The 1,134,957-nt window shown below is 39.2% G+C and overlaps 9 protein-coding genes, 7 long non-coding RNA genes and 6 pseudogenes across 45 annotated transcripts, besides 52 other annotated features; 10 read left to right on the top strand and 12 right to left on the bottom strand.

The window, feature by feature from the left end:
• Positions 25,921–26,421: an enhancer, noted in NCBI's record as "H3K4me1 hESC enhancer chr9:103453367-103453867 (GRCh37/hg19 assembly coordinates)". NCBI's record gives its function as "activates a minimal SCP1, AML or CMV promoter by ChIP-STARR-seq in naive H9 embryonic stem cells {active_cell/tissue: H9 hESC(naive)}" and the evidence as "EXISTENCE:reporter gene assay evidence [ECO:0000049][PMID:30033119]".
• Positions 26,422–26,922: an enhancer, noted in NCBI's record as "H3K4me1 hESC enhancer chr9:103452866-103453366 (GRCh37/hg19 assembly coordinates)". NCBI's record gives its function as "activates a minimal SCP1, AML or CMV promoter by ChIP-STARR-seq in naive H9 embryonic stem cells {active_cell/tissue: H9 hESC(naive)}" and the evidence as "EXISTENCE:reporter gene assay evidence [ECO:0000049][PMID:30033119]".
• Positions 84,059–84,310: a silencer, noted in NCBI's record as "fragment chr9:103395478-103395729 (GRCh37/hg19 assembly coordinates)". NCBI's record gives its function as "represses an EF-1alpha promoter that drives an FKBP-Casp9 reporter gene in an ReSE screen in K562 erythroleukemia cells {active_cell/tissue: K562}" and the evidence as "EXISTENCE:reporter gene assay evidence [ECO:0000049][PMID:32094911]".
• Positions 97,449–97,949: an enhancer, noted in NCBI's record as "H3K4me1 hESC enhancer chr9:103381839-103382339 (GRCh37/hg19 assembly coordinates)". NCBI's record gives its function as "activates a minimal SCP1, AML or CMV promoter by ChIP-STARR-seq in naive H9 embryonic stem cells {active_cell/tissue: H9 hESC(naive)}" and the evidence as "EXISTENCE:reporter gene assay evidence [ECO:0000049][PMID:30033119]".
• Positions 97,950–98,450: an enhancer, noted in NCBI's record as "H3K4me1 hESC enhancer chr9:103381338-103381838 (GRCh37/hg19 assembly coordinates)". NCBI's record gives its function as "activates a minimal SCP1, AML or CMV promoter by ChIP-STARR-seq in primed H9 embryonic stem cells {active_cell/tissue: H9 hESC(primed)}" and the evidence as "EXISTENCE:reporter gene assay evidence [ECO:0000049][PMID:30033119]".
• Positions 118,465–118,759: an enhancer, noted in NCBI's record as "tiled region #4026; HepG2 Activating DNase unmatched - State 4:PromP, and K562 Activating DNase matched - State 1:Tss". NCBI's record gives its function as "activates a minimal TATA promoter and a strong SV40 promoter by Sharpr-MPRA in HepG2 and K562 cells {active_cell/tissue: HepG2 | K562}" and the evidence as "EXISTENCE:reporter gene assay evidence [ECO:0000049][PMID:27701403]".
• On the bottom strand, positions 129,117–140,639 carry CAVIN4 (caveolae associated protein 4). 3 transcript variants are annotated; one of them, XM_047423346.1, is made up of 3 exons: positions 140,551–140,639; positions 138,955–139,317; positions 129,117–131,741 (listed from the first exon to the last, which is right to left on the bottom strand). In XM_047423346.1, exons 1-3 carry the CDS (start codon positions 140,569–140,571, stop codon positions 131,055–131,057), a joined length of 1,071 nt encoding a protein of 356 aa, XP_047279302.1. In that variant the 5' UTR covers positions 140,572–140,639; the 3' UTR covers positions 129,117–131,054. The 3 variants fall into 3 exon arrangements, with proteins under 3 accessions (XP_047279302.1, XP_047279303.1, NP_001018126.1); XM_047423347.1 differs by lacking the exon at positions 138,955–139,317; NM_001018116.2 differs by lacking the exon at positions 140,551–140,639 and having other exon boundaries at positions 138,955–139,427.
• Positions 136,127–136,365, top strand: RN7SKP87 (RN7SK pseudogene 87; annotated as a pseudogene).
• Positions 139,870–244,357, bottom strand: TMEFF1 (transmembrane protein with EGF like and two follistatin like domains 1). The gene is made up of 10 exons (NM_003692.5): positions 243,766–244,357; positions 218,632–218,741; positions 208,372–208,501; positions 204,173–204,199; positions 200,735–200,831; positions 169,614–169,762; positions 167,346–167,411; positions 155,986–156,109; positions 144,830–144,988; positions 139,870–140,990 (listed from the first exon to the last, which is right to left on the bottom strand). Exons 1-10 carry the CDS (start codon positions 243,959–243,961, stop codon positions 140,906–140,908), a joined length of 1,143 nt encoding a protein of 380 aa, NP_003683.2. The 5' UTR covers positions 243,962–244,357; the 3' UTR covers positions 139,870–140,905.
• On the bottom strand, positions 139,870–275,600 carry MSANTD3-TMEFF1 (MSANTD3-TMEFF1 readthrough). Its single transcript, NM_001198812.1, has 10 exons — positions 275,150–275,600; positions 218,632–218,741; positions 208,372–208,501; positions 204,173–204,199; positions 200,735–200,831; positions 169,614–169,762; positions 167,346–167,411; positions 155,986–156,109; positions 144,830–144,988; positions 139,870–140,990 (listed from the first exon to the last, which is right to left on the bottom strand). The coding sequence occupies exons 1-10, from the start codon at positions 275,565–275,567 to the stop codon at positions 140,906–140,908; spliced, it is 1,365 nt and encodes a 454-aa protein (NP_001185741.1). The 5' UTR covers positions 275,568–275,600; the 3' UTR covers positions 139,870–140,905.
• Positions 189,462–190,015: an enhancer, noted in NCBI's record as "H3K27ac-H3K4me1 hESC enhancer chr9:103289773-103290326 (GRCh37/hg19 assembly coordinates)". NCBI's record gives its function as "activates a minimal SCP1, AML or CMV promoter by ChIP-STARR-seq in naive H9 embryonic stem cells {active_cell/tissue: H9 hESC(naive)}" and the evidence as "EXISTENCE:reporter gene assay evidence [ECO:0000049][PMID:30033119]".
• Positions 202,123–202,623: an enhancer, noted in NCBI's record as "H3K27ac hESC enhancer chr9:103277165-103277665 (GRCh37/hg19 assembly coordinates)". NCBI's record gives its function as "activates a minimal SCP1, AML or CMV promoter by ChIP-STARR-seq in primed H9 embryonic stem cells {active_cell/tissue: H9 hESC(primed)}" and the evidence as "EXISTENCE:reporter gene assay evidence [ECO:0000049][PMID:30033119]".
• Positions 202,624–203,124: an enhancer, noted in NCBI's record as "H3K27ac hESC enhancer chr9:103276664-103277164 (GRCh37/hg19 assembly coordinates)". NCBI's record gives its function as "activates a minimal SCP1, AML or CMV promoter by ChIP-STARR-seq in primed H9 embryonic stem cells {active_cell/tissue: H9 hESC(primed)}" and the evidence as "EXISTENCE:reporter gene assay evidence [ECO:0000049][PMID:30033119]".
• Positions 225,041–225,541: an enhancer, noted in NCBI's record as "H3K4me1 hESC enhancer chr9:103254247-103254747 (GRCh37/hg19 assembly coordinates)". NCBI's record gives its function as "activates a minimal SCP1, AML or CMV promoter by ChIP-STARR-seq in naive H9 embryonic stem cells {active_cell/tissue: H9 hESC(naive)}" and the evidence as "EXISTENCE:reporter gene assay evidence [ECO:0000049][PMID:30033119]".
• Positions 243,572–243,731: a silencer, noted in NCBI's record as "silent region_20140". NCBI's record gives its function as "represses an Ori minimal core promoter by ATAC-STARR-seq in GM12878 lymphoblastoid cells {active_cell/tissue: GM12878}" and the evidence as "EXISTENCE:reporter gene assay evidence [ECO:0000049][PMID:35858748]".
• Positions 244,042–244,101: a silencer, noted in NCBI's record as "silent region_20139". NCBI's record gives its function as "represses an Ori minimal core promoter by ATAC-STARR-seq in GM12878 lymphoblastoid cells {active_cell/tissue: GM12878}" and the evidence as "EXISTENCE:reporter gene assay evidence [ECO:0000049][PMID:35858748]".
• Positions 244,382–244,541: a silencer, noted in NCBI's record as "silent region_20138". NCBI's record gives its function as "represses an Ori minimal core promoter by ATAC-STARR-seq in GM12878 lymphoblastoid cells {active_cell/tissue: GM12878}" and the evidence as "EXISTENCE:reporter gene assay evidence [ECO:0000049][PMID:35858748]".
• LOC124902237 (uncharacterized) lies at positions 244,616–246,456 on the top strand. The gene is made up of 3 exons (XR_007061702.1): positions 244,616–244,703; positions 244,999–245,129; positions 246,332–246,456. It is a non-coding gene; the product is annotated as an uncharacterized LOC124902237 (long non-coding RNA).
• Positions 261,605–261,899: a silencer, noted in NCBI's record as "tiled region #7300; HepG2 Repressive non-DNase unmatched - State 23:Low, and K562 Repressive non-DNase unmatched - State 23:Low". NCBI's record gives its function as "represses a minimal TATA promoter and a strong SV40 promoter by Sharpr-MPRA in HepG2 and K562 cells {active_cell/tissue: HepG2 | K562}" and the evidence as "EXISTENCE:reporter gene assay evidence [ECO:0000049][PMID:27701403]".
• MSANTD3 (Myb/SANT DNA binding domain containing 3) lies at positions 265,772–290,363 on the bottom strand. 4 transcript variants are annotated; one of them, NM_001198807.2, is made up of 4 exons: positions 290,113–290,363; positions 275,150–275,600; positions 272,269–272,337; positions 265,772–266,949 (listed from the first exon to the last, which is right to left on the bottom strand). In NM_001198807.2, the coding sequence occupies exons 2-3, from the start codon at positions 275,565–275,567 to the stop codon at positions 272,276–272,278; spliced, it is 480 nt and encodes a 159-aa protein (NP_001185736.1). In that variant the 5' UTR covers positions 275,568–275,600; positions 290,113–290,363; the 3' UTR covers positions 265,772–266,949; positions 272,269–272,275. The 4 variants fall into 4 exon arrangements, with proteins under 4 accessions (NP_001185736.1, NP_542386.1, NP_001185734.1 ...); NM_080655.3 differs by lacking the exon at positions 272,269–272,337; NM_001198805.2 differs by lacking the exons at positions 272,269–272,337; positions 290,113–290,363 and adding an exon at positions 289,936–290,077.
• Positions 289,867–289,986: a silencer, noted in NCBI's record as "silent region_20137". NCBI's record gives its function as "represses an Ori minimal core promoter by ATAC-STARR-seq in GM12878 lymphoblastoid cells {active_cell/tissue: GM12878}" and the evidence as "EXISTENCE:reporter gene assay evidence [ECO:0000049][PMID:35858748]".
• Positions 290,027–290,256: a silencer, noted in NCBI's record as "silent region_20136". NCBI's record gives its function as "represses an Ori minimal core promoter by ATAC-STARR-seq in GM12878 lymphoblastoid cells {active_cell/tissue: GM12878}" and the evidence as "EXISTENCE:reporter gene assay evidence [ECO:0000049][PMID:35858748]".
• Positions 290,297–290,526: a silencer, noted in NCBI's record as "silent region_20135". NCBI's record gives its function as "represses an Ori minimal core promoter by ATAC-STARR-seq in GM12878 lymphoblastoid cells {active_cell/tissue: GM12878}" and the evidence as "EXISTENCE:reporter gene assay evidence [ECO:0000049][PMID:35858748]".
• Positions 305,785–305,874: a silencer, noted in NCBI's record as "silent region_20134". NCBI's record gives its function as "represses an Ori minimal core promoter by ATAC-STARR-seq in GM12878 lymphoblastoid cells {active_cell/tissue: GM12878}" and the evidence as "EXISTENCE:reporter gene assay evidence [ECO:0000049][PMID:35858748]".
• LOC105376177 (uncharacterized) lies at positions 323,308–364,456 on the bottom strand. Of its 8 annotated transcripts, NR_188638.1 has the most exons (5): positions 363,925–364,456; positions 363,411–363,509; positions 328,532–328,659; positions 326,960–327,057; positions 323,308–325,268 (listed from the first exon to the last, which is right to left on the bottom strand). It is a non-coding gene; the product is annotated as an uncharacterized LOC105376177 (long non-coding RNA). The 8 variants fall into 8 exon arrangements; NR_188642.1 differs by lacking the exon at positions 328,532–328,659 and having other exon boundaries at positions 326,940–327,057; NR_188637.1 differs by lacking the exon at positions 328,532–328,659.
• Positions 324,124–324,494: a silencer, noted in NCBI's record as "fragment chr9:103155294-103155664 (GRCh37/hg19 assembly coordinates)". NCBI's record gives its function as "represses an EF-1alpha promoter that drives an FKBP-Casp9 reporter gene in an ReSE screen in phorbol 12-myristate 13-acetate-treated (for megakaryocytic differentiation) K562 erythroleukemia cells {active_cell/tissue: K562(+PMA)}" and the evidence as "EXISTENCE:reporter gene assay evidence [ECO:0000049][PMID:32094911]".
• Positions 347,980–348,172: a silencer, noted in NCBI's record as "fragment chr9:103131616-103131808 (GRCh37/hg19 assembly coordinates)". NCBI's record gives its function as "represses an EF-1alpha promoter that drives an FKBP-Casp9 reporter gene in an ReSE screen in K562 erythroleukemia cells {active_cell/tissue: K562}" and the evidence as "EXISTENCE:reporter gene assay evidence [ECO:0000049][PMID:32094911]".
• Positions 364,237–364,871: an enhancer, noted in NCBI's record as "H3K27ac hESC enhancer chr9:103114917-103115551 (GRCh37/hg19 assembly coordinates)". NCBI's record gives its function as "activates a minimal SCP1, AML or CMV promoter by ChIP-STARR-seq in naive H9 embryonic stem cells {active_cell/tissue: H9 hESC(naive)}" and the evidence as "EXISTENCE:reporter gene assay evidence [ECO:0000049][PMID:30033119]".
• Positions 364,237–364,935: a biological region, named in NCBI's record as "H3K27ac hESC enhancer GRCh37_chr9:103114917-103115551".
• Positions 364,386–364,935: a silencer, noted in NCBI's record as "silent region_20133". NCBI's record gives its function as "represses an Ori minimal core promoter by ATAC-STARR-seq in GM12878 lymphoblastoid cells {active_cell/tissue: GM12878}" and the evidence as "EXISTENCE:reporter gene assay evidence [ECO:0000049][PMID:35858748]".
• On the top strand, positions 364,564–415,422 carry TEX10 (testis expressed 10). Of its 5 annotated transcripts, none has more exons than NM_017746.4 (15): positions 364,564–364,734; positions 368,134–368,322; positions 370,100–370,812; positions 371,191–371,434; positions 377,137–377,249; positions 387,337–387,575; positions 388,231–388,366; positions 389,544–389,719; positions 391,027–391,204; positions 395,735–395,823; positions 397,108–397,241; positions 407,127–407,207; positions 408,825–409,006; positions 413,664–413,874; positions 415,202–415,422. In NM_017746.4, exons 2-15 carry the CDS (start codon positions 368,143–368,145, stop codon positions 415,313–415,315), a joined length of 2,790 nt encoding a protein of 929 aa, NP_060216.2. In that variant the 5' UTR covers positions 364,564–364,734; positions 368,134–368,142; the 3' UTR covers positions 415,316–415,422. The 5 variants fall into 5 exon arrangements, with proteins under 5 accessions (NP_060216.2, XP_011517100.1, XP_047279479.1 ...); NM_001161584.2 differs by lacking the exon at positions 364,564–364,734 and adding an exon at positions 364,935–365,087 and having other exon boundaries at positions 368,137–368,322; positions 413,721–413,874; XM_011518798.3 differs by lacking the exons at positions 387,337–387,575; positions 388,231–388,366.
• Positions 365,276–365,325: an enhancer, noted in NCBI's record as "active region_28723". NCBI's record gives its function as "activates an Ori minimal core promoter by ATAC-STARR-seq in GM12878 lymphoblastoid cells {active_cell/tissue: GM12878}" and the evidence as "EXISTENCE:reporter gene assay evidence [ECO:0000049][PMID:35858748]".
• Positions 375,874–376,373: an enhancer, noted in NCBI's record as "H3K27ac hESC enhancer chr9:103103415-103103914 (GRCh37/hg19 assembly coordinates)". NCBI's record gives its function as "activates a minimal SCP1, AML or CMV promoter by ChIP-STARR-seq in primed H9 embryonic stem cells {active_cell/tissue: H9 hESC(primed)}" and the evidence as "EXISTENCE:reporter gene assay evidence [ECO:0000049][PMID:30033119]".
• Positions 415,331–618,263, bottom strand: INVS (inversin). Of its 4 annotated transcripts, NM_001318381.2 has the most exons (18): positions 618,090–618,263; positions 612,879–613,008; positions 590,957–591,123; positions 502,018–502,105; positions 491,271–491,444; positions 487,679–487,846; positions 477,266–477,446; positions 474,827–474,936; positions 470,719–470,890; positions 465,068–465,223; positions 464,370–464,599; positions 452,578–452,684; positions 444,430–444,642; positions 432,903–433,186; positions 424,463–425,180; positions 420,360–420,589; positions 419,496–419,570; positions 415,331–416,938 (listed from the first exon to the last, which is right to left on the bottom strand). In NM_001318381.2, the coding sequence occupies exons 5-18, from the start codon at positions 491,427–491,429 to the stop codon at positions 416,832–416,834; spliced, it is 2,910 nt and encodes a 969-aa protein (NP_001305310.1). In that variant the 5' UTR covers positions 491,430–491,444; positions 502,018–502,105; positions 590,957–591,123; positions 612,879–613,008; positions 618,090–618,263; the 3' UTR covers positions 415,331–416,831. The 4 variants fall into 4 exon arrangements, 3 of the variants coding, with proteins under 3 accessions (NP_001305310.1, NP_001305311.1, NP_055240.2); NR_134606.2 differs by lacking the exon at positions 502,018–502,105 and having other exon boundaries at positions 424,463–425,131; NM_001318382.2 differs by lacking the exon at positions 502,018–502,105 and having other exon boundaries at positions 470,719–470,901.
• Positions 432,569–433,069: an enhancer, noted in NCBI's record as "H3K4me1 hESC enhancer chr9:103046719-103047219 (GRCh37/hg19 assembly coordinates)". NCBI's record gives its function as "activates a minimal SCP1, AML or CMV promoter by ChIP-STARR-seq in naive H9 embryonic stem cells {active_cell/tissue: H9 hESC(naive)}" and the evidence as "EXISTENCE:reporter gene assay evidence [ECO:0000049][PMID:30033119]".
• Positions 433,070–433,570: an enhancer, noted in NCBI's record as "H3K4me1 hESC enhancer chr9:103046218-103046718 (GRCh37/hg19 assembly coordinates)". NCBI's record gives its function as "activates a minimal SCP1, AML or CMV promoter by ChIP-STARR-seq in naive H9 embryonic stem cells {active_cell/tissue: H9 hESC(naive)}" and the evidence as "EXISTENCE:reporter gene assay evidence [ECO:0000049][PMID:30033119]".
• On the top strand, positions 433,185–442,564 carry LOC124902235 (uncharacterized). Its single transcript, XR_007061700.1, has 2 exons — positions 433,185–437,420; positions 439,985–442,564. It is a non-coding gene; the product is annotated as an uncharacterized LOC124902235 (long non-coding RNA).
• Positions 507,417–507,466: an enhancer, noted in NCBI's record as "active region_28722". NCBI's record gives its function as "activates an Ori minimal core promoter by ATAC-STARR-seq in GM12878 lymphoblastoid cells {active_cell/tissue: GM12878}" and the evidence as "EXISTENCE:reporter gene assay evidence [ECO:0000049][PMID:35858748]".
• Positions 520,945–521,239: a silencer, noted in NCBI's record as "tiled region #13033; K562 Repressive DNase matched - State 8:EnhW". NCBI's record gives its function as "represses a minimal TATA promoter and a strong SV40 promoter by Sharpr-MPRA in K562 cells {active_cell/tissue: K562}" and the evidence as "EXISTENCE:reporter gene assay evidence [ECO:0000049][PMID:27701403]".
• On the bottom strand, positions 540,510–542,507 carry NANOGP5 (Nanog homeobox pseudogene 5; annotated as a pseudogene).
• Positions 570,829–571,487: an enhancer, noted in NCBI's record as "OCT4-NANOG-H3K27ac hESC enhancer chr9:102908301-102908959 (GRCh37/hg19 assembly coordinates)". NCBI's record gives its function as "activates a minimal SCP1, AML or CMV promoter by ChIP-STARR-seq in primed H9 embryonic stem cells {active_cell/tissue: H9 hESC(primed)}" and the evidence as "EXISTENCE:reporter gene assay evidence [ECO:0000049][PMID:30033119]".
• Positions 576,727–577,300: an enhancer, noted in NCBI's record as "OCT4-NANOG hESC enhancer chr9:102902488-102903061 (GRCh37/hg19 assembly coordinates)". NCBI's record gives its function as "activates a minimal SCP1, AML or CMV promoter by ChIP-STARR-seq in naive H9 embryonic stem cells {active_cell/tissue: H9 hESC(naive)}" and the evidence as "EXISTENCE:reporter gene assay evidence [ECO:0000049][PMID:30033119]".
• On the top strand, positions 596,606–597,071 carry DPPA3P10 (DPPA3 pseudogene 10; annotated as a pseudogene).
• On the top strand, positions 599,832–600,790 carry RPS2P35 (ribosomal protein S2 pseudogene 35; annotated as a pseudogene).
• On the bottom strand, positions 614,667–614,947 carry RN7SL75P (RNA, 7SL, cytoplasmic 75, pseudogene; annotated as a pseudogene).
• Positions 617,990–618,199: a silencer, noted in NCBI's record as "silent region_20132". NCBI's record gives its function as "represses an Ori minimal core promoter by ATAC-STARR-seq in GM12878 lymphoblastoid cells {active_cell/tissue: GM12878}" and the evidence as "EXISTENCE:reporter gene assay evidence [ECO:0000049][PMID:35858748]".
• Positions 618,440–618,579: an enhancer, noted in NCBI's record as "active region_28721". NCBI's record gives its function as "activates an Ori minimal core promoter by ATAC-STARR-seq in GM12878 lymphoblastoid cells {active_cell/tissue: GM12878}" and the evidence as "EXISTENCE:reporter gene assay evidence [ECO:0000049][PMID:35858748]".
• ERP44 (endoplasmic reticulum protein 44) lies at positions 618,506–738,321 on the top strand. The gene is made up of 12 exons (NM_015051.3): positions 618,506–618,722; positions 657,334–657,406; positions 659,647–659,686; positions 664,974–665,089; positions 695,280–695,464; positions 696,775–696,890; positions 699,193–699,250; positions 701,068–701,184; positions 709,817–709,928; positions 710,859–711,000; positions 732,437–732,539; positions 734,793–738,321. The coding sequence occupies exons 1-12, from the start codon at positions 618,666–618,668 to the stop codon at positions 734,892–734,894; spliced, it is 1,221 nt and encodes a 406-aa protein (NP_055866.1). The 5' UTR covers positions 618,506–618,665; the 3' UTR covers positions 734,895–738,321.
• Positions 618,590–618,659: an enhancer, noted in NCBI's record as "active region_28720". NCBI's record gives its function as "activates an Ori minimal core promoter by ATAC-STARR-seq in GM12878 lymphoblastoid cells {active_cell/tissue: GM12878}" and the evidence as "EXISTENCE:reporter gene assay evidence [ECO:0000049][PMID:35858748]".
• Positions 633,465–633,544: an enhancer, noted in NCBI's record as "active region_28719". NCBI's record gives its function as "activates an Ori minimal core promoter by ATAC-STARR-seq in GM12878 lymphoblastoid cells {active_cell/tissue: GM12878}" and the evidence as "EXISTENCE:reporter gene assay evidence [ECO:0000049][PMID:35858748]".
• Positions 658,342–658,441: an enhancer, noted in NCBI's record as "active region_28718". NCBI's record gives its function as "activates an Ori minimal core promoter by ATAC-STARR-seq in GM12878 lymphoblastoid cells {active_cell/tissue: GM12878}" and the evidence as "EXISTENCE:reporter gene assay evidence [ECO:0000049][PMID:35858748]".
• Positions 658,602–658,661: an enhancer, noted in NCBI's record as "active region_28717". NCBI's record gives its function as "activates an Ori minimal core promoter by ATAC-STARR-seq in GM12878 lymphoblastoid cells {active_cell/tissue: GM12878}" and the evidence as "EXISTENCE:reporter gene assay evidence [ECO:0000049][PMID:35858748]".
• On the bottom strand, positions 667,151–700,902 carry LOC105376176 (uncharacterized). The gene is made up of 3 exons (XR_001746547.2): positions 700,862–700,902; positions 698,472–698,546; positions 667,151–691,534 (listed from the first exon to the last, which is right to left on the bottom strand). It is a non-coding gene; the product is annotated as an uncharacterized LOC105376176 (long non-coding RNA).
• Positions 718,319–719,502, top strand: UPF3AP3 (UPF3A pseudogene 3; annotated as a pseudogene).
• Positions 738,322–742,971: 4,650 nt separating the features above from the next.
• STX17 (syntaxin 17) lies at positions 742,972–810,852 on the bottom strand. Of its 7 annotated transcripts, none has more exons than XM_047423551.1 (8): positions 810,303–810,852; positions 802,144–802,328; positions 788,663–788,728; positions 766,221–766,446; positions 757,474–757,589; positions 757,351–757,401; positions 749,767–749,853; positions 742,972–749,072 (listed from the first exon to the last, which is right to left on the bottom strand). In XM_047423551.1, exons 2-8 carry the CDS (start codon positions 802,264–802,266, stop codon positions 748,833–748,835), a joined length of 909 nt encoding a protein of 302 aa, XP_047279507.1. In that variant the 5' UTR covers positions 802,267–802,328; positions 810,303–810,852; the 3' UTR covers positions 742,972–748,832. The 7 variants fall into 7 exon arrangements, with proteins under 7 accessions (XP_047279507.1, XP_011517123.1, NP_060389.2 ...); XM_011518821.4 differs by having other exon boundaries at positions 810,408–810,852; NM_017919.3 differs by having other exon boundaries at positions 810,800–810,852.
• Positions 800,396–801,006: an enhancer, noted in NCBI's record as "NANOG hESC enhancer chr9:102678782-102679392 (GRCh37/hg19 assembly coordinates)". NCBI's record gives its function as "activates a minimal SCP1, AML or CMV promoter by ChIP-STARR-seq in naive H9 embryonic stem cells {active_cell/tissue: H9 hESC(naive)}" and the evidence as "EXISTENCE:reporter gene assay evidence [ECO:0000049][PMID:30033119]".
• Positions 810,314–810,553: an enhancer, noted in NCBI's record as "active region_28716". NCBI's record gives its function as "activates an Ori minimal core promoter by ATAC-STARR-seq in GM12878 lymphoblastoid cells {active_cell/tissue: GM12878}" and the evidence as "EXISTENCE:reporter gene assay evidence [ECO:0000049][PMID:35858748]".
• Positions 810,714–811,113: a silencer, noted in NCBI's record as "silent region_20131". NCBI's record gives its function as "represses an Ori minimal core promoter by ATAC-STARR-seq in GM12878 lymphoblastoid cells {active_cell/tissue: GM12878}" and the evidence as "EXISTENCE:reporter gene assay evidence [ECO:0000049][PMID:35858748]".
• Positions 810,905–831,189, top strand: STX17-DT (STX17 divergent transcript). The gene is made up of 3 exons (NR_038853.1): positions 810,905–810,952; positions 822,501–822,626; positions 830,811–831,189. It is a non-coding gene; the product is annotated as an STX17 divergent transcript (long non-coding RNA).
• On the bottom strand, positions 850,615–895,621 carry NR4A3 (nuclear receptor subfamily 4 group A member 3). Of its 4 annotated transcripts, none has more exons than NM_173200.3 (9): positions 895,099–895,621; positions 891,674–891,847; positions 890,705–890,776; positions 888,513–889,465; positions 884,688–884,817; positions 884,052–884,224; positions 872,658–872,857; positions 869,891–870,069; positions 850,615–853,886 (listed from the first exon to the last, which is right to left on the bottom strand). In NM_173200.3, the coding sequence occupies exons 3-9, from the start codon at positions 890,733–890,735 to the stop codon at positions 853,639–853,641; spliced, it is 1,914 nt and encodes a 637-aa protein (NP_775292.1). In that variant the 5' UTR covers positions 890,736–890,776; positions 891,674–891,847; positions 895,099–895,621; the 3' UTR covers positions 850,615–853,638. The 4 variants fall into 4 exon arrangements, with proteins under 4 accessions (NP_775292.1, XP_016870651.1, NP_008912.2 ...); XM_017015162.2 differs by lacking the exon at positions 895,099–895,621 and adding an exon at positions 890,040–890,158 and having other exon boundaries at positions 891,674–891,767; NM_006981.4 differs by lacking the exon at positions 890,705–890,776.
• Positions 883,331–884,530: an enhancer, noted in NCBI's record as "MED14-independent group 3 enhancer chr9:102595258-102596457 (GRCh37/hg19 assembly coordinates)". NCBI's record gives its function as "activates an origin of replication core promoter dependent on BRD2, BRD4, P300/CBP and CDK7 cofactors, and independent of MED14, by STARR-seq in HCT116 cells {active_cell/tissue: HCT116}" and the evidence as "EXISTENCE:reporter gene assay evidence [ECO:0000049][PMID:35650434]".
• Positions 892,806–892,855: a silencer, noted in NCBI's record as "silent region_20130". NCBI's record gives its function as "represses an Ori minimal core promoter by ATAC-STARR-seq in GM12878 lymphoblastoid cells {active_cell/tissue: GM12878}" and the evidence as "EXISTENCE:reporter gene assay evidence [ECO:0000049][PMID:35858748]".
• Positions 894,391–894,903: an enhancer, noted in NCBI's record as "H3K27ac-H3K4me1 hESC enhancer chr9:102584885-102585397 (GRCh37/hg19 assembly coordinates)". NCBI's record gives its function as "activates a minimal SCP1, AML or CMV promoter by ChIP-STARR-seq in primed H9 embryonic stem cells {active_cell/tissue: H9 hESC(primed)}" and the evidence as "EXISTENCE:reporter gene assay evidence [ECO:0000049][PMID:30033119]".
• Positions 895,478–895,527: a silencer, noted in NCBI's record as "silent region_20129". NCBI's record gives its function as "represses an Ori minimal core promoter by ATAC-STARR-seq in GM12878 lymphoblastoid cells {active_cell/tissue: GM12878}" and the evidence as "EXISTENCE:reporter gene assay evidence [ECO:0000049][PMID:35858748]".
• Positions 897,306–897,899: an enhancer, noted in NCBI's record as "H3K27ac hESC enhancer chr9:102581889-102582482 (GRCh37/hg19 assembly coordinates)". NCBI's record gives its function as "activates a minimal SCP1, AML or CMV promoter by ChIP-STARR-seq in primed H9 embryonic stem cells {active_cell/tissue: H9 hESC(primed)}" and the evidence as "EXISTENCE:reporter gene assay evidence [ECO:0000049][PMID:30033119]".
• Positions 897,306–897,958: a biological region, named in NCBI's record as "H3K27ac hESC enhancer GRCh37_chr9:102581889-102582482".
• Positions 897,409–897,958: a silencer, noted in NCBI's record as "silent region_20128". NCBI's record gives its function as "represses an Ori minimal core promoter by ATAC-STARR-seq in GM12878 lymphoblastoid cells {active_cell/tissue: GM12878}" and the evidence as "EXISTENCE:reporter gene assay evidence [ECO:0000049][PMID:35858748]".
• Positions 897,617–1,131,720, top strand: LOC101928438 (uncharacterized). The gene is made up of 7 exons (NR_109802.1): positions 897,617–897,685; positions 911,515–911,635; positions 999,219–999,347; positions 1,121,219–1,121,316; positions 1,128,920–1,129,081; positions 1,130,522–1,130,621; positions 1,130,856–1,131,720. It is a non-coding gene; the product is annotated as an uncharacterized LOC101928438 (long non-coding RNA).
• Positions 897,900–898,493: an enhancer, noted in NCBI's record as "H3K27ac hESC enhancer chr9:102581295-102581888 (GRCh37/hg19 assembly coordinates)". NCBI's record gives its function as "activates a minimal SCP1, AML or CMV promoter by ChIP-STARR-seq in primed H9 embryonic stem cells {active_cell/tissue: H9 hESC(primed)}" and the evidence as "EXISTENCE:reporter gene assay evidence [ECO:0000049][PMID:30033119]".
• Positions 954,878–954,927: an enhancer, noted in NCBI's record as "active region_28715". NCBI's record gives its function as "activates an Ori minimal core promoter by ATAC-STARR-seq in GM12878 lymphoblastoid cells {active_cell/tissue: GM12878}" and the evidence as "EXISTENCE:reporter gene assay evidence [ECO:0000049][PMID:35858748]".
• LOC124902234 (uncharacterized) lies at positions 966,626–1,051,910 on the bottom strand. 2 transcript variants are annotated; one of them, XR_007061699.1, is made up of 3 exons: positions 1,051,875–1,051,910; positions 1,050,539–1,050,655; positions 966,626–966,686 (listed from the first exon to the last, which is right to left on the bottom strand). It is a non-coding gene; the product is annotated as an uncharacterized LOC124902234 (long non-coding RNA). The 2 variants fall into 2 exon arrangements; XR_007061698.1 differs by lacking the exon at positions 966,626–966,686 and adding an exon at positions 1,047,333–1,047,362.
• Positions 994,448–994,517: an enhancer, noted in NCBI's record as "active region_28714". NCBI's record gives its function as "activates an Ori minimal core promoter by ATAC-STARR-seq in GM12878 lymphoblastoid cells {active_cell/tissue: GM12878}" and the evidence as "EXISTENCE:reporter gene assay evidence [ECO:0000049][PMID:35858748]".
• Positions 1,041,778–1,042,278: an enhancer, noted in NCBI's record as "OCT4-NANOG-H3K27ac hESC enhancer chr9:102437510-102438010 (GRCh37/hg19 assembly coordinates)". NCBI's record gives its function as "activates a minimal SCP1, AML or CMV promoter by ChIP-STARR-seq in naive and primed H9 embryonic stem cells {active_cell/tissue: H9 hESC(naive and primed)}" and the evidence as "EXISTENCE:reporter gene assay evidence [ECO:0000049][PMID:30033119]".
• Positions 1,047,416–1,047,995: an enhancer, noted in NCBI's record as "OCT4-NANOG-H3K27ac hESC enhancer chr9:102431793-102432372 (GRCh37/hg19 assembly coordinates)". NCBI's record gives its function as "activates a minimal SCP1, AML or CMV promoter by ChIP-STARR-seq in naive and primed H9 embryonic stem cells {active_cell/tissue: H9 hESC(naive and primed)}" and the evidence as "EXISTENCE:reporter gene assay evidence [ECO:0000049][PMID:30033119]".
• Positions 1,131,721–1,134,957: the final 3,237 nt, after the last annotated feature.

Here is a 1,134,957-nt window from a genome sequence, read left to right as displayed (position 1 = left end):
CCTCCTAGTTTGAGTACTGCATTCTCCTTGAGAATATAGAAAAGGAAAGTGAACTAGCAACTATTGGATACCATGTGAACTCCCTCTTGAAAAACAGAAGCTGCCATGGGAAGCTTTGGTGAAACCTGGGCCAGCTGCGTGGTGCCATTTACCATTGAGGTGCTACTAGATGAGGCATCTGTTATGGGTTGAATTGTACCCCCCAAAAAATGTTGAAGTCTTGTCCCCTAGTATCTGTGAATATATTATATTCACAGCTGGAATTATAGGCATGCGCCTATAATCCCAGCTACTCAGGAGGCTGAGGCAGGAGAATCGCTTGAACCCGGGAGGCAGAGGTTGCAGTGAGCCAAGATCACACCATTGCACTTGTTTAGAAATATGTTCTTTAAGATGATCAAATTAAGGTGAAGTCATTAGGGTGAGCCCTAATCTAATATGACTGGAGTTCTTATGAAAAGGAGACATTTGGACACAAAGACACTTACAAAGGGAAGACAATGTGAAGTCACGGGGTAAATATCTACATGCTGAGGAATGCCAGAAGCTAGCGGAGAGGCCTGGAGATGCCTCCCTCACAGCCCTCAGAAGGAACCAACCCTGTTGACACCCTAATTTCAGACTTCTAGCCACTAGAAAAGTGAGACAACAAGTGTCTGATGCGTAAACCACCCAGTTTGTTGTACTTTGTTATGGCAGCCCTAGGAAAGTAATACAGCATCCAAAAAAAAGTATTGGTTTAAAACCTAGTGAACAATTCAAAACCAAACCACAAATCCAGAGCCCTAGGTAAAAACAGGCATTCAGGGTATCATGCCAAAGAAGGCAGGTACCAGAAAGAGCTGACTAGAGAAAGTTAGAATGCTAGGGGCTGGGGTGGGATCAGGGGAGGGACCAGTGGTAAAGAAATCTCAAAGACAAAGAGGAAATAAGCTCACTTCATAAACACAGATTCAGCACCTACTGTGGGCTAGGCAGTTTCCTAGGTGCTGGGGATACAAAGGTGAGTAAGTCATACCCTGCCCACAAGGAGTCATGTGTCATCTGCCCCATTAGACTGTTGTTGATATCCTATGCCAAGATAGCAGCAAGCAGAGTAGTTTGAGGGCATAAAGGGATGGAAGATACTCACATAGCAATGTGGGTGCTTGGGGAAGACTTCCTGGATAATAGGATATCTAGACTCAATCTTGAAGAATGATATATTGGCAGGGTGGACAAAAAGAGGTCTATTTTCATAAAGAACCCAGGGGCCTCTCAGTACTGTGTTGAGGGTATCTAGGAGGATGTGATTCTTTTTAAAAAGAGAAGAGGTGGCCAGGTGCGGTGGCTCACACCTGTAATCCCAGCACTTTGGGAGGCCAAGATGGGTGGATCACCTGAGGTCAGGAGTTGGAGACCAGCCCGGCCAACACGGTGAAACCCTGTCTCTACTAAAAATACAAAAATTAGCTGGATGTGGAGGCATGCGCCTCTAATCTCAGCTACTCAGGAGGCTGAGGCAGGAGAATCACTTGAACCTGGGAGGCAGAGGTTGCAGTGAGCCAAGATCACACCACTGCACTCCAGCCTGGGCGACAGAGCAAAACTCCATCTCAAAAAAAAAAAAAAGGAAGAGGCATACCTTCACACACACACACATGCACACACACACACACACACATTCTCTCTCTCTCACACACACACACACACACACTTGCACATAAACCACCACAGGTTTGGCACCTCCAGAGCTGGAGAGCATCCACAGAAATAACCAGCAGAAGCAACAGCCACCTTACAGAGCAGAGGGGACCGTGGCCAGTGGGAGTAACTGACCCCTGTATATGGGCACCTGAGATCAGGAGAAAGGGAATAAAACCATGCACACCATGTGGAAACTGGTCGTACTTCTTCGTCATACACATGACATGCTCTGCACTGCTGCTGCCTTTGAGAACTATCAGAAAAACATAGAGAGGACTTTGCAGGGGTTCATGACAGCAAGTGGGAGCAGAGCCAGATAAATCAGAATAAAAACTTAAATAATGCGATCTCATAGTGTTGTTGTAAGAAATCAAGCACAAATAGAGCAACTGGGATATACCACCCCCAGCTCCATCTATCAATGTTTGGCCCAGCCTGCATTTGCATTTACTTTATCATCTTGTGTTAATTTGTCATCATTATCACTTACCCATATTCATTTCTTGAAAGCAACCTATTTCGGGAATGATGGTTTCTTACCACAAATGAGGCTGCTTTAATGACTTCAGTGAGTGGCAATCTAATGGGATCACTGCGGCTGCGAGCCTGAGCACAGACAAGCTCGGCAGCAGCCTCCTTTGTGCAGCAGCGCTCTGTAATTGGGTCTAATGGAGGAGTTGAAGGTTTTCTCTTTCTGCCTTCCTAATGATATTAACGTCTTCATGAGGTTAATGAAACTGCTAACCCCGGGCCAACGTGAATCGCTTCCTGTATAATATAAAAACTTTCTATTTGGAGTCTTAACGCAAGCACTAAGGATTACTATTGTTGTGATAGCTGTGTCTGTTATTGTGTATAACAGGTTTTTCCTTCTTTTCTATTCCAAGAGCCAGAATCAGAGACTACCAAGGACCTGATCGAATTCAGATTCCAGACAGTGGTGGAGGATCCCAGAGGCAGTTGGTTAAGGAGATCCTCCTGGTTGGGTCAGATCCTTTATGGTCTCTACTGCCCCCTGCTGGCCTAGGGAAGGAGGAGCGGCTCTCCAGCAACCCTTGGGAGATGGAAAGTACCAGAAGACAAAATATGAAGAAATATTCTTTATTATCACTGACTATATGCTTTTCTGTTTAATACTTACAAATTCCTATAGGGTAGGTCTTGCTACTGTCATTTCATGTATGAAGAAACCTATCCTCTAGTGGTAAGCCAACGTACCTAGAGTTGCTAGGGTGTGGGAGCGTCAGATCCAGGACAAAGTACAAGTCGGTCTGGTTTGCCACTGTTGTTTGAAGACATGGTACGGTGAAAAATGCATGTACTTTAACACCAGAGCAACTTGTGTTTTCACCTTAATTCCCTAATGTAAGAGCTATACAATGATAAAACAAGTTACTTAAAAGAGCTAAGCTCCGTTTCATCTACAAAACATGAATTATCATATCTATCTTGAAGGACTGTTGTGGGGGTTAATAACAAGGAAGGCAAAGCACAGGGCCTAGAATACAGTGGCTGCACAGTAGATGGAGGGTGGTATTGGGGCCAGAGACAGAGGGTGGAAAAGGGTAGGCCTTCCTGTGGATCTAGTGGCTCAATGGTTGCTTTATTCAGGTCCCCAGGAGGTTTTAACTCAAAGTCTGGGCTCAAAAAATATACTAGAATGCTCAGCTAATGATGCCAGCACATCTGAATAGCTCTTTATCACTTATAAACCAATTTTGTGTATATTTTATTTGATCTTCACAAATATGTACCTGTAGATGCATAAATATGCCACAGTTAGTTGAGGAAACACACAATATGCCCAGTATTATACTAAGCACATAAAATAATGGCTGGATTTCATCTTCATAACAACCCTATAAGTATTATTATTTTCTCCATTGTCTAGATGAGGAAACTGAGCCTCAGAAAGATTAAGGAAATTTCCCAGAGTCACACTGTATTAAGTTGCAGAGCTAAGACTTGAACACTGGCCCATATGACTACAGAAATCATTTCTCTCAACCATTGGGCTACACTGCCTTTTTCTGAAGAAGGGAGACAAGTATTACATTTTCACTATATAGACAAGGATATTCTGACTCGTGTAATAGTGATATGGTTTGGCTCTGTGTCCCCACCCAAATCTCATCTTGTAGCTCCCATAATTCCCACTTGTTGTGGGAAGGACCCAGTGGGAGATGATTGAATCATGGGGGTAGGTCTTTTCAATGCTGTTCTCGTGAGAGTGAGTGGGTCTCACGAGTTCTGATGGTTTTTAAAATGGGAGTTTCTCTGCTCTCTTTTTGCCTGCTGCCATCCATGTAAGATGTGACTTGCTCATCCTTCTGCCATGATTGTGAGGCCTCCCCAGCCATGTGGAACTGGAAGTCCAATAAACCTCTTTCTTTTGTAAATTGCCCAATCTCAGGTATGACTTTATCAGGAGCATGAAAACAGACTAACACAATAAATTGGTACCAGTAGAGTGGGACACTGCTGAAAAGATACCCAAAAATGTGGAAGCAACCTTGAAACTAAGTAACAGGCAGAGGTTGGAACAGTTTGGAGGGCTCAGAAGAAGAGGAAAATGTGAGAAAGTTTGGAACTCCCTAGAGACTTGTTGAATGGCTTTTACCAAAATGCTGATAATGATATGGACAATGAAATTTAGGCTGAGGTGGTGTCAGATGGAGATGAGGAACTTATTGGGAACTGGAGCAAAGGTGACTCTTGTTATTTTTTAGCAAAAAGACTGGCAGCATTTTGCCCCTGCCCTAGAGATTTGTGGAGCTTTGAACTTGAGAGAGATGATTTAGGGTATATGGTGGAAGAAATTTCTAAGCAACAAAGCATTCAAGAGGAAAGTTGGACGCTGTTAAAGGCATTCAGTTTCAAAAGGGAAACAGAGCATAAAAGTTTAGAAAATTTGCAGCCTGACAATGCAATAGAAAAGAAAATCCCATTTTCTGAGGAAAAATTCAAGTGAGCTGCAGAAATTTGCATAAGTAATGAGGAGCCAAACGTTAATCACCAAGACAATGGGGAAACTATCTCCAACTGTCAGAGACCTTTGCAGCAGCCCCTCCCACCACAGGCCCAGAGGCCTAGGAGGAAAAAGTGGTTTCGGGGGCCAGGCCCAAGGTCCCCATGCTGTGTGCAGCCTAGGCACTTCGTGCCCTGTGTCCCAGCTGCCCCAGCCATGGCTGAAATGGGCCAACATAGAGCTCAGGCCGTGGCTTCAGAGGGTGGAAGCCCCAAGCTTTGGCAGCTTCCACATGGTGTTGAGCCTGCAGGTGCACAGAAATCAAGCATTGAGGTTTAGGAACCTCCACCTAGATTTCAGAGGATGTATGGAAATGCCTGGATGCCCAGGCAGAAGTTTGCTGCAGGGGTGGGGCCCTCATGGAGAACCTCTGCTAGGGCAGTATGGAAGGGAAATGTGGGGTTGGAGCCCCCCCACAGAGTCACTACTGGGATACCACTTAGTGGAGCTGTGAGAAGACGGCCACCATCCTCCAGACCCCAGAATGATAGATCCACCAACAGTTTGCACTGTGCTCCCAGAATGGTAGATCCACCAAAAGTTTGCACTGTGCACCTGGAAAAGATTCAGACACTCAACATCAGTCCATGAAAGCAGCCAGGAGGGAGGCTGTACCCTGCAAAGCACAGGGGCAGAGCTCCCCAAGACCATGGGAATCCACCTCTTGCATCAGCGGACCTGGATGTGAGACATGGAATCAAAGGTGATCACTTTGAGCTTTAAGATTTGACTGCTCTACTGGATTTCAGACTTGCCTGGGGCCTTTAGCCCCTTTGTTTCAGCCAATTTCTCCCATTTGGAATGGCTGTATTTACCCAATGCCTGTATCCCCATTGTATCTAGGAAGGAACTAACTTGCTTTTGATTTTACAGGGTCATAGGAGGAAGGGACTTGCCTTGTCTCAGATGAGACTTTGGCTGTGGACTTTTGAGTTAATGCTGAAATGAGTTGAGAGTTTGGGGGACTGTTGGGAAGGCATAATTGGTTTTGAAATGTGCAGATATGAGATTTTACAGGGGCCGGGCAGAACAATATGGTTTAGCCCTGTGTCCCCACACAAATCTCACCTTGGAGCTTCCATAATTCCCACATATTGTGGGAAGGAACCCAGTGAGAGATGATTGAATCATGAGGGCAGGTCTCTCCTGTGCTGTCCTTGTGATAGTGAATGGGTCACATGAGATCTGATGGTTTTAAAAACGGGAGTTTTTCTGCACAAGCTCTCATTTTGCCGCTGCCATCTATGTAAGATGTGACTTGCTCCTCCTTGCCTTCCACCACGATTGTGAGGCCTCCCCAGCCATGTGAAACTGTAAGTCCAATGAAACTATTTCTTTTGTAAATTCCCCAGTCTCAGGTATGTCTTTATCAGCAGCATGAAAATGGACTGATGCAAGGAGGCAACTTGTTCAAGAACTCACACGGTGTATTTGGCAAGTAAATGTAGGAGGATTTAAAGTCTTAAAACTGGAATAAATTTTTATTAGCATAAATCTAAAATAACATTGGCACAAAAAGTTTCCAGGTGACAGCTGGAGAAGAATTTTGTGAAACTCATCATTGTTCAAAAGCATTAGTGTGCAAAGATAAATTAATAATAATGGGAAAGACCAATTATTCATTGAATCTAGAATGAAATGAGGAGAAAAATATTATCTCTTTACAAATCTGGCCCAGTACTTTCACTATAAATTAAAATCGGTGATAAATCGCAAATAAATTGGATAGACATCTGCAGCAGAAATTAAATTACCAAATAAAAACTACACATTTGGGGAGTTTTATGAACATGGAAAGCTTTAAGAGAGATGGCTTTCTTTGTGGATTGTTTAATGGAGTCATTTCTTATTTAAAATGTTTTAAAGAATAAATGTAATGCCTTTTGAATATTGAGAGTTTTCTAAGAACTAGACTATAAGGAAGGTGTCTCCAGCACTTTCTCCAGGCTTTGTTGATCTCACAGTATCAGATACATAAGGACACAGTGATACACAGATGTAATGCCTAAATATAAATTTAATACATTGCAGTTACAAGTCCAACTTGTGACTTTGGCTTATGACAAATCACAGTTTAGTTATATTTATGAAAATCATGAAATCAGAGTGGAAAGGAAGACCTTTATAAATATGAACTTTCTTATCTTTAAAGATAGCTTAGGTTTCTATATATCTAAGATCAGCTTTGTATTTAAAATGAATAGTGAAGGGGGTCGCTTCCAAGATGGCCAAATAGGAATAGCTCCAGTCTGCAGCTCCCAGTGAGATCGATGCAGATGACGGGTGATTTCTGCATTTCCAACTGAGGTACTGGTTCATCTCACTGGGACTGGTTGGACAGGGGATGCAGCCCATGGAGAGCAAGCTGAAGCAGGTCACAGCATTGCCTCAACCAGGAAGCACAAGGGGCCAAGGGATTTCCCTTTCCCACCCAAGGGAACTGAGACAGACTGTACCTGGAGAAATGGTACACTCCTGACCAAATACTGCACTTTTCCCATGGTCTCAGCAACCAGCCGACCAGGAGGTACCCTCCCATGCCTGGCCCGGTGGGTCCCATGCCCACAGAGGCTTGCTCACTGCTAGTGCAGCAGTCTGAGATTAACTTGCAATGGTGCAGCTTGATGAGGGAGGGGGGCATCCGCCATTGTGAGGCTTGAGTAGCTCACAGTGTAAACAAAGCAGCTGGGAAGCTTGAATTGGGTGGGGTCCACCATAGCTTAGCAAGGACTACTGCCTCTCTAGATTCCACCTCTAGGGGCAGGGCATATCTGAACAAAAGGCAGTAAACAGCTTCTGCAGACTTAAACGTCCAGTGGTTCCCTCAGCATGGCATTCAAGCTCTGAGAATGGACAAATTGCTTCCTCAAGTGGGTCCCTGACCCCTGTGTAGCCTGACTGGGAGACACCTCCCAGTAGGGGCTGACAGACACTTCAAACAAGCGAGTACCTCTCTGGGATGAAGCTTCCAGAGAAAGGATCAGGCAGCAATATTTGCTGTTCTGTAGCCTCTGCTGGAGATACCCAGCAAAACAGGGTCAGAGTGGACCTCCAGCAAACTCCAACAGACCTGCAGCTGAGGGGCCTGTCTGTTAGAAGGAAAACTAACAAACAGAAAGGAGTAGCATCAACATCAACAAAAAGGACATCCACCCCAAAACCCCATTGTAGTTCACCAACATCAAAGACCAAAGGTAGATAAAACCACAAAGATGGGGAGAAACCAGAGCAGAAAAGGTGAAAATTCCAAAAACCAGAGCATGTCTTCTCCTCCAGAGGATCTCAGCTCCTTGCCAGCAAGGGAACAAAACTGGATGGAGAGTAAGTTTGACGAGTTGACAGAAGTAGGCTTCAGAAAGTCGGTAATAACAAACTTCTCCCAGCTAAAGGAGCTTGTTCTAACCCATCGCAAGGAAGCTAAAAACCTTGAAAAAAGATTAGATGAATGCCTAACTAGAATAGTGTAGAGAAGACCTTAAATGACCTGATGGAGCTGAAAACCACAGCATGAGAACTTCGTGAAGCATCCACAAGCTTCAATAGCCAATTCAATCAAGTAGAAGAAAGGCTATCAGTGATTGAAGATCAAATTAAGGAAACAAAGCGAGAAGACAAGGTTAGAGAAAAAAGAGTGGAAAGAAATGAACAAAGCCTCCAAGAAATATAGGACTATGTGAAAAGACCAAATCAACATTTGATTGGTGTACCGGAAAGTGACAGGGAGAATGGAACCAAGTTAGAAAACACTCCTCAGGATATTATTCAGGAGAACTTCCCCAACCTAGCAAAGCAGGCCAACATTCAAATTCAGGAAATATAGAGAACACCACAAAGATACCCCTCGAGAAGAACAACCACAAGACACATAATTGTCAGATTCACCAAAGTTGAAATGAAGGAAAAAATGTTAAGGGCAGCCAGAGAGAAAGGTCAGGTTACCCACAAAGGGAAGCCCATCAAACTAATAGCAGATCTCTCGGGAAACCCCACAAGCCAGAAGAGAGTGGGGGCCAATAGTCAACAACCTTAAAGAAAAGAATTTTCAACCCAGAATTTCATATCCAGCCAAACTAAGCTTCATAAGCGAAGGAGAAATAATATCCTTTACAGACAAGCAAATGCTGAGAGATACCAGGCCTGCCTTACAAGAGCTCCTGAAGAAAGCACTAAACATGGAAAGGACAACAGGTACCAGCCACTGCAAAAACATGCCTAATTGTAAAGACCATCAACACTATGAAGAAACTGCATCAATTAATGGGCAAAATAACCAGCTAACATCATAATGACTGGATCAAATTCAAACATAACAATATTAACCTTAAATGTAAATGGGCTAAATGCCCCAATTAAAAGACACATACTGGCAAATTAGTTAAAGAGTCAAGACCCATTCATGTGCTGTATTCAGGAGACCCATCTCATGTGCAAAGACACACATAGGCTCAAAATAAAGGGATGGAGGAAGATCTACCAAGCAAATGGAAAGCAAAACAAAGCAGGGGTTCCAATCCTAGTATCTGATAAAACAGACTTTAAACCAACAAAGACCAAAAGAGACAAAGAAGGCCACTACATAATGGTAAAGAGATCAATTCAACAAGAAGAGCTAACTGTCCTAAATATATATGCACTCAATACAGGATCACCCAGATTCATAAAGCAAGTCCTTAGAGATCTACAAAGAGACTTAGGCTCCCACACAATACTAATGGGAGATTTTAACACCCCACTGTCAATATTAGACAGATCAACAAGACAGAAAATTAACAAGGATATCCAGGACTTGAACTCAGCTCTGCACCAAGCAGATCTAATAGACATCTCCAGAACTCTCCACCCCAAATCAACAGAATATACATTTTTCTCAGCACCATATCACACTTATTCTAAAATTGACCACATAATTGGAAGTAAAACACTCCTCAGCAAATGTGAAAAACAGAAGTCACAACAAACTGTCTCTCAGACCACAGGGCAGTCAAATTAGAACTCAGGTTGAAGAAACTCACTCAAAACTGCTCAACTACATGGAAACTGAACAACCTGCTCCTGAATGACTACTGGGTACATAATGAAATGAAGGCAGAAATAAAGATGTTCTTTGAAACCAATGAGAACAAAGACACAACATACCAGAATCTCTGGGACACATTTAAAGCAGTATGTAGAAGGAAATTTATAGCACTAAATGCCCTCAAGAGAAAGCAGGAAAGATTTCAAATCCACACCCTAACATCACAATTAAAAGATCTAGAGAAGCAAGAGCAAAAAATTCAAAAGCTAGCAGAAGGCAAGAAATAACTATGATCAGAGCAGAATTGAAGGAGATAGAGACAGAAAAAGCCCTTCAAAAAATCAATGAATCTAGGAGCTCGTTTTTTGAAAAGATCACCACTAGCAAGACTAATAAAGAAAAAAAGAGAGAAGAACCAAATAGACAAAATAAAAAATGATAAAGGGGATATCCCACCAATCCCACAGAAACACAAACTACCATCAGAAAATACTGTAAACATCTCTATGCAAATAAATTAGAAAATCTAGAAGATATGGATAAATTCCTGGACACATACACCCCCCAAGACTAAACCAGGAAGAAGTTGAATCTCTGAATAGAACAATAACAGGTTCTGAAATTGAGGCAATAATTAATAGCCTACCAACCAAAAAAACTCCAGGACCAGATGGATTCACAGCCAAATTCTACCAGAGGTACAAAGAGGAGCTGGTACCATTCCTTCTGAAACTATTCCAATCAATAGAAGAGGAGGGAATCCTCCCTAACTCATTTTATGAGGCCAGCATCAGCCTGATACCAAAGCCTGGCAGAGACACAACAAGAAAAGAGAATTTTAGACCTATATCCCTGATGAATATCAATGCAAAAATCCTCAATAAAATACTGGCAAATCAAATCCAGCAGCACATCACAAAGCTTATCCACCACAATCAAGTTGGCTTCATCCCTGGGATCCAAGGCTGGTTCAACATACACAAATCGATAAACATAATCCATCACATAAAGAGAACCAATGACAAAAAACACATGATTACCTTAATACATGCAGAAAAGGCCTTTGACAAAATTCAACAGCACTTCATGCTAAAAACTCTCAATAAACTAGGTATTGTGGAATGTATCTCAAAATAATAAGAGCTATTTATGACAAACCCACAGCCAATATCATACTGAATGGGCAAAAACTGGAAGCATTCCCTTTGAAAAACAGCACAAGACAAGGATGCCCTCTCTCACCACTCCTATTCAACATAGTGTTGGAAGTTCTGGCTAGGGGAATCAGGCAAGAGAAAGAAATAAAGGATATTCAATTAGGAAAAGAGGAAGTCAAACTGTCCCTGTTTGCAGAAAACATGATTGTATATTTAGAAAACCCCATTGTCTCAGCCCAAAATCTCCTTAACCTAATGAGCAACTTCAGCAAAATCTCAGGATACAAAATCAATGTGCAAAACTCACGAACATTCCTATACACAAATAGTAGACAAACAGAGAGCCAAATCATCGGTGAACTCCCATTCACAATTACTACAAAGAGAATAAAATACCTAGGAATACAACTTACAAGGGATGTGAAGGACCTCTTCAAGGAGTACTAAAAACCACTGCTCAACGAAATAAAAGAGGGCACAAACAAGTGGAAGAACATTCCATGCTCATGGGTAGGAAGAATCAATATTGTGAAAATGACCATACTGCCCAAGGTAATTTATAGATTCAATGCTATCCTCATCAAGCTACCATTGACTTTCTTCACAGAATTGGAAAAAACTACTTTAAAATTTATACGGAACCAAAAAAGAGCCTGCATAGCCAAGACAATCCTAAGCAAAAAGAACAAAGCTGGAGGCATCACATTACCTGACTTCAAACTATACTACAAGGCTACAGTAACCAAAACAGCATGGTACTGGTACCAAAACAGATGTATAGACCAATGGAACAGAACAGAGGCCTCAGAAATAACACCACACATCTACAATCATCTGATCTTTGACAAACCTGACAAAAACAAGAAATGGGGAAAGGATTCCCTATTTAATAAATGGTGCTGGGAAAACTGGCTAGCCATATGTAGAAAGCTGAAACTGGATCCCTTCATTACGCCATATACAAAAATTAACTCAAGTTGGATTAAATTCTTAAACATAAGATGTAACACCACAAAAATCCCAGAAGAAAACCTAGGCAATACCATTCAGAACATAGGCATGGGCAAAGACTTCATGACTAAAACACCAGAAGCAATGGCAACAAAAGCCAAAATTGACAAATGGGATCTAATTAAACTAAAGAGCTTCTGCACAGCAAAAAAAAAAAAAACCATCATCAGAGCGAACAGGCAACCTACAGAATGGGAGAAAATTTTTGCAATCTACCCATCTGACAAAGGGCTAATATCCAGAATCTACAAAGAACTTAAAGAAATTTACAAGAAAAAAAAAAACAACCCCATCAAAAAGTGAGCGAAGGATATGAACAGATACTTGTCAAAAGAAGACATTTATGCGGCCAACAAACTTATGAAAAAATGTTCATCATCACTGGTCATCAGAGCAATGCAAATCAAAACCACAGTGAGATGCCATCTCATGCCAGTTAGAATGGTGATCATTAAAAAGTCAGGAAACAACAGATGCTGGAGAGGATGTGGAGAAATAGCAACACTTTACACTGTTGGTGGGAGTGTAAATTAGTTCTACCATTGTGGAAGACAGTGTGGCAATTCCCCAAGGATCTAGAACTAGAAATACCATTTGACCCAGCCATCCCATTACTGGGTATACACCCAAAGGATTATAAATCATGCTGCTATAAAGACACATGCACACGTTTATTGTGGCACTATTCACAATACCAAAGACTTGGAACCAACCCAAATGTCCATCAATGATAAACTGGATTAAGAAAATGTGGCACTTATATGACATGAAATACTATGCAACCATAAAAAAGGATGGGTTCATGTCCTTTGCAGGGACATGGATGAAGCTGGAAACCATCATTTTAAGCAAACTATCACAAGGACAGAAAACCAAATACCACATGTTCTCACTCACAGGTGGGAGTTGAACAATGAGAACACGTGGACACAGCACAGGGAACATCACACACTGGGCCTGTCAGGGGGTGCGGTCTGGGGGAGGGATAGCATTAGAGAAATACCTAATATAAATGACGAGTTGATGGGTGCAGCAAACCAACATGGCACATGTATACCTATGTAACAAACCTGCACGTTGTGCACATGTACCCTAGAACTTAAAGTATAATTAAAAAATGAAATAAAATGAAAAGTGAAAATAATATAAATACTACACAAAAAAATACCATTGTGTTTCTTAAAAGTTGTACCTAAAGGGAAATATTTTCAAAATTATTGGACATCTTGCTATTTAAAACAACTCTATAATTTGTCCTTTCCCTCTATAGAGTAAAAAGATAATTTACTGTTCCTTCATTCTTATGGTTTTATTTTTCTTTTAAATTTATATTTTTTCCTTGTATTGCAAATATGCGTATTTCTTCAATCTAGACTTTCAAGGCAAGAAAGTGACATTAAAGTGTTTGCCTGAAACACAGACTCATCTGCTTTGCAAGGAGAGTTTTCCCTTTCTGTGACCACAGCATGAACACAGACACACCTGGCCATTCAGGAGTACTGGGCAGGGGAGTTGTCTGTATCTCATAAACTATTGGTAACCACAACATAACAAACTGTATCTCATACCACTATTGGTAACCACAACATAACAACAAGACAGAGGGATGATAAGTGTCCGGGAAGGAGGGAGGTCTCCCATCTATTATGAGATGCTTTAATGTGGAGGAAAGGGAGAGTCACCTTGATAAATAATAGATATCCCTAAATCTCAGCCCCTCCACTCCAAGCCTGTGCCATCTACTGACCAATCAAGATACATAATACCCTGCACACCACACTCCCTTTTCTCCTTATTTCTGCTATCTACTTCCCACCCCTGCTGATGGCATGATGTATGTAAGACTCTCCTCTGTCTACAACAGTGAATCCTTTAGCAAAGAAGCCAACATAGCTATTTGTATAGTTGTCTCTTGAGGTAAATAGAAACTGGGAATTGAGAGCAGCTTCTTTCAGAAAAGCCAAGAGCAGATCCACGTAGTCTCCACACCTTCGTTTGGACCGTGACCCCTGAAGCAGACCAATGAGCCCAGGGTGTCCACGTGTGAGAGCAAAGCCTTTCCTCTCTCCCAAAGGGGATGCTTTAGGTACCCAGCCAGTACAGGAGCGATCCACCAAGCCAGAGAAAATGTTCAGCCTCCGTCTCGGTCACATAGGAGGATAACACTGACATTTCAGTGTATACTTTTGTCTGGTTGAACAAACCTCTTTCTTCTAGAAAATAAGGCTAGGTAAGATGTTTGTATTTATTTATTTATTTATTTTTGAGACGGATGTAGCTCTGTCGCCCAGGCTGGAGTGCAGTGGCGTGATCTCAGCTCACTGCAAGCTCCGTCTCCCGGGTTCACACCATTCTCCTGCCTCCGCCTCCCGAGTAGCTGGGACTACAGGCGCCCACCACCACGCCCGGAGAATTGTTTTTGTATTTTTAGTAGAGACGGGGTTTCACCGTGTTAGCCAGGATGGTCTCAATCTCCTGACCTCGTGATCCGCCCGCCTCGGCCTCCCAAAGTGCTGGGATTATAGGCGTGAGCCACCGCGCCCGGCAAGATGTTTTTATTTTTAATAATCCTTAAGGGATAAAATCCATCCAGGCAGCCTAGAGAGGGTAATCCATAAATCAGACATCAGAGATAAGATTTCATTGCACAGTAACTGTGAGTGGGGAGAGAAGCTTGGCAAGGATTCACTTGCCCCCTACATGGTCTCAGACTAGAATATCACTGGAGCTGAGACCGGCTTCCAGGCAGACCTAATGAAGGTTGCCTTCTGCCTCTGTAGACAAGAAGTCCAACAGGAAGTAATATACATGTTTCTATAGCACCTTCCTGATCTGCAGTTTTTAAAATAAAGCGAGGGCTCTTTTTTACTAATTGTATACCATTGTATAAATGTTGGTCTTTATTATTATGTGGAATAAATGCAATAAAATTGAGAAGGAAAATGTGCCAAAGGTTTATTGCATGCTATGAAGAAGATTGAACCTGGATTCAGAAGGCCTGGGCTCTCCCGTTGCTGTATACAACCAAGTCCTCAGCTGACTCACATGGGCTCTCAGTTTCTCTGTAAACCAGGGTGATTGGAGGGGTGGCAAATTGGTAGCTCCTGGGCTGAACGTTCAGTGCTTCTCAAAAAGTTGAATTTAATCACCTTTAAATGGGACACCTGCTCTCCAGATGGCCAGGGTCCTGTCACCTTTTTGTCTCATATCCGGTTTTCCTTCACACATTTACGATACCAGCCTAGCCCTGAAAGCGTCTGAGCTTGAACTTAGAGAATCTCGAGGAACTTTCCCAGTCTTTAAAAAAAAAAAAATCCACGATGTTTTGACACAGGATATCAACCACTAATGCTCCCTCTTTCCCTCACTACTTGGATGTCTCAGCTTGAGCTGCATTTTGAAAATGAAGAAAGAGATAAAGACAGCCTAGCAGGAGGAAGGAAAGGCATTTGTTAAGATATGACACTGGGCAGCGCCACCCCACATTCCAGAACTGCAAGCAGTTGGGCCTGACTAGAGAGAAGGGTGTAGGAAGTGAGGTAAGGGGAATAGAAAAACTGAGGCAAATACTGAAAGGAATTGTGATTTAACTGGAAGTCCTGAACTTTGTCCTGAAAGCTGGAGAGAGATGGGAGAGCAGAGAGGGCATTGAGGGCTTTTAATCTGCTAAATTTCTGTTTTAAGACCATCATTTTGAAGGCTGCTTGGAGGATAGGCAAATATCTTCCCCACTAGCAAAAAGTACTTTCCCCAGCTGTAAAATGATGGGCATAGATCAAAGGTTCACAGTACCGTTGCATATAAGAATTGCATGAGAAGCTTGTAACAGTGCTGATAACCTAGCCTCACACCAAGAGATATTTATTTAATTGGGTGGGGAGTGTGGGGGGCGGAAGGGGTGGGTAAGGGTACTTATTAAAGTGTGAGACCCTTAAGGACACTTCCTGCTCTGAAATTCTATCAACTATGTCAAGGGAGGTCCCCATCATTCAAATTGAAGAATGACGAGGAGCCATTTCCTTTGCATCTTCAAACCCCAAAATCTGAAGCGAGGTTTAGAAAGATGTCCCAATAGTTTACATCACTTTTCTTTAAATTAGCTGTTTTTCTTGGTCATATCCAATTACTCCCTGAAAAAAAAAGAATTATTTCATAGTATGATTTCAGACTTCTATTTTAGAATTTTACACTGTCAAATCATTTTGGTGTGAAAAAGTACCAGCACCTCCCAAATAAATGGAAAACAATTATAAAATAAGCAAAACCTATTTGCAACCAATAAAGGATTGTTTAAAATCAGTAAATGAGCATATATATCAATCCTTAGTCTGTGTAACATTTTCCAGAATGAGTCATTCCAGGCTTGTGGGCGAATAGGCTCCCTGCTCATTTTCTGCTTCTATCTTCTCCTAGTCAGAACCTGAGAGTGTTTACTTGCTTGCTTTTTTTTTTTTAAGTTAATATTTATTGGGTAATTCGCATAGGCCAGGCATTGGGCCAAGGGCTTTACAAACAAGTATCTATCACCACTGTATTAATAAGGAAACTGAAGGGAGGACAAATAACTCAAGGACACAGAGCTAGTAAGAAGCAATGCTGGAATTTGAATCTGCAATCATGTGCCCTAAGTCCATGGGCTTCATTCACCATGACCCCACACTGTTTCACCCCTCCTCCACAGCTCTCTAATTTTACCTTGTCTCCTACCCTGACCTGCGGAGCCAGATTCCACTCTGAGTTCACTGAAGGTATATGCAGAGGTAGATTAAGGGTACACACACCCCTGAGACCATTTGGTCCCCGCTGTTGGGTGTAAGTTTGCTGTCAATAGGGCGCCCTCTGCTGTTTAAACAATGTAGAGGTGTGTTAAATATAGAGGGCCATGAAGATTTACTTCTTAGGAGGAAACCAATTTTTTTTAGATACCTTTTTTATTGTATCTTCATAACAACTCTGAAAAATAGGACTTATATTAATTTCACAAATAAGCATCTGCAGATCAGGGAGCTAGATTTAAATCCACATCTATTTGACCTTAAAGTCCAGGTCTTTTTTTTTTTAATTATTATACTTTAAGTTCTGGGGTACACGTGCAGAACGTCCAGGTTTGTTACATAGGTATACATGTGCCATGGTGGTTTGCTGCACCCATCAACCCATCATCTACATTAGGTATTTCTCTTAATGCTATCCCTCCCCTAGCCCCCCACCCCCGATAGGCCCTGGTGTGTGATGTTCCCCTCCCTGTGTCCATGTGTTTTCATTGCTCAGCTCCCACCTATGAGTGAGAACATGTGGTGTTTGGTTTTCTGTTCCTGTGTTAGTTTGCTGAGAATGACAGAGGAAACCAATTCTTGAGATAAATGCATCCCTTATAAACAAACAACTGTACCTCCCCATCATAAAGAAAACACTCCTGCTCCACAGATCAATCCAAAAAGGGCTTCAATCCAAAAAAGCCAGAGACATCAGTCTCATCTTTCAAGACTGATTATATCCATATTCAAGCCATGGAGTCATTATAGTGGTCCTGAAATTAGTCTCTGCCCCTCCTGTTAGATGCTACGTTCCTGTGTTTGCACTGTTCACCCTGAACTGACGCTTTAACCTTTGTAACCATTGAAAGTGTGATTATGAGAAGAGGGAATGCCTCCCACCTTAGGCATCATAATAATTCTGAGCTTGCTGCTAAGAGTGCACAGTGCTGGATGCTTTTTTTCTTTACCCAGAAATTATAAAACATTTAGGGACTCCTGGGGCACGTTAATCATAAAATATTCAGCAACATCTGTGGCATATTATTTACTGACATGCTAGACCCAGAAAATATGGTGCCTGTATCGCATCACGTGAACGGTTACGCTGAGACTGGAGGTGCTATTTTATGGTCCTTTGCTTCCAGGCTACCTCTCTCTCTCACGTGGTCTTTCTCCCCAGCACCTTACAGGCATGGGGCTACCAGTACAAGCTTAAGAATAGGTTTGTGCTCAGAGTCTCCTGGAGCAAAGTAATTTCTAACAAAGGCAGTCTAGTCATGCTGGGATGGGGTTATATCCATCTCCTTAGGAACTGCACAGGTGAGTCACAGGGGCAAGGGAAGAACAGGCAAGGTCACAGCTGAGGTGGGAATTGTCTGCAGGATTGTGAGACCAACTCCTCCCTCACTGGATCCTGTGCATGCAATCAACACACACACATGCACACACACACACTCACACACACAGAAGCTTCCAGCTGCTTTGCCCAGAAACTGACAGAATTCCTAGAAAGGATAGCAGACCAAAAATCAAGACACATGACTTATGTTAGGCAGTCAATAAACAATCAACACCTTCTCTGTGCCAGGCTGTGTGCCAAGCTCAGCCACCATATGATTCTAGTGCCCTGTGATCCTCTGTGTTCTTATATGGAGTGGACTTCAGGGTGGAGGAGACAAGAAAGTCACTTGGAGAGCTGCTGGGAACTACACACCCTCCTGGCACTGAATTCTGGCAAACAACTGCCCTCCGCAGCCCAGGCTCATCCCACTCCCAATTCCATGCTTATTTTGAAAAAGTCCCTCACTGGATATGGCTCCTCCCCTTCAAGAACCATGAGCTTAGATCCTTTATAAGTAAAGTGGCCACATATCTGGTTTGTCCACAACAGTCCCAATTTATGCCTGATATCCTGGCTATTTTATTAATAACACTCACTTTCACTCTCCAAAGTGCGTCAGGTTGGGATATAAATTATATAGTCATCCAATATAAGAATCCTTCCAGATATAGTGTGACTTTAACACACCCTCACAAAGATGCCAGGGCATCAGAATCTTCCCTCTTCCCCCAAAGAAATCATCCCAACTATTTTGAGAATCCCAATTGGGATGTCTTATAAATGTCTCAACCTTCACGTGGCAGCTTCCATTCTTCCTCTACTCCTGCTCTGTTTCCCCCAGAGTCTCCAGGAAAACCTGCAGGAATGAAGACCCCTTGCCACAGCCTCTGCCTCTCCCACCACTGAGGGTTTCGCCCATGGAGGCCTCCACTGAGGCTTGGCATAACAGCACCTTCACTGCCCCCAGTTCCGCATATTGAAGGGGGAGAGTCCCACGTACCTCCTGTGCCACACTCACGCAGGGGGCTGAGGAAGCAAAGCTCACTCAGGCCCCCAGTGACCCCAGGGGTCTTCCTTGCATAACGTCTAGTCTCACTGCTCATTTCTCATTTTACAGAGACCACAAAATCATGAACCTTTCAGCCAGACCTAAATTGCTGGTGTGCTTTTGTTTTTGCTTTTTACATTGAGCCAATGTTTTAGAATTAGATTTTACATGAAATCAATGATGTGCTGAAGAACCACTCGCAAGAGCTAAGGGTTACATTTTCAAGAATTTTGTGAGTGGCTGTTATACATAGCTGCCATTAAAACTTAAGTCATATAAACATACATCTAAATAAATTCTATTAAAACAAAGGCAACAATTAGGTTGTGGTGATGATTGTGCAAGTTGGTAAACATACTAAAATTTTTAGAATGCAAAGGGTGAATTTTGTGGTATACAAATTATATCTCAATAAAGCTGGGTTTGATTGTTCATTTGTTTGTTTGTTTGAGACAGGTTTTCACTCTGTCACCCAGGCTGGAGTGAAGTGGCACAATCATAGCTCACTGCAACCTCGACCTCTTAGGCTCAAGCGATCCTCCCACCTCAGCCTCCAGAGTAGCTAGGACTACAGGTGCTGGGATAACAGGCATGAGCCACCACGCCCAGCCTAAAGCTATTAAAAAATAAAATTTTGTAAAGGTAATAAATATTCAAAATTTATCACTTGCTAATTATTTTATTACAATTTACTGTGGCCTATGTTCTTGTAGTAATTTATACCTATTGTATCTGTAGAGTGAAAATGCTATCTAATGGAATGCCATTGCACGTCTCTTATAATTCCACATAACATCCTTTGGTGGCTTGAACTAAGCCATGTGATGAGGGTATTGACACCACAGAAATAGGCAAACATTACAAATAAGGTCTTGGTTCATTGTTTGTTGATTGTCTAGGCTTAAGAAAGTAAGGGAGAAAATGCTAACAATGCAGATTAAACTTAAAACTGTGTTATGTCTGTAGTCTTTACATTGTGAATAGCACAAAAAATAGACAAAATATTCTTCCAGTATCTGAAAACTATTATCCAGTTCAGAAAAGAAGTAACTCATCTCCCTGATAAACAAGTATAGTTATAATATGAATGTTGGTTGATACTTTCATGAACCATAACAAAACAACAAAAGTGAAACAACGAAGATATGTTAGAACTTCACTAATAATCAAGCTTTTATTCATAGTCTGGTTATGTGACCCTGTTGTTGGTGGTAGAATTATAAAACCTGATAATGGATTTAGTAAGAAATAGCAAGTCACACAGTATTTTAAATTTTATGAGTATTTTCAAATTGTATGCTACAATGCATTCTATATATCAGTAAAATTTATAATACATATTGCATATATGCATACGCACACATACACACACATTTTGTTATTGAACACTTCCCAACACACCATTGTCTAAAGTCTTCATTTAAAAGCTTCTCTTGAAAAACTGAATCTGATATTATTGCCTATCTGCCCACCTAGTAGCTGAAGCTGAGGATCACCTTGTCTTCCACCTCATTAAATAGATAAGATGCCTTATCCCCCTTTAGACAGGCATGCAGTCTCTAGTTCATGCACAGTGCCCACCACTGCCTACTGTTTTGCACTCTGCTTCTCATGTTTTTATTATCTTCCTGACTCTTGCAGGTTTCTGAGTTTAAACCCCTTCTCATAGGCTCTCTCCTTGACATTCAGACACAAGTCTTTTTTTTTTTAATTTACTTATTTATTTTTTATTATACTTTAAGTTTTAGGGTACATGTGCACATTGTGCAGGTTAGTTACATATGTATACATGTGCCATGCTGGTGCGCTGCACCCACTAACTCGTCATCTAGCATTAGGTATATCTCCCACTGCTATCCCTCCCCCCTCCCCCCACCCCACCACAGTCCCCAGAGTGTGATATTCCCCTTCCTGTGTCCATGTGATCTCATTGTTCAATTCCCACCTATGAGTGAGAATATGCGGTGTTTGGTTTTTTGTTCTTGCAATAGTTTACTGAGAATGATGACTTCCAATTTCATCCATGTCCCTACAAAGGACATGAACTCATCATTTTTTATGGCTGCATAGTATTCCATGGTGTATATGTGCCACATTTTCTTAATCCAGTCTATCATTGTTGGACATTTGGGTTGGTTCCAAGTCTTTGCTATTGTGAATAATGCCGCAATAAACATACGTGTGCATGTGTCTTTATAGCAGCATGATTTATAGTCCTTTGGGTATATACCCAGTAATGGGATGGCTGGGTCAAATGGTATTTCTAGTTCTAGATCCCTGAGGAATCGCCACACTGACATCCACAATGGTTGAACTAGTTTACAGTCCCACCAACAGTGTAAAAGTGTTCCTATTTCTCCACATCCTCTCCAGCACCTGTTGTTTCCTGACTTTTTAATGATTGCCATTCTAACTGGTGGGAGATGGTATCTCATTGTGGTTTTGATTTGCATTTCTCTGATGGCCAGTGATGATGAGCATTTTTTCATGTGTTTTTTGGCTGCATAAATGTCTTCTTTTGACAAATATCTGTTCATGTCCTTCGCCCACTTTTTGATGGGGTTGTTTGTTTTTTTCTTGTAAATTTGTTGGAGTTCATTGTAGATTCTGGATATTAGCCCTTTGTCAGATGAGTAGGTTGCAAAAATTTTCTCCCATTTTGTAGGTTGCCTGTTCACTCTGATGGTAGTTTCTTTTGCTGTGCAGAAGCTCTTTAGTTTAATTAGATCCCATTTGTCAATTTTGGCTTTTGTTGCCATTGCTTTTGGTGTTTTAGACATGAAGTCCTTGCCCATGCCTATGTCCTGAATGGTAATGCCTAGGTTTTCTTCTAGGGTTTTTATGGTTTTAGGTCTAACGTTTAAGTCTTTAATCCATCTTGAATTGATTTTTGTATAAGGTGTAAGGAAGGGATCCAGTTTCAGCTTTCTACATATGGCTAGCCAGTTTTCCCAGCACCATTTATTAAATAGGGAATCCTTCCCCATTGCTTGTTTTTCTCAGGTTTGTCAAAGATCAGATAGTTGTAGATATGTGGCGTTATTTCTGAGGGCTCCGTTCTGTTCCATTGATCTATATCTCTGTTTTGGTACCAGTACCATGCTGTTTTGGTTACTGTAGCCTTGTAGTATAGTTTGAAGTCAGGTAGTGTGATGCCTCCAGCTTTGTTCTTTTGGCTTAGGATTGACTTGGAGATGCGTGCTCTTTTTTGGTTCCATATGAACTTTAAAGTAGTTTTTTCCAATTCTGTGAAGAAAGGCATTGGTAGCTTGATGGGAATGGCATTGAATCTGTAAATTACCTTGGGCAGTATGACCATTTTCACGATATTGATTCTTCCTACCCATGAGCATGGAATGTTCTTCCATTTGTTTGTATCCTCTTTTATTTCCTTGAGCAGTGGTTTGTAGTTCTCCTTGAAGAGGTCCTTCACATCCCTTGTAAGTTGGATTCCTAGGTATTTTATTCTCTTTGAAGCAATTGTGAATGGGAGCTCACTCATGATTTGGCTCTCTGTTTGTCTGTTGTTGGTGTATAAGAATGCTTGTGATTTTTGTATATTGATTTTGTACCCTGAGACTTTGCTAAAGTTGCTTATCAGCTTAAGGAGATTTTGGGCTGAGACAATGGGGTTTTCTAGATATACAATCATGTCGTCTGCAAACAGGGACAATTTAACTTCCTCTTTTCCTAATTGAATACCCTTTATTTCCTTCTCCTGCCTAATTGCCCTGGCCAGAACTTCCAACACTATGTTGAATAAGAGTAGTGAGAGAGGGCATCCCTGTCTTGTGCCAGTTTTCAAAGGGAATGCTTCCAGTTTTGCCCATTCAGTATGATATTGGCTGTGGGTTTGTCATAGATAGCTCTTATTATTTTGAAATATGTCCCATCAATACCTAATTTATTGAGAGTTTTTAGCATGAAGGGTTGTTGAATTTTGTCAAAGGCTTTTTCTGCATCTACTGAGATAATCATGTGGTTTTTGTCTTTGGCTCTGTTTATATGCTGGATTACATTTATTGATTTGCGTATATTGAACCAGCCTTGCATCCCAGGGATGAAGCCCATTTGATCATGGTGGATAAGCTTTTTGATGTGCTGCTGGATTCGTTTTGCCAGTATTTTATTGAGGATTTTTGCATCAATGTTCATCAAGGATATTGGTCTAAAATTCTCTTTTTTGGTTGTGTCTCTGCCCAGCTTTGGTATCAGAACGATGCTGGCCTCATAAAATGAGTTAGGGAGGATTCCCTCTTTTTCTACTGATTGGAATACTTTCAGAAGGAATAGTAGCAGTTCCTCCTTGTACCTCAGGTAGAATTCGGCTGTGAATCCATCTGGTCCTGGACTCTTTTTGGTTGGTAAGCTATTGATTATTGCCACAATTTCAGATCCTGTTATTGGTCCATTCAGAGATTCAACTTCTTCCTGCTTTAGTCTTGGGAGAGTGTATGTGTCGAGGAATTTATCCATTTCTTCTAGATTTTCTGGTTTATTTGCATAGAGGTGTTTGTAGTATTCTATGATGGTAGTTTGTATTTCTGTGGGATCGGTGGTGATATCCCCTTTATCATTTTTTATTGCGTCTATTTGATTCTTCTCTCTTTTTTTCTTTATTAGTCTTGCTAGCGGTCTATCTATTTTGTTGATCTTTTCAAAAAACCAGCTCCTGGATTCATTAATTTTTTGAAGGGTTTTTTGTGTCTCTATTTCCTTCAGTTCTGCTCTGATTTTAGTTATTTCTTGCCTTCTGCTAGCTTTTGAATGTGTTTGCTCTTGCTTTTCTAGTTCTTTTAATTGTGATGTTAGGGTGTCAATTTTGGATCTTTCCTGCTTTCTCTTGTGGGCATTTAGTGCTATAAATTTCCCTCTACACACTGCTTTGAATGCGTCCCAGAGATTCTGGTATGTTGTGCCTTTGTTCTCGTTGGTTTCAAAGAACATCTTTATTTCTGCCTTCATTTCGTTATGTACCCAGTAGTCATTCAGGAGCAGGTTGTTCAGTTTCCATGTAGTTGAGCGGTTTTGAGTGAGATTCTTAATCCTGAGTTCTAGTTTGATTGCACTGTGGTCTGAGAGATAGTTTGTTATAATTTCTGTTCTTTTACATTTGCTGAGGAGAGCTTTACTTCCAAGTATGTGGTCAATTTTGGAATAGGTGTGGTGTGGTGCTGAAAAAAATGTATATTCTATTGATTTGGGGTGGAGAGTTCTGTAGATGTCTATTAGGTCCGCTTGGTGCAGAGCTGAGTTCAATTCCTGGGTATCCTTGTTGACTTTCTGTCTCGTTGATCTGTCTAATGTTGACAGTGGGGTGTTAAAGTCTCCCATTATTAATGTGTGGGAGTCTAAGTCTCTTTGTAGGTCACTCAGGACTTGCTTTATGAATCTGGGTGCTCCTGTATTGGGTGCATATATATTTAGGATAGTTAGCTCTTCTTGTTGAATTGATCCCTTTACCATTATGTAATGGCCTTCTTTGTCTCTTTTGATCTTTGTTGGTTTAAAGTCTGTTTTATCAGAGACTAGGATTGCAACCCCTGCCTTTTTTTGTTTTCCATTTGCTTGGTAGATCTTCCTCCATCCTTTTATTTTGAGCCTATGTGTGTCTCTGCACGTGAGATGGGTTTCCTGAACACAGCACACTGTTGGGTCTTGACTCTTTATCCAATTTGCCAGTCTGTGTCTTTTAATTGGAGCATTTAGTCCATTTACATTTAAAGTTAATATTGTTATGTGTGAATTTGATCCTGTCATTATGATGCTAGCTGGTGATTTTGCTCATTAGTTGATGCAGTTTCTTCCTAGTCTCGATGGTCTTTACATTTTGGCATGATTTTGCAGTGGCTGGTACCGGTTGTTCCTTTCCATGTTTAGCGTTTCCTTCAGGAGCTCTTTTAGGGCAGGCCTGGTGGTGACAAAATCTCTCAGCATTTGCTTGTCTGTAAAGTATTTTATTTCTCCTTCACTTATGAAGCTTAGTTTGGCTGGATATGAAATTCTGGGTTGAAAATTCTTTTCTTTAAGAATGTTGAATATTGGCCCCCACTCTCTTCTGGCTTGTAGGGTTTCTGCCAAGAGATCTGCTGTTAGTCTGATGGGCTTCCCTTTGTGGGTAACCCGACCTTTCTCTCTGGCTGCCCTTAACATTTTTTCCTTCATTTCAACTTTGGTGAATCTGACAATTATGTGTCTTGGAGTTGCTCTTCTCGAGGAGTATCTTTGTGGCGTTCTCTGTATTTCCTGAATCTGAACGTTGGCCTGCCTTGCTAGATTGGGGAATTTCTCCCGGATAATATCCTGCAGAGTGTTTTCCAACTTGGTTCCATTCTCCCCATCACTTTCAGGTACACCAATCAGACGTAGATTTGGTCTTTTCACATAGTCCCATATTTCTTGCAGGCTTTGCTCATTTCTTTTTATTCTTTTTTCTCTAAACTTCCCTTCTCGCTTCATTTCATTCATTTCATCTTCCATTGCTGATACCCTTTCTTCCAGTTGATTGCATCAGCTCCTCAGGCTTCTGCATTCTTCACGTAGTTCTCAAGCCTTGGTTTTCAGCTCCATCAGCTCCTTTAAGCACTTCTCTGTATTGGTTATTCTAGTTATATATTCTTCTAAATTTTTTTCAAAGTTTTCAACTTCTTTGCCTTTGGTTCGAATGTCCTCCCATAGCTCAGAGTAATTTGATCGTCTGAAGCCTTCTTCTCTCAGCTCGTCAAAGTCATTCTCCATCCAGCTTTGTTCCATTGCTGGTGAGGAACTGCGTTCCTTTGGAGGAGGAGAGGCGCTCTGCTGTTTAGAGTTTCCAGTTTTTCTGTTCTGTTTTTTCCCCATCTTTGTGGATTTATCTACTTTTGGTCTTTGATGATGATGATGTACAGATGGGTTTTTGGTGTGGATGTCCTTTCTGTTTGTTAGTTTTCCTTCTAACAGACAGGACCCTCAGCTGCAGGTCTGTTGGAATACCCTGCCATGTGAGGTGTCGGTGTGCCCCTGCTGGGGGGTGCCTCCCAGTTAGGCTGCTCGGGGGTCAGGTGTCAGGGAACCACTTGAGGAGACAGTCTGCCCGTTCTCAGATCTCCAGCTGCATGCTGGGAGAACCACTGCTCTCTTCAAAGCTGTCAGACGGGGACATTTAAGTCTGCAGGGTTACTGCTGTCTTTTTGTTTGTCTGTGCCCTGCCCCCAGAGGTGGAGCCTACAGAGGCAGGCAGGCCTCCTTGAGCTGTGGTGGGCTCCACCCAGTTCCAGCTTCCCGGCTGCTTTGCTTACCTAAGCAAGCCTGGGCAATGGCAGGTGCCCCTCCCCCAGCCTCGCTGCCGCCTTGCAGTTTGATCTCAGACTGCTGTGCTAGCAATCAGCGAGACTCCATGGGCGTAGGACCCTCCGAGCCAGGTGTGGGATATAATCTCGTGGTGCGCCGTTTTTTTAAGCCGGTCGGAAAAGCGCAGTATTCGGGTGGGAGTGACCCGATTTTCCAGGTGCGTCCATCACCCCTTTCTTTGACTGGGAAAGGGAACTCCCTGAACCCTTGCTATTCCCAAGTGAGGCAATGCCTCGCCCTGCTTCGGCTCGCGCACGGTGCATGCACCCACTGACCTGCACCCACTGTCTGGCACTCCCTAGTGAGATGAACCTGGTACCTCAGATGGAAATGCAGAAATCACCCATCTTCTGCGTCGCTCACGCTGGGAGCTGTAGACCCGAGCTGTTCCTATTCAGCCATCTTGGCTCCTCCCTCCAGACACAAGTCTTTAAAATGCTGATCAGAGCATTGAAAACTGAAACAGACACAATACCGACCTCCTGTGGTAGACTGACTCATGGTCCCACAGATGTCCATCCACATCCTAAACCCCAGAACCTATTACCTTACATGGTTCAAAGGATTTTGCAGCTGTGACTAAGCTATGGACCTTAAAATGGAGAGATTACCCTAGATTATCCAGGTGGGTTTGGTGTAATCACAAGGGTCCTCCTGGGAGGGAAGTGAGAGGATCAGAGTCAGAAGAGGGAGGTGGAGAGACAGAAGCAGTGGCTGGAGTGATGTGCTTTGAAGATGGAGAAGGCACCATGATCCAAGGAACGCAGTTGGCTCCCAGAAATAGAGGAGCGCAAAGAAACGCTCTCCTCTTGAGCCTCCAGAAGGAAGGTGGCCTTCCTGATCCTTTGATTTTTAGCCCTCTGACTAAAAATTTCAGACTTCTGACTTCCAGAATTGTAAGATCATAAATGTGTGTTGTTTTAAGCCATGAAGTCTGTGGTAATTTGTTACAGCAGCCATAGGAAATTACTGTACTTTCCATTCCCTAACACATATTCTTCCTAACACATATTCTTCCCTAACACATATTCTCCCTCTGCCCAAACTCTCTTCTCTCTTTCTAACCAGTCATGTCTCCACCTAATGTTTTGTAACCAGGCTCTTCAGACCAAGAGCAGCGTTTTTGCTTAAAATATTGACTTCAATTCTGTGATGGGGGATCAAGCAAGAACAGGCAAGGAATCCACATTTTGCAATGGGCTCCCATCCCTCCTTCTTATTGTTACCTCTAGTACTGCTCAGCATTCTCTTTGTTCCCCCTCAGAGTGAAAGGGGTAGTGGTGTAACCACAGCAGCCTGTGGTTAAATAAACCCAGACTTCCTTCCAACCTGTCAGTACCTCAACCTGCCTCTGACTATCCCACTTCTGACTCTTTTTGCCCCCCCGCCCCCGCCATTTTCATTCTCTGCCTCCCCTCCTACTTTGACTTTCTAGGCCAACTGATCTTTTGGCTCTGGATCTTCTGGCTTTGTTTTTTCTAAACTCCATCTAGCATGCTCCTTCCTGCTGTGATGTTTCCACAAACTGGTAACTCAGAAATAAAACTTTCCTTGGTCCAAGCCTGGAACACCTCCCCATTTCAAGGAAATTAACCTTAATCCCTGGCACCTTCTCAGCTCAGCTAGAAAGAATTCAAGATCATGAAAATTAAGTGTTCTTGGAATATATCCTCTTTATTCACGGAAGTATTTGAGAATTCAAATTCATATCATATTCTCCTGTAATAATATTTTAAATCACAGTGGACCAGCTCAGTCCATTAAACACATCACTTACATCCCTCGCCTGTAATATACATAAGCTATAGAATTCCCCTGCCTCCAGAGTCACAGAGTAAAGAGGAAGAGATTGTTGAGCTCCAGGTCAAATGTGAGCAAAATTCTGAAGTGAGTTTGTAGCAGGACAAGCCGCAGACAAAACCCCCCGACACCGAGTTAAAGAAGGAAGCAGTTTATTAGGCCAGGAGCGTCGGCAAGACTCCTGTCTCAAGAGCCGAGCTCCCTGAGTGAGCAATTCCTGTCCCTTAAAAGGGCTCACAACTCTAAGGGGGTCTGCTTGAGAGGGTTGTGATCGATTGAGCAAGCAGGGGGTATGTGAGTGGAGGCTGCAGGCACCGGTAATTAGATCGGAACAGAACAGGACATGGATTTTCACAGTGCTTTTCTATACAATGTCTGTAATCTATAGATAACATAACCGATTAGGTCAGAGGTCGATCTTTAACTACCAGGCCCAGGGTGTGGCGTCGGGCTGTCTGCTTGTGGATTTCATTTCTGCCTTTTAGTTTTTACTTCTTTCTTTGGAGGCAGAAATTGGGCATAAGACAATATGAGGGGTGGTCTCCTCCCTTAAGTTAAGTTGTATGGTTTCTCTTAGTCTCCTTTCTCTATTTGCCTTCATACTTAACTAAATCAAAAACTCCCTATCACCCCAAATACCAGTTGAACTGTAGACTGCACTGACCAATTTGGTAGCCACCATTCACACGTGGCACTTGAAATGTAGCTACAATTGAGATGTCAGTGTAAAATACCAGATTTCAAAGACTTAATACAAAAAAGAACATAAAATATCTCATTAGTACTTTGAACATTAATTAGATGTTTAAGTGATAATATTCTAGATACATTGAGTTAAAGTATATTACTCAAATTAACTTCACCTGTTTTTATTTTTTTATTGTGACTGCTTGAAAATTTAAACTGGTATCTGTGGCTCACATTGTATTTCCTTCCTTCCTTCTTTCCTTCCCTCCTTCCTTTCATTTTTTTTTTTTTTTTTTTTTTTTTTTTTGAGACAGAGTCTCACTCTGTTGCCCAGGATGGAGTGCAGTGGCATGATCTTGGCTCACTGCAACCTCCACCTCCCGGATTCAAGTGATTCTCCTGCCTCAGCCCCCCAAGTAGCTGGGACTACAGGCGCATGCCACCGTACCTGGCTAATTTTTGTATTTTTAGTAGAGACAGGGTTTCGCCATGTTAGCCAGGCTGGTCTGGAACTCCTGATCTCATATGATCCACTCACCTCGGCCTCCCAGAGTGCTGGGATTACAAGCCTAAGCCTGTAATCTACTGGAGAATATTGCTCTATACCCTTCTATTCAACCTGAGCATCACCTGGGAGCTGTTAAATGCAGAATTTCAGGTCCTATCCCAGGCCTACCAAACTAAATTCTGCAATTTGACAAGATCCCCAAGTGACGCATACGTACATTAAAATTTGAAAAGCACAGTTCTGGGATCAGGAAACCTTTTCTTTCAAGGGACAGAGAATACACATTTTAGGCCTTGAAGGTCATATGGTCTAGGTCACAACTACTGAACCCTGTCATTGTAATATATACAAATGAATGGGTGTGATCATGTTCCCGTTAAACTTCATTTACAAAAATAGGCCCCATACTTTTCCCATCCCTGGGCTAGACCAGTGGTTTCTTGAACTTTAGCATTCACTACCATCACCTGGGGAGCTTATTTAAAACACTGCTTGCTGGACCCCACCTTCAGAGCTTCTGTCCGACTCAGTAGGTTTGGGGAAGGATCTGGGAGTCTGCATTTGGGCAAGTCTCCAGATGACACTTATCCCTCTGGACCCGGGGCACACTTCGAGAACTATTACTCTAGCATAATAGTTTTTTGCTCTGGCTGTACCCTAGAATCATCTAGCAGTCCTTTTAAAAACAGTGATGCTTAGATCTCACCCCAAACCAATCAAGTCAATCTCTAACAGTGGTCCTCAGTGGCACTGGCATGTTGTAAAAACTCCCCCAGGTGACTTTAGTGTGCAGCCAGGCACCTGCCCATTACAAAATTACCAACTACTCCCTAAATGAGTGGTGAAGGTGTTAGGAAAACAGAAACATTAATCAATAAGTTACAGTTATCTACGAAAGACCTATTGCGACTTAACACACCAAAGACATAAGTATTTTACAAAGAGATTTCTTCTTACCGTTCCCAAATTGATGGAATGGACAGTATGACTAAGCACAGTTTTTAAACTTTCAGATTGCTTGGGGATATACTTTTAAGTGAGCAGAGAGAAACATGGGCTATCATGATTTTCTTACCTACACTATTTCTGTTTTCGATTTCACAAATAATCAACAACAGCAAATACTATGGTCTAGTTCTGACCTTGCTGATAAACTAGCTGTGTGACCTTGGATAAGTCACTTAGGCCTGTGCTTCCTTGACTATAAAATGAGGGGGCTGACTCTGTCCCTTCCAGCTCTAAGTGTCTTTGCTTTATGATACATACTTGTGAATCATGAATTTTCAAAAAACATTTTGAGTTTTTTTTCTCTTTTGCAGAAGCAGTGGGAATTGTGTCAATAGGATCAAGGCAAGAGCAAAGGTAATTGCTTATGTAGCGATATCCTGTATGTGAATTTTGTTTATGTGGCATCTCACCACTGTGCAGCTTGCCAGCTTTATGGACCACTCTGTGAAATCAGAATCATGGCCAAGGCCAACATCAGGTACGTAAGACATCAGCTACTGTGCCAAGGTCTCAGCTACCTTGGAGAGTGACATTGCAGGGTGGGGAGGAGGGAGTAAATAATCTTTTTTTTTGGGGGGAGATGGAGTCTTGCTCTGTTGCCCAGGCTAGAGTACAGTGGCACAATCTTGGCTCACTGCCACCCCCATGCCCCTAGTTCAAGCAATTCCCCTGCCCCAGCCTCCCAAGTAGCTGGGATTACAGGCACAGGCCACCAGACCTGGCTAATTCTTTTCATATCTTTAGTAGAGACAGGGTTTCACCATGTTGGCCAGACTGGTCTCAAACTCCTGACCTCAGGCAATCCACCCACCTCGGCCCCCCAAAGTTCTGGGATTACAAGCATGACCCACCGTGCCCGGCCGATAATCTTAACCATGTACATATATATAAAACAGACTCTTGGGAAAGAGGTTTTATCTATGGACTAAAGAAAAATAGACCCAAGAGAAGTCAACAGAGATGCCCTAGCATTGGTATGGAATTTGGCCAAGGAGGAAATGGCAACTGCTACGTATACTTGAGAAGGGAATAGGGCCACCAAGAGAACCAGAGGAAAATAGCTTAAAGGGAAAAAGGGTAAGTAGACATAATTGGCTTCCTGTATCTATATTTTAGGCCTGACTTGAAAATAGTCCAAACGTCCTTTGAAAAAACAGTAAATTTACAGTAATAAGATCAGTTCTGATTCTTTGAGAACCCCTAAAGCACAAAGGGGCCTCTATTACCTCTATTACTAGACAGACAGACTGGACTCTAGGAGTTATAATTTCTACATAAGGTTTTAAGGAAGGCAGTTTTTTTCTTTTTTTTTTTTTGAGATGGAGTCTCACTCTGTCGCCCAGGCTGGAGTGCAGTGACATGATCTCGGCTAACTGCAAGCTCTAGCCTCCCGGGTTCATGCCATTCTCCTGCCTCAGCCTCCCGGGTAGCTGGGAGTACAGGTGCCCGCTAATTTCCACGTTCCACACCCAGCTAATTTTTTGTATTTTTAGTAGAGACGGGGTTTCACCGTGTTAGCCAGGATGGTCTCGATCTCCTGACCTCGTGATCCGCCCATCTCAGCCTCCCAAAGTGCTGGGATTACACTGCACCCGGCCTAAGGAAGGCAGTTTTTTCAACTTCACTAATATTCTTTCTACTGAATAGTCTTTTTCTTATACTGCCATGGGACTAGTTATCCAGTTTTTTTATTTTTTTACTACTCTAAATAATCTCAATTTAACAATAAATTAATAAAATTGATTTTGTGAAAAGCAAGTAGAATGATTGGCAGCAGTCTACAAATTCTATCTTTTATCAGTAATGGATGTCAATCAGTGTAGGGTGAGCCAACCTCCTTCTCTCCTTGAGGTCCTGCCCAGATTCATAAAATAGAAGCTTGCACCAACACATCCACCCTCCTGAGAAACTTCCATTAGCAATTCTACCCTCTTGGTCTTCTGGAAGAGAAGAGGAACCACTTATCTGATTGTTGAGATTGGGGCCAAAAATGTACAGCTCATACATAATCTCTGGCTGAGTCTAGAGAACCAAAATGAAATTCTAAAAACTGAAGAGTTATAGAATTGGGCTGAATATTACAAAGCATTCCTATTACTCAGCAGGAAGGAAATTTGAAAAGGATATAAATGTGACAATTATTGAAGAAAACAGTAGCAGTCCATGTTTATACTCCAATAAAGTGTATATTTGTATTTGCATTTCTTTTTAATCTGAAATGCGATAATCTGTTACACATTAGTCTCCAACTTGCTTTTTTCCCTTAATAATGTGTCATTGGAATCCCCCCAGGTCAATATATGTAAATCTGATTCACTCTTTTTAATATTGGTGCAACAATTTGTATTGAGGAATAGATGAATTATTCTAATTCATCTATTCCCCTATCAATGTTCATTCGCATTGTTTTCAGTTTTTTTTCTTCTTGCCACTATAAAACAACAAATAGGCATTGTTTCTCATCCATCCTTACATACTTGTGTTTTTTCTCATAACATAGATTCCCAAATTACAAGGTCAAACGACGTGACATATTTTAAACCTTGTCAGATGTTGCCAGATGCTTTCCCAAAAGGTTGTAGCAATTCACATTTCAACCAGCAGTGTATTAACTACCCATTTTCCCTTTTCACTAATAGTGTTTCTAAAGATTCCCATTTTTACCATACTAATGGCTTAATTTTTATTTCCCTGAGTACTACTGAAATAAAGCATCTTTTTGTGAGTTTACTGGCTACTTGCATTCTTCTTTTTGTGACTTTTTGGTGTATACACTTTGCCCATTTTTTTCTATTAGGTTATCTGCCTTATTCATATCCATTTATTAGAAGTCATCATTTATTAGAGTTGTTAAATTTTGCCTTTCATAGGTGTTGAAATATTGTTTTCTTTTTGTCTTCGATCTCTTGCTTTCGTTTATGTTATATTTAACCTTACATATTTTTAAGCTTTTTGAAGTTTAATATACCTATCTCTTATTGCAGCACAGATTCTTATCTTGCTTAGGAAGTTTTCCCCACCCAAGGTTGTGAAAATATGCTCCTAAATTTTATTATTTTATCTTTCTACATTGAAATCTTTATCAGAAACATTTTTATTGAGGTAAAATTCACAGACACAGAAATGCATAGCTCTTAAGGGTAAAATTCAATGAGCTTGGACAAATGTGTACAACCACATAACCAAAACCTGTTGAGCTAGAAGACAATTCCATCACTCCAGAGAACTTTCATATGCCCTCTTGTAGTCAATCTGCAGCCATCATCGGCAACTACTGCTCTGATTTCTATCACATACATTAGTTTTCCCTGTTATTGAACTTCATATTAATGAAATCACACAGTGGGAACTCTTTTGTGTCTCACTTCTTTCAATCAATATATGTTTTTGAGGGTTTTTTCCCATATTATTGCCAACCTGTATTCCATTGTATCAATATACAAGGGTTTGCTTACTCAGTCTCCTGTTGATGGCCATTTGTGTTGTTTCCAGTTTGGGGCTCTTACGAAGAAAACTTCCATGAACATTCATATACAAATCTTTGTGTGAACAGACTGGATATATGTTTTCATGTCTCCCTGGGGAAATACCTAGGAGTGGATTTGCAAAGTCTTAGGGTAGGCAAACGTTTAGAAAGTGCCAAAACTTTTTCCAAAATGCCTGCACCATTTGTTATGTCTGCAAGCAAAATATGAGAGCTTCCTGCTGCCTCACATCCTCACCAACATTGGGTGCTGTCTTTTAAATTTCAGCCATTTTAGTAAATTTGAAGTGGCTTCTTACTGTGACTTAAATTTATATTTATTTAATACTGTAATTAATCATGTTTTTCCCCTTTTCATGTCCTTAGTGCCACTTAAATGGGGTTGTCTTTTATTGTTGAGTTGTAGGAGTTCTTTATATGTAAATACATGTTCTTTATATTTATTTCATATATATGTATTGTGATATATGATATATTCCTTCCATCTCTGGCTTGTCTTTTCATTTTGTTAACAATGTCTTTTTATGAGAAGATAGTTAAGTTTCGGTAAAGCCGAATTTGTATATTTTTTTCATTTATGGTTAGTGCTTTTCATAAGAAATCTTTGTGTATACCAAGTTTACTAACATACTGTTTCCTTCTAGACACTTTATAATTTTACCTTTTAAACATAGGTCAATCATTTATCTTCAATTAAGTTTTGTTTATACAGTTAGGTAAGTGTTAAAATTCATTTTTTTTCCCATGTTTATTCAGTTATTCCAGCACCAGTTGCTGGAAAAAAAAAATCCTTTCCCCATTGAATACACGTGGTGCTTTTTTCAAAACTCAATTAATTGTGGCCGAGTATAGTGGCTCACACCTGTAATCCCAACTCTTTGGGGGGCCGAGGCAGGGGGATTTCTTGAGTCCAGGAGTTCAAGACCAGCCTGGGCAATATAGTGAGACGCCATCTCTAAAAATTTTTTTAATCAAATGATGGTATATGTGGGTCTACATCTAGATGTCCTATGCTGCTCCATTCATTAATCTATTTATCTACTTGTTCTTATGCCAATACTACAGGCTTAATTATCATGGCTTTATAGTACATCTGTAAATCAGACTTTTTTTTCATTATTCTAGGTCCTTTGCCTTAAATGTGAATTTCAGAATCAACAGGCCAATTTCTAGCCCCCTCAAAAAAAGGGCTCTGAAATTTTTATTGGGATTACATTCGCTCTATAAATAAATTCTGGAAAAATTGACATTTAATAATATTGAGTCTTCCAATATATGAAATGGGTGTATTTCTTCATTTATTTAGGTCCTCTTTAATTTTTCTCAGCAATGCTTTATAATTTTCAGTACATAGGTTTTACACAACTTTTGTTAAATTTATTTTTATTTATATCATATTTTAGGCTATTACAAATAGAATTGCTTATAAAACTTACTTGCGTCTAGTATAAAATGCAATTTTGTATATTGATCTTTTACTCTGTTACCTTGCTAAGTTCAATTATCAGCTTTAATAGTTGCTTTGTGGATTTCTATATGCCTAGTCACGTTGTCTGCAAATGAAGATTATTTTACTTCTCTTTTTTTTCTTTTTTGCCTTTTATTTCTTTTACTTGACCTTCTGCACTGGCTAGGGGCTAGGATTTCAGGAAAATGTAGAATAAAACTAAAAAGGGTGAAAGTTATTAGGTATAAACATGTTTCAGAATGTTAGATATTGCTGATTAACCAACATTTTATCTTTTCTTTTTTTTTTTGAGATGGAGTATCACTCTGTCGCCCAGGCTGGAGTGCAATGGCACGGTCTCGGCTCACTGCAACCTCTGCCTCCTGGGTTCAAGCAATTCTCCTGCCTCAGCCTCCCAAGTAGCTGGGACTTCAGGCACGTGCCACCACACATGGCTAATTTTTGTATTTTTAGTAGGGACGAAGTTTCACTATGTTGGCCAGGCTGGTCTTGAACTCCTGACCTCATCATCCACCCACCTCAGCTTCCCAAAGTGCTGGGATTACAGGCATGAGCCACCACCCCTAGCCATTTTATCTTTTCTAATGTCCCTCTTTATCTCTGTACCTAGTAACGGAGCTACAAAGTATGTGAAACAGATAGAAACAAAGGGTGAAATAGTTAAATGCTCAATGTGATAAAGACCATCTATTTTAAAAATACAGTTAACTAAATGATGAAATAATATTTGAAAAAAGGTAAGGTCTTCCAGTTACATTCATCATGTCTGAATGTACAAATTGTGAAAAGTGTTTTTCAATGTGATTTTAGTTGACAGATTCTAGATTTATTTTCACAGACCTGTAATTCGCAAATGAAGAAATTAAAATTGTGAATAACCTACTTTAAAAAGTTAAACCTGTCAGTAATCAAAGAAATGTAGATTAAAATGGTAATGAGAAAATTCCAAATTCTAGTTAAGGTGCTTCTTCTGCAGGCTTCAGTAGATCCCTATACTTCCTCTAGTATAGAGATAACCACTGTAAATTGAAATTGTCTGTATATTGTCTTGTCTCCTTCTAGATGAAATCTTTGTGAGGGCAGGGTTAGTTCAATAAGAACACAAAGATAAAAAATAATTAGAATGCCTAGAATTGTCAAAGACAAAAGGAATTAGGCACTCTTATATACACTGCTGGTGGAGGCATAAATTGATAATGCCTTTCTCCAGAGCAATTTGGCACAGTATCAAGCTCCTTAAAATATGCATAAACTTTGACCTGGCAATGTAATTTCAAGGAATTTATTCTAAGGAAATAACTCATGTGCCCAAAGATTTCTACATAAAAATAAGTATAAGATATAGGTAATCTGAGTGTCCAAAACTGGGAAATAAGTAAAATAAATTATGATATTTATAATGGAATTATATAATAGAATTTTATGCAGCTATTAAAATTTGGTTCATAAATGCTTTACCATTCTTTACAGACATGTTTGTAATACAGTAAGTGAAAAAGAAGTATAAAATACCAAATATCATTTGAATACATTTTTTCAAAAAAAAAAAAAAAACATAGCTATAGCTGGGGGTAGTGGCACACACCTGTAGTCCCAGCTATTCAGGAGGCTGAGGTGAGAGGATCACTTGAGCCCAGAAGTTCAAGAACAACCTGAGCAACATAGCAACATAATGAGACCTTGTCTTTAACTTAAAAAAAAAAAAGTAGCTCAGATGAAGTACAAAAAATCACAGAGATCCATCAAAATGCTCTATTCTTAAGAGCAGTTTGCCTTATACCCATTCATTCTTTTATCCTCTATAAAACTGGGGATTGGGATTATAGGTAATGTTATTTTACTTATCTATATTTCCTTTTTTCTCTACTATTAGTGAATATTGCTTTTGGCACTAGGGGAAAAAAACACAATTTTATAAGAAAAAATGGGGGCCTTCCAACCCAGTATGTATTTCGGTCATATGTTTCCACCCAATCAGCTTCAAAACAGCTGTCTTTCAGTTAATTGCTACTTCTCTTCCTCGCCCTCTTTTCCCTGGTACAGATATCATGTGGATTCATGGGAGGTTTACAATTACTCATCCTCTCCTTAGCACATCTATTCTTTTGATCACAGCTCTGGAAGGTGTGTGTCATGTGGGTAACAATAGAGAAGTGATGAAGTAGCTCATCAATGTCACCACAGAGTCAAATAGAAAATAAAAGACTAAGCTGAGAACAAGGATCATTTGTGACAGGTATATCCAGGATTTCAGCTTTCATGTAGAGAAGAAATCAAGGGAAAATTGTAATTTCATTTATTGTCCATGTGTGAGAATAAAGAGAACTTGTCTCCTTCCCAATTCCCAACTCCCTCTCACCCCGTAAAATTTGTGCCATTATTTTATATGTTTGCTTTGCTTATGCAGATAATAAAAGGTACATGTTTCTTGCTCTGTTTTCCTCATTATATAAAATTATATAACGTCATTAATGTAATTTTAGCCCTAACAACTGACCACATTTGACCATTGCCTGGAACCACAAGCTTCTTTTAAACCTTGAGCTAAAAAGCACAATTTATTAGAATCTGATAGTCTCTTCTAAAGTTAGTTATTCTGTTGGGAAAGGGATTGTTTGTGCCAAGCTCCCATTCATTCTTTTGTCCTCTGCAGGACTGTAGGACATTGAAACTAGAAAAGGTCTTAGATAATAATAGCTATCACTTAAAGTGCTCGTTAAATAACAGGCACTATCCTAACAGCCATGCATACACATTAATACATTTAATTCTTACAACTCTAAGGTAGGTTTTACTACTCATTACAAAGATCAAGGAACTGAGGTACAGACAAGCTAGGTTAAATTGTTTAATGTGACACAAGAAGTATCCCAGGATTGGAACAGAGGTTATATGCCACTGAAGTCCCCTCAGTTTCCATGCTCTACTGCCTTGCTGTCATCATCTGTATATCTGGTCCTCTTAGAGAACACCAACTATAATTCCCATTGTAGAAAAATCAGAAAGCAGACTGCAAAAGTAATACATCATTCATGCATATGTCTTTTTATTTATGGTGTTTATTTATGATTTATATTCTTTATGTGCAAAATCGTCCTCCATTTTCTTATGGCTTCTGCCTGTTGTGCCATCCTTAGATTTTCACACTTTCAGATGATATAAATGTAGGTAAGTATAGATATAAATTTAGACATAGACACGTACATCTAGGCCAGTTCTTCTATATTTATTTACTTGTTCTATACCCAATTTACTTCAGGTCTTTTTAAACATTTATATCTGCATTCAGGTGGAATTTATTTTAGGTAAAACTTTTTCCTAAACAGTTTCCTCTGCTGTCTAGCATGACTTACGATATATTTCTTTCTTCCTTCCCACTTATTTTAAGTGTGATCTTTATCACATGGATCTATTGAGGACTCTGCCTTCAATTTCATTAATACGTCCATCATTAGTCCATTAACACACATTTTTCCATATTCTGATTTGTAACACATTGTAATATGTTACCGGACAAAACCCCTCTAAATTACTGTTCTTTTAGAAAGTGTTTCATCTGATATAATTTCTCTTTCAAAAATGTGGTGTGCCTTCCTATTCATCTTAGTACTGGGAGTCCTAGCCAGAGCAATCAGGTACGAGGAACAAATAAAAGGCACCCAAATAGAAAGAGAGGAAGTCAAACTACCTCTGTTTATAGACTATGTGACTTATACCTAGACAACCCGATAGTCTCTGCCCAAAACTACTTCATCTGATAAACACCTTCAGCAAAGTTTCAGAATACAATATCAATGTACAAAAATCAGTAGCATTTTTATACACCAACATGCAAGCTGAGTGCCAATCAAGAATGCAATCCCATTTGCAATAGCCACAAAAAGAGTAAAATATCTAGGAATACAACTAACCAGGAAGGTGAAAGATCTCTACAACAAGAATTAAAAACATTGCTCAAAGAAATCAGAGATGACACAAACAACTGGAAAAACTCATGGATAGGAAAAATCAATTTACTATACTCCAAGGCTGCAGTAACCAAAACAGCATGAGGCTGGTACAAAGACGGACATATAAACCAATGGAACAGAACAGAGAGCCAAGAAATGATGCTGCACACATACCACCATCTGATTTTCAACAAAGTCAGTGAAAACAAGCAACAGAGAAAGGATTCCCTATTCAATAAATGGTGCTGGGATAACTGGCTAGCCATATGCAGAAGACTGAAACTGCACTCCTTTACACCATATACAAAACTCAACTCAATGGATTAAAGACTAAAATGTAAAACCTAAAACTATAAAAACTCCAAAAGATAACCTAGGAAACACCATTCTGGACATAGGCCCTGGCAAAGATTTTATGACGAAGACACCAAAAGCAACTGCAACAAAAACAAAATTGACAAATGAGACTTAAACTAAAGAGTTTCTGCACGGCAAAAGAAATTATCAACAGAATAAACAGACAACCTACAGAAATATTTGTGAACTATGCATCTGACAAAGGTCTAACATCCAGAATTTCTAAGAAACTTAATCAAATTTACAAGCAAAAAATAACCCCATTAAAAAGTAAGCAAAGGACATGAACAGACAGTTTACAAAAGAAGATATACATGTGGCCAACGATCATATGAAAAAATGCTCAGCATCACTAATCATTACAAAAATGCAAATCAAAATCACAATGAGATACTATCTCACACCATCAGAATGGCTGTTCTTTTTTAAAAGTCAAAAATAATAGATGCTGGTGAGGTTGCAGAGAAAAGGGAACACTTAAGCACTGCTGATGAGAATGTAAATTAGTTCAGCCATTGTTGAAAGCAGTGTGGAGATTTCTCAAAGAACTTAAAACAGAATTATGATTTGACCCAGCAATCCCATTATTGGGTATATACCCAAAGGAACATAAATTGTTGTACCATTAAGACACATGCACCCGCACATTCATTGCAACACAACTCACAATAGCAAAGACATGGAATCAACCTAAATGCCCATCAATAGTAGACTGTGCCAGGCACAGTGGCTCATGCCTATAACCCCAGCACTTTGGGAGGCCAAGGCAGCAGGATCACTTGAGCCCAGGAGTTTGAGACCAGCATAGACAACTTGCCCAGTTTATGAATTCTGGCCAATTTCTGCCTGAATCACACTTACCAACCTACAGTTGAAGTGTAGGTTTCCATCCTGGCTTCTAGCAGTCAGCTCTACAATTCTGAGGAGAAGAGTTCTTTCCCCTATGTCTGGGTCTCTGACATACTGAACCCAACCAATGAATTAAAAATCACATCCCCCATCACATACTACAACAAACATCTATCATCCTGTCTCCTCCCCTAACCATAATGCTTTACCTATTGGATACTACAATAGTGGTGCTGGTGGAGAACAGCTACCATGTCTGGAAGACTGCTACATTCTGAATCTTGGCATCACCCCAAAATTCATGCTGGAATCTAATAACGTATAGTATTAAGAAGTGGGACTTTCGGGAAAGCGATTTAGTCATGAGGGCAGTGCCCTTATAAAAGAGGTTAAAGGGAGCTGCCTTGCCCCTTCCACCACGTGAGGACAGCAAAGGCACCATTTTTAAAGCAGAGCAAACCTTGACCAGACAGTGAGGCTACTGGTAACTCGATCTTGGACTTCCCAGCCTCCAAAACAATAAGAAATTTCTGTTGTTTAATAAATGACCCAGTCTGTGGTATTTTGTTACAGCAGCCCAAATAGACTGAGACAAACACCTACTATAGGCCAACTTTATATAGGACACTTTCTACTTCAAATCCATATAATAACTCTGTAAGAGAGACAATATTATACACATATTAGAGATGAAGAAACTGAAGCTCAGAAAGAATAAGTCACTTTCCCAAAGTTTCTCATTTATTAAGCAGAAGAAGTAAGATTCTAACCCAGATCCATCTGTTCATTTGTTCCTCTGTAATGGGCAACATGCCCCCTGCCAGCACCCACCTCCTTCTTCCAACTCTGTTGTTTTCCAGTAACCTTTAGTATAAACAATTATAAAAAGATAGGGGAGTAGATACTTTTGTCATCTTAAAAAATCATTGTGCAGAAGAAATATGAGACCCAGGGTCCCTAAGATGGCACATATGGCAAGGAAGAGGAATCAGAGTATGCTGTGTTTTTGTTTTTGTTTTTCAAATACCTATTTCATATGGTAAAGCATGGGTGTGCCAGAAAAGGAAATGAGGAGGTGTTTCTAAATCCCCCTTCTGTCAGTTAGCTTTTTTTCTTTTATCTTCTTAGGTGGTATAATAGTTTTAAGATTTTCTTTTGCGCCTCCGTACGCACATTCATGCAAACTTGGGGAAGGCTATGTCAGAGGTTGCTAACCTAATACAACTTTAAACATTGCAACATTCTATAATTAGGCCCAATGAAAGCCAGTGACATATATAATGCACACTGACTTTACCATCCTTCCTCTACACCACACATGAACCTATTCCACACAGATTATGGAAATTCTAACCTGGGAATTCACAGATGTCAAATGGGAAAAGTTGGCTACAATCACTCGGCCACAATTTTTAAAATACCCCTTGCATTCATTTGAGGTTAATTAAGAGGATGAGTTTTGTCATAAGGCCAAATACCTCCTCTAACTAGAAGAAATAATCATTCAGAGCATGTCATTAAAGGCGACAGCAAAGACTTAATGTCACTCCATTTTTATATTTGCTGGTTGTAATTGTCTTTATGTGGGCTTTTTATAATGCTTGGATCAAATAATTTATAGAAAAATAAAATAACTAGTATCCATGTTCAGCATCCCTGTTCAGGTGTAAATGTGTTCCTAAGATATTTTTCCTAGAAAAAAATACTAACTCTATAAAAGAATGCTAAAATAGCAGAATATAATCTGCGTTGTAAATTAGCAGTTTATACTAGTAAATGATGAAAATTATTCATTAAAGAGCTAGATACAATTGAAAAAAATACATTTTACTTCTTCCAAGTGTAACCTGGGAAAGAAGATGCTCTTAAAAATGTTTGACTTGGTTCTTCAATAACTGAAGCACACTGTTTAGTTCTAGGGGTCATAAAATCTGTCATTATTGCTGCTGTTATTAGGAATCTTGCATTTGCAACTACAAGTTACTAAAAATATTGAAGGAAATAGTACAGGGTTACAACAGATGCTCAGAGCTGAAATCCTATGCCCAGAAACTGCTGTTGCTTTTGAAATCACCCTTGTGGCTGAGTCAGTTGTTCACGTGCATGTCTGCCAAGGCACAATGATCATTTTGAGCCAAATTTGGCAGGTGTTGTCTTCATACTCCAAAGTGAGGAGAGAATCTCTCTAAAAATATCTTTCTTCCTTATTCACACAGGCACCATATTATTCTGAGAAGGAATGCATCACTACCAACAATAGGGTGTGTATGTATTTTTGTTTATTTCTTGTACCATTCCTTTTTCCAAAAAAAAAAAGATTTGTGTTTACACCATATTTTTGGATGGAGCACCTAAATGCATCTGATATGTGAATCACAGTATTCAACAGATGTTGAAGGAATTAATGATTCAGCAAAGCAACTCAGGCTCTCTTTCCCAGGAATTATATTGCAAAATTCTCAATGCCTGAAGCAATTGGCTTATTTTCAAGTACCAGTATGTTTTTTGTATAATTCCTATTTATTTTCATAATGCTCATTCTTATCTAGATATTTGATGGTAGTTTATGGAAGCACAACTTTGCCAACACAGCTCTGTCCTGCTCACAAAGGCCTTCTCCTGTACATATCTCCCTAGGATCCTTCTCACTAACTTTGCTCAAACCTTGCCCTCCGCCTCAGATGACCTCCTTATCATTTTGCAACAATCCACATCATCTAAGTCCCAGCTCGAAATGTGTCTCTTGTGAGAATCTTTCCCCAGAACCTGCCGCCCCTTTCCATCTGTTTTCACCCCTCAGCACATATACATTAGGTCTGTGCTAGACACCCTAGTATTTCTAATCTCCTTTCTTTATAGTTGTTTTCAAACTGCTTATGGTGCACATATATTTTATAGCTCCTTAATTATGAATGCCTTCAGGAAAGCACCTGTTCTATGTTTTGGACACACTTCCACTTCCCCATAGGGTCAATTTTCCTATGTTGTGTATAGTAAAAACTCAGTGAAGGCATCACCATTCAGAGAACACACTTCACAATTTTTCAGCCAAAGCTCAAAGCAGTTTTTTCTTCTTAGCCATCTTTGGGCAATTTATACAAGCCTCTGAGTCTCTATCTTTTATATCTGGCACTTCATTATTACACATTTTTCACTTTGGCAATATATGCCAAATGCTGATCTTCTATAAGGATGTCCTAACAGGACCTAGCAAGTAAGCAAGTAATTTTATGTCAAAGTGTGTGTGTGTGTGTGTGTGTGTGTGTGTGTGTGTGTGTGTTTTCTTTCTATGCCCAGAGCTTCTTTCCACTTGTCCAAAAATAGACTCTTCAAGGAAAATATGTAGCTTCATAAAATCATCTTTACTCTAGGAGCAAAATAGACCTCCTTTGATCTTTATTATTATACAGGGTAGAAAATCAACCTCTGCCCTGCTCCAAGTTCTCAAGTGATAATATTAAAAGAACTTGGTAAGAGCTTTGTAAGGTAAAGTGCTCAGATTTTTTTTCTAATGTCTGAGAAGCCACAAGAGTGTTTAAGTAGAGTGGGGCTTTCTGAAAGATCACCCGGGCTGCAGGGGGGAGAACAGATGGTGGGAGAAGATGAGGATTTCAAAAGGAGGCCATAGAGTAGTCCACATGAGGACGGCTTGGACAATCATGGCTTAAAATATAATAGCTTTATATGTTTTTTAAAAAATAGAATATATGCTCAATGTAAAAAGTTTAAATAATACAGGAAACATTCACTCCTGCTTCCTGGCAAAGTACTACTTGGGTGGGAATCTCCAAGCTTCGGTGGCATCATGGGCCTTCTTACACTTCTGTGTGTACTGATCCTTTTGGCTAGAATCGCCTTCCAGATTCATCAAAACTCCCTTCTCTCCCTGGTAAATTCATACACATCCTACAATTAGTCCAAGTTCCTTCAGAGCTGTCCCTGTATGTCTTCCCCTTGCCCTCTATCTTTCCCTAACCAGACAGAACCACTGCCTCCTCCACCTCCTATAGATCTTCACTCACGCCTCTGAAAGCACTCCTCCTATAATTTGCTGTCTATGAGTCTCTCTCTTCCACTGAATTGTAAGTTCTAGGACGGTAGGGGCCAAATTTTCTTTATCTTTACATCATGAGCATAAATGCCAGGGCACAGTTTGCAGCCTACCCTCACAGCAGGAGAAGATACAGCATCTCTGTTATTATATGGAGAGGTAGCATAATATGGTAGTTTAACTCTGGAGCCAGATTTCCTGGGCTCCAGCCTGGCTCTGCCTTTACCAGTTGTGACTTTGGACAAGTTAATTAACCTCTCCATGCTTCAGGTTTCTCATCTGTAAAATGGAGGTAATAATAGTACCCATCTCATTGTGTGATATTATGACAATTTAATAAGGTAGGATTTTTAAAGATCTTGGGAGAGTACCTGGCACTAAATAAATGTTTTAAAATATTTAAAAAGTAACTATGATTCAGACTACATCTACATCACACCATTCAAAGGAGAAGAACAGACAGCTCACATTGAAACTCTTGAGTCTGCTTTTTCCTTCCAATAGTTTTTACCAGGTATTTGTCCAGTTGGTGCATATGGACAGCTAATATAGTTCCCTGTGCTAAAAACAAATTTGGTAAGTGGAATTGATTTTAAAGACCACTGAGTTTAAGCTTCTCATTTAATGGGTAAGAAAACCAAGATGAAGTGGTTTTCTGAGGGTACAGGGATCATTCATGACAGTGTTTCTCTTGCCAACCCAGTGTTCTTTCTACACATTCTCAGGCAATACCAGAAAGCGTGAGCATTGTTAAAATTATTTGGAAGAAAAAGTCAGCAAAACTTGTGCGAGCACAGGGCCGAGACTGATTAAGCAGCTGTTCTTATGCAAAACAGACCTCATTATTTTTTAACCAAAGTGGATTCCACTCCTTCTTGTGAACTATTGTGCCCTTCTCCTTGGATAAAAATTACCATGAGTTTTAGAAAACGCCTCAAATTGCCTAATGAGTGGCGGGAAGAATTACAGAATGTAAAATTGCCTTTGTGTCATCTGGGGAGAATTTCTTCAATGCTGTGCTTCCAATGGGAAAGGACAGATGATTGTTCATATTACAACAAACATGGGGATACCATGGAACAGAATGCAAAATATGCATGCCTTTGTTTTGCATTAAAAGAGACACTGCAAAGAAATTTCTCACTTTTGAGGAGGATGCTTCAGGCAATACCTCTGCCCTCTGGAGATTAAGTTCACACCTCCTCCCCTAAGGGTAGTTCAATAGGACATTTTAAGATTCAGTGAAACAGTATAACAAGTTATTTACTGGGGATATGCACAAAATGCCTGAAAATATGTAAGTACTTAAGTCTGCCTGAAGACCTATGCGAGGCTTCCCAGGTGTTGGTGCCTCCCTAAATAACTGTAATTAGGCCATTATACTTTAAACATACAGAATTACTAACATTTTTTACTTATTCTACTTAAAGCCACATTTTACCCAGAATTTATTTCTTTAACTAACATTTTTATAGCACCTGCTATTCAACAGGCAGTGTTCTCAACAAGCACCTCTTTAAGCACTACTCACATGTATTCTTTACTTTAAACTGGCTGCTGGCATTATAAATAACTGCTTTCAAGCAAGGAAATTATTTCTGATGCAAATATTTTGTTCTGGTTATATCCAAAATCTGCTCCTCCATACCATTACCAAATTCTACGGCTATCAGATCAACATACTTAGGCAATAAAGATGTGTCAAAAGGAAGAATGCAAGCTCATGCACTCAACAAATATGTACTGAAAATCCACTGTGTCCTAGAGCTTTTGCTACACATTGGGGTTACAAAGGCAAATAAGACACTGTTCTTCACCTCCAGGAGGGGACAGTTGTAGTGGATGACAGTTGCTTCATCAACCCTGTTTTCCCTCCTCTTCTTCTGTTAACATAACCTCTATGGGGCTGTAAGTCATGTGGCCTCAACTTTACCCCCAAAGTGCTCTTCTGTCTATACACAGTGATTGGTTTCAGAGATGAGCATGTGACCCAAGTAAGGTGAATCAGAGATCTGATTTAGGGAACTGAAATACACACACGGCAAGAAGCTTTATGTCCTTTTTACAATCCCAGGCACTGAAGACCATCCATGCATGTAAACTTGGCGCAGCTGGTAACCACTTTGTGAGGAGAGAGCCTGCCTGCCAAGGAAGGAAAACAGGAAATGGGAAAGGCTGTACTAATTTACATTATCACCAACAGTGTGTAAGTGTTCCCTTTTCCCCACATTCTCACCAATGCTTGTTGTCTTTTGTCTTTTTTGTATAATATCCATTCTAACTAGAATGAGGTGATTTCTCTTGGATTTGATTTGCATTTCCCTAATGATTAGTAATGTTGAGCATTTTTTAATATGCCTGTTGGCCATTTGTATGTCTTCTCTTAAGAAATGTATATTAAGGTCTTTTGCTTATTTTTTTCATTTTTCATTTTTAATTTTGTGGGTACATTGTAGGTATGATACAGGAGCAAAAAAAGAAATTAGTTAGGCAGTTAGTGAGCAAAAAAGAAATTATTTAGGCAGTTAGTAAGGGTAAGAGAGTCCTCAGGAAGGCTTCCCTTGTAACAAAAAAGCAGCCCCAAATCATTTCTTTTCTGACAAAGAGCAGCCTGTAAAATCGAGCTGCAGACATAAATAAGCAAGCTGGAAGCTTGCATAGGTAAATGCTGGCAGCTGTGCCAATAGGAAAAGGCTACCTGGGGGGCATGCATGTTCAACATGGAGGTTTCCTCTTCCCTTTTCTTTGTGGCCACGTGTGCAGTAAAAAGGCTGCGCTGGCCACGTAGAAACCTTCTGCGTAATAAAAGATTAGGGTGGGGTGGCCAGGTTCTTCCTGAACTATGCAAACAGCACACCTGGTCTAACCAATCTCTTGGGACCTATGTAAATCAGACACCGCCCCGTCAAGCTCGTCTATAAAACCCCATGCATTTCACCACAGAAATGGAAGATTGACTTGGGAGCCACTCTCTCTCTGCAAGAGAGCTAGTCTCTTTTCTCTTTCTTTCTCCTATTAAATCTCTGATCTTTAACTCACTTCTTGTGTGTCCCCGTCCTCAATTTTCCTGGCATAAGATGATGAACCTCGGGTATTTACCCCAGACAATGATGCCACTTCAGGTATATATGTTTGTGGGGTACATGGGATATTTTGATACAGGCATGTGTAATAATGTGTAATAATCACATCAGGGTAAATTAGGTATAAATCACCTCAACCATTTATCCTTTGTATTATAAACCATCCAATTATACTCTTTTAGTTATCTTTAAATGTACAATTAAATTATTATTAACTATAGTCACCCTATTGGGCTATCAAATACTAGATCTTATTGATTATTTCCATTTTTTTGTACCCATTAACCATCCCACATCCCGCCTACCTCCCCACACACACACTCTACATTTCCTAACCTCTGGTAACCACAATTCTACTCCATGAGTTCCAGTGTTTTCATTTTTGGCTCCCACAGATAAGTGAGAACATGTGAAGTTTGTCTTTCTGTGCCTGGCTTATTTCACTTAACATAATGTCCTCCAGTTGCATCCATGTTGTTGCCAATCACAGGATCTCATTCTTTTTTATGAATAGTACTTCATTGTGTATGTGTACCACATTGTCTTTATCCAGTCATCTGTTGATGGGCACTTGGGTTGTTTCCAAATCTTGGCTATTGTGAATAGTGCTGCAATAAACATGAGAGTGCAGATATCTCTCCAAAATACTAATTTCCTTTCTTTTGAGGTATATAGCTAGCAGTGGGATTGCTGGATTACCTGATAGCTCAATTTTTAGTTTTTTGAGGAACCTCAAAACTGTTCTCCATAGTAATTGTACTAATTTACATTACCACCAACAGTGTAAGAGGGTTCCCTTTTTTCCACATCCTTGCCAGCGTTTATTGCCTGTCTTTAGGATAAATGTCATTTTAACTGGGGTGAGAAGATATCTCATGGTAATTTTGATTTGCATCTCTCTATTGATCAATGATGTTGATCACCTTTTCATATAACTGTTTGCCATTTGTATGTGCCCATTTTTTAATTGAATTATGGGTTGTTTTTTTCTTTTTTAGGGGTGATGGTGGGGTTTTTTTGCTATTGAGCTGTTTGAGCTCCTTATACTATTTATTAACCCCTTATCAGATGTATAGTTTGTAAGTATTTTCTCCAATTTTGTAGATTGTCTCTTTACTTGTTGTTTCCTTTGCTGTGCAGCAGCTTTTTAGTTTGATGTAATCCCATTTGTCTATTTTTGCTTTGGTTGCCTGTGCTGTTGAGGTCTTATCCAAAAACTCATTGCCTAGTCCAATATGAGGAGGCATTTTCCTAATGTTTTCTAACAGTAGTTTTATAGTTTGGGGTCTTACATTTAAGTCTTTGATTCATTTTGAGTTGATTTTTGTATATGGTGAAAGGGAGGGGTCCAGTGTTATTCTTCTGCAGGTGGATATCCAATTTTCCCAGTGCAATTTATTGAAGAGACTGGGTGTTCTTGACACTGTGACAGGATCCTTGGGGTGTTGCTTCACCAGCTGGAAACCTTTGTGGCTGGTGACACCTTTGCTCGAGTTTTGCTCAGGCCCACTAGGCTTGTTCCACCCACTCGGCCTGGCAGGTGCACCTGGCTCATGCTACCAGCCCGGATCCCACACCTGCCAAGGGTGACCCAGGCACAGAGTGGTAAGGGGTGCATGAGTGAGTGAGCACAGGGTCCAGCCACTGTGCACAGCCAGGCATGCCAGCTGTGGTGGGGCAGGCAGCTCCAGGCACCAGCATGGATGCCAGCTCCCTGTGAGGCTGCGGCTGGACCAGGCGTATGGCAAGCAGCTTCCACAGCTGGCACCAGGGAATGCAGTGGCACCTGGATGCTTAGAGATGCCACGAATTGTGGAGTCCCAAAGTGGGTGTCATGGCTCTGGCTTGGGAGCTCCTAGGTCTGAGATCCCCAAAGTGCCACAGCTCTTCTCTTCTTCTGTCCTCTCCTTCTCATCACCCACAATGTAGTGAGCAAGGGGCATGTTTCAGCCGTGTTTGTATTATAGTTCTTTCAACCCCACCATTCAGGGGTCCCCAAGTTCTTATCCTGTGTCAAGGAAGAATGAGGTATGTGGACAAGTGGAGAGCGAGCAAGGTGAAGAGGTGCTTTATTGAGCAACAGAACAGTTCAGAGGAGACCCTCGGTGTGTAGCTCGTCTCCGCAGGCAGGTCATCCCATCATGTGCTCAGCTCTCAGAGAGAGAAGACCCACAGTGGGTAGCTCCTCTCCTCACACAGGTCATCTCTACATCTGCTCAGCTCTCAGCAGAGAGAAGACCCACAGTGGGTAGCTCCTCTCCTCAGGGAGGTCGACCCCATGTCTGCTCAGCTCTCAGCAGAGCAGAGACCCACAGTGGGTAGCTCCACCCTGCAGACAGGTCATCCCAATATCTGCCCAAATCTGGCTGAATCTAGGGTTTTGGGGGGCTTCAGAGGGGAGGAAGTACATGCTGATTGGTCCAGAGGAAGCCATGGGTGGGCCCAGAAAAAGCACCACAAGTTCTCACTCTTGTCCATGGAACTGGCAGCCTGGCCCCCAGGCTTCAAGCCAACCCGGGCCTGAAGATAGGGCTGCACTGGGGACCCACCTCTTTCTACTCAGGAGCCTGTCTGCCTCCTGCCACCATCAACCTGCCATCCATGAAACCCAGGCTGTTCATGCTGAGGGGTGCCTGCAGGCCCATGCCAAGCTGCCCTCCTTGGCCTCCCCTTGGCCTCCCTCCTGTGCTCTTTGGCCCCACTTTGGCCTCCCTCCTGTGCTCTTTGGCACCCAAAGTCTGGAGGGAGCCAAGGCAACAGGGCATTGGTGTGTCAGCACTTCCCCGAGCACATGCACACTTGGCTGGGTGGCAACAGTACCCAGGCTCGGCCTCAACATTGCTCCGAAATCAGAGTGGGCACCAAGAGCAAGGGCTCCTGGCAGCAGGAGCAAGTATTTCCAACCTGCAGGAGCAAGGAAGATTCCTGAGCCCCCAAGAGTGCAGGAATGCCTACTTAGACAGGGGTGGGGCTTCTGCCTGTTCTCAGCTCCTATTGGATCCACACAGCACACAGCCCCAGTCACACCTCCCCTGCCACAGCTGGCATCTTTGCAGCAGCTGCTCCAGACTGGCCACTGCTGCCATCAATACCTTTGTCAAAAATTGGTTGTCTGTAAATGTGTGGATTTATTTCTGGGCTCTGTATACCATTCAATTGGTCTATGTGTCTGTTTTTATGCCAGTACCATGTTGTTTGTGTTACTATAGCTTTGTATTAGATTTTTAAGTCAGGTAGTGTGATGCCTCCAGCTTTGTTTTTGTTTTTGTTGTTGTTGTTGTTGTTTGCCAGAAATTGCTTTTATTTTACTATTTATGGCCTTCTGTGGTTCTTTATGAATTTTAGTTTTTTTTTCAATTTCTTTAGAGAATGTCATCGGTATTTTGATAGTGATTGCATTGAATCTATAGACTGCTTTGGGTAGTATGGACATTTTAACAATATTAATTCTCCCAATCCATGAATACGAAATATCTTTTCATTTATTTGTGTCCTCTTTCATTTCTTTCATCAATGATTTATAGTTCCAGTGTAGAGACTTTTTACTCCCTTGGCTAAATATTTATTCCTAAGTATCTTTTTCGTAGCTATTGCAAATGAAATTGTTTTCTGGATTTTCTTTTCAGATAGTTCACTATTAGTATATAGAAATGCTACTGATTTTTGTACATTGATTTTGTATTCTCCAACTTTACTGAATTCATTAGTTCTAACAGTTTTTTGGTGGAAACTTTAGGGTTTTCTAGATATAAGATTGTGTCTTCTGCAAACAGGGACAATTTGACTTTCTTCTTTCCAATTTGAATGTCTGTTATTTCTTTCTCTTGTTTAATTGCTCTTGCTGGGACTTTCGGTACTATGTGTTTTCACCAGGAAGGGATGTTGAACTTTGTTAAATGCTTTTTCTGCATCTATTAAAATGATCATATGGCCTTTGTCCTTGTTTCTGTTATTGTGATGTATCACATTTATTGATTTGAATGTAAATTGGTATGACCATTATAGAAAACAGTAGGGAAATTCCTCAAAAAATCAAAAATGGAACTATCATATGATTCAGGAATCCCACTACTGAGTGAATATCCGAAGGATATAAAATCAGTATGTTGAAGAGATATCTGCACTCTCTGTTTATTGCAGCACTATACACAATAGCCAAGACATAGAATCAACCTAACAGTCCAACAACAGATTAATGAATGAAGAAAGTATGATGTATATACATGATGGAATACTATTCACCCATAAAAAAGAATGCAATCCTGTCATTTGTGACAACATGGATGAACTTGGAGGTCATGACATTAAGTGAAATAAGCCAGGCACAGAAAGACATATATTACATGTTCTCACTCATATGCAGAATCTAAAAAAGTTGATCTCATAGAAGTAGTGAATAGAAGAGTGGTTGCCAGAGACTGGGGATGGGGGGGAAGGTGGGAATAGGGAGAAGATAGTTAATAGGTACAAAATTACAATTAGAAAGGAAGAATACATCCTGGTATCCTGTTGCACGGTAAGGTGACTAGAGTCAACCATAAAGTATTGTATATCTCAAAATAGCTAGAAGAATTATGTTACAACCACAAAGAAATGATAAATATTTGAAGTAATGAATATACTAATTGCTCTTAATCATTACACAATATATACACATATTGAAACATCATACCCATAAATCTATAAAATTAGTATGTCAATTAAAAATAAAAAGAAATGGAAAGGGGAGATAGTAATTTGATGGCATCGTCTGAATCCCTGGGTTTATTCTTGAAGATAGCTCCTCTCTGCCTTTTACTAAACCAATTCTCCTTCTGGCTTAGGCCAGTTTGAGTTGTTTCCTGTTGTTAATAGAGCCATTGGTTTCCACAGTGATATTTTCTAAAAATATGATAGTTCTACAATCAGAAAACATGAGTAGTAATTCAAAGGGCAGCCCATAATTCACTACGTAAAAATTGCCATTTCAACTCAATTCATTGAAAGCTTGATGCTCCTGATGATGGACTAACGGTGGCAGACAGAGTGGAAGCAATAGTTATCAGTTACATCCATCCCTATCTTGAGCTTTGAGTTCCTAATCTCCCTCCATTGACCATACCCTGCCTTGCTCTCATTAGAGTTTCACTGGAAGGTCTGGAGTCCTGTCTCTGGGCCTCCTTCCAGTGACTGGGGGCTTCAGACCCACAGACAGAATGGCAAGTCTGCTTGCTTGGGTGGACTTGGGGCTTATCCCCAAAACCTTTCTGGACTCATTTCAACTCCACCCCATGCTGAGCCCTCCAGCTCCCTCAGCCCAGCCTCCTAGTGCTAACCAAGTGTTACAGATTACTAAAGTCCCTGGATCCCACTGCTACTCCCCGCTCTGAGTTTGCCCCTCAAAGCCAGGGACAGATACCAGGCCCTGTCTCATTCTAGTGCCAAACTAATTCCTGAAAATAGTACATTTTATCCCCCCTCCGCTCCACAAACCCACCCCCCCCAAAAAAAACAAGTGAATCAAAATTAAAACAATGTTAACTATAAAATAAATATTATAAGAACACTTAAAATTTCAAAATAAGAGTCTTAATTCTCCCTCTTAAAAATAAGAAAAGATCAGTTAAATAGGAGGAATCAATTTAAGAAATTTATTGTGCAACATGGTAGCTATAGTTAATAATAATTTTATGCTTGAAAAATGCTAAGAGAATGAATTAAAGTGTTCTCACCAAAAAATAATAATAACTTTGTGAGGTAATAATACATATGTTAACTAGCAAGATTTAGTCATTACACAATGTATATATACTTTAATACAACAAGCTGTACATGGTGTGAATGCATACGATTTTACCTGTCAATTTTTTTATTTAAAATAAATAAAGAGGGCCAGGTGCAGTGGCTCATGCCTATAATCCCAGCATTCTGAGAGGCCAAGGCGGGTGGATCACAAGATCAGGAGTTCGAGACCAGCCTGGCCAACATGGTGAAAGCCCGTCTCTATTAAAAAATACAAAAAATTAGCCAGGCGTGGTCCCACGTGCCTGTAATCCCAGCCACTCGGGAGGCTAAGGCAGGAGAATAGCTTGAACCTGGAAGGTGGAGGTTGCAGGGAGCCAAGATCGCACCACTACACTCCAGCCTGGGCAACAAGAGCGAAACTCCGTCTCAAAAAAAAATAATAAATAAATAAATAAATAAATAAGGAAAGAGATTTCCCTCCTCTCCTTTTTCTTACAGCATTTTCTTTAGAAACCTTAAAATTGTAAGCATATTCTCCTCTCTTTGAAATGTATATAAACCTTTGCCAAAATTAGATAGGTCTTTTGTCGGCTTTATGACCCAGAAAGGCTTCCTCAAAGCCTTGGGAACCATTTCTCTGAAATGCAAACATCAAGGGAGATAGTGCCCCTATCTCCCAGTTTCTGTGGAAGGGTAGGAGCCTAACTTAGGCAGGCACAATCCTCCAAGTTGCAAAACTACCTCCTGTCATAAAGATATGAGAGGTTTGTTTTTCCTCTGGATAAAGCCAATTAGCTAACACAGATGGTCACCTCAATTACCAGGTAAAGTTAGAACAAAGGATGTGTGACAAATAGTGCTGTCAAGTCTTCTTACCTGAGGACTAGTTATTATTTATCTTGAGAACACATCTGGAATAGGTTGTATCTGCTTGGCTATAGAAAGGGGTGTGATTTCTTTCTATCTTTGCAATCTCTTGAGGGATTGCCTGTGATGCACATCACATTTGGGTTTAATGCTTTTTCAGTAATAAAACTGTTGTCTTTCTCTTCTTTTGTGGAAAAGATTTCTTGAGCGGGAAAATTTTGTTTTTAATTATATTTGCCGAACAGTGTTTGGGCATAAAGAAATCCCACAAAATTCTGGGTCTAAATAAGAATACGTGGACCCAGGGAGGGGAACATCATATACCAGGGCCTGTTGGGGGATGGGGGGGCAAGGGAAGGAAGAGCATTAGGACAAATACCTAATGCATGCAGGGCTTAAAACCTAGATGATGGGTTGATAGGTGCAGCAAACCACCATGGCACATGCATACCTATGTAACAAACCTGCATGTTTTGCACATATATCCCAGAACTTAAAGTATAATAATAAAAAAAAATCTGGGTCTACACATGATGACCATTGAGATGCTTTCCTCCAATTTTTAGATACTATCCTTCCCTTAAGAAAATTTTTTGCTCCAGTTTTGCAAGTGCCGTAAACACATGCTTAGTCTGCCTATTGAATAACCGAGCCCCGATTCTTCCCCATTACCTTGCAAGAAAGCTCACCTGGCCTCTGGTAAAATATGATAAGGCACTAACAACTAAGCTAGTTGCAGATATGAATCACCCACGGGTTCACCTTCAAAAACTCACACATGCAGTCTAGTCAAAAAAAAACAAAACCAGCATGGCCTCTTTTGGGGAGATGATTCCTGCTTTCCTGCCTTTTTCCTTTTGACAAATGTGATGTGTTGCTAGGAGCCATTTTCATAAATGTTTCATTCTCCCTCCTCCAGGCACAGTATTGCCAGAGCATGAATTATGACCAGCTTGGCCAACGAGTGTCTTTCCAGGAGCACATCCTTTCTAATTTGCTGTCACAGTAGTGCCTCCAGTGGCACAGACTGGGTGGAAAGAGCTCAGTGTCAGAAAATACCAGCAGCTTCTGCATCTGCTGATCAATCCATTGCTTGAGAGCTTACCAGGCAATTTATTTATAATCTTTTCTCAAAGTCAAGATGAACACAGTTTTCTTTCCTTCCTGCTTGGTAGAAAACATAAGGAAATCCTGCTGCGACTGACTTCTCCCACTTACAGTTCCCTTTTCAAGCTCTATTTCCCTTATGCCACATTCAAAGAAAAATTATTGTTCATCCTTTTTGAAAATGGCATACAACTTCCCTGGCTGCTGAATGATAATATTCATAATTGTTGCCTATCAGGAGAATTCATTTGTGGGTATTTCCTATTGCAGCTGTAACCACAGCACTGGAGGGGACAAGCGAGGGAAAAGAACATGATGTAGCCCCAAACACACGCCCTCTGACAGCCTCATTCATGTCACCCAGGATCCCTCTCCCTTACACCTTCCTACTTTGTACCATAAAACCGTCCACAGAAAACACTTAAATTATTGAAAAGTCTTCACAAAATATTGCCATAGTACTTAGAAAAGTAGAAATTACTGATGTGGAAAAATTGATCCATCTTTTAAAGGAAACCCTCATTATGAGGTGAAGCAAAATGCATTAACCCTGAGAGTACTGCACTTTGGAGGATTCTGCTCTCCTCTGATATGGTTGGGCTGTGTCTCCACCAAATTCTCATCTTGAATTGTAGCTCCCATAATTCCCACATGTTGTGGGAGGGACCTGGTGGGAGATAATTTAATCATAGGGGTGGGTCTTTCACATGCTATTCTCGTGATAGTGAATAAGTCTCATGAGATCTGATGGTTTTATAAAGGGGAGTTTCCCTACACAAGTTCTCTTCTCTTGTCTGCCACCATGTGAGATGTGCCTTTCACATTCCGCCATGATTGTGAGGCCTCCCCAGCCACATGGAACTGTAAGTCTATTAAACCTCTTTTGTAAATTACCCAGTCTTGGGTATGCCTGTATCAGCAGTGTGAAAATGGACTAATACATCCTCCTTGGGACCCTAGCTCAGCTCAGGCATGGTTCCTTTACCCACCCAGCCACTCAGCTCAAAACCTTTCCTTCCTAACTTCCCTCCATCCCATCACCAAAACTGTCACATTTTACCTCCTAAATATGTATTAAATGTGGCCTCTCATCCCTATCCCCACTGTCAATGCCTTGATTCAAATAATTGTTCTTTCTTTACAACAGTAGTTCTCTCATCATTCTCAAAGCAGGGTTCCCAGATCAGTAATGTGGGCATCCCCTGAGAACATTTTAGAAAAGCAAATTCTCAGGCCCCACCCCAAACCTACTAGATTGGAAATTCTGGAGTAGCCCCAGCAATCTGTATTTTAAAGCTCTCTGGGAGGTTCTGTGTGTAGTAGTTGGAGGACTTCTACTTTATTACAATAGCCTTCTAATGAATCTCCCTGCTTACTGTCTTGCCTCGTTCCCCTTGCATCTTTGCTGAATGAGTTTCCTAAATTCAAATATTGCTTATGTCAATTCTCCAGCCTAAAATCCTTTAGTGCTTCCCTCTAGATAAGATACTGACTTCCTCTAACAGTATGTAACGCCTTCCCTAATCAATAACTTTCCTCCCCTTCTGGTGTTGTCTCACCCCCTCCAAGTACCCTGTGATTCACCTATACCAGACAGCCCTCCTGAATGTGCTTCTCAAAGTACATGCTGTCACCTTAGCTGTGGAAGACATGGAGAGGACAGGGAAGGTTTCACAGAGGCAGAGTTCTTTGTCTGAGTCCAAAAATAAGGATATGGAAGCCAAGCCAGGTAGGTCCTGATGGGTACAGAGGTCACTGAGGCTCTACTGTGCCCATAGGCACATGTTGTAAGGCTCGGTGACATCTAAGTTCTAGAACTTAGCATCTAGTAGAGGCCTATGTCAGCAGATACTCCACTGTGTGGGGCAGGAGGCCTGGCATCAATGGCTCAATTCAGTCTATGGCTTTCATCCACAACATTTGTCAGTGATCCCCATGTGACGGTAAGAAATAAAGATAAAAAATATATTTTGGTAGACCTATTGAGTGACTAGGAACTACTATGAACCAAAATATGCAGTTATTTTTCAGGTGATTTATTAAGTAGTAATCAAGGCTGAGAAATGGGAAATAACATTAATAGTTTGTCAACAGGAGACAGTGCTGGTTACATGACCTTGGGTAAATGAATAACCTCTCTGTGCCTCAGTTTTCTCATTTGTAAAATGGGGTTTGTAATAGTATTACCTTGCGGAAGTGCAGTGACTAGGAAATGAGATTTTGAAAGAAGGGTACTTAGCAAAGCTTGACACATAGTAAGCACTCAACAAATGTAATCACTATAATTACCAACATTGTAATCCCTCATATTCTAAGAGCCTGTCAATGCCACACAGTATGCATTTGGGGAGAAGGCAACAAATGGGACAGAACACATCCTGGAAATCATAAAAGCATAACAAGATTCAGGCTGCTGATATTAAGTCTTTGCATTTGTCCCACTTTTATTCATTCCAAATAGGTCTGCTGGAGGTCCTCATTGATGACATTACCCAAGTCCAAAGAATTTGTTTCAGGAATTTGAGAAGATGACAGGAAAGAACTTTCTCTAAGCTTTGTACAACTTACCCAAGAATCTCAGCTATAGAGATGGAGACAGAGATGAGAATATTATCTGGTAAGATTCAGCTCAAAAAATAAAACTTCATGTATAAAATTATCTTGATTGCTTGGTTTCCTTTCGACCAACAAAAATATCACTGAATTTTGATAATTTCCACGCCTTGTAGGTTGAGTTGTAACTACCTGACAAAACTGGAGGAACTACAAGAGAAAAAGATACTATTCTCATTTCTACAGTCTGTCTTTAAGTTCTTCTAATGCTTGACGCAGGTGCCTAGGTGTTGATAAGCTGGTTACAGCACAATCAAAATCAAAGAAAATTATTCCTATGCTTTTCTGACAGTTTATCTTCAGAACAAATCCTAGTGGCAGTTAGTCACAGTGAGAATTTAAGTTTTCTCCCAAGCTTTCTAAGTTTACACCATTCACTTTAGAATGTATGTTTCATTTTGGAATCTATGATTTTTGCGACTGAGAGACCTAGGTAGTGGAAACTGAACAGACGCCACTAATACATATAAGTGGGGCTATTAACAAGAGAACTCATGATTGTTTTTAGTGAGAATTACAGAACCTATTACTATAATGAAAGGAGTGACCTGGACGTAACTCTACCCTTGTCATCTCAGTAACTGCTTAGGGGTCTTTTGTAATTTGCAAATGTTTATCATGAATTTCCATCTAGCCCCAATTGGGTCAAATAACACATTTGGCATCTCAGTAGAATTTACATTGCCATAAACAAAAAATTTACTTGGTTATAGCTGAAGGGGCCTGGTTTTGAATGAAGGGGTTTCTTTTTTTTTTTTCTTTTTCTGAGATGGAGTCTTGCTCTGTTGCCCATGCTGGAGTGCAGTGGTGCAATTTCAGCTCACTGCAAGCTCCACCTCCTGGGTTCACACCATTCTCCTGTCTCAGCCTCCCAAGTAGCTGGGACTACAGGCACCCGCCACCATGCCTAGCTAATTTTTTTGTATTTTTAGTAGAGACGGGGTTTCACCATGTTAGCCAGGGTGGTCTCGATCTCCTGACCTCATGATCCACCCGCCTCAGCCTCCCAAAGTGCTGGGATTACAGGTGTGAGCCACTGCAGCCAGCCTGAATGAAGGGGTTTCTAACACACTTGCACAACTTCTCTACCTCCATGGTAATAACATTTAAGAATGCCAAATCTGTTCTCGATGCCATGTTAAATACTTTTATTGAGTCTCTCTTTTAGTCTTTTTAAATAAATTTTATTGTGTATCTTTGAGGTTTACAACATGATGTTACAGGATATATATAGATAGTAAAATGGTTACTGCATTCATCTGTGTTCATGCTGCTGATAAAGACATACCCAAGACTGAGAAGAAAATGAGATTTAATTGGACTTACAGTTCCACATGGCTAGGGAGACCTCAGAATCATGGCAGGAGGCAAATGGGACTTCTTACATGGGGGCAGCAAGAGAAAAATGAGAAAGAAGCAAAAGCAGAAACCCCTGATAAACCCATCAGATCTCGTGAGACTTATTCACTATCACCACAATAGCATGGGAAAGACTGGCCCCCATGATTCAATTACCTCCCCCATGGGTCCTTTCCACAACACGTGGGAATTCTGGGAGATACAATTCAAGTTGAGATTTGGGTGGGGGCACAGCCAAACCATATTATTCCACCCCTGACCCCTCCAAATCTCACGTCCTCACATTTCAAAACCAATCATGCCTTCCCAACAGTCTTCCAAAGTCTTAACTCATTTCAGCACTAACTCAAAAGTCTACAGTCCAAAGTATCATCTGAGACAAGGCAAGTCCCTTCCACCTATGAGCCTACAAAATCAAAAGCAAGCTAGTTACTTCCTTGATACAATGAAAATTGGGTAAATACAGCCTTTCCAAATGGGAGGAAACTGGCCAAAATAAACAGGTTACAGGGCCCATGCAAGTCCAAAACCCAGCAGGGCAGTCAAATTTTAAAGCTCCAAAATGATCTCCTTTGACTCCAGGTCTCACATCTAGGTGACACTGATGCAAGAGGTGGATTCTCATAGTCTTGTTCAGGTCTGCCCCTGTGACTTTGCAGGGTACAGCCTCCCTCTCAGCTGCTTTCATGGGCTGGTATTGAGTGTCTGTGGCTTTTCCAGGCACCTGGTGCAAGCTGTTGGTAGATCTACCATTCTAGGGTCTGGAGTATGGTGGTCCTCCTCTCACGGCTCCACTAGGCAGTGCCCCAGTAGGGACTCTGTGTAAGGGCTCCAACCCCACATTTTGCTTCTGCACTGCCCTAGCAGAGGTTCTCCATGAGGGCCCTGCCCCTGCAGCAAACTTCTGCCTGGGCATCCAGGCATTTCCATACATCTTCTGAAATCTAGGTGGAGATTCCCAAACCTCAATTCTTGATTTCTGTGTACCCACAGGCTCAAAACCACATGGAAGCTGCCAATGTTTGGGGCTTCCACCCTCTGAAGCCACAGCCCAAGCTCTACGTTGGCCCCTTTCAGCCACAGCTGGAGTGGCTGGGATGCAGGGCACCAAGTCCCTAGGCTGTACACAGCATGGAGACCCTGGGCACAGCCCACAGAACCATTTTTTCCTCCTGGGCCTCTGGGCCTGTGATGGGATGGGCTGCTGTGGAGCTCTCTGACATGGCCTGGAGACATTTTCCCACACGGTCCTTGGGGAATAACATTAGGCTCCTTGCTACTTATGCAAATTTCTGCAGCTAGCTTGAATTTCTCCTCAAAAAATGGGTTTTTCTTTTCTACTGCATCATCAGGCTACAAATGTTCTGAACTTTTATGCTTTGTTTCTCTTTTAAAATTGAATGCTTTTAACAGCACCCAAGTCACCTTTTGAATGCTTTACTGCTTAGAAATTTCTTCTACCAGATACCCTAAATCATCAATCTCAAGTTCAAAGTTCCACAAATCTCTAGGGGAGGGGCAAAACACCACCAGTCTCTCTACTAAAACATAACAAGAGTCACCTTTGCTCCAGTTCCCAACAAGTTCCTCATTCACATCTGAGACCACCTCAGCCTGGATCTTATTTTTCATATTACTATCAGCATTTTTGTCAAAGCCACTCAACAAGTCTCTAGGAGGTTCCAAACTTTTCCACATTTTCTTGTCTTCTTCTGAGCCCTCCAAACTGTTCCAACCCCTGCATGTTACCCAGTTCCAAAGTTGCGTCCATATTTTCAGGTGTCTTTTCAGCAATGCCCCACTCCACTGATACCAATTTACTTTATTAGTCCATTTTCATGCTGCTGATAAAGACATACCTGAAACTGGGAACAAAAAAAGACTCAATTGGATTTACAGTTCCACATGGCTGGGGAGGCCTCCCAATCATGGTGGGAGGAAAAAGGCAGTTCTTGCATGGGGGCAGCAAGAGAAAAAAGGAAGAAGCAAGTGCAGAAACCCCTGAAAAACCCATCAGATCTCATAAGACTTATTCACTATCACCACAATAGCATGGGAAAGGCCAGCTCCCATGATTCAATTACCTCCCTCTAGGTCCTTCCCACAGCATGTGGGAATTCTGGAAGATACAATTCAAATTGAGATTTGGGTGGGGACACAGCCAAACCATATCAGTTACTATAGTGAAATCAATTAACGTATCTATCGGCAAGCCTAAAAGGAGGCTATATTAACATTATAGACAAGGAAAGTGATGTTTAGAGAGTTTTAACCCACCCAAGGTCCAACAGCTGGTCAGTGTGGGGCAACAATAGTCAGAACAGGCAGTCTGCCTCATGGAGCCCATGCTTAATCACAGGGCTTTGCAGCTGCCATATTATCTCTGAAAGCCTGGGTTTCTGAGAAGTTCCTTGAATATCACAGTTAGCTGATCATCTGTCTCCCATTTTTTTAGTTGCTAATAAAAAGTCAGAATCAAACTGAGGGAAAACTCCAGTTAGCACATGGAGGATGGCTCAGCTCAGGTTAGTCAGAGACAGACCTATACCTCTGCTCCTTTCCTTAACTGCCATGTGAGCATAGTCAGCAATCTTACCTCTGAGAGCCCCAGTTTCCTTATCTAGAAAACAGTACAATAATATCTGCTTAGGGTCATTGTCAGGAAAAAAATCAGATTAATTAATGTATGTTGTCTTGTCAGTAGACTGATGGTGCTGTGTTTGATGAAAAGACACCAGCCTTAAATAGTAAGGATAAGAATGTTCATAAAAAATGTTCTGGTGTTGTGCCTGCACACCCACACTGGAAAGCCATGTAAAATATGCAACTGTGAGTTGTGGCCAAAGTTTGAAAATCACTGCTCTAATCCTTTCTCCCTCCCAACCCTTATATCTGAGATCTTTGGGGTCCCTTTCCACAATTTGCTGTTCCTCTCACAATGAGAAATAGAATCACCTTTTCCTCAGTATTTGAACTTCCTAGCACAGCCATTAGTTTAGGGTATAGAGTGAATGTTTGTGTCCCTCCAAAAACTCATAGGTTGAACTCCTAACCCTCAGTGTGATGGTATTAGGAGGTGGGGCCTTCAGGAAGTAATGAGGTCATGAGGGCAGAATTAGGATTAGTGCCCATATAAAAGGAACCCCAGGAAGCTCTCTTGCCCATTCTGTTGTGTCAGGACACAGAAAGAACATGAGTGTCTAAAAACCAGAAAGTAAGCCCTCGCCCAACACCGAATCTAGGACTTCCCAGCCTCCAGGAACACAAGAAATAAATTTCTATTGTTTGTAAGCCACCCAGTCTAAGATAGTTTGTTATAGCAGTATGAACTAAGACAAGAATATATTCATCACAATAAAGGTCTTCGTTATGGGCCCTTTCTGGTTTGAGAAAAAGAAGCAGTAATTTTTCAACTTCAAAGTGTCCTAAATGAAGTGGCAGAAATTTAAAGTCAGATTCTCAAATGCTGCCCACAGGCATCTCTGAACATAGAAGAAATCCCAACACAGTTAGCAAACCATGTGGTTTGCTAACAACTCTGAGTATCCAAAAAAATTTCCTAAATGAGTGTGGCTGATGATTGGGACCAATTTCCTGGTCTTGTGTCTTTGTTTGCCTTCCTTGGTGTATATTCCATTCTCCTAAACCCTTTTCACTTATTCCTGTACTTCCTCAAATCCTTCTATTCTTCCTTCTAGCCAAATAACGAATTGGGATGCAAAATGCGAATTTATCATTATTCATTGTGTATTTTAATGACAATTACACAAAACCAACATCCTTCAGTCAATTTGAATTAGCCCAACTCTTCAGTAATTGAGTGGTCGTCAAAACAGTAGTTTTGGTAACAATTGTTTCCACTCTCTGTCTGCCATTAATCCATCATCAGTGGCATTAAGCTGGCATTGAATTTCCCAAGTTCAAGTATGCATCTACATGTAGTGACTTATGGGGCTGTCCTTTGATTTGCTAATCATGCAGACTGATAGTAGAACTGCCATACATTCAGAAAGCCTCCTTATGGAAGCAAATGGATCTATTAACAACCTGAAACACTGATGCAGTCATTCAGAGCCAATAGCGCCATTATGTACACAAAACAAGATGAATGGTACAGCATATGAAGCCAAGCAGAAACGCTTCCAATACATGGTGAAAAAGATACCTGATTTACTGCAAATGCAAGGGACAATTGTCATTCTATGATATATAGTTACTTTTCTTCACTCATGTTAGCTGAGGTTTTTTGTTTTTTTTTTTTTTTTACTTTTACCATAATAATTATTATGGACAGATTCATTTGGGGTAAGAAATGGTCTTTCAGAAAACCACTGGGGGATTGCAGCAGAGCCCAAGGTATGGGAGCAGATGTGCGTTATAAAGCAATATGCAGCATAATGAGAAAAGCATTCTTCCCTATCCTATTAATTGTTGGCACCACCTAATAATCAAGAACTGCTGACCCCTCCCACCCTCCGACTCACAGATATTTGTGTATTGTAATGCATGATGGCCCAAACACAAGCTCAACTCTCTGTAATGTTAAGAGCCAGCATTTCAGTAATGCTAATCTAAACTCTACCTTTTCTCTCTGCATTGCCTATAACACAGTTTGTCAATAATACATATGTACCTTCTAATTGGTGAATGGTTGGGTAAATGACATAATGCAATTGACTACTGTGCAGAAATTTTAACTGATAATTATGAAGCTGAATTTAAAATACGGAAAATGCTACAGATATGAGGTTAAATAATAAAAGCAGAATGCAAAAATGTCAGAATACTAAGATTACAGTTATATAAAAATGCACTTGGATATAGAGAAGAGAAGAAAAAGGCAAGCTGCTGTATTGATGAGGATGACAAGCAATTTCTTTTGTCTTTTGAAAATATCCTTTAATGTTCCTAGGTTATTCTTATAATAAAAGTTATTTTTAAGATTAAGCCCACCTCTTATGAAAAAGTTAGTTACCCCTTACCATAAAATCCACACAATAAAACCTGCATGTGATAAATGCTGAAACATTTTTTTTTTCAGATTCAAAAATAGTGCTGGAATCTGCCAAGGAATTGGCTCACATTATTCAATGTCAGGCACATTTACACTCATATGTATTAGTAATCCCTTTGGTTGACTTTTCCTTGTCGTTGTCATGGCAACCGTTTCCACTGCCATTAGTACCTCTAGGGCCCAGCCTTGTTCACATATTTTTAGGCTGTTTCTCTTCTAACATAGCAATTAATACTTATGGCATATCTGTATCTGAAGCCCTGGTGGCGGTGATCCATTGTTTCCCTTGGAACTGCTGAGTGTTTGGTTTGCTTCCTTTCTGCTTTGCAGGTACTTCTGTTTCTTTTTGGCGGTTCTTTTCATTAAATATTACAAGCCTCTTTACAGTTTCTAATTATCAGGTTGGTGCAAAAGTAATTGTGGTTTTTGCCATTGAAAGTAATGGCAAGCCGGGTGTGGTGGCTCCTGCCTGTAATCCAAGCACTTTGGGAGGCGGAGGCGGGCGGATCACCTGAGGTCAGGAGTTCGAGACCAGACTGGCCAACATGGTGAAACCCCATCTCTACTAAAAATATAAAAAATTAGCTGGGCGTGGTGGCGCATGCCTGTAGTCCTAGATACTCCAGAGGCTGAGCATGAGAATCGCTTGAACCTGGGAGGTGGAGGTTGCAATGAGCCAAGATCATGTCACTGCACTCCAGCCTGGGCGACAGAGCAAGACTCTGTCTCCAAAAAAAAAAAAAGAAAGGAAAGAAAGAAAGTAATGGTAATGGCAAAAACTGCAATTACTTTTGCACCAACCTAATACATACTATTTGCATTATTGAAAGTTTTTTTTACACATACTTTATGTTTCCCTATCAAATGACCTTCTCTCCATTATCAATAAAATAGCACATTTTCATAAAGCTAACTTTAGATCACTACCACAGAAGAGAAGCAAAATACTTTAGGAAAAAAGCAAAACTTTGGAGTGGTTCTAGACTAATAATCACATGATTATATAGTCTGAATTGGCATACCTCCATTCACAAGAAGTTCACAACAGCAGAAGATATCCCCTTGCATTTTCTGACAAATGGAGTCATCTAATAGTCCTTTCTAATGAAGATATTGCCACTAACGGCTGCCTTTTTTCACTTGTCAAATTAATTTTTTAATAATAGTAATTAGTGCCCAGTACGGTGAGGTTGCTGTGAGATGGGCTTATTCTTACACTGCTGAATAGAGAATCAGTGTCCATCAACCTTTAGTTAAGCAATGATTCCTACAAAAGCTTTATCAATGTTTACTCCCTTTGGCTCTGCAATTCTTGCAGGAATCTTTTCTAAGGAAAAAGTCTAAAATGTAGAAAAAATTATGTATATTATTGACTGAAAAGTAATTTATAATTTTTAAAAATGAGAGCCATCTAAACATCTAACAACAGAAAAAAATACACGATACACCTACGAGGTAAAATAATATGCAAATAACACATCTATAATGGCACAGCAAGTACAAATGATATAATGATAATAATTGTAAAATGTTAATTTAAAGAAACAGATGTGGTTATTATGTGATTATAACTGTGCAAAAAGAATAAATTAAACCATAAGCCCCAAAAGAACAGGAACTGTGTTTGTCTTATCTACCTTGTAAGAGAGAAAAAAATAATTTTCTCCTCTACCCTTTCTGGGTTATTAGTTAGAATGGACTTATGTAACAAAAACAGGTTAACAAGAGGGGGTAAAAACAGTTTATTAACATGTATATTTCATATATACATGGGAAATACCCAGGAGATGGGTAATTCTCCAAGAAGTGGCTTTGAATTCCAGCTCATAGGGTATATTTAACAGAAAACAGTAAATTTTTAGAAAAGTGCCAAGACAAAGTAAAAGAACTTAGAGTCTCTAGGGGTGGTAAATTTGGGGAAGGCAAATAAATGGCAGATAAAGGCTAGTTAGTAAAGTTTGTTCTATAGATTCCTCTGACCATCTCCAGGATATTAAACATCAAAAGTTGTTTTCAGTGACTAAACTTTGTCCTTCCTGGTAGAGAGGGGAAGACAACTTTGTCTTTATAAGTCTATGTACTGCTTCTAGGAAAATAGGGAGAAAGCAGAGAGTTTTTCTCATACCTGCTTATCCTCTATTGCCTTCAGCTCAAAATAATCCTCGTGCCAGTGTGGCACATTTTGGGATGGCATATACTGATCTCTTATAACCTTGTATCTATATAATCTACCAAAATATCTATACATTTTTGTTGTATCAAATGAAATGAATGGATGGACAGATAAATATGTGTAGCAAAAAGAATGTAAGGTAATACATCAAATTTTTTAAATAGTTATTTTCAGAGATGATAATTTTGATGTTTTCTAAATTGTTCTTTACTTATGTTTCCATCTTACTAACTTTTAAAGACTTTTTGGAGGAATTAAATTAATCCTAAGCTTCTTACTCTCCTGTGGAGACAATACATATCTACACCCTCTATAGAACTCTTCAAATAATCGGGGTCAGTTCCAGTGATCAAACAGGTTTCATATGGCATGCATTCTTAATCCCAATTCCATACAGGGCTTTATCTACTTCATTCTGTAGAACCAAATGCTTTTAAAGTACATGGAAAAGCCACATAAACTCTAGAATTCTGTATACATATAAGAATTCTGTACAATATAATTAAGTTTATTATTTTATAAATTGTCTTCCCAATATATGAATCAGATCACTTCCACCTTCAAAAATCTTCCTGCCTAATGAATAAAATTCAACTCCTCAGTCTCATCCAAGGCCTTCCAAAACCTTGTTCCAAAGATTATCTCCAATTTCCTGTCCCATCATCGTATTACCCAAAGCCTCATCAGATTACTTTCCATTTACTCTGTATACCATGCAATGCCTTGCCTTCCTACCCATGCTCACACTGTACCCTTTGCTTGAAAGGCTGTTTTTCCCTTCCCTCTTGACAAAATCCTTCAACACCAGCTCAAATACCACCTTCTCAAGGCCATGAATATATGGTCAGTGATGAAAATCAGTCTGTAGAATGCTTAAAATTAAAGCCCTTTTCCATTTCCAAATACTTAGGAATTTAATGTCTGCTATCAAATCAATCAAAAATGAAAGTGTCTCCTATTCATTAGCCTTCTAATTAGAATCTACCGTGAGCAAGTCTTATTAATGATAGACAGCCTTTTTACCTGGCAGAGATTCACTCAACTCCATTGTGACAGAGGTGTGTGCACGTGCACATGCTCGCATGCATGCATGTGTAACATGGGAGTTTAGGTTCAGAGTGAATGTAGCCATCACTCTGCTGCAGCATGTGTGCATGTGTAGGGGATGAGGAAGAGCATTTCATACTAACTAAAATTTTCTGGGATTATGGAACCATTCCCTAACTTTTTTTTAAGAGCTCCAAAATTGAAGGTTGTAGTAAGAGAGAAGAGAGTAGTAATTTTCTAGTCTGATAGATGGGCCAAGAATAGCATGCAAAGGAAAAAAAAATTAATTTCAAAGGACATTAGTTTCCTTCTTTTAAAGCATACTTGGAAAATCCACAAAAAGATGACATTTTTAAATGTTTCCCTTTTATAATGGCTGCCTGATACTAGTCTTTACCCTGCCAATGAGCACACGAGGGAGATAAAACCACCAACCCAGAAAAACACCAACTGTCAGAAGAGACTGACACATGGCAACCCCAGTTAATTCAGACACAGAAACGCCTTCACTGAAGCACCATGCTCTTGTCTCTCCTTCCTCCTGTGGGTGACACCTCAATGCTTCCAAACCATTTTCTCTTGCCATGCAATTGTCTTTCTGCAGTGTTTTAGAATATCTAGAATATTTTCATTATTATATGTGTTCAAATTTTCATACCCATCAATAAAAGCCATAACACCCCCTCTCCATTTGTACAAAAATTCACTCGAACCAATTATTTTCCAATAAAAGCAGTGTGCACATTTCCTCATTTTGTATTTCCCTAATTCCCTCAATAAGCTGTAAGAGAATTATACCTATAGTTCATCTCCCAATGCCTTTTCTCACTGATTCATTGGAGGACTGCTAGTTCATGCTATTTCAAGGCTCCAGGTAATTGATTGATGCTTATTGGTTTTACTCCATCTCTCTGGAAGACTGAACAAAAAGAAATGTGGTTAAATCACATCCGATTCTGGATATTAGCCCTTTGTCAAATGGGTAGATTGTAAAAATTTTCTCCCATTGTGTATGTTGCCTGTTCACTCTGATGGTAGTTTCTTTTGCTGTGCAGAAGCTCTTTAGTTTAATTAGATCCCATATGTCTATTTTGGCTTTTGTTGCCATTGCTTTTGGTGTTTTGGACATGAAGTCCTTGCCCATGCCTATGCCCTGAATGGTATTGCCTAGGTTTTCTTCTAGGGTTTTTATGGTTTTAGGTCTAACATTTAAGTCTTTAATCCATCTTGAATTGATTTTTGTATAAGGTGTAAGGAAGGGATACAGTTTCAGCTTTCTACTTATGGCTAGCCAGTTTTTCCAGCACCGTTTATTAAATACGGAATCCTTTCCCCATTGCTTGTTTTTGTCAGGTTTGTCAAAGATCAGATGGTTGTAGATGCGTGGTATTATTTCCAAGGGCTCTGTTCTGTTCCATTGGTCTATATATCTGTTTTGGTACCACTACCATGCTGTTTTGGTTACTGTAGCCTTGTAGTATAGTTTGAAGTCAGGTAGCGTGATGCCTCCAGCTTTGTTCTTTTGGCTTAGGATTGTCTTGGCGATGTAGGCTCTTTTTTGGTTCCATAAGAACTTTAAAGTAGTTTTTTCCAATTCTGTGAAGAAAGTCATTGGTAGCTTGATGGGGATGGCATTGAATCTATAAATTACCGTGGGCAGTATGGCCATTTTCACAATATTGATTCTTCCTATCCATGAGCATGGAATGTTCTTCCTTTTTTTTGTGTCCTCCTTTATTTCGCTGAGCAGTGGTTTGTAGTTCTCCTTGAGGAGATCCCTCACGTCCCTTGTAAGTTGGATTCCTAGGTATTTTATTCTCTTTGAAGCAATTGTGAATGCGAGTTCACTCATGATTTGACTCTCTGTTTGTCTGTTATTGGTGTATAGGAATGCTTGTGATTTTTGCACATTGATTTTGTCTCCTGAGACTTTGCTGAAGTTGCTTATCAGCTTCAGGAGATTTTGGGCTGAGACAATGGGGTTTTCTAAATATACAATCATGTCATCTGCAAACAGGGACAATTTGACTTCCTCTTTCCCTAATTGAATATCCTTTATTTCTTTCTCTTGGCTGATTGCCCCGGCCAGAACTTCCAACACTATGTCGAATAGGAGTGGTGAGAGAGGGCATCCCTGTCTTGTGCCAGTTTTCAAAGGGAATGATTCCAATTTTTGCCCATTCAGTATGATATTGGCTGTGGGTTTGTCATAAATAGCTCTTATTATTTTGAGATATGTCCCATCAATACCTAGTTTATTGAGAGTTTTTAGCATGAAGTGCTGTTGAATTTTGTCAAAGGCCTTTTCTGCATCTATTGAGATAATCATGTGGTTTTTGTCTTTGGTTCTGTTTATATGATGGATTATGTTTATTGATTTGTGTATGTTGAACCAGCCTTGCATCCCAGGGATGAATCCTACTTGATCATGATGCATAAGCTTTTTGACGTGCTGCTGGATTTGGTTTGCCAGTATTTTATTGAGGATTTTTGCATCGATGTTCTTCAGGGATATTGGTCTAAATTCTCTTTTTTTGTTGTTGTGTCTCTGCCAGACTTTGGTATCAGGATGATGTTGGCCTCATAAAATGAATTAGGGAGGATTCCCTCTTTTTCTATTGATTGGAATAGTTTCAGAAGGAATGGTATCAGCTCCTCTTTGTACCTCGGGTATAATTCGGCTGTGAATCCATCTGGTCCTGGACTTTTTTTGGTTGGTAGGCTAATAATTATTGCCTCAATTTCAGAACCTGTTATTGGTCTATTCAGGGATTCAACTTCTTCCTGGTTTAGTCTTGGGAGGGTGTATGTGTCCAGGAATTTATCCATTTCTTCTAGATTTTCTAGTTTATTTGCATAGAGGTGTTTACAGTATTCTCTGATGGTAATTTGTATTTCTGTGGGATCGGTGGTGATATCCCCTTTATCATTTTTTATTGCGTCTATTTGATTCTTCTCTCTTTTCTTCTTTATTAGTTTGCTAGTGGTCTATCAATTTTGTTGATCTTTTCAAAAAACCAGCTCCTGGATTCACTGCTTTTTTGAAGGGTTTTTTGTGTCTCTATCTCCTTCAGTTCTGCTCTGATCTTAGTTATTTCTTGCCTTCTGCTAGCTTTTGAATGTGTTTGCTCTTGCTTCTCTAGTTCTTTTAATTGTGATGTTAGGGTGTCAATTTTAGATCTCTCCTGCTTTCTCTTGTGGGCATTTAGTGCTATACATTTCCCTCTACACATGATTTGCAAGAAAAAAATCAAACAAACCCATTAAAAAGTGGGTGAAGGATATGAACAGACACTTCTCAAAAGACATTTATGCAGCCAAAAGACATATGAAAAAATGCTCATCATCACTGGGCATCAGAGAAATGTAAATTAAAGCCACAATGAGATACCATCTCACACCAGTTAGAATGGCGATCATTAAAAAGTCAGGAAACAACAGGTGCTGGAGAGGATGTGGAGAAATAGGAACACTTTTACACTGTTGGTGGGACTGTAAACTAGTTCAACCATTGGGGAAGACAGTGTGGCAATTCCTCAAGGATCTAGAACTAGAAACACCATTTGACCCAGCCATCCCATTACTGGGCATATACCCAAAGGATTATATATCATGCTGCTGTAAAGACACATGCACACGTATGTTCATTGCAGCACTATTCACAATAGCAAAGACTTGGAACCAACCCAAATGTCCACCAATGATAGACTGGATTAAGAAAACGTGGCACATATATACCATGGAATACTATGCAGCCTTAAAAAAGGATGAGTTCATGTCCTTTGTAGGGACATGGATGAAGCTGGAAACCATCATTCTCAGCAAACTATCGCAAGGGCAGAAAACCAAACACCACATGTTCTCACTCATAGGTGGGAATTCAACAATGAGAACACATGGACACAGAGTGGGGAACATCACACACTGGGGCCTGTGAGGGGTGGGGGGAGAGGGGAGGGATAGCATTAGGAGATATACCTAATGTAAATGACGAGTTAATGGGTGCAGCACACCAACATGGCACATGTATACATATGTAACAAACCTGCACGTTGTGCACATGTACCCTAGAACTTAAAGTAAAATTAAAAAAAATAAAATCACAACTTAGAGGAAATTCTGAGACAGAGAAAAAGCTTCTTGAGTGTATAAATCAAATATTACTATGGTTTCTATAAAGGTTATAGAACACCAGTCATCATAGTTCTTTACAAAAGAGTTAACTCTATTTTTAAAGCCCCAACTTCGTTGGGAGAAGTGATCTTGAATGAAAGACCTCTTGATCCTTTTCCTTCACAATAATATTATGGTTGACAACATTAAAGCAGCAGAACTGGCTAACTGCTTGCCCAATATCCATTCTTCCTTCATCCTACCTAACAAGTTCTTCCCATGCTACTAGAGATGGCCATGAAACCTGGCCAATAAGATGTAAGTGAGGCGACTGGGAGGAGCTTCTGAGAATGCTTTTCAAAAAAGCAGCAGACGCAGCTGGCATGCTCCTTTTACCCTCTGCCATTTGCTCTTTGTCTTTGCCCATTATTCTGACTGAAAGGAAAACTCAAAGCCTAGAAATACAGCCACTGTCTTGTGACTGTAAGGAAGCCACACACTAAACAGCAAAGGAGGAAGACAGAAGGCACCTTGAGTCAGTGCTCCAGCCATGAATGGCCTCTTCTAGACTTATTGTTACAGGAGAAAATTAAACCCTTTCCTTGTTTAAACTACTTTAATAGGGGTTTTCATTATTTACAGCCAAACTCAAAGCTAACTGACACAGTTACATTCTGCCCTCCCTCCCATTACAACAGATGTGGTGTCCCAACTCCTACCGAATGCCAGTTATTCCACTTGGAATCTGGATTTCCTCCTCCTTACCTTCCCAAGAAATTCCCTTCTCTCTCCTACATCTTCAGTTTCTCCCTCTCTACTTCACCATTACCATTAGCACAAGCATGCTTTAGTGACTACTGTCTTGAAAGAAAGAAACCAATACAGAGAGAGGGAGAGGAGAAGTGAGGGAAGGAGAAAGGAAAGGAGAAAGGGAGGGACAGAGGGAGCAAGGAAGGAAGGTAGAAAGGAAGGAAGAGAGGGAGGGAGGGAGGGATGTCTTGATCCTATATCTCCTTCTAGCTACCACTGCATTTCTTGAAGTTTTCCTGAAGTTGCTATTCCACCTCCTCAATTCCCATTCTCACCTTGAGCCACTTCTCAGCCTCCATTTAGACCACTCAAATGAGACCACTTGTGCCAAGTCACTCAAGATCTCCTTATGGCCAAATCCAAGCTCCTTTGTCAGCTTTTGCTTGACCGTCCAGCAGCACTGGCCATCAGCAGCAGATCACTCCCTGGTTCTTAAAACTGGCTATCTTTGGCTTCTGTGGCACCATGTACTCCTGGTTTTCCTCCTCTCTCACTGGCCCCTCCTTCTCCTTTGCTGGATGCTTCTCTGTTCAGCCTTCTAGGAACTCTCCAGGAATCAGTCTTGGGTCTTGTCATAGACAAAATAATGGCCCCTAGAGTTGTTCACCTCCTGATCCCCAAAACATGTAAATATTTTACTTTACATGGCAAAAGGGACTTTGTGGGTATAATTAAGGAGATGGGAAAATAACCCTGGATTATCCAGGTGGACCCAATGAAATCACAATCATCTTTATGATTGTGAGGGAAACAGGAGAGTCAGAGTCACAAAAAAGATGTGACAATGGAAACAGAGGTGAGAATTATGTACTTTAAATATGGAGGAAGGGGCCACAAGCCAATGAATGCAGGTAGCCTCAAAAAGTGAGAAGAAGGATACTGCCTTAGTGTGTCCAGATGAAGCCCAGCCCTGCCAACATCTTGATTTCGGCCCATTAAAACACATTTGGGACTTCTGACATCCAGAGCTATAAAATAATACATTTGTGTTGTCTTAAGCTACTAAATTTGTTACAGCAGCATTAGGACACTACTACAGGTCCCAATTTCTTCTTTTTTTTCTTTTTTTTCTTTTTTTGAGACAGAGTCTCACTCTGTTGCCCAAGATGGAGTGCAGTGGTGTGATCTCAGCTCACTGCAACCTCCACCTCCCAGGCTCAAGCGATTCTTCTGCCTCAGCCTCCCGAGTAGCTGGGAATAAAGGCATGCACCACCATGCCCGGCTAATTTTTGTGTTTTTAGTGGAGACAGGGTTTCACCATGTTGGCCAGGCTGGTCTCAAACTCCTGACCTCATGTGATCTGCCCACCTCAGCCTCCCAAAGTGCTGGGATTACAGGTGTGAGCCACCACTCCCGGCCTCCAATTCCTTCTTTATCTATACATTCTTCCTAAGGGACCTCACGATGTTCTATAGCTTTTTTAAAAAACTGTATTCTAAGACGACCAAACTGATCTCAGTAATTCTGACCTGTCCCCCAGGATTCCAGATTCATATATCCAAATTACTACTTATGAGCCAAAAAAAAAGTAGCAACCCCTTTACAAAATGCAGATTTACCTGAATCTATTTTTATTTGAATGTGTTGCCTTTTGAGTTCATCTACATCTTCCTATACTCCTTATGTGTGATAAGGCAGCATCTGATGAAAATGAGGGTCCAGAGCAGGCCACCATCCACTTCATTCATTCATTCTTTCATCCAAACATGGTTATTGACCTAACCTAGAATGTACCAGTTCCCATCCCAGTCCCAAAAATGGATAAGGCATGTTCCATCTTATGTGTTGAATAAATATCCTAAACTCCACACAGCCAAATGGGAACCCCTGATTTCACCACCTCATCCCACACACCAGCACCTCCTCACAAAAAAAAAAAAAAAAAAAAAAAAAAAAAAAAACACTTTGCTTCTTCCCCAGCCTTCTCCATCTCTGGAAACTGCACCATCAGCCAACCAGGTGCTCCTATCAAAAACCTAAGAACTTACTTGCATTCATTCCTTTTTTCCTCAGTCCACACATCCAGCCTATGTGCAAATCCTTTCAATTCTACCTTCAGAACACACCCCAAGTGCATTTGCATTTCTCCATCTCCATTGCTTCCTCTGCAGTCCAAGCTACCACCATTTCTCACATGGAATACTGCAACTAACTTTAAGAATCTATTTCCCACACAGCAGCTAGAAGTACATTTTTTTAAATGCAAATTAGGCCATGTCATGCCCATACTTAAAACCCATCAATGGCTTCCCATTGCACTTAGAATGAAAGTCAACCTCCTTATGCCAGCTTTCAGAGACTTTCCTGCATCCTCCCAACTCTCTATCCTTGTCTTGTACCTGGCTTGCCTTGCACCAGCTACACTGGCCTTTTGAACATGTCAGTCTCTATTTTGCATCAGGACATTTCCACTAACTTTCCTCTCCACCTAAATTGCTCTTCCCCTGATTTTCTTTCTCAACCTTTAGGTCTCATTTCAAATGTCACCATCTCAGGGAGGCTTTCTTGACCACTCTATATAAAATAGCTATCCAATTATTCCCCAAACTATCTCCCTTAATTCATTGTATAATATATATTCTTATTTGATATTTTTCCTAGTAGTTTATTCTGCTTCCCCCTAGAAGAATGTAAAAGTCATGACAGCAGGGGTCTTGTCTTCTTTACTGCTATATGCCCAGGTTTTTTTTTAATTTCCTGGCACATAGTAGGTAGTCAACAAGTATTTGCTGTACAAGCAAAATTTTTGCCCAGGACCTGTCATTACAGTTAGGAGCCACCTTCATCTAGTCATTGTTTCCAGATGTCTTCACTGTCACTACATGTAACAAGTACCACTATATTTTATTTCCCTGCTTGCTTTTTCTGTCACCTCTACTGGATGTGAAATTCTTAAAAACAGAGATTATAATACTAGTGCAGGGAGTGACTGGTACATTTCAGGTGGTCAGTCACCATAGTTGAATGAATAAATGAATGAATCAATCAGTTAATGACTCCATGAGTCAATGAATAAATGATGAATGAGTAAACGGGAACAGTCTCTTGCTTTGTCACTGTATCCTCACTGTATCCTCAGATGCTACCTCACTACACATGAGGGACACATAAAGATACAAACTAAGTTAACTGGTAACAAATTCAGACAAAAACAGGCTTTGTTAAGTCTGCATTCTGTAAGGGGGCTGCTTATATGACTCTACTTTTCCACTCTGGCCAGTCCAATAGTCAGGGCAGGGCCCCCTGTAGTAGATATCAATGTAGAATAACACCCTAAGGATTTTCTGCTTAGGAACACTATAAAGAGTATAAAAGGATTTGTGGGGAATTCTTAAACCTTCATTTTGTAATGAGAATGAGATACAGTTCACTAAATATACTAATATACTAAAAGTCATAAAATTTTAGAATGGATTCTGATAATAGTCTCCTTTCACTATGGAACTAATAATAAAATAATTGCATTAGCATATGTATAGCTAACATCATGGAGAATTTACTAGGTTCCAAAACTTTGCTAAGAGCTTTACATGAGGTGTGTTATATCATTATTCTCATTTTATAGATAACATAACTGAGTTTTAAAAAGACAAGTTCACATAGGTGTTACTTGGCGGATCCAGGATATAAACCTGTTGATCTGACTCTTGAGCCCACAAGCTTAACAAGTGCACTCGCCTGAATTAACCAGCAGGGCCAGGGACTGGCCAGACTTTTTCAAGTGGTTCTCTCTGGACCCTCTCCTGAATGGTTTAGTATATGTGGTGCCCATCCCAGCTGGCCTGTTCCCTGCTGGGATGTCTAGATGTCTTATGTTTATTCCAGGGCTCTTATTATGAGGACTTGAGTCTCTGCTTATTCAAAGAGCTGATTTTGTCATATCCTAAATCCCTACACATCTGGCTTTGCTTCCCTCTAATGGGTCCTGGGTAATGCTGCTTGACGTAGAGTTCCCTGGCTCTCCATGCTGGGCTCTCTTGGCCCCATTTTATCCGCTACTCTGTAGCTGAGCTCTGGCAGCAGGATAAGCTTATTTCAAAGACCCTGCAATAAGAAGAGTGCATATCCACTTTCAATGGAAAGTTAAAATGACTCCCTCATTGGAGAGAAATATACAGGGAAAAGCATTTCCTTTGAAACACCCTCTATTAATCCAACATAAAATATTTAATTACTTCACGCCCAATTTTGTGTAAGTTATTCTAGAATACTATAATAGGATATGGGTCTTTCTAATCACATTTGGTAGATTCTTAATTGAAACCCTACGGTAAACTAAATCATCAGGTACTTTCGTTTCTTAATCATTTCAACCCTGTAGCTCAGAACAAGAGCATAATCATACTTTTTCCCTCAGATAATACTCCCCTGGAACAGACAGTAATACATTTTTTTGCTTTGGCATTTGGCCATTTACCACAATGGAGGTGAGGATGACAGTGATAAAAGACTGAAATGTGCAGTTCTGCTAGCTTTTTTTCCTACGAAAAATTAAAAAGCACGTCCTCTATGTCATGTGCCTTTGCTTTGGGTTCACACAACTACTGGGATATTCAAAAGAACCACAGAGAATTATTGCTGAACTGGAAAGGGAAATTCACCTAGATAAGTCATAGCTATCAGTCATATTTTTAAACAGATATAAGCATATTTTTAAATGACAAATAAAATGGCATATGAATAAGGAATACGCTGAAAAGCTAGAAAAACATATCTACATTCAAACCACTACAACCTCCTGCCTCACTAAATGCAGAAGGTAAACTTCTAAAGAGAGGCCATGTCACTTTAAGAAAATTGAGGCCCTAGGCATACTAGAAACACAGCCAATCACAATTATCAAAAATAATTCATGTCTATGTTTCCTAGTGCACAAGACATTGCTTATACCCAAAAAGAAATATTAGGGCTCGGTGGTGTGGCAGCTTCTCACAGCTGTCAGAAACCCATTCCTTATCAGTCCAGGAGGAGTGTAATTAAAGACAATAGCCAGAGCAGCTGTATTGGAGAAACAAGTCATTTGTCTTCCCCCTCCCCCACCCCTTCTGTTCACATAGTTAATCTGAACATAGCATCAGCTCCATCAGCAAGGCTTCTTCAAAAGGCAGAATAATAGAAAACATCTATCTGTCTCCCATTGTGGATTATGAAGGTTAAAGAAATACTTGGTCTTATCTTGCTATTACATTATATAAAATGCATATAATTTAGGTCTAGAAGTTCAAACACTCCTGAGAATAAGGCAGGTTTTGAAGCACAAAAAAAAATAATCTTTAGGAACAGAGAGAATCTAGGGAAAAATGGCTTATGCTCAGTGGTGTTCTAGAAAATGTTCAACAACAGGCTCTCCAGAGGTAAAGCCCTGATTTGTAACATTTTTCCAATTTCTGTGGCATAAATACTCCTACCGTGGCTGATTGCAAGCTACACATGTGGCATCATTGAACACAGAGAATCTTAACAGCAGATTAGGTGAGAAGAGATGCACAGTAAGATGCCATTTCCACTACAGAGTATTTCCACTACACAGAAACAAGAGATGGAAATAATCTCAAGGACATAGTAGTGGAATGTGGTAAAAACAACCAGGAAGTAGTGAATTTTGAATATTTGTTACTTTTGTTTGTAATATAATTTATTGAAATGTTATGTAATTCAATTTTTAATAATGGCTATGTTCAATTACCACCTTGCAGAATTCCTGAAAACAATCATATCTCACAAGCCCATGCAAACTGGCTGCTGCCCACCACTCTCTATACTCTGGCTGCCCTGTTACTAGAATAAATAGCCCTCTTGTTATAACAGGTGAAAAAAATGCATAACAACAATATTCATTTTTATCAACAGTGGAACTCAATTACTTCTTTAACAATTTTCCCAAAACCTATATTTGCAGAATGATCTCCCTGAAGCTAGAAAGAGAGTAATTTAGGAATATCTTTATGCATTGTTACTAAAACAATGAAAACACAGGCTTTTTACATAATTGGTTGTGTTGCAAACGTACTGTATTTTGCAATCCTTTCTTCTTCATGTGCATGCAACTAGATGCCAATAGGAAATTTTGTCTGAAGCACTGAGATAATAAATTTCAAGTGAGGCACAAGGCTACACCACAAACTGGCAAAACGGGTGATTTTAAAAAACAGTTTTACATCTGGGAAGACGGAGTTGACATATTTTTTCCTATCTCTCCCACTAAGCACAACTAAAAACCCTGGAAATTATATCTAAAACAACCAAAAGATTCTGGAGAGAAGACAGGCCAGCTAGGGAATAACATGGGCGAGTCCGCTTCTTTCCTTTTTGCTGCATACATCCCAGACTAGCAGCTGGAGGAGTTGGCAACCCAGAAACACCAATGAGTGCAGACTAAAAAGGCCCCCAACAGCCTACATTTCTATCCAAAGGACCTTATCATGATGCAACTGTTCTGTATCTTGACTGGATTGATGTCCATTTCCTAGCTGTGAGATTGCACTATAGTTTTGTGAGAGGTTACCACTGGAGGGAAACTGGGTAAAGGGTAGAAGGGATGTATCTCTACTATTTCTTACAAATGCATGTGAATCTACAACAAACTCCAAATAAAAAGTTTAATTTAAAAACAACTGTGGGCGGGGGTCACTTCCAAGATGGCTGAATAGGAACAGCTCCAGTCTATAGTTCCCAGAGAGATCGAAACAGAACAGGTGATTTCTGTATTTCCAACTGAGGAAAATGGTTCATCTCATTAGGACCAGTTGGACAGTGGGTGCAGCCCATGGAGGGCAAGCCGAAGCAGGGTGGGGTGTCGCCTTACCTGGGAAGTGCAAGGGGTCAGGGAATTTCCCTTTCCTAGCCAAGGGAAGCCATGAGTGACTGTACCTGGAGAAACAGTACACTCCTGCCCAAACACCACACTTTTCCCACAGTCTTCGCAACCAGCAGACCACAGGATTCCCTCCCATGCCTGGTTCAGCAGGTCCCACACCCACGGAGCCTTGCTCGCTGCTAGCACAGCAGTCTGAGATTGACCTGGGATGCTGGAGTTTGGCAGGGGGAGGGGCATCCGCCATTGCTGAGGCTTGACTAGGCGGCTCTATGCTCACAGTGTAAACAAAGCAGCAGGGAAGCTCAAACTGGGTGGAGCCCGCCACAGCTCAGCAAGGCCTACTGCCTCTCTAGATTCCCCCTCTAGGGGCAGGGCATATCTGAACAAAAGGTAGCAGAGAGCTTCTGCAGACTTAAATGTCCCTGCCTGACAGCTCTGAAGAGAGCAGTGGTCTTCCCAGCATGGTGTTCGAGCTCCGATAACGGACAGACTGCCTCCTCAAGTGGTTCCCTGACCCCCGTGTAGCCTGACTGGGAGACACCTCCCAGTAGGGGCCAACAGACATCTCGTACAGGTGGGTACCCCTCTGGAACAAAGCTTCCAGAGGAAGGATCAGGCAGCAATATTTGCTGTTCTGCAGCCTCCTCTGGTGATACCCAGGAAAACAGGGTCTGGAGTGGACCTCCAGCAAACTCCAACAGACCTGCAGCTGAGGGGCCTGTCTGTTAAAAGGAAGACTAACAAACAGAAAGGAATAGTATCAACATCAACAAAAAGGACATCCACACCAAAACCCCATCCATAGGTCACCAACATCAAAGACCAAAGGTAGACAAAACCACAAAGATGGGGAGAAACTAGAGTAGAAAGGCTGAAAATTCCAAAAACCAGAACGCCTCTTCTCCTCCAAACAAACACAGCTCCTTGTCAGCAAGGGAACAAAACTGGATGAGGAATGAGTTTGACAAGTTGACAGAAGTAGGCTTCAGAAGGTCAGTAATAACAAACTTCTCCAAACTAAAGGAGTGTGTTCTAACCCATCGCATGGAAGCTAAAAACCTTGAAAAAAGGTTAGATGAATGGCTAACTAGAATAACCCATGTAGAGAAAAGCTTAAACGACCTTATGGAGCTAAAAACCATAGTACGAGAACTTTGTGAAGCATATACAAGCTTCAATAGCTGATTCGATCAAGCGGAAGAAAGGATGTCAGTGATTGAAGATCAAATTAATGAAATAAAGTGAAAAGGCAAGATTAGAGAAAAAAGAGTGAAAATAAATGAACAAAGCCTCCAAGAAATATGGGACTATGTGAAAAGACCAAATCTACATTTGATTGGTGTACCTGAAAGTGATGAGGAGAATGGAACCAAGTTAGAAAATACTTTTCAGGATATTATCCAGGAGAACTTCCCCAACCTAGCAAGGCAGGCCAACATTCAAATTCAGGAAATACAGAGAACACCACAAAGATACTCCTCAAGAAGAGCAACCCCAAGACACATAATTGTCAGATTCACCAAGGTTGAAATGAAGGAAAAAATGTTAAGGACAGCCAGAGAGAAAGGTTGGGCTACCCACAAAGGGAAGCCCATCAGACTAATAACAGATCTCTTGGCAGAAACCCTACAAGCCAGAAGACAGTGGGGGCCAACAGGCACATATACACCATGGAATACTATGCAGCCATAAAAAATGATGAGTTCATGTCCTTTGTAGGGACATGGATGAAACTGGAAATCATCATTCTCAGTAAACAATCTCAAGGACAAAAAACCAAACACCACATGTTCTCACTCGTAGGTGGCAATTGAACAATGAGAACACATGGACACAGGAAGGGGAATATCACACTCTGGGGACTGTTGTGGGGTGGGGGGAGAGGGGAGGGATAGCATTAGGAGATATACCTAATGCTAAATGACGAGTTAATGGGTGCAGCACACCAGCATGCCACATGTATACATATGTAACTAACCTGCACATTGTGCACATGTACCCTAAAACTTAAAGTATAATACTAATAAAATAAAAAAAAAACAGTCAATGTTCTTAAGGAAAAGAATTTTCAACGCAGAATTTCATATCCAGTCACACTAAGCTTCATAAGTGAAGGAGGAATAAAATCGTTTACAGACAAGCAAATGCTGAGAGATTTTGTCACCACCAGGCCTGCCTTACAAGAGCTCCTGAAGGAAGCACTAAACATGGAAAGGAACAACCAGTACCAGCCACTGCAAAAATATGCAAATTGTAAAGACCATTGACACTATGAAGAACCTGCATCAATTAATGGGTGAAATAACCAGCTAGCATCATAATGACAGGATCAAATTCACACATAACAATATTAACCTTAAATGTAAATGGGTTAAATGCCCCAATTAAAAGACACAGACTGGCAAATTAGACAGAGTCAAGACCCATGGGTGTGCTGTATTTAGGAGACCCATCTCACATGCGAAGACACACATAGGCTCAAAATAAAGGGATGGAGGAAGACCTACCAAAAATGAAAAGCAAAAAAAAGCAGGGGTTGCAAACCTGGTCACTGATAAAACAGACTTTAAACCAACAAAGATCAAAAGAGACAAAGAAGGGCATTACAAATGGTAAAGGGATCAGTGCAACAAGAAGAGCTAACTATTCTAAATATACATGCACCCAATACAGGAGCACCCAGATTCATAAAGCAAGTTCTTAGAGACCTACAAAGAGACTTAGACTCCCACACAATAATAATGGGAGACTTTAACACCCCACTGTCAGTATTAGATCAACAAGACAGAAAATTAACAAGGATATCCAAGACTTGAACTCAGCTCTGGACCAAGCCAACCTAATAGACATCTGTAGAACTCTCCACCCCAAATTAACAGAATATACATTCTTCTCAGCACCACATCGCACTTATTCCAAAACTGACCACATAATTGGAAGTAAAACACTCCTCAGCAAATGTAAAAGAACAGAAATCACAACAAACTGTCTCTCAGACCACAGGGCAATAAAATTAGAACTCAGGATTAAGAAACTCACTCAAAACCGCACAACTATCTGGAAACTGAACAACCTGCTCCTGAATGACTACTGGGTAAATCACAAAATGAAGGCAGAAATAAAGATGTCTTTGAAACCAATGAGAACAAAGACAGCCTACCAGAATCTCTGGGACACATTTAAAGCAGTATGTAGAGGGAAATTTATAGCACTTAATGCCCACAAGAGAAAGCAGGAAAGATCTAAAATCGACACCCTAACATCACAGTTAAAAGAACTAGCAAAGCAAGAGCAAACAAATTCAAAAGCTAGCAGAAGACAAGAAATGACTAAGATCAGAGGAGAACTGAAGGAGACAGAAACACAAAAACCCTTCAAAAAAATCAATGAATCCAGGAGCTGGTTTTTTGAAAAGATGAACAAAATTGATAGACCGCTAGCAAGACTAATAAAGAAGAAAAGAGAAGAATCAAATAGATGCAATAAAAAATGATAAAGGGGATATCACCACCGATCCCACAGAAATACAAACTACCATCAGAGAATGCTATAAACACTGCTATGCAAATAAACTAGAAAATCTAGAAGAAATGGATAAATTCCTCGACACATACACCCTCCCAAGACTAAACCAGGAAGAAGTTGAATCTCTGAATAGACCAATAACAGATTCTGAAATTGAGACAATAATTAATAGCCTACCAACCAAAAAAAAAGGTCCAGGACCAGACAGATTCACAGCCGAATTCTACCAGAGGTACAAAGAGGAGCTGGTACCATTCCTTCTGAAACTATTCCAATCAATAGAAAAAGAGGGAATCCTCCCTAACTCATTTTATGAGGCCAGCATCAGCCTGATACCAAAGCCTGGCAGAGACACAACAAAAAAAGAGAATTTGAAGCCAATAGTTCAAGACCAGCCTGGCAAACATGGTGAAACCCCATCTGTACTAAAAATACAAAATTAGCCAGGCATGGTGGCATGCACCTGTAACCACTGGTATTAGGGAGGCCGAGACAGAATTGCTTGGACCCAGGAGGCGGAGGTTGCAGTGCCACCTGAGACAAGATCGCATCACTGCACTCCAGCCTGGGCAACAGAGTGAGACAAAGAAAGAAGGGAAGGGAAGGGAAGGGGAGGAGGAAGGGAAAGGGGAAGGGAAGGCAAGGGAAGGGAAGGCAAGGGAAGGGAAGGGAAGGGAGGAAGGAGAGTAAGAGAGAAAGAGAAAAAGAGAGAGAGAGAGAGACAACTGTGCATGTTTCCTACTCCCTCAGCTACATCAGGATATGAAAGGGTTAGAAGTCACAGATTAGGAGATTTGGGAGAAAGCTGTTGGAATATAACAAGAGGCCTAACTCCTCTCCCAAGACGGTAAACTAGAGGATGTCTTCCCCATCCCCACAAATCAAAATAGACAGGCTTTAAGAAGACCACTTGGAAAGCTTGCTATTTGGCCTTTAGAGATGGGGACACATAGACTAACTTACACCTGAAAAATCTAGAATAAAAACAAGGTATTACCATACTATAGTAATTTTCTACTACCCCTTGTATTTGAGTACAAAATTTAAAAGTATGTTAAGATGCTTTAAAAAAAAAAAGTGGTGTAGAAAATTGTACTTTATTGTATCAGTGACAAGATCTTATATGCAGAAAGCATTCAAAAATATTTCCAGAAGCTAAACACAGCGGCTCACACTTGTAGTCCCAGTACTTTGGGAAGCCAAAGTAGAAGGATCACTTGAGGCCAGGAGTTTGAGACCAGCCTGGGCAACAAAGCAAGACTCCATCTCTACAAAATAAAAAATAAAAAAATTAGCCAGGCATAGTGGCATGTGACTATAGTCCCAGCTACTCAGAAGGATGAGGCAGGAGGATTGCTCGAGACCAGGAGTTGTAGGTTGCAGCGAGCTATGATCATGCCACTGCACTCCAGCCTGGGTGATGCAGTGAGACTCCATCTCTTTAAAAAAGAATTATATATATTTTTTGAAAGAACAAACCACTCTGGACCTTTTTAAAACTTCTTATTTGAAAGTTAACTGTATAAAAAGGGCATCTCCATCATTTACTCATTTAACAAATATTAATTAATATGCCAATGGACCTATCATAGTCTTCACCTATAAGGAACCTTAGAGTTCTATCTACCTGTATTGGTTACATCAAACAGTCAACATCTAAGTCATAATAATAATAGCTAACACTTATTAAGCAACCATTGGGTGCCAAGAATTTGACATACATTACTTCACTTAATCCTTCAACAATCCTATAAGGGAGATGCTGTTATTATCCACATTTTATAGACGAGAAAAGCTGAGGCTTATAGAGAGGTTGATAACCTTTCTGAGGCCACTCTGCTGGTAAACTATAGAGCCAGAATTAAAAATTATCTCATCTGATTCCAGAACTCACTCTTATCCTTATCATAGTCACACACAAATTTCAAAGCACACAGGCTCAGGCATGAAGCAGAGGTAACAACATAAAGCCAATAAGGAGAGGAACCAGACTGAGATCCAGAGTTCCTTATTCACTTGGACATAAAATAAGGGCTGGGGGTAAGGAACCTGCTGCAGAAACTGGCCTCAAGGAAGACACATCCAAGGTCTGGACTGAAGCAAGTTTTTATTCCAAGGTTCACAAAATAGGGAGTCTCAGGCTGCTTCTTCCCGTGGCCCCATCTGAACAGGCTCAGGAGCTGGAACAGTCCTGAGCTTTAGGAGTTCAGATGTAGGGAGTTGAGGGAGACAGAGTGAAACTCTGTCTCTGAACAACAACAACAACAAAAAATGAAAACAAAAGACAAGTTCAGAGGAAGACATGCTGTGTTGAAAGCATGAGAAGCTAAGGTGAAAGGGTTGAGGGTATGAGCTTCTGAATGGTACTTTTAAGTTGTTAAGTAAATAGATGATCAGTGCCAAAAAAAAAAAAAAATCAAGGATATTTCTGAACACTTGCTAGCAAATGCAACTTCTTGTAAATAAAAGGTCTTTGCAAAAATGCAGACTAAATGGGATGTTGTAAAATTCTTATATCTAAATAGAATATGTTATACAACCTTGAAAATCCCATTTTAACTGTTCTTGCAACAGTTTACCATCTATAAAAGTTCTACCCAGAACAATTAAGAGAAAAAACTGTACACATTCTTTAATAATGCTCTTGAGTATTATGGAAAAAATGTGATGTAATTATCAAACTATCAGATTATTGCCTGAGGCTGATTACTCTCAGAACACCAGACAAGACGTTAAGGTAGCCATGGCCAAGTGTCAATTGTTGTGAAAGCTATTCAGGGTCATTGTGTTTCATGGCTTCCACCTGACCCCTCCCCTCAGCAAGACAAGGAGATGAAGCAAGACAGAGGGAGGAAATAGCCCTACTGATAGCAGAGGAATGACATTGCCTTTATATATAAAGAAAACATATTATTAGGTCATGACTGACATTAAATAGGTAATTTACTCAAATGACAGTACCATTTCATTCTCTGTAATTTGATGTAGTTGTTTTTTAAATAGCACCCTGAACAGATATATGTTTCCTATTTACACTGAAAAACACAGCAAGTTCTCTTTCCACCAGTATGGCTCTTCTGAAGGATGAGGAATGAGAAGGTGAAGTCATTGGGAAACCACCCAGACCCCCAGCCTTAACAGCACTCTGCTTCCATCTGCCCTCTTTGCCTCTGTGAGCCCATTTTGCCCGACATCAGAGCTTTTACTGTTTTCCTTTCTATTTTAGAGTTACTATCACCTGGACTGTTTCTCCTGGAACCTTTCCCTGTCTCCCTGGTCCTCACCCTTCCCTTCAATGTGATATCTCAAAGTATGTACAAGGTGCATTTTTTTAGGGTGTTGCTGTTCATCACTATGAGAAAACAGGAGTTCACCAAAGTAACAAATACATATAAACTACAAACTGGTAAGACTCCCTTGGCTGGGCGCGGTCATTCACGCCTATAATCCTAGCACTCTGGGAGGCCAAGGCGGGTGGATCACAAGGTCAGGTGTTTGAGACCAGCCTAACCAACACAGTGAAACCCCCGTCACTACTAAAAATACAAAAATTGGGCATGGTAGTGCACGCCTGTAGTATCAGCTACTAAGGAGGCTGAGGCAGGAGAATCGCTTGAACCCAGGAGGCGGAGGTTGCAGTGAGCCAAGATCGTGCCACTGCACTCCAGCCTGGACGACAGAGCAAGACTCTCTCTCAAAAAAAAAAAAAAAAAAAAAAAACTCCATGAGGTCCCCTAGTAATTGTACTTTTGGTAGAGCACAGTTCTTGGTACAGAGAAGACTCAATATATGTTTGCAGAAAGAAAAAAAATGCACTACCATTTAGTAGATTATTATACGCATGTATCTCTAAAAAGTAAGACTCAAACTATCTTAAAAAAAGAGAGGGAAAAGGTGGGGAGGAGGCTCTTCGCATATTTATATGAAATGATCTGCAAGATACGTTATGAGAAAACTAAATGTAGAACAGATAGAGTTTGTGTACAGAAGGGAGAAATATATACTTAAATGTATTTACTTGTAAATATTTAAAATACTCCTAGAAAGATATGCTAGAAGCAGTCAATACAGATTGTCTCCATGGAAGAGAATTGGGCGGCTGGGGGATCCATGGCAAAAAGATTTCTCCCTATAGTTCCTTTTATATCTTTTGAAGTTTTATTCTTTTCTCTCCCAGCCCCTTTGCCTGTGAATGTATTCACTACTCAATAGATTAAAATGACAGATTTTAACGTAAGGAATCTAAAGAGAAAACGAGTGGCTAGGGTTCTAGGACCTCTAGTGAAGTTTCCAGAGCTGGAGCTCCATATAAGTTCTTTACCAGAGCCTTTCATAAAAATAAAATTCACCGCATAACTTAGAGTCGCCACATTTTCAAAGGAGTGGATATGTGACCTAGATTAATCCCTGTGTTTTTTCATAATACTGATATTTTAAATGTAACAAGAATTATTAGCAATGTTTTCAGAGAAGACTCTCTTCTAGTTTACTAAGGCCTGAAACTCTTTATTTCCAAGAACAGACACATTTTTTTTCCTATTTTCACCTACTTAATATTACCTAGCTACCAAAAATCTTGGGATTCTTCCATTTTTAAGGGCAATATTCAATTAAAATTTGGCTTCCCCTTTTATTGTCAAGAATTTGATTAAGATACCTGTAAGTATAGTGATGTTAACGTGAATCTAATAATTTGTCTTTTCTAAAAGTTTATCAGAGATATCATCAAAGGATTCCAAGTCATCAGTCTAGTATCATTCAGGATCAATACCAACACCATTAATGACACAAAGGCATTGTTCTGGGAAGAAAACTACATCTGAAGATTGATAAATGGATTTCAAACAAAGAAGAGCAGAAAATAATCCATACAAGCTGAAATAAAGCTTTTAAAGGCAGGCAAAACCAAATGTAATATTCTGAAGCAAAATGCACCTTATGTCTTTTGTAATTTGAAAGAGAAACATCTGTAGAAAGATGCCATATACATTTAGTGATGTTAATATCTTAACCATTTATCTGACATTTTAACTATATACCTTTAGGATAGAACCAAAATCTATAAACCCCAATCTTTTTAATTCTAGGTAAAGAATGATAAGATACTTGACCAGAATTATAAACATGGTAATAGAAAAAAAATACAGGAAGCCTATTTTTTCTCAAAGTACATCATTAAAATTCAATGCTATGAACACACACTTCACATGCACACTGTTATAGCTGTATATAAAATAAAGGCACAGACCAGAAAATAAAAAAGGTAAGTTTACATAAGGAGATTATAGGTGATGCTTTGGTTTATATATTAATATCTTTTTTATTATTATAATAATATTTTAAAACAATTACAAATCAATGCTGCTACTAGCATCCTAATTTACATACAGATGTTAATGTCCTATATATTTTCATTTTAATAAACATTTCAGCATAATTCATGCACTTTTCAGAAAACATATCTCATAAGGGAGTAAAAATGAAAACAAAAGCTTCCATGGTACTACAAAAATTCTAAATTCCTTGAGCCGTTTGTTTATGCGTATTTCTACGACTAGCAAAAAAAATGGAGTTCTGCTTCTAGCAATGGATGATGCATACTTTTAGAATAACCCTCCTGTGGAGAACAACTATAAGCTGTTTTAAAATATATACTTGAAATATATGTTGGCCTCAAACAACTACGAAGACAGTGAGAAGTTGTGGGGCCAAGGTCTAGGAGATAAGGGAAACCAAGAGAGGTAATTCCAGAATTTACAGCACATTTCCCCTCAAGGCAAATTGCCAATTCTGAAAATGAAAATAACAAATGGGAGACAAGAAAGTGAGCACAATTTTCTTCATTTTCACGGGACTCAGAGAACATTTGAGTTCAAGGCTTCCCAAAGAGAAGGGTCTCCGGCAAATACCCTACACTTTCAGTAAGGTTCTTAAAGGTTGCCCCCAAAGAATAAGGGTGAACTAGAAACAAACTAACCTACCCAAGGACGGAAGCCCAGATTTGAGTCCTCTCAATTCTGAAAGAATTAAGCTGACCTGTCTAGACAAGCTCTAGAAAGAGCTAAAGGAAATCTTCCCTGGAGAAAGAAAACAATACCCAGAACCTCAATTTTTCTCTAAAATTCTTTATAAAAATATCTGGCACTCAATCAGAAAAAGGTTGGGGGGAAGAGCAGGTAAAAAGATAAGATTTATGTAAAAATCAAGAAAAAACACAATAGAAACAAACTCACAAGAGATTTAAATATTGAAATATCGAAGACAGACAAACTATTATTATGTTCAATCAATTAAATGAGAGGATAGAGAATTTCAGCAGAGAACTGGAAAGCAGAAAATAAATGAAAATTCTAGAAAGTCTAGAAGTGAAAAATAAACATTGTAAATTGACAGTACAATAGATAGATTTAACAGATTGCATACAACTAAAGGAATAATTAGTGAAGTAGAACATCAGAAGAAAATATACAGGCTGAAGCATGGAAAATCAAAATAATGAAAAAATACAGCAAAGAACATAAAAAACACAGGAGATATGATGAAATGGTCTAAGAAGAAGAGGGGAGAGTAAAGCAGAAGCAAAATTTGAAGACATAATGGCAAAAATTTTCCCAAAAAAATGATAAAACCACCAAGTGCTACAAACTCCAAGATGAATAAATATAAAGAAAATGGTACTGAGCACATCATGGTCAAACTGCTGAAAAACAAAGACAAAAGGAAAACCTTAAAATCAGCCAGAAGAAAAGCAATACATTACAAGTAAAACCATAAAACCATCGGCCGGGCGCGGGGGCTCACGCCTGTAATCCCAGCACTTTCGGAGGCTGAGGCGGGCGGATCACGAGGTCAGGAGATCGAGACCATCCTGGCTAACACGGTGAAACCCTGTCTCGACTAAAAATACAAAAAATTAGCTGAGTGTAGTGGCAGATGCCTGTAGTCCCAGCTACTCGGGGGCTCAGGCAGGAGAATGGCATGAACCCGGGAGGCGGAGCTTGCAGTGAGACGAGATTGGGCCACTGTACTCCAGCCTGGGGGACAGAGCGAGACTCTGTCTCCAGAAATAAATAAATAAATAAATAAATAAATAAACAAATAAATAAATAAAACCGTCAACTGATTTCCCAACAGTGGTGGAGGAAGGCAGGAGAGGCAGGGAGGAGAAGACGATAAAATAGTGTCTTCAATTTGCTAAAAGAAAATAATTCTGAATACAGAATTCTATAACCACCAAAAATCCATTTGAAATTTAAGGTAAAATACACTTAATGCAAAAACTACAAAAATTTGTAATCAGCACAAATACACTAGTGGACATATAAAAAGGGAAAGGAAAATAATCCCAGAAAGCAGCTTTGAGATACAGGACAGAATACAGAATGATGGGAAGGGTAAAGTATGTCAGTATATCAGGTGAATGTTAACTACAAAATAATAGTAATAATGTCACATGGAGTTTAAAACATGTCATTATATGGAATCAACCTAAATGCCCATCAACTGTTGCCTGGATATAAAAAATGTGGTACATATACACACATGGAATACTATGCAGCCATAAAAAAGAATGAGGTCATGTCCTTTCCAGTAACATAGATGGAGCTGGAGGCCATTATCCTAAGTGAACTAACACAGGAACTGAAAACCAATTACTACATGTACTCACATATCAAATATATATGGACACAAAAAAGGGAAGAATAGACACCGAGGCCTGCTTCTGGGTACAGGGTAGGAAGAGGGAGAGGATTGAAAAACTACCTATCAGGTACTATGATTATTACCTGGATGATGAAATAATCTGTACACCAACCCCCTATGATATACAACTTACCTACATAACAAACCTGTAGATGTACCCCTGAACTTAAAATAAAAATTAAAAAATAAAATATATCATTAAAATCCTTGACATTAATAATATATGAGGCAGGCAGGGGCTGCTCTACCATCTCTGCTTTATCCAAAACTAAAAAAAGTAACAATACATAAAATACTTGTATAAATCAAAAAAGAATGTTAATATATCAAGTTTAATCCCTAAAAGAGTGGTAAAAGAAGAGAGGAAATGGAATAAAAACTGATTAACCAAAAAGAAGGCAAGAAAGGGAGAAAAAAGAGGATAGACTAGTATGACAAGTATGTATTAAAATGGTAGGTTTAAACTCAAATATATAAATAATACATTGAATGTGAATAAATCAAATGTATAATTAAAAGAAAACATTGTCAGACTGGATTAAAAATAAATAACTCAATTATGTAAAAGATACACCATAAGTAAATGATGTTGAGAGTGAAAGGATAGAAAAACTGCATATGCCAGGCAAACACTAACCAAAAGAAAGCTGGTGAATCCTCAGTAATATAAGGCAAAGCAGACTTTAAGGCAAGAAGCATTACTGAAAAAAAGAGGGACATTTAATGGGATAAAAAATTTAAAGGGAAAATATAGTAATATCTAAATTTGTTTGAATCTAAGAATGTTACCTAAAAATATATGAAGCAAAGACTCTGGCAGAAATAAAAGAAATACAGAAATCCATACCATGATTGGTGATTTTAACACATCCTTTTCAGTAATTGACAGAAAATGCAAATAAAACATCAGTAAGGCTACAGATTTGAACAAGAATAACAAACTACCTAATGGACAGATATAGAACAGCGTGCCCAACTAGTGTCAAATATACTTCTTTTCAAATACCACCGAACATTTACTAAATTGTGCAAAATCTGAGCCAAAAATCAAGTTTCAACAAGTTTCCAAAGATTTAAATAATACAGATTATGTCTTAATTAACCACATAAAATTAAGCTAATAACACCAAAAAGGCACAGTAGCTCATGCCTATAATCCCAACATTTTTGGAGGCCAAGGCAGGAGGATCACTTGAGCCCAGGAGTCTGAAAGCAGCCTGGGAAGCATGAAGAAACCTTGTCACTACAAAAAATTTAAAAAATTAGCCAGGCATAGTGACACGTGTCTGTGGTCCCAGCTACTTGGGAGGCTGAGGCAGGAGGATCGCTTGAGCCCGGGAGGTGGAGGCTGCAGTGAGCTGTGTTTGTGCCACTGCACTCCAGCCTGGGCAACAGAGTGAGCCCCTGTCTCAAAAATAAAAATAAAATAAAATAAAATAAAAAGATAACTTTAAAATCCTCGTATGTGTAGAAATTAATCAATACCCTTCTAGATAGCCCATGGGTCAAAGAAGATGATGAAACTAAGAGATATCTGAAGTGGCAATAATTTTTTTTAAAAAAACTACATATCCATATTTGCAGAAGAAGAACTGAAGCCACATTTAGAAGGACATTTATGGCCTTAAATGTATATATTAGAAAAATTAGGAAGGCTAAAAATTAGTGATCTCTGCACCCTAATCTTAAGAAGTTGGAAAGAGAAAAGGATGTCAAATTAATCCCAAAGTAGAAGCATGGAAATATTAAAGATAACATTAGAAATTAAATAAAAAATCATATAAGAAGATGAACAAAGCAAAAAGTTGGTTCTCTGAAAGCCCTAGTAATAAAATTAACAGGCCGGGCGTGGTGGCTCAAGCCTGTAATCCCAGCACTTTGGGAGGATGAGGTGGGTGGATCACCAGGTCAGGAGTTGAAGACCAACCTGGCCAAGATGATGAAACCCGGTCTCTACTAAAAATACAAAAAAATTAGCTGGCCGTGGTGGCAGGCACTTGTAATCCCAGCCACTTGGGAGGCTGAGGCAGAGAATTGCTTGAACCCAGGAGGCAGAGGTTGCAGTGACCCAAGATCGCACCACTGCACTCCAGCCGGGGCAACAGAGCAAGACTCCATCTCAACAAATAAATAAATAATAAATAAATAAATAAATAAATAAAATTAAATTAACAAATACCTATAAAGACCAAGAAAAAAGAAAAAACAGGGAAAAAAAAGAACATCAACTATGGCTCCTAGAAACATTCAAATATAATGAGGATATTATTAACAACTTTATGCCAATAAATTTGAAATGATAAATGAAATGGACTAATTCCTGGAAAAACATAACTTAGGAAAAGTATGGGCAAGACAGAAAATCTGAATAGTCTTATATCTAATAGATATTAAAGGTAGCCTAATTTTTAATAGCAATATGTTATAAACATTTCCTTATATCATTAAATGTAGTTCTTCAGTGATAAAGGACATTTATTATAGTAGTAAGATTGAGGTTTCATTTAAGTTTTGCTCATTCTTAACTATGTGACATCTGATAAATTACATAACCTCTTTATGCCACAATTTTTAAAATACTAACCTCATAAATGAGATAGCACATCATATACTTAGTATATTGCCTTGTATGTAGTAAATGTTTGATAAGGATAGCTATGAGTACGTTTAATGACTTCATGGTAGCCTATTTTCTCCTCTTATAAATGCTACAAGAAAATCCTTATTTATACACCTTTACACATATCCTTATTTCTTCAGGATAAAATCCCAGTAATAAAACTGATGCCTCAAAAGAGATTCATAATACATAGGGCCCAATTTTGCTTCAGAAAAGCTGAATCAGCTTATACTTCCACAAACAGAATGAAAATGCTCATTTTCCTACACCCATACCCAACTAGATATTATCTTTTTTTGACAATTTATTGGGACAATGTGGCAGATTCATATTTTATTTATTTTTTCACTCATTTATTATTTAGTAAGTATGGCATTTATTAGATCTACTGGTATCTGTAGCAGTCCTTTCATAAATTGCCTTTTTATATCTTTTACCAGAAGAGATGAAAGTAAATCTGGTGCAAATCACAAGGCCCAGTGGTCAAGGAGTCCCAAAGCAAATCCCATCTGAAGATTTTTTAGCCAGTCTTCCCTTTCTGGGGACCCAAAAATTGTTTGCACATGGGCCTTCTTCTCCCATCCATTTTTCTCCTAAGATACTTTTAACTTTGAATATTGATTTATAAGAGCTCTTTATAGGGCTTCAAGCAACCCTCCTGCCTGGCCTCCCAAAGTGCTGGGCTCTTCATAGGGCTGTTGGTTGTTTTAAAATCACTTATGCTGGTGTTCATTTACTTTCATTCTTATTTAATAATAAAAATACGAAGTCCAGATGAGATTGGGCATGCTTGCAAACTATACATCTGATGAAGGACTAATATCCAGAATCTACAACAAACTCAAATAAATCAGCAAGAAAAAGCAAACAATCCCATCAAAAAGTGGGCTAAGGACATGAATCAACAATTCTCAAAAGAAGATACATAAATGGCCAACAAACATATGAAAAAATGCTTAACATCACTAATGATCAGGGAAATGCAAATCAAGACCACAATGTGATAACACCTTACTCCTGCAAGAATGGCCATAATCAAAAAATCAAAATTAACAGATGTTGGTATGGATGTGGTGAAAAGGGAACACTTTTATATTGTCGGTGAGAATGTAAACTGGTACAGCCACTATGGGAAACAATGCAGAGATTCCTTAAATAACTAGAAGTAGATCTTCCATTTGATCCAGCAATCTCACTCCTAGGTATCTACCCAGAGGAAAGGAAGTCATTATACAAAAAAAGATACTTGCACATACATGTTTATAACAGCACAGTTTTGCAATTGCAAAAATATGGAACCAGCCCAAATGTCCATCAATCAATGAGTGAATTTTTTTTTAATGTGGGGTATGTGTATATACATATATATATATATATATACACACACACACACACACACACATGCATATATATACACATCTATATATACACACACACATATACATACACACATACACACACATAATGGAATACTACTCAGCCATAAAAAGCAATGAAATAATGGCATTTGCAGCAGTCTGGATGGAACTGGAGACCACTATTTTAAGTGAAGTAACTCAGGAATGGAAAACCAAACATGTTTTCACTCATAAGTGGAAGCTAAGCTATGAGGATGCAAGGGTGTAAGAATAATATAATGGGCTCTGGGGACTCAGGGTAAAGGGTTGGGGGGTGAGGAATAAAAGACTACACATTGGGTACAGTGTAGCTGCTCAGGTGATGGGTACACCAAAATCTCATAAATCACCACTAATAAAGAACTTATTCCTATAACCAAACACCACCTGTTCCCCAAAAACCTATTAAAATAAAAATAAAGTATGAAGGCCTTGGATTTATCTGTGGTTGCAGTTTTGATCACATGCTATAAGTTCTTTATTTATTTGTCTGTTTTTGTAGAGATGGGGGTCTTGCTATGTTATGCAGGCTGGTCTTGAACCCCTGGCCTCAAGCAACCCTCGTCCCTGGCTTCCCAAAGTGCTGGGGTTACAGGTATGAGCCACTGTGCCCAGCTGTTTAAGGGTTTTTGTAGGGCGTTTTCTCATTATCATTATTTTCTAAATTTTTGCATCTGCAATATTTTTTCATCATATCTGAATTTAGCACATAAATATGTGTATATAAGAAAAAAATCAGGACAACACAATCACTAACTCATCTATAGGGTTTTGATTATTATAGAATATTAAACAAAGCACATAAAGACCATACTAAAAGGATATTTTGGACTAGAGTAGGGTTTTTGTCTGTTTGTTTGTTTTTTCAATTCAAAAGTTAAAGAAAACATATGGGAACAGGGAGAGTATGTAAGTTCTAAAGGGCAAAAATTATACATATTTACTTTTAAAAGTTATATGCAGTTGAAATTATACTGTATGTATTATCAAATAATGTTCATTTTTATTTTATCAAATATTTCAACATACCAGATGTAATCTATAATGCTTAGGCTTAGAAAATGAGACAATTCCAATCCCAGGCCATGGACAGGCACCAGCTGCAGCTGGGTCTTTACTGATCTCAAGCGAAAAACACGGCATCACAACAAACTTCCCTGGGGTCTGTTTTATTGGGATTAGAAATTACTTCTCCTATTAACAATGTATGTAGCATTGTTTATATTGTAGCGTTGACATTTTAGAAATTGTTGACATTTCCAAAAGAGCCATCTGATATGAGATTTTGAAATTATTTGAACTGAGGATAACCCGTGGCTTCTTGTCAAATTAAGCTCTTGTTGAATGCCTAGAGAGCGAGAATGAAGTGGAAGCCCAGAACAGGCCTGTAGGAATGCAAAATTGAATGAATTGATGCTGAGGCACTGACAGAGCCAAGATCTTCACTAAAACTTTTACATTGCACCTTTTCAGAAGAAAGCTACATGTAAAATCTGTGCCATGTAAGAGAAAAATTGTAATTACAAAATTAATAGTTAATACCCTCTCACATGAGTAGGTATATAATGATGTCAGAGGGATCCAATTGTGCCTCATCCAATGAGATACAGTAAAAAGGGCTACAAGAGTTAGAAAAAGCAAAGTAACAAAACACAGGCAAAATATGCTAGTGCAAGAGGGATATTGATTTTAGCTTCCTTTTTGGCACGAGTGACCCTGTCCCCTTTAAAGCATAACTATAAGAACCTGAGGCGCTGGTTTTTTTTTAGATGCCACAGGCGTAGAGGATTCCTTGATCTCAGTATTTCCCAAACTGACTTAACAATGGCCTGAGAAACACTTTTTGGAATATATTTTGTAAAAGAGTATTGACCTGTATACAATATATTGCCAAGTAGCGGAACACTATGTATAAGATATTAACAATTAGGTCATTATGTATTTTATATAGACCTTATATATAAAATATAAATATACGTAAAATATATTTATATAGTATATATTTTATCATTATATATACATATACAGTCAATCCTCATTATTCATGGATTCCATATTGGTGAAATTGCCTATTTGCTACAGTTTACTTGTAACCCCAAAATAACACTCAAGGCACTTTCCCAATCATTCTTGGACATATGCAGAGCAGCAAAAAATCTGAGACCCCCATACTCATGTTCAGAGCTGAGGTCAAAGGTCAAACGAGGCAATATTCCGCCTTCTTGTTTCAGCTCTCATATTGTAAACCCATGTCCTGTCCTTTTCACACTTTATTTAGTGCCACATTTTTCTGCATTTTGTTGGTGATGTCACTGTTTAAAATGGCCCAAGCATAACACTGAGGTGCTATCTAGTGCTCTGAAGGAGAAGGCTATGATTTGCCTTACAAGAGAAAATGTGTGTTAGATAAGCTTCCATCAGGCCTGAGCTATGGTGCTATTGGCCATGAGTTCAATGTTAATAAATCAAAATACATTAAACAGCGTCTTTATACAGGACACACATAAAACAAGGTTTTATATTGACTAATTGACAAAAATGTTGTGACCAGAAGTTCACAGGAGCCTAACCTTGTATTTCTTCTAGTAGCAATGGCTCAGTATTCACTAATTCCATGTTTGTAGCAACTTTATAAACTATTACCACTGTGAATAATAAGAATGGATGATATACACAAATGAGTCAAAAAAACTTTAGGAACTTCAATTTCTTAAGCTGGAGAAATTAGCCTGAATAAAAGCCACCTCTGGAAGACATTCATTTTTTCAATCAATAAATACGTATTGAGTTCTTACTCTGTGCTGGGTATAACAGTCTAACCCAAGCTTGTCCTACCCACAGCCCATGGGCTGCATGTGGCCCAGGACGGCTTTGAATGTGGTCCAACACAAATTCATAAACTGCCTTAAAACATTATGAGATTTTTGCTGGATTGCTGGCAAGATGGACAAATAGAAACAACTCTGGTCTGCAGCTCCCTGTGAGATCAACACAGAAGGCAGGTGATTTCTGCATTTCCAACTGAGGTACTCAGTTCTTCTCATTGGGAACGGTTGGACAGTGGGTATAGCCCAAGGAAGGCAACCCAAACCAGGGTGGGGTATTGCCTCACACAGGAAGTGCTAGGGGTTGGGAAACTCCCTCTTCTAGCCAAGGGAAGCCATTAGGGGCTGTACCGTGCACTTTGGCCCAGATACTGTGCTTTTCCCATGGTCTTTGCAACCCACAGACCAGGAGATTCCCTCCGATGCCTAGACCACCAGGGGCCTGGGTTTCAAACACAAAACTGGGCAGCCGTTTGGGCAGACACCGAGCTAGCTGCAGGAGTTTTTTTTCATACCCCAGTGGCACCTGGAACACCAGTGAGACAGAGCCGTTCACTCCCCTGGAAAGGGGGCTGAAGCCAGGGAGCCAAGTGGTCTGACTCAGTGGGTCCCACTCCCACAGAGCCCGGCAAGCCAAGATCCACTGGCTTGAAATTCTCACTGCCAGCACAGTGGTCTGAGCTCGACCTGGAATGCTTGAGCTTGGTGGGGGGAGGGACATCCGCCACTGCCCAGGCTTGAGTAGGGTTTTACCCTCACGGTGTAAAGAAAGCCACTAGGAAGTTCAAACTGGGCGGAGCCCACTGCAGCTCAGCAAGGCAGCTGCAGCCAGACTGCCTCTCTAGACTCCCTCCTCTCTGGGAAAGGCATCTCTGAAAAAAAAGGCACCAGCTCAGTCAGGGACTTATAGATAAAACCCCCATCTCCCTGGGACAGAGCACCTGGGGGAAGGGGCAGCTTTGGGCCCAGCTTCAGCAGACTTAAACGTCCCAGCCTGATGGCTCTGAAGAGAGCAGCAGATCTCCCAGCACAGCTTTCGAACTCTAATAAGGGATAATCTGCCCTCTCAAGTGGGTCCCTGACCCCTGTGTATCCTGACTGGAAGATACCTCCCAGTAGGGGCCGACAGACACCTCATACAGGAGAGCTCTGGCTGACATCTGCAGGTGCCCCTCTGGGATGAAGCTTCCAGAGGAAGGAACAGGCAGCAATCTTTGCTGTTCTGCAGCCTCTGCCGGTGATACCCAGGCAAATAGGGTCTGGAGCGGACCTCCAGTAAACTCCAGCAGACCTACAGCAGAGGGGCCTGTTAGAAGGAAAACTAACAAACAGAAAGGAGTAGTAGCAACATCAACAAAAAGGATGTCCACTCAGAGATCACTTCTGAAGGTCACCGACTTCAAAGACCAAAGGTAGATAAATCCACAAAGATGGGGAAAAACCAGTGCAAAAAGACTGAAAAATCCGAAAATTAGAACGCCTCTTCTCCTCCAAAGGAACACAACTCCTCGCCAGCAAGAGAACAAAACTGGACAGAGAATGAATTTGAAAATTGACAGTAGGCTTCAGAAGGTAGGTAATAACAAACTCCTCCAAGCTAAAGGAGCACGTTCTAACCCAATGCAAGGAAGCTAAAAACCTTGAAAAAAGGTTAGACAAATTGCTAACTGCCGTTTTAAAGAAGAACATAAATGACCTGATGGAGCTGAAAAACACAGCACGAGAACTTCATGAAGCATACACAGGTATCAATAGCTGAATCGATCAAGCAGAAGAAAGGATATCAGAGACTGAAGATCAACTCAATGAAATAAAGTGAGAAGACAAGATTAGAGAAAAAAAGAGTGAAAATAAATTAACAAAGCCTCCAAGAAATGTGGGACTATGTGAAAAACCCAAATCTACATTTGATTGGTGTACCTACAAGTGACACAGGGAACAGAACCAAGCTGGAAAACACTCTTCAGGATATTATCCAGGAGAACTTCACCAACCTAGCAAGACAGACCAACATTCAAATTCAGGAAATACAGATAACACCACAAAGATACTTCTCAAGAAGAGCAACCCCAAGACACATAATAGTCATATTCACCAAGGTTGAAATGCAGGAAAAAATGTTAAAGGCAGCCAGAGAAAGGTCAGGCTACCCACAAAGGGAAGCCCATCAGACTAACAGCAGATCTCTTGGCAGAAACCCTACAAGCCAGAAAAGAGCGGGGGACAATAGTCAACATTCTTAAAAAAAGTAATTTTCAACCCAGAATTTTATATCCAGCCAAACTAAGCTTCATAAGCAAAGGAGAAATAAAATCCTTTACAGACAAGGAAATGCTGAGAGATTTTGTCACCACCAGCCACCAGACCTGCTTTACAAGAGCTCCTAAAGGAAGTACTAAACATGGAAAGGAACATCTGGTACCAGCCACTGCAAAAACATGCCAAAGTGTAAAGATCATTGAAAATATGAAGAAACTGTCTCAACTAATGAGCAAAATAACCAGCTAGCATCATAATGGCAGGATCAAATTCACACATAACAATATTAACCTTAAATGTAAACGGTCTAAATGCCCCAATTAAAATGCCCCCAGACTGGAAAATTGGATAAAGCATCAAGACCCATTGGTGTGCTGTATTCAGGAGACCCATCTCATGTGCAAAGACACACATAGGCTCAAAATAAAGGGATGGAGGAATATTTACCAAGCAAATGGAAAGCAAAAAAAAAGCAGGGGTTGCAATCCTAGTCTCTGATAAAATGGACTTTAAACCAACAAAGATCAAAAGAGACAAAGAAGGGCATTACATAATGGTAAAAGGATCAATGCAACAAGAAGAGCTAACTATCCTAAATATATATGCACCCAATACAAGAGCACCCAGATTCATAAAGCGAGTTCTTAGAGACACACAAAGAGACTTAGACAACCACACAATAATAGTGTGAGACTTTAACACCCCACTGTCAATATTAGATCAATGAGAAAGAAAATTAACAAGAATATCCAGGACTTGAATTCAGCTCTGGACCAAGCAGACCTAATAGACATCTACAGAACTCTCCACCCCAACATTCCATGCTCATGGAAAGGAAGAATTTATACTGTGAAAATGGCCATATTGCCCAAAGTAATTTATATATTCAATGCTATCCCCATCAAGCTACCATTGACTTTCTTCACAGAATTGGGAAGAAACTGCTTTAAATCCCACATGGAACCAAAAAAGAGCCCACATAGCCAAGACAATCCTAAGCAAAAAGAACAAAGCTGGAGGCATCACGCAACCTGACTTCAAACTATACTACAAAGCTACAGTAACCAAAACAGCATGGTACTGCTACCAAAACAAATCTATAGACCAATGGAACAGAACAGAGGCCTCAGAAATAATGCCACACATCTACAACCATCTGATCTTTGACAACGCTGACAAAAACAAGCAATAGGGAAAAGATTCCCTATTTAATAGAAAACTGGCTAGCCATATGCAGAAAGCTGAAACTGGATCCCTTCCTTACACCTTATAAAAAAAGTAACTCAAGATGGATTAAAGACTTAAATGTAAGATCTAAAACCATAAAAACCCTAGAAGAAAACCTAGGCAATACTATTCAGGACATAGGCATGGGCAAAGACTTCATGACTAAAACACCAAAAGCAATGGCGACAAAAGCCAAAATTGATAAATGGGATCTAATTAAACTAAAGAGCTTCTGCACAGCAAAAGAAACTATCATCAGAGTGAACAAGCAACCTACACAATGGGAGAAAATTTTTGCAATCCATCCATCTGACAAAGGACTAACATTCAGAATCTACAAAGAACTTAAAAAAATTTACAAGAAAAAAACAAACAACTCCATCAAAAAGTGGGTAAAGGATATGGACAGATACTTCTCAAAAGAAGACATTTATGCAGCCAACAAACATATGAAAAAAAGTTCATCATCACTGGTCATTAGAGAAATGCAAATCAAAACCACAATGAGATACCATCTCATGCCAGTTAGAAAGGTGATCATTAAAAAGTCAGGAAACAACAGATGCTGGAGAGGATGTGGAGAAATAGGAACACTTTTACACTGTTGGTGGGACTGTAAATTAGTTCAACCATTGTAGAAGACAGTGTGATGATTCCTCAAGGATCTAGAACTAGAAATACCATTTGACCCAGGGATCCCATTACTGGGTATATACTCAAAGGATTATAAATCATTCTACTATAAAGACACATGCACATGTATGTTTATTGCAGCACTGTTCCCAATAGCAAAGACTTGAAACCAACCCAAATGCCCATCAATGATAGACTGGATAAAGAAAATGTGGCACATATACACGATAGAATACTATGCAGCCATAAAAATCGATGAGTTCATGTCCTTTGCAGAGACATGGATGATGCTGGAAACCATCATTCTCAGCAAACAAACACAAGAACAGAAAAACAAACACCACATGTTCTCACTCATAAGTGGGAGTTGAACAGTGAGAACACATTGACACAGGGAGGAGAACATCACACACGGGGGCCTGTCACAGGGCTGGGGGTCTAGGGGAGGGATAGCATTAGGAGAAATACCTAATGTACATGATGGGTTGATGGGTGCAGCAAACCACCATGGCACGTGTATACCGATGTAGCAAACCTGCATGTTCTGCACATGTACCCCAGAACTTAAAGTGTAATAAAAAAAAGTTAAAAAAAAAACATTATGAGTTTTTTTGCAATTTTTTTTAGCTCATCAGCTATTGTTAGTGTTCACGTATTTTATTGTGGCCCAAGACAATTCTTCTTCCTCCAATGTGGCCTGGGGAAGCCAAAAGATTGGATACCTCTGCTTCACCATTTTAGCAAATATATACACTGTCCTGACTTTCTGAAAGATTGTGGTCTAGCCAGCAGGGCCACCATTTCCATATATTATATAATGCAACACCTGAGTGGAGAGCAGAGACTTAACCAAATAATCCCATTGGTGAATTAATTATTGCAAGCTTGATAAATGCTTGGAAAGAGAAGAACATGGTTCTCTAAGAAGTCACCCTGCTTAGATGGAAGGTGGGAGGTGGGCTGGATAATCCAATGAGAAGATTGAGTGAAAGGAGCATGACATTCCGTAGAAACTGAGAGAAGACCATCAGGCCCAAAGCAAAAGGAAAGAAAAATAATCCAAACTAAAGCTGGAGAGACAGCAGAGGGTAAAGCTTATAATCCAAGCTTTATAAGCCAAGCTAAGAAATTTTGGTTTTATTCCAAGCACAATGAGAAACCACTAATAAGTGTTGATTAGATTATTTACCTTATACAATCACTGTAGCTACGGCATTACTGGAAGGCAGAGGAGGTGGTCAGAATCAACGTGCGGAGAACAGCTAAACTATCACAACCTCCCTCCAGTGTCTCTTAAGTAAAAATATAGCCTAACAAATACATAAACATAAATGTACAGAGCAGAGCTGACCTTACACAGAGGGAAGAATGATGAGAAAAATCAGCATGGCCATAATCAAGAGTTTTATAGCCCTTGTTCTAAAAATTATAAACCGTGGGAATACCGTGATGACTTCTTTTTATAAATATATATCTGAATTTACTTTCAAATGCATACTTAACCTTCTTTACTGTGGTTTCCCTTGTTTTCAAAAGTTATATTTGAGTCTCCCTTCAAATGTCATTATTCCCCCATTTTCACAAAATCTGCTTTATGAAAGCAAACCACTTTTTGAATGTATAAGTATTCTTATGAATACAATGATTTCCCTCATCTGTGAATCCTAAAGCAATTTCTGGAAAGGATAGAGGTGGCAGGGAATTTTTAGTTATAACCATGAATTAAAGGTAATCTATATAACTCACGATTTAAGACATCTAGCTTTTGCTGTGGATGCTCCCCTTTTTTCCTGTATCAGACATATTAATAAATGGTAAAAGTTGTATTTCAGAGGAGGAAGTGAGAAAAGACAGGGAAAGGAGCATTGAACAGGAGAAGAAGGAAAAAGAGAAGAACACTCCTTTCCACGTGACCTTGTTTGGATCCTGATTTGGCCTTGTTTGGATCCTGAATTGTAAACAGACCTTCTTAAGACAAGCAGGGAAATTTGAATATGGACTGGTGGAATTGTACGATCTTGAGACATTTTGTTGGGTGTTATAATGCCATGGTAGTATGTAAAAATATATTTAAGGCCAAGTATGGTGGCTCACACCTGTAATCCCAGCACTTTGGGAGGTCAAGGAAAGAGGATCACTTGAAGCCAGGAGTTCAAGACCAGCTTGGGAAACACAGCAAAAAAAATAAAATAATTAGCTGGGTGTGGTTGTGTGCCTGTAGTTCTAGCTACTTGGGAGGCTGAGGCAGGAGGATCACTTGAGCCCAGGAGGTCAAGACTGCAGAGAACCATGATCATGCCACTGTACTCCAGCCTGCATGATAGAGTGAGACCCTGTCTCTATGAAAACAAGAGAAAAAAATTATTTAAAAGTTTTAAATAGAGATGCAGATTCAAGCATCATGTGTAAACTAACATGATATCTAGGATTTGCTTCCTAATACTCCAGAAAAGGGATAAGATAAATAAAAGGTGATTGGCAAAACGCTAGTAATTATTGAGGATGAGTAGTAGGACATAGTGATTCATTATACAGTCATATGTCACTTAACAACTGGGATGCATTCTAAGAAATTCATTGTTGGGTGATTTTGTGGTCATGTGAATATCATAAAGTGAACTTAACACAAATCTAGATGTATAGCCTACTGTACACCTACGCTATATGGTATAGTCTATTGCTCCTAGGCTACAAACCTGTACAGCATATTACTGTACAGAATACTGTGGCAATTATAACATGATGGTATTTGTATAGCTAAAAATATCTAAATAGAAAAGTATAGTAAGAATACAGAATTAGGCCAGGTGCAGTGGTTCATGCCTGTAATCCTAGCACTTTGGAAGGCCAAGGTGGTCAGATGACCTGAGCTCAGGTTCAAGACCAGCCTGGGCAACATGGTGAAACCCCATCTCTACTAAAATACAAAAAAAATTAACTGGGCATGGTGGCATGCGCCTGTAGTCCCAGCTACTCAGGAAGCTGAGGTAGGAGAATTGTTTGAACCCAGGAAGCAGATGTTGCAGTGAGTCAAGATTACGCCATCGCACTCCAGCCTGAGTGACAGAGCGAGACTCCGTCTCCATAAAAAAAAAAAAAAAAAGGAATACAGAATTATACTGTTATACGACCACCGTTAAATATACAGTTCATCATTGACCAAAACATCATTATGCAATTATGCAATACATGGCTGTACTTGTTCTTTAGTTTTATATGTGCTTAAAAACTGAGGCAAAAGGAGGCAGAAGCCAAATTGCAGTGGGCTGAAGAGTGACAGGAAAAATACTTTTATGTTTTGCTATCTCCACTTCTTCAATGCATCTTTATGAAATGCTAAGCTTTGTTGTGACTGGGATTTGGGAAATTAAGACAGTGAATTGTGTTCATGGTTGGGAGGGTGATCTGGTTTTGCTGTGTCCCCACCCAAATCTCATCTTGAATATAGCTCTCATAATTCCCAGGTGTTGTAGGAGGAACTTGGTGGGAGATAATTGAATCATGAGGGTGGTTTCCCCCATACCGTTCTTGCAGGAGTGAATAAGTCTCACAAGATCTGATGTTTTTATAAGGAGTTTCCCCTTACATTTGGCTCTTTCTCTCTCTTGCCTGCCGCCATGTAAGACATGCCTTTCACCTTCTGTCATGATTGTGAGGCCTCCCCAGCCATGTGGAACTGTGAGTCCACTAAACCTCTTTTTCTTTATAAATTACCTAATCTCAGGTATGTCTTTATCAGCAGTGTGAAAACAGACTAATACAGAGAAGATATTGGTGCAGCCTCATTTTTAGGGAGACAGTGGTCTAGGAACCCCAGGAGGTGGCCAATAGCACAGGACACAGCAGTTGCTGGTAGAACATTGAGCACCAGCCAGGAGTCCTGCCATGCTGAAGGTGGAGACAAAGGTGATAAGATGGATTTGTGGAAGTTGTTACAATTCCTTTAAAGTCCCAGATATGACTGGGGAGGTGAACGTGGTCAATGATGCACTTACAGTGTTCAGCAAACTGAGTGCACAGACTCAAAAAGCAGGCTTGAAAGGGGAAGGCATGCCCTGGGGCTGGACAAACCAGGAGCCAAGAAATTAGATATACACAAACAGATAAAAGCTAACACGTACAAAGCACTCATCTTGAGTCATGCGCTGTTCTAAACTCTTCACATATATTCATTTATTCCTCTGTGAGTAGATACTATTCTATTTGACAAGTACAGAAACTGAGGAACAAAGAGATTCTGTAGCTTGCCTACTTTGGCAAATTCTAACCCAAGTATTCTGACTTCAAATTCCTGCTTTTGACCTGTATTCCATACTATTCTTTACCCCAAACACACACACACCCTTAGGAATAACAACCAGATAGACACTCAGTAATATGTTTGTGGGTGAATATTTTTTTCTTTATGTTTGTCCATTTTTTAGGTTTTATGAGTTAAACATATTATTTACATCTTTATTTTTAAATCCATAAATATATGTTTTAAATGAGGCCTTTCCTTGTTATAAATTCTCAAAATATTAATGTGAGATTTTGCCTCAATTAAATGAAAGTAAAAGTCCTTTCTGGAAGCATTTTTGATTTATGCTCTTGAAAGGATGTTCCCTAAGAATAGGAAAGTACTATGAGACAGAAAATGTGACTATGAACATGGAAGAGCCCCAGGAATATGCTCCTGTGTGGTCAGAGACCTCTTGACACTACAACAGAGAGATGGGATTAACACAGTGGGGTGAATTGCAAAAATGGCCAAAAATGTTTCCACCCTAGTATATATGCTCCCTTGCAATGGGACTTTGCAGGAAGGGAAGGACCTCAGAAAGGGAAATAAAAGCCATCCAAAATACTTGCTACATCTCTGTTTTACTTTGAACCAGCACTGATCCAGGTAGATAACCACATGTTAGAAGGGCAGATTTGCTGTGGGAAATAAAAGATTAAGAAACGTCACGCAGAGAGCTGCAAAGCTCCTAGTGGGACCACTAAGGATCAATGTCCGCTCATTTCCTCTCTTTCCAATAAGACTTTCTTAGGTTTCAAATGTCAGGGAAGTCAATTTCATCTTCATACTATTTTCCCATTGTTCATATTGCCATGGAGAACTGAGCATGACCACTGGATAAAGATAACATTTTTATTTCTTTAGTGTCATTCCCTGTGAGGATGTTTCTGAACTATGCAAATTTTAAATGTTACATGTTTAACAATATGTAGGGAAGCATATAGGGGTTTTTTAAGTTATAAATAAACTATGGAAAGTGTATGCAGTACTGTTGAAACAGAATAGCCCTTATGAATTACTTTATTCAGAGCCCCTCTATCCTCCATCACTCCTATGGTCACACCATAGTCATCTCCTGAAGCAACAGTCACTGAGTTAGACCATAGCTTCCTAATCTTCTGACCTCATCAGAACTTCCAGTCCATTGGCCCATCCACTTTTTCCCAGCCATCAGCCCATCCTGGCTTCCTGCTCACCCTGTGCAATTCACATGCCAAGAGCTATCATTTCCATATTTCTTTCAATTTCTCACATTTCCCTGGCTAAACTCTAGTGCTGGATATGTCCAATCACCCACCTGCCCCATGCACATACCTGAGCTTCTGACCATATTTGAGAAAAATCCCCAAAGGCTTCTCTAGTCAGCTTGCTCTGCACTATCACTACTGTGATGGCTAATTTTACGCGTCAACTATACCTCAAAAGCTGGTAAAGCATTATTTCTGGGTGTGTCTGTGAAGGTGTTTCCAGAGGAGACTGGCATATGCATCTGTGAACTGAGTGGGGTTAGATCCACCCTCAATGTGAGTAGGCACCATCCAATCGACTGAGGGCCCAGATACAACAAAAAGACAGAGGAAAGGCAGATTCACTTTTTCTCCGGGACATTCTTTTTCTCCTGCCTTTGGACATCAGAACTCCAGGTCCTCTGGCCTTGGGCCTCCAGGACCTGCACCAGCATTCCTCCTACCACCAACACCACCGCCACCATATTCTCAGGCCTTCAGCTTCATACCAAGTCATACTACCATTGGCTTCCTTGGTTCTGAGGCTTTCAGACTTGGACTGAGCCATGCTACCTTTCCATTCCTGGGTTCCAGCTTGCAGGCAGCCTACTGTGGGACTTTCCAGCCTCCATAATCATGTGAGCCAATTCCCCTAATAAATCTCCTATCAGATATCTATATATCTATACAGCCAGCCTCAGTATGCACCAGTTATGAATCTGTGGATTCAACCAAATGCAGACCAAAAATATAGTATTCAGATTGAAAATATAGTATTTGCAGGATGCAGAACCCATGGATAGAGAGGGTTGACTTTTTGTATCTATAGGTTCAGCAAGGCCAAGTGCAGGACTTGAGCATCCATGGATTTCAGTAGCCATGGAGTGGGGGAGTCCTGAAACTAATTCCCTGCAGATATCAAAGGATAACTGTATATTTATATTGATATAGATATGAATATATAAATATATATCCTATGGGTTCTGACTCTCTGAAGAACCCTGACGATACAACTACTTAAACCTTAAACGTTTTTCTACTTTCTTCAAATATCTAATCTCCCCTTTAACCTCCTCACTCCCAGCAGATAATCTCACCTCTTACTTACCACAGAGAAAAAACACTATCAAATGAAAACTCCATCAACTTTCCTTTCCTCCTTCCCTCCTGTTATGATTAGGAGTACTCTTCTGTCTAAAAACTATCCCTCTCACCTACGTTCTGGATCCCATTCCCCCATCATCTCAGGGTCTTCTAGCTAGTAAATAACAGCTCACCCTCACTCCAACCTCACTTCCCAACTCTCTCTGTTCTACTGACTCCTTCAGGTCAGCATTTGAGCAGATCCAAGGCTTTCTTTAAAGTGATAGTTAATTGCATGTGTCAACTTGACTGAGCTAAGGGATGCCCAGATAGCTGGTTAAATATTACTTCTGGATGTTTCTGTGAGGGTGTTTTCAAAGAGACTGGCATTTGAACTGGTAAAGAAGATCACTCTCCCTAATTTTGGTGGCATTAGAGAGCATGAAGAGAATAAAAAGGCAGGTGAATTTGCTCCCTCACTGCTTGAGCTGAGACATCCATTTTCTCCAGTCCTCAGACATCGGCGCTCCTGATTCTAATGTCTTCAGACATCAGCACCTGATTCTCAGGCCTTAGAACTCAGACCAAGACTTGTACCATCAGCCCCCTGGTTATCAGACCTTCAAACTCATACTGGGCTTTATATCATTGGCTCACCTGGTTCTCAGGGCTTTGGGCTTGGACTGGAACTTACACCGGCAGCTTTCTTGGGCCTCCAGCTTGCCAGTGACAGATACTGGGATTTCTCAGCCTTCATAATCACAAGAGCCAAAACCTCATAATAAATCTTTTTCTCTGTATCTATATATCTAGGAGAACCCTAATATATCTTTCATCATATATATATATATATGTAACATCCAATCAAGTAGAACATACATGTAACATCCAATCAAACAAGCATCCAAATCAAGTAACCCACCCCCATCCTCTGATCCTTAATAAAAACCAATGGAATATATATATAATCTCCATTCATGCCCCATCTACCCTCTCCTCTTTTCCATCCTTCACAGTTAAACATCTCCAGAGAGTTACATACCTTAACAATCTATTCATCACCATCCACTCTTTCCAATCTGGATTCTACTCTTACCAGTTCCCTATAACAGCTGTAACTAAGATCAACAATGATCACCATGTCAAAATCCAGTTAGAATGGAAAACTAGAAAAATATCCTCAAGGAGATTAAATTGATCACCTTGTCATGATTGTCCATCTTCCCTTAGAAAAAACTGTAAATATAGAAATTATAGAAACTGTCACCTTATCACAAAAACTCTATCCAAAAATAGTTTGTAGTCACATTTATGGAGTAACAACAAAAATTTAGCAAAGCTAAGTACTAAAAGTAGATCTTAAGAAAATTTTGTAATACATACAGCTTGCTAAGGAAAACCACAGAGTTGTACTTGTTTTAATCTTTTTCTTTAATAACTTTCACATGGTAAAAATGCCTGCTTGTTCAATAACTAAAACAAAAGGTATACAAAGAAAACAATCATCCAAATCAAGTAGCCTGCCCCCATCCTCTGATCCTTAATAAAAACCAGTGGAATATTCTTCCACATCTTCCTCCCAGTCACAAAAACATACACAAGCATGTAAATACATACATAGGGGTTTGGCTTGTTTGCTGGTTAGCTATTTGGTCAGTGTGCTTGGGTGGTTGGTTGCTTGGTTTTCTTCAATATACTTTATTTTCTAGAATAGTTTTAGGTACACAGAGAAATTGAGTAGAAAGTACACAGAGTGCTCATATGCTCTCTTCCTCCCACCCCAACATCACTTCCCCCACTATCAGCATCCAGCACCAGAGCGGTCCATTTGTTATCATCAATGAACCTACATGGACACATCATTATCACCCAATGTCCATAGTTTATATTAGGGCTCACTCTTGGTATTATACATTCTATGGGTTTTGACATACATAATATCATATCCACAGTTATAGTATGGTACAGAATCATTTCTTGACCCTAAAAATCCTCTGTGCTCTGCTTCTTCATCCCCCCTGCCTCCTAAATGCTGGCAATCACTGATCTTTTTACTGTCTTTATAGTTTTCCTTTCCAAAATGTCCTACAGTTGGAATTATACAGTATGTAGCCTTTTCAGATTGGCTTCTTTAATAAGCCTTCAAGATTCTTCCATGTCTTTTCATAGTTTGGTAACTTACTTCCTTGTACGATTAGGAGGACTCTACTGTCTAAAAACAATGGAATAAACAATGGAATAATATTCCATTGTCTGGATGTATCACAGTTTGTCAGTTCACCTAGGAAGGACATCTTGATTACTTCCAAGTTTTGACAAATATGGATAAGGATGAGAGCTATATACAACCATCTGCTGGTTTTGTGTGAACCTAGGTTTTCAACTCATTTGGAAATACCAAGGAATGCAACTGCTGTCATGTATGATAACAGTATCCCAGCTGTCTTCCAAAGTGGCTGTACCATTTTGCATTTCCACCAGCTATGAATGAGAGTTCCTGTTGCCCCATGTAAGTTTGTTTTTATAGAAATAAAATAATTCTACACACATTACTCTACATCTTCCTTTTTTTTTAAACACAAATCATGGATATCCCATAAACCACTGATAAAGACTACATTCTTTTGTCTTAATAATTTTTTGCATATATATTTTACATATATGTATGCTTTTATACATCTGTATAATTTTATATATATGTATGATTTTATATATATATGATAGCATACGTATTTTCAAATTCTAGCTCCTTCATTTTACTGTGAGCAAATTAAAATCTCAATGTCTTCATTTTCTCATCTCTACAATAAAGATAATTTGGTGAAGGTTTATTAAGATATATAATATGTTTATAATTATACCAGATATACTAAACACTAATGTTATTATTGTAGGAAAAAGGTTATTAAAGACATTGAAATGAGCCAGAGAAATTACTAAGTGTCTGTCTAGCACACCCTTCCAGGTTATATTAACCTTTCATCATCTTTGAGCTATTTTACAACTCTGTAAGTTGTAGAAAATAGAAAACAATGTAAATTATTTCTGTCCATAAAAATGTAAATTAATTTTCTCTAGAACATCATTGATTTTTCCCTCATAGATAGATCTGTTTTACATCTATTTGTAAATTCATTCCAGTATTCTTTATTTTCCTATATAATGTGTGGTTCTTTTAATTTCCCTTTGAACCAACTGTAACATTTTAACTGCCTCCTTCATTAATTAATAAGTTAAATAAACTCTTTATACATGTTCATTTTATATCTGTATGAAAGTCATGATTTTATATATTTTTAATTGCCCTTCAACACTATTATTATAGTGGTTTCTTTTTCAAGGAATGGTTGTGAATCAAAATGTTACACCCACTTTTTTATATGTACAAAAGCAAAGATACTCTCATAAAGGCAAGTGTGCAGAAAATGTGTGAAATATATAACACAAATACCTTCATTGTTTAAAGTGCTTGAAGAAATCAGCATGCTGAAGCATAAATCAACATTAAGAACCCTGCAACAACCAAGAACTGGAGTTAAACACTAAAATCCCATAAATATGTATCATGTAAATAATTATAGCCATACATTACAAACAAAGGAAAAAAGGTTCTGAAATAACATATAATATTTTTAAAATACATTTAACTACAATATATGTCTCTAAAACCCTTCCATGCCCAATCCTTTGGTAGATAGGAAATCTGATTGCATAATTACTTTGGACTATAAAAAAGAGATTCCCCTATATGCCTGAAAAACTTTCTACAAAAAAGGCACCATTAAGGGGAGGATAGACAGCCTGCCTGCTTTGTTCTCACAAATATTCATGAGCACAGAATTCTCCTTCTGGCAGCTTCTTTCTGCAGACCTTGCCGGGGAACAGACCCTCTTGTTGAGCCATAGCAATCATCTGCCTAAACTAAGGGGACCTAACAGGGTCCAGCTAATCTCTTATCTGTGTATGCTCAAAGATAATTGGCTTGATTCTGATTTGCCTGTTTTTATAAGAACACTAAGAAATGGTAAGGAATATCCATTACCTCCTCAAAATGTTTGGCAGGAAGAGGTTCTGAATAAAGTGGATTTAAAGTGGATTATGTAAAATTTGCAAAATGAATTAACCTTATTCCGACTCAGCAATGTCTGAGTACTTACAAATTCATAAATAAGCACACCATCCATGCCAAGAATACTTTTTGAATGAAAGGTAAATAGCTATAGAAGTACAGGGCCTTTGATCAGTATCTTGACAAATGAAGTACTGTAGTCCCCCCCTTATCTGCAAGGGATGCATTCCAAGATCCCCTGTGGATGCCAGAAATCATGAATAGTACTGAACCCTATATATCCTATCTTTTTTCCTATACATACAATAGAGTTTAATTCACAAATTATGCACTGTAAGAGATTAAAAACAATAATATAGTAGAACAATTATAACAATATACTGTAATAGGCCAGGCACGGTGGCTCATGCCTGTAATCCAGCATTTTGGGAGGCCAAGATTACTTGAGGATGGATTACTTGAGGCAAGGAGTTCGAGACCAGCATGGCCAACATGGCAAAACCCCATCTGTACTAAAAATACAAAAATTAGCCAGGCGTGATGGTGCACACCTGTAATTCTAGCAACTCAGAGGCTGAGGCACAAGAAATCGCTTGAACCCAGGAGGTGGAGGTTGCGGTAAGCCAAGATTGTGCCACTACACTCCAGCTTGGGTAACAAAGCAAGATTCTGTCTCAAAATAAATATATATGTGTGTGTGTGTGTGTGTGTGTGTGTGTGTGTGTGTGTGTGTACATACTGTAATAAAAGTTATGTGGATATGCCCTCTCTCTAAATATCTTACTGTACTATACTCACCCTTCTTGTGTTGATGTGAAATGATAAAATGCCTACATGATGAAATGAAGTAAGGAAGCAGGACAGCGTGAGATTTCATCATGCTACTAGCACAGTGCTCAACTTAAAACTTATGAATTGTTTGTTTCTGGAATTTTCCATTTAATATTTTTGTACTGTGGTTGACCACAGGTAACTGAAACTGCAGAAGGCAAAACTACAGATAAGGTGGGAATACTGTAATTAGTATAACAGTGACTTACTAGTCCCGCTGTGGGAAAGTATGCTAAGAAACTATAAGGAATTCACATCATATAGGCCCATTTTTTCCCACTTAAAAGAGAAAAAGATATAGCACACTTGAATATTTAATTCCTGAAATGAATTTATAAATATAATTCTGATTTATATTTCCATTTCTAAGAAACCTTAAGAATCTATATCATTCTACCCAGAACGTTTGCTTCCCAGAAGGAAATCAAGTCTTTCCCCAAAAGGGTCAAATCACTATTTTTCATGAAAAGTCAGTTAAATGCTAACCAGATATTAAGGCTTCTAAAAAGTTTATATCCATCTAGACCAGAAGTTCACAAACTTTGTCTTTATAGGGTCAGATATTATTTTTGGCTTTGCAGAACATATGGTCTCTGTCGTAATGTTAGAGGCATTTGAACCAGAGCAACTCCATCTTGAATAGGGGCTGGGTAAAATGAGGCTGGGACTCGCTGGGCTGCATTCCCAGGAACTTAGGTATTCCTAGCCTCCAGATGCTTATGGTTAAGGGAACAAATTGGTAACATCTACTAAACAGACCTAGACTCAGGAATGTCCTGATATCCCAATATCTTGAGAACAGAAGCATTCGTAATTTTGCTTTAAAGATAATAATATCAATTGCTGCAAAATATAGTAATTAAGAAAATTAATCCTTTATCACAAACTGTATTAGTCCATCTTCACATTGCTGATAAAGACATGCCTCAGACTGAGCAATTTATAAAAGAAAGAGGTTTAATGGACTTACAGTTCCACATGGCTGGGGAGGCCTCAAAATCGTGGCGGAAGGCAAGGAGGAAAAGTCACATCTTATGTGGATGGTAGCAAACAAAAACAGAGCTTGTGCAGAGAAACTCCCATTTTCAAAACCATCAGATTTTGTGAGACCCATTCACTATCACAAGAACAGCATGGGAAAGATCTGCCCCATGATTCAATTACCTCACCAGATCCCTCCCACAACATTTGGGAATTCAAGATGAGATTTGGGTGGGGACACAGAAAAACCATATCACAAACCCTTGTAGTAGAACGCCTCTCCCCATAATATAAACAAGAAGTGTACCTAGTTGGGTGCATCCCTCCTCTTGCTTTCGGGAATGCCCTGCTCTGCCTATGGAGTAGCCATTCTTTATTCCTTTACTTTTTTAATGAACTTGCTTTCACTTTTCTCTATGGACTCGACTGGAATTCTTTCCTGCATGAGATCCAAGAATCCTCTCTTGGGGCCTGGATTGGGACCCCTTTCTGGTAACAATAATTATTCATAGTTGTGCAAAAGACTTAAGATATGCCAACAAATGGGCATGGCTGTGCGCCGATTAAACTTCATTCACAAAAGCAGGTAGAGAGAGAAATTTAGCCCTAGGGCCATTGTTTGCTGACCTCTTTCTCTAGGCCTTTCTTTTAGAACTCACAGTTCAAAAACTGTGTGTGACACAAAGTGTCACAAAGTGACAAAACAAAGTGTGAGACAAAGAGCAGTGAATATTATATTCCCTATGTGTCCCTATTTTCAGAGCACAGGGTTCTTGTGCTTTCCCTAAAACTGTTTCCTAAATCATGCAGTAGCCTCTCAAGCAAGCAGAAGAGAAGCTGTCTTGCTTGACAGTATTCCATACAGTTCCTCTGGGTCAGTGAAGAAGTGAAGATGCAGAGGATGTTTTCAGAGAAGTCTTCTGTATTAAGTGACTCAATCACACTCACTTCAAAGAGATCTCCCGACTCAAAGGCATTTTAACCTGAAGTGCCACTTCTTTCTCAAAGGATATCAAGTACCAGAGTAGCTTAGCCTGCCATCTTGTGGCAAATTGGAATATGGACAGGAAAATCACTGGACCAAGACTGGAACAAGCTGGAATACCTGCTTTGTAACAGGCTCTTTGTAACATATGCTAGACACAGGGGCTCTACAGGGAGGCAAGAAAGCAATAGTCCCTTGCCCTCAGGGAGCTTACAACTGTAGAAGAAAAGATAGATATTAATCCGAAAAATTACACGAACATATATAAAATTACAGCTGTGAAAAATGGTCTGAAGGAGCTGTCCATCATGCTTGGAAAGTGGATAAAGTGGATTCAGCCTAGGCAGGAAAGGTGGAGAAGACATCCCTGAGAATAAGACGATTCAACTGAGGTCTGAGATGAGTAGGGATTTGCCAGGTGAACAAGTGAGAGAAGATGACTCCAGAGAGAGAAGCAGTAACTGTAAAAACCATGTGGTGGAGAAAAGCTAGGGGGGACTCTGGTATGAGATAAGGCCAGGAGGTAAAGAGGGGCCAGATGGTGCAGGGCCTCAGAAGGCATAAAAGGAGGTGTTTTTTATTTATCCCATAATCAGAGTGAACCTATAAAACAGTTTATGCAAGGCAGAGTGACAGAATCAGGTTTACATTTCAAAAAAGATCACACCCTGTATCAGTCAGGGTCCAATCAGGAAACAGAAACTATGCAGCAATTTGAACAGGGAAAATTTAACATCAAAGATTATTAGCTTTTTAACAGGAAATTGGAGTCACAAGGGATGGTCTGTGGGAAATAAAGAAAACTGGAGACAAGAGAGAGAAAGAATTCCAAGCATAGCCGATACAAGGAACTGCCACTAACCGAGGAGGAGCCTCCTACTGAGATCTGGAGCTTGTTGGAGACGCCATGGCCGTGGCTTACTGGACAACACAGAAGTCTCAGTGGTGGAACTTACTGAAAAATGCACCCTCTAGGGTACCAGGGAAAGCCATTCAAAAGGAGGTAACTCTCCAGAGACACTCCATAATGAAACTGCCCAAGAGCATGCCACAGGAAGCTTCTGGCCACTGGGTGCTGCTGGCCATGATGCACTACAGGAGCTGGGCTTAGGAGCCTGGCACCTGTGAAGCTGCCCACAGGAGGTGGGCCCTGGGAAATCTATGCACACTGCAGGAGGCTGCAGAGAGCCAGAGAGCCATACAGCCCAACTAGGAGAGAAAACTCCTTCCTCCTCCAGTGTCTCTCCAGTGCCCTCTGCTGACAAAGCTTAGCAACATGCCAGGTGGCAAAGGAAACATATTTAAAGGGCCCAGCCAAAGAAGGCAATGCAGAGTGGATTTGAAACTGAGGGGCCATAAATTGATAACCAGTAAACATTGGCCTCTTATATGGAGAGCTTTCTAGAAGAAGAGTAAAAGTGGATGCAAATAAACCACTTAGGGGGTGCTTAAGTAGCCCAGGAGAGGGAAGAAAAGGAGATAATAACCTATAGGTTCTGGAGCAAATACATGAGCAAGTTCCCAATGGATTATGGGAAGGACACCAAATAGCATGGCTTATGTCCCTGTGCTCACTGACCTTGCAGAAGAGCTGCCTCGAAAAGTATGGCTAAGAGACCAAGGAGAGTCAGCTGTCATACACGGGTCGTAAGACAAGAGATTGGCAGCACCAGCTGTGTGGAGTCCATTCTTTGTATACAAAAGGCAAAGGAGTAGTGTTGCTCCCAAGAGACAGACTTGCCAGGCTTAACAAGAACATCAGTTCCAACAAAAGCCACTCCCTAATCCATGCAAACAAACACTGTCAAAGCCAGGCCCACAAGGGCAGGCCTTTGGATCTAAAAAATTACTAGACAACAGCGAGCATGGCTTGTGATAAGGCCTTTTGGCTGACAGCCAGCAATCCTGGCCTTTTGGGGCTTCATACAGGCCTTCGAGCTACCTGCTATCTCAAGAAAATGGGTGGAGGGGAGTCCAGGTGAGGAGATGAAATGTCACAGCATGTCTCTGAGTCATCTCTCACGTCTCCCAAACATTAAATCGCCAAGTGGCAGAACCTGAGCTCCTACTGAGAAGCCAGGGTTAACGTAAATTTATCAACAACTATAATTTACTAAACACAAAAATAAGCGTTTAGAATGGCTTCCTCTAGGCAGTGGAACCGTGGCTGGAGACAGAAGTAGGGCAAATGACTACTGACGATTGCTTTTTAAATAAACCCTTTGGCATGGTTTAATTTTTTTTAAGACTTCACTGAAGGTGGAGAGTTTACAATTGGATAGAGAAAGTTGTTATATGATTTTGATATTGGACTGGAATTTTCATAACTCAAATAAGATTACTTTGGGTCTAAAAGTAACTAGAAAAATTTTTATTATCTGAGAGTGACGAAAGAAGTTGTAAGAATATGCCTGAGATGGTCAGTGGGAAAAGAACAGTTTCCCTCTCCTGATACTCCTCTGAATTCAGCTCTCTCAATATAATGGCACACATAGGAAGTGTGCTGAGAAAGAATCGCTTAGAATTGAGTTCTGCTGGTTGGTGGAACCAGGATTTCGACAAATCTGAATGTAGGGGTAGTCGTGGTTTCTAAGAGTTGAGTAAGCTCTTTTGTTCCATGAAAGTGTTGCCTGCTTGTAGGTTGGTTTGCATAATGCTGCAGTACCAAACTAAAATTCTTCTCATTTGGAAGTGTGAATCCATATCTCAGAATCAGTAGTGAAACAGACCATCCTGGTGGATTTGCAAAGCAGGACTTGGCTAAAACCTTGAATTCATTATCTGTCCATAAAGAAGATATGAGGTCAAAGAATAGAGATGGGAAGAGAGGTCAAGTGAGGATCCTTTGGAGAGATCTGCTGAACCCGCAACCAAAGGAGGTGGTGTGAGGGGCCTGCTTCTAACCTCAAGCTTACCAAAGAGGGCCTCTGAGGGACCACTCAGGGAGCTTGCAGTCCAAGGGATGCAGTGCACTGCTGTTTGATTCCCATCCAAGAAATCTGGAGGCACAATGGTGCCTTTCAGGTGTGGCAAATTCTGAAGGCTGATTTTTTTTTTCTTGTGGAGCCCTTTCAAAGTTTCCTCAAGCAATGCCTCCCCTCCAGCGGACTCCTGACGACAACCCCCTCAACTTACGCATCTGACAGTGAGGCCCCAATCCCCTTCTGCTGAGCTCTCACCTTCGAGAGGAAGTGTCTTAAGGAGAATTTTTTTCCAAGTAGCCAACTCCCTACCACTGACCCGCTTGGCCCAGGAAAAACTCAGTCATCATTGCCCTCTTGTCATCATATGGACAATTTGTTCGTAAGTCTAATTCAACCAACGAGACAGAAACTGCAAAGCTTAAACAGCTCAGTCGCCAGCCATAAATAAAACAGTGCCAGGAGAGAATAATTTTTCAACTATAAGGAGACCAAGACAAGGGAATAATTTACATTTCTGGTTTGCGTGAGTGGAGCTGCGAAAATAGCCCATCATATGTACATCACTATATTTTAACAAATTTCCTATTGGTAGACGGCTAGACTGCGACAGGAATTAACAGGAATTCCTACAAAACAAACCGGACTCAAGCCGGGCGCTGAACCTGGATGCTGACGGAGACGGGAAGAGAACACCCGCCCCGCAGACCTCGGCGCCTGCGCCGGCTCTGCACCGGCTCTCCGCGGCGCGCATGCGTTACGCCATTAGCGCTTTTCATGTGGCTCCTCCCCGGCCCCGGCGCGCTTACTGCGGGAAATGCAAAATTCCCTCCTCCTGCCCGCGGAGCCGGTTTCAAGAGAGCGAGCGGTGGGTTCTGGAACCACCCTGTCCTGCCGGAAGCGTACGCTCCCCCGCCTACCTGGGGACTGGGCGGGGCTCCAGGGAGAGAGGCCAGGCCTCCGCAGCCCCACCAGCTCCGGCCAGGTGCGTGGTATTCGAGAGTAGATTTGTTGTGAGGGTTAAAGTACTTAAAGTTCCTTGCCTTAAATAAAGAGCATAATAAATTGTGGCTGTTGTTACCTGCTTCCGTCACTTCTGGCGCCTGAGATTTGGTTCTTCCTCTCCAGGATTAATTTTGTTTGCTCAGTCTTCTTCCACCTGCTCAAGAATTTTAACCAGTTGCCACACCTGCGGCCTTCGCTTTACCCCTTCTTGGCTGGGCCTTCTCCTTCAGCTCATCTCCCCCATCATTTACAAATACCCTCCTGTTTTCTGTGCTCTGTCCCTACCTACCTCTCCTGTCCCCATCTCATGAGCGTTATCAAAGGTTATCACATTTGTCTCTTCTCCTCCCACCCCATCTCCCCAACTCACTGGAATCTGGCTGCTTCTACCCACTCCACTCAAACTGCTCTCAGCAAGGTCCTCAGCGACCTTGTCATGCACCCCAATGAACACTTTTCCATGCTGCTCTCTCTGCAGCTCCTGACACATCTATCTGAAACTGCTGCAAATCCCTCTGTCATCCACAATGCTCACACTCCCGGTTTTCCAAACTCTCTGATCACTATATTTGCCAGAAGTGTGTCTTCCTTCCCCTGCCCATTTCTGTTGGCTCCCACACACATGCTTCCTGGTTAGTTGTTTTTTTTTCACACTCCACACTTTTATGGGGTGAAGATCTCCTTAATGCCATTGTTTTTGCCTTGCTGATGACTCCCAAATCTGTACCTCTAGTCTAGATCTTTCCTCTGAGCTTCAAACTCCTGGCTATCCCACAGGCACCTCAGACTTAGCACCCCCAAAACATATCTTTTCCAGCAAACCTGCTTCAACTTCTGTACACTTTCTTCTTTGTCCCTCTTCTCACTGGATAACATCATGTGCTGTCTCAAGCCAGAAATCCAGGAGCCACCTTAGACTCCTCCCTCTCCATCATGCCCAGCTGTGGGCTGGCTTCCCTAGGAAACAGACTCAGAGATATTGTAGGTGGCTTATTGAGTGATGCTCTCATGAACAGCACCTGTGAGGGCTGAAGGATGAAGGACAGAGACAAGGAGTTGAACACTTAGTGAGGTTTAAACCGGGGCCTCAGCCAATGCTATGGCAAGCTCTGGACCCAGGAAGGTCCTTCAGAGCTGTTCCACGCTGAAGCCAGAAGCCACACACATATCCCTCAGTCAACCCGTCACTCAATGTGGGCTGCTCTCAGGAGGGGGCATGACCTTGGGTGAGGTGGCTTTCTCTGCTGAGGGCAATTCCTGGAGACAGACTTGGGCGAGAGCCATCAGCCGTCAAAACTCCCAGCATCTGGAGGGATGAGTGCCAAGTCTTAGAGGGAATGTGATTGTCACCATAGAACCCACTACATCCCTCATACTCGGTCACCAAGTGTTTTATCTATTTCTACATTTTAACTTTCAAATAAAATCCCTCCCTTTTCAGACTACTCTATCTGAGGCACCATGGCAGGGACAGAGCAATGGGCTGAGCAGACACGGTGCCAGTGCTCAAGAGGTTTACAATCTAGCTGAGTGAATAACCACCTAAATATATATTTTTAAACTACAATAAGTGTTCTTATTGTGTAACAGGGGAGGCTTTCCCTGTCAGGGAGTGACGTAGAGGCAGGGAAAGCTTTCCTGAAGAAGTATCATTTTCAATGGAATCTGAAAGATGAATAGAAGTTAACTAGGTGTATTCTTAGTTGGTTGGGAGGGGAGTGGGAAGAGTGTGGACAGGCAAATGGAATTGCCTATGCAAAGGTCCTAAGACAGGTGGGATAAGGCATTGGAGGACCTGAGAGGCCAGTCTCTGGAATGCAGAAACTGAGGAGGAAGAATAAGAGATGAGGATGAAGTTAGGCACGCAGGAGCCAGATCTTGCAGAGCTCATATTTGAGCCTTTTTTTCCTAAAAGTTATGAAAGCCACTGGATGATTGTGATCTCTGTGTAGTAAAAATGCTATGTCTTAGTTAAGCAGAATATGCAACTGCCCACAATCAAAGTCGATAAAATGGATCATATACATCTACAAAATGGTTTCAAGTTAAATTCTGTTAATGTTAAATGCTAGGGGCAAAAAAAAAAATGCAATGCAGATACCACTATTACAATAGCCTCCTTCTCTATCTCTAGAGGCTACTTGTAGTCCCTCTAAACAATAACACCTATTTTTGACTGCTTACTAAATGCTAAGTTTGCTAAGTGCTTTCCATAAAATATCTGGCTTAATATAACACCTTTAGGTGGGTACTATTTAGAAACTGGGTTCAGATAATATAATTTGCCCAAGTTCTCACAGTCAGTAAATGGCAGACACAAGCCAATTTTCCAGTTATAAAGCTAAAGCTCTTGATTGTACATTGAAATACCCCACCTAAGCTTTTGGAAACACTCAACTTCACAACTTTCAGTATCTCCATGCTGCCTTCAACTTCATTCCACCATGCCCTTCGCAGTAGACTCCCTTTGTAAATCAATGCCAACCTGATGCAAGCACAGGTTTGGAATACACACACCCTTAACACCATACAACAAACCACAGCTACCTTTTGAGGGCCACCACTAGAACCAGGACACTTTCTCCTGGCTCATCCCACCTGATACTTTTTCTCCTCCTTACCAACCCATGATTTTGATGCTCTAATCTCTGGCAGCTGAACCCAGTTCTAATTAATACATGCTAATATATGCTAGATAAATGTAAATTTACCTGAATAAGAGCCAAAGAAAAACAGAGGCAAATCCACTATAGTATTCTACTAATCATCCAGTTTGTCATTTTCTATGTTAAACCTCCCCCTCTATTCTTAATCAACAGTGGATAGGTTCCAAACTGCCTGTGCATAAACAATTATGAAAATATCCACTAGATGTCAGCCTTGAGCTGCAGTGAGGCTTGGGGAGCGGACATGGAATGGAAAACTCTTGGGAGTTTGGGTGATTTCCTTTGCAGTGTAAACTAAGGCAGGAACTGTAGTTAGCTTTTTGTATGAACACAATGGCTGGATTTTTTCAATGAGTATAAATACAATAAATTGGATCATGTCGTTCTTATTAACACGTTCCCATGGGTCCCCTTCTTATTCAGAGTAAAACCCAAAGTCCTTAGAACAGCCTGTGACACCCCACTGCTCCCACATTTCCCACCTCACCCATTTCAACCACACTGTCTCCTGAACACAACTGAAACTCTTCCTAGAAACACCTGAATGATTGACTATCAGATTCAAACATTCTGGTCACCTTACCAGAGGCCTTCCCAGACACCCTTTCTAAAATAGTGGCAGCCTGCACCACCCCCACTCATAATGCCCTGCCCCCTTACCTGACTTCTTCTTCACAGCACTTATCACCACCTAACATAACTATATTTGCTAGTTACTAGTCTTTCTCTGGAATCTCTGAAAGCAAGGGCTCTGTTCACTACTTTACTCCCAGAAGAGTGCCAGGCTTACATGAGGTGCTCAAAAAAATACTCATCAAATAAATGATCCTAATTCAAAGATATTCAGAGAAGAGGCCATAGTTCAAAGAGGCATTCATTTGTTTTCATTCAGTAGATACTTATTAAATACCTATTATCTTATTAATGAGAAACACAGTAAGTCCTTTGCACTTACAGAATCTCAGAGAGAATGCACACACAATTTTAAAAGGCTTTACAAAGAGAGAGATATTTGGGCCAGGTGTGGTGGTTCATGACTGTAATCTCAGCACTTTGGGAGGCCAAGGAGGGAGGATTGCTTGAGCTCAGGAATGTGAGACCAGCCTGGGCAACATAGTGGACCTCATCTCTATTAAAAATAAAGAAAAAAAAAATAGCCAGGCATGGTGGGCATGTGCCTGTGGTCCCAGCGGTCCCAGCTACTTGGGAGGCTGAGGTGGGAGGATCACTTGAGCTTAGGAGATGGAAGCTATAGTGAGCTATGATTGCACCATTGCAATCCAGCCTGGGCAACAGAGCAAGCCCCGCCTTAAAAAAAAAAAAAAAAAAAAAAAAAAAGCCGGGCACGGTAGCTCATGCCTGTAATCCCAGCACTTTGGAAGGCCAAGGAGGGCGGATTACGAGGTCAGGAGATCGAGACCATCCTGGCTAACACGGTGAAACCCTGTCTCTACTAAAAATACAAAAAATTAGCTGGGCATGGTGGCGGGCACCTGTAGTCCCAGCTACTCGGGAGGCTGAGGCAGGAGAATGGCATGACCCCGGGAGGCGGAGCTTGCAGTAAGCCAAGATTGCGCCACTGCACTCCAGCCTGGGCGACAGAGTGAGACTCTCAGAAAAATAAAAAATAAACAAATAAATAAATAAATAATAAAAATAAGGGGAGAGAGGTGAATACAACAATATGGCTGCCCACTATGAAAAACTGTGAAACAACAGAAACACGATGCATGCAGCATTTCTCTCTAGGCACTTCATTTACTACTCTGCCTCCAAATACAAGATTGTTCATTCAATTCTTAGAACTTCCAGATGGAAATGTTTCTGGAGTAGAAGCCTTTCTTTGTGATTAACCCGATTCCCTTCTCCTGCATTTAAACCCATTTTCTTTTGCATTTTATATTGCTTTGTCCTCAATGACAACAAAGGCCACAGGTTACCCTTCTCCAGATTCCTCCTCGTGCACAATTTACAGTGTCCTTGCCTTTGACCTTTAATTCACAGTTGAGAATTTTTTTTTTTTTTTGCCAAAACTCATAATTCAGTTTCATGATTTCCATATACATTTTCCCCATTCCTATACCTCAAGCCCCTGGAAAAATCTAATAATCGTCATCCTTTCTACACAAAATTTTGAGACAAAGTCAGGAAAAATAATCCACCATATGCACATGACTTGGTCTCATCAAGCCACAGGAGTAAATCACAGGCTTCCTTGGACCCGGCCCAGTGCAGGCTTCTCCAGCTCCTCTACCTTGAGAGGGGCTGGCATTCTGGAGAACAAAGAGGGTGGAAGGATGCTTTAGCAGATTATCGCTGGAAAAGATGATTTAAAAAAAAATAGGCAACTAGCAAATCTTAAGTGATTTTACCCTCCAATAAAGGTGTGTCTGAAATGCTGATGATTTCCTTTTATGTAAGATGTATGAGTTTCAAGCAGAGAATATGTTGGTGCATTTTCCTAATAAATCTACAACTTATGATTTATTGAGATATTTTCTCTCCTGTTAAAGAAAACATAGTCCTATTTCTTGGCAGCTGACAGCATATGAATGTTTCCCTCTGAAATCTTCTCTATTGCTTTCAACTAGAAAGGAACACATCCCATGCATAATTCTGTTAATTTATTTCTTCTCCTTATGGAAACTGTCCAAACAAATGTGGCCACTTGAAAGGTGCTAATACAATTAAAGTGATACACTCATTTCAATGATTTTATTTTACCCTAAAACAACATATTTACATAACCAGAGTTTGTTAAGAATTTAAAGCCTGTTCAGATAAAAAGCCTAGTTAGACCCTGGTAAGTTATGAATATTGGCCCATGACATTATTAGGAGACCTTGGCTGCCTTATAATACTAAGCAAACTTCAGCCAGGAGTAACACCTCAATGGATTCACAGTAACAAACTGAGCCAAACTCTTCAGACTGGGGTGCTCATTGTAGTTCTAAATTTCAGCTTAGAACAATATGTAATGTTCCTCTTAAAGTGATTCTGTCAGGGGCTAGAAACCAGAATGAGGATAGAGACTGTTTGCCCTTTCAAAGGTAATGACAGTCACAGACTGATCGGCAGAATATAATTTTTGAAATAAGAGCCCAAGAACAATTGTTCAGAAGAATATTTTAGAAGTTTGACAAATAAAAGATCTTTATCCACTCCTTTCAAACTGCATGAAAACTCACAATTGCACTTACCTATACTTCAACAAATGTGTTATCCAGCCTTCATCTCTGGGCTGGGATCTGTAATATCCAACTTGCCTACCTTCCACTTGGTCCTCACTTAGTCCCCGCTGAAGATACACATACCTCAATTCAGTGTGTCCACAACAGGCCTCAGAAGCACTACAGGCTGAGTATCCTGTAACTGAATGCTTGGGAACAAGTATTTGGGAGAAGTGTTTCAGGTATTTTTTTGGATTTTAAAATCTGGCATTATACAGGTTGAGCATTTCCTTAAAGTGTCTTGTCTGCACTCAAGAAGTTTTGGATTTAGGAGCATTTCAGTTTTCGGATTTTTGGATTAGGGATGCTCAACATGGAGAAGCTAGGTTCGGTGGGCTCTGTTTAACTCTGCATAGTAGGCCTGAGAAGTGTAAACGAGGCTGTGGCTTCAAACTGGACCCCATGTTCTGACCCAGAGGCCCTGGCCTCTCAACCTCCCCTCTCCTTGCTACCTGCTCACTTGAGTTGGAGGTGACCACAGAGAGAAGGCACTCCATCCCCACTGCTCTCCCTGGCTGAGGATGTAAGCCAGCCTGCAGGCTTCACTGCTAGCTGAGAAAATGGACTCTGCTCCTGCTCTGTAAACCTTGCTTACCTGCCACCACATCAGAGCATGCAGGTCCCAGGGAGGGCCTAAGCCACATTCGCCAGCTGAATTTACTAAATGCCCTACTTTGGGGGGATTTATTGAACACATGCTCAGGTTGTAATAAAGGTGTTCTCCATTTTCCTGACAATCCTTGTATGAACTCTCCATAAGCCAGAAACTTGGAGGGGAAGAATGGGTTGCATCAAACCCACCTTGAACCCCTGATACATTTTTGATGCCATGACTCATATCTAATATGACAGACATGGAGGGATTAAATTTGAAAACAAGTACCCGCAATGAGATCAAGGCTCTTGCTGCCACCATGGCAGCTGACTGGAGAAGCTACATGAACCTGGGCAATTCGCCCTGACCTATGCAGCTGGTCACAGCAACTGTTATTGTGATGTCAGATGGAATAAAGCACAGCTTTGTCTGGAATCCTCAGGTGCGCAACAAAAAATGAGATTAGAAAATGATAATGTATTCTAAGAATCAGAAGTAGCCTTTCTTTGGACCACACAAACAGAAACAAACAGAAATCTGGCCTTGAGCAAAGACACAGATGGGAAAGCAGCTTTCACAATGGCCTTAGATCTGCAAGGCAGTTCTGCTTCCCAAGGACTTTCGCATCTTGGTGGAGATGGCAAGGCACCTGCTACAGCCAGAAAAGGGTCCCTTCAAAGGAGGCTTCTTCACGCATAGGTAGAAGCCACAATGGCTGGAATGGGCAGACCTCTAGTGGGGGAGCTTCTGGAGTATGGGCATAGTTCCCCTTTGTTCCTCAGCCACACTGAGGGATGAGTAACGAAGGCTGTCAGAGGAGAGACAGAAGCATCAGGAGAGCGCTGTCTTAGAACAGTCTTATATTTCCTGTCCCAGTGACTGGCACCACTTGCGACTTACCCAACTCAGAAACCTGGCAGTCATTTGTTCTCATCACAACCCGCAGTCAAGCTGACCCCTCCATAGCTCAGTTACTGCTTTACGTCAGGTACTCCTCTTACCTGGAAAAATTCAAGGCCCCTACCAACTGGTCCATCTGCCTCTGGTCTGTTAATAGGACATCCTTTAAAATCTCTCAATGGCTCTCTATGGCCTTTGACATAAATCTCAGAACACCCTCATACAATCTCTCTAGCTGCATCTTGCCTTGAATTCTATTCTTGACTCAAATGGCCTTCAAATGCCAAGTTAAGCAACACTTTCTCTAATTTTCCCCGACAGCATTTCCCCAGATTGTGAGATATTTTTCCTCTATGTTCCCCTATCATCCTTTCTGAAATCTGAACATGATGTGTCTATCTCCTCCACCAAGAGAAAAGTTCCTTAAGCATAGGGACCACATCTTTCATCTCTGGATTCATAATACAGACGGCTAGCATATGGGAAGCTCTCCAAGTGCTGGTGACCCAGAGATGAGTAAAATGCAGTCCCTGACCTTAAGAAGCACAGTCTAGTCTAGAAGACGGTTACACAAATAAACTGCAATACAGAGCAAGTGCTAGGGCAGATGCATAATCAAAATACTCTATAAACAGCTTCCATCTCTGCAGTTCCATCATCTGATACATAGCATTAGTCACACTGCTGAATTTTTGCTTGTCTCCCAGAACTGTGAGCCTGAGATATGAGATAGGAAAGGGTGGGGAAGAAGAAACTTCCATTCATCTTTGAATCCTCAGTGCCTCACACAGAATCTGTGTGTGTGTGTGTATATAATATACATACATATATATATATGGAGTAATTAGTCCTGCCCTTCCTAGGGATGAAGGGACCAGGGAAAGCTAAAATTAGGGAATTGACATTCTCAGTGAACTTGAAGGGCATCTCTCAGAATGAAAGGGAAAAGTGGTGCTCCAAGACATACAGCATGGGCAAAGGCATCAAGTGGCAGAGCATTTGGGGAGGGCATTTTGACAAAAGTGGTTGATTTTAGGAAGATGCCCAAAGTAAATTCGAACTGTGAGGATATTCTGCCACTCCAGTCTACCCTCTTAGGGATCCTTGGATGTCCTAAGAGATGCACAGTGAAGTGGTTATCCTAGATCTCCTAGCCACTGCTTATGAAATACAATGACGGATTCTGACCTGGGAAGGACAACTACAAATCCTGAGACAACATAATTCAGAGGTGGCCACAAGAACAACACACAAAATTTAGCATGAAGCTTTTTCATTTTTTATTCACTACAGACCAGGGACTACCATGCCCCAAATTCAAACAGAATTGAGGATGAGACCATAATGGTCATTCCGCCGATTTGGGAATCATGATCTATAATTTTCTTAGCAGGGTTCAATAAGCTATAGTAAACATGTCTCAGAAGAAAAATGAGCCCAATGATTTCATGTAATGGAACTGCACAGTTAACAATGGTTCTGTGGAATATTTTACATAACATGACTCATGCTTTTTGGCTGATAGAATCACAATGAACTGCAGGTCTTGGTCTAAACCAAACCCTTTAATGTGCATAGAAGGCAAAGAATGAAATCAAAATGTTTTGTATTTTTATCTCGATTTGTAGTTTTAATTTATGGAGGCTTCGGGGAATTCACACACACACACACACACACACACACACACACGCACACACCACAAGTACACTTTCAGCAAGCTGAATGTACTTTTCTTTTTTGAGAAGGAGTCTTGCTCTGTTGCCCAGGCTGGAGTGCAGTGGCGTGACCTCGGCTCGCTGCGACCTCCACCTCTCGGGTTCAAGTGATTCTCCTGCCTCAGCCTCCCAAGTAGCTGGGATTACAGATGCACACCACCACGCCCAGCTAATTTTTGTATTTTTAGTAGAGACAGGGTTTCACCATGTTGGCCAGGCTGGTTTTGAACTTAAGTGATCCGCCCGACTTGGCCTCCCATAGTGCTGGGATTACAGGCATGCACTACCACACCCGGCCTTGAATTTTCATGTACTTTGTTGTTTGCCCTGCTTCTCTAACCTGTAAGCTACAATCAGGCTATCACCCACTCAGAGGAAAGACCTGGATCATCGCGTGCCGGAGACAGACTTGCACCCCCCTACTCTATCCTGTCTACTCTGCAGAAGAGCCTGAGTGGCTCCATGCCCCCTGGTGTCTATAGATGCTACACTGTTCTATCTCAGAGCAAGGAATCTTGCCAATGGTTTTATTTGAATACACTGTTTAAAATCTGGTATGTATAATTTCTAAAATACACATGAATAGGTAAAATAATTTGTCCCTGTTATCTGAAACTTTAAAAATACAAACACTGACTAGAATATTCCTGATGTCAAACGGGACGTGTGACTTTGCAGCCCATTATTTTTATACCAAGAAAATTAAGTTAAAGGAATAATAAATTATGAATGTAGCATTTGGAATGTCCCAAATATGGGAAGAAATGTAGAGAAACAGAGCAACATGGAGGGAAAATCCTAGTACCAAGAAAGCAGTACAAGGTTACAATAAACCTCCAGGGACATGAAACTGTTTAGTGTTTTGGGGTTGCACAAAGTCTACCATGATGAAGAGCTGACCAGGTTATAACTCCTTCCTCATCAAAATTCAAATACAGCTATATGTGAAATGTTCCATAAAATGTCAAGTCTGGTTATATATGAATCAGTAAGCAAACTGACTTTACAAAAATTCCATGACAGTAATGTTTGCAGAAAAATATTTCAGGTCAACTGATATTTATTCTGCATAGGGCTAGAAAAAAGAAAAAGCTTGTAACTTCTTTACATTCACTGTTTGCATTATTAGTAAAAATATTTATAGGACACAAACATCAAATGTTGTAATAACATTTTCTTAAATTCAAATTTATTATGGTTCTTAAGAAAATATGTGATTAGGCACCCAAGATCTTTCCAAAATGTCATAAAAACATTTTAAAATTATTCATTTGAAAGTGTTATCCAATGTTGTATACACTTTAGTTTTCAATATAAAAAGGTAACAACATGAACGATATTATGATTTCATGTATTCATGCAAGGTGAAGAGGAAATGATGCTGAATCAGACTCCCAAACCCAAACATCTGAGTAACTGAGTCAAATATTTTAAAGCCGATTTATGTATGCCTGTGTGTATATGTGTACACTTATTATTTTAACTACCATATGATTATCCAAAAACTGATCTGAAAGTGAGAAAAAAAGTGGGATAGCTGATCGTTGTCCCAACTCTTCAAATTCAACAATTTCATCATTTCTTCTCTATTACAACACCATGCTACATTAAACATCCTTCAAGTACAGAATCAGTACTACCATTTCTTTCTTTTCTTTTTTTCTTTTTTTTTGAAACAGAGTCTGGCTCTTTTGCCCAGGCTTGAGTGCAGTGGCACAATCTCGGCTCACTGCAACCTCCGCCTCCTGGGTTCAGGCAATTCTCCTGTCTCAGCCTCCTGAGTAGCTGGGACAGGCGCATGCCACCATGCCCAGCTAATTTTTGTATTTTCAGTAGAGTCAGGGTTTCGCCATGTTGGTCAGGCTGGTCGTGAACTTCTGACCTCAGGTGATTCACCCACCTCGGCCTCGCAAAGTGCTGGGATTACTCCCCGTGAGCCACCACACCCGGCCCATTTCTTTCTTTCTTTAGCAACAATAGACATTGTTCTACTTCCTGGATTCCACGATCTAAAGCTAAAAGATAAGGAGAATCTGGCTTCCTCCCAAAGCAGCTATGATGAACTCCTATCAACACTGTTTTGGACAGCTGGACCCTGAAGGGTACACTCAGGAAAACAGGAATATTTGTGGTCATTTCCAAACCCAATGCATCAGGGCCGACTTTAGAAACATAGTCACAATTTTATGCCTCATACTGCTTAAACAAATTTAGTGCTATAGTCCACCAAAGATCTTAATCAAAAGGAAATTAGAAAGGGTCTGGCTGGGGAACATTTTGAGACCCAACTAAAACCCAAGATATAGTTAGTCTGATGAAAAAGTGGTCACCCAAACATTTACTTATTTTTCACTCTTGATTCTGTGAAAAGGCTTCTGAAGACCAGCTTTAGTTTCTCTCCAACCTAGGACCTTATTGATTGGTGCTGAGGGCTTTTTCAGAAGGTGTAACTCTTTCCATTCTGTTTTGGAGGAACTGATGAGGCTTGTTTTCTCTGGGTGTGCTTCTTGTTCCCCCAGAATGTGTACCATTTCCTTTGATCATCACAACAGTCCTCTGAGGCAGGCAGCAGAGGCCAACCCTCTCCATTTTTACTGATGAGAATAAGCAGATGACTTGCCCAGGGTTTTCTTATAAGTAAAGCTATGATACTAGAGCCAAATGCTCAAGTCCAAAACTTCAATTTTTTAATGTGAAAGCATCAAAAAAGGGGTGTGACTGCTAATTTACTAACAAATCTGTTGATCTGAACATCTGGACGATATAACCCACACATGAGTTATTCCCCTTTGAGGCTGGCCACAATATTAATCCTAACCAATATTTAGAGTTCTCCTGCAAATGACGGCCGCAAAGTTGCCCTTACCAAACACGTAACTGGCCCAACCTAGGAAACTATTTTTCTGGTGGACAAGAGAAAGGAACTAAAAAATCCACAGCTGCCATGAGAAAGAGTGATAATAATATTTATATTATCTTCAAGATTTTAAATATAAGAAAAAAAATACATTTATGTTTTCCTACATGGCACAGAAATGTAGACGACTACACTATTCAAACTAAAACTGCATGATTAGGAGATTCATATTTAGGATATACTTAATTCCTCTTTACGATGAGTGCTTTAAATCTAACAAAAGAGATTCATCATCCTCTACTTTCACCTGAGATTTAAAAGTAACTTTTAAAGGCTCGGGGGTGGGGATTTCCCTTCCTTCATGGGGAGGATACACCGGCCTGGCTGCCTCGTGTTCTGGTTCACTGAGCTCATCAGAGTAGAGCTCACTGATGGGGCCCAGAGACTCGCTCCTGGCAATGATGTCCACACCCATCTCCCTGGCACATTCCTCACCTTCAGCCACTGTTCGGTCCTTACCTTTCCTGAGGCTGCGCATCTTAAAAGCTTCCTTTGAGGGAGCTGCATTAGAAATAGATTTCTTAAACCTCTCCCCTGACTGTCTCAGCCTCTCCCCTGACTGTCTCAGCCTCTCTCCTGACTGCCTTAGCCTCTCTCTCCTCTCCGGGGTCACTATTCTAGTTCTAATTCTGTTCACTTTCTTGTCAAGATTCTGCCGTGTCTTCTGCATGTTTTCTTTGGAAAATGCCTTCTTGATATTATCAATGTGCTCCTTGCCTGACTTCCTAAGCCTGGCAGATCTGCTTTCTTCAACATAATATTCTTCATCCGAAGACAGATCTACTGGGGGATCAAAGATATCATCATCATCCTCTTCTTGGTTCTCAGTTAGGTTTCTGTCTTTAACAACAGACAGGGATGTCGGACACCGAAACTTCTCCTGAAGGAGAGAAAAAACAAAGCATATTAGTGCTTCCTTTGCACTATAGAGCAGCTCTTTTACCTTCTGGCCATGCCTTGTAAATCTCCATGGGCTGTTTATCCTCTGCCTGCTCCTTAAATGTTACCATTTCTTAGGGTTTCTCTTACCTTGGCCCTTTCCTCTTCTTCATCTCCCAGGCTTACCCTGGGCAACCTTAACCACTCCATTTTTCAGATCCAATTGTAAGTAAACTCACATGTATTTTATCTTCACTTTCCTTCTCTCCTAAGATGAAGACACATGTGTGAATGATGGGCAGACTGCTCCACAGTTTGAGGTTACACAGTCATCTTGAACTTAGCAAGTCTAAAAATCAAGGCCCATCCACCATCCTCTCCATTTCTACTTCTTTCCCTGTACCTCTCAGCACTAACACCTATCCAGGTGCCACATAAGATAGAAACACCTGAATCATAATCCCAAATATTTCCTCTCCTTCTCATTCCATATCCAACCAGCCACCAAGCTTTGTTGATAATACTGCCTAACAACTTATCTGTTCCCTCCTCCTTCTTCATTCCCTCTACCAATGTCTTGATTCCGGCCCTTGTCGTCTCAGTCCTGAACTTGCGCAATGCCTCCTCACTGATCCTTCTACCTCCAGAACATCAACTAAGTATTTTCTGAGAATATTACTAAAGCATAGCTTTGATCACATCTTTTCTCTGCTTTAAACTTTGGAGAGCTCACCAATACTCAACGAAGAGCTCAAATTCTTCAGTATGATTAGAAGGCTCCTCAGCTTTAGCTAAACCTACTTTCCCACTCTTCCAGCCCAGAAACATACAATCACTCTCAATTCCTCAAGCACAAGATGTTTTCATCCCTCTACGCCTATGTATATGTGATTTCTGGTATCTTCTTCTTTTCATAAAGACGGGGTCTCACTATATTACTCAGGCTGGACTCGAACTGCGAGACTCAAGGAATCCCCCTGCTTCAGTCTCCCAAGTAGCTGGGACTACAGGCACATGCTACCATACCCAGAAGTTTCTGACATCTTAGGTTCCCTTTCACCTCTTTTTGGCTTTGTAAATGAAATCTTTCTTCAATAATCAATTCAAGTGTCCCCAACTTCCTCAAGTGGCTAACTCTATCTCAAATTTACACATACATACCTCTGTTTATAACATTTAGCACAGTTTGAATTGAAGCTTTACTCAAAAATATGTATCTCCCAGAGGTCTTCTCCAGATTCCTTGAAAGCAGAGATCATGTGTCTTATTTATGTTTTATGCCCAGCATCTATCAGAGTGTCTTGCACATAGTAGGCATACTCAATAAATGATTATTGGATCAAACAGGTGTATACCTTCCTTCAACAAAGTTATTAAGCAACACCACAAACCAGTAAATTTTCTGGTTCTAGAAACTGTGAAGCTTCTTTGAAGACAAAAGAGTGAAAGAGCTTATATTCTCGGAGAGGGACAAACAAGTAAAATCTATATAGCATGTTAGATGGCAAGATATACACTAAGGTGAGAACTAAAGCAGGGAAGGGGAATATGCAGCGACAAGGAAGGTGCTGTTTGAACTACAGTGGTCAGAAAGGCCTCATTCATACGGTGACATCTAAGCCTAGACCTGAAGGCTGTGTATAGATCTGGGAAGAACAGAGAAACAGTGGGGAGGGCCGTGTGGTGACAGCAGAGTGATGAAAGGGCAAGAAGGGGAGGCAAGAGGGTAAGAGAGATAGCAGGTGGTCCAGGTCATGCAATGCTCTGTATCCAATGGTGAGGTCTGAGCATAAGAGGAAGTCTTCTAAAAGCCTTGCAGGAAGCCGGGTGCAGTGGCTCACACCTGTAATCCCAACACTCTGGAAGGCCGAGGCAGGGGGATCACCTGAGGTCAGGAGTTCGAGACCAGCCTGGCCAACATGGCAAAATAGTCTCTACTAAAAATACAAAAATTAGCCAGGTGTGGTGGGACATGCCTGTAATCCCATCTACTCGGGAGGCTGAGGCAAGAGAATCACTTGAACCCGGGAGGCGGAGGTTGCAGTGAGCTGAGATTGTGCCACTGCCCTCCAGCCTGGGTGACACAGCAAGACTCTGTCTAAAAAAAATGAATGAATGAATGAATGAATGAATGAATGAATGAATGAATAAATGGCTTGCAGGAGAGTAGTGCCAGGATTTGACCCACATTATAAAAGCATCACTCTGTTGAAAACAGGGTGTAGGGGCAAGAAAAGAAGCAGGGAGAACAGGTGGAGAACACTGAGGCAAGGGAGCACTGGGTAAGGGTGCTGACAGGTTGGGGGTGAGAAGCAGTCTGATTCGGAGCTGCTTTGAAGGTAGGAGCCAACAAGATTTGCCACTAGATTTGGATGTGGAGTGCCAGAGTGTCAAGAACAATCCTCAAGTACATGGCCTGAGCAGATGAAAGATAGATCTGCCATTAATTGAGATGGGGGAGACAGCAGGAGGAAGAGACTGGAGGGGAAGGATGGGATCTGAACACGCTGTCTTGGAGACACCCACTAGCCATGCAGGCAGAGGCACTGAGCAGGCAGCTGAGTAGATGAGTCTGGAATTCAGAAGAGAGGGCTGGGCTAGACACCCAAATTTAGGAGTCATTGATGTAAAGATGGAATTAAAGTCATGAGACCAGATGAAAGAGATCACCAAGAAACTGAGTGAATGGGTCTATGCTCTGTTTTACTCAGAATTCCTTGGCACCAAGGTGTGTTTCAGAATTCAGAATATTTCAGACTTTGGAAATAATATGATTTATTACATAACATTCCCAGCAAGATCTTGGAAGAAACATTTCTGTGGCAAAAAAAAATATGAATATTCACACTAAGTTGGGATAAAAGCTAGAAATAGCCTCCTGCTACTTTAGGTCAGGTTTTTCCACTGAATAATTTCAGGTCAAGTTAGGTCTTGCTGTCAAATATGTTATTAAAAAATATTTTAAAGAATTTTTGAATATGGGTGTTACAGAGCATGGATTTTGGACTGGTAGAAGGAAGAAATGAGAAAAGAAAAAAAAGGACAGATATCAGCCAGTGAGGCAGGGGGAACTCCCAAAGAGAGGAGTAACCCCAGAAGTCAAGAGGAAAGAAGTTTCAAGGAGAAAGGGAGGGGCTGGGTGCAGTGGCTCATGCCTATAATCCCAACATTTTGGGAGGCTGAGGTGGGAGGATCACTTGAGGCCAAGACCAGCCCAGGCAACAAAGTGAGACCTCCACGAAAATTTTAAAGTGTAGCCAGGCAAGGTGATGCGCACCTGTAGTCCCTACTACTTGGAAGGCTGAAGAAGGAAGATGGCTTGCCCCCAGCAGTTGGAGGCTGCAGTGAGCTATGATTGCACCGTAGAACTCTAGCCTGGGCAACAGACCAAGACCCTGTCTCTTTAAAAGAGAGAGAGAGAGAGAGAGAAAGAGGTCCAATCGTGTCAAATGTGTCAAAAGAATAAGGATGAGAATTGGATTTGGGACATGACACACACTGGAAACCTTGAGAGCCAGCCCAACCACAGCAGCTAGAGGAACCCAACTGAATAGGGAGCATTTCTCAAACTAAACAGACAAAAGTTGAAAAATCATGAGATTTTTAACTGAACCACGAGTTAAAATTTCTAAAAGAAACTGTGCCCCCACGTGAGATCCAGATTAAATCTATTCAATCAAAAAATATATAAATATATACAAAACACATTTATGCATATTCCAAAACCTATCAGCCTGATAGTCAAGAAGATATCCCTGGAACCTTATTTCTTTGGATACTTATTTAAAATTAAATTCTTTGGCTATAGGATTAGAGAGTCTAGGAGCTAAAAAAGGCAGGGGTGGGCGTCTCATAGCTCTCTGATGAATCAGTTTGAAGCAGCGAAATTATTCCTCTCCTTTCCTGACACCTGCTGCAGGGAGTAGCTTCAGCAACACAATGTGGGTTGGCACGGCCTGAGAGGGTATAATTAGAAAACGAAAGAGCCAAAAGTTAATTACTGTTAGATAGGGGAAAAAACACAATCTTGCTGTGAAGAAATCAGATATAGCTTAGCCCAGGAATCACATACCCTCCTTTAAGTACACAACAAATAATATAAAATCAGGCTTTAAAGTAAAACAAAACAGGAGTAGAGTCAGAAAAAAGTACTTGTTACGCAGATCTATTAGTTGCAACTCCAATGAGACAGCGACATCATGAGCTAATGGTGAATAGACTGTTATAATAACTGAAGATTGTAGATGTTGAATTATAGTTGACTTCCAAATATAATTGTATCTTTTAATATAAAACTCCAGGTAAAAAGACCATTTTTGTAACAGAATGAATACTGTGCTTCAGAGTACTGTGGGCTGGATTGAACATCAAACTAATATAGCTATGGGATGTGAGGGCGATTGGCTGCAACATCTGTTAACCCACTGATTGCCAGGGTTGATTCAGCTGATCTGGCTGGGCTAAGTGGGTGTCCCCTTCCTCCCTCACCGCTCCATGTGTGTCCCTCTCGAAGCCGCACGCTTGGTCGAAGAGGATGACCATCCACGATAGAGGAGGACCAGTCTTTGGTCAAGGGTATACAAGCAGCTGCACTCCCCTGCTAGAACTTCCAAACAAGCTCTCAAACTAATATAGCTAGGGAAATTCTGAATATACAAAAGTCTGAGGCTTATTAGTGAAGATATAGTATGTTCGAAAAGAAATAATAAATGTATAAGAAATAGCAGGTAATTTTTACTATGGCTGAATTGCTTGGTTTCAAGTTAATTTTAGCAGAAGGAGCAATCTCAATATAACCATTTATATACCTTAACTATGATGATTAATTATAACTAATTTTAACTGCTAAGAATAACCATGTGACCATGTATACAGCTTTCTAACATCTAATGAATCTTTGAATCAGAGTTCTATGTCCATTATTCTTTTCTCTACGAGCTGTTCCATTATAAATGATAGCAATTACTTTTTGACGAACTGCTGCTACTCTGAACAACTTAATTATGCAGAATCTTCATGGCATTATTTCTTACAAGAGAAGAGATGTGCCCTAAACTAGCACCCTTCAGTTGCTTTAAATAACTACAAGGGATCAAAGAAAGGAACAATTAGCAGTAAGTTACAGGGACTAAACAGGTGAATACAGAAACATCTTAAAGTTTAAAGAAGAGTTATGTCAATCAACAGAGTCAATGGAAACTTTTCAGAAACTTCTTTGCTCTTGCTTTTGTAAATCTTAATTGGCACTTAGTCCACTGCTTTGCACAAAAGTTCTCAGCAGTCGTGAATGCCAAATATGTTTCCTGGCCATGCGCCCATGCCAGTGGAGGGTAAGATATACCCACAATTCTGAACATCTTCAGAAGGCAAATCAAAGAATGGATACTACATTTCCCACTACATATACTAACACTGGAACTGGCCTCTGAAAATCAGGTGACTGATTTTTTTTCAATTTTTCAATTTTTTTTCTTAAGACAGGGTCTCACTATCACCCACGCTGGAGTGCAGTGGCACAATCATGGCTCACTGTAGCCTCAACCTCCCCACAGGTGACCCTCCCACCTCAGCCTCCTAAGTAGCAGGGAACACAGGCACGCGACGACACACCTGGTTAACTTTTCTATTTTTGTAGAGACAGGGTTTTGCCACATTGCCCAGGCTTTTTTTTTTTTTCCCAAATTTTTAAGCCTATAGAAGGACTTCCAGGGACATGAAAGGAAAGGGAAATGATAAAGAACTTCAAATAGCATAGTCTGCCCTATCTACCTTTGAAATAAGCAACTCTTCACTCTCCTATTACTTTTCCTAAATAACCTACAGGCTCTTAAAAACAGACCTAAAATACCACTCCACCATCCCAGTGTAACCTTATCAGTCAACAGAGGGCTATGGAGAATTGCCTAATGTGTAAAGAATGCCACGGGGAGTTATGGGCCACATCCCTCGTGTTTTACAAATTATCCTCTACATAATCCAACTGTGTTCCTATTTCATTTAGTTTATATTCTTCTAGTTTTTTTCCTATGTACATAAGTACTCATTTTTAAAATACAGGTGTCATTTTTAAAAATAACACTTTATATGCATCAGTGAACATTCCTACACACATTCCTGATTTTATGCATAGAACAAATTCTTTGACATAAATTTTGGGGCCAAAAAGTTTGTGAATTTTTAAATTTCTTAATACATACTACCAAATCTGCCTTTCAAAAATGTTTTATCAATTAATATTTCTACCAACAGAATATGAAAGTGTTTTTTCCCAATCCTTAAATTAACCTCTGGGTATAGGTTTTAATAACTGCCAACATTTAAATAGGTGAAATTAGAATTTTATTCTTATTTGTGTTTTGTAAACTGCCTGATAATGACAGTTTCCCACTTTTCTACTGTGAAGGAATGTTCAATTTTTTTCCTTTTAACTGTAAGAGTTTTGAAAATATACCATAGATATTATGCATTTGCCATAAATATGTTCCTATTTCCAAAAATATGAGTGCCAAGCGCAGAATAATATGGGAACTTAGCTCAATACACAATGCCACACACAAAATATTATATTAAATCACTTAAGTAAAAAGACTTTGTAATCAAACATAGGAAACTACTTATGTGACTCATATATTTGTATTACTATAATAATAAGAAAAATAATTGCCTCATTGTTCATTGGAAAATCGCTATCATTGTGATCTATATGTAAAAATTCCAATACACAAATCACATTCTGAAAAGTTTATATCTACTGTTTAGGCCTTTCCAGGCTCTCCATATAAGCAGAAAAAACCACTGCTACTGGTTGTCAGTTTCTTCTTTTAGAGAACAAAGAAGTGTTTTAAACTAGAGGCTTCTGAGTCTTCTTCTAGTTCTAACATTTTCAAAGTCTATGAGAGGGCTTCATGCTAATAAGGCTAATATGCTGAAAGGGCCTTACCAATATTAAGTTTCAAAGGCAAGAAATAGCCTAAGCTATGAGCCACAGTTCATATTACATGAAATGGTTGAGAAGCTCAAAATACCGAAATGACAGATAGTACTTTGGTTAACAGAGAAATGGTTTTATCCTGAGATTGCTGCTAATACAGAACTCCATTGTATTAATATATACAATAGTTAAGATGTGACACTGGAAACCTCTGATATGACTTTTGGCAATTAAAAGATGCAAGAGATTAGAACAAGCAAGCTGAACACAAGTGCAAGCTTACCTGGAATATTACCACGCGGAATTTGTTTTTCTTCATTATTTCCTCTTGCTTGACTTCAACTTTTTTAACATGAATTTGTTGCTTCTCCACCCGGGCTTTCACATCTTTAATGTGAGCACTAACTTTTCGGGTTTTCTCAAACAATTTGTTAATGATATGCCCTGTATTGCTATGCGACTGTGAAAGCTTCAACAGGTCAATCTGGACGGATTTTATGGCATTTTCCATTTCCCTGTGTCTCTCTTCTATTCTCTTCTGGCTTGCCTGCACACTGTCCACGATGGAGGCTACTTTGTCCAGCACAGTCACAATGGTAAGAGCAGCGTCTTGGTCTTCATCTTCTGTAACACTCGACAGGCGATTCTGGTGGATTTTATCAGCATTTGAAGCAGACCCATTATGTTCCATTTTATTTATTTCTCAGCGTAAGATGTCCTAACCACAATCAATTCTGGCACTTGGAGCAAAAAGTCAGCTTGATAACAGGCAACAGGGTTGTTTAAAGAGTTGGAAACCCCACCCCTAGAGAACGGTCAAGTATTTATAACTACAAATACCCATATGTGACTGTTCTGCAATCTGAACCCTTGCAAAGCACCGGGGACTGTTCCAAACATGCTTGCTGACTGACTAAGGGACTCAAATAAGACTGTGTGGGTAGAAGAGTAAAGCTTTTTAAAAAAGTTCACTAAAGCCACCATGTAACTAATATTAAACCTAGAAGCCAAATGATCAAAAAAGCAAACTCCAAATGTTGGGTAAAGCTTTTGCCTTTAGATAATTTCAATCAGTATTTGTAACAGTAAAGGGGAATTCTGAACCGAAATCTGCTTTTTCTACTAATTTCACATATTAAATATACTGAAACACCAATATCAAAAAATTTGGTAAATAAACACACCAAAACAGAGGCCATATAGTGAAAACATTATATTATAACATGCTTTTCCAAACAAAATATTAAAATTAATAATTTTTAACATATTCTTTAAATTCTACATGCATACTTTTGAATATCTAAACTACATGTTAAACAGCTGAATACATTCTACTCACACTTCAGATCTTTAAACACCAACAATCTATGAATATTAATCTATTACTACAGGACAAATTTGGATATACGTCTTGGATAAATTTTAAGCTCACTTTAAGAGCACCAATCATTAACAATCATTTTTGTATTTTATTCACAAACACTGATACGATTTGTTTATTTATGTTAAAACAAACATTTTCTTTAAAAATGAATGTGTATTAAAGTAGTTTAACTGGTAGAATAGGCTTTATTCCAATCTGTTTGTTAAACAGCCTATTTTCACAATATCTATATCTACTTTTCATTGATCTGTTCCATCATTACTAACATATTTGTTCAAATTATTAGGACTATTTTTTCAAAGGGAGGAATAATCAAATTCCCCAGTCCATATATCTTATAAATATTTTACACCTAATACACACAGCTTTACAGTTCATGCGATAGGCAGTGTCTAAAAAATCAGTTACTAAATCTCAAAAACATTTAAATATCTATTTAAACACAGTGTCTTCTAGATTTTTTTTGTAAGAAAAGTAATCTGTAAACATCTTTACCTTTAGTTCATGCTTGGTCATTTGCTGTGGTCATTGTGGAAGAAGTGGATATGACTTTATAACCATTTGTGAAGTAGTCCATCTTTGCAAAAATATTACATTCCATGGGTAAAGAACAAGTCTTAGAATTACCATGTGGTACAAATTTGTGAAAGCAATTTCTGTATTTAAAAACATAAAACAAAGACTACTAAACAGTCCAAAACTGTCGTAGCTGAATATTCTAAATACGAGCCAACAGTACTACACTAAAAATGTCCAAAAATAAGGCCTCTGAAATAAATATTTCCATTCTTTAAAAAAAGACATAATAAATGTACATCACATGGTCAGTGTACATATAAAAGTCATCAGTTTAAACCATTCTGGATGACGTATCTGAAGTAAAATGACCTAGGTTTTGCTTCTGTCGACGTCCTCTATTGTTTTTGGGGCATTTTCTGTTGCATTAAAAAAAGAAAGAGAGAAAAATATTGTTTTGATGATTTTGTTCAGGATATTTCAAATGTTTCCAAAGTAATACACATTTTGCACATAAAGCCACATTGCAAGCAATTACATGAAAGGGAAATGAGATGGTATCTGTTGCAAGACAAGATGAAGATGAACACAATTCAGACTGCTACCTCCTCTACAAACCTGGAAGTTGAGAGGATTAGATATGTAATATAGGTACTGGCACAAGCAAAACTCATTACCAGTGTCTATGCTACTATGTATGCATCCCTGACAGATATCCCACCCTTCCTCCAGCCTAGAAACTCCCTAGTCACAGTGACTGATAACATGAAACCCCTGACAGGAGAAAGGACTCTGGCCTATGTACTTTCCCTGTGCATTATGAGAAGACAGCTCTAAAATGACAAGAAGAGCTTAGATGAAGGGAGAAATCAGGAAGAAGTGTGCTTATTAACCTCAGCTATGAATACATAGGAATGTCTACTGATTTTAGACAATGACTCAAAAGAAGCTGTCCACACCCTCCTGGGGCAAACCACAGAAGCCCATAAGGAACTGCCACACTGAGGATAAGGGACATTCTTTAACTCTGCTCTCATTTTACCACGTTTCTCAACAGCAGTACAAATCTCACTGGGTTGGAACTGCTCTTGTGCCTGCACACTAGATTGCAAACACAAGATGCTGTGCTATGCAATGTGGAGTAAGGGGGCTAAGACGAATTCTGGGCTCTGCTAATAACTAACTGTGCAACCTCAATTCTCCTATATGTAAAAAATAAATTAGGAGTTGGACTAGCTTCCAAAATCTCTGCCAGCAAGAAATTTACAACCTAATGGAAAGAAAGTCTTATAACAATGAGTACTCCTCATTTCGTTCGATTTCAAAGAGTACAGCTTTGCCTTGACTAAAAGTGTTGACAATACTTCCATTTTGTATATGGTTTTACCTCACTAATCCTCATTTTAAAAGTGTGAGGTAGACAGAGTTGGAATCATCTCCATTTCATAAATGAGAAAACTAGCTGACAGATCAAGCAACCCTCTTGTACTGTCACTAACTCACCATGACCTTGGAAAAATTCCAATTTCCTAGTGCCATGGTTTTTAAATCCATAAAATCAGGGCGTTTAGTTAAGGTGATGTTCAAGGTTCCTGACAATCTGTCATTCTATGAGTCTGAAAATATGAAAGGCGATTCCAAGAAGAAGAAAAAAAGAAAAATTGACTCATGCAGTCTTGATAAACAGGTCAGTGGGAACATCCTTTTAAAGAAGATTCCTCCCATGTGACAGCCGCCACGGTATATGTCAACAGCTGTCTCATAATGGACTGTGTGGGAGAGATACTTAAAAACTCAATGGAAATAAATCCAAGTACATAAATGTTCTAAATCCAAGATAGCAAGACATTCTAGGGGAGGAAATACCATAATAAAAAGACAGGCCTCCAGGAGAAATCTGTGATAAATTCAATGAGATGACTCTTCAATCGTAGAGACAGTGGGCAGTAAAGACACTGTGACATAGTTAGAAATACACTGTGATGTCTAAGTGGCTGTGAGGGCAACAAGGAGGGATCTGGAGTATAAACTAGAGGGTACCTACTTCAAAACTGCCTGCCAGGTAATTTTAATTGAGTAGTTGAGCATTATAGCACTGAAAGAGTTGGGTAAAAGACTGTTGTAAGGGGGCTTTCCTAGCTCTAGGACCTTAGACCAAGGTACTTCTTATCTCAGGGCTTCAGTTTCCCAACTTCTCTAAATGAAGGGGTTGAACTCAGAATTGTTTCTCATTGACTCTGACATCCTTTGATCCTCTTAAAAATGGCACTATCTGGCTGGGCACAATCCCAGCACTTTGCGAGACCGAGGCAGGTGGATCACTTGAGCCTAGGAGTTGAAGACCAGCCTCGGCAACATGGCCAAACCCAGTCTCTACAAAAAAAAAAATACAAAAATTAGCAAGGCATGGTGGCGCATGCCTGTAGTCTCAGCTACTCGGGAGGTTGAGATAAGCCCAGGAGGTGGAGGTTGCAATGATCCAAGATCATGCCACTGCACTCCAGCCTGAATGACAGAGTGAGACCCTGTCTCAAATAAAGGCACTATCTCCAGGCCTCAAACATCTCCCCTTACTTTACCTTAATTTTCCTTCTGCCTTCCAAATCATTCATTACCTCACTCCTATTTAACTCTAATAATGACTTAAATGGTCTTCCCCCTACCTCATATGTTCACTACTCCAATGAATTTTTCAGATGACTCATTAATACTCTGAAAAATATGGTTTATACCAAGTCCTTCCCCTGCTCAAAAACCCTAAACTGCTACAAAATCAAGTTTGAACCCTGCTCCCATGCAATGGTCATACTGGGCAAACATGTTTCCCAAGATGACTCAACATGGAACCTTTCAGTGTAAAGAATGAATGGGAATCAAACTGAATCCAAATCCAGACAATTCCACTTACTAGTCGGATGACCACAGACAAATTACTTAACCTCTGAGTCTATATTAAATGGCTACAGCCAGTCATGCTGTTAAATGTGTTTTCCCTATCTTCTCTTTCTGTTATCATTATTTGTTACATGATTATGTCCCTACTTTGATCTACCGTCCAATTTTATATTCAGTAGTCTTGCCTAAGGGCAGATCATCTGTTCTGTGAAATAAAGCGCACTGACTTTCATGCCTAGGTGTTATGAAAAATATCTGTTACTTGGAGAACCTTTTCTTTTTTATCATTTCTAGATTTATCATCTCAGCTCCAGATGGCTGAGACTACTGAAGGTCTGGCTTCTATCCAGACCTTGGATAGAAGGGCCACAAATCCATTATGGCCTGCCAATATCTGTATTTGATATGCTTCAACCCTCTGCCCAGAATAATGCAGGGAAGTGGAGAAATGATGCTTATGAGACTTCTGAACTGAAGCTTAAAGAAAGAGGTAAGCAGGAAGAAAAGCATTAGACTGGGAAGCACAAAGACAACACGAACTTGCTGGATTTACTCTGACTTTTCTCAGGCCCAGTTCAGTCTGACTTATGTATTTCTACTCAGTTTAGAAAAGACCCATTTTATGCCACTGCACTCCAAATAAGTCATTTAATTTATGACGAATAATTTTATTTATAATACAGAATTTTAAAGCTTATTACTTATCGCTGCAATCCTGAAAATGAAGTAATGTTAACACCATGATATCACAATAAAACTATCTTCAGCCTCTGATTTCTTCCTTTCTTACTATACTAACTGTGAGTAAAGTACGTTCTTAGGGCACAGAACCCCTTGCAGTTGTGCAGGGCTTAAAAATCTTCTGCATGGATCTCCTATGCATGTGCAGATCATTCTAGAAATTCTGAGCCAGTCAGGGTGGTTCACGCCTATAGTCTCAGCTACTCTGGAGGACCACTTGAGCCCAGGAATTTGAGGCTGCAATGAGCTCTAATTGCTACTGCACTCCAGCCTGGGCAACAGAGTGAGGCCCTGTCTCTTAAAAAAAAAAAAAAAAGATTGCTACTAACATTATTTTCCCAGAATACAGTGTTCAAAGACTGTATACAGTTCTCAGATCCCTAAATTCCTTTATCTCATTGACTATTCTCATTCCCTCTCTGCTTGTCGCCCAGATATACCTGTAAGACTGGGAATTAGTCCCTGCCCGTATCCTAAAGAAGAAGGATAGGGAGAGACCACTGAAAACCTCAGGGAACTGATCATAAGATTTTTCCTAATAGACTGGTGGCCTCAAAGCATCTATAAATAAACAGTTGCCTGCCTCTAATTTAAAGTTGATATTTCTTACATCATTACCTACCTTGTTATGCACATTACAATTGCTACTATGATGGCAATCTGTACAGCTCCAATAATTGCTGCAATAAGAACATGAGTGAGCTTTTGCCTACTTGGCACTACATAGAGAATACTAAAGTCTGTCTTTTCACAGTGCTGTCCAGTGTAGCCAGATTCACATCTGAAAAGGAAAAATATATATATTCCTATGAAAATTACAAATTTTGATACTCCCAAGCTTTTACATTAAAAAATACAAAATAGTAATAAAATTTAAACAGGAATAGGATATCATGCACTTTCCTACCATCTGGGGGAAAAATGTCATTTGTATGTTTCCCTACTGTCTTTCTGATATGCCTACATGGTGCGTCTTTCACCTAAGTTATATCACATTAATTTTAAAGTTGCTGAATATTGTTAATGTATATCTTTTTTTGTTATTGTTGCTTTTGCTTTTGGTGTCATATCTAAGAAATTATTGCCTAATCTAAAGCCACAAAGATTTACTCCTTTTTTTCACTTTTTAAATTAAATTTGCTTAAAAATTGACAAATAAAATTACGTATATTTATCATGTACAACAGGGATCCCCCCCAACTCCCGGGCCATGGACAGATATTGGTCCATGGCCTGTTAGGAACCAGGCCACACAGCAGGAGGTGAGTGGTGGGCAAGTAAGCAAAGCTTCTTTGTATTTACAGCTACTCCCCATCACTCACATTACCACCCAAGCTCCGCCTCCTGTCAGATCAGCACTGGCATTAGATTCTCATAGGAGCGCAAACCCTATTGTGAGCTGCGCACACAAGGGATCTAGGTTGAGTGCTCCTTATGTGAATCTAATGCCTAAGGATCTGTCACCGTCCCCCATCACCCCCAGATGGGACTGTCTAATTGCAGGAAAAACAAGCTCAGAGCTCCCACCAATTCTACATTATGGTGAGTTGTATAATTATTTCATTAAGTATTACCATGTAATAATAATAGAAATAAAGTGCACAATAAATGTAATGCACTTGAATCATCCCCAAACCATCACCCCCACCCCCAATCCCCAGTCCATGGAAAAACTGTCTTGTACGGAACTAGTCCCTGGCAACAAAAAGGTTGGGGACCACTGATGTACAACATGATATTTGGAAATGTATAGACATTGTGGAATGGCTAAATCAAGCTAATTAACATATGCATTACCTCATATAGTTATCATGTCTGTGGTGAGAACACTTAAAATCTACTCTCTTAGCATTTTTTTCAAAATAGATACATATAATTTCAAAACAGAAATATAATACTCCATCCAGTGACTATAATATAGCTAGCATTATCTATTCCCAGTTCTAAGACATGTCAGTTATTTTCAATTTTTCACAATTATAAATTAGATGTGGTAAACATCTTGGTGAATATGCGCTTTTCTATATTTAGTGTTATTCCTTAGGGCTAAGTACCTGAAAATTAAGACTATTGAAAAAATAGGTATAAACATTTACAGTCCTCTGAACATAGCACCAAATTATATTCAAGACACTTTTCAGTGTATAAAATATAAACATGTAAGATGCAAGGGGAAGATGAAAATAAGTTATTAATAACAGAAACAATGTCAAGCAGTCAAGGAGGTAAGCTGTAGGTGCTAATCTTGGAAATTATCTGAATTCCAATTAAAAGTAGATAAAAAGACAACTGCATCAGCTGATGATAATTTGACAGGGAGAAATATTTAAGACACTTAACAGACAATTTACATTTTTAAGCTGACAGCAGTGAAATGTATAAATTAGCCAGCCTTCAGTGAGAACTGATTAATAAAACATTTGAAGTATAAAAACAGTATTTATGAATGTCCCACAACTCATTAAGAAAAGAATTTGAGGCAGCTTATCGCAAAGCACACATTAAAACAACAAAAAAGAAATGTGGGAGGAGGGAAACAGGGAAATCCAGGGGTGCTGCAAGTCTACCAATCCAGTCCCTGAGGTTCCTAGACACTTCCCAGTACATTTCACATTGGGCTCTACGCTTTCCAGCAAACAAAAAAAAACAAGCAGTGGGCAGGTATGTGGATCATGGAAGAGAATGGAGAGCCTAGAAATAAACCCATACATCTATGGTCAATTGGTTTTGACAAGGGTGCTAAGATAACTCAATGGGGAAAGAACTGTTTCTTCAACAAATGGTGCTAACTGGATATCCACACACAAAAGGATGAAGCTAGACCTCTTCCTCGTGTCATACACAAAAATTGCCTCAAAATGGATCGCAGATCTAAACGTAAGAGCTAAAACTATAAAACTCTGAAGAAAAAAAACATAAGATACAGTTATTATGGAAAACCGTATGGAAGTTCCTCAAAAAATTAAAAATAAAACTACCATATGATCCAGCAATCTCATTACTGGGTATATAACTATAGGAAATAAAATCAGTATATTGAAGAAATATCTGCACTACCACGTTTATTGCAGCATTATTCACAATAGCTAAGATATGGATTTAATCTAAGTGTCCATTAACAAATAAATGGATAAAATAATGAGGTATATATACAAAATGGAATACTATTCAGCCATAAAAAAGAAGGAAATCCTATCATTTGCATGGATGAACCTCCAGAACATTATATTAAGTGAAATAAGCCAAGCATAGAAAGACATATACTGAGTGATCCCACTCATATGTGGAACCTAAAAAAGTTGATCTCATAGAAGTAGAGAGTAGAATAGTGGTTACCAGGGACTGGTGTGGTAGGAGGTGCTTTGAGGACATGTTGGTCAGGGGATACTAAATTTCAGTTAGATGGGAGGAATAGGTTCAAGAAATGTAGTGTACAACATGGTGACTATAGTTAACAATGCAGTGTATTCTTGGAAAATGCTGAGGATTTTAAGTGTTCTCACCACAAAAGTGGTAACAATGTGAGGTAATGCATATGTTAATCAGCTTGATTGGACATTTCACAATGTATATATATTTCCAAATATGATGTACATAATATGTATACATAATTTTGTCAATTTTTAAATAAATTTAATTTTTAGAAGAGAATAAAACATAGGAGTAAATCTTTGTGACCTTAGATTAGGCAACAGTTTCTTAGATATGACACCAAAAATCAAAAGCAACAACAACAACAAAAAAGATAAATAGCACTAAATCAAAATTAAAATCTTTTGTACTTAAGGACATTATCAAGAAAGTGAAAAGACAAGCCACAAAATGGAAAAAAAAAGTAAGTTCCATATATCTGATAAGGGACTTATATCTAGAATATATAAATAACTAATACAACTCAATAATAGCCAAAAAATAAAAGAGCAAAGGATGTGTACTGACATTTCTCCAGAGAAGATATACAAATAGCCAATAAGCACATGAAAAGATGCTCAACATCATTAGCCATCATGGAAATAAAAATCAAAGCCACCGTATATGCCAGTTTTTACAGTTACTACGATAGCCTAAATCAAAAAGTCAGATAATTACAAGTGTTGTCAAAGGTACTGTAGGGTGTGTAAAATGGTGCAGCCACTTTGGAAAACGGTCTGGCAGCTCCTCAAAATGTTAAACACAGGGTTACCATTTGGCCCAGCAATTCTACCACTAAGCTTTACCCAAGTGAAATTAAAACACGTTCACACAAAAACTTGCAAATGATCATTCAGAGCAGCATTTTTCATAATAACCATAAAGTGGAAAGAACCTAAATTTTCATCAACTGATGATGAGTAGATTAAAAACATGTGGTGTCATCCATACAATGGAATAGTATTCAGCCACAAAAAGGAATGAAGTACTGATATGTGTTATGACATGGATGAACCTGGAAAATATTACGCTAAGTTAAAAAAAGCTAGACACAGGAGACCCCATACTATATAGTTCAATTTACATGAACTATCCAGAATAGGTAAGTCTATAGAGATAGAAAATAAATTAGCGGATGCCTAGAGCTAGAGAGCATGAGGGGATTTGGGAGTAAAAGCTAAAGGGTATGAGGTGTCCTCTTGAGGAGATGAAAATGTACTAAAATTGATTGTGGTGATGGTTGCACAACTCTGTGCATATATTAAACACCAATGGAGAAGGAAGGAAGGAAGAGAGGGAGGGAAGGAAGGAGGGAGGGAGGACAGTTGACACAAAATACAATCTCCATAAAATAAAATCAAACAAGTCATTCAAAAGAAGCACAGTTATTACTGTTATGAAACTTAAGGGAACTTAATCTCATTGGTCCTCATTTAAAGAGGGCACCTTCTAACATAAAGAACATTATCCTCAACAACACAGCTGCAGTAAATTCAATGATATAATGAAGTCTCATGGGATTTTTTAAATAATGTCCTTCATGGTAGGCTAATGGCCAATAGTCAAAGCTCAGTAATATAAAAACAGTTCCATAAGGAGCTGTAACAATGTCCTAGATATGCAGCTCTCTAATGGTTTGGCTTAAGCCAAAGATTAAAATCAGAGTATCAAAAAGAACCAATAGGCCATATATCATCCCTGCAGTTCTCCCTGGATATCATTTTCTCCAACTGACTTTTGGTTATACTATCTGATATGGTTTGGCTGTGCCCTACCCCAATCCCATCTTGAATAGTAACTCCCACAACTCCCATGTGTCGTGGGAGGAACCCAGTGGGAGGTGATTGAATTATGGGGGCAGGTCTTTCCTGCACTGTTCTTGTGACAGTAAATGAGTCTCACGAGATCTGATGGTTTTAAAAACTGGAGTTTTGCTGCACAGGCCCTCTCTTTACTGGCTGCCATCCAGGTAAGATGTGACTTGCTCCTCTTTGCCTTCCCCCATGATTGTGAGGCCTCCCCAGCCACGTGGAACTGTAAGTCCAATTAAACCCTTTATTTTGTAAATTGCCCAGTCTTGGGTATGTCTTTATTAGCAGTGAAAACAGACTAATACACTCTCCTAATACCTAGAGTACTAACTTCTAGGTTATTACTTCTTCTTCTGTTACTGATTAAAGGCAGATCCAGGGATTCAGTCCTCCACTTTCTATTTTCATCCCAAAACACCTTCCACAGGCAATCCCATTCACTCCCACTGTCTCACGTGTGAATTCATTCACACATCCATTTACCACAATTATTGAGCACCTACTGTGGTGAGCATTTGGGATGTATCAGTGAACAGAACAGATAAAGATCCCTGGCCTGCTTACCAGCTACCGGGAGAAGAGTGTCAATAAACAAAGTAAGTGAATTAAATGGTTATGTTAGAAGGTGATATGCACTACAGGGGATGTGGGGTGTGAGGTGTTAAGGGAAACTGCGAACACCAGGTATGAGCCAGGAAAGTTGCAGGAAGGGAGGGTTGCAATTTTAAATAAGGCAATCCGGGTAGGTTAAGAAGGTAACACGTGAGTAAAGACTTGAAGGAGGTGAGGAGCCTGCCATGCAAACAATTGGAGGACAGCATACCAGGCAAAGGAAGAGCCAGTGCAAGTCCCCTAAAGTGGGAGCATCCATGCATGCATGGCATGCCCAAGAACAGCAAGTGTGGCTGCAGAAGAGGGGGTGAGGGAGAGGAGAGCCAGACAGAGAGGTGAAGAGACAAAACTGTAGGGCCTTCTGCACTTAGTGAGATGAAGGAACCACTGGAAGGATTTTAGCAGAGGAATGATACGAACTGACTTTTATTTTAAAAGGTTCACTCTGCACTGTGGGAGGCCAAGGCAGGTGGATCACCTGAGGTCAGGAATTCGAGACCAGCCTGCGCAACATGATGAAACTGTCTACAAAAAAATGCAAAAATCAGCCTGGCCAACGTGCTGAAACCCTATCTCTACTAAAAATACAAAAAATAGCCAGGTGTGGTGGTGCACGCCTGTAATCCCAGCTATTCAGGAGGCTGAGGCATGAGAATCATTTGAACCCAGGAGGTGGAGGCTGCAGTGACCTGAAATCACACCACTGCACTCCAGCCTGGGCAACAGAGTGAGACCCTGTCTCAAAAAAAAGAAAAAAGAAAAAAGAAAAAAGGCGGGGGCACTCACTGTCTGCTGTTTTGATTATGGACTGTAGAATACAATCACGGAAGCTACTGCAAAAATCCCAGGAAAACATTGGCCTGCACTAGGAACAGCACTGGCAATGGTGAGAAGTAACCAAATTCTGGAGATATTCTGAAACAGAATTCCCAGCTGATTGGATACGAAAGAGAAGTCAGAGATACATCAGAGGGTGTTTTGTCTGAGCAACTGAAAAGATGGAGTTGGAATCAACTGAGATGAAGAAGGTGGCAGGTAAAGCAGGTTTAGGGAGGGAGAGCAGATCAGGAGATCAGCTTTGGTCCTGTTGAGATTGAGGTGTCAGACGTCCATGTGGAAATGTAAAGGAGGCATATGGATCTACGAGTTTCAAATTCAGTAGAGAAGTCTGGGATTTATGTAAATTAGGAGTTATTAGCATATGTCATGGGAAGTCCTGAGACTGGACAGAATCTGTAAGAGAAGAGGACTGGGACTGAACCCGGGTACACTACTACATTGAGAGGTCAAGGAGCAAAGTGGGAAGCAGCCAAGAAAACTGGAACATCCAGCGAAGTAGGAAAAAAACAAGAGACAGTATAATTCTTGACACCAAGTGAAGAATGCATATCACACAGGAGGGGGTGAACAAGTGTGTCAAATGCACTGATCATTCAAAAGTAATTTGAGACTAAGTACTGACCACTGAATTTAGAAATGAGAACAGTCTCAGTGGAGTGTTAGGGACAAAAGTTTGTTGGGGTGAGTTCAAGAGAAATGGGAAGTGAGGAACTGGAGATAGACTTTAGACAACTCTTTTGAGTTCTATGAAGGAAAGGAAACAAACAGGACAGTAACTGGTGGGAATGAGAATGAGGAGTTTTTTTCCAAGATGGAATAAATAAAAGTTTATCAATATATATGAGATATACTGATATCAAGTTCTATGATACAGAGAAACAGGGAGAGGCTTGCTGGTAGGTGATAGTGAAAGTGTGCAAGTTCTCATATTGCTTCCATTTTCTCAGTGAACTTGGAAAGAAGATCAACAGGCAAGAGTGAGGATGAGAGAGGAGGTACTGCTAATCTGAGGAGAGAGGAGAAGGTACAAAGAAATCATACAGGAGAGGAGGAGAATGTATAAACTGCAGGTGTAGAATGACTGCCAGGGCAGCATAAAGGGCCCACCTTGAGACCGATCGGTATGTCAGTGAGACGAGTTAACCGGTGGTGTGCTTTTCACCGACAGCCATGATCAACTGCATGTATAGGTATGCAGTGGGTGGAGAGCTGGGAGGAACCAGGACTACAGTTTTGGCAAGTGAGTATGATGAAGCAATAGAGGAATGTGGGATTCAAATGCAAAGGGAACTACAATGACTGGCCATGGAATTTACACTAACGAGGGGAAGAGAATATCCAGGGAGGGACACGGAAAAGGTGATAGGATCAATAAATGGGAGGGCTAGTGGGATAGAAGAATTGCTAGGTAGAAAGTAAAATGGATATGCTAGAGAGGGAATGATTCTCAAATGTATGTCTTCAATCACATCTCTCTCATCAGTTCCAAAACTAAAATATATCCAGCAGCCCACTAGACATCTGTAAGCGGATATCCCACAGGCATCTTAGACCAAGCACGTCAAACTGAATATATCATTCCCCCTCAAACCTTCTCCCTCTTCCCAATGCATTTCCCACTCAATCCTGTGTTAGCCAGAAAGCCAGGAGACTCTCCTGACTCTTAATCCCACTAACCTCCACCAATCCCCAGGTTCTCGTGCTCATATCCAACCTAACAGGTCGGTCACCAACATCTGTGAGTTCAACCACCTAATGATCTCTCTGCAATCCATTTATTTTCTCAGCCTCACAACTCCTTTATACTTAATTCAGGCCCTTACTTCTTACTAAGTCTCCTAAATTTTCTAATCTACTTTCCACAATGTCACCAGAGTGGCTTTCAGATTTGATCTCATCATTGCTACTTAAAATCCTCTAATCGTCTCTCACTGCCTTTAAAATAAAAGCCAAGCTCCTGGGATGGCCCAAATGTTCCTGTAAGACCTGACCCTTCCTCCAACAATGTCCCCCACCCATCTTCAGGCTGATGTGCCTTTTCTGAAGTCCCAAATCGCCTCATGTATAGCTGTGTATGATAGCATTTTCCATATTATAATTACTTATTTGTCGGTCTCTTTCACCAGGTTGTATGCTTTTTAAAGGCAAGATCCCTGGATCTCTGTCATAGTTGAATTTGACACCCCAATATCAGGGAGAATTTGGCATTAATAAGTCAATCAACCAATCAATCAATCAAAAAATAAATCAGGCCAGGTGCGGTGGCTCATGCCTGTAATCCCAGCACTTTGGGAGGCTGAGGCAGGTGGATCACCTGAGGTCAGGAGTTCGAGACTAGCCTGGCCAACATGGCAAAACCCTGTCTCTACTAAAAATAGAAAAATTAGCCAGGCATGGTGGCACACACCTGTAATCCCAGCTACTTGGGAGGCTGAGGCAAGAGAATCGCTTGAACCTGGGAGGTGGAGGTTGCAGTGAGCCGAGATTGCTCCACTGCACTCCAGTCTGGGTGACAGATCAAGACTTCATCTCAAAACAAAAACAAAACGAAAAATCAGTGGTACCATAATGCTAGAAGATTTTAACCTAACAATAGGACTGTGGCTAAAGGCTGTTTATCCTTGCCTGTTTACTGCTATGCAAACACACCTACCTACTAGCAGAAGTGCACATGATATCATGGCCTGATTCCTATAGACACTGCACAGACTCAGACAAAAGAAAAAGATCAACTGCTTTTAAGGAGTTATAATTGTGCAGAAAAGGGATTCTTTAGCATTTAAGATATTCCTCTTAAAAATTTATCATCATCACAGGTCATTCAAAAAATATTTACTGAGTACCTACTGGGCTAGGTCCTATACTAGGCACAGGGAAAATAGTGGTTAACAAAACAAAGAGCCCCTGACTAACGGGCTTAGAGTATAATGATATCAATTGCTATTCATTAAGTACATACTACATACCAGGTATCAGGCTAAGCACTTTACATATATTATCTCACTTAATTTTAACAACATGAGATAGGTACTATTACTATTCTACTTTCAGAAAGATGAAAATGAGGCTTAGATATTTTACGTAACTTCCAAAGAACACACAGCTAATAATTGGCCAGGTCAGTGTATCCAATTTCAAAGCCTTTAACCTGTACACGATTCAATCCTCTTACTTTCAGTTAGTAAAATACTAGAAAATGACCTTGTATCACATCATTACCAGAACATGATCCTCTCTCTCGTCCTTCATTTAAGTATCTTGAAAGACGCACCATCCTAAGAGGACAAGATCCAAACTTCTATCAAGCTATCCATGCCACTGTAGGACAAACATGAAGAGCCCACTATAAGATTTAGTTTAAAAATTGGCCTGGGCCAGGAGCAATGGCTCACACCTGTAATCCTAGCACTTTGGGAGTCTGAGGCACGCAGATTTAATGAGCTAAGGAGTTCAAGACCAGCCTGGGCAACACAGCAAAACCCTGTCTCTACCAAAAATGCAAAAAATTAGGCTGGGCATGGTGGCTCACACCTGCAATCCCAGCACTTTGGGAGGCCAAGGCGGGCGGATCATGAGGTCAAGAGATCAAGACCATCCTGGCCAACATAGTGAAACCCCATCTCTACTAAAAATACAAAAATTAGCTGGGCATGGTGGCGTATGCCTGTAGTGCTAGCTACTCAGGAGGCCAAGGCAGAAGAATCACTTGAACCCAGGAGGCGGAGGTTGCAGTGAGCCGAGATCGCACCACTGCACTCCAGCCTGGTGACAGAGCGAGACTCCATCTCAAAAAAACAAAAAATTAGCCAAGCATGGTGGCACATGCCTGCAGTCCCAGCTACTCAGGAGGCTGAGGCAGGAGAATCGCTTGAACCTGGGAAGCCGAGGTTGCAGTGAGCCAAGATCGCACCACTGCACTCCAGTCTGGGCGACAGAGCAAGACTCTATCTCAAAACAAAACAAAACAAAACAAAACAAAACAAAACAAAACAAACAAAAAAAAAAACCTGGCCTGTTACCATTCGTACAGCTAGATTTTTTAAATGTTCACAAAAAAAAGAAGAGAAGGCTAGCTCCTTCAAAGACAAGGAGAACTTTCAATCAGGAAAAAGCAAATGTCTTAAAGAACTATTCAACCATTAACAGTTTACAGTGTTTTGTTTTGTTTCTTGTTTTTTTAAGCAGGAGAAAGGCAGGTGAAAAAAATCAGGAGCAGGGAGCTAAAGAAGTAGAAGGACCCAAGAGACTGGATTTCCAATTGCTTCCTCTTATTTTTTTGGAAAGAAAGATTCACTGGCTTCTAGGTGGACCAAACAAAAGAAAAGTATAGTATTTCTCCATGTTTCGATGTTTTGACTAAGAAAGGAAAAAAAGGATCTGGTCAAACTCCAGGAGGCAAGGGTGAGCAAAATGACAGCAATGTCCCCTTGTCTATAGAAACATCACCTGGCTAACTAGACCAACATCAAGCAGATGATGAGCTTCTAGCAGCAGCAGCAAAAAGGTGTATCCGCAGACAGGCAAGAGCAGCAAAAAACACTAAGATCATCAGGTAGGGTATCGGAAAGTCTGAGACTTAGTTTTTTCCCAGCTCTATTTCTAACTTGCTGTTGACCTTGAACAAGTTACATAACCTCTCTGGAATCAGGGATTTGAGGATTTACGCCCTTTCCATTTTCATCTCTCAATTCACACCTGGTTCTTCGTCCCCATCCCCTTATTTTTAGAAATCTATTTTAGCACATATTTTATTTGAGTTACATGTTCTCTGTTCTTAATACAGTCTTTAGTCCCTCAGCCACCTTGTGACAGATTGCCTAAAAACCAAAATAGTGTTGGAATGTGGCACATTTATTTTTTGTATTAAAAATGTATAGTATTATATTTAAAATGTTAAGCCCTAAAAAAAAAAAAGATTTTTGTTTTCTGCATATTACTTGCCAGTTTTTTTTTCCAAATGATGCTGCTGATTTGTTTTTTACTTGTCTACTGCAAATAAACACTACTTTCTGGTAATATTTAGTCTACATTTCATTCCCTTCTATAGAGCAACAACCATTGATGAAAAAAAATGCTCACCACTGATCTGGAAGCGCTGACTTACCTACAAGAAGCCTTCTGAGTAGAATAGATGAATTCACATTTTCCATGGATGCAGTAACCATTGAGGTTTTCAGGGCAAGGCATGTGGTTTCCAATATAAACATCTTCTCTTTGATCACTAGCATCTTAAAAGAACATAAACCAGATCGTTCAACAATGAAACGCAAGCTGAAAAATAAGGACTTTTCAAATGTTCTGAAACAGCAAATGAATTCACCCACTGTCAACCACCTACTGGCAATTTGAAAAGAAAATTTATCAGATAGGGGGTTAGATAAGATCCAGGGTCTCTTCTAATTCCTATTATGCCATAAACACAGCAGGTAAACTGTTTAGATTCAAAGCATTTAAAAATATTTGCAGAATGTGACTGCTAGGAGTTACTGTTGTTTAAAAACAATCTGGCAAAGAAAACTAAACACCTTTGCTAAAGAAATAAATGCTCTAAAAGAAAGTTCACCTCTGTGACAGACAGATGGTGTACATAGAATTGGCTTTTGGGGAATGAACTTAATCATTTATTTGAGGGCTATGAAATTGAGGCCAAAGAACACTGAATGACAGAGAGCAAATTAAGGGACTCTGAAATTTTAGGGTTAAAGGTTTATTTTTGGAATGAAAATTATCAAGCACATTGATTTTTTTCCCAAGTGAAAATAGCTTTGCTGCTCTTTTCATATAGTTTTTCTTAGTATATGGTCATTATTTTAAAAATTCAAGTAATACAGAGGTTAAAAAAGAAATTCAAAATAACCTGAGATTTCGCTCTCCAAAAATAAAACACTGTCAACATGTTGATGAACATCTGCTCAGACTTAAGTATAATGATTTGAACTGAACTGAAGTGAAGAAAATGAAGAGAGTCAGGAAGGAGAGATGGAACAGGTCAGGAAAGATGAAAACATAGGAACTTGGTCTTCAAAATCAGATTCATTCACTCATTCATTCTCTGTATATACATCACACACTCACATATGCACACACACATACACAAATAAATTTGGGAATGGATTTTTGTACTTTTTTTGGTATATGCACCAATACATTAATCCTAAGCTCAAAGGACCCAGAATTCCGCAATATTTACAGGCCTGTCCATGTGCAGGAAAAATCCCCAGGCTTCCTGCCATTTCTATCTTACACAGTTCTAGCTAACAGACTCTGTGCACTACAGCCGTACCTGCAGTATACTACCCTCTTAAACCTGAGACTTCATAACTATAAATTCAGAATAATAGGACCTATACTTCATGCAGTTTTGAGAGGACTAAAGGAGATAACAAATGCATGTACAATACCACCAAAACAACCAGCTATTTATATAGCACATCATGTAACATCACAGGGCCTATCTCCCCAAAATACAAATAAAAGGTATTAATAAAATTTTTTAATGTTAATGGAAACAAATTAAAAAGGAATGAAATAGTGAGTTATATGTATGTGTATGGAGAAGATCAAGAGGAAGATCAAGGGAGAAGTGAGAATAGAGGTGCCAAGTGTAAAAAAACCCTGAGAACCAAAAACGCGGATTTTCTGAGGATCAAAATTTACATATAGACAGAAAAAAACCTTAATGATTATTAAGGTCAGTGACAGTGGAACTAAAGCAGAGAGAAATCAGACCAAAATGATATTATTTTTCCTCAAAGTGTATATATTTACATTGTGCTAATTTAATTTATGCCTAGAAAGAGAATAGACCTAAAAGTCAGGGAACCTAACATATAAATTCTCAATTTAAAAAATGTCTTTACTGCTTTGTGACCTCGTTCAAATCACTTCTTCTCTCTGAGGGAACTGAATGAGACCAGCACTACCCAACATAGGTATAGTACAAGACACATATGTAATTTTATATTTTCTAGTAGCCCAGATTTTAAAAAGTAAATAGAAACAAGTAAATTAATTTTAATCATATATTTTAATCCAATATAGCCAATAAATATCATTTTCACATACTACCAATATTAAAAATTGAGATATTTTTACTTTTTAAAATAAGTCTCCAAATTCTGATATTTTACACCCACAAAAGATCTAAATTCTGACTAGCCACATTTCAAGTGCTCAATAGCCACACGAGCCTAGTAGCTATCATAATGGAAAGTGCAAAACAGATCACTAATTTATCATCTACTGATCACCTTGTATATGCTGGGTACTCTGTTAGGTGCTGGGAATACAAAAATGAAAACATATTCTGTCATCAAAGGGCTTATAAGGTCTCTTCCAGCTCCCATACTATAATTCTGCCATTGCAAAAGAAATCAAGCTCTCTTTTGGGCTGCTATGATCCTGAGCACTTACTCCTCTATTATAACACTCACAATACTGCCTGTTTTATTGCTATTTGGGTTTTTTAAGTCAGCCTCTACCATAAGACTGTGAGCTCCTTAATAATCTAGCTGCTTGTGTTATTCGTTTCTGTATAACTCCTAACATTTAGAATGTAGTACATATAATGGCTAAGCACACAGCTCTAGGGCCAGACTGCCTAGGTTTGAATCCTGGTTACAACACTCTCTAGCTGTGTGACCCAAAGGCAGTTACTTAACTATTTCTGGCCCTCAGGTTTTTAATCTGAGAAATGAAGATGACAGTGATGTCTACTTCTTGTAGGGTTGTTTTGAGGCCTAAATGAGATAATATATTTAGTGTATTAAGTATGTAAGTGTGTACAGAACTTAGAAAAATGCCTGGCAAACAATAAGTACTTAATAAATAAGTATTACCAAGTATTGTTCCGTGCTCAACAAATGTTTGTTAAATGAATAAATTCTAATTTTCTCCTGGTAAAGGGAGAAAAAACAGTTATAAATTGTATCTTTGTTGTTTTCCATTGACAAAATTATTATCCAATAAAGGTTTCCATCTTGAATTCCTTAGTGAACTGGGCTGTCTGCAGTAGTCCTATCCTGTGTTTCCTAACAGAGGTCAAAACTTAATTATCACATCTTTTATTTATTAATACTTGTGATCCAAGCAGAAGACTTTCCTGAAGTAATTTAGCTTTGATGAGAAATAGTTTATCAGAAGCCAAATAACTGAGATCAAATATACTTTTCTTGCTACAGTTTCAAACTAAAAATGCCACTCTACATTCCCAATCAGGCCATAAGTGAATTGAGGAAAGTGGTCATCTCCCATAGCATTTCTCAGAACATGGTCATGAAAGGGTATAACAATGGGACTATAGAGAATAACGTTATGCACCAACCTATGATAATAAAGTCCTATAAGGATAGAGTCCTAGTAATAGGACGGTGCAGGTCTGTAGAGGCTGTGGTAATGTACTAATCTACCATAAGAAGTTCTTTAAACAGCAAGGAATTTCAAGAATAATGCAGAGCTGAAAGCTATAAGAGAACTCAGCTAGGTGAAAGCAGTCAGAGGAAGTTAACCAAATTAAAAACAAGGTTTTGAGAAATTAATAAGAAAAGTATGGCACCAATAAACATATACTGAATGAATTAATGAAAGAATGTGGTATCAAGCTGTAGGCAAAGTGAGGCTATATAAAACATGAACATGTCTAATAAGGCTTTGAATCCTGTGACAACGTCCGAATTCACAGAGTCTAATATTCCGCTCAATGCCAACTTTATTCATCCCATTAAACGTACATACTATTTCTGGACATAGCTACATGCTCAGCTAAGCTACAGAGGATATTAAAAAAAAAAAAAAAGCATGCATGGTCCTTGCCCTCAAGAAGCTTATAGTCAATTTAGAAAATCAGCATATACACATGAAAAGCTGAATAACACAAGGGGAAGGGGTCCCATGTGGCAGTTTACAATTAAACGGCAAAAGATGGTTTTATAACACTAGGTGCTATGGAAGTTCAAATTGAAAGGAGAATTCACTGTAGGCTAAAGGATTTATTGATAGGGTAGGACTTAAGTTAAGACTCAGAGCATAAATAGATTTAGACAGAGGAATGGTGGAAGGCAAAGGGAAGGTATAATGCACATGGCATTCTCAAGAATAAACAGTAGCAACCCAGGTAGAGTGATACATTCAGACTGGCGAAGGGTATATGTCAAAGTTGGAAAAGTAGGCTAAAACTAGATTATGGAAAAATTTGAATTCTAGGTGAGACATGTTTTCTTCATCGTATGGACAAGGAAGACACTAAAGGCCTTTTGAAGAGCAGCACAGGGAAAGCCGGGTTTTACATGAAAATTAGTTGAGAGTAGTTGCCTAGAGCTGGTGGTTAAGCGAATGGGGAGTGACTGACTAATAATGGGTGTGGAGGTTCTTTTAGGGGTGTAGAAAATGTTCTAAAATTAGATTATGATTAACACTTTTACAACTCTGTAAACATACTAAAAACCACTGAATTGCACACTTTAAACAGATGAACTTAATGGCATGTAAATGGAATCTCAATAAAGATATTAAAATAATTAATTGGATACCAGCATACAAGATAATGGGGCAGGGGAACTAGGAAGACCATATATATATATCAGGTGACCAATTAAAAGGTTAGTACATAATCCATTAACTGGGAATGGGGTGCACACCTGTAAGCCGAGCTACTCAGGAGGCTGAGGCACAAGAATCACTTGAACCCAGGAGGTGGAAGGTTGCAGTGAGCTGAGATCGCACCACTGCACTCCAGCCTAGGTGACAGAGCGAGACTGTGTCTCAAAAAAATAAGAAGGTTAGTACATAATCCAAACTTGTGGCAACAAGAAGCTAAGCTAAATCTCAGCAATAGGAGTAGATACTAGACACACAGAAAAAATAAAAATGGTTTGAAGATGTTTTGGAAAGTGAATGAGCTCAGAAACTCAGATCTGGAAGGGTCCTTGGAGGCCATCTGGTTTGATAAAGGAATCTCTTTAGTTTTATAACTCTCAGAGCCTATGTCTACTTGAACACTTCCAGAACTCATAATACAGTTTATTCTAATACCATCAGATTTTCTTTATGTTGAATGAAACCTCGCTTCAACTTGGTGTAGACTTCCCCACATCTGTTTACCCTCTCCCCTCTATTAACCAATCCTTTATTTTTAAGCTCAGATTTCCCCAGTCCCACCCCTACTCAAACAATTTACAACTATCTTGAAGAGTGGTACCCAGCACTAACCCCGCACATTTAAGAGTTTAGTAGAACCAAACTGTCCTCTTTATTGAAGATGCTTGTAATACAGAATTATGTAAAAATGACTCCAAATGTGAGCCTAATGATGGGGGTTCCGAAGAGAAAATGTAGTAAGCTGAGATCAAGTTTAGATCTCCAGTCATTCAAAAAGTATTTTTTAAGCATCTATTACGTTCCAGGCACTATGGTAGTTCCAGAAGTTTGAAGCAATGGCAAAACAAACAAGTAAGTACAAGGACCCACCAGGCAACTGAATATGTGAAACCAGTGCTTGAAAAAAGATCCAGGCTCGAGAACAAGTGTTAAGGTTCACCAAAGTAATAGCTCAGAGGGGATTAAATATCTGAAGGTAATTAAGAAAGCAAGGAAGCAGAAAAGAATTCTAGAATCATGGTACAAAGGGAAGGAGCAGCACTTAGGGTCAGAAAGGCTGAATTCCAGTCGCTGTTCTGCCATTCTATATGGGCAAAACTCCTGCAGCTTCAGTTTCTTCATCTGCAAAATGAGGGTAAACTTGGTTGTTATGAGGACTAAATAACATAAATATGTGAAAGCACCTGGCACATAGTAGGGCACTCAATTAATAACTATTAAATGAAAGAATATCCTACTGATGTCACTTATGAACCATAATATTAAATAACAAGACAGATAACTATCTCACCAATGGTGAGACTGTTGAGCACAGCCAGGTTACTCAACATGAAACTAGGAAACAAAAGTATTAAAAATAACCATAATAACACTGATAATGAACTCAGTAACATAGTGTTTAATATTCATAGTGATCTTAGGTAGTAGATATTACTGTCCCTAATTACAGATGTGATCAGTGAGGCTCACAGAAATCAACACGCACAGCTATTAGATATAGACCAAGTCTGACTCCAGAGAGCAAGCTCTTAGCCATTACAGTATTATTTCTCCAAGCTATCCTAGGAGATGTGTAGGAAACAGATAAAAAGCAGAATGGCCAAGCACCTGCTCTCCAGGCCAAGTAAATTAGCCAACTTCAAAAAGGAAAGATAAAAAGCCTCAAAAGATGTAACATAACATGGTTTCGGAAACAACAGCAGAGATGTCACCTGCACACAGTAAGAACTGAGCACAGAATGATCCTGCCTAAACAAGCCCTTAGCTAAGTGGTGACAGGCTCCAAGAACAACAACTGCAACTGCTAGTCTGTTGCAACTGCAACAATGTGTGTGCGTGTGTGTGTGTGTGTGTGTGTGTGTGTGTGTCTGTGTGTACAATATAAAAAGTATACTTGGTCACCAAATGGCTCCTTTCACCCACAGAGGCATTCAGAAACAAATCCACCACCAGCTGCAGTGTTTTCAAATACAAAGGATAGTTGTGGTTCTAAGGGATGATGTTATGAAAAAACCCAGTACCAGATGGCTTATCTGCAAAGGCTTGTTCCACTGGCTATCTGTCCTGGTCCAACAGTGTACAACCAAAATAAAGCATGAGGAGTTGCTATTAGCAATGGAGACATGTATCTGGAAGGTAAACCACTGAGGCCACAACTATATCAACACTGCATCAGTAACCCTAGGGCTCATTATTTCTATAAATCTCTACAGTTAAAAAATTCAAAATATTCTGTCTTGCTTCCCCTATACTACCCTGCACCTCCCCAGCCTTCGCCACTAACATATCCCTCCACACATCCTTCCCTAACCACCATCTGCTTGGACTCCATTAAGGAATTATCTTCCACTATATAAACTCCTACCCGCACTCCAATGCCTCCCACTCTCCCAATTCTAAACCCCACTGTCCTCCACACCAGCCCTGATTCCTCCTTTCCTAGCCTGCCCACTGTGCCCAGAGAAACACCTTTTCTAACATGAATAGGTTCATCTACCTCAACTACTCCCTTAGAAAATACTCCTTTCATCTTCCTGATGTACCAAGGCCACATTACTTCCTAGATTCCCTTCCTTCCCTTTTCCCCTGATGTGCTCGCCACTGTCACTTCCAGCCCAGCATTCCACTCTCAGCTCCCCAGCACCTTCCTCTCTTAGGAGCCTGCTAATCATCCTCTATATGACTCTCCACCAAGCTCCATGACATTCTCTGATTTCCTTCATTGATCTTAGCGCTTGGCTCACAGTCTTTCCTTTTGATGAGGCATATTTGTCAAAATCGTTTTTAAAAGGACATATCAAAAGAGCTGGACTGAAATATCTAAACAGTCACCAGTAATGGAAATGATATCACTATCTCGCTATCTCAGGTATCCCTGGCCAGCTGCAGGAGGAGAGACTAATGAGGCTCAAGGATGAGACCAAAGATGGGGTGGGGGTTGGGACAAGGTGGAGCTCAGGAACAAAGTGAGAATGTCTTCATAATAATAAAAAGGGTGGTATAGTTAGATTATAGGCTGTATGAGCATATCTTTGAATCAAAATGGTCACATTAAAATGTCATATACCACAGAGAAACTTCCTGTGCAGGTGGAAATGGTATCAATTATAAGATGTGGTATATGTGAAGTATATTCATTGGTCAAGATTTGTGCATTTCAGTGCTATAAATTACACCTTTAAAAACCATAAAATGAGAATAATGATAATCACACGGGTGGAAGTATACAGACAAAGAATGACAATGCTGACAGCTGCTGAAGGTGGGTACTGGATATATGAGGTTTATTATACTATTCTGTTTACATATCATAGATACATGTTTTCTAAATGCCACATACCCATCTCCCATACAACTCATGCTCAATCATATCCTTTATGACTTCAACATCTACAACAGAGCTTCTAACACCCCAATTTCAATATTTACCACAGGTTTTCCAACAGCCCAAGAAAAGCTCTAATTCAGCAGCTATTCTAGACATACAAATGCTCCATTTCACAAGCACTCTTCTCTAAGAGCTAAGTTTTAAAAGACATTTCTTACTGAGCACTATCTTCCAATCTTTCCAGCTTCTTGCTGGTGCTGTGTTCCTGCTTTTCATTTTGTAGCCTCCATCCCCAGATCACTGCCTTACCTACCCAATCTTGGCTGTGTGTTGCAGACGTGGATATTTACTAAGGGCCTCCTATAAATGCTGTGAGAACAAAATAAATAAATAAATAAAAGTAAATGAGGTAAAAATAAACACAATAAAAATAGAGTTACCTTTTAACCTCTATTTCCTATGAGAACATTTTTACAATTTGGGTTTCGTCTTTCATCCTTCATGGAAGAAACTTGGTCCAAGATTGTCAATGATCCCCTTGCCTTCAAATTCAAGCATAGTTTAGTCCTTGTCTTCTCATACCTTTCTGTAGTTTTTTAAGCTATTGGCCATCCTTTCCCTTGTAGCTTCTGTGTACTCTTCTTGATTTTCTTCCTCTCAGTCCTCTTTCTGCTTCATCCCAAGTTGGGCCTTCTCTCCTTTCTAAATAATAGTGCATCCAACAGAACTTTCTTCAACTCTGAAAATGTTCTATATCTGTGCTGTCCCATATGGTAGTCACTGGTCATATCTGGCTATTGAACATCTGAAATAGGGCTAGAATGCTTTTTTTTTTTTTTCCAAAACAGTGTCTTGCTTTGTCGCCCAGGCTTAAGTGTAGTGGTGCGATCTCAGTTGACTGCAGCCTCAACCTCCTAGGCTCTAGCCATTCTCCCACGTCAGCCTCCCAAGCAGCTGCGACCACATCGCGTACCACCACCACGGGTTAATTTTGTTTAGAGACAAGGTCTCACCATGTTGTCCAAGCTGATTTCATTTTAATTTAAATTTAAATAGCTACATGTGGCCAGTAGCTATTATAACAGACAATACTCTCTCTCATTCATTCTTGTGGCTTCAGTTATCACCTCTATATCCAAAGACTGACTCACAAATTTATACTGAACAAAGTGACCTGGATGAGTTCCACAAGCACCTCAAACTCTAAAATACAATCAATCATCTCCACCATCAACTCCTCCCTTACTTTATTCCAAACACCTTTACCTACCTAATATCCTTAGTTCTGTGAACAGAATTCATCATCTAAGTCATCTGAGCTTGAAGACTTAAGTCATTTTTAACTCTCTATCTCTCATATCTAAGATGTCTATTCCTTTTGACTTTACCTAACTGATATCCCTGCCTCCATTCCAATGTATACAATATGCACAATATTCCTGCCAGGTATCATTCTTTCAAATGGTTAACTTTGTAGCCTTGCTTTTTTCAAATATATTAATGATTCCCCACTGCCCACAAATAAAGTCTAAATTCCCTAGAGTAGCATAGCATTCAACACTCTACACAATCTGGCCCCAAGCTGTCTTTCTAGTCTTGCCTTCTACTTCTACCTCTTAAGCCTCCTATTCTCCAGCCCAAAGGATTCCTTACCTTTCTCCAACACATCCTGTCATAACATTGTGTGCATATCTATGCTCATGCTCTCCTATCCTCCTTAGATATCCTTCTGACTCCTGTTCGTCCTTCATGGTTCACTCAAGTTCCACTTCTTCCAAGACATTTCACAGATTCCCACTGTTCCCCACCAAAAATTAATCTCAACTTTTCTGAATTCCCATTGCACTTTTAAACTGTATACACTTATAGCAATAATCAATTTCTACTTTGTTAGAAGTTGGTTATCTGCATTTACTACATCACAAGAACTTTAAAGATGCATATATTTTAGATATCTTCCTAACTACAAACAGTAAAATGACCAGTATAAATTAGGTACATAATAAATTATTTCTACTATGATAATTTCATTTAAATTAGAGATCAATTCTTATGTGTAAAACATTTTCAGTATCTCAAAAGTGGCCTAGGCTCTAAATTATCCATTATCAATGGCACACAAGTGCTTTAGAACACACAATTCCCCAAACTGCCCTAAGTATGAGCTTCCAAATACTGAAAAATGGCCTTCCTATTCTAGTCAAGTACTATCAATATAGTGAATAAAACTGAAGCTGACCTATTTTGTCTCCTACGAGAATACAGGAAATTTTCTATTTTAAATACAGCATTTTGTTTCAACATAGGAGACATATTTCAGCAGCTCATGGGTTATAACTAACTCAGGTTTCATATGATTCAAGTAAGAGAAGTAACAAATTACTCAATGATAACAGCTACCATTTGTTGAACACTTACAAGTATATCCGATACTGTTCAAAGCACTTAACATATATTATCTCATTTAGTTTTTATGAAACTCTAGGAAACAGGTACTATTATCACTCCCATTTTACATATTGTTTAGAAATTAGGTATAAAAGATAGATCACATATCTTTTAATGGTGCAACCAAACAAATGGATAGATGATGCACTTGTAATTCAGCAATTATATAGAGGTCCTGGCCTAGAAGGCCAAAGATATAGACCTGTTTCAGTTAACCAGATACAACCTCATTGATCCTCAATCTTCCCATTGGTCCTTACCTATCAAAGAGCAGTTATAAGAATCAAACAAAATAATGGATGTGAAAACAAGCAAAAAGAGCAGTGGCCTTGAAGTCAAGGGACCTGGAATCCAGCCTCTGCTCCAACCTTTACTACATGAGACCTTGTGTAAATAAAACCTACTGCTTCTTTGAGCCACATCCACTCTTTAGACAAGCACAGAGTACCTACTTATGTACCAGATATTCGGCTAGGGTTAGGGATACAGAGTGAACATGACAGACAGGTTCTCCTCTCCTCACAGAACTCATAGCCTAGAGGAGGTTACAGATGAATAAAAAGGCAGTTATAATAGAGTGGGCTAAGTGTTCAGAGAGGGGAGTATACAGGAAAGGCATCTAATATAGACTTCAGATTCAAGGGATATTTCCCAAAATAAAATGACTTCCAAGCTAAGATTAAAAGGATAAGAAGGAATTAATCAGGAAAGGAAATAAAGAGTTTCAGGCAAAGGAACAAGGTTCAAAGACCTGGGCATCGGGCAAGTGTTAACAGGAGATTCTAGAGGAGTAAAGAGGATTTTTATAAAACATATTGAGAGATCTTTCTGTATAACTTCTTACAAGTGCATGTACATCTAAAATTATCTCAATACAGACTTTAATCAAAGAAAGCACATATGAGAGTACCTTATAAAATGAGATGAACTTCAGCTGTTTCTGTTACTATTAATACTAATAATTAACTGTGTTAGGTATATTACTATAGAGAGCAAAGTTAGAGGTGTTGTTATAATGGAAACAGAACTAATAAGGACAGCTAGTGACCGTATTTCCATAGCTGGCCAAAATTTGGAGATGCATGATTCAGTACCTTTCACATCTGGTCGATATTGTAGTCCATCATCTTTCTTTCCCAACAAACTAGTGTCATCTGTATCTGTAAGAGAAGACGGTTTTCAAATTAAAATATATACAATGGTTAAGTCATATCATGATACTCCCAATAATTCCAAATTATTCCAAGTTCTTCTTAACCTCTGCCCCCTTATCCTGCTCATGTTGTCTACCATTCTCTAAATCAATTATGTCATTTCTGTCTTAGGCCTCTAGGCATCCTAGGTATAAGTGCTCTTTGCATGATGAATAGCCAATTTCATCTATACTTCAGCTCCAATGTCGCCTCCTTTAAAAACTCTTTCCTATGCAAACTAAAACAACACCTACTCTGAGAAGAAAGGGTTAAACCTTTCTTTCTCTAAAAGACAACTGCCTCAAGATTTACCTTCTCCTACCACTGTTACCCTGGAAATATCAGATTAAGATAAATGGGGAATCTCTGCTGTGTTATGAAACACTTACTATAAAAAATGACCCCTGATTTGAGAACTGCACCTGGACTGGGAAGACTATAAATGAGCCATAACCACGTGTTTAGAAGCACAAGCTTCCCAGTACTAGTGGAGGAGGCAAACGAAAGACATAGTTAGGTTTGTGAATGAAAAATTACAGAGGGGACTAAGACAAAACTTAAGGCCCAATCACTCTAAAGGATGCATTTCAATTAAACTCTCAAACTTGACTGATATGGTTTGGTTCTGTGTCCCTGCCCAAATGCCGTGTCTAATTGTAATCCCCAACGTTGGAAAAGGGGCCTTGTGGAAGGTGACTGGATCATGGGGGGCAGATTTCCCTCTCGCTGTTCTCATAATAGTGAGTGAGTTCTCACAAGACCTAGTTGTTTACAAAAGTGCATGACACCTCCCTTTGTTCTCTCTTCCTCCTTTTCCGGCCATGTAAGATGTGCCTGCTTCCTCTTTGCCATCTACCATGATTGTGTTTCCTGAGGCCCTCAGCCATGCTTCCTGTATAGCCTGTGGAACTGTAAGCCAATTATACCTCTTTTCTTTATAAATTACCCAGTCTCAGGTAATTCTTTCTAGCAACGTGAGGATGAACTAATACACTGACCAGGTGCTCTGAACTTGAAATTCCAAAGAGTAGAGTATCATTCAAATATGCATCTTTTCCTCAGAGAACATAGTCCTTCTCTAAGCTAGTCTTCCCACTCAAGCTCTAAATGCCACCCCACTGGGGTGGGGGGACCATACTTCTTCAAGATCAAGGCTAAGTGGGACATCTACCCAGAAGGGGTCCCTGTCAGTAAATGGTGTCCTCTATCATGCCCACACTCAACTCCTACCTAAAAATTGTCTGATGAGCTTCCTGGGTATTCTTTGGTAGTTTAGACCAGAGGTACTGCAATCAATTGTGTAGTGTGTCACAAATAATTTGTTACCAATATAATGTACCAAATTTTGGCTTACAACCTTTTCCCTTTAGCTCAGATAAAAACATAATATCCCTTTAATAAGTCTAAAAAGGGAGGAAGAAGGGAACCAGTAAGCAAGAAAGATATACAATCCTAGTCCATGAGAGTGTGCCTGGTCCACATATGTGACTGAGGAAATAATCCATCTTCCCAACTCATCTGAATATTACTGGGGAAAGAAAATTGGGAACTCTGGCTTTAGAGACTGAATATTTCTAGTAGGGGTGGAAAACAAAAACTCTTTCTTATATGGTATCATGGTTTCTAAGCTATAACAAAAAGCAAGAAGGGTGAAAAGAATTTTAAGCTAAAGGCAATAATTTTTCCTTACATTCTCTAACTTCACACCAAAATCTGTATCATACATAATATGTACAGGGAAAATGATACAGATAATGGAAAAACAAAGTAAACTATTATGCTCTATAAAAAGAGGTTTAACAAATATATGGCAATAACATAGTTTTACTGAAATTAAAATAAGTTATCTAACTCTTAAATAGCTATAATCATTCCAAATTTGAGATGATATTAGAACTATAAATAATAATTATAATTCCATGTTAGGATCAGCTAGCAACCAAGAACTAACTAAATAAAAAACCAAGAAGCATGGTTTATGTCTTGAGAAGATGAAAATAATGAAAAAAAACTAAATTAGTAATAAAAAATCTGAAATATAAAGTAATAAAAAAATAAAGCTTCGAGGATTTCTCATTTTACAAATTTGAAACACTACCAAATGTACAAATAAGATTACATTTATACAATAATAAAGATGGGTCTCTGAATAAATAAAATGGATTTTACCTGTGCAATGACCAAGATGCCTTATATCAATTTGTTCTTGCTTTATACAAGATGCTTCTCGAACAAAACAGGGATTGTTATAGGAACTCCCATCAGAAGCACACACAGGATTAAAACTGTATCCACTGCAATCTATATTACATACACACCTGTTGGAAAAGACAAAAATTACCTATATTTTACAACAAAAATATTTCACAATGCTGCAACAGCAAAAAAGACCAATTCTTTCTTCTGCTTTCTGTAACAGAAGTCAATATATTGTTTTAAGTCACTGATGAAAGCTTAAGCAAAGTAAATACCTAAAAAAATTTTAGGTGAGGATTTAGAGATAATTTCATCAAGATATTATGAATCCAGTGGTTTCTCTGGAATTTTCATATCTAGATAAAGTAATCAGGAGATGTCAAATATCAATGACATTAATTAAATAGCAAAATGGCACATTGTAAAGGACACAGAATTATGAGTCAATAGTCACAAATCTAAATTCTACCCCTAGTTATTACCAGATTTGTATCCAAATTCTTCCTCTAAGTCTTAGTTTACTGATCAGTAAAATGGAGGTAATAATAATGGCCAGGCATGATGGCTCATGACTGTAATCCCAACACTTCGGGAGGCCAAGGTAGGAGAATCACTTGAGCCCAGGAGTTTGAGACCAGCCTAGGAAACAAAGCAAGACCCCATCTCTACAAAAAATAAAAAACTTAGCCAGGCACAGTGGTGTGTACCTGTGGTCTCCACTACTTGGAAGGCTGAGGCAGGAGGATCACTTAAGCCCAGGAGGTTGAGGCCGCAGTGAGCCATAATTGCACCACTGTACTCCAGCCTGGGGGACAGAGTGAGACCCTGTCTTAAATAAATAAATAACCTACCTTGCCAAATAACTGGGAAGGTTAAAAAATATAATAGACATGAAATATGTAAAATGGAAACCCTCAAAAGTGTTTTCTAGCTACATGTCTATCTGTGTAACTGAGTATCCACTGAACACTGAGTGTTGTACTACAGAGAAGGCAAAAGAAGTCCAAAGCAAGATTACTCCCCTCAAGAATAGTAAAATCTAGTTAGGAATAGAGAAACAAAAATAAAAATACAGAGACTCTCCTGTTTATAGCAACACAGAGGACTAGGAACCTTTACTAACCTTCCTGATAAAAACAACAAAAAACACTGGACAAACATTTTAAAACATTCTCTTAAATACATTCACAAGTTGGTAAGAAAGTCAGGAATATTTAGGACAGAAGTTATAAGTACACAGGCACAGAGAAAGGTCAATTGAGCTCTCTAAAGCTGATTTTCACTTTGAAGGCATTTGCCAAACTGGGTAAATTCAATTACCAATTTTTTGGCTTTGCAGGCCTGATGTGGTTTGGCTGTGTCCTTACCCAAATCTCATCTTGAATAGTAACTCCCACAATTCCCGTGTGTTGTGGGAGGAACCTGGTGGGGGGGGGATTGAATTATGGGGGAAGGTCTTTCCTGTGCTGCTCTCATGATAGTGAATGAGTGTCATGAGATCTGATGGTTTTTAAAATGGGAGTTTCTCTGCACAAGCACTCTTTTTGCCTGCTGCCATCCACGTAAGATGTGACTTGCTCCTCCTTGCCTTCCACCATGATTGTGAGGCCTCCCCAGCCACGTGGGTCTGGGGAACTGTGAGTCCAGTTAAACCTCTTTCTTTTGCCCAGTCTCGGGTATATCTTTATCAGCAGTGTGAAAACAGATTAATACAATAAACTGGTACCAGTAGAGTGGGGTGCTGCCGAAAAGATACTTGAAAATGTGGAAGTGACTTTGGAACTGGGTAATAGGCACGAGTTGGAACAGTTTGGAGGGCTCAGAAGTCAGGAAAATGTGGGAAAGTTTGGAACTTCCTAGAGACTGGTTGAATGGCTTTGACCAAAATGCTGATAGTGGCACAAACAATAAAGTCCAGGCTGAGGTGATCACAGATGGAAATGAGGAACCTGTTGGGAACTGGAGCAAAGTGACTCTTGTTATGTTTTAGCAAAGAGATTGGTGGCATTTTGCCCCTGCCCTAGAGATCTGTAGAACTTTGAACTTGAGAGAGATGATTTAGGGTACCCAGTGAAAGAAATATCTAAGCAGCAAAACATTCAAGAGGTGACTTGGGTGCTATTAAAGGCATTCAGTTTTATAAGGGAAGCAAAGCACAAAAGTTCGGAAAATTTGTAGCCTGACAATGTGATAGAAAAGAAAATCCCATTTTTTGAGAAGAAATTCAAGCTAGCTGCAGAAATTTGCATAAGTTACAAGCAGTCGAATGTTAATCCCCAAAACAATGGGGAAAATGTCTCCAGGGCATGTCAGAGGTCTTCATGGCAGCCCCTCCCATTGTAGGAGGAAAACATGGTTTCCTGGGTAGGGCCCAGGATCCCCGTGCTCTGTGCAGCCTAGGGACTTGGTGCCCTGCATCTCAGCTGCTCCAGCCATGGCTGAAAGGGACCAATGTAGAGCTTGGGCTGTGGCTTCAGAGGGTACAAGCCCCAAGCCTTGGCAGCTTCCACATGGTGTTAAGCCTGCAGGTACAGAGAAGTCAAGAAATGGGGTTTGGGAACCTCCACCTAGATTTCAGAGGATGTATGGAAATGCCTGGATGCCCAGGCAGAAGTTTGCTGCAGGGGTGGGGCCCTCATGGAGAACCTCTGCTAGGGCAGCGTGGAAGGGAAATGTGGGGTCAGAGCCGCCACACAGAGTCTCTACTGAGGCGTCGCCTAGTGGAGCTGTGAGGAGAGGGCCACCTCCAGACCCCAGAATGACAGATCTACTGACAGCTCGCACTGTGCATCTGGAAAAGCCACAGACACTCAATGCCAGCCCATGAAAGCAGCCAAGATGGAGGCTGTACCCTGCAGAGCCACCTGTACCCTGCAGAGCCACAAAGGTGCAGCTGCCCAAGACCATGGGAACCCACCTTTTGCATCGGCATGACCCAGATACAAGATGTGGAGTCAAAGGAGATCATTTTAGAACTTTAAGATTTGACTGCCCTGCATGGGGCCTATAGCCCCTTTGTTTTGGCCAATTTCTGCCACTTGGAATGGCTGTACTTACCCAATGCCTGTACTCCCTTTGTATCTAGGAAGTAACTAACTTGCTTTTGATTTTACAGGCTTATAGGCAGAAAGGACTTGCCTTGTCTCAGATGAGATGTTGGACTGTGGACTTTTGAGTTAATGCTGAAATGAGTTAAGACTTTGGGTGACTGGTGAGAAGGCATGATTGGTTTTGAAATGTGAGGACATGAGATTTGGGAGGGGCAAGCAGGGGAATGATATGGTTTGGCTGTGTCCCCACCCAAATCTCATCTTAAACTGTAACTCCCACAATTCCCACGTGTCGTGGGAGGAACCCGGTAGGAGGTGACTGAATTATGGGGGTGGGTCTTTCCTGTGCTGCTCTCATGATAGTGAATGAGTCTCACAAGATCTGATGGTTTTAAAAATAGGAGTTCCTCTGCACAAGCTCTCTCTTTGCCTGCCGCCATCCATGTAAGATGTGACTTGGTCCTCTTTGCCTTCTGCCATGATTGTGAGGCCTCCCCAGCCACATGGAACTGTGAATCCAATTAAACCCTTTCTTTTGCAAATTGCCCAGTGTCTAGTATGTCTTTATCAGCAGTGTGAAAACAGACTAACACAAGGCCTCTGGGAACAGGAGACAAATAACACTGATCCACCTAAGGTGGCCTCTGGGAACATGAGACAAAGAACACTGACCCACCTAAGGTAGGGAGTCTGGAGACCCTAAAAAAGTTATATATATATATATATATCAGCATGAAGGTAAACTGGAAATGAGCTGTCATATTCCAAAGGGACTATTTAAAAAATTAAAAAGGTTGCACTGACCCATAACTTTGAAAAACAAAAAGAAAACCAGCTCCCCTGAGAATTCAAAGCCACAAGCCAGCCCTCACACAGGGCTGTAATTAAGTTTTAATTACAACTTAAAATACTACTTGGTTGTTTTGAAAAATCTCAAACCCAGAATTAATTTTAAGGGGTCAAGGACTAGAAGAGGCTCTAGGCCAAGCTTGTCCAACCCACAGCCCAGGATGGCTTTGAATGCAGCCCAACACAAATTAATAAACTTTCTTAAAACATTATGAGATTTGTGTGTGTGTGTGTGTGTGTGTGTGTGTGTGTGTGTGTGTGTTTTACTTCATCAGCTATGTTAGTGTTAGTTTATTTTATGTGCAGCCCAAGACAATTATTCTTCTTCCAATGTGGCCCAGGGAAGTCAAATGATTGGACACACCCCTGCTGTAGGCAAATGACAGAAGCAGATGCAATCTTCTCTGGAGAAACTCAATTTCATCCTAGACCTAAATGATTTTCCACAGATACAATTCTGAGAAAAATATGCAGCTCAGCCCACAGAGACACATTCAGTCACATACCCACAACTAAGTAATAGAACACCATGAGGAGAACAAATCGATTTTTAAAAGAACCAAACAGAACTTCCAGAAATAAACAATATATTACTAGATATAAGAAATGCAATGGGCAGATTTAACAGCTGATTAGAGAAGCTAAAGGAGAATTAGTGAATTAGAAGACAGGTCAGAGGAAATTAACCAGACCACAGCAGAGAGTCTAAGACATGGTGCATATTTAAAAAAGAGACATGGGCTGGGCGCAGTGGCTCACCCTTATAATCCCAGCACTTTGGGAGGCCAAGGTGGGCGAATCACCTGAGGTCAGGAGTTCGTGACCAGCCTGACCAACATGGAGACACCCTGTCTCTACTAAAAATACAAAATTAGCCAGGCATGGTGGCACATGCCTGTAATCCCAGCTACTCAGGAGGCTGAGGCAGGAGAATCGCTTGAAGCCAGGAGGCGGAGGTTGCGCTGAGCCAAGATCACACCACTGCACTCCAGCCTAGGCAACAAGAGTGAAATGCTGTCTCAAAAAAAAAAAAAAAAAAAAAAGAGAGAGAGAGAGATGGAAGAGTCAGAAGATCTAACAAAAATCTCATTAGCATTCCAGGAGTTAAGAAAATGAGGCAGGAAAATATTCTCAGCAACTTCTCTTCAAACTTTCTAAAACTAAAAAAGATACTCATCTAAATATCCAAGAAGCCCAATGAATCCCAAACAGGATTACTAAAAATGGATCCACATACTGAAATATCATAGTGGAATTTTATAATGAGAAAAAGAATATTTTAAAAGCAGCCAGAAAGAAGAGAAAGATTACCTTCAGCGAAGTAAGAATAACAGGGAAACTGACTTTTCAAAAGCAATACTGAAGCCAAATTGTTTATAGCTAAAAGTGAAATAGTACCTGCTATGCGCTAAGGTAGAACATAATTCTATTTAAGACAAATCTTTTGAGAATAAGGGTAAAATAAAAGTAACTTGGAAGGAGTAAAAAGTTACAAAATTTGTCACCTGCTGACTGTCAGTAAAGGAAATTCTAAAGGCAATAGAAAAATGATCCTTTAAGGAAAGTCTGAGATGCAAATACGAATGAAGAACAAAGGTCTAAATACATGGGTAATATAAGAACAACAGTGCTCTGTGTGGTTAAATTTTTTTAAGCTGGAAATTAAAATACATGATGATAACAATAGCACACAAGTTTGGAGGAATTGAAATTCAAGTGTTTAAGGAGAACAGTGACATTAAGGAAATTTAGATTGTGATAAGCTGAATATGCATGTTAAAATTGCTGAGGTTACCATTACAAGAAGGAAAATCCATAACTTCAAAACTACTAGAGAAAAAAAAAATCCAAAAAAGGCAAGAAAGGAAAAAGAAAAAGGAAAAGCAAGACAAAAGTATAAAATAAGAAAAAAAATATCAGTATTCACAATATATTTAAGTTGACCACATTTTCCAATTAAATAACAAAGGTAGTTGGCTGGATAAAAATACAAAAGCCAGCTATATGTTGCTTGTAAGATACATGTTAAAATGATGACACCAAAAGTTCAAAATAATAGGAGAGTGAAAGAGATACATCACCCTGGGTATAGAAGAAACCTCGTATGGTTATATTTAATATCAGATATAAAAGATTTTAGGTCAAAAAGGATTATAGGAATTAAAGAAAATCCCTTCATAATAATAAAAATATTTTATTCAGCAGGATAATATAATTCTAAACATTTTAAGATAGTCTCAAAACCTATAAAGTGAAAACTGATATAACCACAATAAGAAATTGCCAAATCTGGCCAGGCGTGGTGGCTCATACCTGTAATCAATCTCAGCACTCTGGGAGGCTGACGCAGGCAGATCACGAGGTGAGGAGTTTGAGACCCACCTGGCCAACGTAGTGAAACCCATCTCTACTAAAAACACAAAAAATTAGTTGGGTGTAGTGGCAGGCACCTGTAATCCCAGCTACTTGGGAAGCTGAGGCAGGAGAATCACTCGAACTTGGGAGGCAGAAGTTGTGGTGAGCCAAGATAGCGCCACTGCACTCCAGCCTGGGCAACAGTGTAAGACTCCATCTCAAAAAAAAAAAAAAAAGAAAGAAAGAAAGAAAAAAAAAAAAAATGAAATTGCCAAATCCACCATGATAGGGTTTAACACACCTCTCTCAGCAACTCATATACCAAGCAGAAAAAATATCAGCAAAACTGAAATCTTAACAGGTAAGGTGACTTGATGCTGGGATTTGCTTTAAATACTTCCCAAAAAAAGGTAACAGAATTAGACTTTTGAAGATGAATAAATGGGTAGAGGTCCATCATTTTTCTCCTTTTCTGTTTGATGATTTCCTTAATTCATAATGAATTGAAGACCTAAATGTGAAAGTCAAAAACTATAAAGATTTAGGAGATCAAACGTAAGACTGAGGAATTTGAAATAAACAATGCCCCATAAAGAGAATAAGAAGACAAGTTACAAACAAAAAGATAAACATAGCCCACATAATCAACAAATAAGTAGTATCCAGAATACACAAATACAAATCAATTTTTTAAATAATATATGTGATCAATGGGAAAGGGGAGCAAAAAAATAGAAATAAAAGAGGAAACATATAAGAACAACATATGTGAAAAGATATTCAACCTCATTAAGAATCAGAAAACTTAAAATTAAAATCACAATGAGATACCATCCACACTCACGAAATTGGCAAAAGTCAAAAACAAGGACAAAACCCAAGTACTGGCAAGGATGAGAAGCTAAGGGAATTCTCATCCTCTGCTGGTAGTGAGAGGTGACAACGTGCTAGCAGCCCTCACCCGCTCTCAGCACCTCCTTGGCCTCGACATCCGCTCTGGCCCTGCTTGAGGAGCCCTTCAGTCTGCCACTGCACTGTGGGGGCCCCTCTCTGGGGCTGGCCAAGGCCGGAGCCAGCTCCCTCTGCTAGCGGGGAGGTGGGGAGGGGGAGGCACGGGTGGGCACTTGGCAAGGCCGGCTGGTGCCTGCTGGGCTTCATCAGGGAACAAGCTCCCTCTGGGCTGCCAGAGTGCCCAGGCTAGGTGCCGCAAGGTCCCGAGGCAAGTGCCATTGAGAGGTGAAGCCGGCTGGGCTTCTAGGTCGGGTGGGGACTTGGAGAACTTTTCTGTCTAGCTAAAGGATTGTAAACGCACCAATCAACACTCTGTGTCTAGCTAGAGGTTTGTAAACACACCAATCAGTGCTCTGTGTCTAGCTAATCCGGTGGGGACTTGGAGAACTTTTGTGTCTACCTAAAGATCGGGTGGGGACTTGGAGAACTTTTATGTCCAGCTAAAGGATTGTAAATGTGCCAATCAGCGCTCTGTGTCTAGCTAATGGGGTAGGTGACTTGGAGAACTTTTCTGTCTAGCTAAAGGTTTGTAAACGCACCAATCAGCACTCTGTGTCTAGCTAGAGGTTTGTAAATGCACCAATCAGCACTCTGTCTAGCTAAAGGTTTATAAACACACCCATCAGCGCTCTGTGTGTAGCTAATTGGGTAGGGGACTTGGAGACCTTTTGTGTCTAGCTAAAGGTTTGTAAATGCAGCAATCAGCACTCTGTCAAAACGGACCAATCAGTGCTATGTAAAATGGACCAATCAGCCCCCTGTAAAACGGACCAATCAGCTCTCTGTAAAATGGACCAATCTGCAGGATGTGGGTGGGGTCAGATAAGGGAATAAAAGCAGGCTGCCTAAGCCAGCAGTGGCAACCCGCTCAGGTACCCTTCCACGCTGTGGAAGCTTTGTTCTTTCACTCTTCACAATAAATCTTGCTGCTGCTCACTCTTTGGGTCCGCGCCACCTTTATGAGCTGTAACACTCACCGCGAAGGTCTGCAGCTTCACTCCTGAAGCCAGCAAGACCACAAACCCACCAGAAGGAACGAACAACTCCAGACGCGCTGCCTTTAAGAGCTGTAACACTCATCGCAAAGGTCTGCAGCTTCACTCCTGAAGACAGCAAGACTACGAACCCACCAGAAGGAAGAAACTCCAGACACAGCTGAACATCTGAAGGAACAAACTCCGGACATACCATCTTTAAGAACCGTAACACTCATCGCGAGGGTCCACAGCTTCATTCTTGAAGTTGGTGAGACCAAAAACCCACCAATTCCGGACACAGTAGGAAAGCTTACTGGGACAGCAACTTTGGAAAACAGGCATTCTGACGAAAAACTAGACTTGCACACGCCCAACAACTTCACAACAAGGCAAGGCCGTTGAAAATCTCCTACACACAGGCCAGGCTCAAAGGTTCATGCCTGTAATCCCAGCACTTTGGGAGGATGAGGCAGGCGGATCACTTGAGATCAGAAGTTCAAGACCAGCCTGGCCAACATGGCGAAACCCTGTCTCTACTAAAATACAAAAATTAGCCGGGCATGGTGGTAGGCACCTGTAATCCCAGTTACTCAGGAGGCTGTGAAGCATGAAAATCACCTAAACCTGGGAGGTGGAGGTTGCGATGAGCTGAGATTGAGCCAGTGCACTCCAGCCTGGGCGACAGAGCAAAACTCTGTCTAAAAAAAAAAAGAATATCTCCTACTCGTGTATACCAGAAAATGTGAAAGAATATTCACAGCAGTATTATTCATGAAAACAAAAGACTGGAATAATCCAAACGTCGAAAGTAAAATGGACTGTAAAAGAATGTGGTACAGGCAAACAATCAAATTCAACAAGCAGTAAAACTGAATTAACTACAGCTATGTGCATCAACATAAATGAATCTCAAAAACATAATGCTGTGCACGAGAAAATCAAGAAGAATGCATATAGCATGATTCCATTTATACAAAATACAAAAGCAATCAAAAGCCAGATTATAGATCATTAAGGGACCTATCATATGTGATAAAATATAAAGAAAGGAAGGGAATAATTTCTGCAAAATGCAGTATAGCATGTGGGTGAGAGACAGATGCAATTAGAGAGAGACATGGGAGGCCCTGAAGTACAGTCTGCCTTCCATATCCTCAGGGCCGACTGCAGGGCTTTGAGCATCCTGAGATTTTGGTATTTGAGGGGAGTATCAGAACGAATTCCCCCCAAATACTGACAGACGACTGTACTGCTAAAATTCTGTTTCTGGCCGGGCACAGAGGCTCACGCCTGTAATCCCAACACTTTGGGAGGCCGAGGCGGGTGGATCACAAGGTCAAGAGATGGAGACCATCCTGGCCAACATGGTGAAACCCCATCTCTACTAAAACTACAAAAACAAAATTAGCCGGGCGTGGTGGCAGGCACCTGTAGTCCCAGCTACTCGGGAGGCTGAGACAGGAGAATCATTTGAACCCAGGAGGCGGAGGTTGCAGTGAACTGATACTGCGCCAATGCACTCTAGCCTGGCAACATGAGAGTCTGTCTCAAAAAAAAAAAATTCTGTTTCTTGCCTTGGGAGGTAGATTCACAAAAGCTCATTTCATTTTTGCGCATTCAATCAAATGTGTATATTTTAGTTTTCATACACTTTTGAATATATTTTATAATTTAAAAATTAAGGAAACAGAAAAAAATTTTAGTTCATAAGAATATTCACTAAAGTCAAAAAATATATATTGTACCAAAAATTTAATTTCTGGAAAACAAGAGGTGAAAGAACCAAAGAAAATAAAGTTAGCCAATCACAGAAGGTGAGTTCAGGTAAAAGTTGTGGATAAGGGAGGGGCGCAGACAAATGCAGAGAACAACAATCTACTATGCGTGGGTGAAAACATGTGCACAAACATTTAGTCATAATATCTCTGTATCTAAACAAATATTGAAAGAATGCCATGCTGAAAAGGACTTTAGAAAGCCATCTATTCTGATCTTCCACTCAGTGCAGGGCTCCTCTCAGCAGTATTTGTGACCTTATTGTTACATTGCCCCTGCCAGAGCATCTGTAGCAATAGACAGCTTACTATCTCACCAAGGCAGTACATCTCATGGGTGAGTGGTTATTACCTGGGCTGAGCCCCAAACATGCATCCTAATTAATTTCCACCCATTGACTCTAACTCTGGCCTCTGAATCTACATGTAATAAGCCCAAAATATCATTTAAAGATTCAAAGATAATCATTATATTGAATATAAGTTTTCACCTGAAGTTAATTCAATGATTCATTTGTTATATCATCCTCATCACCCTCCAAATTCAGTATCTCATAATATGAGGCCAAGAACAAAACAAGGACTACAGTACAGAGAAGCTATTACCTTAACTGTTCTGGACACTATGCTTACATAAACACAGGCAGGATTGCATTAACTTTTCTGATAACCACATCAAACTTTAGACACATACTTAACTTCTTAAATATACTCAACTCTGTAGGTATGGCCTGCAAAACATGTCACCACTATTGTCTGAAACCCAGGGTTAGGACTTCACATTTATCTCTATCAAATTTTAGATTATCTATCTCAGCATGCTGAAATCTTTTAGACTCTAATTCTATCATGTAACATCTCTTCAGACTGACATATTCATAATGTTGACAAGTCATCAATAAATGCACTGACTAGAACAAAATAAACATAGCCATATGTCATATTCTAAGAAACCTACCTTAATGTTTCTAGAAAAATGAATCCATTACTGAACACCTTTTAAGAAAAGTTGTTAACCAGCTAGAATTGCAACTATCATCTGACCTGACTTCCTATGTCATGTATACCAAGCCAGATTGATGATTATCTTGCTTAGATTCATATACATTACAGTTAAGGCTCAGCCCTGGTACCACAATCTTATCACACTACCAAAAAAGAAAAAGAGGTTAGATTTAGCATGCTCTTACTAACAATCTCAGCATGTGCTCAGAAATAAAGTTAATAATCAAGAGAAGACTTAAAAGAAATGTAATCCTAAAAGGTCAGAGGCTCAAAGATCATGGCTTGCCCATTACCAAAATTAGTGACAATGCTTTTTATATTAAACAAATGTACAAAAACTTTTCCCATTACTTAAACAAAACTTGAGGTATTAAATTAATTGTGAACCTCCCTGCTCAATTTTCCAAGGAAAGGCCATATTTCTCTTCGTTTTTTTTGTTCCCAGTTCCTCTTCCTCAAGGCTCAGCATAAAGGAGAAAAAATCATGCAATAACCACTTTCATTTAAAAAATTTTTTGAGCCCTACAATATGAGGCAAGGTCTGCATAAAAACTTCCAAGACATTACCCCTAGAAATGGGCTTTCAAAGATTTAACCTATTTTTTTCTACTAAAGAACAGTATTTCAGATTCTCTCAATAGGGTCTTGATATACACATACCATTAGTTTTACTTTTGAAATAAATGACACGCTTCTAGCACTAATAAACATAGCCTGATCTATATACACACTGCTACATTTGAGAGAGCCCATGCTCGTTTCCACAGAAGATATTGTTTTTTAATATATCAAAATAAAAGAAGGTTGTTAAAATACCCTCCAAATTCCAAATTACTATATTAAATATCAAATCTAAATATATATTTGTCTTTAAAGGAGTAATATAATAAAAACAATATTTGAGAATGATTATTCTCATGGCTACAGGTAAGCTGCAGTGAAATAATGTGAAAAAGAGTAGCAGAATAGAGGGGGTCAAATCAGGCAAAGGAGAAGAGAAAATTAATTTCAAAGAGCAATCTGGTAAAGTTAACAGATTTTCTTCTTTGTGGTTGTTAGTTTAGTTTTGTTTTGTTTTTTGAGATACGGTCTCACTCTGTCGTTCAGGCTGGAGTGCAGTGGCACAATCTCAGCTCACTGCAACCTCCGCCTCCCAGGTCCAAGCCTGCCTCAGCCTCCCAAGTAGCTAAGATTACAGGCACATGCCATCATGCCTGGCTAATTTTTATATTTTTGGTAGAGGCAGGGTTTGGCCATGTTGGCCAGGCTGGTCTCCAACTCCTGACCCCAAGTGATTCCCCCACCTCGGCCTCCCAAAGTGCTGGGATTACAGGTGTGAGCCACCACATTCAGCCCCGTTAGATTTTCTGGTACATTCCTATTAGTAAAGGAAAATGAGAGAAAGGTAATAAAAGGGATGATTCAAAAAAGGGAAGTGCTTCTTTCCTTTCAATATGCCCCCAAGGAATGGGAAACATTTTTAAATGATATGAATTAAGTAATTAAGGAAAGGGATAAAACAAAGCGTTCACTAAGCATAACAGATTTCTTGATTCATGGAGAACACAGGTAGAAAACACAAAGGTGAAGAAAATGAAGAAGTAATGAAAAATAAAAGGAATTAAGAAACAACAAGGGGGAAAAAAGTACAGCTCAACCTGGAATAAAGGCACTATTTGCTGTCATTTTACCATATATTAAAAATATATATATAGATGGATGGTTTAAAGTAGGGATCAATCCTGGCAATTACAGAAGTGGGTCAATCCAGACCAATGTCTGTTTTTGCACACCCAGAAGCTAAAAATGGTTTTCACATTTCTAAAAGGTTAGGTATGGTGAAGACCACATGTGGCCTGCTAAGCCTGATATATTTACCATCTAGCCCTTTACAAAAAAATTTTGCCCACCCTGACCTAAAGGATAAAAGTGGGCAAAACTGGGATGGCAGTTAAATAGAAATGGTGGTTAACGGAAGAAAATGACAGCAACATAGCAAAATACCATACCAGTCCAATAAGAAACAAGTAATCACTTGTTTAACAAGTGGCTTTGTTTATAGTGGGTATTGCAGCCCAACCAGGAAATGCCTTGATCAAATGTATGAAAAAGACAGTGCTCCTTAGTGGGATGGTACCACTGCATCTAAGACTAACAACAGTGAAAACAATCACTACTGTTTTCAATGGCATACAAAGAAAGAAGATTAAATTACCATTTCAAGTAAAGTCCAGCTCAGTGAAACAATGAGCGAAGGAGGAAAATATGAGACTCCAGAGGCCACGGATACTACTGATTATAGTGATTACAGCTGTTTGCAGACTGCCAAGCGTAGCAGAGGTCAGGATGCCCAAAGCACAGAAGCGTGCACTCAAATGAATAGAAATCACTCTTTAATAAATATGCTGAATTTGAAACATTTAACTACATTTACTCTGCACCTACTGTGTGGGTATAGTCACATTTGCCTCATCTAACCCTGACAATTCTAAATTATCAATACAGAAACTGAATATGAAGGAAATCTAAAAGCCCCCAATCAAAAAAACCAGTGAGGGGCTGAGACCAGTGTTTTCTCTATTCATTACAGCTGTTATACCAAATAAATATCTGAGCATGGAAAGTACCACATGAAAAGGCATTTTTCATGTTTATCATAAAATTTTTCATGAAACTCTACCACATCCACTTCTAACACTCCCACTTTTCTTTCTAACACACTAGGGACACTCCTGCCTCAGGCTTTCCCTCTTCCTGAAACACTTCCCCACACAGCCTCCTGGTTCCATCCCTCACCTCAAAGTTTTTGCTCAAAAGAATAGATAAAGGCCGGGAGTGGTGGCTCACGCCTGTAATCCCAGCACTTTAGAAGGTCGAGGTGGGTGGATCATGAGGTCAGGAGATCAAGACCATCCTGGCCAACATGGTGAAACTTCATCTCTACTAAAAATACAAACATTAGCTGGGCATGGTGGTGCACGCCTGTAATCCCAGCTACTCGGGAGGCTGAGGCAGGAGAATCGCTTCAACCCAGGAGGCGGAGGTTGCAGTGAAACAAGATCGCACCATTGCACTCCAGCCTGGCGACTGAGCGAGACTCTGTCTCAAAAAATAAATAAATAAAATAAAAAGACAAAAAATAAAATTAAGCATCCATTTAAAAAGTTAGAAAATGAACAACAGAAAAAAAAGCCAATAAAAACAAAAAGAAGGAAAATATATAACAACAGAAATTTAAAAGTTACAACAGAGGTTAGTAAAACCAAAAGTTGGTTCTTTGAAAAGACTTTCAAATTGATAACGCAAGCTTTTCTGCAGGCTTTTTCCTGAGAGAGAAAAAGATAAAAAGCAGTATCAGTAATGAAACAGACTAAAACTTCAACAGGGATTATGATTTAAAAGATAATAAAAGGTTATTGTAAACAACATTATGCCAGCAAGTTTGAAACTCTAGGTGAAATGAGCAACTTTTTAAAAATTCTATCAAGTTCTAAAAAAAAAGGCAATAGAACCTTAAGGGTACACTAATCATTAAAGAAACTAAATCAGTTGTTCTTAAAAAGTCCCTTAAAGATAGCATCGGATCCAGGCATTTTTTTTTTATTATTATACTTTAAGTTCTACGGTACATGTGCACATTGTGCAGGTTAGTTGCATATGTATACATGTGCCATGCTGGTGCGCTGCACCCACTAAATCGTCATCTAGCATTAGGTATATCTCCCAATGCTATCCCTCCCCCCTCCCCCCACCCCACAATAGTCCCCAGAGTGTGATATTCCCCTTCCTGTGTCCATGTGATCTCATTGTTCAATTCCCACCTATGAGTGAGAATATGCAGTGTTTTGTTTTTTGTTCTTGCGATAGTTTACTGACAATGATGATTTCCAATTTCATCCATGTCCCTACAAAGGACATGAACTCATCATTTTTTATGGCTGCATAGTATTCCATGGTGTATATATGCCATATTTTCTTAATCCAGTCTATCATTGTTGGACATTTGGGTTGGTTCCAAGTCTTTGCGATTGTGAATAATGACGCAATAAACATACGTGTGCATGTGTCTTTATAGCAGCATGATTTATAGTCCTTTGGGTATATACCCAGTAATGGGATGGCTGGGTCAAATGGTATTTCCAGTTCTAGATCCCTGAGGAATCGCCACACTGACTTCCACAATGGTTGAACTAGTTTACAGTCCCACCAACAGTGTAAAAGTGTTCCTATTTCTCCACATCCTCTCCAGCACCTGTTGTTTCCTGACTTTTTAATGATCGCCATTCTAACTAGTGTGAGATGGTATCTCATTGTGGTTTTGATTTGCATTTCTCTGATGGCCAGTGATGATGAGCATTTTTTCATGTGTTTTTTGGCTGCATAAATGTCTTCTTTTGAGAAATGTCTGTTCATGTCCTTTGCCCACTTTTTGATGGGGTTGTTTTTTTCTTGTAAATTTGTTGGAGTTCATTGTAGATTCTGGATATTAGCCCTTTGTCAGATGAGTAGGTTGCAAAAATTTTCTCCCATTTTGTAGGTTGCCTGTTCACTCTGATAGTAGTTTCTTTTGCTGTGCAGAGGCTCTTTAGTTTAATTAGATCCCATTTGTCAATTTTGGCTTTTGTTGCCATTGCTTTTGGTGTTTTAGACATGAAGTCCTTGCCCATGCCTATGTCCTGAATGGTAATGCCTAGGTTTTCTTCTAGGGTTTTTACGGTTTTAGGTCTAACGTTTAAGTCTTTAATCCACCTTGAATTGATTTTTGTATAAGGTGTAAGGAAGGGATCCAGTTTCAGCTTTCTACATATGGCTAGCCAGTTTTCCCAGCACCATTTATTAAATAGGGAATCCTTTCCCCATTGCTTGTTTTTCTCAGGTTTGTCAAAGATCAGATAGTTGTAGATATGCGGCGTTATTTCTGAGGGCTCTGTTCTGTTCCATTGATCTATATCTCTGTTTTGGTACCAGTACCATGCTGTTTTGGTTACTGTAGCCTTGTAGTATAGTTTGAAGTCAGGTAGTGTGATGCCTCCACCAGCTTTGTTCTTTTGGCTTAGGATTGACTTGGCAATGCGGGCTCTTTTTCGGTTCCATATGAATTTTAAAGTAGTTTTTTCCAATTCTGTGAAGAAAGGCATTGGTAGCTTGATGGGGATGGCATTGAATCTGTAAATTACCTTGGGCAGTATGGCCATTTTCACGATATTGATTCTTCCTACCCATGAGCATGGAATGTTCTTCCATTTGTTTGTATCCTCTTTTATTTTATTGAGCAGTGGTTTGTAGTTCTCCTTGAAGAGGTCCTTCACATCCCTTGTAAGTTGGATTCCTAGGTATTTTATTCTCTTTGAAGCAATTGTGAATGGGAGCTCACTCATGATTTGGCTCTCTGTTTGTCTGTTGTTGGTGTATAAGAATGCTTGTGATTTTTGTACACTGATTTTGTATCCTGAGACTTTGCTGAAGTTGTTTATCAGCTTAAGGAGATTTTGGGCTGAGACAGTCGGGTTTTCTAGATATACAATCATGTCGTCTGCAAACAGGGACAATTTGACTTCCTCTTTTCCTAATTGAATACCCTTTATTTTCTTCTCCTGCCTAATTGCCCTGGCCAGAACTTCCAACACTATGTTGAATAGGAGTGGTGAGAGAGGGCATCCCTGTCTTGTGCCCGTTTTCAAAGGGAATGCTTCCAGTTTTTGCTCATTCAGTATGATATTGGCTGTGGGTTTGTCATAGATAGCTCTTATTATTTTGAAATATGTCCCATCAATACCTAATTTATTGAGAGTTTTTAGCATGAAGGGTTGTTGAATTTTGTCAAAGGCTTTTTCTGCATCTATTGAGATAATCATGTGGTTTTTGTCTTTGGCTCTGTTTATATGCTGGATTACATTTATTGATTTGCGTATATTGAACCAGCCTTGCATGCCAGGGATGAAGCCCACTTGACCATGGTGGATAAGCTTTTTGATGTGCTGCTGGATTCGTTTTGCCAGTATTTTATTGAGGATTTTTGCATCAATGTTCATCAAGGATATTGGTCTAAAATTCTCTTTTTTGGTTGTGTCTCTGCCCGGCTTTGGTATCAGAATGATGCTGGCCTCATAAAAAGAGTTAGGAAGGGTTCCCTCTTTTTCTATTGATTGGAATAGTTTCAGAAGGAATGGTACCAGTTCCTCCTTGTACCTCTGGTAGAATTCGGCTGTGAATCCATCTGGTCCTGGACTCTTTTTGGTTGGTAAACTATTGATTATTGCCACAATTTCAGATCCTGTTATTGGTCTATTCAGAGATTCAACTTCTTCCTGATTTAGTCTTGGGAGGGTGTATGTGTCGAGGAATTTATCCATTTCTTCTAGATTTTCTAGTTTATTTGCGTAGAGGTGTTTGTAGTATTCTCTGATGGTAGTTTATATTTCTGTGGGATCGGTGGTGATATCCCCTTTATCATTTTTTATTGCGTCTATTTGATTCTTCTCTCTTTTTTTCTTTGTTAGTCTTGCTAGCAGTCTATCAATTTTGTTGATCCTTTCAAAAAACCAGCTCCTGGATTCATTAATTTTTTGAAGGGTTTTTTGTGTCCTTCAGTTCTGCTCTGATTTTAGTTATTTCTTGCCTTCTGCTAGCTTTTGAATGTGTTTGCTCTTGCTTTTCTAGTTCTTTTAATTGTGATGTTAGGGTGTCAATTTTGGATCTTTCCTGCTTTCTCTTGTGGGCATTTAGTGCTATAAATTTCCCTCTACACACTGCTTTGAATGCGTCCCAGAGATTCTGGTATGTTGTGCCTTTGTTCTCGTTGGTTTCAAAGAACATCTTTATTTCTGCCTTCATTTCGTTATGTACCCAGTAGTCATTCAGGAGCAGGTTGTTCAGTTTCCATGTAGTTGATCGGTTTTGAGTGAGATTCTTAATCCTGAGTTCTAGTTTGATTGCACTGCGGTCTGAGAGATAATTTGTTATAATTTCTGTTCTTTTACATTTGCTGAGGAGAGCTTTACTTCCAACTATGTGGTCAATTTTGGAATAGGTGTGGTGTGGGGCTGAAAAAAATGTATATTCTGTTGATTTGGGATGGAGAGTTCTGTAGATGTCTATTAGGTCCGCTTGGTGCAGAGCTGAGTTCAATTCCTGGGTATCCTTGTTGACTTTCTGTCTCGTTGATCTGTCTACTGTTGACAGTGGGGTGTTAAAAGTCTCCCATTATTAATGTGTGGGAGTCTAAGTCTCTCTGTAGGTCACTCAGGACTTGCTTTATGAATCTGGGTGCTCCTGTATTGGGTGCATATATATTTAGGATAGTTAGCTCTTCTTGTTGAATTGATCCCTTTACCATTATGTAATGGCCTTCTTTGTCTCTTTTGATCTTTGTTGGTTTAAAGTCTGTTTTATCAGAGACTAGGATTGCAACCCCTGCCTTTTTTTGTTTTCCATTTGCTTGGTAGATCTTCCTCCATCCTTTTATTTTGAGCCTATGTGTGTCTCTGCACATGAGATGGGTTTCCTGAATACAGCACACTGATGAGTCTTGACTCTTTATCCAATTTGCCAGTCTGTGTCTTTTAATTGGAGCATTTAGTCCATTTACATTTAAAGTTAATATTGTTATGTGTGAATTTGATCCTGTCATGATGATGTTAGCTGGTTATTTTGCTCGTTAGTTGATGCAGTTTCTTCCTAGTCTTGATGGTCTTTACATTTTGGCATGATTTTGCAGCGGCTGGTACCGGTTGTTCCTTTCCATGTTTAGCGCTTCCTTCAGGAGCTCTTTTAGGGCAGGCCTGGTGGTGACAAAATCTCTCAGCATTTGCTTGTCTGCAAAGTATTTTATTTCTCCTTCACTTATGAAGCTTAGTTTGGCTGGATATGAAATTCTGGGTTGAAAATTCTTTTCTTTAAGAATGTTGAATATTGGCCCCCACTCTCTTCTGGCTTGTAGGGTTTCTGCCGAGAGATCTGCTGTTAGTCTGATGGGCTTCCCTTTGTGGGTAACCCGACCTTTCTCTCTGGCTGCCCTTAACATTTTTTCCTTCATTTCAACTTTGGTGAATCTGACAATTATGTGTCTTGGAGTTGCTCTTCTCGAGGAGTATCTTTGTGGCGTTCTCTGTATTTCCTGAATCTGAACGTTGGCCTGCCTTGCTAGATTGGGGAAGTTCTCCTGGATAATATCCTGCAGAGTGTTTTCCAACTTGGTTCCATTCTCCCCATCACTTTCAGGTACACCAATCAGACGTAGATTTGGTCTTTTCACATAGTCCCATATTTCTTGCAGGCTTTGCTCATTTCTTTTTATTCTTTTTTCTCTAAACTTCCCTTCTCGCTTCATTTCATTCATTTCATCTTCCATCGCTGATACCCTTTCTTCCAGTTGATCGCATCGGCTCCTGAGGCTTCTGCATTCTTCACGTAGTTCTCGAGCCTTGATTTTCAGCCCCATCAGCTCCTTTAAGCACTTCTCTGTATTGGTTATTCTAGTTATACATTCTTCTAAATTTTTTTCAAAGTTTTCAACTTGTTTGCCTTTGGTTTGAATGTCCTCCCGTAGCTCAGAGTAATTTGATCGTCTGAAGCCTTCTTCTCTCAGCTCGTCAAAGTCATTCTCCATCCAGCTTTGTTCCGTTGCTGGTGAGGAACTGTGTTCCTTTGGAGGAGGAGAGGCGCTCTGCTTTTTAGAGTTTCCAGTTTTTCTGTTCTGTTTTTTCCCCATCTTTGTGGTTTTATCTACTTTTGGTCTTTGATGATGGTGATGTACAGATGGGTTTTTGGTGTGGATGTCCTTTCTGTTTGTTAGTTTTCCTTCTAACAGACAGGACGCTCAGCTGCAGGTCTGTTGGAATACCCTGCCGTGTGAGGTGTCAGTGTGCCCCTGCTTGGGGGTACCTCCCAGTTAGGCTGCTCGGGGGTCAGGTGTCAGGGAGCCACTTGAGGAGGCAGTCTGCCTGTTCTCAGATCTCCAGCTGCGTGCTGGGAGAACCACTGCTCTCGTCAAAGCTGTCAGACGGGGACATTTAAGTCTGCAGAGGTTACTGCTGTCTTTTTGTTTGTCTGTGCCCTGCCCCCAGAGGTGGAGCCTACAGAGGCAGGCAGGCCTCCTTGAGCTGTGGTGGGCTCCACCCAGTTCGAGCTTCCCGGCTGCTTTGTTTACGTAAGCAAGCCTGGGCAATGGCGGGTGCCCCTCCCCCAGCCTCGCTGCCGCCTTGCAGTTTGATCTCAGACTGCTGTGCTAGCCATCAGCGAGACTATATGGGTGTAGGACCCCCCGAGCCAGGTGCGGGATATAATCTCGTGGTGTGCCGTTTTTTAAGCCCGTCGGAAAAGCGCAGTATTCGGGTGGGAGTGACCCGATTTTCCAGGTGCCGTCTGTCACCCCTTTCTTTGACTCGGAAAGGGAAATCCCTCACCCCTTGCACTTCCCGAGTGAGGCAATGCCTCGCCCTGCTTCGGCTCACGCACTGTGCGCGCACCCACTGACCTGTGCCCACTGTCTGGCACTCCCTAGTGAGATGAACCTGGTACCTCAGATGGAAATGCAGAAATCACCGTGTTCTGCGTGGCTCACGCTGGGAGCTGTAGACCGGAGCTGTTCCTATTCGGCCATCTTGGCTCCTCCCCTCCGGATCCAGGCATTTTTTAAAAAGACAATTCATGAACACATCCATTCCAATCTTTCAAAGTAGGTAGTTTTGTTTTTTTTTTTTAAGACAGAGTTTCACTCTGTCGCCCAGGCTGGAGTGCAGTGGCGCGATTTTGGCTCACTGCAACCTCCGCCTCTCGGGTTTGAGAGATTCTTGTGTCTCAGCCTCCAGAGTAGCTGGAATTACAGTTATGTGCCACCACGCCCGGCTAATTTTTTTTTCCCTTTTTTTTTTTTTTTTTTTTTTTTTTGTATTTTTAGCAGAGACAGGGTTTCACCATGTTGCCCAGGCTGGTCTTGAACTCCTGATCTCAGGTGATCTGCCCACCTCGGTCTCCCAAAGCATTGACAGGCATGTGCACCATGCCCGGCCAAAAGTAGATAATTTCACTCTTACACAAAGTCATCCAGAGACTAGAAAAAAACACTCCCTAACTCATTTTAAAAGGCCACATAACATTAAAAACTAAACAAAAGAACAATTATAACTCATTGACTACAAATGAATAAAAGAAAAATCCATGAGTCCTGAATGATTGATAGAAAAGAAAATCTCACTCTTTCAATAGATAGAATACCAACTAATAACGTATATGTACCAAAACAGACTGCAATCTTTATAAAAGTAAAGTGCTCTAAAAATGAGTACTCTGAAAACAAAAATGAGCTCCTGGAAATTAAAAATTGCAGCAGAAATGAAAAACTCATAAAGTTGAAGAAATTTCTCAAAAAGTACAGCAAAAAAAACTTAAAACAGAAAACAGGGGAAAAAAAGATAAAATGAGACTAGACCAGGATGTCAACATTCACGTAACAGGAGTACCAAAAATAGAAAAAAGAGGAAGGGAAATCATCAAATAACTAAAGAAAATTTTTCAAAATGGAAGTCAGTAAGTATCTAGGAAAGGGCATAACATTGTGAGATATCACTACACTGGAGACCAAAAGAAGACTCTACATGCTTCAAGAGAGAAAAAAAATCATATACAAAAGATCAAGAATTAGAATGGCTTTAGACTTCAACAGCAACACTGGAAGCTAGAAGACAACAAAGCAACACTTTCTTAATTCTCAGGGAAATTTGTCTCACAGCTCGAATTATGCACTTGCAAAGTTCTGAATAAAATATTAGGTGTGGAATAAAAATACCTAAACACTTCAAACAAGGTCTCAAACGTTTTTAAAATCTCACACCTTTTCATAAGAAGCTGCTAAAAGAAGTAATAAAATAGGAGAGTAAAACCAAGAAGTTAGAAGCAAAAATAGAAGAAATACAGTACCCTATATAGGAGAGAGAGACAAAGGAATTTCTAGGAAGATCCTAGTGGTATAATAATAAGTATTCATGGTCTTTGTTCCCAGTTCCTGGTATAGAGTTCCCTTGACATATCTTGAGTGATAGGAGAGTTCTTATATTCTAGTGAGATGACTCATGGGGTGAGGGGGCAGGGAGTTAATGTCACCAGAAAAACCAACCACAGTGATTAGAGGGTTAGAACTTCTGCCTCCCAGCCCCACCCCAATTCTTCTACCTCTGGGAAGGGGACAGGGGTTGGATGTTAAGTTCAATCACCAATGACCAATGAGTTAACCAGTCACGATTACATAATAAAACTTCAGTTTAAAAACTCAGAATACGGGGGGTTCGGGAGCTTCCGGTGAGGGAGCACATCTCGGTGGTGCACTTGACTCCATGGGGACAGACGCTCCTGCACTCAGGACCCTTCTGGACCTTGCTTTATGTACTTCTTCATCTGGCTGATCATTTGTATCCTTTACAAATAATAAGTATAGTGCTTTCCCAAGTTCTGTGTTTTAGCAAATTAGCTAGGGCATGGGAACTCCAAAATTTATGGTCATCTGGGCAGAAGTGGGGGTAGCCTGGGGACCTCATTTGCAGCTGGTTATAAAGCGGGGGCAGTCTTATGGGACTGAGTCCTTAACCGTGGGTCTGCGCTAACTCCAAGTAGTTACTGTCAGAATTTAATTGAATTGTTGGACATCTAGGTAGTGTCAGAGAGTTGGAAAATCGATTGTTGTTGGAAAAGACACCACACTGAAGGGAGATCCTGGGATGACAGCTATATACAAGGTGTAGAGGGCAATCAGTCCACAATGAAATAGTTTAACTCTATAGACAGCTGTGTGGATGGCCATCATTACTAAGATGCCTAGTGCTACCGTACCCAACTTTCAGTCAGAAGATAGACTGCCCAGGTAAGCCTGGCCCAGATTCTTATCTGCAGTTGGCTTGGCTTGACCATAAGATAATGAAGTTCCTCATCACACACCGGGGCCTGCCAGGGGTGGGGGTCTGGGGGAGGGATAGCATTAGGAGAAATACCTAATGTAAATGACAAGTTGATGGGTGCAGCAAACCATCATGGCACATGCACTATGTAACAAATCTGCACGTTGTGCACATGTGCCCCAGAACTTAAAGTATAATAAAAAAAAATAAATGAAGATAATGAAGTTCCTGCTCTCCCCTCCATGTCCTGCTGCAAGAACAACTCAACCCACTCAGTTAATTGACATACTCCTGACAGCTGAAGATGAGCTATGGGGAGATTATAAGTAAACAACACAGAGCAGAGCAGTCCATTCTGATCACATTTCTACCAGTGATCCAGACATTAGAATCCTATCAGATGCCTCAACTATAGTGAGCCTACGTTCTCCATGACCCTGTGACTCCAATACTCATGGCTTTGTCCACTGACTTCCCCAAAAGGGAACCTTGTAAACTCTCTGAGGAGCTGAAAACCAGACCCTGCCACAGAGGCTGTTCAAAGTGTCTTCCGTAAGCCTTCCTCTCTAAGTGGGCACTATTGCCCTTTCCTTCCATGGCTAGGTTAACACAAGGTACTGGAAATAATAGCAGTATTCTATTTTGTACCCTAGGTGTTAGGTACATAGGTAGTTTTTAACAGGTATTCCTTAAATTGCACATGTATGTTTAAACACTTTTGTATACAGTATACATTTTACAATAAAGATTTTAAATAAGGTACAGAACTACGGGTATAGTGTGATGCCATTAGTTTTTTTTTTTTAAATAAAAGAATATATGTACATATCTGCTTGCACATACATAAAATACCCCAGGAGATTAAACAAGAAACAGATCACAGTGACTGTCTCTAGTGAAGGCAACTGAGTGACTGGGAACAGGGGTGGAAGTGAGACCTTTCACTCTAGAGCCTTTTTAAGCTTTTGAATTGGCAGCACTAAATTTCGAAGGCATGAATGCATATATACATACATAAATGAATGCATAAATTCAATACCTTCTATGATTTAGCACTATAATTTTGGCAAATCACAACTCCAAGTCTTTAAAACAGGGATAATACCTCAAAACACTGCTGACAGGATCAAATAAGATTTTGTAAAAAGTCCTTTGAAATCTATCAAATACTGTGCACATCTGAATGGTATTATTACTGAAAAACATCCACACTTTTGCTTCCTTTTTTCTTAACCCTATATAGAAAGTACCATTTCTTCTCAATATAGTAAGTTTATTTAGCAGTTAGGAAAACATTGGCTTAAACTAATTCATGTCAAGTTACTGAGATTTAACAAACACCTAATAAAGCCTGCAACAAATTCAACGCTAGTCTTTTTCACACATATTAAATCCTTACAACCACCCTGTAAGCAGCTCTAAGTGAATAATAAAGGCCTAGTGTCGATTGCCACTAATTCAACAAAGGCCTATAAAAGGGTCCATCCTAAGATACCCAACCTTATAGGCAGTTTACCCAAGACAAAAATCAGCAAGACAAAGTCCCTGCCCTCAGGAAGCTCACAGTCTACTTAGTGCTATGCAGAGGTTGCTTTTTCAAGACCAAGGAGGGACACAGAATATGGTCACATAGGAACTGTGGGAGAACGCAAGGTAGGCTTATAAGAAGAGGTGGTGAATCTGACCTAAGTCACACGGCATCTAAGGCTAGAAGGAGGAATAGGAGTTAAAATAAGCTGATAAACAGGAATGGGACTCCAGGCACAGGGAATAACAGGGGCAAAGTGGGTAAGAAAGTGTTCAATAATAACAGTGCATTCAGAAAATTGCAAGAGATTATGGGGAGACGGAGTTTTGCATTTTAAAGGCAAAACTCTCTTACTGGCAACTGTCAAAGGACTTTAAGAAGGTATTTCTGGGCTGGGCGTGGTAGCCCACGCCTGCAATCCCAGCACTTTGGGAAGCTGAGGCGGGCGAATCACTAAGTCAGGAGATCAAGACCATCCTGGTTAACACGGTGAAACCCCATCCCTACTAAAAAAAAATACAAAAAATTAGCTGGGTGTGGTGGCGGGCACCTGTGGTCCCAGCTATTCGAGAGGCTGAGGCAGGAGAATGGCGTGAACCCCAGAGGCGGAGCTTGCAGTGAGCCGAGATCATGCCACTGCACTCCAGCCTGGGCGACAGAGCAAGACTTGGTCTCAAAAAGATATTTCTGGAAGGCCAGGTGCAGTGGCTCAGGCCTGTAATCCCAGCACTTTGGGAGGCCGAGGCAGGTGGATCACGAGATCAGGAGTTCAAGACCAGCCTGGCCAAGATGGTGAAACCCCATCTCTACTAAAAATACAAAAATTAGCCAGGCGTGGTGGCAGGTACCTGTAATCCCAGCTCCTTGGGAGGCTGAGGCAGAGAACTGCTTGAACCCGGGAGGCGGAAGTTGCAGTGAGCCAAGATTGTGCCACTCCACTCCGGCCTGGGCGACAGAGCAAAACTCCGTCTCAAAAAAAAAAAAAAAAAAAAAAAAAGAAGATATTTCTGGATAAAGGAACCTGTCATTACTAACATCCAGATTATACTTTGGATAAAATAATGCTTAATAATGTTTGTGTTTTAAAAAACAACACAAAATTATTTTTCCATTATAATCTAAGGGGCTACAGTAGGGACTTACTAAACCTAAAAATAGTTTTAAAATATCCAGAATAAGGCAGTGCTAAATGACAAAAATTACTGCCATCTCTGATTAGGAGGAAATAAAAACAGAAGGATAGAAAAGGTACTTCTTCAGTTCTTGTTTTAAAAAGTACATGAAGCTTCCAGAAAGGAGGATATATTGCAGGACACAAATGTGTAGCATTACTCTGTTTACACAAGAGAAAAGATATCACTGCACCTTCTGAGGGAGAGACTCGTCATATTGTAGTACTGACCAGAAATCTGCATCAAAACAGAAAATGGTACCACAAATGACTAAGATGTCCAGCAGGTGGATTAAACTGGTTATCCATGTTGTCTGCCATACCCTGCACCTGTATGATTCTCTGAGCAACTCTGAGATATTTATATCACTCAGGGGGATAAATGGAAACAGCATCTCTAAAAAGGAGACTGACATAAAAAAGGCAGAAGAGCAGGGGCTATTTCCATAAAGTGCATTGCAGACAAAGTTCAAAAGGAATAACTGGAGGATTTTTATAACTCACCTGTATTGGCATTAGGCCTGATGATTCTACAGACTCCTCACACCATTCCTGGGCAGGGATTTAGGTCGGGTATATAAAAGGTACTGAAGTGAAGGAGTCCTATGATTATGTGTCCCCACTATCCAGAGAAGCAGCTGATGGCTATCTTACAACAATAACTTCGGCCTTGGACAGATTAGAAATACTGTTTAGAAAGTGAGGGGGTGTGGTACTAAGAATATGTGGTTTAAGAAATACAAGTTGCTGTAAAGGAAGGCTGTTTTCAAGTTTTAAGACCCAGTAGGAAGTCTATGCACTGTTTCACAGTGGTCACAGTGAAATACTGAAACCCACTTATGTGGGGAGTCATATTTCTTGGAGCCTCAACCACCTACACCTCTAGGTATAAATTTGAAAGGTAAGCATTAACGAACATAACTGTCACAAACCCAAGCAAAGCCCACGATGCCATCAAAGAAATGCAGTGAGTTTCAGGAAGGAAGGGTGAGGGGGAAGCCTCTTAGAAGCAAAAATAATTTAAATTATAAATGAATTACAATAGCCATTGAGCAGACAAGACAGATAAAACACATACAATGAATAAAGTTCACGCACTTCACTCAGAAGAACCTATACACTCTTATTTTACATTTAGAACTTATTCTTACTTTAGATACAGTTTCTGCGAGTGTTTGTTTCCTATTCCAGGGAAGCAGAGAAGCAAATTAAAAATTGAGGGCATCTACAGTCAAACTCATTGCCAAGGCACACTGACAGCATCTAGAAGCAGCAGCTAACAGCCTTACAAGAGAGAAGAAAACATTTTTAAAAAACAGATATAGAACCCAAAACACAAAGCTAAATGAAGCCTTAAGTGCAGCAGTGAAACAACCACACATCATGGGCCTCTACATGTGCATGCACAACACAATAGACTGATTCCTTGTCATGAGACCTATGTTCTGGTTCTCCATTCAGCCTTTCTGAACTCACCTTCACCTATAAAAATCAGGATAATACTTCCTTGCTCTACTACCAAACAGAACTGCTCAGAATAGCTTAAAAATATATTATGTGTAAAAAATGCTCTGAAAACTGTAATATACTACATATGTAATTGTAAGAGTATGTTAAACATGTTCTGTATATTCTGTTTAAGAAGGCAAAGAAGTATGTAATGTATTTAAATCAATTTCTATTTAAATGGCTAAATTTAAAAAAAGCACTTCTCTTAATAGCAGAAAATTAACTTACACGGTATCACTTATCCCCTCACCAAAATGCCAGATTTTTTTAACAACCATTAGCAAGAGAAAGAATTTTTAAAAGCAAGAGAAAGATTTTAGCTGCTCTTTGCAAATCAGATAGGTTGGATAACATTTTTTCTGACAGGAAAGACATTTCAAATTGAGAAAAGACAAAGTACATTTGATTTTCTGGGTTGTTTGTTCATTTGTTTTTGGAGACAGGGTCTTGCTGTGTCACCCAGGCTGGAGCACAGTGGCGCAATCATGGCTCACTGCAGCCTAGATCTCCCAGGCTCAAGCAATCCTCCTGCCTTGGCCTTCTAAAGGTTCTGAGATTACAGATGTAAGCCACCACAGCTGGCATACAATAAAATTTTAAATGAATACTTACACCTAAAAAAATACATGCAGTACACATCTATTATAGTTTACTATAGAGCAATACTTTTCAAACTGTAGGTCATAATCACTAGTGGATTATGAAGTCAATTTAGTGGTTCACTGCCAGTATTTTATAAGAAAGTAGGATAGAAAATATTAGAGTACATTGCATTTAATAAAGGTAAGTACTATTCCACAGAATTTTGTTTGACTTAATATTTATTAGTACCATGTGTATATAAACAGGAGTGCTGGATAACAATGCAAATGTATTTTTTACATGAAGTGTAGTCAAAAAAGACTGAAAGTCACTGGTAAGAAATTCAATAAATAGGCATTTGATTTCTAGATGCCAGCTAAGAACTAACAGAATTTAAAAGCAGCTAGTACTCAGAGTGACCAAGACTTAATACAGAAGTAAAGAAATCACAGCTGGGACCAGGCTGATGAAGAGGGCAGTGTTTTTGTTAAAAAAAAAAAAAAAAAAAAAAAAAAAAAGTCACTGGGCAGCAGTCCTCAAAGTAGGAAAAAGAAGATAACATTCCTTCCGGGAATTTTTTTCTTTAAAGGAAAATTAGAAAGAGGCAGATGGTAAGAAAAGCACTGTACTATTAATTAGAAGAATATACCCACATCAAACCCTCTGACTTTAGTCGTCAATGATTTCATCTTTGAAGTGAGAGGATCAGACTAGAAGATAAATTTTTTATTATTTATTTATTTATTTATTTAGTCTTTTGAGATGGAGTCTCACTCCATCGCCAGGCTGGAGTACAGTGGCGCAATCTTGGCTCACTGAAACCTCTGCCTACCAGGTTCAAGCAATTCTCCTGCCTCAGCCTCCCGAGTAGCTGGGACTACAGGTGCATGCCACCACACCCAGCTAATTTTTGTATTTTTATTAGAGACGGGTTTTCATCATGTTGGTCAGGATGGTCTTGATCTCTTGACCTCATGCTCTGCCCGCCAAAGTGCTGAGATTGAGATTACAGGCATGAGCCACTGCGCCCTGCCTGAAGATAAATATTAAGATCCTACCTTAATACTCTGATTCCAATGCAGTTCATAATAATTAAGTCATAACAGAACTACTTGAATTAAACTGAGCTTTTGTTCTTAATAACTAAAAGTTTATCTTTTAATAAGGAAATTATGTAACATCTTAATAAATAATAGGTTTTTATATAAAAATCAAGACTTAATGGCTAATGTCATATTTCTGCAGCTTTCCATTTTCCAGACCTAAACGGCCCAGCTGGATAGGTAAAAATTACCTTTAGATACATCACTATTCACCTGGTTAGCAACCATGAAAAACACATGGAAGGTGCTTTGAGGGAGTTACATAACCACTATATAACTTTCTTGGTACCATGGCCCATTTAAAAGTTAAAAAAAAATAACCACTGAGATACATTTACACTGTTAAAACAACTGCAATCAGTAACAAGTGCTTTACAGACTAAAAGATTAGATATTACCAACATTTCCTTTTGTCTCTTTCCATAGAAGGATCAAACACTTTAGCTTAATCACTTTTTTCTAGATAAAGATACCAACTGCTTCCTTCGTATTTTCCTCTTGTTGCATCAATTTCCTTGCCTGACGTTGGCTGCTTGTCACTGTCTATGTGCTCCTTAGCCTGCTGGTAAGAGCCTGCATGCTCCTTACTATTGGTAAGCCCTTCCATGGTCTATGTCCACTTCCTTATGCTTAGAGCTGGTATCTGCAACAATAGTGGTGGCAAGCTCTCAGATAAATAGACACACAAAAAATTAATTTAGTAAACACAACAGAGTTGCTCTGATTGGGAATAGGCTACATATTACACTATGAGGAGGTGTTTACATAAAGATATGTATTTTATCATGTAGATGTCTAGAACTCCCAGCCTCAAGCATTCCTCCCACCTAAGCCTCCCAAAGCACTGGGATTACAGACATGAGCCATTGCACCCAGCCTATTATGCAGATGTCACATCTGGAGCCACTTCTGAGACTAGATGGAATATGTTTCAATTCTAAGCAAAAGACCTCCATCTTTTTAAATTTAGGCATGAAAAATGATAATAGAAAAATGTATAAAATAGGGATGAATAGAAGCACCGCGAAAGGAATAAAAACAGACCAATTGATCAAGCCAATCAATCACTGACAGCTATTTTGACTCTGAACACTAATACAGAAGAGTACTAAGGAAAAATACTGACACATATACCTATATTAAGGTGTTTCATCATGCCATATCATTAGTACAAAATAAAAGGAAGAAACAGCATAATATCTATTATCAGTTCTCTCTGTAAGTCCATATTGCTCATCATTTCTCTATTGTTCTATAGGCCAGTATCTGCTTTGGAAAACATGTTCTTCCAAATCAAACCACTCTGAATGAAATGAATGGACATGGGTCAATCTATGTGACCAATATGCAGAAACAGTAAATTCAGGTTTTGTTGAGTTCATTTATTATTGAACTTACTTGTCTTTTGCCAGTTCTCACCCACTTTGAAATATGCACCAAATAAATTAATACAATTTTACCAAGTGCCATCCAAATAGCTGATTTTGTACATAATACTGAAAATTGAGTGTTCTTAATTTGCAAAACTAACTTTGGACATTAATGCTAATTAGATCATATTATTACTGTTCAGTGAAAGGCTCGAATATGCAGTTACGGGCTGAATAAATACGGAACTGGAAAATACACACCAAAAATATGTACAAGTAAGGAAGAAAGCACAAATATCTTATGGAAATAAATGTTTTAAAATAGATACTAAGTGAAAACTGAGGAAGTGAAGAAGATCCATTTATGCTCCCAGGTCCTAAAGTCAACATTAAAGCTTTTAGAATCAAATATGCAAAAAGCCAGCACCACAGGAAAATGAAAGAAGAATGATATTGGAAATAAATAAGAATACTGATGAAAGGAAAAATCAAACATGACTGTTGATAAATGTCTGCAGCCTTACTGTTCTAAAAAAGAACACCATTTCTTACAGGGAATGAATGGGAAATTGGACAGACAGTGCTGTCAGCTACAAAACCTACCTTAATGAAGGCTGAACATGAGTGAGAAAAGCACTTGGTATAAAATACATAAAACTATAAAACTACAGGGAGGAAGAAAAGCATAGATAAAACCAGAAAACTATAAATGGATTATCATTCTAAAATTATAACACTTAAACTGATTTAAATAGCCATAGTATTATATCAATTTAAAAGTCAATAGACTAGCATTAAACAAAAAAAAAATTTGAAAACACACAAAAGATACAGAACCAGGTAAATGATACCTTTCCACAATATAATCATACTGATGATTAATCTCTAAATAACTTTGTCCCTTCCCCTCAACCAACTCACCCAACATTTTCTGCATCTTCATCACACTCAGCTTTATATTTGCAGGGTCCACACTTGGAGTGTTTTCTGTGAACTTCTGCCCCTGACCCTTCCTCTTCTGTTTAAAAAGAAAAATCAAATTTACAACCAAAAGTTGGGATCCTTTCCAGATATGCTTCATGTTTTCAGCAGTCATTATCCTGTTTCTGAGGAAAATGTACCTGAGCTCTTGAAAACAGTCACTTCCAAAATCTACCAATGCTTGAAGTTCAAAAATGTTGCCAGTACTGAGTACAACATATTTTGTGAGGAAAACAAGTTTTGGTGCTGAAAAATGATCCCTTAAACTATGTAGGCAGAACTACACAGTAGGTTTGATAATGAATTGCTTTTTTAAGAAAAATTACCATATAACACTGAATAAGGGAGAAAGAAAAGAGACAGGAGCAATACATTTAAGTCCTGTGATTACCCTCCTGTTGCAATCAGCCTGTGCAAAGCTGGTCAGCAGATAAGCGCCTGACCACAAAAGAATGTAACTCTCACCTTTTCCTCACATCAGTTTCATACTTGTCTTTCTAACTACATAAAAACTAATTTCAGAGTTTAAAAAAAAATACTTATCTCCAAATTTTAAAATGGAAAAGGGTCTCTTTGTAAAGGACTTTTCTTCTTTTTCTACTTGGTCACTTAGCACAGCCAAAAATATGCAGATACAAAAGTATGCAGGTCTCTTATGCTCCAACGCAAAAGAAAAAAATAAAAACACTAAATACCTCCAGCCCCAAACTCAGCTCACATTCCACACTGAAAGGGCCTTACACTTTGTGGGTCTCAACTAGAGTGGATCATATCCTGATAATCTCAAACTGGCCAGGGAGATCAGTTCTGAAATCAACTTAAGGATTTCAGTTCATTCAAGGGATTTCCCTCGAATTTGGTTTGAAAAAGAGTACTATTCAGGGAGTGTCTTTTTTTTTTGTTTGTTTGTTTTTCAGACGGAGTCTCAGGCTGGAATGCAGTGGCGCAATCTCAGCCTGGATGAATCTCAGCCTGGAGAATCACTTGAACCTCTGCCTCCTGGGTTCAAGTGATTCTCCTGCCTCAGCCTCCTGAGTAGCCAGGATTACAGGTTCACACCACCATGCCCAGCTAATTTTTGTACTTTTAGTAGAGACGGGGTTTCACTATGTTGGCCAGGCTGGTCTTGAACTCCTGACCTTGTGATCCGCCCACCTCAGTCTCCCAAAACGCTGGGATTACAGGCATGAGCCACCACACCCGGCCTCAGGGGGTGTCTTATAATAAAGATAGTGTTAAAAAAGGTACACAAATCTGCCATGCCTGTTTGGTAATGCTTCCGAACTTCTAATTTTTGGTGTCTGCCTGTCCTTAAATAGAAATATTCCCCTAAACTCTCATGAATACTCCCAAACAGATACCAGGGATTATCATCCTAAGTAATTCTGAGGCCCCAAAACATCATAATATTCAGAAATACTACAGTTACCATGAGCTCACTAAGGTCTGTATATTAACTGGGGCAAACCACTTAGCCCTTCTAACTCATGCTCTCAAAAAAAAATTTTTTAAAAATGGTCAACCTACATCCTCAGGGCAAGATATCCAGCATTTTTTGTTTTGTTTTGTTTGAGACAGGGTGCAATGGCGTGATCACCACTCACTGCAGCCTCAACCTCCTGGGCTCAAGCAATCCTCCCGCTTTAGCCTCCAAAGTAGCTGAGACTACATACCACCACACCTGGCTTTTTTAAATTTTTTTATTTTTTTATTTTTTGAGAAGGAGTCTCGCTCTGTCCCCCAGGCTGGAGTGCAGTGGCGCAATCTCAGCTCACTGCAACCTCTGTCTCCTGGGTTCAAGCAATTCTCCTACCTCAGCCTCCTGAGTAGCTGGGATTACAGGCGCCCACCACCACGCCTGGCTAATTTTTGCATTTTTAGTAGAGACGGGGTTTCACCACATTGGCCAGGCTGGTCTCAAACTCCTGACCTCAGGTGATCCGCCCGCCTCGGCCTCCCAAAGTGCTGGGATTACAGGCATGAGCCACTGTGCCCGGCCTTTTGTTTTTTTTTTTTTTTTTGGGGTAGAGACAGGGTCTCACTATGTTGCCCAGGCTGGTTTCAAACTCCTGGGCTCAAGTGATCCTCCCATCTCAGCTTCCCAAAGTTCTGGGATTTTAGGCATGAGCCACTGCGCCCAGCCCAATATTGTATTATATAAGCAAATCTTGAGATCAACTCTCACTTCTTTAATATAGGAACAATGACAATGACAGTTTCCTAACTGAATACCTGACCACAGGGGCTAGACTACATGATCGCCTAAAATCTGTTCCAGCTCTAAGATCTGGAATTTATTATCTGATCCTTCACACCTGATTATAAAGCTTCTGCTTGAACATGTCCATCTACTTCAAATTCTATTGTTTGAAAGCTTTAATCATTTTTTTTTTTTTTAGCTGAAACTGTCATCCTTGAATTTCTCCTCAGGACAGTTCTCCTATTCTCCAGGAGACCTTCAAAGTCCCTTCCAACTCTGAAATTTTAAGATTCTATGAAATGTAGACGTATGGAGTGAGGTTTCAGGCAGTTTTGAAAGGATCATAACTGTAGTTTCCATTTGCATTAAGTGTGAATTGTACTGAAGTGGGTGTTCTTTGGTGTACCCCATAATATCTCAAACATTATTTGGTATACAGTACATACTCATTAAGAATTATAGCCTCATTAGACTATGATATAGATTAGTCAATCTCAATTCTGATCATTTAAACTCCATTATATGCTATTACCAAATATTAATCTTTTAAACAACAGAAATAATTCATATATTTGTAAAATAAAATCAAAAACATAGATAGGAAATTGTTAAAGGTTTAAATTAAACTCTAAATTCCACGAGAGTTGTTGGGCAAGTCTTCCTTTTTCTATGCACAACTCCCTCTGGAGTTTTTAACCCTGTACCATGAAAATTCCTGATGAGCAAAAACTTGAAAGCAAGGTATGGGAAAGAGTTACAAATACTCTGGTCCAAGCTAAAATCACTTGTGGGGATGATGCAACCTCAATTTAACAGAAACTACAACATCTTCCCCTTAGTATGACAATAAACTTCCAGAGAAAAATGCAAGAAACAAGAATGCCTAGAGCTGAGAGGGAGAGTTGGGTTAGGAGTGATGGCTAAGGAGTGCATGGTTTCTTTTTGAGGTTATTAAAATGTTCTAAGAGTGACTGTGGTGATGAATATATAACTCTGAATATCCTAATGAATATATAACTGTGAATTTACTAAAAGTCACTGAATTTGTACACTTCAAGTGGCAAATTATATGGTATGTGAATTATATCTCAAAGCTGATTTAAAAAAAAAAAAAAAAAGAAAAAGAAAGAAAGAAAGAAAGAAAAGCAAATATCCTTTAAGAGGTACTTGAAACTTACCTCCTTCTCCAGATCCAGATCCATTATCTGAGAAGAAAAACAAAGAATGAATATGAACATTTTTCCCGGAAATTTCATCTTATCAAATAATAAAATTTCCTATCAAAAATAAAACTGTGATATCCATTCTCAAAGAGTCCTTTTCTCATATTTTTGATATCTTATTTATTCTTACATACTTATTTTATGCTGCTCTTAAAATATAAATTGCTTAGATACATAATCATCTATATTTCATACATCTTTGTATCCCATTAAGGACATACCCAGATGCTTTGCACAGAGTAAAGACAATAAATACTGTAAAGTAAAAGGCTAAATATAAATAATTAATTTTAATCCACTCATTTAAAAGATAAGAGAAAATTTTAGTTTTTGTTAAAGCTTGAGAGAAATAATGAATAAGCTGCTTTTATTAGAAAGGCAGGAAAAGAGCTTTGGGTCTTACTACAAAAAAAAAAATCTTCTTAAGGAAATCTGCGGATAAAGACCAAAAGCCAAAAGGTAAGAAAAGCCCCAAGGTTTAGGAAGCAAGGAACCAAAGGCTTGAGGTTTTCATGTTACTAATAAAATTAACTTCCTCTAGGAAATCCAATCCGAAGGACTTACCTGACTTGTCGCTAGTGAAATTAAAAAGAGCCTTCATCAAAGTTACCAGAAAGAAGCCAGTCTCAAGTACAATTAATGTAAAATATTTATTCTATAATCCTAAAGGAACCAACATATTAGCACAGAACATGTTGAAAAGAGGGTAATGATGTAAAATCATCAGCACAGAGTCATTTTAAAAAGCAGAGAGAGCAAGTGAGGAATTTGATGCTTTATCTAGCACTTGCCAGGGGAGAGGATACCCTGGATCCTAAAGAACCCATGCTAGCTCTCCAAATTGTCCTCTAGAGCAGAAAACAACACTCAGAACAATATTGTTCCCTTCCCTTCAAGCTCCTTCGGACAATAATCAAATTCCCAGATACCACAGAAACAGGAGGAATTAGAAAAATATATATTGTATGCAGTACCCATTGTAAAATCTTCATGGGATTTTATGGAAAGTCTTAAATTATGTTCAATTTTGATTAATCAACCACAAAATGACATTTTCTCTGAGTAAATAAGGAGGAAATGAAAGAGTGATGGAACAGAAAAAAAGACAGCGAGGGAGGAAACTCAAAATTGTTTTTATGACCAAACTCTTCTTAGGAAAACACCCCTTTATTACTTCGATTCCACATACAATGATTGGTTACATATTATGTGCCAGGCACCATGGTAAATGCGAGGAATAAAATGATAAATAAGACATATTCCCAGTACACAAGATACTACTCCCAATCTTTTTTTCAAACCATGTCTACTTTTAATAAATATAAAAATCTCATACCTTCGTCATTTAGAATCCTTAAATAAATTAAATACTGTGGCTACTCTGATAACAAGGTAGAATTCTCCCTGTATGTTATATTTTGTAAATGGTACGCATTGCCCCAACCTACACGATTCCGTCCCACCCTGAGATTACGATACACATCCCTAGGTAAGACAGTACCTCCCCACTGAGAAAGCACTGATTTGGCTGGAGGTACTTATGTCAGATGAATGAAATACAATATGGTATATGTATAGAAATACACCCAAGGTATAAACAAACTCTGCCAGGAGATGTCACAGAAGGAAGATTTCACAGAGGAGAAAAGGCTTAAGACCAACCTTAAGCATAAGAAAAAGAGTTTTCAAATAAGGAAAAGAGAATAGTATTTCTAGTTCAAGGAATAGGATCCACAAAAGACCAAATAACATAAAACACTGCCCACTCAGAAAATAAAATCAATATAGCAGCTTATAACTTTGCTCATTCAATCCTTATTTAACAACCCCAGGAGATAATATCCACTTAACAAGTTAAGGAATTGGGGCTCAGAGAGGCTTAGTGATTTGTCCAAGGTCACACAGTAAATAAGGGTTGGAGTTAGGTTAAGGCGAGGTCTTGTAACCCTAGCACAGTGCTCCCAATCTACCACTTTGCTGCCTAATGTTTAACATTAGGTGTTAACACTTGCTGTCTTAGACATATGCTCCTCATAAGTGAAACATAATTTGAGACTGGAAAGAACCTCCATATTCCTCTTTAATTTCTAGATCATTTTGTGAAACACAATGTACTTAAAGAAGTATATAAGAACCACACCAAATCATAGTCTACTAGACTAAAAACATAATAATTTCTCCAAGCACGTGATTATTTTAGTGTGTATAGAAAGAATTTGGCCTTCCTACAAGAGAGGTCTCGTCTTTTCCCTCTGCTTCCGGAAGGTAACCTACGTCATACCTGATAGAAGGATATTTGTTAAGGGAGGGTGCTGACCACACTGGAACTTAGTGTTGGGGGTTGGGCCACGTCTAAGTCTTAGGGTTGGGGCTGGTTACACTAGAAAGACCAATCATGAAGAGTAGAGTAGGGGTTACAGGTCACAGTATTAGTGGACCCAGAGTCTTCAATTAACCACACAACCAACTCATCAAATTATACTTACATAATGAGCCCCAATAAAAACTATGAATATCAGGGTACAATGGCTCACACCTGTAATCCCAGCACTTTGAGAGGCCAAGGCAGGCAAATTGCTTGAGCTCACAAGTTCAAGACTAGCCTGGGCAACATGGCAAAACCCTGTCCCTACAAAAAATACAAAAAAAAAATGAACCTGGCATGTTGGCATGTGTCTGTAGTCCCAGCTACTCAGGAGACGGAGGTGGGAGGATCCCTTGAGCCTGGGAGGTCAAGGCTGCAGTGAGTCATGATCGTGCCACTGCACTCCAGCCTGAGGAACAGAGTGAGATGCAGTCTCATAAAGAAAAAACTATGAACACTGATGCTCAGGCAAGCTTTCCTGGCTGGCAATACTCCATGTGCACTGCCACATACTGTAACTAGGAGGAGTTAACTCTGTCCATGCCTCCACTGGGAAAGAAAAATCAGCAACTCCATGTTTGGAACCTTCCCAGAATCTTCTGGGCATCTCTTTCTTTGGTTGATTTTAACATGTATCCTCTCCCTTCATAACCACGCATATAACAGCTGTCAGTGAGTCTGTTAGCCCTTCTAGCAAATTACTGAGCCTAGGGTTAGCTGGGGAACCTCTTGATCTCAGCTGGTGTCAGAAGTGAGAACAGCCTTGGAGACTGTCCCCTTTGACTTTGTAGTTGACCCTAAAATTGTCACATTTAGTAAAATGGAGAATTTCTGAACACTGTAATATATAGGGAAAGAAAGGAAGTGGAAATCCCCTAAGAATGGCCTTCACCTTTACCACTAACCTTGATATAATAATTCAAGTTACCTCACCGGCATCTCTATCCCCAAACATTAATACAAACACAAGAAAATAACATTAATAGTTCCCCAAATCAACCACTACCAATTCTGGAAGGAAAAAAAAGATGAAGTAAATACAAACAGCATGGGATGAACAGGTGGCAGAGAAAAAACTTGGAAAGCAACAATCTGTGATACTGCTAATGACTTTCTACAGAAATTCCTCACCTTTTTTTTTTTTTTTTCTGAGATGGAGTCTTGCTCTGTCGCCCAGGCTGGAGCACAGTGGTGCGATCTTGGCTCACTGCAAGCTCCACCTCCTGGGTTCACGCCATTCTCCTGCCTCAGCCTCCCGAGTAGCTGGGACTACAGGTGCCCGCCACCACACCCAGCTAATTTTTTGTATTTTTTAGTAGAGACGGGGTTTCACTGTGTTAGCCAGGATGGTCTCAATCTCCTGACCTCGTAATCTGCCCGCCTCAGCCTCCCAAAGTGCTGGGATTACAGGCGTGAGCCACCGCACCCGACCTTCCTCACCTCTTTTTAAAAAATCATCAAGACAGATCCCCTATCATTCCCCACCTCAAAGCTCATTCTGTCTACTGTTCAAATCATAAGGCAAAGGACATGCAAAGAAAGTAAGTCCCTATAAAAAGAGTGTTAAGCCTTAACAATGTAGTAAGGAGTAACATAAGTCTATACAAGACCACCTGGGGTTGAAAAGCAACAACCTGAAATGAGGGCAAAAAAGATTTCCCCTACTCCCCGCAACAACCACCACCAATCCACACAGCAGTTGTGGAAATATACCTCTGACTCAAAACCCCCTTTTAGAAATGATTCCACCATATTTTCCAAAATTTATTCAGAAGAATATCATACATACCAGAGTAGCATGGTCCTCTTGCTATTACTGTTATCTCTTTCTGGTGCTTACAAGCAGCCCTTCTGAGAAAGCATTCATTTTGATAAGTGTCCCCATTTGATCCACAGACAGGAATATAATTTGTATGGCACTGCAAAAGCAACAAAAATAAATTCTCAGAACTAGGCATGAATATTAATAGTTTATTTCACATTCATGAATGCAATACCATAGCATTATGACATACTTCGCTACTGAATAGTCTGGGGTTTTTTTTTTTTTTTGGCTTAAAAAGAATTATGCTACTTCTTCATACCTTTTTTCACATTCATAAGGAAAATAACTACCAACTATCCAAAAAAATGAGAATGAAAATCTCTATCTACTTCATTTGCTTGCTATGAAAAACCACCAAGGTAATAAGAGGAAATTATTGACAATGTAAAGAGTGCTACTTATGTAATAGCATTTTATTATTATCAAAATTCATTTATTCATTCAAACCTAATCATAAAAATAGAAAAAAATCATTATTCAAAACATCTAGTAGGCAAAGTCCCAAGGTAAATGGTACAGAAGACACAAAGAAATATAGGATGATCTCTGTTCTTGGAAACCTTACAATCTTGTCAGAGAGTCATACGAGTAGGAAAAAAAACCAATACTGCAAAGCTAGATCATGTACCAAATCAGTAAGCATGTGATGCCTAATACCTATTATTGTAAGCTGAAGTATTCAAGAAAAGCATCCTCAGAGAAAGTGGAATATGAACTGAGCCCTGAAAGATGAGTAGAAATAAGACAGGTGAAGAAGAAAAAAGGTAATACAGGTTTGAGAAATGACACTGGACCTGCATGTAGGAAAACCTGAAAACATCTACATGTTAGAAATATCATAAATGACTAAAGTTTTAAAATCTGGGGAAAATGTTATAACAATATGATACAAGTTATTATTACTTAAAAAATAGATCATACAAATTAATAAAAACGGGACCAAAGACAGACATGAAGTGTTTACAGAAAAATTACAAATGGCCAGTTAATGCATAAAATATTATTGATCTTCACTAGCAATCAGGGTTGTCCACTAAGATGAGATGCTATTTCCAACTTATAAAATTGGCTATTAAAAAATTCAATTAGGTGGACATCCCACTACACCAGTTTTGGTTCTACTTTGGGGTAACATAATTAAAGAATATGTTTCAAGAATCCTAAAAAAAGGAATACAGTTTTTGATCCAGAATTACACATTTAGAAATCAATGTGACAGAAACTTGTAGACAAACATTTATTACAGCCATTTCCAACAGAAATTTATAATATCAATAACCTAAAAATCTTAATATCTAACAAGACAATGTTTAATTGAAGTATAACTGTTCAAGAAATTAATATTGCAGTCATTAAGAATTACCTTTTGAACTTAAACAATCCAACAAGCAAAAGGCAAATAATTCCATTAAAAATAGGGCAAAGGACATGAACAGACACTTCTCAAAAGAAGACATACAAGTGACCAATAAACATGAAAAAATGCTCAACATCACTAACCACCAGAGAAATGCAAATCAAAACCACAAGAAAACACCATCTCACAAGAGTCAAAATGGCTATTATTAAAAAGTCAAAATAACAGATGCTTGTGGGACTGCAAAGAAAAGGGAATGCTACACAGGTGGGAATGTAAATTAGCTCAGCCACTGTGGAGAGCAGTTTGGAGATTTCTCAAAGAACTTAAAACAGAACTACCATTCAACCCAGCAATCTCATTACTGGGTAGGTACCCAAAGGAAAATCAATCATTCTACCAAAAAGACACATGCACCCATATGTTCATCGCAGCACTATTCACAATAACAAAGACATGGAATCAATCTAGGTGCCCAACAATGGTGAATTTGATAAAGAACATGTGGTATATATACACCAAGGAATACTACACAACCATAAAAAAGAATGAAATAATGTCCTCTGCAGCAACATGGATGCAGCTGGAGGCCAATATCCTAACTGAGGAACAGAAAACCAAATACCTCATGCTCTCATTAGTGTTAGGTAAACATTGGATACACATGGACATAAAGATGGGAACAACAGACACTGGACACTACTACAGTGGGGAGAGAGGGAGAAAGGCAAGCACTGAAAAACTACCTATTAGGTACTATACTCACTACCTGGGTGGCAGGATCAGCAATAAACCCATCTACCTACACATGTAGCCCTTGAAACTAAAATAAAAGCTGAAGTTTAAAAATAGTAATTGTAAAAAAGAATTACCTTTAAAAAATATATTGTGTGACAAGAAAAGCTAACAAAGTTAGGCAAAAAGCACATATATAATTTCTGGGAATTCTGTACTTTTTTTTTTTTTTTTTTTTTTGAGATGGAGTCTCGCTCTGTCGCCTAGGCTGGAGAGCAGTGGCATGGTCTCGGCTCACTGGAAGCTCCACCTCCTGGGTTCATGCCATTCTCCTGCCTCAGCCTCCCGAGTAGCTGGGACTACAGGCGCCCGCCACCACGTCCGGCTAATTTTTTTTGTATTTTTAGTAGAGACGGGGTTTCACTGTGTTAGCCAGGATGGTCTCGATCTCCTGACCCTGTGATCCGCCCGCCTCGGCCTCCCAAAGTGCTGGGATTACAGGCGTAAGCCACTGCGCCTGGCCTGAATTCTGTACTATTTTTAAACGTATTATGTATTCCACAAAGCTAACTGTAAATGTTTTAAATAATATGATAATATAAAATAAAATATAGCAAGAAAATAAAGTATATTTATAGCCCATTTAGAAAAAAATGAATACATGTAAAATAAGTCCTGGAATAAAATGTCAACAAATTTTTCACATTACCTGTCTTCATGGTTTCCCAGTTCCCTATTTAAGATTTTCCATATTTCTCTATTTTTCTTCAATGAGCAAGACTTACTTTTATCATTTATCTACTTTTAAAAAGTGATCAGATTTACTTTATGAAGCATACATATGGCATGCTACCACAGGTCAAGCACTGGTAAAAACAACTTCTAGTAAAATATTTTATAACCTAGTCGACTTTGTTATACATTCAGTATCAGCAGAATCTTACACCAACTTTTCTTAAAATTATATTTTTATTTTAGGAAGCCTCCCTATTATATATATTCCTCCAGTTTTTCATGGATCACATTGCTTTCTTCTCTTTCCCTAAAATTTACACAATACCTAGTATGATGTCTACATAAGTCAATGTTACTTTGTAATTATACAATACTCAATTAGCCAAGGAAACTACTATGAGCTCCAAGATATCAAGTGCTAAATCTATGAACTTTCCAATCCCACTTCATTCCTCAACAAATGCTTACTTTCTAACGTAGTGTTGTGTTCACAAAGGTGCCAATATCGCCCCCTAGGGGTGGCTGTCCCTGTGGAGGCATTTTTGGTTGTCACATTGACAGACGGACATTACTGTAATTTACCAGATAGATTCCAAGGATGCCTGAAGTACTGCAAAGGAAAGGACAGTTCCATACAACAAAAGCAAGTACCACACAACTTCTGAATGTCTCTCTGGCTATTCATGTAGGAATTTTGACAAGACTTTCCTTAATACTACAAATCAGTCTGATCTGTTATAACTTATCCTAATATTGGTTTTTATTCTAGCATCTACTAGACATCTACATTTTTGTTTCATGTACTCCTGGTATGAAATTGCTTTTAGTTGTTTTTTTTTTTTTTTTTTTTTTTTTTTTTTTGAGACAGGGTCTAGGTCTGTCGCCAGGTTGGAGTGCAGTGGTGCAATCTAGGCTCACTGCTATCTCCGCCTCCCAGGTTCATGCAATTCTCCTGCCTCAGCCTCCCAAGTAGCTGGGATTACAGGCACACACCACCATGCCCAGCCAATTTTTGTATTTTTAGTAGAGACGGGGTTTCACCATGTTGGCCAGGATGGTCTTGAACTCCTGACCTCGTGATCCGCCCACCTCGGCCTCCCAAAGTGCTGGGATTACAGGCATGAGCCACCGCGCCCGACCTGCTTTTAATTTTTTTAATCCAAACATTTATCATAAGCAGACACAAACATCTGATGACTGTATTTTCTTCTATGGTAATCATACCTAAGCATTTACATTCTGAAATATTTATTTTATTATAAATTACTTTTATTTCTCCTTTACATTGCAATCATGCATTAAATTCATTTCTTTAATCATGTGTTTATGTAGGTTAATTTATCCGTGAATTTCTTCTAAGGATAGTAAAGAAACTGAATATTAAAATGAAGCATTAATTCTGATAGGGCTGAGAATCTTCACATTTTTTATCCAGGAAGCATTAGTCTACAACTTTAAGTGTCCTAACTTAAATATCATAAACCATGTGAAGCACATGGTTGAATGCTTAGAGCTAAGGCTATAAAGCCAAAAATGTTTGAATTCAAATCCTGGGCCCACCAACCATGTGACTATGGGCTAGCACCATCACCATGTTCAATGGTGTACAACGGTGATTATAATACTACCTACCTAACAAAGTTGTTATGAAGATTAAATAAGATAATCTACCTTTGGCATTTCTATCTGACCATGGTACATTCTCAATAAACATTAGCTATTTTGCTATTGCTAGTATCATTTCTCAGTCGTAAGTATTTGCCAATAGTCACTAATAAGTGGAAGAGCCACAATTCCTCCCATATGATGTATTTTAACCACTACACACTCAAGTTAAGTCAGTGGTGTATTGCCATCTGTCACTTGGTGACACTGAGCAGAGGACTTAATGTCTCTGAAATTCACCCTCACAAGCATATACCTAGGAGTGAGTGTGAGATGGGAGAAGTAGACCTGCTGTTGGTCATTCTCAGTTTCCATGGGTCTCTCCTGGAAGCCTCTAATTATGCTAATGGACAAATTATGGGATTTGGACAATTTTAACAACATGCGATTTCTGACTTATGCACTGATGGTGGATTCTAAGTCTAACCTAAAGTCTGCTCCTCTATATTGCCACCCTTGTTGGGAGGAAGAACTCTCCCCTGTACCTTTTCTTTAGCTAGAAGAATGTGATGATGTTGCCAGCTATTTCAAGTAGTTTAGAAAGATGGAGCAGTGTACGACTCTGGAACTGCATCCATTCAAGCATTTATTGTGTACCTACTGTGTGTCAGGAACTATGCTGAATACAGCAAGTAGAAAATAATAACAAGGTTGTGATGATTAATTTTCTATGTCAACTTGACTGGGCCCCATGGTGCCCAGACTAAACATCATTTCTGGGTTTATCTGTGAAGGAATTTCTAGATGAGATTAATATTTGCATCAGTGGATCAAGTAAAGCAGACTGCCCTCCCCAGTGTGAGTGGGCACTATTCAATCCACTGAAGAACTGAATAGAATTCTTCTCTCCTTTTGCTTGACCGCTTAAGCTAGGACATCGATCTTCTCCTGGTGCCCAGGCCTTCAGTCTCAGATAGGGACTTGTACCACTGGCTTTCCTGGGCTAGTATACAGATGACGGACTGTAGGACTTCTCAGCCTCCATAATCAAATGAGCTAATTCCTTATTGCTCGCTCGCTCTCACATTCGTGTGTGTGTGTGTGTGTGTGTGTGTGTGTGTGTGTGTGTGTTTCTGTTTCTCTGGAGAACTGTGACTAATAAAGGGTCTAATAAGAGGGCATGGCACCTAGCAAGAGCAGACATTGATAAATACAGGAAGAAAGACACATAGTTCAGAGAATGCCAGAACAAAGATGAAGAAAGAAAACAGGAAAAAAAGTCATAGACTGTACTCTATACAAAGTTTTCAGGGAAAGATGCAGTATTAATCATGTTTCTATATACCAAATTAGCAAAAGTGGCTTTGTTTATATGTGTGGCAAGATAATAGCTCTTATTAGCAGACTAAAAAAAAAAACAATTTGAATTTTTATTTAAAATCCTGTTATCTGTTAAAATGTATTTAAATAATGTCCCAGAAAGCTTCTATTTAGCACTAAAAGCATGCTGAATCATAAGCAAGTTTTTAAAATGAATTGAAAGATACTGCTAAAGCATCCAGCAGAGAAGGGTTTAATGGGCATGTCAGGTCATTATTTTTAAGCTGGCAATAACCTAAGTCTACCCTGAACAGATTTATAATCTTATAAAGGAAGGCAGAATGGTCAAAGGAAGGTTCACTCGGCAGCAAGATCAAACTATACTGTAAGCCCTGAGGCAGTTTGCTCCTACAAGGCAAGGAACCAGTCTTTAAACATCTTTACATCCTCAGCATCTAGTCTCATACCCAGCACAAGTAAGCACTGGATAAATGTCTAATGGTGTCAACTCCCAACATATTTTCCTTCCCTGCTTTGCCACAAGGTAAAAATGCAAGGAATTCAGACAGATCATGGAAGGATTTTCTAGCTGTTCAAGTATATTTTTTAAAACGTCAAAAAGGCTATTTCTTTATAATCTTAGAGTTTCAGGGAAATACTTTTCTCAAAAAATGAAGAAAAGCAGGGCTGGGCATAGCAGCTCATACCCGTAATCCCAGCACTTTGGGACGCCAAGGTGGGAAGACTGCTTGAGCCCAGGAGTTCAAGACCAGTCTGGGCAACCTAGAGGTCTTGGCGCTACAAAAAAAAATTTTTTTAATCAGCCAGGTGTGGTGATGCACACCTGCTGTCCCAGCTACTCAGGAGGCTGGGGTGGGAAGATCATTTGAGCCCAGGAGGTCAAGGCTACAGTAAGCTATGATTGTGTCACTGCACTCCCGCCTAGGCAACAGAGTGAGACCCCGTCTCAAACAAAAAAAAAGACAGATAAATATAAGGTGAAAATCTGAAATTTCTTTGTGTCTAAAATATAAACAAAATGAAAATGAAACTAAGATATACAATTATTTTTGTCAATTAAAAATACATAGTGTTAAAAAGAAAAACAAAAAAATGAAATTAGGATAACTTCTTTAAAATATAGAGTTCTTTGGAATCTATTGTTCCTGGAAAGGAACAATCTCCAAGATAAATACTATTAAATGATTTAATATTTAAAAGGGGAATTAAACAAATTTATATACACACAAAATACTTCTAGAAGGAAATGCAAGAAGTAACAGATGTTGCCTTTGAGAAGAGTTGACAGTCTGGAGTGGAAGCTTTTTTTGCTACATATCTTCTTATATTGTTCAAGTTGTTTACTATGGGCATACATTACTCTTTTTAAAAATAAATCAAAGTAGCCAGGCGCGGTGGCTCATGCCTGTAATCCCAGCACTTTGGGAGGCCAAGGCAGGCGGTTCACGAGGTCAAGAGTTCGAGACCATCCTGGCCAACATGGTGAAATCCCGTCTCTACTAAAAACACAAAAATTAGCTGGGTGTGGTGGCATGCACCTGCAGTCCCAGTTACTAGGGAGGCTGAGGCAGGAGAATCATTTGAACCCGGGAGGCGGAGGTTGCAGTGAGCCACGATCGCACCACTGCACTCCAGCCTGGCAACAGAGCGAGGCTCCATCTCAAAAAATAATAATAAATAAATAAAAATAAATAAATAAATCAAAGCAGCAGGTTCTCTTGAGAGTTTATGAGTTAATGAATATCAAATGCTCAGCATAGTAAGCAATATATATATATTCCAATATTGTATTGCACAGAGTATGTATATATGCATACACATGTCTTTACAAATCAACATGAGGGAAAAAGAAAATACCCCAGAAACTAGACACAGAATATGAAATATTAATTCACAAAAAAAAATGGTAACAAATATACAGCACATTTTCAATTTCTCTAGTAATCAAATGCAAATAAAAATTGTTTTTGCCTTTCAGATTTGTAAATTTAAAAGGACCAACAAAATCCACTATCAAAAGGTTGAGGGGAAACAGGACATCTGATATGAGGCTATTGGTGATAATGTTAATCTGCACATGAGTATCCACTGGCCCAACAATTCCACCTCAAGGAATTTAACCTAAGGAAACACAGCAGCTGAAGAGGAGAACAGCCCCGGTCTTCCCCACACAGGATGACTAAATCTTCAACAACAAAACCCACCACCTTTCTTTTAATGAACCAGATAACAGACTTGAGGACAATCACAGCCACTAAAAAGTGAGAGGGAAATCTCGGAAAGGAGAGAGTTCGAGGGGAGTCCCAGTTTCCGCGTATAAACTCAGAGCACGTTTCTGGCAGACCCCTAAACCACACATGGGGCAGACTCCAAGTAGCCCCAGTGAGGCTAAAAGAAATGAATTGATACTTGTGTTGCTGCCCACCACAAGTAAGGCAGAATCTGCAGTTTGAATTCAGCCAACGGTTTCAAAAATAACAATAATCTTCAAAGGAACATAACAAAACTCACACACTCTAAAACATATGATTCACAATGTATAGGATAAATTCAAAGTTACTCTAATGTGAAGAAACAGGAAAATATGGTCCATTCTCACATGAGAAAACAATCAACAGAGGCAATACCTGAGGATGTCCTAGATATGGACATTAGCAGACATATTTTAAAGCGGCAATAACATCTATGCTCAAGGAAAATATGCTTACAGTGAATGAAAAGAGGAAATCCCAGCAGGTAAACAGAAACTGTAAATTCTAAACATAAAAAATCTACAATTAAAAACTCACTGGATGGGAAGAATGGAGATGACAGAAGAAAGGATTAGTGAACCTGAAGACAGATCAATAAAAATTATCTAATGTAAAGAACAGGAAAAAATTTGGGAAAAAAATGAACAGAGTATCAGGGACCTTGAGACAGTATCAAAAGGTCTAACACATCATGGAAGTCCCAGATTATAAGAAATAATAAGCAGAAAAAAAATTTTAAGAAATAATGACAAAATATTTCTTAAACTGAGTAACAAATAGATTTCAGAAGTTCTGCCAACCCCAAGCATGATAAGTTCAAGAAAAACCATACCACAGTACTTAATAGTCAAAAACAGTAAGGAAAAAATCTTGAAAGCAGTCAGAGAAAAATGACACATTAGGTTCAGGGGGAAAACAGTTCAAATTATCACCGACTTCTCATTTCATTCTGGCTAAAGTCACCTTCCATGCTATGCAGAGCTCTATGGAAAGGTGCTCTTGGCAAAGAAATGATGTCTCCAGCCAACAGGCAGCAGGGATCTGAAGCCAGCCAAAAGCTACCTAAGAAAGCTTGGCAGAAGGTGGCTGATATAAAAATGCCCAAGAGAAACCCTCCTATCATTCTACGTAATTGAATGTAAAGCCCCTTTCAACCATGAAGAAACTGGCTGGACAACAGTATACCTACATACCCTTCCTCCTTTACCTAAACTCTCCACTTCTTTTAATTAAAATAAACCACCTGATGGTTTACAGTTTTCAAAGATGTTTCATATGCAAGCTTTCTTTCCAATTTTGATTCTCATTTACAGTATCATAAGTAAGGGTAGGAAACGTGCCTTCACTTTTCAGATAGAATACTGATGCCAAGAAAATTACCTGAGCTCATACAGAAATTTGCCTGAGGTCACAGGGTTACCAGAAATACTAACTCTCCTATGCTTTCGTTTCTGATTTCTGTGCCCTTTCTTCCCCTCAAAACCCAAATGGTGGGTACGTTTAGAATAAAATTGTGAGTGGAAAAAAAATTCTAGTTCCTTTTTCGCCTCATATCAAATCAACCATCAGAGACCATCTTGTAAGAAACATTCTGAAGTCTGATTACCATTTAACCACAGAAAATAAAAAGAAAGAATTAAATATAACTATTTCCCTTGTTTTACTTTTTTAGACAACAGAATCACAACTAAAAGAGCATCTGAAAAGCAAAAATATTTACACTCTTAGTTTGAGGTTCCACTTGCTATTCGAGCTCTAACCTTGACTTACCCCGAGTCTCCAAGTCAGTCAAGTTCTGTGGCCTGAAGAGATGAGACAGCAACAAATAAGAATGGAAGGGAAAGAGACAGACTAGAAGGAGAAGAAAAGGAAAAAGATGCCAACATTTAAAATAAGAGACTCTAGTTCAACCTGTACCTCTTTCCTTTCAGTGACAATTATACCTTACATTTAAATAGAAATTTGACATTTTTTTCAAAGAATTGTCACATCTATTATTGTCAATCTGTCCTCTCAATTCCATGCAAGCAGTATGGAAGATACAAATAACAGGGCATCATCTGACAAAAAAGAACTGAGGGGCTGTGACCCCAATTTCTTTATGGGGTTCAAGGTGTTTTAGGTTTTTTAATTTGAAGAATTTAGAATTATAAAATACGAAGAATATAAAACTTTTCAAAATAGGCTGGGTTTCCTCACCTGAAATTGGCATGCACATTTCAAACCATCTCCATCTTCTTTACAGACTCCTCCATATTTACATGATGACTCATCACAAACTCTTACGTCAGACTCCCTCACATTTAATTCTGCAAAAGAAAAAAATTGTTTGACATATATATTTGGCTTTTTATTACGTGTGTGTGTCTGTGCGCGTGTGTGTGTGTGTATGAAAAAGTCCTTAAAATGTATTGAGCCCCCCCATTCAGAAGTGTAATAAGACATAACTATACAAAAAGAAATTCTGTAAGACACAAAATGCTCAGTATTCCCCAAACAGAATCCTGCATAGTAATGAGCCTAAAAGTAACTCAAAATAGAACTCAAAATTTCAGGACTTAACATAATTTCCAAAGGTAAATCTGTGGAATTTTTCCATTTTGCCTTCTAAGGCCTTAAGGTAGCAATCTTACTATTTCTTATTTAACATTTTAGGTTATTTTTCTAGTAAGTTACTTTTAAGGCTAATGAGAATTAACAGTAATATTAATTAAATGAGATAAAAATTATCTTAATTATTTTGGTATGCAGAATAAATTTTGGGTGATCATTATTCATTCTAGGCAAACTATTTTAACTACAAAAGAACAGTGAATCTGAATTTCATACAATAAATAATATGGAGCATTTGTGTACACAGAATTAAAGAGATTCAAAATCTTACTAGACTTAAAACTTTTAATGGACTGAATTAAGTTGACTCTACCAAAGCAAGCAGAGCCAATCAACAATACCAGAATTCTGTGGTCATATTGCTCCTGCTCCAACATTAAGCATCAAATTAAGCTTCAAGGTTAGTGCTTGAAGCTGCCAATCAGTGAAAGTGGGTGAAAATCACTACAATGCAATTTTCATATACTTTGTATGGGGAATGAGAGCTTACAAAAACAAATGCACTTAGGCAAACAATAAACAAATGACTGTTTAAAAAAAAAAAAACCATCCCAGTGTAGTGGTGAATACATGAGTCTGGGAGCAGAGAGAGTCCTAGATTAACTCCTGATTCTGCTGCTCAAAAGCTAAGACTCTCTGGGAAAAGAGCAAGGACTCCTGTATCTCTAGATCATGATGAGGTCCCGGCAAAGAGATCTAAGGGAGCATTTCTCCAGTTATCCCCATTCCTGGTTGTTTTCTATTTCTAGATTTCAAAGCAGGACTCAGTAAACTAAGTCAAGGGAATTCTATGTCCGGTGACAACTGTCCTAGTGATATTTCATTACCTCTCTCTACCCCATTTATTCCCACTGCTCTGCAGTGGTGTCTTGGGTCTCCTACTCCTAGCTCACCCTCCGAGGAGCTGGCAATCAAGTACCTGAATCCCTAAGGAGTTGACAGTCAACAGTACCTACTTGAGTAGTCACTGTCAACTAAGTACTGCACAAGGGCAAGATCACATCTAGGTGGGTTACAAAAAAATTATCTTTCTTAAATGATTTCTGGGTTACAAAAAATTATTTTCCTTAAATGATCTCAGGTGCACAGAACTGGATTAAAGCTCAAGCACTCACCAAAAAAAAAAAAAAAAAAAAAAAAGACATGAGTGGAAACTTAAAGCAAGAGAAAGCTAACACAAGCATTTTGTTATTCTTACTGTTTCACAAACTATTCCAGGTAGAGAAGGCCATCTTTTCATTCCTCATCACCCTGGCTGTGGAAGCTTTATGTCCTTGGTTCTCCTTACCTCCCCATTTTTGCTGTCTCTTCCCTTTCCCCCTTGACCTTGCTTTAGCTCTTGAGGCTCAATCCTAGGTATAGGGATTTTCCCCCTATCTACCCACACTTCTGCTAGGAACTTGGACAAGGTCTGGTTCCAATTACTATCAAAGACACATCTTCAGACAAAAGGAAGATAACAAAATATTAATAAAGAACTGCCCTGTAAAAGAGGGTAAGAATGTACAATATCTGCTCAACTAAGAGCTTAATCAAGTTTAGGGGCTACAGAAATAAGAACTGCACAATTTGACTAATGAAATACAGTGCATTTGTCTTTTCTCCTTTCTCTGTAGGCTTAAAGTTCACACTGGGTTCTATTACAACCAGACATAAAAAACAAGAATAAGTAAAGTTTTTATTTTGTCTGCGAGGCAAGATAATACTCTGAGTTATGATTTGCTACTTTGAGACTCTTGAATTGTAATGTTTTACCTGTTGTACTTTACAGGTACAGTGGATTGCAAGCTAGAACCTAAACCATCCCTGCCACCAGGAGTCACATTTGGTAACCCCAAGGAATGTTTGTATGAGGGACTACAGAATACTTTAGGGGAATAATCATCCCTGCTAATGTGAGGCAGAAAAGCTTGGTCCCACTGGCTGGGCCTGGTGGCTCACGCCTGTAATCCCAGCACTTTGGGAGGCTGAGCCAGGTGGATCACCTGAGGTCAGGAGTTCAAGACCAGCTTGGCCAACATAATGAAACCTTGTTTCTACTAAAAATACAAAAATTAGCTGGGCATGGTGGTACATGCCTGTAGTCCCAGCTACTTGGGAGGCTGAGGTGGGAGGATCACTTGAACCCAGGAGGAGGAGGCTGCAGTGAGGAGATCGTGCCACTGCACTCCAGCCTGAGTGAAAGAGCAAGACTCTGTCTCAAAAAAAAGAACTTGGCATAAACACAGCCTTGAACAAGAGAAGTGATCCTGAGCACAGTCCCTTCTAAAGACTTGGTTTGCTCCTCCAGCCCAGCTCCAAGAACTCATAACAGAGACAGAGGAGCTACAACAAAGAAACTAAAGAATGATTTTCACTAAAAACGAAGTGATAAGCTCTGCTTTGATGCTCACACAAGACATAATACATGGGGAGAAAGGAGCTGGGACACATCAACAGTCCCTGAATATCAGCAATGTATCTAGCAGGATAGCATAAGACCAAGGAGATGGTAGTGTCGGGCAAAGAGGCAGACCTCTGATATCTGACAGGAGGTACCAACGTGCAACTGCAGAGGCAGCAAACAGCACAGGAAGAAAAAGACAGGTGTCATGTAGCAGTGGAATGCATTAGTGGGCACACATCAAACACAATTTGGTGACTCCCGGAATAAATCTTGGAGGGAGGCATTTATGAGGGTGCTAGAGGTCCTATATCATTAATAGGTAAGGGTAAAAGTCATGAAATTCTGATTACTCTGGTTATTAGTCATATTTTATTTTATGCATATCTTGCTATCAAATCCATGCTAGTTTCATGTGTGTTCATGCATAAATGTGATTAGTTTATCATCAGAAAGCCATTACTAAGCATCTACTAGGTACTTAAAACTATGCTAAGAATTTTGGACACACAGGAAAAAAATGTAACGGGATGATCTTGCTAATATATGCAACAATTAGTGATGAATTCAATACAGTCTATAATTAAGGGGCTAAATGCGTCATACAGTCTATGACTGCTGTAGGAGTTCAAGAGACAGGGGACAAAACTGGATTTGAGGCATAGGGTGCAGTGTCAGAAAAAACAAGACTTGTATTGACCTTGAAAAATTAATAAGGCTTTTTTATCATAATAAAGCTAATACAGGATCATTATAAAGAATTTGGAAAAGATATTTTAAATATAGAATGTTCTAATTGCCCACAACATATGAGTAATAGTAAAAGACAGGAAAGAAAAGAGAACGTTTTTATCTAGGAAAACAATGTAAGTGAAAGCAGAGAGAAAGTAATTTCATAGTACACACAAACAATATTAATATCAGTGGTTCCAAAACCATGTTCCTCAGGAACACTGGTGTCCTGGACTAGGGTGTGCCTTCATTAAAATCAAATATGAAATTTTCTCATTTGCAAACGAAAAAAAAATCAACAAAAAAAACTTCTCATTTTTAAGGGGTTTTTTCATTTATGTTTCTTAAACCTTCAATATCTGAGATTATTTCAGATTTGTTGCTGGCTATCAACTAACATCAGATGATTTCAGATATTTTGCTGGCTAGCAGCAAAAGTATGTTCAACAAATAGGTAAGGAATACTAATACAAATATTCCAACAATGTTTCATGAGAACACAGGTCAGGTCATGAATGTCACAAGCTCATGAATGGACATTTTAAATTGTTTTGTAGTTGCAGCAGTCACTGCTAATTGCCTACCTTGGATCTATTCTCCCCTTCTTACTTAGAGAACTCCAATTTTGTTCAGGGAAACAAAGTACCCAACTAAATAACCTACATTTCTTGGCCTCCCTCGCTCTGTGTTCATATGTAGGCACTGTCCCTTCCTCCTTCATTCTTCCTCTGTTTTTTTCCTTGACTGGAGAGCAAACCTGTTGCCTAAAGTTGCAGCAGCCAAAAGATGACAGACCAGAAAGACCAGGAGCAAGACAGTAAGATGGAGGAATCATAAAATCACCACACCGCCTGTGGATTTCCTCTTTCCAGACTTACCATTATAGAAAATAATGTATATAAATGAATACATTTTTTAAAAAGCCCTTATCATATAAGCCACCACTGGTCACACCATTGATACATGCAAACATAATTCCAATAGAATGATTGTGTGTAAATTTAATAAGATAAATATTTCTAAGCAATGGTCTTAAAAAATTTTGTGCTACATCAGAGACCACATGATAAAATTTATCAAGAGAATCATGACTTGCTGGTGCTCTGACACCTTACTTTTTTTTTTTTTTTTTTTTTTTTGAGACAAGGTCTCACTCTGTTTCCCAGGCTGGAGTGCAGTGGTGTGAACACGGCTCACTGCAACCTCTGCCTCCTGGGCTCAAGCGATTATCCCACCTTAGCTTCCCAAATAGCTGGGCCTCAGCCTTCTGAGTAGCTGGGGGAACACAGGTGTGGACCACCATGCCCAGCTAATTTTTGTATTTTTTGTAGAGATGGGGTTCACCATGTTGCCCAGGCTGATCTTGAATTCTTGGGCTCAAGCCATCTGCCCACCTCAGCCTCCCAAAGTGCTAGGATTAGAGGCATGAGCCACCACACCCAGCTGATTTCTAACAAATTTGAGAACAGAATCACTGCCTTAGCTTAAACCCAATACAGAAGGAATCTATTTTGGGATCATCTTCTGAATGTTCTTTGTTTTCAAGTATTCTGTACAGTACCAGGCATCAAGAGGACATTCTACTACCTGTCAATGATTATGATGATTACCCACCTGCCTTCCTGAAACCAAAATGGAAATTCAGTAAAACGGATGAGCCATTACTAAGGCCCTCAAAAATGAATTCTCCAAATAGAAATGTTTTACACAAAGAAGTACTCACAAGAGTTGCTCAGAACAAAATATTTTGCTCTTGTTGCAAATCTGCCCCACAATTCTCAAAATGTAAAACTTGTCTCGAGAATTTCATTAACATTTCAAAGCTCAGAAACAATACACACTAGTGGGAGAAACTCTGCTTTCTATGAACCTGAGCTGCCCAAATTCCCAACTTCTGGCAGCAACAACTAGGTTCAGGCTCTGATTCAAAATGAGATCCAGCAGCCTTCCAGAATGATACGACTTTTCTACCACCCTTCCGTTAAAAAGAAAGGTAGTTTTGGGGATCTTATGAGTTAGCTAACACTCACGGAGAGCCAAAAGGAAATAAACTTCATTAGATGTTACAACAGAACTCAGGGTTTCTCAGTCTGGGCACTATTGACATTTGGAACCAGATAATTCTTTGTTGTAGGGAATATCCTGTACACTGGAGGTTGTTTAGCAACAGTCCTGGCCTCTGCCCACTAGATGCCAGTAGGACCACACCAGCTCTGACAACCAAAATTGTCTGGACATAAGCAACCACATCCTGTGGGGGGGAGAGGGGGGAAGGGGGCAAAACTGTCCCCAGTTGAAAACTACAGTAAAGGGAAAGCAAACACTTTACATCTAATTCTCTGACACAATCACTACAAGGAAAATTAGTCAAATAATCGGCAATCTCAAAAGATCTCAACATACTGCCACAGCTATTCTCCATTTCAGTAGAGGAACCTAAATATATTGATTCCAAGTTTATGTTAAATCCCCCACCTTTAATAGTACCTTAACCTCCAGCAGGCCTCACTTCCTCCTTCTTCCTATAGCAACTCTTCTTCTTCAAGGTCAAAGCAACCTCAGATCCAGTGGCTTTTTTCTTAAATCCTCCAATCCTTTTCTTGACCCTTCTAGAGCAGTTGACACTTCTGGCCTCCCCTTGTAACCAAACAGTCTTCATTATCCCCCCAATTTTCTGACCTCTTTTCATTTACCCACTCCTTTTTCCTTCTCCTACTGCCCAGTCCGTGTCAATAACACTCTTAGAACTTATCTCCAACTTAATCAACTCTCCAGATTAACCAAAGTGTGTCATTCTCTATAAAACCTACAGAGCAATGCCTATGGCACAATGAATTCTCAAGGCTACTAGGCCCTCTCTAGAACATCCATGAGCACTTTAGCTCCAACCAAGGTAGCTGTTCTTGTGCTTCAAGAGTCAGCTACCCAGCCTATGTAGTTGTTACTACAATTATGTGATTTCAACATTTCATATGAGTGAAAATAAATTACTTCTATGAAAACTAAACTCAAAGACTTGAATAAGGTGAGCTACTTTTTAAAAAAAACCTACAGTTGCATTTAGAATTCTGCATCCACAAGTCTTTAGCTTCCTTTTTAAAGGGATTAAAACTGGAGTTTGTTATCAATGCATTATACAAGTGGTTTGTTCAAGAAAGAGGAGGCCAGGTGCGGTGGCTCACGCCTGCAATCCCAGCACTTTGGGAGGCCAAGGCGGGCAGATCATGAGGTCAAGAGTTCAAGACCAGCCTGGCCAACGTGATGAAACCCCGTCTCTACTAAAAATACAAAAATTAGCTGGGCGTGGTGGCACGAGCCTGTAATCCCAGCTACTCGGGAGGCTGAGGCAGGAGAATTGCTTGAACTGCGACCCAGGAGGCAGAGGTAGCAGTGAGTAAGATCGTGCCACTGCACTCCAGCCTGGGCTACAGAGCGAGACTCTGTCTCAAAAAAAAAAAAAAAAGGAAAGAAACTATTCTCAAAGAAAAATTATAGGCCCTCTTTCAAAATATTTAATAAATATGTGTATGTTAAAATAAAATGTTACATGCACTTATGAATCATTTTTGTGACTCCCTACTTTAAATAACTTTCTCAATTAACCAAATAACTACCAGATTCTTATGGGACCAAGACAAAAGGATCCCTACTGTATAGTAAATGTTCTGCCTTCAACCATCCCATGTGTCATCTCATTTTGTTCATTCTCTGGCAGTATTCACATTCACACCCACCACTTCGAGTCTTCAAACCTGGTTTTCCCAACCATATTAAAGCCATGTCATCTGTTTTTGCTAGTGCTATTTCCAGTCTTCAGAGCACTGCTGGGGAAAGTCCTATAAATTAATGTTCCCTAAGGCCTTATTAACATGTGGAAAACTTTAATTCATCTCTACTGGATTCTGTATTGACTCCCCACAGAATATGTTCAAACTTTTCACCTTGTCCTTTAAAAAAATTTGTCATGAGTTTATACTGACTGTCTAGATGTTAGTAGTATTTGGAGAAATCTGCCCTTTTTCAGAAAAGCAAACCAATCCAATCTGACAGGACCCTGCTGGATGGTTTCACTCCCAGAACAAGGCCAGTTTGTTCTTGAACATGTACCCAACTGCCTACAAAACAATTCCATGATCTCTATACTGAAAATAGCAGAAACATTTAAAATATTTAAATATTTGAAATATTGCACACCAGGAAATGGTGTGGTACAACTATGGAATATTATAAAGCTATTTAAAGATGTATATTATAGAATATGGAAATAAGCTTATTAATGTTAAAGTGAAAATGCAGACCACAAAACTATATACACAGACTATGATTTTATATGAAAAACCTGCCAGGCACTGTGATGCAGGCCTGTAGTCCCAGCTACTTTGGAGGCTGAAGCAGAAGGACCAGGAGTTGAAGATCAGCCGGGACAATATAGTGAAACTCATTTCAAACACACACATACACACATACACACATACACACACACACACACACACACACACACACACACACCATACATATAAGATAATCCAGCCAGGAATAAACAAAACCGGTAACAGTAACCTGTTACAGCAGTTAAACAATGAGTGATTTCTCCCCTTTTCAAGTTTCTATATTGGTTATTATTTAATGGGGAAAAAAAAAAAAACCTCAATGTGATTTCAAAGACAACCCCAGAGACAGTTTGCTATACCACAGACGAAGCATAAGTTTAGATATCAGGAAGGGCCAAGTTCACGTGGTAGTTCTCCTTTTAGAATAATACTTTCCTTTGATATTGTAATGATTAGATAATGTATTCAAAAGCAATCGTGCCTAAAACAAGTAGTTATACAACAAATATTCACTTTTTTTCTTTTCCCAGATATGACTTCAACTCCCAACCAATCTGAGGGGCACCTCTAATGACACAAATCACTGAAAATACATTTCAGGGTATAAAATCAAGCAATAGATTTAGCAAATGTTGACTTCAAGTCCCAGGAAATCAGAAAAATTAGAAATTAAATCCTCTTCAACTTGTTTACTAATCATATTAGTTATCTTCTAGTATAAAGATATGAGGAGGAAAAAGAAACTTTACCTAATATTTTATGATACAAAACCAAAAGCAGTTTACATTAATATTAAAAAGCATCAACTGCAGAGATGGCTAAAACTTCTCTAAGCTATACTTAACGAAAGAAATTTCACATATGCCACACAATCGTCTGACTCCAATATTTTTCATTCCATTTTGCATACTACTGCCAACTACCCTTTGTTAAACCACATTGCTCCTGTCAATCCTCCACCCCCACTCCTGCAATCTTCCCCCGCTGCCTACTTTAATTCTAAATGCCTGTATCAGGACTCTCCAGGCAAGGTGACAGGGAGAAAAACTACTGTAAGATCAGATGGAAGAAAAGGCCTGGGTACAGAGTTGAGTGGTTAAGTCTCCCAGGGTCTTTCCAGGCCTCGCCAATCCTAGCCAAAGATCTCAGAGCTGTGACACTCTCTTCCTCATGGATGTTTCTGATCTCTGGGGTTCTGACACTAGCCTGGCAAACCATAAACTGAATCTGTTATGGTGCGGTTATTAAAATTAATGATGAAAAATCTCTACATTTCCTGACATGACACATTTAAAGTCAGGCTTTTTAAAATGTATGTAACACAAACTTTTTTTAATGCCTATTTTAAAAACCTGGAAGGTATACCCACCAAAATAGGAACCACAGTTATCTCTCGGTAGAATTTAAGCTTTCTTCATTATTCTGTATTTTTCTGAATTGAGTTTTACAACAAACTTGTATTACTTTTAAAATCAAATAAAACAATTACATGCTACAGTATATAAGAACCTTGAAAATTATGTAGGCAGGGTGCAGTGCCTCACGCCTGTAATCCCAACACTTTGGGAGGCCAAGGCAGGAGGATTGCTTGAGCCCAGGAGTTTGAGATCAGTCTGGGCAACATGGTGAAACCCCCATGCAAAAATCTGCCAGGCGTGGTGGCACATGCCTGTAGTCTCAGCTACTGGGGGACTGACATAGGAGAATCACGAGCCGGAGGTCAAGGCTGCAGTGAGCCATGATTGCACCACCACACTCCAGCCTGGGAACAGAGATCTTATCTCCAAAAAAAAGAAAAAGGAAAAGAAAATATTATGTTAAAAGAAATAACTCAGGCACAAAAGGCTACACATTGTATTATTCCATTTATATGAAATATCCAAAATAAATAAATCCACAGAGAAAGTCTCTATGTGGTTACCAGGGGATGGGGGTGTGGAGTAGTGGGACTGACTGTTAACAGGTAGAAACTTTCTGGGGTGATAGAAATGTTCTATAATTAGATGGTAGATAGTGATGATCACTGCACAATATAGTAAATGTACGAAAACCACTGAATTGTATACTTTAACATGCTGAATTTTACATTATGAAAATTATCTCAATAAAAAATAGAAATAATTTTTAAATCATATAAATCATGCTGCTTAAATTTTGGAAAAATTGAAATAAAAAAATTAAAAACAGGCATTATAATATGTTTTTTAAGAGGGACACCCTGGCATCAGACCACCTTGTCCAGCATCCCGGCTCTACCACTTATCACAGCTGTGTGAGCTTAGTAATTTACCACCTATGCCTCCATTTCTTCATCTACAAAATGGGGACAATAACAGCACCTATCTCAAAATTCTGACGGAGGATTAAAGATATGGAAAGCACTTAGAGCAAAATAATAATACACATAATAAGTACTCTATTAAGTGTAAGCTACTATTGTTTTTTATTAGCACCAGTTCTGGAGAAAGTATAGAAAAATGAGCACTCAAACCAACTGTGGAAGTACATAGTGGCACAACCTCTCATGTGTCCATATGCATTGCCATTTTAATTGTCTTTATCCTTTTACCCAACATTTCCAGGAAACTATAACAGATATAAAAGAAAAACATACAAAAACCTATGTCCAAGATTGTTAACGTCAGCACTTTCTGTAAAACCAAAGTAGAAAACAATCTAAATGTCTATCTTTTGGGAATTAAATTATTGACATAATACTACACAGACTTTGGTAGAAACACATGTAGTGATATGAAAAGACAACTAAGACCTATTGTGAAAAAAAACACATTGTAAAACTATACATACAGTTATAATCCCATTATTTTGAAACATATGCCGGTTTACATATATAAGATTTTGCAGGTATACTCAATACATTTCCTTCATTAAACTGTTTTTTAAATCAATAATTAATCTAAACACAAGAACAATGTCCTCTGGTTCTATTTCTAACCACTATCCCTTAGTGTCTGCAACACTAAGTAGAATAGGAGGTAGCCAGAACCCAGGGAAATCACCCACAAAGATGAAAATCTACACAGCAACTTGCATACTGGCACTGAAAAACCTGGTATTAATGATTTTAAAAGATAATTTTTTAAAGACTTCACAAAATTCTGGTGCATTAGAAAGAGTTCCAGACTTGGGGTTCCAATTATTTGATTAAGTAAAAGTAACTATATGATCTTGACCAAGTGCTAAATCTGAGAATCCCAGTTTCCTAGAATTTAAAAAAAAAAAAAGGAGTATAATAATCCCTTATAGGATTCCAATGGTTATAAGAGATCCTTATAAAAGAACACTGCAAACTATGAAGAAAACTGACTGTTACTCTGGCTGAAACCACCAAAAACAAACTTAAAAAGACACTACCATAACCAGAAACCCCGACAAATTTTGTTGTAAAACATTGAATAATTTTTTTAAAACTAGGTCTAAATAAATGGGAATTAGGATGTGCTTATGGTATAACCTTGAAGTAAACAATGGTAAACACAAGTGTACCACCTAGAAAACACCTCAAACCACTTTAGAGAGAGAAGGAGGCTGGGCGCAGTGGCTTAAGCCTGTAATCCCAGCACTTTGGGAAACCAAGGCAGGCAGATCACCTGAGGCCAGGGATTCGAGACCAGCCTAGCAAACATGGTGAAACCCCATCTGTACTAAAAATACAGAAGAAAATTAGCCAGGTATGGTGGTGGGCAGCTGTAATTCCAGCTACTCAGGTGGCTGAGGCACAAGAATTGCTTGAACCCAGGAGGTAGAGGTTGCAGTGAGCCAAGATAGTGATACTGTACTCCAACCTGGCTGACAGAGTGAGACCCTGCCTCAAAAAATACTAATAAATAAAAATTAAAAATTTTTTAAAAAATAAAATAAAGAGAAAGAAGAAAAAAAGCTATAGAAAATGAATACAGGACACTAAAAGATTGAGCTGACTTGTGAACAATAAAGAATCTAAATATATCAACTGGGCTATAAACAACAGAATTGATACAGCAACATCAGCAGTTTAGTTTCACGTGCAAAACAATATTAAATGAAAGCTGACAAGGCAAAAATAAACTGAACTTAAAAATTCCTAGCCAGGCACAGTGGTTCATGCTTGTACTTTGAGAGGCTGAGGCGGGAGTATCACTTGAGCCCAGGAGTTCGAGACCAGCCTGGGCAACATAGAGAGACTCCGTAACTACAAAAGATAATTTTTAAAAATTAGCTGGATATGGTGGCACACGTCTGTGGTCTCAGCTACTCAGGAGGCTGAGGTAGGAGGATCAATTGAGCCTGGAAGGTCAAGGCTGCAGTAAGCCATCATGCCACTGCACTCCAGCTTTGACAACAGAGGGAGACATTGTCTCAAAAAATAAAAATAAAACATCCCAGAAGGAGATCTGACCTCTGAACAACAGTGGCTCCAGCATAAACAGAAAATGCAAAGCAAAACAACATGAATATTTTTTTAAAAGTTCAGGCCGGGTGCTGTGGCTCACGCCTGTAATCCCAACACGTTGGGAGCCCGAGGCGGACCAATTATCTGAGGTCAGGGGTTCAAGACCAGCCTGGCCAATATGGTGAAACCCCATCTTTACTAAAAATACAAAATTAGCTGGGCATGGTGGCACGCGCCGGTAATCCCAGCTACTCAGGAGGCTGAAGCAGGAGAATTACTTGAACCTGGGATGCAGAGGTTGCAGTAAGCCGAGATCACGTCATTGCACTCCAGCCTGGGCAAAAAGAGCAAAACTCAAGTTCAAAAATTTTCTGATGAAAAATGAAATAATTTAGCATAAACACTGAGATTAAAGAAGAGAATGGCAATTATCCCAGATTTCCTCTTCATATTTTTCCATATTCCTCAAATTTTCTACACAGATTATATACTGCTCTTATAACAAAGAAAAAAGGTGTGGGTTTTTTCCCTTTTTTAATCCATGGAAAAGACAGACTCAGAATATTTGCAAAAAAAAAAAAAGAGAGAGAGAAATTGAGCTGTGGTTGAAAATATAATAACCTGCCAAAGTTTTTAAAGGTACAAGAATACGTTAAGAACTTTAGAACCTTAAATGACTTCTGAAAAAATGACAAGGCTGCTGAGCCATGGAAAATACATGATACTTTTTAAAAAATAGATGAATTTGAATAGTAGCAAAGGAATTACAATAAATTAAGTTACCTAATAAACTAAAAGCATATACGGAGAGAATTTTCAGATTTAAGTATAGAATTTCCAAGTACATGAGAAGTATGCCAAGCCCCTAAATGCTCAAGAAGCTAATAATAGAATTATATGAATAAAGAAAATAGTTAAGTTAAGACAATGTTTCTAACAATGTAAAAAATGAAGGGGGATAAATAGGTTGAAGTTATCTCCCAATCCAGCTTAAAAGAAATTGAGAATTTAAATTCCATTAAAGAAACCACATATATAGGGAAAATGAAGGATAACAAATAGGAACTTAAATGAAGATGGTTGGTTATAACAAAGAAGACAATAACAAAGGTTGGTGAGGATGTGGAAAATGGAATGTTCACACATAGCTGATGAAAATGTGAAATGCTGCAACCATTTACAATAGTTTGGCAAATCCTCAAATGTTAAACATAGAGTTTTACATGGACAGCAGTTTGGCAAATCTTCAAAATGTTAAACATGGAGTCACCACGTGACCCAGGAATTCCACTCCTAGGTGGAATACATACACCCAAGAGATATGAAACAATGTATTTACACAAAAACTTGTACATGAATATCCATGGTGGCATTATTCATAATAGTCAAAAAGTAAAAACAAAAAAATGTCTATCAACAGATGAATGGATACTGAATGGATAAACAAAATGTGGTATTATCGAGACAATGAAATATTATTCAGTCAAAAAAAAGGAATGAAATTCTGATACATCCTACAACATGGATTAACCTTAAAAACATCATGCTAAGAGAAAGAAGCCAATTATAAAAGGTCATATTGTATGATTCCATTTATATGAAATGTCCAGAATAGACAAATCTACAGCAAAAGATAGTAAATCATGGCCAGGGTTGGTAGCTCATGCCTGTAATCCCAACATTTTAGGAGGCCGAGGCAGGCAGATCACTTGAGGTCAGGAGTTTGAGACCAGCCTGGCCAACGCAGTGAAACTCCGTCTCTACTAAAAATACAAAATTAGCCAGGCGCAGTGACAGGCACCTGAATCTCATGCCGAGGTATGAGAATCTCTTGAACCGGGGAGGCGGAGGTTGCAGGGCGCCAAGATCACACCACTGTCCTCTAGCCTGGAGGATAGAGACTGTTTCAAAAAAAAAAAAAAAAAGTACGTCAGTGGTTGCCTAGGGCTGGATGAGGAGAGGTGGGGATTGGGGAGTGACTGCTAAAGAATGTAAAGTTCCTTGGCCAGGCGCGGCGGCTCACACCTGTAATCCCAACACTTTGGGAGGCCAAGGCAGGCGGATCACCTGAGGTCAGGAGTTCAAGACCAGCCTGGACAACACAGTAAAACCCCGCCTCTACTAAAAACAAAAAAATTAGCCAGGCATGGTGGCGGGCGCTTATAATCCCAGCTATTCGAGAGTCTGAGGCAGGGAGAATCGCTTGAACCCAGGAGGCAGAGGTTGCGGTGAGCCAAGATCGCACCATTGCACTCCAGCCTGGGCAACAGAGAGAGACTCCATCTCAAAAAAAAAAAAAAATGTAAAGTTCCTTTTGGAGGAGATGAAAATGTTCCACAACCTTGTGACTATAGTCGAAAACACTGGATTGTGCAATTTAGAAAAAAGATGATGATGGAGGGTAGCACAGATATCAATTACTTAATTTAATGTAAATGAGTTGAATGCCACTGAAAGCAGAATGATCTATAACTCTATTGGGAGACAAATCCCAACACCTAAAAACTAAAATATAAACACAAATTCAGAAAAGGTTGGGTCCTATGATAACTTCAAGAGATACTTGAAATCTACTCTATACAAAGGTAAAAAGTACAACAAATTATGATACAAAATAATGTTCAATGTATATGTCCTACATAGAATAACAAAAATATAAGAAAAACTGAAAAACTGTGAAAAATAAACCTATCATTATAAGTGGAAGTTTAACTATTTAATTAAGAGGAGATGACAAAACAAAAAATTTAAAGTATGGAACTAAAACATAAATTAACCCTCTCCCTTTGGTAGGGGCCAACTTGACAGAGCCAAGTTCAGGGGAAAAAAAAAACAGACAGACAGACGATAGAGAGAGAAAGAGTAGATACACAAAGAGAGACTTAAAGCAAATGTGGTAAAATCTTAATTGGGGAATCTGGGTGTACTATTACAACATTTTTCTAAGTTTGAAATTACATGAAAATAAAGTAAACTTAAGTAAAAATAATAGTTAATATAACATGGAGACTGAGAAGTCAAGGAAATAACTCTTCTGGATAGAAGAATCTTTCACAAAATTTGTTTTCATACTAGAATACAATGACACACCTTGTTTGTTTGTTTGTTTGTTTGTTTGTTTTTTGAGATGTTGTTTCTCTCTTGTTGCCCAGGCTGGAGTGCAACGGTGCGATCTCGGCTCACTGCAACCTCCACCTCCCAGGTTCAAGCGATTCTCCTGCCTCAAACTCCTGAGTAGCTGGGATTACAGGCATGCGCCACCATGCCCGGCTAATTTTTGTATTTTTAATAGAGACGAGTTTTCATCATGTTGGCCAGGCTGGTCTCCAACTCCTGACCTCAGGTGATCCACCCGCCTCGGGCTCCCAAAGTGCTGGGATCACAGGCATGAGCCACTGTGCCTGGACGCACCTAGTTTTAATATGAAAACCCAGAGATTCCATATGACACATTCTTAGACCATAACGCAAAATCATGAAAAAACCCATCTGTAACATATATAAATTCATGTGTTTCACAACAATGAGAGAAATTTTATCATAAATGACAATGGAGTTAAAGAAACATAATGATCTATATCCACCTAAAGAATTTAGAAAGAGACAAAAGGGAAAGTTTAAGGGATAAAATTAAGAAAAAAAAATAGACATAAAAACATCAGAGAGTGATTCAAGGACAATGGTATAATCAGAGATAGCAGGGTAGGTTTCAAATACAAAGGAGGAAGTGGATTCAAGGAAAGAGTTAAAAAGAAGAACAATACAGTGGAAGTTACAAGGAGTACAGGCAGGAGAGGAGTTCAGACCAAAACACCTAGGCACTGGAGAAATAAGGTCTCCCATCCAAACATATAATTGTGAATAACAGGAATGAGGGAATGTACACCAATTTGACTCTCCTCCAAACAGGCTCTCCATCTCAAATTAAGAGCATCACAACTCACCCCACCATCTCTAGCAGAAGATCCAGAAGTTTAGGCAGAAAAAGATCAATAAAAGAGGCTGGCTGGTTGAGGACTGGGCAAAGTAAAGAGCTCATGCCTCACTAGACAGCACTGACTGATTTTTGCAATGTGGAAATAAAAGCCCAATGCTGACAGTACCTCCAAGTTTAGAAGAGAATGCAGGCCAGAGTGGTGGCTCACGCCTGTAATCCCAGCACTTTGGGAGGCCGAGGCGGGCAGATTACTTGAGGTCAGGAGTTCAAGACCAGCCTGGCCAATATGGTGAAAACCCGTCTCTACTAAAAATTCAAAAATTAGCCAGGCGTGGTGGCGTGCACCTGTAATCCCAGCTACTCTGGAGGTTGAGGCAGGAGAATCGCTTGAACCTGGGAGGTGGAGGTTGCAGTGAGCAAAGATCAAGCCGCTGCACTCCAGCCTGGGCAACAGAGCAAGATACTGTCTCCAAAAAAAAAAGAAAAGAAAGAAAGAAAGAAAAGAAAAGAAGAAGAAGAAGAGTCGGCAGAAAAATAGATTGCCAAGTGAAACCTCCAGATTTTTAATGGCTAACAACCAATGTAACTTTTTTAAAAAACTGTGCAGGCTAGGCTGGGCGCAGTGGCTCACGCCTGTAATTCCAGCACTTTGGGAGGCCAAGGCAGGCACATCACAAGGAGACCGAGACCATCCTAGCCAACACGGTGAAACCCCGTCTTTACTAAAAATACAAAAATTAGCTGGGCGTAGTGGTATGCGCCTGCAGTACCAGCAACTCAGGAGGCTAAGGCAGGAGAATCGCTTGAACCTGGGAGGCGGAGGTTGCACTGAGCTGAGATCATGCCACTGCACTCCAGCCCGGTGACAGAGCTAGACTCCGTCTCAAAAAACAACAACAATTAAAAATAAAAATAAATAAATAAATAAACAAAAAACCTGTGCAGGCTAAACAAGTCCTCTCAATTCTTCCCATTTCTACCATTATCTTTCATCGTACCGCCAGGCTCTTCCCTTCTCCATTCCATCTTCACCAATTTCAGACTTTGTTTTCTAAAACCATAATGTCACTCAAACCCTTTAAAAGCTTCTTGATGTCTTTGAACCAAATGCCAAAACTTCAGATGGGCCTTGAAGACCTTAATGTGGTGGCATAATCTCCTGCCTTAATCCCCGCAATTTAGTATTTCGAAAAGACTCCCTTCTCTTTTCCACCTTTGTGCCTTTCCTAAAGCTATTCCTTCAGCCTAGAATACCCTTCCTAAGAGGTATTCTATGTTCATTCATCTATGTTCAGCTTCTATGTTCATTCAGCCATTAATCTATTCCACAAATAAATATGTAATGGGAACCTAACTTCGTACCAGACACCAATCTGGGCACTGTCAATACAGTGGTAAACGAAACAGATAAAAATCTCTGCCTTCATAGAGCTACATACAGAGACAGAAAACAAGTAAAACGTATAGTATGTCACACAGGAAAAGGTGTCCTAGAGCAAGAAAAAGCACGAAGGAAGATTAGGATATGAGAGAGACATTGTGGATGGAAGGTGGAGAAGGCTGTAATTTAAGGCACCACTGAAGGTGACATTAGAGCAAACAACTGTAGGAACTGGGACAAGAAGATTCCAAGCCAAAGGAACATCAACAGCAAAGGCCTCAGGCAAAAGTGCGTCTGTTGTTTCTAGGTGATATTCTACTCTCCCCATACAGCCCAGCTTGAGTGCCACTTACTCCATGAAACCAGTTTTGATTCCTACAAATCAGAATTACACATTCCCATGACACCACATCTGTATCTTCCTCAGGGCACCTTGTACAGTGGAAATCCTCTTTTCAAACATATACAAGAGTGATCATTGATCTATTAACCAAAAAAGTCAGTTAAGGCAGAAACCATTTAAAATGATATCTATTTTAGCCATTTTAGTCTTAAATACATAATTATACATTCATTTCCCAATGTAGCACCAAGACCTTTTTTTTGAGTGTAAGTCTGCCAAACACAGTTCCCCACTTCCTTAGATAAATCACACCCATAATCCATTAGATCTACAATGTCCATTTTCCTTTCCTTTAAGTAGAACAGGGGCTTAAAAATACTTGCAGTGTTTTCTGGGAAATCCTTCCAAAAGTTTACAGGGTTTCTCCACTCTGTTTCAGTTGTCTTAACCATAATTTAATTCGTTCAGAGGCAATTCTTTCAGCTTCTTGTCTTTATCAAGTCTTTTCAAAGCATTTCATAAAAACAACTTTTTGTATTCATATTTCATCGATTTGAGTAATATTTATTAAATTATACTCATAATTACCACTGGTATAAATAAGTTTGAAAACAAATACAACTGACTCTTGCTTAGTAAGCAGAAAAATCAAATGACAAACGAGAGCCAACTTAGCATTTGAGCATCTCTGTGCTTGCTGTGGGAACTGATTAGTATGATTTACTAAGGGAATGATTACTCCAAGATGTCAAAATCAAGCCCAGCAAAGGATCTGAATAGACATTTCTCCAAAGAAGATATACAGATAGCCAATACATTCATTAAAAGATGCTTAATATCAATAGCCATTAGGAAAATACAAATAAAAACGACATTGATACATAACTTCACACCCACTAGGATGGCCAAAATCAAACAGACAGACAATAACAAGTGTTGGAGAAGATGCTGGAGAAATTAGGATCTTCAAACATTGCTGGTAGAAATGTAAAATGGTGCAGCCACTTTGGAAAACCGTTTGGTAATTCCTCAAAATGTGAAACACAGAGTTACCATATGACCAAGCAATTCCACTCCTAGATACATACACAACAGAACTGAAAACATGTGTCCACAAAAAACTTGTCCATGAATGTTACAGCAGCATTATTCATAACAGCCAAAAAGTAAAAACAACTCAAATATCCATCAGTAGAGAAATGGATATGCAAAATGTGGTTTATCCATACAATGGAATATTATTTGGCCATAAAAAGGAATGAAGTTCTGATACACACTACAACATGGATGCACATTGAAAACATTATGCTAAGGGAAAGAAGCCAGACACAAAAGAACACACCTCATATGATCCCATTTGCATGCATATCTAGAATAGGCAAATCCATAGAGAGTAGATTAGTAGTAACCAGGGACTGGGGAGGCGAGGAATGTGGAATGACTGTTAATAGCTATGAGGTTTCTTTTGGGGGTGATGAAAATTTTCTGGAATTAGAGAGTGGTGACAGTCGTACAATTTTGTGAATATATATAAATCCACTTAACTGTACCCCTTTTAAAAAATCCTATCTTGTTCGTGCTCAATAAATGCTTATTGATGGGGACTGCTGTAGGGAAGCAAGCCCAGATGTGGTAAACAGAAACTTCCACTATATATATCTGTAAGAGGCTAACCACCTCTATAAGATTATAAGGCCCTTGAAAGCAGGGAAGCCTTCTCATATATTTCCCTTAACATCCAGTATATTAGATTACACTACGCAGTATTCAATCAAGGTTTGCTAAATTAATTATTATCCATCCACATTTTACACAACAGGGATCTAGAAGATAAAAGCCCTGCCCGAGATTCCCCATTAATTAGAAAAACTCACTTTTATTCCCAAGAATCCTGAATTGCCACAAATAAGGCACTTCTCATAATCTGACATTTATATCGTCCATTAATACCATTCCTACCACCATATAATAATCCAGAGGACCCACTTCTAGTTAAAACCCATTTCAAATTCTCTACCTTATATCTATCACGAAATGCCACTTACTGGTCTCTCAGTATGTTCTTCTACCTCTTTAACCATATTCCCTAAGCTAGAAATGCCCCACATGGTTAGTCTCATTTGTTCTTCTCAAATATCCCAGAGCCAAAAAGGACCATCATCATCTTCATTTCACAAATGAAAAACAAAGTCAGTCAGTCTAAGGTTACCTGGTCTCCTAAATTCAAGTTTATCTTTCTTCACATATGTCATGTATTTCCAAGCTTTTTTTCTCTTTGGATAACTGGGAACTTTCTGTTAAGTTAGCTTTAAAAAAAAATAAGCATAAATAAAAAAGATATAAAATCGAAGTTTTTCTTTTAATCTCAATAAGTCTAAAGTCCAGAATAAGTGGAGAACTGGGGCAAGAGGACAACAAAAGAAGTCTTGTTCCAGCCTGGGCATCATGGCGAAGCCCTGTCTCTACTAAAAACACAAAAAATTAGCCGAGTGTGGTGGCACGCACCTGTAGTCTGAACTACTGAGGAGGCTGAGAATCACCTGAGCCCAAGAAGCTGAGGCTGCAGTAAGCTGAGATTGCGTCACTACACGCCAGCCTGGGCGACAGGAATGAGATCCTGTCTCAAACAAACAAACAAACAAACAAAAAAGTCTTGTTGAGAACAAGAAGAGATAAACCAAAGGCCCATTGCTTAGGGAAGATGCAATATCAAGAGACAACAGGGCCAATTCCCTATGCTTCATCTTCATCAAGAAGCATGATCTTCAAGCTAGGGAGGTCAGAAATCTGATAAAAGGAAACCAGCTTCTAAGGTAAGTGGCATGGGTAGGGGACAGTAACAGAATACAGAGCTAGTTCAAAAGAATATGCTTTCTGATCCAAATAACTCACACTCCATGATGCTGAAAAAACTTTTACATCTGCCTTAAAAACTACCACAAATTATCTAAGCTACCTTGACAAGGTGCCAGAAGACCAGAAATCAAATAAATAGAAATAAACACATGCTCAAATTTCAAAAAAGGAGAAATGCAGGCCGGGCGCAGTGGCTCATGCCTGTAATCCTAGCACTTTGGAAGGCCGAGGTAGGCGGATTGCCTGAGCTCAGGAGTTCGAGACCAGAATGGGCAACACAGTGAAACCCCATATCTACTAAAATACAAACAATTAGCCGGGCGTGGTGGTGTGCGCCTGTAGTCCCAGCTACTCGGGAGGCTTGAGGCAGGAGAACTGGTTGAACCTGGAAGGCAGAGGTTACAGTGAGCCGAGATCATGCCACTGCACTCCAGCCTGGGCGACAGAGCAAGACTCCATCTCAAAAAAAAAAAAAAAAAAAAAAAGGCGGAATGCAGATCCAGAAAAACATCTGTGGGTAAACCTGCTATGTAACTGCTGAAAAATTCTAAAATGGATAAATAAGTTTTCGAATACAGTAAAATGAGAAAGCCACCATCAGCTCTTTATTAAGGCAGGCTATACAACATGTGCTTTTTATTTAACAGGATTACTAAAATGGAAAAAGGGAGGATGACAGGATGATATATACACATAACAATCTAACAAGACAATCTGAAAGAATCTTTTAAATAATAGGCTGGTGAACAAAATGGGAAAATGTTGAACAGCAGAAGCTCGAAAATCTGTTAAATTCAACTAACAGGATGCATAGCTAGTTGAACATCTGGTTGACTAACGTAACAACATCAACCAAGTTGGTAGAAAGTCTCCAGTAATATGTCGCAGGGTTCCATCCTTTTTCACAATCTAGACAACTTCTATTAATTTAATGAAGCCATAGAACTGCTCTTCATATTTGCAAGTGAAAAAAACCTGTGAGTGACCCAACACGCACAGCCTGACCGAATCAGCTCCAGAAAGCTCACAGTAGGCTGAAATGATGGTCCAAAACCAAAAATGAATATCTACAGGGAATCGAGGGCTGTATTTAGTTTTAAAACTGAAATAGGCCGGGCGCGGTGGCTCACGCCTGTAATCCCAGCACTTTGGGAGGCCGAGGCTGGCAGATCACGAGGTCAGGAGATCGAGACCATCCTGGCTAACACGATGAAACCCCATCTCTACTAAAAATACAAAAAATTAGCCGGGCATGGTGGCGGGTGCCTGTAGTCCCAGCTACTGGGGAGGCTGAGGCAGGAGAATGGCGCGAACCCGGGAGGCGGAGCTTGCTGTGAGCAGAGATCACCCCACTGCACTCCAGCCTGGGTGACAGAGTGAGACTCCGTCTCAAAAAAAAAAAAAAACGAAATAGGCCAGGCACATTGGCTCACACCTGTAATCTCAACACTTTGGGAGGCCGAGGCAGGCGGATCACCTGAGGTCAGGAGTTCAAGATCAGCCTGGCCAACATTGTGAAACCCCATCCCTACTAAAAATACAAATTAGCCCGGCATGGTGGTGGGCGCCTGTAGTCCCAGCTACTCCGGAGGCTGAGGCAGGAGAATCACCTGAACCCAGGAGCCAGAGGTTGCAGTCAGCCAGGATTGCGCCACTGCACTCTAGCCTGGGTGACAAAGTGAGACTCCATCTCAAAAAAAAAAACATGACAGAGTAAACTTCAGTTTGTGGGGGGATACCTAGATAATAAAAGCTACTAAACAAACTGTGCACAATTTCGAGCTGCATTAACAGATGTGTGTGTCCAGACTGTATTAACATGGTTCTCAAACTTACCAACTAAAAAAATTTTTTTTCCATATGAATCGTTCCCAAATCTTCATCCTAAAAAGTTACAATAAGAATCTACAAGTATCACTTAGTTAAAACTCTAGCTTTAGACCCAGTTATTCAAGTATATCTTACTGCTAGAAAACATTTTATTTGATCAGCTTAATTTATTGACATTTATATCAGTGATGAATACGCTTGAAAGAAGACTCAGATATTACTAAATCCAAGTCTCTTTTTTAAAAGGAATGGAAACTAAGAGAAATTAAGTAACTTGCCCCAAATTACACAGCTGCTTAACAAGGACCATGACCCCTAGATCAGTCCCCTTTTTCCCACACTGCATGTCACCCACCCCTCCTCTTCAATGCATAGTACCCCAGGGTGACTAACTGAGCCCCAGGCTTCACACGCACACACACCACACAAAAACACAGGTTCACTTCTCCGGCCCTGGGACTTTCCTGCCCATACCCGAGGTCACTCCAAGCCCCTACATTCCATCTTAGAACCCAAAGAACACACACACACACACACACACACACACACACACACACACAGTCGCTCTGCATCACCAACCCACATCCTCAAGGGTATCCATCCCTCTATTTCTTTTATTTCCTTTCTTAAAACTTGAACTATGCAAGTTAGAAAGTACACACAAAAACATCCCATCAAGACACACTATATTTTGCTAAGAACGAATTAGCTTAGCAAGAACAAATACCCGCGACACATTAGCTGGAAAAATATTGACATGGTGCGATCACTTACAAGTTTGATAATTAATATTTGTTACATAAAAAGGCACTCTAATATACAACTGGTTTTTATTCTTAAAGTATGATTATGTAATAAAGCATTACCCCATATCCCGTTCAACATCAGAAAAATAACAGAAAAGTTTTTTCACGGATGGAAATGCTTTTAATGGACATGCCATTGTTTACTGTGCTCAAAACTGCCATTCCCCTCATAAAACATTACCATATGAAAATTATTAAAAGATTTAAGGCCTTCAAACCTAAATAGCGGGCCAAAGGCTTGCTTCATTTAGGGTAGCATAAGCATCTGCGCTGAGACTCTCTTGCTCCTTCCTCACTCTTCCAGAAATAATGCCCCTTCAAGAGCCCAAAAGTATAAAGGTTGTCCGGCAGATTCCCAGTGGCCTTATGTTCCTCCCTCCTCCCCCTACTCCGCCTTGGTTTAAAGAAGACAAGAGAAGGCTCCAGAATTGATAAAAGGGCAAGTTAGCAAGGATGTGGCTTATGATCACTAGCATCTGCTAGGCCAGCTCCAAGAAGACCCTCCACTCAAAAAATGAGACCTGAATGCCTGTCTTTGCCCCAGGGCCATAATCCTTGTGCGCCTCTGGGACCCCTTTAGAAATGAAGAGGAACTTTACTGCTGGGACCCTCCTCCCCAGTGTTATCCACTAAAGCCTCAGCAAGCTCTTTGTTTCCAACAGCTGTGGGGGGGCAAGCGGCCTTGGAGAGAGGGGAGAGGTCACTCCCTTGCTCCCCGCTGCTGCCAGAATCCAGGCCCTCCCGCAAAACACACACACACAGGCACGACATCTTCCCTGGGACCCAATTCTCTCTTTCCACACTTTAATAACCCAGGGTTACACCTTGCTACACAAGGGCATTCCCTGAGACCTAATTTCCTCTTTCTACATCCAAACCCTACACAGGATGATGACTCCCAAGCCTCCTCCCCTTTGAAAAGACATAAATGGGGTTCGCTATAGGGCACCCATCCCTCCTCTTCAATGCATACCCCAGGGTGACTAACTGAGCCCCAGGCTTCACACACAACACACAAAAACACAGGGTCACTTCCTGGGCCCTGGGACTTTCCCCGCTCATATCCACAGACCCGAGGTCACTCTAAGCCCCCAGATCCCATCTCAGAACCCAAAGAACACACACGCGCGCGCGCGCGCACACACACAGTCACTCTGCATCGCCAAACCGCGTCCTCAAGACAACCCGTTCCCTTTATCCACACGACCCCCACCCCCGAGACCCCCAGTGCCTTAAGGAAGAATCTCCCCAGCACATCAGCACATGGTCACTCCCCTGCCCTCACCCCGCCCAGCCCCCTCGCCGTCTCCCACCCACCGCACTCTGCACACACACACACAGATCCCTGCCTGGGGCCGCCCTCCCTCCCCTCAGCCTTCACAACACAAACACACGCTCCCGCGAGCACACCCACGACCACACCGGGAGCCCCGGCCGGCCGCTCAGCCTCGCCGGCCCCGGCCCCGGCCCCACCGCCTCCCCACACGCCGGGCCGCCCTCGCCCAGCCACTCGACACACTCGGACGCACCCACGGCCACTCCCATCCCCAGCGCCGGTCCCAAAGCCACACCGCACGCTCGCGCCCTGCCCTCCGCCCTCGCTCACCCTCGGGCCCACCCCTGGGACCCCCACGACGGGGTCTTTCCCAGCCCGGCCGACCGCAGGGACCACGAGGGAGGCGGCAACGGAGGGGTGGGAAGACCTAGGGCCGGCTCCGACCGGTCCTACCTGAGCAGTTGATGCTCTTGCCTTTGCCGCCGGGACAGTCCCCGCCGCTGCCGCCGCCACCACCCGGGGGCTGGTTGGACGCGCGGCTCCCGGGCAGAGAGAAGGCGAAGAGCAGAAGCACCGACGTGTAGCAGCAGAAGGCGAGCGGAGGCGCGGCAGGCAGCCGGAGCGGCGCCTCAGCGGCTGCGGCGCCCATGACTGGTGCCCCTGGACGGCGGGAAGCGCAGGGAGCCGCAGGCCGGGGGCATCCAGCCGCGCGCCCAGAGCCCCGCCGCTGCCTCGGTGCCTCCTAGCAGCCGCGCCGCTGAGCCGGGGAGCAGCCCGTCAGCATCCCCGCCCCACCCGCAGCGTCCGCCAGGCCCGGGCCCGCGGCGCTCGGGACGGAGTCGGCGGGTCCGGGCGCGTGCGAGGGTCGCGGGCGCGCAAGGGTGCGCGCGAGGGTGCGAGCCGGCGTGGGGGACACCGCGGCGAGGGGAGCGGGCGGGCGCGCGCGCGGCGGGCGGGGGTCGCGGGCCGGAGGCAGGCCCAGCCTCTTGCTCGCCTCCTCGCCTTCCCTTTGTGTCCGTGGCCGTTGCCACCGCGTCACAAAGACCCCGGCCCGCCCGGTGAGGGGCGCGTGACGGAGCCGCCGGCGGGAGGGGTGGCTGCGACCCCGCCCCGCGCACACCCCCAGCTCCCGCGCCGACAGCTCCGCCCCCGGCCGCGGCCGGCGCCGCCTCCAGGGGAGCTATTGTTCCTGCGACAGGGCAGGGGCGCGGGGGCCGGGGTTGGGGCCACCCCTCGGCGGTAGGCTGCACCGTAGCAGACTTGTTTGCCGCCCTTTGTGAGCTGTTTTTGAAGCGTTTCCTTCGCCCAGCAGCAGGGCTGGGAATGAGGGCAGGTGGTCTGTCATATATCTATAATAGTTTTTAGGTGGAAGAAACTGAGTCACGGAAGAGGTAAAGGTGACTTGTCCAAGGTTGCATACCAAGAAATGGGCAGGACCAGGATGGGAGCCCAAGTTCTGACTCTAGCCATGCAGTTCTCAGAGATGTTGGGTGAATGGTTAGATTTCTAGGTTCCTCATCCCCACCTCATTCCCGTAGACTCACATACAAGTGAGTGAAAATAGTTTTACAAAAGTCTGTGTTGCCCTCTCCCCCTAACAAAAGCTGAGATTCAGAGAGGATTTTCTAATATACAAGGCCTGGTGAAAGCTCTTTATGTGCATTCTCTTCAATTATTTTTTTACAGGCCTCGGAGGGAGTTTTCGTTCTTATCTCCATTCTACAGATGAGGAAGTAGGGACCCAGAGAGGCAAGGTGATCTGACTCCCAGTCCAGTGCTCTTCCTACCACATCCTGCTAGGTGATAACTAGACATAGGTACTAAGATCATGGACTGAATTGTGTGAAAGTCCTCTGCCTTTTTCATTCTATTATATTGCATCCCACCCCAGAAGGAATTTTAAGTCTCATTGAAAAACTGATCAATTTGATTCATAAAATTAAGAAATGTGTGAAAAGCCACCGCAAGCAAAGCCACATTAGGAAAAATGTCTTCAGTGCAAATATGAGACAATATACTTAATATAAAGTTATATGTCAAGAAGAAAAAGTTAACATAATAGAAAAATAGGAAGCTTGACTCTTATTCACAAAAAGTACAGACAATAAATACATGAAAACAGATTTGAACCCACTAGTAATAAAAGATTAAAACCACAAAACTCTGGCCAGGGGCAGTGGCTCACACCTGTAATCCCAGCACTTTTAGAGGCCGAGGTGGGCGGATCACCTGAGGGCAGGAGTTCGAAACCAACCTGGCTAACATGGTGAAACCCCGTTTCTACTAAAAATAGAAAAAATTAGCCAGGCATGGTGGCGCGCACCTGTAACGCCTATAATCCCAGCTACTTAGGAGGCTGAGGCAGGAGAATCGCTTGAACCCGGGAGGTAGAGGTTGCAGTGAGCAGAGATTGCACTATTTCACTCCAGCTTGGGCAACAAGAGCGAAACTCCATCACACACACACACGCACACACAATTATTTTCCCTTTGGATGATTAACAAGAGTTAAAAGAATTGGCAGACTGAGCACTACTAATTTATACATTTTAGGAGGGCAATTTGACTATGTATCAAAAAACCTTTAAAATATGTTTACTCTTTAGCAATTCCATTTATTGGAATTTATCTAAAGGATAACTGGATAAGCACACAAAAATGTATACATTAGGATGTTCATCACAGCCTTTATAACTTAAATGTCCATCAGTGGGGACTAAAGTACGGTACCTCTTAGTACAATGGAGTATTATGCAGCTTTAACAATGATGATAATTAGGTTAGCGTTTACTGACATGGAAAAAGCAGGATACTGATGAGTAATAGGAAAACCCTATTTTTCTAGAATATATATAATGTGTACACATCCCTAGGAGAAAAAAGTGAAGAACACTATACAGCAATATATTAACAGTGGTTATGTCTGAAAGACCAGCTTATGAGTAATAATTACCTATAATTACCTGTTCTTTATATTTTTCTCTGTGATCTGAATTTTTATCTTTTTTTTTTTCTAACAGGGTCTCACTTCGTCACCCAGGCATGATCACAAGACTCTGTCTCAAAGAAAAAAAAAACTATTTTAAATAGTACTTTCATTATACTTTTTATACAAATAAATTCACATTTTTTAACATTTTATTAAGACTCGCCTCACACGTCTAAACTGTTAGTGGCATGCCAAATGTTAGAACTAAAATTGAACTTCTGGCTTTTCTGAATATTGTGGGATCTCAGGTTCCTAACTGCTAAGCCACAGCTAAGGCTTTTTCTCAGACCTTCAGCAGCTTCTCTGCTAAGGTTGACCTCTTCCATGCTTCATTCCTGACCTGTGTCTTGGCTCTCCAAGCCCCAGTATTCTGCCTTGAATTTTCATTTCACTGCTCACCATAGCCCAGGCAGAAATACTAAGAGAAGTCAACCATTAAATAAAAAGCAAAAAATCGGAGGGAGTGGGTGGCTCACATTTGTAATCTCAGCACTTTCTGAGGCCGAGGCAGGAGGATTGCTTGAAGCCAGGACTTCGAGACCAGACTGAACAACATAGTGAGACCTTGTCTCTACAAAAAAAAAAAAAAAAAAATTTAATTAGCCAGTGTGGTGGTGTGCACCTGTAGTCTTAGATATTCAGGAGGCTGAGGTGAGAGGATCACTTGCACCCAGGAGTTCAAGGTTACAAGTGAGCTATGATCATGCCACTGTACCACCTGGGCACTGGGCAACAGAGCAAGTAAAAAAAAAAATCCTGGGGCCATAAGTCACAAATTAATTTACATCTGCATCTTTCCCCAAATCAGCTAAAACAAATTCAATACAGATTTCTTGAAAAGAACTCTGCTTCAGAAACAGAATTTGTCTGACTTTGATCATATAATCTCAGAGAGGGAAAAGGTTGTTAGAAGTGAATTAATGTAACACCCATGACATGCCTTAATACTGGTGACCCCAAAATATCAGATAGCAAAAGGCTGTGGGACTCACTACCTAAATACCACCCAGTGAATTTTTACAGGATGTAGATTTCTGAACAGTACTCCAAACATTCTAGGTGATGCCCAAGTATCTCTTATTTATTTTAAAGTTGTCTAGATAATTCAGATGCACTGTCAAGTATGGAAAACCCTGAACCTGATCAGTCAGCTATTGCTCCCTAACAAACCACCATAAAATCTCAGCAGCATGCCACAAGGAGCATTCATTTCTCATAGGTTTAGAGGTTGACTGGGGGTTGGCTGGTTGATCTAGGCTAGGCTTGGGTGGATGGCTTTGCTTCAAGATACAGGTTCAGCTGGGTTTGGCTCCTATGTGCTGGTTGAGCTCTGGTTCATTATTCTAGTATTCATTCTGGGGATGGGACCCAGGAAGAACTCTTGTCACGGAGATGGCAGTGGTACAAGGGGGCACACCCAACTGTGCTAGCACTTTTTACACACTGCTTGTATATGTCTGCTAAAATCTCACTGGCTAAGATCAGTCCTATAGCCGAGCTCAAAGACAAGGGATAGGGAAGTTTATTCTCCTTATGGAGGTAAGTGAGAGGGAGTAAATAGGAAGTGAATATTTTAAAACAAAAATCTATCAGAGATCTTATATTGAACATCATTAGTTATGCTCTACCAGAATGTTTTCAGTTCCAAGTAACAGAAAACCCCAATCCAAGTTAAGGTAAACAAAAAGGGATTTATTGGCTCAGGTTTAAAAAAAAAAAAATGCCAGAGGTAGTGCCCTCTCTTATGAGTTGATTTCTGTTCTCAATTAAGCTTCACTCATGGAAAACATTGCATTCCTTCAAGAAACCCTTATGAGCATTTGCTGCACACCAGAGTAGCCTCTGTGGGCAAGAGATCCTGCCCTCACTGTGTGGGAGAGAAGGAGACACTTGAAAATTAACAACTACAACTCAGTGTGATAAATACTAAATATAAATGGAGTGAGGGTGGGGTAGATGTAAATGGCAAATCCCATCCCATACTCCCAGCCCTGCCAATATCCTGGCTTTCCTAGACCTCCTGCTGGAGGGTCCAGCTGCATAATGACGTCCTGATAAACAGTAATGAGACACTTTGGGACTGACAAATTGGCCCCAGTAGGAGAGAGTCACAGTGCTTGACCCAGAAACAGGGGAAAGCAATGATTTATGGTGCAGCACTGGCAAAGCCTGGGGTTAATCTCTGATCCAATTTGTGAAACTGGACCCCAATTTCTAGATAGGGGGGTCTTTGTAAAATTGATGTTATTTATTCATTCAACAAATTTGTGCTGAAGGTCTACTCCTAGTGCCTGGGAATATACAATGGTAAGTACAGCAGACCTGGTCCCTGTCCTTAGGAAGTTTACAGTCAAATATTAATCAAACAGTTATACAAATAAAATTAAAATTGCAATATTGTTAACAAATGCTATGAAAGAGAAGGTCAGAGAGGTTTCCCTAAAGGAGTGATGCTTGTGCTAAGATCAGAAGGAGGAGTAGAAGTTAACCAGGTGAAGAGGGAGTGCTCCAGGCAGAGGGAACACTCCCCTGAGAGTAAGAGCATCTGAATGCCAGCCAGTTTAGTAAGAACCTAAAAAAACAAGGTCGGCCAGGCACGGTGGCTCACGCCTGTAATCCCAGCACTTTGGGAGGCCGAGGTGGGCGGATCACTTCAGGTCAGGAGTTCGAGACCAGCCTGGCCAACGTGGTGAAACCCCATCTCTACTAAAATTACAAAAAATTAGCCAGGCATGGTGGCAGGCGCCTGTAATCCCAGCTACTCGGGAGGCTGAGGCAGGAGAATCGCTTGTACCCGAGAGGCAGAGGTTGCAGTGAGCCAAGACTGCGCCACTGCACTCCAGCCTGGGCAACAAGAGCGAAACTCCATCTCCAAAAAAAAAAAAAAAAAAAAGGTCAACTTATTTAGGACTTCATTTATTGATTCAACAAATATTTACTGAGCACCCACTATGATCTAGGCACTGTCCTAGATAAAGAGAAACAGCAGTGAACAAAACAAAGTCTCTGATTCTCACAGAGCTTACGGTCTAATAGGGGAGACCTGATAATAATAATAATAATGTCAGTGGGAGAGAATAATTTTTGGGTTGAGCCATGATAATAATACACCAAGGACCTGCTATGGCCCAGGTATGCCTATGTCCCAGGCACTTCGCATTTGTTGTCATTAATCTTCCCGCCCACCTTTTTGGTAAGTATTATTTCCATTTTATAGATGAAAAAACAAAGCATCAGGTCAAGTACCCAAGGCCACAAGGTGAAGAAGTTGGAGTCACCAGGTTCATTCTGACTGTAAAGCCTCACCACATCACTAGCAGGAGAAGATGGAGAAGCATCATCATCTGACACATGATGAAGCAAAAAATTGGCATTATCAAGACTGCAGGCACCAGAATCTTCACAAGCCATCCTGACCATCTTGCAAGAGTGTCAGGAGATTTCACTGGGTTTCTTGTGATTATATTCAGAGATTCTTGTGATGACATTGGTGGGGACTTCAGTTGGAATCACTGTTATTCTTATCCACTTCCCCTGAATGGTCCTCAGTTACATAGACAAGGTAGAAGCCAAGAAGGCAAGGGTTACAGAATAAAAGTGCTATGGGAATGCAGAAAGATATCCTAACTCTGCCTGAAGGAGAACAGGCTTCATCACTATAATTGTCACTTCTCACCCAAACAGTCCCTGTGAGTGGGTAGAGAAACTGAGGAGGCATCTCTGGGTTTTTACTGCAGGTCTTCTTGTCATTCAGTTGTTCAGCATTGCTCTGAATACAGAAGTAAGATTTTTCTTGATCTTTCGGCAAATGGAAATTTTCAGCCGCAATCCAAAAATTTCTCCAAGGGTTTTAGTTCATAAAGGAGTGTACCAAAGAAATAGCTTCTCTGAGAAAGACAATCACATGTAAATGGAAGTAGGAGGTATAGCATAGTAATTAAGAGTGTAGGCTCTGGAACCAAACCATCTGGGTTTGCATCTTAGCTCTACTGTTTGTTAGCAATATGACCTTGGCCAAATTATTTAACTTCTTGGGGCCTCAGTTTGATAATCTGTAACACAGAGATAAAATTTTTATCTGCTTCATAAGGTTGTTGTAAGAATAAAATGGGTTCATAGATGTGAAGTGCTTAGAACCATGCTTATTACATCATAAGTACTCAGTAAATCATTAACTAGAAGTAGGAGTCACATAGTAACCACGTGATAAATGTTAGTTACTGTTAGTGGCAGTTGTCATTAACTGTACTTATATACCAGACTAAGAGCTCCACATGTATTATCTAATACAACCAAAAACCTAGTCTTTTTGTGTTTTTTTGTTTTTTGTTTTTTATTTTTTTAGAGACAGGGTCACACTCTGTCACTTGGGCTAGAGTGCAGTGATGCGATCATAGCTCACTGTAACCTTGAACCCTGGGCTCAAGCAATCCTCCACCCTCAGCCTCTTGAATAGCTATGACTATAGGTGTGCACCATCATGCCTGGCTGATTTTTTTATTTTTTTTTTAAGAGATGAGGGTCTCACTATGTTGCCCAGGCTGGTTTTGAACACTTCGCCTCAAGTGATCCTCCCATCTCAGCCTTCCAGAGTGCTAGGATTACAGGTGTAAGCCACTATGCCTGGCCTGAGAAGGTACTACTATTATCTTAATTGTATAGATGAGAAAGCTGAGGTTTGGTGAGGTTAGGTAATTTGCCCAAGGTTACTCAGTTAATGGGCAACAAGGCTGGGGCCAGGTCTGTCTAGCTCCAAAGCCTATACTTTGAATCCAAAGCCTATACTTTGAGTCAAAACCCAGAAGGTTAAAGTCAACAGTGAAAAGAGCTCATCTGGGCTGGCTGGGTACTAGAGAGGCCTGCAGGACAGCAGCCTGGTAATTGGCAGAGGTAGCTAAGCTGCTGGGAGGAAAAGTTCTGACAAAAAGCCAGGTGGGTCAAAAGGAAGGACAAGATGTTTCAGCCAAGAGGCTGGGAACTTGAGAATGGCATCCACTGAGCCAAGAATCATGAAAGAGAGATAAAGCAAGGAGCTAGGTACCTGGAGGAATTACAGTGAGTCAAATGGAACTAAATAATTACATTTTACCACTGTGTGTGTTTAAGTATGTCAGCTTTCCTCTGTATGTATACATATGTATTGACCATATGTCATTTGCCTGTGTGTACATATGTAATGAGTGTATCAGCTTGCCTCTGTACATATGCATAAGTGCCAAGCATATGTCATTTTACTCTGTGTACATATGTAAGGAGTGAGTATATATCAGGTTGCCTCTGTGAGTGTGTGTATGCATGCATATTGGAGTATGACAGCTGGGCCCTGTGTTTGTACATGCACATTTACATGTGTGTATCCATGCATCCATTACTGTATTTATCAACTCATCTGTATATGTACATGTGAACTTGAATCAACAGACTTTTAATTATTCTCCCTTCGTCCCAGTTAAAAATTATTCCCTAAAGTCTAATGGCCTGGGGGTTCAGCATAAGGGTCAATATTATTGGATTCAGTCCTTAGTCTAGTTTCCTAATTGAGGGAGATGTAAAAGTAAAACAGCAAGACTGCATTCTGAAGCTATTTCTCTCAGCACAGAACAATAGTAATAATACATAAGGCAGCTTTGGTAGTGGTGACTTCAACAACGATGAGAACAGGGGTCAGGGCAGGACATGAATCTTGGTAACAATACCCCCATTCACCCAGCATTCATCCAACAATATTTAGAGATTGCCCATTATCTCCTAAGCAACCATGTTAGGCAGTGAGGATGCAAAGGTGAACAAGATAAACACCATCCCTGTCCTGTAGTCTAACAGAGAAGTCAAACTTTAAATGTAAAGCCTTTTGCGAATGATTGTGAATGTATCAGACTCCTACCACAGCAGGCAGTGGGGGTATCAAGGAAAGCTTCCTGGAAGTAGTGATATTTAAGCTGAGGCGGGAAGACTGATGAGTTAGAAAGGGGTAGAGAGGGAACAGTAGTCTATGAAAAAAAATCAACGTGTAAAAATGGAATAAAGGGTATGGCAAGTTCAAGAAATAGAGAAAAGGCAACCGTGGATGAAGTCTGGAGAGTGAATGACAGAGAATGAAGTTGGGGACTTTAGGAAGCAAGGGGCAGATGATGTGGACTTTTTAAGCTAGAATAAAGGGTAGGGTGCGGTGGCTCATGCCTGTAATCCCAGTACTTCGGGAGGCCGAGGCGGGCAGATCACAAGAGATTGAGACCATTCTGGCTAACACAGTGAAACCCTGTCTCTACTAAAAATACAAAAAAATTAGCCGGGCGTGGTGGCATGCACCTGTAATCCCAGCTACTCGGGAGGCTGAGGCAGGAGAATCACTTGAACCCGGGAGGTGGAGGTTGCAGTGAGCCAAGATCACATCACTGCACTCCAGCCTGGGCAACAGAGCAAAACTCTGTCTCAAAAAAATAAATAAATTAATTTAATAAAATAAGCTAGAATAAGGATTCAGACTTGATTTCAAAATTATAAGCAGGGAATAACCTGCTCAGATTTGTGTTTGTAAAAGGTCACTTGGTTAAATGGGTGAACTGTAAGTTATGTTAATTACATCTTATCAAAGCTGTTACAAATCATTTGGGTTGCAGTGTGCATAATGGATTGGAAAGGCAAAATATATGCAGGGAAACCATGAGGGGGCTATCAACATGGTCCACGTGAGTGAGGATGGTGGCTCGGACTAGGGAAGATGGAGACAAGTAAATTAATTGAATTTAGGAAGTAAAATCAGCAGAACTTGGTAACTGACTAGATGTGGGAGATGAGGAAGAAAAAATGTCAAGCAAGGGTTAATTCCAAATTCAGTGGCGTTTACTAAAATGGAAACTCTGGACAAAAAGCAGGTTTGGAGAGAAAATGATGAGTTTAGTTAGTTTTAGGCACACTGAATTTGAAGGGCCAGTGAGGCATCTGGATGGAGGTGTCCAGTAGCAGTTGAATTTATAAGCCTGGTGCTCAGAAGAGAGATTTATACTTGGCATATAAAGGTGGAAGGCATCAGAAGGTAAATTAATTGAAGTCATGAAAGTGAGTGTGATGATTTAATGAGATTTTATAAAATGAAAGAAGAGGACTAGGCTGAAGCTGAGGAACACTGATAGAAGTAACTAACTGTGACAGAACTGTCAGGAAATTCAGAAGGAACCCAGGAAAGAGCACTGTCATAGTGACCAAGAAGCAAAAGTGTCTCAAAAAGCAGGACATGGTCAACTGGTCAAATGCTGCTGATAGGTAAAGCAAAATGAGTCCAATGGATACAGTCACTTATAAGTCATCAGTGATCTTAGTAAAGCCATTTGGTAAAGTGGTAGGAGCAGAATCCAGAAAAGAGTTTATTGAAACTTAGTAATAAGTAGGAAGTAGAGGCCGGGCGCAGTGGCTCACACCTGTAATCCCAGCACTTTGGGAAGCCAAGGCAGATGAATCACTTGAGGTCAGGAGTTTGAGACTAGCCTGGCCAACATGGTGAAACCTCATCTCTACTAAAAATACAAAAATTAGCTGGGCATGGTGGCGGGCACCTGTAATCCCAGCTATTTGGGAGGCTGAGGCAGGAGAATCGCTTGAACCCAGGAGGTAGAAGTTGCAGTGAGCCGGGATCATACCACTGCACTCCAGGCTGGGCAACAAGAGGGAAACTCCGTCTCAAAAAAAAAAAAGAAGTAGGAAGTAGAGACAGAATGTTTAGACAGCTCAGCTGTTAAGGGAAGAAGAGAAAGCTAAAGGTGACTGTGGGTAAAGAAAGTACTTTTTAAGATAAGACTATAAAATATTTAAATGATTATGATAAAAATCCATTAAGGGGGCAAGAGGAGACTTGAACATAACAACACAGGAGAAAGGATAATCAGTCGCATAAGACTTTTTCTTTGAGACAGAGTCTCGCCCTGTCACCCAGGCTGGAGTGCAATGGCACGATCTTGGCTCACTGCAATCTCTGCCTCCCAGGTTCAAATGATTATTTTGCCTCAGCCTCCAGAATAACTGGGATTACAGGCGCCCGCCACCACGCCCAGCTAACTTTTGTATCTTTAGTAGAAAGGGGTTTCACCATGTTGGCCAGGCTGGTTTCGAATTCCTGACCTCATGATCCACCCGCCTCAGCCTCCCAAAGTGCTAGGATTACAGGCGTGAGCCCTGCCTGAGATTCTTGAGAAAATAGGAAGGAGTGGCATTCAGAGCACAGATAGAAGAAATGGCTATTAAAAGAAGACACTTTCTTCTTTGTAACAAGAAGGAAGGTAGAAAGAATGGGGGCTGTTGCAGGTGGTTTGTAGTTAGGATTTTGAGTTATTGAGGAAATTCCCGGATCACAGCTTCTATGTTCTCCCAGCAGAGCTTAGGAGAGATGGATAGCACCAGAGGCAGACACCAGAGAGGCAACAACCTAAAGCTGTGATGCTTAGGAGGAGGAAGGAAGTTTTCTCTCTGGTGGGTGTTTCTTGGCACAGGGAAAAACTATCCCCTCTCCTCCCCACCCCAGCAAAGGAGTTCTAAGGGAGACAATCTCTTAAAAAACATGTGGCGAAGTGGAGCCTTTGCTTTCTGAGTAGCCAGCATGACTTGAGGTAACCTAAATTCAGATTTTCTCAAACCCAACATACCTTCTTTCCATATGAATGCTGACAAATGGTCAAGACTGAGTTAATCACCACTTTGCAATCTTCAACAAGATAATGGAATCAGATAAGGATCATCAATGTATGCCAAAACCGTTGGGTGAAAGGTTACAAGGAGACAATATTCATGGTCTTAAAGCATCACCCTACAGACAACTTATTAGCTATGAGTGAAAGTAACTTTGGCCAGGAGCAGTGGCTCACGCCTGTAATCCCAGCACTTTGGGAGGCCGAGGCAGGCAGATTACTTGAGGTCAGGAGTTTGAGATCAGCCTGGCTGACATGGTGAAACCCTGTCTCTACTAAAAATACAAAAATTAGCCGGGCATGGTGGCGCAGGCCTGTAATCCCAGCTACTCGGGAGGCTGAGGCAGGAGAATCGCTTGAACCCAGGAGGCAGAGGTTGCAGTGAGCCGAGATCGCGCCACTGCACTCCAGCCTGGGCGACAAAGTGGGACTCCGTCTCAAAACAACAACAACAACAACAAAGAACAGGGGGTGTTTCAAATCCATAACCTTGTGTTTGAAATGAATGAAATATAATTAAAACAGGTTATTTAAAAAAAAAAAAGAAAAAGAAAGAAAGTAACTTTATAATGGAGAGATCTGACTGCTACCGACTCCACCAGGTGATCAAATTTAGGGACAATTTGCCATTATGTGCCTCCTAAAATGATGCAATCAGAGGTTCGTGACATATATCTGCATGATACCCTTGCTGACAAGGTTGAACCTGAATCTAATCACGAGGAAGTACCCAAATAAATTCAGAATGTGAGGGTACTTTACAAGTCCTGGACTTGAAAATAAATTTAATGTCATGAAAAACAAAAGATAAGGAGAGAGGTTCGTTCTAGATTATTTAGACTAAACAGACAAAACAACCAAATGCAGTAAACCTTAATCGGATCCGAAAAAATAAACAGCAATAAAAGATATTAAGATAACTGCAGAAATTTGAGCATAGACTATTAGACGATACTGAATTAATGTTAATTGTCTTAGGTGTGATGATGGGATTATAGTAATCTAAGAGAATTTTCTTATTTTTGGTAGATACATGCTGAAATATTTAGGGATGAAGTGTCATGATGTCTGTAACTTCCTTTCAAATGGTTAAAAGAGAGGAAAACGAACTATTAACAATTGATAAATGTAGGTAAAGGGTTTTAAAAATATTTAAAAAAAAAAACCTCAGTGCAAACTATTTCTTAATTACTTCACCAAACTTTTCTTTGCCATGACCTTGGATAACTTTATGCTTATAAGCATAAACTGTGCTGCTTGATGTGCTAAATTAGATTGAAATCTTTAAAAGCATCATAGCAAGAAAATTGCTCTGCAAAACTTTTTAGACATAAAAGAACTTCTAATTTGTGTAGGAGTATAAGTAAAGATATGGTAAAGTGGTAAAGCAAGCCACAAAATAATAAGAATGCTTTCCTGGGAGTCAGAAACCCTTTGAGTCTAGCACTTAAGACTAGAGATGTCATTCTCCTCATTTGCAGAGCAGGGCTAATGGTATCAGCTTCATCAGCCTGCTGTACAGGTACAGGAAAAACAGGATGTGAAAAGGATTTATAAACTGGAAATGGGTACGCAAGTGAAGGGGTTTATAATTATGATGACATGTTGATGTCCTATTAGCAGTGGTTCTCAAACATCATATACGTAACAAGCAAATGGGCAGCTTGTTACAAGTGTACATTCCAATCCCACCTCAGAGATCCCGATTCAGTAGGTCCAGGATGGGGCCCGGAATTTGCTCTGTGAAAGCACCCCAGATTCTCTGGTGCAAGTGATCTGAAAGCCACATTTAGACAACTGCCTTGGAGGAGGTTAGAGTGATCTAAATTCTTGCTATACATCAGTTAGTCCATGGCCAACAATATCACCATCACCTGGGAGCTTGTTAGGAATGCAAAATTCACCCCATCACAGATTTACTAAATCAAAATCTGCATTTTAATGAGATATCCAGGTGATTTATATGCATACTAACATTGCAGAAACACTAATCTAAATGGCAAACCTGATTGATGATCTCTTTTTTGCCTTGGTCACTGGTTCTCAGCTTGCTATCAGACAGAATTGGGGTTGCCATCTTAAGCTGGTTGCTGACACTTAAAACCTCACTTAGCTCTTCTCTCTGCTTTTTTTGCTTCAGGCTCCTCAGTCTCCTGGCAGATCTTTGATGAACATAACCACCCAATCAGCGTGCTGAATTTCTCCCATGTCATAAACAGACCAATCAAAGCCTACTGACTTGGAATCTAAATCTAGTTAAGCTATTTACTAGCTATGTGATTTCCTTTTCTTTCTTGTGGTGAAACATAACACAAAATTTACCATTTTAACCACTTTTAAGTGTACAATTCAGTGGCATTAAGTACATTCACATTATTGTGCAACCATCACCACTATCCATTTCCAGAACTTTTGGTATATAATTTTGAACGAGTCACTTTAACCTCTCCAGGCTTCACTTCCTCCTCTATAAAATATGAATATTATTACTTACATCTGCAGACTATTTATGGAATTAAATGAAATAATACATAAATATGCCTAAAGCCCCCCAGAAGGTGTTCAATAAATGCTGACTTCCTTCCACTTGAAGTAGTTTTTCACATAGCCCTTGTTTTACAATAGAAATCATCTACCATAATCAATTGATTAGAATTTTTAAAGGACATACAAAAATCTACATATTCTGGGCACATGATTGCCTTAGAATGGGGAAATTTATAAAATAGAAGTGGTCTATAATCTATAGAACTGGGCAGTTTGAAATAAACAGCAATTACATTTTGTTGGGAAAATTACATTTGGAGCAGCAACAACCTTTTTGTTCCCATTGTAGAGAAATTCTTCTATTACCTATATTTAGATTGCATTTATAAACAGCTTAAGTATAATACAATAATCAATAACATTCATGAATGGTGCTTTCAACCTTGGGGGCTGATCCACCTGCATGTAGTATTTGAATTCCATTTATGTACACATTATCTGTTAAGGAGAAGGTAAAATTGATAACTTGGGTTACATGCAGTAAATTGAAAAAGTTAGTTTAATTTCAGAATTAGACTAATTAGAACATGAATTTAGAGATCCTCTTCTCCAACACCCTTATCTCACAAACAAAGAAATTAGTATCCAGAGAGACCTAGTAACTTGCCCACAACACTGGAACCAGAGCCCAGATTCTAGGATTATGTCCTGTTGTTCACTTGACCTTGAAGAACGGCTAACATTTCAGCAGCATAGGTGATGGGAAGGGATTGCAGAGAAGCTAAGAGAACTCCAGGTAGAGGGATCAACAGAAGAAATTTCACAGAGTCTGGCTCTGAAACTGAGAGACTAATGATTGTGTTCAAGGAGTGTCAGAGTAAGGAGGCTGGAAGGCAACTGAAGATGAGGCTTTGTGATGGGAGAAGAGATAGTCTTAGACTCTTGTAACACAAAAGATCAGAATAGAGGGTTAGAGGTTTTGGGGGTTTGTTTTTGTGGAATTTTGTGGGGTTTGAGTTTACGATTTTCAAGGCTCTTCCAAATTTGTATTCTCATGAGATCATAGCAATCATGAGAAAGTAGGTATTTTGCTGATGATGGTCTTTACTCAGGAGGTCACATCTTTGCAAAGCTAAGATTTGAAGTCAGATGCTGAATACAAAGGCTGTGTATTATAATTCTTTTTTATTAATATTTTTAAATTTTTTTTTTGAAGACAGAATCTCACAATGTTACCCAGACTGGCCTCGAACTATTGGGCTCAAGTGATCCTCCCACCTTCGCCTTCCCAAGTGCTGGGATTACAGGGATGAGCCACCGCACCCAGGTGTATTGTCATTCTTTTCTTTTTTTTTTTTTTTTTTTTTGAGATGGAGTCTTGCTCTGTCGCACAGGCTGGAGTGCAGTGGCACGATCTAGGATCACTGAAACCTCTGCCTCCCAGGCTGGAGTGCAGTGGCACGATCTAGGATCACTGAAACCTCTGCCTCCCAGGTTCAAGACATTCTCCTACCTCAGCCTCCTGAGGTAGGAGTACACCACCACACCCAGCTAATTTTTGTATTTTTAGTAGAGACAGGGTTTCGCCATGATGGCCAGGCTCGTCTCAAGCTCCTGACCTCAAGTGATCAACCTGCCTTGGCTTCCCAAAGTGCTAGGATTACAGGCGTGAGCCACCACCCCTGGTCTGTATTGTCATTCTTAAAAGCATGAACTCTGGAGCCAGACCACTTAGGTTCAAATCTCTCCATCCCCATGTAGAAGCCATATGACCTTGAAAAAAATAATAATGGCTAAAATATATAATGTTTATTATATGCCAGGCAGTATTCTGAATACATATGTCACTCATTTAATCCAACAACCCTATGAAGGGTTTTCTATTATTATCACCATTTTAAAGCCTCCCCCACTAAATGAAAAACAAATTTAGAGGAAGGAAAGCAGTAATGAAGAAGTGTCTTAGTAGAAAATGAGGAATGAGGACGCATTTGTTCCCTGGGTTCCCCATTCCTTGATTTATAATATAATCTCAACTCCTTGGTATCCCCCTAGTTTTCTTCCCACTTGTGATTCTGTGGTAGATTAGATTATTGTTCCTCCTCTCCTCACCTTCTTAGGAGGAGTCTACTTCCCTCCTCCTGACTTAGAGCTTCATGCTTTGGCCAAGGAGATGTTAGCAGATATAACACTGAATCATAAAATATTCTTCTACAGTTGCGCTTGCCCTTTTGTACTTCTGTCCTGAGAAGAGGTTCCCTGGATAGCTCCTGCCCCTTCAGCCTGGAAATAAAGGTGACCACATGAGACATTTGCCCCAGCCATACCCCAGATTTCTCAATGCCTGAGTGACTGGGGCAACTGCCTCCAGTCCCACAGAATGTTGAAGACCAACCAGCCCCTTCCAAGAAACTCTTTGGAGACTCATAGTTAAGAATCTAAATCTATATGCACAGCACCAGCCTCTGAATTTCCTTTTTGGTTATGCTGGAAGCTGAACCAGATGATGGGACAGAAAAAGAACTAGAGCCTTACCTTCCACTGCTACTTAGAGTATTTCCCCCATAGCAAGTAGTCTTTAGATTTAAAAAAAACAAATTTTTTTTTTTGAGACAGTGTCTCACTCTTGTTACCCAGGCTGGAGTGCAATGGTGTGATCTATGCTCACTGCAACCTCCGCTCACTGCAACCTCCGCCTCCCGGGTTCAAGCGATTCTCCTTCCTCAGGCTCCTGAGTAGCTGGGATTACAGGCATGCGCCACCATACTTGGCTAATTTTTGTATTTTTAGTAGAGACAGGGTTTCACTATGTTGGCCAGGCTGGTCTCCAACTCCTGACCTCGTGATCCACGCGCCTCAGCCTCCCAAAGTGCTGGGATTACATCCACCCGCCTCAGCCTCCCAAAGTGCTGGGATTACAGGTGTGAGCCACTGCACCCAGCCAGAAAAAAAAAAATCTCTTAACAGCATTTTGAATTTTCCCCCCAAAAAACCCATAGAAAAGAAAACAGACCAGAGCCAACTTAAATCTCTTAGCAGTCACCAGGAGCTAAGAAAGAGAACCCATATTCCATTTCCCTATCTCATGGACTGACTGTCAGCCCTTTAGTGAGCATGCATGGTTAGTCTTTTCCCCCAAAACTGGCTGTGCTGTAAGGGCATTTTAGAAGTGGAACTGCAGATCCTCTCATTCGGAAGTAACAAGATCACATTCTGTCCATTCCAATCAGTACTTACAGTGAGAGAACTTTCATATACAATCTGGACATCTGGATAATGCAGAAACCAAGTTTTCCACCTAATGATGATAAACTTCACTGTTAGATTAATAATCAGCTTGCAAACCCAACAGTTATATTGGGTAATAGAGGTTCAATAGATGTGTTCTTTTAAATCTTCCATAAATCACTTCTATAAATTGAATCTCATATTAAATGCACCAAAAGCCTATTTAAAGAAATGCCATGTTGAAATTTTTCATAAAGAAAATAATCTGAAAGTAGAGCCTGAGATGAAGTTAAAAAAGAAAGAAAGGAAACAATCACACTCTTGTATTTGTAATGGAAGTTTTGTACACTGGGTGTTCCTAAACCATGGTACACCTGGGATACTTCCCCTACAGGGCAGCCTCTCTACAGGAGGGCACCCACATCCCAAACACAACAATTCAATGCTTTATATCATTCTTTATTTTAAAAGTGCTTTACCAACATATACTAATCTTCACAACATTCAAGGGAGGTAGATAAGTATTACACCACTTTCACAGATGGAGAAACTGAGGCAGAGATTAGTAAGTTGTATTGAGGGGCATAATATACGGCACAATTAGGAAAAGAATTTGTTGCAGTCATGGATCACTGAAGACCTTTCTCATGATTTCTGAGTCCCATCAACACAAAAAGCAGCAGATGCAGCATGGAAGCAGGTCATCACTAGTTTGGCTAGTCTAAGGTTAAACATTACCTTGTTGATACCAGATGTTGAATATGCTGTCCTTTGGCAAGCATCCCCCTCAAACGCATTCTTACATGCTTCCACCTCTAAACAGGAGAGGGGAAGCTGTTGTGAGTGCAGCAGGAGGGGGTGGAGAAACAGCGCTGGGAAGGAAGATGACAGAAGAGAAAACATGAACTGATATAAAAGCGAGGGCAAGGACAAACAAGAGGACCCTCTGGGAACCAGTCCAACAGAAAGGAAAGCCACAGCAGAAAAGAAGTATCATTTGAAAAGCTCAGACATCCAGAAATGCTACTCAAAGTGTAATTCTTAGCAATGACATTCAAAGCCACTCCTCCTGGCTTTGCCAAATATAATCATCAGGTCCTTCTGACATTCCCAGGAAGCAGAATCATTCCTTTCCCTGGTCCAGTCCAAGTGCTGATGTAATTGACCTGACACTGCAGAGACTGTTGACAACTCAAATGTACCCTCCCACCATGCCACCTCTCTTCCTCTGCACATCTAGTCTCTTCAAAACAAAGCAAAACAATGCATTTAATATTCTCCCTGCAAAAATCCTAAGACATTTCTGGAGATTTTGATGCATAATAATGTAGGATTCCATGCATGAATTTTTATAAAAGGGGCACGATGTGTATTAACAGCCCCTCTCAGCGAATGCTTGTTTATACAACATGGAACATTTTTTAAAATTGTGGATACCAACTGTCTAGAGAAAAATTGGAGCGCAAGGGAAAGAAATAACTTCTCTTGATCTTTCTAGTGGGAAGCAAATATAAGAGATGGTGACTGACATCCCACCAGCTGCAATGGAGGTACTGATGGCAGACGAAGCACCAAATGAGTAGGTGAACAAGGACCCAGCAGGGAGGGTCTAAGTCAGATGAACAGGTGGAAGCAGCAGCCCAGAGAGCTGGAGAGGCAGAAGTCAGGGAAAAGACATAGTAGCCAAAGAGGAAATGCATGGAGGTGATGGTGTTTGAGGTCTAGGCCTTCCTAGGACAGGTTGGAGCCCGAAATGCATCCTTTCTTCCTTTATTTCAATCAGCAGCATCATTCTTTCAGACATGTAGCTTTAAAATCTTATCCCTTCTCTCCAACAAACAAGGTCAACTGCCAAGCCTTACTGATTCCACTTTGGCAATGCCCTTCACACTGATCTCCCTCGTGGGTTTGTTTGTTTGTTTGTTTGTTTGGAGACGGAGTTTCACTCTTGTTACCCAGGCTGGAGTGCAATGGTGTGATCTTGGCTCACTACAACGTCCACCTCCTGGGTTCAAGCAATTCTCTTGCCTCAGCCTCCCAAGTAGCTAGGATTACAGGCGCCTGCCACCACGTCTGGCTATCTTTTTGTATTTTTAGTATAGACGGGGTTTCACCATGTTGGCCAGGCTGCTCGCGAACTCCTGACCTCAGGTGATCCACCCGCCTTGGCCTCCCAATGTGCTGGGATTACAGGCGTGAGCCACCGCACCCGGCTGTCTCTCTTGGTTTTACTGCAACCTCTTCTGGGTCCTGCTATCATCTCATCCTAACCAGGGACAAACCCTCCTACGTATCCCCTACTCCAGTCTTCTCTCCACTCAGTTCTTTCTTCTACTCTTCTTCCTGGAGTACAGTTCTGATCACATTACTGCCCAAACTCAGAAATTCCCCATGCTGTCACTCCCTCTCAATTATGTGTCTCATTACCTTGAATCTTCAACAGGACCTTGCATCTAGTGAAGTTCCTCTGGTTTCCCAATCTCCACCTGCCAAAATGCCGACTCTGAAGACTTAGCTCCAGTGCCATCTCCTCCATGAAGACTTCCTTCATGCTTCTTAGCTCTCTGCTGAGGTACAAGTGCACTTTGAAGACATGCACTGATCAAGCGCATGATAGCTGTGTACAACCCTTATACTCCCTACTGGGCTGTGTCCGTAATTTGCCAAGGTGGGGGATGATGAACTGTGTCTTAATATTTACCTGTCTATCCCCTACACCACCTACCAAGAAATGGTTATTGCATTTCTACCTCGGGTAAGAAACTGCTCAAAAGTGAAATGAATTGTGATATACTTGCTCACAAATGGAGACACTGAAACAAGTACCCTGTAATGTGATCTGACTCTCAGGATAAAACCAATTCATGATAGAGCTCAAGGAATGGGACAAGGGCAGGCAGTTTGGACTACATATTTTGGAGTCAAGAAATCTGGGATTGAGGTTCTGCTTTGCCATTCGCTAGCTATCTGCTTGACACCAGGTGGTTCTTCTTTGAGCATCATTTCCTTCCTTCTGCATGGCCTCATGGGATTAAGAATAAAATGAGACACAGTTGTGAATGCTACATCAGTGATTCTCAATCCCAATTATGCATCATAATCCCCTGTAAAGCTTCTGAAAAATATAGAGGACAAGGCCCCAGCCCAGGTAAATTGAATCAGAATCCTGTGGAAATGGGACGCAGTGGGACTAATCATTTATAAAATGCTGTTTCTAATGCATAGCCAAGGTTGGAAGCTACTGTTATAAACTCATAAGTACCATTAACAGTAGAGCAAGGTGCTTTAGGCTGCTGGTTTAATTATCCTTTATATGTAAAGTTAGGAATCAGTTCAATGCTTTTATAGTTCCATTAAAATACACTACTGTGTGCAAGCATTTTTTGTATTCTTCTGCATTGTTGCATGGTTAAGTTCTGAAAGAATAATATCTAGCACCACTGTATGTAAAGATGTACCTAAGCCAAATTTTTGAGAAATAAAAACTTCATAGAGTCCTCTGAAACCTTGCTATTCAGAAGTGTGGTGACCAGACAAACAGAACTGGCATAAACCAGGAACTTGTAAGAAATGTAGAATCTCAGACCCCACTCCGTACTCTCTATAAAACGAGGTTCTTAAATGTGTCAATAGGTGAAGCAAAGGCAATCTTTGCTCAGTTCACATGTATGTTTAGGGTCTGCCATTCCCTGTCCTAATTCTAACAGGGTAGGAGGGCATGAATCATCAGATTCTCTCTTCCACAAACCACTGAAGATTGGGACTTTATCCTGATGCTTCTTTCTCTAAAAGGGTCCATTTGGTAAAAACTAAATTAAGAACATAAATCCTTACAAAAGGATCTTTTCTTTCAAAGAAGACTAGTCTTCACAGGCTTTCTTCAAATAACCAGTTCCTCTAAGACATTGAAAATATAATTCGGTGTTTAAAATAAATTCATACCCGTTTTGTGTGCTGTGCATAAATAGCAAGTATATGTGTACCTTACCAAACTTATGGTCCCCAGTCCCCAAATTCCAAAATTATGCAGGAGGGAAGGTTAGCCATTGCAGTAAACAATTTCTCCCTATTGACCCATGCTCTCCAGCTGATTATGATGTGGGCAGTACTCATCCAAGGCTATACAGACCAGCCGGGCGCGGTGGCTCATGCCTGTAATCCAGCACTTTGGGAGGCCGAGGCAGGTGGATCACGAGGTCAGGAGATCGTGACCATCCTGGCTAACACGGTGAAACCCTGTCTCTCCTAAAAAATAGAAAAAATTAGCCAGGCGTGGTGGTGGGCGCCTGTAGTCCCAGCTACTCGGGAGGCTGAGGCAGGAGAATGGCGTGAACCTGGGAGGTGGAGCTTGCAGTGAGCCAAGATGGTGCCACTGTACTCCAGCCTAGGCGACAGAGTGATACTCCGTCTCAAAAAAAAAAAAAAAAGACTATACAGACCACACCATAGCCAAGAAGTTGTAACAGACTTGGAACGTCATCTAGCCCAACTCCCTTGTTCTGTGGACAGGAAACACTACACCAAGGGTTAAAAGGAGTTACCCACATTCATACGGCAACTTGACGGAGAGTTGAGCTTAGAATTCAGGCCCTGACTCCAAGGCCTATACCACTTATGTGGACTCTGCCACATATACTCCTCCTTCCCCACCACATGGCCTTGAACTCTCACTGTCAGAAACTGCTGATCTGCCTTGGCACTTAAGTGTCACTTTGCTGCTTCCAGCTACTGCTGTCCCCAACACCCGGGGCTGTTTTTAACAAGAGGCTACAGGAGAAGCTATACTGCAGCTCAGTCAAAATATCCATTTATCAATCCATATTTCCGAATATGTTGGTAATGGATCCTCAAAAGGCCCAATGCTAATTATGTAATGCCAGCTACAAAGCATTACTACTGGCTAGCACCATGAGCATGGTGAGGGAAGGGCCTTTCCTTTGGTAGCTAAAGACTAAAAGCAAGGGCAACTATCAACTCAGTAGTACAAAGCTGGGAGGAAACTAGAGAGAGAAGAGAAAAACTGGAGCACAGCTGGGAAGGCAGCACCTTTAAAAAACATACACAGTGTGACTATAAAATTGCAAGTCTTTTTTTTTTTTTTAATAAAACCAACATAACAGAATGTAGAAATCTAAACGAACATTTCTTCCTCAAAGTAGTTACATCCTTAGCTCCAACAAAACTACTATTGTTGGAGACTTATTTAGAACTCCTGTTTGAGGAAAGGCCTTAAAAGGTGGTTTATGAGCCACATTAGAAAATACCCTTCTAAACTTTGGGCTGTTTAAAAACAGAAAATCCATACTCAGAGGATGACACCGAGAAAATTAAAAAGGTGCTGCAGCTCTCACGGAGGTTCCCTAAAGACCTCTAGCAAGTTCTGAGCAACAGCATCACCATTGGAGAAACGTGTAGCCTCCCAGGACAGCCACTTTCCATGGGACGGCATTCATTTGGATAGAAAAGTTCTGCTGTCTGTTTAAAAAGAAAAAAGAAAAAAAAAAAAATCAGCCACACTCCTTTATAGTCACACTTGCATTTGATTAAAAAAAAAAACAACAACAACAACACTCACACGTGGTTCTTGTATGAATTCTAATTAAGAGACATTATATTCAGAATTATAGCACTCATAGTGATAATTTTCAGAAGACTATAACAGCTTCTTTGCCACTTAAGGGGTACAGAGGGTGCAGCTGTTTACCTGAATGAATTCTTAAATAAGTGACTACTACCACTCTAATTTTCCTAGTTGTAGCTCTGTTACAGGTTACTGACCGCCAAGTCCATGTTCCAGACATTCTTTGCCAACACAGATTAATTACAAGAGAGCCACCCCCAAAGTCTTAGGGCGAATTGGGAAAGGGCCGGTTAAATGAGGAAACAGGCCATTCCTTGGTAAAAGTTTGTAGTTTTCTTTCCCAATACATCTTCTTTTTATTGAGAACTTCCATTTTTATCCTGTGTTCCTCCTCTGCCATCTCACACTCTCGCTCTATCTGCTGGATTTTGGCCACATGCACCTCATTCATTTGTATCAGTTGCAGTTGTAAGATGGACATTTGTTGATGGTGTTCTTCCTCATGCATCTTTTTTAAAGCACCTTCCTGAGAGGTTTTGCTCCTGTAGTTTTTATTGGCTGTTATTCTGACAGCTGAACACGAGGGTTCAGGTTGAGAGGTCCCCTCACATACTGGAAAATGTATGAACTCTTTCTCATCATCGCACAGTTCTCTATTTGAAACAGCAAATGATTCTGAAAAACAGTAGCAGAAAACATATGTTCAAAGATTTTACAGGCAGAGAAAAAAAAAAACCAATCCTATTTCAAATGACAGGGTCCTTCATTACAGGATGTATCTAAAATCATGTCTGCTTTGGTCTTCATGTCTACAGGGACCCTAGCCACACCTGACTTTTTAAAAACCCACAAATCAAAAGCAATTTTTTCTTAAGAAATAATGATAAGGGGTTTTGTTAGGTTATTTCTAGAACTTCAAAGTATGGGATCCGTGGTCAGAAACCATTTTTATCAAGAATCAGAGACCTTTTTATGTTGATATTCTAAACTGAAATATGCCCAACTCTGATGAGCGTAGGACCACAATGCAAGGCCAGTGTGGATCTTCAAATTAAGTTCTCTATCAGTCTGATCATGCTTTGCCAACTTCTCATTCAGCTATGAACACGTATATGTAATCTTTGCAAGAGTGCTATTGCTGTTTCCTGGTCACAGGTGTTAGCCCTTACCCTGGAGAGCCATCTTGTAAATGCTGTTCCTTGAAAGATGAGTCTACATTCCCTGGCTTAACTCCCTCACATACGTTTTCTCTTTACTCTCCAGCACTGCCATTTGGGGAGTTTTCAATGTCCCTCTTATTTAACCTGTCCCTGGTACTTGACTATCCTTGAAATTTCTTTCCTCCATTAGCTTCTGAACCATGACTCTCCTAATTTCTAAGCTGCCTTCCCCTCTGATTGCTCCTTCTCAAGTCTTCTTGATTTACAGAGACTCTTGCTCTACTCACCTGTTACCTTTTCATATTCTCCTGGGGATTCCCATCTGTGGCTCTGTTCTTATCTGCCCTAAGTAAACTCATAACCTGATTCTGACCTTCCTTTCTTTCTTGTCTGACTCTTCCAAATGCCCTGTTCACCCTTCAGTCCTACCACAAGCTACTCACATCCTTTATAAGGTCATGCTTTTTTTCATAATTCTGTTTCACTGTTCCCTCTGCTTAAAGTTAGGCTATCTGTCCCTCCACTTACTGTAGTCTCGCTTTTTTAACCTCACCCCAACTCCTACTCATTCAAAACCAATGCCGCTTGCTCTGTGAAACCTCAGGTCTCTCCTTTATATGTACTCTTCTGTTACAGCACTTAACACACACTAGTATTGTTTTGGCACCATGACATTCTCTTTTTTTAATCCTTGGGCACTAATTACTTTGTTTGGTACACAATGGATGCCTAGTAAATGTTTATTGGCTGAACCCTTGAATATAAAGGGAAGAGTATATGGATGCAAAAGGATACCACGTTTGGTAGGTGCTATGTTTGCCCTGCTTTTTTTATTAGAGCAGTAACATCAGTGTCAATTAGGGAGTTGCAATAAGGAAACCACTAACTCCACTAACCCATGGAGTCTTGTAGCTGTGACTCTAAGGCTTTCTTGAGAAGCTTTACATTTCCAATAACGAGCATCTTCTCCTTGGAGAAAAACAATGCCAATTTATTAACATAGTTGATTACATTATTACGTCCACTCCGTTATTCTGGAAGATGAGATGCTGGGAATGTTCATGGGTACTGGGGGAAACCTAACTCATAATACCCTGTTAATAAAAGGAAAATGGCTACTGTTTAATTATTCCACTCCAAGAGGTAAAGTAACAATCATAACTAGTCCCTAATTACGATTAAAGAAAAGGTAAAAATCTTACTTCTGGAAGAGAAGTTTAAAAAAAAAGAAAAAGTACTTCGGTGCCATCCAGAAATAATGAAAATGTCTCTTGGAAATCTTTCCTGGAGACAGCTCTGGCCTCAAAGACAGCTCTTCCTTCATGCTCCCACTGCCTCCTGGGCCTACCTCTGGCAGAACACTTGTTAAAACTGGCAGTTTACCTCCCTTTCAAGTCTCTAAGTACTCTGAAGACAGAGATTGCTTCTGCTCATCCTCATGGAGAACCCAGCACAGGGCCTGGTATAGTGCTGGGCATGTAAGAAATGTGTATGGGGTGAATTACGTGCAGTGGGTCACATCCCTCCCAACACGCCCAACCATGGAGAAGGAACAGTGCTCTGTGTGGGTAACCAAGGCACAGGACAAAGGAATGGGAGAGGGTTAACACTGAGAACAGGGCCCTCAGGTGTGAGTTTCAACTGCAAAGAGCATTACCTCACCTGTTTCCTTTCTAGTTTTGGATCTGAAAATGTCTTCTTTGAAGACTGGACACATTAGACATTTTGTGGTACTTCTAGTCTCTTTTCTCTTTGATTTCATTCCAGGGGATAGTTCTGGATACTCCTCTGAGTCCTTAAAGTTCATCCCCTCACAATGCTGCTGTCTCGCCCAATTTCTTTAATTTCTTCTTCTTCTTTTTTTTTTTTTTTTTTTTTTTTGAGATGGGGTCTCATTCTGTCACCCAGGCTGGAGGGCAGTGGCGTGATCTCAGCTCACTGCCATCTCTGGCTCCCAGATTCAAGTGACCCTCCCACTTCAGCCTCCAACTAGCTGGGACTACAGGCATACACCACCAAGCCTGATTAATTTTTTGTATTTTTGGTAGAGACGGGGTTTCACCATGTTGCCCAGGCTGGTCTCAAACTCCTGAGTTCAAGCAATCGGCCCGCCTTGGCCTCCCAGAATACTGGGATTACAGGCATGAGCCACTGCACCGGCCTCTTCCAATTTCTAAAGGCTCACTTTCATCTCAACAATTCCAGGCTTTAGAGACCTGATGATGATATGGTGATGACAATGATGATGATAGCACCTACTGTTTTTTGAGCAGCTAACTAGGTCCTAGGCTAGTGCTTTATAGCATTACCTCATCTAATCCTTACCCTATGAGGGAGGTATTATTATAGAAAACCAAATACAATATCCAAGGTCACATGACTAGTTGAAAGAACCAGGATTCTAAGTCTGTATGACTCCAAAATCCAAACTCAACCACTACAATAATCAGCCTCCCACTCTTCCACTTGCTCAGCTGATCACTTGCATATCTTAAAATGTAGCCTCCAAATTGTATCCACTAAAAAACCATCTCTTATTAAGAATATGGGCGTGTATCCTGCATTTTGATCTCTAAATTTCTAGAGCTGTGAACATAAAAAGACAGTATGTTTGTGTCCGGGAGCAGAAAAATGACTCTTCTTTAAAACTACTCTTTTTAGTTTAAATGTGTGCTAACATCCAAATTTTAAAGGAAAAAAAAAGCCAGGCCTCTTAAGAAGACTCTGGCAGAAAACAGGGCTTTAAACTAGAGAGGCTCAATGGTATAGTTAATTAACTTTCACACACATATTAGCTCCAATGAATAGAAACTACTGTTCAGATGGGAAGAATCTTGTCTTAATTGGAAAAAGACTAGCCTAGGAATGGCACTGTGCTGCAAATACACACCATGTAATCTCTCTCAGAGGTAAAAACAAAGCCACCTGAAGGAGAAAACAACTCAATCTTATGCAAAAAGGGTAGGAAATCCCAACAGCTTTCCTGGGACCAGGAAAGCCAAGGGGCTTTTCTTTCACTTGGACAACTGGAGTAAGTTTAATATCAGCAGGAAAAGCCTACTATGACAGCAAAAGGATGGGAAGGAAACTGTAAACAGGCCAAACCCCAGATACAGGAAATAGGGCTGACTGGGAAAGGGGATAAATAAGATGTGTGGATGCATGCTATGGAGTATATATAACACATTAAAAGAAAGAAACTAGACTTACACACTGCAGTGGGAATTGATCTTTTTTTTTTTTTTTAGACGAAGTCTGGCTCTGTCACCCAGTCTGGAGTGCAGTGGTGCAATATTGGCTCACTGCAATCTCCGCCTCCAGGGTTCAAGCAATTCTCCCGTCTCAGCCTCCCAAGTAGCTGGGATTACAGGTGTGCGCCACCAGGCCCAGCTAATTTTTGTAGTTTTAGTAAAGATAGGAGTTTTGCCATGTTGGCCAGGATGGTCTTGAACTCCTGACCTCAGGTGATCGGTCTGCCTTGGCCTCCCAAAGTGCTAGGATTACAGGTGTGAACCACTGTGCCCGGCCTAGGAATTGATCTTAAAAACAGTATTCTAAGTGAAAAAAGAGAGAAAATGGTATCCCTAGCACAAATTTAAATCTACATAAATTTAAAATAGATGCACACAAAACACATGTAAAAGGATATGCAAGCGCGTTAGAATGATTCAGATGCAGGAGAAGAGAATGAAAGAATGGAATAAAAATAGAACAAACACGTAACTAACAAAAGAAAGGCTTTTCACAGACCAGTGAGGCTGGGGTGCCATGACTGGAAGTGTAACTCAGCCCTCTGGTACCAGAGATCTCACCCCCAAAGATTAGGATTGAACAGTAATAATAATGGCATTTATTAAGAAATGTTCACAGTTATCAAGTATCACTTTAGAGCATAGAATGTGAAATTAAATATAAATTATCCTAAGACATCTAGGTGCTACACTAAAGCTTAGTTTTCTTAAATGTATTTGACCTTTGGTCATCCTAGCCTCCCAGCCACTCCTAGCGAATTTTATTGGCTCCCTTAGTTGGTTCTGTACACAGTTGCCCTCAAAATAATGGAAGATAAGTGTCAAAGCCAAATTATCACACATCATAAAATCTGCAGGGTGTAAATTGTTTTAATATATTTAAGGAGGAAATACTGGGGTTTTTTGGCAAATATCAATATATTCCTAAGTGTTATACTTAAATTTTAAGACTAGTGTGTTCGAATGCAGATGGACATTTTCAGAAAGTTGTTGACAAAGCTAAGTATATCCAAGGGACAGTGATCAAGATGACACAGTTGAAACTATCTCATACCAAAAAGTAGTTGCAGGGAGGCCTCTAGTGGAATACTATTAGAGTCCATCCTGTTTAACAGTTTTATCATAAATTCCAATAAATTTCTGAGTACCTAATTCTGTAACAGGTACCCTGTAAGGTGTTGGAACAGTATTGTCCAACAGAAATACAATATAAGCTATTTATATAATTTTAAATATCCTCAGAGCAACATTAGAAAAATAAAAAAAGGTGAAATTTTATTTTGGTAATATATTTTTTAATCCAACATATCTAAAATATTATTGTTTCAACATGTAACAATATAAAAATTATTTAATGAGTTTTTTTACATTTTTAGGTACTAAGTCTTCAAAATGTGGTGTGCACAATTATAGCACATCCTAATGTGGTCTACCCACATTTCAAGTGCCTATGAGCCTCATGTGGCTTGTGACAACTGTATTAGACAGCACAGTGTTAGAAATAGAAAGATCACACACACACATTCCTTATGTCAAATACACAAGATGTAATGAGGGCCATAACTCTATAGCAGATTTTCCACCTTTTTCCTACCAAGTCCCAGAAAGGATGATTGACAATTCCAGGCTTCTTTTTCTTTCTTGAAAGAAAACTGAAATGCAAAATGAGTGAAATGAACTCAAAGTTGTTTTACTGTATAGAAAGAGTACCAGTACCCTACCTACTAGTATTAACAGATTACCTTTGGACACACTTCCCAAATGACAAAGCACCAAGGTTCTCCACCACCCTCCAGATGGGACCTGGACACAGGAGCAAGGAGCATTTGGCTATGCTTTAATAATCACCAGCAAAAAGGGAAGTCCCCAGTGTCATCTATGTACAAACATCCAATTTAAAATAAATCCGTTTATACTTGAGTCACTATTAAATGTTACTATAAGAAAAACACTGAGAATGTACCTTTATTCCCTTCTTGCTGAAAATTTATAAATTACGTTTATGAGTAAATGAATTACATCATTTCTTCCAAAGAGAAAGAGAAAAAACTCTGTGGGATGAACTTCCCTAGATCCCACCCCAGAATTTGAAAATGGGGAAACAAGACTGTCCAGGCCCCCTAAGAATAACCCTATGTATTCAATACACAATAATCTAGATCACAGGTTTGCAAAATGAACAGAAGGCAGCTCACACCAGCATGGTCCTCAGCAATATCTCCCAGGGAACATAAGCAATGTAAAGAGCAGCCCTGCTGATCCATTCCTTCCCTCCCCCAGCACACTCCTCCACAACCTCACAGAAGCTGAATGGCTCTGAAGCCAGCAAGATGGAGAGGAACAGAGTAACTGGCTAAAGCTATAAACATCTCCAAAACAAGGACACCATTAATTAGCTGTGGGGGCCCATGCACTACAGAAGCAGCAATGAGGAGTGATAAGAGAGAGAGCTGACAGAGCCCCCATAAACTGTCTGCTAGGAGGTACCCTGGCTTGGGAACTCAGGGATCAAAACTCAGACACAACATTCCCACACTGGAAATCGATGTATGAGGTTCCCACACTGGAAATCGATGCATGAGGTTCATAACATAAACCACTATGGTTACGCAACTGGCTTCCTGGACTTAACCTTGGTCAAATGATCAGTAAGCAAACTTTTGATCATAATTTGCTTCTCCAGGATCGTCTGCCTACAGGACAGAAAAAAAGGTGCTAATCAAAAACATGTATTTGATTCACTTGGCAATTATCTTTTCCACTCTACACAGACAACATTCCTGGCTTTAGACTGCTTCTTGTTACTTTTAATTAACAGGAGCCAGTCCCTCAGAGCTCAGTCTACTCTGGAGGCACTGACAATTGAATTTCCCATTCTGCAAGCTGAGAACCAGATTTTCCTGGGGAAGTGCTTGCTGGGTCCTTGAAGCACCTTATGAACAACCCTCTGTCCCCCACCAGGAAACATCCTCTGCTTCAATGTCTGTCTTCTGCAAACTGCAATTAATTTTTATATAAACTGGCCACTTCCTGTCTGAAAAGAAGCAGGAATTTCTGGAAATTTATCTATGTGCATTTCCACCCTCCCCTTGCCTAGAGACATTTCAATAGCCCCTAAATTCCAACCTTTTGAAGCTATGACACACTATCATTGCATCCTTCATTATATGACAGTGTTTTTTTCCCCAAGAATTATGTATGACATATTTTTCTCTTTTTAATGGAAGTATATTAAACTTAAAGTTAATTTCTTTTGGAGCTTTTCAAGATCCCTGGGGTGCCACAAACCAAAACTGTGGATCACAATAGTATAATGGCAAAAAATGCTGGTTTTTAATCTGGGTGAATGCTAAAACAGGCGTTTATCATATTATTCTTTGCACTTTTTTTAAAGTTTGAAATAGTTCTTTTTTTTTTTTTTGAGATGGAGTTTTGCTCTTGTTGCCTACGCTGGCGTGCAGTGGTGCTATCTTGGCTCACCACAACCTCTGCCTCCCGAATTCAAGCGATTCTCCTGCCTCAGCCTCCCAAGTAGCTGGGATTACAGGCATGCACCACCACGCCCGGCTAATTTTGTATTTTTAGTAGAGACGGGGTTTCTCCATGTTGGTCAGGCTGGTCTCAAACTCCCAACCTCGGGTGATCCGCCCACCTCAGCCTCCCAAAGTGCTGGGATTACAGGCATGAGCCACAGAACCCAGCCGGTTGACTCTTTTAATATGGCCTTTTGAGTGGCCTACTGCAATGCTTTGCAAATAATAAGGACCTCCAAAAATATTTTTTGAAAAAAGTGAAATTGAGTGGATGAATACAAATCTTCATACAATTCTCTTTAACATATTTGAGACAGGCTGATAGGCAACTGCAGCACCTCACTAATAAGAACTCCATTAATCCAGTCCCTTATTTTTCTTTATGTTTAAGTAATAATAAAGTCTCCAAGAGAGCTAGCACAATGATGTAAACAAGTACTTTTGTTTTTATATATTACTTTTTTTTTTTTTTTTTTTTTGAGACAGGGTCTCACTCCGTCACCCAGGCTGGAGTGCAGTGGCGCAATAACAGCTCACTGCAGCTTCCACCTCCTGGGCTCAAGTTATCCTCCAGCCTCAGCCTCCCGAGTAGCTGGAACTACAGGTGCATGCTACCATGCCCAGCTAATTTTTTCTATTTTTTGTAGAAACAGGGGTCTCACTTTGTTGCCCAGGGTGGTCTCAAATTCCTGAGCTCAAGCCATCCTCCCGCCTCAGCATCCCAAAGTGCTGGGATTACAGGCACGAGCCACCACGCCCACTTCTATAAGACTTTGAATGTCCTATATAATCCTGAGATCTTGAATTAGGAAAATTGGATTTGATACAAAAGTTTCATTTTTAGAAGTTCCCTCAAAGTGGAGGGTTTTAAAATTAAAATGTCAAACAGATACCCAGTGAGAGCGTGCACACTGGCATCAGGAACGGATACCTTGGGCTGAGGCGTCGGGGTGGTATTCGGGCTCCTCCTCCGGGGGGCTCTGCAGGAAGTAGAGCTGCTCCGGCAGCATGCTGGCGATCTTCTCCTTCCCTAGGACGTGGGTACTCAGGAGAGGGCTGACGCTCCGTTTCACTTTCTCTCTCCTTTCATGGGCCATAATTTTTTTGGTCCGAGCCTTGATGTTCTCCCAGCACTTCTTCAGCTGTTTGAAATCCCGCAGGGACACGCTGGGCTGAGAGTTGTATTCGTGGGCCAGCGCCTGCCAGGTACGCTGCTTAAGGGCAATAGTTCGCGCATCACTTTTCTTACATTCCAGCACATATTTATACTTTTCTACTAAAGCCAGCAGGATGCTCTTTTCCAATTCTGAGAAGTATTTGGCAGGCTTTATAATTTCGTTGTTTTGCATTTTCCACTGTATTTCTCCTGGCCGCTAGCTATCCTGTAAAAGGAAGTTTGAAGCAATGATTACCAACTCCAGCAAAAACAATGCCTATAAATCACTGAAGCTTAATTCCTGACTTGATTCCCTTGTCTGAAATACAGTACTTTCTTTTCCATTAAGGTTGAATTATGATATTCAGGACTCTGGAGAATATTTAGAAATGTACTAGGAATGGGGTTTTATTTCAAAGTGGATTGTTGTGGCTATACTGTGACTATCTGGTATATAACAGCAAAAAAAGAAAAGTTGAACATTTTTTTTTTGAAACGGAGTCTCGCTCTTGTCACCCAGGCTGGAGTGCAGTGGCACGACCTGAGCTCACTGCAACCTCCACCTCCCGGGTTCAGGCAATTCTCCTGCCTCAGCCTCCTGAGTAGCTGGGATTACAGGTGCCTGTCACCACGCCCGGCTAATTTTTTTTTTGTAGTTTTGGTAGAGACAGGGTTTCACCATGTTGGGCAGGCTGGTCTCGAACTACTGACCTCAAGTGATCTGCCTGCCTCGGCCTCCCAAAGTGCTGGGATTACAGGCGTGAGCCACCACGCCCGGCCTAGACTCTGATTTGTTAATTGATTTTTCTTTAATATTAGGGAACTGATTATTCCCCCAAATCATGTTAGCCAGTTTTAGAACTAAACAGCTTTCCAAAACTTTTGTCACAGCTGAGGACAAAAGAAGCCACCGTGTACTCAAATATAAAATATGATGTGGGAGGCTGAGGCAGGCGGACCACGAGGTCAGGAGTTCCAGACCAGCCTGACCAGCATGGTGAAACCCCATCTCTACTAAAAATACAAAAATTAGCTGGGCGTGGTGGCGTGCGCCTGTAATCCCAGCTAGTCAGGAGGCTGAGGCAGGAGAACTACTTGAACCCGGGAGGTGGAGGTTGCAGTGAGCCAAGATCGTGCCACTGCAATCCAGCCTGGGTGACAGAGTGAGACTCCATCTCAAAAAAAAAAAAAAAAAAAAAAGATGTACAGCCGGGCACAGTGGCTCACACCTGTAATCCCAGCACTTTGGGAGGCTGAGGTAGGTAAATTGCTTGAGCCCAGGAGTTCGAGACTAGCATGGGCAACAAGGCAAAACCCTGTCTCTAAAAAAAAAAAAAAAAAAAAAAAAAAAGGGAAGAAAAAGAAGAAAAAAAAATAGCCAGGTGTGGTGGCATGCACCTGTAATCCCAGCTACTTGGGAGGCTGAGGTAGGAGGACTGCTTGAGCCCAGGAGGTCGAGGCTACAGTGAGCCATGTTTGCACCACCGCACTCCAGCCTGGATGACAAAGGAGACACTGTCTCAAAAAAAAAAAAAAAAAAATTTGACGTTTTCATCACTCTGTGGCATGTACCTGGAGCAATGGCAACCTCAGTTTTTTCATCTTTAAAATGAGGGGTTGGAGTCTGTGATCCTTCAGGTATGCGGGCTGTTTTTTAAAATCCTAAGTAAACAATGTATGTAATTTCAGATGTGAAAGGGCCTAGGCACTTAAGAGACTGAGTCCAGTGTCCCTCTTTACATTCCTCAAGTCTCTTTCCAGCTGAGAGAAGAAAGGGTCAGAAAGGTGAAGTGGATTGCACAAGATCACAAAGATGGTGACATAGAAAGTCCAGAGCTTGGACTGCCCTAGGAGTCTGGTATTCTTAGAATCATTCCACAGCTGTTTCTCGGCCTCTTGCCTTGGGTCACTCCAAATGATTCAACCATGATTCCCATAAGTCACTTTGTCATCCTCTACAGTGCCGGGTCAGCATGTTTCACACAACAGGTGCTTAGTGAATGTCTTCTTCCAGTGAAGTGTATGAAACCTATGTGTGTTTTAGGACTGCACGCTATTCCCATATCTTTCAATCACAGAAAGCTTCCTATAAAATTAACCTCTCAAATATGTTACGGCAAAAATGTAGCTAAGCAACACTGACTGCGGCAATAAAGTAAGCATTATCGTTCCCCTAGTTGGGAAGGGCCTACGTATTCCCAGTCCTTCTTACATTCTCCAAGCCTCTGATTTCTCAGAGTAACAGGCATGCATCAAGATACTGATGAGGCAGTCCATTTAAAACTGACCAATCATGTCAAAAAATTAGGAACTGGGCAGGCGTAATGGCTCACACCTGTAATCCCAGGACTTTGGGAGGCTGAGGCGGGCGGATCACGAGGTCAGGAGATGGAGACCATCCTGGCTAACACAGTGAAACCCCGTCTCTACTAAAATTACAAAAAAAAAAAAAAAATTAGCTGGGAGTGGTGGCAGACGCCTGTAGTCCCAGCTATTCGGGAGGCTGAGGCAGGAGAATTGCTTGACCCCGGGGGGCGGAGCTTGCAGTGAGCTGAGATCGCGCCACTGCACTCCAGCCTGGATGACAGAGCAAGACTCTGTCTCGAAAAAAAAATTAAAAAAAAAAAAATTAGGAACCAACTTGAAAAGAGCCCCACAAGCCAAAAATGGAATAATTTGAAATCAAAGGTCATATGTACACAAGGATTCATTATTTTCTCAACCTTTGTTATGTTTTAAAATTCCATAATAAAAAATTAAGCAGGGGAGGCTGTGACTTTTAAGTTTACAGTACACTAATTTTGAATCACACTATTTCAAGCCGGCTACTCACGCACTATGCCTGGGAAGGGGTTTCTGTAGTTGTGAATGGCTGAAATCTGTTTGACTGAGGCTGGAGAGGACTGGGCCAGATCAGAGACCCTTCAAATTGACGCCAAGGAGTGTGGTCTTTACATGAGGGTGACAGAACCTGATCACGGTCTCTCACTACGCACTGCCTCATCCTAAAAGTTGTTATTAATAGAATGAAGTACGAGGGTAATCCGTATCTCCAAATACCAGGTACCCTGCTCTACATTCATACTGGACACATCAGGTATCAGACACTGGGAGGTTCGGACACATGTCAAAGGTGGTTTGGCCCTCAGATCCTGAGCAAAGCTAAATGAGCGGACATTTATCTTTGGGGATGTGTCCCTATAATGCTAAATTCCCATGCTTCTGTTTTGATCATGTTGCTCTAATATCCATACAATGATACCCAATCCAGGCTCCTTCTTCCTCAAAGGTCCCAAATTAATTTTTTACCTTCACCCATACTTTTATTCCCTATGAATCAATGTTCCCCAAACTGAAATTTATTAACATACACCCTGTACAATATCTCTCTTCTGTATTATCTCTATCTGCCAAGATGTCTATGTCCAGCTTAACTTTCTGTAGTTTTTGTTAGGAAATCAATAGGTACACTGCCTGTTCTTAAATTACACAGCTTACACAGCAGATTCTGATCCAATTCCCTAACCTCAATGTCTCTGCTCCAGATGTCAATATGCCAACTTTCCCCACTTCTAAGAATTGCTGCTGTAAGGATTAAGAACTCTGATTCACAAATGAAAAAAGGATTACTCCCCATTTTGTTGTTATATGTAATGCTCTTTTACATATACATTATATGTGTGTGTACACACACACACACACACTTTCTAAATAAATCTCTTTTTTCTATTTTAGTTCTTCAAGATAAATTCCTAGGACTTCTCCACCAAAAGATAAAAACACTTAAGACTTATGTTATATCCCCAACTTGTCCTTGTAAAATGTTGCACCAATTACATTTCTATTAACAGCACATGAGCATGTCCATCTCCCTATTTTGTTTTTTTATTCTGTGCCAACTGTGGAAGTAAAAAATGTCACTTCATTGATTAATGATATATGAATTTCAGCTCTGAGGTAAGTAAGCCACACTCTGAACAAAGGTCCTGTGATCCTTGGTGGGACTGAAATTACATGGAATTAATTCCAAGCAATGTAATTCTTCCTCAAGATGTGTGCAGTACCTCTAGCTGCCACTAGGTGGTGGTGGACTTGTGGGGAGTCTAAATTTCACAAAGGTTCTTGCCCTACATGTGGCCAGTTGAGTCTCAGAGTAATAATAATGATAGCAATAATATAATAGCAGATAACTTGTATTGAGCCCTTACTGTAGGCGTAACAAATGTTTAATATGCACAATATCATTTAACCCTCCCAAAAATAGCCTCTGAGAGCACAGTTTGTTATACTTCAATGTTTTCTGTTAAAAATACATATACATATGCATGTATATATAAATTTACATATATAAAGTACCAGAAGAAATTATACGACTGCTCTTAAAAGCAAATGCTCAGAATTACCAACACCTGGGGACCATTAATAGCCTATTAACTAAACTGTTATTTAATCACTAGCTAAGTAAATCCAAAGTTACCAATTTACTTTGCTTAATTTTGTAGAACAGCAGGCCTCACTGGGCCTTGCGGTTGCATTCTGCCTGGCTATAAAGGGATTCTGATACAAGGCAATGTACCCCAAAGGTTCCTTATGGATTTTCAACAGCCTTGTGAAATAGGCTGTTTATCTCCCTTAACCAATTACCATTCCCATTTCCCAGATAAGAAAACTGTGGCTCAGTAACTTACTCTGGTCACAAAATAGTAAGTGGTCTGACTTACTCCAATGCTCATGCTCCTCTCTGCTCTGCTTAGCTCTCTTGTTTCAGACCTAGTGATAGCCTCTATTCCCCTCCTCAAAGTATGGGCATTAACACTCTAATCATCAGCCGGGAAAGGGCCCAGGGTAGGGCAATTTAGGTGGAGTGTGTCTCCATCTGTTGGCTCTTCCCCCACTCATTTCCCTCCCTCCATCACCTCCTCTCGATTTCAAACTTAGGGCCCATAATCCTCCCACGTGTACCTTCCTCACTCTAACCAGAGCTCTGAAATAATTTCCGCCCTTGATCCAGTAAGACTGTATGTTTGGGCCAGGCATGGTGGTTCACACCTGTAATCCCAGCACTTTGGGAGGCCGAGGCAGGTGGATCACCTGAGGTCAGGAGTTCAAGACCAGCCTGGCCAATAAGGCGAAACCCCATCTCTACTAAAAATAAAAAAATTAGCCAGGCGTGGTAGCAGGTGCCTGTAATCCCAGCTACTCAGGAGGCTGAGGCAGGAGAATCATTTGAACCTGGGAGGCGGAGGTTGCAGTGAGCCAAAGTCGAGCCATTGCACTCCAGCCTGGGCAACAGAGTGAGACTCTGTCTCAAAAAGACTGTATGTTTGAAAGGTAACTGTGGAGATCTTTTGGAGCTTTAACATGGTCCATGCCTCCGGGGAATGCTGGCATTCCGCTTGAGCACAAAAACAAATACTTCCCAAAGAGGTCTCTCCAGCAAAGCTTATTAATGCTTATTAATAGAAACTTTGAGGCTAGAAAGGATACTCTTGTTTAAAACTATTCATCAATTGTCCATAATTGTTTATAAATGACAACATAAAAAGCGTTCCCTGCCGCATCAACTTTTATTAGGGATAGACTGGACTTCCCTGTCCCCAATTCTGCTCAGGAGCCATTATCTCTTGTGTCTGCTGTTCTGCTAGACAGTATATGATCCATTCTTATGCATGGTTGTAGGGCAACAAGCAGCCCAGTGACCCTCACAAAGTAGGCGCTCAGTAAACATTTCATAAATGCAGATATTTTGATATAGGCATAAAACAGCCCACCATGCACACAGCATCATACATGACAAAACAGTACACTAAAGGCTGCATTAGCTGGGTATGGTGGTGTGCCTGTAGTCCCAGCTCCTTGGGAGGCTGAGGCAGGGTGATCACTTGGGCCAAGGAGTTAGAGGCTACAGTGAGCTATGATTGTGCCTGTGAACAGTCACCCCACTTCAGCCTGGACAACACAGTGAGACCCCATCTCTTAATGAAAAAAAGCTGCATTAAAGTAGAAATGGTCAAATAAAATAGCAAAATCCAGATGCAACAGAAGTTCCCCTTGGGCTAGGCAAAGACCCATAGATAGGCCTAAATTAAAAGGCACAATTCCAACACCCATAGAAGAACAAGAAGGAAACAATTAGCACAATTTCCAAAACACTAACATTGACTAAACCACCAGAATACTGTAATGCATACATTTACTATCCAACTTAAAACAAAAATTCATCTGTTTATGGACTAAATGTCTGTGTCCTCCCAAGATCCATATGTTGAAGCCCTAATTCCCTAGTGGTTGTATTTGGGGACTGGGCATCTGAGGAAGCAATTAAGGTTAAATAAGGACATAAGTATGGGGCCCTGGTCCAGTGGGGTTAGTGCCTTGATAAGTAGAGACACCAGGAAGCTGGCGTGCCCTGCTACCCTCAATGGCTTACAAAGAGGAGGTCATGTAAGAACACAGCAAGATGGCACACAGCAAGATGGCCACCACCTACAAGCCAACAGAAGAGATCTCAGGATGAAATCTAACTTGCCAACACCTTGATCTTGGCCTTCTCAGCCTCTAGAACTGCAAGAATCCAATTTCTGTTGTTTCAACCACACAATCTGTGGTATTTTATTATGGTAGCCTGAGAAGACTAATATACCATCTAGTGATTTTTAAGTCCACCAAGGGTGAAACTAAGTCCTAAAGTTTGAGCAAAGACAGAGAAACTTGTCAAGATTTCACATCTCTTGCTCTTTGTGGAAAGGGGAGTTCTTTGAAGTTAATACTCAGAATGGGTACCATGACTGAAGAGCTATGGCACTGGAAAATCAGACTTCAGGACATTAATAGACTGCTGATCTTAAAGTGAGGTGAAATGAACCAAGACACTGGATGCAGAAAACCCGGGCTCAAATCCTGACTTTACCCCTCACCCAACCGTGTGACTTTGGGCAAGTCAATCAACCTCTAATGCTTCATCTGTGAAATGGAGTTACTCCCCCGCTATCCCGGCCCTGCCTCATTCCCTCTGCGCAAAAGTCCTGCAACGTGAATAAAGAAACACAGACTACAGCTTCAATCAATTTTAGTTCTTTCTACTCTTCCCACCCATATTAAACTGCTTCCAAAAGTAGAATAATACTGTGTGTGTGCGCACGTGTGTGTGTGTGTGTGTGTATGGTGTGTGTGTATATATAACAAGTTATTGGCTCTTTATTTCATACACACACAATTCAACAAATATGTAATGAACTCCTGCCAAAGGCTCAGCACTGTTCTAGAGTATGTGGGAGATACAAGGACAGGCTGAACCCTCCAGCCTAGAAAGAGCGCTGACATGCACAAACTGACAACTAAAATGAGAGGCACGCTGAAACAGACACCAGAAGAGAGGACAAAGCACCTTGAGCATGAAGAAGAGGGAAGAGGTTCACTTGCATTCTTCATGAACAAGAGGACATTTGAGCTAGATCTTTAAGAATGTATAGGATATGAATGGAGAGAGTTGAAGAAGATCATCAGATAAATAATTGATAAGAGAAGGCCTGGACTCTGAGTGGGGACAATGTTATTGGAAAGGAGGAAGTATACACCAAAGACTGTTTCTTTCTTTTTTGAGAGACAGAGTCTAGCTCTGTCGCCCAGGCTGGAGTAGAGTGGCGTGATCTCGGCTCACTGCAACCTCCGCCTCCTGGGTTCAAACAATACTCCTGCTTCAGCTTCCCAAGTAGCTAGGATTACAGGCACCCATCACCACACTCAGCTGATTTTTGTACTTTTAGAAAAGATGGGGTTTCACTCTATGTTGGCCAGGCTGATCTCAAACTCCTGACCTCAGGTGATCAGCCTGCCTCAGCCTCCCAGTGTTGGGATTAGGATTACAGGTGTGAGCCACCACACCCAGCCAAAGACTGTTTCAAAGGAAGAAATGAGCAGGATGTATATGTGTCCACAGTAGGGTAGGGGATCAACAGAAAGCAGAGGCAGGTAGGATATATGAGGATTAACCAAACACCTACTTTGTGCAGGCATCAGAGAGAATGGTATTCCTTAAGATCAAGGAGATCACAGACCTATGAGGACATCAGAGTCCCATGAAGACATAATGCACATGTATTGTGGGATAGGCTGGTGACGAGACAGTGTGATAAGCACAGTGACAGAGATGAGCCTAGGGACATACTCCAAAACTGGGGGGATCTAGAACAGGAACCTTAACTCCTACTTGAATAGACTGAAATTAGATTAGCTTGAGGACAAAGCAGGGCCACAACTCGGGAGGTAAAGACTTAACATATTCAGAAGTGGTGGGTGAACTGAAGGACACGTGGCAGCCCTCCCTACAAGCAAGGCCTGGAAAGTAATGGGCAATCCGTTTGCTCTAAAGAAAGGCTGTCTCCTACCCTAGTATCTTGCCTGTCTCCTGACTCAACATCTCAAAAATAACCTTTGTTTTAAACTACAAAGGACCTTGGCCAGGTGTGGTGATCACCATCTGTAATCACAGAACTTTGGGCCTAAGGCAGGAGGATTGCTTGAGCCCAGGGGTTCAAGACCAGCCTAGGCAACAATGGGAGAACTCCATTGCTATAAAAATTAAAATTAAAAGTACTAGCCAGGCAAGGTGGCATGTGCCTATAGCCCCAGCTACTAGGGTGGCTAAGACAGGAGAATCCCTTGAGCCCAGGAGGTTGAGGTTGCAGTGAGATATGATCATGCCACTGCATGCCAGCCAGGGTGACAGAGCAAGACCCTGTCTCCAAGAAAAAAAAGGTAGTATAATATAGAGGTTAAGGACATGGGCTTGGACCCATGGCCTCAAAGCCCAACCCTACCACTGCTTCTGAGAGTGGAGCTTTAGAAAAAGAAAAAATATAAATAAATTTAAAGAAGGACCTCAATCTAATCCTCTTACTTTACAGTTGAGGAAACTGAGGCTCAGAGCAAAACAGGGCTTCCCAAGGCCCTAGTAACAGAGAAGAGTCTGAAATCAAGGCTTCATCATTTGCTTTCCAACCCCTCTCCCACTTCAGAACCCCCTCACCATCAAGATGCCCTTTTTGCTAGGTACTCTCAAGCCTCCCCGACTGTACCATTTGAAAACTCCAGGGCACTGCTCTCAACTCTGTCATTCATTTTGTGACATTTGTCTTGGCACGTCTTCTTTACTTGCTGTCAATTCCTCGTCTCTAAATTATAAAGCTCAAGGGGGTATTCTCTAAAGTCCTATCCAGTACTGGTCATCCATGTTAGCACTGCCATTAAAATGGTTTTTCTGCAATCTAATTTCCACAGTTCACTGCCAAAGACACATAGTTGGTATTTTCTGATTATTTATGAGACTGGTGGAGCTACTGGCCAATGAAAGAGAGCATTACAGCAGAATGAAGTGATCTCAGCACTTTAGATGACCTTGTTATTTTGCTTAAGGCCTTTAAACAGGTTTAACTGTGCAAGTTAAGCAGTTCCAGGTGAAATGGCAAAAGCAGGTGATCTGATCTGTTCACTATGGCTCCTTGAAGAGTGCCTGGTGTACATCAAGCACTCAATAAATATTTGTGGAATTACCTGCCATAACCAACCTGCTTGCCATTTGCATTTTTTAACTGATTATTGCTAGATGTTTTATTATTTTAAATTTCTCCTCTTACAAAGGATTTATCATAATATAATCGTTTCCTTCTTGCAAACATCATTACAGTTCAAAGAAGGTAGAAATGGCAATGTTTTAAGAGCCTCACAACCACTATGATGCCTTCAGGATTTCATTTTATCCAGAGGTGAGAGTAATTGGACAGTACTCTTACCTGCCTGCACATGTACATACCTGTGTGCCCAGGATGGCCACTCACCCAAGCTCTCTCTGCCTCTCTACCTTCTTTCTTTCCTTTTCGAGAGCTTTCCAGTCAAGCCTAGCACCGAACTTGCTTTCTCTAATGCATTCCCTCTCTACCACTTTTCCACCCACTCCAGGCAGCCATGTAACTTGGAAGTGTTTATTTTCATCATCTGCGCCTGAGTGTGACTGTGTGCATGCAGAACCAGCCTTGTGTTGAAAGCCAGGTCTCCCCCACTTTCCCATCCTCACAGTCCCCTCTATAAACCAGATGAGAGTTCTTAAAGTCCTAACCCCGTCCTTCCCCTTCCCCACACTCCATCTTAAACCATCCCCACCCACGGCTTCCCTGAAATGCCTTTGGAATCATTATTAAGGTATCTTCCACAGAAAGCAGTGTTGAAAAACAGAAGGTCCCCTTCTGTAGGTGTTCCCACTCCAGCCTCCTTCTCGTCTACTGAATACACTCTCCTCCACTCCCACCACCTCAGCTACAACCATCGGCTCTCAAATCTTCTCTAGGACAAGGGTACCAAGTATTTACCTCTTGCAGCACTCAGAATTACTCTGCACTGAGATCTATCCATATCCTGAAGGCTCTCCCTATCTGACGGTGAGCTCCGAGGCATGGAACTACATTTTATATCTATCTTCAGCACATAGTAGATTCACAGTAAGTGTTTGTTTTAAAAAAAAAGTTGGGAGTGGGGACGCAGGCACAGTGGCTCACACCTGTAATCCCAGCACTTTGGAAGGCAGTGGGGGAGTACTGCTTGATGCCAGAAGTTTGAGACCAGCCTGGGCAACACAGTGATACTCCATCTCTAAAAATAAAAATTAAAAAATTAGCCAGGCATGAGCATCTGTAATCCCAGCTACTTGGGAGGCTGAAGTGGGAGGACCACCTGAGCCCAGGAATCTGAGGTTGCAGTGAACAATGATTGCACCACTGCACTCCAACCTAGGTGAAAGAGTAAAACGCTGTCTCTTTAAAAAAAAAAAAAAAAAAAGGCTAGGCATGGTGGCTCACGCCTGTAATCCCAGCACTTTGGGAGGCCGAGGTGGGAGGAGCACCTGAGGTCGGGAGTTCGAGACCAGCCTGACCAACATGGAAAAACCCCGTCTCTACTAAAAATACAAAATTAGCCAGGTATCATGGTGCATGCCTGTAATCCCAGCTATTCAGGAGGCTGAGGCAGGAGAATTGCTTGAACCCGGGAGGTGGAAGTTGCGGTGAGCCGAGATTGCGCCGTTGCACTCCAGCCTGGGCAACAAGAGCAAAACTCCATCTCAAAAACAAAAAAAAAAAGAAAAAAAGAAAAAGAATAAAGTGGCAGTGATGGAAGAACCTCTCTTCCAAGCCTCAACCTCTCTCCTTAGCATCAAACACATTTCCAATTATCTATCAGCCACCTCTGTGCCCCACTATGGGTACCTCAGAAAACTCCAACTCTCCATAGCCAAAACCAAACTAATTATTCCCCATACACCAAAATCTCCTGATTTCTGATGATGTCAGCCACATCAACTTGGCTTCCCAAAGCAGAAATGTAATCTTCAATCACATGCAACTAATTAACAAGACCTATGGTACATTTTACCCAAACATCTGTTCCCTCCTCTCCCATTCTCACTGCCCATGTCTGTGGACAGAGCTAATCTCTAAAATGGTCTCCCAAACTTCCATACCCTCTTCCACACAACTACAGGGATCTTCCTAAAACACAGTGATCAAGCCACAGGCCTCCTTGTAAACCTCAGACGTCTCTCCCACTGCCTAAACGATAAAAGTCCCAACTCTTCACATGGCATTCATGGCCTTTCCGGATCTGGTCCTGATTATAGCACCCCCACCAGCCCCTCATTCTCTCCATGTATTTTCAACCTAACCAGACCAAACTCAACACGCGGCTTCCTTTGGCTGGAATCCTTTACCCCAAGGCCACCAAGGGCCCATTTTCAATCTCTCTTTTTTTTTTTTTTTTTTGACACAGAGTCTCACTCCCAAAGTGCTGGCATTACAAGCGTGAGCCACCGCGCCCGGCCCATTTTCAATCTTCAAAGCCCAACTCTCATGCAATTTTTGTTAAGCCTTCCTCAATTAATACCCAGTCTGTTATGTTTATTTTCTTTATAACGGCTTCCTTCTAAAATGGGTTTGAAGCAGCTTACAAATTACACACACACTGCAACTAGATTTTTTTTTTTTTTTTTTTGAGAGAGAGAGGAGAGACTAGCAGGGCAAAGATAAGACAAAGGTAAAAGAGATCAAAGTTAGGTGGTAAAGGAGCATTCAAAACCTGTGTCATAGCTGGGCACGGTGGCTCACGCCTATAATCCCAATACCTTGGGAGGCCAAGGTGGGCAGATCACCTGAGGTCAGGAGTTTGAGACCAGCCTGGCCAACATGGTGAAACCCCACCTCTACTAAAACTACAAAAATTAGCTGGGCGTGGTGGTAGGTGCCTGTAATCTCAGCTACTTGGGAGGCTGAGACAAGAGAATCGCTTGAACCCAAGAGGTGGAGACTGCAGTGAGCCGAGATCATGCCACTGCACTCCAGCCTGGGCAACAGAGCGAGACTGTCCCCCCCCAAAAAAAAAACAAAAACAAAAAACAAAAACCTGTGTCATAAGGTCTCATACTCACCTTGTTAGATATAGATTGGCCCTGAGTTCCCACTGGCTCAGAATGAGTTACTCTTCTATGAGCTCACTGACAGTTGTACATGACTGTACTGTAGCACTTCCCATATTTTTTGCAATTTGCTCTTTGCGTCCATCTCCCACACTGGACTGGGAAATTCCTAGGGGAATACATAATTTCTGACTCATCGCTGTATCCCCAGGATGTAACATATGACTCAGCACATGACTGGTGCTCAGCAGACATTTGTTGAATGAATGTTATCACGGACAGGGAATACGGTACTAGTGCTTGTTGAACTGCACGCCAGATATGTGAAAAAACATTATTTTATCCTCACAAAAAATGTACAAAGCTAAGAAATGGCAGAGCTAGGATTCAAACCCCAAACTGTCTATCTCTCCAAAGCAATTGCTCTTCCAAGTATGCATGATGTTCCCTACCTTCACCATCGCTACGTACCCACCTACTCTCTGCTTCAATGCCTGGTTAAAAACAAAATAAACCACCCTTCTCCCAGACGTCTTTCCTACTCACTCAGGACAGGAGTGCCTGAGTCCAGCCCTTGATCTTCCACAATACGTTAACAAATCATCACCAACTGGGAGAGGAAAGGGTGCCCCCTTGGTAGCTGAGAACTGAACAGCCTGTTGGGTATTCTGCAGATGGTGGGGTGAAGTCCTCAGCTCCTTCTTCTCCTGCCTTTCCCCACAGGTGCAGTGCCTGGGCCCTTCCTGCCTCTCTTCCTTCTTCAGGATCCAAAGCCTTTTTAGTTCTCCCCATTCTAAACCCAAAATAATCTCCTCAGGCCCATTACTTCTCTAACCCAGTGAATGGTGTTGAAAATGCACTCTTCCATTATATCAGTGAGACCTTTGTATTTTAAGCATCTCATCAACCATTAGGGCTGGCAAGCATCCCCATGCCCTGAAACACAAGAATTTTGTGAGAAGGGATAATGGCATTTTAGGAGGCCCAATCACCTGACCCTCCATCAATCTGAATATTTTTGGCGGCCTGGGAGTAAAAAGAGACAACCTATAACATCCCTCCCCACCCCCTGCCCCAGCAGCCTTTGTCCCCTAGCCCGGGTCTCTACGGGAGGGATGAAATCTGGCCCAGCAATGCTGCAGGGGAGGGATGGTGAACCCTGGTGCCTTCCTCTACATCTTCCTCCAGGACTTCAGAATCCTTCTTCTCCCCCTTGTCCATCCCATGTCTCTCTCTGGCCCTGGACTCCCACAGCCATCCTCAATCCTAACTCAGAAACTATGTTTTTTAATTAATATTCAGCAATTTCCTTGGAATACAATCATCTGCTCTGACATGCTGAAAGGCACACTCTCTGGCCCTGATATTATCCTACCTCCAGTTTTAAATGTATGACAAATATATCCCTGCATCCTATAACTACTCTCCTCGATACTGCAGGAACGTCTGTAATGTTAAATGTTATCACGCCTAAGAAATACCCAACCTCCTGAATCGGAATAGGGAGACTAAATTCTTCACTGTTTCGTACTCCTAAATAAAGATTATTCATGCAATTTACAGTAACTACCTCACAGCGCCAGGGTGATGATTCAATGATAATTCATGCCAACTGTTTAGTACCTAGGGCCTGGTACATACAGAGTGCTCAAAATTTAGCTGTTATCATTTACATACATTATCTTTCACAATAGTACCTGAGGGTAGATATTATACCACGCCCCCCCGACCCCCGCCTCTAATTTACAGAAACAGTAGCCCCGGCTCGGAGTAAAGGAGCTTTCCCAAGGTCAGTCAAGCAAGGATGTGATGCTCGGCCTTCATCCTGCAAGTGAGGGATCCCTCCCGTTACACTCTGGACGGGCGGGGCACTGGAGGTCTTAAAGGAGACAAGTATGGAAAAGCGCCGAGCACAGTGATCAGCACACAGTGGGGACGCCGGGATGGGAAGACCGCGGTACTGCAGGTCACCTGGATTCCCCCCGAGCAGCTCCCCGAGCCCGGGAGTCCAAAGCCCACCCCGCTCCCAGCCGTGGGCGCGCCACTGAGTACCCCAGAGGCCCGCGCCCCGGGGCTTTGTAGGCAGCAGGCCGGCCCTACTCACCGAGTCCCATCGCGGCGCGCAGAGGCGGCCGCCCGGCGCCCAGCCTGCAAGGCCGGGGTCGCAGCGGCTCGGCCCGAAAACCCTCCATGCCGGCCCCCGGCCCCCTCTACGCCCGGCCCGCGCCCCCCACCCCCGCCCCCGCCCGGCTGCGGCCCGCCCGGAAGGGGAGCCTCCTACCTGCAGCGGCGGCGCGGCAGCCGCGGCGACCGGGGGAGGGGCCGGCGAGGCGCGAGGGCGGGCGGCCTGGGCTCCTCTCGCAAGCAGGGCGGCCGGGAGGGCCGCGGGCTCCCGAACGCCGGGCGGCGGCGGCGGCGGCGGCGCGCCCCCGGCCGGCCAGGCCCCGCCGCGCGCGCCGCGGCCACAAAGCCCGGACGCCGCCGCCCCCTCGCGGACCGCCCGCCGCCTGCCGGTCCGTCGGCGCCGCCGAGGAGGGCGGGAGCGCGGCCCCGCGCCAGTCCCCACTTCCCCGAGCTGCGGCCGCCGGCCTCCAGGGGACTGGGGCGGGGCGCGGGGTGCCCCCCCGCCCACCTGCCCGTCCGCACCGACCCCGCTCCTGACATCCTCGGGCTGACGTCCTCGTGCTGATTTAGTTGCCTTTTTTCCCCACCTTTGCAGAGGAGCTCCTGAAGCGGCCCGAAAAACTGTTTTATTTCTATGAACAACAAAAGAATACATTTGTCACACGGGATTTGGCGGCCATGAACACGAGTTAGTTCAGTCCAGGTCCCCCGACTGAAATAGGCCCTTTTCTTTTAGGACTCCTTGATACTTGGGACAGCGAATCCCCCTATGCTGAGTTTATCAGAACTTCTGTTAATTTGTGGAACGTGCCTCCCCCAGGAGAGCGACTGTGCTCACTGGAGCCCAGGACCTGTCTCGGACACTGTGCTGACTCATTTGGAATTAATGCGTGTGTAAATGCATGCACAACAGCTCAAACTGTCGGGACAAGCCACCCTTTGCTCCTCCCGCAAACAGAGTGGCTGGATGTTTCTTTTGCCCTGGATCCATTGGGAAGACTCCAACCCCAGAGAAAGGCAGAGAAGGCTTTTTAACTTTTTTTTTTTTTGAGGTGAAATTCGCATAACATAAACCACTTAAAAGCGAACGATTTGGTGGCATTTATTACATTCATAATGTTGAGCAACCACTTCTATCTAGTTCTGAAACATCCATACTCCATTAAGCAGTAATTCCCCAGTCCCTCCTTCCTCCAGACCCTGGCAACGACTCAGCTATTTTCTATCTCTGTGAGTTTACTTTTTTCTGGGTATTTCATATAAATGCAACCATACAATATGCGGCCTTTTGTGTCGTTTCTTTGACTTAGCCTGTATTTAAGATTCATCCATGTTGAGGCGTGGATCAGTACTTCATTCCTTTTTATGGCTGATTAATATCCCATTGTATGTGTATATTATAATTTGTTTATTCATTCATCCCTTGATAGATATTTGGGTTACTTCCACCTTTTGGCTATTGTGAATAGTGCTGCTCTGAACATGCCTGTACACATATTTGAGTACCTGTTCCCAGTTCTTTTGGATACATACCTAGGAGTGGACTTTCTGGGTCATAGGGTAATTCTATGTTTAACTTTTCCAGGAACTGCCAAAAAGTTTTCCACAGCAGCTGAATGAATCATTTTACATTCCCATCACCAATGTTTGAGGGTTCCAAGTTTCCACAACCTTGTCAACACTTGCAATTTTCCGTTTTTGTGTTTTAATTCCTTGAACATTTTTGAGACTATTGCTTGCCCTCCCAACTCCCACTATCCATAGCCCTAAAGTAAAAACTGATCTAGGTTTTCACTATGTACAAAGAATCACGCAACCCTTTCTTTCTTCCCTCAAAAAACAATCCAGGGCAGAAGCACCAATAAAAATAAAGACCCTAAACTAAGAGCTATACTGGTCCTCATTCTTTTTCTTTTCTTTTTTTTTTTTTTTTTTTGAGACAGAGTCTGCTGGAGTGCAATGGTGCAATCTTGGCTCACTGCAACCTCCGCTTCCCGGGTTCAAGCAATTCTCCTGCCTCAGCCTCCCAAGTAGCTGGGACTATAGGCATGTGCCACCACTCCTGGATAATTTTTGTAATTTTAGTAGAGACAGGATTTCGCCATGTTGGCCAGGCTGGTCTCGAACTCCTGACCTCAAGTGATCTGCCCACCTCAGTCTCCCAAAGTGCTGGGATTACAGGCATCTCATTCATTATTTTAACAATAATTTGTCTGATGTCCAGGAGGCCTTGAAATTGTCCAGAGAGCCTGGAAACTAAAATTATACCAGGGGAGTTGCTACAATGTGCTAGCAAACAAGCTATGATACCACACCGAAAGCCAAGGCTGTACATCATTTACACTTGTTTTCCACTTAGTGCCATATTATAAGTCCATGAAGATTCCCTTCTTACATGCAGATACGGTCAAGGGAAAACTATTGGGGTGTGACATTGGAAGGTCAATTCAGATTGGAAATTTGATTGATAAAGTGATACAGTGTGGAAAAAGCACTAGATAAACGTGAACTAAGTTAAGCTCCTGAATCTCAGTTTTCTCATTTCATTTTTTTTTTTTTTTTTGAGACGGAGTCTCGCTTTGTCACCCAGGCTGGAGTGCAGTGGTGGCGCAATCTCGGCTCACTGCAAGCTCCACCTCCCGGGTTCACGCCATTCTCCTGCCTCAGCCTCCCGAGTAGCTGGGACTACAGGCGCCTGCCACCACGCCTGGCTAATTTTTTTTGTATTTTTAGTAGAGACGGGGTTTCACCATGTTAGCCAGTATGGTCTCGATCTCCTGACCTCGTGATCCGCCCGCCTCTGCCTCCCAAAGTGCTGGGATTACAGGCATGAGCCACCATGCCCGGCCAGTTTTCTCATTTCTAAGATGGGAATATGATGCCTACCTGGCTGGGTAGATAAAAGCTTCTAGTCTTAACTTCAGCAAATGATCAGTGTTATTTTATTGATTTAAATAATGAAGATTGTGGCTCATGCCTGTAATCCCAGCACTTTGGGAGGCTGGAGCATGTGGATCGCTTGAGCCCAGGAGTTCAAGACCAGCCTGGGCAACGTGGCAAAACCCCATCTCTACCAAAAATACAAAAATTAGCCAGTCTCATAACCTGGTCTCAAAATAAATAAACAGATAAAATTTTAAAAATAAAAAAATTAATGCTGTAATAAATAAATAAATAATGGTGATTGACATGAGCCACATGTAGGTGTACTGCTAAGGAGACATGGGAAACTCAAATTTAGTCATGTGTCTCTCCTCAAACAAAGAGAGCAGACTATCTTAAAAACTAATGGGGCAGGGTAACTACTCAGGCCTGCAATATGGTGGCTGCCTTCCCAGCTCTCTCCTTGATCCCTGACTTAGTTCTGCATGCTACCTTGGACAACTGACTTCTTTTTCTTTTTTTTTTTTTTTTTTTTACTTTGGATCACTTACATCAAATTAAATAGGTTTCTTGAAAACACAGAGAAAACACTCAATAAATGTGAGCTATTTTATCAATAATAAAGCTATTACAGTTTCTTTGTAGAAAGTGTTAACAGAAGGGCAGCGTCTACACAGAGTCTAGGAAAAGAAAACCATAAAGAACTCATCCATGTGACTTGTCCCTTTTTCAAATGCTGGAGGGTCCCTTCAGGAGATCCATTCCTGTGATGGAGATGAGTGATGCATTGCGCTCCACAGGTTGCTGAGAATAGCTATACATATTGTATCTTTTTTGCTAGGATCCAGGCTCACCAAGCAGTCTTGATATAGTAGTTGATTTCAACGACATCTTTTTTTTTTTTCCTTTTTTATTCCTTTTAGAGACAGGGTCTTGCTCTGTCACCCAGGCCAGAGTGCAGGTTATGATCATAGCTCACTGCAGCCTCAAATTCCTGGGCTCAAGCGATCCTCCCACCTCAGCCTCCCTAGTAGCTGACACTACAGGAGCATACCACCATGCCCAACTCATTTTTTAAATTTTTATTTTTGTAGAAAGGGGGTTTTTCTTTGTTGTCCAGGCTGGTCTTGAACTTCTAAGCTTCAAGCAATCCTCCTACCTCAGGCTTTCAAAGTGCTGAAATTACAGGCATGAGCCACTGCACCCAGCCTGGTTTCAACAAAATTTTCTTTTCTTTTCTTTCTTTTTTTTTTTTTCTCGAGACGGATCTTGCTCTGTCGCCCAGGCTGGAGTGCAGTGGCATGATCTCAGCTCACTGCAACCTCCGCCTCCTGGTTTCAAGCGATTCTCCTGCCTCAGCCTCCAGAGTAGCTGGGATTATAGGCGCACGCCACCACACCCAGCTAATTTTTTGTATTTTTAGTACAGACGGGGTTTCACCATGTTGGCCAGGCTGGTCTCAAACTCCTGACCTCATGATCCACCCGCCTCGGCTTCCCAAAGTGCTGGGATTACAGCCGTGAGCCAATGCATCTGGCAGGACAAAATTTTCTTAAATGAGGGAAAATGCCCTGAACATCCAACTCTCAACACTCTAGAATTCTGCGATGAAAGTACAGCTGTCTTTGAAAATTAATCAATTGGTGTTTAGCTTATCCATCTGTCTGTTATGATTTTAACTGGCAAATCCAGTCTCCCCAAAGTCTAATTATATATGGATATTAGAGGCTCTTTTCATCTCAGGCTCTTTTGGTGGCAAGGAACAGAGACTCATCCAAACTTGCTACAGGAGAAGGCTGTTTATTGAATCTTAGGTGTTGAAAGATAGGAACCCAAATTGAGAAGGACTTCAAGGAACTTAAAAGCCACTGGGGGCCTCGTGCAGTGGCTCATGCCTGTAATCCTCACATTTTGGGAGGCGGAGGCAGGTGGATCTCTTGAGCCCAGGAGTTTGAGACCAGACTGGGCAACGTAACAAAATCCCGTCTTTACAAAAAATACAAAAATTAGCCAGGTGTGGTGGGAGGCTGAGGTGGGAGAATCATCTGAGCTCAGGGAGGTGGTGACTGCATTGAGCTGTGATTGTGCCACAGTACTTTAGCCTGGGCCACAGAAAGAGGCCCTTTTTCAAAAAGAAAAAGAAAAAAAAAGCCACTGGGAACCGATTTTCCTCTGTCTCTCATTTGAAATTAGTGTGTCTTTCTATGTCTCTGCCTCTCCAACTTTCTTTTTCTCTCAGTATTTTTTTTTTTTTAGACGGAGTCTGGCTCTTTTGCCCAGGCTGGAGTGCAGTGGCGCGGTCTTGGCTCACTGCAACCGCCGCCTCCTGGGTTCCAGCCATTCTCCTGCCTTAGCCTCCCAAGTAGCTGGGACTATAGGCAAGTGCCACCATACCCAGATAATTTTTGTATTTTTAGTAGAGACGGGATTTCTCCACGTTGATCAGGCTGGTCTCAAACTCCTGACCTCAGGTGATCCACCTGCCTTGGCCTCCCAAAGTGCTGGGATTACAGGCGTGAGCCACCACGCCCAGCTGTCTCTCAGTCTTTCTGTATGGTTACACCACTCTCCCTCTGTTTACTGATGCTGTGCTTGGTCATCATAGACACCACAGCCCAAGGTCAACAAGGAAACCTCCTCCTTGTCTCTTGGTTCATATTTACCCAGACAAAACCTATGGGCTCAATCCATTGTTTCAAGCCAGGACACAAGACGGCAATCTATGAATTGACTAGTTTCGGATTAGAAGTCCACTTCCGATCCAATCAGCTGTTATGAGATGGAGGGGCAGTATCACCCGGGACAAAAATAGCCACCTGGCACAAGCAAGGGCTGTAAGTGAGGGTATTCACCAGAAGTTGGCATGGGTAGGTAGCTACACTGAAATCATTCTATTAATATGACCATATTTTCTGAGCCAAAAATTAGGATAAATAGTATAAAATGTATTTGGGATCCACTCTCTGATGGTAGAGGCAGTCTGGATGATGCAGTTCAGGTGCTAAAATATTGCAACTTCTCAAGTATTTTGATAGCTAATGAGAATAATGAAACAAGATCTTTGAAATTGAGACTTTCCTGGAAAATTTGTCACTATAAAATAGTAGGTGACCTGCCAGGTGCAGTGGCTTATGCCTGTAATCCCAGCACTTTGGGAGGCCAAGGTGGGTGGATCATTTGAGGTCAGGAGTTCAAGACCAGAGTGGCAAACATGGTGAAGCCTTGTCTCTACTAAAAATACAAAAATTAGCCGGGCATGGTACTGCGTGTCTGTAGTCCCACATACTCAGGAGGCTGAGGCAGGAGAATTGCTTGAACCCAGGAGGCAGAGGTTGCAGTGAGTCAAGATCACGTCACTGCACTCCAGCTGGGCTACAGAGCAAGACTGTGTCTCAAAAAAAAAAAAAAAAAAGTAAGTGATCTTATAAAGCAGAGTACCTACATCACAGAATTGTTGAGAGGATTAAATGAATTTTATATGTAAATCAATTTGATGGTTTCTATATAAATATTAACTATTATCATCACATATTGAAGAACTGGATAATCTTTTTTGTTTTTTTGTTTTTCTTTTTTTTTGAGACGGAGTCTTGCTCTGTCGCCCAGGCTGGAGTGCAGTGGTGCCATCTCGGCTCACTGCAAGCTCCTCCTCCCGGGTTCACGCCATTCTCCTGCCTCAGCCTCCCAAGTAGCTGGGACTACAGGCACCCGCCACCACGCCCGGCTAATTTTTTGTATTTTTAGTAGAGCTGGGGTTTCACCGTGTTAGCCAGGATGGTCTCGATCTTCTGACCTTGTGATCCACCTGCCTCGGCCTCCCAAAGTGCTGGGATTACAGGTGTGAGCCACTGCGCCCGGTGAACTGGATAATCTTTGATCTGTGCTGACTCCACCAAGGTACAGTTATCCTGTTAGGTAATCTCTGACTGCCAGTCTGCCTCTTTGCAGATTTCTCGTAAATGCAACATCAAACAACAGCCAAGCAGAAGGATAGCTTTTAGGAAGCTTCAAGAAATAGCAGTGATGCCCTTTATGATCTTACCAATGCACACATAAAGTTGATTTTCTATCTCAACATCCCCTTCCATAAAATGGAAACTGTTCTTCAGATTGCCAGATATATTCAAATATCTTTTATAATAAATGGGTATTGAGAGAAATAGAAATACCTCAACCTGCAGAATCCAGCTGTCCAGGGAGCAAATGAGGGGAGGAGCTTGGAGCGCTGAATAAGAGGCTACAGGTAGAACTGTTGAGAAGCCCAAAAGCCAGAGTTGAAAAGCAACCTAGAAAAGTGGCGGGTCAGGAAGTCGTGGGGGACAGAGTCAGAAAGAAATCCAGGCTGCATGAAAATTCCAGGACTCGTGCATTTCAAATGTCTACACCCCATCTTTTCCTGAGGCCCACTTTGTTGATTTTAAAATGGCTAGACTTGCAAGGTACTGGCCACTGGACTTGCTGGTGCCACAACAATTTGATGTTGAGGTAGTTTTGGTGAACATATTACAAGCCCATAATACATGGATTTTGAAATTTTTGTTTGTTTTTCTTTTTTCTTTCTTTCTTTCTTTTTTTTTTTTTTTTTTTTTTTTTTGAGATAGAGTCTTGCTCTGTCACCAGGCTAGAGTGCAGTGGTGTGATCTTGGCTCACTGCAACCTCCACCTCCCGCGTTCAAGAGATTCTCCTGCCTCAGCCTCCCAAGTAGCTGGGATTACAGGCACGTGCCACCATGCCCAGCAAATTTTTGTATTTGTAGTAGAGATGGGGTTTCACCATCTTAGCCAGGCTGGTCTCAAACTCCTAACCTTGTGATCCACCTGCCTCAGCCTCCCAAAGTGCTGGGATTACAGACGTGAGCCACTGCGCTCGGCCTCTGAAGCTTTTACTACTTGTTTTTGGAGTACTTGATTACTCTAAATAATTGATACCTAGGTGTATAGTTACTTATTGCTATACGGCAAATTACTCTAATATTTAGAGGCTTAAATCAACCATCATTTATTATCTCACAGTCTCTGAAGATCAGGAAGTAGCTTAACCAAACAGTTCTGCCTTGAGGTCTCTCCTAAGGTAGTCAGCAATATGTCACCTGGGGGAAGAGTCATTTGAAGTCTTGCCTGGGGTTGGAGAATAGACTTCCAAGGTGGCTCATACACACACACAGTTGTCAAGTTAGTGCTGGTTTTTGGTAAGAGGGCTCAGTTGCTCTCCATCTATGTCTGTTGCTGAATTAGAAACTTGAGTGAAAAGATGAGGGTAGTAGCGACTAATGTTGAAACAGCTGTTAGGGATTGAAAGCAAACTCTTTGTTTTTCAGATGTCAATCCTCTTTATGAGCTTCCCCATACACTGGTTGAATAACCTCACAAAAGGGTGACTGTCTTTCCCCATAGCAAAGTATTCATAGACATATTTTAAAACCTCCACACCAGACGCAGCAGCTTTGTACTACGTCAGGTTAGCTAAGCTAACTTGGTACTGTTTCCCAGAATTCTGTTCCTTGTATAGTTCTGGCTTAGCCATGGACCTAAGAGACATTCTGGGTTAGATTTGGAAGGTGGAGATTTGGAAGCTGGAGACATGTCTTTTACACTCTGAAGGTCTTCCTGGGCAATAGGCGGTGGGACATCATGTCATGATCACTGGCTAACCTTATGCCATGGGGCAGCACTGGGTCCTGCAGCTCCTTTAGCTTCCCTGAGTTCTGACCCACAATGAAAGCATGAGCATCAAGGTTAGAGTTGGTGAGAGACAGAGGCAGGGTCTAGTGTTCGTTGTGGGCCACAGTTTGTCCTCACAGGTTTTAGTTTGTCCTTGACCTTGTCCATATTCAGTTTCCTTCCCGTCTGTCAAACTGGCTGACCTACAGCGACTTCAGGCTCAGCATTAGACTCAGAGGCAACAGCAGCCTGCACAGACTGCCACCACTGCTGCTGCAAACCTATGTTACTTTCTATAAAGCTGCTTGAAATTGTTCTTTATTACTAGAGCCGGTCTGCCACTAAGAGGCTGTGAAACCTTGAGGAAGAGGATTGATGTCTGAAAAACAAAGAGTTTGGTTTTGATCCCTAACAGCTGTTTCAACATCAGTTGCTACCACCCTCATCTTTTCACTCAAATTTCTAATTCAGCCATTGTACTTCTCAGTGTCTTTTCTAGAAAAAGACTTGCCTGTGATTACCAACAGCCATGTTCATGGCAGCTTTGATTATGGACAATAAAGGAAGGCAGGAGGTAGGGAGAGAGAAAAGAGGGAGGGAGGGAGAGAGAGAAAGAAAGCAAGAAAGAGAGAGAGAGAAACATTGAAAAGAACTTAAAAGTTCATCAATAGGGAAATGCATCAATAAACTATGGTATTTCATAGGACTGATAAAGCATTGTATTGATGTGCATTTTTGTTTGATGATTTTTGGTTTGGTTTGGTTTTGGCAAGCCATTTTGACTCCACAGTTTTAAAACTGGTAAACATTTTAGACCTGGGCACATTCCCACACAAGGAAATTTTGGACTTTTATTTATTTATTTATTAGAGACAGGGTATCACTCTGTCACCCAGGCTGGAGTACAATGGCACATAGCATGATCATAGCTCACTGAAGCCTCAAACTCTTAGGCTTAAGCCTCTCGAGTAGCTGGGACTGCAGAAGAGTACTGCTGAGCTCAGCTAATTAAAAAAATTTTTTTTTTAGAGATGGGGTCTTGCTATGTTGCCCAGGCTCATATCAAACTCTTGGCCTCAAGCAATCCTCCTACCTTGGCCTCCCAATCTTCCTGCCTCGGCCTCTCAAAGTGCTGGTATTACTGGCATAAGCCGCCATGCCCAACAAACGAAGGACATTATAATTTAACCTATTGTTCTTAACTCTACCACAAAATGAGTAGTTAGTATGTATAGGCAAAGCTAAAAAAGCAAGACACCAATGGAAGATGACAAGATGATGTTACTCTTCTGTAGCATCTGAAAGGATTTGCTTACAGTGTTTTCATAAGTTAAGAATTAAATATAAACTGTCAGTATTGTGTCCAATTTATAATAAATATTTCTGTAGAAAGAATTAATATAAAATAAAATTGACAATGGCTAAAACTGCACATGGTAAACGTGCAATTTGATAAGTTGATTCTAAAATTTATCTCCAAGAGAAAATGTTCAAGAATAGTGAAGACATTTTGCAAAAGATTCAAGATGGCACTCATTCTATCAGATAGTATCCTACAAACTTATAGAAATTAAATTTGCCTGTCTCTAAACAGGATTAGACAATTAAACTCAAAGAATAAAATAGAACCCTGAAAAGACTCTTGGACATGTAGAAATATCATACATTTAGACCATAGAGGAAAAGATTGATTAGTCCACAAATGGAGTTGAGATAATTAATTACCTGTTTACAGAGAAATAACATTCCTACTCCGCATCACATAAAAAGAAAGATTCCAGATGCATTTTAAAGCTACATGTAAAAAACATTAGCTAGGTATTAAAATAAAATAGAGCACTTCTTTGTGTTATCAGAAAAGGAAATACAAAAAGCAGATCCTTGAATAATGTGTCTTTCAACATCGTTTTCTTCTAATTTTGATGAGAAAAAAATTGGTTTTCTATGTTGTTTTGCTTAAAGTTGCAGTTTACAAGAGCCTATTGACAATGTTAAGTGAGGACTTACTGTACTTTCTTATGTAAAATACTACAAGCAAAGTCATACAGAACAAGATTCATAAATATAACTATGTAAAAAATCATTTCTATACACATAGTGCCCAGATATTGATTTCTAATAGCATTCTCCAATAAAAGGGACCAGGATTCTTTGAAAAAATGGCTGATTCGAGAACTAGGGTAGGAAATATACAAGATAAGCATTGTGCATTTTTTAAAGTTAGAAAGTAAGGAAGAGCTGGCCGGACACGGTGGCTCACCCCTGTAATCCCAGCACTTTGGGAGGCCAAGGCGGGCGGATCACCTAAGGTCAGGAGTTTGAGACCAGCCTGGCCAACATGGTGAAACCCCATCTCTACTAAAAATACAAAAATTAGCCGGGCGTGGTGGCAGGCGCCTGTAATCCCAGCTACTTGGGAGGCTGAGGCAGGAGAATTGCTTGAACCCGGGAGGCAGAGGTTGCAGTGAGCTGAGATCACACCACTGCACTCCAGCCTGGGGGACAAGAGCGAGACTTCGTCTCAAAAAAACAAACAAGAAAAGAAAGTAAGGAAGAGCTAAAATATGTACACAATTTTGGAGATGTGTTGAAGGGACACAGGAATTAATTGAAGGTGATCCCAATGGCCAAAACTAGAACAATTTGAGCAACAAAAGAAAGTAGCATTGAATTTTTTTTTTTTTTTTTGAGACAGAGTTTCACTCTGGTTGCCCAGGCTGGAGTGCAGTGACGCAATTTCGGCTCACTGCCACCTCCGCCTTCCGGGTTCAAGCAATTGTCCTGCCTCAGCCTCCCAAGTAGCTGGTATTAAAGGCGCCTGCCACTACGCCCAGCTAATTTTTTTATTTTTAGCGGAGACGGAGTTTCACTGTGTTGGCCAAGCTAGTCTGCAACTCCTGACCTCATGATCCACCTGCCTCAGCCTCCCAAAGTGCTGGGATTACAAGCATGAGACACCATGCCTGGCTGAAGTAGCACTGAATTCTTAATGTAACTCAAAGTATACAATAAATAACCATGAGCCCATACTGTACAAATAAATGATGGAATAAACACATTAATTAAATTAATAGGGAAGAGTAGGCAACTCTTCTATGCAGAAGAATTCCAAATAATATGTGAAGATACTCCATCCTTAAGGTGGTGGAGCATAAATTCCCACCCCTTAAGTATGGATTGTGCAGTGACTGCCTTTCAAAGGGTACAGTATAGAAAAGGGGGAAAAAAGAAGAGTAACTTTACCATGGAGAAACCTGACAAACGCTATTTCAGCCAGATGAACAAGGTTAATATCACTAGTGACAAGTCATGTTAACAATCTGTACCCTTGAAATGGTATGATCAGAGTTACCTCTTCAGGTTTCCGCCCCCAAACCCAAACTCCAGTCCAATGATTAGAAAAACACCAAACAAATCCCAACTGAGGAACGTTCTACAAAATACCTAATTAGTACTCCTGAAAACATCAAGGCTATCAAAAACAATAAAAGTCTGAGAAATTTTCACAACCAAGAGGGGTATAGAAGACATGATGATTACATTTAATGTGCTATTTCGAATGGGACTGTCCAACAGAAAAAGGACATTAGGCAAAAATGAAGAAAATCTGAATAAAATATGGGCTTTAGTTAATAATAATGTATCAATATTTGTTCATTGATTGTGACAAAGATACCATTCTAATGTAAGATATTAACAATAGAGAAACTAGGTGTGGGATATATAGGAGTACTCTGTTCTATCTTCACAGTTTTTCTGTAAATCTAAAACTACACAAAAATAAAAAGTTGATTTTTAAAAATTGGCTTCTATGTTATAGACACCCTTAACAACACTAAAAGACAAAATCAAAACAATGATGTACTATTTTCAGATACCAGATTGACCAAAATGTAAAACTGTTTGGAAAAAATGGGTTCTTTCATGGAAGTGTAAATCGATAGGAGCTTTTTAAAGGGCAGTTGCTCTCAGAATGTTAAAATGTGTATTCCTAGGTATCTAGAGAACGACTACTTTCACATATGCAAAAAAGGGCATGCACAAGGGTTTCCTAAAGCATCATTAAACCTAACTTCTATCAAAAAGGAAATGATTAAATAAGCTATGGAATAGTCATATTTAGAACACCGTATTTCGGCCGGGCGCAGTGGCTCACGCCTGTAATCCCAGCATTTTGGGAGGCAGAGGCGGGCGGATCACGAGGTCAGGAGATCGAGACCATCCTGGCTAACACGGTGAAACCCTGTCTCTACTAAAAATACAAAAAATTAGCCGGGCGTAGTGGCGGGCGCCTGTAGTCCCAGCCACTCAGGAGGCTGAGAGAGGAGAATGGCGTGAACTCGGGAGGCGGAGCTTGCAGTGAGCCGAGATCGCGCCACTGCACTCCAGCCTGGGCCACAGAGCGAGACTCGGTCTCAAAAAAAAAAAAAAGAACACTGTATTTCATTAACTCGAGGATGTGACCCGCTATAGCCTTCGTTATTTCATACATCATTAAGAAAGAAAAATGATCCTAATTAAGCTATGACACAAAGCTTTCTTGCCATTTATAATTTTTATTTTATACTTATTGAAAAAGCTAATTAAGGCTTAAGACATCTTTAGTTCCATATTATCCTTATGCATAAATTAAAAGGATTCATGAAATAAATTGATTACCATATAGCTAAATCCTCTTCTCAGAGTCTGAACCTTCTGTATAATGTTTAGACTCAGAATCATCAATATGCCAGGCTGCTAACCTCCATTCTGCAAGTTTTGATGCATACCCAGCAGGCAATGACAACCACATCACTATTGCTGCCTTGCTAGCTGACAGCAACTGTAAGATGCATACCAATCTGAGAGATCATAAAATGTGAATAAAAAAGTGTGCCTTAGAAACAAGAGTATTTTGCAGCAGCTAAAGGAACTGAGGAATTCTAATTCATATTGCTAAGAAAAAATAGCAAGTTGCAAAAAATAATATGCAGTATAAGCACATTTATGGAAAAAAGCAAAATAAACCTCTATGTTTGTGGGACATTCCCTGAAAATTTGGCTACTCAAATTTTCTTCCTTTTTTTTTTTTTTTTTTTTTTTTTTTTTGATACAAAGCCTCTCTCTGTCTCCCAGGCTGGAGTGCAGTGGCGCGATGTCGGCTCACTGCAACCTCCGCCTCCCGGGTTCAAGCGATTCTCCTGCCTCAGCCGCCGGAGCAGCTGGGACCACAGGCTCGCACCACCATGCCCGGCTAATTTTTTTGTATTTTTAATGGAGATGGGGTTTCACTATATTGGCTAAGCTGGTCTCAAACTCCTGACCTCAGGTGATCCGCCCACTTTGGCCTCCCAAAGTGCTGGGATTACAGGCATGAGCCACCACATCCGGCCTCAAATTTTCTGTACTTGAAAATTCTATACTTTAGATACTTGAAATTACCTTTCAAGTATCTATAGAATGGCATGATAAGGGGGACCTCACAGCTCCCCTTTATTGTGCCATTCTATACTTTAGACACTTGAAAAGTAACTTTCCCAGACTCCTGTTGAGAGGTCAACTTGATAAAATTCCTGTCAATGAGTAGCAGGCGGGTATTCCCTTAGGCTCCTTTTCTTGAATGAAAATATAAAACTTCACAAGAAGATGACTTTTGGCTTTTCTTATCTAGTACATGCACACAATTCCTCGAGAAGCAGCAATCATCTTATGACCACAAGGACAAAAGTCACATGCTGGGAGTGGTAAACTGAAAGATAGAAGGACCCTAAGCGCCTGAGAGCATTGTTGAGCTGAGCTGCCATGCACTCCCGCTGTGCGCTGCCTGCTCCTGGGCTTCTTTCCTCTCCTTTTCTTTGTGTGGTAAAATATACATAAAATTTACCATTTTAACCATTTTTTGGTTTTGTTTTGGTTTTGAGGTCTTGCTCTGTCGCCCAGGCTGGAGTGCAGTGGCGCGATCTCGGCTGACTGCAACCTCTGCCTTCCGCGTTCAAGCGATTCTCTTGCCTCAGCCTCCTGAGTAGCTGGGATTACAGGTGCGCGCCACCACGCCCAGCCAATTTTTGTATTTTTAGTAGAGACGGGGTTCCACCACGTTGGTCAGGCTGGTTTCGAACTCCTGACCTCGTGATCCACCCGCCTCGGCCTCCCAAAGTGCTGGGATTACAGGCGTGAGCCACTGCGCCCGGCCCATTTTAACCATTTTTAAGTGTACAGTTCAGTGGCATTAAGTGCATTCACATGGCTGTGCAACCATTTTCACCATCCATCCAGACGTTTTCATCATCCTCAACTCTGCACCTGTTAAACACTAACTCCTCATTTCTGCCCTACCTGCAGCCTCAGGTAACCATTATTCTATTCATCTGTCTTTGTGTATAATATTTGACTATTCCAGATACTTCATGTAACTGGAATCATACAACATGTGTTCTTTTGTGTATGTTTTTTTTCACTTAGCATAGTGTCTTCAAGGTTTGTCCATGTTGTAACTTGCATCAGAATTTCACTCTTTTTAAAGGCTGAATAAGGTTCCGTATATACCACATTTTGTTTATCATTTATACGGGGACATTTGATTTGTTTCCCCCGGGCTTTTGTTTGTTTGTTTTGTTTTTTCAGGGTTTTACTCTGTTGCCCAGGCTGGAGGGCAGTGGGGCGATCACTGCTCGCTGCAGCCTCAACCTCCCAGGCTCAAGCGATCCTCCAACCTCATGATAATGGTTATAATAGCACTTGCCATTTACTGGGCTTTTTCTGCGTACCAGGCAGTGCGCTAAGCCCTTGATACATACGACGTCATTTAATCTTCACAAAATCCCTGTGATGCACACAACTACAATCAACTACATTTGATACAGGTAGCGATTGAAACTTGGACAGATAACTTGCCCAAGGCCACACACAGTCACACCAGACACTGGAATCTGGATCTGTCTCACTGCAAAGCAGCAATTCTTGACCACTAAAGTAATTGAAAAAAAAAAAAAGCAAAATCAATAGACTCGATGTGAGCAGTAAAAGACGCATCGTGTGTAAACTAAGGTCAGTCTCTGACGGGTTCTCTTTGAGTACCCCCGGGACACCCACTAAACGGCCCCAAGAGCGCTAACCCCACAGAGCCCTAGAGGTTTTCCTGCTCCTATCCCATCCACGTTTTCCTCGTCACTGCAGTCTAAGCTTCGCGAGCTCCTCCCCTTCTTCGCCACTGGCTCCTCCTACGCAAGCGCACTGTGACCCGGAACTTGACTACCGTTCAGCGTGTCTCCCAGAGCTGCTGCGCTGGAGCTGAGGGAGCGCGCAGAGCGGGGCGGTTGGGCGGGGCCTCTGTGTAAGCTGCGGGGCTTCGCGGGCTTTGGGTTGGGGAATGAATGGCGTGGACCGTACTTGTCAAATGGAAGGAGTCGCAAAAATTTCGATTGCACAAGTGTTTCATCCATCCCTCCATTTACTCCAGAAGTCTGTACAATGTCAATGACTGCTGTGTGCTGGCACCCACCTGGCACAACGACTGTGCTCCCTGCGTACCCGCACTTGATGGATACAGCAGTTCATGAAGGAAATGGGGACTAGGGGATGTGAAAGATGTTCCTGGAACCTCCCTCCTTGCTCACAGCCCCCATTTCCCTATCCCCTCACCCCACCACCAAAATTCATATAGGAGATGTCGGTATCTAGCAGGAATGGCACCAGGTTGTCTCTAGGGTTACCATTCCATGCTCCTCTGTTATCCAGAGGACCCGTACTTACCCCATGCGCATTCATCTGAGGGTCATGTAATGGCCTTTTTTAGTGTCAATGTCCTCCTAAGACTGTATGATCTAGGATGGTAGAGACAAGGTCTTGCTCACACTTGAGTCCCCTGACAGTTGAATACCCAGATCCTAACGCAGAGTTTGGCCCAGGTAAGATTCAGATTTACCTCAATATAAGAAACACAAATGAGCAGCTACTCTGTACAGTAGGCTATGTGATATATAGCATACAAAAATAGGCTAAGTCCGCTTTCTAGGAGCTCACAGTCTAGGAGGGTTGGAACGCTTTTCATAAGATAAGGTGAGGAAAGGGGGCACTCAACAAAGGAGCAAATAGCTAGGGATGGGGACTGTCGAAGGCAGACCATTGATCCTTAACGCTGGTCCCCAGGGACAGAGAAAGAGAAAAGGGAGTGGGGGAGGGAGGGGAAGAAAAGTAGTAATTTTGTTTTGCTTGCTTATTTGTATTTTTGTGCCAAACTATTTTTTTTCTATTATGTTTTCTCAAAAGTTGAATATTTTCTCACATCTGCAGCAACCTGGGCCATTATTGCATAAATTCCTCTTTCCTCAATGTCTGCTTCATGTCAGTCCTCTAACCTCTCTCTCCCAGTTCTTCCTCCTGACACCTACCACTCCTCTGATTGCTTAACAAGTGTTAAATTGTAGAAATGGTTTCTGTTCTCATTGTTCAGCTTCACAACCACTTTATTTCTAGAACATATGGTCTCTAACTCATTAAGAAATAGCCGAACTGACCGGGTGCGGTGGCTCACGCCTGTAATTCTGGCACTTTGGGAGGCCGAGTCGGGCGGATCACGAGGTCAGGAGATCGAGACCATCCTAGCTAACACGGTGAAACCCTGTTTCACAGGCTAAAATACAAAAAATTAGCCGGGCGTGGTGGCGGGCGCCTGTAGTCCCAGCTACTCGGGAGGCTGAGACAGGAGCATGGCGTGAACCTGGGAGGCAGTACTTGCAGTGAGCCGAGATCACGCCACTGCAATCCAGCCTGGGCGACGGAGCAAGACTCTGTCTGAAAAAAAAAAAAAAAGAAAAGAAATAGCCAACTATCTATCTATATACACCATTTTATAATTTCCCAATTCCAAAAAGCTTTTCATTTATCCAGTTTTTTGTTTTTGCTTTTTTTTTTTTTTTTTTTTGAGACAGAGTCTTGCTCTGTTGCCCAGTGCAGTGGCATGATCTCACCTCACTGCAACCTCCACCTCCCGGGTTCAAGCGATTCTCCTGCCTCAGCCTCCTGAGTAGCTGGGATTACAGGCACGTGCCACCACACCCAGCTGATTTTTGTATTTTTAGTAGAAATGGGGTTTCACCATGTTGGCCAAGCTGGTCTCAAACTCCTGACCTTAGATGATCCACCTGCCTTGGCCTCCCAAAGTGCTGGGATTACAGGCATGAGCCACCGTGTCCGGCTCCATCCATCCAGTTTTATAAGCAAGCATAGTAATCTGGTAGATTTATTTGACACTATCCCCACCCTTACATTCTCATATCCAATATATTATCAAGTTTTGTCAATGTTATGTCCCGCACATTTCTCAAACCTGTCTGTGTCACACCATCTCTACCAGCACCTTAATCCAAACTTTTACCTGGATTAATACTATACTCACCTCAATTTCATTTTTGTTTGTCTGCCAATCCATTCTCCCCAGAGCAGAATAATAATATTCTTAATATGCAAATCTAATCTGCCATTTGATCCTAACACCTGTCAATGATTTACTTTCATTTCAAGGTTAAAGACCAAAATCCTTAGTGGGACCTACAATATTGCCCTGCCAAAATCTTCACTCTATTTTACTTTGTTCTATCCACTTTGTCTTTCTGTCTTACCCACTGGCCTTCTTTCAGTTCCTTAAAAACACCCTTCTACCACAGGGACTTTGCACATACTATTCCCCCTACTTCATGTATTATTTTCCTTGTTCTTCATATTCTTAGCAACTACACATCCTCTAGGTCTCAGATTTAACATCACTTCTTAAGAGAAACTATCTCTGACTCCCAGATCAAGTCATTACAAAGATGAATTCTGCCAAGTAAGCGTGATCAAAGTAAAAGTGTGTGTTCAGAACTCCATTTGCTCCTCCTGGTGCACTCTTCACGTTTCTCTGCCATGCCTTGTGGCTAAGCAGGCTGATTTGTGTGGACTACACCAACATCTCCCTGGCCTCCCTGGCCCTCAGAGCAAATGAGGGTGTCAAGGTGTTTATCCCCTGCACCTCCAAGCTGGGTCGCTGCACGCTGGCTACTCCCTCAACCAAGTGCCAGCTACAGCTTTTGTCAGGCAGCTGTCTCCATGGAGGTTTCTTTGTCTCCAAGTTCTAGGAACTGCTGCCTCCTCTCGCTCCTCCAAGCTAAGGGGTACCATCAACAGTGCTATCACATACTACATTATTACTTCTGGTTCCCCTAATCCCTGCCCACTCCTTTGTAAATAGTTCTTGTATTTAACACTTTTCAAATTACCCTCTTGCTGTTTGCCATCTGTTTCCTCTGGGGACCCTGACTGCGACATTGCCCTGGGGAATTTTTGGTGTAACTAAAGTTTACATCATTGGTGTCAAAACTTTTATTTATGGCCAACCAAAAGGATTATCTAGTCCTTTATATTTATAAAATGGAATACTATATGGTTACTGAAAAAGCATGTTTTTGAAAATAGAAACAGGATAGAAATATGTTGAATTTGGTCTCAATTTTATTTTAAAAAATCTTAACTAATATTTGTCTCTATTCAACAGATATGCTTCAAAATGTTAATAGTTGCTTTCAGAGTGACAGAATTACTTTTTTGTATATGATTTTCTCTATTTTCCTGGTTTTCTGCAATAATATTACATTTTTATGATAATAAAGATATATAATATATATACATACACGTTATTTTAAGACATTTTTAATTGATCCAATTATTCAAGTTATAAAATCCATTAATTAATTAAAGTATAAATTAAACAAGACAATGAAAGTATATTGCCTAGGACACTACTTGCACGAGGTGGACACTCAATGTATCAATAACAATTTATCATGACAAATAAATGTTTTCCAAACTTCTCAGCTTTATTAAACAAAATACAGAGAACACAAATTAGACTTTTCTGGATGACTTGGGAATATTAATTATCATATTGTACTTTAATAGGATGCTCTGAGCTCATTTAATTCAATTCTTTCATTTAACATACCAAAAAAAATCTGTAAAATAGAATCATCCCCAGAGAGGTTAAGTGACTTCCCTGAGGTCATATACAGCTAATTAGTGCTCTCAGCTCATTTTTTTCTCTCTAAAGACTTCCTCCAAGATCTGCTTCCTTTCCTCCAGAGAAATACTTCTTTTCCTATATTTGTCAGTACGTGCAACTTATTTAATTCTATTGCAAACTTTTTTTTGACTAATTAACCCTATTCCTAACTCTGTAATACTACATTATGTATTTTTTCTTTCTCTCTCCTTGTCTCAGTTCTATTTTGATTCTGGAAATAGATGTTATCAAGTGAAATGAATACTAATAATAGATAACAGTGAAAGAAAATAAAATAGATTCAGAATAAACTTAGATTTAAGAATGAGTTGCTGCAACTATCTGAGGCTGGTGACGCAGTTGGTAAAAAGAATTTACCAAGGCAGGCTGGGCATCATGGCTCACTCCCGTAATCCCAGCACTTTGGGAGGCCGAGGTGGGCAGATCAGTTGAGCTCAGGAGTTTGAAACCAGCCTGGCCAACATGGTGAAACCCCATCTCTACTAAAAATACAAAAATTAGCTGGGTGTGGTGGCACATGCTGGAATTATACCAGCTACTTGGGAAGCTGAGGAGGGAGGATCGCTTGAACCAGGGAGGCAGTGGTTGTAGTGAGCCAAGATCATGCCAGTGTACTCTAGCCTGGGTGACACAGTGAGACCCAATCTCAAAAAAAAAAAAAAAAAAAAAAAAAAAGAATTTACCAAGGCAGTATATGAGAGAAAGTAGTAAAAATGCATTGCAAGAAGGCAATGGGCAGATCAGCAAGAGAGGAGCTGACTGCAAAGAGACAGAGGCTTGCTTGGGTTTTATAGGATGATGCTTGTGCTGGAGAGGGATATGTGCAGTACAGATAATGGCTAGGTTGCAGTGAACTAACTTGCATTTTTCTATCAGCTGAGGGACTGGTGATAGCTGGGTGCAGGAAGATTGTGAGCTATTTGCGCAGGAGGGCTATGTGTCCTGGACCATGAAGAAAGGCAGACTCACAGCTTATCTGCTTTTTCTTTTTGCTTTCCCCTGCTCCCACCAGCCTGACTCCCTTTCTCTAATTAGGACTCCACATGAATGCCATCAACTTTTAGAGCCAATTAACATGCCTTGTACTCCCCTTCAGAAATCACACAAATGCCTACCATCACCTTTCTCCACCTCTTTATACTAACAGTACTTTGGTGAGGTGTAATTTATGTATTAAAAATGAATACATTTAAGTGTAAAGCTTGATGAATTTTGACAAATATATACACTTGTGCAACCATCATCCAGATCAAGGTGAAGAAATTTCCTTAACTTCGGGAAATTCCTGTATGTCTCCTTCCTGTCATCTTCCCCCCAGACCCCACGAGACACACCACTATTCTGATTTCTATCACCATAGCTTGGTTTTGTCTGTTCTTGACCTTCTTATAAGGAATCATGCAGTGCGTACTCTTTCATTCCGTGTATGAGCTGTTCATTTCTTTATATTGCCATATAGTATTCTACTGTGTGAATACACCTCAATTTATTTATCTGTTCTTCTGTCAATAGACACTTGGGTTATTTCCAGTGTGGGCTATTATGAATAAAGCTATTATAAACATTCCTGCACAAGTCTTTTTTGGAAATACAGTAAACTTTCTTAAAACAGGAGGGTTTTTTTGCTTTTTTGTTTTTTTAGCTCATCAGCTATTGTTATTGTATTTTATATATGGCCCAAGACAATTCTTCTTCTTCCAATGTGGCCCAGGGAAACCAAAAGATGGGACACCCCTGGATATGCCTAGGAGTAGAATTCCTCCATCATGAGGTAAGTACATGTTTCACTTTTTAAGAAACTACCAAACAGTGGCCGGGCGCGGTAGCTCACGCCTGTAATCCCAGCACTTTGGGAGGCCGAGGCAGGCGGATCATGAGGTCTGGAGATAGAGACCATCCTGGCTAACACAGTGAAACCCGTCTCTACTAAAAATACAAAAAATTAGCTGGGCGTGGTGGCGGGTGCCTGCAGTCCCAGCTACTCTGGAGGCTGTGGCAGGAGAATGGCATGAACCCGGGAGGCAGAGCTTGCAGTGAGCAGAGACCGTGCCACTGCACTCCAGCCTGGGCGACAGAGCGAGACTCAGTCTCAAAAAAAAAAAAAAAAAAGAAACCACCAAACAGTTTTCCAAAATGGTTGTTTTATTTTACACTCTTTCCCATTACCCCACATCCTCACCAATACTTAGAATTACCAGTCTTCTAAATTTTAGCAATTTTGATGAATATGTGTTAGTCTCTCATTATGATTTTAATTTGTTGAGCAACTTTTCATACATTTAGCAGATATCTATTTTGTGTGTGAAATATCTGTTCATTTTGCCCATTTAAACACTTGGGTTGTTTGTCTTTTTATTATTGATTTGTAAGAGTTCTTTAGATATTCTGTTTACCTGTTCTTCATCTTTTCCAGTCTGTAGGTTGCTGTTTCACTTCTTTAAAGTGTCATTTAATAAACGAAATTTTAAAATTTTTATGAAGTCCAATTTATTGACTGTTTTTTTTTTTTGTCCAGTTAGTGAATTGTGTTATAGGAAACAGTTATCTGCCCCAGCACGGTGGCTCACGCCTGTAATTCCAGCACTTTGGGAGGCTGAGGTGAGCAGATCACTTGAAGCCAGGTGTTCAAGACCAGCCTGGGCAACATGGTGAAACCCTGTCTCTATCAAAAATACAAAAATTAGCTGGGCATGGTGGTGGATGCCTGTAGTCCCAGCTACTTGGGAGGCTGAGGTGGGAGGATTGCTTGAGCCCAGGAAGTGGAGGTCTCGGTGAGCTGTGTTCACACCACTGCACTCCAGCCTGGGTAACAGAGCATGACCCCAACAATCCCCAAAAAAAGAGTAGTCCAGAGACTTTTGCAAAGAATGAATGGATGGGGTTTGCTTTATCAGATATTAAAATATTGTATAAAGAGGCTGGGTGCAGTGGCTCATGCCTGTAATCCCAGTACTTTGGGACGCTGAGGCAGCTGGATCACTTAAGGTCAGGAGCTCGAGACCAACCTGCCCAACATGGTGAAACCCCATCTCTACTAAAAAAATAAGAAAATTAGCCAGGTATGGTGGCAGGTGCTTGTAATCCCAGCTACTCCAGAGGCTGAGGCAGGAGAATTGCTTGAACCTGGGAGGCAGAGGTTGCAGTGAGCCGAGATCATGCCACTGCACTCCAGCCTGGGCGACAGAGTGAGACTCCATCTCAAAAAAACAAACAAAAAAAAAACGTATATATAAAGATAAGTAATTTTAAATGTATGTTACTCCAGAGAAATGGAAATTTTTAGCAAAGAAACAGAATAGAGTTCAAATATAAACAGATACTTCTAAGCACATGGGCAAGGATGTACAAGCCCATAAATGATATTGAAACAACTATTTATTCATTGGGAAAAGAAATCAAATACTTACCTTACATTAAGGCAAAAATAAATTCCAGATGGAGCTTAACATTAAGAAATCATACCAGTATTAAAAGCAGAAATGAAAAGTGTTTATAATCTTAATGAATATCTTATGCAAATGCAAAATAATGGGAAATTAACTGTAAGAATTGTCTTCTGCCTGAGATAATAGACAAAAATACATGAGAAGCAATTTAAAACAAATGAGATAACATTTTTCAGGATCAGATTAGGAAAAATTTATTAATAAAAAACATGCTTTGTGTCACTTAATGGATACCCTGATACATTACTAGTGCACATTTATATTGATATAATCTTTTTGAAGGACAGTAGTTAGATTTTAAATGTGCAATCCTTTCAATTTAGAAATTCCACACCTATATACATATATATATTCTAGAGACACAGATGTACACAAAGAGGCATGTATGAGGGAGTTCACTAGAACATTAATTTTGATAAATGGTGTTTAAAAGTCATAAAGTAGGCCAGGCACGGTGGCTCACTCCTGTAATCTCAGCACTTTGAGAGACCAAGGTGGGAGGACTGCTTGAACCCAGGAGTTCCAGACCAGCCTGGGCAATATGGTAAGGCTCCATCTCTATTTTTTTTTAAAAAGTAATAAACACACTGTATAATACTGTATTTCATTGACTCTAATGTGACATCAATTGTAAGACCCAACATTATTTTGTATACCAATAAGAAAAAAAAATGCTGCCAATTGAACTGTGGCACAATACTTTATTATGTAGAATATATATTTATATTTAATGAAAGAGATCTTTTAGACTTATTTAACCTAGATTTATAAGTCACATATCACTTTCTTTTGCACTCACAAAATGGAAAATATAAAGGAAATAAATGAGTTAAGGTATTTTTAAAACAACTTCACAGGCAAGGTGCAGTGGCTTACACCTGTAATCCCAGCACTTTGGGAGGCTGAGGCCAGTGGATTGCCTGAACTCAGGAGTTTGAGACCAACCTGCGCAACATGGTGAAACCCTGTCTCTACAAAAAATACAAAAAATTAGCCGGGCATGGGCACACACCTGTGGTCCCAGCTACTCAGGAGGCTGAGGTGGGAGGATCACCTGAGCCCAGGAGGCAGAGGTTGCAGTGAGCCAAGATCTCGCCACTGCACCCCAGACCAGGCAACAGAGCAAGACCCTATCTCAAAAACAAAAAACAAAAAACTTCACATTAGGTCAGCAAGTCTGACTCTTCTGAATCCCTTTTGAGTCAGAGTCATCAATGATGTGCTTTTTCCCCATGAAGTTGTCCCGTGTGCCATCCAAAGTATTGGTGATACAGCATTTGTTTAAAAAATGTTCCTCTTTTTCAGTTTCTGTTGGATTTTCTAGCAAACTGACACCCATTCTCAGGTTTTGATGCACATATAAAGTCTGTGATAAGAGATTGTATTAATTCATTCTCACATTACTGTAAAGAAATACCAAAATACCTGAAAATGGGTACTTTATGAAGAAAAGAGGTTTAATTGACTCATGATTCCACAGGCTGTACTGGAAGCATGGCGGCATCTGCCTCAGGAAACTTACAATCATGGTACAAGGCAAAGAGGGAGCCAGCATTTTACATGGCTGGAGCAGGAGGAAGAAGAAGAGGGTGGAGGTGCTACACACTGTTGAACAACCAAATCTCACGATAACTCACACACTCACTATCACCAGAATAGCATCGAGGGGTGGTGCTAAACCATTCATGAGAAACTGCATCCATGATCCAATCACCTCCTACCAGGCCCCACATCCAACACTGGGGATTACAACTGAACATGAGATTTGAGATTTGGGTGGGGACACAGATCCAAACCATATCAGAGGTTTTCACGTTAAGATGTGAAAAATTGTATGTTAAAAATTGATGAAATATATGTGTTATACAGAAATATCTCTTCTAGTACATATTAAATGAAAATAGCAATTTGCATAGAATACGTACAATATGATTCCAGTTGTGAAAGAAAAAACTAAAGAGTTTCAGTGGCAGACACTCTAGGTTGACCCCCCAGAGCAATTTATAATCCTCTCTTCTTTTTAACTTCTAATAGCTTTATTGAGATGTAATTTGGGTACCATGCAGTTCATCCATTTTAACTGTATAATTCAATGATTTTTAGTACATGTATTCTATTGTGCAACCATCACCATAATCCAGTTTAAAAGCACTTCCATCCCCATAGGTGGTTAGAGAAAGTGCCAGGAAGTGATCAGGGTTCTGGCTAAGACTGCAGAATAGCCTTGGGCTTGTGGAATGGCTAGGAACAGTTTCTGTGTTGAAGGAATGGCATAAAGCTTCAATTCCATACAGATTTACTTGCATTTTATCATTCAGGAAATCTGCATTATTGTTTAAAATGTGCAGGCTCCCACCAAGCAATTCCCTTTGGCCCTACATTTAAAAGTATAGTAGGGACAGCATTACAATGCACTGCAGTGAGTACAACAACAGAGGAAAATGCTGGTAGGGATCAGGGTGGGGATGGGAGGTGGGGAAGGGGATTATAGAATGAGGTGGTGTAGGTGACGGTCCAAAAATGCACTTACCAGGGAAATGGCACTCAGGGCAGACTCTAAGTCATGCATGTCCTTTTGAGCCTGCAAATTTTTATGTGATCTCCTCCACTGTGTTCCACCCCATTCTGTACTAAACCCATCAGCTCTTAAAATGTATTGTTAACTGCCAGTTTGGTTGTTGGTAATCTCCATTAGACTGCAAGCTCACTGAGGGCACAGACTGAATCTTGCCCGTAATTAAATCCCTAGCTCCAACACAATTCCTGGCACAGAGTAGGGCCCATCTCCATAAAAATAGGATGAATCACTCTACCCTTTGTGCTAAGGATTGCATAATGTCTAGTGTATAAAGATGAATGAGACCTCAGTCCTAGCTTCTTGGATCTTACTCCCTAGTGGGAGTAGAAGGCAGATTCCCACAATAAAGTAAGTTGAGAAAAGGAGCACTAAACAGAGGGGCAGATAACCAGGGATGGGCCTGCAAAAGATAAAACTGTTAATCCCCCTACTAGGCCCTAGGAGTATCACTGCTGTCCCAAAGTAATTATGCTCAGGATATACAGGAAATGTAAGAAAGTGGTAGCCTCTGCATTAGGATGCCCATAATCTAAGAAAAACAAAACTGTGGTATGGAAGGTATGGTTGCTAAAGCCTAATCAGCTAAAGGCTATGGTCAGATTATTCATTCACTTCAGTGAGGGAGAGGACCCCAGAGGAACCTGGAACTTCACTCAACAAGAGGGAGAAGGCAGCATCTTTTGTAAGGTTGTAGTTACATGGAAAATCCTGAGGAGGTCTAAGGGAAGGGGGGGTCAGTTTGGGATTGGCTGCTGTTTCTGAGACAATATTAGGAGAAAGGGGATAAACTAGGGATTGGGGCCAGGTGTGATCGCTCATTCCTGTAATCCCAACACTCTGGTAGGCTGAGGCAGGAGGATAGCTTGAGTCAGGATTTCAAGGCTGCAGGGAGCCAGGATTATGCCACTGCACACCAGTCTGGGTAACAAAGCAAAACACTGTTTTAAAAAAAAAAATCCTAGGAATTGACTGCTTCTGTTGGTGAGATATCCTGGCCAGTCACAGAGAGAACACTGCAAAATCACCAAACATGGAGAGGTAGGACCAAACAATGGAAAACAGCAACAGCAACAAGAAACTTCCCACAAAATGAGCCTGCAAACCAAAAACCAAAGTACAAATCCACTCCTGAGAAAATGGATGATAGAGCAAATTAAAATATTTAATATTCTCAAAGGAATGAAGAAAAAAATCAATAAAAGAAAACAAAATATCCCATGTGTGGTGGCTCACACCTGTAATCCCAGCATTTTGGGAGGCTGAAGCAGGAGGATCACTTGAGTCCAGGAGTTTGAGACCAGCCTGGACAACATGGTGAGACCTTGTCTCTATGAAAAATACAAAAATTAGCTGGGCATTGGGTGCTTGCCTGTAGTCCCAGCTACTTGGGAGGCTGAGGTGAGAGAATTGCTTGTACCTAGGAGGTCAAGGTTGTAGAAAGCCATGTTAATGCCACTGCACTCCAGCCTGGAACAGAGAGAGACACCATCTCAAAAAAAAAAAAAAAAAAAGAGAGAGAGAAAATGAAATAAACAAAACTACTGGAATTGAAAACTACAGTGAAATAAAATCTCAAAAAAATGATAAATACTGATGAATTCGTTGACAGCATCCACAAAAAAAAAGATTCTTTTAAAAATATAAAAAAGCAGTTAAGAAACACAGAGAGTAATTTGAGACATTTCAAAATATATTTAATAGTGAATAACGTGTACATTATGTGAATTATACCTCAATAAAGCTGTTTTTAAAATATCTATTATCTATCTATCTATCTATCTACCTATCTATCTCTCATCTGTCTGTGAGTTCCAGAAGAGAATAAAGGGAATGATGGAAAAGTGATACTGAAGAAACAGCAGCTGATCATTTTGAAAACTGAATAAAGTCCAGGTTCTCTGAAAGAAAGCTCTAGATACAGTCTAGTGAATCTGCAAAATAAATGAGAAACTATTAAAAACTATAACACAGAAGGAGAGAATTCATGGATTGGAAGTCCTTCTTTATCTATCCCCTTAATCTCATGTCCTGCTCCACAAATCACTAGTAAAAGTTTGGTATGTGGGTGCACATATATAACTATATATTTATGCAAATATATTATGCAATTGCTATGCATGTGTTTTTGCTTTGTTTGATTGATAAAAGGATCATACAATATAACTTCTGTGCAATGTTCTCTTTTCATATAGCAATAAACCATGGGGACCTTTAGGACTCTGTAAGAATCTGTTTTTTTATTGTAACATTTTCCTTTTTTTAAAATGCTATTTAAAAATAATATTTAATTTTTTTCAATGTCAGAGAAAAATAAAGAGAAACTCATAATCTCATTGTCCAGATACCACTTGTTGATATTTTTTAAATAATAAAAGAAATAAACATTCATAGCTAGGAAACTTTTTTACAGTTTAGAAAAACATAAAAATTTTAAAGATAACGTGATTTTTTTCAGACCTCTGCTTATTTACTTATTATTCCAGGCCTGTTTATACATTTATTAACATATGTTATTTATATGGATTTTTCTTTTGTTTTAAAAAGTTTCTTAAAGTTTTAAAACAAAAGGAATCATTATAACATTGTTCCTCATGTTGACTTTTACCTTAGTAATATAGCTTCGAGATCTTTCCATATTAGCCCATTTAAAACCATAGTGTTCTTTGCTTTTTAATGGATCCATAATATTTCATAACATGCAATACCCCATATGTAACTACAACCATTTACTATATAGGAGATACATTGTGTATAACCACAACCATTGATATCCTCTGTGGTTCCTTTAATATTTCTCTAAAAGCAAATTTTAACTTGTTTCCAGTGTTTTGCTCTATAAGCAGTACTCACACTAAACATCCTTGTTCATATACCTCTGTACCTCTGTGAAGTTTTCTGTTGGACAGATTTCTAGATTTGGAATTTCTGAGTAAAGGCACATGGGCACTTCAAATTTTGATTACCACTTCCCCCTGCAATTTCCAATCCAGTTTCCCTCTCAAAAACCTGCACCAGTTTACCCTTCTAACAGTGTATCTGAGTGCTTTTTTTCTCTATCTTTCATCAATACTGGGTGTTAGCAATTTTTAAAATGTTTGCAGCAAGGTGCGGTGGCTCATGCCTGTAATTCCAGCACTATGGGAGGCCAAGGTGGGTGGCTCTCTTGAGCTCAGGACTTCGAGACCAGCCTGGGCAACATGGCAAAAACCTATCTCTACAAAAAATACAAAAATTATCTGCACATGCCTGTGGTCCCAACTACTTGGGAGACTGAGGTGGGAGGATAACTTGAGCCTGGGAGGTGGAGGCTGCAGTGAGCTGAGATTACACCACTGCACTCCAGCCTAGGGGACAGAGTCAGACTCTGTCTCAAAAAAAAAAAAAAAAAAAAAAAGTTTTCCTGCATCATGGATAACTAAAAGTGATATTTTATTATTTTAAATTACATTTTTCTACTTAGTGGCAAGAAGGATATTTCATAAATTTGAATCTGAATTTTTCTTCAAGCCCAATTTTTTGGAGGTTAGTTTTTGAATGCATGATGTGTGTGTGTGTGTGTGTGTGTTTAATAGTCTAATACTTGTCTTTTATCTATCATTATATATATTTTTTATCATACCAAAGCTTGAAATTTTTATAAAATCTAATGGTTAATGGATTTGGGGTTTAGTAATTTGCTTGTAAAGCCCCCAAAATATCATTTTATATTTTCTTTCTACAGTTTTTTTTAACATTTGGATGTTAGGTTGTAATATAGATAAAATTTTTATATCCAAACCCATAGCTAATCATCTCAACACCATCGATTGCATCATATTTTCCTTCACTGACTTGAAATGTCACATTCATCATGCACTACATATACATATATTTGTATATCTATGCATGCCATATGTGGAGATCTCAGGTTTCCTCCTGCAAGGAGAGTAATTACCAACAGCTCCACTTCTTGCACTCTGAAATCCATCATTGTTTTCACTCTAAGGCCTTACTTCTCATGGGCTGCCCCCACTCAGTGATTGAGCACTGAAGAGACAGAAAGCAAGACTTTCCTGGAAGACAAAGAATTCCTCTGACAGGTGACTTTTGCTCAAAACTTGGATGCTATGCTATGTAGACTGGACCTTATTCTCCAGTCAGTGGAGACCCATTAAAGAGCAGACTGACAGCAAATTGAGACCCACTTCCACTGTCAGCGTGCATAACAGATGTCTATAGTACAATTTTCATGATCATAACCATCAGCAAACACTTGTTAGGAACCTGCTATGCATATAAGACTCAGATCCAAGTTTCAGAATATTTACATTCTTTTCCAGGATGATAGGAAATGTTGGAGATAAATGTGATGTAAATGGAAGATTAGAAGCATAGAAAGTAAATGACACTGGTAGGGTGTGGTGGCTCACGCCTGTAATCCCAGCACTTTGGGAGGCTGAGGTGGGTGGATCACCTGAGGTCAGGAGTTCGAGACCAGCCTGGCCAACATGGTGAAACCCCATCTCTACTAAAAATACAAACATTAGCTGGGTGTGGTAGTGCACGGCTGTAATCCCAGCTACTAGGGAAGCTGAGACAGAAGAATTGCTTGAACCCAGGGGGCAGAGGTTTCAGTGAGCTGAGATCGCGCCACTGCACTCCAGCCTGGGTGACACAGCGAGACTCAGTCGGCAAAAAAAAAAAAAAGGAAAGAAAGAAAAAGAAAATAAATGTCACCAAGTTCAAAGAGAAAGAAAACACTATTTGCTGGAGTAGCAGAGGAAGGCTTTCTTGAAGAACTAAAGTTTGAACATGAACCTGAAGGATAGGTAGCTCTTAGATGTGGCACAGAAGGTGAGAGGTATTCTAGGCAAAGGGGTTAGCAAAGAGGAACACCATATTATGACACTAAAGAAAGGATTAGTAAGAAATGAGTTCATTGAATAGGTGAATTAAAACCAAATAATATTATTTTTTACACAGCTGGGACTCAAAGTTTTTTTTGTAGAAAACGCTGACGTCTACAAAACAGTGTTTATTTTTTATTTATTTATTTATTTATTTTTATTTATTTATTTTGTTGAGACAGAGTCTCGCTTTGTCGCCCAGGCTGGAGTGCAGTGGCGCCATCTCGGCTCGCTGCAAGCTCCGCCTCCCAGGTTGACGCCATTCTCCAGCCTCAGCCTCCCAAGTAGCTGGGACTACAGGCGCCCGCCACCATGTCTGGCTAATTTTTTTGTATTTTTAGTAGAGACGGGGTTTCACCGTGTTAGCCAGGACGGTCTCGATCTCCTGACCTCGTGATATATATATATATACATATATATATATATATATATATATATACATATATATATATATTCAGCCTTTGATATCTGCGGGTTCTGCATCCTCAGAGTCAATCAACCTCAGATTAAAAATATTTAAAAATAAATAAATAAAAACAATACAACAATAAAAAAGTAAATTTTAAAACAATACAGTATACAACTATTTACATAGCATTTATCTTCTATGAGGTATTATAAATAACTCAGAGATGATTTAAAGTACACAGGATGATGCTAGTAGATTATATGCAAATACTACACCATTTTGTATGAGGGATTTAAGCATCTAAGGATTTTGGTATCTGCAAGGCCTGAAACCAATTCCCAAGGATATCAAGGAACAATAATATAATATAATTTGTATTTACCCTTATGTGAGCAGAAGTGATGTGCACCTCCTCCGGCAGATCTTGCCCATAAAAATGTCCCTTTAGTGATTCTTCATATTATTTGTCCTTCCAACATCTTGATACAGAGGAGCTCAAAGGCCATATTTTACGTGGCTTTTCTGGTTGATTGTTGCTAGTGTATAGAATAATTACTACTTCAAATAGGTTATATGTGTACATGGACAAAATTTCAAACAATATTAAAGGACACTGTAGTCAGCACTATTCATGCCCATCCAGATCCTCTTTACCAGGCCAGTACACACATTCCTAGGTGCTAAATGTTGTCCCCTAATGATATAGGAGTTAAGAAGAAATTATTTAGGCACATAGTGAGGGTAAGGAAGTCCTCTGTAAGGTTTTCTTTTTAATGAAAAGCAGCCCCAAAGTCATTTTCTTTTCTAACAAACAGCAGTCTGTAAAATTGAGCAGCAGACATAGACAAGCAAGCTGGAAGCTTGCATGGGTGAATGCTGGCAGTTGTGCCAATAGAAAAAGGCTACCTGGGACTAGGCATGTTCAAAATGGTGGCTCCATGTTCCCTTCTCTTTGCCAGCCACGTGTACAGTAAGGAGCAGACAACATGGTGTCCGGCCAAATGGAAGGCCCATTTGCATAATAAGATGAGGGTGGAGTGGCCAGCCTTCCCCAAGCACTGTGTAAATGTCACACCTGGTCTAACCAATCTGTGGGCCCTACGTAAATCAGACACCACCTCCTCAAGCCTGTCTATAAAATCTGGTGCGCCCTGCCATGGGCCAGAATTCCCATTGGGGTATCCCTCTCTCTCGCAAAAGAGAGAGCTGTTCTCCTTTCTCTTTCCTTTGCCAATTAAACCTCCACTCCTAAAGTCACTCCTTGTGTGTGTCCATGTCCTTAATCTTCTTGGTGTGAGATGACAAATCTCAGGTATTTACTCCAGACAATGACACCGCTTCACTAAGACATAAAGCTACACCCTCTTTTAGAGATTTGCTCTGGCCAAACTTACCCCTCACCCCAAGAGGGCACTCACTGCCAGTGATTCATCCAAAGTAGGGGTAGAAGGGCCAGCTAGTTTGTCTCAAGTAGAAACCAACTCTTTGTGGCAATTTGTGCTCCTGCTTTTACAGTATGACCAGGTTGAAGTAACACTCTGAGACAATATCCTTGCTTAGCAACTTCTACTTTATTCAGTTTTCCTTACTCCCTGTCTCCTGAAAGCATTTCCTCAATAAACCACATGCATGCTATTTCCTGTCTCAGGCGGTACTTCTACAGAATTTGACCTAAACCATTACATTGTGAAATGGGATTGTCAGTAAGGGAAGTAAAAGTAACTCTTCCCAACTTGCAATGTCTCCCTAAGAGACATTACAAAAAGAAAGGGAAAAGACTGACACCTTCATATATGCTATACGAAACTGCACATTTTAGTGTACTGCTAGACATAGTGTGCAGATTTCCTCTTGCATGCCAACTGTTGACTATTATATGTTGTGCTGAGAAGGATTCTGAGACCCAGCCTGGGCTCAGTGAGCAAGAGTGCTGATGGAGACGGGATACTTGCTTCAGGCAGGAGATAGAGGTGTGCAGGAGGAGGTGTAGTGAAGGATAATTTCAGCATAATTTTGCTGTTGAAACAAACCTTTCTATTTTCTTAACATTTCAGGCATATTTTTGGTGCCAAACACAAGGTGGTAAATTCCTCAGTAACTCAATTTCAAAACAAGTGTGGATGTGACATTTCCAAGGCACTACACTGTAGTGGTTAAGAACAGAATTCCATCCCAGGCCACAGGCTCAAAGTTAAATGGCCTGGGTTGGAATTCTGGCTCCTCCATTTACAAACTATATGACCTTGAACAAGTTACTTAATCTCAATTTCTAGGTCCATAAAACTACAATAGTAGTATAAAGGTTCACTATAGAATTTTTATAAGAATGAAATAAGTTGATTCATGTAAAGGTAGAACAGTGCTTGGTACATGTTAATTATTTGATGACTGTAAGCTTTTATCATTTTCATTTAATGATTTCACAATAGTAGAGTCTTGGCCAATGAGTGATTATTCCTTACTTAAAAAGTTTATTTATCATCACATAACTGGTTATTCATGTTAATTTAAGAAAAAGTCCTTTGTACTGTAGAATTATAACTTTTAGGTGATGAAATACAACTACTTAAACTTTTAAGTGAATATTTAATAAGGCTGGTGATTGACCTGACTATCTGTGATTCATCAGGTTACGGTTTGGGGGACTTAATTCCTTCTGGCAATTACAAATGCTAATCACCTTAGGAAAGACAGTAAAAGAGGAAATCAAACTGAGAGATTTAAAATTAGAGGTTGAAACTCTTGGAAATATTGATTAGAAGAAATAACTTTTTTTTTTTTTTAGTATTTATTGATCATTCTTGGGTGTTTCTCGGCGAGGGGGATGTGGCAGGGTCATAGGATAATAGTGGAGAGAAGGTCAGCAGATAAACACGTGAACAAAGGTCTCTGGTTTTCCTAGGCAGAGGACCCTGCGGCCTTCCGCAGTGTTTGTGTCCCTGGGTACTTGAGATTAGGGAGTGGTGATGACTCTTAAGGAGCATGCTGCCTTCAAGCATCTGTTTAACAAAGCACATCTTGCACCACCCTTAATCCATTTAACCCTGAGTTGACACAGCACATGTTTCAGAGAGCACGGGGTTGGGGGTAAGGTTATAGATTAACAGCATCCCAAGGCAGAAGAATTTTTCTTAGTACAGAACAAAATGGAGTCTCCTATGTCTACTTCTTTCTACACAGACACAGTAACAATCTGATCTCTCTTTCTTTTCCCCACATTTCCCCCTTTATTTTTCAACAAAACCACCATCGTCATCATGGCCCGTTCTCAATGGTCGCTGTCTCTTCGGAGCTGTTGGGTACACCTCCCAGATGGGGCGGCCAGGCAGAGGCACTCCTCACTTCCCAGAGGGGGCGGCCGGGCAGAGGCGCTCCTCACATCCCAGACAATGGGCGGCCAGGCAGAGACGCTCCTCACCTCCCAGACGAAGGGTGGCTGGGCAGAGGCGCTCCTCACTTCCCAGATGGGGCGGCCGGGCAGAGGTGCTCCTCACATCCCAGATGATGAGCAGCCAGGTAGAGATGCTCCTCACCTCCCAGACGGGGCGGCTGGGCAGAGGCGCTCCCCACCTCCCAGACGGGGAGGCCAGGCAGAGGCGCTCCTCACATCCCAGATGGGGCGGCCGGGCAGAGGCGCTCCCCACTTCCCAGATGGGGTGGCGGCTGGGCAGAGGCGCTCCTCACATCCCAGACGGGGCGGCCGGGCAGAGGCGCTCCTCACATCCCAGACGGGGCGGCCGGGCAGAGGCGCTCCTCACTTCCCAGACGGGGCGACTGGGCAGAGGTGCTCCTCACTTCCCAGACAATGGGCGGGTGGGCAGGGGCGCTCCTCACTTCCCAGACTGGGCAGCCGGGCAGAGGCGCTCCTCACCTCCCAGACGGGGTGGCCGGGCAGAGATGCTCCTCACCTCCCAGACGGGGTGGCCGGGCAGAGGCGCTCCTCACTTCCCAGACGGGGCGGCCGGGCAAAGGTGCTCCTCACATCCCAGACGATGGGCGGCCAGGCAGAGACGCTGCTCACTTCCTAGACGGGGTGGCGGGTGGGCAGAGGCTGTAATCTTAGCACTTTGGGAGGCCAAGGCAGGCGGCTGGGAGGTGGAGGTTGTAGCAAGCTGAGATCACGCCACTGCACTCCAGCCTGGGCAACATTGAGCATTGAGTGAGCGAGACTCCGTCTGCAATCCCAGCACCTCGGGAGGCCGAGGTGGGCAGATCACCCGAGGCCAGGAGCTGGAGACCAGCCCGGTCAACACGGTGAAACCCCGTCTCCACCAAAAATACAAAAACCAGTCAGGAGTGGCGGCGCCTGCCTGGAATGTCAGGCCGAGGCAGGAGAATCACCAGAACTCGAGGCAGGGAGGTTGCAGCGAGCTGAGATCATGGCAGTACAGTCCAGGCTTGGCAAGAGAGGGAGACTGGAGGGAGAGGGAGAGGGAGGGGGAAGGGGGATGGGGAGGGGGAGGGAGAGATAACTTTTTAATGGAAGTTCTTTTTCACCTTTGAAAGTCACTTCCAATGTTGATTTACTTATTTCACTATTTTTGATGCCAGTTGAACAACATCTACTCATCAAAAAGTATTTTTTAAATGCTTTCATATCTGGTATTGGTATGATTGTTTTGTGAATAGCAAAAGCATGTAATTTAAGGATAGATATACACTATTTTGTGGACATGTTTGCACAGTGTGCAAGCTACTTGAAATAATGGTAACAAAGTTAGGTTAACGGGGTTTCTACATGAAAAATTAAATTTTATGGTTCCCAAGAGAAACCAGAAAGAATTTGGACTGCTGCTGTCTTAGACATGTGCTAATGTGGCTGTTATTAGTCTGAGGTGGAAGATACTGAGGTACTGGATGAATGGTTTGCATTTAGCAGTGATTGTTTTCAAGCTATGTTTAAAATTTCATTATGGGCCAGGCGCGGTGGCTCACGTCTGTAATCCCAGCACTTTGGGAGGCCAAGGCGGGCGGATCACGAGGTCAGGAGATCGAGACCATCCTGGCTATCACAGTGAAACCCCGTCTCTACTAAAAATACAAAAAAATTAGCCGGGTGTGGTGGTGGGCGCCTGTAGTCCCAGCTACTCGGGAGGCTGAGGCAGGAGAATGGCGTGAACCCAGGAGGTGGAGCTTGCAGTGAGCCGAGATGGTGCCACTGCACTCCAGTCTTGGCGACAGAGCAAGACTCCGTCTCAAAAAAAAAAATCCATTATGGTGAATATTTAATTGTAACAAAAAATAGGCTACATTTGCATTAGCCTACCCTAGATGATACCTAATTGGCACACAAATTCCATAGGAAGGCAATACTCCTACTCATTAACTTTCTTTATTTCTTTTTTTCTTTGAGACAGAGTCTCACTTTGTCACCCAGGCTGGAGTGCAGTGGCGCGATCTAAGCTCACTGTAACCTCTGTCTCCCAGGCTCAAGCAATCCTCCCACCTTAGCTTCCCCAGTAGCTGGGACTACAGGTGCGCACCAAGACGCCTGGCTAATTTTTGTAGTTTTTTTTCTTTTTTTTGGTTAGAGATGGGGTTTTGCCATGTTGGCCAGACTGGTCTCAAACTCCTGACCTCAGGTGATCTGTCCATCTTGGCCTCCCAATGTGCTGGGATTACAGACATGAGCCACCACGCCTGGCCTCCTACTCATTAACTTTCTACAAGAATCCTGTGATGAAATAATTAAACAAATTTCAAGTAAGAGTTTATAGAACCATACACATAAAAGGTAACCATGTGAGATGATGAATATGTTAATTTGCGTGATTGTAGTATTCATTTCACTATGTATATATGTCTCAAAATTACATGATACACCTTAAATATATACAACTAAAAAAAGTTAATAGATAAATATATTGTGCTAGGGGTCAGTGTGGGTTCAGAAAAACAGTCACAGAAAAATATAGTTGTATAACGTATTTTAAAAATATTTTGGGGGCAGGGCGTGGTGACTCATGCCTGTAATACCAGCACTTTGGGAGGCCAAGGTGGGGGATCACTTGAGCCCAGGAGTTTTGACACCAGCCTTGGCAACATGGCAAAACCCTATCTGTACACATAAAAAATAAAAAACTTACCCAGGCATGGTGGCACGTACCTATAGTCCCAGCTACTCAGGAGGCTGAGGTAAGAGGATTGCTTGAGCCCAGGAGGTAGAAGTTGCAGTGAGATATGATCATGCCACTGTACTCCAGCCTGGGCAATAGAGTGAGATTCTGTTTCAATATGCATTTCTGCTATAATCATTATTATTTTCACATGTACCATAATTGACTTTAAAAGGAATATAAGTACTTTCTACCTTAACGAAAGATAGTCTAAATGGTCTCATATATTGGTTGTGTTAGTTATAACAATATCTGTAAAGTTGTAAGTAGCTAAATATCATAAAATTGATGAGTAAATTTAATTTCACTTAATAAACATATAATAAATAGATACATTTTCCTATACCAAACAAGGAAACAAGCATTATAATAGAAAGGTTAAGCATTATGTAACAAACAACCCTTGATATTAAAGTAGACTCTCACACAGTTTGGCACAAAGTAAGCTCTTGGCAAATGTCAATTTCCTTCCTCTTCTCTCCTCTATATTAATATATTGACTTTCTCTTATTAAATGTGGTATATTTTTGGTTTCTCTAAAGAAACAAAATTTCAGAAGCATTGATCACACATATGATTACCACCCAGTCTCCCAACTCTCCTGGATGACGTAGGCTGAAGGGAACACAATTTAACGCCTAGGAAGGATGGGAAAGTGAACTATGGTGTAATAGGTACAGGCAATTGTCTCAACCAAGCCTCAGACAAATTGCAGGCAGATCATGGATTTAAACCTTTCTTCATAATGTAATCTTACTATTTCAAACTACAGATGCTCCTTGACTTATGATGGGGTTACATCCCAATAAACTAATTGTAAATTGAAAACATCACAAGTTGAAAATATGTTTAATATACCTAACATACCAAACATTATAGCTTAACCTAGCCTACATTAAACGTGCTCAGAAAACTTTCAGCACAGTATTCAATAAATTGCATAAGATTGCCAAAGTCAAATAAAATAGAGAGACTAATTTTAAAATGTTTTATTTGGGACACAAGAATTGCAATTCAAGGCATAAATACCGGCATGGTGGTTTTGGGTATGTATGAAGAACAAAGGGAAGGTTGGAGGTTTTAAAAAAGGAGAAATGTTATGTATTACTTTGAAAGAAAATTCATAGGCACTAATAAAGTTTTGAGGAGCTGACAGGTTCTGATTGGTGAGTGACAGCAGTGGGTAAAAGAAGTCTAGAGTCAAGTAGGTTGTTTCCTACTGGAGGTTTACTGGAGGTAAACCATTCAGGCTTTAGCATTTGAAAGTGTGAGGCTAGACACCACCTGTTCATGCGGATTCAGGAAAACATTAGCAGTTCAACCACCAGGTCTCTTGGGAAGCTGAGTTCAGGCATAGCCCCTTCCACCTGGCGGACAGGGAACCAACTGTTCATAGGCAGGCAACACAAAAAGTGTTCTCAGGTCATTTATTGGACAATCCTGCTTGTTCTCCAAAGTCCACTCCTTCACTTACAGAAAGTTCTGCATGTTTTTTTCCATCAGAGGAAATAACCTATTCATATCTGAAATAGGAAGAGAGAGATGCTCATTTGCCTTCCTACCTCCCACCCACTTCCTGGGTTGGATATGGTCATGTCAAATTAATTGGCATCTGTTCTCCTCCACAAGGATGAGCCACACTGTTGGTCAGTCACATTCCGCCTAGTTGAAGCCATGAGAGTGAATGTGTCTAGATAAAAAAAGGAGAATGCATTTAAGGACAGGACCTTGAGGAGCCCCTATGTTTAGAAGGGCATGGAATAAGAATAAGCTGATGGAAAAAAACAACAACAACACAGAAAGAATGGAAGGTATTAGAGCCAGCATGTAAAAAGCTACAGGGTGGGTGGGGTGATCAACAGTGTCGTATGCTATAGAGAGGAGACAACTATAAAGACCAAGAAAAGGCCAGATTGGATTTGCTGGTTTTAGGCCTCTAATAAATTTGGAAAGAGAAGTTTTAGTTAACCGGTGGGAATAAAGTCTCCTTGCAGAAAATCTTGTAGTAAGCTACAGAAGTGTCAAGATTTTAAGAAATTTGAAGGTAAAGCAGTCATGTTGAGTGTATTTTATAAATTTGTTCATATCTTTTCTTCACCTACCCCCACCAATCCCATCACAGGTTTTCATCATCTTTCTTTTTTTTTGAGACGGAGTCTCACTCTGTCACCCAGGCTGGAATGCAATGGAGTGATCTTGGCTCACTGCAACCTCCGCCTCCTAGGTTCAAGTGATTCTCCTGCCTCAGCCTCCCAAGTAGTGGGATTACAGGCACACACAACCATGCCCAACTAATCTTTTATATTTTTAGTAGAGACAGGTTTCATCATATTGATCAGGCTGGTCTCGAACTCCTGACCTCAGGTGATCCACCCACCTCAGCCTTCCAAAGTGCTGGGATTACAGGCGTGAGCCACTGTGCCTGGCCAGTATTCATCATCTCTTACCTGGTTTATTAAAATAGTCCTGTTTCTAGTGTCACTCTCTGACTCCCACCCCATGTTAATAACGGTGGCTATGTGGATAGAAAAAATAAACCTCCAAAATTCAGCATCTTAAAGAACAATAAATTCATTTCTCATCTCATCCAGAGTAAGTTTCTAGGTCAGCAGATGGCTTTTCTCCATGTAGTGATTCACAGATCCAAACTCCTTCCATCTTAGTCCTTTGTCATTTGCAAGGACATTCATCTCTTTTGCATGATTGAGGCAGGGTCACCATTGCCAAAATTCAGCTGGTGGAAAGGGAAAGCAGGAAAAGGGTCAGCCTGGTCTTAAGGTGCTGGTGTGGAAGTGGTGTGCATCACTTCCATCACTTCCATCTTACATTCCATTGGCTAGAACATGCTCACATGGCCACACCCAACTTAAGAGGACGCTGGGAAATGTCAGCTAGCTATATGCTCAGGAAGGAAAGGAGGCTGCATTTGGATAGACAGCTCTCAGTCTCTGCCATCCTCTCTGGGCCTTGTTCATCCTCCACACTGCTGAAAAACTAGCTACCTGATCATGTCATTTCCCTGTTAAAAAAAGAACAAAATTCAGTGGTTTCTATAACTGAACAACAAACAATTATTGAGCATCTACTGTGTGCTGAACACTGTAGATACAATGGAAACAAAAAGAAAGATTCTGCATTTGTCCACTTGAAGCTTATAGAGGAGCTGGAATTCTGGGAATCATATGTAATTCCTTATTGTCTCTCACCCCTATACCCAAGCCATCATAAAGACCTGTGAATTTTCCTTTCATTCACAGTACTACTCTGGACTGGGCACGGTGGCTCACGCCTGTAATCCCAGCAATTTGGGAAGCAGAGGCGGGTGGATCACCTGAGGTTAGGAGTTCCAGACCAGCCTGGCCAACATGGCAAAACCCCATCTCTACTAAAAATTAAAAATCAGCTGCATGTGGTGGCACGCACCTGTAATCCCAACTACTCAGGAGGCTGAGGTAGCAGAATCACTTGAACCCGGGAGGCAGAGGTTGCTGTGAGCTAAGATCACACCACTGCACTCCAGCCGGGAGAGAGAGCGAGACTTCATCTCAAAAAAAAAAAAAAAAGTACTACTCTGTATCCCTCCTCCCTGTTTCCCCCAAGTGTGGCCACCCTAGATGTTTCTTTAAAATCCTAAATTGCATAGCTTTTACATAACCAGAATTTTAGAAGATGTTATCAAATAACCCATGAATGTGCAGTGTATGGGGGGAAATGGAGCATTTAAACTAGTTTGTTGGTATTATCTATTTTTATATTTATTCTCATTCGGCTCCTGCTTGAAGCTGTGTGGGAAACCTTTTCTGTAAATGCTATCTGATCCATTTTCTTTCATGTAGTGGCTAAGTTCATTATCTGTGCTTGGTGGTCCATGAGATTTCCCTCTTTATCCTCAAAACAAACTCCCTGTAGCTTCAGTTGCTTGAATGGCTTTCTACTCCTAGTCACCAATATATCCCTCAGTAAAACAGTAATTTTATTTTTGAAAAGCATATTTAACATCTAATGTGGGCATCATATAGTATTACATATTTTGGGGTGCCCATAGCATCCTTCGTGGAAAATGCTTTGGCAGTGGCTGGTGCCTGGTTTGGAAAAGAGCAAGATATCTGTATTATTTCCCTATTGCTGGTGTAACAAGATATCACAAACATAGTGGCTTAAAGCAATACCCATTTATTCTCTCACAGTTGTGTAGGTCACAAGTCTGAAACTATGTTAAAAAGTTTGCTTAAGTACATAATAATAATAAACTCCAATTAACATGATTTGTTCTAGTTATGAGATTGATTTGCAAACTCAGTCTGCAGTAAGGAAGACAAGATAGCATTGTAAGTGAAAAGACCCCAAACCCAGCAATATCACTTACTAGTTGTGTGGCCTTGATTAAGTTACTTAACCTCTCTTAGCCATGTATCATATATTGCTGTATAATAATAATGCCTAAATCATAGAATCATTATAAGAATATATGAAAGTACATGTAGCAAAGTATATGTAAAAACTGTTGGCATAAACTAAATGACCAATAAACACTAAATAAGTAAATTTAAACATAAATGAGATGGGCCGGGCGCGGTGGCTCATGCCTGTAATCCCAGCACTTTGGGAGGCCGAGGCGGGTGGATCACCTGAGGTTAGGAGTTTGAGACCAGCCTGGCCAACACAGTGAAACCCCATCTCTATTATAAATACAAAAAAGTAGCCGGGCGTGGTGATGCATGCCTGTAGTCCCAGCTACTCGGGAGGCTGAGGCAGGAGAATCACTTGAACCCGGGAGGCAGAGGTAGCCATGAGCCAAGATCACGCCACTGCACTCCAGCCCAGGCAACAGTGTGAGATTCTGTCTCAAAAAAAAAAAAAAAAATTAATTTTGCCTATTTGTTAAATTCACATAAATGGAAAAATAAAGTATGTATTCTTTAGTATGTGGCTTCTTTTGATCAAAATCATGTCTGTGATATTTTTCCACATTGTTGTGTGTTTCAGTTGTTCATTCTTTTATATTGCTGAGTAGTATTCCATTGTGTGAACATACCACGATTGGTTGATTAGTTTTCCTGTTGATGAACATTTGGGTTGTTTCTGGTTATGAACAAAGATGCTATGAACACTTCTGAACAGAACTTGTAAATTTAATTTTTTATTTATCTTGGGTAAATGCCTAGTAGTGGATTGCTGGATCATATGGTAAGCGTAAGCTGAACTTGATTAGAAACTGAAGAACAGCTTTCAAAGTGTACATACCATTTTATAGTCATAACTACAAAACGTAAGCAAAATGTAAGACCATCAGAGTTCCTGTTACTCTTCCTCCTCGCTACAATTTGGTATCATATTACATGACAGAGGCTGTGCCTAATAATTCTCTCTCTTTTTCTCTCCCATGTCATCCTCACCAGGACTCAATAAAATAGGCATTAGTGTCACCCAAATTTTATAGATGAGAAAATGAAAGTACAGAAATATGAAATAATTTGCCCAAGATCACACAACTTTCAAATTGTGATGCAGGGAATTTTATCTGGTAGCCTTTGCTCTAGTACTGCTTTTGTTACAGGAAAGGGGTACCAATCCAGACCCCACCAGAGGGTTCTTGGATTTCATGCAAGAAAGAATTCATGGCAAGTCCATACAGTAAAGTGAAAGCAAGTTTATTACGAAAGTAAAGGAATAAAAGAATGGTTACTGCAGAGACAGAGCAGCCCCGAGAGCTGCTGATTGCCGATTTTAATAGTTTTTCTTGATGATATGTGAAACAAGGGGTCAGTTATTCATGCCTCCCATGTTTAGACCATATAGGGTAACTTCCTGACATTGCCATGGCATTTGTAAACTGTCATGGCGCTGGTGGGAGTATAGCAGTGAGGACGACCAGAGGTCACTCTCATCACCATCTTGGTTTTGGTGGGTTTGGGCTAGCTTCTTTACTGCAACTGTTTTATCAGCAAGGTCTTTATGACCTGTATTTTGTGCTGACCTCCCATCTCATCCTGTGACTTAGAATGCCTTAACTGTCTGGGAATGGAGCCCAGTAGGTTTTAGCCTCATTTTACCCTGCTGCTAATTAAGATGGAGTTGCTCTGGTTCAAACACCTCTGAGACACTTTCATTCATTACACATTACCTCTTCAGGTAGAGCTTTTACTTACAGAGATAGTTATAATATATATTGTAACTATAGTATATATATATTACATAATCTAGTTACTTGACCCTACTGTACAAATGAAAATAATTGCCCTAAATAGATAATTTTATTAATTTGGCACTTGTGCCCTTTGCTCTTCCTAAATTTCCTGGTTATTTTTCAGAGCTTTGGATGCTTAGGTGTATATTTCCAACCTGGGTCATGGATGATTCCAAAGGAGAAAGGATAATTGAAGAACAGCTCTTGCACAGGGTACGGTAACAGTACTCTTAGGTCTTCTCTCAACTTCAAACATCTGGTTTACTGCTTGCCTTAGTCCATTTTCTATTACTTATAACAAAATACCTGAAAGTGGGTAATCTATAAGAAATGAAATGTATTTCTTACTGGTCTGGAGCCTTGGAAGTCGAAGCAGGAAGGGAAACATCTGGTGAAAGCCTTCTTGCTGGGAGACTCTCTGAAGAGTCCTGAGGCAAAGCAAGGTATTATATGGGGAGGGGGCTGAGTGTGTTAACATGCTAGCCCGGGTCTCTCTTCTTCTTCTTATAAAGCCTATTAATCTATTAACTCATTAATCTGTAACCACCCAATGGGTTCATTTTGCCCACTGCCCAGAAAGAGCTGACTTATCAAGACAGGGGAATTGCAATAGAGAAAAAGTTTAATTGACATAAAACTGGCTGAATGGGGACCAGAGTTTATTATCACTCCAATCAGCCTCCCCCAAAATTCAGAGGCTAGGGTTTTTCAAGAATAGTTTGGTGGGCCAGGGAATGGGTACTGCTGACTGGTTGAGGATGCAATCACTGGGTTGTGGAAAATGGTCCTTGTGTATGTGGAATCTTCTTCTGGGTGAGGCCACAGGACCATTGCTGGGTCTGGGTGGAGCCATTGACCAGAAATGCAAAAACCTGAAAAGATATCTCCAAAGGGCAGTCTTAGGTTCTACAATAGTGATGTTATCTGCAGGAGTAATTGGGGAAGTTGCAAATCTTGTGACCTCCTGAATAATGGCTGTTAATTGTTTACATCTACAACTTAGCAGAATTCAGGCTCCTCTCATCCTCCTAACCTGGTGGTCTTTCATTAGTTTCACAAAGGCAGTTTGGTTTTGGGGAATAGTTATTATCACTGAAACTATAAACTGTCTCCCAAAGTTAGCTTGGCCCAAGCCCAGGAATAATTGAGGGCAGTTTGGAAGCTAAAGAGAAGATGGGGGTTGGTTAGATCAGATCTCTTTTACTATCATAATTTTCTCACTGTTATAATTTTTGCAAAGGCAGTTTCAAATTCATTTATCTATGAATGAATTCATCCATTCATGAGGGTAGAGCCTTCATGATCCAGTCACCTCTTAAAGGGACCACCTCTCAATAATGCCACATTGGGGATTAAGTTTCGACATGAGTTTTGGAGGGGACATTCAAACCATAGCACTGCTAAAAAGAAAATAGCTACTATATAAAGGAAGTATCTGTGAACTATTTACTACAGAAAAGTTAGCTTACTTATTCTGTAACTATTAGCCCTTGTAATCATATTTCATAGAAAAGAGTAAGGGGTATAGAAAGAGAAAAAAAAAGTTTGAATTTTTTTTTCTGGCTTCAGATCACAACTGATATAAATGTGCATGTACTTGTGAGTGTGTGAATGTGTGTATAAGTATGTTTATGTGTATATATATATGGTAGATATATGCTAAATTATATACTATATAATTTACTATATACTATATAGTAATATATATACTAAATTATATACTATATAATTTACTATATACTATATTTTTACTAAACTGTTTTATTTTTTTTGAGATGGAGTTTTTTGCTCTCGTTGCCCAGGCTAGAGTGCAGTGGCGCAATCTTGGCTCACCACAACCTCCGCCTCCCGGGTTCAAGCAATTCTCCTGCCTCAGCCTCCCAAGTGGCTGGGATTACAGGCATGTGCCACCACACCTGGCTAATTTTGTTATTTTTAGTAGAGACGGGGTTTCTCCTGTTGGTCAGGCTGGTCTCAAACTCCCCACCTCAGGTGATCTGCCCACCCCAGCTTCCCAAAGTCCTGGGATTATAGGCATGAGCCACTGCGCCCGGCCTATATTTACTAAACTTAAAAATATATAATATATGCTATATATTATATACTATATATAGCACAGATATATTTATATACTAAATATATAAATATATCTGTGCTATATATAGTATATAATACATAGTACATATATATTTCATATATAAATATATTTATACTATATACATAATATATATATTTTACTATATATATTTATTAGGTCATTAAATTATTAAATGTTATTGAAAAGTGGGGGTTTAATAAATGTACATTGAGGAAAGAATAAATAAGTTTATCCAGGTGACTCTAAGCAAATCCAGAATATCTCTGCATTTCTCTTCTTGGACTTAAGTTACTTAGAAGAAAAATTCTAGAGGACTGAACTAAATAAAAACGGAAAGAAACTAGAATATGTGACCCCAAAACATGCCTCTTTGACACCAATATTTTTGAGCTAAAGGCAATTAAGCAAACAGAGGAAGAGCTCTTTCTATCCTCCCAGCTTTTCTACCTAAAAACAGGATATACATTCTCCTTCACTGGAAATAACTCATATCAGCTTAGAGATAGCACCAAAGGAATCTTCAAACAAACTTAATAATGACCCATTACCTACCATTAATTTCCCCATATATTTACCTCCCCATAGTTTCCTGCCTTTGGAAGCCTAAACCTGATTTCCTTTGTCGTGTCACTTCTCTTGAATTTTTTTTTTTATTAAAACATATATATGCCAGAATTCTAAACCACTGCTTTGAGTCACCTTCTGATTATGTTTCCCCTGCGTGATGTACACTGCAGGTGTTAATAAACTTGCTTGTTTTCTCTTGATAATCTGTCCAATTGCAAACTTATGATGTTGAGGATAAATTATATTTCCTCCTTGACATGATCATCTCTAATCTCTGGATGAAGAACTTGCTTAAGGCTCTAGATGTGACACCTCTGGGGTCAGTGCCAATGACTTAGGGAAGATTTGCCCTATATCCTGAGTCTTACAGGCCTTGGCAGCGAAGACTTAGATGCATAGATGAGTATTTTCTCTAGACCAAGGGCATGATTGCTATATTTTCCAAATCCAAATTTAGGACTTATAACCTGAAAAGGAACTTCAGGTTACAAGTCATATTGTAAATAATTCTAAATAATTGCAATTCTTTTTTTTTTTTTTTTTTTTTGAGACGGAGTCTCATTCTGTCGCCCAGGCTGGAGTGCAGTGGCGCAATCTCGGCTCACTGCAAGCTCTGCCTTCTGGGTTCATGCTATTCTCCTGCCTCAGCCTCCCGAGTAGCTGGGACTACAGGCACCCGCCACCATGCCTGGCTAATTTTTTGTATTTTTAGTAGAGACAGGGTTTCACTGTGTTAGCCAGGATGGTCTCGCTCTCCTGACCTTGTGATCCGCCCACCTTGGCCTCCCAAAGTGTTGGGATTACAGGCTATTTGTTTATTCATTACAAGGCATAAAAAATATGGCCCAGGCGGATCACCTGAGGTCACAAGTTTAAGACCAGCTTGGCCAACATGGTGAAACCTCGTCTCTACTAAAAATACAAAAAAATAAGCCGGGCATGATAGCGAGTGCCTGTAATCCTAGCTACTCGGGAGGCTGAGGTGGGAGAATCGCTTGAACTCGGGAGGCGGAGGTTGCAGTGAGCCAAGATCGCGTCACTGCACTCCAGCCTGGGTGACAGAGCGAGACTCTGTCTCAAAAAAAAAAATGTATATCTATATCTATATGCCCCAGGAAATGTCCTTAGTCTCTTGTGAGTCTACTTGTATTAAAAAAATTATATTATGGAAAATTCCACACACAAAAATAGAGAATGAACCCCCACATTCCTATCCTCCAGCTTTGACAATTATTAGCTTGTGGACAAACGTGTTTTATCTTTACTCCACTGTTAAGGACTAAATGTTTGTGTCTCCCCCAGATTCACATGTGGAAGCTCTAACCCCCAATGTGACAGTATTAGGAGGTGGGGCCTTTGGGAGGTGACTGGGTTTAGCTGAGGTCTTGATGGTGAGGCCTTCATGATGAGATCGATGTCCTTTTAAGAAGAGGAGGAGACTAGAGTTCTCTTTCTCTCTCTCTCTCTCTCTCTCTCTCTGTGTGTGTGTGTGTGTGTGTGTGTGTGTGCGCCATGTGAGGATACAGCAAGGAGCCTGTCCGTAAACTGGAAGAGGGCCCTCACAACACACGAAATCTTCTGGCACCTTGATCTTTCACTTCCCATCCTCCAGAGCTGTGAGAAACTAAATGTTTGTTGTTTGAGTCACCCAGTCTATGGAACTTTGTTATAGCAGCCTGAAATGACTAAAAACCCCTCCCAGTCCCCTTCCGCTCAGGGATATTTGAAGCACATTTCAAACCATCACTTCATATTATTATTTCATCCACAAATATTTCAGTATGTAAGTCTAAAAGATAGGAACTCTTTTTTAAAAAATGATTACCTTTATCATTATCCATGATTTCTTAATATTACCAAATCTCCAGTGTTCATATTTCCCAGGTTTACATATAGACAAAGACTCTCTTTTTGACTAAAACTTCAGTCAGTCTCCTGAGTCTTTTCTGACTAGGCCTAAACTTGGGCTTCCCTCTCTGTCTGTGTAGAAGCCAGTTGGAGCAAGAATCCTACAGTCAGTTCAGTGAAAATTCCTCAACCTTGGTATGTGACCACTCTTGATATATTACCACCCTGGTCTGCCTTCAGCAATAATCCTGTAAAGTCTGTTTAGCCAGAAACTTCTTATCCTTGCTGTTTCTTCTTAGTAATTTTCCATCCACTGACCCCACCCTGATCTTTGGTTATAAATCCCCACTTGTCCTTGCTGCAGTCAGAGTCAAGTGTAATCTCTCTCCTCCAATGCAAGACCTTGCTGCAGTGGACCCTATACCTATCACCATGGTCACCCCTGAATAAAGTCTGCCTTATCATCTTTAATAAGTGTCATGGGCTGGGCACGGTGGCTCACGCCTGTAATCCCAGCACTTTGGGAGGCCAAGGCGGGCAGATCATGACATCAGGAGATCAAGACCATCCTGGCTAACAGGGTGAAACCCTGTCTCTACTAAAAATACAAAAATTTGGTTGGGGGTGATGGCATATGCTTGTATTCCCAGCTACTTGGGAGGCTGAGGCAGGAGAATCGCTTGAACCCTGGAGATGGAGCTTGCAGTGAGCTGAGTTTGCGCCACTGCACTCCAGCCTGGGTGACAAAGCGAGACTCTGTCTTAAAAAAAAAAAGTGTCATGAGTAATTTTTTCTGTATAAATATATATATTTACAGTTTCTTTATTTGAATCAGGATTCTTAGAAAGTCCATACATTATATTAATAATTCACTGATATATCACTTAAGATTCTCTTCATCTGTTGCTTCCTACTCAATCTCTTTTTATTCCTTCAAAATGACTTTTTAACAGAAATCAGGTTGTCTTGTTGAGTTTCCTACATCCAGATTTTACTGACTGCTTTGCCACAGTGTAGTTTAATATGCTCCCCTGCCCTTAATTTCCATAAATTGGTAGTTAGATCTCGGCTTGATTAGATTCAGTTTTGATTTTTATTTTTTGGTGGGGGGGGCAAGACTTTTTAAAAAGTATTTTGTGTACTTTAATAAGAAGGTTCATAATGTCTGCTTGACTCTTTGTGATTTAAAAAGCTATTGATGGTCATTGCCCAGATCCATTTGGTTTACTAAGGGTTGCAAAGTGGTGATGTTTTAATTCTATCATTCCCTCTTCATGTATTAGCTGGAATATTTCTACAAAAAGCAAATTGCCCTTATTAACTTTTTCCACTGAAGATTTCCCCATATCTTTAACTATACTTTTAAAATACTGTTTTTAAAAGTTGTAGGCCAGGCGCAGTGGCTCACACTTGTAATTGCATGCCTTTGGAAGGCCCAGGTGGGAGGATTGCTTGAGTCCAGAAGTTCAAGACCAGGCTGGGCAATAGAGTGAGACCTGTCTCTACAAAAAATAAAAAATAAAATTAGTGGAGTGTGGTGGCATGTACCTGTAAAGTACCAACTACTTGGGAGGCTGAAGTAGGAGGATCACTTGAGCCTGAGAGGTCAAGGCTGCAGTGAGCCATGATCATACCACTGTACTCCAGCCTGGAAAACAGAGTGAGATGGTCTCAAAAAAAAAAGTTGTAGTGTTTTCTTTCTTAAGTATGTACCATATTTTATATACCCATACCCTAACTGCTAGAGATATATAATGTTTCTGATTTTTCACTCTGTAAACATTGATGGGATCAACATTCTTATATATTTCTTATATATAAATCTTTATTTAGATGTCTGGTTATTCAATTAGAATAGAATCCTAGCAGTGGAAGTCCAAAGGATAAACAGCTTGGTAACTTCTTACTAAATATTAAAATGTTTCTTCCTGAAAAGTGCCAGTTGACTCCCTCTACCAATGAGAGTTCCTGTTTCCCTAAATCCTTACCATTCTCACATGTTTAATGTGTTTGTGTTCCATGTTTTATGTGAACTGTAAATGGTAACAAGTGAATTAGGAATGTATCTACTATACAGTGAGAAAATTTAAGGTTTGATATTTTATTTTATAGAGTACAGAGAAATAACACAAAGCAATTGCTCACATATGAGAAAATAAAAATTAATCTGTAGAATTTCAAAACCATAAAGAACTATTGAGCTACTTGGTAGGTCTCATGTTTATTCATCTATTGTTCTCAGGAACTAATGGTTATTATAGTGTGTGTGTATGTGTGTGTGACTTATTTTTCTAAAAATTTTGAAGTAATGTTTTTAAAATGTAAATTTCAGACTATAACTGTAATATGCTAATAGAAAAATACTGCTCTGAGGAAAAGCATTTTAGAAATAATGCTCCAGGCTCGCAATTGTCATTTTGTAATTTAAAAGTTTTCTTTAGTTGAGTATAATAAGGAAGGTTATTGTATTAGTTCATTTTCACACTGCTATAAAGATACTACTTGACACTCGGTAATTTATAAACAAAGGAGGTTCCACTGACTCACAGTTCCACGTGGCTGGGGAGGACTCAGGAAACTTACAATCATCGTGGAAGGGGAAGCAGGCACCTTCTTCACAAGGTGGCAGGAGGGAATGTGAGTGTGCGAAGGAGGAACTGTCAAACACTTATTAAATCATCAGATCTCATGAGAACTTAGTCACTATCATGAAAACAGCAAGGGGGAAAACACCCCCCCATGATCCAATCACTTCCCTCCCTCGACACATGGGGATTATAATTCAAGATGAGATTTGGGTGGGGACACAGAGCTAAACCATATCAGTTATCCTATTTCTTTGCTGGAAAATTTAGGAGTTTTGAGATCTGGATCAGAATCTTACTCTACAGATTAATAAATATGTATGTCTCTGTGCCTTACTTTCCTCAGGACTGAAATTCAGCTGGGAGGCCCTAGGACAGCTATTTCGGTAGCTTAAAGCTGGCCTCAGTGCTGATTGTTGCTGGGCCACACTAGCTGTTAAACCTTTTGAGTATCATCCTTCTGATATGAATATCAACCTGTAGTTTGCAGCTTCTTACTTTTGTTGTGGGTTCAAGGATGCCTATCTAAATCCTAATAAAGTCTGTGTAGGATCTGGAAGGTAGCAATTTAACCTCTGATGATTACATGACTTTTACAAAAAGAGTTGTAAAAGGATGTGCTTCCTTACTTAAGTGGTCTATTTGCTTTTTAGCTTTTCAGAAGAGATAACTGGGAAGTTTATTACTTTAGATGAGTCTTCTACAGAGTTTTGTAATGGGACTTATGGGCTTACTATTGTCTCAAGTTCTGGGAAATGACAAAATATGCATTTAAATATCAATTCTTGAGCTGGGTGCAGTGGCTCATGCCTGTAATCCCAGCACTTTGGAAAGCCGAGGCGGGTGGATCACCTAAGGTCAGGAGTTCAAGACCAGCCTGGCCAACATGATGAAACCCCATCTCTACTAAAAATACAAAATTACTTCGGTGTGGTGGCACATGCCTGTAGTCTCAGCTATTCAGGAGGCTGAGACATGAGAATTGCTTGAACCTAGGAGTCAGAGGCTGCACTTAGCCGAGATTGCACCACTGCACTCCAGCCTGTGCGAGACAGAGTGAGACTCCATCTCAAAAATAAATAAATAAATAAAATAAAAATAAAAATAAATTCTCGTTGTAAAAAACTGGTGAAATCCAAATAAGATCTGTCCCTGAGTTAATAGTATTGTACCAACTGCAATTTTCTGGTTTTGACAATATACTATTGATAGAGGCAAGAGGCAGACAAATGCCTAGGCAGATAAAAAAGGGTCTCTGGAAGATCTCCGACCTGCTGCACAAATGTTTACACCAGATATTTTTGTGCAGATAAGGGAACCTGCACAGGGTCTTGTCAGGGCATGCCCGCAATGGACTGGAGGATTGGGGTGGAGCCACCAGGAGTTCACACCTTACGCAGGGGAGCAGCCTGTCCTCTTCAGCTCATGTGTGGCAGCCTGGTATTCAATCTATGAGGTTGGAGCCTGCTGGCGTGACCTTCTCTTTTTGCTGACAGCTTTCTTTTCACTTAAAAAATTCCGCCCTCCTCACCCTTCAATGTGTCTGCATGCCTAATTTTTCCTGGTCATGAGACAAGAAACCTGATTTAGCTGAACTAAGGAGCAAAAAATCCTGCATCACTATGGTTTTGTAACATATTAGGAAAAGCTGGATGAAGAGTACAAGGGAACTTGCTGTACTATTTTTGCAAATTCTTGTGACTCAAACTGTTTAATAATATAATATTTAAAAAACAACAACCAATGCTTGACATGAAGGTGTTAAATATTATTTTCTTTTACATTTCGTTAACCAGACATTTATTTATTTATTTATTTATTTTTTGAGACAGAGTCTCACTCTGTTGCCCAGGCTGGAGTGCAGTGGTGTAATCTCAGCTCACTGCAACCTCTATCTCCTGGGTTCAAGCAATCCTCATGCCTCAGCCTCCCGAGTAGCTGGGATTACAGGCAGGCACCACCACACCTGGCTAATTTTTGTATTTTTAGTAGAGACAGTGTTTCACCATGTTGGCCAGGCTGGTCTCAAAATCCTGACCTCAAGTGATCCACCCACCTTGGCCTCCCAAAGTTCTGGGATTACAGGCATGAGCCACCGTGCCCAGCCTGTTAACCAGACTTTTAATCATCTCTTTATGGTATTTACATGTTCCTCTTTCTTTCCTTCTGATCCTTCCAGGTCACTAATAACTTTCTGACCTGTTATTTTTCACACTTTTCTCTATGTTTATATAATAGCCTACAAATAAATAAATACATATATGGATATTTACATTTTCATTTATTTCATAATAATGTGACTAAATTGTATATACTTTCCTGCAGATTGTTTTTCTTACTTGAAAATACATTGTGAAAAATCTCTTCAATTTACTTGGTATAAATGGAATTCTGTCCTTTTAATGGCTTCATTGTAGTCAATGAATCACACAGCTTATTCAACCATTCCCCTACTAATTGGTGTTTATTTCCTTCACAATGTTTTGCTACTCAAATATTTTTATACTAAATATTTTAGAAATGTATATTTTGGACTGATGCTTTTATATCTGTTGGATAAATTCTCAGGGATTTATCTGTGGGATTACTAGATTGAAATAATATGATTTAAACATTTTTAAAGGTATTTTCAGACTTCTTTCCTAAATGGCTTCACTATTTCACATTTTCAGCAGTGAAATAGAGCATACTTTTTCCTGCATCCCTACCACTAGTAGGTGTTATATCTAATCCATGCTTTGTGTGTTCACAGAAGTTATATTTCACTAACATATTAATTTATATTTCCCTAACAAACAGTGAGATCCAGCAGCCTTGCAATGTTTATTATCCTTCGGATTTTTTGTAAATTGTTATTCATAACTTTTGCCCTTTTTCTACTAGATTGTTTTTGCCATTTTCTTGATAATTTGCAAGAGCTCCTAATATATTACACATATTATGTATCTTTCATATGTATTGCTAGTATTTCCTCTATTTTTTGCCTTTTGTCTATGTTTATGATATCTTTTGCTATACCACCTTTAATTTTTTTAATGTTGTGAAATATGTCTATATTTTTCTTTACCGTCTTCTTAGTTTCCTTTTTTTAGAGTCTTTCCAACTCCCAAATTACACATGCATTATGTAATTTTTCTGATGCTTTTGTTATTTTATTTAGTTGTTTTATATTCATATAGAGCTAATGTACTGATTATTAAGCTATCATCATTCAGCTTCAAATCCACCCTTCTGTATTCTGCTTTGTGATGTGGGTCTGGGACTCTGCAAACCACATTTCTGCTTTGCCAGCTGGTTCCCTGCTAAGCCCTGCCAGTGGGAGGCAGGAGAGGGAGACTGGGTGGATAAAGGAAGAATACAGGGCTTGATCTTTTTTATCTTTTCTTTGTTCCTGTCAGCATCACTTAAGCAAAGAATCTTCACACAGTAGTAACTTGGTTCTAGGGTGGCAGTGGGTTTCAGTTTGTGGTTTTTCCAATTCTTGCAGAAACATCCTCATTGCACTCCCTTAGAAATGCCAGCCAATGGGCACCCCACCTGTCCATGCTTTCAGCGATCTGACTTCCAGTTCAATGAGCCCCATCTCCAACCTCCTAAGTTTTTTTTTTTTTTTTTTTTTTCTGAGACGGAATTTTGCTCTTTCGCCCAGGCTGGAGTGCAGTGGCGCAATCTTGGCTCACTGCAAGCTCCACCTCCTGGGTTCACACCTTTCTTCTGCCTCAGCCTCCCGAGTAGCTGGGACTACAGGTACCTGCCACCACACCCGGCTAATTTTTTGTATTTTTAGTAGAGATAGGGTACCAACCTTCTAAATTTTAATAATCCCCACTCCTTCCCTTTGTTCTCCCAGTCCTATGGGTAGTAGCTGCTTTCTGCATTTTCCCTGTGATATCTCAGTGTCCTCTTTCTGCCTTTTTATTCCCTGAGTTCCTAGTTAACAATTCTTTATATTAAATCCTCTCTGTTAAAATAGCTGGTATGGTTTCTGCTTCCTGCCTGGGCCTTGAGTGTTACTGTTGAATTTGTCAGTCTTTTCCTTTAGGATTTTTGCATGTTGAGACATGCTTTTGATGTTGGGAATTTCACAGATGCCAGTTTTTTTTCTCTTTAAATGGCTAATTAATTGTCCCAACAGCATTTATTGTCTACTTCATCTTTCCCTACTGATTTTAAAATATGTTTTGATATATAGAACTTCAAAATTTTTGTATAGTCAAACTTATCAATTCATCCTTTATGATTTTTTTTTTGTTTTGGTGTTACTGATAAAAAGGATAAGTTCAGTCCCATTTCTCTGGGTCATGTCCTTTCTTACCTTCCACCATGAAATGACCTTTGCTACATGTTGGCACCATGCTCTTGGACTTCCCAGCCTCAAGAACTGTGAGCCAAGTAAACTTCTGTTCATTACAAATTACCCAGTGTATGACAGTCTGTTATAGCAGCAGACAGTGAACTAAGACACACTGGAGTTCAGACAATAATCATGCCTGTTTTCTTTCTGTGTTCTTGTACTACATTATACTGCCTCACTTAGCATAGTAGTTTTCAACATTTTAAAAATTGAGATTCACTGTAAGAATATATTTTGCGGCCAGGCGCGGTGGCTCATGCCTGTAATCCCAGCACTTTGGGAGGCCAAGGCGGGCAGATCACCTGAGGTCAGGAGTTCGAGACCAGCCTGGTCAACATAGTGAAACCCTGTCTCTACTAAAAATACAAAAATTAACTGGGTGTGGTGGCACGTGCCTGTAATCCCAGATACTTGGGAGGCTGAGGCAGGAGAATTGCTTGAACCCGGGAGGCCAAGGTTGCAGTGAGCCGAGATCGCGCCATTGCACTCCAGCCTGGGCAATAGAGCAAGACTCTGTCACACACAAAAAAGGAATATGTTCTGCTCTGTCAATGAGTATACGTACACGTTTCTATAAAATTGAAACAAAAATTTCACAAAATAATATTTGTGGCAGAGATTTTTACTACTTACAACTTCCAAGAAACCTCCTTAAATGGAGGTTTCAATTTTCCTTTTCCTTTCCTTTCTTTTACTTGCTGACTGAAATGTGGGCATGATGGCTTGAGCTAGAATTGCCATTTTGAAGCATGAGATGACCTTGAGAATGGAACAAGAAAGAAGCAGTCTGAGTGAGGACTTCCTGGAATGGAGCCACTTGATGCTTAGTCTGCCTACATTTGAAGTTTAACATGAAAAATAAATTCGTTGTTTTGTGTTTTACTGTTACTCCCAGCCAAGTTAATGCTTACAAATACATTTTCTGTAGCGTTTATGCCAATTTACACTTCTGCCAATAATGTATGAGCACTATTTCTCCACAGCTTCATACGGGTATGTTGTCAAACTTTTGGATTTTGATAATCTTGAAAGTAAGAAAAAATATCTTTTAATTTGCACTTCTCTTATTATGAGTCAGGTTAAACAGCTTTTAGTATGTGGAAGGGTCATTCATTATATTTCTTTTTCTGTTGTTTGAAGTAACTTTAGATGGATTAAATTTAACAGAGTTTAATCGGGCAAATAATAATTTGTGAATTGGGGAGCCCCTTGAACCAGAATAGGTTAAGAGAGACTCCAATGCTGCCACATGGCCTGAAAGGATTTATGGACAGAAAAAGGAAAGCAACGTACAGAAATAGAAATGAGGTACAAAAACAGCCGGATTGGTTACAGCTTGGCATTTGACTTATTTGAATACTAAACAGTTGGCTATTCATGAGTGGATAAAATATGGCTTCTGTGATTGGCTGAGACTTGGCTGCTTGTTACAAAAGTCGGTTTCAGTCTGTTTACATGTCCAGTTAGGTTACGGTTCAATATGTACAGAAAAACCTTTAGGCTGAACTTAAAAGGAAGCAGCTTCCGACTAAATTTAATTTAACAATTGCCACCTCTTGGTCAACCTCTTCACCTCTTAGTCAACTTCTCAATTTTGAGAGGTTGACCAAATTTTTAGGCATTGATGTCACTCTGTCCCCATTGTGATGTTCTTATTTGGTCTCAAATCCCTCTGAGAGACAGTAGAACAGTGGGCTTTGTAAGATGAGAACATGGACTTCAGCTTCAGGTTACTTTTTTTTTTTTTGAGACAGAGTCTCACTCTGTCACCCAGGCTGGAGTGCAGTAGCACGATCTTGGCTCAATGCAACCTCCACCTCCTGGATTCAAGCAATTCTCCTGCCTCAGCCTCCTGAGTAGCTGGGATTACAGGCACCCACCACTATGCCCAGCTAATTTTCAGAGTCTTAGTAGAGACAGGGTTTTGCCATATTGGCCAGACTGGTCTTGAACTCCTGACCTCAGGTGATCCACCTGCCTTAGTCTCCCAAAGTGCTGGGATTATAGGAGTGAGACACTGCACATGGCCACTTTTTTTTTTAATAAGGGTTATAGCAGAGGGGACCTCCTTGTGCTGGAATCTCTTGTTTTCAGGAGAAAACAAAACCTACTCTATGTTAGGATCTATTTGTTTCCTTAAAGTTTTAGTTTAATTCTGTTGTATTTAGTATGAGTGACTTCATTTTGGCTTGGCCTGATCTGTTGGCGCCTAGTGTATGAGCTCAGTCCTCAACAATGGCCTCCCATAATTTTGTTAAAATATTTCCCCCTTGTGGTCAGGTTCTCACTTAGGTAAGACCAAAATTTAGGGCCACTCTCAGTTACCATCATTTTGGGTTTCTGGCTTCAGCATGTCATTCACACGTTATGGCAACTTCACGATCATACTTTTTTTTGAGTTTTTGTCATCCTAGTCAGAGAGGGGCTGATATGGTTTGGCTGTGTCCCCGCTCAACTCTCACCTTGAATTGTATTAATCCCCATGTGTCAAGGGTGGGGCCAGGTGGAGATAACTGAATCATGGGGGCAGTTTCTCCCATATTGTTCTTGTGGTAGTGAATAAGTCTCATGAGAGCTGATGGTTTTATAAATGGGAGATCCCCTGTACAAGCTCTCTTGCCTGCTTGTAAGATGAGAATTTGCTCCTCATTAGCCTTCTGCCATGCTTTTGAGGTCTCCCCAGCCATATGAAACTGCGAGTCAATTAAAACTCTTTCCTTTATAAATTACCCAATCTCATGTATTTTTTCATAGCAGTGTGAGAACGAACTAATACAGGGTCCATTTGACATTCTACGCATGGCTGTAAGAGAATTTAAAGAAGTCTGTTGTGCAACCATGGACTTTGTAGTAGAATTTGCTATAAGGTCTATTATGAGGAATAAATGTTTAATTACTGAATCATTTACTCCAAATCATGTAAAAAGAGACCTAGCAAATGATGTCCATCCAAAAGAGTGAAGGCCTCCTGCCAATGTTCTCTTTAACCTATGATACAAGCTAAGAGGAGTGGACCAATATTTTGTTTTTTGATTCATTATGAAGCAACAAATGTATATTAAAATTTTTCACACATGTTGGTCCTTTATCTTTTATCAATGCATAATGTTGTCCATGTATAAGTTTATAAGGTTGCTTAAAAAATCCTCTACAAATAAAAGTACACTCCAGAAATGCACATAAGAGACTCATTTTCTGGTTTTATTGTGGGTTTTTCTTTTGAGACAGGGTTTTGCTCTGTTGCCCAGGCTGGAGTGCAGTGGTGTGATTATAGCACACTGTAGCCTCAAACTCCTGAGCTCAAGTGATCATCTTGCTTCAGCCTGCTAAGTAGCTGGGACTATTGGTGCATGCCACCAAGTCTAGCAAATCATTTTCATATATTTGGAGTAGGGGGTCAACCCATAATTTGACCACAAACAGTGTCTCACTGTGTTGCCCAGTCTGGTCTTGAACTCCTGGCCTCAAGCAATCTTCCTGCCTTGGCCTCCTAAGGCACTGGGATTACTGACATGAGCCACTGACCCCAGCCTAGTTTTATTGTTCATAGAGGTGTGAGCAAGGAAAAAACTGACAGGTAAGAGCTTCATGATAGTAGAGAAGCCCTGATCATTAATCTGTCATCTTGCAAAAGTTGTCCACATCTAGGATGTTGTCTGTTTCTGAGGAGAAACTTTGCTGGTTAGTGTAGGAGTTCAGTCAGGGTGGTGGGAGAAATTGTAAAATAGACACAAACCTTCTTGGAAGGCTGGAAGGTTTTGCAAAAGCCTCAGGATAGCGTTATGGCTGAAAGCAGCCTAATCCTCTTACCTTGAGTTAATAGCTGAGAGGAGGTACAAAGGAATGTAAAGGAGTTTATCTAAAGAGCTTGTTTACTCATGTGGTGCTGACCTTTGATCATTTGTAGGACTGCTCTCTCCTGGGAGAGTGACCATCTTAATTATCCACAAGTGTGTTAACTCAAAGCCTTTGTCATTAAATCTGTACTAAATAAATGTGAACTTCGCCGGCTTATCAAGGTTGACACTGTGGACTCAGGCAGCAGATCCCCTTAGCCGTGCTGACGGGCAAAATATCTGTGTCAGTGTACATCTTTCATCTGTCACGGGGTAAGGGTCTGTGGGTCAGACCCGGCAGGTGGTGCCCCATGTGAGGAACGCTGCCACGAATTGTGAGAGAACCCTCAAAAACGAAGGTGAAGAAGACTGCACAGTTAGTAAATCAGTAAGTCATTGGTACCTGCTTGGGATTTCCAAGTTTGAGGGAATTGTTCAGGCTAGGTTTCATCATGGGACAACAGTTATCAGCTCAACAGCAACAGTAGATAAAAGTATTGAAACAGCTGCTTAAAATTAGTGGAGCCTCGGTTTCACAGGCTCAATTAAGGGACCTAATGCAAACTGTTGTATCCCATAACTCATGGTTCCCAGAAGAAGGTACACTAGACGTAGAGTTCTGGGAACAAGTGGAGAGAAATCTTAAACAACATCATGCGCAAGGGCAACAGGTCCCAGTAACATCTCTAATGTTATGGGCCTTAATTAAGGCAGCTCTGGCCTCGTTATACACAGAAAAGCCTAAAAAGGGAAGGAAGGAGAAACAGTCACCTACTTTACCACCTCCTTATCCCTTAGCCCTGCTATCACTGAGCCAAAATAACAAAGAGGATACGGAGGTTTTGCCTGAGCCCCCTCTTCCAATAAATTGGAAAAAAGACAGGGGATACGCTATAGCTATGGGACCCTGTCTTAGGCAAGCGGCATTAGAAGGGGAGCTCTTAGCCTGCCAGGTAATACAAGATTAACAAGGCAATCAGGTACATAAAGAGATAAGGAAAAGCATTAGAGATAACGGAGCCGCTAGCCCATTTAATGAAAGGATTAATTGAGGCCAGAGCAGACAACTTCTATATGACTCCATGGGACTGGTCAGTGCTAGCTAAAACAACTTTAAACGCCAGTCAGTACCTCCTCTGGAGGGCAGAATTTGATGAATTATGTGAACTGCAAACCTCTTTCTAATAATGGCCACTGTTATTCCTCCACTACCCTTGACGTGGCTCCCTTGAAATCCTATTTGGGTAGAACAGTGACCTTAGAAGGGAGAGAAATTACATAGAGCCCATGAATTAGCTGAGGAGCAATTAAAAGCCGGTTATATAGAACCATCTAACAGCCCTTGGAATTCACCCATTTTCGTCATTCCCCAAAACTCTGGTAAATGGAGACTTTTGCATGACTTACGTGCTATTAATGCTAATTTGCAGTCTACGGGGCCTCTTCAACAGGACCTCCCCTCCCCCGCAGCGATTCCTCAAGATGGGCCTATAATCGTTATTGACTTAAAGACTGTTTTTATAGGATTCCCCTTGCAGAACAGGACAGAGAAAAATTTGCATTTACAATACCAGCTATCAATAATGAAAGGCCAGTTTGTTGATTTCACTGGAGAGTGCTTCCTCAAGGAATGCTGAACAGTCCTACCGTGTGTCAGTATCATGTAAATCAGGCTTTGCTCCCCAGTAGAAAATTATTTCCTAATTGCAAGATTATCCATGTTATGGATGATATTTACTAGCAGCCCCAACAGAGCGAGTACTTTTTTTTTTTTTTTTGAGACAGAGTCTTGCTCTGTCGCCCAGGCTAGAGTGCAGTGGCACAATCTCGGCTCACTGCAAGCTCCACCTCCTGGGTTCACACCATTATCCTGCCTCAGCCTCCTGAGTAGCTGGGACTACAGGCGCCCGCTACCACGCCCACCTAATTTTTTGTATTTTTAGTAGAGACAGGGTTTCACCGTTTTAGCCAGGATGGTCTCGATCTCCTAACCTCGTGATCCGCCCGCCTCGGCCTCCCAAAGTGCTGGGATTACAGGCGTGAGCCACCATGACCAGCCTGGAGTGAGTACTTTTAAAATTACATGCCTCTGTGGTAAAGAATACACAGTTAAGAGGTTTAATCATAGCACCTGAGAAGATACCAATGTCCTCTCCTTGGAAATATCTTGGATACATACTAACTTCCTCAATCAGTAAGTCCTCAAAAGGTTAAATTAAATACTAGCAACTTACACACCTTAAATGATTATCAAAAATTACTGGGCGATATTAACTGGCTTCGCCCCACCTTGGGCGTATCTATTGATAAGTTGCAAAACCTGTTTTGTATCTTAAAGGGCAATACAGCCCTGGACTCTCCCAGATATTTAACTCCTGCAGCACAAAGGGAAATTGAAGAAATAGAACAAGCTATTTCCCAAAGGCAACTAGTTCGCATAGACACCCAATATTCCATCCAATTGTTTATTTTCCCTAATAAACACTCCCCTACAGGGTTAATAGGACAGATGGCCCCAGGGCTACGCTTTCTAGAATGGGTTTTTTGCTCACATACCAGGATTAAAACACACTCGACCTATATCCAGTTAGTCAGTAAAGTCATCTATTCAGGCCGCAGACTATGCAATCAGTTGCTAAGTTATGACCCTGATGTCATAAGAATTCCTTTGAGTAAAAAGCCATTTGAAGCAGTATTGCCCCTCTCTTTAGATCTTCAGACAGCACTCTCTGATTACACAGGCCATTTAGAACATATGCTTACTGCTGACAAGCTCCTTCAGTTCTTATCTCGTACTTCTATGGTTTTGCCTACAAAAATTTCAATCCCCCATACCTAACACTTTAACACTGTTTACCGACGGCTCTGGTAAACATGGAAAGGTGGCTGTTTGGTGGAGAACACATAATTTCCTCACTTGTTCTGGATTTACTAGCACTCAGAGAGCTGAGGTTGGAGCCTTAATATTGGCCTTGGAAACTTTTTCTGCGCAGCTCATCAATATTGTTAGTGACTCTACTTACTCTATTTATTGCAGAACCTGAGACAGCCCTAACTAGGTCTACTCTAGAGCCCATCCTGTGTGCACTTTTTCTCCAGCTTCAGCAATTGCGAGATCAACGTACAAATCCTATTTTTATTACACACATTCAGGCCCACAGTTCACTGCCTGGCCCATTGGCTTATGGCAATGATCAAGCAGACCTAAAAGTTATGACATCACTGCTTGACCAAGCCACCCAATCACATCAACTTTTCCACCAAAATTGGAGAAACTGAACTAAACAATTTCAACTTACCCAAAGACTAGCTAAACAAATTATCCTGCAATGCCCAGATTGCCAGCTCACAGGCACGTCCCCTTCTTCTACAGGTGTTAACCCTAGAGGACTAGAACCTAATCAGTTATGGCAAACATGTTACACACGTCCCTGAATTTGGAAAACTAAGATATGTACATGTATCCGTTGATACCAACATTCATCTAATTAGTGCACACGCTCTTCCTGGAGAGTCCACTGGATATGTCATTAAACATCGTCTTTTAACTTTTGCATTTATGGGGCGGCCCACAAAAATTAAAACTGATAATGGTCCAGCTTATGCCAGCTCATAATTTCAACAATTTTATCACACACAGAACATCCAGCATTCCACAGGCATCCCGTATAACCCCCAAGGACAGGTCATAGAACAGGCCCACTCTACCCTTAAAAATATGCTCAGAAAACCAAAAGGGGGAGTATGGGTAAGGACCCTGGAACACAACTAGCACAAGCCTTATTTACCCTTAATTTTTTAAATTTAGATGACAAATTTCAATCAGCTATAGAAAAGCACTTTGCTAAAACCTCTCAAGACAAAACCCACAGTTTTATGGAAGGATGTAAATAGTAATGAATAGTGTGGTCCAAATGATTTGCTAACATGGGGAAGAGGATATGCTTGTGTTACACCCCCTCAGGTCCTCTTTGGATTTTAGCACGATGCATCAAACCATACCATGGCGTGGCTAGGACCCAACCCAGTACCAGAAATAAAGAAAATGACCCTACAGGACCCACAGCCCTGGACAATGCGGCTTCCTTGGACAACACAGGCCCCAGACAGGATGCCGAAGAAAACAACTCAGAAGGTGAAGCGCATCCTGCTCCAAACACAAACACCATTCACAACCAAATAATTTATTCCTTTTTTAATTTTCTCACTCTGCCTGCAACCAGTACCTGCTACACTCTATTGGGCTCATCTCTTAAATCTGCCTTTCTTCTGCCCTGTTACTTTGACAAACACCCTCTTCCCAGCTTCCAACAACGTGACTGCTTAACTAAGAGGGATTAACATACCCCCAGTGGGGTTCCTTAGTAACGGCACACATCGAACTGAAGTGCCAGGTAACACTACAGGTCACTCCTTGATTAGAAAAGAATATTGCTAATTATACTCATGTTTGTTTTATGTTATTTACTAATTCTAAGATGCAAAGCCAGAATATGAGCAGTGACCACCGCACCTGACAGACCTGTTGCTGCACACATCTGTACTCTCTAATCAACGAAACCTGATGCTAAAAACAGAAAAGGTGGAGATGTAGTTCAGTCAGGGTGGTGGGAGAAATTGTAAAATAGACACAAACCTTCTTGGAAGGCCGGAAGGTTTTGCAAAAGCCTCAAGATAGGTTATGGCTGAGAGTGGCCTAATCCTCTTACCTTGAGTTAATAGCTTAGAGTAGGTATAAAGGAATGTAAAGGAGTTTACCTAAAGAGCTTGTTTACTCATGTGGTCCTAAGACCGACCTTTGATCATTCATAGGTCTGGTCTTTCCTGGGAGGACAACCACGTTAATTATCCACAAGTGTGTTAACTCAAAGCCTTTGTCATTAAATCTGTACTAAATAAACGTGAACTTCGAGAATTATCAAGGCCGACGCTGTGGACTCAGGCAGCAGAGCCCCTTAGCTGTGCTGACGGGCAAAATATCTGTGTCAGTGTATGTCTTTTATCTTTCACTGGGTCAGGGTCTGTGGGTTGGACCTGGAAGGTTAGCTTTGCCTTAAGGTGTCTAATGGGTGTATAGTTCCCAGAGTGGGAAGGGGCCTTTCTGAGTTGTGAGATTACAAACCCAAGTTTCAAGGTTCCAAAGTTTTGCTGCAGTGTGAGTGGCAAGGGCAGTCTTTCTCTGATCATTTCCAAAAGACCCAATCTCTGGGTTTTAGATCCATGAAGGGTTAGATTGCCCTCAGTCCGTGGACCACAAAAAGCTTTCTTTATCTAGTGAAAATACACTTGGGCATTGTGTTAGGTTGTTCTTGTGTTGCTATAAAGAAAAGGAATACCTGAAACTGGGTAATTTATAAAGAAAAGAGATTTAATTGACTCATGGTTCCTGCAGGGTGAGCAGGAAGTGTGGTGCCAGCATCAGCTTCTGGTGAGGGCCTCAGGAATCTTCCAGTCATGGTGACAGGCAAAGGCAGAGCAGACACATCACATGGCAAGAGTGGGGGCAAGCAGGGGTGTTGTCACACACTTTTAAACAATCAGATATTGCATGAACTCACTTATCACCAAAGGGCTGGTGCAGAACCATTCATGAGAGATCCACCCCTATGATTCAAACACCTTCTACCAGGCCCATCTCTAACTGGGAATTACATTTTAGCATGAGATTTGGAGGAGAAACATATCCAAACCATATTAGGCATAATGCATTTGCATTAATCCATTTGCATTACTATAACAGAATACCTGAGACTAGGTAATTTTTAAAGAAAGGTAGTTTAATTGGCTCTTGGTTCTACAGGCTGTACAAACATGATGCCAACATCTACTTGGCTTCTGGTGAGGACCTCGGGAAACTTACAGTTGTGGAAGGCAAAGTGGGAAGCCAGGATATTACGCGGCAACAGAGGGAGTAAGGGAGAACAAGGTGAGAGGGAGGTCCCAGACTTTCAAACAATCAGATTGCATGTGAACTAACTGAGCAAGAACTCACTTATCACCAAGGAGATTGTGCTAAACCATTCATGAGGGATCCGCCCCCATGATCCAATCACCTTTCACCAGGCCCCACCTCTAACATTGGGAATCATATTTCGATATGAGATTTGGAGGGTACAAATATCCAAACACATGCGCATTAAAACCTTGTAGCATTTAGTTATATCAGAATTTAGAAACAGAAGATATTTGAAGTTTTATTATTAGAAGCATAGGCCTTTTAGTGACTATTGTGTAAGAGGTCAACTTATGTTTTCACTGGAAGTAGATCTGATTGTCATTAAACTCTAATATCTTTGACCAAGGCAATCTAGTCAACTCAGTTAGCTTTGTCTAATGTTACTGTATCTGTAACACCTTATTTAACTATCTTACAACTTGTCCAGTGAAACAAGTATGTTTTTTGCTGGAGATTTCTTCAGGAACAACCCAGGAGGGAAACAAATTTTTAAAATAACCTTTTATCTATTGTTATAACATCAGCGCCCTTGCACGGGAAATCTTTTATAAAAACAACTAGAAAAGATGCCTTGAAAATGAAAAGTGAGTAAAATTCTTCTATAACTGTTTACATGGCCCATCAGGTAGAAAACATGTACCTGAAATTCTGATTGTCTTTCCAGGATTATGAATTTAAGAAACCAAACATTGGTCATAAACAATTTTAGCAATTTAGAATAGTCACCATGCCAATGTGTATTCTTTTCTTTCTTTCTTTTTTTTTTTTTTTTTGAGACAGAGTCCCACTATGTTGCCCAGGCTGGAGTGCAGTGGCACGATCTTCGCTTACTGCAACCTCACCTCCCAGGTTCAAGCAATTCTCCTGCCTCAGCCTCCTGAGTAGCTGGGATTGCAGGTGTGTGCCACCACACCCAGCTAATTTTTGTATTTTAGGTAGAGACGAGGTTTCACCATGTTGGTCAGGCTGGTCTTGAACTCCTGACCTCGTGATCCGCCTGCATCAGCCTCCCAAAGTGTTGGGATTACAGGCTTGAGCCACCGGGCCCGGCTGTCAATATATATTCTATTTGCATATTTGCATCATCTTATTTCTTCCTTAAGAGTCATGGAATGCACAGCTTTTAATAATGAAAGCTTTAAATACTCAGGAATAACTAGGCAGCCATCTAGGTTCTGAGTCTATGCTTAACATTGGATTTACATCTTCTTAAACTCTATTTTTGCTTTTCTAGTTCAGGTGCCTACCATTGTTTATTAGATGGGTTATCATATGTAATGTGATGTGGATCATGGAGTTCATTCAAATTGCATATCTAAACAATTTCAGTACCAGCTTCTTTAGCATGAAAATCTGGCAAAGTATTTTTTTGGTATTCAACTAATTTTTGTCCTGGTTGGGTTATCAGTTTTATAAACCAGTCTGTCTCTTTCTTAAGAGTTTTAGGAAATTCTTACCCAGTCCAAATGATATGGTTCTAAAGTCATCAGAAACCTGTATTTAAGCAAGTTTTGTCAGGGTCCTTTTTATCTTTTCCATGAACTTCTTTGAAGACACAATACACTAGAATTTTACTTGCTTTTGAAAAATTTTTAGAAACTGTTTCAGAATTAAGTAATCAACTGTGGAAATGACTTCAAATGGTTGTAAAGACACAACTGACAAGGAAATTTGGTTATTTCTGTGGCCTACAATAATTTAACATAATAACTATAATTATGACTGATAATATATCAAGACATATCAGAATGTTAGGAATCTCATATAATTTTGGAACATATATTAATAACATATCTATTAAAATATAACTTGAAGAACGTTAAACTTTATTCTTTATTTCACAATACTTTTCATATAATTTAACATATCAAACCATTTATCTCTCTTTTGGATGTTGTAAGAGCCCTCTGTAGTATCTCAAAGTTAGTTGCAGGTCAAAAAGACTGAATTTTGAATTCAAAATTTGATTTTGAGAAACATCAAATAGGTCAAAGGTTTAAAACAATCCAAATAGGATCACAGGTTACTGTAAAATAACAGTCATTCATTTAGCCAAAATGATAAAAGTTTTTTTTTATTTTTTTATTTTTATTTTTTTTGGGACGGAGTCTCGCTGTCGCCCAGGCTGGAGTGCAGTGGAGCAATCTCGGCTCACTGCAAGCTCCGCCTCCTGGGTTCACGCCATTCTCCCGCCTCAGCCTCCCGAGTAGCTGGGACTACAGGTGCCCGCCACCATGCCTGGCCAATTTTTTTGTATTTTTAGTACAGACAGGGTTTCACCATATTAGCCAGGATGGTCTCGATCTCCTGACCTCGAGATCCACCCACCTTGGCCTCCCAAAGTGCTGGGATCACAGGCATGAGCCACTGCACCTGGCCAATAAAAGGTTTTAAAAAGCAAAAACTTTATTCTTTGAGAGGGTACTGAGTTTTCCAAACAATTAACAGATCTAAGAAATAGCATAAGACAGAATCTTTCTCTCTTTTTCTCTTCTTGTCTTTTTTTGTCATTTACTCATAAGGTGAACAAAAATTTTTACTATCTATTAATACTACATGAAAATTTTTGTTTAAAAGAGAAAGCCATATTTTACTTTTGTATTTGTGTATTATAAATACTAAAGTTAATTTTACTAAAACCTTATAAACCAAATTATCTAATCTCAGTCATCTTTTGACTACACAAGATTTTTACAAACCTTTTATAACATATTGTAATGAATTGTTTTCACTTTTTATATTTAGCTTTATCATATCTTTTAAATTTTTTTAATTTGAAATAATCTTTAAGTAACTATTAAGTGAGATGAAATTATCTTTTTCTCAATAAACATACATTTTTATGTCTCTTATTTCAATAGCTTTAGGGGTACAAGTGGTTTTGGGGTACATGGATGAATTGTACAGTGGTGAAGTCTGGGCTTTTGTAGTACCCATCATCCAAGGCCATTTTCATGTTTTTACAAAGTTTTTCACTAAAAGCCCATCTATCTTTTCCTTTATTATTATTATTTTTTTTGAGACAAAGTCTTGCTGTGTCACCCAGGCTGGAGGGTAGTGGCATGATCATGGTTCACTGTAACCTCAGCCTTCTAGGCTCAAGCAATCCTCCCACCTCAGCCTCTGGAATAGCTGGGACTACAGGCACATGCCACCACACCTGGCTAATTTTTGAATTTTTTGTAGAGACAGGTTTTTGCCATGTTGCTCAGGCTGGTCTTGAATTTCTGGGCTCAAGCAATCCTCCCACTTCAGCCTCCCAAAGTGCTGGGATTACAGGCATGAGCCACCACACCCAGCCCTTGCTTTTCCTTATACACTCTGTATATAGAATTAGTATACTCTTAGTAACCTTAATTTCTTTTATTTTTTCCTTCCAACTTTTCTCATTTCAGAGGGTACATGTTCAGGTTTGTTACATGGGTAAATTGCATGTCACTGGGGTTTGGTGTAGAAATCATTTTGTCACCCAGGTAGTAAGCATGGTGCCCAGTAGGTAGTTTTCCAATCTCCCACCCTCCACCCTCTAGTAAACCCCAGTGTCTATTGTTCCCCTTTTTGTATCCACGTGTACTCAATGTTTATCTCCCACTTATAAGTGAGTACGTGCAGGATTCAGTTTTCTGTTCCTGCATTAATTTGCTTATGATAATGGTCTCCAGCTGCATCCATGTTGCTGTAAAGGATATGATTTCATTCTTTTTACTGGCTGCATAGTATTTCTTCATGTATATATACCACATTTTCTTTATTCAATCCACTGTCGATGGGCATCTAGATTGATTCCATGCCTTTGCTATTGTGAATAGTACTGTGATGAACATATGTGTGTATGTATCATTTTGGTAGAATGATTCATTTCCCTTCGGGTATATACCCAGTGATGGGATTGCTAGGTTGAATGGTAGTTCTATTTTAAGTTCTTTGAGATATCTGCAAACTGCTTTCCATAGTGGCTGAACTAATTTACATTCCCACCCGTAATTTATAAGCACTCTCTTTTTTCCACAACCTCACCAGCATCTGTTATTTTTTTACTTTGTAGTAGCCATTCTGACTGATGTGAGATGTGATCTCATTGCAGTTTTGATTTGCATTTCTCTAATGATTATTGATGTTGGCCATGTGTATGTCTTCTGTTGAGAAGTGCTTATCTTAGTAACCCTAACTTCTAGTGAAAACTTAGGAAGTTTGAGCAGTTTTATATCAGTGTTTATAGATGAAAACATTTTATAATTTTTAGAAAGATTTGTTTTCTCACATTTTTGTTTACCAGTTCTAAATATATTTAGCTTTTAAATACCATAAGATGTCAAAGTACATAAATTTAAATTTGTTTAATAATTACTGTTCAATATTTTAAGTGACTTAGAAGTGACTCAGCCATTTTATGATTATCTATTACTTTACTTAACAAGGATTTTAAGATTTTTAATTACTCAAACTATGACACAGGTATCTTCGCTAACGTCTTTCCTCGGTCTTAAGTAGGCATGTGGTACTTAGAAGGGCTATGAAAGGCAGGGCCCATCTGGTTCCTGAACTTACATACCAGGGGTAGGCTCAGGATAGAAGATAACTGTGAAGACAATGCCTGGAGGATCCAACCCCTTCTAACATAGCCAGGGGGCAAAACTGGAACAGGTAGGAAGTGGTTATAGTGGGCTTGACTGCCTTATAACTGGTGGTCAAGTTGCTAAGAACATGTCCCCAACCCTTACCACAGCTACCTGTCCCAACAAAAGAATCCAGAGATTCAAAAGCAAAACCAAAAGCTTACAGACAAACCAATAAGTATCAAAAATCAAAGAAGCCACGTTATGACCTTAAAACATGTAGTAGACACATTATAAACCTGTCTGATGAATATATCCAGGAGAAAATGTCTGAATTATATTGAACTGACAATTCTGAAGTCATTATTATTTTATTTTACCAACTATTTTAAAACTAGCTTCATTTCCCAAATATTATCACATACATGTAACACATATTGAGTTATAGAAATATAGACACATAGACACAGCAGGTCTTAGAGCTTTCATCAGGAATTCTCATTTGCCAGCTTTCAAAAATAAAGCAAAATTTAGACAGATTAAATTTAACAAAGTTAAACAAAAAACAATTCACAGCTCCCCAAATCAAAACAGGTTGAGAGAGACTGGCACTGCTGCATGGTCCAAACAATTTTATAGAAAAAAAGGTGACATACAAAAAACAAAAATAAAATACAAAAACAGCTGGGATTACAGTGTGAGCCACCGTGCCTGGCCCCTTTCTGAATTCTTTTATTGTTTATAGTAAGTTTTCAGTTGATTTTTTTTTTTGGATATACAATTATATCTGCAAATGGAGATAATTTAACTTCCTCATTTCTAATCCTTTTGTCTTAGACTGATTTTGTGGTGTAATGGTCTTTGCACTCCTGGCCTTGCTGGTCTTTTCCTTCCTGTCTTTTTTCTAAGCCTGAACTGGTAGCCTCCCTGGCCATTCTCTGTGTTATTCAATATACTTTCAATAAATTCCTTTTCACTTAATGTCAGAACTGGTTTTCTGTTACTTTATCTAAGAAGCCCAACTAAATGTTGATTTTGCACATATAGTGCAAATAATGCCCAATGATGCATTATCAGTAGTGATATCTGTTGCCATTTATTGAGGGGCTATTGAGGCTGTGTGCCAAGTCATTTGTATATATAATACCAATCAATTCCTAGACAATGTGCCCCTGGTTATAGTATCATGTTTGAACTCATCATTTCAGCTTCTTCAAAGAGACTGCTTTTTGTGTTAGTAGTAGCTCTAAAATGTAAGGTAAGAGCCAGTTTAATATGTATATGCTTTTGTTTGCTTTGAAATTATAAAGTCAATTTTTATTAGGTTAACAACGTTTCAGGTTTTTTTTTAAAGCAGTGATACCTTATTCCCAAAGCAAATGCTGGAAGCCCAGTATGAAACACATTTTAAAGGAAAGCTGCAAAGGTTGGGTAGATTACGTAGAAGGAAGTTACTTAACCTAGAATATCGTGATGTGTCTGAGCATAGACAAAAAGGACAAAGCGTTTGGATGATGAAATACAGACATTTCTGGACACAGATCTTGGTGGCTCATATGGGTTGAATTGTGTCCTCCAAAAAGATATATTGAAGTTCTACCCCCTAGTACCTCAGGTGACTTTATTTGGAAATAAGGTCTTTAGAGAAGTGATCAAGTTAAAATGAGGTAATTAGGGCAGCCCCTATGACTGGGGTTCTTATAAAAGGAGTAAATTTGAACACAGACAGATATACACAAGGGAAGACAATGTGAAGACACAGAAGGAATGTCTACAAGGAATGTCTAAAGCTACCAGAAGCTAGGAGAGACGTGTGGAACAGAATCTTCCTCAGAATCCTCAGAAGGAACCAATCCTGCTGATACCTTGATTTCAGATTCCATGGTCTCCAGAACTGAGATCCAGAAATTTCTGTTATTTAAGCTACCCAGTTTGTGGTACTTTGTTATGGCTGCGGAAACTAAACACAGCACCTATGTGGCCAACTGGACAGAGTTTTGGAATTGGAGTGTCCTACACATTCCAGAATGTATGTTCGTTGTAAATAATGTTTTTCTGGCATGGGTGAAGGACCTTGATTAATTACATGCTTGTTATTTATCAAAGATCTCTTCAAGCTCGGGAAGTGATCAATCCTTACAATTGTTGCGTTCATCACTTAAGAGTTGGAAAAAGCCTGTCTTCAAGTACAAACTTTTTATGTCCTAAACCAGAGACAGTAAACTGGCAACTGGCAATAAGTATTTTGTTTGGCCTACACAGTGTTTCGAAAATAGGGGGAAAAATGTACTTGCCAATATTTAAAGAGCAGATTTCTTATAAACATTTCTGGATGTTATGGTTTGAATGTCCCCTCCAAAACTCATTTTGAAATTTAATTGCCACTCTAACAGTATTGAGAAGCCGGACCTTTAAGAGGTGATTAGGTTATGAGGGCTCTGCCCTCATGAATAGATAATTGTTATTGTGGGAGTGGGTTAGTTATCCTGGGTGTGAGCTCTTGACAAATAGGATGAATTCAACCTGATTTGTTCTCTCTGTCTCTAGAGCTCACTTCTGCCTTCTACCCTTCTGTCATGGTATGGATGACCCTCACCAGATGCTGATGCCACACTCTTGGACTTCTCAGCTGCAGAAGCATTAGCCAAATAGTCTTCTGTTCATTGTAAACTACCCAGTCTGTGGTATTCTGTTATAGCAGCAGAGAATGGACTTAAACACTGGATTTCCGGTTTGCTTGAAAAATGAGAAGATTTGCATTTCCTCATGACAACAGTTGACTGTTGCTGAAGATCTGCTGCTTCCTTTAGTCAGGCCAGGAGTACTTCTGTCAGCTACATAGCCACCAGACCCACTTAATGGGCTGAGTCTATAAACCCTGTGCTGCAGTGAAGTAGGGAAACAATAAGAGCTAGTGTTTGCTCAGCACCGCTATGTAGCAGGTGCTTCCTAGACATTTATTCAACAAATATTTATTGAGGGCCTACTAGGTGCCAGACACTGCTCTAGCTACTTGGAATATACCAGGGAATAAAACAAACGACCCATGTAAAACTTACATATTAGTGGTGGATGAAGGACAGAATCAAATAATCATTATGATAAATAAGTAAATTACATGGTATATTAGAAGGCGATATGTTCTTTTTTATTTTATTATTATTATACTTTAAGTTTTAGGGTACATGTGCACAATGTGCAGGTTAGTTACATATGTATACATGTGCCATGCTGGTGTGCTGCACCCATTAACTCGTCATTTAGCATTAGGTATATCTCCTAAAGCTATCCCTCCCCCCTCCCCCCACCCCACAACAGTCCCCAGAGTGTGATGTTCCCAGAAGGTGATATGTTCTAAAGGGAAATTGCAAGTCCTGGGAGAAGGTAATTTGTTATTTTAAATGAGGTGGTCAGGGTAGGGCTCCCTGAGAAGATATTTGAGTGGACTCGGGAGGAGAGGGAGTTAGCCACATGGACTTATTGGGGAAGAGTGTTTCAGGCAGACAGAAAAGCTAAAGAAAAGGTCCAAAAGCAGGAGTGTGTCACTGGTGTTTGAGGAAGGCAAAGAAGCAAGTGTGACTGGAGCAGAGTAAAAAAGGGGAGAGTGGAAGGAGGAGTGCTCAGATGGTAAGAGACTGTGTCAGAATATGGAAGAGCTTGAGAACTGATATGGTTTGGATATTTGTCCCTGCTCAAATCTCATGTTGTGTTGTAATCCTCAATGCTGGAGGTGGGGCCTGGTGGGACATGCTTGGGTCATGGGGGTGGATCCCTCATGGCTTGGTGCTTGTTTAGTGATAGTGAGTTCTCATCAGATTTGGCTGTTTAAAAATGTGTGGCACCTCTCTCTCTCTCTGTCTCTTTTCTTTTGCTCTCTCTCTTGCTCCTGCTTTCAACATGTGACATGCCTGTTCCCCCTTCACCTTCTATGATTGAAAGCTCCCTGAGACTTCACCAAAAGCAAGCAGATGCCAACATAATGCTTCCTGTAAAGCCAGCAGAATCATGAGCCAATTAAACCTCTTTTCTTTGTAAATTACCCAGTCTCAGGTATTTCTTTATAGCCATGCAAGAACAGCCTAAGGGAAGGCCCTAGAAAGGACTCTGGGTTTTACTCGAAGTGAAATAGGGAGCCATTAAAGGGTTTTGAGCCAAAGAGTGATCTGATCTAACCTAGATCTTAAAATAATCACACAGCTGCTCTGCTGATACCAGACTGTAGGGGGAAGAAGGACAATAAGGGAAGCAGGAAGATGTGTTTGCAGGCTTTTTGCAGTGATCAAGAAGCGGCTTGGACCAGAATGGTAGCAGGGGAGGTGTGTTAACTGGTGAAAGTTAGGATGTCTTTAAAGGTAGAGTCAATCTCCAGATGGATTAGATGTGAGGTGTGGAACAAAGAGGCCAAACCAAAAACCCAAAGGTTTCTGCTTGAGTAACTGCAAGGACAGACTTACTATTTGAGATGAATAAGCTGTAGGAAGAGTAGATTTCAAGGGGAAAATCATCAGTAGCTCTGTTTTGGACAAGTTGACCTTGAGATGTATACTGGATATCTGAAGGAAACATTGAAAAAACTGTTGGATACAAGTTTGGAGTTCCAGGGACTTGTCTGGTTGGCAATAAATCTTTCCTCTTCTGATCTAGTCTCATAGCTTTAAACAGAATATAATGCCACATAATGCCAATGACTCCCAAATATTTATGGTTATGGTCGATTCCAGGCAGATTGTGGTGATGTGGCCATATTGCCAGCAAAGGGAGGTCAGGGTTTCTAGCGCTGCCTCTTTATCTCCGATTATGGAACAGGCATGGTTTTAGTTCCAGTGCTTGGGTCTCCCTGGATTTAGACATCATTCCTTTGAATTCCCACCCAATATAATGAGGGTCAATATCTTCGCTAGCTTTACTAAGTCTTAATTATCTGGTGAGGTGTAGACACAAATTTGAATCAAGGTCTGAAGTCCTTACCTGGGGCTCTTTCTTCCATGCCATCATGCCAGTCTTTGTGAAGACATTTTTCAAAGGCTCATTCTTCTTACCTCTTTTCTAGGAATTTTAGTTTATTTCTTTACTTAACTTCAGAAATTAATTTCTCACTTCATTTTAGTAGCAGGAATGTTAGTGCTGAGAAACTGAGATGTTAGGGAGAATCCTTGACCAAGACTTCCAGGCTCTAGATACTAGGTGTGTCTTGCTCTAATTAAGGAAATCTTATCTGCTCCATCTTAGCCCAGTTTAACGTCCCCAGGAATTCCATCTTCTGCAGTCCTAAACTTTTCCCTTTTTCAATTCAGTGCAACTTATACTCTTCTCTGAAAGTGGCTCCAGGTCTGAAGAACTGTGGTCTGGGAGGAATAGAAAAGCATGCTCAGCTATAACCAGGCCCACATCCCCTAAGTTGCCTGCCCACCAAGTTACGGGCCGGACTTATGCGCCACGCTTTGTCCGGGGACCTCGCGCTGTCCTCCCTCCGGTTCCCACAGAGCAGGGGGCTTCCGGCGGGGTACCCTCCTCTGTGGGCGGGGCCTACCGCTCCCGCTCCCGCCTCCCCGGTTGCGCGCGGCTGCGGGCTGCGATCACGTGAGCACAGCAGGGAGGGGGAGGGGCCCTGATTTCCGGGCGGCGGAAGGAGACGCGGCCGCGTGAGGACGAGGCTATTTGAAAACACGCTCCGGGAGCTAGAGCCTGAGGTCGGCGGCGCACGCTGTTGCCCCGTGGGCTTCTGCTCCCTCGCTTGTCTTCTCGGGCTTCTCGCCCCGGCCGCGGCCGGGTCCTCAGGTAAGCGGCCGTCGCCCGTCGGGCCGGGTCCTCCCGGGGCGCGGGACTGAGCGTGGTGGGGCCGTCGCCCCCCGATCCGCGGCCCAAGCGGGCAGGGTCGGCCGTGCACGATTTGCGTCCCCCGGGTCTGGGCCGCGGCGTCCCTCCGAGCTGGGCCTGGGTGTGCGGCCGGCACTGCGGGGGCGGGACCCCCTAGGGCGTTTGCGGAGCTTCAGGTGACTGGGCGGGTTCGCCTGGTTTCGGGTCCGAGAGAGTTTTAGCCCGGAGTGTGTGAATCGGGCCCCACTTCCCCGACTCTGGTCCTGGCCGGCGTCCCTTGGAGTAGGAGGAACGATGGTTTCCTAAAACCCATGGTGTGTTCGCCTCTGGGATGGATGCAGGACCGAATACGGAGTGGGGATGAGCTGGCGTCCCCTGTTCCGTCCTCTGGTCGCCCAGGCGGGAGAGTTAAGCGAGCGGAAGGGGACTACCAGTTTTCTGGGGTCGCCCCTGCCTGGGCCATTTGCTTTTTGGGAAGTCTGTCGCCTCTGGTTGGCCCCTCAGTGGAGTTTGGAGGAACTCATGAGTTTAAGGGTTTGGGGAGGAAATTATCAAAGGCCGAGTGCAGTACGATCGTTCTCTCTGATTTTTTTTGGAAAAGAAGGTGGAAATGAGGAAGGGTAAGAAGGTGGCAGGCAAACTATTTATAGTTGGAATTTAGTTCGATTGAAATCCTAAAAACGCTAGGATCTGCCTTTTGTTGGAATTAGAAAAGACCTACAGTAGGAATGTGTGACATTCAGCTTTGAAACTATTGGGGATCGCAAACCTAAGGACTAGTGATGTGAGCTCCTCCTCTGAGACTGGCGTTCCTACCTTTTGCTAAAAACCGGCTACTGTAAAAGTGGCTTAGTGGGACTTTTTGATTTGCTGTGTTATGAAAATCTTTGTTATAAGTTAAAGTCAATTACTAGTAGAACTTTGAGAGTTCTTCGCATGAAAATGCTTTGTATCCCGTAATAATATTACTAGGTTTGAAAAGTCAAGGAAGGTCAATCAGCCTTCTTAATTTTCCTAACAGAGAAAGCATTAATGTGACTAATACAAAGCGATAGATAATATGGCATGAAGTTGACAGTAGACTGTTGAAGATCTATCAGGTGGTTAATGGCTAAATAGAACCCACAGGAGTGGAGGAGGAAGGGAGTTAATTTTTCTGAATGTCCTGTACCATTTACTTTCGTGTCTAGTACCAGCTAGTAATAAAATTGTAGGAAAAGCTCACAAAGTGTGCTTGCTTAATTAATGAAAACCATTTTTGTATTAAAAGAGGCCAGGTGAGTATCATGGCCTTCTTTTTAGGCCTTATTCCCTCCCACCCACCCACCCACCGACCCCCAGCTTTTTTTTTTGTTTTGTTTTGTTTTTTAAGACTAAGGTAACTAGAGGTGTGGGTGAGATGAAAATTTGGTAATAGGGACAAATGAAATAAGCCAAACTGTTTTGCCACGAAGACTTCCAGTCTTCAGGTTAATTCTGGTATGTTAAAGGTGGTTTTGCAGAGCTCAGTTCTGTGAATGAATCCCTTTTCAACTTCTTGATAAAGGCGTGACTTCCAAACTTTTCTGAGGTACATTGTTAAAATGGGTTTAGTTCCACCTACCTTGCATGGTTCTGTGCAGATTGTATACTGAGGTACACAATGCATCTAGTACCGGGCTTGGTATGTCCTGATCCTGAGACTTGAGGGACACGCACATGTTTATGCTTTGAGCATACGTATTTAACCATGTACCAGGCACAGTTCTGAGTGTTTTACAATTGTGTATGATTATCCCTATTTTGTAGATAGAAATTGGGACAGTGTACAGCTGGAAGGCGTCAGAGTTTGGATAAAAGCCTAATCAATCTGGTTGTAGAATTGGTTCTTAACCTGTGGGAAATCCTACCTCATGGCGATCTAATATAACCCTGTAATTAAGTAAATTTGGATATATTGTCATAGCTGATTGGCTTCTGAATTCCTTGAACTTGAGCTGTTCAGTATTGCACTGGCCATTTTATTAATATTGTAATAAAGGAAACTTTCGTTTTACCCATTTTTTTATACCCTCATGTGTAGCATTGTCACTTTTTATGGCCAGGCACAGGATAATTATGATAAACCAGGAGATTAGCAGAAGTTTTATATATTCCAGAGGTACTTACCCTATTCAAGTGGTGTACAGTATTGTTCTCAGGTGTGGAAAAGGCTTCAAGAAGAATTTAGCTGGTTCCAGGTAGAAGAGGCTATTGTTTTAGATAGAGATTAGCTTGTGGGAAGATAAAGCTGGAGAGGATGGATGGGGCCACATTAGGAAGGACCTCATATGTCCTGCTAAGGAGGTTTTACTATGTATGAGGAATAGAACAGCTGAGAACTCTTGAGTCTTGGTCATGAGATCTGTGTTCAGAGAGAGCTGTTTCGTAAAGGGCCAGTGGACTAGAGAGGAGACACTAGATAGTAGGCAGGAGTACCAGTGGGGAAGGTATTGAATGGTAGAAATAAAGGACTTCTTGAAAGTAGTGGCCTGGAAATGGGTAAGAGACACAGATCAAAGATTTCATGTGTAAGTGCAAGGTTTGGAATGTGGTATAGAGGGGGAGGAAGTACAAGATGGCATGGTGTTATGCCTGAGTTATTTATTATAATAGTGGCTTAGCTGGTCTTTGTTCCTTATCCCCCTATTACATTATATTTCTTTTTATGCTGCTTTTTATCCTTTTTGGGGACCAAGGGGGAATACTGTTTTCTGTTTAGTCTGAGGTTTATTCACTTTTGCTGTGCTAGGTTTATCCCCTACACCTGATCTTTACCTTGTTTTCCTTGCTCTTGAAAGGCCTATTATTCTCCTTGCTGTGTATTTGAATATTACCCATTTTTCACATGCTCAGCTTAGGTTCATAAATCTTTTTCTAATGGTTATAGGCTGCATTAAAGAATAACATTGGTTTTCCAACTTTGTTTGGTATTGCTAGAGAAGTTCCTCCGAGGCTCTTACGAAGCCCAGGAGCACACCAGCAGATACAAGTTACATCTCTAGGAAGTCTGTGCTGCTCTCCTACACTCGAACAAAGGAAAACAAAAAAAAAACACATTTCAGAAGGTTTCCCTTTAGCATATAGCTTGACAAAAGGTTCTGTGACCCAAAAAACTTTGCAAAACCGTGGCAAGACTGTTGCCTTGTTACAGTATTTTATCACTAAACTGAGTTTTTAATAGTTCTTAACAGCATTTTTTAATATTTTGATCTTTCAGCATAATCAGATTCTTGATTACGATTGAAATAAATGTTACAGTAGTATGTGTTGGAAAGTGCCTTTTTTCATAATTTATTCTTGTCTCTATCCATTGCTTTTAATTAATTCTTTTCATTATAGTAGTCGAGAATGACTAAAAAAAGAAAACGCCAACATGATTTTCAAAAAGTAAAATTGAAAGTTGGTAAAAAGAAGCCCAAGTTACAAAATGCTACTCCTACAAACTTTAAAACAAAGACTATACATCTGCCTGAGCAACTCAAAGAGGATGGAACACTTCCAACAAACAATAGAAAACTTAACATAAAGGTAAATCATAAATCATGTTTTGACAAAATAAGATTTTCTTTGGAATCGTGTAGAATGTTATATTTTTGTGAAAATTTGTCTAAACTCTTAGAGTAAATAGTTTGCCTAGGGTCTTAGGGTTTATTGATGTTTGGAGTTTATCTTTTACCCAAAGATCTCTCATGCAGCTGTGTCTTTCCACTTCCTCCAGAAACGTTCGCTAAACTAAATGCACAGTTGTTTCTCCCTGGTATATTTATTTGATGATTTATTTATTTATTTATTTATTTATTTTGAGACAGGTCTCACTCTTACACCATGTTGAGCACAATGGGGTGCTATCATGGCTCACTGCAGCCAGGACCTTCTGGGCTCAAGTGATCCTCCTACTTCAGCCTCCCAAGTAGCTGGGGCTGCAGGCGAGCGTCACCATGCCTGGCTAATTTATTTTTTTGTGGAGGCAAGGTTGCAATATGTTGCCCAGGCTGGTCTCAAACTCTTGGATGCAAGCAATCCTCCAGCCAAGGCCTCCTGAGGTGCTGGGATTGTAGGCGTGAACCACGGCACCTGGCTGTATCTGGAAATAATTCTTACATGTTTTTGATGTGTCAAATTTTTGATGAACAGTTTTCTAGCTGTTTTTTAGCGAATTAAGATACAATCCTGTCATTCATTTTTGAACCCATACAGCACATAGTTTATTATAGGTTTGTAGTAAATACTTGAAGTCAATTGAAGTTTGAGAAGTGTTGCTTAAGAATCTAACAGCTTTATGGAGATATAATTTACACATAATTAAAATCTCTCATTTAAAGAATACAATTCATTGGTTTTGGTATATTTACAGAGTTATGCTACTATCACCTTAATCTAATTTTAGAACGTTTTTATCACTCCAAGAAGAAAACTTATACCCATTAGGAATCACTTCTCATTTCTTCCAGCCCTAGGCAATCACTAATCTACCTCTGATATCTATAGATTTGCTTATTCTAGAAAGTGCATATAAATGAAATCATATAATACATGGCCTTTTGTTACTGGCCTTTTACTTAGCACAGTGTTTTGGAGGTTCCTCCAGGTTGTATGTAGCTTGTAGCATATATCAGAACAGTGGTACATTCCTTTGTATTGTCGAATTGTATTTCATTGCATGATTAGGTCACATATTGTTGATCACTCAGCAGTTGATGAACATTTAGTTTGTTTCTGGTTTTTGGCTCTTATGAATAATGCTGTTATGAATATTTGTGTGTAGGTCTTTGTGAGGATATACATTTTTCGAGTTTTGCTTTTTAAGCTCTGAAGTTTAAATAATACTAAAGAGTTATTTAAAGTTTTTTTTTTCCCAAAGGTTACATAAATTATTCCACAGATAAAATTGTCAGGTAGTATACTCTGAATAAAACACAAACACCCTGTGAAAGCCCATTTGAAACAGGCAGAAACGGCCTGTCAAGAGTATATATATACACCTTCCATGATGTTTGGTACCTAGTAGGTTTTCAATAAATGATGGTGTGATTGCTGTCACTTTATATCATAGAGCGCCTAAGCCTGCATGTAGGTTAATGTAAAGAGAGAAAATTCCAACTGAAAATTATGCAATGTTTTTATTAAGCTGAAAGTATTTTTCTGTTTCTGATCCTAACAAAAGCTAAATAACATTTAAAAAGTACTTATTGAAGCAGTTTCCCCAAGGAGTGTCAGTTTACTAGTGTAGTGTTAGTTAGCATGTTTACGTGAAATTGATACATGTATATAAGTATACATCTAAAATTTGTATTTTTATTTATAGGATTTGCTGTCACAGATGCATCACTACAATGCTGGGGTTAAACAAAGTGCTCTTCTTGGACTTAAAGACCTTTTGTCTCAATACCCATTTATAATTGATGCACACCTTTCAAACATATTAAGTGAAGTGACTGCTGTGTTTACAGATAAAGATGCTAATGTACGATTAGCAGCAGTTCAACTTCTTCAATTCCTGGCCCCCAAAATACGAGCTGAACAAATTTCTCCATTTTTTCCTTTGGTAAGTGCCCATCTCTCTAGTGCCATGACTCACATTACTGAAGGAATTCAGGAGGACTCTTTAAAAGTTTTGGACATTCTGCTGGAACAGTACCCAGCTCTAATTACTGGCCGTAGCAGCATATTGCTTAAGAATTTTGTAGAACTTATTTCTCATCAGCAGCTGTCCAAAGGACTGATAAATAGAGACAGATCCCAGTCCTGGATACTTTCTGTAAATCCTAATCGGAGACTCACTTCTCAGCAATGGAGGCTGAAAGTCTTAGTGAGACTCAGTAAATTCCTTCAGGCCTTGGCAGATGGATCCAGTAGGTTGAGAGAAAGTGAAGGACTTCAGGAACAGAAAGAAAATCCCCATGCCACTAGCAACTCCATTTTTATCAACTGGAAGGAACATGCCAACGACCAGCAACACATCCAGGTTTATGAAAATGGGGGTTCACAGCCAAATGTCAGTTCACAGTTCAGGCTACGGTAAGAAGGATTTCAGTTATGTCCACACAGTTTTGCTGTATTGAATTATAACTGCTAACCATTGATGACTGTTGGTGGGAAGACATGCAGTTGTCTTTCATAGTTTTCATATAGTTACTCATGATTTGATTTTATTTACTGATGGGAAGAGTTATTTGTATGTTAATTTATTTATAGCAAAGCCTTTGAGAAATAAAACTTGATAATATCTTTTGGCTTTGTCATCTTAGAATTTCATTTTTCTTACTAGTTTTGATTGATGTAATTATCAGTTCATGGTGCTTCATTTTACTAGTACTTTATATTTAAGATTTAAATTAGCAAGGGATAATAAACATTTTTTAATCACTTAATTTTTTTCTTTCTTACCCTTATTAGGTATCTGGTTGGAGGACTGAGTGGTGTGGATGAAGGCCTGTCATCTACTGAAAACCTGAAAGGATTTATTGAGATAATAATTCCATTGCTAATTGAATGCTGGGTTGAAGCTGTACCTCCACAACTAGCTACTCCTGTTGGGAATGGTATAGAACGAGAACCTCTACAGGTTATGCAGCAAGTTCTTAATATTATTTCCCTTCTGTGGAAACTCTCTAAACAACAGGATGAAACCCATAAATTGGTGAGAACTAATGGTTCTTTATTTTCTTAGTATTAATAGCCTTTTATCATAAATGGCAAGATTCGAAATCAGCTCATTACTACTAATTGGTTATATATTTTTCTGAAAAGTACCCTGGGTTTAACTGTAAACTTGTTTGTTTTGCACAAAACTACAAATTAGTTTTCTGAAGTTATTATCTGTGAATATATATATATATATATTTAAGTGAAATGCGTAACTCATGCTTGGTTCCATTAGTTTTTTACTGGCTATAATTCATAGTAGTGTTACAGTGTATTGTTTATGGCAGATTGATTGTGTAGGAACATTCTAGTTTCTGAAAGGTCTCTTACAAGGTTTAAAAAGTTGCTTATTAAGTAGTCTCTTTCAATTTATTCCACATTGCCAGGTTTAGTAGAAAGGGACAAAACTGAAGAGCTCATGATCAGACTTGAATTGTTTTAAGTGTTGTGCTATAGTGAATGTAGTGCATAGTGTATGCTACACTTTTCCTTTGCAACCAAGGAGGAACAAGCTGCAAGATTAAGTTGGTGCTAAATCAATACAGTAACACACTTGAAAAGGGTAGCTACAGAAGCAAGACTTCAAAGCTAGAAGCATCTGGTTTTCAGAAGAATTGCTGTAAGGACTTTTGATAAGGCAGGTGTGAATCCTTCAAGTTTATATAAAACTGAGAAGGTAGTTTTCTTGTTTTTGTTTTATTTTTATTTCAAGTTGAAGTTTAGAATGAGTCAGTATGGTGCATAAGACGGGATAAATTAAGTAGTATTTGATAGTCTTGAAAAGCATTATAGAGTTGTAGTAAGGTGTATATTTTAAGAGCGTGTTCTATTGCTGTTAACTCATCATCTGTAGGAATGTTTTGTCAATTGCTTTTTCAAATAAGATGGCATTTTATTGATTACGGTTTTGAGACTTTGTTTTATGATTCATTGCATACATTGGCAAAAAATTAATAATAGGGCTATAATGTAAGATTTTGAGAAAGCAAAGCTTGTTTCTCATATGGCAGTTAATTTGTGATGTAGGCTAGAGACAGTAAGAATGTATATAGCTCCTTTAAAAAAAGTATATAGTACTTACAGTCTTGATCTATGATCATCTGAAAGGTTCAGATAGAAAATAAAAGTAATGCTAAAGTCCTTAAGATGTCCTATAAAAAAGAAAAAGTAATATTCAACATGGACTTTGAGTGCTAGTTTTTTCTTTTCTTTTTATTTTTGAGACATAGTTTCGCTCTTGTTGCCTAGGCTGGAGTACAGTGGCACGATCTTGGCTCACTGAGACCTCCACCTCCTGGGTTCAAGCAATTCTCCTGCCTCAGCCTCTTGAGTAGCTAGGCTTACAGGTGCCCGCCACCATGCGTGGCTAATTTTTTGTATTTTTAGTAGAGACGGGGTTTTACCATGTTGGGCAGGCTGGTTTTGAACTCCTGACCTCAGGTGATCCACCCGCCTCAGCCTCCCAAAGTGTTGGGTTACAGGCGTGAGCCACCACGCCTGGCCTAGTTTTTTCATTTTTAGAGAGCCAAGAAGTAAAAATTCCAAGCTTCTTCGGTGTTTGATTACATATAAGCACTAGTAAACTTTTGTTACTGCTTTGTTAGTAGCATTTGTATTTAGATAGACTAGTAGGACCAAAATTCAAAATCTGAAAATTTATTAATTATGCTAGTTTTGGGTCATCTTATCTGGATAACACTAACAAAGGATCTAAATACTGCTTTAGTTTTATGGATATTTAAAATAGTATGCTTTAGAACTATTTTGTGCTATTATAACATGACTAGGCTTATTAGCAGCTCATTAACATATAATGGTAAGTTTAAAAGACTGCGTAGACTGTTGAAGATCAGAATACAAATTGAGATACTGTATAAAGCTGAAATAAATAAATTCAGATAGGAATAATATTTAAAAACATCCACTGGTAGAATGCTCTAATTCACCTTGGCAGATTTGTAATAACTTGATAAGAACCATTATTTATTTATTTATTTTTTAAAAAGGAACCATTATCTTAGAGACAGAGTATAAAAATGTACATCATTGGTACAATCTATACAAAATGATAGATTGTTAGTAGCATTCTATACAAAATGACATTAAAATGCACATTCTGGTCTTGAACTTCTGGCCTTAAATATCCTTGCACCTTGGCCTCCCAAAGTGTTGAGATTACAGGCATGAGCCTCTTTGCCTGGCCACAGCCTAATCTTTAGGAGGAACCAAATAGCATTGCTTGGCATTGATGTCAGATCACACACCACAAGCTGAATTGTAACTCTTTTTCTCTCAGAAACTGTATAGATTTTTCTATTGGTAAATTGATGTCTCGGTTAGATATAGTCTTAGGACTACTGACTGTTTGCTTTTACATGTTGGTGCTGCAGCTTAATGCATTTAGTTTGCTAGTATTTACAAAAAGTCAAGAAATTTCACTTGTATTCAGGTAGTTTTTTTTTTTTTTTAAACTTTTTAGTAATTTGAAGCTTTGATCCTTACTTTGAAAAGAAGTCTCAGGGTACATTAAGTCTTACATGCAGTGGCTGAATAGTCAGATTCTGTAATAATCAACTGAAGTTGTTTATTTCTGAAATACTGTGTGTATCTTTTTTTTTTCCTGTTCATATAAACAGCCATTTATTCCAGCACTATTTGTTGAAAAGATTGTTGTTTTACATTTGATTACCTTGGCACTATTTTTCTTTTCTTTCTTTCTTTTTTTTTTTTGCATTCCCTTACCTATCTTTTTTATTTTAAAGTCAAACCTTCAGAAGGAATACAATAAGCACTTGCCTACCCCCATCTAGTTGCAGCAATTTCTAACATTTTGTGCACATGTTGAACTACTACTGTATGTATTCTTAATAGTTAGCTAGCTATATCCTTGATATAACTAGTTTTTATTTATTTTTATTTATTTTTTTTTGGAGACGGAGTCTCACTCAGTCGCCCAGGCTGGAGTGCAGTGGCGCGATCCTGGCTCACCTCCCGAGTTCACGCCATTCTCCTGCCTCAGCCTCCCAAGTATCTGGGACTACAGGCGCCTGCCACTATGCCCAGCTAATTTTTTTTGTATTTTTAGTAGAGACGGAGTTTCACCGTGTCAGCCAGGATGGTCTCGATCTCCTGACCTCGTGATCTACCTGTCTCAGCCTCCCAAAGTGCTGGGATTACAGGCATGAGCCAACGCGCCCGGCCGATATAGCTAGTTTTTAAAATGAAATTACAGTTTAACATTAGCTTTTTGATTTACTGTGGTTTTTAGGGTACTGTATTAGTAGTGTCAGGGTCAGTATTATGTTATAAAAATTGTGTCTTAGCTTTGCATTTAATGCTTGACTTGCTTGCTACTTTTTCTCTACGTGTGTGTCTCATTGCTTTTATCCTTTTGCTGTGAGGGTTAGAGTTTGTAACCAAACACTAATGCAGTCATACTTTATAAGGCATTTATTCAAAGCTTTATTGGGCATCAATAAATAATGGCTACTTAAATTAATTAAAATTTAAAATTCAATTCCTCAGTAACCCTAGCCACATTTCAAGTGCTCAACAGCTACATGTGGGTAGTGGTTACTATATTGGACAGTGCAGATAGATATAGAACAGTTTGATCATTACAGAAAGGTCTTTTGAATAGTACTATTCTAGACTCTGGGGCTACAGAGATAAACATGGTTGATAAGGTGCTTGCCCTCATGGTATGTACCTTCTGGTGGGATCTATAGACAGTAAACAAATATATAATGTCAGTACTAGGAAGAAAGATGAAAGTAAAATGGGGTATAAAGAGCATGGGCAGGAACAGTGAGGGGGAGCTATTTTAGATAGGTTGTCAAATGCTCTCTGAGAATAAGATATCTGAATGTCATTGAAGTGAAGGAGCAAGTCTTGTCAACATCTGTGGGAAGAACATTCAGGCATAGGAAACAGCAAGTACAATGGCTTTGAGGTGAGAACAGGCTTCGCATATTTGAAGAATGGCAGGAAGGCCTGTGCAAATGAGGTACTGGGAGAATGGTAGAAGATGGGGGCGAAGAAGAGTGATAGTGGCCAGATCATGTGGGACTCTGTGGTCCCTGGTAAGGAGTTTGGATTTTAACCTGAGTGTGGCGAAAAGACCACTGGAGGGTTTTGAGCAGAGGAGTGGCATGATCTGCATTATATTTATTTAACTTTAATGTGCTGAATTTATAAAAATAGAACACTAGTGAACTCCCAGGTGCTCACAGTCTAACTCTAGCAACCATCATCTCTTGGATGACCAGTCCTGTCCTACATGTATATACATTTCGTTTCCTTTCCCCCTTCCTGTATCATTTTGAAACACGATTTATGTTTTAAAAGATCACCCTGGCTGCTGTGTGGGGAATTGACTTTTGGAGGATAAGAGGAGAAACAGGCAGACTGGTTAGGAGGCTATTGCAGTAATCCAAGTAAAAGATGATGGTGGCCGGGTATCTAGTGGTTGAAATGATGAGAACTAGCTGGATCTAGGTAAAGCCAGCCAGACTGTTGGTATGTATAATGAAGGAAAGAGGAGTCAAGGATGATGCCAGTGTTACATCGCCCAAATGAGAAAGAAAGTCATTTGGCAGGGAGAATTTGGTTTTATTCATGTTAAGTTTTAAGATGCTTGTCAGAAGTTGAAGAGGAAGTGTCAAGTATGTATTTGCATATAAAATCTGGAGCTCAGGCAGAAATGATTCAAGTATTATTACTGGGCAGATCCAAACGTTTAGAAGTCAGGAAGAAGAGAACCCAGTAAAGATACTAAGGAGGAACAATAATTGAGCTGTAAGGCCGGGTGCAGTGGCTCACGCCTGTAATCCCAGCACTTTGGGAGGCCAAGGTAGGTGGATCACTTGAGGTCAGCAGTTGAAGACCAGCCGGGTCAACATGGTGAAACCCAGCTCTACTAAAAATACAAAAATTAGCCGAGCGTGGTAATGGGCACCTGTAATCCCAGCTACTCAGGAGATTGAGGCATGAGAATCGCTTCAATCTGGGAGGCAGAGGTTGCAGTGAGCTGAGATAGTGCCACTGTACTCCGACCTGGGCGACAGAGCGAGACTTCATCTCAAAAAAAAAAACCAAATTGAGCTGTAGGGTGACCAGCTGTTTTAGCACCTCAAGTCCCACATCTAGGAAACTTCTCAGTCTCTGACAAAATGGGATGGTTGGTTACCTTGGATAAGAGGAAATAAAGAATATTCTAATTTGGAATTAGAAAGACAGTGTTTCCATAGGAGGGAAATGATAAATTCACCAATACTACTGAAGCATTTTAAGTAAATGCATTGCTTTGTGAAATTGTTAAATAATGGAATTGCTGGAGAATAGAGTTATGGTGTAGACAGAACATCAGGGAGAAAGACTTTCTTGTATATTTCATAAACATTGCATTAGTAGTCCAAATTCAGAATTTTCTTAAGTCTCAGATACTTTCACTTTTTCTCTCTTAAGCAGCAGACAGAATGCAAGTAAATAGTTATTAAGCACCAAAAGGATCTATAGATGAAAAGTGGGTGCTTTAACAGTTAATTCTGATTTTTAAATTTATTTACATATTATATTACTGGTAGAAAGTGAATTATGATGGGACATTTATTTGACAAGTTGTCATTTCTCTTCAAGTTTTATTGCTTATTTTACATTTTTTCTTGTAGATTTTTCTAATCTTTGCTATTTCAATAGGAGTCATGGCTTCGAAAGAACTACCTTATTGATTTTAAACACCATTTTATGAGTCGTTTTCCATATGTCTTAAAAGAAATAACCAAGCACAAAAGGAAAGAGCCAAATAAAAGGTATTATGATTCTTTTTCACTGTATAACCTTGAAAAGCTGTTTAACCTGAAATTATCAGGAAGTAATTAACCTTAATATGGAACTTTCTACACTGCTGTGTATTTATGTCTAGATTTTGTGAAAATAAAAGTAGTAATATGGCTGATTTTTGGACAAGTGAGTTTGAACCTTGGGATTAACATTTTATTTTTATTTTTTAGTCTGTAAAATGGTTTTTTTGTGCTAGATGAATGTATCAGCTTATGTAAATACGAATTTAATAAAATTGCCAAGGTGTATGGTTTATTTGGGTGAGGCACTGTGTGATTATTGAACCTCTTAAGCAAGAGAATATCTTGATGATCATCTAGTTCCACTCTCATTTATACATGAGGAACCTGGTATTGAAACTAATATCAGTATCCCGAAGGAAGGAGGGTAATTGGAGAAAAATCAGAAATAAAAGGTAATTGATTAGAAGGTGAAAGTTAAAAAAAAAAAAGTAAGCCTAGAAATTATTTAAAATGTCTACCTCAAGTAAGAGCAGATAAATGTGAGAACAAGTTATGTAATAAAATTTGACAAGCAGGTACAAGCTAAAATACTAATACTGTAGTTCCCGTAAATGAGCATACACTTGCAAGGGATCTTAAAATCTGTCAAAGGCTCTTTTATCAAAGGGAATACATTAGCTAGAGAATCATTGAGGTTTTTTGAGCAGGGTTCAGAGAATATGCTTGGAAGCAATACAGCTATTTCAGGCATAAGAGTTTTTCATTCATGCACTAAATATTTGTTTTGGTTGCTTACTGTGAACAGGGTAGAACAAAGTATTGTGATAGAGAGGATCAGATTTTTTAAGCCTTGTACCTTGCCCTCCTAAGCAGTTTTATAAATATATATAAATATATATAAATATATAAAAATGTATATTATATATAATATATAAATATATATAAAAAACAAATATGTGTATATATATATGTATATATATATATATACTTTTTTTTTTTTTTTTTTTTTTTTTTTTTGAGATGGAGTCTCACTCTGTTTCCCAGGCTGTGGCACCATCTCAGCTTACTGCAACCTCTGCCTCCTGGGTTCAAGTGATCCTGCTGCCTCAGCCTCCCAAGTAGCTGGGATTACAAGTGTTCACCACCATGCCTGATTAATTTTTGTATTTTTAGTAGAGACAGGGTTTCACCATATTGGCCAGGCTGGTCTTGAACTCCCGACCTCAAGTGATCTGCCCACCTCAGCCTCCCAAAGTGCTGTAATTATAGGCATGAGCCACTGTACCCAGCCTTAAGCAATTATATTCTGAATCATAAAAGAATGTGTCAGGGTCCAGTCATGAAACAGAAACTGCGACAGTGATTTTTTTTTGAGACAGAGTCTCACTCTGTTGCCCAGGCTGGAGTGCAAGGCGTAATCTTGGCTCACTGCAACCTCCATCTCCCAGGTTCAAGCGATTCTCCTGCTTCAGCCTCCTGAGTAGCTGGGATTATAGGCATGCACCACCACGCCTGGCTAATTTTTGTATTTTTAGTAGAGATGGGGTTTCTTTCACCATATTAGCCAGGATGGTCTCAAACTCCTTACCTCGTGACCCACTACCTTGGCCTCCCAAAGTGCTGGGATTACAGGTGTGAGCTACCGTGCCTGGCCGACAGTGATTTTTTTAACAAGAGAATTTAATGTAAATAATTGTTAACTAGGTATGCAAAGGAAGTTAGGTATTATGGAGGTACCAACTGCAAGAAGCAGATACTACTTGTAGAACTGGGAGAACAAAGAAGGGAAGAAGCTTGGAGGAAGGGAGCCAAAACTCTAACCTCTCAGAAGGGTATGCTCCTCAGGCAGGTACTGATATCTTTAGCTGAGAGCAAGAACCCCATAGGGCTGGGGCCCAGTACTCTGAAAAGCGGGTGCTGGCTGGCTGGTGCTGACGTTTCTTAGAGGCATGATGATTCTGGTTCTGTGTCAGAAAAACTACAAACTGGAGTCTGCTATGGCTACTATAATGAACTGCAAATGACCTGAAGAAGAGCTGCCGATCAACACTGGCAGCAATAGGAAACAAAAACAAAACTAGCAAGCAAACAGAAGAGTGTCCCGTCTTCCTCTTACAGCTTTCTAGGCCCTTTGTACCACCCCTTTATTGGCAGAGCCTAATAAGCCATCTACAAAGGAAAAAATGTGGGTCGCAGAGTCCCAACCCCAGGGTCACAAAGCAGAGTATAGAGGGCGACTTTGAAGCTGAGAAACAGTAGCTCTGTAACTAACATTTACATGTGTATATTTACATATGTAACACAAAGCAGTATAAAAGTATCATTAGAACTATACAACTAAGTGCTATAAGAATTCATAGGAAGAGACAGATAACTGCTTATTAGGATAAACAGACAAAGCTAAATTGAAGAGTAGTATTTGAACTGGGTATGAACGTGGATATGGTTTCAGGAGGCAGAAATGCAAGGGATGAGACTTTTGTAACTAGAGGAGATAGCATACAAGAAAGCTACAGGATTAGGAAATGGATGGAGAGCGTGGATCTGGGTCCAGTCTGATTTCTGCTCTTCACTGGCCTTGATGTGGAAGCCGTTTCTTGACTCAGGAGTTCATCTTTCAGATCCTTTTGGCATTGAAGACTTTTGGTTCAGTCAGAACTGTTTTAGGGAGCTTCTGGAGTTGAGGGGACAGAATCAAAGAGACACTTTATTGAGCAAGATGTTAGACTTTTTCCCCCCATACAATTTTCTTATTAGAGTTTTTCTTCTGGGATTCATAGGTAAGCTTCAGAAAATCCATGAACTCTCAAAGTATTGATGGAGAATTATATGTATGTGTATTTTTTCAAATAAGGCATTCCATGTATAATTTTCATCAAAATGTGATTAAATTGTGGTTTAGATGTTTAGGATTTAGTAGACTTCAGTGTAAATAAATTATTGAAAAATGTATCAGCATATCATCATTCAAGAAATTTATTGGACTCTTATGTGCAAGGCACTTATTGTACTAGTTGCTGAGCATTTCATGGTAAAGGAAATAGGTAGAGTACCAGCTCTCATGGAGTACGGTCTAATGAAAAAGACATTTATTTCACTTGATTCTTTAATCAGTGACTGATTGTGATAGATATAGTGAAGGAAGAGCTTAGGTTAATACAGGAGTATGTAACAAAGAGTTGGTCCTGATCTTTCATGAGGGGAGGACCATCTTAGAGAAGGCTGCCCTGATGGAAGTGACAGCGTGCTGAGATATAAATGGGAAAAAAGAAAAGGAATTAACTTTATGAGGAGGTTGAGATGATGAAATTGAGGGATTTTTAGCAAAGATGGATTGCCAGTGTGACCTACTTTTCAAAAGATTCCCCCCTCATGATTGATTTTTGGGGAGCCTACAGGCTACTCTTAAGTAAATGCATTAAATACTTAGCAAATAGCCTGTGAACAGCAGCACAAATCACAGTTAGGGAAGTCAACAGTGGTCTAGGCCAACGGTCCCCAACCATTTTGCTATGAGGGACTAGTTTCATGGAAAACAATGTTTCCATGGACCTGAGGTGGGAGGCTTGGTTTTTGGGATGATTCAAGTGCATTACATTTATTGTGCGCTTTATTTCTATTATTACATTGTAATACGTAATGAAACAGTTTTACAGTTTACCATAATGTAGAATCAGTGGGAGCCCTGAGCTTGTTTTCCTGCAACTAGACAGTCTTATCTGGGGGTGATGGGAGACAGTGACAGATCTTCAGGTGTTAGATTCTCATAAGGAGCATGCAACGTAGATCCCTCGCATGCACAGTTCACAATAGGGTTCATGCTCCTATGAGAATCGAATGCCACTACTGATATGACAGGAGGCAGAGCTCAGGCAGTAATGTGAGCAATGGGGAGCAGCTGTAAATACAGAACAATCTTCATTTGCCTGCCGCTCACCTCCTGCTGTGTGGCCTGGTTCCTAACAGGCCGCGGACTGGTGCCAGTCTATGGCCAGGGGTTGGGGACCCCTAATCTAGGACAATGTTGTTTGCACTTCTTATTCAGGTACCCCCAGTGTATTTTTATTTTTTGTTTATTTATTTATTCATTTTTTTGAGATGGAGTTTCATTCTTGTTGCCCAGGCTGGAGTGCAGTGGCACTATCTCAGCTCACTGCAACCTCCACCTCCTGAGTTCAAGCAATTCTTCTGCCTCAGCCTCCCAAGTAGCTGGGATTATAGGCATGTGCCACTATGCCCGGCTAATTTTTTGTATCTAGTAGAGACGGGGTTTCACCATGTTGGTCAGGCTGGTCTCGAACTCCTGACCTCAGGCGAGCCACTGTGCCCAGCCTGTATTTTTAACCTGATACCTACATTTTAAAATCTCAGGTTGAAATACAGAGTTAAAAATGATATAATTTATTTTTATTGGGGTAAAATATATATAACATTAACCATTTAAACCACTTTTTAAGTGTACAGTTCAGTGGCATTAAGTACTTTCACAATATTGTGTGATCATCACCATCTATCTCAAAAAAAAAAAGGACATGCTTTGCATTTTTCATTGTTTTGACATTTGCACTAATGATACGAAAGCAATGGTGGGTAAAACTGTTAGTATCTTAGGCTGAATTAAGGCAGTGGCACCAAACTATACTAGTAGACATGTATTCTTTACCACCATACACTCACAGTTGAAAAAAAAACAAGCCAGTTTCACTTAAGAAGGTCCTGAATAAGCAGTAAACATAAATAATTGTATTAAGTCATGACCCTTGTCCGGGTGTGGTGGCTCACACCTGTAATCCCAGCACTTTTGGGAGGCTGAGGCAGCGGACCATGAGGTCAGGAGACCTAGACCATCCTGGCTAACACGGTGAAACCCATCTCTACCAAAAATACAAAAAATTAGCTGGGCATGGTGGCGGGCGCCTGTAGTCCCAGATACTCAGGAAGCTGGGGCAGGAAAATTGCTTGATCCCTGAAGATGAAGGTTGCAGTGAGCCGAGATCACACCACTGCACTCCAGCCTGGGCGACAGAGCGAGACTTCTCCAAAAAGAAAAAAAAAGTCTTGACCCTTGAGAACGCATATTTTTAATATTCTGTGTGATGAATGGGAAGTGTACATAAAGCATTTCTGCTGCATATCAAAGAACTATGATTGTCTCAAGGAAATAGCCCTGTGGGAATTTCTTACTTGTATTTTCCTGGAATGGACTAGATTTTAACTTGAAAAAAAATGACTGACAAACTGTGGTTATTCAGATTTGGGTGTTTGGCACATGTTTTCACAAAAATGAACAAAGTGACTGGCCAGGCGCGGTGGCTCACGCCTGTAATCCCAGCACTTTGGGAGGCAAAGGTGGGCAGATCACCTGAGATCAAGGGTTCGAGACTGGCCTGGCCAACGTGGCGAAACCCTGTCTTTACTAAAAATACAAAAATCAGCCAAGTGTGGTGGCGCACAACTGTAACCCCTGATACTTGGGAGCCTGAGGTGGGAGAATCACTTGAAGCCCAGAGGTGGAGGTTGCAGTGAGCCAAGATAGTGCCACTGTACTCTGGCCTGGGTGACAGAGTGAGACTCTGTCTCAGGAAAAAAAAAAAAAAGAACAAAATGAGCCTATCAGTTCCAGGAAAACAAATGGCATTTGTTGCCAATGATAAAATTTGAGCTTTCAAGCAAAAATTGATACTTTAGTAAACTTCTGTCTACCACTGTGAATTCTGTCCTTAGATTTACTACCTTTTTGCTCTTCATGTTTTTCATGTATCTCAGTCCTCCCTGGGATCATTTAGAGTCTTCTTTAGTTCGTTTTTTTCTCCCCCCATAAAAATGTATTTCTCTCGCATTTCTGAAGAATGTTTTAGCAGGGTTAATATTATAGATTTGGCAGTTATTTTCTTTGAGCACACTGACAATAATATTTTACTGTGTCCTGGTTTCTATTGTTAAGAAGTCAGCTATGAGTCTTAACTGTTGATACTTTAAGAGTTATCTGTGTTTTTTTTTTCCCCCTAAAGTTTTTCTTCTTGTCTTTCATTTTCTGCAATTTCACAGTGATGTATCCAGGTGTGATTTTCTTTTCTGTTTATTCTGCTTGGGATTTAGTGGATATCTGAGATCTTGAATCTTGAATGAAATGTCTTTTCATCGCTTCTGAAAAACGTATTATCTTTTAAACATTTGCCAATTTCTCTTCTTCCCTTTCAAGACCAATTTAATGCATGTTACATCTACTTACTGAATCCTCCACCTATTTTTTAATCTTTTATCTCTTCCAGTTTTTAATTCTTTAGTTGTATTCAGTTGTAGTCAAACATAAGTCCATTGAATTTTCATTTTTTATTTTTCAATTCTAGAATTCTTTCCAGTTGTTCTATCACCGTTCATTGGAAAGACTGTACTTTATCCATTAAATTTCCTTTGCTCATTTGTCAAAGTTCAGTTGACTATTTTCATGGGTCCGTTTTGGGACTGTGTTCCATTAATTTATGTATGTTTATTGTTTCACCAATACCATCTTATCTTGCTTATTGTAGCTTTATTGGGAGTCTTGAAAATGGGGAGTGTGAGTCTTCCAGCTTTGTTTTGCTTTAGTGCATTTTTTTGTTGTGGTTTTTTTTTTTTTTTTTTTTATGATGGGGTCTTCTTATGTTGTCCAGGCTGATTTTGAACTGGGCTCAAGGGATCCTCCCGCCTTAGCCTCCCAAAGCGTTGGGATTACAGGCATGAGCCACCATGCCCAGCTTGTTTTGCTTTAGTCTTATGTTTGGTATTCTGGGTCTTTGACCTTTCCATATAGACTTCAGAATCATTTTGTCAACAATTACAAAATAGCTTGCTAGAAATTTGATTTGGATTGTGTTGAATCTATCTATAGATTAGTTTAGGAAGAATTATTCCTTAAACTGCTAGAATGATGCAGAACTAGGATTCAGGTTTATCTTGACTTATTTTTACTTTCCTGGGAGAGAAACCTTTAAGGGCCAAGCTTAAGGTAGGGATGTTGTCCGGGCACAGTGGCTCACACCTGTAATCCCAGCCCTTTTGGAGGCCGAGGCGGGTGGATCACTTGAGGTCAGGAGTTACAGACCAGCCTGGACAACATGGTGAAGCCCCATCTCTACTAAAAATACAAAATTAGCTGGGTGTGGTGGCATGTTCCTGTAATCCCAGCTACCCGGGAGGCCGAGGTGGGAGGATCGTGCCACTGCACTCCAGCCTGGGTGACAGAGCAACACTCTGTCTCAAAAACAAAAAAACAAAAAACAGGTAGGAATGTCTTGGTAGGCCCTAGGCTTTGACTTTTGACTTTCTTTTCTTGTGGGGCCACTAAAAGGTTGCCTTAGTTTTGCAGCTTTTTTCTTTGGAACTGGCAGTTGCCCTCAGGACTAAACCTTGAGTGCTGGAATCTTGCACTTCTAGTTATTTTCAGCAATTTTTTTTTTTTTGAGATGGAGTTTCGCTCTGTCACCCAGGCCGGAGTGCAGTGGCATGATCTCGGCTCACTGCAAGCTCCACCTCCCGGGTTCACGCTATTCTCCTGGCTCAGCCTCCTGAGTAGCTGGGACTACAGGTGCCTGCCACCGCGCCCGGCTAATTTTTTATATTTTTAGTAGAGGTGGGGTTTCACCGTGTTAGCCATGATGGTCTCGATCTCCTGACCTCGTGATCCGCCCACCTCGGCCTCCCAGAGTGTTGGGATTACAGGCGTGAGCCACTGCGCCCGGCCTGTTTTGAGCAATATTATAATTACCTATACTACCTTTACTGGAAGTTAAAGTTTCATCAGAGATCTGCCTTCCTCCTAGAATTGTTGGTTGGTATATTTAGTCTTTGAAATTTCTGTATATGTTATTGGAGGAGCAGAAGGAACTCTCCCAAGTTTGCAGATGTCCATTGAGACTTTCCGGATTGTAATAGATTATGCTGCCTGAGATAAACTTACGGTAAATTTTCCAAAGCTCTACCTGTGGGGAAGAAATGTTGCAATTCTATCCCAGTGTTTACTGTCTCTTTTCTTAATGATAGGATTCTTAATTTTCATCTGAATGTATCACTACACAAAATAAAAAACAGATTTCCCAGTTTTCTTTGCAGCTAGGAGCAGTCATATGGGTAATTTCTATTAAATAGCTCAGACTTCTTCCAGTGTCAGACTTGTACATTGAATTATCTGTTGGCCATCTCCGTCTGGATTTGATTATGATACTTTAGGCTCAACATATCCAACGTAGAATTAATTTCTAGATCTCTCTGCCCCTTTTTCTTCATCATCTCTGAATTTAGTCACTACTGTTAGAACCCTTAATGATTACTCCTCCTGTCTCCACCATCTTCAGACTCACATATTTGTATATATTTAAGCATATTTCAAATCTGGCTAATTTTTCTTCTTTGTAAATGCTCTCCTTCTCCCAGTTCATACCAGTATTGACCCTGGTTCTTGGACTTGCCATCTCTTGTCTGGAGTGCTGCTTCTTTGTTTATAGGCTGTAACTCATTGTCCTTTTCGTATCCACACAATCATGTCTCTGAAAGAAGCTTGCAACCATGTTATTCCCTTGCTTACACAATTAATTTTGATGTCTTTAGCCTCTGGCTCTTTGTAACCTGGTTTCATTTTACCTTTCCAGGCTCATTTGTCGTTCCGGGTCTTAACATTTGATGCTTGATAATGCCAGATTTCTTTTATTTCCCTTCTCATGTATTTGTGGTTCCTCACTACTGTGCCCTTGCTCAAGACTAACTAGGATTAATCTTTTCCTTTAAAATTGATTGGCTTGAGATATTTATGGCTTTAGTCAAATTTACATGTTTCTTTTCTGTTTTTTAGTGATAGGGTCTCTCTTTGTTGCCCAGGTTGGAGTGCAGTTGTGTGATCATAGCTCACTGTAACCTCAAACTCCTGGGCTTAAGTGATGCCCCTGCCTTGGCCTCCTGAGTAGCTAGGACTACAGGCACTTGCCAGCATGCCTGGCTTATTTTATTTTTATTTATTTATTTTTTTGAGATGGAGTTTCACTCCTGTTGCCCAGGTTGGAGTGCAATGGCGCAATCTTGGCTCACTGCAAACTCCGCCTCCTGGGTTCAAGTGATTCTCCTGCCTCAGCCTCCCAAGTAGCTGGGATTACAGGCATGTGCCACCACACCCGGCTAATTTTTTTTTTTTGTATTTAGTAGAGACAGAGTTTAACCATGTTGGTCAGGGTGGTCTTGAACTCCTGACCTCAGGTGATCCACCTGCCTCGGCTTCTCAAAGTGCTGGGATTACGGGCGTGAGCTCCCATGCCTGGCTTTAATTTTACTTTCATTTTTTGTAGAGATGGGGTCTCGCTGTGTTTTCCAGGCTAGTCTCCAACTCTTGGCCTCAAGCAGTCTTCCCAGTTCATCCTCCCAAAACACTGGGATTACAGGCATGGGCCACCACACCCAGCCAGCTTTATGTTTTTCTAAACATGAAAGAAATAAGCTCTGCTGTTGAATATACCACAGTCTGAAATGAGTATGTTCTAAGTTGCAAATTTTGTTTTTATTAAAATATTTTATTTTAGATTTTTTGAAATTGTGTTTTGTTTGGCTAGAGTGAATAAACTGATATTAATATGTGAATTATAAAATTGTTTCAAATCAGTGCTTACCGGGGTATGTCTCCTTATTTCACATGTGAGAAAGTTATGGCCAGGAAAGACTAGTGATTCTTTTAAGTCAGATGATTAGTTAAAAGCAGAGCCAAGATCTACTGTGATTTCCATCCAAATATAAGCATCTGCCTTAAATCAGGTGTGTCAGGGTTTTTAAGTCTTATTTTTCAAGTTCCCAGGCAATATTATAAGGGCATTTACATTTTGTGTGAATAGCACCTTGAGTAATGAATTGAGCTGTATACACTCTGTACCTTCTTAACAACTCTGATTCCATAATGAAATGGTTTATTTATAGAACTGTGGCCTAAGTCTTGCCTATGCACCTATCTTCTTGGCCATCTATTAATTCTAGAAGGGAATTTTTTAAAACTCCATTGATAGATTATTTTAAGTATTCTAATGAAGCAGGCATGGTAGACGTAATGCTTTATAGATGTGTGTGTCTTTGTTTCTAGCATCAAGCATTGCACAGTTCTCTCCAATAACATAGATCATCTCTTACTGAATTTAACACTGTCTGATATCATGGTCTCCCTGGCAAATGCGTCAACTTTGCAGAAGGATTGCAGTTGGATAGAAATGATAAGGAAATTTGTAACAGAGACCCTTGAAGATGGCTCTAGGCTAAATAGTAAGCAACTGAACAGATTGCTGGGAGTATCCTGGAGGTTAATGCAAATACAGCCAAACAGAGGTAGGTGATGCTACTTTGCCCTTATTTAAGAGTGGAGCTCTTACATGTGCTATCTTAAGGTCTAGCTTTGAAATGATGGCTTGTAAACATTCCATGTAGTCAGGCTAATTGTATTCAAGCCATAAAAGGTAGCTACTGTCTACTTGAACACTGAAATTGTTTATGGCTCAGAGTATCTCTAAGTGGGTAGGTCCACTCTGAAGCAGATTGATAAAGATTTCTACCCTCTTCTGATCTAGTTTGGCTAGAACTTGAGAACTTTTTCCCTTGATTGATATGGCATGAATCTTCCCTGTCTCTTTACCTTTTTTCTAGCTTAAGGTTAAGTTATATTAAGTCAGTTTTAGAGTGACTTACTAATTCTTTGATTTTAAAACAAAGTTTTCCTATTTGGTTCCCATCTAAATTGCCTTTCTAATATTCTGGTTTTTGTCATTCCTAGGTTTGTTGTTAAGAAAATTTATACTGTAACTACTGATTGGTTTGACTTTTTTATTAGGCTATTGCTATAGGACTTCAATGGTAGTTGTCTATTTGTGGCTAAAATTGGCTTTGCCATAGGAAGAAAGTAAAGTACTTCGGTGCATTCAGAGGAATTTGGGGGCTGTTAAACATTTTTTGATTCATATGCAAGTTGTTTTCTTTCTGTTTGTAGAGGACACAGAGACTCTTATTAAGGCAGTTTATACATTATATCAGCAGAGGGGCCTTATCCTTCCAGTTCGGACTTTGTTATTGAAGTTTTTCAGTAAAATCTATCAGACAGAAGAACTGAGATCTTGTAGATTCAGGTAAAATCTTGTTATTTTTCCTTTCTTTTTTCTCTTGCTGAGTTTTTCTGTAGTCTAAGTATTTAAATAATTTTAGAGAGATTAAATCTTTGGAGAAGTTCATTCTTTTTAATCCTACTTGTTTGCATTTAAGAAATGGTATAAAATTTTAAAAGATGCATACGTAATAGTGCCAGTAAACTTTATACCCATATCTGAACAGATAAAAGACTGCTTAGGCATGCATTTCTACCTGTCCACTTATAGCTAAGGGACAGTTGGAACAACCTCAGCCCTTTCTCTTCCCCTCCCATAAAAATTACGGAGGTTGAATCTCTAGCCATTAGTGACATATTGAGGCATATGGGATAAGAGTGAGGGCAATAGAAGATGAGAAAGTTTCTGGCTTAGTTTAGTGCTATCAGAGAGAGACAACAAAAGAGTGGACTAAGGAATTTTTCAATAAGGTGAGTTTGAGGTTTATTTGGCATAGTCAGAAATGTTTGAGAGGAAGATACAGATTTGGGATACCTCAACATATATAGGTAGTTGTTGTAACGTATTCTGGTATTTACTTTAAGCCAAGTTACTTTACATAATCTCAATAATCTTCATACTGCTACTGTGAGGTGGATACTGTTAGCTTCCATTTTACAGAAGGAAGCAGAAAATAAATAAATTGGTGAGTATTATGTAGCTAATGTATAGCAGAGCTGAGACTTAAGTTCAGGTCTATCTTGACAGCAAAGTCCATGATAGAATCACCAGCCTTTCAGGGGACCTAGTGAAAATGTTCACTGTTATTCAAGACATTTACACTCCAGCAAGTATTCTAAAGAAATAAAAATAGCACAAGTTTGAAGCTATTTTGTATGGGAGCAACTTATGGTGAATGTGTACATTTGTTAATATAGTATAATAACACCGATTAGGATAAATAGTTAAGTGTCTCTATCCTTCAAAATAAAAATACAATTTAGATACTGCCCCAGTTAACATTAATTTAGTGGGTAAAGCCTTGGAAAATGATGCTGGCATCTTGTAGGTTCTCAAATGTTTAAATGAATAAATGTGGTATTATTGATACATAATTAGTCACTTTGTGATATATTTAAGTTAAAAAAAAATTTTTTTTTTGTTTAAATTTATTTCCCTTGTCTTTGAGTATTACATTTTATTCTTCTTTGGCCTTTCTAAGATATCGTAGTAAAGTGTTATCCCGTTGGCTGGCTGGCTTACCATTGCAACTTGCTCATCTTGGCTCCCGAAATCCTGAGCTCTCTACACAGCTTATCGATATCATTCATACCGCTGCAGCACGAGCAAATAAAGAATTACTAAAAAGTTTACAAGCTACTGCCCTCCGAATTTATGGTAAGAGTTCATTTGTTTAATGGTATGGGTAGTCATTGATCCACCCTGATATACAAAAGAAGTTTTTAAGGGGAGCTCTGTAATTTTGCCTTTCCCTTAGTCTGAATTAGTAATACCATGGTTAAATTGCCAGAACAAAACATCATACAGTAAATTCATTTTCAATATTTATTAGAATATAGAAGGTTAATGATTGTTGATGCTTATTGCATTCTTAAATTGTCTTTCAAACCACTTGCTATTCATAAATTCAAAACTAATCTGATACTTAAAAATTCCTTTGAAGCTCTGATGGCAAGACATATCTTTATTACTTATTTAATCATAGTGAATATCTCGTATGACTTTCATATATTCTTTGTTCATCTAGGACTGACTTAACTAATATTTTAAGCAAAATTATTAAAACATAACTGGGATGTATGTATGCATATAATTATTGAAATATAATTCACATACTATAAAATTCACCATTTTACAATGTACAGTTCAATGAATTTTAAAAAATATATTCCTAAGGTTGTGCAACTATCACCACTGTCTAATTCTAAAACATTTTTATCACCCCAGAAAGAAACTTGTACTGATTGGAAGTTCATCCTTATTCCTTTCTTCCCCCAGCCCCTGGAAATCACTCATCTACTTTCTGTCTATATGGATTTGCCTATCATGGATATTTTGGAATTACATAACATGGGGCCTTTTGTGTCTGGCTTGTTTCACTTAGCATAATATTTTCAAGATTTGTCCGTGTTGTAACAAGTATCAATACTTTATTCCTTTTTATTGTTGAGTAGTATTTTGTTGTATGGATATGTCACTGGTATTTATCCATTTGTCTGGTGATGAACATTTGAGTGGTTTCCACCTTTTGTGGGTTGTAGTTTTAAATATGTATTTTTCAATATTGGTCATATATCTGTAGGTATATATATATACACACAGCAAACAAAGTCTTTTGCTTTAAGTCAGGTTGATGTAATTGTCACTGTTTAGCAAAATTGCTTGTTTACTTTGCATTCAATCTCTTTTCCTTATTACCCCCCTGAAAGTTTTTATTTCTAACAAGACACTTGTATATTAAATCTTTAAATTATGTTTGGTGTTTTATTTTATGCAGTAGCTTAACAAGCCATACATATGTGTTTTATGATATTAATATAATTATGCTTTTATGTAATTGATATTCATAAAATTCAGCATAAAATGTTAGCCCATAATTCAATGGAAGTCATTGATCTGCTTTATTAATCTCTGGTTTGCATGTCTTTTATAGTTGTTTTTAATATGTCTATCCACCTCACTAGATCCACAAGAAGGTGCTGTGGTGGTTCTCCCTGCAGACTCTCAGCAGCGTTTGGTTCAGCTTGTATATTTCCTACCCAGTCTGCCGGCTGATTTGCTTTCTCGGTTAAGTCGTTGCTGTATTATGGGAAGACTCAGTTCAAGTTTGGCTGCCATGCTTATCGGGATACTGCACATGAGGTAGCATGCTCAAGTGAGCTGTATTTTAAGTGTATAATCTTTTTCCCCTTTTACTGGTAATTTGTGAATTACGGAAGCCTTTTGAAGTCGCATACACTACTTTCATTTACTCTTAATGCAACAATTAAAACTATATCACTAGGTAGAGTAAGTTCACAAGAGTAAGACTGTTTCAAGTTACTTGTTTAATGACTTTTATAGATAGCTTGGAATAAGGGTTGAAATAGAATTATCAAAAGTGTGTGTAGTAAGGGATTTATTGGTAGGTGATGGTGTCGTACTTCAAACCTTTGTTGTTATGGAATTGCAGTATAGACCTTTTCTTCAGAGAGCTCAGAATTTAATGTAGCTGGTGAATTAAACAAGCTTGTGGACTGAGACCAGGAATCACTTGTAATCTCTCACTTTTTTTTTCCTGGTGGTATAATAAACATAACATAAAATTTACCATTTTAACCTTTCTTGAAAAGTTTTGCCAGGCGTAGTGGCTCATGCCTGTAATCCCAGCATTTTGGGAGGCCGAGGTGGGCAGATCACGAGGTCAGAAGTTCAAGACCAGCCTGGCCAGCATGGTGAAACCCCATCTCTGCTATAAATACAAAAATTAGCTGGGCATGATGGTGCATGCCTATAGTCCCAGCTACTCAGGAGGCTGAGGCAGGAGAATTGCTTGAACCCGGGAGGTGGAGGTTGCAGTGAGTCAAGATGGCACCACTGCACTCCAATCTGGGCGACAGAGTGAGACTCTGTCTCAAAAAAAAGAAAGTTTTAATATTTCAAGAGACAAGTTCTCACTCTGTTGCCCAGATTAGAGTGCAAGTGGCATGATCATAGCTCACTGCAGCTTTGAACTCTTGGGCTCAGGAGATCCTCCCTCCTTGGACTCCAAAGTAGCTAGCACTACATGCCATTTTCCATAGCGGCTGTGCCATTTTACTCTGAAACTCTGAAAGGTTTTATGTTGCTCATGTTGGAAGTATCCTCATGTATATATCTTCAGTCATAGTATTTTAGTATTCAGCAGTATTACTGGTTGTGGGTAGGGTCTGATGTGGTTTTAGGCAGAAATAGAAATCTAGGCTGTAGTTGAAAACTTTTCTTGTATAGATCCCCTATCTCAGGTAGGTAAGAGTAGCTTACTTTTAATAGACTTTCTTCATACCAGTATAGGACAGATATTTGACTCTGGTCACTGGAAGTGTGCTTCATAACTGACAATAAACTTGCCTTTTACCAAAACAGAGAAAAACATATAAATAAAATATTGTTTGTATTTAAAAATTTTAGGTTTATTTCTTCCTTGTATATGCACATTAGAGGGGCCTGGACATATTTTTTAAGAATTTTAAATATTGATTAGTTTCCCATGTTTTTTCTTTTTAGATATTAAAAAACTGCACTTTGTTTTGTGTAAGCAAAATGCTAGGCCTTTTAAAAGTTAAATTTTTAAAAAAAATTTTCCGTAACTTAAGAGCTTGTTTTTTATTTGACTTCCAGTAGAGGGCACTCTGTTCCTTAGATATAACTTACATTCAGTTCCGTTAAATCACCCCTTGAATGTTTCTTGAAATTGATTCTCCTTGGAAGATGCATTTAATGTCTTCATCAACATCTGTTCACTTATGTTTAATAACTTTTGTCAAGGATTATTTTAAAATCTTGGGGTTTTTTTGCTTTTATCTTTTTGTGGCGATGAGTGGCGAGAATTGGGAAAATATATTAATTTTACAAATACTGATAATACAGACTCATATTTAAATGATTGTCATTGTAGTTAAAAGTCTACCAAATTAAATTTTGCTTTTTAGTATTTGTACAGAGTCCATTAGTAGACTTCTCTCTATGTAGGTATATTATTCCCATCTAAAGTAGTCCCTTTTTAAAAAGAATACAAAATTAGGACTTTTCAGCCTTCTTGAGCCCATAGCACCATCATTTTATCACTTTTCATAGGGTCATAATAAGACTAGCCAGGCGCAGTGGCTCATACCTGTAAATCCCAGCACTATGAGAGGCTGAGGCAGGCAGATCACTTGAGGTCAGGAGTTTGAGACCAGCCTGGCCAACGTGGTGAAACCCCATCTCTATTAAAAATACAAAAATTAGCTGGGCATGGCGGCTCATGCATGTAACCCCAGCTACTCAGGAGGCTGAGGCAGGAGAATTGCTTGAACCCAGGAGGCGGAGGTTGTAGTGAGCTGAGATCATGCCGCTGCACTCTACCCTGGGTGACAGAAGGAGACTCCATCTTTAAAAAAAAAGACTGACGGTTAGTTCATTCAGACATATGTTGGGTTACTTCATATCTTTAGTTTTTTATTCAAAATAGCTCCTCTTCTTGACCATGACTATAAAATAGTCAACTTTTAAATTATTTCCCACTTATACTCTTACAATGTTGCTTCTCAGTCCTATGCATCCTGTATACTGTTGCCAGATTGATTTTTCTGCAATACTCCTTTACTCATTTCTGATTTTTATCTTGTCACACTAATTGGTCTGTGAGATCAAGTTTAGCTCAATTTTTGTAGTTCTGATACCTTGCTGTCTCTATTAAAGCATTTGTCTAATGGCAGGACATGTACCACCTAAGCAAGGATTCCATGTGTTAAAAACCCATCAGCTAGAAATCATTCATGTTTATTTTCTCTCAGCTTTTAAAAAATGTGTTTAGAATTGCTCTCTCTACCTTTTTACCAACCAGTTATAGTTTTTTTACAATCTGATGTTTTCCTCATACCATTCTACTTGTGGTGTTTCATAATAATATCCAGTGGCCTTTTCTCAGTTCTTACCCCTCTACCCCAGTTTATTTATAGCCAGATTGGGGAAACAGAAAGCATAAATACGGAAAGATGCTCCGTGGTGTTAGGTAAAATCTCTGAGGAAGGAGAAATTGGCTTGCACCAAGAAGTTTGGCTTGGGTTTTAAATAGGGTGAACATATGACCTGGTCTGCCAGGAACAGTTCCATTTTACTCCTTTTGGCCCAGCATAATCAGCGCCAGCCACCCCCTTTTACTCACAGAAGTGTTCAGGCTTGGAAAGTATATATGGTTTTCATAGTTTTAAAGACAGTATGATATATTGCTTGTCATTTATCACTTTTCACAGGGTCAGAATTTTAAATAGGCTGTTAAATAAATTTGCTGCCCCTTTTGGCCACTGGATGGCACAATTGCTTCCTGTTTTCATTGAGGTCAAGAAGATAATAGTTTGTTTTTCAACCACTATTTTGTACTTCTTTGTGTTGAGCATCTGTGCTTTTTATAACCCCCTTAGCATGTGCTATTGTCCCCATAGACCTTTGCTTATCACCTGGGAATGACACTCAAGAAGAGTGTTTTCATTATTTTATGCCTGTCCCCTCCTTAAGAATATTAATAAGGCTGGGTGCAGTGGCTCACAACTGTAATCCCAGAACTCTGGGAGACCGAGGCAGGTGGATCACCTGAGGTCAAGGGTTTGAGACCAGCCTGGTCAACATGGTGAAACCCCATCTCTACTAAAAATACAAAAATTAGCTGGGTGTGTTGGTGCACGTCTATAATCCCAGCTACTCAGGAGGCTGAAGCAGGAGAGTCGTTTGAACCCAGGAGGTGGAGGTTGCAGTGAGCTGAGATCATGCCATTGCACTCCAGCCTGGGCAACAAGAGAAACTCCATCCCCCCAAAAAATATATATATAAATAAATATAAATGCAATTATTATAACAGTAAAAAAATTACTAAGTACTTATAGGTGAATTAGAAGTTCCTAATTTTGTTTGATATTTATTCAGTTGTCTGTGATAAAAATTTTTAGTATAAGTTTGTCTGATTATTCTCAGCCTTTTTGCAATACCCATGACTGACATCTGTTTTCTTCCTAGCCTTACCTTGAAGGGAATTTTTAAAGGAGACACTAGAAACTGATCTCATAGGAGGAACCAAATAATCCTCATTTAATGGGAAGCTGCTTTACATTTAGCTATTCCTTTTGAGTCCTCTGCCAATACCTTAGCTGCACTATTGTGAAATAGACCTAGTTACAACTTTACTAAGAATAAGAACACATAGTTGCCTTATAGTGGCTTTAAAGATAAGTTTTCTTTGCCTAATTAAGATACTTTTGCTTAGTTATGTAGGAAGCTGAAGCTTGTTTAAACATAACTCATTTGCTGAGGGTAAGACTATAAAAATCAAATAGTAAATACATAGCAGCTGAACCTACTACTGAAAAGCAAAACTTCATCTTGGCTCCTTAGAGTCTGATTTTCAGATGGGATGGAAATTTTCTGTTGTACTATATATGTTGATCAAGTATGCTTTTTAATGAAAGTTTGTATTAATATGTTTGAATTTCAAACTTTCATACTAGGGTACTTGAGCCCTTGGATATGAAATTAATACAAGGCATACTATGGGTTTTATTTTAAGCTACTAAATCAAACTTGTTTTCAGTAAAGAACAATGGTTATATACTGTGCTACCTTTGACAAGTCTGTCAAGTTGGTCACTTCTGGTAATAGTTCTCCCTTTGTTTTTTATAGATCATCATTTTCTGGGTGGAAGTATTCAGCTAAAGACTGGTTGATGAGTGATGTAGACTATTTCAGCTTCTTATTTTCCACACTTACAGGTAACCACATTCACTTGCCAGATTAAAAAAGAAAAAACCTAATATGAATCACAATTCTCCTTCTAAGATTTGCCATTTTATCAGTTTGGTTCAGTTTTGAAGATGATAAATATTCTATCTTGGAGTGATTTTTGTGATTAGTAACTGGAAATCGAAAGAATATTTCTAACCTACATACACTGTTAGGCTTCTGAGGCAGGAGGATGGATGATTTGTCTTTAAATCTCTTATAGTATGAGTATCAAAACCCTGAGCATTATTTGAATGTCATGTTATTGTATTTTTAAGTTTGATGTACTACTACTATTATTTTAAATGTATTATTTGAATATTTTCATTGTATACTTGGATAATGATAGGATTCTTTGAAATTTTCTGAAGACTTGAAATTAGGAGAGTTAATATAGTGTCAGGATCCAAAAAGAACTTGACAGATCCAATACTATGCTGAATCTAGCAAGATAAATACTTCAGAAGATAAATGTAAGCTCCTATATGTTTACTGTATATTTATGAATGTATACATTTGAGGTGGGAGAGGCTGTGTGTTTTAATAGTAGTTGTCAGAAAGTTTTTAGTGATTTTAGAAAGCTCATTGGGAGTCAGTACTATGACATGGCTATCAAACTAGATGATGCCTCTTTAGGTAGTGCTTACAGAAGTATAGTGATTTGAACATCAAGGTAGATAGGGTTGGGCCACATCAGTGGTATTCTGATCATTTTGAGAACTACCTTTCAGGAGTGACTTTGGCAGCTTGTTTGTGTAGGTTAGGCCAAGTGTAAATAGAGGTGGTAAGGGGAACTAGAAATTGTTGAATGAACTATACATGTATTGTCAAAGTAAAAACACCTAGGGGGATGGAGTAGTTTTGAAACATTTGAAGGTCTATTATCTAAGAACCTAAAGCATTTGATATATATGTAGGAGTATATTACTGCTTTTACTTGCTCATTTGCTTTTTTAAACCTACCATTAATTGGAAAGATTATGCCTTTCACTCTAAGTAAAATTGTCAAAACCCTAGTAGAAGTGGTAAAACCTGTTTCTTGCTATATTATAGATTGGGTCTGATCACATCTTTTATATAATTATATGAATTTAACTGTCTTCATTGCTAGCATTTTATTTTTTAAAATATAGCATGAAATGCAGAAGCTCAGAGAAAACAAGGTAGCTTAAAGAATGTTCACTTGAAGGCATATGTCATCTCTGTTTTTTAAGAAAGTCATTGTTTTTTGTTTTTTGTTTTTTTAAATTGGCTTTCTTTGTTACCTGAATTAGGGTTTTCGAAAGAGGAGTTGACTTGGCTTCAGAGCCTTCGAGGAGTTCCTCATGTCATCCAGACACAGCTTTCCCCTGTGCTTCTCTACCTTACAGATTTGGATCAATTTTTACACCACTGGGATGTAACAGAGGTAATAGTTCATTTAAAAAGAAACTAATAATTATTAAAATTCAGTTCATCAACCAGTAATAGTTACTATATATGAGTTGCCTTGTGTGAGATCTTTTCAAAGATACTTGTTTAAAGTGCTTATAATCTTGGATGGGAGAAGTACGTTTGAAAAGGGAAACATTCTTTATAAATTGTGCCACTAGAACAGAACAAATCAGCAATTTGAATGATAGATCCATCTTTTTAAAAGAGGAAAGCATTATGAAAGAGTAAGAATTTGAGGTTTTGAAGGATAAGACTTAAGTAAGAGTTGGTATCCTTGAAGGTGACTTTTTAAACGGTAGATTATTCACCAGTTCCTTTGGTTTTAAGAATTACTATGTAACTTATTGAAATTAAATTTAAAACCCAAATTCTTTAAGTTTTGAAGTTTGTTTTACAAGTCTTATTTTTTATTTTATTTTATTTTATTTTTTTGAGACAGAGTTTTGCTCTTGTTGCCCAGGTTAGAGTGCAATGGTGCAATCTCTGCTTGCTGCAACCTCCACCTCCCAGGTTTAAGTGATTCTCCTGCCTCAGCCTCCCAAGTAGCTGGGATTACAGGCAGGCGCCACTGCACCTGGCTAATTTTTTGTATTTTTAGTAGAGACGGGGTTTTACTATGTTGGCCAGGCTGGTCTCGAACTCCTGACCTTAGGTGATCCACCAGCCTCAGCCTCCCAAAGTGCTGGGATTACAGGCGTGAGCCACCACACCCAGCCTACAAGTCTTATTTTTTCAGTAAATGTAAACATTTAAAAGAGGACTTTGATTTAATTTTATTCCTTTTACAAACCTAATTTTTTTATTTTCTTAAATAACCATAATAGTATTTGTCCAATACTTCAGTTTTCTGACAAACCTTCACAAATAATTGAAGTAAATCTTAGAGATATTTAATAAATTAAAGATATAAATATGGGAAATCTTATGTTTTAGTACTACTTAATGAAACTTGAAATTAAAACCACAAGTCTGAATTAATTAACTACTGACTTTAAAAAGTTTTTTGTTACTGTTTTGGGGTTTGGTTTGGTGTTTTTTGTTTTTTTGAGATGGAGTCTCGCTTTTGTCGCCCAGGCTGGAGTGCATTGGTGCTGTCTCGGCTCACTGCAACCTCCGTCTCCCGGGTTTAAGCGATTCTCCTGCCTTAGCCTCCTGAGTAGCTGGGATTACAGGCGCCCGCCACTACTCCTGGCTAATTTTTTTGTATTTTTAGTAGAGATGGTTTTGCCATGTTGGTCAGGCTGGTCTTGAATTCCTAACCTCAGGTGATCCTCCCATCTTGGCTTCCCAAAGTGCTGAGATTACAGGTGTGAGCCACTGCTCCCAGCCTGGTGTCTTCTTTTTAAGAGATCTTGCTATTTTGCCCAGGCTGGCCTTGAATTCCTGGGCTCAAGTGATCCTCCTGCCTCAGCCTTCTGAGTAGCTGGGGCTGTAGGCATATGGCATCATGCCCAGCTGCTGACATGTTTTAAATTGGAATTATAAGGCTGATCTTTTGCCCTAATAGGCAAAATTGTCTTAAATGTTACAAATACTTATACTAAATACACAAACAGTATCACAAACATTAATACTAAAGATTTGTTTCATTTCTAAGTTTTTAAGTTTATTTTTATTCTTTTGTGTGTGCATGTAAATTTAGGGGTACAAATGCAGTTTTGTTACATGCGTAAGACTATACAATGGTGAATCAGGTATCTGAGAGTATCACCCAACAATGTACACTGTACCCATTAAGTAATCTCCTATCATTCACCCCACTCCCACCCATTCACCTTTTTGAGTCTCTATTGTATGTCATTTCACACTCTATGTCCATGAGTAGACATTATTTTTAGCTCCCACTTACAAGCAAGAATATGCGCCATTTGTCTGTGTCTGACTTGTTTCACTTAAGATAATGGCCTTCCGTTATATCCATATTGCTGCAGAAGGCATGATTTTATTCTTTTCTATGGCTAAATAGTATTTCATTGTGTGTAAATATCACATTTTCTTTATCCACGCATACGTTGGTGAACATTTAGGTCAATTCCATATATTTGCTATTGTGAATTGTGAATAGTCCTGCAATAAACATAGGTATCTTTTTGATGTAATTATTTCTTTTCCTTTGGGTACATACTTGGTAGTGGGAGTGCTGGATTGAGTGGTAGTTCTATTTTCAGTTATTTGAGAAATCTTTATACTGATTTCCACAGAGGTTGTACTAATTGACATTCTCACCAACAGTGTGTAAGTTCTGCATCCTCACCAATATCTGTTTTTTTTGTCTTCTTAATAGCCATTCTGACTGGTATGAGATGATATCTTTTTGTGGTTTTAATTTGTAGTTCTCTGATGATTAATGTGTTGAACATTTTTTCATGTGTGCCTTTTTGGCCAATTTGTCATCTTGAAAAATACCCATTCATATCCTTTTGTCTACTTTTTAACGGGGTTATTTGATTTTTTGTTGTTGCTTGAGTTCCTTGTATTGTAAATTTTTGGTATTAGTCTCCTGTTGGATGCATGGTTTGCCTATATTTTCTCCCATTCTGCAGGTTTTCTGTTTGCTTAGGTAGTTATTTTTCTGTGTAGAAATTTTTTAGTGTAATGAAGTCCTATTTGTCTATTGTTGTTTTTGTTGCTTGTGCTTTTGGGCTCTTAGTCATGAATTATTTGTCTAGATCAATGTCCAGAAGAGTTTTCTGTAGATTCTTATTATTTTTATAGTTTCATGTCCTACATTTAAGTGTTTAATCATCTCGAGTTGATTTTTGTATATTGTAAGAGAGATTCAGTTTCATTTTTCTGCATGACATTCCAATTTTCTCAGCACCATTTATTGTAAAAGTTGTCCTATCTCCAGTGTAGTTCTTGTTGACTTTGTCAAAGCTGAGTTGGTTATAAATATGTGCTGTTATTTTTGGTTCTCTATTCTGTTCCCTTGATCCATGCATCTGTTTTTATAGCAGTACCATGTTGTTGTGTTTACTACAGCCTTGTAGGTAATGTAAAGTATCACAGGGAATGTGATACTTCCAGCTTTGCTCTTTTTGCTTAGTATTGCTTTGGCTATTCAGGCTCTTGTTTTGGTTCCATATTATTTTTAGGATGGTTTTTTTCTAATTTTGTGAAAAATGATACTGGTATTTTGACAGCCGTTTCATTTAATCTAAAGATTAATTTGGTTAGTGTTGTCATTTTAACGATGTCAGTCTTTCTATCTGAACATTGAATGTTTTTCCATTTGTTTGTGTCATCTACATTTTCTTTCATCAGTGTTTTCTAGTTCTCTTTGTAGAGCTCTTTTACCTCCTTGGTTAAATATATTCCTAGGTTTTTTTTTTTTTTTTTTTTTTAGCTATTATAAGTGGGATTGCCTTCTTGATTTTGTTTTCAACTAGTTATTGGTATATAGAAATGTACTGATTTTTGTATGTTGATCTTACATCTTGAATTCATTTCTAGATATAAGATCATACCATCTAGTTGGATATGGTGGCATGCACCTGTAGTACTAGCTACTTGGAAGGTTGGGGCAGTAGGATAGCTGGAACCCAGGAGTTTGAGGATGCAGTGAACTATGACTGTGCCACTGCACTCCAGTTGGGGCAACAGAGCGAGACTCCATCTCTTAAAAAATAATCATATCAGCAAACAGGGATAATTCAGCTTCCTCTTTTCCAATTTGGATGTCTTTTATTTTTTTTCTCTTGCCTGATTGCTCTGGCTAGGACGTCCCGTACTATGTTGAATAGGATGATGAAAGTGGGCATCCTTGTCTTGTTCCATTTCTTACAAGAAATCTTTCCAACTTTTCTTCATTCAGTGTGATGTTGGCTGTGGGTTTGTCATATATGGATGGCCTTTATTATTTTGAGGCATGTTTCTTCTATGCCTAGTTTGTTGAGGGTTTTTATCATGAAGGGATGCTGAATTTTATCAAATGCATTTTTTGTGTCTTTTGAAATGATCATATGGTTTTTGTCCTTAATTCTGTTTATGTGATGTATTACATTTATTGATTTGTGTATACTGAACCATTCTTGCACCCCTGAGATAGAAACCTGCGTCATGGTATATTATCTTTGATGTGCTTTTAGAGTTGATTTGCAAGTATCTTGTGGAGGAATTTTGTGTCTGTGTTCATAAGGGAATAAAAGAATGAACAAAGCCTTCAGGACATTTGGGACTTATGTAAAGTGACTAAGCTTATGAATTATTGGTATTCCCAAGGGGAAGAAAGATTTAAAGTTTAGAAAACCTAGCCAACAAAGTAATTGATGAAAACTTTCCAAGCCTACCAGGAGATTTAGACGTCCAGATACAGAAGGCCTAGCAGTCTTCGGGAGAATACATTGCAGAAAGGACTTCATCGTGACATATTATAATCAGACTGTCTAAAGTCAAAATGAAAGAGAGAATTCTAAAATCAGCAAGAGAATAGTGTCTAGTCATTTATAAAGAAAATCCCGTCAGACTAACAGCAGACTTTTTAGCAGAAACCTTACAGGCCAAAAGAGAATGGGATGGCATAATCAAAGTGCTGAAAGGAAAAAACAAAAAAACCCTGAAAGCCAAAAAGTACTTTATTGGCTGAAAGCTGGGATTAGAGAGGTGGTAAAAGATACTCATACAAACAAACCACAAGTGAGCAGGAGTAGCTATACTTTTACAGGTAAAACAGACTTCAAATCAAAAACAGGTTTAAAAAATACAGAGAAAATCATTATGTAATGATGAACGGATCAATTCAGCAAGAGGATATAACAATTCTAAATATATATGCACCCAACACCACTAAGTATATATGCACCCAACACCAGAGCATCCAGATTCCAAAGTATTACTAGACCTAAAGGAAGAAATACATAGCAATACAATAATAGTGGGGTGCTTTAACACCCCAGTCTCAGCATTAGATCATCGAGAAAGAAAATACAAAGAAACATCAGACTTAAGTTGAACTTTAGACTAAGTGGACCTTACAGACATTTATAGAATATTCTACTCAACAAACTGCAGAATATACATTCTTCTCATCATCACATAGAACTACCTATCTCCCAGATAGACCATATGGTAGGTCACAACAAGTCCCAACAAATTTTAAAAAATCAAAATCATACCAAGTATATCTCCTCAGACCACAGTGGAATAAAATAAGAAATCAGTACTAAGAGGAACTTTACAAATGATGCAAATACATCGTTTTGCATTAATGTATTGCAAAATCAAACAACATACACCTGAACGATGACGTGCTCTTGAGCAATCATTGAGTCACTGAAGAAATTAAAATAGAAATTCAAAACATTTTAGAAACAATTGAAAATGGAAACAAATCATACTAAAACCCATGAGATACAGGAAAAGCAGTGCTGAGAGGGAACTTCATAGCATTAAATGTCTACATCAAAAAAGGAGAAAGATAACTAATCAGCAACCTAACGTTGCACTTCAGGGAACTAGAAAAGTAAGAACAAACCAAGCCCAAAATTAGCAGAAGACAAGAAATAACAAAGATTAGAGCAGAACTAAATGAAATAGAGATCAAAAAACAATACAAAGGGTCAACAAAATGCAAAGTTGGTTCTTCAAAATGATAAGATTGATAGCCGGTAGCTAGACTAAGGAAGAATAGTGAAGATCCAAATAGACAAAAAAAGAAATGAAAAGGAGACATAACAACTGATACCACAAAGACTGTTACAAACAACTATATACCTACAAACTGGAAAACCTAGAGGGAAAATGGATAAATTCCTGGAAACATACAACTCCCCAAGGTTGAACCAGGATGAAACAGAAAATCTGAACAGACCAATAATGAGTAGTATGGTTAAATTGGTAATAAAAAAATCTCCAGGCCGGGCGCAGTGGCTCATGCCTGCAATCCCAGCATTTTGGGAGGCTGAGGTGGGAGGATCACGAAGTCAGGAGTTCAAGACCAGCCTGAGCAATATGGTGAAACCCTGTCTCTACTAAATATACAAAAGTTACCCAGGTGTGGTGGCATGCATCTGTAGTCCCTGCTACCCGGGAGGCTGAGGCAGGAGAATTGCTTAAAGCCAGGAGGTGGAGGTTGCAGTGAGCCTAGACAGTGCCACTGCACTCCAGCGTGGGTGACAGAGCGAGACTCTGTCTCAAAAAAAAAAAAAAAAGAAAAATCTCCAAAGAACAAAAAGCCCAGAACCAGATGGATTCACAGCTGAATTCTGCCAAATGTACAAAAAAGAGCTAATACTCATTCTCCTGAAATTGTTTCCAAAAATCAAGGAGGGAAGAGGGAATTCTCCTTAATTCATTCTGTGACACCAGTATCACGTGATACCAAAACCATACAGGGACACGCTGAGAAAAGAAGGCTACGTTCCTATGTGTGTGTCTCTTTTTTTTTTTTTTTTTGGAAACACAGTTTCACTCTGTCGCCCAAGCCGGAGTGCAGTGGCACAGTCTCAGGTCACTGCCAACCTCTGCCTCCTGGGTTCAAGCAATTCTCTTGCCTCAGCCTCTTGAGTAGCTGGGATTACAGGTATGCACCACCACACCTGCTTTTGTATTTTTAGTAGAGACGGGGTTTCACCATGTAGGCCAGGCTGGTCTTGAACTCCTGACCTCAAGTGATCTGCCTGCCTTGGCCTCCCAAAGTGCTGGAATTACAGGTGTGACCCACTGTGCCCGACCCTATTCTTTATTTCTTAAATTTTTTTCTTTTTCTTTTTCTTTTTTTTTTTTTTGACCAAGTTTCACTCTTGTTGCCCAGGCTGGCGTACAATGGCACGATCTCTGCTCACTGCAACCTCTGCCTCCCGGGTTCAAGCGATTCTCCTGCCTTAGCCTCCCGAGTAGCTGGGATTACAGGCGCTTGCCACCATGCCTGGCTAATTTTTGTATATTTAGTAGAGACAGGGTTTCACCATGTTGACCAGGCTGGTCTTGAACTTCTGACCTCAGGTGATCCACCTGCCTTGGTCTCCCAAAGTGCTGGGGTTACAGGCATGAGCCACCATGCCCGGCCACTATTTCTTAATGTTGAAAGGTGCTTGTCCAGTGAGAATGCAAAATTATGTCATCCTAAGTAATTTTGATTTCATTTTTTCATGAAGTAATATTCTCTCCTGGCTAATTTTATTTTTTGTTAGCCAGTTTTGACAGTGTTGTCAACAGGGTAGTCTCTAGGTTCAAGTTACAACCTAATCTTTTGTTGTTGTTGTTGGTATACCAATGAATTTATTTACTTGATAAATTCATTTTATTTTGAATTACCTTCATGTTCTTCCTATCTCTAGGGACTATATCTTTTATAGATATTTAACTTATTTCTCTCATGGCTTTGTTTGACTCTGGTCACAATGCTAGGGTCATGCCAATGACATCCTCTTTTTATTACCCATAGTGCCTGGTACTGTGTTTACTTATAGGTCTTGAAATCTTACGTTTATTTTAGGTTTTCAGCTTGCTTTTATCTCTCAGGGTCTGTATGGTGACTTGTAAATTCTCAGGGAAAGCTCAGCTTCTATACGGTTATGGTAGCACATGTAACTTTCTTGGTATGATACTTGGGGAGAGTTCAGGTAGTCTCCTATTTGTGAAAGAGGAGATTATATTAGAGTAGTTATGGCAGACCAGTTTTCTGCAAAAAACAGTGGAGAATGGTATTTAGAAACCAACATGTGGAATTTAGGTGTGCTTATTGCTGTTGGATGTTGCTTCTCCCGTATCCTCTTATTGGACATAAAGTAGTCATTCAACACCACAGAGTTTATTCTAGTTATATCCTGTTTCTTTTTTGTACCTGCTTTCTCTGATAGAAACCTGGCTCCAGTTATACTTAATATATTTACTTGATCAGCTTCTCTGTCTATAATTAGTCTTCCTTTGCTGCCACCCCTCTCATCTCACTCCATTTGGGCTCTGGTTCTTTCGGGCTGTCTACTCTGGGCCATCTCAGCACTCCCACCAAATCCAGTGCCAGAGTTTACCTAGTTTGGCTCCAGCCATTGGCTTTAGAACTGAATTGTTTAGGGCAGCAAGGGGAGGCAGAAGGGAAGTGATGAAGTGGTCATTATTGAATGTGCACTTTTCAAATGTGGTTTGGATTAATAAAAATATTCACCATGTTTGTTTTGGAGTAGGAAGATGGCCTTGGAAATGAGTTTTTTCTCATTGTTACTTAATGGTATAAAAGAAGTTACCAAGTAAAATATCTGGGTAATATCTACAAGATATTTTACAGAGAAATAATGTATAGATCTGTTGATTCCCCCCCCCACACACTCTCAAATCTGTAAATAACAAGTATAAAAAGTCTTGATTTTTCAGGGCTAGATGACAGCTCTCTTGAACTTAACTGACTGATCTCTTCCTAGAGTGATATTCATCCTTCTACCATTCTTGTTTTTTCATGTGATGTTTTTACATATTTCATTTTTGGTAGTATACTGTATCAGATTCTGGAGTTTGTGCTGTGACTGATATCTGTGAAGGACTTAGTACTGTTCTTGACTCTTCTTGTTTTTCTGAGAACTTAGGAAATTAAAAATACTAGGGGTTTTACTTCTAACTCTCTACTTTTTGTGCAGATTTCTTTTTTACCTTTAGAGAAGGCAGTGTTATGATTAAATTGAACAGGATATTTGTATTTTCTGGGTCATAAATATTTTTCTGTGATACATTTCTCTATCAGGTGGGCAAAAAAAAGCTTTTGTTAGCCCTTTGTTCATATCACTCAGATCTTTCTGTCATAGCACTCAATAGAAATACAGTATGCCCTCACTTAATATCCTCAGTAGGTTCTTTAGGAAACAGAAATGACATACACGGCAGGTCCTTGAATAACACTTATTTTTTGGAGACAGTGTCTCACTCTGTCATCCAGGCTACAGTGCAGTGTCACCATTATGGCTTACTGCAGTGCAGCCTCAACCTCCTGGGCTCAGGCGATCCTCCTGTCCCAACCTCCTGAGTAGCTGGTACCACAAGCATGTGCTACCACATCTGGCCAACTTTTTTTTTTTTTCTAGATGAGGTACCACTATGTTGCCCAGGCTGGTTTCAAACTCCTGGGCTTGAGCAGTCCTCCCACCTTGGCCTCCCAAAGTACTAGAATTACAGTCATGAGCCACCAGGCCTGGCTGAAAAACGTTTCTTAATAATGTTGATTGGGGGGAAAAAATGATTGCATTATACATTGTTTTGCTTAAAGTCATAGTTTCCGAGAACCTGCTGAAGTTGTTAAGTAGAGGACTTACTGTGTGGTCTCCATGTTGGTAGATTGTAAGCCACTTGAGGGGTATGAGAAAGAAGAGAAGGTTTCTCATTCTTTTATTCCTGTGCATGGCATCTAATAGGGGCTAGCTCAATATTCAACATATGATTAGTAGATGAATTATTTGGAAAATTAGGCCATATATAAGGTCTATTTGTTTGATCTTTGACATTTGCATCTTCAAAATAATTTGTTATGTGTTTCCTATTAATATGTAGAGCAAGTAGGTATTAAAAGAATCTATTGCTGGGCACAGTGGCTCACACCTGTGATCTTAGCACTTTGGGAGTCTTGAGGTAGGTGGGTTGCTTGAATCCAGGAGTTTAAGACAAGCCTGGGCAAAATGGTGGAACCCCATCTCTACTAAGAATACAAAAATTAGCCAGGCGTGGTGGTGTGCACCTGTAGTCCCAGCTACTGGGGAGGCTGAGGCCAGAGGATTGCTTGAGCCAGGTCACGGGGGTTGCGGTGAGCTGAGACTGCATCACTGCACTCCAGCCTGGGCGACAGAGTGAAACTCTGTCTCAAAAAAAAGAATCTGTTGAACTTGTTTCTGATCTAAAATGTTCTGATTTGGTTAGTGGTTTTCTCCTTTTCTGACAGGCAGTTTTTCACAGTTTATTGGTTATTCCTGCCCGAAGTCAGAACTTTGACATCTTGCAAAGTGCCATCAGTAAGCATTTGGTAAGTATCCTTAAACTTTTTCTCTTAAGAATGAACACAGGATGCATTGGTTAGAATAGAGTTTTCCACAGCCCCAGAAAGAGCATGTCTGGAATTCTAAGATTAATGATATCATAGTCTCTTGCAGCATGATGCATTGGCAAGAACTGAGGAATCTTGGTATTTTTCCTGGCTGTTATTAATTTACTTCTGAGTGACCTTGGGAAAAGTCTCTTCTTAGGACCTCACTTTTCTAAATCAGTGAAATAAGGGACCTGAAAATTAAACTTCACATCCTTTCCAACTTCTGTAATTCACGTGTGCTTGGCCTCATTGTATTGAGAATTCAACATCTAGACTGAAGTCTGGGTTCCACCTAGAAGGTTTGGGGTCCAAAGTAGGCACATCATCTAACCCGGCACAAGGTGTGGTCACTGGCAGCTGTAGACTCAACCCTGAGACTGACCTGTTATTTGATATTGGATGTCTCATTTCCATTGGTATTAAATTCACATTAGATATACCTCTGTAGTTGCTTTTAACTTTCTCCAGTGTTTATACTCTTATCTTTGGCTTTTTATTGTAATGTGTTATAGTACAAAGCAGGGCTCCCAAATTATATCTTTGAGAAACACACTTGTTTGGATAAAATATAGGCACATCCAGACTCCTTTTTCTCTTAAAATGTTACTTCCCTTGAGTTGGAAGAGAGTACTGCTTTGAATTCCTAGTACTTTCTCCCTGCTGTCAAACTTCCAGTCCTTATCCCTGTGCCATCAACAATGCCCACTTTTTTTTCCCTACCTCCACTCCAGAGAATTAGACTCTCCGTTGACTACATTCATTATTCTAGTAAAAGATCAATATGCCAGTCAGTCTTGGCCACTATTTTCACACAGCCTGTGGAGGAGGTTAAGACATCAGAGTTTGCAGACTTTGTAAAATCATTACCCAACAGTAGTCTCCAGGAGATTGAAACCATGTATATATACAGTTACAAGTTAGACTCTACCTTAATGACAATGCATACAGTACATTCTAGATGAATTAGCAAACTCTAATGACCCTTCCTGGGTTTCCTGGCAGTGAAACAGTCAAATGTTAACTATAGTAATATCTTTTACTGACTCCAGTAGAGGTATGTTTATTCATGTCTGAATGACTAAATCAAAGTGCAGAGGAAGGCTAATTTTGAAATGAACTATTTATACATTTAATTACCTGGCATATGAGTGGTGCCACATGCAAGTTTTCCAGCCTGAATAATTTAAAAATTTTTAAGTATGATTGTTGGTATTCAGATTTTCTTTGAGTGCATGAAATAATCCCTTTAAATAGTTATTTCTAACCAGCAGTAGACATTTTATAGAACATTTAGAAGATTCTGTCATGAAGGGGAGGCAGTGGATTGGGTTAATAGCACTTCTTGTGTTTGCATGTTTTCAAAGTCATATAATTTAGGGATTAAATTCTCAAAGGAAAACAGGACCTTAAGGTGTGGCAGGTGGCATATGTTAGGTATATATTGGTTTTCAGTAGAAATAATGTAAAGTTAATCGTGAATTAACAGGTTTTGGTTTTATGTGGAGGAGCGGGTCTGTTATGAAGAGGTGATTAATCTCGTTTTTCTCTGCTTAGGTTGGGTTGACTGTAATTCCTGACAGCACGGCTGGCTGTGTTTTTGGTGTTATCTGTAAGCTCCTGGATCATACTTGTGTAGTTAGTGAGACTCTACTGCCATTTCTGGCTTCTTGTTGCTACAGTCTTCTTTATTTTCTGCTCACTATAGAGAAAGGGGAAGCAGAACATCTAAGAAAGAGGTAATTATTTTTTATTCTTCAACCTTAATTTTCCTACTGTTCCTCCTCCCCCAACCAAATAATAAAATAGACAGTTAAAGATAATTAGGTTATACAGATACCTTAAATTCTGTTTCAGAGAGTTTGTGTCAGCCTAGCTAGCTTTTTCTTTGTTCCTTCATGAATCCCCTTTGTGTTGTAGTGAAAATTTTTAGTTTTTTGTTCTTTCCCCTTTAAGTTACAAATTTGAAAACTTAGATGGCATTATAAAATTTCTTGAGAGGTTTCTTTTATTAACATTGCTATAAGTCTAGCAAGAAAAATAAATCTACCGTTAGGAGGATGGGCTATTAGTACCAACCTTTGTATTTTGTTTTGAGCTTCATTAGAGCTAGCCAGAGTGGGAATTTTAAAATCTTGGATTTAAGGAAATTCTTCTAAGATGCTAGTGCTTTTAATTAGTACTTTTGCTCGTATATAAAATATTCAGGCTAGAGCTTTTAGCGTAGTTGGGAAGATTTTACTTTAATTTTAAAAAGTATTTTATGCTTGTGTTCTTATTTGTGTGCCCATTAAAAGTTCATTGTAGAAGGTTTTAAAACCTGCTAACAGGTTGGCAAATATTCTGTCACCTGCTGTTAATGTTTTGATATGTGCCTTTTTGGTCTTTTTTGAACTTTTAAATGACATGAAAATACATATACTGAATGTATAAAAAAACATTTATGTAGTTTAAAAGGTAATTATAAACTGAACCTCCATTTAACCAACCCCAGGTTCGGATATAGAATATCATCAGCACATATACTGTTAATGTACCCTGCACAGTTAAATGTCTTCTACGTACCCCTCTGCCCCAGATCACTTGGTGTTGATCAACTTCATTACCTTAAAAAAAAAAATGGTTTTATGTGCATTTGTGAACAGTATCAGGTTTGTTTTGCATATTTGTGGATTTTTTGTAATGGGAATTATACTGCATGTATTTTTTGTGATTTGATTCTCTCAGCATTGCTTTTGAGATTGATTGAAGTTGACTCATTCAGCTGTATTTCATTCGTTTTTATTTCTCCATACCAGGGTTCAGCAAAGTTCTTTCTATAAAGGGTTAGTTAGTAAATATTTTAGGTTTTGCAGACCATTAGGTCTCTGTCATGGCTACTCAGCACTACCACGGTAGTGTGAAAGCATCAATAGATAATATGTAAATAAATGAGTATAATTGTGTTCCAGTAAAACTATTTACAAATACTTACCATGGGCTGGATTTGGCCTGTGGCCATAGTTTGCTCAGTCTGCTCTATAGTATTCTGTTACATGCATGTACCATAACTTAGCCATTTTATTGTCAGCATTCAAATTTTTTCCAGTAAGAGTATGTGCATAGAAAAAAATTGTGTATTTCACTTTAAATATACTATAAAATTTATGCATAACATAAATTCGACGATAGTTTTCTTATACATCATCAAACATTAGGTCTGACAGGTCAAGAAAAGGCTTTATAAGTAGCAAGGAACTTCTCAGGGTTCTAGAGATTTTATAAGATCCCCACTTAATGAAATGTGTGTGTATTGCTATTTGTTATTTCCTGTCACTTGAAGTATGGCCCCTAAAACAACTTCATGCAAAGTTTCAAAGATCTATTGTAGTTTCTTATAGAGAAACATCCTTTGACTTCATGTGGCTGGAATGAACAAAATTAAGTGTGTGTAATACTTGTTTGCCTGTTTAAAATGCCCAGTTGTAGGGGTATTCTATACTGGGTACTGGAAAGGTTAACATTACTAGGATATTAGGCACAGTTGGCAGCCGAAGTCTTAGGTACCTAAAATTCCCATTTGGGCTATTTCTTCCCCACTGGAGAAGGTGTTTATAAGATTACAAAATGATGAAAATGCTAATCAAATTACTGGGGAGCCTTTGATTTCACAAGTGCTGGCCAGAAAGTTAGGTTTGACCGAGTTGAGTTGTTTAGTACTGTCTGCTGTGCCTTGAAGATACTGTTCTATTGTCTCCTTGCCTCAGTGTTAACTAATGAAAAAATCTGCTGTTAGTCTGAGCCCTCTTAGTTTGTAGGTAGTAATCTTACAGGTAGTAATCTATATTTTTACTGTTCTCTCTTTATCTTCAGTGTGTTGCAGATCAGGATGTGTCCTAGTGTAGATTTGTTATTTATCCTGCCCTAGACATAGTGTGCTTCTGTAATGTGAAGATTCAGTTTTTTTTCTTCAAGTCTGGAAAGTTATTATTAATTTTTAACCATCTTCCCCCATTGTTTCTATTTTCTTCTAAAAACTCCTTTTAAACATAGGGAGCTTTTTATTCTGTCTTCGTCTCTTAAAAATCTTTCAATTTGCTAATTCTTTTACTTAATCCTCCTACTGAGATTTTATTTCATCAACTTTTGTTTTCTTTTGGATTTGTTTCTATTTTGGATTTTTATTTGGTATTTTGTCATTTTCGCGTGTTCTTGGTTTATTGGTGTTTCTTTAAAGTTCTTGTTAGTTCCATTAGCTCCTTTTTCCTGCGGTGTCGGCATTCTCCCTTATTTTAGGGAGCAAGTTGAACAGACTTGTATATTTTGGGCTGCATACCTTTTCCCTAAGTGTGTCTTTTGTGGGAGTTCTGTGGAGGTTTATAGAGACTTCCCTGTAGGATAGTTTGACATTTGCATTTTCCTGGCTTCCCATTCTGTGCAAGGAGCATAGTTCAAACTCCCTGCCTTCCATACCTGGGTTCTGAAGCCTCAGCTTCCAGTACTGTTGACTGTTGAAAATCCTTGCCCTAAAATCCCACATACAGTTTTTATGACTGTTGGATATCTTTATATGAATTTCATTATAGTTTCTTTCACCTAGAGGTTTTACCCATCTGGCCTTGAGCTTGGCTGTCTTTTTTTTTTAAGGTCTGTGGTTATTTGAAATCCACTCAAATTAAGAAAAGTAGAAAATGAAAATATTTGATTATTACAGGAGTAACTTGTAAAACCCAAGGGCTAGGAATTAGAAATTTAGCAAGAGACAAAGCAGCTTACTCTACGTTTCTTCTAGTTTGTGTAGTCTGTATCTCCGTGCCTTTGCATTAGCTATGTCTGCAGTCTGGCTTTCTCTTTTCTCCTTGCACGTGACTGTCCCAGCTGGGCTCTGCATAAGAGTATCTATTTGGCCTAGAATGGATTCATTATTCACCATAGATGGAATTACCATATGTGCAGTCAGGGAAATTGGTTATATAGTGAAGGGGCTGCTCCCTCTAGACCTGGAGGTAGTCAGGTTCTCTTAGAAAGATTTAGGAACTAGGAAGATTATACACTCCTGGTAAAGAAGCTGCAAAAAGGTCAGAGCCTTTCATAGTCAGTGGACTCTAGGTCTATGTGAATATTGCACCATCTAATTAACACTTGGAGAATGTGGTTAGGCTAGCTGCAAGGTCACCTGTCTCTACCATAAACATTTTGCTCCATAAAGATACCGAGAGAATGATGTTCTTGATTTGGCTCTTAGCCTAAATGTTAGTGAAAAACACCATGTTTATTGAAATGTGGATAGTTTCTCTTGTTCTTAAGTTTAATTAGGGCCCACTTGTCATTTTTTGTTTTTGCAATTGCTTTTGAGGACTTAGTAATGAATTCTTAATCTATCTTGAGTTAATTTTTTTTTTTGAGACGGAGTCTCATTCTTTTGCCAGGCTGGAATGCAGTGGTGTGATCTCGGCTCACTACAACCTCCACCTCCCGGATTCAAGCAATTCTCCTGCCTCAGCCTCCCGAGTAGCTGGGACTGCAGGCGCGTGCCACCATGCCTGGCTAATTTTGTATCTGTAGTAGAGACGGGGTTTCTCCATGTTGGCCAGGATGGTCTTGATTTCTTGACTTCGTGATCCACCTGCCTCAGCCTCCCAAAGTGCTGGGATTACAGGCGTGAGCCACCGCGCCTGGCCGAGTTAATTTTTTGTATATGATGAAAGATAGGGATCCATTTTTATTCTTCTACAAAAGGATAGCCAATTGTCCCAGCACCATTTATTGAATAGGGAATCCTTGCCCTGTTGCTTGTTTTTGTCACCTTAGTTGAAGATGAGATAGTTGTAGGTATGTGGCTTTATTTCTGGGTTCTCTTTTCTGTTCCATTGGTTTATCTGTCTGTTGTTCTCTATCATTACCATGCTGTTTTGGCTACTGTAGCCTTGTAGTGTACTGTGAAGTCAGGTTGTTTTTGCTTAGGATTGCTTTGGCCATTCTGGCTTTTTTGGTTCCATGTGAATTTTAGAATATTTTTTTTTAATTGTGTGAAGAATGATGTTGGTAGTTTGATAGGAATACAGTTGAATCTGTAGGTTGCTTTGAGCAGTGTGGCCATTTTAACAATACTGATTATTCCAATTCATGAGCATGGAATGTTTTTCCATTTATCTGTGTCATCTGTGATTTCTCTCAGCAGTGTTCTGTAGTTTTTCTTGTAGAGATCTTTCACCTCCTTGGTTAGATGTATTCCTAGGTATTTAGTGTGTGTGTGTGGCTATTGTAAGTGAGATTGCGTTCTTGATTTGGCTCTCAGTTTAAATGTTATTGGAAAACATGTTCCTTAAAAGGACATTTCACTTTGGGGGAATATAGAAGGGGGGCTTTTCCTGTGGGCATTTGCTCACTGACTCATTTCTGTCTCTGTTATTGTAGGGACAAGCTGTGGGGGGTCTGTGTCTCCATCCTGGCTCTCTTGCCTCGAGTCCTCAGGTTGATGCTGCAGAGCCTGCGGGTGAACAGAGTTGGGCCTGAGGAGCTGCCTGTTGTGGGCCAGCTGCTTCGACTGCTGCTTCAGCATGCACCCCTCAGGACTCATATGTTGACCAATGCGATCTTGGTGCAGCAGATCATCAAGAATATCACGGTAAGAAGCATGGTACCGGAGGCTTTGCAGTATTAGCATAAGAATGAATTTATGACGGGGGCATGGGGGAAAGTGTGTTTTGAGGGAGGAAAGGGATCCCATACATTGAGTCCAGGAATTAATCCCAATATGGTAGTTTCTCAGGGTCTCCCGTGCTGTCCAGCACCTGACTGTGACTTAATGGGGGGGGGGGTGTGTCTGTGATTCCAGAATTAGTAATAAAAGTCTTAAAATAATCAAACTCAATGAAGGTGACAAAGCTTAGTTTAGTTTGAAAAGGTAAGGGCATCAGAGTCATTCCTACCTAGACTGTGATACAGACTCTATTAATGAACTGTGACAGCTTGGCAAGTTTTTTTCTTTCTTTCTTACCTATCCAAGCTTGTTTTCCTATCTGTAAAAATGGGAATAATGCCAACTTTATTGTGTTTTGGTGATCATTAAAGGAGATAACCCAAGTAAAGTTTTTAGTATACCTGACATTTGTTAAGTGCTCCATAAATGTTGTCATTAAGGAAATTATTTAGCAGGAATAAACTTCAGGCCAATTTCTAGTCACTTAGTTCACTCTAAAGTAAGAAAATCAGAAGTTGCAGACTTCAGCTTTGTCTAATGGTTGGCTCTCTGCCTTCAGCTGTGTCTGTTTGGCCGGGACAGCTCTGTTGTTTAGGATTCCTTTGGTGATTTTAGTTTGGGGGGGGGGCGGTTAAAAAAGTGTCTTGTATAGTTTGATTGGCAGATTATCCCTTGAGATTCGTAGTGATACTTTGAAGTAATAGTGCTTTTACATGCATATAACACAGGTGCTCATTAGTATTTTTTCAGTAGCCTTTGTAGGGGTAATGGAAGTGGCAGTGGAATAATTCAGAAATAGTGAAGGGAAGAAAATCAAGAGCTTGGATTATTCCCAGACTGGGGAATCAGCCCATCTTTGTAAAGAAGAGATTGACAGAAATTGTTGGTTGGCCCTGTAGAGTTATTCTCAGTTGGCACTGGGGTAAAGATCATGAGACACTAGAATGGCAAGAGGGAGAGGCAAGGGTGAAGGGATGGTTGGTGGTGAAATTTCATTAGTCTCTAGCATGTGCAGGAGGGAACAGACTTAACAAGAAACCATTAGCATTTGAGGATATAACTAGGAATTTTCACTGCCTGTGGTAATGCCCAATTAATAGTTCCCTGTTTCCTGGAAGACTTCCTATGGTAATTTACAGATGGGGATACAGTTGCCAAAGCTCTGGGAAATTGTGTTTGGGTGTGAAAAATACTGTCAGGTAGCATAGTGATTTGGGTGCAGTTCTCAGATTACTCTTGTTTTTCTCTCCAGACATTGAAGAGTGGAAGTGTTCAGGAACAGTGGCTCACAGACTTACATTACTGCTTCAACGTGTATATCACTGGGCATCCCCAAGGGCCCAGTGCACTGGCTACAGTGTATTGAAGAGGCCATAGTACCTCCTGTTTGAAGTTGTTTATTCACATCTATCTTATTTGAAGAAAAAGACTGATGTAATAGATCTTTGTCATTAAAGCTGAACTTTTAAAGAAGTTTACGAACCTTCTTTCTTTGCACTGATATATGAAAATAATGTTTGGGCGTTCCTATTGATGTGTAGGCTGGCTTCCCGGACTAGCACACGATACATGGTCATAGGCGGTTGTGCATTGTGCATTTCATAGGAGCTAAATATTTACAAAATAGAGAGTGATACTGTGGTACCTTCTGTTATATACCAAGAAACTGGCTAAATCTTTGTAATTCCATCCAGGCAGACCTCCTTCTTTGTGTTTTTGTGATCACAAAAACGATGAATGTAATAATTAGTAAACTAAAAACCAAGGTAATTAAGTGAACACTTCATTGCCTATCTGTCTATCTCTTACCGTTAGCACAGAAGTGGCACTGATCTGAAGAAAATGAAAGCAACCCCCAAAATACCTGTGAGTAAAATATATCACTGTTTATGCCTACTGTCAATATTCTCACAGCAGCTTTCCCCTTAAACAATGTGAAAGAGCCCATCATCACTGGATTTTATTTAAACCAGGTGTTCTTAGAATGCTAGGATGTGTGCCGTTTCATTCTTCCCTGCCAACAGAAATGGCATTTTAAGAAGATTGCTCACTTCTGCAAGTTGGTCAGAAAATACAAGTAGAACGTTGACGCCTGAGTTAGCACCTTGCTGCATGAACAGTCTGGTCTGTAAACCCTACCTGACAGAATCCTTGATACTGTAATACGGCTGTTGGTATTCAGCACTGAGAAAGCCATTCAGTGAAGACGTGGCGGCAACTTGTGGCCTTGAGAGGCTAACGTAGGAACTGTAAAATGTAAGGAATCACCAGAATGTATCTATGGTCTTTTGGACAATTTCTAAATGAAAACAGTGGGCAATGATTCTGATCTAAAATTTAAACCTGATTAATTTTGAAGTAATAGTGGGACGTGATATGTGTGTGTGTGTGTGTGTGTGTGTGTGTGTGTGTGTGTGATAAGTTTGTTGCATTAGATGCCAGGAAAGTAGTGAGAGGAAGGCTGCTATGGGACAGGCTTCCTATCTCATTTAGGTTCATCTCTTGAAACAAGAAGCCAGTACCAGCTAGCTGGCAGAAATCCCAACCCAGCAGCCGTAGTTTTCCTTAGATTTTGCTGTTAATTATGAATTCTCATTTCCAACTGTACAGACTGAGGTGAAAGCAGACACTCAGGCACTTTGCACAGACATAGTCTATGCAGGTCCTTTCAGTGCAGGCTGTGTTGATTGACAAAACAATGCTGTGTAAGAGCAGAAAGGAAACATTCTGACATTTTCTTTCAGTTAACACATTTTTAGGTGAATCAGCCTTCAGGTACGGATATTAAAGTTTTCCCAAGGTGTAAAAGATTATCAGCAGAAAATCTGAACTCTGCACTAGCTATGCCAGCTCCCCCGAACACAGTCTTCCTCCATAGGCAGTCAAGGTTTTGTTTTGTTTTTTGGCTGAGTAGCTGATTGCAGGTTATAAGAAAAGTTCTTTGATCTTCCACTGTTCTCAAGGAGATGTATACACTGTAGGTTGCTCACTGTTAAAAACAAATACCAGATAGATATTAAGGTTATTAATTTTAAGGCTGAAGGGAATAGTTCATTGGTGTTGAGGAAGAAGGATTTCGGTTTAGGCTATCCCTGGGATGATGGGCCAGTTTACTGTAGAGGCAGGATGACTTAATATAATAGCTTTATATTTCCTGCAGTCTCAAGATATGGGACATCTCTTCAAGGGAGACTTGATTAAGAGAGAGCAGGCACTTGGGGAGCTGGTACCAGAACCTCGGTCTTCAGTCTGCCTGAAATAACAAATAGATTCTCTCTCTGGGTCTCTCACATAACACATTACATAAACAGGTAACACATCTTTTAACTCTCCTATTACACTTTGAATAGTTGTTCTAGAAAATAGGTTTGTTAGAAAATATTCAGATCCTCATGAATGATAAGCTGATGGGAATATCAAAATGGATTTTTGAGGCCTTTTTATGACTTTGAATTAACAAATGTATAGGATGCCACAGTCAGAAAACATTAGTGATATACTTTGACAAATGATACTGAGGCCCCATATGAGAAACCTTGCTGAAGACATTGCTATATTTTGCTTCTAACTTTTTATGGAGCATATAAGCAAATACATTAAAGGTTTAGTAGTTTTTAAAAGTAACAAACATATGTCTCAATTTTTCTCTCTTGGTTTTATAACTTCCACAAAATTATTTTAATGTGAACTATTGTTTTTGGCTGTCTTCACTGTATCTTGAATGGAGTTGTCATCTGTGTACCCCTCTGCAGGTGAGCAAGAATAAACTGGATTTGTACAGGGGGTACCAATACTAATAATCACAGTTATTCCATTCACTGGAATGGAACTTTAAAGGGAGTTCTTTTCTTTTATTGTTAAAGAGATAGGCCCAGGTGTGTGTGTGTGTGTGTGTGTGTGTGTGTGTGTGTGTGTGTGTGTCAATAAAAGGCTCTGCTGAGATTCTTGGTGGGTGGTTTGCAAGGCTGTGTGTGTGTGTGTGTGTGTGTGTGTGTGTGTGTTGTGTGTCAATAAAAGGCTCTGCTGAGATTCTTGGTGGGTGGTTTGCAAGGCTGGGTGTAGAAGACTGACATGAGCAGGGATTGATTTGCTGCCTCCCAAATACATGTGGAGAAACAGCCCAAGGAGGCTGGCATTTTGCTATATCCACCTTTCTGCTTCTTCCTTTTTAAGTGGTAAAGGCACTACTAAAACCTCGGGGGTGGGGGGTTCTCCAAGTTGGAGGGTGAGAGCAATAATATTCATTAACTGGTTAATGCTTAATGTGGGTGGGCTTGAGCCTAACAAAACTGTGTGTTCTCCTAAATTTGGGGTTAGGAAAAGATCATTTTATCCTTGTCTGATTTTAAACCAGTCAAAAATATGTGTAGGACAAGTAAGTTGCTTGTTCATATGAAGTCCTAAGAAATCATTAAGTATTGATTTGAATTTATTTACTCTGTCCCTTCTGAGTCTCTTAACTAAAAAACTTATATGCTGCTAAACACCATTTTAAAAGATTTCTGGTAGTCTTGGATTTGTTTTTCTCTTAAGACTGAAAAATGATCCAGTTATCTAATTTATGCTAGTATTTGATTGTCTAAATGCCACTTCTCTGGTAGTGATATCTGACAATTCTGTTTTTGAAATGATTCTTTAATTTGCTCAGGTATAATGAAAGGGGTTTTTTTGTTTGTTTGTTTTTAAACAGACTGTAGGCCTTGATTGCTTTGAAAGTTTCTAACTACCCCACCCACCACTCCCTGATCAGCCTGTCTGTATTACATGAGTTGTCCAACACTTATTAAAGATTTGGCAGTAATTACTCTGTCCCCCACCTCCAGGTTTTTGCCCCCCATCAAAAAACTAAATGAATATTAAAGTTCATGCTGACAGTCATTGTTCACCTTCCCAGCTGCACTCTGTTCCTCCAGGATGACTGTGTGGATCGAGGAGGCAGGGGGGAGCGTGTTGCCATAGCCACCTATGAGAAACACTGGACCTGGCATTAGCTGCTGACAGCAATGAACTTATCACCCATATTTAATGCTGGTGTGAATGAGGGGGCCCTAAGTAAAACACTCTTGTCTTGGTGGCTGAAAAGAAAGTTCCCTGAGCTTCTCCTGTATGAGGGAAAGCACGCACAGCTGAGCCTGGGCTGTACATGCTCTCAGTGTTCTCTTCATGGTGTTCTTCCCATCTTGGAGAAGGAAATAGGGGATCATAGTGTGACACCAAAATGGAACAAGGATTCCCAAGGTATTCCTTTGAAGAGTGACAGTATTTTCATTTATTTCCTTTGTGTGAAAAAATGTGTAAAAGTGATCAATAATAGCTACCATTTATTTCTGTTGGAGTTAATGTTAACAATAATAGCTTTTAGTTGTGAAAATAATTTGCCTCTTAGGGAGACAGATGTTGGCTACAGTAATAATCCCATGAAATCAAATGACCATTGGAAAACCCTGGCCATATCTGTTCTAATGTCTTCTGTCTTTGGGGATGAAACAAAGGAAAATGCTTCCCCATGTTCTTCCCCACCATCTGCTTTGCAGTGGCTGCCTTACCTGAGTTGAGACGCAGCACAGAAGAGGCTTTTACAGATCTTGTAGGATGATGTATTTTCCCTTCGTGAGAACAACCTGAAATGAACCAACAACTGTTACTTTTCTTTGGCCAGGGATACGTTTGGCCTGACCAACTTCTGAATTCCTTATTGTGGTAAAGGCTTGAGCTTGCAGGTGTGTGTCAAGATAAGTTAGGTATGGTGTGGAAACATGTAGGCCCAGGGTAAAGTCCTGAGATTTTGCTAAATGAATGTTAAAGTTCATGCTGTAGGAGATCTTTCTAAAGGTGCTCTTGCTTATCTTTTTTTCTCTTGAGCCAGCAAGGCTTCTTGAACTCTACTGGGTCTATTTGGATGGGCTCTTTGCAGAGCTGAAAATGTTTCAATTTACAGCAGTTAATCTGCTGAACAAATATTTACTATAGTGCATGGGTGTTGAGCATTCTCATAGTGGGCAACCCTATAACATCTCAGCATAGGAAAAGTCAAAGTGATACAGGCAGAGTCTAGCTAAGTCGTGAATGCTCCAAATGGGTAATGCAAGGAGGAGACTCAAGCAGGGGTCTGGAGAGGTTTAAACAGTAAAGCTTGAGGGCACTCTGGGCTGAGATGCTAGAATGCCTCACGAAACCAAACAATTATGACCCAGTATCGCTGGGAGGCAGGAATGAAATGGTGCTTGAGAAATATTAGGTTGGTGCAAAATTAATTGCAGTTTTGACCATTTTTAATAATACAATTAATTTTGCACCAACCTAATTTATCTGAATGGAAGTTTACCCAATGTAATTAAATTCTACTTCAGATTCTGATGTGGTACTCTGGGGGTACTTGTGAACTACAAAGTAGGCAGAAGGACAGTTACCATAGATTTGCTTAAGCACTGAGTGCTTGGTGGACTTTGTGCCTGAGGTGCCCTTGGATGGACTCTTGGGGGCCTTGCTTACTGCAGTGGTTTGGGGGAATTTTAGTTCCAGTTCCTTCCTCCAAACCTGGAGGAGCAATGCTGTAGACTCTTGCCTCCATCTGTCCACATCTCCAGCTCCAAGCTGCTTCATATGCCGAAGGTGGGACAGGTGCTTCCTGAGCTGGTAGCTGGTTGGGTCAGAGGAGAGGAGAGGCTTTAAGATCACAGTACTGAGAAAACTAAATTTCCTTAAGGTTTCTAGAAGCTATAGGAGTAGTATTTGCTGAATTCCTGGTAGGTTCATTCAAGCTCCCATTCCTAATTTTGGCGGCAGCATGTTGAATGTGGAATTCTTTTTCCATTATCAAACACCTCCTGAACTAGGATTCAATCATGATTCCTTGCCTTCAAGGAGCTCACAGACTAGTGGAACAGGCTGCTGTGTAAAGAGGTACGTGTGGCATGAGAGTACTGTGCAAGAGCAAGGAGCTGGTTGTGCAAACAGATGCAGGACTGACTGATGGTTTGGTAAGGTTTCACAAGGTTAATATTTGTGCTGGATTTTAAAAGATGAATAGGAGCTTACCAGGCAGAGAAGGGCATTCTACGTAGCAGAACTGGCATCAGCAGAGATAGATAGAGGCATTTGTGCCAGAAAGTCAGTAACACAATGTGGAAGCACTGTGTCTTTGGTGACGAAAGGGGGCTTTAGAGTGGTAAAGGTATGAGCTGCATCTTACTAAGATAAGTCTGTTGGAGGTGGGTTTAGAGTGGGTGAGGAATGGGGATGATGGCTATATTTACATCTAGGATTTATTTGATGTTTTCAGTCCCACATGCACTCCCAAACTTACTGAGCACAACAACTATTTTGAGGCCTCCAAAGGAAAGCTGCAGCAATGTTTATTATCTGTATCTGTCTTTATTCCTAGTGAGCCTATAGGTAGCTGCAGAGAGCAACAGGCTTCATGTCTGATTTTACAGTGATCCCATTTGGGCTGCACCAAATGGGAAGTAATCTTTTTCCTAAGTCTGCTAAAAGCTCCTTGCAGCGCTTGGTGCAGCCCCTCCCTCCTTCCCCAAAGGCTGATTTCAGTCAGCCTACACTACTCTTCCTTCTGTCCTGGAGGGTAACACCATGGCATCCCTCTACTAGAATACGTACCACATTTCCAAAAAGCCAAGTCTAGAGAAAAGTATGGCACTACCGCGCTATAATTCAGTTTCTCCTGTTTGAAATGCTGTCTTCCATACCTTCTGCTCTTGTGGGCACAGAACTTGGGGGGAAGCCCAGGTAGTGGCTGAAGCTGTTAATGGTGTCAGCCCTCAGTGGGCCCAGCAGCACCTTTCCTGCTCAGCTTGTCCAGGATCCTGTTTCAATCTTTAAAATAGTCATCTTACTTGGTTATTAAACTGACAATTTTAAGATCAAGTTTCATTTTCTCAGGACCCAAGGTTCATTTTGCCCACTTCTTCCCTGCCTGTTTTCCAGCTCCTTTTCTCCATCCTCCACCTGTCCCCTATAACCACAGCCTGCACTGAACACTTAGTGTCCAGCCCTGACCCCTGCCCCAGCCCTCACTGCTTAGGTTTGCTATCAGATACACTTGCAGGACAGCGCTTCAGGCTCCTGTATTTACAATAGAAAATGTAGTTAAAATATAATAGAATCAATAAAAGTGTGTTTACTGTCACCAGACTTGGCTTTCTGCAATGTGCAACAATCCCAGAAGTCCTTTGGGCCTCAGAATTGCACAATGGCACATCCAGAGGGGGCCTGTGTAGTTACCTACGCAGGTGGGCATGTTAGACCATAAGCCCACTGTTCTTGGGGGAATGACTGAAGGCTCATTTGCTACTCTGGTCACTTACTGACAGGACCTGTCAGCTTCTGACTCTTCAAAGGAGTCAGACAGTCGGAGAAGGAGACATTTCAGGTAGGGAGCAGCTGTGGGGTCTGGCGTGGTAAACCTTGCTGGCTTGTTTAGATCCTAGATTTTAGCCAGAATACTTAAAAAGTTCATCTGGATGGTAGCCAGTGCATGTCCCACAGAGTGCAATGGCCATTTCCACCTGTGGCTTTCGAGGCCGACTGTCTTGGCTCAAAGCCAGCCCTGGCACTTGCTCTGTAATGTTGGTGAGTTGATGAACCTCTCTGTGCTTCAGTTTCCTCATCTGTGTAACGGGGATAAGAACAATACCTACCTTGCAGGGTTATCAGTGACGATTACATGCACAGGTAAAACTAGTTTGAACAGTGGCACAAGTGTCCAATAAATAATACTAGTATGTTAACAATTGGTAGTAGTAACATCACCCTTCTCCTGGTTACCCTGATGTGTGTGACACCAACCAGGCAGCCTTCTCCAGCCTATTTTCAGGCAAAGTGCATGGGGCCCACCTCCACCTCCCTTAGCTTGACCACAGCAAAAACTAACTTCACTAATAATGTAAGGGAAAGGCCCTTGGATTTGAGTCAGCCAGAGGTTCAAGTGCTGGATCTGCACCAAAAGGACAAGTCAGTTTTTCCTCTCGTCTGAAAAATGGGGATACTGCTCCCTGTCATGATGGCTTCCTGGTGTGGTTGGGAGTTCACATGGGGTCAGGCATGAGAGGACTTTGTTAATGGCCAAGAGCTGAAACAGACATAGGGAGAACACATTGCAAAGCCTGTGCAAGCACAAACCAGATCACCCGGCTCTGGGTTAGGCAGTCTCTGGTATGATATGAACGGAGGCCTCTCCCTGGACCTCCTGGGAATCTATCTAGTTTTCTCCCTGCCAATGTTAAGGAGAGAACGTCTTCCTTTTTCTCCTGACGGGAACCTCGATATCTCATACACCTGTGCCGCATTATTTCCTTGCCTTGTCTCCCTCCCCATCCGTCTTCCTCTCCCCAGTGATGGCGGCGACATAACTTCCACCTATTTCTTTTCTTGAGACAGGGTCTCACTCTGTCGCCCAGGCTGGAGTTCTGTGGCATGGTGATGGCTCACTGTGGCCTTGACCTCCTGGGCTCAAGCGATCCTCCTGCCTCAGCCTCACAAATAGCTAGGACTACAGGCATGTGCCACCATGCGTAGGTAATTGTTGTACTTTTTGTAGAGACGGAGTTTGGCCGTGTTTCCTGGGGTGGTCTCGTCTCATAACCCTGGGTTCAAGTGATCCTCCCTCCTCGGCCTCCCAAAGTGCTGGGGTTACAGGTGTAAGCCACTCTGCCCGGCCAACTCCCACCTATTGGTGATGGGTCCAGCTTCTCTCTGGACATTCATCACTGTAAGGCCTAATTTAGATTTAGGCTCTAGTGAGGCTTTCAGGATGAAAGAGATTATGAGACGTGAACATTTGTAGCAATAAGACCCCTCAAGTCCTCCCATAATCATCCCCTAGCGGCATTTGTCTCTACTATATTGGGAGTCTGTTTCAGGCTTTTAGGACAGCCTTCACCCCCACTCCCAGTGCCTACTATGTATTTTGAGCTTGGTAGATGCTCAGACAGGTTTACATAATACAGTTTAGTCACTCAATCTGTTATATCCAGACCCTGGTTTAGGTGTTTGGAGTATGACTAGTTCCTGGGTAGTAAAGACATAAGAATAAAAATAAAGTATCTCCTATGTGTAGTAATTTAGAATTAATGAAGCGTGCATTATCTCATTCCAGCAACCTGTCATATTAACAGGACATGTGCAACAATTATTAAATCCTGTTTTACAGATGAAGAAGCAGAGGGTCAGGGGGGCCATGTGATTTGCCCAAAGTCACATAACCTGTTAGAGCTTACCTGAACCTCACATTTCATGGTTACAAACCCAGGGCTTTTTCCTTTACCCCATGCTGTCCTGAGCACTTTCCCATCTTTCTAGGCAAAAACATCTTCCAAATGGTTTATACAATGTAAATTACTAGGATCTGGTGTGAATTTCATGGGTAGGCTCTATAAAATTGGCCTTACCATGCCACCACATGGAACTCACTGGGAAAACATCAAAGAGCACAGATGTCATGTTGAGAATATCAGTAACAAAGAACCACAGATGCGGCAGCACCCCATTTTCCTACCTTCGCCAGGCGCGCTGGATGACTGCTGCTGCCTTGTTCTTTTTGCGAAACAGCTCCTTCCTCCTTCGTTCTCTCTGAATTATCTGCAGTCGGAGCTCTACGGGGAGAAGGTCAATATTCACACTCTGCCCAGAGAGGGGACCAGGTGCTGGATCAGTCTCCTTAGATACCTGAAAGTCCTCGGACAGGGTAGATGTCTCCAGCCTCCTAGCTCCTGACCTCAACTCCTCTGTGCTCTGTGGCAAATGTGAATAGAGCCCTCCTGTGAGCTTGGCTTGTGTCACTTTGTTTCTTGGTGTACGATGGTGGGGAGGATTCTGCCCAGCATGGACCGCCTCCCCCCGGGCACTGCCAGGGCGGCTAGAACCAGCCGGAGAGCACCTTCCTCCTCTGAGCTCTTGAGTGCGCCTTTTCTGGGGGGCACATTTGGCCTTGGGTTCTGTGTCATGCCGCCTGCTGGGCTTCCAGTGGCTATCGTGCGGTGGAAGGCTTGCAGCTGCCCGCCTGGAGTCCTCTCCTTTCTCATCAGGCCCAGCCACCCTGATACAGGAGGGCTGCTTCACGAAGCCTTTCCCCTTTGCACACCGCTCATCGCCAGCTGTCTCACCTCTGGACTTCTCAACAGAGGGAACTCCTGGATGCCTGCTTCCATCACTGCCTTCATTGGGTCTGAAGTGGACACAAGCAGATTGGCCTTTAGAATGTTCTCTGGCTGTTTCTTGAGGAAACAAAGAAAAAATATTGTCCAAAACTTGCAGAGTAGGATAATTTTCCTAATATGTTCACATAAAATATTCAGACTTAGCCTATATCATCACCATAATAGTGGCAGTTACAGACTAGGAAAAAAACGGTTTAACTTCTATTTCCAGCAATATGGTAGGTTAGATAACCTGAAGCCCTTCTCGCCTTAACGAAAATATAGTGGATATCCTTTGGAAAGCACTGTCATGCCTTTAAGAAAATAAAGGAACTCTGGAGGCCAAAAACAAAGAGAAAATTGAAAATCAAAGCAATTAAGTATGTGAGCTGATCCAGTGACTGTCTAGGCAGGTAATGGTGGTGGAGTGGGCAACAGATGGTCTTATTAAATATCTGGCTGTGCTTTAACATCTACATAAGAACAGAAAATGAGTCCTTGCAGGAAGAAAGTTAACTGGAACCAAGACTCTACATGAAGCCAGCACTCTTGAAGGGATATACCTTTTGGAAATAATCCAGATTTTAAAATCTGCTCTCCAGCACTTAGAGATGACAAGGAAGTTTGTTTCAGCCCAGGTTCTGGATGGGGTAAGGAGTCTCCCATAAGAATTTAAAACCAAAGTCGTCTTCCTTACATGGGCTTGGTATTCATTTATTCTCAATCCATAGGAGATATTACTATAAAAACTGGTCTTAGGATGGAGATATCCCAGGATGCCTCACAGAAGCAAACACAATATTGCTTTAGTGTGACATGCCCTCAACTCAGGCTGCACAACGGAGTCCTCTGAAAATGACTTCACAATCCAAAATCACAAAATGCATGAGGAAACAATGTACCATAAGCAACAGTTAACACAATAGCAAGATCAGATCTCTCAAAACGTTAGCACACACACGTTGATTAAACACACAAAAGAAGTTTAAAATACGAGAAAAGGATAGATTTGAAAAACAAATACAACATCTAAACTGAAAAATATGCCAGGCACGGTGGCTCATGCCTGTAATCCCAGCACTTTGGGAGGCCGAGGCAGGAATCATGAGGTCAGGAGTTTGAGACCAGCCTGACCACCATGGTGAAATCTCGTCTCTACTAAAAATACGAAAATTAGCTGGGCATGGTGGCGCACGCGTGTAGTCCCAGCTACTTGGGAGGCTGAGGCAGGAGAATCGCTTGAACTCGGGAGGCAGAGGTTGCAGTGAGCTGAGACTGCACCACTGCACTCCAGCCTGGGTGACAGCGAGACTCCGTCTGAAAAAAAAAAAATTCTTAATAAAACAGGCACATAGATTATCCAGATAATGTGTTTTCAGAAACAGACTTTAAAATAACTGTTCTGGCTGGGTGCAGTGGGCCCAGCACCTTGGGAGGCTGAGGCAAGAGGATTGCTTGAGCCAAGTCTGAGACAAGCCGGGACAACATAGTGAGACCCCATTTCTAAAAATAAAACAAAAAAACAATTATCCAGACATGGTAGTGCATGCCTGTAGTCCCAGCTACTCAGAAGGCTGAGGTGAAAGGTCGCTTGAGGCTGGGAGGTTGAGGGTGCAGTGAGCTGTTTGTGCCACTGCACTCCAGCCTGAGCAACAGAGTGAGACTATGTCTCAATAATGTAAAATAAAATACTCTTAAGTGCAAAAGAGCTATCTAAACTATACTACTCTTCATGTAAGAAAGAAAGGGATGGGCTGGGTGTGATGGCTCACGCCTGTAATCCCAGCACTTTGGGAGGCCGAGGTGGGCAGATCACCTGAGGTCGGGAGTTCGAGACCAGCCTGACCGATGTGGAGAAACCCTGTCTCTACTAAAAATACAAAAAAATTAGCTGGACATGGTGGTGCATGCCTGTAATCCCAGCTACTCCGGAGGCTGAGGCAGGAGAATCACTTGAACCTGGGAGGCAGAGGTTGCGGTGAGCCAAGATTGCGCCACTGCACTCCAGCCTAGGCGACAAGAGCGAAACTCTGTCTCAAAGAAAGAAAGAAAGGGATATAAGAAAATATACCTATATCTGCTCATTTGTGAAAAAGAAATATAGAAAACATAAAGCAAAAACTAAAGAAATTGATTACCTGCAGGAGTTGAGTGGGAAAGAGGTGGAAAGAAAAGAGAAATGGGAGCTGGATAGTAGAGATGAAGAGGGAGTGAGAGACACTTCTCTGGCTCCACCTTTTTGTATAGCTCTGACTCTTAGAGCTGTTACAATGTTTCACATATATGCAACCCCCACCCCACCGGGCCAAAAAAAAAACTAAAACTACAAGATACCACTACACACCTATTAGAATGGCAAAAATCCAAAACAGTGACCAAATGCTGGTGGGGATGTGGAGCAATAAGAACTTTCATTCATTGCTGGTAGGAATGCAAAATGGTACATCCACTTTGGAAGACAGTTTGGCAGTTTCTTACAAAACTAAACATATTCTTACATAAGATCCAGCAATCACACTCCTTTATATTTACTCAAATAAGTTGAAAACTTATGTCCATACAAGCTGCACAGGGATGTTATAGTAGCTTTATTCATAACGGCCAAAACATGGAAGCAACCAAGATGTTTCTTCAGTAGGTGAATGGATAAACTGGGTGACATGCAGTTTCTGCCTTCTCTCAAGAGTACTGCTCTGAGAACAATATATGTAAGGAAGATAGTCTAACCTACTGGAGAACAAAAGGCCATATAAAGGAGAATAGAGACAGCCAACAGCCACCACCAATTGCCAGATATATGAAGGCGGCCATCTTGGCCACATCTTGTGCAAATTCTATCAACCTCATGAATGAGCCCAGGTGATCGAGAAGAGGAACTGCCCAGGTAGCCCATGGGACTGTGAGAAATAATAAACTTCTGTTGTTTTAAGCCACTTAGTTTTGGGAGTGTTTTATTATGCCACAAGAGATAACCAACACAGATATTTATATCTATAAAAGAGAGGTACTGTCTTAAAATACAAAACCCAGGGTATTGACTTTGGACTGGTTGGTGAGCAGAAGCTGGGAAGGCAATGAAGAGACTGCTGGTGAAGGCTCGAAGAGCAGAAAAGAAATTGCTGTTGGAATCTAGAGAGAAGTGAACCTTGTTATTCAGTGGCAGAATTAACTGGCAAAATTGTCACTTGCAGTAACATAGAAGATAGAAAATATACCTAATGGAGCTGTAGATACAGTTCAGGAAGTTTCCAGGTGGAATGTAGAACAAAATGTCAACTGCTTTTTAAGCTACATATGACAAAGTATGGGGAGAAAACAAATAAAATGAAGGAAAAACTGCTCCGTTTGTAAGCAAAATTTAGAGATAATGTAAAGATCCCGGGATGTGCTGGGTTAGAAAATAAAACTATTTTAACATTTTTATTCTTTCCAACCAGCAAAAGAGTCTCATAGGCCTCAGCATAAAGATCAAATCAGGGCGGACACAATAACTAACACTTATAAAATCCCAGCCCTTTGGGAGGCCAAGGCAGGTGGTTTGCTTGAGTCCAGGAGTTTGAGACCAGCCTGGGCAACATGATGAAATCTCATCTCTACAAAAAAGAAATGCAAAAAATTAGCCAGGCATGGTAGCGCACACCTATGGTCCTAGCCACCCGGGAGGCTGAGATGGGGGGATCACTTGAACCTGGGAGGCAGAGGTTGCAGTGAGCTGTGCTTGAACCACTGCACTCCAGCCTGGGTGACAGGGTGAGACCCTGTCTTAAAAAAAAAAAAAAGTATGGTTGTACAACCCTTTATTAAGACTCAAAAATATTTGAGGTGGTACATAATAGGCCCTCTCAGCTCGACAAAAAAATTTCTAAGAATCTCAAGGGCATTTTCCCACAGAAATCTAAGCCACTCAAATTAGAGCAAAGCTTGTTTGAAAAATAATGGATGTGGCTTTTGAAATATGAAATGAATCCAATCAGATTCGCAGGAAACCCATGAAGTTTTTGAGATAATCGCATTATTGAGAGTACCACAAGCTTGAACTGGTGACATAGTTCAAATCAAAAAGAAGCCTCTGGGGCCCCAGTATCCTATAGTCAGGAGATAGGCTGAGAAAGCTACTCAGCTGCAAACATGGGCATTTCTTAGGAAAAGGAAGGACTTCTCAGAGAGCAGAGCCAAGAATTCAGGTAGCAGAGCCAAGAGACATGGAGAACAATGGAATAGGAAGCCACCAGGAGTAATATGAGACCCTAATCAAGGAATATTTACCTCAGAGTAGGGGCCCTGGTAAAATGTGACCAGCTGGTTTTCAGAATTGCTACGGACTAATGGCTGCTATACGCCTCCTATTCCACCCTCTTTTGTCTACTGTGGTTATTCTGTTCCTGTCTTACCACTGTTTGTTGGGTGTGGGGGGTGTTGATAATGTATCTTTTTGGCTCATTGGTCTCTGAATCAGAAAGAGTCCCAGCTGGTGAACCTGAACCACATCTAGTTCATGTCTTAAAATCCTAGACTTCAAGTGTGATGAGATAATCAGGATGAGATTTTGGGGTACTGAGATAGGGATGTATTAGTCCGTTCCTACACTGCTATAAAGAACTACCTGAGACTGGGTAATTTATAAAGAAAAGAGGTTTAATCGACTCACAGTTCCACAGGCCTAACAGGAAGCACAACTGGGAGGCCTCAGGAAACCTACAATCATGGTGGAAGGCAAAGGGGAAGCAAGCACCTTCTTCACATGGTAGCAGGAGAGAGCATGAGCGAGCGGGGAAGTGCCACACACATTTAAACCATGAGATCTTGTAAGAACTCACTATCATGATCCAATTACCTCCCACCAAGTCCCTCCCCGAACACTGGGAATTTGGGTGGGGACACAGAGCCAATCCATATCAAGGGGTAAGAATATCTTGCATGTGGGAGGAATGTGAATAATCTGTGACCAAATAGGAACTATGACAGATTGTTTAATAGCCAAAAATTCCTCCCATCTTAGTATGCACAAAGGTGGAATCTATTTCTCGACATCATTTGGTCTGGGATGGTCTCGTAACTTGCTTTGATCAATATAATGTGTGCAAATTCTAGAGTCTATTTCTCAAGAGGTCTTGTGGCTTTTATCTTCGCTTTCTGAAAATGCTGTCCTGAGACCACAATGTAAGGAAGCCAGTCTAGTCTACTGGAGGATGAAAACCACGTAAACCAGAGTCAAGGAATCCCATCTGATAGCCAGCATCAATTGCTAGACATTTAAGTGACTATATCTTAGACATGGAATTCCACTGACTCTCCACCTGAATGCAGACACATGAGTGAGACCAGATGAAGCCCGTAAACAAACTTCCCAACCAAAATAGAATCATAAAAATTAAATTGTCATTGTTCAAAGTCACTTTGTTTTTGTGTGGTTTGTTATACAGCAGTAGATAATGGAAGCAACCCTACTCTTACAGATCTTGCAGTTTGGTGGAAAAAATGACAAGTAAACCAGTAATAACAGTAAAAAGTGATGATCTTTATAAGAGGGAAGTATAGGAGAAGTATGGAAGCAATAGCAGGAAACTATAGCCTCCTTTAGCGGGGAGATATTGGTTGAACAGAAGAAGAAACATTATCCCTGATATCTAAAAAATAAGGTAGAGGGAGTGGCATCTGCAAAGGCCCCAAGCTAAGAAAGAACTCAAGGAAGTTCAACATGGCTGTCACATTATGGGAGCTTAATTAAAGCTGGTTGGATGAATAAATGAATGAATATGTACCAAAGCATCATGAGTATATAATCCTTAAGGATTACACTGTAAAGTGGATTATGGAATTATATTCCAGAAATGTTTATATTCATTTTAGATATATATATTTTTTGAGACAGAGTCTCACTGTCACCCAGGCTGGAGTGCAGTGACGCAATCTCGGTTCACTGCAACTTCCGCCTCTCAAGTTCAAGCAATTCTTGTGATTCAGCCTCCTGAGTTGCATGCACCACGATGCCTGGCTAATTTGTATATTTTTAGTAGAGATGGAGTTTCGCCAAGTTGGCCAGGCTGGTCTTGAACTCCTGGCCTCAAGTAATCCACCTGCCCCAGCCTCCCAAAGTGTTGGGATTATAGGTGTGAGTCACTGCACCCGGCCTGTAGTCATTTTATGTATACTTTTCTGTAGTTGTTCTTGGCTAGATTAATGAGTGGCTCAATAATAATAGTTACTGAAAACCTATGATGAGTTATGGGCTATAACAAGTACACTACATGAATTATTTCTATCCATAGCTACCTTGTGGTGTAGAAAGTATACCCTCACTTTATAGCTAAGGAAGTTAAGGTTCAAAGAAACAGATTGAACTGTCCAAGCCCTGAATTCAGTAATCATGAAGTTCCAGAGCCCCTTTCTGAGAAAGTCCATAAGGTCAGGGCTATTTTCATAATAATACGAAGACATTATTTGCCTTTTTCACTGTGTTGGCATTTGCACTTAGATTTTGGGAAAGCTCCTACCGTTCTCTAACTTATAAGAGTAGCTCAGTGTGTTTAAATTGCTTCGTGCAAACAATAGGGTTCGTGCTGCACACCTTTCCTTCTGGGAGTCTGGAATTTTGGCATATGCTAGGCAGAGGGTATCTATGTGACTGACTCCAGATAAAAATCCTGGAGTCCTAGGTTCATGTGAGCTTTCTTTGTCAACAAAAGATTGTCTGACTGGTTGTTACAATTTATTGCAGAAGGAATTAAACGTGTTGTGTGTGACTCCACTGGGAGAGAGCCGTTGGAAGCTCGTGCCTAATTTCCTCTGGACATTGCTCCATACACCTTTTCTCTTTGCTCATTTTGCTTTGTGTCCCTTTGTTATAATAAATCCTAACTGGGAGTACAACTATATGCTCAGTCAAACTAGTAAATCCTCCAACCTCACCAAACCTGGTGGTAGTCTTGGGGATGGGGATCATGGGGATCCCTGACACACAAGTAAACTCTAAATAGGATAAACTGCAAAAAGCCATGCCAAGACACATCATATTAAACTTCTGAAAGCTAATGATAAATTTTAAGATCTTGAAAGCAGCCAGAGAGAAATGACATATTACCTAGGACTGTTACTGAGAAACACCAATTTGAATGACAGTGGATTTCTCATCTGAAACCATGGAAGCCAAAAGGAAATGGCACAATATTTTTCAAGTGCTAAAAGAAAAGAACTGCCAACCCTGAATTCTATATCTGGCTTAATGATTCTTCAGGAATCAAATAAAAACATTCTCAGACAAAGGAAAACTGAAAGAATTTGTTGCTAGCAGACATACCCTTAAAGATTGGCCATAGAAAGCTCTTCATACAGAAAGGAAATGATACAAGAATCTTAGAGCATCAGGAAGGAAGAAGAAACAACAGAAGAGCAGAAATACAGGCGGGCGCATAAAATGTTATTTCCTTTGTGAGTTTTATAAATTGTATTTCATGATTGAAACAAAATTTATAACACCATCCGATACCTAAGCAATGAAACGTAAAAGTGGACAAAGTGAATGGAAGTGAGGTTTTCACACTTCACTCTAAAAAAGAAAAGAAAACAAAAAACCATAAATCAATCAAGATAGAATTTTTAAAAATGCTGAAGTAACCTACAGGAAGGGAAAAAAAAGAAAAAGAACTGAGAACCAGAGGAAACAAGTAGAACACAAATCATAAAGTGGCGGTCCTAGGTGCTAATATAACAATTATCTTAAGTGTAATTGGTCTAAATACACCAATCAAAAAAGCCCACAGTCCATGGGCCGGCAGAAGATGACAAAGGCAATACACCTACCATTTGGCCTTCTGGAGTTTGTTCCCTGCAAATCTGAGGAAACATGCTGCTCCTTCTGGAGGGCTCCGCCTAGAGACCCTCCTGGAGATCCTCTGCTGTCTCTTGGCTCAGGGCCTTGGGCCACGTTGCCAGCAGGAGGCTGCTTGCTGGGGGCCCGGCTCTGCCTGCTGGGCACATCCTGGGTGCTAGGCAGACAGGGAAGGGCCTGGGGTCTGCAGGAATCTGGGCTCCGCCTTCCTTTTTGCTGTTCTGCCTCTTTTCGTTTGTTTTCTTCCTCTCGCTTTCTGGAAGCAAAGCCAAAGAAGAAGATGAAAAAATTTAAAGAGTATCACCTCCTCAAGTCTCTGTGTGAGTTTAAATTTTAAGAGGAGCTACTACATCACAGGAGATATTTGGAAATTTGCATTTTCCAAGAGCAGTCTTTTCTCCAGATAAAATAAAAACCATCTCTTTTACACCAGGCCTTATAGCCCAAAAGATGATGGAGCAGAAAAGTTTATAGATCAGTCTTTGTGCTGTTGAGACACATGACAGATAACCAGGCAACTTTTCTGTGTGAAACATAACACACTCCCAACGGTGTATGTGCCCCAAGCTTATGTGTGATCCCTGGAGCTACCTGTAACTCCACCCATTTTTCTCCTGTTTCAGAAAGCACACCAGAATGCTACCGAGAATGACAGTCAAAGGGATAACCTTGAATCTGCTCTATTCATTTAAAAAAGCCCATCAAACCTTAATGATCATATAAAAAGTCACTTGCAAAGTACCTTGCCAGTGATTAAAACACACCTGTGAGTTGCAGATGCTGCCGTTGACAGCTCTAGCTAATGAGTCAGATCCACTCATTTTACAGATGAGACCCAGAAGGTAGGGTGATTTTCAAAAAGTCACACATAAGTAGCTGGTGGCAAAGCTGGAACCCTTGGGTAGCAGGAGAACAGAGAAGGGCTGGGGAGCAGGGGCCCGTCTAAAGATGAGTAGCTGGGCGAGGCAGGTGGGTCTGAGGTGGCTCAGAAAGGTAGCCCAGGCCCCTAACTCAAGACAAAGGGGCCGAGTTAGGGGCAGGATTTGTTTGACCATTGCTGTTAACTTGTAGGGATTCCCAAGGGAAAGACAGGAGGAAAAACACTTAATTTCTGAGTCTCTCTCTGCTGGGCACTGAAGATACAGAAATGACAACCACAGATTTCAGGTCCTCTCCTGAGGAATCTTCTACCCAGAAGGGGACAGCCAGGAAAACAAAGACCTAATATATGATAGAAGAAATGTTATATTTTGTATTTATTTATCTTTTTAAAGACACGGTCTTTTACCTAGGCTAGAGTGCACTGTGCAGTGGTACCTTCTTAGCTCACCGCAGCCTTGAACTCCCAGGCTCAAGCGATCCTCCCACCTCAGCCTCCCGAGTAGCATGCCCCACCACACCTGGATAATTTTTAAATTTTTTGTAGAGATGGGGAGGGGGGGTCTCACTTTGTTGCCCAGGCTGGTTTTGAACTACTGGCCTCAAGCTATCCCCCAGCTTTAGCCTCCCAAAGGGTTGGGATTATAGGCGTGAGCCACCGCGCCCGGCTGAAAAGGACTTTAGTTCTGTGCTCCTCACACTTTATTGGGCTGAATCACCTGGTGTCTTGGTAATTATGGATTCCGACTTAGGCTAGAGAGAACTCAAGATTCTGCATTTCTAGCAAGCACCCAGGTGATCCAGGTGTTGCTGGCCCTCTGGCCACACCTTGAGTAGCCAGGCTTAAGAGCACAGGAAAGTCTAATATGGACTGTTCACTATACCACTAGATGGAATGAAACATACAATATGAAATGTGATTCTCCACAATGACACCAATTTTTTGTAAGGCCCACCTTGCTCACACATGAGCATGCCTTCTTTATAGGCAACCTGACAAATTGCAGAGCTAAGGATCAGACACAGAAGCATGAGACAAGGCGGAGACCCTAAGCCTCCAAGCAGTCATAGAATCCAGACTGCTATGGACTACGGCATTTGAAGCAAAGCTTATTTAGATCTCAAGCGACAGGAAAGCCCCAGCTGACATACATCTGGGTTACATTTTGATTTACAACCTTGTCAACTTGTTAAATTCCCCTTCTGAAACTCTTTCTTCCTGTATGGAGTAGCCCCTGATCTGGGGTCCAAGCTTGCTTATATAATAGTTTTCTACTGAGTCCCATTACCGAGAACATGGCCAGATGGGTCGTGCTAACTCCTGTACAGCTCTAGTGTTTTTATTTGACTCTGGTTTTGTGACATCTTTGCCACCTGCTAATGACTGTGGTCTACAGGCCAGCCGGACAGCCTGTCATCTCGGAGCCTGAGATTCATACGGATGCAAGCAGGTGCCATTTCAGTGTGATCTCTCTGGGACAAGGCTGCTTTTCAGAAGAAGGTGGAAGCATCTGGGTGGCTGAAGTGCTGCTAATAGATTTAATAGCCTTGCTCCAGGAAGGCAGAGGAAGTGCTGAGCTTTTTATCAGCACCGATGAGCAGGGCTGTTTTAAGAGAATGATATTGGCTCTTTAGACAGACACATGTGGGTGGCTGTCTGGGTTGGCACCTATATGGATCTCACTGCCATTAAGGGGGACTCTGAGGTGATAAATTAGACTTTGTTATTTGAGCAGTCTCCTCTTTCTTTTTAGGAAACCCAACAGCTCTCTTGTTCAATTCCAAGAAGCCTCTCTGTAGCCAGCCCCGGGGCAAACCTTATCACTGCAAACCTTTCTGGGCCTTCAACAAAGGCAGCCACATGAGGAACAGGGGATCCAGCCTTTTAAAGTGATCAAGACATCCAGAAAGCAAGAGGGCTTTGGCTTCTGGAGATTGCTTTGGAGGGGGGATACCAGGGGGGTGATTTTTCATTTTGGTAGAACTACGTAAGCAGAATTAGGAGACAGAATGCAATCATCTGAATGAATAATTAGCCCCTGGTCTTACAAATATAATTAATGTTTTTTAAATTGATGCATTTTGCATTAAAAAAATCTTCTAGGTGGCACATGGCCCACAATTGTGAAGTTCTTCAGACCAGTGGTTCTTTGATGTAATAGCAGTGATCACTGAGAAAAAACGGAGTGGGATTAAAACTGGAAATTATGCATAACTTGTATCCTATTTTATCTATATTGCTGCCTTAAAACTAAAGCAGCAGCAGCAATAACAACAACACACACAATTCAGCTTCTGAGAGTTGAACGTGACCCCACATATATGTCTCTCCCTGGGGAAAAGGTCCAGAACCATTGCTCATAGTGTAAGAGTTTGAAGAAACCAGTTTATTGAGGGTGACACCCTCATTTGGTAGATAAGAAAACAGGCAGAGAGGTAAGTGACTTACCCAAGGCTGCATGGTAAACTACAGACAGAGCCAAGATAGAACGCAGCTGCTTTATCTCCTGGTAAAATTCATCCCCATGACAGAATTGTTTTTAAAAATTTCACCTAATCTTCTTCCATTATTTAAAAAATTAATTGGGTCATACAAAGAAGCTGGGGATGCCACTTCAAACTAACCATTAGCAGCATTTAAAAATGAGCTTTCTTTTTTATTTTTATTTTTAGAAACAGGGTCTCACTCTGTCACCTAGGCTGGAATGCAGTGGTGCAATCATAGCTCATTGTAACCTTGAACTTTTAGGCTAATTTTTAAAAAAAATTTTTGTAGAGACAAGGTCTCCCTATGTTGCCCAGGCTTGTCTTCAACTCCTGGCCTCAAGTGATCCTCCCACCTCAGCCTCTCAAAGGGCTGGGATTACAGGTGTGAGCCACCACACTCAGCCATAACTAGCTTTCGACGTAGTGTTTAGTCCTTAGCTCTTAGATTCAATAATTGTCCTGAAATTTAAATGTTTTTTTCTTAAGTTATGATGAAATGTCAAAGATCTTTAATCATTAAGGTGTGCTATGTTATAAAGATCTATTTTACTTGTAAAGTTTAGAAAAAAAATCAGAAAAAGATTATTCTAGTTGATATGAAAAATTAAAAAAAGTTCTATGACACAGCAAGCAACATTTCTGCAGGAAAATTATTAACATGGCAGAATATTAGTGGATAAACTAGTCCCACCTTTCACTCTCTTTTTTTTTTCCTACCTACTATGTGAAGAGAAATTGGCTAGATGACAGCTTCTAATGGGCTTCCAATTTAGTCTGGTTTGTACTGTCTCTTTTAGAGCAATTTTGCAGCTCTTCAGAGGCTTACAGGATAAGAAAGTGAGAAAGTCAACTGGGGATCAAATCTTTGACAACATCTATTTCAGGTCCTGTGCTCCACAGGGTGAAGAGGAGTTTCCAGACTATCAGCTGATGGGACTGGGGCTGTCTACCCAGGGAAGAAAAGATTTACAAGACACAACGCTGCTTCACATTGCTGGAGGGCTATTGTGGGGCAGAGATATTCCCCCAAAGCCCCCTAAAACCAAATCTAAGACCCACAGATAGAAATTTTTACAAATCACTAGCCTGGATGAAAATTTAGCAAGAAAAGGGCTAAAAAGAAGGTGAGTGATCAGAAATTTTAACAAATTTTAACAAAAGCTGATCAAGGGCAGTAACTTAAATGACTTGAACGTACGATGGTTTCAGCATCTCAGGAGTGGATGTATTTGTTTGCACAATATGGCAAACTCTCGACTCTGGCCCTGCACAGTTGGAGTTATGGAAGTTGATATTTTTTCTACCCCACTATGTGCCTTCTAAATACTGCGACCCACAAGAGAGTTCTATTTGCCCACTTTTGACACGAAGAAATTAATTCTATCAGACACTGCAGAACCAGGCAGGCTCTTTCCCATCCCATGAATATTCAGGTTTCCATTGCCATGAATACAACACCTAGTGAGGTCTGAGAGATGTGATTAAAATGCTTCCACAGAAAAGAGAAGTCTAGTTAGTGTGTCCTGTCATACTGATTTAACCCAGCTTTGCCTAAATGCTGCCATTCTAGTTAATTGTCCTGGTGTAGGCTAGGGACCAATCAATATTTGTAACTTTCTCAAGGATTTAGGAGAATATTGGTGTGCTCTGTTCTGTTAGTTTTGAGGGTAATAGGAAGAGCGTTATTGAATTATATTATAGAATTGATAATGGTGGCTTGGCACCACTCTCTTAACAACGAATGGGATCAACAGTGGCATAATTGAATGATACAGATGGTTATTCAATCAGATGGTTGCTAGCATCTGGGGACAGCCTCTAGTATGGGCTTGGCTGGTAGAAGGATTCCCTTGAACCAAGTAATGGTAGGTAGCTTGGCCTTGAGACTTAGATTCATGTGCCATCTCTCTTCCTTACTAGCTGTGTGACTTCAGGCAGGCTAACCTTTGTGTGCCCATCTCCACATTTATGAAATGAGATTAAGGACAGCTGTCATGTCTACTTTTTAATATTTATCTATATTTGTAATATCTAAAATCCACATTATTCAATCCGGCTTCCATTTCTTACGGGTATGTTTTTGGTTCCTAGAGACAAATTAACGTCAACTATTTGGCTAAACTTCCTTATATCTTCTAAGCAAGAAACGGTATTTACCTGCATTTGTTCTTCCCAATATTCTCTAAATCTGGCAGGGATAAGACTTGTAAACAGTTTGAGTCTAAGAAGTTTACAGAATCATGGTTTCATGTTCAAGTATGGACAGCGGTGAGCCCCTTTGCTCTTTCTTTTTAAAATCAGAACACAGACTGTTATAATCTGTCAAATGATAATTTTCTCATGACCAATATTCAGGGAGTTGGAAAACAAAATGAATATGTAAGTGTCAAAGAGCATTGTGAGGATGAGTGGTATATAATGTGTTTGCTGCCTTGAGCAAGGCAAACAAGTTAAAGTTCTACACTTACGGAGAGTCACGTATAAGAACTGAAAGAAACCTAAGAGAGTATTTGGTCTAACCCTTCCGTTTGACAGATGGGGAAACTAAGGCCTACAGTGATCAATGGCTTATGTAAGGTTTTAGACCCTTTGTAGGGGAATTTACTGAACATTTATTTATTGAATGCTTACTATATACCAAACATTCTAAGGTACTAGAGATGTGGAGGTACATAACACACAGTCCCTGTTCTCAAGAAACTGACAATCGAGTCAGGGAATCAGACCCATACACTCCTGCCAACAGTGAGTTCTAGATGTGATGAGTGCTAAAGGAGAAGTAACTATATAGGGCTATGGGAGGATGTGGGAGACACTCACTAATTAAACGGGGAGAAAAAGGCTGCATATGAAGAATGAGAGAGGAATAAACTGAGAGGTTATTTCAGGCAGAGGGAGAAGTATGCATGAGCAGAGACTCAGAAGAGATCTCAGAGACCAGCTCCTCACATAAATTTTTTTTTTTTTTTTTTTTTTTTGAGACAGGGTCTCTCTCTCTGTCTTCCAGGCTGGAGTGCAATAGTGTGATGTAGCTCACTGCAGCCTTAACCTCCCTGGCTCAAGTGATCTTCCCACCTCCCTAGTAGCTGGGACTACAGGTATAAGCCACTACACACTGGCTAGTTTTAAAATTTTTTTGTAGAGACGTGGTCTCACTATGTCTTGAACTGCTGGGCTGGTCTCAAACTCCTGGGCTCAAGCGATCCTCTTGCCTTGGCCTCCTAAAGTGCTGTGATTATAGGCATCTTCACATAATTTAAAAAATTCCTTATATACGATTGTGGAGAGATGATAATTCCACTTCTGTTGGATCATTTCCAGTGAGAGGAAAATATTACCTCATGAGACAAAAAAGATTTAGCTCTAACCTTTTCAGTTGGTGTTGCATGGTGTCTAGGGGTTTGTCAGATTTTTATCTCTTCATTGTCACTGAATAACAGGCATAGAAATAGTTGATCTTTAACTCCCTCTCAAGGGAATAAGAAAATGTCGTGTGTCTTAGGACCTTTGACTTACAGAATGTTAGAGCTGGGAGGGACGTTAGAGATCATTTAGTCCAGTGGTTTTTGTCTTTTTGTGTGTGACTCATGGACCCCCTTTGGAGAATGTGATAAAAAAAAATCTATAGATCCTCTCCCACGAAATGCATATGTGCTCCTGACACACAAAATGCTGTGTACAATTTCAGGTACCCATGGATCCCTGAAGCCCATCTTGAATTAAGAAAACCTCTTTCCATTTTACTGATGAAAATCTGAGGCTCAGAGAAGTGGAATGGCATGAAATAGAACTATGGAAGTAATTCCCCATGGGCCAGATGACTTTGTGAGCAGATGAGTCAGACACATGGGCCAACCATTAACAATCTGGTGATGTTCACGGGAGCATTGACTAATTACCAAGTGAAAAGGAGATGAGCAGTAGCAATGGAAGTGTTATGAGCAGTTTTTTAAAAATCTGAAAGTTGGTTTATGAAAAAGGATTTAGATTTTTCTCTTTGGCTTCCAGGGGTAGCTTCAAGACCAAAGGGTAGAAAAGAACTTTTGCTAGACAGAGCCCTCCACTAATGGAATATGCTATCTTGAGAGGTACAGGACTTCTTGCACTTGACTTTTTGGGGACACAGAACAATCTCTCGTAGAAGGGACTTAAGCATCACAAGAGTTTGAACTGGGTTACCAAAACTGGACGTGACGATGAAACTCTTAGAAACATAATCACATATACTAGCCAGGAAGGAGCTCAGGTCTCCCAGTAAGTGAAGTGAAGAAAGTTCAGGATGGCTGAGACATCAAGTGAGAGGGTGGTGGTAGTGGAGAGAAATGAGACTTAGAAATGTAAGTGGAAGTGAAAGAAATGTTGAAGGATCTTACAGAGCACCATGGCTGGTATTTAAGAATGAGGGGGCTGGGCGTGGTGGCTCATGCTTGTAATCCCAGCTCTTTGCGAGGCTGAGGTGGGTGGGTTGAGGTCAGGAGTTTGACACCAGCCTAGCCAACATGGTGAAACCCCATCTCTACTAAAAATACAAAAATTAGCTGGTCGTGGTGGCACACACCTGTAATCTCAGCTACTTGGGAGGCTAAGGCAGGAGAATGGCTTGAACCCAGGAGGTGGAGGTTGCAGTGAGCTGAGATCGAGCCACTGCACTCCAGCCTGGATGACAGAAAGACTCTGTCTCAAAAAAAAGAAGAACGAGGGTTTGTATAGAGTGGTGGTGGCACAGAAGAATGAAAGCAAAAGGCTATCAAAGGGGGAATGCATACAATCAATGGTAGCAGCACTAGCAAGCACATAAAAAGGCCAGAAGAGAGACAGACTGTGGTGATGGGCTGCTTGCATTTGCATGTCGGTGTGTTGCAGAGTCTGAAGTTATAGTGAAAACAGGACATGCAAATGGAAACGTCCAATGATCTAAAGTGTTGGCAAGTGACAAAAGCATAGCAGAAATGCCCAGTAGGCAACTGAAGATATGAGATTAGAGTTCCAGGAGGTCAGGATGTGAGACAGATTAGGGGGCTATCTACAGAGATGAATTAATTTAAAATTTAAGAGTAGATACATTTTCAATGGAAAAAAGTATAGCATGAGCAGAAGTCTAAAAAGTTTGCCTTCAAGGCTGACTGCAGTGTGGAGATGGAATAATTTAAAAGATGTGAGAAGGGAGAATCAGAGAGTTACAGGAGATCTGAGATTTGAGTGAAATAAGAACCTGGCAAAAAGGGAGCTTCAGGGAAGAAGGGTGATCAACATAAATATGGTTTTATTTTAGTGTACACTCAACCGTGTGCTTTGGCAGGTAAATTATAGTAATGTTCATTTTGGCAACAACATAGGCAGTGCAGTGTGAATTATAAAGTGCTTTCAAATTGATTATAGATATTCCTTAAATAGCATTTTCTAACATTACCTGTCTTAGTAAATATCGCTATAACTTTTTCTCTCCCGGTTTCTCTTTCAGTAAATTAGAAATCACTTTACTTAAGTTTAATAAGTGCCTTTCACATCCTCATTTTGAGGAAAATGATTTCTGCCATCCTAACATAATAAACTGGGAAAGGTACACCGAGGTGACATGCTGTGCCTGGGCCAGCTTAGTCAATGAGGCAGCAGCAGCAAGGACTGAGTTTAGCATCCTGATGTTTGTTTCTTCAAGCAAGAATTAAACGCAAAATTAAACACTGACTCAGATTTTAAGAAATAACTTTTGAGAAATAGAACAAATGAAATCAGTTTCTCCACCACTTAAGTATATCTCTTAGAGATCTACAGCCTCCCTTTAGGGGACATACAAAGTCAGTTGTGTTGCCTTTGTTGAGTCCCACCTTATATTCAAGTAGGTATGACTACAAATTTTGAAAATAGATTGTCACACAATAAACTGGAGTTTATGGAAACATCAGTAGAAGGAAATACAACATTCCATCCCTTTACAGAGATCATTTACTTGCAACTCAGGATAATTTGTCATGTGTATTATCTACTTATGCTTGCCACTCACATGCAGAGAACTTTTATAAGAAGGCTGGAAAAAGAGGGGTGTAGAGGCTTTATGTTGATACTGGATTCTTTGGCAAAAGTGAAAGGAAGAGGGCATCATTAAGAGAAGAGTACAACATAGTATTTCCTCGGATGCCATCTACTTCAGTAGCTTTAGAGTCACAGAAAATGGTATGTTTCTCTATTTACTGAAGGCTGACATGATGATTAGCATTCCAGTACATAGTGGTATTTAACTTCTCATTAAAATGACTTATCTTGCCTCTTATTATTACTTTTAATGATTATTTAGTACACTTATGCTTCCCCCTTGTGGGTAAGATGTAGGATTTAAGAGTTAGAAGGACTCAAGATTTAGAAACATTCGAGATACAGCCAGGAAGTTATCTTTCAAGAATCTGCCCAGGCTGGGCACAGTGGCTCATGCCTGTAGTCCCAGCATTTTGGGACGCCAAGGTGGGCAGATCACTTGAGGTCAGGAGTTCGAGACCAGCCTGGCCAACATGGCAAAACCTCATCTCTACTAAAAGTACAAAAATTAGCTGGGTGTGGTGGCACAAGCCTGTAATCTCAGCTACTTGGGAGGCTGAGTCATAAGAATCGCTTGAACCCGGGAGGTGGAGGCTGCAGTGAGTGGCGATCATGCCACTGTACTCCAGCCTGAGTGACAGCGAGAGACTGTCTCAAAAAAAAAGAATCTGCCTGTCCACATCTTTATCATCAGAGTTTTTGGTATCTGTATTTGCTAATGTGATGCACTGCTGCTATTTGAAATACTTCTACCCAACATATCTATCAAAGAAAAGGCAAACCTAAGTATAATCTAAAATCAATCTTTTTTTTTTCTTTTTTTAGACAGAGTCTGACTCTATTGCCCAGGCTGGAGTGCAGTGGTGCCATCTGGGCTCACTGCAACCTCTGCTTCCCAGGTTCAGACAATTCTCCTGCCTCAGCCTCCCGAGTAGCTGGCATAACAGGTGCTAACCACCACGCCCAGCTAATTTTTGTATTTTTAGTAGAGATGGTGTTTCACCATTTTGGCCAGTCTGGTCTTGAACTCCTGACCTCAAGTGATCCGCCTGCCTTGGCCTCCCAAAGTGCTGGGATTACAGGTGTGAGCCACCGCACCCAGCTTTAAAATCAATCATTTATGTGAAATAATCAGAATGTGCAAGAGGCACAGACAGCTATTTTGTATCATCGTCCAAAAAAAATGCGAAGTCCTTGAGGCAGGGGGGATTTTGCTTTTTTAGTTGCCATTTTCTCTCTGGGCTCTAGCCAAGCATTTTGTCTGTATAGTAAGAATTCAATCAATATTTCTTGAGTAAATTACTTTATTTAGTACAGATGTGTTAAGAAATGGGTGAAGGAAAGCTGGGTGCGGTGGCTTATGCCTGTAATCCCAGCACTTTGGGAGGATGAGGTGGGTGGATCATTTGAGGTCAGGAGTTCAAGACCAGCCTAGCCAACATGGTGAAACCCCATCTCTACTAAAAATACAAAAATTACCCGGGTGTGGTGGCGCGCGCCTGTAGTCCCAGCTACTCGGGAGGCCAAGGCAGGAGAATTGCTTGAACCTGGGAGGTGGAGGTTGCAGTGAGCCGAGGTTGTGCCACTGCATTCCAGCCTGGGCGGCAAGTGAGACTCCATCTCAGAAAAAAAAAAAAAAAAAAAAAAAAAAAGAACTGAGTGGAAAAAAAAACCAAGTTGTTTGCTTTAATCAAATTAAAACCAGACTTAGACTGGTCTAGTGAAAGTAGGCTAGATATTGGCATGTTTCTTTTGGAAAGAGAGGAAGGGTAAGAGGAGCAGTTATTTCTTTACAGCTTATTCTAGGAAGCAATCCCATCCCCAACTCCCTCCCATGGGTGGGAGTGGTTTGTCCCTGGGCTGAAACATTGGGACTAGTCTAGAGGAATCACTACCCAGCAGAGGTTAGGCCTCTGTCCTTCACTGCAGCCTCGGTTCCAGAAGACGGAGTGCTGAGAAGAGGGAAGATGACCGGTTGCAGGGACCAACAGTAATTCAGATTCTCATCTGTTTCCCTCTCCTGGCCACCCCAGCACCCCCCACACCCCCACTTCCACCCTGATTCTGGGTGGCGAAAACGCAATCTGCGTAGCTCATACTTACTTGGCAGCAGCATCTTTTCTCAACTGTTCATGCTTCATGAGGAGATTTTTCCTGTCTCGGAAGGCTTTTCTGACCTTGTACCCTTTGTAGACAGCTTGGATTTTGAAGGCGGCGATGTCTTGTATGGCTGCGATGGACAGGGCACCGTGCTCCAACATGAACTGGATCACTTCATGGCGCTCACCAAGCAAAGCATAATCAAGGGGTGTGTATCTGAAGTGGGAGGAAGATTTCTTTTTTTTTTAATTTTAGAATGTAATTTAAGGCACAGTTAAACTGAAAATATTATTATGCAGCAGAAGGAAACTTCATTCTAAGATGTGGAATATTCCCCAGGCAAAGCCACCTTCTCTATAACAGGGCTATTCTTTTTTTCTCCGAGGGGCACAAAACAAGGTTGACTATGACTGTGGGTCAGGTGCTTTGTGCTGCTAACCATGTCAGTTCCTGAGTTTTACTCCCTGGCAAACAAATAGGGGCCTATTGGAAAGACATGATCACTTCTCTTCTTTCCCATGTGCCAAATAATTCCCTGCCCCATCTAAAAAGGTAGTGAAAATATTGTGAGATTTGTAAATTTGAGCCCATGATTACTGACAGTTAATGCTTATGAAGTAAAAAACAGAACTCCAAAAGGAGAAATTCAGTATATGATAAGAATGGCCCTTTAAATTTCTGCAGAAAAGATGGATTACTAAATAAATAGTGATGGGACAACCAGGTAGCCATCTGGGGAAAAAAAAGAGATTCTTATAACCACATTTTATACCAAAATAAATTCTGGATAGAGCAAAGATCTAAATATTTTAAAAAGGAACCATGAAAGTACCAGAAGAAACCAGGAAGATTAAAAAATGATGTTGGAAGTCTTTTCTAAAAAAAGGATACAAAATTCAGAAACCATAAAAGGGCTGGGCGCAGAGGCTCACGCCTGTAATCGCAGCACTTTGGGAGGCCGAGGTGGGCAGATCACTTGAGGTTAGGAGTTCGAGACAGCCTAGCCAACAAGGTGAAACCCTGTTTCTACTAAAAATACAAAAATTAGCCAGGCATGGTGGCACATACCTGTAGTCCCAGCTACTCAGAAGGCTAAGGCAGGAGAATTGCTTGAACCCAGGAGGTGGAGGCAGCAGTGAGCTGAGATCATGCCACTGCACTCCAGACTGGGTGACAGAGTGAGACACCGTCTCCAAAAAAAAAAAAAATTTCGGAAACCATAAAAGAAGATTGACAAATCTGACTACATAAAAATAACAAAATTTTACAGAGTAAAAAAGACATCAAAGACAAAGATAACAGTTCCCAGAAGAGTACTAATAGCTCTTAACACATAAAAATGTTGAACCTCACTCATTTAAGAGAAATATGAATTAGACTAACATGAGAGAGTACCTTTCAATGATGATCAGATTTGCAAAAATCAGAAAAGTTAGTAACACACTGCACTAGCAAGGACAGAGAGAGTCAGGCTCTTTCATATACTACTTTAACTTCTAGGGAGGATGATTTGGCAATATTTATCAAAATTATTCATGTATATATGCCATTTGACATAGCCGTTTCACTCTTAGGAATTTATCTTATAGATCTGCTCTCATGTGAAATGCTTTATGTACAAGGCTACTCATAGAAGTACAGCTAGTCATAGCAAAAGAATAGAAACAACCTCAATGTCTATCAACAGAGGACTGCTTAAACAATGCACAGGCCATCCATATAATGAAGATATCTGTATATGCAGTCATTACTGCTATATATGAATAAATAAGAAACAATCTCCAGGATGTCAAATGAAGACAAAGAAAAAAGCAAGAAACAGGAGTTATTATGGCATGTTCCATTTGTATAAAAAATATATCCCTGTATGTTTATCTATGAAAAATGTATTTTCAGAAGTTTTCCAAGAAACTGCTAACAGTGATGCCTCTGGGGGAGGAAAACTAGCTGTCTCAGAGGCAGGGGTAGGAGGAACATTGAGTCTTCAGTGAACATCCTTTTAAATTTTGTACAGTGTATATACATCACTGTTTTGATAAATACATTATTTAGAAACGATGAATATTATTGTCATATTGTTGTATATTTGAATCTCAAATGGCAACTTTCTAGGTGTGCTGTTTTCGGCACATTCTTTTTTTTTTTTCTTTTTTTTTGAGATAGGGTCTCACTCTGTTGCCCAGGCTGGAGTGTAGTGGTGCAAACACAGCTTACTGCAGCCTCGACTCCTCCTGGGCTCAAGTAGTCCTCCTGCCTCAGCCCCCCAAATAGCTGGGACCACGGGCATGTACCACCAAGGCTGGCTAATTTTTTTTTTTTTTTTTTTTTTTTGAGATGGAGTTTTGCTCTTGTTGCCCAGGCTGGAGTGCAATGACGCGATCTCAGCTCACTGCAATCTCCGCCTCCCAGGTTCAAGCAATTCTCCCATCTCAGCCTCCCGAGTAGCTGGGATTACAGGCACATGCCATCACACCCGGCTAATTTTTTTTGTATTTTTAGTAGAGACGGGGTTTCATCATATTGGTCAGGCTGGTCTCGAACTCCTGACCTCAGGTGATCCGACCACCTCGGCCTCCCAAAGTGCTGGGATTACAGGCATGAGCCACTGCACCCGGCCAGTTTTTGTATTTTTGTAGAGATGGGATTTCGCCATGTTCTCCAGGCTGGTCTCGAACTCCTGAGCTCAAGCAATCCTTCTGCCTTGGCCTACCAAAGTGTTGGAATTATAGGTGTGAGCCACTGCACCCAGCCTATTCTTTTAAAAAAATTTCTTCATAAATTTTGGAAACATAAAAAATTGGGTAAATATACAGAGGAAAATAGCTATCATCCATATTCCCACCCTGAGAATTAACCACTGTTCATATCTGGGAGATACAATTTCCTTTTTTAAACAAAAATTACTACTTTGTCAAAATGATATAGATTTTATGAACTCAAAACACTGCAAAAAAAAAATTGAAGTAAAAAAAATCCCCCAAATTCTACCATCCAACAATGGTAACGATGACTATCACTTTTTAAACAACTTACTTTATATCTCTAAGCCTCAGTTTTCCTCATCTGTTAAACAATGTAATACGTTGCAGACTTGGCATGAGGAGAAAATGGAAAAATAAGTGTAAAGAGGATAGCAATGTTCCTGGTCCAAAGGAAACAGTTAATAAATGTCAGCTCTGATTGTTATTATTACAGGACATTCACTGCTGTATGGCTTGCAATACCACAGCTGCTTATCAAAAATATTATCTCCATAGGACCCAAACTAGTATCTATGACCATCCCATGACCACCACTGATGCTGATTCCTCTCAGGATGACTCTGACCAGCCAAACCCATAAAAGGTCTTAGGAAAAAACATCAGATGATTTATGAGGCAGAAAAAAGGATGATTATATGGATGCATGACTAGACATAGAAAATCATCTGATTATAGAAAAAAAATTATTTATCTTCAAAACTTACCTAACAGTCACAGTTAAGACATAAAAGGAAGAGGTTTTTCACTATAGGAGTATTTTGATCACTTTAGTAAGGAAACTGAGTTTGGGAAGAAACCCCAAACACTGAAATTAAGGAACCTCTATTTTAGGACAGCTTCATTTGCCACTTACTGTTCAGGGACCATCTGAGAGGCATCTACATAAACTTTAAAACATTATTTATAAGTGGATAACATTTTTTAAATTCAGGAGAATTAAAAAAAATTTTGCTACAAGTTCTAAAATGCCTTTCTTGACTGTACTTTCTCTAATGGAAAAAATTATCATAGAGTCATTAAACCATGCAATAGTAGAGCTAAATTGAATTTTAGAGGTCATTTAGTTCAATACCTTCATTTTATAAATGGATGAACAGCTCCAGAGAGGTTAAGCAACTTACCAAAGGTTATGTAAATTGTTTCTATAGAATGCAGACTAGAACTAAGATAACATGTCTCCCAGTTCAGTAACCTTCCACAACACATATATCAATTACTTAGTATGTTTCCTATAGAATAAAACTGTTTCTTAAATCAATGTGCAAACAACATACGTATTTGGTAAGTTTGATCATTTTTTCTATAATTATTAATAGGTAGTATCCTTCACATAATATATAAGCAGGATTAACAAAATTTAGTTTATAAAATATAGGGCCCAAATTATTCCTTTACCTACAAATATTACAAAAGGAAATAACATGTAGCTTAATATACCCTAAAGAATGCTGATCTGGGAGTCAGGGGACCTGTGTGACCCTGGGCATTCTCTTAACTTCTCTGGGCTTTTGTTTCCTCATTTGTAAAGAGAAGAACTAGACTTCTTAGGCTGCTTTTGGATTGAAAATTATATCTTAAATATTTTTATGTAAAAAAATATATTTTTATTATGAAAAATTTTAAGCATAAAAAAGGTAGAGAGAATAACATAATAAACACTTATACACTCAATACCTAAATTTAACAATTTTTTGCTACATTTGCTTCATCTAGACCCTTCCTTTTTATTTTTGCTAGAGTATTTTATAGCTAATCTCGGAACTCCTATCATTTTGTCAGAGGTATTGGAACCAGAGGACTCCATCTTGAGTGAGGGCTACGAAAATGAGGCTGGGGCTTGCTGGGCTGCATTCCCAGAAAGGTATTCCTAGCCTCTAGATGTTTACCGTTAAGGGAACATACTGATGTTTACTAAACAGACCCAGACTTGAGAGAGTCCTAATATCCCGATATCTGGAGAACAAAGGCATTCCTAATTTTGCTTTGAAGATAATAATATTGATTCTTGAAAAATGTAGTAATTAAGAAAATGAATCCTTTATCACAAACCCTTGTAGCACAGCACATCTCCCCATAATCTTTTTTTTAATCCTGTATATAAACAAGTATTGTACTTAGGGTGGATACGTTCCTCTCTTACTTTCGGGAACGCCCTACTCTGTCTATGGAGTAGCTGTACTTTCACCACTTTACTTTCTTAATAAACTTGCTTTTGCTTTGCACTGCAGACTCACCCTGAATTGTTTCTTGCGAGAGAGCCAAGAACCCTCTCTTGGGGTCGGGATCGGGACCACTTTCCTGTAACATCTTCATCTCTATGTGTTTAAGTATTCATCAGTAAATAATATGGGCATACCCACAATGTCATTATACTAACAAAATTAACAGGAATTCCTTAGTAAAATCTAAGGACCACTTCATAATCAAATTTACCCAATTTTCTCAAAAAATATATTTTTGTAATTGGTTTATTCAAATTAGGATTCTCAATTTTTTATTCAGAGACACAATCCAAATATCTAGCATCATTTTAAGATTGAAGTCTATACCCAGTATTTAAAACAAGTGTGATCATAAAACACATTGTGATTATTACTACTGAATCTTTTTTCATCCCAAATTCAATTTAGAAAAATTCAAATGCTGTGAATATTCCCATCAGGGTTGGGGTGAGTGTGTCAGATAGTTATTGACTGAAAGTCAGCAGAAGTTGGCAAAAATTATGTCTATACGTTGTTCATCAACTGACTAGTGTCAATGTATGAGAAGTAAAAATTAGCACTACACTGATGGTAACCAACCAAGAAACAATGTGGATATAGACAACAGACAAGATACAATTGGACCTGCCATGTGGGAATGGTCTGATGGGATGAGTAGAATGCCTAAACTGGAATGTCAATAAACGTAAAAGGCAGTGCCAAGTTCTGACATTTGTACATCAAGGTACATTGCTGATGAAACATTAACAAAGACTGAGTTATTGCCACTGTCTCTTTTTATCTATAGTTTGGCAAGTAAAGTTAGGAGGATTTTTCCTTTGGTCTTTTGGTCTGTAATTAACATATGTTTATTCCGGGAGGCAGTAAACACCTTAATTCATGCAGTTACTTAGGTCTCATATTCAAGGTTTAGCATATAAATGGAAATTGAGTTAAAAAATTTCATTGTTTCCTTAAAAATATAGCAGTCAGGCGGTAAATGCTGTTACACAGAATAAATTTTTATAGAAACAAAACAAGTCATCACTAAGTCTAAGGATTCTTAAACTTTCTTTTTTTTTTTTTTTTTTTTTTTTAGAGTTTCAAAGGGAGACATCTTCAGCTCTCCCTCTAATGAGGGAAGTTTCTGAAAGAAGTGGTAAAGGGGTTGGTTCTAGAAAACAGGAACATGTTTCCTCTGAGATGGACGTAGAGAAGTCCCTTCTCAATAAAGTTTTCCACCAACTAATAGAAAGAATGGGTGGTGGCTAAGAGGATGGGAATGGTATTATAGCAGGAGCCATTTTAGTTAGAGCATCCATGAAACATGAAAACTAACACAAAGACCTAGGTCAGAGGGATTGTCAGAGGCATGTGAACTCCATCTTAAAGAGGATCTCGTAAAATGAGGCTGAAAGCTGTTGGGCTGCATTCCCAGAAGGTTAAGGCATTCTAAGGCATAGGATGAAATAGGAGGTCAGCACAAAATACAGGTCATAAAGACCTTGCTGATAAAACAGGTTGCAGTAAAGAAGCTGGCCAAAACCCACCAAAACCAAGATGGAGACGAGAGTGACCTCTGGTTGTCCTCACTGCTACACTCCCACCAGCGCTGTGACATTTTACAAATGCCATAGCAAAGTTGGGAAGTTACCCTATAAGGTCTGAAAAGGGGAGGCATGGATAATCCACCCCTTGGTTAGCATATCATCAAAAAATAACCATAAGAAAACGGGTAACCAGCAGCCCTCAAGGCTGCTTTGTCTCTGGAGTAGCCATTCTTTTATTCCTTTCCTTTCTTAATAAACTTGCTTTCACTTTGCACTGCAAAAGTCGCCCTGAATTCTTTCTTGTGCAAGATCCAAGAACCCTCTGACGGGGTCTGGATCGGGACCCCTTTCCTGTAACAGGACCTCAGGTATGGAAGTGTGATCACAAACTCAGTTGTTACCTACAAATTATAAGAATCTTCCTAGATCTAACACCACCAAGAATCGCTATTCCTTAGACTTCACATTCTGTTTGTTCCTTTTTTTTTAGGCAGAGTCTTACTCTGTTGCAGAGGCTGGAGTGCAGTGGCATGATCTCGGGCTCACTGCAACCTCCGCCTCCTGGGTTCAAGCAATTCTCCTGCTTCAGCCTCCTGAGTAGTTGGGATTACAGGCATGTACCACCATGCCCAGCTAACTTTTTTATATTTTTAGTAGAGATGGGGTTTCACCATGTTGGCCAGGCTGGTTTCGAACTCCTGACCTCAGTTGATCTGCTCGCCTTGGCCTCCCAAAGTGTTGGGATTACAGGCGTGAGCCACCGCACCTGGCCTGTTTGGTCCTTTTTATTGGGCCTGGATTCTTGGTCAATAACCCTAATATAATTCTCCAGACCTTACATTATTCATGCAATCTGCATTTAGATTAAACCCTGAACTTTCATCTTAGCTTCTCCTTATGTTTTCATGCTACATGGTGGCATCTCTTTGTCTACTGACTGATAATATCCTCTTCATCAAGAGAAATCTCTGGAATATATAACACATTCCGCTGGCCTAAATGTACTCCTGGGCCCAGTCAATCAGGATTTCACTGACGTTATGTTAGCCAGAAGTCAGAAGCAGGACTAAAATTTTCTCATCTGCAAAATACATGCTTGCCCTAGGCAATAGATGAAATTCTGAAGAGCTATAAGATCCCATGATTCTAAATCAACATTGCATGAAAGTTTTGCTCTTCTATTCTGGCTCAGTATTTCTTAGTGTAATGTTTTATTATGAGTATAGTTATTATTTCTGAACAATATCTAACCTTGAGATTTAAAAAATCTGGTAGAAAGGATGTATGATAAAGAGCACTTTTTTTAAAAAAAAGTCAACAACTTGGCTGGGCATGGTAGCTCACGCCTATAATCCCAGCACTTTGGGAGGCCGAGGTGGGTGGATCACAAGGTGAGGAGTTCGAGACCTCCCTAGCTAACATGGTGAAACCCCATCTCTACTAAAAATACAAAAAAATTGGCCAGGTGTGATCGTGCATGCCTGTAATCCCAGGTACTCAGGAGGCTGAAGGAGAAGAATTGCTTGAACCCAGGAGGCGAAGGTTGCAGTGAGCCAAGATCGTGCCACTGCAACCCAACCTGAGTGACAGGGCGAGAAGCCATCTCAAAAAAAAAAAAAAAAGTCAACAACAACTTACCTCTCTTCATTGTTTTCCATCTGATTAGGGAAAGCAGCAAAGTCTAGCAGTAATTTAATGGCATCAAGGTATCCATTGTTGCAGGACCAATGCAAAGCTGTTCTTCCCTATAAGCATAAACAAAAATCAAGTACATCTGGAGTAAGTATTTTTGGATATGTGGTTATTTATGCTAATTCAAAATTAATATAAGCAATCATTTTTCCAAATTGCTTATTTACAAAAAGGGAAAATATTAAATATACAGTGGAGAAAGCAAATGATATTTGATCCAAGAGCTCATAATTAACACTATTTTTTTTTTTTTTTTGAGACGGAGTTTCGCTCTCGTCGCTCAGGCTGGAGTGCAATGGTGAGATCTCAGCTCACTGCAACCTCCACCTCCCAGGTGCAAGCAATTCTCCTGCCTCAGCCTCCCAAGTAGCTGGGATTACAGGTGCCCGCCGCCATGCCCAGCTAATTTTTGTATTTTTAGTAGAGACAGGGTTTTGTCATGTTAACCAGGCTGGTCTCAAACTCCTGACCTCAGGTGATCCACCCGCCTCAGCCTCCCAAAGTGCTGGGATTACAGGCGTGAGCCAACATGCCTGGCCAATTAAGGCTGTGATAAGGGGCATCATATATCTCCAGAGGTAATACCCTTAGAAGGATTCATATTACTTATGTAATATTCCAACCAAAAATGTGAAACCTGAATCTAATTATGAGGGAACATAAGACTAACACAAATTGAGTCAAATTCTATAAAATAAATGGCTTGTATTCTTTAAAAAGTTCAATGTCATGAAAGATAAAGAAGAGATGAAGCATTGCTAGACATAAAGAGGGACACTTCATAGTGTTAAAGGAGTCAAAAAGGAAGATATCACAATGCTAAACTTGTGTGCATCTAATAACAAAGCTTCCAAATATACAAGGGAAAAATCGACAAAATTAAAAAGGAAGATAGTCAAGTCCATAGTCATAGTGGGATTTTAACTTATCTTTTAAAAACAACTGATAGAGCAGACAAAAGAGCAGTAAAGATATATAAGACCTAAACAACAGACTTTGAAAAATGGGCCCTAAGTGATATATATATAAATAAAAAACACTGCATCCAACAAGGACAGAGTTAGTGCTCTTTTCACATGTACATAGAACATTTCCCAAAATCAATCATATGCTGGGCCATAAAGTTCCAAAAAAAATAATGCACTCCCTCACAAAGATGTCCATATCCTAGTGCCTGGTACCTGTGAATATGTTATGTTACATGAGAAGGAAGAATTAAGGTTGTAGATGGAATTAAGATTGCTAATCAGCTGAACTTGAGATGGGAAGATTATCCTGGATTATCTGGGTAGGCCTGATCTAATCACAAGGGTCCTTATAAGGGAAACAGGGAGTCAGGAGGGTGAGTGTAAGAATTATACAGATAAGTGATACAGAGAAAGGCTCAACCAGCCAATGTGGCTTTGAAGATGGAGGAATGGGGTCATCAGCCAAGGAATGTGGGCAGCCTTGAGAAACTAAAAAATTAAAAAAATGGATCCTCTCCTAGATCCACCAAAAGAAAAGCAGTCCTGGTGACACCTTGATTTTTAACCCAGTAAGGCCCAGTTTGAATTTCTGACATCTAGAATGGTAAGATAATAAATCTGTGTTGTTCTAAGCCACTAAACCTGTGGTAATTTGTTACAGCAGCAATACATAACTAATATAATCAATTTAAAAAATGAGAAAACACTCAACTGACTGAAAATTAAACAGTACACTTCTAAATAATCTATGTGTCAGAGAATAAACCAAAATAGAAATTAGGAAATAGAAATTAGAAGTTAGAAAATAAAAAAGACAGGAGCAAGACCAATGAAATAGTAAACAAACTCAAAATACAGGCCAGTTGCAGTGGCTCATGCCTGTAATCCTAGCACTTTCGTAGGCTGAGGCAGGTAGATTGCTTGAGCTCAGGAGTTCAAGAACAGCCGTGGGCAACATGGTGAAACCCCTTCTCTACTAAAAATACAAAAAATTTAGCCAGGTGTGGTGGTGTGCACCTGTAGTCCCAGTTACTCAAGAGGCTGAGGTGGGATGATCACCCGAGCCTGGGAAGGTTGAGGTTACAATGAGCCATGATCATGCCACTGCACTCCAGCCTGGGTGGCAGAGTGAGATACTGTCTTAAGAAACAAACAAACAAACAAGCAAACAAAAAAACCCAAAATCTCAAAATATAGAAAATCCACAAAGACAGAAATAAGTCCTTTGAGGAGATGAATATCAAGTTTTTTTTTTTTTTTTTTTTTTTAGTGCTCCAGGTAAGGAATAAAGAAAATTTTTAAAAAAGAAAGAGAAAACACACATTACCAATATATGAAATAAACAAGAGGAACTCACTACAGGTCCTACAGGCATAAAAAAGATAAGGGAATATGTGTGTGACAAAATTTATGCAAATACATTTGACATTTTGAATAAAATGAATAAATTCCTTAAAAAGTACAACTTACCAAGCTGAAAGAAAAATAATTAGAAAATCTGAATAATTAATGGAATTGAATTGGTTATTTAAAACTTTTACACAAAGAAAACCCCAACACCAGATAACTTCAAGAGGAAATTCTTCCAAACATTTAAGGAAGAAGTAATACCAATTTTATTCTCCAAGAGAATAAAAACAAGGGACTATTTTCTAACTTTTTTTTTTTGACAAGGTTAGCCTTACCTTGCTACCAAAACCTTGCAACTATAATACAAGAAAGGAAAATTATAGGCCAATCTCTCTCATAAACATAGACGCAAAAATCTTAAAATATTAGCAGGTAAAATACATCAGTATATAAAAGTACATAATATATATGGGGCTTACTCCAGAAATGCAAGGGTTGTTTAACATCTAAAAAAAAAATCAGTCAATGTAATTTGCCATATTAACAGAAAAGAGGAAAAAAAAATCTTGTTGATAAATGCATAAATAGTATTTGACAAAAACCCAACTATGATTTAAAAAAACTCTTGGCAAGTGGGAATATAAGGAAATCTATAGCAACATCTTACTCAATGGTAAAATGTTGAAAGCTTGCCATCTGAGAAACCAGAATTAATTAAGGATGCCAATTATCACCAATTCTATTCAAGATTGTATTGAAGGTTCCAATTCAATATGGCACAGCAAAGAAATGAAAAGTATAAAGATTGGAAATGAAGAAATAAAAATGTTATTATTCACAGATAGCATGCATGATTGCTTATGTAGACAATCCAAAGCAATACACATAGCAGCTAATAGAACTGGAAAGATGCTTAATATTCTACTTATGTAAAAAACTGGCAACTTGGTAAAACATTAAAAGTACTACAAATTATAAAAGATGCATTCCTCCCAGGTGCGGTGGCTCATGCCTGTAATCCCAGCACTTTGGGAGGCTAAGGCAGGCGGATCACAAGATCAGGAGATCGAGACCATCCTGGCTAACATGTTGAACCCCGTCTCTACTAAAAATACAAAAAAAAATTAGCTAGGCATGGTGGCAGGTACCTGTAGTCCCAGCTACTTGGAAGGCTAAGCAAGAAGAATGGCGCGAACCCGGGAGGTGGAGCTTGCAGTGAGCTGAGACTGGGCCAGTGCACTCCAGCTTGGGTGACAGAGCGAGACTCTGTCTCAAAAAAAAAAAAAAAAAAGATGCATTCCTAGTATCATAAAGACATGGACCATATTTTACATACTTTTCTTTGTTACTTTTACATACAGTAACAATCTTGATAAATACTTGTTCAATGAGTTCATAGGGACTTGAGTTAATAGGGACAGCTAATTTTCTGACTTGGAAAACATAATTAACATGCAAATATTTTTAAAGAGTTAAAATAATTTAATTAGCAAAAAAGTTAATACTGGCTAAACTGAGATAAATTAATACTACGCAACTGGGGAAAGTAAAGATTAACCTGAATCTTTTAGAAATCAGTTTGGCAGTATATATGAGAGCCTAATCATATTAATAAACGATTGGTTGCTTTGATTTGATAATCTCACTTAGGGGGAATTATTCTAATGCGATAATCCCAAAGGAAAAAAGTTAAATGCACAAAGATAATTACTGAAACATTACCTATAATAGTGAAAAAGTGACCAGCAATAGGAAGTTACTTATTTAACCTATATTTGGGTTAAGAGCATAGTTTGGATATTAAATCTCCCCCCAAGCTTCCCCCACTGTTGTTATCTTAGGCTAACTACTTAAACTACATGAGCTTCAATTTCCTCATCTGTAAAATGAGAATAATAATAGTAACTACTTTATAAGATTATTGTAAGGATTGAATAAGCTATTAAACATAAAGTTCTTGGAACCTTGGAATTTTAAGCATTCATGATAATTAAAAAGATTATATATCACATGAGAAAACGGTGACAATTTTAAGTAAACAAAATGTGGTTTGAAAATCATGTAATAGGCAGGCACGGTGGCTCACACCTGTAATCCCAGCACTTTGGGAGGCCAAGGTGGGTGGATCACGAGGTCAGGAGTTCGAGACCGGACTGACCAACATGGTGAAATCCTGTGTCTACTAAAAACATTATAAAAATTAGCCAGATGTGGTGGTGCATGCCTGTAATCCCAGCTACTCGGGAGGCTGAGGCAGAAGAATCGCTTGAACCTGGGAGGTGGAGGTTGCAGTAAGCCGAGGTTGTGCCACTGCACTCCAGCCTGGGTGAAAGAATGAGACTCTTGTCTCAAAAAAAAAAAAAAAAAAAAGAAAAGAAAATGTAATAGGTCGGACATGGTGGCTCACATCTGTAATCCTAGCACTTTGGGAGGCTGAGGTAGGCAGATCACAAGGTCAGGAATTTGAGACCAGCCTGGCCAACATGGTGAAACCCCATCTCTACTAAAAATACAACAATTAGCTGGGCATGGTGGTGTGCGCCTGTAATCCCAGCTACTCAGGAGGCTGAGGCAGAAGAATCACTTGAACCCAGGAGGCAGAAGTTGCAATGGGCAGAGATGGTGCCACTGCACTCCAGCCTGGGTGACGAAGCGAGACTCCATCTCAACAAACAAAAAAAGAAAAGAAAAGAAAATCATGTAATAGGGTCAGGTGTGGTGGCTCATGCCTGTAATCCCAGCACTTAGGGAGGCCGAGGCGGGCGGATCACCTGAGATCAGGAGTTCGAGACCAGCCTGGCCAATGTGACGAAACCCCGTCTCTACTAAAAATACAAAAATTAGCCAGGCATGGTGGTGGATGCCTGAGAGGCCAAGTACCCTCTCAGCTACTCAGGAGGCTGAGGCAAGAGAATCGCTTGAACCCGGGAGGTGGAGGTTGCAGTGAGCCAAGATTGCACCACTGCGCTCCAGCCTGGGAGGAAAAAAAAAAAAAAAAAGGCCCCAGTTCCAAGATGGCCAAACAGGAACAGCTCCAGTCTACAGCTCTCAGCATGAGTGATGAAGAAGACGGGTGATTTCTGCATTTCCAACTGAGGTACCGGGTTCATCTCACTGGGGCTTGCTGGACAGTGGGTGTGGCCCATGGAGTGTGAGCCAAAGAAGGGTGGGGCATCACCTCACCCAGAAAGTGCAAGGGGTCGGGGAATTCCCTTTTTCTAGCCAAGGAAAGCCGTGACAGATGGTACCTGGAAAATCGGGACACTCCCACCCTAATACTGCGCTTTTTCCAATGGTTTTAGCAGACGGCACACCAGGAGATTATATCCCACACCTGGCTCAGAGGGTCCCACGCCCACGGAGACTCACTCACTGCTAGCACAGCAGTCTGAGATCGAACTGCAAGGCAGCAGCGAGGCTGGGGGAGGGGCGTCCGCCATTGCTGAGGCTTGAGTAGGTAAACAAAGCGGCCGGCCAGGAAGCTCGAACTGGGTGGAGCCCACCGCAGCTCAAGGAGGCCTACCTGCCTTTGTAGACTCCACCTCTGGGGGCAGGACATAGCTGAACAAAAGGCAGCAGAAACTTCTGCAGACTTAAACGACCCTGTCTGACAGCTTTGAAGAGAGTAGTGGTTCTCCCAGCATGGAGTTTGAGATCTGAGAATGGACAGACTACCTCCTCAAGTGGGTCCCTGACCCCCAATAGCCTAACGGGGAGACATCTCCCAGTAGGGGCCGACTGACACCTCATACAGCCAGTTGCCCCTCTGAGACGAAGCTTCCAGAGGAAGGATCAGGCGGCAACATTTGCCGTTCTGCAATATTTGCTGTTCTGCAGCCTCCGCTGGTGATACCCAGGCAAACATGGTCTGGAGTGGATCTCCAGCAAACTCCAACAGACCTGCAGCTAAGGGTCCTGACTGTTAGAAGGAAAACTAACAAACAGAAAGGACATCCACACCAAAATCCCATCTGTACATCACCATCATCAAAGACCAAAGACCAAAGACCATAAAACCACAAAGATGGGGAGAAACCAGAGTAGAAAAGCTGAAAATTCTAAAAATCAGAGTGCCTCTTCTCCTTCAAAGGAACACAGCTCCTCGCTAGCAACACAACAAAGCTGGATGGAGAATGACTTTGACGAGTCGACAGAAGTAGGCTTCAGACGATCGGTAATTACAAACTTCTCCGAGCTAAAGGAGCATGTTCGAACCCATTGCAAAGAAGATAAAAACTTTGGAAAAAGATTAGACGAATGGCTAACTAGAATAAAAAGCATAGAAACGACCTTAAATGACCTGATGGAGCTGAAAACCATGGCACAAGAACTACATGAGGCATGCACAAGCTTCAGTAGCCAATTCGATCAAGTGGAAGAAAGGGTATCAGTGATTGAAGATCAAATGAAGGAAATGAAGTGAGAAGTTTAGAGAAAAAAGAGTAAAAAGAAATGAACAAAGCCTCCAAGAAATATGGGTCTATGTGAAAAGACCAAATCTACATCTGATTGGTGTACCTGAAAGTGACGGGAAGAATGGAACCAAGTTGGAAAACACTGTTCAGGATATTATCCAGGAGAACTTCCCCAACCTAGAAAGGCAGGCCAACATTCAAATTCAGGAAATACAGAGAATGCCACAAAGATACTCCTCGAGAAGAGCAACTCCAAGACACATAATTGTCAGATTCACCAAAGTTGAAATGAAGGAAAAAATGTTAAGGGCAGCCAGAGAGATAGGTCGGGTTACCCACAAAGGGAAGCCCATCAGACTAACAGCAGATCTCTTGGCAGAAACTCTACAAGCCAGAAGAGAGTGGGGGCCGATATTCAACATTCTTAAAGAAAAGAATTGTCAAACCAGAACTTCATATCCAGCCAAACTAAGCTTCATAAGTGAAGGAGAAATAAAATCCTTTACAGACAAGCAAATGCTGAGAGATTTTGTTAGCACCAGGCCTGCCTGACAAGAGTTCCTGAAGGAAGCAGTAAACATGGAAAGGAACAACTGGTACTAGCCACTACAAAAGCATGCCAAATTGTAAAGACCATCGATGCTAAGAAGAAACTGCATCAACTAAAGAGCAAAATAACCAGCTAACATCATAATGACAGGATCAAATTCACACATAACAATATTAACCTTAAATGTAAATGGGCTAAATGCTCCAATTAAAAGACACAGACTGGCAAATTGGATACAGTCAAGACCCATCAGTGTGCTGTATTCAGGAAACCCATCTCATGTGCAGAGACACACATAGGCTCAAAATAAAGGGATGGAGGAAGATCTGCCAAGCAAATGGAAAACAAAAAAAGGCAGGGGTTGCAATCCTAGTCTCTGATAAAACAGACTTTAAACCAACAAAGATCAAAAGAGACAAAGAAGGCCATTATATAATGGTAAAGGGATCAATTCAACAAGAAGAGCTAACTATCCTAAATATATATGCACCCAATACAGGAGCACCCAGATTCATAAAGCAAGTTCTTAGAGACCTATAAAGAGATTTAGACTCCCACACAATAATCATGGGAGGCTTTAACACCCCACTGTCAACATTAGACAGATCAACAAGACTGAAAGTTAACAAGGATATCCAGGACTTGAACTCAGCTCTGCACCAAGCGGACCTAATAGACATCTACAGAACTCTCCACCCCAAATCAACAGAATATACATTCTTCTCAGTACCACATTGCACTTATTCCAAAATTGACAACATAGTAAAGCACTCCTCAGCAAATGTAAAAGAACAGAAATTACAACAAACTGTCTCTCAGACCACAGTGCAATCAAATTAGAACTCAGGATTAAGAAACTCACTCAAAACCACTCAACTACATGGAAACTGAACAACCTGCTCCTGAATGACTACTGGGTACATAACAAAATGAAGGCAGAAATAAAGATGTTCTTTGAAACCAATGAGAACAAAGACACAACACACCAGAATCTCTGGGACACATTTAAAACACTGTGTAAAGGGAAATTTATAGCACTAAATGCCCACAAGAGAAAGCAGGAAAGATCTAAAATTGACACCCTAGCATCACAATTAAAAGAACTAGAGAAGCAAGAGCAACCACATTCAAAAGCTAGCAGAAGGCAAGAAATAACTAAGATCACAGCAGAACTGAAGGAGATAGAGACACAAAAAACCCTTCAAAAAATCAATGAATCCAGGAGCTGGTTTTTTTTAAAAGATCAACAAAACTGATAGACAACTAGCAAGACTAATAAAGAAGAAAAGAGAGAAGAATCAAATAGATGCAATAAAAAATGATAAAGGGAATATCACCACCAATCCCACAAAAACACAAACTACTATCAGAGAATACTATAAACACTTCTATGCAAATAAACTAGAAAATCTAGAAGAAATGGATAAATTCCTGGACACACATACCCTCCCAAGACTAAACCAGGAAGAAGTTGAATCCCTGAATAGACCAATAACAGGCTCCGAAATTGAGACAACAATTAATAGCCTACCAACCAAAAAATGTCCAGGACCAGATGGATTCACAGCCAAATTCTCCCAGAGGTACAAAGAGGAGCTGGTACCATTCCTTCTGAAACTATTCCAATCAATAGAAACAGAGGGAATCCTCCCTAAATCATTTTATGAGGCCAGCATCATCCTGATACCAAAGCCTGGCAGAGACACAACAAAAAAAGAGAATTTTAGACCAATATCCCTGATGAACATCGATGCAAAAATTTTCAATAAAATACTGGCAAACCAAATCCAGCAGCACATCAAAAAGCTTATCCACCATGATCAAGTGGGCTTCATCCCTGGGATGCAAGGCTGGTTCAACATACACAAATCAATAAATGTAATCCATCATATAGACAGAATCAAAGACAAAAACCACATGATTATCTCAACAGATGCAGAAAAGGCCTTTGACAAAATCCAACAGCCCTTCCTGCTAAAAACTCTCAATAAACTAGGTATTGATGGGACGTATCTCAAAATAATAAGAGCTATTTATGACAAACCCACAGCCAATGTCATACTGAATGGGCAAAAACTGGAAGCATTCCCTTTGAAAACTGGCACAAGACAGGGATGCCCTCTCTCACCACTCCTATTCAACACAGTGTTGGAAGTTCTGGCCAGGGCAATCAGGCAGGAGAAAGAAATAAAGGTATTCAATTAGGAAAAGAGGAAGTCAAATTGTCCCTGTTTGCGGATGACATGATTGTATATTTAGAAAACCCCATTGTCTCAGCCGAAAATCTCCTTAAGCTGATAGGCAACTTCAGCAAAGTCTCAGGATACAAAATCAATGTACAAAAATCACAAGCATTCCTATATGCCAACAGACAAACAGAGAGCCAAATCATGAGTGAACTCCCATTCGCAATGTCTTCAAAGAGAATAAAATACCTAGGAATCCAGCTTACAAGGGATGTGAAGGACCTCTTCAAGGAGAACTACAAACCACTGCTCAATGAAATAAAAGAGGACACAAACAAATGGAAGAACATTCCATGCTCATGGATAGGAAGAATCAATATCGTGAAAATGGCCATATTGCCCAACATAATTTATAGATTCAATGCCATCCCCATCAAGCTACCAATGACTTTCTTCACAGAATTGGAAAAAACTACTTTAAAGTTCACATGGAACCAAAAAAGAGCCCGCATTGCCAAGACAATCCTAAGCCAAAAGAACAAAGCTGGAAGCATCACGCTACCTGACTTCAAACTGTACTATAAGGCTACAGTAACCAAAACAGCATGGTACTGGCACCTAAACAGAGATATACACCAATGGAACAGAACAGAGCCCTCAGAAATAATACCACACATCTACAATCATCTGATTTTTGACAAACCTGACAAAAACAAGCAATGGGGAAAGGATTCCCTATTTAATAAACAGTGCTGGGAAAACTGGCTAGCCACATGTAGAAAGCTGAAACTGGATCCCTTCCTTATACCTTATATAAAAATTAATTCAAGATGGATTAAAGACTTAAATGTTAGACCTAAAACCATAAAAACCCTAGAAGAAAACCTAGGCAATACCATTCAGGACATAGGCATGGGCAAGGACTTCATGATTAAAACACCAAAAGCAATGGCAACAAAAGCCAAAATTGACAAATGGGATCTAATTAAACTAAAGAGCTTCTGCACAGCAAAAGAAACTACCATCAGAGTGAACAGGCAACCTTCAAACTGGAGAAAATTTTTACAATCTACCCATCTGACAAAGGGCTAATATCCAGAATCCACAAAGAACTTAAACAAATTTACAAGAAAAAAATCAAACAACCCCATCAAAAAGTGGGCGAAGGACATGAACAGACACTTCTCTAAAGAAGACATTTATACAGCCAACAGACACATGAAAAAATGCTCATCATCACTGGCCATCAGAGAAATGCAAATCAAAACCACAATGAGATACCATCTCATACCAGTTAGAATGGCGATCATTAAAAAGTCAGGAAACAACAGGTGCTGGAGAGGATGTGGAGAAATAGGAACACTTTTACACTGTTGGTGGGACTGTAAACTAGTTCAACCATTGTGGAAGACAGTGTGGCGACTCCTAAAGGATCTAGAACTAGAAATACCATTTGACCCAGCCATCCCATTACTGGGCATATACCCAAAGGATTATAAATCATGCTGCTATAAAGACACATGCACACGTATGTTTATTGCGGCACTATTCACAATAGCAAAGACTTGGAACCAACCCAAATGTACATCAATGATAGACTGGATTAAGAAAATACAGCACATATACACCATGGAATACTATGCAGCCACAAAAAAAAGATGAGTTCATGTCCTTTGTAGGGACATGGATGAAGCTGGAAACCATCATTCTCAGCAAACTATCGCAAGGACAGAAAACCAAATACCGCATGTTCTCACTCATAGGTGAGAATTGAACAATGAGAACACTTGGACATAGGGTGGGGAACATCACACACCGGGGGCTGGTGTGGGATGGGGGAAGCAGGGAGGGATAGCATTAGGAGATATTCCTAATATAAATGATGAGTTAATGGGTGCAGCACACCAACATGGCACATATATACATATGTAACAAACTTGCACGTTGTGCACATGTACCCTAGAACTTAAAGTATAATTAAAAAAAAAAAGAAAATCATATATTTATGTTTATAGATGCATACATGTGTATGCCATGTAATCTTTTATAAAAGTTATAAAATTATTCCCAGCCTATATTATAACTATGTTAAATTATATATATAGAAAAAGACTGGAAGAGAACATGGACAAATAATAGTCATGATTAACAGATGGATTTGTGGGTGATCTCTTCATCTTGTAAACTGTTGTTTTACTTATGTTTACAACAAAGAAGAAATACTCTAAATTCTTTGGAGCAAACAATATAGAAAAGACAGAATTTCTACCTCTTTGTCTTGAATGTTAGGGTCTGCATTGTTTTCCATGAGAACTGCCATGCAGTTGATATAGCCTCCATATGCTGCACACTGCAAAGGGGTTCTTCCTGCATAATCCTGGACATTTGGATTGATCTTATTTTCTATTAATATCTGGCAAACATCAGCATTTCCTCCCAGTGCTGCCCAATGTAGAAGAGAATGTCCATCTTGGTCAACTAGATCTACCCTTGCTCCACCTGGAAAAGCACAAATATAATGAGAATGTCTAATATAAATAGCTTTTATTAAAATGAGTAGGAGTAGAAAAAACAATTGTTCCTTAAATGCATTTATTAAAATGAATAGAAGAAAAACAATAACAATTGTTCCTTTAATGCTTTATTCTTATGGAAATGCTTCCACATACGTTGTCTACATCAGATTTTTACAATAAGCTTGTAAATTGGACTGGCTAGGAATCAGTCCCCCTTTATATAAAATAAAAGTGAAGATCAGGCAGGTGAAATTACTTTTCCTGTATCAAGCAACTCCCAACAAGTGGAGCTAGGAGTAGAACTTGAGGTTCCTCATGCCATGTTGTGTGATCATCCCTTCATCCTTGTACTTGTGCAGCTTTCTGCTAAGGAAAGCTTTATCTTAAACAGAGTATGCAAGAATTCCTACCTGTTAAGAGAGACTTATTAGGAGTACTCTTATTAGCCCACCTTTAATGAGTGTCTGAATCACATCTTTGTGTCCCATCTCACAGGCTCGGAAAAGTGGAGTATGTTTCATAACATCAGTAGCATCTACTTGAGCATTATTTTCCAGTAATAACTTCACGGTGCTGACATGGCCAGAAAGAGCAGCAGCATGCAAAGCTAAAAGGGAACCAACAGAAAGTGATGAACTAGTCAATAACAACTTCACCTTTTAAATTATTATATGTCTTTTCCTCTCTTGATTTCCCCATCATTTTGAATAAATGCAATCTCCATTTTAAGGATTCACTAATTTATTTTTTGCTTTTTTAGATTCTGCCTTCCTTCCTATTCATATGTATTACTCACACTTTCTCCTTTCCTTCTACCTTTCTCTTCTTGCTATTTTCTTCCTTTCCATCCTGTTGGTCTGAAATGGTATCCTCTTCTCAGCTACTAGTTTTCTCTTTTCAGCTATTAGTTTTCTCTTTTTCTCTTTAAGAGAGCAAGAAAACAATAACAAAGAGGAATGATTTAAATGATGTACACAATTCTGCCCAACAACCCACTCAATAAGCATATGCCCCTAAGGGGTCATGTGACTGGAGACATCAATCTACTGTTCCTTCCATTGGTTACATGCACTGTTCCTTCAGTTGGCTGAAGTACCCCAGTGGTACTGAAAGCACGCACATCTTGCTGCATTGAGTGCATTTTTAATACAATATCAGCTACAAGCCAGCTACTTCCCCAGGGCTCAATTTAAGAAACAGCGAGGTGGCACATGTCTATAGTCCCAGCTACTTGGGAGGCTGAGGCAGGAGGACTGCTTGAACCCAATAGGTCTAGACCAGTCTGGAGAAAATAGAAAGACCTCATCTCAAAAAAAGAAAAGAAAAGAAACAGGAATTTGCTTCACTGGAGAAAAACTGAGATGGAATATGGCCTCCTCTCTTGTGCTGTCCAGAGGTTTTAAAGAGTAATTTTGATTAAATGTGTTTCATGTACACTGACTCCTCTCTATGTTACTCCAGTGTAATGCTTGGCTTATGCCATCCCTCTATAGGTTTGAATTAGCCACAATAACACTTTAGAGGCCTTGGCCAGTTCTAAGTATTATGGCTCTATAAGGCCTAGAACAATGTCTCTTTCATAAAGGGTGATCCACAGAGCAAACCTGGATGCAGATTTTTGGGCTGGGTAGTATTATAATGCTGGGTGTTTAGCAAAGAATACAATAGATAAGGTTACATTCTAGGAAGGGAAGCAAAACAAAACAAAAACAAAACAAAACAAAACAAAAACAAAACAATTCCCCATCAATAAAGTTATTATATAGTGATAATTGGTATAATTAAAGTAATAAAAACTATTTTGATATGTAGAATCACTGAGGGACTACTTTTGATTGGTGGTTATGAGCTGACATTTAAGTTGAGACCTGAACCATGAAAAAGACAGCGTATTTTGAGCAAAGGGAAGAGTTAGTACAGGACAGGAACGACTGTGTATGTTTAAGGAAGGAAGGGTAGTTGCAGCACAGTAAGTGACAGTGGAGTAAGTCAGAAACATAGAAAAGGCCAGATCACAAATGGTCCTATCAGTCAGTGATGGAAGACATTTGAAGGGCTTTATATAGTGGAGTGATATTATCTGATTTATGCTTTAAACAGATCACTCTAGCTCTTCTGAGGAGAAAGTATTTGTAGTAGATTAGAATATAAGCAGGGAGACCAGTAAGGATTTTGGCAGTAGACTGAGTGAAAAATGATGGTGGTCTGATTAGGGTGGTTGCAATGGAGATGAAGAGAAACAGAATGATTTAGAACACATTTTGGAGGTGGAGTCAACAGGACTTGCTACGGGATTTGACATAGAATCTTTGTCCATATAGCCTGGGAATCTGAATTTAAACACCTCTAGTAATTCTTATGCCATTCTTGAATTTGGGAACCACTGACCTAAATGACTGAATGTTAGTTTGACCTAGACAAGATTCAGACAGGCGTGAGTAACTTCAAATATCTGAAGTGCTATAACATGAAAGACAGCACAGGGTAGAACATTCACATTTACAGATGAAAGGATATGACTCTAGAATTTTTTTCAAAACAATCAGAAGTAGAGGAAATGAATCGTGGTTAAATAAAACAAGATTAGCCACGTATTGATAATTGTTGAAGCTGGGTGAGAGCTATATTGAGTTCACTGGACAACTGTCTACTTTTGAATGTGTTTGAAGATTTCCATAATATAAAGTTATATTTTTAAAAAATTAAGTTTCTATATAAACTTACAGCACTTTTCAAAGAGGGAGTAACAATAGCTAAATTCAAGGTTATTTTTATTTTATTTTTTGAGATGGAGTCTCACTCTGTCATCCAGGCTGGAGTGCAGTGGTTCAATCTCAGGTCACTGCAACCTCCACCTCCCAGGTTCAAACGATTCTTCTGCCTCAGCCTCCCAAATAGCTGGGATTATAGGCGTGTACCACCACACCCAGCTCATTTTTATAATGTTAGCAGAGACGGGGTTTCACCACGTTGACCAGACTGGTCTCAAACTCCTGACCTCAGGTGATCCACCTGCCACGGCCTCCCAAAGTGCTGGGATTACAGGCGTGAGCTACCACGCTCGGCCTAAGGTTATTTTTAAATAAAGTAAATTCAGGCCAGGCGCGGTGGCTCATGCCTGTAATCCCAGCACTTTGGGAGGCCGAGGTGGGTGGATCATTTGAGGTCAGATGTTCAAGACCAGCCTGGCCAACATGGTGAAACCCCGCCTCTACTAAAAATACAAAACTTAGCCAGCATAGTGGTGGGCACCTGTAGTCCCAGCTACTAGGGAGGCTGAGACAGAAGAATCACTTGAACCCGGGAGGTGGAGGTTGCAGTGAGCTGAGATCATGTCACTGCACTCCAGCCCGGGCAAGAGAGTGAGACTCTGTCTCAAATAAATAAATAAATAAAAATAAATTCAAATAGTCATAAATGGGGAATTTCCTTTAATATGATCATTAATTTTATCTTTTACTTAATTGAAATTTTATTTTTTAAAAAAATTTGACATTGATATTATCTATAGAGTATATTTCATACTTGATGCCACACCACAGAATTGTAGCATTTCAGAATTAGAAGTCACCTTAAAACTAAATGTAGCCCAGGGTTTTCCAAACCATGTTCTTCAGAACAACAGCTTTCTATAGAGGTACCTGAAATACTTAGCTGAGGGAATAGACAGTCGAGTGGATAATGCTCCACTTCTGATTTAGTCAGAACCACTCAACCCTTACTTGCTTTATATGTTAGGTGTTTTATAAATTTTCATTTGGGGGAAAAGGGTTCCCCCCTTTTCATTTGGGGGAAAAGGGTTCTTATGCTCTTCAAATGTGAAATCACTGAAATATCACAGATATTATATGATGCTTTCATCTGCCTTATGATATTCTCAGCACTTTGGGAAGAAGCTGAGGTGGGAGGATCGCTTGAGCCCAGGAGTTTGAGACCAGCCTGGGCAACACAGTGAGATCCCATCTTATTATTACTATTATTATTATTTTTTAACTTTTTTTTTCTAAAAAAAGAAAATGAGACAAAAGCAAGAGCAGGACACAAACAGAAAGATGTAATCCCTTGTCCATCTTCCAGCCTTCCAGTCTCCCTCCAATGCTCTCTATTGGTGGACTCTAAAAGAGCACCTGTGGCAAAGGGGAAATGTGATTTACAGAGACCCAGGCCCAGCATTGCAAAGAAAGGACAAAAGGATCAACACGAAGCTGAGAGACAATAGCTTAATCACTGGTAAAACCATAATGCTGTTATCACGCCTAAAAAATACTAATAGAAATTCTATAATGTTCAATAATATTGACATTTTCCTGATGGCTTTAACATTTTTTATAGTTTATTTATTTAAGTCAGGATCTAAATAATGTCCATACATTGCTATTGGTAAGACCTCTTTTTAATGGGAAGGAAAAAAAAAAACCCTGTAGAGGGATGACGGAGAGGAACTCACTTTCACAGAAAAGAAATGTCAGGAAGGCATCTCTGACATAATAAAATCCCCATTGAAGAAAGAAACCAGCAAATTAATGAATCTGAGAAGAATTTATGTCTGAACTTCAACCATGGTGCATATGAGATACTTTTGGTCAAAGAGTGCAAGTATCCTTGCCCATGCCTTATTCAAATACCTGAAAAAGTTAAACTAAAATCAAAGCTAGTGATAAAGTGGAAGAATATATAATGGAAAACTGACAAAAAATTAAATGTTCAGATCATTTATAAAGTCAATATCCTATGTGTCTGCACTATGCCCCTTAAGAAATTTAAGATCTGCTGGCCGGGCACGGTGGCTCACACCTGTAACCCCAGCACTTTGGGAGGCCGAGGCAGGTGGATTGCTTGAGCTCAGAAGTTCGAGACCAGCCTGGGCAACATGGTGAAACCCCGCCTCTACTAAAATACAAAAAGAAAAAAAAATTAGCTGGGCGTGGTGGCGTCCACCTGCAGTCCCAGCTACTTGGGAGGCTGAGGCAGGAGACTTGCTTGAACCTGGGAGGCAGAGGTTGCAGTGAGCCAAGATCATGCCACTGCACTCCAGCCTGGGTGACAGAGTGAGACTCCGTCTCAAAAAGAAAAAAAAAGAAATTTAAGATCTGCTGTAAGGCTTTCATAGAGAAATACTTTTGAAAGTTAAAGTCTTTATTGTAAAATTGAATTGTCTTCTTAAAATATTTTTTTTTGAGGCTGTGGTTGTCTCGGTATAGGGAGGGAGATTTTTTTAAGTAAAGCAACTCCCCTCCCTTCTCTCTCCCTACTGTTGCATCAGTAGTTTTGGTGGCCAAGAAAAATCTTATTCAGGATAACAGTAGATGCAAATGGCTCTAGCATGTTTCTACAAATAAAAAAAATAACATGGAGAAGCCCATCACTGATTTTTTATTCTATTCAGTGTTATTGTGGTGGTATGTGATTTCTCCTTCTGTTTCTGAGTTGTAAGTACGATACAGTACACAAGGAAGAGACCTCCAAGTTGACACTGAGGCAGAAAAACTACCTTTCATTAACCAACACATAGGTAAAGGCCTCTTCTATTAGAGAAAGAAATTAAAAGAAGTATCTAGTAAGAGTTTTTCAAGCAAGGTTGATTTGAAGCTTTGAAGCATCTTAGAGCCATGGGAGGTTCTCTCTAAAAATGGGAGATTCAGGATGTGGTAATGCTATTCAAAACTGAGAAAAGAGCACAGTAAAGGAGACTGGTGAGAATACACTTAGATGTGTGCATTCCTTAAATAAAATTCTAAATTTTTGAAAATATAATTCATGACTACTAAATATGGATAGTTTTAAAGTGTAGGTTTTTTTTTTTTTACAAAAAGATAAATGATCAGAAGAGTCCCCATAATCATGTCTAAGGAGCAACCAGGGTTTTAAACCAAATGCAACCATTCATTTGGTAGAAACATGCTAATCTTTGCCATAATACTTGGAAGAAATAAAACCTTTGGAGTGACATCCTGGCAAACCCAAACTTAAAACTGAAGACCAAAGTCAAACAATATTAGATTAGGAACAATGATTTCAAGTTGCTATTTTACAAATTTTATAGCAACATCTACACTTTGGAACCTAAATGAAAGCAAATTGAATGTGTCCACCAGTTCTCACCTGTACCTCCATATTTGTCAGCCATGTTAATATCTATGTCCGATTTTAAGCTCAGCATAGTTCTAAGGACATCATCACTGCCTTTGCCAGCTGCCCACATAAAGGATGTTCTTCCTTCCAGGTCTGAATCATCTTTCACTGAAGGATGTTTTAAAAACACTTTAACCGTTTCCTGTAAGAAAACTTGATTTAAAAAATGGAGACAAAACAGTAGTATTTTCTGTGGTAATAAAGTCATATAATAATATGTGAATTCCATTAAGAAGCAAAGCATTTTCCCCTTGCTTTTGAATCAAATTAAATTATCTTTTTATTAATGACAGAACTACAATTTCCATCGAAGATAACAATCCTCTGTCCTTACAAATTAGTTGTAGTGTCCATAACACTTCATAAACATAACCTAACTCTCCCATTCAACATCCTCAAAATGGAAAATAATCATCTTCAATCAAGCTTGGAAACTTTATAGGTCATCGTTTGAGTGAGAGTTAGAAAACTCAGAAGTATTCAGTGTTTTATTTATTAATGACCAAAATTTAAATCTTTCTTTCTGCCTTGTTCTCTTCTCTTCTCCATCCTTTTTCTTTCTTTCTTTCTTTCCTTCTTTTCTTTTTTCTTTTTCTTTTTTTTTTGAGAGGGAGTCTTACTCTGTTGCCCAGGTTGGAGTGCAGTGGTGCAATCTCGGCTCACTGCAACCTCTGCCTCCCAGGTTCAAGTGATTCTCCTGCCTCAGCCTCCCAAGTAGCTGAGTGTCATCACACCCGGCTAATTTTTGTATTATTAGTAGAGATGGGGTTTTACCATGTTGGCAAAGCTGGTCTTGAACTCCAGACCTCAAGTGATCCATCCATCTTGGCCTCCCAAAGTGCTGGAATTACAGGCATGAGCCACTGTACCTGGCCCATAAAATACATGTTTTCTTGGACATTTTACATGAGATCCATCTATTCAGGCATGCCTCCAGAGAAGGTTCTGCATTCTCTCACTGTGTTTTTTGTTTGTTTGCTTTTGCCTTAAATCCAGAACAAACTGGAACTATGTGATTAGTTACTAAACATTTTTGAAATGGTTAATGCATTTATTGAATACTGATTGATGGTTACTGAGAAATGCAGTGCTGAATTCATTAAAACAAATATTTATTCAGCAATTCCTTTATTACTGAATTGTCCTTCTTCTATGGAATCATACAAAAATTAGGACTGGGCCGGGCGCAGTGGCTCACGCCTGTAATCCCAGCACTTTGGGAGGCTGAGGTGGGTGGATCACAAGGTCAGGAGATTGACAGCATCCTGGCCAACATGGTGAAACCCCGTCTCTACTAAAATATAAAAAAAATTAGCCAGGTATGGTGGCACATGCCTGTAGTCCCAGCTACTCGGGAGGTTGAGGCAGGGGAATTGATTGAACCCGGGAGACGGAGGTTGCAGTGAGCCGAGATTGCATCATTGCACTCCAGCCTGGGCAACAGAGTGAGACTCCATCTCAAACAAAAACAAAAACAAAACAAAAACAACAAAAAAAATTAGGACCCTTGACAATTCTATTAGTGCCTGACAATTTTATTGGGGGTTAATATTCCAGCATTTTAAATTGCCTCTTTATTCTGAACTCAGACTCACATAAACTTTAGAAAGATCATAGAAACTTTTGATTGAATGGAGGTAAAAGAGTTTCAGACAAAAAGTGCTGGAGGCTGTGATCTGATCAAAAATGTATAAAATGTTGATTCTCAGTATTTTATAGAAAGAAGAATTCAAGGGCTCATCTAATCCAGTTCCTTATTTTACTGATGAAGAAATGTAGGTTCCAAGGTCATATAAATATTGGTGGCAGATAAAGGAAGAATCCAGGGTTAAATCACAGCACTCCTTCCACAGCATCACACACTGCTTTCTACTTTTAAGACTATTTGTTGAGTTACTGAGGTAAAAGTTTGTGATTTTTTGCTTTGTTTTCTTTTACTAATTTGCAAACATTTCTTTGCTGAGTATGTTTTTACTTAATGATGAATGTTTACAGGGCTCTGTGTGTGTAGGGGAATGTGTCTGCATTTTTCAAGGAACGAGTTGTAATTTCTTGTCAGTTAATAGAGGACAAGGAGATCAAGGGACTTGAAACTGAGCTTATATAATTTGTATAATTATTAAAAATCAACTCTGGAATTGGCAGATTATCCAACAAAATATTTCTTTGAATACAATTATTATATTATTATATTATTGAGTCATTATAAAGAATAATGTTCTACCATTCTTTCTTGTTTCCATTAGCACACCTATTTAATTATTGGTGTCTGTATATATATATTAAATTTGGAGTCTAAATTTTGGGTTCAAGACCATGAGCAAGTCATTTAATCTCATGGAACCTTGTTTTGTTTTGTTTTGTTTTCTGTAAACAGGGGATAACATGACTTATCTAATAGCCTTGTGTTGATTTATGGGTTGAGCTGTGATTTCCATAGATTGACTAGACTCGGTCAGGTTAATTTCCTATCTATTTGTAATAAGAAAAAGCTTCTCCTAAAATACTGCTTTGTTAGGTGATAATAGATAATGATTTGTCAAAACTCTAGGTGGTAAATTGAATAAGTTATTAGGAATACAAGAAGCAAGGATTATAGGAATAGTTGTTCTGGATACCAGAGTAGGAAGTGTGTGAAGATAAGATATTTTAGAGATCTGAGTATTTAATAGAGCATTTGGAGAGGTCACAAAGATGAAATTATACTACGCTTGATGATAGTATTATTTATTTATTTATTTATTTTTGAGATGAAGTCTTGCTCTGTCGCCCAGGCTGGAGTATAGTGGCGCTATCCTGGCTCATTGCAACCTCCGCCTCCTAGGTTCAAGTGATTCTTCTGCCTCAGCTTCCCAAGTAGCTGAGACTACAGGCGCCAGCCACTTCGCCCGGCTAATTTTTGTATTTTTAGTAGAAACGGGGTTTCCACCATGTTGGCCAGGCTGTTCTCGAACTCCAGACCTTAGGTGATCCGCCCATCTCTGCCTCCCAAAGTGCTGGGATTACAGGTGTGAGCTACTGTGTCCGGCCTGATAGTATTATTATAATTTGATGAAACGAAGGGTTTCACTATGCATACCCATGTAGAAGGCAGCAAAATCTGTTTTAACATGTGCATCCTTGGATGAATCTGGTTCTTGATGGTCATTCATACTCAGGAAGCTGAAGTAGCCTAGACACTATCATGTTGCAGGGTGGACTGGGGACATAATGGATGAGAAAGTAGAGGGGAAGAACTATGAATACTATTCAGTATTTTTGGAAATAATTCGTTTTTGCATTCTCAGACGTATAATATACATAATTATCAACACTAGTAGTAATGAGAGCACATTCTATTTCTTGAGTACCTGCTCTATGCTAAGGTATACAGCAGGCACTTGTCATAAATTTTCTCTAATCTTTACAACAATCCTGGAAGAAAAGGTATAATTATCCTCATCTTACATATGAAGAAACTAAGATTAAGAAACTTGTGTAAGGTAATACAGTTTAGCAAACTGCACAGACAAGATTCTAGCCGAGATTGTTCTAGTTCCAAAGCCTTGCCACACTGCTTTAAGGACAATTACACGTGGCTGAACACTAAGATGTTCTTAGTGCTATAAAAGTAATATAAAGATGAAGTATTCTTACAGTAAAGTAAAATGTTATGCTTAACATTAAAATAAAATCTGTATAAAACTTCAGATGTGACTAACAACTTAAAAAAACCTCAGGCTATCACTTGCATCACAGAGTGAACAGCATGAACCATTGTTAAAAGATAATTGCTACATAAAAACAGACAAATGAGTCTAAGTAAATCTGGGCAAAGCTGAATAAGATCAGGGATTGTATCAATGTCAATTTCCTGTTTATGATATTGTATTGGATGTTATCATTAGAGTGAATTAGGTGTAGGAGTGCAAAAAGCTTATTGGAAAAATAAATAAATAAATAAATAAAAACAGAGTGAACTAGGTGAAGGGTACATGCAATCTTGTTGTATTATTTCCTACAACTACATATGAATCTACAATTATATAAAAATAACAATTTTCACTAAGAAAAAAGAGCATTGTCTTGTTTTACTTACAGCAAAGTTACTCTGAGCAGCATAGTGCAAAGGTGTGGCTCCTTGGCTGTCAGATGGGATAGTTCCAGACTTATTTCTTTCTAAAAGGAGATGGACAATCTGTGCATGGCCTGAGAAAAGACACAAAAAGGTAATTATCACTTATAAAGGATGTTAATTAATTTATAATCTATTTAAATGAAAAAGATAAGAAAAATCACTAACATAATACAGCATTCACAACGGTTTCTGAACAGCAGCCCCCAATGCAGCCTCTTCTAACTTCTCACTAACATATTAATATGAGGTAGAACAGAATGAAAACTTACTAAAAACTTAATGCTTCAATCAGGTAGGAATGAATTAAGTATAATTGCCAGGCTGAGAAAAAACTATATTAGGTATCACCTCATTGCATTTCCTGGCTTCACTTTATAAAGCTGCCTAAAGCAAAGGAGGGGAAGGTGCTTTAGAGCCAAGCCCTCTTAGCCTTCACTGCTCCTACTCTCAAGGTTCCGTTGCCCAACCAAACAGAACTGCATAACTGTTCTCTTCTATTCAGGTGGACAAACTATAACACAACCTCTTCTATCTCTGAGGCTTCCCATCCCTATATTCTCCTTTCCACAATCTTTTATTATATTTATATTTTATAACATCTAGGCAGTGATTTCAAATCTCAGAAAACAAGTGGGCAGGCATGATAAGGCAGCGATGAAGACAATGTAGTGCATTCTGGAGGATGTGATCTCCACAAGTGAAGAGCTGTAGAAAATATTAAAAAATGAATAAACCTGGTAGTAGCATACGTAGGAAACCTGAAATTTCATACACTCTATTGCTTTCAGATATTGGAGAATGAAGAAGATGCCCCATTAGCAGAGCAAGGATATACTGCATAAAAGCCAAGCAGAGAAAAGTAATTTGAGTGGAAATTGTGTTCATCTATCTGCTCTCCAGAGGTGGTCTAAGATGGAGTTCTCCATAACACAAATGTGGGATTAAAGACAATCTTTGCCACATAGTTACTCTAAACACATATCATTTTGTTTGAGAAATAAAGGGAAAAATTCAGTAAGGACTACAAAAAAACATACTATAGGAAAGTGAAAAAGAAACACTGTCAGGAAGATAAGCAGCATACCTCTGAAAATGATCTAGAGAAGGATCCAGAGGAAAATTTCAGGCAACTGGTATCCTCGACTTAGTGCAAAAAGAGATGGCTTCTATGAAACAGAAACAGGGTATTCTAAGAAGAAAACAGAGTGAAATGAAAAAGTAATGGAAGGAAGTTAAAAGGAAATGAAATGAGATAAAAAGAAATATAGGTAAGACAAGGAAATAAAAATAGAACCCAAAATACAATCTATATAGGAGGCAGAAAGAAAGCAAAACTTATAGAACAAAAAGTCAATTTAGTTACATGGAGACAAATTTGCCAAGTAAGCCCAGAATCCAGAAGAAAAATAAAAAGGGATGTAAGATGAAATCTGAATAATAATTCTAAATCTGGCGATAAAAGTGAGTGCACATATAAACATCATTTAAAAAAAAGATAATGTGTAATTTAAAAACTAAGATCAAGATTATAATAATTAGGGGGAAATCTCAGATTACATTAACAAGTACTAAAAGAGTGATGAGTATCTGTGCTAAATTTTTTGTCTTAAATAGGTGGGAATCAATAGATGCATTTTTGCTCTTGACTCTGATTCAGGCTTTAAAAAGTTTTTGATAAATTTAAAAGTAGCCACTCCTAAACCCTCCTAAAACATTAGGCAATTCAAAATCAAATAACAACATCAAATCTAATCCATATACCAAAGAGCAGAAAGCAAAGGAAACAGGAAACAAAACAAAACAAAACGTTAAGCTGAAAACACTAAGAATAGAAAGATAGCAGGAAAAAAAAAGACCTGATTATTTATCTTATAACAATGACTATTAATGGGTAAAACTCCTTCATTGAAAGAGAAAGACTCTCAGATTGACTCCACACACAAAAAACCCCAACATACACATAAAACATACACATATATACACTCTCTCATCTATAAAAGTGATCTTCAAAAAGGTTAAGTAAAAGGCATTTCAGGAAAATATAAAGAAAAAAACTCAAATATCATAGTATTAGCATAAACATAAAATTAAAGCCCTCCTCCCCAAAAATATAGGCGCTGAATGTGAAAAGAGGTTTATGTTACATTCACATGTTGTCACTAAATGTGAATTACTTTTATAACAAAAATTTAAAGTGAAGATATGATGTTGAAATTAAAACTAATATTTAACATAAAATAAATTTATATTACTATAATTTAGTTTATAAAACAATGCAACATATCAGTTAGAAATCAAAATAATTAACTAGGAGTTGGGAGTAAACAGTGGAAGGGAAGGCACAGAAATATTCCTATACTCATGAAGTTCCTTTTACTGTTGATCCTTTGAGTCACGTACCTAATAAAGCTGCCCAGTGCAGTGGGGTTCGAAATAAGTTATCATAAGACGTTATATTGCAGCTTTCATATGAGGTCAAGACATCAACCACGGTCACATTCCCATCAGCAACTGCAAAGTGAAGAGGAGTTCGACCCTCGTAGTCTTGCCAGTTCAGTAAAGACTCTGTTGGAGCAGCATCCTGATTTGAAGGAACCAGAGACTTCAGACATACATGGAATCCTCAATAAATTACATTTGGTGTAAGTATTTTTTTCTTTCTTTCTTTTTTAGAGACAGGGTCTTGTTCTGTCACCCAGGTTGGAGTACAGTGGCATGATCACAGCTCACTGCAGCCTCAAACTCCTGGGCTCAAGCAATCCTGCCTCAGCTTCCCAAGTAGCTGGGACTACAGGCACATCCCACCACACCTGGCTAATTTTTGTGTTTTTTGTAGAGATGGGGTATTGCCATGTTTCTCAGGCTGGTCTTGAATTCCTAGGCTCAAGCAATTCTCCTACCTCAGCCTCCCAAAATGCTGGGATTATGGTGTGAGTCACTGTGCCCAGCCTGGCACAGGAATTAACTGAGGAATTTTCGAAATAAGACCTCTACATTATCTCTCAGCACAAGTGATAAATCATGGAAAAGGTACAAAGTCTAAATCTTTAAAAAATTATTTTCATATTTAATTATAAAAAGTACAGAAAATAATATAACCATTACATACTGATTATCTAGATTAAAAAGGTGTCAACATTTTGCCTGATATGCTTTTGTTTCTGTTATCATTCAACTAAAGATGTATGTTTTTATACTTTTGTATATATGTATGTATCCATAAACAATATATAAATTTTGTATGTGTGTTTTCAAATGTTTACATTATGGCAACGGACATGTATCCTTTGGCAATTCTTTCTCTCAACACTATACCTTGGATATCTATGTTGGTAATAGTTCAATTATTGAGGTGCTTGAATAAACCACAATATAGTTATCTATTTTCCTACTGAGGAACATTTAGGCTATTCCCATTTTTTTTCACTATTACAGACAATGCTGCAATTAATGTTTCCTTTACATATCCCTTGTAGCACATGTGTGAGATTTTTCCATAGGCTAGACAGCTAGAAGGGGAACTGCTGGGGTGAAGGATATCTTCAAACAGGTATTGTCACATCACTCTCCAAATGGTCTTACCAATTAACACTCCCATGACAATATGTAAAAGTTTTTATTTCCCTACATGCTGGCAGAAATTAATCATTTGGTATTATCAAGCTTACTGCATTTTTCCCTTATGGTTATGAAAGACATTTCACTGCTATTTTAACTTGTAGTTCATTTATGAATGGGGTTGAGATTTTTTAATCATGTGTTTATTAGTGAGTTCACAATGTTAATTAATTTTTCTACTGGATCTTTATAGCAAGCATTATCAAAATTACCAGGCAGATTTGAAAAAGAACCAAATAGAACTTTTAGAAGTGAAAAATGTCATCACAAAGATTAACAGTTCAATGGATAGGGTAAACAACAGGTTGGACTTATTTGAAGAAAAACTTAGTAAACTCGAAGACAGATCTGATGTCATTACCTAGGACGCAACAGAAAGAGACAAGGAGATGAGAATATAAAAGAGAAGTTAAAAGACATGGAGGATTAGATAAAAAGCCTTAAAAGATATATAATTGGAGACCCTAAAGGCAAGAGTAAAGGGAATGAAGGAGAGGTGATATTTAAAGATAACAGCTATATATGTTTGGCAGAACTGAGATGCAATAATCAGAATGTATACCAAACAGGATTTTTTAAAAAGGCCACACCTAGACACACTGTAGTAAAACTGTAGAATGCCAAACAAAGAGCAAAATGTAAAAGCAGCCTGAGAGAAAAGATACATCATGTATAAAGGAATGACAGACCAATAACAGACTCCTTAAGAGCAATAATAAAAGGCAGAAAGTAGCAAAATAATATGCTGAAAGAGCTGAGAAAAATAGATTCCTAGGACTGTGTACACAGGATAATCATTTTTTTTTCAAGAGGCATACATTCTTAACAATTAAAAAGGAGAGTTGGCTGGGGGTGGTGGCTCATGCCTGTAATCCCAGCACTTTGGGAGGCTGACGTAGGTGGATCACTTGAGGCCAAGAGTTCAAAACCAGTCTGGCCAACATGGTGAAACCCCGTCTCTACTAAAAATATAAAAATTAGCTGTGCGTGGTGGCATGTGCCTGTAGTCCCAGCTACTCAGGAGGATGAAGCAGGAGAATCACTTGAACCCAGGATGCAGAGGTTGCAGTGAGCTGAGATCACATCACTGCACTCCAGCCTGGGAGACAGCCCAAGGCTCTGTCCCAAAAAAACTAAAACCAAACAAACAAAAAACCAGAGAGAGTTGACCACCGAAAGATCTATACTAAAGGGAGTCAAGAGGACAACTCAGCAAGATGGCCAAATAGGAACAGCTCTGGTCTGCAGCTCCCAGTGAGACCAATGCAGAAGGTGAGTGATTTCTGCATTTCCAACTGAGGTGCCCAGTTCATCTCATTGGGACTGGTTAGACAGTGGGTGCAGCCCACAGACGGTGAGCAGAAGCAGGGTAGGGCATCGCCTCACCTGGGAAACACAAAGGATCAGGGAACTCCCTCCCCTAGTCAAGGGAAGCCGTGATGCACAGTGCCGGCAGGGACGGTATCTGGCCCAGATACTACACTTTTTTCACGGTTTTTAGAACCTTCAGACTAGGAGATTCCCTAGGGTGCCTACAGCACCAGGGCCCTAGGTTTCAAGCGCAAAACTGGGTGGCCGTTTGGGCAGACACTGAGCTAGCTTCAGGAGTTCTTTTTTGTACCCCAGTGGCACCTGGAACCCCAGGGAAACAAAACCGTTCACTCCACTGGAAAGGGGGCTGAAGCCAGGGAGCCAAGTGGTTTTGCTCAGTGGGTCCCACCTCCCTGGAGCCCAGAAAGCTAAGATCCACTAGCTTGAAATTCTCGCTGCCAGCACAGCAGTCTGAAGTCAACCTGGGATGCCTGAGCGTGGTGGGGGGAGGGGTGTCACCATTACTGAGGCTTGAGTAGGCGGTTTTCCCCTCACAGTGTAAACAAAGCCTCCAAGAAGTTTGAACTGAGCGGAGCCCACCACAGCGCAGCAAAGCCGCTATAGCCAGACTGCCTTTCTAGATTCTTCCTCTCTGGGCAGGGCATCTCTGAAAGAAAGGCAGCAGTTCCTGTCAGGGGCTTATAGATAAAACTCCCATCTCCCTAGGACAGAGCACCTGGGGAAGGAGTGGCTGTGGGCACAGCTTCAGCAGACTTAAATGTTCCTGCCTGCCAGCTCTGAAGAAAGCAGCAGATCTCCCAACAGAGTGCTTGAGCTCTGCTAAGGGAAAGACTGCCTCCCCAAGTGGGTCCCTGACTCCTGTGCCTCCTCACTGGGAGACACCTCCCAGCAGGGGTCGGCAGACACCTCATACAGGAGAGCCCCAGCTGGAATCTAGCAGTTGCCCATCTGGGACAAAGCATCCAGAGGAAAGAACAGGCAGCAATCTTTACTGTTCCGTAGCCTCTGCTGGTGATACCCACGCAAACAGGGTCTGAAGTGGACTTCCAGCAAACTCCAGCAGGCCCCTAGAAGAGAGGCCTGACTATTAGAAGGAAAACTAACAAACAGAAAGCAATAATATCAACATCAACAAAAAGGACACCCACACAAAAATCCCATCCAAAGGTCATCAGCATCAAAGATCAAAGGTAGATAAATCCATGAAGATGAGGGAAAACCTGTGCAAAAATGCTGAAAATTCCAAAAACCAGAATGCCTCTTCTCCTCCAAAAGATCACAAGTCCTTGCCAGCAAGGGAACAAAAATGGACAGAGAATGAGTTTGATGAATTGACAGAAGAAGACTTCAGAAGGTGGGTAATAAAATCCTCCAAGCTAAAGGAGCATGTTATAACCCAATGCAAGGAAGCTAAGAACCTTGATAAAAGATTACAGGAACTGCTAACTAGAATAACCAGTTTATAGAAGAACATAAATGACCTGATGGAGCTAAAAAACACAGCACGAGAACTTCGTGAAGCATACACAAGTATCAACAGCCGGATCGATCAAGTGGAGGAAAGGATATCAGAGACTGAAGATCAACTTAATGAAATAAAGCATGAAGACAAGGTTAGAGAAAAAATAATGAAAAGGAATGAACAAAGCCTCCAAGAAATATGGGACTATTTCCCAAACCTATGCTGGTGTACCTGAAAGTGATGAGGAGAATGGAACCAAGTTGGAAAACACACTTCAGGATATTATCCAGGAGAACTTCCCTAATCTAGCAAGACAGGCCAATATTCAAATTCAGGAAATACAGAGAACACCATTAAGATGCTCCTCAAGAAGAGCAACCCCAAGACACATAATCATCAGATTCACCAAGGTTCAAATGAAGAAAAAAATGTTAAGGGGCGCCAGACAGAAAGATCAGGTTACCCTTAAAGGGAAACCCATCAGACTTAACAGCAGATCTCTCTGCAGAAACCCTACAAGCCAGAAGAGAGTGGGGGCCAATATTCAACATTCTTAAAGAAAAGAATTTTCAACTCAGAATTTCATATCCAGCCAAACTAAGCTTCATAAGTGAAGGAGAAATAAAATCCTTTACAGATAAGCAAATGCTGAGGGATTTTTGTCACCACCAGGCCTGCCTTACAAGAGTTCCTGTAGGAACCACTAAATATGGGAAGGAAAAACTGGTACCAGCCACTGCAAAGAGATACCAATATATAAAGACCAACCATACTATGAAGAAACTATCAACTAGCGTACAAAATAACCAGCTAGCATCATGATAACAGGATCAAATTCACACATAACAATATTAACCATAAATGTAAATGGGCTAAATGCCTCAATTAAAAGACAAAGGCTGGCAAATTGGATAAAGAGTCAAGACCCACCAGCGTGCTGAATTCAAGAGACCCATCTCATGTGCAAAGACACACACAGGCTCAAAATAAACGGATGGAGGAAGATTTACCAAGCAAATGGAAAGAAAAAAAAAAAGCAGGGGTTGCAATCCTAGTCTCTGATAAAACAGACTTTAAACCAACAAAGATCAAAAAAGACAAAGAAGGGAATTCCTTAAAGGTAAAAGGATCAATATAACAAGAAGAGCGAACTATCCTAAATATATATGCACCCAATACAGGAGCACCCAGATTCATAAAGCAAGTTCTTTGAGACCTACAAAGAGACTTACACTCCCACACAATAATAGTGGGATACTTTAACACCCCACTGTCAATATTAGATGGATCAACACAACAGAAAATTAAGAAGGATATTCAGGACTTGAACTCAGCTATGGATCAAGTGGACCTAATAAACATCTACAGAACTCTCCACCCCAAATCAACAGAATATATATTCTTCTCAGTACCACATAGAACTTACTCTAAAATTGACCACGTAATTGGAAGTAAAACCTCCTCAGCAAATGTAAAAGAATGGAAATCATAACAGACAGTCTCTTAGACCACAGTGCAATCAAATTAGAACTCAGGATTAAGAAACTCACTCAAAACCGCACAACTACATGGAAACTGAACAACCTGCTCCTGAATGACTACTGAGCAAATAATGAAATAAAAGCAGAAATAAATAAGTTCTTTGAAACCAATGAGAACAAAGACACAACGTACCAGAATCTGCGGGACACAGCTAAAGCAGTGGTTAGAGGGAAATTTACAGCACTAAATGCCCACAGGACAAAGTAGGAAAGATCTAAAATTGACACCCTAACATCACAATTAAAACAAGTAGAGAATCAAGAGCAAACAAATTAAAAACCTAACAGAAGACAAGAGATAACTAAGATCAGAGCAGTACTGAAGGAGACAGAAACATGAGAAATCCTTCAAAAAAATCAGTGAATCCAGGAGCTGGTTTTTTGAAAAGACTAACAAAATAGACCACTAGCCAGACTAATAAAGAAGAAAACAGAGAATTAAATAGACACAATAAAAAATGATATAGGGGATATCACCACTGACCCCACAGAAATACAAACTACCATCAGAGAATACTATAAACACTTCCATGCAAATAAACTGGAAAATCTACAAGAAATGGATAAATTCCTGGACACATACACCCTCCCAGGACTAAACCAGGAAGAAGTCAAATCCCTGAATAGACCAATAACAAGTTCTGAAATTGAGGCAGTAATTAATAGCCTACCAACCAATAAAAGTCCAGGACCAGATGGATTCACAGCCAAATTCTACCAGAGGTACAAAGAGGAGCTGGTACCATTCCTTCTGAAACTATTCCAAACAATAGAAAAAGAGGGAATCCTCCCTAACTCATTTTATGAGGCCAGCATCATCCTGACACCAAAACCTAGCAGAGACACAAGAAAAATAGAAAATTGCAGGCCAATATCCCTGATGAACATCAATGCGAAAATCCTCAATAAAATACTGGTAAACCGAAACCAGTAGCACATCAAAAAGCTTATCCACCATGATCAAGTCAGCTTCATCCCTGGGATGCAAGGCTGATTCAACATATGCAAATCAATAAATGTAATCCATCACATAAACAGAACCAATGACAAAAACCACATGATTATCTCAATAGATGCAGAAAAGGCCTTTGATAACATTCAACACCGCTTCATGCTAAAACCACTCAATAAATTAGGTATTGATGGAACATATCTAAAAATAATAAGAGCTATTTATGGCAAACCCACAGCCAATATCATAATGAATTGGCAAAACTGGAAGCATTCCCTTTTAAAACTGGCACAAGACAAGGATACCCTCTCTCACCACTCCTATTCAACATAGTATTGGAAGTCTGGCCAGGGCAATCAGGTAAGAGAAAGAAATAAAAGGTATTCAAACAGGAAGAGAGGAAGTCAAATTGTCTCTGTTTGCAGATGACATGATTGTGTATTTAGATAACCCCATCGTCTCAGCCCAGAAACTCCTTAAGCTGATAAGCAGCTTCAGCAAAGTCTCAGGATACAAAATCAATGTGCAAAACTCCCAAGCATTCCTATACACCAAAAACAGAAAAACAAAGAGCAAATCATGAGTGAACTCCCATTCACAATTGCTACAAAGAGAAATAAAATACCTAGGAATACAACTTACAAGGGATGTGAAGGACTTCTTCACATTGTAGTTCCCTGAAGGAGAACTATAAACCACTGTTCAAGGACATAAGAGAGGACACAAACAAATGGAAAAACATTCCACACTCATGGACAGGGAGAATCAATATCATGAAAATGGCCATACTGCCCAAAGTAATATATAAATTCAATGCTATTTCCATCAAGCTACCATTGACTTTCTTCACATAATTAGAAAAAAACTACTTTAAATTTCCTATGGAACAAAAAAAGAGCCTGTATAGCCAAGACAATCCTAAGCAAAAAGAAGAAAGCTGGAGGTATCAAGCTACCTGACTTCAAACTATAATACAAGGCTACAGTAAACAAAACAGCATGGTACTTGTACCAAAACAGATATATAGACCAATGGAACAGAACAGAGGCCTCAGAAATAATGTCACACATCTACAATCATCTGATCTATGACAAAGCTGACAAAAACAAGCAATGGGGAAAGGATTCCCTATTTCCTAAATGTTGTTTGGAAAACTGGCTGGCCATATGCAGAAAGCTGAAACTGGACCCCTTCCTTACACCTTATACAAAAAATTAACTCAAGATGGATTAAAGACTTAAACGTAAGACCTAAAATCATAAAAATGCTAGAAGAAAACCTAGGCGATACCATTCAGGACATAGGCATGGGCAAAGACTTCATGACTAAAACACCAAAAGCAATGGCAACAAAAGCCAAAATGGACAAATGGGATCTAATGAAACTAAAGAGCTTTGGCACAGCAAAAGAAACTATCATCAGCGTGAACAGGCAACCTACAGAATGGGAGAAAATATTTTGCAATCTATCCATCTGACAAAGGGCTAATATCCAGAATCTACAAGGAACTTAAACAAATTTAAAAGAAAAAAAAAACTCATTAAAAAGTGGGCAAAGGATACGAACAGACACTTCTCAAAAGAAGACATTTATGTGGCCAAAAAACATATGAAAAAAAGCTCATCATCACTGGTCATTAGAGAAATGAAAATCAAAACCACAATGAGATACCACCATCTCATGCCAGTTAGAATGGTGATCATTAAAAAGTCAGGAAACAACAGATGCTGGAGAAGATGTGGAGAAATAGGAATGCTTTTACACTGTTGGTGGAGTGTAAATTAGTACAACCATTGTGGAAGACAGTGCGGTGACTCCTCAAGGATCTAGAACCAGAAATACCATTTGACCCAGGAATCCTCTTACTGGGTATATATCCAGAGGATTATAAATCATTCTACTATAAAGACACATGCACACATATGTTTATTGCAGTATTATTTACAATAGCAAAGTCATGGAACCAACCCAAATGCCCATCAATGATAGACTGGATAAAGAAAATGTGGCACATATACACCATGGAATACTATGCAGCCATAAAAAAGAATGAGTTCATGTTCTTTGCAGGGAGATGGTTGAAGCTGGAAACCATCATTCTCCGAAAATTAACACAAGAACAGAAAACCAAACACCACATGTTCTCATAAGTGGGAGTTGAACAATGAGAACACATGGACACAGGGAGGGGAACATCACACAGTGGGGCCTGTTGGGGGGTGGGGGGCAAGGGGAGGGATAGCATTAGGAGAAATACCTAATGTAGATGACAGGTTGATGGGTGCAGCAAACCACCATGGCACATGTATACCTATGTAACAAACCTGAACGTTTTGCACCTGTATCCCAGAACTTACAGTATAATAATAAAAAAAATCTAAGAACTATATTTCAGGATGTAAAATAATAACTTTAGAAGGAAAATTTGAGATACAAAAAAAATGCAGAGCTAAGCATTGCATATACAAAATAATACTTTTAGTATCAGAGGTTGTAAAAAACGATTAAAAAATAATACTTTAAAGTCTAATTTGTGTGTTAAAAACAAATATGACTAACTATTGGACTATCATAGCATGTAAATTAGAAGCTGGGACAGAGGGATTAGAAAACCTCAAAGAATCTACTGATAAATATTCGAAACAAATAAGGAGTTTAGCGAATTAGTTAGATATGTAATCAATGATCAAAAATATCAACTGCATTCCTATACACCTATAACAACCAGTTAAATATATATCCTAGATATGTTCAAAAATGTCAATGCAGCACTGTTTGTAAATAACAAAAAACTGGAAACAAAGTATCTGTCAATAACAGAATGAATACTGTGTGGCTTATTCGTAAGATGGAATCCTATATAGCAGTAAGAATTAATATATCATGGCTACATGCAGCAACATAGATAAAATCACCAGTGGTCGGACACGTTGGCTCACGCCTGTAATCCCAGCACTTTGGGAGGCTGAGGCAGGTAGATCACGAGGTCAAGAGGTCGAGACCATCCTTGCCAACATGGTGAAACCCGGTCTCTACTAAAAATACGGAAATTAGCCAGGCACGGTGGCGCACGCCTGCAGTCCCAGCTACCCGGGACGCTGAGGCAGGAGAATTGCTTAAACCTGGGAGGTGGAGGCTGCAGTAAGCCGAGATCATGCCACTGTACTACAGCCTGGGTGACAGAGCAAGACTCTGTCTCAAAATAAAATAAAATAAAATAAACAGCATAAGGTTGAGCGAGAAAGAATAGGGCACTGCAAAAAAACAAAACAAAACAAAAACAAAAACATGCAATATAATTCCTTGTATATCAAATTCAAAACCTTTAAATACTGAGCAATATATTGTTTAAGGATACAAATAAATGTGGTAATGGAAATCAGGGGAATGATAACACAAGATTGAAGACAGTTGTTGCCTCTGTGAAAGGAGAGAATAGAATGAGACTGAGAGGTACTCCACTCAGAGGACTTCAAAGGTAATGGTAATATACTTTTTCTTAAACTTGATATTGAGTATATGAGTATTTGTTGTTTCATTATTATTTATACTTTACATGTATTTTACTGATACTTATATCTATTCACTGTTTAATAAAAACAAGTATGAAACAAAGTAAGGAAATAAATATAAATTCAGGATTCAGGGAAGTAGTTGCTGGGGTACAGGAATGAGCACGGCGTAGGGGGAATGAATGCGTTTAAAAACTGGGACATAGGAAACCTCTATGTGGTCTTAAATAGTGGTACTGAAATGTTCTACTTCTTGGGGGATGAGTCCATATGTCTGTTGTATTCTTTTGCTTAATAATTTGCTTGTACGTCAAATATACACTTTTGTATATATTAAATAATTCATAATAAAAAAATTTCAAGGCCATTCAGGTCTAGCAGTACCATTCAACTCACCAGAATGCATCTCACTGTGTGAACAGCACTTGGATCTTTATGGTTGGCTGCCCAGTGAAGTGGGATCTTGCCTTCAACATCAGGAATCCCAATGTTAGAATCATGCTTGATGAGCAGCTTCACATGCTCAGGGTTATTGTAGTAGGCACTCCAATGCAGAGCTGTTTGCTGCAAAATCGAGAGGTTCTCGAAATAACAACAGTAACAACTAACTTTCCCCAATCTTTTATTGTGGGACAGGCACTGTTATAAGAGTTTTATACAGTAGTTGCCCTGTATCTTTGTTTTCACTTTTCATGATTTCAGGTCTCTGTGTTCAACCGAAGTCTAAATATATTAAATAGAACATTCCAGAAATAAACAATTCATAAGTTTTAAATTGTGTGCCATTCTAAATAACATGTTGAAATAGTGCTTCATCCCACCCCATCCTACCTGGGACACAAATCCTTCCTTTGTTCAGCATATCCCCACCGTAGACATTCCCTGCCAGTTAGTCACCTAGCAGCCAACTCAGTTATCCCATTCATTGTCACAATATTAGATTCACAGTGCTTGTGTTCAAGTCATCCTTCTTTTACTTAATGGCCCCAAAGCTCAAAATTATTGATACTGGTGATTCAGATATGCCAAAGAGCAGCTATGAAGTGTTTCCTTTAAGTGAAAAGGTGAAAGCTCTCAACTTAATAAGAAAAAATTGTTTGTTGAGTTTGCTAAGCTCTACCGTAAGAACAAATCTATCTGTGAAACTGTAAAGAAGGAAGAAGAAACTCATGCTGGTTTTGCTGTTGCATACCAAACTGCAAAAATTATGGCCATAGTGCCTGATAAGTGCTTAGTTAAGACGGAAAAAGTACTAAATTTGTGGGTAGAAGATATGAACAGAAATGTGTTCCTATTGACGGGAATTGGGTTTGACACTATCCGCAGTTTCAAGTGTCCATTGGAGGTGTTGGAATATATTTCCTTTGAACAAGGGAGACTATTGTCTATTTAATTGCATGCAGTCATCTTACTATCTCTGGGAGACAAGTATGTTTTTAAATTTGCATGTGATTGATGAGGAAACAGCACACGGAACCTAAGTAATCTGCTCTGGGACACAAAGGAAGTAAGTGGCTGAACTGAGATTTTAACCCAGGCAGTCTGACTCCAGAATCTGACCTCTTAGGCATGACAGTTATTTAGTTCATCCGGTACTGATAACACTGAGAAAGAGAAAGCGGCCCAGTCATTTATAAATAATCATCAACAAAGTAAGTGATGATCTTGATAATGCACATCTGGTTATCACCAAGGACCTTAAGAACTTGACAGGATGTTTCGAATTTTAATATCTATAAAAAAATACATGCATAGGAAATTCATGCATCTGGAACCCATTCCATGTATCAGTAGACAAATTTTAATTTAAATATAATTTTAGAGGATAAATTATTAGACCCAGTTATTGATGAAAAGATACATTTTGAAAATACAGCAGCACTTGCTTTAGTCAACCTAAATAACAGAGTCTCTCTAAAAGAAAATAATGTTTGGCTGGGCGCAGTGGCTCATGCCTGTAATCCCGGCACTTTGGGAGATCGAGGCGGGTGGATCACTTGAGGTCAGGAGTTCGAGACCAGCCTGGTCAACATGGTGAAACCCCGTCTCTACTAAAAATACAAAAATTAGTTGGGCCTGGTGGCGCATGCCTGTAATCCCAGCTACTTGGGAGGCTGAAGCATGAGAATCGCTTGAACCTGGGAGGTGGAGGTTTCAGTGAGCCAAGATCACACCACTGCACGCCAGCCTGGGTGATAGAGTGAGACTCTGTCTCAAAAAAAAAAAAAAAAAGAAAGAAAGAAAATAATGTTTATTTGGTATCTGGTAGTAGGGCATTGCTAAACTATGTGTACTCAAGTAAAGGAAGACAAAAGTTTTTAAAAGAAAAATGAGCAGGATTACGTAATTGTTTTCAAATGATGATCCTTGGCTACAAAGATCGATAACAAAGATAATGCCAGTGCAAGGTTGGACAGGCAGTTGCTGGGCAAATGTCTTTGAAGAAGTAATTTTTGTGTAAGGTTATGATGGCCTTTGTGCAAGGCTGTGGTTTTTGCACAGTCTGTGATTTTTTTTTTTTTTAATCAGGCTTACAAGCACAAGAATCCTCTCTTCATGGCCTTCCCTGGCTCTGTCAGGTTTTGTTGTTGTTGTTTTAAACAGAAACAACTCCATTTTGATTTTGACAATGTTCACACTTTATTTCAGATAAAAGTTGAAAATGATCATCTTGAACTTGTTGAAGTTGCTTTAAAATCTCTTCTGCTGTTCTCGTCAACATAATTCTATAAGACTGGCTTCCCTATTAGGATAATTATTAAGAAAAAATGTAAGAACTGTTTAAATATATATTAGCCCTCGTGAGTAGCATTGTCAGCAATCCAATCTACAATTAGATAATTTAATGAGCAGGAACCAAGCTCATCTGTCACATTAAAAACTTTAGAAACTGACATACATGGTATTCCTTCAAGGTGTACCTATAGGCATTTAATATGAACACTCACTATTTAACTTACTACTTTTGCTTACTAACAACTGCAGATTTTTAAAAAGCCACAAGTATAATAGCACTTACTAATTACCTATAACCACATCTTCAATAAACAACACGTAATTCCTTTCTTTTCCTATGTTATACTTGTTCTGATTCTATTTACTGAAATGTAATACTATGCTGAACCTAACAGTAATCCTATTAACCTTTTTCCATACATACAAAAATTGAGGCACAGAGGAGTTAAGCAATTTGCTCAAGGACACAGAACAAGTTAAGTAGTGGATTCTGGGTTGAAACCCAGGAAGGCTGATACCAAAGCGTAGGCCACTAAACCACTAAGCATTTAGGACATTGCCATGGGCATTTGGCCATCATGAGTCTAACCACCTATAGTAACTATTATGACTCCCTGTCAAATATTGGGTTTTGGAGTTAAGACAGGACTGATTTTTTTTTTTTTTTTTTTTTTTTTGAGACAGTCTCACTCTGTCACCCAGGCTGGAGTTCAGTGGCACTATCTGGGCTCACTGAAACCTCTGCCTCCCAGTTTCAAGCGATTCTCATGCCTCAGCTTCCCGAGTAGCTGGGATTACAAGCGCATGCCAACATGCCCGGCTAATTTTTGTAGTTTTAGTAGAGATGAGGTTTCACTATGTTGGCCAGGCCAGTCTTGAACCCCTGAACTCAGCTGATCCACTTGCCTCGGCCTCCCAAAGTGCTGGGATTACAGGCATGAGCCAATGCGCCCGGCCGACAGGACTAGATTTGAATTCTAGTTCTGCCACTTGCATCTTGGGCAAACTTTTAATCTTCCTGAGCTTCAGTTTTTCCATCTGTAAAAAGATGATACTACCTAACACACATGGTTGCTGAGAGGATAAAATGACAGAATTTAAGTGAAATACTTCCCTGAGATGTATGGAGATTTGGAATTGTTCTACCATGTATATATGTGGTAATTCAGGCCTTCTTCCTTGAAATTTCACATCATAAAAGGAAGCATTTGCTTTCTGGTCTTATTAGTCTTTGATTTTGAGTATCCATTACCTTGTTTTTATCCTGTGTATCCACTTCTCCTGGTGCCATAAACTTCAGCAGAAGTGCCAAACACTTAGGGCTCCTGTGCCGGGTGGTCAAGTGCAAAGGAGTCATCTCTTCCAGATCCTTTTGCATCCAGTTTGCTCTGCGTGTAAGTAAGAGTTTCATGAAACGATAATTTCCCTAAATAAAAAACAAGAGATGATAAGAAAAAAATGTACTATGGGGTCAAAATTTTTTTTAATTTTAAAATGTTTTAAGTATGTTAATTATTCTCCTAGAGTAATAACATCCAGAGAAATTAATAAGGAAAAATGCTTGTAATTCCACTATACTATCAATTGTTTTATTTTTTCATGTTTCCTTCCAAGAACTTTCTACATGAATATAATTTACATAGTGGCTGGCCAATATTTTATTGCAAATAAAACAACATGTTTTATTTAACCAGTCTATTATTGTTAGATATCTAGAATGTTTCTAATATTTTTTTTGTAGTAAATGCTTCACTGTACATCTTTTTTCACATTTTTTTTCTTAATTTTTTCACAAGAATAAATTATCAGGAACCAAATTGTTGGGTCAAAGACGTTTGCACATTTTACAGTGTTTGGTGTATTTTCCAAATTGCTATCTAACAGCAGCAATGTGTAGGTGTATTAGTTTCAGCACATTTTGACCAACATAGTACCTATTATTTATACTCAAAGTGTAATAATGCGAAATAAGCAGAGATGTTAAATCCCAATTTACAGGTGAGGAAACTGAGATTCAAAGTAGTTAAACGTTTTGTTCAGGACCTCTGGTTAATAAGGTATGGATGATTAGTTTTCTTAAAGAAAGCTATTTATGGGTACAACTAAGGTAGAGGCAGCTTATTCAAAGTTTGGATCCCAGGGCCGGGCGTGGTGGCTCACATCTGCAACCCCAGCACTTTGGGAGGCCGAGGCGGGTGGATCACGAGGTCAGGAGATTGAGACCATCCTGGCCAGCACGGTGAAACCCCATCTCTACGAAAAATTAGCCGGGCGTGGTGGTGGGCGCCTGTAGTCCCATTTACTCGGGAGGCTGAGGCAGCAGAATGGCGTGAACCTGGGAGGCGGAGCTTGCAGTGAGCCGAGATCGTGCCACTGCACTCCAGGCTGGGCGACAGAGTGAGACTCCGTCTCAAAAAAAAAAAAACAAAAAAACCAAGTTTGGATCCCAGACTCAAACGGTCACCTAAATGCCAACTCAGAAGTCATGGTAGGCCCACCCACTTGCAGGCAGTACTCTCCAAGTCAGTTAAATCCTCCAGTCTGGTAGAATCAACCCACCTCAAGAAAGAAGCAGGCCGGGTGCGGTGGCTCATGCCTGTAATCCCAGCACTTTGGGAGGCTGAGGTGGGGGGATCACGAGGTCAGGAGTTCTAGACCAGCCTGGCCAACATGGTGAAACCCCGTCTCTACTAAAAATACAAAAATTAGCCAGGCGTGGTGGCAGGCGCCTGTAATCCCAGTTACTCGGGAGGCTGAGGCAGAGACTTGCTTGAACCCGGGAGGCAGAGGTTGCAGTGAGCAGAGATCGCACCACTGCACTCTAACCTGGGTGACAGAGCCGGACTCCATTTCAAAAAAAAAAAGAGAAAGAAGCTTAGTTACAAGGGCCACAGCAAGAGTGTTAATGAGCCAGGCCAACCATTACATAGTAAGTCTGTGTAACATGGCAGCTTTGAACAAAATAAGACTCTAAAAATTGTTCTTCTGGGCTCTTTTCTCAGATCTATTTCCTCATTTTTACTTCCAGTTGGAGGTTTCTATGTGCTTGGTACCTCAGATATTTCAAGGTCAGTGTGACCAAACAGTATTGCCTGATCAGGTTCTCAGCCTACTTCGTGCCTATTTATCTCTCCCTATTCAGAGGATAATGGCAGGCAGGATTATTTGTCCATTTGTCATCCTTAACCTTGTTAGAAGTGGGCCCTTTTAGCATGATAATGCATTGATGTTCTCCTATGAGGGACTATCAATATTAGTAAGGAATACATTTTTTAATCAAGCAGACCACCTACTGTGAAGAATGTGCAGCTCTACAGCAAGCTTGTCCACACCGCGGCACCTGGCTTGCACGTGGCCCAGGATGGCTTTGAATGTGGCCCAACAAAATTCTTAAACTTTCTTAAAACATTATGAGATTTTTTTGCGTGTTTTTTTTTGTTTTGTTTTTTTTGCTCATCAGTTATTGTTAGTGCTATTTTATGTATGGCCGAAGACAATTCTTCTTCTTCCAGTGTGGCCCAGGGAAGCCAAAAGATTGGACATCCCTGCTGTAAGGCAAGGTTACTAGAGTGACAGTGAGGTGCAGAAGGACGAATGAGAACTAACTGCTTGCCCACAGGGGCAGAGATAGGATTGACTCAGTCCACCACAGGGGCAGAGATAAGAGAAGATAAGAAAGACCATGGCTAGGAAAGAGGATCTGTAGACTGTCTATATTAGATGGGAAGACTTGGAATAGGTGGAAAAGCCAACGGACTCTGCTGGATATTTCCTCTCAGAGAGGTTTCCCTTGATGACCCTAAATAGAACTTACTTGTTATTCTTTATTCTAGTACCTATTCATTTCTCTCATAGTACTTTTCTCAGTTTGCAATTACATATATATTTGTTTGTTTCTCTTCAGTGTGAGCTCCCTCACAAACTGTAAGCTCCATGAAAGCAGAGACCATGTTTTATTGATCCCTGTGCTCAGCATAGTTCCTGGCACAGAATAGGTGCCTAATAAATATTACTTGAAGAAATGAGTAAATAAGAAGAAATGAAATATCTTCTAGAGGTTTTTGTTTTCATTTAAAAATTCTTATTTACAAGCCTGGGAGTGGTGGCTCATGCCTGTAATTCTAGCACTTTGGGTGGCCGAGATGGGCAGATCACTTGAGGTCAGGAGTTCGAGACCAGGCTGGCCAATATAGTGAAACTTTGTGTCTACTAAAAATACAAAAAAAATCAGCCGGGCATGGTGGTGCAAGCTGTGGTTCCAGCTACTCGGGAGGGTGAGGCATGAAAATCCTTGAACCCAGGAAGCGGAGGCTCCAGTAAGCTGAGATTGCACCACTGCACTCCAGCCTGGGTGACACAGTGAGACTCTGTCTCAAAAAAAAAAATTAAAAATAAATAAATAAATAAATGATAAAAATTCTTATTTACAGTTGCTATATTAGATCATAACAGTTAAGAATCTTAATTCTCAAATACCTGGTATTTGGTTATTCTTACTTTTTAATGTTTCATTTTTCTGAGCTTCATTAATAGTGTACATCATTTATCTGGACTTGTCATTTCATTTGATGTCAGTTCTTGAGAAGGAAGATGCTAAAATTTCCTCAAGAGGGCACCCTGCTCTAAATTTCTTGCCATCTTTTCTTTGGGGAAAAAAAAAAAAAAAAAGTTTGCCCAGGAAAAACAAATCTGTGTGACACTTCATACCGAAAAATAAAGTTTGACCTTTCTGAACATAACACTTCAAATATTACAGAGTAATTCATCATGACCTTTAAAGATATTCAATCAGACAGTCATTTCGATTGGAAATTAGAGGAAAAGGGAAGGAGAAGAAGGAAACTAGTATATGTTGGTGGGGGTAACTACTGAGCTATAGACACAGTGCTTGGCATATTTACACTTTACATTATTCTGAGGACTCTACCCTCACAAGACACAGTGCAACTCAGTAATGATATTTACTCATTCATTCATTCAACAAATATTCATTGAGCCTTGTTATGAAGCAGATAACAGTACAATGCTCGTACTTTGTTTTACGTATTACAAAGCTCTTTGACATAATTTCATCTTTGTTTCTCACAGAAGTATCATCAAACATTTTCACAGATTAAATAAATTATCCTCCTGTGCCTCTATTTTCTCATATATAAAACAGGGGTAATAATGGTACCTGAAGTTATTATGCATATGAAATGAGACAAATGATATTTGTAAAAGTTCTTAGAACAGTGAACAAAGCAAATGCTCAGTAGATGTTTTTATTATTATAAATAGTTTTCCAGTGTGTAGTATTCAACAAAACATAGATGGTCAGATAGAACCAAGAATGGCCCAAGATAAAGGGCATGCAGACAGAAAGATCTGATTGTAATATACACAGTTCAGCTAGTGATTAAGAACCAAGATTAGGAAAAGGTAAAAGTAAAAATAGTTAGAATGTTATAAATAGAGTAGTCCCCCTTTATCTCCTGGGGATACATTCCAAGATCCCCAGTGAATATCTGAAACTGCAGATAGCACCAAACCCTCTATATATACTATTTTTTTCATATACACACATATCTATGGTAAAGTTTAATTTATAAATTAGGCACAGTAAAAGATTAACAATAACTAATAATAAAATAGAACAATTATAATAATATAGTGTATGAAAAGTTATGTGAATGTGGTCTCTCTCTCTCAAAATACCTTAGTATTTTTAGATCATGGTTGACCACAGTAAATGAAATCACAGAAAGCAAAACCGTGGATAATGGGGAATTACAGTAGTGGTTTGTCTGATTTTTTTTTTTCACTGAGAAAGATGTCTATATTCTGCCTACAGATAATGATGATATAGGACCAACAAAGGCATAGACAATAGGAATTTAGCAGGTACCTTGGGGAGGAGGCCAGCATCTCCTATTTCAAATGACAGAGACCCATCAGATATTATCTATGAAGGCTGGACTAGAAACAATATAATTTACTTGGACCAAGGCCAACCTGTTTGTTCTCCTAAACAAGCAACTGGCTGGGCACAGTGGCTCACACCTGTAATCCTAGCACTCTGGGAGGCCGGAGTGGGAAGATCACTTCAGCCCAGGAGGTCAAAACTGCAGTAAGCCATGATTGTGCCCCTGCACCCCGGCCTGGGTATCAGAGAAGACCCTGTCTCAAAAAAAAAAAAAAAATTGTCCTGTATGCAAATTCAATCTTTGGGAATGAGCAGAAGGGACAGAGAACTTTAAGTGCTAAAATCAGGAGAATATTTCTAGTATCAATGGAACAGAGGAAGATACTAGTTTGAGGCAGTAAGCTAATTTGACAACCCTCTGAAGGTTGTGTGACCCTTTGGACCCATGTTATAGGCTACTTTGCTTCCTGTAAAACCTTCTCATTACAGAAAGTCTAAATACTTCCTCGGTATTTCTTGAACTGAGGAGTTCTTATGTTTTTGAGAATATTCTTATAATGCAAATACTTTTTGGAGGATTTGGAAGTTAATCTATTTTTTTTTTTTTTGGGACAGAGTCTTGCTCTGTTGCCCAGCTAGAGTGCAGTAGCACAATCTCAGCTCACTGCAACCTCTGCCTTCAGGGTTCAAGCAATTCTCCTGCCCTAGCTTCCTGAATAGCTGAGATTACAGGTGCCTGCCACCAAGCCTGGTAAATCAGGTTTCACCATGTTGGCCAGGCTGGTCTCAAACTCCTGACCTCAGGTGATCCGCCTGCCTCAGCCTCCCAAAGTGCTGGGATTACAGGCGTGAGCCACTGTGCCTGGCCTGGAAGTTAATCATTTAGTATAACCTGTTAGAGCTATACAGAAACTGATCCTGTTTGGAGGACGGTTTGTTTTAGGGTCTGCTTTTATAATTTTGGAGTGGGTAGGAAATAGTATAAGAGCGAAGGAGATAATAGATCAAAAGAGGATATATACTTAAGAAAACTCTGATGGTAGGTAAGCAGAAGTAAGGGAGCTGAAGTTACAGGAAGGTCTTGATTTAGTCATTTAAAAGGACATTACTCTGCTATGATCAGGTCCATCATGCTTCTGAAATGTGAAAACATTTCCCAATATCTCTGAAACAGTGAATAAATTTTTTTTCGTTTTTCATTAGGTGGTCATAATTTTCCTCTAAATCTTCCTGTAATTAACACCAAGAGCTTCTTTCATCTGTCACATAAAGATTATGACACTTAGATTTTCTCCAAATGTATGAAAAGGGTGAAAGAGAATTAAAAGTTCTCTGACCCAGAGAACAGCACTTGAAAGGAATCTGGGAAACAAATTAGGTCAAAATGTGATTTTTAACTTTATATTTGTGTCTGTCCAGTTCTCTTAAGATGAACTCCTTTTTTTAAAAAAAAAGCACATAGCTATTTAATGGTAATAACAATGATATGGAGATTTTGAGAAAAATACTTTGATATTTTGCTTTGGATTTTTCATTTTTTAAGTAATAAAACCTAACAGATAAAGTTAATACTTCCTTTGTGTCCCCAATTCCATTACCTTCTCTCCCTCTTTGGAGACTACTATCCTGAATTGGGTGTTTATCATTCCAATGAATGTTTTTATGCTTCTATTTCATACAAACATATATATATATATATATCCATAAACGACATAGTATTGTTTTACATGTTTTCAATCTTTGTACAAATGGTCTTGCATGAATCGTGTCATTTTTTACTCAAAGCAGTATTTTTCAGATTTATTCAAGTTGCCTGGGTTCATACATTTTCACTGGAATAAGTATGCTGTCATATGAAAATAATATATTTATTCTTCTCTAGAGGGATATTTAGCATGTTTCTCATTTTTCAAGATTACCCAATATTGTAATGAATATTCTCATACATATCTCCTGGTAAGTACATAAGAATTTCTGAAACTTCTGGTTTGAGATTGCTCTCTAAAATAGCTACTCCAAGTTAACATTCATAACAGTAATGTATGAGTTCCTGTTTCTCCACATCCTCACCACACTGGGTTTTGTCTGACTTGCTAATTTTTGCCAATCTGACGGTTACAGTTTTTTGTTTTGTTTTTTAATAGAAGGGGTCTTGCTATAGCTTGCCCAGGCTGGACTCAACTCCTGGGCTCAAGTGATCCTACCACCTCAGCCTCTCAAGTAGTTGGGGCTACAGGCGTGCACCACTGTGCCTGGCCTACAGCTGTGTTTTAATGTGCATTTCCCGAATTGAGGTGGAATGTTTTTATATGTTTGCTGGATATTTGTTTCTTTTGTAAATAGCCTTCTTGTGTTGTAACTCATTTCTGAACTTGGCTATTTGTTTTTTTTTCTTACTGATCTATAGGAGTTCTTTATGTATTCTGGATACTAATTCTTGGTTGGTTTTGCAAATATCTTCTCTGTGTGGCTTATTTTTTTGCTTTATTTATGCTCTCCCACTAGGAATGAATTCGTAATCTGAATAATATTGTTTGCTTTGTTAGCATTAGATTTCTTCAAATATTTTGAAATTTCTGTCTGCAGGTTCATTTTTGTTTTTCATTTGTTTGCTTTGTTTTCCTTTTTTCTCCTTGTTGACCCATAGAGCATCTTCCACCCAGCTCCTAGTCCATTATAACAATCTGCTCCTACACAGATCTCCTGGAGCCCTGTCTTCAGTGATATTAGGGATGTCACAATTATTAACAGTGAGCTAGTGAGTAGCTTCCTGACCTGAGGCTTGGATGGTGTCCTGCTTCTGCCATTTCTCTAGATAAACAGCTTCCTATAAAGCTGTAGCCTCATAGTGAGGCAAAGAATATTCCAAAATTCTAAGAATTTTCTTGCCTTTTGCACAAATATGACCACCTTTCAATCAGTGAAAAGGAAGGAGGCATCTTCCTGAACCCTATTCTGAAATCATATTCTACAGGACTGCTGTTTGTTCCCAGTAAGTGCCTTTATGATTAACTTATAGATAATTGGCAGCTGATCCTCAAAATATTCTGGATCCTACCTCTACATTTTTTCCCCAAAATGGCTACCATATTTTCTATATCTGTCTCCCTGGGGCCTTTGCTATTTGCTTCCTCTTCAGCTGAGACGATTACTTTAACAGACTTCAATGCCCAAGACTTGACTAAAACTGCCTACGGTGGCCCTTCTCCCCACTGGAGTACTGAAGAGGCCAGATGTTTTCCCAAAACCAATACTTTGGGACCTACATGTTTTCCAATTAATTTCTTTGCATTCTTGTTCTGTGTCCCCAGTGCTTATATTTTCTGTCACTGTACTTGGAGAGAAAAACAATTGCTCACTATATATATATAAATGTTCACTATATTTTTTTGTTCATTTACAAATTGGTATAAAATTTTGGCCTAGAAAGATAACTATATTTATAATAGCACACACAAATGTAAAGTAGGTACTCTGTCATAGTTCATTTTAAATCCTAAATATATTATATACCCAAAATACATTACTTAAAATTGAAATGGAAAAATAGAAACATGATTTATTAATTATAATTATAGCTATATAATTATGTATTTATAAACTCTCAAGGCATTTACTGTATTAATTTGTAAAAAGAATTACTATCCCTAGGAAGTATATAGGTCGCAAATATCAGTAATTTCATTATATCAAACTTTTCTGTAGTGGTTGCAGACACAAATGAGTTTTGGAAATACCACAATAGTGTTGGGAGAGGCAATCTGCCCTGGGCCTTGAATGTCCCTGAATGTACTTACTGGGTATGCCAAGAATGCAAAAGCTTGACTCCACTTTACTGGGACCATTTTCCAGAGTGGGGTTTGCAGTGAGCAATCTTGAGTGACGAGGTAATGTCACCCACCAGGGCAAAGAACAAGCAGGCTTGCTTACTACTCTATTTACTAAAAGCTGGAGATTCCCAAAATCTAGCACTCTTCAGATGTCATGCAAACCCACTGTGTGCTGGGCCCATCTGAGTCCTCCATATTGCCCCCATAATCCTTGGAGGGGAGGGAAACTCATGCAAACAGATAAGTACTCCTAGCTCCTAGCTATGCCATTAGTAATGACGCTTTTCGTCTCTGATGGGAGTCTTGTGTCTTCTGCCAGCATCTGCAGCTAACTTATTACCTTGTAAATAGGGTTAATTAAATGCCAGAACTGACAAGACAGTAAAAGATGATAGGATACTGACAGAGACATAGTTTTCCTTTCTTTCTTCCTTTTATTTTTTTGAGACAGAGTCTCACTCTGTCGCCCAGGCTGGAGTGCAGTGGCGCGATCTTGGCTCACTGCAACCTCTGCCTCCCGGGTTCAAGCAATTCTTGTGCCTCAGCCTCCCAAGTAGCTGGGATTATAGGTGTGTGCCCCCATGCCTGGCTAATTTTTATATTTTTGGTAGAGACGGGGTTTCACCATGTTGGCCAGGCTGGTCACAAACTCCTGACCTCAAGTGATCTACTCACCTCGGCCTCTCAACGTTCTGGGATTACAGGCATGAGCCACTGCACCCAGCTGGAGAGACATAGTTTTCTTGAAGAGTAAGGACAAGAACCCTAGAGGCCCATTCTCAGGTATCCTTAGGTTCAAGGGTGAGAAGACCCCCTGAGATCATGCCCAGGTGGTGGGCAAGGTTAAGGGGCGAGTGACCCCAGTATTCTCTCTGTTAATGAGTCTGAATGGTGAGAGGTGGGATTAAAGCAAGCCACCCAAATAGTGCCTTTGTTTTTGCTCACCTTCCTCTGGGCAGGCAAAAGAAGGAATGGTACATGACCACGGGGGCAGCAAGCTGAAAGACCATGTGGTTGCGGCTGCAGGGCCAAGAAATCTCCAAAACAGAAATAAATGGAGAGAACAATGAAGATTTTGCTATTTGACATGGATCTTTAGGTGGATTGAAAACATTAGAAGTTCATTTGGTTGAGACATGAGTGAGCAGGTGCTCAAAAGTGAATGTGAATGCAAAACCTTGCCTAATAGGACAGAGTCAACTGTTCTATGTATCTGATTCCTGCTTTAGCCTGACTTATTTGACATTGAGGACAAAGCACTGGGTATACAGGTGGCCACTGTCTGAAGCAAAGCTGCTGGCTTAATGGTCCCTTAAATGCCTTGGCCTGGTTTGCTGATGCTTTGGCTAAGTTAAAACCCGATGGTGTCCAGTAGGGGGCAGTAGCTGTCCAACCTCAATGACAGCTCCAGGAGACTGAGTGGTAATGACCAGTTAGCCCAATGGGCTGAAATGAAAAGCCATCACCCTTACCTTAGGCAATACTCCCAAAGACTAGCCGTATTTTTACTGATTCTTGGTCTGCTAACAGTACTGTAGTCACCTGGTCTGCCACTTGGAAGACTACAGTTGGTAAATTAAAGATATTCCTGTTTGGGGCCACAAACTACAAACAAATTGTGGCTGCCAATCAGACACTTTGGGTCACTCACATAGATACCCACAGTAACAGTAAGGGCCTGCTCTCTGATAAGACCGACTGAAATCAAGTCGCTGAACAAGTCTGTATTGCCTGGTCACTGGGATTTGCCACTAGGATCCATCACTGCACTAGATAAGGCAATGAACCCACCACAATAGAATGGATACAAAGTAAAAGGTATGTTTTTCATGCAGAAGATACCACTGCATACCAGACTTATGTATCTTGCCCAGTTGGCCTCCTTTTCTTGTGGTGAAGGAGTCCACATTACATGGAGGATTGCCCTTGCCCCTTCCCAGCAGGGACCTCTGTCACCTCCTCTTGGGCTCACCTCGTGCCTTTCCACCATAGACATTTTTCAGGTTATGGTGTTGCTGCTCCACCATATGGAGTTGCTGCTCCAATCTGATTAGCCTATTCAAGCTATAGCACTGAGGACCATGTTTTGGGGTTCCTAGACCTTCTATAGTCTGACCATGATATGCCTAACAATGAGCCAATAGTTAGGTACTTAATGGACATTCCATGCTTCCTACCATCCTCAGGTATCTGGAATTGTTGAGAGCTTGGAAAGGCCTTCTTGAAAATCAACTCAAAAATGTTTCTGGCTCCACCTCTCTTACCTCCTCCTGGTCCACACTCCTGTATGAAGCAGTTTGCTTACTAACTGTGGCCACCTTCAGAAAGGGTTCATTTCATCCTTGTAGCCTCCTGGGAAATAATCAGGACAAAAGGAGTGGGGGATTATATACATCTGTTTTGAAAATTTGGGATTCTGCCTGGCCCAACCCTGGTTATCTTGCTTCTTTCTTTTTCCCAAAAGCAATCTCAGGATGGTTTGTTTCATATATCCCTTGGGTGGCAGCCAGCCAAAAGGGGGCTTAGAGATTCAAGCTTAATTTGGGTTTACCCACCTGGATTCATTTTGTTCAACTGATAAGGTCCCAGATCATAAATATCCATAATGACCATCTGATTGAGTGCCCTGCTCACTGAGTCATTCTATAGTGGTCCATATAGGCCAAAATGGAAGACATAATAGGTTTCTAAATTTGTCCCATATGTACTTACCCTTCTATAAGCTACAGGCACAAGTAGGGGATGATTGGAGAAAAGGCGAAGTTATATCTACTGGAATGGGACACATTAACTATGTGGCCAAAGAAGGAAAGCAACAACTTCAGCCCCTAGGAAGGAAACACATGAGACCTCAGGAAGTACAGGGATGGGGAGGACAATTAATACTTTCTTTGTCCTCTGGATCCGCAAGTGCATCCTGGCAAAACAAATATATAGTGAGCTACCTGAATCAAACAGCAGCTGAGGCCAGCCATCTGACCTGCGTCTGTTTTATCTCTGACCATGTGCTTGCTATGAAACAGAAAAATTCACATGGGCATTGGTGGTTCTTAATTCTTTTGCTGTGCTTGATACCATCAATGACAGCTCCTGAATGTGGACCCCGTTGTATACATGGAAGCAAAGGGACTGGCACAACCTTATTTTAATCTGATGTACACAAATCCATATGCTTCTTCTGACATGTGAGCAGCTTTGGATTATGCCATGCATGGCAACTGAAGTAACAACTACTTAGTGATACTGCCCATGTGGCTTAGACAAATCAATGTAATGGTTGATCCAAGTTTAATGACAAATCCTGAAATAAAGTGACTCTTTATTTCAGCCTCTTTAGGCTACATGTTTGTATGTAGGAAAGAGTAGGCCATGGTGTATTCCACCTTTGAGCTTGGGGGTTGCTTTTTGGCCCCTGTAATCTAGCGCCTCCTGTAACTATCTGCAACGAGGCCAAAGATTAGCATGTCAGTCTAAACTCCCTTGCATGGGTCAAAATAGATAACAGACCAGACTTAGATTACATCCTAGCTGTATAAAGTAAGATCTACTTTCTCCTCTGGGGCTTATTCACAGTTGATTTAGTCCAAGATACTGAGGGACATAGTTGATACCAATATTACAGGATGTTTTTATCCTGCTACTTGGAGTCTTGTTAAGTAAGTGCTGTATGAGACAAATTAAAGCGATGGTCCTAGTCTCTCTTGGTAAGATAAATAAAAGTAGCTGATGTAGTGGCATACTCATGTCAAGACAATGCTGGGCTGAGGGATGGGTTGTTGGAAGAGTCAATCTACCATGGGCCTGAAGCATTCCTAAACGTTCTTACTGGGTATGCCAAGAATGCAAAGTCTTGGCCACTCTTTACTTAGGTAATTTTTCAGGGTTGTGTTTGCAACAAGCAACTGGAGAGATGAGGTAATGTCTTCCTCTGGGCTTACTAAGTGCTTACTATAAAAGTGGTAGATTCCTGAAGTTCGGTGTTCCTCAGTTGTGATGAAAACCCACTGTGTGCAGCCTCTGCAACTTCCACATGTTCTCTGGGGGCAAGGGAAGCATAGACGTGGTGCTCATTCTTTTTGCTGTGTTGTGAGTAGTAAACTACTTTGTCTCTGACTGCGGAGTCTCGTATCTATTGTTAGCATCCATGAAACAGTAACAGACTAACTTCTTAGCTTATATTTAGGGTAAAATCTCATCTCAAACTCCGCAAATAATTCAATATCATTGTAATATGAAATGCATTGTAAGGGCCAGGAATGGTGGCTCATGCCTGTATCCCAGCACTTTGGGAGGCCAAGGTGGGCAGATCACTCGAGCCCAGGAGTTAGAAACCAGCCTGAGCCACATAGTGAGACCCTTTCTCTAATTAAAAAAAAAGAAAAAAGAAAAGAAATGCACTGTAAGAGGAAGTGAAAAGTAAGATCAGAGAGGTGAGCAGGGGTTATAAAATGGATAGTCTAATATGTTATGATAAGGAGCCTAAAGTTGATCATATTGGTAAAAAGGAGTGCTACAGACTGAATATATGTCCCCCCAACCCCCAAACCCCCCCAATTCATGTGTTGAAATTCTAACGCCAATGTCTTGGTATTAGGATATGGGACATTTGGAAGATGATTACATCACGAGGGTGGAGCTCATAAATGGGATTAGTACCCCTAAAAAGAGACCTCAGAGAGCTCTTTCACTCCCTTCTGTCATGTGAGGATACAGCAAGAAGACAGCCATCTATGAACCAGGAAGCAGGCCCTCACCAGACACAGAATCTGCTGGTGCCTTGATCTTGGACTCTCCAGCCTCCAGAACTGTGAGAAATAAATGTCTGTTGTTCCAGCCATCCAGTCTAAAGTATTTTTGTTATAGAAGGCCAAGCAAACTAAGACAGGAAAAAGAGAAGATTTAAGAAGGAAATGACATGACTGGATTTGTGTTTTTAGAAAAGACACTGGAGGTTATGTGAAGCACTGATTTGAGGGGAAAAAATCTTTAGGCAAGCAGAGCAGTAAGGGGGTTATTACAGCAACCCACAATAGAAATGTTGAGAGCTAAATGGAAATAAGGGAAGAGATCAGTGAAATACATAAGAAGATTCCTGAATGGCTACCAGATAGAGGGTGTTACCAACAACTGAAGAGATGGGAGAAAAAAATAGGGTTAGGGATAAAAATTTTTGAGTTCTGTTTTTTTTTTCTAAAGTGGAGTTTGAGGCACCTGAAGGGAATCTATGCAGAGAGGTCTAGCAAAAAGAAAAGGTTGTTGGGGAGGGGCAGATACATATAGACCTGAACATTAGAAGAGATGGCTAGATTCAAGATATAGATTTATGAGGCATCTATATTAATAGTTGTCTCAACTGTTTTCTCAGAAGACATTAATTTTCTGACATAAATCAAAGAATATAAATTGGAAATATGAATCTCTACACCCTTCTTGAAATATAAACATAATATAAATATCCACATAAATGGCTCAGTACAATGCAATCATGAGTTAGCTACCAGTGCCATATAAAATGTAGAGCAGAAATGGATTAGAAAGGAGAATGCCTTCTTGTATGCTTAGATAATTTTCTTATTTCAGTTGATTTAGATGTCTGTTTGTACTCTGGTTGCTTAGTCTTTAAAGTGATTTTATAGGGAAGCAAACAGTTACAGCAATCAACTCATGAAAGACATAAATTCACTGAGCTACAGAAATAAAATGAAATCTGCATTGCTTTTTCCACTGACCGACATTCTTCCTCTTTACTTAAACTTCTGATTGTCAAGGCTTAATTCTGTGTTTTATTGCTAAAATTTCTAAGTACTTAACAAATATGATGAGAACCACATCACTAACCTGCCATCTTAAGCAAATCTTTAAAAATATATTTTTTAGTTATTTGACAATTCTGTAAGCAAAGGCTAAGAATGTGCTCCAAAGACAGAATAGGAGCTTTATTTGCTATTTTCCAAGTTTAAGATGTTCATCCATCTGGCAGAGCAGCTAGACAATACATCAGCCAAGAACATCTCTCTGGCTTGAAATAGTTCTGGCTCTCAAAGAGGATTTGACTGAGGGAAAGGCAACATCTTTAGTTGCTCTAAGGCTGAACTCTTCTAATATTTCCCCCCAATGCCTTCTCCAAGCCTTGGCTCCATCCACTAACTTGGTTTCCATAGGAATAGACAGAGCTATCAAGTGGCACGGAGTCAAACAGCACAAATGAGAGAAGGAGAAAATGTTACTGTCAAAAAAAGGCTTTTCTCTATGAGAGGAAATTATGGAAAGGTATTCTTGACTCTGAGGCTTCCTTATCCAATGCCAGATTTTTCAGGTGCTCTTCCTGACTAATATAGCCTATTTTATTTAGATTATTATGAAAATTAATGCCTTCATTGGAGAGCCTTTTATATATAGGAAACTAACCAAAAATAAATATTGAAAAAAGTTATAAAATGCTGGGATGCTTATTTCCACAAGGATAATTCTGTTGTGCTTGTGAGGTACTCTGATTTATTTAGAGTGGTGCTTTAAATTGGTACAACCTTTTAGGATGATTATAAAGTATATTTGGTTTCTCACAGTTGGTATTTTATTTAAGGACAACATTTTTTTTTTGTCTTAAACTCTAGCAAAAGAAGTTCTCAAACTCTAGCATGCATCAAGATCGTCTGGAGGGCTTGAAAACACATAGGCCCTCCCGCAGAGTTTGTCATTCACTGGTGTAGGGGCCAAGAATCTGCATTTTGTAGCAAGTTTCTGGGAAGTGCTGCTGCTGCTGGTCTAGAATCCTAAACTTTGAGAACCACTGTTGAAACAAAGAACCTAATCTAGGAGTTCTCAATCCTTAGGAGCTTAAAAAAAAAGTCTGTTCCCATCCTAGATCAACAAAATCAGAATTTCTGGGACTTTGGAATTAATATTTCTTAAATTTTCGGTAGGTGATTCAAAAATGCAACCGGGATTGAGAAGCACTGACCTAATTAAACCATTCATTCAACATTCAATGGTTATTTTTGATGTAATTACTCTGTATCAGACTCCATGCTAAGAGTTGGGGAAGCTTTATACAGATGTACGCTTGTATGCAATGCAAAATTATAAGCAAGGAAGGGTAAATGCACAAAAAGGATACAAAAACAGAACACAAAGACAGGATAGATGATGTACTTAAAAGTCATTCCTTGTGACTTCCCCAAGATGTCCTTGTGAAGAGGGGAAGGGGTTAGAACAGAATGACTTCATGAAAGAGATGGCAGTTGAACAGGATCTTAACTTAGGATTACTAACACTTTGACACTCCTCAATGTCTCCATCTTGTTCCTGCTCCCAATTTCTTTGATATGGAGGGCAATAAGTATTTTCTGAATTTTATGTAAAGTGCTATATAAAGACAGCTTCAAATCTTACTCCCACTCCTTCCAATCAATTTGTCCCCATAAGCTCCTCCTATATGCATATTCTGAAGCCAACATTAGTAAGTTGTGTATATCATGTCTCTTGGATCCACTTATTACATGCTCCAATAACCCCCACACTATCCCTCCCTTTGACCGTAATAGAAAGTGAAACCATATGCAATGCTATTCACTGCTGTCATACAATGAGATCAGTTCTATGATAGAGGTAAGGACACACGGTAGTAAGAACTCTGTAGAGGGGCACCTAACCCAGCCTTGAGGGGTCAGTAGAAGCTTATTGGAGAAAACAGTGCCTGAGCTGCATGTTGAAAGTATATGCAATTAAGCCAGCTTAAAGTAGGAAGGAAGCTGAATGTGCGACGGCATTGTGTGTGGAGGATGAAAAAGAGGTGACTAGAATGAAAGCTTTAAAAACACAGTATGTCTGAGGATAGAGTAGAACTGGAGACACAGGACACTGAAGCCCAAAAGATAAGCAAGAACTCGATGACGAAAAGTGCAGGGTCAAGGAGTTTGGGCTTTTCCTTTCAGTCTTCTGAAGCAGTACTGAAGGATTTTTTTTTTTTTTTTTTTTTTTTTTGAGACGGAGTCTCGTTCTGTTGCCCAGGCTGGAGTGCAGTGGCGCGATCTCGGCTCACTGCAAGCTCTGCCTTCCAGGTTCATGCCATTCTTCTGCCTCAGCCTCCTGAGTAGCTGGGACTACAGGCGCCCACCACCACGCCCGGCTAATTTTTTGTATTTTTAGTAGAGACAGGGTTTCACTGTGTTAGCCAGGATGGTCTCGATCTCCTGACCTTGTGATCCTCCCGCCTTGGCCTCCCAAAGTGCTGGGATTACAGGCATGAGCCACTGCACCCGGCCAGTACTGAAGGATTTAAGTAAGGGAGGGACATGAGAGAGGTCTCAGCCAGAACACTCCCACACCCAAAGGCAAATCACTGAATTTTTCCTAGCCTCTGTTTCCTCCCACATGAAAAATAAGGAGGGTGGATTCTGATCTAAAGCCCACCCAGCTTAATGTCCTTTGACTCTATGATTCTAATTCTAAAAGGCAGAAGACCTGCTCCCTATAGCTACTTCAAAACTAAATGTTTTTTATTCTAACTGACTCAACAATGACTTAATTTCTAATAATTTTTATTTTCCTTAACCACAGGGTAACAGTTTTTACATCCATTTCCTTTTTCCCAATACTGCACAAGTAATTCATTTTCCTAGCATATTGATGTTCGCTTTAGGGGATCCAAAAATGCTACTCCATGGGGAGGCAGTACGGTGTAATAAAATGAGAATGGATTTTGGAACCAGTCAGATCTGGGCACTTCATTGGCTATATTATTAATAACTGTGAGCAAGTTACTTCTCAAAGCCTCAGATTTCCCATTGGTAAAAAAGAAAAAAAAGTGACCAGTGCACAGCGAGTACTCAACAAATATTGGTTTCTTTCTCAGATACCATCATTGCTCTCCTCTCATCATAAAAGTAGTATCTGTAAACAAAACAGCTTTCATTTGCTCCTAATGTTCTCATTGTTTGATGTCCATGATAATCTGTGTAGCCTGTTCTTCTTACTGACCCTGACCAGCCTTCTCAGTGACACTGCAAGCAAAGTTATTAAAACATCATATTTTAATATTAAACTCAGAAGCTAAATGCAACAAATTTTGTTTAACTCCTGGTTCCTTTGAAGCACCCCAAGTCTTGTAGGCTCCATCTTTAGTTTTCCAACAATGTACCTTAGTTTTATTGATCCTAGCATGCAGTTTAGAAAAATCAATTCACCTACTCTGCGAAGATGTGTGCCTTTGGGGGACCTGTTTCAAACAACTGATTGAATCCATCTTTTGCCTTCTCTACTTCAGTTCCACACTATGGATGGGATTTCTTAGATGGTGGGAAAAGACAAATATACAGACAAATGTGTAAGTAAATTCGATTATACTAAAAAACCTTTAATGAACCTCATTCAGACCATGCATTAAAGGGTTTAATCAAATGCTGACCATAACTAGTAATCTGACTTAGTAACTATTATCCATTTTCAAAATGGTAGCCTAAATCCTCACAGTGAGTGCTTGAATTCAAAATTGTATCTTCTAGTTTCAAATTTAGCCATCTTTAAAAAATTATATCAAAACATACCTCCATCTGCAAGTCAATCCCTGAACTCTATACTGCTCTTCATCTGTCTGCCACCATTTTAGACCTTTTTATTTGAAACTAAGAGAAGCAACCGAGTTGAGAAAGCATAATGCTACAGCTTGGTGGCTGAAGTGAGGAATAAAGATTTGCAGATTAAAGACTATTTTAGTTGTGTCAATCTGTAGTTTATGCCAGGGTAGATGTCCTGTTTGTTATAGCTATGTTTTAACTGTAATCTAACTATTCTTTCAAGTGCAAGCACACTACAATTCTGAAATCAATATTTTAGTATCTCCCTCAAGCCCTTTGTGGACCAAATGGAAATAAACAAACATAAATTTTAGAAACACATTCAAAAATTAGAAATTTTATGCTTTACATATATTGAAAATTTTGAAAAACTATTAAAAATTGGGAAAACAAAGTAAGAAAAAAGGTTACCAACAATTTTATTACCCTAAGCCTAACACAAGCTCTGCTAGCATTTCTGTGAAAACTCTTCTAATCCTTTTTAGTTTTTTTGTTTAAAAAGAGAGAGGATTTGCATAGTTTTCATCTAAGTATACATCTAACTGTATATCTTAAATAAGCAGTGGTTTTAAAAATAACTTGTGCAGCTGTGCACAGTGGGTCACACCTATAATCCCAGCACTTTGGGAGAATGAGGCAGGTGAATCACCTGAGGTCAGGAGTTTGAGATTAGCCTGGCCAACACGACGAAACCCCATCTCTACTAAAAAAACAAAAATTAGCAGGCATGGTGGTGCACGCCTGTATTCCCAGCTACTTGGGAGGCTGAGTCATGAGAATCGCTTGAATCCAGGAGGCAGCAGTTGCAGTGAGCCAAGATAGTGCCACTGCATTCCAGCCTGGGTGACAGAGTGAGACTCTGCCTGAAAAATAAATAAATAAACAAAAAATAAAAAATGAATGAATAAATAAATAACTCTTTCATGTGGCAGCCATCATCATAACAACCAACTCAGGTGTGAGTGGTCAAACGATGCTAACAATAGAGTGGGTTGGACGGTTCCAGGATATTTATATAGTTTCAAATTAGCTCCCACAAGATACTTATTATTTATAGTTACAATGGAAAAAATAGTGACGTCACAGCAGAGGAACCTGGCAGGAGCTCCTTTATTCAAGTGAATAATCCAAAATTAACACCATTACTGGGACAAATTGATGACACATGCTTCCTGATATGAGGCACTGAGAGGAATACAACATCACTCCTGTGGTATTCTTACCAAAAGTGCATAATCTGAATCTAATTATAAGGAAATATCAGACAAATTAAAAAGGAAGGCTACTGTACAATTTAACTGGCCTGTATACTTACAACATGTGAATATCATGAAGTACACACATACATACACAAAAGACTGAAAAACTGTTGCAGATTAATGAAGACTAAAAAGACATAAATGATTGAATGGAGTGCCTGATCCTGGATTTTTTTTTTTTTAAATAGATGACATTGTTGGGACAATGGGCAAAATCTAAGTAAGATTTTTGGATGAGATAATATTATTTATGTTAACTGCCTGATTGTGATAATTGAGCTGTGGCTATGTAAGAGAATGTCCTTGTTTTTAGAAACTATGCACTGAAATTTAGGGGCAAAGGAGTATCACACCTGCAACTTACTCCAAATGATTCAGAAGGCAATATCTACACATTCCCATATATCAAGGCAAAGTAGAGAGAAGGATAAAGCACACGTGTCAAAATGTGCACATTTGAGGAATTTGAGAGTATATGAAAATTATTTGTACTGTTCTTGAAACTTTTCTGTAAATTTGAGATTATATCAAAACATAAAGTTAGAAAAAAAGAAAAAAAACTTAAAATTTTTGTTATAAAAGTAATAACATGTCCATTAAAGGAATGTCAAAAATAAAGTATAAAGAAGAAAACAGTGATCAGCCTGCACCTCTTAAACCTGAGGTAATCGCAGTTTACATTTTTACATACTCTTTTCCTCTTGTCTACAAGGAGTTGTTTCTTATCCTCAGATTATATTTAAATTTCAAAATGCTCCCTACTCATGCCTTACTTAATATTCACAGTATTCTTGTTGTGAAAACCAGAAGTATTCTCACTACTTAGATGAGGAAATATACATTCAAAAAGATTAAACTATGGGTTTACTTTTAAAAGATTATCTGTTTATATCCTATAATAGAAAAAAAGTCACTAAATAGCTGGTTGAGCATGATTCACAAACTGTCTAAGATCTAGTTTCCTGTAAAATGAGAAGTTAGTAGTAGATGATTTCTAGGATTCCTTCTAACATTAAAATGCTACAATTCTAACATGTTCTATCATCACAATTTTGTTTTGTATAGAGAATTTGTAGTGCCTAGCACAGTGCCTCATTTATAGTAGGCACTACATAAACATTTTTTGAATAAATAAATGCTTTACAAATTGTAAAATGGATAGTTATAGAGATTATCAAGATTGAATACTATATGTGAGTGGTTTGTAAAGTATAATTTATAATTATAATTAATTATAATTATTATTGATGATTTGGAATAGAAAATATAAAACAAATTGCTCATTATTCTAGAGATTAAAGTTAAGACAACAGCTAAAATATGTCACCTTTTTGTAGGAATCTAAGACATTTACTATGAAGTTTATTTCTATATTACTCTTGTTTCAAGTATAATTCACCTTCTTCTCATCAATAACCAATTTAACTGACTGTTTACAGACAGATGGAGAGAGAATGACAAATTAGTACTCCCCAGGTTTGTGGCATGGACATAAAAAGTGAATTTATTTTTCAAATACATTTTATAGCCATAGCCTTGCAAGTAGAAGACATCTTATCTAGTTTACTATTGATCCAAATGACAAGGCTGAGCATCAGATTAAGGATATGTCAGAAACCTGAGAAAGGCTACCAACAGATGCAGCAGGATGGCAGCTTCTTTCAAAATGATCTATTAAGGCTACTGTGTTTACAAAGGCAGTTGAGAAAACAGCACAATATACTAGGTCACCAGCAGAGTGGCCATAAAAACTTCTGATACTAATGTGAACCCCCATACACCAATCATGATACATGTTTATTTTCAGCAATAAAAACTATGCACAGACTTTTGCAGATAAACAAAAGATACGTGACTTTTTTTTCACCCCACATCCCTTTCCTATTGTCACAGTGTCTTCAATGAAAGGAAGCATTCCTAAGAGATGACATCTGTTGTGAGATAATGGGAGATACTATATAATTTAAGCTGACTGTCAACCGGAAAGGTCAAGCGCAATTCAAGAATTTCATTTTAAGATATTTTCTTTGGTGATATTAAAATATGACATAGCTAAGTAGGTAATGACCAAAAAATATCATGCCAAAATGGAGTCCTTAAAAACAGAAATTCTGAGGTATTTCTTATATATATAGTACAATATTTTATATAAAAAAGAAACATTATTTTTGGTATAACATGCTAAGCATACTTAAAAAAAAGTAGCAAAACAACAACAACAACAAAAGAAACCTGTTCAGAGGTGGGAAAATCTTTTTTTTTGTGATCACCTTGGGATTAGCACATCTTTATGGAAGATCCATTACTTTCTAGACTAGAATGAATTGAAGAATTTTGTGAGAATCATGGGAGTAGAAAAAGCTTCAGAAAATTCCCCTTTCAGATGCCTTTGCACATACTTGAACTGTTTTTTCAAAACCCAGAGTGCTCTGAACAATATCAAGAGACCAATATTTGACACTGTTAAAAACTAAAGAGATAGATACCTGTGGTCTAAGTCGATTTAAAACATCAGCCAACTATTCAACTTCTTTAGTTTGCCTTTTAAACCAGCATATGATGCTTTTTTAATAGCAATTATAAAATGTTTTTATCATCAGCTTAAATAGCAGTGAATAGAAGTGAACTGCATTATCCTTATTAAATGCTATAGGTCTAACTTGTCAGGACAGCTGGGTTTTAGTCCTGGCTCTAACTAGTTATCTAAACATAAATATATCATTCAATTTACCAAACAATTATTTAGTACCTTCTTTGTGTAAGGCATTGTTTTTAATTGTGATGAATAAAACAACTTTCTGGGCCTCAGTTTCCTCAATTGTGAAATGAGGAAATTCATTTAAGTTATAAACTAGTATTTTATTTACCAAAGTGTTTTACAGATCACTGTTTCCTTAAATGCTGTTAGTTTATGCTGGAAAAAAAAAGCATTGGGATCAAATGATTATGAGAAATTTTGGACTTAAAAAATTAATGGGTTTCTTCACTGTGCAACTTCTCAGAGCTTCTAGAATGCTTATACATGCTAAATTTTCAAGGAGAAACATGCAGTAGTTCCTACACTTATCTGACCATGGGACCCATTTTTTTACACAACATTACATGTGAATATTACTTTAAGAAAGAAGATTTGGGGCTGGGCGTGCCCAGCACTTTGGGAGGCTGAGGCGGGCGGATCACCTGAGGTCAGGAGTTCGAGACCAATCTGGCCAACATGGTAAAAACCTGTCTCTACTAAAAATACAAAAATTAGCCACGCATGGTGGCGCATGCCTGTAATCCCAGCTACTTGGAAGGCTGAGGCAGGAGAATCGCTTGAACTGGGGAGGCAGAGTTTACAGTGAGCCTAGATCATGCCACTGCACTCCAGCCTAGATGATAGAGTGAGACTCTGTTTCAAAAAAAAAAAAAAAAAAAGGAAGCTTTGGGAAATGCTGCAGTAAATGTTTTTCAAGGTTCATTTTAGCTTTTATAATTTGTATTTCTTTTTATAAGAAACACAGAGCTGTTAAATACCTAGCCTGGATAAAATAAACTTGAGAAAAAAATGTTCACAAAGACAAAGAAAAAGTTACCCGAGACTACAGTTATTAACAACAAGAAGTCGAGCTACTGAGTAATAGGCAATATAAAAGATTGAGAATGAGTAACAGTAAATGGGGCAGGAAAACAAAATTACAGGGTATGTTTGAAGCAAGCATTTAAAAAAAAATCAAGAGTTCTTTCAAGCTACTTTATCAAAAGTAACTGGTATGTGCTTCACAATGGCTCACCAAATACTATAGATGCTAAACATCAAATGTATGTTGGACTTTATGCTTTGTACCTTAGGAGATATAATTTGCTGAGAGCTATGGTGAAATATCTATGTTATTGCCTCCAACATGCCTTGCACTCATCCTCTACAAGCCCATCACATTACTTTCATGCCTACCACTAACTCAAATTCCCTATCACATCCTTAACTCTTTTCTGCCAATGGATAAGAGATATTGCTCTGGTTAGAATCAGGTGGCAGTAAACAGGGCTGTAAAGCTCAAAGCTTCCAAGTGCAGTCATGCACATCTGGGGAGGATTTCTGATAGCCCACAATAAATCTAGTTAGTCTAAGGAGACTAAATTTATGAATGAGACTGCTTAGTAATAGAGCCAAGTTCAAGAATGAGCCTGCTGACCTAATAGTGGAATATTCAGTGGAAAGAACAAAACTTTGGAGGTGCAGCAACTTCTTTAATTCTGAAGGCCCCCAAAATAAGTAAGCAATGTCTATGAATGCTACTGTGTGACATGGAAGGTTAAAGCGATAGACAAGTGATATGCGGAAAGAAAGGAGAGGGAAGAGAGAAAGAAGAAAAGGAAGTGGAAAAGAAAAAGAGATGAAAACATTTAGGATTTGATAGGAAATAAAGAAATTTGTATAACAGGAAACTCTATCATTCTCTTCTGTAATCAGTTTCCTCAATGTTTCTAAAAAATGCCATGGCCATTTCTGCCTTTTAATCTTTGCTCACTCTATTCCCTCTGCCTGAAGTTCTCTCTGGGTTCTCATTCTATGTCAAAAGTTGACCATATCTTTAAGATCCACCTGAAATTTCAATTCCTCCATGTATTAGGCAGGTTCAGTACAGGAAACAGAAGCCATTTAGGTATTTTAGGCAGGAAAGATTTTAATACAGGGAATTATGTACTTATAAAGTAAGTGGAAGGACTCTAGCTAGGCTTAAGGAATGACTCCCTGAATGATGTAAAGTCACCATTGTGACTACAGTATTAAGTTCAGTGCACATCTGCAGATGCATCAGGAAGTCAAAATAAAAAAAAAAAAACTATTGTAATAACTGCTTTTCAACACCCAGTCAGAAGAATAATGGAAACTGAAATGTTCTATAAAAGCACCCCCTAATGACTGTACCCGCCTCTGAATATGAGAAGCACTATGGCCAGACTTGCTTGTATGGGACACTCAGCATACTAACACTGGCTTGTAAGATTATGCCCTCTTTAAGTATATGCGCCCATTCTCCTTATCTTGGGTGTAAGGCCCTTGCAGCTAGAACCATAGTGCATGTCTCTAGTCTCTTACTCTTCTGATTAAACCTAACTCAATTCCTTTGGATAGCTGTTTAAAGTATACATAAATTGCTAATTATAAACAGGTAATGCCTGCTTTTGCAGACTATACCTTTCCAGTTTAGTGTAAAGGAGTGCTAGCCCAACACTTCCAAGGTAATTCTGGCTTCCAGTCTTATATCTTGTTGTGGGATGAAATATTTAAAACCTTTTGTGGAAATTTATGTCTATAATTAGCAAGTGGTTGAGATTCTTTTATCTTTGCAGATGGAAAGGAGAATGATAACTGGGGTTGGGGAGCAGATGGACACATTTCTGATATCTCTGAAATCATTCTCAAAACTTGACCTAAGTGGTTTGCTTTCTCCTTGTACTTGTTTGGAAGCAATTGTCCATCATGTTTCTGCATATCTGGTAATTTGGACTATCTTTTCAAAGACGTCTGCATAACTAGTTGCTTTGGAAGCTAAAAATGGTACCTCCCTTCAGGTTAGAGGACAGATTTGTTTGCTAACCAGGATAATAAAGATAATGTTTCATTTGGTGGCAAAGGATAGGCAGGTTTGCTCACAGCCTTGATGTAAGATTGGAGGTTTTTAAAGTTCAAGTTTCCTCAGGTGTGACACTGACCCTCTGCCTTTGCAGCATCTACGTGGACCTGCCTCCATACCACCCTTATGGGACTTGGGGGCAAGGAGAACCAATGCAGACATGAAGCTCATGCTACCTGCTGTGCCATAAGCAATAAACTGTCTAAATCAATTTGGACTTATGGTCTTTTTAACAGCTGAATCTATGTGGCAAGCCAGCCTAGCAGCTGCAGTAGCTTGACTGCTTGACAGTATTGTCTTTTAGGAAAGTGCTCATTGACTATTTGTTACATGAGTAAATGAGTGAATGAAATCTGGCCGCAGTGTGAAGAATGGTTTAAAGAGGGGAAAGACTTGAATCAGGAAGATTGGTAGGCTACTTCAGTTGGTTAGACATTAGATGTGGTAAATAAGATTAAAATGATGGAATAAAAGAGATGGGTAAAAGAGCCAAAAAGGGGAAGCCCCATATATGCATATAGACTCCCTTAAAATCCTTGGCTGATCCCTGAATTGACAATGTATGGGAGACTCCAAGATGTCTGCAGAAACCCACAAAAGGAAAGTTGAAAAGCTGATCAGAGATTTCAGCTACTACCCAAGGCATAGGGGTAGAATTTGGAGTTTGAGTTCCACTTAGTTAGAGGTCTTAGTACATATTTCAGACTTCCCACTGAAATCTCAGAAGGGCCATGCCTTAAAAGTATAGACTATGTACCAGGACTGTGGACCTGGTCTAATAGATTCAACTAGACTAAGGGAAAAACCGAGACACTCAACAAGTTCAGTGTAATTAGTCAGCTTTAACTTTTACAAAACAAAAAGTCAACATTCTTTAGAGGAAGATAACAGAATCAAGAGTCCCTACAAGGTATCATCCACAATTCTGAGTATGCTATAAAAAATTACTCCATATGCAAACAAACAGAAAAACAGGACTCAATTTCAAGAGAAAAAAACCAAAATAAAGATATCTTAAGATAACCCAGATGTTGGAATTAGCACACAAGGAATTTACAATAGCTTTATAAATATGGTCAAAGACTTAACAGAAAAAGATGGTCATAATTACCAAACAAATGAGGGAATCTCAGCAGAGAAAAATTACATAAAAAGAAACAATTGGAAGTTCCAGAATTGGAAAGTACTATATCTGAAATGTAAAAATCATAGCATGGACTTAATAGTAGACTAAAAAATAGAAGAACAAGCCAATAAATTTCAGTTTAGATCAACAGAAATAATTAAATTTGAAGACAAGGAAAAAATGTTTCAAAAATCAATAGAACCTCAATGACCTGTAGGACAATATAGAAAAGTCTAATGTTATGTGTAATTGGTGTCACAGAAGAAGAGAGAATGGAACAGATAACAGTATTTGAGAAATGATTTAAATTTGGTAAAAATATCAACTTTTATATCCAAGAAACTCAGTGAATCCAAAGCATGGTTAATATAAAGAAAACTACCTCTATGCACATGATAGGGAAACTATTGAAAACCAAAGCTAAAAAAGAAAACACTGAAAGAAGTCAGAAAAACAACCACCACCATTATACACATAGGAACAACAGGGATGATGGTGTACTTCTCATCGGAACCGATGGCTACCAGAAAACAATAAAATGATATAGTTAAGTTTTCTGAGGCATAGTATAATATTCCAATGCGGTAAGTGAAAGATGCATACTGTAAACCCTAAAGCAACCTCTTAAAAATAATACATAGGTATAGGTAAAGAGCCAATTGAAGAACTAAAATGAAAAATTAAAAATTTGATTAATGCAAAAGAGAAAAAGAAAACAGATTGAAAGGAGCAATAACAGATGGCTCAAAATAAAAATAATAAGATGAAAAACTTAAAATCAACCATATCAAGAATTCATTAAATGTAAATGGACTAATGTTTCAATTAAAATGCAGATATTGTCAGACTAGATAAAAAAGAAAGTCTATAAGAGATGCTTATGTTGTCTACAAGAGATACACTTTAAATATAAAGACACAGATAGGTTGAAAGTAATAATAGAAAAACATTTGCCTGAAATGAGTGATAAGAAAGTTGGAGTGGCTACATTAGTAGCAGATAAAGTAAACAATAAGACATTTACATAGTTTCAAAGTACTGTCCCTCAAAATATTTACTGATTATAAAGATAAAAAGCCTACAAGTACCTTAATTAAGTGAGCAAGTGAATGTAATTAGTGATGAAAAACATCAAAATTTTGTGACACATAATAGGATTCAATAGGAAGAACACAGCATTACTCCTATGACGTCTCTGCGAATGTGGACAACACAAATCTAATCATGAGAAGATACCTAACAAACCCAAATTGAGGGACATTATATAAAATATGTAGCCAGGGCCAGGCATGGTGGCTCACACCTGTAATCCCAGCACTTTGGGAGGCTGAGGCAGGCGGATCATGAGTTCAGGAGATTGAGACCATCCTGGCCAACATGGTGAAACCCTGTCTCTATTAAAAATACAAAAATTAGCTAGGCGTGGTGGTGCATGCCCGTAGTCCCAGCTACACGGGAGGCTGAGGCAGAAGAATTGCTTGAACCCCAGAGATGGAGGTTGCAGTGAGCCGAGATCATGCCACTGCACTCCAGCCTGGCGACAGAGCAAGAGTCTGTCTCCAAAAAAAAAAATGCCAGGCGACGGTGGCTCACATCTTCATGTCTGTAATCCCAGTACTTTGGGAGGCTGAGGAGGGCGGATCACCTGAAGTCAGGAGTTCGAGACCAGCCTGACCAACATGGAGAAACCCCGTCTCTATTACAAATACAAAATTAGCGGGACCTGGTGGTGCATGCCTGTAATCCCAGCTACTTTGGAGGCAGGAGAATCGCTTGAACTCGGGAGACAGAGGTTGCGGTGAGCCAAGATCGCACCGTTGCACTCCAGCCTGCACAAGAAGAGTGAAACTGTCTCCAAAAAAAAAAAAAAAAAAAAAAAAAAAAAAAAAAAAAAAAAAAAAAAAAAATTCTAGCCCTCAATCTTCAAATGTGTCAACACCATTAAAGTTGAGGAAAGATTAAGAAACTTTTCTAGATTGAAGGACACTAAATAGGTTTGACAAAGGCAATGTGTGATTCTGAACTTAATACCTAAGGATATTATTGGGATAATAATAGGGTCTGAGGATAATGTTGTATAAATTTTAATTATCTGATTTTGACAGTGATATAGATATAGACATAGATTTTTGTCCACGGTTTCTGGCTCTTAACTCCCACAGACCTAGTTACAGTCTTTTGTTAAAATGTTGGGTGCTTTAGGCCTCAGAAACAGGCCTCAGAAAACAATCTCTCTCTCTGACCTTCTGCTTTCCTTTCACCTGATCCTTTTTCTCCCCAAGGCAGGCCCTTAGAAACTAAAAATATACTCTACTCTTCCTCTGCCTCTGGCCATAAAGAAATTCTCTGACCTACCTTGTCTGACTGTAGGTTACAAGACCTCTGTTTCAAAAGAGCTTTGCCCCATACCCTGGAGGAAGGAATGCTGCAGAGAGGCCAAGATGAATCTGAACAGACAGGCCTTAATGGGTTTCCCCCTCAATCTATTACAATTAGATCACACCTTTTTGGCCCAATCACATTTCTACATGGTTGTTAATCATGCCTATCCAATGAAGTCTCCATAAAAGGCCCAAAAGGATGGGGTACAGGATAGCTGAATATGTGGAGGCTTATAGGAAGGTGAACAAGAAATTCATCCATATGCTGGGAGGGTGGTGCACCCCACTCCACAGAGACAGAAGCTCCTGTGCTTGGGACCCTTCTATACCTTGCATTATGCAGCTTATCTTTTCTTTTTTCTATTTTATTTATTTATTTTGATAGAGTCAGTGTTTTGCAATGTTGCCCAGGCTGGTCTTGAACTCCTGGGATCAAGGGATCCTCTCGCCTCAACCTCCCAAAGTGCTGGGATTGTAGGCATGAGCTATGGTACCCAGACCATGTATCTCTTCAACCAGCTGTTTATTTGTATCTTTTAATATATCCTTTGTAATAAACTAGTAAACATGTTTCCCTGAGTTATGTGAGCCACTCTAGCAAAGTAATTGAAACTAGACAGGGAGTTGTAGGAACCCCAACTTGAAGCTGGTTTGGTCAGAAGTTCAGGGGGCCTTGACTTGTAACTGGTGTCTGAAGCATGAGGCAGTCTGGACACTGAGACTTCAATCTGTGGTATCTGATACCATCTCTGGGTAGATAGTGTTAGAATTGAATTAGGGGATATCCAGCTGGGTGTCTGCTACAGAACTGACTGCTTGCTTGCTGGTGGAGAGGTCTCCATATATTTGGTCACTGAAGTCTTCTGTGTTGATTTTGTGTCGAGTGAGAGAGCAGAAAAAAACCCAAACAGGTGAAGTGTGTTTTCTCCCCTCAGAATTTCAAACTTGAAGAAAATGCAACATAGCAAAACTTGTGAGTTGCAGCTAAAGCAGTGGTTAGGAAAATTTCACAGGCTTAAATAATTATATGTATTTAAGAAAACTATGTATACAATTAGGTAATTATAAATAATATATTTATATATTATATATAATATTTTATAATAATTTTATCATAATAATGATTATATAAAATCATTGACCTAAGATTCCAGCATAAGAAGCTAGAAAAAGATTGAGATAGAACAGCGACCCCTTTCAGGGACCTGCTGGGCCCCCCTCAGCATGGAAATAAAGGAACCATTTTGAGTCCCTTCAAGGGAAAGTCCAGGCACCCAGCTAGCCTTGAAAAGTAAATGAGCAACCTGATAAGCAAGAAGGTAGTAAAAACAGTTTCCGAAGCAAGCCAGAGTCACAAGGTATTCTGATGTCCCATGGAAACTAAAAGATAACATCTTAACATATGTTCTTGAGTTGTTTATCAGAAACTCCCACCAGACGAAAAATGCCAACAGCTATCACACAGGCCTCAGACAAAGGAGAATTGAGGACTGAATTCTGACCATCACTTTTTGTTCTAAATTTCTTCCTGAGGGGCCTTGGAGAAATCATTGAAAAAGACAGCATACTAAAATGGAGGTAAGAAGAAATAAAATCTGAAAAGTCTAAATCTATAAAAGAAAGTAGGTTTGTTGCCAAAACACCTTCCTACCAAATCGAAAAGAAAAAACTCCAGCAAGACTAGATGGTTTCACTGGTAAATTCTACAAAAAAGTTAAGAAATAAATAATTCCAATCTTACCAGTCTTACTCAACTTTATAAATAATAGAAGAAGATAAGACAGTTTCCCAGCTTATTTTATGAAGTCTGCAAATCCTGATAGGAAAACCTGACAAAGACATTATAAGAAGAAAAAAAACAACTAAACTATAGACCAATATTCCTTTTAACACTGTTGCAAAAATCCTTAATGTATTAGCAAATTAAATTGAGCAATACATAAAAAGTAGGACTTAATCCCAGAAGTGCAAGGTTGGTTTCACATTTTAAAATCAATTGATGTGGCCAGGTGTGGTGGCTCACGCCTGTAATCCCAGCATTTTGGGAGGCCAAGGAGGGCAGATCACTTGAGGTTAGGAGTTCGAGACTAGCCTGGCCAACATGGTGGAATGCTGTATCTACTAAAAATACAAAAATTAGCCAGGTGTGGTGGTGCGGAGCTGTAGTCCCAACTACTCAGGAGGCTGAGCCAGGAGAATTGCTTGAACCTGGAAGGTGGAGGCTGCAGTGAGCCGAGATCACATCACTGCACTCCAGCTTGAGCAACAAAGCGAGACTCCCGTCTCAAAAAAAAAAATCAATTGATGTGTTGCGTGTGGTGGGGTGTGTGCCTGTAGTCCCAGCTACTCGAGAGGCTGAGGTGGGAGTATTGCTTGAGCCTAGGAGTTCAAGTGTAGCCTGGGCAACACAGTGAGACTCCATCTCTATATATTTTTTTAAACAATTGATATAATGAGCAAAATAAATAAAGAACAACAACTATATGATAATTCCAATAGATGTAGAAAAGGCATTTGACAATATTCAACACCAACTCTTGGTTTAAATTCTCAGCGAACTAGAATCAAAAGAAAGTTTCCTCAATCAGTGTATCATTTATCAGTTTTTTGCCTCTCAGCTCCAAATCAGCTTCTTTACCATGTTTTGTGAGACTAGACCCTGTGAAAATTTCTCCTTTGCAGTTGCCACAATATTTGACTTTATCTGTAGCAGGCGCAGCAGGGACACTACAAATAATAGCAGAGGAAGGGGCTCTTCACACTGGTTCCAATGTGCTCTTTTTGCTCCTATGATGCAGATGTCGGAGGTCTATAGGAGACTCAGTGGGTCTCACATTCCAGTAAGTTTCACCACTACCCCAGTGGGCAACTTTCTGCTCATCAGCCCCAGCTCTCTAGCTCTGGCCCTTGGCATTCCAGTGAACTTCACCAACCAGGGGCACAGCCACACTCATTCCTACCAGGCCTGAATCTCAGCTTCCAAGTTTGCTCCTCCCTTGGATACTCTCCCTAAGCCTCAGAGGTAGTAGCTTCCCCCTACATTTGTTATTCCTGTATTCTTTAGCTCAAGGACATCTTTTAAAAATTGAAGTTAATTTCATGTTTAGTGGTGAAATACTACATGCTTTCTTCCTAAGATCAGAAATAAGGCAAGGATGTCTACTCTAATCACTTCTATTTAAATTTGTAATGGAGGTGTTAGCCAGTTAAATAAGGCTGAAAAAAAGAAAAGAAGGAAGAAAGGAAAGAAGGGAGGAAAGAAGGGCATAAAGATTTGAAAAAAAAAACCCTCATTTTAATTTATATATAAGACGATTGTTTATGTAGGAGACTAAAAAATCTATGAAACGACTAATAGAATGAATGAAGAACTTTAGCAAGTTTGCAGAAACAAGATCAATGCAAAAAGATCAAAGACCTACAAATGACAAGCACACGAAAAGATCTCAGCATCATTTGTCATTAGAGAAATGCAAATTAATACCACTACAAACCTAAATGGAATAAATGGCTTTATTTAGAATGGCTCAAATGAAAAAGACTGACTATACAAAGTATCCTCATAAGAAAGTGAGGGTATGGAGGAAATAGAACTTTCATTCACTATCAGTGGGAAAGTAAAATAGTACAAGCACTTTGGAAAACTGTTCACCATTTTCTTAAAAGTTAAACGTACACCTGCTATATGACCCAGCCATTACATTTATAATGATTTACCCAAGAGAAATGAAAGCATATGCTTACAGATGAATGTTCTTACCATCTTCATTAGTAATAGCCCAAAACAGAAAACAACCCAAATGTTCACCAACAGGCAAATGGTTAAACAATCTGTAGTGTATCCAAGGCTAGGTGCTGTTGCTTACGCCTGTAAACTTGAAACTTTTACCTTGTTCATGCCTGCAATCCCAGCACTTTAGGAGGCTGAGTCAGGAGGATCACTTGAGACCAGGAGCTTGAGAACAATTTGTAATATATCCATACAATAGAATAATACTGAACAATGATAATATATAAATCATTGGTATATGCAATAATAACATGAATGAATTTCAAAATAATTATACTGAGTGAAAGAAGCTAGGCAAAAAGAATAGTTTTATATGATTTCACTTACATAAAATTCTTGAAAATGCAAATCAATCTGTTGTGACAGAAAACAGATCACTGGTTGCTTGGGGAGGGAGGGTGGAGGCAGAGAGTGGTTTGAAGAAAGGATAACAAATGGTCATGAGGAAACTTTTGAAGATGTGTAAATATGGTACAACTTATCAAATTACACATCTGAGATATATGTAATTTGTTACATATCAATTACATTCAAGAAAATACTAAATACGCAGAAGGAATAGTGGGGATGGTGGCACAATGCTGTGAATGTGCTTAATGCCACTGAATAGTATACTCAAAAATGGTTAAAATGGCAAATTTCATGTTATGTATATTTTTGCAAAATTTTTATAAAGAATCTGTGCAAAAGAGATTTAAAAAATCAATCAAAATATATTGCTGACTGGGCGCAATGACTGATGCATGTAATCCCAGCACTTTGGGCAGCCAAGGTGGGAGAATTGTTCATGGCCAGCAGTATAAGACCAGCCTGGGCAACATAGCGACACCCCATCTCTACAAAAAAATTTTAAAAATTAGCTGGGTATGGTGGCACATGCCTGTAGTACCAGCTACTCAGGAGGCTGAGGTGGGAGGAATGCTTAACTCAGGAGTTCAAGGCTGCAGTGAGCTATGCTTCTACCACTGCACTTCAGTGTGGGTGACAGAGTAAAATCCTGTATCAGAAAAAAAAAAAAAAAAGACATTGGTATCATAGGTAATCTAATCTGAAATCTTATTTAAAAACTTTGGTTAGTGTCTTATTGTAGTAGCATCTAAAAATAATACAGAAAAAAATGGGTAAAGGACTTGAGCACACAACTTCACAAAAGAAAATATATAAATTATTATTAAGCATATGAAAATTACTCAACTTCATCAGTCATTAGGTAAATGCAAATTAAAACAAAAATGAGAAACACACTAGAAATGCTCAAAGTAAAAGGACTGACAAAACGAAATATTGCCCAAGATATATGGCATCTGAAACTCTCACATACTGTGTTGTTGGTCAGAGTGTAAAGTGGTAGCAACATTTTGGAAAACCATTAGGCAGTATCTACTAAAGCAAAAAATATGCAGGCACTATTAAAGATCATTGCACTTTTAGGTATTTATTTGATGAGTACAAATGTCCACAAAAAGACTTGTACAAGAGTGTTAATTTTTTCAGTTTATTCATAAGATTCTCTCATAATAGCTAAAGACTGTAACCAACCCAAATGTCCATCATCCCATGAATGTATAAACAAATTATGATATATTTGTGCAACAGAATATAATTCAGCAACAGAGAAAGAATAAGCTATGATATGTGCAACAATATGGATAAATCTCAAAAATATTGAGTGAAAGATCCTAGACACAGAAGAATACATACTGCATTATTCCATTTACACACACACACACACACACACACACACACACACACTCTTTTTTCCCCAAGATGGTGGACTGAAAGCATTGTTAGCATGCCTCCCCTACTTGGAAAGACAAAAGAGTGTGTAGAGAGTCATACTGTGAACTTTTGTTCAAGAAGCAACACAGGAACTTAACAGGAAAACTGACAGAAATCACAGACCCTCTGAAAGAAATGGTGGGCTGCGGTCTACCCTGTGAGCCAGATGGAAAACTTAAGACAGTGAACCTGCTCACACACCAAGCACCTTGCTACTACAAACAGCATCTGAGAAAGCCATCAGACAAAGATTCTCTATAACCAAGGAACTCAGAGTCTTCACACCGGAAATCATCAAGAGCCAAATTGGGCTATAATAAACTGTAAACATTAAAGTTACATCCTTAAGGGGGAATAAAAAAATTAAAAAACACAGTTGAATGAAAAATAAATTCAAAAATACTAGAAGAAATAGTCTACCCAAGTGAGAAGGAACCAGAAAAATAATTCTGACAATATGACAAAACAGGGTTCTACAGTACCCACAAAAGATCACACTAACTCTCCAGCAATGGATCCAAACCAAGATGAAATCTTTGAAATACCAGATAAAGAACCCAAAAGGTTGATTGTTAAGCTACTCAAGGAGATGCAAGAGAAAGGTGAAAACCAACATAGTGAAGTTAAAAAAATAATTCAGGATATGAGTGATAAATTTTCTAGAGATGGATATTTTAAAGAAAAACCAATCAGAACTTTTGAAAATGAAAGACACATTTAGAGAATTAAAAAATGCACAGGAAAGTTTTAACAATAGACTAGAACTAGTAGAAGAAAAATTTCAGAGCTTGGAGACAAAGCTTTTGAATTAACCCAATCAGACAAGAGTAAAGAAAATATAATTAAAAGAAATGAATAAAGTCTCCAAAACATATGGGATTATGTAAAATTGCCAAACCAAAGAATCACTAGTGTTCCTGAGGGAGAAGACAAACAAAAAATTTGGAAAACTTATCTGAGGGAATAATTAAGGAGAACTTCCCTGACCTTGCTAGAGATTTAGATAACCAAACACGAGAAACTGAAAGAACTCCTGGGAGATTCATTACAAAAAGGATATCACCAGCTGGACCCAGTAGCTAATGCCTGTAATACCACTTCGGGAGGCCGAGGTGGGAGGACTACTTGAGACCAGGAGTTTGAGACCAGCTTGGGCAACATAGAGAGAACCCATCTCTATAAAAAATTAAAAAATTAGCCTGATGTGGTGGCATATGCCTATAGTCCCAGCTACTCAGGAGGCTAAGGTGGGAGGATTGCTTGAGCCCAGGAGGTCAAGGCTGCAGTGAGCCATGATCATGCCACTGCATTCCAGCCTGGGTAACAGAGTGAGACTCTGTCTCAGAAGAAAAAAAAAAGAAAACAAAAAGGACATCACCAAGGCATATAATTATCAGGGTATCTAAAATCAACATGAAGGAAAGAATTCTAAGAGCAGTAAGACAAAAGCATCAGGTAACCTATAAAGGAAAACTTATTAGACCAACAACAGCCTTCTCAGCAGAAACTTTACAAGCCAGAAAGGATTAGGGTCCTATCTTTAGCCTCCTTCAACAGAATAATTGTCAGCCAAGAATTTTGTATCCAGCAAAACTAAGTTTCATAAATGAAGGAGAAAAAAAGTTTTTTTTCGGATGAGCAAATACTGAGAGAATTTGTCACTACTAGACCAGCTCTACAAGAAATACTAAAAGGAGCTCTAAATCTTGAAACAAAAGGTCAATATGCACCAGAATAGAACATCTTGAAAGCATAAAACTCAGAGCCTATAAAACAATAACACATGAAGAAAACAAAGTAGGTTAACAGTCAACAATGATGACTGAAATAGTACTTCACATCTCAATATTAACGTTAAATGTAAATGGTCTATATCCTCCACTGACAGAATGGTTGAAAAATTACAAACCAAATATCTGCTGTATTCAAGAGACTCACTTAACATGTAAAGATTCTTACAGACTCAAGGTAAAGGGTGGAAACAGATATTCCAAGCAAATGGAAACCAAAAGCAGGCAAGAGTAGCTATTCTGATGTTAACAAAACAGACTTTAAAGCAACAATGGTTAAAAGAAAAAAAGACAAAGAAAGTCATTATATAGTGATAAAAGGATCAATCCAACAAGAAGATATTACAATCCTAAATATATATGCACCTAACTCTGGAGCTCCCAGAGTTGGACAGAAACACAATAATAGTGGGGGACTTCAACACTCCACTGACAGCACTAGACAGATCATCCAGGCAGAAAGTCAACAAAGAAACACAGGACTTAAACTGCACTCTACAACAAATGGACCTAACCAATACAGAAAATTCTACCCCATACTTTGCTGGGCACAGTGGCTCACGCCTGTAATCCTAGCACTTTGGGAGGGTGAGGCAGGCAGATTGCTTGAAACCAGGAGTTCAAGACCAACCTGGCCGACATGGCAAGACCCCCGTCTATTAAAAAAAAACAAACAAATAAATAAATAAAAGAAAAAAGAATACACATACTTCTTATCAGCAAATGGAACATTCTCCAAGATAGAACACATGATAGGCAACAAAATAAGTCTCACTAAATTTTTAAAATTCAAAATCATATCAAAGATAATCAAGTATCAATAAGGTAAACAAGTATCTTTTCAGACCATAGTGGAGAAAAACTAGAAATCAACTCCAAAAGGACCTCTCAGAATTATACAAGTAATGAAAATTAAACAATTTTCTCCTGAATTATTTCTGAGTTAACAATGAAATCAAGATGGAAATTAAAAAATTCTTTGAAATGAATAATAGTGACACAGTTATTAAAGCCTCCGAGATACAGCAAAAGCAGTAGTAAGAGGAAAGTTTTTAGCACTAAATGCCTAAATCAAAAAGTCTGAAAGATCACAAATTGACAACCTATTGTCACACTTCAAGGAAGTAAAGAAACAAGAACAAACAAAAACCCAAACTAGCAAAAGAAAAGAAATAACAAAGATCAGAGCAGAATCAAATGAAATTGAAACAAACAAACATAAACAATATAAAAGAACCAATGAAACAAAAACCTGTGTTTTTGACAAGGTAAACAAGATTGATAGACCATTAGCTATATTAACCAAAAAAAAAAAAAAAAAAAAAGAAGATGCAAATAAGTTCCATTAGAAATGAACGTGGAGACACTACAGCAATATCTGTAACACAGAAATACAAAAAGACATCACAGATATACAAAAGATCATTTGAGACTACTGTGAACACCTCTATGCACACAAAGTAGGAAATCTAGAGGAAATGGATAAATTCCTGGAAATACACAGCCCCCCATCTTCAATTAGGAAGAAACAGAAATCCTGAACAAACCAATAACAAGCAATGAGATTGACTCAGTAATTTTAAAAATTGCCAACAACAACAACAAAAAACGCCCAAGGTCAGATGGATTCACAGCCAAATTCTACCAGATATTCAAAGAAAAATTGGTATCAATATTACTGAAACTATTCCAAAAGATTGAGAAAGAGGTAATCCTCCCTATCTCATTCTACAAAGCCAGTATCACCCTGATACCAAGACCAGGAAAGGATCTAACGGACAAAAAAAAAAAAAAAAGAAAGAAACTACAGACCAATAGCCCTGATGAACATGGATGCAAAAACCCTCAGCAAAATACCAGCAAACTGAATCCAACAGCATATCAAAAAGATAATTCACCCTGGGTTTCATCCAGGGCTGCAGGGATGCTTTAACATTTGCAAGTCAATAAGTACGATTCATCACATAAATGGAATTAAAAATAAAAAACATACAATCATCTCAATAGACACAGAAAAAGCATTCAATAAAATCTAGCATTTCTTTATAAAAAAACCCTCAACACATTATTATTTTGAGGTATGTTCCGTCTAAGTATAGAAGGAAGCCACATATGACAAACCCACAACCAATATCTTAATGAATGGGGAAAATTAGAAAGCATTCCCTGGAAGAACCGGAACAAGACAAGGATGCCCACTTTCATCATTTCTATTCAGCATAGTACTGGAAGTCCTAACCAGAGCAATCAGCACGAGAAAGAAAGAAAGGACATCCAAATTGGAAATGAGAAGGTCAAACTATCTCTCTTTGCCAATGATATGATTGTACACCTACAAAACCCTAAAGACTCCTCCAAAAGAATCCTAGATTTGATAAATGAATCCAATTATATCTCAGGTTACAAAATCAATGTACACAAATTAGTAGCACTGCTATACACCAACAGTGACCATGCAGAGCATCAAATCATGAACTAAATCCCTTTTGAAATAGCTGCAAAACAACACCACCACCAAAACAAAACAAAAAACTGGGAATATACTTAACCAGAAAGATGAAAGATCTCTACAAGATGAACTATAAAACACTGCTGAAAGAAATCATAGATGAGGCTGGATGCAGTGGCTCACGCCTATAATCCCAGCACTTTGGGAGGCTGTGCATCACCTGAGCTTAGGAGTTTGAGACCAGCCTGGCCAACATGGTGAAACCTCATCCGTACTAAAAATACAAAAATTAGCTGGGTGTGGTGGCACACATCTGTAATCCCAGCTACTCAGGAGGCTGAGGCAGGAGAATCGCTTGAACCTGGGAGGCGGAGGTTGTGGTGAGCTGAGATCACGCCACTGCCCTCCAGCCTGGGTGACAGAGTGAGACTTTGTCTCAAAAAAAAAAAAAAAAAAAGAAATCATAGATGATACAAACAAATGGAAACACATCCCACGCTCATTGACTGGAAGCATCAGTATTGTAAAAATGACCATACTGCCCAAAGCAATCTACAGATTCAATGTAATTCTGATAAAAATACCAACATCATTTTTCACAGAATAAGTAACAATCCTAAAATTCATATAGAACCAAAAAAGAGTCTGGACAGCCAAAGCAATCCTCAGCAAAAAGAACAAATCTGGAGGCATCACAATTACCTGCCTTCAAATTATATTACAAGGCTATAGTAATTAAAACAACATGGTACTGGTATGAAAATAGATGTACAGACCAATGGAACAGAATAGAGAACCCAGAAATAAAGTCAAATACTTACAACTGATCTTTGACAAAGCATACAAAAACATAAATTGGGGAAAAAACACCCTATTCAATAAAAGATGCTGGGAAAACTGGATACGCACATGTAGAAAAAAGAAACTGGATCCCTATCTCTCACCATATACAAAAATCAACTCAAGATGGATGAATGACTGAAATCTAAGACCTGAAACCATAAAAATTCTTGAAGAAAACCTAGGGAAAACTCTTCCAGACAATAGTCTAGGCAAAAATTTATGACTAAGACCCCCCAAAGCAAATTTAACAAAAACAAAAATAAATGAGACCTAATAAAAATAAAAAGCTTCTGCTCAGTGAAAAAAATAATTTTCAGAGTAAACAGACAACCCACAAAATGGAAGAACATATTTCTAAGCTATGCATCTGACAAAGAACTAATAACCAGAATCCACAAGAAACTCAAATCAGCAAGGAAAAAACCCAAATAATCCCATTAAAAAGTAAGCAAATGACATGAATAGACATCTCAAAAAAGATATACAAATGGCCAACATCTGGAAAAAATGCTAAACATCACTAATCATCAGGAAATGCAAATTAAAACCACAATGAGATAATATCACCATAGCCCAGCCAGAACAGCCATTATTAAACAGTCAAAAAACAAGAGATGTTGGCATGAATGGGGTGAAAGGGGAACACTTTATATGCTGCTGGCAGGAATGTAAATTAGTACAACCTGGCTGGGCTCGGTTGGTCATTCATGCCTGTAATCCCAGCACTTTGGGAGGCTGAGGTGGGTGGATCATGATGTCAGGAGTTCAAAATCAGCCTGGCCAAGATGGTGAAACCCCGTCTCTACTAAAAATACAAAAAAAATTAGCCAGGCGTGGTGGTGGGTGCCTGTAATCCCAGCTACTGAGGGGGCTGAGGCAGAGAATTGTTTAAAACCCGGGAGGTGAAGGATGCAGTGAGCTGAGATTGCGCTACTGCACTCCAGCCTGGGTGACGGAGTGAAACTCCATCTCAAAGAAAAAAAAAATTAGTACAACCTGTATGGAAAACAACGTGAAGATTTCTCAAGGAACTAAAAGTAGATCTACCATTTGACCCATTTGATCCAGCAATTCTACTACTGGGTATTTACCCCGAGGAAAGTAAGTCATTAAAAAGACATCTGCATGCATATGTATATTGCAGCACAATTCACAGTTGCAAAGATATGGAATCAACCTAAGTGCCCATCAACTGATGAGCAGATGAAGAAAATGTGGAACATATATACAATGGCATACTACTCAGCCATAAAAAGGAAGAAATAATGTCCTTGTAGCAACTTGGATGGAGGAGGCCATTATTCTAAGTGAAGCAACTCAGGAATGGAACATCAAATACTGTATGTTCTCACTTATAAGTGGAAGCTAAGCTATGGTTATGCAAAGGCATACAGAGTGATATAATGTACTTTGGGGACTCAGAAAGGGGAAGGGTGAGAGTGGGCAGAGGAATAAAAAGCTACATATTGGGTACAACATACACTATTCAGGTGATGGGTGCACTAAAATCTTAGACTTCACCACTACACAATTCATCCATGTAACCAAAAACCACTTGCACTATAAAAGCTACTAAAATGAATATATATATATATATATATATATATATATATATATATATATTTCTATGCATATACAAAATGAAGTGTTTCTCTTGTAGACAGCAAAAAAAAAATTCTATTTATAAAAACTTCAAGAACAGGTAAAACTAATCTTTTGTGTTAAAAATCATAATGGTGTTAACCATGGAGGTGGTGACTGGTTGAAAGTGGGGAAAAAAGGAACTTTCTGGTGTTGCCTAAATGTTTTATGTCCTGACTGTGGTGGTGGTGATGTGAGTAGGTACATTTATTACACATATCTAATTGTATATTTTTCTGTACATTCTTGTATGCACATTTTAACTCAATAATAATAATCATTAAAAAATATTATTGGAACAAATATAAAGATGACAGTATAAAGTTTACATTTTTGCAATCTAAGTTCATTTTAAAAAGTAAATCTATTATCAACATTATTTCATAAAAAAGTGTAAGCCCTCAAAAAGGAAATAAAGGACTGTCCTTCCTGAAAGGACAGCTGGTAGCTTTTCACCAACATCTATTTACATCTTTCGTGCCTGAGGAAAATCATTAATAACTGACAATCAATAAATCTATGGCATGCATTACACAGAATTGCCCAGGTAAGAAATAGCTTTATAGCAAAGGATCACAAATTAATTGTAACTTGAGTATCTACTCCTGTCATTTTCCATTTGTGGCAAATATTCAAAATCACTGTTTTTTCCTGCATGCAATGTCTTTAAGAATTATGGCATCTCCCTTCCAATGACCTCTTAAATAGGCCTCTTATTGAATCTCTGCTTGAGATGCTCTGAAAGATCTCTTTGAGTGCTCCCCTTACTTTCCCCCACATGCATTTTTTTGTATACCATGTAGCCTATATACGAAGTCATATTATTCTAAATATGTCTTCCCAATGTAGCAAAAGGCCACCCAACTATTTTCAAGAACTGTAGTAACAGGAAGACAGACTTATTACATACAGACTATAGGTGCACAGACATGCACAAACCTATATGTTAAATACTACACAAACCTATATATGTTAAATACTACAATGATCTTTTCTTCATTTTTTTACAAAATGGTGAGGACTTTGTCATCAACACGAAGCAAGTGGTCTATGGATTCACAGGAACTAATGCTTTTCAGTGAGGTAAAACAGTGCTCTGGTGATCTGCATGGTTTTCCAGCAACATATACTCTCTGTTACATGCAACATATACTTCTCTCTTATACAACTACATCCAATAACTTTGATTTAGCACTGCTAGAAACATTCCCAACACTGGCATTTTAAACATATTAGAATCAGGTGAGGAGCTTTTAAAAAGCATTACTGTCTGGTTTCTACCTCAGACCAATTGAATTAGAATCTTGGGAAGTGAAACTCAAGCAATTTTTAAGAATTCCTTTAAAATTTTTTCTCTTGAATTAAAAAAAGCGATACTTCATTGCATTATTATTTTAGTATTTCCTCCAAGTATTATAGTTCATATCCATAACTTTACAAAGTCTATTTAGAGTTAATGTTGTATCACTTTATACAAAATGCAAGACCCTTGCAATTGTATAGTTGCATTATCCCCACCCCATACTTTATGCTGTAGATATCATATATATGTATTATACCTATATTTACTATAAATTCCATAATAGTTTTATAATTTTTGCTTTAAATAGCAATATTAATTTTAAAGAAATTAAGAAAAAATAATTGTTTATCTTTAGCTACCTATTTATCTTTTCTGGTGCTTTTTTTTTTTTTTTTTTTTTTCCCTGAAACAGAGTTTCACTCTGTTGCCCAGGCTGGAGTACAGTGGCGCGATCTCGGCTCACTGCAACCTCTGCCTCCTGGACTCAAGCAATTCTCATGCCTCAGCCTCCCGAGTAGCTGGGACTACAGGCGCATCACCACACCCAGCTAATGTTTTGTATTTTAGTAGAGACGAGGTTTCACCATGTTGCCCAGGGCAGTCTTGAAATGCTGAGCTCAGGTGATCTGCCCTCCTCAGTCTCCCAAAGTGCTGGGATTACAGGCGTAAGCCACTGTGCCCGACCATTATTTCTTTTAATATAGGTTTGTTTGGGATAAATTATCTTAGTTTTGTTTGTCCTTATTTCAGTTTTATTCTGGAAAGATAGTTTTACCAGATACAGAATTCTAGATTGACAGTTTTTCCTTTCAGCATTTTAAAGCGATTATTTTACTGTCTGCATGTGCCTATTGATACTGAAGAGTATGTTGTCACCTGTATTCATGCTTTACTATATTGGATCATGTCTTTTCTTTTTTTAATTATACTTTAAATTTTGAGATACATGTGCAGAACGTGCAGGTTGGTTACATAGGTATACACGTGCCATGGTGGTTTGTTGCACCCATCAACCTGTCATCTACATTAGGTATTTCTCCTAATGCTATGCCTCCTCTTACCCCTCATCCCCCGGCAGGCCCCAGTATGTGATGTTCCCCTCCCTGTATCCATGTGTTCTCATTGTTCAACTCCCATTTATGAGTGAGAACATGCGGTGTTTGGTTTTCTGTTCCTGTGTTAGTTTGCTGAGAATGATGGTTTCCAGTTTAATCCATGTCCCTGGAAAGGACATGAACTCATCCTTTTTATGGCTGCATAGTATTCCATGGTGTATATGTGCCACATTTTCTTTATCCAGTCTATCACTGATGGGCATTTGGGTTGGTTCCAAGTCTTATTGTGAATAGTGCTGCAATAAACATATGTGTGCATGTGTCTTTATCGTAGAATGATTTATAATCCTTTGGGCATATATCCAGTAATGGGATTACTGGGTTAAATAGTATTTCTGGTTCTAGATCCTTGAGGAATCGCCACACTGTCTTCACAAAGGTTGAACTAATTTACACTCCACCAATAGTGTAAAAGCATTCCTATTTCTCCACATCCTCTCCAGCACCTGTTGTTTCCTGACTTTTTAATGATCGCCATTCTAACTGGCATGAGATGGTGGTATCTCGTTGTGGTTTTAATTTGCATTTCTCTAATGACTAGTGATGATGAGCTTTTTTTCATGTGTTTGTTGGCCGCAATAATGTCGTCTTTTGAAGACAGTGTCTGTTTTTTGAGACGTGTCTGTTTATATACTTCGCCCACTTTTTGATGGGGTTGTTTTTTTCTTGTAAGTTTAAGTTCCTTGTACATTCTGGATATTAGCCCTTTGTCAGATGGATAGATTGCAAACATTTCCTCCCATTTTATAGGTTGCCTGTTCACTCTGCTGATAGTGTCTTTTGCTGTGCCAAAGCTCTTTAGTTTAATTAGATCCCACTTGTCAATTTTGGCTTTTGTTGCCATTGCTTTTGGTGTTTTAGTCATGAAATCTTTGCCCATGCCTCTGTCCTGAATGGTATTGTCTAGGTTTTCTTCTAGCGTTTTTATGGTTTTAGGTCTTACGTTTAAGTCTTTAATCCATCTTGAGTTAATTTTTGTATAAGGTGTAAGGAAGGGGTCCAGTTTCAGTTTTCTGCATATGGCTAGCCATTTTCCCAACACCATTTATTAAATAGGGAATCCTTTCCCCATTGCTTGTTTTTGTCAGGTTTGTCAAAGATTAGATGGTTGTAGATGTGTTGGGTTATTTCTGAGGCCTCTATTCTGTTCCATTGGTCTATATCTCTGTTTTGGTACCAGAATCATGCTGTTTTGGTTACTGTAGGCTTGTAGTGTAGTTCGAAGTCAGGTAGCATGATGTCTCCAGCTTTGTTCTTTTTGCTTAGGATTGTCTTGGCTATATGGGCTCTTTTTTGGTTCCATACGAAATTTAAAGTAGTTTTTTCTAATTCTGTGAAGAAAGTCAATGGTAGCTTGATGGGGATAGCACTGAATCTATAAATTGCTTTGGGCAGTATGGCCATTTTCATCATATTGATTCTTCCTATCTATGAGTATGGAATGTTTTTCTATTTGTTTGTGTCATCTCTTATTTCTTTGAGCAGTGGTTTATAGCTCTCCTTGAAGAGGTCTTTCACATCACTTGATAGTTGTATTCCTAGGTATTTTATTCTCTTTGTAGCAATTGTGAATAGGAGTTCACTCATGATTTAGCTGTTTGTCTATTATTGGTGTATAGGAATGCTTGGGAGTTTTGCACATTGATTTTGTATCCCGAGACTTTGCTGAAGTTGCTTATCAGCTTAAGGAGATTTTGGGTTGAGATGATGGGATTTTCTAAATATACAATCATGTCATCTGCAAACAGAAACAATTTGGCTTCCTCTCTTCCTATTTGAATACCCTTTATTTCTTTCTTTTGCCTGATTGCCCTGGCCAGAACTTCCAATACAGGAGTGGTGAGAGAGGGCATCCTTGTCATGTGCCAGTTTTCAAAGGGAATGCTTCCAGTTTTTGCCCATTCAGTATGACATTGGCTGTGGGTTTGTCATAAGTAGGTCTTATTATTTTGAGATACATTCCATCATTACCTAGTTTTTTGAGAGTTTTTAGCATGAAGGGGTGTTGAATTTTATTGAAGGCCTTTTCTGCATCTATTGAGATAATCATGTGGTTTTGTCATTGGTTCTGTTTATGTGATGGATTATGTTTATTGATTTGTGTATGTTGAACCAGCCTTGCATCCCAGGGGTGAAGCTGACTTGATCATGGTGGATAAGCTTTTTGATGTGCTGCTGGATTCAGTTAGCCAGTATTTTATTGAGGATTTTCACATCAATGTTCATCAGGGATATTGGCCTGAAATTTTCTTTTTTTGTTGTGTCTCTGCCAGGTTTTGGTGTCAGGATGATGCTGGCCTCATAAAATGAGGTAGGGAGGAGTCCCTCTTTTTCTATTGATTGGAATGGTTTCAGAAGGAATGGTACCAGCTCCTTTCTGTACCTCTGGTAGAATTCAACTGTGAATCTGTCTGGTCCTGGGTTTTTGGAGGTTGCTAGGCTATTAATTACTGCCTCAATTTCAGAACTTGTTATTGGTCTATTCAGGGATTCGACTTCTTCCTGGTTTAGTCTTAGGAGGGTGTATGTGTCCAGGAATTTACCAATTTCTTCTAGATTTTCTAGTTTATTTGCGTAGAGGTGTTTCTGGTATTCTCTGATGGTAGTCTGTATTTCTGTGGGATCAGTGGTTATATCCCCTTTATCATTTTTTATTGTGTCTATTTTATTCTTTTCTCTTTTCTTCTTTATTAGTCTGGGTGGTGGTCTACCTGTTGTTAATCTTTTAAAAAAAAACCAGCTCCTGGATTCTTGATTTTTTGAAGGGTTTTTCGTGTCTCTATCTCCTTTAGTTCTGCTCTGATCTTAGTTATTTCTTGTCTTCTGAATTTGTTTGCTCTTGCTTCTCTAGTTCTTTTAATTGTGATGTTAGGGTGTCGATTTTAGATCTTTCCCACTTTCTCCTGTGGGCATTTAGTGCTATAAATTTCCCTCTAAACACTGCTTTAGCTGTGTCCCAGAGATTCTAGCACGTTGTGTCTTTGCTCTTATTGGTTTCAAGGAACTTATTTATTTCTACCTTAATTTCATTATTTACCCAGTAGTCATTCAGGAGCAGGTTGTTCAGTTTCCATGTAGTTGTGTGGTTCTGAGTGAGTTTCTTAATCCTGAGTTCCAATTTGATTGCACTGTGGTCTGAGAGACTGTTACGATTTCCATTCTTTTGCATTTGCTGAGGAGTGTTTTACTTCCAATTATGTGGTCAATTTTAGAATAAGTGCAATGTGGTACTGAGAAGAATGTATATTCTGTTGATATGGGGTGGAGAGTTCTGTAGATGTTTATTAGGTCTCCTTGGTCCAGAGCTGAGTTCAAGTCCTGAATATTCTTGTTAATTTTCTGTTGCATTGATCTTTCTAATATTGACAGTGGGGTGTTCAAGTCTCCTATTATTATTGTGTGGGAGCCTAAGTCTCTTTGTAGGTCTCTGAGAACTTGCTTTATGAATCTGGGTGGTTCTGTATTGGGTGCATATATATTTAGGATATTTAGCTCTTCTTGTTGCATTGATTCCTTTACCATTATGTAATGCCCTTGTTTGTCTTTTTTGATCTTTGTTGGTTTAAAGTCTGTTTTATCAGAGACTAGGATTGCAACCCCTGCTTTTTTTTTTTGCTTTCCATTTGCTTGGTAAATATTCCTCTATCCCTTTATTTTCAGCCTGTGTGTGTCTTTGCACGTGAGATGGGTCTCCTGAATTACAGCACACCAATGGGTCTTGACTCTTTATCCAATTTGCCAGTCTGTGTCTTTTAATTGGGGCATTTAGACCATTTACATTTAAGGTTAATATCGTTATCTGTGAATTTGATCCTGTCATTGTGATGCTACCTGGTTATTTTGCCTATTCGTTGATGCAGTTTCTTCACAGTGTCGATGGTCTTTACAATTTGGTATGTTTTTGCAGTGGCTGCAACCAGTTTTTCCTTTCCATAGTTAGTGCCTCCTTCAGGAACTCTTGTAAGCCAGGCCTGGTGGTGACAAAATCTCTCTGCATTTGCTTCTCTGTAAAGGATTTTATTTCTCCTTCGCTTATGAAGCTTAGTTTGGCTGGATATGAAATTCTGTGTTGAAAATTCTTTTCTTCAAGAATGTTGAATATTGACCCTCACTCTCTTCTGGCTTGTAGGGTTTCTGTAGAGAGATCCACCGTTAGTCTGATGGGCTTCCCTTGTGGGTAACCTGACCTTTCTCTCTGGCTGCCCTTAACATTTTTCCCTTCATTTCACTCTTGGTGAATCTGACGATTATGTTTCTTGGAGTTCCTCTTCTTGAGGAGTATCCTAGTGGTGTTCTCAGTATTTCCTGAATTTGAATGTTGGTCTCTTGCTAGGTGGGGAAAGTTCTCCCGGATAATATCCTGAAGAGTGTTTTCCAATTTGGTTCCATTCTCCCCGTCACTTTCAGGTACACCAATCAAACATAGATTTGGTCTTTTCACATAGTCCTATATTTCTTGGAGTCTTTGTGCATTCCTTTTCATTCTTTTTTTCTCTAATCTTGTCTTCACACTTTATTTCATTAAGTTGATCTTCAGTCTCTGATATTCTTTCTTCGATTTGATTGATTCAGCTATTGATACTTGCGTGTGCTTCACAAAGTTCTCCTGCTGTGTTTTTTTAGCTCCATCAGGTTATTTATGTTCTTCTCTAAACTGGTTATTCTAGTTAGCAATTCCTCTAACCTTTTTTCAAGGTTCTTAGCTTTCTTGCATTGGGTTAGAACATGCTCCTTTACAGAAAAAGCTCAGAGGAGTTTATTATTGCCCACCTTCTGAAGCCTACTTCTGTCAATTCATCAAACTCATTCTCTGTCCAGTTTTGTTCCCTTGCTGGTGAGGAGTTGTGATCCTTTGCAGAAGAAGAGGTGTTCTGGTTTTTGGAATTTTCAGGCTTTTTGCATTGGTTTTTCCTCATCTTCATGGATTTATCTACCTTTGGTCTTCTATGTTGGTGACCTTTGGATGGGGTTTCAGTGTGCACATCCTTTTTGTTGATGTTGATGTTATTCTTTTATTTTTGTTAGTTTTCCTTCTAATAGTCAGGCCCCTATTCTACAGGTTTGCTGGAGTTTGATGAAAGTCCACTCCAGACCCTGTTTGCCTAGGTATCTGCAGCAAAGACTGCAGAACAGCAAAGATTGCTGCCTGTTCCTTCCTCTGGAAGCTTCGTTCCAGAGGGGCACCTGCCAGATGCAAGCCAGAGCTGTCCTGTATGAGGTGTCTGTCGGCCCCTGCTGGGAGGTGTCTCCCAGTCAGGAGGCACCGGAATCAGGGACCCACTTGAAGAGGCAGTCTTTCCCTTAGCAGAGCTCGAGCGCTGTGTTGGGAGATCTGCTGCTCTCTTCAGAGCCAGCAGGCAGGAACATTTAAGTCTGCTGAAGATGCATCCACAGCTGCCCCTTCCCTCAGGTGCTCTGTCCCAGGCAGATGGGAGTTTTATCTATAAGCCCCTGACTGGGGCTTCTGCCTTTCTTTCAGAGATGCCCTGCCAAGAGAGGAGGAATCTAGAGAGGCAGTCTGGCTGCAGTAGCTTTGCTGAATTGTGGTGAGCTCCACCCAGTTTGAGCTTCCTGGTGGCTTTGTTTACACTGTGAGGGGAAAACTGCCTACTGAAGCCTCAGTAATGGGGGACGCCCCTCCCCCCACCAAGCTAGAGTGTCCCAGGTCGACTTCAGACTGCTGTGATGGCAGCAAGAATTTCGAGTCAGTGGATCTTAGCTTGCTGGGCTCCGTGGGAGTGGGATCTGCTGAGCTAGACCACTTGGCTCCCTGACTTCAGCCCCCTTTCCAGGGGAGAGAATGGTGCTCTCTCGCTGACATTCCCAGGCACCACTGGGGTATGAAGAAAAACTCCCACAGGTAGCTTGGTGTCTGCCCAAATGGCCGCCCGGTTTTTTGCTTGAAACCCAGGGCCCTGGTGGTGTAGGCACCCAAGGGAATCTCCTGATCTGTGGGTTGCAAAGATTGTGGGAAAAGCGTAGTATCTGGACCGGAATGCACCGTTGCTCATGGCACAGTGCCTCACGGTTTCCCTTGGTTAGGGCATCATCATGTCTTTTTCTTTGGCTGCTTTTTTTTTTTTTTAAAGGTGATATGGTTGTTTTATTCATTTGTACTTAAACCAGGCAAACTAGTACTGATGTCATTGTGATGTAGCAAATACAAGACCGCTGTCTATAAATATTAGCATAACCAACCAATTAGGGGCTATAGTAAAACACAGAGCCAAAGGGGCTGATGAAATCAGTGAAGTATGTTACAGCTTAATCCTTCACCTTAATAATTGGGTTTTTAACAGTAAGTAAGGCCAGGCACGGTGGCTCATGGTGTAATCCTAGCACTTTGGGAGGCTGAGGCGGGCGGATCACAAGGTCAGGAGTTCAAGACCAGTCTGGCCAACATAGTGAAACCCAGTGTCTATTAAAAATACAACAAAATAGCTGGGTGTGGTGGTATGTGCCTGTAATCCTAGCTACTTGGGAGGCTGAGGCAGGAGAATCACATCAACCCGGAAGGTGGAGGCTGCAGTGAGCTGAGATCGCACCACTGCACTCTAGCCCAGGCAGCAGTGCGAGACTCCGTCTCTAAATAAATAAATAAAAATAAAAATAAGCAAAGACCCCCAATCCCAGAAAATGGGACTATACCTTCACCACATCAATTTGTACTTTTACTTCCTATTCTTGACGCTAGGTTCTAAATCCTAAAGATATTCAAACTAGTATTATATCTACTTATCTATAGCCAGAGACAGCTTCTATCATGTTGTCCTTAGCAGCCAAGGTTATTAAAACCTTTTTTCTCCAGAAAGATCCCATAGGAAAAAAAGAAAACTCTCTGATTTGGCTCCAATCATACCCCACCCTCCACAAAATCGACTTGATAGGCATAAAGGAAACAAAGATATGAAGGCAGAACATGTAGCTTCCAAACAAGTAAAATCCTATGAGGGAGGCAGGAGGGGAGAGGAAGGATTCAGCCAGTGCCCAGACTGAAATTGAGTAATATCAGTTTCACTCATCTTTACATATCTTCAGGCTGCATGTTCTTGGAATAGTTTAGGAATAAATCTATGGTTTGTGGAGTACTAAAATACCTAGTGGTCTGCTGTATTCCATTGTAGCTTTCTTCAGCAGTTTCCAAGGCAGCCTCCAAGTCACTGAGAGAAGAATTTGCTGGAACCGCATGCAGGACTTGCAGAGATTCCTCTCCACAGCTATAGAAGGGATTGTTCCAGGCCTGATTGTTCCAGGATTGGGTGCACCAGGTCTGAGTGTTCAGGAATGGCTGTTCTAGGACTGGATGTTCCAGGTCTGGTTGCCCCAGGCCGAACTGCTACAGGTCTGGTTGCTCTGCATTGAAAGGTTCCCAGACATGTTCGCCAAGCATCCTTGGAGGCAGGAAGAATAGAGGCTGGGGTAGGTAGGTGCTCAGGCCTTTGGAGTCACACCATTGCTATTCTTTGGGCAGCTGTTTTTCTGCCACCTCTTATATTTTATTCTCTGGTTCTGGAACCAAGTCTTAACCTGTTTGTAGCTAAGATTCAGGATGCTGTAAAGTTCTTGCATCTGCTGGAGGCTGAGGTATTTCTGTCTCTGAAATCTATCACTGAGTACACACAGCTGGGTGGAAGAGAACACAGTTCTGGTCATCTGTTTCTTGACCAGGACTTTGTCTTCCTTTTTTGCGGTGCTCTTCTCTGCAGAAGTGAGTTGTCTGCCTTTGGGACTCGTGAAAGAATTAGAGCTGTCCAGACTCTGTGTGAGGCATCTCAGCAGAAGATATATGCAAGGATGGATAGTTTGTTTTGGGCCCACAAATCACAGACATTGGCAAAGAGTCTTTACAGTTGGATGCTTCAGAGCAAGGCAGGTTTTGGGGACAAGCTGGATGCACACTCATGTTATTATTGAAAAAGGGGAGGAAAAAATTTAAGAGCTGGACTGTAAAAAAGGCTAAGGCTTTAAGACTGTTTTTCTGGAAGATGTCAGAGGAATATGAGCTCCAGAAGTGAAAGTATGAAGAAGTTGGGATGAAGTGAGTTCTCCCACAGTAACAGAAGGCAACCAGCTCAGTTCAGCCCTTTGGCTGCTTTTAAGAGTTTCTCTTCATCTTTGGTTTTCAGCAATTTGATTATGGTATTTTCAGGTGAGATTTTCTTTTTTTCGGAGACAGCATCTCACTCTGTCGCCCAGGCTGGAGTGCAGTGGCATGATTCTGGCTCACTGCAACCTCCTCCTCCTGGGTTCAAGTGATTCTCCTGCCTCAGCCTCCCGAGTAGCTGGGATTACAGGCACGCACCACCATGCCCAGCTAATTTTGTATTTTTAGTAGAGATGGGGTTTCACCATGTTAGCCAGGCTGATCTCCAACTCCTGACCTCAGGTGGTCTGCCTGCCTCAGCCTCCCAAAGTGCAGGATTACAGGCATGAGCTACCATGCCTGGCCAAGATTTTCTTTGTATTTATCTTATTGGAGTTCATTACGTTTCTTGAATATTTAAATGTATGTCTTTCACCAAGTTTGGGCAATTTTTGGCCATCATTTTCTTAATTATTTTTCTGCCCCATTCTCTCTCTCCTATCTTTGTAATTACAAACAGTTTGGTCTTTCAATATTGTCCTACAAATCACTGAGACTCACTTTTTTCTTAGTATATTCGCTTCTTTTTTTTTTTAAAGATTGGTTAATTTCTATTGATCTATCTTTAAGTTCACTGACTCTTCATCTCCAATCTGCTGATAAGCCCTTCTAGTGAATCTTTAGATATTGTAGTTTTCAGTTCTAGAATTTCCATTAGTTCTTTTTATAGAGTTTCTATTTTTCTGCAAGACATCCTATCTGTTTATTCATTACGAACATATTTTTCTTTGCATCCTTAAGCAGAGTTAAAAGACCTGCTTTAAATTCCTTGTCTGCTCATTAAAATCTGGAACAACAAAGATAGTTGTTCTCCATTGTTACTTTTTCTCATGAGTATGGAACACAGTTTACTGTTTGTCCTCATGTCTAGCAATATTTGAGAATATCTTAGACACTGAAAATGATGTGTTGTAAAGATTCTGGATTCTGTTATGTTATGCTGAAGACTATTCATTTTTTGTTTTAGCAGGCAGATACCTTGGCTGAACCCAAACTCTAAATTATGTTTTTCCTGCATAGGCAGGCAGCAGCTAAATCGCTGATGAGTTATTTTAGCCTTAGCTTGGCTGCCTGAATTTTTCCCCATCTATGTTTAGGTTAGGGGTTAGTCAGAGATTTTGGCAGTTTATATGTAGAGGTTAGGCCTTCCCTTATATGAATTTCTCTGTTCTGGAAAATCTCTTCTGTTTTTCATTTTTCTTCTTTTTTGAGATGAAGTCTCACTCTGTCTCCCAGGCTGGAGTGCAAGGACATGATCTTGGCTCACCGCAACCTCTGCCTCCCGGGTTCAAGCGATTCTCCTGTCTCAGCCTCCTGAGTAGCTGGGATTATAGGCATGCACCACCATGCCCAGCTAATTTTTTGTATTTTTAGTAGAGACGGGGTTTCACCATGTTGGCCAGGCTAGTCTCGAACTCCCTACCTCAAGTGATCCACCTGCCTTGGCCTCCCAAAGTGCTGGGATTACAGGTGTGAGCCACTGCACCCAGCCTGAAACATCTCTTCTGACTTACAGCCATTGCCCCAAATGCTGTCCTTTGATTCTTCAAAAAGTAAGAATGCAGATTTCTACTCAGTTTTCATCCTCTTTGAAGAACTGAGTAGGCCCTGTTATAAAAGTGGAAACTCACCCAGTGCTATCCTCTTCTTACGGTCTTCCAAGGGCTGATTACAATGCAATTTCTGCCTACTTGGTCACTCTTCAATTCCTCCAGATAGTTGTTTTTATATTTTGTTCAGAGTTTATAAATGTTATCTACTGGAGGGCTGATCCAATAGGAGCTACTACACCATTTTCAAAAGCCATTGCTACTTTAAAAGGCTTTCTAGATGGTTGAGTACTGCTGTATCAATCTTGATGATGTGAGAAGTACTTAGGCCATCTCAATCATCTTCATCCTTCTAACTAAGTTATTCTAAGACAATGGTAGCCCTGCACTGACCACTAAGAAAGCACACACCTTGAGCCATCCATCCAACTATTATAACCTGGGACTTGGTATCTAGTGATTTCAAATCTAGTGATTATCACTGGGCTTTCATATTTTCCCCCATGCAGCCAATTCACTCTATTGAACTAATAATCTGACTCACTGGGTCGAATAGCCACTCAATCTTAAGCTCTATTCTTGCTGGTGATTGGAACCCTCCTACTCTTGGACAGAATTTCAAGTTGACCACTGCCTACCTGTAGTGGACTCACAAGTATTATCTGACTCTCTATCTACTTGTTTTTAAATCTTGTGCTAACAATAGCTGCCCTTGATTACAGGTAAACTATAATCTTTGTGCAGCTCAATGTCCCCTCCTGCTGAACCTCTGTAACCAGCTTCTCTTAGAGCTTTCCTTGTCCAAGTAGATGAGACCAGTACCAAGCTTCTGTCCTTTCTTGCTGAGTTAAATGCTATATCTCATTAATAGATTCCAAAGTTGGAAAAATAAAAGATTTTAGAGAAGTAGTAGTATTTTTAAACATCTTCACAAAACTGAAAAATAGAAAACAAAATGATCCAAGTATGTTAGATATTAAACTGTATCCAGAACGAATTCTGACTCTACAAGAATTCATTGTTTCATTCCTTGAAGGTATTTATTTAGCACCTATTTTGTGCAAGGCATTGTAGGAAGATATAAAGATAAATTTGATAGGATTCTGTATTCTAGAAGCTCATAGAATAACAGGGGTAAATTTGTTCATGAATAATTATGGGATAATAAGGGCTAAGATTCATAAGTAAGGGTCCAATGTTATTCTTAGAACTGTTACCTAAGTGTTTTGGTTGACATTTCTTAATTTTAACTTCAATCTGCTTGAATACATTTTTTTTTTTACATGCTCAAGGGCCTTATCATTTTGTGATCTAAGTCAGGACTCTTTAGACTATGTGTCCCTTAACATAATCAAAGGTTTTACAGAGTCCTTTCAAATATATTAATTTATTTAACTCCTGTAAGAACCTAAGTATTGCCACAAATTTAAAAAATAGGAAACAGAAGTCCAGAGTATTTAAACTTAAAACTTGCCTAAAATCACCGTTAGAAAGAAGCAGAGCCTAAGTCATGAATCTAGGTCTTCTGATTTATATCAGTCCAATGCTTTTGCCAATGATATACTTGATATACATCAGAGAAAAGAAAGAGATGCATGGAGAAAATCATAAAGAAGGTAAAATGTACCAATTTTGTCAAGAGGTATGAGGAAGTAGGAAAGGTATATGAATTTGGTGATCAGAAGGGCAGTGGTGAGTTAGTTGCAAATCCCTTTCATTTAGTCCAATTTAAATAATATTCAAGTTTTAAATCTAACTCTTCAGTAAATATTCAAATTTATTTATTGTCCTCCATGTAGGACAGACACTTCATGGTCTGATCCCACTTTACTTATCCAATATCATCTCTCCACGTTTTCTACCTCATAGTCAATAATACATACATATTGAGCTATAGTCATATGTTGCTTAACAATGGGAATATGTTCTGCAAAATGTATCATTAGGTGATTTTGTCATAGTGTGAACATCATAGTATACACAAACCTAGATGTTATAACTTATTACACACCTAGGCTATATGGTATAACCTGATGCTCCTAGACTACAAACCTGTACAGTATATTACTATATTGAATACTCTAGGTAAATATAACACAATGGTAAGTATTCATGTGTCTAAACGTATCTAAACATAGAAAAAATACAGTAAAAATATTCTATGAAAGATAAAAAACAGGCTGGGTGTGACGGCTCATGGGACCACCATTGTATATGTGGTCTGAAGTTAAACAAAATGTCATTATGTGGCATGTGACTGTACATATTCTTTCCCTCCTTGAGAATACTCCAAGGGAATGGAGGGAATACTCCTTGGGAATGGGCTTCCTCTCTCTTTTCTCCTCTCCACTTAGCATAGTTGCTATCTATTGAAGGAAGCCATTCTTCACCACAACACCCCAGGATGGCTTAGATGCCTCTCTTACATTTTCCTATGATATACCTAGGCTTACTCCTTTCCTAGCATTTAACACAGGAATACTACATTTTCATTACCCATTTAGCTTGTCTGTTGTCCCCATTAAACTATGAACTTCTCTGAGGGCAGGATAGTCCCTGTCATGGTTGTATTTCCATAACTTAGCACAGTGGCTTTTGCACAAATATTTGTTGAGTGAATAATAAGGATTATAAGGAGTTACAAAGCAACAAAATATTCTCATCTAACCTCAAGAGCAACAATTTTGTTTATAGGTCATAGAAAGTATGTTCTGATCAAAACCCCAAACACAAACCTATTTAAACCTATTTAAACTTTGAACTTCTTTTGCAAGGATATCAAATCTGATCTTACCATTTCCTTTTTTATTTTATTTTTTTTTTGAGACAGAATCTTGCTCTGTCACCCAAGCTGGAGGGCAGTGGTGTGATTACAGCTTGCTGCAGCCTCAACCTCCTAGGCTCAAGCAATCCTCCCTCTCAGCCTCCCAAGTAGCTGGGACCACAGCTGTGAACCAACATGACTGCTAATTTAAATTTTTTTTTTTTTTTTTTGTACAGACAGGGTCTCACTATGTTGCTGAGGCTGGTCTCAAACTCCTGGGCTCAACTGATCCTCTGGCCTTGGTCTCCCAGAGTGCTGGGATTATAGATGTGAGCCATTGTGTTTGGCTGACCTTACCATTTCCTATGAGTAATTCTGCTTAAGTATAAATGTACTCACAACTATACTTCCACAGATAGAGCTCTAGAAGAACTGCATGAAATCTGAGAAATTTCTGTAATCACAAATAATTGTTTGAAATTTTAAATATTTCTAGTTTAGATCAAGCAAAGCAAGTTCTTTAGATAACCATAATTCTAAATTCTTAGTCAGTAGTATTGAGAATTTTGCTGACCTTCACTGTGGATTACACAAGTGAGTAAAATCATAGAATTTTCAAACCAGCACTGATCAGGAAGAACTTAATGAAACATTTGTAATGGTAATAAATAGTATGGACCTCAGGGTTTGAAGGGCCCAATGAGATAACCAGGTTCATCCATCTAGTGTCTTTTGTACACACATTTAGTTCTTTTGGAGTATTTTTTGAAGTTATTTCAAATTGGTTAGCTGGGCTTTGAATGACTATAGAAAAGGGACCATGGGTTTATAGAAATGGACTAAGTATATAATCCATAAGTTAGAAATGCCTATTCACATACTCTTGGCATTACTGTCAACTCACCTTTATTCAGGGCTTTCATAAAGATATACTGTATAGAGGATGCTTACAAATGCTCTTAGTACCTACCACATTGTAAAAACATTTTTTAAAATTATACCTGCTTTTGGACAACAGCAATGCACTGAATTTAATTTGTACATAGAGAATGGACTCATAAAGAAGTTTATACTTTTTTTATAAAATTGTGTTTAACATTTATCATTATTAAATTTGCTCAATTTCTATGAAATTTAGTGGAATTTAAAGTCATTTACTTGGCCTTGCAGAGGTAGTATTAAGAGCTCCATAGATTAGAGAACGAGCTAACTCATTTTTCTCAAATACCTTCTCCATTCATACTCCAAATGATGGCATTATACCATAAATGTAAAGGAGTACAGCGTAAGTATGTAGGGATATACAAAAACATTTTGGGACTGAGTTGGACATGATACCATTGATATCACTTAAATGCAATCCTGTCACTTGCTAAGGAAGAAAAAATTAGGCATTCCTTTGAAGAAGTAATTTAGCCAATGCATAATTCTTCATTTTTTGGATTAGTTCAGGTTGGAATAAATGAAAGATTTGTTTTATAGGAAACCACATTTCTAAATGACCAGGGGAGAAAAATAACTGTCACATATCCATACTTCATTATTAACTAATCTATCAGTTTAATGTCTCACTTATTTTTTCTATTAATAGTATTAAAAATGCTTATCACTTGTTAATTCTGACAATGAGATGACAACTTATGCAATTTCTCTCATAAAGTTTCATTTTTCACCTCCATTCAAGTGGTTTATCTTCTGGCATCAGCAAAGACAAAAGAACCAACCTGGATTTGTATAGCGTTATATGTGAATGTGTGTGTATATTACACATCCAACCTTAAAAATGTCATTTAAAGTTCCATAGATTTATTATCTAAAGGGATATTTAATTAAGTTTAAAAGGAAGCATATGTTAGCTGAATCAACTTCAGGAGCTATTCCTTTGTATAAAGGGCTTTCACATGCCTTTCTCCTCAGTTCTGAAAGCACAAGGTTCCTTATTCCCTTCACCATGAATAAGGCCGATATTTGACAGCTTCACAAGGCTGACAGGGTTACCCAACAGCCCACCCTCCCTATTCTCAATCCAATTAGACCTCTAATCCTCCAGATGAAAGGCCCAACTGCTCACGTTCCTCATGACAACGACAGCTATTGATTATTTGTCACTGCAGCTAACACCTTCCCTGTCGAGGCTGCTCTGACAGAAGCAAACCTACCAAATTAGACAGCACTTTATCTGCCCTGGAGGCCAAATGGCACAACAAGTAAAGGCTAATAAATGGTATAAAAATGAACAAATCATAACATTATGACAGGCTGATCGTTGCCAGCAGCCTCCCAGCTCAAGCTTGATGTTCTGTTAGTCTGGCTCCTTCTCTTTCCCCTCTGCTCTAGCTCCAACTTTGACTGAATTAAAGGCCAGAACAATTAAGGCATTTGACCAGCAAAGATAAGCCAATTGAAGTATCACCAAGGGATAAAAATGTCAATAACTGACTGCCATTTGTCAATACAAACATTCTGGAGATGCAAATGCTCCAGCCTCTGCTCTCCACTAGGCTGCACTGACTCACTTTCCAGCAAGAGTCAGCTCAAATGGACAGTCTGTGGCTATTTAACCAGAAGAAAAAAAAAGAAAGAAAAGAGAAAGAAATATCTAGTTCCAAGAGAGGAAATATTCTATGAAGTACAAGCAGGAGTCGCTGGGGTGGGGAGGAAGGATTGTATAAGAAAAAGAAAGATAGCAAAACAGGATTATTCTTCCTTTAAAAATATTCTAATATTAGACAACTGGAATCTCATAGTATGTTTTTTGCCCACAATATATGCATCATGTAAGAAATCGTGGATCACCTGGGAGAATTATTAAAGCTATAACTTTAGAAGTACACTCATTCATTCAACAAATATTTTTTGAGCACCAACTACTAGTTCTAGGCAATGGGGATAAATTAGTGAATAAACAGACCAAAAATAAAACCCCAACTTCAGGGAGTTTATATTATAGTGGGGCAAAAGACAATAAGCAAGATAAATAAGTAAAATATATAGTATTTTAGATAGTGTTAAGTGCTAAGAAAAGACATAAAGCAGAGTAGGGAGAATACAATGTGTGAGGTGAGGTGGGTATTAGATAGGATTGCCAGAAAAGGGTTCACTGAGACAGTGACTTGAATAAGAAACTAATGAAAGCAAGGGAGTTCAACACAGAGATTCCTACTGGAACAGCATTCCTAGGAGAGGGAAGAACAAATGCAAAAACCTGTGGTGAGAGCTTGACTCACCTACTAGAGGAACAGCACTGAGGTCAGAGTGGTGTATGTGGAGGAAATATGTGGAAGATTAGAAATAAGGTCATACAAACAACAGAATTCAGAACATGAAATAAAAGGCTTGATAGATCACAGGAAATACTTAGTCTTTTACTCTGAGATGGAAAATCTTTTTTTTTTTTTGAGATAGAGTCTCCCTCTGCCACCCAGGCTGGAGTGCAGTGATCTTGGCTCACTGCAAACTCCAACTCCCAGGTTCAAGTGATTCTTGTACCCCAGCCTCTGGTGTAGCTGGGACTACAGGCACACACCACCGTATCTGGGTAAATTTTGTATTTTTAGTAGAGATGGGGTTTCGCCATGTTGGCCAGGCTGGTCTTGAACTCCTAACCTCAAGTGATCTGCCTGCCTTGGTTTCCCAAAGTGCTGGTGTAAGCCACTGCGCTCAACTGGAAAATCCTTTAAAGGGTCTGGAGCAGAGGACTGACATGCTTTGACTTAAGTTTTAAAGGATCATTCTGGTTGATATGTTGGGCATAGACTGCAGGGGGCAAGAGCAGAAACCAGGAGACCAGTTAGGACACTATTATAATTATCCAAGCAAGGTTACTACAATAATCTAACCCAACATGATGGTGGCTAGGACCAAAGTGGTGGTAAAGGGAATGTTGAGAAAAGTGGTTGCATTCTGGATAAATCTAGGTTTGTAGATAAATCAACAAATCAAATTTGTTAATAGACACCAGTATCATACAGGTGAACAGGACTTTGTATAAAAATATTAATAGGTGCTCAGTGTGTGTTAGTTGAATTGAATTCTCTACCTGGCAGTTCTGCTAAAAATGCTACGCCTTGCAGCAAGGGATCTGTGGCTTCTTTTTTTTCTTAAACAAGGTCTCATTCTCTTGCCCAGGCTAGAGTACAGTGGTGGGAGCACGGCTCCCAGCAGCCCTGACCTCCCAGGCTCAAGTGGTCCTTCCACCTCAGCTTCTTGAGTAGCTGGGACAACAGGCATGTACCACCATGCCTGGCTAGTTTTTGTTTTGTTTTGTTGTTGTTGTTTGTAGAGATGGGGTCTTCCTATGTTGCCAGGGCTGGTCTTGAACTCCTGGGCTCAACCCCTCATCCTGCCTAGGCTTCCCAAAGGAGCTCTGGCTAAACACAAATTTTCTAAAGATGACTTTAAGCACAGACTTTAGAGTCAAACAGATACATATTTGAACCCTGGTTCTGCCATTTAATGATAAATTACTCAAGCTCTTGCATCTCAGGTTTTTCATCTAGACAATGTGATATTCTATCATTCTTGACTGGGTGAGCAAAAGGAGTAGAGATGTAAGAAGAGGTTAAGTTTAAAACCTTTTAGCCCAGAATTAGAATAGGAAGTGATGAAATATTTTTATTGCTTAAAAAAATCCGCAAGCTCTGTCCACTATAAAAGCCTAGAAACAATCACCAACCTGGTAGCAGTGAGCACCCTAGATCCTAGATTGTGTTCTCCAAATACTTTTTCCTACTAAAAGTAAAGCTATTGGAGAAATAGCTGATTCCAGGTCTAAAACAAAAAATATAGAAATGAATCTGGAATATTTGGACATAGCAGATAGCAAGTAAGCTATCAAATACTAGGCTCATGTCAAATGGATCAAGAAGTCTACTTGACAGGCCTCCCACAGGCCAAAAACAGAGTAATTTGAATACTAATTAAGGATAATAACTTCAATGGATTGATATAGTAAATATGTTAAAATGATACTAAAAAATTCTAGGCCTTGTTCATAATGATATTAAAAATGAAAAAAAATTAATTGATTATCCTAGGAGGATGCCAGGAAACCAATTCATTATTTTAAAAATTGGTAAATAAAGAGGGAGAATCAAGCATTCATCCTTCCTTTCCTATATGAACTGTACCATTGAGTAATCTAATAGTAGATATGGGGAAGTTTCTCTTTAATGAATTATTCCAGCTAATAACTGTAGGATAGATGGTAGAATTAAAGTATCAGCATTTTGCAACTCCTAATGAACAATGGGCTCTAGGCACTGAGCACCACTAATTGTTAACATCATAAAAACAGACACAGTGAAACATTATGTCCCTCCTAAGAATGAATGTACCATAATAATAAAACAGTTTGCCAAAAATTGAACAGTAATTCTAACAAAAAATGATAAATGCTTGAGGTGATAAATACCCCACTTACCCTGATATGACTATGACACATTGTATGCCTGTATCAAAACATTACATGTACCCCATAAATACATATACCTACTAAATACCCATAAAAATGAGAAATTTAAAAAAGAAAAAAAAAATTGAACAATAATCAGATCAAGTCTTTAGATCCAACAGCTAATTTACAGGAAATACATAGGACTGAGGAATAGGTTTATCACACCTGAAGGGAGAATCATCTTACTGAGGCAATCAGTCTAGACTAAGACATCAAGTTAGGGCAGGGGTTAAGCCACAATAGCCAAAAAGTTGTAAAAAAAAAAAAAAAAAGAAAAAGCCAAAAGAAACAAAGAGAGATGGAGGGTGAAACTATAGATTAAAAAAGACTTGACATATCAGCCAATCACAATATATAGCTCTTATTTGGAATCCAATTCAAACATGTGTAAATAAACAAAAACATTTATGACATTTATGAGACAATGGTAATTGGAACATCAATTGGCCATTTTATGATACTATGATATTAAGTGATTCTTGTTACATTTTTTGAAAAGTACTATCATGATTACATTTTAAAAGGTCATTTCCTCTTAGAAATACATATTGATATAATGATATCCCTGCAATATCTGAGATTTGCTTTAACATGGGAAGAGGAGAAGTTAATGAAGGAATACAGGAAATAAGATTAGCATGACCTGGTAATTACTGAAGCTGAGTGATGATACATGGAGGGTCATTTTACTATTCTATTTTTGAATATGTTTGAAGTTCTCCTTAAGAAAACATTTTAAAAAATGAGGCTTAAAAAAAAAACTTAGTGTCAAAGTCATTGACTCTTCCTTTCACATCTATAATTTGCAGAAAATTCAAGATATATTTAATATTGGCTACAACACGGTGACTAGAGTTAATAACAATGTATTATGTGCTTGAAAATTGCTAAGAGAGTAGATTTTAAGTGTTGACACCATGTATAAATATGAGGTAGTTATATATAATTAACATATGTACTACCTCATAATTAATTTAGTCAATCCAGAATGTATACACATTTCAAAACATCATGTTGTACACATAAATATATACAATTTTTGTCAATTAAAATAAACAAATTAGAAAAAAATAAAATTGGACTTCTAACCACCTCTGCCACTACCATTCTGGTCCAAGCCAACATCAACTCTCAGCTTCCTAATTAGTCTCTCTTCTGCTTTCATCCTTTGACAGTCCATCCTCAACACAGCAGTTAGAATGAACCTTTCAAAATATAAGCTAGATCATATTTTCTGTGCTCAAACACTTCAATAACCATACCCTCTTGTGCAGCGTAAAAGTAGAATCATTAAATAGCATACAGGCCTTCTGTGATCTCTGAACTCATCCTTACTTGACTAGAGCCACAGTGGCCTCCTTGCTAACTGTTTCTTGTAAATACAAAGCACGTGCCCATTTCTGGACCTTGCACTTGGCATATTCTCTCCCAGAAAGGTTTGTTCCTTCATAATCTTTAAGTATTTGCTTAAATATTACTTTCTTAAGTGAGGTCTACCCTGATCACCCTATTTATATTTGCAAATCCCTACACTCCCTATCACCCTCACCTGTCTTATTTTTTTTCCATAGCATGTATCCCCATCTGATATAATATATACTTTAAAAATGTATTCGCTTGTTTATTGGTTTGTTTCCCACCAACAAAATGTAAGATCTTTGAAGTCAGGGATTTTTGTTTTGTTTTGTTCACTGCTATATCCCACATATATAGAGCAGTACCTTATGATTAGTAGGTGCTCAATAAATATCTTGTTATTAAATGAATTCTTTCAATTTTCAGATCATTGCTTTTTAAATTCTGAATTCAGAGACTAGATGATTGCTTTTTATCACTACACTTCTCAGTTAAGTTTGTGGGGTAACAACATGTGAGGTGGTGCCCGCGTTTGTTACTGGAACAGCTAAGTGATTTGACTGTTTCCTCATTTGGGAGCATTTGGGAGGAAATATGCACATTTGCTAAAAAAAAAAAAAAAAAAATAGAAAGAACATCAAGTTAGGGTAAAAGTTAGGGTCACCCCAGTGGCAAGAAAGAGTCTGTAGAGCTGGTTTTCTTGTAGCCTAGAGCTAAAGGGCAATGCCACTAGATGGAATTCCATGAAGGTGACCTACAGCCTATGGCCATTGCTTTTGAAAGTAGTTAGGTTCACAAGGCTCTGTAAGTGTCCAACAGACATTGTGGCTGACACCATGGATTGCCTGGCTAATATATATGCCCATCCTCTTCTAGGCTTTTAGGCCAACAGAACCCTGATATTGGTTGGTCTCCTTTTAAGTAGATATGTCCTTCAGAGAAGGCTGGGTCCTTGCCAAACTCAGAAGGTGACTTTTTTTTTTTTTGAGATGGAGTCTTGCTCTGTCACCCAGGCTGGAGTGCAGTGGCATGATCTCGGCTCACTGCAACCTCCGCCTCCCAGGTTCAAGCAATTCTCTGCCTCAGCCTCCTGAGTAGCTGGGATTACTGGTGCCCGCCAAGGTGACTTTGAATGACATAGCAATCAGGAAGTTTTCATTTTCCTTGCCAAGGGATAGGATTAGGCCTGGGAATCAAAGGAATGGAAAGAGCATCTGCCACAGGGCTTCTGAGAAGATTTTCCATGTTGAAAAGATAAACAAGATACGGGTATTTGATTTTTCTGCTTCTAGATATTGTGGTCTATATGCAATGCCTGAAATTTAGGCAGCCACCTTGAAATTAACTCCAAGGAAAGCTAGCTTAAGAGTATAAGCCAACATCCTGATTACAGCGGAGAATAAAGATTTAAAAACCCAGGTCCTTGCTAATATCATTGAGCCACTGAGTTAATCAACCCTGGATATTACCTCTTGTTATGTAAGACTGCTTGATGTGTAAAATAATAGATGTGCTTGTCATCTAAGCCACTTTTATGTTATTCGTATTAACAGAAAATGTGTATTAATGATACAAATTTCCATGATGGACCCAAATGACTATAGAGCCACCCAAGCAAATATGAAATATTTCAGGAAAGGAAATCAGTTAGAGCATAGACTGCATTTCTGAACTCTAGTTGATTGTGCTACCAGCCCGTTACTTATTATTATACCATTTAGTCTATTATTTCCGGCTCCTTTTTGTGGCCTACATGGTGCTTCATGTCAGTTCCCAGCCTTTTCTTCCAGGCTCTATCTTCTGTGTGAGATGCTCCTTGCAGGAAGTCTAACTGTTTATTACTCTGGAGGTTTTAGTTTGAAGTTTTTTTAGTTGACAAACAATGAATGGGATTGATAATTATCTTCTGGGGTCCTTGTGACCTTCCAATTTTCCCAGTTGAAGTTCTCTATCTGTAGGGTATGCTCTCCTTCCTTCAGTTTTGGGGCTTACCTTGACTCTAATCAAGGCAAGATTTAAGTCTAACTCATTAGTGAGATTAGCAAGAGTTAAATCAACCTAAGCGAAGCCTGACCAGATAATGTAATTCAGTTTTCTGTCTTGCTCCTGCAATCCAATCCTAACCTTCTGCCCCAAGGTCTAGAAAATTGATGTTCATCCACCCACCCATCCATCCATCCATCCATCCATCCATCCATCTGGCCAGCCACTCAACAGCATTATGGTCTTAGTCACTGGGGCTCCAATTATGTTCTTTGTAAACTAACTTCAAAACCTTCCTAACACCCAAATTTCCTCAATTTCCTACCTTTCGTGAGTTCTCCTAAGGAACGAATTATAAGGCCCACTTCTGGCAGACTGACAAAATTAAAGTAGATCATATTCAAATTCTTTTGGAGCACAACACTCAATTTATGAGGTTTTTTTTTTTTTTTTTTTTTTTTTTTTGAGATGGAAGTCTTGCTCTGTCGTCCAGGCTGGGCTGGAGTGCAGTGGTGCGATCTCGTCTCCTGAGTTTAAGCGATTATCTTGCCTCAGTCTCCCGAATAGCTGGGATTACAGGTGCCCACCACCACACCCAGCTAATTTTTGTATTTTTGGTACAGATAGAGTTTCACCATGTTGGCCAGACTGGTCTGAAACTCCTTATTGCAGGTGATCCCCCCAACTCGGCCTCCCAAAGTGCTGGGATTACAGGCGTGCTGGGATTACACCATGCCCAGCCAATTTATGAAATTTTTGTCATAAGAAGACAACTGCCTAGACTAAATGGTAGTAAAGGGAATGGGAAGAAAACAATAAATGTGGGATGATTGACAAACAAGATCAACAGAGCTTTTTTTTTTTTTTTTTTTTTTGAGACAGAGTCTCACTCTGTCACCCAGGCTGGAGTGTAGTGGTGTGATCTCAGCTCACTGCAACCTCCGCCTCCCGGGTTCAAGTGAGTCTCCTGCCTCAGCCTCCTGAGTAGCTGGGGTTACAGGTGCCCACCACCATGCCCGGCTAACTTTGATCAGCCTTTGATGTGTCTTGGGACTGAGGAAGACAGAAGGAGTCAAAGATTAGGGTAATATTTTGAGCCCAAATTACTGAGGAATAATACTTTTCTTCGTAACAACGGGGAAATTAACAAAGGAAGCTATGTTTTAGGTTACAGTGGGATATTTAAATGTAAATTATGGAGGGAGATAACTGAACTAAATTTAGGAAAGAGAACACAACTATAAATTCAGACTTGCAAGTCAGCCTTATGGAAGTGAAGTAGAACAACTGAGTTATGAGGAGAATGTATAAATGCAGGAAGGGACTCTATTGACTAATAAATGTGTTTCATAATCTGCACATAAATGATGAGACTAAAAAGGTAATCTGCTATGCTGTTTGGGAAGACAGTCAATTAGACATCCAGGATTTCTTGTTATTATATATCACTCTGTATTCAAAATATAGATGCATTCCATTTGAACCCTGAGGGCTACCTCATAGGGTTGTACGAGGTGTACAAATGGTGCAATGCATAACCTCTGTAGTTATCTAGCAGTCCTGTCTCAGCGGCTGACTGTGCTAAATGGTGAGCTCTTTAAAACCAATGAAGAATGTCTTCCTCACCACAAGAATCCTCCATGCGTAGAGAGTGGAACAGAATATGCCCTCAGAATATGCTTGCTGAATGAGCTCCCAGAAGGGCATTGTTTCAAGGTTCTCTTCATAGTCTTCATTTGGAAGTAGAAAGGCTTCATAAGATACATCAGAGCAAAGCCTGATGCTGCTCTGTTCATAATTTTACAGCAATCATTTGTACTTCCAGAGGCTACCCTGGTTAGAAATCATGAAGTGGGTTCTTCCCACAATACTGAGGACACATAGTTTGGGGAGATGGTCCAGGGCAGCATTTTCATTACGGTCAAGTGTGATGACAACTTCCTAGAACATCCATTCTGACAACAGCAGAATCATCAGAGTCGATTCATTAGAAGGGGATTTTGATGAATAAACCTTTAGCTACACTTTCTGAGAAGTCTCCAGAGTTATGAGGCAAAAAAATTAATTCCAACTACTCAAGCAGAGACACCTGGTAATTTCATAGTTATTAGTATAACTCAGATATAACATTTTAATAGGAGGCATCCTCAGTGATGAAGATATTTTAAATTAGTAGAAGAGAGGTGCTACAAACACCAGAGAAAACTGCCTTCTATTATAGTTTAGTCTGTATTTTTTATGTATTTGTGTTAGTGTGTTCTAGCAAATAGGAGGTAATTGGTTATGGAATTCCTATCTATAATAAAGCAATGTTCCAGGAATAGCTTTGTGTCTACCTGGTGTTATTAGTCTAAAGATTAAAAATGCTGGATATAATTTTCTCTGAAAAAAGTAAAAAACCTATTAACATAAAAAGATGTAGCTAGTAGAGCCACTCAGAGCCATTGACTATCTGTATGTCATTTACTTGGTTATCTCTGCAGAATATACTATTTATCTCCAAGCCTTTGAAAATTAATTCTGATTTTTCAATATCTAGTTCAAATTCTCTCTCCTTCATGAAACCTTCCCTAAAACTTCTCATTGAATATTCCCTTCCTCTATCTTTCCATACCATTTTGTTTGTATTCTTCTCTAGCACATATGCATTCTACCTTATACTTGAATTCTTTGTAGATTGTCTTAGTCCATTTGTATTTTTATAAAGGAATACCGGAGGCTGGGCAATTTATTTAAAAAACAGGTTTATTTGGCTTATGGTTCTGCAGGCTCTACTAAATGCATGGTGCCAGTATCTGCTTCTAATAAGGACCTCAGGAAGCTTCTAATCATGGGGGATGGTGAAGGAGCAGCAGCTATGTCACATGGTAGACAGCAGGCAAGAGAGAGAGAGGGAGAGAGAGAACGGGGAAGGATGCCAGGCTCTTCTAAACAACCAGCTATCACATGAACTAATAGAGCGAGAATTCACTCATTACCTCTGGCACCAAGCCATTCATGAGAGATCTGCTCCCATGACCCAAACACCTCCCATTAGGCCCCTCTTCCAACCACTGGGGATCAAATTTCAACGCGGGATTTGGAGGGGACAAATATTCAAACTATAGCATAAATACAGCTCATCTACTCCATCAGAGTTAACTTTGCTCACCTTTGTATTCCCCAAAGTATTTAGTCCAGAGCATGGACTAGATGATAATTATAATAGTTAATATTCACTGGGCACTATTTTGGTGCCAGGAACTGAGCTAAGTAAGAAGTTTGTGGGCACCAGTTCATTTCATTCTCATAGGAATGTGGTAATATAGGTATCATTATTATTCTCATTTTCAGATGAGGAAACTCAGAATTAAAGAGATAAATGTCACAGAGCTAATAAATAAATGAGCAGGGACTAGAATCAATATAGGTCCAACTCCAAGAACAATTCTCTACTCTTTATTCAATATACTTAGAGAATTGAAGTGTAATAAGAACTCTGTCATTGAAAGTTATAAATGAAAATATATTTTTTTCTGGAGTGCTAAAGCTTTTTGCATTACCAATCAAATCAATATTTTAAGAATGGAATGTAATATTTATGCTACAGAAAAGAGATAATAGAATTCCCCTGATCAGCTAAAATATATCCTATGAGGTCTTCACTAAACATGAGAATATAAACAAGATAGATCTACTAAGAGGAAAGAAAAACTATCATTCTTTACAAATAGGAAACTTCCCAAATAAAAGCAATACAGATGGCAGAATAATAAAAACTGGAATGAAAAATTGGATATGCTATGCCCTTATTGAGTGACAAATGTTCTGTGATATACACCACATTAAGAAATACTAAGAGATATGAAAATAAATTTAACAAATGGGTGGTGAGAACAAGTAAGCTTCTTCTGCATTAGAAACATTTAAAAGGAGACCATAAAAGTGTCAGAAAAGGTAGCATTTTGTTGTAGGAGATAATGAAAAATGATTTGGGAAATGAAGGAAAACAGGATTTAGTCTCCTCTTTGAAGCCAAAGATCTGAAACTCAGTTAAATTTCAAAGAAAATAAAACATGTAAGGAACTGCAGGAATTGCAAGGAATTGTCACCATTGAAGGGTGGCAGGAAAGTCTGGCTCAAAATAAAATTTAGAATTTTTAAAAAGTCTGTTTTTGAACTTTTTTCAGACTAAAATAATGCATGCCTCTTGTGAAAATGTTTTCCTATAATTTAAACTATGAGTTTTCTCATAATACCACTATAAGACATTTCTGCTATTTCTTGGCCGGGCACGGTGGCTCACGCTGTAATCCCAGCACTTTGGGAGGCCGAGGCGGGCGGATCACGAGGCCAGGAGATCGAGACCATCCTGGCTAACACGGTGAAACCCCGTCTCTACTAAAAATACAAAAAAAATTAGCCAGGCGTGGTGGCAGGCGCCTGTAGTCCCAGCTACTTGGGAGGCTGAGGCAGGAGAATGGCGTGAACCCAGGAGGCGGAGCTTGCAGTGAGCCGAGATTGTGCCACTGCACTCCAGCCTGGGCAACAGTGTGAGACTCTGCCTCAAAAAAAAAAAAAAAGAAAAAAAAGAAATTTTTACTATTTCTTTAAATTTTTGCAATCTATATGATACATATGTATAACTGTGGTTATTTTAAAAATTATTTATTTATAAAAACAGGTTTCTACTATACATATTCTTCTGCAGCTAGCTTTTTTTTCAGTTAACAGTATACCCTGGAGATCTTTCCATGATAGTACATATAGATTAATTTTTTAAAGTGGCTAAAAAGTATTCCACTGTATGAAAAATAGATTATATTTAACAATGAATAATTTACCTGTATTTTGCCATTATAAACAATGATGAATGAATATCCCTATATATATATGTGTGTGTGTGTATATATATATATGTATATATACATATATATTAGTTTGAGTGGTTTATAAGGTCCATTTCTAGTCACAGAATCTAGAGTCAAGGAACATGTAAACTTTTACTGCTTTTTTCTTCCTTTTTTATCTGGTTTAAAAATCTTAATACTATCTGAAGCACAAGAGCATATATTAGAAGAAAAAGAGGCAACAAGGAAACATACATATATGAAACATATGAAGGGTAAACCAGAAATCAATATAGTTGATTGTCCTCAAAAGACAGGGAAAATGAGACAGACAGGACATGGAAGTGACTGAAACTTGTAAACCTATCTTTTCATGTAGTTTCAACTTTTGAAAAAGTTAAATCAATAAGGATGGGAAGGAGGGGAAGTTAAACTGAAACACATAAAAACAACTGTATTTTAAATACACTAGCACCTTGGGAGGCTGAGGCAGGCAGATCATTTGAGGTCAGGAATTAGAGACCACTTTGGGCAACATGGCAAAACCCCATCTCTACCAAAAATACAAAAAAAATAGCCAGGTGCAGTGACTCATGCTTTTAAACCCAGCTACTTGGGAGGCTTAGGCTGGAGAATTGCTTGAACCCAGGAGACAGAGGTAGCAGTGAGCCGAGACCGCACCACTGCACTCCAGACTGAGAGACAGAGTGAGACCCTGTCTCAAAAAAAAAAAAAAAAAAAAAGTATTCCTAACTCATGGAGTTTTAACATGTTTGTTTCCATTGAAGCAACTGTATTTTTGCTACTCAAATTGTCCATCTTTGGAAGCTCCTTTAACACGGCTTCTGTGGCCCTTTGACATGACTCCAGTAGGCTTTGTTAGATATCTTGCCATCCAGCATGACCAGATGAGCCAGGCTCATTTCATATATTACTTGTCCCAATTTCTAAGCAGCCACTTCTCTAAGGAGTTCTGATTCCTTTTAGTGGTATTGAGAGACACAATCTGGGTGATGGAGGTGATCCTTCATGGGGTTAGTCATTACTTCTAGGCTTTTTCAGTAGCTAGTGCTATGAAATTCAGAAATATAAATTTTTAGCAGACACATATATCAATAGTTTATATTTGTATACTTCTTATTGAAAATCTTGGTTACTAATGAAATTGACATATTCACTTGCTTCATCTTACCTTTATATAGTGATCCACTTATTTGTGTTGTGTCAAGATAACAGTAACAGTATTATTACTAACAGTATGTTTACTGAACACATTTTAGGATTTCTTTGTAGCTGTCTTTGTCCTTAGGATGTTTCCTACCAGGACTGCAGAGTCAAATTTACTATGTTTTAAAGTCACTTGGGCTGGGCCCAGTGGCTGACGCCTATAATCCCAGCACTTTGGGAGGCCAAGGTGGGTGGATCACTTGAGGTCAGGAGTTTGAGACCAGCCTGGCCAACATGGTAAAACCCCATCTCTACTAAAAATACAAAAAATTAGCTGGGCATGGTGGTGCGTGCCTGTAATCCCAGCTACTAGGGAGGTGCAGGCAGGAGAATCACTTGATCCTGGGAGGTGGAGGATGCAGTGAGCCAAGATTGTACCACTACACTCCACCCTGGGTGAAAGAGCGAGACTCCATCTCAAAATATAAAAAATAAAAATAAAAAATAATAAATTCACTTGAATAATTCTCTCTGCAGTTAAGCTACCAACTTAATACACAGGTGTCTTTGTTTTATTTGTCTATCAATCTTTAAGGACTGCTCATTTTCTTTTTTTTTTTTTTGAGATGGAGTCTCACTCTGTTGCCCAGGCTGGAGTGCAATGGCACTATCTCGGCTCTCTGCAACCTCTGCCTCCCGGGTTCAAGCAATTCTTGTGCCTCAGCCTCCCGAGTAGCTAGGATTACTGTGCCACCAGGCCTGGCTGCTAATTTTTGTATTTTTAGTAGAGATGGGGTTTCACCATGTTGGCCAGGCTGGTCTTGAACTCCTGACCTCAAGTGATCCGCCCACCTTGACCTCCCAAAGTGCTGGGATTACAGGCGTGAGCCACTGCATCCAGGCTGTAGACACTTAAACTTTATAATTATGGAAATAATTTACGAAGTTCCAAAATCAAAACTATAGAACAAGATATACTCAGATAAGACTAGCTTCGATCCCTGTGTCCTCTACATTATCTCCTTCTCCCTTTAGGTAAGAGTCTTCATTCATTTTTCATTTACTCTTCTATCTTTTAAAAATATAAGAAAATATTTTTCTCCTCTTTCCTGGAAAAAAGGTTACACATGCTCTTTAGCACCTTACTTTTTTCTCTTAACAATAAACCTGGAGGTCACTTCATAGTTATATATAAAATAGAGAATATCATACACAATATTCTGCGCTTGCTTTTTTCATTCCAGATCATTTTATAATGTTATATAAAAACATTTCTCATTACTTCTTACAGATGCATAGCATTCCATTGTGTGAATATACTCTTTTTATGTAGCCAGCTCTCTAAAAGTACATTTGCAGGCAGGGCACGGTGGACACACCTGTAATCCCAGCACTTTGGGAGGCTGAAGAGGGCAGATGGCTTGAGCCCAAGTTTGAGACTAGTGTGGGCAACTTGGTGAAAACCCATCTCTACAAAAAAAAAAAAAAAAAAAAAAAAAAAATTAGTCGGTTGTGGTGGCACACACCTATAATCCCAGCTACTCAGGAGCCTAAGGTGGGATGATTCACTAAGCCCAAAAATGTCGAGATTGCAGTGAGCCATGATTGTGCCACTGCACTCCAGTCTGGGTAACAGAGTGAGATCCTGTCTCAAAAACAAAAACAACAAAAAAAGTGCATTTGCTTTCAAGCTTTCTCTACTACAAATAATGCTGCAATTAAATAACCCTGTGTATACATTTCTTGTTTTTACCACATATGTATAGAATAGATTCCCAGAAGTGACAGATCAAAGGTAAATGCATATTCTGGTTAATTTTGCTGGATATTGTTATGTTTCCCTCCATAAGCGTTATACCAATGCTATGGTTTGAATGTCCCTCCAAAATTCATGTTGAAATTTAATCATCGTTATGACAGTATCGAGGTGGGATCCCTAACAGGTGATTAGGCCATTGGGGCTCTGCCCTTATGAATGGATTACTGCTGTTTTCATGGGAGTAGGTTCCTGATATAAGTGAGTTTGGTCCCCCTTTTCCCTCACTTGTTCTTGCCCTCTTTTGTCCTTCTGCTTTCCACTGTGGAATGACACAGCTTGAAGTCCCTCAGCAGATGCTGATAACTTGATATTGGACTTCCCAGTCTCCAGAATTGGGAGAAATAAATTTCCTTCCTTATAAATTACCCAGTCTGTGGTATTCTGTTATTGCAACACAAAACAGGCTAAGGAAACCATTTCCATTTCCTTCAGGGATATGTGAATGCTCATTTCCCTACAGTTTTGCCATCAGAACATGTTGTCAAACTTTTGGAGTTTTGCCAATCTGAGACATGAAGCATGTTATCTCTTTGTGATTTTAATTTGTATTTCTTTTATGACGAACAATATTGAGCATATTTTCATATATTGAAGGGCCATTTCCTTTTCTGTGAACTATCTAGATATACTCTTACTCATTTTTATAGGATCATTGGTCTTTTTCTTCTCCACCTTATATATGAGGAGTATTAAACCTTTGATAATGATATAATTTGCAAATATTGTTTCCAATTTGTCTTTTTTTTTTTTTAACTTTGCTTGCCACATTTTCTGGAAGGAAAAAGTCTTTCTTATCACTATGTAGCCATATTTATTAGTCTTTTTCCTATCACTTCTATATTTTGACTTGCAGATAGAAAGTTTTCCTTACACCGAGATTCTTCACTGCAAACCTTCTTGGTATGTTTAACATTTTACAATATGTGTAAGCATTATAATCCAATTAAATAACAATTTAAAGCATGCACCTGTGTGCACCTGTACACACACACACACACACACACACACAATTAGTTAACAATCTGTACAACACTGAAATAACCAAAGTTACATACATGAAGTTTACAGTCATTACTTCAAAGTACAGTCTAATATTTCAGCCCAAATTCCTTAAAAGAAAATGGCTTGAAAAGAGATGACTGACAAAGTGACAGGAAAGACTTGAATAAAAGGACCCAAACCATATCTTCTGAAATCTGTAATTGTTTAAGATAAACTATGAGTATATGTCTAATAAATTGCCTGAAAATGAGTAGTTATATTGGTGAAATGTTAATTTTACTATTATAAAATCTGAAAGACCACATATTTAGACAAAGGTTGAATTTAAAATACTTTGAGATATAGTGTAATGCCTGATACATATTAAATACTAAAAATTTATCTGTTGAACAAATGAATGAATGAATAAATGAATGACATACCCATCAGAATTGGAATGGTGAGCAAGTGGATTCTGATAGATTATACAAAATTTTTCAAGAGGCTGAGTTAATACTGACGACATAATTTAGACAAGTATAATAAATGAATAAAACAACTTTTTAAATTAGTGAAGTTTATTTTAGTACTAGTGTTTCAATGATTAAGGTTTTCTATAAGCAGTATCTATTTTAATATCAAAGATTAGGATGAGAATCTTGGTGACTCATAAGTGGGAGAGATGACAACTATACTGAATGGCCGACTCAAGAATCAAGAGGACCTGGGTAGGTTACATGATGAACCCAATTCAATTCAGCAAGCATTGATTGAGTGTCGTTAAGTACTACTAGATATTGGAAATAAGATGACTAAGACACTCTTACATATTAAGATGTTCATCATCTGTGGAGAAATAAAACATGTAAACAAATAAATATATTTCAGTGTAAAAGGTGGTATAACAGTGGTTGAGTACACAAGGTACTGGAGGAACAAAGGATACAATGGTCAATTTTACCTAAGTATGTCTGGGAAAGTTCAAAATATGGATACAATAAGATGCTGCCTTTGGGTCCAACAACCACGGCCATATTAATATAGGACGTAGTTTAGGCAGTTGTAAGTATAAAGCAGATTTAGAGTTTTTATTTGAAAAATCTTAAATATGAATCAGCTGTATTTTGTTGCTAAAATGTCAACAGTTATAGTCATGTAACACTCTGAGCTCATCAGACTGGCATTGTATTCTGTTGTAGGTATCACATTTTCAAGGGAATTTAGACAAATATGTGCATATCTGGTGAAAATGATCAGGATGAGAAGGAAACTTGAAAGCATATTATATGAGGAATGGGTGAAGGAATAGATAGTACTAAAACTGGAGGAAAATGTCTTCACTTGGCCAGAATGATTCTTTTATAAATACATAAGTCAGACCATGTCACGTCTTTCCTCAAACCCTCCTCATCTCATTCAGAGTGAAAACATATTCTTGACAATGGCCTATAAGGCCCTACAGGATCAGGCCACCATTCTTTCTCTTTCTTCATCTCTTAGCGCTTTCCTTTTGCTCATTCATTATAAGGTATATATATATTTATTATTATTTTTTTAGACAGGGTCTCACTCTGTTGTCCAGGCTGGAATGCAGTGGTGTGATTATGGCTTACTGCAGCCTCAACCTCCTGGACTCAAGTGATACTCCCATCTCAGCCTCCTGAGTGGCTAGGACCACAGGCATGCACCACCATGCCTGGCGAATTTTTAAAAATTTTTTTGTAGAGATGGAGTCTCCCTATGTTGACCAGGCTGGTCTCAAACTCTTGGGCTCAAGTGACCCTCCCGCCTTGGTCTCCCAAAGTGCTGGGATTAAAGGCATGAAGACTAATTTATACTAATTTTCTTGTTATTTTGCAAAAATTCTAGGCATGCTCCCATCTGAAGGCCTTTGTTCTGACTGTTTCTTCTGCCTGGAATGAATGCTCTTCCCTCAGGTGTTCACATGGCTAAAGTTCTCACCTCCTTTAAGTCTTGCTTCACATGTCACCATCTCACTGAATACTATTTTGATTGCTTAATTTAAAATTACAACCTGTCTCACTGAATACTATTTTGATTGCTTAATTTAAAATTACAACCTGTCCTCCCCAGCCATCCCCTCTCTGGTTCTCTTAATCCCCCTCACTTTGGCATTTTAGTTATCATCTGTTGTCACATTTGTAAATGATCATTTGCACCTTGTGAAAGCTTAACAGCTAAAGGAGGTACAAAGAGACCTCCTTTATTGGTCCTATGATTGGTCATAGGAAAAATGTCGTGCCCAAGTGTTGACAATATTCACACTATAGGAATAATAATCATCCTGATTCCCTCTCATCCTTTTATGAGTCATAAACTATGGGTAGGAGAAAAAACAAGAAGAGGAAATTACATAAACAAATAATGGCCCTATGACATAAGGTAATTAGAAAATTAATGCTCAAATTTTCTTTAGAATTGATGTTATATACAAAATTAATTTTTAAACGGTTAAATGAAAGTAAATGGATTTGAAGTCCCTTTTTACCAGCCATAAAAATATTTGCTGGCCCTGTGCCCAGAGTTTAAAAGAAACCAGCATGAGTCTAATGAAAAACAAGCTGTAGGTTTCATCGAAATTCAATATATACTCTTTCTTTTCCTTTTAGTTTTTGATTGGTTTCCATGGGAATCTAGGCTTGTGAGATCTCTGATCTATTCATGGAAAGCAGATGCTTGTATTTTCATGACTTGGTAAAAATGGGAGTCAGAGAAGAGATGAAGATGATTAGAAAATGAAGATGATTGTAGGAAACATAATCATATTTAAAACAAAATTCCACAGCCATGTAGATTTTAAAACAAAATCTTCAAGGCTGCTCTACTATGTTTGAGAGGTATGATAAAGAAAAAACAGTGTATTTAAAGAAAGAAGCTTTGGGTTCAAATCCTGAATCTGACCTATGAGAAAGAAACCCTTCAGTACTTCTTTGGAGGTTTGACAGGAAAACTGGATCTGGGAATTACTCAAGGCCAGAAGAACAAGAAGTCTGAGAAAGTAAGCTTTAGGAAAGTATGTAAATTTTCTCCCAGTGCAGCAGTATCAGGAACACTAAGATGAGAATCAGCAAATCAGGATAATTTGTCACTCTGCAAGTGACAAGGTGACCTTGAAGAACTTTTTCAAATTATAGTTCAGTTTATGTATACAGAAAACACATAATATACAACTATTCCAACTGCTATGAAGCTACTATGAAGCTAAATGAAGTTTTTTTTCATACTAGAAACATGATAGAAAAATTCAAAGTGGCGATTTCAATCAAGATGTGTTGACATGTTATTCCTAGTGACTATACATTTTACCCATGTAAATAGAAGTACATAAACTATAATCAAAGTGTTAAAGGACAGACAGGTTTTTATTTCAACTCGTTTTGATTGGAATACTAATTTGAAAGTAACTAATAAGATCCTAAATATCTGAAAGCACCTTCTAAACTGGAAAATGAGAGGATAGGTTTAGAGATAGTTTCTACATATGGAAGAACACAAACAATGCTGGTTTAAAAACTCCAGAAGTTGGAATAAAATGAAGCAAGACTCTTTAGGACTTTCTCACTGCTTGGAGAAAGTAGCCTAGCTAGCATTGAAGTCAACTGCAAGAGCTGCCTAACATCACCATCTCAATCCAGAGGTTTCTTAAGATTCTAGGACATAAGAGTTTCAAATACTAAGATTTCCCTACATTTCTAAGTAATGTGGGCATCACAAATGTCTTTTGGTGCCTTCTTTTGGAAGCATACCAACAGTCAAAAACTCATAAACTATCACTACTTGCTTACTCTTCAGATACCCATTCGCTACATAGCTTGTGGTAGAATGGGCACTTATTAAATTGTTTTAAAATGGACTAATGAGTGGATACAGCCACAGAGATGCCTAGTAGTATCCACTGAAAATGTTTAACTAACTAAAGCAAAAGGTATGAGTAATGGCACAAAACCCATTTTTTTTTTTTTTGCTACAGTGAACATGTCTTACCTATATAACAAAAAGAGTTGAAGAAAAACAATGACAATATTTGATACATGGCAGTCTGTTACCTTCAGACAAGATTATGGGAGTTCTACTGTCACTTTAACAATATTAGTTCATTTACATAACACAGTCAAATCCCAGATCTAAAGTTGTTTTCATACATATGTTGCACCATGTAAGTCACTAAGATAAAAAATGACTTTTCTTGACATGGATGGAATGTACATGTGTTGGTTTTATAGAAAGACTGAAGTAGAGGTCGAGAATATATAAAGAATGGATGTGATTTACAATATATATTCTTCATTTAAAATGTTTTTGTAGCTTTAAATAACAGCTTTAATTAAAATCTTTTCATTTTAATGTGTTAAACATAAAATCTAATTCTTCTACTGCCTCTTCTCCTGTGCTAATATTTTACTTATGCTTCAGCTGTTTAAATGTTGCTGCACAGTTTAATTACTTTTCTTTGCACTAGAGTAATTTGTCTGGTGCTTGTTGCCTATGGCATTATATCCTTTGTAAACTTGAAGTTACCTTATGTCTATCTCTTTCCCTTGGAATTTTCTGCCATTTCCCAGTCTTGCTCAAACATGTCTATTTCTATTAACCTTTTTGCTGCCATCATTTTTAAAATAATTTACTTTTACCTTAAAATTTTTGCATAAAATGCATTCAGATGGTTCAAAAAATAATATAAAGAGGTACATAATAAAAGCTTTCTCCTACTTCTGCTCTAGTCTGCATCATTCCTTCCTCTACCCTCACTCTGGATAAATTATTTTATTAGTTTCTTATATGTCTTTAGAAAGTTTTTATATTCTTAACCTTTTTGGTTTTTTATTTCTGTTTTTTTTAGAGACACGGTCTCACTCTGTTGTCCAGGCTAGAGGGTAGTGGCACAATCATAGCTCACTACAGCCTCAAACTCCTGGACTTAACCTCCTGAGAAGCTGGGATTACAGGTGCACGTTGCCATGGCCGGCTAAATTTTTTTTTTTTTTTTTTTTTGTAGAGACAGGGTCTTGCTTTGTTGCCCAGACTGGTCTCAAACTTCTGGCTTCAAGCAATCCCCCTGTTTTGGCCTCCCAAATTACTGGGATTACAGGTGTAAGCCATGACACCTGGCCTTGTTTATTTTTTAAATTTTCTTAGCAATTTATAGTCTTAATTTTACATACTCTTATTTTTAACCCATCTCTTATTCACTTAACAATACATCTTGAAGGTATTTTCATTTTAATAGACACCATCGTCATTCTTTTCACAGTTCCCTAGTTTTCCATTGTATAAATGTACCATATTTTTTAAACCAGATTCCTTTTGATGGGCATTTGGGTTGCTTCCAACCTTGTTTTTGTAAATATTGCTGCCATAAAAAACCTTCTATATATATCATTTTTCACTTGTGCAGGCTTATTTTTAGGATAAATTACCAGAAATGGAATTGCCTGGTCAAAGGGTATATGCATTTGCAATTTAGATAACTATCCCAGGAGCAGAGTATGAAAAAACTTATTTATCCACAGCCTCACCAACACAATGAGGCAATAGGTGAGAAAAAATATTTTAGCACAGTTTTAATCTGCATGACTTTTATACGTATATTTGAACATATTTTCATATGCTTGAGGGTCATTTGAATTTCTTTTAATGTAAACTGACTGCTGATTTTTCTCTAGGTTGCTTACCAATTCCAAGGAGCAATTCATATTTGCCCTCTGTTGTAAGTGAAGATGTATTTCCCAGGTTGTCTTTGACTTTATGTTTGTGGTTCAAGAAAGTCATTTTACAGAAGACTGAGTATGTAGAGGGCCTATAGAGGTCTACAGAAGACTAAGCATATAAAACTAAGCATATAGTTGTGTTTTGCCCAATGTTATACAGTTTGTGGCAGAGTTAAGTCTATAATTGAATTAACATGTGATTAGACAGAAGAGGTAAAGGGGAAAGAAGAGAATGATAACAATTCAACACATTAATTTAATAAATCCATTCAACCAACATATATTTAGCACCTACTACATGCCATGCAGTTTTTAAACTCCAGTGACTAAAAGAATACAGTACCATAAGTTGATGAAGGACAATCAAATGAAGGAATTGAAAACAGGTACTCAAACAAGTATATGTACACCTACGTTGACGGAAGCACTATTCACAATAGTGGAAACAGCACTTGGATGAAGGAATAAATAAATTGCGGTATATACACACAACAGAAAATATTATTCATCCATATGTTAGCTATATATTGTCAACTAGAAGCTTATTCTAATATACTACCTCTGTTATTTTCTCTTTCCTTTCTAAATCACTTAATTTCACCTAACAAACTGTCTTTTAAACTCTAGACTCATTTAAAAAATTTAATAATTAAATATAGTGTCACTGGTTTTATAAAAGAAAATATTATTCAACCATAAAAATGAATGAAGTACTGATACATGTGACAGCTTGGATGAACCTCAAAAACATTATCCTAAGTGAAAAAAAGCCAGACACAAAGTGTCAGGCCTCTGAGCCCAAGCTAAGCCATCATATCTCCTGTGACCTGCACGTACACATCCAGATGGCTGGTTCCTGCCTTAACTGATGACATTCCACCACAAAAGAAATGAAAATGGCCTGTTCTTGCCTTAACTGATGACATTATCTTGTGAAATTCCTTCTCCTGGCTCATCCTGGCTCAAAAGCTCCCCTACTGAGCACCTTGTGACCCCCACTCCTGCCAGAGAACAACCCCCCTTTGACTGTAATTTTCCTTTACCTACCCAAATCTTACAAAACGGCCCCACCCCATCTTCCTTCACTGACTCTCTTTTCAGACTCAGCCCGCCTGCACCCAGGTGAAATAAACAGCCTTGCTGCTCACACAAAGCCTGCTTGTTGGTCTCTTTACACAGATGCGCATGAAATTTGGTGCTGTGACTCGGATCGGGGGGACCTCCCTTGGGAGATCAATCCCCTGTCCTCCTGCTCTTTGCTCCGTGAAAAAGATCCACCTACGACCTCGGGTCCTCAGACCCACCAGCCCAAGGAACATCTCACCAATTTTAAATCAGGTAAGCCGCCTCTTCTTAATCTCTTCTCCAACCTCTCTCACTATCCCTCAACCACTTTCTCCTTTCAATCTTGGTACCACCCTTCAATCTCTCCCTTCTCTTAAGTTCAGTTCCTTTCCTTTTCTGGTAGAGACAGGAGACGCGTTTTATCCGTGGACCCAAAACTCCGGCGCTGGTCACAGACTAGGGAAGACAGTCTTCCCTTGGTGTTTAATCACGTGGGGACGACTGCCTGATTACTCACCCACGTTTCAGAGGTGTCTGACCACACGGGGACGCCTGCCTTGGTCCTTCACCCTTAGCAGCAAGTACTGCTTTTCTGGGGGGCAAGAACCTCCCAACTCCTTCTCTCTGTGTCTCTACCCCTTCTCTGCTTTTTCAGGGGGGCAAGAACCCCCCAACCCCTTCTCCTTCACCCTTAGTGGCAAGTACCACTTTTCTAGGGGGCAAGAACCCCCTGATCCCTTATTTCCATGCCCCAACCTCTTATCTCTGTGCCCCGATCCCTTAATTCCATGCCCTGACCTCTTATCTTTGCACCCCAATCCCTTATTTCCATGCCCTGACTTCTTATCTCTGCACCCCATCCCTTATTTCCACGCCCCAACCTCTTATCTCTGCGCCCTGATCCCTTATTTCTGTGCCCTGACCTCTTATCTCTGCACCCCAACCCCTTATATCTCCATGCCCCGACCCCTTTCCTGCTTTTCTGGAAGGTAAGAACCCCCAAACCCCTTCCCTCCGTGTCTCTACTCTGTTCTCTGGGCTTGCTTCCTTCACTATGGGCAACCTTCCACCCTCCATTCCTCCTTCTTCTCCCTTAGCCTGTGTTCTCAAGAACTTAAAACCTCTTCAACTCACACTTGACCTAAAACCTAAACAACTTATTTTCTTCTACAATGCCGCTTGACCCCAATACAAACTCAACAGTGGTTCCAAATAGACAGAAAACGGCACTTTCGATTTTTCCATCCTACAAGATCTAGATAATTCTTGTTGTAAAATAGGCAAATGGTCTGAGGTGCCTGACGTCCAGGCATTCTTCTACACGTTGTTCCCTCCCTAGTCTCTGTTCCCAATGTGATTCCTCCCCAATCCTCCTTCTTTCCCTCCTGGCTGTCCCCTCAGTCCCAACCCCAAGCGTCGCTGAGTCTTTCCAGTCTTCCTTTTCTACAGACCCATCTGACCTTTCCCCTCCTCCCCAGGCTGCTTGTCGCCAGGCCGAGCTAAGTCCCAATTCTTCCTCAGCCTCAGCTCCTCCACCCTATAATCCTTCTATCATCTCCCCTCCTCACACCCAGTCTGGCTTACAGTTTTGTTCCGCGACTAGCCCTCCCCTACCTGCCCAGCAATTTCCTCTTAGGAAAGTGGCTGGAGCTAAAGGCATAGTCAAGGTTAATGCTCCTTTTTCTTTATCCGACCTCTCCCAAATCAGTTAGCCTTTAGGCTCTTTTTCATCAAATATGAAAAACCCAGCCCAGTTCATGGCTCGTTTGGCAGCAACCCTGAGACGCTTTACAGCCCTAGACCCTAAAAGGTCAAAAGGCCATCTTATTCTCAATATACATTTGATTACCCAGTCAGCTCCTGACTTTAAATAAAGCTCCAAAAATTAAATTCCGGCCCTGAAACCCCACAACAGGACTTAATTAACCTCGCCTTCAAGGTGTACAATAATAGAAAAAAGTTGCAATTCCTTGCCTCCACTGTGAGACATATCCCAGCCACATCACCAGCACACAAGAACTTCCAAACACCTGAACCACAGCAGCCAGGAGTTCCTCCAGAACCTCCTCCCCAAGAAGCTTGCTACAAGTGCCGGACATCTGGCCACCGGGACAAGGAATGCCCGCAGCCCAGGATTCCTCCTAAGCCGTGTCCCATCTGTGTAGGACCCCACTGAAAATCAGACTGTTCAACTCACCTGGCAGCCACTCCCAGAGCCCCTAGAACTCTGGCCCAAGGCTCTCTGAGTGACTCCTTCCCAGATCTTCTCGGCTTAGCAGCTGAAGACTGACACTGCCCGATCGCCTCGGAAGCCCCCTAAACCATCACGGACGCCGAGCTTCAGGTAACTCTCACAGTGGAAGGTAAGTCCGTCCCCTTCTTAATCGATATGGAAGCTACCCACTCCACATTACCTTCTTTTCAAGGGCCTGTTTCCCTTGCCTCCATAACTGTTGCAGGTACTGACGGCCAGGCTTCTAAACCTCTTAAAACTCCCCAACTCTGGTGCCAACTTAGACAATACTCTTTTAAGCACTCCTTTTTAGTTATCCCCACCTGCCCAGTTCCCTTATTAGGCCGACACTTTAACTAAATTATCTGCTTCCCTGACTATTCCTGGGCTACAGCCACACCTCATCGCTGCCTTTTCCCCCAGTTCAAAGCCTCCTTCACATCCTCCCCTTGTATCTCCCCATCTTAACCCACAAGTATAAGACACCCCTACTCCCTCCTTAGTGACCGATCCTGCACCCCTTACCATCCCATTAAAACCTAATCACCCTTACCCTGCTCAATGTCAATATCCCATCCCACAGCACGCTTCAAAAGGATTAAAGCCTGCTATTACTCGCCTGCTACAGCATGGCCTTTTAAAGCCTATAAACTCCCCTTACAATTCCCCCATTTTACCTGTCCTAAAACCAGACAAGGCTTACAGGTTAGTTCAGGATCTGCGCCTTATCAACCAAATTGTTTTGCCTATCTACCCCGTGGTGCCAAACCCATATACTCTCCTATCCTCAATACCTCCCTCCACAACCCATTATTCTGTTCTAGATCTCAAACATGCTTTGTTTGCTATTCCTTTGCACCCTTCATCCCAGCCTCTCTTCGCTTTCACTTGTACTGACCCTGACACCCATCAGGCTCAGCAAATTACTTAGGCTGTACTGCTGCAAGGCTTCACAGACAGCCCCCATTACTTCAGTCAAGCCCAAATTTCTTCCTCATCTGTTACCTATCTCAGCATAATTCTCATAAAAACACACGTGCTCTCCCTGATTATCGTCTCCGGCTAATCTCCCAAACCCCAATCCCTTCTACAAAACAACAACTCCTTTCCTTCCTAGGCATGGTTAGTAAGGTCAGAATTCTTACACAAGAGCTGGGACCACGTCCTATAGCCTTTCTGTCCAAACAACTGGACCTTACTGTTTTAACCCAACCCTCATGTCTGCATGCAGCGGCTGCCGCTGCCTTAATACTTTTAAAGGCCCTAAAAATCACAAAGTATGCTCAACTGACTCTCTACAGTTCTCATAACTTCCAAAATCTATTTTCTTCCTCATACCTGATGCATATACTCTCTGCTCCCTGGCTCCTTCAGCTATATTCACTCTTTGTTGAGTCTCCCACAATTACCATTGTTCCTGGCACGGACTTCAACCCGGCCTCCCACATTATTCTGGATACCACACCTGACCCTCATGACTGTATCTCTCTGATCCACCTGACATTCACCCCATTTCCCCGTATTTCCTTCTTTCCTGTTCCTCACCCTAATCACATTTGGTTTATTGATGGCAGTTCCACCAGGCCTAAATGCCACTCACCAGCAAAGGCAGGCTATGCTATAGTATCTTCCACATCTATCATTGAGGCTACCGCTCTGCCCCCCTCCACTACCTCTCAGCAAGCCGAACTAGTTGCCTTAACCCAAGCCCTCACTCTTGCAAAAGGACTATGCGTCAATATTTATACTGACTCTAAATATGCCTTTCATATCGTGCACCACCATGCAAGAAGTTTCCTCACTAAACAAGGGTCCTCTATCATTAATCCCTCTTTAATAAAAACGCTTCTCAACGCCGCTTAACTTCCAAAGGAAGCTAGAGTCATTCACTGCAAGGGGCATCAAAAGGCATCAGATCCCATTGCTCTAGGCGACGCTTACGCTGATTAGGTGGCTAGACAAGCAGCTAGCATTCCAACTTCTGTCCCTCACAGCCAGTTTTTCTCCTTCACGTCAGTCACTCCCACCTACTCCCCCACTGAAACTTCCACCTATCAATCTCTTCCCACAGAAGGCAAATGGTTCTTAGACCAAGGAAAATATCTCCTTCCAGCCTCACAGGCCCATTCTATTCTGTCGTCATTTCATAACCTCTTCCATGTAGGTTACAAGCCGCTAGCCCGTCTCTTAGAACCTCTCATTTCCTTTCCATCCTGGAAATCTATCCTCAAAGAAATCACTTCTCAGTGTTCCATTTGCTATTCTACTACCCCTCAGGGATTGTTCAGGCCTCCTCCCTTTCCTACATATCAAGCTCGGAGATTTGCCCCTGCCCAGGACTGGCAAGTTGACTTTACTCACGTGCCCCGAGTCAGAAAACTAAAATACCTCTTAGTCTAGGTAGACGCTTTCACTGGATGGGTAGAGGCCTTTCCTACAGGGTCTGAGAAGGCCACCGCGGTCATTTTTTCCCTTCTGTTAGACATAATTCCTCGGTTTGGCCTTCCCACCTCTATACAGTCTGATAGCAGACCGGCCTTTATTAGTCAAATCAGCCAAGCATTTTTTCAGGCTCTTGGTATTCAGTGAAACCTTTATTTCCCTTACGGTCCTCAGTCTTCAGGAAAGGTAGAATGGACTAACGGTCTTTTAAAAACACACCTCACCAAGCTCAGCCACCAACTTAAAAAGGACTAGACAATACTTTTACCACTTTCCCTTCTCAGAATTCAGGCCTGTCCTCAGAATGTTACAAGGTACAGCTCATTTAAGCTCCTGTATAGATGCTCCTTTTTATTAGGCCCCAGTATCATTCCAAGACCAACTTGGACTGTGCCCCAAAAAACTTGTCATCCCTACTATCTTCTGTCTAATCATACTCCTATTCACTGTTCTCAACTACTCACACATGCCCTGCTCTTGTTTACACTGCTGGTTTACACTGTTTCTCCAAGCCATCACAGCTGATATCTCCTGGAGCTATCCCCAAACTGCCACTCTTAACTCTTGAAGTAAATAAATAATCTTTGCTGGCAGAACTATGCTGAACCTCCTTAGGCACTCTCTAATTAAATGTCCTAGGTCCTCCCAATTCTTAGTCCTTTAATACCTGTTTTTCTCCTTCTCTTATTCCATTTAGTTTTTCAATTCATACAAAACCGTATCTAGGCCATCACCAGTAATTCTAAATGACGAACGTTTCTCCTAACAGTCCCACAATATCACCCCTTACCACAAAATCTTCCTTCAGCTTAATCTCTCCCATTCTAGGTTCCCACACCGCCCCTAATTCCGCTCGAAGCAGCCCTAAGAAACATCGCCCATTATCTCTCCGTACCATCCCCCAAAATTTTCGCTGTCCCAACACTTCACCACTATTTTGTTTTATTTTTCTTATTAATATAAGAAGACAGGAATGTCAGGCCTCTGAGCCCAAGCTAAGCCATCATATCTCCTGTGACCTACACGTACACATCCAGATGGCCGGTTCCTGCCTTAACTGATGACATTCCACCACAAAAGAAATGAAAATGGCCTATTCTTGCCTTAACTGATGACATTATCTTGTGAAATTCCTTCTCCTGGCTCATCCTGGCTCAAAAGCTCCCCTACTGAGCACCTTGTGACCCCCACTCCTGCCCGCCAGAGAACAACCCCCCTTTGACTGTAATTTTCCTTTACCTACCCAAATCTTATAAAACAGCTCCACCCCATCTTCCTTCACTGACTCTTTTCAGACTCAGCCCGCCTGCACCCAGGTGAAATAAATAGCCTTGTTGCTCACACAAAGCCTGTTTGGTGGTCTCTTTACACAGACGTGCATGAAACAAAGGTCATATATGATTCCTTTTTACATGAAATATCTATAAATCCATAGAAACAGAATGCATACTGGTGGTTGCCAGGGGCTAGGGAGAGAGGGCAATGGAGACAAACTGTTTAATGGATAAGTGGTTTTACTTGAGAGTGATGGAAATGCTTTGGAACTAGATAGAGGTAGTGGTTGCACAACATAACGAATGTACAAAATTTCTCTGAATTGCTCACTTTAAAGTGGTTATTTTGTCTGGGTGCGGTGGCTCATGCCTGTAATCCTAACATTTTGGTGGGCCAAGGCGGGCTGATAGCTTGAGCTCAGGAGTTTGAGACCAGCCCAGGCAATAAGGCGAAACCCCTGTCTCTATAAAAAATACAAAAATTAGCTGGGCGTAGTGGTACGTGCCTATAGTCCCAGCTACTTGGGGGCTGAGGCAGGAGGATCACTTGAATCCAGGAGGTTGAAGCTGCAGTGAGCCCTGATCACACCACTGCACTCCAGCCTGGGTGACAAAGTGAGACTCTATCTCCCCCCACAAAAAAAGGGTTAATTTTATGCTATGTGTATTTCACCTCAATAAATTGTTTTTAAAAATCAGATGACGGGACTGATTACAGGTTAAAAGGTAAGGTCTTGTTTCAGATATGCTGAAATTGAGATTTTGGGAAGATATCCAGGTAGAGATTTCTAGAAGATAGCTGGAAATATAAGTCTGGAATAAGGGGAGAGGCTAGGGCTAGAGACAAATATTTGAGGGAAAATAGCCGAAACTTATAGAAGTAGATGAGACCTCTGAAAGGTAGAATATATAGAAAGACTTTTATCTTGGGGCAGAAATGGGAGTTAAAGGAAAGGAGTTAATAAAGAAAACAATGAACTATCAAAGGAGTAGCAGAAAAATAAGTTACTGCAGTATCAAAGTCCAGAGAAAATTCTGAAATGAACAAGTGGTCAATATATCAATGAATCAGAGAAACACAGAAGTACGAGAACTGAGAAAAGAGTAAGCCTAGGTAAATTAGGTCACATTGTGCATCATGAAAACAACAACAACAAATAAGTCATTTCTGTACCCTATAATATAAAACAAAGAAGCACAAAATATGTTTGTAAAAGAAATCTCTCCCTACATGCTTTCATCTGTTTTGATTAAATAATGTTTTGACAAGGAAAACCATCAATAAGGCCGGGCGCGGTGGCTCACGCCTGTAATCCCAGCACTTTGGGAGGCTGAGGCAGGTGGATTGCTTGAGGTCAGGAGTTCAAGACCAGCCTGACCAACATGGTGAAACCCATCTCTACTAAAAATACAAAAATTATCCAGGCGTGGTGGCAGGCCCCTGTAATCCCTGTTACTTCGGAGACTGAGGCAGGAGAATCGCTTGAACCCAGGAGGCAGACGTTGCAGTGAGCCGAGATCGTGCTGCTGCACTCCAGCCTGGGTGACAGAGCGAGACTCTCTCTTGAAAGGAAAAAAAAAAAAAAAAAAGGAAACCATCAATAAAAATAATTTAAAAACAAAAGTCGAAATCAATAAAATTTCAAGGTTAAAGACTCTTTATCAAAAGTGCCTATATGCAACTCTTTTGATTTAAATAAGACAGATTTGTTTGAGCAAATGACAGAGCCGGAAAGGGTAGAAGCTGGGTACAGAAACATTAATGGTTGAAGTATATGATAATGTTTCTTCAACTCAAATCTAATGTTTCCAATTAAAGAATAAAAAGATGTTGCTCTGAGGGTTAAATGTATAAGGATATATATATATATAAAATTTTTTTTTGAGACGGAATTTCGCTCTTGTCACCCTAGCTGGAGTGCAATGGCACGATCTCGGCTCACTGCAACTTCTACCCACTGGGTTCAAGCGATTCTCCTGCCTCAGCCTCCCGAGTAGCTGGGATTATAGGCACGTGCCACCACGCCCAGCTAATTTTTGTATTTTTAGTAGAGATGGGGTTTCACCACATTGGCCAGGCTGGTCTCGAACTCCTCACCTCAGGTGATCCACCTGCCTCAGCCTCCCAAAGTATTGGGATTACAGACATGAGCCACCATGCCTGGCTGAGGAGTTACATATATTTTAAAAAGAAAGTTAAAGTCACTAGATGGCTATACCTACTTGCTGTTATTCTCAATTAAAGTTACTTATAAATAAAGCACTTTATACACATATATTATTACGTTGACTCTCAGTCTTTTAAAGTTTAACTCTTTTTAAAGTTAAAAAACAGCAAAAAAATCCTACAAAAAATTCAGTAGAACCTTAATGTTTAAATTTAGTATTTGTTGGTTCATTGAAAAAATATGAGAATTGAATTCAGCTACAATTTTAAATGAAATGCCATTTTCTTAATCACATCAATTAATCACATCAACTTTTAAATACAATTGGAAAAAGTACCTATATTTGCAAAAGAGATTATTTATATGGTTTTCAGATGTTTCATACTCATATATATTTGTAAACACTATGTATAACTTTGCTGCCTTTCAGGGTCTTTGGCATACACATCAATCAGTATTTCAATGTATTTTCATACTTACAATCTTATGATGTAAGTATGTTAGAAATATTATCTCCATTTTACAGAGGCTTAGAGAGTTAAACTACCTGCTCAAGGTCACAGAGTACCAAATGTCTTTGAATTATGACTCGAATATAGATCTTATAAATTCTGATACCAGATACCATTTCTTTTTCATTATGCTATATTTACTCTGCAGAGCACCAGAAAATAACAAGGTCCTTGTTATGCAGTGAAAAAACAAGTTATCATTAAACACTAGCTTTCTCACTTCCTCTGTTCCTGAAGCCCAAGTTTAGGAGTTTAATGGAACCAAGGGTGTTAGGGTCTGGGGAGGTGTGAGAGGAGCAGCAGTGGTCCCCTATATTCCTAAGGTTTCCTTTCCTATCCAGTCTCCCCTGCTTTAGGGACAAAACATCTCCCTCTAATCAAAAGAAAACCTAGAACTCCTTGTTTTCCCATGTGTAAAATAAGAATAATTTCCAAGGCCCTTCCAGTTTTCATATTTTATAATTGATTGTCAAGAATATTCAGATACATTCTAAGTTCATAGCATACTCATTCATTGAACAAACTTTCCTACTGTGTATCTAAACTTTCCAACTGTCTGTCCTTTTTTTTTGAGAAGGAGTCTCCCTCTGCTGACCAGGCTGGAGTACAGTGGCGCGATCACGGCTCACTGCAACCACTGCTTCCTGAGTTCAAGTGATTCTCCTGCCTCAGCCTCCCGCACAGCTGGGATTACAGGCGTGTGTCACTACACCTGGCTAATTTTTGTATTTTTATTAGAGATGGGGTTTCACCATGTTGGCCAGGCTGGTCTTGAACTTCTGACTTCAGGTGATCTGCCCACCTCAGCCTCCCAAAGCACTGGGATTACACGCGTGAGCTACTGTGCCCAGACCCGACTGTCCTTTCTGTTCCCATCTCCCCAGCGACTTTGATCCATCAATAATCCATTCTTTCTCCTAAATTTTTGATGTCTCCTTTTCCTTAACATTTAAACGTGTTCAAATATCTCTCATCTATTAGATTACAAGAGACTTAAAAGACTTATCAACCAAATACAATGTATAGACCTTGTTTAGGTCCTGATTTGAATAAATCAACTGTAAAAAAATGTTTGAGATATAATCAGGAAAATTTGAACACTGATTAGGTATTTAATAATATTACAGAATTATCACTAATTTCTTTTTGGTACAATGATATCGTGGGGATATATGAATTATAAATATACTGAAATATTTATGGATGAAATAATAGAATATATAATAAAACAGTTTGAAGTCTACAGAAACAAGTTTATGAATTAATATTTATTGAAAGTGGGTGACGGTTATACTGGGAGAGATTATTATTTATTAAAAATTTTCCCACCACAATTTCTTCCGTCCATACTTTTCCTGATCAATAACCCCATTAATCAATCACTCGTACTGTCTCCATATCCTCATTTCCTGTTTACTCAACAGTGATATATATCTAGCTTGTGTGTCCACTAAATACCATTGCTCTTGCTAAGGTCACTTTCTAACTGAAAAATCCAGTGGAAGCCTTTTAATTCTTATCATATTTATATCCATCCATTTATTGAGTCATTTAGTGGAAAAGGAACTATTCAAATCTTAGCATCATAGTAAAAAAGATGAAACAAATGGATCCTCTTCTGCTTGAAACCTGTCCCTCTGGCTCCATAACACCACTCTGATCTAGTTCTTCTCCTATCTTGTACTGTCTCCTTTGTAAGTTTATTTTCTGTAAATAAACCTTAAATATTGGTGTTTTCTATTTCTAGTCCTCTTCCCATCTATAAACCATACCTGAGCCCTTCAACTACTTCTATGGTTTCTATATGTATACTAATAACTCCAGCCAAGACCTTACTTTGGAGATGCAAACTATCACAATTCATACTAGTCATTATCACCGAAGCCTAAAATTCCATTTTTCACAACTGAACTCGATAACTTCCTCTCAAAATTGTACCTGGACTAGTATATCCTACCTCTATGAGTCATGTCATCAAGAGCTAGGAATACCAGTCAAAAGAGTCCCCAGTAAAACAGGATAGGTATCTAGAGGTTATGGAGCCAATAGCATTGAAAATGCAGCAAAGACAAATGGTATAAGCAGAATAGAGTAGTGATTCTCAAAGTGTGTTGCCTACATCATCACCATCACCTGGGAGCTTGTTAGATAAGCACATTCTCTGGCCCCACACCAGCCCTGCTGAATTAAAAACACTGGTGGTGGGGCCCAGACGTCTATGTTTTAACAAGTTCTCCAAGTGATTCTGCTGCATGTTCATCTAAGAACCCCTGGATAAGAGCATAGACACAGGGCTTTCATATAGCTCCTGAGGCTAAGGATGGGGGAAATTTGACCTGAGTGCTTAACAGTCTAGGTCAGGAACCATTCTTGGTTCCGTCCTCCCTTACCTTCCCTACAAATAATGTCTACCAAGTTCTGAACATTTTATCATTTTTTAAATAATACTTTAAAAATTGAGAATATAACATATACAGTAAAGTGCATAAATCTTAAGCATACAGACTGGTACCTTTTAATGTAACCAACACACACACCGATCCAGAACATTTTCAGCACCCCTGAAAGCTTATTCATATTCTTCTCAGTATATTACCCATCTTTTAGGTAACCACAAATCTGATTTGACTCACCATAGATTAGTTTTTCTTGTTCCTGAGGTTGATATGAACAGCAAATAAATTTTTTATAAGTGTCTGACTTGTTCCACTCAACATAATGTCTATGAAATTAACTTATGTGGTTGAACGTGTCAGCAGTTCATTCATGCAGTGTTCCATTGTAGGAATACATCACAATTTAGCTACTCATTCACCTGTTGGTACGTATTTGGGTTGTCTGCACTATTAAGAATATTTGCTTTTATAAAGAAGTTACACAAATGACCAAAAAACATGAAAAAATGCTCAACATCACTAATGATCAGGGAAATGCAAATCAAAACCACAACACAATACCACCTTACTCCTGTAAGAATGGCCATAATCAAAGAATAAAAAAACAGTAGATGTTGGCATGGATGGGGCGTTCAGGGAACACTTCTACACTGCTGGTGGGAATGTAAACTAGTACAGCCGCTATGGAAAACAGTGTGGAGATTCCTTAAGGAACTAAAAGTAGAACTACAATTTGATCCAGCAATCCCATTACTCGGTATCTACCCAGAGGAAAAGAAGTCATCATACGAAAAAGATACTTGCTCACACATGTTTATAGCAGCACAATTCACAATAGCAAAATTGTGGAACCAACCCAAATGCCCATCAATCAACGAGTGGATAAAGAAACTCTGGTGTATAGATATACACAATGGAATACTACTCAGCCTTAAAAAGGAATGAATTAACAGCATTTGCAATGACCTGGATGAGATTAGAGACTATTATTCTAAGTAAAGTAACTCAGGAATGGAAAACCAAACATCATATGTTCTCACTGATATGTGGGAGCTAAGCTATGAGGATGCAAAGGCCTAAGAATGATACAGTGGACTTTGGGGACTTGGGGGGAAGAGTGGAATGGGGGCAAGGGATAAAAGACAACAAATATGGTGCGGCATATACTGCTCGGGCGATGGGTGTACCAGGTTCTCACAAATCTCCACTAGAGAACTTACTCATGTAACCAAATACCACTTTTACCCCCAATAACTTATGGAAAAATAGAAGTTAAAAAAAGGAATGTTTGCTTTTCTAAATAAAACTATCATGTAATTCTCATACATGTCTTCTAGTAGAAAGAGGCACTTATTTTTCTTAGGTATTACCGGGGCTGGGAGCATGAATTGAGATGAGGGATGTGTGTATGTGTGTGTGTGTGTGTGTGTGTGTGTGTGTGTGTGTGTGTAGCTTTGGCAGATATAGTCAGATAGTTTGCGAGAGTGAATGTACCAATATACATTCTCAACAAAAATGTTGGGGAGCTCCAGTTGCTCCATATCTTCACCATCAATCAATATTGATTGCCAGACTTTTTTACTTTATACATTCCACTGGTCATGTAGTAGTATCTCATTGGAGTTTTAATTTGCTTCTAATTAGTAATGATGTTGTGTACCATCTCATGTGTCTTTTAGGCATCTGGATATAATCTTTTATGAAATAGGGCTACATGTTTCAACATGAAGAAGTTTCAAATACATAATATTAAGTTGAAAAAGCAAGTTGGTAAATGTCACACAGTATAATACCATTAATTTAAAGATGCAAAATAATATGGTTTACCCATAATAGTGTATGTGCACATGTACACACACACACACACACACACACATAAAGTAAAGGTAGAAACATATGCATGGGAATTGAAACCAACAAAATCAAGACAGACTGAGGAGACAGGGAAAGAAGGGTTTTGGAAGATAAATGGAAGACTTCAAGTGAATCTATAGTTTTGTTTAAAAATTCTGAAGCAAAAATAAGAAATACTGAGTTTGATCTCTTCGAGGTATTAGGTACCTAATGTTTTCTCAGTTCTCCATTGTTTTTTGTTTGTTTTTGTTTTTTTGAGATGGAGTCTCACTCTGTTGCCCAGGCTGGAGTGCAGTGGTGCAATATCCGCTCACTGCAACTTCCGCCTCCCAGGTTCAAGCGATTCTCCTGCCTCAGCCTCCTGAGTAGCTGGGATTATAGGCACGCACCATCACGCCCAGCTAAGTTTTGTATTTTTAGTAGAGATGGGGTTTCACCATGTTGGCCAGGCTGGTCTCAAATTCCTGACCTCAGGTGATCCTCCTGCCTCATCCTCCCAAATTGCTGAGATTACAGGCGTGAGCCATGGCACCAGGCCCTGTTCTTTCTTATCTCTATGCTTAAGATAATTAAAAAAAAAAAATTCCAGGCATATGCAAAGGCAAAGAGAATGTGAGTACAGTAATTTTTAAAGAGAAGAGATGTAAAAGGAGTAGAGTTCAGTTTCCTCATCCAAGGACAAATTGGACAAGAAGATCCCAAAGAGCCTTTCTATCTCTGACATCTGCTGATCTCTAAACAGTAATTTGATGTTTGCACCTACATTGTAGTGTGACTAATAGCAATAATATTGATAATGTAGTCCTTGAGAATAAATTTCTCCAACAAACAGAATGCTTTATATCTAAGGACTCATCATCCCTACATAGAAGATAGGATGTATTATTCCATTTTATAGATGAAGAAATTGAGGCATACAAGAGCATTGTTTATTAAGAAATTAAGCTCACAGAAAATCTTAAAAAATCCTGATTGCAAAATTGTAAGGGCAGGGAGTGGATAGTGAAAAGGAATAAATATAATTATTCATTTAAATTTCAACAGTCTTGAAGGCCATGCCCTTCATATTAAATCTATTTGATATTCACATTTACTGATTCATTCATTCATTCATTCATTCATTCATTCATTCATGTATTCCTTAAATAAATTACTGTCTTTATTAAGTGGCAGAAGCTATGCTAGGACTGTAACTATGAAATCAAATAAGACATGGTCACTGCCTTCAAATAGCTTTACTGGGCGTGAGACCTAGATAAACAAAATCTCCAATAAACTGTGGTGATGAGTTATGGTAGAGCTATATATGTACTGAGGGGGAATACAGAGCTGAAGGGGACTGGGGCGTGGATTGTTTGTTGTGTTTGTGTGTGCATCTGCAAAATAAGAAAACCTAATAGTGTTACCTGGTATAAGTGTTCCTGAAAAGTTTCAGAGGTATTCTTTCTCCTTTTTGTAAATCAGTAACATGGAAACAGCGTACCTTGAAAACTGAAAATAAACATTCAATTTTCATAGATGAACTGAGAATTATTTATGAATTTAAAAAAAGGACAATGCAGCCACAACCAGAAGGTTCTTTAATTTTTGTGTTTACTGTGATATAATTTGTCAAAGTGGGTAGTCTTAAGCTTCTTGAAGCCAAATAAATAACCTCCTGGAAGATTAAACATGCATAACTATTAACATATACTAATATTTCTAAAGCTTTTTTATCCTTATTAACAAATGTATCAGTAGAAGTCAGAGAAATAGTAGCCTCCCTGGAGCAAAACATTTCTAACAATTAGATATCTTTTGTGAGAAGCCCAGAAAAGGTATGACCAATTGCTTTCTTGGATTAAACTGATGGTTCTAAATGAAAAACAAATTAGGTGCAGATGTTCAGTATATTGAGATTAATTTTATTCTCATGGGTACCATTTCTTCAGTTTCTTGGACTAACAGTAATTTGTTTCCAGAGAAGTGAACATGTGCCAAAATAACTAAGCCAAGCAGCACAGTTCAATAAGTTTTTCCACAAACATATATATTTTTAAAGTAGATAAATGTTTCCAATAAACAAAAGGTCTCGTATTTGTATTAGTAATGACTTTCTATAAAAGTAAAATAAAATTCATTCAACCAAGACATGTCAGAACTTACTAGATTCAGAGAGATTCAAAAACAAACAAAAAGAGCTACTTGCCTGGAGCTCCAGCCTAGTAGAAAAGAGACAAGTAAGCAATAATTACAATATAAGGTAATGGGGCTCTAATAGAGATGTGAGCAAAATGCTTTGGGAATATGAGCTTTTCCCACTAATGAACCCAAGAAAAGATAACATAATACAGTTCACTATCACACACACACAAAAACTAGAAACATAATAAATAATGTATGAGAATGTTTGGTCTTCTCATGTCAATAATAACAATGACTATTATGGCTATAGATATTTTATAAAACACTTATGTATTACAAGGTAGATCAATCAGCTTTAATTATCATTTAATATCTTCATCCATGATCTTTGTAAGCAACTTAAGAGCAGGAATCATGTTGTTCACCTTTGTGTTCCAAGGCCTAACATGATGCCTGTTACATAATAGTTTTAACACATGTTGAATGAATGAAGGTATACACATATACATGAGTGTTCATGATTACATAAATAGCACACTTCTGCATTCATGGATACCAGAATTAAGTGGGACAGACAATACTTGGAAAGGATATTTGATATCCAATATATCAGAAGGTTCACTAAACAAAGGGAAATGACGATTAATAGGGATGGGTACTGAGAGCATCCATCTATAAGCTAACATACGTAATTCATTTTTTTCATATTCTCTCTAGTTGTATAATCATGATTACATAGTAGATATTTAACAAACGCTTGTTGAATGAACACTTCTGCCTCCATAATGTATCTCTTAAACCCAATTCCTCTCTATTGGCCTGAACTATAATAGCAATCTATGTATCTCCACTCTTTCTCTTCCAAAGTAGCTTTAGTTGCCATATTAGTCCCCCTAAAATACACTGATCATGTAACTTTTATTTTCAAATTTCCCAAAGGCTCCCTAGTATTCAGGATCCCTCATTTAAAAAAACAGAAATGCATAGGGAGTTCGTAGTACAAAAGCCTGGAACTGACAGAGAGCAGATACTAAATGGCCAAAAATTAATGAACTAGGTTGTGTTGGGAAAATTAGTTATCCATATGCTTTAAAATGAGAATGGATCCCCATACAAAAATCAATGTGTTATATATTAAGAGATTTAAACATAAAAGAAAATATAGGATAATTTAAAATAATCTCTACTCAGCTGTCTAGTCTCCCAGCTGTTGTTTAATACTAGGTTTCTTAGAGCACCACCCTATACAAGCACAGTTTAGGAATCTGTTAAAAACTTGTGAGGAATTTGTATCCAGATTCTTGCATTCTTTCTCTGCAATTCCCTCCTCTCCAGGATTTTGACTTTCAAGTTCCAGCCACTATTATCTCCAAACTCTGCCTCAGTTTCTTCAGCCTGGTAAGGCTGCTGCTTCCTGTTAGGGTTGTATTCTTTTGCATTCCAGTTTGGAAAATGTCATAAAGGAAAAGGCCAGGATGAATGTGGTACTCACTTTACGTGTTTCTCTTCTTTGAATGATTGTAGTCTCTTAGATCCTGCCTGTGCTGATTGTTCTCAATGCCTTCAAACAATGTATATAGTATTTTATTCAGTTTTTACAGATTTTTTTGACAGGCAAATTAGTTTAAAATAAGCCATTATGGCCAGAATTGATGCCTAGTTATGAAAGTGTCTTGTTGGTTTCTTATTTTTCTGATTCCTTGTTTTTTTAAAAAATTTTTTTATGTATTTACATTTTTTTTTGAGGCAGGGTCTCACTCCAGTCCCCCAGGCTGAAATACAGTGGTATGATCTCTCCTCACTGCAGACTTCCCAGGCTCAAGCGACCCTTCCACCTCAGCCTCCCAAGTAGCTGGGAGTACACGTGCTCACGACCATGCCCAACTAATTTGTGTGTGTGTATGTGTGTGTGTTTTTAGTAGAGACAGGGTTTCGTCATGTTGCCCAGGCTGGTCTCAAACTCCTGGCCTCAAGTGATCCACCCACCTTGGCCTCCCAAAGTCCTAAGATTACAGGTGTGAGCCACTGCACCCTGCCAGATTCCTTCTTTTAATTATAATATTAAATAAAATATATATTTTTTGAGACAGGGTCTCACTTTGTTGTTCAGGCTGGTCTGAAACTCCAGGGCTCAAGCAATCCTTCCGCCTCAGCCTCCCAAGGAGCTAGGACTACAGGTGTGGGCCACTACACCCAGCTAATTTTTTTTTGTTTTAAATAAATAGAGTCTCTCTATGTTGCCCTGGCTGGTCTCAAACTCCTGGCCTCAAGAGAGCCTCTTGCCTGGCCTTTCTAAAGTGCTAAAATTACAGGTGTGAGCCACTGTGCTTGGCTGATTTCTTCTTTCATATCTTTAAGCATTCCATCAGTGGTTATTTTATATTGTTTCTCTAATGATGCCAATCCCTGATGTTTTTCATAGACTAAATCTGTTTGTTGTTTCTGCTGACTCTCATTCATAGTAGATTGTTCCCTTATGAGTTTGGTGATCTTTCATTGTCAGTTCACGTTTGGTTTATTTAATATGGGAAAATCTTGGAAGTTTAAGGTGAAGATGTTTTCTCTAAAGAGAATTTGTGCTTGTGTCTCTTTGGGGGCAAGGAGTATTACAGGCCTGGGACATATTATCTCCAACTATTATTTGAAAATTATTTGTAGATCATTTACTATCTTATTCCTGACTGGTGCATACTATATTTCATCTCTGAATGCTGGTGCTTTGTATAAAGCACAAATGAACTAACACAGTACCCAGATTTAATTGGACACAGGAGAATACTAAAGAATTATTACTATCCTTTTCTGGGAATTCGGATCCATTACTGCTTTTGGCAAGCATGTAAAAACAAACAGCAACACAGAGTAAGGAAGGAAATGCATAATTATCAGATACTTGAAAGAACATGAAATCTGTTATAAAACCAACTATGTAAATACCACCACATAAATCATAGTTCTATTTATTCTTCGATACTATGAAAAACTTATAATTAAAAAATCAAAGTAGAAACAAAAAAACTAAAGAAAACAATGCATGGTATCTGATGAAAAGATTACAGCTAACATGTCTGGTTGTACATTCCCCTTCTTTCAACCATCTTTGTCATATAATACTTCTACAGGATGTTATACTGTTGGATCATCAACTGAAATCCTCACTTGCTCCACATAATCTACTTGATGTTAAGCTAGGTTCCTTCACTCTACATTTTTGAAGCTGAGTTTTACACCTAAATCAATCATAATGAAAAATCTAAAGGGTATCAAAGTCTTAATTTTGCGGCTTTTCCCAATCTGAACTATTTGCTTTTTTATGATAACAAGTTAAATGGAGTTACCTTTCTCGAGTGAATAATTTCATTAGCTGACAAGCCTAAGTGAAAGGTTATAAATACCCGAGAAGTAGTTAAAACTGAGATTGAAAATGAGGGAGATTTTTAAAAAAATTACTATAATAAAAACCAAATTCAAGAGAAGTAACTTTGAAAATAACCTGACAGACCTAACTGAGAAGCGCATATAACTAGCATATTCAGTAGTATAACTTAATGTCAGCCTTTTTTTATGCATTCAACTAATGAAAGGTATTTTTCTAACCCCTTAATTAATTAGCTATATCTGGTTCACATTTTTAAATAGAAAATAACTCTAATAGTTCCCGCTGGATCTAACTCATTTTAATTGCTTTTTATTCAAAAAATACAGAAATCTAAAATAACAAAAAGAAAAATACCAGGCACTGGAAATCTATTTTATGGACCAAAATTTTATGGAAGAAAAATAGTTTTTAGGTGAATAAGTCTTTAACTAAATGTAGAAGCTTCCTATTTTATCTGTTTGATGGGTTTAATCTTAAAAATCTGAGCTCTTAATAATACATTTAAAAATGTGAAATCATTAATATTGGCAACATAGTTTTAGATTTTAAAAAGTTGAAAATACATTCAGAAAATAAATTTATTTTATGCTTCTTAATGCCACATATTTCAAGCGACATTTCAACCTTTTAAATTAAATTAAATTAATTAATTAATTAATTTAGAGACAGGGTCTTGCCCTGTCACTCAGGATGGAGTACAGTGATGTGAACTCAGTTCACTGCAGCCTCAACCTCCCAGGCTCAAGTGATCCTCCCACCTGAGCCCCACAAGTAGCTGGGACTGCAAGTGTGCGCCACCATGCCCAGCTAATTTTTTAATTTTTTGTAGAGATGGGGTCTCACTATGTTGCCCAGGCTGGGATTTCAACTTTTTATAGTAAAAGTAATACTCATTAAGGAAAAAATTTTAAACAGTGAAAAGTAAAAAAATTCCATATATATTCCCCAAATTTAAACCCAACCACTATTAATATCTTTGAGTATTTCTTTTTGGTCTTTATTTTTTCCCTATACATAGATTGGTAACATTGTTTCATCACATTGTATATATAAATTTGATCACTTTTTTCCCAATAAACTTTAGATCACAGAATAAATTCTACTGTTTGAGGAACCTGAAATGCAGCCGCTGATAGTTATCTGTGCTTTTACTCTCTGCAGCTTAAAGACAGCTTTTAGAGAAAATATATAAAACCTATGAGTCATGCATTTGAGACTTCTTTATTATCTGTCCATTGCATAGTTCCACTAATCAACTAGCAGACATCACACAAAACATTTACTCTTCAAGGAAATTTTACTTCTCACCTTCTGGGCTGCAAGATGGAGGGCTGTTCTCTGGCTATGGTCAGTTTTATTCACATCTGCTCCTGCCTTCAGAAGAGCATCTGCACAATCCAATCTGTCAGCCAACACGCAATACATAAGTGGTGTTCTCCCAAACTGATCTTCTTTGTCTTTAAGAGCAGAGTTTCCTATAAGGATAAGAAACAGATAGTGATATTTGATAATTGTTATTACTAATATAAGTAGGAACTATATTCGCTGTTTATTATCAAACATTGTGCTAAATGCTTAAGTATATCATCTTATTTTTACTTGTCCTAAGAAGTAGATATTACCATTGTCATATTATAGGAAACTGAGGCTCAAATAAGTTAAGTAACCAGTCTATGTTCACACTGAAAGTAGGTGGGGCTAGAATTTAAACTGATGACTCAATCATATTATGCTGAACTAACATTTTGAGATACAGAGCTACTTATGTTCCTCCCTCACTCACTCTTGTCTTTTGAAACAAATATTTAATTAATGCCAATTGTACACTAGGCATTGTGGTATGTTTTATGAGTGATACAAAAATGAATTACAGGCTGGGTGCGGTGGCTCACGCCTGTAATCCCAGCACTCTGGGAGGCCAAGGTGGGCAGATCACTTGAGGTCAGAAGTTCAAGACCGGCCTGACCAACATGGTGAAACCCAGTCTCTGCTAAAAATACAAAAATTAGCCAGGCGTGGTGGCGGGCGCCTGTAATCCCAGCTACTCGGGAGGTTGAGGCAGGAGAATTGCTTAAACCCAGGAGGCGGAGGTTGTAGTGAACTAAGATTGTGCCATTGCACTCCAGCCTGGACAACGAGAGTAAAACTCCATCTCAAAAAAAAAAAAAAAAAAAAATCACAGTTGATTTCCCTTTCTAGACAAGATGACAAGATAGAGCAAGTACATAGCATCCTCATCCTCCTGCTAATTACAACTAAAATCCCCAGGGCAAAAGGCAAAATAAATGACAGGCAGAGAAGGGAAGGCATCTTGGACTAGGAACTTTGGAACTTGAGAGACAACCTGGTGGTAAGTTCCCTGAAGCGTTTTCTGTTTGCTTGTTTGCTTTTGCCTCCCATTATGGGCTACAGTAGCCTATAATCCAGAAACACCAAGGTGCACAGATGCCAAAGTTCTCAAGAGAAGTCTACTCTCTCTAGTAAAAAGACTGGGAGGCAGGTAACTCTGCTGAGTGAACCATTTGACTATGCTCTACTCAAAACACATACAATAAAAGAAACTGCACCTCTTTTCCCCACTGGACACTATAGAGACCGTTGGGAGGAGCCCTGTCAAACTATCAATGCCCCGAATTAAGCAAAGGATAGCAATGAGGTAGTATTTTACCCCTTTCCAATTAGAGAGTAGGAGATAGGAATATGGAGAGGACAAAGTTGGAGGAAGTAATTCTTTAAATTGGTACAAAAAGTCAGGACACTTTTGAGCAGCCCATGTGTGAAACTGGTCAGAATCAAGATAGCAAAAGCTCTGAGAATTGAACTATAGTTAGATCATTGCCTTGGTTCTAAATGGGCCTGAGCAGCCCAGAGGTGGGGCAAACCAGAAGAGCCCTGCAAGATCTCTGAAAACTAACTTGAAATTTGAACCACAAAATTGAAAGAGAATGTTCATTCTAAACCTTGACAGATTGTCCGTTTACTAAAGTAAGATATTTAAATAGGATCCAGAGTCTCATAATACAGAAAATGTCAAAGATATAATCCAAAATTATGAAACAACTCAAAAGTTTGGAAAATATTAATTTAAACAAGAAAAGATAATCAACAGGCACTGACACTGTGATGACACAGATATATTAGAATTATATGACAAGAATTTTAAAACAACTCTCAAAAAAGTGCTCCAACAACCAACTATGAACACTCATGAAACAAATAGAACATCAGGAATGAAAAAAGAGAAGCAGAATGTAAATATGTGAGAAACATAATAGACTGTTTTTAACCTCTTTAGTTTTTTTTTTTTTTTTAATGAGGGTCTCACTGTGTTGCCCAGGCTGGTCTTGAACTCCTGGGCTAAAGCAATCCTCCCTGCCTCAGCCTCCTGAGTAGCTGGGGCTACAGTGCATGCCTGGCTTATCCTCTTTAATTTTTAGAGTTATGTTTCGATGATTGAAAGCAAAGATAACCTTGCTGTATGATGTGGTTCTCAGTTTATGTAGAGGTGATTTTTAAGATAACTATATCAAAAAGAAGGGTAAAGGGACCTAATTAGTGATAAGGCTTCTATGTTGTACTCAAAGTGGAAAATACAGACTGTGATAAAATAAGTATACATATTCTAATACCTAGAACAATCATACACACACACACACACACACACACACACACACACACACTCAGAAACAAATAAAAAACCTCCAATGAAAACAAACTATACAAAGAGATTTATTTAAAAACACAACATAGACCCAGCAGGGTGGCTCACGCCTATAATCCCAACATTTTGGGAGGCTGAGGTGGGCGGATCACTTGAGGCCTAGAGTTCAAGACCAGCCTGGCCAACATGGCAAAAACCCGTCTCTACTAAAAATACAAAAATTAGCCGGGTGTGGTGGTGGCACATGCCTGTAATACCAGCTACTTGGGAGGCTGAGGCATGAGAATCACTTAAACCCAGGAGGTGGAGGTTGCAGTGAGCTGAGATTGCACCACTGCACTCCAGCCTGGGTAACAGAACAAAAACCACAATATAAGATACCACTTCACATACACTAGGATGGTTATAATAAAAAATATACATAATAACAAGTATTAATGAGAATATGGAGAAATCAAAATCCTCATATACTACTGGTGGGAATCTAAAATGGTAGAGTCACTTTGGAAAATATTCTGGAAGTTCCTCAAAACATTAAGTAACCATTTGACCCAGCAATTCCAATCCCAAGTATGTACCCAAGAGAAACGAAGACATATGTCCACACAAAAACTGGTACACAAATATCCATTGCAGTATTATTCATGAGAGCCAAAAGGTGGAAATAATGCAAGTATCCATAAGCTATTCATCAACTGACGAATGGTTAAACAAAATGTTGTATAGCTCTACAGTGGAATATTACTCAGCAAAAGGAATGAAGGTCTAGTATATGCTCAACATGGATGAACCTTGAAAACATTATGCTAAGCAAAAGAAGCCAGTCAAAAAATACCACATATTATATAATTATATTTATGTGAAATATCTGGCACTGGCATATCTATAGAGACAGAAAGTAGATGAGTAGTTGCCTAGGACTGGGGGTTGGGCACAAATTTGAAGAGTAACAGCCAAAGGGTGAAGGGTTTCTCTGTGGGATAATGAAAGTGTTCTAATATCATTTGTGGTGACGTTTGTCCAACACTGAATACACAAAATCACTCAATTGTATACTTTAAATTTTGAATTGTATAGTATGTGAATTATATCTTAATAAAGCATTACAAAAAGCTCTACCATATATAAATTAAAATGGAATACTAAAAATATTCAAGAAACGGAAAGGAGGACAGGAATGAAAAATAGAAGGAACATGCAGTGTTCTACACAATAAATTGGAAATCTTAAATCTTAACATTCATAATTACATTAAATGTAAATGATGTAAATACATCAATAAAAAGGCTGAGATATAAAAGAAGACTTGATTAGGCTGGGCGCAGTGGCTCACGCCTGTAATCCCAGCACTTTTGGAGGCCAAGGCGGGCGAATCATGAGGTCAGGAGATCGAGACCATCCTGGCTAACATGGTGAAACCCCCTCTCTACTAAAAAACAGAAAAAATTAGCTGGGTGTGGTGGCAGGTGCCTGTAGTCCCAGCCACCTTGGAGGCTGAGGCAGGAGAATGGCGTGAACCCGGGAGACGGAGCTTGCAGTAAGCCGAAATCGTGCCACTGCACTCCAGCCTGGGCAACAGAGCGAGACTCTGTCTCAAAAAAAAAAAAAAAAAAAAAAAAAGAAACTCACTTAAAATACAATAACATAGGAGGTTAAAAGTCAAAGAATTAGCAAAACTATAATAAATACTAATGAAATGAAAGCTGGAGTTAAGTATATTAATATCTAATAAGGTAAACTTTAGAGAAAAGACAATTACCAGAAACAAATAGAGATATTATATAACAATAAAAGGGTCAATTCACCAAGAATACATAAAATTCCTAAATGTATACATACTAAATCACAGAGCTTCAAGATACAGGCAGCAAAAACTGATAGAATAGAAAGAAACACTTGAAAACACAATTATAATTGGTAACTTCAACACTCTTCTCTCAATAATTGCTGGAACCACTAAAATGAAAATCAGCAAGGACACAGAAGAACTGAACACAAAAATAAAGCAACAGGATCCAACTGGTATTTATTTAACACTTCATCTAATGACAGCCAGAAATTCAATCTTTCAAAACACCCATGGGACCTTGACCAAAATATACAATATACTGGGTCATGAATGAATACTAACAGATTTAAAGAAGTGAAGTCATACAAAGTGTATTATCAGATGACAGTGTAATTAAACTAGAAATCAATAACAGAATAATAACAAGAAATAACAAAATATTTAAGATAATCCATGGGTTAAAGAGAAAATCTCAAGGGAAATTAAAAAGCATAATTAAATGAATAAAAACATGTTGTTGTAAGGTTCTTGCACCACACATGAGGGAAGCTTAGAAGGAAATATATAGTAATGAATGCTTTTAATTAGAATAGAAGAATAGTTTCAAATCAATTATCTATGCTTCTACCTTAGAACACTAAAACAGAAGAGCAAATTTAACCCAAAACAAGCAGAAGGAAGTACATAAGAAAAATAAGAACAGAGAGCAATTACATTAAAATCAGAAAAAAATAGAGAAAATCAATGAAGCTAAAAGTTGTTTCTTGGAAAATTAAATTAATAAATCTCTAATCAGATTGATCATTAAAAACAGAGCAGACACAAATTCCCAGTATCAAGAATGACATCACTACAAAGCCTGCAGATATTAAAAGGCAAATAAGAGAATGTCATATGCTATAAACTCACAATTTAAGTGAAATGGATAAATTCCTTGGAAGATATACTCCTTCAAAGTCCACTTAAGATATAGATACTCTCAACAGTACTTGTGGTAGGATAATTCTAACATGGCATCCAAGACTTCCAGCCCCTGGTATACATGCCCCGTATGATCCCTTCCTCTTGAGTGTGGGCAGGACTATGATGTCACTCCCATGATTAGATTTTGTTATGTGGCAAATATGAAGGGATTTTGCAAATGTAATTAAGTCTCTTAATCATTTAACTTCAAGTTAATCAAGAGAGATTAGTTTGGGTTGCTTTCACCTAATCAGGTGAGTCTTTCAAAAGAGTGTCTAGAGGTCCGAGGTAGAAATTGTAGAGATTTGAAGCAGCAGAGACACTTTCCTGCTGGCCTTGGAGAAGCAAACTGCAATGAATTTTAAAATTGTTAAAAAAAAACTGTAGTCAACTTGTTCATCACTATTTGTTGGAGTTTAGGTTTTCAGGCTCTTTCTGGGCTACATAGTTCTTTCCAGGGTACCTTGTAGCAATTTGAGAGTTCAGCAACACATTCTGCTGGGACTAAAGATCCAGAAGGAGCTTAGAGCTATGACTAGACCATTGATCGACTCATCACAAATGTGCACCTTGATCCCAAAGTCTTCACAAATGCTCACCAAAGAAAGATTCCCAGGATGATTCAGAGGCCTCTCACAACTTCTGCTCCAAAACGTTAATAAAGAACCTTGATAACTTGATTCTCCACCCAGGTACCAAATTCCCTTCCCCTCCACCAGAAGGTTCACCCCAACAACAAGATAGAAAAGCAAAGACCTTCCAGGACATCAGAGATGGTTTGCCTTACAGGAGGAGAGGAAAAAGGACATCGTTATTTGTGGAAAGAAAGGATGGTAAAACTGAGATACCTGTTACTCAACAGATTTTTCTCAGCTTAAACGAAAGCTAACAAATATTGGGCCTAAGAGGGTTCAGAATGAATCAAGAATTGAACCATTCAAATGTGGCTGCAGTTTCTACATGTATCATAGATGGGATCCTTCTGAGAATGCTAGAATAGGAAATTATGACAATGAGGTGATTTAGTCATAAACTTTATTCTTGTACTTTTCTTTCTTGCTGGCAAATTTATGCAGCAGTCTATGCTAGGATAGACTGTATACCAATAATAACCTATCATGAGTGATGTCTTTTTCTTCTTGTATCTTTTCCTTCTTACCTTGATAGCAGTAATTTATAAGGAATCTGTGTAAGTTTGAATGTATTTGAATAACTCGAATATACTTTAGCTCTACTTTTTAATTTGAACCCAAAGCAGCACCAATAAGTCTGAATTATTATCATGTGCTGGGATTACAGGCATAAGCCACCACACAGGGCTCCCATATGTTTTAGAACCTAAGTCAGTGAGATGAATCCCAACATCTGGAATTTGAAGCACGGTAACTTGTGGGGAAAGAATGAAAAGAAAACATTGAGAAGTTTGATTAGAGCATAACTAATTAGATTTTCTGGTTTTTAAAAATTTGAATTATATTAAAAGAAAATTCCAACATGCTATTTTTTCAATTTTCAGTAACAAATAAATGTGCATATAGAGAAACAATAAGGTTGACATATTAAGTACCTTTAAAAAAGTGAATTCTGGACCAGGTGCAGCGGCTCACGCCTGTAATCCCAACACTTTGGGAGGCCGAGGTGGGCAGATCACCAGATCAGGAGATTGAGACATCCTGGCTAACATGGTGAAACCCCATCGCTACTAAAAAATACAAAAAAATCAGCCAGGTGTGGTGGCGGGCGCCTGTAGTCCCAGCTACTCGGGAGCCTGCGGCAGGAGAATGGCGTGAACCCGGGAGGCAGAGCTTGCAGTGAAGCTGAGATTGCACCACTGCACTCGAGCCTGGGTGACAGAGTGAGACTCTGTCTCAAAAAAAAGAATTCTGCCAATGTGCAGTGGGGAGAGAATCCTAAATCTCAGATGAGACCTTAGCCCTGGCTGACGCCTTGACTGCAGTCTTGTGACACCACGAGCAAAAGCCTCAGCTTGAGCAGTGTCTAGATTCCTGACATACAGAAACTGTGAAGTAATAAATGTTTGTTGTTTGTAAGCTAAGTTTGTGTTAATTTGTTACACAGCAATAAAAACCTAATATAGTACTTTATTAAAAAATTAAATTAAATTCATAATTAATCCCCACTATAAGGTACTACTAAGAATAATTTGTTAAAAACTTCCCAGAGCAATCTTTGTAGAAATGAATGTGCAGTTTTAAAATTGTTATGAAAAGGCAAAAGAAGTAGAAGAATAAAAAGGTTTTGAAAAAAAGAACAAAGTTGAAGAACTCACATTGTATGATATCAAGGCATATTGTAAACCCACAGTAATGAAGAGAATGTGGTAGTGGCAAAGAAATAGACTTATAGACCAATAGAACAGATTTGAGAGTATGTAAATAGACACACACAGACATGATTAACTGACTCTGACAAAGATGCAAAGGCAAACCAATAGATAATCTTTTAAATAAATGGTGCTGGAAAGACCAGGCATGGTGGCTCATGCCTGTAATCCGAGCACTTTGGGAAGCCAAGGTGGGTGGATCACCTGAGGTCAGGAGTTCGAGGCCAGCCTGGTCAACATGGTGAAACCCCATCTCTACTAAAAGTACAGAAATTAGCCAGGTGTGGTGGTGGGCACCTGTAATTCTAGCTACTCAGGAGACTGAGGCAGGAGAATCGCTTGAACCTGGGAGGCAGAGGTTGCAGTGAGCCGAGATCATGCCACTGCACTCCAGCCTGGGCAACAGGAGTGAATAATATAATAATAATAATAAATGGTGCTGGAAAAATTTGGCATTCATATACAAAAACAAAAACATATACAAAAACAAAAATAAACCCAAAGCTTTCAACCTATATTTTGTATGTTAGTCAGTTCAAGCTGCTGTAACAAAGTACCATAGACTGGGAGGCTTATAAAAAACAAAAATTGGGGCTGGGTGTGGTGGCTCATGCCTGTAATCCCAGCACTTTGAGAGGCTGAGGCGGGCGGATCACTTGAGGCCAGGAGTCCGAGACCAGTCTGGCCAACATGGTGAAACCCCGTTTCTACTAAAAATACAAAAATTAGCAAGGTGTGGTGGCGGGCGTCTGTAATCCCAGCTACTCAGGAGGTTGAGGCAAGAGAATCGCTTGAACCCGGGAGGTGGAGGTTGCAGTGAGCTGAGATATTGCCATTGCACTCCAGCCTGGGCAACAAAGTAAGACTCTGTCTCAACAACAACAACAACAACAAAAATTGGCTGGGAATGGTGACTCCTGCCTGTAATCCCAGCACTTTGGGAGGTTGAGGCAGGAGGATCACGTGAGGCCAGGGGTTCAAGACCAGCATGGCCAACATAGCAAGACCCCATATCTAAAAAAAAAAAAAAAGAAAAAAAAAGAAAAAATCTGTCTTGGTGGTATGCACCTGTGCCTAGCAGTTCTGGAGGCTAGAAGTCTGAGATCAGGATGCCAGCATGATCAGGTTCTGGTGAGGCCTCTCTTCTGAGTTGCAGACTGCTGACTTCTGATATCCTCACATGAAAAAGAGGGCTTGAGAGCTTTCTGGGGTTCCTTTTATAAGGGTGTTAATTCCATTCACGAGGGCTAAACCCTCATGACTTAAATTATCTCCCAAAGACCCCGCCTCCTAATATCATCACATTGAGGGTTAGGGTTTCAAACATATGAATTTTGGAGGAATACAAATATTCAGTCCATAATAGCACCATATATAAAAATTACCTCAAAACGTATCATAAACTTAAATCTAAAACCTATAACTGCTTCTTCTCCGAGAAAACACCAAATGGCTGATAACGCCGGTGCAGCGGGAGGTGGGCGGGGGGGGCGGGGGGCCGGAGGCCCTGGTGGCCCTGGGATGGGGAACCGCGGTGGCTTCCGCGGAGGTTTCCGCAGTGGCATCCGGGGCCGGGGTTGCGGCCGTGGACGGGGCCCGGGCTGAGGCCGTGGAGCTCGAGAAGGCAAGGCCGAGGATAAGGAGTGCATGCCCGTCACCAAGCTGGGCCGCTTGGTCAAGGACATGAAGATCAAGTCCCTGGAGGAAATCTGTCTCTTCTCCCTGCCCATTAATGAATCTGAGATCATTGACTTTTTCCTGGGGGCCTCTCTCAAGGACGAGATTTTGAAGGTTACGCCGGTGCAGAAGCAGACCCGTGCTGGCCAGAGCACCAGGTTCAAAGCGTTTGTTGCTATCGGGGACTACAACGGCCACGTCGGTCTGGGTGTTAAGTGCTCCAAGGAAGTGGCCACCACCATCCGTAAGGCCATCATCCTGGCCAAGCTCTCCATTGTCCCCGTGCACAGAGGCTACTGGGGGAACAAGATCGGCAAGCCCCACACCGTCCCTTGCAAGGTGACAGGCCGCTGCGGCTCTGTGCTGGTGTGCCTCATCCCTGCACCCAGGGGCACTGGCATTGTCTCGGCGCCTGTGCCCAAGAAGCTGCTCATGATGGCTGGTATCGATGACTGCTACACCTCAGCCCGGGGCTGCAATGCCACCCTGGGCAACTTCGCCAAGGCCACCTTTGATGCCATCTCTAAGACCTACAGCTACCTGACCCCCGACCTCTGGAAGATTGTATTTACCAAGTCTCCCTGTCAGGAATTCACTGACCAACTCGTCAAGACCCACACCAGAGTCTCCGTGCAGCGGACTCAGGCTCCAGCTGTGGCTACAACATAGGGTTTTATACAAGAAAAATAAAGTGAATAAAGCCTGTTAAAAAAATAAAAAATAAATAAAACCTATAACTATATAAAACTTTTAGAAGCAATTGAAGGTGAAAATCTTCCTGATTTTGTGTTAGGCAGAGATTTCTTAGATATGATACAAAAGAATAATCCATAAAAATTAATAAATTAGATTTCATCCAAATAAAGAAATTGTGTTTGAAAACACAATTAAGAAAAATTTTTAAAAAGCCACAAATTGGGAGGAAATATTTGCAAAACACATATTTGATAAGGCCTTTTATTCCAGAATAAATAAAAACTTTTACAATAGAATAATAAGATGGATAATGAAACTTAGGCTGGGTGCAGTGCTCACACCTGTAATCCCAGCACTTTGGGAGGCAGAGGCAGGTAGATTGCTTGAGTCTAGGAGTTTGAGACCAGCCTAGGCAACATGGCAAAACCCCATCTCTACTAAAAATATAAAAATTAGCCAGGTGCAGTGGCTGGACTCATGTCTGTAATCCCAGCTACTTAGGAGGCTGAGGCATGAGAATCACTTAAACCCGGGAGGCGGAGGTTGCAGGGAGCCGAGATTGCACCACTGCACTCCAGCTTAGGTGACAGAGTATGACCCTGTCTCAAAAAAAAAAAAAAGAAAAAAAAGAAAGAAAAGAAATTAAAAGCCAACAGACACATGAAAAAATGCTCATCACCACTGGCCATCAGAGAAATGCAAATCAAAACCACAATGAGATATCATCTCACACCAGTTAGAATGGCGATCATTAAAAAGTCAGGAAACAACAGGTGCTGGAGAGGATGTGGAGAAATAGGAACACTTTTACACTGTTGGTGGGACTGTAAACTAGTTCAACCATTGTGGAAGACAGTGTGGCGATTCCTGAGGGATCTAGAACTAGAAATACCATTTGACCCAGCCATCCCATTACTGGGTGTATACCCAAAGGATTATAAATCATGCTGCTATAAAGACACATGCACAATGTATGTTTACTGTGGCACTACTCACAATAGCAAAGACTTGGAACCAACCCAAATGTCCAATAATGACAGACTGGATTAAGAAAATGTGGCACATATACACCATGGAATACTATGCAGCCATAAAAAATGATGAGTTCATGTCCTTTGTAGGGACATGGATGAAGCTGGAAACCATCATTCTCAGCAAAGACAAAAAACCAAATACTGCATGTTCTCACTCATAGGTGGGAACTGAACAATGAGAACACTTGGACACAGGAAGGGGAACATCACACACTGGGGCCTGTTGTGGGGTCGGGGGACGGGGGAGGCATAGCATTAGGAGATATACCTAATGTAAATGACGAGTTAATGGGTGCAGCACACCAAGATGGCACATGTATACATATGTAACAAACCTGCACGTTGTGCACATGTACCCTAGAACTTAAAGTATAATAAAAATATATATATATAAAATAAAAATAAAATAAAAAAAGAGAAATTAAACGGTGGCCAAAAGGTTTTAATAGACATTTCACTAAATAAGCATATGAAAAGACTCTCAACATCATTAACACACAGGGAAATGTAAACTTAACCTATAATGCGATACCACTGCACATCTATTAGAATGGCTAAAATGAAAACAATCAAAAGCAAACTTCACAATACCAAATGCTGTTAAGGATGTAGAACCTAGTTGTAGAACTATTAATAGAATTCTCAGCCATTGTTGGTAGAAATGCAAAATGGTATAGCTACTATTAAAACTGTAGCCTAATAATTATGGCCTAATAATTTTTCACTTAAGTGTTTACTCAGGAGAAATAAAAGCATGAAAGTTTAAGTTAATATAAAAACTTGTATGTGAATATTTACGGCAGCATTATTCATAATTGCTAAACACTGGAAACATCCCAATTGTCCTTAAACTGCAAAATGAGAAAATAATCTGCAGTACATCCATAAAATGGAATATAGCTCACTAATAAAAAGGAATGAACTACTGATCCACTCAACAACATGGAAAATTCTCAAATGCCTTATGTCAAGTGAAAGAAATCCACTTCACCAGGCACAGTGGCTCACGCCCATAATCCCAGCACTTTGGGAGGCTGATGGGGGGAAGATCCCTTGAAGCCTGGAGTTTGAGACCAGCCTGGGCAACATGGCAAAACCCCATCTCTACAAAACACACACACACACTTAGCTGGGCATGGTGGAACATGCCTGTAGTCCCAGCTACTCAGGAGGCTGAGGTGGGAGGATCGCTTGAGCCTAGGAGGTTGAGGCTGCAGTGAGTCATGATTGTACCACTGCTCTTCAGCCTGGGAGACAAAGTGAGACTCTGTCTCAAAAAAAAAAAAAAAAAAAAAAAAAAAAGAAAGAAATCTGCCTCAAAGGGCATATATATCATGTGACACATTGGCATAGGATTGTGGAAAAGTTAAAACTATAGAGACAGAAAACAGACCAGTGGTTACCAGGGACTGGAATATGTGGAATGTGGGGAGAAACTGGCTATAAAAGGACACAGTTCTAACATTTTGGGGCATGATAGAATTGTTCTTTATCTTGATGGTCATGGTGATCACATGATTATATATTTCTCAAAATTAAATAACTGTATACGAACAAGGGTGAAATTTACTGTATTATATACCTCAATAAATTTTAGTTAAAAACAATAACTACAAAAGATGCCATGGCTCCAGCTATGTATTGTAAGTGAAAAAAATGTTGCCACTTTTGTTACAGATAATCATCAAGTATTCATCTCTTACTAGCTGAGGGTAATTACATCTGGGTTGAACAAGAGGGAAGCCAGTTACTTCCAAGGTATCTTGGCCTGAACTGTGCTAATGGAGGAAGTGAATAGACAAAATGAAAGTGTTTTCTTTGGAAAATAGAATGCTAGAAATGTCAATGGGTACAGTTAGATATAAGGAATAAGTTTTGGTGTTCTATTGCACAGTAGGGTGACTATAGTTAACAATACTGTATTGCATATTTCAAAATAGCTAGAATTTTGAATGCTCTCACCACAGAGAAATGATAAATGTTTGAGTTAATGCATATGCTAAATATCATCATTTGATCATTACACAATCTATACATGTATTATAACATCACACTCCACCCCCATAAACACATACAATTAGTATGTATCAATTAAAACTAAAACAAACAAACAAACAAACAAACAAACAAACAAAAAAGACACCAGATAAATGCCTGGGTTGTTTTGGGCATGAAACTAAGCTACTGTTTTAGTTTGCAATACTTCGACATATATTTTAATCTTGGATACGCTGGAACCCAGAAAGACTTCCTAGCTTTTCAGCAATTTACTTCGCTGGTAAAAAGCAAGAAAGGTCATTGCTCTGGAAATTTGAAAGAGCCTTACAGATGTATTCAGGTTGTGTGTAACTCCTAGAGGAGGCAGATATTCTTTTTCAGAACTTTTTTGAAGATGGAGGCAAATTTTGCATTGGATTCAACACATATAATAACAGAAGCCCTTATGCACAAGACTCTGTGTAGTACAACAGTATATTCTTTGTACTAGAGCCTTCAATATCTAATCTAGAAGATTCCAAAGATTCTATCACTGTATTTATAGATAAAGATTTATTTAAACTGAAACTCATTAACAGAACTAAAATGTAGTATAAGAGCATGTTCCTTTTATCAGTTTGAGTCCTTCTGGAGTCAGTGATACTTATAGAGAATATGCCATAATGAGACTAGTCTCTAGTTGTCTTTCATGATTAAAGGGCAGTCTCTACTGGCATCTTGTTAGGTTAAGCAAAGATAGTAGTAGCTAGTATTAGCAAGATAACAGTAATTCATTTACACTTTCTGCCTAGAGAGACATTCCTCCTTAGAAGCTTTAGTAAAGGAGAGGATTAGGAACTATGGTCACAAGAGTAAGTGCTGAGAAACAGAGGCCATCTCACATTCTGGGATAATCCTAACTCGAGCTTATCCAACCTGTGGCCTGTGGGCCACATGTAGCCCAGGAAGGCTTTTAATGCTGCCCAACACAAATTTATAATTTTTCTTAAAACATTATGAGATTTTTTTTTTTGCGATTTTTTTTTTTTTTAGCTCATCAGCTATTGTTAGTGTTAGTGTATTTTATGTGTAGCCCAAGACAATTCTTCTTCCAATACCCAGGAAAGCCAAAAGCTTGAACACCCCTGTCCTAATTGATTAGGCTCCTCAGGGTCAAAGCAGAGTCAGCATCATGGGGTTAATAGGCAACTCACCTTCAAGGACACAGAACTTTAGGTCAATCCTGTCATCTTCCTAAGTCTTATATAAGATACAGGGAAACTTCAAGCCTTCTCTTTGTTCCCTGACATACATTGTTTCTTTGTAACCGATATATGTATTTCCCAGAAGAGAAGATGTTATTGGGTTATGTCACCACAATCCAATATTTTGTGCCTATAAGGCAAAATTTGTCTATTTGAGGAAATTGAAAGTATATATCCCCCGGCTGGGCGTGGTGGCTCATGCCTGTAATCCCAGCACTTTGGGAGGCTGAGGCGGGTGGATCACCTGAGGTCAGGAGTTCGAGACCAGTCTGGCCAACATAGCAAAACCCTGTCTCTACTAAAAATACAAAAATTAGCTGAGCATGGTGGCATGTACCTGTGGTCCCAGGTACTCGGGAGGCTGAAGCAGGAGAATCACTTGAACCCGGAAGGCAGAGATTGCACCACTGCACTCCAGCCTGGGTGACAGAGTGAGACTCTGTCTCAAAAAAAGAAAGAAAGAAAGAAAGAAAGTATATATCCCCTAAATGATTAGAAAAAGCAGCATTCAACCTCACTTAGGTCCTGTCTTGAGTAGCTCTAGGGGGACAGTGGCTTCATGGCTAGTTTCTGAATAATGAGGGTACCATTAGGTTCTGGGCTTCCTGGCCAGTAACTGAGCGAGGTCTGTGCCTTTATCTATCCACCCTACTCTCTTCCTTAGTTTCCTCACTTATAACATTCAGCTAATACTTGTCCAATCTACACCGCAACTTGTTTGATGATCCAATAAAACAATGTATTGTTTGGAAATATTTGGTAATTGTAACATGTTGTACAAACGTAGAGCTTATGATGTAAACTAATATTCACTGGATGGCAGTGCATTTAAATTTGCATTCCTGTCAGGAACAGTTAATATAGAAAGCAGCTGGCTACTGTGCTGTGTTGTGCTAATTATTCTGGCAACTGTGGAGATGGCCTCTAATCCATGACCAATTGGTGCTTGCTCAACGTGGCTGGCATTCTGCCTGTGCTCTGTCTCAACACAGTCCAGAAAGCTGAGCTGGAAGCATGACTGGAAAGCCACTGCTCTACCGCATTCAGTTATTTTAAGGCTTGTGGAAGCATAAGAGTACATATGGTTAATGGGCTGGTATGTGCAGAAACCAGAGCGCCAACTCTAGCAGTTAGAGGAAATGACTGTCACTTGCAGTTATAGTTGTGCTAGTCCGCACAATAGCTACAGCAACACAATGCCCAATACAAGTAACAAGAGTAGTCTCTATTTGTATCTTATTTGCTTGTTCTAAAATGTTATATTTGCATGGCATCCAAGATGTATTTATTTCATCTGATTTCACCCACTTCTTACTTTACATATTTTATACTGTTACAATCTTGGGAAGGCATTTTGCTGTCATTAAAAAATCTCTGCTTATTGTTATAGAGTGACAACATGGGAACAATGGAAAGAACATAGGATTCATCATCAGATAATTTGGTTTGAGGCTCAACTTTGCCAGTTATTAACTGTGCAACTAAATTTCTCAACTTCTGAGTCTCAGTGTCCTAACATGCAAAATGAGAATAATAATAACATGAGACATACTGTATTTTGAGAGGACTTGAGATTTTATAAAATATTTCTATAACTTATAATTTGTGCAGGTATGTTAAAATATCATTTTCACTCACTGCTATTTCAAAATTATCATAGCTGTAAGACTTGCCCCAACACCTTGCTATTTAATACATTCATAAAAAATTATGGCAGAATATTGTTATGTCTCAACTTAAAAATATTTGATATTTCAATATAACTGGTTTCCTTTGTAATCCTCTATATTGCATTTCAGCTCTTAAAAATATACATATATTTTTGTTCTGAGGAGTCCAGAAGCTTACCAGATTGCCAGAAGGGCCCATAGCACAAAAATGTTAAGAAAAATCCCATCTAGATAATCATTCATTTCATCATGCAAGGTTCACACCTAATCGGTTCTTTCTTTCTTATCTTTCTCATTCCTATTTATTTATACATATGAAAGTGCACGTGTGTACAAAAATATCTACCCATACATTGAGGTCCCATACTTTAGCAGTTAAAAGAATGGACTCTGGAATCAGACTTCTTGGCTTTAATCTCAGTTCTGATACTTCTTAGACAAGTTACTTAACCTCTCTGCATCTCAATTTCCTTATTTAAAAATGAGGGTAATACTAATACCCCAAACTCTTCATATTATTTCACTGTTAAGTTAATGAGTTGCCAAACAATACAGTGGCTGGCACATAAAACATAACTTTATAAATGTTAGCTAATTTTATTACTATTGTTAGGATGGATGCATAAACATTTAAGTATATTTATAAACACATTTGCATGTAGGCAAGCATTTTAAAAACATTTAATGACTCTAGCTTTTAAGGTAGGGATTGAGGTAAGGGAAGAAGTAACCTGAAATAGTACCTCTACTCTGTCATTTATGAGGCTCACTTCCGTATCTAAATACTGTGTCAGAAGATGTTAAAAACAAGTAGAGGCCGGGCGCAGTGGCTCAGGCTTGTAATCCCAGCACTTCGGGAGGCCGAGGCGGGCGGATCACTTGAGGTCGGGAGTTCGAGACCAGCCTGACCAACATGGAGAAACCCCGTCTCTACTAAAAATACAACAAATTAGCCGGGCATGGTGGCACATGCCTGTAATCCCAGTTACTTGGGAGGCTGAGGCAGGAGAATCACTTGAACCAGGGAGGCAGAGGTTGTGGTGAGCCGAGATCACGCCATTGCACTCCAGCCTGGGCAACAAGAGTGAAACTCCATCTCAAAAATAAATAAATAAATAAACAAGTAGAGGAAATGATTTAGAGAGATTATGCTGCTCAGAACATGGACAGTGAAACAAAAGTTGTAGTAGAATCAGAATGGTGCTTCCTGGTCACGATACCACTGCAAGCGACCTCAAATATTATTGGCAGTAATGACAACATTGATCATTACACACCATGCATATTTACAAATTATTTTGTTTAGTTTTCACAAAAAACCCACAATATTAATCTTTGTTGCATTTAGTGCTCTTTCATATTGAGACATCTGAAGCTATGAAAAACTTGATTATTTTAGTCTAAGCTGACATAACAATAACAGTAATAGGATATTAACTTATTGTCTACTATGTGTCAAGTACCATGCTAGATATTTTACTGTCATTATTTCATTTAACTCTCACACAAGTGAAATATTATAATCTATAGTTTACGGATGAGGAAACTGAGGCTTAAAAATTAAATGGCTTAGCCAAGATATTACTACTAATAAATAACAGTTAGAACTTAAAACTCAGGTTTATCTGACTCTAAAATCTATACTTTTTTCTACCAATACTACACTGTATAGTATTAAAATGAATCTACTAAATTCTGTTCTCAATTACATTTCTAGTATTCATTCAAATTATTTGAGTTTGGTGTTAAGAGAAAAAGCTAAATATCTATAAATGAGAACCATAGCATATTCAGATTTTACTATGTATGTTTATATTTTAAGGCTCAGAAGTAAGCCCTAATACATCTGAATCTAGAAGCAGTAAGTTATGGTAAAACATTAATCCACTGTATTAGGTTAAACACTAAGAATTGCTACTGAAATGATGTTTCATTCAGAGAAGGCCTCTCCAGTCCTCCTCCAGGACAATGGGCAGCACAGAAAGTGTTCGATTTAATTCGTTGTGTATGTAGAAAGAGACACTCATCTGTTTCCATGGAGTCAAACACATCACTGACATACTTCTCCATGGAAACAGAGAGGGGAAAACAGAAAATGCTAAAGTGAATGAATTCACTGAGCAGTTGGTGAACAAGGATTCAAGAAAAAAAATTCATCTGTAGTACTATGTCACTAGTTTAGAAAAGAGAAATAGCATATATTTAGAGATCATCAAATATGTGATACATAAAAAGATGTTTAAAATACATTGAAATTACCACCTGGCATTCATATGCATAGAAAAAAAATTACATTGAAATTTAAGATGAAACAGTTATTATTTTTGCACAAATATACAAATGCTGGAAAATACTCTAGAGCAAAGGTACACAGAAAACATAATGGCACAATTCTTAAAAGATGAGGAGTGGCACCCTCAGTCAGTAATTAATAAGAAGTTCCTCAGACAAGATGATAGAAAACAGAAAAACAATTTATAAATAAGTTTATTAGCTACCTACTGGCTTCACATCATGATTGCTTTTTGGTTTTTAAGGATTTTCTCTTTGGGGATTTTCAAGGTTTCAGGTTTTAATAATAACACATTAATTAATCTGTATGACTGAGCCATAAAAATATAAGTGTTTTTAATTTATAACATACTGCACTTTTTTCTTTGAAGGTTATATTTTTAATTAAAGCATTAATGAATTCATTTTACTTGGTACTTTTTCTTCATACGTCCTGACTTAAAATTTTTTTTTCTCATGGAATTTAGTCCCAATCTGCTCCTCAATTCAATTTAATTCAACTCAATTCATTTTTAGTCCTGGCCCTCAAGATGATTATAGACTACTTGGGAGAAAAGATACTTAAAGAATGATTAAAATATTTATTCATTCCTTCAACAAATATATTTCTTATGTGCCAAGTACTGTGCTGGATTTTGTGGATTTAGTGATGAATTAAACAGACCCAGACTACTTTCATGAAGGCCACTAGCTTATGGAGGAGAGAGATGTTAAAATATTCATACACATAAATATACAGTGATAATCTGAAACAAGTTCTATGAAGAAAAACTACAGAGGGCCAAGAGGGAATACAATGAACAGATTTCATTGAGACTGGATGGTTAGCAGGCCTCTTTGAAGAAGTGACCTTAAAATTGAAATCTCAAGGATGACTAAGAGTTATTCAGACAGAGAATAGGGAGAACAGCGTTTCAGGCAAAAGCCCTGAGATGAAAAAGGGCTTGGCAGGTGTGAGACACTGAAAGAAGGCAAGTTTTACCACGTGAGGTAAAACGTGAGGATGGACAGGTAAAGAGATACAAGTAACCTGTCAAATTTTATTCCAAGTATAATGGGAATAATGAAAGAATTTTGAGCAGGAAAATGACAAAAATGTAATATACATACATTTTTTAGTTCAAGTGAACATGGAACATTTAGCAAAAAGTCAAAAATGGCAAAATTAACTAAAGTGTTTAAGGATGTATATGTAGGTGGTAAAACCACAATGTAATGATTATTATAAAAGTCAAGATAGCCTATTCCTCTAGTGGGGAGAGAAGGATGCATTAGGGGCTTCTGGGGTTACTGACAATGTGCTGCTCCTTAACCTAGGTGGTTTAAGTGGATGTTTGCTTTATGTTTATTTGTTAAATTGTACATATAAGTTGTATGCACTTCTCTATATGTATACTTCAAAATAAGAAAGTATATTTTGTTTTAATAAAAGAGTGAATTAAGGTAAATAAGTGTGGACAATGGGTACAGCTGGCCCAAGAATCTTGGTTTTGGTGACAGACAGCAATATTTGCCCCCCATTCATTCTTTCATTCTTCTTTTCAACAATTGAGCACCGTGAGTTTTAGCTGGGCATGATACCATCCAGGGCAAGACTTTTTTTTTCAGCTTCTTTTGTTCTAGGTGTGGCTTTGTGGTCTAAGTCTAGTCTACCTCCTTACTGACAAATTGCTTTCCCTGTGCTCTCTCTTCCTCCTTCCTGCTGACTGGGCTATGACTATAATGAACGTATCTGCCTTTGACCCAGAAATAGAAGCATCATGTTGAGAATGGAAGAACCAAGGCCTGGCAGTATACCTAAATGGTTTTGTGAAATGGAGATATCTATCTAACCTAGACTGCCCACATAACTGTGTACTATTACACAGCTGGGTTCAACTGCTTAGTAGTTGCCAGGAAGATAGGTTTGGTCCATCTAGAGTTGGGATTGCAATATTATGAGAATGAAATATACTTCTATCTTATTCAAGTCATGGTTGTAGCAGTTTAGCCTGTGCGCTAATGCAGTCGTGAGGGAAAGTTGAAAATGGCAATACCTAAAGGGAGATGAAGAAACAGAGATGGGATTTTTAAATAATGGAAACAATGAAGCATGTTTAAGTGTTGATGGAAAGAATTTAGCATAGAAGAAAGGTTGAAGATATAGTAATCAGAGGGGGAAAAAAAGAAGCAATGTCCCTGAGAAGACAGGAGGGGATGGAACACAGAGCATGTGTGGAAGAACTGGCCTTTAACAGAAAGATGGATCTTTGCTCTGTTTTAGCAGGAAGATGAAGAGAGAAGATGGGTACAGATCGAGGTAGATTTGTAGATACCATACTGAAAGATGAGGGAGTTCCTACTTAATGTCTTCATTTCCTCTAGTAAGCCTACTGCATTAAAGAGAATGAAAGGAGGGGGAACTGGCAGTCACAGGATTCAGTAGAGTGAGAGGTATGAAACATTCATTACAGAAAAAATGTGGTATGATGAGTAGTAAGTACTGAGTGCCTATTTGAAGTGGGTAATCATGAATTTGGGGTGCTATCAATCTTTCAGCTGGATTCAACTGCTTAGCAAGATAGGTTTGGTACATCCAGAGTTGAGAATGCAACAGTCAAGTGCAACAGAAGGCAAAAAAAAAAAAAAAAAAAAAAAAAGGGAATTTTTCCAAGAGAAGGATTTTAATAACAGACATAGAATCAAGGCTGAGTAGTGAGGAAGGAAAAGACAGAAGGAAAACTGATGGTCAAAACTAGAGAAGCTAGTGGATTGGAGGTCTCAGTGAGCATGGAAAACTATTGTTTGTCATCAGTAAGTGAGCTGAAAGTAAGAGTTTTAGTTGAATGGTAGAATGTTTGAGTGATTTGGAGGTGGTGGAAAATGTCAAGTTCCAGTGAATGTAGATAGCTGAGGTAAAGTAAGGATAAGCAGAGGAAGAGAAATCTTCACAGAGTGTGAGATACAATAGTTTTGTCTTTAAAGATAAGTAGGAGTTTGTTTAGCACAGAAGAAGGTTAACAGAGTAGCAGATAGAAAAAAGGTGGGGAAACAGAACATATGGAGAAAGTGAGACAAAATTCATGGCTTATTGGGAAATAGAAGTAACCTCTAGCTTAGCCAGAGGTTACGGTACACCAGTAGAAGTTCCTGGAGAAACTGCAAATGTAGGGTAAAAACAAAGTCGGAAGGAACAGGTATGAAAGTTCAAGTAATTTGGACTTTATTTTGTAGCCCAAGTTGTCAATCATGATGTCATCAGACACTGGTGTGAATAAAGACTACAAATAATATATTTTTATTTTTTTCTCTTTGGGATTTGCAACTTGTGAATATCTGGATTTGTGATAGAAAGATGGATCTTTGCTCTGCTTTAGCAGGAAGCTAAGGTTCTAGAAAATTCTTAGCTATTCTTTGTTCTCTTTATTCTCTCCTCTAGAACTCCTGCATTGGACCTCTCTATATATCACTTATATATGCAAATCACAGGGGGAACATTGAATCAATTTTAAATCATTAAAAATTAAATCATTTGTAAACTTTAATACTTTGGGTATATATTAAATGTTAAAAGATTATCCACTGTTTCATTCGAGATCTGTTAACATAAAGATGAATTCATTCCCTTAGTACCTTAGAATATCTATCTAGACTTAGTGCTAAATACATAGAAATTTCTCAAGTACTTTTCACCTAATCCTAACCCATATTTTTAAGTTTTAGGACTTAATTCCTTTCTTGTTCATGTGTTGGAAGAAAATATAAATAATAACATATTTCCATTAAAATGTATGAGTACATTGCAAATTAAAACTAACATTAACAAACTTCCTCAGGACAAACAGTTGCTTTTAAAGTTTCTGTACTTAAGGGGACTGCTTACCTACGATGAGCCTCTGTAGAGCACCCTTATCTCCATTAACGGCAGCAGCATGGACTTGTGATGCTAATGATGAACCAGCAAACAGCAGGTTCTCTGACTTGTTCATAGTCTTCTTAGCAACCGGAGCAACCTGAAACAATGATTCAGACAATGAGCGCATGCAGCAAACATTTCTGAAACCTGTCTCATCAGTTCCAAGTGGGTATTTTATAAATATGGCTTACTAGAAATACTTGACTAGGATTAGAAAAATCTATAGTCCTGGCTGGGTGCAGTGGTACATATCTGTAATACTAGCAGTTTGGAAGGCCAACGCAGGAGGATTGCTTGAGGCCAGAAGTTTGAGAGCAGCCTGGGCAAGATAGTGAGGCTGTCTATCTTAGTGAGACCTGTCTCAAAAGAAAAAAAGCTATAGTCCTAGTCCTGGAATTGGCATTAGGTGGCAAATTAGGTGACTTTTGTACAAGTTGCTCATCTGCTCATCTGTAAAATGAGAGGGTAGGTGCTTCTAGGACTCTTCTTAGGGACTATCTGAGGAAAAAACAAAGACAATATTTAACATTAGGCACAGGGCTCAGGGTTACAGTGACACAAGCAATATGATGCCACATAATCTAAGTTAATACAAGTAATATGATGCCACATAATATTAAACATTAGAATTGATATTGCAAATAAAAGTGAGCCCGATCCACAAAAAGAGTATAACATAAACTCAATTGTGAAGTCAGAATTAGCTGGATTTAAGCACTAAATAAACTTAAAAAAATTAATTAGGGCTGGGCATGGTGACTCATGCCTGTAATCCCAGCACTTTGTGAGGCCAAGACAGGAGAATTTCTTGAGCCCAGGAGTTTGAGACCAGCCTGGGCAATATAGCGAGAGCTCATTTCTACAAATCCCATCCCCTCCCCTCCCTTCCCCTCGCCTCCCCTCCCCTCCCCTCGCCTCTCCTTTCCTCCCCTCCTCTCCCCCTGCTTTCCTCCCTTCTTGTCTTTTCGAGACAGGGTCTTGCTCTGTCACCCAGGCTAGAGTGCAGTGGTGCGATGTCAGCTCATTGCAGCCTCTGCCTCCAGGGCTCAAGCAAGTCTCCTGCCTCAGCCTCCTCAGTAGCTGGGATTATAGGCACCTGCCATCACGACCGGCTAAGTTTTGTATTTTTTAGTAGCGACGGGGTTTCACCATGTTGGCCAGGCTGGTCTCGAACTCCTGATCTCAAGTGATCTGCCCACCTTGGCATCCCAAAGTGCTGGGATTACAGGCATAAGCCACCATGCCCTGCCTACCAAAAGTTTTTAAAAATTAGCTGAGCATGGTGGCATGCACTGTAATCCTAGCTACTCGGGAGGCTGAGGTGGAAGTTTCACTTGAACCTGAGAAACAGGGTTTGCAGTGAGCTGAGATCACACCATTGCATGCCAGACTGGGCAACAGGTTGAGACCCTGACTCAGAAAAAAATAAAAAAATTAGTTAAGGCCGGGTGTGATGGCTCACGCCTGTAATCCCAGCACTTTGGGAGGGCAAGGCGGGCAGATCACCTGAGGTCAGGAGTTCGAGACCAGCGTGGCCAACATGGCGAAACTGTGTCTCTACTAAAAATACAAAAATTAGCTGGGCGTGGTGGCGCGTGCCCATAATCCCAACTATGCAGGAGGCTGAGGCAGGAGAATTGCTTGAACCTGGGAGGTGGAGGTTGCAGTGAGCTGAGATCGCACCACTGCACTCCAGCCTGGGCAACAGAGTAAGACTCCATCTGAAAAAAAAATTAGTTAAAAAACTATTTTTAAAGAGATGGGATCTTGCTATGTTACCTAGGCTGGAGGGCAGTGGCTATTCATAGGTGCAATCCCACTACGATCAGCATAGGAGTTTTGACGTGGACCAGTTCATTCCTTCTTAGGCAGCCTGGTGGTCTTCTACTCCTGGGAGATCACCATATTGATGCCAAACTTAAAGTGGACACCTGAATGGCATAGCGCACTACAGCCTGAAACTCCTGAGTTAAGCGATCCTCCCTCCTCAGCCACCTGAATAGCTGGGACTTCAGGCATGTGCCATCACACCTGGCTAAATACTAAATTAAAAGGTATCTAGGTCTTGCCGTCATTCTCACAAAAAGTGAAATTTTTATTTGTTCTCTCCTTGGTCCACCAGGAAAATATACCTAGATAGAGGTCTTAACCATAAGATCTTACTTGGAACATCGTATCACTAAAATGAACCATATTTCAATAAGGACAATTTTGTTCTGACCGGTAGTCTCATGGAGCTTGTAAGAACCTTTTAAAAACATATGACAGGAGTTTGAGAGACCAGCCTGACCAATATGGTGAAACCCCGTCCCTACTAAAAACACAAAAATTAGCTGGGCTGTGGTGGCACACACCTGTAATCCTAGCTACTCAGGAGGCTGAGGTGGGAGAATTGCTTGAATTTGGGAGGTGGATGGAGGTTGCAGTGAGCCAAGATCATGCCACTGCACTCCAGCCTGGGCACAGAGGGAGACCCTGTCTCAAAAAAAATAAAATAAAATAAAAAATAAGTATCAGCCGCATAGGAAGATAGTGAGATCCCTATCACAAGAGTGTTTAAGAAAGCAGAGGCTGGAGAAATGCAGCAACAATTCAAACACCTGATGGGAAGGAAAGATGAATAGTTGCATCAGTGATCTTAAACATCCTTCCTAAACCCTTAAGCTGCTTTATCAAAGTTCCAAAGCTGAATGCCTACAAGGACCAGAGAGGTAACAACTGTTAGAAACGTAGGGAGTCACAGAATCACGGTAAACTCAAGCATATGTACTTATCTAAAGGGAGCAGCTGTTAATCAGCTCCAGTTAATTGCTGCCATGAGGGTAGGCAAGTCCTTTTCTGATTTCACCAAAAAGCAGGTCACGCCAATCGCTGTTACTCCTGGGGATCTGAGAGTTTTCTAAGATAAATTTATAACGGATGAGCTGGTATTTGTCTTGTCATCGACAAGGATTATTGGTTCAAATTCTGCCCTTGAGAGAACATATTAATACTTTCTTAATTATGGTAAAGCACAGCTCCTTACGTCTTTATTTTGCTGACAATTTGAGTTAAGGACTGGCAGAAAATATGGAGGAAGAGGGTGTTGTGAGACACTTCAGTCATGTCTGAGTCTAACAGTCATGTCAGAAGAACTACTGTCATATCCAGGATTATATTAAGGTTATTTGAGAGAAGCTACAAAATAGAGGTGGAGGTGAAAACATGGGAGGGGAGTAACTGCACTTGGGTTCTAGGCCCAGTTGTATTTATAATCAGCAGTGTGTCCTCAGGCTATGTCAGCTTTCTAGGTTTCTGTAAAATGCAAAAAATAATAAGGTTAGACCATGTTCACATTCGTTCATTCAACAAGCTGAGTGACAACTATGTGCTAGGCACTGTTCTAAACTCTAAGACCTGTCATTTTTCATTCTAAGTGATCAGAGTTTTAGGCACATCAGAACCACAAAAAAAGTTCTTTATACCCTTTGAAAAATACACTAAAAATGTGATCTCTGTTTTATATATATGTGTGTGTGTGTATATATTATACATATATAAATTATATATACACATATATAATATATATAATATATATACATATAATATATATATTATATATACATATATATTATATATATAATATATATTATATATATAATATATATGTATATATATTATATATATTATATATATACATATAATATATATACATATATAATATATATTATATATACATATATAATATATATATTATATATACATATATTATATATATATTATATATACATATATTATATATATTATATATACATATATTATATATATAATATATATTATATATACATATATTATATATATTATATGTACATATAATATATATATTATATGTACATATAATATATATATTATATGTACATATATAATATATATATTATATGTACATATATAATATATATATTATATATACATATATAATATATATATTATATATACATATATTATATATATTATATGTACATATATTATATATATTATATATATATACTTTTTACTTCATAATTCTTAGCACTTAGCACAGTAACAGGTATATAGCCAGTACTCAGTAGATGTTTGTTGGATGAAAGGTCACAGGCTGAGTGCTAAGTCCAAAAAGTGAGCAGGATCAAAGTTTAATTTCTTGAATAATGAGTTCATACTTACAAGTCTCTGCTCTTTTAAAATTTCCCATTTCAACTATCTTTGGGCTCTGTCAGGGGCGTGGACAAGAGATAGGAGCACTAGTCTAGGAGTTAGGCCGCCTTGGTAAGAGTATTGGCTCTATCACTGTCTAATTTTGTCACCCTGAGAAAGCCATTATGCAGGGCTCTTTTTTTTTCTTAAGAAAAAATGTATTTTTTGCCCCTTTAAGAAAATAAATCATTTTTTATAGAAAAAAGTCAAAACCACTTTGATAAAGTGCTATAAAATGCAAAGGTGTCATCATCCTTGCCTAATTATACAACAAGCCCGTGTAATAAATGCTCTAATAATTATAACCGTACAAAACTAGAGGTACTGCAGTCACACTCATAGGAAGAGTAATTCTGATTAGGACTAAAGGGTTGGTTGTTCGGGAAGTTCTCAGAGATGGTGACATTTAAGATAGCATTCCAGAGAGAGAACGGGTAAGGCCATTCCAGGCAGCAGGAAAGCTGAAGCAAAGGCGGGAGCAGGGAGAACCACAAAAGCACAGTGTGCCTCCTGGGTACTAAGCAGAGATCGCGTGGGCTCCTGGACCTCACTGAGTGTTTGCAGAAGAAGCCGCAGAGCTACCTGGGGCCAAGTTAGGATCCTCGACTGCTTTGCTAGGGAATTTCGTAATTATACTGGAGGAGCGATCCACGCCTTAGCAGCAATCACTCACACAGTTTTCCAGTTTACGACGTGCTATCCCATCCCGTACCACATCTACTCCTTACAGGAGCCCTCAGAGACAATCAGGGATAAGTCATTGACTCATTCAACTGAGGCCCCGAGTGGTGGCTCTGACTTTATAATGCAGGAATTAGAGCAGAAAGAAGAGGCAGCGGGCGAGGAGGCCAATGATGGAGGCTCAGGCCACAGCCTAGGCCAGGAAGGCCGTGAGTCTGCAGCAGGGGCCAAGGCGGTGCGGACCGAATGATCTGAGCCTCCCCAGCCAGGCCCCCTCCTACTCACCCTCGCCTCCTCCAGGACTGACGTCCCGGGGGCGGCTCCAGGAGGCGCAACCCGGACCGGGCCGCCCCTCCTGCCGGGCCGGTACACTATATCCAGCCAGGTCAGACCCCACGGCGCTGAAGCTAGCCGAGCCCCTCAAAAGGCCGCCCGAGGCTTTCGGCCGCACATCCTTCTGGGAATTGTAGTTCCCATCCTCTGAAGCACCGCGTACACCCGCCCTCCGCCCTTCTATCCCACAGGACCCCGCGCGCAGAGGACTCAGTGGACCGGGGCCGAGAGCCCAATGGGAAAGGAAGTTCTAGATGACGGACGACGTGCGGGGTGAGGCTAGTGCAGGACTACATTTCCCGAAGTGCACCGAGGTGGGCAGGACCCGGAAGTGAGGGTGTGAGAGGCCTCTCTGGAAGTTGTCCCGGGTGTTCGCCGCTGGAGCCCGGGTCGAGAGGACGAGGTGCCGCTGCCTGGAGAATCCTCCGCTGCCGTCGGCTCCCGGAGCCCAGCCCTTTCCTAACCCAACCCAACCTAGCCCAGTCCCAGCCGCCAGCGCCTGTCCCTGTCACGGACCCCAGCGTTACCATGCATCCTGCCGTCTTCCTATCCTTACCCGACCTCAGATGCTCCCTTCTGCTCCTGGTGAGTGAGGGAATGACAGACCCATCGACAAACGCACGAACGGCCTCCGGCCCTCGCCCAGGGGGAACACTGCTACTCCTGCCCCTGCTTTTCCGTCTTTTCCTGCAGTGTTTTGGAGTGCACCCTCCCCCGCTGCCCTCACTCTCGCCTGTCGGCTTCCAGGCGCGGAGTCCCCGAGGCCTGAGAAACCAGTGTCGGGGGAGAATGGGAGAATTAGCCCTGAGGGACTGATACGTAGTCACGGCGTAGGAGCTTCCCCTTCTCCCCGAAGTCCGGGGGTTTCGGTTTCGAGGGCTAGTGGACCTGGTGGTAGCTTGAATCGGAAAAGACCAAGCATAGACCTAGCGTTCCTTCCCACCCTCTCCATTTGGGAAGAGTGTGAGGTCGACAGGTGCTGGGGTTGTGTGACTCTCACTGGGTCTAGATCCCTGAAGCGGTGCCCGGGTTGGCAGATCCCTCTGTTGTGGCTTGATGCGATTGGTTGGGAACCCGGAACTGGAGACTGGTTTGGATTCCACTGGGAGAATAGAGTTTGAAGGGTGGAAGGTGTGGTTACCTGACAATCTCAGCTCAAGGCCTCCCTCAAATCTTATTGCAACGTATTTCCCCATGGAAGCAGATTTCTTCTTCATTGCGCCTTATTTGAATATGCATTCATTCCTAACTGCCTAACCTGCTCAGCATCATCCCATCTTAAAAGAATCTTTCCCTAGTCCCTCTTGCCCCAGAGTACGTCTTGAGTGTGCAGACTAATTGATCCAGGCTTCAGGTCAAATTGAGACAAAAGCGAAGGACTAAACACGTATGGCAAAATGGCTTATATTTAATTGGGCTGTTAATTATAATGTAATATTTGAAAGTACCTTAATTGTAGTAGATTTTTAGAAATTCAGATTTAAACATTAAGAACTACTTTCTTTACAATTTAAGAAACGATTTAGTGACGCATATGAAGTCACACAGCTAGTTACAGGCAGAGCTGGGATTAGAAACAAGTCTCTTGACTTCCAGTGCTTATTCCGCCATATCCCATTAAATGTTTAATATTTGTGTTTGAAATAGTTCTTTCTTTTCTTTTGTCACTTGGACCTTTTCGGAAAAAGCACTGTAAAAAACTAAATGGCATGTCAAAGTACTTTTGAGAACAAAAAGTTGTGTATAAACATTGTAATATTAAATGATAGAGTGTCTTATTGCCACTTCTTATAAGTATACAACAGTGAATGACTTCTGTATCGAGGAAAATATTCTGTATAGTGTTGTTTCTTGGTGATTTCATTATACACTGTGATACATTTTTCCTTCTAGAAGTGTTAGAATAATACCATTATTAGAGACCACTCTCTCCTTAAGAAGACTGGATACTAATCTTATCCACAAAATGGCTTGAGTTATGAATTGTGTGCACTTTTAGGAAATCAAAAAAAAAGGGCAAAAATCTTAAGATATTGTAAAGAAAAGTTGAGACACTGAACAGGCAAACTATATCAGATGCACTTTCCTCAAATGGTATGGTTTGGTTGTAAAGCTAAGTTATGAAGAAGAAATAATTTATTTTGGAATAACTCATGCTTTTTATAGAAAAACCTAATCTTGTTAAATATGAGTTTTTTCCCAAATAGAATCTAGATTTAACTAAAATCTAAGCATTTTGTATAATTATCTTTCTAAGCAAATGTAAAGGCATAAAAATCTGGAAAATATGTTAGAGAATACCTGTAGATATGAAAAGGCTGAAAAAGCCCCAGAAAAGGTTTAAACTAGAATTACAAGTCAAACTAGATTTAATTGGAATACAGTGTTTACCTAGTTTTAATACTCATATGCTAGTTAGCAAATATTTATAAAACATCTATCCTGTCTAATCGCAACTTTGAGTTGCTTACTTAACTGGTAATTCTCTCCTACTGATGGAACCTACTTACTCAGTATTCTCGCTGTCTAATAATTTGTCCTCTTTGTTCCCCCGTGTACTTTTTTCCTACTCTTCCAACTTTCTCTCTCAGACCTCAAGTTTATTCCTTCTTACATACAGATAAAGAAAAGCCAAGTTCCCATTTAGCTGAGGTCATCATTTTTTCCTTAAATGGCCTCCTCTAAAAAGCTGTATATTCTCTTACTATGATAATTTTCTTCAGGCACTTTGTACCTCAACCCTAAAGAACTAGACCTGTTCAAATTTAGTGGTGTTCATATAAGATAACAGTTGAAACATAATCCCAAACTTCTGGAGGCAAGTAGCTATCTTTTCCCTGATCTCAAAGCATTTTGGAATATATCACTCTGCCACAAAGCCTTTCTGGATGGGTAACTAAACACAAAAGCTCAATGTGATAACTTTTTTTCCTGAGCTTTTATATGTATATATATCTTTTATATATATATTTATTTGCGTCTATATAGATTTTTATTTACATATATTTAGATAGATAGATTTAATTAGCCCTTTTCTGCTTATCTTCCTATCTAAGGTGGGTTTATTCAGGGTTTTCCGCTGGGAAAATGATCAGTAAGGGGGATAGAAATCTTGCCTGTTTTTCCTGCACTGGTTGTGTACAAGTTTTGAAAAGGCGAGATAAGAGAAATAAGACTAAATTGGAAAGAAGTTGTCTCATGCACCCTAGGTAACCTCTTCTGTAGTTCAGATTTGTAGCACTGCAGTCCATTTGTTTTATTGAAGATGTGTTCTCATTAATCTCTTGATAAGTATGTTTATAGATCATAATTGTTACTAGTCGTAATTGTCCCGCATGTGAACACTTAAGGGTTTTGCCATTGTTGTTCTCGGTTTGTTCAATATGTATAGGTAGTCAAGAAAAGTTTGCTTAGTTTAGGTAGCTATGTAAATTTGAGAGCTAAGTAAACATTTATTTAATCGTTACAAGTACCTTAAAAATAAGCACAGTAGAATTCAGAGATGTCAGTTTTATCCTTTAATGTTAATAATATATGTAGATTCCAGTCTTCAGGAAGAGTACTTTTGGAGGCATGCAGTTTGATTAATACCTAGGTGAGGTTTTATTTATTTTGTTGATTTAACTTACCCTAGATCAATAGTTTACAAAGCCTGGCTGCTCATTAGAATCATCTGTGGCAGTTTTAATAAAATGATATCGGGGCCCAATACCAGGTCAGTTATATCTGTGAGCCCCAGAAATTAGTTTTAAAAAAAAATTTCCCAGGTGACATACTAAAGTATGTCCCTCTAAAAGGTAAGAATTAAACAAAACCACAATACCATTATCACATCTGGAAAAATTGACAGAAATTCCTTCATATCATCAAATATCTGGTCAGTGTTTGGGTTTTCCTGATTGTTTCCCTTTTTTTAAAAAAAAATAAACAGCATTGTTCAAAGCAAGGGCTATATAAAGTCCATCTATTCCAATTGGTTCATATGTCACTTATAAAACTTTTTAAATCCCTAGGTTCTCTCTCCATCTCATCATTTTCCTTATAATTTGTTTAGGAAACTGATCCTCTGTCCTGTAGCATTTGCCACATTCTGGATATTGCTGATTGCATCCTTGTGGGGTTTTATGTTTCTCTGTTCCTTGTGTTTCCTGTACATTTGTAATTCAATTTATGTGGTCCTAACCACCAGCTGCATATATATTGTTAGGTTCATTTGTTTCATTTATCTTTCAATTTTTAGTTTTTAAAAATTTACCTTTTATTTTATAATTATATAAAATCTCTTCCAAAACTAAATCTGTAAAGCTAACTATATTTGGATAAGTCTAATTTGTTTGTCTCTTTTACTGTCTTATCTCCCTCTTAATAAAATAGCACTTTTTTTTTTTTTTTTTCTTGAGGCAGAGTCTAGCTCTGTCACCCAGGCTAGAGTGCAGAGGAGTGATCACAGCTCACTGCAGCCTCAACCTCTGAGGCTGAAGCAATCCTTTCACCTCAGCCTCCTGAATAGCTGGGACTCTGGGACTACAGGTGTGTGCTACCACACCTGGCTAATTTTTTTTAATTTTTGTAGAGACAAGGGTCTCACTATATTACCCAGGCTGGTCTTGAACTCCTGGCTCAACTGATCTGCCTGCCTTCCAAAGTGTTAGGATTATAGGAATGAGCCACTGTGGCAGACCTAGGAAAATTTTTTTTTAATTTTTTTTTTGAGTTGGAGTCTCACTGTGTTGCCCAGGCTGCAGTGCAGTGGCACCATCTTGACTCATTGCAACCTCTGTCTCCTGGGTTCAAGTGATTCTCCTGCCTCAGCCTCCCCATTAGCTGGGATTACAGGCGCTTGCCACTGTGCCTGGCTAATTTTTATATTTTTAGTAGAGATGGGGTTTCACCATGTTGGCCAGGCTGGTCTCAAACTCCTGACCTGAGGTGATCTGCCCGCCTTGGCCTCCCAAAGTGCTGGGATTACAGGCATGAGCCACCACGCCCGGCCTGGAATACTTTTTTAAAAACTTTTTCAATTTTATGTCCCTTTCTTCCTTTTTTTTTTTTAAAGGTACAAGCTATTTGTATTTATTTTGGCATATATTTGTTTCTCCCTCCACTTGGATTAAATTGTAGCTTATTAGTCACACTTTTCCCCCACCTTTTTTTTAACTTAAAATTTTATTCTAGAGATGCGGATAGAAATTTTGCCTATTTCTTTTTAACTGCTTATGCTTCACTGGATAGATACCAGTTCACTGTTGTTACCATTCTTTTGCTGTTACAGATAGCTCTGCAAACAATAGCTTGTGCTTACGTAATTTTGATAGTGTATCTTTGAGATAGATTTCTGTACTTGCAGTTGCTAGGGCAAAAGGTAAATGTATATGTAGCTTTGTAGGTATTGCTGTATATTTGAAATTACTCTCCGTATAGGGGTTGTGCCATTTTATGACCTCACCAACAATGTAATAGTTTCCCTGTAGCCTTGATTAAAAAGGTATAATGTCAAATTATTGGGTATTTGTCAGTCTGATGGGTGAGAAATGGTATCTCAATGTATTTTAATTTGCCTGTCTTTAATATGAGTGTGATCAAGCTTCTTAGGTGTAAAAGTCATTTGCATTTCTTTTTGTGTGAACTGTCTTCCTGTCTAGCCTGGTTTTCTGTAGAATTGTTGGTCTTCTATTTCTAGACTATATAGACACAGACACACACAGTTCTTTTTTTTTCCCCCCCCACAGACAGGGTCTTGCTGTGTAGCCCAGGCTGGAGTGCAGTGGCCTGATCTTGGCTCACTGTAGCCTCAACCTCCCAGGTCACGTGATGCTCCCACCTTAGCCTCCCAAGTAGCTGGGACTACAGGCACAAGCCACCACACCCAGCTAATTTTTGTATTTTTAGTAGAGATAGGCTTTTGCCATGTTGCCCAGGCTGGTCTCGAACTCCTGGGCTCAAGCGATCCACCCGCTTTGGCCTCCCAAAGTTCTGGTATTATAGGCCTGAGCCACTGTGCCCAGCCCACACAGAGTTCTTAACCCTTTATATCCTTAGTTGATTCTGTGATGATGCTCACAGGGTTGAGAAGCACTGGAATATACAGCCATATGTGAATTCAGTCATATGTCTGATAGGTTAAAATTTGTAAAAACCCTTGGAGATGTTTAATTGCTTACAGTTATTGAAAACTTTTTCTAAACTGTATACTGTGATTTTTAATAGCATTATAGAAGCTCAACCTTTAAATGCACTGTAGCTTACTTCATTATTTGTTAAGACATTTTGGTTACTGGTTATTTCAAGTTTTTCACAGTTATAAAAAATGTACAAAAGGTATGCATACAATGATGTTCTCTGCAAATGTTCAGATACATTCTCAGGTTACTTTTCTAGAATTATATTTTTTGGGTTATATGGTGTGTCTTATATTTAGAATTTCTGATATGTTGTACTAAATTGCCCTACTGAAAATTTGTACCAATGTGTATTCCTAACAGTGTGTGACTATGCCCACTTCCTCACACTCTCATCAGTAGTGAGTGTTTTTGTAATCTGTGCCAATTTACTAGACCAAAAATGGTATCACAATTTAAATTTACATTTCTTTGATTACAACCAAAGTTGAATTTTTTTCATATTTATTGATAATTTGTTTTCTTGTGTGCATGTTTGTATTATGGGTTCTTGTTATGTGTCTTCTTTTCAAAAAATGGCTTACTCTTCTTCCAGTAATTCAGAATGAATGTACTCACAAGATAGAGTTTATGAACAGTGGAAGGTATTATTCTTTTGCCTCTTCATTAGTCTCCATTCAAAAGGCAGTGTAATGCAAAAGTAGATGTCATGGCATCTATGTAAGTTCCGACTCTTCCATTTACTTAACCATCATAACCTTGGTTAAATTACTTGTTTTTCTTGTCTATAACGTAAGCACATGGATTTGATGATTCAATGATTCTTTGTGTAGTCTATCTTATTTTCAAGATAGACTACAAAAGGGTATTCCTTTAGCTCCTACTGATTATAGACTTATTATTTGATTGGGTAGTTCCTTTAAAAATCTGCTAGCTTGTCAGCATGTTGCACATGTGTATGGGGCATGCTTAGCATGCTTTTGTCACAGCTTATCTGATATTGACTCTTGCTGTACTCTATTTCTTCTAACCAAGAAGATTAAAAACAGTTTGAGTTTTTGCAACATTTATTGATTTTTAGCCTAACTTTGATTCCATAGAGAGGAACTCATCTATGGCCCAGGCTGCAGAAACTTAATCTGTATCTTTGTTATTATTTTTCTTTTCTGCCTATCATTTGAAAGTCTATTTGCAATCTACTATGGAGGAGAAAAAGATCATTGAGATGCATATCATGCCTTCAAGAAATTAGTAATTCAGATGAGGAGAGAAGATATATATATAAATAATTAGACTACCAAAAGGAAAGTAATGGATGCCAAAGGTGTTTGTAGAAGTGGGTTATAGATCCTGCTACTCAGAAGTGTGATTGTGAGCCCAGGCATCAGCATCATATGAGACCTTTTAGATCACCTCACCTCAGACCTACTGAATCAGAACCTGCACTTTAAGAACTTATACCCAGATGATTCATATGCACATAAAAGTTCGAGAAATACTGCCATGGATGTTTGGAAGAAACAAATTATTTCTCAGTGGAGGAATCAGAGTAGTCTTGGAAAAAGATGAATTTGAATATTGCCTTGAATAGTTAAATGGATCAACTTATTTTCAGTCCTGAATGGAATGAAGAAAAAGGGCAGTGCCTCTCAATAACATAGTAAATCTTTTCTATCAATTGAATACTTGTTTTTTATTGTTTTATTTTTAAGAAATCTTGTTGTCTGGTTGGCTGACGTGGCCAAATGTCAGAATTGGCCCTAAAGAAGCTGGCAAACCCTTTGGCCAACTTCATTAAAACAGTTTGTTATCAACTTAGCAAAAATAAAAATCATGATCTTTAGTGGGTTCTAACTAGCCTTCAGATTAGTCCATTCAAGAGGGGAGAGGAATAAAATGCCACTTTGGAGAAGTCCCTTCTGTAATGCTGTGGGTCTTGGTTCTGTCCTTGCAAAGACTGAAATCGAATTCTAACTGCTTTGGGAATCCTTGGTGATATTGTGGTCACCACATTCATCTCTGCAATTCCTACAAACCTGAGATTTCATCATTATGTAGAACTTTGAGCATTATATTGGACTCTAATTTTAAGTCACCTGAATTTGTAGACACGAACATTGCTAATATAGTAGAGAAAAGCAACAAAAAAGCAGAAGAAACCCATCTCAGAAAAACATTGTAGTAGTATTTGAGCTAAAGAAAACCATAGGCTGAATAGTAGAATACCAGTACTTTTTCCATTTCTTCCTTATTATAGTCTAGTAGTGGGACCTTTGGTGAATGGATTTAAGAAATTTTAGAAAAAGGTTGTTAGGTCATGTTTGACATCCTTCTGGGAAAAATAAATTTTTAAAAATAAAAAAGAGGTCATTAGGAATATAGATTATGAATGCATCTACAAAATAAAATGTTAGAGTTAAAATTTCTTGTCCTATAGACAGTACGCACTCATATTTACAAGCCTGCTCTTTAGCTGTTTTGTTGTATATTTTTTTTTTTTTGAAACAGAGTCTCACTCCGTTGCCCAGGCTGGAATGCAATGGCGTGATCTCGGCTCACTGCAGCCTCCACCTCCTGGGTTCTAGTGATTCTCCTGCCTCAGCCTCCCAGGTAGCTGGGATTACAGGTGCCTGCCACCATGCCCGGCTAATTTTTGTGTTTTTAGTAGAGACGGGGTTTCACCATGTTGGCCAGACTGGTCTCAAACTCCTGACCTCAGGTGATCCACCTACCTCAGCCTCCCAAAGTGTTAGGATTACAGCCGTGAGCCACTGTGCCAGGCCTGTTTTGTTGTATTTGAAGTTTTAAATAATGTAGGGGGAAATGCCAGCTTTTAAAAATTACCAACACATCATTGAAGTCTATCTCTTTGCTTATAGAACAGCTGCAAGTGTAAGATAATGTATTGTCATTTGGCGTTACCTTGAGAGAAGAAACCTGCACATCCTCAGTTCCTTTGACTTATTACTGGAGTTCTGGCCCAAGTACAGTAAAATGTCAGCTAGCCAGTGATAAGCTTACACTTCTGTAATGATTTTACCTCTGAAAGGGCTGAGAATAAAGAATAGCTACTTTTTTTTTCTTTTTTTGCTAGTCAAAATAATTTCTTAGAAAACAGCTACTCAAATGGACTCATTCCTCAAACTTTCTAAATAGCAGGAATTTTTACTGTAGGAGTGGATATTATTTCCTCACAGGAAGTCTTGTAGTGTGCTAACAACAAAAGTATTACAATGTTGTAAAATACTTAGTTCTTTGTTAGTTTAACCTTTGAATGAAATGAACAGTTTCAGAGACCCTAATTTTGCTTTAGAGTTACAGTAGTCCCCTCTTATCCACAGGAGGTAATGTTCCAAGATGCTCAGTGTCTGCCTGAAATTGTGGATTATACCGAACCCTATATATACTATGTTTTTTCTTATACATACATACCTATGATAAAGTTTCCTTTATAAATTAGGCACAGTAAGAGATCAACAATAGTAACTAATAATAAAATATACTGTTCACAGTTTCTTTATAGAAGATTTATTCTTAATCTAGATCTTAGCCACCTCAGCGTATGATTTATTTTCTTTCCATTTAAAGTCAAGAGCTTTCATCTTTTCACTTAAGGAAGCGCTTTATGGCTTCTCTTTGGCATATCTTTTTTTTTTTTTTTTTTTTTTTGAGATGGAGTCTCACTCTGTCACCCAGGCTGGAGTGCGGTGGCGTGATATTGGTTCACTGCAACCTCTGCCTCCTGGGTTCAAGCGATTCTTCTGCCTCAGCCTCCTGAGTAGCTGGGATTACAGGCACTCGCCACTACACCCAGCTAATTTTTGTATTTTTAGTAGATTTGGGGTTTTGCCATGCTGGCTTGGCTGGTCTCGAACTCCTGACCTAAGGTGATCCGCCTGCCTTGGCCCTCCAAAGTGCTGGGATTAACAGGCATGAGCCACCACGCCTGGCCTCTCTTTGGCATATCTTAATTGCCAGCATCACTACTCTTGTGCTTTGGAGCCATTATTAAGTAAAGTATGGGTTTTTGAACACAAGTATTGTGATTCCAGTACCACTACAGTTGATAAGGGGCGGGTTATGTCTGCAGTGGGAATATGCTGGACAAAAGGATGATTCACATCCCACCTAATTTGAAGCAAGATGGTATGAGACTTCATCACACTACTTAGAACTGCATGCAATTTAAAACTTATAAAGTGTTTATTTCTGGAATTTTCCATTTAATGTTTTCAGATCATGGTTGGATAAAGGGGACTAATGTAAAGACTGTGCTACATTTTTAAAGCATGTATCTTATTTGTTTCAGAAATCATCCAGTTTGTTTATTTGTACCTGTACTCTGGTTTTAGGATATCTTCTGGAATATTCGAAGTATTTCTTTCCCTTAATGATCGCTTGAATATATATAGACTAAAGAGAAAACTTTTAGAAGAATATTTAGTTTAGGGATCAGGGATTTGGGCCCAAATCTTGGATCTGCTACTCACCACCCTTCTTTCTTCTTAACATCTCTATTTTCCTATTAACTTCTGAGGAATAATACTGGTATTATGTCTGACTCCTAAGTGGTGGTGTTATTCCATGCTACTATTATGATTTTATGAAACAAAAAGTGGTGAAAGGTATCCCCTTTTCTCATTCTTAGATCTCAGTTTGTTGTACAATGCCTTATTATAGAGTAAATGCTTAATAACAATTTAAGTACTGTGGAAAAAGAAAAGGTAGGGCTTACGTGAGAAGGATCAGGAGTGTATTAGGGGAGTTGTAGTTTGTAAGCATCACGGGACAGGTGAGCCTTGAAGCAAGTGAGGGAGTTAGTCATTTGGATTTCCTGGAAGAAGAGCCTTCCAGGCAGGGCCGTTAGTCAGTGCAAAGCCCCTAATGTGGGAGTGTCCCAGGCATATTCAAGAAATAGCAAGGAGAGCAGCGTGATTGTCATATAGTGAATAAGATACAGCATATTAGAAGATGAAGTCATTTAGTTAAAACATATTTTGCAAAAGTGTACTTGCCCTTACTATGTATGTTGTTTACTGATAATTGTTTTTCTTTTTCTATTCTGTGCTTTATTTTATTTTTTAAAAATTGCTGATCTGACTCAGTAGGGAAGAACTTCCTAACTGGGTGGCTGATATTATTGATCTCTTCAGCCTTGCCCCATTTGCCTCTGTTGGGAGTAGCCTTTGTTGTTTTGATTCTCTGTTACAGGAGGGGTCCCAACTTGCAGTGTGAAAAATACTGTTGTAGTAACTTAAAATGTTAAACCAAAAGATTTCCTGACGTGTTTTTTGATTCCCGAAAGTGATAACACTTTCATGGTACAGAAAAGCATAATGAAGAAAAAAATGCGTACACTAACCACTGATAACATTTTAGTGTATTTCCTTTCGGTTTTATTCTGTGCATATGCGTATGGATTTTTAATAGTAATGTGTATATTTTGAACAATATAAGATTGGGCTCTTTTTGTTTAATCCTGATGTAGAGTGGTAGACTTCTGGTTCATAGAAATATAGAAAGAAAAGATACCACATGCTTAGATGTATTCTACCACTTGGAAATAACTCCTAGCTTGACCATGTAACTTCAAAAAGTTATTTAACCTTTCTGAGTTTCCATTTTCTCACATATCAGATAGAGATAAAGACCTCTCCTGCTTAGTTCTGGGGCAGCTAATGAGACTGAATGTGTCTGTAGTGCATTATAAGAAACTAAACTCTCCTGGTTTTTGCCACATAATAGGTGTTCAATAAATGTTAAGATGAGGGACTGAGTGAATGAATGAATGACTAAATAGATACCCTTTTTTTGAAACTTTCAAGTTGTCTGTCCAATGGTATTAAAATTGTGTGCACTGATGTAATGAGTTCACTTGACCAGCTTCCGGCCTTTGTGGTCTGTGGTCTTCTTATCCTAATAATTACATTGTCATTATGCCAACAAAAACAGCTTAAAAATGTGACTGTTAAGTGAATAAGTTATCAGCTTAGCTCTGTTTTATAACTGTATTTTAATTAGTGTTATACATAAATTTGTTATATTATTTTGAAAAAAGCTTATGGAGGGAGTTGTGTTTTGTCGTATAGTCCATTGGTTTTAGAATTAAAGGAGATTAGGGTTTGAATTCTGTTCTGCCATTAATTTGGACACGTCACTTAGCTTATTTGAATCTTATTCATTTAATAAATATTCTCCCTTTTACTGTATGCCAGAGACTGCAAAGTTTTTTTTTTTATTTATAAAATAGGGATAATGTAATTCCTACTTCACGTTCAGAGTTGCTATGATGATTTAAAGAGATAATATACATGTTTGTAAACTGTTGATAGAAGATACTGTTAGATTAAAATATTTGTGGATGCTTCAAACATGTGTTTGTTGTGTGGATTCTTTCCCCAGAAGGCTAGGTGTGCAATGTATTTCCCTTTCAGGGAGAGTTGATCAATTATGGAAGTAGTTCTATGGTCTGGATTTCTGGGGTAACTGAGAGTACTAGAAGGTAGAGTGACTTTGAAGCTGGAAAGACCTGCTTCATTCCTAGCTCCCTCTCTTTTTAGCTGTTGTGATAGTAGGCAAATTTCTTTATCTTTTTGAATATCAGTTTTTCTAAAAGTGGGAATAATAATTCTGCAAGATTGTGAGATTGAGATATAATGTATGTAAAGGACATTGTATGATGTCTGGCATGTAGGAGATACTTGTTTGTAAAGTAATAGTAGAGAAGGAAATGTTGTTAAGTGAATGGAGTCGTTGTGAAATGGAGAAAGCACCTTAGAAAAGGATAGTGCTTGTGCTGACCATCCTTCTGTGATTGTTATCTTTTGACTCTCTGAAATGAGTAAATGGGTGAGGCTTTTAATTTTAAAAGTCAAGTCTAGATATTAGTGGTTTCTTAAAGTATTTGTTAACTTGTCTCTTTCCTTTGGTAAGTTATGACATAGCCTTATCAAAATAGTGACAACTATAATTATGATTGATAGAAATAAAAATCTAACTTGATATGCATTTCAGCTTTTAATACAAAAGCAAATAAATTCCTGTAAGTGGTATAAATGAAAGTGAGGAAACATGCGTTATGCCCTGCTGTTTGAAAGGTATCATTTGCACTACATAGAAAAACATCGTTTCTATTACCTTGAACATTCAAAATCATTCAAAAAAGATTATCTCTGACTGTTGTAATTGACTAGGTATATGGAAAATGATGACAAATCTTTAGAAAAATATAATCTTTCTCTAGTTGAATTTAGTAAGGAAAGAGTAGATTATACTGCAGATTTCTCATTACTGAAAATATGAAAAAATAAAAATTCCGTTTAAGTGTGGAAGATTTTTTGTTTTGTTTTTGAGACAGAGTTTCGCTCTTGTTGCCCAGGCTAGAGTGCAATGGCATGATCTTGGCTCACTGCAACTTCTGCCTCCCAGGTTCAAGCAGTTCTCCTACCTCAGCCTCCCAAGTAGCTGAGATTACAGGCATGCGCCACCATGTCCAGCTAATTTTGTATTTTTAGTAGAGACGAGGTTTCACCATGTTGGCCAGGCTGGTCTCGAACTCCTGATCTCAGGTGATCCACCTGCCTCGGCCTCCCAAAGTGCTGGGATTACAGGCGTGAGCCACTGCACCCAGCCAGTGTGGAAGATTTCAAATTGGTAGTTATGCAGTTTCATTTGCTCCTGTAACCTTAACTTACGTACACCATAGTTATCATAGTTCTGTGGTCTGGAATATTGCTTCCATGGGGGTATAGTTTTTTTACACAAAAGCATATGTAGTATTTACTACTTTTAGTAAGTTTTGGCCCTTAAGCTAAATCTGTTTATAGACTTGATGAAACTGGGGATTTAACAAATCTATTTAAGTTTAGATACTGTAATGAAGGTATTTGGTGAGAACCTGTTGGCAGATAAGATTGATTATGATGGATATTTTAATTTGAGATAAAGAAAAGTTCATTATATGGTCTTGCTTTTCTGATCTCATTAATAGTTACACATATACCTACCATTGGAAAGATGGAGAGTTGGTTAAAAGAGGAGGGTAAATTGTATTTTCCATTCTACAACGATAAGTAAAATTATAAAGACTTCCTTGATACACACTAGTTATTGTCTTGAATAAAAAAGTGTTTTAAAATATATAATAACCGAGCCCTCAGTAAATTTTAATAGCTTTTAATTCTGAGAAGTATCCAATATCCTGTAGCAAAATAATCAGAGGGTTCTGTTTTTCTTCTTCATTTGTACCATGAGGCAAGATAAACCACCTGGCTAGTATGACTGAATTAGTTAATTGTGGTAAGGCTGTTGTGTTTGTTGCCTTAGCTTTTTGTGGTTGATGCCTTTCTTAGCTTACTTTATTTGGGGAATACCCCTTTCTACAGTAGTATCTAGTGTCTCTGGATTATCTTTAGCTCTTACTTCTAATGCAAAACGGATTGTGGTATTTAAGGAAATAAGCAGGGAGCTTTATCCATAGTTCCGTATGATACGATTTTCGGAGAGTCTGTCACTTATTTTTGAATATTACTTTGAAGTATTAGTTAATAAATATTCTGGAATATTGTAAAAATAGGATAAAAGATGTTTTCTTGGTATCTTTAAATGCACTTTTATTCAGGTTGTTTAAATGGTTTTTAGTTTAAAGAAGCAACAAGGGTGTCTTCAGGGCACAATTTCTTTTAAGAGAAATATGAACTCTTGTATTATTATCAGTTTATTAACCCATTGTCAGGTAATGAAGTAATTCATATCAGTCAGATATTTTAGGTAATTAAAACCAATACCATTAAAGCAAAACAAGTTTGGTTGGAAATCATTTAAAAGTATACACAGTCATCCTCTTTATGTTTAGGTTCTGAAATGGTGTTTGTTAATGCCCTTGTGCATAAGTCCAGAGTGGCACATTGTACAAGGGATGGCTAATTTTATCTGTTGGTGACAGGCAGAGTCAATGTGGTTTTGCTTGATTTGCATCTGTGAAAACTTTTAAGTTTGTAGTTAGAAAGATTATAAATAGAAGAGCGTGTTGTCTGACATACTGGAGGCTATCATACATGATTTAACTTTTTAAGTGACTGTGATGTATTCCCTAGGTTGGAGTAGCTTCCTAATTACAAATTATAATATCCTTTGGTAAGTCTTCTGTAAGACTCTGAGAGCATTTCCTACTGTTAACTACCTCATTCTTCCCTGTTAGGCTATTTTCTCTGGTTCTTTTATGCTCCAGTAGTTCCATCTGTCTGTCCGTCTGTCTTTCCCTCTGTATCTGACTGTTTTCTCTTGCTTTTTCACGGGGTGGAAAAGGGAAAAATATCTACATTTAAGGGACAGAAGACCGTAAGGAGATAAATGTGGATACTCTCTAATGTACTATCTTAGAGCTTTTCTCCCGTCCTATTGCATCTTGATAGCCAGTCATTTTAATTCATAACCACTATTCAATTTCACTTTTGCATCTCTATAGATTGGAGTAGCTAGGAGCCTGTTAGTGCTTTTATTAGTGCCTTGGGCAGTGTTACTTTCTTGATGCATTAGTCCTGGGTGTAAAAGGTAGTCAAACACGATTTCCAAATTTCCCATGCTAATTGGTAGAAGGTGTCTCATCTTCTGACAGCTATTTTCCCATTGACTGGAGCAAGGCATGTACTAGTGAAATTGAAGTAGATCTGTGACTGCACAGAAATTCTTTTCTCTCAAATAGTCTTCCCTTTCAGTTCTCAGTCACCTAGGTTTGAAGTCTTACACTTTTTGACTCATTGTACTTTCAACCCTTCTCATGGCTTTTTATTTTTTGCTGTAGCTGATATCAACCCCCCTATCTGGCTTTCAGTGGTCTATTTTATATACACCTTGCTTTTTTCCTTTAATAATGTATTTTGGAGGTCTTTCCATTAGTACATAGAGAATGTCCTTATTTTTATTTTCATAGTGGCATAGAATTCCATTGTATTGATGCATTGTAATTTATCCACTATCTAGTTGATGAATATTCAGGTTGTTTCCAATCTTTTGCTATTACAAATAATATTACAGTGAATAGCATTATATGTTCATCATCTTTGTTCACCTTTTTTTTTATTGGGATGTTGTCTTTTCCTTACCCATTTCCAGAGCTTTTTATAATTTAGGGAAATTCTTTTTATGTTTTCTCAGTTTCTTTTCTCTTTCTTTTGTTTATTCATTCTTTCTATTATTTGTTATGTGGTTTTGTGTAGTAAGTGTGCTTGTGTTTGTGGTTTCATCAATCTTTTATGGCTTTGGGTTATGATTCATAATTAGAAATTCCTTCTCCATTCCAAGATTTGAAAGTAATTCTCATGTATTTTCTTTGGCTACTTTTGTGGTTTCATTGGAAATATGTAAATCTTTATATTTATTTGAAATATATTCTCATGAGGATTTAGAGCATGCTTTTTAATATACAGTTAACCCCTTGAACAATATAGGTTTGAACTGCATGGATCTACTTATACGTGGATTTTTTTTTTTTTTCCTACAGTAGGCCCTCCATATCTGGCAAGTTTCACGTCCACAGCCAAATGCAGATCTAAAATACTGTATTCATAGAATGCGAAGCCTGAGGATGTGGAGGACCAATTTTTTGTATCTATGGGTTCCACAGGGCTAATTGTGGGTCCTGAGCATGCATGGATTTTGGTGGAGTGTCCTGGTACCAATCTCCTGTAGGTACCCATGGACGACTGTATATGTTTTTTCAGGTGGCTGCCTGTTGTTCCAAACCAGTTTATTGAAGTGCCTGTCTTTTCTCTCTGACTTGAGGTGTATAGCATGTCTTTATTTGGGGTTATTAGTGGACTTTATCTTCAGTTCCTTTTTTCTGCATATATATATATATATATTATTTTTTATATTTCACTCTAAGTTCTGGGATACATGTGCTGAATGTGCAGGTTTGTTACATAGGTATACATGTGCCATGGTGGTTTTCTGCTTATATTTTAGAATGGGCTTTTTTGGTTTAAAAAAACATTTTGGTATTTTATTCATTACATTGCATGTATATTTTAACTGAGGGAGGCTTGACTGCTCTATGATGTTTCCTGTTCATGAAGGTGGTGTATATTTCTACAAGCTCAAGTGTCCTTTTATGTCCTTTGGGATAATTTAAAAGTTTTTTTGCTTTTTTACATTTTTTTGTTTATTCCTAGATATTTGGTTCCTTTTTTGTTGCATTACAAATAGGCTTTTTTCCTCTTCTATTATATACTCTAGTTGTTTTGTGTGTGTGTATGTTATTAATTTTGTATATTAATCTTATACTCTGATACACAGTCTCTAACTGTTTGTGGTGTTATTTTAGTTAATTTGTTTTTGGTTGTCATGTATGCAGTTATGTGATTTGCAGTGAGTGGCAATTTTATCTCCTCCTTTCTCATTTTTATACCTACAACGTTTTTCCTAATTGCTTTGTCTTGTACTTCCAAAAATGTTAAATGAATGTTAAATAATGGTGTTCTTAATGACATTCCTGTCTTGTTCTAAATTTAGTAATAATGCCTTTAGTATTTCCCCAATAGACGTGATTATGGCTTTGGGCTGAGACAGATGTATATTTTTTCTGTTAAGTGACTAGCATTTTAAATCAGGAATGCTGTTGGACTTTGTCAAATACCTTTTTAGCATCTATTGAGATGATTATATCAGATTTAACATTAATAAATCTCACTTAGGTCATTTTTATTAATATTTATGGTTTTTTTTTTACTTGATCTGTCATTGAAATGAGAGAAGTAAATTAAAATTTATGTTACAGATTCATTTCTCTTTCTACTTGTATCTCCCATAATTTCTGCTTTACAGATGTTGCTGCTGTGCTATTTCGCATATAGATGTTTACAACTATTACACTGTCATTGTAAATTGTGCTGTTAGCTTTTGAAAGAGCCCTTTTCTTTTTGTCTTATTAAATGCTTTTTGGCCCCATTCCACTTTGTTTAGTAACTAAAGATGGGTATCCCCCAGCTTTTCCATTATTTGCATTTGCTAGTATTATTTTATTTATTTTTTAATTTCCAACCTGTTGGAATTACTATCTTTTATAGGTATATCTCTTGTTTTCAGAATAGAGTTGGGTTTTACTCTGTGACCTACTATGAAAACTTTTAATAGATCAGTTAAACCTTTTATAATTACTGATATAAATTCTTTTATAATTACTGATATAGATGTATTTAGTCTTGATTTTCATATTTTTTTTTCAGTTTTTCTAAATATATTTTACTATGCAATCTAGGTTTTTTGTTTATTTTGAAAAGTAGTTCTTTTCATATATAGGAAGCTTTTTTTCTTATATTGGTAATCACTATAATTAAATCTTATATTCCTCAATGTGTGTCATTCTACATACTGGCAGGATACTCATCTTTATTAAGATGCTGTATTATGTTAGTTTCCTGTACCCACGTTTGCAAGGCAGCTCATTGGAGGATCAACTCCATAGCTCTTTACAGTCTTGCCCCAACCTAACCTTCCATCTTTATCTTCCAATGAGGCACTACATGAACTTCCATAGCCAGGATTCACTACTCTCTTCATCCATAGAAACTACTCGTTGATCCAACCCATGCAGTGCTCCCTGCCTTTTTTTGGCCCTGTCTGTAAATTTTCTCTGTAATGCTTTCTATTAGCCTTACAGTATATGCATCATACATATTATGTACTTTTTATACTAGATCATTAAAATCTCCCTAAGTGAATTGTAGGCCCTTGCAGGACAGAATGTATCTTGAATTTCCTTCAGGCCTTAGCTGGTGCAGTGCTTTCATCTTCATAGGTTCTCATCTGAGGACTGCCATGAGCTTGTGGAAGAGTAGGTAGATATGTTCTTGATGAGCTGTATATGATAGAATTTTCATCAATTTGTAGAAGAGAAAGGTGAGCAGATGTTCAGTCCTAAAGGTGAGCAGATGTTCAGTCCTGTAAGGAAAACCTTCTAGCGGCATTACTTTACAATGGATTGGGTTTTCCTGTAAGCTCTCTGTCATAGCAAGCGTTCAATTGTAGGGTAAATGGCCATTCTGCCGGGGATGCTGTTAAGGAGAAAGAGAATTGAAAGGGAAAGAGTATTCTAAAAGTAGGTAAACTAGGGCTCGCTTCATCTTTGTAATTCTGAATACCTATGATTTTGACCTAAATAAAGCAGAAACCATAGAGGATTTATTTATTTAATATGGGGATTGATGAATTGACAAGGATAATATGATAGGAAATTAAACAATAATACACTTACTTTATATATAACTGAATAATCTTTGAAGTTTATGATTCTGTTTTTTTTTTTTTTGTTTTTTTTAAAGACAGCACTCACTCTGTCACCCAGGCTAGAGTGCAGTGCTGCAGTCATAGTACAATGTAACCTAGAACTCCTGGGCTCCAATGATTTTCCTGCCTCAGCCTCCCAAGAAGCTAGGACTACAGGCATACACCACTATGCCCAGTTAATTTTTTATGTTTACAGTGAGAGAGGGGTCTTGCTGTGCTGACTAGGCTGGTCTCTAACTCCTGGCCTCAAGATCCTCCTGCCTCTGCAGTGCTGGGATTATAGGCATGAGCCACTGCTCCTGGCCTGATTCTATTTTCCAGTGCTCTTTTTACATCTCATGATATAAACAAAATTAAAAATTATAATATATATTTTTATGGCTTTCATGTTTGATCATTTCTTAGACTACTGAAAGAGTCCTGTTAAGAAGAGGGTCAGCCAGGCGTGGTGGCAGTGAACAATATGTTTGTATTAGGGTTCTCTAGAAAAGCAGAACTAATAGGGTGTCTGTGTGTGTGTGTGTGTGTGTGTGTGTGTGTGTGTGTGTGTGTAAAGGGGAGTTTATTAAGGAGCATTAACTCACACAATCACAGGGTTCCACAATAGGCTGTCTGCAAGCTGAGGAGCAAGGAGAGCCAGTCTGAGTGCGAAAGCTGAAGTACTTGGAGTCTGATGTTTGAGGACAGGAAGCATCCAGCACTGGAGAAGGATGTAGGCTGGGAAGCTAAACCAGTCTAGCTTTTTCACATTTTTCTGCCTGCTTTATGTCCTGGCCATGCTGGCAGCTGATTAAATAGTGCCCACCCAGATTAGGGGTGGGTCTGCCTTTCCCAGCCCACTGACTCAGATGTTAATCTCCTTTGGCAACACCATCACAGACATACCCAAGATTAATACTTTGCATCCTTCAAGCCAATCAAGTTGACACTCAGTGTTAACCATCACAAGTCCACCCCTTATCAACTTGAACCCATATATATCTCCTGAGATCATACATAATCTTTAAATAAAGGCAATGATAAAGTCATAATTATGCCTAACATAATACAACTATCCTTCGCACAACCTGAAAGGCACCAATCCCCAACCCAAATACTACTACATAAAGTTAACATACTTAAATGCTGATATGAAGTCAATAAATCTCATGTCACGTGATAAATAAAATGAAGATATTTTTCTTTACTTTTTTTTTTCTTTTTTTGTTTTTTGAGATGAAGTCTTGCTCGTCACCCAGGCTGGAGTGCAATGGCATGATCTTGGCTCACTGCAGCCTCCGCTTCCTGGGTTCAAAGGATTCTCCTGCCTCAGCCTCCCAAGTAGCTGGGATCACAGGTGCCTGCTACCACGCCCAGCTAATTTTTGTATTTTTAGTAGAGACAGGGTTTCCCTATGTTGGCCAGGCTGGTCTTGAACTCCCAGCCTCAGGCAATCCACCTGCCACTGCCTCCCAAAGTGCTGGGATTACAGGCATGAGCCGCTGCACCCGGACTTTTTTTTTTTTTTTTTGATAGAGTCTTGCTCTGTCACCCAGGCTGGAGTGCAGAGGCGCAATCTCAGTTCACTGCAACCTCCACCTCCCAGGTTTGAGTCATTCTCCTGCCTCACCCTCCTGAGTAGCTGGGATTACAGTTGCCCACCACCACGCCTGGCTAATTTTTGTATTTTTGGTAGAGAGAGAGTTTCACCACGTTGGCCAGGCTGGTCTTGAACTCCTGACTTCAGATGATCTGCCCTCCTCAGCCTCCCAAAGTACTGGAATTACAGGCATGAGCCACCGCACCTGGCCTGAAGATATTTTCTTAGTACAAGTGTATACATACATGCACAAACGTTTTTAACAAAAGGAGGAAATACTCATGACAGTTACAGTCCTCATTTCTGCAGCTGGCCACATGGTCGTAACTGGTATTGATGACTGCCTTGTTCTACCCATTCTGTATTTCCTTTGCTTTCAGCAAGCACCTCAGCAGGTTGTGGTTTTTTTTCCTGGTGGTTGTGTTTTTTTTCCTGGTGGAGTGACCCAAACCTTCATTCCTGAAGTGTCTGGGCCATTTGTAGTTCTGCCTGGATTGGGCTGTTGTGGTTAATCACAAGGCATAGTAATACTAAGAGACACCCTAACAGATCTCCTGTATTCCATGTATACTCTTCCTTACCTCTGTTATGGAGTAGTAGACTGATTGCATCTTCATAGTCTGGGTCAGTCACCCCAGCCAACACTGTACCTCCCTTCTTAGCCTGTTGGCTTAAAGATAGGAGGAGTTCAAAGTGTCCAGCTGGCAACCTGAACTTCCAGTTTAATGGAATTGTTGTTGTGTCATTCCTCCCTCTGGAACTAAGACATCTAGGCCAGCAGAACGTAATGTTGTGGGAACACAAAGCAAAAATTTTGCTAGTGGATCACTAGGGGTGATGGTGAGTGGTGCCACTTCCACCCCTTGATTACTGGATCCATGAATCCTGGCTATGGGAGAAATAGTACCATATATTGGATGTTGATTCAGAGCATACATGGCCTTCTGGAGAACTTTGCCCGAGCCCTGCAAAGTATTGTCACCTAGTTGGCGTTGTAATTGTGACTTCAAAAGGCGATTCCATCGTTCTGTCAATCCAGCTGCTTCAGGATGATGGAGAACATGGTAACACCAATGAATTTCATGAGCATGAGTCCACTGCCACACTTCTTTAGTTGTAAAGTGAGCGTCTTTGTCAGAGGCAATGCTGTGTGGAATACCCTGACAGTGGATAAGGCATGCCTCGAGTCCACGGATGGTAGTCTTGGCAGAAGCATTGTGTGCAGGTTAGGCAAACCCATATCTGGAGTAAGTGTCTATTCCAGTGAGGACAAACCTCTGCCCTTTCCATGATAGAAGAGGTCCAGTATAATCAACCTGCCACCAGGTAGCTGGCTGATCACCCTGAGGAAAGGTGCCTTATTGAGGGCTCAGTGTTGGTCTCTGCTGCTGGCAAACTGGGCACTCAGCAGTGGCCAAAGCCAGGTCAGCCTTGGTGAGTGGAAGTCCATGTTGCTGAGCCCATGGGTAACCTCCATCCCTGCCACCATGGCCACTTTGTTCATGGGGCCCATTGGGCGATGACAGGGGTGGCTGGGGAAGGAGGCTTAGTGGTGTCCACAGAATGGATCATCCTATCCACTTGGTTATTAAAATCCTCCTCTGCCGAAGTCACCCGTTGGTGAGCACTCACATGGGATACAAATATCTTCACAATTTTTGACCACTCAAAGAAGTTCATCCACATACCTCTTCCCCCAATTTCTTTGTCACCAATTTTCCAAGTCACTGACCATCCCCATTGGCTACAGCCCATGAATCAGTATATAATCACATATCTAGCCATTTCTCCTTCCATGCAAAGTGCACAGCCAGGTACACTGCTTGAAGTTTTGCCCACTGGGAAGATTTCCCTTCTCCGCTGTCCTTTACGGATATCCTAGAAAGGGGCTATGGTGCTGCAGCTGTCCACTTTTGGGTGGTGCCTGCATATCATGCAGAACCATCTGTGAACCAGGCCCTAGTCTTCTCTTCCTCTGTCAGCTGATCATAGGGAACTCCCCATGAGGCCATTGGTGCAGGTTGGGGAAGAGAAGGCAGGGTGGCAGGAGTGGAGACCATGGGCATTTGAGCCACTTCCTCATGTAACTTATTTGTGCCTTCAGGACCTGCTTGAGCCCGATCGTGTATGTATCACTTCCATTTGCTGATGGAATGCTGCTGTGCATGACCCACTTTATGGCTAGATGGGTCAGAAAGCACCCAGTTCATGATAGGCAGTTCTGGTCTCATGGTGACTTGAAGACCTATAGTCAAACATTCAGTTTACACCAAAGCTCACTAACAGGCCAAGAGCTGTCTCTCAAAAGGAGAGTAGTTATCTGCAGAAGATGGCAGGGCCTTGCTCCAAAATCCTAGAGGCCTCCACTGTGATTCACCTATAGGGGCCTGACAAAGGCTGCAGACAGCATCCCTATCTGCCACTGAGACCTCAAGCACCATTGGATCTGCTGGGTTATATGGCCCAAGTGGCAGAACAGCTTGCACAGCAGCCTGGACCTGTTGCAGAGCCGTCTTCTGTTCTTGACTCCACTCAAAACTCGCAACCTTTTGAGTCACTCGATAAATGGGCTGGAGTAATACACCCAAAAGAGGAATATGTTGCCTCCAAAATCCAAATAGGCCCACTAGGTGTTGTGCCTGTTTCTTGGTTGTAGGAGGGGCCAAATGCAGCAACTTATCCTTTACCTTAGAAGGAATATCTCGACAGGCCCCACACCACTGAAACCCTAGAAATTTTACTGAGTTAGAACGTCCCTAAATTTAAGTCAGATTTATTTCTCATCCTCTGGCATGCAGATGTCTCACCAAGAAGTCCCGTGTGTCTGCTACTTCTTGCTCTCTGGATCCAGTTAACATAATGTCATCAATGTGATGGACCAGTGTGATATCTTGTGGAAGTGAAAAGCAATCAGGGTCTCTCCGAATAAGATTATGACACAGAGCTGGAGAGTTGATATCCCCCCAAGGTAGGACAGTAAAGGTATATTGCTGGCCTTGCCAGCTGAAGGCAAATAGCTTCTGGTGGGCCTTATGGAAAGGAATGGAGAAAAAAGCATTTGTCAAATCAATGGCTGCATACCGGGTACCGGGAGATGTGTTAATTTGTTCAAGTAATGAAACCACATCTGGTACAGCTGCTGCAGTTGGAGTTACCACTTGGTTAAGCTTACGATAATCCTCTGTCATTCTCCAAGATCCATCTATCTTCTGCACAGGCCAGATAGGAGAGTAGAATGGGGATGTGCTGGGAATCACCACCCTTGCGTCTTTCAAGTCCTTGATGGTGACACTAATCTCTGCAGTCCCTCCAAGGATGCGATATTGTTTTTGACTTACCATTTTTCTAGGTAGAGGCAGCTCTAATGGCTTCCATTTGGCTTTTCCCACCATCATCGCCCTCACCCTACCAGTCAGGGAGCCAATGTGGGGGTTCTGCCAGCTGCTAAGTGTGTCTCTGCCAATTAGGCATTCTGGCACCTGGAAAATGACCACAGGATGAGTCCGGGGACCCACTGGACCCTCTGTAAGTCAGACCTGAGCTAAAAGTCCATTAACTACCTGACCTCCATAAGCCCCTACTTTAACTGGAGGACCACGATGACATTTTGGGTCCCCTGGAATCAACATCAGCTCAGATCCAGTGTCCAGTAGTCCCCAAAATGTCTGATTATTTCCCTTTCTCCAATGCACAGTTACCCTGGTAAAAGGCCAGAGGTCTCCTTGGGGAAGGATGGGACAAAGATTCACTGCATAAATTGTTGGTAGTGTAGTGGGGTCCTTCCTCAAGGGGACTCAGCCTCCCCTTCATTCAAGGGGTTCTGGGTCTATAAACTGGCTCAAGTCTGGAAATTGATCGAGGGGCCATGATTCTCGGTTTATAATTCAAATTAGTCTTTTGTCCATTCGACCTACAAGTTTTTTCCTTATATAAATTAAGTAGGAATGCAGTAGGCTTCCTATCAATTTCACTCCTAGGAACACCGTGATTAATTAGCCAATGCTAGAGCTCTACATGAGTCAGAATATTCTGAATAGTGTTATTCAGTGTGATAACCCAGCAGTCTTGAACGTTTTTGGCACCAGGCAGTGGTTTTGTGGAAGACTGACGGGGGTGGGGAGGATAGTTTCAGGATGAAACTGCGGACTAGTACTGGTCTGTAGCCTTGGGTTTGGGGACTCCTGTGATAACCCACTTTGGACATTTGGCTCTAGCGAAATTTACCTTTTCAGAAAGATTAATCCCCAAAAGTCTTAGCTTTGTAATGATGGAGTGTGTTGAAAAGCATGGATCATGGCTTTTTAAGGGATTTCCAAAGGAGATTTTCTCTCCAAAATATTTTGAGCAGTATTGTTTGAATAAGTGTATAATAGTCTTTAGAGCAGTATTTTTGGAACTGCAAACTGGGATACATTAATTTGTTGTATTGGGCTTACATTCAACATTAATTAAAAGGATAGGAATAGAAAATACTACTGTGCATTGAATGTAGTAAGGATAGGTAGTTTTGAGAAACTTTTATTTGTGTTTCTGTTTCCTGGACTGCAGTGTAAAGTGTATTTCTTGCTGTGGATCATGGTCATAAAAAGTTTGAAAAGCCTCTGCTGTTAGATGATAACACACATTTGGATATTAACTTCTTAGAGGTTAGTATATGTAGTCTCACCTATGTAGAATGTAATTGAAAATTTCTGTTGCTGTGTATTTGTCAAAAATGTGAGAATGATTTCTTGTGAAACAGTTTTTAGTCCAGTAATGATTTTAATGTTTATCTTCAATGGAAGACAAATTCCACTGAAAGAAGGCGTCTCCACATCTCTGCTGAATCTTAGAACATCAGAATCAAAAGCAGCCTTAGATTATTAGTTCAGCTTATTTATGGACAAATAGAACTCTGAGGTCAGGAGGTAGAGAAATGCATGCCTAAGGTTACATTGTGAGTGGTAGAGCTGGTACCAAAACCTAGGTCTCTTGACTCCCAACTCATAGACTGCAGAAGGTCAATTGTAGTTTAATCATAATCTCAACTAATTCTATGTAACAGTTATAAAAGCAAGCTTTTATGAGAGTTCATATTCAGAAGAAAACAATGACCAATTGTTTAGTTTTTTTAAAAAAAACTTGATCATGCATTACTTTTAAAATTCTCTTTGGCTATAGAATGTGAAATTCTTAATTTGAATTATGTAAGCTTATACTCTCTTTGAAACCGTACTTGGGAAGTTTTGAGTTTGTTACAGGGTACTTATTTTTAAATCATCTGCCTCTTGACTGAAATGAACTGTTACCAGATCCAAATCACCACTTAAAATTGCTTGAAATGTTTGTCAACTGCTTCATTAAAGCCCAAAGGCAGCATATATTCAGTGGGCAATTTTGAAGAGTCAGCATGAAGTTCAAACATTAGGAAATTAAGGACATCCTATACCTCATTATTTTAATTAATACATGTTATAAAAATCTAAAATTCAGAAGGATTCAACGTTTGAAGGTTGTGGATGACTCAGGGACTTGGAAGATTGCCCTTCTTACCTCTAAGGTTGATTGACTGCCTCAAAACTCCAGAAGATAGAGAGTTAGAGAACTTTTTGTAATCCCAGCACTTCGAGAGGCAGAGTGGGCAGATCACCTGAGGTCAGGAGTTTGAGACCAGCCTGGCCAACATGGTGAAACCTCGTCTCTACTAAAAACAAAAAATTAGCCAGACGTGGTGGCGCACACTTGTAATCCCAGCTACTCAGGAGGCTGAGGCAGGAGAATCGCTTGAACCAGGGAGGCGAAGGTTGCAGTGAGCCAAGATCGCTCCATTGCACTCCAGCTTGGACAACAAGAGCAAAACTCTATCTCAAAAGAAGAAAAGAGAGAGTTAGAGAACTTTTTTGTTTTTTAGTTCTGTTTTTTAGAAAAATGAGTTCTCTTCCTTTGTCCCTGCTTGTTGGTCTTTTCTCTCTACCTCCCAAATGGTTTTGAGGATTAAAGTAAACAGTATATTCCTAATTGTGCCAATGCTTACTTCTTCTTTCTGTACCTCCATCTCACAGCAAGTACAAAAGTGAGGACAGACATGAGCAAAGGAGATAGATTCCTAAATTCAGATTTCCTTTTAACACACCAAGGTCATTCTCTGATTAGCTTTTTGGTAAAAGTGCTTAGAAAGCTGAACTACTATGTGGTAGTAATGAAGATCAACCTTAGTGACCCTTAATATATAAGAAAGCTTTGAGACTGTCACTGGGAGTATTTTAGACTAAATGAAAGATAAATCTGTTTGCTTTACAAAGCTAATTCAAACAGTATGTGTGGCAGATGGGACAGCATTAAAGATTCTTCTAATGATCATTAATTAGGATAGGCACCTCAAGAAGTATATGGCCTCTCAAGGACTACTTCTGATTGATATTTAGAATTAATTTGGTTAGAAGTAACAATGTAATTTTTAAAACACAGAGGTTTATTTTTTTTCTGGAGACAGAGTTTCACTCTTGTTGCCCAGGCTAGAGTGCAATGGCGTGATCTCAGCTCACAGCAACTTCCACCTCCCGGGTTAAAGTGATTCTCCTGCTTCAGCATCCCAAGTAGCTGGGATTACAGGCATCCGCAACCACGCCCAGCTAATTTTTTGTATTTTTAGTAGAGACAGGGTTTCACCATGTTGGCCAGGTTGCTCTCAAACTCCTGACCTCATGTGATCCCCCTGCCTCAGCCTCCCAAAGTGCTGGGATTACAGGCGTGAGCTACTGTGCCTGGCCAAAAAATACAGATCTTTAAAGTCAGTAGTGGATTAATACTTTGGATATATATAGTAATGGAATCATTAGGGGATTTGGTAATAAAAACATTTTTACCCAAGAATACGTACAGTACTCTACTTAAGAATAAGAAACTAGGAAGTCTGAGAGTGATTCTGGAACTAAGTGACTGTGGAAAATAAGTAAGCCAAGGTTTCACTGAAGACAGTTTTTCCTTAAAGGCCATTTACTCACCCAAAAACAGTCAGGGCCACATGTTTAGTAATGAAATAAAGGCATTCTTTGACACATAGGAGATATTTTCCTCATACTTTGGAGTGTAGAAATGTGTGTGCCAATAGCAACAGCTAGTAAAAGGGCTAAAGAATGTTATATGTTTGCTGGATGTGGTGGCACATGCCTGTAGTCCCAGCTACTTGGGAGGCTGAGGTGGGAGGATTGCTAGAGCCCAGGAGGTGGAGGTCGCAGTGAGCCGAGATCATGCCACTGCACTCCAGCCTAGGTGACAGAACAAGACCTTGTCTCAAAAAAAAAAAAAAAAAAACCTTATATAATTTAGGAGATACTACAATCTGTTGAGTATAAACTTTGAAAAATTGTGTAAAAGTCAAGTGAAAACATTGGTATTTCCAAAGTTTAGTATACCAATACTATAGCTCACCTGCTATAGTATATTGCCTGAGTTTCTGAGTTTCTGTCCCTGTCTCACTTCTCTGTTCCTCCTTTATCTCCCAAATACTTGACTCCTTGTGCTTAACTCCTTGTCTCAGAGTCTACTTCTGGGGGGAGGCCAAATGAAGATAGGCTATCATTGTTTTCTGTAAAATTTCCTGTCATCCGATATGGCAGCTTGCATCCTCATGGTGTCATTTTACAAGATGTTCCTCTATAGCCAATGTTTCTTATACACTAGTTTCTTGGGCTTGATTAAATTGAGATCATGTTCAAATTGGTTGTTGTTAAGAATATTTACAAGTGGTGCTTTCTGTTTCGTATTGCATCCCATCAAGAAGCAGAATACTTGGTTGTTCCACTTTTAGTGATGTTAAAAGATTGTTCAGTAACAGTGTGGATACATTCATTCTGCACTAAAATTAATTCAAAGCTTCATGAAAACCCAGGCAAAAACAGAGTACTGACATACAAGTAATCTCATGGTTTAATGCCCAGCAGTTATCTTCTTTAGAGAATATATAATGACTTTGCAGGAATTATGGATGACTTTTAAATTAAAATATTTGAATGAGAGAACCTTCTTTCTCTCTTTTATTTTTAATGTGAAAATGAAGTTTGTAAGATTAATGTAACCATGTACAAATTATGTTTTTCACAGTGTCTAGCATGTTGACACTGTGATGACTCAGTGAAATATTTGTGGAAGGAGTGAGTGAACAAAAGATGTATGTACCAACATGTATGTAGATTCTCTTAAGGTAACTTTCTCTCATCAAGTTTCCTGGGTAAGAATTACAGTGCAGCACAAAGTAGAATGGTCACAATTCTCATCTTGACTTTTCTTCCAATTCCCATGCTTTGTTAGTACTGCCATTGCTAGAAGTTTGAGTTTTAGAAGAGCAAAATGTGGTGATTTTAAGAGAATAATTTTTTTCCGCACATTGAGAAGTTCACCCCCAGCTCTGAAAAACTTTTTATAACAAAAATATACTCTTTGAAGGTCAGAGAAAAATACATTGTCTGTTCCAGGTAAATTAGTTAATCTCATTTTTAAATACGCTGAAGAACGAAACACAGATAACATCAGTTTTTAATGGAAATTCATGCATGATCAAATAACTAAAATTCAAGAAAAAGTATGAATTGCAACAAATTTTGTTTCTTTTTATTTGTCCATGATTGTTTTTACTGGCAGAATTTGAGATTAAGGATTTGTATTATCTATATTTGAACTTTTTGGAGGTATGGAATTTGTTTTCTCAAGCATTTCTGCACCATATTTTGACTTATTTAACGAAGAAATCTTATAATTTTTTTTTTATTTGAACTGGGTAATTCATACTATTAGAAATAAATATATCTATTTTGAGATGGAGTCTCACTCTGTCACCCAGGCTGGAGTGCACTGGCTCAATCTCAGCTCACTGCAACCTCCATTTCCTGGGTTCAAGTGATTTTCCTGCCTCAGCTTTCCAAGTAGGGAGAGACAGCCTTAGTAAATATCTTTGTACCTATATAATTATTAATGTCTGAAAGTAGTTTTGTAGAGTATTCTAAGAAATGGATTTGCACAGTAAGTAGAGCAGGCACTTACAAATATATATACAGTACATATAAATGCTTCTTTTCTTTTTTCTTTTTTTTGGTTGGTTTGGTTTTTTTCTTTTTTTTTTTTATTGATCATTCTTGGGTGTTTCTCGCAGAGGGGGATTTGGCAGGGTCATAGGACAATAATGGAGGGAGGGTCAGCAGATAAACAAGTGAACAAAGGTCTCTGGTTTTCCTAGGCAGAGGACCCTGCGGCCTTCCGCAGTGTTTGTGTCCCTGGGTACATGAGATTAGGGAGTGGTGATGACTCTTAAGGAGCATGCTGCCTTCAAGCATCTGTTTAACAAAGCACATCTTGCACCGCCCTTAATCCATTTAACCCTGAGTGGACACAGCACATGTTTCAGAGAGCACAGGGTTGGGGGTAAGGTCACAGATCCACAGGATCCCACGGCAGAAGAATTTTTCTTAGTACAGAACAAAATGAAAAGACTCCCATGTCTACTTCTTTCTACACAGACACGGCAACCATCCGTTTTCTCAATCTTTTCCCCACCTTTCCCCCCTTTCCATTCCACAAAAACGCCATTGTCATCATGGCCCGTTCTCAGTGAGCTGTTGGGTACACCTCCCAGACGGGGCGGCTGGCCGGGCAGAGGGGCTCCTCACTTCCCAGTAGGGGCGGCCGGGCAGAGGCGCCCCTCACCTCCCGGACGGGGCGGCTGGCCGGGTGGGGGGTTGACTCCCCCACCTCCCTCCCGGACGGGGCGGCTGGCCGGGTGGGGGGCTGACCCCCCCACCTCCCTCCCGGACGGGGCAGCCGGCCGGGCTGGGGGCTGACCCCCCCACCTCCCTCCCCGACGGGGCGGCTGGCCGGGCGGGGGGCTGAACCCCCACCTCCCTCCCGGACGGGGCGGCTGGCCGGGCAGAGGGGCTCCTCACTTCCCAGTAGGGGCGGCCGGGCAGAGGCACCTCTCACCTCCCGGACGGGGCGGCTGGCCCGGCGGCTGGCCGGGCAGGGGGCTGACCCCCCCACCTCCCTCCCGGACGGGGCGGCTGGCCGGGCGGGGGGCTGACCCCCCCACCTCCCTCCCGGACGGGGCAGCTGGCCGGGTAGAGGGGCTCCTCACTTCCCAGTAGGGGCGGCTGGGCAGAGGCGCCCCTCACCTTCCGTACGGGGCGGCTGGCCGGGCGCAGGGCTGACCCCCCTACCTCCCTCCCGGACGGGGCTGCTGGCCGGGGAGAGGGGCTCCTCACTTCCCAGTTGGGGCGGCTGGGCAGAGGCGCCCCTCACCTCCTGGATGGGGCAGCTGGCCGGGCGGGGGGCTGACTCCCCCACCTCCCTCCCGGATGGGGCGGCTGGCCGGGCGGGGGACTGACCCCCCCACCTCCCTCCCGGACGGGGCGGCTGGCCTGGCGGGGGCTGACCCCCACCTCCCTCCCGGACGGGGTGGCTGCCGGGCGGAGACGCTCCTCACTTCCCAGACGGGGTGGTTGCCGGGCGGAGGGGCTCCTCACTTCTCAGGCGGGGCGGCTGCCGGGCGGAGGGGCTCCTCACTTCTCAGACGGGGCGGCCAGGCAGAGACGCTCCCCACATCTCAGACGATGGGCGGCTGGGCAGAGACGCTCCTCACTTCCCAGATGGGATGGCGGCCGGGAAGAGGCGCTCCTCACTTCCTAGATGGGATGGCGGCCGGGCAGAGACGCTCCTCACTTTCCAGACTGGGCAGCCAGGCAGAGGGGCTCCTCAACTCCCAGACGATGGGCGGCCAGGCAGAGACGCTCCTCACTTCCCAGACGGGGTGGCGGCCGGGCAGAGGCTGCAATCTCAGCACTTTGGGAGGCCAAGGCAGGCGGCTGGGAGGTGGAGGTTGTGGCGAGCCGAGATCACGCCACTGCACTCCAGCCTGGGCACCATTGAGCACTGAGTGAACCAGACTCCGTCTGCAATCCCGGCACCTCGGGAGGCCGAGGCTGGCGGATCACTCGCGGTTAGGAGCTGGAGACCAGCCCGGCCAACACAGCGAAACCCCGTCTCCACCAAAAAAATACGAAAACCAGTCAGGCGCGGCGGCGCGCGCCTGCAGTCGCAGGCACTGGGCAGGCTGAGGCAGGAGAATCAGGCAGGGAGGTTGCAGTGAGCCGAGATGGCAGCAGTACAGTCCAGCTTCCGCTCGGCATCAGAGGGAGACTGTGGAAAGAGAGGGAGAGGGAGACCGTGGGGAGAGGGAGAGGGAGAGGGAGAGCGAGAGGGAGAGCGAGAGCGAGAGCGGTTGTTTGGTTTTTTTAGAGACAGGCTCTCACTCTGTCCAGAAATCTTATAATTCTTCTAGTGTTTCTTTATAAATGCAGGTTGGTTCTCACATGACCAAGATGGGTTGCACTGATGCTATAGGAAGGTTGTACTACTGAACAATTTAAGGGTTAAAGTGGCTTCCCAGTGTTATTCTATACTTAGTCCTATTTTTCCCCTCTCTTTGAACTTCTAGTTCATTATAGTGCTTCTGGGAATGTGAATAGTGTGAGATGTGCCTTGATTGATACCCAACTTCAAGGCCCTTATAGTTCCTGTCAGCCTCAGCTTCTTTTCTCCAGGGACATTTCAACATCTCCTGCTCCTTGAAGCCAACTGGAAACCTTTATACTTCTCTTATCTGCGAGCTTAATGCGAAACTGAAAGCAAGAGTGGACTGATTGGAGTCAGGGAAGTGGTCCCCAGGGAGGAGAAGCAGCCTAGGTCTCAGGGCATTGGGACTTCAGATGGTAGGCTGACTTGTCAATCTAGATTAGAAATGGAAGATAACTGTTGCCTGGTACATTGCTTGTTTTTTGCTATAGGAGAGACATAGTTTGTAAAGAAAGGGCTCTGAGAATCTCCCAACAGAAAGGCAAGTCAATGAAAGATTTAGCAAAAATACACTAAGCTATTACAGCAGAATGCCTAGCAGATGTACTGCCAACTGAGAACAGTAATGCCACAGGGAAAGAAACATCCCTTATTGAAGCTTCTATTTTATGACAGTGATTTCATGCAGAAATATCTGTTTAAGCTGTTTTTTTGAGCAGAAGACAGTATACTTTAAAAAATTAACATCTATGTACATCTCTGATAGGTTACAGATTCATTCTACATTTTTCTAAAAGCACAGCAATTTGCATGTCAATGCATTGTCACAGATGAGTCTTACTTGTACTTGTGTTCATATTTGAGGATCAAAAACATTGTACAGAGTTTAAAATGAATTTACACGCTTGCTCCTAGAGTAAAAAAAATTGCTTTCCAAAACAGTATTCCTGAACTTTAGTGTGCATAGGAATCAACTGGGCATCTTACTGAAGTGGAGCTTCTCATTCAGTGGGTCTAGAGTGGGGCCTAGTATTCTCTATTTCTCACAAGCTCCTAGGTGATACCAGCGTGGCAGTTTCAGAGACCACACTTTAAATATCAAGGTTTTAAGATATTGAGCTTTAAATAAACAAACTCACTAGAAATACTTCTTGTTTTCTAAACTCATTTACTAAGATATTCTAAGAAAACACTTGACACCTAGCTAATGCGTCTATGAATTAGAAATCTTATTAACAGGAGTAATGTTTGATAACCTCTTTTACCTGATGTTTTATTAGCCTCTAGTCCTGAAAGTCTCAAATCATTTATTTTCATGACTGAATTAAAAACCTTAAATTATAGCACTGTACAAGAAGTGTTGAATTTTTATCCACTAATGTAATATAACTCTTCTTCTGTTTTGTGGTAATTTATGGATGATTTGCTTTATTCCACCATGCAGCTTTATTAGGGTATAATTGACAAAAATTGTGTATATTTATGATGTACAATGAGATATTTTGATATATGTATACATTGTTAAATGATTACATGAAGCTAATTACCATATCTGTCACCTCACATACTTATTTTTTTTTGTTGTGAGAATATTATAGACTCTCTTAGGAATTTTCAAGTATATAGTACAGTCACGCATGGCATGATGACGGGGATATGTTCTGAGAAATGTGTCATTAGGCAATTTTGTCATTGTGCAAACGTCATAGAATATACTTACACAAACCTAGATGGTATAGCCTACTACACATCTGGGCTATATGGAATAGCCTATTACTCTTAGGCTACTTGTATAGTATGTTAATGTACTGAATATTGTAGGTAATTGTAATACAATGGTATTTGTGTATCTAAACGTAGAAAAGACACAGTAAAAATATAGTATAAAAGATAAAAAGTTATACACATGTATAGGGCACTTAACATGAATGAAACTTGCAGGACTAGAAGTTGCTCTGGGTGAGTCAGTGAGTGATGAGTGAATGAGAAGGCCTAAGTTATTACTGTACCTTACTGTAGTCTTTATAAACAGTAAACTTACGCAATACTAAACGTATTTTAAAATATCTTTTTTCTTTAATACTAAATTAACTAGCTTACTGTAACTTTTTAACTGTATAAACGTTTGACTCTTTTGTTATAATATGGAGGTTAAAATACCAACACGTTACATAGCTGTACAAAAACATCTTTCTTTATAACCTCATTCTGTTTGCTTGTTTTATTAAAATATTTTTTTCTTTTTAGCTTTTTTGTTGAAAACCAAGACAAAAATACACACATTAGCCTAGACCTACACAGGGTCAGGATTATCAAGACATCAAGAGGCTCCAGGAATTTTTCAGCTTCATTATAATCTTATGGGACCACTGTCATATATGTAGCCTCTCATTAACCAAAACATTTTTATGCAGTGTGACTGTATGTGCTGAAGTGCCTGGAAATCGTACCAAAGAACAGCTGGGGGAACCAACTGTTAAGTAGTGATGTAGAGGGGTTTCTGCAATAGGTGGGAAGATCCTTTGTGAGATTCCTTCTAAGTCTGTGGATCATCACCAAGTGGTGTGCTTTTTGCTATTATATAATTAAAACCAAATTATAGTATAGACTTTATTTTTATTTGATAACCTCAGTTTCCTCAAACATGTTAAAATGTTTGTTCGCAATTTCAATTTCTGGACCTTTTCCTCCTACTTCTCATATCCAATATCGTCTCTCTAAATTCTTAGTGTGTTAACATCATCTACCTATTCATCCATCTAATCATTCATTTAGTACATATTTGAATGTTTCTTGTGTACAAACAGGGTACAGTGATCTGTGGGATACAAAATTGAATAAGGTGGTCTCTACTTTCAAGGTACTCCCCGTCTGTTGGAGGAAGTAAGACACCAGTGCAAATAACTAATTTAAGGATAGAATTAATTTGTTTCTTAAAGACAGAATAATATGTTAACACCCTATAGAAAGTGCTCTTGGTGTTCAGAGCAGGGAGAGATATAAATTTTTAATAACCATCTAATGGAAGAAAACATTCTTTCCTTGCTGAAGAAGCTCCTGCTATTGAAAGCTAGCCTTTCACTTTTATTAGTCTTTTAAATGAATTTGGGTATGGTATTTGCCATTTTACTGGTATGCCTTTTTATATGAGATCCCATCACTAGGCTGAAATGTTGTAATAGTTGGTACAGTAAATGCATGGAGGAGTTATCTAATGAATTATGAGAGATGATTAAAGATGCCACTCTGCTCTGCTTTCTTGGCAAGAAAATGAGCTAATAAGCTGGAGAGAATGACCAAGTTGTAAAATACTTCCTAAGTTCATATCTGTATATTTGTATATGTTGTCTAAATATTTCATCATTAGAGACTATATTCTTCATGACTATTAAGATCTATGAAAATTTCCATGTAAGTTTTTATTTTGTTTTTAACGTAAATTTAAAAGTTTTATTCAAGTCTAAATTGAAAACAAAAATTAATGATCCCTATCAAAAGCTTTATGGTCTGGAGTCATACTTTATTTTACTTAAGCACTATAGCATTTGACACATGAAGATGTTTTCCCGGGAGAATCTTGTTGCTGCCCAGGGCTGACAGGAAAAAAAACAATTTGTCCGACTAGTGGAGCTTACTAACAGTTCAAATAAACAACCCGTCTTTCCCTTCATACTGCATATTAATAGAAATGTTAATGATAAGCTAACAGGAAACTGCCTCCTTTACACCCTACAGGGAGCAGAGATTACTGGGTCAGAGAGTTTTCTTGCTTTGGGCCCTCTTAACAAACACAACTGTTAGCAAAATACCAATCTTATCACTTGCATATTTATTAGCACAGTATTTTTAAAGTAATAGTTATCTATTTAATACAGCCAAATTGATCATTGCCTCATTTTTGCCATTACTTAGCATGTAAATATTTTTGCCATGTAAGTATTTCAAGGTAAAATCAATTTCCCTCTCTCTCTCTCTTTTTTTTTTTTTTTTTTGTGAGACAGGGTCCTGTTCTGTCATCCAGGCTGGAGTGCAGTGGCACAATCATAGCTCACTGCAAACTCGAACTTCTGGGTTCAAGTGATCCAGTGGCCTCAGCCTCCCCAGTAGCTAGGACTACAGGCATGTGCCACCATGCCTGGCTAATTTTTTAAGTTTTTTGTAGAGACAGGGTCTTGCTATGTTGCCTAGGCAGGTCTTAAACTTCTGGCCTCAAGGGGTCCTCCTGCCTTGGCCTCCCAAAGTGCTGGGATTATAGGCATGAGTCACTGTGTCCAGCTAGTAAAAAGCTATTAACTTTAGATTTTAAACATATATTCTCTCTACATATTTTGATAGATGATAATTAACTCTTCAAAAATATTTCAGAATAACCAAAAGAGTGGATTTGGAGTGTTCCCAACACAAAGAAATGATAGATGTTTGAGTGATGGCTATACCACTTACCCAGATTTGAGGTAGCGCACACCATGCCGTATGCATTTGTGCCCTCAGTACCTAGTAGACACTGTAAATATTATTGAATTATTTAATGACTTGACTTCAATAATGCCAACTTCATTGTTCTATGATAATATTTTTCTGCCTTCTTAAGTTTTTCTTTAGCACACAGGTGTAAAATCTTGCTATTACCAATATTATTGGGTTCCACAGTTATCTAGAACTGGTCAGATACTTATGAAGCCAGGATCTGTTATTAAGACATTGATAATGTAGAGTAGAAAAGATTTCTTACCCATCTCTAGGTTCATATCTGAGACTCCTATAATAAAAGGTAGATTAACAAGAGAAAAGCATACAAATTTATTTAATATAAGTTTTACATGACATGGGAGCCTTCAGAAATTACAACCCAAAGAAGTGGGAAAAACTTTATTTTTATTCATAGGTTGATGTACAGACATACGACTGGACAAAGGGGGTATGATCTAATAGTAATAAACTGGGGAAACTGTTAGTTTAGATTCTTCTTGGTATCTCTGTGTCCGCAGAGATTGGGATATTCCTTTTCTCAGGGTCTAGAGGATACGTCTCTTAGCGGGGTCTTAAGACCTACTTTAGAGTAATGTCAGAGAATTATTTTATGACCTGTTTTAGGGAAGAAGGGCAGGAGAAGGTCAGGGAGACCTTTTTGCTTCTGCTATTTCCTCAAATGCCAATGTGCCATATTTTGGAGTAATGTGTTCTAAACCCCATCAATAGTAACTAATGACTAGTGAGGGAAGTCTGATCTTTCTAGTTAATGTTTGAGGCACTGAAAATAATGAAATTAGTTTTATAAGTCAAATATTTGGAGATTTGCAATTATTTAGCCTACTTTTAGGAGAGTATAATTTATTGGTTGCTAACAGACATGATAGTTATTGGCTACACCGTTAATGGTAATTTAAAAATAAGACAGTGTTATCCTTAGGCCTTTCCTAAGAACAGAATAAATATATATATTTATATATATTTCTATAAATATATATATTTCTATAAATATATACGTTTCTATAAATATATACGTTTCTATAAATATATACGTTTCTATAAATATATACGTTTCTATAAATATATACATTTCTATAAATATATATTTATACATATTTTATAAATATTTATATATATATTTATTTATATATTTTGAGACGGAGTCTTGCTCTGTTGCCCAGGCTGGAGTGCAGTGGTGCAATCTCAGCTCACTGCAACCTCCACCTCCTGGGTTCAAGTGATTCTCCTGCCTCAGCCTCCCGAGCAGCTGGGACTACGGGCACCTGCCACCATGCCCGGCTAATTTTTGTATTTTTAGTAGAGACAGGGTTTCACCATGTTGGCCAGGATGGTCTCGATCTTTTGACCTCGTTGTGATCTGCCCGCCTTGGCCTCTCAAAGTGCTGGGATTACAGGCATGAGCCACCATGCCCAGCCCAGAAATATTTTTAAAAATTAGTTGGGCTTATGTATATACTAGCATCATTGTATCTCTTTATAGCATTTAGATTGAATTGTTGGTGAATTATAAAAGTTTTGAGTCTGTCATAAGTGCTGAAGTATTCAGGAAATGGGTGGGCAAAGGAATAGTCTTCAGCACTTTGATCAGAGCCTGACATTAGTTGTCATTCAGTAAAAAGCAATGATTTAGTAAGTGAATTTCCATACACAAACTCTATTTCAAACAAAAATCTCTTCAGGCAGCAAACACCAAGTCATTGAAGTTGGAAACTAAAAATAAAATACACTAAATTTTACTTTTTAAAATAAGTAAACATTTGCTAGTTTAGTTTAAAATTTTATATTTTCTTTGTTTTGTAGATGGGAGGCTAAGATTTTCTTTGATAAACTTGAACTTTGGATTTCAGGTTCATTAAAGTGCAAAAACATTCTTATTTTCTTTTTAATAGCCTCTCATGTAACACATTGTTGTCACCAATAAGTGAAAATTATACCGGAAGGGCTTTTGGTTTACAACTTGCAAAAGTCTTTCTTGCATTCTTCATTATTTTCTTCTGTCTTAGAAACATGGCAGGATAGAATCAGCAGACTTAGCTTTGGTTTTTATGTTTATACTTTAAACACTGATAATCTCACAAATTTTTTCTTGTGGTGCTATAAAGTTCTTGAAAGTGTTAATTTGAAAAGATATGTATATTCCCAGTTTTCCTAATTCCTTAGAAGCTATTTTGTATATTTGCAAGTATAGAAAGTTTTATTTGACCAATTTCTAGGTTTGAGAAGCTAATATTTCTCCTATTTCATTTATCTAGTAAAAGATTAGACTAGATAATAAAGATTCAATTCAATTGATGTATAATTTTCTAAGGAACAAGTGGAATCACACATTTATTTTTAGACTTCGCTTTTACGTATTTGTCTTTTGTGGACACATTTATTAATTTCTCATTTTTTAAATTTTCAGGTAACTTGGGTTTTTACTCCTGTAACAACTGAAATAACAAGTCTTGATACAGAGAATATAGATGAAATTTTAAGTAAGTACCTCAATATTTTTAAAGTGTACTCTTTCTTCTCTATAGAGAGTTAGTTTATATATACAAAAAAAAAACCCAATAAAATCTCAGTTAGCTAGCACAGATGAAGAGCTGGCATTCTGATTAATTCCATGACTTTCTGAATTATCAAAGCACTTTTGGTTACTTTTAGTGTTTTTTATTTATTTAACTTGATATAGATACCATTCTTAACAATTCACGAAATGTTTTGATAAGCCTACTTAGAGACCAATAGTTCTCACTGTGCAGAACTAAATGTTAATGACCTTAGGACACAGCCTAGACTTTTTTTTCTTTTTTCCCTTTAATTAGATCACCTATTCTGATCTCTTTTATTGTTATTGGTCCAGTTAAGCTCAGTACTTTTTTTATTTTTTATTTTAGAGAAAGGGTCTTGCTTTGTCACCCAGACTGGAGTGCAGTGGCATGATAATATTATAGCTCACTTCAGCCTTGACCACCTCCTGGGCTCAAGCAATCCTCTTTCCTCAACCTTCCAAGTTAGCTAGGACTACAGGTGGGCTCCACTGCACGTAGCTAATTTTAAATTTTTCTTGTAGAGACATGGTCTTGCTATGTTGCCCAGGCTGGTCTTGAATTCCTGACCTCAAGCAGTCCTCTCATCTTGGCCTCCCAAAGTGCTGGGTTTACAGGCATGAACCACCACACTTGGCCTAATAAGTTTTTTACTGAATGGTTTGTTTGCTGACAATGTGGTTGTGGATATAATTAACTTGAGAGAAACCATTTCTTGTTTTTTAAAAATAGTAAAGGAAAGGTGAAGATGTGGTTGATAGAAAATCGTAACTTAGGAGCTTTAAGAAAATGTACAGTGTGCATAAATGATTTCTTTTTTTAATCCTCCATCTGACACATATAATAGAGGCAAAAGGAGTTACAACATTCATTGAGTGTAATATATTATGTTCCTGGACCTTTAAATGCTAAAAGTCTATTCCTGTCTTATGGAGTCTCTTTAGAGGAGTGGTTCCATGAACTTTAGCATGTATCAGAACCACCTGGAACACTTATTAATATCTATACTGCTAGGAAACTGCTAGACCCCTACCTAAAGATTTGCATTTCTTAAGGATTTACATTTCTGTGAGTTCCCAGGTGATGTTGGTGTTTCTGGTCCAGGAACCACAGTTTGTGAACCACTGCTTTAGAGCGAATAAGCAAGTATATAAAAAGTAACTTGAAGGTAAAAAGGGAAGAAAGGAATTGAAACTCACATGTCATTCTCACTTCTGTCATCTTTCCAATTCTAGAATATCTTTGTGTTTTATTTTCATGAGTGCTTGAGGACTTTACGTTTCTCTGAATTAGGGATAGGCAAAAAGCACTACATCTTTCTCATGTCTTTACATCTTGATGTGCAAATGATGCTGTTATTTTTGTAGGGGGGAATAACTTAAATGGATAGGAATTAAAAAACTGGCGTCTTGTGCAACACTATTAGTTGTAGATTACTTGTTGCAACTAGGTGGTATATGTGAGGTTTAAAAATAACTTAGTTATACAGGTCTTTTCTGTGATGTGGGATTTTATTTGCAGAACTAATTCTCAGTTATTCATGAATATGGAAGATCAAAAAATAAAATACAGATCATTCCACTTTACTTTTTATGATCGTAGCTTACTTGCCTTATCTGGACTTTATTTCACATTTGCTTTAAATTCATTTAAGATGCAACGAAGGAAGCCCGGTGTGATGGCTCATGCCTGTAATCCCAGCACTTTGGAAGGTTAAGGTGGGAGGTTGCTTGAGGCCAGGAGTTCGAGACCAGCCTGGGCAATATAACCAGATCCTGTCTCTACAAAAAAATACAAAAATTAGCCAGGTGTGGTGGTGTTTGCCTGTAGTCCTAGCTACTTGGGAGGGTGAAGTGGGAGGATCACGTCAACCCAGGAGTTTGAGGCTGCACTGGGTTTTGATCATGCCACTGCACTCTAGCCTGGGCAATAGAGTGAGACCCAGTCTCCATAAAATAAAAGATACAGTGAACTTATAAAGATAAAGCATACAGAGAAAAGAGACAAAGTTTCCCATAAATTATATAAGCTGTCCATGACTCTAGGTTTCTGAGTGAGAGATAATAGTTACTGTGTTTTTTTAAGTGGACCCTTATATTGGACAAAGATCATAATGAAACTGTATGTTTAATTATGTCAAAATTATTACAAATATCTTATTTGGTTTTGTCTTTCAATTTCAGACAATGCTGATGTTGCTTTAGTAAATTTTTATGCTGACTGGTAAGTAATCTTATTGTTTGGGTTTGGTTTTGTTTTTACTTGCTAAAGGTTAATTTTTCTTTGCTAGAAAGGGGAAGGGAAGGCTTTTTCTATTTCAAGACAGTATTCCATACATAAAGTCAATTAAGTTTCATCCACAAGGGAAGTAGTTTAATTTGGTAAGGATTTCTGTTTTAAGAAAGAAATAGAGCTGATTCTGTTATCTTATATCTTAAAACAAGTAACATATAACTCAAATATGACTCTCTCCACCCCCGACTCAAAGGGAACACATATTGCAATTCCGTATTTGTCCTGACTGTGGAAGAAGGGTAGTGTTTATAAGTCATGATTTGGGTATGTCAAGTTTAGAAGGAAAAATAATGTTGACATTTTTAAATTTATAGAATCTGCTGCCTCTGTCTTTTGTGTTTATACAGTACCCTATGTACCACTTTCTTTTTCTTACTAAATGTTTTGTCTTTTCTTGTTTGTGCCCTAGCAAACAAACTTTGAGGGCAGAGATAATGGCATACTCAGTATTCCCAGCATCTAGAACAACATGGTATATAGTAGATGTTACAGAATATGGCATGGAGATAGGAAGAAGGGAGATTCAGCTGGAAAGATTCTGAAACACAAGGGAGATTTAGCTGGAAAGATTCAGCATAGTCTTTATCCCTAGACACTCTGTATCTTATCTGACCCTTTAAGGCTTACTACCTACTGGCTGTCACTACCATACTCCAGGCCACAGTCCTGTCATTTACTTAAAATTCATGCTACAGTCTCCTCATTTCTTTTCTGTGCCTCTAGTCTTACGTATCTCCATTCTGTTCTCTACAATGTAAGCCAGAGTTATCTTTCTTACAGTGTAAATAAGATTAGTTTATACCCCTTCTTAAAGCCCTTAAAATGTTTCCATTACCTTTGGGTTAAAGTTTAAATCCTTTACTTTGACCCAGAAGGCCCCTTATGAACTGGTCTCTTATTCCCTCTGTAGCTGTTATGTCTGGCCTCTCTCCACTTCCACATTCTGCTCCAGTTATACTAAACTTCTTTCAATTCCTATAAAATTCTGTATTTCATCACTGGACTGTGAGGCATGATATTTCCCCTGCCTGGATGGATCATTCTTCTGTCGCCCACTTCTTTACTTAGTTAAGTTCTAATCTTTCAAGTCTTAGATTAGATGCCATTTTCTTCAGGTTATCTTCCTGGATCAATACACCTACCCCTACTCTTGACTCTGATTAGGAGCCCTTCTGTTATTTCCGGTAACACCCATACTTACCCAATCATAACACTTGTAGGCTATAATCCTAGTTGGTGACTCTCTACTACATTGTTTGCTCTGTGAGAATACATACCATAGTTTTATTTTCAACTTTAATCCCCAAGCACTTTGCTTAAAATGTGGCTGATAAGTACATAATGTCTACTGAATGAATGTATATATGGTATGATTATTTAAAGAACTTTAGTAAAAAGTTGAAGATACACAGAGAAAATGCTGTTTATAAAATATGTCTCAAAGGTAGCATTTTTCAAAGTAAATTAGGGTTGTCAAGATGTATTAATAGCCAAAAAATTTGGTAGAAGATTATGTAGTCCAATCCATTTTAAAATAAGAAAACTGAGATCCAGGGGATTGAAGTACTTTCCCAAGGTTACCCAACTAGATGATGTCTGAAGAAAAACTAGAACGACTTTCTCCTGACTGAGAGATTTTGTGTGTTGCAAGAAAGGGTAATAGAATGTGCTGCTGATCTTTTGAAAAAACTGAATTGGAAACATGGACTGAGTTATTTGGGAAAACATTACCTAAAGAATACCTTAAGTTGTTGATGAATTAATACTCTTTTATATGGCTGAAAAAGCTTGGGTAATTGGCTGTAAGACATAGACTTAATACTATGTGGCCTCAAAGTCTAGACTCTGAGTTCATTCTGGAAGTTATGGATGTGGCACAGTTTAATAATTCTGTAATAGAGGTGCTTAAAAATACTGCAGCTCCTTGAGTAATACTGTAGTAGGTGGTTAATAATGCTGTTTTGTGCCAGACTATTTTTTAAAAATTACCTAATATTTATGGGAACATAGTAGGTATATATATTTATGGGGCACATGAGATATTTTGATAGAGGTGTACAAAGTAGGATAATCACATGGCTGGGCACAGTGGCTCACGCCTGTAATCCCAGCACTTTGGAAGGCCGAGGCGGGCAGGTCACCTGAGGTCAGGAGTTCCAGACTAGCCTGACGAACATGGTGAAACCCCGTCTTTACTAAAAATACAAAAAATTAGCCGGACGTGGCAGGCACCTGTAATCCCAGCTACTTGGGAGGCTGAGGCAGGAGAATTGCTTGAAGCCAGCAGGCGGAGGTTGCGGTGAGCTGAGATCACACGGTTGCACTCCAGCCTGAGTGACAGAGCGAGACTCCGTCTCAAACAAAAACAAAAACAAACAAAAAAAACACACATCAGGGTAAATGGAGTATTCATTAATTCAAGGATTCATCATTTTTGTTACAAACATTCCAGTTTTACTCTTTTAGTTATTTAAAAATGTACAATACATTTCTGTTTAGTCATCCTGCTAGATCTTATTCATTCTAACTATATTTTTGTACTCATTAACCATCCCCATCCAGACTCTTTACATAGGTTTTTTTTAATGCTCAGAACTACTCTGTAGGTAGGTATTATAATTTCCTTTTAGGTTGAGGAATTGAGGCTCAGAAGGGTCATATGGCTAGTAAGTGGTGGAACTGGGATTTAAATTCAGGTATGCCTAACTGCAAAGCTTATTTTTTTCTCTAACTAGATCATATTAGTAAGTGCCCTCAAAATGTCTCTGCAAAGACTTATCTATTTGGTAGATTTGTTAAGGATTGATTTAAGCACTAGATGGAAGATTAGGTTTAGATGACCCTTAGGCCCTTTTAATAGATCCATTGCTTTTGTGATGTTCCTTTTATAAATGTAACATTTCCATGTGTATGGATACACATGTATGAAGGTACAGTAATTATGGAATTGAACTTTTATTTCATTTTCCCTTTTCGTCTTTTGGTACAGGTTGAGTATCCCTTATCTGAAATACTTGAGACCAGAAGTGTTTCAGTTTTTGGATTTTTTCAGATTTGGTAATGTTTGCCTTATACTTACTGGTTCAACATCCCTAACCCCAAAAATACGAAATCCAAAATGCTTCAATGTGCATTTCCTTTGAGCATCTTGTCAGTGCTCAAACAGTTTTAGATTTTGAAGCATTTTGAATTTTTAGATTAGGGGCATTCAACCTGTATTAAGACAGGTCCTATTTTAAACATGAACCATGCTTAAATACTTAATGAGTGGCAAACTGGACAATCTAGAGAAAAGAAGCCCTTGATGTGTTTTTTTACGTCGCCCTTAAGCCATAAAGAGGCTTGCCCGCTCTTTCTTCACTAGGTCAGATCTAAATTTTTCAAGAAACCATTAATCAGCCCCTACTCCTTGCCTCCCTTGCCCTCCAGCTACCTTATTTTCAGCGAACTGTAAGAACCCACAAACCTGCGGTCCTAGCCGCTCCAGTTCCTCCATTCTATCAATTTATTGATTTAATACATATATTGAATGTTTATTAGAATACATAGTCAAATAAGACACGGTCCATGATGTCCACAGACCCCATCCTCTTATCCCTGATGGGAGAGATTTAAGAATGCTAAAAGAGGAAAGAGCCACTTGAAAGCAAGAGATTGAAGATACAGATGTGTCTCCTTGATATATTCTAGGACATCTCCTTAGGAAGTCAGGTGAGTGGGCTAGAAGAGATATATATATACAAGAAGAAATAGGGAGGAAGTATAATGTTTGCATCCTTTCACAGGCTTTCCAATATTTTTATTGTATTAAAGCTAATATGTATGAACTAATTACATGTGGATTAAACTGTTCACTGACATCATTTAAGTAAATTTGGTGGAAAAGGGCTCTGGAAGCAACAGTAGCAATTGTAGTTTGTTTACATATTCTTAATACTTCTTCCGTAAGAGAATGGCCATTCTAACCCAGCTGGTTGCTAATTCTGATTCTTCCCCTTCTTATTGGGTCCCTTTAATTACCTAGAACATAGTCATCCATGACATGATGTTTAGGTCAATGACAGAAGTCCCATATATAATACCGTATTTTTACTGTAACTTTTCTGTGTTTAGATACCTGCTATTGTGTTACAGTTGCCTACAGTATTTAGTATATTAACATGTGGTACAGGTTTGTAGCCTAGGAGCAGTAGGAGGCTGTATACCCTATAGTGTAGGTGCATGCTAGGCTATACCATCTAGGTTTGTGTAAGTATACTTTATGATGTTCACGTAATGAAGAAATCGCCTAATGGTGTATTTCTGAGTGTATCCCTGTCGTTAAACACCACATGACTGTATTTGTGAAATGTTTGGCTTGATTAAGGGACAGTTAGAAGTAACAAGTTTGTAGAATATTGTGGGGGTTTGTGCCTTGTGTTTAAAGTAAAAGAAAAAAGAAAATATAGACAGGAAGTCTTGGTTAGGAATTTAAGATATTTGCTTCTGGACTTACTGTATTTAGTATGTTTACAGATATAAAAGCCCATTTTATCAAGGGGTAAATTTTGAGGGGAAATAGTTAATTATATACCATATATTCTTTTAATATAACTTATTTATTTAGTGTGTTAACTTGCCTGTGAGATTTGATAGAACTAGCCAGGTGGAGAGGTCTAATATTTGCAATACAGTTAAAATATTTTACACAATAGTCTAAAATTTTATTATTTTGAGGTGGGAGGATTGCTTGAGCCCTGGAGGTGGAGGGTGCAGTGAGCTCAGATTGTGCCCCTGCCCTCCAACTTGGGCAACAGAATGAGACCCTGTCTCAAAAAAAATTAAAAATAAATAAAATAGAGAAAGCTAATTTTTCATAAATGTTCAAGCCTCAGTAGTTACAAATCCTAACAGTACTTTGTAGAGGGCTTATTTCAGACTTGTTTTATGACCTCTGCAAGAGATCCTTAGCTGTGTGCTCCATAATACTGGCAATTGTCTTAAGATGAATAAAACCAAAATCTATTATACATTCTTAGAATTGGTATACAGTCTTTGAACTTAAAATTGTCTTCATCTCCATTGAACGATGTCAGGGTCCATGATTAAATTAAGTGTGTGATTATCTCGCAGAGTCGTTTATTATGCCTATATCAAATGTCAGTGGGCAATAACGGAAATAAGATTTTATTACTTCTGCTTTTCATTTCTAATTGGCATCCTTCTCTGTGTATAGGTGTCGTTTCAGTCAGATGTTGCATCCAATTTTTGAGGAAGCTTCCGATGTCATTAAGGAAGAATTTCCAAATGAAAATCAAGTAGTGTTTGCCAGAGTTGATTGTGATCAGCACTGTAAGTACCTCAATAGGAAGTCTAGAAGAGACTGTCCCATCCCAAACACAGGCACACATACACATTTTTTCTTTTCTTTTCTTTTCTTTTTTTTTCCTTTTCTTTTTTTTTTTAAATGCTCTGCTTTTAAGTGGAGAACAAACCGAAAAGGTTCTAGTGACCTTGGTTAAATTGTTACTATTTAATTTTTATGTACTTAGAACACTACTTTCCATTTTGCTTGTGTGAAGGTTTTTTTGTTGTTATTTAAAAAATTACAGTAGGTCAAGCGTAGGGAACAAAACTAGCAGTGTTTTCTACCAAAGCAAATACCAAAATCAGTAAATAAGATTGAAATGTAGTATTAGAAGAAAAAATGGATTTCTGTTAGTTTTAGAATCATGTGAAAATACCATTTATAGTCATTTCAAATAAGATAGTCTCAGATTTTTGTGTGTTTCTGTTTTTGAAAAGATTCTGTTTTGAAAAGATTCTGGTTTAGACTATTTTTGAGTCTAATTAGCTGTAGCAACTGATTATAATTATTAAGAGTGTTAAGAAACTTAGCTTAGGCTCTTAAAATCCAACCTCTTGCATTTTGCTTGTCCTGGTGGAGCATTCTCTATAAAATCCTCATGGTTTTTCGTATACATGAAGGATTTGTCTAACTTGAACTAGTGATCTTGCTAGTGGTGTTTCCTCCTGTGTGTTCCCATTATACTTGAACTTTCCTCTCTCATCGTGCTAAACTCATTGTATTTCGTAGTTCTGGTTCATTGTGTCTTAGTTGTCTTATCAGCTGCATTGTCTGTTCATTAAGGCAGGAATTTTTTTTTCTTTCTTTTTTTAATGCTCACTTTTAAGAGGAGACCAAACCACTTATTAATCTCTGTGTCTCAAGCATCTGACAGTTGCTGGGAGACAGAGACTGCTCACGAAAAGCTATTGCATTGAGTTATTTGTAAGTTGGTGTGAATACAGAACTGTCTCCCATTCTTCAAGTTTTCTATTTTTTTATACTTAACCTACTGATTAAAATTAGTATGTGTGTACACACACCTAACTTTTCATTTTACTGATGAGGAAATGGATATGAAGTGGCTTAATCAATGTTACATAGCTCAGTGTCTGGTAAAGCCCGAATTTGAATCCTGATTTTCTGACCAAATGCCTTCATTTGCTCTTTTCTGTTCAAACATTTTGGGGAGTTATTGGTATAGCTTTGCGCTAGGCAGCAAGGCATTTTCCAATAGTAAATCATTTCACAGTCTTCTGAGCCCCACCCCATATTTCTGTCTGCTGAAATTCATAACTAGATAGGGTGAAGGGAGCAATAAAAGGTTGTCAGTACAGGCATGGGCTACATTTTCACACTGCTTCCCAGATCTTTTCTCCGACCTTTCGCTGACAGAGAACATGATGTTTTTGGTGTGGGTTCTCATTTCAAATCTTTCTATTCTTTATGTATTTAATTAGATGTTACAGTGCAGATAAGACTTCCTACTTTTACTGAATTTGAACCATAAAATTGGAAATTATGCTCTAAAGCTTACATTCATTGGGAAGAAAATTTAATACTTATATCCTTGAACCATAAATATCATTTATTCCATCTTTTAAACAGATAACTTTTGAAGAAAATCTGACATCATTGCTAGTAAGCTTTCTTTTTATGGGGGCAAATAGCACAGTTCAGATGCTTTTCAATCCACCAGCAAGTTATCTGAGGTATTATGCATATTTTGAGGTATTATGCATCTCTCTGAATATTTTTTCTCTTCTATGTAATTCTTTTAAAGAAATGATTGTTATGAAACCCTTATTGATTAATGTATTTACATTTTCCACAGTCTCTTTAGAGATTGTAAGACAAACTGTAGTTTTGTTAACCTCTTATGTGCCAATTAGATTGTAGAGGTTTTGGACTGGAAGAACCTTAAGAATTCTGTGTTCTAAAGAGAAATGCCTTTTAGGCAGATTATTCTGTGGTCGAATTTTTTTTTTTCCTAACCATTTAAACAACTTTAATTTATATACTGATATACGTATCAGTGCTTTGAAAAATAGATTGTTCAATCCTAAAGCAGTTTTTAAAAGAGATTTATTGAGGTATAATTGACATATGTTACACAAATTTAAATTTTATAATTTTATAGGTTTTGATACATGTGTGTATCCATGAAACCATCACCACAATCAAGATATTGAGCATAGCTGTCATCCTCCAAAATTTTCCTTGTGCCCCTCTGTGATCCCTGTCTGTCCCTTCTATACCTCACCTTCATCATCCTTAAGGACCATCTACTTTCCATCACTGGAGATTGGTTTGCATTTTCTAGAATTTTATATAAGTGAATCATACAGTATGAGGTTTTTTTTGTCTGGGTTTTTTTTTTTTTCTGGACTTAGTATGTTTATTTTGAGATTGTTTCATGTTGCATATATTATTTCTTATTATTTAGTGGCATTCTATTGTGTGGCTATATACCACAATTTGTTTATCTGTTCACTTCCTGACAGACATTTGGGTTGTTTCGACTTGCTGGCTATTACAAGTAAAGCTGTTATGAACATTCAGATATAAATCTTTATACAAATAAGGATTACAAATAAAGCTGTTATAAACATTCAGATATAAATCTTTATACATATGTTTTCATTTTTCCTGAGCAAATACCTAGATGTGAAATGCTAGGTCATATGGTAGGTCCATGTTTAACTTTTTAAGAAACTGCCAAACTATTTTCCAAAGTATTTGTTCTATTTTATATACCCACTAATAGTACATGAGAGTTCCAGTTGTTCCATATTCTTGTCAAAACTTGGAGTGGATAGTCTATTTAATTTTACATATTCCAATATGTGTGAAGTGGTGTCTCCTTGTGGTTTAATTTGCATTTTTCTAATAATTAATGACGTTGAGAATATTCTTACATGTTTATATACATTCATGTATCTGTGATGATGTGTCTGTTCAAATATTACACATTTTTTATTGGATTGTTTATTTTCTTATTGAAATTTGTTTATTTATTTGTTTGCGACAGGGTCTCACTGTCTCGCCCAGGCTGTAGTGCAGTGGCACAATCTTGGCTCACTGCAGTCTCGGACCTTCCAGGCCCCAGTGGCCTTTCCACCACAGCCCCCCAAGTAGCATGTGCCACCACACCCAGCTAATTTAAAAAAATATTTTTAGAGACAGGTCTCCTTATGTTGCCCAGGCTGGTCTCAAACTCCTGGGCTAAAGTGATTGTTCCTCCTCGGCTTCTGAAAGTGCTGGGATTACAAGCATGAGCCACTGTGCCCTGCCCTCTGAGTTTTGAGAGTTCTTTATATATTGTGAATACAAGTCTTTTTTCACATATGTAATTTGCAAATATTTTCGCCCATTCTACCCTTGTATTTTTTTAAAAAAATTGTAACATATACATAAAATTACTATCTTACCATTTTAAATTGTACAATTTAATACTGTTAAATGTATTCACATTGTTGTGCAACCAGTCTCCAGTTCTTCATCTTGCAAAACTGAAGCTCTACACCCGTTAAACAACAGCTTCCCATTGCCCATTCTCCCCAGCCCCTGGCAACCACTTTTCTACCTTCTTTTTCTACAAATGCGATTACTCTGGGTACTCCACATAAGTGGAATCATACAGTATCTGTCTTTTTGTGACTGGCATATTTCACTTAGCATAATGTCCGCAAGGCTCATTCGTGTTGTAGCATGCGTCAGAATTTCCCTACTTTTTAAGGCTGAATAATATTTCGTGGTATGTATATACCACGATTTGTTTATCATCCATCAAGAACACTGGTTGATTCTGCCCCTTGGCTATTGTGAATAATGGTGCTATGAACATGAGTGTACTAATATCTCTTTGAGACCTTTAAAGAAAGTTCCCAGTTTTTTTTTAATATATATCCAGGAGTGGAATTGCTAGATCATATGGTAGTTTTTAATTTTTTGAAGAAACATCATACCATCTTTCACAGCAGCTGTATCATTTTACATTTTCATTAGGAGTACCTAAGGGTTGCAGTTTCTCCACACCCTCACCTGCACTCTTATTTTCTCTTTGTTGTTGTTTTTATTTTTTTTAAATTTTATTATTATTATACTTTAAGTTTTAGGGTACATGTGCACAACGTGCAGGTTTGTTAACATATGTATAAATGTGCCATGTTGGTGTGCTGCACCCATTAACTCGTCATTTAGCATTAGGTATATCTCCTAATGCTATCCCTCCCCCCTCCACCCACCCAACTCCTGGGCTCAAGGGATCCTCCCACTCAGCCTCCTGAGTAGCTGGGACTACGGTGTGTGTGACTCTGTGGGCTCTATTTTCTGTTTTTGTTCGTTTGTTTGTTTATAGCAGCCATACTAATGGGTGTGAGATGGTATCTCATTGTGTTGGTTTGCATTTCCCTAATAATTAGTGATGTTCAGTATTTTTTCACATGCTTATTGGTCATTTGTATATCTTCCTTGGAGAAATATTTATTCAACTCCTTTGCCCATTTTAAAATCAGGTTATTTGGGTTTTTGTTGTTGATGTTGAGTTGTAGGAGTTCTTTGTATATTCTAGATATTCACCCCTCATATATATGATTTGCAAATAAATTCTCCTGTTCTATAGGTTGCCTTTTCACTCTGTTAATTGTGTCCTTTGAGTCATAGAAATTTTTGATGGTAATGTGGTCTATCTTATGTATTTTTACATTGGTTGACTGTGCTTTAGATGTTATATCCAAGATATAATTGCAATCTAATGTCATGAAGCTTTACTCTCCTATGTTTTCTTCTAAGAGTTTTAGAGTGTTTAGAGAGTTTAAGAGTGTTAGGTCTTATATTCAGGTCTTTCATTTATTTTGAGTTAATTTTTGTGTATGGAACAAGGTAAGGGCCCAACTTTATTATTTTGCATGTGTACTTCTAGGTTTTCCAGCATCATTTATTGAAGAGCCTGTTCTTTCCCCATTGAATGGCCTTGGCATCCTCATCAAAAATCATTTTACTATATATTTGAGGGGTTATTTCTGGACTCTGTACCATGGTCTGTATGTCTGTTTTATGCCAGTTCCACACTTTTTGATTACTGTAGTCTTGCAGTATGTTTTGAAATCAGGAAGTATGAGACCTCCAACTTGAGTGTCTTTTGAAGAGAAGATGTTCTTAATGTTGGTGCAGTCTTACTGTCAGTTTTTAAAATGGATTATAGTTTTGATGTTGTATCTAAGAAGTCTTTGCCTCACACAGGATCACAAAGATTTTCTGCTATGTTTTCTTTTATAAATGTGGTAGTATGAAGGTTTATACTTATGTCTGTGATCCATTTGGAATTAATTTTTACATGTGGCATAGTGTATGAATTGGAGTTCAATTGTTTGCATATGGTTCTGGCATTATTTGTTGAAAAGACTATCCTTTCTTCACTGTCATTGCATCTTGCTGAAATAAACTGACACTGTATGTGTGGGTCTATTTTTGTTCTGTCTCTTCTATACTGTTGATCTGTTTGTGCTTATACCAGTACTTCGTAGATTACTATAGCTTATAAAGAGTTTTGAAGTCTGGTCAGGTAAAGCTTTCAACTTTGTACTTTTTTTTCAGAGTTGTTTGGCAGTTCTGGTTGATTTAGATTTCCATTTAACTTTTAGAATCAGCTTGTTAATTTTTAATGACAACATAAAAGGCGACTGGGATTTTAACTGGGGTTACTTTGAATCCTCAGGGCAATTTGTGGGAAATTGTTATTTTAATGATACTGATTCTTCGAATCCATGAAGATTGTATATCTCTCCATTTATTTAGGCATTTTCAGTTTCTTCCAGCAATGCTTTGTGGTTTTTCAGCCTACATGTCTTGGATAGCTTTATCAGATTTATTCCTAAGTATTTCTTATTTTTTTGATGCTATTGTAAATGATACTTTAAACTTTATTTCTGGAATAATTGTAGATCATATGTAGATTATAGTTGCAAAAATAATACAGAGAATTCCCTTATATTCCTTACCTATTTTGCCCTAACATCAACATCTTATATTACTATGGCACATTTGGATTTTATTTGGATTTTATCCCTCTTCCACTTAATATCTTTTTGTTGTTGTTGTTCTAGAGTATCACTTTTAGGCATAATGTCTTCCTGGTTACCTTTGATCTATTTGTTTCTCAGTCTTCATTTTTTACAACCTTGACAGTTTTGAGTAATATTCTTTAAGAATTTTGTAGAATGTCCTTCATTTTGGGCTTGCCTGGTATTTTTTTTCTCATGTTTTGGTCATCTTTTGTGAGATCTCTCAGTAAGTATTTCTTATTTTGGGGTGCTGTTATAAATGGCATTGATTGTTAAATTTTAATTTTTAGTTTTTTTGTTGCTAGTTTATAGAAATAAGATTGATTTTTTATATTGACCCTATATACTAAAACTTATTAGCTCCAATAAGTTTTATAAATACAGTCCATAGATTTTCTACTTAGACAATTAGGTTTTTTTTGCAAATTAAAAGCTTTAATTCTTGTGGTCTGTATTTCCTTACAGTATTCTTTCCAACCAAGTGTACCTACTTGTTGCTTTAGGATTAGTTTTTGTTAGGCAGAAGATCTGTAAGAAGCTTCCTAGCAAGGACAGAAGGTGGCCTCAGAATCAAGATATCATCATGCCCACGTATGTCTTGTTTGTATCAATCACCTGTCTGGTATTATGTTAGCCTACTCTGTCCTGCCCTTGAGTACTTTAGTCTGTCTGCCTTGCTTCCAACTCACTGCTTCACTGAGACCTTTTATCCAAAGTCACAGTATTATTTCTTGGAAAAGTTCCTGTAAAAAGTTTCTAGTCAAATTGCCTGGGAAAAAACCCTACTACTTATTGAGTGCTTACTTGATTTTAGACATGTTCTTTCGGATATTTTAGTTATCTTTACCACGACGCATTACACCTCTAGTTAAGTAGTATTATTCATTTAACAACAAAAAAATTTATGCCTACCTTATGTAATGCTATGTGGAAGGTTCTATAGCTACAGCAATGAACCAAACACACCCAGAAAGGCAAGAGAGTACAATACACAATCGCAAATTGTGATATCTATTCTGACGGGAAGGTATTGAATGCTACAAAATGATGAGTCTGACTTAGTCTGCAGGGATAGGGAAGACGTTTTCGAGGAAATGATTAAAAAAAGTGAAGGAAGAGTAGGAATTTTCAAGTGAAGTAGTGGAAGAAGAGTGTTTTAGATGGAAGTAGCAGTAGATGTGAAGTTTCTGAGGTAGGAGAGAGCACTGACCTTTCAGAGAGTTGGACTGTGTTACCATTTTACTGATGAAGAGGCTGAAAGATACAGAGAGGCTAAGTTATTTCCCAAGGTTGCATAGTAAATGGAGGGAGCCAGACTGGAACCCAGGACGATACAGCTTTTATCAGTTAACTATGCTATTTGAAAGTCAAAATAAAGTAATTTAAATTGAATTCCCCATAGAAATGGAGAATTCGCCCATTTCTGAATAAAAACAACTTAAAATGTCCTATTACAGGTTATAAAATAGTCTGTTTAAATAGTCTATAATGGGTCATTATATAAATAAAAATGCAATTGCAATTTTTTGGTAAGTTTGAAATTTTACAAATTTTTAGAAACTTGGTATTTTAAAAGTCCTGAACCTGTAGTTTGTCATTGATTAAGGAAAAAGCTAGGAGCGCCTTACTTCCTTGGAGTTTTTGAAAAAGTATGTGTAAGAAGCTAGAAATCTGCAGTATACAGAGTATTGTGATATTGTTAATTGTAATTTGCTTATTTTCACTGTAATAAATGACCTTCAACACAATTATTGAATTTTTAAAAACTTTCTTTGAATAGGCTTTTGCCAGCATTTTGAGGAATGCTTGGAGTTGAGCTACTTGATGGCTTCTAGAAACTGACCCACAGTTCTCTGTGTGGTTGTCCTGAGTTTTTCATTTTCATTCATTTAAGAATTTCGTTTAATATGTTCATACTGTTCTGTCCATTAAAAAAAAAAAGAATTTCATTTAATATTCTAGCCTATGGAAACAACTAGTAGTAGCAGCAGCAGCAGTGATGTTAATAATGACAATAATAATGATAAAATGGCTCTATGAGAGTAGAGACCTTATGTTTTTACCTTTCTATTCCTAGCACTGGAATGGTATCTAGCACATAGTAGGTGTTCAGTTGTAATTGTTGAACAGATGGATAGATAAATGAATAGTAAACAGTACCAGCACTTATGAACTGTTTTGTAGGCACTACAGTTATCATTATTTTCCAAAAATGAAATAAATACTGCCATAGTTTATACCCAGTCTAACTCATCATTGATCGTAAGGCAAAATTTTATGTACAAAAGAAAAAATGAACTACAACACAAAGCTTTCTTATCAGTTATATTTTTAATTCATATGTGATAAACATTTATGAGATACAGAGTAATATTTGAATACATGTATATAATGTTTAATGGTTACATCAGGATAATCCTCTCTTCTAGTACTCAAAAATATACAATAAATTATTATTAACTACAGTCACCCTACAGTGCTGTAGAACAACACTAGAACTTATTTCTCCTGTCTAGAGGTAATTTATTTTTATCTAACTTTTGTAGATACATAGTAGGGTGTATATTTTTATGGATTACAAGAATTTTTTTTTTTTCTGTTTGAGACAGAGTCTTGCTCTGTCTCCCAGGCTGGAGTACAGTGGCGCGTTCTCAGCTCACTGCAACTTCTGCCTCCAGTGGTCAAGCGATTCTTGTGCCTCAGCCACTTGAGTAGCTGGGATTACAGGTGTGCGCCACCACGGCCAGCTAATTTTTGTAGATTTAGTAGAGACAGGGTCTCACCATGTTGGCCAGGCTGGTCTCGAACTCCTGACCTCAAGTGATCCACCCGCCTCAGCCTCCCAAAGTTCTGGGACTACAGGCGTGAGCCACTGCGCCAGGCCAAAAGATATTTTGAAGTCCGTAATAGTCACATCAGGGTATCCATGACTTCAAGCATTTATCCTTTGTCTTTAAAACGATTGAGATCGAATCATACGGTTTAAGTTATTTTTAAAAGTACAATTAAATTAGTTTCTACTATAGTCACCCTGTTGTGCTAGCAAATACTATGTCTTATTTATCTTTTTTTTTTTTTTTTTTTTTTTTTTTTTTTTTGAGACAGAGTCTCGCTCTGTTGCCCAGGCTGGAGTGCAGTGGCGCTATCTCGGCTCACTGCAAGCTCCACCTCCTAGGTTCAGGCCATTCTCCTGCCTCAGCCTCCTGAGTAGCTGGGACTACAGGTGCCCGCCACCATGCCTGGCTAATTTTTTGTATTTTTAGTAGAGACTGGGTTTCACCATGTTAGCCAGGATGGTCTCGATTTCCTGACCTCATGATTCGCCCGCTTCGGCCTCCCAAAGTGCTGGGATTACAGGCATGAGCCACTGCGCCCGGCCTATTGATTCTTTCAAACTACTTTTTTGTACCCATTCACCATCCCTCCCTGACCCTCGACTACCCTTTCCACCCTTTGGTAACCATCCTTCTATGCTCTATCTCCATGAGTTCAGTTGTTTTAAGTTTTAGCTCCCACAGTTAAGTGAGAACATGCAATGTTTTCCTGTGCCTGGCTTATTTCACTTAACCTAGTAACCTCCAGTTCCATCCATGTTGTTGCAAGTGACAGGATCTCATTCTTTTTTTTATGGATTAGTAATACTCCATTATGTGTATGTACCACATTTTCTCTATCCATTTGTTTGTCAATGGACACTTAGGTTGCTTCCAAATCTAGCCTGTTCTGAATAGTGCTGCAATGAACATGGGAGTGCAAATGTCTCTTGCATATACTGATTTCCTTTCCTTTGGGTGTATACCTAGCATTGGGATCATGGGATCATATGGTCGTTCTATTTTTACTTTTTTTGAGTCACCTCCAAACTGTTCTCCATAGCGATTGTACTAATATACATTCCTACCAACAGTGCAAGAGGGTTCTCTTTTCACCTTATACTCGTCAGCATTTGATTGCCTGTCTTTTGAATGAAAGCTATATTAACTGGGGTGAGATAGTATCTCATTGTAGTTTTGATTTGCATTTCTTTGACGATCAGTGATGTTGTGCACGTTTTTATATACCTGTTTCCCATTTGTATGTTTTCATTTGAGAAATGTCTATTCAAATATTTTGCTTATTATTTAATCAGATTATTACATTTTTGAGTATAGAGTTGTTTGAGTTCCCTATATATTTTCATTATTAATCCCTTGTCAGATGGATAGTTGGCAAATATTTTCTCCAGTTATGTGGGTTGTCTTTTCACTTTGTTGATTGTTTCCTTTGCTGTGCGAAAGCTTTTTAACTTGATGTGATCCCATTTGTCCATTTATTTACTTTGGTTGCCTGTGCCTATCGGAGATTGCTCAAGAAGTCTTTGCCCACTCCAGTGTCCTGGAGAGTTTCCCCAATGTTTTCTTGTAGTAGTTTCATAGTTTGAAGTCTGAGATTTAAGTCGTTAATCCATTTTGATTTGATTTTTTGTGTATGGCAAGAGATAGGGGTCTAGTTTCATTCTTCTGCATATGGATATCCAGTTCTTCCAGTACCATTTATTGAAGAGACTGTCCTTTCCCCAGTGTGTGTTCTTGGAACCTTTGTCAAAAATGTGTTCACTGTAGATATATGGATTTATTTCTGGATTTTCTGTTGCACTGATATATCTGTCTGTTTTTTGTTTGTTTATTGTTGTTGTTGTTGTTGTTGTTTTGAGTCGGAATCTTGCTCTGTCGCGGGGCTGGAGTGCAGTGGCGCAATCTCGGCTCACTGCAACCTCCACCTCCCAGGTTCAAGTGATTCTTCTGCCTCAGCCTCCCAAGTAACTGGGACTACAGGCACGTGCCACCATACCCAACTAATTAGTGTATTTTTGGTAGAGATGGGGTTTCACCATGTTGGCCAGGATGGTCTCGATCTCTTGATCTCGTGATCCACCAGCCTCAGCCTCCCAAAGTGTTGAGATTACAGGCGTGAGCCACTGCGCCTGGCCTGTGTCTGTTCTTTATGCCAGTATCATGCTGTTTTGGTTATAGGTTGGTGCAAAAGTAATTGCGATTTTTGCCCTTTTTTTTTTATGGCAAAAAACCGCAATTACTTTTGTGCCAACCTAATACTATACCTCTGTAGTATAATTTGAAGTCAGGTGATGGGATTCCTCCAGTTTTGTTCTTTTTGCTTAAGATAACTTTGGCTATTCTGCGTCTTTTGTGGTTCCATATAAACTTTAGGATTGTTTTTCTATTTCTGTGAAGAATGTCATTGGTATTTTGATAGGGATTGCATTGAATAGGTAGATTGCTTTTGGTAGTAATAACATTTTCACAATATTGATTCTTCCAATCCATAAACATAGAATTTCTTTCCTTTTTTTGTCCCTTTCAGTTTCTTCCATCGATGTTTTATAATTATCATTGTAGAGATCTTTCATTTCTTTGGTTAATTCCTAGGTATTTTATTTTATTTGTAGCTATTGTAAATGGGATTACATTTTTATTTCTTTTTTAGATTGTTCACTGTTAGCGTATAAAAATGCTACTGATTTTTGTAAGTTGATTTTGTATCTTGCAACTTTATTGAATTTGTTTATCAGTTCTTATAGTTTTTTAGTGGTCTTTAGGTTTTTCAAAATATAAGATCATATTATTTACAAACAAGGATATTTTGACTTTTTCCTTTCTAATTTGGATTCCCTTTATATCTTTCTCTCATCTGACTGCTCTAGCTACGACTTCCAGTACTATGTTGAATAATAGTGACAGTGGGCATCCTTGTATTCCAAATCTTAGAGGAAAGGCTTTCAGTTTTTCCCCATTCAGTATGATACTAGCTGTGGGTCTATTGTACATTGTCTTCATTAAGTTGAGATATGTTCCTTCTCTGCAAGTTCCTTGGGGGTGTTTATCATGAAGGAATGTTGAATTTTATCAAATGCTTTTTCAGCATCAATTGAAATAATCATATGTTTTTTATCCTTCATTTTCTTGATATAATGTATCACATTGATTGATCTGCATATGTTGAACCATCATCCTTACATCCCAGAGATAAATCTCACTTGGTCATGATTAATGATCTTTCTAATGTACTGTTGAATTTGGTTTGCTGGTATTTTGTGGAGGATTTTTGCATCAATATTTATTGGCCTGTAGTTTTCCTTGTGTGGATGTGCCTTTGTCCGGTTTTAGTGTCAGGATAATACTGTTCTCATAGAATAAGTCTGGAAGTATTCCCTCCTCCTTTGTTTTTTGGAATAGTTTGAGTAGGATTGGTATCAGTTCTTCCTTAAATGTTTGGGAGGATTCAGCAGTGAAACCATCAGGTCCTGGGCTTTTTTTTTGCCAGAAGCTTTCTTATTATGGCTTCGATCTCATTATTTGTTATTGGTCGGTTCAGGTTTTGGATTTCTTCATGGCTCAATCTTGGTAGGTTGTATGTGTCTAGGAATGTGTCAGTTTCTTCTAGATTTTCCAATTTATTGGCAAATAGTTGCACACAGTAGCTGCTAATGATCCTTAGAATTTCTGTGGTATCAGTTGTGATGTCTCCTTTTTCATTTCTGATGTTATTTATTTAGGTCTTCGCTCTTTTTTTCATAGTCTGGCTAAAGGTTTGTCAATTTTGTAAAACTTACCAAAAAACCAACTTTTTGTTACCTGTGCTTTTGTATTGTCTTTTTCAATTCAATTTCATTTATTTCTGTCCTGATCTTTATTATTTCTTTTCTTCTACTAATTTTGGGTTTGGTTTGATCTTGCTTTTCTAATTCTTTAAGAGGTATCATTAGGTTATTTATTGGAAGTTTTTTCTTATTTTTTGATGTAGCCATAAACTTCTCTCTTAGTTCTACTTTTGCTGAATCCCATAGGTTTTGGTATGTTGTATTTCCATTATTATTTGTTTCAATAAAATTTTCAATTTCCTTCTTAATTTCTTCATTGACCACTGGTCATTCAGGAGCATATTAATTTCCATGTAATTGTATAATTTCTAAGATTTCTCTTGTTATCCATTTCTAGTTTTATTCCATTGTCATCAGAGGAGATGCTTGAGATAATTTCAATTTTTTTGAACGTTTTAAGACTTGTTTTGTAACCTAACATGTGGTCTGTCCTTGAGAATGAGCTTTGTGATGAGGAAAAGAATGTGTATTCGGCAGCCATTGGATGAAATGTTCTGTAAATATCTGTTAGGTCCATTTGGTTTATAGTGCAGGTTAACTGTGATGTTTCCTTGTTGATTTTCTGTCTGGAAGATCTGTCCAAGACTGAAAGTAGGGTATTTAAGTCTCCAGCTATTATTGTGTTGGGGTCTCTCTTTAGCTATAATAATACTTGCTTTATATATCTGGATGTTCCAGTGTTGGGTGCGTATATATTTACATTGTATTACATGCATTACATATGTATATGCATTGTATTTACATTTGTTATATCCTCTTGCTGAATTGACCCATTTGTCATTATATGTGACCTTCTTTGTCTCTTCTTATAGTTTTTGTCTTGAAATCTATTTTGTCTGATATAAGTATAGTGATCTTGCTCTTTTTTGGTTTCCATTGGCATGGAATATCTTTTTCCATTTCTTTATTTTCAGTCTATGTATGTCTTTAGAGGTAGAGTGTGTTTTTTGTAAGCAACAGATCTTTGGGTCTTGTTTTTTTTTAAATCCATTACACCAGTCTGTGTCTTTTGATTGAAGAGTTTAGTTCATTTATATTCAGTGTTATTATTGATAAGTAAAGGCATACGCCTTCCATTTTGTTATTTCTTTTCTCATTGTTTTGTGGTCTTCTCTTCCTTCTTTCCTTCCTTGCTGTCTTCCTTTTAGTGAAGGTGATTTTCTCTGGTGATATGATTTCATTTCTTTTTATTTTTTATTTATCAGTTGTATGTTTGATTTGAGGTTACCATGTGGCTTCCAGATACTATCGTATAACTCATTATTTTAAGCTGATAACACTGCATAAACAAATGAACAAGCAAAAAGAGAACTAATAAAAACTGTACACTTTAACGTCATCTCCCTGCTTTTTAACTTTTTGTTGTTTCTGTTTATATCTCTGTGTACTTTTTGTCTTGAAAAGTTGTTGGGGTTATTATTTTTTGATTGGTCCCTAATTTAGTCTTTTTACTTAAAAGTAGTTGACACACCGCAATTAGTGTTATAATATTTTCTGTTTGTCTGTGTACTTTCTATTTTCTGTGACTTTAGTACGTTCAGATGATTTCTTATTATTAACGTCTTTTTCTTTCTCATTAATATACTCACGTTAACGTTTCTTGTAGGACACATCTGATGTTGATGAAATCCCTCAGGTTTTGTTTGTGTGGGAAAGTCTTTATTTCTCTTTCATATTTGAAGGATGTTTTTGCCACTATAATAATAGTGGGATGTTATCCCACTATTCTGGGATAAAAGTCTTTTTCCTTCAGCAGTTTGAATATATCATGCTACCCTCTTCTGGCACGTAAGGTTTCCACTGAAAAGTCTGCTGCCAGACCTATTGGAGTTCCATTTTATGTTATTTCTTTCTTTTCTCTTGCTGCTGGTTATTCAGGCCAAAGGGCTCTTCAGTAAGCAGGTGATGAATCCTGTCGAGTGGGTCCTTCTTTTCAAAGCAGCAGGTTCCCTTCCAGCCCAGGATGTATCTAGAAATGTCATCCAGGAGCTAGGGCCTGGAAAGGGTGCTTCACGACTGTCTGGTGCCCTGTCTTGCTGTGACTGAGCTGGTATCCCAGATGCGAGACAAAGTCCTCAACATTCTTCCCTCTCCTCTCCTTGAGCAGAAGGAAGGGGTCTCTTTTGGAGTGGTGAGCTATGCAGTCTGGGGTTAACGGAGGGGTGATGCCAGCAGCCCCTTAAGCCATCCTGGTTGGTGTCTCAGTAGGTCATATATCTGCCCGCCATGTCCATTGGCTCTGAGTCCAGTTCAGCCCTAAGACTTGCCAAGAAGTTGCAGTTCTTGTGGCCTACACTGCCTTTCAAGTTTATTTAGGGGCCCAGAGCACTGTGGCACAAGGTGGTAATGTTTGCCAGAACTCAAGTTCTGACTGCTGAGATGGGTGATTTTCCTCTGGCTTGGGCTAGTTTAAATACTCCCTCCATGTGTGGGCGTCAGCTGAGTTCTGTTCAATTTTGCTTTCTGCTATAACAGGGAAGCCCTGAGTTCAAGGCAATGTCTCACAATTGCTGTGCTCTCCTTCTCCCAATCACTGTTTATTGTACTGTGCAGCTGCTGCCAGGGGATGAGTGAGGGGTGGTGTTGGTGATTCAAGACAGTTTTTTCTACCTTCTCACTGCCTGTTTCAGTGAAACGAAGTTAAAACTAGGTAGTGTGAGTGTTCACCTGATTTTTGGTTCTTATGAAGGTGCTTGTTTTGTGTAGATAGTTGTTAAATTGGTGTCTTTGCAGGAGGGACAATTGGTGGAGCTTTCTGTTTCACCATCTTGCTCCGCCTCTCTCTAGAGGTAATTTTTTTTAATCTGTTAAGCAATCTCTCCCTATCCTCCCCTCCCCACTACCCCTCCCACCCTCTAATAACCACAGTTCTACTCTCTACTTATATGAGCTCAACTCTCTTAGCTCCGACATATGAATGAGAACATGCAGTATTTATTTTTCTGTGCCTGGCTTATTTCACTTAACATAATGTCCTCTAGTTCCATTTATGTTGCCACAAATGACAGGATTTCATCCTTTTTTGTTCATTTTCAACTTTTATTTTAGAATCGGGGGTACATGGGGGTATATGTGCAGGATTATTACAGTAAGGCATATTGCGGTGTTTTGAGATTTGGGGTATAACTGCACCTGTCAACCTGCTGTGAGCAGAGTACCCAATAGGTAGCTTTTTAGTCCTTGCCCCACTTGCTTTTGCCTCTCTCTAGTAGTCCACAGTGTCTATTGTTCTCATCTTTATGTCCATGTATACCTAATGTTTTGCTCCCATTTAAAAGTGAGAACATGCAGTATTTTGTTTTCTGTTTCTGTGTTAGTTCACTTAGGATAATGGCCTCCAGCTGCATCCAGGTTGCTGCAAAGGACATGATTTCATTCTTATATATGTGGCTGCATAGTGTACCATGGCATATATGTACCACATTTTCTTTTTCAGTCTGCCATTGATGGACACCTGCAGAGGAAATGATTTTGTTGATTTTTATGGCTGCATAGTAATCAGTTGTGTATATGTACCACATTTTCTTTATCCAGTCCACTGTTGATGGATACCTAGGTTGGTTCTGTGGTTTTGCTATTGTGAATAGTGCTGCGAGGAACATATGCATGCATGTGTCCTTTTGGTAGGACAATTTATTTTCCTTTGGGTATATCCCCAGTAATGGGATTGCTGGGTTGAATGGCAGTTCAACTCTTAGTTCTTTGTGAAATCTCCACACTGCTCTCCACAGTTGGAGTAGTTTACTTTCCCATCAACAGTTGTTTAAGTGCCTCATTTTCTCTTCAGCCTTGCCATCATCTGTTCTTTTTTGACTTTTTAACAAAAGCTATTCTGACTGGCATGGGGTGGTATCTCATTGTGGTTTTGATTTGCATTTCTTTGATGATTAGCGATAATAAGCATTTTTTCATATGTTTGTTGGCTGCTTGTATGTCGTCTTTTGAAAAGTGTCTGTTCACATCCTTTGTCCACTTTTTGTTTTTTTATTTACTTTTTGTTTTTATTTTTATTCTTATTTTTTTAAGACAGAGTTTCGGTCTTGTTGCCCAGGCTGGAGTGCAATGGCACAATCCTGGCTCACTGCAGCCTCTGCCTACCGGGTTCAAGCAATTCTCCTGCCTCAGCCTCCTAAATAGCTGGGATTACAGGCACATGCCACCATGCCGGGCTAATTTTGTATTTTTAGTAGAGATGGCGTTTCACCATGTTGCCTAGGCTGGTCTTGAACACCTGACCTCAGGTGATCCATCCACCTTGGCCTCCCAAAGTGCTGGGATTACAGGCCTTTGCCTACTTTTTAATGGGGTTATTCGTGTTTTGTTTATTGATTTAATAAGTTCCTTATAGATTCTAGATATTAGACCTTTGTTGAGTGCATCATTTGCAAATATTTTCTTCCATACTGTAGGTTGTTTGTTTGCTTCCTTGGTAGTTTTTCTTGCAGTTCAGAGGCTCTTTAGTTTAATTAGGTCCCACTTACCAGTTTTTGTTTTTGTTGCAGTTGCTTTTGGTGTCTTAGCCATAAATTTTTTGCCAAGGCCAATGATGAGAAAGGTATTTCCTAGGTTTTCTTATAGGATTTTTATAGTCTGATGTCATATGTTTAAGTCTTTAATCTGTCTTGACTTAAGTTTTGTATATGATGATATGTAGAGGTCCAGTTTCATTCTTTTGCATATGGATAGCCAGTTATTCCAATACCATTTATTGAATAGAGAGTCTTCTTCCATTGCTTATTTTTGTTGATTTTGTAGAAGATCAGGTGGTTGTAAGTGTGTGGCTTTATTTCTGAGTTCTCTATTCTGTTCCTTTATTCTATGTGTCTGTTTTTGTACTGGTATCTTACTGTTCTGGTTATCATAGCCTTGTAGTATAGTTTGAAGTCCAGTAATACGATGCCTCTGGCTTTGTTCTTTTTGCCTAGGTTTGCTTTGGCTATTGAGGCTCTTTTTTGGTTCTGTATGAATTTACAATAGTTTTTTCTAATTCTGTGGAAATGAATTGATATCGTTAAAATGGCCATACTGCCCAAAACAATTTACAGATTAATACTATTCCTGTCTTTCTCTTTTTGACTGGCTGGGTTGTATTTCTTTTTCTTTTTCTTTGTTTTTTGTTTTTTTGTTTTTTTTAATTAAGTGAAAGCAAATTAATTAGGAAAGCAAGGGAATAAAAGAAATGGCTGCTGCATAGGCAGAGCAGCCGCAAGGGCTGCTGGCTGGCTATTTTTATGGTTACTTCTTTATTATATGCTAAACAAAGGGTGGATTATTTGAGTTTTCTAGGAAAGTGGTGGGCAATTCCTGGAACTTCCTGCCTTTTTTAGATCATGTAAGGTAACTTCCTGACATTGCCGTGTCATTTGTAAACTGTCATGGTGCTGCTGGGAGTGTTTTGTTTTTTAGCATGATAATGCATTATATTAATAATTATCATAATGAGCACTGAGGATGACCAGAGTTCACTTTCATTGTCATCTTGGTTTTGTTGGGTTTTGGCCAGCTTCTTTACTGCAACCTGCAAGGTTTTTGTGATCTGTATCTTGTGCCAACCTCCTATCTCATCCTATGACTTAGAATGCCTAACCTCCTGAGAATGCAGCTCAGTAAGCCTCAGCCTTATTTTACCCAACCCCTATGCAACATGGAGTCACTCTGGTTTGAACGCCTCTGACAGAGTTGACCTGGTTGAGTGGCCTCTGGCATATTTTCCCTCTCTCTTTTACAAGGGAACCCTTAATCCTAAGGATTGTAGAGGGACAAAGATCCATATTCTGTAACTTGAGCTTGAATAGGGGCAATGATATTCCTGCCTACCTATTAGAGTCTCTTGTATTCAGGGTAGAGAGGAGCTGAGTCAGAAAGCATTGATATGTCGAGGGCCATTCATAACTCTGAGTTCTAATAAAAGTTGATATCCATCCCTCTTGCTTCTGAGTACCAGCCAGAGATGACTGGTTGATTCACAGGAATAAGCAGAGTCAGTCTCAATAGCAGAAAAAACCTCAAAAACAACTGATGAGACAGGTGTACCATAGTTCTCTCTCCAGTCCTCATTTTTACTAAAGATAAATCATGGTAAGACTGCTTTGCTTTATTATACTTGGCCTAGTTATTTGTATAAAGTGCAGCAAGAATAATTATTTTTCACACAGGCTTTCTTAATTGGCTTTAATGGGATTTTCTTTCATAGAAGGAATCTCAGGTTAGACTTTTTTAAAAAGTTGAGCCCAGCCATGGGTTTGTATCCTCAAATACCTGTGAGTTTAGTAAATTCCTTTCCTCTTGAGGTCCCAAGATAACTTGGGGCTCCTTGGCCTATCAGAAAGTGACATTCTTTACTTACCACAGGTCAGAAACCATGTACAGGGACTGTGTAGACAAGGTGTAAGGCCAGTTTTCTCAAGGGGCTTTTATTGGCTCTACAAGTCAACGTTGATTCCTTAAAGGAAAGCACACCATTCTAGTCAAAGCCTTGGTAAAATAACAAATTTTTCCAATTGTGTCATGATGCAAAAGAAAACATTCTTATTGCACTTATGCAAATAATTGTATTGCCATAAGTTAAGAATACTTACAAATAGTTTCCAAATTCTGGAGAAATCAGGTAGAAACAAATATGCTCCAAATTTTGTTCACAGGAGTATACTTTACTTAATTATTAAAAGCTGTTAATAGCTCAAAAGAAGAGTTTCCTTGATTCTTAAAAACTAAACAAAGGATCAGCAACATTTTAAGCAAAAAGTCAAAAAAGATTATTTTTGTCCTCTATTAGTTAGGTCCATGTGGTTAATACCTGTCTTGCTTAATAGTCACGAACATTTCAGCTCTCCATGAGTCCTGAATGCTTTTTCCTCTAAAGTCAGAATCTCCAAAGATCAGAAACCTGCATTCAAGAATACCTGTTAGAGTTCTAGAGTTGATTATAAAACCACCTTCTGAAGAGGATCAATACAAGACAACATTGTCTGTGGATGCCAAAAAGTCTTAGGACAGCCACTATTAAAGCCACAATTGACAAGTTAATTTTGCTTACTTCTGTGCCATACAACAATTTTACATATCAATTATAATTATTAATAACATAGACTAAGTCATTTCAGAGTAATAGGAGTTTCTTATAATTTTAGAACACATACCAGTAACATATTTATACAAATACGGCCCAAAGAAAGCCAAATACCATCTCATATTTGGCAATGCTTCTTGTATGATTTTCATACCAAATAAGCCAAATATGTCATTTTTTGACTTTAGGGGACCTAATATCTAAAAGATTAATTAGGTCAGAAAAGACATAATTTATAACTTGATTTAAGCACTTATTAGTTTTAAGCCAATAGATGCTTTTTTTACACTACACACAACATATATAAATACACAGAAGATCTAGTAGTTGTAAGATTTTTTACTTCCCAGTTTTTTAATTGGATTACTGGCTTCAGGGTGGAGCCCTGGAGGAACAGGGCCAGGGAAGTGTGCAGTTTCTACAGCCTAATAAGCGGGCATAGCTGGAATGCAAAATAGATCCCCCAAATTAAGGGTCCCATTTTTATACCAGATCCTGGATCCCAAAAAAAAGAGGGAGCCAGCCCATCTCCCATGGGAGTCTTATCTCTCAGTGGGGTGTGAGGACATTTTCATACCTTCTAGGGGGCCAAGAGCATGCTTCTCTAATCCAAAAGTGCAGAGTCAAGTATTAAACTATAACTGCCATTAAGCATGCCCAAAAATACATTTCTTAAGTAGTTCTCTCATAATTCAAAGTAATTTCTGATACCTTCCAAAGTCAAAAACGTCAGATAACATAATGCAAAACAGAACAGAACCTTAGATTTTGAGAGGAATCTTAGCTATTTCTAATTTCTAGGGTTTCATGAGGAAAACAGAGGTTTTTCCCAAAACAGGGTCTGTCGTGCCTCCTCTGTTTTTCCCAGGGAATCCCAGGCTGTTAGAGCTTGAATATCTGCTTTTAATTAAGCTAACTTTTAACCATAGCACTCTTAAAAAAAAACAGTTCTTTTAAATTTCTTATTATCTGACTTTAGCCAGGCCAAATGACCAGTATTTCTGGGTTTTGAACTTTACCAAAGGTAACCTCCAAGGTGCTCAGAGAAAGGAAAATTCAAGATGGTTCGTGGAGAGGGAGGGAGTCAACAAATGATAAAGGTCTTACAGATATCAAACCAGAAAGGACTTATTCCCTAAGCCAGGAATTGAACCCTCAACCTGTGCCACCATTGTGAAAAGACAAAGCCTTAGCTACTAAGCTACAGCATTGGACAGTTTCTATTGCTCTTCCCTGAAGGAGGCTAGAGCAGTCAGTTTTGAGCTTGCAAAGGCTTTTAATGGCTTAAGATAATTTTTTGAGCAAACTATGACATGGACCCCAAAACTCCTGTTCCCTGGATGGCAGAGACCAACAGAAAGTACTGACCCATTCTTACAAGGTCAAGCTCCCAAAGACATAGAACAAAATGAGAAGGAAACTTCAGCATTTTTTTTTTTCAGGTACTTGCAGCAAAGTCTGTAATTAACCAGTTTTCCAGGCTGGCTTGAACCTGGGCTTATGGGATCCTAAGCCCGTGTTCTGTCCATAAAGGTATTCTTCTTTATGACAGAGCAATGTAGAAAGACAAAGTTGCAGCACAAAGTACACCAGATTCGCTACAGTAGCCACTCTGCTTAGTATGCAATATGGAATTGGCAAGGTTCAAACTTGCCCTCAGATGGGCCCTGTCATCTTTAATCCAACCTCTGCTGTCATGTGGTCTCAGGGCACAGAGGATAGGAAAGGGAGAAAAGCATTCATTGCCTGCAGCAAGGTGGGGAAGGCAAGGTGCTCAGGGAGGCCAGAGAAAGACCTACTTATTGCAGTGACACTCAATCAAAAGTTCAGGCGGTCACTTGTCAGTTGCAAAGGGGTTTTCCAACAGTCTCACCAGCTTTCAAGTTTCCCCTTTTGGGGAGAAAAAAGGCTCTCCATGTCCAGTGATCCTGTACATGCCTAATCCTGTCACCCACAGCTGTCAGCGAAGAGTACAAGGCAGATTAATCCAAAGAGAATAGTGGTTAACTCCCCATAATGCCAAATCCATTCATAGCTGAGAGGAACTTTACTGAGTGGGGCCTCTAACTCCCTAAATTTTAGGAAGTATTCTAACCATCCTAAGCTGGGCCTTGAACCCAAGTTCCACCAGATGTCCTTGCCTTTTATTAAGAGGGGCCTTTAACCCACTCTTTTTTAGGAGACACTCTAACTCCCCTCAGTTGGGCCTCTAACCCAATCCCATCCTTTACCCGGATACCCCACTACTTACCCAGAGTTGGCCATTTGGTGCTGCAGTCTGTTTCCTTTTGGGTTGGGGGTTTCCTCAATATCGTCCCTCCATGGTTCACCAGGAGGATATTACCAGAAAGGAGTCCTGATCCAGACCCCTAGAGAAGATTCTTGGATCTCAAGAAAGAATTTGATGTGAATCCATAGAGTAAAGTGAAAGCAAGTTTATTAGGAAAGTAAGGGAATAAAAGAATGGCTACTCCATAGGCAGAGCAGCCCTGAGTTGTATTTTATTGTGTATATGTACCACATTTTCTTTTTTCTTTGTTTTTGAGACTGAGTCTCGCTCTGTTGCCAGGCTGGAGTGCAGTGGCATGATCTCGGCTTACTGCAACCTCTGCCTTCTGGGTTCAAGTGATTCTCCCGCCTCAGCCTCCTGAGTAGCTGGAACTACAGGTGCGCACCACCACGCCCGGCTAATTTTTGTATTTTTAGTAGAGACGGGGTTTCGCCATGTTGGCCAGGATGGTCTCAATCTCTTGACCTCATGATCTGCCCGCCTCGGTCTCCCAAAGTGCTGGGATTACAGGCATGAGCCACCGCACCCGGCCCCACATTTTCTTTATCCATTCATCTGTTGATGGCCACTTAGGTTGATTTCATATTTTGACTATTGTAAATAGTGCTGCAGTAAACACGGTGGTGCAGATATGTCCTTGCTATACTGATTTCCTTTTCTTTGGATAAATACACAGTAATGGAATTGCTAGATCATGTGGTAGTTCTATTTTTAGGTTTTGAGGAACCTCCATTTTGTCTTCCATAGTGGCTGTGCTACGTTACTGTCTCATCAACAACATGTGAATGTTTCCCTTTCTCCAAATCCTCTGCAGTATTAATTATTTTCACATTTTTGTTAATAGCCATTCTAACTGGGGTGAAATGATATCTCATTGTGGTTTCGATTTGTATGTAACCACATGATTAGTGAAACTGACAATTTTTTTTCACATGCTTTTTGGCCATTTGTATGTCTTTTGAGAAATGTTTGTTGAGATGCCATGTCCTTTTTAAAATAGGATTTTGTTGTCGTTGTTGTTGCTTGTATATTCTGGATGTTAATCCCTTATCAGATGATTAGTTTACAGATATTTCCACTAATTCTCAGGTTGCCTCTTCACTCTGTTGAGTGTTTCCCTTGCCCTACAGAAGCTTTTTAGTTTGATAAAATCCCATTTGTCTATTTTTGCTTTTTTTTTTGCCTGTGCATTTAAAGCAGTATCCATAAAAATCTTTGCACAGACCAATGTGCTAAAGCATTTCCCCTATGTTTTCTTCTACTGGTTTTATAGTTTCGGGTCTTAGATTTATGTCTTTAATCCATCTTGAGTTGATTTTTGTTTATGGTGAGAGATAGGGACACTTAGAATTTTTTTATACCTATTGTGAAAACTATTTTAGACTCAGAAATAGATTTTAAAAATTCTGTCATTATTGTGTGTGCCTTAAAAGGAAAATAAATTTGTTCAAGTTATTCTGAAACTAGAGTCTGACTCTTGTGCATCATTTCTCAACTGAGTCGAGTTTTTTGTTTTTGTTTTTGTTTTTTTACACAGTATTGGCCTCCATGCCATTAAGAGTATTGGTAATGCTCTACTCTCTCTAGGAATTTCTTCCAAGCTGCTAAAACCCATTCTGCAAGTATTGATGCTATCACTTTACTATTTGACTAACCTCAGAGTTTATTTTTTCTGAATTGAAATATATCTCTGCTAGTTAAGCAACTTTTCTTCAAAGTTACCAAAATATAAGCCAAAATGTTAATAGTGGTTTTCTCCAGTGGTGGTTGGAAGTGGTTCTTGTTTTCTTCTTTGTAACTGTCTGCTTTCCAAAATTTCGAAACACACATAGACACACATGTACACATGCATGTACATATGCACACAATTAAAACATGGCCTTGCTTCAACTTGCTTCACATCTTATCTTCTGCAGTCTTATCATTTGGGGAATTCAGGAGCGTAATTCATTATTCTCCTTGGTGGTCATGCTTGCTGCCTTGAATCTAGAAAGTCCCATCAGTCAGCCCCTGGTGGGACCAGGTTCTCTGCTGACCTCCAGTGGCCTTAGGCTGTATGGCACTAAGCAAGAGGCATTCATATGCTTGCTGGTCAGTGCAGAACAGACCCACACTTGTGTTTTTAGGAAAGTACTTTGTAATTGTCCTTGATTAGGTAGCACATGCACCCATATACCTGAGTTACTCTTACCTGTCTTCCAGTGCAACTCGAACCTTACTTATTGGAAATTGAGAAGCTTTTTATAGGAACTATATATAAATATCATAGTAAGAACAAGAAAATATGAAGTGAAGACTTTATGTGCATAGAACAGAATTTGGATGAGCAGTTAAGCCTGAGTTCTGAGTGAACTTCTAGGCTTTGCTTATTAGTTTTCTGTTGAGGTATTTTGTTTTGTTTTTTGGGGATGTTTGTCTTTTTGGGGTTTTTTTGTTTGTTTTGAGGGGTGCAGTTTGGGAATGGGAAGAAGTACATAGGCAGCAGTGGTCCTTCTCCTGGAACCAGAAGAACAATAAGACTTTCCTGTTGAAATGATCTGCCTCTTTGTATTTTCTGCCATGGATAACCATTGCAGGGAGAGACGTTGCTGAAACGAGTATGAGGCAATTTCCCCATTTGGAACCCTGCTGGGTATTAGTGAGGCAGGCAGGCAGGACCCATCAAGGAAAAGTAAGTGACCATTGGAGCAAAAATATATGCTAATTTTCCAATCAGTGAGCTGTTAACCTTCTGGGATTTATAATTCCTCTGACATCCATTTTAACATTTGATCTATCCAGTTAATTTTAAAAACCCATTTATTATACCCCTTAAGTCATTTTTTGTTATATTGTCAAAGTGTCACATTCTAATTATCTTAAAATCACTTTTGGCCAAAGCTTGTAAAATAAAAAAAAAAGCATTATGTCTGAGATTACTGATCAATGTAATTTTAAGGTTTTTGCTTCTTAATAATTAAACGCCACTGCATTATGCAGCATACCTGCTGCCAGGATGTTGTTTGAGAATGAAGCAAATGAATATCTAATCCCATAATAGTTTTCAAATATTTTAAATCTTTTTCTCTCTGTAACCAGAATTTTAAAGCAACCTAAAGATTGTAATGTTTGTTAATAGACTCTTGTGATTTTTGCCACAACTATTACAGTACTAGTCTCCCTGGTTCTCTACTACTTCCAGGTGAATTTTTTGAAAGCCCAGCTCTACAGCTCAGTGGCTGCTTATCACAACACTGGATAAAATTCAAACTCCATCAGCTTAGTGCTTAAGACCCTCTAGAGTCCGTCTCTAACCTTATTTATTCTACTCCTGGTTTATGCATACTTGCTGTTAGCACACTACTTTCTCATTGCGCCCCCTAATTCATCAAGTTTAGAAAGTTGAAAGCATTATATTGTCTCCTATAGTGCATCTTGCTGTCCATTTTCATACTGATACTTAGGACACAGGTGGAAAATATATGTTTTGTATTAGACTAGTTTCTTTGCTTCTGAGTCCATCTCATATCCTCTCTGCCAGATCCTTTGGGTATTAAAAAGTCTTAGGGTATTAAAAAAGATTACTTGACTTCTTGTTGACAAAGTAGGCACCAGCTAGGCTAGTTTACCTTTATTAACATTGAATATTGGACCTAAATGAAACCTACTAGGAATATTTTACTTTCACAGGGTTTCATATTATTGAATTTTAGTTTAAAACATTTTTATTATTACTGATTTTTTGCCAGTATGAAAGACAAAATGTTATCTGGGAGTTTTAATTTGTAACTTTCTGATTACAACTGAACATATGTAATAGTTTATTGGCAATCTGTGTTTCTTTCATAAACTGATAGCTTTAACTCACTTATCTTTTTGGTAGTCTTTTTTTAGTTCATTCTTTTTATATTCTGAATATTAATCAGTTGTCTCTAGTACATGTCACAAGTACCTTTCTTCCTGTCTGTCTTAAAAATTCGTGTTTTTCTTTTAATGTCTAGATGCTTCCTAATCTTTGTGGCTTCAAAATCTGGCAAATGTCTTGGCTGCATGTGGTCTTGATACAGGGTTGCAGGTCCTTTCCAAAGTAGACGTTGTCTCCTAAGTACCAGGAGGCCATAGGAGATTTTTCGTCTTTGTGACCCAACTCCCCAGGTTTGTATATCACCCCAGCACTCAGCAGATGTCCTCTGGAGACATTTCTCTTGCCTATGCAGGTATAATTCTCAGCCCTAAATCTGCAACTGCAGGCTTAATTTCCAAAACAAATTACACAGGAAACCTATAAGAAAGAAAATGGCTAGTGATCTTTGCTTACCTTAGGAATGGTTCTTCCTTTCCTGGAATGTCAGTTCCTTTAGTCTTCATTGTTTTCATGATTTCTGGTATCTTAAAAATATGATACAAAGTTTTTTCTAGTTGTTGCAGTAGGACCAACACATTTTTGCTTCCCACTACACCCTGCTTGAAAATGGAAATCCATTTGTAGATTCCCTTTTGGATTTTCTGTGAACTCAATAAAAACACCTGCAAGTAATGACATTTCTTCCTTTACAGTCTTTTATTATTATTATTATTTTGACCAAGAACTCCAAATCAGTATTATATAGAAGTGATAGCAGGCATCTTTTTTCTTTTTTGATCTCAGCATGAAAGCTGTTAGTATATCACCATTTCAGTTGTTTGTTATATCAGCTTTTAGTATATCACAAGTCAGTTGTTTATTTAAATATCCTTTTTTTCAATTAAGGAAGTTCTCTTCCTAGTTTGCTAAGAGTGTTTAAGCATGAATGAATATAGATTTTTATCAAATGTTTTTCTGCTTTTGAGAGATAACAAAATTTGTCTCTTTCATTCTGTCAGTGTTGTGATGTACATTAATTGGTTTTCAAATATTTATCTAAACTGAAGTGCTAGACTAAATCCAGCTTTATTGTGATGTATTATCCTTTGTATGTAGTGCTAAGTTTGTTAATATTTCTATTCAAGTTTTGCATCTATATTCTTGAGTAAGATTAACAAATACTTTTTTTTTCTCATAATTTTCTTGTCAGGATTCCCGTGAAGATTACGTTGACCTCAAAAACTAGTTGGGAAGTGTTCCCTGTTTTTGTATTCTCTGGAATAGTTTGTGTAAAATTGCCATTATTGGCTCCTTAAATGTTTGGTAGAATTTACTGGTGAAGATGTGTGGGAATGGAGTTTTCTTTGTGGAAAGGCTTTGAATTAGATTTGGGTTCTTTAATAATTGTAGGATTATTTTTTGAGATGGGGTCTTTCTATGTTTCCCAGTCTAGTCTTGAACTCCTGGGCTCGAGCAAACCTCCTGCCTCAATCTTACCATAGCCGGGGCTATGGGCATGTGTCACTGTACCTGGCAATAATTTTAGGACCATTTATATCTTCTGTTTCTTCTAGTGTCAGTTTTGATTAGTTATATTTTCATGGGAATTATGTGAATCATCAAACTTATTGGAATTAACTTACTGATAATAGCTATCAGTGGAAGGAGCTTAGAAGTATATTTTTTGAAAGAGAACAACATGAGGTCATACCAGTACTTCCAATTCAAATTATAGGGTTTTTACTTAATTACTCAGTTTTATATATGTTTTCCTTATGCTGAAAATCTTGATTCTTAATGGCATTAGCATGATTACTCATGTGCTTTATCTGTAATATATGTGTATGTATTTAATTTCAAAATAACAATGACAGTATTAAATTGTTTTAAAATTTCATTTTGTTTTAATGTTAAACATTTCCATGGTTCCAAAGTCAAAACTATAAAACCAAAGTATAGTCAGGGAATTCATCCCTGACCTCTCCATTTTCTCCCATTGGTGTTTTTTTTTTGTGGGTAGAGGAGAGACAACTATATAAGCAAACATATATAGACATGTAAATATGTGTGCATGTATATACATATGTATTTATATTTCTTCCCCAAGTTTCTTCTCCCTATTTCTTACACAAAATATTTGACCTGTACACACTCTTCTGCACCTGGCTTTTTTTTTTTTTTAACTTGTCTTGAAGATTGCTCCTTAGCAGCAAACAGAGATCTTTTTTATTTCTTTATATTACAGCCTAGTACTTCATTATATGGGTACCATACTTTATTCAGCCAGTCTCCTATTGATGGACATTTAGAGAAATAGTAACTTTGTTGTTGTTGTTGTTGTTGTTGTTGTTGTTGTTGTTGTTGAGTCAGGGTTTCACTCTGTCACCCAGTCTGGAGTGCACTGGCACGATCTTGGTTCACTGCAGCCTCCTCCTCCCAGGTTCAAGAGATTCTCGTGCCTCAGCCACCAGATAGCTGGGATTACAGGCATGTGCCACCATGCCTGGTTAATTTTTGTATTTTTAGTAGAGACAAGGTCTTGCCATGTTGGCCAGGCTGGTCTCAAACTCCTGACCTCAAGTGATCCACCCGCCTCATTCTCCCAAACTTCTGGGATTACAGGCATGAGCCCCTGGGCCTGGCCAAAATAGTAACTTTTAAAAAGGCATTTTCCATTCTCAAGACTACAACACTGTAGTGTAGGCCATTAGAACTATTTGATCTAATTTTTTAAAACTTTTTGTTTATACATCATGCAAAAATTCATTTTATGGCTAGGCACAGTGGCTCACAACTGTAATCCCAGCTTTGGGAGGCTGAGGCGGGAGGATTGCTTGAGCTCAGGAGTTCAAGACTGACCTGGGCAACATAGTGAGACCTCATCTCTACAAAAAATAATTAAAAATTAAAAAAATTTAAGATTAGCCAGGCATGGTGGCACACACCTGTTGTCCCAGCTACTCTGGAGGCTGAAGTGGGAGAATTGCTTACGTCTAGGAAGTTAAGGCCGTGGTGAGCTGTGATCGTGCCACTGTACTCCAGCCTGGGTGACAGAGCAAGACCCTGTCTTCAAAAAAAAAAAAAAGAAATCAAAGTTTCTTATTTTTTTTTTTTTTATGATTTCTCAGGTTATTTATCATTGTAAGTAGGATAAGCTCAAGTCTTTGTGGCTTGTGCTTTATTACAGGTGTCTCTATTTTATTTAAAAGCCTTCTACTTGTTTATGGTACCACTCTCTCATTTCTCAATTTGTAGTACCAATTTAATCTCATTAAATCCTTGCTCAGGTAATAGGACCCATCATCTTTATAGCACCCCAAAGACATAGTCTCTCCTTGTAATTTATCAGGTTGAAAAGGGACATATAGTTGATATGTATCTATTATGCATCTGCTTCAAGGAAGTACCAGCTCCTAAAGCAGACAGATTATTGTCTATGTTAATTATGTATAAATTAAAATGTCTTCAGATTTCTGTGATTTGATGAATAAAGCATTCTTCTCAATCTCAGTATGACCAGTTGTTCCCGTTGTTTATTCATATTTGTCTTCTGTTTAAAGAATTTTAGTAATCATGATTTCTACTTTATAAATCCACATGGAATTTGCCAAAGTGCTATATAATCTTAGTTACTTCGTTTGCCAAAGTGTTATATAATCTTTTCCTCCAGCCCCCCTTCTGAGAGCTCATATTCCATTTTAACCTCTAATATATTTTTAGTATTTTTGATTGCCTATGCTAGAGAGAATAAAGTACAACCTTGACTAAACAAAATATTGTAAGTACTTTTGCCTCTTCCTGGACCATGCAAAGACTTTAGAATATTTAACATAACTTACCTCCCCTCCCCAGCTTATATGCTGCTGTCAGGTATTTTAATGTCTGTCGAACCCCATAAGGCATTATTGCTGTTTTTTGTAGTCATTATTCATGTGCCATGCTTACTGTGGCGTCTGTTGTATTATTTAATTTGATACTTAAGACAATCTTATGTGGTAGAAATGATTATCCTTATATAATAGATGAGAACTAAGGCATGGAGAGTTTATGCAGTTTACCAGTTCACATGGCCAGTAAGTCGCAAATTAGGATTTAAACCCAGTCCAGAACCTGGTCTCTTAAATAATGTAAACTCAAGTCCTGATTATTATTATTTTTTTCTCTCTCACTGAAAAACAATGACTTGAACCAAAAAGTTCTCACTAAGCAATTGTAAGATTTTTGACCATTAGGCAAACAGGCTTGCCCTGACTACATATGAGGGTAAATAATTTTTTTTCATTCTTTTAGCTGACATAGCCCAGAGATACAGGATAAGCAAATACCCAACCCTCAAATTGTTTCGTAATGGGATGATGATGAAGAGAGAATACAGGGGTCAGCGATCAGTGAAAGCATTGGCAGATTACATCAGGCAACAAAAAAGTGACCCCATTCAAGAAATTCGGGACTTAGCAGAAATCACCACTCTTGATGTAAGTTGTAACTTTTGCTAGATTAAACAAACATTCCCTGATTAATGTAAACAAATTCTAATGCAAACAAAAAATCTGGACATTCTCCTATAGTCTATTGCAGTGGATTTGACATACGTATACTTAATGAGTTGAATTTTTTTGAATTAATCTCAAGGCAAATGCTTATGTTATACTGAACTTCTGGATAAAAGATATAGCATGCAGTAAAGCTGTACTAATTTGAATTAATTGAGCACAAAGGAAAGCCTCAATTATAAAGAAATGGAAGTTAAAAGTCAAGTATATACAACCAGAGCTTCTGTATTTTTCTTGTGGAGAGCTTCAGGGTGTCTGCTCTAATTACTTTTGTATGAGCTCTTTTTATGAGTTTTAATGTCCTCTTAAATAGCCTCTTCTTAATAATAAGTTTAGCACACCCCTTTCTTTGTACACTAGGTAGTGTTTTAAAGATAACAAACAACAAAAGCAAAAACAATTGAGTTTGGGCTTTATCACAATCACCAATCATCACTGTCAGGTTTGAGATTTGACTTTACCCTACTTGCAAGCTAAGCTAACCAATTACCATTTCATGGATTCTTTTAGAAGACACAAGACTGCTGGGTCAGAGACAAAGGACTTTATTGCTCACATCACAGCAAGTAGTGTGAGCATGTTTGCATTTGTTTCCTTGCCCTCCAAATCCTATGGAGGCAATACAGAGGGCTCCCCAGATGGATACCTGCACATGCACTGGGTTATGTCACAGGAAAGGGACACTGGGCTTGGGGAACTCACTATTTCAGAGCAAGCAGTAACCCTGCTATTTGTCCTGGCTAGAGGCATTACCTCGTATTTCCGTGTTGCTCGCTACAAGCACAACTCTGAGAAATGGCCTGGATAAAGGATAGTCAGGGTCTTGCATTTTTTGGTGTACCCAGTAAGATGGGTAGGAGTGTGAGAGAGCCATGGAGGAGTCTCTCCAACAGTCACAAGTTATGATTGATACATTGTTTTAACACATTTTAGAATTAGTCCCCTTACTTAGGAAAAGATTGTCACTGATCAAATAGTTATCTATTTCTTAAGAATTTTGAACGCTGGAAGGAAATGTTTATGATTGTATTTATTATAGTTAAGATTGTTTTCAACCCAATGTAATCTTTAACAGTTTTGGACTAGGTGTTAAAAACTAAATATGCATTTATAGTCATACTTCATTTGAACAATGACTGGACTTGTTTAGGTACTAAGATAACGGGTAAATGAAATAACATGTTTATAAAACTATGTATGTTTGCAAAATAATTGCATACTTTATTTTACAGCGCAGCAAAAGAAATATCATTGGATATTTTGAGCAAAAGGACTCGGACAACTATAGAGTTTTTGAACGAGTAGCGAATATTTTGCATGATGACTGTGCCTTTCTTTCTGCATTTGGGTAAGTATCTTATTTAAAAGTGTGTTAGTGGGTTGGTTGGCTGCCATGTTAAATTGCTGTTGTATTTGGTCATTTCCTGAAGATGATCTTTCCAAAAATGATCTCAATCCTTTTAAAATCACTAAACAGTCTTTATACCTGTCTCTGAATTCTTTTTAAGGTTTTAAAAGTCTGTTTTTCTTTCTGTAGTATTATCTATTTCAGAATGTGGGCAAGAGGGAAAAAATGGACAAGTTAACAATTAACTAATTCATGCTTTTATTCAACTCATTTACTAACTCTTACCCTATGTCAGACAAAATGCTAATCTGTGGGGTAACCACAGTGAAACAACACACTGTCTTTCTTGTTAAGAAGCATGAGTTTTATCGTCTTCATTCATCTCCATCTCTCCACCACCTTTTTTTATAGATCTTCCCTGTCTCAGGGGAACAATTCTTTCTAAGGCTAACCTCTTCACTGATGTCCTTGTAACTGGTGTCCTTCAAACTCCTCTGGGGCTTTGATCCATCAGTTGTTCCTGCTTGTGTTTTCAACCTGACCCTTTTCAAGAACTGCTTTCCTTTTCTGAAAACACGCTTCTTTCTTTCCTGACCTGCCTCTTCTCTTAAGCTATAATTTCACCTTTCTTTTTCTTTTTATTTTTTTCAAAGATTAGTTTATGCCTGGCTACCTTGATTTTCTTAAATTCTAACCAGTAAAAAACTTAACCTTTTGGAAGCTAACTTTCACCTCCATTGCTCTAATGAAACTTGTCTCTACACAGTCACAAAATGACTTCTTAATTACCAAATCGAGTGGCCTTTTAAACATCTTACTCCTTTTCAATTCCTCTGAAGGGTGTGATGTTCAACTACCTTTTTCTTTTTTTGCTGTGTCAACACTTACATTGAATCCCCCTGGTTTGCTCCCTACCTGTCTGAATTCTGTGACTTTATCTCCCTTTTTTTTTTCTTTTTCTCAAGATGGAATCATTTTTGTGGTTCTGTTCTTGACCCTCTCTCCTCATTGGAGGTTATCTCAACCATCCTTTGACTTCCATGCAGTATTATTTCTCTTTTCATTGGCTCATGACTATTAGGCTTAACTGTAGTAGCTATCTTGAATGGAGCCTGGATGTCTGGCACAATATATCCTCTCCATTTTTTGACCTTTATTGTTTGTCCTTGCTTTAATGCTTTTGTGAGATTTTGTTTGTATGTTTTATTGTGCGCATTATCAGTTTTTTGTTTTTTAAGCGATTGAGGTCTCACCATGTTGCCCAGGATGGTCTTGAACTCCTGGCCTCAAGTGATCCTCCCACGTCTGCCTCCAAAAGTGCTGGGATTATAGGCATGAGCCACAGTGCCCAACCCATATTCATTAAATGCTGCAAGCACAGTCCTGCAGCAGAGCCTGAATCTGGAAGTGCTTCTCCCAGATGTCATCTCATCAGAAAGTCCTTGCCTGATAACTTTATTTAAAGTAGCACTACCATTATTTAATTTGTCATTCTTTACTTATTCCACTTATTTTCTTCATAGCATTTTTTTGTAACCACCAAAGATAAATATATCTACTTGTTAGTCTGTCTCTACTCACCAAAATGTAAACTCCATGAGAGAGAGAGTTTTGATAGTTTTGTTCACTCCCGTTTATCCAATGCCAAGACCATAGCTGGTACAAAGGAAGCACATAGTAAATAGTTATTGAATTAATTAATTAATGGAACACATTTTTTTCTGTTCCCACGGTTATCAATCTAGGTTAGCACCCCTTGCCTCTATCTCCTGGACTACTCTAGTTAGAAACTAGAGATAAATCAGTGTTCAATTAATCTAAAAATTGATTACAAAAATAATTTGTTGTAGTACTCTACAAATGTTTATTAAGCAACTTCTGTGTGCCAGATACTGTACTAGGTTCAGGAAACAACAATGGACAAATAAACAAAAAATTACTTATTTATGGAACTATATTTTAGTGATGTGGGTTATTTCGTTTTTGTTTTTTTTTAATTAGTCCATGTGACCAAACCAATGACCTTGATCCCTAGTTGCCGGAAAACAGTCTGGGGTCAAAAACAACCTTTTAGTGCTAAAACTCCCAATCTAAACTTACACAAAACACAAAAACAACTAACTAAAATTTTCCTTTAAAAAGTCTGCCTCATATTAAACGTTTTCTTTAAATGTATACTTTTCTTGGTATTGCATAGTCTTGTAATAGGGAAGATGATGGATAAGTATATATTTCAAGTCTGTAATTCCTACATTGCAAAATTCTGTCATTCAGGTTTATTACTATTTCTCCCTTCCTATAGGGATGTTTCAAAACCGGAAAGATATAGTGGCGACAACATAATCTACAAACCACCAGGGGTAAGTTGCTATTTCTTAATGTTGTATGATAAGATATAATTTAAATACATGCGTAAGATGTAGTTTTATATGTGTTAATGTTCATAGACTAATAGAACTTTAGAATTGAAAGGAAGTTTGAAGCATCATCTTGTGCTGATCTAAACCCTTCAAAATGAAGGTGGGACCACAGAAGCCTAAAGTCACACAGGCATTAGAGTAGCAGAGCTGGCATTAGAGTAGCAGAGCTGGCATTAGAGTAGCAGAGCTGGCATTAGGGATCTCCTGACTCTCAGGCCTTTTCTATCTCTCTGGCATTCAGTCTGGGAGCCAGATTTTTAAAATGCTCCAGTTGTCTGTGATTGTCACTTCTACCCGTATTGTACTAGCCAAACTCCCAAATCTTCTGGGGTATAAATTTACTTGGTACCTGCCAGATAATAAGGAGCAGCTAGGTTGTTTTTAACCTGTGGGGTAAGAAGTTTTAAGTAGCTGCTTAGGCCCTACCAGGTGATGGTAGCCATAACTAAGAGGCAAAAATCGTAGCACATGTTATCCCAAATTCACCAAGCGTCTGCCATTGCAATTTTTTTTACATACCAAAAAAAATTGAAATTTATGGATATTTTTTCAATTTATAGTTTTCATTTTAATGTTGTTTACAGTGTTTTGACACTGAGATTTTTAATTTTTATGCAGTCAGATAAATGAATTTCTTGCTTAGAAAGTTCATATTCTATTTTGAATTCACATAGGTGTTTGCTTATATTTTTTGCAAGTACATTTCTTTGAGTAGCTTACTTAGTATCATCATCTCTAGATTATCAGAATCCAGTACCTATCTCTCAGTGGTAGTGTGGTTGTTCAGAGCATGGGCTCTGGTGGTATCAGACTGGGTTTGAATGTCAAATGTGCCACCTTCTTAGTATGTTACTCTGGGAAAGTTTCTTCGCTTCCCCGCGCTTCAGTTTCTTAATTAGTAAAAACGGGATGATAAAAACAGTACTTGCTTTATTGGGATGTTGGGAAGATTAAATGAATCAACACATATAAAATGTTCACAACCATGCCTAGACCCAGTAAGTTTACTGATTAATATTAGCTATTATTTTTATCATCATTTTAGACACTTCATAGATAATTGATTTTGAGTTAATGTAGAAACAGATATGTAGGTAATAAAAGAAATAGTCGTGCCTTACATCCATATAGCATCTTGTATGTTTCAAGGCTTTTTCACTATCCACATTTTCTTCTAAAAGAAGAAATTTCTAAAATTTTCAGCTCTTAGGAATAGCTAAATTAATTCATTTGGAGAATTCTTTTCACAATGCCTTCCTGCCTTTGGTGAAGATACTGATAAAGAGTTAATTGACCTAAATCCAAGAAAAAGCAATAGGCTTGGGTGTCACAGGTTAGATTATTAGCTCCCTGGTAATCACAGAATTATCTGCTTTTTGCCACCCATGGCCCTCTTTCTTGGAAGTTCCATGATCTATGTTTCTTTTGTATTACCAGTAGATTTTCTGGGTTCATGGATGGATATAAGAATGTACTTTTTAGCCTGGGCAACATAACAAGACCCCATCTCTGCATAAAATAAAATAATTAGCTTGGCGTGGTGGCATGTACCTGTAGTCCCAGCTACTCTGGAGGCTGAGGTAAGAGAATTGCTTGAGCCCAGGAGGTCAAGGCTGCAGTGAGCCATGATCATGTCACTGTACTCCAGCCTGGGTGACAGAGTGAGACCTTGCTTTAAAAAATATAAAGAAAAAAAATAAGAATATACTTTTGCCAGCACAGGTTAGATTTAATTTTTTTTTTCTGTTTTGTAATAGCATTCTGCTCCGGATATGGTGTACTTGGGAGCTATGACAAATTTTGATGTGACTTACAATTGGATTCAAGATAAATGTGTTCCTCTTGTCCGAGAAATAACATTTGAAAATGGAGAGGTATGGGCTTTCTACTGTGCATTGTTACTTTAAATTCAAATGTCTGAAACCACAAGCTTCCTCCACCTGTCTTACTATGTTAACAGAGTTATGAATTGTAAGAATCATATAGTGAACATAACTATATCATAGCTGTTTCTGTAATATACACCAGTGATTCTTCACCTTTGCTATCCCAGAACCCCTCTGTTACATTTCCAGTAATAGTAGTAGTTCACTACAGCCTTCAAAATGAGTTTGAAAATGCCTTTCAGGTGATTCTGATACCCATCTGTTGGTTGAGGATCCCTGTTTAGGTGGATGTCCTTTAGAACAAGGGTCCCCATACCCTGGGCCGCAGACCTGTATCAGTCCACGGCCTGCTAGGAAGAGGGCTGCCCAGCGAGAGAGCATTACGGCCTGAGCTCTGCCTCCTGTCAGATCAGTGGCAGCATTAGATTGTCATACGAATGTGAACCCTGTTGTGAACTGTGCATGTGAGGGATCTAGGGTGCATTCTCCTTATGAGAATCTAACTAATGCCTGATGATCTGAGGTGGAACAGTTTCATCCCGAAATCATATCCCCCACCCTGATCAGTGGAAAAATTGTCTTCCATGAAACCAGTCCCTGGTGCCAAAAAGGTGGGGGACTGCTGCTTTAGGAGCAATGCTTTGCAGATTTTAGTTACAATTATTTCTATACAATGAATAATCCTTTGCCACTAGAAGATTTTTCTGTTTTTTGTAAAGCAGTTAATGTTGTCTTTTCCATTATAAATAATGAAAGCAGGTAGCAGTGATAGGTAACCGACCTCAGTCATCCCATGCATCTGAAATCAAGCCCATCGAAATTCTTACAACTCCCACCAAAATAAAACTTAAAAACCTAAGAGGCTGGAGGAACAAGTACAAAGAGTTATGTCTGTAAGGACCTCTCTCCTTTCTTTACTTTATGTAAGACATATCTTTCATTCCAGGTCTTTTGTTTTTAAAACCAATGGCCTAAGAATGCAAGTTTTTAAAAACTTTGTATTAGGTACAGTTTTTAAAAACTTTGTGTATGCATATACACTTCAAAGAATTGTAAGTGTATAAATCACAGTTTAAATATCTGGTCCCCCAAAATTATCACAGAGTAAACATACCCATATAATCACTACTTAGAGTGGTATGGACCAAATATTTGTGTGTCCTAATATTCATATGTTGAAATCCTAATCCCCAATGTGACAGTATTAGGGAATGAATCCTCCATTCATGAGATGGAGTCCTCATGAATGGGATTAGTGAACTCATAAAAGAGACCTCAGAGAGTTATGTAGCTCTCTTTCTGCCATGTGAGGATACAATGAGAAGTAGGCAGTCTGCAGCCTAGAAGACAGCTCTCACTAGAACTGACCATGCTGGCACCCTGATTTTGGATTTCCAGCCTCCAGAATGATGAGAAATGAATTTCTGTTAATTTGTAAGCCACCCAGTTTATGGTACTTTAATATAGCAGCCCAAACTAAGAGAGAGGGTGGACAATTTTTTTCAACAAAGGGTCAGATAGTAAGTATGTTAGCCTTTGCAGTTCATATAATCTCTGTGGCAGCTACTCAGCTTTGCAGTTGTAGCACAAAAGTAACCTTAGACAATATGTAAACAAATGAGCGTGGCTGTGTTTCAATAAAGCTCTTTCTGGACAAATAATTTTCACATGCTGTGAAATATTAAATTTTTTTCCCAATTATTTAAAAATGTAAAGACCAGGGCCTTGTGCCATGGCTCACGCCTGTAATCCCAGCACTTTGGGAGGCCAAGGTGGGTGGGTCACCTGAGGTCGGGAGTTCGAGACCAGCCTGGCTAACTAACATGGTGAAACCCCCGTCTCTACTAAAAATGCAAAATTAGCCAGGCGTGGTGGCAGGCGCCTGTAATCCCAGCTACTCGGGAGGCTGAGGCAGGAGAATCACTTGAATCCAGGAGGCAGAGGTTGCAGTGAGCCAGGATCCACCACTGCACTCCAGCCTGGGCGACAGAGTGAGACCCCGTCCCTCCAAAAAAGAAAAACAAAAAACAAAAAACAACTAAAGACCAATTTTAGCTTGTGGACCTAACAGAATCAGGCAGCAAGTCAGATTTGACCCATGGCTATAATTTGCCAATCCCTGAGCTAAGTCAAGAAATAAAGTATTTCCAAACCCCTTGTCTTCCTTCTCAGTTATTACCCCCACTTACCATCTTCATAATCACCATACTTATTTTCAATAGGACTATAGGAAGCTTTTCCTGTTTTTGAACCTAAAATGGAATCATGTCTTTTGTGTCTGGCTTCTTTCACTCAACTTTATATTTATGGAGTTCATTCATATTGCATGAAGCTGTAGTTCATTCATTTTCATGCTGAATATAATTCCCTATATAAATATAACACAATATATCCATTCTACTATTGGTGGACATTTAGACTGCTTCCAGATTTTGACTACCGTGAATAATGCTGCTATGAACATTCTTTATCTATGTCTTTGGTGAATATATGCACAGATTTCTACTGGATATATATACCTATGAATAGAATTGCTGAGTCATAGGGCATATATACATTCAATTTTAGTGGATACCAGTTTTTCCAAAGTGGTTTTAGCAGTTTACATTCCTACCAGTAGTATATCAAAGTTCACATTGCTCCACGTCCTTACCCACATTTGATACCAGCTATTTACATTTTTAATCTATTTTGGTGTATGTGTAGTAGAGTCTCATTGTGGTTTTAATTTATATTTCCCTGATGATCAGTGGGATTGAGCACTATCAGTTGCCTTTTCCGGAAAGACAGATGGTCGTAGAAGAAAAGCAGCTTAAAATGCCATGCTTAATGTTCTGGGTTTCCTTCTATTCCAGTCTTGGCCCATAATTCTTTTTTTTTTTTTTTCACTCTTAGATGCTTTCAAAAAGTGTTTTATTATTATTATTATTATTACTCTGGTTTTTCTAATTTTCCCAGTAGTAAGATTAGTCCAGATTACATCCATTATTACTCCAGAATGCAATTTTTAGCACTATAGCTTAACCTAATTGTAATACAACAAAACCTGGAGTTCTTAAGAAAGAGTATAATTTCAGATTTGATGTCTTCTGTTACTAAGGTGTATGTATATTGTTAAGTGCTTTCAGATTTGGAGATAATATATGTGAATTCTCCAAGATTCCCTGAATCTTTCCAGAGGCTTCCAGCTCTTAGATCTTACTATCTCTTTCTCCCTTTCTTGGGGAAGAGAGAGCAACACTTAACTTTTGGGACTGACCATTGTGAGCAAACCAGAATGCTCTTTGCCCCCTCTTTGTCTTGAGAATGCATTCTTGGGGTATTTTTGATCTGCGTCCATTGCCATTTCCAACACTTAGACTGGGATATATAAGGCAAAAAGAAAACCCAAGGAACTGAGTACTATTTCTTGGATCCTTAAGTCCTTAGCCAGTCTGCTTTCTTTTATTTGCTTCTCAGGGCCTTATGTTTGTTTATATAATGTCCAGGATTTTTAGCTGAACTTCCTGGGAGAAATAGAGAAAAGTGTCTACTTCATCTTTCTGGAAGCAGAAGTCTATGCCAACAGCATTTAAAAACTCTTTAAAAGACTTTTTTTTACCTGATTTAAACGTTGCCTTTGCATTTTAGTACATAAAAATAAGTTAGTATTTTTATGTCAGCATGGTACATTTTTGGTATACCTTTTCCACCATAAAATAATATTTAATTCTTATTAAGCTTGTAGCAATTTCAAATCAAATGTATGAATGTTTGTATGAGATTCTCTGGGTGTGTCTGCTTGGACAGATCATTGCAAACCTAAATCATCTTACATTGGCTCTTTGCTGAGTGTTTCATAGAAAGAGGATTAGTGCTGCCAGGATCCAGTTTAACATGTCAGAATACCCCACTGGGACATCCTACTTGTTTATAATAGCTATTTCTCAAATCAAGGTTCTAAAAATGGCTTCTCATGAAATGTGATTAATATATTTTTAAGCCTGCAAGCTTAAATATCATAAACTTATCAGGCTCTATTGCACTAGATATGCAATAGATATTGCAATAGATATGCAAATTCATTGCATATCTTAATGCAATGCCATATTTTAAAATATTTTGGAATTTTGAATTATAGAAGACTTTTGAGTGAAAATTCTAACACAAGCCTTTTCTTGGAAAGTCTCTTTTTTTTGGTTTGAAGAAGTTGCTTTACCAAATTTTCTAGTTTCTTTTGTTCCTGAGATTCTTTGGTTCTACTTCCTTTTCCCCAGTTTTTTAGAATTTCGGGGAGTATTTCTAATTTGAAAATCTGAAATGCTCCAAAATCCAAAATTTTTTGAGCACCTACATGACACTCTTGGAGCATTTCAGAGTTTTAGATTAGGGATGCTGCAGCGGTAAGAATAATGCAAATATTTCAAAATCCAAAACACTTCTGATCCCAAGCATTTTGAATAAGAGATACTCAACCTTTATTTCTATATGACAGCTTGGCATTTTAAGTCCATTCTTAGTGACCAGAGTATTTTTTTATTCAGTAATGTTCTGTTGCTTTTTTCAGTGTTATTTTTGAACCTGCTTCTCAAAGTAGTATTTCCCTGGATTCTGAGTAATTCATATTGTTAAGATGCATCTTGAGTCATTGTAGTTGTTTTATATGTAGTTTTTTGAGATGGTTTGAATAAATATGCTCAGATTGGGTGTCTTTCTATCTTTAATTATGTGTCATTACCCCCCATGACACACTGGATGCTCAGGTACAGGAGTTCAAATGTTTGGACCAAATAGTGGCTTTCAAACCATTTTTCATTGTAAGGCAAAGTAAGACATTTTCACTAGTATATACATAATTCTCATTTTTCATTGAATAATACCCTTCTATGTGCACTGCACTCAATTTTATATTCTCTTCTTTTCTTTTTAATACTGGATATATAGATTGGACATAGCATGCATAATCTTGTCTTGCCTCCATCTCTTTCCTATCATTAATAGCATTTTAAGGTAGATAAGACATTTCACAGAATTCAAAATACTGCTCCTACAATTTGAGTGTTTGGCCACAAGGTGTCAGTGGTGTGTCATAGTTTTATAGTACCAGAAGCCTAGAAGAGATTGGGATTTAAGCTCCCTCTGCTTTTTAATGCACATTCATACTTATGTTTTTTTTTAACTTAGAATTTATTAATAGAATAGTTAAGTACAAGCAATTGTAAAGCAGACCGTTTGAAGTCCTTTATATCAAACTTTAAGGAAGTAAACATTTAAAAAATATTTCTTTATATTTGAATTGTTAGTCTTTTCCATTTTGATCTTAAACTTGGTTTTGAAAGAGAGGGTGGATTAGACTTTTTCTGCTAACAGTTTATAAAAATGAATGTCCTGGCTTTCTTTTTTTTGCTTTTCTCTTTTTTTTTTTTTTTGAGATGGAGTTTCGCTCTTGTCGCTCAGGCTGGAGTGCAATGGTGCGATCTCGGCTCACTGTAACCTCTGCCCCCCAGGTTCAAGGGATTCTCCTGCCTCAGCCTCCTGAGTAGCTGGGATTACAGGCGCCCACCACCACGCCCAACTAATATTTGTAATTTTAGTAGAGACAAGGTTTCACCATGTTGGTCAATCTGGTCTCGAACTCTGACCTCAGGTGATCCACCCGCCTCAGACTCCCAAAGTGCTGGGATTACAGGTGTGAGCCACCGTGCCCAGCCTGTCCCTGGTTTTCTTACTTCTGTAGGCCTCAGGTATGTTTAGTTGGATTACTTACAATTTTTAAAAAAATTTGCATTCACTCATTTAGTCCTCAGAGGCCCAGGAAAATTTAAGAATTTGTCATGACTATTTGCCTGCTGTGGTAGTTCTTGCAGGGGTAGTTTTTAAAACCAGATTTAAAGGTATAGACCTGGAAAATCTTAAACAGTGAAACGGCATCTCCCTTCCCCGTGGTTGTTGGCACATCTAATAATTCTTGAGATTTATTATGTTGTAAGCAACCATTTAACCATTTAACCAACCATTAAATCATGTAATCTGTGGGGAAGGATCTGTTTCCTGTAAATCTGGTTGTCTTGATATTCTTCTCCTTAATCTTTTAACATTTGTTTGGTAAAGAATATGCTTGTATGGACATAGTAAACTTGGAAGCCTAAGCAGCATGAATTACCACCTATTTAGCAACATTTGTTTATTTATTGATATATGTTGATTGTGAGGAAAAGAGAAATGAAATAAGATTGTCTTCAAGGGGTTTTCAGTTTAATATTTCATATGTACAGATAACGTAACACAAAGTCATGCCCCGTGCCACATGAGGGGCACTGATAAAATGCTCTTGGAGTTTAGAAAAAAGAATTTTCCATTGATAAAATGCTCTTGGAGTTTAGAAAAAAGAATTTTCCTTTGACAGGGATGGAGTGGAATGAGAGATGACTTTAGAGAAGCGGCATTACGTCCTGAAAAGAAAAGTGCTAAGAGAGAAGCAGAAGTACTAAAGAAAATGGGAAAACAGGAGAAGGAGGTTAGAGAGGAGGGGACTAGGCATTAGTTTTGAGTATTTAAGGTACTTGTTTAGAATTTGAAATGGAGATATTAAGCAGGCAGATGGAAACCTAGGCTTGGATTTTGTACTGGAGCTGGGCTTGTAGACACAGATAAGCGATCAGTTAGAAGTAGTGATCAAAACTGTTGAACTACATGAACTTGTCAGGCTAGAGCAGAGAAGTCCAAAGACAGTCATTGAGACCAGCATCAGTTAATGGATGGGGGAAGAAAAAATGTGAGTCCAAGAGATAAAAGATGAGGAAGAAAAAAATCAGCTTACTAAAAGATGAATGTGATGCCAGGGGGTGGGGAGAGGGGAGATGGGAATCACTACTAATGGGTATGTGGTTTCTTTTTGAAGTGATAAAAAATATTCTGGGGCTGGGCGCAGTGGCTCATGCCTGTAATCCCAGCACTTTGGGAGGCCGAGGGGGATGGATCATGAGGTCAGGAGATTGAGACCATCCTGGCCAACATGGTGAAACCCCATCTCCACTAAATATACAAAAAAATTAGCTGGGCATGGTGATGTGCACTTGTTGTCCCAGCTACTCAGGAGGCTGAGACAGGAGAATCGTTTGAACACGGGAGGCAGAGGTTCCAGTGAGCCAAGATTGCACTAGTGCACTCCAGCTTGGGCTACAGAGTGAGACTCCGTCTCAAAAAAAAAGCTCTAGAATTAGTGGTGATGTTTGCACAACCTTGTGAATATAATTAAAACCACAAAATTGTACACTTAAAAATGATGGGCTGGGTGTGTTGCCTCATACCTGTAATTCCAGCACTTTGGGAGGCTGAGGCAGGCAGATTGCTTGAGCCCAGGAGTTTGGGACCAACCTGAGCAACATGGCGAAATCCCATCTCTACAAAAAATAACAAAAATGAGCTGGGCATGGTCATGCATGTTTGTAGTCCTCACTATTTGGGAGGCTGAGGTGAGAGGATCACCTGAGCCTGGGGAGGTCGAGGCTGTACTCCAGCCTGGGCGACACAGTGAGACCCTGTCTCCAAAAAAACAATGGTGAAATTTATGGTATGCTAATTGTATCTCAGTTTTTTAAAAAAATAAATGTAACAAGAGGCTTAATAATTGATCTTATATACAAGTGAAATAGGCTTAAATATGGAGATGAGAGCCAGAAGAAAACTTTTAATCCTGTAAAATAGGTCCCAGTTTGTTTTTTAAAAAATAAAGGACATTTGTACTTTCTGGTGAGGTAGTTCCTAGATTTATGGAGAGATCCTCAAAAGGATAGTTGATGAAAATAATTTTGTTATGAGACCCTTTCTGGACTTTTTCTGATGAGTCAGAACTTAGCATTTGTTGGGGAGAATAAATGATTAAATCTGTCTACATATCACATTTTATTTAATCATGTCTACCCATTGTAGTATTCTCCAATTACAACAATAAAAATTTTAATAGCACTTTATAATTTTCAAGGTGCTTTTCTGTGTGTATAAATAAAGAGGTATATAAAAATATATAGGGGTAGGTATTTATTAATAATGTTAATTGTATATTGGTTGAGAATTAGTTAAATAATGGAGGTTTTGTTTTTTACCCTGGATAAAACACTTCAAGCTTTGGGTAAGTTTTATATGTAAGTGTAATGGTTTTTGCAACCTTAGAATATAAAAAAATACAAAAAATTTTGCAAATCAGATTTATTTATTGCTGATATACTGTTTTTCACTGTTACTTGTGAAGACTGAAAATACTAGTCATGTTTACCCCACTCTAAAATTAACACCTTGGTAAAGAACCAGCATAGTTCACCTCTATATGTCATGAATTCAACAGCCTAACCCTGAAGTCTCATATCCCATACTGGCTAACAGACAGTGGGGGCAGATCAGTTTCTGCAGCAAAGCAGGGCATGTGGGTCCTCTGACTGTCTGGGTACTTGAGGTGGGGAGGGGAGTGAATTCAGTCTTCTGTTCAGGCTAATGTTTATTCACACCACTGGGCCTTTTTTTTCCCCCGGGATATTGCAACTATTGCATTACATGGGTTGGGTTCAAAATTGTTCCTACCTAGAAAATAGCTACAACTGAATGGAGAAGCCTGATAATTCTCATTGAATGCTTCTCTCTACAGGAATTGACAGAAGAAGGACTGCCTTTTCTCATACTCTTTCACATGAAAGAAGATACAGAAAGTTTAGAAATATTCCAGAATGAAGTAGCTCGGCAATTAATAAGTGAAAAAGGTAGACAGATTAAGGTGTTTATTTTCATCATTTCTTTCTCTCTTTTCTTTTTTTCCCTTTCATCATCTCCTCTCCCATTTCTGTCAAATCACATAAACATATTTGGGTTAAAAACTTATTTTAACACATTCAAATGTGATGGTAAGGAGGCATTAGTAGAGAGATAATATGAGGTAGTGTTTTTTTGTTTGTTTGTTTTCTAACCATTACTATTTTGGAGAGAAAAATCAAAGTGCATGAAAAGCAGGGTCATGAATGAGCATTAGTTCTGGGCACTTGCCTTCATTGCTTGTGTGACCCCTTTTCCAATGGACATTCCCAGAGATGTTGCTGAGAGAGCTTACACAGTCTGATTAACATTTATTTCTAAATGAAAGAAAGTTGAGTAGTTGTCTGTGGATTTCTCCAAAGCATTTAATGGAATTTGAGGTGTCACCAGCTTTTCCTCTGTAGTTAGGGAAGAAAGTCAAACAAAATAAACTAAAGGTACTCTATAGAGCTGCCCATTTTAGTCACATACTATCTTGCAGGTTGAATTCGACTAAAAATCAACCAGTATGACTGGAATAGGCTGGAATGAAAATGGTCCCATGAGAATGGCTCATATATCAACTTGAACTTCCTGCCTAGAACCTGATAATCTGCAAAGTAAATGATTGCCCATTTAAGGAAAGTAAAAAATTCATTATAGCCTTCAAATTTGCACTAAGTCAATATGATTTCTAAAGAAGTTATACTCTGTGCCCTAAGAACTAAAAGCCTACCTATTTTAAGTGTTAGATATTTAGGTTTTAGTTTTTCTGATCTATATTACTCTTAAGAATGTTGGGTGCTTTTTTTTTAGTATGTCACTTTTTGTGAGCTTGCAATCTTACAAAAATATTTTCAAGAAAATTTGAATTTACCTCTCAAAATTCTTTTTTCTTAAAGGTACAATAAACTTTTTACATGCCGATTGTGACAAATTTAGACATCCTCTTCTGCACATACAGAAAACTCCAGCAGATTGTCCTGTAATCGCTATTGACAGCTTTAGGCATATGTATGTGTTTGGAGACTTCAAAGATGTATTGTGAGTATTCATTTTGTTTTTTAAAAATTACTGATATGTTTTTCAAAAATGAACTGAAAATAGTTGTTTGAATATTTTAAATAATCCTATGTTGGAACAGTAAGACTTTGTTAACTGGATGGGAGAGGTTTGGGTGACTGCTGCTTTTTTTCACTATAGAGTGTGGTATAATTATGAACATTATGATATAGCCTTGTAGAAATACCAACATTAAGTGATTAGAATTGATAATGAATGCTTGGATGATTAGTGATTAATGCTTGGGAATCAATCTCTCAAAGAAAATTTTTGTCTTGTGAGAAATTAGCTCTTCATTGAGTTTGGTCTTTACCAAGCACATTGAGAAAAATAGCTTATAACCTTAGGCCAGGGTAAAGGAAATTGGTAATATTGCTGTTCATTCGTGACTTCACATAGCAAGAACATTAGTAGTATTTATGAATCTTGCTATTACTAGGCGTTTCTAATGGCATATAGCTATGAACTGTTCCAAGAATAGGTAAGCTTTCTGACTCAATTCTCAGATATTTATAGTATTAATATATGTACAAGCCTTGTAGCTACTACAGATACTGAATTTTTATCAGCTTTGTGAGGTGTTAAATACAGTGGTTAAAAATGTAGATGTTTCTTATACGAAAAGTTTAAGCAATACAGGTATTCAAGTTAGACATTTTATTTTGAAAATTCATTTAAATGCCATTTTTATCTCAAAAGATTAAATTACACAGAGGATGATTTGTAGTCCTATGGCAGAATGAATTACCCCACTGAGTTCTAAATATTTCAGTGGAGATGTGGTTGTTTGGTAGAAGATTCCCAATCCTAAAATTACCTAGGAAGCCTAGATTTGAGTCCAGCCTTGGGAAAGTCACTTACCTCCTCTGTTCTTGTTTCTTCGTATATAAAAAATGGTTAATGATACCACCTACCTAATGGGATTGTTATAAAAACTAATGAGAAATAATGATTATGTTATAAACCATAAAGTAGTGAGAAATCTTAGTTGTTCTTACTTTATCTATGCTCAGAAAGATACCATTCAAGCTATCAATTCATTAAATATTTAGCTATCTCTTCTGTATGACAGACATTGTGCTAAGAACCAAGGGTTTTTACTGAGACTGGGTCCCTGCCCTCAAAGAATTCATAACCAAGTAGAGGAAAGGGACAACCAGGTTAACAGGCAATTGTGTTTTACTAAGGGATAAGTGCTCTGACAGAGATCAACAGAGTAGTACCTGATCCAGGATTTCTGGCGATATTGATGCCGAAGGTAGGTATAAAGTTTTGTAGAAGTTTATCCCGAGGTGAGAAGGAGATGGGGCTTAGAGAAAGGTGACCTTGGCAAGAACAAGTTCAAGGGCTGTTGGTGAATATAAATGGAAAGGTGAATGCTGAGGGATGAGGTCAAGAGAACTAACACATGAAAGTCCTTACATGCTGTGTTAAGGAATTTTGACTTTATCCTGAAAACCATGAAGAGCCAATGAAAGGTTTTAATCAGGGAATGACATAATCAGATTGTTTTTTAAAGATTACTCTGGCTGCAATTTGGAAAATAGATTAGAGGGGGTCAAAATAAAATCTAGGAGACTGTTCAGTAATCTAGTCAAGAGTTGATTATGAAAGTTAATCTCAATGGACATCAGCAAGATGACAGAAAAGGACTTTCCATGTTCGTCTCCACACAGAAACATCAAGTTGAACATACATCCATGCAGAAAAATACCTTCACAAGAGCTAAGGAAACCAGGTCAGAGATAGTAGTACCTGAGAGTAGTAAAGAAATGATGCATTGAAGAGGCTAAAAAGGACAGTTTTATGCTACTTGCACCACCCCTCCCCCAACCCCAGGCAGCACAGTATGGAGAGAGATACCCTTCATGTGGGGAAAGGAGAAGGAAGTTAGCACTGAACTTTTCCTCAGACCCAAACACTTGGCTTGTCCTGGTAAAACCCAGTGCCAGAAAGGCTTCTGTGGCCCCAGACTCCAGGCTGGTACCCATGAACTGAGCATTTAGTCCCATCCTGGTGCCAGGCAATATCTCCAAGCCCCAGGCTGGATTCCAAAGCTGCAGGCCCGAGGCCTGCCCAGCAGACTCAGTCTCTGGACCTATTCCAGCACCAGGCCAAACCCAGTGGCTTCAGGCTCCAGACCAGCTGCCCACAGCCCTGATCATGAGGCTAGCACTCACAGACCCAGGGTTCAGGCTTATCCTAGTAGACTCCAGTGATGGACCAGCCTCCATGGACCCAAGTTCTAGGACTACACTTGTGGATCCAGGTTTCAGACTGGCCCCTAAAGCCCCAGGACCCAGGCTAGACTTTGCAGACCTGACCCCCAGGCCAGCACCTGCACACTCAGCCTCCAGGCCAACACAAGTGGACCCAGGCTCTAGCCAGACTCCTAAGCTCTAGGCTTTCAGCCAGCCTCAGTGGCTTCAGATACCAGGCCAGCAACCATGATCCTACACTCCAGACAAGCTGCCATAGATCGTGATTCCACACCTGCCCCAGCACTAGGTCAGCTGCAGGTTCCAAGGACCCAAGATCTAGGTTTGCTCCAGTAGACAGAGAGTCCAAGTTCACCCTAGTAGGCCCTGGTTCTAGGCCAGTCTCCATGGACGGAAGCTCCAGGACTATCTCTGCAGACCCAGGCTCCAGGCCAGCCCCTGTGGACTCTTGACCCAGGCCCACTCCCACAGACTCAGCCTATCCCAGTGGACCCAGGCACCAGGCTCATCCCAGTGCCTGGCTGGCCCCTGCAGACTCAGGCTCAAGGCCTACCCCAGTGCCAGGTCAGCTCTAGTGGACCCAGGCTTCAGACCCACCCTCTTAGATGCAGGCCCATTCCACAGAACCAGACAACAGGTCCACTCCTGTGGACCCAAGTTTCAGGCTTAACTCCATGGACCCAGGCACCAAGCTCACCCACCTGCTGACCCAGGCACCAGGCCAGCCAGTGTGAAGACTCTTAAGAGCAAGCCAACCTATGGACCATAGCAGGCAGCTGGACTAGAATCCCTGAATTGACTGACTAGTGAAGGGCTTTCCCAGACAAAGCCAGTCAAAGACTAGAATAAGTCTCTACATCTTCAAATGCCCAGACATCAATGTAAGGCAACAAGAAATGAAAAACCAAGGAGACATAAACGTAACATCACCAAAAGAGCACAATAATCTCCCAGAAGCTGACCCAAAGAAATGGAGATGTATGAACTGCCTGACAAAGAATTCAGAATAATTGTTTTAAAAAGTAACATCCATGAACTTCAAGAAAATACTGAGAAACAATTCAATGAAATCAGGAAAGCAAGTTACCAAAATGAGAAGTTTACCAGAGAGATTGAAATTATATATTTCTTAAAAATTAAACAAATTCTAGAGCTGAAGAACACAATGAATGAAAAGAAAATGTAATAGCATCACCAACAGAATTGAACAATTAGAAGAAAGAATTTAAACCTGAACATACAGGTTATTTGAAAACATACAGAAGAAAAAAAGAATGAAGAAAGTTTATGGAATTAATGGGACAGCACCAAAAGAGTAAATATTCAAGTTATAGGAGTAAATGAAGGAGAAAGGAGAAATAAAGGGGTAGAAAGCTTATTTAAAATAAAAAAAGCTTTGCAAATCTGAGGAAAGGTATAAGTATCTAGGTACAGGAAAGTCAAAGAACTCCAATCAGATTTAGTCCAAAGACTACGCCAACACATAAACTGTTGAAAATCAGGGACACAGGGAAGATTCTGAAAGCAGCAAGAGAAGATTATGAAAGCAGCAAGAGAAGATTATGAAAGCAGCAAGAGAAGATTCTGAAAGCAGCAAGAGAAGAGCAAATAACATATAAAGGGGAGTTCCAGTACAGCTAGCAGCAGTTTTCTCATCAGAATCCTTATAGACCAGGAGAGAGTGGGATGATATGTTCAAAGTCTTTAAGGAAGAAAACTGCCAACCAGCAATATTATATTAATACCTGGCAAAGCTGTCCTTCAGAAATGAGAGCTAAAGACTTTCCCAGATGAACAAAAGCTGAGGGAGTTCATTACCATCAGACCTGTCTTAAAAAGAATGCTAAAAGGGAGTTCTTCAGGCTGAAAGAAAAGGACAGTAAGTACTAACATGAAAACGTGAAAGTATAAAACTCACTGGTGAAAGTAAGTATACAGTCAAATTCAGAATACTCTAATTCTGTAATGGTGGTATATAAATCACTTATAGCTTTGGTATGAAGGATAAAAGACAGAACTATTAAAATAATAATAGCTACAATAATTTTAGGGATACACAATATAAAAAGATGTAAATTATGACACCAGAAATTTAAAATGTGAGGAGGGTAGAGTAAAAGTGTAGTTTTTTTTTTTATGTGAATAAAGTTTTTATCAGCTTAAAATAGCCTGTTATGAGCATAGGACATAGTGAAGAAATGTACAAAATAAAATAAAAATTTTAAAAACCCTATTATAATTATATTTTACGTAAATCTCATGGTAACCACAAAGCAAAAAACTTTAGTAAATACACGAAAGATAAAAATTAAGGAATAAAGCCTACCACTAGAGAAAATCACCTAATCACAAAGGAAGACAAGAAGAGAGGAAGAAAGCAACAAAGGATCTACAAAACAACCAGTGAACAATTAACAAAATGGCAGTAGTCTTTACCCATCAATAATTAATTTGAATGTAAATGTCTTAAATTCTCCAGTCAAAAGACAGAGACTGGCTGAATGGATAAAAAGCCAATACCCAACTATAAACTGCCTACAAGAGATTCGCTTCACCTATAAGGGACACAGGTAGACTAAAAGTGAAGGGAGGTAAACAGATATTCGGGACATATGGAAACCAAAAGAGGGCAGGGTAGCTATAATTATATAACATTTAAGTCAAAAACTGTAAAGCAAGGTCATTATGTAAATATAAAGAGATCAATTCAGCAAGAGGATATAATAATTACAAATATATCTGCATGCAACATTGGAACACCAAAATATATAAAGAAAATATTAATAGATCTGAAAGGAGACTATAATACAGTAATAGTAGGGGACTTCAATACCCTACTTTTTCAGCAAGGGCCACATCATCCAGACAGAAAAATAGGGAAATTTTGGACTTAAATAGTTTTAGCTCAAAGGGACCTAACATACTTATATAGAACATTCTATTCAACTGAAGCAAGATACACATTCTTCTCAAGTGCCCATGGAACATTCTTCAGGATAGATCATATGTTAGGCCACAAACAAGTCTTACCAAATTTAAGAAGATTAAAATTGTATCAAATATCTTTTCTGACCACAATGGTATGAAGCTAGAAATCAATAACTGGGAGTAAATTGGAAAATTCACAAATACCTAGAAATCAAACATGTTACTGAACAACCAGTGGAGCAAAGAAGAATTTAAAAGGGAAATTTTAAATTATCTTTTAAAAAATGGAAATGGAAATACAACATACCAAACAAAACTTATGGGAAGCAGCAAAAATAGTTTTAGGAAGGAAGTTTTATAGCAAGAAACACCTACATCAGAAAACAAGAAAGATCTCAACCTAACATTACATCTCAAGGAACTAGAAAAAGAACAAACCAAGCCCAAATTTAGTAGAAGGAAGAAAATAATAAAGATCAGAAGAAATAAATGAAATTGAGATTAGAAAAACAATAGAAAAGAGCAACAAAACTATAGCTGGTTTTTTAAAAAGATAAAATTTTAAAACTTTTAGCTAGAATTAAAGAGAGAAGTCTCAAAAAATAAGAAATGAAAGAGGAGACATTACAACTGATACTACAGAAATACAAAAGAATAAGAGGCTACTATGAATAATTATGTCAACAAATTAATAATGTAGAAGAAAATACTAGGCACATACAATCTACCAAGGTGGAATCATGAAACAGAAAATCTAAACAGACCAATAGCAACCAATAACAAATAAGAGATTGAATCAGTAATGAAAAGTCTACCATCAAAGAAAAGCCCAGGACCTGATGACCATTCTTTCTAAAACTACCAAAAAATTGAAGAAGGGAGAAAGTTTTTTTTTTTTTTTTTTTGATACAGGATCTTGCTTTATCACTCAGGCTGGCGTGCAGTGGAGCAATCATAACTCACTGCAGCCTCAAATTCCTGGGCTCAAGTAATCCCACCTCAAGCCTCCCGAGTAGGTGGGACTACAGGCATGTGCCACCATGCCCACCTAATTTTTTTTTTACTTTTTATAGAGATGGATTCTTGCTGTTTTCCAGGCTGGTTTCAAGCTCCTGGCCTGGCCTGAAGTGATCCTCCCACTTACGGCCTTCCAAAGCACTGGGATTAGAGACATGAGCCACTGCACCGGCCTGGGAGAACACTCTTAAACACATTCAAAGTCAGACTAGGACACTACAAGAAAAGAAAATTACAGGGTAATATCCTTGATAAACATAGATGCAAAAGTCCTCAACAAAATCCTAGCAAACTAGAGACCCTGGTTATGGTCAATTGATTTTTGACGATGGTGCAAAAAAGGTGCACTTTTCCCAGCACCAAAAAGAGAGAGAAAAGAGAGTCTCTTCAATAAATGGTGCTGGAAAAAGCGGGGGGAAACTGGATATCTACATGCAGAAGAATGAAATTAGACCCTCATCTCGCCCCGTATACAAATATCATCTCAAAATAGATTAAAGACATTAACATAAGATCTGAAATTTTAAGAGTACTGAAGAAAACAGGGAAAGCTTCATGACATTAGTGTGGGCCACAAATTTTTGGATATGACCCCAAAAGCACAGGCAATAAAAGCAAAAATAGAAAAATTGGATTACGTCAAACTAAAAAGTTTCTGCACAGTGAAGGAAATCTACAAAGTGAAAAAAACAACCTACAGAATGGGAAAAAGGATTTGCAAACCATACATCTGATGAGGGGTTAATACTTAAAATATATAAAGAATCCAAACAAATCAATAGTAAGAAAACAACCTGATTGAAAATGGGTAAGGCATCTGAATAAACATTTCTCAAAATAAGACACACAAGCGGCCAATAGGTATATGAAAAAGTGCTCAACATCACTAATCATCAAAGATATTAGAATGGTGTCTTTGACAACCCATGGAGTGGGAGAAAATCTTCACAATCTATACGTCTGACAAAGGACTAACATCCAGAATCGACAATGAACTTAAATCAGTAAGAAAAAAACAAATAATCTCATCAAAAAGTGGGCTAAGGACATGAATAGACAGTTCTCAAAAGATACACAAATGGCCAACAAACATATGAAAAAATGATCAACATCGAGAGGACGGCCTTGAGCGGAGGGGGAGGGGCGGGGGACAGGGTCGGGGGGCGGAGCCCTGGCCTCCCAGCGCGGTACACTGTGCCTCAGGTGCGCCGTGTCCACGCCCCGCCGCTGTGGGAACGGCCGTGCGCTCCCTGCAGGCGGTCATCCGCCTCCTGCCCCGGGCCTCACCAAGGAGCAGCTGCGCCCGCTGCCCACGCACGACTACTTCCAGTTCTTTGCCGCCGACCTGAGATCCAGAATATAAAAACTTTTTAGAAACCTACTGTGTGGAGGAAGAGAAGACCAGTGCCAACCCTGAGACTGCTGGGGGAGATGGAGGCGAAGACAAGAGAGCTCATTGCTAGAAGAACTACACCTATTTTGGAATATATTAAAAATAGAAAATTAGAAAAGCAGAGAATTCGAGAAGAGAAGCGAGAAGAACGGAGGAGGAGAGAGAAAAGAAACGTTTGCGGGAAGAGGAAAAAAGAAAAGAGATGCAAAAAATGAGATAAACCGAAGAAAATTGCAGAGAAGTAAGGATTAAGGTCACACAGCAGCAGTGACAAAGAGCACAGGGATGTGGAGAGATCTCAAGAAAAAGAATCTGAAGCACAAAGACAGCATGTGGATGACGGCAGGAGGCACAGAGCTCACCACGAGCCTGACTGGCTTTCCAGAAGGCGTGAAGATTAGCAGAGATGGGGGAGCCGGGACAGCGGGGCTCCGAGGGAGGCCGTGGAGAGACCAGGAAGAGTGCAGAGGTGTGATGACGGTCCGGCACCCAGAAAGGAGTGACTGGCAAACGAGGACCGGCCGGCCTTGCAGCTGTATGATCCGGGAGCTCGCGTGTGGCGGAAGCGGGAGGAACTGCAAGGCAAAAGGTTCGGGGACAGATCCTGAGAACAGGGAAGAGGCAGAATGAGTCACTGCGTGCACCAGCCCTCCGTGGACGAGCGAGGGTATCCCAGAAATGTGTAAATGACCCCGAGTGTGACTGGGAAGGAGAACTTACTCCTTACCAGGAAACTGGAAGCTAAAAATACAGAGGGTGACATAGAAACACACAGAAACCATTCTAAAGAAAGTAGTGATCATGTCTTAAATTAAGCAGAATTCTCACGGATTTTAACCATTCCTGTTATACACTAGTATTTGTTGTTTAGCCAAAACAGAAAATGACTTCCATTGGACAGTAGAAAAATGTGTGTAAAATAGGGAAGAAAGTTAGTATTGGATCAGTGCAAGTCCTGAAGCACTTTCAGTGCTGTGAGAACGACACCCACTTTGGGTTTCATTCTTTTGTAAGCAGAGGAGCTGTCAGTCGCTTGTGCTTCTCGGTGGCCTCTGAGCTGTGGTGTCGAGTAAAGAGCAGTTCTTGTTTGTTACAACCTTTGTGAGTCAGCCATGCCTGCAAAGTGTGCTGTGTTTTAGTCCTGGTAGGAATATATATCAACAGTTCACACTGTATAAAACCCAATAGCTTCAACTATTGCCCTTTCAACAGTTTTGCCACTGACCGGATGAAAATGGTTTCACAGTCTTTGGATGGATGCATTTGTGGTTTGTAACCATTACGGTTTAAACCATGGTTTAAGGATTTGCCCAAATAACAGAAATTTTGTTCGGGAAGGGATAAATTTGGTAAAGCATATAGAGCCTGCCTTTGCGTTTTAGACACTTTATTTGTAAATAACTTAAAATAGCTTTCTGAAACTGTGCATTCTACAGTTTTTTCCTTTCAGTGAAATTGTTAAATGTTAATGTATTTTTGGCACTGCGATTTTAACCATTTATTAAATAAAAATTTTGTTAAAAAAATGCTAAACATCACTAATGATCATCAGGGAAATGCAAATAAAAACTACAATGCAATACCACCTTATTTCTGCAAGAATGGCCATAATAAAAAAATTTTAAAAAGTAGATGTTGGCGTGGATGTGGTGATCAGGCAACACTGCTGGTGGGAATGTAGACTAGTACAGCCGCTGTGGAAAACAGTGTGGAGATTCCTTTAAGAACTGAAAGTAGAACTACCATTTGATACAGCAATCCCGCTACTGGGTATCTACCCAGAGGAAAGGAAGTCATTATATGAAAAAGATACTTCGCACGCATGTTTATAGCAGCACAATTCACAATTGCAAGATCATGGAACCAACCCAAATGCCCATCAGTCAACAAGTCGATAAACTGTGGTGTGTGTATATGTGCATATATATATATATATACACACACATATACATACGTGTGTATGTGTACATATACATGTGTGTGTGTATATGTATGTGTATATATATACATATATATATATATGTATATATATACACATACACGATGGAATACTGCTCAGCCATAAAAAGGAATGAACAGCATTTACAGTGATCTGGATGAGATTGGAGACTATTATTCTAAGTGAAGCAACTCAGGAATGGAAAACCAAACATTGTATGTTCTTACTGATATGTGGGAGCTAAGCTATGAGGACACAAAGGCTTAAGAATAAAACAATGGACTTTGGGGACTTGTGAGGAAGGGTGGGAGGTGGGTGAGGGATAAAAGACTACAAATAGGGTGTAGTGTATACTGCTCTGGTGATGGGTGCACCAAAATCTCACAAGTCACCACTAAAGAACTTACTAATGTAACCAAATACCACCTGTACCCCAATAACCAATGGGGGAAAAAAAAGAATAATGGTGTCTTTGTTTTGTCTTGCTATAAAGGAATACCTGAGGCTGGGTAATTTATAAAGAAAAGAGGTTTATTTAGCTTATGGTTCTACAGGCTGTACAAGAAGCATGACACCTGCATCTGTGTAGCTTCTGGTGAGGGCTTTTATGCTGCCTTAAAACGTGGCAGAGAAAGTAAAAGTGGAAGTGGGCACATGCAAAGAGGGACCAAAGCTGAGGGGCGTCCTGGCTTTGTAACAACTCACTCTCACAGGATCTAATTCAATCCCAGCAAAACTAATCCTATCTCACTAGAGCTAGAACTCAACTACCATGAGGGTGGCACCAAGCCATTCATGAGGGATCTGCCTCCGTGACCCAAATACCTCTCATTAGGCACCACCTACCAGCACCTCCATGTTGGGGATAAAATTTCAAAATGAGGTTTGGTGGAGACAAACCAACCATATGCAAACCATAGAAGATGACTATTATAAAAGAGACAAAAGCGGTGGTGAGGATGTGTGAAAAAAGGGAACCCTTGCACACTGTTGGTGGAAATGTAGATTAGTATAGTCATTATGGAAAACAGTATGGAGTTTACTCAAAATAAAAAAAAAAAAAAAAAAAAAGAACTACCCTATGATCCAGCAATCCCACTACTGGGTATCTATCCAAAAGATAGGAAATCAATCTGTTGAAGAAATATCTGCACTCCTATGTTCATTGCAGCATTATTCACAATAGGCAAGATACGGAATCAATCCAAGTGTCTGTCTACAGATGAATGGATAAAGAAAATGTGCTATATATACACAATGGGATACTATTTAGCCTTAAAAAAGAATGAGATCCTGTCATTTGTAACAACATGAATGAACTAGGAGTGAACAGTATGTTAAGTGGAATAAGAAGCCAAGCACAGAAAGACAAATACTGCATGATCTCACTCATATGCAGAATATTAAAAGTTGAACTCATAGAGGTGGAGAGTAGAATGGTTGTTACCAGAGGCTGGGGGTTATGGGGATTGGGGAGATTTTTAAAAAAGGAAACTTCAGTCTTTCAAAGGGCATCTATAAAGGACCTACAGCTAATGTCATATCTAATGATAAAGGATCAAATGCTTTTCCTGTATGATAGAGAACTAGGCAAAGATGTTCAATCTCACCACTTCTTTTAGTATTTTACTGGAAATCCTAGCAGAACAAGAAAATAAATGAAAGGCATTCAGACCTGAAAGGAATAAATAAAACTAACTTTCTTTGTATATAACATGATTATCTGTATAGAAATTACCAACAAATTATTAAAAAGCTCCTAGAACTACTAAGTGATTTGAGCAGTATACAGGTTAACTTTTTAAAACATCACTTTTATTTCTATACAAAGACAATGAACAATTGGAAACCAGGATTTTTTTTTTTAAGTTCCATTTATAGTAGCTCCAAAAGGAGGGGGAAAAAAAAACTACCTAGGTATAAATCAAACAAAACATGTGCAGAATCTGTATGTTGAAAGTTACAAAATGCTGCTGAAGGAAATCCAAGACAACCAAAATAAACGAGGAAGTATACTGTGTTGATGGATTACAACACTCGATACAGTCAAATTGACCTATAAATTTAATGTGATCCCAGTCAAAATCTCAGCTAGATTCATTGTAGATATAGACAACCAGATTCTAAAATTTATATGGAAAGGTTAAACCAGAATAGCTAAAACTGTTTTGAAAAAGAAACAAAGTTGGAGGACTCACATTACCTAGTTTTAAGACACAATATAAATCTAAGGTAATTAATACAGTGTAGTATAGGTGAAAGAGTAGGTACATAGAGCCATGGAAGAGAGAGAGTCTAGAAATAGACATACAAGTATGGTAATAGATTTTTTTTTTAATTGTACTTTTTTAAGTTCTAGGGTACATGTGCACAACGTGCAGGTTTGTTACTTATGTATATGTATGCCATGTTGGTTTGCTGCACCCATTAACTCGTCATTTACGTTAGGTATTTCTCCTAATGCTATCCCTCCCCGCTCCCCTCACCCCACACCAGGCCCCGGTGTGTGATGTTCCCTGCCCCATGTCCAAGTGTTGTCATTGTTCATTTCCCACCTGTGAGTGAGAACATGCAGTGTTTGGTTTTCTGTTGTTGGGATAGTTTGCTCAGAATGATGGTTTCCAGCTTCATCCATATCCCTACAAAGGACATGAACTCATCTTTTTTTGTGGCTGCATAGTATTCCACGGTGTATATGTGCCACATTTTCTTAATCCAGTCTATCACTGATGGACACTTTGTTTGGTTCCAAGTCTTTGCTATTGTGAATAGTGCCGCGATTAACATATGTGTGCATGTGTCTTTATAATAGCATGATTTATAATGCTTTGGGTATATACCCAGTAATGGGATGGCTGGGTCAAATGGTATTTCTAGTTCTAGATCCTGGAGGAATTGCCACACTGTCTTCCACAATGGTTGAACTAGTTTACACTCCCACCAACAGTGTAAAAGCGTTCCTATTTCTCCACATCCTCTCCAGCACCTGTTGTTTCCTGACTTAATGATTGCCATTCTAACTGGTGTGAGATGGCATCTCATTGTGGTTTTGATTTGCATTTCTCTGATGGCCAGTGATGATGAGCATTTTTTCATGTGCCTGTTGGCTGCATAAATACCTTCTTTTGAGACCTGTCTGTTCATATCCTTTGCCCACTTTTTGATGGGGTTTTTTCTTGTAAATTTGTTTAAGTTCTTTGTAGATTCTGGTTATTACCCCTTTGTCAGATGGGTAGATTGGAAAAATTTTCTCCCATTCTTAAGGTTGCCTGTTCACTCTGATGGTAGTTTCTTTTGCTGTGCAGAAGCTCTTTAGTTTAATTAGATCCCATTTGTCAATTTTGGCTTTTGTTGCCATTGCTTTTGGTGTTTGAGCCATAAAGTCCTTGCCCATGCCTATGTCCTGAATGGTATTGCCTAGGTTTTCTTCTAGGGTTTTTATGGTTTTAGGTCTAACATTTAAGTCTTTAATCCATCTTGAATTAATTTTTGTATATGGTGTAAGGAAGGGATCCAGTTTCAGCTTTCTATATATGGCTAGCCAGTTTTCCCAGCACCATTTATTAAATAGGGAATCCTTTCCCCATTTCTTGTGTTTGTCAGGTTTGTCAAAGATCAGATGGTTGTAGATGTATGGTGTTATTTCTGAGGCCTCTGTTCTGTTCCATTGGTCTATCTCTCTGTTTTGGTACCAGTACCATGCTGTTTTGGTTACTGTAGCCTTGTAGTATAGTTTGAAGTCAGGTAGCGTGATGCCTCCAGCTTTCTTCCTTTTGCTTAGGATTGAATTGGCAATGGGGCTCTTTTTTGGTTCCATATGAATTTTAAAGTAATGTTTCCAATTCTGTGAAGAAAGTCACTGGTAGCTTGATGGGGATGGCATTGAATCTATAAATTACCTTGGGCAGTATGGCCATTTTTATGATATTGATTCTTCCTATCCACGAGCATGGAATGTTCTTCCATTTGTTTGCGTCCTCTTTTAATTCGTTGAGCAGTGGTTTGTAGTTCTCCTTGAAGAGGTCCTTCACATCCCTTGTAAATTGGATTCCTAGGTATTTTATTCTCTTTGTAGCAGTTGTGAATGGGAGTTCACTCATGATTTGGCTGGCTGTCTGTTACTGGTGTATAAGAATGCTTGTGATTTTTGCACATTGATTTTGTATCCCAAGACTTTGCTGAAGTTGCTTATCAGCTTAAGGAGATTTTGGACTGAGACAATGGGGTTTTCTAAATATATAATCATGTCATCTGTAAACAGGGACAGTTTGACTTCCTCTTTTCCTAATTGAATACCCTTTATTTCTTTCTCCTGCCTGATTGCCGTGGCCAGAACTTCCAACACTATGTTGAATAGGAGTGGTGAGAGAGGGCATCCCTGTCTTGTGCCAGTTTTCAAAGGGAATGCTTCCAGTTTTTGCCCATTCAGTATGATATTGGCTGTGGGTTTGTCATAAATAGCTCTTATTATTTAGAGATACGTTCCATCAATACCTAGTTTATTGAGAGTTTGTAGCATGAAGGGCTGTTGAATTTTGTCAAAGGCCTTTTCTGCATCTATTGAGATAATCCTGTGGTTTTTGTCTTTGGTTCTGTTTATGTGATGGATTACGTTTATTGATTTGCATATGTTGAACCAGCCTTGCATCCCAGGGATGAAGCCCACTTGATCTTGGTGGATAAGCTTTTTAATGTGCTGCTGGATTTGGTTTACCAGTGTTTTATTGAGGATTTTTGCATCCATGTTCATCAGGGTTACTGGTCTAAATTCTCTTTTTTTGTTGTGTCTCTGCCAGGCTTTGGTATCAGGATGATGCTGGCCTCATAAAATGAGTTAGGGAGGATTCTCTCTTTTTCTATTGATTGGAATAGTTTCAGAAGGAATGGTACCAGCTGCTCTTTGTACCTCTGGTAGAAGTCGGCTGTGAATCCGTCTGGTCCTGGACTTTTTTTGGTTGGTAGCCTGTTAATTATTGCCTCAATTTCAGAGCCTGTTATTGGTCTATTCAGGGATTCAACGTCTTCCTGGTTTAGCCTTGGGAGGGTGTATGCATCCAGGAATTTATCCATTTCTTCTAGATTTTCTAGTTTATTTGCATAGAGGTGTTTATAGTATTCTCTGATGCTAGTTTGTATTTCTGTGGGATCGGTGGTGATATCCCCTTTATCATTTTTTTATTGCATCTATTTGATTCTTCTCTCTTTTCTTCTTTATTAGTCTTGCTAGCAGTCTATCAATTTTGTTGATCTTTTCAAAAAACCAGCTCCTGGATTCATTGATTTTTTTGAAGGGGTTTTTGTGTCTCTATCTCCTCCATTTCTGCTCTGATCTTAGTTATTTCTTGCCTTCTGCTAGCTTTTGAATTAGTTTGCTCTTGCTTCTCTAGTTATTTTAATTGTGATGGTAGGGTATAAATTTTAGATCTTTCCTGCTTTCTTTTATGGGCATTTAGTGCTATAAATTTCCCTCTACGGACTGCTTTAAATGTTTCCCAGAGACCCTGGTACACTGTCTTTGTTCTCATTGGCTTCAAAGAACATCTTTATTTCTGCCTTCATTTTGTGATTTACCCAGTAGTCATTCAGGAGCAGGTTGTTAAGTTTCCATTTAGTTGTGTGGTTTTGAGTGAATTTCTTAATCCTGAGTTCTAATTTAATTGCACTGTGGTCTGAGAGACAGTTTGCTGTGATTTCTGTTCTTTTATATTTGCTGAGGAGTGCTTTACTTCCAACTATGTGGTCAGTTTTGGAATAAGTGTGATGTGGTGCTGAGAAGAATGTATATTCTGTTGATTTGGGGTGGAGAGTTCTGTAGATGTCTATTAGGTCAGCTTGGTGTGGAGCTGAGTTCAAGTGCTGGATATCCATGTTAACCTTGTATCTCATTGATCTGTCTAATATTGACAGTGGGGTGTTAAAGCCTCCCATTATTATTGTGTGGGAGTCTAAGTCTCTTTGTAGGTCTCTAAGGACTTGCTTTATGAATCTGGATGCTCCCGTATTGGGTGCATATGTATTTAGGATAGTTAGCTCTTCTTGTTGATTTGATCCCTTTACCATTATGTAATGGCCTTCTTTGTCTCTTTTGATCTTTGTTGGTTTAAAGTCTGTTTTGTCAGAGATTAGGATTGCAACCCCTGCTTTTTTTTTGCTTTCCATTTTCTTGGTAGATCTTCCTCCATCCCTTTATTTTGAGCCTATGTGTGTCTCTGCACGTGAGATGGGTCTCCTGAATACAGCACACTGTTGGGTCTTGACTCTTTATCCAATTTGCCAGTCTGTGTCTTTTAATTGGGGCATTTAGCCCATTTACGTTTAAGGTTAATATTGTTAGGTGTGAATTTGATCCTGTCATTATGATGTTAGCTGGTTATTTTGCTCATTAGTTGATGCAGTTTCTTCCTAGCATCAATGGTCTTTACACTTTGGCATGTTTTTGCAGTGGCTGGTACTGGTTGTTCCTTTCCATGTTTAGTACTTCCTTCAGGAGCTCTTGTAAGGCAGGCCTGGTGGTGACAAAATCTCTCAGCATTTGCTTGTCTGTAAAGGATTTTATTTCTCCTTCACTTATGAAGCTTAGTTTGGCTGGATATGAAATTCTGTGTTGAAAATTGTTTTCTTTGAGAATGTTGAATATTGGCCCCTACTCTCTTCTGGCTTGCAGAGTTTCTGCCGAGATATCCGCTGTTAGTCTGATGGGCTTCCCTTTGTGGGTAACCTGACCTTTCTCTCTGGCTGCCCTTAACATTTTTTCCTTCAACTTTGGTGAATCTGACAATTATGTGTCTTGGGGTTGCTCTTGTCGAGGAGTATCTTTGTGGTGTTCTCTGTATTTCCTGAATTTGAATGTTGGCCTGCCTTGCTAGGTTTGGGAAGTTCTCCTGGATAATATCCTGAAGAGTGTTTTCCAGCCTGGTTCCATTCTCCCCATCACTTTCAGGTACACCAGTCAAATGTAGATTTGGTCTTTTCACGTAGTCTCATATTTCTTGGAGGCTTTGTTTGTCTCTTTTTACTCTTTTTTCTCTAACCTTCACACTTTATTTCATTCATTTGATCTTCAATCACTGATACCCTTTCTTCCACTGGATCGAATCGGCTACTGTAGCTTGTGCATGTGTCACATAGTTCTCGTGCCATGGTTTTCAGCTCCATCCGGTCATTTAAAGTCTTCTCTACACTGTTTATTCTAGTTAGCCTTTCATCTTTTTTCAAGGTTTTCGGCTTCCTTGTGATGGGTTCGAACATCCTCCTTTAACTTGGAGAAGTTTGTTATTACCGACCTTCTGAAGCCTACTTCTGTCAACTTTCCTGCTTTGTTCCATTGCTGGCGAGGAGCTGTGATCCTTTGGAGGAGAAGAGGTGCTTTGGTTTTCAGAATTTTCAGCTTTTCTGCTCTGGTTTCTCCCCATCTTTGTGGTTTTATCTACTTTTGGCCTTTGATGATGGTGACCTACAGATGGGGTTTTTGTGTGAATGTCCTTTTTGTTGATGTTGGTGCTATTCCTTTCTGTTTGTTAGTTTTCCTACTAACAGTCAGGTCCCTCACCTGCAAGTCTGTTGGAGTTTGCTGGAGGTCCACTCCAGACCCTGTTTGCCTGGGTATCACAACAGCAAATATTGCAGGAGGGCAATTATTGCTGCCTAATCCTTTCTCTGGAAGCTTCGTCTCAGAGGGGCACCCAGCTGTATGAGGTGTCAGTCGGCTCCTACTGGGAGGTGTCTCCCAGTTAGGCTACACGGGGGTCAGGGACCCACTTGAGGAGGCAGTCTGCCTGTTCACAGAGCTCAAACATGCTGGGAGAACCACTGCTCTCTTCAGAGCTGTCAGACAAGGACGTTTAAGTCTGCAGAAGTTTCTGCTGCCTTTTATTCAGCTATGCCCTGCCCCCAGAGGTGGTGTCTACAGAGGCCAGCAGGCCTTGTTGAGCTGCGGTGGGCTCCACCCAGTTCGAGATTCCTGGCCGCTTTGTTTACCTAGTCAAGCCTCAGCAATGGCAGGCACCCCTCCTCCAGCCAGGCTGCCACCTCGCAGTTCCATCTCGGACTGCTGCGCTAGCTAGCAGTGAGCAAGGCTCTGTGGGCGTGGGAGCCACTGAGCCAGGTGTGGGATATAATCTCCTGGTGTGCCGTTTGCTAAGATCATTGGAAAAGCGCAGTATTTGGGTGGGAATGTCCTGTTTTTTCCGGTACAGTCTGTCATGGCTTCCCTTGGCTAGGAAAGGTAAATCCCCCAATCCCTTGTGCTTCCTGGGTGAGGCAATGCCCCACCCTGCTTCGGCTCGCCCTCCATGGGCTGCATCCACTGTCCAACCAGTCCCAGTGAGATGAACCAGGTACCTCAGTTTGAAATGCAGAAATCACCCGTCTTCTGCGTTGATCACACTGGGAGCTGCAGATTGGAGCTCTTCCTATTCGGCCATCTTGGAAGGGTAATCCCAGTAATAGATTTTTTTAAAGGTGCTAAGGCAATTCAGTGGAGAAAGAATAGTCTTTTCAAGAGATGGTGCTAGACTAACTGAATGTCCTCATACCAAAAAAGAATTTCCTTCTATGAAAAATTAACTTAGAATTTATCATGTACCTATATGTAAGATAAAACTAGAAAACTCTTAGAAGCGAACATAGGAGAAACTCTTTATGACCTGGGGTTTCACAGAGAGTTCTTAGAGTATCAAAAGCACTATCCATAAAAGGAAATCATTTATAAATTGGTCTTCATCAAATTAAAAACTTTTGTTCTGTGAAAGATACTGATAGAATGTAAAGAAGATATAGGGATGGCAGATAAACACATGTGAAGGGTGCTCAACATCATTAGTATATATTTTTTAGAATGCCTAAATTAAAATACTGATAATACAAGGTATTCATGAGGATGTGGAACAACTGGAAGTTTCATACATTGCTGGTGGATTACAACATGATACAGTCACTCTAGAAAACAGTTTGGCAGTTTCTTCAAAAGTAAGACATATACCTACCATATAACCTGGCATTTATTCTAGACAAAGTTCACAAAAACTTGTGCACAAATGTTTGTAGCAGTATTGTTCATAATCACCAAAATCTGGAAAGAACTTGAATGTCCTTGAATGGATAAACTAATTGTGTATCTACTCAATGGGAAATACTGTTCAGCAATGGATACAGGAACAGATCTTTTTATACATACAAAAATGGCTGAATCCCAAATGCAATAATGCCAAGTGAAAAAAAAAAGCCATTCTTATAATTACATGTTGTATGATTTTCTAGAAATGACAACATAGAAGGTCAACAGTTGCCAGGGGTTATGGGAAATGGAAGAGTCTGACTTAAAAAGGGTGTTGGAATTGTTCTGTACCTGATTTGAGAAGCTGGTAGCAAAATGCTATGCACATGTTAAAACTCATAAAACTTAAGCCTAAAAAAGTGAATTCTGCTGTATGTAAATTTTAAGAAATAAAAATACGTATTACCTTGTATTCATTTGTCAAAGTTTGTTCATACACTTAACATTTGTGCATTTCACTATGTCAAAATTTTGTGTCACCTAAAAATAAAGAATTGTAAATAAACAAAAAAGTAACTGGAGGATGGGAAACACTTAGGTGTTCTAATTAGAACAATTTTGCCCTAAAGCGTGATATATATAATTTTATTTATTATGGCAAGGGCCCATTTATTTTCCTGTTTAGGAGATTACCACGTAGTCTATTTTCTTGACAATTTAGTGTTGATTCACTGAATGTTACTTCTTAATAATGATGGATAGTTTCTGGCCACAAGCTAGATAAGAGCTCTTTTATAATCTATTTTTCTACTGCATCAGTTCAGATTCATCCTATCTCTCGTCTTTTCCTTTTGCACACATTCTTTCATCTGTTGACAGTGGAAAAAAATCAGCTTGGAAAAATGTGTTTTGAGTGTTTTCATGAATTTCTCACATTTAAGATTTAATCATAAATTATTTCTTGACTAGCAGAAGCAGTTCATACTGTATTAGTTGTGATAATCTTTGGCCCTCATAAAACAAACTAGCAGAGGCTTTATCTTAAACATTATAGACCCCATTTGCAATGCTATGGATTGAATGGATATATTTTAGCACTTGCTGTGGGTGACAGTAGATGATGTCAGATTAAATTTAAATTGATCTCCTCTCAATGTTTATCTCTGGTGCATGTGCAATTACTTCAGCACCAGAGAACCTTTCAGAGGCATTCTGTCAATACAGCTACCTGACAGTCATTTGTATTTGTAAACTGTGCATTTGGCACCTGCTGGTCTCTGTTGCATTGGAGCTAGTGGGGAGCCAAAATGGGTATACAATGAAGTTATTGGTTGGTACATCTCAGTGGGAGTTATTGAAGGGAAGAAACAGCACTTCCGGGACCTCAAGAGAGGATAAAAAGTAAAAGAAACTGGTAATATTAACTACAAGCCAGCTATTGTTTGCTACCAAAAAAATAATGATTTTAAAAGTCAATCAATTCTACCCAAGGAATTAAAGTGTATATGGACCTGCATTTTAATTCTTGTAACAGAATGAAAAAGTGTTTCTATTTAAAATATATAATTAATTTTTTAAAGCACCAAGATCTCAGAAGGCAGACAATTCGTATGAGCAGAGATATAAATTCAGACAAGCAATGAAAAAAATGCTTAATTTGTGAAGAAATGTAAATTAAAATGCAGGTATCTTTTACTTATCAAATTAGCAAAACCAATTTTAATTTAAAAAAGACATGCTTGGCAAGACTTTAAAGAACAAACAGGTAGACAGATAGTAAAAACCAACTGATGTTTTATAGGTATAATTTGCTCACACTTGGTCAAAAGCTCTTATTTGTTAACCCAGTAATCCTACTTTATTGTATATAACTCAAGGAAATATTACAAAGAAGAAAGCCTGGTACATAAATTTGTTTAGCTCAGTATGGTGGTGTCTGCTACAGTGCATTGTTTCTGTGCTGCAGATTTGCTCATACATGATTGGTAATTAAGAGAATAGTGTCCATAGAAAGTGAAGTTGTGTCAGTTTATATATCATTATCCTCAGAATATCCTGAAGCCATCAGAATAAGCTTTTTCGTAAAGAGAATGCCGCAAGGGTGTATGAAGATCTCCAAAACAAAACAACTGAAAATCCTGGGGAAGTCCCCTTGTTAGTGTAAATAAAAGCTAGTTTAATGATCTTGAGAAGTGCTTTGCTTTTCACAATATTAAGCTATCCAATGAAGTTGCATGTGTGGTTTGAAGACATTATGAAGACATTTGCCTCTATGTTTAGGAAAAAAAACATGAAAATGCTATGCCCTGGTTCAGGTTAATTTGATGAAATTGGTTTCACTGTCTAGTGAAGGCCCTTAAGGACCCGAACCTCAAAAGTAGGCTCACAAGCTTTACGTTAAGGCTGCAGAGGATCACCTGGTTGACACTAGGTTTAAATGGTGGTGGACATTGGATGGTGCTAATATTTTTGTTATAGGTTCGCAGTAGTGCTTTGGTTACAAAGCTGCATAGTTTTCAGTGGTTAGCCCCTAACTATTTTTCCCTTGAGCCCTGTTATTTTTAGTGTGATGTTGCAGAACAAAGTTTTTTTTTAGTTACATATATGTAATTTAGGAAAATATATAAAGTGCCCATTAATAAAAAATGGTTAATTTGGGGTACAGCATCTTGATAGACTATAATGTGCCTTAATGATAAGCATGGAAATTTTTCTATGAAACAAGTACAGGAATTAGAATACAAAACTGAGTATCTGGATACTATGCTTACAACTGTGTAAAAATGTTTCACACATACCTGGCCTGCAATAGTTGTGGTAGGATGGTGGGACTATAGGTTAGCAAAAGTTTTTTTAATACTGTGAAGTTGGTAAAATAGAGATAAGTCCATTTTAACAGTTTACATTTTATTTGACTCTGGTTTTAGAATTCCTGGAAAACTCAAGCAATTCGTATTTGACTTACATTCTGGAAAACTGCACAGAGAATTCCATCATGGACCTGACCCAACTGATACAGCCCCAGGAGAGGTAGGACTCCTGTTTATTTTTCAATGAGAACTCTTTTTTTCCCTTTTTCAGTTAGCCTCAAAGAGGGTCTGAAGTTCTTGCATCAGCTTGAGCTTCAGCTTCTGAATATTTGTGTAGAGAAATTCTGAGTAGAAATTAACCTTTTAAATTAATTTTTAAAGCTTTAGGTCTTCAGAAAAGTTGAAAGAATATTATAACGTAGTTTCTTGATTGTATAAAAGTGTTCTGATGTGACCTCTGTGGAATATGGCTATAACAGTTAAATATAGTTGGCTTCAAATGGGAATAGGAAATAGGAATCTAAAGCAGATAAATCAGTGAAGAAATCAGTGGATTCCAATAACTATCCAAGCCTTCCTCTGTGGCTGGAAGATTGACCACACTATAAAGAAAGTAATGATTTGTTATTCTTGCTAAATCATTCTAAGAGCCTTCACAAATACACTATTCATAATGCTCAAAACCTTACAGTTTAATGCAGCTTTCCCATTTGTGATTTAGAATACTTGACAACTATTTTATCAAAATTTTATGTTCTTTTATGTTTTTTTTTACCTGAGAATTTTACTGTTTCCACCTTGTAACTTCTGTTACAAGTAATTTCTATGTTCCTACTGTACTAAACAGCCCTAAGTTTGCATTTTGATAGATTATGATTTCTATCATGCCTATTACCATGATACCGAGAGGGAAGATATGTACCAAAACCCTCTATTTCATATGCTCAGAACTTAAATCCATTATTTTGCCTATAAAACCTCTATTTATAAAAGGAAAATAAAAACTGAGTTTTTCTTTACCTTATTTAAGAGTGAGATTAGGTTCAGAGGCAAGAATTCCCTATAGGAATCCAACAACATGCTTTTTCCTTTAAAAATTAGGTCAGATTTTTGATAATTAACAACTATAGGAGGCAAACTTGTTGGCTATAACCCAAAGGTGATTATTTTCCTCAGAAAAGAAGGCCTGCATAGTATTTTATCAGATTAGGAAAAGATGTCATTTACCGTTATTGTATTATCCTGATTTGTTTCAATTTCCTCATTAGACAGTGAACTTACATTTGTTCATCTTTGTGTACTAACAGAGGGCACCAAATAAATGTTTGTTTTATAGTAATATAATTAATTTCAGCTTATTTCAGCTTAATCCAAACATATATCTCACTGAAAAAATTAAAAATGTATTGGGAAAGAGGAACATGATAAAGTCAAATGATAAGTTTGTAGACACATTGCTTCCTGTTAGAATTAATGTGCCATTACATATAGTATGTAATATATGCACTGTGTGCCTATGTCAACTACAGGGGATATTAAAATGAGGAGAACAATCAGGCCTGCTCTTGAGGTCACAATTTGGAAATAGAGGATAGACTGCACTGCCTTTTCTTTTTTTTTTTTTTTTTTTTTTTTGAGACGGAGTCTCGCTCTGTCGCCCAGGTCGGACTGCGGACTGCAGTGGCGCAATCTCGGCTCACTGCAAGCTCCGCTTCCCGGGTTCACGCCATTCTCCTGCCTCAGCCTCCCGAGTAGCTGGGACTACAGGCGCCCGCCACCGCGCCCGGCTAATTTTTTGTATTTTTAGTAGAGACGGGGTTTCACCTTGTTAGCCAGGATGGTCTCGATCTCCTGACCTCATGATCCACCCGCCTCGGCCTCCCAAAGTGCTGGGATTATGCCTTTTCTTTAAAATTCTTGGAAATAGCTCGTTTCACTGTGTATTTTTGTCTGCTCTTGGTACACAAGTAAAATACTACAGAAATTAATTTCTTTCAGCATTGAAGTGTTTGCTTTCCTCTTTATTTCAACTAAGTTGTAATAATTTCTGGTATCCTGGTAATTGATAACTAAGATAATATCTACAGAGTGGATGCCATTAATTCTCTTAGCAGTCACGTGCAGAAGGGAAGGGTTTGGGCCAACCTAGGGTTGTGCTGTCTCTGTCGACTAGTCTAGGAAAGCACCCAGGTGTCAGGTATTTTGGTCCCTTCCACCACACCTCAGCAAATGTAAAACAAGCCCACAGTTAATGGCCCTGTGGCAACCCTGCCCTGGAGAATCTCAATAAGAGCATTTGAAATGAGGAAAGCAAGATTTCACATTTAAATATCTTGCTTTGGCACACAGTTGCTTTTATTGATTAATAAGCAAATAATTATAGGGGAACTACTATTCATCGAATACACTTATTAAAATATTATAGCACCATAAACTATATTGGTATAAAAATGTTTTATTCTTTCTTTTGTAGCAAGCCCAAGATGTAGCAAGCAGTCCACCTGAGAGCTCCTTCCAGAAACTAGCACCCAGTGAATATAGGTATACTCTATTGAGGGATCGAGATGAGCTTTAAAAACTTGAAAAACAGTTTGTAAGCCTTTCAACAGCAGCATCAACCTACGTGGTGGAAATAGTAAACCTATATTTTCATAATTCTATGTGTATTTTTATTTTGAATAAACAGAAAGAAATTTTGGGTTTTTAATTTTTTTCTCCCCGACTCAAAATGCATTGTCATTTAATATAGTAGCCTCTTAAAAAAAAAAAACCTGCTAGGATTTAAAAATAAAAATCAGAGGCCTATCTCCACTTTAAATCTGTCCTGTAAAAGTTTTATAAATCAAATGAAAGGTGACATTGCCAGAAACTTACCATTAACTTGCACTACTAGGGTAGGGAGGACTTAGGGATGTTTCCTGTGTCGTATGTGCTTTTCTTTCTTTCATATGATCAATTCTGTTGGTATTTTCAGTATCTCATTTCTCAAAGCTAAAGAGATATACATTCTGGATACTTGGGAGGGGAATAAATTAAAGTTTTCACACTGTGTACTGTGTTTTACTGATTGGTTGGATATTGCTTATGAAAATTCCATAGTGGTATTTTTTTGGATTCTTAATGTGTAACTTAAACATACTTTGAAGTGGAGGAGAGTCATAAGACAGAACATTTGGCAGGAATTGTCCTTATGAAACAAGAAAAAGAAAATGAAAAGTATTATTAAGCTTCTGTGTTTGTCTAAAAATGTGGCATATGGATGGCATTTAAAACTTTGAATGAATTATACCTAAATCTGGGACAGGGAGGTGACAGTGGAACAGGCTACCAATCAGAACTAGATGACTTTTAAGGCTCCTCCTATTATGAGACTTCAATTTCCAAAGAGAAGAACTAGCAGAGAAATTGTATTTCAGTAATTTTAAGCTCCTTCTGTCTTGTAGAGTCTTGTTATAGTTGTATAAATCAAAAACACAGAATAAGGAACATATTTAACTTTTTTTCATTATAAAATGGTTAGAGGACCCTACCCCCTCTAGATTCCCTGATTTCCCCAGGCCTGCAGCATACAGTAAGATGGGTCCCTGTGCCAGGCCTCAATACTGCCAGGGAATAAAACCAGAGGGAGAGGACCCTCAGTGTCATATCAGGAAGCCCAGTGCCAGAGGACAGACAGGTTCAAAACTGGCTTTTCCTCTGGGCCTGGGTTGGTGCTATAGGCCAAGGGTCATTTTATACTTGGGTATAAATCAATCCCAGTTTGGGAAAAGATTATTTTTAAGCTTAAAAGGCTGACATGTGCCATTATATGTAGTATGTAATATATGTAACATCTTCCAATTCTTTTAAAATAAAATTAATATTTATAATGGATATTTAATGATTGTTATTTTTAAAAACCAGCTTATAATTCCTCGTTATGCATGATTTATCCAAAGTTTCCATAGTTTTATTCAAAATAATAAATGTTAATAAGGTGATAAGGGGTATATTTAATGTATTGTATCAAATTGTGAATAAGAAAGTAGGATGGAGCTTTCTAGAGGTTGGGCCTTAGTTCTGTTATCCTCATTGCTTTTAACCAATAAGTTAAATGAAGTTAGAGTTATGGTCTTCAGGTTAGATTATGGACCAGATCTGTGAGGGTCAGCATGGAAATTCACATTCAACAAGGTAGCACACAGGACCAAGAGCAGCACATGCAATCAACTGGAATAATATAGTAATCCTGTAACTGGGTTTGAAAAAATAATCAACAAAAGATACAATTCAAGGGTTAGGTTGCAGAGAGCTGGCTTGAGAGTAGTTATTATGAAAAAGGCCTCAAGGAGTACGTGTTCAGTATGCTCTAAGATGATAAAGTGGCTGTTAAAAAGGGAGTTGATTTGAGGAAGTATTACTTAGCATTCATGCATATTGGGCTTAGGCTCTAGCCCTGCCACTATCATTGTCTTCTCTGGACTGTGAAGTCACTGAGGACAAGGAAACTAAATTTAATGTCTGTATCACTAGTGCCTAGAATTTCTGGACACTTAGTAGTCACCATCAGGCGTTTATTTAATGAATGAGAAGCAAAGTGACCTTGGTTACTTTTTTACCCTGAGGGGCTCAGCACTCATTAGGACTTGGTGCCTAATTTTATAAAAAGTCACTAAGCTCAAGTGCTTGGATGAAAGGACAGCGTGGATAAAAAGGTTTTTAAAACATGGATGTTAAGGCTGTTTTGCTTGGAGAAGACTTGGGACTGGGACAGTCTTTAGATATTATTTGAAATGCTGGCACTGTCTATCTGGATCCCAGGGCTTGAACTAGGATTTGAGGAAGTCACAGGGAAGCAGATTTCAGTCTGACATTTATTCAGTGCAAGTTTTTTGGTGCTGTAGTATATGATGAAAGATGTAAAGCTGAATAAAGCATTATTTCTGCCCTAGAGTTGTTCACAGCCTAGTCAGGCATATGGATATGTAAACAATGACTGTAACGTGTTATAGATGTAAAGACAAAATAAAGGTTAAAGAGGGCATAAAGGAGCACTCAATTGCAGAGATTTGAGGACATTATTTTTATTTTGAGCTTTAAAAAGATGAATAGGTGTTCTCAGGAGGTAGGGATCTGGCTGAGAGGGAATAATCTGAGCAAAGGTATGAAACAGCCTAATGCATTAGAGAAAAAAGTTCTTTTAGTAAGGCATTTGGGGTTGGGGAAGCTAGAAAAAGAAATGGGAGCTGGTCACACAGGGCCTTGTGTGCCAGACTAAGGGGTTTGTAGTATATATTGTAGGCAGAAGAGATCCATCAACAGATTGCAAGCAAGGAAGTATGTTCACTTTAAAGTTTGAGAAAGAATAGTGTGGAAGCACGTCTCAAATTTAGACTTGTTCCCCCTCTGAACCGTGAATCAGACCATTTCAGGTAGAAGTCTTCCCCGGTTTATCTGATCTACTCGGGGCCTCAGGCTTCTCAGCTGGGAAGAGAGGATGCAAGACCAGACTGAAGAACACGGTTGAGTCCCCAGAACCAAAAGGGGGCCTTTCTGCTTCTTAGCCAGCTACCTCTTCGAGTTTTTCAAATTGTGAGGGGGACCATAAAAGGATGGAAACTTTTAGATGACATTCTACAAATTATTTTTTTCTTTAAATTAAAAGAACCTAGCCAATAAGATAGAGAATGGGCATCTAAGGCATCTCAGAGCTCTCTGATGAAGCCAGGTTGTCAAAGATCATTTGCAAAAGAAGGGAAAACTGGCATGACAAAAGCTACAGAGAGGAGAGTGAAATATAGAAGTGTTTGAAATGTTCAAGCTCACAATAAGCTTAAATTTATAGAAAATGCTAAGGTTGTCAAGAAGGCTTTTTTTTTTTTCTTTTTTAAACCTGAGGGCAAAAAGGAATGGATAAAGTAGTGTAATGGATTGACAATCAGGAAGAACAGAATAACTCAGTTTTTTTTCTCCTACAAGGAGATATGGCTGGACCAAAATAAAATGACATGAAACTGCAAAAATGAAAAGTAAAAAAAAAAAAATTGTTGTCACCTTAAATGATTTCAAGGTTGTTAGACCCACACTTCTGTATCCTAGAGAGCTGCTGGAGGTTGCAAATGCTTTCTATTAACAACTGTTGGGAATTTTTGAGAAACCATGGAGAATGTAAGGTGACAGAAGACTGGAAATGAGCAAACGTACTGCAGTTTTCAAATCATTAGCTAATAGCTTTAGCTATTTTTCTAAAATAAAACCTCATGAACCAAACAAATGTTAGTACTCTGTATTTGGGGGAAAGATTTAAATAGCTGTAAAGAACAAAACAGTTATCTGTTTTTAAACCCATTATTTGAAGACCCTGAAGACAGTAAGTTGTTTCAGGACTCAAGTTTTATGCTGATAATAACTTTATGTTCATTAAACCAGGTTGGATAGGACCTCTGCTTAGCAACTGTTTTTTAGCTGTGTTTGAATTTTTGTATGTATTTCCAAGTAATAAAATTATATTTATAAAATATTTCTATATTGGAGACTTTTTACTAATTCACTTTGTTATAAATAACATCATATTGTAAACCCTTTACTCAGAATCTAGATGACCACAGTTGCTAGATTTTTCAGATTTAAAGTTATTTCCCAGGTAATTTAATTGTACTGATCAGAATGGGAAGCTATATGAATCCATGTGATCACTCAAACCCAGCCTTTCATTGAAGCAAGCATCCAAGTTCCCTCTTGAAGAACACACTGGGGAAAGGCTGGCCTGCCCTTAAACAATAGGTTTTGGAGTCACCAGAAGAGGAACAGTGCAGCTTACAAATTGCTTCTCTAAAAGACCCCTTCCCCCAACCCTGCTTAGTAAATTCCTCCTATTCATCCTTAGTGCCTAATAACACTTGTCACTCCCTGTGATCCCACAGTCCTTTATGGATTTTAGAGTACCCAGTCTAATTCAGAGTTAGAAGTGTACGTATCTCTCTTCCTTATCACTGTGTGAATGCCCTGAAAGCACGAACTCCTCTATCTTTGTAATCCCAGCACTTGGTGACACTGAAAGTACTCAGGAAATCTCTGATGGAAAAAAAAAAAAAGGCCAAATTAAATAATAAGTATGTGAGCAAATGAATAAAGAACAAGAAAGCATCGCCGTAAGTGGAATGAGCTCTACTGGTTAATCTGCAAATCTCAATTATCTGATGATTCTGTCCATCACAAATCGTGTTTAGGTGAATCTAGTCACCTTTAATCCTGTATCTGAATCCGGCTTTGGGGTCCTAAGAGTTTTTGTCTAGAATAGATTAAAATCTTACAGTGCGCACCAACCCAGAGATACATAACTATCAGAATGACATCTGAATACCCTCTTGGGTAATGCAGAGTCCTGCAGAGGTGCTGGAAAATTTCTGAACTCCACATTTGCTGTGAGGTAAACCTGACCCCTAGCTTGGCCTCACGGAGCAACAGACTTGAGTTGACAAAATATCCCTGTTGTGGTTTTCAAAACACCATTCATCTGCCATTCAGCAAGCATTATCTACTGTTTCCAGGCTACAGATCTAACAGTAAGGAGACTGTACCTACCATCAAGGAGCTGAAAGTTGAGTGAAGGAGCAAAATAGATGTGTAAATAATGGAATGTTGTAGGTGCTAGGATGTGAGTTAGTCGCAGAGAACATGGAGGTAGGTGTGTACAGCCTTGGGAATTGGGAGTCTTCCTAGAGGAAGTGCTTTCTTGCTCAGAATAGAAAGAGCTATACTTTCCTAAGCACATCAGGCTCTTCTCCAGGAGAATTGTTATTAATAAAGACTGTCATTATTCTATTATCTTACTGTAATAAAAGTATTGTTAGGTATTGCTGACCTGTTTTTTTCTCACAGTTCTAGTCCTCTCAGGTAATAACAACATGTCCCATGTGTTTTACTTATTGCCATGGCTACCAGGGAAGAAACCACATGCCTACTGTCCTGGTGCCCTGTATAAACTTGCCTACATAGGATTAGATCAATATTAGAATCCTGATGCCTTGTTTTCTTGCCCTAGCTACTGCCTAGGAAGGGGAATAGAACATGGCATTCCTGGCTATGCACACAGCAAGGATTATAGAACAGGTCATCAATTCTGAGTGATCAATTCTGACTTCAGAATGAGCACGGCTTTCTGATTTAAAACACTAAGTGTCCATTTCAGAAATTTTCCAGGATTCAAAGGTAAATTTCCTGGTCTGTGGCTTCTGGAATCCAGCTTTTACGCCTTAAATTTAGCCTTTTGCCCAAGCTCAGTGTTCTGGAACATTTTCTATTGTCTTGTTTTTCACAATTACTGGTAGTAATTTAACTTGCATGTATACGTTCCCACTAACGTTGGGATTTTGTTTTTTATCTGAGCCTAGAAATGATCAATTCTTTTAAAATATAGATGCTCTTTTTTTTAATAATGCCACACTTATTTTCATTGCCCTTATTACTAAGGTGACCATGTAATTGTATTCATCCAAATCAGGACATTGAGATGAAAAGGGAGCATTAGTAATTTCACCAGGACAACAGATGTAAATCAGGACTGTCCCAGACAAACTGGGATGTATGATCACCCTGCTCCTAACCAGATCTTACATATTTTCATGTTTGGATATCATTCTTAATAAAGATGAAAAAGATGCACTTTCTACCAGGCATCTGTCATCTTTGAACCGTCTTAATAAAGCCTTTTGAAAAAATCATTTTAAGGATTCTTAGTGTATTTCTCAAGTCTCCACTCATTTTAGGTGTCTCCCTAACACTATTCTTGTAGGTACATGATACCTTTTTTAAATTAATGTGCATTTCCTTTAAACTTTGGGAAAAAATAGTAACAATTCTAACAGTAACAGCAACTAACATTTGCACAGTTAGCAGAAGCCAGGCACTATTCTAGGCACTGAATATGAATTTAGTCTTTTAATCCTCATAACCACCCTGTGAGATAGATAGCAAGGTGTCAAGGTAGGAAGAAGAGTTAAGGACATCCTGAATTGTTGACCCCCAGTGTACCCTGATAAGTGGCAGCAACCTGTTATGAACATTAAAGCCTATAGAGGAAAGAAAGGGAACTATGGAGAACTATTAATGCCACTTGATTCCTTTTCATTCCTATAAGCTAATTGAGTGTCTGTTTGTTGGAATAAGTATATGAACCTTAGCATTAGAGACCCGGGTTCAAATCCTGTCAAATGCTTACCTCTTCAGCCCCACCCTTGCCCAATGCCAATACCTGCTTGCTTGACATGGCCATTAAATTCCTGCTGCTGCATCCTGTTTCAATACTAGTCTGTCAGACTATCAATACTTCTTGGATTCCTGCTATTCTGACCTAGTAATCCTAAGGTAGGACAGAAGATAAGTCAGTCCAAATTTTCCCACAGCATTTCCTCAGTGATTCAGGTCCTATATCCTCTCTCTTCCAAGTCATGACTTTTAATTGGAAAAAGAGATAGAAATATCTTCACCTGCAAATTCTGAAAATTTAAATTCATGATTTCCAAGTCCTGGAGTTGTTGTCTGGATTTCTTCTGTTGCATCATTCATTCCTGTTAATATACAAAAGTGGGTACTAAGTAAGGATTTGATATGTCTTAGAAAGCTATTTCATATTTCAATGCATGTCCCCAAAAGAGAGCAGAACTCACATGCTATTACCTCATCACTCGTCATCTAACAATCACTAACAGGAATGTAGTTTCTTTTTTCCTTCTCATCACTGTATTTTATTGCAAGAAGTACTCAAAGAAGATGATGTGATCCCTGTCCTGAAAGCAGATTACAGTCTAGTTGAGGAGATCACACCACCACCAGTGAAAGAATTTTACCCCTCTGAAGTTCGAGAACATTGCAGAATTAACCATAAGTGAAAACTGGAGCCATGAATTGCAGTGGTTAAGAAATGTTCATGTAGAGATGGAAAACGATTGTGAAGCACTTGGACACTAATAAGTAAATTTCATGACTGTTTTCTCAGTGGGTTTTCAATAAATATGGAATGACTATTAGAACAGGAACAAAGAGGGCATTCAGTGTTAAGCAGATGATCTCTTAAGCAGAGAGGGAAGAAAGCACAACCTGTGGGAAAGGAAGGCAAATATGCCAAATATACCAAGAACTCCACCAAATGTGAGGTTTAATACTAACTTCCCTGGCAAGAAGGCAAAATGAGGAACTCAGAGGAGTAATAGTCTTATCTGACACAAAGCAATACATCAATTCCTATAAACAAAGAAGTATTAAATTTTAAATAGATCACATCCTAGTCTGTATTTCCATCCAACCATCTTCATCACTCAGGTGCGTTTTGTTTCTTAGTTTTCTGTGAGCCCACCATGTTGTGTTTTGAGCCCTTTGTCCATAACTCCATCTTCAATCAGGCATATTCTTCTTTAGGTACGGCTCAAACACCACATGTTCCACAAAGCCTGCCCCTTCTTTTCCAAGCAGAATTTGGTCCCTCCACTCTGTGTGCCCTCGTATTACTTTGTTCATTCCTCTCTTAGGGCAGTTACCAGGTTTTACTGTGATTTACTTGCTTTAGGTATCTGAATTCATTAGCCTGAATGGTTTACAGGGGTAGATTCTATAGGTCTAGTATTTTTCTATGTATGGCCCCAGCACTTAACACACCACAGGCCTTCAGTTAAATGTTGGTTAAATAAGTAAATTTATTGCATGTTTCCTTATTCAAGCACCACTCAGCAATGTAATAAATGACAAATGAATTCAGTAAGCTTTACAGAGTTTGCAGAAATTCTTGCCATTGGGCCTTTTCTCGTGCTGACCCTTGCTAACACCAAGTGTTTAACAATAAAATGGAAAACATCTTTAGGGGGTTTAGTTAACGAAACCCAAGTAAACACCTTTTTAGTGATTAACCTTAATACAAGAAAATCTCAACTACTCATGAAGTGTACAGAAAACATGTACCATTGAATGTCTTTCTCAAATATTAAGTTTTTCACAGGAGCTGGACAATGGTCCATTCAAGGCTGGAGGATTTATGCTCCTGAAGAATACTTGTGCTGTGGCTATCAAATGCACAGGTGACAACACTGACATTGTTTTGAAGGTTAAGAAATTGAAAGCAATTTCTTCTGGTGGAAAAAAATATTTTCTTCAGGATACAAGTTTTAGGCTCGTCCAAGAGCTTAAATAACCCCCAGCTGACTATTATAAAGTAATATAGAAATTATTTTAGACCAGAAAAATGTAAACATGGTTTATTACCAGTTTGAACCTTCACCATAGAAAAACCTTAAAATCACTCTTGTGGATTTTTAGTGGCATTGTCAGATGGTGAGTAGTGAGTTTCAAGAGATAAAGCTGGGGCCAGAACGTAGAAGGCTGTGAATGCCAATCTAAGGGATTCGAACTTTATTTGGTATTCAGTGGGAACCACTGAAAATCTTTCAGCAGAAAAATGAAAGATGGACATGGTTGTTAATTCTTGTGGCAGTGATATAAGGAACTGAGTCACTTAAAGTTGGGGGAAGATCAAGTGCGGGGTGTGAGGTAATAGTCTTTTTACTAGGGTGATGGCCATGGATATATTTAGAAATGGATGCAACTAACATTTAAGGGAGAATTGACAGGACAAGTCTTGATATAAGGAATGGAGTCAAGTTGGTGACCACTAAGGTTGAAAGATTCATGGCTGGGATGGGAGAAGAGAGCTGCCCCTGATTTAAAAAATCCTGCTACAAGAGACAAAGCCAAACTAGGACTCTGATCTCAGGATTCCCCGTCCAATTATCTTTCCGTTGTAGCTATTGCCTGATTTGGAATGTTGAAGCTAGTCTGAAAGACCATGAGCCTTAGCAGGTGGCTTGACAGGGCCTAACACTCAGTTAAATCACCTTCAGGATTTTTTCCTAGACCCTGGTTATAATCCTAGCCTTGTGCTAACTAGTTTTGTGATCTAGAGCAAATTATTTGCCTTTGACACTTTTTATGGGTTTTTTTTTTTCAATTTAATATTGCACAGATATATTTCTTATCTCCCATTTCTATTTGAGAGTAGCAATGTGGATACATACCATGTGGATCCTTTACATTGATGGTTTATAATACCTAAGAAGTTTCTTTGTAAAAGGGCATCAAATTAATGAATGTAAATTATGAGAACCACCTGTTAAAAACAATAAAGTATTAATTTAAAAACAAAAAATACCCCTGAACTTTTAATATTAATTTAGGCTAGAAGAGAAACTCCCCTGCCTTTTATTAGGCCTCTGATTACTTAAGAACATCATCTAACATTCGTTAAGTACCTGTGAACCACAGCCACGTTCTACTTAATAACAAAAAAAACCACCTCATTTCCGAGGAGAACCTCCCCCCAGGCTTTTCCTCATCCTTCCTTGTAAGATTTCATATGGCAGCAACGAAGGACAAAGGGGACCCTGAGAAACACCTTTCATATTTAAGGTTAACACAAAGCATGGTTTGGTTTCTGCACTCTGATGGAAGACAAACGTTGTATATTATCTAGCTATATTACAGGTTTCCTCAACTTCTTGTGATTGATGTTACCAGTATTTGATTCTTACTCCTGTACAAAAATCTTAGAGCACTTAAGGGAGGGCAGGAAGGCAGGCAGCCCACAGAAGGAAGTTTCTGGACTCATGCAATTCTCCCTGTACAGCACTCAGTTTCAGTATAACCTCAAAATCCTCCAGGAACTCTGGTCAGTTCTACACAGCACCATCATACCCCCTTTTCTGGGATGATCTGCAAAATGTCTTTGGAGGCAATTCTGAAAGAACAGTTTCAAAATTGGTCTAAGTAATATTAATACTAGCATCACTACAGTAAGTACATGATTTCCCAAGGGTATCATTTTAAAGGATAATCATTTGATCTATGAATTATGATAAATTTGTTTTAAAAAGCATTAAAGTTTATTTTTAAATTACACAAAAAGCACTGTTTAAACAATGGTTATAACTAGTGAACATTAAGAAATCTTGCAGGCAGGTGGATGGGATTGAAATACTCTTTCTTGATTTTATAGTTTAAGGGCCAAATTGAGCACTGTTTATGTCTGCATCAGCTACCATTAAAAACTTTGAGGCTGCTGGACACTCAGTAAGGAATCAGAAGTTTTTTAAAAAGATGCAAATGAATGGAATGTGTCATTTCAAAGCCTGTTTGGTAAAGGAGAATGGATGACCCACCTTTTTTTAAATATTTTTTTGAGAGAGGGTCTTGTTCTGTCACCAAGGCTGCTCCTGAGTTCAAGTGATCCTCCCACTTCAGCTTCCCATGTAGCTGGGACCACAGGTGTGTGCTATGCCACACCCAGCTAATTCTTAATTTTTTTCATACAGACAAGAGTCTCACTATGTTGCCCAGGCTGGTCTCAAACTCCTGGGCTCAAGTGATCCTCTGGCCTCTGCCTCCCTAAGTGCTGGGATTGCAGGCATGAGCCCCTGCCCCCAACCCCCATCTCAATTTTGTATAGAGGCTGTATAGTCTGAGAGACATAAAAGTTTTTGTAGCTCAACAGACCTAGTTAACATTCCTGGCTTCACCCCTTTGTAGTTGAGTAAACCTCTGCAAATTATTTTCTCTGAAGCCCAGTTTCCTTACTTGTAAAATGCCTGGTGAAGTGCCTGGCAAACAGAAGGTATTCAAGAAATACCAGTTCCTCTGTGAGGGTGTTTTTTTCAAGCTAAGGGTTGCAACCCATTGGTAGATATCAATTTAGTGGGTTGCAACTGGCATATTTTAAAAACTGAAACAATAAAAAGCATCAGAATGGTAAGTATTGTTCATTAAACATATTCTAAGGTTTGATATAAATGCGTTTTTTACTGTGGGTTACAGCCAAAAGGTTTGAAAGTCTCTGCTCTACAGAGAAATTCTCAGATTATGTTAAAAAAAAAAAAAAAGTCCTTAGGATTGCTGCCTTTATCCAAATGAGGGCCCACAAATTTTAAGACATTAATCAAAGTGTTCCCACTTTCTAACTTGTTGCAGTAAAAATAAGACATGGAGAAAATATTTAATCTGATATGATAAAACATTAAATTCAATTTTAAGATTGGTTTCTGTGTCACACTGACTATGCTTATAAACACTTTATCATTTATAGTTGATCAAACTCTTCTAGCAATTTCTATGAAAAAGTTGGCTATTAGGTTCCATTATAGGGAAATGAGATACTTTTTAAAAGGACTGTAACTTGCCTATGTGTGAAGACTGCTAGAGTAATATTCCAATCCTGATGAGCAGTAAAAGTCAAGGGCTTATATGAGTACATACAGTGGTATTCCACACTGGCTCAGTAAAAATGAGAGATACCAATACCAAGTGTGAGCTTCAAATACAGGCCTCCTTCAGGTCTTTATGTAAACCAGATTTACCTTATAATGAATCCCTAGTGCTGCCGCTAAGTTGGTGGGCTGAAAGGATAGCCAATTTGGGATGGAAGAGTGGGGTAATATGCAGTGATGAAGAAGGGTAGAATACTGGGAGTTTCAGAATTAAATGACACAGCAGAATCTTGATGTAACTGTTTCTTAGATTTATAATTTCAGCTGACTATGCTGGACGGGTGATGTCAGAATTACCCCTGGAACTGAGGTTTAGGAATCTTGCTTTAGTATGTGCCTGGGTGAGTTCTGATCCTCATTCAGGTTTGATCACCCTGTGTTAAAGTGACAGAGCAAGGTCCAGAAACTAGAGAAGAGGTGTAATTCAAAAGTAATTATCCCAGCCTCACAGGTGTCCAATATCACAGGTGTCCAATACTGGATCAGAATCTGACACTTATTCAAAGTATTTCCTTCTTGGTATTATTAATATGTTAATGATATAAAGCAGCAGAGAGCAATACTTGATACTTTCTAGTTATTTAATGATACTAAGAAATGGTGCTGTTTCACTGGATTTCATTGATGAGATTTAAGACGTATGAAAGAGAAAGTCTCTTTAGACAGGGACATGAAAGGTAGCCATCAATAAAAGTTACTAAAAGTAAACTCAGAAAGAAAGAAGTGATAAACCATCCAATCCCCTAATGAACCTTAGCTCCTGGCAGAGAGACAGCTCACACCTTCTGGGGTGCAGGTGCCCATCCCTGTGCTCAGAAAAAAGCGTTAAGTAAGGCAAAAAGTGATTCCTCCTATTTTAAATGAGTTGGGGTACAGAGGGGAGCTGCCTGTAGTCTTGAATTCTTTTTTTCCAGTATTAAAGCCTTTCTGCGGTTTGAGATAGACATGCAGTTGGGCTGGGCCATGCTTGCTGTGAATGTCAGGTGTTGAGATTAGCACCACACCATTCCCCGGGTCTGAGTCTTGCATGCGTCTTTGTCCATCATTGTCTAGAATGTGAGAAAGGTAAGCATGGGAACGCCATTTTGGGGAAGAAACACCAGCTATAGAAAGCAAAGGGATGCATAGGAGATAAAAAGTCTGGGGAAAAGGATGTGAGGTAGCAAGCGAGTTCTCAGCTCCCCCCAGAGACCAGCTGAAAAGAAGACTGGGTCAGATACCCCCTATCTGGCAGATATATCACCCCTCAAAACTGGAACATGCCCCAGGAAATGTTCTTGGTGGTTTTTTTCTCCTTGCTCATTTTAGCCCAAACTCTAACAATGTTGAAAATATCTCGAAATTTCTTTTTTTCTTTTCTTTTTACCTAGAGGTTATAGGAAGGGATGAACAGAGATGACAGACAAGACAAAAAAGGTTATGAGAGAATTCCTCATTATACATGGGTAGAATTCACCCCAGAAACCAAAGAACTTTTCATAATTACAAGGGAGGGACAGCACAGGGCACAAGATCTTTGAGGTGTTAGAAGACAGGCTGACAGACCAAGCTTGGTGACTGGCTTAATAAGTCTCCTACCACTTGAAATTCTGTGTTATTTATTTAAAGAGAGGCAGAGGAAGAGTTCAGAAGCCAGAAGATTTTTGGAAGAGAAGTTGAGCCTCTTGCATTTTCTTACATCATTAATTTCCTTCACCAGAAGATATAGTTGGACCAAATTGCAATAGGGTTCGCCAATGGACTCCATTATGTAGTCGACCTGTGCTCCTCACTAGGCCCTGATTTCGCTATCTGATAACAAAGGCTTCTGAACTCTTATTCTTTTCCTCACTAACAAACCTCAATAATCTACACTTAGCATTAAGGTCTCCAATTCAGGGTTATGGAAGAAACTAGTCTTCCATAACCCAACGTTTCTACACATCTCAAGTCCTTATCAGAGTTATAGGTTCAGTTTTCACATTTCCAGGGAGAAAATCTGCTCCTTGGCAGTCTTCAAACTTTACCTGACATACATTATATACCCTCAGCCCAGGGCCTCAATCTCTTAACATCTCCATGAACACCCCAGCAAACAACAAAATATATCCATTTATCACACTTCAATCCCACTTGAACATCAGTAGCCACTATCTTGATATACTTGTGTTCCAAAAGGTGACGGAGTGTCCAACAGCAGCAAAGGTCCTCAGGATAGACATGTTGGCACCAATAATACTGAAATTTGGTTTTTAACTGCATTTCTTGTCAGTTTGGCTGGGAAGATCTGGACAGCTGGAAGTGAGCTTCTCCATCATTTTCTGTTTCTTTCTTTGTATCAATTTTCCACCTGTGAAGCCCAACACCCCACCACCAAGTGCAGCTGCAATTCCTGCCACTTTGAAGCCTGCAAGGAGGCCAATAGGACCCCCTACCATTCCCCCGATGAGTGCACCTGCCACAGGCAGAGCTGCCAGCTTGTATTTTGCAGCCTGTAAAAAAAAAAAAAATTCAATTTAGAAACTGAGTTGAGAATATCTGCCTGTGGTGATGTGCGTTTTCCTCTCATTACTCCTGGCAATGCCTCTTTAACTCTTGGTACATAATTAACCTTAGAGACTGTACTTGTAGGGGGGAAAAGAAAGTATTCCACAGGTACTGCAATTGCTCCAGATCTCAGAACTTAGAGAGCTGAGCTACAAAGAGTGGACTGCTACAAATTGATTTTACTTGCAAAACAATCAATTCACTAACTATCTAGCTGGCTTATTTAAACTGTTTCGGCAGCCACAGATTTCCCCCAAAGCTTTTATGTTGCACAGAAATTATTCAGTGCTGTGTGCCTGGGGTTAAAAGCAACATCCTATGGAAAATAGATGGTCCCACTCCATGTGTGCTGTCACATACTTACACTTTTACCCTCTGCAAATATTCCCTGGTAACACCAAATGCCTTACAGCAGAGCTACAGTTTATTCTCTCTTTGAAGAAATTCCTCTCCTGATAGAATGAATCTTAGAGTAGAATATTACAACATTGATTTCTTACACTACCTATGTGTCATTTCTTCCTTATTTCCTTAATTGCTGGTTCCCTCAACATTGAAGAGAGCAGATCAATTGGGTTAATACTAGAGATTCCTGGGAGCCAGAGTACCATTGATTTGTCAGCAGGAGCAGAATCTTACCTTCCCTAAGTTTTTGGTTCCCTCTTCAACATTCACAGCAGCACTGTTGACATGGTCTGCAATGCTGTCAATCTTCTCCTGCTGAGACTAGATGCAAAGGAATTATGAGTGAGCGGTCCTGCTGGGGAGCAGCAGGGAGCCAACACACACTATTTTAATTCCTGTAATCAGGGCCCTGGGTACTGCAGCCTTGCCATCTTAATAGTGGTTCATTAATAGCATCTGATAAGCCATGTCGAAAGGACAAATTAACTTTCATAAAAAAAAGGGGGGGGTCTTAATTATTAGGTAATAAAAGGGTGGCAACTTTACAGCAAAAAGCATCTCACGCTAAAATTCACTCAAACATACAAACATATTATTCTCCAAATGAATCTACTTTCCAGAAAAAAAAAATCCAAATAAGCATTTACATGTCATGTTGGGTTTGATGGAAAAAAAAAACCCAACAAAATCAAACCCCAAAATACCTCCCTAACTTACCTTCTTTGAGGATTCAGTTTAAATCAGGCACATTTACCTTAGGAGTAAAATGCCCTTGGTCCAATAAATACAAATTGTTATGTTTCAGGAACAAGACTACAATACGGTTTGATCTATTATGAGATCTTTCCATTTGTAATATGCAGTAGGGAACAGTGAATGAAATCACTGTTCTGTGCTTTACACCTGTGTATCTTAATACATTTTAAAATCATGACAGTTTAAAATGTTTCAGATCAAATATATTAATAAAGCATTCTACATAAAATGGCAACACCTGTGCTGGCACAACAGCAACTGTGACTCATGGAATCTCTGGGTAGAAGGAATGTTGAGGTCATCAGGTCAATCTCCTCTCTGATGTGCGAAGCCCTACTGTAACATTCCTGACAAGTGGTTACTGAACCTCTGCTCAGATACCTCCAGTGACACGAACTCATTACTTGCTGTAGGAACACATTCCCATTTTTAATTCAACTTTATTTAGATAGAATTTACATATAACAAGTACTGCTTTTAATGGTATAGTATGATGAAATTTAGCAAATGTATAAACCAACTATCACAAATGTATAAACAACAAATGTATAAGCCAACATATAATCAACCATCACAGTTTACAGACTATTTTGGTTTTGTTTTTTTAATGTGCAGAAAAAAGAGAATCTCTCTTTGATCCTAGATAGATGCCACCTGCAATGAGGGTGAAATAATTCAACTTTAATCCTGAAGTGTTTGATTGCCCTTATATAATTGGCCTATTCATTTATATTGAGGCAGACACATACAACACTTTTCTAATTCCAACCATTATTTCATTTGAAAACATGAAGCCCAAACCACACAGCTACTTTTTCCCCATGTTTGTTTCCTCTTAGCATTACTGATATTACTTCCCTTCTCATACACAAAATATGTCTATCTTCGCCATTGTGGTATCCCTTCATTCCAATATTCTCCACCACTATCTTGACATCTCTAAAACAATGCCTAAGAAAGTCCCTTATCAGTTTTCCTTTGAATGTCTCTGTGAGAGACAACTTTAACAATGGTTCTCAGTCTTCCACCTGGAGGCTTCTTAAAACACAGATTGCTGGGCCTAATCCCCGGAGTTTCTGATCCAGTAGGCCTGGGATGAAGCCTGAGCTAGTAAGCTCCCAGGTGATGCTGATGCTGCCAGTCCACAATTCTCACACTTTAAGAACCACTATTATATGTGCTCAGATCAAGGGCACCACCTTTAGTCAGATAATCTGTGTTCAAATCTCAGCAAACGCCACTATGTGCTCTTAGACAAATTACTCAAGCTCTCTAGGTGTTGGTATTCTCATTTATCAAGTAAGAATAGTGATACTTATACCTTCATAGAGTTGAAGTGGGGATAAAATGTGTTTGCAAAGTGTGAGGGGGGAAAAATAGAAAAATTTATCCTAATTTCCCCAAGGAAGTGTTAACTCTCATCTCTCTATCAAAAAATATATTTAACTTTTTCTTTCGGTGCTTGAAAATTCTAGGACACTAAAACTTCAGGTATCTTTTAGCATTCATTCAATCATTCAATTTTTATTTTCCTCAATAGCAAAACTTATTTAAGTCAGCTTTCTTTTTCTGACCCATAGAAGAAAAAGTTCCAGCACTAATAATATACAACTTGTCTAGATTTCTGACACCCTATCATTGTTTCTATTTAGGACACCCCCAACACTTTCCACTCTTGCCTGAAACAGTCTATGCTAGCAGATAAATCACAGGCTTAAAACTCTACCATCAGCCGTCATATGTTGATGAGTTGAAAGGTAGAGGAAAAATAGTCAGTGTCTCCCTTCCTTCAGCCCCAAAATAATTCCAGCAAGAGGGAGGAGCCTGCCAGGATTATTGCCATTTCTATACCCCAAGTGTAATCGTAAAGCCTCAGGGAAATACTTTCTAATGTTCCTTCCTTTAAAAAGGGTTGGATATTGTACTTCTATGACTTTTTAAAAATTAAAGCAAAATTTTAAAATAATTTAAATATTTTTTCATAAAAATCATTTGGAATAACTGAAGAAGCAACCACAGGCAAAAAACCAATCCTGAGATCACTAATTATTTGAACTACAAAGTTCCCCATCATTGCAATCACCAGCATTTGATGAGGCCCATCCCACCCTGGGGAGTAGCCCACATCTATAAGTATTTATTCATGCCATCAGAAAGCATGCTAAGATATGGGGCTGGGGTGTGGGAATAAGGCAGAGGGCAGACAGCCCCTATCCTGGGATCAATAATCACCCCTCGATTGTGCACGTCTGCCTTTCTCTTGTCCGTATTTTGCTTGGTTTGCAACTTCAAACTTTGCCCATATCTTCAAATTCTGCTTCTTGAGTAAGGAGGACTCACTGACCCCCACAAAGGTTACAGTTAGGCAGCAAACTATTGTCACAGAGTTGTCAATTACCATCAGCAGAATGCCAAACCAGACTCCATACAGAGCTGAATTGGGTCACTACCTGTCCACTATGTCCTTGGCTCTTTTTGTGGGACCAAAAGATACATATACAACCCTGCCCCAGCCTGTGAAATCAAGCTCTAAACATTAATGGTGGTGCAGGAGCCTCCTAACCTCTATCTATCAATCTCCCCTGAGGTTTTGCTTCTGATTTGCTCATGTTTATTTTCATCTGCTTAGGCCTCCCACATTTGACAATCTTCAAATTCCATACCTGCCATTTTATAGTTTGGCACCCCATATATGTTCTCAGCATTCCTTTAACAATGAGCTAAACCATATTTAAGTGTTTAGCTCATTACACTGCAGTGTTTCTCAAGCTAGAGTAATATACTGACCTCCTTTTACAGAAAAAGAAAATTCTCAAATGACTCTAAGAATATGTCTACGGATTTCATTTTAAAGAACATTGAATTAAGTCCCCCTATTGGCCTGAACATAACAAATCTTGACGAACAGCTATAGGAGTACCTAAGTTTCTGTATAAACTGTGATTTATTATACTTGTCAAGCAGAATGCAATTTGGGAATATAAATTCAAAACCAATGAACTGTTTTGTTCTTGAATGCCTGTTGGGGACACTTGTAGGCCTAGCATCCTCTATGTCAAGCAATAATAATACATTCAAAAATTAACCCCCAAATCCATTTATATCATTAACAGTGGTCTTCCATAGAGAGTTCTGATAGTAGTTGTAAAGTTTAAGGTTCTTGGAAAGCTACGAGTTTATTTAAGAGGGTAATACCAAAACTCCAGGTACGTCCATTTATTCCTCTCTAAATTCCAGCCAGCCTTCAAGGCCAAGTTCTAATCTTAGATCTTGACCAATCCTGTTCACATTGAGCTATTCTGGTTCTAAACTCCTATGATATATTCTATATACTCCTTAATCATATGCAATCATATACACAAAAAGGCCCAGAAACAAACTTATAAATACTATGATATATAGGCAAAATAAGTGATTATATTGGCTTCGAGTAAGCAATAAGCAGAGTAGATAAGTAGGATGTTGCTAACAGAGGATTCAGCAGTTGGAAAGGGACTGAAGGAATTCCAGTACTAAAATGCCTAAGGATAATAGTGGTGGAAAAAGTAGAATTTTTGCAAGGAGCCAAACAAGGAATGAAAATAAAGGAAGGACAAAAGTGGGAATGCAGTTGGGGTCAGTGGAAGGGAACAGAATGGGAAGTACTTAATAATACACATTACCTCATTTAGTCCTCCCATCAGTGTTATAAAGCTCATTGTTGTCAAATAACATCCTGAAGGTCACATAGGTAATAAATGAAGGAATCTGATCTAATCCATTGCAACCAGTTTTTATGTTTCCAGAGTAAAACTGGATTACAAAAACGACAGGGAATAAGGCAAAAGGCAGAAGTCAAAACAGACTAGCAGCAAGGGTGAGTTGTTACTGAACTACTGGCCCAGGGTTCTTTAAATTCTCCTTGACTAGAAATAGGGCTAGTTACAAAGTTATAGGGAGAGAAGAGGGCACTTGAACAACAAAGGCTGAAGAAAAATAGAGCAGGGTACCTAGTAGATATTAATTTATTAACATTTATTGTACTATACCTTGATCTGTCAATGGCTTTGTAAGTTCTTTTTATAGTGGTAAAATAAATATAACATAAATTTACCATTTTAACCATTTTGAAGTGTACAATTTAGTGGCAATAAGTAACTTCACAATATTGTGCAACCACTATTACTATCTTGTAAGTTTTTTAAATGCTTTTTTCTATTCCTCATTAAGCTTAGCACAGTGCTACGCAGATAGAAAGTGTTCCTTAAATACATGGTTAATTTGTCTAGACACTATCATGTCCATGTGATGATAATGAGAGGATGTGGTCACTCTGGTTATGTTCCTAGGTCATTCTGTGCCTAAATAGAGCTTCTGTGAATCCTTGGCCATGTGGTCATGAGAACTTAGTCACCCTGGGAATAATAATCAGGGGTTCTCCTTTGAGCTTTTGCTTATTAGCATTCTGTCTCATGTACTTAAACAGATTATTACAAACAGGACATTTGTATAGAGCTGTGGCTACAGCCAGAGTTTTCCTACACAAATCTCCCTTAGATTAGAGGTTATGAGCTGCTTACATAATATAATCAAACATGTAACTATCTTATGGTCACAGACCTTTAATATTTCTTTTATGTGCCTATCCCAGTAGAAAAGAAATGTGTTTGTACTGAGTAAGAACTTTGTACATGTGTAGTTTGTTTTTTAAAATCAGCTTTATTGAGGTATAATTTACATATATTAAAACACATTTTATGTGTACAGACCAATGACTTTTGGCAAGTGTATATATTTGTGTAACCATACATGTATAGGTTTTACAAACTGCACTGGATTCAGAGATTATTAGTTTACAATAGTTGAATAAATGTTGATTCTGAAACAACAGATATTTTGGGATTCTTGTTCTATTATTTCCTTCTGTTTGCGAGTATATTAATATTGTACAGATACCTAATCCAGAAACTTCAAATATTTTGCTTCTTCTAACTTAGAGGCATCCAGAAGCAATTCAAACAATTTACTGCATTCAATTTTAGGTAACACATTTCAAGAAAATATTCAGAATATGGAACATAAGCATAGTAAGAAGCCAGTATTGAGAAGCCTAGAAATTATATTGTAGAAGGAATGCAAAAGAAGCAAGGGTTCTGAAGAGAAGAAAATATGGTGGGGTGGGATAGAGTGAGGAAAGATGATGGTTTCAAAACCTTGAAAGACTTTCATATGGAAAGAAGGCAAAATTTGTTCAGTACGTAGCTTTAGAGGCCAAAAATGCCAAAAAGAAGTTATTATAGGGCAGACACTTTTAACTCTAACCCTTCTAAGAGTTAGACCCTCCAAATGCAATAGTTTAAGTATCAATATCCTTGTGCTGTAATTGTTCCAAAAGAGGCTAAAAGACCATTTATTTTAGAAATTGGGGCAAGAGTAGAGGGATTAGATTAGTTGGCCTCTTGAGTCCTTTCTCATTCCAATTCTGATTGTGTGATCTAGGAACTTCTCATTTAAAATTAGATCTCAGGGAAACCGTAACTCAAAGATAACCCCAAAATCATGGTTAGATCAGAAACAAAGAACTAAACCTAGACAGAACTGCAAGCAGAAACAGGTATGCCTGTGTGGACACACATACATAAATATACATACACACGTATTCATACATCCTACCTTCCCATAACTCCTGAGAAAGACAAAAAGAACAATTTAGAAAAATGGTGGAAAATCTATCTTTCCCAACAAATTGACTTTGTGCTTCCTAATCTATGTTAACAGTATCACTGACACCCAATTATGCAGAATAAAGACAATGTTCCTTATCTTTGGCTCCATCTTCCTCCAATTTCTGTTAAGTCCCCCAGAAATATCTCTCAGCTGTCCTTTACCTTTACACTGGTATTGCCATTGCTCCAGGTGAACTCTTGCAATTGATTCCTAACCAGTCTTCCTTTCCATGACCTCCTCCTCTCTTAGGCCATTATTCACAAAGCCAACAGTGATCTTTCTGAAGCACAGACTGAATTGCATGACTCTAACCTGCTCAAGAATCAGTATTAGGCTTTCTAATGCCCACAAAGTAAAGTTCAAATTCTTTAGCATGGCATTCAAAGCCATCACAATCTGGCCCTCACCCTCCTTGCTTGCCCATGGTACCTTATGCTTTGGTTATACTGCAGTACTTGTCAATCTGGAACAGGCCATACACTTCTCTACTCCATGTCTTTGTTCAGCTTCTCAAATATACTCCATAACTTCCCCCAGTGGATATTTACTCATTTTTCAAGGCTCATACAAATACTGTCTACCTGTGTGAAGCTATCCTTAATGCTTCTTTCTACCTTATGACTCCTGCCTCCTTCCTTTGGAATTAAATGCTTTTCCTTGGAGCTGATAATACCTCTCTTCATTCTTGCTTTTGCATTTAGCCATCATGCTTGAAAGCTCAGTTTCTGGGGTCCAGGCCTATCTCCACTCACTGTAGAATGCTCAAAGGCAGCAGGGCGTGGTGGCTCATGCCTGTAATCCCAGAACTTTGGGAGGCTGAGGCGGGTGGATCATGAGGTCAGGAGTTTGAGACCAGCCTGACCAACATGGTGAAACCCCGTCTTCACTAAAAATACAAAAACTAGCTGGGCATGGTGGCACGTGCCTGTAATCCCAGCTACTCAGGAGGCTGAGGGAGGCAAATCGCTTGAATCTGGGAGGCGGAGGTTGCAGTGAGCCAAGACTGTGCCACTGCATTCCAGCCTGGGCGACAGAGTGAGACTCCGTCTCAAAAAAAAAAAACACAAAAAACAAGAATCTTCAAAGGCAGAGAATGGGCTTCATTTATTTCTATATCCAACCTGACCACACTCTCAATGTTAAGCATCTAACACACTGCTTGTATATAACAAGTGCTTAATAAAAGTTTCTTGAATTAATCTGGAATTTGAGAACAGTTAAACTTCTATCTATGGCTTAATACCAGTCTTAAAAATTATAAGTTCTATTAAAATTCTAATTAAAAGCCTAGTGATTATAAAAGCTTCTCATTCTAATAATCCAACAATTCTGCATCCAAAACAGTTATATACTTACATTCACTAGGAGAGAGAAGTCAGTGACCAGTTGGCTAAGTTCAATTAAGTCCTTTAAAAGAAAGGGAGAGGAAGTTACTTTTATGCCTCACAACTACCAAAAAGAAAACATTTTTTAACATACCGCTTCTAAGGTTTCCCACGATTCTGCAGCATTTTGATCTTGAGGAATTTCAGGTAAGGCATATATCTGAGTCAAACTCTGAGAACTAGCTTCAGCTTCAGTAGTATGAAATGCTCCTGGATGAACATAATAACCCCATGTTTAGAGTTTATTTGCTTTGTTAGAAAAGAGACAGCATAAATTGATTTCATAAAACAAATGCCACGTTAAATGGTGTCTAATTAAATTTAGGCTAAAAGGAAATTGATTATTCTACAAAAATAGAATTGTTTGGCTGGGTGCAGTGGCTCACACCTATAATCTCAGCACTTTGGCAGGCTGAGGCGGGAGGACTGCCTGGGCCCAGGAGTTCAAGACCCGTCTGGGCAACAGAGTGAGACCTCGTCTCTACAAAGAAATTAAAAAGTTAGCCAGGTGTAGTGGCACACACCTGTAGTCCCAGCTACTTGGGAGGCTGAGGTGGGGGGATCACTTCAGCCTGGGAGGTCGAGGTTGCAGTGAGCAGTGATCACGCCGCTGCACTCCAGCCTAGGTGAACAGAGCAAGATCCTGCCTCAAAAAAAAAAAAAAAAAAAAGATTTATCCATAGGGTAGCTTGTTCCCCAGATTAGTTAACACATTTTTTTTTTCTAAAATTTTTTTTTTTGTTTTTAATTGACACACAGTCTTGCTATGTTGCCCAGGCTGGTCTTGAACTCCCGGCCTCAACTGATCCTCCTGCCTCAGCTTCCCAAAATGCTAGAATTACAGGCGTAAGCCATGACACCAAGCTTACACACATATTTTTTTAATCTACACAGTCATTTAAAAAATGGCTACAAATACTATCTATCCAATCTGAATAACTAGGGCTAAATGTGGAAGAAGCACCAAAAGAAAACTATTCTACTTGGCCAATGTTCCAAGGAGACGTACCTATATAAATAGGTTTAATATTTTTCATCCTTAAACTTCTATTTGGCTATTTCAATGTAAATACCAGATACAGAAGGTGTTGAAAGCAGGGAAGTAATATATTTTTATTAATGATAATCAGTCACTATTGGTAATAATAAGATTGTCACCAAACATTACCATATGTGTCTTTTTTGTCACTACTCTTCTCCTCAATCTTCTGGCCCATGACTCCATTGCTTCTACTTCTTTTGAGTTTTAAAAAGTTGTCAACCCAGTAGGACTTTCCCCATTAAACACTGCTATGATGATGAATTAATTCACACTTTAAAATCTACCTTCAAGTCTTTATTTCCTCATATTGGTTTTACCAATCATTCATTCATTGAGTTGACATTTATTAAATGCCTACTACCTGCTGATCAGTGTGCTGAGGTGCTGCAGACACAATGGCAAACCATAAAAACAGTTCGGAGGAGGCAACATAGTGTAGTGGTTAGGAGCCTGGGCCTAGTCAGAAAGACTTGGGTTAGAATTCTGATTTGGCTATTTATAAACTGTTTGCCTTGGGTATTTCATCTCTTTGGCTGGTTTTTCTCATTTGTAAAATAAGGTGATATTTACTTTGCACAGTACCTGGGTTATATATAAAGTACAAGTGCTCAATAAATTAGTTACTGCTGCTGCTATTGTTAACAGATCTTACCATAAAATGCATGATACAGACATATTAATAGTCAAGTTCAGTCAGTATAGTCTAATAAGAACTGTAATACTGGTAAGTATAGAGTGCTACACGGGCACAGATGAGAGGTATTTAACCTAGACTTGTGGAAGGGAGAGTGGTCAGAGAAGGCTCTGAAGCTGAAGCCTGAGGGTGAACAGAAATTACTACACAGGTGAACTGGTGCAGGGGTGGAAGGAGAAGCAAAGAGTATTCAGGTCAGAGAGAACAGTATGTGCATACGCTTAGGGACTGAAAAATGTTCAGTATAGCTGACTGTGATGAGGAGAAAAGCAAAGTCTAAGGCTGGAAATCTACTTTGAGATTATTCATGGCATTTGTAAACTATGTTAAACAGTTTTGCTTTTCACAAAAGATCAATATGTTACTATTAAAAATAGTTGGAGACTACTGGGAAGGTGCCATAATCAGATTTTAGATTTACAGAGAAAACTATAGCCACCGTGTAAGAAACACATTAAGGATGCAGTTGGAAGGTGACAAAATTAGAGAGTAAAAAAACCACCTGAGCTCAGGAGTTCGAGATCAGCCTGGGCAACACGGCGAAACCCCATCTCTACTAAAACACAAAAAATTAGCCGGCATGGTGGCACACACCTGTAATCCCAGCTACTCAGGAGGCTGAGGCAGAAGAATTACTAGAACCTGGGAGGCAGAGGTTGCAGTGAGCCAAGATCACTCCACTGACTCCAGCCTGGGCAACAGAGCGAGACCCTGTCTCAAAAAAAAAAAAAAAACAAAAACAATAACATAAAAACAAAAACAAAAAAACAGTCTGAAGGCTTTCCAATATATCCAGTGTAACATGACGGTGATCTGCTGTAGGATAGTTACAGTAGAAATGGAAACAAAAGATCTGAAGTTCTACTATCTTCCCTTCACTTCAAGCTCAAAACACCTACCACTTACATTTTCTGAGCACCCACTGAGTATTGTGTTAGGGTGCCAGAGATAAAAAGTAATCAACACAGAGTACATTCTCTCAAGGAATTTGTATTTTAGAAGAGCCAGACATACAAAAAGAAATTATAAAACAATAGGAGACTGCATTGGTATCTATCTAGAATCAGAAATATATACATAAGTATTTTATGAGACTTCCGAGCTGTGGGTGGCATCTGATCCAGTTTGATATGGTATGCAACTCATGGGAAGCCTTTCTAGAAAACTTGAGGTTACTAGGCAAAGAAGAGAGGAATACATATTCTAGGCAGAAAAACCAGTATGAACAAAGGCCCTCAAGGAATAAACAATATAGCTATGTAAATCAGCAGTTTGATGGTACAAAGCAAGAAGTAAAAGACAAGTTACAAGTATAAGCCTACAGATGGTCAGGAGGGGCCTTGCAGACCAGTTAAAGACTTTGGACTTTATCTGGCACACCAAAGAGAGCTGTTGAAGGGTTATAAGCAGAGAAATGCCATGATGACATGTGGCATCTGATCTACTCCTAAAAGTAAGCAATTATAACTCTAAGTTCATGTTCTCTCAATGCCCCTTTCAGCCAAACCTATAACTGAAATAGTATTTTATAAAACTGCATTACTATTTTACCTTTAAAGCCTATGAATGCTTTACCTCTCTAGGAAAAATGTTTCAATTGTTTAGGAAGGCCATAGTCAATGGACTAAAAAGTAATTTGTAGATTTATCACAACTGAGAATGTTTTTAATCTTATCTGAATATATTTATTTAACTTAAAGGAAGAGCAAAGGCAGGCGATACAGAGTAAGTTTTACATTAAAACAGTATGGCAAATAGCCAATATTTTAAAAGCTCTAAATGATTTTTACAAATGCTTAAAATAGTTACTCTATGCTTTACATTATTGCCATAAAGACACTCTCATTTTCACATCAACCAAGAAAAATGAATTACTCTATGACCTTTCTTCTACTTAATATTTCCAGGTATTTACACTTCTTTCACATTATGATGAATAATGATAACTTCATTATTATTAACAGATCAAATATAAAGGAGAACTTTATAACCATGACCACTCAAAATATTTTTTAAAGCCATAATTTATGTACTATTAAAGAGGATTCAAATGAAGTTTGCGAGGGTATGCAATGAAATGAGGACAGATTATTATATATTAATACTTAATCTAAAAAAATAATGTGTGGGAAATGTTTGACATTTTAAACAAACATAAAAGATTTCCCTCAGTAAAGAATAAAAATGTTTAAGTCATTTACGTCTCACTTGAAACCAAACTACGTATGCATCTTAGTTCAAACAGAGTCTTAGAACAAAGAGGTCTGTGCTCTTCCATAAAAAACCCTGATGTAAACTTAAAACTCTAAACCTCGCTAATCAATTCAAGTCATGACTATCAATTAAAGCAAATCTTTTCATTTCTACAACTTCCATAATTCATTTATTCCAGCTTGCATTTAAAATCACTACCTCAGTGACGATCCTTTGAACTTTTACGAACTGCTATGGACATGATAAGGCAAAACGCTGAGATAGATTATAGTTTCAGGAAAGAAAGCTGAAGAACTTTAGATCTGCCTACAGAAGTAAAAAATTGTAACTGTTTCATGTAACATAATCATCTCAGGTACTCCCACCCACACACAAACCAGAAGCATAAAGGGCAAGTAGAACATAGGACCTATCACTCACCACTGTTTTTTAAACCCCAGGATTGGTTTTAAAACCTTATTGTTGGTTTAGTTGAAGTGAGAAATAAACGAAATAACCTAAGACTTTTCCCTTTTATATATATCCAAGTACTCTCTCCCTCTTTCTCCATACTTTATGAACAGCAATGATTTTACCAAGAATTATAGTATATAAAAAATTTCCACTAACCTTTACCACATAAGAAAAAGTTTTATTATAAATCTAAATTAATTCAAAAGCATTGCTGAAATGTTTTCCAGTTCTGATAGTTTAAAAATAGTGAAATTAATTTACTGATCATCTACATAAGCCTATCAAAATAAAATTACTTCTAAGCATGGCTTAACTTAGCTGCAAATGAAGACTTAAAAAAAATTAAAACCAATAGAAAATACATCTTCTGAATCATATAATACAAACCATCTACATGTTTCATAAAACTGTTCAGTACATGTATATACCTGTGATAAAAATCTAAATTTCATCAAATTCAATACGCTGGTCTGAAGTTCCCAGCAGTTTTAAGATTATATTCTTTTCTTTTGTGAATATTTGTTTAAAATGTAATAAGATTCTGTTCCTTTTGTGTTACTGAAGTGTGTGTCCTGAGAGTAAAGAAAGACAAAAATGGAGAGAAGCACTGATTCACTCTGTATGACTTGAATCACCTTTCTAAATACAAATCAGATTTGGAGGCTCCTCACTTCACTTGGTGGAAAGCAATATGCTAAAAATGAAACCAGACACACAAGTGAGACAGAAGGGAGTTTCTCAGATCAAGAAGATTGGCAGAGAAGATTTGCTTTAGGAACTCTCGGAATCTGGACAAAAGAAACAGCAAAATCATCACAGCTTCTCCCTAAACTTAATAAGCTTCTTTCATTCTCCAGAGAATATAAAACATCCTATTCTACTTGTTATTTCTATCTGTAAATGAAAAACTATTTTTGTATTTTTGATCTTACTCATGGAAATGTGGCAACATTGCTTCTGAATCTCTGCTGATGTTTCCAACCAATTTATTTAGAATCAGATTGAATTTGTAAAGTAAAAAGTATTTTAAGGCACTTAACTTCTATGCAATAAAACAGATTTTCCATATAGGCTGTTGCTACTATAATAAGTATCTAAAGCAAAAATAAGGAAAAACTGGAGAGCATAGAATAAAAACATGTAGAATGACAAAAACAGTCTACAGCTAGAAGACCAAATATGGAGCAAACTCAATTCCTACCCCACTATTAAAGTCTTATGTAAATTAGTTACTTGCTTTCCTTTCATTATTCATTTCCTTTTCCATTCTCTTATTTATTAATAATATTTCTGGACTTGAGGCAATATAGCAGAAACTCTCACACTTGGCGAAATACTCAGGCACTTGGTGAGACAGTAGTTTTTTAATTGCTTTATGTTGGCAGTGGATTAATAGTGAAAGCACACTATGACAAGCAGACTATTGAATTTGAAATTCTATACACTATTTTAGGTATAACCTAGGTATTGATTTTATTAATAGAATGACTGTCTCAACCAAATCAATACTAGTTATAGAGATTTAATTTTTTAGTTTTCTCCTAGTAATTAGGTCTTTAATAGCCCATTTGGTGAATTGAGAAGTTTGAGAATCAAGAGAATTGGGAAGTGAATTTCACCTGCTATTTCTTCTCCCTCATTCTCTGGCTCTGCTCCAATTTTTTCATTTCCTTTATGCACATACTTCTTCAAAATCTGCCGAAGTTTTTTTTTATATACCAATCAGCTTCCTATGGAGAAAGTTAATTGCCAGCAAACTGGGTAAACTGCCTTTTTCTATTAATAATAATCACCCAATTTCTCTGATGACATATAAGCCCAAAGTTGTTGATCCCGAACAGTTCTACTGGCAGTAAAACAAATAATGCAATAATAAAATGCAAATTAAAGCAAGTATTAGGATATTAAAATACTGTGAGAAAACTCTCAGATGAACTCCAAATTTTTGTTTGATAGGGGAATTGCTAGAGATAGGCAATTCAAAGCTAAGTAGCAAAAAGATTGATGTTAGTTACTCTTTCCAGAAAATCCAGGTTATCTTCACAGTTATTATTACCATCACAACTATCACAATGTCTGGGTACATAAGATGAGCCCTTAATCACATGCAACTATAAAACTCAGTTACTCCACATGTGCACATAAAGCATCAGTTTGCACTAAGTGATAAAAACGGCCTTCAACCTCACCAATATGGCAGCAATAACTATAGATGAACAGAATAATGAAACGGTAATTACAAACTATCAAAAAGCATTCTTCCCAAATACTTTTCAACCAAGGATTGAGTGCTAGCATCTCCTTCTCTCAAAAACATTTACAGTACTGGTTATCCACAGAGTGAGGTGGTTACAGTGCATGTGAAATTACAAAATTGTCTCTAAAAAGATATTTATGTATTTATGTTTATAAAACATTTAGGTCCATTATGTGCCAAGCATTGTGCTAGGTACTAAGGCTACAACAAAAGCAAGATTACCCAGAAACTCTGACTAGTGGCCTAAATGTTTCTTCCAAAAGCTTTTTTTAATCTCTCTGTAAATTACTGGATCATTAGCACTGAAAATATAAAATTAAAAATAATCTGGCTTTGGAGATAGTGATGCAGGAGTGCCCTGAGTAAATAAAAAAAGAAAAAATGGGCAGATGTAACATTTCTTTTTTTTTATTTTTATTCTTATTTTTATTTTATTGTTATTATACTTTAAGTTCTAGGGTACATGTGCACAATGTGCAGGTTAGTTACATATGTATACATGTGCCATGCTGGTGTGCTGCACCCATTAACTCATCATTTAGCTTAGGTATATCTCCTAATGCTATCCCTCCCCCCTCCCCCTACCCCACAACAGTCCCAAGTGTGATGTTCCCCTTCCTGTGTCCATGTGTTCTCATTGTTCAATTCCCACCTATGAGTGAGAACATGCAGTGTTTGGTTTTTTGTCCTTGCGATAGTTTACTGAGAATGATGATTTCCAATTTCATCCATGTCCCTACAAAGGACATGAACTCATCATTTTTTATGGCTGCATAGTATTCCATGGTGTATATGTGCCACATTTTCCTAATCCAGTCGATCATTGTTGGACATTTGGGTTGGTTCCAAGTCTTTGCTATTGTGAATACTGCCACAATAAACATACGTGTGCATGTGTCTTTATAGCAGCATGATTTATAGTCCTTTGGGTATATACCCAGTAATGGGATGGCTGGGTCAAATGATATTTCTAGTTCTAGATCCTTGAGGAATCGCCACACTGACTTCCACAATGGTTGAACTAGTTTACAGTCCCACCAACAGTGTAAAAGTGTTCTTATTTCTCCACATCCTCTCCAGCACCTGTTGTTTCCTGACTTTTTAATGATCGCCATTCTAACTGGTGTGAGATGGTATCTCACTGTGGTTTTGATTTGCATTTCTCTGATGGCCAGTGATGGTGAGCATTTTTTCATGTGTTTTTTGGCTGCATAAATGTCTTCTTTTGAGAAGTGTCTGTTCATGCTCTTCGCCCACTTTTTGTAACATCTCTAAGATTCTACTCTAATTTGTAACTTACTTATACTCCACCTTTTCCGTAAGGATTAAAGGTAGCTTAGAATAATTTATAAAATATAACAAGATGAGACAAGTTACTAACAAAAGAGAAACACTGAAACAAAAAAAGAAAACAAGGGCAGTAGTTATAAAACAAAGCTAGGATAGGTTTAAAAATCTGACTTTTGGTGGCTAAAAATTTTGGCTCTAAGCTTTCTAGTAAACAATTTAAGTAGGAAAACCTTATCAGTTATTCCATTGAATACCCAAAAGATTTTAAAAAAAAAGACCAACTACTTTGAAGTACTACTATGTATTAAGCCAAGAATATTTTCAGAATTAAAGACATTATTATAATGTGATCAGCAATTATCAATTACATCCTTAGAAGAGATGTAATGACAAATTTCACAGGGCTGTTTCTTAGAGTATCACTTCACAGAAGATGATGGCTTAACTCCCATTGTAGATTACTTAATGTTGTCAGTTATTCAGAGAACTTGGCTGAAAGATAGATCTAACATCCCCTCTGAAAATCAGAATGCTTAAGAAAAAAAAGCATGCCTGAAGAGGTCACCCCTGCACCTGGAAAGGAGTAAAGAGTACTTTGCAGACAAGAATGACATTATCCTTAGGAAATATATTTAAATTTCTCTTCAATAAATAGACAAACGGGTACTTTCCCTGAAGTCCCACTCCATAAGCATAGCCTTAAATTTTTTATTCTGCAAAATATCCAGGGTACACATTTCCAGGAACACTGATCAGGGTCCAAGGATTCAGCATATTGGGATAGTGAATGGTCTCTGAAGACCTATAGATAATTCAGTATCTACTCAAGGAGGTGATCTTTAATTAACTGCACTACTGTGACTGAGAATAAGACTTAGCACAATACATTACCACCAACAGTCATGGATCTGGTCAAAGGAGGCTGTAGCAAAGTTTCTTCATCATTAAATTGCTTCTTAAGTTCTTCTACAGATTCCAAATGGAGTTGGAGAAATTCTGCTGTTGCTGCTGATGCTTCTTCTTTAACAGGATCTATCATTCTCTTCAGAAGTACTAGGTCATCCTTTCGGACTTTCAAACAAAGTTTCTCAATTTCTCGGATATTGGATCGGAGTTGCTATAAAAGAAAAAAATCATTAATGCCACCATTTCTTAGTATAAGATATCTTTCTTTTCAGAAGTAATGTTATAATAGTTGTGGATGGAAATTATAACAAATATCTCCACAATAGAAGGTGTAGCATAATACTTTTACATTTTCCATGTCTCTGGCTGGCCAAATGCAGCATCTTTGGAACCCACATGCTCATACTTTGAATTTATTTAGCATTTTTCCTTCATTAAATGTGGTTATACAAAAATAAATGCTCTTCACAATAAATCAAACACTACAGAAGCATATGAAATAAAAATGATATTCTCACTTCACCTATCCCACCCCCTCTTAACTCAATACTCCCACACATTTCTCACGGCTCATGCACACATTTAACATATATAAGGCTTCTCCCTTTTTATTAAAAAATGGATTACATTATACACAGTAATCTATAATTTGCCATTCCATACTCAACAATATTATCCCTCCTGCTCAATGGTTACACTATATTCCACGGTGTAGTGTAGAATAATTTACTCAGTCACTCCTTCGGTGATCAACATTCATGTTGTTCCTAATTTTTAGTTATTACAAACTATGAAACAAATATCCCTGCATATAAGTCCTAATTTACTATATTAGTATATATTAACATTATAGTATACACTAATATTAATATATTATTTTGTGTAGGAAAGACTCCCAGAAACAGGAATATTCAAATGATAATGTGCATTTTTATTTCAGAAGCTATTGTTGTTTTTTTCCCAAAAAGCAGTAACACTTCACACTAGCATCAAGGTATGATTGCCTATTTCTTCACATGCTGCCAGTCCTGCATGTCATCTCACTGTTGCTTTACTCTGCACTTCCCTATGAATGAAGTTGTTAGATTTTTATCAAATGATTTTCCTTCTTTTTGAGAAATACCTACTGGCTTAGTTATAAATTTACCTCTAATATGTTGCTATAATGAATTATGTACAGATTTTGTAGTGTAGAGTCATCTTTATATTCCTGGGATAAAGCCTTTCTAGTCAATATATATAATTTTTAAATACAATGCTGAATTCATTTGCTAGTATTTTATTTGAAACTTTAGCACATAGGAGTGTGTGTGTGTGTGTGTGTGTGTATACATGTGTGCATGTACACAGTTTGTGTATTTATACTATCTTTACTAGGTTTAAATTTGCTTTAACAGGTTTAAGGTTGTGCTAACTTCATAAAATATACTGGGGAGCTTTCCCTCTTTCTCAATGGTCTATACTTTGAAAACAAAGAAACAATCCCTTTAAGATTAAATAGAACAAATTTGCAAAAATAATCAAAGTAAGAAAAGTTATATGTCTATTCATATATTTTAAATTATTTTCCCCTAAAGTGTTTTCACAATATTAATGCAAATCCTACACAGTAGACAGACCAGTTAAGTAAGAATTAATTTTTCAAGTGCATACTCTGAGTGAGGTGTTACATTATTACAGTCCAAATTATTACATATGGAAAAAGCAAACAAAAAAAAACCTGTTTAGGATTTACTTAAGTTATCTAGTGGCAAAACTGGGGTTAAAACCCAGATATTCCGATAGGGCCAGCAATCTTTCCACTAAACTATAATAATAATGTCTATCTATGTAGTATCTTAATATAATACAATCTAAAGTTTCCATTTTACTGTAGTAAAATTAAAGTCAATTCTAGAAAAAAAAATAGTTTAGTTACAACCTAAAGCATCTTGTAAGATTTTTCTGGGTGAAAAAATTGTGCCTCTATCTTACCATGACTCTATACTTCCTGTAACCTTATCTTCAGTCTCTTACCATTCTAATATGAGCTGAAAAACCTAAGGATAATTAAACTGTAGATTCAAAATATGTGAAATGTAGGTATTAATATGTTAAAATTATATAACCTTAAAGGGGGCATAAGTGAGCATCTAATACAACCTCACAATTTTACAATAAGGAAACTGGAGTCTAGACAAACACAGTGGCAGAATTTGGACTACAGCCCAGGCCTCAAGTCCCAGAACAATACTGTTTCCAACACACCACCATTTCCTGGCTATGTGACTCCTTTCTGGACCATAATTATAAAGCTTGGTTATATAGTTACCAGTCTACAGAAATATTTTAGGTAATATTATCTTGGAGAAGCATTAAAAATTTTCTACAGCCAAACTTAATGAGCATTTGTTTGTGACACCTTCCTCACTTATGTAATTTGTACATATGTCTGTCCCCAGTCAAATTACAGTATCCAGCTAAGAACTCTATTACTATGAGTAATGTGGAAAATTTTGAGGGAGAGAAAGAAAAAACCCACTGAAGTATAAAATCTGATACTATAATAACAGCAACAATGATAACAAAAACATAAATAGTGGCTAAATTTTAATCAACACTTAAAGTTATCGATTGTGCTAACAGCTTTACGTCTTTTATCTTCCCCTCACAATATATCTTTGAAATGGATATTACTATTATTCTCATTTTATAGAAGAGAAAATTAAAGCAAGAAGTTCAAAAAGTAGCCCAGGATTACACTGCTAGTAAATAGTATAGGCAAGAATCAAATCCAGACCACAGATCTTGTGTTCTAACTACTTTATTACATAGCAAACACCATCCAACACAAACATAATGCAAATCACACACACAAGCCACATATGTAATTTAAAAATTTTTTAAATTACATTAAAAAAGTAAAAACAAGGGAAATTAATTTTAATAATATTTTATTTAACCTAATATAGCTAAAATACTATTTTAATATGCAATTATAAAACTTAAAATCTTTTACATTGTTTTATTTGTAGTAAGTCTTAGAAATCTGGTATATATTTTACATTCACAGCACATCTCAGTTCAAACTGGCTACATTTTAAGTGCTCAACAGTCACATGTAGTTAGGAGCTACTACATTGGATAGGGCAACTAGGGAATCTCTCTAAAATCAAACAGAGGGAACAGGATGGTAAAACCATATATGAAGAACATAAAGTCAGGTGTTTCTGCTTCTGAAAACAGCAGGCTAGGTGATTCAGACTAACCTTCCCACTAATGGCTACTTCAAAAGTTGAACAAAAATCAAATCACAAAACAAACCAATAGGAAAAAAAAAAAAAACTTGAAAAGTACCATAAAGCAAACAAGATAGTAAGTAACTATAGGACAAGAATTGGGCAAAGATGGAAATCTAGAGAGGTGAGTCCTGAACTCAGGACCACATTTGCTTTGGGAGTATTTGCATACCAGAATATAAACTCACAAAGCTTGGATTAAAATTTCAATGCCAAGACCTGCTAAGTATAAGGACTCTGGTACTTTTGGCTGGGATCGTCAGAGCTCCACCCTAGGAACACAGGTAATCCTAAAATAAAGCAGCCCTTGCATGAACTACAGACTGGCCTCCAGTCTCGAGTAGCTCACAGAAAACCTTAAGCTCTAAAATTGGATAAAGATAATCTTGGAAAGTTAGTGCCCCCAGCGGCTTAGAAGAGCAAATGAAAATATCTGGAGGAAGATAACATCATCCCTAGCTTCAAATAATTTCTATAAATAATGTTTCAAATACAATGTCCACCAATCAAAGATTACCAAGCACATGAGGACATATGCAGCATGAGGAAGAAACAGCAAAAACAACAGGCAACAGAAACATCCAAAAGGACATGTAATGAGGGAATGAGCAAATGTAGTCTACAAAACTATAGTTATTTTGTTCAAAGGCATAAAAATAAAGCTTGAAAATTTAGCAGACAATTGGAAACTATAAAAAGCAACATATAGGTTTTTTAATGAATATTCTATAATTTTAAAATAATGTCCACAAGAATTTAATAATTGAGTTTAGCTTCATATTAGGCCCAGTTCAAGAAAGATATAAATTGGAAAACAGATCTGAAGAAACTATGTAAAAAAGAAACAAGGAAAGTAAAAAATATAGAAGAAAAGTTAAGAAATACAGAAGATATAGTTAGAAAAGGGTACAATATACATTTACTTAGAATTCCAGAAGAAGACGGAAAATGAATTTGAATAGATAATGACTGAGAATTTTCAAAACATTGAAGAAAAACATCCATCCACAATTCAAGGTCAACAAATCCTGAGAAGAATAAATAAAAGGAAAAATACACCTAGCCAGAAGAGAGAAAAAGAAGGAGAAAAGATGTCTAAAAGCAGCTAGAGACAAGAGTTTCTTGCAAAGAAACAGTAAGATTATAATACGACTTCTCAACAGCAATAACGAAAGCCTAAAGACAATGGAACAAAATATTCAAAGTATAGAAAGCAAATTACTATCAACCTAAAGTTCTATATGCTGCAAAAATATCTTTCAAGACCACAGGTAAAATAAAAATATTTTTAGACAAACAAAAGCTGAGAGAATTTGCCTTCAGTCAATAACACACAGTAAGAGAAATATTAAATGGTGATCTTCAAAAATAACAATTAATCCCAGATAAAAAGTTGGAAATGCAAAAAGAAATGAACAGAAATGAAAATATGCTAAAAAGTGGGTAAATCTAGATGACCAGTAACTCTACTAAAACAATAATACTAATGTCTGTGGTGTTTAGAAATATTTATATAAAAGTAGCATTTAAGTTGCAGGGCATACATGGAACTAAAATAGTCTAAGGAACTGATATTATCTGTACTTCTAAGTTAAAGATGTACGTTGTAATTTCTAGTAAAAGTATATACATTTATTCCTTGGTATCCATGGAGGATTGGTTCCAGGACTCCCTGCAAATACCCAAAATCCATAGATGTTCAAAGCCTTACATAAAATGGTGTAGTATTTGTGTAAAACCTATGAATATCCTCCTGTATACTTTATCGCTAGATTACTTATAATACCTAATATAATATAAATACTATATAAATTGTTATACTGTACTTTTATAGAGAACAGTGACAAGCAAAAGAGTCAGTACAGATGCAACTATCCATTCTTTTTGTTTTTGTTTTTGTTTTTGTTTTTGAGATGGAGTCTTGCTCTATCGCCCAGGCTGGAGTGCAGTGGCACGATTTTGGCTCACTGCAACCTCCGCCTCCCAGGTTTAAGCGATTCGCCTGCCTCAGCCTCCCGAGTAGCTGGGATTACAGGCGCCAGCCACCACGCCCATCTAATTTTTTTGTATTTTAGTAGAGATGGGGTTTCACTATGTTAGCCAGGTTGGTCTCGAACTCCTGACCTCAGGTGATCCACCCACCTCAGCCTCCCAAAGTGCTGGGATTACAGGCGTAAGCCACCGCGCCCGGCCGCAACTGTCCATTTAAAAAAAAAAAATTTTTGTTCCACAGTTGATGAAATCCTTGGAGAAGGCTCAAATGTAGTTCCTAAACTAGAAAGGAAAAAATTAGATAAATTAAAAAAAACAAGATCAATACAAAAGAAAGTAAATATGGAGATTTAAAAAATATGTTTAAGAAATAGCACACAATAAGGTGAAAGATTTAAACCTAAATATATCGATAATTACATTAAATAAAAATGAAATAAATATTCCAGTTACAGGATAAAGATTTATAGACTGAATTTTAAAAAACTTAAGCGATTGTATCTAAAACATAAAGAAAAGAATGGTTCAATGTAAGAAGATGAAAAAGATAAACCACTTTAACCCTAACACCTCCTCTCCAAAGAAAACCTGCTGCGGCAATATTAGAAAAAACAGACTTTAAAGCCAAAACATTGCTAAAAATAAAGAGAATCACTTTATAATATCTGTACCAGGAATATATAATAATACCTAAGTTAAGTACACCTAATAACATACCCACAATACATATAATGCAAAACCGGACAAGAACTATAAAGAAAAATTGAAACAAATCCACAATCATAAGGGAAAGCTTTAACACCTTTAAGTAATTAACAGAACAAATGGACAAAAGGATGTTAAGTTAATATAGAGGATTTGAACAATAAGTTTAACACAAACTAGATATAAATTATATAGAACATTATACCAAACAAGGTGAGAATACACATGTCAAAAACACACAAATACACATGGAGAACAATTATAAAAATTGATTATACACTAAGTCTTAAAGGAAGTTTTGACAAATTTCAAAAATATTGACACTGATATCATACAGACCATATACTCTGATCATAATAAAATTAAACTTGAAATCATTAATAAAATATATCTATAAACATTTCATGACCAATAATGAAGAAAGACATATTTCTAAATAACCCACAAGTCAAAGAAATCACAATAGAAATAAAAAATGCTGGCTGGGCGCAGTGGCTCATGCCTGTAATCCTAACACTTTGGGAGGCTGAGGAGGGTGGATCATCTGAGGTCAGGAGTTTGAGACCAGCCTGACAAACATGGCGAAACCCCATCTCTACTAAAAATACAAAAAATTAGCCGGGTGTGGTGGTGGGCACCTGTAATCCCAGCTACTCGGGAGGCTGAGGCAGGAGAATCTTTTGAACCCAAGAGGCGGAGGTTGCAGTGAGCCAAGATTGCACCATTGCACTCCAGCCTGGGCAACAAGAGTGAAACTCCAACTTAAAAAAAAAAAAAAATGCTTTGACCTGAATGAAAAGAAAAATAATGCATATTTAAACCTACAGGCAGCCAAAGCAATACAAATTTATAGCTGTAACTGCATATATATATATTAGAAAAGAAAAAAGGTTGAAAATTAGTAGACTGAAAATCCATTGCAAGAAACTAGAAAATAGTAAAAACAATTGCAAAAAAAGTAGAAAGGAGAAAATAATAAAAATGTAAAAATAAATTTGATGAAACAGAAAAACAAACATAATACAATAGATTAACCAAGCCAAAACTAGATTTTTGGGAAGACTAATAAAATTGATAAACCTCATTGACAAATAATTTTAAAAAATAGAGAAGGCATAAATAACCAAAATCAGAAATGAAAAACGGCATTACTACTGATCTTGCAGAATTAAAAAATAAAATATTCTGAAAAAATGTATGCCAATAAATTAGAAAACTTAGATGAAATAAATTATTAGAAGACTATAACTTATCAAACTGACAAACAGAAACCAAAATAGTCATATAATTATTAAAGAAATTAAATGTATATTTTGAAGTCTCTCTTCCTCGCCACACAAAACCAAAACCAACTAAACAAACAAACAAAGAAAAAGCCCAGCCTGATAGTTTTACTGGCCAATTCTACCAAATATTTAAAGGAAATTACACAAATTCTTCAAAGGCACAGAAAAAGACCATCCTCTAACTCTTTATGATAGCACAACCTTGAAACGAAACTTAAGAAGATTAAGAATAAAGAAAAATTCAGACTAGTCTCACGCACTATAAACAAGATTTTAAAATCCTAAAGAAACACCAGCAATTTAAATCTAGCTTCATATAAAAGATAAAACAATAAAATATGGTCATGGATTGGAGGATTCAATATTGCAAAGATGTCACTTTTATTCAAATATAGAGATTCAGCTGGGTGCAGTGGCTCACGCCTGTAATCTCAGCACTTTGGGAGGCCAAGGTGGGCAGATCATTTGAGGTCAGGAGTTCGAGACCAGCCTGGCCAACATGGTGAAACCCCGTCTCTACTAAGAAATACAAAAATTTGCTGGGCGTGGTGGCGCACACCTGTAGTCCCAGCTACTTGGGAGGCTGAGGCAGGAGAATCGCTTGAACCCAGGAGGCAGAGGTTGCAGTGAGCCAAGATTGCGCCACTGCACTCCAGCCTGGGTGACAGAGTGAGACACCAACTCAAAAAAACAAAAACAGAAACAAAAATCAGCCGGGCGAGGTGGTATGCGCCTGTAGTCCCAGCTACTCGGGAGGCTGAGGCAGGAGAATCACTTGAATCCAGGAGGCGGAGCTTGCAGTGAGCAGAGATCGCGCCACTGCACTCCAGCCTGGGCAACAGACCGAGACTGCATCTCAAAACAAACAAACAAACAAACGAACAAACAAAAACAAATACAGGAATTCAATAAATTAAATAAATTTGCAAAAGGTTAATTGATACTTTGTTTTGTTTTGGTGAAACTTAATAAGCTGATTCTAAAATGTATATGAAAATGCACAGGGCTGAGACTATCCAAATCACTTGTGAAGAAGGAAGTAGGAGAACTTCCTCTATTAGATATCAAAACTCATTATAAAGCCATAGTAATTAAGAGAGTATGGCATTAGTGCAAGAAAAGACAAATACACAGTGAAACAGCCCAGAAACAACCCAAACATAAATGCACTTGACTTACGACAAAAGTAGCACTACAGAGCAATGATGGGAAAAAAAATGAAGTTTTCAAATCATTATGCCTAGTAATTTGGGTATCCTTATGAAAAAAAAATAAAGCTGGATATACCACTTCACGCCATATACAATAATCAACCAGATGGACTGTAGACTTAAATGTGAAAGGCAAAACAATAACACTTTTAAATAGAAGAATATCTTTGTAACCCTGGGTAGGAAAGATTTCTTAAACATGGCACAACTCTCGAGCCCAGGAGTTTGAGACAGCAGTGAGCTATGATTGCGCCACTGCACTCCAGCCTGGGTAACAAAAGGAGACCCCGTCTCTAAAAAATAAAAATAAAAGTAAACACGGCACAAAATCACTAACTATAAGATTGATAACCTTTAAATTAAATGAGCTTCTAGTCATCAAGAAACACCACTAAGACAGTGAAAAAGTAAACCACTGAGTGGCAGAAGATATCTGCAACACATATAACTGATAAAGGGGTCATAGGCAAAACATATGAAGAAGTCTTACAAATCAATATAAAAAAATACAAACAACCCACAGAAACTTAGGCAAGAACTCTAAATGGGCATGTCTCATAAACACATGAAAAATTAATCTCATGAATAATCAGGTAAATGTAAATTAAAACCACAATTAACTTACCCACCAGAACAGCTAAAATTAAAGTCTGACAATACTAAATATTGGTATTGGTAAGGATGTGGTGCCCACAGGATTGTACTCACTGCTGGAAGGAATGTAAAATTAACATTACTGTTTTGGAAAATAGCTTGGCATTACTTACTAAAGTTGAAAGTAAGTATGCTGAAGGAACCAACAATTCCTGTCCTAGGAATATACTCAACAGAAATATGTGCACATGTGTAAAAATATACAAGAATGTTAATAGCATTTATAATATAAACTGAACAACTCAAATGTCCATCCACAGAATGGAAACACTATGGTATGTTCATTAAATAGAATATATACAGCAATGAAAATGGATGAACTATTGTTATAGGCAAAAACACAGGTAAATGACAAGCCAGACACAAAAGATATCTTGTTTAATTCAATTTATATAATGTTCAAAAATAGGCTAAATTAAACTACAGTCTTAAGGACACACTTTGGCAGTAAAATTATACAGAAAAGGTACAAAGTATTTACCATATAAATCAAGATAGTGATTCTTTTTGCAGGGGAAAAGGTGGTTGTAATTGGGAAGAGGCTATGGGCTTCTAGGATACCAGCAACTATTTCTTGATCTGAGTAGTGATACATGAGTGTTCACAGTATAATAATTTATTTAGGTGTATATTTATATTTTAGGCATTTTTTAGAATACGTAAATTATATTTCACAATAAAAAGCTTAAATACTTTCAGAAAATACTACTACATTGACTTGTATGGTCAATTAACCTTAGGACAGAAACGAGGTTGAAGCATTTGGGTAGGGGTAAAACTGAGCAGGAATTTTATTGTGGAAGTATACTGGATAAGGATATTACTTAACATTCAACTGAACTGTAAAGTTTCTAAGAACGGGGATTGTGTCTAATTTCTTTGTCATATATCCTCAAGGCCACATTTGGTCCCTGGTATATGGTATGATTCAATCAATATGGTAAAAGAATGAATGCTTTCTTAATACTTTGCAAAAAGTGGCAAAGTAGTGGTCCAACAACATGCATCTCCAACTATCAAGAAACCAACTAAAATTCTTCCCTAGAAAAGTGTAGTCACTAGCATATGAAACATTCCATCTTTCATTAAGTGGAAGAAATAATGAAAAGAACTACTCCTTTGGAATTAATTCTGACATACAAGCATAAAATAGTGAAGTGGAAGTGAGACACATGAGAGAGAAACCATGATGCCATCTTGCAGTTTAGTTCACAAGAGTTAGAAGGAACACTAGGATTAGAGATTCTTTAGGAAAGATAATTTGATCAAGTTTAAAGAAAAAAGCTGTATGATGCCATAGCAGAAATCACACTGTAATAAAGTTTTTTGCAAAAGAGATAAAGTTTCTAAAAAGTAAAATTCTAGGCCGGGTGCGGTGGCTCACGCCTGTAATCCCGGCACTTTGGGAGGCTGAGTCAGGCGGACTGCCTGAGGTCAGGAGTTTGAGACCAGTCTGGACAACATGAAGAAACCCCGTCTCTACTAAAAATACAAGAAAATTAGCTGGGCATGGTGGTGTGCGCCTGTAATCCTAGCTACTTGGGAGGCTGAGGCAGGGGAATTGCTTGAAGCCGGGGGGTGGAGGTTGCAGTGAGCTGAGATCTGAGATCACGCCACTGCACTCCAGCCTGGGTGACAGAGTGGGACTCCATCTCAAAAAAAAAAAAAAAAAAAGTAAAATTCTACACTATACAAACAAGTTAATCTGACACTATAAAAACAATTAACCTCACACCTGTACTCCCAGCACCTTGGGAGGCCGACGCGGGCGGATCACTTGAAGGTCAGGAGTTTGAGACCAGCCTGGCCAACGTGGTAAAACCCCATCTTTATTAAAAATACAAAAATTATCCAGGCATGGTGGTGGGCACCTGTAATCCCAGCTACTTGGGAGGCTGAGGCAGGAGACTCACTTGAACCCGGGAGGTGGTGGTTGCAGTGAGCTGAGATCGTGCCACTGAACTCCAGCCTGGGCGACAAGAGCGAGACTGCCTCTCAAAAAATAAAAAACTAAAATAAGTTAATCTGATAAGAAAGAAAAGAAAGTGGCATCTAAAGAATCCAATATGGTTGTTGTGTAAGGTGTGCTATGATAAGTTCAGAATTTTAAGAGACTTGTAAAACAAAGAGAATCTTGTAAGTAAAGTTAGAGCCCAGAATGAGCGGAGGCTGATGAAAAAATGTTAAGAACAATAAAAAGGACTTAAAAAATACATGTAGAGTAAGAACAAGAAAGAAAGTTCAGGCCCACTGCTTGGGGCAGATGGTGCAGTGTTGGCAGATGATGCAGAGAGAGCAGAACTATGTAACTCCTATTTTGCTTTTGATTCTCTATTAAGGGGAAATATTCAAAATGAAAGGGGTGGAAGAAACATGCTCAAAGGAAATCTGAAACATAGTAAGGATCTAGGTAGGCTTCATGAAGGAGGGGAGACTTGTGCTGTCTCTGAAAAATAATAATGGGAAAATAGAACACACTAAATAGGAAGAACAGATTGGGAAAAGACTGAGGTAGGGTAGAAGCCTTCTAAATACTGTATTTCATCAATTTTAAAACACAGTATCTTGTCCACATTTTAACATCTCTAAAATTGGAAAGTATCTTAAAATAAATGGTAAAAAGCATTGTGCATAGTTAACTGGCAGTACTTTTTTCTTTCTTAGAGGTATACAAAATAATAGTGTGTCTTACAACTGACGATGTTTTAGATTTAATTTCCTCCCTGAGATTCTGTAGAACCTATGCCAATCAGAGTAGAGGTCAAGGATCCTAAATCCTGATTAATCAGCTCATAAGAACTTTAAGGCAAAATTTAACTCACAATAAACTAAAACAAGTTATATCCTAATAGCATTCATTTTGGAATCCACTCTTGTATCTTCTTTTCCATTCTCTATCTGGTTTTGCTTCTCCTTAATCGTTTCTTTTCTCCTAACCAGTCTACTATATTTGCTTCTCCACTCTCCTCCTCATTCCCTCTCTTTTCTATTGTTTCTCCCTTTTAAATCATCCCCCTTTTTAAAAATTAAAAAGTAGATAGCTCAAGTGTTCTATGTTTTTCCTAGTAAAATCATGAAAGTCACATCTCACATCTACAAATTCCATGGCTGATTTTATTTTTGTGCATCTGTGTGCTTACGGAACTGGGATAGCTTCTCCAAAGCCGTATCTTTCCAAATGTGGTCTGAGATCTACTGAATCAGAATCTCTAATGTGGATCCCAGAAATCTGTGACCTCAACAAGTTCTACATCATCACTATTATGAAGAAAAATCTCAGGCCGATAGCTTCCTTCCTTCTTCCCTCCCTCCCTCTTATCAGGTCCTTCCCTCCCTCCCTCCCTCCCTTCCTTCCTTCCAGACAAGGTCTCACACTGTCACCCAGGCTGGAGTGCAGTGGCATGATCATGGCTCACTGCAATCTCAATATCCCAGGCTCAAGAAATCCTCCCACCTCAGCCTCCCAAGCAGCTGGACTACAGGGCACACACCACCATGCCTGGCTAATTTTTTGGTATTTTTTGTAGAGACAGAGTTTCACCATGTTGCCCAAGCTGGTATTGAACTCATGAGCTCAGGCAATCCATCCACCTCGGCCTCCCAAAATGTTAGCATTATAGGCGTGAGCCACTGCGCCTGGCCTTTATCAAATTTCTATAAAAGCCAAGTTAATGTTCTTCAGTGAATTATTATAGTAGTAACAATTTCCAACTCTCATTTAGTTTCAAATTTTGATCACAAAATGTTTCTTAATCCTAATGTTTTCTTATCGTAGAAAAGAAAATTGTTAAGTATACTATATTTGCAGTTTCAAAACAATAATAGATGACTTCTGGTTCTGTCCAAGGTGAGCACTGTTCATTTAACAGAGCCCTGGAGAGGAGAGTGCAGCACAGGGAGAGAGAGCCCTGGAAATATGCAGAGGGATCAGTGATACATCGGTATTTAGAGGTCACTAAATACCAGAATTCAGCAAAGAACTGATCAGAACATGTATGTGAGGAAATTACCCAAAGCTGGCGAGGAAACCACCTGAAAAAGTTAGAGAGAACAGTACCCAGCACTCACTCAACACTGGAGACACTGCCTGTTGCCACCAGCCAAAATGGGAAAACTCTTAATTCACAGGGCATTGAGTAGTGCACTCAAAAAGGTTTTGCCCCCATGATGAGAAATAATTAGCCACAGACTGAGCAGCGCTATAGTTAAGCCTAATGAATCATAAGAGTAAGACCCTAAAGGATCAGTTTCCAAGCAACTTAACTACATTCCAGAACAAAGCTCATTGTTTTATATAAACATAAGATGTATAAAACATAAAAATATCCAGCACCTACCAAAGTAAAAGAGACCCAATCAAATATCACTAGACACAAAGAAACAAGAAAACATCACCCATAATGAAGAAAATAATCACTGAACTGAAATTGACCTAGAATTGCCATAGATATAAGCATTAGTAGAAAAAGATATAAAAATAGCTATTACAATTGTATTTCATGTGTTCAAAAAGTTAATTAGAGACACAGAAGATATAAAAAAGACTCAAATCAAAATTCTGGAGGGGAAAACTACAATATGTGAGTGAGATAAAGAATACATTGAATAGATTAATGGCAGACTAGACACTGCTGTTAAGACTAATAAACATAAAGGCATGGCAATAGACACTATCCAAAATAAAACACACAGATAAAACAATCAAAAAGAATTAAAAGAGCATCAGTGAGCTATCACATAACTTTAAGCAACCTAACATATGTGTAATTGGAGCCCTTGAAGGAGAAGAGAAGGGAGGGGACAGAAAAATATATGAATAATGGCCAAAAAGTGCCCATATTTGATGCAAACGATAAGTCCAGAGGTCCAAGAAGCTCAATAAATTCAAAGCACAAGACAGGAAGAAAATGCCACCAAAGCCTATCATAATCAAAGTGCCCAAAACCAGAGATTAAAGGAAAATCATAAAAGAAGCGAGAGAAATGAGACACATTACATACAAAGGAACAATGATAAGAATTAAGCAGATTTCTCATCAGAAACAATGCAAGTGAGAAGACAGCTGAACATCTTTAAAGTACTGAAAGAAAAAAGTCAATGTATATACAGCAAAATTTCTTTTAAAAACAATGGCGAAATAAAAACTTTTCAGATATACAAAAACTCAAAGTATTCGTCACAGCAGAATCACACTCCCAGAAATGTTAAAGGAAATCTTTCCAGCAAAAGGAAAACCACACCAGATGGAAATATGGATCTACATAAGGGCATTAAGCACACTAAAAATGGAAATGACACCAGTACATATATAAGATTTTTTTCTTTAATATCTAAATCACTTAAAAAATAAATGCCTATTTAAATATTATGAAGTATATGATGTATAAAAGTTAAATATATGAGAACAACAGCATATAGGCTGGTAGAGGAGAAATATAGGTGTATTGTTAAGTTTCTTAAACATATGTGAAATAGAATAATACCACTTGCAAATAAACTGTGATAAGATGTACACTAAAGACCCTAAAGGAACCACTAAAAGAGGTATTAGCTAGCAAGGCAAGGAGATAAAATGGAATAAAAAATTCATGAAAGAAGGAAAAAAGCCATAAGCAGTTATAACATTTAGTTATAAAATCAAAGAGAACAAGAGAAGTTGTTTTTAATTTATTAAAATTCAAAATTCAAAAGAAAACAGAAACATCATTAATCATTAAGCAAATGAAGGTTAAACTCATGAGATACCATTACAGACTTAATTAGAAGGGTGAAAATTTAAAAGGCTGACTATATCAACTGTTTGCAAGGACAATGGAGGAACTGGTGGGAATATAAAACGATACAATCATTTTGGAAAACAACTTGGCAGTTTCCTAAAAAACAACTACTATATGTTCCAGCCATTCCACTCCTAACTATTTACCCACAATAAATGAAATCCTTTGTCCACACAAATACCTGTACCCAAATGTTCATAGCAGCTTTATTAGTAATAGCCAAACAGTGGTATAGTGGTATAGCCATACAATAGAATACTATTCAATAATAAAAAGGAATTAAACACTGACAGACATTACAACATAAATGAATTTCAAAGTATTTATGCAGAGTGGAAGAAGCTCAGAGCCTTCCAAAAGCTGCCTACTAACTCTAAGTTACCATATCCTGCAAGGCTCTCCATGATCTGACCCTCTGATCTCTTTGACTTCATCTCCTGTACTCTCCTTGCTCACACTAGCCACACTGACCTCCTTACTGTTCCTTACTATTTCTTGACTATGCCACATCCTCTCACCTCAGAGTCGTCCCTCTGCCTGGAAAATTCTATTCCCCATGGTTTATGCCTTCACTTCCTTTAGATCTCTGCTCAAATGTCATCAGAAGCCTTCCACAAACACCATTTATTTAAAAGAACACTCAACACCTTCTGTGATTCTTTGTTGCCTTTAACCTGCTTTACTTTTCTTCATGGCACTTATAATCATCTAACATATTACATGTTTGTTTACTTTAAAAAAATCTCTCTCTGCTCTCTCCACTTGCCACCGCCACAGATGTATGCCCAGTGTCTAGAAGAGTATCTAGAACACAGCAAATGTTCAAATGCTTCTGCTTTTCTAATAATCAGGTCAGAAAAGCAGGTATTGTACCAAATTCTGAAAATTTTCAGAAATATCCAGCAGTTAATCAAGGGGTCTATAATCACTGACATAAGTTTTTAAAAAAGAACATATATCAACTTAACAAGCTTTGCAGTGTACAGATAGTAAACTGTAAACTATAGCTACACTTTTTCTTTTTTTTTTTTTTTTTTTGAGATGGAGTGTCGCTCTGTCACCCAGGCTGGAGTACAGTGGTGTGATCTCGGCTCACTGCAAGCTCCTCCTCCTGGGTTCACGCCATTCTCCTGCCTCAGCCTCCCGAGTAGCTGGGACTACAGGTGCCCACCACCACATCCGGCTAATTTTTTGTATTTTTAGTAGAGACGGGGTTTCACTGTGTTAGCCAGGATGGTCTCGATCTCCTGACCTCGTGATCTGCCCGCTTCAGCTTTCCAAAGTGCTGGGATTACAGGTGTGAGCCACTGCGCCCAGCCTACACTTTTAATAAATTAAAAACAACTTCTCTCTTTTGTTCTCTTTGGTTTTATAACTAAATGTTATAAGTACTTATGGCTTTTTTCCTTCTTTCAGTAATGTCCCAAAACTTCTGTCTAAAGATTAAAAAAAATTCAAATATATACTTATCTATACTGATAATTGTAAAAAGTAATTATTTTAAGTTAATTGAAAATTCTGAAAAATGGCTAATTATGTATTTAATGATTAAGAGTGGCTATGCATATATTTGCATTTTTAAAATATTGATTTAAGGATTCTTAATGTGTTTTTACAACATGTAATTTTGAGAACAAATTGTGTACAGCAGAAAACATTTGGTATCATAATAATTAATCTGATTTCTTTACAAACACAGAGCAGAAGTCCACTGGTAAACATTTAAATAACTTAGAGTAAACACATTCTAGACAGCATATAATTTATTGCTAAGGGCTCCAGAGTCATAGCTATTTAATTAAAATAAATCTGGACTATTCTTTCATTACCTAACTACTATACTTAAGGCACTGATACTAATATAATGACTTCTCACTTATTTCAACATCAAAAGTCACCAGAAAGAATATATATAGCTTAACAAGTATTAACTAAGCCACCAAAAAGAGTAAAAATCAATAGAGAAAAAGGTCTCCATTTATTTAACAAATATCTAATGAGCATCTTATACAGGTATTAAGTGTAGCACTCGAATCCCTATCCACCTGAATTATTATTCAAAATGTTTCCAGATTAAACTAAAAACACTAGAATACAACACTGGAATGGGTTCTCATTAAAGATTCTTATGAAGTGCCAACTAAGAGCACTGACACTATGCCAGATAAACTGGTTTCCTACTACTTCTTAGACAAACACTAAATCTCTTCAGCTTTCTGGTATCTGAAAAATGAGGATAATACCCCCTTATCCAGCATCCAGATAGCAGGTACTATATCATTTATTGGTCTCTATAATGCAATTGTCAATTAATCATATTCTGACTTACATTAACTTTTACTAAGGTTTTAAACTATTGTTTAAATACTTAATTTAACTTTTTGTGAATTCCTGTCTATGTAAGTTCCTTCAAGGTAGAAACTGTGATGTACTTTTCAGAATCCTCTATTATCAATTAGTATTGTTACTAAATATTAAGTATTTGGGAAGAAGAGCTGAGGAAGATGAAGCTTTGTAAAATATTCCTTTTATACTTTTGTATGGTAAGTGACAAAAATGGGGAAAATAATGCAATTACAATGTGTTTTAAATTAAACTAGCAAGTCAACAAATAAGCAGCTTTACTTCTGCCCAGATTCAAGAGAAGGGAAATTAGACTCCACCTATTGGTGGGGGAGTAGCAAGGTCATAATGTAGAAGGCCATGTGGGATGGGGGATATTTTTGTGGGTATCTTTAGAAAGTACAATGTACCACAACCTGTACGCAAAAAACTATAAAGATCCCCAAATATTAAAGAAGATAAATACAAATGCAAGAATATCCCATATTCACAGGCAGGAAAACTAGATATTGTAAAGATGTCAATTTTCTCTACCAATGCAACTCCCAACTTCCCAACAAGACTGTGTATGGACTTTGAAAAGCTGATTCTGAATTTCATATGGAGGACTAAAGAGCCAAGTATAGCCAAAACACTCCTGAAAAGGAAGGATACTGTGGAAGTATTGTACAATCAGATATCAAGCTTTATCTTAAAACTGTCATAATTAAGACAGTGTGTGGAATTTGGTGCAGAAATAGACTGACAAATGGAATAGAATATAAAGATCAGAGACATATGGAGTTACATGCATCTTTGGAATTACAATGTGCTTCAGAAGTAGCACCACAGAAATCAGGTAATAGTGTAACACACAAGTGATTTTCAAGATGGAATAAAATAAAATTTTATTGATGTCTACCTCATACCACCAATTCCAGATGGATTAAAGACTTGAATGTTAAAAGCAAAATATTTAAAACACTCAGTTAAATATATAAAGAAATATCTTCTTGAATCCTCCAAGAGAGGATTTCTTGAACAAGCCGCCAAAGTAGGAACCATAAAAGATTGATAATTTAAACTACATTTAAATTAAGAACTTATTTTTATCAAGATACCATAATGAATGTGACAATATAGCTCTTACTACGTAAATCTAATGATGATAAATCTAGAAAATCTGTTATAATTGTTGATGAGGTTATTTGTCCCAAAATAACTTTTACACTAACTAGCAAAGTAGAAATCTATACACAAAATTCAGAGCAGATATGAGTAAAACTCACCAAATACCTACATCTAACAATAGCTTCAATCTTACTACTCTAATGGCACCCATAAATCTTTTATGCCAGATGGAGGTCAATACGGTAAATATATACGCAAATTTTAAAAATCAGTAAACAAATACTTTGATCATAGCCAATGTCTCAACCAAATCATGTGATTTTTAAATGATAGATTAAACAGTGAAGATTGTAAGAAATCTAAGTCATAATAATCTCATTAAATCATTAACATGCTGAGTACCATTCAATAGACACCAAATCTTGCTGGGCACCAGGTGCTGCAGAATATACAAATAGTGGAGACATAGTCTCTGCTTGTTAGACCTATCATCTAATTAGCAAGCAGTAAATACAGCTATAGAGAGATAAGTCAAATTTCCATCTAAATCTCAAATCAATCTGTTTTCCTTCATCTCCATTATCTCTAAGCTACTAACATCTTTTTCTTGGACCTCTGTAACCCTTCCTAATGATCTCTTGAATTCATTTCATTCTATCACAATTTAATCACTATACTGCAGCTATAATAACCTTTCTGAATTCAAGAGGACCACAGATGTATTCTTTGGAGCAACTGACTCTAGATTCAGAAACACCAGGTACAGGGCTAAAAAGCCTGTACTGAATAAAGCCCAAAAGTCTTTATCTAATCTGCCTCTATAACTTTGTAAGATAAGCACCTACCTGCCGTAGGGGGAAAATGAGAATTCTTCTTCAGAAAACTAAATAAGAACAACCTCCAGATACTGATATTTGGAGGTATCCCTAAGGAAAACGCCAGCTTGCCCAAGCATCCTTAAGTGAAGTCCACCAGAAGACAAGCAATCTACTTTTTAATATTTCAGAAAAACAAACAAAAAAACCTATTACACCCATAGACAAAATGCTATCAAGAAAGGAAAAGAGAACAAGAAAAAGCTCTTGTAAACTAAATATCATAATAGCAGAAAAAAAGAATTCAAAGGAAAAAGGTAAAGAGAAACCTGAGGAAATCTTTTAGAAAACAGAGCGAAAATCAGACAAGCAACCCAAGAGTTCCAACATCCAATAGAACAGGGACTGCCAAATTTTTTCTACAAAGAACCAGACAGTAAATAGCTCAAGCTTTGTAGGCCATACAGTCTCTGTTGCAACTACTTAACTCTGCTGTTACCGTGTGAAAGCAGCCAAAGAAATGTGTAAGCAAATGGGATAGACAGAGGCCAGACATAGCCTCTGAATCAGTTTGCGGACCTTTAGAATTAAAGAAAAAAAAAAAAAGAGCAAAATGAGAAAACACAGAAGAATAAATGACCAAAGAAAAATCTAAGAAAATTACCCAGAACTAAAGCACATGAATTTTTAGAAAGAAACAGTCCAACACAATGACATCATCATCAAATTTCAGAATACCAGGGATGAACTAATCACAAAAGCTCCCAAAGAGGGAAAAAACAAAAAAACAAAACCAGGTCCTGTACAAAGACTGGAAAATCAGCTGGGCGCAGTAGCTCACGCCTGTAATCCCAGCACTTTGGAAGGCTGAGGTGGGCAGATCACAAGGTCAAGAGATTGAGACCATTCTGGCCAACATGGTGAAACCCCGTTTCTACTAAAAATACAAAAATTAGCTGGGCATGGTGGCACGCATCTGTAGTCCCAGCTACTCAGGAGGCTGAGGCAGGAGAATCGCTTGAAACCGGGAGGTGGAGATTGCAGTGAGCCAAGATTGCATCACTCACTGCACTCCAGCCTGGGCGAAAGAGCGAGACTCCATCTCAAAAAACGAAAAACAAAACAAAACAAAACAAAAGACTGGGAAATTATATGATACTAGCTTTTTAAAGTATAACACAAAGAAGATAGAAAGCCTTCAATATTGAAAGAGAATTCCAACTAGAATTCTATATCTAGTGAAACTAGCAATCACATGTCAGGAGAGAATAAAGGCATTTTTTAGAAATACAATTACTTATATTTATCTCCAAGGTACCCTTAATTAGAGGGCTACTGCAAGATTACTCCAATAAAACAACAGAATAAAGCAAAAATGAGGAAGGCATAATACCTAGGAAAATAGAGATGTAAACACAGAAAAGCAGCTAAGGAAAGTCCCAGAACAGGAGCTGCACAACAAGCCTAGAAAGTTCACATAGGAAGTAGGGGAAGAAGAGTTCAGAAGAACATCTTTAAAATAAAGAATGGAAAAGCCGGGTGCAGTGGCTCACGCCTGTAATCCCAGCACTTTGGGAGGCTGAGGCGGGTGGACCACGAGCTCAGGAGATCGAGATCATCCTGGCTAACATTGTGAAACCCCATCTCTACTAAAAATACAAAAAATTAGCTGGGCGTGGTGGTGGGCGCCTGTAGTCCCAGCTACTCGGGAGGCTGAGGCAGGAGAATGGCGTGAACCCAGGAGGAGGAGCTTGCAGTGAGCCGAGATTGAGCCACTGCACTCCAGCCTGGGCGACAGAGGGCGACTCTGTCTCAAAAAAATGAAATGAAATAAAATAAAATAAATAAAGAATGGAACTGACATATTTGAGCATATAAGAAATATTACTGGCCAGGTGCGATGACTCATGCCTGTAATCCCAGCACTATGGGAGGCCAAGGCAGGCGGATCACAAGGTCAAAAGTTTGACACCAGTCTGGCCAATATGGTGAAACCCTATCTCAACTAAAAATACAAAAATTAGTCAGGCGTGGTGGTGGGTGCCTGTAGTCCCAGCTACTTGGGAGGCTGAGGCAGGAGAATTGCTTGAACCCGGGAGGTGGAGGTTGCAGTGAGCCGAGATTGCAACAGTGCACTCCAGCCTGGGCAACAGAGTGAGACTCTGTTGCAAAAAAAAAAAAAAAAAAAAGAAAAGAAAAAGAAATATTACTGACAGCATGTGACAGAGATATGGAGCATTTAGAGAAAATTAACCACAAGATACACAGAAAGCCAGACAACTAAAAAATGAGGTAATTATTAACTTTTTAAAAAGTAAAAGTTAGTACTGTATTTCACTATTTGACTCAGCAGAAAACAATATCTCCATAATCAATATAATGAGTTTATATTATATTAATTTAACCAAAAATTGTAATATATGTAATTATATGGGGGAAGGGAAGTAGGAGAGCAAGGTAGGAACCTAGAGCTCCACCTACCATAAGAAAAAAAAAATCTAAACCTGATTAATCAAGAAATATCAGTCTACACATTATTTAGTAATATAGGTAAATTTCAGGGAGAAAGGCCAAAAGGATTAAGAATGGTTTCTTCCAAGTAGGAGGACTTGTAGGTGGAGAATATAGGATATTATAAGCCCTCTATTTGTATTTGGCTTTTAAAACCATGTAAATATATTATTTTTAAAAATTATGTTAAAATAATTAAAATGTATTTTTAAAAAGCAAATAACTAGCAAAGAATATTTGCAATACTAATTGTAGACAGAAGATCAGTATCTTTCAAATTATAAGGAGCTCTCACAAAAGACATCAACATAATATAAGATATACAAATATATTAACAGGCAATTAACAAAAAAAAAAAAAATTACTGCCCAGGCAATGTGAAAAAAAGTTCACCCTTCAAAGTATTTACAAATCCAGATTAGAACAACGAAGTGGCACAATTTTAACCTATCAATTAGCAAAAATTTAAGAAATGGGTAATACCAATGTTAAAGGATTTTACAAAATGTATTGCTTGTGAGAGTATAAGTCTGTGTATCATTTCTGGAGGAAAATTTGGTAACAAAACAAAACTTTGAAAATATGTATGGCATGTGATTCAGCAATTTCTGCTAAAAATGTATCCTCAAGTAAATAGTAACAAATGTGTATAAAAGGGTTCAGCTGCAAAGGTAATATTTTAGCAAAATTGTCTTAAGACTGTCTTTTTCATACTGATTTAGCAGAAAAAATATAATAGCCTTACCTGAACTGTACGTCCTGCATTGATATGCTCTTCATGCAACTTGTCCCAGATTCTGCACCTTTGATACTATATAAAAGAAAGAAGGGAGGTATTAAATTTTTCATCACTAAAGGGTTATTTCCCATTACCACAAAAATCCCCACTCACCCACCCAAACTTAAACATACTATCTAGAGAAGAGAGTGATTTAGTAGTGGTAATTAACTTTCCAAACACATACAAGTAGGAAATTATTAAGAATGTTGCATACAAAATTACGGAAATTATAAAATAAACCAAAAAAACCCCACTAAGCAGGTTATTTTATTTTACTGAAAAAGAGTATGTATTTTGTCTATGTTGCAAACTCTCTGGAGATGGAAAATATAAAGAATTAGAATGTAAAATAATATAAAAAATGAAAAGAACAGTGTTCATAAGATATTCTTATTGTATATGAAGAATTGTACGTTTGTCATGATAGTGTTAAGTATTGAAAACTAAAATCTGAATTTAAAAAAAATAACACTGAAACCACAGACTAGAGAGTAAATAAAAAATGAGACTGCACTTTTAATATATATGTTTTAATTTTTACCAAGGCAACTGTTAGCTTTCAGAGTATCATCCAAAAAGAATTAGGAACAGAATCATGGGAATTTTTTCATTTGATAGGAACCATAGGAATATGTGATATTATAGCAGAATATTTATATAGAATATAAACATCAACACCAAATATCATATGTTATTTTTATTGGAAATTAAAAAATCAAATAATTAAAATGTTAGCAGATGTGAATAGTTACATTAAACACATTTTTGATACTTTACACATTCCCAAAACATCAACTTAGAAATAATTTGAAAGGATAGAAACATAAAAATTCCCTCATATATGCATAGAAAACATACATTATAAGAGTAGAGCATTAAAAAAAATTTCTAGGGCATTTTTATATTCCTCGTTCTGCACATTCTTAAAATTTGGTAAAGAATGATGTAGCAAAAACTTCTTTTGATACTCCTAAAATTTTTACATAATCTAAGAACTAAACAATAACTATTAAGCTTAAAACAATTAGACCGGCCAGGCGCGGTGGCTCATGCCCATAATCCCAGCACTTTGGGAGGCTGGGGCAGGTGGATCACCTGAGGTCAGATGTTTGAGACCAGCCTGGCCAACATGGTGAAACCCCGTCTCTACTAAAAGTACAAAAAAATTATCTGGGCATGATGGCAGGTGCCTGTAATCCCAGCTACTTGTGAGGCAGAGGCAGGAGATCGCTTGAACCTGGGAGGTGGAGGTTGCAGTGAGCCAAGATCGTGCCACACTGCACTCCAGCCTGGGCAACAGAGTGAGACTCCTTCTCAAAAAATAAATAAATAAATAAAAATATTTTAAAAAATTAGACCATATTGAAAATGTATTTACCAAACATAAATTTAAAACCATTACCAAACCACTTTCATTTATAAGAAAAATTTAATTGATGCCATCAGATCCAGTGTGAAAGCTCTTTTAGGCAGTGTTATAACAGTAATAAAAGTTTGAGAAAGGAAGCCAGAGATTCATGTTTGAAAATAAACCACTTTTAAATTAATTGCCCACTACTAACCTGTTGCGATATTTTAAGAAAAATTAACACTAAGGAAACAGAGTTGAGAATGTGTAGATGCCAAGGCTATCAGAATTCATGGATCAGAGAATACCAGAGAGGAGAAGGCTGCATGGTGAAGGGCTAGTTGCACTGAGAGGAGAGGAATACACTGAGAGAGAACTCCAGAGATCTGCAGGGTTTTCCTTTTGAGTCTTCAACAAAGGACTCCTCCACACATGCATGTGAGGGAACAACCCGTGGTCAGAAAAAGAACAGGTAGAATAATTCCTGAAGATCACCCAAGGCTAGAAATGGTACATGTGACCACAAGTCAGAGTGGAAAAACCTTGGAATACACTGAGTATCAGGTAGAATACTCCAAAGTATTGCTCTCTGTAGGAAAAAATTAGCCCTGAACTAAAGGCTGTTCTGGTCCTAAGCAAGAAAGGTTAAAAGAAAGACTCAAGGCTGGGCGCAGTGGCTCACGCCTGTAATCCCAGCACTTTGGGAGGCTGAAGCGGGCGGATCACAAGGTCAGGATATCAAGACCATCCTGGCTAATATGGTGAAACCCCGTCTCTACTAAAAATACAAAAAAATTAGCCGGGTGTGGTGACAGGCACCTGTAGTCCCAGCTACTCAGGAGGCTGAGGCAGGAGAATGGCAGGAACCTAGGAGGCAGAGCTTGCAGTGAGCCCAGATTATGTCACTGCACTCCAGCCTGGGCAACAGAGCAAGACTCTGTCAAAAAAAAAAAAGAAAGACTCAAAAGGATCAAACTGTTCCCAACGAAACTGTGTTTCAGAATAAAGCTAAAAAATATTTAAATAAATTAAAAAATATTCAGTACCCAATAAAGTAAATTTCACAATGTCTGGTATCCAAAAGATAATTGCCATGCATGCAAAAAAGCAGAATAACATGATCTGCAATGAGAAAAACCAATCAACAGAAATAGACCCAGATATGATAGGGATAATGGAATTAATAAATGAGGATATTAAAAACAGTTATTATGATATGTTCCATGTATTTAAGAAGGTAGAAGAAAATATAAGCACATTAGAAGAAAAGCCATATAAGATATTTTAAAATATTAAATTAATAGAATTTAAAAAAAGAGTACCTGAAATTAAAAAATGCACTAGATGGGATTAATAGCAGATAAGACAATGCAGAAGAAAAGATTAGTAAACCTAAGGACACAGCAATAGAAACTATCCAAAATGAAACACACAGAGAAAAATAAGTTGAAAATAAATTAACCAAGATCAATAGTCATGGGCCAAATGAAAACAACATAAAATACATGTAACTGGACTCCATGAGAGAAAAATAATTTGAAAAACTTAACGCCAAAGATTTTCTACATTTGAGAAAAATGAGAAAACCATAGATCCAAGAAGCTCAAAGGACAAGAAAAATGAAGAAAGCTATACTAATGCACATTACAGTAAAATTACTTAAAATAAATAAAGAAAAACATCTTAAAAACGGGAAGAAAAAAGACACATGAAATACGAAGAAACAAAGATAAGAATGACAGAAGACTTCTTGTGAGAAACAATCCAAGCCAGAAGACAGTGGGACAACATCTTGGAAGTATTCGAAAATGACAGAAAATGCAACCTAGAATTCTATCCCCAGAGAAAGTTGTTTTTTAAATAAGGCAAAATAAAGATATTTTTAAACATTAAAAAGCTGATAGAATCCATCACCAGCAGAAAGGTGTGCTAGAAGGAATGTTTAAAAAGTACTTCAAGTTGATAGAAAGGGGATACCTGACAGAAACCGGATTCTACACAAATGAACGAAGAGCACTGAAAATGGCACATACGGATACATATGTAAATATAAATATTTTTCCTTATTTTTACAATCTCTTTGAAAAATAACACAATTTAAAGCAAAAATAACAAAAACAAATGGGGCTGATAATGTATGCAGAAGTAAAATGTATAGCAACCACAGCAAAAAGACCCTAAGAGAGGACCTAGAAGTATACTGTTAGAAGGTTCTTATATGTGAAGTGAAATATATAACATTACTTGAAAATAGACTGTGATGTTAAAGATGTATACTCTGAACCATAAAGCAACCACTAAAAAAATAAAAAATAAAAAACCAAGAGCTATAGTAAGCCAGCAAAAGGAAAAAAATTGAATCATAAAAAATATTTGATTAATCCAAAAGAAAGAGGGAAAAGAGAACAGATGGACAAATAGACAAAAATAGCAAGACGGTAGATTTAAAGATAATCATTTGACAAAAACTGAACATTTATTCATTATAAAAACTCTCAGCAAACTAAAAAATAGAAGTTAACTTCCTCAACCTGACAGCAGGAATCTACAAAAACCCTACATTTAACACCATACTTAAGTGGTGAAAGACCATTCTCTAATATTGGGAAGAAGGTAAGGATGTCTGATCTCACCATTCTTACTCAACTTCATACTGGAGGCCCTAGCCAGGGCAATAAGGTTAAAAAAGGAAGGAAGGATGAAAGAAGGGAGAGAGGGTGGGTGGGGCAAAGGCTAGAAAAAAATAAAATTGTCTTCACAGATTACATGATTGTCTACATAGAAAATATCAAAGAATCTACAGAAAGCTACATAATATTAAAAGGTGGCCCAATGATTGCAGGCCATAAACTGAGAATTACTTGTATCATGAAGATAAATAATATCTACCCCATAGGGTAGGTAAGAGTAACTCAACTCACTATGCTTACCAAATATCAAAAATACAAAACCAACAACACAAAGAATATATCTCAGGAATGTTCTGAATCTAATGCATTAGAAACTATTAACTGATGGTGTCCGTGATATTATGATTATATAAATATTACATATATATAATATATATACATTGGTCTTTGTCCACAGTTCCTTGATCATAACTCCCATGGCCCACGTGGGACACATGACAGACACATGTCTTTTGTTACAATGCTGGGGCACTTTCAGTGTCCAAAGTAGACCTCAGGAAACAGAATCTCTCTCTGACCTCCTGCCCTCCGAACCTGCCAATGGCGGGACTCTAAACTGATTGTGGGTCATAAGACACTCATTCCAGAGGGGGTCCTGCCCCATACCCTGGAGGAAGAAATGTTACATGGAGAGGCCAATAAGAATCTGAACAGACAGGCCTTGTTGGGTTTCTCCACTCAGTCTGTTAGTATTAGATCATACCCTTTTTGTCCAATCACATTTTGACATGGTTGTCTATGCTTCCATCATGCCTATCCAATAAAGTCTCCATAAGAGGTACAAGAGGACAGAATTTAGAGAGCTTCCAGAGAGATGATCACATGGAGGTTCCTGAAGGGTGGTGTCTCCAGGGAGGACATGGAAGCTCTGCACCCATTCCCTCATACCTCACCTTATGCATCTCTTCAGCTGTATCCCTTGTAATATCCTTTATAAAGAACTGGTAAATTGTCTCCCTGAGTTCTGTGAGCCATCCCAGCAAATTAATCAAGCCCAAAAAGGGATCGTGGGAACTCCAACTTGAAGCTGGTTGTTTAGAAGTTCCAAGGGCCTGGACTTGTGACTGGTGGGAGGGAAGGGTGTGGTCTTGTGGGACTTGACTCTCAAACTGTGGTTTCTGAGGCTATCTCTAGGTAGACAGCACCAGAATTGAATTCAACTAGAAGATACCTAAGCTAGGGTCTGTTGAACTGATTGCTTGCTTGAAATATGGGGAGAAACTCACACACATTTGGTCACAGAAGTCTTCTGTGTTGGTGACTGTTGTTGTTGAGTGAGAGTATAAGAGAAAACATGTTGTGTGTTGATTTTTCCATTCACAGTGCCTATGCTGAATGCCTGGGTAACCTAACTTACTTGCTATATTCTCCACTTCCAAGTATCAACCTTGCATGCAGGTTTTTTTCATATAATATCTTAATCTTCACAATAATCTTATGAGGAAGATTATAATTTTACTATTACAACTGTCTAATATCATAGACATTTGCAGCTTTCCCATGAATTATTAAAATGTGAATGTTCAAGTACTACGCTCACTACCTGGTGAAATCATTTGTACATCAAACCCCAGCAACACACAATTTACCCATGTGATATTCCTGCCCATATACTCCCTGAACCTAAAATAAAAGTTGGAAGAAAAAAAAGAGAGGAAAGGAAAGAGAGAAAAGAAATAGAAGATGAAGGAGGAGGAAAAGGAGGACATAGAAAAGGGAATAAAAAAGTGTTGTAAAAAAAAAATTGGTTCTACAGGTTTTGAGAGGTTTATTTGTCAATGTCACTTGAAAAGTTCCACCAGGGGACAGGAACAATTTTCTTCATCTTTTTAAAATTCAGATGAGTTTATTCATCAGTGTTTATACTGCTTCCACTGCCCAGACCTTGGGAAGAACAACTTTTGGCTTGTGTGACACACACCACACCATGGCCCTCCAGGTTTGGAGATGGAGCACTCAGTCTAATTTTAGCAGTAAGATTAGACTAGTGAATGATAGTCCCACTTCTCCCTTCTTCAAAAGCATAGATGGGGAAGACCTTCCTTAAGCTGAGTGATTCCATCTTGCCCACCCCTTGCTGCCCCTGGAATGGGGCTCTGCAAGTTGCTGTCTCCACAGGGCTTAGGTCCTGATAAGAGGCCAACTGTGAGACAGTGGCATTTAGGACTACACATGTGGGACACATGACAGACACAGAGGATGACTTGACAGAGATATCTTCAGCTTCCTTCCTGTCTTCTTGATGTTCTCGTTCAGCAAGAATATACCCTTCTAGGTTGTTATAGTTTGACAGTAGATAAGGACAATTTTAGTTAGTTCAATCAATATCCATTGAGCACGTACTATGTGACAGGCATTGGAAATACAGATAGGCGTTGGGGAAAATGTCAAAGTCCTTGCCTCCTTCAGTCTACAGTCAGGAAGGCAGTAAACATCCCTCATTTGCAAAATATTTTCTACCCCTCCACTCTCACCAAATATGGTCACATCTTCCAATACACAGACTGACTCCTGTCCCCTTTGGGTAAATAAAAAAAGGAAATCTTTGATGACCAGGAGATAAATAATCTGAAAGGCAAAACAAAAACAACAAACATGTTAATGTTAAATCTATGAACCTTAAGGTCTGTGGCCCAGTACTGTGTAAGGGTGGTGTGTTTATATCTGACTGGGGATGGTATCATCAGGACGTGCTGAGTAGGAAGTAACTGAGCTATGCAATAAACAGTGTCTGAAAGGTGACAAATGATAGGGTGGATATTGTCAATGGATGTAAAAGAGAAAGCAAAACTATTCAACTCCATATTTTTTCCACCTTCCTTCTTTACTGAGGAAAATGATCTTCAAAATACAAAAATCTAAAATAAAATGATTAAGAGGAAAATAAAAACAAAGGAAGATTAAGAACAAACCTAGATACTTCAGATGAGTTCAAGTCAACAGGCCCAGGGAAATTACACTCGAGAGAACCAAAAGACCTTGCAAATGTGATCACAGAAATATCTCTGCTTATCTATGAAGAACTGCAAAGAATTGGTAAGGTTCCTAAAGACTTGCAAATATTGACCCAATTTTCACAAAAGAAAGTATATTTAAAACACTGCAGGCTGTAAATCTTAATGTGAATCCTGGGGAAAATTCCATACTAGATAATTAGTGAGATGGTTTGGGAGAGCGTGTGGAAATGGTGACAGTATACCAGTGTGCTCTGGCCCTTTCCTGTCCAACATTTTCATCAATGACTTCAAAACAAAGAATGCATAATTATCAAATTTGCACATAACATAAATTAGAAGGATTAACATAGATGAAAGGTCACAATTCCATATAATAACAAATATAACAATGATAACTGTAAAGTCCAGCATTTAAATTAAAAAGAGCAATTGCACCAGTATAAGAAATAGGTGTGATCTGATTCAATACATGTAATTCATATAAAAAAAAGTCTTATGGAATTCATTTAATTGATTACAAAGTCAATTTAAAAAGCTGTCAGTATAGAGTGGCTTCTAAAATGATGTAATCTTAGGCTCTATACATGTATATTCATTCATTCAACACACTTTTTTTCAGAAGCACACTACATTTCAAGCATGTTAGAAGTTTAACACATTTACTAACATAGGGATCTCAAGCAAGTAATTTACTCTAAATCTTTCTCCACCTAAAAAGCGAAGGCAGTAACAATAACTAACCTATAATGATGCTATAAGGATTAAATGCTATGATATATAAAAACACCTAACACAGCACTCAGCAAATGAAAACAACTACTACCTCCACTGTTATTATTTTCTCACCTGTCAAGAAAACTAGAAGAGATTCCTATTTCAAGTGGAGGATGAACTAGATGAACTTATTTCTTATTACAACAAATTACAAGAAAAATAAGGAATAATTCAGATTCCTACTGTTTACATGATTTTATAACTAAATTAGGATACACTATTAAAAGTTATCAATCCAAATATTTGAGGAGGAGAAAAAACTTAAAATGATTTAGTGATATGTGTGAAAAAAATTACAAGTAACTCCTTACAAATTTAGTTAAGTTGAGATCCCTGACAAGCATTGCTAAACAGCACTACTTTTACAAAGTATCATTTTGGTACTGTCTCTTTGCATGGTGGCACTAGAGAGGTAGTTTGAAGTAGTGCCATAATTTAGCCAATTACTATGCTTTGGGTTGCAAACAACAGAAAACCCAAAGTTAAAAATGGCTTTAATAATAAGTATTTATTATCTCACATACAAAGCAATCTAGAAGTAGAATAATTCTACATTAGTTTAATTCAGAAGCTTACAAGGTCATTAAGTGTCCAAGTTCTATGTTGCTGCTTTACTACTTTCAATAAGGAGCTTTTGTCCTCAGATTTTGTCCCCTAATAGCTGCAAGAGGATTGGTTACAGTTCTAGATACAACAGGAAGACACACAAGACCAAGAAGAAGAAGAGGACTGTTTCCTTCCACGCATATCTGTATATCTTCATAACAGTAGGAAAATCTTTCCAGTTTCCACACCCCAAACAGGTTTTCCCTCAGGTATAACTGGCCAGAACTACAGGATATGTCTATTGTTCACTGGTAACCAAACACTGACAAGATTGGAATTACCACATTTATCAGACCATTATCATTCACCACCTGTGCTGAGGCTTGCCTATCTTGAAACACAAAGGAAGGAAACTGAATGGGGTTCTGTCAGAAAAAAGGAACGAGGTTGGGAAAGGTGATTAAAAGATCAAAGCAGATATTCACACACTAAAAAGAGAAATGAAAAATACTTTCATTGTAATCACAGATTAACAATAAATAAGACTGATTATGTCTGATTTTATACTATATAGTTCAGATTTCATGTTGCTTGAATAGCCCATGCCATCCATTTTCATAGTAATTATATGCTGCCTCTTATCATTTTTTGACTATTTCCTATCTTATTTCCTTAACTGGACTGCAAACTTCTTGAGAATTAAAAATCTATCTTTTACATATTCCTCAATGCTAACAATCTAAGAAATAGCAAACATCAATAAATATTTACGAAAAGCTAACATTTATTTCCTATAATAAATAATCTCCCTTCTCATTAAACCTGGCAGATTCAACACAAATATTCATCTCTACTCTTTTCCAAAATCCCACTAAATGACAACAAAGAACTTTAGAAAGTATAAATTCACAAGAATGAGAATAGAAGACATCAACTGACAAAAAAATTTAACATTTTGCAACACTTTGGAAGCTAGAAAGAGTATGGATATGTTGTAACTGACTCAGCAAACCAAAGAAAGCTAAAATGTAAGCCTGCAAAAGGGGTACATGGTAGGGAAGAGTGGCAATGAGAAGCAAGCCACAGCCAAGCATGGTTGTTCATGTCTGTAATCCTAGCACTTTGAGAGGCCAATGCAGGAGGATCACTTGAGGCCAGCGCTTTGAGATGGGATGGGCCTGGGCAGCATGGTGAGACCTCGTCTCTAAAAAACGACTAAGCAACTGAAGGTACCAGCTACCAGGTAACCAGATGGAAGTGCATGGTGGGGCAAAAAGCAAAAGGATTGGTTGAAAGTTTATGTAATGAACGGGTAGTCCACCAGATCCCCTCTATACTTGCCCGAGTAACTGCCCTGTTCCATCACTGCACAAGACAATACTATAGAAGACAGCCTCTGGAGAGGCTAGAGAAGCTAAGGACACTGGATACCAAGCACAGCTAAGGGCAGGGATCAGTTACCACACCACAACCAGGAAGATTAAGCCTGGACAATAAATATCTGAATGGTGGTGAGCCTGTTCACCTCTTCACCTACTTTCCTTCCCCTGGCTTAAAAGGCTGGTCACAAAATTCATACTATATCCACCCCTCCAAGCTCCTCACCCAACCCCTGCCACAACTATCGCCTTTGAAAAAATAAACACACCCCAACAGGTAGGAGATGGAGGACTGCTCTTTCTTAAAACTGAACAGCTAACAAGACCTAGAGTTACTGACATCTAGTGGTTCTCCAATTAAAATAGATTCTCAGCTATTCACCCCTCCAGACAGCAAAGCCCCCACCCTAACCTGCTACCCACATGCATACACACAAACACATTTACACACATACTTTCCAATCAGCACTCTTAAATATCAAAAGCCAGCCAAGAAAAGCCTATAATACTATATGCTGAAACAGAAGAAAGAGAGAGAGAGAAGAAAGAAAAAAGGGACTTGGGAAAAACAGGACAAAGAAGCAGAAGAAAACTTACAAAAAAAAAAAAACTATAGAAAGATGTTATGATACAGCATCCACGAAATGAAAACAGAATTCTCTTTAAAAGAAAAGGAGAGGCCAGACATGGTTGTTCACATCCGTAATCCTAGCACTTTGAGAGGCCAACACAGGAGGATCACTTGAGGCCAGGGCTTTGAGATGAGATAGGCCTGGGCAGCATAGTGAGACCCCGTCTCTACAAAAATATTTAAAAATTAGCTGAACATGGTAGAGGACACCTGAAGTCTTAGCTATTCAGGAAGCTGAGACAGGAGGATTGCTTTAACTTAGGAGTTTAACATTACAGTGAGCTATGATTGCACCACTGCACTCCAGCCTGGGCAACAGAGTGAGACTCTGTCTCTATTTTAAAAAGAGAGAGAGACAACAAATGCACTGAGAGAAAAAAGAACATAGAAAAGGTATGATTCTGGTTATTCCATCCAAGCTGGAATGTGGATGTGATGGCTGGTGCTGGAGTAGCCATTTTACACACAAGGTAGAACCAAGTTGAGGATGGGAGAGCAAGATAAAAACAGCCTGGGTCTTTGATGATTGCTGAGCAGCCACTGTACCCCAGACTACCTCTGTTACTATGAGATTAAAAACAAAAGCAAAACAAAACAAAAACCTCTATCTTATTTAACATATGATTTTTGAGTTTTCTGCCTCTTGTACCTTATCCATATAACTAATACAGTATGTGCTACACAGTAAGTTTTTCCCCAAATCCCTACAATACGAAACAAAGAAAATTATGTTCCAAGCTTACTATCTTGTCATTCCTACTAACAATGCTTAAGTCTATCTTACATTAGCCAAGAAAGCTGAATGCTAACACTTCAAATTTCAGGATTACATTCTAATCAAGTTTATCATGTATAATAAAATGAAGGACCTATGGAATACAGCTCCAGGTGTCCACAGCACACTATGCTCATTGTTTTCAGATGTTGCAGAATCACTCCACTAAGGCTTACCTTCAATTTCCCTTCAGTCTGACTTTCTTCTTTTAAATTCATATTGGATGACTGATGTCCAGCATAATAAATATTTTATCTTTCTACACCTTTCCCCTAAGAATAATATGCCTTTTTGAAAGTGAGGCACTGTCAGACACCTGGAGTCCAAACTTAGTTCTTAACTCTTTTGTCCAGAGTGAGCCCTGCAGCTTTTAAATGTTTTTACATTTCCATAACATATCTATTAAAATAAGCTATTCAATCCTATATAGATAAAAAAAAGTCACTTTTATAATTAAGCTAGACATCCTAGAGACAGTGGAATGATCAAGGATATGGAATAAAACCTAGATCAGTATAAAATTAACTGTTTGGCTTAAGATGATATCACCTACATTATAATTATTCTGATACTGTCTAAAAATTCCACAGTAAGTAAAAATTTCATAAAATGCTAAAGAAAAAAATGTCTGGCAGAGATGGATGGATGTAACTCTGGAATAATCTTCTTGTGACTTCTGGCACAACTAATAAAATCAGTAATATAACCATTCTATCCCCACCCACCTGGCTTTTCCATTGATGACTGATTGGGTGGTACATGTAGCAAGGATCTGAGGGTACTGACAGCAGGCATTTTTGTATAGAATAAACATAAGAAAAAGGAAATCTAAGACAGACATGCCAAACCTCAAAGGAAAAGTAGGACAACAAAGGAAAGAAATGGCCTTAATTTGCTTCCATTCATGTTAAAAAGAACCCATTTACTAAACAACTCCTTATCCATCCTTAAAAGTCACAGTATTACTTATTGCTTGTAAGTAAAGAAGAAATTCAAGGATGACAAAATACTAATCCTAAATTCTAGAAAGACTTCAAATATTCGCATTAAACTTTTCATTTTAATATTCTCAGAACTGATTTTCTCCACTTTTAAAAGGACTTGAATTCTAGAAAGACAGATGGTATCTATGGAAGAAAAAGGTACACTTTTCTGACTTCTATATGCTACTGAGTTGAGTAATGAATAATGTTTATATTGAAAGGCTTAATGACCATATCCTCCACTCCCAACCTTCAAAAGAATGAATGAATGAATGAATGAATGAATGAATGAATAAATAAATAAATAAATAAATAAATAAATAAATAAATAAATGGAGGTTCTGCAGCTTAAGACTTATGCTGGGAAAAGTCTTTTTGAAACAAAAAATATCACTGGCCTGTCCCACAGCAAATAAGACAACATAATCTGCCAAATTAATGCTCAGTACTGAGTAAACTTGATGTTTCCAAAAATGCCACAGCCACTTCACCGGAGCATGGTAGGTTCTATGCAACCTCTATCATAGTCCCTGAGACTAATTCATCTTCTCCTTACCTATTTCCTCAACTGAATTAGGCAGTACTTCTCAATTGTGAGCTTTCCTCAAAGGGAAGCTGTGAAGTAAGGAAATTCCCTCATATCTCACAATGATTTACTTCTTTAATGTATGTATACCTAAAGAGAATACGAGTTACTGAAAGACACACACTCAAAGTTCAAAAACTTGCCATGGGGTGAATGAAATTAAGGCAGGTACATTAGCCAAAGTTCTCTGCCTTTACATTATAGTGCACCATCAATCAATTTGTATCTTAATTATTAACTGCCTAAAACCTCAATATGTACAATTAAAAAGGTATAGACTTGGCCAGGCGCCACGGCTCACACCTGTAATCCCAACACTTTGGAAGGCAAAACAGGAGGACAGCTTGAGGCCAGGAGTTCAAGACCAGCCTGGGCAACAAAGCAAGAACTTGTTTCTCCAAAAAAATAAAAATAAGTTAGCCACGGATAGTGGTGTGTAGATAGCTTGAGCCCAGAAGTTTGAGGTTGCAGTAGGCTATGATCATGCCACTGCACTCCAGCCTGGGCAACAGAGCAAGACCTTGTCTCTCAAACAAACAAACAAACAAAAAAGCATAGACTCTATTCCTATATCCCTTCCCAGAAAAAGGAATATATGAGAGGTATATATGCAGAACAGAAAAACCAGCTAAAAAATGCATAATGTTGCTAAATCAATAGGAGCTAGGTGTTTCAGCAATGCCTCTTATCTAATATTCTAAATTTAGCTGAAATGAACAACCAATATAAATCAAACTATGTAACTATTTCTTGTGGTAGTAAATGAAACAGCTCACCTTCTCAATATTTATCTGGTGCTTTCTTAACCTTTCCAGGTCTGTTGGGATTACTATCTTAATGAATTTCTGGATAGCTGGTTCAAGACGGCGTAATTTCACTTTTTCTTCATCTTCAGACATCCTAAAAAAATGTTGTATGACCTCCCTGGTAACAGCTGTCTTCTCCACTCATATAGAAAAACCTAAAAGAAAAATATTTCTTTAAGAATGTTTTCAAATCTGTTTCCACTATTTTTAAAAGCCAACGATTAGTTTTACAATTTATTCTAAATCAATAAATAGAATATTTCTAATGCTGACCTTGAGTGACTTGTTTTTTTCTTTATGAAACCACTGATTTTTAAATCTTTTTCTCTTTACAAAAATTATATTTTAGAATGTTCAGACAATATAAATAAATGAAGAATTAAATAAAGTCAGCAGTCATCTCCTCACCTTTTACAAAGAGTACAAAATGTACTCTTTACATTTTGGCATACGTCTCTCCAGGTCTTTTTCTATGTAAGTAGGTATGTATGTATATAAATACTTTTAAAAAAGCTAGGAGTATACTGTCCAAGTTTTCATTTTCTGATCTATCTTGGACATTGAATAACCTTTTTAAAAAAGGTATCAAATGGCTTAACACTGATGCTTGTATCAAACTTCATGTCTAATGTCATCATAATGTAACTTTGTAATTACACAACTTCAAATATATGATAACATAATATGCAACTTTTCTCATTGATGTGCTTTAAACTGCCTCTTCCATTTTCAATAAAGTGATTAGTATTGCCTACAACTGATTCAAAAAACCAGTGACAGAGCTGGAATAAGAACCCAGATTTTCTGAAATTACATTGAAATACTTTTTCCACTTCACCAGTAGTTTCCTACTAGTGTTCCAGAAAGTCCAAGGGTATGCATTTGGGGCCAGAGTACAAGCGTAGGGGCTAGAGGTGAGTAGGTTCCAGGACTCCACTCCCTACTTCAGTTGTAGAAACTTTACTTACAACTATTTTATGAATTGGAGCTTATCAGAGCTTATATAAATAATGGGCTTCACAGCTTAACCAAGCTTGAAAGCCACCATTGTACACCATGCTTTCATGCCATTTCATTAGCCACAACCTCACCCATGTTTAAAAAATTTTAAGTTGAGTATGTTAATACTGCTGAGTTATGCTGTCTTAGTCCAGGGTCTATAAAGATAGGAATTCACATACAGACTTTGTGGAGCCACTGAATCTTTATGAAAAATTGTGAATGAAGGGGCCGGGTACGGTGGCTCATGTCTGTAATACCAGCACTTTGGGAGGCCAAGGCGGGAGGACCACTTGAGCCCAGGAGTTCATGGCCAGCCTGGGCAACATGCCAAAATCCCATCTCTACAAAAAAAAAAAAAGAAAAAAAAAGTGAATATAGTTTATTTTGGAGAATAGAGTCCATTGTTTCAAGGGATTCTCAGAGATCTATCATCCCCAAAACATTAAATATTTATCCCCTTTCTTTCACAGTTGAAAATCTTGATGTGTTGGTTATATAGACTGCCTCCAATACCTACCCATTAGTAACTTGGTTTTTATGTTTGATACAAGGCTCAAAAGTCAAAAAGGAAAATCTCCAGGTACAAAAACAAAGAGGGTAAAACAGGTGCAACAGTGAATGGAAACTGGGGACATATGGAGAAATTCATTACCAAAAGAGACCATCCACAGACCCAACAAAACAGGAAAATTCATACCTAATGGACGAAAGATAATAAAATAATTTTAAAAAGAAACTAAAGTAAGTATATTTTTAAATATCCAAAAACATTCTATTCCAAAAAGGAACAGAATCTTTTAAAAAAATAGATATTATGAAACAGTAAGAGGCCAGCCTGAATATAAAACAAGTAAAACTTCTAGAAATGAAAATCTCAAAAGATGTGTTAAACAGTAAATTATATAGATAAGAAACAATTATTGATTGGAAGAAATCACTCAGAACACAGAGGAATAAAAAGATGAAAAGTATAAAAAAGAAGATAAAAGACATAAAGGATAAAATCAGAAGCTTAATAACAAGTAGAAGTCCCAGAAAGAAAGAACAAAGAAAACAGTAAGAAGGAATTATTCAAAGAGAATATACTGATAATTAAAATGTAAGACCTCAAACTGAAAAAGCACATCAGCCTCAAGTAGCATACATTAAAAAGAAACCAAATTTGCCTAAATACATGGAAGGGAAATTGCAAAACATTAAAGAACAAGAATCATTAAAAAAATGAGACATAAAAGACTGACAAAGCAATAATATATTGCTTTTAAAAGCAAGATATTAAAAGACAGAAATACCTTCAAAGTGCTGAGAGAGTTGGTATATTCCCAGGTAAATTATCATTTAAAATGAAAGCAAAATAATCATTTTCAGACATACAAGGACTAAGAGAGTTTATTACCAAGCCCCTCATTAAAAGTACTTAAAGGAATATTTCAACAATAAAGAAAATAAACCCAAAGGAGTGGAATAGCAAGGAGCAATGAATAGAATAAACTGTTAACGGATAGAATAAATGGGTGGATGAAAGAACAAAGAAAATAAAACATTTATTTTGAATAGTGTGATGAAGTATAATAAAAATGTTTCCATGTAAATAATTTTCTATAATTACGTAGATGCTTCACAATTTTACAAATTGGCTATTATTGGCTATTTAGGTTGTTTCTAATTTTCCACTATTATAAACTACAGTGTAATTACCCTGCTTACACATAAATCCATACTGCTGCCTATAATTATTTCTTTAAAACAATCAACAAAGACACAACCTGTATAAAGGGAGAAAATATTTGCCAACTAGTCATCCAACAAGGGACTAATATCTAGAATGTATGAGAAACTCAAACAACTCAACAGCAAAGAAACAAATAGTTCCATTAAAAAGTGGGCAAAGAATCTGAATAGACATTTCTCAAAAGAAGACATACAAATGACCAAAAGGTATTTTTTTTAATGCTCAACATCATTAATCATCAGGGAAATGCAAATAAAAACCACAATGAGATACCATCTCACCCCAGTTACAATAGCTATCACCAAACGGATAAAAAATAACAAATGCTGGTGAGGATGTAGCAAAAGAGGCCTCTTTTTTTTTTTTTCTTTTTAGATAGATTTTCGCTCTTGTCACCCAGGCTGGAGTGCAGTGGCACGAGCTCAGCTTACTGCAACCTCTGCCTCCCGGGTTCAAGCAGTTCTCCTGCCTCAGCCTCCTGAGTAGCTGGGATTACAGGCACATGCCACCACGCCCAGCTAATTTTTTGTTTTTAGTAGAGACGGGATTTTGCCATGTTGGCCAAGCTGGTCTCGAACTCCTGACCTCAGGTGATCCACCTGCCTCGGCCTCCCAAAGTGCCGGGATTACAGGCGTGAGCCACGACGCCTGGCGAGAAAGAGGACTCTTATACACTGTTGGTGGGAATGTAAATTAGTACAGCCATTATGAAAAACAGTATGGGCTGGGTACGCTGGCTCATAGCTGTAATTCCAGCACTTTGGAAGGCTGAAGCAGGAGGATCACTTGAGGCCAAGAGTTTGAGGGCAGCCTGGGCAACATAGCAAGATCCTTCTTCTCTGAAAAATTTAAAAATTAGCTGGGTGTGGTGGTGGGTGCCTGTAGTCCCAGTGACACCAAGGTGGGAAGATCCCTTGAGCCCTAAAGTGTGAGCCTGCAAGAAACAGTGTTCTTACTACTACACTACAGCCTAGGCAACACAGTGAGATCCTGTCTCAAAAAAAGAAAGAAAAACTGTACAGAGGCTTCTCAAAAAATTAAAAATAAAACTACCATATGATCCAGCAATCCCACTACTGGGTATTTATCCAAAGGAAAAAAAATCAGTATATCAAAGAGATACCTACAGCCCCATGTTTATTGCAGCAGCATTCACAATAGCCAAGATATGGAATCAACCTAAGTGTCTGTCAATGGATGACTGGATAAAGAAAATGTGGTGTATATACACAATGAAATACCGTTCAGCCATTAAAAAAAAGAATGGGTCAGGCGCGATGGCTCATGCCTATAATCCCAGCACTTTGGGAGGTGGAGGCGGGCCGATCAGGTCAGGAGATCGAGACCATCCTGGCTAACATGGTGAAACCCCGTCTCTACTAAAAAATACAAAAAATTAGCCAGGCGTGGTGGCATGCACCTGTATTCCCAGCTGCTCCGGAGGCTGAGGCAGGAGAATCGCTTGAACCCAGGAGGCGGAGGTTGCGGTGAACCCAGATCTCACCACTGCACTCCAGCTTGGGCAACAGAGCGAGACTCCGTCTAGGGAGAAAAAAAAAAAAAAGAATGAAATCCTGTCATTTACAACAACATGGATGGAACATCTAGCCTGTACTCCCAGCTACTCAGGAAGCCGAGGTAGGAGGATCACTTGAGCCCAGAAATTAGAAGCCAGCCTGGGCAATATAATGAGACCTCCATTTCTAAATAAAAAGGGGGAAAAAAGTTGATCTCCTGGAGGTAGAGAGTAGAGTGATGGGAAGGGGCAGGAGGGGTGAAGAGAAGTTGATTAATGGGTACAAACATACAGTTAGATAGAAGGAATACATTATTCATGTTTAATAACACAGTGAGGTAGCTATAGTTAACAATAATTTATTGCATATTTCAAAATAGCTAGAAGATCTGAAGTGCTCCTAACACAAAGAAATAATAAATGTTTGACATGATATATATCCCAAATACCCTGATTTGATCATTACACATTGTATGTATGTATCAAAACATCACATGTATCCTATAAATATGTAAAATTATTGTGTATTAATTGAAAAAAGTAACATAAAAATAAAAAATAAATATCTAGAAATAGAATTATTAGGTAGACAGATTTTTCAAGGTTTTTAAAACATATATATAGCCATATCCCACAAAAGGTTATGCCTATTATGTTCCTACCAGAAACATAACACAATGTCCATTTATCCATATTCCAAGCAATATACTTAGTATTATCATTCTTAGACATGTCATTGGTGAAAAAAATGATGTCTCATTATTGCTTTACTTTGCATTCCTTAAATTACTAACAGGGTGGATTTATCAGCCATTTGCATTTCTTTTTTTTTTTTCTTTTTTTTTGTTTTGAGACGGAGTCTCACTCTTTTGCCCAGGCTGGAGTGAAGTGGTGCGATCTCAGCTCACTGCAACCTCCGCCCCTTAGGTTCAAGTGACTCTCCTGCCTCAGCCTCCCAAGTAGCTGGGATTACAGGCACGTGCCACCACGCCCAGCTAATTTTTGTATTTTTAGTAGAGACGGGGTTTCACCATGTTGGCCAGGCTGGTCTCGAACTCCCGACCTCAGGTGATCCACCTGCCTCGGCCTCCCAAAGTGCTAGGATTACAAGTGTGAGGCACCATGCCCAGCTGCATTTCTTCTTTTTTTAATTTTTAATTTTTGTGGGTATATATTAGTAGTAGGTATATATTTATGGGATATTTGAGTTATTTTGATACAGGCATACAATGTGTAATAATCACATTAGGGTAAATGAGGTATCCATCACCTCAAGCATTTATTCTTTGTGTTGCAAACAATCCAGTTATACTCTTTTAGTTATTTTTAAATATACAATTGAATTATTATAGTCACCCTGTTCGGCTATCAAGTACTATATTTTATTCATCCTCTATCACTATTTTTTTGTACTCATTGCATTTCTTCTTTCATGAATTGCCTGTTCATGTCATATGCATCTGTTTTTACTACAGGGGATGTCTTTCTCTTATTAACTCATAAAAGGCTATTACATGTTAAATGTATCAATTATTTGTCTAACATTAACATTTCCCAATCTATCACACTGCCTCTTTTCTTTTCTTCTATACCACAAAGAGATTATCTTTATATCTACCATCATTCCTATCAAAATGTTTTTTGAACACACCTGTTGTTCAATAGATGCTGCCTGAACTAAAATATTTCTTCACACGTCCCTTCTATACAATTGCTAATCCTATCACTCTAGTCAAATAGCACAATATGCATAGCCATGATAATGGAGCTTCAATTAGTCTACCTTTAGACTCTTTCCCTCCAAAATGGAATATAAACTATAAAAACATAAACTGTATTATAAACGAATAGCATAACCACACTGAAAGAAGTGAGGAAGAAAAATTATCTAAGCCACTTTAGAAAACAATATTTTAACTGAATACTATAAGCCTAGAGACAAAAAGAACTACACTGTACTCTATTTAGTAAATGTGTTTCTCACAGGAACATAGGTCAGAAATCCTGAAATTACTTTATGTGTATACTAGGACTGAAGAAATAAGAAAATATTTTGTAGAATGCCAAGAGTCAGATTTCTCACTGTCAGATAAAAAGTTAAAAATAAGGGACAAAACTAGAATGAACCCTGTGGTGTTAGACTAGAAGCAAAGCTACTGGGATGAACTTTTGTTTTTAAAAAGTATATGGATAGACAAATACAGAAATAAACATAGATCTTTGTGTATGCATGGGTATGCATATGTATAGACTGGTGTCTTCTGTGGGGCCCTGGAAGCAATGTTACCCCAGTAGCAATGAGCATCCCTAGAGCACAGATCTTTGTGTTTAAATACTATTCTCCAAAAAAAGAAACTACGGGTCGTTGGAGAAGTGGCTGACTATCAGGGCTGAGGCACAGAAAACACAAGATGAGCCTGGGGCATCCTATGGTACCAGAAAATTAGGAAGTTCCAAAAAAGAAAAAAAAGGATGGAAGCATGCTGAAAAGCTACAGAAAGCAACCTGAAAGAAAACTCCCAATGATCAAAGCTGGAACAATTTCAAACATAAAATAACACAAGTGTAGGATAACAACCAATAGAAAAACATCTAAGTCCACATGGATACAAATAAATAACGGAATACAAATAAACAAATGGGAAATGGGCAGCTCATCCTTACAGAATAATTTCAATTAATAAAGAAATGAGGAAAGTAGAAAATCATCATTAGAACACCATAGTCATAATAATTGCTGAAGGCAAGATCCACCAATGGATGTGAAATTTAGCAAGGGAAAGTCTGAGGAGAAACAGGATATGCGTACGGTTTAAAAGCTCCCCCCCAAGATGTCAATTATAAGGAGAAAAATAAGACCTTTACATTGGAGAATCCCAGCAGACACTCTCTACCAAGTGATCAAGATTAACCTCACGAGCAATAAGTCATATATATCAGCTATGCTCATATGATGAACTGAGAAGGGCACACACACTTTTGTGTTCTTAACAAAAATGTATAACCTTAATCTAATCATGAGAGAACACTGGACAAACCCCATTTGAGGGGCACTCTACAAAATAACTGACCAGCATTCTTCAAAAGTGTAAAGATCAGAAAGAGTATAAAGACAGAAAAAGACTATCAGTGTAAAGACAGGAAAAGACAGAGGAACTGTCACAGACTGGAGGAGACCAAGGACCCAAGACAACTAACTGCAATGTCGGGTCTTAGAGTGGATCCTAGAATAGAAAAAGGACATTAATACAGGAAAAAAAATCACAAGTTAGTAATTCAGTTAATAGTATTATACTAATATTAACTTCTTGCTTTTGATAATTGCGCTATGGTATGTAAAAAATTATTAATGGAGGCAATAGGGAACTCTGTATTACTTTTGAAACTTTTCTGTAATTTTAAAATTATTTCAAAATAAAAAAGTTTTTTAGTATAAGAGGATGTTTCACGTAAGACAGGTAAAAACATTTAGAAGTCAAAGAACTGCCATCGTATTCACTGCATTAATACTTGGAGAGAGGGGTGCCAGGACTGTGCCAGGTGCTTTACAAACTTTATCATGTAGTGCTTACAACTAATATGAGATGGGTACCATAATACTCATGTTTCCCAGTAAGTTACTTAGGAGGTTATTAATAAGTGAAAGACCCCATTTCTCAGGAAACCCAGCCCCCAAAAGTGACGAACACCTTCCATCGGCCCAGAGCTCCCACTTTTCAGGATACTAGTGGCGCCCGATTTCTTCCGGCCCGCCGCTTAATGTTTCTGACTTATGGAAGAGATACCGAATTTGGAGAGAAAAGTCAAAGTAAAGTCTCCTCTCTGAACCTCGGTTAGCTAAAAGGAGGGAGCCAAGGTGTGGGACCTTCTGCCAACCACCTCTGGGTTTGGCGAGCAGGGGCTTCCGGCCTCTCGCTCCCAGTCCTCCGAGCCTCACTACCATCGAGCGTCGCGTCATTCCTCGCAGTGTCACCCACAGCACACCTGGGCCACACACACCAAACGCCCCCACCAGCGAACGGATGCGCGGGTCTGTCCCGGGACCCAGACGCCAGCGACCCTGGCGACCCGGGGCCTACAGCGCGCCAGAGACAGGACGCGCGCCGGAAACTTTTCCACCCCGCGACCCCGGGAGGCCGTCCTGCTCGCATCGTCTGCGGCCTCCCTATACCAGCTTCCAATAAAGCTTCCAAAAACGAAACCAAGCGAGGCTCCGCCACTTCTGAAAAACAGGAGGAGCCACCATGGCGCTCGCACTTCGGATCCAATGCCCTACTTGCCGCCCAGCGCCTCTTGCGCGCGCCACACGGGCGCCAGGCCCACCAAGCCTGTGAGGGCCCGACGCCCCCAAAGGCGGCCTCCAGAGAGCCCCTTACCTCCCGCCGGGGCGCTCGAGGCCGGTCGGTGGGCACGGCGCAGGCGCAGGAGCGACGGGGCGGGGCATCACGAGGGGTGGGCAGGGTTGGGCCCCGCCCCCGCCCCCGCCCCCGCCCCGCAGGGCCCCCAGGCCGGGCGCTGGGGGCGCACAGGTGAGTACAAATGCGGACGCTGCTGAGAACAGCGAAAGCCTTTTTCAAAAGTGATATTGATTTACGTTATGGGGTTGTGACTCGAGCCAAGAGGAGAGAGACGCACAAACGCTCTTTAGGTCTGCTTGTTGTGTTTAAGACAATTCATGCTTGTATGGCCGACTGCATTTCGCAGTTTTCCTGTCCGTTTTCCTCTGTTCTTCCTAGAATTTTATTTGCGGGTTGGGCATGTATTCTTAGCTCTGTTTTGAAACTGAAGCTCAGAAAGGTGGTGCCTCCCCATCCCGTCCCCAAAAGCCCTGTGAAGTGGACAGGGCAGGAGTGCCATCTTAATTGCAACAGGTGTAAAAATTAAAGCTCAGCAAATTGTGGTTTCCTCCAAAAACTGGTGGAGGGCTTAAGGCAAACGTCTTTATCCCGATTTTATAGATTATGACTCTGGGGTTTAACAAAGAGTTTTAAGTGACTCACTCCAGTTCAGCCAGCTTATGGCAGAGCTGGAACTCCAACTGGGTGTCCTAATTTCCTTCCCAAGTTATTCCAGTTAGACCAGCTGCAACCACATGAACAAGCAGGTGGCCGGCTTTGAAGCCTTGTCCAAGTCACAGGTCCTCCTCTCTTCATGGCCTAACTTCCAGATCCAGCCCTTTTAAAAAGATGTCTGTGAATATTCAGATGACGTGCTTAGAATGTATTCACTAATGGCATTGTCTCAGAAGTGATCAGGATGTTCAAACCACAGTTAAGGAAACTGAGTTCTTAGGGTCTTCCAGTAGAGTAGGAGGTAAACAGGGAAGATTAGGGGCCTGTAGATCCTTTAAAAAGCCTTGAAAGACAATTTCTAAAACAAAGCACCAAATCTACCAAGCAATTTGGATTTTCTTTGGGGACATAATGTATACTGATATTTGTTTTACAATGAGCTCCAGAATGTATTTATCAAATTTTGATTCTAAGGAGAAAAATTAAAGTATTAGGCAATACTGTGAGAAAATGTTTTTTATGCAAGGATCAGTGAAATAAGATCTTTTGAAATAAAAGATCATTTGTGTTAAGTTCTGAAAAAGCTTCCTCAGGTACAAAATCAGGAGGTGTGGTACTCAAAGATTCTAAATTTGGACCTGGACTTCTAAGTTGTTATATGTATGTTTGCTGTAAGTTAGGTGTGTCAAAGTAGTAGGATAAACATTTTTTTTTTTTTTTTTTTTTTAGACAGAGTCTTGCTCTTTCGCCCAGGCTGGAGTGCAGTGGCATGATCTCAGCTCACTGCAACCTCCACCTCCCAGATTCAAGCGATTATCCTGTGTCAGCCTCCTGAGTAGCTGGGACTACAGGCGTGTGCCAACATGCCCGGCTAATTTTTTGTATTTTTAATAGAGACAGAGTTTCACCATGTTAGCCAGGATGGTCTTGATCTCCTGACCTCGTGATCCGCCCGCCTCGGCCTCCCAAAGTACTGGGATTACAGGTGTGAGCCACCATGCCCGACCAAAACCTTTTAATCTAACTGTTGGTTAGCTTGATTTATAATCTTTAAATATTCAAACATATGGTGTGTGGACCTCTTTTGTGTACTCTAGGTCATCAAGTTGTTAGGGGCAGGCCTGCTACTACTGGCCGACATTTTCCTGAAGTCCTAACTGAACCCAGCAAGTCCAAACAAAACATTAAGTGTATATGTTGGAAAGAAAATTAAAAAAAATTCTTAGGGTGTTATGATTGATTGCTTTCTTGGAAAATCCATGGAATAAACTGAAACTAATTCAATAAGATGGCTATAAAATACCTCTCCTAAACAACAATCATCAATTTTAAAATGTAATGAGAAGAAGACTGGGCGTGATGGCTCATGCCTATAATCTCAGCACTTTGGGAGGCCAATGAGGGAGGATTGCTTGAGGCTAGAAATTCAAGACCAACCTGGGCAAAATAGTGAGACCCCATTTCTAAAAAAAACAAAAAAAACGTAGCTGGGTATGGTGGCATGTACCTATAATCCCAGCTACTCAGGAGGCTGAAACAGGAGGATCAGTTGAGCCCAGGAGTTTGAGGCTGGAATGAACTATGATCCCACCAGCCTGCACTCCAGCCTGCAGAAAAGACTGACACCCTGTCTCAAAAAAAAAAAAAAAAAAAAAAATTGAAATGTACTGGGAGGAAGATTACATTCAAAAATGACAAAAATCAAGTTTGTGTTTATAAGGAATTACAAGACCTATTTGAAGAATTGAGAATAATAGCTAGATGAGGGATAGGGGTGGAAGGAAGGATCACAAAGGGGCATAAGGAAACTTTGGGAGTGATAGAAATGTTCATTATCTTGATTGTGGTAATAGCTGCATGGACGTATATATATGTCAAAACTTACCAAATTGTACACTGTAAATATGTTTATGTATAAGTGCTTATTGTATGTGAATTATACCTAAATAAAGCCATGTAAAAAGGGAGGGGGGAAGAAGTAGCTTTTTATTTGATTGCATGTGATGTGTAAAGCACTTGGTTAGGCGCTTTACATGCAATATGTTATTTAATACTGATGACAACCCATGAAGTAGGTATTACAATCACCCCCTTCATACAAACTAGGAAATTGAGGCTTAGAGAGTAACTTGACCAAGGTCCAAGTCTCATATACTACATAACAGGAGTAAGACTCAAATCTTACGTAACAGTATTTATACTTTAACCTGACTTCCATATTTCCATATAAGATACAAGTAAAGACTTGACTATGTGGAAAAGTAATACAGTCAATATTGTAAAGTTGTCCATTTCCACCAAACTAACTTAAAAATTTATCAAAATCCCATTATGATTTTTCTCTTTCTTTTTCTTTCTTTCTTGTTTTTCTTTCTTTTCTTTCTTTTTTCCTTCCTTCCTTCCCTTCCTTCCCTTTCTTTTCCTTTCCTTTCTTATTTCCTTCCTTCCTTCCCTTTTTTCCTTTCCTTTCTTATTTCCTTCCTTCCTTTTCCTTTCCTTTCTTATTTCCTTCCCTCCCTTCCTTCCTTCCTTCGTGTTTTGTTTTGAGATAGAATCTTGCTTTGTCACCCAGACTAGAGTGCAATGGGGGTGATCATGGTTCACTGCAGCCTTGACCTCCTCCTGCCTCAGCTTCCCAAGAAGCTGGAACCACAGGTGTATGCCACTATGCTGGGCTAATTTTATTTTTCTAGAAATTGGGACTCCCTGTGTTGCCCAGTCTAGTCTCCAATTCCTGAGCTCAAGTGATCCTCCTACCTCAGCCTCCCAAAGTGCTAGGATTACAGGTGTGTGCCACCACACCAGGCCCCCTTTATGATTTCTATAATAAAACATTTTAAAAAATCCAAATTGATTTTGCAACTATTACTCTTTCTTCTTAGAATGCCATTTTTTGCCTGCTTTCCCCCATCTCTTTCCCCCCACCCCAGAGTAAAGAAATTACTCTTTATTCTGCTGGACTCAAAAGTCATCTCACCTAGGAAGCTTCTCCCACTGATATGGTTTGGCTCTGTGTCCCCACCCAAATCTCATCTTGAATTGTACTTCCATAATTCCTACATGTTGTGGGAAGGACCTGGTGGGATATAATTTGAATCATGGGAGATAATTTGAATCATGGGGGCGATTTCCCCCATACTGTTCTCATGGTAGTAAATAAGTCTCAAGAGATCTGATGGTTTTATCAGGGGTTTCCACACTTTTGCATCTTCCTCATTTTCTCTTGCTGCTGCCATGTAAGAAGTGCCTTTCACCTCCCGCCATGACTCTGAGGCCTCCCCAGCCATGTGGAACTGTAAGTCCAAATACAGTTCTTCTGTATTTCTTCCCAGTCTTGGGTATGTCTTTATCAGCAGCATGAAAATGGACTAATACAGTAAATTGGTACCAGTAGAGTGGGGCGTTGCTGAAAAGGTACCCAAAAATGTGGAAGCAACTTTGGAACTGGTTATCAGGCAGAGGTTGGAACAGTTTGGAGGGCTCGGAAGAAGACAGGAAAGTGTGGGAAAGTTTGGAGCCTCCTAGAGACTTGTTGAATGACTTTGACAAAAATGCTGATCGTGATATTAACAATAAGGTCCAGGCTGAGGTGGTCTCAGATAGAGATGAGGAACTTGTTGGGAACTGGAGCAAAAGTGACTCTCGTTATATTTTAGCAGAGACTGCCAGCATTTTGCCCCTGCCCTGGAGATTTGTGGAGCTTTGAACTTGAGAGAGATGATTTAGGGTATCTGGTGGAAGAAATTTCTAAACAGCAAAGTATTCAAGAGGTGTCTTGGGTGCTGTTAAAGGTATTCAGTTTTATCAGGGAAGCAGAGCATAATAGTTTGGAAAATTTGTAGCCTGACAATGTGACAGAAAAGAAAATCCCATTTTCAGAGGAGAAAGTCAAGCTGTCTGCAGAAATTTGCATAAGTAATGAGGAGCCAAATGTTAATCGCCAAGACAATGGGGAAAATGTTTCCAGGGCATGTGAGAGGTCTTCACAGCAGCTCTTCCCATCACAGGCCTGGAGGCCTTGGAGGAAAATATGGTTTCATGGGCTGGACCAAGGGTCCTCGTGCGTGTACAGCCTAGGAACTTGGTGCCCTGTGTCTCAGCTGCTCCAGCTGTGGCTGAAAGGGGCCAATGTGGAGCTTGGGCTGTGGTTTCAGAGGGTGCAAGCCCCAAGCCTTGGCAGCTTCCACGTGGTTTTGAGCCTGCAAGTGCACAGAAGTAAAGAATTGGGGTTTGGGAACCTCCACCTAGATTTCAGAGGATGTATGGAAATGCCTGGATGCCCAGGCAAAAGTTTGCTGCAGGGGTGGGGTCCTCATGGAGAACCTCTGCTAAGGCCGTACAGAAAGGAAATGTGGGGTCAGAGCCCCCACACAGAGATGCTACTGGGGCACTACCTAGTGGAGCTGTGAGAAGAGGGCCACCGTCCTCTAGTCCTCTAGACCCCAGAATGGTAGATTCACTGATACCTTGCACTGTGCACCTGGAAAAGCCACAGACACTCAACACCAGCCCGTGAAAGCAGCCAGGAGGGGTGGTATACCCTGCAAAGCCACAGGGATGGAGCTGCCCAAGACAATGGAACCTACCTCTTGCCTCAGCATGACCTGGATATGAGACGTGGAGTCAAAGGATATCATTTTGAAGCTGTAGAATTTGACTGCTTTCTGTTACAGGGCACGTGCCCTGTAACCCCTTTGTTTTGGCCAATTTCTCCCATTTGTAACAGCTGCATTTACCTAATACCTGTACCCCATTGTATCTAGAAAGTAACTAGCTTGCTTTTGATTTCACAGATTCATAGGCAGAAGAGACTTGCCTTGTCTCAGATGAGACTTTGGACTGTGGACTTTTGGGTTAATGCTAAAATGAGTTAAGACTTTGGGGGATTGTTGGGAAGGCATAATTGCTTTTGAAATGTGAGGACATGAGATTCGGAGGGTCCAAGGGCTGAATGATATGGTTTGGCTCTGTGTCCCCACCCAAATATCATCTTGAATTATACTCCCGTAATTCCCACGTGTTGTGGGAGGGACCTGCTGGGAGATAATTTGAATCATGGGGGCAGTTTCCTCCATACTGTTCTCGTAGTAGTGAATAAGTCTCGTGAGATCTGATGGTTTTATCAGGGGTTTCCGCTTTTGCATCTTCCGTATTTTCTCTTGTCACCACCATGTAAGAAGTGCCTTTCACCTCCTGCCATAATTCTGAGGCCTCCCTAGCCATGTGGAACTGTAAGTTCAATTAAATCTTTTTTTCTTCCCAGTCTCGGGCATGTCTTTATCAGCAGCGTGAAAACAGACTAATACTCTCACCCTCTCAAGTCCAGGTTTAATGTCCCCTTATAAGCTACTACAGCAATCTATGCTTATCCCTATAAAGGTCCTTATCATAATTAGTTGAATTCTTCATCTTCTTATCTGTGACTCTACTAGATTCTAAGTTTCTTGAGGAAAGATATACATTATTATTTACTTAGAACCTAGTACGGTTCCTGGAACATCCTAGGAAAACAATGTATTTTACATGAATTAAGAAATAAATTTTCTAGTATCATAAAGCAAGTATATGAAGAATCTGAAATAAAATCCAAATTTGGCACAATGGTATAGACCTAATAGGTTATCTTCCTGGCCCATTACTTTTCTGAGAACTGCAAAGAAAAGCCCAGGAACTGCTCCTCCCCTCCAGATCTGAATGCTAACAGTTATGAGTCTCTGTTGTACCAGCATGAACCCCTTCCTACCCTTGACCAGAGGGAATTGGTCCAGGAGCAGACACCTGAGTGGGCTTTTCTTTGCTGGAAGCCTTTTTATTATAGCTTCAATCTCATTACTTATGATTGGTGTGTTCAGGTTTTTGACTTCTTCATGGTTCAATCTTGGCAGGTTGTATGTGTCTAGAAATTTGTCCATTTATTCTAGATTTTCTAATTTATTGGCATATACTTGCTCATAGTAGTCTCTAATGATCTTTTGAATTTCTGCAGTTTAGATTATAGTGTCTCCTTTTTCATCTCTGATTTTATTTCTTTGGGTCTTCTGTCTTTTTTCTTAGTCTAGCTAAAAGTTGATTGACTTTATTTATCTTTTCAAAAACCACCTTATCATTTTATTGATTTTTGTATTGTTTTGTTCATTTTTATATCATTTATTTCTGCTCTGATTTTTATTATTTATTTTCTTCTACTAATTTGAGGTTTGGTTTGCTCTTGTTTTCTAGTTCTTTAAGATGCATTGTTGGGTTGTTTGAAGTTTTTCTCCTTTTTTATTAGGTGGTTATTGCTATAAACTTTCCTCTTAGTACTGCTTCTGCTGTATCTCATGGCTTTTGGTGTGTCATGTTTCCATTTTCATTTGTTTTAGGAAATTTTAAATTTCCTTCTTAATTTTTTTATTGACCTGCTGGTCATTCAAGAGCCTATTATTTAATTTCTATGTGTTTGTATAGTTTCCAAAGTTCCTCTTGTTTTTGATTTATAGTTTTATTCCATTATGGTGAGAGAAGGCACTTGATATTATTCTGATTTTTTTGAGTGTTCTAAGACTTGTTTTGTGACCTAATATATGACCTATCCTTGAGAATGATTCATATAATAAAGAGAAGAATGTGTATTCTACAGGCATTAGATGAAATGTTCTGTAAATATCTATTAAGTCCATTTGGTCTATAGTACAGATTAAATCCAGTGTTTCCTTGTTGATTTTCTGTCTGGGTGATGTGTCCAATGCTGAAAATAGGGTGTTGAAGTCTCCAGCTATCATTGTATTGGGGTCTATCTCTGACCTTAGTTTTAATAATATTTGCTTTGTATACCTGGGTGCTCTCCCGTGTTAGGTGCATATATGTTTAGAATTACTAAATTCTCTTGCTGAATTGACCCCTTTATCATTATATAATGACCTTCTTTGTCTCTTTTTATAGACTTTGTCTGAAATCTTTTGTCTAATAAAAATATAGCTGCTCCTGCTTGTAATCCCAGCACTTTGGGAGGCTGAAATGGGCAGATAACTTGAGGTCGGTAGTTCAAGACCAGCCTGGCCAACATGGTGAAACCCCATCTCTACTGAAAATACAAAAATTCACCAGACGTGGTGGCATGTGCCTGTAATCCCAGCTATTCAGGAGGCTGAGGTGGGAGAATTGCTTGAACCCAGTAGGGCAGAGGTTGCAGTGAGCTGAGATCATGCCACTGCACTCCAGCCTGGGCAACAGAGCGAGACTCCATCTCAAAAAAAAAACAAAAAACAAAAAGCGTATATGGCTGCTCCTGCTCCTTTTTTGTTTGTTTCAATTGGCAAGGAATATTTTTTTCCATCTCTTTATTTTCAATCCATGTGTCATTATAGGTAAACTGTGTTTCCTGTAGACAACAGATCTTTGTGTCTTTTTTAATTAGTTCAACTACTCTGTGTCTTTTTGATTGGTGAGTTTAGTCCATTTATATGAAATGTTACTATCAATAAGTAAGGACTTACTTCTGCCATTTTATAATTTGTTTTCTTGTTGTTTTGTGGTCTTCCCTCCCTGCCTGCCTGCTTTCTTTCCTCCCTCCCTCCCGCCCTTCCTTCCTTTTGTGAAGAGTATTTTCTCTGGTGGTATGTTCCAATTTCTTGCTTTTTACTTTTTGTGTATCTGCTGTAGGTTTTTAAATTTGAGGTTCTCATGAGGCATGGAAATAACAGCTTATAACCCATTATTTTAAGCTGATAACAACTAAACACTGGTTGTAAAAACAAACAAATAAGCAAAGAGAAGAGTAATAAAAACTCTACACTTCAACTTCACTTTACACTTTAACTGCTTGCTTTTTAACTTTTTGGTGTTCTTATTTATATCTTACACTGTCCGTGTCTTGAAAAGTTGTTGTAATTATTATTTTTGATAGGTTCATATTTTAGTATTTCTGCTCAAGACGTGAGTAATTTCCATACCACAATTACAGTGTTACGATATTCTGTGTTTGGCTGGGCACAGTAGCTCATGCCTATAACCCCAGCACTTTGGGAGGGCAAGACAGTTTTGGCCATGTTGCCCAGGCAGTCTGAACACCTTGAGCCCATGTGTTTGAGACTAGCCTGGGCAACATGGCAAGACCCTGTCTCTTCAAAAATTTTTAAAAAAATAAGCCAGGCACTGTGGCATGAGCCTGTGGTCCCAGCCACTTGGAAGGCTGAGGTGGGAGGATCACCTGAGCCCAGGAGTTGAGGATGCAGTGAGCTGTGTTATTAATAGCACCACTGCACTGCAGGCTGGGTGGGCAACAAAGCTAGACCCTGTCTTAAGAAAAAACTTCCGTTTTTGCCTGTTTACTTATTATTACCAGTGAGTTTTGTACCTTCAGATCACTTCTTATTGCTTAACATCCTTTTCTTTCAGATTGAAGGACTCCCGTTAGCATTTCTTGTAGGACAAGTTCGGTGTTGATGAAATCCCTCAGTTTTTCTTTCTCTGGGAAAGTCTCTATTTATTCTTCATGGTTGAAGGATATTTTTTACCGGATATACTATTCTAGGATAAACGTGTTTTCTTCATCACTTTAAATATGTCATGCCACTCTGTCACACCATATGTACTGCCATGTCAAACCTGTAAGGTTTCCACTGAGAAGTCTGCTGCCAGACATATTGGAGCTCCTTTGTATGTTATTTGGTTCTTTTCTTTGGCTGCTTTTAAGGTTCTTCCTTTCCTTCACCTTTGCGAGTTTGATTATTAAATGCTTTGAAGTAATGTTCTTTGGGTTAAATCTGCTTGGTGTTCTATAATCTTCTTGTGCTTAAATACCTATATCTTTCTCTAGGTTTGGAATGTTCTCTGTTATTATCCCTTTTAATACATTTTCTACCCCAATCTCTCTCTACCTTTTCTTTAAAGCCAGTAACTCTTAGATTTGCCCTTTTGAGGCTATTTTCTAGATCCTGTAGGCATGCCTTATTCTTTTTTATTCTTTTTCATTTTGTCTCCTGTGACTGTGTATTTTCAGGTAGCCTATCTTCAGGCTCACTCATTCTTTCTTCTGCTTGATCAGTTCTGTTGTTGAGATACTCTGATTCCTTCTTCAGTATGCCAGCTGAATTTTTTAGCTTCAGAATTTCTGCTTGGTTTTTAAAAATTATTTGAATCTCTGTTAAATTTATCTGATATGATTCTAAATTCCTTCTCTGTGTTATCTTGAATTTTGTTGTACTTCCTCAAAAGAGCTATTTTGAATTTTCTGTCTGAATGTTCATGTAATTCTGTCACTCCAGAATTGGTCACTGGTGCCTTATTTATGTTGTTTAGTGAGGTCATGTTTTCCTTGATGGTCTTGATGCTTGTGGATATTCAGCAATGTCTGGGCATTGAAGAGTTAGGTGTAGTCTTTGCAGTCTGGGCTTGTTTGTACCTATCCTTCTTGGGAAGGATTTCCAGGTATTCAGAGGGAATTGAGTGTTGTGATATAAGTCTCTGTTCACTGCAAGCATATCTGCATTAGGGGCCACCCTAAGCCCAGTAGTGCTGTGACTCTTGCAGACTCGTAGATGTACTGCCTTGGTGGTCTTGGGTAAGATCTGAGAGAATTCCCTGGATTACCAGACAGAGACTCTTGTTCACTTTTCTTACTTATCCCAAATAAATGGAGTCTCTCCATGATGAGCTTCCTGGATCTGGGGGAGGAGTGACACAAGCACTCCCGTAACCACCACCACTGGGACTGTGCTGGGTCATACCTGTGGCCAGCATAGCACTAGGTCTCGCCCAAGGCCTGCAGCAGCCACTCTGGCTACTGCCAGTGTTCACTCAAGGCTCAAGGGCTCTTCAGTCAGCAGGTGGCAAATCCAGCTAGCCTTCTGTCCTTCCCTTCAGGACTATAGGCTCCCCTCAGCCCAGGGCAGGTCCAAAAATGCTATCTGGGAGCCAGGGCCTGGAGCTGGGAACCTTAGGCAGCTCCTTAGTGCTCTATTTTACTGTGGCTGAGCTAGCACCTAGGCCACAAGATAAAGTCCTTTCCACTCTTACCTCTCCTTTCCTCAAGAAGAAGGAGTTTCTCCCCATGGCCACCACCACCCCAGGCCTATGGCAAGTACTGCTTGGTTTACCCAAGTCCCAAGGGCTCTTCAGTCAGCTTGCAGTGAATGCTGCCAGGCCTGGGTCTCTCTTTAGGGCAGTGTGCTCCCCTCTGGCCCAGGGTTAGTTGAGGAATACCATCTAGGAGCAAAGTCCTGGAATCAGAGACCCCAGGAGCGCACTTGGTGCTTTACCCTACTGCGGCCAAGCTAGCTGCAAGGCTTACTCTTCCCTCTCCTTTCGTTAAACCGAAGGAGTATCTCTCCGTAGCCACTACAGCTGGGAATGTGCTGGGTCACACCTGAAGCTAGCACAGCACTCAGTCTCATCCAAGTCCTGTGACAAGTACTGCCTTGCTGCCGCTGGTGTTTATTCAAGGCCCAAGTGCTCTTTAGTCAGCAAGAGATGAATCCTGCCATAACTGTGTCCTTCTCTTTAAGGCAGAGGGTCCCCTTCTGGCCCACAGTGTCTAGAAATGTTGTTCAGGAACTAGGACTGGTTTGGGGGCTTCAGTACTCTTCCTGGTACCCTGTTCTACTGTGGCCAAGATGGTATACAAGTTGCAAGACAGAGTCTTCTTTACTCTTCCCTCTCTCTCCTCAAGTGGAAGGAAGGAATCTCTTTTGGAGCTGCAAACTGTTCTGCCCAGGGTTAAGGGAGGTTTGACATAAGCACTCCCTTGACCACCCCAGCTGGGGTCTCACTAGGTCACGTTCCCCCCAGGTCCACTGGCTCTGAGTCCAGCACAGTACCAGGACTTCCCCAGGAAATGCAGTCCTTGTTGCTTAGACTGCCTTTCAAGTTTATTTAGGGTCCTAGAGCACTTTAGCCCATGGTCATGTGGCTTGCTGGAACTCAGGTTCTGACTATTGGGATGGATGATCCCCCTCTGGCTAGGGCTGGTCTAAATGCTCCCTCTTTGAGCACCAGCTAAATTCTTTCTTGTGTTGCTTTCCACTGTGACAGGCAGCACTGAGTTCCAATGCAAAGTCTCACAATCACTGTGCTCTTCCTCCCCCAGGCATACAGATTCTCTCTCCTCACCACGCGGCTGCTGCTGGAGGATGGAGGAGGGGTGGTGTCAGCAATTCAAGACTGTCTTTCCTACCCTCTTCAGTGCCCTTCCTTGATAAGCTGTTTAAACCAGGTACTGTGATCACTCACCTGATTTTTGGTTCTTACAAAGGGGCTTTCTTGTGTGGATAGTTTTTCAGTTTGCTCTTCCTGGAGGGGAGATGTTCATGGAAGGTGTCTGGCTCCACCTCCCTCCAATCTATCCCTCATTTTTCTTTGTTTTAACTAGCTCAAATGAACTTCTACTTTCAATCTAGATAATTGTAACTATTGTAGACACAAAATCCCATGTTTCTACTATCTTATGATATCAATTTAAACATATTTATATAATGAATCCACTGACTTTAGTACTTAAACCTCACCACTGTCTGCTTTATTGTCCTCTGCCACCACACACACCATCACCAAACAGTTCATATATATAGTAAGGTTAAAGAGGCTTTATAGCAAACCCAAATGAGTAAACACTTTCCCATTCACTACAGAGGAATTTGATAATCATTTTATATATGGAGTGGCTTAAATGCCCAGACATCTGCTTATAAATTTCGTTCCCTTTTTCCCTCTTCCCCTTTTTTGTTCTTTAGATTAGCTAGTTTAGTTATTCTCACAACTTAGTGTGCCCAAGAATTATTGCATAAAATAGTATTTATAAAGTCATGCTTAACAAACCTTTTGGACAATTTAAAGAATTTTCAAGGGTAATTTTGACTATGTAATTTTTGCTTTGTTCACTGACTTTAATTCCTCTTATTCACATCCCTTACCATCCTAACTCCTCATCAAACATGGAACTTTACACTATGCTTACAATGAGAACACAGTAAACAAACAGCATTAAAATTATATCAAATGTTATTTTTACCTTAGCAGTTTGCAAGGCACTTTGGATTTTGTAATACCTTAGTTATTATTATTATGAATGTCAATAATATCACATGGTAGATGAACAAACACGCAAGTTAATAGAAATTCCACATGAGCCCAACCTTATTTTCTAACTTTATTTCCAGTTACTTTCCATCATACATCTTTAGTTCTAACCAGATTGAAATTCTCAGTGTTTTTTAATCCCAATGCTTTCCCCAATCCTATCCTGTGCCTGCCACCTGGGATATTCTCTACCAATTGCTCTTCCCTCTAAGTATGTCCAAATCATACTCATCTTTCTATGTTCATACCAACTATGGCCTCTCCTAATATTTCTAGAATTTCTAGATTTAATGCCTCCTTCCTCCAAATGACTACCTTATAATGTGGACTTTCTGGTATTTTTGACCCATCAGTCTACATTTTAGTACAGTAATTTGGTATGTGTCCTGTTGTCCCTCCAGTGCTTTAAACCTTTCAGCTCTCTGTTTAAAGTAATAACAGTAACAATATATTGGGTGATGATAGCTTATGGATAAGTCAAATGAATGGCATAAATGCTTTAAGGGATGGGAGGGAGGAATTGGGAATAAGGTAACTGCACTACCTCTAGAGTGGCATTTTGTTACTTGAAAGTGGACTTAGATCAGTTGTGAATGTATATTGAAAACTCTAGGGCAACTACCTAAAAAATTCAAAAAGAAGTGTAATTGATATGCAAAAGAAGATAGAAAAGAAGGGGGAGCAAAAATAAACAAAGAACAAGTGCAATGAGTAGAAAACATTAGGAACATGTAGATGTTAAACCAAATACATCAATAGCCACTTTAAGTGTGAATTGTCCAAATATATCAATTTTTTGTGAGTGTGATTGTCAGACAATAAAAAACAAGACCCATATGTTGTCTACAAGAAACTCACTCTACAAAGACACGAGTAGGTTAAAAGTAATGGAATGGTGGAAGAGATACCATGCTGTATTCATTAGCTAGGGCTTCCATAACAAAGTTCTAGAAATTGGTGGCTTAAACAAGGGAAATTTATGTTCTCACAATCTGGAGGTTAGAAGTCTGAGATCAAGGAGTTGGCAGAATTATTTTTTTCCGAGGATCATGAGGGAAGGATCTGTTCTTAGCCTCTCTCCTTGGCTTGTAGATGGCCATCTTCTCCCTCTTGAGAAGAATATAGAGTTCCCTCTGTTCGTATCTGTGTCCAAATTTCCTCTTCATATAAGGACACTAACCATAGTGGATTAGGGCCCATTCTTATGACCTTATTTTAATTTTATACCTCTTTAAAGACCCTGTATCCAAATATACAAGTCACATTCTGAGGTATTGGGAGTTAGAACTTCAACAATAAAAATCTGGGGGAGGGGACACAATTCAACCCATAATATATGCTAACACTATTCAAAAGAAAGCTGGAGTAGCTCTATTAATTGCAGTCAATGCAGACTTCAGAACAAGGAAAATTATCAGGGATGAAGAAGAGCACTTACCTAATGATAAATGGTTCAATTCTCCAAGAGGACAAAACAATCCTTAATGTGTACACACCTAACAACAGAGCATCAAAATATATGAGGCAAAAACCAATACAAATGCACGGAGTAATAGACAAGGTGCCTTACAAATAGAATTTGGGAGCAACGGTGCAAAAATTAATTTCCTTAAACATGTTATTTCTTCCAGGGGCAACAGGATTGTTAAAGAACCAAGGAAGTATAACAATAGGGCAAAATTATTCCTGAGATAACAAATATTTCAAGATTCCTGTCGGAGAAGCTGTTGGAGCTCTCTTTTACAGGATTATAGAATCTATCCTCAGTCCTTTGACAACTGACACTCTCACCAGTAAACCTTTTAATCCCCCAAGTAGTGGAATACATTTAAGGAACTGGAAATCGTCAAAATTCACAAAGAGCACCACCCTCTCTCCTCTTATCCCAGGAAGCCCCAAATTCTATTGTCATATCCCTTAAGGGATTTTTTCCCCTTTTGTAGGCTTCAGTTGTTTTTAGGAGCTTTTTGAGTAATATTTATACTTCTAGCCAAAGATACATTAACTTTAATATTTCCTTGGCAGATTAGTACTAAAGAGAGAAATGTTGCTTGTTTCACAGAAATAAATTGATAGGTTCAGCAACTGTCATTTTGCTTATATAAGTGAACACTTCAGAAGAGAAGTGTTTTGAACCTGAGCAAATGGTTTTAAATATGGAAAAAAATTTCCCGAATCCCAGTACCTAAACATTAAAGGACATAATTGATATCTTTAAATCTTTCCAACATCTGGTAAGTGCTTTCTCATTCACTCATTCAGTCTGCACCACCAGCATGTCAGCCACTGTGCTGAGTCCTGGTGATTGAAAGTTTAAAAAGATCCTGTTTCTGTCTTCCAGGGGTTGACAGTCTGGGAGGGAACACAGACATGTTACTAAATACAGTATAATTAATAACTGTTAGATTAGCTGTCCCTATAAAAATGCTATAGAAAGACACACAGAGCTGGCAACTTAAGAGTTTAGTCAGTACATGGGCATTATCACAGAAGGAAGAAATAGCATTCTCAACGGAGAGAACATATGTAAAAAGCACAGGAAAAAAATGCAACAGTGGTGTGTCCAGCTCCCTCAGAGTAGTGGGAGTAACAAGAGGAGACTCTTAAACTCAACTTGATTTAGGATGAATAATTTAAGTGGCTTGTCTGTGCAGCTTTCTGCTTCATAGTTAACACCTACAAGTGCTAAAGCATAAAATCAGAGAAGGCTGCCCAAAAACAGGATGAGTAACTACCTCAGAGGTATTTATCAAAGTTCATATTGATCATGTTTCTATTTGTTTCAGATCTTATCATGGCACAATTTGATTTTTATCTTTATTGTGTTCTCTCCATCTAAGACACATACTGTATAGACTCACAAACTCATAACACCTACAGATTACTTGTGGGGGCTTCTGAGGCCTTCCACCAATTTTTTTTTTAATTTCAAAAACATTTTAAGAGACAGGGTCTTGCTATATTGCCCAGGCTCGAGTGCAGTGGCTATTCACAGGTGCAATCGTAGTACAAATGTGTCTGGCTTCACATTTAAGTTTAAATCTCCAGCCTCGCCAGGTGCAGTGGCTCACGTCTGTAACCCAAGCACTTTGGAAAGCTGAGGCAGGAGGATCGCTTGAGTCCAGGAGTTTGAGACCAGCCTGGGCAACATGAGACCCCATCTCTACAGAAAATTTTAAAAGTAATAATTAAAAAATAAAAACCTCCTGCCTCATAGGCTACTATTTTCTGAACCAGGTTCCTATAGTTCCTCAATATCCCATCCACTTTCTTGCCTCTATGCCTTTGCTCAAGCTATACCGCTTTGGAATGCCTTCTTCCTCTTTTCCATTGATCAGAACTTTATCCCTCCTTGAAGACCTACCTCAAATGTATTTTCTTCTCCAAAATCTTCCCTCATTTCCCCAGCCTGTGCTCCCATAATACCTTGATTTAATTTTGCTCTGTGTTATAGTAATTCACATACCCGTCTTTCCAGATAGAGCAGAAACTTTTTGAGGGCAGGGACTTTGTCATAATTATTTTGTGTTCCCAGCACCTGGTACATGACTGGGAATGTGGCACTTGATAAATATTTGTTTTAAATGACCTGTTCGTCTCATTGCCTTTGTGTTCTCATTAGTGTCCTCTCCAGTTTCATAACTGAGTTTCTCCAGCTGAGCAAACCTTCTGAAGCTCAATTGATGACTGAGGCTGAGATTAGAGGAAGAATAAAAAACTACCTGAGGCACAGGGTCACCACCCTGACAGCACAGCGAATCACTTAGAAACCTTTTAAAAGATGTAGTTGCTCCCAGCACTTTGGGAGGCCGAGGCGGGTGGATCACGAGGTCAGAAATTCGAGAACAGCCTGGCCAACATAGTGAAATCCCATCTCTACTAAAAATACAAAAAATTAGCTGGGCGTGCTGGGGGGCACCTGTAATCCCAGCTACTCCAGAGGCTTGGGCAGGAGAATCACTTGAACCTGGGAGGTGGAGGTTACAGTGAGCCAAGATCGCGCCATTGCACTCCAGCCCAGCGACAGTGTGAGACTCCGTCTCAAAAAGAAAAAAAAAAAAAGATGTAGTTGTCTGGGCCCCACCTTCAGAGATCTTGACTTACTTGTCCTGGAGTAGAAACCAGGTGTCAATATATTTTCTGTAAACAATTCTAAAGTATAGTCAGTTTTGGGAACTACAGATCTGAAGGGTGGATGGGAAATTATTGCTGGGCCCCATATATAAGTTAGAATAATTTCTAATTTGCTTTTCTCAAAAGGTAATGCTTTTCACAGAAAAACATAGCTAAAAGAATGGAGACCACACAGTCTGGATGAAGTCGACCTTTTTTCCAGAGAAATCTTTGCCATCAGGAGCCTGAGTTACGCTATGGGGGGAATCACACAATTGGCATGATACTCACCTTTGAGTTCCTGCTTAGCATGTCTAGAGAATCCCAGTGCTCCCCGTCATATATATCTTTAAAATCTTATTCAAGGAAAAGCCATAAAGTGAACTGAAATCAAAATGCCAAGCACCAAATCATGAAATGAGTAATGAAAGCTTGAAAGTTTCCAGTTCCCTTGAGGGTCTCGACATGGATGTCCCCTGTGACATGCAGTCAGTGCAATGGGAGAACAGGGCCAGATACCATGAGGAGGACCCCATGTTACATAACTCCAAGGCCATGTGCACAGTATGGGCCATGTGAAGAGTGCCCCCTGGAGTTGTGTAGTGCTGCATCTTAGCACAGGGACTTTCCAGTCCTCACACCAAAAAGATTTCTGGTGGTGGCCTCCAGTTTGGTTCTGTTCTCCAGCCTTCTTCTGGCTTGGAGCTGTCACTCAGAACCAAGGTGAAGGATGAAGAGTCTCCTCATCAAAATCTCTCTGCTGGGGTCTTTTCCTACCTGAGGATGTCTTCACCAGAAATTCCCCTAACTGGCAGCTCTTGTCAACACATTCTGGATCCCCCTGATGGACTCCAGCTAGACTTGATTCTTAAATCAGTCACTGTAGCAGAGTTTCAGAAAGGATTTAAGTTCCTTTTCGTCACCACTACTCCTGGTTCTCTTTCACCATTGATCAAAGTGTCCATAGAGCAGGAGAGTACATACTTTATTTTCAGATTAGGGCCGTTTCAGGGTGTGTGTGTGTGTGTGTGCGTGTGCATGTGTGTGTGCATGTGCGTGTGTGAAATTTAACAGTCTAAGGGCAAAGAAGTAAAATAAAGCAGTATTATTTATTTAAAAATTACCCCAGAACCTTCCAGAGAGTAGGAACCTTAAAAATGTTAGTTTCTATTGTTCTTGGCAGATGATAAAATGAATGCAGTGATGGTGGTGAAATCTACTGAGTAGCTTTCACTTTTTATATTTTTAGAGAGAGCGGAGAAAGCAGCAGGGTCCTCACAGTAAGGGGAGGATTAATTTTTTCCAAATGAAGTTGTAAAAATCAAAAAAATAGGAATTTTGGTTGAGAAACCATTTTTTATAAACTGTAAAGGACTATGTAAAATGAATGGAGTTATTTTGATAAGAGATGCCAAACTGAATGCCACAAGGGTTTGAAGAAGAGAAAGAGACCACAACCTGTTGTGGAAATCAGGAGGAAATGTTATCTCCCATTTAATAAGGATGTGATCTTGTACAAGATGTGATTTCTGCGTTGTGGAGCTGGGACCATGATCCCTGCCCTGACTACAAAGCAAGGCTGATTATGAGAATAGAATTGGATTTTTTGTGTCTGCACTTTGTGTCTGCACAATACAAATGCAAAGTGATGTTATTGTAGCTGTTATTGGTGATGAAGATATTATTATTGATTTTGAAGAAATTGGCCAGCATTTAACAGAGCTGGCAGGGGAAGGCCTTACAGGTAGAGAAAAGAGGACTGGAGAGGTTTCTGCCAATTTTCTTGGGTGATTGAGAGTCCCTGTATAAAAGAGTTGTTTCTGAGCATCTGTTGACACCTACATTGTCACTGGACCTGTGGCAATGCTAGTAATACGATATTGAATAAGAAATGCTATCTGCCTTCAGGGAGCTCACCTTGACTTGGTTTTAAGGATGGCTTCAAATATCAGATCAAGAAATGTATAGTTAATGTATAGGCAGTGGAGAGCCACTGAAGGTTTTAGAGCAGAGGAATGACATATTTTAGGCCCTCCTAACAAAATACAGTACTTAATTCAGCTTTCAAGCAGCTTACCACCAGGAAGTATTTTTGGCTAGCAGGTGATTGAGCTCTGCAAGCCCCAGGCTTCAAGAACCTGGAGTGTTGTACCCCTCTAAATAGCACTTTTTAAAAAACTTGTGAATAATGGAACTGATTGTTTCTTTCTTTGCAATGACTGTTAGAAAGCCTAAGCTAAATTTAACCAAGTACATAGGACTTCAAAGCATGAATATGAATCCCTGCTTCAGCTCTGGCTAATTTTTCCCACATTCACTTTATTTTTAATCCTTCCCTTGCTTTTATAAAATGTTGTTGAATTATATGTAGTTTTGTAAATCAGGAAAAAGATTAATTATAAATAGATAAATATCATTTCTTATTTTTTCTTATTTAATTAACTTTTGGTGAAGATTATTTGAAATGTCCACAGGAGACATTTGCATGGATGAGGTATATTGGAAAAGTAATGTTACAGATGTTACTTTCTAACATTACTGCTCATCTCCTAACTTAAAATTCTGTTAAAGTCATGTATAATATAACACTTGAATATGATGTGAACCTATCAGCAACAATATTTTTGCATTTAAAGTTTGAATTCTGCTTTCAAAAGAATTTAACAAAAGATACCAACTTAAAACTACCTAAATATTTGTTCCCCTGTGTTTTTAAAATTCTGTTTAAGTTTAAATAAAGGAGCTATGATTTATAGCCTATCAGACGTTAGAAGATAAAATCTGCTATCCTGATTTTAAAAATCATACATATAAAAATTCATTTGAAATGAAATGAAATCTGTTCTGTAACTAAAAGTTACTTATAATGCTTGGATTACATTGCTAGATCAGAAGAAAGGAAGGTATAGAAAAGTCTGTATGTATTTCTGTGTTCAATCTGCCTTATCATTTGAAACTTACATTTTTAAACATTTGAAAGCAAGACAATATTTAAGAATTTGAAAAGTATTAAGGACACTTTTCTCTATTAAAAATTTCTCTTTAGAGATTGCTTTTAGGGCCAATTTACAAGACCCACAACTAAATTGTTTTTTTTTTAATTTTTTTTGGTTTATACGTATACCCTAATCTTTGCATTCCTCTTTCCCTCTACCCCGTCCTTCAATTGACTAGGTGATCAAAGTTTATCTCTTTTTGTTTCTGATAGAACCGACTGTTTCTGGAAAAGGTAAACATCTATTCTCCAAAGGGCAGTGACTTTCTACCTGTGAAAATAAAAAGTAAACTTCAGAAGAAAATTCTGAAAGAGGAATTTAGAGATGTTCCAAATAAAGGCAATATAGTTTCACTGGAACTGAAATGTTGCCTTCCAATTCTACTACAGAAGGCAGAGTGGCACATGTGGCACCTGGTCAGGATGGACTCACTAAAGGATTTAACCCAGACTTCTGATCAACAAATATTGCTGCTACATTAACTGATTCGCAACAAAGAAAGAAAATATCATCCAGTTGATTTTATTATTTAAATATGGGCTCAAATCTTAAATCTGACAAACTAATAAATAAATATGTCTGAAAAGTAAATAGTAAATGGTGAACTGGTATGGCTGAGGCATTTGTACTGAACCCATGCTGCTTCCTGGAGATCACTGCATTCTTTTCTGTGCTCAGTAATCTACTTAAACTATGTCAGAGATTCGCCTGAGACTTACTTTCCTGTCCTTTCTGGCTCATATTATTTCTTTATTTAGAAAATCAGAACATTTGTTTGTTTTTAGGGTTCAAGCACCTCTTCTCATCTCTATAATGTCTCCAAATGTCTCAGAGGATCCCTAACACTATCTGTGTTTCTTGCACATTATGGTATAATTTATCTGTGTCTAGAGATCTGAAGTCAGGCAAAGTAGTTAAGGGCACTCTTTCTTCTTCCTCATGTATCTTGAGACACAGTTCTCTGCTCTTGTGGTTTGTCTGACCCTTTTGAGTTCCTGTTATGCTTCCATTTGCACCAGAAGACAATGGAAATCAAGTGAAATTAAATATAAAATGTCAGAACTAGAAACGCTATTAGATCAAGTTTAGATAAAGAAATGAGAGGGATTTAATCTGCTTTGTTCCTTACTAAGACATGTACATGGGGCTGTATCCAAGATAAAGCTATGAAACACTTGAAACACTAACTCCCCTTGTACTGAGTCTATGCTTATGTGCAACAGACTTTTGATAGTAATTTGGCTTTCTGTGTAGATCCACCTATAGATAAAAAAAAATACTTACCGGAAGATCCAAGACCCAGTTATAAGTTAATAGATGAACTTCTAATTTATACATCAGAGCTTGTTAGTGGATGTCTATCTGGGGGTCGGAGAGAGGGAGAGATTGATCCACTGTCATTATGCTGCTACATCAGGTTCCTGAGATATAGCCCTTGGAACATGGAGATCACACCAGGGTACTGCCCCTTCAAAGCCTCTTTGGGCACCTAGCAACCCTTCTCCATGGTGTACTTTGACTCCATCTTGTTGCTAGTTGTCCACAAATGCCTGTTCTGTGAGATGGTCCACCTCTTGGTTTGTAAGGCCAGACAGACATAAGCACAGCTACTTCTCAAGAGGCTGTTACTGACCACAATAGGTCTTTTCTGTTTTGTTTTGTTTTGTTTTGTTTTGAGACAGAGTCTCACTCTGTTGCCCAGGTTGGAGTGCAGTGGTACGATCTTGGCTCACTGCAACCTCTGCCTTCTGGGTTCAAGCAGTTCTCCTGCCTCAGCCTCTGAGTAGCTGGGATTACAGGCGCCCACCACCATGGCCAGCTAATTTTTTTTTTTTTTTATTTTTTTAGTACAGATGGGGTTTCACCATGTTGGTCAGGCTGGTCTTGAACTCCTGACCTCAAGTGATCCAACTGCCTCAGCCTCCCAAAGTGCTGAGATTACAGGTGTGAGCCACCGCGCTCGGTTGGTTTTTTCTTCCTAAAGGCAAAACCCAGAATCTTTCCACCTGTTAACACCTGTAAATCTTCTGAAATACTCCTTGAAACAAAGACTGCTGTTTCTTCTTTAAACGTATGACATGAAAATCCATTTTTACAACGATGCAGTGAAATATGCAGCTATGTGGAAAGCTTCAAGGATAAAGAATGATTACAATAGACTTCATTCAAAACTTTTTAGGGATTCTTCAAATAATGATATCTAATTGGAGAGTCTGATACATGTTCCAAGGCTGAATCCTGGGCCTTTATAGCAACCAGAAAAAAAAAAAAAAAAACGATTGAAAATGCCTAAAAGCTCTAACACCCACTTTAAAAAATGCTTTGAAATTATAATTATTGAAAAAATACTATTTGGAACTATATCATGATTAAGAAAGCATCAGAAAATAAAGTAGCTTGGCAATTTTGAGTTACTCTCCAACTAAAAAAATCTGTTTAATGGACTTTGAAATGATTTTGTATTTGTGTTTAAAAAATATGCATCTCTATCCAGGTTGACAGCTTAAGTACCAGGCTCTAGCCAAACACAATCTGAAGTGACTAAGGCATTGCTTCTTAAATAAGAGCAAATTGGAACTGCCATTTCAAATCACTACCATGTCTTCTGGCAAGACTAGATTAGCACTCACACTCACATCTGATGAGGGAGTCACCTCAAGATTGCAAACAGCCAATTTGGATTACCCAGCAAGGGCATGTTAAAACCAGCAAAGGGTTGCCAGGCCTCTGTTCTTTGGCCAGCCTATATAGAATGGAGAATTTTGTAGAAGTGATGTGTTCAACACTTGGACACGTTTAAGAAGACAGCTTGAGTCTAGTTTCTTTGGTCCCTAGGCCAGCTCAAAATAACCAGGCACATGCCCTTGCTGACCTCTAAAGGCAGGTCACTCTTAAAGTAAGAGTCTTACTGGCTCTTGCTTGACATCTCTTCTTTGTTTCATTCTGCTACCTGACTTTGGTTCTGCTTCTGGCCCTTTGGAATTGGTGTTTGAACTTGGTCTCTGTTCTTTAGGCCCTGGATTTTCCTAACAGATTCCAATTGGGTTTATCCTGCTGGCTGTCTATGAGCTAGGCTACCCTACTTCTTGCCCTTCTGAGGCTAACTTCCAGCATAGTCCACTTGGCTGACTGGTTCTTCTCTGTGTCTGCAAGAGTATATGTGAGTGTTTGGTGGAGAGGGGAATAGGATGTATGCTCAATTTGAATAATCACTCACTAAAATGAGAGAGAGAGAGAGAGAGAGAGAGATCTAAACATGGGGAGTAGAAAGTAATACAATTGCTTCTCCTTATTGACTATCCTTAGGTTTGAGGTAAATTCTTAATTAGGTATTTAGTTCCCTCCCAAGTATTTTATCACAGGCCTCAGATTCTGCTGCCACCTGGTGCTAAAATGTTCTAGGTAGTGATGACTAAATAGTTTGACAAACTCCAAGAAGTATCACCTAGATTCAGAGATAACATACTAATTAGGAGGCTGGATATTTAACATAGTAAGTAAAAGATATAACATAAAAAAAAAACAAGAATAGCTTAGTGTAATACATAATGAATATGTTATACTTATAAACAGATATATAAGATGTAATAATAGTAGATTACTATATAGTTCTGAGCTATCACTATCTCTTAGAAGTATGGTCCATGTCAGGGCCAGGTGCAGTGGCTCAGGCCTATAAGATCCCAGCCCTTTGGGAGGCTGAGGCAGGCGGATCACCTGAGGTCAGGAGTTCAAGACCAGCCTGGCCAACGTGGCAAAACCCCGTCTCTAAAAAAAAAAATATATATATATGTATATATATATATATATATGTGTGTGTGTGTGTGTGTGTGTATATATATGTATGTATGTATATATATACACACTGTACACACACACACAAAATAAATTAGCTGGGCATGGTGGCACACGCCTGTAGTCCCAGCTACTTGGGAGGCTGAGGTAACAGAAACGCTTGAACCCAGGAGGTGGAGGTTGCAGTGAGCTGAGATCGTGCCACTGTACTCCAGCCTGGGCAACAGAGTGAGACTCTGTTTCAAAAAAAGAAAAAGAAAAAGAAAGAAATAAAAGAAGTATGGTCTATGTCTAATCCCCATTTGAGCTGTCACTTCCAAATATGACAGAATGCTTAGTGTTAATACACATTAACAGCAAATAATTTCACTTAATGGCCTCCCTAACTGAAAAAAGTTTTCTGCCAGCTTCTAAATTAAGATTGGTTAATTTTGCCCAAGGTTTATTTATATTTCACAGAAATTATTTTTTTCTTTTGTGGAGTTTATTGATCTGCCATTTCTCCCCAGTCTTCATTTTGCCACCATTTTTCTCTATTGCTCCTCCAAGCAGGGTCTGTTTCCATTGCTTCTGGTTTTTCCAAAATTGTTTTGTTTCTATTCTTTAACTCTCTGTCCTGTGAGATTTTCATATTCCCGGTGATTACATATCATCCACCCAATCTTTCCCAGTGTAACTTTTACAGAAAGACTGTCCTATTGGACTCCTAAATACAGCAATACCTTACTCATTTGGCTTTTGAGTCCCAACTATTGAGGGACATAAGAAGAATTTTTCCAAGGTTCAGGCAAAAGAGAAATTCAGTAGGACCATTCATCTAAGACAGATAGTATTTTCCAGAGATGATCAAAAGAATAATTCCCACTCCACATGCTTTTTTTTTTTTTTTTTTTTTTACACAATATGACTTCTGTTCTGTTTTCATAGAGAAGTGGAATCTAAACTCTCTTCCCTAGAATCTGGGTGGGTTTGTGACTTTGGAAGAAGTGATGCTGTGTGACTTCACTTAGATGTGACTTAGGTTAGATGATAAAAAGTGATAAAGTTTCACCACCACCAAGCTGTGAGGAAAACCAAAGTAGCTCATACAGAGACACCACATGGAGAGGCCACTGTATTTTTTCCAGCTGACAGCTCAACTGAAGTCCCAGCCACAGCCAGCATCAACTGCAAAGACACCTCCAGATGACTGCAACCCCAGCCATCAAGTCATTCCCAGCCTTCAAGCCTTCCCAGCTGAGGCCCAGACATCAGAGAAGGTAAACAAGCCACCTCTGCTGTGCTCTGTTCACATTCCTGATCCACAGAAACCATGAGGACAATAAGATTGTTGTTTTATGCCACTAAGTTTTTAGAGTGGTTTGTTACATAGCAAGAACAATAGAAATGGTATCATATTTAGTATGTTCCTCACAAATTGTGAGCAAGTATCCCAAGATGGGTGCAGAGCCCAACTTCCTTCTAGTTCATATGTAAGTTTCTTGTCATCCTGAGGCATTTTTTGAATAAAAAAATTAATTCAAGATGGATTAAAGACTTAAATGTTAGACCTAAAACCATAAAAACCCTAGAAGAAAACCTAGGCAATACCATTCAGGACATAGGCACGGGCAAGGACTTCATGTCTGAAACACCAAAAGCAATGGCAACAAAAGCCAAAATAGACAAATGGGATCTAATTAAACTAAAGAGCTTCTGCACACCAAAAGAAACTATCATCAGAGTGAACAGGCCACCTACAGAATGGGAGAAAATTTTTGCAAACTACTTATCTGACAAAGGGCTAATATCCAGAATCTACAAAGAACTCAAACAAATTTACAAGAAAAAAACGAACAACCCCATCAAAAAGTGGGTGAAGGATATGAACAGACACTTCTCAAAAGAAGACATTTATGCAGGCAACAGGCACATGAAAAAATGCTCATCGTCACTGGCCATCAGAGAAATGCAAATCAAAACCACAGTGAGATACCATCTCACACCAGTTAGAATGGCGATCATTAAAAAGTCAGGAAACAACAGGTGCTGGAGAGGTTGTGGAGAAATAGGAACACTTTTACACTGTTGGTGGGCGTGTAAACTAGTTCAACCATTGTGGAAGACAGTGTGGCGATTCCTCAAGGATCTAGAACTGGAAATACCATTTGACCCAGCCATCCCATTACTGGGTATATACCCAAAGGATTATAAATCATGCTGCTATAAAGACACATGCACACGTATGTTTATTGTGGCACTATTCACAATAGCAAAGACTTGGAACCAACCCAAATGTCCATCAATGATAGACTGGATTAAGAAAATGTGGCACATATACACCATGGAATACTATGCAGCCATAAAAAATGATGAGTTCATGTCCTTTGTAGGGACATGGATGAAGCTGGAAACCATCATTCTCAGCAAACTTTCGCAAGGACAAAAAACCAAACACCGCATGTTCTCACTTATAGGTGGGAATTGAACAATGAGAACACTTGGGCACAGGAAGGGGAACATCACACACCGGGGCCTGTCGTGAGGTGGGGGAAGGGGGGAGGGGTAGCATTAGGAGATATACCTACTGTAAATGACGAGTTAATGGGTGCAGCACACCAACATGGCACATGTATACATATGTAACAAACCTGCATGTTGTGCACATGTACCCTAGAACTTAAAAGTATAAAAAAAAAAGGCAAAAGTGAAGCCGTTGTCATTACTGTCTTAAGGTTGCTGTAGTCAGATGTGGTGACGGACAGATTCAGAGGAGTCCAGTGGGTCCATCTTGGTCCTCTCCCATTTGCATTTAAACATGTCTTTTCCATCTTTAAAAATCTCTCCTTTAACCTCATGTCTCCTTCCATACTACCTTCTTTTCTTTCATGCTAACTGTGTCCGTTTTCATTTTTCTACTCTATCTTCTGCTATGGGTCTCTGCCACCTCCTTACCCCTAAAACTGTTCTCACCGTTCTTCCCACATACCCATTATTTCTGGATATCTATTACTATCATATGCCGATGGCTCTCAAGACTATATCTACTGGCAGGGCGCAGTGTCTCACACATGTTACCTCAGCACTTTGGGAGACCAAGCCGGTCGGATGGCTTGAACTCAGGAGTTTGAGACCAGCCTGGGCGACACAATGAAACCTCGTCTTTACTAAAAATTCAAAAATTAGCCAGGTAGTGGTGACATGCGCCTGTGGTCCCAGCTACTTAGAAGGCTGAGGCAGGAGGATTGCTTGAGCCCAGGAGTTTGAGACTGCAGTGAGCTGTGATTGTGCCACTCCACTCCAGCCTGTGCAACAGAGTGAGGCCCTGTCTTAAAAAAAAGAGAGAGAGAAAGAGAATATATCTACCCAGATGTCTCCTCTGAGTTTCATACTTTCATATCTAATGATCTCTACCTCTACCTGGGTGGCAGACAAGTGCTTAAACTCAGAATGTTCATAATTAAACTCATCATATTTCCAGTCAAAACTGTACCTTCTTCATATCTCAGCAAATAGCACCATCATCCACTCAGGTTTCCAAACCAGAAATCAGGTTCGAAAATTCCCATGTGTCTCCCTCCCACTGTCACTTTCCTAGTTGAGGTTTCCTTTATCTCTGGCCTGGAAGAATGCAGTAGTCATTCTTCCTGAAGTGAAGATCCCATTGTATAATACAATGAGAAGCTACCATACAAACATTATGGTTTATCTTTAGTACAGACCCATATTATTACATGGGTTATTGCCTACTCTGAGAATGTGGGCAACAAATCCATTTTATGGGAATAGTTGCAACCAATAATGGTCTAAGAGGAACAAAAGGAAAACACATTTGCACAACAGTGGATATTTTCAGTGTGTTAGACCTGGTGGCAATGCTGTCCACTTCACAAATATTTATAATTTCCTACCATGCACTAGGAACTGTGCCTGCAGGAGAAGCTTCCAAGGCATTGATTCACTGTGTACTTTTTTTCTGGGTCCAGCACTATGTGACATGCAGAGGATCCAAAAATGAAAAATTCATGGTCTCTATTCCTAAGGGACACTCAACTTTCTTCAGTCACTACCCATGTTGAATGATGTCCCAGATGGTCCCACCTAATGCTGAGGTCCTTCTATAGACAGTGTGGCAGTGAAGTTCCTTTTGTGGACTTTTATTTTTAGAGAGTAAATTATATGCAGAGGGAGAAAAAGTTTCCCATTTCAAAGTCAAACTAGAGACACGTGGAGACTGTTGTCTAGATGCAAGGATTCTTTTCCAGTGACACACAGGAACCACCTCCTTGAGACCTGAATTAAATTGCGAGCAATTTCAGTAATGAATTCAGCCTTGGGCTCAGCCCATTCCCAGAACCTCTGGCTTAATTATGAGAAGAAAACCTATTTATTCTGGGACATCACCACTTTGGGAAAAATTCCTGGAAGCCATCAGAAAAGCAAAGGGAAGATCTTTCTCAGAGTCTCTTCTCTGAATTTCTGAGAAAGAAGCGTTTCATGTTTGGCCTGTCAAGTTGCTTTTAGTTTCAGCCCATGGATTTGCCCCTTATTTAATTATCTCTGAACTTAGGTGTCTCTGTCCATCCAAAGGCCTAGGTCACCTGTGGGAGACTAAGTCAACCTTTCTTGGGCCTTCCTCAGATACCATCTTCCTCTGAGCACATTCTTCATATTATAAGTTACAAAATACAGTAAGAAAAATACTAATATGTATACAGTACTTTACATTTTACTAAACTCTTTTCAGGTGTTTTAGTTCACTTAATTCTAATAGCAACCAAGAAAGGTGCAGATATAAGGAATCTGAGCCTCAGAGAAAAGTAACCTGTCCATTTCATCATGCTACTGAGAATGAAAAAAAGAAAGTAACCTATTCATGATCACACAGCTATTGCATGAGAGACCTCACTAAGAACCAAGATATTGTAACTCCTATCTTCTTTCCACCTTTTCTCCCTATATCTGTCCAGGGGCCAAAGTAATTTCTATATCTGATCTACTTCAAAATTATTATGAAAACTGAGTAAACTATGTGATACTGGGAGTCAAGGAATACTGATGTCTGTCCTGGGACTAGCTTGGTTTTGGGGACCCATTGAGGCCCCTATAAGCCAGGGTCCCAAGGGGACCTATGAAGAACAAGGAAAGGCAAGGAAAGCTCCCCTGAGGTGGTGGTTCGCAAACTTGGCCACACATTGAAAAGATCCCAGGAGCTTTAAGCCTTGGTTTCAGCCCCAGAGATTCTGATTCAGTTCGAAAGTCTTGGGGGAAGCCTTTCCATTTAGACGTTTTAAAATCTCCGCAGGTGATACTATAATACTATGCAGCCAAGATTCACTAACATTGCCTGAGGGCACCCACAGTTTCTTTGTAGGGCTTGGGGACTCATTCTTTCTCTTTTCTATATGCTTATTACACTAGTTATATTTAGTCATTGAATAAAATCTAGAAAATACTGATTAATTTTTGGAGGGTAATCATAATTATTCCACAGAGAAATAAATTTTGTTAACAATTGACTGTATATCTTTCCAGGATTTGTCTACATACATACACATAAATAAATAATCCTATGCTTTTTATTTAATCAAAAATGATATACATACTGCTGTATAATATGCCTTTTATCTTTGACTTTTTTTTTCCATATCAACAAATTCAAATTAAGGCTATTTTCAAAGACTTCATAGTATTCCATTGTGTGACTGTACCTCACTGAACCTCTAATAACAAAGAGGAGTTTTCTTTTTATCCCCGTATCTGTTTCCCTTCCAAGGAGATGCTTGAAATCCTAGAATCTAGTAGGGAGGATCAGATTTTGTCAATCCTCTTGGCTTCTGCGCCATTTCAAATTTATCCGGAAGATTTACAGTTAATCAAACAATATACTAATTTGGGAAAATTGGTTTTTGGAGGAAAGTTTGGAAACTACTATTAATACCCAAGCCCTAATAATCTTAGAGAATGAAAGAAACTGAGGGTTCTACAGCTCTCAAAATTCCAACTTGTCTTCAGTTGTTTGAGGTCCTTTCTCAAAATTGTTTAAGTCTAGTCAGTTACCTGGGTAAGTTCATTAAGGGAGTCTATGACATAATGCTAAAGATAATAACAACAATTAGCACTTGCATAGCACTTTAAAGTGAATGATTCTAACATAAAACCAATATGAACTAACTACCGTTCATTAAGTATCCTTCTAGAGAATCAATGTGCCAGGCACTGAACTAGGCACTTAACATAGTCTTCTATTTGATATCTGTCATAAAGTCTATACACAGTGGTATTATTATTTCAGTTTTACAGATAAGACAGCTGAGGCTCAGTGAATTGCCTGAGCTCACTTATTAAAACTAGACTGTAAACATGTATTGTGTCATGGTTTTACACAGCATTATATCTCAGAATCTGGTTCAGTGCTTTGCACTGTGCCTAGGAGAAGGTAGGGACTCTATACATAATTGATGGATGAAGGAATAATTAAATCACTAGCTGTTTCTTTAATTCATATTGCCTCTGGGTGATGCAGAGATGCTCTACCCAGAGAAGACTTGCTTCCTATTTCCATCCTCCAGCAATAATTCATATAGTAATGATTTGGTGGCTGATATGGTTTGACTCTGTGTCCCCATGCAAATCTCATCTTGAATTGTAATCCCCACATGTTGGGGGAGGAGCCTGGTAAGAGGTGATTGAATCATGGGGTGAACTTCCCCCTTGCTGTTCTCATAATAGTGAGTGAGTTCTTATGAGAGCTAGTTGTTTGAAGGTGTGTGGCACTTCCCCCTTCTCGCTCTCTCTCCTGCTCCGCCATGGTAAAGATGTGCTTGCTTCCCCTTTGCCTTCTGCCATGATTGTAAGTTTCCTGAGGCTTAACCATGCTTCCTGTGAAGCCTGCAGAACTGTAAGTCAATTAAACCTCTTTTCTTCATAAATTACCCAGTCTCAGATGATTCTTTATAGCAGTGTGAAAACAGACTAATACAGTGGTTTATGGAAATGTGCCTTCAGTCTTTACATTCTCTAGGGTAATGGTTCTCCAAATGTGGTCCCCTTCCCAACAAATTCATGGACTCCACTTCAGGCAACCAAATCAGAATCTCTGGTCACGAATATCAAGAAACTGTTTTAATAAGCTTTTCACATGTGATCCGAGCACTTTGGGAGACCGAGGTGGGCTGATCACAAGGTCAAGAGATCAAGACCATCCTGGCCAACATGGTGAAACCCCATCTCTACTAAAAATACAAAAATTAGCTGGGAGTGGGTGGTGCACGCCTGTAGTCCCAGCTACTTGGGAGGCTGAGGCAGGAGAATTGCTTGAACCCAGGAGGCAGAGGTTGCAGTGAGCTGAGATCGCAGCACTGCACCCCAGCCTGGCAATGGAGTGAGACTCCGTCTCAAAATAATTATAATAATAACAAGCTTTTCAGATGATTCCAATGAACATTAAAGATGAACATTGAAGTTTGAGGACTTAATAAATAAATGGCCTTTCTGTCCTGAGACTCATAGTAGTAGTTTAGCCTGGATGATTGGATGGAAGAGCCATTTACAGAGATTGGGGAAACAAATGGAAGAGCAAGTTTGGAAGGAGGTCATGAATTTGGGTCTGGTGTGTTTAATTTGAAGTACTTTTGGGATATCCAGGTGAAGGTATCTGGAGGCATCTGGAGCCTTGAGGTCTGGAGCTCAGAAGACAGGACTGAGTCGGAGATACAGATTTGGGAGTGGTAATTGGAGCCATGAATAAGACTGCTCAGGAGAATGGGAAGCATTAGTTTACCCTAGATAATAGCATTATTTTAAGAGAGTTGGGGAGGGGTCCTGAGAGAATGAAGAATCTGAGGACAGTCATTCTTCCTTGTGAGTGACTTGCATTGGAATGTTTGTCTCATCTTCTCCTCTGGATTATAAGCTCCTTAAAGGCAGGGACTGTGTAAACTTTAATAAGTCCCTCAAACAAAAGTACATTGCTGCACAGGCTGTGAATAATCAGTGAATTCCTTCCAGGATTCTGCTTTGCAGAAATCCAATGTGATCAGAGCCACCAGCAAGATGTTTTCCCAAAAATCACTTCTATCATTTCCCAATGGACAGTATGGCAGATTAAAAATAAGTGAATAAATAAAGGGTATCATGTGTAATCCACTGATATCTATGCTAATCACATTAATCAGAGTGAATTAATTATACCTGAAAACAGATGCAAAGTTAAATTCCTCAGAAAATCAATTCATTAAACTCATATTGGAATGCACAGTCAACAACCCCCATGTTTAGAAACTATCAGCATGATTTGTGGCAACTTCTGATTTACTAACGAAACTGCTTAAAACATTTTTAAAGGCAATTACAATTACTGTCTGGCATTTGATGGAAAGAAATCTTGTCAGCATTGTCCCTTGTGTGTCAACTGTCACAATTTTCTAAAAATTTTGAGGGGAAAAATAGGCAGGCTCTACTATTTGCTAGCCTCGATTAGGGTTAATTCAATGTGTGTCTGCAAATAATAGTGTTTAATGTAATCTCTCTAATTACAGATAAAACGCATTTTCAGTCATGCTCATCACTGACAGTATTTTGGGATAAGTTAAACTGACAGCTGCTTTCCGAAGGAAAGGAAAAAAACAAACCTTCCTTGGGGTTGTGTTGATTTTCTCTCTCTCTCTCCGCCCCACCCCCCTTTCTTTTACATTAAAGTTGAGAAAAAGATGAAACTTGATTCTTTGGCTCTGGATACCAATTTTGGAAATTATGACATCATCTATTTCTTGGGAATTTGACATGTTTTCCAGCTCCTACTCCCATCAACGAATATCTAACTTGAATTCACTCAGCAAGCATTTTCTAAGGGTTTCCAGTGAACCAAATATTGTGCTAGGCAGTAAGGGAATCAAGAAGGAATGATTCTACCAAACCTGCCCCCTGCAATTGGCCCCATGAGTCAAGTCAAGCTTCCTCCTATACCAGACTTGATAGTCATAGAGCCCTTTTATTCTCAGTCCCTCCAGAGTGAAACTATTCAAGTCACAATATTTTCTGAAGGACCACAGCTGACTGGATCAGGGACTACCCAAGGACAGCTACTCCTCAGATTGTCCAGGCATCTGTAATGTGGCCTCGCATGACAAATTGAGCCAGATCAGTCAGATTTTCTTTCTCAGGAATAGAAATTGGAAAATACTAGATGAGGTGGTTAGGGGTGAAGGTGAAATTAGAAGGCAGTAAGAGAAAAACTACACAATAGAAAGAATTAAGACCTTGAGAGGGCAGGCATCATTGGGTCTATGAGACTATGAGGAAGCCGAAACACAGGGCCTAGTTTAAGGTTGAATGAATCAAAGGATGAATAAATAAACAAATAATTGTGACCTAAGATGTCTTTGGCTTTTTTTGGTAGCCTCAAAACATGAGTGATTCACGCTGAGTCACTATCCTTGATACTCCTGACTATTTTTTCACCTATGCTGTAGATGAACCATGTTTCTTGCATACTGTGTGTCTCAGCTGGGATACAATTCAGCTTTGAGTAATGGAAAAACTCAAAATAACAGTGGTTTAACAAGGAGTTTATTTTTTTTCTCATGAAAAGCCTACTTACGTGCAATCCAGCTCAGATAGGGTTGCTCTGCTCCGTAAAATCCTCAAGGCTGATTCCTTCCAACTTCCTTTGCTACAGTTCTTAGGAGGTACCCTTATCTCCATAGTCTAAAGTGGCATCCACGTTCCAGATAAAAGGATGGAGAGATGGATGAAGAAGAAGGGGTAGAAGTCACCAGCCATCACTTAAGATAGTTTTCTAGAACCTGGGAAAGTCTTATTCATGATGTTTGGGTGGAAATTTTGGAAAAGATCTGAATTCTACTTCCAGAGCAACACCAGAAGCAGAGATGACACCAGTGGTACAGAAAAAAAAAAAAATTGTTAATATCAAACAGAATTGGAAGCCTGAAGCCAGAGCTAATATAAAAGTTGGCAGAATTTACAGATATCTTGAGGAGGACTTTCAACCTCCCTCTCTGTGGAATAAAGTGTTTAAAACAATCCCTTCTGGATCCTAAGGAAAAGAGGCCCCAGCAACCTATGGGTTACAATATAAATGAGACATATTCCAAGACCAACCCTGCATCTAAGCCATCCTAAAATGTCACCTATCATGATACCACCGTTGACTCTCTCCAAGTTGAAATTTTCATATGTAGAGCCACTCTCTGGAGCCAGATAGTAGTGATGTTGTCACTAGAAGGCTATTGTCCAATGCCTTCTGGAAGACAGAGAGGCATATAAAACATAGTGCCCAGATTTCTAGCCCTCAAGATGGTAGAAATTACACCATTTCAGAAGTGGGGGAGCTGGAAAAGAAAGGAAAGGAAAGCTAGTTCTGAAAAGTAAGAGGTTGTTTTGAGTATATTGACTTTGTTCTGCAAAAAGTGAGATATAAAGCACAGTAAGATGCCATTTTATAACCACTGGATTCACAATAAAAAATTCTGGGCCAGGCATGGTGGCTTATGCCTGTAATCCCAGCACTTTGGGAGGCTGAGGCGGGTGGATCACCTGAGGTCGAGAGTTCAAGACCAGCCTGACCAACATGGTGAACCATCTCTACTAAAAATACAAAATTAGCTGGGCATAGTGTTGCATGCCTATAATCCCAGCTACTTGGGAGGCTGAGGCAGGAGAATCGCTTGAACCCGGGAGGTGGAAGTTGTGGTGAGCCGAGATCGTGGCATTGCGCTCCAGCCTAGGCAACAATTGTGAAACTCTGTCTCAAAAAAAAAAAAAAAAAAATTCTGATGAATCCAACTCTTGAGGAAGATGTAGAACAGTAGGAATTCTTATTGTTGGTGAGAGTGTAAATTGGTGCAATGCTTCTGAAGAAAATTAATATATCTAGTAAAGGAAACAACATGTATGCCACATATCCTACCAACTCTACTTCTTGGTTGGCCTACAGCTGTGGGTCTCAAACTTTGGTATGCATCATAATTACCTGGAGGGCTTCTAAAATGCAGATTGCTGGGCCCTCCCTCAGAGTTTCTGATTCAGTAACTCTGGAGTGGGGCCTGAGAATCTGCGTTTAGTAAGGTCCCAGGTGATGCTGATACTGCTGATCCTAGGACTACACTTTGAAAACCCCCAGCCTAGGGAAATTATTTCCTGTGTTTATTAGGAGATGTATACAAAAATTTCATAACATCATAGCTAGTAATAGCAAGAACCTGGAAACAACTTAAATATCCCTTGACAGGAAAGTGAATAGAGAAATTATACTGTATTAAGAGAGGTACTACAGAGGAGAGAAAATTAGTGAATTAGAGCATACAACATCATAGATAAAACAAGTTGCAAAAGAATATATGCTTTATGATACTAAATACAAAACTCAAAGACATGTAAATTTAAACAAGAAATTGTTTAGGAATATATACATATATAATGATAAACCAAAATTCAGAATGGTGGAGGGAAGAGGGAAATGGGATTGGGGAGGCACAGGGATTCTGATAGTTCTTGAGTTGGGTAGTAAGCTCAAATATGTTTGTTCTGTTATTCTTTCACATGTATAAAATATGTAACAATTATTTTGTGCTTTAAAATCAGTTTCATAGAGTGTGGTGGCTCACGCTTGTAATCTCAACACTTTTGGAGGCCAAGACAGGTGAATCACTTGAGCCCAGGAGTTTGAGACCAACCTGGGCAACATGGTGAAACCCCTTCTCTAAAAAAAAAAAAAAAAAAATACAAAAATGAGGTGGGCGTGGTTGCTTGTGCCTGTAGTCCTAGCTACCTGAGAGGCTGAGATGTGAGGATTACTTGAGCTCAGAAGGTCAAGGCTGCAATGGGCCATGATTGCACCATTGCTCTCCAGCCTGGGTGACAGAGTGAGACCCTGTCTCAAAAATATAAAATAAAATCAATTTCACTTTTGTATGTATGAAATATTTCACTTTTTTCTTTTTCATCAGTTATATATTTTCAACTTCATATTCTTTTAGTTTCCCATAGAATCTTCACAATGTGAAAAGCAAAAATAAAAATATAAAGATGTATCTTTTTTTTTAAAATAAGGAAAAATCCCCTGAATATGTATATATGGACAAGGAAGCATGTAAGCAGCTATGTTAGGGTAGTGTGTGTGTGCGTGTGTGTGTGTGTGTATGTGTATTTATACTTAAAATACCTTTATGTGGTTCTGAGCAATTGATTAAAAACTGGAGAAAATCAGCAAAGGATGAAAGGGCTGGGGGGAAGAAACTATGGTTTTAGGAACAAAAGGTAGAAAGTGTATTTGTGGACATGTAAATTCAAAGGGCAAGATGGAGGCCAGGCTGCCAGGAAGGGAATGGCTCTGAGATGAGCAAGAATTGCCTGCTTCTCTGCATTTGTTTCAGCATCTTTTCTCAGGGATAAAAAAGGCAGATCTGGGGGGTGATGGCTTTGTGGGGTTTATGAAAGTAACCAGAAGGAGACAGAGCTGTGGTTGTAGAGTCCAAAGGAGAACAACTTGGAAGATGTGGACTACAGAGCCTGAGTGGAAGTTTTAAATCACCTGGAAATTGGGAGGTTGGCTGGAAGCAGAAAAGAGTCATGAAGGGTTGAATGTTTGAAGCCCACTCTGAGGATAGGGAATGTTTGTGTTTAGAGATGAAAGGACTAGAAAGGGATTCCAAAAGTGGAGCAGGGCCTCGTTATTACAAGGCTCAGTGGGACTGAGGCTGGTGACGGACAAGCTTTGAGTAATGTGGGGACAATGATGGGGACTGTTGAGTCAAGAAGTCTGAAGAATTCACAAGACGGGTGATACGTCTGGCAGACAGGAATGATGAAGCTGAGTCAGAGTTTTGGATGGTAGCTGCATTGCTCGGGTAGAGTTCTCACCATTGCTGATGAGCAAGGAACTGAGATTAGAGGACCCCTGTGTTCTGGGAAGGAATGGGGGTCTAATCACAGCTCCATGAATGCAGCTGGGGGCAGTAGAGCCATATTGACCTGTGTTCAAATCCACTTACTAGCTGTGAGGTCCTGCTGCTAAATACTTAACCTCTTCTGGCCTCTTTCCCCATTTTCAGACAGATGATATCACCTCCTTCCTAGAAGTAGTAACCATTTAATGAGAGCATAGATGAAAGGGTTTACTAGAATATCTGGCACACACCATAGATTATTAATAAATGTTAGTGAGACAAAGCAGGGGTCCTTCTTAGGGGCCTAATAGGCCCCCCAAGCATGGAAATAAGGGAAAAATCTTGAATCTCTTCAAAGGAAATTCCAGGCACCCAGCTATCCCTGAGAAATAAATAAGCAATCCCATAAGCAAAAAAAAAAAAAAAAAAGGAATAGCATAAACAATAATCTCAAGCAAGTTATAGTCACAAGGTGTTTTAGTTCCTTCTAGAAACTAAAAGATAACACCGTAACATATGTTCTTGAGTTGTTTATTAGAAACCAAGACTCCCACTGATGAAAAAATGCTGGCCATTGTCAGGGAGACCTTAGATAAAGGGGACCTGAAGATTGAACACTGACCACCATTCTTTCTTCTAAATTTCTTCCTGTGGGACCTGGATAAGAGTCACACCCACAGGCCAAACATTAACCTTACTTTCTGCTGAACCCAAGTTTTTAGACAAAACCTTCTTTCCTTAACCAATTGCAAATCAAAGAATTTCTGAATCCACCCAATGACCTGTAAGCTCCCACTTCAAGATAGCTCATCTTTTCAGGCCAAACCAATGTATAACATCCATGTTGGACTCACGATTTTGCCTGTAACTTCTGCTTTCCTGAAATGTACCCCTGCCTTCAAAAACCTTTGCTTGGAAGCCATCAGGGAATCAGGGTCTTAAGTGTTAATTGCCCGATCCCCTTGCTTGGCACCCTGCAATAAATGCCTCACTTTCTATCACTGCAAATCCCAGTGTCAGTGTTTGGCTTTTTCTGTGCACTGAGTGAGCAGATCAGAGTTTTGTTTAGTAACATTAGGTCTGTCTTCTCTTCCCCTCAAATCAAGTACCCTTAGAGGCCCAGCATGGGGATGGCCAGCATCACAGGAGGTAATCAGAGAAGGGGCTGATGATCCCTGAGCTCACTGATGGAGCCATGAAATGAGTCAGACAGAGACAGAAAAACTAAAACAGGAAGGACAGTGCACTTGCAACAAAAGCCAAACAAAACAAGCATTGCCCATGTCAGTGTCACAGTGCAACTCAGAGACAACCTTGAGGAAGACTTTGCTGAAGCATTTCGTGAAGAATTTTGTACATCGTGAGGGATGGTAAATAATAGAAGGTGCAAAAACCTCTTTGAAACTGATGGGATTTTCAACTGGTTGGGCAAAGGATGGGCCTTCTTAGAGAAGATTGTTCAGAAAAGATGATGAACTACTTAAGCCTCTTAGATTTTAGTCCTTTCAGTTTTCAGCCTAGCCCTGGAACAATGGTTTATAAACAGCCTTGTTCATGGAGCAACCTCAGATGCCTCCTGAGGTAAAGAAATGGGAAGGCTCTGAAATCAGTCCCTAAGGCAAAAAAACCCCACATAAAATCAAGATTATTCTTGAAAAGCACTTGAATCACGCTTAAGCTCAAAAGTCAACAATTACTCAAAATAATGGAAAGCAGGATTTGAAAAGATATTTGCACATCCATGTTCACAGCAATATTATTCATAATAGTCAAGAGGTGGAAGCAACCCAAATGCCCATTGATGGATTAATGGGTAAACAAAATGTGGTATGTAAATACCATGGAATATTATTTAGCCTTAAAAAGGAAGGAAATTCTGGCACATAATACAACATGGATGGACCTGAGGACATTATGCTAAGTGAAATAAGCCAGTTACAAAAATACAAATACTGTATGGCTTTACTTACATGAGTAGTCAAATGTATAGAGACAGAAGGTAGGATGGTGGTTGCCAGGGGCTGCAGAAGGGGAAATGGGGAGTTGTTTAATGGGTATAGAGTTTCAGTTTTACAAGATGAAAAAGAGTTGTGGAAATTGCTTGCTCAACAATGTACTTAACACTCCTGAACTGTACACTTAAAAACAGTTAGGATGGTAGATTTTATGTGTATTTTACCACAATTTAAAGTCAGAAATTAGTTGCTTGTGTTTATCTTTGCATTTAACCTGTAGGAATTCAACCATAGGCAAGTGCCCCTTTATTTAGCTTTGTTCTTCCTGGTCCCCTCCCCATTCAAACCACACCTTTGTCCTTATTGTCCCTCGAGGAGGGGCTTAACCCTGTCCTCTTATTTATTTTTTATTGTAGCCAAGCACTTACTTTTGTTTTTTATTGATAAGAGCACCTATATTTGAATTTATGTCAGATGGCACTCCACTATAGCTGTCATTCTTTTCTTACTAATCATAGTTTGTGGTTGAGTAATGAAGGTCCTGTTGAGAAGCGGGAGGAAGTGTTTGGCTCCTAAACCAAACACTTGCATAAAGTATTGTCTGTGACATCTAAGTACTGTGTCTGCACAGTACACAGATAATATATTTATAATTTAATGCTGAACAATATTCCGCTGTATTTATATACCACATTTTGTTTATCCATTCATCTGTACTTAGATGTCACAGACAATACTTTATGCATGAACTGATGAAGTAAGTCATGAGAACTCCCACATTTTTGAGCCATCAACACCCAAAAAGCATATTTGCACTAACTCAGAACACATGATGTTTTGGGTAGAGTTGAATAAAAGTTGCATTTGTATTACCCACAAAGAAGGGGTTTCTAAGTAATGTAGTAGTGATGGCTTAAACAAAAAGGCAGAGAGCACTCATCCATCTTTGAGAACTGTAACCTTGATTCTTGGAAATGTTGGTTCACAAACCGTATCATATTGTCTTGATATAGAAATGAATCTTTCTTACCTCTAAAGAATACTTTTAGCCAACAAATTTTAGCTCTATTTACATTATATACAGTTGAAAGAAAAATAGGAGTTTCACACACTGTGCATGTTTGTATCTCCTCAAAGCACTCGGCAGTGGTTTGCCCCTAGGAAGCAGTCAATAAATGGTTATTGAATTTAGAATGTCCTTCTTTCCAATCAGTAAGGTTTAATATATATCCAATACAGAAATCCTATTAATTTTTCAGCATTACTAAGCCTTTAAAAAATCAATTTTGGGGATGTGCTTAAGAGTTCACAGCAAATACTATTACATAATAATTAAGAGAAAACTGTTAAATGAAGCAGGCTTATTCAATACACCAGTAGCCATTGATAAAATGTAATTTAATCATTTAAATTTACATTGTTAATGTACAAGAGCATTTCTTTCAAACCACAGGTTAACACACACTAAAGAGCAATGCTGTTAGAGGAGCAGAGAAACTTTGGAAAACTCTGCTGTCTGAAATAAAAGCAAGGCACTCTCCATTAACAGCTGGTGGCTTCCTGATTTCCGCCCACAGAAGGCATGTTCACACTGAGAGAGCTCTCCCGCCAAGGGGAGGAATCACCTGCTTTAATACATGTTGTTCTCTTCTGTGCTAGTGTGGTCATCCACTCTGTATAAACTTATGTGCAACATTAAGACAAAAAAAAGGGAGTTGAGTTGATAAGATGACTTGGGAGGCTCTCATAGTTGTAATAACTATGGAAGACAGAAGAACATGCTATCATCTTTATTTTTAGCACTCATATCTGGACCTATTACTAAAAAAGCTTCTTCATTCCTTCCAACCACTAGATTATAATGGCTAAAAAGTCTTTTCCTTAAATCTGATGGGTGTAAAAATAAAAAGTAACAGCATTTCTCTAGGGCTCTGTTTTTATTTTGTTTTGTTCTTCCTTTATAGACACGACAAAAACAAGGATTAACTTTCCAAATACTCATGGTGCACAAGAAGGTTATGTATGCACAGTATTTCTAATTTATTCAAATTCAATTTGAATTTGGTCTGAAGCTATCTTGTATGAAATGTTAGCTTTCCTGATATTTAATAATATTTATTATGTTTGCATATAAGCTCAAAAAATTAATGCAAAAGTATACTTTACTCATGGTTATCTTCAGGTAAATATTAGTGGTTATGTTTAAAAGCCTGATTTTATATAGATGAAGTTGAGAAAAAAAAAGAGTATGGAAAGGTAAATTAGGTCTTAGTCTTGATTCTGTTACCAGCTGTTTGACCTTGAGTAACTCTTCACCCTTCAATGGGCCCCAGTTTGCTCCTCTATGAATTTTAAGGGGTTGGACTAGTTGACAGACCAGGCCCCTTCCAAGTCTAACATTTCAAAATCCTAACATTCCAGGTTCTATCATCTTGATATATAAAAATAACAATCTTTCATAAAAGCACACATAACATAATCAAATATTAGAATGACTCTTGGAAAAAAACATATGATTTCCTATCTGGGTTATACTTTGCAGCAATTAGGCAATTCATTTGGCATTTGTTTGATTGTATAATTTAATGACAATATAAACAGCATAGTTTTGTTATTTTCCTTTAAAAAGACTAAAGCAAAAATGATTTAAAGCTAACAAAAACTACTGTGACATCAGTTTGACATTCAAAGTTTGTTTCTTAGCAAAATGGCCAAAGATATTTTGACTTGATACAGAGTATATAATATAAAGACTTTTAGACCTAAAAATCTTCAAACATTATTCGAATTTAGCAAAACATAAGCAAAATTTTAATATCAAAGTGCTAAACAGTACTGCCTTAAAAGTCACTGCAAATGAACCATAAAATAACGGCATGGGAAGTGACATTTATTGTACAAATGGTTAATAAAAAGACACATTATAAATATATATATGTAACCTGCTATATTTATATATATATATATATTTGCTTATTTAATTTCTAATTGGTGTATCCAAGTCACTGTGAACACCCCATTTAATTACTCTGTAACTCAGCTTCCAGGAGCTGGTGGTCTTGCAATAAATACAGGCAAAGCTATTACAATATAACGTGCATACAAATGTTTATACAAATAAGGACACTATGCAACAAATTATCTCATAGTAATATGGCATTAACAGTAGAAACATACAAAAGGGAGTACGAACACGGAATGTTGAAACGCAGCCCACTAATCCTTCCTAGTACTCACACTCATACTATTTTTTAAATCTTTTCTAGTATTCACATTCATACTATTTTTTAAAAAGATTTGCTTGCTCTCCAAAATTGTCTCCTTAACCAATAACAAAAATTAAATTATATCTATAAAAATCCTTATTGTCCCTGGTGCTTACCCTGTATGACCAGTTCCTGCTGATTTGCATGTTCTTATCTAGGGATCAAATACTCAACTGACTTATGGCGCTTCTGAATGAATATACCAGTCAGTTACTATAACTGAAGCAAGTTTAGGGAACTCTGGTGGGGTTGATAGAACACAACCAAAACAGTTACATGTAATCCAGTTTATAATCTGATCCACTTTCAGGATAGCTGGACAGTCAGGGCAGGGATCTGGTTCCATCAAGAATGGCCTAAAAGTCTTGGATGGGCCATACCTCAGAAGGGATCGACAGGGAAGGTGAACACAGCCTCTGCTAGGGATATTAACGTGTCATTTGCTAACATGACTGCCTCCTTTTTATTTCCATATAGAATAAAGGAGAGTTAATAAACAAGACTTAGTAAGACAGCACTTTAAAAAATTGCACTTGTTTATGGAAGCAAACAGCCATTATTGTTTTGCCATGTCTGATTTGTAGGTAATCCTCCATCTTTCACCATTTGTTAAAATAAAGGAAGAAGGAAATTAAAAGGAAGTTTCTGCCTTGTTTGCACCACATACGTACCTTTGATACAGGAAGCATATTTTCAAGGGACCAATCTTTAAGACACATCCTACCCTGGCGAACAACCCTTGGCTGTTCTTGTTTTTAAATACAAAGCAACTATAATTGGATTCCCCAGAAAGAGTTTTAAAACAGTTATATTATCCTTTTTTTTCCTGCTGGGATAGCATTGTCCAAAAGTGCTTTGTTAGCAATTTCTTAGAAAACCCTCATGAACTATAACCCCCTCCCACCCCATCCCCCAATGCCTAAATATAAAACACAACCCCAACACAATACTCTGCAAGTTTTCTGGCTTTAGGTTGTAAGGAAAAGAGCCAGAAAAAAAAGAAAGTCTTTGCTTTCTACAGGAGCTGCTTTTCCTCTTAAGGAAGGACAGGAAATGATAGGTTTCCAAACCTATCCCTTTGCTGCGTAGCAAGCAGGTGCTAGGAGAGGAGGCAGCTCACTGCTCCACTGCTCCTGATTAGAAAGGTAGGGTGTCCAGGAAGAGCTTGTCAATGATGGAAGGTGGAGACACCAAGTCTTCCAGCTTCAGGTAGAAGATGCGCTGGAGGCCCAGGGTGCAGATCTTCCTCAGTTCTACCAGGGCACCCAGGACCTTGGACTCGGTGGGCTCCAGAGCCTGTCCCTTACTCTGGTGGTCTTTTAAACTGCTTGTGATCTTGTTGCATAGCTCTTCGACTCTCTTTGGTTCTTTTAACCCATGTCTTTCTGCAGAGGGATAGAGAAGGGCAAGAAGTTTAGGAGGCAAATACATCTTAAGACACTTTGAATCCCTAATTGAGGTCTGTGTCTCATTCTGCCAGTTTGGATAGCTTCTTTGCAATCAAAGTGCCCTCCCTGTTAGAGATAGCTCATGGCCTTTGGTATGAAGCAACACCAAGGTTTGAATCCCAGTCCCAACACTTACTTGCTGTGTGCCCTAGAGTAAGTCTCTTTACTTCTGAGCACCCATTTCCTTATGAGATGAAGAAAATGATCATACCCAATTCAGGGTTTCTGGGATGGCCAGCTTAGGTAAGTAACACAAGGGAAGCACAGTTCCTGGCACACAGCCACATGGAATGAATGGCAGGGTGGTTATTATTTTGCATACATTATCCTACTAAGCTCTCACAAAGCCTTGTCAGTAGGCAACTATTTTTCAGAGTGACATAGAAACACATCCAGGCAAATGAATTAATGTTTCTATCTTGACAGACTCATTTAAGGGAGGTGGGGAGGCTGTAACTTCCATTTGCTAATGCAAGGGCTGCTCGAAAAGACCCAACACAGCAAAGTGCATTCCTGTGTTTTCATGCTAACCAGCACTGAGAAGAATTCAGCTTTTCTTTTCCTTGTTTTGTTCCCCCCCACTTGAAACCCCTGTTGACCTACACCTGGCACTCTGTACAAAATACACATGTCCTCCTGCTGTGGAGATGGAAAAGCCAAAGAGAAGGGGAGGAAGCCCAGAAGGATGTGGTGCAGGCATGTTATAATGTATTAAGACACAAATACCAGTATCTTATATTTTACAAAACAATATATAAAATGATCTCCATGTTAAATACTATGATCTATCTTATGTATAAGGTTAAATGAATTTCCCAAAGTCACTCAGCTGCTAAAAGCTAGGATTAGAACCCAGTTTTCTGAGGCAAATACTGGTCTCTTGTTCCAAAGCAATGAGAAGGGAGCCTGACATCCACAACAAATCACTATGCTTTTCCTCAACATTTAGACTTCAGAGCCTCATTTCTCTCTCTTTTTTTTTTTTTTTTTTTTTTTTTTTTTTTTTTGAGACAGAGTCTTACTCTGTTGCCTAGGCTGGGGTGCAGTGGTGCGATCTTGGCTCACTGCTCCCCCACTTCCTCCACCCCGATTCAAGCGATTCTCCTGCCTCACCCTCCCGAGTAGCTGAGACTACAGGTGTGTACCACCATGCCCAGCTAATTTTTTGTATTTTCAGTAGAGATGGGGTTTCACCATATTGGCCAGGATGGTCTCGAACTCCTGACCTCAAGTAATCCTCCCATCTTGGCCTCCCAAAGTGTTGGGATTACAGGCATGAGCCACTGTGCCTGGCCTCAGAGCCTCATTTCTAAAGGAAGAGCTTGGCCTCTGTTATCTCGAAATTTTCTTCTCTCAGTACATTTACATGTAAAATCATAATTCTTGAGAGATGGAAGACATCCTTCTAATGGGAAATCAAGCAATAGTTTCTAATTTTTACAAAATTAATTTTTTTTTTTTTTGAGTCATGGTCTTGCTCTCTTGCCTGGGCTGCAGTGCAGTGGTGCAGTCATGGTTCACTGTAGCCTGGAACTCCTGGGCTTAAGTGATCCTCCTGCCTCAGCCTCCCAAGTAGCTAGGTCTATAGGCATGCACCACCATACCTGGTTGATTTTTAAATTATTTTTTGTAGAGGCAGGGCCTCACTATGTTGCCCAGGCTGGTCTTGAACTCTTGGGCTCAAGTGATCCTCCTGCCTCAGTTTCCCAAAGCACTGAAATTACAGGCATGAGCTACCGTGCCTGGCTCTAAATTAATTTTTTAAGTTGGGGGCATTTTTGTTAGAAAAGTTATTTCCTTGAAGCAAAAGCCAATAAGAAAAATGAAGAACTATCCAGACACTTTTTTCTTGTCCCAAATAAGAGGCCTGGGAACCAGAAAATTTGCATTATCCTCAGTTTGGCTAGTTGTGTATGATTTGGGGAAGTTCCTCCCACTTTGGGGCCCTGTAAAAGGAGACGGTTGAACTTCATTATCTGTAAGGTCCCAAAGCTCTGATGTGTCCTCCTTCCTTCCTTCCCTCCCTCCCTTCCTTCCTTCCTTCCTTGACAGAGTCTCACTCTGTCACTCAGGCTATGCAGTGGTGAAATCTCAGCTCACTGCAACATTCCCGGTTTCAAAAGATCCTCCTGCCTCAGCATCCCAAGTAGCTGGGATTACAAGTGTGTGCCACCACACCTGGCTAATTTTTGTATTTTTAGTAGAGACAGGGTTTCACTATATCAGCCAGGCTGGCCTCAAACTCCTGGCCTCAAGTGAGCCACCCACCTTGGCCTCCCAAAGTGCTGGGCTTACAGGCATGCACCACTGCACCTGGCCTGATATGTTATAATGATATTAAAATACAACCATGAAGATTGCCAGCGGGATCTCCATGGACTGTAAGTTGCAGGCATCTTGTCTCAATGCAATATGCTATAAAGAGATGGGCACTGGCCCTGGAGTTAGACAGACCTAGGTTCTAGTTCTGGTTCTGTCATTTACTAGCTGGGTGACCTAATTTCTCTAAGGCTCAATGTCTTCACAGGAAAATCGGAATTATTGAGTGGCAGATACACAGCCTTTGCTGTTATTATTCCTGTGTGTCTTCAATGTTATGTAATAAATTAAAAGAAAAAGTACAATGATAATAAAACCCAACTCCATGGATTATTGTGGCTCAATTAAGATAATGTTATGGAAAAGTGGTCTGTCAGCTGTAGAGTGCTATACACATGGAATAATCAGAACCAAAGACAATGCTTGCCAGTGGGCAAGTGGCTGGTAACTACAAGGTCTAACAAAAAGCAATTCGTGGCCTAATTTCCAAGCTTTGCAGTGCATCATTTTGCTTTCCCTGAGAAACTATTAGCTAATCAGCCCAGGTGCGGACCTGTCTCCTACGGCTTATCATTACTAAATACACAGGCTCCATGTTTCAGTCTCAGAAGAGACTGTTGTGAATTTTAAGAGAATGAATTTTAAGAGAATCCTGCATGCAGTGGTGTTCTGCCTAAAGTTTTATTTTCTCCCCAAAACAAAAGAACAGGCTGTAAATTTGGCAGTAAATTTCAAGAGCTATAAATCGTTCATAGCCTCTGACCAAGTAATCCCACTCTTGGGAATTTATCCAAAGGAAACATTTAACAGAAGAATAAAACTGTATACATGGAGACATTTGGTTCAGCATTATCTATTACCAAGACAAAACAAAACAAAAGCAAACAAACAAAAAACTGGAAAAAGGCAAAGGGCTGAAGAATAGGGGAACTGTTAAGTAAATAATGGTATATGGAAGGGAAGATTCTGAAGACATCAAACAGAACAAATGTGAAGGCCATGAAGCAAAATTAAAAAAAAAAACGTTTACAACATTAAATAAAGAGTAGAATATTAAATACTAAAGCTGTGATTCCATCTATGCAAAAATTATTTCTTCATATAGAGAAGGGTGAAAGAAAATATAAACGTGAAAATACCTATGGGGTTTTGGGATAAATTTTCCTTCCTTTTAAAATGTCCAGGTTGTGCTCTTTGTATAATAATGTTAAAATAGAACGAGATGGATTTCGTCCTTTGTGAAGCCCTTGAATGCTATAACATGATCAAACATCACCTTGCTGATACTAAATTGAATTAATAATGAAAAATATTCAATTATATTCATAACCTAGGGAGAGACGCCTTTCTCAGAATAAATACCAGTCCATTGATTTAAGCTTTCCCTTCCTTTCAGTGTCTCATGTCTTACATAACATTCAAGATCTCATATTCATCATCAGGATACAGGAACTGAGTAATATGTTGGCTGGATTTGGGGAGGGAGCTGATTGTGGAACCTTGTAACCAGACTTTCTCATGGCCAAACTCACAGAAGGTACTGCAGAATTTTCCCTGCTCTCCAACCAGTTGCGACTGCTCAATAACTATGGCAACCATTATTTATTCAGTGAATTCAAGTGGAGATCGATACCTCCTGCCAGCTGGATCAACTCTAGGCCTGGAATTCCTTGAGGAATTCAGAGACAGTCCTGTTAGAAGCCAAAGGCACCTCAACCCTCTTTGTTGTTTTGAACAGCCACTGGATTTGTAGCTTCTTTACTTTTTCAAAAGGGCTGAGATAATATTCAGTCTCCATGCAAACTACTGCCAGCAGCCAGGAAGATTTTCAAATCACTAGGGAGTCACTAAGTGTCTGGGTCCTTCCCTAGTAATTTGAAATCCCTTAAAACCTAATCACTGACATTTTAGTTAAAGGGATCTCCTTTCTTCTTGTAGCTTGGTAAACATGGCTACGGAGCTAATATACAGAGTTCATAAATTCGGGGGGAAATCAGGCATTTGGACTATCCCCCTTCCTAGAGAATTATACACAGCAGATTTTAGTTTAAGGTCTTTGTCCACCATTAAACAAAACAAGCTTCTTAATATTTCTTGCATTTTGATCTATATAATTTTCATAGAATGCTTTAGTATTTTAACTCTGGCATTACATATTCAAAACTTTGATATGTAACATACAGAAATGGTTAAGTAATAGACTTATGTGTCATAATCATTGTATATATAGATTGGAAAGGGTTTGAGTTATTTAGTTCAAATTTCTATCTAAGACAAGAATCTCTACTACAAGCTACCATAAAGAGAGTGTCAGGTAGTGGCTGGACTGGGAGTTAACTATATTATGCCATAATAGCACATATATATTTAATAGCACTTTATACAACACTCTTTTACTTAGATTATCTTATCTCACTCTCACAACAATCCTGTGAATTAGGCAGGACAAAGATTATCTTTAAGTAATAGGTATGGAAGGTAAGCCTCAATTAAGTGACTTGCCCATAGTCAAAATTAGCACGGGGCTATTTTCTTTTACTCTAAGTCCAGAGATATTTCTCTTATAACAAGATGTCTTCCATCTCTGGACATCTCTAATTGTTAGAAAGTTTCTCCTCGTCCTGAGATGAACTAGCTTTTCTATAACTCTCTCCTATTTTCTGTGCACCAAATTAACTAACTACTTCTTTCAACAAATATTTATTGAACACCTATTCTGTGGCAAGCGATGTTATAACCACTGGGGTTAGAGATGCGACAGATAGATCACACTCCTAATCTTTGTGTGGTATGAACACCTAAAGACACCGTTGGATTTCTGTGCATTTTGGCTATCCAGGCATAGACATCTCTGCTTAGAGCAAGAGGGAGGGGTTGCGAGGTAGGTGGAACCAGGGAAGAAGGAGTCAGGGGGAGAGAGTGATGGAGTGAAATAATAGAGCTATATTTAGGTCTGTGCTCATGTTTTCCCATCCTCATCTGGTTAAGATATACTCATTCTTTGGATCTCAGATCAAATATTTCTTGAAGGAAGCTTCCCTTTTTACCCCTATTCTAGATCATGTTCTCCTCTGGCATTCTAATCTATCCCTTTGCAGGACACAACAGTTTGAAGTCAGATAGTTATGTGATTTTTTTCTCCTCCCATTAACTGTAAGCACCATGGGGGCATGAACTGTATTTGCTCAACATTGTATCTCCAGCACCAAGCCTAGTACATAGGAGACACCCAATAAATATCTGTTAAATTGATACATAGAGGATCAAGAATCTGTGAGAAATGATTATATAAGCACTAAAAGTGTAAGCTGCTAAAAATAAATATACAGGTTGGGAGTTATTAAGAAGCTAACAACAGTAAAGAACTTTACAAACTCTAAAACCTACCACATCAAAGCTTTGGAATTAGATTTCCTGGCTGTAGACCTGAACTCTACCACTTATTTATTTATTTATTTATTTATTTATTTATTTATTTATTTGTGAGACAGAGTCTTGCTCTGTCGCCAGGCTGGAGTTCAGTGATGCAATCTCGGCTCACTGCAACCTTCGCCTCCTGGGTTCAAGTGATTCTCCTGTTTGGCCTCCCAAGGCCCAGCTAATTTTTGTATTTTTAGTAGAGAAGGGGTTTCACCATGTTGGCCAGGATGGTGTCCATCTCTTGACCTTGTGATCCGCCTGCCTTGGCCTCCCAAAGTGCTAGGATTACAGGTGTGAGCCACCACCCCTGGCCTCGACCACTTATTAACTGGGTGACTTTGGGTCTGTTTCCACATTTGTAAAATGGTGCTAATAATGGTAGCTGCCTTATGGGTTGTTATGAGAAGTAAACGAGTTAATACATGTCAAGTATTTGGAACCATGCCTAGCATATAGTGAGCACTTAGTGAATATTTGCAAGTATCCTCTCTATCTAAAACTCAAGCCATTACCTTCCCCTTCAAATCAGCCACGTCTCTAAGCTTGTCTATTAATGATATTACAGCCTTTCACATCACTCTTATAATCATCTCTAACAATTTCTTCCCCCCGAGCCATCATATTTAATCCATTGCAAGAACTTCCGTTATTATCTCTGTGATGTTCCTTGCATTTATATCTCCCTCTCAATACCCATGGCCTCTGGATGAGGATCTTCAATATCTTTGCTATCTAGATTATTTTAATAGCTCTTGACTGATCTCCATGCTTCCTGTATCTGCTATAATCTATTTCAGGTACTTCCAAGTTTATTTATTAAGCAACATTAAACAAAATAACACATGTAAAGCCCTTGGCACAGTGCCTGGCACTGAGTATTTTTAAATGGTAGCTATTAATTTCATGGATTCCTAATTACCAATAGGTTCCCTTATTCCTAGATACTTAAGGTGTGGTCCCCAGACCAGCAGCATCAGCATCACTGGGGAACTTGCTGGAAATGCAGAATCCGTTTAGGCAGGCCCTGCCCCAGACCTACCTAACCAGAATCTGCAATGCAACAAGATGCCCAGTGATGTGAATGCTGGAGAAGCTCTGCTCTAGTCAATCCTAGTCCCCATAAGATGCTTGACTGAGTCCACACCTAGTGTTCATCTAGTCTCTGTAAGCCTCATTCCCCAAAGCAGGAACTCACTCCTCAAGGCAGCTTATTCCAATTTCAAATGGTTCTTTCTATGTGAAAGTTTTTCTTACATTGAGCTAAAATTTGCCATCCTATATATCAGGGGTCCCCAATTGGTATTGGTCCATGGCCTGTTAGGAACTGGGCCACACAACAGGAGGTGAGCGGCAGGCAAGCAAGTGAAGCTTCATCTGTATTTACAGCCACTCCCCGTTATTTGCATTACCACCTGAGCTCCGCCTCCTGTCAGATGAGTGGCGGCATTAGATTCTCATAGGAGTGTGAACCCTATTGTGAACTGTGCATGTGAGGGATCTAGGTTGCACGTTCCTTATGAGAATCTAATGCGTGGTGATCTGTCACTGTCTCCCATCACCCCCAGATGGGACTATCTAGTTGCAGGAAAATGAGCTCAGGGTTCCCACCGATTTTACATTATGGTGAGTTATACAATTATTTAATTTTATATTACAATGTAATAATAATAGAAATAAAGTGCGCAATAAATGTAATAAGCTTGAATCATCCCGAAACCATTCCTCCGACCCCAGTCCAAGCAAAAATTGTCTTCCATGAAACCAGTCTCTGGTGCCAAAAATGCTGGGGACCGCTGCTATATGTAGTTCCCAGTTCTGCCTCTTGGGCTTATATGAGAAATGTCAAATTCTCTTCCTCATGGCAGGGAGTAGGGGATAAAGAAAGGGATGATAGTAACCATCAGGAGCCCCACCAAGGGGAAAAGTAACTCCCCTTTCTGAGCAGGTGTTAGGGCAAAGGCTAACTTGGTGACAACAATGCTGTTCCAGCCAAAGGGGAAGGAAAGGTGGGCCCCTGGAGAGAGAGGTATGTGTAGCTCAAACACAAACAAACAGGACTCCCCACTCGGAGCTCTACCCCTTTCTCTGGGAATTCACCTTATTGCTATCACTCATGTCATACACAACATCCTTTACTGATGGGCAGTCCCAGAGACATTGAGCCCACGCTGGTCAGGAAGCGACAAGTCAAGTCAGCAGTCTGTGTTGAGGCTGATTTAAATGGTACTTTTCAGTCTGACCGTCTTTGATTTGGTAGAGTATGTGTCTGTCTCTCTCTCCAGTGAGACCACAGACTCTTTGAGGGTAAGGGAATGTGTGTCTGGTGCACAGTTGATGCTCAATAAATATTTACTGAATTAATCTGAATCAAAATAAGGCAATTTTCAAGAATTCATACTTTTATCATAACAGTGGTAGGCTAAAAATTATTAATTCAGATTTTTCTAATTTGGGAGACTTTCTGATACTCACAATTGGCCCATTCATTCAATGAATATTTGTCATATGCCAGATACTTGTAAATGCTAAAGTAATTTTAAAGATAAATAAGACTCTCCCTGTCCTTAAGAACCCCACAGTCTAGCTGGTAAAGAAAGACACAAAGAAATTCCCTAACACAGCAAAGTCTCAGGATACAAAATCAATGTACAAAAATCACAAGCATTCTTATACACCAACAACAGACAAACAGAGAGCCAAATCATGGGTGAACTCCCATTCACAATTGCTTCAAAGAGAATAAAATACCTAGGAATCCAACTTACAAGGGATGTGAAGGACCTCTTCAAGGAGAACTACAAACCACTGCTCAAGGAACTAAAAGAGGACACAAACAAATGGAAGAACATTCCATGCTCATGGGTAGGAAGAATCAATATCGTGAAAATGGCCATACTGCCCAAGGTAATTTACAGATTCAATGCCATCCCCATCAAGCTACCAATGACTTTCTTCACAGAATTGGAAAAAACTACTTTAAAGTTCATGTGGAACCAAAAAAGAGCCCGCATTGCCAAGTCAATCCTAAGACAAAAGAACAAAGCTGGAGGCATCACACTACCTGACTTCAAACTATACTACAAGGCTACAGTAACCAAAACAGCATGGTACTGGTACCAAAACAGAGATATAGATCAATGGAACAGAACAGAGCCCTCAGAAATAATGCCGCATATCTACAACTATCTGATCTTTGACAAACCTGAGAAAAACAAGCAATGGGGAAAGGATTCCCTATTTAATAAATGGTGCTGGGAAAACTGGCTAGCCATATGTAGAAAGCTGAAACTGGATCTCTTCCTTACACCTTATACAAAAATCAATTCAAGATGGATTAAAGATTTAAACGTTAAACCTAAAACCATAAAAACCCTAGAAGAAAACCTAGGCATTACCATTCAGGACATAGGCGTGGGCAAGGACTTCATGTCCAAAACACCAAAAGCAATGGCAACAAAAGACAAAATTGACAAATGGGATCTAATTAAACTAAAGAGCTTCTGCACAGCAAAAGAAACTACCATCAGAGTGAACAGGCAACCTACAACATGGGAGAAAATTTTCGCAACCTACTCATCTGACAAAGGGCTAATATCCAGAATCTACAATGAACTCAAACAAATTTACAAGAAAAAAACAAACAACCCCATCAAAAAGTGGGCGAAGGACATGAACAGACACTTCTCAAAAGAAGACATTTATGCAGCCAAAAAACACATGAAGAAATGCTCATCATCACTGGCCATCAGAGAAATGCAAATCAAAACCACTATGAGATATCATCTCACACCAGTTAGAATGGCAATCATTAAAAAGTCAGGAAACAACAGGTGCTGGAGAGGATGCGGAGAAATAGGAACACTTTTACACTGTTGGTGGGACTGTAAACTAGTTCAACCATTGTGGAAGTCAGTGTGGCGATTCCTCAGGGATCTAGAACTAGAAATACCATTTGACCCAGCCATCCCATTACTGGGTATATACCCAAATGAGTATAAATCATGCTGCTATAAAGACACATGCACACGTATGTTTATTGCGGCACTATTCACAATAGCAAAGACTTGGAACCAACCCAAATGTCCAACAATGATAGACTGGATTAAGAAAATGTGGCACATATACACCATGGAATACTATGCAGCCATAAAAAATGATGAGTTCATATCCTTTGTAGGGACATGGATGAAATTGGAAACCATCATTCTCAGTAAACTATCGCAAGAACAAAAAACCAAACACCGCATATTCTCACTCATAGGTGGGAATTGAACAATGAGATCACATGGACACAGGAAGGGGAATATCACACTCTGGGGACTGTGGTGGGGTCGGGGGAGGGGGGAGGGATAGCATTGGGAGATATACCTAATGCTAGATGACACATTAGTGGGTGCAGCGCACCAGCATGGCACATGTATACATATGTAACTAACCTGCACAATGTGCACATGTACCCTAAAACTTAGAGTATAATAAAAAAAAAAAAAAAAAAAGAAATTCCCTAACACAATGTGTATATTCAGTTGCAGGGATGCATGAACACTTTTATGGATTCTTAGCAAGACAGCTGGCTCTTCATGGAAGTGTGTAAAACAAATAATAACAGTGAAGGTTTGTCTAATTTTTTTTCTGCATAGTACATATTAGTTCATTCAATTTTTATAAGAAACCTGAAAGTAGACATCTTTAACCCTGTGAGAAGGAAGGAAATTGAGATTCAGAGAGGGTAAGGAACTTGTCCAAGATTGCAAAGACAGCACATTTCAGGGTGAAGACCTGAACTCAGATCTCCGGTCTCTAAATCCTGTGGCCTCTCCCCTCTCCCACCATTTTTGTTTTTAACTATTTTGCCCCGCTAAGTTTGATATTTAGTTTTCCTTGCAATGTAGCTGATGGCTTTATCTGATGCAAAAGCAGGGGTAACCAGGTAACCATTTACAGTGAGCAGTGGAGCTCTGGAAAGACAGATGGTGGAGGGTGTGCCGTGGTCAGCCACCTGTCTAGTCCTGCTGTGTCACTGTTTCACTACTTTCTGCCATGGTTCTGCCCTCCTTCCTCCTTCTCAGTCTTAGAGGTCGTGTTTCAATAAGACCAGGAAAAAGACTAGAGTCAGACGAGAAAGGAGTCATTTTCTCACCTGAGAGATGACCTGAGTAGGGAAAAGAAAGCCATGGGGAACAACAAAATGGCATTTGAGCACTTGAGATTCCCTCTGCCATCTGGTTCAAAACTATCTTTCCAATCTTATTTCCCCTATTTCTGTACAGGAAAAGCGTTTTGCTCTGAGGTTAGGTCATCACATCAAGCCAGAAGGTAAATATCACATAGAATTAGTTTTATCCCTGAAAATCATTTAACTTTCCCAAAAGCACAAGACATCATCTCACCACTCATCACCAGAGGCAGAGAAACCATGACCTACAGTGGATTCATGCTCACTCCAGGACATACAGTCATCAAATGCAATAGCCTGCACTCTTAATTTTTCTCCTCTTTCTACTTGTATCATATGTGTGATTTTAATATATGCACAATGCAACTCCACTGTAATTGTTTTAACCCTAAACTGTACTGAGGCATTCAACTGCCATGCCCTTGCTGTTCTCTTTCCTTCATCTGGAATGTTCTTTATGTCTTCTCATGTCTAGATGCTACCTCTTTGGGAAGTCATTCATGACCAACACTTCTACCTTCCTTCACCTCAAAAAAGTTAGCAGTAATCTGGACTTACTCTACACTGCATCTGTCCCTTTTCAGGGCCTGAGCACTAATCACTATACATCAAGTTTATATATCATAATCTATGACTTCCTAGTAGACTGCCCACTTCTTGGCAACAGAATGCGTGCCTGGCTCATCTTTGCATCCCAAGAGACTGGTACAATGCTTGGTACATAGTGGGCCCTCGATGCTTATTTAATGAGTGGATATTTATAAAATGGTAATGCCACACTAACTTTCTGTTTGGTGAGGGGGCTTCTTATTTATGAAACATTATTAACTGCAACCAGATATCAACTCATTGGTATCCCACCAGATTCAAAGCACTTGCATTACTTCAGAGATGCAGCACTGGCAAAGGGCAATGGTTAGGGTAGATAAACAGGGAACCTGAAAAACGTTTGAAAGCCAACCACTGTGGGGAACCCCCTGTTTACTGCAGGAAAGGAGAGTGATCTGAATGAAACCATTTCCTGCCCCACTTCACCGCCTAGTTTTTCATGAGGGGGTACAGAGAGGAGGAGGACAAAGAAAAAAAGAATGAGAGAAAAAAAAGCCATGTTTGTGCAAACCACCAATACTAATCCAGATTCTTAATACTTTTCCTGGAAGCAAGCCTAGTTAAACTTCTAAGATGCCATTTCCTTTTCATGAGCTCTCTGTGGTTTAAGAAAAGACAGTTTTGGGATGAATTTTGTAATGTAAATAGCCCAGCTGATACTCCACAATCACCATTTATGATCAACGAAGCTTATTCAGAAGTCAAGATCCATGGCAGCTCATATTCAAATGAAAATTAATATTCACAGCAATGCACACTGTTTCCCAGGCATTGCCTTTTCTGCCATTTCCTGATATTTTCACACTTATCAAACCCACTTTCAACCAGTAAGTCACAAAGAGAGTGTTTGTTGTAAGGTCCAGAAATGAGAGAAGAGGGCTTATTTTTGTTGTAGGCTAAAACCACAGCAGGAATGAGGGCAGGAACAGGAGCTACCTGGTCGGGGAGGCCCAAAGACACCACTGTAGAGCACTTGGTCTATTGTAAGTGCTTGTTAAGTGCAGCTTAATTACTTTAATATCACTATCCTCCTTTGAGCCTCTCTCTTAAGCATCCAAGGAGACTGTCACCAAACATACTGCCTTCTAAAGCCACCACCTGTTTCCTCATGCCACTGAGTTTGATGCTTCCAAGGGGTAGGGGAAGGCATATGCCTAACTTGAGGGAATCTGTCACTATCACTCCAAGGGGGACCATAGGTGAATTCAGAGTTGCCTATCCTGAATCCAGTTTGGTTACATCACCAACTAAATTTTCTGTAATCCTCACTGCTGCCCTATGACATAGACATTGTTATCCCCATTTTACAAATGGGGAAACTGAATTTCAGAGAACTGAAATGTGTTCCCCAATAGCGCCTACTTATTAAACATAGGACTGAAGATTAAAATCTGGGCGTGCTCGATTCCAAAGTCCATGCTATTTCTGCCATGCCAAACTGCCTCCTCCCCCAGCCAATCTCCACATAAATGGGCAGCGGGCTGAGCAGCTGTAACTGCAGGGAATAGAACAAATGGGATGCAGAAAGAGGACCAGCACCACCCTTCTACTAATTTCTACTTTGTATTCTCTGCACTGAACTGCCCAGTCTCTCCAGGTTGGGTCTTCCTGGCACCCACACGTCCTGGCCTCTTAGATATCTGTCAATTTCCATTTAAAGAGTGAAACAAAGATGTGGCCTTCAGGGATGGACCCTCCTCTTGAATCATGGCTCTCACACCTGGACTGGCCTTTTTCCTCTTAGATTCTTTCTCACTCTAATCTATGCCCAAAACTCACTGACAGGGTAAATCTTTCTAAAACGCAAACCTGACCATCAAGCTCCTTTGGACAAAACCTGTGGATCCTCGTTGTTCTCAAGATAAACTCTGCTCCCCTCACCTAGGCGTGGAAGGTTCTTTATGTCCCGCCCCACCCTGACCTATCAGACCAGTCACATCTCCTGTCACTCCAATTTTCAGCTGTTTCCTTTCTGAAACTTAGCCATATTTTCAATGGCTTTTGGCAAATGTTTATGCCTGGATTCTCACTTTTTCCATTTTAGCCTGGAGACATCCTCTGCACTTACAAAGGACCAGCTCCTGTGATCTCTTCTGAGAAGACCACCCCCACCTGCTGTCTCTGAGCACTTTGAACTCACTCCCTTGTCTCCATGGTGGCACTCAACACCTTGCATCACATGTGGTACTTTGCATGTCTATGTCCTCTAGGGATGTGTGTTATCATCTCTGAAAACCCAATGACATGCAGCATGGTGCCTAGGTCAGTGAATATTTGTTGATTAACTAGACTCAACACTCGTTGCCATGGAGATGAAGCAATGTACTGCTTTTACTTGTAGGAATCCAAAGCTGGATCTAGTTTTTTGTTTTTGTCTTTTTAAAATGAACTAAACTCCATACTTTCTAGTTTTGAATGTTTAACTGACGTAGGAATTGCTGAATGGTTTTGAAATTGAACTAAAGAGCTTTAGTTCAAAGGCAGCCTTGAACCAGTTTCCTTCCAGTCCTGATGAAGTAATATGCTTGTGCCTTAAATCTGTTTATTTTCTTCAGATGCTCCAGTATGCCATTTGAAAGCCTTCCAAATGGAATCCATACTCTTTGAGACTGCCTTGGTTTTTGTTTCGTTAATGGCTCTCTTGGAAGTCTAGCAGCCCCATTAAAAAAAAAAAGTGAGTTTCTCATCCTGGACCAAAGACCAGGAGGAAGTCAGTTTCCATTTGGAATACTGAAGGAACAGCTACTGTCTGAATCCTCATTGCAGCCATACCAGTTGCTTGTCTTTGCCTGCATGTCAACCATCAAATGATGAACCAGCCTAGCCTCTTAAGGCACAGACACATCTAACCTTAGCTAATAGGAGATATCCCAAGAAATGCAAGTAAACAATGCTTGGGCAAACCAATGCACATTTCCAGTGAAACAGAAAGAAGGGGCCATCTGTACCAGAGGTTGCATTTGATGCTCTGGAAACTCACCACCTGCTTGAGAAACATGTTTTCTATAGCCAAGAGCATATTATTCTGATCTTGAACTCTGTTCAACAGCCAAGCCTGTGCTTGTGTCTGACCAAAAGGTCAAGGATGAGCCCCTCATTTGGCCACTTCTGGAGCCCCCACCCTCTGTCACCACCTCCCCAGGCCCCAGTCTGACCAGAAAGAATGAGGTCTAACAGGAAACTCTCCCCCGGGGCAAAGGGAGCTGGGGCAAGGGCCTCCATGGCCACAGGGAGATGATATTCTTTCCTTTGCCCAACACGCGCCTTTCTCCATCCCACCCCACCTTGGGATCCTTTATCTCCCAAAAGATAGAAAGAGAGAGATCTATAGAGGGAGACAGGCATAAATCAAATATCTTTTATGTTTGTGGTTAAAAAACTGCTGAGTTGGCTGGGTGTGGTGGCTCACGCCAGGAATCCCAGCACTTGGGGTGCCAAGGCGGGTAGATCAATTGAGGTCAGGAGTTCGAGACCAGCCTGGCCAGCATGATGAAATCCCATCTCTACTAAAGATACAAAAATTAGCCGGGCATGGTGGCAGGTACCTGTAATCCCAGCTACTCAGGAGGGTGAGACAGGAGAATTGCTTGGACCCAGGAGGCAGAGGTTGCAGTAAACCAAGATCACATCATTGCACTCCAGCCTGGGCGACAGAGTGAGACTCCATCTCAAAAATAATGATAATAAAATTTTAAAAATAAAAATAAAAAACTGCTGAGTTGAACCATTTTTGCTTTTTCTCAGTCCTTTGCCAATCGAAGTTATTAAATCAAGTTGTATTTGATATGTCTATAGTGTTTTGGTTTTACTTTAGGTCGCTAGCCAAGAACTGGGGACAGGGGAAACCTCATCACCTCTGCTCCACAGGAATGGGCTGGGTTAGGTAATCTCCCTAGGAAAGGCTTTGTAACAAGAACACTGAACCAGTCTGGGCAACAGGGTGAAACAGGGCTACAAAACAGGACAAATGTGTGGTGGCATGTGCCTATAGTCCTAGCTACTCAGGAGGCTGAAGTGGGAGGATCACTTGAGTCCAGGTGGTCGAGGCTACACTAGGCCATGATCACACCACTGCTCTCTAGCCTGTGTGACAGAGCAAGACCCTGTCTCAAAACAAACAAACCCTGAAGCAGCTAGTCCCACTGTCCACAGATCTCTAGTAGGAAGTTAGATTTTCGTATATTGGGCTTACTGACAATGATAATTCAATAGACTATGGATCCTCTTTACTAGAAGTTTATGACAACAAATTATAGATGCATGTTTCTTTGCTTAAACTAGGTTAAACTTAACAGATTTCAGAAAAATGGTAGTCATTTTCCCACTTTTCTGGTGTGTGTAGTGGTCAAGGCCAGATTCCACCATAACAAAGGGAAGGAGAGAAATGAGGATGCGGTTTTGGCAAGGTGGTGCTTACCTGTGATCATGCTCAGTGCTGACAGGCAGGCTAAGGCTTGGATATCAAGGTTCAGGCTCTGCAAATTTAAGGAAAAGTCTTTAATAGAGTCGAGCCACTCCCCAAATCCACGAAGGCACTGAAGTCGATGCAGGACAAGTCCATTGCAGAACACAAACTTATCTTCAGCAGTGTTTGACCTGGGAGGTGAGAGGAAGACAAACATTAAACAGGTCTGTTCAATCTGTCCAACATGATAACATTATGACACACAGGCACACAGACAGCCATGGGGCAGCATTGGGACCCCAGTGTGGTGCTATGAAGCATGCCAGATACCCACAATGAATAAGACTATGTTCTCTGGGATAAACAACTAGCACCACTTGTCTATGCTAATGTCTTTGGTGAACATCAGCCCAGGGGAAGATATGGGCTGTGGCACCTGCTATCTTATTACTAGAATCAATTACTGGCTTTCCTTGGGACAGGAAATGGGGGAGCAGGCACTCATGGGTTCCAGAGATGAAGCCCAGTGCACCCCTCTCTCAGCAATGAACATGAGACTGTTCCCTCCAGGGATCCTGAGACAGGGCTTGTCCTTGATTTTCTTAAATGTTAAAAACTGCCAAGGCCTGAGGCTAGACACTACAATTCCATTGTGCACACTTTAAAAATACCAAGTCCCTGGCCAGGTGCGATGCCTCACGCCTGCAAGCCCAGCACTTTGGGAGGCCAAGGCGGGTGGATCATCTGAGGTCAGGAGTTTGAGACCAGCTTGGGCAACATAGTGAAACCCAATCTCTACTAAAAATACAAAAATTAGCCAGGCTTGGTGGTGTGCACCTGTAGTCCCAGCTACTCAGGAGCTTGAGGCAGGAGGATCACTTGAACCTGGGAGGCGGAGGTTGCAGTGAGCCAAGATCGTGCCACTGCACTCCAGCCTGGGTGACAGAGTGGGACTCTGTCTCAAAACAAAACAAAACAAAAATCAAGTCCCTGTAAGTGCCAGAAGTCTATCACAAATTAAAGGGTGGCCTAACATAAAACAAGTCCTTATTTTGTATTACCTTCTCTGCTTTTAACATTGGGGCTGCAGAGGGCTATTTCTAAATCTGTCCTGATAGTTTATATTATGTCCATCATCATCTCATTCTTCTTTCATGATAGGTGCCCTGGAACTTCCAGGTGGACATGATGACTTGGGGTGTGGCTTTGGGTGCTCCTTAAATCTCTCTGGACTTCTTTTTCCTTATTTATAAAACAAAAATTCTAATTGCTACCTCCTAAGATTGTTGAGGGAATTAAATAAAAGAAAGGATTTGAAAGCCCATGCATGGTGCCCAGTACACAGGATGGTTCGACAAATATTGGGTATAACAAGTAAGGGGCTGAATTATATGTGGTTCTTCCTTTAATCTTAGATTTCCTTTAACTTTCAAATCTCTTGCCACGTATGTATCTATCTTGGCCTGTTGTATTCACAAGTCAAATATCTCTTTGTGCTTCTTGGATGAACAGCTTCATTCATTCCTTCACTCAGCCAAGTGTCTACTGAGCATGAAGTATGTGTTATTCCTGGAGCCAGGCACTGGGAGAAAACATGGTGAATAGGACATATATGGCACCTGCCTGCATGGAGCTTACAGTCTACTTAATCCTTTGTTGCATGCCTAATAGATGACAGTCACATTGCTGGCTCAGCTCTGGTGTACACTAGATTGGCTACAAATTAAGCTATTACTGGCACTCTAGTTGTAACTCCACCCCATCTCTCCTACTGATCCCTCCACAGAAGGCATACACAGGACAGAATGATTTAGTCTCAGAGTATAAAACATGGACCCTGATGACATCAGAATCATTAAAGCATATGTTAAAAATGCAGATTTCTGGACTTCCACAGTCTACCAAACCAAAATAGATGGCAATGAGGCCTGGCAATCTGCACTTTAAAAATTAAACAGGAGTTTCTGGTAGTGATATGAAATTGGGGAGGTGATGGCAGGAAAGAGAAAGAGGGGAAAGATGGATTTTTCTGATAATATTTGGTAAAAAGTTGGTATCATCTCCTAAAAATATATAACTGAAAGGAAGCAAGGAAGATGGAGTTAAACAGGCTATTTGTGAATAAAAACAATAATAAAATAAACTTTAAAAAATCTACATGTGGAACTTACTAGAGGAGCTTAGATCCAAGGTTCTATGTTTTTGAAAAATCACTTTTCCTTTTTGTGTTTGGCGTCACTGAGTATGATAGGATGGACTAAATCTTTCTATCTAAGAGTGTTCTCTTGGAATAAAACTGGGGGTTGAGAAGGTGTGGGAACTCTTTAGGGCCCCATCAGGTGTGCTAGAATAGTAACTTGTTAAACAGAAACCCACGAGGTAAATACAATGTTCCAAAGCAAACACTTGCTCCCAGGAAATAGCTTATGCACTATGAGAATCTTTCGAGAATCATAGAATGTTGGAGCTGCAAGGGACCTCAAGAGATCATCAAATCCAACCTCTTCCTTTTAAGGAGGATGGAATTGAACTTCCCGTCAGGCAAGTGACCTGCTCAGGGTGTGACAGCAAGTCCACATTAGAACTGGGACTAGAACCCACGGGTCCTGGTGGCAAGCCTAGTGCTCCCTCCGTGACTCGCTGCTCAGTCTTTTTAGTGCCTGATCATATTTCACATTTGCTTCTTGAGAAAACGTTTCACCAATGATTCAGTTACAAACACAGAAGGTTTCAGGCTTCTTCAAAGGACGTAGACTGAAGATAAAATAGTAGTAATTACCTGATGGAAAGTCTGAGGACAAACAGCTCCAAAAAGGCTGATTCAATAAGTAATGTCTGATCTTCTTTGGGGAGATCAGTAAATCCCGGAATCTTTTCTGCCCAGCTTCTGGATACATCAATGGAGGCTGTCAGGAGGTTGTAGAATTGTTGCACATGCTCAGCATCTGTGCCTGCAGCAGCCTGGTCAGTGGGACAGTACTAGAATGCAAACCAGAGAGAGCAGCATTATCCTGCTTCAGTGGGGATGATGGCATCACTTGCAAACAGGCCCTTCCAAGACCATCAATGCCTAAATTCTTACTTTTAGGTGTTACAGTTTATAAAACCCCTTCACATTCACAGTCTCATGTGATTCTCACAATGGCCCTGTGATACAAATACAGCAAATTTTATCGTTATCACTTAATAGACAAGGAAATTTGCTTAAGCCGAATTGGCAAAGTGGTTTTCACCCTTGACTGTGCAGTGCAATCACCTGGGGAGCTTGAAGAAACAACTCTTGTCTGGGTCCTGCGCCTAGAGATTCTCATTTAATTGGTCTGGGGTGGAGCCCAGGGGTCAAGAATTTTAAAAGCTCCCCAGGTGACTCCAAAGTGGAGTAGCCCAATTGAGAACTACTGCCCCAGGAGTTTGTGTCCAAGTAGATCTCAAGGGTCTACTCATTTCACTATAGCACAGCTGTCTCCCCATGAGATGCTAAATTAACCCAGTGGTTCTCAAAGTGTGGTCTCCAGACTGGCAGCATCAGCAACACCCAGGAATGTGTTAGAAGTGATAATTTCGGCCTGGGCGGTGGCTCATGCCTGTAATTCCACCACTTTGGGAGGCTGGGGGGTGGGGGGGTGGTGGTGAATCACCTGAGGTCAGGAGTTCGAGACCAGCCTGGCCAACATGGTGAAACCCCATCTCCACTAAAAATATAAAAATTAGCTGGGTGTGGTGGCATGTGCCTGTAATCCCAGCTACTCGGGAGGCTGAGGCACGAGAATCGCTTGAACCTGCAAGGTGGAGGTTGCAGTGAGCCAAGATCGTGCCACTGCACTCCAGCATGGGTGCCAGAGTGGCACTCTGTCTCCAAAAAAAAAAAAATGACAATCTCAGGCCCTACCACAGACCTACTGAATTAGAAACTCTGGGGGTAGACACAGCAAACATCAAAAAAAAATTTTTTTTGTAGAAATGGGGGCGTGGGTTGGGGGTGGGTATCGCTATGTTGCTCAGGTTGGTCTTGATTTCCTAGACTCAAGCAATTCTTCTGTCTCAGCCTCCCGAAGTACTGGGATTACAGGCATAAGACACCGTGCCTGGCCCACCAAACTGTCTTATCAAGATCTCCAGGTGATTCTCATACACAATGAAGTTTGAGAATCGCAGAAATAATCAACAAGAGAAAGAATGATTTTTGCTGGCTGTTGATGAATTTCTGTGAGATAAAACAAACCAGGAAGTGGTGGAAAGAGAGGTCTCTTTGGCAGAACCCAGGCAGCTGTGTGCCATCAGACTCAGGACTTGTGGCTATTTAAGTTAATAAAAACTAAATGAAATTAAAAATTCAGTTCCTCAGTCATGTTAGCCATATTTCAAGTGTTCAATGGCCAAATGTGGGATAGAACATTTCCATCACTGAGGGGAGGTCTATTGGACAGCATGGATCTAGAGAGTCCGAAGAGCAGAACGATATAAGTAGGAATAAAGTTTTCACCCAGCTTTCAGAAATTCTGGTGGAACCAGAGTTTTTCTTGAATCACCGGAGTAAAGACTTTTCTGCTGCAAGCAGGAAGACTGACACAGCAAGATACTAATCAAGGGACAGCCAACAACACAGAGATTTAAGAGATACACAGAAACACGTAAATAGGCACATCATTTCCTTCACATTAACATGGCTGTGCATCATTTTGCATTCCTTTTCTGAACTGATCCTCATGGGTAGGGATTTTAATCTTTATTTTACAGGTGAAAAAACTGAGGCTCAGAGAAGCTAAGAGATTTTCTCAAGTTACACAACCAATAGTGGTACAGCCAGGACTTATGCTGACCCTGTGATTTCAAGTTTTACCCCTCCTAGCTATTAAGTATGTCTGATGTTACTAGCTGGTGGGATCTTTTTTTTTTTTGAGATGGTGTCTTGCTCTGTCGCCCAGGCTGGGGTGCAGTGGCACGATCTTGGCTCACTGAAACCTCCACCTCCTGGGTTCAAGCGATTCCGTGCCTCAGCCTCCCGAGTAGCTGGAACTACAGGTGTGTGCTACCATGCCTGGCTAACTTTTGTATTTTTAGTAGAGACAGGGTTTCACCATGTTGGCCAAGCTGGTCTCAAACTCCTGACCTCAAGTGATCCACCTGCCTTGGCCTCCTGAAGTGGTGGGATTACAGGCGTGAGCCACCGCGTCTGGCCTATGAAATCTTTAAAAAGCATTTTGCTTTACTCTCACTGGAGCTCTCCAGGTATGTATTCATTGGTCCTATGTTTCTGTCAACAGTACAGTGACTGGCACATAATTACACCTCAATAAATAACTGTTGAATATTTTTTCAATGAAAGAATAGTCAGAAGAGTGCTTAGGTTTGCTGTAATATCCTAACCTGGTTGGAGAAGAAACAGCTAATAAGCAACTAGGTGCTTACTGTGGAGCTACCTGGGTGAGAGGAAATGAGACGCTTATTTAATTGGGTCTTTTTTTCTTTGTGTTTTCCCAAGAAGCAGTATTAAATAACTAAAAAAAAAAAAAAAAAAATCAGAGAGTCCAGCTACTTTAATCTCAATTTTGTTCTGGCCCCTAATATGGGAAATAATGTAGGATCATTTTGCTTTTATGAACCTCAGCTTTCTACTCTGTAAAATGGGGATACCTTCCTCAAAAAAAATTTTTTTTTGAGACAGGGTCTCGCTCTGTTCCTCAGGCTGGAGTGCAATGGTGTGATCAGGGCTCACTACAGCCTCGACTTCCCCAGCTGAGGCGATCCTCCCACCTCAGCCTCTTGAGTAGCTGGAACCACAGGCAGGAACCACCACGCCCATCTAATTTTTTCTATTTTTTGTAGAGGCAGTGTCTCTATATTGCCTAGGCTGGTCTTGAACTCCTATATTGCCTAGGCAGGTCTTGAACTCCCATATTGCCTACACTGGTCTTGAACTCCTGGGCTTAAACGATCCACCTGGCTGGACCTCCCTACAATCTATGCTGGGATTACCATGTGTACCATCCCTGGCCTTCCTCAAAATTTTGCTGTGATGATTAAATGTGATAACATATGTAAAGGGCCTGATATATAGTACATGATTAACAAATGACAGTGATGATATTGATAGCAGTTATGATGTCTGAAATAATCACCATCCCTCAGCTTCCATATTTATGAAATGGAATGGGTTGAAGTAGAAAGTTTTTGATTTTCAGCCCTGATGTTCTAAGATCCTATAACATCTGGTCCAGTTCAGAGCCCTGGCTTCTCTGTTCCCAACAATCCTACACAATGCCTGGGATTCTATGAAGTCCTGAATATTCTGTGTTGTAATAGACCATGGGAGCAAAGTCCAGGAGAAGGAAGCATGGCGGCACGATCCTATGTCATAGACACTTGCCACTACCTCCTCCTTTTTTTTTTTTTTTTCGGAGACAGAGTCTTGCTCTGTTGCCAGGCTGGAGTACAGTGGCATGATTTTGGCTCACTGCAACCTCTGCCTCCCGGGTTCAAGCGAGTCTCCTGCCTCAGCCTCCCGAGTAGCTGGGACTACAGGCGCACACCAACATGCCCAGCTAATTTTTGTATTTTTAGTAGAGACAGGGTTTTACCATGTTGGACAGGATGGTCTCTAACTCCTGACCTTGTGATCCACCTGCCTTGGCCTCCCAAAGTGCTGGAATTACAGGCATCAGCCACCGCGCCCCACCAGCACACAGACTCTTAACTGGAAGAGAGTGGGGAAAAGGGAATTAACTTTCCCCTTTTTTATTTTCTCCTTATTTATGAATTTATTTAATAATTCCACAGGCTCTCCAAGAGCAGAATGAAATTCAGGGCAGATCCTCCCTTTCAAAAGCTGAGGGAGCTACTTGTGAAACTCCCAAATGAGTGGGAGTAAAGGAAAGTGTGTTGGACCAAGCAGCAGGTCATGGGGTCCTCATCCAGGCTCTGCACTGACTTGCTGTGCAGTTCTAGACAAGGCATTTAACCTCTCTGAGTCAGTTTCAGTCTCTGGAACAGGAATAAAGTGGACTACCTGATCCCTAAGATTACTTCTGGCTCTTGCATTAAATGATTCTAAATATTGCTAAATCACACCAGGTATGATGTTATTGCCTGGAACTTGACACTGATTCAGCATTATTTTGTTTTAAAATAGTGGGAGAGAGAAAAAGACTAAAGAATGAATAGTTTCCCCTGAGAATGGATCTGACAGCTACCTCCTGCACTGACTCCCCTGAATCCATGGCTCACAACTCAACAATCTCTCTGCTTCCAATATTTGTTCAGAATCCATCAAAGTGTGTAGCTTTCACCCAGGGTCCTCTGCAGGCTTCTGCCCCTGCTGGGCTCACATTTCATGCCTTCTGCACACAGGGAAGTGAAGTCCCTGCCCACCCTGTGTGTGTACTTTTCTCTGATGGAGCCCAGCAAGAAGGAAAGCCAGCCGGCCCAGCCTGCCAGGCTCCAGCCAGATCCTCTGGGCTTCACCTGCAGTGGTTTTGGTCCAAGTCTCAGAATTTTGGAGCCAAAGTGAATTCAGTCTGAGCCACCAGTAACTTGGGGGTGACTGGAGGGTCAGCATCCAATGCTGGAGGAAAAGAAAAATCTCCTCTATTGGACATAAGATGTAAAGGAACGGAACAAAACGTTTTAGATTTTTTCTCTGCCTGGCCTACCAGTTTAGGAAAACCTCACCCAATGAATACTGGTCCTAGAGTTGGAAGGACTGGACTCCCAGCTCTGTGTCTCTGCTGCCCTACATTGATTGCTCTGTCTCTGGGCTAAGTAGGTTTGGGGTTTGACAAAGAAAATCTAGAAATATTTGCTTACTGATCATGCCAATCGAACATAGGTCAAATGCAAAAAGATTTTTTTAAATGAACTTTTTTCCTGTTTATACTAATTTTTTTCCACCCTATAGGGGTTATTGATCTGTCAGAACTCTGGCTTTCTCACTAGTCAAAGACACAGTATTACATTTACTGACAGCCAATGCCTAAGGAAGGTTTCTCTAAAGCACCTAGAATGGGAATCTAGAGCTGCAAACAACAGCAATGGATATTATGTAAACTAAAATGGGTCTGTGTGTTTCATATGGCAGTAACGCAGCTATACAAGTCAGACTTCAGCAATAGCCCAGGCCCCAAATGAGATATTTGTGTGGAAATTAAGTGAGACCCATGGAAAACACCACCCCTCAAAAATTAGTGATGTGAGGCTTTAATAGCAGAGTGGAATCTAATATTTACTCTATCTCACTTTCAGCCCTGGCTAAATATGTAGACTACGCTAAGGACACGTTTTTCTCCCCTTAAAATGTTACTTTTCTCAACTATAGCTCTAAAAATTTTAGATGTGATCATTGTATAAGTCAAACTATGTATACATATTCTTAGGTTCTTACACTTTAAAAAGTGACATTTTAAAAATTGGCAATGAATATATTTTCCCCCCAATTTTTTCTTTTCTGATCTAACTCTATGCCCCCACTCCAAAAAGCAAAAAGCAAAAAATTCCTCTCCTCCCACCAATGACATCACTGCAATTGTATATTTGTTTACTCTTTTTCTCCTTTACAGGTATGTAAGGTTCATGTGGATAAGGGCTTTGTCTTGTTCAGCAACGTGTCCATTGCCCTGGAACAGTGCCTACTACCTAGCAGCCATTCAGTAAGTATTTGTTAAATGAATTGATTGCTTTCAGGAAAATTTATATCTCTATTGCTCATCCCTTCTCAACCCCAGGAAAAGCTGGAAAATTCAAGGTAAAATTGAGTTGTTATTATAAACTATATCGATGGTTCTCAAACCTTAGTGTGCCAAAGAATCATCCAATGGCACTTTTTAAAGTACAGATTTTTGCCTGCCTCTCCTTCTTCCCAGTTCTGATTCAGTATGTCTGAGTGGGTATGGCCTGGGAATCTGCATTTTAAAGCAAACACCCCACCTCTTTCTCGTAGGAGCAGTCTGGGCACCATGTTTTAGGAAATGCTGACCTGTACTCATAGTGGAACTATAGCAGTTATTAATATTATGGTCAGAATATCAGGGAATGAGAAGCCTGGAGAGATAATGGGAATGAATTTAGCTTAATCTCTTTACCATTTGGATCAGGAAACTGGCCCACAGAGGGGCAGGAACTGGCGTGAAATCATCTGGTGAATTGGTAACAATTTGAGAGGGTCTTCTGAGATGCTTCATGAAACCACTCTTTTTGCAGCTTCATTCTGTTTACCTTGTAGTTCTAACGTGTCTTAAGCCACATTGTTTCATAGGCTATCTTGTGAACACATTTAAATGCCATTTGCTGGTGCCTGGTTTTATCTGAGCAGCACCTCTCGTATTTGCAAGTCTGTTACTCCGTTAAGTGGCACTGATTACCAGAAAACATCCTAGTATGCTGAAAAATACTTGAAATGATCAACTAATGAGGACACTAAGTATGTTTTCTCATTAGTAATTATGCAGGCTCTGAAGCTAATCCCAGTATCTATACATACTTGTATTGCTAAATTAAAAGCAACTGTGGTGCAGAGAACAGAAACATTTTGAGGAGAGACAAATCAAACGTGACATGTTTTGACTGCACTGATGTACAATGATCTGAGCTCACTTTTGAGGGAGAGAAGTTTGGCCCAAAGGAGAACTGAAGGTCCCAGAGCCAGGAATGCTTCACAGAACTCAGGAGCTCTTTCTGGCCTCTAAAACATTCATTTCCTCTGTGACTTGGAACAAAACCCCTCCACCTCCCATTCCCACAAATGGAGAAAACTGCTCACTTACTACCTTAAAGGAACACATGCTAGTACATGAAGATTAAAACATACTGGGCTGGCAACACATTTCCTCCTTTCTCTATTGACCTGACTCACTGGGGGAAGCTAGCATCTTTAATAAATTGTAGGGCTCAAATCAACTCTCAAACTTGACAGGGCAAATTCTTATTTATAATGTAATAGATTATGGATACACACTAAAACACGGCTAAGGAGTGGGATCGGGCAGCTATAAATGAAGTAGAGACTTTCATTTTTCATTTTATCCACTTGTAAATGGTTGCCTTTAAAAAAAAACCCCAATGGATATATATTACTATTATTGTAATTTAAAAATATTTAATAAAGTTTATATGTTCAAAAATATAATAAATTGTCATTAAATAGAAGTGACAGTATGATGAAATAGAAACCTATTGAGTGATGAGATCTGGATTTTGTCCTCTACTCTGTCACCGACATTAGGCAAGCCAGTTAACCCCTTTAAACCTTAATTTACTCTTCTGAAAATATGGGACTTGGATTAGATGATCCCAAGGTCACTCCAGTTTTATGAATTTGTATATGTAAAACTTTAAGAAGGAAGGTATTATGAAAACTGAATTTCAGTGAATGACATTATTAAGGAAATTACTCAAACCATAAATAATACCACACAGAGCTGGAGTCTTAAGTGAAATTATGTAAGAATATATGTGATGGTCAGCAAAGGAAACAATTTAAAAAGTGAAATACTACAGAATGGGAGAAAATTTTGCAAACTATCCATCCGACAAGGGATTAATAACCAGAATATATAAGGAATTCAACTCAATAGCAGAAAAAAAATCTATTTAAAAATAGATAAAAAACCTAAATAGACATTTTTCAAAACAAGACATAGAAATAGCCAACAGGTATGTTTAAAAATGCTCAACATCACAAATCAACAGGAAGATGCAAATCCAAACCACAAGGACATATCATCTCACCCCAGTTAGAATGATTATTATTAAAAAGACAAAAAATAAATGCTGGTGAGAATGTAGAGAAAGGGGAGCACTCATATACTGCTGATGGGAATGTAAATTAGTATAGCCATTATGGAAAACAGTATGGGGGTTCCCCAAAAAGCTAAAACTAAAACTACCTTAATTACTCCCTGTGTTGATGAACTCACACTTCCACAGCAGCTAGTATGGCCAACACTTGTTATCAGACAAGTGAGCGGGAAGAGGCCCCCCTCCTCTCTCTAGATCTGTCTTTGGGAGAATAGTTCTTTTTGCCATAGGGCAAAAGAGTGACCCAATTTCACCAAATCTTTTCCCTTCTTGCCTACATATTTCTGTTTCCCCCAATCATCCATTACAAGTTCCCAGAAACAGTAAATCCCAGCTTAGAACTGGACTCAATTCACGAAGAACAGTCTGACAGGACAGAGTCCATGCAACCATCATCAACTTGGGTCTGCCCATACTCCTACTACTGCAGCTGAAGGTAATGTGGCATCCCTCCCTTCTACCACACACGTTCTTTGTTGGTTCATTTTGAGTGTATATGGAATAAACTCCCCAGATCTTCTTAACATGAACCACTTTGCCAAGGCTCTCCCATTTGTTTAAATTCTAAATGCTGAGCTTCAGATTTATTTTTGTTAACTTTCTTTGTGATGGTTTCAGCCCTTCCTGTTCCAACCTGTCGAGATCACTCTGAATGTTGATACTGACATCCATCATATTAGCGATCCCTCCCAGCTTTCTGTCATTTGCAAATGTGATCAGCATGCTTTTATGCTTTCATCCAAGTTTTTGATGAAAACTCACTGTATTTTTAAAAAGTCTTTTAATTTAGTTGATTTGGGTCCAATTTTTGATAATTGTGTAATGCCATCTAAAAGCAGGGGAATCCAAGTTATGAGGTTCAACCTGATTCCAAAATAATGCAATTAAAATAAATATGCTTTGCAAAATTGAGCCAGGCCCCAAAGGTAGTACCAATGTGACCCAGGCTCTGGCATGGTCAATCTGCTATTTTGGACAAAGCTAACAATTAAATTGGATAAATGTTTGTTGATGAGGATGATGACTCTAGACTAACAGACTGAATGGTGCAGAGGCAAGCAAACACACTAGATTGATTTTTCAGTGTGGGGACAGTTCCCAGCTGGGACAACTCAAAGTGCTGGGAAAGGTTTGCCATTGAATGACTAATTAGGCCATGTAGACTGATAATTGGATAATTTGGGGCCAAAAAATTACTTTTGAGGCCTAAATTATCTGTACTGACCATCTATTGTGCTTTCAAATGCCCTGGAGCAATGTCAGATTGTGTGCTATAGCCTTAGCCTAGGCAGTGCTAAGAAGCTTCACTAATTCAGATGAACTGCCTTTGGAGAGGCCAGGGTGCTTCTGGGAGGAGAACTCTTCATTCCTGAATACTTTTCTAGCACCCACTCTCACTGGAACCAGAGAGGCAGTGAAGCTTGGTATTTAGGAGCCCAGATTTTAGGTTCAATACACTTGGCTCTTAATATACTTGGCTCCTAATTCTGTCTCTGCTGCATATTAGTTCAGTGACCTTGGGCAAGTCAGCCCTTTAGCCTCTCCCAGTTTAAATTTCCTTATCTGTGAAATAGAGATCATAATACTTATCTTTAGAGTGTTCTGCATGATACCTAATGTAGTGTTCATGCTCATTAGGACATTGAACAAATGGCAGAGTAAGAAAGTTTGGCCAAGGAAATAACATACAGGGCACTGTGCTAAAGCTTTGACAAGTATAATTGTTAATTAATCTTCACGAACAACCCCAGGAAGTAGATATTACTATTACCCCACAACACAGAGGAGAAAACTGAGGCATCAAAGGGTGTAATCAGTTGCTCAAGGTCACTTAGCTAGTAAAGGACAGTGTTGGGATTTTCATCTAGGCCCGCATGATTCCAAAGAAGCCTAAACTGTTAACTTAGTCTTATTATTCTGCTTTATTCTCTTACACTATTATTTGAGACTTGATTGTAGTCAAGAGCCACTACTTATAATCAGAATAAGAGTCCTCAACCTTTGATGCTAAGGATCTACCATGCTTCTCATATGACGTTTTGTTATCAGGTGCAGAGAGGAGGCTTCGCAGCCTATAATGAGGGTGGGGAAGAGGGAAAGAGGATCACAGCAGGTACACTAATCATTTCTATCAACACTGCAACCTAAGGAGAAGGGCACATAGCAGGGACACACTCACACTGTTTGCCAGCCATTCAGCCAGAAGCTTGAAACACTGATTAGACCTGGGGAGGGCAGTTTGGTAGTAGCCACCAAGACAGATCAACCGACTGGGGGCCTCTGGACTGGTATTTCTTTATCTGAGTGCAAGCTGTGTTTCTAAGGTTTTTTGTTTTTGTTTTTGTTTTTGTTTTCCTTCAAGTAGGAGGGATAATGATTCCTACAATTCATGGTGGTTTAAAGGATTAAATGAGATAATGTACCACAATGTCTAGCATATAGAAACTGCTCAATAATTGTGATTTTTTTTCCTTCTCTTCCCTCTTCATTGAGACCCTGTTTTGCTAGAAGTTTAGTTTTCTAAGTCCTTTAAAGAAATTGCCTTACAGAGCTGTTTATTCATTTGCTCAGGAAATCCTTTCTCATGGTTCTTCTCTGTGTTATCCAAATTTTGAGGAATTTGCAGGGTTCAGACTGATGGGATTTTACTATATCCCATATGAAATAAAAATGTTGATATGTTTTGGTTGACTTAACTATAACAACACCAATCGTCATTTATGGTCTTAAAAACATTTTCACAACCATCATTCTTGTGTGACTGGTGTTCAGAACACCCCTCTGAGGTTAAATATTGTAGCCATTTCCACTGTAGGCAGGAGAGAGCCAAAAGCAGGAACCAGGTGACACAGGCAGGAAGTAGCAGAGGTGGCGTTCCATCCCAGTTCTCCTGACAACTGATGTCACAGCCAGAGCTCGCTTCTCTCCACCAATGGTCTAATCCCTCTGAATAAGCAGCAGGTCAATCAATGCTGATGCAATTGGATAAACTGCTTAGTAATAACTTGAGGCTCACCCAGATGGTTTGAACACAATATGAAAAAAAACAGTAGTCACTTTGTCTAGATCACGAGATAAATCTACAAATTGTAGTTTGTCTGTGCAGATTTTCATTGGCACAACCACCAGGAATCCTGCAACAATGTGTATGACAGGTGCAGCACTGTCAGGGTCACTTGTTAAGGCATTTAGAGATTCAATAAGGCAAAAATTATTTGCTGCAATGGATGCACTGAATTGCTAAATGAAGCGAGAAATATAGAAAAAGTATGAAAACTGTCTAACATGGTGCCAGACACAAAATCATTCAATCAACTCTTATTACTAGTAGCCATAAATAGAGACCCTGATCATTCATTTGAAAGCAGGAAATCATAAAACTTACTCTGGAATAATCAAGATCTCTGGGTGTTGAGTCTGTTAAAGCTCGGACAAGGGCATTCATCATGCAGATTGGAGGAGAAGGTGGAGAGGGCTGAGAAGGTTCCTGTTGTAATGGGCTCTTTGGTTTGGAAGGCAGACGACCTCTCCTCCCTTTCAGACTATCTGTACGGACAACTGATGCCAAAAGAGACAAAGAAAACAATCTTCAAAGATTATGGAATGAACGACCATAAATCGCAAAAAGGAATAAAAACACATTACAGTTGAGCAATCATTAATGAGACCAACCATTTAAAAGTGGTAATAAGTTTGGAATAATATTCACACAATGATTTCATGAGAGTTGAAACAAGCAGCATAAAAGCCACCGATATTTACATTTGGTAATGAATTAGCCCTAAAAGTCTCCTTCTTAAATAGAACAAAGATGTATGTATACAAGTCCTCTGTTAATTTTGAGAAATTAGAATAAATAGTCCTCAGTTATTTTAAAATGTAGATATATATGATAAAAATAAAATGTTGAAAGGAAAAAGGAACTAGAAAAATTCACCATCCCAATGTAAATATTAGCTTTTTTTCACTGATTTCTGATAATATGTATAAGCAAACTGGGTAAAAAGCATTATATCCATACCTTCTTTTACCATTCCAACACTGAGACACTTCTGAAATCGACAGTACTGACATCGGTTTCGACGTCTCTTGTCTACTGGGCAGTTTTTATTTGCCAGGCAAACATATTTTGCATTTTTCTGCACTGTTCTCTGAGAAAATATAATACAAGATAGTCAACTGATAGTTTCTGGAAAGAGGTAGGACCTGACAAGATGTATTTTAATTACAATGTGAAAAGCGACAGTGCAATTCGTATAATTCGATAAATTTAATTTCCTAAAACGCTAGCCTGCAGGAAAAACAATTTTATTAGTGTTAGCTGCTGACAATGAAAATCATCTCGGATTGTTCTAAAGCAAGTCTCAGGAGACACCCAACTCTGAATGATAAAATCATATCTGAAATTACCAGGTCAACATATCATACCTTGGAGAATTAGATTATCTCCACTTTTAATATCCCTTTGGGAACAATTTTCTACTTGTTCCACTCCCCTGATTATTGCTGACCTTATTAAAATAAAATCAAAATTATCTGGGATGTACTTTGTTTGCTATCACTATTGTAAGTCAAATATCACAGTAACTGGCTTTGTTACCCAACAGAGATGAAATCATAAAAACCAAAATCAGGATTTTTCTAATTAAAACATATAGGAAATAATGTTTTAATGCAAAAAAACTAACTTAATCAGCCTGTATAGCTTATTTTATCTTTAAAGACCATATATGATAAACAGTCCATTCCTGATTTTTCAAAGCAAAATCTTAAAAGTAGTTATTACAAATCATTATTATATCCAAGGAAGAAAACAAAAAACCCCAAGGTACAAACGAAAAATGAGACAAAGAAAGATATATGACAGCCATATATTTTCAGTGAAAATTCCTATTAATAGGTCATTTCATAAATGTCTATTGACATAGACACAGTAACCATATTGTAAAAAAAATCATAAAACTTAAGGTTGGATAGAAAAATGATGTTGTATTTTTCAGAATCCATATAATTTGGAAATGACACATGGAGAAATAAACATATTTCGTCCTCCAAATTTAAACAAATGCTTGCTTTTTAAATTGAAAACATTTGTGCAAATGAACGTATTTTTACCACTTAGGGTGAAACTGTTCAGAAATTACCTGGATCTATACAACTCCAAATAGAGCAGAAAGTTGAAATTTATTTGGGAAGCCTGGGCTGCATTAATAAAAAAAGAAAATAAATCCAGGTAACTTGGGCTTTATGATCTATTTTGTGTTCAAACATCTAGATTTGCTTTTTAACATTTACTTCCAGTCATTCTCAACCCCCATGTTTCAGTTTTACCCTGTTACCTTTTAATTTCATTTTAGGGGATAGTTTCTAGATTGCTTATATAAAACTTAATATAACAAAGCCAACCTATGTCAAGTCTAAGACATGTTTCTCCCACCATAGTAGGTGATTTTAGTTTAAAATGCAAAATTCTGAAACACAGGCATACTTCTGAGGTTCCAGCATTTAAATTCTTAGCAGTCTGTAAGGGTAGGAAACGTGTGTTTCCTGAATAAAGCTTTCATTGAACATGCAGTAATTTCTAACACTCTATTTCTTGCCATCATCCTCAAGGCTTTATGCCAATTTGAGTGCTGATGGCATTTTGCTTCAGGTATACATTTTCCCAATAACCTGAAGCCTTCCCTACATTTGTGTTTAAGGACAGGGAGAGATCATTATGGTTCAATCACCGAATTCCTATCATTAACTGCACTTCATGTCACATTTTTAAAGAACTCAATTTAATGGTAGAAAGCCACTGGGTAAAACCTGCTCCGGTTCCCTTAATTAACAGTTCTGTGGGGTGATTCTCCCCCATCTTGCCCCCACCCTTTCAAGTATAGATTTGTTTTCGAGGGATTGCTGCAGAAAAGAGAAGCTGTTGGGGAACACTTAATTGACATTTCTGGACTCAGAATGTATTACCACTCTGGTATTTTGGTCAACTCTCCATTATTTAGAGATAATTATATTTGTAGATTATTCATAATTCTTGTTTTTTTCTTTCCCCCTTTCTGCTGCCAGTTTCACTGTCCTTCAGCATTTTCCACTGAAATCCTGTAAAAATCAAATCTGCTAAAGGAATGCAGTTACTTGAAAGTAGCTCTGATAAAGCTTGAGTAGTTAAAACAAAAAATGGCCAAACTCAGTGGCTAAAAAATAAAATAAAATGACCAAGATTCTGCATTTAAAACATCATAATCCCAAATATCTGTAGGGCACTTAACGTATTGCAGTCTTTCCCCAAACATTTTCTCATTTCTCTGCAGAATTCAGGTAGTGATATTTACAATCTGAAGATCAAAAATAATTGTTGCTTGTTGCTATGTATATCCCTCCACAAATGTGCATTTTTACAAAACTTTATAGCTTTTGTTTAATAATGAACTATCTGTACAGCTCTTTAAAGATTATAAAGCACTTTCATATATATTTTTATCTCATTGAATACACAGCTCTTCTCTGAGTTTTATTCATTGATAGGGAAACAGGCTTAGAATGAAGTGTCATGCCCAACATGATACAATTGGAAGGTGGAAGATCAAGGTCTTCTATTTGAGTCTTCTCTCACTAATTCTGGTGTACTCCCAGATATATCCTATTGGCCTCCCAAATCCAAGTTACCCAGTCAGCATCCTGCTTTCTCTTTCTTTCTACCCTGTCCAGCACTAGAGGATAAGGAATAATTTGTGTGGGTTTGTAAATGACTGAAATAATGGCCAGTGGGGTGAGGAGTGAGAAGGATGGCACAGAAGTAAGTGTCTGATAAAGTCTGGGAGTCAACAGCAAAAGGTAGCACAGCAAAAGAGCAAGGTCTTTTCCCTAAGTGGCAGAAATAACACTGAACTCAGGAGTCAGGACAAATCAGCTGGAAACATCTCATGGGCAGTTAAATCACTGCTTACAGCCTGCATAAGGCTTCACCGCTCCAGGCCTCAGCTTCCTCGTGGGTAAAATATGGGGGAGGCTGATGGCCCTCCCACTGTAAAATTTCTCCGTTAGGCCTATGAGGGAATGAATTATGTCTACACCTGGCACCGCATGTGATACAGAGGTAGGGAAAGGTTCCTAGAGGACACAAGACCCCAAGTTCTATCTTCTATGGAAAGAGGCAGCTCTTTCCATAGAAGAAGACAGTTGTCCCTGTCTCCTAGAGCTGCAGAGCTGTGAAAAGGGAATGGACTTTGGGGTCACGCAAACGTGGGTTGGCATCCTGCCTCCATCTCCCTTCTCTGAAGGTGTGTCCTGAGGCAGCTGATTAACCTCTTCAAACCTCAACATCCTCATCTACAAAACAAAGAAAATTAAAACACTGTTTTAAAACACTGTTACTAAAAATAGCTAGTGAGTGGCCAGAATTCAATCTTAGATGTGTCTGACTCTAGAGCCCCAGCTCTTACTGTAAGGATTAAATGAGACACAAATGTCCAGGGCTTGGTACGCACACACTATCCCCTCAGACACCCTGGATGGACAGACAAAGCAATGAGGTTTTTGCATTTTCGAAGTCACAGGTCCTTTTAAGACTCTGCTGAAAGCTCTCCAGAAAAATGTTCATAGGGCAGTGTCAGGCCAGGAGGTTCACGGACCCCCGGAGTCCGTCTGGGGTGGCCTGCTGCACATGGACCTCAGTAGAAAGCCCCTGAGAAAATGGATGTGAAGGTGCTAGGAAGGGCTGTAGGAAAGCATGATGTGCCGATTACAGCTCTCAAACCGGGAAGAACAAGGATGCTCCTACACTCACTTAGAAGCTCCCTTCAGTGAGGGGGCTGGGTGCGGAGGGGAGGGGGCGGCGTGCGCTCACCTTGAAAAAGCCCTTGCAGCCCTCGCAGGTTCGCACGCCGTAGTGCTGGCAGGCGGCGTTGTCCCCGCACACGGCACACGTGCCCTCGCCAGACGACGAGCTCCTGCTGGGCGGCGACGGCAGGCTGGGACTCTCGCCCAGCAGGCTGGACGCGGTAGGGGAGGGCGTGAGGCCGAGAGGCGGGAAGGCCAGCGGGGCCGCCCTCTTGGCCAGCGGCAGCCCGTACGGGTGGCTCTCAAGCGCGGCGGCCTGGCTGCCCGCGGCGGCTGCGGCTCCCAGCGGCAGGCTGAGCGCGGCAGCGGCCGTCGGGTCGTAGCCGAGGTGGTGGCCGCCGGCCGGGCTGGGCGCGGGGGGATGCGGCGGCGAGGGCTTGAAGTGGAAGAGCGGGAAGCGCGCGCCGGCCACCGTGGGGACCGCCTTCATCGGCGGGTCCAGCAGCGGGCCGGGTGCGATGCAGCCGGGCGCCGAGGGCAGTGCCTCGTCCCATAACGCCCCCGCCTGCGGGGGGAAGGCCGGCGTGGTGGGGGTGGACGGTGGGGACTGCTTGAAGTACATGGAGGTGCTGGGCAGCACCTCGTCCTCCGGGCTGGAGGCTGGAGGAATGGATGGCTGCTGATGCTGCTGCTGGTGATGGTGGTGGTGGTGGTGGTGGTGGTGGTGATGGTGATGGTAGCTGGGCGCCCGCCCCTCCTCCACTTTGATCAAGGGCCGCTGCATTTGGTACACGCAGGAAGGCTTGAGTTCGTAGTTGCTCGAGTAGCCCTCCACGAAGGTACTGATGCTGGGCAGGGACGTGGTGGCTGTAGCCGTGATCTCAGTGCTGCCAAGGTCCATGGTCAGCTTGGTGTAGTCGGGGTTCATGATCTCCGTGGTGTATTCCGAGCTGTATGTCTGCGCCGCATAACTGGAACCTGGAGGGGAAGGGCTATATTGGGCTTGGACGCAGGGCATATCTGCAGGGACAGAGAAAAGGGTCTCTCAGAAGCAAGTTAACACTTGTTTTCTAGCCAACAGGCAGCATTGGGTTCACTGTTCTCTAATCTGGGAAACAGAGAGGAAGTGTCATCCTCTCCTCCTTCTGGTAGCATAGACACAAAGCCCCACACTTATTTTCTTCATCCCTAGTAAGGAAGCTGAATTCCTGACAAAGGGGTGCCAAAACCTGGCCTCCTGTGGACTCCTGTACCTATCTTTCCTCCCTTGCCCTGTCCTCCACTAGATTTGGGAAACTTGAAGTCTTTCCTCATAAGCTCAGAGATGTTTTTAAAAAGAGGCTTTGAATCCTATAAACTAATTGGAGTGGGCTCCTCAGCTATAACCTAGGGGGACAAAGAGAAAGCCAGTGGTTTATTTGGGAGGAAAGAGGCCATTGGTCCCCCAAGGCATACACATTGATTTGTAAACCTGAGTTAGGCAAGAAAAACTACCCTGTGAGAGATTTAGTGGCCAAGGGAGAGAGTTGACATTCTAACATTTTATGAGTGCCAATTGAGGTTGCCCACACACGTTGTGGTTGCTTTCTCCCACCTCATCCCCACTCTTCCAATAGGGCTAGCAGCCTGCACAAACTGGACCCCTGTTGATAACTTCAGTCAGCTAGGTGGGGACATAGGCCCAGGAAATTGACTCGGGAGAGTTTGTACCATCTGCAAAGAAAAAGATCAGCAGCTGCAACAAAACACCCACCCATATATATATATATACACACACACACACACACACACACACACACACATATATATATCCCAATTCTAACTAATAAAACATATCAGTGACTGTTTTGTGATAACAGTTTATAACTATCATAATAGGCAAGTTAGTATAGGTATTTCCTTATGACACTAGAATTAGTACCCATGAAAAAAAGCAGTTTCTCAATAGACTTGATTTCTCTGCCAGTTTGACTATGTTGCCCCCAAAGTGGCTGGTATCCAGGGTGCTTACTATTGTTCAGAGAGGCTGAACTGAGTGAGAAGGCGCTGAGAATTATTGGATGTAGTGGATGATTTATCTAATTATTTTTCTTTCTTTATGGCTAAATATAAATGGTAAAAAACGGCGGTTTTTGGTGGTTGGTTTTTCTGAGCCAAAGGAAAACCAGGTGCTTAACGCCTCTTTGGAGTCTATGGTGTAAAAGGTGTGACTAATAGAGAAGTGAATACTTCACATTTCCTTTGACATCTTTCTCTTACCCACATTTCCAAATCTGATTGAGTCATGCATGTATGGGATGAAATCTTGACTTGAAAAAAGGTGATGAGGGCCTGTTGGAAGAAGCAGTGATGAGGAGAGGCCAGTTCAAGCCTTTCTTTAACAAGCAGGGCCTTAAAAATACACTCACTAGTTTGAAGTCCAGTTACTTATCTTGCTGTCCAGTTGTTGGGATGAAATGAAAGGCTAATCATTTAAAAGAAAGAACACTGCCTGATCTTTGATCTATTCTCCTTCTCCCTTCAGCACCTCTAGGATTTCTCCATTACTCTTTTCTGTCATTCTTTCCGGCCAATCCCTTTTTACTGCTCTTATTTGTGTCTTTCTGAGGTTTCTAGCTAGAAGATGAGCTTGCTGGGATTGTATTCTATTTATCTGCATTATCTATGGTGCCCACACAGGCTTGGCACCTAGTATTCCTTTAACAAATTTGTAAAGAGGTGGTACAAACCAAAAGTGCAATCTGTTCTTTTGCCAAACTCAAATTTACTCTTTGGTTTTCATCTCAAATGCTTTTCTCCTTCCCTCTGAGCTTCAATCATCCAAACTTCTGCACCCAAATGATTTGGGTTTTATATAAATGAAAATGCTCAGTATTGCTCTAAGTGATTCCATAACTCTTACATGTGCACACTGGCTATAAAAGAAGAGCAAAAATGAAATTAAAAATGTATAAAATACCCTAATCTATTGGTGTATTTGTATTTCTCTTAGGAAAATTAATTTTGAGCAATGCAAGCTTAATTTAATTTGGCTGCTCCACTCAGTAGCAACAGGGTGTGGTATACAGAGGAGCTTCCTGTGAGGAAGCCACCTGTGTTGTGAAATTCGCGGCCAGCAGTCACTGTCCTGGCACTGGGCAGGTCGACCACGCTGCCCGCCGAGTGTGTGGTTCCCCCACCCACTTCCCTCAGCCAGGGAGGAGAAAAGGGTCTTGCCTTCGGACCTACCTGGAGGGTATCTTGCGCGCTGAATGGTGGGGCTGGGGGTCTCTCCAGCGGAGGCTGAGAGTGTAGGAGGAGCGGACGTCCGGCGAGGCGAAGCGCCGGCAGTGCTGCCCGGCACCGCTAAGGGTCCAGGCTCAGGGCCCGGGCTTGCCGGGCTGCCCTCTTCCGCAGTGGGCTCTACAGGCAAGGTGAAAGAGGACATAGGTCACAGTGAGACCAGGATGGGTCACTACGGCCCGGGCTGGGCGCATTGGGGACTGGGGGAATTGGTTGGCAACCTCTAGAAATGTTACATTAATTACAAAGAATTATCGTAAAATTAAGGGTGATTAATGGTACAGGAGTCCCCCTGGGCAAGAAGCATCACACGGCCTCGGGGAAGCCGAGGAAAGGTTGTTGGAACCCACTGCGCCTACCACCGTTTTGTGGCACCAAAACCGAGGCTAAAAAAAAAACGCGCAGCCTGTTATTGCCCAGAAATTGATCTCTCTGCCCCCACAATTGATTCCGAGCTTACGAAGTCAGGAAAACCAAAGAAAGCAGAACACTTGAGGAACGAGCTCCGCCCGAATACGGGGGGTCAGTGAGTGTTCACCAGCGGAAAAAAGCCATTTTCCAGCTCCGCCCGCCCCCACCCCTCAAATACAAATTTTACACGTTGCATAGGAAATGCACAAGGTCCGGAACGAATGCATGAATGCCCCGAGGAATTAAGAAAGTCTGCGCTTTTCATTCTAAATGCTAATGGAGCTTCGCTTCTATTAGCCGCGAGTTTCGAGGGCCAGGGGTCAAGCAAACAAAAGGGCACAGCGATGAGAAGGCTGGCGCTGGAAGCAAGGGGACGAAGCGGACGGCGTTAGCGGCTGATGGGACGAGCGGAGGCAGGTCCCCTGCACCCAGAGGGCGGTGTCTTCGAGGGTGGGCGGCTTGGAGGCTCCTGGCCACCCAGCGGCCTAGCGGGGGCACATTCCTGAGGGCGCCGAGCGCAGCTCCGGGACCAGCGTCTCAGCCCACAGCCTCAGCGAAACTTTGTAGCTGAAAGCGCAGCTCAGCAGGCCTCAGGGAAGGAACTGGGTGCCCAAACTCCGGCCTATAGCGCCCCCTTTGCCCGGGGTGGGCGCAGCTCGAAGAGTGGGAACAGGGACCGAAAAACCCCAAATCAAACCAAACCAAAAACCTCCGAGGTGCGCGGGGCCACGAGGGTCATCTCCTGGCGCCCCTGAGCCCGGGGCTTGCCTGCAGGAAGAGAGAAAGGGACTCGGGGCTCCCAGGTCCAGGAAACCCTCGACGACCAGGAAATGGGGGATTCCCTTGCCACCCCCAGCCCCAGCTGGAGCTGCTCGGACGGAAAGCTTGCGCTCGATGTAGCGCGGGTAGAAGCGGATCTTCCCACGGCTGTAGCACGTGCTTCCCGTCTCCCCGCATCTTCAATGGGGGTCTCCAGCAATCCCCCACCCGCCCCTTCAGTGGGTGCCCGCATTCCCGTCCCGCATTCCCTGAGGGCCTTTCAAGCGGAGTCGTTCTCTGAGAGGAGGCCTCAGAACTCGGGTGGGCGGGGACCGCCTCTCCCCAACGAAGGAGTTCCCCTCGAGCGCCCAGCGTTCGCGGGAGGGACCCACACAGCCTTTCCTCCAGCCCAGCCCAGCGCCCCGCCGCTCTCTCCACCCCACAAGCGGCCGGTTACCTAGGCAAAGCCTCAGTGCCTGGAAACACGTTCCGCCGCTCCTGCTTGCGGCCGCCGGGGCCGGGAGCACAGAGCCTTGGGGTTGTAAATTAGGAAGAAATAACTACCTCTGTCAAAGCCCCTTTCTTTCTCGTGGGCAGACGAAAGGAACACCCCCGTGTTCCCCTCCCGGTGGTGAAGTGTGTGGAGGAAACCGTGAAACGCACCATTGTGACCGGGGCTCCTCTGCGGAGTTTCCAACCCTGGGGAGCGGGGGCGGAGGTTGGGCGGGGGCAAGAGGAGCGAGGGAGAGACTGACAGAAAGGGAAAGACTGAGATTCTCAGAAAGACCGAGGGAGACTAGACAAACCGCGGGGAAGAATTTCTGTGAGCGCACGGTCCCAGGCAAAGGGGTGGATGGGTGCCGGGGGGTGGGGGGCGGAGCGGACGTGGAGGTTGCTGTGGCCTAAGGAGGCTTTGATACTAACTCTGCGAGCATCTTGTTCAGCGAAAATAACTCGAATAAAGTAACTTCATTCATTGTGCCCATCAGCCACGTTAGGCAGCTTTTTCTTTCCCTAACTTGATTCTATAAAATATTTCCCGGTCGTGGGAAAAGGAGATCCGGCACTGGACTCGCGATGGAATGACGGCTCCCTGTTCTTCTCTCCCAGCACCACAAGGCCCTGGGATCACAGCCCGACATTTCTGATTACTAACTCCTCGCAGCTCTTCCCTCTGGAGAATCCGGACGCATAAATAAATAAAAGGCAATCTCCAAGAACGTTTTTGGAAATCAAGGGACAAATGCGTTCTTCCTCACCACTGCCCCGAGGCTTCCAACAGGTTGGAGAGGTGCCTTTGGAAGTCAGTCTCCGCAGGCTGCGCTCGCATGACCGCTCTCGTCTCACCACCGAGAACTTTCATTTCTACTAAGAGTAAAACACTCGGAGCAACTTCTCCAAAAGCGCGAGTTCTGTCCGTGAAAAAGCATGCCTTTCCCACACCGAGCCAACGTCCAGAGGAGAGGGACACCGTCCCCACACGTGTCAGTGTGCGGGAGTCGCCAATTACACCCGATTTACCTCCTAAGGGAAAAGTGTAAACCGGCATGTCAGCGACGACAGGCAGACGTGCCTAGTGGAACCCCAGGCTCATTTCAATACAATAAGCCACATTCCTACAATTACGCCCTCTTTCCTGAGGTCCTCCGAGTGCGTCTGCAAACTCTGGCCGTCGCTGCCTAGGCCCTTCCCTCCTAAGCTTCCTTCCAGAGAACCAGCTCGGTGCCACCATTAGCAACATTTACTTGGACCCACCAGAGCTCCTATTTTCAATCCTACTTAAAAGGCAGGAAAATTACTGCCGTTCATCACCGGAGCTGCAACTCCCTGCCGCTGCCGCTGCCGCCGCCGCCGCCGCCGCCGAGAGCATCATTACCATGACAACTAGAGCCGAAATACCCTGAATTACATCGCTGGAGCCGCTATAGCACAAATCCCGGTCCTCCTCTTTGTTAGAGGCTTTTCGCCTCTTCGAGTGGGGGGAGGAATCCCACGAGCTCCAGAGATCCCCGCGGGCCCACTACAGGGGAAAAGTTTCAGATCAGAACCTACGGGCCGCTGGGCTAGCAAAGCCGGAGCCGGGCGGCAAGGTCAGGGGAGGGAACCCCACACTCAAAGTTGTCAATTTCAGGAGCGACGCTTCCCAGCAAGCCAACTTTTTTAGCAAGTCCCCTTATTAACTGGGCGAATCTCATACGTACTTGAGTGCTGTGGCGGTTCCGTCTTTAGAGCGAGTTTCTAGAGAGCTGTCCCGAAATCTGCACTGGGGGGGAGTCACAGCTGCTGTCCCGGAAGGGCTGCGGTGTACAAGCCCAGCGGCTCCCGGAGGCGGTGAGCGGCTGGTGGGGGATGCTGCGATCCCGACTCATGGGAGAGCACAGCCGAGAGGTTCCGCGGGCGTCCTGGCTTGGGCTGTGACCAGGGGGGAGGATGCCGCCGCTGTTCCCACCTCCACGGCCACTGCCGGCACCGTCAGCGTTGCAAAGTGAGCCCGGGAGGGGCGTCCAGCTGCGGCGCCGCGCTGCACCGGCAAGGGCTCAGGGCAAGAGGGGTGTGAGCGCGCGGGAGAGCGAAGTGTGTGTGCGGAGCCTGTGTGCGCGCTTGTGTCTGTGTGTGCGAGTGAGGGAGCGGGTGTGAGCGCGTCTGTGTATGGGGAGCGGAGGAGGAGCAGGAGCTGGAGGGGTGGGGGGCGGGAGGCAGGAGACTCCGCTCTCCCGGCTGCGCGTTCGCTCGCTCTCTCGGCACGTCATTTATGCCACAGGAGCCCTAGCGGCCTCTCCATAGAGTGCCTGGAATGCGAGACGTCAATGTGACGCCATGGGACGCTACGTCACCCTCCTCCTCCCTCCCCTGGCCCAGCCGGTTCCGCGTGTGCGAGGGAGGGTGTGTGTGTTCGTGTGCGCGCGCGCGCGCGCGCGTTCCTCGGCCAGTCGCACGGCCGCACAATGGAAACTCCGCCGCACGGCCGGCCCCGGCCTGGGGGCTTCTCTTTTTGCAGCGGAACCGCTCGCCAGGGCGTGCGTCTGCGGGAGGGTGCAGCGGCCTGCCCACGGGTCAGGCGGGACCGCCCAGCTGTCAGGCTCGGGTGGAGTAGAGTTGGAGGAGTGCTGCTGGCGCGCCTCCGAGGCTGCCCCGAGGCACGGAGCCAGGGCGAGGGGGGTAAGGGAGAGGACAGCTCTTCCGAAAGGGAAGGCTCCGCCAGCCAGCTTCTGACCAGCTCCAGTGACCTGGCAGCCGGTGCAGAAGGCGTCTGGCACCAGCCCGAAGACGCCCTGAGGTGCAGCTGCACTTTCCTCTTGCATAGGTTCTAAAGCTGTTTACGTTGCTCCGGTCCTCTGCGCCCAGGCTAATCCCCCCTCCCCGCATCATTTACTGGGTGCGTGTTTCACACAGGGATGCAGATGGTTCCGGGGATAAGGTTTGATTTCTTTACACGTACGGCGTGGGTTTCTTAACTGGACACGTTATAACCCAGCGAAGTGCACATCCATCATGCACACGCGCGCTGCAGCAGAAACTACTCTGTGTGTAAAACAAACACACACGTGTTGAACAGCTGAGCGGGTCTGACTATTGCAAATCATTCCTCCTCCCCGGCACCGGGTCAGAAATGGAACTCTCAACTAGCACTTTCACTTTTTGATGGTTGTAGATGCCCTCCGCCCACATCTCCCAAATTAAACATTTCGAAATCAATCAACAGGACTTATTAGTCAGTCCCTCGCTAGGGGATTTGCTTTGGTCTCCTCGGACACATTTGTCATGAAATGGTGTGCCGAAAGCCTGGGTGACTGTATGAAGGAGAGCAATTTCTTCCTGGAAATGATAAATTTAAGTGTAAATTTCTTGATGAAAACAAAATTTATCAGAGTTAAAGACCCCTAGTCCCAAAGGTTGCTGCTGAGTGAACGCAGTCTCTTTCAGAAATGAATTTTTGGACAGGAGAAAATATTTGAGTGAAACAATGCAGATAGAGTGGTCCCCATGTGGTCCGCTTGAATCACAAATACCGTTTTATATGTTTGACCTGTCCCAATTTGTGTGTGTGTGGCGGGGGCGGGGGGCGCTGCGCCGAGGGGAGATACAAGATTCCTTTGTAGACAGCACACATTTCAGAATCGAAGAAGGTTCGAGCTAGGACCAGAAACTTGAAAACAAACTACATATAGGTAAATATGGCATGTATATCTTTCTTCGCCTCCACTTCCAATTCAGACACGGTGGTGCGGAGAGGATCGTGGGAGAATGCCCCGAAAGTTGACCCAGCCGAGAGCAACCGAGTCTCTGCACTGCGGCGGGTTCCAATCCAGCCTCGGAAGGAAGGAGGGCGCTGCTACATTGTATCCATTCAAAGGCTTGAAGGGGGGGAGCAGGACCTGGAGCCGCGCGGCGCTGACGCACGCGAGGCGCGTGATTGACGCAGGCGATGTTACTAAATTCGGCGGTTGGCCGGGACCCGCCGCCGGCGCGCGCCGCAGATAGCGGAGTAGGTTCCCCTCGGTCACCCCCGCCCCTTCTCCATTCAACGCCGCGCGGGGCGGGGCAGGGCGCGCGGGGCGGGGCGGGGCGGGGCGGGGAGCGCGCGGCCGCGCCAGGATCCGGCCGAACCAAATATAGTCGGGCCTGGCTATTTTTAGCCGGGTCTCGGGCGCGAGCCCGCCGCGTGAGGGGGCGCCCTGACCCCGCCGGGAGTGCGGAGGGGGCGGGGGCGGAGTCGCCATCTTGGACTCGGTTCGACCAGGTCTGGTGACCGGCGACGAGGGGCCGGGCTCGGCGCCGGGGGTCGGGGTGAGTGGGTGCGAGCCGTGGGAGAGAGGGGGGGCGCTGGCGGCTCTCTTCGTCCGGCGCGGGCTGTGAGAAGTGAGCAGGGCGAGGCGCGGGCGACAGCGGGGCGCGAGGCCCGTGCATGTGTGTGCGCACGGAGGTGGGGAGACGGTGATCCCCGCCCGCCCTGCGGAAGGCCCGGCGGTTCTACCACCCGGCAGCTCGGCCAGCCCCGAGTCGCGTGGGGGCGGAGCTGCCCGCGGCCACCACTTCCTGAGTGCCGGGGATACCCTTCCCGGACGTCACGGAGGAGCCGAGGCGGCGGTGGCGGCCCGGGGCTCATCCTGCACTTGCATCACGGGTGCAGCAGCAGCTGCTCTGCTCCTTTGTGGCTTTTTGCCCCGTTGAGTAACTGCTTTGTTAACTGAAAATACCATGACGGGCCAGTGTGATCACCAGCTCCAGATCTCAAAGAAAGTGAAGCTGTCAGGCAAGAAGAGGGAGACTCCCCCAGCCGGCTGCGATGGTATCTGGTGGGTGGATGTGTAGAGAAGCACTTGACAGTTTCCACGTATTACTTCTTGCCTAACTCTTCACCCCCAAGAAGATTTAAAAATACTTTTATTTCCATGCTGTAAAAATTTCATTTGTGTTCTGCACCTCCCTCACCCCCCTAATCCTCCTTCAATTAAAACTCTCATGTAGAACTGGAATCACTGTAAGCAGGAACCCTAAAATTAGGTACAGTTTTTAGGAAACATGACATCTTTCAATGAATTTATTCAATAAACTACATTTTCTAAATGTTAATATGTATGAAAGGTCCTTGCCCACTCAGGGTTGTTATAAAGCTGCTAAATTGTTCATATGAGTTGGGCTCCAGTGACCGTTTCAAAGCAGTATCCTTGTTTACCTAAATTTAAAACAAAACAAAACAAAAAAACTCTTCTCCCTGGCTGAGAACCTCCAAGCAAAGTTTCCTCTCTTTGAGTGGGTGTGTCTTCTGGACCTCTATCTTGGTTACTTCTGTGCATCCTCCTCCCTTCTCCCCTCCACCTTCCTTTACATCCTTTTCTGTTTTTTACAGCCTCACTCCTTTACATCCGTTCCTTCCTTTACATCCTTACTCCTTTACATCCTTTTCTTCCTATCAAGTGGCCAATATCTGTTCCTGGACTGCTCTGTTAGACTGAGGGCTGTTGTCTGACCTCCCTGAGCCAATCAACTGTTCGTGGCTCAGTGCTTCTCGGGGTAGGAAGGGGGACTGACTGCTGGAGAGGTCACTGAGTGGCAGCCTTTTGAAACTCAAATGGAAATTCATGGAAGCAGAGACACAGCTGTCTCGTAGACGGAGACACCATCCTCTGCTTAATCCTATGTCCCTAAACGTATGCTGTTCTTTAGGTGACCCAAACAGAATTAGTTTTTCTCGAGTCTTTTTTTTTTTTTTGAATTAGTATCTACTGCTCTATTCCTTTTCAAAAGTCGGATTTATTAGAAACCAGGCATAATATTCTGTAAGGCACATGTAATGTGACTATTTCAGTAATCTCAATTTCCTTTTTAAAAAATTTTATTAACTTTTTTATCTCTTCTTTTAGGAAATCAAATAAGACTACCTTAATCTGTGAAACGTTGAAAACTTTCTTGGCTCAGTCCTTTTTCTATAACAGAAGAGAGACATTTATATGTCACTAGTTTACATACACGAAGTTAAGTTTCTGCTTTCATGATGCTTATAGCAGCCAGCCTGTTAAAGAAGTATCTAAATTAACCATTACGGATTCACTGGATAGTTACCTTTCATTTTGTTTTGGATTTGTAGGCCTAATCTGCCTGCAAGAAAGAACTATTTCTCTTAGAAAATAAAATATGAAATTTGGGGGAAACTTATGTGTGATATAAAGCAATTGTTTTAAATTGCTTTAAATGCTCTTCTGATGAAGTAAAGACGTATAATCTTATTGCTTTTACTAATATATAGAGATGATGATTTCTTATTAATGCAAATATTGGGTGAGGAATGGTGAAATAAAAATTCTAAGCCAGAAGTTGTTACCTAGGGTGAAAACAGGAAAGAAAAGTAAAAAATTGTAAGTTCAAGTTTTGTGGAATCAATGTAGAAGTTCTATACTATATTTAAGGTACATATATAAAATTTAGTAACTTCAGCTGACATTGATTTATACACGAGATGTACCTGGCTCAGTAACCTGCAATCATTATAGTAAGTTTCTATCTGACCTACATGCTTGCCATTCGTTATCAATTCCATCATTGCCAGATTAGTCTTCCTAAAATTTAGATTTTGTTATATAACTTCTGGCCTCAAAAGTCTTCAGCAGCTGGATATTTTCTCCAAAATCAAACCTAGAGCCTCTTTTATTTCCACAGAATTTTCCTGTCCTAGTCAAACTGGTGTTCTCACTGTTCTTCAAACTTCCTTTCAACCTCCCACATTTGTTGATAGTTTTCCTTTTTATGGCATCCCCTCCTTCCTCTTCTTCTCCACTAATTGAAATTTACTCTTCCTCTAAAACTAGCCCAAGAAGTGAACTCAGATTTACTTTACAAAGTCTTTCACAGAGTCTTTCACAAAGTTCTTATTTTTCTGCCTTCTTTTTGTGCTCTTGTGTCCATGGTCTATTCCCTTGTCAAAGTGTAAGCTTCAAAAGCATACCCCACACATCTTTGAAATCCCTGTGGCACCTAAGAATGTTCGATATGGACAGTAAATGTCCATAAAATATTGCCTCCTTTAATTTGGATATGAATAGAGAGAATAGCCATATTATAAGTAACAAATTATATGGATTAGTGTTTTTTTTTTTTTTTTTGAGATGGAGTCTTGCTCTGTCACCCAGGTGGGACGATCTTTGCTCCCTGCAACCTCCACCTCCCGGGTTCAAGTGATTCTCCTGCCTCAGCCTCTGGAGTAGCTGGGATTACAGGTGCCTGCCACCGCACCTGGCTAATTTTTGCATTTTTAGTAGAGATGGGGTTTTCACCATGTTGGCCAGGCTGGTCTCCAACTCCTGACCTCAAGTGATCTGCCCGCCTCTGCCTCCCAAAGTGCTGGGATTACAGGCATGTGCCACCATGCCTGGCTGGAATAGGGTATTTTTGGCACGAGTGGGCATGTATAAGTTTATTTATTGGTTGCTTTCTTTACTTCAACTTGATACTCCAGATAGAACATACTTTATCAAGGTGCCTGCCACAAGCCCAGACAGCTGCGTGGTGATAACAAGAAAATGGCAGTTTGTCTTTATCTATTGTATCTGTGTAGGAAGATTTGCTATGATTTTTTTTTTCCTGATAGACTTTTGGTTTGACTCTAATTCTAACCTCTTTCCCCTCTATTTGTACTTTCTCTTATGCTGCTTTCTCTCACTTATGAACTAGATGCTGTAGGCTAGGAAATGTTAATATCAACTTCTTTTAGAAAAAAGTTTTTAAGGTTTGGAAAATTGCGAACCGTGACATTTTTGTATAACCAATTAAATATGAAAATTCTTGAATCTCATCTTTTCCAAAATATATTGAAATAGGTTTGCATGCTACTATATGCAGAAGTAAAATGAGCAAAACAATTTTGGATTACGATTTTTTAGAATTTTTAGATAGAAGCTCAATATGATTGAATATTAATATCAATGACTGAATATTAAAGTTTACTTTAACAAGGAGAAAGTAACATAGTAGATCAGGAAAGACTTTCTAATTGTAGAAAATTTTGGAAAAAGTAGAAACCTGAGATGGAAAGATTACTTAATAGTATAAGTGCCAATATTACTTTAAAATCTCATTAAATAATGTCTTTTCATCCATTAGAAATAATAAGAGTCAGGACAGGCTTGCAGTCTGGTTAAAAAGATAGTTTATTTCTTAGTCATGTTTTCCTCAATCATTGGTAAACTCTGGAAGACCTCAATAATCTGGGGGAGAAAAGTTATTATTCATGTGTGATAAACCAATTCAGGATATTATTTATGCCTACGAAACAAGATCTGCCTTTTAACTAGAGTTGATGGATGAAGTAAATACCTCTTTCCAAATATAACTGCATAACCCTTTCCCATCATTTCCACTCTGAAAAAAACCAAAAAGATTGCCTCACATACAAGTTCAGTTCCTTCAGCATATTCTCCAACAGTGAGATGCTATATATCACAAAAAGTACTAGACTGCTTCTCAGAGGCCTGGGTCTGGCTTTGCTGCCATGAAGGTGCCCAGCCTTGGGTAAGTTCATCTTTTCGGGGGGCCTAAATATTATTTGTAAAATGATAGTGTTGGGCTCACTTTATGATCTTTAAGGAAATTTCAAGTTCTAAAGTTGAATGCTTTTTTAGACACATTAAATATTGTGAATCAGCTGTGCCCTGGTCTCCTAAAGTGATTGCTATGGCCAGGAGACTTACAAACTGTCTTGTATACAATACATGTGCTTTTAGTAGTAATGTTATATTAAACTGCTTTGGCCTGCATGGTAATGAACTATAGCCACTGAGTGGGATCTTGGTGGCCTGAGAGAGTTAATGCTGCCAGCATCACAGCCTTCTGTCCATGAAGTAGAAATGAGCAGAAACCTGGATAGTCCAAAAGTCATTTTATATTTAGCTTTGGAATTTGTTTTTGTGCCTTCATTTGAATATGGATGAGTCACAAATTGACTTCATACAAATTAGCAAACTTTCATTGGAATGGATTCTGTTGTTTGCTCCTCTTCAGTTCCTTTCTGATCCTCACTGCATGCAAAGCACAAACCATTTCTTAAGTGTAGCAGTGGAGGCAGAACTGTCCTTTTTCTGCTTCTTTCTAGAAAAGGCTTGATGATGGTGGGGTTGCAAGTCTACATCTCCCTTCGGAGTGTAAATAAATAGTGAAATAGTGAGAAGGCAGATCACAAGGAAAGTACCAAGTAGGTGTTAAGTTGAAAAAAAAAAATGGCAAAACAACCAGGATGAATACAGTAGGCTCTATTTGCAAACTTGTTAGGTTTGTGGATGGATAGACCTTTATAGATAAATAAGAGCTCACTTTGTAGGCATTGGGAAGTATCTGAATTTTAACAGATTACAGGTTGAGGTATCATTTTAGTTAGGTTTAGATAGTGAAAACATGGTTTATCTATTTTTTAAATGCCTATTCTACATATTTAGGTATCTGGTTTCCTCTTTAGATCATGCAATTAGTAACTGATTCTGATTTTTTTACCATAATACATTTTCCAGTATTTATTCTGCATGTTTATAGTTCACTACTGGAAAAATTCTTCCCTGACATCTGTTCTGAATTAGTTCCCTTTTCCAGTTATGTTTTCCTGTTTTATCAATTGTGATGAGGAGAATAGAAAGCCATATTTTAAAGATTTCTGCTACTTAAGTTTAGTAAAATTGAAATAAACTATGTAACTTTTTCTAAATTCTGGAAATTTGCATGTTAAATTACCGGTTTCATTTTTTAAAACAATAGCATAAACCGGACAAAATTTGAGATCCAGTTACTGTAGTCTTTCATAGTTGTCAAATTGACTTTTCCATAGTTAAAAAATTTTTTTGAGAACAGCTTCTGTTGTCTCAATGTCTTTAAAAATGTCTTTTTGTTTCAGTTATCTTGGATCTATGTATTTGGGATGAATCTTCTTTGGGATGAACTTATTGAGTACTTAGCAGTTCTTGGCATGCTAAGAGTAGGTATTAAGAGGAAGAGTGGTGCTCCGTAAACATTTGATGATTGAATGAAAGCAGTTTGCAGGAAGCTTTATCCAAAATATTCTATTTTCTTTATCTTAACCAGCCTCACGGCCTTAGAACTTTTCTGGGATAGTTTCACTCGTTAGGCATAAGAGAGGAGCGTACATCACTGTGCTGCTGCACCTGCACTACCCTCTTCCACCGTTGCACCGAGTCTACAGACACTTCTGGTTGCCCAGATTGAGGGAGGTACCCCTGAGTTATAGCACTCTGGGACATCTGCATTTGAACTGAGAACCGATTCAGGTGTCCTGAGGAATTGTTATGCCTTACTTTTTAACCCCAGGTACCCCCAGGAATTAATCTCTGGCTTATCTCTCTATTTTGATATGCCACTTTTGCTGCGATAGTTTCACAAGATTGTGTTCTTTTCTCTTTTCTTCACTGTCTCTGCCTGGGCGGCATATATAACCTATTCATCAGTGAGTTCCTCAACTCTAATTGATTTCCAACTGTAATCCTCACTTTGCTTTCCAGTTCTAGATGTTACTATTCAAGGCCTCCGAGTGCATAGTTACTTGTCTAATATCTATCACCCATAGACTGAGAGGCTTACATGTAGGGTGTTAACTAGGAACTCAACTTATATCTACTTAACATATTTAAACATGTTAAGATTTAATTTTTGAAAAGATAATACATTTACATGATTCAAATGACAAAGCATTTAGAAATGAGAAGTTTACTTTCCACTCCGGTCCCCTACTAAATGACCCTCCTTCCAGAGTTGTTGTTATTGTTCTTTTTTTTTTTTTTTTTTTGAGACAGAGTCTCTCTCTGTTGCTCAGGCTGGAGTGCAGTGGTGCGATCTTAGCTTACTGCAACCTCTGCCTCCTGGGTTCAAGAGATTCTCCCGCCTCAGCCTCCCGAGTAGCTGGGAGCTGGGACTACAGGTGCAAGCCACCAGATTCGGCTAATTTTTGTGTTTTTAGTAGAGACGGGGTTTTACCATGTTGGCCAGGGTGGTCTGAAACTCCTGACTTCTAGCAGTCTGCCTGCCTCAGTCTCCCAAAGTGCCGAGATCCTTCCAGAGTTTTTTAATGCATTTCCAAGACACTACAAATATAAATTCTGTTTCCCTTTCCTTTTTTATACACATGGAAGCTTACACGTATTGTTCTGCCTTTTTCACTTAATAGTGTATCTTGGAGTTCTGTCCATAACAGTGGAAAAATATCTGAGATATATCTGAGATATATTTCATTTATAATGTATCTTGGAGATCTCTTCATGTCATTGTGTGAATATATCATTATTTAGCCAGCCCCATATTGATGGACATTTGGGAAGTTTTCAATCTTTTTGCTGTTTCAAGTAATGCTACAATAAATACTTTTGTTATATAGATTATACTTGTGCAAATATATTTGTAGGATAAATTCCTAGCAATTGAGGGATACAAATTACAAGTAATGCTACAATAAATACTTTTGTTATATAGATTATTTTATACTTGTGCAAATACATTTGTAGGGTAAATTCCTAGAAATTGAATTACTGGGCCAAAGGGTATATATATCATAGTAGTTTGATAGGTACTACCAAATTACTCTCCATAGAGGTTGTACAGTTTACACTCCACTAAAAATATAGGCAAGTGCCTGAATACTCATATTCTTGCCAACAATGTGTTATTTAACCTTAGGTTTTTTTCCAGTCTGGTCGGTGAAAATGTTATCTTAGTGTAACTTTAATTTCTTTCTCTCATGAGTAAGTTAGAACATCTTTTTCATATGCTTAAGAGCCATTTATATTTCCTTTTGGTGAAGTGTGTCTTATATCCTTTGCCTATTTTGGGAGGTGGGGGTGGTTTAAAAATCACTTTGTAGTTGCTGTTTATAATATGGAGATTTGCCCTTTGTTATATGAGTTGCAGCGTATTTCCCCGTAGTTTGTCATTTGTCTTTCAACTTTGCTTATGATGTTTTTGCTATGTAGATTTTTTAAAAAATGTACTTGAATTTGTCAGTCTTTTATGACTTCTAGATTTAGTCATAGTTAGAAAAATCTATACTACTCCAAGGTTATGAAAGAATTCCCTCACGTTGGCTTTTACTACTTTCATGGTTTCTGTTTTGCATTTAAATTTTTGATCCATTTTTCCTGGTGTATGGTATGAGAGGTAGGTCCAACTTTATTTTTTTCCAAATGGCTACGCAGTTGTCTCAACACCATTTGTGAATAGTCTACCTCTACGCTGTTTTGCTTCTTACTCAAAACAAGACTGATTCATCTCCTTTTTTTTTTCACACCTACTCTGCTGTGACTGAATATGAATACAATTCTCTGCTTTCCTTCCTGTAGAACACCTTCTTCAGTGGCAGAGATGTCTTTCTCCCTGCTGCCTCCCTGCTTTCCTCAGCAATACCGCACGCAGCCTGGCAGTCAGTTAATGTTGGAATGAATACGGGGTACTCAGAAGCTCTCCAGGATTTTTCATTGAGCAATAACTGGTTAAAAAGAAATCCTAACTGTAATCAGGTTCCTTAGAAGACTGTTCAAACTGGAGATGTCTTCGGGCTCTCTCTAGTCATGGTGATCAGTTATTCCAGAAGCTAAAGGTGTACTACCTGGGTCCTTTACTCTAGAGGCAGTCCGATTTGGGTTGCTTCCCTCCATGCAAATTACTCTCATCTGCTACCTCTGCTTTGTCTGACAGCATGGGATATTACCTTCTGTAATTTGAGATGGGAACCATAAAATGCCAACAAGGTGGTGTTGATTCCCCATGATGCAATGGCCAGCTCAAGAACCTCATTTACTTGGAAAGTGAGGCTGTGGATAAATGATTTTGGAAACATTCCTTCTCAGTTTGAACCCCAAGCAGATGTTGTTTCATCTGTGGAACCTAGGGAAAACCCTAGCTTTGTTCTTCTAGGTGAGAGTGTCCAAGCAGGCAGATGAAACTGAATTTATTTGATACCTTTCCTTACTAGCATTCTCTAAGCTATGTGGGCTAGTTTTATAGCTACCTGATAAAAGACTTCCTTCCACTTTGAACCATTGCCCTAGGCTATATTTCCTTTCTAAACTTGTCCAGGCCATCTTGCCTATTCTTTATTATTGAGGCTTACCTTTTGATCCTGTTTCTTATCTCTGCCTTCAGACTTGCCGCCTGATGCTGGTAGTACCCTCTTTGTCCAGTACCAATTTGACTTAAAAGTTATTTTGGCCAAAAGCAATGTGGTCAAGTACAATTTAGCTGAAAGCAAGTTGGTTAACTGATTTGTTGTAATCAGCTATTAATTGAAACAATGATTTCGTCAAAACAATGAGTTGGTCAAAATGAATATCCTGTTAATAGTTTTTGAGTAGTGGTAATTTCAGTGTAAAATGATTAGATACTTTTGGTCCATTTTCTAGGGACTTTTCCAGTATTTTTCTTTTACAGTTCAAGTTAACTTTCAGCTATGGCAGCATTTGATTGCTTGTGATTTCAAAAAGTTAAAGCAACCTAGCTACCCAGTAATAGGAGAATAGTTGGACAAGAGTAATCTTAACTAAAAGGCAATAAGAGGTTAATTGGAACAAACAAAACACCCAGTGATAAGATAAAAACATGTTTCCTGTATTATTTTTCTTTTCCCCTCATAAAAAAGGCTGTGCATATGCAGTACAGGACATTCAGAAAAATGTAGATAAAGACTAGAAGGAAAAAAGAAAAAAGCTATAAATTAATTCACCCAGGAATAACCACTGTTGTCCTTCCCTATCCTTCTAAGTGCATTTTATACACATAAACTCTACCTATAGTTTGTAATTTGCCATAATTTATTTAAGCATTCTCCAGTTATTGGTTAGTCACTTTTGTTGAGAATCAGATTTTGGTTCCTTTGTGCAACTGTGGGCCAGGCTACCTTTAGCTGGGAATAGATTGCCTTTCTCTTTTCCCTTCTGTCCCTCAATCCTGCCTAGGCCTGCATCCAGCCTGGGCTCTCAAGGCCCCCCTGCCTGCTTTAAGTGAGACACTTTGTAAATGAAACCATTCTGCCAAGCCTTTCTATGGTTACTAAAGAGGCCTGGTTCCAGAATTCCTGTGGAACTCTCTGGTTATATATAAAAATTTTTTTGGAGTTCATGCTTGATATATGTTATATGTATATGTATGCAAATCAGATAGAGTGAAGAGATGGGAGGGATTATATTGGGTCTCCATTAAAATAAGAATAAAGAGGCATTGCAGCAGAGAACTCCATTATCAGTGGAGGGAAATTAGGAGATTTTCTCTAAAACAGGGTTGGCAAATATGTGCTATGTGTTGTGCCTGAACCTGAGTCATGATAGACTCACTAATCAGTCATGGCACTATTTCTCACTAGATCCAGACTCAGCTTTAAGTCTTTCTCAAGGTTGGGTTCTAGGTGGCTGTATCCACTGTAGTTGCTGTGGGAGACAAATGAGTTACTACTCTTGCTTCTAAGATGTTACATTAAAGTTATTGTTTTTTGTTTTTTTTTTTTTACAGTGGATTGACCAAGAAAGTTTTTGTTTGTTTGTTTTTCTTTGAGACAAAGTCTTGATCTGTTGTTCAGGCTGGAGAGCAGTGGCAAGACCATGGCTCATTGCATCCTTGACCTCCCGGCTCAAGCGATCCTACTGGCTTCAGGTAGCTGGGACTACAGGTATATGCCACCACACCGGGCTAATTTTTTTTAATTGTAGAGACAGGGGTTTCCCTATGTTGTCCAGGCTGGTCTCAAACTCCTGGGCTCAAGGGATCCTCCTACCTTGGCCTCCCAAAGTGCTGGGGTTATAGGTGTGAGCCACCATGCCTGGCCTGACTGGGAAAGTTTTAATAAAATGTTTTCTATCTGATAAATAAGTTCATGTTGAAAAATATGGGATGTGAGCAAAGAGTAATTATCTGGATTTCAGGCAAAGCACATGCCTTGTAGTTAAGATCATTGAAGCAGCATAATCACATTATAGATTTGTTATGGAGTGAAAACAATGTCATAATAATACTCATCAGTATAAATTGCCCATGGTATGGTCATGGTGATTGACTCCCCAGTATTCATCCCACCGCAGGTGATTTGTCTAAGCAGTCATGGTTAATCCCATTTCCCTTGCCGGTGAAGAGTTAGGAATGGCCTGTAACCTATTCTGGCCAATGAGAGATGAAGGAAAAGTCTACAGACGGCTTGAGTGCTTCTGGGAAAGGATTTATTGATTCTAAACAGAGAGAAAAGAAAGAGATGATGCCTCATCTCCCTGTGATTTTATGTTTGAGTATAGTGGCTAGAACTGCTCTATCCATCTTGGGACCATGAGGGAAACTAGCTTTGGGGGGTGCAGCTGATCTAGATGATGACAGAACAGATGGAAGAAACCTGAGCCCTTGATGACCTTCCTGAATTGCTGATTGTATTGTACTTGGTCTGCCTTACCTCTGAACTTCCAGTTCTGTGAGATAATACAGTTCCTCATTGTGTAAGTAGGCATGATCTGCGAATTTGTCATTTGCAGCCAGAAACATCCTGATGTGATACCTACTTTGTCCCAAGCAGATTCACGTCAGGTGGATTTGATATTATTTGGATAGGTTTCTTTTTGCTGGGGCTCTTCCCTCCCCATGTCTTCTGCCTTCATAAAGTGGATGCAGATTCTAACTGGCCAGGTCTTGTCTCTATCTTTTCTAAGGGGCTCTGCCTTAGACCAGGGATCTTCATAGGAAGCAGCAAGGAATCAAACAGCACTCATTGTCTCTTCCAGAGTCTTTTGGGTTGTTTGAATATCTGGTGGTGTGACTGCTACCATTTGTTGTTCATTCCTTCTTTTTCTGATTCTGATTCTGATTTCTTGCTTAGATCTTGGTCCTCACTTTTGTATATTTTGTGTCTCATGCCTGACCTCAAGATTGTTTGATAGATTTATTTTCTTCTCTTCTGCAACTCTTTCCCCTTATCTCCTTCATCCACTCCTTCCTCATCTTGTGACTTGATTTTGTGGCCAGTGGAGACTATTCTAAGCAGATGGGTATATGTTATTTGCCAGGAGCAATAGTGAGTTACATGAGTAATCATACATCTATTTGCTCTAGACTGGTAGAGTAAAAAGTAAGAGTAGTTCACCCCTTGGTCTTCTCATCTAGTACCTTTCACTCATGGCATAGAATAATAGAACTGGAAATGGTCTAGGAGTCAGAGCATTTGAGTCTTCATTATGGCCTAGCCATTTGCTACCTGAAATTTTGGGCAAGTCTCTTAAGTATATTTTTTCCTTAAAGTTTGTTGCTATTGTCTGTCTAATTTTTAAAATAGTATTATAGTGATTCAAATGAAATAATGAACCTGGCAAATGAGAAGGTTTTTTTAAAAAAACACTCAAACTTGGTTGGATTTTCTGTTTATTTTCAGTGAACTAATGTCAAAGTCTCTAAATTGTGTAGTTTGTTAGTCTCTTTGTAGAAAGGCAACGGAGTATGATGTGGGGCATAATAGTACAAGTAATTAGGGATTGAAATTTATATTTTAGTGTTAACTAGGCCTGAAAAAAAGAAAAAAGGCCACACGATATTAAAAATAAAGGTCAGGATGTTGATCTTGAGGCTTATTTCTAGTTCAACCAGAAATTCTGGTCAGCCGAATTAGGGGGAAAGAGAAACCAATAAAAGAAACACCCCCCTCTAGTGGCGAGGGGCCAGATTCTCCACTTGGTTGCTAAGATGGATGAGGGGAATGGATAACTTCTTAGGATATTTTTTGTTTCTTAAGAATTCTGAGGTTGTAGAGTTAGACTACTTAAGGGAGATCTTAGTTCAGGCTTTATTTGTCAGGAAACTTAACACATTTCTCAGGATAACTAGTATCTTGTCAGTCTCATGTGAAATTGGTTAAAAAATGTAGAGGCTACTGTTGTTGGAAGAGGTTCACAGTTTACTTTTATATAGGCCACATGGAGATCATGAAAATTAGGAGACATTTGTTGCTAAACTTCTTATTGGGTCTGAGATGATATAGTAGGTACCTTTATAATCCCATTCACAGGGGGATAAATATTTAAAGTTGTGGGTTATGCCATAGAGTAGTATTAATCTATGTTTGTACAAAATAGTGGCTGTGGATTTCCTAAGTTTTGATTTGAAATTTTTACTGGTGATCCTGAGAACCAAATGTTTAACTTGCATCTTGGGAATGATTTAATTGCTACCTATGGAAAGGCAGTGAAGTTAAGTATATTAAAATAACATCACCCATACTTTAGTGACTCAGGAGGAGCACCTAATGCTTTTTTTTTTTTTTTTTTTTTTTTTTTTTGAGGCAAGGCCTCACTCTATTGCCCAGGTTGGAGTGCCATGGTGCAGTTTCGGTTCACTGCAGCCTTGACCTCCTGGGCTCAAGCAGTCCTCCCACTTCAGCCTCCTGAGTAGCTGGGACTACAGGTGTGCACCACCACACCAGGCTAATTTTATTCATTTTTTGTAGAGATGAGGTCTCCCTGTGTTGCCCAGGCTGGTCGTGAACTGGGCTCAAGGGATTCTCCTACCTTGGCCTCTCAAAGTGTTGGGATTACAGGCATTAGCCACTGCACCTGGTGCACCTAATGCATTCTTGAAGGATGTTTCATCTTAAGGATATAAATCGTTAGTGATAATGATTGTAAGTGATTGTTACATTTGCAAATCTCAAAGTCCATTGAAGTTTTTACTGTTTCAACTTCTGTTTGGGAAAGATTATTTTACATTTGTTTAAAGATTTCTGAAGAGGCAAAATTTCAGAGAATAATATTTTTATAATACTCTGTTAGATCTAAGTTAAGACTGGAATGCCATTCAAATTCAATGGTTAAAAGGCATAAGAAAATAAATTCTTATATCAGACTGCATTATCAATATGCCATTTCCTTATTTTTAATGTCAAACTTCCTTGCCCTGAAGGAAAAAAATTGAAGCTTGCAGTTGACCAGCCATTCCATAACTTGGAGTATGTTTGGTGGCCTTTCTTATGAAATAGTAATGGAAAAATTCCATAGAAAATATAAACTCGTGTGTGGATGAAGTGAGATTATAGAGTTACGAAATTAATTTTTGTGCATAACTTGTGGAGCTGATAGCCTTAATTTATTATTGTACTTCATAAATATACTTTATTTCAGGAAAGAAGAACTAGGTCTGGCAGTAGATCAGAATCTACCTGTTGGGGAAAACCAGAAATAGGAAGAAGAGTTATTAATGGTTCATTCTTGGCTGAGAAGAATTCAGTATGGAATAATTAAGGTTAGTTTAGAGAAATAATATATGATTATGTTAAGGAGTTCACAAATATTATTGAAAGTAAACTGGTTAAAACTGATTTGTTAATGTAAATGGGGCCAATAAACCAATTAGATGATCTCGCTACTAAATTGATGTGATAATAGAGGATATCTGGAGGGAAGTAAAATAGATGATAAGGTTAGTGGTAATGAGACTTCATTAAATCCTAGTACTAAAGAGATACTGTGTACATTAGTGACAGCTTAATTCTATAAATAAAAGTTGATGTTAAGAATTGATATGGGGCCTGTGGTGACTCACACTTGTAATCCCAGAGACTTGGGAGTCTGAGGTGGGAGGATTGCTTGAGGCCAAGAGTTCCAGACCAGCCTGGGCAACATAGTGAGACCCCCCTCTCATTCACTCATAAATAAATACATAAATAGCAAGCCCAATGTGGTGGTGAGTGCCTGTATTCCCAGCTACTTAGAAGGCTGAGCCAGGAGGATCGCTGGAGCCCAGGAGTTTGAGGCTGCAGTGAGATATGATTGCCCCACTGTACTCTAGCCTGGGGGACAGAGCAAGACCCCATCTCTAAAATAATAATAACTGATACAATGTTGGCACTGCTGAAATTAGGCAGGTATTATTTGTGTAAAGAGTTGTAACAAAAGGACTTGATTAAAGAGCCCAGGCTCCAAACTCATTTGAAATTCCAGGTAAAGTATAAGAATAATAATTCATATTTGTATGGGACTTTATAATACTCTGAATGTTTTCATATACAAGATCTCCTTTGATTCTTATAAGAACTCAGGGTAATAGTAGTACAGGTTTGGAGGTTCTGAGAGGCTAACAGACTTACTGAAGCAAATAGGGACTAAATGACAGGAGTGGGACTTGAACCCAGGGCTCCCTACCAAAATGCTTTTGCTCACTGTGTTGCTTTTTTGTGGTTGCTGTAACAAATTACTACAAACTAGGTCGCTTAAAGCAATAGAAATTTATTCTTTAACTCTTTTGGAGGCCAGAAGTCCAAAATCAAGGTGTTGGCTGAGCCACATTCCCTCTGGAGGCTCTTTGGGGGAGAAATCTGTTCCTTGCCTCTTCCAGTTTCTGTTGTGTATGGGGCATTCCTTGACTTGTGGCTGCCTCACTCCAGTCTCTGCCTCTGTGGTCATTATAGCCTTCTTTTCTGTTCTGTGTCTTCTCTTCTGTGTGTCTCAAATCTCTCTCTCTGCCTTTTTCTTCTAAGGACTGACTTTAAGAGAATCTACTTGTCACTGGATTTAGGGTACACCTGGATAATCCAAGATGATCTCACCTGAAAATTTTTAATTACATCTGCAAAGACCTTTTCTTCAAATAAAGTAATATTCACAGGGTCTGGGGATTGGGATATGGATGTGTCTTTTCAGGAGCCACCATTTAACCCACTAAATTCATTATATGCTGTTTAATGCTGTATCTTCCTTTTGGATTGAAGAGATATGCTTCTGTTTGAAGATGGGCAAGTGGGCTAGGGAATTTTTGGCTAGTAGGTAGAAAGGAACTTTAAAAATATTTCTGGTTGGTGCTGTTTAGTAAGTGCTTGTTAAACTTTCAGAGGTCAAATATCTTGAACACAAATTGGAGAAGGAGTAAATCAGTATAAAGTGAAAAATATGATATTTTCTCCAAAAGGCAGTCACTGACTGCTTTGGCAGAAAGAATTGAGGTGATTACTCAAGAGTTCCACCAAATTGTTGTGCTAGCTTTTACATTTGCAAACTATAAAAAACGGGACTAAATTAAGTAGCAGCTCACTTTTTTTATTAACAGTATTACAAGTTGACTTTTTCATTTCTTGTGTAATTGAGATAAAAGGGGGGGTGTGTGTATGAGAGAGAGACAAAGATTTTGTTAATGGTTTTAGTATGATTCATTTCTTATGTCATATGGGCATTCTAATTTGAGTCATATTAATTAAGGTGATCTATGTATGTAAACTCTTTGAGGGAGGGACTTGGCATGCCTTGTATACAGCTAGATCCCCAGTGTAGTTCCGGACACGTGGTAGATGTGCTCAGACAACATTAGCTGTATGAATGAAAGAACTTCTTATGATACCCAAATCTGGCAGCCACAAGTCTCATTACAATTTACTTTATGGAGGGTCCCCATTGGTAATAAGGTCTATTAATTGTAGAATTGTCCCTGCTGACTTTAAGAGACTTCACTCTGTGTCCTTTTATGCTGACAGAGCCTACAACTTTTTTCATCTCCAATAATCTTCAGCTCCAGGCCAAAAAAAAGTTGTTCTTGCCCTGCTCACATTAATTGAAATAAGTCAGTGAGATTCCTTCTGCCCACCACCTCACTTCTCACTAGCATGGGGCTCAGCTACCATTAGAGATGTTAGAGTGGGGCTGTTGTGCAGTTCTTCAGACTATTAGTGCTGTATGCTATGTTCTGAGGAGGGTTCGGGCTTTTATCTTCTCAAAAATGTGTAAAATTTTGACTCACTCATACAGCTTTAGATGTTAACAGATAGAAGTATACTGACTGTGTGTGCTAGGCTCTTCCATGTATTATATCAGATGTTGCTTCCAGCCAACCTGAGAAGCTAAGTACTAACATTGTCCCTATTTTACAGAAGCATAAAGAAGTTAAGCAACCCAACCTAAGTTCACACCAAAATTTGAACCCAGGTAGCCTTACTTCATTCAGTGCCCGTGTTCTTAACCATGTCCAATGACAGCCTCAAGCTCATTTGTTTATAAGTAACTCGTTCTTACTTTCTAAAAGCTTTTCTGTTTTCTTTATTTTGAAGCTCAGAAATTAGAAATCTGACTAGGATATATATATAGGTATATGCCCTTTTTCATTTATCCTGTCTGGTACTCAATGAGCCCTTTTGATTTCATAATTCTAGTCTCCTCCTGAGGGAAGTTTTCTTGTATTATGTTTTGATTATTACTTTTTCCATTATGGTCCTTGTTCTCTCTCTGAATGCCTTTTATTTCCAATTAGACCTCCTGGACCTGCTGGTTAGTTCTCTCATCTTTTTATTCAAGAATTCCATTTCTTTTTTTTTTGCTCCAGATAATGTGATACACATTCACCTGCTTTTCCAGATAACAGATTTGTTCTTTGGAGGGTCTCCTGTACTTTTTACTTCCTCAATTGAAATTTAAAATTTATAAATCATGTTTAAAGAATTACCCAATCTATTATTTTGTTTCAGTTATTCCCTTGCATTCAACAGCATATACAAAATAAAATATACAAGTAAACATGGTTTATTTTAGAAATGTGAGACTATTTCAACATTAGGAAATACTAATGTAAGATATCACTCTAATAGATCAAAGGAAAAAAACTTAGAATCATTTTCACAAATACTGCAAAGGTATTTGATAAATCACTACTCATTCTTGATAAAAACCAAAGAAACAAAAAACAGCTCTTGTTAATCCAGGAAATGAAGGCTATTTTCTTAACAGTACAGCCAATATCATAGTTAACTTTGAAAGTTAATTTTGAAATACTTGAGCAACATTCCCTAAGAGTATCTTCAGAACTGTAGATCTGATGTTTATATAAAAAAGGGTATCTTGGTGTATTAGTTAGGGTAAAGCGAGATGTTACAACAAATACCAACTTTTCAGTGGCTTAATAAAATATAAATTTATTTTTCCCTCATGTAATAGTCCACTGCGGATGTTTCTGGTTGGCAGACAGTTGTTTTTTTCTGTATGGTAACTCAGGGACATAGGCTCCTTCCATTATAGGGATCCACCATTCCCTAGGGCCTTGAATTCTTCTGTTTCCAGTGGACAGAATTGCAGAGATAGGGTGGAGAATGCATACTTTCTTCTCAGTTACCTTGGCCTGGATACGACACACATCAGTTCTGTTCACATTCCCACATTCCATTGGCCGGAACTAGATGCGTTACCTCACCTGTCTGCAAGATGTGTGTTCCAGGGGAGGGAAATGGAAAACATTATCTGGCTGGGGAACCACAGGTGTGGTAACAGTCTCATTTGTAGTTGGAAGGAGTAGAAATTAGGAATGCCTTAGTGGAGGACACTGTGTGATATCTGTCAAATTTTAAAACATACATGTTCTTTGACCTCAAAATTCCACTTCCAGCAATTTTTCCTACAGATATACCCACAAATATATACATGTTTACACTTGGAGGATATACCTAGTAATATTGTAATAGTAAAAGATTGGAAGCATTCTGAATGTCCATCAAAGGGGACTGAGTTGGAAACATTCTGAATGTCCATCAAAGGGGACTGAGTAAATTATTGTTTATCCATACATTGAAACACTGCAGCCACTGAGAGGCAGTGATATATGTACTGACTGGGGAGAGAAATGCAAGGTACAGAACCGTGTGTTCACAGCTACCATTTACTTAAAAAGAGAAATATATACATGTATGCTCATATATTCATAGAATATTTATGGAGGGATCACAAGAAACTGGAAGGATCACAAAAAATGTAACAGTGGCTGCTTCTGGTTAAAATTATAAGGTCATGGGTCATGGGATGAGAGAGTCAGGCTTTTACTGTGTCCTCTTTTATACCTTTTGATGTGCACCTATTTAAATATAAAAGTCAGTTGTAGAAGTATAATAAATAACATGGAAAGATGGCTGTAATATATTATTGCCTAAAAACAAGCTTACTGAAAATTATGTACAATATGTTCTCACTTTTATAAATAAATAAAGAAATGGGATATACAGAAATGCAGTGGTTTGTGTTCTTTTTTTTTGCTTATTTGTATTTTTGGATTTTCTATAGTAAACACGTATTACCTTTATAGTTAAAACAATTATAAAATGAAGAAACACAATGAAAACTTTTCTTAGGAGTCCTTTCTGGCTTTGCCATGAAACTTCCTCCATTTCTCTTATTAAGATTAATGGATGACTTATTTTTCCTTCCATGCTGCGTTTTAAACATACTCACAACACTCTAAATTGCATTATCGTGTACACATTTGGCTCATCTACTTTGTGCATTCTTAGTGGACCTGGATCATACCAAATTTCTCCAGGTATCCCTCTCTGTGCCGAAAATAGTGTCTTTCCTATAACAGGTGTGCAGTAAATACTGAATTGGCACTTTAACCAGGGAGCACAATGAGTTCCAACTTACTATTTTTTTAATCTTTTTTTTTTCCCCCCTTTTTCTGGAGAACAGGGCCTCACTATGTTGCTCAGGCAGGTCTTGAACTCCTGGACTCAAGCTATCCTCGTGCCTCTGCCTCCGTAAGTGCTGGGATTACAGGTGTGAGCTACCGTGCCTGGCACAAGGACTGAAGTAGTTGTGTACTTTTCGCCCTTGTGTTATGTAGCCTCTATTCAGTACTATACCCCAAATATCACTGACTTGTTAGCAATGCCATTGGCTTATTAGGTGCAGTTCGAAGTCCCATTGGGCCAAAGGTTTCCTTTCTAAAATGATACTGGTTGCCTCCAGGGATCTGTCTCTGCATCCTTAGTTAGCATGGGTCTGTTATATATGTAGTCAGAAATGAAAAATTTAAAAAGAATAATCAACCTGCTGATGACATGGTCTCTGCTCTTATACAGGTGAATACACTCCTATCTGCTTGGTGTCATAATTTAGAATAGTTTCCTTCTATTTTTCTTTCTCTACTATTTTCCTTTCTCTATTTCTATCCTTTTGCTGTGACCCCTTCTTGTACACACATGGTTGTATTTTTGCTATAGTTTATCAGGGGTCAGTTATGAATAAATGAGAAGAAATACAAATAAAAGAATTGGGAGCTGAACAAATTATTTGCAGCAGTAAGATTTTTAATTGGAAATTGCCTGAGAATAGATTCTCTGCACTTCCATTTTATTGGTACTATGTCCTTATCATTCATGTTTCTTCCCTGTGCTCTAGTCACAGGGGTCTGGTTATGCCCCAGGAGTTTTTTCCATGTACTTTTTTATTTGGAGGTCCTTTTTTATTGGAGGTCCTCTGCATGTATCCAATGATCCAAATTCTGTGATGGTAATTTTTTTTTTTTTTGAGATAGAGTCTTGCTCTGTTGCCCAAGCTGGAGTGCAGTGGCATGATCTCAGCCCACTGCAACCTCTGCCTCCTGAGTTCAAGCAATTCTCCTGCCTGAGCCTCCCAAGTAGCTGGGATTACAGGCACCTGCCACCACCCCGGCTCATTTTTGTGATTTTAGTAGAGATGGGGTTTCACCATATTGGGCCAGGCTGGTCTCGAACTCTTGACCTCGTGATCTGCCCACGTCGGCCTCCCATAGTGCTGGGATTACAGGCATGAGCCACCACACCCAGACTGTCATCATAAATTTTACGTGTCAACTTGCCTGGGCCACAGGATGCCCAGATACCTGGTTAAACATTATTCCTATGTGTGTCTGTGAGGGTGTTTCCAGAAGAGGTTTGAATCGGTAGATGGAGTAAAGCACATTGCTGTCCCCAATGTGGATGGGCATTAGCCAATCGGTTGAGGGCCTGAATAGAACAAAAAGATGCAGAAAAGAAGAATTCTCCGTTTCTGCCTGACTGCTTGAGTGTTCTCCTGCCCATGGGTCTTCTCCTGCCTTTGGATTGGGACATATGCCTTCTGCCCTTCAGTTCTGAGGCTTTTGAAGTTGAACTAGAATTTACGCTATCAGTTCTGGTTCTTATGCCTTTGGACTCAGACAAATTACACCATCACCACCTTTCCTGGGTCTCCAGCTTGCAGGCGGCAGATCACGGGACTCCTTAACTTCCATAGTCATGTAAGCCAGTTCCTCACCATCAATCTATATCTCTGTCTATCTCGATCTCTCTCTTATTGTTTCTGTTTCTCTAGAAAACAACTATCTTACTATAAAGAACCAATTCAGATACCACCTTTGTCAAGTCATCATAGACATTCAATTTTTTTCTCTTCTCATTCTTCCATTAAATTATACTTGCCGGGCGTGTTGGCCCATGCCTGTAATCCCAGCACTTTGAGAGGCCGAGGCAAGAGGATAGCTTGAGGCTAGGAGTTTAAAACCAGCCTGGGCAACAAAGTGAGACCCTGTCTCTACAAAAAGAAAAGTTAGTAAATTAGCCAGTTATGTTGGTGGTGTGCCTGTAGTCCCAGCTATTCAGGAGGCTGAGGTGGGAGGATCGCTTGAGCCCAGGAGTTTGAGGCTGCAGTGAGCCATGATTGCACCACTGCACTCCAGTCTAGGCAACAGCAAGACACTGCCTCTACAAAAAAACAAAACAAAACCGTATACTCTATTAGAGCACTAATTACAGTTTGTTCATCTGTTCTACACATTCATTGAGTGTCTACTGTACCTATGTTGTTCTGGGAGCTAGGATGAGACCACTAGGACAGTCTGCCCTTGAGCAACTCACAGAGTAATGGAGGAGGCAGATAAGCAGTTTCAGTATAATGTAATAAGTGCAATATGTGTGCAGAGGATTCTTTGGGAACACGGAGAAGGAACAGCTAATCTAGAAGGAGGTGAGGAATTCCAGAAAGAGTTGAGTTGAATACTGAAGGTGGGGAAATGGAGGTAGGGAAGGGAGTTTTTCAGATTGATGGAACAGCACATAGGACATGGAGATATGAAATATATGGCATGTCTGAAGAATGGTTAAGTCTCAAGCTGGACCGTGAACAAGGAAGTGGCAGGAGATGCAGCCAGAGAGTAAGAAAACTTGCAATTGTGTTGGGCCATTTTTTTTTTCTTTTTTTTTTATTATTATTATACTTTAAGTTTTAGGGTACATGTGCACAATGTGCAGGTTAGTTACATATATATACATGTGCCATGCTGGTGTGCTGCACCCATTAACTTGTCATTTAGCATTAGGTATATCTCCTAATGTTATCCCTCCCCCCTCCCCCTTGTTGGGCCATTTGTGCCAACCTAGGGATGTAAGCTTTCTGAAAGCAATGTAGAACTGTTAGGATTTTGTGAAGTGGAGCAATGTAATCAAGCCTTGAATTCTATGAGCTTCTTGAGGGCAGGAATCAAGTCTTATCACTATATCACCTTAGCACCTAATAAAGTTGAATTGGATTTTCTGGGTACTCCTCCAATATTTAAAAGAATTCATTTATATGAAATAACAGTAATCATATTGCACACTTTTTTCACTCCATCAAATCTATAAGCATTATCTTAAACATAATTAAACAATTCTATGAGGTAGGTATTGTGGCTTAGAAGGTTTAAATGAGGGGACTGTGGTGTAGTAGTTAAGTCTGCTTAGATTTGAATTTCACTTTCCCCATTTCCTAGTTTTGGATCTGAAAGTTAGATATGTGCCTCAATTCCCTCATCCATAAAATGATAATGATAGTAATGATACCTACCTCAAAGGGAGTTGAGAGGACTGACGATAACATGTTAATGCATGAAAAGTGCTTGACCCCATCCTTGCTACATGATTACATGCTCAGTCAATGTAATTCTTTTTTTTTTTTTTTTTTTTTTGAGACGGAGTCTCGCTCTGTCGCCCAGGCGGGACTGCGGACTGCAGTGGCGCAATCTTGGCTCACTGCAAGCTCCGCTTCCCGGGTTCACGCCATTCTCCTGCCTCAGCCTCCCGAGTAGCTGGGACTACAGGCGCCCGCCACCGCGCCCGGCTAATTTTTTTTGTATTTTTAGTAGAGACGGGGTTTCACCTTGTTAGCCAGGATGGTCTCGATCTCCTGACCTCATGATCCACCCGCCTCGGCCTCCCAAAGTGCTGGGATTACAGGCGTGAGCCACCGCGCCCGGCCGTCAATGTAATTCTTAGTAATTATTAAGACACATGAACAATTTGTGGTGAAGTCCAGGGTGAACAAGGCAATCTGATTTCAGAATTCACGCTCTAATTACTATACTATGCTATAACTGCCTCTGCAGTTATGGTGAGATGATCACAGATCGATCAGTTCTGAAGCAGTGAAACAAAATGAAGAATTTCAGTCAACATGGGAAATACTATTTGGAGTAGGGAGTTCTTAAGGGCTCTTCAGATTATCCCCACTTAAAGAACTCTTTCCTTGCTACCCTGCTGCACACGGGGAATTATGTGAGAAATATATCTCTGTAATTTACACAAAGGTCATTAATTCCAGCCAGGTTTGTAAGGCACATGACCGATGCACCTGGAGAATATCTGAAAAAGCTCCCCCTTTGGAAGTCAGTCTGCTAGTGCTGACATCTGGCATACTGTGTCAAGTCTTGTTGCTCTGTTCCCCTTCTTTATACTCCCCAGATTTTTCCAACTTTAGGACCCAAGTGGGAGTCTTATGTTGGAGGATGTTGTGCAAACCACATGCGTAAAGAAAATAATTTACATTTTTCCTTTCTTAGCTTCTGGAACATCAGTGATTCCATCCTCCCACTTCTATTGGGCAGAAATTGAGGTATTCTCCTTATGCTCTCTCATCTTCTCCAAAACCTACCACACACACACACACACACACACACACACACCCACTCCCTGCCATTCATGTCAGCAGAGATCCAGCATAGCTACTTGTTTTTTTTTTTTTTTTTTTTTTTCCTGATTCAAGGGTCTAAGAACATGCAGTCTTTGGTAATAAAGGAACTCACTAACAATTCAGGTTTTCTCCTCCATTCCCACCTTTTCCATTCACAACTGCCTTTAAGCTTTCTTTTCTCTGTTTCTTTGCTTACCATTTAATCTTTTTATCCCTCACACAATGCCTGGTACATAGTGGACATTCAGTAAATAGTTTTGAAAGGATAAAAGACAAGATGCATTGTATATTTAATATCTTTTCAGTTACAGAAAAATGTCCAAAAATATTACCTTTCTTTAAATGTCTTATGACAGCAGATTGTTCTTAGCAAGCAGGCTTCACCTTCACCTTCATTGCTGCATTAGAGCTCCCACAACCTCTATGTTTGTTTGATTGTCCTGGTGAAGCTCTGAGTAGTAAAGAAACTGAAGGGAGGCCTCACAAATACTGAAAGAGATGTCTGGTTTGGAGGCAGGTCTGTCTCATGGTATGTTATTCCTCCAGATTCTTTTCCAATTTTCATGACTTCACAATGGAAAAGTTTCCACAGATTTAAGGCCATAATGGAAATTAATAAATTGTAGAAGACATACTGCTGAAAAGAGATGCGGAGAAAATCTGAGGGAAATAGAAGATGTCCAGAAAACCTAAGTTAATTGCTTGACTTACTTTCTAGGCTTAAAGTCTCCTTGGAAATCATTGGCTTCTACAGACTTCCAACTAGGAGGGCAACAGACCTAATTCTTTAATTCTCCAGTTTATTTTTAGTTTTTTTTTTTAAAGATGGGTCCTCACTATGTTTCCCAGGTTGTCCTTGAAGTACTGGGCTCAGGTAGTCCTTCTGCCTCAGCCTTTCGAGTAGCTCTTATTTTCCAATTTTTGAACCCTTTGCTTACATCATCAGTTGTGTTTGAAATCATCAGTTGTGTTTGAAACTGTAGTAGTCTTCTTCCCTTATTTTCCTCTTATCCCAACCTGCCCATACACCTTTTCTCCCACCAACTCAAATTTTAGAATTTTTAATTATCTCAGATTGGTTGACAGCACTTGTTGATCAGGGTGCTAAAACCTAAAAAATTATAGCTGTAGGTATCCATGGTCCATGGTCCAGAATAAGTAACCTTTATATCTAAAGAGCTCAAATTTATGTGGACAGTGATGCAGAGACAACACTCTCCCTGCTGGTTTCCTAGGAAAGTCTTTAGAAATGTGAAAGAGATTTAAACTTTAGGACCTTATCTTTGCCTGAAAGTTCAGACTCATGTTTAGTCTGAGCCATGATGACGCACTAGTGGACTTTCTAGACATGTTCAAAGCAGTGAACCTGGTCCTTCAGAACTTTGGCCCTGGGTCTTGTACAATGTGCTGCAATATGCAGCAGAAACAGTCAACGTGGGAAAGATGAACATTTGCTCCTGAGCTCAGGCAAATCTGTATGTGTGTGTGTGTGTGTGTATGTTTGTGTGTGTCTACAACCTGGAGGTAGTCTCCAAGACTTCCAGTGAAAGTGATAATGAAGCTTGAATTTGGGATGCTTCACACACAAATCTTGCTCTGTCTCTAAACTTCCTTAAGAAATTAGAAAAAGAAGACCAAACCGAACCCAAAATAAGTAAAGATAAGGACAGAAAGCAGCCAAATAGAGACAATAGAGAAAATTTAAAAAGTCTAAAGTTTGTTCTTTGGAAAGTACAATAAACTTGATGAACCCCCAACAAAACTGATAAGGAAAGAGAAAACAGAAATGACCAAAATTGGGAATGAAAGTTATATGACTATAGATCATACTAACATTAAAAGAATAATAAGAGAGGCTGGGCACAGTGGCTCATGCACTTTGGAGGCAGAGGTGGGTGGATCACTTGAGGTCAGGAGTTCAAAACCAGCCTGACCAACATGGTGAAACCCCATCTCTACTAAAAATACAAAATTAGCTGGGCCTGGTAGTGCACGCCTGTAATCCCAACTACTCAGGAGGCTGAGGCAGGAGAATCACTTGAACCTGGGAGGCAGAGGTTGCAGTGAGCTGAGATTGCACCACTGTACAGCCTGGGCAACGAGTGAAACTCCATCTCAATTAAAAAAAAATAATAAGGGAATATTATGAAAATTTTATACGAAAAAATTCAATAAATTAGACATGTTCTCAGATTAAGCTAATGCAAGATGGAATAGAAAAAATGAATAGCCTTATATCTAAAAATTTGAATTTGTGGCAAAAAAACTTTACCCCCATGAAGAAAACTCCAGGTCCATATGGTTTCTTTGGTGAATATCACAAACAAGTAATAATATTAAAGTTAGGTAAATTCAGAAAATTGAGGAGCCCATTTTATGAGGCAGACATTATCCAGATACCAAAATCTGAGAAAAATATTTCAAGCAAAGAAAATTCATCAATATTCCTTATGATCATAGACACAAAAATCCTTAATGAAATATTATGTTGAATACAGCAATATATAAAAATGTTAGTACATCATGACCAAGTGGGGTTTATCCCAGGAGTACAAGATTGTTTAATCCAAAAATCAATTAATGTATTTCACGTATTAACATAATAAAGGAGGAAAATGATATAGTCCTCTTAATAAATTCAGAAAAGTTCAGAAATAGTTCAAATATTCCTGATTCAGCAAATAAAGAATACAAAGAGGTCAGGTGCAATGGCTTATGCCTATCATCCTAGTGTATTAGTCTGCTTTCACACTGCTATAAAGGAATACCTGAGATTGGGTAATTTATAAAGGAAGGAGATTTAATTGACTCAGTTCCGCATGGCTGGGGAGGCCTCAGGAAACTTACAATCATGGTGGAAGGGGAAGCAGGCACGTCGTACATGGTGGCAGATGAGAAGAGTGAGCAAGAGAAGAACTACCGAACACTTATAAAACCATCAGATCTCATGAGAACTCACTCACTATCATGAGAACAGCATGGGGGGGAAACATCCTCAAGCTCCAACCACCTCCCACCAGGTCTCTCCCTCAACACCTGGGGATTGCAATTCAATATGAGATTTGGGTGGGGACACAAAGCCTAACCATATTATCTAGTACTTTGTGAGGCTAAAGGCAGGAAGATCACTTGACGCCAGGAGTTAGAGACCAGTTTAGGCAACATAGCAATATCCTGTCCCTACAAACAAACAAAAGTTTTCCAGGCATGGTGGTGTGCGTGCCTGTAGTCTTAGCTACTTGGGAAGCTGAGTCAGGTGGACTGCTTGTAAGCATGGGTGACAGAGTGAGATCCTGTCTTCAGGCAGAAAAAAAAAAGAATGAAATTTTTTAACCTGAAAAAAAAATCTACAAAACCTATAGTGGCATCATATTGAACACTGAAATATTAAAAGCCTTCCCCCGTGACTGAGAGCAAAGCATGGATATCCTTTCTTACTACTTCTATTCTATATTGTACTGGAGGTCGTACCTGTTCTAATGAGGCAAGAAAAAGAAATATTAGCAAAAACCACAATTACTTTGCGCTAACCTAATAAAAGCTACAAAGCTTGGAAAGAAAGTACAACCACCTCTTTCTCACAGACATCATTTTTTTACATAGAAAATCTTCAGGAATCTACAAAACAACTACTAGAACTAATAAATGAATTTAGAAAGGCTGCAGGATACAAGGTCAATATAAAAAGTGTATTTTTATAAATCAGCAGCAAGCAATTGGAAAATGGAATGAATAACACAATTCTATACGACAACACCAAAACCCACAAAATACTTAGAGATAAATTATAGACCCAAACGTGAAATTAAAACTATAAAGCTAGAAGAAAATGCAAGAGGATATCTTCACAAATTTGTGTTAGGCAAAGATTTCTTAGGGCATAAATAGCACTAAACAGAAAGGAAAAAAGTGATGAGTTGGAATTACAAACTTTTGCTCATCAAAAGTTACCATAACAAAAATGGAAAAGGAAAAGATAGTGGGAGAAAATATTTGCAATACATATATTGGAGACAAAGGATTTTTGTCCAGAATAAATAAAGACTCCTACAAATCAGTAATAGTAACAACTTAATAGAAAATGAGCAAAGTACTTGAACATGTAGCTCATCAAGGAAGATGTACAAATAGTCAATATGCTATTTGTGAAATTGCTCAATATCATTAGTCTTTGGGAAAATGCCAATTAAAATTATGAGATACCATTTTATACCCACTAGAAAGGCTAAAATTGGAGAAGCTTCTGATGAGGGTATAAAATTGTACCTCACTTTGGAAAATATTTTTTCAGTTTCTCTTAAATTTAATCATATACCTATGCTGTGGCCCAGAAATTCTACTTCTAGGTATTTGTCCAAAAGAAATGAAGATGTATACCCACAAAAAGACATGTATAAGAATGTTCACTGCAACTTTATTCATACTAGCCTCAAACTGAAAGGAAGTGTCTGTAAGCAGGAAGATAAATTGTGATATAATTCATATAAAAGACTACTACTCAGGAAGAAAAAAGTATGTAATACTGATATATGCAACAACAAGAGCAAATCATGAAAACATATTGAGTGAAAGAAGCCAGACATAAAAGAGTACATATTGAATAATTCTATTTATATAAACTTCTAGAACAGGCAAAATTTATGTTGATAGAAGAACGAACAGTGGTTGCCTATGGTAGTATGTGGTAACTTTGGAGTGGTGGATGTTTTTGATCTCTTGATCAGAATAGTGGTTGCATGGGTATATACATTTATCAGAACTTGAATTGTATACTCAAGATTGGGCATTTCATAGTATGTATATTTTACCTCTATAAAAACAAAACTAACAGCTTTATATATGCCATTATAGCAATGATCTAAGAAGGTTAAAAATAAAATTTGGGCAAAAATTGTAGTAAAGAACAAACAGATGGGTAGCAATATTATTATCAGACATAGTAGATTTCAAGGCAAAAGCATTACATGAAACATTAAATGAAATGATAATGCATTTTGTATTGATAAAGATATACTTTATAAGAAATGTTTATATCTGAAATATATAAACAAATTTATATCTGAAATATATAAACAAAACTATTATAAATACAGGAGGGATTTGCAGTGACCACAGTAACTGCAAGAAATTTCTGACACAACTCTCGCAGTAATTGACAGAATGAGGATATAATGAAAATAAGGATATAAAGAAATGAGGATCTATAAAAATCAGTGGTAAATATTAAACTCTATAACCTACAAAGAGACAATATACATTCTTTCCCAGTGTCCACTTTAAACATTTACAAAATATGATTATATGGTAGTCCAGATAGAAAACTGTAATTTCCAAAAGCAGAAAATATAGAGGCCACAGTTTCTGACTACGTTATAAAAATTTGAAATTGATGGTTAATGGTTAACAAACAAGAGCAAAAAAACCCCATAAATTCTTGAATATTTTAACAGACACTCTCTTAAATCACTTTTTGGGGCCAAGAGAAAATGTATACATTAATGACATGAAAATTACTACTAAAAATGTAGAGTATGTTCATTGAGGTAGAGAGTAGAATGGTGATTACCAGAGACTGAGGGGTAGGGGAGATAAAGAGAAATTGGTTAAGGGGTACAAAAATATAGTTAGATAGGAGGAATAAGTTCTGGTGTTTGCACAATAGGATTACTATAGTTAACAATAACTTGTATATTTCAAAATAGCTAGAAGAGAAGACTTGTAATGTTCCCAACACAAAAGATAAATGTTTGCAATGATAGATATTCCAATTACCCTGATTTGATCACCACACATGGTATATTGGTATAAAAATATCACAGGTACTCCCAAAATATGTACAACTATTATTTATCAATAGAAATACAATTCTAAAAAAGCCTATTAAAAAAAAAACCTTATAAGTATGGCCAAAGTAGTATTCAGAGCAGATTTGTAGCCTTAAACATATTTTGATATTAAAGATGAGAAATGAGAAGAATGAATAAAGAAATTAGGATCAATGTGGTATATATACACCATGGAATACTATGCAGCCATAAAAAGGAATGAGATCATGTCCTTTGCAGAGACATGGATAGCACTGGAAGCCGTTGTCCTCAGCAAACTAAAGCAGGAACAGAAAACCAAACACCGGATGTTCTCACTTATAAGCGGGAGCACATGTACACATGGTGGGAAACAACACACACTGGGGCCTATTAGGGGTGGGGTCAGGGGAGAGAAAGCATCAGGAAGAATAGCTAATGGATGCTGGGCTTAATACCTAGGTGATGGGTTGATCTGTGCAGCAAAATACCACAGTACACCTGTGTAACAAACCTGCATATCCTGCACATGTACCCTGGAACTTGAAGAAAAAAAAAGAAGAAATAGAACAGTGAATATAATTGAGAATGTAGGATGTGAAAACTAACAAAATTAAATGCATAAGTTACAGAATTGGTAAACGCAGAGAATGGAATGGTAAGTCCATTTTGTATGTTGAGATAAATAAGGCAAATCAAAGAAGAAAAACAGACACAAAAATAAGACTGGAAATAGGCATGAAACCACAGATACAAGGGAGATAAGAAATTGCATATGAACATAACACTCATCTTTAACTAATGGATCTGAAAGTCATGATAAATGGATGATTTTCCTTATCAGTTTTGTTAGGGGTTGATCAAGTTTATTATACTTTTCAAAGAACAAACTTGGCTTTGTTAATTTTCTCTATTGTCTCTATTTGGCTGCTTTCTGCCCTTATCTTTACTTATTTTTGGTTCAGTTTGGTCTTCTTTTTCTAATTTCTTAAGAAAGTTTAGAGACAGAGCAAGATTTGTGTGTGAAGCATCCCAAATTCAAGCTTCATTATCACTTTCACTGGAAGTCTTGGAGACTACCTCCAGGTTGTAGAGACACACACACACACACACACACATACACAATCAAATTTCTAAAAGTAATTAAGATCTGCATACACCAGCAATTATACAAGAAATTGTAAAGATTGTTGAAGATCTATTCTATCCAGAAAATGTTAGACTGATGATTTTTGTGGATAATTCCTAAAAATGTTCAAGGAGCAGATATCTCTTTTATTAAGTAGATATTTTGAATATTAGAAATATGCAGAAATTTTCTCAATTCAGTTTTTTTGAAGCAGGCATAATTCTGATATCCAAATCTGACCAAACTAGCATGCCCATACAAACACACATATGCAACTATATCAATCTCACTTATGAAAATAGATGTAAATATTCCATAGAAATATAAAAATTGATTTCTATACAATATTAAATATATTATATCATAACTGTACAATGTAGGGTTTAATTCAGGATTTTTGGATAAACACAAAATTTATTAATGTAATTACCTACATTTAATGAGCTAAAAGAGGAACAAACATGATGCCCGAAAGGCATTTAGTAAAATATATTTTATGTTAATTAATTCAAACTGCCAGTAAGGTAGGACCAAAAGTAGATTTTCTTAACATACTATTTATAAGAAACTCAGAATAAACATCTTACTTAATGATGAAACCTTAGGAGCATTCCATTAGAGGTGCCAAATATCACTGAAAATATTTAATGCCATTATGGCGGTTCCTAGCTATTATTTTAAACTAAGAATAAGTATAAATATTGGAAAGAAGGGATGCAATTATTATAACCTAGAAAATATTTAGAATATATAAGGTTATCAAATGAAGAGGTTTTAGGGCTAATATGAATTTTTGGTAGGCTATCTGGTTATGTATGTATGTACACACATATACATACATATGTACATATGCATATACACATGTATGTATATACGTGTGTGTGTGTGTGTGTGTATAGTAGCATTCTTAGAAAACAAAAACCAGCTAGAGAATGTAATGGAAAAAATATCCCTTTCACAATCACAATTAAAAATACAGAAACCTGGGAATTAACTTAGCAGAAAATGTGCTGAACTATATGAAAAAAGCAACAATACTTTCTAAGGGATAAGAGGAGACTTCAATAAGTGGAGAGACAGACCATATTTCTGGATGAAAAGACTCAAAATTATGAAAGTGTAAATTTTCTCTAAATTCCTCTACAAATTAAATTGTAACCAAATTAATTGTAACCAATGACAGATGTTGAAAATTTGGCAACATGATTCTAAAGTTTAGATGGAGTTGCAAACATTCAAAAAAGTAAAATATATCTAATGAAAATATTTTAAAAAGTGATGAAGGGAGACTTGTCCTATAAGTTATTAAAATGTTACAAAGCTGTAGTAATTTGTTCTACTTAGAACTGGTTTAGAAGTAGACAGGTAGATCACAGCAATAGAATTAAAAGTCTAGAAAGAGTCACAAGTGTATATAACATTAACATACAACAAGTTATGTTATAAATTCATTTTAAATCAGCAGGAAAAATGCTGCATTATAAAAACTTGAGTGAGCACTAGTTAACAGTTATCTTAGAAAAAGCATTGTATGGCCAACAGTTATACATGAAAAAATGCTCAGATCAGAGAAATGCAAATTAAAACTACAATGAGCTATTACATTACACTTGCTAAAATGGCTGTTATAAAAAAGATGAAAGATAAGTGTTGGCAAAGATGTGGAGAAAAGGGAACCCCTGGGTGCTGTTGCAAGAAATGTAAATTAGTATCACCATTATGGAAAATGTTATGGAGGTTCCTCAAAAAACTAAAAATAGAATTACTATGTGATCCAGCAGTCCTTTTCTGGGTATATATCCAAAGGAACTGAAATCAGTATGCTGAAGAGATGTCTGCACTCCCCAGTTATTGCAGCATTATTCACAATAGCCAAGATATGAAAGCAACCTATGTGTCCATCATCAGATGAGTGGATAAAGAAAATATGGTATTGTACATATGCAATGGAATACTGTTCAGCCTTAAAAAAGAAAATTCTGTCATTTGTGGTAACATGCATGAGCCTGGAGGACATTATGCTAAGTGAAATGAGCCAGGTACAGAAAGGCAAACACTGTATTATCTCACATGTGGAATCTAAAAAAGTTGAACTCATAGGAGTAGAATGCTGGTTACCAAGGGCGTGGGAGACAGAGGTGGATGGGGAAAGGGGAGATGTTGATAAAAGGGTACCAAGTTTTAGTTAGGAGGAATGAGCTTTAGTGATCTATAGCACAGAATAGTGACTATAATAATTAATAATGCCATGTGTATTTCAAAATTGCTAAAAGAGTAGATTTTAAATGTTTTCACCACAAAAATGGTAAATATATGAGGTGATGGATTTATTAATTACCTTTATTTAATCCTGCCACAATGTATACATATATAGAAACATCACATTGAACCCCATATATACAATTATCATTTGTCGATTAAGAATAAAATTAAAAAATTTTAAGTCATGGAAATGCAATCAGATTCAAGCAATGATACACAATGTACTTCATAAATTAATAAAGAAAAATTGATTTTGGATGGAAAAAAAAGAGGAGAAGCATTTTGGAGCTTTCCTTATCCAACTGTATTTGACAATGTCAAATACCTCTAACTCCCAGTATCTTTCCTGTTCTTTGCAGCTGCTTCCAATTCTATTACTTTTGTCCAAAATTTATATCAAATTCTTTCTTGCACCCAGCATTATCGTCTTCCTCGTCAACTTTCCGTTTCCTGTGTCTGTTTTCTAGCTGCTAATACTTTCCCTCTAGTGTAAGACCTCACAGAGTCTCTTTGGCTTCATGTCAAAAAGACTACCTAAAACATTTCTTTTTACATTCTTTAGTACTGAATTGGACAAAACAATCCCTTTTGAGGGATATTTGGGGTGAACTGGGTGAATGGAGTCAATTCTGATCAGACAACTGCAGGATTTCCTTCAAGGGTGGAAAATAAAGAAGAGGCTTTGAATACTCAAGATGTTGACATTTTTGTTATTCTCAGAGTTAAATTGTGGGTCACTCATGAACTGGAATCCAGTTATTAAAAATGAAATGGAGACAGTGATTTTCAGACTACCTGGTACCATTATGATGGCTCAGAGGCTGCCAGAGGAGGGCAAAGAACAGGAAGAGCAGGACTTCCTAAATATGTTCTCACTGGAACAATATCTGTATGTTGGGGGCTCACATAAAATTTTGTTTCAGGAAAGATTTCTGCTGCTAGAAAGTTTGAAGATCACTTCTTATAAAACAATTAAATGATGATGTTAAATAGAAAAGAGCTGATTTAAAAAGCAATATGATTTATAAAATTAAAAAAACGTAACTACAAAAATCACTTAGTAGTTATATCTGAACGGTGGGAAGTGAATGATTTTATTCACTCCTTTTGCTTATCTCTATTTAAAACATATTGATAACATATCGATGTTACTTGCTTTTGTTTTATACCTTTGGGGTATAATTTAGATACAGTAAAACACACAAATTGTAAGTGTACAACCTGATGACTTTTCACACATGTATAAGACCAAGTGACCACCACCCAGATACAAATAGAATATTTTTATCACCCCGGAAAGTTTCCTTATGTCCTATTCCAGTCATAAGCCCCAATCTCCACATCCTGCCAGAGTTAACCACTACTTTGATTAGTTTTGCCTGTTCTTAAATGGAATCACACAGTATGTACACTTTGAGTCTTATGTTTTTTGCTCAACATAGTATTTCTAAGAGCCATCAATATTATTGTGTATATTCGTAAGTTTTTTTTTAAATGCTGGGTAATATTCTATTTTATAACTACACCACAGTTTGTTTATACATTCTTCTATTGAATATTTGGGTTATTTAAAATTTTTCCTATTAAGAATAAAGTGGCTATGAACAATCTTGTATTTATTTATTGTGACCATATCATTTATTTCTCTGAGGACATATACCTGGGAGTAGGATTACAGGATACATGCATCTTTAACTTCTCAAGATTTTGCTAAATTTCTCTTCAGAGTGGATGCATGCATTTACATTTCAATTAGCAGTACTTGAGAGTTTCCCATTCTCTTTTTCCTTTATCATTTGAAGTAAACAAACCAGGCTGACTTTCCCCTATGGGAAGACCAAAACTAAGCCTAGGGGAATGTGGCAAAACTAACTCTCATCTGTTCCAGTATCCAATCCAAGAGAAGCACACAGAGAGCAAAAAAGGGTCTTGGGTCAGCAATGGTTCTAGGTGTCAATGCATGTCTGGGTTGCCAGCCTGGGAGGAGTGTGGGAGACAAAGTGAGAGGTGTGGAAAACCAGTCTCAGCACAAGGCTACAGACATTAGACAAGAGGTCAGCTTCCCCTGGCTGACAGGTTAGGTTTTCAGGGTTGGATTCTAGTTCCTTCAGGGAACTGGAGGATCTTGGGTAGCAGGGGTAGATCCATGAACCAGCCTAGATAATTCCATATTTACACGAGCAGCAGGGGTGCTGCTACTGCTTTGCCTTTCTGGAAACACAGGGTAATAAGCTTTTAATGTGCAACTAAACCTGGGATGACTTGAACTTATGAGTAGATCTAACAGAAAGATATGGCAGAGTGGATATAGACAGAGACGGGCAATACTCCAATGCCAAGTGCTCAATTGAGCCTAATCCTGGGGCACAATATGTATGTCAATTTTTTAGGTAGGAAGCTGTCTAAGTGCATGGGAGAAGTTATGTCTGTAAATGTGTGAAAGAAGTAGGTGTTTTTTGCCAAGATAAGTGGAACAGTCTGAACTAAGCAGTGTTGGTGGGTCCTAATAATGACAGTGACAATGAGGGCAGATTTCTTACTCACCCTTGGTCTGTTTCATGGTCATAGACTGAATGCTTAGACTTTCCTGGAAGATTCAGAAATTTGTAACTGATGATCCAGATGACAGAGTTGAGCTGATTCTGATTCTACTTCCACAATATGTCTTGAATTCTTTTGCTTCTTTTCAATTGTATTGCCATCACTTGAGTTGAAGCCAACATGATATATATTCTTTGGTATATTTCAATAGTCTCTTTACCAGTGTCCTAACAATTTCTGTGCCACTCAAATTCATTGCACATGGTATTGTGCATCTCATAGTGTTATTCCTTTTTTTAGCTATCTTCAAATGCACGCTCTTGAAATCTCAACAAAAATCATGTTAAAATTTCAGGAGTATATATTTGAAGATAGATAATATGGATACTGTAACTGCCCAAAAGGTTAATCTTGCCCACTGCCTTGACAGAGCTGATTTATCAAGATGGGAAAACTGCAATGGAGAAAGAGTAACTTAGGCAGAGCTGGCTCTGCAGGAGACTGGAGTTTTATTATTACTCAAATCAGTCTCTCTGAGAGCATTTGGGGATTAGAGTTTTTAAGGAGAGCTTGGCGGCTAGGTGCTTGGGAAGTGGGTAGTGCTGATTGGTCAGGTTGGAGATGGAATCATAGGGGGTCGAAGTGACTCCCTCTTGCTGTCATCCATTCCTGGATGGGATTGCAGAACTGGTTGAGCCAGATTACTATTCTGGATGGTGTCAGCTGGTGCACTGAGTGCAGGGTCTGCAAAATATCTCAAGCACTGATCTTAGGTTTTACAATAGTGATGTTATTTCCAGGAGCAATTTGGAGAGGTTCAGACTTGCAGCTGGAGGCTGCATGACTCCTAAACCATAACTTCTAATCTTGTAGCTAATTTGTTAGTTCTACAAAGGCAGGCTGGTCCCCAGGCAAGAAGGTTTTCTGGGGGAGGGGAAAGGGCTACTATCAATTTTCCCAAGGTTAGTTCGGCCTCTGCCCAGGAATGAACAAGGACAGCTTAAAGGTTAGAAGGAAGATGAAGTTGGTTAGATCTGATCTCTTCCATTGTCATAATTTCCTCAGTTATAATTTTTGCAAAGGCGGTTTCAATACTAAGAAATGTGCCAACTTGGGGATTAGAAGACTCAGGTTCTAATTCTAGAACAACCACTAGCTAGCTTATGACTAAGTGATTAGTGATCTCTCCACTCCCCAGATTTCAGTTTTCTCATCTGTAAATAAAAGGATTCAACCAAACTAGAAAGTCTTTACGGGCGATTGTAGGTCTAACATTTTCTGATATTTTGTGGGGCTGATTGAGAGGATTTTTCTTGAGTTCATGCCTGTGATGGAGAGAAATGTACTCCTGAGATGGTAATTCAATCTGCTCTCTCTAAAGAGAGAGTTTAAAGAGTTCCCGTACACTGAGGAAAACCATATCAAAATGTTTAAAAAGCATTTCCTCATTTGAGCAGGTGTGCCATGAGGACTGAGCTCCCAGCAGGGCAGGGGAAGTGTCTGTGGTGGTGGTTTCACAATTCTGGTGTAGGTTCTTGTCAAGTTCTCTGTGCTTTACTGTATACTTGACTACTTGACCTTAAGGTTGTGTCACTCCTTAAAAGCCACCCAATGTAGACCTCTTGGTAGGAGGTGAATCCACAAGTTGTATGGAGTGCTGCTACCATCTTTGTAGGATTCTGACTGAGTGGTGGATATCGGAATATACATTTGTCCAGTTATATTTTTAAAAATGTTAAGTCTTATGGCATAGAGTTATACACACATGTTGTGCAAATGTCAGTTTCCTAATTTTGATATTGTACTTTAGTTATGTAGGATACAACCACTGGTGAACTGGGCAAAGGGCATGGGGGACCTTTCTGATCTATCTCTGTAACTTCCCTTAAATCTTTGTTTAGAAGTTTAAACCATTTGACCCAGCAATCCCATTACTGGGTATATACCCAAAGGATTATAAATCATTCCACTATAAAGACACATGCACATGTATGTTTATTGCAGCACTATTCACAATAGGAAAGACTTGGAACCGACCCAAATGCTCATCAGTGATAGACTGGATAAAGAAAATGTGGCACATATATACCATGGAGTACTATGCAGCTATGAAAAAGGATGAGTTCATGTCCTTTGCAGCGATATGGGTGAAGCTGGAAACCATCATTCTCGGCAAACTAACACAGGAACAGAAAACCAAACACCACATGTTCTCACTCATAACTAGGAGTTGAACAATGAGAACACATGGACACAGGGAAGGAAACATCACACACCGAGACCTGTCGGGGAGTGGGGGAGGGCAGGGGAGGGATAGCATCAGGAGAAATACCTAATGTAGATGACAGGTTGATGGGTGCAGCAAACCACCATGGCACGTGTATACCTATGTAACAAACCTGTAGGTTCTGCACATGTATCCCAGAACTTAAAGTATAATAATAAAAAACAAGGAAGTCTTTCACGGTGGTTACTAGGACTCTCTAGGGCTGATTCCATAACATGTTTCACAGCTGTCTGAGTTGGGATTTTTATTTTTTATTTTTTTTTCCTAAAGCAAAATGTAGATGATCTGACAATGCAATTGATTTTTATAATTTTGCCTATGAAGGCTGTTCCTAAGGAATTTCCTGTTGAAGTCTCAACACACATGCTCAGTGGCCTGTGTGTTCATGTTGTGTTTGATCAGGACCAAGACCAGCCTCAGCAATAGCACTGTGTGTACTGGTCTTTCTGGGTCCTTGAATTTTACACTGTGTCCCAACTTTCTTTTACTTATTCTAGTGTCTTCTGCCCTACCTGTTTCTAGGAAGTTCAGGCAGATAGAAGACCATGGGGTGGCCTGGCCGGTGGCCCTCCCAGACCTTTGAGGAGAGTAGATGGGACAAGATGGGCCCCAGTGATCATTTGGGGATTCAGTCAGTCCAGAATCCATTCTTCCCTAGATCAGGGATGGGGGTGTGTAGGGATGAGGAGAGTGTCCAGAAGGGAAGAGGAAACATTGAGAAGTGACACTTGTCTAGACAGAATTATGGCTCCCCCAAAATATTCACTCCCTCATCTCCAGAGCCTGTAAATATATTGGTTTACATGGCAACAGGAATTAAGGTTGCTAATCAGCTGACCTTAAACTAAGGAGATTATCATGGGTTATTCTGGGGGGCCTAGTTTAATCACAAGAGGCCTTAAAAGCAGAAGAGGGAGGAGAAGAAGACAGTCAAAGAGATGTGATAATAAAGCAGGGTTGGAGAGATGTTATGTTGCTGATTTTGAAGATGGAGAAAAAGAATGTGGGTTGCCTCTAGAAGATGGACAAGGCAAGTCAGTGACTCTCTCCAAAGCTTCCAGAAGGGAATGCAGCCCTACCGACACGTTGATTTTAGTACAGTGAGACCCATGTTGGGTTTCTGAGCTACAGAACTCTAAAATAATAGATTTGTGTTGTCTTAAGCTACTGGATTTGTAGTAATTTGTTACAGTACAATAGAATAGAAATAAAACAAAAAGTGAATATAATACTGCAGTACATAAGGTTTCAGAGTAAGTGTTGATTGAGGGAGCTGGGGCTCAGGAATCAAGAGAATGGGATGCTGGGGCTGGGTGGAGTAAAATTCTAGGCAGGGGTAGCAGTTAGGAAGGAGAAGAAACCCAAGCTTTAAGGGGAAGGGTCTTAAACACTACCATCGCTACCATCAAAATAATGAACATTTCCATTCCTCTGAGTTTCCTGGTGCCCTTTGTAATCCATTTCTCCCTTCACTTCTTTCCCCAGACACTGATATGCTTTCTATTGCAATAGAGCAGTTTGCATTTTCTAGAATTTTATAGAAATTGAATCATACAACTAAAAGTAGAACTACCATTTGATCCAGCAATCCCACTACTGGGTATCTACCCAGAGGAAAAAAAGTCATTATTTGAAAAAGATACTTGCACGTGCATGTTTATAGCAGCACAATTCACAATTGCAAAATCGTGGAAGCAACCCAAATACCCATCAATCGATGAGTGGATAAAGAAACTGTGATATATATATATATGTGATGGAATACTATGCAGCCACAAAAGGAATGAATTAACAGCATTTGCAGTGATGCAGTGACCTGGATGATATTGGGGACTATTATTATCCTAAGAGATGTAACTCAGGAATGAAAAACCAAACATTGTATGTTCTCACTGATATGTGGGGACTAAACTATGAGATACAAAGGCATAAGAATGATACAATGGACTTTGGGGACTTGGGGGGAAGAGTGGGAGGGGGCGAGGGATAAAAGACTACAAATATGGTGCAGTGTATACTGCTCGGGTGATGGGTGCACCAAAATCTCACAAATCACCACTAAAGAACTTACTCATGTAATCAAATACCACCTGTACCCCAATAACTTACGGAAAAATAAAATAAAAGAACTGAATCATACAGCATGTACTATTTTTTAAAATCTGAGACTTTGATTTACCATAATGATTTTGAGATAAGTCCTTATAGTTGTATATATCAATAGGTCATTCCTTTTTTTAATGTTGATAGTACTTTATTGAAACTAATTAAACAAAACTATTGTTTTTGGTTGATTTTTGCATAAAAGACACCTATTCATTGATTTATTTTACAAATATTAATTGAGTGCCAACCATATGCCAGGTACTTTTTTTAAGTCTATTTTTTCAGAACAGTTTTAGGTTCACATCAAAATTAAGAGAAGGCAGTGCTGTGCCAGCAAGGATTGTGCTAGGAATCGGAAAAAGAGATGTTCATTCAGCTCAAGCAATCAGAGGCAGCTTTGATAATTTGAGGTATATGAGTAGTAGCACAGAGGTGAGACTTGGATGGGAAAAGTGTCTGTGGAAACAGTGGGTTTGTATTACACTAGGCAACAGAGAAAGGGGGTGAGGAGAGTGCAAGGCTAGGAATTTAAAAGTCTAGATTTTAGGTAATCTTGCTATCTGATTACTTGATGCAGGTAAATCTTTAAAATTCCTGGGCCTTAGTTTTCCCATATGTAAAATGAGGGGCTCAGAGTATCAGGATTGCTTTTCAGCATGAAATAAAAATTACAGGATTTGGTGAAGGCCCTTAGTGAGTTCTTTAGGATTAATATGACCATGGTCATGGCATTTCAGTTTGCTATGTCACTAAGCCACCTTAAGCACAGCTCGATCTATTATGCGTGATGACAGTGGAATACGGCTTCCCCCTAGGCAGAATGACATCACTCTACTTATGAGTATTCACTGCACTGCTTAAATGTAGAATAATGACCATGGCAGATGCCAGCCTCCCAGTGACCGAAATTATTTTATATTTACAGAGTTGTATGTATATGATGCTTTTCATGGGGCAAGTTCAAAGTCTTCACAAACTGCCATCTCTCATTCCTTTTGGGGTAACCAGGTAGTAACTATTTTGCAGTCGCCAAATACAGAAACACAGGGCTATGGATCCTCAAATCTTTCAATTCTTAAACATTAAGTATTCTAGAATCCCAAAATACTAAATTCAGTAAAAATGTCTCTGCATTCTGTTTGATTTTGTACACTTTTCAGTTTCTCACAAACCTTTTACTGACAGAGCATCGTAGCATCTGCCAGTGATAGGGCAACCAGAGGGTTTGGCAGCTTGTGGGTGGGAGTTTCAGGGTTTGGGGACTTGGCGGCAGTTAGATTGGGCTGTGGGTGTGGGAGGATGAAACTGTGTATTGATGATGGTCTTTGCTTTTCCTAAATCACAATTGCATCATATGAGATAGCTGAATTTATGTTGAGCTTTACAAAAGCCTCCTGGGAAAAGGGCAAAACTGGTTTTAGTGCGTAAGAAATTTATTTATGGCAATTATGGTATCAAACTAAGACTGGAGACTGTTGGGAATCTGGACTGTTTTCTGGTGGAGGAAAAAAAATCCATTTTACTTTTATAAGTAGGAAACATAATTGAATCACTGTAGTTACAGTAATTTTTGAAAGTTCTTATTGTCCTTTTCTTAGGGTAGTAGGTAGGATATTCTTGTTATACTAATTCGTAATTCAAATAAGAATGAATTTTGGAAAGAAATATGAGAAAAAAAAGAATAAGGATGAACAGAAAGAAAATGGCCAGCTCCATGGGAGGTGGTTTGAAGCTGTCAAGCATCCTTGGCCAGTTTTCTCATGACTCATCTGCACAGCAGAGAGATGGTTCTCCTGGAAACACCGGGTCACAGCTTTCTGTAGTTATTAAGATGACTCACAAGGAAGGGGGTTGTAGGTCCCATTTCAAGTTTATCTGCTGTGCATAAATATGACTTATTTCTTTGATTTGATTTCAGACAGAATATCATAGAAGGGAAATTGTATTAACTAATTTATTTTTCAAACAAGAAGACGAGAAAACTAGAGTGCACCCCAGCCATGCTTGCACACGGTCCTCTAAATTGGGTTACTTTTGGTAAGGTTCTGAAATGAGTCCTTTCAGTAGAGTGTATTAGAATGTAACCTATTTAATGACAACTTAGTTGGGATATATTAAGAACTTAATTTTTTCTCCATCACTTCTTTCTACTAAACTCTGTAGACTCTCCTTTTCCCGGCATCTTAAGTAGGTACTCAAACATTCTGATCATTAAATATTTTAACTTTTAATTGAGATATAAATGACTTACAATAAACTGCACATATTTAAAGGATACAATTTGATAGGTTTTGAATAGGTCTACACCTGTGAAAACATCACTACTACCAAAATAATGAACATTTCCATTTCTCCGAGTTTCCTGGTGCCCTTTTATAATCCATTTCTCCCTTCACCCCTTCCCCCAGACACTGATACGCTTTCTATTACAATAGAGCAGTTTGCATTTTCTAGAATTTTATAGGAATGGAATCATACAGCATGAACTATTTTTTAAAATCTGAGAGAGACTTTGATTTGCCATAATGATTTTGAGGTCAGTCCTTATAGTTGTATATATCAACAGTTAATTCCTTTTTTAAATGTCGATAATACTTTATTGACACTAAACAAAAGTATTGTTTTGGGTTAAATTTTCCGTAAAAGACATCAATTCATTGATTTATTATATAAATATTAATTGAGTGCTGACCACGTGCCAGGCACATTTTAAAATACTTTATTTTTTTATTTTTTATTTTTATTTTTGAGACTGAGTCTTGCTCTATCACCCAGGCTGGAGTACAGTGGCACAATCTCAGCTCACTGCAACACCAACACCCGCCTCCAGGTTCAAGCGATTCTCGTGCCTCAGCCTCCTGAGTAGCTGGGATTATAGGCGCCCACCACCATGCCCAGCTAATTTTTGTGTCTTTAGTAGAGATGGGGTTTCACCATGTTGGCTAGGCTGGTCTCAAACTCCTGACCTCAAGTAATCCATCTGCCCCGGCCTCCCAAAGTGCTGGGATTACAGGTGTAAGCCACTGCGCCCAGCCAAGACTTTATTTTTGTAGAGTAGTTTTAGGATCACATTAAAACTGAGAGGTAGATACAGTAATTTCCCATATGCCTCCTGCCCTGACACTTGTATAGCTTCCTCCTTATCAACATTTCCCACCAAAGTGGTACATTTGTTACAATCAATGAACCTACATTGACACATCATCAACCAAAGTCCATAGTTTACATTAATGTTTACTCTTGGTGTACATTCTATGGGTTTGGACGAATATAAAACGACATTTATTTACCAATATAGTATCATATAGAGTATTTTCACAGCCCCAAACATCCTGTGTACTCTACCTGTTCATCCCTCCCTCCTCTGTAACTCCTAGCAACCACTGACATTCCAGTCATTTTTGATGAGCAAAGTTCCATCCAATACAGTTTAAAACTCCAAACTCATATCCAATTTAAAATTCTTCCCTTAACCTATTGCTTGCGGGACCCAAAGAGTGGATTGGAGCGGGTATGGAGAAAGAGAGGGGGTGAGAGACAGAGAGACTGCATCTAAGATATCTCTCCTCCCCTTCTCTCTGTACACATAGGTTGTCCAGGATTGAGGCAGGTAGGGGGTGCTTAGAGGAGATAACAAACTCTTAGACACTTGGCCACCTGCCAGTTGTGGGAAAGTGCCCTGGGTCTTACTCCGGTTACTCTGGTTCTCTCTGCTTCTGGTGGACTTGCTGATATAATGGTCTTCTTGTGATGATTTCTTGTTCAGGTCAACCTGATCTCCTCTGTCAATGAGGGCTTTCTTAGCGGGGGAGATGGGGGGCAGCACTGCTGTGGTCCCTACCTTCAGTCCCCTCTTTGGTAGGATGCCACCTTGTTTGTCCTGTCTGTCTGGGTACTCCTTTTTGTCCCTCCTCTGCTCTGTAGTCCTTGTTGTAGTCTGATGGAAACCACTGAGATTTTCTTCCATACCTTCTGTTGTGAAGCCAGGGTGGAGATGCCACACACCCTTTTCTTCCCAGGAATACTATGCTATACCTTTTCCTTGATGTGCTGCTGCAGGACTACTCCAATAAGCCTCTTGCCTTCACAAATCTGCAGCGAAAGTGGGCACAAGTCTCTGTGTTCAAGTGTATGCCTCCATCTTCTGGCCAAGGTCTCCCTAGAACTCTCTCACTGGGCTTCACTCTGCTCTACTCACTGGGTAGTGAGATGCTGGTGGGCTCCCTGTCTCGTAGCCACCCGCAGATCTGCAGGGTATTCTCCTGGAGCAGGGCATTCCCATTCCCCTGAACACACGTGGCTTTATGGGAGAGGAGAAAGATTTCCTTACTGCCATCACTATACTCTACCCAAGGCTGGGGACTCTCACCACTCTCCTCTGCCTCCCCAGGCTTCTTACATGTACTGTGAGGGTAGGGTTAATGGCTGTCAGTGATAGAGTTGGTTTTACCTACTAGTAATTTCTGGGGGAATACGACTTTCCCTTTAGATATGGAGACCCAGTGCCTGTAGACCTCATCTATAACTCCTGTGCCAGTTCTGGAGGCATAGGAAAAGCTTCACTCAACATCTGGGCATACTACTATCTGGTTTCATAGTTGACTATGCTCTCCCGCCAGTCAGTAGCCTTTCAGTATTATGGGATAATATGGCATTTTTTGTTTGTTTTTGTTTTAATCTGTTAGTTACTATTTCTAGAAAAGCCATAGAAAATAACAGGGTTTATAAAAAATAATATAAGACTGTTTATTTCAGTACAGACTTGTTTTCCAGGAAATACTTGATTTCCCTACAGCTAGATGCTGTAAATACAGTAGGGCTTTATATGTACATTGTTTGCTATAATAGAGATTTATTCTGTGACTTAAATTGTGGCCTTCAGCTGTGTTCTATGTAGTAAAAGCCCCTGGTTCCCAGGGATGCTGTAGGGAGCACTTTGAAGTCAAATGGATTTGGGTTGCAATCAGCAGCTGTGTGAGACTGGGCGAGTCTCTTATTGTAGCCGTCATAGATAAAATAAAAATATTTGTACCTACTCATCTCAGAGGCTTATAAAAACTCAATTGAATAATGTATGTAAAGCATTTAACATGATGCCTGATCATAGAAAGTATACAATAGAGTTAGCTACTTTTATTATCACTATGGTATGGATAATGCCATACTACAATTTGAATAGGAACATGTCAGGTTGGGCAGAGGAGGCCAAGACTGGGCATTCTATTAGATAGAAGGAGCATATATCATGTAAGCAGGAAAAGGAGTCAAGTTCAGAACAGCCAACAGAGGTTAGGACTCCATCAAAATGACTGGGAGATACTACATCAGGTATTAAGGTCAAAGAGCATGGAAAACTGACAATTAGGTATAGCATGGATAAGGCTTGATGGTTATGGATTTGAAAGGCAAGGTCCAGAACATACATCTGAGGGAAGGAGACCTAGGATTGTAGATGGAAACAAAACAGGACCTCTGACATCAGCACTGCTTAGAGTGTGACAGAAGGTAGTTAATTCCCTATGGCATTTCTCCTTTTGCCGGAGGAGATCCTTAAATATTTTCCCCTTATGATCAGCATGTCTCATTTCCTCTGTTTGATTCTTTTCTACTAATTCTAATAGTGGTGAAGTAGAATTGAATATTCTTTTTAAAAATTATTGCTAATTGGGTAGGCAAAAAATAATCATTCAAATTTTTATTTTTTGATAAGTGGGATTTAACATTTTTCAATATGTTTGTTAGCTGTTTGCCTTTTTCGCTTTGTGAATTACCTACTGCTGTCACTTATGATTTATTTATTGAAATTTTAGGGTTTTTCTTACCAATCTGTGCATTCTATGGATATATCAACTCCTTTTCAGTCATATTTGCTGTATATTTTCCCATTTATATTTGCCTTTTATTTCTTGATTTTGCACTTTTAGGGAATATGGAACTTTAACAGTTTTATGGGGTTAAATGTATTAATCTTCAAAAACTTCAAAAACTCTTCCAAGACTTTTAAGATTAGTTTCATAACCTTTTCCCATGGCACATTTTTTATGTATAATTCTTTATATATTCCTATAGGCATTATCAAGTTTGATTTCTACATATAACTATTATCCATCTGAAATCTATGAGCTGCAGATGTGCACATTTATAACAGCATTGTTTATTGTGTATTACTTCTTTTCTGCACTAATTTGTGATCTTTATCATATATTAAACTCATGTATAATAAGCACTGTTTATGTGTAACTTCTGTTGTTGATTAGCAATGGGATTTTTTTTTTTTTTTTTTGCCTCATAGTGTGGAGATGTGAACAGACAGCTGCTGGGTTGTATATTTACCTAAGGCAGCTCTTTGAGTGTCATGGTTATCCCACGTTAGCATAAACTCAGTTTTCAGAATGTAATTATCATGTGGTGCTACAGCTCATTCAACATTATTTATAAATATTAGTCTTTCCACATATGGCCAAAGCTCAACACCACGGGTGTTGACAAGAAATAATGCCTATCATGTTCAGTTTCATTAGCAGGGAGAGGTGAATTAAAAAGGAAAATCTGTTTCTATAGCATTTGTAGAGCCAGTAGTTGTGATTATGTCATTATCTGTTCTTAATGAGTAATGTCCTTCTACACTACCCTCCCAACAGGCTGGTGGCTGCTAATTCAGATAATTTAATTTTCCAAGTGAGGAAAGTTGCTCTTGCATCAAGCTTATAATACAATGCTTCTTGGTGGATATAATTCTTCCATTATAAGCTCCATCCATCATGCCAAGGCAAGTGGCCAGAACTATGAGATTGGACATGGCAAAGACTGGTAATAATTTCACTAATAGATTTTATTTCTTCACTTTAACAATGATATGTCTATCTACATATAGGACTATATTTAGATGGTATGTATTTTCAATTGTAAGCAATTTCAGACCTGTTTGAGAAGAAACACTTTAGTTGGCATCATTCTCTAGATATTATTTATCACTGACCTTGTACATTTGAGCACGCTAGTCTGTGGGCAAAGGTCCTGCTTGCCTAGTGATACTCAAGCAGAGTTTTCCAACTATTAGATCATGCCAGGGATTCAGGCTTATAGAGGTGTGCTCTAAGACTATCATGGCTTTCTTGAGATTTGACCATCCTATCCCATTTCTGCCTCCATTTGGATTCTTGGTCTCTCACATGTAAGGGATCCAAAGAAACAGCATTATATTTATTGCTACTGAGTTGATTTTTTCTTAAATTTCTCTGAGCAAAGTGGTACTGAATTTTCTACAAGCTCCTTACCTTCTTGGTGTGACGTGCACTAATTTTTCCAGACTTGACCAATTCACCAAACCATTGTGGCTCCTCTTTCATTCCACAGAAGCAGGAACACCAAACGGGTTAGGAAATCTGGCTGAGACTTGATCCATGGGCTCTGTGGATAAATGATATTTATTGGAGTCAGTGCCTGCAGATTTGATGAGTTATGGTGACAGCAACAGAGAGCTTCTGTGCAAAACAGGCAAAATAAAATTTATGAATCAGACAGAATTGGTAGCTGAAGGGATAGAGCTATTTAAACCTGCGGGATTTAAGGAAAACTAGTATATATTTTTGGAGGTTTGGCATCTTCTAGAATTCATAGGGAAGAGAGGTTTTTATACCCTTATCTATATATCAGAGGTTTTTTCAGTGGGTTTAGAACAGAATGGAGGAAATAGATAGAACCTGTTTCAAAGCCTAGTAACATGGGGCTTGTAGGCTGAGCAGTAGCATCCAAGCAACCCAGGAAGAATGGTACTCACCCCTTGGAGATGTAATTGTGATTGGGCTCCTAGGCCATGGTAACAAAGTGATCAGAATAGAGGGTAAGTGAGTAAGAAGAGGGATGGACACAGCTGAAGCATCACTTGGTAAATTCAAATCTTGCAATTACAGTTGCTTCTGCTAAGGAAGAGTTCTGTTTTGTTTTATTTTGTTCCTTTGGTCTAAGATAATTGCTTACCTGCACTTTATTCCATTGGAGAAGTGATCACATGAAGCTGAGCACATCGGGTCTTAATCATGTCAAGTCTCAAGAGAAAAGCAGTAGGGATGGGAACCCAGGATTAGATACTGAGGAATAGAGGGTTGAAGTAGTAAGACATTTCAGTGTTTAGATTAGAGAGGAACAGCCAGATATTGGAATCAAGCAAGGTTATGCCTAATAGGTATAGGGTACTAGCAATAAGCAGCCAGGATTTTGGGAAATGGTAGTTCTGTTTGATTTTCATTTTTTTAGAATAAAAGAGTAGTATGTATCAAATAACATATAACCCCAAAGATTCTTCTACTAGATAATTTTAAATGAAATTTGGTCCCTAGAAAGTTTAAGTATTAATAATAAAGCTAAAAACTGGACGGGCACAGTGGCTCATGCCTGTAATCCCAAGGCCAAGGCGGGCAGATTGCTTGAGGTTGGGAGTTTGAGACCAGCCTGGCCAACATGGTGAAACCCGTCTCTACTAAAAATACAAAAATTAGCTGGGCATGATGGCACATGCCTGTAATCTCAGCTGCTTGGAGGCTGAGGCAGAAGAATTGCTTGAACCCAGGAGGCAGAGGTTGCAGTGAGCCAAGATCATGCCACTGCACTCCAGACTGGGAGCCTGGGTGACAGAGCGAGACTCCGTCTCAGAAAAAAAACAAACAAATAAACAAACAAACACACACACAACCCAAAAAACCTAAATACATTATCACTGCATATTTATGAATATTCCTGACAAACTTTACTCAAATTATACATATGTATGAATTATATACTTAATATATGTATAAGTATATATATAAAGATTCTCTCTATATATATAAGGAGAGGGAGAAGGAGAGAGTGACAAAGAATGGACTTCTACTCTGGAAATAAGGAGTTTGTGTGTGTGTGTGTGTGTGTGTATATATTTATATACATATATATATATAAAAAACAAAATTAGCTTGATTCCTTTCCTGATTGTGTGCTTTTATTTTTGGCCTGCTATTTTCAATAAGTGACTCAGAATCGGAAGTGAAAAATCATTTTACAGTTTGACTAGAGTTTTTTTTTTTCTGTTAGGATAGTTGTAATCCTTACATAATATGAGTACAATCTCTGAATGTTTATTAAATGTCTGGTGCTAGGTTTTTGGGTAAAACAGCAATACCAGCCCCCTAACTTCCATGTCTCTCTAATTATATGTAAACTTGTTTAAGATCATCAAGGATAATGATTCATCACTTCAAGGTGCTCTGCTAAAGGCTACATTGTTACAAGACTATTGTTCTCTACTGAATATATTTATTTTGAGCTTTGCTTTTTTTTATTTTTAAAATAAGCTCCAGATCTCTATCTGTACTTATTATGTAAGAAATAATAAACACTTGAATGTATTTATCTACTTTTACAAAGTTACTTATAAAAATAGAAAGCTCTTGCATTTTTAGAAATATCTGCTTAGATTTATTGCTGTCATTATCAGCAGCATCATCATCATCGTCATCATCACCATTCCTTAGGATTGGTTAGTACTAGTTGCTAACCACTGAGTTCAGGGATTATTGTAAATTCCTGTAGCATTTATAAATAGTATATATTAAATAACAGACCCTTTTCCCTTAGAAAAAAGAGAGAAAAATGAAGAATGGTCAAAATTATAGGCAATTCCTAAATTTCAAATGAATTGGTTGCTAAAATTTAGTTTGTAAGGTAGTTTGTTTGAACTTGGAGCCCCTTTTATTGATTGATTGGTAAACACTATTATATATGGTGTATATCTACCTAGTTTTTCTATCAAAAGCCTGCTCAAGAGCTGAAACTGTGTTTAACTCTGTAGTAACAGTATTTAAATCAGAGTCTATTGGTAAAAAGTGTATCAAGGTTCAACATGGAGACTTCCACTAGAGTTAGTGGAGAGCGATCTTTCTCTTTCTGCCATCCGCACCTGTACACCCAAGGAAGACAAGAAGACATTTATACCCACTGTTGTGGGTTGAATTGTGCACCCTCTCCCAAATATATGTTGAAATCCTAACCCTAGATACCTCTAAATGTGACCTTATTTGGAAATAGGGTCTTTGACATGCAATCAATTTAAAATGAGGTCATATTTGATTCATTAAGGTGGGCCCTAGTTTAGTGACTGGTGTCCTTATAAGAAGAGAGAAATAGAGACAAGAAGAATGCGATGTGACAGCAGAGGCAGAGATGGGGTGATGCGTCTACAAGCCAAAGAATGCCAAGGATGGCCGGCAACAACCAGACGCTAGGAAGAGGCAAGGAAGGACCCTCCCCTAGAGCCTTCACAAAGGGCATCGTCCTGCCGATACCTTGATTTTAAGCTTCTAGCCTCTAGAACTGTGAGATAATAAATTTCTATTTCTCATGTGTCTGTTTGCTCTATGATTACTCCAGGAATGGATTTACTACTAAAACAAAACTTGGCAGGCATAAGTTTGATGTGGTTTAGTTTGCCATCTTATAAAACAGTTGTGGTGGTAATATTTAAACTACTTTATTACTAGTGTTTTATTTGTTTGTTTGTTTGTTTTGAGACAGAGCCTTGCTCTGTCGCCCAGACTGGAGTGAGGTGGTGCAGTCTCGGCTCACTGCAACTGCTGCCTATTGGGTTCAAGCAATTCTCATGGTTCAGCCTTCCGAGTAGCTGGGATTACAGCCATGCATCACCATGCCCAGCTATGTTTTGCATTTTTAGTAGAGATGGAGTTTCGTCATGTTGGCCAGGCTGGTCTCAAACTCCCGGGCTCAAGCGATCTGCCTGCCTTGAAAATGCTGGGATTACAGGTGTGAGCCACCACACCTGGCCAGCTAGTGTTTTTACTATAAATCCTTTAGTTCAATATGAATTTTAAGATATATGATGACACACAGTGAGTCCTACAATTTATTGAGTTACCATGACAAGACATGAATATGTAAAAAATACTAAAGCTTGTATACAATAGAAACCTGTACATTAAAACAGGTTTTAATGGACCTGGACACCAGTCACTAAACTAGAGCCCACCTTAATCAAATATGACCTCATTTTAAATTGATTGCATGTCAAAGACCCTATTTCCAAATAAGGTCACATTTAGAGGTATCTAGGGTTAGGATTTCAACATATATTTGGGAGAGGGTGCACAATTCAACCCACAACCGTGGGTATAAATGTCTTCTTGTCTTCCTTGGGTGTACAGGTGAGGATGGCAAAAAGAGAAAGATCGCTCTCCACTAACTCTAGAAATCCTTACTTTAAGTAGCGAACATATATCAAATATAGAATAGCTATAGTTAAGTTTTAAAAAGAAGATCCCTCTGTTTACTATTCTTCTATTTTTTTTCCAATTGAAACCTGGCTAAACTCCAAATTTCCAGAGTAGTAGGAGTCCATTATGTTTCTAGGATTCTCCTTCTCTCCAAGATGGTCCAAGAATCCAGCTGCCTTAATGAAGCCAAAGAGGCCAGTTATCTTTCCAAACACCTCACAGAGAAAGAGAGAGAAAGAATTAGAAAATTTGATCAGGCTTTCATTGGTTTCAATGCCATTGATTCTATTGTCCACATGTTACTGGCAATAATGGGTCCTTAGGGTTTGATGCATCCTTTTTTACTCCACTGATGCACTTTCTGATCAATAACCTATTGCAGTGGTTGTGTGTCTCACACCAGGACCACAGTTCTTTAGTTCATCCTCATATAGGCTAAGAGGATGGGCTTTGAAGTCTGATAACCCTGAGTCCCAGATCTGCCACTTGATAGCTTAAGCTCACTAAGCCTCTGTTTTCAGGACCGTAAATGGGTATACTATTGTATTTTCCTCATAAACTAGTTGTAGGAATTAAATAAGAAAATGCACATAAAATACTTAGGAAAAGCCTAAAGTGATGATTTAGGAGTGGAGGCTTTTATATGTATGTTTATGAAGAGATGTAATGGCGTGGGGAAAAGCCTATGATATATATAATACAATTTTAAGGGCAAAGAGAGGAATAAAATTGTATATTAGTGTGATTTTTAGTGTGACAAAGAGTGGTGCTCACAAATGTCGCATTTTATCTCCTTGAGATTTTCTAACCTCCTCCCCATTACAGTTGCCTGTAATTATGTAACTAGTTCTAGACAATGGACTGTGGTGAAAGTGATGTGTGTCATTTCTGGGCTAAGCATAGAAGAGCCACTGTGAGACTCTTAAGCTGTTGCCTTACCTCTCAAAGTGACTTCTTTAGGTCAAATGTTCCAGATGGAGCTACGAGATGGTGGAGTTTCCATCAACCTATAGCCCAGGCTGGAGCGCAGTGGTGCGATCTAGGCTCACTGCAACCTCCGCCTCCTGGGTTCAAGAGATTCTCTTGCCTCAGCCTCTCAAGTAGCTGGGACTACAGGCGTGTGCCACCGTGCCTGGCTAATTTTCGTATTTTTAGTAGGGAAAGAGTTTCACCATGTTGGCCAGGCTGGTCTCGAACTCCTGACCTCAGGTGATCCGCCCGCCTTGGCCTCCCAAAGTGCTCGGATTACAGGTGTGAGCCACCGTGCCCTGGCAACAGCCTATTTTTATAACAAAGTTTTATTGAAATACATCACACTCTTTCATTTCAGTATTGTCTATGGTATTTTAGTACTACGATAGCATATTTAAAGAGCTGCAATGGAGACCACAAGGCCTACGAAGCCTAAAATATTTACTATCTGGCCTTTTTCAGAAGAACTTTTCCAACCCCTGTTGTAGATTGTAAACTCTGAGCAAGGTTTGATCAAAACCTGCCCTTTTCAGAAGAATTTTTTCCCACAATTATACTATCCAACAATAACCACTATTACAATTTTGGTAATAATAAATTCACCCCCAAATCCCAGTAGGATTAAACAAAAGTTTTTTTTCTCTCTCATGCCACCTGTCCGTCATGAGTTAGCAGGGGGACTTGGTACATCAAGGACCCAGGGCAATGGAAACTCCGCCATCTCTTAGCTGCATCTGGAACATGTGACCTAAAGAAATCAATTTGAGACAAGTAAGAGGAGAGTGGGCCACTTGTCTAGTATAGTGGTTAGGGTTCTCCAGAAAATAGAACTAACAGGATTTATTTATTTATTTATTTACTTACTATTTATAGGACTTGACTCATGCAATTATGGAGGTTGATGAGTCCCAAGATCTGCAGTCAGCAAGCTGGGGACCCAGGAGAGCCGATGGTAGACAGTTCCAGTCCAAGTCTGAAGGCTTGAGAAGCAGGAGTGCCCATGGTGTAGGTTTCAGTCCAAGCTTGAGTCTGAAGGCAGGAGACCAGTGCCCCGGCTTGAAGGCACTCAGACAGAGAGAGAGAGAGAGAGAATTCTCCTTTACCTGGCCGTTTGTTTTATTCAGGCCTTCAATGGATTGGATGAGGCCCATCCACATTAGGAAGGACAATTTGCTTTACTCAGTCTACCAATTTAAATGCTCATCTCTTCCAGAAACACCCTCTCCCATACACCCAGAAATAACATTTAACCAGGTATCTGGGCACCCCACGGCCCAGTTGAGTTGACACATAAACTTAACTGTCAAACCTAGAGTGTAAAATTTAAAGGGAAACGGAAAAACTCAGTAATCAAGGTTAAATAACATTTTAATGCAATATTTAAAAAATCAATGCAAAGATGTACGATAAACAAAATGTTGACATTTTAAATAAAGATAGAATCAGTAATAGTACCTTGCCAAGCCATATTGGAGCCTAAGGCAATACTAATTTTGTCTTTACTTAGAATTTTGATATTTTGTTCATAAGTTCCCTAACCCAATGATTAACATATAGTGGGCCTGTTAAAGTTTTAAAAAATCGATTATGAATTGGTTAGCCCATGATACTGCAAAAGAGGAATGGAAAATCTGTTAGTGGGAACAGTTTGACCTAGTTGTTCTGGTAGAAGGTAGAACTTTGTAATCCTAAATTTATGTACTAACTCTATTCAGCAGTTTGTCTCTTCACCGACAAATATTGGCTATGGGTTCTGCCTTAGTCCTAGACCCGTGGGCGCCATCCTAATTTATATGACTGTTTTAAGGTGATATTTTGGGATTTATTATACTTCAAGCATAATTTTGAATATAATTTTTCGAAATTTAGATTTTCTGTAAAGGCTTGCTTGTACAATCTAAATACTTGCCATATTACTTTTTAGCCAACTATTTCTGGCATCCTCTCCCATTTCTTAGTTGAGGTATTCGTCAAATAGAATAATCTTATCCTCCTCTTCCAGGTTCTTCTTGTAATATCTCCATTATGACTGGAAGATGGAATGTTCATTCCAAAAGTCAGATTTGTTGGGATTCTAAATCACATTTTTCAGAGTTCAAAGTTTCATGTTATACGAGAACTTGAACTTTTCTCCATATAATATTTGGATGTAGCTGCTCCCAAGGACTGAACATAATGTTGTTTACTTCTTGGCACGGAGACCCATGTTGGTCAGTACAGAGACCTGGATGAGAATAAGGAACATTCACCTTTCTCTTCCAAATACCCATTATTTGGTAGAGAGAGAGAGATTTTGGTAAAGGCTGGCGAAGGAAGCATTATGTGAGTGGATGCTAAAGTAGCATAATAGTCATTAGACAAAACATTTTAAAGGGGGTATAATAAATGTAGAAATAGAAAACACAATTATACATTTAGTTTACCATTGAAAATAAAAATAAATGTACCCAAATGGTAGTTACTCAAAGGCAAAAATAAAAGTGTTCATGAAGTTCCAATAAACTTACACATAGTTTAGTCTGAGATATACTTACAAGGTCAGCTGGTTTTTTGTTAGATGCCTTCATTGCAGACTTCTATTACCCAGAGGTAAAATTTACAGTTATTTTTCATGTAGGGAAATAGAGGAAGAGCAAGAAACGTTCTCCTTCCTCACCTCAGTTCTTTGATGTGGATGGAGTGGGGGTGAGGTCGTAGGAGAGAAAGAGGGAAAACCCAGAAATGAGGTTTGGGGAAAGAAAGAAGTGGAAAATATTAAGGGAAAAATGTGGAGTGGTGAGGAGGAAAAGGACAGAAAAAGACTATGAGGAAGGAACAAGAGACAGGAGTCTGGCTCTAAAAGCTCCATTTTGTGTACTACTTGGTGAAGGAGACAAAAACAACAATTTTGGGTAGTGGAGACTCACCTGATTTATTATTTACTATACAGGTGCCCTCCACGTTGTGGGGAATAATTTGGGTCTGGGGCCACTATGAGGATTTTTTTCTGCAGGTACTAATATTCTGAGGTGTGATAGAACTTCTCTTTTCCTGGGACAGGAATAAAGTGAACTAAGAAGAAATAAACATTTATCAAGTACAAATGGCAAGATCTATGACAAAGTTTCCTGGGAATTAAGGTCTCTAAATCTTCATTTATTCCCACTATGCTAGTTTTCCTGTTATTTTTCCAATTTTTTATTTTGGTGAGGACTGCCTATAGCATGTTCTCTAGTAGGCGAAAAAATGAAAGAGTTTTTCTAAAGAAAAATTCACTACTTTCTTAAACTTTACCTTGAATAGCTGGTATGTTAACTTGCCTCTATTTTTATAAATTTTTAAGAGGAAACTTGATGGTTTTCTGCATAGGTAATTTTTAAATATTACTTAGCTGAGCCATGTGGAGAGATTATTTCTACTGTTGATAATAATTGTTTTATCTCTGGAAAGCATAAAAAATAGAGTATTTATTTGTATCTGTCACAGCACATGCTTGGTTTACAGAGGATTCTTTGTAAAAATTCACAAAATTATCAATTTAAGGTCTTTGTAGCATATATATATGTATTTATATATATTCCTCTGTAATTATGAGAATTGTGGACACTTAAACTAACTTGTATATCTGCTATATTTCACATCTGAATGGTACTGCTGGTTTTTATTTTTAATTTGATTTGTATCTTTATCAAACCAACATAAATGCATAGTTTAAAAAGTCAAAACAAATAAGACTTATGATGAATACAGCAGTGTCCTGTGGCATATTTTCCCACACCTGATTCCTGTTCACTGTTCCACTTTATTAAGTTTTTCACCTCCTTATTTCTAAACAACAGACTTATATTAACTTTAAAACTCCTTCATTTTATGCACCAATGACTTTCCACTATGGATAGTGGGGCTTTAGTTTTCTTAGACTATCTATTCCTCCTTCCTGCCCTTCTTATTCTACTGTCAGGTCACAGTTTTGGTTAAATTGACATTTAGAAGTACTTTTTAAAAATTCTTTTAAATATTTGTACTCTGAGAATTTATTTTAAGAGAATAATCAGAGGTGTGCATAAAAGATTTACATACAGGGATGGTCATTACAGTATTTCAGTAATAATGAAAAAGAAGACAAAATCTGAAGTCTAGCATTAGGAGTTTTTTGTTAAAAATCTGTCTTCACCTATTCATGTAATAAATTACGACGCAACCATTAAAAACAACGTTTTTTTAAGACTGTTAATGACATAGGCAAAGGTTCATGATACTCAGAATTAACAGTATACCTAGTTTGATGCAAATTTTATTTAAAAAAAGAAAAAGAATAAAAAATATATATAATATGAGACTATGGAATGCTGTGTACCAAAATGTTAAAAGTGATTTTCTCTAGATGATCAAATTGGAAAGGAATTTTGTTTTCCTGTTTAATTTTTTCTGTACTTTCCAAAATGAATTATGTTGGTAAATTGCTTTCTAAAAGTGTTCTACTATTTTGCAATATCATCAGCCATACTGTATTCTCAATACTACTTGATATGGTGCTATTATTTTCAAGGTTCTTGATATTAGATGTGGTCATCTTCTTTTTATTTATATTCGGACATTTTTGTGGAATTTTGACATGAGTTAAATGCATTTACCCTTAGCTATATTTTATAGGAAGAAATAAAACTCTCGTAATGTACATTAATCATTCTAAATTTATTTTTGCTAATTTAATTGGCAATATCCCACATTATTTTTAGTTTTGTTTCTTTGTGCTCAATTAATTTTTTATAGCTTTCTTTTCTTGTTGTACATTGACTGTTCTCTGAATTACTTCTATATCCACTCACATCCTTTGGCTAGTACATTTTGAGATGATAAGACAGGGTTAGAGATTATTCAAAGCAGAGAGAACAGTGTGAGCAAAGGCATGGGATAATGAATTGTGGAATGGGTTTGGGAGATAGCAATTCCACTTTGAAAGGAGTGTGGTGTGCTTGTAGGAGAATAGGTAGGCAGGAAAATGTAATGCCCTGGAGGTGTTGAACATTGCTTGCTCTTCCCCACCTCCTTCTCAAAGAATCTCTTCTGCTCAGGGCCCTGCTTCCAATGAGTCTATTCTCTAAACCTGTTATCCTGCCCATTCCCCATGTGATTGGATCACAGCTGATTGGAATAGAGCGGGCTTCTGATCCAAGTACCCATCATCCATAGGCTGTTCTGTGACATTTCTATGGTCTAGCATGAAAAGACGGGCCATTTGGAATTGGTAAATTAAGAGACTGAACCAATTAGTGGGGGCAGAAACTACAAGGAAGTGTTGAGAGTTATCAAGGTTTAAAAGGTATTGGGAGTGACCACATTGTGCTGTGTTAGCCGAAACTATCAGAGAATGGAAACTGCATAAACAGAGGAAGCAGAGTAATAGAAGGGAAACTGAAAGGAGAAGCAGCAACACGGATAGAAAGAGAGAGTGGTTGAGTTTTAGAGCTTTCTTGTTTTCTGACAGTTATCAATTGAACAATGAGTGTGCTTTAAAACATTTTCTTACCTGGGTGTGGTGGTGCATGCCTGTAGTTCCAGCTACTGGGGAGGCTGAGGCAGGAGGATCACTTGAGTACAAGAGTCCAAGACTAGCCTGGGCAACATGGCAAGACTATGTCTCTTAAAAAAGAAAATTCCAGGCATGGTGTGGTTCATGCCTGTAATCCCAGCACTTTGGGAGTCTGAGGCAGGTAGATCACCTGAGGTCAGGAGTTCAAGACCAGCCTGGCCAACATGGCGAAACCCCATCTCCACTAAAAATACAAAACTTAGCCAGGCGTGGTGGTGCGCGCCTGTAGTCCCGGCTACTCAGGAGGCTGAGGCAAGAGAATCGCTTAATCCAGGAGGCAGAGGTTGCTGTGAGCCAAAATTGTGCTGCTGTACTCTAGCCTGGGCATCAGAGCAAGACTCCATCTCAAAAAAAAAAAAATTTTTTTTTGAGGTAACTTGAGTAGATCTCTAGTCCTTCCAAGCATGTAGGCATTTTGGGGGCCATATTATGAAGAACTTTGGATGCTAAGGAAAGACATTTGTAATTGCTAGGCAAGGGATAAATATTAAGAATTTTTGAGGTGTGGAGTAATATATGAGAAGTATATTACATGAAGATTAATCTGGTAGTAGTATGTAGGAGAGACGGAGGAACTGATTCTGGAAGCTATTACAAGAAAATATGTGGGAGGTAATTAAAGCTTTGAGGATATGATAGAAGGAAGGTAAATGAGTGGATAGATGTAAAACATATAACAAAGGCAGGATCAACAACATATGATAATTTATTAGATACAAGGGACTGGGAAAAGAACAAGTCAAAGTTGAAGCTCAGATTTTAAATTCTGGGGATTAGAAGTTGGTAAGAGAAATAGGAAAGTCCTATTAAGAGAAATAGGAAAGTCAGAAGGACCAGACCGCTGTTAATTTCATGTTGGTTGAGTTTCATGTGCTGGTAGGGAAGTACTGTTTTGTTCTGCTTAAATAATGTTTATTGAGTTCCTAAACCTTGTTTTAGGCTCTGGATGGCGGAGGTGAGAGGTTGAAGTACAAAAATGAGTAAAATAAGGTTTGTGCCTTTGAGGAAACTCTAGTGTTATGGGTGAAGTTATCTTTCAGGTAGAGATGTACGCGTGGAGCTTGGGAGAGAACTTTTGGACAGGAGATTCAGGTGTCAACAGAGTCCCAAAGAAGTGGATTATGAATGGATAGACAGAGGGGATGCAGAGAGGAGGACTAAGGCTAAAACCATAGTGAAGAGCTTGTGTCACAGGGCAGGAGAGTCAAGAATAATCAGAGGAGGCATGGCCAGGACATTCACAGGAGAAGCAGGATAGTACAGGGTCAAAAGAAAAACCATAGGAATGGAGGGTTTCAGGAGGCATAAGGCCATCAATAGTTTTAAATGTCATAGGAAGCTTGAGAGAATGAAGTTGGTCTGGTGTGTAGGAGGTCATTTGTGATCCTAGAGGGAATTTGTGAGTAAGAGCAAGTGAAGAAATGTAGAAAGCAAAGGTAGACCACTCTTCTAATAGTTTGGGTTTTGAAGGGATGATAAGAGGAGGAAACTTGTGGGAGGGGGCAGAGTCCAGAGAAGGTTTGGTTTGTTTGTTTATTTTTAAAGACTTCATCTACATGAGGAGGCAGAAGAAGAGATCACTGGTCTGGAGGAATCAAAGATTCAAGAAAAAGAATGGAAGGAGCAAGGAAGTAAGGATTTGGGAGGGTTCATGATCAAGAGTAAAGGTGAAGGACATGACCTTGCCAGAAGGAGAGACATTCATTTCATCCTGGAGCCAAAGATTGAAAGGCAAAATACAATATACAGTGTGAAGGAATTCAGAGGGGAAGAGAAAGGAAGTACAAAGAAAAACACTTCAAATGGCTCCAGTTTTCTCAGAAAAGTAGCTAACTAGAAGTGGAGTCTTGTGATTGGGGATTTTAGGAACCTAGAGGAAGAGAAAGTTTTGAAAGGCCACTGAAGAGAATGGAAAAGGGAATTAATAAGGTAAATGAGAGGATTTTTGAGTGGTAATCAAGAGACAAATAGGGATGAAAAGTTGAGAGAAGAATCAAGAAAATGAAAATGATTTCAAATGCTAGCAGTACTCATAGAATTTTACAGAATTCCTCCCTCCCCCACCTACACGATTTTACAAATGAAGAATTTAATTCCAGAGTGGGTAAGCAACTTACTGTGAGTTTGTTGGAGTTCTAACTTCTGCCCTCCTTCTTTCTGAATGAAAAGAGATGTGACAATTGATTATAAAGTTAATTTAAGGAATTGATTCAAATTTGAAATCTGACTAAACCTGGAAAATATGAAATTGACCCAATCAAAAGATCAGAGCCTATATATATTAAACAAATGTGATAGTTGGTCAGTAAGTCAGAAGAAATGATTCAGGAATATTCTCTTCAGTGTGTATTCTGGGTTAGAATATTTTGTCAAATGTTTACATAATTATGATTTTGCACATAAATATTTAAATGTCTGGTTGATACAAAGTAACTGTCAATTCACTTACTGTCTAAAGAAAACTCAGTTGTCACAGTGCCATTCTATAATAAGAGTCCAGTTTCCAGGGTAAAAGTTACAGTTGTGGAAGATAATCTGGAAAATTATTACATATTCAGAAGTAATCAATCATTTCTGGTAATGGAATGAGAATATTATTTAAACTGTTTTCAAAAGTATTCAGTTTATTCCCAGATCTCAAGACTCTGTTCCTTAAATTTCTATAAATCATCTTACAGATGAGGCTTTGACTTTCTGAGGACTCATTTTTTCAGCAGAGGTCCAAGAAAGGCTGAATTTCCTCATAGGTGGTAGGAGTGAAATAATATTCTTATTTCCTTGTGGACAAGATCAAATAATAACTTCATATTGAATCTCAAGAGTGACCATTAGGGAACAAATGATATAATCATAACTCTTCTGTGTCATTTCCATGTGCAATTTTAGTAGTTACAATGAATAGACACTTCTCAAAAGAAGACATATATGTGGCCAACAAGCATATGAGAAAATGCTCAACATCACTAATAATTAGAGAAATGCAAATCAAAACCACAATGAGATACCATTTCACACCAGTCAGAATGGCTATTATTAAAATGTCAAAAAATAACAGATGTTGGTGAGGTTGTAGAGAAAAGGGAACACTTACTGCTGGTGGGAATGTAAATTAGTTCAGCCATTGTGGAAAGCAGTTTGGAGTTTTTTCAAAGAACTTGAAACAGAACTACCATTTGATCCAGCAATCCTGTTACTGGATATACAACCAAAGGAATCATGCACTCATATGTTCATCACAACACTATTCACAATAGCAAAGACATGGAATCAACCTAGATGCCCATCAACAGTGGGCTGGATAAAGAAAATATGGTACATATACACCATGGAATACTATGCAGCCATAAAAATGAATGAAATCATGTCCTTTGCAGCAACAGGGATGCAGCTGGAGGCCATTATCCTAAACAAATTAATGCAGGAACAGAAAACCAAATACAGCATGTTCTCACTTATAAGTGGGAGCTAAACACGGAGTACACATGGACACAAAGAGGGGAACAAAAGACACTGGGGCTTACTTGAAAGTGGAGGGTGGGAGAAGGATGAGGATAAAAAAAACTACCTATCAGGTACTATGCTTACTACCTAGGTGATGAAATCATTTGTACACCAAACCCCAGTGACACACAATTTACCCATGTAACAAACTGCACATGTACCTGTTGAACCTAAACTAAAAGTTGGAAGAAAAAAAGTTTTAGTAGTCATAGAATAGACAATGGCCACAGTATTAGGGGGAATATTATTATTACCCTTGCATATTGCCAAGCACATTGTAATTGTTGGTATTCTTTATCCCACTGTGACAGCAGATGGGAATGCCATCAGTGATATCCATAGGCTTAGGCTTCAGCATGAGGTGGGGGTCAGTGATTGTCCTGGCCTCTTACCCTGGAGGTAAAATGGAAGAACTCAAGTTTTTTTGGGGCTGAATTCCAAGGAAGCCTCAGGAGAGTTCTTCACACTGAACTGGTACTGAAATCTTTAACACTTTTCTGAATTGGTAGACTTTGTCCTCAGGGTGGAGACAATACTAGTGGTATACCCATCTCTATTGGTGTGTGTATGTGGGCACACATATGTGTATGTAAGTATAAATGTATGTATATCCACTGCTGCTGGCAGTCCAGACTTAGAATTCCACAGGGGACAGTGGGTCTCCCACTCTTACTATCTTTTAAGTCCCAGTTTAAGAATGGGTGTTCTGCTTTTCAGAGGTATTCCTAGCCAAGGATTCTAGCTTCCATGATGAAGTATTGGGCAGCTCTGTGGATGAAGCCTTGTTTTAGCAGGCCAGGCTCTCTATCTGACTCAAAAGCTCAGACATTGTTCATGGGTGTCCTTATTTGTGAGGCCACATTCTGAAGAGAAGGTCCTCCTTAACCTGTATCTAAAGAGTTAGTCAAGAATGCTTGTGTCTACTTTTCACTGGATGTTCAAGCTACTTTAACTTCCCCCTAAGTATACCCCAGATATGTTTTAAGTCACTTCACATTTCTGCCACCAACATTTGCTTGTTCCCGGCTATGTGCCATTCCATTTGCCTCCTCTCCAACAGGAATTCTGAACAACTCTACCGCAAACAGGTGAGAATTCTCATGTGGGAATTTGAAAGACTTGGCCTCCACTTTCTGTGCCCATCACTGGGATGGGATGTGATAGAGCTTGAGCCTGGCTTTTCTTTTCTTTTCTTTTCTTTTTTCTCTTTTCTTTTCTTATGGAGTTTCGCTCTTGTTGCCTGGGCTGGAGTGCAATGGCGTGATCTCGACTCACCACAACCTCCATCTCCTGGGTTCAAGAGATTCTCCTGCCTCAGCCTCCCATGTAGCTGGGATTACAGGCATGTGTCGACATGCCCGGCTAATTTTGTATCTTTTAGTAGAGACGGGGTTTCTTCATGTTGGTCAGTCTGGTCTCGAACTCCCGACCTCAGGTGATTTGCCCTCCTTGGCCTCCCAAAGTGCTGGGATTACAGGCATGAGCCACCGCACCTGGCCAAGCCTGGCGTTTCTGCTGCCACAGAACCAAGGCTGTTCTCTCTTTTCAACTCAAGACTGAAGTCCTTCTCAAGTATGACAACACTTATGGTGGAAGATTTATCATCTCCTGCGGGGCTATCTTGGTTCTCTTTTGTAATAAAAAGAATGGTGGAGTGGTGTTCACCATTTCTGGCAAGACAACTGTTACTTCAGCATGCTCATCATATACAACACTTACTGGCTCTCAGTAGAACAGGCAATATATAATATAAAGTGAATAACACAGATATTGGAGCCAGGAGGATCAGGCTCTGATTTCTGACTCTACTACTTTCTAACTATGTGACCTTGTAGAAGTTGCTATAAGTCTTGTTTATCTACCACAGGGCTGTTGTGAGAATTAAATTAACTAATATGTGCACAGTTCTCAGCATAGGGTTTGGCACATTATAGGTACTCAATAAATGGTAGCACTTATCATCATTATCACTATTTTCTTGAACATGGGGAGTAAGTCTTTATGAAATTTGACAGCCAGGACAGTTTTATCATTGTTCCTAGAAAGGTGGCATGTAGATGCCATCCTTGCAGGTGTATTTTGATGAGTCCTGATACATGGTAAGACCATTTGGCATATAAACTCCATGGCCATCTTCCGATATCCAGTGAATTACATCTTGGATGAATGCTGAATCATTACGGTCTTCTTGGGTAACATGATCTACTTATCTGACTTACTGTCACATAGATCCCTGCTTTGGATGGGCTTTATAAGCCTCCTGCAGTGTATCTAGACCAACTCTGAAAAATGTTTGTTTGAGAACACAAGGGGGAGGACTCATTTTTCCCTTCAGAGATTTGCCATATCAGAGAAGTATATCATGCTAGTAAAAGGTGGTTAGCTTCATGTCCATGCCCATGTTTCAACAATATAATTCCTCCTATCATTCAAGTCATTGTTAGTGGGCTACAGAAAATTTTGAGATCCACTTTTCTTACTGGGTCGTAAGAAACTCATTCCCCAACTTGCTGCTTTCTCATGGCATTTCATCCCATGGCAACTGTCGTTTGCAGCCCTGTTACTTACCTTTAACTTAGTGCATCTCTCACATCATGGATGCCTTTCATGACCTGGGCAAATGGCCCATAGGCCATTCAGAATGGCCTTCAGGACACTCTGTAGCTATCTAGGCATCAGTACAAAAAGTTCTGTGGTTAGCACTTGGCCTTCAGGGAGAATGCGTGTGAAAGATGCCGTCTGTGTCTTCGCATATCCACTACCCACTTGACCTGAAAGTAGAGGGTTTTCACTCAAGATCCTTTGAGGGAGTTGTGTTGTTGAATGTAATTACCCCCTTCCAAGTGAATTAACCACATCTTCTATGTGGGTACTGCATTGTATTTTTCATGTAACAAATTATCCCTTTATGTCCTATGCTAATTTTTCAGTTGAAGTGCATTTTTTATATCTTTAATTTTTATAAATAGGTACCTTATTGAGAAACAGGCTAAAGAAAAAATAAATTGAACATAATCAGGCTTCTGTCCTAAGGCCTCTTCTTTTTTATTTCTTATGCTCCCCTAGATTGTCTCATGAAAATTCATAGCTTCAATTACCACCTTTCTGCTTGTAGTTCCAAATCTTTTTCTCTAACTCAGTTCTTTCTCTCAAATGATAGACACACAATTCCAACTGCCTCCTGGGCCCATGGCTCACCTGGATGTATCCCAGGGAACATACTATGTCCTAAATTGAGCTAATTGCTGTCCCCTTATAAACTTTCTCCTTCCCTGTTCTTGATCTTGGATAGTGGCACCAACATAGTCTAGTTCCCAGAATAGAAGCCGGGAACTTCTAGTCTCTTCATCTCCCTTATTTCCAAGATTCAAATGCTATCATTTATTCTGACAAAATACTTTATAATCTCTCAATTTAGGCCTTTCATCATTTAACTCATAAATTAATATAATACTCACCTATAATTACTCTCCTGAACTTCTGGCTTAGAACTCTTCCATTTGTTTTCTCATGACTCAAAATCAAAATTCAACATCTGACATGATTTTTATAAAATGTGAAAACTGGCAAATATTATTTTTTCCTCTCTCTCACCTGCTCTCAGCTTAAACATCTTTAGAGGCTCCTCATCATTTTTAGAATGAAGAATTAATTTGTTAACATGACTTATAAAACCTTTTATGATTTGACCTCTGCTGATTTTTCTTACTGCATCTCTCACCACTCTGTCCCATTTGTCCTCTCTATTCTTATTATAGTGAGCTAATTGGCATTTCCTGGCTTGTTCAGGCCAATGTTTTTGCACATGGTCTTTAGTTATCTACAATTTCTTTACCCACCTTGTTCCTTTAATGAACTCACGAAGCTTTTCTTGACCTCCTTCCTAAAGGAAGAGGTATGTTTTTCTTTCTTTCTGTTTCCATGGACCCTGCATCACTTATTTGACAAGCATCTACTGAGGATGTACCACACAGTAGAAATACCGCGTTAAAAAATCAAATATTAAATCATTATTGGATTCAGCACATAAATATATTTATTTTGGTTAAAAAATTAACCTAGTCACTTAGAGTGGGGTTATTGTTTTAGCCAACTGTCAGCCTAATTATAATTTCTGTTTGGTTCAACTATTTCTGCATTTTTTTCTCCAAATCATTTAGGATACATCGGTGTTGTTGAAAAACAAATTCAATCCACCTCAAAGGTGGTTATCTTTGTTTTAAGCAAATAATGTGTCTTAAAGTTGTGACTGGCTTCCTTTGTTTTTGTTTGTTTACTTATAATTATGTCAGAAAGTGGAAGGTTGGGCTTGTTGGGCTACATAAAATCTTATGTGGTATTTTGGCATATTAGTTGAGGAGAAACGGCAGAAAAATGGACTGGAGATGGCTGAATGAAGGGGGGTTAGGATTTTCCCTGTGTTACACTGAGTATTTCTGTTAGGTGTGGGGAGTGAGGAGATAGGACATTTTAGGACTATTATTACATGTTTATTAAAATATCTTATCTAAAGAAGGCGACAGAGAGAGTTCTGTCTCCACAGAAATAGGCTTTTGCTCTTATCCTCCCACATTAAGCTTTTCCCTCAATCCTTCTCTATCTTTGTAGCTTCATTCTCCTTCATCTGCCTGAATCATTTTGGGGCTCTGGTTATACTATCTGTAGCGAATCTCCATTATGTTGTCTGCTTCACGGGTTTCACTCTTCTTCCACTCCTTCTGGGAAATGCTCCTTCTAGCACTCCTGTCAGTTGGTTTGAATGTGAGCTGCCATGTTTCCACAGACATTACACCTGGTTCCAGTTGATGGCTAAAAGGTAGTCAGAACTCATCATTTGGATTTTTGAACTAGGAACCAGTGAAAGAATGATCTGTTCTTCTTTGGAGGTAATGGTAGCTCTAGGCAGCCATTTTCTTCATCATCTGCTTGCACCTAATTTAAAAGAATAAAATAAACTTGCAGAGAAAAGCAATGATGAGACAGGGAAGTTCTGGTGGAATTCAGGTTTCTGGTTGTGAAGTTGCTTATATTCAAGTCTCTGTCTTGAGGTCCAGTTGTAGCCTTGCCCTTCTTATAGCACTCAAACTAATACATTTCCCTTTTTGACTAATCTAATTCCATCTGGGTTTCTGTTACCTTGCAACTTAAAGAATCCCAACCATTCTACTTTACTCATCTCTTCTTCTGTATAACCTCTTCTGTGCATATTATTAATATTATTTTATTCATGTCCTTATAATATTAAGGGTTTGCATTGACAACACTTTTGCTGAGCTATATACCAAGTATCCAAAGTGAGCAATTTCATTAGGAAGTCAGGTGGAACAAGCGAGGTGGTTTACAAATACCTAGAAGATTAGTCAGGAGAACTAATTCACATATAAGGTCAGTCAAGACTTGTTCTTTAGAAGATGAGATCAGGATCTTGTCTGTAAAAAAATGGAAAGATATGGAATTTTAACTCTGAACTTCAGAGATCCTAGAAAACACAATAGATCATCAGAATATTATAATCACAGATGTAGGATGGGAGGAAGTGATATATCTATCTATACATGTAGAAATATATAGATATATATTCTTATAGAAATGTGTACATAGACCAGGGAGTTTAACATTTGCCTAGGAGTTCAATATCTATATATACCCACTGTATATACAGGTTCATCACAAGGAGGAGGCTTAAATATATTTGTCTTAAAAAAGAGTTCAGTGAAAAATTGGGTATGAATTTCTTTAATGAGAAATTAAAATTTTTATTAATATAGGTACTAATATAAAGACAAAATGTGACCTGGGGCAGCCCAGTTCATGTATTTTGCATTATGGACTTGAAAGCATTCTTTCACTTAGATCTTATAAAAGATATTATGATAATAAAAAGGAAAAACACCTAAAATATGAGTAAAAGATTTGAACAGACATTTCACAAAGGAAGATATATGAATGGCCAATAATAAGGACATGAAAATGTGCTCAACCTCATCAGTCATCACAGGAATGCAAGTTAAAACCACATGGGCTAACATTTAATATCCGATAGAATGGGTAAAATTTAAAAGTCTGGTATTACCTAATGTTGGATAGGATGTGGAGCAACCAGCACACTTAGTCATTGTTGGTGCATGTGTAAAATGATTTAGCCACTCTGGAAAATGGTCGGAAAGTTCTTACATAGTTAGGCATACGACTTATTTATGATCCAGAAATTCCACTCCTACGTATTTACCCAAGATAAATGAAAAATATGTCCACAGAAAAAACACTTGTGCAAAATGTTCATAACAGCTTTATTCATAATAAATAAATACTGGAAACAGCCCAGATGTCCATCTATCAGAGCATGAATAAAACAAGTATGGGATATTCAAATAACAAATACTACCTAGCAACAAAAATAACAAATCACTCAAACATGCAACAACATGAAAAAAAAAAACACAAAAACAAACCCCAAACTCAAAAGCTATAGTGGGTGAAAAAAGTGTACAAAAGAGTAAACATTTTATGATTCTACTTATATGAAGTTCTAGAACAAGCAAAGCTAATCTATGGTGAAAATAATCAGAACGGTGGTTGTCTGTGTGGTAGTGTGGGCTGGGATCAGCTGGGAAGGAACACAAAGGAACTTTCTGGGATGATAGTAATGTTCTATAACTTGATAGAGGTTGGGTCATACAGATATGCATTTGTCAGACTCATCAACTATTGCATTTCATATTTTTGCTTTTCACTGAATGTATATTTTGCCTTAAAAAGGAACTATAAACAAATGTTAAACTCTAGTTAATGATATGCATGTCAAGGCATTTGGAGAGAAATATTCTGGTATTGCAAGTTACTTTGAAATGCGTTAGAAAATAAGATGGATTGATGGATGGATAGAAGGACAAATAGATGGACAGATACATGATAAAAGCAAATATGGCAAAATGTTAATTGCAAAAATCCACGTGGTTGGTGTATGGATGTTCACTGTAGAGTTCTTTCAACTTTTCCTCTATGTTTGAAAATTTTCATAATAAAATATTTTAAAAATAGCAAAATTAAGTATAATGAGAACTGATTATATATTACTGAATGCATTTCATTAAACAACCAGCTTAAACATAACTATATGACCACCACATGATAAATTACAAATAATATGTAGGTACACCTCATTTAGGGCTGCCTCAAACAGTGCTGATTTGATATAGTGATGATTATCTCAGAAATGTTTTTATGTCAAAAATACATATGCATGAACATACATTACAGTGCTGAGGACAATGGTAATATAGAGACTTTGCAGGGTCCGTCAGTAAGTGCAACAGATTGAGATCTATCAAATGCTTAGGCAGCCAGAGGTGGCGAATGGGTCTTGCCACCCATTTCTCTGGTTTGATCCATATAAGGGCTGATAAAGGTGTGCACGTGGGAGTGCTGGAGGAGCCACAGATGTACTAGGCTGGATGTGTAAAATGCTAATTTTCTGTAGTGGGTGATCTGATCAAGGAAATAAATGAAAAAATAAAGCCATCAGCCCATTAAGGCTTGTTGGAAATCCTCTCAAAAGAGAGGCAGTGGAGAGTATGGTTCTGCAGGCAGACTGTCTGGTTCCAGTCTGGGCACTGTTGTGTGTCCTTCGGCAAGTTAAGTAACCTCTTTGCCTCACTTTCCTCATCCATAAAATGAGTATGATCATAGTATCTACTTCATAGGGTTATTGTGAGAATAAAATAATTTAGTACATATAAAGCCCGTAGCACAACTCCTGATACTTAGTAAGAACTCAGTACATGTACCGTCATCATCTTTTTTTTTTTTTTTTTTTTTTTTTTTGAGACAGGGTCTCACGCTATTGCTCAGCCTGGAGTGCAGTGGCACAATCACAGCCCACTTCAGTCTTGACTCGTTGGGCTCAAACAGTCGTCCTGCCTCAGCCTCCCAAGTAGCTGGGATTACAGGCATGCACCACCATGCACGGCTAATTAGCTAATTAAATTAATTAATTTTTTTTTTTTTGTAGAGACAAAGACTTACTAGCTTGAAATCCTGAGCTCAAGCGATCCTCCTACCTTGGCTTCCCAAGGTGCTGGGCTTACAGGCCATGGCGCCTGGCTCCATCCTCATCACTGTTATGAAGGGCATCTGATGCATCAATTATTGCAGCCTGGGAGGAAGTAATTGACAAACATCTTAGTTGTGTGATAAGAAATTATGTCCATAGGCATGTCATAACTTCAGGGCCTCTGAAGGGAATGAAACTATAATCGCCAATTTACAATGTAGGAAATCCCCTTCCTGGGACTCCCGTGGTAATCTCCCTCTACAGTGCTGATTCGGTGATCCTACCTTTTCCAGTAATGCATCCCTCCCGCTACACGGAGTAAGCCTGGAGGTGTAGCTTCCCATACTAGATTTTTGGAAACTTCCTTAGCTGGGAGGCCAATCCTAATCTAGTTCTAGATCCTTTTCTTAGATCATGATTTTGTAATAAATACATATCTTTCTCTTGTGATCCCCTAGCATCAGCATTCACTTTCTTTTTTTGAGACGGAGTCTTGCTCTGTTGCCCAGGCTGGAGTGCAGTGGTGCGATCTCGGCTCACTGCAAGCTCTGCCTCTCAGGTTAACGACATTCTCCTGCCTCAGCCTCCCATGTAGCTGGGACTACAGGCGCCCACCACCATGCCTGGCTAATTTTTGTATTTTTTTTTAGAGACGGGTTTTCACCGTGTTAGCCAGGATGGTCTTAATCTCCTGACCTCGTGATCCGCCCGCCTCGGCCTCCCAAAGTGCTGGGATTACAGGCGTGAGCCACCGCGCCCGGCCTTGCATTCACATTCTATGTCTGGGGAATCTTGGGTGCATCTTGGGGAGAAGCAGGACCCACCTCATTACAGAGCAAAAAAATCAGGCATTTGTTCTCCCTCACAGCTTAAGTTTGGGTTTGCTAACGTCAGCCATAGATTCTCCTGCCCAAGAATTTGAATCCTCTGGGAGTTAACCTAAAGAAGCAGGGACGGTTCAGACTTTCTTAAGGTGATGGTGGTAGCTGTGGCATCCAGCATCCACAGGTGGTTGTGTCAGCAGTTTTAGCAGGGTTCCCCAAGTCGCAGGTGGTGGCAGTGTCAGGGGTGTCACCCAAAGTTCAGTGGTGACAGCTCAGCACCTAACCATGCATTCCTGGCATGTGGCCTTTGCAGGGGTTCTGGTTACCGGTATTTTCCTGCTTATATTTTGAGCCTGGTTCTTCAGCCTGTGTGTTGATTCTGTGAATTATCCAGTAGCTTTCAATGAATTCATTTTTCTCAGTAATTAGCCAGAGTTCATCACCATTGTTTGTCACGTGCAACCCTCCTTAATGCACTGGTTTTCTGTGATCCACTGATCCTGTTCTATACCTACTAGTACTACACCGTCCATTCCTTTATGTCACAGGAAATGTGTTGATTGTAGAAAAGTCTAACCTTTGTCTGTTGTAGTCCTTGAAATTCAATTTTTAAAATACAGGCTCCATGTATCCGGCCATAAGCAACTGTGTTTCTTGTCAGAAGTTTACTGTGTTGTACAGTATGCATTGTATTTATTCAATTCATGTCTATTGAACGTTTGAACATTTACCTTGTGCTAGGGAATGGCTAGGCTTTGGGGACACAAAGTTGAATAAAACATGGTCCCTTTTGCACATATTTAGAATTATAGTTGTTTAATTTGTTATATCATGGTAAGATGCAGGCAAACCAGTTTAGCCTCACTCAAGGGATGGTGGGGAAGCAAAAAGTCCAATTAATGGGTAGGAGTGAGGGTGGGGAAGGCAGTGTAACATGTTGTGTAAAATCTTTACCTGGAAGTTTGGTTAGCATTAAGTCATATTCAGGCTTTTAGTTGCTTTGCGAAATAGGACAAATTACTTAACCTATCTACAACCTCAGTGTCTTTATCTGTAAAGGGGTGATAATAATACCTACATCCTCACATTATTTTGAAGTTTAAATGAGATAATGAATATAAAGTGATTAGCACAATGCTTGGTCCATGATTAAGTGCTTAGTAAAATGGCAGCCATCTTCACATACTGAGATATGCTGCCTAAAGGGATTGTGTAACTTCTAGCTTAAGTACAGCTCTCAAGCACATAAACTGTGTCTTGAGTTCCATAATCTCCTTGGCTATTTTAGGCCTTCCTTTTTTTTTTTTTTTCCGTTTCTAGTCAGGTTCTATTATATTATTCTTAACATCAGTAGTCAGAAATGTATGTTTTCTTCCAGCATGGATCAACTACAGTTTTAAATAGAAGTGGGCAATATTTCTGCCTGTTTTTCAATATTCTACTTGAATCTGCTTAGTAGCATTTTAATTGATTTTTTTTTTGGCTGTAGTATGTTGAGGCAGTGTCCTCCAAGAAATATCCATGTCCTTTCCCTGCATTGACACAGTGTCTTAATATGAACTTGAGGATATTTTTTTCCCTCAATTGCATAAATATGTGCTTTACACACATTAAAACCTCTTTGCCTCTTTCCTGCTTACTCATGGGCATTTACCATTGCTTAATATAGAAGGCCTGACTTGTATGTTTCAAAAGAAACTCATGATGCATGAATCTCCCCTGTAGTAATTTTTTTCCCCATGAAGACCAAGAGAAATGGTTAATTTACCCAATTTGCTATCAGATCTCCCTGAGCATACCTCTTGTAGATCCTTATCATTTAATTGTTATTCAGATTATTCGGCCCACTTTGTTTTTAAAAAATATGTTATAAAAAGTGATTTATTGCTTTTGGGGTCCTTTTCAAAGTATTTCTCAAATGACATTTGGTCTAGTTTTCAATTTATGACTAAACTGCTATGTTTTGTGGACCTCATTGTTTTCCTTATACGGGCTAATTTTCTATTATTAAAAACTGATTTTTTTTAATCCTGTAATTGTTGTTTTGGACATCAAACAGGTGAAGTTTTTGTTTATTCTTGGAAGAGTTTTTACTTAAAAAATTTTTTTCTGAAGTACTCCCTTCTCAATCTTATATATAACTTCATTTTTCGTTGCGTGATTTCTGATGGGTTGTTTGAAAACAGTCTCCAGGTTTCTATCTCATTTTCCCTTTTCATTCACTTCTCTTCCCACCCCAACACCTGCATTTGCTTATGTTGAAATCAGCAGAAATGACACCAAGTAAGAGATAGTAGACTGAAGTTCTAGTGCCAGGATGGCTACAAAGTCACTGCATGGCTTTGGTTAGCTCATTCTGTTACAGGAAAGGGGTCCCGATCCAGACCCCCAGAGAGGGTTCTTGGATCTCACTCAAGAAAGAATTCAGGGCGAGTCCATAGAGTAAAGTGAAAGCAAGTTTATTAGGAAAGTAAAAGAATAAAAGAATGGCTACTCCATAGAGAGAACAGCCCCAAGTGCTGCTGGTTGCCCATTTTTCTGGTTGTTTCTTGATGATATGCTAAACAAGGGGCGGATTATTCATGCCTCCCCTTTTTAGATCATATAGGGTAACTTTCTGACATTGCTGTGGCATTTGTAAACTGTCATGGCGCTGGTGAGAGTGTAACAGTGAGGACGACCAGTATTCATACGTGTACCTGTGTGTACATATGTGGCCATATTGGTTTTGGTGTCTTTTGGCCGGCTTCTTTACTGCAACCTGTTTCAACAGTAAGGTCTTTATGACCTGTGTCTTGTGCTGACCTCCTATCTCATCCTGTGACTTAGAATGCCTTAACCATCTGAGAATGCAGCCCAGTAGGTCTCAGCCTTATTTTACCCTGCTCCTATTCAAGATGGAGTTGTGCCGGTTTACACACCTCTGACAATTCAACTGCTTTGGCTTCCAGTTTTTGCATCTGTGAAATTAGGGGAGTTTATTTATTTATTCAGCAAGAATTTATTAGGCACAGATTATATGCTAGAGACTGTGCCAGGTGCTAGAAAATCTACAGTGAACAAAACAGTGAAGGTGCTTCCCCTCATGAGACGTATATTCTAGTATTGTTAAATTATATAAACTCCAAGTATACAAGGCTGCATGTATACTTCTACGTAATTCCAATTCTCTTTGGAACAGAATAGAAAACAAACAAACAAGAAAACCCTGTAATATATCTAAAGTTTGGTTTTGGCTTTTTGGGTATTCCTTTGACTTAAAATAAAGATCTTATAGTTTGTCCTAAAGGGAATTCCATGGAAACCAGTGTGAGATGCTCTACCTAGAAAGGATTCAGGTTGAAAGCTGCATCCTCTATCCCCCTCTTCAAGTGAATCTTAAAATGCTTTTGGAAATATACTCCAGAACTCTGCTTTTTTTGAAGCACATTTAAAAAAGAAAAGAATTACTGGAATAATCTGACCTTTATTTAGATGTGGGAGTCAGCATCAGTGAAAGAGGAAATGAAAGCTTTTTTGGTTGCTGCCAATAAGACAATATTTATTGAGTTATAAGATTGTTTTCAGTTATAGAATATAAAGCTCTTTACTGGGATCAGTAGTAATTCATAGATGATGAAGAGCAAAAAGTATACATTTTATTATTTGGTGGATAATATAATATGTAAACGTAGGCCTTGGAGAAATAATGCTGCTGTTACACATCTAAACACATTTGCCAGAAAGTTATTAATGTTACAGAAATTATCACAATAGGAGTCCTCAAAAAGATATTTAAGCCAAGTCTTCTTCTCTCCCTGTATTTTCCATTTAATATAAAGTGGGCTATTTGTGGGGATGGTATATGCCAGGTAGTAAGAAAAGGCTGGACTTACATCAAGGTAATTTTGGAACTATTATCAGAATGGAGCCATCTAAAAGGAATGTTTATAACAGATAATGGTTGTCAGGAAAAATAAAATAGAATGAAATATGTAAATAAAGTGACAGAAAATAACTGATGAGCTAGTAGAAAACTCAGAAAACATTTTGCATGGAAATCAACCCATAACAGGGTTTTGCTTGATTTTATGGGAAACATTTAGATAGTAAATGTTAATTTTTATTGTTTCTCAAATTCATTCTTATCAAGGATAATTCTTTCTTCAACTCTCAATTACACTTATAATTTTTTCCTGTTCATGAGTTCATACTACATTTTCTTAATATCATGGCTCTAATTTTACTTTTCTTTCTAGAATAATTTTCTAGAATTTTCTAAAAATTCAGGAACAATAACCACTGTTACTGAGAGGAAGTAGGATCTAGTATTCCAAAATTTTTCATACATCTACATATGTGTACATATGTAAAAGTAGCTATAAAAATATAAAGTAATGCCAAAAGAAAAATGGGGGTAAGAGCTATTAATATTTCAGAGGTGGGAAAGATTACTTCTAAATTGGAGGAAAAGGTAAAATTTTGTGCATAAGACTTGTACTGGTCTTAAAAGATAGTAAAATTAGGGCATTCAGAGATGAAGCAGACACTTCCTAAGTGGGGGGAACAGTAGTGCTATATAGGAGAAAGTATATTGTCTTGAAGTTAACTGAACTTTGGTTCAATTTTCTCTAATTCTTAGTTTCATCTGTGAAAATGGGAGCGGTAACATCAAAACCTTGCTGCAGGCTTGGTGTAAGATGAAAATGGTATACTCAAGTGGAATTGCTTGGCAAAATTCCTGGCAAAAAGTGGGGTAGGGGGCTTTGACTAAGACCTCCTCTTCCTTTTTCATGTAAATATGAAGATCAGCCTCACGCCCCCTCCTCTACCCTGCCCCCACAAGGAGTTTGCTGGAGACTTAATCCTGGTTCCAGCATTTACTGCCTAAAGGACCTTAGACAACTTATTTAACCTCCCCCAGTTTCAGTTTTCTCATCTTTAAAATGGAGGCTGGGCAGGTGGCTCATGCCTGTAATCCCAGTACTTTGGGAGACTGAACGAGGCAGGAAGATCGCTTGAGCCAGGAATTCAAGAACAGTTTGGCAACATGATGAAACCCCATCTCTACAAAAAATATAAAAATTAGCCAGGCGTGGTGGCACATGCCTGTAGTCCCAGCTACTTGAGAGGCTGAGGCGGGAGGATTGCTTGAGCTTAGGAAGTCAAGGCTGCAGTAAGCTGGGATCGTGACACTGCACTCCAGCCTGGGCAAGAAGGCAAGACCCTGTCTCCTAAAAAATAAAATAAAAATAAAATGAAGATAATAATGGTACTAATTTCACAAGGTTGATGTGAGGAGTAAATGAGTTCACATGAGGTGCTTATAAAATATGTGGCACAAAGTATGTACTTTTTAACTATTATGATTTTTTTTTTTCCATAGGCACTGAGGAGCCAGTGGAGGGTTTTGAGATGGGTGTGAGGGGTGGGGTGGGTGGTGGGATGGGGCTGGGGGTTGCAGAGAGTAGCTTAATCTTTTCTTTAGAGGAATTGATCTGTTGGTGGTTTATAAATGGGAATTGTACGAATAGGAATTGGGTGGTGAAGGATTGAGGAGAGAATAAAAGTGGGGCAGACTAGTTAGGGGATTAATAAACACTTCTGTTCAGAGACATAAGGAGCCTGATGAATAATTGTGGCAGCAGGGACAGAGAGGGCTTAGACTAGAGATGTGCTTTTCAACCTTCAATGTGCCCATAAATCACCTAAGGATCTTGTGAAAATGCAGATTCAGGTTCAGTAGGTCTGGGTAGGGCCTGAGATGCTGACTTTATAAGAAGATGCAGGTGGTACCAATGATACTGGACCACACACCACACTGACAAGGGTTTTGAGGGTAGGATTGATAGGATTTGACAATTGCTTGGTCATGAGGGGAGAAGACAGAGGGCTCGTAGGTTTCCAATAGAAGGAGCTAAATTGAGAAGGAAAATAGTGAACTCAGGTTGACCTGCTAAGCTTGATTTCCTGAAACTGGAGTTGCAGGAGATAGAACAGTATAATGACAAAAAGATAGATTTATTGTCAGAAGACCTGGATTAAATCCTGGCTCTAACAATTATTAGAAAGATGACTCTGGACTCTTGCTGTTCTTCTTCCTTTCTAAAGGAGAGACCACAACGACTATTTAAAAGGACTGTTTATATGTATAGATTAATGGAAATACATTGTGAAAACCTCTCACATGTTGGCCAGCACATAGGTGGCACTTCCTGAGTGAATAAAAATCACATCTATAGACTTTATAGAATTTATAGATGAATCCAGCTCTTGGCAAAGCTGATCTGGGCTTTAACATATACGTTTTTCCTACCACATGCATACTGATACTTCAAATTGTACGATAATTTGACAGCCTTCTGAACTTTATGTTTTCTAAGTATTCATTAGCTGACATAATTTCAGGGGACTTGAATGCCTGGATTGGCAGCGGTTCCACCAGAGCTACATCCATCAGAAACCTGCAATTGTCAGATTCTTCCTTTTAAGGCACTTTTCCAGGAATAACTGTCTGAAGCAAAGAGGAAAATATCTGGTCAAACTCATTTATAATCATAGTCCAATAATGGTAAATGGCAGGCTGTGGGATAAATCTGTGGCCTTTCACTTACATTTCTAACCAGAGGCAGCATTATTGATGATTGAAGAATTAGTTCTTTGGAGCTTATCTACATCTTTAAGTTGGATATTTTAGACTGGTTGAAAGTAAATATTTTCCCCTTAAACTTAATCTGAACTTTCAAAGTGGCCCTTATGTCTGTCCCTATACATTACTCAATCAGTGAGATTTTAGAGATAAGGTTAAAGTGAAATGAACAAATATATTTATGACATACAAAGAGCGTATTAAGCCTACTAATAAGATAAGGGTCAAAAAAGAGGAACGTATAGCACATAGTTTACTTTGGAAGGCTTGCTAATAACTATTTGTAGTATTAACAAATTGTGGTTACACTATTATGTCATGGGACTATTCAAGAACTACCTCTTTTATTTCTTGTTCATAAAAGAGATCAGAAATCAAAAAATAAAAATAAGTTAAAAAAATTATAGGCCATATTATTAAGCTATTACCTCAAATATAATTGTGCTCAAGTCATCTAAAGTCTCATTAAGTTGTAATTGTTTAAAAACATCATATCCTTTCCAAAAATTAAATTACATCAAAAGATCCTGGTATGTTTTGGGCTCCACTGCAGGGACACTAACAGTGCAGATTTGGGGACTTATCTTCCTTGTCCCCAAATCTGTATCAGTTCAGTACATGGAAATTCAGAAACACATGTATGGATTGATTACTAAACAAATTATCTCAATTTCTACTTTACCTCTCTGCATTTTGTTGTTTCCAGTAGTCTCCATAGCTGGAACCCAACATTTTCATCAACTTCCCCCCCAAAAAATCCAATCTTTCAATACTGACAAGAGCTCCAGAAGAAAATCTCTCTTGCCAGAATTATTTTAATCTTGCTTGAGTGGTTGGCTGAAGTCCTTGCCAACCTATTTACCTTAGTTAATGCCACAGGTATATTTCTCTCAAGATGAATTCTAAGTGTGGTTGACTCCAGATTCAAAAAGGGAAACCCTCCATCTCCTGAAATTATAGAACCATTAAGGCTCTTAGATACCCCGCTCAAAATAATACCAAATTTCTTCTTAAATTGAAAGATGAAGTCTCAATCTAATAGTTTGCTTGCAAATGGAACTCGCTAGCTTTAAGTGTAAACAATTCCCTGCTGACAATTGCTATTAAAATGTTTGTTGAATGAGTGGATTCTTTTACCTATCTTATCTCCCCCAAAGAATAGCTGAGACCTTTGTGCACTGTTATCTAGATACATTATGTTTTTTCCATGCATCTCTTCCTGTATTCAGTAACTCCAACCATCATCTATCCAATAATCTGAGAGAGAAACCTGGGAGTTATCTCACAATCCTCCCTGCCCTTCCCATAGCCAGGCAATTCCCAACATCTTCTGACTTTTACATCCTAAATATGTATTGACTTTGTTCTCTCCCTTGATCTCTTCTTGTGCTATTTTAGCTTAGGCCCTCACATTTCTCTCTGGGCTTTGTAACAGTATCCCAAGGGCTTTTTCTGCCTCCAATCATGGCCTCCTCTGATGTACCCTTCAGAGTACCTTCAGAGTGAAAATGTATCTTTAAAACCCAAATTTTATCATGTAATTTCCTTTCCATGGCTCTTCATCATCCACAGTAAAAAAAAGTCCAAGCTTCTTGGTATAAAATCCAAGGCCTCCCATGATCTGGCTTTTACAAGCCTCCCAGGTTCATCAGGTTAGCTCCTATCTGCTGCTCATTGTTTCATGTTGCAAAGGGGTGCCTCAACCTTGGCGCTATTGCCCTTTTGGGTCCGATAATTCTCTGTTGTGTGGACTGTCCTGTGCATTGTAGGATGTTTAGCAGCATCCTTGGCCTCTGCCCACTAGATACCAATGGTATTCTCTTCTTCCAGTTACGTCAACCAAAAGGACAAAACCTCCAAACAAAAAAACTTCTGATACTTCAAAATGGCAATTGTTTTTTGTTTGTCATAACTGGACGAAGGGAATACCATTAGTATCTAGTAAGCAGAGGCCAAGGATGCTGCTAAACATCTTACAGTGCACAGGACAGTCCATACAACAAAGAATTATCGGACCCAAAATGGCAATACCCTTATACACATAAGGGTATAACCCACTCTTCAATTTTTTTAAAAAAATTACCCAATTAATACATGAATCCATGCTTGTAAAAATCCAAATATAGAACATTATAATAACATCACTTTTAATAAGAATTAAAAGTGAAAGCTTTCAAGAGTCAAAGCATTATGATTAAAAAGGTTTTTTTTGATACATACTACTCCAACATTATCACCATCAGACATCCTCTTCCTTTGTGGCCATGGCCCCTTGGGTTTCCAGGGTTGTGTATAGAGGATTGAGGTTAGGTTGGTTGGCTCATCGAAACATCTGAGCCTATTGACTTCATGAGGCTTGCCAGGATTATTGGTACAGGTGATTTACGTTTCAGACCTACCTAGCTCAAAAAATTTTCAACAAAGTTTATATAGGCCATTTGCTTCTTCCATGTTACTGTCCCTTCTCCAATCCTTACAGTTCTTTTCCCTTCCCTCCCTGTAAAAATCCACAACCCATACAAATCAGACGTATTATCAAGAAAGAGAGATCTCTGACATTTTGTGATGTACAATGGTTACCAAACATTAGTCTCTAGATGAATCCCAGAGATTCTGCTTCACAAGGTCAAGGATGGGTCCTGGGATCTGTGTTTTTACCAGCTCCCCTCCAGATGAGTCCGCTGTGCAGTCTAGTGTGGAAGCCAGTGACTAAAGAAGTCCAAACTAAAATGGAAAATGATGCATCCAGGTACCCAACATTTTGACAGCTGAGCATGCCACTTCGCAATCATATGGATTCGGTGTCTAGTATCCACACTTTGTAAATTCCAAGTTATACAAATCTTTTATAGCAGATGGAGGAAAAGATGTCTCTATATGCTTATGTCCTAAATACTAAGCAGGTCTTCAAAACAAACCAGGTAAAGTGGAAATACCTGCAAAAACTCTTTTTTAAGATAACAGAAACATGCCTGATGGTGGGGAAATTGACTATTTTCATAAAGGTTTCAGTTAGGGGAACAAAGGGTAAGAGAAATCCTTTCCACACAAATTTAAATCTAGGGACCCTGTCCCTTAAAGAGGGAATTTAAAAATAACCCTTTTTTTCTAGTCATGTTGATTATTATTCTTTATAAACCTTCCTCACCAGTTTGGATTGCATGGAAGGTCACTAAGGATGATGGGGTAAAGCATTCCTAGTAGTAGAAACAAAGATGATGGAGTAGACTATAAAAATGCTTTAAAAACTCTAATTGAGACAAACCTGAATACAAAATTGTATCTGTGCTATGATTGCAACTATAAAAATTCTGTCTGCATATGGACAGGGACTGAAAGGGAGCATGAAAAAATGTAAACAGTTTGGTTTGTAGGATGGCAGAATTTTGGGTGGATTTTCATTTATTTTATTTTGAATTTTGCTAATGTTTTTATAATGTTTTGTAATAAACAATACTATAAAAGGAGCAGCTGAACCTGCTGACTAATTATTGTTAGAGTAGCTTAGCATCAACTGTATCAGAGCTAAAATTGCTGCTTTTGGCAAACGCTCTCCAACATTTAAGTTGATAATATCAGATAACCTTAACCAAGAAGTCAACTCATTCTGGTCCATAGGAGCATTTTTTTCACCCTAGCTAACTCATTCTGACAGGCATACCAGGTATTACTTCAACTGGGGTCATAATCAGGGTGGATTTTTTTTTTTTTTGAGACAGGTTCTCGTTTTGTTGCTCAGCTGGAGTACATTGATCATGGCTCACTGCAGCCCCGACCTCCTGGGCTTGAGTGCTCCTCCTGCCTCAGCCTCCCATGTAGCTGGGACTACAGGCATGTACCACCATGCCTGGCTAAATTTTTAATTTTTTTTGTAGAGATCCATCTCACCATGTTGCCCAGGCTGATTGAGGGTGTTTTGTTTTGTTGTTTTTATTTTAAAAAATAATTGAAAAAGTTGACTGTATACCTTCCCTAAGAAAGGTCTCAGACCAAATCATCTTCTGTAATATAGTAAAAAATTCAGGATCCTCAAAAGAGCGTTTGTCTAAGTATGTGAGTGGATTCAAATTCCATTTTGGAGGAAATACTGTATCACCTGCAGGAACCCCTGCAGCTTATCTGTGTGCAGAAATAGAATGGCAAGAATACAAGTCAGGTTCTTAAAAATTTGACAACAGAATGTCAGCTTCACTTCCTGCACATCTGGTGTTTAAAGCATATGGATAATCAACAGCATAGACTATTGGCACTTCAGGCACTTGTCAGCGAATTCAATCCTGAAGTGACTCATAACCATGTGCTTGACAAAGGCTCACCTAAGACATATAATATCGGAGAGAGACAATTTAATGGACAAGCCATCTTTCCATATCTCTTCTCTAATCTCTATTCAAGAAATTTGTTATTGTATCAGGAAGCAACATATCTGGACTGGATTACCTCTGTTCCTGATAAAAATGCTCTCACTGAGTTAGAAATTTAGTATTATGCTTTGAGCCTTTATCAGAATCAATACAGGAATTTTCCACTGGAACGATGATTTTGCATTTTTTTGCAAATAGCGTTGCTGAGGAAGTTGTGCCTTACATTACCTAAAATCTATTATGAAAAATTACATGATAAATTTCTTCTGGATTTAGTACATTAGCTTTTCTTTGCTTGTAACATAGACATACTGTGTGGTTTTCTTTGTGCCCTAGCTACCGGGAAACTTGTGCTTAACTCTCCCTGATACTCTTCTCTGGCAGTTTCTTACATATCAGAGAAATTGACATGCTCAGAAAGAGTTGGGCACGGGGAGAAAGATGCCATTTGGTGCCCATTCATTTGCTTTGCTTGTTATGGCTATGTAGGTACAATGCTTCCAACTTTAATGATCTCATCAAAAATTTTTTCTCCAAGAATTTGTTGTTCCTAAAGTGCTAGATTTTCTTAAAGGAAAAAAATGCATTTCATTTTCTATAAATATCGAAATTAATTACTCATCGTTATAACTATTCATTAAAATTCAAAATTAGATAAGAATGTTCTTCATAGACTTTTTTTAAGCCTTGAAGAGATCCGTTTTATTATAGCATCGACAGCTCCACTATTTAAGGAAATCATGACATAAGGTTCCTAATTGAATTAAGCCAATCCCTTTGCCCAAATCCTAAGAAGAAATTAGTGAAAGATGGTAGGTAAAACTATGGTGGTTTGTTAGGTGGAAAGAAAAGTGTGAGCAACTGATAGAATTGTTTTTGTAGATCTCACCTCTACAAACATATTGAGAACAGATTCGTTCACTAGTTGGGAACATATTTGTTCGTTCACTCATTTATTCTCTCAGTCATCCAATATGTGAGTCTAATCAATCTTCCAAGGACCACTTTGGGTGTGAAGCATACATCAGTAAACAGAACAGACAGAACTCTCTGCCCTTACAGAATTTATGTCTAGTAGGGGAGACAGTCAATAATAAATAAATAAATAATACATGGTGTGACAGTTGGTGTTCAGTGCTATGGAGAAAAGTCAGGTAGGTAAGGGGGAGAGAGGGTGCACTGGGTGTGGGGGTGGAATTTGCTATTTTAAACAGTGTGATCAGGTGGCATCTGAGCAGAGATCGGAAGGAGGGAGCTATGTGAGTCTCTCCGGGAAGAGTTTCCATGCGGAGGGAACAGTTTGTGCAGAAACCCCAAAGCAGGTGTGTGCTTGGTGTGTTTGAGGAAAGTGAGGAGACAGGTGTGGCAGGAACAGAGTATGAGAGCAGAGTAGTGGGAGGCCATGGAGGTAGCCAGATCACATAGGCCTTTTTAAAGGGCTTTCTAAACGAGATGGGAATAATTAGAGAGTTGGAGCAGAGGAGTAATATTATCTGACTTACATTTTAAAAGCATCATTCTGGCTGCTTCGTGGAGAGTAGAGTGTGGTAGGAGAATGGAGGAAGAGTGGAAGCAGGAAACCTAGGCAGGAGGCTACTTTAATAATCCAGACAAAAGGTGATGGCCATCTGGGCATGGGTGGTAGTGGCGAAGGTGGGAAGAAGTGGTAAGATTCTGGATATAATTTGAAGGTAGAGCCAGTAGGATACCTGATTGTTAGGACAGGAGATATGAAAGAAAGTTTTTGGTCTGAGCAAGAGCTTCAAAGAAAGCAAAAGGTGGAGTTACCATTTACTAGATGAGGAGGGCTATGAGAGGAAGATCAAGAGCTTGGTTTTGAACAGATTAAGTTGGAGATGTCTAAGTGGTGTTATCTAGCAGGTAGTTTGATAATATAGACATCAGTTGAAAATTAATGTTACATTTTTAATACTAATATTATAAATAAATTACTTTTAAATGTATAGATAATATATTAATAGTAATATAGTTAGATATGAATAATATTTGTAGTACTATATTGTAAAAGGGTCACTGACAAATTAAATGTATTTTAAAGAGGATGACTGAGATAGCAAGGGCAGGAAACTATATTGGACAAAGAATCATTGAAGGAACTGGAGATGTTTAGCATGAAGAAGAGAAATCCTATGGTAGATGTATCTGTTTTTATGCTGAAAAGGCTAGTGAATTTCACCTGTACTTCTCTGGGATTAAAAGAAGTTACAGGAAGCCAGGTTTCAGGTCAATGTAAGAGATCTAGAAATGCGCATGTATGTGTATAAAAAATATATATAGTGTGCACACACATATATGTTTACAAACAGAATTTTCATTTTCCCCTATAGCAGGGAAGATTCTCTTCTAAAATAGTGGATTTCTTATTGCTGAAAGTATTCGACTAGAGAGTTGCTGAGAATATTGTAGAGACAATTGGATGGAAGTTAGACTTGAAGGCCTCTAAGTTTCATTCTTTTTGTTTCTGTGTATTTTTCTTTGGGACTGAAGCATTCCATGTACCAGTACATCATCAGGAATATTCTTTCTTGTGTTGTATTTTAAGATTTCGCGGTCTATGACTTCCTCCTAAATTAGACTATAAACCCCTTGAGGACTGGAACATGTTTTATCCTCTTTGTAATCCCTGAAGCACTTGGCACAAACTTTTGTGTAACAAGTACTCAGAAAAATACTTTGCTGGTTGAATAATTTTGTTTCCAAGGCATCCCTCCTTCTCTAAAGCATAAACACTACTGGAATGAGAAACTCGTACCCAGCTTAACACTTTAGTGTGGCTGAAATAGCAGAACCAGTTTAATCCTTGGAATTCTGAGGGTCTGGATTTGGGGAGGTTGTTAAATGAGGAGGAGAAGAAAATTTACCGACATCACACCTTTGCCGATGGCTGATGCTGCTTCTGTATAATGTCTACCTGACAAGTATAAAGTCTACTTGTCAAATATTGTGGTACTGGAGTATTAATAATATATTTTAGAGTGCTAAATGTCTGAATGATACGTTAGTGGCTTCAAAGAATCAGACAACATCCAAGATAGTTACTTTTTCTGCTTTCAGAGGGTACTTCCAATAGTGAGAGAATCTCATTAATTCATGTCTATAGACTTCACAGAAAATTGTTCAATGAGTTCCTTGTCACAGAAAGTGTTAAGTTAAAACATTAATAATCAGACTCCATACATCCACCCTCCTGCCCATCCATCCATGCATCCATGGGTCCATGCATCCATCCATCCAACAAACATTTATTGAACACATACTATGGACTAAACACTGAGAATTTCAATGAAGGACTATGATCTTGAGAAGTTCAGTTGAATATCTAACATAGAACACTGTGCTAAATTCTTTACAGTGGCAAAACAAAGTTCCATGAGATCAGAGACGAAAGAGCAGCTAATTTCTTGGGAAAGCTGGGAAGGCTTTCTAAGGCAAGTGCCATTTGAACTGTTAAAGCTTTTTTTTTGTGATCCTCACCCTTGACCCAGCTGGGCAGTTTATTTTCCTTCAGTGTTTTCCCATACCACTTGCTACCTGATTCTAATTACAGTAGTACTCTATTTATTATAATTATCAATGCACTGTCTGCCCTCTCTGCTTTGACATAGACTCTTCCAGGGCAGAGGTTGTGTTTTATGCATCTCAGTCCCTGCATGGTATCCAACACCAGTTAAAAGGTGTTGGTTACAGACTCAAAATAAATGAATCTTGAAGAATAAGTTTAAATTTTCCAGGCCCTGAAGGAAGGAGAAAGGCATTTAAGACAGAGGCATAAGCATGAGAAATTATGGAGGCATCTAAGGGTGTAGTGTCTTAGGAAAATAGTGAGTAGGCTTGGAAGACTGGCAAGGGGGGAACATTCAGGGGAGGGATGGGCGGTGACTTGGGAGGAAGCAGAACATTTTAATGGGTCCACTGATGCAGCCATATGAATGACTTAGTCCAAATGTAAAAGCACTTGAAAAACTACCAAACAATATGTGCTGCAGCTGTTCCCTGACCCGGAGTCCATCCTCAGGACCTGGGCCTCACTCCACCCTTCACCCTGTCTCTGAGTCTTACTCCACCTTCAGCTTCACTCATCCCGTTTGAGGTCATGTTTGCTGTCTTTGGAAGGGTCACAAAGCAAATGTGAATTTTGGTTGTAGGTCTAACTACATTCTACTTATATCTTTCTTATTCCATGGGTATGGTGATACCTTTGTTCCTTATCGAAAGAACATCATTTTATTTCCTTTCTAAATTATTCTATGGAAAATTGAGCACTTTTTTTTTCACTCACTCACTCTTCCTAGTGATTGGTTTCATCACCATTCACTTAGTTTCTGGTCAGAAATCTGGACTTTATCCTAATATTTTCTTCTCCCACAGAGCGGGCTTCTAATTGCTACTAAGTCTTCCTGTGCTACTACCCAAATGAATCCTATATATATATTATAATATATTATATTTTATTATATATATATACATATATAAAATACAGTGATGCACAAGGAAGGCATTGAGATTTATATTCCCCAGCCCTCAAACACCTGTAGGAGTTTTGGTACTTCCAGCACAATTCTAATCTTTCTCTCTTTTGGTAAATAATGCTTACACCCTTCCTGCCTCTATTCTCCACCAATTCTCCCCACTCTCCTCCTGCTACTCTGAACTTGGAAATAAATTTGTACATGCAATAATATACATACATATAATTTTAAAGTGTACAGTTTGGTAGCATTAAGTACATTCCCATTGTTTTGCAACCATCACCACCATCCATCTTTAGAACTTTTTTCATCATCCCAAACAGAAACTCTGAACCCATTAAATAATAAACCCCTATTTTACCCTCTCCTAGCCCCTGGCAACCACCATTCAACTTTCTGCCTCTATGAATTTGACTGCCATAGGTACCTCATGTAAGTGGAATCATACAGTATTTGTCCTTTTATGTCTGGTTTATTTCGCTTAGCATAATATCATCAAGGTTCATCCATGCTGGAGCATGTGTCAGAATTTCCTTCTATTTTAAGACTGAATAACATTCCACTGTATGTATGTACCACATTTTGTTTATCCATTCATACATCGATGGAACTACAGTGATATTTCTGAAATATTGTCACTCTTAGAAATGTATAGTAACTTGTCCCCATGATTATAATAAACCTAAAAGTCTTTACTATGCTTTCCAAAGCTCCTACTTACCACTACAATTTTTATTTTATCTATTCTCCTCTTACACTCTCAGGCTACCTGATCTTGCCACAATCTTTCTCACATCTGGGTCTCAGCCCCAGCTTCTTCCTTGACTTACAAGGGTAAGCCCAGCTTGCACCTCAGACTTGACTTGAGACATCACCTCCTCCAGGAAGCTGTCCCCTGTCCCTTCCAGGATGGGTTAGGTATCCCCTTTTCTGTGATTCTAGAACCCCCTGAAATTCTTTCTACCATACTTGTCACTCTTAGAACAAAGATGATATCTTATTTGCCATTTCATTCCCAGAGTCTGGCATGTTTTGGGTGCTCAATAAATTTTTGTTGAATGAATGAATGAATAATGCAGGAGGTGGACATTGAGGTGGTGGCCTGTATGAATGACTGCCTCGGCTACAGCAAACATGAAGAGTGATCCTTTGCAGCTCACTGGACACTAGACTGCCTTCACTCCCATGAAAGAGCTGACTTAGGCACTTTGTGCACACGGCGGAATGGCACACAAGGAAGGCACTGAGATTTATATTCTCCAATCCTCAAATGCCTGTAGGAGTTTTGGTACTTTCAGCACAATTCTAATCTTTCTCTCTTTTGGTAAATAATGCTTATACCCTTCCTGCCTCTATTCTCCACCAGTTCTCCCCACTCTCCTCCCGCTACTCTGAACTTGGAAATAAATTCGTATGTTTAGGTCACTTAAACAAAAATGGGACTCTATTCTTTGAAGTAAGTGTTTAGTTTGTAAAAGGATCAATGGGCTATTTTAGATCAAATAACTGTGTTTTATTTAGCCATTTAAAGTGGTCTATTTTCATTTTTTAAGCCATTGCCTTGTGAAGGGACCTAAGAATATCCCCAACTTAGTGTTAGATCCCGTAATTACATTTTCCCATTTTGAAAGCAGTTATGCCGTCCTTACAATGGAGTCAACGCAGCTAAAAATAAACTCCAGGCAGTTCATATTAACTGGGTAATAATAACAGGCAACAAGGAGGCTCGGTGTCCAAATATGATGAAAACAGGAAGTTCATTACACAAGCTGTTCTTTCCTGATAGATGTGAATTCTTAAAGCCTTAACTCAAAAATAATCCCTTCAGGTTATAAATAAAAGCAGAGAAGTGTCTCTTCCATGCGGCTTAATGGAGATGATAACATTGTAGCTAAATAAATCCCCATCATTAGGGATAGAATGTAATACCAGAACGTCTATTTTGGAGGAGGAAGGAGTAAGTCTGGAGACCCCTTTCCTCACAGACAGCCAGGGTGTATTCTCTTCTTACTCTGGGCACAAGTTGCCAGGGAGATGCTGCTTTACTAGGGTACAGTGGCAGGGAAACAGAAAGCCTTCAGGTGTAAAAAGGATTTTTATTTTTCCCTGCAGAGAAAATGGATGGACAAAACAATCCCAATTCCAAGTGTCTGCCAAATATTGTAAATTTCAATCCCGCTTTTTCAGGGTCATGAGAATGAGGCCCAAAGAAAGAGGGTAAACCCCTTTCCTTATAGAACTTTTCTCTAGTGAGTGTCACTGAATGTAGAGATTCAGATTATTGATTAAAACACGATGAGCATGATGGAAAATTTTAATTTAGGTAGCTAGAATGAACCTGAGGGGCTCCCTTCCTGAAACCAAGTCCCAGCCTTCCCAAGTGCCAATGGGTACTGTGAGGAGGGTGACTCTGACCCATCCAGCTCTTCCAAGGAAATCTCACTAGTCATTACTCTGGCTGCCAGCAGGGTCAACCTGGCCCAAACAGGCGTCCCATCTTTCTTTAGTCTCTTGTCAAAACACAGTAGGAGACCAGGGCTTGACTGTAGGATTGGGGTCATGTATACAGGATGGGGGTAAAAAAGAGGTATCATCTGCAGAGAGTAATGAGTACAACCTAGTCTGGCTTGGTAGGTACAGTTTTCTCTCCCTAGTCTGGGTCAGCCTCATCTGCAGGCTTTGCCTTGAAGAAAAGAGTATGATTAAAGAGTACTGGCCTTTTGAATTGCCCTCCCCACGCCCCCCACCAGTTATTCCATTTGCATGTTGGGTGCATTCCCCCTTCACTACGCAAGTCTAATAATACGTTCGGGGAAGTTATTCTTGTTACTTTCAAAGTGATGGAAGATAGGGCCAGTCACAATGGTCATCAGAACAGTGGCACTGGCAAGGTCTCACATTTGAGAACGGCCTCAAGTTTAGACATTTGATGTTATTTCTGAGTGAGGCTAAACATGTAGCCACAGACATACCCTGCTCTGAAAAGAAAAGATGTTCATATGTGACTTAAAAATTTTTTTAAATTTTAATTTTGTGTGTACACAGTAGGTATACATATTTATGGGGCCTGGGGTATGGAGCCTGACACAAACCTCTCCCCCCAGTCACTGCACACGCACTAGAATGAATACTGCCTGCAGGCCTGTTTGCTAACAGATGCACAGTGCAGACTGACTTTTGATGATGCTTTGCATTAATTATTTTTTTTTTTTGGTAAAAAATAAGGGATTATTAAGAGTATTTGGGATAGGCTCAGGTGATGTCCTAAGCTGTGGGGTAAGGAGTGTTTTACTAGATTTTTGAGTTGTGATTTGAGCTGAGTGAAGTGTGACATTCCTTCCTGGATCAACCCCTGCCTCGCAGACCATCAGTACTTCTGTCACAAGGCTCAATTTTGTACATTAAAAAATTATAGGGTGGACATTAGTTTCATTTCCGTGGTCCACTTATAACTCATAGTGCCACAAATCCAAAATTCTTCTGTTACTTTTTGTCCATTTCAAGAACCTACCACAAAACCCTTCCTGTGAGTAAAAAGGACTTTTTATCTAATTAAATAAGTATTGGGCTTGCTTTGATTTTAAATATTGATGATCTTTGTTACACAAGTTTTTCTTAACTTTAAATTTAATTTCTTTCATTTTCCCTAATGGTAGCAACTGTGCTTTGTATTTTGGAGTTATCTGCCTGGCAACTTGACTATGAGCCATTTGAGCTAACAGTGCAATTCTCAAGCTTTCTGGATTGCAACGCTCTATTGTTTCTCGACTTCCACATATTATCCATGTTTCTCTTTCTTTCTTTTTTAAAGGTTTTCATTAATAGATTACAGCAAAACGTTGTTAACAACTCAACTTCTGTTTTGCTTCTGTTGTCTCTGTCACAGGTAATTGTTCCCAAGCTATAAAAAAATAGAATGAATATTGTTAACAGGACTTTGAAATCAAAGATAGTTTTTAGGTGTGTGTGTTTTTGGGGTTTGTGTGTGGGAAGTCAAAAGAAAGTCTACTTAAATAATTCAACAAATATATTTAGTGCCTAATATATGCCAGACACTGTTCTAGGTTCTGGGAAAACAAGAGTGTACAAGGCAGTGCTCCTGTTTTTAGGGAACGTATATTCTCATAGTAGGATCATGAGGATGGAAGGAACAGGGTCGTGAACAGAGAGACAGATCATGAAGAGGGAGTGATAGGATGTGAGACGTGTGTGCTGCTTTTTGCTGGAGTGGTTAGAGAAGGCCTCTGTAATAAGTGACATTTGAACAGAGACTTGAAAGAAGTGAGGAAGCCTAGTGGTTCTCTGGGGGAAGAGTTTCTTGGTGGAGAACACTTGGGTACAAAGGCTTTGAGGCAGGAGTTTGCATAGCATTTTGAGGAATGTCAAGGAGACCAATTAGAGTGGAGTGGCACAGAGGAAGGGGAGAGTGAAAGGAGATGAAGTTAAAAAGTTAGCTGGGGAAGAAATTGTAGGTTCTTTTAGGCCATGGCAAAGACTTTGGATTTTTTTTCCTTAGTGAGACAGAAGCCAATGGGGAATTTGGAACAAAGGAATGATGTGAACATTTTGACAGGATCACTCTGGGTGCTGTAAGGAAAATGTGTTAGGCTGAATTCCTTAGAGGTCGAACCTGATGGGGATGTGCATGATTTCTGGAGGGAACAGGGTAGAGGATGGGCAATAATGTGATTTCAGGTAATGAGTAGCTTCAGCCTGATTTGTTCTGGAACATAAGTTACTCTGTAGAGTTTTTCCCACATTGAGACAAGCAAGAGGGGCTTTTTACCCTTATCCTGCTTATTGGGTAAATACTCTGGGGAAGCAGATAGACAATGTAAATCCCAAGCACCTGCAGGTTGGGTGGGGGTGGGGGGGGGTGGGGTGGCTTCCATTGCCCAAGGGCAATTCTCTTTGAGGTATTCACAGCAGCTGGGAAAGGGGCTCATCAACCAAATTAATAAAAGGGAGTCCAGGAAACCTGAGGGTGCCAATAGCATCTCTACACAGAATAAGAGTGGAAGTAGAGATACCAATTAGGAGGCTACTGTAATAGTCCTCAAGAGAGATGAAGTTGGCTTGGACCAGAATGTAGCAGTGGAGGTGTTGAGAAGTGGTTGGATTCTGGATATATTTTGAAGGCAGAGCCCACAGGATTTTGCTAGTGGATTGCCTACAGAATGTAAGAGAAGAAGAATCAAGAACAACTCCATTGGCTTAGTTGTCTATTGAGATTAGGAAGACTGTGGGAGGAGCAGGTTTTGGAATGGGGTAAAATTAGAAGCTCTGGTTAAGACATTTTAAATTGAAAATGCCTCATAGATATCTAAATGAAGATATCAAGCAGACAATTGAATTTAAGTGTCTGAAGTTATGAAAATATGTTTTAGTTCCTAGGTTCAGATGACCAACCACCTATGGTACTAAAAGAATGTGCATATGGGTTTGAGTAAGAAAGACCTATTAGTTCCAATAAACTTAAAAAAGGACAAAAAGTGAATATTGGACACTAAAGGTCAGTAAGCTTGATGGCAACTTCAGGCACCATTTGGGTAATTTACTACAAGTTGTAATAATTTGGAGGTAACATAGATTTCCAAAGAACAAATCAGACCATACTAAACTTATTTCCATTTTTGAAAGGTATTCTAGGCACATAGGTTGGGTAAATCCTGCATCCTTAGTATGTCCTGATTTTCACGCAGTGTTTGTTAAGTTTCTTTGTCATATCCTTCTGATAAAATGAAGAGTTAAGGGCCAAACAAAACAGTTACATAGCTTTTTAGTTGGCCAAACAAGAAGAGCGAAAAGGGGTCAACCTTTACACTATTTTTTGCTACCAATCAAGTTATGTCACCAGGCCCTTTGTTAGTCATATATATATATGTGTGTGTGTATATATATATATTTTGTTGTTGTTGTTGTTGTTGTTGACAGCTTAAAGAGGAACAGCTAGAAAGCATATTATTACCTTGGAAGATGATGCAACCTGGAGAAAAATAGCCAATATATTGAAGTATAGAAGTTTAAAAGGAGAAGGAGGAGAAACCCAAACCAAATCTGAAATTTAATAGGGATGCATGCAAAAGAAAGCAAAACACCTCCATTTACAGACTGTGAAAGATCTCCCTTCAGCCAGGAACAGAGTCAATATATTTTTTTTTTTTTAAAAAAAAGAAGTTTATTTTTCATTAAGTCAGCTGTAGCATTAAATTCAGATTGTGGACTTTGGGACCATCTGCCTGGGTCGGAACCCTGGCTCTGCCATTTACAAGTTGTATGATCTTGGGTATGTTTCTTAAAATCTGTTTCACTTTTCTTACCTGGAAAATGAAGATGATAATATTAGTTCCAACTGATATTGTTGGAATTGTAAGAATTAAATGAGTTAAGACATGTGAAGTACTTAGAGCAATGCCTGGCACATAGTAAGTGTTAGGTAGGTCATTATTATAGCAGGTTTAGCAGTATGATGTGGTTGCTAAAAAGGTAAAGCAATCTTTGGGAATAATGGTAGAAGTGAGGGGTCAGGATCAAGGGAAGCTCATGGCTCACTGTATTTTTCATCGCCAAGATTTTGTGTTCAATTCTGGGTGTCTCTAATTTAAAAAGTGTCTATACCTTGTGGGAGATTGAGTGCTGAAAGTGGTAAAGGGTATAGACTCATGCCAAGTGAAGAAAATTCAAAGGACTGGGATGGAGAATATGACTTCTCTTGGAGACAGATTCAGAAGCTGAAATAAAGCTTTCTTGAAAAATCTGAAAGCTGTCACGTGGAAGAGGAATTAGACAAAGTTCCTGTTGCTCTGGAGACAGATCCAGGAGCAAAGGGAAGGAGTAAAAGATGGAATGGGGTTGTGAAAGTGTTGTAGCTTTCTGTTATGGGCAGAAGGTGACAGAAGCCTGTTCTAGCTCTGCCTCTATGTTACTGTATGATTCAAGTCTCTTAACTCTTCAGGCCTCAGTTTCATAATCTGAAATCAGGGTTTGGATTAGATGCACTCTAAAATGAAAATTACAGTTGGTCTATCAATGGACTGTCTTCATAGACAGTGAGTTTTCTGTCATTGGATATGTCTAGGTAAAGGGCACAAGACATATTAAGACATACTAAAACGTAAGTAAAGGGCCCAAGACATATTAAGAGTAGAAATTGAATTTGATTGTATTGAATTTGGCCTAAATGACACCAAAAATCTTTTTTAATTCTAAGATTTTAGGGAATTTTTTTGTATATTTTCGATGCTTTTTCCATCCCCCATCCTTACCCCCAGCCCTGCTCTGTTGATGATGATATACATTCTCAAATGATTACGTAAGAACTCCTGACATTCCCCATTGATTAGACTAAGGTGTGATTTCCACCCTATTCACCTTCTGTGGGGCATACAACTCACAGAGAATTGGATGACCTCCTGAGAGAACTCATGGTACTAATTCCCATGGTGCCTAACGTGGCACAAGAAACTCTAGTTCTAGCATGTTATCATTGCTCCTATTCTGTACTTCAAGTGGAAAAAGTGAAAAGTACCCAGAAGCTACTGACTCCATATTATATAGCTCCTAGGCTCATGGCTGCAAATTGAGTATGTGGTGCCTATGCAGGCCTGGAATCTGCAGACTGGGGGATGGGTGCAGCAGGAAAGAGAGGCATTAAATACAGCAACTGCAGACTGGATGGCAGCCATGAGCAGCAGAGCTGTGGTCATCTGTTGTCTGCAGCTGCCAGGATGTCATTCTTTACACAGAAAATATTTACTGACCACTTATCATGTGTAGGACACTGTGCTAGGCACTCTGAGAGACACCTAGGGGTGTGACACACCACCCCTTTCAGGCAAGGAGCTTCTAGTCTGATTGCAAGACAATTACGAACTAGCAGCAAACACTTTATATAGTTCTGGTATTAGTCAGGGTTCTCTGAAGAAACAGAACCAATAGGTCATAATTGGTTATGTTACATATATCATACACATATGAGGTTTATTATAAGGAATTTGTCTATGCAATTACGGAGGCCAAGACATCCCACAGTCTGTTGTGTGCAAACTGGAGACCCAGGTAAACCAGTGGTATAGTTCAAAGGCCTTACAGCGAGAGAGCTAAAGAGTTGTTGGTGTGGCTCCCAGTCTAAACCTGAAGGTCTGAGATCCAGGAATGCAAGGGCAGGAGAAGATACATGGTCCAGCTCCAGCAGTCAGGGAGAGAGCAAATTGAACTTTCCCCAGCTTTTTAATTCTATTCAGGCCGTTAATGGATTGGATGTTGCCCACTCGCATTGGGGAGGCCATCTGCTTTACTCAGTTCACCAATTAAAATGCTAATATCTTCTGGAAACAACCTCACAGACACACCCCAAAATAAAGTTTAACCAGGTATCTGGGCATTCCATGGCCCAGTCAAGTTGACACATAAGATTAGCCATCACAGTGCTTCATTATTTGCAAAATGCCTGCAAGCAAATTATTCTTCTCTCAATAGGCTGTGGATTAAACCCTTGGAGTATCCTCACAACAACCTGTGAGGTACTGTTACTCACACTTTTCAGACAGGAAATGATGGTTCTGACAAGCTAAGCAACTTACTGGAGATCAACCATTTGTGCTGTCTGAAGTGCCCTTGCTGCCACTGAAGTAGACCTAGGCATGACTTCTGACTCCAATTCCAGAGCTCTTTCTACTACTCTACACTAAAATGCACAAGGAAAGTTAAAAACCAGTATATAAAGACTATAGTATATATAAAGAGAATGGCACAGGTTTGATGTGTTATAGGAATTCAGTAATGCAGATCACTGTTGCTAGGAACAGAAGGAAGGACTATGGAGACAGGTTAAAGTTTGATGGATTGAGACCAAAGGAAGGCATTCCAGAAAAAGCAAAAGTTTTATCAAACATGGGAAACGAGAAAGAACAAATTTAAGATGTTTACAGGGCTGCTACGTTTGGCTGCATCATTTGTGCCTTGCATAACTCCAGGGGTGTAACTCACATAAGCACTGATACAAATGGCATCCCAGGGGCCGTTCACGGCATGGCATCATTTAGTGAACAGCCTGTACAGTGGTCTGGGGAAAGCCCTGAATGTGTACATCAATGAAACTGAGTTGGAGAGTTTTGTAGAGAAGAGATATAGAAACCTGGAAAGATGGGCTAGGAACTGATCAAGGAAAGATAGGAAGGTTAGGGTAAAGATTTTCAACTTCAGTCTGTAGGCAATGAATGATTCTTAATCAGAAAAGGGTCACAATAAAAACAATGTTTTGAGATGATTGATCTAGAGATGTGCAAATTAAATTAGAAAGGGGAGGGGTTGGGAACAGAAGACCAGATAGTACTTTGGTCTCCAAAGCATGAGCTTAGAAAGGGTCAGAGCAATGGTGGTGACAATGAGAAGACAAAAAAAGAGACAAATATAAAAATCTTCTTTCATTAATTCAAATGTTTAGTAAGTGCAAGGCATTGTGCTATATACTGATGATTTAATAGTGAGCCAAATAGGCATGATTCTTGCCATTTTAGAGTTCTTAGACCAGTAAGGGAGTCAGACATTCATCAGACAAATACATATGATGATGCTGTGAAGGAAAAGTACAAGAAGATATAAGAATGTATAACAGAATTGAATTTGATCTAGTTTGTGCAGATAGAGATCAGGGATGGCTTCTTTGGGGAAAAAAAACAACAACAGATGTTTGAATTGAGAATGGGAGGGTGAATAGGAGTAAACTATGCAAAGGGAGGTAAGGAAAGGGACAACAGCATTCCAGACAGTGGAAGCAGTGTGTGCAAAGGACCTGTGGCAGGGAGCATGGATTTAAAATGTGAAAGATGACCAGGAGATTTAGCATACAGCAAGAAAGGTAGAGAGTGGCTGACATGAGGCTGGAAAGAAAGGCAGGAGCCAGATAATACTGGGTTCTTTGTTTTCATTTCAGAAGCAACAAGCAGGTATTGGACATTTAAATCAGGAGCTAACATGTTCAATTTTGCATTTTGAAATGGATATTCTTGATGCTATTTGGAGAATAGAGGGGAGTTGACACTCAGGAAAGCTAGTACAAGCTTGTTACAGTAGTCCGAGAGAGATCTTGTCAGATTGGACAACAGAGATGGTGGTGAGGAGAGAACATTACGAAAGAAGACTTACCAGGACTTGATACTGATGGGATGCAGATAAAGAAAAGAGAAAAGTGAATCAGCAAGTAAAGTTATGGATTTGGGAGTCTTCCTACCCAGTGTTACTATTAACAGATATTATGGAAAATGGGAGGTGGTGCTGGTTTGATATGCAGGGTTGGGGGCATGTTGAGTTATCCAAGTGAAAATGCATCTAGTAAGCATTTGGATTGGGATTTATAAAAACAACAAAAGGATTGAAGTTGTAAAATTGAGAACTTCAATAAAGTTGTTGGTGGTTAAAATAATGTGACGGGAGGAATCTGTAAATAGAGGGGATAGTGAGGAAACATAATAGTGGACTCAGAGCTGAATCGTGTAGAACAACTAGGTAGTACAACTGGGTAGAACAACTGATGTAGTAGATGAACTTGCCAAGAAGTTGCCACAGAAGAAAAAGGGTATTAGTCCACCAAGAAAAATCAGAAAATTAGCCACTAAACATAGTTTAAAAAATTAAAACTTCATATATACTTCCCTTAATTAAATAACAGTATATCTATCAGGTTATATACTACCAGAAAGGAGATTACTATGTGGACTGCAGTGTACCATAAGTGTACCAAAGTCATCATATCATGGTTGCTCTAAGAATATAATATTTGTTTAAGGATGAATACAAATTAAGCTAATGGCCAGTACTAGCCAGAAGGCTAGAGGCTTCTTATCTCTGCATACACTAGTCACAACTGGAGAAATTATACTTAGCTTGTAGCTTTTACTAGTGAGCATCGTGGTCTAGAATCAGATTCTGTAAGACTAATCCATTTGTAAATAACAAGGACCTAGTGCATCATCAAGATGCTTTTTTTTCCTAAAAAATTAATAAGTAATTTGTTTCTAGGTCTGAGAAGTCACAGTGTGTTCCTGTGACCAAGTGCACCAAACTTCCATTCTTATTCCAAATGTCTCTAAAATCCAGTAATACTTGTCTCAGCATTGAATAAGCACATTAAAAAGGAAGTTATTGACTTCCTTGGCTGGAACTTTTTCTTCCCTTTGCAGGTATGCCCAAAGACTTCAGTTCTAAGATGGTAGTGGTATGCTCAGTTTGTGCCAGCTGCTGTCAGGGATTATGAGCCAAATTGGTTCTTTTTGGATGTAAAACCAACTTGAGGTGGGCACCAATGACTTAATGCACTTGCAAAACAAGGCATTTAAGTGAAAGTCTTTGTGTTCCTCTCTTTGCAAAGTCTTTTGTAAAAGCAAAACTCAGGTGGCTTCATCCAGCCAAGATTAAATTCAAAGTTGACTGCTGTAAAGACAAAACAAAAAAGTTCAAGCCAATGAATTGGGTAACTTGTTCAGTTTATGGTTAGTTGAAAACATAAGGCAAGACTTTTTCACTGCCCCTCCACATCTGTGCACAGAGGGGGTGCATGTGAAGAATCACTCTCTGATAGCTGCCTTTTGTGGTTTCACACTTGGAGAGCTAGCTCTGAACCACAGTCCCATAGTAGGGTGGGTCTATTCTTTTTGTAATATTCCCGATTTATCCCACTGTTTTCACAGTTTCTTCTGACATGCTACTTCCCCCTGCCTCAAGGATTTGAGGTGAACGTTTCAGATGGGTAGGATGACCACTCCTCCAACCTAAGCGTAGAAAGTTCGTTGAAATAAAAGGAGAATTAAGCTTCATGTATGTGAAAAGTCAGTGCAGATCCAGGACTTTAGGAAAAATTTACATTTTTAGAAATTATATCTAGGGAAGTACTAACTGAAGTCTAATCCTTTAGCAACAACATTTATTAACCTTTTAAAAAATTGAAGTATAATTTATATACAGTGAAATGCTCAAATCTTCAAGCTCAATCACTTTTGATAACTGCATATTAAGACACAAAATATTTTTATCAGCCCAGAATGATGTTCCCTCATGCTTCTTCCCACTCAATTTCCAAATTCACCCCCCAATCAACTGCTGATCTGCTTTCTATCACATAGGTTAGTTTAGTTTATTCTAGAATTTCTTATGACTGCAATCATACAGTATATGTTCTTATGTGTTTTGTTTCTTTCACCGGACATACTTTTGAGATTCATTCATGTTGTGTATATCAGTAGATCATTTCTTTCTATCGCTGAGTAATATTCTATTCTTTGAATATGCCACAGTTTTAAAAAAACACTTTTGCCTGTTGACGTACATCTGGGTTTTTTCTAGTTTTTGGCTATTATGAATAAAGCTGCTATGAACATTTTTATATAGGGCTTTATGTAAGCATAGGTTTTCGTTTCTCTTGGGAAAATATCTAGGAGTAGAATTGCCCGGCCACAGGGTAGACATATGTTTAACTCTTTAAGAAACTACTAAACAGTTTTCCAAAGTTATTGCATCATTTTATACTCCCAGCAGCAATATATGAAAATTTGGATTGCTCCACATTCTTTCCAACATTTGATGTTGTTAATCTTTTCTTAAAAAATTTCAGTCATGTATGTGTGTATGTGTGTATATGTGTGTGTTTTACTTTGCATGAAACTTATAAATAATAAAGTTGAGTATCTTTATATGTGCTTGTTGGCCATTTGTATATCTTCTTTTGTGGCTGTCCAAGTCTTCTTTAAAAAATGATTTGTCTTTTTATTATTGATTTATAGAATTTCTTTGTATGTTCTATATGCAATGTATTTGTCAGAGAGATATATATTATATATATACATAATATTCACTATATATAGATATATTTTATATTTTATATATAAATTTTATATTTATATAATACATAAATATATTATCTATAATATATAAAATATATAAGTATATTATATATAATTTATATATAAAGTATAAATTATAAATATATAATATATATAATTTATATATAAAGTATAAATATATAATATATATAATTTATATATAAAGTATAAATTATAAAAATATATAATGTATATATATTTTATATTTTTATATCTAAAATATTCACTATATATAGCTCTATCTACATATCTATCTATCTACTGAATTTTTTTTCTCAGTGCGTGGCTTGTGATTTATTTTCTTGACGGTGTCTTGATGAGCAAATGTTTTACAGTTTTAGGTAGTACAGTCTATTAGTGTTTTTATTTTATGGTTTATGCTTTGTATGTTCTTGAAAAATGTTTGCCCATTGCAAGGTTGCAAACATTTTCTTCCACTTTTTTTTCCTTTGTAACTGTATTATTTTATATTTACATTTAACTCTATAACCCTTCTCATATGGGTTTTTTTGGATGTGGTGTGAGGTAGGGGTCAAGGTTCTTTCTCTCTCCCTTTTTGTTTTGGATATCCAGTTATTCCAACCCAGTCGTTGAAGAGATTTTTCTTTTGTCATTGAATTGCTTTATATATGGTTGTATTTCTGTACTCTATTTTGTTTCTAGTCCTGTTTTGTTTTCTGTTAGTAATGATTTTGAAATAGGAATAGATTGGGATTCTTAGATATATAGAAGTTAATGAATTAGTATAGTCTCACAATAAGCATTTTTTTTTAACCACTTGAAGACTTTTTCTTGTGTTCAATGAACACAAGATCACTTATTTGATCCTTATGTGAGTACTTGAGGGGAAGTGGTTACAAGGAGCCAGAGTGCTAGCGTGTTTTGGCTTTTACTTTCTGTTTTAAGCAACATCTTCCAAGAATAAGCTGAAATCAGGCAAGAATTAGCTGGTTTGAGAGCAAAAACAGAGGGAATAGAGAGAGTCTAGAAATGCAGGGGCTGACAGGGTTGGAAAACCCAGCTATTCCTGAACTGAAATAAGCTGCTGCCTTTCTATACAAACCTATTATTTCAAATGGTTGCAGTGTAGCTGCCATGAGTTGAGAGAGGTAAAAGCTAGGTCACATTTGACCTTTTGCAATTAGTTAAATTTTTTTGCTGAATTCTTACCCACTTATATTCCACCCAGTGTCTCTTTCTCTGGTGCTTTGGCTCAGGTGAACCAGAGGTCATGTCCTGGCTCTCCTTGGAGGGCCCATCTTTCCTTAGAATTCAGGTTACTTGTCCTATGATTGCAACTCTCTAATAGTTCAAGAAAAGCTCTGATTTGTAGTCTATCCGGCTTTATTGTTGTGAACGTTGGACAGATATATTTTTAGCTTTTTACATCCCATGTGGAAATAGAACTCCCAAGAGAGTGATTTAGAAAGATATTATTCATCTTGTAAGATAACTTCCTGTAGTATTCCTTTGAATCGCAATATCCATTACCATTCCCTTCAATCTGTTTCTTTATGGGATCTTACTCACCTGCCTCCAAACTGCTAGACTACATCTCCTGGAATGTGCAATTTGGCATGTATTTCTATTCTAAGTAACATGCACAGATCCTGGAAAAACTAAAAGACCCTGTTTGTTGATTAATTGATGAATGGAATGTATTTACCAATCTTCTCACCTGACAAATCCTTATCTGTCTTTCAAGACCAAAAGCAAATGTCACTTCTTCTGAGAAAGCTCTATGAGTTCCTTTAGGAAGAGTTAGTTATTTTTTCTCTATGCCTTCATAATACTTTGTACATTCCTCCACTAGATGATTTTTATATCTTTTAGTTTAGATTGTGAATAAGATTGGAGCATGACCAATTCTTCTTATTTTGTATCTTTAGGTGCCTAGAACAACGTGTGGTACTTATAATTATGACTCAGTTTGTCAAATGGATGCATAAAAATTGATTTTCTAAATGAGCTGCTGAATATCTTTGTTGAATGATTATACACATTGGGTTTTGCATTTATGTAACTTTTATGTACATGAAGAAATGTACTTGTAAATGTATGTGTATATGTGTGTGAGTGTGTTTCATCTCCTAATGATGCAGGTAATTGCAGAATTTGCTTAGGACAAAGATATGGCACCTCTGCCATCATTTTCTCCTTGTATGCCATACCGTGAGATAAACCACCTCTGTTCTTTTTCCTGTTGATCCCAGGCATGAATTTAGAATCTGATCTTTCAATAATAATTCCACCAATAAACCAGATATTTCCCCTTCCTTAATCTAAGAGGCTCCTATCACAATAAGCGGGGGGGTCACCTTTGATTGATGCCCTTGCTGAATGGTACCTAGAGGGAAGATTCTAATAAGCTGCAGACACTTTGCAATTCCTGTCTTTCAGAACTTAATCGCATTTGCATTTTGGCTATGATCAGATGGTGGAAACACAAACTCCAAACTGTCAATCAACTTAGGCTTCTTTTCCAACTTTTCATAAATAAATTTCTTTAAAAATCTTTGAACATTCTTTTAAACACCGAAATTATGCAAGTAGTTTTTAAACAATTACTGTATTTTCTACCTATATATTACATTATAGTTGGTAACCTGTTCATTACTGAAAATCTAGCTTGGGAGGTATGCATCTAAATGTGTGTGTGTCTGTGTGTGTGTGTGTGTGTGCATATGTGTGTGAACTGAGGTATTCATGAGATTTGAGGGAGAAAAGAGGGAAAATATTTACTGAAAATATATTTTTTATATTGTCCAGTTTTTACCTTTAAATATCAGTAGAAAAAATGGAAGCATATAGATTTCTGGCATGTAATTTATCTTCAAAACAGAAATTAAACCTAACCAGTTATAAATTTGAGTTTCTTTCTGAATTAACCATGTTGGCACTACCCCAGCTACCTCCTTATGTTCACATGGTTGCTTCCAGACTCTATGTAGAATTTTATGCCTCTGTAGTATCAAATTTGTTAAATGGCATATTTTTATATCAGTAATTTTTATAGCATATTGTTATTCCAGACTTTTACATGCCTCTAATTTATTCTTAACTTCAATATAGCAGTATTGATTTTTTTCCTTCCAAGTTTGATGGTATGAACACTTCAGTTGTGATTTAAAGTCATTTCAACACCATCAATAATTTGCACTTCGTTTTCTATTCTTTTGCAAACTTAAATATTTGGGCAGGTACAACTGGAAGTAATAATACTCCTCACTACTTTTTGTATCACTTTTAAAAACATTTAGATTATTTCTTAATGTGGTTGAGATTATGTGTCTCTAATGACTTTGAATTATCCATGACACTTAAATGCAGAATAGTAAGAACAGTTTTGGTTGCAAATCAAATAGAACCTGATACAGCTTCCTTAAGTTATATTTTCTCTCTTTGTCCATTAGTAACAAAGAATAAATTGATCATAACTTTTCTCTTTTGTAGAACTACTATCAATGCCTTTTACAAAATGAGGTCATTGGATTGCAGAGTTGGCTTTCGAGAAGATTTTGTGGCCTTTCTCAGCTGTCTAGGTGCTGTAGGTGCTGTGTTTCTATGGCTGCAAGGATGAAGGTAACATGGATGAGGGAGGCTGATGAGGCATGTTTTGGTTGTTATATAAAGCAAGGCTCACAAATGCAGCAATAAGGACATTGATTTTTTTCCCTTGGCTACTTTGCAGTGGAGATAAATTGCCACCAGGTGAATGGTGGTACCTTGATTATTTGGCCCATAGTCTAAATAGCTTTAATGGGAGACCTGTTTAGAGCATCAATTTTCTGTTTTAAATATATCATTTCATTATTGGCACAGAATTATGACCACATTAATGGAGATAGAAATAAAGAAGAAAAACTAAAAATCATGTCTTTATTTTCCCTTGCTTCATGCCCATTTATAACTATAATTTTTGTGTTGTTGTAATCATATTTTTTGATACATAATTTTCTTTTCTAATTTTTAAATAATATATCAAAAGCATGTTTCCATGCCACTACCGTGTATTATTTATAATGATCATTTTAACAGAATATCATGTATTTTTATGTGTCAGCAGATGTTCTTTTTAAAAAACTGTGTATTAAATGTTGAATATATGTACAAAAATTTATAAAAGTTATACGAAATCATCATAAATTAACACCCATATGCCTATCATTCAATTTAAGATAAAGAACATTGCTATTATCTTTGGAGGCCTCTGTGTTCTTATTTCCCACCTCATCCTCTTCATTACCCCTACAGAGGCCATGTGATCACCCTCCTAAATCTTGTGTTTATTGTATCTTAGTTCTCTTTATAATTTTACCATATTTGGTTATATTCCTAAAGAGCATACAGTTTAGTGGATATTTTAATCAATATTTAAATGGACTAAAAAATGTGAACACATTTATCTGTAATTTGTTTTTTCACCCAGTATTAAATCCCTATGTTTTTTCTATGTCATTGTGTTATATTGTATTCATCTACATTGTTGTCAAGTATTTCATTATATGAATGCACCACAACTTATTGTCCATGATAAACATTTGGGCAAATTCCAGTTTTTCCTACTGTAAATGGTAATGTAAAGAATATTTTAATAACACAATTTCTATTACAAATGTCTAAGAGTTTCTTTATAATGCATGAGTAATTCTGTCGGGTCATTGGTGTGTATCTCTTCAAATATATGGGTAATGCCAAATTGTTTTCCAAAATGGTTGTACCAAATTATGCTTCTACTAGCAACGTGTAAGAATGCTGGTTGCATCATATCCTTGCCAATGCTCAGTTGATATTATCAGATACAATTTTTGCTAATCTGGTGAGTTTGAGAATCTTTCTTATTTGGTTTTAATATAAATTTTTCCAACTAGTAATGAGACAGAACATCTTTTCATATGGGGTCTCTTCTATGGCGTGCTTGTTCAAATCTTTTGCTCATAGTTCTCTTGGGTTTTCTTTTCTTATTGGTTTGTACGAGTTTTTTTTAATATATTCTGGATATCAATTTTCTGAGTTACATGGGTTCAAATATCTTCTCCCATTCTGTTTTCCACTACCTTTATAGTGCCTAATAGTAAATAGATAATTTTAATTTTGATACAGTCAAATTTATCAAACTTTTCTTTGAATAATTGTGCCCTTTGAGTCTTGTAAAGAAAAATTTCTCTCCTCAAGGTGTTAAGGATGTTCTTCTACACTGTCTTCTTTAATGTTATAGTACTCTCTTCCATAGTTATGCTTTTAATCCACATAGAATTGATTTTGTGTACAGTGTGATGTAAAAGTACATTTTCTTTCTGTATCTCTCTCTTTTTTTAAGACAGGGTCTCATTCTGTCACGATCTATAGCTTACTGCAGCCTTGAACTCCCGGGCTGAAGCCATCCTCTCACCTCAGCCTTCTAAGTGTGGGACTATAGGCATGTGGCACCATGCCCAGCTAATTTTTCTTTTTTTTTGAGAGATGGGATCTTGCTCTGTTGCCCAGGTTGGTCTCGAACTCCTGGGCTCAAGGAATCCTCCTGCCTCAGCCTCCCAAAGTGCTGGGATTATAGGCGTGAGACACCATGCCTAGCCTCTGTTTTTTTTTTCTTTTAAATAAGTATATTAGTTCATTTTGCACTGCTGTAACAAAATACCACAGATTGGGTATTTTATAATAAATAGAAAATTATTGGCTGACAGTTCTGGAGGATGGGAAGTCAAAGATCTGGCAAAGACTTTCCTGCTGTGTCATCCCATGGTCAAAAGGCAAAGAGAGGGTGAGGGCGAAAGAGAGAGAGAGAGAGAGAGAGAGACAGGCAAAAGGGGGCCAAACTTGCCCTTTTATAAGGAACCCACTCCCATAATAATGCCATTAATCCATTCATGAGGGCAGAGCACTCATGGCCCAATCACCTCTTAAAGGTTCCATCTCTTAATACTGTTACAATGGCAATTAAATTGTAACATGAGTCTGGGAGGGGACAAATATTCAAACTCTAACAATAAGGATAACCAATTATCCAAGAACCATTTGTTAAATATTTATTCTTTCCCCACTGATTTGCAATGCTAGCTGTGTCATAAACCAAGTTTCCATATATGTGTGGGTTGATTTCTGGGTTCTTAACTTTAAAAAAATCTGCTGAGTTGGCCAGGCACAGTGGCTCATGCCTGTAATTCCAGCACTTTGGGAGGCTGAGGTGGGCGGATTACCTGAGGTCAGGGGTTCAAGACCAGCCTGGCCAACATGGTGAAACCCCGTCTCTACTAAAAAATACAAAAAATTAGCCAGGTGCAGTGGCACAAGCCTGTAATCCCAGCTGCTTGGGAGGCTGAGGCAGGAGAATCGCTTGAACCCGGGAGGCAGAGGTTTGCAGGTGAGCTGAGATCGTTCGACTGCACTCCAGCCTGGGTGACAGAGTGAGACTTCATCTTGAAAAACAAACAACAACAACAACTGCTGAGTCCATCGGGCATGGTGGCTCATGCCTGTAATCCCAGCCCTTCAGGAGGCTGAGACAGGCAGATCACTTGAGGCCAGGAGTTCGAAACTGGCTGGCCAACATAGTGAAACCCCGTCTCTACTAAATATACAAAAATTAGCGGGGCATGGTAGCACACTCCTGTAGTCCCAGCTACTTGGGAGGCTGAAGCAGGAGAACCTGGGAGGTGGAGGTTGCAGTGAGCTGAGATCATGCCACTGCACTCCAGCCTGGGCTACAGAGTGGGACTCTGTCTCAAAAACAAACATAAACTTATCAAGTAATGTAAATTGTGGGTATAAACCCACATAAAGGCTGGCTGTCACTACCAGTTCTTTGAAGGTGGAGTCAGTTTCTTTCTGGTTAATTCTTATTGCAGGGGCATAGCCCTTTGAGATTTCAACTTTGTGGGAGGAGTTGCCCATTGATTTCTCACATTGAGGCAATCCCCAGAAAATTTTGAAAACTTAAACTCAAATTGAGCTGATTTGGCAAGTATTCTAATGGAGACAGCCAGCTGCAGTGGTGTCTTTTCTAAAGTTTGGCTTCGGTATCTTTTATATTCTTGCCATATCATTAATTTAAAATATATAACCATTTTTACCTTTCAGTTTTAGTATTTTAGTTTTAGTTGTTTTTTATCTTGACAGAGATGGTCAATTTTGGCACTTAGCCCGTCATACTAATGGAGTTAAAGGTTTTAGTGAACTATTTTTCAACCTGATTTTAAATGACTGCATAATATAATAAAATACCACATGAATAAACTGACATTTATTTTTACAATTAATATTTTAACATTTTAAGGGAGTCCACTCATCAAGTTGATGTAACACAAGTTACTTGACCATGTTTTCATTGTGCATTTATGTTGTTTTCAGTGTTTCTCTATTATGAAAATACTATCATGAAATTTTAAAAAGGCTTTATATATCTAAGGGACTTGTATACCATGATGAGACATTTCCGTTTTATCTTGTAAGCTATAGTGACACATCTGATTGTTTTGAGCTGGGAAGTGACGTGGTCAGATTTACATTTTAGAAAATGTAAGCCATGAATTGCAGGTGGTTAAGGTTAAAGACAAAGAGACTCATAACAAAACCTTTTTAATAGTCAAGGTAAGATTTGATGGGGGTATGAACAAGGCCAGAGGCAGAGGAGATTAAGAAGAGGGCCTATACAAAACCAAAACCAAACAAAAAGGCCCCCGAACACCACCCCTCCCAACTAGAATACATCTAACCAAGAAGGTTAAAAATGGGCAAAAGACATAAACAGACAGTTTTCAAAAGAAGACATGCAAGTAGCCAAGAAACATGAAAAAATGCTCAACATCACTAATCATCAGAGAAATGCAAATCAAAACCACAGTGCAATACCGTCTCACACCAGTTAGAGTGGCTATTATTAAAAAGTCAAAAAATAAGAACAGATGCTGGTGAGGTTGCAGAGAAAAGGGAACGCTTATATATTGTTGGAGAGAAAGTAAATTAGTTCAACTACTGTGGAAATCAGTTTGGAGATGTCTCAAAACTGATTTTGAGAAATCTGATTTCTCAAAACTGATAACACAAAACTACCATTTGACTAAGAAATCCCATTACTGGGTATATATCCAAAACAAAATAAATCGTTCTACCAAAAAGGCACACGCATTCATATGTTCGTCATAGCACTATTCACAATAGCAAAGACATGGAATCAACCTAAGTGCCCATCAATCATGGATTAGATAAAGAAAATATAGTACATATACACCATGGAATACTATGCAGGCATAAAAAGAATGAAATAATGTTCATTGTAGCAACATGGATGCAGGTAGAGGCCATTATCCTAAACAAATTAACACAGAAACAGAAAACCAAATACTGCAAAATCTCACTTATAAGTTAGAGCTAAACAATGGGTACCCATGGACATAAAGTTGGCAAAAGTAGACATGATAGACACTGGGGACTACTAGAGCGGGGAGTATGGGAGGTAGGGGCGAGTATTGAATAACTATTGGGCACTATGCTCAGTACCTGGGTGACAGGATCAAGCATATCCCAAACCTTAGCATCATGCAATCTACCCAGGGTAACGAACTGCACATATGCACCCTGAATCTAAAATAAAAGTTGAAATTATTTAAATAATAATAATTTCACATAAAAAAGAAGGCCTAGATTGGAAGACACTTGGGTTTTAGAATTTATAGGATTTACAGAGTAATTGGATGAAAGGAGGTGGGAAGAAATAATAGGAGGACTCCAGTGTTCCTGGTTTTAGCAATTTAGTGGATGGTAATGTCCTTCAACAAAATGAAAAATGTAGAGAAGGAGCAGATTATGAGTACAAGTTTACATATATTGAGTTCTCAGTATCTTTTGAGCTATTCACTGGATATATACCTTTGGATATTTGTATGTGAGGTGGTCTGGGCTGGAGATAACATTTGGGAGTCATGAGGGAACATGTTGTAGCTTGGATAAGTCTGCCTGGGGAAACTGTGAAACAAAAAAAAGGCTCAGGCAAAGCCATGGAAAATACCAGTGTTTAAGAGATCAGAGGCAGAGCTAATACAAATAAAAATATGAAACCCATTGTTCAAAATGCAGGGGAAGAAAGCACTGTTAAAGGTGTATTGCAAAGTATTTTCCTTTCTTCCATGAACTCTCTCTTGCCATCATGGTGGTTTTGCTTCCTACTTAATATCATTCCAAATAAGGAAAAACTAAAACTTTAAATTATTAGCTGAATTTTATCATTCATCTCTATATTGTGCAATGCCAATTTTTAACAACTTTATTGACATAAATTTACATACAATAAATTCATCCATTTAAAATGCTTCATTCAGTGGTTTTTAGTATGTTCACAGAGTTGTGCAACCATCACCACAATTTAATTTTAGAACATTTTCATCATCTCAGAACAAAACACCACTGCACCCATTGGCAATCTCAATTATCCTCTTCCCCAGTCCTAGGCAACCATTAATCTACTTTCTGTCTCTGTAGTTTTGTCTATTCTGGACATGTAATGTAAATTGAATCATACAATATGTGGTCTTTGTGACTGGCTTCCTTTAGCAATGCCAAGTTTTAATGCAAATATCAGAATATTTATATTTCATGGCTCATCTCTGGAGGGTGCCTTGAGCTATACAGAAGAGACAAATTCAAGCCAGACTCAGGAAGTTTGGAGGAAAACAGAAAGATCTCCTCCTATTCCCCCAACAATGGGGCTGACCAAAAGAATGCTTGTGGGACAAGCGCAGACCCTCACAAGTGCCTGGGAGCCCTGCATGTTTGCTTCGGCTGAAGGCTGCTACTTCTTCCCTTCTGCCATGCCCATGCCCTGGCCAACAGTGAAGTTTGAGGAAGTCAAGCTGGGCATCTCCTCTGTCCATGATCTGCTGCCCTAACTTATGGCATATGGATGATCCCTAAGGATCTTTAAACCTCTGTGTCACAACATGCTCAGTACCTGCATGGGGGTGGCTAAGAGGTTTATGTGCCAACATGCAACCCCACCACATTACCAGCCACATGCGCTAGAATGCTGCCAGTGTTACGCAGGAATGAAATGTGCACTCAACTCCTTGGACACTACGCAGGCCCTTCCCAGGGGCAGAGGGTGGCAGCACTCATGAGGTGGAGGGTGAGAGGGGAAGACCAGGCAGGACCAGGGAGGCAAAGGGGGAATACACGTAGGTACTGATAACTCACCTCTGGGAAATGGTAAGAGACAGGATGAACATGAGCTGAGGCTCCAAGCCCAGCACATGTTTTCATTGTCCCATTGGACTTCACTTATAAAACAGAAATTCAAAGATAAAATTAAGAATTTCAAGATAATGACTGCAAAACATTAAATCCCAAGCAAGTGCCCTTCTGAGCACTGGGTCTTGTGCCACTGCACTGGTTTCACTTCTATGAAGCTGGTCCTGGTCAGAGAAATGGAAAACTCAGCAGCAGCAGAAAGAAAAGTATGCTGGGAGCTATGAGAAAGTGATGTCAAAGAAGCCAGCAGAGGAAACTGAAAAAGATGAGTGGTCAACATCGCTATTGCAAGAGAAACGTGTAGATAAGAAAAGGACGGAAAATTCTCATATGATAGCACTGGTGACTGCTGAGAGCAATTTCAGTGGAATAGAAGGTGTGGAAGCCAGATTATGGGGGTTGCAGAAAGAATGAGAAGTATAGAAGAGGAGACAATGAGCGTTGACTTGTTCAAGGAACTTGGGTGTAAAGGGAAGGGATGAGAGTAGAACTCTGAGCAGCAAGGGTCTGGTGCAGAATTTGATAAATGACAGCACATATGCTGGTCCATGACCTATTTTTTTGTGACTAAAGTTTTATTGGAACACAGTGAATATCTACTCATTTATGTATTGTGTCTATCGGTTTTCACACGACAATGGTAGAGTTGAGTAGTTGCAACTGAGAACATATGGCCTGCAAAGTCTGAACTATTTCCTGTCTGGCCCTCGACAGAAGGTTTTTGACCTCTAATATAGAGTGATGGTTCTTAGAGTGTGGCTCCTGGACCAGCAGCATCAGCATCACCTGGGAACTTAGAAACACAAATTCTTGAGCCACATCCAAGACCTAGTGAATCAGCAACTTTGGAATGGTAACTCCTAATCTATGTTTTATTAAGCTCTCCAGGCAATTCTGATACACCTTAAAGTTTGAGAACCACTGGGATAGAGTGCAGATGGAAAGAGGAACTTTTGATGGAGGGGAGACACTCTTCCTCTGAGCCAGAGGGAAGGAAGAAAGGATGTGTGGGGAAACATTAAAAGGACACTCACAGGATTCCATTCACTCCTTATACTGTCACACTCAGATTAGCAACATTACCTGGTCCAATATTAGATGTAAGCAACCAGGACAGATTTCCAAGTGATGTGTGCCACACCACCTGGGTCTAAAGTTAAACAGGGAGGAAGATTTCAAGTTAGTATATGGTATGGAAGGAAGTTCTATTCAACAATTGTAAGGTGGTGTACTCCCAGGAGAACTGCATGTTCATCCATTCGTGCATTACGTAGGCACTTTCGGTGTTAGGTCTTCTCTAATCTAAAATTCTATGATTCCTGCCTAGAATGAACACTTCTTTCTAATCTGATTATTCTATCTAGAGTCGAAGTTTCTTCTTGGGATACATTCTGGTCTGTGGAGCTCTTTCCTTATTTCTAGGGGTCGGATCTCAGCTGCTTTGGGTTTAATTAAACCAGCTAGTCAGAGAATCCACTGACCTGCCAAGACACCCATCAAAGGGCAGGGACAAATCTGTCTCTTCTCTCTGTTCTATTCTAAGAATTCTTGTCAGTATTTAGTGAATGATTCTTGTGTTCTGAAAAGCTGTGAAAGTGTGAAAGCCAGGGTTCTAGGTCAGCAGTATATTTTCTACGCTCTTCAATGATTGTTGCTTACATTTTGTGAATTCGTAATTCAAGTTCAATTGTATCCTTAGCAAACCAGTTCACATCCTCCCAATCTCATACATTTGCTTTATGCTATACAGTTAGAATTGCTTTTCTTTATGAAAAAACAAACATATATTTTCAGGTATGAGGTACCTGATTTCCGGACTTGTTTTCCCTTTGCTGTGTTCCTTATGAAAAATTACCAGAGAAAGAGACAGGGGGCATTCAGAGATGAAATGAAGCTGATATACCTGGTCTATCACATTGGGACCTATGGGCTCTGAGGGGCTCATGTGAGCTCACACCTAGGGTTGGGGAAGGACTGGTGGTAAAAGAGGTAGTGGTCTAGGTCTAATTTAAAAATCATTAAAAACATTTTGTTAGGAAACCAAATAATAAGAGAAATGTGCATTCTTTGAAATAAAATTTTTGATGGTCTCTGTGTGTATTTTATAATAGTTATAATTTCTCTTTGATTGTCTTTTTATGACTGTGCTTTTTTTTTACCTATTAGTTTCTCAAACAACAAAGATATAAACTGTTTCTCTTTCATATTTGCTGTACATACTTTTTCTAGTTGGTTGTTTGCTTTTTAATTTTGGCTATGATTTTATTTGTGGCATCTAAAAATATGAAGTAGTCAAATGTGTTTGTGTTTTTTAAATGAGAATATGGAGAAATGTCATGTTTACCTGCAGGCCAAAGAAATTTCATGTATGGGAGAATTTTTAATGCTTCAGGAGTGCTGCAATGAGTGTACATCATTTTGGCATGGACGGATTTGCTATTTCTGGCTGGGGAGACTGGAGTAGAGAGATGAGAGAGGATCACTATTAGCTGCTATTACTTGGATGATAGTGCCTTAGGTGCCTAGCTATTGGAGGGCTTTGTCAAATTCTTCTTAAATAAGCTAGCATGGCTGTCTGTCCAAGCTTTGTTCCTGTGTGCATACTAGCAAGAAGGTGGAATGACTGCTACTCACATCTGTCCATCAGACCTGCTGGGGCCTTGGCACAGTCTGTGCCCATATATGAGGAAGAATCTAGGCAGGTGAGATGTCCTTTCCTACTTGAATGACCAATGATGGGCAACTAGACTGATGTTCTGTCTATGAAACAGCAGCCTTAAGCTTCTTGACCACTCACCCATAGTTGCTGGATGATTTCTTCTTTCAATTTATTCATTAACTTTTCTGTAGAGATGGGGCTCTCTCTTTGTCACCCAGCCTGGAGTGCAGGGGTGCGATCATGGCCCACTGCAGCCTCGAACTCCTGAGCTCAAGCAATCCTCCTGTCTCAGCCTCCTGAGAAGCTGGGACTACAGGCATGAGCCACCATGCCCAGCTGATGTTAGGTAATTTCTGAAATGTTTCCTAAAGTGCGAACAGACCTGGTCTAGTTTTGTGCCCCTACTTCTTTTATGGTCAACAATCTACTCTTGAGACTTTCATTGGCTTTGAAACTCTGAGACTGTGAAACTTGTCTGCTGAACATGGCTATGATAGGCTATAGGGTATTGGACAGATTTAAAGATTAGACTCTGTTCTTACAAATGTAGCTTTGAACATGGCTGAAATACCACTGGGCTAAGTGAACTCATCAAGGTACAGCTACTACCTGGGGAGTCGTATTGAATTCCAGCCTGAAGGAGTATACTTCTACTTAAAACCAGGGCCCAAGGCCTCTGAAAAAACACTGACAAAAATTTGTGGCTAAGGTTCATTTGTCCTGCAATATCTCCGGGAGTTCTGTGGTACTATTTGTAATAAGAAGTATGATGAGTACAATTCTGCTGTGGCTAACATCCCTTGAATGTGGTAAACATTCAAGACTAGAATTCACTTCGATTCATCCTTCATTTTCTGGACTTAGCTGGGAAGATCTGGGGTATAAATAAGCCCAGACCCTAGTCCCCTGCTGTGAGTTGGAGTAGGGTGGATACAATTCCATGTCTATCCAGATATCTACAGAGAGATGGATGAGAGACTGTCTTCAGATGATATCCAGACTATCTTGAAATCTGACTCAGGCTGTTTGGTTTGTAGAAATTCCAGTTTTCATGTTTTAACACCTAATAAATGGCAGTTCGTACTCTGTTTCCTACATGGGCTCCTACATCAAGAGCAGCTCTTTAAGTGTCTATGGTTTATAATCACGTCTGACCAGAGGCTTCTTTTTCTCAGACTACACAAGCCTTTCCTTCAACTCTTCTTTATATGAAAAATTCCAAGGGGACATAATAATTTCCACCTCACTAGCCATGAATATCCCAATAGAAAAAATGGGTAAAGAATAAAACAATCACACACACACAAAAAGTAAAAGTGTTTGGTAAGCATGTACGAAGGGTTTTAACTCATTGGTAAACAACTCACAATCCATGAGTCCTCTATGAGAACCATGGTGCATGTATGGCCCCCTTGAGTTTTTTGTTAGTTTGTTGTCTCCCTCAGATCAGGATCTTGGTACCTCGTATATGCTTCCTGGTAATGTCAAGTCTTCTATTGCATCAATTCAGAGATTAATTTGTGATGCATGATTACTAATGATTAATTTAGGAGGTGATTTTAAGATAGATGTGGATTTACACAAGTTTTTTGTGAGAGGAGTTTAAGAGGAACGTTGATTGTACATTTGAGTCTGTACAAGGGAAGGAAGAACTTGGGGTTTGGATCGGAGGCCTTGGATGTGACTCCAGCTGCGCCATTCCCTAGCTGTGAGTCCCTGGGGAGGTTACTGAAACCCTTTTGAAATTTGTATATAAATGGTCATGAATGTGTACTTTACAAAATTGTAAAGATAATGTGTGAAAAAAGCCAGCAAAGTGCTAAGCCGAATTTTACATATTTATTTATCCTTATTTGCTTGTTTACATCTCATTAAAAAAAGAGATTCGAGAAGGCCATACATCACATGTTTGTTGTTGTGGTCAACATGATTTCTACTATTATGCCAACTCTGGGGGAAGGTCGGTTGTCATGGTGGACTGCAGAAAGAAGGCATAAGTATTTACATATAACCTGTTTCAGAGAATTGGGGCAAGGAAGACCCTCCTTGAGGAGGAAAGTTAAGTTTCTGCCAGCCTCCCAAGATGAAGAGTGAGGCTGTCAGTTATGATGGTGCAGGACAATCATCTGGATCAGGCTTATGGTTCACTAAAGCCAAACACTTCTTAGTCTGGGGTAAAATGTGTCTTTTAGTGAAGTGAGTCTCTGGGGGATACATGAAGCAGGTTGACCCACCATTAGCCTCTAGCCTTCTCAAAGTCAGGGATTTTGTCTTTCCTGTGTGTGCTGGACCACCAGTGCCTGACCCCAGTCAATAAATATTGGTTGTATGAGTAACTCCATACATCAACTAACCACTTGCGCTATGATGGCTGAAGGTGCTGTGTGTGTTGGGCTGAGCAATTATGGGACATTTCAATCCAGTGTTTAATTTCCTTCAGTTCTAGAAAATTCCCCTGCTTTATTTCTTTGATAATATCCTCTTTTCTGTTTTCCCTGTTCTTTCATTTTGGAATTCCTATTATTAACTAAATGTTAGATCTTCTATACTGATGCTCTCACTTTTTCTTTTCATTCTATTTTCTGAATGACTTTCTCAACTTTATATTCTAGGTTTTATATTTGCTTTTTCTATTGTCATATTTTTAAATACTAATGTTTTTCATATTCTCTGAATATCTGAATATCACTTGCCCCCATAGCATCCTACTAATTGTTTAATTAATCTAATAGGTTTAACAACTTTTCTCAGAAAATATTAGTTACAGCTTTTTTGCAATGGGAAGATGTTTTAAAATTCCTTATATTGTTTCTAGTTATTTGGGCTGCTGCTTCTTTTTTTCATGTTTATATAGGTCTCTATGAAAAAAATTGGAGGTTTTGCTGAAATGCCTGGTGATCCCTGGCTATCTGATCATATTTAAAAATGAGGCACTAAAAAAGCTAATTGAAAGCTATGTATTTACAGGCAGGGCTTGACAACTGGTAGGGTAAACTTCACTGTCCACCCCAGAAAGAGCTCAGCTTTTTAGCTGGGGATTTGTAAATACCAGTATCTTTTTGTAAAGCCTATTTTCCTAGGGTGGAATCCTTTAATCTCTTGCCCTGGTTAGGGGGATGGCAAGGGGTTGGTGCAGGTAGTAGATTTAAGTCTGCCTCTCAGAATTTTGAAAGCTGATTTGAAGAAAGGGGGTTGGAGGTTTCCCATTGTTTAGAATGATAACTTTGATTTAATAAGATACTTCATCTTTACTCTCAGGAATCAGGATTTCTAGATGACCTCAAAATTAATATAAGCCAACAATGGGATGCAGCAAATAAAATAAAATGGGATCATATCCCTGCATGCACATTTAAACTAAAAGTAAATTGATGTAAATACTCTTCTTACTTTAAAAGATAACCATCATGAGCTATAGCAATTGGCTTATAGTATCCTACTCATGGTATTTATAACACTATTGTACTTTATACTGGTCCTGCTATCTTTAGGGCAGACCCTAAAGGTGTTTATCTTTCCACTTTAGAAAGTCATTGTCAAACTGAACTAGGGTGGTGGAGACAGTGAAGCATCTAAAGCAGAGGTTGGCACACTGTGGCCTGTGGGTCAAATGCAAGCAGTTGCCTGTTTTGATAAATAAAGTTTTATTAGAACACAGCCACAGCCATCATTTACATATTCTCTATAGCTGCTTTCATGCTAGAAATGCAGGATTGAGTAGTTGTGGCAGAAACCATATGGCTTGCAAAAGCTAAAGTATTTACCGTCTGGCCCTGTAAAGAAAAAGTTTGCCAACCCCTGATCTAGAGGCCACATTCTATGTTGCATGCTTAAGCAAAGTGGAGATTTAGTTTGGGCATGAAAAGATGAAATAGCTGTATAATAGTTAATAAGAATAATGTCTAGTATTTATTGAGTATTTACATGTGCCTGGCAATTATATGCATGTATTATCATATTTAATAGCAATTAAGGATCATCTTCCTGACTAGATTATGTGTTCTGCAATGTCAGGTTTATAGTTCCAAAATACAGAATGCAACCTAGCAAATACAGGCTTTGCGTGAATATTTGTTGAATTAAATGAGCAGTGCTATCATGTGGAAGAGAAGAAGGTGCCTTCTTGGAGGTCAAAATAAAAATTTCAGGGAAGCAGATTTCAGGTCATCAAGAAAAGCTGCTGCCGAGTCATATCAGCTCCCTCTGAGGCAGTGAGAGATCCATCCCTGAGAGGGGTTTACAAGAGCCTAGTTGCCCACACAGTTGCTCATTGCTACTATCATTTTGTGGATTCTTGCTTTGGGTAGCAGATGGAACAAAATGAAGTCCTGGCTTCTAGGATTCTATCACTGAAACTAGGACGGAGAAGACTAGAACTCAAAAACTGGAGTTGAAATAGTTCTGTTTTGGCTGTGTCATGCTGCCTCCCTTAGAATTTCCATAAAAGGAGCAAGAAGAACATCATAATGAGCATCAGGAGATTTTGAGTTATAATTCCACTTCTGCAACTAATTAACCATGTGAGCCCAGCAAGTCTTTTAATCTCTCAGGGCCCAAGTGTCCTTAAGCAAGGGGGCTAGACTAGATAATCTCTAAATTCTCTTTTAGTTCTAAAATAATTTTATCCAAGGATTAGCTGGGCCCCTCCTATTGAAAGGGCAGGGCTGACTAGTTCAGACAAGATGCTTCCCTGTTATGTGCTGCCAGAGTACTGAGGTTTTGCTATTAAAAACATTTTGCCCACCTCTTGATCCTATCCCAGTCTTAGTCCCTCAGTTCCCATCCCCTTTTAGTATCCCTATCCTGCTTTATGATACATCTTATTTGGGAAAATAGGTTAAATCAGGCTGTAGTTTTAGCCATGTTGAAGGCAAGCTCTTTCTTGTTAAGTTTTTCCTCATTTGGCTGGAGGAGAACTTGGAGTTGTTAAACTCTCTTGGAAGGCTGAGGATATTAGCATTGACCTCAGAAAGGGGATTGGACCTCCTTTATTTAGGGCTCTAAACATGGAGAGCTCATATTTCTCATGGGGGAACATTTTATTCTTGGTAGAAGCAGTTTCAGCTTCCAGAATGAGCTATCTACCCATTTCTGTACGTTCTCAAACTAAAGAACTTAGACCTAAATCCTTTTCAAAAATAACGGCCAAATTCAACCTTAAATGGACCCTCCTCTAGCAGTAGTTTTCCTGTTCTCCATCCAAATAGACATCAACTGTGATCTCCAGTTACCTCTAGGCTTTTATTTGAACTATTCCAAAATTTGAAGATTTCATTTGACTTAAGTGCTTAGTATTCAACAATTTTATAGTTGTCCATATTCCACACTATATTTGACCATGTCTCTCATATTAATTGTGAGTAGCCCTAAAAACTGCAGTGTCATGTTAAGAACTTCTTTTAGTCCAAGGCATGTCAATATGTGTTGCCAACTTCCAACTGATTCTCATCCAGAAGATTAGCAAGGCCGCCACATGGTGTTCTTTTTTACAAAACGTTATTGCCTGCATTATAGCTAGGACTCGATCTGGTGACATTAATCCCAAATCTGCAGAATGGTACTCTTAATTCTGCTTGGGTGGAGAGCAACTTGAGCTGTCTGCATAAGCCTTTTATTTTAGGAATACCATCCTTTGTCATCATTTCTATTAGGGATCTTAGTCAGTTGTTAGGCATTTTATTTCTCTCTTAAAAAATATTTTCTATCTTTTCACAGTTAGGTGGCCAGATTATACTTCTTTAGCAAATAATCTCTAGCATTGATTTAGTTGTTGAATATCCTCCCCAGGCATGTTTTAATTATTCATTAAGAAGCTATAGGAGTTCCAGCTAAAAATGGAGCCTGGCTAGCAGCCCCTGGTGTAGTGTTTCTCAGTTTTCTTAATAAAATGCCTATGAAGGTAAAGAAAAAAGATAGTAATTGAAATACAATAATAAAAGCAATGGCCAGCATAATTTCAACACTGGGGAAGAATCTATACTAATTATAAAAGGAAAAATTGAGACAAAACTACCCAGGTCTCTTTCTATGGCATAACAGACAACTTTACATGACATAGAAACCCTTTTAAATGAGGAGGGAGGGTATGTGGAGTCCTCTCTGTTATCTATCCATTATCAGACTCAGAGACTCAGGATTGGCTCCAATAAAAAATTGGGCAGGTGGGCTTTTACCCATGTGGATTGATTTGTTAATCTGAGAATGTTGTGATATCATTCTACATCCAGAGAAATTAAAATGCCTAGGAAACAACTTGGGTGCTAGGTCAGTTTTGGCCACCAGTGGGAAGGCTGGTGGAGGCATATTGCATTTCAGAGGAAAATTTCTTGCAGGTAAAGCTCTTATAGTTTGGGTTGACAACCAAAACACTACTACTACTACACCACTACCACCACTACCACCACTACCACCACCACACAAAACAATAAACCCTGGTAACAGCATGCTTGGAATTGTAGATTCTTATGTACACTGCAAATCAGACTGTTTGTGGAGCCTGATGGAACCTCAGTGGTAGAGAGGTGCATTAGATGAAGTCATGTAGACCGGGGTCCTCAACCCCTGGGCCATGGAGCGGTATCCATCTGTGACCTGTTATGAATTGGGCCACACAGCAGGAGGTGAGCAGCTGGCAAGTGAGCATTACCACCTGAGCTCTGCCTCCTGCCAGATAAGTGGTAGCATTAGATTCTTTTAGGAGCACAAACCCTATTGTGAACTGCGCATGCAAGGGATCTAGGTTGCGTGCTTCTTATGAGAATCTAATGCCTGATGATCTGAGGTGGAACAGTTTCATCTTGAAACCATCCTGCCACCCCACCCCGCCCCATCCATGGAAAAACTGTCTTCCATAAAACTGGTCCCTGATGCCAAAAAGTTTGGGGACCACTGATGCAGACTGCTGGGGCTTGGACCAGATGCTGTGCACATCAGATAAATAAAGTAGAGCAAAACGTACTTCAACTCTCCTGCCCTGATAAACACCGAATCAGAATAAATTTCACATTGTTCAAGTTAAATAAGAAGGGGGGAAAACCACATGAAGTCTTTGAAAAATACTTTACTACAGGGGAACAGAGTATTTAGAAGACACAGAGGGAGAGCACTTTTTCACCGAAAGGATTTAGTGGAGGATCCATAAACTGGAGGACTTTAGGGAACCATCTGGCTTTCTCCATAGAATACAAAAAATATGAATATCAAAGAGCCAAGAGTAAATATGTGGATAATTGGCATTCCCGAAAAAATACTTAAATGGAATAAAAGCAATAATTAGATATAACAGGAAAAAATTCATGAGCAGAAGTAAGATCCAGATTGAAAAAAATCATTGTGTTCCAGACAAATCAATGAACAAAGCCACATACAATGATGTATCCTGGCAACAATTTTAATTCATAATGATAAGAAAAACTTTCATAAGCATCTAAGCAGAAGAAACAGACTACCTAAAAATATAACAGAAGTCTGACTATTCTCTGGCTTTTACTGTGAAAGCTTAAATTTAGAAGAAAATGGAGTATTGTATAGAGTTTTGAGAACCAAAGTTATAACTTACTGCTTTTATACCCAGCCTAGTCATCTATAACTTGTGAAATAACAAAAAAAAATTTAAATACACAAAGACTCAAGAGATGTATGCCCTCCTTGAAAACAATTGCTTGAAGAAATGGAGAACTTATGCTAGAAAAGGATTGGCCTTAGTCTGAAACCAATTAAAATAGGGATAGGTCCAAATATGTGTTAGTCAAGTGTTTTTCAGTCACAAAATCCTTTATCTAGAGAAAATCTTCTTTGAAAATAAAAATATAAATAGCTACAATTAAAAAAAGAACTAGTCCATCTAAAAACAAGGTACAAAACAAAGGGAACCCTAAGAAAGTTTGAAAACAGAAAACAGGAAAGAATAAAGATCTGCTATGCCAGTCTTAGCTGTCAATAATTGAGATAAATTACATATTTAAAGATCTGAATTCTCAGATTATTTTTTTAAACCCTGTGAAATTCAACTAAGTTCTATTTGTGGGAAATATACTCAAAGCAATGTGATACAAGGAACTTAAAAATAATTATTTTATTTTAATAAGGGTACAGTTCCAAATGAAAATACATTTAAGCAGAAAAATAATATTCCTTTGAGATATGTAGTAGATAATTTATTTGAAATATAAAGAAAAATTAATCATTGACAGATTATATTAAAAAATATAAAAACCAATATTTTCTAATTTCATTTCTACTCTTTTATATCTTTCCATTTTTTATATCTATTATCTCTGTTTGGATATTTTAGGCTTCCTTATTTTAAACTGTGATAATTGGATCTTTATGGAAATTTATTAGCTTTGGATGAAAAATATTTACAGAGATCAACAGCAGAAATTATACAAATTACATTCTTGACCACTATCCACTAAAACTAGAAATTAATAATTACATGTAAACAAGATACTCTCCTAAATAATTCCTGTGGCAAACAAGAAATTATAAACATAACTTTAGACAGAAGACTGGTTAGAATAATTTTTCCAAAATTTCTAAACTCAGGCCTTTTCAGTTATAAAGATTTAGCTAAGTATTACTTGAAAAAATTTTTGTATTGAGGTAGGCTATACATGCAATACAATATTCAGATATTAAGTATAATTTGATAAACTTTGGTATACACTTTGACAGGTATATACTTTGACAATGTATATGCCTGTGGTATATATTTAACTTTATAAAGAATGGACGGAGTCTTCAAAAGTTGTTGTTAAATTGCACCCTGAGTGAATGAGAATTTTAACTGCACCACATCTTTGCAAACATTTGCTATTTACTTAAAAAAAATTTAATCCTAGTAAATGTGATATGGTATCCCATCATGGTTATAACTTACAATTTTCTTGATGACTAATGATGTTGAACACCCTTCCATGTGCTTATTGGCTATTCATATGCTTTTAAATTCCAATTTTTATTTACAGGCATAAGCCAGAGACATTGTGGGTTTGGTTCTAGATCCTACAATAAAGTGAGATGCATGCATTTTTTTGGTTTTCCAATGCATATAAAAGTTGCATTTATGCTATACTGGGGTCTATTAAATGTGAAAAAGCATTATATATAAAAATGTACATACCTTAATTAAAAATACTTTATTGTTAAAAATGCTAACAATCATCTGAGCCTTCACTGAGTCATAATCTTTTTATTGACGGAGGTTCTTGCCTTGATGTTAATCGTTGCTGACTGATCAGGGTGGTGGCTGCCGAAGCCTGGGTGGCTGTGGCAATTTCTTAAAATAAGACAATGAAGTTGGCTGCATTGATTGACTCTTCCTTTTACAAGATTTCTCTGTAGGATGTGGTGCTATTTGATAGTATTTTACCCACAGTAAAACTTCTTTCAAAACTGAAGTTAATCCTCTCAAAATCTGCTGCTGCTTTATCAACTAAGTTTATGTAACATTCTAAATCGTTTGTTGTCATTTCAACAGTGTTCACAGTATCTTTATTAGGAGTAGATTTAATCTCAAGAAATCACTTTGTATGTTCATCCATAAGAAGCAACTCCTTATTCATTAGTTTTATAATAAGATTGCTGCAATTCAGTCACATCTTTGGACCCACTTCTAATTCTAATTGTCTTGCTATTTCCACCACATCTGCAGTGACTTCCTCCACTGAAGTCTTGAAGCCCTCCAGGTCATCCATAAAGGTTGGAACCAACTTCTTCCACACTCTTATGCATGTCTGACCTTCTCTCATGAATGACAAATATTCTTAATGATATTTTGACCTTCTCTCATGAATGACAAATATTCTTAATGACACCTAAATTGGTGATCCTTTCCAGAAAGTTTTCAATTTATGTTGCCCTGCTTCACTAGAGGAATAACTATCTATGGCCACTATAGCCTTATGGAATGTATTTCTTAATTAATAAGACTTATAAGTCAAAATTACTGCTTGATCTATGGGCTGCAGAATGGATGTTGTGTTAGAAGGCATGAACAAAACGTTAATCATCAGCGCTCTTAAGTGACCAGGTGCACTGCCAATGAGCAGTAATATTTTGAGAGAATAATTTTTTTTTCCTAAGCAGTAGGTCTCAACAGTGGGCTTGAAATATTCAGTAAATCATGCTGTAAACATATGTATTGTCATCCAGGCTCTGTTGTTCCATTTATAGAGCACAGGCAAAGCAGATTTAGTACAATTCTTAAGGGACCTAGGACTTTCAGAATGGTAAATGAGCACTGACTACAGCTTAAAGTCAGCAGTTTCATTGGCCCCTAACAATAGAGTCAGCCTGTCCTTTGAGGCTTTGGAGCCAGGCATTGACTTCTCTTCTCTAGCTATGAAAGTCCTAGATGTCATCTGCTTCCAATAGAAGGATGTTTTGTCTACATTGAAAATCTGTTGTTTAGTGTAGCCACTTTCATCAATTAACTTGGCTGAATCTTCCAGATAACTTGCTGCAGCTTCAATATTAGCACTTGCTGCTTCACCTTGCACTTCTACATTATAGAGATGGCTTCTTTCCTTAAACCTCATGAACAAACCTCTGATAGCTTCAAACTTTTCTTCTGCCACTTCTTTCCCTTTCTCAACCTTCATAGAATTGAAGAGAGTTAGGGCCTTGCCCTGGATTAGGCTTTGGCTTACTGTTGTGGCTGGTTTAATCTTCTATCCAGACCATTAATGCTTTCTCTGTATTGGCAATAAGACTGTTTTGCTTTTTCTATCATTTGAGTGTTCACTGGAATAGCACTTTTAATATACTTCAAGAACTTTTCCTTTGCTTTCACAACTTGACTAACTGTTTAGATCAAGAAGCCTACCTTTTGGCCTGTCTTGACTTTTGGCATGCTTTACTCACTAAGCTTAATGATTTCTACCTTTTTATTTAAAGTGAGAGATCTGTGACTCTTCCTTTTACTTGAACACTTAGAGACCAGTGTAGGGTTTTTATTTGGCCTAATTTCTTTATTTTTTTTTATTTTTTAATTTTATTATTATTATACTTTAAGTTTTAGGGTACATGTGCACAACGTGCAGATTTGTTACATATGTATACATGTGCCATGTTGGTGTGCTGCACCCATTAACTCGTCATTTAGCATTAGGTATATCTCCTAATGCTATCCCTTCCCCCGCCCCCCACCCCACAACAGTCCCCAGTGTGTGATGTTCCCCTTCCTGTGCCCATGTGTTCTCATTGTTCAATTCCCACCTATGAGTGAGAACATGCGGTGTTTGGTTTTTTGTCCTTGTGATAGTTTGCTGAGAATGATGGTTTCCAGTTTCATCCATGTCCCTACAAAGGACATGAACTTATCATTTCTTATGGCTGCATAGTATTCCATGGTGTATATGTGCCACATTTTCTTAATCCAGTCTATCATTGTTGGACATTTAGGTTGGTTCCAAGTCTTTGCTATTGTGAATAGTGCCGCTATAAACATACGTGTGCATGTGTCTTTATAGCAGCATGATTTATAATCCTTTGGGTATATACCCAGTAATGGGATGGCTGGGTCAAATGCTATTTCTAGTTCTAGATCCCTGAGGAATCGCCACACTGACTTCCACAATGGTTGAACTAGTTTACAGTCCCACCAACAGTGTAAAAGTGTTCCTATTTCTCCACATCCTCTCCAGCACCTGTTTTTTCCTGACTTTTTAATGATTGCCATTCTAACTGGTGTGAGATGGTATCTCATTGTGGTTTTGATTTGCATTTCTCTGATGGCCAGTGATGATGAACATTTTTCATGTGTTTTTTGGCTGCATAAATGTCTTCTTTTGAGAAGTGTCTGTTCATGTCATTTGCCCACTTTTTGATGGGGTTGTTTGTTTTTTTCTTGTAAATTTGTTTGAGTTCATTGTAGATTCTGGATATTAGCCCTTTGTCAGATGAGGAGGTTGCAAAAATTTTCTCCCATTCTGTAGGTTGCCTATTCACTCTGATGATAGCTTCTTTTGCTGTGCAGAAGCTCTTTAGTTTAATTAGATCCCATTTGTCAATTTTGGCTTTTGTTGCCATTGCTTTTGGTGTTTTAGACATGAAGTCCTTGCCCATGCCTGTGTCCTGAATGGTATTGCCTAGGTTTTCTTCTAGGGTTTTTACGGTTTTAGGTCTAACATTTAAGTCCTTAATCCATCTTGAGTTAATTTTTGTATAAGGTGTAAGGAAATGATCCAGTTTCAGCTTTCTACATATGGCTAGCCAGTTTTCCCAGCACCATTTATTAAATAGGGAATCCTTTCCCCATTGCTTGTTTTTGTCAGGTTTGTCATATTTGGCCTAATTTCAATACTGCTGTTTTGGGGAACAAGAAGGGAACAAGATGGGGAATGACTGGTTGGTGGAGCAGTGAAAGCACACACAACCTTTACTGATTAAGTTCACTGTCTTATATGGATGTGGTTCATAGTGCTCTAAAACAATTACGGTAGTAAAACCAAAAATGAATGGTCACATATCATCATAATAAATATAATAAGAATGAAAAAATTTGAAATATTGTGAGAATTCTCAAAATGTGACACAGAGACGAGCACATACTGTTGGAAAAATGGTGCTGATAGACGTGCTCCTCGTGGGGTTGCCACAAACCTTCAATTTGTAAAAAATGCAATATCTCTCAAAACATAGTAAAACAAAGTGCAATACAATAAGGTATGCCTGTATTTATTTTATTACTGATTTATAAATGTTCTTTACACATTCTGTCTGTATCTACAATACTACAATATATATGAAACATAATACATTTTGGATATATCCATACTATTACAATACATATGAAATAGAATACATTCTGAACATGTCTATAATATTATAACACATGAACAATATTTACAACACACACATATATAAATATACATAAAATATATAATATATAAAAATATATGTGTTGTAATATATATAATATATAAATATTTATAAAATATAACATATATTTATAATATAATGTATGTTTATAAAATATATATTTATATATGTGTGTGTTGTAAATATTTAGAAGACAATATTTGTAACACACATATATATAAATATATATATTCATATATATATGTGTGTATGCTGTAAATATTTTCTCCCAGTCTACGGCTTACATTTTTATTTAATAGTGTCTTCTGATAAGCAGAAATTTTTGTTTTGATAAAGTTCAATTGAGTAATATTATATGGTTAGTGCTTTTTGTGTACTTTATATTTGCCTATGCCAAAGTTGCAAACATATTGTGTATTTCATCCTAGAAGCTTTATTTTGCTTTTCACTTCTAGATGTATTATCTATTTCATATTAATTTTTATATTTGATGTGAGGTAGGGGTTGAAGTTCAATTTGTTTGTTGCAGTCATCTAGTTATTTTATTTTTTTTAACCACTTGTTGGAAAGGTTTTCTTTTACCCAGTTATTTACCTTGGCACCTTTGTTTAAAATCAACTGACCACACATATATACATCTATTTATGAATTATCTTTCCTGTTTAATTGATCTTTTTTCCTATTCTTATACCAACACCACAAAAAGTGTTGATTACTGTAGCTTTATAGTGAGTCTTGATATTGGTTATTATAATTTTTCTGTCTTGGTTCTACCTTTTCAAGATTTTTTTTGGCTGTTCTAGGTGTATTGTAATTCCATATAAATTTTAGAATCACCTTGTTAATTTCCTGGTGAAAAAAGCCTATGGGGTTTTGATTGGAAGTGCATTAAACCTATGTATCAATTTGGAGACAACTGATATCTTAATATTGAATCTTCTAACGCATGATCATGATTTACTTTTTCATACATTTAACAATTTCAAAATTTTTCTTAGATATATTTTTCAATATACTGTGTAGCGAGAAGTTTTACATGTATTTTGTTAACATTATATGTTTTTGATCCTATACATTTATTGTTTTATTTTTCCCAATTGCTAGTATGTAAAAATATAATTGATTTTGCATGTTTACTATGTGTCTTGTTTTTATAAAATACAATTTCCCAATCGTGAATGTATGGAAATGCAATCAATCTCTAGTCGGGTTTTTTTTTGGTAAATTCCTTAGAACTTTCTACATATACCATCATGTCATCTGCAAATAAATATACTGTGTTATATATTTATCAATGCAATTACATACTACTTTCTTTCTCCTTTTTGAATATTGCAATCAAATTTTTAGTTTCTGTCTCTTCACATTCAAAGTCTGAAACCTTTCTGCATGTCTTTTTGGAATCATCAGTTTTGTGTTACATCATCGTGACACAGTGTTTTTCATTCCTGTTCTTCTGGCCATAACTACTATTCATCTTTAGAATTGACAGTTTAATTTGAAAGTACATTTAAAGAAGTTTACTTGCTTTTTCTACTGGGTTGAACTAATAATTTTTTTCCTTAACTGAAGTACATATAGCTGGATCACAATTAGCATCTCTAGAAAGTCAGCCAAATTGGTCACACCCCCATTCCTAGCTTTGGAAGCTCTATTATCTATGTGAGAAATCTGTCAACTTTGACCATCTTTAATTGTATTGCCTTGTACGAAATGGAAAATCATCTGCATAAACAAAAAATTTCATTTCAATGCAGCCACATGGTATGATATTTTAGGTCATTTTAAAAAATGAAATTGAAGAAATTATTTTAAAGCTAAAATTTAACCCCATGTTGGGCTATCAATGCAAATAAATCATCTGAATTGGCAACTGAATGAACACGTCTTCCATGCATAGCTACCATCACATGTATGTGGCAACTACAACTGTGACTCAGCTTATATCTTTACGTGTCCACTGCCAAATTTCTCCACTGCCAAATTTCTCCACTGCCAAATTTCTTCGGCATTTATTGAAAGATACATTCAAATTTCAGAACAATTAAGATTTGACAATAGCACTAGTAAGTTATAAACTTATAACTATAAGTTGTAGAATTGCTTAATAAATTACAGAGCTATATTTTTAGAAACAATAAAGGCATGAACTTTTGGCAAGCTTATTCAAGGAAAAGAAAAAATTAGATATACAGATTATTAAAATAATTATTGAATAATATTATGTCAAGGTTTTAAAAAATCTGCATAAAATGAATGATTCTTAAGGAAAAACTCTATTACCAAAATTACCTAAAATGAGAAAATTTAAAATATCCAGTAATCACTAAAAAAAATTTTAAAAATTGCCAGATAACTAGCTGCCAGAAATTCCCTTGGCTAGATGGATTTATAGGCAATATTTTAACAACTTTTAATGAATGGTTAATTCCTGTGTGTTAACTGTTCTATAATAAATGGTAGTTAACTTTCCAACTAATTTGACAAAGCTAATAGAGCAATTATACCAAAACCTTAGAAATACTATAACGGATACAAAGTAATTTAATATTAAAAATTAAAGAAAATTAAAGCTGCTGGAGGCAGGCAGACAGCTATTTGTTTGTTTGTTTCTCTTAACAGAATAAGAATCATATTCCTTACAAGGTAGAATAAAGCTGAACAGAAAATGGATTGGTAGTAGAATCAGACTTAGAACTTGTAACTTTCAAAAAATCTACATTTTTTCCATATTGAATGTATATGTCAAGATCATGTGTAACTAGATCTCTACTATGTATGTATGTATGCATGTATGTGTGTATGTATGTATTTATCTTAATGGTTAAGAACTACTGTATTTAAAAATATGAGTAAAAAATCCTTGAGACTTGTTCCTTTTAAAAGGGGTGAAACTTTAAAAAGCTGGAGCCATTGTGTTGAGAGCGAGCTTACAGGCCATTGACTTCATTCTGTTGCGGATTAGACTCATTCCCTTCTGTTTTTTTTTTTTTTTTTTCTAGCACATACAGATCAGTCTTTTGCATTATTTTTAAAAAAACTTTTAGGGGCTGGATGTGGTGGCTCATGCCTGTAATCCTAGCACTTTGGGAGGCTGAGGCAGGTGGATCACCTAAGGTCAGAAGATCTTCTAAGGTCAGAAGATCGAGACCAGCCTGACCAATATGGCGAAACCCCATCTCTACTAAAAATACAAAAATTAGCCAGGCATGGTGGCATGTGCCTGTAGTCTCAGCTACTCAGGAGGCTGAGACAGGAGAATTGCTTGAACCCAGGAGGCGGAGGTTGCAGTGAGCCGAGATCGTGCCACTGCACTCCAGCCTGGGCGACAGAGCGAGACTCCATCTCAAAACAAACAAACAAACAAAAAAACTTTTAGGTTCAGGGGTACATGTACAGGTTTGTTATATAGGTAAACCTGTGTCACAGGGGTTTGATGTACAGATTATTTCATCACCCAGGTACTCATTCTCTCACATGAGTCCAGCCTTGGCTCAACCATCTACAATGGTAAGGAATTAATTATTTTGAGTCTGTTCATGATATTTAAAGATAGTGACAATTTTATTTATTCTTTGTCAGTGGCAATCCAGGTTTTCTTGGTCTCAAAGTGTTTATAAATTTGGAGTCCTCCTTAAGAAAAAGAATAAAAAATCATAAACGAAATTAAGTTGATAATTAAGTTGAACTTCTGGAGGATTTCATGCAATGGAAGGGTCTTGGAACTTCAGCTTCATCCGCTTCCAGAAAATTTGCCTGTGTTTTCAACTGTGTCCACCGTTTTCTGAACTTAGTCATTTTGAGGCTTCTTACGTATTGTAAATCTTGCTAGGACTATAAACCCCCAAAGGGTGAGAAATCACTTGATTTAACTAATCTCCATAGTGCCTAACTGTTGTTAAAAGGAAAATCCTTTTCTTCACCAAATCTCCATTTAAGATGCTGTCTTCCCTTCATCTCATTTGCTGAAAAAGAGGAGCTCCCAACATCCCTCAAGTCCCTTTCATTTCTTGATCCAATGTGGCATCCACACTTTGGATCCAATCAGGCATCCACACTTACTGCTCCACTGAAACTACTCTTAGGAAGGTTGAGAATGGCTTTTAAATGTCAAATACTGTGGCCTCTCCTCAGTCTTGATCCTACCTGATACATTTTCAGAAATCCTTCTTTGTTGATATGCTGACAGTTTACTGTTCTCTCTGACAACTGCTCTTAGCTCATGTTAGTGTCTCCACTTTTGTCTCTGCCTTACACTGAGGTGTTCCCTAAGATTCCTTGCTCAGGCTTCTCTTCCAATTTTCCAGGCATGTTCTATCTACCCCACAGCTTTGCTCATCGTCATAGGCATGTGGCTTCCATGTCTGAATTTACAGTCCGGAACTGCTAACTACCTTCTGGATGTCTCCATACAGATTCCCTGAAAATATTACAACTTGAATATTTATTTTATTTTTTATTCATATCACACCTTATTTCTAAGGGAATCGCAGAGGATTCAAGTGACCATTTTCTTTTCTTGTTGAAATCATACTCCACTTTCAAGGCCAAGCTGAGAATTGCCTTCTCTAGGAAACCTCCTTGCAATCTAATCATCACTTGAGATCTTATGTCATTTTCATTACACTGTGGTCACAGATTTCTATGATATAAAGCTGTGTTTGTATCCCAAAAGATTTGAGAGCTATTTGAAGGGAAGGACCAACCTTTTAATTATTTTCCCTTCACCTGTCCAACTCTGAGCATAAGATCTTGCAGATAGGGGAGCACTCAGAAGTTGTTCTAATTCTGATCTCTGAATTGAACTAGAATAGAAGGCAAGGCTTGATGCATCAAATAGTTTTAAAATATATAAAAGGGAAGTCTTTGACAGAGCAGGGGATAGACTTGTTAGTTATCTAGGTAGAAGAATATAAAAGATGAAAATACACTTAGTTCCTATAAGAAATGTAACCAAACTTAAACAAGTTTAGAGAGATGCACAATGTGTTTCCAAGGGAAAATGGGGACATGCCATACCTTTCAAGTGTAGGCCACGGTTGACAATGACCATGATTTCTCAGGATTGTCCTGGCTTACACAGGACATCTAGTCACCCACAGATTTGGCAACAGTTCAATTATTCTGTTGAGTTCAGATCACCAAGCTGGCTAATAGATGCTTTCCACTTCACTGCAGTCTCTGGAGACACAAACGCTTGTCCACACCCCAGCATGAATCCAAGCTGAGGTTCAGCACAATTAGTTATTTGTTTCCTCTAACATCTGAACCTTGTGAGATTCAGCCACCTCCCGGGAACCAGCCGTCTGCCAATGAGGCATGAATAAAACAGAGAAGGTTCCAGCTGGCATCACCTGCTGTGTTTTGCCTTATTGCTCTACACACATTTCTAGACTTCTGAAATCCAGGGGCCTCTCTCTAGAGGACGCATGCCACATGGGCTGGGTCTCTGAGACCATGATTCTGATTTTGACTTTTTTATTTTTTGAGCCTCAGCCTGACTCAGGCATTAGACAATGGATGGGAGACCACAATCCTCAGATTCTTGCCTGGCTCTGACCCCTGGCCACCCTCACATTCAAACCCTTTCCTGATCAGCCCCTTACATGTTATTAATCTTCAGATCATAAAAATATCTCGTTTAAGAGCCCATCTTTTATGAGAACCTATACTCTGCCAAGATTTCTCTCTTGTCCTGTAATATGGCCGTTTGGATTCATTTTCATTATACAGCTATAAGCTATGGTATTGTTGAGGTTTCACTGCTTGCCTTTCCTTTATGATACCTCTCTGTGAATGCATGGATGACCTTTTCTCCTCATTCCCACTGCCACTGTCATAGCCCAGCCTCTTGTCACAGTTTATTTGCTCTTTTCCTGCCTGCCAAGGTTGTAATGATTAAGTGCCTGGATTCTGAAGTCATATAACAAGCTTAAATCCTGTGCCTGCAACTTACTAGCTGTGTGGCTTTGGATAAGTCACATAGTCTCCTTGTGCCTCAGTTTTCCCATCTGGGAAACTAAGGGTAACAAACATAACCATTTCCTAAGGTCATTGCAGTTAGTATGTTGTGCTGCAACCTGTTAATATGTAACACATAAAATGCCATATTATAGGACAAGAGAGAAGTTGCTTGCTTTTACAGCAGCTGAAAAAGTGTTGGTTGTTATTATGATGTTATTATTATCCTTCACATGATCCAACACACTTTGCGTAGAGCATTAGTTCAATTTTTGAATGAAAATAAGGTTATTTTATAGCCATTCTTGATGGTGGGGAAAAAAGCAGCTTCTTGTAGGTAGAATGCATTTGAGAAGAATTCAGTAAAGATGAGGTATTTTGAGTGCAGGTAATCCTCAGGGATGGCACTGGAGAAGTAGATAAGGGGTAAACTGTGGGGGACCTTTAACACATGGTGAAGAAGCTGGAGGCTATGAAGCAGGCAAGGGAAAATCCCTGAGAGTTTTGAGCCAAGAGTGAACAGTGGACACTGAGAGGTTAATCTGAAGAAGATGTCTGTCTCATTTAAAGGAGAATAGGACTTGCTTGCAAAGCCAGCCCTATGGAGTCTGCAAATCATTCATTCATTAAAAAGTTTCAATGGATATTTACTATTACATCCAGGTACTTGCTAGGTGCAATGGTGAGTAGACCTGACACACTTTATATTTTCATGAAGTTTATGGTGTAGTGGGGAAGAGGCCATTTTAAAACAAGGCATGGTAAATGCTGCAGAGGCATTGAGACTACCCCTCCTGCATCCATCCCACCCATTCCACTTCACCTCAGAGGGGTGCATGCAGTGTGAGTGGGATTGATCCCACTCTGAACTCCAGGAATGTGATCTGATAAGTGTAAGCCAGTTGTTTCTAACTCTGATGCACATTCCAATTACTTGTGGAGTTTAACAAAATTATAAAAACCAGGATGCCAGCTCTAGAGATGAATTGATCTGGGATGTGGCCTGGGAGTTGGTAGTGTACGTACAGATCACCAGGTGATGCTAATATGCAGAACCACTGTTGTAGTCCAACCAGGTAATCTTACTTCTCTTGCTAGAATGTTTTGTTCAGGAACTGTTCCAGAGATGGAGAACATAGCCCTAGGGCAGCCATAGCATATTACTGGTGTTGGCCATTGTGACTTGTTTAGAGTGGTCATCAGAGGGAACCCTAGTACTTTTGTCAGATGGTTCTCTGAAGTAGGACTTTATTTTCCCTTTAACTGTCTTCTGAAGGCAACTTAAGGAGTCGAGCACAGGCAGCAAAACAGCAGAGAAATGGGGCTGGAGCCCTTAGCAAAGCATGCTTAATGCTTCCCTACCTCTTAATTTTCTAGTTACTCGAACCCAATAAAGCTGCTTCAGTGTTCAAGCCAGTTTGAGATAGGTTTACTGCTATTTGGAACTGCAGAGTGACAGTAAAAGTCTCCTAATTGACTCAAGACATAATGTTATGGTGTAAGGTGCTTAACTCAGAAAAGATCAGAGAAAGAAGGATTGGGTACTGAGGAGGAAGAGGATACTCTGTTTGTAATTAGAGGGGCAATGTGACTTATTGGAAAGGCAAAGCTTTAGAGTTGGATGTGCCTGGTTTTCAATTCTGGTTCTGCCACTTATTGGCTCTCTGACCTTGCTTCCTAAACTTTAAATTGGAGTATTATTAGAACTTGTAGGATTGTGATGAAGTTTGAGATTAATTATGAAATGAGCTCAGCTCAGTGTCTGCTAGTATGTTGTAGATACTAAAAACATGAGGACTATTGCTTTTGTAGTGGCAGCTGCTACCAGGTAAATGGAGATGACAGGTATTAGGTTCTAGGGTTAGGGACTGAAAGGCACATGATAGGATTCCATAGGCTGGGGCTCCTGAAATCTCAATAGGTTTAGATCTGATTGAATGCAGACATGATTATGAGTAGCTGGAATAGAAAGGAAGAGGCAAAAATAGAACAAAATATTGTATGCTTTTAAGGTCTCTTTCTGTTATGGAGAATTATCTGCATGGGTTGCCCTTTTTGGTGTACGTATGCTTCTAGGTAAGGAATCAATGTTTATCATATATGACAGAAACACCCTCTTTCTTGTATACTGTTGGATAAAAAATGATAAATGTTTGCTATTCAATTCATTCTTTTATCAGTTATCAGAAGTAGTCTTGTGCCAGGTAAGTAACAATACAATTGGATCTTTACCTGTATTGCATTGTAGTTATGTCTCCCTGGAAGTGTATGCTAGTCACCTTGAATGAATTTGGGAGATACTCTGGTATCTGATGGAAATTTGAGAACCACACTTTTTTTGTTTTGACTTTTGAGTTCAGGGGTACATGTACAGGTTTGTTACATAGGTAAACGTGTGTCATGGCGGTTTGTTGGACAGATTATTTCATCACCCAGTGTTAAGCCTAGTACTCATAAGTTTTTTTTTTTTTTTTTTTTTTTTTTTTTTGAGACGGAGTCTCGCTCTGTCGCCCAGGCTGGAGTGCAGTGGCGGGATCTCGGCTCACTGCAAGCTCCGCCTCCCGGGTTCACGCCATTCTCCTGCCTCAGCCTCCCAAGTAGCTGGGACTACAGGCGCCCGCCACTACGCCCGGCTAATTTTTTGTATTTTTAGTAGAGACGGGGTTTCACCGTTTTAGCCGGGATGGTCTCGATCTCCTGACCTCGTGATCCGCCCGCCTCGGCCTCCCAAAGTGCTGGGATTACAGGCGTGAGCCACCGCGCCCGGCCTCATAAGTTATTTTTTTCTGATCCTCTCCCTCTCCCTCCTCCCACTTTCTATCCCCCAATAGGCCCCAGTGTGGGTTATTCCCCTCTATGTGTCCATGTGTTCTCATCATTTAACTCCCACTTATAAGTGAGAACACGTAGTATTTGGTTTTCTGTTCCTATGTTAGTTTGCTAAGGATAATGGCCTTCAGCTCCATCCATGCCCCTGCAAAGGACATGATCTCATTCTTTTTAATGGTTGCATAGTATTCCATGGTTTATACATACCACGTTTTCTTTATTCAGTCCATCATTGATGGGCATTTAGGTTGATTCCTTGTCTTTGCTATTGTGAATAGTGCTGCAATGAACATATGCGTGCATGTGTCTTTATAATAGAATGATTTATATTCCTTTGGGTATATACCCAATAATGAGATTGCTAGGTCAAATGGTATTTCTGTCTTTAGGACTTTGAGGAATTGCCACACTGTCTTCTGCAGTGGTTGAACTAATTTACACTCCTGAGAAACACACTGTTTTATTTAAAATCAGCAACACATTTATAAACTCTTTCTTATGAATTACTTCTTCAGAAGATTATATGTTCTATTATATACTAATTATTTAATAATCTCAACTTTAGAAGACTTTTTTTTCTTTGTTCCTAGATGCTAGGCAGCATGATGTATACATTCAATGGCTCCAGCTTCTAACTTGCAGTTAAGCACTACAGTCAGCTAGAGAGATTTATCAAAGAAGAGATACCAGGAGCCTACCCCAACCTCCTGGATCAGTCTCTTCTACACATGTTACTACTATGGCTTCAACTGCAATTAAAGCAAATTTAAAGAAATATAAGTAACTAAATATAGATACGTTTTTCTTAACTAAACTTTAATTATCATCTGCCATTGCCTGATAATGTTCTGTCACTGCCTGATCTAACTTTTCTTTTTTCTTTTCTTTACTTTGCTCGAAGGATATTGTCTTATTTTTTCATAATTACATATCTCATTCTCCTTTTTGAAGTTTTTCTGAGACAGAGTCTCACTGTGTCACCTAGATTGGAGTGCAGTGGCACCATCTTGGCTCACTGCACCCTCTGCCTCCCAGGTGCAAGTGATTCTCCCACCTCAGCCTCCTGAGTAGCTGGGACCACAGGTGCGCACCACCATGCCTAGCTAACTTTTTGTTTCTTTTCTTTTTTGGGGTGTGGGGGGTAGAGATGGGGTTTTGCCATGTTGCCCAGGCTGGTCTTGAACTCCTGAGCTCAAGAAATCCACCTGCCTTGACCTCCCAAAGTGCTGGGACTACAGGTGTGAGCCACTGCACCCAGCCATATCTCATTCTTACTATGAGAATTTTCCCCTTGGCCTTTGGTATGGCAGCCTTACTACCTCTTAGTACTCTGGTAAAAGTTTATTTTCTTTGTAATTTATTTTTCTTGGGGACTCAAAACTCTTCTTTTGTGTAGGTTTTCTTAGCTCCAAGTTGACTTTTGTGTTGAAGGAACAAGATTACCAAGACAGGCATAAACCTCATGACTGTCATTTTCCAGTCAGATAAAGGTTATAAATGGCTAACCATTTTATGTTACTTCACGTGTCTGATATGGGGGAAAAAGCATGAGCTATGTGTTCAAGACCCAGCCTTATAATTTATCTTTGTGATCTAAGGCAGCTATTTAACCTCCCTGAAATTTAACTTTTTTTCATCTGTAAGATAACACCATCACTTAGATCATAAGATTTTTTTTAACTTTTATTTTAGGTTCAGGAATACATGTGCAGGTTTGTTACAGGTAAAACTTGTCCCACGGGGGTTTGTTGTACGGATTATTTTGTCACCCAGGTGCTAAGCCTAGTACCCAACAGTTATTTTTTTTATCATTATAGGATTATTACAAATGTGAAATTAGGTATGTAAACCACCTAGTGTGGTACCCATACACAGTTAGTTCACAATAAATTTTAATTTCCTGAACTCTCTCACTTCTCTCTCTTGAGGCTTATATTTGTGGTAAAATTATTTGCACAAAATACTAATTATTCTAATTTAACCACTTGAACAGCTTGTAACATACTTTAAACCTTATTCTCAAAAGAATGATGCCTAATTTTTCTTGGGCTTAAATATAAAGTTCACTGCATTTCTTAATTGCCCCAGAATACTGAGAGAACTGACAGTTAATAATTCAAAGCTATTATCAGTGATCTTTAAATAAGACATGAAGGATAGGAGGAATTCCAGGATACTTGGAATGAGCAAATATTCCCGATTTCTAAAGAAAAAACAAAATATGCATGCCACCCTCCACAAACAGAATGGACAGCTTTATATTAATTCCTGAATTTCTAGCTTGATATTAATCCCTGGAAAAATTCTAAAAATGGCAACTGTACTTATGATTTGTAAACATTTAGAAAAGTAGTAATTGTCAGGAACTGGTATGGTTCTACTAGGACAAGGACATTTCCTTATTTTCCTTTTTCTTTTAAATAATTGAGCCTGGGGAACATAGTGGGACCCCATCTCTACAAAAAATAAAAAATAATTAGCCGGGTGTGGTGGTGAGTGCCTGTAGTCCCAGCTACTCAGGAGGCTGAGGCAGGAGGATTGCTTGACCCTGGGAGGTTGAGGCTGTAGCAAGCTGTGATTACACCACTGCACTCCAGCTTGGGTGAAAGGGTGAGACCCTGTTTCAAAAAGAAAAAAAAAGTTAAATAAATAAATAATCATAAGTCCTGTGGATCATGTTAAAACTATAAACACAGTGTATGTATTTTGATGCAGCAAACCATCTAGCAAAATTCTCATGATATTGTTGTTGATAAAATCCTTAGGAAAATATGGCCTGGATCGTTTACCTATCTTCTATTTTTGTCTTTGTTCTAAAAAGATTTTTGATGGCTTTAACAATACATAAAGTTTAATAAGATGAAGCAAAAGAGGGAGAAAATTAGGGTAAAGGAAAAACAACGTTAAAGGAAATAAGAGGAAACTGAGTGTGTTGTTGGTTCATTAAATGTATGCCATGACATTCTGTTATTCCACACTTTGTACACTTCCTAGAGGTAATTTGCAAATGTTGCTGTGGGCTTCCTAACAGTCAAAGCAAAGAGGAAACATCATAAATACAAGTGTCTATAAGAAAGAGAAACAGCACTGAGAGCAGAGAAGCTTCTGTTGGGTCCTTGTAAAGAGGACATATGTCATGTAGTAAACCATCTGCTCAATAAATCCTTACATGAAATGCAATGGTGAGTTTTAAGGGCCGCTTCTTATGAAGTACCTTTATGTAGGCCAAAGTATTTTATTATGTAAAAAAACTTCTATGGGCAATTGTGGTTTAGGGGTCTTGGGAATGTCATCAAGATATGTAACTCTCTGATAGTTGGGAAGTGTTTTTACCATTAGGCTCTAGTTCAGCAGCCAGCTTATAAAACTTCTCCAAAGATCATTCATTAAAGGGTTTATGTCTCTACTGCTTTGCTTTATCCTTGGGTAGTCAGAATTATCATCAAAGATGAAGTCTTTGAAAACACTCCTCACATTTTTGAATAATGAAAATTTGGAAGAGACAGTAAATAATGGTTAAGTGGTCTTGATATCTGCCATATTGGGGTAAAGCTTACAAGATAAAATTTAGTAGCTATAAATATATAAAATAGGAAATTTGAGTTAAAAAGTGAATCCTTGAGTGACAGAACCAGGGACACCCTGAAAGTAAGTCACACTATTTGAGAAGGACACCAGGAGGTTCCACACCTGCAAACTCAGATGAGACAATAGTGTGGCATGGCTTCTAAGAAAGCCAAAGTTGCATGTGTAGAAGCATTGTGCTCACAGAGGCTCTACAAACTCTGCCCAGGCCAGGTCACATCTGTTAGCCTTCTGTTAAAATTTCATGCCATTTTCCAAAAGAGCTATTCATTCAAAGGAGAGTGTCTGGGATGCTGAGGAGTCTAAAGGAAAATTTAGAGAAGCTATAGATTCTTATCCTAGAAATGAGAAGATAAAACAAACATAAAATCTGCCTTAGTTGAAGAGATATTATGTGATCAGGAAAATAATTTCCTCCCTTATATGGTTGGGTCTTTGTCTCTCTGACAAAATCTCATGTCAAACTTTAATCCCCAATGTTGGAGATGTGGTCTGGTGGACAGTGATTGGATCAAGGTGGCGAACTTCCCCTTTGGTGCTGTTCTCATGATAGTGAGTGAGTAATCACGAGATCTGGTTGTTTAAAAGTGTGCAGCACCTTCCCCCATCTCTCTTCCTCTTGCTCTGGCTGTGTAAGACATGTCTCCTTCCTCTTTGCCTTCTGCCATGATTGTAAGTTTTCTCAGGCCTCCCCAGCCATGCTTCCTTTATAGCCTGCAGAATTGTGAGCCAATTAAGCCTCTTTTATTTTTTTTTAAATCAATTACCCAGTCTCAGGTAGTTCTTTATAGCAATGCAAAAATGTACTAATACAGAAAATTGGTACTGGAAAGTGGGACATTGCTATAAAAATACTTAAAAATGTGGAAGTGACTTTGGAACTGAATAATGGACAGAGGTTGGAACAGTTTGGAGGACTCAAGAAGACAGGAAGATGAGGGAAAGTTTGAAACTTTCTAGAGACTTGTTGAATGGTTTTGACCAAAATGCTGATAGTGATATGGACAGAGATGGCCAGGCTGATGAGTTCTCAGATGGAGATGAGGAAATTACTGGGAATTAGAGCAAAGGTCATTTTTGTTATGCATTAGCAAAGAGGTTGGAGGCATTGTGCCCTGCCCTAGAGATCTGTGGAAGTTTGGACTTGAGAGAGATGATTTGGAGTATCTGGTGGAAGAAATTGCTAAGCAGCAAGGTGTTCAAGGTGTGACCTGGCTGCTTCTAACAGCGTATGCTCACTTGCATGAGCAAAGAGATTATCTGAAACTGGAACTTACATTTAAAAGGAAAGCAGAGTGTAAAAATTTGGAAAATTTGCAGTCTGGCCATGTGATAGAAAACAAAAACCCATTTTCTGTGGAAAAACTCAAGCCTGCTGCAGAAATTTGCATAAATAAAGAGAAGCCAAATATTAATAGCCAAGACAATGAGGAAAATGCCTCCAAGGCATTTCAAAGACATTCATGGCCTTTCCCATCATTGGCCTGGAGGCCTAGGTGGGAAGAATGGTTTTGTGAGCCAGGTCCCCAGGGCCCCAGTGCCCTACACAACCTTGGGACACTGCTCCCTGCATCCCAGCCACTCTAGCTCCAGCCATGGCTAAAAGGGCCCCAGATACATCTCAGGTCACTGCTCCAGAGTGAGCAAACTCTAAGCCTTGGTGGCTTCCATATTGTGTTAAGCCTGCAGGTGTGCAGAGTGCAAGAGTTGAGACTTGGGAGCCTCCACCTAGGTTTCAGAAGATGTATGGTAAAGCCTGGATGTCCAAGGAGAAGCCTGCTTTGAAATTGGGGCCCTCATTGAGAACCTCTGCTAGGGGAGTGCAGAGGGGAAATGTGGGGTTGAAGCCCCCAAACAGAGTCCCCACTGGGGCACTGCCCAGTGGAGCTGTGAGAAGAAAGCCACCATCATTCAGACCCAAAAATAGTAGATTCACTGACAGCTTGCACTATGCACCTGGAAAACCCACAGACACTCAGTGCCTGGCTTTGAGAGCAGCTGTGTGGGATGGGCCCTGCGGAGCCACAGTGGAGAAGCTGCTCAAGGCCTTGGGAGCCCACCCTTCGCATCAGTGCGGCCTGGATGTGAGACAAGGAGTCAAAGGAGATTATTTTAGAGCTTTAAGATTTAATGACTGCCCTGCTGGGTTTTGGATTTGCTTGGGGCCTGGAGTCCCTTTCTTTTGGTAGATTTTTCACTTTTGGAAAGGGATTGTTTACCTAATACCTGTAGCCTCATATTATCTTGGAAGTAACTAACTTGTTTTTTGTTTTACAGGCTTATAGGTGAAAGGGACTAGGCTTGTCTCAGATGAGACTTTGGACTTTAGACTTTTTAGTTAATGCTGGTGTGAGTTAAGACTTTGGTCTACTGTTGGAAAGACATGATTGTATTTGGAAATGTGAGAATGGCATGAGATTTGGGAGGGGTTGGGGTGGAATAATATGGTTTGTGTCTTTGTCCTTGCTCAAATCTCATGTCAAATTTTAATTCACACTGTTGGAGATGGGGTCTGGTTGGGGGTGATTGGATCAAGGGGGAAAATTTCCCCTTGGTGCTGTTCTCATGATAGTGAGTGAGTAATCATGAGATCTGGTTGTTTAAAAGTATGTAGTACCTTCTCCATCTCTCTCTTCCTCCTGCTCTGGCCATGTAAGCTCTGCCCCCTTCCTCTTTGCTTTCTGTCATGATTGTAAGTTTCCTGAGGCCTCCCCAGCCATGCTTCCTGCACAGCCTGTGGAACCGTGGGCCAAGTAAACCTCTTTTCATTATAAATTACCCAGTCCCAGGTTGTTCCTTATAGCAATGTGAGAACAGACTAATACACTCCTGGATAAAGCTAAAAGAAAAAATTTTAACAAACTACTGATTGATTACATAGGAGTATGTAAAAGAAAAACATGATAATAATTAGAGCTATCTGAAAAATCAAAATGGTCTTTCTTTTGAGTGGTGAACTTCTCATTGCTGGAAGAACTCAAAGACAGTCTGTATAGCTTCCAGCAATGTTGTAGAAGATAGTTTGATGAGGATGAGAGACTGTTCTAGGTGACCTCCAAGTTCCCTTCTCACTCAAAGATTTTATGCATCTTTACCTGAAATGGCAGAAATTTCAAGAGTTAAAAAATCCACAAGTTATTTAAAGAAAAAAAATCAATTTAGTCTCAGACTATTGTTAGTGTCTCAGAAGATCTGCCTCCAAGTGACTAAAGTAACATAAACAGAAGATGATGAATCATGCTGCTTTTCCTAATGGTCTCCAATATGCAAAGCCCAAGTTCACAGCTGCCACTCTGAGTGACTACATGGGGAGGGAGAAGTAAATTATGGTAGGTATAACACTGTAATGTTCCTAGTTGGTAGCTCGTGTGTATGTGATTACCTAGTATTCCTTACCAGCTGTTGATTTTTTTTTTTAACATTAGTCATACTGATTTAAAACAACCATCCTCTTCTCATTTATTTCAATAAGCACTGTTCTTTTTGGAAGAGTAAGACATTTTATTTAAAAGTGGAAGCTTTTCTTAGCTCTTGTATTAGTCCGTTCTCACACTGCTATGAAGAAATACCCGAGACTGGGTAATTTAAAAAGAAAGAGGTCTAATTAACTCACAGTTCTGCAAGGCTGGGGAGGCCTCAATAAACTTACAATTGTAGTGGCAGCAAGGAGAAGTGCTGAGCAAAAGGGAGAAAAGCCCCTTATAAAACCATCAGATCTCTTGAGAACTCACTCACTATCACAAGAACATCATGGAGGTAACCACCCCTATGATTCAATTACCTCCCTCTGGGTCTGTCCCATGACACGTGGGGATTATGGAAACTATAATTTAAGATGAGATTTGGGTGGGGACACGGCCAAACCATATCGGCTCTTAAGTGCATATGATGTGATTGTACATATATATGTACTTGACAGGGTGATTGTGAATCTCAGGTGAGGTAATTATTCAGGCACTATTCTCTCTTCTTATTCTTGACCCAGGTCACTGAGGTGGAAACAGGGTCATGGGAGTGGGGAAAATCAGTTGCTCACTTCTCTGTGACCAGAATAAAGGAAGTCTTTAGTGGTGGGTGGACAAGATTTTGGAAAGGGTCTCTGGAGGGTGAGCAACCAGGATAGATGGTCCCCAACTACATCTCCTCATTCCTAGTGCGAGGGCACTTAGTTGGCTGGGTTTTCTTTCTTGGTACTCTTGGGGCTTGAATGAGGGAAAATTCTGAGGTGTGCTGGATTGATAAAAGAAAGATGATTGGACCTAGTCTGGAATGGGGATTTGGGTCACCAAAGGAAAGGAAGTTCAGGGACTGGAAAGAACAGGAGGAGACTCAAGCTATTTAATCAGGGGTAGAGTTGGGGAGAAGACTCTGAAAGTTCAAGTCCAAGGTCTAAAGCCAGAGTAGGAACCAATGAAGTGTCTAGATATTAGAAGAAAGAAAAGAATCAGATGAAGGTTGCCCACGCAGATTCTGCTAAAAAGCCTGTGGTCTTCACAGGATAGCTTTTATTTTATCTCACTCAAGGGCAGCTCAGAGGCTTGTGACACTAGCTAAGGCCGGAGGTTCCCTAGAAGCTTGTCCTACCAATAAGCCTGCAATTCCTTGATAAATCACAGTCTACTGTTTCTCTCCAAGAAATCTCCAGGACAGATGGGCCAACTGATTAAAAGAATCTGGTTCCCTTAGGGCTAAGAAATTAATCTGGCAAATCATATTGCTAATCTCAGTGCAAATTCCTCATCTGAGAGACCTATGTAAACTTTGGTCAGTCATCTCTCTGCTCTCAATAAGTGAATTCCATTGCAAATGGCCATTGTAAGTTTGTCCCCTTCTCCTCCCTTCCTTGGCAGCTCTGTTTAGCATGCACCCAGATGGCTTCTGGGTAAGGCATGCAGAGGTAGCTAAAGATAGTTTATTGCCTCTGGTGTGTCCCTGCATGGTTTCTGCCCTCAGACATAAACTGAGCCCTTAGCATATCTTTTCTATATAGTAAAGTCTGTGTACCTTTATTATACCCTGTAAAAGTCTACATATCTTTCCTATACTTGAAAGCTATGCCATCAGCTTAATCATAATATAATTCTGATTGGATACTCTCTTAAATTATACTTATGCATTAATGCATTAATTTCTAACAATTTACAGTTGCATTTTACTATTTGTATTAGTCCAGTGAATGCTGTTCATCTTGTATACCATCATAAATGAACTGTTCGAATTCTTGAGGATTCCTTTAAAGGTGCCTTTATGTATGTGCACCTTTTTTAATAGACTGAGACTTCCTTGAGATTCTTTTTTGATTCCTTTGTCTATAAAGGGATAACACTCAAGACCTTAGGATGACCTCATATATACATATCTTATTTATTATATACACACATATGCATATATAAAATGAATAAATGTATTTTAAATAATATATATAAAATAATAAAAAAAATACAGTTGACCCTTGAGCAACAAGAGTTTTAGCTGCACTAATCCACTTCTATATGAATTTTTTTCAATAAGTGTATTGGAAATTTTTTTTGAGATTTGTGACAATTTGAAAAAAGTTACAAACAGCATAGCTTAGAAATATCAAAAAAGTTAAGAAAAATTAGGTATGGCATGATGCATAAAATATATGTAGCACTAGTTTATTTTATCATTTACTACCATAAAATACACACAAATCCATAATAAGAAGTTAAGATTTATCAAAACTTAGGCATACAGACTGTACATGTTACCATTCACAGTCCAGAGAAACGTAAACAAATGTGAGGATGCAGTGTAAAATCATAGCTGCATAAAATTCACTGTAGCACATACTGTACTACTGTAATAATTTTGTAGACGCCTCCTGTTACTACTGCAGTGAGCTCAGATGTTACGAATATCCACTTAAAGCACCTTGTGACAATAATCATCTCTGTGAGGGCAGATTCTCTCTTCAGTAAATTGTGAATTACACCAAAAAGTGATCTCTCAAGGTTCTCATGCATTTTTCACCATGTTTAGTGCAATACTGAGAACCTGAAATAACACTGTGGGACCCACACTAAGAGCCACTAGTGATGCTGGAAGTGCTTGCAGGAAGCAGAGAAAAGTCATGGATTATAACAAAAAGTGTAATAGTTTGTTATGTACTCTAGATTGAGGTCTGTAGCTGCAGTTGCTCACGATTTCAGACAGATGATTCATCTTATAAACAGATGACATAAACTTACAGTATGGATAAATACAGTACAGTATTGCAAATGTTTTTTCTCTTCCTTATGATTTTCCTAATTGCATTTTCTCTTTTCTAGGTTACTTTATTGTCAGAATACAGCATGTAATACATGTAACAAACAAAACATGATTTAATGAACTGCTTATGGTACTAGTAAGGCTTTGGCCAACAGAAATCTATTAGTAGTTAAGTTGTTGAGGAGTCAAAAGTTATATGGGATTTTAGACTGTACGAAGATCCTCTAACCCCTTTGTTGCTTAAGGGTCAACTGTATATAAATTAAATACATATATACTGTTGCTCTTCTGAGCCTATTTTTCCATTAGACTGAAGTTTTTCCTTCTGATAACTCTCTACATAGTAATACCCAATAATAAGTGTTATATTGCTTTGATTTAAAAGTGATATACTTAGGTATGAAATTATTCCAATTTTTTCTTCAACAAAACTTGAGCATCTATAGTACATGCTGTCTAGGTAATCTGGCATATTATTTCATTTAATCTGTAAAGCAACTTTGAAAGTAGGTATTATTACTCTAACTTAATGGATAATTAAACTTACACTGAGGCTTAGGGAAAGTTAGAACCTTGTATAAGTCCACCCGGTAAGCCAAAATTTGAACCCAGGTATTTTGATTTCAGACCTAATGCTGACTTTTTGTGGACATCACTGAGTTTATCAGTAAGGAATATATGTAAATTGCTATCTCAGATTGTTATTGTGTAGAAATTGTATCTCTTTTTCCCCTAATCTTATAAATTGTGTTAAAATACACATGACTTAAAATTACCATCTTAACTATATTAAGTCTTCCAAACCATGAATGAGATGTTTTTATTTATTTATGTCTTCTTAAATTTCTTTCACCAATGTTTTGTAGTTTTCACTGTACAAGTCTTTCCTTCCTTGCTTAAGTAATTTATAAGGATTTTATACATTTTGATGCTGTTGTAAATGGGGTTGTTTTTGTAATTTCCTTTTGAGATTGTTCATTGTTAGTATAAAAATGCAACTGATTTTTGTGTTTTCACTTTGTATCTTACCATGTTGCTGAATTTATTTACTAGTTGTAACAGATTTTTTTTTTTTTTTGGTGTAGTCTTTAGGGTTTTCTGTATATAAAATCATATCCTTCCATAAACAGATAATTTTACTTCTTTCTTTCCAATTTCTATGCCTTTCATTTCTTTTTCTTACCTAATTGCTTTGGCTAGAACTTCTAATACCATGTTGAATGGAAATGGTAAAAGTGGGCATCTTTGTCTTAGTCCTGATCTTAAAGGAAAAGCTTTCAACCCTTCACCAGTGAGTATGATCTTAGTTATGGGCTTTTCATACATGGCCTTTATTATGTTAAGGTAATTTCTTTCTATCTTTATTTTGTCAAGTGTTTTTATCATGAAAGGGTGTTAAATTTTGTGAGATCATTTTTTTCTGCATCAGTTGAGATGATCACGTTTTCCCCCCTTCATTCTGTTATTGTAATATATTACATTGATTGGTTTTCATATGTTGAAACTTTCATGCACGTCTGTGTGAAGAGACCACCAAACAGGCTTTGTGTGAGCAACATGGCTGTTTATTTCACCTGGGTGCAGGCGGGCTGAGTCCGAAAAGAGAGTTGGCAAAGGGAGATAAGGGTGGGGCCATTTTATAGGATTTGGGTAGGTAAAGGAAAATTACAGTCACAGGGGGTTTGTTCTCTGGCGGGCAGGAGTGGGGGTCGCAAGGTGCTCAGCGGGGGTGCTTTTTGAGCCAGGATGAGCCAGGAAAAGGACTTTCACAAGGTAATGTCATCACTTAAGGCAAGGACCAGCCATTTACACTTCTTTTGTGGTGGAATGTCATCAGTTAAGGTGGGGCAGGGCATATTCACTTCTTTTGTGATTCTTCAGTTACTTCAGGCCATCTGGGCATATACGTGCAAGTCACAGGGGATGCGATGGCTTGGCTTGAGCTCAGAGGCCTGACATTCCTGCCTTCTTATATTAATAAGAAAAATAAAACAAAATAGTGTTGAATTGTTGGGGTGGCAAAAATTTTTGGGGGGTGATATGGAGAGAGAATGGGCGACGTTTCTCAGGGCTGCTTCAAGCGGGATTAGGGGTGGTGTGGGAACCTAGAGTGGGAGAGATTAAGCTGAAGAAAGATCTTGTGGTAAGGGGTGATATTGTGGGGTTGTTAGAAGAAACATTTGTCGTATAGAATGATTGGTGATGGCCTGGATATGGTTTTGTATGAATTGAAAAACTAAATGGAATAAGAGAAGGAGAAAAACAGGTATAAAACGTCTAAGAGTTGGGAGGACCTAGGACATCTGATTAGAGAGTGCCTAAGGAGATTCAGCATAGTCCTGCCAGCAAAGATTATTTATTTACTTCAAGAGTTTAGAGTGGCAGTTTGGGGATAGCACCAGGAGATATCAGCTGTGATGGCTTGGAGAAACAGTGTAAACCGGCAGTGTAAACAAGAGCAGGGCATGTATGAGTAGTTGAGAATGGTGAATAGGAGTATGACTAGACAAAAGATAGTAGGGATGACAAGTTTTTTTGGGGCACAGTCTAAGTTGGTCTGGTGTCAAATAAGACTGGGGCCTAATAAAAAGGAGCGTCTATACAGGAGCTCAAATGGGCTGTACCTTGTAGCATTCTGAGGACAGGCCTGAATTCTGAGAAGCGAAAGTGGTAAAAGTATTGTCCAGTCCTTTTTAAGTTGGTGGCTGAGCTTGGTGAGGTGTGTTTTTAAAAGACCTTTAGTCCATTCTACTTTTCTTGAAGACGGAGGACCGTAAGGGATATAAAGGTTTCACTGAATACTAAGAGCCTGAAAAACTGCTTGGCTGATTTGACTAATAAAGGCTGGTCTGTTATCAGACTGTATAGAGGTGGGAAGGCTAAACTGAGGAATTATGTCTGACAGAAGGGAAGAAATGACTGTGGTGGCCTTCTCAGACCCTGTAGGAAAGGCCTTTACTTATTCAGTGAAAGTGTCTATTTAGACTAAGAGGTATTTTAGTTTCCTGACTCGGGACATGTTGAGTAAATTTAATTTGCCAGTCCTGGGTGGGGGCAAATCCGAGCTTGATGTGTAGGGAAGGGAGGGGGCCTGAATAATCCCTGAGGAGTAGTAGAATAGCGGATGGAACATTGAGAAGTTATTTCCTTGAGGATAGATTTCCACGATGGAAAGGAAATGAGAGGTTCTGAGAGGCGGGCTAGTGGCTTGTACTATCGCTTAGCCTGCCTTTGCTGGTGTGTGGCGATTAGGCCTGGTGGAACTGCCATCAATAAACCAAGCATGATCAGGGTGAGGAACAGGAAAGAAGGAAATATGGGGAAATGGGGTGAATATCAGGTGGATCAGAGAGATACAGTCATGGGGGTCAGGTGTGGTATCAGGAATAATGTGGGAGGCCAGATTGAAGTCTGGGCCAGGAATGATGGTAATTGTGGGACTTAAAGAGTGAGTACAGCTGAAGGAGCCGGGGAGCAGAAAGTATATGCGTCAGGTATGAGGAAGAAAATAGATTTTGGAAGTTATGAGAAATGTAGAGAGTGAGTTGAGCATAGTTTGTGATTTTTAGGGCCTCTAACAGTATTAAAGCAGCGGCAGCTGCTGCACACAGACATAAGGGCTAGACTAAAACAGTAAGGTCAAGTTGTTTGGACAGAAAGGCTACACGGTGTGGTCCTGGCTCTTGTGTAAGAATTCTGACTGCACTAACCATGCCTAGGAAGGAAAGGAGTTGTTCTTTTGTGAGGGATTGAGGTTTGGGAGATTAATCGGACACGATCAGCAGGGAGGGCACATGTGTTTTTATGAGAATTATTCCGAGATAGGTAACAGATGAGGATGAAATTTGGGCTTGACTGAAGTAATGGGGGCTATCTGTGAAGCCTTGCGGCAGTACAGCCCAGGTAATTTGCTGAGCCTAATGGGTGTCAGGGTCAGTCTAAGTGAAGGCAAATAGAGGCTGGGATGAAGGGTGCAAAGGAATAGTAAAGAAAGCATGTTTGAGATCCAGAACAGAATAATGGTTAGTAGAGGGAGGTATTGAGGATAGGAGAGTATATGGGTTTGGCACCACGGGGTGGATAGGCAAAACAATTTGGTTGATAAGGCGCAGATTCTGAACTAACTTGTAAGCCTTGTCTGGTTTTAGGACAGGTAAAATAGGGGAATGGTAAGGAGAGTTATAGGTTTTAGAAGCCTATGCTGTAGCAGGCAAGTGATAACAGGCTTTAATCTTTTTAAAGAGTGCTGCACGATGGGATATTGGTGTTGAGTGGGGTAAGGGTGATTAGGTTTGAATGGGATGGTAATGGGCATATGATCGGTTGCCAGGGAAGGAATAGAGATGTCCCATACTTGTGGGTTAAGGTGGGGGGATATGAGAGGAAGATGTGAAGGACGCTTTGGGTTGGGGAGAAGGGCGGCAATGAGATGTGGCTGTAGTCGAGGAATAGTCAGGGAAGCAGATAATTTAGTTAAAGTGTCTCGGCCTAATAAGGGAACTGGGCAGGTGGGGATAACTAAAAAGGAGTGCTTAAAGGAGTATTGTCTAAGTTGGCACTAGAGTTGGGGAGTTTTAAGAGGTTTAGAAGCCTGGCCGTCAATACCCACAACAGTTATGGAGGCAAGGGAAACAGGCCCTTGAAAAGAAGTTAATGTGGAGTGGGTAGCCTCTGTATTGATTAAGAAGGGGACGGGCTTACCTTCCACTGTGAGAGTTACCCAAAGCTCGGCATCCGTGATGGTTTAGGGGGCTTCCGAGGCGATCGGGCAGTGTCAGTCTTCAGCCGCTAAGCCGAGAAGATCTGGGAAGGAGTCAGTCAGAGAGCCTTGGGCCAGAGTTCCAGGGGCTCTGGGAGTGGCTGCCAGGTGAGTTGAACAGCCGATTTTCAGTGGGGTCCCACATAGATGGGACATGGCTTAGGAGGAATCCTGGGCTGCGGGCATTCCTTGGCCCAGTGGCCAGATTTCCAGCACGTGTAGCAAGCTCCTGTGGGAGGAGGTTCTGGAGGAACTCCTGGCTGCTGCGGTTCAGGCGTTTGGAAGTTCTTGTGTGCTGGAGATGTGGCTGGGGTTTGTCTCACAGTGGAGGCAAGGAATTGCAACTTTTTTCTGTTATTGTACACCTTGAAGGTGAGGTTAATTAAGTCCTGTTGTGGGGTTTGAGGGCCAGATTCCAATTTTTGGAGTTTAATGTCGGAAGCAGATTGGGTAATAAAATGTATTTTGAGAATAAGATGGCCTTTTGACCTTTTAGGGTCTAGGGTTGTAAATTGTCTCAGGGTTGCTGCCAAATGAGCCATGAACTGGGCTGGGTTTTTATATTTGATGAAAAAGAGCCTAAACGCTTCTGATTTGGGATAAAGAAAAAGGAGCATTAACCTTGAGTATGCCTTTGGCTCCAGCCACCTTTTTAAGAGTAAATTGCTGGGCAGGTGGGGGAGGTCTAGTCACCGAACGAAACTGTAAGCCGGACCAGGTGTGAGGAGGGGAGGTGATAAAAAGATTATAGGGTGGAGGAGCAGAGGCTGAGGAAGAATTGGGACCTAGCTCGGCCTGGCGAGGAGCAGCCTGGGGAGGAAGGGAGAGGTCAGATGGGTCTGTAGGAAAGGAAGATTAGAAAGACTCAGTGACGCTTGGGGTTGGTACTGAGGGGACAGGTGGGAGGGAAAGAAGGAAGATTTGGGATGAGTTGCACTGGGCACAGAGACTAGGAAGGGACTGATGTGTAAAAGAATGCCTGGATGTCAGGCACCTCAGACCATTTGCCTATTTTACGACAAGATTATTTAGATTTTGCAGGATGGAAAAATTCAAAGTGCCATTTTCTGGCTATTTGGAACTACTGTCGAGTTTGTATTGGGGTCAAGCGGCATTGCAGAAGAAAATAAGGCATTTAGGTTTTAGGTCAGGTGTGAGTTGAAGAGGTTTTAAGTTTTTGAGAACACAGGCCAAGGGAGTAGATGGAGGAATGGAGGGTGGAAGGTTGCCCACAGTGAAGGAAGCAATCCTAGAGAAAAGAGAGAGTAGAGAAACAAAGGGAAGGAGTTCGGGGGTTCTTACCTTCCAGAAAAGTGGGAAGAGGGGTTGGGTCACAGAGATAAGAGGTCGGGGTGCGGAAATAAGGGATTGGGGTGCAGATATATAAGAGGTTGGGGCGCGGAAATAAGGGATTGGGGCGCAGAGATATGAGGTCGGGGCATGGAAATAAGGGATTGGGACACAGAGATAAGAGGTCGGGGTGTGGAAATAAGGGATTGGGGCACAGAGATAAGAGGTCAGGGTGCGGAAATAAGGGATTGGGGTGCAGAGATAAGAGGTTGGAGTGCAGAAATAAGGGATTGGGGCACAGAGATAAGAGGTCAGGGTGCGGAAATAAGGGATTGGGGTGCAGAGATAAGAGGTTGGAGTGCAGAAATAAGGGATTGGGGCACAGAGATAAGAGGTTGGGGCATGGAAATAAGGGATTGGGGCACAGAGATAAGAAGTTGGGACATGGAAATAAGGGATTGGGGGTTCTTGCCCCGTAGAAAAGCGGGACTTGCCACTAAGGGTGAAGGAGAAGGGGTTGGGGGTACTTGCCCCTCTCCCAGAAAAGCGGGACTTGCCGCTAAGGGTGAAGGAGAAGGGGTTGAGGGGTACTTGCCCCTGCCCCAGAAAAGCGGGACTTGCCACTAAGCTTGAAGGAGAAGGGGTTGAGGGGTACTTGCCCCTTCCCCAGAAAAGCGGGACTTGCTGCTAAGGGTGAAGGACCAAGGCAGGCGTCCCTGCGTGGTCTGACACCCTTGAAACGTGGGTGTATAATCAGAGAGGCATCCCTGCAATGATTAAACACCAAGGGAAGGCTGCCTTCCCAGTCCATGACCAGCGCCGGAGTTTTGGGTCCATGGATAAAACGTGTCTCCTTTGCCTCTACCAGAAAATGAAAGGAATTGAAATTAAGAGAAGGGAGAGATTGAAGAGTGGAAAGGAGAAAGTGGTTGAGGGACAGTGAGAGAGGTTGGAGAAGAGAGTAAGAAGAGGCCGCTTACCTGATTTAAAATTGGTGAGATGTTCCTTGGGCTGGTCGGTCTGAGGACCTGAGGTCATAGGTGGATCTTTCTCACGGAGCAAAGAACAGGAGTACAGGGGATTGATCTCCCAAGGGAGGTCCCCCGATCCAAGTCACGGCACCAAATTTCATGTGCATCCGTGTGAAGAGACCACCAAACAGGCTTTGTGTGAGCAACATGGCTGTTTATTTCACCTGGGTGCAGGCGGGCTGAGTCTGAAAAGAGAGTCAGCGAGGGGAGATAAGGGTGGGGCCGTTTTATAGGATTTGGGTAGGTAAAGGAAAATTACAGTCACAGGGGGTTTGTTCTCTGGCGGGCAGGAGTGGGGGTCGCAAGGTGCTCAGCGGGGGTGCTTTTTGAGCCAGGATGAGCCAGGAAAAGGACTTTCACGAGGTAATGTCATCGCTTAAGGCAAGGACCGGCCATTTACACTTCTTTTGTGGTGGAATGTCATCAGTTAAGGTGGGGCAGGGCATATTCACTTCTTTTGTGATTCTTCAGTTACTTCAGGCCATCTGGGCATATACGTGCAAGTCACAGGGGATGCGATGGCTTGGCTTGGGCTCAGAGGCCTGACAGAAACAACTTTACATTCCAGGAATAAATCCCAACTTGTCATGGTGTGTAATCTTTTTAACTGCTGCATTCAGCTTGCTATATTTCATTGAAGATTTTTTGATCAGTGTTCATGGAATTGTCTCTTACTTGATTTTTTCTGCTTAATTATATCTCTTACTTAATTTTTTCTGCTAAATTGTATAACTCAGATTTTTATGTAGTAAGTGCTAAGTAAGTTTGTGTTGAGTCTGTGGTGTCAATAGCATTGACAGCCTTGAGCTTATAGGAATCAGAAAGGTACTGTGGTGGTGAAAGAGACCAAATTGTCTATTGACAAGACCATCTTCCACCAGATGCATATAATATCTGCACCAGAAGGAAGGGGAACCAAATTTTATGTTTAACACTGACAGCAGTGTAGTATCCAAGATGCCAAATTGGGTAAAAGGCAGAACCAAACAATCAGAATTTAGATATAAATATTCCCCATCCAGAGAGCAAGTCATTCATCCTTCTTATTGGGAGTGGAATGCCCTGAGTATATTAATAAATTGTGGCTATTTTCTGGTTCTTGCATCAATCTGTAAACCAAAAGTAAAGTTCTAGGCACCCCAATCAATTGAATAGATCCACCTCTTGGCCAAGGGGACCCCAAAGAAACCTGAAAAGCTAGTTCAGGCCATGACAGGAAGTAAGGGTCAGACATGCCTCATTATACTTTCCATCCTTTGGAGTTTAGACATAACTAGACAGTGTTAACATTAAAGCAGAGATGTTAAGACTGACAAAACAGACTCTTAGTTGCAATAAGATACCAAATTCCAACCTTACTCTGGTATAGCATCATATGAAAGATAACAGGCCCTGAAGGAAATCAAAGTATTTTACCCTTAAATATGTTTATTTGACATATTCTGAAACGGCCCTGTAAAGCTGTCTCCTGTGGGAGAAATTTGCATTCTGTAGAAAATCTCCTTTCCTTACTAAGTATTTTTTCTGGAGAGTCTGACACCTTTTAAGTTCTGATAAGAGACATTCACCATTTATACTCTCTGAAGCCTGCTACCTGGAGTCTTCGTCTATATAACAAGCGCCTGGGCTTCCACAACCCTCTTATCTAAACTCATGTCTTTATGCTGAATTCAACTCTTCAGGCAGGGCTTAACTCTTTCAATGAATTGCCAATCAGGAAATCTCTGAATTCACCTATGAGCTGGAACCCCTGCACCACCCCCTCCAGTTCCCCTCCCCCACTTTGAGATGTCCTGCCTTTCTGAGCCAAACCCATGTATACCTTACATATATTGATTTATGTCTTTGCCTGTAACTTCTGTCTTGCTAAAATGTATAAAACCAAACTATAACTCAAGCAACTTGGCCACATGTTCTCAAGACCTCCTGAAGCTTTGTAACAGGCCATGGCCCTTAACCTTGGCAAAATAAACCTTTAAATTGATTGAGACATGTTTCAGATACTTTTACAAGTCTAATGAACTTCTACCCCACCTAAAATAAATTTCTGGCTGTGCACGGTGGCTTAAGCCTGTAATCCCAGCACTTTGGGAGGCCGAGGTGGGCGGATCATGAGGTCAGGAGATCGATACTTTTACAAGTCTAATGAACTTCTACCCCACCTAAAATAAATTTCTGGTTGGGCGTGGTGGCTCAAGCCTGTAATCCCAGCACTTTGGGAGGCCGAGGTGGGCGGATCACGAGGTCAGGAGATCGAGACCATCCTGGCTAACCCGGTGAAATCCCGTCTCTACTAAAAAAAAATACAAAAAATTAGCCGGGTGTGGTTGTGGGCACCTGTAGTCCCAGCTACTCAGAAGGCTGAGGCAAGAGAATGGCAGGAACCCGGGAGGCGGAGCTTGCAGTGAGCCGAGATTGCGCCACTGCACTCCAGCCTGGGCAACAGAGTGAGACTCCGTCTCAAAAAAAAAAAATAAAATAAATAAATTTCTGAGAGGTAATGATTAAAATGAAAAACAGTGCCATCATAATGGTATGGCAGAAAATTTGGGTGAATATTTATACAATGCTGGATGTGAGAAAGCCTTCCTAACCATGATGCCAAAAATAAAAATAGAAATCATAAAGGAAAAATTGGCTACGCTCAACCAAATAAAAATTAGCAATCTCTATCCTACCCAAAGTGATGTTAACAAAATAAAAAGGCAAAAGGTAAAATGGGAAAAAAATATTTGCAACATATATGATAGTCAAAATGATAAAATCATTAATTTATAAAAAAATTCATAAATCAAAATGGGCAAGTTATAAAAGAAGAAATATAAAGACCAATAATCGTATGAAAAATAAAATCTAATTCTATAATTAAGAGATTCAAAGAGAAAGAAAGAGATGTGATTTTCTAACAATTACAAATGAAGAAAATAATCTAGCATTGGAGAGTGTTTGGAAAGACACTTATACCCCATTAGTAGGAATGTAAATTGGTACTAGCTTATGAAGGCCAATCCAGAAATACATATTAGAAGTCTTTTTAAAAAGTGTACCACCTTTAATCTAGTAATTATACTTAAGAAAATATATTTCAAAGAAATAATAATAATATCTGCAAAGAAGTGGTTGGAAGAATGTTCATTAAAAATATTTAAAATAGCCAAGAGATTTAGAAACGTAAATGTCTAGAAATAGGAAGTTATTTAAATAAATTATTTAATACTCATATAATGGGATATAATGTGATTATTAAATCTAAATTATAGTTGAATATTGTTGGAAGTGGCTTTTGCTGGAATTAATGGTGGTGTTCTGAAGTCACCATTACATGGCAAGGATAAAATCTGCTCTGGTTAATATTTCTTACCTTTCATTCTCCAGAATCAGACACTGCTATGGTCTTGTATCATCTTGCACATCTCAAGATCACCAAAATGCTGATGTTTACTTTCCTTTTTCTTAGAACTTTTGACTTCCACCTTTCCTGAAGTTTGCATAAAGATTTTATGCCTGTTAGTATCTGTTTGATGTTTTTTCATGCTTTCTGTTTTTACCACATGGGCTCTGACCTCTAAATATTGGCAGGCTTCCAAGTTCAGTTCTTGGACCTGTTTGTTTTTTTTTAATCTGCACTTACTATCTGAGTTATCTCTTCTAGTCTACAGCTGTCAATACCACCTATATCAAGCTTGTCCAACCCATAGCCCATGGGCTGCATGTGGCCCAGGACATCTTTGAATGTGGCCCAACACAAATTCACAGACTTTCTTAAAACATTATGAGATTTTTGGCCGGGCACAGGGGCTCATGCCTGTAATCTCAGCACTTTTGGAGGCTGAGGCAGGTGGATCACGAGGTCAAGAGATCAAGACCATCCTAGGCAACATGGCGAAACCCCGTCTCCATTAAAAATACAAAAGTTAGCTGGGTGTGGTGGCATGCGCCTGTAGTCCCAGCTACTAAGGAGGCTGAGGCAGGAGAATTGCTTGAACCTGGGAGGCGGAGGTTGTGGTGAGCCAAGATGACAAACTCCAGCCTGGGCGACAGAGCGAGACTCCGTCTAAAATAAAATAAAATAAAAAACCTAAACATTATGGATTTTTTTTGGTGATTTTTTTGCGAGCTCAATTAGCTAACATTAGTGTTAGTGTATTTTATATGTGGCCCAAGACAATTTTTCTTCTTCTAATGTGGCCCAGGGAAGCTAAAAGATTGGACTCCCCTGATCTATATGCTGATAGCTCTCAACTTTCTAACCTAAACTCCCCAAGGTGCAGACTAAACAGATCCATCTATTTATTCAACAGCTCCTCTTTGATGGCTAATCAACTCTAACGTCCAAAGCTGAATTCCTAATTTCCTCCACTACAAACCTACTCTTTTTACAGTGCTCCCCTTTCAGCACATGATAACTCTGTTCTTTCAGTTTCCAGGGCCAAAAATTTTGGTGACATCCTTAACTCTTCTCTTTCTTACAACACGTATCAAAACTCTCACCATATCCTGAGGCTGCTTTTTCAAAATCTATATAGGATCTGGCTGCCTCTTACCCCCTACATGGCTCCAAGCCATCATTTCCTGGATTTTTCCAGCCTCCTAGTTGGTCTTCATGCTTCTACTTTTGCCCTCTGTAATCTACTCTCAACAAAGGGGTCCTTCAAAAACCCAAGTCATATGATGTCACTCTCATGCTCAGTACTCACCAATAGTTTCCACCTCCCTCAGATAAAAATTTAAGACATTCAATGATATGCAAGGTCCTATGTGATCTTGCTTCCAGCTACCTTTATGACCTCATCTTCTATTACTTTTTTCTTCACTCTGTTCCACCCACATTGGCCTCCATACTGGATCAGCATGTCACTCCATACTGTGTCCGGAACATGCCCAAGTACTTTCCTGCCTCGGGGCTACTGCCTGGAATGCTCTTCCCTTAATACACGTGAGACTCCCTCCTTCCCTACTTCAGGTCTTTGCTCTAAAGCCATCCTTTTTATTTAGGACTTTCCTGACCATGCTATTTAAAATTACAATCCCCTTTCCTCCTTCATGTCTTCACTTATCCTCCTTTATTACTTTCATTCCTGCCACAGCATCTATCACCATACAACCAACTTAGTTTTTATTGTCTGTTTCCTACAACAAGAATTAAAGCTTCATGAAGACAGATATTTTTCATCTTTTGCTTACTGCTTTATCCCAGTTGTTGAGTACGGTGCCTGGCACATGGTAGATACTCAATAAATATTTGTTTTTAAATGAATCTACAGATATTACATCTAAGGAACTACTGAGATGTTCCCCTTGGTGCTAAGATGATGAATAAACCTGAGACACTTGGAAACTTCTAAGCTCTTATGGAATGAATGATGGTTATAATATCATTAGATGCCCAGACATTACAAGGGAAGGGTAAGATGAGACCTCTGAGGCTCAGTTAGGATAACAGATGTTTCTTCACTCTCTTTTGATTATGTTCCTGTCACTTGACATGGGATATAGCTTGTTATGATGATGGAGGGAAGAGTGCTGAAACTGGGAGAGGACTGTGAAATATTATAATGGGAGACAGTTCAAATATCCCACTTAGAATTAGTGGGAGGCATTCATGGAGTAATGATATTATCTCATTATCTAAATCTCCTAAGACTGTAAGTATCCTGCCAGTTTCTATTTTATTTACATAACTCAATACTTCAGGCTGTTATAGGAAGTTTCTGACTCTAGCAAGAAATATAAATTGACAGGGGAATATATTCATTATATATTGAATTTTAAAAGAAGATTATAAAATACCGTAAAGATGGAGATTTTGTTTAGTTAGGAAAAGACCCATGCTTTCTATCATGTGTCTAATGATACATCTGACAAGTTAATGTAATAGAAGGGGACACACACACACACACACACACACACATGTACACACATGCTTAGGTCCTAATCATGACTATATCTGGCTGTTGGGACTGTATTTTTATTTCTTTTCTTTTTGCTTATCTAATATCTCTACCTTCTGATTTTCTATGGTGATTATACTGTGCTTGTATAATCAAAATAAAGAGTGAATATGTTTGTGGGGTTATTAGGCTGTTGAGGGCATGAGATACTCTAGGCAACGATCATGGAGTCTCAGTGTTGGAAGTGACTTTTAGGTTATAAGGCCAACCTTGTCCATGTCCTTGCCAAGTGGTTCTCTATTTGTGCACCTCTAGTGGCAGAAAGCTCACTGCCTCCTGAGGCAGCCCACTCCATATGTCTGCATATGACTTCTACACATGAAGTTCTGCTCTTGGAAGTAATAGATTCTGGATTTTTGCAATAGCCTCCTAATTGGTCTTCCTGTTTCCATTCTTGCCCCTCTGTAATCTCTCTTCAACAAAGTTGTCTTCCAAAAAAAGATCATGAAGGTTGTAGTTTCTGATTTATATGTATGTATATACAGTTTCAGTCTACTGTAAAGGGAAGAGAAAGAAAGAAAACAGAGGATATGAATCTAGGGACTATGCTTAAGGAAAACATATAAAGGCTTTATTGGTGCTAGAAGCATCACCAGTATAAATAAAACATATGCTGCTTCTTTGAATTTTTATAGATGTAACTTTAATGTAATGAGATTAAATTATCTTCTGTGGAAGGGACATTATGGTAGGCACTGTTGGTGAAGATAGAAAGCAAAAGATAGAAGAGGAATTCAAGGTATGAATTTCTTTCTCTCATGACACACACTGTCCAGTTAGGGAGAGCCTGAAACAGATTATATAAAACATCCTGAGAGCCGACACAATGTACCATAAAATGAACCATAGACAAGGGGCATCAGATGACTGGTAAATTAAGGGAAGATGAGAGTGCACTGGTGCTGCAATTCCATTCAATAATTTTTTTTGAATATCTCTGTTCTGAAAATGACTGTGCTGATTTCTGTGGAAATATACAAAAAGAATAAAGCATTGAGCTTACCCTCAATGTCTGTGGTTCAGTGGCATTCAAGATTAGTGATAGGAGTTTTTAAAGACTTGGGCAAATGTTCTAGACAGTGTTAAACTAAAAAATAGCATACAAAATTACACGGTCAGTATGATTTTAACTGTGTAAAAAGTACCCAGAAGAACATTAGGAGAAAATATGCTGAAATGTTAACAATTTTTAAAAAAGTCAATCATGTCAGGGTGGAATTATGGTGATTTTACCTCCCCCCACCTTTAAACAGTTAACTCTTGAAGAACACAGGTCTGAACTGCATGGGTCCACTTACATGTGGATTTTTTTTCCACTTCTGCCACCCATGAAACAGCAAGACTGACCCCTCTTCTTCCTCCTCCTTTTCAACCTACTTAACAAGAAGATGATGAGGATGAAGACCTTTATGAAGATCCACTTCCACTTAATGAATAGTACGTATATTGTTTTCCTTATGATTTTCTTCATAATGTGTTCTCTCTAACTTAATTATAAGAATTCAGTATATAATACACACAAAATGAAAAATATATGTTAATTAACTGTTTATGTTATCAGTAAGGCTCTGGTCAACATAGTTAACCCAGCTAAATTTTGGGGGAGGCCAAAGTTATATGTGGCTTTTTGACTGTATGGGGATGTCAGCACCCCTAACTCCCACATTGTTCAAGGGTATTTTTATGTGCTTACCCATTTTCCATCATAAAATGCATTGTCCTGTTTTATAATCATTAAAAAAAATAGTTAATTCCACCAATTTTACCGATATTCTGGTCTTGCAGGATAATAGAGACTTTATCCTAAAGCTTGAGGTCAGTTCTTAGCTGTTATTCTACTGACCGTCATAGCTTTTAACCACCTACTATTTCTTAACACATCCTTGACTGCCATGGATTTGCACTTTTGTTGTTCTTTCACATCTCGTATTTCTCTTTCTCCCTGTATATGTCCTAATTTTGTGTTTCTAAGGCTTCATCTTTACCCTTCCCTCTCTTGGGGACTACTCTGTACATAGGCTAGGGGATCTCAAGTGTACCATCTGTGACCTTGGCAGCAAGTCCAATCCCTGAATCATGACACACAAGTCGTGGCCTCTTTAAGGAGCATCAGGAGCCAAGGTGGTCCTCTGTAACACACGTGTGCTCTGGCCTTTCCACATCAGAGTATTTTGAAAGATAATGTAGGGCCAAGTGAAGAGATGGGACTGGTCTTAACTTCTCTGAGCCTCTGTTTCCTCATCTGTAAAATTGTATGTAGGGTTAGGATGAAACTGCAAAGAGTTAAAATATTTAAAGTGCCCAGTGTGGTACCCACATGCAACAGCTGCTCCAGGAATGTTCTTTCCCTTCCTTTTCCCCTTCCTCCATTTCTACCATCTGCCAGGATATGAGATTGACGATCTTCAGGGCATATTGTCTGTGGCTTTTATTATATACATCTATTAAAGATCCAGTTAATCTATTTTGGTTGCCATCAAAGCAAAGGATTACCATCAAAATGTCTATTTATGCAAACAGAATGGAGTAGTTTATTGATCCGCCAATTAGTAGTGTTCTACTATTTTAGTCTAGTCTTAGCTTTTGGGAGTTTCTCCTGCAGTTAGCAGAATGTCAGTGAATAAACAAATAAAATACATGTATTGTGTGGGATTAAAACAGTAGCAAAAGGGATTATTGAAATTACTCAGTCCCACTTTTATGGTTTTTCTAATGCTTGTTTTAGCTGTTTTTATCTAAACAGCTGTTTTAGCTGTTTGAGGGAAGTGAAGTCCTGGAATCTCTCTGCCTCAACAATGTACACTAGAGTATTGAAAACAATTATGATTTATCTTGCCAGAAGATACTTTTCTTTTCCCACCTTGATAACCCTTGGTGTTAAAGTGAGAGACAATATGGTATAGTGGAGAGTGTTTTAGACTCAGATTTGCATTTAGGCTTCATAAGAGTGGGAAATCATTCCTTTTTCATACAGCTAGTATGATAATTAAGTCAGTTAACACCTATGGTAGCTTTTTTTTTTAAGTACTAGCAATATAAGCCATTATTATTTCTTAGGCTGATGCAACAAATAATCCAGAAATATCTGACTCTAGTCTTTCTTGATGTAGTTAAATATTTATTTTGTTTTCCATGGTGTTTGCCCTTTAAGCAATAACAATAAAAGAAAAAGAGATAATTATCTTTAAGAGAAATTAGCATCCAAAACGCCTCAGCTACTATATCTTTTGTCACTTAGCTAGTGCATGGCTTACAGTGGATGTTCAATACATGTTGAGCATCCACTGTTGAATGAGGAATGAATGGAATAGATTTATCCCACCCTTAAGATAGAAGGATAGTCATGGTGACTTTTTAGCAGAGAGAACCACAATTCGCTGACCACTCTTAAAAAGCATCTGTGAAGCCGTGATCAACTAGGGCTAGGGCTCTCCATACACTGTGTATGATATATGTTATTAGGTTTCAGATTGGCTTGTATTAGTTCTAACCAATCGGTACATTTTAATTAATGAAGTTTAACATTTGTTGAGTACTTTGTAGTTCATGAAGCACTTTCGTGTCAATATGTCCTAGAATATTATGGAGTCTTACTGATCCTATATAACATAGATGAGGAAATAAAATTTAAAGAAATTAAGTAACTTGTTTAAGGTAACATAGAAAGCGAGAAGCAGAATCTTGCTGTGAACTCAGGTCATCTGGGTCCAAGCTCAGGGCACCATGACCTGAGACTCCTGCCCTGGCCGCTGCTACTGTGGTGCTTAAGCGTTTTGCCTCTGAGTTTCTGCAGTGCCTAGGATGAGATACTGGGAGGCAATTTGGTTTTGGAGGTGCGGAGGGGGAAGCTGGCTGTTCCACAGTTGCTTGCTGAGCCATCTGCTCTCTCTTCCTCTTCAGAAATGATGCATTTGTTACTGTGGGCTGCTTTTGCTGAATACTTGGATTATGTCACTTTCTCTGTTTGTCACATGTGGGGCATTTGGTGACATGCAACTCAGCCTACATTGGTTTTCCTACGTAATGTGATGGGTACAGGCACATTTGCTTTCATTTCAATGTCTGAACAATTTTAATGCCATTTAGACAAGAGTCACATGTCTGTGCAACAATAGAAGACTTCTCACTTTCAACTTCCTTTTTTTGTACAGTGCTAATAGAAATTGGGGGGAAAATTACATACACACATGTGCACACACATACGACACAAACAAACCAAAGGATCCTATCGATTAAGTTGGACACTGGTCAACTGTGTCATGGAGTTTTGTACTAGTAGCAGTACTTGTGTGTGCAGGTTTATCTGTTACAATTTAGTATCCAAATCTGTTCATGTTTAGTAATAATTATTAACAATTATCCTGGAATAATTTGTAAGTGAACCGGTGGTTGCAAGGCTTATGTGTGGGTGGGAGAATTAATTTTTATCTCTGTGGGAATATTTGGTAAGATGATTAGGAAGCAACAGACTTAGGTTAGTGCTGCTGCTGATTTGCTTTATGGCCTTGGGGAAGTGATTTCACCTCTTTAGGCCCAGTTATTCTGTCTATAAAATGATGAGTACAAAAGGTCTCTGATAATTCCAGCTCTGTGGATCTATAATTAATTGACCTTGTAATATATAGGAATTAGAGAAGACATACATGGGGTATATTTTCTGAGAATAGAGAAATGGCTTCAAACATTCTGTTTTTTTCTTTGTGAGTAGAAAGAAGAATTATAGGAGAGGTGTCAGGTTGCGCAGATATCTCTGAGCGTGGCTAGGGTATGGAGCTTATTGTTTAGATATAATGTCTATATAAGCAACATTTTGTCAAACAAAAGACTGAAAAATTCTTTTTTTTTCATTCATTTTCATTTCTGAGAATGTTGAGTGCCTTCATGGTTTATTAGGGTATTTAGAATCCCACAAAACTTGATGGGTGGTAACTTATCTCAAGTTGGATTTATTAAGTTCTTCGCTGTTCAAATATATAGTGAGTGCTTACTATGCACCAACCACTGTACTTGATGCTGGAGGTTCAAGGGTGAATTTAATTCATTATTTGACCTCAAGGGATTCCTAATCTGATGACAAAGGCAGGTCTGTAAACAGTACAAGTGCAATAACAAGAAGAATGTACAAATTAACATGGTTGGCAAGGAAGAAGGAGGAAGCAACCTGCTGGGAAAGACTGATGAAGAAAAGATAACACAAAGTAGATCTTAAATGATGGGAAGATTATTTCCAGGTGGAAGTAGTATACGAAGGACAGGCTAAGCCAAAGGAACAAGAGATAGGAAGATACAGAGGTGTGAAATGCATGTGCAATATTGGGCAGTAACAAATAGTGTAGTGTGGCTGGAGTATGCATGAAATGTAGGTTGACTAGGCTGGAGAGAGAGTTTAGAGCCCAAGTGTGAAGAACCTTGATGCCAGTCTAAAGAGTCTGAGTTTTGCTCTATTTCTGGCAAAGGACTTTAAACAGTAGAGTGGCATGAGTGGCTTTTAATGTACCAGTACTGCTTCATTACATACAAGATCTTGGCATGTTCACTGAAGAAGTCTAGGTCAAATGAATTACACCTAGAAGTTTGGTTTAGGTTCTGAATTTATTTTTTAATGGTCTCCTTTTAGGAAAACTGTCTAGGTGTTTTTGATATGCTCTTGCCAGTAAGCAGGGAGGGTCTTATTGGTGGTATCTGTCTGATGTGTCTGGACAGGAAAGGGGAATTTTGTTTTAACTAATGTAGTGGGAATAAGACAAATAAGGTGAGATAAAAAAGGTTCAAAGTCAAGGCAGGTCCTGCAGGAATTTCCTAAGCCAAACAACAGGCAGAGAGATAACAGCTTAGAAGAGGGCTACTGTTAAGTAGTAAGTTAAGGACTAATAATTATAGCCTCACAGTGAATAATATTTTGAATAGGATTCATCTGGAAGACCAGAAAATATGGTTCTCTCCGGCTGGTCATAGGTGAGAGAATAGGGAATCAGTTCTCAGTACTTTCAAGAGTATTGGGAGGTCTTCTGATCACCTATTCATTAGATCCGTGGCAGTTGCCTATGCCTTCTGGGTTGTGATCTTTTCATAGATGGTATGTGCAATTCACCACTAGGAGGGTTGGCTTCTGCCTTGAGTGAGCATAATTACTGTTATAGAAAATGTGATAGGTATATTTGTTGCTTCTGTCTACCCAGTACATCTTTCCCCTTCTAGTAAAGTTATCCCTTTTCCTTTGAGAAGTTGCCCCATATCTATTAAATAGTGAAGCTCAAAAACATTGTTTCTCTGCTTTTCTGGTCAAGGGATGAGCACAGAAATCAACATAGGCCAATCAGACTCTCTTTGGAATTCTGAATCTTGAGAGAAGTCTTCCAAGTATGGAATGCCGTTGGAGCTCAGTCAGCCCATTTGCAATGCCCTGCCAATGCGATGTTTGGAACTGTTTGGTTCTAATTCTCCCTGGTGGCCTGTGTGTTACTTGGTTCATTGAATCTATGATGCTTAACCAATTAATTACTTTTTCTTGCATGCCTAAGTGCTAGAAGTCGCTTTCTGAGCTTCTGACAAAAGAGTCTCAACTATTGCAGAAGTTGGTACCAGGAGTCCTTCAAGTCTTATACATTTTCCTTATAATTTATCCTACTCTTTTTAAAATAACTTTTGTAAGAAAACATAATAAAGGTATAAATTCAGCAATGCATTAATCAGTTTCTCTCTCTTTTTTTAAGAGCTCTTATCTCCATACTACATCAACAAAGAAATTTCCATCTTCCCTTCCTTTCCTTTCCCTTCTCTTCCTTTCCTGTCAGATAAACAGAAATTTGGGGTTTCAAGTTTGGGTCAAGAAAGTAGTTGTGACTGAGAAGGCAGCTACAGTTGGTAGAACCTTTGGGGTTGGGATGAAGAAGGAGGTCAGCATTGAGGAGATGGTCAAGACCCATGAGGACCTTGTAGTCCATGGGGCCTGCGGGGCACCGATCAGAGGTAATTGGGTGTAAGAAGGCCTTTTAGATTTTTGTTTGTTGCTAACTATGTATTATTTTAAAATACAGTTTCTATGTGGTGCTGGAATGCTATTGATTTTCATAGGATGGTCTTGTTTCTGACAGCCTTGCTGAGTACTATTTTTAATTCTAATAGTTTATCTATTTCATTCTGTCGTGGAAAGAGAACATACTTCATATTATTTCAATAATTTTAAGTTTATTGAGACTTTTTTTGTGGCCTTAAATATGGCCTGTCCTGGAGAATATTCCATATGGACTTGAGAAGAATGTGTATTCTGCTATTGTTGGGTGGAGTAGTCTGTTGATATCTGTTAGGTCTAGTTGTTTAATAGTATTGTTCAACGCTTTTTTCTCCAATTTAAAAAATTTTGGCAAAATACACATAACATAAAATTTACCATCATACTCTCTTTCCTTTTTGTTCTTATGTCTAGGTGTTGTATCCATTATTGAAAGTGAAATACTTAATTCTCCAACTAATAATGTTGAATCATCTATTTCTTCCTTCAATTTTGTCAGTTATTGCTTCATGTATTTTGTTGTTAGGTACATCTCTGTTTATAGTTACTATGTCTACCTGATGAATTGACCCTTTTCTCATTTAAAAACGTTTTACCTTGTCTCTATTAATTATTTTGTACTTAAAGCCTTTTTTTCTGGGATTAGAATAGTCACTTCAGCTCCATTTTGGTTACTGTTTGTATGGCATATCATTTTCTATCCTTTTCCTTTTAATCTATCTGTGTCTTTGAATCTATTCTGTATTTCTGATGGAAAGCATGTAGTTGGCTTATTTTGTTAAACCATTTTATCAATCTCTGCCTTTTGATTGGACTATTTAATCCATTTACTATAAATGTAATTGCTCATAAGGTAGGAGTTACATCTGGTATTTTGTTATTTGTTTTCCATATAACTTGTCTTTTTTGTTTCTCTGTTGTTCTATTACTTCCTTCTTTTGTGTTAAGTATTTTTTAGTGTACTATTTTAATTCACTTGTCATTTCTTTTGCTATATACTTTTTGAGTTATTTTCTTAGTTGTTGTCTGAGGATTATAATTAACTTTTTTTATTTAAAAAATTTTGATTAATGCATGATAATCATATATATTTATGGGGCACAGTGGTATTTTGATACATGCATACAATATATAATGATCAAATCAAGGTATTTAGGATATCCATCACCTCAACATTTATCATTTCTTTTTGTTAAGAACATTTAAAATTTCCCCTTCTAGCTATTTTGAAATATGTAATAAATTGTTGTTAACTGTAGTCACTCTGCTATACAGATATAACTGTATTATTTTGTCTATCTAAGTGTATGTTTGCACCCATTAACCAACCTCTCTTCATCCCCCACCTCTACCCTTCTCAGCCTCTGGTAACTATAATTCTACTCTCTATCTCTATGAGATCAACTTTTTTAGCTTCCACATATTAGTGTGAACATGCAATATTTGTCTTTCTGTGCCTGGCTTATTTCACTAACATAATGGCCTCCAATTCCATCCATGTTGCACAAATGACATGATTTTATTATTTTTATGACTGAATAATGTTCCATTGTGTATATATACCACATTTTCCTTATCTGTTTATTCATTGATGGACATTTAATTTTGTTCTATATCTTGGTTATTGTGAATAGCACTGCAATAAACATGGAGAAGGACATTTTAATTTATAACAATCTACTTTAGATTAATATCAATTTAATTTCAATTGCATACAATAATTTTCTGTTATATAGCTTTTTTCTCTCCTCCCTCCTTTGCCCTATTATTATCATACAAATTACATCTTTATACCCTATAAGCCAATGAACAGTTTTAAAATTACTACTTTATGTGAGTTTCTTTTAAATTAGAAGAAAAGAGTTACAAATGAAATGCATTTATACTATCTTTTATATTTACCTGTGCTCTTATTTCTTCTTGTGGGTACAGTCTAGTGTCCTATTATTTTAGTCTGAAGGACTGAATCCCTTTAGTATTTCTTGTAGGGTAATTCTGCTAGTGACAAGTTCTTTGTTTTTGTTTATCTGGGAATGTCTTAATGTCTCCTTCATTTTTGAAAGATAGTTTTGCTGCATATAGAATTATTGAGTTACAGTATTTTTTCTTGTAAATAATTAGGAGGACCTTCATAAGTATAAAATTAAACCTATGAGTCATTTAGGATAAGAATGTTAGTTCAAATGTGAATAGTTAACAGAAACAAAGTCAAAATCAATTAGAGTCTAGATAATAATTATAATTAATGGGGTAAAAGGATAATTCATTTTATTTATTTATTAAAATTTATTTTAGTGAACTATGTGCAGGTTTGAACCTGTGTGCAGAGTTACATGTACAAGTTTGTAACATAGGTACACTCATTTCACAGGGGTTTGATGTACAGATTATTTAATCACCCAGGTACAATGCCTAGTACCCAATAGATATTTTTTCTGCTCTTTTCCCTTCTGCCCTGCACCCTCTAGTAGGCCCCAGAGTCTGTTGTTCCCATCTTTGTATTCATGTGTTCTCATAATTTAGCTCCCACTTATAAATGAGAATATGTGGTATTTGGTTTTCTGTTCCTGCAGTAGTTTGCTAAGGATAATGGCCTCCGGCTCTATCCATGTTCCTGCAAGGGACATGTTTTTGTTCTTTTTTACAGCTGTAGTATTCCATGGTGTATATATACCACATTTTCTTTATCCAGTCTACAATCGATGGGCCTTTAGGTGGATTCTATGTCTCGGCTATTGTGAATAGTGCTGTCATGAACATACATGTGCATATGTATTTATGGTAGGATGATTTATAATTTTTTGGGGTGTATACTCAGTAATGGGGTTGCTGGGTTGAATGGTAGTTCTGTTTTTAGCTGTTTGAGAAATCACCATAGTGCTTTCAACAATGGTTGAACTAATTTTCACTTCTACCAACAATGTATAAGAGTGCCCTTTTCTCCACAACCTCAACAGCATCTGTTATTCTTTGACTTTTTAGTAATAGTCATTCTGACTGGTGTGAGATGGTATCTCATTGTGGTTTTGATTTTTAGCATTTTTTCACATGCTTGTTGGCCACATTTGTGTCTCCTTTTGAAAAGTGTCTGTTCATGTACTTTGCCCACTTTTTAATGGGGTTGTTTTTTTCTTGCAAATTTGCTTAAGATCCTTATAGATGCTGGATATTAGATCTCTGTCAGGTGCATAGTTTGCAAATATTTTCTCCCATTCAGTAGGTTGTCTGTTTACTCAGTTGATAGTTTCTTTTGCGGTGCAGAAGCTCTTAAGTTTAATTATATCCCATTTGTCAATTTTTGCTTTTCTTATGATTGCTTTTAGCATTTTTGTCATTAAATCTTTGCCCATTCCTGTGTCCAGAATGGTACTGCCTAGGTTGTCTTCCAGGGTTTTTATAGTTTTCAGTTTTACATTTAAGTCTTTAATCTATTTTGAGTTGATTTTTGTACATGGTTTATGGAAGGGATCCGATTTTAGTCTTCTGCATATGTCTAGCCAGTTATCCCAGCACCATATATTGAATGGGTAGTTCTTTCCTTATTGCTTGTTTTTGTCAGCTTTGTTGAGGATCAGAGACTGTAGGTGTATGACCTTATTTCTGGGCTCTCTATTCTGTTCCATTGGTCTATGTGTCTGTTTTTGTACCAGTACCACACTGCGTTGGTTACTATAGCCCTGGAGTATAGTTTGAAGTCAGATAACATGATGCCTTCCGCTTTGTTCTTTTTGCTTAAGATTGCCTTGGCAGTTCAATTTTGGAGCTCATTATTGGTCTGTTCAGGGATTCAATTTATTTCTGGTTCAATCTTGGGAGGGTGTATGTGTCTAGGAATTTATCCATCTCTTCTATGTTTTGTAGTTTGTGTGCATAGAGGTGTTCATAGGCGTCTCTGATGGTTATTTGTATTTCTGTGGGGTCACTGGTAATATTCCCTTTGTCATTTCTAATTGTGTTTATTATTTGTATCTTCTCTCTTCTCTAATATATTCTAGGGAGTGGTCTACCTATCTTATTATTTTTTCAAAAAACCAGCTCCTGGATTCATTGACCTTCTGAATGATTTTTTGTGTCTCAATCTCTTTCACTTCAGCTCTGATTTTGGTTATTTCTTGTCTTCTATTAGCTTTGGGGTTGGTTTGCTCTTGCTTCTCTAGTTCTTTTAGTTGTGATGTTAGGTTGTTGATTTGACATCTTTCTAACTTTTCGGTGTGAGCATTTAGTGCTATAAATTTCCCTCTTACCACTACCTTGGCTGTGTCCCAGAGATTCTGGTATATTGTATCTTTGTTTTCATTTGTTTCAAAGAACTTCTTGATTTCTGTCTTAATTTCATTTATTTACCCCAAAGTCATTCCGGAGCCCGTTGTTTAATTTCTATGTAGTTGTATGGTTTTGAGTGATTTTTTTAGTCTTGATTTCTATTTTTATTGCACTCTGGTCTGAGAGAGTGGTATAATTTTAGTTCTTTTGCATTTGCTGAGGAGTGTTTTATGTCCCAGCGTGTGGTCAATTTTAGAGTATGTGCCATATGCAGATGAGAAAAATGTATATTCTGCTGTTTTGGGGTGGAGAGTTCTGTAAAGGTCTATGAGATCCATTTGGTCCAATGTTGAATTCAGGTCTTGAATGTCTTTGTTAATTTTCTGCCTCAATGATCTGTCTAATACTGTCAGTGGAGTGATGGTCTCCCATTATTATTGTGTGGGAGTCTAGGTCTCTTTGAAGGTCTCTAAGGACTTGCTTTATGAATCTGAATACTCCTGGGTTGGGTGCATGTATATTAAGACAGTTAAGTCTTCTCATTGAATTGAACCCTTTACCATTATGTAATATCCTTCTTTGTCTTTTTTGATCTTTGTTGGTTTAAATTCTGTTTTGTGTGAAAAAGAAGGATTGAAAACCCTCCTTTTTCTGTTTTCCATTTGCTTGGTAGATTTTTCTCTATTTGTTTTGAGCCTATGGGTGTCATTGCTTGTGAGATGGTTTTCTCAAAGACAGCATACCAATGGGCCTTGGTTCCTTATCCAGCTTGTTACTATGTGCCTTTTAACTGGGGCATTTAGCCCCTTTACACTCAAGGTTAGTACTGACGTGTGGATTTGATCCTGTCATCATGATGTTAGCTAGCTATTATGCAGACTTGTTTGTGTGGTTGCTTTATAGTGTCACTAGTCTATGTACTTAAGTGTGTTTTTGTAGTGGCTGGTAACAATCTTTCCTTTCCATGTTTAGCACTTCCTTCCAAAGCTCTTGTAAGGCAGATCTCATGGTAATGAAATTCCTCAGCATTTGCTTGTCTGAAAAGGGTCTTATTTCTCCTTCATTTCTGAAGCTTAGTTTGGCCAGATATGAAATTCGGGGTTGGAATTTCTTTTCTTTAAGAATGTTGAATATTGGCTCTCAATCTCTTCTGGCTTGTAGGGTTTCTGCTGAGAAGTCTGCTGTTAATCTGATGGGCTTTCCTTTGTAGATGACCTGACCTTTATCTCTAGCTGCCTTTAACATTTTTTCTTCATTTTAACCTTGGAGAATCTGATGTGTCTTGGGAATGATACTTTTGTGGAGTATCTTACTGGGGTTCTCTGGATTTCTTGAATTTGAATATTGGCCTCTCTAGCTAAGTTGGGGAAGTTCTCATGGGTGATATCCTGGAGTATGTTTTCCAGGTTGCTTACACTCTCTCCAACTCTTTCAGGGACACCAATATAACCCCATATTTCTCGGAGGTTTTGTTTATTCCTTTTCATTCCTTTTTTTTTTTTATTCTTGCCTGACTGTCTTATTTCAGAAAGCCTGCCTTAAAGCTCTGAGATTCTTTCCTCAACTTCGTCTAGTCTGCTGTTAATACTTGCAGTTGCATTATAAAATTCTTGTAGTGTGTTTTTCAGCTATATCAAGTCAGTTATCTTCTTTTCTATACTGGCTATTTTGTCTGTCAGCTCCTGTGTTGTTTTATTGTGATTCTTAGCTTCCTTGGATTAGGTTTCAGCATACTCCTGCATCTCAATGATTTTCATCCCTATCCATATTTTGAATTATATTTTTGTCATTTCAGTCATCTCAGCCCAGTTCAGAGTCCTTGCTGGAGATGTAATGCAGTCATTTTGAGGAAAGAAGACACTCTGGCTTTTTGAGTTGTCAGAGTTCTTGCCTGGTTCTTTCTCACCTTTATGGGTTGATATTCCTTCAATCTTTGAAGTTGCTGTCCTTTAGATGGAGTTTTTTTTTTTTTTTCTTGTATCCTATTTGATAACCTTAGGGTTTGATTGTGGTATAAGGTGAGTTCAATTGACTGGCTTTGTTTCTGAAAGATTTTAGGGGGCCAAGTTTGAGCTCAAGACTTCTAGACTGCATGCTCTAACTCTGGGGGACTTGTGTCAGGCGCTGGCTTTATTCTGTAGCTCCTTGAGGTTAGGAACTGCTGCACTGGGGAAGCGGAGGTACTCCTAGCCTGCTGCTCACAACGCTCCCATAGGTGGTGCCAGCCAAGAGCTTTGTAGGGCAGCAGAAGCAGGATTCATCCTCCTTCACATGTGCTAGCAGCAGTGCAGCCAGGCACATGCTTGTCAGCTGTGGCAGGGTGCTAGTGGGTGCCAGGGTGCCAGCCTCTACATAGGCATTTGTAACAGTGGCAGTGGCAGTCTGGCTTGAGCGGGAGAGGAACCCCACCAACGACTGTGTGTATGTTTGCACTGGTGGTGGTGATAGCTCCGGGGCAGGGTGCTGGGGGGCTCAGGACTGTATATGCCTTCTGTGCACATTCTCATGGGTGCTGGTGGCTGCTCAAGGTGGGGGCTGGTCCATTGTTTTCTTTGCCTTGTTTCATGCTGGCAGGAGTGCCAATGCCAGGGGTGCTGGTGGGCTCCATGCCTGCCAACACCCAGACAACAATGGTGGTATGGGGGTGGGGCAGAAGGTGAGGTGCACTCATGCTGGCAGCAGTGGCATGGGGCAGGGTGCATGTGTACATGCTTTCTGGTGGGGCTGGTGGGGAAGGTAAGGCAAGGTCTGCCTGTGTACATAGTTGCCAGCAAAGCGATGTGGGGAGTGGCTGTGGGTGAGTGCATGCAGGTCAAGAGGCAAGAAGGAGGCTACAGTGGGAGGAGGGCATGGGTGAGCTGGCAATGTGTATGTGCAGGGCCGCTCTGCTGGAGGTCTCTGCTGGTCAGACCCAGTCTTCCAGGGCAGGAACTATGATGTGGGCCCCCAGAAGGTACCTGGAGGCTGTACTGCAAGAGACATGGTGGGGCTGGGGCCCCAGGAGAGGCCAGTAGACTGGAGGATTCACCAGTTGGATTGGCCCATCTCATTGGCAAGACTGCCCTGCAGAGTTTAGGTCCAATAGCTCGCCTAGGGTTAAAGTCTCCTATGGGAGCAAGTCAAGCCTAGGGGGATGGGTGTCCCTGGCTGTGTTCCACTACAGACAGTCCTGCACCAAACCCTCTGAGCTCTGTACAGGCTGGAGTTCTGCCTTTACCACTCCTCTAAGCAGCTCTTCTTGCCAACTTAAGTGTCTGCAATGGACAAGAGGTCCCCTCCTGCCAGGATTCCAGAGGCCCATGGTGAGAGTGCGTTGCTCCTTCCCTGTTCAACTCACCCTTTCTGCAGTTGTGGAGGGACAGGAACAAGTTCCAGGGCATATTAACCTTATGTAGGGTTCCCAGCTTTCTATGGCTTTAGCCTGTCATCTGTGTCCTTTCTCCATTCTCTCTCAATGCCTTCTGTCTGAAGATCTGTTAGGAGTACCTCAAGCTTCCTGATGTCACAGTCCTGCAGTGGAAAATGTTCCTTCTGGCTGCATCTAGTTAGCCATCTTGGACCAGCAATCAGTTTACAGTCTTTCTTTGAGTACTTCAAATATGTCATTTCATTGCCTTCTCTTCTCCTTAGTTTTTGAAGGTAAATCAATTGTTAATCTTATTGAGGATATCTTGAATGTGATATCTTCCCTCTTGCTGTTTTAAAGATGCTCTCTTTGTCTTTGACGTTTGACAGTTTGATTATGCTATGTCTTGGTGTGGATATCTTTGAGTGGATCATATTTGGAGTTTGCTGAGTTTCTTGGATGTTTAGATTGTTGTTTTTGACCTTTATTTCTCCAAATATTCTTTCTGCTTCTTTTTCTCTTTCTTTTTCTAAGACTAATTTTGTGTGTGTTGCTATGCTTGATGGTGTTCCACATGTCTCTGAAGATTTACTTATTTTTCTTCACTCTTTTTTCTTTCATTTCCTTAGATTAGATCATCTCAATTGATGAAACTTCAAATTCACTGATTATTTGTTCTGCTAACTCAAATGTATTGTTAAGACCCTTTAATGAAATTTTCTTTGAAGTTATTTTATTTTCCAATGCCAGAATTTCTATTTTTTTATGAAATTAACTTTTTAGAGTGGTTTTAGGTTCACAGAAAAATTGAGTTGAAGACCTAGAGATTACTCATATACCCCATATGCCACATCTATTTGTTTTAAAAAATAATTCATCATATTTCTTTATTGATATTCTCTCTTTGGGGAGGCATTTTCTCATACTTTCCTTTAGTTCTTTAGACATGGCTTTAAAAAATTCTTTAAACAGATTTACAATAACCAATGTAAAGTCTTTATCTAGAAAGTTCAATCCCTGAACTTCCTCAAGATAGTTTCTATTGACTGCTCTTTTATTCTCTCTGTGTATAGGCCATACTTTCTTTGAATGTTTCATAATTTTTTGTTGAGAACTGTACATGGATTTAAAATAATTTAACTCTGGGAATCAAATCCCACTCCCAAGTTTGTTGTTGCTCTTTGTTGTCATTGTTGCTGTTTGGTTGTTTATTGGCTTTCCTAAACTAATTCTGTAAAGCCTATATTCTGTCTTGTGTGTGACTACTGAAGTCTCTGCTTAGATAGCTTAATAAGTAGCTATTATTTGGACAGTACTTAAATAGCTTGTCAGTAATTTTTCCAGCCTTTGCTGAGGGACTCTGTGTGCTGCGCATCCCTTTAACATTCAGCCAGGCAATTTACAACTCTACCTTGGCCTTTACTTCCTGCTTATACAGAACCTCACGTTCAGGTTTGGAGGTGAAAGGTCAGGTCGTTTTTAGGTCTTTCCTGGGCATTGCTCTGTACATGCCTGTAGCTTTCTGGATTTTCAAGCATTCAGTTGGAGCTTTTCAAAGCCCTTATGGACATTTCATTCCTCAGATTTTACTTTTATGTTGTTTGGTCAGCTTTTTGTTTGCCCCAACTCTTCTCAATACTACAGTCAGCTGCAATGTTAAATGATGAATACTAAATGCTTCAGGAAAAGATTCTTCTCACTTACCAAATTCTGAATCATGTCAGATAAAGATGAGTTCAGCAAATGAAGTTTACCAAGGAAAGTGCTAGACACATCAAATAACAATTCCCTGGAGTTGGGCTTTTGGGCAGCTCCAAACCTGTTGGCACCCTCCAGTGCTGCTAGGATACTGATTTTCACAGTTACCATGATTGCCAGGCTATTGGTTTTCAAGACTACCATGGGAGAGGGAAATGTAAACAGGACAAGGGAAACACCACAAAACATACTGTTCATATTGAGGTTCAGCCAATTTTCTTTTCTTTTCTTTCTTCTTTTTGAGACAGGGTCTTGCTCTGTCTAGCAGGCTGGAGTGCAGTGGCACAATCATAGCTCACTGCAGCCTTGATCTCCCAGGCTCAAGCAGTTTTCCCAACTCAGCCTTTTGAGTAGCTGGGACCACAGGTGAGGATCACCATGCCTGGTGAACTTTTTAATTTTATGTAGAAACGGGGCCTCCCTATGTTGCCCAGGCTGGTCTTTCACTCCTGGCCTCAGGTCGTCCTCCTACCTCAGCCTCTCAAAGTGATGGGTTTAGAGGTGTGAGCCACTGCACCCAGCCCAGCTATTTTTCTTGAATAAATGATCCTTGGATTGTTGTAAGTCTTTGGTTACTCCCTAAAGTTCTAAAAAGTTTGATTTTTCACATTTTTTTCTGTTTGTTTGTTTGTTTTGTTGTTGTTGTTCTTGTTGCTTTTTCGAAGGAGCAAATTTTCAGACATCTTTGCTCAGTCATTCTTGAGATCAGTCTCTTCCAAATGCTGTAAAAAAATCCATTGATATATTCATATGATTTTTCTAATTTAATTACTTGGTATGGTGAATTACAATGACAGATTTTATTTTAATTCCTGTGGAAAAATCCATATGATCATGATGTAATTTTTAAGTGTATATTTTGAATTCAGTTAATATTCCATTTAGAATTTTGCATCTATATTTTCAGAGGTAGTGGGGCCAACAGTTTAATTTTTTGTTCTGATCTTATCCAGTTGTGAAAATTAGATTATATTAGTTTTAGAAAATGATTTAGACAGCTTTATCTCATTTTCTGTATTTTTGAAACAACCTGTGTAAGTTAGAAATTATCTATTCCTTGAAATTTTGGCAAAATGCACCCATAAAACCAACTGGGCCAGGCAACATTTGAGGGACGGGGATATGTCAATTTCATAATTGTTTTGATAAGATCTAAGTTTATTCCCCACTATTTTGTCATGTCTCCTTTTTTCCCTGTTTTTATGGCTCTCTGATCATCTTGTGTGGAAATCTAATTTTTGCACCCGAACAAAAATATCACACAAAATTTTCTAACAATGGCTTCTGTCTCTTGCGAAGATTATCTACAGAAAATTGCTTCTTCTTTTAATTTTTAGAATAATAAACTTCCTCACTTCTTCTGCATTCTTTTTTATAGGGCTTGTGTTGTGTATGTTTGTGTGTGTGTTGTATTTACTCATTTTCAAATAAGAGAATTATCTATAAGAGAACTTACAAAATTGAAATGCATGGCTTCTCCCTCTTCTGTCTTCTATACCAAATCCCTTCTTAGATCTACAATTAGTAGTATTCAATTCTGAGCCCAATTCTAGTGTTTTTCCAGCATTCATATATTATGATTCTGCTCACCAGAGGTGCTATCTTCTGTTTTCTCTTTCTGGTTTTCTGGTACTCTGAACCAATGGAGTAAATGACAGACTGTATTCCTCCAAATGAATTTGCTTTACCAAGGCTTTTTCTTTTTTTTTTTCCCACCTGCCTATAATCCTTTTCTGAAGGAGAATTTCCATTCCAGCCACTTACGCAATTTTTTTTTTTTTAATTTGAGACAGAGTCTTGCTCTGTCGCCCAGCTGGAGTGCAGTGGCACGATCTTGGCTCACTGCAACCTCTGCCTCCCGGGTTCAAGCGATTCTCCTGCCTCAGCCTCCCTAGTAGCTGGGACAACAGGCTCATGCCACCACGCCCAGCTAATTTTTGTATTTTTAGTAGAGATGGGACTTCACCATGTTAGCCAGGATGGTCTCGATCTCCTGACCTCGTGATCCATCCACCTCAGTCTCCCAAAGTGCTGGGATTACAGGCGTGAGCCACCGCGCCCAGCCAATGTTTGTATTTTTAGTAGAGACGGGGGCCTCACCATGTTGGCCAGGTTGGTCTTGAACTCCTGACCTCAAATGTTCTGCCTGCCTCAGCTTCCCAAAGTGCTGGGATTACAGGTGTGAGCCACCGCGCTTGGCCTAATTATGCTTTTTTATTATAGTAAAACACCCTTCCCCTTTGTAACAATATTTTCCTAGAAGTGCCTTCTCTGAATGACCGTAGATAGAAGAGAAGGTTGAAAGAAAAGTCATAAAAAAGGAATATCATAGTAACAAAATGATGGCTACTCAACAATCTGGTTGGTCCTGACCTTAGTTTTCTGAGCCAGGGATAATATTGTGAATGAGAGACTAGTGTCCTTATATTTTATTTTAACTGTTGTTTGGACTTCTAAAAAATTTTATTATTGTTGTTAAGCAGAAGGAAGCCACCAGTTGTATCTCTCAATTCAGCTCCAGAGGACTTGTAGATAGTGAAAATTCCTTTTGGATTCTGGCAACCAGCTTGTCTACATGTCTGTCTTGTGAGTTGTTTTTAATTCTGGGCTTCTCTTTCTTGGTAATTTTATTGGGCTTTTGGAAGTAACTGCATCAGGGATTGCTAATTTGATTCAATTTAAAAAAGAAGTTCCACTGCAAATGAATTTAAAAATAATTTTTTCAAGTTATATAAGGAATAGTTAAGATTCACTTTTGAATTGCTTTAATTTATAGATTAACCTATGAAGGATTTTCATCTTTATAATATTTATTCTTTCCTTTCCAGAATTTTTATTCACAGTTTAACATAAATTTTACATTCTTTTAAAACATCTCTATTTTACATTTTTGTTGTTGGTATAAATTGTTTTTATTTTAATTTCTGGTACATTTAATGATATAGAAATGGAACAGAGAAATACTATGGATTTATATAAGTATCTTATCACTGATTACTTTGTTGAACTCTTTTAATAGCTTTGATAATTTTATAGGTGATTTAAAATTTTTTTCTAGGTATACAATAATATTGCCTGAAATTGACATTTTATTTTTCCTCCCTGATATCTAAAATTATTCAAGTGTCATTGCATTTGTAAGTCTGAAATGCAGTATTAATTAGTAAACAGTGAAAACGGGCATTTAAATTTTGTTTCTGTTCTTAATGGGACACCTCTAGTGTTTTCTCAATTACTTAGAATGTTAGTTCAGGATTTTAAGTAGACAACTCATTTGTGTTGAGTATTCTTCCACATTGTAAGGATTTAATAACTTTTTTTTGAAGTTGAATTAAATATCTTTCTATTTTTATATTTTCTGCTGAAAACTCTTAAATAAGTTCTGGTGTTTTCTTGGAAAACCTTTAGGTGCCTATTGAAATGTGGTTTTTATTATTTGTACTATTAATGTGATAAATTGTTTTGATAATTTTTCTGATGTTGAATATTCCTTAAATTCCTGTGACAAATTCCATTTGTTCATGGTGTGTGTTTTTTTTGTAAATATCTGAATTGCTTGCATTTTGTTTAACATTTTGGCATGTATATTAATAAATAAAATTGGCCGGTAGCTTTCAAAATAGTATGGTTATCAGGTTATTTAGATCCTAGGTAATATTTTACTTATTGTTTTACCATTTTTTAAAATGTTCGAAGTGGTTTATATAATATTGACATTATTCCCTGATCATTTTAGATAACTTATCTATAAATGTATATAATCCCTCTGCTTTCTTTGATTTTCTCTCTAATTTGTTTTTCAGTTTTTATCATATTTTATAAATAGAAATTATTCATTACATGAAATTCATTCTCATACAACTGTGTAGTCACTCACTTTAGTTTCTATTTTGATTATGTATTTTTTCTCACCTTTATTTCTTTGTATTTTACTTGATTAAATTTTTGGTGTTTATCAGTTTTTAGCAACTCAGATCTTGGTTTTATTTTTTAATTATATTCCTGTTCAATTTTCTGATATCCTTATTTAATTTTATTTTTTCATTTTCTTATTTTTGTTGAGGTTGTCTTTTTTCTCATAGAAGCGAATAAACTTATGTAAAAATGTTTCCAAATTGTCTCCCATGTACCAGGCACTCTTCTACATGCTGGGGATATGAATAATGGTGACCAAAGTTCTTGTCCTTATGGGACTATATCTGTGTCTGTATCTATGTCCACACACACTCCATAAGTATACGTAATATCATATACAAATAGTATATAATAAATTATATGTATATTATTGTGGCAAGAATACTTAAAATGAGACCTACCCTCTTAAATTTTAAGTGTATAAAACAATATTATTAGCTATGGGCACAATGTTGTACAACAGATCTCTAGATATTAATACATTTGTACATGCCTATAGAAATTATTCATCTTGTGTAACTGAAAACTTATTCCCATTTAACAGGAACTTCCCATTTGCCCCCTCCCTCAGCTCCTGGAAATCACTATTCTACTTTCTACTTCTATGAGTTTAACTAATTTAGATACTGCATGTATTAATAAGTGTCATCATGCAGTATTTGTCCTTCTATGACTGGCTTATTTCACTTAACATAATATCCTTAAGGTTCATCCATGATGTTGCTTATGGCAGGATTTTCTTCCTTTTTAAGGCTGAACAATATTCCATTGTGTGCATATACTACATTTTCTTTATTCATTCATCTGTCAATAGGCATTTAGTTTGTTTTCCCTTCTTGACTATTGTGAATAATACTGCGATGAACATGAGAATATAAATATCTTCTCAACATCATGATTTCAATTTTTTGATAAATATTCGAAAGTAGCATTATTGGATCAAATGGCAGTTCTATTACATTTTTAATGTTTTGAGGAAACTCCACAGTGTTTTCTATAATAGCTGCAGAATTTTATCCTTGCTAACACTTGTTATCTTTTGTTTTTTGACAATAGCCATCCTAATGTCTATGAAGTAATCTCTCACTGTGGTTTTGATTTGCATTTTCCAGATGATTAAGCGATGTTGAGAATGTTTTCATATGTATGTTGGCCATTTATGTCTTCTTTGGAGAAATGTCTATTCAACTCCTTTGGCCATTTTCAAATTGAGTTATTTGGTTTTCTTGCTACTGAGTTGCATGAGTTTCTTATCAGATACATGGTTTGCAAATATGTTCTTCCATTCTGTAGGTTGCTTTTTTGCTCTGTAGATTGTTTTCTTTGCAGTGCAGAAGATTTTTAGTTTGATATAGTTTCACTTTTCTTTTTTCTTTTTTTTTTTTGAGATGGAGTCTCGCTCTGTAGTCCAGGCTGGAGTGCAGTGGCGCGATCTCTGCTCGCTGCAAGCTCTGCCTCCCGGGTTCACGCCATTCTCCTGCCTCAGCCTCCTGAGCAGCTGGGACTACAGGCGCCCGCCACTACGCCCAGCTAATTTCTTTTTGTATTTTTAGTAGAGACGGGGTTTCACTGTATTAGCCAGGATGTTCTCCATTTCCTGGCCTCGTGATCCGCCCGCCTCAGCCTCCCAAAGTGCTGGGATTACAGGCGTGAGCCACCGCGCTTGGCCAGTTTCACTTTTCTACTTTGGCTTATGTTCCCTGTGCTTTTGGTGTTATACCAAGACCCATGTGATGAAGCTTTTCCGTGTTTTTTCTAAAAGTTTTGCCATTTCAGTTCTTACATTTAAATCTTTAATCCATTTTGAGTTGATTTTTGTGGATCATGCAACATAAAGGTCCAATCTCATATTTTTCACATGTGGATATCCAGTTTTTCCAGGACCATTTGTTCAAAGACTATCTTTTCATTGTGTTTTCTTGGCTTCTTTGTCAAAGGTCAATTGGCCATAGATTCATGGAGTTATTTCTGGGCTCTTTATTGGGTTCCATTGGCCTATGTCTCTAACTTTATGTCACTGCCATACTGTTTTGCTTATTTAGCTTTGCAATATATTTTGAATCAGAAAGTGTGATGCCTCTAGCTTTGTTCTTGTTCCTCAAGATCGTTTTGGCTATCTGGAGTCCTTTGTGGTTCCAATGCCTCACAGTCTTCCTCTCTCCCTTCTCTTTTCCCTTCTGCCATGTGATGATGTAGCATGAAGATAAGGCCCTTGTCAGATGCCAACACCTTGATATTGAACTTCCCAGACTCCAGAACTATAAGCATATGCATTTCCGTTTTTTATAAATTGCCCAGTCTCAAATACTCTGTTATAGCAGCACAAAAGAAACTAAGACAGGCTTTTTTTTTTAATCCCTTAAAATATTCAGCTATTTTTGGCTGGGCGCGGTGGCTCACACCTGTAATCCCAGCACTTTGGGAGGCCGAGGTGGGTGGATCACAAGGTCAGGAGATTGAGACCATCCTGGCTAACAAGGTTGAAACCCTGTCTTTACTCTCTCTCTCTCTCTCTCTATATATATATATATGTATATATACAAAAAATTAGCTGGGCATGGTGGCGGATGCCTGTAGTCCCAGCTACTTGGGAGGCTGACATGAACCCAAGAGGTGGAGCTTGCAGTAAGCCGAAATTGTGCCACTGCACTCCAGCCTGGGAGACACAGCAAGACTTTGTCTCAAAAAAAAAAAAAAATTCACCTATTTTTTTTCTAATTTTTTATCATGAAATGCATGATGTTATGACTTTGCTTCTAAGAGTTACTTTTGCTGCATTTAACAAACACATCAAGTTTTCAAGGCCATTTTCTATATTGTCTGCTCTTGTATTCTTAATTATAGTCCTGTCAGTTAATTGTGTTTGGGGAATTTTTAACTTTGAAAATTCTTGTTTATGTTCTTTTTATTAATATCTACTCATTTTATAGTTAGAGGATGAAACATTAATACTTTTTAATTTAGATTTTCTTTCTATGTTAGTATATGAGCAATATTGGTGGCTTTCTCTAAATATAGCTTTGTAAGAGCACCCAAAGTTTGTATGATTTGGGGAAGTTGAGCTCTTCTCAAAAACCGTGGAGAGGAATAAGATGAAAAGCATATTTGATTCTCCTTTATCTGGCTTATTATTAAGGTCAAGGTTAGTATCTTATCATTAAGATAGTTGTATGAAAAACAGAATTACCAACATGTCTCCATGGGTTACACATATAGTAAAGAAACTGGAAAATAGCTATATTACGAACTTGCATGTAAAGCTCATTTAAGAACATTTTCTTAATTCTTTATTTCTGTGTCTCATATTATAGTTGACACAGCTCTTTTCAGAGATATTTTTATTAAAACTTCAAGCCTCATAAGGACCTAATGAAACAGGCAAGTAGGCATGTGGTGTTAATCTATTTTACACATGAGAAAATTAAGGCTCATGGAAGTAAATGCCTTATTCAAGTCCCCAGTTTAGTTAGTAAAATATCTGGAAGTAGAACCCAAGTCTTGCCTCCTAGCACTATGCTTTTAGCACAATGTCACAATACTCCAAATTAATCCTGAACTGAAACACTTCAGTGTGGAGTCTTTTCTAGTAGTTGGCTACAAATGATATATAATTTTAATAGCATATGCTTATTTCCAGAGAAAGGATTTTACCCCCACTCTATGCCAATGTTATTTTAATGTGTGACATTACATAGCAGGCTGCATACTCTTACATGAAAAAAATTTAGGAAAAAACTGCTTGCATGTATCTATTTTTGCAGATACATTCTAATTTAAGGAATCATGATGATTGAAAACTCGTATTTCAGAACAAATTAGAATAAAAATTTCTGTTACATCTTGACTTTTACCTCCTTTGAAGCCAATATATTTCTAATGGGAAATCTAAGAAAATATAAATTTCCATCATGAATTTCATGAATGAAGTACGTCATGGGACAGGTAGGTGGGTGTTGGAATCTGTATTTTTCCTTCCTTGCCTCACTGTACCAAAGAACTCATCGCTGGAGCTGCTTCTTAAGCATGAGACATCCTTAAGAAGATTGCTTAAGAATAACAATTTTAGCCATAATAATAGCTATTCATTCCTCCACTTAGTACTTCAAAGTTTATAAAGCCCATTCTCAGATACCCTTTCTAAACTCTTGTGAGAAAAACAGGTCAAGGGTTATTAACCCTATTTTACAGGTAAGGAAATAGGCTCAGGGGTGTGACAGGTCTTGCCTAAATTTACAGTTAGTAGAGTTCTGGCTTAAAATCACATTATTTGACTCACTGTTAGGACCCTTTTTTACCATGCCACACTGCCTTGAATGTGGTCACTAGGAAGATTGCTTTGAGAACCAGCAATGCTATTTAAATTGTTCCACATGATAACAGCAAAACCCTTGACTACTTTCAAGGTGGAAGAACAGAAGAAAACTTTTTTTTTTACAAGGTATATTGATGTACCTTGGGATAAGAATATAAGCAGTAATACCCACCACTAGAAATTATACAGTTCAATGTAGGAACTTAAATAACAAAAAAGAAAAACAAAACACATTTGTCTACTTGACCTTATTGGCATTACTTTGACAGTGAATTGTCCATTTTGATTTTTTTTGTGCAATATTTTTAAGTATCTATTGAATGATATATATTAATATACCCACACACATAAACACATGTACACACATAAGATAGTTATGGACATAAACTCAGATATGCATATGCCTATATGTACTAACACTTTTTCGGTTGAGATTACGCAGCAGCCCAAGAGAATTAGAACTGCCTCTAAAATAGATTCAGAATGCTTGTCTCCCAGGCCATGTCCATAGGCAACATGAATACAAAGATTGCCCTCCAGGGTTTTAGAAAAAAATCTGGCCAGTTCCTTGGATGGGCAATAAATCAGGGCATACTCAGCTTTGTATGGGGGCGAGGCAATTTGCAAGGACATCTTTTTCTCTTCTGTATACAGTCCCAATGCTGCAACATTATTTCTTTTTTTCTTTTTAAACTCACTGTCATCCTTAACTGTTCAGTTGTGTGCTGCTTCTTTTAAGTGTATACTTGGTAACACTACACTTTGGAATAATAAATGACGGGGAGGAGGCCCTTCATCCTTGAAGTTTTAGTTAAAGCAGTGGATGAGGACTGGCTCAGGGATGTGCATGGGCTTTTGTCGTCATTATTCTACCATTTGATTAGGTGCTGTTGTGTTCCTCTGGTCTTTCTCCATGAGATCATTGATGTTTCAATTCTGACAACTGTTCAGCTGTCCACTCAATTGGTTGATATCGTCATTCTCGTGAAGGTCAGTGATGATTCCATAATCACCAAATTTGATATCCTATTCTTGGTCTTCATCCTCCTGGCAGTCTCTGTTTCTCTAGAAGAAAACAGTCGATATCATGAAAGCATGGTTTGGGGAAGGCTGGAAACTTCAAGGGAAGGCAAATTAATGGAGCTAGCAAGTTGAGCCTTAAACATTATAGGGCGAAAACCAAGAAATCAGACCATGTCCCAAGATGATGAAAGAAAAATGTGACAAATACCCTGTTTAAGATCAGACAGCCAGTCAGAGGAATGTGAGTCCCAAAGGATAGGGCTGGTAAATGGGGTGGTTTAACCCTCCGGTCTCATGTTAGGATTGATCTAGACTACAGCACTGCTGTCCGGAAGAAAAGTATAATGTGAGCCACAGATGTCCACTGCATATATAGTTTTAGATTTTCTAGTAACTGCATTTAAAAAAGTTTGGAACAAGTGAAATTATTTTTAATACATTTTATTTAATCCAATATATACCAAACATTATCATTTCAACACATAATTAATAAAATCTTATTGATGGGGTATTTTACATTCTTTTTCTCAGACTAAGTGTTTTAAATCTGAGTTTTACACTTGTAGCACATCTCAATTTGGACTAGCCACATTAAGTGCTCAATAGCCACATGTGGCCAGTGGCTACCATATTCCAGTTTGGGCCTAGAGCCAAAGGGATAAGGTGGAGTTTGTGGAGGGCAGCCCAGCAGCCTCTGCTATGGGGAGAAATGACTTGGGCTATGGAAAATACAAGCAGTAAGCCTGCTATCTGCCATATTATTTTGTGAAACATGCTTTTTAATACTTTAGTTGCTAAGCATGCCAATTGATATGCTCAAAACCTTTCCTATCAAATAACAAAAACAGCAACCTTTACTGTTTCCTTATTGCCTATTGCAACATTCAACTTCCTCACTGTGACACTTGAGGTCCTCCTCCATGTCGACTTAACGTATATTGACGTGTATTCTTCTTCCACTCTCCCACTTCTGTGATTGCATTATCTCTGCTTTTTAAATACAACAGAAGCCCTCTTCTGTGACATTTTTGTTGATCCAGTTATTGAAAAAAGTCATTGAAAGAAGGAAATTATTAAAATGTGTAGAAATGATATGTATATACACTTTAAACATTCCTTAACTGAAAACATATGACGCACATTCACATGCGGAGGGGATAAAGGTGATTTTTAAAACATGGATCATCTGATTGAAGTTCTTCATAACACTTCTTGCATCAACCTAACCCATAATGCATAGTATACATGAAACATATTTGAGAGACAATCTGATTATAGAGCCTTTTAGATTTCTACTATTTTCTCCAAAATCATTGTAGTTGTCTTGTCCACATCTAAATTGTCAGCAAAAATTTTTTGTACCTTACATTTAATGATTCCTTCTAAACCATTCAATTTAATTTGCATGAAAACATTAATTTTTTTTCTTAGTCCTACTGGTTTTTAGACTATTTAATTTAATTACGTGTTACAGAAACAAACAAACAAAAAACTAGCCTAAATAGGTTTAGCAAGAAACACAGCTGGCTTTTGGTAAGCATACAATTCATCTGGCAGAAGTGAGTGTGAACAGGTATCCTAGAGTAGCCTACCAGCCCTGAGTATCCAGCACGCATCATAGTATGTCTTATAGAGGGAGTAGAAGGCACTGGCTAATCAGGTGAGCTATTAATAGTTAACAGTTTCTAGTTTGCCTTGCTCTTGGCCTGCACCTGCTCCTACAATTCCTTCCTTTTCATTTCCTACCTCTTGCTGTTGAAACTCTTTGGTAGGCAGAATAATGATCTCCAGAGATGTCTACATCCTAACCCCTGAAACCTTCACATGTCACCTTACATGGCAAAAGGAACTTTGCAGGTATGATTAGGTTAGAGATCTTGAGATGGAAAGATTTTTAAAAATTATCTGGTGGGGCAAATCTAATCACATGGGTTTTTAAAAGCAGAGAACCTTTCCTGGATGTGATCAGAGGGACATGTGTCTGGGGAGGAAAGGCACAAACAGATGGAAGGCTGCTGACATTAAAGTTGGAGGGCACACCAACATGGCACATGTATACCTATGTAAAAAACCTGCACGTTGTGCACAAGTGCCCTAGAACTTAAAGTATAATTTAAAAAAGTAAATAAATAAAGTTGGAGGAAGGGGGTTATAAGCCAAGAAATGTGGATGGCCTCTAGAAACTGGAAAAGGTGAGGAAATGGATATTTCCCCTAGAGCCTTCAGAAAGAAATACAGTCCTACTGGCACTTTGATTTTAGCCCAGTGAGGCTCATGTTGGACTTCCAACATATAGAATTTTAAGAAAACAAATAATAAATATATGTGCTTTTAAATAATAATTGTATGTGCTTTTAAGTCACTAAGTGGACGGTAATTTGTTAATAGAAATAGAAAACTAATACAAAATCTATTTGATCTTCCAGTCTCACCTCAAAATAAAAATCCTCTGCAAAGATTTTCTTGATACTTGTGATTTGGCATGCACTTTCCCTCTTTCAGATTTGAATCCTTTACATTGTACTTACCTTAATTTTCCCTGTATTATTTTGGGTAGTGCCTTTTCTTAACCCTCTAGTAGACTATACACTCTTTCACTTGTTTTTTTTTATTTTTATAAATTTATGGGGTACAAGTGTGATTTTGTTATCTGGATAGAATGCATAATAAAGTCAGGACTTTAAAAATACCCATCACCTGAATAATGTATATTGTACCCATTAAGTAATTTCTCATCATCCAACTCCCTCTCTGACCCCCTGACCCTTCCTAGTCTCATAGTCTCATTTCACACTCTATGTCCATGTGTACACATTGTTTAGCTACCACTTATAAGAGAGAACATGCGGTATCTGTATTTCTGTATCTGAGTTGTTTCACTTAAAATTTTTATACTATGTATTCAGATAGTCTCTGGATTTTTATCCTTGGATTAATATAGACCTGCATTGTGCAGTAGGGTAGCCACTCACATGTGGCTACTTAAATGTAAATGTAAATTAATCTTAATTAAATAAAATTAAAAATTTAGTTTCTTAATCCCACTACCATGTTTCAGGAGCTTAATAGCCACACATTATTTATGGCTAATATATTGGGCAACACAGATATCCATTATCTTAGAAAGTTCTATTGAATAGTGCTGCCCTAGATGGCCAGTTTTTGTATACTTGGAAAATATTTTCTTGGCTCTTTTGGAGGTATTTTCATTGAGATACCTGTGAAGGCTATTGTTATGTTCCTTCATTTCTTTTGAGAAGCAGGCTTTTAAAATATACTTTGCTATGGGAACTCATGTGTATCAATCGGAGTCCTGGAAAGAAAACAAATTCACACCATTTATTCAAAAAAAGAGTCTTTAATGATGGCAGGTGTGAACAGAGTTAAGAGAATCAAGAAAAAATGTAGAGGCAGCTAGAGTTTAGCAAAGTGGTAAGGGATTACAGTTTAAAGCTGAAGGGCTATTGGAGTCGTGGGAAGTGCCACCCCACATAGCTGTGGTCCTGAAGGAATGTAGCCTGTAACAGAAGTGGGGCCCAAAGCAAAGATGAAGCAAGGAAGTAATTCTCCAGCCTCCCTCATGTCCTGACTTTTAGTCTCCAGCCAAACCCAACCTGAAGCCAACCAGCAAGGGAGCCTGGGAAAGCTGGTCTGCAGGATAAGCCTCCTATGGCACAGAACGGAGAGAAAGGCGGAGAGTAAAGTCAAGGTGGAGAAACAAATGGAAAATAACCAGTACCATGGTTAAGGGCATTATACCACATTACCCAATCCCATTTTGAGATATTTATATTAGAGGTAAGTAATGAAGTTTTCCTTCCCCAGATGGATAACAGCATTTCAGCATCATGAATAATAACAAAGTGCTTTCCTTTTGCTGTGGCATTCTGGAAGATCAGATTGAACTCTGTATTCCACAACTGTGAGAGGGCATTGGAGTTGCCTATTTGTGCTTATTTTCTTCCTGGCCTGTACTTCTCATTCTAATTTATATTTTACTTTGTCCTGTTGTTTTATTTTCGACTTATATTTTTCAGTTTTATTATAAGCATTTCTTTGTGTTTACATTGTGAAATGAGGCAAGAATAAAACAGACAAATAGATAAATGCCTGTTTTTAATTCTTGGAATCATTCTGCAGTGTGTCTTGCCCATAGTTGACTTGTTAAGTGCAAACAAATTCAACCATGCAGATAAATAATTTATATGGTAATTTCCATTTCTACCCATGCTAATACTGATCATTCCGTTCAATACTATTTCTTTGGCCTGAAATTGTTGGACAGCTTCTAACTTTCCATATCCTCAGAGGAGACAATAAAGGGAACTTAAACTGAAACTGATGCTGCAAGTGAAGTTACAACTATATGAGTCACAAATTCAAGAAAGGAGCTCTTCCATATGTCTGAGAGCATGGTGGGAATTAGGGACATTTATGATAGAAACGGTGAGAGTCGGGGACTTTTATGAGAGCATTTCACAGAACTAGGCAAGATGAAATAATACCTGCCTAAAACAAATATGATTGGAGGCTAAAGATGTAATAATCTCAACTATTTTCACCTTCATTTTTTCAATGAACTGGTCTCCATACGTCATAGATTCTCATAGTTTTTTTTTTGTTTGTTTTTGTTTTTTTTTTTGAGACGGAGTCTCACTCTGTTGCCAGGCTGGAGTGCAGTGGCACAATCTCGGCTCACTGCAACCTCCACCTCCTGGATTCAAGTGATTCTCCTGCCTCAGCCTCCCGAGTAGCTGGGACTACAGGCACCTGCCACCACATCCGGCTAATTTTTGTATTTTTAGTAGAGACAGGGTTTCACCATGTTGGCCAGGATGGTCTCGATCTCTTGACCTCATGATCCACCCGCCTCAGCCTCCCAAAGTGCTGGGATTACAAGCGTGAGCCACTGCGTCCGGCCACGTCATAGAGTCTTAGATATGAAGATGAGAAAAGACAGTAGAAACAGAATTCAAGCTTAGAGAAATTTTCATTGGTTTCTATGTTCAGGACTTTTAAGTCTCATGCTTCTAATAATGTTTATGTAAAATATTTTACTGTTTTAAAACATGAAGCTATGAAAGTAAGAGCACTCTAAGAAGAAAGTGGATATTTGCTTACCTCCCTCTCATCTTTTCATTCTTAGGTGTTCTACAGATTCATTAAATTGTGCTTTCATAACTTCTTCTCAATGTTTAGAAACTTAATAAAAACTATCAAGTTCAGAAACTTAGTAACAATTATCAAAATCTCCCTTTAGTCACTTTTCTTTTTGGCAACATGTTCTCAGTTCCCCTTTCCCATCTTTCTTACTGGTCATATATTATAAATAGGTTAGCATTTTGCATATTTATATTCCATTCCATCTGGTCATAATTCTTTCTTTTTTGAAGAAATTAAGGGCAAATTGTACTTGATATTTTTAATGGCAAGACACATTCTAGAATTTTATAATCTATAATAATTCAAGTATTTTGGAAGCTCTTTGTGGATTGTTAAGAATTATAATTTAGATTTGTGAGAGAATATTTATAATACTTTGACTCTAGACCTAAGATATATATATTTTGAAATTACAGAAATACTTTTCTTTAAGAAAAAGCAGTTTTTTAAGAAAATGGAACTACATAAATAAAATATTCTTTCCAAATTGTGAAGTTACTTTCATTTGCAAATATACAATATTTTTTGCATAGTGTCATTTATATTATTTTATATATTCCATGTAACATTTTTATTAACAATTTAAAATGCAATTATTAATTTTACTTTTATATGTTTTCAGTTCTAAGAAAGAGAGTATTTCTTTGTTTAACCCTGTTTATAGGAAGCCTTAAAGAAGGAAGGACAGAGAAAATCATCCACGTTAGTGTACAGCACAGTACATTGTTGTTTGATGAAAGTAGTGACCTCAACAGTGTCAAACAGAAAAAATATCTTCATCTTAAGGGGTAGAGCTGTGAAGTGAAGGAGAAAAATGTGCTTGAAGCTCATTAAACTTTGTCCAATTAATGTTTTATTTTTTCCCAGGGCTAACATTATTGGTAACATCTACTTCAAATGCTTTTCTTTATTGTCTTCATACACTTCTAGAAACTAATTATTTCCCTCAGATTGTGATGATTTCTAGTGAATTTCTAGCACAAGACATTTGGATGTGGTTTTTGTGTAGAACTGTAAAATTGCTGATGCATGGCCTTTACCTTTTTAACTTACAAAAGTGATTCAAATTAATGTTACTGAGAATCTCTCATAAAGACCAGGAAGAAATGTGTGTATGTATGTATGTGTGTATATATATATATGTGTGTGTGTGTATATATATATATATATATACATACATACAAACACACATATATGTATATATGTATTTATGTTCTATTCCATCTGGTCATAATTCTTTCTTTTTTGAAGAAATTAAGGGCAAATTGTACTTGATATTTTTAATGGCAAGACACATTCTATAATTTTACATATGCTAATTGTAATATGTGTGTGTGTATATATATATACACACATATATATACACACATATATACACACACATATATAAATGTGTGTGTATATATATATAAATGTGTGTGTGTATATATATTTTTGTGTGTTTATGTGTGTGTGTGTGTATGTACATATACATACATGTAGTTGTTTTTGTTGGTTTCTCTTGCTGGAGTGTAGTGGTGTGATCTTAGCTCACTGCAGCCTCTGCCTCCTGAGTTCAAGTGATTCTCCTGCCTCAGCCTCCTGAGTAGCTGGGACCACAGGTGCACACAACCACACCAGGCTAATTTTTGTACTTTTAGTAGAGATGGGGTTTCACCATGTTTGGCCAGGCTGGTCTCAAACTCCTGACTGCAAGTGATCCGCCCACCTCGGCCTCCCAAAGTGCTGGGATTATAGGCGTGAGCCACCGTGCCCGGCCTAACCAAAAGGGATTTTAACTGAAGGTTGAAAGGCAGCGTCAACATGCTAATTGTAAAAACAACATGGATTCCAGTAGGTAGGACCTTGAAGAAGACAGTGGGAGAGTACTCAGAAATTCCCAGGGGAAAATCACGGCTAGGTCAAAGCACAGAAAATGTATAACTACTGTAGTAACCTTGAAAGATAAGACGTAATGATTCCGTAAACATAGGTCCCTGTCCTTCCATCTTAACACTACGTTTGTAAGGCCTGAGAGAGCTATTTGGATTTGAAGCTAAACAATCTTTTACATCAATGGAGATCTCCTTCTTGTTGACCTTGGTACTTTAAAGAAGACTTATTGGGCAACTACATAATCATCCAATCTGTATTTCTCCTTCTGGTACATAAATATATTACACGACACTTGGCCATATATAATACTGAGTGAGGATACTTTACATCTGTGGCATTCTCCTGTATCAGAAAAGTCTATGAGATTTCTTCTGTCTTGTTGTTAGTGAACTTACACATGTTCGTGCTCCATAGAGGGAACTCCATTCAAAAGTATGATTGCCATCTTCTAACTCCTTCCTGGCTATTAAAGGATTAAGTTGCAGCTTTTATATTAAAATATTTGACCAGTTTATTCTGCCTTGGACCTGTTAGGTTGACTTTTGTTCTTTGAGCTTTGCAAGATCAAAAATATTTCTAAAATAAATAAACCAAAGAAGATGCAGTACTTTCAATCAGACATTTAAGAAACGCTATATGAAGGAAAGGTAAAGTATCAGCAAGGTCTCAATAGAAGCGTAAGCCTTCTCGAAGACTCCATCTTCCCTTCTTATTGTAGCACAAACACAGGACTGGTATCCAGAGTGTAGCTGAAAAAAGGGTACCAGGATGGTGCTGTGCTTTGCTGATGAAGTAGTTTGTGGATCTATACTTCCCAGTTTAGGAAAAGCCAGCAAATTTCTTTATGTGAGTGAGTTTTATAGTTTCTTCAGAACTGAAGGGTTGTCATTCCAAATGACTTGAAATACAATACTTCCTTTTGTTGTTCGAAATGAAAAGCAAGGAGTACATGCAGCCGTAGATTGGCTTCACGCAGCCAAAAAGGTGGCCATGAGCCACTGCCAATGCAAGGTTCGCTGGAGTCACACTAGGTACAGAAAGTAAGAGGGAATAACAATTGTCCATCAATAAAAGGTTTAAAGAAGCAAGGCATGCTTTTTCTTTTTTTTCTGAGACTCCCTCTTCTCCACCTAATTACGTGGTTTTCCTGGTTACAGAGGCCCATTTACTAGGGAAAAAGTCAGGGTGGACATGTCGTCACAGGCGTTCAAAATGGCAAGTTGTCATGAGTGTATGTGTATGTGTGTGTGTGTGTGTGTGCATGTGTATAAGGTGTGTATGTATGTGCTAACATTTTAAACATGTCTTCTGAACCTTTATGGAACTTATATTTGTTCTTAGTGATTACACCTTTCTTTTCTAGTACTTTCAAACGAAAATACATGTTGTGATCCTTTGCTGGTCACCTTTATTTGGTTTCTTTTCTTTTTTTTTTTTCACTTCAGCCAGTTCATATCATAAAAGGGGCCTATTTTCCATCTCCATTTCCTTACAGAAAGGTAGATGTCAATGTATGTAAACTTGTATGGTCTTGCATAGCCTTATTCAATGCTTTCTTCCAAACATGTTATCTGTTTTGTTGTCTACCCTTCTTCATTAGAGAAGTTAAATTAGTGGGACAGAGGCCAGAAAAAAGTACTATGGGCTCACAACTGCCTTGCAGCCTCTAGGGAAGGGTAACTTGGACCACTCCTATTTAGCTGTGTTGATTTCAACAGGGATCACCAATATTTCCCAGGTAGAATCATTTTGTCAGAAATGGTCTGGTTGCTGAGTGGAAATATAACTCTGTTTTTTTAGCAGCCAAGTCTATTTTACTGAAGGTGACTTATTTTTGTGAGACCTCTTGATCCATATTTCTTATTAAGTCATGCTGCATTTTAGATATTCACCAAATTTACCCAAGTTCAAGATATTAGCTGTTTATTCTTAATTCTGACTCCAAGTGTTTTCTTTCCCTTTTGTGCTTACGGAGTTGCAAGAGGTGAAGAAAGGATCCGGTATCTTGCCAAAAAGAAGCTCCTTCTGCAAATAAAGAAATACGAAAAAGGCAGTTTAACCAACCAAACAAAAACTGCCATTGCACAGTTGTGATTCTCCCAGGGAAGCTTGTATTTGTTAGGTGTACCCTCTTGAAAATGACATAAGGAGAGTTCACCCATCTCTAGTACTTCAAGTGAGGCTCAGATCTTGGAGTGATTAGCAAAATGGGTTTTCCGACACATTTATTTTGGGGACTTTTTATCCTCTGTGAGTCTTTAATCTGGTTTCCAGACTCTTCCCTAATTTCATTGTTCTGTGTTTTTTCTCTTTTTGGGGATGCTATTGGGTGAAATTTACAGGCACAGTACTCAGTTTAGCAAGAGTGGGGAGAAATGACTATTTTTTGATATTCGCTTTTTAAGGAGGGTTGCTTGTTTTCCTGTCTGATTGACTGTACTGACATTCCCCCTATGTGTGGCTACCTAGCATAAGATCTAAGAAAGATTTCATTCTAGAAGACAATGTTTCATCTAAACACTCTCTTGATGTAGCTACATAAATAAAACCATAAGGGCTCTGCCATGGTGTTGCTCTTAATATATAAGCAAACCTCTTCCCCTCTTGCTCCCTTATGTTAACTTCCCCCCTCCCCCCTCCCCCCCACCCATCCTTTATTTGGTAGCAACTTCCTCTTCTAGGTCTAAGATTAAAACCTATAAGTATCTTCCTCCTGAATCCAGGTCCAGTTGACTGTTGATAGACAGAAAAATGCTTGTGGGCTAGGGCAGAATCTATGCTGAGTATGACTAGAAACAGTTTCTTCTCTCTCTCGCTTTCTGTGTCTCTGCTGTGAGTATGCAGATCTCATGAATATGCCACCTTTCATTGGCTCTGTTTTTCCCTCATATACTCCCTCAGACACTCTAGTCTGGTCTTCTTTGTCTTTTGGCCCAAGGAGTTGTCCATTTTTGCCCCTCTCCAAATCCACACATTCACCTTCTTATCTTTCCATGCCTAGCTGAAGTGCCATTTTGTCCACAAACTCTCTCATGAACTTCCTTTTCCCCCATATGAAAGTAAACTTTTCCTTTTTAAATTCTTTAGCACTTTATATATACTTCTCTGTTACACCTCTGAGCACTGTCTGTCTGTTCCCATAGTTATTTTACTGCATAGCTTCCATATTAGAATGTAAAGTGCTGGAACAGGAACTGCATCTGATTCTCCTTGAATCTGCCCAATTTCTGGCACAGACTCTAACACACAGGAAGTGCTCTGAAATGTTGGCCACTGATGAAGACATGAATAAAGAGAGTAGGTCAGACCTTCCCTGGAACATAGCATGACTTGAGGGGACTTTAGGGTTGATTCCTCATTAAGAGATGGATTGGCATCAGATATCTTATTGAAGCCTTGTAAAGGGGGAATGAGCTCAAATCATGATGGAGGGATTCTGGATCAATAAAATTCAAGTTATGGAAGCCTCATTAGTCAAGGTCTGAGATCCCTTACTAGAAAGCCTTGGAATTTATTTTATTAGTCTTTAGGTAGACTTTGGAGCTGTAGGTATGGGTAGATGGAGCAGGGGTGAGAGGATTAGGGGAATTCACTTCTGAATTTGCTGTTGTTTCCAGAAAAGCAGTCCAATCTAGAGCAGGGATTCCCACAAATCAGATATTATGGCCCAAAGGGTCCTAGGAGGCTCCCCAAAATGAATGTGAAGCTTTATTCTGCTTTGAAGAGACAGTTGCATGGTTGCATGGGATGCTCTCTTGAACACTGAATAAAATGAACAGTAAAAATTATCGATAACACCTGAAGAGCAACCCAGTTATAGTATAATACTTAAGGTTCCAGCTCCTGAAACGTCCCAGAATGTAACTTGAAAAATCACCTATCCAAGAAAATATATTTTGCTGGTAGGACACTCAACTCTGGACTAGGTTCATGACATTTCTATTAATTATTGGCTGTCTGTTTTCAGGAATCTCACTATAGCCATGTGATTGTCTACACATTTTCCACAAGCCCACTGTCTTTTTCCTTAAATCTATTATGTTGGTAAGATTGCTGTTTTCCCCCAACAACAAGCCCAAATCCTGGGATTCTTTGAGTCCTTTTCACATTTGCCTCCCAACTAAATGTTTCCAGGTCCTGGTCATGTTCCTCCACTACTTTCAGTGAGGACCTATATGCCAGGACTGCACATCTGAACACTGTATTTACAGTCTCCCTAGCTGGTTTCCCTCTCTCTTTTCTCACCTTTTTCCAACCCACCATTCCTAAGTCCTGTGTTCATGATTCTGTTCCTATGTTCAATAACTTTCAGTGATTTTTCCATTGCTTACAATATAAATTCTCAACTTGTTAGAACTCTACAATTTATCCTTTTGATCTTGTCCTTTCCTATCAAAATTTCATCTATTTTTATCTATACATAATATTTGTCCATATTTATGGGGTACATGTGATATTTTGTTACATGCATAGACTGGTGTCATGATCAAGTCAGGGTATTTGTGGTGTCCATCACTTTGAGTATCATTTCTATGTCTTGGGAACATTTCAAGTCCTCTTTTCTAGCTATTTTGAAATACACAGCGCATTGTTGTTCATTATAGTCACCTTTATCCATTCTTCAGGATCCCACATCTGTATGTAAATGTAAGTTTAATTGTTTATATGTTTACCTTCCTCATTAGGTAATAGCTCCTTGAGGACAGGAACTGATCTGACTTATCTTTGCATTTGCAAAAAGGCTAAGATAGTGCCCAGCACAGATAAATTCTTGGACTCTAGCTTTATGAGGGGAAAGATGCTATCTCATTCACCTTTGTGCTCTTGCACTTACACAGTATCTAGCTCTGATGAACATGCATTAAAAGATAAATGAATAAAAACAATGTTTTTCCATGAATGAAGGTATAGCCCATTCTACTTCCAGTTCCTTTTTTAAAGAAGAGGCAGTATGGAACCAAACAGATGGTTAAAATGTTAATTCTTATATTGTCTAGTTAGGCTTTGGGCCTATTACTATTCTCTGGATCTGTTTTTTCCCTGTATAAGAAGAGGAAGTTGAGGCTTAGATCTAAGTGTGTGTGTGTGTCTATGTATGTATGTGTGTGTGTGTGAGAGAGAGAGATGAGGAGAGAATGCCACTGGTATTTTCTTAAGGAACAGGGACACAGTCTTCCTCACATTTAGGCTTTATTTATATGAATCAGCACTAGGTGATATCAAGGCTAAGAGAAGTTGAAGTCTAGAGTTCAAAGAGGTCTTTTATCTCCTGATGCTGGAAGATGCATTGATTTATGTTTACAGCCTTGACTTGGCTCTGCAGTCTTGGAACCTTGTAATGATAAATCATATGAGCAACTAAAATCATCCTCTATAGTTTACAGAGCACCTTTGTTTTCTAGCTTCTCTCTCTCATTCTGTCTTTCTGTGTTTATTTCTTGTTTTAGCTGCAGATATTTTTCAAGCACTTTCAAATCTCTTATTTCAGCAGAGCTTCATAAATGCACCATGAAGTAGCTTGAGTAGATATGGTTATGATAATTTTAAATTATGATTTGGCTTTAGAATTAAATAGTCTTTTAATTAAAAAAACTTTTTATTATGAAAAATTCCAGCCAGCCTTTGTTTGGAATCCTGGCTTATTTCTTACTAGCTGTATGACTTATGGTGGGTTGCTTAATTTATCAGAAACTTTGTCCCTCTTCTATAAAATGGGGTTAACAGCAATACCTGCTACATGGGTTTGTTATGAGGATTAAATAATACTTTTAGAGCACTTATTACTCCTGGGTCACAGTAAATGCTAAAATAAAGTGGCTATTATTATTTGGTGATTTCTTGACAAAGGAGGGGGGACTATAACCCCCATATGCTTTCCTAAACTCTTTTAAGTTGAAGAACAATCTTAGCATAATTGGTTTGTTAACATTGGCAGTAAAAGTTTTCAAGTTTTCAGTGCTATGAACTTGGGTTTGATGATGTTGGTGTTGAGTTTGGAGGTTTTAACTCAGACCGCCTGACTACTATTTCTCCTGAAATTTTTTTCTTCTTGTTTTGCTTTCTACTTGGAATTGCTCTTAAGCAGAGACTTGGAGCCATGCCACTTTAAAGAGTTAAATTTCTGATGCCATTTTTAAGATTCATGTGGGCATTGTCTTTGGCTATCTTTCTATCACTGTACCCCAGGTTACTCCTGAAACAGGAAGGAGTGGAGAGGCGTCCTTCTACTTTTTCTGGTAGACCATGCCCTCCTTGAAGACACAGAATGTTTCTTGCCTAACAGAGATCTTTGTACTTGTCCAAGTACAGGCTTAGCAGATTCTTTACTATGTATGATTCTTAAAGAGCATTGATTGAAATAATTGTTTTAAAAGCCATTAGGGTTATGTGGAGCAAAGATGAGAGTAAAAAAATGCATTTCCACTGTCATCATCCTTGACTTATGACAAGATTCTGCCCTCTAATTCCTTGCTACTCAAAATGTAGCCTTTAGACCGGCAGCATCAGCATCACCTGGGAGGTCATCAGAAATGCAGACTCTCCACCTGACATCCAATCTACCGAGTCAGAAGAATCAGATTCTACCCTTTAACAAGATCCCCAGGGGAATCTCTGACCAGTAAAGTTTGAGAAATTCTGCACTAAAAGATGTGCCGTCAGCCCAGCAGGTGTTAAGCCATGCCTGAAGGACAGACTGGCTGTGTTCACCAGATGAGTTCCCATATTGGCAATTAACTCACCTGGTTCTAGATCTAGTCTCATTTCATTCTGTTTTGAGACCTGCGCATCCATCTGGCTTTCCTTTTACTCTATTATGGCAACCCACTGAAATTTAACTTTTGGGATGCTTGACTCATCTGCTTTGCATCCCATTAAGAGCATCATTCTTCCTTCTGGCACAGTTTTCCTAAGGTTGCTAGTCTTGAACCCTCCATATCTATCTGATCTCATGGGCTACTCTCATTGGACAATCCTTCACTACTTCCTTGCTCAGACCTGAGTCAGCAAAAACTTTCAAAAGACATATCTTAAGAATTGTGTGTGTGTGTGTGTGTGTGTGTAGTCTATATTAATGAGAGTTCGTATCTCAGTAATTTAATTAGTACTAAGTGATGTCAAATCATTTGGTGCACTCATCAAAACTTACTGATTTTTTGTGCCTTATTCCAGTGCAATGATACATAGTTATATTAGGATTAAATAAGATAATGACAGAAAAATATGTGAAACTCTATATTGTCACACAATGCTGTTCCAATCTGTACCATCTAATGAAGAAAATTTAAACAAATGCCTTATTAGCTGATGATGGCTTAACATATAAACAGTATGGGTGAAAGTTGCTGTTGACTGCTTCTTGCAAGGTATTATCCTAAAAAAGGAGAGTAATGTGGAGTTTTATTTGCACCAAGGCACTGTGTATAGGGGTCACTTTTTGCTCAGGGCAGCCTGTCTTAATCCTAATCCCTGAAGTCAGGACTGCCACGGTTGCATGGCTCTGCCACATCAGTGGTGTCTCCTGTTGTTGTCCAATGTGGTGGCACTGCCTGAAGCCACACCAGGTAGCAGGGAACTTTCTTTGCCCTGGTGGGAGGGCCCACATTTTCCTATGAACCTGACCTTTCCTATGAACCGAATCTTCCTATGAAGTTTCCATTTCATATTTTTCTTGAAATGTTCTGCTACACCTGACATCTGTTGTTTTCTAGAATAGAAAAGTAAGTTACAGTTTAGGACTGTGCTGTCCAGTGTGGTAGCCTTTAGCCACAGGTGGCTACGGAGCATTTGAGATGCAGCTTATCCTAACTGAGATGTGCTGTTAGTGTAATAAACATACTAGATTTTGACAACTTAGAAGTAAAAAAAGATTGCAACATATTTCATTAATAGTTTTTTATATTAATGTTTAAATGATATTTTGGATATATTGAGTTAAATAAAAATACTATTAAAATTAATTCCACTTTTTTAAACATGTAGTTACTAGAAGATTTAAAATTATATATGGCTTGCATTATATTTCTATTGAGCTGTGCTGGTTAAGAAAATTTTATATATAATAATATTGTATATATAATGTATATATGAATATGTAGTAAGTAGGATTAGTTAGGATTTACCAGAGAAACTGAACTAATAGGAGATTTTATAGATGCTAATTTTAAATATAGTTTGTATTATATATGTGTAATAATATATAACATGTAATATATATTATATATTTTTAAATATATATTTTAAAATTGTGTGTGTATATATATATATATATGTGGAGAGAGAGAGAGAAGGAGAGAGAGAGATTTATTATAAGGAATTTGTTCATGTAATTATGGAGGCTGGCAAGTCTCAAAATCTGCAAGATAAATTGGCAAGCTAGGGACTCAGGAAAGGTGGTGGTATAGTTTTAGTCTGAATCTGAAGGCCTAAGAACAAGAGGAGCTGAGGGTGATAGTTCTAGTCTAGAGCAGGAGAAGACCATGTCCCCACTTAAGCAGTCAGGCAGAGACAGAGAGTGAATTCTCCCTTCCACTTCCATTTTGTTCTATTCAGGTCATCAGTGGATTGGGGGAGGCCCACCCACATTGGGGAGGGCAATATGCTTTGCTCAGTGTCCTGATCCAAATGCTAATCTTATCCAGAAACACCTTCACAGACACACCTGCAAATAATGTTTAACCATTATTTGACTGGGCATCCTGTGGCCCAGTCAAATTGACATGTAAAATTAACCATCATATATATCAGGGATCCCCAACCCCCCGGGCTGCAGACCAGTACTAGTCTATGGCCTGTTAGGAGCCGGGCTGCACAGGAGGAGGTGAGTGGCCAGCGTTGGAGCATTCCTGCCTGAGCTGCGCCTCCCGCCAGATCAGCATTAGATTTTCATAGGAGCCCTAACCCTGTTGTGAACTGCGCATGTGAGGGGTCTAGGTTGAACATTCGTTATGAGAATCTAACTAATGCCTGATGCTCTGAGGTAGAACAGTTTCATCCTGACACCATCCCCCGTCCCCCACCATCCATGGAAAAATTATCTTCCACAAAACCAGTCCCTGGTGCCAAAAAGGTTGGGGACTGCTGCTATATATAACAGACGGCAAAAGCTGCAAGGAAGTGAAAGAACCTATAGGTTGAAAGATCATTATGCAGTTCTAACTCAGGCCAGCAGGAATTATACCACCATATGGTTTTTTTTCCTTTCTACCTTTCCAGGAGGTAAGCGAGGATGTAAGTCATGGCTGCATCATGGCAGAATGTTTCTGGTGGAAACAGGGTCCTTAAAGAGCAATTACACTGTTCCTTCCATAAGCATAGATTTGAAAATCCCTTTAGCCAGAGAGAAGACACAGGCAACAAATGGAAGGTACAAGAATTTTTTTATGCGGAGTTGTTTTTGAGTCTCTAAACATATCAAACTCATCAGCTAATATTAGGAGGCAAATCTCTTATCTCTGATTAAGAGACTCAGAGTGAGCTGGTGGACTTCAGCAGAAGGCAGGGGTAGGTGCCAGCATGAGCTTCCTTCCTAAGATTTGTTCTTTGTGAACTGACTGGTAAAGCCACTTTGTTTTCTCATGCTCATAGCTTTTTGTTTTTGGTCTGTAGTTTCCAGCATCCACGTTTCCTCCACTTTTCGGAAAGGGTATATTTTTCCATCTCCCACCTTTTCATATTCTTTGTGTGTGTTTCAGGAGTGCTGACTGTGTTTCTGTAGTCACATCTGTGTGTCCTTTTAGTCCCTCACATAGTTGCCTGGGTTGGATGACATTCATAGAAGTGAATATTGCTTCTCAACAGCAAGTTTCCTAGACACTCCCAACTTCATCTCCAATGTAAAGTGAGTCCTTGGTACAATCTCAGGTCATCTTTTTCTTTTTTCACTCCTCTTAACACAATTTGCGCTGATATAATCATGTGATTATTTGTAATGCCATGTCTCCCACTTGAGCTACAACCTGCATGAAGATGGGACCTTGGCGTTTTTGGTCTCTGTGGGGTTCCCAGTGCCTGGGACATATTAGGCACTAGGTAAACATTTGTTGACTGACTGAATGAATGCATTGATTTAATGTAACCAGAAACTCTTAATGTCACTTTACTTATCATGACATAAAGTCCATCATCTTTTCCTTTTTTTAGTTGACAGATAATAACTATACATACTTATGAGACGGTAATATTTTGATACATGTATACAATGTTTAATGATCAAATGAGGATAATTAGCATATTCATCACCTTGAACATTTATCATTTCTTTGTGTTGTGAACATTCAAAATCCTCTCCAAGCTTTTTGAAAAGGTACACTAAATTATTTTTAGCCATATTCACCCCACAGTGCTATAGAACACTAAAATGTATTCCTCCCATCTGGCTGTAACTTTGTTTCTGTTAACCAATCTCTCCCTATTCTCCCTCCTTCCTACCCTTCCCAGCCTCTGATAAGCACAGTTCTACTCTCTACTTCTATGAGCTCAGCTTTTTTTTTAAACCCCAGCTCTCATACATGAGTGACAACCTGCAGTATTTATCTTCCTGTGCCTGGCTTATTTCACCTATCATGTCCCCCAGGCTCATCCATGTTCCAGGAACGACAGGATTTCATTCATTTTTTTTAAATAGCCAAATAGTATTCCACTGTGTGTCTATATCACAATAAATTCCATGATGGTCATCTTTTGTCTTCCTGTTTCTATTTGAAGATGATTTTTATGAAACAAGAATGGCGCCGCACTGCCTGAGTGATCTTGCTACTTCTAGGTCATCTATTAGTTGACACTCCGTCATGTCATCCCTTGGCCCATCCCTTCCTTGTTATTCTTTTTTGCTTGGAACACACCTTGGAATGATGTTTTTGTCTAGCACTATTCACTACCAACCTCCCCCAGAAGTCTCATCTCATTCAGGATTTCAGCTTTCTGATAGTTATTTTTTCCTGCTGTCGTCTTTGTGTTCATTACAAGTTGTATATCCTTTATTTCTTTCTTACATGCAAATTATTGTAAATTTATTTTAATACATTTAAATACCCTCTTTCCAAAAGCCTCATTCTATTCAGAGGACTTTGCCATGGTGTGATGAGAAAAACTTGGGATTGTAACACCTCCCGCCCAAACTGGGAAGAAGCCAAGAAACTAAAGAATGACTTGCACACATCCACCTTGATGAGTAGATGAATTTATTAGGACCTACATACCGGGCACTCCTGGATGGCGGCAGGACCTCTCTAGACATCCATGCCACCTTCGGTCTCTAAGCTGCTTTGAAGCTAATTTTCTGGTTCTTTGCCTACAGTGTTTGAGTGATGAGACTGTTTCCCTTGGTAGGTTCTCAGATACTCTCTGGGATGTTTGGGTTCTCAGGGTCACTTGCTCCTCGACTGGGCACCATGGCCTTGGCTCACTGCCCAGTCTTCAGGGTTTAGGGAGCAGAGATACACCCTTAAGTAACCTGGTGGGGGATCCATCACACTACATAGGGGGACATACCTTTTGCGGGGATAGGGTAGGGGGATGTTTTGCAGTTTGGTTTTTTTTAACGTACAAGACCAATATCTAATTGTACAATATTGCTCCTGAGTTGTTTATTAATCAAAAATGATTTCATAAGTGTATTGGTTTTCTATTGCTGCTGTAAGTTACTGCAAGCTTGGTGACTTAAAACCACATACATGTATTCTCTTATAGCTCTGGAGGTCAGAAGTCTGAAAATCAGTTGCACTGGACCAACACCAAGGTGTCAGCAAGGCTCTGCTCCCTCTGGAGGGTCTTGGGGAGAATCCATTTCCTTGCCTTTTCCAGCTCCTAGTGGAAGCTTGTATTCCTTGGCTTTTGACTTTTCCAAAGCCAAAAGCATAATTTTGGCTTCGGATGGGTCACATCTTGCTTCGGGTGTCACATTGTTATATTGCCTTCTTCTGTGTCATCTTCTCTGTGTCATCATCTTATAGGGACATTTTTGATCATACTTAGAGCCCATCTGAATAAACCAAGATAGTCTTTCCATTCTAACACCCTTAACTTAATCACATCTGCAAAGTCCCTTTTGCCATATAAACTAACATTCACAGTGTCCAGGGATTAGGGCCTAGATATCTTTGGGAACTATTATTCAACCTACTGCAATAAGAAAACTGTGTTTTAACTTTTATGTGATATGGAAATTTAGGCAAGAGAATAATTATGTAACATAGATAAATAAGGCCAAGTGTGGTGGCTCACTCCTGTAATCCCAGCACTTTGGGAGGCCTAGGTGGGTGGATCACCTGAGGTCAGGAGTTCAAGACCAGCCTGGCCAACATGGTGAAGCCCCGTCTCTACTAAAAACACAAAAAATTAGCTGGGTGTGGTGGCATGTCTGTAATCCTAGCTACTTGGGAGGCTAAGGCAGGAGAATCACTTGAACCCAGCAGGTGGAGGTTGTAGTGAGCTGAGATCGTGCCATTGCACTCCAGCCTGGGTGACAAGAGCAAGACTCTGTCTCACAAAAAAAGAAAAAAAAAGATAAATAAACTGGATAAGTGGTTTATATATTTTAGGATATTAATAGTGGTTTTCTGTGGTTGGAGGGTGATCTTTACTTACTTCTTAATTCTTCTCACCTGTATTTTCTTTTTCCCCCTAGTCCTTAGAACCCGTGAATCTCATCTGTATTTTTCTAAAATTTATACAATAAACAGGTAGTTTATTTATAATGCAAAAAACAGGAAAATATTTACTTTTTAAAACAGAGTCAGAGTCATAAGATCAATCTCCCTTTAATTAAATTATGACCTAGAGCTAAGACAAAACTTAATCTATATATGTTGGAGAAGGAAGGGATAGAGGTTACTTATGGAGTACATTTTTTGTTTTTAAATGTAATTATACCACTTATAAGCACATTTTTTTCTTTTGTCTGTTTAATTAGAAAACCACTTGGGAGGAGATAATTATCTCTAATTATTTTTATTTTTAATTTTTAAGGTTTTTTAGGAAGATAATGTCAACATTAGGAAATAACATTTTTTCCTTCCAATATTTATAACTCTTTTTTTCCTTTTCTTTACTTATTGCACGGTGAAGCAGTTCCAGAATAATTTTGAATAATAGTGGCAATACTGGGAAGACTTATCTTACTTTTTTATTTAATGAGAATATTTCCAGTATTTCATCATAACATCTGAAGTTGTGTATATTAGAAAGATAAATAGTACCATGTTAAGGTTGAATAATTTTTTTAATTTACAAGGAATCTTTAAAATCAGGAATAAATATTTAATTTTATTAATTACTTATCATCATCTATTAAGCTGATCTAATGGGTATTTTTTCTCTCTTGGCCTATTGGTGGAATAAATTACCTTACTAGATTTCCTAGGTTAAATCTTATTTGGACATAGATTATTGTTCTTTCTTTTTTTTATTTGTATAAATGTATGGAATACCAGTGTAATTTTGTTACATGGATATATTGCATAGTGGTGAAGTCAGGGCTTTTAGTGTATCCATCACTGGAATAATATACATTGTACCCGTTAAGTAAATTCTCATCATCCACTCCCCTTTCATCCCCTACTCTTCTGAGTCTCCAGAGTCTATTATTCCATACTCTATGTCCATGTGTTTATGTTATGTAGCTCCAGTTTATAAGTGAGAATATGCAGTACTTGTCTTTTTGTGTCTAAGTTGTTTCACTTAAGATATTGGACTCTAGTTACATTCACGTTGCTACAAAAGACATGATTTCATTCTTTTTTATGACTGAATAGTATTCCATGTTCTATCTATCTATCCATCTCACATTTTCTTTATCCAATCTGTTGAGGGACATTTAGGGTGACTCCATATCTTTGCTATTGTGAATAGTGCTGTGATAAACATATGAGTGCAGGTATCTTTTTGAAATAAATATTTCTATAATATTGTATTTTGTTTATGTTCTTTAGAATTTTTAAAATCCATGTTCATAAATACTTTTGTTCCACAAGCTTTTTAAAATGTATGTGTGAGCTGGGTGAGGTGGCTCATGCTTGTAATTGCAGCACTTTGGGAGGCCGAGGCAGGTGTATTGCTTGAGGCTGGGAGTTCGACACCAGCCTGGGTAATGTCGCGAAACGCCGTCTCTACTGAAAATACAAAAATTAGCCAGATGTAGTGGCATGTGCCATAATCCCAGCTACTTGGAAGATGGTGGCAGGAGGATCGCTTGAACCCAGGAGGTGGAGGTTGCAGTGAGCCAAGATTGTGCCTCTGCACTCTAGCCTGGGTGACAAAGTGAGACTCTGTCTCAAAAGAAAAAAAAAAAAGTATGTGTGATTAGTTTTGTTAATATTTATTTGTGTACTTTGTTCTCACATATTGAAAAATAATTATCTGTTTATTTGAAGATCTGAAAGAATTTGTCCATCACAACCATACGTGCCTATATCATTTTTAGAGCAAGTAATGTTGTGAACACTAATTTATGTCATGAGTTTTCAGCCATTCAAATTTTTTATTTTTTCTTGGATCAGTATCAGTAATTTGCTTTTTTTTAATGTTCCATTTATTTCACATTTTTAATCTTTTAGTTTAGAGAAATTTTTCATTGCAAATGCCTACATTTTTCATTTCTCCTATTTCGTAGAGGTGAGGCTGCTCCATCCCTTTGGCTCCTTTGTATTCGTTTGCTGTTGGAGGAAGCCAAGTTCTCTCCCAGCTTTAGCTGCTGCACTTAAATTGGCCCACTGCATCTTCCAGTGAAAATCCTCTGACTCCTTCAGAACGCTCCTGTTCTCGGGTGCACCCTGCTGCATCCTTCTGCTCCCTCTTGCATGGGGGCCAGCAATACACAGGTCTTGACTCTTGTTGATTTGTGCCACCCACTTGTATTTAGGGGCTCCTGGAGATAACTTGTCACCTAGTTTTGTTGTAAATGTTTTTTATAGATTTTGATTTTGCCATCTAGTTACTCTGTTTTTATGTGGCAATTGGGAATATCTAAAAACCATCTTACCACTGTTGTTCCCATCTTCCCAGAATTCCCTCTTACTTACTTATACATTAGAAACTCTGACATTTAATCTTTTTATTCCTTTATCTTTACCATGCTATTTTACATTTATTTATTCCTTTCTCTTATTTTTTAAAAATTTATTTTCTAGATTTTATTTTTATTTGTTTATTTATTTATTAATTTTTGAGATGGAATTTCATCCTCGTCACCCAGGCTGGAGTGCATTGGTGTGATCTTGGCTCACTGCAACCTCCACTTCCTAGATTCAAGTGATTCTCCTACCTTAGCCTCCCGAGTAGCTGTGATTACAGGCATACACCACCATGCCCAGTTAATTTTTGTATGGTTAGTAGAGATGGGTTTCACCATGTTGGCCAGGCTGGTCTCAAACTCCTGACCTAAGGTGATCCACCAGCCTTGGCCTCCCAAAGTGCTGGGATTACAGGCGTGAGCCACTGTATCCGGCCTTTTTTTAGACTTTAAATAACAGATTCATTCATTGATATCTTTCTTATTTAATATTGAAATATTTATGACTATATACTTTTCTGAAAATAGTTTGGGTATTTTATATACATTTTAATGTAGAGTTTAAAATTTTTTATTTAAAATTATTTGCAATTATAATTTATAGTTCTGTAACAATTTTTTTAGAGTAATTTTTAAAAATTTTTAAGTGGTTGGACTTTTCTTTCTAACTTTGGTTATTAATTTATAATTTTGTTACATTACATTCAGGAATATAGCTTGTGAAACTTTGGTTTTAGGACTTTGAATTTTTCTCTGTATCCTACTTTACGATAAATTATTGTAAATAGTGTATAGGTTTTGGAACAGAAAGTATGTTTTCTGATTGTTCATATTAAATTGTACAATTTTATAAATTTGTACATTAAATCAATTTTAATAAATTAATCAGCACCTTTACATCTTTGATTTCTTTCTTTCTTTTTCTTTCTCTTTCTTTCTTTTTCTTGCCTTCTTTCCTTCCTTCCTTCCTTCTTTTCTTCTTTTCTTCCTTCTTCCTTTCTTCCTTTCTTTTTTGATGGGGCCTCACTATGTTGCCCAGGCTGGAATGCAGTGGCTACTCACAGGCGTGATCCTAGCTCACTGTGATCTCCAACTCCTGGCCTCAAGCAATCCTCCTGCCTCAGCTTCCTGAGTAGCTGAGACTACAGGTGCATGCCACTGTATCCAGCTTCTTTTAAAATTTTTTTTTTAAATAAATTGTATATATTTAATGTGTACAACAAGATGTTATGGAATACATGTAGATAGTAAAAGTGAAGCATATAGATAGTAAAAAGTATAGTGAAGCAAATGAACATATTTATCAATCATCTCACATAGCTACTCCTTGTTTTACTTTTTTGTGGCAAGAGCAGCTAAAATATGCTCATTTGGCATGAATCTGAAATACAGTACAATTTTGTTACCTATAGTCTTCATGTTGCATGTTAGATCTCTAGACTTGTTCATCCTATGTATCTGATACTTTGTATCCTCTGACCTACATCTTTCCATTTCCTCCCACCACCCCGACCCTTGTAACCACTATTTTGTCTTCTATCTCTGTATATTTGATCTTTTTTTTTTTTTTTAGATTCCACATATAAATGAGATCTTGCAAATTATTTTTCTTTCTGTGTCTGGCTTATTTCACTTAGCATAATATCTTCCAGACTCATCCATCTTATGGCAAATGGCAAGATCTCATTCTTTTTTTATGCCCAAATAATATTCCATTGTATATATACAGATTGAATATCCCTTATCTGAAATGCTTGGGACAAGAAGTGTTTTGGATTTCAGATTTTTTTTTCAGATTTTGGAACATTTGCCTATACATGAATAAGATATCTTGAGTATGGGACTCAAGTCTAAATACACAATTCATTTATGTTTCATATACACTGTATATACCTAGGTGTATTAGTCCATTCTTGCATTGCTATAAAGAAATACCTGAGACTGAGTAATGTATAAGAAAAGAGGTTTAATTGGCTCATGGTTCTGCAAGTTGTATAATGGCATCTGCTTCTGGGGAGGCCTCGGGAAACTTCCAATTACAGTAAAAGGTGAAACAGGAGCAGGCACTTCACTTCGCAAAAGCAGGAACGAGAGAGAGAGAGAGTGAGAGAGAGAGAGAATGAGATAGAGAGAGTGAGAGAGAGAGAGAATGAGATAGAGAGAGAGAGAGAGAGAGAGAGAGAGAGAGAAAGGAGAGAAAGTGCCACACACTTTTAAATGACCAAATCTTGCGAGAACTCACTATCATGAAGACAGCACCAGGCTGTGAGGAATCCGCTCCCATGATCCAAACACCTCCCACTAGGCCCCACCTCCAGCATTGGGGATTACAGTTCAGAATGAGATTTGGGCAGGGACAAATATCCAAACTATATCATTAGGCTAAAGGTAATTTTATACAGTATTTAAACTAATATATGTGACCCATCACATGAGGTCAGGTGTAGAATTTTCCACTTGTGGTGTCATGTCAGTGCTCAAAACGTTTTGAATTTTGGAGCATTTTTTATTTCAGATTTTGAATTAGGGATGCTCAACCATATACTGTAGTTTCTTTATTTATTTGTTCATTGTTGGACACTTAGGTTGTTTCTATATCTTGGCTACTGTGAATAATGCTACAATAAATGTGGAGAAAGAAATTACATTTTCTGTTTGTTCATGTCAAATGCATTTTATGAATTTATTCATTAAATCAATTTTAATAAATAGATTAACCAGCATCTTTACATCTTTGCTTACTTTTTTATCTGTCAAAGACAGATTTGTTAGCATTTCTGAATATGATCACATTTCTGTTATTTTTCTCTTTATATTTCTGACAATTTTTGCTTTACACGTGTTAATGCAATATTGACATATAAATGTTCATTAAAATTATATTTTCATTGTAAATTATACCTTTTGCCAATATAAATGATGAACTTGTGCATTTGCCTGGTAATCGATATTATCTGGAAATAATATTGAAATTATGCTTTATGTTTATATACTTTTTCCCATATTCCTTCACTTATTATTTATATTTCTGTGTTGATTTGTTTTAAGGTGTATGTATTTGATAAACAAAACAAAACAAAATAAAACAAAAAAACAAACCAAATAGAAGACAGTAAAACATTATCTTTCCTTCCCTTCCTGAAGTCATGGAATTTCATACCCCCAAACCCATCTTTTATTTCTCTGTTCTATTCTTGAATCTTATTATGGATGTCACTCTTGGTTTTAATCCAGATTTTTATTGTAAGATATTTTTATACTACATGTGTCTCCTAAATAATGATGAATATTAATTAATCAAATTACTGCTGATTAATTAATTAAACAACTACTCAGACACTGTATAAAGGACTGGGCAAGTATCTATGAAGTAGATACATACTGTCCCTGATCATATTCTGAACTTGATAATTTAGTAGATGATACAGACAAGTAAGCAGACAATGATAGTATTTCAACCAGTAGCCTGAGTGCCGTGATTGAGGGATGTTATGAAGGTGCTGTAGGGGGGACCTAGGAGGGATTCTACCCTGCTTTTGGTGAGTCAGAAAAGATATTCTTAATACTCATAACTTTTAATTAGAAGACAAGATGACTTCACATGCTTTTTAGTTTCCTTTACTTAGAAACCAAGAAATCCTCCAGATTTCTTCTGAATTCTTTGTTCATCAGTAAATCTATAGAAACGGTGGAAGGCTTGGAACATTTTATGAGGCCCTGTTATTTTACAGCCATTGTACCAAGTGTTTTACATTAGTCATTATCTTTCAGATCTCATAACAACCCTATCTGTGAGATTTTTTTGCCCATTTCACAGATGAAAAAATGGAGGCTCAGAAAGGCTAGGTAATTTGCGTGGTTGCATGACTTGACAATGATTCCTATTGTCAAGGCCAGCCTGAGTGCCCTTGATCTTTCCACCCTAAATGCTCAAACTGAAAGTTTGAGTCTTGGGGGGTTCCCGTTTTTGGAAGATAGCACCCCCTACTTGGCTGCATCAATTATGGTATAGAAGGTCGTCTTTGTCTTCCTGGGAGGTGTATGCATGTGAAGGGCGATGGTAACAAGATTCTTCCTGTTTTCTTTTCTTTTGTTTTTTTTTTTTTGAGATGGAGTCTCACTCTGTCACCCAGGCTAGAGCGGAGTGTAGTGGCGTGATCTTGGCTCACTGCAACCTCTGCCTCCTGGGTTCAAGCCATTCTCCTGTGTCAGCTTCCCAAGCAGCTGGGACTGCAGGCATGCACCACCACGCCCAGCTAATTTTTGTATTTTTAGTAGAGACGGGGTTTCACCATCTTGGCCAGGCTGGTCTTGAACTCTTGACCTCAAGTGATCCACCCACCTCAGCCTCCCAAAGTGCTGGGATTATAGGCGTGAGCCACCGCACCCAGCCAATTCTTCCTATTTTCTATTGTCTGGGTCTCACTGAATTCATTACAAGAAAAATAGATTGTTGCCTTTTTTAAAAACTGGGAATTTCCCATTATTCTGAGAATTGGTGGGAGAGTTTTATTCCTTTCTTCCCCACTTTTCAGACTATGGACATTGGTTTTAAGTCCTTCCTCTTTGGAATAATTTTCTTATTTCTTTCATTCTCATATTCATTTTTGACTATGCATGGAAAAAGTATTTCTTTGAGACTCTTCACTGTGACTTCTGGGTGGGTTGGGGGAGACCCTTTACACCATGCACTATTGTTCCCCACCTCTAATAGGAAGGAAAACAGGACCACAACAGAAATCTTGCCTTCTGGCTGCACAATGACCTGGCCGACTTCTGTGCACCTGATCCCTCCTTGGCCCCCACCAGAAATTTTCCTGTGTGTTGCCACAGAAAATTGCCTGTTCATTCATTTCTTTGTCTGCAGAATAGCTGGTTTTAACCCTGCCTGGATACTACTTTCTTTTTTCTTTTTCTTTCTTTCTTTTTTTTTTTTTTTTTGAGACAGAGTCTCGCTCTGTCGCCCAGGCTGGAGTGCAGTGACGTGATCTCAGCTCACTGCAAGCTCCGCCTCCCAGGTTCATGCCATTCTCCTGCCTCAGCCTCCCAAGTAGCTGGGACTACAGGTGCCCGCCACCACAGCTGGCTAATTTATTATTATTATTATTATTATTATTATTATTATTATTATTTTAGTGGAAATGGGGTTTCACTGTGTTAGCCAGGATGGTCTCGATCTCCTGACCTCTTGATCCACCCGCCTCAGCCTCCCAAAGTGCTGGGATTACAGGCGTGAGCCACCACGCCCGGCCGGATACTACTCTTTCTTTGCTATTATTCCTGCTAACCTATTATTCCTGCTAACCTAACCTGATGTCTTACTAGTAATTAATTCTAATGAGTCCAACAGGGATTTCACGTTCCCTCCTTTGGTAAACGTTACCCTGGGGATAAACATTGCACCTCTCTCTCTCCCTGTGTCTCTCTTTCTTTCTCCACTATAGACCAGTACCTTTACCATGAGTTGATAGGCAGCTGTACTGTCTTCGGAAGAATACAAGCATCCTGCTTCCCGGGGCCCTCATTCAAAAAGGCTTTCTAGGATAATTGACCTTTGAGTTCAGATCAGAGTTGAAGGATGAATTGTGAAGACAAAAGGGCTGGGGAGTTGGGTGAGCAGCACAGGGCGGCAGGCAGGGAGCAGTGGAGTGTGTGTCAGATCAAGGCTGTTTTTGTCCCACAGGGTTGTTGCTGGGATTCGTGAGGAATAGGGAACATTCATCTACTGCAACAAGTACCCATGTGCCTGGCATCTTTGTGTCCATAGGATAATTGTAATTTGTGTGAAATTTTACTCTTAGAATTTCTGAAATGAAAGGCTTTCTTTTCGGAGGAATCATTCATTCACTCATTTAACAAACCTTCATCAGATGTCTGTCACAGACCCTCCAGAGTCAGGCTTGGCTATGACAGGAGGCCTGGCTTTTGTTGTCTGGGGCTGAGACTCCACTGTGTAGCAATTTGCTCCTCATATACTGACAACCTTACCTACGTGGCAGGGGAGGCTTGTTGATCAGAAGCAAGAATCTTCAATTCCTTTCACCAAAGACCTTTTAGTTGAAACAATCACTGGGGCAGTCCTGAAGGAGTAGGCTGCCCAGCAGGGTCATGCCTTGGCCTGGTTGGGTAGATTCCATTGCTGCCCCTGGAGGAGAGTGAACCCAAAGGGCTGTTTCTTCAGAGGCTGTACTCTCAGCCGGCGTGGGAAACAGGTGACAACTAACAAATGCACTAAAGGGTCACAGGTGCTACAATGAAGGCTGCGGAGGGTGAGTGGGGCACAAAGAGAGGAGGGCAGGTCTGTCTGGAATGACCAGGAAGGTAGCACCTTTTAGGCACTTAAACTTTACCCCAATCTAATGTCATGTCACTATCATGTCTCTATTCACGGAGAGCAAAGATCGTATCTTTGTACATTAGTTTATCACGTGCAGGCACCTTTCGGATCCATTTTTTCTCATTTGAATGATTATAGTAGGCATTTTACAGATGGTGAAGCAGCCAGAAGGCAGCAGAGATGGGACTGAAGTGTAAGGCTTCTGACTGACAGCCTTATCTTTTTGACCACTTGAGGGATGAAGAGCTTTTGATTTGGGGGCTTCTTCTGCCCGTGATAGTTCTTTCATTTATCCCTGCCTCCTGCAATCCAGGCACTGTGCTTGGCTCTGCAGACACAGCCAGACTTCAGTCACGTGGTTGGTGCCTCAAGGGGTTGGCACACTTATCAACAACCACCCCATACAGAGGGCATGCCATGAGGAGGGCATGTAGGCTGCTGGAGGACTGTGGCAGGCAAGGAGCAAAGGGGGCAGCTGCCAGCTGCATGATGGCGGGGCTGAGCTCTTCCCCTGGGCTCCCTGAATCACTGGGCAGAAGCACAGTATCTTCTGGGGATCAGATCTTCCCTCAGCTTCAGCCCTTCCTCAAACCCATCCTATTCCCACTGGGCAGTAGGTGTCGATGCTGCTCACAGCCACTCTCTGCCCAGGTCCTCTGAGGCTGCCCCTGGAGTCTCTATTCTGGTGGAAAACGCTGTTCCTAAAGAGTATCCAAAATTTCAGAATCTGACCCTGGACAAGGTACTCAACCACTCTACGCCCCTGTGTCCTCTCTATAAGGAAATATTACCAATATCTCATGTGCCTAAATGAACGAAAACACATAAAAAGCATAGCCCAGGGGCTAGCATACAGCTATCCCCAGAAAGAAGATAAAGCATTAATGAGAGGTCCGGAGAATCACTTAGGGAACCTGTTCAATATGCAGGTTTCCAGGCCCACTCTTAAGGACTCTAAGTTATAATAGTTAACAATTACCTGGGTCTTACTATGTCCCAGGAGGGCATTGTTTCTAAGTAGTTTTCACAATTTAACTCAGTCACTTTTCCCAACAACCCTACAAGGTAGGTAGCATAATGATGCTCATTTTACATGCCAGGAAACAGGCTAAACTAGATGAGGCAATTTGTCTGAGTCCACACAGCTAGAAAGAGGTGGCATCAGGATTTGAAGTCAGTTGGTCTGACTCCAGGGCCTATGTGCTGACTTCCACAAGGCACTACCTATGAGGGCCAAGTGATCTGGGGCTGGGGGGGTCTGCATTTTCCCCGACAAGTGCCTGGCAACAGTTAATGCAGAGGCTTCTGGGAGTGGAAGTTGAGAGCTCCATTTGACCTTGGCTGGAGCTTGCAGACATCTTTTATTCCTACACCCTTTCCTGCGCTTCTGCCCCATTTTGTGCTGTAGCCTTTGGGGTTTCTAGCTGATCACTTCCATCCTGGTATTTCCCTTTGGAGGGAAATCCTTTCTGTTTACCTGTGGAAAGATCCTACCTTGTACACCTGAGCGAGAGGTCAGGAGGGAGGGTGGAGTGCCTTCTAACATCTCTGCATCCCAGAGAACTGCTTCTTGATGGAAGAAGCTGGACTTTCTTCTGAGAGTGACTCTTGCAGGATTGTGACCAAAGTGTTATTTGTGGATTTATTTTCCTGGGATACACTGGGATACCCTTTGCTCTTGGGGCTTGGCATATATACATATACAGCCCAGGTAGGGAATGAAAGAGGGTTTCGGAGTGCTGCCAAGTCCCTTGGAAACCTGAATTTAGACATAATTGAGAGAGGCTGATAAAACTCCTCTGTCTAATTATATCTCTGCCCCATTTAAAGTCTATTAACAGTTTCTGATTGCCTTGGGGCAGAGTCCAAAAGTCTTAAGGTGACCTCTAGAGTTCTACATACCTTGGCTGTACCTACTTCTTCAACTTCCATTTGTTCATTCTCTGCTTATTCAAGGTCCTCTGGTCACACTCACCTTCTTTCTAGTCCTTGGATGTGCTGGGCTCCTTCTTACCCCAGGGTCTTTGTGTACCAGCTTACTTCTTCTCTAGGTCTTGGTACAAACATCACTCAGGACAGTGTCTCTTAACCCTCCAGGGTAGGGTGGTTCCCCTGTCACAGCATCCCACACTTTTGCTACGCAGCACTTAGCACAGTTATTTGGGTAATTATTTGTTTGACATCTGACTTCTCCCATTAGATAGTCAGTTCCATGAGGGCATCACCTACATCTGCCTTGCAGAATTCTGTATTCCTAGTGCTTAGCTTGGTGCTGTGCACAGCATGGGTGCTCAGAGAATATCTGTGAAATGTATGAGTCACCAGGAGGTCAGGGGGCCTGGAGGTTCTTCAGAGCTTGGTGAAAGGGACTGAGGGGGCAGCTAGAGGCATGTGATGTTCTGATGCTGCTGTGGAGGCTTGCTTCCAGGGATCTTCAATAAGTTCCTCAAAAAGAACTGCACAGAAGCATAACAGTGGGGGCAGGGGAAAACCTGGGAGCTAGGAAGCCAGCCCCCTTCCAAGAATGTATTTTTATAAGAAGGTTTCAGAACAGCAAAAGTCTATCCCAAGAAAAAGAAACTTACTTCTCAGTAGAACTAGGTAACCTGCTGGTACTTGTTATACTGTGATGGCCAGGGCTGCAAGAAAACTTAGATATGCCTAATTTCCACAGATGTTGAGCCCAAAATTCAGAGAGGCAAAGCAGTTTATCCAAGGGTACACAGCTAGCTGTGAACCACAACCAGATCTCCCGGCTTCCAGACCAATTCTCATTTCATTACAACATGCTGCACTTTGATTTAGGGCCACTGTTGGAGGTGAAAAGAAATCATTAGAAAATGAATGTTTCCTGAAATATCACCTGCAATTTATTGCACTCGAATTTCACACTGATAAATAACCTCTTTCTCATTAGCATGCAGGCTTCCTACAATTAGCACTCTCATTTGCACTATGTAAACAGCTTCTAACTGTGCCTTTTACCTCTTTGTTCAAACAAAGATTTCTGTTAGCAAAGAAACAAGAAGGAAATTAGTAGCAGGTGAGAGCTTATTTTTAATTATAGTGAGATTGACTGTTGTTCTCCAAATCTTCTCTAATTCTCCCAAGATATTGATTTGCAGACCCGAGTTTTCAATCTATTAAAGCAGCAGTCATTTCTGATCTTTATTTACTAAATGAAAACACAAATGGCAGCAGTGGATTTCTGGCTTGGTGCCAAGGGAAGCGGTGTGGGGGGATGGTGCTGGATCGAGCATGGATCTGAGAAGCCTAGTAATCAAGGTGAAGTATTAAACTTAGAAGATGTTGAAGAGCAACGATGTTGGCATGTGATGAGCTTAGAGTCTCCAAATCAAAGCTTTCTCAGTGATAACTACTAACTTCTACCTGAAGTGAAGTTTAGGTTCTTTAACAGAAAGATTTTAGTTTGTCTCCAAGGATGAGAAACTTTTTGCCTGTCAGTGATGAAGGGACTGGTTTGGAGCATCTTTTGGTCAGAACATTTCAAAGATTATCTATTGCAATTTCTCACCAAGGGCAAGGATCCATTTTGAAAAATCTGACAACTGATATTCTAGCAGCTCACCATTTCCCTTGTTAATGTCCTCCTTTCTGAAATCCCTGTACCCCTGAATTGACATCTTGTCTCCAGCGACGTTGGTTCACATATTAGGAGATCCACATTGTAGGAAACCTTCCCCCCTTTTACATGACAATCCTATGTCATTATCTACATCTGAAGACAGGGCTATGTCCCTTGAGTCTGCTCTAGTCTATGTGTTCAAAGTTCCTTTAACTACTTTTAATGCGACATGATTTCCAGGCCCCTATGACTCTGCGTGGCTTCTTTTGGACACACTACAGGTCTGAAAGCCCTCCTGCAGTGAGCTGTCAAGAATTGAATACAATGTTTCAAGCACTATCTGATCAGTACAAAGTCAAGGTAAACCTAAGCACTAACTTCTTCCCAGCTGGGGACCCCACCCTGCCCACTGTTTTCTTGTAAGATTTCCCCTATTTAGGAACACAGTATAATACTCTAGACTCAGAAAAAAAAAAAAATCTATCTCTTTTCCCTAGGAACAGGAAAGCCATCTTAGATACAGATTGGTTATCACATTTGAATATATTTTATTTAGTATTTCTGAGCTATTTCTATTGGTTGTTAAACGATTTGCATTTTAGAAAACATTTCATTCTACAAAGCACTTTCACAATAACTGCAAAAGAAAGGCAAAGTTAAGGTTGTCAACCTCATTTCACAAATGAGGAAACTAGACCTCTGGGGCTAATGACTTATCTAATGCCATAGAGAGTTAGGGTTCAAACCCTAGTTCTCTGGCTGAAGGTCCAGGCCTGTTTTCACTATACCGCAGCCATCTCTCCTTAACAGATAATTGAATTGAGAGGGAAACGCTTCATTTGTGGGTTAACTGAACAAGGCCCCAATTCTTCCACTCTGTCAAGTTTAGCATCCCTTCTGGGTTCTTCATCCTATGTCATTTGTCCAATGAGGCAGGTTGATGGGAGCCCCATCATTGGTGTGGAGCTGCGAAATGCAAGATAACCAACATTTGTAAGCTGAACAGAGAAGGTAACCTTCTGACATTTAAGGTAGAGCTTGAATTTGAATTATTCACATTGCACTAATTTGGAATTTGTGCTCTGGCTACTTCTAGTGACTTAGTCAGAGGTTACATTTTTTAAAAATGTTTAATGAAAGGACCCGATAATAGAAAGAGAAACAAGCATACCTAGAAATCTAAGCCAGAAAGAGTTACTATCAGCTTTCGGTTTCCTGGTGTTCAAGGCAAGAATGGAAACATAATGGGTTACCTACCTCTCCTTTTCTTATAAAAGGAAGCAAACAATTAGTGAGAAGTGACACCAACACCAGCTGGGATCTGTCACTTTCATGATTATCTTGTTTTTCACTTTCATGATTATATAAACAATTCTGAACAGCATAATGATCCATAACTTCCGTCACAATTTCCAAACTGTTGGAGATTTCATTCAGAAGGTCTGGACTGTGTTCTGAGAACCTGCACTTTGTTAAACTGCTCCCTGGATGCTTTTAGTGATCAACCAGGTTAGGGAGCTACTGCCTTAGAACAACACCTAGGGACGCTTGTTAAAAATGCAGATTTCTGGCTCTGCCCCAGAGGTCCACGTGCCTGGGATTCTTAGCCTGGCTGGGAGTTTGATCAGAGCATTGGCTTGTTAGCTAATAATTGGAGCTCTCAGGTAAGGGCTAGGAGGCAGTAGATGTTCTTCATAAGGGCAAGGATGCAGCAGTAATGATGTTTTCATCTGACATTTAGAGATGTGGATTTGTAATCTCACCAAGACAGAGGATCACTCCTCCTTTACATGGGCCAGCCAGAGTTACCAATAGGCATGGCCCAAACATCTCTTATTTAGGTAATAGTTTTGCTTCTGATCAGTTGCTCAAGGCATTTGCAACTCAAGGGTTTGACAGCACAAGGCAAAAAGAAACACTTTTGTCCAGGAAGATTTTGAAGGAGGGTCTTGTCAATCATCTGGCTGCTGACAAAAGAAGTTGAACATGGCTTCCGTGCAGTGTTTGATTCTGTGTAATATTGCAGTTATAAGGTCCCCCTGTACAACTCAATGTACCTCCACATAACTCAATAAATTCACTTGTTAAGAGTTATTTAATATTGTGCATCTGAATTCTGAAGAGTGTCTGCACATTAGAATTAATGTCAGTCTTAGACATGATAAATATGATTCTAGTGGCTCCTCTGAGAAGCTTCACTAGGGTACCATTTTATTGTCTGCTGTCTCAAAGGCTTAAATCTCTTTTTCTGCCTTCAGTTCATAGGATGAAAACATGTGAAATCACTAGGATTTATATAGGCAGATTTGGCAGCTCTTTCATTTTTTACTTGGACTGTCAGATATAAATCAACGTTACAGCACTCTTTCCAAGAATGTGTTAGAATGTGCATGTGTTTGGGGAGCAGACATGGTATTTCTATTATAATTTTGTTTGTTAGGTGTGATCTGAATTGTTTGGCTTTGTTTTATAACATTCACGATTTGTGGGTATTTAATTGGTTCTCCTCTGTTATCCCTACAAGTGACTGTCAGGTTCTTTTTTTTGCCTCCATAACTTTACTTCTGCCCAGAACGTCCCCCATCCCTCACTCATCTTTAGAGACCTAACTCCGGTACCACTTTCTCTATAAAACCTTTGTTGCTATCTCTACTCTGTATCCATCTTTCCTTAAACGACTTCAAAATTTGTTGCCAGGACCTTATACTTAACATTTTATTGTGGATTTTCTAGTTATTAACATCTGTACCACTCAATCTAACTCTTTATTTTAAACTGTTCTGTTGGCCAACAGTTTCCCATGTGTATCTTATTTTCCAATGAGATTTGTAGCTAAAAGTCCCGTGTGCATCTTATTTTTCCAGTGAGATTTGCAGCTCAGAGTCCACATTTTATGTATCTTTTTTACACCACTCCCTCCTGATAGGGGGTACCCAGGGCAAGGTGTATGTAGATATTCAGTGTATGACTGATTATTTTACTCCCTCACTACATTTTATAGAGATATCTCTTTGCAAATCAATTTAAGGAGCTGCAAATATCATTTGATTATAAACTCTATGAAGGCAAGAACCATGTCCTAGTTATCACTGCATCTCCAGTGCATTGAACAGTTGTTGAATTAACTTGCTGCATAACTTCTTTTATCTAAACCCAATCTTATTGGAACACATCTCACATAAATCATATCTGGAGATATGGAAAGCAAGGTATTTATTTCTGGAAAAGGAAAAGATTCTGGAGTTAGGGCTTATTCTTTCCACTCTTAAGCCCATCCCTCCTCCCTGTCACATCTCAAAATGAACACAACAAAAGAGTACAGAGAGGAAGCTCTGGTTCTGTACTTTTCTGGGGGCAGTATCTTCTTTCTTGAAGAAGTTCTCAACAAGTTATTTGTTTTTTAAGATATCTGCAATCATTCAGACTTGCCTGAACCTCAAAGAATTTTAAATCCTTTTATGTCCTCCCTGTATCTAGAGCCCACATTAAACAGTTCAGCCTACATCAATTTCATTTACCAGACAAGGTAAAATCAAATCCCTACTATGAATGTCCTAAATATGGAGGAAGAATTATGTAAACACCTTGCCCTTCAACTTTTGGTGGGAGAGGGGCAGTAGGGACAAAAGACTTAAAAACCTTCCACTCTTGAGTTTCCATATTAGACATGCAGGTTTATTGTAAGAAATATTGGAATGTCCCTTCATCAAGCACTCAGTCACCCAGCTTCCATTTCTTCAATACACATTTCCTGTCCAGTCATAAGAAGCAGTTCAAGAGAACTGCTAAAGTCTGATGGCCCCACTTATCTGTTTATTTGGCTCATTTTGTTTTCCAACAAAGATTTGGTTGGGTCAGCTTGCCAAGTTTCCCTCAGTAAAGAGCTGTCTGTTGGGTAGTTGGTCTTTATGAGTCCAGCTCATGGAAGATCCTTAGCAATAACTGTTTTTTATTCCAATCAGCCATGATGAGGGTAGAAGTATTGGTTTCACTTCAAGTGTATTGGGAGGAGAATAGCAAGAGAAAGGGTGGGGTTGCTTCCCTTAGAAGGAGTTTGGCAGATGCTTAAGGACTCATGGATTGTCATTCCACCCATTCAGTCCAAGACCTACTGGAGAATTGAGGGCAAAAGTGGCAGGGCTGAGATGGCAAGAGGCAGGCAGAGCAATGGCCAGTGTGTAGGTAGGAAGCCAGGGAAGACTTGGTCAGGGCTTCCTGCAATAGGCCTAGGAGTTATTCAGGGAAGGATTGAAGGATTCTCTTTATCAGTAAGCAACCCCGTTCCACCTTTCCCACCATTTAGGGGTGATTCACAGATGATTTCATTCCAAATCAAAGGACCAAAGTTTATTTATTAGAATGTTATATTTCTGTTTGTTGACGTGTCATTGACCTACTCTCCGAGGTTTAAAACCAGTTGACGTTAGTGACAAGGATGAATACAGAGCTGAAACCATGACCTGTGAGATACTGTTAAAAGTCCTCTTCATCTTAAAATATATGAAGGCCATTATGGAGACGAGGAGTTGGATTTATTCCACAATAGTTAAGAAGGCATAATAAGAACTTATTGGTGGAAGATGCAGGGAGGCAGATTTGGGCTCAATTAGAAAAAATACCCTGCAATTAAATTTGTTCAAAGATGACTTAGCTGCCCCAAGAAACAGTGAGTTCCTTTTTCCTAGAAGTGTTTGGACAAAGATTAGTGGCTGCTCATTAGGGACGCTGGGGAGGAAATTCTCTTTAAAAAGTAACAATATAAAAGATTGAAGCGTTTAACTTTGTCTTTGGTTTATATTGCAAAGGCTTAATGAATGATGATGACAAGAGCAGGGATAGACCTTTCCCCTTTCTGGGCCTCAATTTCCTTCCTTTCAAAACAAGAAGGCTGGGCCAGGGACTCTCGAAGGTTGGGTGGGCTCTGCCACTCTGTGCGAGCACTAGCAATCCAGGTAATTTACCATTCCTAGTTTTGTGCTTATGTTGCTAAGAGCATAGCCAGGTGCTGTGTCAGGTTCTTTGGGTACCTTAATTCGTGTCCTTAGGGAGAATGGAGGGAGAAAGTTCAGCCTTGGTTCCCATGACCTCATATGCTATATATCAAAGGCTTTGGAGGTTTTCTTGGCTGCCTGACAATTTTCTTGGCCGTTTCACATCCCAGCCTTGTCTGGTTGCACCAGGGGCCTCAGCAAAGCCCCAAGAGACTCAGTTGCCCAGCACAAGGAAATTTAAGGCTTTCAAGAAGCAGTTGAGGACTGGCTATGTTCTAATAGCACTGGGATTTTAACTCTGATCATTTGAACATGTTCCTAAATTGGAACTTATAGGAACTCCTTTACCTAGTCCTAGAATCAAGAGTTAGGAATGGATGAAAAAGAAGATATACTCTCTATTCTTAAAATATCAGAACTGGCGGATAACTAGAGCACACACATACTTCTTCTTCTTCATATTACTATTATTATTATTATTTTAGTTTCTGTAGTAGGGATCCCAAAAAGTCAACTACAAAAATCGAAGATGAGGGAAAGATATACTTATTAATCACTCATTCATTTAATCAATATTTGAATGCTGAACATGTGGCAGTCATTGAGATAATGTATTAGTTTGCTAGGGCTGCCGTAAGAAAATAACAAAGATCGGATAGCTTAAACAATAGAAGTGTATTTTCTCACAGTTTTAGAGGCTAGAAGTCCAAGATCTAGGTGTCAGTAGGTTTGGTTTCTTCTAAGTCTCTTCACTTGGCTTTGTAGATAATAACTTCTTGCTATGTCCTCACATGGTCACCCCTCAGTCTGCATGTGTGTGTTTTGTAATCTCTTCTTCTTATAAAAACACCAGTCATATTGGATCAGGGCCAAACTCTTGTGACCCTATTTTATCTTAATTGGCTCTTTAAAGGTCATATCTCCAAATAGAGTCATATTCTGAGGTGCCAGGGGTTAAGCACTTCAGCATATACATTTTGGGAGGCAGATAGCTCAGCCCTAAACAAGTACTAAATTGTGACTTAGAGGTAGATATAATAATGATGAAAATAATGTTTCAGCTGACAGGGAAATCAATATGATTTCACTGCCTAATGTTATGGCAATCTCAAGTTGTGTGACCAGAAATATGGCACAGTATATGTTCTTTTAATCAATTTCCATTTACTTGACTTATTAGATTGACATATACTCTTGATTACTTGTTTAAATTATGCCAATCAATGCCCATGGCACACTGAATGCTGGCAGCCAGTGGGCTCAGGCACCTGTGCCCACCCTGGGTGAGTCCCTGCTCACCAAGAATCACTTGTGTTCATTCACAAATATGGAAATGCCAATTATATTTGTTGTTGTAATTGTAGAATTTAACTATATACTATCTAAATAAATGAAATATGAGTGCAAAAGAGAATCTTTTTTTTTTTTTTTTTTTTTTTTTTTTTCAGATAGAGTCTCACTCTGTCGCCCAGGCTGGAGTGCAGTGGCGCGATCTCGGCTCACTGCAAGCTCCGCCTCCTGGGTTCACACCATTCTCCTGCCTCAGCCTCCTGAGTAGCTGGTACTACAGGTGCCTGCCACCATGCCCGGCTAATTTTTTGCGTTTTTTTTTTTAGCAGAGACGAGGTTTCACCGTGTTGGCCAGGATGATCTCGATCTCCTGAGCTCGTGATCCACCCGCCTTGGCCTCCCAAAGTGCTAGGATTACAGACTTGAGCCACCATGCCCTGCCAAAAGAGAATCATTTCTATGAAAACTAAGTTGAATGTCTTAGAAACACTTGATAATGGTGAGTCACTAAAAGAATTGGTGTCAATTTGGTATCGAACAGATATGATCCAAATCCTGGCTCTGCTCCTTTCTAGGTGGTAATTTTGGGCACATTACTTTATCCCTACAGAACAGTAACAAGAAGACTGAAAGCAAGAACTCAGCCAACTATAAAAGACCAAAAGGATTCTGGACTCAGGCTGTTTCCCAAGTATAATGTCTTTAAATTCTTATCTTAGGCTTAGCCCCTAAACCGTAAACTCTATGAGGGCAGCAACTAGGTCCATTTTTTCTCACCATATCTAATGAATTACACAATGCCTGGTATATTATAGGTGCTCAATAAATAATCACTTAGTAAAGGACCTATGTTAATATTTTGGTACATTTCCTCTAGTGTTTATTCTATGTGTAGTATATATGTGTATATGAATATATGTATACATATAGTATATATTGTATATTTATGTATATGCAGTCATGCATGGCTTAACAACAGGGACATGTTCTGAGAAATGTGTCCTTGGGCAATTCTGTCATTGTGGGAACATCATAGAGTATACTTACACAAGATGGTATAGCCTATTACACACCTACCATTGCTCCTAGGCTACAAACCTGTATAGCATGTTACTGAACTGAATACTGTAGGCAATTGCAGCACAATAGTAAGTATTTGTATTCTAAACATAGAAAATTTACAGTAAAAATACTGTATAAAAGATAAAAAATGGTACACTTCTACAGGGCACTTATCATGAATGGAGCTTGCATGAGTAGTGAGTGAATGTGAAGGCCTACTACTGTACACTACTGTAGACTTTATAAACAGTGTGAACTTAGGCTAAGTACACTTACAGTAAATTTATTTTTTTAAATGGTCTTTCTTCAATAATAAATTAACCTTAGCTTAGTGTAACTTTTTTACTTTATAAACTTTGTAATTTATTTAAACTTATGACTCTTGAAATAACAGCTGAAAACACAAACACATGGACAGCTGTACAAAATTTCCTTTCTTTATATCCTTATTATATCAGCTTTTTCATTTAAAATATTTTTTGGTTTTTACATTTTATACTCTTTTGTTAAAAACTAAGACACAAGTACTCACATTAGCTTAGGTCTACACAGGGTCAGGATAATTGAGACATTACTGGACGATAGGAATTTTTAAGCTCCGTTATAATCTCGTTACAGTCGTATATGCGATCCATTGTTGACCAAAACATTTTTACACAATGCATGACTGTGTATTCATGTACATATATGTTAACTTTTTTGGGAAAACATTTTATTAATTTTTTCTTCTCTGCTTTTTTCACTTAACCTGACTATATCCTATATCCCAAACATTTTCCTGTCAGTAGAAATTCTTTTTTTTTTTTTTTTTTTGAGATGGAGTTTCACTCTTATTGCCCAGGCTGGAGAGCAATGGTGTGATCTCTACTCACTGCAACCTCCACCTCCCAGATTCAAGCGATTCTCCTGCATCAACCTCCTGAGTAGCTGGGATTACAGGTATACGCTACCATGCCCGGCTAATTTTTTTGTATTTTTAGTAGAGATGGGGTTTCACCATGTTGGCCAGGCTGATCTTGCACTCCTGACCTCAGGTGATCCACCCGCCTCGGCCTCCCAAAGTTCTGGGATTACAGGTGTGAGCCACTGCACCTGGCCAGAAATTCTTAAGAAGAGATCTTATTTTGGAATTATAGCTGGTACTCGGGGAAGTGTGCACAATTTACCACCTGTTTCCTTTAACTTGAAGGTTCTAAGACATATTGGTGTGGCTAAGGAGACGCTATGCCTGTTAATGACATCCTTTGTATGTGCTGTTGCAGAACACAGGTTGTATATGCTGCTTCATTAGCTAAAACAGCTTCCAAAGATCAGATTCATTTCTTCAACCCCAAAGGTTTCTTAGGAAGCCAGAGACTGGAACACTAAATAATTCTTACTAAATTCTTACTAGATTCTTACTAGGATATTAAATAATTCTTAATTCTTGTAATGTCTATCTTCTGGTTTGCTTCACTAAGGGGTTTACAGGCACTGGAAACACAACATGACTAAAATTTCTTCTCCTGCGGTGTTACCCAAACCATTTAAGAGCATCGTCTTTGCCTTAATCACTCAAGTTAGAAACTTTGGGTTTTTCTTGGGCTTGTACCTCTTCTGCATGTTGGATAAGTCCTGCCAATGCCATCTCTAAAAATTGTCTTGAACACCCCTCCCCCTCCATTCTCAGTTTACTGTGACCCTTTTCTTAATCACACCTTCCTCATGTCTCCTGGGACTATTGCAGCATCCTCCTAATAGGTTTTGTTATTTTCTGCCTCACTCCATCTGATTTGTTCTGTACATTCTAGTTAGTTTTTTTTCCTCAATGCAGACTTAAATATATTGCATTTTGATTTTCTGCTCAAAATGCTTTTGAGGGCATCCCTTGACATAGACTGAGTTCTCACTCATTACTATGGCATTTAGAGCACTTTACTCCAACCTACATTTCCAGTCTCTTTTTCTGGTATAAAATATTTTATAACAAATTTTTAGAAAGAGTATTGTCTTTATTACAGACAGACAGACAGGAGCCAAACCCTGGCTGTGCGCCTTTCAGCTGGTAACTTTGAGCATGTTACTCTGCCTCAGCAGCAATAATACAATGGTTGAGAGCAAGGACCCAGGAGTCCCTCCACCTGATGTCACCTCTTATTGGTGACAAAACCCTGGGTAAATGACTTAAGCACTCTAGACCTCAGGTTCCTCATCTTAAAAACGATCTTTGCATCTGTGTAGTTGAACTGTTATGCAGTTTAAATGAATCAATTCATGTAGAATGTTTACAACAGTGCCTAATATATAGTACGTGTTAAATAGGTGTTTGCTCTTATTATATGAGCACCCGCTTTCCACATCTGTAAAATGGGGGTAATACTACCCACTTATCACACAGAGGTATTTTGTAGTTAAGTAAAATGATATAAGATCATCCATGTGAAAGCACCTAGAATAACTTCTGGTATAGATTAGATATTCAGTTCTTTCCATTACCCAGATTTCAACTTAAAACTTATTTCTGCCTCTTGGGAGTTTCTATAGCCATTTGTTTGTAGCATAAATACAGCATCAAGTCACTCTATATTATAATTATAATCATATATATGTACACACATGCATTCTCTATATATAGAATGCATATGTATACATGTGTGTAGATACATATGTTTGTATATGCATGTACTTTAAAAAAATTGTTAGCTTCTTCTTGAGGGAGGGAGATATGAATTATTTACCTCCAGATCACTAACTCATGACTCAGTGACTTTGAGTGTGTTACGCTGCCCCAGTAGCAGTAACATAATTGTTGAGAGCATTCTGTTACTACAACAGGTGCAGATGGGTGAGACAGTATAGGTAATTATTATGAATGCTGCCTCTTGAGACAAACACAGGTCTAAATCTCAGCCCTGCCCCTTACTAGCCACAGGATCTTGGCAGATTACTTACTCTCTCTAGTGATACTACCCTCCACATAGGGCTTGATGAGGAGCGGACAAGATACTCAAACATAAAGGACAGTGACTTGATCATAATAAAAGCTCCATAAATGTTGCCTGGTAATCATACTTTACAGATACTTGTTAACCTTAATTGTTTTCTTGGGAATGCATAAGCTTCAATACCCTGACTCTGTTAAAAAATTTTACAGTTCTTTTATTCCTTTAGATTATGATATGGATGGATGATGGAAGGAAGGATCTATGAATATAATATTTGAGTTTCAGTTACTGGCCTTTACTTCTTCCAGAAAGTCAGGCCAAAAGGTAAGGACTGAAATGGGAAGCTCTATAATGAAGGGCAGGGTGAAGGGGAACCTTCCTTATTTTCGCTAATAAATAAGACAGAGAGGCCACCCTATGATAAGGGAACAACCTTTTCTGTCATGTCTTCATTGAAATTGAAGAAACGAAATGAGCACTGACGGAGAAGGGTGATGTCACCCTGTCATCTGCTGTCCCTGAAATACCACTTCCTCTTGGTGGGAGCATGACGAGACAACACAGAAACGCAGTTTGGTCCCTCTCAGAGGGACTGTCAGCTCTTCAGATGCTCACATGCAATGAAAGGGTGTCACTGATGAACCCAGCTACCTAATCCTAGAGGAAAAATAGAAGACATAACATACAGAAATACATAAGACAACAGAAGAGGGCTGTTATTTGCAGACAAATACTCTTAAAGGTATTTTATAGTATGCCCTCAGCCCCATCACCACCACACACAGACACTACCATCCAGTTTTACAAAAATAAATTTTGTGTGTCAGATTTGTGCTAGGCATTGTTTTAGATGCTGTAGGAAATCCTGGTGGGGCAAAGGCAAAGATTTGTCTGACCTAGTAATGCCCTTAAGAAAGTTTATATTCTAGTGGAAAGATAGAAGTGTTCCAAGGTCATTGATAACCTATGAAATGATGCATAATAAACACATGAAGAGTAAGCAAAGAGCCATGGGACCCTGAGGAGGAAGGCTTCTCCCGGGTGAAGGGAATTAACATCTGTTAATTTATATACAAAGTCTATGAAATCAGTGTGTTGAAGAGATATCTGCACTTCCATATTCACTGCAGCACTCTTTACAATAGCCAAGCCATGGAATCAACCTAAGTGTCCATCAACATAAGAATGGATAAAGAAAATGTGCTGTATAGGCACAGTAGAATACTATTCAGCCTTAAAAAAGAAGGAAATGCTGTCATTTGTAACAAAATGAAATAAACATGGAGGACATTATGTTAAGTGAAATAAGCCAGGCACAGAAAGACAAACACAATATGATCCCACTTATATGTGGAATCTACAAATGTTGAACTCATAGAAACCAAGAGTAAAATGGTGGTCACCAGAGACTGGGGTTAGAGAGATTGAGGAGATGTTGGTCAAAGGACACAGAATTTCAGTTAGACAGGAGGAATAAGGTTAAGAGATCTATTGTGCATCATGGTGACTATATTGTGTACTGGAACATTGCTAACAGAGTAGATTTTGAGTATTCTCACCACAAAAGTAGGTGAGGTAATGTGTACGTTAATTAGTTTAATTTAGCCATTCCACAATGTATACATATGTCAAAACATGTTGTACACCATAAATATATGTATTTTTTACTTGTTAATTAAAAACTTCTTTAAAAACAGAAGCTATTATGTGGCACATGCTATGCTGGGAATTTTACCCATTTTTTTTTTCCAACAGGAAAATTGAATGAGGTCAGTATTATTAACTCTTTGACAATGGGTTATTTGGAACCTCAAAGAGTTTAAGTAACTTGCCTGCGTCATGCATTAGCAGTAGTCAAGGTAGCACCCAGCTCCAAGGCTGTCTGATGTCAGAGTCTTGGCAGTTTCCTTTCCACTAGAGATAACAGAAGGCAGCTTTTGACTGGGGCTTGAAAAATTTCAACAGGTGGAAAAAAGGAATGTAAAGTGGACAACAAGAGAAGGCTTGTCACTCCAAGGAAAGGATGGTGTGTCACGAGATAACCCAACACTGCCTCATCCGTATCATCCATGTTGCCATTAAACAGATCACACACTACAAGACAGGCCCTGTACTTGTCCTTAAGAGATATGGGTGCATAGGACAAAAACCCCTAACCTTGCACATATGAGTCGAAATATATCTGAGGAATCATGCAGAATATGGAGTATATTCAATGCCTAATGTGGCATTGATGTGTTATGAATCATGGTTATTTTATCTAAAAGAGAATGACTGAGAATATGAAGAGGTATGAGAAGGCACTGGCCTGGAATTTGGAGGATCTCAGGCTGGCCTTGATTACTACATCCTGACTTTGTGACTCTGGGCAAGTCACATCCATTCTCTGGCCTGAGTTTCTTCATGGGGGGAGTGAAGGTTTAATTTACATGATTTTGAACATCTTCCTTCCAGCTCAAAGCAGACACTGAGGAGCTTTGCTAAATTAATTTTGTTCTAACAGGTCTTCTTTTGAGTATTCTCCCCCATTTCTCCCCCAAGATGGCTAATGCTGTTTCTTGGAAACATTGATTGCACACCTCCACCCTACCTCAGAGGGGAGGGGAGCCAAGCAAAAGTGTCTCTCTGAGGAGGAAGGTGGAGTTGCCCACCTGCCCAGGGCAGTAAACATTCCTCCCTGGCAGTCAGCTGACTGTGGTTGGGGAAACCCAGCCTGGAAGATCTCTAAGGCTGTATCTCCGTGCCTGAAAATGACACTACAACCCTGCATTATTCACCCAGCTACCAACTGTGTTTACAAAATAGGACTGGCAAGTTCTGGATAATTGGCCACTCCTGGCTAAAATTATAAAGTCACTACGTCATTGTGCTTCAGCACAGTGGAAACAACAAGAGGTAGAAAATGGATTCATTTGAGGCCAATTTTAAACATTTAGGTCATTTATTACCACTGAATCCCTAATTCTTTCTGTGTTCACAGTAAACGTCAGCTTATTCTTGGACTGCTAAATACACAGACTAAATGATCTCTTCTGAGGTACTCTGTTGGAAGGCTGGCTACCTTGTGCTTTTATTGAGCATTTAAAAGCCTTGAGTTTCATTCTTACCTCTGACACTAACTCTCTGTGTCATCTCAGATAAGCCACTAACCTCTTTGTGCCAATTTTTCTCATTGGTAAGATGAGGAAGTTGGACAAGATCTGTAGTTTCATTCACTAGCTTTAAAAACTTTTTTTTTTTTTTTACCATTGATCCCACATTTTGAAACATTCTCACTCTCAAAAATTTACATTTATTAAGTAAAAATTAATACTAGGAAAAACACTGCTTAAGTAATAATTAACATTAGAAAAACGCAGCTTTTCCTAGTATTTTCATTGACCATAGATTTCTATAATTTCTAGTCAGAAGTTCTGATAACAGTGAGGTACCCAGTGTGACCACATTGAGATGATGTCATTCCAGACATAAGAGAAGACACGTGACATTTTCTCTCACCTGGGTGGGGAGGCCGACCACAGGAACACTTGTGATTTCTGGAAAGATGTGGAAGGTTGAAAAGAGCTGGAGGAACCAAATTGTCAAAAGCACAGGCAGACCTGGGTTTAGAGTTTCATTTTACCATTTGGTAGCTATGTGACTTTAGGAAAATGACTTAACTTCTCTCAGCCTCATCATTCTCATTTTTAAAGTAGAGATAATCAGGAAATTGTATGTACCCTGGCTATCTCACAAGTTTTTTTCTAACAGTTAAATTAAATAATGCATTTGGAAAGTTGTTCAAAACTGCAAAACCTGAAACAAATGAAAGTTGTTACTCCTAGTGTTGTAAATATTCTCATTCCAAATATTATTAGAATATTAGATTGTAACTGACAACTTCTCAGACTCATATTCCACCATCCATCCTGTTAGATGTATGAAATAATTTGACTCTGCTTCTTTCCTTTATTCATAAACTAATTTTTTTCTTATTATTATTAACTTTGTGGTAAAATTCACATTAAACTTACCATTTTAAGATGTAAAATGCAGGGCTATTAATATAGTCACAGTGTTATGCAACCATTACCACTATCTAGTTCCAGAATATTTTCGTCACCCCAAATAAAATCCTATACCTATTAAGCAATTGCTCCTCATTCTACCCTCTACTCCCCCTCTAGCCTCTGGCAAACCGCCAGTTGACTTTGTGTGTCTATGGATTTTCCTTTTCTGAGCATTTCATATTAGTGGAATCATACAGAATGTGGGTCTTTTGTGTCTGACTTCTTTCCCTTAGCATAATGTTTCCAACCTTCATCCATGTTGTAGCATGTATAGAACTTTATTTCTTTTTAGAGCTGAATAATATTCCATTGTATGAATATGCCACACAGAGTGGTTTTAACTCTTGTGGATTATTGCCTTCTTTGAAAATCTGATGACATGCACAAACACACTCTTCTCCCCACAAAACTGCATGTAATTTCAAGGCATTGAAAGAGACCCCCAAGTCCATTAATGTACCCCAGATTAAGATCTCCTGCTCAAGTAAGAGAACTTTTCCTGAATTATCCTATTCATTCATTCACTCATTCACTCATTCATTCATTCATTCATTCTAACCATTCATTTATAATTACTAATTGTATGTAAAGTGCTTTTCTATGGTGGAAGGCATGAGAATAAAAGTGAGAAAAAAGTGGACACTCGTGGAGCTTACTTTCTAGCGGTGGGAAGCAAATAAATTCAATCTGATTTTTACCATTGATCCCACATTTTGAAACATTCTCACTCTCAAAAATTTACATTTATTAAGTAATAATTAATACTAGGAAAATATATTAATAAAAATAATTAATATGGGAAGCAAATAAATTCAATCTGATTATTATTCCAGGAGAGGAATAATACTAAATAATAATTATTAATTATAGTAATAATTATTATTATTCCAGAAAAGGAATAATCTAGCAAAGAGGTCTAGATAATGTTCCTTCTTCCTGTGATAGCGGCAATTCTATCTTTAAATTATGAAACAATTCAGGTGAACATGTGGATTTTCTCAAATTTTTCTTTCAAAAAGGCTACAGTTTGCTATGTTTCATAGTAATTGAGAGCACAGGCTTGGGAGCCAGAGTCTACCTTTTCCATGAAATATCTGTTTCACCCCCACCCCAGAAAGTTAGTTACCTCTCTTCATATATTTTCATCTATAAAATGGTAATAATAATCCTATATAATTTATCCTTTTTACAACAACCCTACTCAATGAAATAAAGTATGTAAAACAACTAAGACACCTGAAATACAGATTTTGCTCAATAAATGGGGGATCATTTGTTTACCAAACAATTGCCCATTGCCATTCTCTCCTGAAGTAAAGCTCCTTTGCATGCTGCTTAACCATGGGGAAAAAGGAAGTGTTCTGTCACATGTGTTGTTTTAGTCAGAAAAAGAAGGAAGTGGGACGTGTCTTACAAGGCTGGAAGAAAAGGAGCTGGGCTGTTTCAGCCCCACCAGTACATACTGGTTGATGTTTCACCTCTCTGTCTCTATTTTGAGAATCATTCTGGATTTTCCTGAGATTTGGGTTCATGATGTCTTGTTTCTGCCTTAAAGGCAGAATCTCCCTTACCCAGCCTCTTCCTTCTGTTTTCTTCTGGGTCTCTGCTTTAGAGAATTCTTCCCTGGCCTTGTTTTCTCCTCTCCCTCCCCAGCCCTGTCACTCAATTCCCCTTATCCTGCTTTCTTTCTCTTCATGGCATTTAACACAATTTTTAATCTCTAGTGCATAGAACAGGGCTGGGCACTAGCAGACACTCAAGGAAATATTTATTGGACAGACCAATTTATTGAAAATCTCAGTATTCATGAATTTTGTATTTCCTGCCCACTTGCTGTTAGGTGTGGCTCAATTACTCATTTTGACTAATGAACTGTACTGAGTGGAAGTGACAATGTATCACTCTCAGGCAGATCCTTAATGAGCCAGGGCAAGCTATTGATTCTCTTTCCTTCTGTTGTGTAGCTAACCATATGTGAGATTGTGGCTGCATTGTCATCCCAAGTCCCAGAGTGGCTACAATGAGTGGAGCCTCCCCTAATTTCTTGTGATAGGGATGTTACATAAAAAAGAAATAAATCTTTACTGTTTTAAGCCACAGAGCTTTGTGGGTTATTTGTTACTACAGCATAACCTATATTTTCCTGACTGATACAAGTGCCAACCTTATAATTTAGTCTCTTACTCTCTCCCCACAAAAGAGATCTGGTAACACTCAACTTCAAATAAAAAACCCATGATTAGAAAAAATAGATGTGGCATTATAGTACTATCTTAGGTCGCATCTACGTCTAATTTATTCACAAGATGTCTACAGAATGATCATTGGTCAGCTCCTACTTCATGTACCGCACTTTAGCACTGGAGAATGAGATTAAGTTTTAGAAATCATTTCCTTCAGGTAGCAGAGGTTTCTCCACATGAGACCTCCCTACCCCACCCCCATCCCCAGGCCCTGTGCAATTTGTTCTTCCTCAGCCTCCACTGCAATGACTAAATCTGCACAGTCTCTGACCAACGTTAGCCCTTTTATGTTCATAAGACAGACAATTATCTCAATGCTCAATTGCAGATTAATTGAAGTGCTGGTATAGTAGAAGAAAAAAGATTTTGCATCAGAGAACTTTGGTTCAATCCATGAACCAAAAAGCTCCATGATCTTGAGTAAATTGCTTAGTTTTTCTGAACCAAAGGACCCCAATTATAAAATTGGGATGACAATGTGAGTCTAACCAAAATTCTTGCAGATAGATGTGTTTTGGAATTCAGAATTTTTTAGATTTTAGAAAGGTAATATGTTGCATATGATGCATAAATTGAAACAAACCAAGTAAGACCTGGGAAGCCCTTCAAAACGAAACACGTTACTATTTCTGCATCAAAATGTATCATAGTCAAGTAAATGGGACAAAGACTATGAAGAGGCTTTGTCATTACATGAGTTTTCCCAGAACTTTTGGTTTTCAGAGTTTTAGAAAAAAATTATGAACAAGGTATTGTGGGCCTGTAGCTGTATTTTAGGTTGTTACTATTTCATTATTATGTTATTATTTCAAATAATATGTTATTATCTCATTTTTGATGTATATAAAATGAAATAAAATAATGTATATAAAAATAAAGTCATGTATATAAAAAGGATATTTTGTAGAATGTATATAAAAGGGACATTTGAACAATGTCGCCATAAAAATGAGAATTGTTATATCCTCACAGCACAGAATTAGTAGTTCATTCAATAACATTCCACATAACATTCAAAAATAACAGTAATATGCAGTTAACATCTACAATATGTTAGTCATTTCTCTAGGTGCTGGCACTTATGTTACCAATAAATCAAAGCTGAATTTCTTCTCATCAATCTCTTTCCCAAAAGATGCATGTGCTTCTGTGTAATCCTTTTGTCTTAGTCTGCTTGAGCGCTGTAACAAAATACTTTAGACTAAGTAATTTTTAAACAACAGAAATTTATTGCTCACAGTTCTAGAGGTTAGGAAGTCCAAAATCAAGGTGTCAGCAGATTTGGTACTGGTGAGGGCTCACAGATAGTGCCTTCTGGCTGCATCCTCACATGGTGGAAGGCGTGAACAATCTCCCTCAAGCCTCTTTTGTAAGAGCACCTATCTCATTCATGAGGACTCCATCCTCCTGGCCTAATGACTTCCCAAAAGCCCCAGGTCTTAATACTATTGCATTGTGAATTAGGTTTCAACACATGAATTTGGGGGGAAACACAGACATTCAGACCACAGTAACTTTCCTACATGTGCGCACACACAGAGCCAGACTTTTGATAGTTTCTTATGCTTATTAAGATACTTCTTTATTTGGGGCTTTAAAAAATGTGTCAGATAAATTAAGTTCTCTACTTTTCAGAACAAAGTCCTAGAAGGTCTTCTGGTGAGTCACATTCTGAGCAGCAAAACTGGCATTGAGGCATAATTAACATTCAGATTGCCCCCAGTTTCTATGGAGATGAGTCTAGCCCCTCGGGGGAGTAGTGATGGATGTGTAATCTCCAAGATAAGTAACTGACAGGTAAGAAATTTTTCTTTCTCAGATGCATTAATTATTCACATTCATTATTCATCAAACACTGCGAATTTCTATTTGGAAATTGGACCAAATAGAGATATTCTTCCTGGTCCACTTCCTATAATCAAATTCTCCTAGGGACTGCTGAGAGTTTGAATAGGTCTGCTGTTTGGTCTAGTTTAATGGCAGGTGTTTGTTTAGTGTCACCAGATGATGGAATAAAGACTAAACACCTTGTGGACTACAGAAGCAAAGACTTGCATGGGCTTCATCCTCTCTAGGTACTGATATTTCCTTCTTACTGTTTTCTCCTTCTAGAATGTAAGCTTAGTAACAACTCAGACCTTGCTTGTCTTGTTCACCAGTGCATCTCCAAGCTCCTATAACAGAGTATAGACACTTGATAAATATTTTTTGAATGAATGAATGAGGTTTGGGTCAGGGGATGGCAAAGTCCATCAGAGTGAATGCATATGGGAACTGTCAAATGGGAGATCCAGCCCTGGTTCTTTAATGGGAATTGCTGTCCACATCCTTCCCTGGCTAAGATAAAACATACAAGGGGCACAGAGAGAAGTAATTGGGGCAAGACCCTTAGTCCTTTCCATGATTGGCACCTCTTGGCACATTCTTTAAGTCAATTCTTATTGCAAACATTGTCTTTTTATCAGTGTATCTGAATGTAGACCTGTATTTTGCCTGATATATATCCTGGGACCATGGTCAGTCAAGAATTACTGATGGCCTCAACAGGCCAGGCTTTGAAACCGCACACAGTGCCTAGTCTCAATATAGAGCCATGGCCCAAGGTCAGTTCTCTAAGAATTAATTTGAGGAAACAAATTCACTGAATGCCTATTTGCCTAATGACCAATCTTCCAAAAACAGACTTTCTATAATAGGATCGACTTAAAAAGTGGGCAGCCATTGGGGTTCTATGGGATGGTTTCAAGGGCCTTTGAGTTTTCCAATAGTGTCTTTTTTGCTCCATTAGTCTTACCTTCATTAGAGCCACCTCTTCACGGCAAGTCAAAGCTTCATGTTGTATAGGTTTTTGGATCTGTGACTTTTTGGCATGAGGATTTTTTTTTTTTTTTATATTTCAAATCAGGTGTTGTGTATGTCTTAAATGTCAGGAATATTACAAAAGATAGAGCAGGTGTCTCTTGTCTAACACATTCCAAATCTAGTTTACTGCCTAAATACATGTTAACTGGTTCAAACAAATTAATATTTTGTTTGGGCTTTGAGCAAACCCAAAAGTATTTTAGGATCTAAATTATTAAATACAAAAGAAATGAATGTTCAGTCACCTTGGACTAATAGGGCTAAGTGGCTAAAACGATATAGTTGTAAGAAAGCTAAAAACTAATTGTGTTTCTTAGTAACACATCCTTTCATTCATTCATTAATTCAACATATTGAGTCTCTTTTTGTTGCCAGGCTGTATTCTAGGAACTCAAAATGAAAGAAAAATAGGATATGTTTCTTACTTTAGAGACCACAGAAACTAGTCTCCTATATTGGACCTTCTTGGTAAGAGGTAGGATTTATTCTCTTGAATTCATTGACTTTTTTTGGTGCTCATCCTTTTATTCCATTCTACCTTCTACTTTACAAGTATAACTTATATGCCTTAACTGTACTGATTTTTACCTTCATGGCCTATCCTAATTCTCATGAAAATGCCCTTTCTCGTCTCACATATGCTCACTGTATCACTGGAGACCTCAGTTTTAGCCTCTCAGCCTCTTTCTGTCCTTTCTTGCTCTGGCAGCCCCATCCCTTCAAAGGCCACATGAATCTGAAGGCCAATATTCAAGTCCTATGCTGTTATTATCAACTTGGATGCAGCGAGTCATCTGACCTGACCTGTGGACACAGCCTCTGCATCTGTTGAGAGGATTAAAGAAGTCTAATTCACAGTTACTGCAAGTATAATGGAGCTGAGAGGATGGTGTGAGCAATAGCACCAATGTAAGAGTTATCATAGATTAACACACTACTGGTTCTGATGCAGCACATAAGGCAAGTACCATGGGAATGCAGAGGAGAAAGAAATTAGGGAGATCAACAAGGTTTCACAAAGCAGCTATGGTGAACTTGGCCTTGAGAGTAGGGTTTTCCTGGTGAAGAAAAACATTCTAGGCAGAAGAAATAGCATACACAAAGACTCAGAGGCACCAAAGAGTCCTGTGTGTGTGGTGAATAATGAACAGAAATTGCCATAGATTAGGTGGGAAGTCATTGGTGTTAATTTATAGGTTTGATAGAAGCCAATTCTTGAAGGGTTTTGTATGCCACAGTAAAGGACAGAGTTTTATTTAAGGAGCCACTGAAAAGCTTCATTCATTCTACAAATAACTTTTTCGGTGAGCCAGTATGTGCCAAGCATGGTTGTAAGTACTTGTAATACATCAGAATAATAATAAAAAGAGTATTCATGTACCCACCACCCAATTTAAAAACTAAGAAATTGTCAATCCTTATGTAAGTCTCTGTGTTTCCCTTGTCAATGGAATCCTTCTCCTTGCTCCCCAAAAGTAACCCAAACGCTAAGTTTTGTGTTTGTCATTTTCTTGTTTTTCATTTCAGTTTTACTCATATGTGAGGAAAGGGGCTTAAGAAATATTTGCTCAATTGATAAATAAAAATAAAAATATATGCCCCTGTGTGGGTGGTCTCCAGGGCCCTTTCTCACAGATATTGCTTCTACTTCTGTTGTTGTAATTCCAGTGCTCCCAACCAGTCTTCCATCCTCAGTTTTCTTGACTTATATGCTGGTGTATCTCTGTATGAAATTGTTCTATTTACTATTGAAGTAACTTTATACAAATTACTCTTGGAATCCCTTTTCTTTGACATAGCACCTATTTATAATTTTTATCTCTTCTTTCTATCTTTATCCACACGTAAGTGGAATAATCACAATTGTAGATATTTTACATTTTGTGCTTCAGTTTTTCACTTTGTACGTTTCTGTAGTTTTTGTATTTCTAGTCTTTGTATTAATTATTTTTATGACTGCACAATATTCTATCAAGCAAATATATTATAATTTGTTTGATCATAATTAAATTGCTGGATAGTCAGGCTGCTTCCCATTTTAAATGATTGTAAGTAGCATTGCTGCAAAAACCTTTTCACTTAAAAGATTTTTTGTCTTTTATTTCCTTAGGATATATTTTCATAAATGAGATTATTCAGTCAAAGGCTTGATGAATTTTGTGGCTCTTGTTACCTGAGGGGCTTGCTTTATTTTTAACATAATTGTTTCTTTTTCTGATTATAAAAGTAATTCATGCTCATTTCTGAAAGATATGGAAATGTATAAGGAAACAAAGAAACTCTCATAATCTTTCCCCACAAAGGTAACCATCATTACCTTTTTAAGAAATTACCTTAAATTTTTATTTCATCATTAACATCTGATATATTTCTTTCAACATTTATAAAATTGGAATTATATATTATTTTGTAACCTGTTTTTTAAACTTGATCATCAGCTTTTCCCAAGCTATTGAATATTTTTCAAAGAAAGTGTTTTTTAATGGCCACATAGTACTGTGTTGTGTGGCTGAGTATTAATCCCTTGTTATTGAACTTTTTGATGTTGTAAATGAAAATTCTTATATAAACCTTCATGAGAATTCTGATTGTTTTCTTAGTGCAAATGTTTGGAAGTAAAACACAAAATGAAGGATATGAAAACCCTCAGTTTTTGATCCATGCAGGAATCATGCTTCTTGACTCATAGTAGTCCTTTGCTACCCTATACTTTGCTACTTCTATTGCTGCTGTAACAGAGTACCACAAATTGAGTGATTTACACCAGGGATCCCCAACCCCCAGTCCCCACAGCAGGAGGTGAGCAGTGGGCTGGTGAGCATTACAGTCTGAGATCCACCTCCTGTCAGATCAGCAGTGGTATTAGATTCTCATAGGAGCACTAACCCTATTGCGAACTGCACATGTGAGGGATCTAGTTTGCATGCTCCTTACGAGAATCTAATGCCTGATGATCTGTTGCTGTCTCCCATCACCCTCAGATGGGACTGTCTAGTTGCAGGAAAACAAGCTCAGGGTTCCCACTGATGTCACATTACAATGAGTTGTGTGTGTATTTCATTATATATTAAATGTAATAATAATAGAAACAGAGTGCACAATAAATGTAATGTGCTTGAATCATCCCCATACCATCCCCCCACATTCTGGTCTGTGGAAAAATTGTCTTCCATGAAACCAGTCCCTGGTGCCAAAAAGGTTGGGGACCACTGACTTAAACAATACAATAATATCTTACAGTTATGGAGGTCAGAAGTCCAAAATGGGTTCCACTGGGTTACAGTCCAAGTGCCTGAGGGTGGTATCCTTTCCGAAGGCAGTAAGCCAAATCCATTTCCTTGCCTTTTCTAACTTTCTGGAGGCTGCCTGCATTCTTTGGCTCATGGCTCCTTCCTCCAGTTTCAAAACTAGCAATGATGAGCCAACCCCTCCTCACACTATTGTCTCTCTGGCTCTCTCTTCCACCTCCCTCTTCCATGGATCTGCATGATTACATGGAGCCCACCTGGATTTCCAGTGTTTTTCACATGCCCAGACACAAAACAGGTGCATGGTAAGCATTAGACTGATGATGTGACAGCACATCAGGTAGGAAGGAACACTGGGCTGTGAGTTCTGTTGCTGTGACCTTTGGGCTTGGGCAGGTCACTCAGTTCCATTCCATCCAATTGAGTTGGCATTTGTAGCATCCTGTGACAGGTCAGGCCCTAGGAAACAAGCTGAAGACATAAAGAATTGGGATACAAAATCTCTGCCCTCAAGTAACCTTCAAAATGTACCTCTCTTAAACCTTAGGCTTTCATCTATAAAATAGCAACAATAATTGTATTGATCCTACTGGGTTGTCGTGGAGGTAAGATCCAATTAAGTACATGCAAGCAAATTGTAGAGAGCAATTCAAATGTGGAGATTTCTTACTATTTTAAATGTTTGACAGTTGTTTTCCTGAAAAGATAAGGCAGCTTAGGAAGACGATGCATCTCGATAAACTTTTCCTCCATCTTCTGTAAGTGTAATCCGTGATATGATAACCACATCATTGTCAGAGGACCTCTGCATTTCTTTTTCTAGATGTTTATTGAGAGGTCTGAGTTGTAACTATACCTCTGTCTGTATCTGGAATGATACAATTTCCAAAGCCTGTCTAAAGGATTTCTAGTCCTGTGAACTGGCCAATACGATTTCTTGAATCATCGCCCAGTGCGGACCCAATTTATATTTGGAATTTCATGCCATCTTGAAGGAATATCATCCAGTGCCAGGGTCTTCTCTGAACTAATTGGGCTTTGGCAGTGATGTCATTCTGTGGTGGGCGTTTGTGGAGATTATGGCAGCAACAACTCAAATCTCATTTTCGGCAGTGTGTGCCCATGTGTGCAAAGAGGCTGCTCTCTTCCCTCACGTGCAGTCACTCCTCCTGCTGAAGTTTCACTTCTGGTCCCTTTTTGAAGACAGGAGATCAGTTAGCTATTTATACCCCATGGCTAGAAGCACTCCTTCTTTCCATGCTATGTACAATGATGTTTTCTGTTATTAATGTGGCTTAAAATAAAATTAGGCAAAGACATCATCAAACTTATTGAACTTTTAATAAGTAGGAAGCAGTCATAGAATCGTAGAGGGAAGTACCTTCTAGGGTTAAAATTATAGTCTTTGGAAACAAGCAAACCTGTTCGAATGGCTGTCCAGCCACTCCAGCTGTGTGTTTTGGACAACAGACTTGTCCAAGCCTTGATTTCCTTACCTGTAAAATTAGGGTAATATCTTTTGCCTCCTTGGGTTGTGAATTAAATGTCACCCAGATTTATGGC

This window comes from Homo sapiens, chromosome 9 (assembly GCF_000001405.40).
Source record: "Homo sapiens chromosome 9, GRCh38.p14 Primary Assembly".
Taxonomy (NCBI): Eukaryota; Metazoa; Chordata; class Mammalia; order Primates; family Hominidae; genus Homo; species Homo sapiens.
This window is presented reverse-complemented; position numbering and strand designations above follow the sequence as displayed.

Excerpts from the sequence above, each read along its gene's own strand:
- STX17 (XM_047423551.1), bottom strand. The coding sequence starts at position 802,266 with ATGTCTGAAGATGAAGAAAAAGTGAAATTACGCCGTCTTGAACCAGCT. Across the intron at positions 788,729-802,143 it reads ACCAGATAAATATTGAGAAG|TATCAAAGGTGCAGAATCTG; the intron begins GTGAGCTGTTTC and ends TCTTTTATATAG. Across the intron at positions 766,447-788,662 it reads ATGCAGGACGTACAGTTCAG|CAACTCCGATCCAATATCCG; the intron begins GTAAGGCTATTA and ends TTTCTTTTATAG.
- INVS (NM_014425.5), bottom strand. The coding sequence starts at position 612,984 with ATGAACAAGTCAGAGAACCTGCTGTTTGCTGGTTCATCATTAGCATCA. Across the intron at positions 477,447-487,678 it reads ACACAGTGAGATGCATTCTG|GATGCTGCTCCAACAGAGTC; the intron begins GTGAGTTGAATG and ends CCTTCAAATCAG. Across the intron at positions 416,939-419,495 it reads TGTGCTGCGTCTCAACTCAG|TGAGCAACCTACAGTGTATA; the intron begins GTAAGGCAGCCA and ends TGTTTTTAACAG.
- TMEFF1 (NM_003692.5), bottom strand. The coding sequence starts at position 243,961 with ATGGGCGCCGCAGCCGCTGAGGCGCCGCTCCGGCTGCCTGCCGCGCCT. Across the intron at positions 156,110-167,345 it reads ATATCGACCAGATGTGAAAG|ATGCTAGTGATCAAAGAGAA; the intron begins GTACTGAATCAT and ends TGTTCTTTTAAG. Across the intron at positions 140,991-144,829 it reads ATTGTAATGTGCATAACAAG|AAAATGCCCCAAAAACAATA; the intron begins GTAGGTAATGAT and ends TTAATGCAACAG.
- CAVIN4 (NM_001018116.2), bottom strand. The coding sequence starts at position 139,362 with ATGGAACATAATGGGTCTGCTTCAAATGCTGATAAAATCCACCAGAAT. Across the intron at positions 131,742-138,954 it reads TCCGCGTGGTAATATTCCAG|GAGAAGTTTCGGTGTCCGAC; the intron begins GTAAGCTTGCAC and ends TCTCTCCTTCAG.
- ERP44 (NM_015051.3), top strand. The coding sequence starts at position 618,666 with ATGCATCCTGCCGTCTTCCTATCCTTACCCGACCTCAGATGCTCCCTT. Across the intron at positions 695,465-696,774 it reads CAGAAATCACCACTCTTGAT|CGCAGCAAAAGAAATATCAT; the intron begins GTAAGTTGTAAC and ends TTTATTTTACAG. Across the intron at positions 699,251-701,067 it reads TAATCTACAAACCACCAGGG|CATTCTGCTCCGGATATGGT; the intron begins GTAAGTTGCTAT and ends GTTTTGTAATAG.
- NR4A3 (NM_173200.3), bottom strand. The coding sequence starts at position 890,735 with ATGCATGACTCAATCAGATTTGGAAATGTGG. Across the intron at positions 889,466-890,704 it reads AATCAGATTTGGAAATGTGG|ATATGCCCTGCGTCCAAGCC; the intron begins GTAAGAGAAAGA and ends CTGTCCCTGCAG. Across the intron at positions 884,225-884,687 it reads TGTTGGAATGGTAAAAGAAG|TTGTCCGTACAGATAGTCTG; the intron begins GTATGGATATAA and ends TTTTGGCATCAG.
- MSANTD3-TMEFF1 (NM_001198812.1), bottom strand. The coding sequence starts at position 275,567 with ATGCAAAACAACGAAATTATAAAGCCTGCCAAATACTTCTCAGAATTG. Across the intron at positions 200,832-204,172 it reads ATCTGGATCTGGAGAAGGAG|AAGAGGAAGGGTCAGGGGCA; the intron begins GTAAGTTTCAAG and ends CTTTTTAAACAG. Across the intron at positions 144,989-155,985 it reads ACTCAGAAGGCTTCTTGTAG|ATGTGAATCTGGCTACACTG; the intron begins GTAAGTCAGCGC and ends TTTCCTTTTCAG.
- TEX10 (NM_017746.4), top strand. The coding sequence starts at position 368,143 with ATGACTAAAAAAAGAAAACGCCAACATGATTTTCAAAAAGTAAAATTG. Across the intron at positions 368,323-370,099 it reads ATAGAAAACTTAACATAAAG|GATTTGCTGTCACAGATGCA; the intron begins GTAAATCATAAA and ends TTTTATTTATAG. Across the intron at positions 370,813-371,190 it reads AGTTCACAGTTCAGGCTACG|GTATCTGGTTGGAGGACTGA; the intron begins GTAAGAAGGATT and ends TACCCTTATTAG.
- MSANTD3 (NM_080655.3), bottom strand. The coding sequence starts at position 275,567 with ATGCAAAACAACGAAATTATAAAGCCTGCCAAATACTTCTCAGAATTG. Across the intron at positions 266,950-275,149 it reads CCCCGACGCCTCAGCCCAAG|AATCATTTGCTGTTTCAAAT; the intron begins GTATCCGTTCCT and ends ACTGTTTTTCAG.